Source organism: Pleurodeles waltl, chromosome 6 (genome assembly GCF_031143425.1).
Source record: "Pleurodeles waltl isolate 20211129_DDA chromosome 6, aPleWal1.hap1.20221129, whole genome shotgun sequence".
NCBI lineage: Eukaryota > Metazoa > Chordata > Amphibia > Caudata > Salamandridae > Pleurodeles > Pleurodeles waltl.
This window is the reverse complement of record NC_090445.1, coordinates 634,565,888-635,559,250: the sequence shown is the minus strand read 5'-3', so window position 1 is coordinate 635,559,250 and position 993,363 is coordinate 634,565,888. Positions and strand designations below refer to the sequence as shown.

At 47.4% G+C, this 993,363-nt stretch overlaps 1 protein-coding gene across 1 annotated transcript; it reads left to right on the top strand.

Annotated features, from left to right (window-relative positions):
• The first annotated feature begins 21,130 nt into the window (after nucleotides 1-21,130).
• On the top strand, nucleotides 21,131-750,081 carry LOC138301648 (SRSF protein kinase 2-like). The gene is made up of 8 exons (XM_069242163.1): nucleotides 21,131-21,224; nucleotides 21,657-21,765; nucleotides 281,954-282,041; nucleotides 282,147-282,234; nucleotides 432,540-432,646; nucleotides 594,064-594,229; nucleotides 636,877-636,950; nucleotides 749,950-750,081. Exons 1-8 carry the CDS (start codon nucleotides 21,131-21,133, stop codon nucleotides 750,079-750,081), a joined length of 858 nt encoding a protein of 285 aa, XP_069098264.1.
• The last annotated feature ends 243,282 nt before the right edge of the window (nucleotides 750,082-993,363 follow it).

Below are 993,363 nucleotides of genomic sequence, written 5' to 3'. Positions count from 1 at the left end.
GTTCTCAAAAGCAGTGGAAAGATTGGCGTCCATTCTTGGATCTCAGGGATCACAATACTTACCTCAAGAAGTAGTCATTCCGTATGATTACTTTAAGCGATATTCTTTCCCTTCTCAATCCGGGAGATTATGGTGGTCATTACAACCCTGGCGGTCTGTGGTAAAGCGGCGATAAGACCGCAAACAGGCCACCGCTTCACCATTCCGACCGCCATGGCGGTGCAGACCGCTGGGCTGGAGATTGCGGTCTCCAGCCCGGCGGTCATCACTAGACCGCCAACGGTATCAGGACCCTGCATACCGCCATGGATCTTGGGTGTTTGGGAACCGCCATGAGATCCATGGCGGTAGGCACTATCAGTGCCAGGGAATTCCTTCCCTGGCACTGATAGGGTTCTCCCCCACCCCCCGCTACGCCCCACAAATCCTCCATCCACCCCACCACCCCCCTGCCATCCCCCAAAGGTGGCACAACCCCCTCCTCACCCCGACCCCGAACATGCACATATACACACCCCTACATGCACACACCCCCAACATGCACATATACACACCCCTACACGCACACATACACCCCGACAACACATACCCGCACACATACAAACAGACATGCACACCGTTCGACCCGCACACATTTCCCATACACACAGCACCCCCCGCACGCATACACTCACTCACTCACCCCCTCTACACTCACACGCACCCCCCATGCACGCACACAACACCCCCCGCCCCCTTCCCTAACGGACGATCAACTTACCTTGTCCGTTGATCCTCCGGGAGAGGACGGGATCCATGGGGGCAGCTCCGCCACCAGAACACCGTCACCAGAACACCGCCACACCGAATCATGGGGCGTGATTCAGTGGGCGGTCTTCTGTTGACGTGGCGGTGGAGGTTGAGTAACCTCCACTTTCCCGCCGTCCGCCAGTATGGCTGCTGGCGGCTTTCCATGCGAAAAAGGACGGCGGCCTGCCAGCGCTCATAATACACGGCGCGGAAGACCGCCACCACTGGCGGTCTTCAGCACTGCGGTACCTCAGCGGTCTTGCGAAAAGACCGCCGAGGTCGTAATGACACCCTATATGTCCACCCTCGATCTACAGGACACATACTTCCATATCCCTATACACCCATCCCACAGGAAATATCTCAGATTTACTGTAGCCAGAGAGCATTTCCAATTCAAAGTTCTTCCTTTTCGGCCTGAAATCGGCCCCAAGAATTTTTACCAAATGCCAAGCTCCAGTCGCAGCCCTCCTCAGAAGACACAAACATCAAGGCCCTGATTACAGCCCTGGCGGTTGGTGTTAAAGTGGTGGTAATACCAACAACAGGCCGTCGGTAATTACCACCTAATTATGACCATGCCGGAAAGATCTCCGATAGACAGCCCATGTACCACCCCGACTGCCATGGTGGAAACAACCCACGCCCACCGCATTAAGACCCAGGAAACCGACACCTTCTCTGGGCCGGTACCAACGACATCAATCCGACACCTTCTCTGGGCCGGTACCAACGACATCAATAGCCTGGCAGAAACAGACCTCAGAAGGGAAAGGACTCACCATTGAAGAAACAGGGAACAACCACACCGCCCGAGCTGCACGTCTTCCCCATGATCTTCTACGTGCTGCTCCACCACGAACATCAACGCTGGCGAAGTCGACGACGATGAGTACAGCTGCCTAGCACACAAGGGAGGGAGGGAGGAAAAAGAGAGTAACCCCCCACACCCCCCACCCCTTCCTCCAACACCATACACACAATTAGCAGCATCACAAAAAAAATTCTACCCCGTAACTCGGATGAATACTGCAAGGAAAAATCGATTTTGAAAAAGGGAATGTAATGAAAACAACACATCAAGATAAATAACTTATGCAAGATAATAGATATATACATATGACACAGCCCAGTCCACAATGTTCGTAGGCCACATGGCCACAGGCCAAAATCCAAGGCCACACATGTCACCTGCATCAACACGGAGAGAATACTGCAGGGGCATCAGTTGGTAAATAGGCAGGCACCTCAGGGGAACGGGCACGGGGGGCACCTCAGCCGGAAGATGGAACAACACCACTGGTTCTGTGGGGGGCAACATGCCCTGTGCTTGGTCTTGGAGAGTGCAAGGCCACAGTCTCTCGAGTGGGTGAATACCCCACGAGTTCTGGAGGGGGCAACATGCCCTGTGCTTGATCCTGGGGAGTGCAAGGCCATAGTCTCTCAGGTGGGTGACTTGCTCACTGGTTCTGGAGGGGGAAACATGCCGGGAGATGGAACAACACCACTGGTTCTGGAAGGGGCAACATGCCCTGTGCTTGGTCCTGGGGAGTGCCAGGCCACAGTCTCTCGAGTGGGTGAATACCCCACGGGTTCTGGAGGGGGCAACATGCCCTGTGCTTGGTCCTGGGGAGTGCAAGGCCATAGTCTCTCAGGTGGGTGACTTGCCCACTGGTTCTGGAGGGGGCAACATGCCCATTACTCTGTCCTTGGGAGTGATAGGCCACCGTCTCTCAGGTGGGTGGCTTGCCCACTTGTTCTGGAGGGGGCAACATGCCCATTACTCTGTCCTGGGGAGTGATAGGCCACAGGCTTTCAGGTGGGTGATTTGACCACAGGTTCTGGAGGGGTCCTTGTGTCCTGTGTTCTTGATCCTGGGTAGTCTTGGTGATGTGGGCGTCATACCCTTTGGTTCTGGAGGGGGCCTTGTGCCCTGTGTTTTTGATCCTGGGTAGTCTTGGCGATGTGGGTGTCATATCCACTGGTTCTGAAGGGGGCCTCGTACCCTGTGCTCTTGATCGTGGGTAGTCTTTGCGATGTCGGTGTCATACCCACTGGTTCTGGAGGGGGCCTCGTGCCCTGTGCTCTTGAACCTGGTGAGTGCAAGGTCACAGTCTCTCAGGTGGGTGTAATACCCACTGGATTTGCAGGGACAGGCCTGACAGCAGGCACTGGAGGCAGGACTACTTCCTGTCCGACAGTGGTGACGGCTGAGAAAGAATGGGAGTGGAGGAAGAGGGAGTGGTGGAAGAGGGAGTGGTTGTTGGAGATGTCTGCTGATTTTGGGTGCAGGTTCGTGGGCTGGATGCTGTTGGGTGTCTGAGTGCTTGCGTTTGTGTACCTTAGGATGGGGGTACAGACACAGTGAGAGAGGACACAGAGGACGTGTGCATGGCTGTTGTGGAGGTGTCTGCCAGTGAGGTGTGTGTTCTGCTTGGTGTGGTGATGATGCTGGTAATGGATGATGATGTAGTGCATGCTGGTATGAGTGTAGACAGACTTGGAAGGGAGGTGGAGGAGGAGGCGGAGGGGGAGATAGTGGATGTTGGTGTGTCTGCATCTGGATGGTGTTTGTGTGAGTGCCTGTGGGATGAAGCGTGGTGCTTGTGTTTGCCCAATCCACTCTTGTGTGTTGTCTTGTGCGCATGCTCATCTGGCTGCGTGCTTGGGAAGGGTTGGGGTTGAGGAGAATGGGACTGGGAAGAGGAAGTTGGAGGGGGGAGGGTAGAAACAGGGATAATGGCTGCTATCACAGAGGAGGCCAGAGCCTGGATCGATCTCTGTTGGCCCGCCAGGAATGCATCGGGCTGCCAACCCATGGATGGCATTCACAGTAGTTGACTACTACAGAGATGGATCTCAGGAGGTCAATAGCCTCCTCACTCATGGCAGCAGGGCTCACTGGGGCGAAGGAGGTGCCTACCCTCAGGGTGAACGGGCACGGGCAACTCGATGAGGGGCTGCTAGGAGGGTGGTGCTGGTACGGGGGTGGTGGCTGTACCTGTAGCGGGGGGGTTACAGAGGTGTCCGCCACCACCAGAGAGCTTCCATCCGAGGAGGTATCTGTGTCTGAACTGTCCCCTCCAGTCTCCGCCATGGTGCTCCCCTCGCCCTCCGTCCCACTGGTGCCCTCAGGGTTGGTAGACTCTGCCTCCTGGGTCCTGTGGGATGCAGCTCCCTCCGTCGACGGTGCCTCTGCTCCTCCGCCAGATGATGCTAATGCACTTAAGGACAGGATGACAAAACAAGAAAGGGAGGGAAAAGACAAAGAATACACTGGGTCAATGGCTGCACCAACACCACTGTTGGCGTACACAGCACCCTCACACACAGGGAACAGCCCTACGCAATATGCCATAGCACTACCAGAGCAATAGTTAGCAGCCATGCCATGGGGAGGGGCACACACCGCCAAATGCAGCACACCTGCAACCCACCCAGCCTTGACCAGTTGTGGATGCCTACGAGCTAGGTAGCAAGATTCTCCCTTCTGAACCCTAGCCACCAGGGGACCTATGCTGCAGTGTCAGGCCTGGCCTAGGGGCACCCACTGACACACATTCCCCACCCGGATACCACCCTACCATGCTTAAGTTGTAATGATGAGCACTGTACTCACCCCCAGGTGGCTGCTGTGATGCCCTCAAGTGCCCATCCAGCTCAGGATAGGCCACCACCAGTATGCGAGCCATCAGGGGGGGTCAGGGTTCGACAGGCACCCCTTCCTGGTTGGGAGGCCATCCCCAACTGGGCCTGCGCCCTCTTCCGTGCCCAGCGTCTCAGGTCCTCCTACTGTTTCTGACAGTGGGTTCTCCACCTGCCGTAGACTTTCAGGGTCTGCACCTCCTTGGCGATGGCATGCCACATACCCTTCTTTTGATGGGCGCTGACCTGCAGAGGTAATTCACACAGGAAAATGTAATTAGTCAAACAGTCCTGCATGTTACACTTATGACCCACCATACCCCTTCACATCACCATTTTCACACACATGGCCCAGCACACAACCAATACGCCGTCCAGAGGACATCCACCTACCCCCTTACACTGGGCCTTCACACACACCACTCCATGCATTCATGCCACATGCATTGTGCCCACAGTGTACTCACCTGTTGGTCTGGAGGCCCATACAGCAGTCAGTACTAGGGTAGGACCCCATCCACCAGTCTCTCCAACTCCGCAGAAGTGAAGGCTGGGGCCCTTTCCCCAGTCACACGAGCCATGGTAGGTTCCAGACACAGGTCACAGCAGCACTTTCAGTGTAGGTCCTCTCCTGTTGAAGATCAGGTAGCAAGTGAGGGATGAGATAGAAAATGGCAGTCACGTCAGCGGCAGTGCACACCATCACCGCCGGCGTAGATAACCATTGGCCACTGTACCCCATAGAGCCCAATGTTAACCAATGAGGAGTTGCACTGCGGTTTCCGACTGCCTCCTGCAACGGTGCACAACGTCAGCGGAATTCCGTCATTTTCACCTGTCCCTCCACACAGTACAGGCGGATGCCATTTAAGGGGGGGGGAGGGGGCAGACCCTGGATAATTTGCTGCGTCACTGGTGAAATTAGGACATACTGTACAAATCACACTGACCCATTACAAGTTAACCGCATGCAAAGATCTGTTGTAGCCCCATTGTTCAGTTTTTGACTGGCTCCTAACTCTTTTACCCTATAGATTAATACCACTGCGGATGAATAGGAGATGGAGACATACCCCCGTGTACAGACCACTGGTGGGCTTGGCAACAATGGAGGAGAGGCACATTATCGTCACCTATAGACTGGACAGGGCCACAGTCACAGAGCTGTGTTCCCAATTGGAGCCTGGCCTGATATCTGCTGTCCGTCACCCCACTGGGATCCCCCCTCTTGTGCAAGTGCTATTAGTACTCCATTTCGTGGAAACTGGTTCTTTCCAAGTGACAGTGGGCTTGGCAGCAGGAATTTCACAGCCAATGTTCTCAATAGTGCTAACAAGAGTGTTGCCTGCCCTGATTAAACACATGTGCAGCTACATTGTATTTCCCCAGGTTGAAGATCTGGCCACAGTGAAGGCTTAGTTTTATGCAATGGACATATCCCCAACATAATTGGGGGGATTGATGGAACACATATTACATTTGAACCCCCACCGCCAGAATGAACAGGTGTTCAGAAATCAGAAGAGTTTCCACTCTATGAATGTACAGATGGTGTGCTTGGTGGACCAGTACATCTCCCACGTAATTGCTAAGTATCCAGGGTCGGTGCATAATGCCGTTGTCTTGGGGAATGGTTCCCTCAAAATTTGTAGGTGACTCTGGTTACCCCAACCTATCATGGCTGCTGACCCCTGTGAGGAATGCCAGGACAAGGTTAGAAGAACGTTATAATGAGGCCCGTGGGCGAACCAGAAGGATAATTGAAAGAATCTTTGGCCTCCTGAAGACCAGGTTCAGATGCCTGCATCTGACAGGTGGATCCCAGTGCTAATCACCCAAGATGGTCTGCCAGATAGTAGTGGCATGCTGCATGTTGCACAACTTTGCCCTGAGACGCCATGTGCCTTTTCTGCAGGAGGAGGAGGCTGAAGATGGCCATGTGGCAGCAGTGGACCCTGTGGACAGTGAGGATGAGGAGGCTGAGGATGAGGACAACAGAACATCAGTGATCAGACAATACTTCCAATGACACACAGGTAATACAGTGTTACTTCACTTTTCTATGACATTTGTTTGAATATCTGTGGCACTGTCATGCTGTTTTTTCACACTTCTATGCCCACTTACTGTACCCTTTGGCAATTAATTTTGTAGATGTTGGTGACCTCACATGCTCCTGGTGTGATCACTGCAGCCACCTACAGGTCATTAATCTAAGCTAATTTTCTGTACAGTTGAATTGCAATGTTTGTACATGTTTTTATGAATACATACTTGAAACATTTGACATACTCCATACTTTTTTTTCCAGGGGTGTTCATTGAAGCGCTAAAATATTGAGGGGCAAGTGCAGTGGGATGGGGTGATGATGGAGGAAAGTCCAGGGTTTTGTTCCATTCTGTTTGTAGCACAGGTGCATTGTCCAAGGGGACATGGAAAAGGGAGCAATCGCAGTTCAAGGTGGACACGGTGAGAGAGTGGGACACAAGAGTGAAAATCTGGAGAGTCTCATTTCCTGGCGGGGGGTCTTGGCAAGTGTCTCTGGCTTCTGTCTGGATCGCAGGGAACGTTTGTGGGGTGGTTCACCTTCTGCAGGGGGATGGGTGCTGGTGGCCTGTGAGTCCTGTGGCGGGGCCTCCTGGCCTCTAGCGGCAGCGGAGGTGGAAGGCTGTTCAGATGTCTGGCTAGTGGCAGGAGCCCGTTGTTGTGTGACTGCCTCCCTCATAATATTGGCCATGTCTACCAGCACCCCTGCTATGGAGATCAGGGAGTTGTTGATTGCCTGCAAGTCCTCCCTGATCCCCTGGTACTGCCCCTCCTGCAGCCGCCTGTTCTCCTGCACATTATCCAGGATCTGGCCCATCGTGTCCTGGGAATGTTGATATGCTCTCTGTAAGTGCCTCCTGGAGAGTCAGTTCCCTGGGCCTGTCCTCCCCCTGGCGCACAGCAGTCCTCCCAGTTTCCTTGTTGGCCTGTGCCTCTGTCCCCCTAACCGTGTGCCCACTGCCACTGACCCCAGGTCCCTGATTGTCTTAGGTATGAGGTGTGGCCTGGCGTCCCTGTAGAGGTGGACACACTGCTGATTGACGTGTCCTGGGGACAGAGGTGTGGGTACGCTGGGTCGGTGCTGTGGTGGTGTTTCCTGGTGGGGAAGGCCCTGTGGTGGTATGTGACTGGGCCTGGGTAACCAGCTGTCCAGAGGTCCCTGATGGGCCATGTTGGTCATCTAGATCCTGAAGACCAGAGTTGCTGTCATCACTGTGGGCGTCTTCAGTTGGGGGACTGGATATTGCTGGCACCTCTTCACCGCTGACATTGGCTGGAATGCCTGTGGGGATGTAAATGATGTGTTATGGTTTCTGTGTCTGACATATTGTGCATGCGTGGCTTTCTCACTTTGGTTGGATTTGCCCTGGTATCTTTCACTTGTGTACATTGGTGTATGGTGGGATGATTAGATCTCTATAGTGTGCATGCTTTAGTGCTGAGTGTCAATGTAGGGCTGTGAGTGGTGTCCATGCATTGGTAGAGCATGCAGGGCTTGGTATTAAGATAAATGAGATGTGATGGTGGGGTGCGTGGGAAATAGTGGAGTGATGGGAGTGAGGGTGAGGGTGGGTTTCTGCGATGGCATGCAGGTACGGTGGGTGATACTAGTGGATAGTTCACTTACCAGAGTCCAGTCCTCCTCCTATTCCACCCTGGCCCTCAGGATGCAGGATTGCCAAGACTTGCTCCTCCAATGCTTATAGTTGTGGGGGAGGCGGTGGGGGTCCACCGCCAGTCCTCTGTACAGTGAGCTGGTGTCTTTCTACAATGGAACGTACCTTCCCTTGTAGGTCGTTCCACCTCTTCCTGATGTCATCCCTAGTTCTTGGGTGCTGTCCCACGGCATTTACCCTGCCCACGATTCTCCGCCATAGCTCCATCTTCCTAGCTATTGATATCAGCTGCACCTGTGCTCCAAATAGCTGTGTCTCTACCATGATGATTTCCTCCACCATGACCCTTAGCTCCTCCTCTGTGAAGCGGGGGTGTCTTTGTGGTGCCATGGGTGTTGGTGATGTGTATATGTCCAACACCAATATCGGCTCCGGCAGACAAGGAAGGGAGAAGACTGGATAACATAGGAAAACACTTCTCCTTGATATCTTCTCTTATGATAAGGGCCTATAATTCTTTGGCTATAATAGGCAGGTATAACAGACAGTTATGGGAAGACATTGCTCCCTACTTAAATCATCTCCCAGAGGAATCAAAAAAGGAAGCAAGTAAAATCTTGCAAGAAGGAGAAATGTCTTCCACCGTGGTTATAGACTAGGCGATGGATATCGCTACCACTGCGTTTCGACAGCTGGCAGGTGCAGCTGTTTTAAGGAGGCAAGGTTGGTCCCGTGCAACTTCTTTTAGACCGGAAGTACAAAACAAGATGCTAGACTTGCCTTTTGACGGAGAAGCCCTCTTCAGAAAGCATGTTGATGATGCCCTATATGCTATAAAGAACGATACGGAAGAGCAGTAAGGCAAGCAAAGGACACAGGACTCAGGCAATGACTTCCTAATGACACCGGCTACGTACATTTCCTCGTATACAAAAATAGGAGGAAGGATTTCCCACCATTTCCAGAATTGGCAAAAAATTACATTAGACCAATGGGTCTTAAACCTGGTCCAATTGGATGTCCACGTATATTAAAACACCTAAATCAGCTCATACAAGAAGTTGAGTCAATGCTCCTCAAAGGAGCTATAGAGAGAGTTCCAAATCAGGACAAAGGGAAGGGGTTTTATTCACGGTTCTCAAAAGCAGTGGAAAGATTGGCGTCCATTCTTGGATCTCAGGGATCACAATACTTACCTCAAGAAGTAGTCATTCCGTATGATTACTTTAAGCGATATTCTTTCCCTTCTCAATCCGGGAGATTATGGTGGTCATTACAACCCTGGCGGTCTGTGGTAAAGCGGCGATAAGACCGCAAACAGGCCACCGCTTCACCATTCCGACCGCCATGGCGGTGCAGACCGCTGGGCTGGAGATTGCGGTCTCCAGCCCGGCGGTCATCACTAGACCGCCAACGGTATCAGGACCCTGCATACCGCCATGGATCTTGGGTGTTTGGGAACCGCCATGAGATCCATGGCGGTAGGCACTATCAGTGCCAGGGAATTCCTTCCCTGGCACTGATAGGGTTCTCCCCCACCCCCCGCTACGCCCCACAAATCCTCCATCCACCCCACCACCCCCCTGCCATCCCCCAAAGGTGGCACAACCCCCTCCTCACCCCGACCCCGAACATGCACATATACACACCCCTACATGCACACACCCCCAACATGCACATATACACACCCCTACACGCACACATACACCCCGACAACACATACCCGCACACATACAAACAGACATGCACACCGTTCGACCCGCACACATTTCCCATACACACAGCACCCCCCGCACGCATACACTCACTCACTCACCCCCTCTACACTCACACGCACCCCCCATGCACGCACACAACACCCCCCGCCCCCTTCCCTAACGGACGATCAACTTACCTTGTCCGTTGATCCTCCGGGAGAGGACGGGATCCATGGGGGCAGCTCCGCCACCAGAACACCGTCACCAGAACACCGCCACACCGAATCATGGGGCGTGATTCAGTGGGCGGTCTTCTGTTGACGTGGCGGTGGAGGTTGAGTAACCTCCACTTTCCCGCCGTCCGCCAGTATGGCTGCTGGCGGCTTTCCATGCGAAAAAGGACGGCGGCCTGCCAGCGCTCATAATACACGGCGCGGAAGACCGCCACCACTGGCGGTCTTCAGCACTGCGGTACCTCAGCGGTCTTGCGAAAAGACCGCCGAGGTCGTAATGACACCCTATATGTCCACCCTCGATCTACAGGACACATACTTCCATATCCCTATACACCCATCCCACAGGAAATATCTCAGATTTACTGTAGCCAGAGAGCATTTCCAATTCAAAGTTCTTCCTTTTCGGCCTGAAATCGGCCCCAAGAATTTTTACCAAATGCCAAGCTCCAGTCGCAGCCCTCCTCAGAAGACACAAACATCAAGGCCCTGATTACAGCCCTGGCGGTTGGTGTTAAAGTGGTGGTAATACCAACAACAGGCCGTCGGTAATTACCACCTAATTATGACCATGCCGGAAAGATCTCCGATAGACAGCCCATGTACCACCCCGACTGCCATGGTGGAAACAACCCACGCCCACCGCATTAAGACCCAGGAAACCGACACCTTCTCTGGGCCGGTACCAACGACATCAATAGCCTGGCAGAAACAGACCTCAGAAGGGAAAGGACTCACCATTGAAGAAACAGGGAACAACCACACCGCCCGAGCTGCACGTCTTCCCCATGATCTTCTACGTGCTGCTCCACCACGAACATCAACGCTGGCGAAGTCGACGACGATGAGTACAGCTGCCTAGCACACAAGGGAGGGAGGGAGGAAAAAGAGAGTAACCCCCCACACCCCCCACCCCTTCCTCCAACACCATACACACAATTAGCAGCATCACAAAAAAAATTCTACCCCGTAACTCGGATGAATACTGCAAGGAAAAATCGATTTTGAAAAAGGGAATGTAATGAAAACAACACATCAAGATAAATAACTTATGCAAGATAATAGATATATACATATGACACAGCCCAGTCCACAATGTTCGTAGGCCACATGGCCACAGGCCAAAATCCAAGGCCACACATGTCACCTGCATCAACACGGAGAGAATACTGCAGGGGCATCAGTTGGTAAATAGGCAGGCACCTCAGGGGAACGGGCACGGGGGGCACCTCAGCCGGAAGATGGAACAACACCACTGGTTCTGTGGGGGGCAACATGCCCTGTGCTTGGTCTTGGAGAGTGCAAGGCCACAGTCTCTCGAGTGGGTGAATACCCCACGAGTTCTGGAGGGGGCAACATGCCCTGTGCTTGATCCTGGGGAGTGCAAGGCCATAGTCTCTCAGGTGGGTGACTTGCTCACTGGTTCTGGAGGGGGAAACATGCCGGGAGATGGAACAACACCACTGGTTCTGGAAGGGGCAACATGCCCTGTGCTTGGTCCTGGGGAGTGCCAGGCCACAGTCTCTCGAGTGGGTGAATACCCCACGGGTTCTGGAGGGGGCAACATGCCCTGTGCTTGGTCCTGGGGAGTGCAAGGCCATAGTCTCTCAGGTGGGTGACTTGCCCACTGGTTCTGGAGGGGGCAACATGCCCATTACTCTGTCCTTGGGAGTGATAGGCCACCGTCTCTCAGGTGGGTGGCTTGCCCACTTGTTCTGGAGGGGGCAACATGCCCATTACTCTGTCCTGGGGAGTGATAGGCCACAGGCTTTCAGGTGGGTGATTTGACCACAGGTTCTGGAGGGGTCCTTGTGTCCTGTGTTCTTGATCCTGGGTAGTCTTGGTGATGTGGGCGTCATACCCTTTGGTTCTGGAGGGGGCCTTGTGCCCTGTGTTTTTGATCCTGGGTAGTCTTGGCGATGTGGGTGTCATATCCACTGGTTCTGAAGGGGGCCTCGTACCCTGTGCTCTTGATCGTGGGTAGTCTTTGCGATGTCGGTGTCATACCCACTGGTTCTGGAGGGGGCCTCGTGCCCTGTGCTCTTGAACCTGGTGAGTGCAAGGTCACAGTCTCTCAGGTGGGTGTAATACCCACTGGATTTGCAGGGACAGGCCTGACAGCAGGCACTGGAGGCAGGACTACTTCCTGTCCGACAGTGGTGACGGCTGAGAAAGAATGGGAGTGGAGGAAGAGGGAGTGGTGGAAGAGGGAGTGGTTGTTGGAGATGTCTGCTGATTTTGGGTGCAGGTTCGTGGGCTGGATGCTGTTGGGTGTCTGAGTGCTTGCGTTTGTGTACCTTAGGATGGGGGTACAGACACAGTGAGAGAGGACACAGAGGACGTGTGCATGGCTGTTGTGGAGGTGTCTGCCAGTGAGGTGTGTGTTCTGCTTGGTGTGGTGATGATGCTGGTAATGGATGATGATGTAGTGCATGCTGGTATGAGTGTAGACAGACTTGGAAGGGAGGTGGAGGAGGAGGCGGAGGGGGAGATAGTGGATGTTGGTGTGTCTGCATCTGGATGGTGTTTGTGTGAGTGCCTGTGGGATGAAGCGTGGTGCTTGTGTTTGCCCAATCCACTCTTGTGTGTTGTCTTGTGCGCATGCTCATCTGGCTGCGTGCTTGGGAAGGGTTGGGGTTGAGGAGAATGGGACTGGGAAGAGGAAGTTGGAGGGGGGAGGGTAGAAACAGGGATAATGGCTGCTATCACAGAGGAGGCCAGAGCCTGGATCGATCTCTGTTGGCCCGCCAGGAATGCATCGGGCTGCCAACCCATGGATGGCATTCACAGTAGTTGACTACTACAGAGATGGATCTCAGGAGGTCAATAGCCTCCTCACTCATGGCAGCAGGGCTCACTGGGGCGAAGGAGGTGCCTACCCTCAGGGTGAACGGGCACGGGCAACTCGATGAGGGGCTGCTAGGAGGGTGGTGCTGGTACGGGGGTGGTGGCTGTACCTGTAGCGGGGGGGTTACAGAGGTGTCCGCCACCACCAGAGAGCTTCCATCCGAGGAGGTATCTGTGTCTGAACTGTCCCCTCCAGTCTCCGCCATGGTGCTCCCCTCGCCCTCCGTCCCACTGGTGCCCTCAGGGTTGGTAGACTCTGCCTCCTGGGTCCTGTGGGATGCAGCTCCCTCCGTCGACGGTGCCTCTGCTCCTCCGCCAGATGATGCTAATGCACTTAAGGACAGGATGACAAAACAAGAAAGGGAGGGAAAAGACAAAGAATACACTGGGTCAATGGCTGCACCAACACCACTGTTGGCGTACACAGCACCCTCACACACAGGGAACAGCCCTACGCAATATGCCATAGCACTACCAGAGCAATAGTTAGCAGCCATGCCATGGGGAGGGGCACACACCGCCAAATGCAGCACACCTGCAACCCACCCAGCCTTGACCAGTTGTGGATGCCTACGAGCTAGGTAGCAAGATTCTCCCTTCTGAACCCTAGCCACCAGGGGACCTATGCTGCAGTGTCAGGCCTGGCCTAGGGGCACCCACTGACACACATTCCCCACCCGGATACCACCCTACCATGCTTAAGTTGTAATGATGAGCACTGTACTCACCCCCAGGTGGCTGCTGTGATGCCCTCAAGTGCCCATCCAGCTCAGGATAGGCCACCACCAGTATGCGAGCCATCAGGGGGGGTCAGGGTTCGACAGGCACCCCTTCCTGGTTGGGAGGCCATCCCCAACTGGGCCTGCGCCCTCTTCCGTGCCCAGCGTCTCAGGTCCTCCTACTGTTTCTGACAGTGGGTTCTCCACCTGCCGTAGACTTTCAGGGTCTGCACCTCCTTGGCGATGGCATGCCACATACCCTTCTTTTGATGGGCGCTGACCTGCAGAGGTAATTCACACAGGAAAATGTAATTAGTCAAACAGTCCTGCATGTTACACTTATGACCCACCATACCCCTTCACATCACCATTTTCACACACATGGCCCAGCACACAACCAATACGCCGTCCAGAGGACATCCACCTACCCCCTTACACTGGGCCTTCACACACACCACTCCATGCATTCATGCCACATGCATTGTGCCCACAGTGTACTCACCTGTTGGTCTGGAGGCCCATACAGCAGTCAGTACTAGGGTAGGACCCCATCCACCAGTCTCTCCAACTCCGCAGAAGTGAAGGCTGGGGCCCTTTCCCCAGTCACACGAGCCATGGTAGGTTCCAGACACAGGTCACAGCAGCACTTTCAGTGTAGGTCCTCTCCTGTTGAAGATCAGGTAGCAAGTGAGGGATGAGATAGAAAATGGCAGTCACGTCAGCGGCAGTGCACACCATCACCGCCGGCGTAGATAACCATTGGCCACTGTACCCCATAGAGCCCAATGTTAACCAATGAGGAGTTGCACTGCGGTTTCCGACTGCCTCCTGCAACGGTGCACAACGTCAGCGGAATTCCGTCATTTTCACCTGTCCCTCCACACAGTACAGGCGGATGCCATTTAAGGGGGGGGAGGGGGCAGACCCTGGATAATTTGCTGCGTCACTGGTGAAATTAGGACATACTGTACAAATCACACTGACCCATTACAAGTTAACCGCATGCAAAGATCTGTTGTAGCCCCATTGTTCAGTTTTTGACTGGCTCCTAACTCTTTTACCCTATAGATTAATACCACTGCGGATGAATAGGAGATGGAGACATACCCCCGTGTACAGACCACTGGTGGGCTTGGCAACAATGGAGGAGAGGCACATTATCGTCACCTATAGACTGGACAGGGCCACAGTCACAGAGCTGTGTTCCCAATTGGAGCCTGGCCTGATATCTGCTGTCCGTCACCCCACTGGGATCCCCCCTCTTGTGCAAGTGCTATTAGTACTCCATTTCGTGGAAACTGGTTCTTTCCAAGTGACAGTGGGCTTGGCAGCAGGAATTTCACAGCCAATGTTCTCAATAGTGCTAACAAGAGTGTTGCCTGCCCTGATTAAACACATGTGCAGCTACATTGTATTTCCCCAGGTTGAAGATCTGGCCACAGTGAAGGCTTAGTTTTATGCAATGGACATATCCCCAACATAATTGGGGGGATTGATGGAACACATATTACATTTGAACCCCCACCGCCAGAATGAACAGGTGTTCAGAAATCAGAAGAGTTTCCACTCTATGAATGTACAGATGGTGTGCTTGGTGGACCAGTACATCTCCCACGTAATTGCTAAGTATCCAGGGTCGGTGCATAATGCCGTTGTCTTGGGGAATGGTTCCCTCAAAATTTGTAGGTGACTCTGGTTACCCCAACCTATCATGGCTGCTGACCCCTGTGAGGAATGCCAGGACAAGGTTAGAAGAACGTTATAATGAGGCCCGTGGGCGAACCAGAAGGATAATTGAAAGAATCTTTGGCCTCCTGAAGACCAGGTTCAGATGCCTGCATCTGACAGGTGGATCCCAGTGCTAATCACCCAAGATGGTCTGCCAGATAGTAGTGGCATGCTGCATGTTGCACAACTTTGCCCTGAGACGCCATGTGCCTTTTCTGCAGGAGGAGGAGGCTGAAGATGGCCATGTGGCAGCAGTGGACCCTGTGGACAGTGAGGATGAGGAGGCTGAGGATGAGGACAACAGAACATCAGTGATCAGACAATACTTCCAATGACACACAGGTAATACAGTGTTACTTCACTTTTCTATGACATTTGTTTGAATATCTGTGGCACTGTCATGCTGTTTTTTCACACTTCTATGCCCACTTACTGTACCCTTTGGCAATTAATTTTGTAGATGTTGGTGACCTCACATGCTCCTGGTGTGATCACTGCAGCCACCTACAGGTCATTAATCTAAGCTAATTTTCTGTACAGTTGAATTGCAATGTTTGTACATGTTTTTATGAATACATACTTGAAACATTTGACATACTCCATACTTTTTTTTCCAGGGGTGTTCATTGAAGCGCTAAAATATTGAGGGACAAGTGCAGTGGGATGGGGTGATGATGGAGGAAAGTCCAGGGTTTTGTTCCATTCTGTTTGTAGCACAGGTGCATTGTCCAAGGGGACATGGAAAAGGGAGCAATCGCAGTTCAAGGTGGACACGGTGAGAGAGTGGGACACAAGAGTGAAAATCTGGAGAGTCTCATTTCCTGGCGGGGGGTCTTGGCAAGTGTCTCTGGCTTCTGTCTGGATCGCAGGGAACGTTTGTGGGGTGGTTCACCTTCTGCAGGGGGATGGGTGCTGGTGGCCTGTGAGTCCTGTGGCGGGGCCTCCTGGCCTCTAGCGGCAGCGGAGGTGGAAGGCTGTTCAGATGTCTGGCTAGTGGCAGGAGCCCGTTGTTGTGTGACTGCCTCCCTCATAATATTGGCCATGTCTACCAGCACCCCTGCTATGGAGATCAGGGAGTTGTTGATTGCCTGCAAGTCCTCCCTGATCCCCTGGTACTGCCCCTCCTGCAGCCGCCTGTTCTCCTGCACATTATCCAGGATCTGGCCCATCGTGTCCTGGGAATGTTGATATGCTCTCTGTAAGTGCCTCCTGGAGAGTCAGTTCCCTGGGCCTGTCCTCCCCCTGGCGCACAGCAGTCCTCCCAGTTTCCTTGTTGGCCTGTGCCTCTGTCCCCCTAACCGTGTGCCCACTGCCACTGACCCCAGGTCCCTGATTGTCTTAGGTATGAGGTGTGGCCTGGCGTCCCTGTAGAGGTGGACACACTGCTGATTGACGTGTCCTGGGGACAGAGGTGTGGGTACGCTGGGTCGGTGCTGTGGTGGTGTTTCCTGGTGGGGAAGGCCCTGTGGTGGTATGTGACTGGGCCTGGGTAACCAGCTGTCCAGAGGTCCCTGATGGGCCATGTTGGTCATCTAGATCCTGAAGACCAGAGTTGCTGTCATCACTGTGGGCGTCTTCAGTTGGGGGACTGGATATTGCTGGCACCTCTTCACCGCTGACATTGGCTGGAATGCCTGTGGGGATGTAAATGATGTGTTATGGTTTCTGTGTCTGACATATTGTGCATGCGTGGCTTTCTCACTTTGGTTGGATTTGCCCTGGTATCTTTCACTTGTGTACATTGGTGTATGGTGGGATGATTAGATCTCTATAGTGTGCATGCTTTAGTGCTGAGTGTCAATGTAGGGCTGTGAGTGGTGTCCATGCATTGGTAGAGCATGCAGGGCTTGGTATTAAGATAAATGAGATGTGATGGTGGGGTGCGTGGGAAATAGTGGAGTGATGGGAGTGAGGGTGAGGGTGGGTTTCTGCGATGGCATGCAGGTACGGTGGGTGATACTAGTGGATAGTTCACTTACCAGAGTCCAGTCCTCCTCCTATTCCACCCTGGCCCTCAGGATGCAGGATTGCCAAGACTTGCTCCTCCAATGCTTATAGTTGTGGGGGAGGAGGTGGGGGTCCACCGCCAGTCCTCTGTACAGTGAGCTGGTGTCTTTCTACAATGGAACGTACCTTCCCTTGTAGGTCGTTCCACCTCTTCCTGATGTCATCCCTAGTTCTTGGGTGCTGTCCCACGGCATTTACCCTGCCCACGATTCTCCGCCATAGCTCCATCTTCCTAGCTATTGATATCAGCTGCACCTGTGCTCCAAATAGCTGTGTCTCTACCATGATGATTTCCTCCACCATGACCCTTAGCTCCTCCTCTGTGAAGCGGGGGTGTCTTTGTGGTGCCATGGGTGTTGGTGATGTGTATAGGTGAGGGTGTGTTGGGTGAAGTGTTGAGGTGTGTGATGTGGAGTGCATGAGTAGTGTATAGGTGTGAGTAGTGTGTGGCTCTGGTGGTGTCAGTGGTCTTGCTGTCTCTCTGGTGGCAATTGTTTGTAATGGTAAAGGGTTGTGGGTAATGTGGTTGTGTGTTTTATAGTGGTGTGGATGTGTGGGTGTGGTGTGTGTATCAGTGTCAGGTGTGTGTTGTTTGAATTTTCCAGTGTGATGTTGTTTTGTATGTACGTGTCGATTTTGAGCACGGCGGTATGTACCGCCAATGGTTCACCGCTGTTGAATGTCCAACGTGGTGATTCGTTGGTCATAATGTGGTGGTCGTTTTTCTGTTGGCATAACGGTGTGGGTTTTTATACTGCCAGTTTATCACTGACTTTTGGTGTGGCGCATTTGTGTCTGTGGCCGAATAGTGACTGATTGGTGTGTGTGTGTGTGTATCATAATATGGTGAATGGATATCTGCCGTGGCCGCAGTAAGTTGGCGGCAGTCAGCGTGGCGGTAAGTGAGATTTACTGCTAATTTCATAATGAGGTCCCAAGTGTTTCCGTATTTAGACGACTGGCTGATCAAAGCCAAGTCCAGGTCTCAGGCACAGCGGTTGACATGTGCCTTCGTGGAGGTACTTGCAAATCTGGGCCTAACTATCAACCCTGACAAATCAGCTTTCCAACCCTTGAAAAGAAGAACATTTCTGAGGGCATTTTTGGACACATCCTGCAACAAGGCAACTCCTACAGGAGAAAGGCTAAAAAGGCTCATATTCCTGGCTAGGCTAGTGCAAAAAAGAAAGTCTGTTTCAGTTCCCCTCTTCACATCCTTTTTGGGACTGATGTCCTCTTGTATTTCACTAGTGCCATTCTGTCGGCTCAGAATGTGACCCCTCCAAGAACAGCTGGACCTTAAGTGGACACAGTCCAAGGGGTCTTTTGACTATATAATCAGAATAACGAAACCCATGATAACATCTCTGTCTTGGTGGACTCAAGAATCTCAATTGTCAGTGGGATTATCTTTTCTCCTCCAACCTGCTCCGTGGGTGATCACTACAGATGCATCTCTCGAAGGTTGGGTAGCCTTCCTTCAGAACTTACAAGTCAGGGACAGATGGAAGCCGCATCAGAGGTCTCTCCATATCAATTATCTCAAATTGAAAGCAGTTCGCCTAGTGCTTTGCGCTTTCCTTCCAAAGATAAGGGGCTCATCAGTGCTTAATCATACAGACAACACTACAACTATGTATTATGTCAACAAGTAGGGATGAACAAGACCTCTCCTCTTATCGCGAGAATCTCAGCAAATTTGGAACTGGTCCATCATTCACAGAGTGAGTCTTCAAGAAGAACATGTTCCGGGCATTCAGAACGCCATGGCGGGCTCTCTAAGCATGTCGACGTCATCCAACCATGAATGGGAACTGGATCAGAGGGTGTTCAATCAAGTTTTCTCCCTGTAGGGCAAACCAAACCTGGATCTTTTTGCCACCCCAAAGAATGCAAAATGCCAATTCTTTGCAAGTTGGGATCCCCATCGGGGCTCTTGGGGGAATGCATTTTTGATGGCATGGTCAGGAATTTATGCTTATGCTTTTCCTCCCATTCCCCTCATACCGAGAGTTCTGGTGAAGATCAAGAACAAACGCTGCAGACTTCTCCTGATCTCCCCAGCATGGCCTCGGCAGCATTGGTATACAGAGCTGCTTCTCCTCTCAGAGAGCCACAGCATCCCTCTACTAGTAACACCATCAGTCCTAACAATGAGCAAGGGTCACTTCACTTGACAGCCTGGCTCCTGAACACCATGAATTTGCACACCTAAATATTCCTTCAGACTGAAGAGTCACCCTCGCCAGAGCTGCAGCTGACAGTACCAGCAAATGTTATTGCCTGAAATGGAGAAGATTTTGCATATGGTGCAAACAGGCTCAGGTACATCCTTTCTCCTCATCGCCAGTGCTGATACTACCTTATCTTATCCATCTAGCGAGATCAGGTTTGGCAAACACTTCGATTAGAATCCGCTTGGCAGCAATTTCCCGGTATATGCGGAAGGACAACACACCTCCTCTGTGGTCCACAAGGGTCATAAAACTATTTCTTAAAGGACTTTTTCAATCTTTCCCACTAGTCAGACCACCGCCACTAGCTTAACCTGTTTTTTCCCCAATTAATGAAACCTCAGTTCGAACTGATTCACAAACCAGACTTAAAATTTTTATCTTGGAAAGTCGCTCTCCTTCTTGCCCTAACCTCAGCCAGAATAGTAAGCGAGATCCAAGAATTCACTATCCAGGACCCTTTCTTACAGTTCAAGGGAGAAAGGGTAGTCTTACGAACAAACGCAAAGTTTATACCCAAAGTTACTTCGGATTTCCACATTAATCAACCTGTATTGCTAAAGTGTACTTCCCAAATCCTTCAACACTGTCGGACCAGGCTCTTCATTCCTTGGACGTTAAAAGGTGTCTCAAATTTTATCTGGACAGAACTAGATACTTTAGAAATTCAAATCAACTTCTCGTGACATTCAGTGTTCCTAGAAAAGGCCAGTTGCTATCCAAGCAAGGGATTGCAAGATGGATATCCTCTGCTATCGATTATTGACATAAAGTGTCAGGAAAGCCTCTGTGCAGACCAACTCATGCACATTCAACAAGGGTGGTTACCGCATCCACGGCGCTCTTCGCAGGCGTGCCCATCCAAGACATTTGCAGGGCGGCCACCTGGAAATCCATGCATACATTTGCAAGGCATTATTGTTTAGAAGAAACTCCGGAGGGTGATATAGCAGTAGGACAAGCGGTAATGCAGCATTTGTTCCAGTAAAGGTGAGCTGTTATTTTTTTCCCACCAACCTACTATACTTTGTGCACATTGTATAAGATTGTATTCTTCCCTTGACAATGCACTATTTATCATTTATCACAGTACAGTGATCTTTTCTTTGCATAATAGTTGACTATTTAATGTTTTCTCTTCTCTCATTCATAATATTTCTTATTTCAGTAATTGTGGTAATATTTATCATACAATGTGCTTCATCACTGCTTGCTATTCTGATTCAAGCATGTGAATCTATGAAAGTTCCAATACTGGAGTAAGAAAATTAGTTACTTACCTGTAACTGTAGTTCTCCAGTATTGGAATATTTCATAGATTCACATGTGACCCTCCCTTCTCCCCTGGGAAGCTCACCGTTCTATGTTCTCTCCTTCAGATACTTTGGCACTCGTGCTTTAGAAAATCTGAGGGACTGGAGCTTCTCACAGGAGGGTTCTAGAGGGAAGGGAAGCCTGATTAGCTGAAACCTGAGATTGGTCTTTTTTCTCAAATAGACAAGGATAGGCTACTAAGCTGGGAGGCCATTAGGCCTTTTTTCCCACTATAGTTACTACTACATTGCTATAATGTACCGGGGGCTCCCATCTCGACGATGGGGAATGATTCAAGCATGTGAATCTATGAAAGATTCCAATACTGGAGAACTACAGTTACAGGTAAGTAACTTATTTTCCTGCACTGCACGTCTACCCCACTGCTGTTTGACCCCAAGAAATGTGATTCCCGAAGAATCTGACAGGAACGGGCTTTTTAAGCAAGCATTAATTCCTCAATGAACAAACAAGGCAAATGCAAGCAAGGCAAGAAAATATCAGATCACAGTGTGGAAAGACCACAATTTCTAAACCACAATGTTTGCCTGAGGAATTGAGCTAATACCCAGGCAATTAAAAAGTGGAAAAGAAATGGGATGTTTTCGAGGAGGCTCTGTAGTTTGGAATAAATTCATATTGGGGTGTTCACGGCATTGGTGATGGTGGGTGAAGATTCTGTGGATGCAAGTTTCGTTAATGCACTTGTGAAAAAGTATTCTAGTAGCACACTATTTTGGAAATACCATTTTCGAGACAACCCCTTCATTTTCTTTTCCAGGTGGATACCATGTTGTAAAATTAGGTGACCTGTTGAATGAGCGATACCATGTCATCCGGAAGGTTGGGTGGGGCGAATATTCAACAGTATGGCTGTGCTGGGATTTCAAGTGAGTATTTATGGGATTTCAAGTAATGCATTTTGCAAGTAGTCAAGATTGAAATGGTGTTCAAAGCCATTGTTTAACATGCATGTAAGTTTGGCCCTATCTGACCCTCTCACCAAAACATAGGCATTAGCAAAGACTTATCCACTCTTCTTTTGGGAAATAATGTTCGCTAAACATGTACATTAGCATACATATGTTCACTTTAAACCCTCCCCCACTCACGTCTTCCAAAATATGGCTTTTCCTCTCAGATGAAGTCGAAGGAAGGAAGAGCTAGTACATATATAACATGTTCTCATGGCTCAAGATAAAATGAGTAGTACTGTTTCCAGACAGTAATGTGTCAGTGCCGCTGATAGATATACGCATCAATGGGCCTGTTAATCATAAAATGCACCAGTGGTCCGTGGTCTTTGTCAGTATGTGCATCATTTACCTCTAGTATGTGTCAGAGGACCCCAGCATGATACGCATCAGTGGCCCCAGGCAGGAAACGTGCTTCATTAGTCCTCCGTAACTAGCATTTTCCTGGATACCTTTGCCTGTAGATTTCTCACCTCCAGACTTGTTCCAGCAAAATTTGAATTTGCTTTACCCCACCAAACGTTGGCTCCACTTCTCGACTCACTGAACTTTACATGGTGCTGCATGGTGTTCTGAGATCAGTTAATTTTTGCCCTCCCAATTTGATGCAGACCTTTTGTTTGCTCTCCATTTGAATTTTTCTACAAGAACCTACTCCTATGAGTGCTGTCGGACCCATGTCACCTCCAAGAGGATCCGGTTTTAGAATATGCCATTCTGGTCATAAGCAGATGCCTAACTCAGACCTCTACAAAATCGGACTTGCTTGACAGGTTCCTAAGTTCGACTCCAAGTCCTGTGGTAAATGTAGTCTCTTGCACATCACAATTGTCAAGGAAGAAGAAGCAGAGCTCCTTATAGCTTAAGCCTGTGATGAATGCAGCAGTGATCACCACTCTAGGTCCTATTTGAGATCCTAGTCCACTTTCCTCCCAGAAGGTGAATCTTTGTAGCAGGGTCCATCAGAGGAGAAGACCACCTGCAAGAAAAACAAAAAAAAAGTTTAAAAAAAATATGTTATTGTTCGTTCTGGTTCGTAGTTGGCAGGATGCAGGATATTGCCAAGCTATTTCTCTGCTCTGACCTGGATGCTGTGGATTAGGTGACCAGGTGTATATGCTTCTCGGTGGGTATACACCAACATGAACATTTCTGGGGATGTCCAGACTAATTTAGTGTGTATGGCCTTTAATAGTTATCTCCTGTTTGGAGAGAAGACTGACTTGGCTCTGAATGGAGCCAAGCAGGGCCATGCCACAACTTCCTGTTGTGTCTTCTCCAGCACGCTAAATCCAAAAGCAATAAAGAAAATTCATATGTTCCCATTTGGCCCAGGAGGTAGGAGACTGGATGTTTTATTCGATCTGCAGGAGTTTTCATGCACTGGTCTGGAATCACCAACACAGTGTGATTTTTAGAGAGATCCACTCACTGCCGGTTTGCTGTTCTTGCCATTTGGCCTTATGGAGGTGCCTTGTGTCTTCAAGAAGGTCCGGTCAGTGATTTTGGTGCTTTTTTGTAGGTCAAGGATACATGTATTCCTAAACCTCTGTGACTGTCTATTAAGGGCTAGTTTGCATCAACTGTTGTTGGACCATCTTCAGAGCATCATCAGAAGTCTCACCTGCAGCCCACGCAAAGCATCTTCTTCATCAGGGCTGAGCTGGATGCAGTCACTCTTAAAGCCTTTACTCGTCCTCATAGAGACCCTGACAATCAAAGTATAATTCTTATGTTTCAGCAGGAAAGTCATCACTTTTGGGGCTCGTTACCCCTTGTATTCTGCTTATCTCAAATGCTCTATGGCACATTCAAACTCTTCAGGGGTGCCACCGTCTTTAGTGGGCTGAAGGCCATTCAAATCTCCCCAGAGGCAGCTCGGGGTCTCTGATGGTGGCTGATGCTGGAGCATCTTACTTGTACCTTTTGCCCACTGCTGTCCACAGTGTTGCCCTATTCCTTCTCCCTTGATTTGGGCTGCCCCCATGACGCCAATGAGATCAGCGGCTTGGGCCCATTGTGGAGCAGAAAGTTAACATAAACCAACTTGAGCCTTGAGCAATATGACTTCCCCTCAAGACATTCTTGACCTCAGTTCACAGTAAATCACTTAAAGTCCTTATAGACAAGGCATCCGCAACACGGTACACCAGCAGTAAGGGTGGCATGACCTAATGTACTCTAGGCTTCGGGTATTGCAACTACAGCATTCACCACTGGCTCATAATGTTTGGCTGGCTGTCGGGCTCTCTGAATGGGCGGGAATTGGCATTAACTTCCTGACCACAGTTAGCATCTTTACCCAGAGGTTGGTCCATTCTTCACCTTTTGGGGCACCCTTCTTGTCAACCTCTTCTCCACTCATGAAATTGCTCATTGGCCAACTGTTCTGCATACTCATGTTTCTGCAGTAAAAGGTTCTGTGAGGTTCCTTTTATCTTGAGGTTGGACTTCTAGTTTCAGTATGGTTTCTACACATTACTCTGAATCCTTTTGATCTGAAGAAACTGACTCAGGACCATGTGTAGATGATCTTGATGGTGTTTGACAGGCTGAGGTGTGTGTGCTATTCAAACCTGCTATGCTTTTTTCTATGTACCCCCATTCTGCTTCCTCTTAGGGGATATTTTTCTCTCATTTGGAGATGCTTCATCTGAACCTCCGGAGCTTCCGCCTTCTTAACTGAAGTGGGTGGATGTCATCTTGGCAGTGCACCATCCATCTACAAAATCTCTGTATTCTGGTGGGTGGTTATGTTTTTATCCTTAAAGCCCTGAGGACGGGGTTGACCTTTTTAATGTGTTTTAATGTGTGTTTGTAAGTTATGTTGTTCTTTGCCCTTTCTTTAGCCCTGCAAGGCTTGCTTAGAGTACCATTAAAGGTTCTTTGTCAACAATGTCAGTTTTTCCTTGTTTGCTGGAACAGCCGTCCTTGTTCAAGTCACCTATTGTGATATGTTTCTTAAAGAAGCTGTCTTACATGTTTCTTCCTTTGGCTTTTGTTAGGCCTTAAATGTTCTTAAAGTCTCCCTCTTTTTATGATTGCCATCATATCTGTTTGCTGTGTCAGAGAGCTGCAGACTGTCTCTGAGCCCAGCTTTCATGTTTTCTTTCATGACAAGTTAATACTTAGAATGAGACCTTCCTACTGAAGGGAGTTTCTTCATTCTACATTGGCCAATCTGTTACCTTGCCATTGGCTAACCTTCTTTGTATCCTGCCACGGAGAAACAGAGACTGTGTCACTGGATCTTTGCAGGGCTTTCAATTTCTACATCGACAGGACTTGGGAACATTGCTTCTGTAATAAGCTTTTCCTTGGTTATGCTGGTTCCAAGAAAGATATGGCGGTTCTGAACCAGACAGTTTCCTGCTGTATCATCCTATGTATCACACCCTTACCAAGAAGAAGTGGCCACGGGGTGTCAGAACCCCTTCGAACATAGTGAAGATCACTTATTGTGTGTTATTAGGAATGTTTCTGCCCTGACTATCTATGGAACTGCAACTTTACCAGGTATTTCAGTCTTGATTCTGAAGCACACAGGGATATCCATTTTGCTAGTTCTGTATTGCAAGACTTCTTGGTTCAGATCAACGCCTTAGACATACCTCCTATGGAGTACGGCATGATTCAAGAGATGAAGAATTTACAAGTAGAAGTATCTATCAGATGAACAATTTGTGGTAACTGTCTTTCTGGTGGATACTCTACATACTGGCAGATTCCTCACCTACCCAGCTGGTCTTGCAGATGTTGTAATATGGTTCCAAATTAATTTCCTTCACTGCATTCCTATTGATCTTGTACGTCTACTCTCCCCTGTAAGGTTTTGGAAAAATGAAGAGATCTGATGTCAGAGCAACGTGAGGCTTCATGTAAGGCTCCCTGATGTCATATTCATGGAGGTACTGGAATCGAACTAGAGATGTTGTTTAAGTGCAACGGGTTGTATCATAGTACAAGGAATCATATGCATAGACTTTCATTTACAATTATTTTCATAAGGCATGGTATTTACCTAGACTTACATTTGCATCACTTTTTTTTTTTACAATCCATTGTAAATCGGTTTCTGTGTAGTTGTTTGCTTTCTTCATTATTTATTCAGGTTCGAAAAAGTAAATGCAGCAAAGGCTGGTAAATAACTTATTTTGGAAAAAATATTTTAAAAAGATGTTCTTAGATCTTTATTCAAATTACAATTCATTTAAGAATAGGTTTTTAAAGTGATTTACGAAACAGGTAATTCAGGTAATTAAATTCTTATTTGTTTGAATTTCAGTCACTTGAAGAATGGATAGGTAAATTGTTATCTGCAAAGTCTGGTAGTAATTTAATTAGAAGACATTAAATACAATAAAATGCCTCTAACTTTAACATTTAATGCACATTAATTTGACAATTGTTAAATTTTAAGAAAATACATTCTGTTTTTGAACGGGTTGATTAAGTGATATAAGGTGCAAAGGGTGGGTAGTAATTTAAATGGAACACATTAATTATATTGTATTTTATCAATAGAATTTATTTGAACTGCTCAGACTAATTTAAATATTGTTAATTAGAATTTTTAATAGTGCTGGTGATAGTCATATAAGGGCAAAGGAGGGGAGTAAAATAATTTGTAATACAATAATTACATTTAAGTTATAAAAACACATTTATAATACAATTATTGTTAAAAAGAATAATGTTCAATTTAAGATCGGGATACAAAATATATACAATTCCATAAAAAATGAATTAAAGTTTAACATTGTATTTGCAGTAAAAACACAGTTGATGGCAGTGTAGCTTCTTCAAAATGCCTGTGAAATACACTGCCACATCAAAAGTGATGTAAATGTTGGCACTCTAAATGTAATTTCCATAGAGGTACATTACAATGCCATATACATCTTATTGTTGTAATTGATGCATTGTATTGTACACCTGTATGCATATATTGAAACAACACTACATAGTAACCAGGAATAATGGCCTTAAAATAAATATCTTCATTAGCATTTCGAATGTGCAGTTAGTACAACGCAAAGAACTTCCCGAGTTGACACGCGTAATCATAACATATAAACATTCAAACAGTTAACACACTAGCAGCTAAATAGTCCCTGTCCCTCAGGGGTTTTCAATACGAGTAATTTACTCCTGCCTGGGATTGGCTGGTACGGGTAGGGATTGGGATTTGGGAAGGGTAACATGCACGTCTGTGCACATACTAACTAGAAAGCTACTAATCAGTAGTCAGCTGGGGATATGAGGTGGGAGGAGAATAGCAGCATAGCATTATTCATCAGTCACACTTCTCATACACACCCTATATCGACCCCACTGCAGAGCCCATCTGACCTCCCCTGGGGGTGTGAGGAGCCGGTTATAAGACACTAACAGAGGATAATGATCTGAATGTGTTTTAGCGAGATATTCAGCTTGTGTGATCCTTGTATGCATTGGGCTATTGCACAGGAACTAATTCAATCTGGCATACAAATCATGCATCTTAGAATAATAGGAATACTTCCTGCAGCCTAGATTCTGCGCTTTGCAGGAGCCAACATCCACTTCCCCCGACACAATCCAGTTCAGAAAACCCTTGGCTGTCATGTGGATGGTGAATGAGTGCAGTGCACTGGTGCGATATATCCATAATAATAGCTATACAATTGAATTCTACCCTTACAATAAATGGGTAATGCAGTATGGTTGTATGTGACACTGACCCAGCATACGTCAATAACATCCAATATTACATACTTTTAACACCTCTGCTTATCTGAACTTCTGCTTTCACAAATCGCACGCATAAGGAAAACCAGATCCAGCGGGCGCACCTTCTCCTACGTTGCTCCTAAAGCATGGAACGAGCTGCTGCTACAAGTAAGAGCCTGCTCCTCATTTCCTCAAGAAGCTGAAGACCTGGCTTTTTTAGAAGTCCCACTGGGCCCTAGGTGTGCGTAGAGGCACACCTGCTCAGTGTCTGGATACTCTCCCTGGTGATAGCGCGCTGCACAAAGCTGTATGACAAAACATATGCAGGGCCATGATATCAGGGGAAACAAGTTGATCTATGTTTAGGCTATATTCTTCCTGTCCAGCCTGCCTACTCACTATTATGTATCTTCCTGTAGCGATTTCTATCTGGGGCTGGAAGGGTGTACCTGGGTGGTTCTTGGTAACACTTGGGAGACAAATGCTGAATATGTTGTGGTAGTACAGCAGCCCCGCCTTCTTCTCTGCAGAGCTTGGCCTGGAATCTTGGTGAGGGGCGATTCTTGGTGTCATGTGATCTGGGCCAGTCCCCCTTCACTACTGGCCTGTATGTTATACCTTATGCTTTGGAAATTGAGACCTTCCATTGCATTTAAGCATTATGATATGGCTACATCTGTCATTTATTTCTAAATCCGAATACTTCAATTTGCTTCTCCCTTCCCATCACCCACCGACCCATATACTAGTGTGTGTCACCATCACTCCATTGAGTAACAACTGTGCAGAGCATGAGCTTACCACCCACAGGGCAGTGAGGCAGTAATGCCCTGTCCGTACTATTTGTAGAAAAGAAATGACATTGGAGCACTTTTAGCATGAGCCCAAGCTAAAACGACAAAAGAGAGCCACAACAGTCAGTGCTATGAGAGAGAGAACTCCACAAGGAAAGAAAAAACAAAACAGAAAAAAGAAGAGAATGACAGGGATACAAACGGTCATCCAGTCAGCAACCCGCCAGGTCAGCTGTCATTGCTATGGATTCTAATATGGCTAGGAAGGAGAAACTCCCCAATTGCACTCATTTGCAGTGGTCTAACTAATTAAGAAATTGTGTTCTAATAATTTTGCCTGCTGTCACAGGGTTATATGTGGAGGGCAACACTGCCTTCAGAGCCCTTGGCACTACCCTCCCTTGCAGCAGTCCAGAACCGTGCTGCCCACCTGCATCATATTGCACCATACATTCCAGTGCCTCAAAGGCATTAGCTAAGTAGTGAGATCTTTTGTCCATTTTTACTCGCACTTTAGCTTGGTAGTTTAAGGCATATTAAAGCCACACACCCTTCCTTTTACATCTGTGAATGACGTCCTCTGCCTTTGTACCTGTGCTGTAAAATATGGTAATGGGGCACATTCATATTTTTAACACCAAAGGGCCCTTTTGTGAATGCCTGTTGAAGGATGAAGTTGTTGCCCTTGTTATGCAGTAATCTTGCTACCACAGGCACCAGGGCTCTCTCGATCTGAAGGGGGCAGGGCCCTAACGGAACTCTGTGCACCGCTTCAAGTGCACAGCAGTTGGCTATGTGCCCAGCACCATCACCTTCTGTTTTCAGTCTTCCAAAAGTGAAATCATGGAGGTGCCTTCAGTATTCTCAGGGAGGTCAACCATCCGGCATGTTGTTCCTTCCAGCACACCCCTGCTGATTCTCTTCTCTGCCCTTCAACACTTGTATCTGCTCAGCAATAAAAAATAAAATGGGCCTGAAAACAGGTACAAGATCTGACACGGATGTGTCTACCTTGTGTATCCTCTCTGACATTTTTGTGTGGCCATCGTAAAGCAACCCCTAATCCACTGCAGGGAGTATTTTGTTTTCCAGTATGTCCCTAGTGGCTCATATGGCTGTCAGGATAGCACCTAGCTTGTTCCCTGCAGCAGGTGCTTCTGCCAAACCTGCCATCCCAACGTCACAAGGAGTCTTTCCTGTTGTAGCTGCGGCCTCTCCCACAGTCTCATCCGTGTGCCTTTGACTCCTGCTCATGTCTGCCAGCACTGAAATTTGGCAATCCAGTTTACCATATCCAGGGCTCTTTTGGGTCAGTAATATAGACCTCACACAATCCCCAGCCAACAGCACGACACAATAGGCAGTCCATGGTTTACACATTCGGTCTGCTGCGGACTGTGCCTATTTATTATATATTCACCAACAGTTAAGATCCCCCACGTTGTAGCCTGCACCTCGTTCGAACTCTGAACTCTACAATACTCTCTTCTAGCCTCAGAGTGCCTGCTGATGCTCAGCCTGTATATGACATTAATGTTCATTACAGGGGCAATGACAAGGGCCAGTTCCGTAGCAACTCTTTTCCCAACTGCTCCCCGCATTCAATACTAAGGAACAATCACCCATTCTGAACACAGCAGCAATGGGGAAGTCAGTCAGAAGTTTATGTCACTATTGTGGCTCTACAAGTGTGCATCACTGATCTGGAGGATATAGCAAATAACTCCTGTGCCGTGTAGCACATCCTGCTATTTACCCAGATCAGGAATTTGTATAGGCAGTGTGCCAAAGTCTTTAATGTCTGCCCTTGCCCATTGTCTCACTGACCACCTTGATGTGGTGCATTCATCTGCTGCCAGCTCCCCTGCACTAAGGCTAGCATCTTGTGATAGTTACCACTTATGCAGGGAGCTCGTCTTGCTCCAGTAACCCACTGCGGCCCAGTCGGGGACAGTCACTGACCTTAGCATGGCCATGGACCCGGGCTCTCTGCCCCCACCACAGCACCTCCTTCTGTCTGTTTTCGGGAACCAATGACAGGTCATGGCTGACTTCAACCTTGTTACAGCAGTGGATCCCAAGCAGTTGATTCATGGGTCAGCCCGTTGGCACCTGCAGAGCTTCTTGCTTTGTTGCAGTTCCCCTGTTCTTGTACTCCCCCCTTAACGCCTGAGACTCTACTCTGGCCTGCACCTCTACTCCTCCACTGCCTGGCACTCCCGCTCTCTGCCACACACATAATCCCCAGATGAAGGTCATACTAAGCCAAAGTGACTCGAACATCTTAAGAAACTGTGGGCCTGTTTTCCATGTTGGCGGAAAGGATACTTTATCGCTATGGCGACGGAGTATTCATACCTCCAACATAATGATCCGCCCACCCAGTTTAAATGTAGGTGGCCGATAGGTTTGTCTACGCTTTGACCTCTCCATCACCGCCATAGCCAAACCTCTCTGATGGCCCAGTGGAGTAAGGGCCTTCAGAGACATGGCTAAATGTATACCCACCCAATCAGGATGGGCAGATATATAGCCATTATTTTACTGATCATCAACATCAGGCAATCTCTGGCGGTGAGGGACAGTAAAATGCTAATATTGCTCCTTTTGCATTGAGATGACTCCCACAGTGCAGGGGGCATTACATTTTTTTCTTTTCAAGAAGTAATTCATATTTCTGAATTTTAAAAAAAACTGTACAGGGCTGACGCAGCCCTGCACCGAACAGCAAAATGCATTGGCAGGAACCGCCGTTATGGCGATCCCTGCCAATCAATGCCTTATAAATGACTGCCTCCTTGGGCTATTTTGTTAGGATAGTGCATAAAATTGAATCCTTTCAAGCAGTCTACTGTAACCATTTTCCCTGTTCAGCCCTCATTTTAGTCCGCAGTGTGGAATTCTTCATGGCCTTTATTTATAAATTTGGCAAGCGGTCCCTCCACCATAGGGATGGTGTAATTTATACTTCGTTCCCCTGGCAGAACGATGGGCCATTCTCCAAATAATAAATAGAAATGGAGACTCGCTCATCTCCTTGCAACAAAATGAATCTTTCAGACACTACTGTAGACCCACACTATACACATGGAGCTCAAGTTCAGCCTTCAAAATATTGGAAGTGGAAAGAGCAATATTATCACACAAAAAAACAACCACGGCACCGGGCCCAGACAGTGTACCCCGAAATCTTTTTCACTCTGATCCATTAATTTGGGCTCTGTTGAAACTGGCTTTTTGACAGGGTCATCCCCAACCTTTTTGCCTCCTTCCTCCTATTTTATCTGACCTGTTGTTGTTGGCTTTTGAACTCTGGGCACTTTACCTCTGCTAACCAGTGCTAGAGTGCATATGCTCTCTGTGTAAATTGTACTGTTGATTGGTTTATCCATGATTGGCTATTTGATTTACTTGTAAGACCTTAGTAGAATGCACTATGTGTGCCTAGGGCCTGTAGATTAAATGCTACTAGTGGGCCTGCAGCACTGGTTGTGCCACCCACTTCAGTAGCCCCTTAACCTTGTCTCAGGCCTGCCATTGCAAGGCCTGTGTGTGCAGTTTCACTGCCACTTCGACTTGGCATTTAAAAGTACTTGCCAAGCCTATAACTCCTTTTTTCTACATATGTCACCCCTAATAAGTGCCCTAGGTAACCCCTAGAGCAAGGTGCTGTGTGGGTAAAAGGCAGGACATGTACCTGTGTAGTTTATATGTCCTGGTAGTGTAAAACTCCTAAATTCGTTTTTACACTACGGTGAGGCCTGCTCCCTTCATAGGCTAACATTGGGGCTGCCCTCATACATTGTTGAAGTGGTAGCTGCTGATCTGAAAGGAGCAGGAAGTTCATATTTAGTATGGCCAGAATGGTAATACAAAATCCTGCTGACTGGTGAAGTCAGATTTAATATTACTATTCTAGAAATACCACTTTTAGAAAGTGAGCATTTATTTGCACTTAAATCTTTCTGTGCCTTACAATCCACGTCTGGCTAGGTTTAGTTGACAGCACCTTGTGCATTCACTCAGAAACACCCCAAACAAAGGGTACTCAGCCTCACTTGCATACATCTGCATTTTGAATGGGTCTTCCTGGGCTGGGAGGGTGAAGGGCCTGCCCTCACATAAAGGACTGCCACACCCCTTACTGGGACCCTGGCAGACAGGATTGAACTGAAAGGGGACCTGGTGCATTTCTTAGCCACTCTTTGAAGTCACCCCCACTTCAAAGGCACAATTTAGTATAAAACAGGGCCTCTGCCCTACTTCATCAGACACTTGCTGGAGAAGAAACCTGAACCAGTACCTGCATCCTGCCAAGAAGAACCGCCTGGCTGCCTAAAGGACTCACCTGACTGCTTTCTACAAAGGACTGCTGCCTTGCTGTTACCCTGCTTCCTTGCTGAACTCTTGTCTGGCTATAAAAGTGCTCTCCAAGGGCTTGGATAGAGCTTGCCTCCTGTTCCCTGAAGTCTCAGGACCATAAAGACTTCTCTTTTTCATTTGGACTCTTCGTGCGCCGAAAATTTTGACGCACAGCTTGCTCCGCGGCGAGAAAATCGCCGCACACCAACGCTGATCGACGCGACACCTTCGGGGCGACCGGAACTTCGACGCACGGCCTCGCAAGGACAACGCGGCCTGACTTCCAGAGGGGAAATCGACGCGACGCCTGCTGTGAGACAGAGAATTCCACGCACAGCCTCCTGGAACGACGCGTAGCCGGAAAACAAGCCGAAGAATCCACACACAGACCCCGGGACATCTGGTAATCCCGCGACCCACAGAAAGAGACTGTCCGCGCGCCGGAAAACGACGCACGACTTCCCCGCGTGAAAAATAACGACGCAAGTCCGTGTGTGCTGGGGAGAAATCGACGCACACACCATTTTTCCACGTATCTCTTCTTCTGCTGCCCTTTGCGGAGATATTCCACTCCAAACCAAGTACTTTGTGCTTGAAAGAGACTTTGTTTACTTTTTAAAGACTTAAGACACTTCATATCACTTTTCTAGTGATAACTTTACAAATTCATATTGCATCTTTGATCGTTTTGACCTGCAAATACCCAGATAAATATTATATATTTTTCTAAACACTGTGTGGTGTATTTTTGTGATGCTATATTATGTTATTGTATGATTTATTGCACAAATGCTTTACACATTGCCTTCTAAGTTAAGCCTGACTGCTCGTGCCAAGCTACCAGAGGGTGGGCACAGGATAATTTTGGATTGTGTGTGACTTACCCTGACTAGAGTGAGGGTTCTTGCTTGGCAGAGGGTAACCTGACTGCCAACCAAAAACCCCATTTCTAACAGGCTCCAGTTCTAATCAAGGTTTTCAGTGAAATCTTACTTTTGAGGAGGACGCCCAGTGCTTAATTTTTGCTTGTTGTTTCCTTATTTTTGAAGGGCCGGCGCTTAGTCTTCTGCTTCAAGCATTTGCTGCGAGCAAAAAACACATATGGGAAAGACGGAGGAAGCGAAAAACGAAAAAGCATCACAAAAGTAGAAAGCTGCTAGAATGAGCTGATGGGACAGGGAGTGTCTGTAAATGGATCGAAGAGGCCCGAGATGGCTTCATGATTACGCTGTTTCAGTATTCCGTGGCCGCACATTTAAATTCAGCAGCCGCGTGTTTAAGAGGAGGGCTGTGGGCACCGACACGTTTTTATTTACAGATTAAGCATTGAGGACGCCTAGTTCCTGAAGCAATGTTCCTGTTGTCTCTCTGTATTAATATTTATTGACCTGAAATTCACCTTTGACTTGAAAAACCATAGCCAACGTTGGTCTGCTTTACAATCGGAAGGCCTTGACACCGATCGCAAGGCATGAATTCGGTATGGCTAGTTCGAAACTACACAGATGCTTTGACCACTTTAGCTTGTTGCTGAACGATGTTGGCAGCTACCTTTAGTCTCGGGCGATGCTACAGTGTGGAATAAGATGATTACACTTTTATTGTAGGTAGACTGTTATTTTGACACCCACAGAGAATGCTGTGCTTCTATTGATTGACAGTTCCACAAACTACTGCAAGAAAAACATTTAGTATTATTGTCTCTGTTTTAATCTTGAAAATAACTCTTTAAGATCCTTACTTGAATTAGTCGAGACACCCGACTGACCCCACTTCCGATGGAGTTTGACGTAAATTCGATCTGGGATTACATTGCATTTTGACCAGTATTATATTAGTTAGGACTAATACAAAATAACTATGCCGAGGCCTATAGAAAGATTATGGCAGATGAGATGTCCTTTCTATGGACTGCTATTTGCCTTGGTTTCAGCATGTTAAAATCTGTTTTAAGGAGATGTGTATGAGGAACTTTGGATGTATCCCACACCAGCATATCTGTAATCCGCGGATACAATATAAAAACCGCACTGGACCATAAAATATAGGCACATTTTAGCACCCATCAACCAAAGCACTTGACATGAAACTAAATCGAGCATAAAATCCATTCAGGAAGCAAACTTTATTTGGATAATATTCAGCCATAAATCAGACCTATTATCTATCTAATATTTCGCCTCAGCGCCTAACCCACATGAGAAGATGTGTGTAAATGTTAGCAATCTTAATACCTGCGTGGGCTTTGCAATTGTGGCACAGGTAGTAAAAATACTATAGTGCATTTTATGATTTTCTGCAGCAGATCCTTGCTCCTTTGCAAAAATATGGGTGCTGCCGCTTTTCAATTGTCCTATACGAATTGGCTTTAGCTCTGTGTTATAGAAGAGATCGCACGATTTATCGTGCATCTGGTGTCTCTGGAGTTTAGAAATTAATAGTCCTGAGGCCATAATACACAGTGTTAGCATTGTATTTGGCTTTATCTGTATCAGATGGGCTTCGAACCTGTTTTCTATGGTTTTACCGTTTACTAATGGTTTTGGCTTTGATTTTCAACATTAGGCCTTTGGAGTTTTTAATGCGTTTTTATAGTATTTATTAGGTTTTTAATTTTTTTTAGGTAAGCTTCAAATAGTAAAGACTCTCGCTTGAGTGATCTGATTGCATATGCATACTCTCTAAGGAATAAGTATTTCTTCCAAGTAATCTGATTAGCACTGCTGTAATATCGAATTTATTGATCGAAACATTTGTTCACTCTTTCAGTCTGTCCAATATTGTGGGTGATCCGCAGAGGGCAAGGGTTGATGGATTCCCTGTGAGGAAGATAGGACTTTCCCGAAAAATGACATAGGGAATGTCTATTCGAAATGCATTTGTAAGGTAATACATGCAGATAAAGGATGACAGTGATAAGTCGTGCCATGGTAGTAGCTGTAGAAAGACATAAAAGGCATAAAGTGAGCCATCTTTAAGAAAGTGTCCTCAGTCACGTAAGACAGTAGACTCTAGAAGGCAGTAAACCCACAAGCTGTTGAAATAATGTGCTAAAAATAAGAGGCTGTGTTAGGGGCTTCAGATACCCAAATGTTTTTTTTGTGTTGCCCTTCCTCAGGCCTAAAATGGGCAAGCATGTACATAGATTTCTGATTATATGACGGAACACCGAATTAAAAACAACTACTAACCTTAACAACGAGGTCGGAACACCGACCTCGTCCTTACTACTAATGATTTTACCACGAATGCCTTAACAACGATATTTCGTTGTAAAGGCATTCCTGATAAAATCATTAGCAATAGGCACCATTCACCCTACATCCCTCTCCCCACCCCCCCAACCCCACCCCAAAACCTAAAACCCCCTGACCCCCCACCCACTCCCCAAAACCAAAAACGCCCCACCCCCCCAACCCCACCCCAAAACCTAAAACCCCCCACCCCCCCAACCCCACCCCAAAACCTAAAACCCCCTGACCCCCCACCCACTCCCCAAAACCAAAAACGCCCCACCCCCCAACCCCACCCTAAAACCTAAAACACCCTGACCCCCACCCACTCCCCGAAACCAAAAACGCCCCACCCCCCCAACCCCACCCCAAAACCTAAAACCCCCTAACCCCCCACCCACTCCCCAAAACCAAAAACGCCCCCAACCCCCAACCCCACCCCAAAACCTAAAACCCCCTAACCCCCCACCCCCTCCCCAAAACCAAAAACGCCCCACCCCACCCCAAAACCTAAAACCCCCTAACCCCCCACCCCCTCCCCAAAACCAAACACACCCCACCCCCCAAACCCCACCCCAAAACCTAAAACCCCCTGACCCCCCACCCCCCCAAAACCAAAAACGCCCCACCCCCCCCAACCCCACCCCAAAACCTAAACCCACCACTTACCTTCGCCAACTCCCTTCTTTGTACCTTAACCACGCATGTTCGTTGTTCAGAACATACGTAGTTAAGGCACAAAAATACGAAGTCGTGGTTAAAAAAAGCGTTGTTACGCTTTCGTTAACCACGACTTTCGTAATAAAAAAGTCGTAAAAAAGGATGTTTACCTAGATTTCTACATCCCGGTGCATGGAAGGCCACCAAAAACAACAGAAAAATAGAAACACATGTTTGATATATTTCTTGATGTCCTCAGATGGCAGTATCTTGATGACATATTTGAGAATGTGTTCTTGTAATGCCTTTGTGGAGATAAGCAATGCTTGCTGTTGGAAGTAGATATTATGTTAGCATTATAGCAGTATCATACACTGAAAATCTTTTACTATACCCTTATCCACTTGAGCAGCCATGTTAGAGATTTTGTGTAGCAAAGACTGTACAACTCCAGTTATCAGGATGGAAAGAAGATAGGTTAGTTCACCTTGTCCTTGTTAATTTGTCAGTTGGTGTGACAAGACAGCTGTTATATTCTGGGAATTGGAAATGTAAGTGATGTAGAATTCATATTTATTGTGAAAAGTTATGTCTGGTGGGCTTCGCAGCTGTTCTGAATTCCATTACTTGCAGGAACTACATTGTTCTATGATTTGTTCTTATCTCAAAGGTTTGCATGCTCCCATCAACTTTTGTTTCCATTTGATAGCAACGCGTTTCATACCGAGAAGTTCTCTTTTACAAAGGTGGGGTGGATAGAACAGGAAGTGGTCATGACCATCATCTGTTCTATTTGCAGCAACACAGCTTCAGTGGCTTTTTCAGTAGCATCTTTTCCACATAGAAACTGCTTTGCTGGATTACGGTGTCAGAGAGGGCTTGAGTGAAGGCACTTTAGTGACATTGGAAGACTGATGCAGATTCTGCTCTCTCATTCCAATGAAAGTCTCCTTTAATGGTTCAGATATGTAGCACATTTTGTGACCAAACCGCTCAACGTACAGATTGCAAATTGACCATAAATTTAGCCAAGGCCAGAGAACTTTCTGTTTTACAGACTTAAGAGAGGACCATTCTGCACTGGCAGATATTTGATGAGGGTCCATTATTAGATCCCTGGCAGGTAAACAAAAAACAAGGTGTTCATTGTCATCTTTGTCAAATTAGCATTTCTCAGCTAAACACAACAGTTAATGTTGTCTTAGTTGTGAAATATCAGTAGATACAAATCTCCCTCTAATAAATCAAAATAGTAGCAAGGTGGACTACAATGTACTAGTTTAGGATATCAGAGAATACATAGTTGAGGAATCTCTGAAATACTGCAGGGAAATTATGTTGCCTGAAGGTTATAACTCTGTATTCAAAGTGACCAAATGGACTGCTGAAAACTGATTTCCACTGATAACCCTCCTTAACACAATGGGTTATGAATGTAGGTCTAGTTTTGTGAAACTGATATCCCAATGTACTCACAACTCTAGGATGTTTTTGATAAGGCAGAGATTGTAACGATCAATGATAGTCACTCTTTAAAAAATATTTGTAGTTGATGCAGGTCCTCAAGTCATGAGATTGCCTTGGACCAAAATACAAACAAACCTCTGTAGGAGAAGTGCAACTCACATTTGCAGGATGTTCTTCAGATACTGCTTCAGCACCTCTTTTGCATGTTCTGAGAGGTATTGGATCAGCCATATACTGTATGTGTGAGTGATACACACAAGTATTCACTCAGTTAGTTAAAGAGGAAGCTAGGGAAAGAAGATATTTTAACCAATGGTTACTGTTGTTCAATTGCTGCAGGTAACATAGTAGTAGACAATGTCATAGACAATGGAAGAGAATCTGGAAGATTCTATGAACCAGAAGTTAGAATTATTGCAGTGAGATCGAAGCAGATCAAGAGTCAGTCATTTATGGAAAATATAGAGAAATGGCTACAGCGCTGCGACCCATAATGATAAGACAGTGATCATCAGAGCATGCATAATGACTGACCTTAGAATTAGCTGGAAGAAAGACAATAAGGCGAATAACAAAGTGAGTGTTGTATTGATCGGGGCCTTCACTAACCCAAAAGTCACACTTAAAAGAAGAAGGGGTATAAGGCCCCAGTTTCTGAAAGGAAAAGTTCAAAAGAAGTAACTAAGACGTAAGTGGGCTATATGTATCATAAGTGATTGATTATTGCTGTTTGTAATTAGACATATTTTCTCTTGAACCGAGCAAGACTGATTTAAATGGGCATATCTGTCCTCATACTTGTCGATCTATTACTTTTTTGTGTCCAACATGTAGAGCACCATTTTGTTTTGCATCAGTCACAATTTGTCATCTTCATTGTTATTTTTGTTTTGGTATATGAATTTATGCTTGCCAGTACTGTCTATATTATTATTTGGAGCAGCTTTGCTCTTAATGTAAGAATCACAACTTCTGGTTCCTGGCATCTTCCATTTTCCACTTCATTAAATATATAGGATTACTAGGTTACAGGTGTAAATACAACTACTGGAACCATTGTTTTAATGTATTAGGTACTGAGCAAATGGCACAATTAAATTCCCAGATGGGTAGATCGAGAAAACCCTTGGAGTCTAGAATACATCTGCATAATAGTGACAGAGGCAGTGCTATTCAAAACGGAGGGTAGAGTAGGCACACATCTGGTTTTAATGTACTCTGGTCGTCGTCAGTACCCAACAATGGAATAATAAGTTGTACTGACAAAACTGAGAGCACAATGATATAGTACATGTTGCCCAATTTACATAGTGTTTAAGCCATGCTTTGATAATTTAACTGTATAGTTTACGTAATCAGGTTGAATGAGATGGCATCCTTGTAGGAACCCAAGGATACTCCAGAGAAATAAATATTTCTTTGAGAGGACTAGAGGATATTGATGACCATACAACAATTTGAACTTGTGCAGGTACAATCTAAGCCATAATCGAGATCTTATGATTGTGTGCCAAATTTCATCAATGTATATTGCTGATCCTCTACAATCCAATAAGACGGATCATTGACATAGTATTGTGGTAAGCAATATCGTTCACAAAAAATATTGTGTCAAAAAAACTGTTTGCTCAGTATCTTGATACTATACTTATAATGCTAAGTGCAAACATATTGGGAAAAATAATGTTGCCACTAATATTGTCCAAAAAATTAAATATATATGGTAGTGGCTCCTAGTTATACAATTAATAGACTTCACTTTACAACTGAGGAAAGGACGCTCACTCAGGATAAAACCATTAAAAATGTAAACAATTCAATAACACGAAAAATAATAATGTAGGAAATAAATAAAATATTACAAATTTAAAACCTCATAAACATATTTACTAAACATACTGTGAACATTACAATAAATTTAAAAACAAAAACATACAGTATAAAATATAAAAAAGCAAACAATTAATGCTATCAAATCCATTTAACTAATATTATGACAACTATTGGAGTTTAAGAATATTAAATATACTCTTCCTACTCTAGTTAGGCAATATTAGGGAATGTGTTGCAATTCGCTGAGTTGAGTTTTACCATTCCTTCTCCAGTCACTGCAATAGTTGGGAAAGTGTTGGACTTCGGAGGGGTTAGATTTACTATTCCTACTCCGGTCAGTGCAACAGTGGGAAAGTATTGGACTCTGGAAGAGTTAAATTTACTATTCTCACTCCAAACAAGACAACAGTAGGAAAAGCGTTGGATTTTGGAGCCAACTCAAAACAATGCAAGAACAGGACAAGCTTTGTATTTTGGAGGGGTAAAATGTACTATATACTCTATTCTAGACAACAGTAGGGAAAGCATTGTACTTCAGCTGGGTTACATTTATTATTCCAATTCCAAACAGTGCAACAGTAGGAAAAGTGTTGGGCTTCAGAAGGGTAACATTTACTATTCCCACTCCAATCTGTGCAACAGGAGGGAAAGTGTTGAACTTTGAGGATGGGGGGGGGGAATACATTTACTATTCCCACTCCAAGCAACAGAACAGTAGGAAAAGTGTTGAACTCTGAAGAGGTTAATTTTACTATTCCTGCTGCAGTCTGAACAAGAGTAGGAAAATTACTTCAGACACAATACATACATAGGTAACACCATTAAAAAAAAAATTAAACTCAATATAACATTTCTTATTTAACATTACAGGGAGTGCAGAATTATTAGGCAAATGAGTATTTTGACCACATCATCCTCTTTATGCATGTTGTCTTACTCCAAGCTGTATAGGCTCGAAAGCCTACTACCAATTAAGCATATTAGGTGATGTGCATCTCTGTAATGAGAAGGGGTGTGGTCTAATGACATCAACACCCTATATTAGGTGTGCATAATTATTAGGCAACTTAACAAAAAACAAATATATACCCATTTCAATTATTTATTATTACCAGTGAAACCAATATAACATCTCAACATTCACAAATATACATTTCTGACATTCAAAAACAAAACAAAAACAAATCAGTGACCAATATAGCCACCTTTCTTTGCAAGGACACTCAAAAGCCTGCCATCCATGGATTCTGTCAGTGTTTTGATCTGTTCACCATCAACATTGTGTGCAGCAGCAACCACAGCCTCCCAGACACTGTTCAGAGAGGTGTACTGTTTTCCCTCCTTGTAAATCTCACATTTGATGATGGACCACAGGTTCTCAATGGGGTTCAGATCAGGTGAACAAGGAGGCCATGTCATTAGATTTCCTTCTTTTATACCCTTTCTTGCCAGCCACGCTGTGGAGTACTTGGACGCGTGTGATGGAGCATTGTCCTGCATGAAAATCATGTTTTTCTTGAAGGATGCAGACTTCTTCCTGTACCACTGCTTGAAGAAGGTGTCTTCCAGGAACTGGCAGTAGGACTGGGAGTTGAGCTTGACTCCATCCTCAACCCGAAAAGGCCCCACAAGCTCATCTTTGATGATACCAGCCCAAACCAGTACTCCACCTCCACCTTGCTGGCGTCTGAGTCGGACTGGAGCTCTCTGCCCTTTACCAATCCAGCCACGGGCCCATCCATCTGGCCCATCAAGACTCACTCTCATTTCATCAGTCCATAAAACCTTAGAAAAATCAGTCTTGAGATATTTCTTGGCCCAGTCTTGACGTTTCAGCTTGTGTGTCTTGTTCAGTGGTGGTCGTCTTTCAGCCTTTCTTACCTTGGCCATGTCTCTGAGTATTGCACACCTTGTGCTTTTGGGCACTCCAGTGATGTTGCAGCTCTGAAATATGGCCAAACTGGTGGCAAGTGGCATCGTGGCAGCTGCACGCTTGACTTTTCTCAGTTCATGGGCAGTTATTTTGCGCCTTGGTTTTTCCACACGCTTCTTGCGACCCTGTTGACTATTTTGAATGAAACGCTTGATTGTTCGATGATCACGCTTCAGAAGCTTTGCAATTTTAAGAGTGCTGCATCCCTCTGCAAGATATCTCACTATTTTTGACTTTTCTGAGCCTGTCAAGTCCTTCTTTTGACCCATTTTGCCAAAGGAAAGGAAGTTGCCTAATAATTATGCACACCTGATATAGGGTGTTGATGTCATTAGACCACACCCCTTCTCATTACAGAGATGCACATCACCTAATATGCTTAATTGGTAGTAGGCTTTCGAGCCTATACAGCTTGGAGTAAGACAACATGCATAAAGAGGATGATGTGGTCAAAATACTCATTTGCCTAATAATTCTGCACTCCCTGTATATATATATTTCTCTTACAGGGGATCCTCATCAATAGTCATAGACACTGAATATTCCCTCCCACGTGTGGGGACACCGGAGCATATACAAACACACATACATATGTATGAAAATATATGAAAAAATAATACTTTAGTAGAGAATTTTAATCCCAATATAATAGAAACATAGGTAAACAGAAATACAGTCTATGTTGAGAAAAACAGGCTAAAAAATGCTTTATTATTGGAATTTCTTTTTTTTTTTTAACATAACTTAAAACCTTCAATTAAAGGTACAAAACTTTCTGTAGTTCAAGTAGAAGGCATAGAAAGAATAAGTAATCCATAATAAAAGAGAAAAAAAATAAAAACTACATTGAAAATAAAGGACCATTATTAGCCAACAGGCTGCATGCAGGTTAATACAGCAGAACCAAAAAACTGGCACCGTGCATTTAAGACCCTGAGCACCTCCAGTATCCCACCATGCCTCAGGTTTGAGAGTGAGGTGACAGTTGGTTCACAGTTAGGTCAGTTATTTTTTCCAGCTCCTTCTGTGACGATCCTGGAGCTTTGAGCTCTCATTTTTCTGGTTATTTGGCCAGAAAAATAGTCTAAAAACATTTTTTCTCTGCTTTACTCGACGGCTTCCCTGATTGCCTTAGTAAAGTTACAAATATTTTCTCCAAAAATGACTTCTCTTTTTGTGAAATGTCCCTCTTGTGGGAAGAAGAAGGCCCAATCAGATCCACACTGCCCTGACACCTGCAAGCATTGTAAGAATCTGTCCAAAAGAACTCTAGAGGACAGAGAAAAGATTTGTTTGCATGGACTACATGAAAGAGAGAAGACATCATCCTCCTCTCTTACTAAGAAGATTTCTAGAGACTCTTCTGAAAAACGACGAGCCAGATCGACGTAAGCCGGTAGGAAAATTTCTGTCTGTTCACCTTCGACGTCATCCCTTCCGTCGTCGCATCACCAGATGTCAGTCGATGTCGAAAGACATGACGTCGAGGACCCAACTCCCTCATTGGGATAGATCTCCATCGACGGTCACACACCGATCGACGTTGAGTAGGCACAGGAGTGCCCATACGCAATCGAAGACGAGTCACCATCCTCCGATGTCAAGACATCCGACGTCGATATCTCCATCGACGACGGTGCATCGTTGATCGACGTCGAGACAACAATCAACAGTGACACCCGCATCACAAAGGGCGACGACTGCTGAGACTGCTCTACCTCATCAAGGTCTGGTGGTCACTATACAGAGTGGGTCATCTGGGGCATCGAGAGCATCATCTCAAGGACACCTTTCGCCTATAAACCTGTCTCCGAAATGGTTGGAAAGCCTTAACAAAACACAGACTTCTCCAGATACATAATATTCGCGACTATATTCGCCATCGGTGTCGTTGCCACAAACACCATCGCCAACGACGCTGCTGAACGGCCAACATCGGATCAGCCCAGTCCTAGACACCGACGCAGCCCATCAAGATCACTCACTAGGAGTAGGTTGCAATCCAGACGATGATCTAGATCTAGATCCTCTAGATCCCATCAACAGCAAGGCAGGACTCCTTCGTGGTCGACAGCATCAGAGTCTTCAATTAGAGACTATTCACCAACACTGACTAATACTCCTACGGCAAGAGTGTCGCCGGTGGACGATATAATAACCTTCAACGAAGTGTTGGTTAGAGGTGCCCAGAAGCTTAATATAGACATTCCAGAGCCAACAACTTCATCGTCAGTAATGTTTGTGACCCTACATCATCGTACATCTTCTAGGCAGTTGATACCACTGGTGCCTGGTCTTCTATAACCGGCTATGGACACGTTTTTGACTCCTGCAAGCGTGCGTTCAGCTTCGGCAAGGATCCTAAAGAAATATAAGGCCCCAGACCAGGACCCTTTATTTCTCATGGTTGATCCACCACCAGACTCTGTTATTTTAGCTGCTGCCCGTAATACCCAACGGTCCTTCCAGATAAGGAGAGCAAACGTCTGGATTTGTTGGGCATAAAAATGTGTGGCACCTCAGCAGCTTTCATGAAGGTCTCTAGTGCCTCTGCATTATTGGGGAGATATGACCGTTCTTTATGGGACTCTCCAAACAGGTTCATAGAGAAATTGCCTTGGGAAGATAGGCAAGATTTCCAATAGATCCTTCAGGAAGGGAGTTTGGTGTACAACCAGGTTATCAGTGCTGCTGCAGATGGCTCGGACCTGGCGGCTCATGGCTACGCACATGGCATTTATGCAAGGAGGTACTCTTGGCTATGCCTTACAGGGTTGATACAGGAAGCCCAACACCGCATTCTGAACCTGCCAAATTTTTGGGAACTCCTTATTTGGGTTGTATACTTATGATAAAATGGATAAGATGAAATCAGAAGTTGACACGATGAAAGCAGTGGGACTAGATAGGCGTAAAGACTATAGACGAAGGTACAGACCATATGATAGATGCCCTTATCAATAGAGGGTTCAAACCCCTCATTTGTCCCAAAGACCCCAGCAGAGGCAAGGGTGACCGTTTTTTCAGTCCAGCAAGATGACACGAGAACGTGGAACAAGCAGGCCACATCAGTCTACCCCCAAAACATCGGGCAAACAATGAGTATTCGCTTCCCCTAATCCTGTCCACCACTCCAGTGGTGGGGGGGGGGGAGTATTGCAAATTACGTACATGAGTGGCACGCCATAACAAATGACAAATGGGTGCTGAATATTGTCGAGAATGGATATTAGTTACAAGTCTCCTTCCCCTCCGGTGCTCCCAACTCGAGCAAAGTGTACTCACCAGTCTTTTCTACGAAAGGAGGTTCTCATCCTGTTGCAAAAAGGAGCGATAGAAAGGGTTCCGTCTTCTCAAAGAGGAAAAGGAGTGTACTCCCGATATTTCCTACTGAAAAAGAAAGGCCAAGAAGGGGTTTTCAGACCCATTTTAGATCTGAGACATCTGAACAAATACATTCGAAAAGAAAAGTTCAGAATGCTGGCCCTTCATCAGATTTTTCTTCAGCTTCATCAAGGGGACTGGATGTGCTCCATAGATCTGCAGGATACGTACTTTCACATCCCGGTGACAGCAAAACACTGAAAATTTCTTCGCTTTGTAGTGGCATTTCAACACTACCAAATCAAGGTGCTGCTCTTCAGGCAAAAATCAGAACCTCAAACATTCTCCACATGTGTAGAGTCAATAGCGGCGCACTTGAGGAAAAAGAATATCTTCATTTATCCATACGTAGATGATTGGTTGCTAAAAGCCATCACTGCAGAGCAAACCTTGAATCATCTCAACATAGTTCTGAACACCTTCAGTTCTCTGGGTCTGCAGGTCAGTTTTCAAAAGTCCAACTTTGCTCCAACTCAGGCACTCCATTACCTATGGGCAATGCTAGAAACCAATGTAGAAAGAGTGTATCCTTCGGAGGACAGACTATCATCCATAGCACACTTCTTCACAGTCTGAGGCCTACGGTCAGACAAATAGCATCACTACTGGGCTCCATGGCCTCCTGCATTTTCATTGTTCCGAACACCAGATTGCACATGAGACCTCTTCGAGAGAATCTGGAAGATCAGTGGAGTCAACTCGCAGCCAAATGGGAAGACAGAATAACCCTTTCAACTGCGGCAAAGACATCATTACAGTGGTGGACTTGCCATCAACATCTGTTGGTTGGGGTTCCTTTTCACCAGAGCAGACCTTCTGAGACCCTTGTAACAGATGCATCACTACAAGGTTGGGGAGCTCACATGGGGCCTCTCCAAGCACAGGGCCTCTGGTTGAAAAAGGAACAGAGTTACCACATCAATCTGCTGGAACTGAGAGCGATCCATCTGGCTCTCAAGTCTTTTTCTCCATCCCTCAAGGGAAAGTCCATTTTAGTCCAAACAAACAACATGACCTCGATGTATTATCTGAATAGACGGGGGGACAAGATCGATGGTTGATAGTGAGGAGAAGGTCAGTAACAGGGGTCCACCTTGCGGGGAAACAAAACTCAAAAGCGGATTTCCTAAGTCGAAGTCTATCAGACTCCCACGACTGGGTGCTTCACGACGACGTCGTAGCAGACATTTTCCATCGGTGGGGTCATCCTCAATTAGACCTGTTTGCAGACAACATCAACAAAAAATGCCCAGACTTCGCATCCAGGTTCTACCGACCAGGGACAAAGGGGAATGCCCGGTTTATAGACTGGTCAGGGACGTTTCTCCACGCTTTTCCATTGATTCCCTTGATACCTGTGGTGATCAACAAGTTTTACAGTTCCAAAATCAGGATGATACTCATAGCCCCGGAACGGCCTTGGCAATACTGGTACACAGATCTCCTCCAGTTGTCAGAACAACCTCACAAGAGGCTGCCGTGCAGACCGGATCTTCTCCACAGAATAGGGGGAAGATACTGCATCCCAACCGTCCCTTGCCGAGCTTGACAGCATGGCTCCTGAATTCCTGCAGTACGGATATCTAGGACTCTCGCTGGAATGCATGAATATTTTAAAGGAGTCCAAAAGACCATCGACGCAACGCTCTTATGCGTTCAAGTGGAAGAGGGTTTACATCTGGTGCAGGCTGCACGATTTCAATCCTATTCTGGCGCAGGAGGAGATTATCTTACCTTACCTCCTACATCTCGCGAAGTCAGGGTTGCAGTTTTCATTCGTTAAGGTACATTTATCTGCCATTACAGCTTATCGTAAGTCGCCCTCGCAAAAGTCATTCTTTACTATGCCAGTGGTTATGGATTCTTTAGAGGGCTTGAAAAAAGTTTTTCCACCAATACATACACCTTCACTTCCATGGGAATTGAATGTGGTCTTGTCTAGACTTATGGCTGCTCCTTTTGAGCCCATCCACAAAGCTTCTTTGCAACACCTTACGTGGAAGAAGGCTTTTCTGGTAGCCATTACTTCAGCTGGATAGTGGCAACTACAGCCCTTCTTAAGAATGTGCCCATCTACGAAATTTGCAAAGCTGCCACATGGAGATCCGTACATACTTTTACCAGGCATTACTGTCTAGATTCAGATGCCAAAACAGATACTCAAGTGGTTCAGGCTTCTTTAGGAAATTTATTTACATAAGACAAATTATTTTCCTGCCCTTCTATCACTATGTCCACAGGGGTATAGGATGGTGTTTATGACTATTGATGAGGATCCCCTGGAAGAGAAGGATAAGTTACTTACCTGTAAATCTTAGTTCTCTTCCAGAGGTATCATCATCAAAGTCATAAACAACCCACCTTCCTCCCCGGACGTGAGTTTTAGAAGTGCAGCACGACTCATTTGTCTCTCCTATGTCTCCTTGCCACCGGAAAAAAGTATTGACCTAACTGTGAACCAACTGTCACCTCACTCTCACCCCTTATGCATGGTGGGATACTGGAGGTGCTCAGGGTCTTAAAGGCACGGTGCCAGTTTTTTGGTTCTGCTGTGTTAACCTGCATGCAGCCTATTGGCTAATAATGCTCCTTTATTTTTAATGTAGTTTTTATTTTTTCTCTTTTATTATGGATTACTTATACTTTCTATGCCTTCTACTTGAACTACAGAACGTTTTGTACCTTTAATTGAATGTTTTAAATTATGTTTAAAAAAAACTCCAAAAATAAAGCATTGTTAGCCTGTTTTTCTTAACCTAGACTGCATTTCTGTTTACCCATGTGTATATTTTATTGGATTAAAATTCTCCACTAAAGTATTATTTTTTCATATATTTTCATATATATGCATGTGTGTTTGTATATGCTCCGGGGTCCCTGCACGTGGGCGAGAGTATTCAGTGTTTAACGCTTTGATGAGGATACCCCTGGAAGAGAACTTGGATTTACAGGTAAGTAACTTATTTATATATATATATATATATACATATATATATATATATATATAGACACACACACACCTACATACACACATGTATATTAAAAAACTAAAAACACATAATCAAGGTATATAATTTCGATTCACTAAAATTATCAATTGATAATAAATAATTGTTATTCAATAATTAATTAGCTTTCCACCCTGTACCCTACGAACCTAGCAGCCTGCACCTACAACCTACTAAGAATAAGGTGTAATTCATTGTTAATTAAGTATTACTTACGTCACTTCCCAACCTATATCCCTACAAATCTAGTAGTCCACAATTAAAATGTAATTAAAATAAATAAGAATTCCATCATTTACATATTTAAAATCCAATTAAATAATTAATTTACAAATAATAATACGTAAAAAATTATTGCTTAATTAACTTCCCACCATATACCTCTACAAACCTAGTGTCCTGCAAATAAAATATAAGTGAAATAAATCGGTATTTCAATTAGCATTCAATTAGGTAAGCAACAATAATAAATTGTTAATGATTACTTAATTAATCTCCCACCTGAGACTTCTGACAGCCAGCAAATAACATAACACAAATCAGTATTACCTAAAAAATACTAACCATAATTAAATAACATTTATTAAATGAATCATAATTAATTTACCTAAATAGCTTCCACCCAATCCTCCTACAAACACATCAACCCATTAAGACATTATAACTTACTATTAAAAGTAAAATCAAAAAATAAAAATCACTTAAAATTGCAAGCTATATTTTAGCAAAATGAATAACAATTATACAACCAAAAGTAACACAAAACATTAATATATCAACTAAAATGAACTGAAATAATTGAAAAATGATATTTCTAACCACTATATTATTGAAAACAATATTAGAAGCACAAATATTATTTGAAAGAATATCACTTAACTCAGAAAACGATATTCTTGTTAACAATATTTGTGCATCACAATATTTGTGTGTTATATTATTAAATTTCCATTGTTTCTGTCTCCCGATATGGTTTTTAATGAACATTTATTGAACATTTTCAATAAGAAAACAGCACATCAAACAAGAGAAGAAAGTAACACATGGTGATTCAGCATGTTACAAGTGAAGCCATAGAACTATTATTGATCTGTTACTTAAAATTAGATGCTCCGGACTCTTCCAATACTTCTGGGAAAGCTATCTGCCCTCTTCCACTTCAGCTTTTGGGGCATCATCCTCTGGTGGTGGTGTTTTGCTTTAGGAAGTCCAAGTTGGCAAAACCAAATACTATAATTTATTCTCTAAGGGAAAATCAGGTGTGTGTCCTGGAGTATGTATAGCCAGCTAACCTCCAGGAGTCATCTAAAACTATCTCATTTTTAAGTCCTGATTCATCACAAACACTTCTGGCAGGCTCTCAGGCTACAAGCTCCCAGGTTTCAGCATCTCTCGACATCGAGGGTGAAAAGCAGCGGGTGCATCCACAAGTTTCTCTTATAGGATAGTTACTATGCAAATGGATATCAAAATTATGTTAAACATGATACTAGATGAGATCAGAGAACTTAAGGCTTTGCAGGCAATCGAAGTAGCAGCTATGCATACTAGGCTCGCAAAAATCAAAGACACAATGGCCAAGTTGCCAGAAAGACTCAAGGAAGCGGAGGCCATAATATCACAATTGGAAGATCAAGTCTCATTGATTCAAAAGCAAGTCACCCAGTTTAAGAAACACAATTCGTCTCTTGAGGCCTAATTGGAGGAGCTTAAAAACCACTCCAGTTGTTCCAATCTTCACATAGTGGGGGTCCTGGAAGGCTGTGAAGGCCAGCACGTACTTCAATGGGTTGACTCTTTTATTAGATATCATGTTTTCCCAGAATTTCCATGAGACTTGTCAATTGCAAGGGCTCATTGTGTTACGCCAGAATGTCCTTTCAAATCAGTGGTTGAAACTGCCATACTACGAATCATGCTGGTGTATGGAGCAAATACTACTGCGGTCCCGCCTACATCACCAGGCAGCATGGACTGCCATGGTCACGAAGCAGCACAAACCGGCCAGTAGAGACAGTGTTTCTGCTGGACACATTACGAGGGTGCACACCGCCAATATGACCGGGGAGGTCCAACCACCACATCTCAGAAGATGGAAACGGACATTATAAAGGGAGACACTCACCTGCAGGCAGCCTCACACGTCCGGAGCTGGCATGGAACCTATCACACATGTCCTGCTGCTGTTGTTGATCTTCGATGGAGCACAAAATCAACGCCACCGGGGACTCCACCGACTGCAAGTACACAACCTACCTGAGTCATTACACTCAACAATAGATTGTTGCGCTGTAGTCCACATCACATGAGGGTCATGTTACGGGCTCCAAGTTCACGTCTCATTGTGTCCCACGTCAGAATCAGAAACTAAGAAGGACACATTCACAGTCGCAATACGCCCCATTTGGGCAGCTCACTCTCACTGCACAAAAACACACTTCCACACATCTCAGGCACAGGGACAATGAAGGCTACACAATATTCTCTCACACATCACCAAACATCACATATACACAAATACAACTCACACATGCATATTCCACACAGGCCAGGGACTGTTGCCACATACAACACACATATGTATTGATGTGGCATGGGACACAAACCTCACTACTAGGAAACAGCCCTGCAGTGGACACACAGATCGCCCACATCACAGCACAATGGAAGGACAATGGCAAGCACAATAGACAGGGAGACAAATAGACAATGACACTATGCAAACAATACCTTCACAGTTGGGATGGAGGCATCAGGAACACCCAGGGACGGAGGCCTCACTGGTACACATCGCATGTCCGTCAAACAACATGCGTACAGGTAATGGTCCTAGGTGTGTCTCAGGGACCAACAGTACTAGACCCAAATGTCATGCCCTTTTGCAGAGTGTGGAAGTGAAAGGCAACAAAGCACATACAACTGCAACTGCATGGGAGCGTCCTCTCAAGAAACTAGCTGCAAGGGGCACACAGGTACATTTGGGACACACAGATAAATTGACACATGCACAGTCAAATGCAAACAAAGCTAGCACAACTGAACACACCCCATGTCTGTTCTAACAAAACTCAAGCTGAATGAATACATAAGCCATATCAGGGGGACAAGTCTAACACCTTACATGCGCGCAGTGGATAACACAAGATGAAATACTCACGATAACAAACACCACACAGTGTCAAGACACCACAATTGCATTTACACCCACATATCCCTACACTCAACATACAGCTTTTTCTTAGGGGATACCAGCACTGCCCACAAAGTCAGATACTGCAAATGGAGCAGTAAGCAGGCTGAAACACACAGAACTGTAGCCACACAAAACAAGTTAATCAGGAACAACATTGGGGTAGAAAAGGAATTGCAGGACAAATGTATACCCAAAAACAACTATTTGGGATTTATTAATGATAAAAAATATTCAAGTCCAAAGGCCATTGGCCAGTCCATATATTTGGTCCCAAAGTAGCAGTGTTGTGCCTAAACTTGATTCCCAGCTGCCATGGAACCTCCACAGGAGGGGATATCAAGGGGACAGGCAGGCACTTCAGGGATTATCGTAGCCGGGGGTGGTTGGATTTGAGAGGGGGTTAGGGCTTGGGAGGGGTTGTCTTGTTCTTGGGGGTGAGAGGTATGGGTACTTGCAGGGGAGGCCTGGGAGGTGGAAGGGAGGGTCTAGGAGCTGGGTGGTGGCCTCTTGGGTATGGGACAGGATAGAGGGAACAGGGGTAAGGTCCAGGTTAAACAAAAAAAGTTTCTTGGGCCCACAGGGATGGTCATCAGAAGGAGGTTGGGGTTTGGAGGTCGAGGGAGTGGTTGTATGCTGTGTAGATGTGGATGTTGTGGGTGCATGCTTATGGGAGGGATGCTTTTGTGTGGTGGGTGTCTGTTGGATGGGTAAGTGTTGACATTTGTGTGTCTTGGCAGTAGGGGATGCAGTGGTGGGTGTGTGTGTGTGTTACTTTTGGGGTGGTGACTGTCTGTTTAGTGTTTGTGGTGTATGTCAGTGTTTGAAGTTGTGGTTTCAGCGGGTGTAGTTCTTGTGGTGGATATCTGGGGGTCTGCTGGGGTGGTGTCTGCTGGTATGATGGGTGTGCCACTTACTGTTGGTGTGGTGCCTGTGGGTATGCTGGATGTTGTGTGTGTGATGCTGGAAGTGGCGGGGGTGTCCAAGGAAATTGTGACTAATGCTGTGTCTGTGGGTGGATGTTGTTTGTGTGTGTGCTGATGTGTTTTGAGGTGCATGTGTTTGTGTGCATTCCTCTTGGGTGTTGAGGTGGATGTGTGTGGATCGGTCTGTGTGCTTTGGATAGGTAGTGGAAGGGGCGATTTGGAGTGGGAAAAGGGATTTGGAATGGGAACGGAAGATGGGAGGATAGCCATTGCACCATGAATACCTTCCAGGAATGTGTTGGTTTGCTGGAATTGGGTCGCCAGACCCTGTATGGCATTCACAATGGCTGACTGACCCTTAGAGATCGTTCTCAGGAGGTCAGTAGCCTCCTCACTGAGGGCAGCAGTGGTAACGGGCTGAGGCAGAGGTGCCTGTGGCGAAGGAGATACTCACCGTTTTGGGTGAGTGGGCACAACCAACTGGGTGGGAGGAACAGGAAGAGCGATGATAGAATAGGGGGTGGTGGACAAAGATGGTACTGGGGGATTCCCTGATGGGTCCGCCCCCACTAGGGAGTGTCCACTGGAAGAGGAATCTGATGATGATGATTAGGAGGAGGATGTTCCAGTCTCCCCTGTGGCACTCCCCTTGCCCTCTGTGCCATTGGGTCCCTCTGTGTCAGTTGTGTCTTGACCCGAGGTCCCGTGTTCAGATGTTTTCCCGCTTTACCATGTACTGTCTCCTTCGCTTGTCGGTGCAGTTGCTGCAAAGACAAAGAGGAATAGGGTCATCACATGACACAGGCCGCTGATGGCAACAAAGTTAGCCTATTGCTGTGTCCGCCGAGGTTGCAACCGCCTACCCCCATGACGACTTCCGTCGGCAGTCGCGGGGAGTTCCTGATGTCCAGTGGAGTAGGTCAGAATTCTACCATTTTAGAGGCCTGAAATGCAGTATTGGGCTTCGGAAACTGTGTCACACCTCTGAAAAGGTTGTTTTGAGCACACAACCATGCTTTTTCTGTCTTGTCATGTAGGTCATACAACTCAAACACTACTGTAGTATGTTGCAGGGCACAGATTGCAATTTATAGTGGGGCACAGTCCACCCCCGTCGCAGGTCATTTTTGCTGTCGGACATCCTGTCACATTCCAAGGGGCATTTGTGATTCACATTTTTGTTTTAGGTCCAGATACATGATGTCTATGCATGTGTGGCAAACCAAGGGGGTCACATGTGGCCCTTGTGTCATTAGCAGCTGTGCTATGTACTGTTTGGCATGTTCATCCCTTCCTAATTGTCTGGCCACATGTTGTCATTGACATGCATCATGTTTGTAGCTGGGGACACAATGACTAATGTCAGAACTCAATTTTTGTCATATATAGGTTACCAGGTAGAGGGAGCATGCGACAGCCACCTGTCTGCCGTCCACTGCCAGACCTTCAGACCTGGAGGAACACCACATCATTTTGCTGTACCATCTGAATAGGCAAACAATAGCAGACTTATGTTGTCAGTTGGAGCCAGATTTGATGCCAGTTATAAGTAATCTAACCAACATACCACCCATTGTACAAGTCATGTCAGTGTTGCCCTTCCTAGCTAGAGGTCCTTCCAACATACAGTGACCCAAGCTGCTGGTATGTCTCAACCATTGTTCAGTCAGGTGTTGAAGGATGTCCTCTCAGCAATGTCGAAATACATTGACAGCAGTAGCAGATTTCCGTGACGTGAGGATTTGGCCCATGTGAAGGCTGACTTTTATGGCTTTGGACACATTCCACATGTGGTGGGGGCCATTGATGGCACACATGTTGGCTTGGTGCCACTGCATGCCAGTGAATAAAGATACTGCAACAAGAAGAACTTCCATTCCGTCAATGTCCAAGTTGTATGTTTGGCGGGTGTCTACATTTCACATGTCTGTGCCCGTTATCCGGCTTTAGCCCATTATTCCTTCATAATGCAGAACAGCACCAACCCCCAGCTGATGTCACAACTGTACTTTGAGAAGTCCTGGCTGGTTGGTAAGTCACATCTGTCCTGTTTGTGTGTGCACAATGTCTAGTGACAATTCCGATGAGAGGGACTCATTGGTGCACATATGTCCTTAACTGGAAACTCTTCATATCCAAACCGTCCTTGGTTGCTGCTGCCACTAAGGAATCCAACTATGTCAGGGGAAGTCTGCTTCAATGAGGCCCATATAAGAACAAGGCTGGTAGTGGAGCAGGCTTTTGGGCTCCTGAAGGCCAGATTTAGGTGCCTGGATCGCACTTGTGGAGCCGTCCTCTGCTCACCCGGAAAAGTGTGTCAGATCACTGTGGCATGCCGCATGCTACACAGAATTTCCTGTAGAGGAATATCCCATATATCCTAGAGGTGGGGAGCCTGCAGTGCCACCGGATGAGCCTCCTGAAATGCCAAGTGAGGATGTAAGTGGTGAAGAAGATGGATCTGACTTGTGAGAAGATCTAATCAATAGTCACTTTTCTTGAGTGTAAGATTGTGCGTTCTCCTATCCTTGTCGATGCTGAGAGACAACGTTCAGTAGTTTGACGACGCGGTTTCGGGTTCCGGAGCAGCAGCGGTAGCGGCAGTGGCAGCGGCAACAGCAGCCCCGCCGCAACTCACCGCTGTCCGCTCACCGCCAACACTAGCATCAATACCGCAGTCAATACCGCGGTCACCTGCCTGCCACTCGTGACCAGGCGGGACCTGCCCAGAAATTCGGGCGGCAGGTTTACAGGTTTTGCAGATTTTTTGCACGCAGTAGCCCGGCGTGCACGCAATAACCGCGCCCCCACCACCCCTCTGGGGACCCCTGCTGAAGCGGCCCGATCGCGGGTGTGGCTTGCGGGGGGCATTGGGGTATTAGGGGCTTTGGGGCAATTTTTGGTGGCACAAATCACGGAGGCGAGGAGGCAGAGGAAAGGAAGGAGAAACACTCCTCAGGGACGTCAGGTCTGGCCTTAGAGCATCACCTATCGGCCTTCTAGGTGGCCGTGAAGAAAGCACCAGCAAGCAGCACCAGTACCAGCACCAGTACCAGCACCAGCAAGTGAGCAGGTGAGCAAGTGAGCGGCAGAGGACTAAGGGCAAGGAGCCAAATGGGGGCAGGAAGGGCAGCAAGGGAAGGGAAGGGAGGAAGTCTAGTTCTCTTCCAGGGGATCCTCATCAATAGTCATAAACATTGAATATTCCCGCCCTTGTGCGGGGACCCCGGAGCATATATAAAATATATACACATTATACATGTGTAACAAACAGTCATGCAGGCTATCATGTTAAAAACAGGCTAAAATGCTTTATTTCTATGAAGTTTTTTTTTTTTTTTTTTTTTTTTTAAATACTACAATAGAGCATAAATAAGTACCCAAGCTCCTAAAACTAGGCTTGGGGAAGTAAGCAGTAGCAAACTCTAGTGAAAAAATAGAGAAAACTGCATTGAAAAACAATGAAGCATTCTTAGCCAATAGGCTGCATGTAGGTTAACACAGGAGAACCATAAAAACTTTGGCACTGTGCCTTTAAGACCCTGAGCACCTCCAGTATCCCACCATGCCTCAGGGGTGAAGGAAAGGTGACAGTTGGTTCACAGTTAGGTCAGTTCTTTTTTCCGGCTCCTTCTGAGAGGATCCTGGAGCATTGAGCTCTCAGTTTTTCTGAGTTTTCCTCAGAAAAATTCTTTAAAAAAGCGTTTTTTCACTTTTCACTCGACAAATAACATCTTTGTCTGAGCTGGGAAGGTTTTTTCTGACAGAAAAATGCCTTCTCTTTTTGTCAAATGCCCTGCTTGTGGGAAGAAGAAGGCCCAGTCAGATCCCCACTCTCTGTGCATAGTGTGCCTGCCTCAGAGTCACTGCCCTGACACTTGTCAGTACTGTAAGAACATGTCTAGGAGGACTCTGAAAGACAGAGAGAAGATCCGACTTCATGGGCTTCAGGAGAGGAAAAGAACATCGTCCTCCTCGCTCCCCAGGCATCCAGAAGGCCATTCTCAGGAGAGAATGGCCCGGTCGACGTCGACAGGTAGGAAAATACCTGTTTGTTCACCGTCGACGTCGTCGCTACCACCGTCCCACCGGCATAGATCGCCGTCGACGGCGACGCACCCGACGTCGAAGGGAACGGCGTCGAGGGAACATCAGAGCAGGGGCAGGTCTCCGTCGACGGCAGCCCGCCGATCGACGTCGAGCCACCGCCGGCATGCCCGGTCGCCGCCAAAGGCTGTGCGCCCCCCGACGTCAGGACACACGACGTCGAGATCTCCACGACGGCACGGCAAACATCCGCCGTCAACCTCCCATCGCTCCACGTCGAGGCACACGACGGCGAGCAGGTCGAGGTCCAAGGAACGCCGTTCGACGTCAAGGCACTCAACGTCGAGGCAATCAACGTCGAGGCAGGACCAACCGACTGGGCGTCCTTCGACGTCGAAACAGCCATCGACGTCGAAGCAGGTCTTACCTGTCCAACAGGGAGCAGAACATCGCCCCTCGCCAGACAAGGCTCAGTCTCCAGTGGTCTCCATACCGAGCGACTCTTCTCGGTCAAGAGCATCTCCTGGGCATGTCTCGCCCATCAACCTATCTCCGAGATGGCTGGAGAGCCTCAACAGACCAGCGGCCTCCCCAGATTCGCAATATTCGCGAATGTATTCACCCACTGCCTCCCCGCCAAGAACGCCATCGCCGACAGCGGGGGCAGAACGGGCTCGTTCAGCTCCTCGACAGCCGACCGCGAGGACTAGGCGCTCGGCTACAGCGTCCCGCAGCAGATCTCGCTCTCAACGGAGATCCAGGTCGCGCTCAAGAAGATCACCCTCTTGGTCTTCATCAGGTTCTTCTGTCAGGCGTTACTCACCTACTCTTACAGATTCACCACCTGCTAGAGTCTCACCAGTGGATGACATAACCACTTTCAACGAGGTGTTACTAAGAGGAGCACAGAAACTCAATATAGAGGTTCCAGAACCATCTACCTCCTCTTCAATCATATTTGAGACACTACAACAGAGATCAGCGTCGAAAAAGTTGCTGCCTCTAGTGCCTGGTTTGTTGCAGCCGACCATGGACACTTTTCTGGCCCCAGCCTCGCTTAAGTCTGCCCCGGCTCGGATTCTTAAAAAGTACAAGGCTCCAGAGCAAGACCCTTTATTCCTTAGGAAGGATCCGCCACCAGACTCAGTGATCATAGCTGCCGCCCGAAAGACCCACTCGGTGGCATCTTCATCCACAGTACCCCCGGATAAAGAGAGCAGGCATTTAGACTCTCTGGGAAGAAAGATGTGCGGGACAGCGGCTTCAGCAATGAAGGTCTCTAGTGCGTCTGCGCTCCTGGGCAGGTACGATCGTTCTCTGTGGGATTCCCTCAGTAGATTTACGGAAAAACTGCCCAGAGAAGACAGGCAAGATTTCCAAGAGATTCTACAGGAAGGATGCCTGGTATCTAACCAAGTTATCAGCGCGGCAGCGGATGGGGCGGATTTGGCGGCTCATGGGTACGCACATGGTATCTGTGCGAGGAGATCTTCCTGGCTGAGGCTCACTGGCTTGAAACAGGAGGCACAACAACGTATCCTGAATCTCCCATTTGCCGGGAATTCTCTATTCGGTGCCCATGCAGACGAAGAGATGGCCCGCATGAAGACCGAGGTGGATACCATGAAGGCGGTAGGCCTCGAAAGAAGGAAAGATTTCAGGCGGAGGTACAGACCGTATGATAGACGCCCTTTCCAACAGAGGGTTCAAACCCCTCATTGGTCGCAAAGGTCTCAGCAACGACAGGGACGCCCTCTGTTTCAGCGAAGAAACACAAGGGAGCGAGGGTCAAGTAGACCTCAACAGTCCACTCCAAAAGCACCCACTAAGCAATGAAGTCTCGCTTCCCTCGACACTGTACACCACTCCGGTGGGGGGAAGTATTATTGCTCATCTTCACGAGTGGCACTCTATCACAAGAGACAAATGGGTGCTCAATATTGTCGAACATGGCTATTCTCTCCTTTTCAAGCAGCCTCCACCACACTTGCCACCAACCAAACACAATCCGGCTCATCTCACCTTGCTACGCAAGGAGGCTCTCGCCCTCCTAAGAAAGAATGCCATAGAAAGGGTTCCACCTGCCCACAGAGGAAAGGGGGTCTACTCCCGTTACTTTCTAGTAGCAAAGAAGGGTCAAGAGGGCGTTTTCAGGCCAATCCTGGATCTAAGACTGCTGAACAAATACATAAGAAAGCAGAAGTTCAGAATGCTAGCGCTTCACCAAATTTTCCCTCAACTGCATCAGGGAGACTGGATGTGCTCCATCGACCTGCAGGATGCATATTTCCACATCCCAATAGCTCCAAAGCATCGAAAATTCCTGCGCTTTCGAGTAGCGTTACAGCATTACCAGTTCAGGGTTCTACCCTTTGGCCTGAAATCTGCTCCAAGAGTTTTCTCGAAATGTATGGCAGTGGTGGCGGCGCATCTACGAAGACAAAGGATATACATATATCCATACCTAGACGACTGGCTACTAAAGGCTTCTTCTCCGGAGCAGGCGAGAAGCCATCGGGACATTGTACTAGGAGTTTGCGAAGCTCTAGGTCTTCAGGTCAATTACCAGAAGTCAACCTTGACTCCAACGCAGAGTCTTCACTACCTAGGAGCTATCATAAACACAGAACTACAAAAAGTGTATCCTTCGGAGGAACGACTGTCCTCAATAAACATGAAGTGCCAGGACCTGTTGAGAGCCAGCGCACCTACGGCACGTCAGGTGACATCACTACTGGGCTCCATGGCATCGTGCATCTTTATTGTCCCAAATGCCAGACTCCACATGAGACCCCTCCAAGAGGCATTGGAGGCCAATTGGAGCCAAAGAACAGGTCGCTGGGAAGACACAATGCGGCTACCGGAGGTAGCGCTGCAGTCATTGAGATGGTGGATGCACAGACCTCACCTGTCAGTGGGCGCTCCGTTTCACCAGGTACTTCCATCCGACACTCTGGTAACGGATGCGTCTCTTCAGGGATGGGGGGCTCATCTGGGTCCTTTTCAAGCGCAGGGTCTGTGGTCAGACAAGGAGAAGCAGTACCACATCAATCTGCTAGAACTCAGAGCGGTCCATCTGGCTCTCAAGTCTTTCACACCGCTAATTCAGGGGAAAACTCTATTGATACAGACGGACAATACAACCACGATGTATTACTTGAACAAACAAGGGGGAACGAGATCCCTACCCCTTTCACGAGAGTCCCAAGCGATATGGCATTGGCTCCTGGCCAGAGGAATGTCAATCACAGCAGTTCACCTGCCAGGTCAGCAGAACGTAGAAGCAGACTTTCTAAGCAGACACCTGGAGGACGTTCACGATTGGGTCCTGCACGACGAAGTCGCAGAATACATCTTCGCGCAATGGGGTCGGCCTCAACTGGACCTCTTCGCAGACGATGTAAACAGGAAATGCCCAGACTTCGCATCCAGGTTCTACCGTCCAGGATCTCGAGGGAATGCCCTGTTGATCGACTGGTCAGGGACATTTCTTTACGCTTTTCCTCCGATTCCCCTCATTCCGGCAGTGATCAGCAAACTTTACGGATCCAGGACCAGAATGATTCTTATAGCGCCACAATGGCCTCGACAATTCTGGTACACGGATCTCCTCAACCTGTCGGAAAAACCTCACAGGAGGCTGCCGTGCAGACCGGATCTTCTGAGCAGAATGGAGGGCAGGATTCTGCATCCCAACCTACCCTCTCTGAGCTTAACAGCATGGCTCCTGAATTCCTGCAGTATGGGCACCTAGGACTCTCGCAGGAGTGCATGAACATCTTGAAAGAGTCCAAACGGCCTTCCACGCGGCGTTCCTACGCTTTTAAGTGGAAGAGATTCTACATATGGTGCTGTCAGCAAGGCCATAATCCCATACGGGCGCAGGAGGACGTCATACTGTCCTATTTGCTTCACCTAGCGAAATCCGGTCTGCAGGTATCATCTATTAAGGTACATTTGTCTGCTATTACTGCCTATCGCAAGTCACCTTCTCAGGAATCCTTCTTTACGAAACCTGTAGTCAAGGATTTCTTAGAAGGTTTGAAGAAAGTTTTTCCGCCAATTCGGAGGCCTTCTCTTCCGTGGGAACTGAACATAGTCCTAGCAAAACTTATGGGCCCTCCTTTCGAGCCTATCCATAAGGCTTCCTTACAACACCTTACGTGGAAAACGGCTTTTCTGGTGGCCATTACTTCAGCGAGGAGGGTCAGTGAGATCCAGGCCTTGTCTGCAAAAGAACCGTACACGTTTTTTCATGACAATAGAGTAGTTCTGCGAACTCACCCATCTTTCCTTCCGAAGGTGGTGTCAGAATTCCATATTAATCAGACCATAACTTTACCGACGTTCTTTCCCAATCCGGAAACTCCGGCTGAGAAAGCATTGCACTCATTAGACTTGAAAAGAGTGCTGAAATTTTATCTGGACAAGACAAAATCGATTAGAAACTCTAACCGCTTGTTTGTGAAGTATGGTCATTTAAGGACAGGAGAAGCAGCATCTAAGCGAACAATATCAAGATGGATAGTCTCTTGTATTGTTAATACTTACCAGCTAGCTAATAGACAATTGCTAGCGCGGCCTAGAGCGCATTCCACAAGGGGAAAAGCGGCTACAGCTGCTCTCCTTAACAATGTTCCTATATCTGAGATTTGTAAGGCTGCTACATGGAAGTCTGTACATACTTTTACAAGACATTATGGTTTAGACTCAGATGCAAGAGCGGATGCCCAAGTGGGGCAGGCCTCTCTAAGGAATTTATTTGCGTAAGACATGTCTATTCCTGCACTTCTATCGGACAGTCCGCTGGGTTTAGGGATGGGCTTGCTAATCTATTCAATGTTTATGACTATTGATGAGGATCCCCTGGAAGAGAAGGATAAGTTACTTACCTGTAAATCCTAGTTCTCTTCCAGGGGTATCCTCATCAAAGTCATAAACAACCCACCCTCCTCCCCGGACACACGTCTACTGGAAGTGCAGGACAGACAGTATTTTGATTCAATTATACAAATTGTCACCGTAAAAAGAACTGACCTAACTGTGAACCAACTGTCACCTTTCCTTCACCCCTGAGGCATGGTGGGATACTGGAGGTGCTCAGGGTCTTAAAGGCACAGTGCCAAAGTTTTTATGGTTCTCCTGTGTTAACCTACATGCAGCCTATTGGCTAAGAATGCTTCATTGTTTTTCAATGCAGTTTTCTCTATTTTTTCACTAGAGTTTGCTACTGCTTACTTCCCCAAGCCTAGTTTTAGGAGCTTGGGTACTTATTTATGCTCTATTGTAGTATTTAAAAAAAAAAAAAAAAAAAAAAAAACTTCATAGAAATAAAGCATTTTAGCCTGTTTTTAACATGATAGCCTGCATGACTGTTTGTTACACATGTATAATGTGTATATATTTTATATATGCTCCGGGGTCCCCGCACAAGGGCGGGAATATTCAATGTTTATGACTTTGATGAGGATACCCCTGGAAGAGAACTAGGATTTACAGGTAAGTAACTTATCCGTCCTGGTGCTGCCCGGTCCCGCTGCCAGCCTGTGGAGCACCCCCCTCCCCCACCCCTGCTCCACCTTTCGCCCTTGCATCCTGCCCAGGGCTTCCACAGGCAGGAGCAGGAAAGGACCAACAAGGACTGGTAATTCTGGGCTCTACGCAGGCCCTCAAAAGCTCCAAGTTCCCCAGGGGTACTTCCACTGCACCCTAAGACGTTAATGTTTCTTCTTGGAAAAATAAAAACAGTAAAAGGCACAAAAAGGCACAATAAGGCCTATCTCCCCGGCTTCGACAGCCCGCCCAAATCACCCCGCTCTAAGGCAGCAAAAATCCACCGACCATGAGATCAGGCAAAAAACGAGGCAGTACTATGAACCGTCCTGCAAAACAAGGAAAAAGAAAAAGGAAAGGAGACCTGACTCTGGACGAAGCAACCCCAAAAAGGAGAACAAGCAGCGGACAGGATCTCCCCCTCCCACGCAGGAGGCATAATCTAACAATTGGCACATGCAGGGTAGGCGACCATAACGCCAGTATGGAAGAAATGATCTGGGAAGAGCCGGCTTTTGGAAATCAGTGACCCTGTCGGAGGAGGCTCCAGAGCCCACAGTCTCCCCCAAGCATCGCAAGATAACCGATTACTTCACTACAGCTGGAGCCTACGCCGCCAGAAACTCAAACCCAAACAAGTTTTGGGGAAATAACCTCATCCAGCCAAGACCAGCAACAGCAAGGAAGCAATGAAAAGAAACTCAGAATGAAGTCCCCTCCCCCCCTCCCCCTATCGCCAACAGTAGTGATTAGAGAAAATCACCCCATGAAAATAGCCGCATCAAGTACTGACCAGAAAGACCCGATACCACCCACTCCTACACCAGGACCCCACTACAATCTTAGGCAAAAATCAATCATATGCAATAAATCACTAGATGCCTCTAAGTACCAATGGACTTCTAGTCCAGCCAAGCTACCCACCCTGGACTCAGAACTGGTAGCAATCGCAGAACATTTAGAACAAGAATCTCAGGAAGGTGACCCATTCTGCGAAAGCCCGAAACTCCACTCATTTCCAACGTATGAAGGTGAAAAAGAAGAACAGGATCTCTGGGATAAGGAACAGGTCCTCACAAGCAGATCAGCAAAGGCAGAAACAGGGACAGCCGTACAGAAAGTCCCACACAAAATAACAACAAATAAAGTATTATTAAGTGGTAACCAAGAGCCCGACTTAAAGACACCAGCCCAAGTGGCAGTCCGGTCAGAAGAAATGTGGGCCGCAATCCTAAATTCAATGCAAGCAACGGTCTTGGCGCTTCAATTTCACTCAAATAAAATGGACATTCAAGTCGACTTGCTAAATACCCTGGCAGTATTTGTCTCTGGGATTGACAATAAATTAAATGCACTTATAACAATGGCGCAAGTCAATCACTCTAATGATTTTACAATTTGCTCCTGTAAGGAAGTAGTAGAAAAGATATCCCAACTACCGCAAATCCTAGAGGGAATACTCCAAGAAATCTGCTCCACCCGGAAGGTTGAAGATACTTGCACTAAATCACTTGCCACCAAGCTAAAATCGACTCCAAGGGAGCTGAAACAAGAGGAGCAGCAGCCTGATTCCTCTCTAGCACCTGTTTCATCAACCACAAGCAAGGAGAGAAAATCGGCTGACAGTCGCCAACTAGCAAGTGCTAGCATGGAACCCAGGGAGAATCATCCTCCGCTACAGTCCATCAATAAGACCGGGAACCCTGAGCCTCCCACAACCCGGATCCTTTCAAAAGAGAACGAAAGCGGACAAGGAAGGGAAGGAAGTCCGCACAATTACATCATCCAGTTGCCATAAAAAGCACTGATACCAGCCTAAAGGAATCACCTAAGGACCATGCAACGTCAATTGGAGGGTATAATAAAGACATTACTGCCCACATAAGTACAAGTTCCAATAAAATAGTAGATGTGATAACAATCCCCGGCTCAGCAGACAACACCCAGTCAACAATGTCAACCCAGAGGTCACCGGCAGCAATTGGCTCAACAATGAACTTAAGACCAGGCCCCACAAGGAGCCACCAGAGTATAAAACCAAAAGCCATCACACCTGCACTGCACCCCCAACTAACATGGGCCACTGTGGGCAGCAAGGGACACAAGCCTGTTACTGGTCAGTGGGAAGACGGTTATAGGGAACAAAAACAGCATATAGAGCAACGCCAGCCACTTATATCAGACATGAATGCCCAGGAGTTCACTCACCAGTTATTGTGGATTCCAGAATACACTTCCAGGTCCCCCACAGACATTTTCAATCGCTCTTCTATTCTAAGAATCATAAAAGCCCTACCGGATCTTCAGTCTGTAGCCTCAGAGGATCTTGCAGCAATAAAATTCATCCAAGCAAGAGGCAACCAACACACGGACCCAACACTCACCATCTTCTCTTCACCAGATATCCCAAAGCGGATCATGAAAAGAAAGGACCTTTTGAAAGCCTGGGGCATTGAGGTGACCATCTACAAAGAAGAGCGCTATCCAACTCCGCTGCTAGCCTCACAATCCCTGGGAAATCCCAAAGGTACATGGTCAGTTTTGAAAGGAGTACATCAAGCCAGCAGGCCATTGAAGAAAAGTCCAGTGAGAAATGCCCACCTAAGCACCCATTGACAGTCCAAATATGGAGAGAAGAAGGGAGGGAAAGAGTGGTTTTGGGTCAACAAATGTATGCGGAAAGGGAATGGGCAGCGACGAACTTACCACCAAAGACTGATGGGCAAAAATTGAATAGGTAAGGATCAACCCGCACACAGCATATTATCCATTTGCTCTTGGAACGTCGGTGACCTACGCGCAAAACTGGAGGATCCTGCAGTAATCAATTTTTTCAGTACCTTCGACATTTTACTCCTACAGGAATCCTGGGCAATGGAATCAATACCGATAATCGGATTCTTGGAATATCTTAGCCCAGCAACAAAAACCAATAGGCCCGGAAGGCCGAAGGGAGGCCTAGCCACCTACATTAGCATGAGCCTTTTGGTAAAAATCTCTGAGCATAAGGAGGAAGACCAACCCTTTCAATTAGTCCGGCTGGAAAATTGGGGGAAAACTACACAGGAACCATTGAATCTGGTTAACATATACATCAATCCAAAAAATAAAAAAATTGAAGCAAACAAATTGCTAACACAACTGTTAAGGATAAAAAGCACAGTAAAATCGGCATTCTGGGTAATATCGGGCGACTTCAATCTTGGCTTATTCCACAACCCCAGTGAGGACCACATTCAAACAGTGGCAAGAATGCCCAGCCAAACCTTCCCAAACAAATGCAGGAAAGAAAATAGGGGAGAGTTTTATACGCACCTGTGAATCAGTAGGCCTCTTCGTGCTATACGGACGGAAGTGCCCCGATATTTCACCAGCATGGACAAGATCCTCCGGGAAATCGGTCTCCTATCTAGATTACACCCTGGTGTCCCCTGCTCTATATAAGTTAGTAAACACCTTTACCATCATGGACCACACGGAAAGTGATCATAAGCCACAGGTATTCGGGATCTGTGCATCATCCACAAAATCCGGAGAAAGCGGTAGTCCTAACCGGGGCATTGGGCACCGAAAATCTAAAGCGACTTAAATGGTCCTCTGACACCATTGAAAGCCAGGCAGATGAGGCCCTACAAAAACTACAGTCAATGGCCACAAGTGGGGCAAAGCTGACAACAGTTTGGGAGTCTTTTGCCACCGACCTCGTAAAAAAAGATTCCTTAAAAAACACGAGAAAGGGAGCACCAATGAAACACTTCTAAAGTTCACTCTTACTGCTGTCAGTGTGCAAAAGGAAAGCAGCGGTAGGTAAACTGTTAAGGTCACTGCGTAAAAGCCCAGATAATGGATCAATATTGACTGTGTTGAGACAGTAAAGGAAATGGTACAAAAGGGATCTATGGACCTTTAAAAAAGGCATACAGGAGGTCCTGTGGGCCAAACTACATTTCGCGATCAAAACATCTGACTCCAAAAGATTTTGGAAGATCATCAACACAATAGACAATGGCGCAAAAGCAGGAAATGATGCAAATATAGCAGAGGAAGTATGGGTATCCCATTTAAAGTCCCATCTAAAAGAACTGCCCATCGAAGAAGGCCCTCAAATTCAGGGGCATAAGATTGGCTGGGAATCCAACATCCCTGATCCTTTTAAATTTACGGCACCAGAACTGATAAAAATCATTGGAAAGTCACGAACGAACTGCGCCCCCGGCCCCAATGGCTTACCCCAAGCATTATTCAAACAAGAAACTGAAAGGTGGGCCAATTTCCTGGCTGCAATGTTTAACGATGTGCTCACAACAGGCAACGTCCCGGCATCTTGGAAAGGCTCAATAATCCACCCCAAGTAACTACAGACTAATCAGCCTTTTAGACGTTGACCTCAAGTACTTTTCCTGCTGTGTGCTAACTCACCTAGAAGCCTGGATCGCAGATAACGACATTTTACCCCTTAACCAAACTGGCTTCACTAAGCACCAAGGAACATTAACAAACCTTATGGGGCTAGGTCCGATCATAAATAGAGCAAAAGCAAAAGGGACTCCAACCTATTTATGTTTTGTGGACTTTAAAGCTGCTTTTGACTCTGTCTCCCGTGGCAAATTGTGGGCTAAATTACTACTGTGGGGGCTGCCACATTCTATTTTAAACGCCATCAAAATTATATACTCTGATACTTGGGTGAAGGTGAAATTGGGGGAAGGCTCTCACCTATCCAGTGCAGTCAAAACAACAGTGGGTGTGAAGCAAGGCTGTGTATTGGCCCCAACACTGTTCAACCTGTACATAGCCGATCTCCCCACTAAGTTAAATGGTCATTCCTCCCACTCTCCCTCACTGGGCGGTCAACAAATATCCAATCTCCTATATGCAGACGACCTACTACTAATCAGCAATTCCAGAATAGGCATGCAGAAATTGTTAAAGGCATTAGAAGAATACTCAGGATCTAATGATTTAGAAATCAATCATAAAAAGTCTAAAATGATTATCTTAAACCGCAGGACAACCAGCCGAGGTAAATGGCATATGAATGGGAAAACCCTAGAGGAAGTAACATCATATAGATACTGTTAGAAATGGGGTCTTTGGTTGACAGTCAGGTTACCCCCTGTTCAAGCAAGGACCCTCACTCGAGTCAGGGTAAAAGAGAATCACCCTCAGCTAACCCCTGCTTACCCCCTTGGTAGCTTGGAAGAGCAGTAGGCTTAACTTCAGAGTGCTAGGTGTAAAGTATTTGTACCAACACACACAGTAACTTAATGAAAACACTACAAAATGACACTACACCAGTTTAGAAAAATAGGAAATATTTATCTAAACAAAACAAGACCAAAACGACATACACAAGTCAAGTTATGAATTTTTAAAGATTAAACTAAAAAATAGCACTTAGAAACAAAAATGCCTCGATGAGGTGTTACCACGGCGTCGTGACGGAGTCCTTCCCAACAAGCCGGCACCAGCGGCGCCGGACACGGAGTCGCGTAGACCCCCAAGTACAGTACCTTGGGTGAAGAGTGAAAACAAGCGATGCGCGATGTCGGGGATCGCGTCGTCTGTGCGAAACGTTGAATCCGCGTACTTCGAGCGGCATAGGTGACGATGTGGTGCAGTGACTTCCACGGAGTCGCGGACTTCAGCGGGGCTGCAGCGGCGTCGGGCCTGCGAAGAGCGTCGCGTTTCAGCGAACGTCACGGCGTCGGGTGCAGGCGGCGTCACCGGATTCAGCAGCGCCGTCGGTCCGAAGTCAATTTCCTTGGATTTCCACCAGCTTTCTTTTCAAGGCCCCAGGGACTGGATAGGGCACCACTTGTCAGAGCAGGAGTCTCTCCAGAGACTCCAGGTGCTGGCAGAGAGAAGTCTTTGCTGTCCCGGAGACTTCAAACAACAGGAGGCAAGTTCTACATCAAGCCCTTGGAGATTTCTTCACAAGATGGAAGGCACACAAAGTCCAGTCTTTGCCCTCTTACTCTGGCAGAAGCAGAACTGCAGGAAAGCTCCACAAAGCACAGTCACAGGCAGGGCAGCACTTCTTCCTCAGCTATTCACCTCTTCTCCAGGCAGAGGTTCCTCTTGGTTTCAGAAGTGTTTCTAAAGTCTGTGGTTTTGGGTGCCCTTCTTATACCCAGTTTCTCCTTTGAAGTAGGCCTACTTCAAAGTAAAGTCTCTTTGGAATGTGAACTCCTGTCTTGCCCAGGCCAGGCCCCAGACATTCACTAGGGGGTTGGAGACTGCATTGTGTGAGGGCAGGCACAGCCCTTTCAGGTGCGAGTGACCACTCCTCCCCTCCCTTCTAGCACAGATGGCTCATCAGGATATGCGGGCTACTCCCCAGCTCCCTTTGTGTCACTGTCTAGTGTGAGGTGCAACCAGCCCAACTGTCATACTGACCCAGACAGGGAATCCACAAACAGGCAGAGTCACAGAAATGGTATAAGCAAGAAAATGCTCACTTTCTAAAAGTGGCATTTTCAAACGCACAATCTTAAAATCAACTTTACTATAAGATGTATTTTTCAATTGTGAGCTCAGAGACCCCAAACTCCACATGTCCATCCGCTCCCAAAGGGAATCTACACTTTAATCAGATTTAAAGGTAGCACCCATGTTAACCTATGAGAGGGACAGGCCTTGCAACAGTGAAAAACGAATTTAGCAATATTTCACTGTCAGGACATATAAAACACATTACTATGGGGGTGATTCTGACCCCGGCGGTACAAGACCGCCGGGGCCAGGGTCGGCGGGAGCACCGCCGACAGGCCGGCGGTGCCCCGCAGGGCATTCTGACCGCAGCGGTTCAGCCGCGGCCAGAAAGGGTAAACCGGCGGTCTCCCGCCGGTTTACCGCTGCCCTTAGAATCCCGATTCTGACACCCCCTACCGCCATCCTGTTCCTGGCGGTTCGCCCGCCAGGAACAGGATGGCGGTAGGGGGTGCCGCGGGGCCCCTGCCGTGCCCATGCCAATGGCATGGGCACGGCAGGGGCCCCCATAAGAGGGCCCCACAAAGTATTTCAGTGTCTGCCTAGCAGACACTAAAATACGCGACGGGTGCAACTGCACCCGTCGCACCTTCCCACTCCGCCGGCTCAATTCTGAGCCGGCATCCTAGTGGGAAGGTTGATTTGCCCTGGGCTGGCGGGCGGCCTTTTGGCGGCCGCCCGCCAGCCCAGGGCAAATGTCAGAATCACCGCAGCGGTCTTTCGACCGCGGTGCGGTGTTCTGACGGCGGTACCTTGGCGGACGGCCTCCGCCGTCCGCCAAGGTTAGAATTAGGGCCTATATGTCCTACCTTACCCATACACTGCACCCTGCCATTGGGGCTACCTAGGGCCTACCTTAGGGGTGTCTGACATGTAAGAGAAGAGAAGGTTAAGCCTGGCAAGTGGGTACACTTGCCAAGTCGAATTTACAGGTAAAACTGCACACACAGACACTGCAATGGCAGGTCTGAGTCATGATTACAGAGCTACTTATGTGGGTGGCACAACCAGTGCTGCAGGCCCACTAGTAGCATTTGATTTACAGGCCCTGGCACCTCTAGTGCACTTTACTAGGGACTTACTAGTAAATCAAATATGCCAATCATGGATGAACCAATCACATACACATTTTGTAAAGGAGCACTTGCACTTTAGCACTGGTTAGCAGTGGCAAAGTGCCCAGAGTAAAACAAATAGCAAAATCAGAGTCCAGCACACATCAACAACCTGAGGAACAGAGGCAAAAAGTTAAGGGAGACCACGCCAAGGATGAAAAGTCTAACACATGTCCCCCCAGCTGAAAGTGGGGAGCAACTACCCAACCTCATGGGAGTTCTCATCACTAAGGCGGAAGAACCTGGACAGACCATCAGCATTGGCGTGTTCTGTAACAGGGCGGTGTTCCACCGTAAAGTCCATCCCCTGTAGGGAAATGGACCACCTTAACAGTTTTGGATTCTCACCCCTCATCTGCATTAACCATCTGAGGGGCCTGTGGTCGGTCTGAACTCGGAAGTGAGTCCCAAACAAGTAGGGTCTTAGCTTCTTCAGTGCCCAGACCACAGCAAACGCTTCACGTTCTATGGCACTCCACCTACGTTCCCTGGGTAGTAACCTCCTGCTAATGAAGGCTACGGATTGATCTAGGCCCTCTTCATTAAGCTGTGAGAGTACTGCTCCAATACCATGCCCTGAGGCAAGTTGAAAGAACCACGGCACATCCAAGCATTCCAAATGTAAGTCCTTTATTCTTCTTGGGTATTCAATGAAAACAGCAAACGTTGTACCAATCCATGAATATACAGCCAACACCTGTTTCGTCGTGAAAACGACTTTTTCAAGGCTGTGAAACAGTATCCAAAACATATCATGGTCAGCCAATAGTTCCAATGTCTAGTGTACGATCTTTGCCATCACCCAAAAAAATTTGTACCCCTCCTTTTGTGTTAGGTGGGTTAGCAAATAACCGATTGGTGCTCGCCTAGATTGCTAGAGAAAGGAATAATAGGCATGCTGAATGGATATAGCCCATAGATAAGAATTTTATGAAGTGAATCGTTGTATCACCCAGTGTTCAAGATTACAAAAATGCATATCAGTGACCCTAGTGGCGAGCAAACGAGAGGAAGAGAGAAAATATCTATATAGAAGCAATAAAAGAACCACCAAGGATTATACTAAAGAATCATTCCTCATTAAAGACTGTAAGTTATTTGATCTGTGTCACAATATGGTTGTCTTGTAATATTCGGTGTAGAAGTTGCTTATCACATGTGTGGATATATCAATATATATTTGACGGTACACCTTGGTAATGAATCAAGGTTTGTACCAGGACCATGATAAGTCCAACTGAGAAAAGAAAATAATCAAAAGAAAAGCTCAGTGCCATATACTAGTAAGATGAGTAATGAAAATAGTGACATCATATACAGTAACGATCTAGAGGTGAGTGATATGTCCTTCTATATCTAGAGAAAAGGTATGTGTGTTCATACTACAAAAACATCCATCTCTTGATATGGTGGTAAGAATAAAGTAGACAATTTGCACTATTAGCAATCGATCTTTAAATATAGCATAGCATATTGGTCCTATCTCCCAACTAGGGAATATTTAAAACAGATTGCCAAAGTGGAGAAAATAAATATATAGAGCTTGAAATTAAATCACCCACACATGGAGTGTCCATTATGTTGTTGCCACACAACTCTGACTAACAACGGTAAAGCCTTTAGAAAAACATGTACACCGCATATTTATAAATGCGGTAAAATATGGAGGCATTGAGCTTAATGTGTATCCTCTTATTTTGTCTTGCTGTCTGCAATACAGTCAAATCGTAAAGATTCAAGGAGTTTGTGACTTCCCATATTCGAAGAAAGAAACGGTAATGTTATTCACGAGTCATATCTAGTTAGAGAAATGCCAAGAACGTGTGTTGAAAACGTGGAGAGAGAAAAAAAGAGAAAATCGAGCACAATACTGTGAGCATTCTTTTCCGTATTGTATTTAAGCAACTAGCACATCTTAAAGTCAAATATATTGGCCAGGGCGGCAGAGAAATAACAGTTGGTTTATCAAGACACGTAATGTCTAGCGTTAGTTAAACAATAGAGAATATTGTTAGAGATTTAGGTAAAGCGGACATGGATTCCTACCAGAAGTGTGTTCGAGCCTGTTTCTTGTTTGTAGTGGTCAGAAACGCTCGTGCTGGTTTGAACCAGTTTTATAGTTTCACGAGTGATGGAAATGGAAAAGGGACAAATAAATTACCAATCTTGGTGGCGGCCATCTTAGAATGGACATAAAACACCATAGATAAATGGAAATCAATGGTAGTAAGTATCTCAATATAACAACTTACTAAAAGATGTGGAGTATAAATTGTGTAAAAAACGAACAGTGAGAGCGTGAAAAAGTAGAAATGAAAAGAGATACTGAATTGTGACCCACATGCTTATGTGTTGGGGAATATAAATCCTAGTCTGAGGGTAATTGTTGATGGCCAGAACGTAAACTTGGACATTGTTACAATGTTATCCACATACAACATACTGTGTTACGCAATACTATGTACATATATTTATTAGCAATACATAATGTTGCAAATCATTATGAAGCATCCTCTTTGAAAATATCATATCTTAACTCTGCATATTTACTAACATAGTATTGCATATGTTGTTATTATGAAAACTATCAAGTAACAATTACAAAAAAACATGTAAATCTTTTTCCTTGTTTAGTCCCTCCTCCACTGCCCGCAGCTTAATTATCCATTTACTTTCCAGTTGTCTAAGTAATAGTGTTTTGTTGCCACCCCTTGCACAGCCACCTAGCGTGGCAATACCATGTGTTTTAATGTGATGTAAGTCCCGCTGTGTGTGTACAGAATTGAAATGTAGAGCAAACGGATAGTCTTTGTTGTTGTTTTTGATTGCTCGAAAGTGTTCCTGTAGCCTTTCCTTGTAGGGTCTGATGGTGCTCCCTACATATATATGATTCTCTTCCAGGGGATCCTCATCAATAGTCATAAACATTGGAATATTCCCGCCCTTGTGCGGGGACCCCGGAGCATATATATATAAAATACATACATATTATCATGTGTAAAACAGCAATGCAGGCTATAATCATAAATAGGCTAAAATGCTTTATTTCTATGCAAGTTTTTTTTTTTTTTTTTTTTTATATTATAAAATCACAATAGATCATAAATATCTACCTAGGCCCCCAAAAACTGGACTTAGGGAAGTAAACAGCAGTAAATAGCAGAGAAAAATAGAAAAAACTACATTGAAAAACAATGAAGCATTCTTAGCCAATAGGCTGCATGCAGGTTAACACAGGAGAACCATAAAAACTTTGGCACCGTGCCTTTAAGACCCTGAGCACCTCCAGTATCCCACCATGCCTCAGGGGTGAAGGCAAGGTGACAGTTGGTTCACAGTTAGGTCAGTTCTTTTTTCCGGCTTCTTCTGAGAGGATCCTGGAGCATTGAGCTCTCAGTTTTTCTGAGTTTTTCTTCAGAAAAATCCTTAAAAAATAGTGTTTTTCCTGTTTACTCGACAGATAACATCTTTTGTCTGAGTTGGGAAGTTTTTTTGACAGAAAATGCCATCTCTTTTTGTAAAATGTCCTTCTTGTGGGAAGAAGAAAGCCCAGTCAGACCCACACTCTCTGTGTATTGTCTGCCTGCCACAGAGTCACTGTCCTGACACCTGCAAGTATTGTAAGAACATGTCAAGGAGGACTCTCAAAGACAGAGAGAAGATCAGGCTACATGGGCTTCAGGAGAGGAAAAAGTCAACATCCTCTTCACTTCCCAGACCTACAACAGAAGGAATGGCCCGATCGACGTCGACAGGTAGGATTGTGCCTGTTTGTTCTCCATCGACGTCATCGGCACCACCGTCTCACCGGCATAGATCGCCGTCGACGGTGACCAGACCGACGTCGAAGGACAAAGCGTCGAAGCATGGACACAGGGGTACATCTCCGTCGACGGCAGGCCGCCGTTCGGCGTCGAGCCATCTCCGGCGCTCCCGTTCGCCGTCGAGAACGTCTCACCCCTTGGCGTCGAAGGACACGACACCAAAACCACCACGACGGCATGAACATCCGCCGTCGACCACTCGCCACTCAACGTCGAGACACACGACGGCGAGTAGGTCCAGGTCCCGCGATCGGCGTCAAGACATTCAACGTCAAGGCCTTCGACGTCAAGACCTTCGACGTTGAGAACAGACCAGCCATCGCAACCTTCGACGTCGAGGATACAATCGACGTCGACACAACCTTCAGCTGTGTCACAGGCAGTAGAGCCAGCGGACAAAGCTCCCTCACCGGTGGTCTCTATAAGGAGTGCATCATCCCATTCCAGAGCGGTCTCATCGGGGCATGTTTCTCCCATCACTCTATCACCCAGATGGTTAGAGAGCCTGAATAGACCGGCAGCATCCCCGGATTCCCAATACTCTAGGATGTATTCTCCTACTGCCTCATTACCGAGAACGCCATCGCCTACAGCTAGAGCAGGACGGGCTCGTTCTGCTTCTCGTCAGCCGACCACAAGACCTGCACACTCTGCTACAGCCTCTCAGAGCAGGTCCCGTTCCCGAAGGAGAACCAGGTCGCGAACACCACGCAGAAGATCACCTTCTTGGTCTTCTTCAGGATCGTCTGTTGGGCGCTACTCCCCCACACTCACAGATTCTCCACCTGCTAGGATTTCCCCGGTGGATGATATCACCACTTTTAATGAGGTTCTTCTAAGGGGAGCGCAGAAGCTAAATATTGAGGTACCGGAACCGGCCACCTCATCCTCAGTTATCTTTGAGACCCTACAACACAGATCAGTCTCGAGAAAACTGCTGCCACTAGTACCGGGTTTGCTGCAACCTACTATGGACACTTTTCTGTCTCCAGCCACTCTCAAGTCTGCCCCGGCTAGGATTCAAAAGAAATACAAAGCTCCGGAGCAAGATCCTTTATTCCTGCGGAAGGATCCGCCACCGGACTCTGTGATCTTAGCCGCAGCCAGAAAAACACACTCTGTGGCATCATCTTCCACAGTCCCCCCGGATAAGGAGAGCAGACACCTAGACTCCCTGGGGAGAAAGATGTGCGGTACGGCGGCATCTGCTATGAAGGTCTCCAGCGCCTCAGCACTTCTGGGCAGATATGACCGCTCTCTGTGGGACTCACTCCACAGATTTACAGAAAAGTTGCCCAGGGAAGATAGACAGGTCTTCCAGGAAATCTTGCAGGAAGGGGGCCTAGTATCTAACCAGGTCATCAGCGCGGCGGCGGACGGGGCGGATTTGGCTGCGCATGGGTATGCGCACGGAATCTGCGCTAGGAGGTCTTCCTGGCTACTGCTCACGGGTCTGAAGCAGGAAGCACAGCAACGCATTTTAAACCTCCCATTCAGCGGCAATTCGTTGTTCGGTACCCACGCGGATGAAGAGATGGCCCGAATGAAAACGGAAGTGGACACGATGAGGGCAGTGGGCCTGGAACGTAAGAAAGACTTCAGGCGGAGGTACAGGCCGTACGACAGACGACCATTCCAGCAGAGAGTTCAAACCCCTCACTGGTCTCAGAGGCCACAACAACGACAGGGACGTCCCCTGTTTCAGGCACGTAGACCCACAAGAGACCGAGGGTCAAGTAGACCTCAACAGTCTACAGCAAAGACACCAACAAAGCAATGAGGCATTGCTTCCCTCAGCACTGTGCACCACTCCGGTGGGGGGAAGTGTTACGCATCATCTTCACGAGTGGCACTCCATCACAAAAGACAAGTGGGTGCTCAATATTGTCGAACATGGCTATTCTCTCCTTTTCAAAAAACCTCCTCCACACTTGCCGCCAGCAAGAGGTTTTCCTTCTCATCTCAGCCTGCTACGCAAGGAAGTTCTCGCACTCCTACAAAAGAAAGCTGTAGAAAAGGTTCCTCCGGCACAAAAAGGAAAAGGGGTGTACTCCTGTTACTTTCTGGTGGCGAAAAAAGGTCAACAGGGCCTCTTCAGGCCAATTCTGGACTTACGGCTCCTGAACAAGTACATAAGAAAACAGAAGTTCAGGATGCTAGCCCTTCACCAGATTGTCCCGCAACTGCATCAGGGAGACTGGATGTGCTCCATCGACCTACAGGATGCATATTTTCACATCCCAATAGCATCCAAACATCGGAAATTTTTACGTTTCCAGATAGCGTCACAGCACTACCAATTCAGAGTCCTTCCATTCGGCCTGAAGTCTGCACCCCGAGTCTTTTCAAAATGTGTAGCAGTGGTAGCGGCACATCTTCGAAGACAAAAAATATTCGTCTACCCCTACCTGGACGACTGGCTAGTGAAGGCCTCCTCTCCGGATCAGGCGAGAGAACATCGAGACATCGTACTAAGAACTTTCGAGTCTCTAGGTCTTCAAATCAACCACAACAAGTCAACCCTGATTCCAACACAAAACCTCCACTACCTGGGAGCGATACTAAACACAGAGCTCCAAAGAGTGTATCCTTCGGAGGAACGACTTTTATCAATCCACAGGAAGTGTCAACAACAATTAACAGCCGATGCACCTACTGCTCGTCAGGTGACATCGCTTCTGGGCTCCATGGCTTCATGCATCTTCATTGTCCCGAATGCCAGGCTACGCATGAGGCCCCTTCAGGAGGCATTAGAGAACAATTGGAGCCAAAAGACGGGTCACTGGGAGGACAGAGTTCGACTACCAGCAGTGGCTTTTCAATCACTACAATGGTGGATGCACAGACCTCACCTGTCGATAGGTTCTCCGTTTCACCAGACAATTCCAGCCGACATTCTGGTAACGGATGCGTCTCTTCAGCGTTGGGGTGCTCATCTGGGTTCCTTCCAAGCTCAGGGTCTGTGGTCCGACAAGGAAAAGAACTATCACATAAATCTACTGGAGCTCAGAGCAGTCCATCTGGCTCTCAAATCTTTCTCTCCATTGGTTCAGGGGAAATCTCTCCTAATTCAGACAGACAATACAACCACAATGTATTACCTGAACAAACAGGGAGGAACAAGATCACTACCTCTGTCTCGAGAATCCCAAACGATATGGCATTGGCTCCTGGCCAGGGGAATGTCTATCACAGCGGTACACCTGCCAGGTCAGCAAAACGTAGAGGCAGATTTCCTGAGCAGACATCTAGAAGACGCGCACGACTGGGTCCTACACGACGAAGTTGTCAAGGACATCTTCGGTCAATGGGGTCGACCCCAGTTGGATCTCTTTGCAGACGAAACAAACAAAAAATGCCCAGACTTCGCATCCAGGTTCTGCCGTCCGGGATCTCAAGGGAATGCCCTGTTGATCAACTGGTCAGGGACATTTCTCTACGCCTTTCCACCGATTCCCCTCATACCGGCAGTAATCAACAAATTTTACAACTCCAGAACCAGAATGATTCTGATAGCGCCACAATGGCCCGCCAATTCTGGTACACGGACCTACTCAACTTATCGGAAAAACCTCACAGGAGGTTGCCGTGCAGACCGGATCTCCTGAGCAGAATGGAAGGCAGAATCCTACATCCCAACCTTCCCTCTCTGAGCTTGACAGCATGGCTCCTGAATTCCTACAGTATGGGCACCTAGGGCTCTCGCAGGAGTGCATGAACATCTTGAAAGAGTCAAAACGACCTTCCACGCGGCGTTCTTACGCTTTTAAGTGGAAGAGATTTTACATCTGGTGCTCTCAACAAGGTATAAATCCCATACGAGCTCAGGAGGACGTCATACTGTCCTATTTGCTTCATCTGGCGAAGTCTGGTCTGCAGGTATCTTCTATTAAGGTTCATTTGTCTGCAATTACAGCGTATCGTAAGTCGCCTTCTCAGGAATCCTTCTTTACGATACCTGTAGTCAAGGATTTTTTAGAAGGCTTGAAAAAGGTTTTTCCTCCCATTCGGAGACCTTCTCCTCCATGGGAACTGAATGTAGTCCTGTCAAAGCTTATGGGCCCTCCCTTTGAACCTATCCACAAGGCCTCTTTACAGCACCTTACGTGGAAGACGGCTTTTTTGGTGGCCATTACTTCAGCGAGGAGGGTCAGCGAAATTCAGGCTCTGTCTTGCAGAGAACCGTACACGTTTTTTCACGATAATAGAGTGGTTCTGCGAACTCACCCATCTTTCCTTCCGAAGGTGGTGTCAGAATTCCATATCAATCAGACTATATCTTTACCGACTTTCTTTCCCAATCCGGAGACTCCGGCTGAGAAAGCATTGCATTCTTTAGACTTGAAAAGAGTGCTGAAATTCTATTTGGACAAAACAAAACCGATTAGACATTCTAACCATTTGTTTCTAAATTATGGTCATTTAAGAACAGGAGAGGCAGCGTCTAAACGAACGATATCAAGATGGATTGTGTCTTGTATTGTTAACTCTTACCAACTGGCTAATAAGCGATTACTGGCTAGGCCAAAAGCGCATTCCACAAGGGGAAAAGCGGCTACTGCTGCCCTCCTTAACAATGTACCAATTTCCGAGATTTGTAAGGCTGCTACATGGAAGTCTGTGCATACCTTTACTAAGCATTACTGTTTAGACTCGGATGCAAGAGCGGATGCCCAGGTGGGGCAGGCCTCTCTTAGAAATCTATTTGCATGAATATATATTCTTTCCTGCACTTCTTTCAGACAGTCCGCAGAGTTTAGGGATGGGCTTGCTAATCTATTCAATGTTTATGACTATTGATGAGGATCCCCTGGAAGAGAAGGATAAGTTACTTACCTGTAAATCCTAGTTCTCTTCCAGGGGTATCCTCATCAAAGTCATAAACAACCCACCCTCCTCCCCGGACTCAAGTCTCCTAGAAGTGCAGGACAGATTATTTTTCTAATCAGTTACACAGATTGTCACCGTAAAAAAGTACTGACCTAACTGTGAACCAACTGTCACCTTCCCTTCAACCCTGAGGCATGGTGGGATACTGGAGGTGCTCAGGGTCTTAAAGGCACGGTGCCAACGTTTTTATGGTTCTCCTGTGTTAACCTGCATGCAGCCTATTGGCTAAGAATGCTTCATTGTTTTTCAATGTAGTTTTTTCTATTTTTCTCTGCTATTTACTGCTGTTTACTTCCCTAAGCCCAGTTTTTGGGGGCTTAGGTAGATATTTATGATCTATTGTGATTTTATAATATAAAAAAAAAAAAAAAAAAACTTGCATAGAAATAAAGCATTTTAGCCTATTTATGATTATAGCCTGCATTGCTGTTTTACACATGATAATATGTATGTATTTTATATATATATGCTCCGGGGTCCCCGCACAAGGGCGGGAATATTCCAATGTTTATGACTTTGATGAGGATACCCCTGGAAGAGAACTAGGATTTACAGGTAAGTAACTTATCCTTACAAACTCATATCAGACAATACACCACATATTTGGTGTTGCAGTTTATGAAATGTTTCATGTGATGCGTAACACCCGTATTGTAACAAAATGTTTTAATTTTGTCAATAGTGTATTGACAAATGATACATTGGCCACATTTGTAGAAACCAAGAGGTGGTTTAGGAATCCAGTCATTGTTAGTGCGACCAGGTAAGAAGCTATGACACAACTGATCTCTTAGTGTGTGTCCCCGACTGTATATGACATTGGGTCTATCACTGAGACCACTTTTCAAGATGTTGTCAGCCAATAATAGTGGCCAGTTCCTTTTTAGAATTTTGAACACGTCTGAACTGATAGTGCTGTAGGGGGTAATTAAACTCAGTGCCTTATTCTCTTTAGTTAGTTTCTTAGGTCTCATATTAGTTAAGAGTGTAGTTCTATCTATAGTGCGAATTCTTCTATCTGTTTTGTCCCATAGCTTTTCCGAATAGCCCCTGTTTAGAAATCGCTGTTTTAGTAAGTCAAGTTGGTTGGTAAATTCATGTTCATCATAGCAATTGCGTCTTATCCTTATTGCTTCTCCAAAGGGGATGGCTCTTATTTGGGAAGACGGATGGGCACTAGAGGCATGTAGAATGGAATTGGTCGCTGTGGGTTTTCTAAACAGTTTACTGCAAAGGATGTCATTCTGTACATAGATAGTAAGATCTAGAAAGTCTATACTGACTGGGCTGTATTGACTGGTGAATTGTATATTGAAATCGTTAGCGTTGCGATGACTAATGAACTGATCCAATGTTGCATGATCTCCGGACCAGAACAGTAAGACGTCATCTATGTATCGTCCCAGTAGATTATGTGTTGTGTGAATTCCGGTGCGAAATTGCGCCAAATGTGTTGTTGCTCATAGTATCCCATGTAAAGGTTGGCAAATGAGGGCGAAAATTTAGCCCCCATTGCCACTCCTTGTGTCTGTTGATACCATGCACCTTCATGTAGGAACACGTTGTTATTCATGACTAGACGTATAAGAGCAAGTAACATATCTGAGTGTCGCAGATACGTGGCCTCCCTTTTGTCCAAAAAATGTCTTATGGCCATTATGCCAGATTTTTTGGGTATGCATGTGTATAGAGATGTCACATCCAGGGTGACTAAAAGATGTCCCTCTGTCCATTGGTAATCAGAAATCAAAGAGAGTAGATGTTTGGTATCTCTAATGTATGAAGGGAGGTTTTGAACAATCGGTTGTAGGAATAAATCTATATATTCCGAAAGTCTCTCAGTCGGAGAGTTGATCCCTGAAATGATCGGTCTCCCAGGGGGGAAGTCAGCTGTTTTGTGAATCTTAGGTAGTATATAGATACAAGGGTAACTCGGGGTTGGATTAAATAAGTATTTGTACTCCAGATCCGTTAGCAGGCCCATATCCCTCCATGTAGACAGTTTGATTTCTATATCCCTAACAATCCTTGGTATGGGATTGTTGGTTAGTCTACAATATGCTTCCTTGTTTTGTAGTTGCCTGTCGATCTCCGATACATAGTCTACCCGGTTCATGATAACAATATTACCTCCCTTGTCTGCTTCTTTTATTATGATGTCCTTGTCTCGGACCAGATCATTAAGTGCCATACGCTCCCTAGTGGTGATGTTTTGCAGAATAGTTCTAAACTTATTCATATGTCGTGATTCTAGTTGATGTAAATCCTTGGTTACCGGATTATAAAAGAGATCGATGGTACTATCTGTTGGTAATATCGGAACAAAGCGTGAAGTAGGTTTGAGTCCACTCAGACAAGTGTCTGCATTCTCCCACCCTAGATCTGTTAAAATCTCATCATGAGTTGGTGCATCATTGGTATCGTCTAAGGATAGTAATGTGTGTATATCCTTGATGTCTTTAATATGTAGTGGGCAAGGTATTGTGTCACTGCCAGTATCGCTGATCTTTTTTTGTTTGTCACTAAAGTGTTTGAAAAGTTTGCACTTGCGCACAAACTTAAAGAGATTGATGTATACCTCTTTGTAGTCCGGTGCTGATGTGGGTACAAACCCTAGTCCTTTATTCGAAATGCTTAGTTGATGTATATCTAAGGCTTTGTCTGATAAGTTTATCACACATAGGTCATTAGAGTGAGAGGTGATCTCCTGTCCGTTGTGATCTAGTCCTTGGTGTTGCGTGTGGTCGATCTTGTGGATACTCCTGCTTTCGATGTGTTTGCTTCCCTTGTTTTGTCTTTTACCTCTCCTAGTTCTTTTTGGTAGGTACCTGCTCCTGTTCTGGTGGCTTTCTGTCCTTTGCGGAACCTCTCTAATTCTAATAAAAAAGGTGACTTTGTGTAACCCGTATCTGTGTTGCTACGTATAGAGCTGCTGGAGTCCTCACTGTTGAGACTGGAACAGCTGGACATGTCTGTGTTGCTAGTTCTAACGCTCGAGACTACAGGGGACTGTGTCCTACTATTCATGTTGCCAAGCCTTTCTAAGTTGGTGTTATCAAATTTATGTGAATAGGTAAAGACTCTCCCTGTTGCATAATCAATTGCATCCCTCTTCAATTTGCGCATCTTCTTCTCTCTCACATACTCCTGGTGTCCCTGAAGGACTTCTCTTAAGATACCATAGTTTTTGTTAATAGATTCAGACAGGTTGGTGTCCTGAATCTCTTTTTCTAATTCACTGATTTCTAAAAGTAGTTTCTCCCTTTTCTCATCTGCATCTCTAATGAGAATGTCCATAATACCATAGGAGTATGTAATCAATATTTGTTCCCACTCCTGTAAAAGTGTTGGGTTTAGATCACCAAAAGATGGGAAGAGCACTACCCTTAAACCTCTCGGTATTTGTTTATTCTGTAAATATTTTTGTAGAATGGTAGAGTCCCACCATCTAGATAATTCTTGCTTTTTTAATCTTTCTAATCTAATACATTTGGTCCTCAACCCCTCATTTTTGGTGTTTGTATAGGGGGTTGGAGACTGCATTGTGTGAGGGCAGGCACAGCCCTTTCAGGTGCGAGTGACCACTCCTCCCCTCCCTTCTAGCACAGATGGCTCATCAGGATATGCGGGCTGCACCCCAGCTCCCTTTGTGTCACTGTCTAGTGTGAAGTGCAACCAGCCCAACTGTCAAACTGACCCAGACAGGAAATCCACAAACAGGCAGAGTCACAGAAATGGTATAAGCAAGAAAATGCTCACTTTCTAAAAGTGGCATTTTCAAACGCACAATCTTAAAATCAACTTTACTAAAAGATGTATTTTTAAATTGTGAGCTCAGAGACCCAAAACTCCACATGTCCATCCGCTCCCAAAGGGAATCTACACTTTAATCAGATTTAAAGGTAGCCCCCATGTTAACCTATGAGAGGGACAGGCCTTGCAACGGTGAAAAAAAGAAATTTAGCAATATTTCACTGTCAGGACATATAAAACACATTACTATATGTCCTACCTTAACCATACACTGCACCCTGCCCTTGGGGCTACCTAGGGCCTATCTTAGGGGTGTCTGACATGTAAGAGTAGGGAAGTTTTAGGCCTGGCAAGTGGGTACACTTGCCAAGTCGAATTTACAGGTAAAACTGCACACACAGACACTGCAATGGCAGGTCTGAGTCATGATTACAGAGCTACTTATGTGGGTGGCACAACCAGTGCTGCAGGCCCACTAGTAGCATTTGATTTACAGGCCCTGGCACCTCTAGTGCACTTTACTAGGGACTTACTAGTAAATCAAATATGCCAATCATGGATGAACCAATCACATACACATTTTGTAAAGGAGCACTTGCACTTTAGCACTGGTTAGCAGTGGCAAAGTGCCCAGAGTAAAACAAATAGCAAAATCAGAGGCCAGCACACATCAACAACCTGAGGAACAGAGGCAAAAAGTTAAGGGAGACCACGCAAAGTATGAAAAGTATAACAGATACCTAGGATTTGTGGTGGACGCCAGAGGTAATGCGCGCCACAAAAAGAAACAATAAAAAATAAGACGCAGGCCCTCACTTACACCTTTTGTAAACTAGCAAATTCAACCTGCGGTCAGGCTCTGAACACATTAACAGCTGTAATGAGAGCGAAACTACTTCCGACTATCACCTATGGGACCGAAATAATGAGGGAGATGGAAGTAGGGCTGCTGGATAAGCTTCTGACAAAAGCATATAAGCGCGTTTTTCGGCTCCCTGGGCGGGCCTCAGCAGCCCAGGTCAGACTGGAATTCATGCTGGTCAAACAGTCTTTAGCCCGGCCCGCGGCATACATTAAATGCTGCTACAAACTGAGCCGTGCATTAAAATGGTCCTTAGCCTATTTAGGGCCTGATTAAAACTTTGGAGGACGGTGTTAAACCGTCCCAAAAGTGACGGATATACCACCTACCGTATTACGAGTTCCATAGGATATAATGGACTCGTAATACGGTAGGTGGTATATCCGCCACTTTTGGGACGGTTTAACACCGTCCTCCAAAGTTGTAATCAGGCCCTTAGTCTGGCAGGAAATTATCCTAGAAAGAGGGAGCTGCAAATACATAAGGCATCTAGAAAAAAGTAAGAGTCTTTTGAACTTAGATGAGGTATGGGATCGGTCTTTACCCATCCCCACTTTCAATAAAGCAGTGAATAAAGCAAGCAAACTACAGAGCTGGCTAGAAGATAGGGACTTGCTGACCAAAAGGGAGCATAGTTGGTTGATCCTTAACTCCTACAAAACGTTTAAATAATCACTACTTATGGCTGGCTCCTACTCACGGAAAATAAAGCATTCCTTTCTCAGGCTTAGGCTGGGTGAAGTCCCAACGTTGGACCTCTTGCCAAAATGGAAAAAGGAGCGGCAAGTAGGTCCCTAGGAGTGCCGTCTCTGTCATCTAGCAGAAGAAAACTTGGTGCATGTGGTCTGCATTTGTCCAGCGTTGGCGGTTGAAAGGAGACTCTTGTTGAAAAAAGAACTAAACAGTTTAAGATCCTGCAGACAAGCACTAATTGCAGCTTTTAACCCTCGAAACACAATATTGAACATTATTAGGCTGGTTAAATTTTTGGAAATGTTCTCTCTCAAAATCACAGCCTCTCGAAATAACCAAGCCATAGGGAGGGTAGAAACGATAGCAAAATCCCTATAGCCCACTCGGAATATATAAAAGAAGGGAAGGCTTTGGGGTGGTTGATTCGGGTTGCTGAGCAGGTTGGTGATAAAGTCTGGTACTAACAATTAGACTTAAGAAGGGGCAAACATAATCAACAGAAGTTCTCTCCCCAATTTGTCCAATTTTTAAAAAATGTCTCATTGGTCTATTTCTATTCTCTTCTACATTTCAATGTGGAAGAACATTTTCATATATAATTTCATTTAAACACAGGACCTTTTAAGCTATATTTGCCTTATCTATACTAAGTTTGTTTTGTTGCCCTATCAAAGTTAATGTCATATCGCTTTAGTAAGTTCTTTTAAATAAATAAAAAAAAATAAAAAACTAATTTTACGTTGAATGAAATTTTATATATTTTTTCATTAAGATCTGTAATTGACCTATTGCACTAATATTGCTCTGTTAAACTTTTATGTGGAAGGAAAAGTTTTATGGTTTTAATTAACTAATAAACGTGTGTGTTATTCAATTCAATTCAATTCAGAGTGTAAGTTTGTCATGTGATGTAATGCCTGTGACCGTACAAAGTACTGTAGTTGTCAGAATGTGTGGAGTAGTGTTTTTACAAAATACTGGTGAGATCATGCTCTGCAATATTCAGCCAAAGTGTGCTTGAAGAGTTGATGTTAGACATATCCCCAGCCTTGATGTAGCAACTTTGTTTGTGTCAGTCTCATTGCAATTTAATTTCCTTTCCAGATGCTTGCTATGTGACTTGTGTAATAGGTATATTTTCAAGCCTAGACTCCTTGTTTTGTCTTAGTCCAGGTACCTTCACCATGACATCCTCACGTGGGCATTTTAGAGTTGTGACACTGGCAGGTATCTGATGCTGTTCCGACATATGAAGTGGACATGGATTGTTTGAGTTGGGGTGTGTTGGAAAATGGGTTATTGGTAGGGCAGGTAGGTACCTACACCTAGCAACAAGCCACTAACCTCCACATAGGTACAGTTAGGTCTCAGTAAATTAATCCCAGCTCAACCCTTGGTAGCTTGGCAACGAGCGTCAAGGCTTAACTTAGGAGACAAAGTGTAAAGCATTCACATATCACAAAACAGTAATTAAATAAAACACAGGAAACAGTTTAAAAATCCAAAACCAATTTATAAAAATAGTTTATATTTTTATCTTTAAAATGACACAAAAACGATTAAAATCGGTTCAGTGGAACCGGAGATATGAATTTTTAAAGAATTATTACTTTTCTAGCGCTTAGAAACAAAAAGCGCCAATCGGGTCATCTGGTTGCACCTCGACCGGGGCAAAGTCAAACTTTCAGGCCGACCGTGATGGAGCCCTGCTCGGCTACAGGTCGCAGGAGGCCTCGGTTAAAAAGTTACCTTCTGACTTAGTCTTTATTTTGAAGTTTTTCTTCACCGGGACGAACCTGCCAGTTGAATCCGACCTCCTGGAGCCCTTGTCTGGATACGCGATGTGGATTTCCTCGGTGGAGACTTTTACCTTCGGACTTAGTCGTTTTTTCGAGATGAAAATCCTTCGACCGGGGTAAACCTGGATCTTGATCCGACGTCCATGGAGCCCTTCTCGGATACGATGGCTGGGAGGTCCCGGTCAACTTTTTACGTTCGGACTTAGTCTCTTTTTTGGATGTTTTTCTTTACCGGGACGAACCACGAAGTCAGGCCGGGTCGCGGTTGAGGCAAGCCGGCTAGAATTTCCGCGGCGGGTCGGTCCCTCTCTGGAGCTTTTTTCCAAAAATTCTCAAATCTTTTCCAAACTTCTGGGGCTTCACCCAGATGTTCTTTTAAGGTTCTTTTGGGGTCCACAGCTCACCCCAAGGGTCCAGAAGTTCTGTTATGGTCCTTGGGGGGTGCGGACTTCAACTCCCAGAATGCACCTGGCGCAAACTCCTTTTTGGCCACTGGACAGTGGTCAGCTGGTCGCTTTCTTCAGGAGTTGGTGCAGGGGACTCTGGTTAGCAATTTTTCACCTGTAGCAAACAGGGCGTCCCTCCTTGAACCAGTTGAAGCCAGGCAAAGTCCTTCTTGTGGTGAAGCCCAAGTGTGCAGCTGGTGCAGTCCTTCTGAGTGCAGGTTCCAGGTGCAGGCCAGGGGTCCAGCAGGGCAGTCCTTCTTCTTCTTTAGTTCCTTTCTTGTTGAATTCTGGAGGGGATCTGAGGTGTGGGTGCAGGTCTGCCAGTTTTATCCTTGCTCCTGGGTGAAAAGCAGGGGGGCCCTGGTTCTCCAATCAGGGACAGGGTCGTCCCCCTGTGATGACCACTTCCTGGGAAGTGTGGCAAAAACCCATCCCAGAAGGCAACAGTCTCTAAAAATCCAACATGGATGAATCTGATTTTTGGAGGTTACATCTGGCTGAGCCCACCCACTGGTGTGGCTAAAAATCATAAACACACCCCTCTCCTGCCCTCTCCTAATCTAATCAAGGGGGCACCTAATTGTCTGGGGTTGCAGGATGTGGGGGTGTTGCTGGGGGCTGCAAATGTCCTTCTCTGCCTTTGAAGACCAGTTTGGCAGCCCTCCCCCTTCCTGCCTCACCATCTGCTGAGGGGAGATTCTCTCCCCCAAGCACATTTCTTTGTGTGAAGCCTGGCCACTTCACACCTCATCAAGGCAGCCTGGCAGAAGCTGCTGCAGGCTTGACAATCAGAGCACAGCAGCAAAAACAATGCAGAGCTGAAATTGGCAACTTTTTAGGTAAAGTCTAAACTTTTTACCTGAACTAGTTATATTAAATCCAACAACTGGAAGTTGTAGGATTTATTACAACAATTAATTTGATACCAAATTCTTGGTATGCAACATTTAAGGAGACTTTAAAATTTAAAATAAAGTCTGCCCATTCTAGCCTATGAAGGCCATTTACTTCAATGAGGGAAAAACAAATTTGGCTGTTTTTACCTCACCAGGGCTTATAAATCTATTTTTATAAAGTCCCTGCTTATAGTTACATGGCACCCAGCCCTAGGGGCACATAGGGCACACCTTAGGGGTGACTTGTATGTAAAAATAAGGTAGTTTAGAAAGGAGGCGTGGCTTCGGGCGTCAAGATGGCGGTCGCACTCTGAGAGTGCTCTGGACCCCTCCGTCATCCGCCCTCAGAAGCCGCCATCGAGAGGTCTACCATGCTGCCCTGGCCGCCCCTGTGAGCTCCTGGACCTCGGGGAGGCCTCCGGCGCTAGCGCTGGCTCAGTCCGAGCCGTGAGAGCTGTGAAGGCTGGATGCGACCGGGTCGGTGGGTCTCCTAAGATGGCGGCCGGGCTGACGGCGCCGGGATGCGCCTCGGCGTTGGAGCCCGCCCGCTGACGGGGCCTCCTCCGGGGCCGGTGCCGTGTGCGGGGCTGGAGTGCCTGGGGCGAGCTGAAACCTGGTGCCCCCGGGGGACGGGAGAGCGACGAAGCCGGCGTTCTCCGTTGGTCCTCGGAGGGCCGGACTATGAGGTGCTGGACCCGTGGGCCCGGCGAGAGGCCCGGAGGGAGTGAGCCCCGGGAGAGGGGCTCCCCTGCCTGACTCGAGTGGACGTGGTCGGGCCCCTGGACAGGGGCTTGCCCGCTAAGAAGACCGCGCGGAGTGTCCTACGGAGGGCGTCTGGACCGGATTCTGCAGTCCGGAGCCCACGGGCCGGCTTGTGATACCCTGCCTATGCGAGGGGAGAGTAGCGAGGACGACGTGGAGGAGGTGAGCTGTGCGGCTACGGGGACGTGACTGTGCGGCACGGCCGCTGATCCTGGGCGACCGGGGTGAAGTGGACGCCCGCGGCCCCCCCTGGTCCGCCCGCGCAGGAGCGCAGTTGCCCCTCACGCCAGAGAGGAGAGGAGGAGGGGAGAAGAGAGATCGGGCCCCCCTCCCCATAAGTAAGCAGCGTAATGGGAACTCAGTTGGGCGCAGCGGCCCTGAACATTAAGGCTGTGCCCTGCGATTCACAATCCCTAATTTTAAAGAGACTCCCCAAAGGCTTGCCCCTATTCCACAGCCGCAATTTTGATAAAGCACGCCAATAACCTCGGAGATGGGAATTTAATTGCGACGCGCTGGGGCTCGCGGATAGTCATCGAGCCCCACGACTTCCCGTCTTTCCAAAACTGTCTGATAGGAGAAGAAACCGGCCACGGGGTAATCCAGCTACACATGACTGAGTGGAAGCCAACAAATTCAAAGGTCCTTGACATATTTCGCTGGCACACCCTGTTGGGGCCCGACCGCTGTGTCTTCCCTGTAGATGCGCTTAGGGTGCTGAATTTGGACGGAAGAGCTGCATAATTCGATCTGGGTTCTCCATCCCCTCCCTCCGAGATAACATGGGGAAAGACAGAGCAAGTAAACACCCTCCACCCTCCCAACCAAAGATTGATCAATTTGCAACGCCAACAGGTCCGAGAGGGGGCGGAGAGACAGCCGCGGGGGACCCAACACCAGACGGAGTGAATGCCATCCTCCTGGCAATCCAGTCTTCGCAATCAGCTGTAGAGACTAAAATCGGAGAGGTGCGTGAGGAGATGGGCCTTATCAGGCAGGACCTCAGAAATGCGGCAAATCGGATCACTAACGTGGAGGGCAGAGTCTCTTGCAACGAAGACGAACTAGCTGACCTTAGAACCAAGGTGGCCCAGTTACAAACTCGAACAGCAGAATTACATAGCCGGGCAGAAGATGCGGAAAATCGATCGAGACGAAACAACCTACGTTTTGTAGGATTCCCGGAAGGCGCGGAAGAGGATAAAGCCACAGAATTTGTAGAGCAATGGATCAAAAGCTGGATGCCAGACCAATCTCTTTCACCTTGGTTTGCAGTGGAACGTGCACACAGGGCCCTTGGTCCTCGCCCCCCTCCGGGCGGTCCAAAACGGCCGATGATTGCCCGAATCCTCAACTTTAGAGATCGTGACAATATCCTCAAAGAGGCGAGGCGCTCTGAAAATCTTCAGTGGGACAACTACAAAATCTTAGTATTTCCAGACTATACCCGGGAGGTCCAGGTCCGCCGCCGCTCATATGAGCAAGTGAAACAAAAACTTAGGGCGATGCAGCTTTCGTACATGCTCCTTTTTCCTGCGAGACTCAAAGTTATTATGGCAGACAAGGCGTACTTCTTCGATTCCCCGGAAGAGGCATGGGACTGGCTGACTGAGGAGGGCGTCGGGGCTCGGAGGGGCCCGGCGGCGCGAAGAGGGGAGCCCTTCCGGGGGGATCCCCCCCCCCGCTGGTGGGCCCTGGCGGGGTCGTAAACGTACTAGGTCTCGAAGAGGAAGACGAGGACACTTCTGTGAACGGAGAGGCGGTGGGAGAGGCTGGCCCACAAATGGGAGGGTTGCCCGTTGAGTCTCCGACGGGACAGATTCAGGCGCAGGCCGAGGAGGAGGGCCGTCTGAGTCAATCCCCAGCGCTTGGCTGACGTGTTCCATGGAGCCCCGAATGGAGCGCATGGGGAAGTTTGGAGAGTCTGGTCCACCTTGAAGAAACCCGTGATGGGCTACAGCGGGGATACAGGCTCCCCTCAAGTACTGTAAAATATGTCTTGACTTCTAGTGAATAATTGTAAATGATCCTTCTTAATGGAGGGGTCCATCACTCCACTCCTATGGCAGTCCTTATGGCTGTCTTGTTTTGGTTGACGGTTAGGGCGACAGATGCTTCCTGGGTGGGAGTATGGGGTGGGGGGTGGTTTTGGGGGAGGAAGGTTAAGTTAGGGTTAGATAGATGTATTTTGAGTATTGCGTTATTAAGTTTTAATTGGTCATTCCTTAGCCCACTGACTGGCATCCAAAGCTGTAAGACTCCTACGCAACCCACGTCTGGTCCACATTGACACAAATCATTTCTTGGAATGTGAACGGGCTGCTAGATAAGATCAAGAGATCTGCAGTAATTCACACTCTCCGTAGATATTCCCCATTGGTAGCCCTATTGCAGGAAACACACCTCATGGGAACTAAATGCCCTATGTTGGCCCGAGGGGGATTTGATAGGGTCTATCACGCAGGCTTCTCTAGGGGATCGAGAGGGGTAGGTATCCTGCTTCATCGCTCACTGCCCATGGTGGTAACATCTACGAGATCCGATCCACAAGGCAGATTCATAGTAATCTCAGGACTACTTCGTGGCGTGACATTGAATCTTGTATGCGTATATGCCCCCCCAGCGGGATTTGACACCTTCTTATGTTCACTTCGACATGTGGTGGCGGGACTCCCCCCAAGGAATCACAATAGTAGGAGGAGACTTTAATGCGGTTCTAGACCCTAGATTAGATGTGTCAGGAGATGTCACAGCGGGCAGGTCGGCCCGAGCCACAGGCCTTAAGAGTTGGGCAGACAGCCTAGGCCTATGTGAAGTGTGGAGAACTTGGCACCCTATGGAGCGCCAATATACGCACACGTCTGCTGCCCATCAGACACACTCTAGAATTGATCTAATATTTATGCATGCCATGGACTTCTCCGGTGTCACGGGAGCAGAGATACTGTCCCGTGGGGTGTCGGATCATGCACCGGTGCGAGTCCGACTGGGCGGAGTAGACCTCACCAGGCGCCCGGTATGGCGCCTAAATGCTTGGCTCTTGCAAGATGAAGATTGTGTCCTCGAGATTAGAGATCGTCTCACGCAGTACTTTGAACTGAATGTGGGAACAGTCCAGTCGTCAGGCACGCTATGGGCTGCCTACAAGGCTACCTTGAGAGGGCAGGCTAAGTGCCTCTTGCGAGCACGTGAGCGCATTCGTGAGTCACGTGTGTCCGAGTTAGAAGCGGTAGCCTTAAAACTGGAACGCCAGCAAGCAGTCTTATCCGAAATCCCCACATTGAGGCAGCTCACCAGGGTCCGAGAGGAAATTAAACACCTAACACTTGAGTCAGCGAAGCATATGTGGAGGGCATCGTCCGCCCGAATTTATGGCTGGGGGGACAAAAATGGGAAGCTCTTACACTGGTTGGCCACTCGACCCTTAGCTAACAGAATCATTCCCGAAATTAGAGATAACACAGGTACCCTTCACAAGACACCCATCGAGATTGCACAGAGTTTTGCTTCCTATTATGCATGCCTATACGCAGAACACCCCCGGCCTACGGTTGAAAAAGCTTCCCCCCTCCTGAACGACATAACACTCGCCAGAGTGTCTCAGGCGACTAGGGACAGGCTGGACGAAGCACTTGACCTAGCGGAAGTAACGAGTGCGATTGCCAGTCTGGCTTCAAGCAAGACACCAGGTCCGGATGGGTTTCCTGCGGAACTGTACAAGAAATGTAGTGACATTCTGGCCCCACACTTACTTGAGATGTATAGAGAAGCCGAGCAGAAAGGTCACTTCCCCTCAGGGATTGACCTTGCTACAATAGTAGTAATCCCGAAGACCCAGCCCCCATCGCCAAATTGCTCGGCTTATCGGCCTATCTCCCTCCTCAACACTGAGATCAAGGTGCTAGCCTTGATCCTTGCCATAGATTAAAAGAGGCAATGCCCGTCTTGGTGCACCCTGACCAATGCGGCTTCATGCCTACGCGGAGCACCAGGCACTGTATTAGGCGTCTACATTTAGCCTTAGCACACCGTAAAATCCTGTCACACACCCCTCTAGCGCTGCTCCTACTTGATTTCGAGAAGGCCTTTGATACAGTGGATTGGTCCTATCTTGAACAAGTACTTATTAAAAACGGCCTTGGACCCAAGTTCCGAGGTCTTGTGGGACTGCTCTACTCTAATCCGACGGCTCAGGTCCAAGTAAGCGGAGTGGTCTCAGGGGTGTTCCCGATCGGGCGTGGTACCAGACAAGGATGTCCACTATCCCCCTTACTCTTTGCATTAATAATAGAACCCCTGGCGAAGTTATTTCGAGAGGATCCTCTGATGGAAGGCTGGTCTTGGCCAGTGTGTCCAGAAGACCGTGTGGCACTTTATGCGGACGATGTCCTATTATACATAGCCAATCCGGCCAGGAGCGGTCCCCGTATCATGCAAATTCTGGATGTCTTCTCGGAGGCATCGGGTCTCGCCCTAAACCCCCAAAAATCCCTGTTGGTTCCGCTCCATCAATCTAGAGATTGTATGGACTGGCAACAAAGTATTCCAGTGCGAAGAAATAGCTTCAAATACCTGGGGGTGCATGTCGCAATGCTCCCTGAATTAGCATGGGAGCTCAATGTCACACCTTTAACCAGAAGAATCAAAGACTATCTTCAACGTTGGAAGGACCTTCCTCTTAATTTGCTGGGAAGAATCGCACTCTATAAGATGATGGCCCTTCCCAGACTTCTCTACCTCCTTCAAAACTATCCTAACCCTATCCCCATGAAATGGTTTAGAGACATGGACTCGCTAGCACGCCAATTTCTATGGAGTGGTACCCGTCCCCGGCTAGCGCTTAAAACCTGTCAGAGAGATGTTAATGAAGGGGGCTTGGGAATGTCTAATGTCCATTACTACCACCTGGCGACGCAACTACTAGTGATCAACGACTGGTTGGGGGGGGGGTTGGACAGATCCGGCGTACCGTCTGGAACTCCAGACATTGACCTACCCCAAGATCTTTGACGCCCTATATGGTGGTAAGATCACTCGTGAGACCCCTGGGGTGACAGGGGTGGTGCTGCAGGGATGGCGGACGGCTCAAAAGATCTCGGGATGGTGGGGACGCCTTACTCCGCAGACCCCACTGTGGCAGGGGACCTGCTTGGGCGAAGTTGTGGGTCTTGAGGGATTCCAGAAATGGGATATTATAGGCATCTCTACTCTGGGTGATGTATGGGAGGGCACGAGCATGCGTTCCTTTGAGGATCTCCAAGAAATCTTTGCACTAAATAAGACACAGTTCCACAAGTACCTCCAAGTACGACATGCCCTTCTGACGCAGGTCCAGCCAGGGAATAGCATACCCGTAAGCAGTCCTATGGAGAGGAGGGCTCTGATGGGGAATCTGGGCAGGGGAGGTGTCTCCCAGGTGTATCGCACATTAATCTCTACTACGGCCTGCTCCCTGGAGGAACTTTGTCAGAAATTGGAGGGATGGGTGGGCCCTCTTGAAGAGGAGGACTGGACTGAAGCTTTGGCAGCTCCCCACTCCCTGACTATGACGACACGTCTCCGACTAGTACAGACATATTATCTTCATACTGCTTACCTTGCACCCTCCAGATTGCACAGAGCAGGACTCCGGCCTACGGCTGATTGTCCCCGCTGTATGAGCCCTAAAGCTGATTTTTTCCATATGGTGTGGTCATGCTCGGTTATCAGTACATATTGGAAGATGATCTCGCGTGAGGTCTCGTTGATTCTGCAAGTTGACGTGGCGCTGACACCATTGACATCCCTATTAGGGGTTATGGGAGAATCGGGACTACGTAGAGCAGAACGTACCTGGCTGGGGGTGGCATGCCTAGTGGCCAAAAGAGACATCGTGGCGGACTGGAAAGCCACTATGGCTCCGGCCCTGACCAAATGGAGGAGGGGAATGGACTGGTGTGCCCAATGTGAAAAGCTCGTATATGAGGTTAGAGGGTGTCCGAGTAAGTATAACAAGATCTGGGGGAAGTGGGACGGAATGAGATTTTAACCCCCTGGGATGCGGACCGACACAGTGGAAAGAAGAACCCTTACACACTCCACCAACTCCTTTGGAGGGAAATGAGACACATACGTGGCACGTTGGTATTGACATGTACCGTCTATCTACTCAAGGTGCTGTCTGGGGCTTTGGAGCTGACCACTGTTTGGTGCCCATTGGCGCCTTGTTACTTTATTTTTAGTATATAATTGTATTGTTTGTTTTGTATTACTTTATTTTATTGCAAAATCAATAAAAATTCGTTATAAAAAAAAAAAAAATAAGGTAGTTTAAGACTTTGGAAGTACTTTTAATTCCAAAGTCGAATTTGCATATAACTTTAATTTAAAAGCAGCCAGCAAGGCAGGCCTGCCTTTAAAATGACACTGGGCACCTCAGCAGTGCACCTAGGTGTGCACCACCTATGCTGTGGTCCCTAAACCTACATGCCCTACCATATACTAGGGACTTATAGGTAGGTTAACTTAGCCAATTATAATTAGCCTAATTTGCATATCCATTTTACACAGAGCACAGGCCCTGGGACTGGTTAGCAGTACCCAGGGCACCATCAAAGTCAGGAAAACACCAGCAAAAAGAGGAAAATGGGGGCAAAAAGTTATGGGGCCTCTGCAATCAGCCCTGTTTTCTCACACAACCCCCCCCCACCCCACACGCCCAGGAGACTCAGCCCAACCCTGGGAGAGTCTTCCTGGCTTGTTAGGCGAGGAAGACAGTGAAGAAAACTGGCTGTCCCTTTGCAGGGCCTACTCTGCCTTATATCCTCCTGTCAGGGTCACTCCCTATGGGTAGTGAAGCCATCCCAACAGTAAGAGGACCCAACTCAAACTGAAATTTTCCTCTAGGGGGGTCTTCCTCCTTTCTCTCTGCCAACTTGGGTAGTGAGGTGCCCACCTCCCCTACTCCAAACTTTGCTAGGGCAACACCTAGCTTACCCAAAGAGGTCACCCAACACTTGAGCAACCCCACCATGACCAATAGGGTCAGGGGGCCTACTTTGCTATTGGCCCTGGGGTCTGCCTCCCAGGCCAAGTACATTGCTGCCAGGAAGGCTAGCACCCAGCAGAGGCTACTGACAGCTGTCAGTACCCAGAACCACACCCTAAGCTCTCCACTGACAGGTGGCTGAGCTGCTTTAGGGGCAACTTTGGGGTCCTGGCGCCCCTCTTGCTGTCTAGAGTGGGGGCTACCACCTCCTGTGGCAGACACCCTCCTTCCACTCTCCCTTCTGTCAGTGCAGGGGCAACACCTTGCATCTGGACAGCTGCCTGACTACTCAGGACTTCCTTGGGGTCAGGTGAGGCCTCACCAGTGCCAACTCTGGGCTCCCCCCTTACTGGGGCAGAAGGCCCTTGGCTCCCTGGAACTCTCTTTAAGAGTGGCCTACCCTTCCTTTTCTTCTTTCCTTTTCTTGGGGACCCCTGTCTCCTAACTGTAGGGACTGACTCCCCAGGACTTTGGGTTGGGGGGGCGCCCTTGGCGACCACCCCATCTGTGACCAGACTCACCTCTGGGAGGTCATTGCCCAGGATACAATCTAGGGGAAGGTCAGCACTGACTACCACCCTAATCCAGTCAAGGATACCCTCCCTCTCTAGGGGCACTATGGCTACAGGTTTGGAGGTGACCTCCCCTGTGGCTATCCTGACTTTCTTTGTCTTTCCTGGGACATACATGTCTGGGGTCACTAACCGGTCATTCACTATAGTGTGACTGGCACAGGTGTCTCTCAGGCCAGTGGTAGGGATCCCATTCACCTGAATGGGGTGGAAGTGCCTACTTCCACCCTCAGGGATCACCAGCTTACCATCTGGTCCTGTCTCCCAGCTCAATGCTAGGAGGACTTCATCATCTGAGGAATCCTCCTCTATGGCTACACTGGACAGCCCAGTGCTAACCACCTTCTTTGGACAGGCTGCATCTCCTCTGAAGTGACCTGTCTGCTGACAGTCAAAGCAAGCCCTACTGTCCAAGAGCTTTTTTAACCCTGGGTCTCCCTGTCTCTGTTTGTCAGAGTGGGAGTGGGATTTACTCTCCTCCTTCTTAGGGTTCTGGGGTACAGAGGGAGTCTCTGTGGTGGGCTTACCACCTCCCTCCTTAGGTTTTTGGGGACCTGTCCCCCCCTTCTTGGAGTCTCCCCCCTGGGACTTGACAACCACCCTGGTTCTCAACCACTCATCAGCTGCCTCCCCTAGCTCTCTAGGGTTGGTCTGCTTAGAGTCCACTAGATGCTGGCGTAACCTTTCTTGGGTACAATTGGTCAAGATGTGCTCTCTCATGATCAGATTGTATAACCCCTCATAAGTATCTACTTTGTTACCAATAATCCAGCCCTCTAGTGCCTTTAGTGAAATGTCCACAAAGTCAACCCAAGACTGGGTACTGACCTTCTGGGTGTCCCTGAACTTCATTCTATATTGCTCTGGGGTCAGACCAAACTTCTTGGCTAAGCACCTCTTCATACTAGGGTATGAATCTGCCTCCTCCCCCCTTAAGGTCAGAAGCCTATCCCTCCCTGAGTTGGGGACCAACTCCCACAAAAGGGAACCCCAGTATTGAGGCCTAACCCTTCTCATTTGGAGTGCCCTCTCAAAGGCCCCCAGCCACTTATCTATGTCATCCCCCTCTACATAAGCAGGAACTACCCCCTTGGGTAATCTGGGGCAAACTCCCCCACCCATGGACACCTCAGCTTCTTTATCGCTGCTTCCATCTCTTTTCTCTTTGTATGCCCACTTTTTCTTTTCTAGGGCCAGCTTCTCTGCTTCCAAAGCTATGTATGCTAGCTGGGCCTCCAGCTCTCTTTCTCTGATGGATGGGTTCTCTCCTCCTGAAAGGACCCCCTTCCTACCACTAGCTTTGGGTCTGCCCCTAGTGACTGTATCTACTGAGGACCGTTCTTCCTCATCCTCACTTAGGCTCAGATGCCTTCCCTCCCCTGAGTGGTTAGAGCTAGCATCCTCCCTTCTTTCTCCCTCCTCTGGAGCTTCTTCTGACTCTACCTCTTGGGCCTCAGCCCATGCTGTCAGGGATGTGATCAGGATTTGCTTCCTGAGATCAGTGGTTGCAGGCAACCCTCTTTCAATACACAACCCCCTAAGCTGGACTACTGTCAGTGTGGGTAGGCTAGCCAGATCAAGCTCCATGGTTCCCTAGTTTTGTGTCAACAAAAACTTTTTGCAAAAATTGGAAACAAGAATTTAGAAAAATTACAAAAATTCAATAATTGAAATTAATCCAAATTAAAAATTAAAAACAATTTTTGCACTAGGACAATTTAAAGGATTTTTAATTTGTTTTACCTAAAACTGTAACGTGATATTGAACACAAGTACAGGATCCCGTCGCTGCTTCCAATTATGTTGGAAAATGGGTTATTGGTAGGGCAGGTAGGTACCTACACCTAGCAACAAGCCACTAACCTCCACATAGGTACAGTTAGGTCTCCGTAAATTAATCCCAGCTCAACCCTTGGTAGCTTGGCAACGAGCGTCAAGGCTTAACTTAGGAGACAAAGTGTAAAGCATTCAAATATCACAAAACAGTAATTAAATAAAACACAGGAAACAGTTTAAAAATCCAAAACCAATTTATAAAAATAGTTTATATTTTTATCTTTAAAATGACACAAAAACGATAAAAATCGGTTCAGTGGAACCGGAGATATGAATTTTTAAAGAATTATTACTTTTCTAGCGCTTAGAAACAAAAAGCGCCAATCGGGTCATCTGGTTGCACCTCGACCGGGGCAAAGTCAAACTTTCAGGCCGACCGCGATGGAGCCCTGCTCGGCTACAGGTCGCGGGAGGCCTCGGTTAAAAAGTTACCTTCTGACTTAGTCTTTATTTTGAAGTTTTTCTTCACCGGGACGAACCTGCCAGTTGAATCCGACCTCCTGGAGCCCTTGTCCGGATACGCGATGTGGGTTTCCTCGGTGGAGACTTTTACCTTCGGACTTAGTCGTTTTTTCGAGATGAAAATCCTTCGACCGGGGTAAACCTGGATCTTGATCCGACGTCCATGGAGCCCTTCTCGGATACGATGGCTGGGAGGTCCCGGTCAACTTTTTACGTTCGGACTTAGTCTCTTTTTTGGATGTTTTTCTTTACCGGGACGAACCACGAAGTCAGGCCGGGTCGCGGTTGAGGCAAGCCGGCTAGAATTTCCGCGGCGGGTCGGTCCCTCTCTGGAGCTTTTTTCCAAAAATTCTCAAATCTTTTCCAAACTTCTGGGGCTTCACCCAGATGTTCTTTTAAGGTTCTTTTGGGGTCCACAGCTCACCCCAAGGGTCCAGAAGTTCTGTGATGGTCCTTGGGGGTGCGGACTTCAACTCCCAGAATGCACCTGGCGCAAACTCCTTTTTGGCCACTGGACAGTGGTCAGCTGGTCGCTTTCTTCAGGAGTTGGTGCAGGGGACTCTGGTTAGCAATTTTTCACCTGTAGCAAACAGGGAGTCCCTCCTTGAACCAGTTGAAGCCAGGCAAAGTCCTTCTTGTGGTGAAGCCCAAGTGTGCAGCTGGTGCAGTCCTTCTGAGTGCAGGTTCCAGGTGCAGGCCAGGGGTCCAGCAGGGCAGTCCTTCTTCTTCTTTAGTTCCTTTCTTGTTGAATTCTGGAGGGGATCTGAGGTGTGGGTGCAGGTCTGCCAGTTTTATCCTTGCTCCTGGGTGAAAAGCAGGGGGGCCCTGGTTCTCCAATCAGGGACAGGGTTGTCCCCCTGTGATGACCACTTCCTGGGAAGTGTGGCAAAAACCCATCCCAGAAGGCAACAGTCTCTAAAAATCCAACATGGATGAATCTGATTTTTGGAGGTTACATCTGGCTGAGCCCACCCACTGGTGTGGCTAAAAATCATAAACACACCCCTCTCCTGCCCTCTCCTAATCTAATCAAGGGGGCACCTAATTGTCTGGGGTTGCAGGATGTGGGGGTGTTGCTGGGTGCTGCAAATGTCCTTCTCTGCCTTTGAAGACCAGTTTGGCAGCCCTCCCCCTTCCTGCCTCACCATCTGCTGAGGGGAGATTCTCTCAACCAAGCACATTCCTTTGTGTGAAGCCTGGCCACTTCACACCTCATCAAGGCAGCCTGGCAGAAGCTGTTGCAGGCTGGCCAATCAGAGCACAGCAGCAAAAACAATGCAGAGCTGAAATTGGCAACTTTTTAGGTAAAGTCTAAACTTTTTACCTGAACTAGTTATATTAAATCCAACAACTGGAAGTTGTAGGATTTATTACAACAATTAATTTGATACCAAATTCTTGGTATGCAACATTTAAGGAGACTTTAAAATTTAAAATAAAGTCTGCCCATTCTAGCCTATGAAGGCCATTTACTTCAATGAGGGAAAAATGAATTTGGCTGTTTTTACCTCACCAGGGCTTATAAATCTATTTTTATAAAGTCCCTGCTTATAGTTGCATGGCACCCAGCCCTAGGGGCACATAGGGCACACCTTAGGGGTGACTTATATGTAAAAATAAGGTAGTTTAAGACTTTGGAAGTACTTTTAATTCCAAAGTCGAATTTGCATATAACTTTAATTTAAAAGCAGCCAGCAAGGCAGGCCTGCCTTTAAAATGACACTGGGCACCTCAGCAGTGCACCTAGGTGTGCACCACCTATGCTGTGGTCCCTAAACCTACATGCCCTACCATATACTAGGGACTTATAGGTAGGTTAACTTAGCCAATTATAATTAGCCTAATTTGCATGTCCATTTTACACAGAGCACAGGCCCTGGGACTGGTTAGCAGTACCCAGGGCACCATCAAAGTCAGGAAAACACCAGCAAAAAGAGGAAAATGGGGGTAAAAAGTTATGAGGCCTCTGCAATCAGCCCTGTTTTCTCACAGGGTGTATGAAGACTGTGCCAAGGCAGCTTGAGCAGTGTTTGGGTGAAAGGTCTGAAGTGCTCATTATACTGGTTTATTATGTTGTGTTATATTGCATCATGTGTGTGATTATGTGGGCATGAAATATGTAGTAATCGTTAACAAGCAAGTCATTCACCCTTCTCATTGGCTAAACACTGTTCTTGTATGACCCGTATGTAGCTGTAGATGTGTTTCATCATTGCAGGCCACAGTGGCTGTGCCACAACACTGACATATGTTTGTGTCACACCACTAGAGGCATGGTCATTGGATTATGATGGGCCTGTGATCAGGGAATGTTATTCTGCCCTCTGTCTGTATCTTGGACTATGTGATGTTGGATTTCTTTGGTTTGGTATGTTAGAAGGCTCAAGCTGGTGACACCATCCACGTTTCTGTTTGCCTATTCTATAGGACATTGTCTGACAAGGCTCTTCTTCCTATGGTCTGGGGGTATGTACCTTGGGATATCTACGTTGACACAATATGAGTCAGCCATTCTTGGCTTAGACAGTCAAGACATATGGACAGCCTATGTGCTGTACAGTGCAATGTAATGTGTGATGTGACAAGACACTTGTAGCAATATGTTGTGTGTGTAGTTATTGATACTTAACAGGACACTGTACCTGTTACACATCCCTCCTTGCATTATTATCTTGTGTCTTCCTAGTTTCCTTCACATGGTCTTACATCTCTGCGTTGCAAAAGGTGGAACAAAAGCAGGCAGACAATGACTTTGTGATATGTGCATTTATTGTAAAATTGTGCTATGCAAGTGATTTAGTGCATGTTTGGAAAAAACAGTGAAGGGTTCAGTCATAGTGAATGAAGTTAGTGGAGTGTATGCCACACAATTGTCAGTCAGAAATCCAGTGCACTCCTCCCATAGGAAATGGGAGGTGGTTGAAGAACAGTCAACACAGTGAATACGTGGTACAAAAAGGAGTCCATTTAGGAAGAGGTCACTTGTTGGCAGTGGTGGGTGTCTTGCCATATGCACTTCCTGCATTCTTGCGTGGGAGGTGATTTGCTGCTACAGCGGCAGGGTTGTCTTTTGCAGCTTCTTCCCCTGACAGGGCCTCCCTTCCAGTGGCTGGCACCGATGAAGGGCCTGGTGTTGCTATGCCGTAGCAAGGGGTAGACTGTAGTTGATGATCCCTGATCAGGGTACTGTTAATATCCCTCAACACCCCTGTTAGGCAGGCCAGGTTGGTATTGGTGGTCTCCCACTTTTGAAGCGTATTCCTATGGATGTCCCTCTACAGCTGCTTGATCTTCTGGAGTTCTGCAAGTACCTGGCCCATCATGCCTTGTGATTCCTGACAGACCCACAAGACATGGCTGATGGTGTTTTGGCCAGGAGCATCCCCAGTGGCCTCACCTCGCTGGCCACAGCATCCCTCCCACACACCCTACCCCCATGGGCCTGTGCCCTTCCTACAGGATATCCCATACTACTGGTTCCAGGACCATCATTGTCTGAATTGTTGTGCTGCCACTCAGGATCCTGGACTGGCGGGCACAAGATGGTTGTCACTGTTCTAGGGACACAGGTTGGTGGGTGGGCGAATGGCTGCCTATGATGTTGAATCAACTGGGCTGGGAGGTGTCGATTTGGCATACAGTGAGACTCGCTGTTGGGGTCTGACCAGGTTGCCCAGATGGCCAGAACCGTCCTCCACGTCCAGCTGTCCAGGAGTGTCTTCTTCACTGAGGGCTTTAGCCATCAGGGCAGTGGTGGTATCGTCTGTGGCCTCTGTGTGCCCAGTGGCAGTTCAACCTGTTGATGTAAAAGATACAGTGTTACAGGTTGTATTGTGACATCTACCACCAAAAGTTTACAGTGACATTTTGCAAAGCTCTTGTACATAGTTTATTTGCAGGTTAACCTATTGTGACAGGTACCCATGCCATTGGTTGTGTTGATCTGACATTTGTGAAGCATGCCAACTACATGTAAGGCACGCAGCTGCTGAATTTAGCAGGTCATTAGCTTTTGGGAAGATGGCCTGAGAATGACATCTTCCCACCAGTGCAGGCAAACCAGTGGCTTGGCCATTTTAAGGCCAAGTTGATTGGTATGTAGGCAGATACAGGTGTTTGTTGTATATTTGATTGGAGTCATCATGTGGCCATTGTAGGTATGTAGGTAGATTTAGGCGTTTTTTGTATATTTGATTGGAGTCATCATGTGGCCATTCGATCACTCCCGTTAGTTGCCAAAACTTAATAAATGTTATCCTTGCGGTTGAGCAGACTTCGATTGAGAGTTCATAAATAGATATCTTTGGGGAATTGAACATTGTTTTTGTGGTTGGAGTGAGTGACACTGGACCTATTGTGCTTTGCATTTAGGTGACTCCCTCTGCTTCCCAACACTAGACAAATGTTATCCTCCGAGGTAAGGACACTCGGTTTGATAGTTTACTAACATATGCATTGGGGCAAGTGCATACTGGGCTGGTGATTGGAGTCACAGAGACCAGCTCTCCTGGCTGTTGGAGTCATGTTACTCCCGGTACTACACACAGCATAGAAAAGTAATCCTCCCAGGTGAGTACACTACCATTGCAAGTGTATTTGGACAAGAGAACACTTAGCTTGTGTTGGGAGGTGGTGAGACTGAGCCTTCTGGCCTTGGCAATCATACCCCCCCTCTACTCAGCCCACCCCCAGATGAGTAAATTTAATTTGTGATTTCCCAAACATAAGACTTTGGAAAAGAAGACATCTGACTAGTGGTTGGAGTGACAGCGACAGTGCCTCCTGTGAGTTACATTCATATAACTCCCTGTACTACATACACCATACAAATGGTTTCCTCCCAGGTGAGTACACTTTAACAGAGAGTTCAGACACAGGGTTCTTTGGAGGAGAGAACACTGTGCTGCTGTTTGGAGTTACAGATACAGGGCTTGCTGTAAGTTGCGGTCCTGTCACTCACACTACTCCCCAATACTTGACCAATGGTATCCCCCCAGGTGTGTAAACTTCATTTGGTATATGACAACCAGTGGTCTTTGGAGAAGAGTACACTGGTCTGGTGTTTGGAGTTACAGAATCAGGGCCTGCTGGTAGTAGCAGGTAGGTCCCTCACTCTGTTACACACACACTTGACCAGTGTTCTCCCCCTGGTAAGTACACTTCAATCGAGAGTTCACTGACAGATGTATTTGAACAAGTGAACACTGTGCTGGTGGTTGGAATTAGAGAACAGGGCCTGCTAGGAGTTGCAGTCATGTCACTTTCACTACTCCCCAATACTTGACAAATAGTATCCCCCCAGGTGAGTAAACTTAATTTGTGAGTTGACAAACATGGGTATTTGGAGAAGGAACCACTCTGCTGGTGTTCGTAGTTACAGAAACTGGGCCTGCTGGGAGTTACAGTCACGTCACTCACTCTGGTAGACACACTATACAAATGTTATCCTCCCTGGTGGGTATACTACAATTGGGAGTTGACAAACAAGGGTATTAGGAGAAAAGGACAGTAGGATGGCTGAGTGGAGTAGCAGTGCCTCTTGGCCTTGGCAGTCATGTCAGCCCCTGAACTACACACACTTGACTAATGTTATCCTCCCAGGTGAGTACACTACAATTTGGAGTTGACATACATGGGTATTTGAACAAGTGACCAGTGGTCTGGTGTTTGGAGTTACAGATACAGTGCCTGCTACTCTCTCTAGTACACACACTATACAAATGGTTTCCTCCCAGGTGAGTACATTTCAATTGAGAGTTCTGCAGCAGGGTCTTTGGAGGAGAGTAAACTTTGCTGCTGTTTGGAGTTAGATGGACAGTGCCTCCTGTGTGTTGCAGTCATCTCACTCTCATTACTCTGCAATACTTGACCAACGGTGTCCTGCCAGGTGAGTAAACTTCATTTGGGAGTTGACAAACAGTGGTCTTTGGTTGAGAGAACACTGTCCTCCTTTGTACGCAGGGTGTTGCATACAGCATTCACTGTGTCAACGAAACTGTCCTACATTCCCATTTTCCTACTGAAAGGAGTGTGCTGGACTTGTGATCCAAACAATTGTGGCTCTACTCTGTTTTCATCTACCATAACTCACCGCATCCTCTGAAAAATGTGGATTTTTTTTTAACGTGACATGGTGAGTAAAACAACAAAAAATTACTGACTTACTGAGAGGGGATGTGAAAAAGGGAAAAGCTTGTGCTGTCTGTGAATAGAGGTGACAAGGAAAATGTGGTGCCTAGTATAGGTGCTGTATGGCGAATAAGCTCTGGCTTCAGTGTTTGGCATGGAAAATGCAAAGGATTGTGGTGTGTGCAGGAATGTGTTTTATAGTGTCCTTTGCAGGTGTATCCAGCGTGGCACTGTGTGTCAGTTGCATTGTTTTCAAATCTATCCAATGTGCATTTGTGTATTACTTTGACTGCGCACCGCTGTGGTTAAGACCACGATTGGCTGACCGCCATGGGTGTCCGCCACTGAGACTTTGGGCTTGTATTACAAGTCAGTGGTTGGTTGCTGTACTGTCGGTGTAGGAGTTTGGACCGCTTATTTCTGGCCCTCTGCGCCGATGCCAGTCCGCCTTTTTTGGTTGGCAGTCCTCCCTGTATAACTCTTAATAGGGCAGTCCTGCTTCAGCAGGGCTTGCTGTTGAGGGGGTGGGGGGTGGCAATTTTGCTAGGTAGAAGGCTCGACTAGCAGGTCAGTGAAGTGATCTGTGACCCACAGGGCATATGGTTATGGTTGAAGACTGTAGTTAACGGTGTCCCACTAAACTTGGTTAATTACTATGGGCCAGTGTTGCCCCAGTCTATGATGAGTTAAACTCATTGATACAGATTTATGAGAAGGCTGTGGGTGTTCTCGGGCCTTTGATTTTATGTGGCGATTTTAACTTCATTCAGGATCTAGTTCTAGGCACTTCTAATAAATTGAAAAAACAATTAAAACCCAATACTAACAGGTTTAGATACAATTAGGCATGATTTTGCTTTAGTGGCTCCTTGGAGGCATGATCATCCTGGCATCTTTCAATACACCTGTTTTTCACAACAATATCATACCGCTTCCCAAATAGATTTCTTTTTGGTCTCTCATAGTCTAAAGAGACTTGATTCTGATATCTGGGCTAACTCTTTCTCTGACCTTTTGGTGGTCTCTATCGCGATTGAATTGGAGACATTAAAGAGCGAGACGCTTAGGTGGCAGTTGGGCCTGTCCCTTTCAGCTGATCAGGCATAGCTCTCTGACATGAGCCGATTCATTAGGTATTATTTGTTGATAAATAGGGGCAGAGCTTTGATTATTCCTCTTTGGGAGGCTTTTAAAGCAGCAGCAAGGGGCCACATAATCACCCACCCGACCTAAAAACCGTAAACGCAAATTACCCTGCTTTAATCAGCTGTAGATCTAGCCTCGCAGACCAAAAATGTTGGCTTACAGTAATTATTGCCCCGTTCCACAGAACAGAATCTTGAAAAAGCTAGGGAAAAGCTGAAGGACTTTTTCATACTGGAGGAAATTGAGAGCTCAAGGGCATACCATCAGAGATTGCATGAGGAGAGTCAGCACATTGGTAAATTTCTGGCATGGTCCTCTTAGGTCAGACAGGAAGCATCAATTATCAGGCAACTAATAAGTCCAGTAACAGGTAAAATAGTTGCCGATAAGGTTAGGGTCTCTGAATTGTTTCTGCAGCACTATAAGACTTTCTATGAGACTACTTATCAGATCATCAAGTCACTTTTACTGGACTATTTTCAATCAGTTTGCCTCCTGTGATCATCAAAATTCTGAGGCTGAAAAGGTTGTTTCTTCAATCCCCATTAAGGAGGTGCAGAGAGCCCTCGCTAGTATTCCAAATGGAAAGATGGTTGGCACCTATGGCTTTCCAGTTAAATTTGATAACACTTTTGCTAGGGATCTTGTACCTTTTTTAACAGATTTGGTCAACTTGGTTAAAGACGGGGGCAAGTAAGTCAGTTCATTTAAAGCATCAAACATAGTTAAAAAAATAAATAAATACAAGAACCCCAGGGATGTAAACTCATATCACCCCATTAGTTTACTCGATGTTAACTATAAGCTTTTAATGAAGATTTGGGCTGTACGTATAACTCCACTGGCTCAAGTTCAGATCCATAAGTACCAAAAAAGTTTTGTGGCTGATGGCAGCAAACACAGACTTTGTAGTACAAGCATTGCATTATTTTTCAGCTACTCACACCAGAGCAGTAGTCATTATGGTGGATGCTAAGAAGGCTTTTGATCTGGTTAACTTGCATGTGCTTTTTTCTCTCTCTGGAAATTTAGTTTTCCATTCATCCGGATTGCTTGCAAATATATATTGAGGAGCCCAAGCCAAGGTATTTGTTAATTCCCAGCTTGAACCTCTGACAATCAGGTTCAGGGCTAAGGAGGCTAATGAGGCCGCGATTTCTGGGATGGCAAAACTGAAAATGTTTGCAGATTATGTCATACTATATTTAAAGCCTGATATGATGAATGTTCAGAGAGCTTTGAACGAGTTTGAGCAGTTTTAAAATATAAGGGGTTACAACATAGATCAAAAGAAAACAGAGTTGCTTCTTTTTAGCACTGTTTGAAGCAGAGGTCCAGCAAACCTCCATAGCCAGGAAAATTGAGTTGTGGCAGAGATTTATCAACAGGGTCAACTAAGAGGGAAACCATCCACGCACAAGGGAGGACATCAGGAAGAGGTGCAACAGCCTACGAGGGAAGGTCTGTTCCATGGCAACCAGATACCAAATTGCCATAGTGAACCCTGGCGTTGGGCCCTCACCTCCTCCCCTAGAGTTTGCAATGTGGAAGGAGAAGGTCATGGACATCCTCCACCCTGAGGGCCTGACTGGCATACCTGGAGGACTGGACTCTAGTAAGTAACTATCACTCCCCTGGCACTGAGTACTTCTGTCCAGCATGCTTCCCCACCACCCTATAACTTCCCAAGTCACCCTATCCCACTCCACCTCCCACCCAATCATCTAATGCCGCTCTCCTGTATGCCATACCACCACCCAGCCCAGTGCCCACACAGTCCCTGCCAAGTACATGGATAGCACTTCCAATAACAATCACTACAGCTTCCACAATGCACCAGCCCATCTACATCAAAACCTGCTATGTCCACTTCACAGTGGAACTCCTGCATGTATAACTTTTTCACCTGCTACACCAACTGGATGCTTCGACTGACGACCACAACATGCCAATGACAGCAATGTAATCCTCATTCCTCAGCCGTCAATGGAACATGGTACCAATGTCACAATCCACTACCCACAATGTCAGAAGTGCTGCATCTGTCTTTCCCATAACTAGGCATCAAGTCAAGCCACTGTATGCATCAGACAAAGAGACAACCAATCACACCTCCACCACGTAACCCTCTTCTACTCCATCCACATGTACCCCTGCCACTGTCACGATGGAGAGGATACCAGGAACGGACAGCCCTCCCCTGGGTGAAAGCCCCAGTAAAGACAACGCCTCTGGATGACTAGACATTGACGACTTCCCTAGCACATCGGGGACACCTGGTCAGTCTACCACTCCCAGCCTCACCCTGCCCACATCCAACCCCCCCAACCTTGTGGCATCAACAACACAGCCAACCCCTCGTCCCCAAACCTGTGTCCCAAGGTATGTACAATCTATAGTCTACCCCACAGTACAGGGATCAGAGTCAACCCCTCACACCCAAGACAATGAAGGTCCTGGTGATACTGGGAGTGGGCACACCATGCCAGGAGCACCGGCACTCGGGGCAGGGGGGCGTGGGAGGGCATCTGTGGGCCAGAGGACGGTACAGCCAAGGGAGTCAACTGACCAGGAGGCCATCTCCCAAGTCCTGGGAGCATACCAGTAATCCCAGGACAAGATGGGCCAAATTCTCACCATCTTGGGAGAAAACTAAAGACTGCTGAGGGAGTACCACCAGGAGGCTATGCAGCAGTTTCAGGCTCACAGTGCCACCATTGCCTTCATTGCAGGGGTGCTCAGGGACCTCAACACCATCCTGTGTGCTTCCTCCACCCACCAGCAAGCCCCTTCCACTAGCCACATACCAACTGAGCCATCCATATCTGTGACAGCCAGTGGAATGGAGGCTCTGCCAGGGGAACCACAGGCCACTGCCACCCCTCTCTATGTAGCTGTCACGGTTTCGGGCGGGGCTGATCAGGACTTTGGTTGGGACACCCCTTGAGGTCACCGAATATCCTAAAGAGGTAGTACACTGGGGCAGAGGAGCAGCTAAAGGCATACACGGAAAGGACAGCTATGGATAGGCACAGGAAACAGGAAAGTAAAAGCAGAGCAACCCTTGTGCGAACAAACAGGAAACAGATTACCAGTGGACAAACACGCTGGGGTTGTACACAGAGTAAGGCGCAGAACCTCCCACAGTGACAGGGAATCTCAATGCCTCTGTGCAGTTTGCTCTTACAGATAGTCACCCTGCCAGCCCCATAGAAAGGAGGCGGCAGAAGTGATTCTGTCTCTGGACCCTAGAGCACAAACAAGGATAGTACTTACATACACAGGACACGCTCTTGTGGGTCCAGCTGGAAACACAGTGGCGATTCCTGAGAAAACAGCAATAGCACACTGTCACTGTTAGGCACGATATACAACGTATAACACTGGACAAGGATGGGGGCTGGAATTGCCTCCTGGAAACCAGGAGCCAACCCCAGTACACAGGAGGACACGTATACACTGGTGAAGACTGATAGAACACTTACCAGACACAAAGAACCAAGAAGAAACAGAAACAGAAGGGAACAAACAAAGAGGCAGAGGCAAGAACTAGGAACAGGCTCAGGCTGAAGCAAAGGCGGGACTAGGACTTGAAAACAGGGCGCAAACTTCTGTCTGGGACAGACAGAGACAGGACTGGGAAACTGAGAACAGGCTCTGGCTGGAACAGGCAAGGACAGGACTGGAATACAGGGAGTAGGAAATGAGCAGTAAACAGGACTGGGAAACAGAGAGAAGGTTCAGGCTGAAACAAGGCAGGAGCAGGGCAGAGAAACAGGGAGCAGGCTTTGGAAGAAACAAACAGGTACAAGGCTAAGAAATAGGGAGCAGACTCTGGCTGGAAAAATCAGGAGCAGGGCAGAGAAACAGGAAAAAGGATCAGGCTGGAACAGAACAGGAACAAAACTGGAACACCATCCGACAAGGGGTCTGTAACACAAAGGAATTGAAGTCCGATGCACGACGGGGAGCTTGAGGAAATGGCTGCTTATAAGCAGTTCCAAGCTGGGCTGCACAGGAGAGGTTTCAGGTGTGTGTGGTTTCGGACACTTGCAAGTCCTGGAGGAGAGGATCCAGTGAAAAGGAGCAACTGGATTTCTCCCATTGAAAACAATGGGAAACAGAATCCGGGTTTTCCTGACTACCAAGCAGTGCATTATGGGATTTGCAGTCCCAAGAAGCAAATGTAGTCCTACACAAGTGTACCATGGAAAAAAGAGAAACAAACAGGAGTCAGCAAGGGACTCTAGATAGGTGTTCAAGGTGATTCCCAGGCTTCTGACAGTCCCCTTACAGCGCCCCGTGGAAATGGGACGACCGAGTCGTAACAGTATACCCCCTCCCACCAGTCTGCTCAAGAAGAGAAGGCGATCCTTTGGCTGAAAAAAGTTGAAGAGGAAAAGCCAAAGCAAGAAAATCCAACACCAACCTTGGTTGATAAGTTTACAGTCCTGCCACAGATGAATCATCCAATGAGCAAAGCATGTATTAATACCCATATGGGCTCTGATGTCTTTCCTCTCTATTGTTCGATTTATATGGGAGGAGTGCATGGAGTTGGTTTCTGGTGAAGTAGATTCAGGAGCAAGGAGATCTGGAATGGCATTACGGGCGGTATTTTTTATGACATTAGTTTCCTGTTCAATACTTTCCTCTTTGGAGGAGCTGATTGGTGTATTAGTAACTGTAAGGTCTGTAACATCTTCTGACAAGCAGGATTTGTCTGTTTCTGCAGCAGTATTTACATGGATTGTGGTCTGAGGCTTGCAAAGCATAGAGACTTGGGAAACATGGGTAACTGGTGTTCTCAAAGTAAACATGAAAAAGTCAGAATTTTCTTTCGTCTTGGATGACTTCGAAGTATCAAATTCAGGAGCAACAGGAGTTTTCATGTCTTTAGAAACTGGATTAACATCTGAAAATGTAGAAGTTCCATAAGCTAATTCTTTAGGGTGATCTTCAGACAAGACTGGGATTTCTTCATTGCAAGTGCTCTGTGGTGTGTTCGTGGTATCAGAAATGGTTTCTTTGCAAGGTGTTTCTACTACAGGTAGTTGATCTTCAACTCTGTTAACATTGAAAGGTTGTTCTTTGGAAAGAAATAGAACTGGAGTCTCTTCAGAAATCACCTTTACACTGTTACCTAAATTTTCAGCTCTAGCCTTTGAATTGATGATGGTTTCTTGCAATAAAACACTAAGAACAGTACTTATCATCAGATCTTCGAATACAAGATTCAAATTCAAGTCTTTAGTTTTAGTGGGACATATTATATCTTTCAGTACTTGAGCTTCGGTTTCAGATTGCTGGTTTTCAGGAGTCTTTAATTTCAGAGACACAGCAGGTGGCATTGGTGTGGCTGATTTTACATCAAAATCAGATACCGGTAGATCAGAGATCTGTTCTTCACTAACCGTTGAACTGGAAACAGGAAACGCAGTGGCAGGGAACAGCAACTCAGAATCAGTGGTTGAGGCTGCAACTGTGTCCTGGTCTAGGAGAAGGCTCTCATTTCTTATGGCAGGCTGTTTAGTTTCAGATTGCTGGCTTTCTTCCTTTTCTGAAATCTCCACGGTTTGCTTTGACACAGAAGAGATTTTTAAACTTTCTGACAAGTCCATTACATTCTTAGTAACTGCGGGTATTTCTTCACGGTCAGAAAAATCCATTAGTTCACTTGAAACAGGAACTGTCTCTTCATTATCTGAAAATTCTATGATATTGTTTGAAAGGGTAGGAGTATCCCCACAATCTGAAAATTCTGATGTGTGCGCCATTTGAACACCACTATCTGCAGGTTTGTTCATGGCAAGGCAGGAACCACTGTCATCACTAGATTCAGATTCTTCAACACTGTTGCACAACTTGCCATTAATCTCCAGAAAAGTCATATCTTGGTTTCTTAAGGTGCAGCTATTGGAGTCTGCATCAGAACTCTCTTCTTCCTTTGGCTTTATTTGTTCTGATAGAGGGGCTGAGACACTTCCTTCTGAAGACTCTGATCTATCCTTTGAATCAAGAGGTGTCAAATCTCTCAGAGATTCAGTCAACTGCACAGGGATATTCTCTGGAGAACTACAGGCTGAGAGAGAGTCTGAGGAAGAGGCTGATATATTTATAACTGGAGCAGTCTCTTGACATTCATTCATAGCAGGGAAAATCTACTCTATAGAAGTCTTTGGAGAGGCGCACAAAGTAGCATACTGTTCATTAAGCCAAAGCTGGTGATCATTTTCTTTTTTCAGGTTTTCAAATTGCCTTGCAGTAGTTTCCATCAGCTGCTCTGTTACTTCTTCTACCTTACAGATAAACAGAATGTCTGGTTCTGGCAACAGTGAAATATACATTGATGAAAAGAGCCCACGGGCAAGATTTCTAGTGTATGTTATAACATATTCATCATAGAAGTCCAATATCTGCCTTTTAATCTGCCAAAACTGCTCTTTTAGTGTGTGTATGTCCATATTGTTATCAAACCCACTCAGAATAGAAAAGGGTTTAGCAGAGCTTTTAGGGATTGAGACTGGTGTATTATCATCTAGTTTGGGAAGAGCACAAGCCTTATGAGTGGAACTAAGGAATCCCACAGTCTTTACTGATCCATTTGATACAGGGTCTAGCCTGCTGACTTGAAAGCTCTGAGGGACTGAAAGGTCTTTATAAGAGTCAGCACTGCACTTTGAATTCTGAGAAACTGGCCTAGATGGGCTGAAGCACTCAACAGAAAACAAGGGAATCCCTAGTGTGGCTTCTTGAACAGTGTCAGGGTTCTTTGTTTTGGCAGAGTGCTGGAAGTGAATTTGGGATGCGCTAGCATGAGGCAAGGAATTAACCAGTTTTTCTTGAGTGTGAGTGTCTTGTGCAGAGGTAGCAAAAGCACTTCCACGGTTACGAACATTCTTACTGGCTTCAGCTAATAGATATTGCAAAAACTCATTACGTCCTTGTAATTCTTCTACAGACAGGGACTGGGGGTCATAGCCACAAATAACATAATAGTCTATCATTGAAAGATTAGCAAGCCACTCAGTATAGTACTGAACTCGCAAGTTATGGTTTTCTTTAACAAGTCTATCCTTTAAACTAAGGTCTTTTTTAGAGGATTTCAGAGAATGTTTAGGCTTAGAAAGGGGTGTCTTAACATGATAGGAAAGCCCTTTAGGTTTGTGTGTGCCTTTACTGCCAGGGGAGCTTGAAATGTTTGGTTCGTGCATTCTGTCACGGTTTCGGGCGGGGCTGATCAGGACTTTGGTTGGGACACCCCTTGAGGTCACCGAATATCCTAAAGAGGTAGTACACTGGGGCAGAGGAGCAGCTAAAGGCATACACGGAAAGGACAGCTATGGATAGGCACAGGAAACAGGAAAGTAAAAGCAGAGCAACCCTTGTGCGAACAAACAGGAAACAGATTACCAGTGGACAAACACGCTGGGGTTGTACACAGAGTAAGGCGCAGAACCTCCCACAGTGACAGGGAATCTCAATGCCTCTGTGCAGTTTGCTCTTACAGATAGTCACCCTGCCAGCCCCATAGAAAGGAGGCGGCAGAAGTGATTCTGTCTCTGGACCCTAGAGCACAAACAAGGATAGTACTTACATACACAGGACACGCTCTTGTGGGTCCAGCTGGAAACACAGTGGCGACTCCTGAGAAAACAGCAATAGCACACTGTCACTGTTAGGCACGATATACAACGTATAACACTGGACAAGGATGGGGGCTGGAATTGCCTCCTGGAAACCAGGAGCCAACCCCAGTACACAGGAGGACACGTATACACTGGTGAAGACTGATAGAACACTTACCAGACACAAAGAACCAAGAAGAAACAGAAACAGAAGGGAACAAACAAAGAGGCAGAGGCAAGAACTAGGAACAGGCTCAGGCTGAAGCAAAGGCGGGACTAGGACTTGAAAACAGGGCGCAAACTTCTGTCTGGGACAGACAGAGACAGGACTGGGAAACTGAGAACAGGCTCTGGCTGGAACAGGCAAGGACAGGACTGGAATACAGGGAGTAGGAAATGAGCAGTAAACAGGACTGGGAAACAGAGAGAAGGTTCAGGCTGAAACAAGGCAGGAGCAGGGCAGAGAAACAGGGAGCAGGCTTTGGAAGAAACAAACAGGTACAAGGCTAAGAAATAGGGAGCAGACTCTGGCTGGAAAAATCAGGAGCAGGGCAGAGAAACAGGAAAAAGGATCAGGCTGGAACAGAACAGGAACAAAACTGGAACACCATCCGACAAGGGGTCTGTAACACAAAGGAATTGAATTCCGATGCACGACGGGGAGCTTGAGGAAATGGCTGCTTATAAGCAGTTCCAAGCTGGGCTGCACAGGAGAGGTTTCAGGTGTGTGTGGTTTCGGACACTTGCAAGTCCTGGAGGAGAGGATCCAGTGAAAAGGAGCAACTGGATTTCTCCCATTGAAAACAATGGGAAACAGAATCCGGGTTTTCCTGACTACCAAGCAGTGCATTATGGGATTTGCAGTCCCAAGAAGCAAATGTAGTCCTACACAAGTGTACCATGGAAAAAAGAGAAACAAACAGGAGTCAGCAAGGGACTCTAGATAGGTGTTCAAGGTGATTCCCAGGCTTCTGACAGTCCCCTTACAGCGCCCCGTGGAAATGGGACGACCGAGTCGTAACAGTAGCTGAGGAACCCACCGCAAATGTGGTTGTGCATCCAGACATCTGGCTGGAGCAGATGCTGAGACAAAACTCACTGCCAGGAAGTGACCCTGTCCTGAACATTCTCCCTTGTGTGCCACGGACACACCCTGTAGACTATTCAATGTAATGTCTCCACATTGCCATGACCCTTGGACACTGGAGGACCTGTACTACCTACAGCTAGGCCATCTACTCTGATGATTTCATCTACCATGACCCAACTCATCAACTGTTGGACAATATATGCACAATAAATACTATAGATTACAGCAACTGCATTCATGCCTTTATTTTTAGATGTACAAATGTGTGGTCAGTAAAATGTTGTGTGTGAATATTCCCCTTAACCATCAGCCAGTGAAGTGGACAGTAGAGGGATCCATCCTCCTCAGGGGACACAGTACATCAGACATGCCCCAAAATTCACTTGTAAGGGAGTCACTAGTCCAGCCACATACCAGAGTAGATCGACAAATCCAACCTGCAAAAAGACCAAGACAGGGACACACATCAGGATGTTAGGCATGGTGACACTCAAAGCACATATACAGTTCATGTTTGATGTGCCAGTGTGTATTGGCAAGGAAACAGGGCACAACAGATGACACTTCTACATCAGCAATCTCAGGAAATAAATGACTAATATGCAGTAGCTGACAGCTGTACTGGGCTAAACACTACACTTTCAACTGTTAGCAAAGGCTAATGTACATGAATGGCTCAAGCAACAGGTAGGAGAGGGAGAAATGTACAGTACACAGTTAATTGCTTGAATTACATCTGAACAGGAGATTGTAGGACACATAGCGCACTACAGGCCTAAACATAGGAGATGGTAACCTAGCAACCTGCACTGAGAACACGTCAGAGTTGAGAACAGTAACAAAGCTCCTAACATTCAACCTGTCTCCTACCACAACCCACATATAGGGATAGTTACACTGAACATCTCTACTGGTGTACCTGGCGAGGAGTAGCATTGTCTTCAATCAAAGTGGAAACATAACACCTGCTACTACACACACAACATACCTGTATGTCACTGGAAGTACTGATTGATCAGCTCAGTCCTAGAGTCAGCTGCACCATCCTTATCTGCCTCCTTATCACTTTGCATGTCACCATTACCAGCCACTGGTCCAGCTGCCTCCTCCGCATCACCCAGTAATGAGATCTGATGTCTCAGGGCTAGATTGTGGAGCATGCAGCAGGCAACTATGATCTTGCATACCTTCTGTGGAGTGTAGAGGAGGGCACCTCCAGAGATGTGCAGACACCTGAATCTTGCCTTCAGTAGATCAAATGTCCTTTCTATTACACGCCTCGTCCTGCTGTGGACCTCATTGAAATGGTATTCCCCATCCAAGGTTGCACCTATTACAATGGAGGTACATCCACAGGGAAGACTGTGATGACAAGTGCCACAATAGAGACACACATCCAAATGCATACGTACCAGTGAGCCAAGCCCTCTCTCTCTGTAGTTGTGCCATCATGTGTGGGACATTGCTGTTCCTCAGAATGTAGGAGTCATTGACAGATCCGGTAAACTTGGCTGTCACTTGGGAAGTGTACTGGACTGCCAAACACACCACTTGAACATTTATGGAGTGATAGTTTTTCCAGTTCCTAGACACTTGTTCATATGCACTGGGAGGGACCAAAGCAATATGGGTGCCATCAATGGCCCCTAGCACATGAGGGATGTGTCCAATATCATAGAAGTCTGCCTTCACAGTGGGCAGATCTGCATATTGGGGGAACCTGATGTAGCTTTCCAGGTGTTTCAGAAAAGCACACAGTACATCCTTCAACACAAGACTGAACATGGGTTGGGTTGTGACATCCCTGCTGCCAAGCCCATTCTAACCTGAAAGGACCCTGTGGCAAGAAAGGGTAACACTGACAGGACTTGTACTATTGGAGGGATGGCATAAGGATTACATATGGCAGGCAGTAGATCTGGCACCAACTGGGTACATAGATCCATGATGGTCAGATGATTAAGACAGTAGGTCTGAATGATGTGCCTCTCTTCCAGGGTAGCAAGGTCGACTAGCGGACGGTACACTGGTGCATTTCTCAATCTCCCCATGACAGAGTATCTAGGATAGAGAGGAGAGAATGTACAATGTGAAATGCACTCCACACATTATTAGAACAATTTCTTATGGCACACACCTAACACTGTAGACCTGCCTGAACAGTTGACACATACTATATTGGGCATGCAGAAGCACCATTTGAACCATCCATGCGTCCTATTGATGGCCCTGTACAATATTTATTAGCACACAATACATGTATAATATTCCATGTTGTGTGCACAGATGGGGCCAGCATCAGATCAAAGTCAGCAGTTCAGATTGAGCAGTTCAGGGATTGTCTGTGTTATCATTTAAGATGCTTTTCTTTTTTTATATAAATGATACACTTTGGTCAGTTTTTTTAAAGCCATTTCAGGGTGCTGCCTTCTTCCTCATGTACGCTTGCTGTATAGATAAAATTCATTCTTTGTACAGGAGTTTAATTAATGTTTTCACATGTATGTTGTGTGCACAGATGGGGCCGGTACGTACCATGTATGTATCACTGCCAGTGACCTATATGGTTAAACTGCCTATGAGGCACAGAGTAGCTGGAGTAGCAGTTCATTTGACATCCGTCCATATACCAGCACTGTGCCATGAATGTCACATGTCTGAGCCTAACCGTGAAGGCAGAACATAGGCCTGCTCAGCATTCTGGACATATAACCACCATGACGCACTTATTTTTCTGCAACAATCCATTAACTGTTCATAAAATGGCAGCCGCCTGTCCTGCTTGCTCTGGGCAGATGGAAGTGACCTAACTCTGCCAGCGTATGTCGTCATAGCGGTAGGCGGTCCTAACTGCCGTGCAGCTTCTCATTGGATAACATTACTACCTAAGGGGAACTGGGGCCAATGATGATCATCGCCGGCAGTGACGGTTATGTACACGGCGGCCATTGCTGCCGTTTTCTGCCACGTAACTCACTTGACTCCTGAAACTTCTGCAAGCAAGACCCCTACGACGTCAGCTGCTGTGTACTGTCTCTGTGAGCCATCATACCACGTCCTGCAGGTGATAGGGCCCCAGCCTTCACCCAAGAAGAGTTTGAAAAGCTGGTGGAAAGGGTCCTACACCTGTATGGACAGCTGTTTGGAGCACCAGAGGAGCAGGTGAGCCCAATGCCATTGTCCTGTGCGATAGGGATATGTGTCAGGGTGAATGGCGTATGCATACGGGCCAGGGAGTACATGCATGCAGGGGGCATGGAGTTAAGGTGTGTGAACCGTTACGATGGATATGTGTGGACAGTTGGTGTGTCTGATGTGTGTAGTCTACTGCTGTTGATGTGGTGCCAGTCTTCATTACTTTCTCCTTCTGTCTGTGTCACCCATCCAGGTCAGCGCCCATCAGGACAAAAGGATTTGGCGTACCATCGCCAAGCAAGTGCAGACCCTCAGGATCCATAGCCAGCGGTGTACCCGTTACAGAAAGCGGTGGAAAGACATGAGACGCTGGGCCCAGAAAACTGCGGCGGCCTAGCTGGGGATGTCCCCCCTAATGGCCCGCATTGTGGCGGTGGTCTACCCTGAGATGGATGGGTGTTTGAGGGCAGCACAGCAGCCACAAGGGGGTGAGTACCGACAGTGTCCTCTGACTTGACAGGTCTTAAATGGGACTGGGTGGCTCATTGATGGGAAAATGTCATTGTGGTCAATGCTACATGTACATCGACAATGGGAAATGGGTATCAGTCACCCTGGCAGAGTATTTTTTGTAGATGTGTGACCATACTATGCTGTCAGTGGATGTACATTTCCCATTTCCATTCCTCTCCATGTCACTAATGTATAGATGCACCAATGACATGGGCACATCGGTGACTCCATCCTGGCCATGCAAGTGTTTGGATCACCCTAAGCAGTATGACCAGCTCCATCCAGCTGCATTAGTGTATCTGAGGTGTAAATCCAATCCCATCTGTGTAGCTATCCTGTATGTGCTACTATGTTACTCTCCCATAATTATTGATACAATATACATCTTGTGTAGTAACTGGCATAGACTGATTGTGGGGCTGGCATTACAGTTTCACCACATGAAGGACCTCAGTGGGACAGGAGTATTGCCCTGATAGCTGACTATGCATATATAGGTTATCTACAGAGTGTAGGGTATATGTAGGGAAACAACCATGGGATACCGATTCTATGAGGGCAGATAGCACAGAAAATGCAGTCCTTGGAGCTATTACTGTAGGGATTTGACTTTTCAACGATGGGATGGTACTTGATGTGGTAAGTGCCTTGGGGGGTCCCTGATTTTTCACTATTGTGTGTTCATGTCATGTATGACAAAGCCCTATCAATTTCTATGCTGCAATGCAGAGTAAATGCCTTCATCCTGTCAATATTTGTACATGTGTGCCACATAAAAGCATATTATTCCCCTCTAAGATGTTTGTTGTCTGGGCTCAGTGTCAGGGTTTGCCGTTTGTCGAATGGTGTTTGTGTATGGCTGTAGTTGTCATGGTGCGTAGTCCAGCTACTGTTCTTGCATGTATAATGGCATTGGAATTGGTCCATGATGTGGTATGGGTGTCCAAGGGGTACACATGTTGTCACACTCCACTCAGTGGATGTGTGATATGTGGTAAATGGCCCATGGTTGATGCAGTGAGCAGTATGCTTACTAGTGATGTATGTTTGGGGGTCAGCTGTTCTAACTATGTCATAGGGTCTGACTCGTCATATAGGTATGCCACAGATTCAAATGGTACACCTGAGATGTGAACTGCTGGGATGTGTGACTTGTATTGGCAGGATACTAGAACTGTACTGTGTGGGCAGGCAGGTAATATGACAGCTAGATGTTGTGTGGTCCGTGCGTGGAGTATTCTGCAGTGTAAATGACATGTTACAGTGTACATGGAGTAATCAGTTGTTGTAACTGTAGAGGCCTGAAGTGTTGTGTTCTGTCAGCTGTCTGTCCAGTGGGTGAAAGGAGAATGGAGAGGTTAATGAGATACAGCATCCAGGGCTAAAATGCCTTTGGTTGGCATCATGGGGATGACTCTAGTCGTGTGAGTGTTGTGTGAGTGTGAGTGTTAGCACACAGATGTGGGTAGTAGTGACATGTAATCGCATGTTGTTGGTTATTTGTATTGCCATATGCAATTGCCTAGCCATGATACGTAATGTAAGAGATGCAAATGATCACATGTGTCTATGGGAGGTATGTTTTGCCCCCTTTCCACCCTTTCTTTTTCTCTCTCCCTCCTTCTCTTTCTTTGTGTGCATCAGCATCATCAGGCGAATGAGAAAGGGCACAGACGAGTGGGGAAGCAGCAGCCCACGGGTACCAGCAAGGTCGAGGGACCCAGTGAAACGGAGGGCGAGGGGAGTGCCCCGGGGGAGACCAGATCTACCAGCTCATCTTGAGAATCCTTCTCGGGTGAACAACACACTCTGCCGGAGGAGGACTCATCTGTGGGCACCCCAGCACCATCATTGTCCGCCACCCCCCTTGTAAGCACCTCTGCCCCTGCCCCAGTCAGCCCTGCAGCCCTCAGTGAGGAGGCTGTTGACCTCCTGAGGTCCATCTCTATGGGTCAGTCCACCATCATGAATGCGATCCAGGGACTGGCAGCTCAAGTCCCACAGAGCAATGCATTCCTGGAAGGCATTCACAGTGCCCTGGCAGGCCTCCAGAGATCCTTTCAGGCTCTGGCCTCTTCGCTGACGGCAGCCAGTGTCCCTTTGTCTACGGTCCCCCCTCCACCTACCACTTCCCAATCACAAACCCCTCTCCCCACACCCATCCAGAGCACACTTTCACACAGGCATGCATCCACCTCAAAAGACACGGTTGGCATTGACAAACACAAGCACCACAAGACCCACCACTGGCATGTACACAGACAACACCCACCTGCAGACACAACAACATCCACAACAACATCCACTCCCTGCACAAACTCGCCCACCAGCCCCTCCTTCACAGACACTACACCTGACACTCCTGCAGCCAGCGCATCATCATTTGCAGAGCCAGCCACCATCCCCATCTTACCCACAGTCACCACAATATCAGACCCTCAGACATCCACCCCAGTCACCACATCCGCACCCCCACATGCAGCACATGTACCATACCTGCAGACACCACCCCAACAGACAGTCACACATCCAGCATGGCATCTCCCAACTCCTCCTCCCCCTCCTCCCAAGACACCTAAATGCCCGCACTCACCCACTCAACAGACACCCAGCACACACAAGAATTTCACGCATGCACCTGCACCCAAGACACCCACAAAGCCACATCTTACCACCACTGTCAAACCCTTTTCCCATGCCCCCGTGTGCCAAATAAACATTTCCTTTATGAGTTTTCCCTGTTCCCTACCTCTCTCCCACCCTGTGAGACCCAGGTGCTCTCTGTGCCCCTCCCCTATTCCAGCCTTTCCACCTCCAAGTCCTCCGGTGCCACCCATGGTAGTGCCCATGCCTCTCCCCTTACCAAAACATTGACCCCCCAATGCCAAGGACCCCCCTCCCAAACACAACAACCCCCCTCCTAAGCTGAACCCAAACTCAAGGACCCCCCTCCCAAGCCCAAATCCACCCTTCCAACCCTCCCCACCCCCTCGCCACGGAGGTGCCTGCCTGCCCCCTTGATGCTCCTACCCTGTGGAGGTCATTTTGTAGCCAGGAGTCAGGTTGGGGCACAGTGAGGTGCTAATGTGTCTTTGGCACCTCTGACATTGGACTGGCCTATGGTCTTTCATTCTAAATAGTTATGATTTATTGATTTATTTTCACAATTTAATACATCTGGGCCAACAAGATGTTGGCATTCATCGAACACTACTTGTCCTACCTTTCTTTCTCCATGTCGGATTTATGTTTGTGGTCCTTAGTTTTTGACGTGTGTGTGTGTTGGTTGTGCGTGCTGTTGTGCATGGCCTGCATGTGTGTGCGAGACCCTGCCACCATCTCCGCTTTGATGGGTGTGTATTGTGTGTGGGATATGATTGTATAGTTACATACATATGTGTTGCTATATTGTGTATTGTTTGTGGTGCGATGTGTCTGTGTGTGTGGGGTGATGGCTGTGTTATATGCGTTGTGTGTTGTGTGGGCGTGTTTTGACATTTGGTACATTGTATGGGTGTGTGATGTTGTTGATTGGGTGTGAGTTGTCATTCTGTGTTGTTGTCATGTGTAGGTGTGCAGTGCAATGGCTTGCCAACGAGTTTGTGTAGTTGCATTTGTGATATTGTTGTGTGACTCGTGGTGTTGTGTTTGTGTGTGTTAACCAGTGGCCGTGATGTGTGTGTGCAGGGTGGGGTGTGGTTGGCACGTGTGTGTTGGCCATGGTGTGTGTATTTTTGGTGTGCGTGTGTGCATTTGTGTATATAGCTCTGTGTGTATGTTGGTATGGTTGTGTGGTTGTGTGTGTAGCCCTCGCTGGCCATCACGGCTGTGTGTATTGTGTGTGCATGTGTTCTAAAGGTTTTCCCTCCAGTGTGTGCTAGGTGGATGTACTTACGGTTGTTGTCTTCGTCATCACCATCACTGGTTCCAGAATCGTAGTGCGAGCAGGAGCAGTGAGAGGACTTCAACGTCTGGTTCCATGGCAGCTCTGAGCGTGTGTTCATGAAGGTCAGTGTCTTCTTTTATTGAGTTAGTTTCTGCTAGGGTTTTGGTGGCGGTGTGAGTGCAGCAGAAACCTTGGCCTTGTAATTTGTCTGGCAGAAATATGGTCCCGCCAGTCTGAAGGTGCCTACCGCCGTCTGCGGCAGCTTGACTGCACTTGCAGTAGTTTGGCTGTGTTCTGTTGTGAACACCGCCATGGTCATAATTTGGCGGTCTTTACCTCCAATCAATCAATCAATCAGGGATTTGTAAAGCGCACTACTCACCCGGTGGGTCTCAAGGCGCCGGGGGGGGGGGGGGGGGAGTTACTGGTCGAAAAACCAAGTTTTTAGGTGTTTCCTGAAAGAGGGAAGGTCATTGGTCAGGCAGAGGTGGAGTGGTAGGGAGTTCCAGGTCTTTGCGGCAAGGTGGGAGAATGATCTTTCTCCAGCGGTCGTGCGGCGGATGCGAGGAACGTAGGCGAGGGCGTGGTTGGCGGAGCGAAGGTTGCGGGTGGGGGTGGGAAAGGTGAGTCTGTCGTTGAGGTATGTGGGACCTGTGTTGTGGAGGGCCTTGTGTGCGTGGATGAGGATTTTGAAGGTGATCCTCTTTGATACTGGTAGCCTGGCCATCGGTGGTGCCAAACCTGTAATGACCACCTTGGTGTTATTTAGTTCATGTGTACTTCACATTTTGCACTTCAGCACAGGTGCACTTTTAGCACTTGTCTGCTTTATTGCGCTCTTGTCGCTCTTTAAATGCTTTATATTACAAAATTGATGGGAGGCCTATTATTTCTGTGAGGTAATCTAAGGGTGTATCTGCTGCTTCATATCACTAGGAGATCATTTTTTTCTTTTTAAGATACAGGACGTTCACGGAATGTTTCTGACTTATTTACAGGTGTGCTTAGCATGTCTACACTTTACATCTTTCACTTTAGCATATTGTTACTTTTTTGCACATATGCACTTTAGCACAGGCGCACTTTATTGGACCTCTGTGTTTTTTTTTTTTTTGATATTGTACATTATGAAACTGATATGAGGCATCTATTTTGTTGATGTTGATTGTACACCTTGTTCCAGCATTGGGCAGAGTTTACTAATCTTAATTTAAGAGTTTATCTGAGGTCCAGAAACATTTGTGTGATAGCCAGTACTTACATTGTAAAATGTTGGGCGAGATTTTGGAGGTTAGTTGCATACTTCCAGATGACGGCCCAACTTTTCTTATATGGGTGGCTCTATCCTTCTTTGAGGCAAGATGCAGACCATTTGCTCTGAGGTTTTTCAGTAGTATTGGGAATGTATTTCTGAAGAAATATATATAGTTTTGAGGCTTGATGGCCCTGAGATGCAACTAAGGTTAGCGTTCCTAGAATGCTTGGGATTTGAGGGTTCCAGAAAACTTGTTTTAGATTTATAGCTACTTTGAGTTTGAAGAAGTTGTAAGAATCTTTGTCAGGAGTGTTGAAGCTCATTTGTACGTATGTGAATGAGATTGGGTTGGCCCTGTTAACAACATCCTTAATAAAAAAAAATGTTAAGCGATGTCCAGGTAAGTCACTGGAGAATTTTCCCTCAATTTTAACTAGTGGGTTGAGCTAAAAAGAGGCGTAGGAGGAGTGTAGGAAGCTGGGTTTGTATATACTATGTCAAAGTGAGATATACTGTGCACAGCACCCAGGGGTTCCCCAGAGGCTTAACAGAGACTAAAGTAGATAATACTAATGCTCTCTTATGTGGTAGTGTGATCAAGCAGTTAGGCTTATCAGAGGGTAGTGGAAAGCATTTGTTGTACACACAGAAAATAGAAGAAGCACACACTCAATGAATTAACTCCAGACAAATGTTTTTTATATACCAAAAATATATTTTCTTAATTTATTTTTAGAACCACAAGATTGAAGTTGCAGGTAAGTACCTTAAAAGTTTTGTATTTCACACAGATATCAACAGTACTTTGTTTGAAATAGTTTTTGAATTATTGGCAATAATCTGTTTTAAAAATGGACACGGTACATTAGGAAATAGTTCCTAGGGGAAGAAATGTTAGGTTGTTTTACAGTTAAGTACAACACTTACAGTTTCAATTTCTGGGTTTTAGGCAGTCCACCGGTTGGGGTTCAAGTTAACCCCAAACACCCACCACTAGCAATACTAGGGTGGTTGGGTGCAGAGGTCAAAGTTGAACAAATTTAACATGGGGTCCTATGGAGACGGGGTACTCGGAATCAGGCCTGCCTTCAGGTAAGTTCCCGAGGCTCGGAGGGTAGACTGGGGGGATTAGAAGAGCAGTGAAGGGGCCACAAGTAGGCACCAAACACAGTGGCACAGGGGCGGCCGGGTTCAGTGTGCAAACAGGATGTTGAGTTTTCAATGCTGCTCTATGAGGAGACCCTGGGGGTCACTCAGACGCTGCAGACGAGATCCAGGGAGGTGTCTCGAGCACACTACTGGTCGGTCAGAGAAGAGGACCGCCTGCTTGAATGTAAAGGCACCGGGGTCAGGTTCTCCAAGACCTGGGGGCTGCGGGTGCAGTGTACCTTTAGGTTTCGGATATCTTCGTCTGGAGCTTCGCGGTGAGGTGGGTTCTTGGGATTCCCTCTGCAGGCGTCATCGTGGAGTGGTCAACCCAGGGTGGGCACTTGCTCACAGTCACCTGGGGACCCTCTCTTGCTGGGTGGACTACCTGGACACAGGCCGTGGGCGTTGGGTACAGAGGGGTCAAGACTCACGCATCCGGAGTGAGGTGGGAGTCCTTGGATGTAGGTTTTCTTGGACAGAGCCGCTGTCCTCTGGAGTTCTTTGTCCTTTTGGGTGCAGGGCAGACCTCTGGAGTTGGGCAGAGGTTGCTGGTCCCACTGGACACGTCGCTGGTCTTTTGCAGGTTCTTTGAACCAGGAGACAGGCCGGTAGGGCTGGGGCCAAAGCAGTTGTTGTCTTCCTTCTTCTCTGCTGGGGGTTACAGCTTAGCAGTCCTTCTTCTTCTTGTTAGGGCTCTAGGAATCGGGTGAGCTGAGTTCATGGAGGCCGTTAAATCCTAGATTTAGGGGCGTTTTAGGCATCAGAGGACAGTAACCATTGGCTACTCTCCCTGAGGGTCGCTACACCCTCCCTTTGGGGAGGGGGGGCACATGCCTATCCTTATTTGTCCCTGTCCTCCAAACCAAGATGGAGGATTCTGCAGCGAGGGTGTCACCTCAACTCTAGACATCTTATAGGTGGTCCTGTCTGGGGTGGTCACTCCTCCATGTTTTCCGTAATTTTCCAGCTGGACTTGGTGCTAAAAGTGGAGCTTTGTCCGGGGGGTGGGCATCTCCACTAGCTGTAGTGCCCTGTGGCACCGTAATCCGAGGCTTGAGCTCTTGAAGCTCACTGTCAGGTGTTACAGTTCCTGTAGGGGGGCAGTGAAGCACCTCCACCCAGAACAGGCTTTGTTTCTGGCCACAGAGTACACAAAGGCCTCTCACCCCATGTGGTCAGAAACTTGTCTGAAAGTGGCAGGCTGGCATAGACCGGTCATCAGTGTGGGTTTATGGTGCTGAGACGTTGGACACCAAACTTCTCAGTATTCAGTGAAGCCATTGTGGAGCTGTGGAGTTCGTAATGACAAACTCCCAGACCATATACTCAATATGGCTACACTGCACTTACAATGTCTAAGAATGGACTTAGACACGGTAGGGGCATATAGCTCATGCAGCCATGCCCTCACCTGCGGTGTGCTGCACCCTGCCTTATGCTGTAAGACCTGTAGCGAGGTGACTTACCTTTGCCACAGGCAGTGGTTTGTGGAAAAGGCACCCTGAGAGTGGTGTTATGTCGACTTTGTATTTTTCTCACCACCAGCCCACGCAAGCTGCAAGGCAGTGTCCACCTGCTGAGTGAGGGGTCCCCTAGGGTGGCATAATACATGCTGCATTCCTTAGACACGTTCCCTGACTACAGGGCCCTTGGTACCATGGGTACGTTTTACAAGGGACTTAACTGTGTGCCATGGCTGTGCCAATTGTGGAGACAAAGGTACAGTTTTAGGGAAAGAACACTGGTGTGGGTCCTGGTAAGCAGGGTCCCAGCACACTTTCAATTACAGTTGGCATCAACACTAGGGAAAAAGTGGATTGGGGGGGTAACCATTCCAGCAGTAGCACTTTCCTACAAGGAGTGCTTAATTTTGACTACACATTTGTTTGTCTAAGTATTTAACTGCCAATACTGTGTCTCTAATTAGGTTTGAGGAGTGTAGGTGTTTGAAGTGTTTCATGGAGATAGCAGCTATTGGGGGAAAGGGGAAGCAGAATACTTTTATAATATTGGTCCAGACTGGAGGGGGGTGGTCTTTGGGTTCGGTTGAAACCAGTGGGTAGATTGGTTAAGTAAAAATATCATTTGGAGTTTGCTGAAGTTGGGAAGTCTTTCTCTACCTTTCTCTTTTTCCAGTGTGAGAACCTTGGTGGGGATTCTGTTTTTTTTACTGTGCCAAATAAATTGTGTAACAGTCTTGTTGAGCATTTGAAAACAGAGGTGGAGAAGTGCTGTGAAAACATATTAATGATGAATTTAACTTGGGGCGCTATCAACCTTTTGGAGCATTCCAATCTGCTCCACCAAGTGATATGTTTAGACGATCATGTCTCAGTAAGGTCTTGTATCTTTTTAAGGAGAGAGTTTTTAAAATAGATGCAGGAGTCAAACAGGTCTTCGGAATTCTAGGCCTAGGTATTTGAGGTGATGATTTTGCCACTGAAGGCTCCTGTTATTGAGAATTTCTGGTGTGCAGAGTGGGCTTAGAGAGAAGACCTCTGTTTATCTTTATTCAGGGTGTATCCCGAAGCTTTGCAATTTCATTGATCAGATTCAAGATTTCCAGTATGGCTGTATCTGCATCTTCAGAGAAGATGATAACTTCATTGGCATATGTAGCTACCTTGTGGGACTTTGAGTCAAACGCCATTCCTTTTATCATAATATTATGACGTATTTCAGTTAGGAGGGGCTTTATAGCAAGGATAAAAAGTAGTGGGGACAAGGGCAGCCTTGCTTGGTGCCTTGAGAATTTTTTAATTTGTCTAAGAGGAAGCCATTTACTCTCACTCTGGCTGACATATTGTCTTAAAGTACAAATACCACATGTTCAAAGGCAGATCCTTGGATGTATTTTCTGGTAACAGATCTGAGAAAGACCCATGACACTTTGTCAAAGGGGTCTAAAGCCATAGCCATCACTGGGGATTGTAGTAAAGGGCTCGGCTGCCATATAGGGAAACCTACCAAACCCAGACATTTCTGGAAACTAGACACCTGGGGGAGTCCACGGAGTTGTGGCTTGTTTGGATTCCCCAAAGTTTTCTTACCCAGAATACCCTGGAAAGGTGAAATGTTGAATGCAAACTCTTTTTTTTCTTGCATTTCTGTAACACAAACTACAGGAATATGGTGGGATCCACAAATTTCCTACCACTCAGTCTTTCCCCACCTGTCCTGATAAACACTCTACCCCGTTTGAGTGCCTGTACCTAGTGCCTGCTTCAGGAATGTATCACCCCAGGGTCAACAGTTGCCCTCATGTAAGGACTAACATTGACGGTTGTGTGATCCATTCCTGACACGGGCACTAGGCCTACCCACACAAGTGAGGTACCATTGGAGACTTGGGGGAATGCTGGATGGAAAAAAGTTTGTCATACCCCTCAGATTTCAGAACTATCCATCGCTGAAATGTGCAGTAAATGGGTTTTTTAGCCAAGTTTTGAGGTTTACAAAGGATTCTGAGTAACAGAACCTGGTGAGAACTCCACAAGTAACCCCATTTTGGAGTCCCCTATGTGTCTATGTTCCATAAATGTATAGGTTTTGTAGGTTTCCCTAGGTACCGGCTGAACTAGAGACCAAAATCCACAGCTAGGCACTTTGCAAAAAACAACTCAGTTTCCATTAGAAAAATGTGATGGGTCTGCGTTGTGTTTTGGGGCATTTCCTGTTGTGGGTACTAGGCCTACCCACTTAAGTGAGGTACCATTTTTATCGGGTGACTTAGGGAGGAATGCTGGGTGGACGGACGTTTGTGGCTTCCCTCAGATTCCAGAACTTTGTAGCACCTAAATGTGAGGAAAGAGTGTTTTTTTAGCCCAGTTTTGAGGTGTGCAAAGAATTCTGGATGACAGAACCCAGTAAGATCCCCTCAAGTCCTGGATTCCCCTAGGTGTCTACTTTCCATAAATGTATAGGTTTGGTAGGTTTCCTTATGCGCCGGCTGAGCTACTGCCCAAAATCTACAGATAGGTACTGTGCAAAAAAACACATCATTTTTCAATGGAAAAATGTGATGTGTCCATGTTGCGTTTTGGGGCATTTCCTGTCACGGGCACTAGGCCTATCCACACAAGTGAGGTACCATTTTTATCGGGAGACTTTAGGGAACACCGAATAGAAGTACAAGTGTTATTGCAATGGTTTTTCTCTACATTTTTCCCTTCCAAATGTAAGGCAGTGTGTAAGAAAGAAGTCATTTTGAGAAATGCCCTATTACTCTCATGCTCGTATTGGGACCTCCAAATTAAGAGATGTGCAAATAACCACTGTTTCTAATCTCCTTATCTTGTGCCCATTTTGGAAATACACAGGTGTCCTTGATACTTATTTATCACTCTTTATGTTTTACCAAATTGATTATTGTATACCCGGATACAACGAAAACCCATTGCAAGGTGCAGCTAATTTATTGGCTCTGGGTACCTCGGGTTCTAGATAAACCTGCAAGCCCTATATATACCCGAAACCAGAAGAGTCCAGCAGATGTAATGGTATATTGCTTTCAAAAATCTGCCATAGCTGGAAAAAGTTACAGAAGAAAACATGGATAGAAATGGCTGTTTTCTTCTACTCATTGTCAATATTTTGTATTTCAGCTGTTATTTTCTGTAGGGAAACCTTGAAGGATCTACACAAATTACCCCTTGCTGAATTTAGAATTTGGTCTACTTTTCAGAAATGTTTAGCTGTCCAGCATCCAGCATTGGTTTCATACCCATCTCTGTCACTAACTGGAAGGAGGCTGAACGCATATATAATAGTAAAAATGAGGCATGTCCCAGAAAAATGCAAAAACTGTGCTGAAAAATTTAGTTTTCTAATTCAAGTCTGCCTGTTCCTGAAAGGCCTTTCCTCTCCTTTCATGTCTCTCTCAGCAGAATTGCCCTAGACACCCGGGGAAATTGTTTGCTTTGTGTTTATTGTCATGAGGGGAGCGACCCCTTTGGCAGCGGTCACTCCCTAGGGGGCCAAATTAATTTAAGGCTATTTCTGCCCTCCCGGGGGCAGATTGGTCTATTATAATTAGTCCAATCTGCCCCCAGGGCCATCAGGGATATATATATATTTTTGTTTACTTTATTTTTTTATATGTGGAGAGCGACCCCTTAGGCAAGGGTCACTCCCCTGGGGAGCAAATTGTCTTTAGGCTATTTCTGCCCCTCTTCGGCCTATTTTTATTAGGCAAATCTACCCCGGGGCGGGGGGCAGAAACCACAATACACCAGGGATATATTTTTTTTATGTCACTTTCAAGTGAGGGGAGCGACCCCTTAGGCAAGGGTCGCTTCCCGGGGATGGGGGGGCAAATTGTCTTTAGGTCATTTCTGCCCCTCTTTGGGGCAGCTTGGACTATTTTTATTAGGCCGATCTGCCCCCAAGGGGGGCAGAAACCACTAGTCACCAGGGATTTTTTTTTTGTTCGCTCCAATTTCACGCAAGGGGAGTGACCCCTTAGGCAAGGGTCACTCCCCTGGGGGGTCAATTTATTTTAGGCCATTTCTCCTCCCCTTGGGGGCAGATCGGCCTATTTCTATTAGGCCGATATGTCCCTGGGGGGCAGAAAGCACTTACGCACCAGGGATTGATGTGTGTGTTTTGTTTTGGGGGGGGGAGCCCCTTGGGCAAGGTTCGCTCCCCATGGGGACACATTACTGTTGGCCATATCTGCCCCCTTGGGGGCAGATTGGCCTATTGTTGGAAGGCCCACCTGCCCCCGAGGGGGGCAGAAAGCCCACCAGAGACCAGGGAAGATTTTCTTTTCAAAATAAGAGGGTGGGGGTATGGCCATACCCCCACCCCAAATAAATGGGGCCAAAGTTGTTCTGTCCACCTGTGGGCAGAAGGGGCAATTTCCCCTGATCAACACCCTGGTGGGGGGGGGAGTCTAGTAGAGGCCAGGGAATAAAAAAGAAATGTGTGGTGGTGGCTACCAAACAGTATGGACCTGGTTATGCCCCCACCCCTACTGAAGGGGTAACAGTTTTTCAGCTCTCCCCCCACACACTAAAACATCTTATCCCACGGCAAACAAGAGGACATTTGATTATTTTGGGTTTTGGTTTTACATTTGAGCCATGAGAACTTTGCTAACTCTCAAAATCGTCCCACTTGGAATGGTGAGGGCTGCACTTTTTGCACTTTGGGATGCTGCCATGTAGAAAAATTTATAAGACCTAGACACATCTGAAAACTAAACATCCGGGTAAGTTCAGGGTGGTGTACTTCACATGCACCCCATACCATTTTCTTACCCACAATGCCCTGCAAACCTCAAACTTTGCTGGAAATCACACATTCTTCCCACATTTGTGTGATGAAACCTTCCGCAATCCACAAAATTCCTACCACCCAGCATTGTTGCATCTATACCGATAAAAACTGTGCCCCACTTGTCAGCCTAAAAATGTTTTTTTTTTAAACTGCCCTTTTGGACCCGCTTTGGTTTCCCCTCAATTTCGAGATGTTTTTGGCTCTTCCCTGTCACAAGCACTTGGCCCACCTACAAAAGTGAGGTTTCATTTTTACCGGGAGACTGAGGGGAACATTGGGTGGGAGGAAATTTTGTCACAGTGCGGTGATCCCACACAAAAATGTGGGAATTTTTTTTTTTTTTAGCTAAATTTGAGGTTTGCTGAGGATTCTGGGTAAGAAAACACTGTGGGATCCACACAAGTCACACCTCCCTGGATTCCCTCTGGTGTCTAGTTTCAGAAATGTTTGGTTTTGGTAGGTTTCCCTAATGGCTGCTGAGCCCAGGACCAAAAACGCAGGTCCCCCTCCCCCGCAATAACAGGTAGTTTAGTATTTGATCATTTTGATGTGTCCACATAGTGTTTTGGGGCAATTCTTTTTGTGGGCACTAGGCTTACCCACACAAGTGGGGTACTGTTTTTATTTGGAGTCTTGGGGGAACGCTGGGTGGAAGGAAATTTGTGGCTCCTCTCAGATCCCAGAACTTTCTGTCACCGAAATGTAAGGAAAAAGTGTTTTTTGGCCAGATTTTGAGGTTTGCAAAGGATTCTGAATAATAGAACTTGGTGAGAGGCCCACAAGTCACCCCATCCTGGATTCCCCTAGGTGCCTAGTTTAAAAAAATGCACAGATTTGGTAGGTTTCCCTAGGTGCCGCCTGAGCTAGAGGCCAAAATCCACAGCTTGACACCTTGCGAAAAACAGCTCTGTTTTCTTTGGGAATATGTGATGTGTTCATGTTGTGTTTTGGTGCATTTCCTGTTGCAAGCATTAGGCCTACCCACATACGTTATGTACCATTTTTATCGGCAGGCATGGGGGAACACTGGGTGGAAGGAAATTTGTGGCTTCTCTCGGGTTCTAGAACTTTCTGTCACTGAATTGTGGGGAAAAAGTGGTTTTGGGGCCAAATCTTGAGGTTTGCAAAGGATTCAGTGTAACAGAACCTGGTGAGAGCCCCACCAGTCACCCCATCCTGGATTCCCCCATGTGTCTAGTTTTAAAAAATGCAAAGGTTTGGTAGGTTTTCTTAGGTGCCGGCTGAGCTGGAGATCAAATTCCACAGCTAGGCACTTTCGAAAAAACACTTCAGTTTTCAATGTAAAAATGTGATGTGTCCATGTTGCGTTTCCTGTCGTGGGCGTTAGGCCTATCCACGCAAGTGAGGTACCATTTTATTCAGGAGACTTTGGGGAACACAGAATAGCAGAACAAGTGTTATTGCCCCTAGTCTTTCTCTACATTTTTTCCTTCCAAATGTAGGACAGTGTGTAAAATGACATCTATTTCAGAAATGCTCTGTAATTCACATTCTAGTATGGGGACCCCAGCATTCAGAGATTTACAAATAACCACTGCTACTCAACACCTTATCTTGTGCACATTTTGGAAATACAAAGGTTGTTTTGATACCTATTTTTCACTCTTTATATTTCAGCAAATGAATTGCTGTATTCCCGGGATAGAATGAAAATCCATTGTAAGGTGCAGCTCATTTATTGGCTCTGGGTACCTAGGATTCTTGATGAACCTACAAGCCCTATTTATCCCCACAACCAGAAGAGTCCAGCAGACGTAACCGCATATTGCTTTCAAAAATCTGACATCACAGAAAAAAGTTAGAGTAAAACGTGAAGAAAAATTGCTGTTTTTTTCAACTCCATTTCAATTTTCTTTTATTTCAGCTGTTATTTTCTGTAGGAAAACTGTGTAGGATCTACACAAATGACCCCTTGCTGAATTCAAAATTTGATCTACTTCTCAGAAATGTTTAGCTTCCCGGGATCCAGCATTGGTTTCACACCCATTTCTGTCACTAACTGGAAGGAGGCTAAAAGGACAAAAAATAGTAAAAATGGGGTGTGTCCCAGTAAAATGCCAAAATTGTGTTGAAAAATGTGGTTTTCTGATTCAAGTCTTCCTGTTCCTGAAAGATGGGATGCTGATGATTTTAGCACTGAAAACCCTTTGTTGATGCCATTTTCAGGGGAAAAAACACAAGTCTTTTCTGAAGCCCTTTTTTTCCCATTTATAAAAAAAAAAAGGAAATTTGGCTATATTATTTCGAATTTCTTGGTCTCCTTCTGGAGAACCCAGAAACTCTGGGTACCTCTGGAATCCCTAAGATGTTGGAAAAAAAGGATGCAAATTTGGCGTGGGTAGCTTACGTGGACAAAAAGTTTTGAGGGCCTAAGCAAGAACCGCCCCAAATAGCCGAAAAAGGGCTGAGGAGGAAAAGGCCTGGCAGCGAAGGGGTTAAGGAGAGAACCTTAAGGGTGTTATTAGGCATTATAGGGCTTGTATAGATATTGGTGACACATATTACAACAAGAGAGGATGAGGGGTTTTGATTGTGCGACTGGAATACTTCCTGAAGGGGAGGGTGGGCTAGGAGGGTAAGTAAGCGAAAAGACTAAGAGCAGGAAAGCAAGGAGGGAAGCATTTACGAAGACATCCCAATTTCCCATCCCCGAATGGAAAGTAGGGCAGTGGAAGCCACAGGTCCACCCCCAAGGAGCTCAAGGAATGGGGTGGTACGGCAGCAGGGGTACGGGTTGGTTGATAGGTGAATGGTATGAAGGGAGCATGAGAGCTCATGAGCCAGAACTTAATCATAGTGTAAATCATTATAGGGGGCAGCGTAAAGGTGACCTTCTTAAGGTTCGTTCAGTAGCATGTCGCATAATTTGGTGAACATCCTTTGCGTTCGAACAAAAATTGTTTAAAAAAAGTGGATGATGTAACTTTAGATCGGTTAGTTTTGTGCAGATGTAATAACCAAACAATTATCATATATCATTTGTGAGAGAGTAGAACATGCAAACAATAACAACATATTCCAATATCATAGTTCATGGCAGGTTGGTGACTTTTAAACAACTGTTAGGTGTATAGTAGAAAAACACATGCACCTATTGAGTAACATCTTTGCGAGAGTGGCATTTACACGTAACTTACAGCAAGAAACAAATAACCCAAGTTCATGATAAACATATTGGATCGTATTTAGAGACTTTTCTTGTCGGACACTAATTAGTGAATTTAAAAGACAGCGAGGAGTGAGTCGATCTGGAATCATAGGGAGATATCTGTCTGAATCTGTGAGAGTCTGATGTGAAATGAATCATGTGCTGATAGCGATAATTGGGACATTGGGTGATGGTGATCCCTTGGGGGAGACGGCTTGATAACTTGCATGTAGCTGTAAGTTTTAGGGGAATTCGAGTAAAAGTAGTTGAAGTATAGCTTAAATGTTAGTGGATTGAGTGAATCCAGTTTGAGTGAGGTTGGAGTAAGATGAGATATATGGGAATGGATCGTTTCCTACTGAAGGAGGAGAATTCGGGCAGAGTTGTTAGTGAGAACCAGAGGTCTATGGCGTAAGAATTATTAGATAGTTAAGATGGTCAATGTTCTGGTTTCTGGCCCGTGTATGAAGTTTGTTTCCTCTGCTGGAACGTTAGAGTCAGTAGATTGTGAGTGCGCAAGATTTGACTCAGCATATAGGTACAAATATCGGCAGGTGTGTGAGTCGTGTGCATGAGTTAACGAAATAATGCAGGAATGCACGAAGATGTCAGTACTTGAGTGCATGAGTATACAGGTGTCTTGTTCAAGGGAGTTGGAACATATCAGAAATCATAATAAGGCATGTTAAGACATTTTTATATAGTTTTGGATTCATATCTGTTGGGAAGCAGAATACATTGATGCCCAATGGAGCGGTGTAGGTGCTCGAATCAAGTTATTATTTCCTGTTGTTGATTGTCAATTTTAGCTTGGAGGTCAGCGCGATCTTAAAAAACTAGTATTTACTCCAGGTAGTGTTGTATTTTTCTGATTTGCCCCTGCACTAATATTCGCTATTCACAGATTCACATTGTTGCTTCCTCCTTTTGTTGCGTATGTTTTGCCGCACATTTAGGAGAGTTGGTTTATATGGTGATGTAGCGCTGCTGGGAGGTGAAGAGGCTTGTCAACGGGGTGAAAGGCCCGCTGGAGAGATGCAGTCCAAGTCAACGCTTGACTCAAATGCTCTCCATGGTTGGGGAGACCATTGGGTATTTGCAAGATGCCTGTGAGGCAGAGTCGGCACTCAAGCCGTTCATTGTGATGTCACACTGTGTCCCATTGCGCTGACAGTCCGGCGAAATGAGGCCTCAGGGACTGGTGGTTGCAGTTAGGCAGAGCCTATGTTCCGCCAGCTCAGCTCGCTAGGTGCGAGTGTCGCTTGCTTGCCATCCAAGTTGTTGGGCATTGGATAATGTTTGTCGCACTGCACTGACAGTATCGGGGAGGATGAGGATGTGAAGGCCTGAGGAGTAGCAGTTAGGAGTGTGGACCATGAGGAGCCCCAGACCCTGAAGAGCTGTATATGGCTCTAGGGGACTCCTCTCTCTCATGGTCCGGAGGAAACCCTCCAGCCCCAATTAAATCAATCACCCTGTACTTAGCACTGATTGGAAGCAAACATAAGCATTTTTACTGAAATACAGTATGATTTTTTAAAACATATTCTGTCCTGTTTGTAGTCTCCAATCCCTCTACTCACAAGTGTGTCTACAAAACTAAAATTTGGTTTCATAAAGAATGTTTGCAGGCGCGAATTTCTTTAGCCATGACTATAAAACTGAAGGATCAGACTACTATTTCCCTCCTAAGAAGGGAGCACACTAAGGCTTGGGTAAAAGCAAAAAGGGAATGGAATAATCGGAGGTGGCCAGAGGTAAATGAGGCTTGTTCTGTGAAGGACTCCACTAATTTTTGTGTTCTTGGGGGGGAATGGAACTGCTGATCCACCCACAAACCACATATCCTCAACAAATTGGGCTGAGTATTTTACAAAATTGTATTCTGAGGGTACATCATCTCCATCTGAGGGGTAGTCATTTGAAATCTAATCTCTGGGGCCCAAGACTCTTATCTTGGATTCAGGTGATATTACTATCTGCCTGGATGCTTTTATCACTGACAGAGCTGCAGGACCAGATGGCATCCCAGCAGATGTATTTAATCATGATAGAGGTAACTGCACTAAGTCTATAGGTTCTTTGGCTAATTCCATCGTGACAGGTGCTCTGATTTCAGACACATGGAAAGGGGCAGAAGTCATACCCATTTTTTAAAAAGGTGGTAGCGATGGACCAGCCAATTAGTTTGATTGATTATGTTAAAAAATATTTAGCTGCCTTTTGTTGAACAAAATTCATGATTGGATCACCGATAATAACACATTATCACCCTTCCAAGCTGATTTTCGTAAGGAAACCAGCACGACTGACCAGGTCTTCAGATTTTTCCTCACATATTGGAAGACCATAGTTATGTAGTTATCGCAGGGGCAGCTTGTATGTTGCATTTGTCAATCACAGATTGGCATTTGATCTTATCCTTTGAAGCAAGCTTTGGCAGGTCCTTTGTGACATGGGTATGCCTTCTGAAATTCTCACTCCAGTTGTTTGTTTGCATGAGGGCAATTATAAAAGAATTTGATGGGGTAGACAGGGCCCGCTCACGGATAGAATCCCTATCAATAAAGGGGTCCCCAGGGTTGCATCCTGGCTCCAGCATTGTTTTCATTATGATATTGTCATCACTGTTTCCCAATACTCTACTGATGTGCCCACATTGGTTGCTACAAAACCCTATACTGCTCTTTGCCGACAACACCATATTAATTTCTTAGACCCTTAGTGGGCCTCAACATTGCTGCTCCGCTTTGAGAAGTTTTGTTCATCCTGCGGGTTAGAAAATAATGGGGAAAGACCAAGTTCATGTCGTTCAATCAGCACAAATCTTTAAAGGGCAGTAGTTTTAGGTGACATAATATAAGAGAGGGTGGATTCTTTCAAATATCTAGGCATTAATTTATCTGCAATCAGGTGGAAAAATCATGTAGACCAAATGCTTTTAAAATATAGGCAGATCACTAGCGTAATTTGCAAAGAGCACTATGCATCTCTTAATAAACCAATTGCCCCAGCTCTTAAGAGTTACGAGTTTAAAGCCATAGGAGCTGCCCTCTCTTGCTCCGAACTTTGGTGGTTTACTCACCTTTCTTGCTTAACAATTTCAGAGAACAAGATTTTATAAGGAACTTGGCCCATCTTCCCCCTCGTACCACATTATATCCACCTCTGCTTGATATGGGTAGGAGGGAAATAGCTAATAAGGCAAGGTTGCACCCCCTATTATTCTGGAGGAGCATATCGTCCACTCCGGGAAGTAGTTATTATACCAATGTCCTGCAGAAAGTCATGCAGGTAGATAGATTTAATAAAATACGTTGGTTATCATACATTAGGAAGCTGTTGTTCTTGCAGGGTTTAAGGGAACTTTAGGAGTCTCTGTCTAGTCACATCATGCCTCCAAAAGAGCAGCTGAAAAATAATTATTGGGCTTGGACATTACAGACCAATGCCCATACAGCTTGGAGATCTTCATTGTCAAGGGAGATCCTTGACTTTAAATGCATTAGCGTCTGTGAACCCTATTGTGACATTATACCCGCAGGATGGACTGGAAGTTTATGGTTGGCACTCTCCGTTTGAGATCTTTACTTGTAAATGGACACTTAATAATTCTACTTGGTGCCCAGTTTGTAATAACCCTGATGAAACTTCTGCACATGTTCTTTTTGGTTGCCCGTTATATGCTGGACCCCAACAGACATGGGTTAAGCCACAGTGCAAACAATTAGGCATACGTAATTATCACATCACTCTCAGATTTTCAAAATCTGATACCATTCCATTAAATGCATGTTCTGTAATTAAATTTAAGGAGTTACTGTTTTTGGGGACAATGATGATTGTATGGTATTTGAGACAAATTAATAATGAGCTTTTTATACTGTCTTCCTTATATCATGATGATGGTCATGAATTAGACCACAGTTTAATATTGTAATGACTTAGGGCCTGATTATGATCTTGGTTGACAGAGTTACTCCATGACAAACGTGACGAATATCCCGTCCGCCATATTATGATTCCATTATATCCAATGTAAATTGTAATATTCAAAAAAAATGTTAGTCACGTTTGTGGCAGACTATTCCATCAGCCAGGATCATAATCAGGCCCCTAATGATTTTAAGGTTTTTGACAATTTTTATTGCATTATTTTAAAGTATAAACTTTTGCATATTATTGTATATTTTTATGGCACTATTGCCAAAATAAAGTTATTACAAACAAATCTAATGCTAGAATCAAATTGCACCATTGACAGTCTCTGACGTGTTGGGAGGTGCTATGGATTTTCAAAATTATTCTGCTGGCGCCATGTTGTGTTGATTATCAGGGGGGTTGCGCAACATCAAAACCGGAAGATAAAGCGCAGGGAGAGAGAACTCACCTCCTGTTTGGGTGCTAAGAATGAGCGATCTATCTTTTGTAGGTTTTCCTTCGATAATCTGGAGCGCTGTGAGGAGCAGGTGCACAGGTTAGTGGCTCGTCATGTCCGTCATATTACCATTCTGTCATGTGCGCTGCAGGAAATCTAAGGAGAGGCAGGTTCCACTCTGGGGAAAGGTTGCAAGTATTTAGGGGCAGCTCCTGAGGTTGTTTGAAGTGTCCAGTGCTCCCTTCTGCAGTGTTCGATCTGAAATCAGGAGAATTAGTGGAGAAATGTAGATGTAGTATCCCCAGGTGCCAGGGCTCACAATTCAGGTGGCCATTTTCCCCGGGCTAAAAACCATGCCCCATCTCCTGATAATTTTAACTCAATGTTTTGTCCAAACACCCAATAAGACAGAAACAGAAAGAATTGATTCATTTGCATAGCAAAACTGGACATGTGCTCAAGATAATCTGCGATAAGAACTATCAAAGGCATTTAGAAAATTAATTTCAGGAGATCCATAAAAACGTGCCGTTACCGTACTTACAGTGGACAGTTTTTGGTGTTTCCTTCAGCCTGTGTTTATCTCACTGGGCATTCTTGGACGAGATATCCTAGTTCGGCACAGTGTAAGCGTAGCTCGACTTTCCATCTACATTCCTTTTCTACTTTGTGTAATGGTCCCCCTGCAGTAGCAAATTGTATAGGCTCATTAAGGAGGATGAGATGGTATCCATAGAAAGTATGTTATTTCTCTTAGGAAGAGACAGTATTCTTCTGTGGTCTGTTTTCCTAATAGGAACATGTCCTCATGTCTAAAGTCTTCCAGTTCTCTTTCCCTTTAGACAATATTCAGTTAGAGGCATGATTTGTTCGTCTGAGCTTGTCCTTTATTTCATCCTTAAACCCTCTACGAAATAGTGGTTACTCTGTCAAGTGGTCGAAAATAGGTGATATGTGTGAGGCTATTCATGTTTTCCTGTTGAATATAACTCAGCGCTTCCTCTGCAAAAACATCCTTATGAGTGCTCGCAAACATTCTGTTGATGCGTGTCAAAAAGGTGAAGAATTGATTAAACTAAAATTGTCAGTTGACACCAGTGGTCTGGCCCATGTTTGCATCTAAAGGAATTTGAATAAACTACTTTAATCTGGTAATATCATCAGAAAAAGGGGTTGTTCTGGGCTAACCACCGCAGGGGTCATTAGCTTAGTTGTTAGGGTTTGTCTTAAGGCTCCGTTTTGAGACCCCAGCCGTGTAAGCTTGTCGTTTTTTGCTGCAATGTAGCGGTCAAGTCCACTTTGAGGTTCATGGAAAGGCTGGATCATTGAAGAAACTGGTGTAACAACGTGTTAATCATTTTATGCAGTGTCTCTTGTGGTTGCAATATAGTATATCCAAGCAAAGGAAGATGACTTTCAGTAGCTGCTATGCCTGTTAACAAACAAGTAAATGATGCAGGTGTCGCCAGAGAAGTGCTGGTAGACCTGAAGAAAAAAGCTAGATGGCACAAAAACGTCAGTACAGGGACCGAAATATTCCAAGAGGATGATGAAACTAGCTCAGAGAATTCAACTCATGCACAGACCTAAACCAATCAAATTGTACTGAACCACTGTTACTAAATCAATACAAAGGTGTGCTCTCATTGAGGTCCTGGAAGGGAATCATTGTTGGGAGCACTGTGCTGGCCCCAAGAGTGATAATGGAGTTGACTGCAGTTGCAGACTAATAGCATTTTGTACATTTTGAGATAATGTATACATTTTGTGGTGATTTGTTAAGGGGGCAGGTAGATCAAAGGGGGTCCCAAAATGTGTTTTTCTACCAATTTATTTTCCATTTACTATTTATTTGACGTAGCTCTAAAACGGATGAATTGATTTACAGGAGTTTTGGCAGGATTATACATTATGGTGCAGAGATTATGCTTTTTTGGGTACTGCAGTTATGTAGTTAAGTATTTTTGAAGTAATATGGCATTTAAACCTAGTGACATCGATTAACTCTATACTTTCACCAAATGTTGTGAAACTACCAGAGTACGTGGCCATAAACTTAATAAAACATATGTTTAAAAAATAAATACATTTCCTTACCTACTACCACTTTAAAAAAAAGTGGTAATAGGTAGGGACATACTACTTAATTATATCTAAGGCCCTAACACTGCCAAACATGACCAAAGTGTAGTAAAAACAATGTGGCTGCCTTCTCATTCTCTAAAAACAGCGAATACCCAATTATATACTGGCTTGTCATCACCGTGTACCGTGTACCAAGTTATGTAGAATTATTAGGGTATTGCATGGCCGAAACTATAACTAAGGCCTAGCTGTATTATTGTATTGCAGTACCCTTGTGTCACTCATGGTGTCACATGGGTATTGCAATATTGAAGTCAGAATTACAAAGGAATGCAGGGCCACCATGCGTGGCCCTACGTTGATTGGTAAATCTAGTGAATCGCAAGGCAGCACAATTTGCTGTTTTCCGTTACTCTGCACACCATAATTTACATTGATGCTACATTACACATACATCCAGTTGCCATGCCACTGTAGTAACTTCACTATACTCTATTCCACTCTATGCCACTCCGCTCTTCTCCACTGTATGAGACTCCACTCTATGCCATGCTATTACACTGTACACAACTCCACTCTACGTCTCTTCGGAGTACGCCACTTCACTGTATGCCATTCCACTGTATGATTCTCCAGTATTTGCTATGCCACTCAACATTATTCCACTGTTTGGCACTGTAGTCTATGCTATTCCACTGTAAGCTATCCTACTCTACTCCACTCAAGTATATGGCACTCCATTCTACCCCATTCCATTCTACCTCACTCCATTATAGGCAATTCCATTGAGCGCTATTCCACTGTTCTCCACTCCACTGTATGCTGTTATATTCCAGTGTACACCACTCCAGTTTACACCACTTCACTGTATGCCACTGCTCTGTGCACTAATCCACTATATGCTATTCCAGTCTGTGCCACTCTACTGAACACCACTCCACTCTACGCTATTCCAGTGTATGCCACTCAGCTATACACTACTTCACTCTATGCGACTCCAGTGAACACCATTACTCTCTACGCCACTCCATTCTACTCTAGTCCATTGGATGGCACACCTTGTCATTATATGCTATTTCACTATATCCCACTCTGCTGTGCACTACTCCAGTCTACATCACTCCACTGTACGCCGCTCCACTCTATTCCACTCTACGCTGTTCTGATCTATGCTACTCCACTGTATTCCTTTCTACCCCACTCCAGTGTATGCTATTACACTCTACTTCACCCCATAGTACACCACTTTAGTCTAAACCACTTCAATGTATGCCACTCCAATGCTACGCTACTAAAGTGTATGTTATTACTCTCTACGCCACTCCACTGTACACTACTACAGTATATGCTGTTATACTCTATGCTACCTCACTGTACACCACTCCAGTCTATGCCTCTTCACTCTGTGCTATTCCACTTTATGCCACTCCACTGTACGTTATTCCACTGTACGCGACTCCAGTGTACTCTCCTCAACTCTATATAACTCCACTCTGCAAAAATCTACTACACTCTGTGTCACTCTACCAGACTGTACTCCACTGTATCTCCATACAATCCACTGTCCAAATTTGCACTCAGCTCTATGGCTTTGCACTCTATTGTACAGCACTCTACTACACTCTGACAGTTTTGAAATACAATACGACTCGGCACTCTACTGTATGAGACTAACAGTTTCCACCACTTTCGCTATGCCACTTAAATATGTGCCACCCCACTCCACGCTAATCCACACTACCCTACTTCACTCCGTGCCACTCCACTCTATGCTATTCCAGTCTATGCCACTCCACTCTTCTACAGTCCACTGTACAGTATTCTGCTGTACGCTATTCCACTGTATGCTACTTCACTTTATGGTAATCCACTCTACCCCACCAGTGTACGCCACTCCAATCTATGCCGCTCCATTGTATGGCATTCTCCTCCACGCTATCTAACTAGATTGTATAAAAGTCTACTACACTTCATGGCACTCTTTGACATTCTACTCCACTCTATCCCCATGCACTGCACTGTCCAACTCTATGCAGGTACACTTCAATGTACAACACTCTATTCCACTATACAACACCTTTCTATTCAACACAGCACCCCACTCTACTGTACAAGATCCCACTCCAATTTATAACAGTTTACTACCTACACTACGTTAATACACTCCACGCCACTCTGACACACCAACACACTCTATTGTACCTTACTACACACTGTTACACCACTCCACTCTACTCCACTGTATGAGACTTTACCTCACTCTGCGGTACTATACAGCAATCCACTCTACTCAGCTCTGCTGTTTCACACACTACTGAACTTTATGCAACTCCACTGTACAACACTCTGCTACACTGTATGCCTCTCTCCGACACTTTACTTCTGTCAATTCCCCACTTCACTGTACAGCACTGTATTGTATGCCACTGTACAACACTCTAATCCACACTTCTCTGTGATATTCTAGTCCATTATACAACACTGTGCACAACTCTTTTTATGCCACTGCACACCGCTTTACTCCACTCTAGTCTGACACAGTACTCCACTCCACTCCTTTACTTCACTGTACACCACTCATATGCATCGTATTGTTATAGTTAGTGCTGTCTGATTTACAAGCTGAAAAGAGTGTATAACGAGATCCGCTACTTACAATAATTTGAGGATGGTGGAAAAATTGTAAATGAGTTAAAACTATAACTTTAGAATTCTTACATTTTGTGTCGTTTAAGTGTAGTTTGTGTATAGGAAATACATTTTCCTAACTATAACTAAGGTTTAACCTTTGTTTCTGTATATATATATATATATATATATATATATATATATATATAGGTAAGGGTGTTTTAAGGGTTTAGGGGTGGGCAGGCAAGTAGGGAGTAAAGGGTATTTTTAGGAATTAGGGGTAGGTAGGAGTATATGGTGATAAGGTATTTTTGTGTTTAGAGGTTGGTAGGGTTATAGGGTGGTAAGTGTATTTTTTAGGGTTTAGGGACGGTGAGGGCTATACCGTGGTAAGGATATTTTGTTAGGGTTTATGGGTGGATAGTGCATTGGTTGGTGAGGGTGTGTATAGGGCTTAGAGGTGGGTAGGGTTTAGTGGTGGGTAGGAGTATAGGGTTTTAAGGGTGCTTTAGGGTTTGGGGAGGGTAGGGTTATATAGGGTGGTAGGAGTATTGTTTAAGGGGATTAGGGTGGTAAGGGTATTTTTAGGGATTAGGGGTTGGTAGAGGTATAGGGTTGTAAGGGATCTTTAGGGTCTGGAGGTGGGTAGAGGTATAGGCTGGTAAGGGTGTTTTCAGGGTTTAGGGATGGGTAGGGATATAGGGTGGCAAGTGTATTTTTTAGGGTTTGGGGTAGGTAGAGGTATATAGTTGGGACTTTTAGGGTTTAGTTGTGCGTATATAAAGAAATAAAGAAAACATATAAATGTAAAATAAGTTAAGAAAGAGGAGCTTACAATTTCTAACACATTTATTTTATATACATACATATATATATATATATATATATATATATATATATATATATTCACTTAAACAACTAAAGGTTAGAGAATCTTTATAGTTAGGCTCACATTTTAAATATACAAAACCTTAGAAATTCACCAGTTATAGTTACAGTTACCTCAGGTAACTATAACTTGTGCCCTAAGGTAACTGTAACTCTTGTCCTTGCCACACACAGTTTTTCCATCAAAAATATTACTGCAATTATACTGATATTATCAATGATGTAATTAAAGATGTCATGAGTGGCGTAATTTGTGAGGTCATTAGCAGTGAACAGCGAGGGCGAGAGTTATATTTACCTTTGCACTAATACTAATGAAGCCCTGGGAAGGTGGTGGTCCCTAGGGCTGAGGAGGGCCCCCACTCCCCCCCTATTTATTTTGTATACCCCAGGGAGGTGGTGACCCCCGGGGCAGGCGCTTCTTAACTAATTGAAGCCCAGGGGAGTCCGGCTGGCCTCCTGCACGCCAATAAGTAATTTCACCCTTGGAAGGTGGTGATCGCCGAAGCGCGGGGGGGACGTGCAACCACTCCCCCCACCTTGGTCATAATTCCATTTCGCCCCAGGGTGGTGGTGGTCCCCCGGGCCCCTGGGACTCGGCCCACGGAACATGAAGTGCAGGAGCCCACGCTTGAGATTTTTAAACAATTTCATTGGATCCCCATATCCGCCTCTTACCCAGATGAACATTTAAAAAAAAAAAAAGCTTTTAGTTCTGGGGGGTCCCTCTGGACCTGTACCCTGGCCCCTTTTCTTTTTTTATATATTCTTTTCTGGGACTCGGCTACCAAGTCCCAAGATGGCTGCCAACACTTCCTGGTTGAAATGTTGACAGCTGATCAGATCTCTCCATGAAATCGGGAGGGGTCACGAATCCTTCGCATCCCTATATATACAAATGTACTTTCCCCTTAATTTCTCCAAAAATTACTGAATGTCAAAACTAAAAAGGTTGTTTATGGACCAGGACCAACCTTTCTGCCAAATTTGGTGTACTTCCGTGTAGTAGTTTCTGCACTAAGGGCCAGATGTACGAAAGGATTTTACCCATTCTATGTCTATGGGAAAAAGCTTTTGTACATATGGCCCTAAAGCTGTTCAAAATCCATATGGAAAAATTAATGGAGAAAACGTGTTTTGGGACCCCCCCTTTTTCTCAGCCCCCCGGGACTGATCACCCGGAAACTTTCTAAACAGCAGCTGACGTGACTGGCAAATTGTTTTGGAACGTTTTGTGAAGATTCATTAAGTGCAGCTAAACATATAGGCAAGTAAAAAAATGCTTTTTATATAGAAACTAGGCCCTACCTATAACTACCTACTGATGACTGCCACTAGGTTATATATATATATATATATATATATATATATATCAGGTTTATTTTCCTTACTAAATACCTACCTTGTGTTGTAAAGGCGTTCATGATAAAGGTATATGCGTGGTAAAGGTAAATGCGTGGTAAAGGCATTGCATGGTAGGCATGCTTTGTTCCTTTGTACATCCTGTGGAGCCAAATGTACAAGCCGAAAGTTACTACTGGTAACTTTGAATACATAGTTGAAAGTCTTTGACTCGGGGACAGAGGTCTCATAGTAAAGTGTAAAGAAAAGTGAAAACATTTATTAAATGTTAACTATAGTAAAAAATATTTGAATGTGAATTGTTGATGTGAAACAATGTAAAAAGAAATTGTATACATATTTAAACCAAAAAAATAAAAGTAGCAGCAATACTATGGTAACTGTGTATTACTTCATTTAAATATTTAAATGTTTCAAATATCATAAAGATAATGTTTAAATATATATCTTTTGTAACATCAAATTAAATATATTTTTTTAGAATCAAATAATTTAATTTATTAACCCTTATTTCCAATGGGTTTCTAATTTAGGTTTCTACCTCTATTATTTTCAGCGGAAGTGTTGCAATTCCTGTGGTGCTAGACTTACTCCAGATCGGAGCTGGAGTACATTTATGACTGTTTTGGGGGCCTTTTAGGCTGTAGTAACTATTAAAGAGCAGTTTGTGAATAGCAATGGGCAAATTATTTTGTTGGTGAGAGTTTGTCCCTCCCTGAACCCCTCTTTAACCCCATTTTACCCTTTCACTTAACCCCTTCATTTTGTAGGAGGTATTCCTCATTTTCCAGCCAGTGTCCATCCCTCTCACATGTACTACACAAATGTAGGGGTCCATGTGTGGAAATCTTTGCAATCAGAGCAAAGATCTCCTCATAGGAATAAGAGAGGCAGTGGGCTCTGCATGTAGGTTTGTGAATAGCATTTTTTATTATCTGAGTAGTTCCATTGCAGCAGAACTAGACCTACTACAAAGTGCACTTTATGTATAGGTCTAACAGTCTTAATTTAGATTACTTCTAGTCCCATATCTAAACACTAGGGAGCTTGGTGATAATATCTTGGCAATGCATTCAATGGTGTAGGGTGTATAAATATACTGTTTTTGTAAATGTCCCCCAATTTGAAAGCAAATTCAGGGATTTCATTGTACACTTTAAGTCAGGAGTGATAGACCGCTCTGAAGGTTCTGAGTAGCTTCAACCCTACCTGTGATAAGCTTTTCCATAATTTTAGAAGTTGCAGGGATATTTGAGAGTCAGCTCATTATGAAGTAAAATACTAAGCAATCCATCTTGTGCTTTGTATTCTGGTGCATGCAGTTTTTTTTCTTTCCGAGTTGGACAGGTTCCCAAGTTAAAAATCTGCCCAGACCACATTTAACTCGGGCTCAGTTCAGTCGCCAGCCACTTTCTCAGCCCAAAAACAGAGTGAGTTTCCGTCCTCCGAACCTACTGAGCAACGGGTTTGTCTTCTTAGCAGTGAATTCCTCCTCTAAAGGCTTAGAGATCTCTCTTCTCACTCTAGGAGCTGATAGACCCTCTTCCCAATTGAGTGGGTTGCCTAAGTTTCTTACTCGACTCACCCCACTCTGCCTTTTAGCCTCAGAACATAAAACTAAAATGTCATTATTCATCATAAACAGCCATGGAAGAGCGACAGAAAAAGGCATTTAAAATGGAGTTATTTAAATCACAGAGAAAAAATATTTTAAATTGGTAGTTATTTCTTGAAGAAAAGATGCATATATTTTCTTTTCCAAGAAGACATGCATACAGAGGTTAAAAAAAAAACAGACAGAAAAAAAGTATTAAGGAAAAATAGAAACAGGCTACTGACAGGTGAAAAATAAATGGGGCTTGGCCAAGCTGGCATACAGATAGACATGCAGCTCTGTTCAGCTCTGTTTTCTCACAGCGCTTCCCTCCAACCTTCTCTCGTGCTCATCTAGACTGAAATTAATTACCTTCTAATGACTCGTATCATTTCATTTGGTGTCATTTCTAAAGCAATGTCCTTCCAATTTTGTGTCACATTACCACTGAATGTGTCACATTATATAGTGTGTCACTGCACTGTGGGGCTTTAGCCTTGAGTTGCAGTGAACTTGGTCTCCCAAGCAAGTCAATACGTTTTGAACCAGCGGTCGAAGTGCATTAGAAAAAAAAAGTGTGAGGACTGTGATGCTAAGTGAAGGGGTGCGCTCTTGGAGCGTGGGGCCAAAATATCCTCTATTTATTTAGTCTTTTACCTTAAGGTAACCACGCATAAAATACAGTACACCATAAATGAAAAATAAATGCGAGTTAAGCTAATCAGTGTGAGTGCACTATTACACACAGAATAAGATGGGCTACCACAAAGTGCATACAAAGATTTAGGTTTAGAATGAAAAAAGTGCTTCCAAAATAGACATTTTAGGGAAACGCAGTCTGTTCCCGGTAGGCATGGTAACTGACTCATGCACTCCACAGCCAATTTGGTGGAACTCATACAATACGGCAAAAAAAATCCTTGTCATTATGAAAGCACAAGTGACTCCATCCTCTACTGACATTCAAGCAACCTTTACACTTGCAGATTAACCAGTTGCACACACTCACCTTTCCTTCAGACAGCAGGCACTCTGGCAAGATGGCCTGCTTCTTGTTTATCTGTGTGTCCCTCCCTCGGTTTCACAGCACAGGGGACTCGCTCCCTCTTCAGCTGAGGCATCCCAGCTGTCAGAATTAACCACCTGGGGAGGGTTCTCTTTAACAAAAAGTTGGGCAACTGATTTTTTTTTTCTTAAATTGAAAAAGTGAGTGTTGTATACCCCATTGATCCTTCCCACTTCGACCTCTGGTTTGAAAACTTTCACTCAGAGTGATGGAATAAAATTCTCTGTTGCCCTTACAGAGTAACCGTACTCTGGATGTAGAGATGTCTGCCATCACATCAGGCATTTCTTGTATTGGCAGGAGCTGCCCTCATGGCAGTTCCCGAGGGCAGCTCCTGCCAATGTTTCAAAATTGTACTGGATGGCACATTTTCAATATTTTTTTCTTTTAAAAGAAAACATCAAAGCAGGATTTTCTATTTGAAAATGAAAAAGTAATGACCTTGTCATCCTGGGAGCTGGGAGTTTTTTTCCTTGGCACGGGGATCATTAAAATGTTTTAATTTATCTTAGCGCCAGGTTTTGGAGGGCAATATTTGAAAATAAATACTGGCCATTTGGCTGACCACTCTAAATAGGGCAAGCAGACAAATGGCCAAACCACTGATGGCCCTTGCTCCATTGGGGTGTCGGAGAAGTATGTCAGTGGAAGGGACAGAGTACTTTCCATCGCTTGCATACTTAAGTTCTGCCCAACTCTATACAAGGCGGGCGGAACTTCAGTTTGGAAGAGCGTGTACTCTGTTGCCATTGCTTTGGAGTTCACTCTCCACCAAACACTAAATCAGGCCCTTGGCTGCCATGGGGCTGCAGGAGGATGTTGGCTTGACTCCAAATGGGATGGATAGCAGCACAGCTCCTCTCTGCCTCCGGGGTTTTTTATTATGAAGCATCGAGAAACCAGAGGGGAGTTGTTAGAAATGGGGTCTTTGGTTGGCAGTCAGGTTACCCCCTGTCCAAGCAAGGACCGACATTCTAGTCGAGGTAAGTCACACACAATCCAAATTATCCTGTGCCCACCCTCTGGTAGCTTGGCACTGAGCAGTCAGGCTTAACTTAGAAGGCAATGTGTAAAGTATTTGTGCAATAAATCATACAATAACCCAATATAGCACCACAAAAATACACCACACAGTGTTTAGAAAAATATATAACATTTATCTGAATAAATGCCGGTCAAAACAATTAAAGTTGAAATAAGCACATGTAGGGATATTACTGAAAGTGATATCAAGTGTCTTTAGAGTTCAAAGATTACTGTAAAAGCAATAAAAAGTGTCTTAAGTTCTCCTAGAAACAACAAGTGTCTCTTGCAAGGCAAAGTACCTGGTTTGCGTTGAAAAATCCTTGCAAGGGACCGCAGAGGAGGAGATGCGTGGAAAACGGTGAGTGTGCATCGGTTTCGCACACAGACTTGCGTCGTTATTTTCCACGCTGGGGAAGATGTTGCGTCGATTTCCGGTGCGTGGACTTGGATCCTCTCCGGGTTGCGGGGTTCTCAGACACCCCGGGGACGATGCGTGGAATCCTGGGCTTGTGGAGCGAAGTCACAGCAGCTGCGTCTATTCCAGTAGGTGATGCGTGGAATTTTCTTCCGCACGGAAGGCGCTGCGTTGATTCCGTCGGGCGTCATCGTTCTGAGTCGGCTTGCATCGATCGAGTAGGGCTGTGCGTTGAAGTGCCGGTCGCGTCGCTGGCGCTGCATCGATCTTCTGTTGCGAAGTCGGGCTGCGTCGTCCCGGACTCTGTGTGCGGTGAAATTTTCAACACGAGCAGGCTGTGCGTCGTTCTTGGCAGGCGGTGCGTCACATTTTCGCAACATGGGGATCTCAGCTGCACGAGAGAAGTCTTTTTGGTCCTGAGACTTCAGGGAACAGGAGGCAAGCTCTATCCAAGCCCTTGGAGAGCACTTCTGCAGCAAAGCAAGAGCACAGCAAGACAGCAGGGCAACAGCAAGGTAGCAGTCCTCTTCAGAAAGCAGTCAGGTGAGTCCTTTAGGCAGCCAGGCAGTTCTTCTTGTCAGGGTGCAGGTTCTGGTTCAGGTTTCTTCTCCAGGAAGTGTCTGAGGTGGTAGGGCAGAGGCCCTGATTTTATACCCAAATGTGCCTTTGAAGTGGGGTTCAATCCTGTCTGCCAGGGTCCCAGTAGAGGGTGTGGCAGTCCTTTTTGTGAGAGCAGGCCCTCCACCCTCCCAGCCCAGGAAGACCCATTCAAAATGCAGATGTATGCAAGTGAGGCTGAGTGTCCTGTGTTTGGGGTGTGTCTGAGTGAATGCCCAAGGAGCTGTCAACTAAATCCAGCCAGACGTGGATTGTAAGGCACAGAAAGATTTAAGTGCAGAGAAATGCTCACTTTCTAAAAGTGGGATTTCTCAAATAGTAATATTAAATCCAACTTCACCAGTCAGCAGGATTTTATATTACCATTCTGGCCATACTAAATATGACCTTCCTACTCCTTTCAGATCAGCAACTACCACTCAAAACAATGTATGAAGGCAGCCCCAGTGTTAGCCTATGAAGTGAGCAGGCCTCACAGTAGTGTAAAAACGAATTTAGGAGTTTTACACTACCAGGACATGTAAACTACACAGGTACATGTCCTGCCTTTTACCCACACAGCACCCTGCCCTAGGGGTTTCCTTTGGCACACCTTAGGGGTGACTTATATGTAGAAAAAGGGGAGTTTTAGGCTTGGCAAGTACTTTTAAATGCCAAGTCGAATTGGCAGTGAAGCTGCATACACAGGCCTTGCAATGGCAGGCCTGGAACAAGGTTAAGGGGCCACTTAAGTGGGTGGCACAACCAGTGCTGTAGGCCCACTAGTAGCATTTAATTTACAGGCCCTGGGCACATACAGTGCACACTACTAGGGACTTATAAGTAAATTAAATAGTCCAATTGGGTATGATCCAATGCTACCATGTTTAAAGGGAGAGAGCATATGCACTTTAGCACTGGTTAGCAGTGGTAAAGTGCGCAGAGTCTAAAAACCAGCATAAACAGTGTCCAAATAGTGGGGGGAGGCAGGCAAAAAGTTAGGGGTGACCACCCTAAGGTTGTCAGGTCTAACAGGAGTGTTTTAAAAAGCCATATTTTCAACTGGCTGCCAAGATGTACAAGCCTTGCAAGAGCCAATACAAAGCTTGAGCAGAGACCACCAAGTTTCTGCAGAAGAAATACAAACACAATAAATACTGCTGCCTACTTTTTTTTTGGATGAATCGATCTGTGAGTGGTATGACTTAAGGAAAAACAATTATTTTAAGAGTTAATTTGATACAATCCTTATATTTACCATGGCCGTAATTCGTTGTCCAAAGATACCACAAAAACGTAATTTGTGTATTTGTTTCCCTTGCTTATGATGCCAGAGTCACTCATAAATCCACACAGCCAGAAGGTATGGCAAGGCTGACCCTTGAGAGAGGTCTTTTAGCAGGGATTGGATTATGCTTGTAGGCAGGGATGACCAGGTTTTCTGACAATATGTGCCAAATCAACTGCAGTTCCTAAGTGGCTATGAAGCCCTGATGACTTGTTAGAAACTGAAGAGTTCACAGAGAGTGGACTTTGCAGGGAACATGATATCTGTGAGACACTACCCTGTCACGTACTGGGCCGTAGCACTGCAGTTCCCATTCCTTTGGCCCGGCTGTGGTCTCGCACTCTGGGGAGTTTCTTAGACTGCCATGCAGTCTGGTGTAATTGTGGCCTCCTTGTGCCCTCCACCTGACGGTCTCTGCATTAGGATATCTATGAGTGTGACCATGCCTTGCGTATTTCAGGAAGTGGGAGGTCTCCTAGACAAGACGTCACTTCTTCTTGGGGAGATTTGGGGGGTACTGGAGAGAGACACATAGGTCACTGTGCAACATGTTTATTGGGCAGAACATACATGGGAGTTACCACTTCCCCTTCCCCTTTCCCTATCCAAGATGGTGCCTTCTGTCTTGCATCACAGGGTACTTTCCAAATCTAAAATGACATATATTTCTTCTAAGTTGAATCTTTCTACTTCCAGTCTTTTTTGGCAACCTCTGTCTTTTTCACATTATGTATTCCCTTTTAATTTTTGCTCCTTTTTTGCCCCTCTTTTGGGTTTCTGAGTCTGTATTCTTGACCCATTCTTTATTTAGTCCTCCCTGCAGCAATTGATGAGTTCCTGATGTATAGTCTAACTGCAGATTCCTCACCTGTAAAATATCCTGAGGAGTCAGCTGGATCTGGAAAACTTTCCACCTTAGACCTTCACGCCGGTAAGTGGTATTGTCCGGCTCCATACTGACCCAGCTTCACCCTCTAAGGAATGATTGAACATACATAGAAGCGCCACACAAGCATACTGATGTAATTCCTTTTCTTTCTGTGGTTCCGGAGCTAGATCCTGCTGACTGATTAGGAAAAGTGCTCGGAAGTAACATGGTGCTCTGACGCCATGTATGGAAAGATCCAAAGGGTTTTCAGGTATCATCCCCCAGCTGTTCATGGATATGCCTTTTGATGGGTCTCACATTTTTGTAGAGAAAGCCAACTCCGCCCACGAGTGCTTCAAAGAAAGTAGAGCCACTGTGTGCTCCCTTGGTCTCCACTTACCCACAAGATAGTAACCTCAAAGAGTTTGCCCTTTCCAAGCTCTTGCTTGGGATTTCACCTACAAGCAATGTCAAGGCCCAACTTCCCCATCCCAACAGCAGGCACCCCAGTTCCACTCCTTTTGGATTGGGGTAGAGGGTCCAGTAGACAATGTTCGGGCCGGCAGGGACAGTGAAGCTACTCCAGCAGCAGACCATGAGGCAGAATCAGTTATTTTCGCCACTATGGCAGGCCATAATAAATAACAGGTCAGTTGTGCATATAGTCCAACAGGACTATGACCTGCCTTTCCTTTCAGTCCCACCGCCTTAGCTGTCTAGATCATAGTGGAGAGTCATTTGTTCATTCTGCTGCATGAAGTCCAGGCTCTTTTGCAGAAAAGAACCATAGAGAGATTCCAGACCTTGGAGAAAAGAAGCGCCTGTTAGTTTTCTTATTTCCTGTTGCTGAAAATGGACAATATCTTCATCCTTTTCTAGATCTCTGACCCTTCAGCTTCCTCCTGCAGGACATCTTTAGGACGTTCATGCTTGCCCAAATTCTATCTTCCCTTATTCCAGTAGTCTGGATGGTAGCATTGGACCTGGAGGATGCTTATGTTTGTGCTCCAGTCCTGTAGGCCCACAAGCCCTAAGTGGAGTTCAAGGTAGACCACGAGCATTTTTAGTTTGCCCTGCTCCCTTTTGGCCTCCTCAGTGACTCTCAGGTGTTCAGAAAGGTAGTGGCAGTGGTCCTAGCATACCTCTAGAGGTTGGCAGTACCATTCTTGCCCAACCTTGACCATTGGCCGTTAAAGGTGGGCTTGCCACAGTCTAGCGTGGACCATTTCCAGATGATAATGAACCTCCTTACATTTCTGGGGTTCACGATCATCGTGCCAAAGTCACAACTGACTCCTTAACGAAAGTTCCCTTTTATCGGAGCCATCCTAAGTATGGTGCATTTCCGGCCTTTCCCTCCAGATCAACAAGTCCAAGGCATTCAGCCTGTGACCTTTATGTTTCAGCCTCGGTCCTGAGTCTTAGTAATGGTGGCTTTGAGGATTCTTGGCTTGCTTCCCGCTCGTCGTCCATGCAAGATTGCATATACAGGTTCTGCAGTGGTATCTGAAGTCTTAGTGGGCCCAGCACCAAGGGATCCTGTTAGATTCAATTCAGATTTCAGAGAAAACCACAAAAGATCTGCAGTGGTGGCTGCTTGACCAGAATTTAACCAGCAACAGATCCCAATTCCTGCTCCATTCAGAGTGGACGGTGGTGACAGAGACATTACTGCTTGGTGACAGATACATTACTGCTGGGTTGGGGAGCTCATCTGCAAGAGATGGACTCTGTTCTTTGGCAGAAACTTATCTCTACATCTCTACATCGACTTGTTGGAGTTGTGGACCATTTGCTTGGCATTGGAAGCCTTCCTGCTGCCCATCAAAGGAAGGTTGGTTTAAATTTTCTTGGACAATGTGACTGCCGTTTGGTATAGTAACAATCAATATGGACTGGGGTCCTGACCCTGTGCCAGGAGGCCTTGGGCCTTTGAAACTGGCTGAATCGCCAGGCATTTCCCTGAATGTGCACTACCTGGTAGGATCTTTAAACACCAAGTGGATAAACTCAGATAATGATGCTTAGCAGATCACAAATGGCAGTTACACCCAGAGGTGGTATAGTGCTTCATTCCAGCAATGGCTCCATCTCTTCGCCTCCTCTGAGAATGCGCAATGTCAGCACTTTAGCATACTGGAATTCCCTAGAAGGCTGTCTTTAGGAGATGCATAAAATTTAGCATGGAACACTGCATTTCTCTATTCCTTCTCGCCACTGCCGCTCCTGCTCGTAGTTCTGAAGATCAGCAACAACCTGACCCATGTCTGCCTAATGGCTCTGGTTTTGCCCGAAACAGTGAGGTACCTGGAACTTATGGGCATGAGCATCTGTTTTGTGATCAAGCTACCACTTCTAGAGGATATTCTGTCGCAGCAGCAGGGCAGGGTTTTGTACCCAGGTGTAGCCGGTTGTCTTCCAACGCGGCTCTGGAAGCCTCCGATTGGCGCTGTTCGCGTGCTAACGAGGACAGTGTTCCCCGTTGCCCTGGCGACCAGGAGGCCGGTGCCTGCCCCATGACCCCGGATTTCCGGGTTCCGGGGAAATCAAATACGGAGGACGGACTAGAGCCCGGGGCCGAGGAGCAAGACGCAGAGGAACCGGCAGAGACGGAGAGTGGCGAACTGAAGGACAACAACAGAAGATCTGGGGATCCCGGCGTTCCCAGAGAAGCAGCAGACCCTGAGGAGCATGAAAGGAGTGAGGACACACTCAGAGGACGCCACGTCCCAGGAGGGGCGTGGCTGACCAAGGTACGGTCCTGGAGAGGGGAGCAGCTGGGAAGGGGCAGGGAGGTGACGGGAGAAGGAAAGAACAGGACATTAGAACCAATTTTAATATTGGTTGTAGATTTACCCTAAAGAGACCTTAAAAGTTTAAAGTCATTCTACACGGCAAGACACAGAGGGGTGACTGTATTCACAATATATCATTCCTGCCTTATCACACACTCACCCGGGCTCTCTCTCTCTCTCTCTCCCTTCTTGTCTAACACTTGTTACGGTCTGTGTAAATACATACCCTGACTTACCTTCCCTTTTGTTCCTTTTCCGGTGCGTCTGGGAGTCTGACAGAGGATCGTCGCCAGTCAAGAGGGGAGCTGGGAAGAAAAGACAGGAGAGAGACATTACGGGACAAAGGACACACCAACGCACACTGTTGATAATATCAGAATATATAAATAAATCCACCCTTTCACCCACCTGAGCCTCAGAGTCCTTCTTATCACCTACCCCACTGTAACACCAGGCCTGTGCAGTCTTCGGGCCATATGTACTAAAGCTTTTTCCCATAGACACAGAACGGGTAAAATCCTTTGATACACCTGGCCCTTCATCTCAATGTGTGGAGATTAAGTGGTGGCAGTTGACTACCTTTGAGCTCCCTTCTCAAGTAGTAAATCTAATTCTTGCATCAAGATGTCCTTCTAGTCAAGTTTGCGGTCTGGTGTAGCACCCGCAATACGGACCCATTGCAGGCCAAACTTTGGACATTGTTTGTTTTGTCTCCGGCCCATCAAGGACTTGCAGGACCTCCGGTGTGCACAGTTAAAGGTTATCTTTGTGCCATTTCAGCTTTTTTGCAATTATTGGACTGACAGTCTGTTAGAAATGGGGTCTTTGGTTGACAGTCAGGTTACCCCCTGTTCAAGCAAGGACCCTCACTCTAGTCAGGGTAAAAGAGAATCACCCTCAGCTAACCACTGCTTACCCCCTTGGTAGCTTGGCAGAGCAGTAGGCTTAACTTCAGAGTGCTAGTTGTAAAGTATTTGTACCAACACACACACAGTAACTTAATGAAAACACTACCAAATGACACAACACAGGTTTAGAAAAATAGGAAATTTTTATCTAAACAAAAAAAAGACCAAAAACAAAAAAAATCCACCATACACCAGTCAAGTTATCAATAAAAATGCAAAAAGAGTGAAATTGTACCTGGTGCGCGTCAAAAATAACCCAGCACGGGCGGGTGTGCGTCAAAAATAACCCAGCACGGGCGGGTGTGAGTCGGAAATCCAGCCGCACGATGGTCCGAACCGCAGCGCAGGTTGTGATCTCCCAGCCTCCGTTAGCAATGCTGCACGTTGTTTCTCCTGCCCCGTGCGTCGATTCTTCGGTCGCGTTTCCTGCGAGCGTAGTTTCTCAGCTGCAGAGCCGGCGGCGCGTCGTTTTTTTAGCCGCAGATCGGAGTCACGTCAATCTTTTCCCCGCACGGCTCTCTGTTCGTGGATTTCCTTGTCTTTAGGTTGCCAGCTTCTCCTTTCAGGGTCCCAAAAACTGGAGGGGCACCACAGGGCAGAGTAGGAGTCTCTCCAGAGACTCCACATGCTGGCAGAGAGACGTCTTTGCTGTCCCTGAGACTTCAAACAACCCGAGGCAAGCTCTAGATCAAGCCCTTGGAGATTTCTTCTCAAGATGGAAGGCAAACAAAGTCCAGTCGTTGCCCTCTTACTCTGGCAGAAGCAACAACTGGAGGATAGCTCCACAAAGCACAGTCACAGGCAGGGCAGCTCTTCTTCCTTAGCTATTCAGCTCTTCTCCAGGCAGAGGTTCCTCCTTGGTTCCAGAAGTGTTTCTCAAGTGTGTGGTTTTGGGTGCCCTTTGTAGGCCTACTTCAAAGTAAAGTCTCCTTTGAATGTGAAATCCTGCCTTGCCCAGGCCAGGCCCCAGACACTCACCAGGGGGTTGGAGACTGCATTGTGTGAGGGCAGGCACAGCCCTTTCAGTTGTGAGTGACCACTCCTCCCCTCCCTCCTAGCACAGATGGCTCATCAGGATATTCAGGCTACATCCCAGCTCCCTTTCTGTCGCTGTCTAGTGTGAGGTGCAACCAGCCCAACTGTCAAACTGACCCAGACAGGGAATTCACAAACAGGCAGAGTCACAGAAATGGTATAGGCAAGAAAATGTCCACTTTCTAAAAGTGACATTTTCAAACACACAATCTTAAAATCACTTTACTAAAAGATGTATTTTTAAATTGTGAGCTCAGAGACCCCAAACTCCACATGTCCATCCGCTCCCAAAGGGAATCTACACTTTAATCAGATTTAAAGGTAGCCCCCATGTTAACCTATGAGTGGGACAGGCCTTGCAACAGTGAAAAACAAATTTAACAATATTTCACTGTCAGGACATATAAACTACATTACTATATGTCCTACCTTTACCATACACTGTACCCTATCCCTTGGGGCTACCTAGGGCCTACCGTAGGGGTGTCTGACATGTAAGAAAAGGGATGGGTTAGGCCTGGCAAGTGGGTACACTTGCCAAGTCGAATTTACAGTTAAAACTGCACACACAGACACTGCAGTGGCAGGTCTGAGACATGATTACAGAGCTACTTATGTGGGTGGCACAACCGGTGCTGCAGGCCCACTAGTAGCATTTGATTTACAGGCCCTGGGCACCTCTAGTGCACTGTACTAGGGACTTACTAATAAATCAAATATGCCAATCATGGATAAGCGAAATACATACACATTTTGTAAAAGAGCACTTGCACTTTAGCACTGGGTAGCAGTGGTAAAGTGCCCAGAGTAACAAAAACAGTAAAATCAGAGTCCAGCACACATCAACAACCTGGGGAACAGAGGCAAAAGGTTAAGGGAGACCACGCCAAGGATGAAAAGTCTAACACGTGTGCCCCCCAGCTGAAAGTGGGGAGCAACTACCCAAGCTCATGGGAGTTCTCCTCCCTAAGGCGGAAGAACCTGGACAGACCATCAGCATTGGTGTGCTCTGAATCAGGACAGGGTTCCACCGTAAACTCCATCCCCTGTAGCGAAATGGACCACCTCAACAGTTTTGGATTCTCACCCCTCATCTGCATTAACTATCTGAGGGGCCTGTGGTCGGTCTGAACTCTGAAGTGAGTCCCAAACAAGTAGGGTCTTTGCTTCTTCACTGCCCAAACCACAGCAAACGCTTCACGTTCTATGGCACTCCACCTACGTTCCCTCGGTAGTAACCTCCTGCTAATGAAGGCTATGGGTTGATCTAGGCCCTCTTCATTGAGCTGTGAGAGTACTGCTCCAATACCATGCTCTGAGGCGTCTGTTTGCACAACAAACTCCTTGGGCAAGTCAGGTGCCTTCAGCACAGGTGCTGTGCACATGGCAGCCTTCAGGGCATCAAAAGCGTTCTGGCAAGCCTCTGTCCAGATCACTTTCCTGGGCTGCTTCTTAGAAGTCAACTCAATTAAGTGGGTAACAATGGTACCATATCCCTTGACAAACCTCCTGTAGTATCCTGTGAGACCCAAAAAGGCTCTCACTTCAGTCTGGGTCTTGGGAGGCTCCCAAGCCAGAATTGTCAATCTTAGGCTGTAGGGGTGCCACCTGGCCACTCCCCACCTGGTGTCCTAAGTACACCACAGAACCCTGCCCTGTTTGGCACTTGCTCACCTTAATAGTGAGGCCAGCCTTCTGCAGGGCCTCTAACACTCTCCAAAGGTGTTGCAGGTGTTCCTCCCATGTGGAACTAAACACAGCAGTGTCATCCAGGTAGGCGGCGCTGAACTCATCCAGCCCAGCCAACACCTGGTTGACCAACCTCTGAAAGGTGGCAGGGTCATTCTTCATCCCAAAGGGCATCACTTTAAATTGAAAGTGGCCATCTGGTGTTGAGAATGCTGACCTCTCCTTGGCCCCCTCAGTTAGAGCAATCTGCCAGTACCCAGATGTCAAATCAAACGTACTGAGGTACTTGGCAGCTCCCAACCGGTCAATGAGCTCATCAGCTCAGGGGGTGGGGTGTGCGTCAGTCTTGCTGACCGCATTGAGTCCCCGGTAGTCCACACAGAACCTGAGTTCTGGAGTGGCACCAGGGGCAGCAGCCTTTGGGGCCAATACCACTGGGCTGGCCCAAGGACTGCTGGAGTGCTCAATAACCCCTAGGGTAAGCATTTTGGATACCTCATCCTTAATGCATGCCCTGACCCTGTCAGTCACCCTGTAAACCTTCTGTTTAATGGGTGTACTGTCTCCAGTGTCCACATCATGTGTGCACAAGTGTGTGACTCCTGCGACCAGGGAAAACAGTGAGGAAAACTGTCCCAACACGTGGCGACAGTCACCTTGCTGCTCCTCAGTCAGGGAGGGGGAGAGGATCACTCCCTCCACTGACCCATCTTTTTCTCCTGCAGACAGGAGGTCAGGAAGAGGCTCACTCTCCTCTTCTACCCCATCATCTGTCGAAAGGAGCATGGACAATTCAGTCCGCTCAAAGTGAGGATTGAGGCGGTTGACATGCAGGACACTTAAAGGGTTCCTTGGAAACCGCAAGTCCACCAGGTAGGTGACTTCGCTCTTGCGCTCCACCATCTCAAATGGCCCAGTCCACTTATCCTGGAGCGCCCTAGGCTCCACTGGCGCCATCACCCACACTTTCTGACCAGGTTGAAACTCGACCAGAGTGGCATTCTGGTCATACCACCGTTTCATATCCTCCTGGCTTGCTTCCAGGTTCTCCTGAGCGAGACTTCTGAAGCTGGCAGTCTGGTTTCTCAAAGCCAGCATGTGGGGATTGTACCCAGCCCCTTCCTCAGATTCAAAGGGTATCCTAAGGGCTTTACCAAGCCCCTTCCTGACTTCAGAAGATGTCTTTCCTTTTACTAGGAAATGCAGCTCATACCTGGGCCTGCCTGCCCTTTGTTTCACTAGTCAGGCTGGAGCCAGACCCAGACGAAAGGGAAGAACTGACCAGGGCCAGTTCAGATTAGACAAAGGGGTGTCCCTCACCCACAGGCTAGCACCAGGCATAGACACTTCTGGACCTGTAGAGACTCAGAAGTAGGATTTCCCTACTGTCTGAAACAAGAAGGAACACTGTACCTGTTTGCCTTGAGCCCAGAACCCCACAAGTGACTCCAAGGGTCAGTTGCCTGAGCTCCTGTTTGAGCTATAGGGACGCAGCAAGCTTTCAAAAGCCTTTCCCTTCAATTACCCAGCTGTCCATTACCAACTGAACCTGTCTGGCCTCCGCTGCTGGCCTCTGCTGGAGTGACTCCTAAACCTCAAGTGGAGTCTCACAGTCCTGGGACCCTTGGCTGATGTCAGAGTGTATTCTTCAAACCTTAAAACTGCAAGAACCAGACTCCAGGTGAAAAACCAGAGGCTCCAACCTCTTTGCGCTGAAAAGACCTGTCCCCAGTCTCCTCGCAAACAGATTTCATCAAGGCCAACATGGAAACTGCATCTGAGTGCCAACTAGGCCTGCCCAGATACAGATCCCAGACTTAGCCTTTTGAAGCTCTTGGAGTCCATAACAACATTGCAGAGTTTCTGGCTAATGTGAATTTCCAATCATAGAACAGCTCTCCGCGCTGACAGCACCCGCCTGCGGTACCCTGCCAACACAATGTTTCGACCAAGGACTAGGACTTCAGCACTCACCGTTGACGAGCTCTTCTCCAGATCCAGCCTTCAGCCCAACCACTGACGACCTCGTTGAGATCTTTTTCTGTGAAACAGGGTTAATTTAAAAGATAAACTTTCCACCGGGACCAACCTGGTCCCTGTATCCCACCCAGGCTCCATCACAATTGGACTTAACTTTTGACTTTGACACAGTCCAGCGTAACCAGATTACCACACTTGCAGTTGTGTGCTTTTTGGTGCTATTTCTATTGAAACCTTTAAAAATGTATATCTCCAGTTCTACTTATTGGATTTTGGGGTTTTTTGTGTCATTTTATTTATTATATTTTTCCTTCATTTCTAAATGATTTCAAATAAACCAATAGACATAATTTATGTAAGATCATTTTTGCTGTACCGGCATCTCTGGAATCACCTACCAAATAATAACATTTTCTGTGTTCATAGGGGACTTACCCACATATGGAAAACCTCAGAACACAGCTTTTTTGAGTAGAGCCTTGTCCAAGAGGAGTAGGCTTCCAAGGGTTAACTATACTCCCGGAAAAACATGCTGGATGTGGGGCTTTTCTCTGGGTCCTCCCCACAAAAGCTCTTTGTATCGGAACCTAAACACCCTCTCACAGCTTGCAGGCATCAACAGTACCAACCTTCAGTGTTTTGCCTCATACCTGAACCACCAATCTCAACTAATCAAACTAAACAAATACACTTCACCAGCAATATCAGTCCCACAAGGAGTTCCCCAAGGATCAATCCTATCCCCTGCCTTCTTCAACCTTTACATGGAACCACTCGCAGTCATCCTGAAACAAGCCAGAACTGCCTACCATGTATATGCAGATGACACTTAACTTTACATGAAAATCTCATCACCCAAAGACATCCAGCACCTAAACAACACTCTCCCCATGGTACAATCCTGGCTGACCAACAACCACCTAATGCTCAACCCCAACAAAACTGAGCTCCTCCTCATCCAACCAAAAGGAAAGTCCTATCTTATACACAACTGGCTTGACAACCTAACTACACTAAACCGTAAATGATATCTCTCCAACTCTGTGAAATTACTAGGAAGTACACTTGATCAAAACCTGAGCATGGAAAACCACATTGATACCTCAGAAACAAGTGCTTTCTGGAGGCTGAAACACAAAAAAAAATCAAACCCATCATCCCCCTCGAGTAGTACAATCCCTAGTCCTCTGTAAGTTGGACTACGGTAATGCATCAATCACTGTTATCCATATAAACACCTTATTGTAATGAAATCACACTTTACCCAGCGGCCAGACTTATTTCTGGAAAGAGCCACTATCATATCACTCCCACTCTTAAGAAACTCAAGTGGCTACCAATCAAAGTGAAACGTATATTTAAAACAGCTTGCTTAACCCACAAATCTCTCTACATGAAAAAACCAACCTACCTCGCAAACAAACTATCAAAAGTTGGACAAAAAGGTCCCTGCGAACCTCAAACATTTTACTTCTGATTCCTCCCAAATTTAAGAATGAAAAATCACTCACCTGTGCCTTTTCCAGGAATACTCATAGAATATGGAATGTCATGCCACGGGATCCACATGACAATCAGTCATTCCCACACTTAAAAAAAAAACCTCAAATTACTTCTTCTCTCTAAACACCCAAACGCAACCACCTAAAATAACGAATTACCTGATACACTTCTCCCGTCAACCTCAATGAGCCTGACCAATTCCACCCCTGAAAATAACTATGCACTACTCTTACTTAAAAAAAAAAACTACCATCGCTACCTCCAACTATATATCAACCATCTGTTCCACCATCGTTTATATATTCGTTTATATATTATTACCATGTAATAAAATATTACTTTTATTATTTGTCTTGTGTATTCTTTGTAATGTTGCTATGCATACTCTGTAAAGCGCTCTGATAACCTTGGTTCAAGTTTGTGCGATATAAAACTCGATAAATAAAATAAAATAAGCCTGATCTGTGGGGTCTCCCAAGGATCCTCCCTCAGCCCCACCCTTTTCAATGTCTACATGGCTTCTCTCGCCAACATCATACGCCCCCACGACCTCAACATCATTTCTTACGCTGACGACACCCAGCTCATCATCTCCCTCACGAGGAACCCAGCTACCGCCAAGAATAACCTACACGCTGGACTCGTCGCTATCGCTAACTGGATGACAGCAAGCCACCTCAAATTGAACTCAGAAAAAACTGAGATCATCATCTTCGGTCCCAACAAGACAGCATGAAACGACTCTTGGTGGCCCACCACCCTTGGACCACCCCCAACACTCACTCACACAAAATTGGCATCATACTGGGCTCATCCCTCTCCATGACTCAGCAAATCAACGCCATATCATCCTCCTGCTTCAACACCCTTTGCATGCTACGCAAGACTTTCAAATGGATTCCTGTAGAACCAAGAACAGTCACCCATGCCCTCATAAGCAGCAGACTGGACTACGGCAATGCCCTCTACGCAGGGACCACAGCCAAGCTTCAGAGAAAACTCCAACGAATCCAGAACGCAGCTGCACGCCTCACCTTCAACCTCCCTCGCCACAAACACATCTCCTCCCACCTCAGATCCCTACACTGGCTGCCCATCAACAAAATGATCATTTTCAAAATCCTTGTCCACGCTCACAAAGCCCTCCATGACACCGGACCGGCCTACCTCAATGAATGAATCAACTTCCACAAACCAACTCAACAGCTCCGCTCCGCCGACCTCGCCCTCACTACAGTCCCCAGCATCCAATGCACCACCCCGTCAGCAGATCATTCTCCCACCTCGCCGCCAAAACCTGGAACTCCCTCCCCACCAACCTACACAAGACTCAGGACCTCCTAACCTTCAGAAAACACCTCAAAACATGGCTTTTCGAGCAGTATCCCCCTCCCACACTCCACCCCCCCAGCGCCTTGAGACCCTACTGGGTGAGTAGTGCGCTTAAGAAATTTGTTTGATTGAATGTTACAAGGTCTTACTGAGTGCAGCACCCTCCTCAGACTCTGATGGGAAGTTCCTGTCATGATTCCCTTCATATACCATAACGTATTTCCCAATAGTAGATCAAACTTGGGGCAGCAGGTTTGCCATGACCATCTGGTTCATTTGCCTCCAAGTAGAAGGGTGATGATCAAGAAACCTTTGACTTTTAAGGCAGTCCTCTTGCAAGCGATTGAAATCTTCTTGGTGACCAACTGGCTCCCTCTTCCTTTTAACTTTGGAATGTTCAGGTGGATTCCTGTTGTCCCTGGGATCTAAAAGCATAATCACCGAACAGTTCTTCCATCTAGGGAATGGGTTCCGGTGGGTATGCACCTGGCATTAGAACGGCAATGCAGATTGCATATCTTGGTTGCCTTTGGAGAGTAACTTAAGTAACTGGAGGATGATTGGGTGTTAGTGGATATTGATCTTGTTTGTAAAGGAGCTATATTGAAGAATAAATGAATGAGTGAATTTGTAAAAGATACTTTCATGATGTTGTTTATTGAAAAATTACCAGATAAGATAACGTTGACTCAAGAGGAGAGGCAAAAGCTATGTGAATACTTACCTGTGTGGGAATAGCTGTCGATTTTGGAGGGCATTGTTTGGCGGTGTGATAGATGGGTGGCACCACTTTCTTTGCGCCATAGGCTAGTTGGTCTATTGCATAAAGGACATGGAGGAATTTCTGCAATGAAAATGAAAGATCCGAATGATTTTTGATGGCCAGGAATGAATAGGCAAATTCGACAGCATGTCTGGAATTGCGAGACATGTATGCAGTGACAAAACACATAAGGTATCAGAAACGCCCTTGCACCTGTTAAGTTCCTAAAAGTAGCATGGGAAAGGGTGGTAATCGATATTTGTGGACCTTTTGATTGTTTGGGTTATGACAATAGATTTGCCATAGTGTTAATCGATAATTACTCATAGTATTACTATTCCTAATTTTAGCTACAAAATACATATTAGGGCACTTTACATTGAATAGAAAATAGAGGGCTCCTGCAAGTATTGCATTCCTAAAGTCCAGTCTGGGTATGACTAGCGATTGTACTAATATTCTGAAATAATTAGGTGTGATGAGATGGCAAGCTTTCGTCAAGGCATAAACATGTTTTTGCCACCTTATTAATATATGAGGTAAGTGCGGGTAACAAATCTAGAGTAACTTTAAAGTAAAGCCTAGGGATTTAGAAGAAAAGGAAGCTGATGGAGAAATATCTTCCAAATCCAGTAGAATGGTCAGGTTTTCCAGTAAATGAAGTAGATAAGCGGAACAGTTCAGTTTCCTGCAGGTCATTGAGGAGAAGTTCTTCAATATTTCTTGCTTATATTTGGTTGAGGGAGTTTCTTGGGATGTCAGCAATATTGTTGAGATGAGATCTTCTGGTGCAGTTGTGTATGCCGTCTGCTTATTGGTGCATGATGATACATGTGTTTTGCATATTCAGCCATATGGGTTCTTGTAGAGTTTGAAAAACATAAGGATGGAGACCCAAAGGTACTTGGAAAAAACAGTTTCTCTGATGCCGAGAAATGGTCATCATCTTTCAATACCAGCTTTTATCATTTGGGAGAGAACATTCTGAGCAACTAATACACAATTGACATTCCAGCATGATTAGACCAGCATCACCTTTGCCCAGGATATGTTGCACATCATTTAGTGCTATCATTATTTTAGTTTCTGTGCTGAAACCTATTCTGAAGAAGGATTGTTAGTGAACAGACCTTACTTGGCGATCATGGTATTGAGTTGGTTCAAAACCATTTCTTTTATGGCTTTTCTAAACATATGGAGGTTTGAAGCTGGTCTAGATCATTTATTAGATCATTACAGGTTAGTTTTACTGATTTTCAGAGAGCCTGGGAGTATTGCTTTGTTCAAGGTAGTCATTATTCAAGTTGTACCAGGTTTCTTGGAGGATTGAGAAGTCTGTGAATAATTTGACTGGAATTAGGTCAAGAGGTAGTTGGTGGATTTGAGATGTTTTATGGTTTTTGCTTTGGGGCAAGGGTGACGAGACAAGAGTTTAGCCAAGTTAATGAGAAGACATTGCCTATGCACTACTGTTCAGTGTGATGTGCAGTACTGCCCCTGGTTGAAAGCAGGAATTTCTAATGGTCAGATTCGCTCCAGTGCCTCAGCAACAGAATACCATACAGATGGTAGTTGTCCAGAATACAGAGAATAGAATACTGAATGGGCACAATCTTGTGGATCAAGAATCTAAGTACCTATAGGTAAATACGGATTTACTATTCTTAACTCCACATCTACATACCCAGAAGATATGTATCTTTATATTGTCAAGTTACATTTATGTGGTGTTTGGTATAGAAAATGTATACACCTTTGTCTGTCAGTACTTTGGTTCTCAATATTACTAACTTATACTGGTGCTTGGGTTACTGCACTTTGAATTTTTCCTTCCCTTCCCCCTTCCTACTAGGTCTCCCTCTTATATCTCTAGTCAGGTCACCTGTTAGCGCAGAAAGTCACTGTGTGAATTAAGTCCAATTCTGGCTTTGGACTACCTTGTTTGATCTTAGGCAAGTTTATGCATTACTTTTCTTCATTGCTGCATTTGAGAGCACATTTAAATATATGCATTCAGGATGTGCACTGTATAAAAAAAACTCTGTTTGATTTAATAGACTATAACATTGCTCCAGCCATCTCAATAGTTTAGATGACATATAGGGTACAAATGACTACTGACGTGTTTCTTAGTTCAGTAATGTTATTGTTGTCATGGCTCGGGGGTATTAATGTTTCTACATTCACACTTGCAATCTGTCACTTTTAACAAATGCCTCTCAATGCAGTGATATGATCCAATATACTGAGGCAAAGCCATTTCACATGTCAAAGTAATTCAGATTTTTAAATTTTGAAGAGATATGTTTACATGAAATCAGTTAACTTTGCATGCAAAATATTTTCAAGGCTTGGCTTGTGCACAGGCTCCTAGAGCCATGCCAGACAGCGGTCTCAGCTCTCCCTGTAAATTAATTGGTTCTAGCTAAAAATCCCATCTCTCCCACACAGAGCTGACCTTTACAGTGTGGTGTTCCACACAACCTGCATTAAGGCCCTCCCGGTCCCTCAGAGGTTTGCAGATATTTGGGAGATGATTCCAATGTTTCTGACTCAGGTTTGGACCCCGGTCCTGAAGGCCCTAAATCTGCTTGCCTTAAGACCTTGTGCTTCTTGCTGGTGCCACACACCTGATGGCAGTTGAGGGCCTTCATTGGTGCCTGAGAAGGCAGTGGTGTTGAGGCTTATGCTCAGATAGTTTTTAGGATGTCAGGGCCATTTAATCTTCCTTCCCCTGTGGGTCCTCGCCCCTACTGAAGTTATCTCAAGGCTTGTGAAGAGGACCCAAGTGTAAGAGGAAAAGAAGGCGAAGAAGGGTGAAAGAAGGTTGGTTTGTGAAAACCATGGGGTTGGAAGGTTGCTACACATCATCTTTGGCAAATACTCAAGGAACTGAAAACTCAACCTTGGGAGAGACAGCACAATCATTAACATTGTACAACACACATATATTTTCACAGGACTGAGATAATGACTTACTCAATGCTGAGTGCAGACAGACTTGAACTAGCCCAAAGGCATATTTGGATCCCCTCATAAGAGCTGGAAGGAGAGTGCATTAAACTGCACCACCACTTAAGGGGAAGCATGAGAGCAGGCAGACAAATCTGACAAACGACAAGATCAAACACAGTACCAGGAGGTTTAAGGATTGGAGAACAGTGGGAAAAGTGAAGGGGAAAACAATGAATGTATTGGGATGTGTAGGCTGAGTACAAACTGAAGTGTAAGCAAAGTAGCTGTAAGAACTCTCGCTCCCAGACAGATTGCCTATGCACCAGGTAGATATTTATTCTACTCTGTCTCTACTGACCCGGAAGTGCTACTTCTATTGGCGGGTCTGTTGTGGCTTTTTCAGTGAGACTGATCTGTCTTGAAAGTATTTCACCTTTGTATGTGTGCCGGTTATCTACCTTCTCAAAATCTGACATCTTTGAGACGCTTTCTGGGCTACCACATGTAGTGACCTTACGGTTAACTTAAACATCAGTGGTTCTTGTGGTCAGTGAATGGTGGATGAACACCTCTGACTCTTGATGGGTCACACATTCATGCCCCCCACAAACTCGGGGTACCGTGGTGACAAAGAGCCTCATTGCTGTGGTGCTCATCTTAGTGACATGTCAACACAGGGCCTTTGGTCCGCATTGGAATTTCGCCTACACGTTAACATGCATGGGATCCATGTGGTCCGTCTTGCAGTGAAGGCCTTTCTCCCTTCTATCTCAGGAAACAACATTCAGATAGTGTCGGACAACAACACTGCCACCCTCTATATCAACGAACAGGTTTGTGTGCGGTCTTGACCTTATATTAGAAGACTATACTTCTCTGAAAGTTGACACAGCTACAGGTAATATATGTACTTCTGAATGACTCCCTTGAGGAAGCTTCAACTTCACCCAGTTTAAGAGATGCTGTTCCGATCATCCATCTGCACAGAAAGTGACATCATTTGGTTTTCTGTCATAACTATGTTTAAAAGAAGAAGCCATGCAAGAACGCTTCATTTGCCCATGATTCATCCTCACAGGAAATTACATCACTTATATCCATCTTCCCAGGACGTGACATCACTCGTTTCCCACCAAAATCATCTTCAAAGGAAGAAGGTAAGTAAAGTACTTATTTTACCATCATCCATATGCAACGTAGGTGACATCAGTAATTTTCCCATCATCCAGGTTCACAGCAAGTGACATCATTTTTGTGCCTTCTCTCTTCTTCAGTCAACTCTCCAGGTCATGCCATAACACAGACATCTCTAAAAAAGTGCAGACACAGAGTAGGGCATCACCTGTTTGGTCATGTTTAGAGTGGATACAGTCAAGAGAATCACTTGTTTGGGACTGTTAGGGCCAGAACCTCTGTTCCGCTGAAACTCACTAGGTAAGAAAAATCATGTGCTTCAGCCAGCACCGCATATTGCCAGTCCTCACAATCACACACAGAGCTAGATGGCCCAGGCACTCACATAGCAGATGGCCGAGGCACCCACATAGCATTCACACTATGTATAGACCTACCCATGTAGACATCACATTAACTTCCACACACCCTGAAACTGCAGAACTCACGTTCCAAATCATGCTCATTAACTCTCTGCAACACTCCATGCACCAGACATTGCAGACCTCATCACCTGTTGCAAGTTTGATTACCTCTTGATTGCAGAAACATGTTTCACCACTACATCCTTGCATATTTTATATGTCCTTCGAACAGGGTACATCATCCATCAAGGTGTTCCCGTGCATAGGAAGAGACAAAGCCTCACTGCCATCCAAAAGTCCTTGTGGTCCTATTCCTGCAACTGCACTCAAATCCATAGAGCTGCTGACATGACATTTTCCACTCTATGCAACTCAGACCTCCACCTTCCATCTCACCTAGAAGCTTCTCATGCAGTACAACAACTTAATTGATGAATTCTCTGGCTTCCTCACCTCATCTATCCAACCTGCCCATAACCTTCTCTTGGGTGACTTCAACCTCAGATAATACAAACTCAAAATAAACTAGAGACACCCTTTTTAATATCATTCACACACTCAGCATGGTACAGGATGTCACACAGCCAACACACTCTAAAGGCCACATCCTCCAGCTTGTTCTGTGCTCCCCAGGCAGCTGGAGTCAGGCTAGTTTGGCTGATGAGGGGTGATACCCTAACTGGTCCAAGGATGTGTTTCCAGTCCAGGGAGGACCTGGCCTGGCAGTTCGAAGTGGACTGCTCCCATGGGGAGCAGGTCAAGACTGACTTGCATATGGCTGGGACCAACATGAAATGGCATGGGTAGCAAAAAAAACTATGGATTTAGGCCCAGACCTCTGTACTGGGGGTGAATGTTTGACATTGTTTAGCATTCTGTCCATTATTTGTTGTTTTTGCACATATAACAGCATTAAGGTTCACCAATATGCTGCTGAAACACAATTCTGTTTGGAAGTCTGATGCTTTAGTCATCTAACACCTCAAACGCTGCCTGCACATCATTCAGACCTGGGAGACGCTCAACCCAACCAAGAGAGAATTCTTGTTGTTTGGCAAAATCAACTATCAAGAAACAGTGCAAATGTGCCTCAATGACAAAAACCTTGATGGCTTCCAATCTCACCTTTCAACGAATGCCAAATTACTTTGATTCAGCTAGCACACATTGCCAAAAAACAAAGGCTGCCTGGTACCAGCTTTCTTCAAAATAAAGTGATGCCAAAACTTCTGTTCAAGCTCCTGTACTTTTGCATCTATATGACGGTAACACCATGCTCCATGGCTTCCGAGACTCTCAACTGGCAGCCCTTAAGGGCATCCTACCAGCCGTAGCATGTTCATCCTGTGCCTGAAGTAATATGATTACCTCATCCCCATGCTAATGGGACCTCCATTCTCTCCACTTGCCGTCCCACACCTTCTTCAAAGCCAGCTGCATCTTTCACAAAGACATCATAACCATTAGCCCTGCTTACCTTACTTTGTGATTATCAGAGCATCCATAGCGAGAACTTTAGACTGCTGACTCCGGAGTATAAAAAAGAAAAAAAACAAGGCAGCAGGCCTTTTTCATCTATGCACCCAGGAACTGGAACAACATCCTAGTATCAGTCAGGACCTCCCCAGCCCTGCTAAAATTTAGGAAAGGGTTGATAACTCCACTCTTTAAAAATCACTACATCATGAGGCATTAATTGTTCACAACCCAGCTACATCGACTATCACTCACTGGTTTATTCAACGAGTATATGATTTATGCTTGTTGAATTGGTGGAAACACAAGTCAGGGCCTTCTGTTTGTGCTTTTCCACCAATTCTGCTTCTTTTGAACATTCTTCGGAAAGTGCTCCGGTGATCAGCATTCTGCTGCCTCTTTCCCACCAGAGCTGGATGGATCTCCTCCTACAGCAGAATGATCAGGCGCTGAATCCAATCGACAAATGCAGTGGCTGGATGATTGGCGAATGAGTGGTACCAGTAGATTTCATTGCCTGTCTGATGAGTTTGCAGTCCTCATCTTGATGGCCAAGGAAGCCCGCTGCAAAATCTATCTACGGGGATCACTGGAACAAGTTTGTCCAAGATGCGACTCAGGAGGCATTAAGACACTTTACATCTTGCATGTCCGATGTCTTGTAATTTATGTTGCACTTTGCACAGCAGCGTCTAGGAATGGCTACACTTAAGAGCTGCCTGGCAGCACTGTCTGCCTTCAAGTGGCTTCTATATGAACCTTCCTTGTTTTGTTTAGATGACCTCTAATGGTCCATGTTTTCTATTGTCTGCTTTACCCATTTTCTCACACTTATCGGTCATCATTGGGATTCAAATTGTTTATTGATTTTCTAGATGACACCACCCATTCCATTGGATACTCAGGTTTCTGGCTTGATACTTTATGTCAGGAGGTCAGAGAATTTAAGGTCTTCAGTGTGCTCAGCTATCATAGTTTTATCTGTGGAAAAGTTTTTCCACCTGTCCATCCTTCTTTCCCAAGGTGTTATTGACATTACATCTGAGCAGGTCTGTTATCCTTCTGTTGTTCTTCCCTTCCCCACATCCGAAGAAGGAAGAACAGCAGCTGTATAAACTGAATTTCAGACGTGGTGTAATATTGCACATATCAGGACAGAGTAGATGACCACCAATTTTGGACGTCAACAGAGCTAGGAAAGGCAGGGATGTGACCAAATGCACCATTTCGCATCAGGTCATTTTCTGTATCAAACCATGCTGTGCCCTGACCAAGAAAGGTCCATCTGAGAAAATTCATGCCTATATCTTCATGTATTTGTTGTCAGTTTTGATATAGTGTCCATCAACAATTACATAAAAAACAGACATAAAAAGTCAATAAAAATGCATATAGCAAGCAAAGCCAATAATAAAATTCATTTAAAAAGTTAATTGGAGGTGTCTCCTATTGTGAAGGAAAAAGGCCGCTTGAGTGAGAGCTCCATCTCCGAGGCTCCTCGATTTCTATCCAACTCCGAGCCAAATGGAAAAATATCGGCTCTTATCACGGGGAATCACCCGGAGCAGCTGGGGGAAGCCCAGGAGACATTTTTAGCCTCACCTCTTCTGAGGACGAGCTCGCAAATGTGCTGCTGACAAAGCCCACTTTCCACCCTCACTCCACGCCCTACCATGCAACCAGGCAGTGAGTAACTATCCAAAAGAACCACAAAGAGTGCTCAATATAATCCCTAATGCAGTGCTGATGATCTCTCTACCTCCCACATTCCTGCAGCATATAAAACACCTAAAATACCTGATGGAGGCTTAATTTATGACCCCATTCAGCCTCAACATTTTATAAATAGGCCTGTGTAGGCTCATGATACAGGGCTCTTTTTTCATGACCTACTTACATTAATATTTATTCAGCCCAGCCAGCCTCCCCGCAACATTAGGCTGAAGAAGTGACTCTTTTTCTCTACTTTCCCAATCCCCCTCCATATTCTCAGAAATGTGAGCAGGTGATTGAAGGATGATTATCATCACGTTACTTGATCCCTAAACATTGCATGCACAGTTTTCTGGTTTGGTACTTCTTGTCAGGAAGTCAGAGAATGTAAGGCATTCATAGCTTTATATGTGGAAAAGCTTTTTCACCTGTCTGCCCTTCTTTCCCCAGGTGGTATTGACATTACATTTGAGCAGGTCTGTTACCCTTCTATTGTTCTTCCCTCCCCCACATCCGAAGAAGGAGGAAAAGCAGGCTTGCTTAAAGGATGATTGTCATAACGCTTCTTGATCCCTAAAAGGTGTGGAAGGTGGGGTGTTAACTGCAGTACTCCATGACTGGCTATCTGCCTGCCTCTTTACTTCAGGGAGTTATAGCCTTTTGTCTGCTTAAGTGATTTGGGGTTCAATACCACCATCCATAAATTGCCTGAAATTTGGATTATTGACAATTCTGTGTTTCTTTACAATATCTACATGATCTTTGCGACTGCTGCAATACTTAACATTTGGGTTTCTCAGACACCTCCATGGTGCTCTTCTAACACCTGACAGCTCCTGGTTGCTGACATGAAACATCCTTGAACTTCTTAAGTTGCTGCTACCCTACCTGTTCACATCTGAGCCCCCATTGTGTCGACAAAGTGGAATCCTCCTTAATTTGTGGCTCTCCGTCTCATGCTAGTAGTCCTTCCTCCTTGCCCATAGTCCATATCTTGGCCTGTGGGGCTGGTGAACAATGACATGGTGGAAAAGGATTCTAAATCAGGCATGAAATGAACAATACCAAAGTCTCCACTTCCAGAATTCCCCAATAAAGGCAAAATTAAACAGAAAGAAACAATAGATACCAATCTCAAAAAACTGCCTTACAGCTGGCTCAGATGACGAAAATCGGCGTGGGTATCATGCAACAGGATGTCTCTGGAATGAGATCAGACATTAAACAAATCACTGACAACCTCTCAGCTGCAGAACAGTGCATCAGAGACCTCGAAGTTAAATCCCTATCCACAAAGAAAGGCCTCAGTTTGATGCCCAAATTATCCACATCTAAAACATTGCTGAACTTGAAGAAAGGAACAGGAGAGGTAACATCTGATTTTTCAGTTTCTCTGAAGGCATCAACAGGAAGCACAGCTTGTGCACTACCTTTCTGGAAGATTGGCTACCTAATCACACTTATATCTCCTTTGATAAACGCTTTGAACTTGAAAGAGCTCATTGAATCCCCTCATGTCAAAATGACCTTGATCTCACCGCTGGCCCACCCAGACAGATCACTTGCGAGCCCCTACCCTAACAACAGGTTGAAATATTTCTAGACTTCATCCACAAGCATAAATTCATTGCATGGGAAGGCCACCAAATAACCATCTTGGAGGATTACTCCACAAATATTGTTTAGGTACAGAGGAGTTTCCTGTCCCTCAGATCCATACTTCAAAACATGAACATATCCCCTTTTTCTTTGCAGGTCCTGCTAGATTTAGCATCGCATAAAAAGGTTCTACACACCTCTTCCATATTGTGGCCTGTCATCCTTTCTGGACAATGTCCAGGAAGCTGAGATGGACACCTACCTTTTCCTCCAATGCAGGAGTGTACCATCAGAAATCTTTTTCCCTCACCTACCAACATTGCCATGCTTTCAAAGCTATAGGACACATATAGTTGCTCTATCATTATCTGTGATCTACCCTATACATTCTCTCTTCTACTACCGCTGACACTCTGGGGCATGATAATCTTGCCCTGAGAGTCGCTCTTTAATGGTGTTTGATTCCTTATGATTGAATTGGCTCCAAGCTTAGACTAACTTCAATTTCGTTCGACTTTCCCATGTGTACACTTGTGCTACTAATAGGGCTACAGTGCTAGTTTGTTGAAATTTCTCCCAAAGATCACTGTTTTTGTATCCACTACCCAATTTATCCTGATGAGCTACATATCATTGTGTCCTGTCCTTTGGTTGTACGTTCTAACTGCTTAGTCAGATGACTCATTGTTGTTGCCTGCTACCTATATATATCATGTATTAGATACTTACACACATTCCTATGTATGCTTGTATACCATAACCTTCCAGTACAAGTTGCCTTGCCTTTCTCCTGTGTTTCTGTATTGAGGCGGAGGGATACGACCTCCATACTATGATCCCTCACACCTTCATGTATAACGAATGTTGAATTTGTTTGTTTATTCACTCTTGTTGCTTCAAATGAGCTGCACAGTTATGCAAATTTTTGCATTCCAAATCCCATCTAGGCTACTGTTCTTTATTGTACCCGGGTGGCGTGTAGCTCTTTCCTTTGGACTCCATGTTGCACCACTTTAAGGTTGGGAGAGGAGGGTGGGTACTGGAGAGGTGGGGTTGGAGTTGGTGGGCTCCGTTTTATGATACTCCCCTTTTCCCTTCTCCCTTTCTTCTAGTTGCCCCTTTTTTTTCGATGACACCATGGTCATGTTTTGTAATAGCAGTTCCCATTACATGCTCGAACTTCTCTCTTTGCCACGATAGGCATTCCACCTATGTGTTCTTCACATTCCATCTCAATAGGGGCTTGACTAACCCTAATACATCCTGCCTTCTGTTGTTATTACGGGGATGATGACAGACACTAAGGATCTGAATTATCCGCTTAAAAGGCAGAACATTCTGGATTACTGTTTCAAATTCAAATATGATATGCTTTGTTCTAAAATAATCCAAATTAGATGGCAAAGACATTTCCTCTTGTAAGGAATACCTGGATCTCAGAAGTTTTCGGCTCACCCATATAAAATTAAAAAAATGGGATGATTACGTTTGTTACTAAAGAGTCAAAGATTACGGTCCTGTACACCAGTGAGGGAGGTGGTTACTCACTAAATTATTTAAAGCAGGCAAAGATTTTTACGTACTAAACATCTATGCTCTTAATATAAATGATATGGAGTTTTGGAAGTGCATCGATGAGCTGATTTCTGGGTTCCCTAACAACAATCAAGTTTTAATAGGGGGTGATTTAAATCTTCCACTCAAACCCACAATAGTCTGTGGCTCGAACTCTAGGTTCAGACCCTCTACCTCACGCAAACTGCTTCACCAGATATGTACAAACTATTCTCTCTGACTCCTGAGGGAAACAGCCTTTACAACGCGGCTGTTCCCACGCACATAGCCTTAAACCATGCATTTTTTTTTACAACGCTTAGGCCTTTACCACGCATGCCTTTACAATAAATTAAGTTGTAAAGGTATGCATGGTAAGGGCATATGCGTGGCAGTGATAGTTAGGGCATATGTGTGATAAAGGAGTGGAAAAGGCTATTGTTAGACTTTTCATCCTTGGCGTGGTCTCCCTTAACTTTTTGCCTCTGTTCCTCAGGTTGTTGATGTGTGCTGGACTCTGATTTTGCTATTTGTTTTACTTTTTGCACTTTACCACTGCTAACCAGAGCTAAAGTGCAAGCGCTCCTTTACAAAATGTGTATGTGTTTGGTTTATCCATGATTGGTATATTTGATTTATTAGTAAGTCCCTAGTACAGTGCACTAAAGGTGCCCAGGGCCTGTAAATCAAATGCTACTAGTGGGCCTGCAGCACTGGTTGTGCCACCCACATAAGTAGCTCTGTAATCATGCCTCAGACCTGCCACTGCAGTGTCTGTGTGTGCAGTTTTATCTGTAAATTCGACTTGGCAAGTGTACCCACTTGCCAGGCCTAAACCTTCCCTTTTCTTACATGTCAGTCACCCCTAAGGTAGGCCCTAGGTAGCCTCAAGGGCAGGGTGCAGTGTATGGTTAAGGTAGGGCATATAGGGGGTCATTCCAACCCTGGCGGTCGGTGTTAAAGCGGCGGTCAAACCGCCAACAGGCTGGCGTTAAAAAAAATGCAATTCCGACCCTGGCGGAAACCGCCAACAGAGACCGCCACTTTAACACACCGCCCGCCACGGCGGGACAAACAAACAGCGCGGCGGTCACCGCCAACAGACAGGCGGGAGACAATGTACCGCCCACCCTATCACAACCCACCAATCCGCCACCTTTGCCGATAAAAACACGGCGGAAACAGACATTTCAAACGGAAAACGCTCACCTCCATACACCCCACGAGGAATCTGGACAGCATGGAACCCAAACTACACATCCTACCAGCCATTGTCTTCCTGCTCCTCTACCAGGAGCACGAACGCCGGCGCAGAAGACAACGGTGAGTACTGCACCTACGACACGGGAGGGGGAGGCAAAAAATTACGGGGACACACATATGCGACACACCCACCCTCACCCTCAACCACTACAACACACACATCAATGCATAGCAACACATCACAGTTACACCCCCAAACCCCCCGGAAGAATGCAAATGCAAAAGGAAATGATTATAAATATAGAATTATATTGTAAGACTGAGTATAAAATATATCACACATCTATAACTTTATATACATAAATAGTCCAGTCCGATATGTCCATCAGCCATTGTTCGTGGGCCACTGGGCCAAAACACATGGGCAAAGCCCACACAGGATACCTGCCTCCAACGGAGAGAACACTGCAGGGGCATCAGATAGGAAAACTACAGGCACCTCAGGGGGAAGGGAAGGGGGGGCACCTCAGCCAGATGAGTCCACGACGCCAGATCCACGAGGGGCCTCCATGGCCACTGTGCCATCCTGGGGAGTGCAAAGCCACAGTCTCACAAGTCTCTACAGTGGGTGGCTTGCCCACTGTGCCATCCTGGGAGTGCAAAGCCACAGTCTCACAAGTCTCTACAGTGGGTGGCTTGCCCACTGTGCCATCCTGGGAAGTGCAAAGCCACAGTCTCACAAGTCTCTACAGTGGGTGGGTTGCCCACTGTGCCATCCTGGGGAGTGCAAAGCCACAGTCTCACAAGTCTCTACAGTGGGTGGGTTGCCCACTGTGCCATCCAGGGGAGTGCAAAGCCACAGTCTCTCAAGTCTCTACAGTGGGGGGCTTGCCCACTGCCATATCCTGGGGAGTGCAAAGCCACAGTCTCTCAAGTGGATAACAGTCTCCACTGGTACTGGAGGGGGACTAGTGCCCAGAGTGCTTCGTGCAGCCCTGCCCGACACAGATGCGGGCCTGCCCCTTCCGCCAATGGGCCAGCGGTGCTTGAGATGAAGGGCCCAGTTCAGCGGTGCTTGAGATGAAGGGCCCAGTGCAGCAGTTCTTGAGACGGCGGTGCCCAGCGGAGCGGTGCTTGAGATGAAGGGCCCAGTGCAGCAGTGCTTGAGATGAAGGGCCCAGTTCAGCGGTGCTTGAGACGGCGGTGCCCAGCGGAGCGGTGCTTGTGATGAAGGGCCCAGTGCAGCGGTGCTTGAGATGAAGGGCCCAGTTCAGCGGTGCTTGAGATGAAGGGTCCAGTTCAGCGGTGCTTGAGACGGCGGTGCCCAGCGGAGCGGTGCTTGAGATGAAGGGCCCAGTGCAGCGGTGCTTGAGATGAACGGCCCAGTGCGGCGGTGCTTGAGATGAAGGGCCCAGTGCAGCGGTTTTTGAGACGGCGGTGCCCGGCGGTGCCCAGCGGAGCGGTGCTTGAGATGAAGGGCCCAGTGCAGCGGTGCTTGAGATGAAGGGCCCAGTTCAGCGGTGCTTGAGACGGCGGTGCCCAGCGGAGCGGTGCTTGAGATGAAGGGCCCAGTGCAGCGGTGCTTGAGACGGCGGTGCCCAGCGGAGCGGTGCCTGAGATGAAGGGCCCAGTGCAGCGGTGCTTGAGATGAAGGGCCCAGTGCAGCGGTGCTTGAGATGAAGGGCCCAGTGCAGCGGTGCTTGAGATGAAGGGCCCAGTTCAGAGGTGCTTGAGACGGCGGTGCCCAGCGGGGAGCGGTGCTTGTGATGAAGGGCCCAGTGCAGCGGTGCTTGAGATGAAGGGCCCAGTTCAGCGGTGCTTGAGATGAAGGGCCCAGTTCAGCGGGGCTTGAGACAGCGGTGCCCAGCGGAGCGGTGCTTGAGATGAAGGGCCCAGTGCAGCGGTGCTTGAGATGGCGGTGCCCAGCGGAGCGGTGCTTGAGATGAAGGGCCCAGTGCAGCGGTGCTTGAGATGAAGGGCCCAGTGCGGCGGTGCTTGAGACGGCGGTGCCCAGCGGAGCGGTGCTTGAGATGAAGGGCCCAGTGCAGCGGTGCTTGAGATGAAGGGCCCAGTTCAGCGGTGCTTGAGACGGCGGTGCCCAGCGGAGCGGTGCTTGTGATGAAGGGCCCAGAGCAGCAGTGCTTGAGATGAAGGGCCCAGTTCAGCGGTGCTTGAGACGGCGGTGCCCAGCAGAGCGGTGCTTGAGATGAAGGGCCCAGTGCAGCGGTGCTTGAGATGAAGGGCCCAGTTCAGCGGTGCTTGAGACGGCGGTGCCCAGCGGAGCGGTGCTTGTGATGAAGGGCCCAGTGCAGCGGTGCTTGAGATGAAGGGCCCAGTGACGCGGTGCTTGAGATGAAGGGCCCAGTCCAGCGGTTCTTGAGACGGCGGTGCCCAGCGGAGCGGTGCTTGAGATGAAGGGCCCAGTACAGCGGTTCTTGAGACGGCGGTGCCCAGCGGAGCGGTGCTTGTGATGAAGGGCCCAGTGCAGCGGTGCTTGAGATGAAGGGCCCAGTGCAGCGCTGCTTGAGATGAAGGGCCCAGTTCAGCGGTGCCTGAGACGGCGGTGCCCAGCGGAGCGGTGCTTGAGATGAAGGGCCCAGTGCAGCGGTTCTTGAGACGGCAGTGCCCAGCAGAGCGGTGCTTGAGATGAAGGGCCCAGTGCAGCGGTGCTTGCCTTGGCGGTCCTTGCCCTGTTCAGCGGTGCTTGCCTTGGCGGTGCTTGCCCTGTTCAGCGGTGCTTGCCCAGTTCAGCGGTGCTTGCCTTGGTGGTCCTTGCCCTGTTCAGCGGTGCTTGCCCTGTTCAGCGGTGCTTGCCCTGTTCAGCGATGCTTGCCTTGGCGGTCCTTACCATGTTCAGCGGTGCTTGCCCTGTTCAGCGGTGCTTGCCCTGTTCAGCGGTGCTTGCCTTGGCAGTCCTTGCCATGTTCAGCGGTGCTTGGGTTGGCGGTCCGTCATTGCCCAGCTGGGCTGTGGCTGGCGGTCCTTCATTGCCCAGCTGGGCTGTGGCTTGCGGGGCCCTCCTGGGCAGCTGGGCTGTGGCTGGCGGGGCCCTCCTGGGCAGCTGGGCTGTGGCTGGCGGGGCCCTCCTGGGCAGCTGGGCTGTGGCTGGCGGGGCCCTCCTGGGCAGCTGGGCTGTGGCTGGCGGGGCCCTCCTGCACACCTGGGATGGGGCTGGTGGGGCCCTCCTGGCCAGCTGGCCTGCTGCCGGACTTGTCGGGCGTGCTGCCCTTCCCACCCTTCCCTGCACGCTTGTGGCCCTTTCCCACCTTTGGCGGTGTGGCAGGTGGGACCTCACTTCCTGACGGAGCCAATGTAGGGATTTTGGTCCCTGGGGTCTTTGGTCGCTCGCGCCGGGCACTGGCAACCTTAGGATGCTTTTCCGGTGGTGGGCTGGCCGTGCCTTGGCTCCTAGCTGAACTGGATGCCCTTGAGGGTGGGGGACTCCACAGTCCATGGACAACAGTCTTCACTGGTCCCGGTTTTGTGGTGGCTGAGGTGCTGATTGGAGTCTTATGAGATGGACGGGGTGGGGGAGTTGTAGGAAAGAGGTCAAGTTTGGAAAGGAAAAGCAATTTGGAAAGAGAGGGAAGGGTAGTTGTAGTGGGTATGGGAGTGGAGGAAGAGGTTGTGGTTGTAGGAGTGTGAAGTCTGGTGTCTTTGGGTGCAGGTGCTGGGGCTGGAGGCTGTCGTGAGGTGGATGGCTGTTGGGTGGGTGGCTGCCTGCGTTTTTGTAGTTTGGAGGAGGGGGTGACAGACACACTTGGAGAGGACACAGGGGACGTGTAAATGGTAGTGGGGGTGGTGACTGAACGTGTGAGGAGTGTTCTGGTGGGTGTGCTGGTGATGGACGTAGTGCCAGAAGATGTTGTGCATGCAATTGTGAGTGGAGATGTCACAGGGAGGGAGGAGGGAGACGAGGAGGAGGGGGACACAGTGGAGGCAGTGGCTGTTGGTATGTCTGCATGTGGATGTTGCTTGTGTGAATGCTTGTGTGATGTGTGGTGCTTATGTCTGGATGAGCTTCCCTTGGGTGTTGAGGTGTGTGCAGGCTGGTCTGTAGGTGTGTCTGGGATAGGCAGAGGTACAGGGGATTGGGTCTGGGTGGAGGAAGTTGGAGGGGGGAGGCTAGAGACAGGGACAATTGCTGCTGTCAGTGCTGAGGCCAGAGCATTGAACCATCGCTGATGGGCAGCCTGACCCGAATGAATGCCCTCCAAGTATGCATTACTCTGGTGCACCTCTTTTTGTACACCCTGGATGGCATTCAAAAGGGTAGACTGCCCAACAATGATGGTCCTTAGGAGGTCAATGACCTCCTCACTGAGGGCAGGAGGGGTGACAGGGGCAGGGCCTGAGGTGCCTGGGGCGAAGGAGATGCCCACCTTCTTGGGTGAGCGGGCACGGGGCAAACGCTAATGGGCTGCTGGGAGGGCAGTGCTGGTGCGCTGGGTGGCGGCTGTACCTGTTGTTGCGGGGGGCACGGATGTTGCCGCCACCACAAGGGAGCTCCTTTCAGAGGACGAGTCGCTGTCACTGACATCAGCACGAGTCCCCGCTGTGGAGCTCCCCTCGCCCTCCGTCTCACTGGTGAAATCCGAGTCAGTTGCATGGCCCGCCATGGCCATGTGAGATGCAGCTCCCTCGTGCTCCGATGCCACTTCTCCTCCGCCTGATGATTCTAATGCACACATGAACAGGAAGACCACAAAAAAGGGGGGGAGGAGAAATAAAGACATGTTGAGTTAATGGATTACCGCTACCGTTGGCGGACAAGACTGTCACAGAAGCCCACTGCACTACACCGCGCACTTGGGGTCCACTACGCAATCCGTGGGACATGGCCTACAAGCCTATGGACGACAACTGCACACATAGATGACACAGGGCCATGGATACCTGTACTTGGCACCCTACAGAGGTGGGGGGCGGGGGCACAGGGCCATGCCTTACGGAGGGGCCTAGTCTACAGAAATCACCCTGGCCTAGGGATACCCACAGCCCTCCTCCCCCACCCAGACACCTCCACTGCGCGCAAAGTCAGCAGAATGTATTTGTACTCACCCCCTTGTCTGCTGTGATGTCCTCACGAGCCCATCCAAAACGGGGTAGGCCACCGCCAGGATCCGGGACATCAGGGGGGTCAATTGACGACTGGCACCCCTCCTACGTTGGGAGCCATCCCCAGCAGAGCCTCCGCCGTCTTCCTGCTCCCGCATCGGATGTCCTCCCACCTGTTCCGGCAGTGGGTGCCCCGTCTGTTGTGGACCCCCAGGGTCCGGACGTCCTTGGCGATGGCACGCCAAATGGCGACTTTCTGGTGGGCGCTGACCTATGTAACATGTACAGGGAGAGAAAAATTGTCATCACCTTCTGCATGCTCGATGTGAGTGGCCCCCATCCCCACCCTTGCCATGTGGCACATGCTCTCATCTGTCGTTTGATGCATGCCTCAATCGCTCCCCTCCCCACCATCTTTCATCCACCCCACTCAACCCAGGCATTGCCCACTAAGCATGGTCCCAGTGTACTTACCTGTTTTTCTGGAGGACCGTAGAGTAGCGCATACTGGGGGAGGACCCCATCCACAAGTTTCTTCAACTCCTCCGCAGTGAAGGCAGGGGCCCTTTCCCCAGTCGCATGAGCCATTGTCTCTTCCAGACCGAGGTCACAGCAGCACTTGCAGTGTAGGTCCTCTCCTGTCGAAGATCAGGTATCGAGTGATTAAGCAGATAGAAAATGGCGGTCACGCCCGCGGCGGTGCGTACTGCGACCGCCGACGCACATCGTCATTGGCTTCTGAAACCCATAGGGTTCAATGTTAACCAATGCGGCTTAGCGCCGCGGTCTTCGACCGCCGCGGTGTGCCACGCCAGCGCATTGACCTCACATCCCACTGTCGCACTTCACAGGTCAGGCAGCCGCCATTTCAAGGGCCCACATGGCCTAATTACCAACTGCGTCACACATACCTAGACCATGCATCAACACTCATACAAGCCATTCAATGCATTGGGAATCGTGCTATGTGCAAGCTGTGGTTACGTACCTGTGGGTTGCTTGACTCTGTGCTCGTTGTTGTCCTTCATAGGCACCGTCCGCTGGGACATGCGAGGAGATGGAGGAATCTTCCCGTGTACAGACCGCTGGTGGACCTGTCGACAATGGAGGAACGACATGTCATACTGACATACAGGCTTGACCGAGCCACTATACAGGAACTGTGTGCCCAGCTGGAGCCAGACCTGATGTCACCCATCCGCCAACCCACAGGGATCCCCCCTCTAGTGCAGGTGCTGTCAGTACTCCATTTCTTAGCAAGTGGGTCATTTCAAACAACAGTGGCCATATCATCAGGGATGTCCCAGCCTATGTTTTCCAAGGTGTTGTCCAGAGTGTTGTCTGCCCTGCTGAAACACATGCAGAGCTACATCGTTTTCCCTGAGGTGGGGGATTTGCCTACAGTGAAGGGTGATTTCTATGCCCTTGGACATATCCCCAACATCATAGGTGCCATTGATGGGACACATGTTGCTTTGGTCCCCCCCAGCAGGAGTGAACAAGTGTACAGGAACCAGAAGAGTTATCATTCCATGAATGTACAGATGGTGTGTTTGGCTGACCAGTACATCTCCCATGTTAATGCCAAGTTCCCTTGGTCAGTGCATGACGCCTACATCCTGCGGAATAGCAGCATCCCGTATGTGATGGGTCAACTCCAGAGGCACCGGGTGTGGCTATTAGGGGACTCTGGTTACCCCAACCTGTCCTGGCTACTGACCCCAGTGAGGAATCCCAGGACAAGGGCAGAGGAACGGTACAATGAGGCCCATGGGCGGACTAGGAGGGTGATAGAGCGAACCTTTGGCCTCCTGAAGGCCAGGTTCAGGTGCCTCCATATGACAGGTGGATCCCTAATGTACTCACCAAAGAAGGTGTGCCAGATCATCGTGGCCTGCTGTATGCTTCACAACCTGGCTTTGCGCCGCCAGGTGCCTTTTCTGCAGGAGGATGGTCCAGATGGTGGTGTTGTAGCAGCTGTGGAGCCTGTGGAGAGTGAAGAGGAGGAAGCCGAAGAGGACGACATAGAGAACAGGAACACAGTAATACAGCAGTATTTTCAGTGACACACAGGTAAGAGTAGACACCGGCATATTACATTTACTTAATGACTCCTACCTCTCTACTGTCTGACTTTTTCCCCCAGTGTATGGTAACTGTGTTGTGACTTTCCCTTCCGTTTTCAGAGCTGTGGGCCCCACTGCGTGACATCTGCTTTGTTTCCCCATGGACTACAGCTGTGTGACAGCGGTTTGTTACCATCACAATGTGAATGAACATTTTGGCACGGTCATGTCTAATACATTAGTTCTAAATCACAGCCAGACTCCAGATTGTTTTGTGCAATAAGTGTTTTTATTCAAGTGCTCTAAATTGGATGGGTGGTTGCAAATCGGTGAGGGGTGATGGTGGAGGATTGTCCATGGCAGAGTCCAGACTATCAGTTTCACAGGTGCATTGTCCAAATGCCTGTGGGAAGTGGAGCAGGGGCAGTTTAAGGTTGGACAGGGTGACAATGTGGGACTGTGGGTTGACAATCAGGGCGGTATCCTTTGCTGGCAGGGGTCTTGACATCTTACTCTGTCTTCTTCCTGGATCTCAGGCCCCGCTTGCGGGGTGGTTCTCCTTCTGCAGGGGGTGGGGTTCTGGTGGCCTGTTGGTCTTGTGTCGGGGCCTCCTGTCCACTAGCGCCGGCGGAGGTGGTAGGCAGTTCTTGGTGCATGCTAGTGTCAGGGGCCCTTTGAGGTGCCACAGTGTTCCGCAATGTCGTGACTACCTCATTCAGGGCCACTACGATGGTACCCATGGCGGAACTGATGTTTCTTAGTTCCTCCCTGAACCCCATATACTGTTGCTCCTGCAGAAGCTGGATCTCCTGAAACCTAGCCAGGACCGTCGCCATCGTCTCCTGGGAGCGGTGGTATGCTCCCATGATGGTGGAGAGGGCCTCGTGGAGAGTGGGTTCCCTGGGCTTGTCCCCCCCCTGTCGCACAGCAGCCCTCCCAGTTCCCCTGTTTCCCTGGGCCTCTGTCCCCTGGACCGTGTGCCCACTACCACTGCCCCCAGGTCCCTGTTGTTGTTGGGGTGGTGGGTTAGCCTGGGTTCCCTGTAGTGGTGGACACACTGCTGATTGACGTGTCCTGGGGACAGAGGTATGGGCCCGCTGGGTGGGTGCTGTGCTGGTGTTCCCAGAGGGGGGAAGGTCTACTGTGGCCGTGTGAGGGGAACCGACTGTCCCGAGGTCCCCGATGGACCGGGCTGGTCATCTAGATCCAGGGAGACAGAGCTGCTGTCCTCACTGTGGGCCTCTTCTGGGGGTGGAGGGGACATTTGTGGACCCTCCTGCGCGGTGACGTGGCGTTCGGGTCCTGCAGGGGTATAAAAGCATGGTTATTGCTTCTGTGTGTCTCGTAGTGTGCAATGGGTGGGTGCCCGTGTACCCCAGTGCTGGCATTCCTTTGTGGGGGCTGTTGTGACAGTGGTTGGGGGGTGGGGGGGTTTGTATGTGTATGTGCAGTGGGCATGCTTAGGTGATGGGTGTCCATGCTTTGTGGACGCATGCAGGGCTAGGTGTTGGGATGGGTGGGTTGTGATGGTGAGACAGTTGCAAGGAGTAGGATGTGATGACGGTGAGGGTGGGGGTATGAGTTGGCATGCAGGTGGGGTGGGGGGGAGAAGTAGTTAAGATTCGCCTTACCAGAGTCCATTCCTCTGCCTACTCCTGCGAGGCCCTCAGGATGCAGGATGTTCAAGACTTGCTCCTCCCATGTTGTAAATTCTGGGGGAGGAGGTGGGGGTCCGCCGCCAGTCTTCTGCACCGCGATGTTGTGCCTGGATACCATGGAACGCACCTTCCCCCGTAGGTCGTTCCACCTCTTCCTGATGTCGTCCCTATTTCTTGGGTGCTGTCCCACAGCGTTGACCCTGTCCACTATTCTTTGCCATAGCTCCATCTTCCTGGCAATGGTGGTGTGCTGCACCTGTGCCCCGAACAGCTGTGGCTCTACTCGTACAATTTCCTTCACCATGACCCTGAGTTCATCATCAGAGAACCTGGGGTGTCTTTGCGGTGCCATGGGGTGGTGTGGGTGATGTGTGGGGTGGAATGTGTGGTGCTAAGTGTGGTGATGTGTATTGTTGTGTTGTGTGAAGTGCGTGCAAATATTGCTGGGTGACAGTGAATTGGGCGTCTGGGTGCTCGGATGTCTTTTCTCGGTGCGTGTTCACGAATCTCTAGGAGTGGAGGTTTGTGGGTGATGTGGGTGTGTGTTTTATATTGTGTTGGGTGTGTGGGAGTGGTGTGTGTATTTGTCTCAGGTGTGTGTATTTGGAATTGTCCAATGTGGTTGTGTTTTGTAAGTGTGTGTGTATTTTGAGCGCGGCAGTGTGTACCGTCAATGGAATACCGCGGTTGAAAGACCGCCGCATGGATTCGTGTGTCGTGATAGTGTGGGCGGATTTCTGTTGGCGTGACGGTGGAGGTTTGGTCATCGCCAGTTTCCCGCTGCCCTTTGGTGTGGCGGACTTTTGTGGATGTCTGTATTTTGGCGGTTTGCCTGTTGTGGGTCAGAATGACCGTGGCGGTTTACCGCGGCCACGGCGGTGTTATGGCGGTCTTCTGAATGGCGGTAAGCGCCTTTTACCGCCGAGGTTGGAATGACCACCATAGTAATGTGTTTTATATGTCCTGACAGTGAAATATTGCTAAATTTGATTTTTCACTGTTGCAAGGCCTGTCCCTCTCATAGGTTAACATGGGGGCTACCTTTAAATCTGATTAAAGTGTAGATTCCCCTTGGGAGCGGATGGACATGTGGTGTTGTAGTTTAGCAGCGATTAGATTAAGCATTAGCAGAAGACATCTTGTATTTAGCAACTATTGTGAACATTTCACTGAATCCATTTTGTATTCATGGCAGCCATTTTCTCTGCCACATGCTGCCATGTGCACCAAATGTGCTCTGTCCTACCTTTCTGTTAACTACTCTTGAAAATCTGTCTAGTGACAAGTTATATTTAGCATCTCCCACTTTCGCACATGCCCAGTAAGATCTGCAGCTGTTAGTAATCAGTAACAGACAGAAATGTGTCAACTAGTCCTTGAAACTGTTAGCCCCTCCTACCTGTCGACTGTGCATTTCCATATGACCTTACATGTATGTAAGTCTTGCTTCTATAATTGTACAATCTCCTTTTAGCCCCTGCGTGGGTATAAAAGGACCATGCTCTCTCAGTTCAGTGTGCTACTTCAAACATTACTGAAGGGTGCTGTTTGAACTATAGTACCACCTCATGAGGTTTAATAAACTTTGGGGCGCCGCCCGCCAAGCGGGAACCGCCAATTGGCCGCTCCGCGGTCAAAAGACCGCGGGGGCCATTCTGACTTACCCGCTGGGCCGGCGGGCACCCGCCAAGGGAGCGCCCGCCGGCCCAGCGGGAAAGGGCCTGCAACACAGAAGCCGGCTCCGAATGGAGCCGGCGGTGTTGCAGGTGTGCGACGGGTGCAGTTGCACCCGTCGCGCTTTTCACTGTCTGCTAAGCAGACAGTGAAAAGCATACTGGGGCCCTGTTAGGGGGCCCCTGCACTGCCCATGCCAGTGGCATGGGCAGTGCAGGGGCCCCCAGGGGCCCCAGGACACCCGTTCCCGCCATCCTGTTTCTGGCGGTGAAAACCGCCAGAAACAGGCTGGCGGGAAGGGGGTCGGAATCCCAGCAGCGCCGCCATGGAGGATTAGCCCAGCCGGGGCATTTTTGTTTCTAAGCGCTATTTTTTAGTTTAATCTTTAAAAATTCATAACTTGACTTGTGTATGTTTGTCGTTTTGGTCTTGTTTTGTTTAGATAAATATTTCCTATTTTTCTAAACTGGTGTTGTGTCATTTTGTAGTGTTTTCATTAAGTTACTGTGTGTGTTGGTACAAATACTTTACACCTAGCACTCTGAAGTTAAGCCTACTGCTCTGCCAAGCTACCAAAGGGGTAAGCAGGGGTTAGCTGAGGGTGATTCTCTTTTACCCTGACTAGAGTGAGGGTCCTTGCTTGAACGGGGGTAACCTGACTGTCAACCAAAGACCCCATTTCTAACAGCTATCAACGTCGTCAGAGGAAACAGAGAGACCCTTCCATGTCCTCTTTATGACCTGCCCTCCTGGAGAGCTGCCTGCCTGTCCGGAGAGCTGCCTCATGTGGAGAGTGAGGGAAGGGGAGGGTGGCGGTTTTAGGGCTCTGGGGGGGAGGGTTAGGCTTTAGGGCTTGAGGCAGGGTGTGGTTTTAGGGCTCGGGTAGGTGTTATACTTGGGTCCTGTTTTAGGCCTTTGGGCCAGGTGGGGTAGCTTTATGATTTTGAGCCAAGGGTGGTCTTAGGGCTCAGGATGGGTATTTTTTCAAAACAGTTGGGGGTCGGGGAGAGGATCCTGTTTTAGGGCTTTGAGCTGGGAGTATAGCTTTTGGGGTTGGGTTGGGGGGGTGTTAGGGTTCAGGGTGGGGTTGGGTATTTTTAAAAAGGTTTGGGGGTCAGGGAGGGGGTCACGCTGGTGTCCGGTTTTAGGGCTCAAGGCAGAGGGAGTTCAGCTTTAGGACTGGGGGGCAGTTTTAGGGTTCAGGGTAGAAGATGGTATTTTTTTTAAAGGGCTGCGGATGGGGGGGTGCAGAGGTCTGGTGTTAGGGTTAGGGGCAGGGGTTAGGGAAAACCTTAACCACATATATGCATTTAACATTCATGCTTTTACCATAAAATGCTACGTAAAAGCATGTGATATAAAGTCATATTTGTTGTTAGAAATATGTGGTTAAGGTTATGCTTGGTTAAGTCATTAGCATTGTAACATGTGTGTGGTAAAGGCATGCTTTGCAACGAAGCCTCCAACACCCTGAGGTCAGAGATTATACCTTTTACTCCTCCACCACCAATCATTCTGCAGGATTGATTACATCTTAGTATTCAATAATCTAGCAAGGATGATTACTGACGCTAGCATTGCACATAGGCCTATTTAAGACCACCCGGCTATCTCAGTTACGTTGGACTGGGCTGCCTCTAGCCCTTCTGAGAAATCCTGGAGACTAAACTTGGAAATACTACAAAACCCTGCACACTCTGCAACAGTTCAGTCAGCCATTGTTAACTTCTTTGAAGACCGCAGACTGAAAGAATATTCCCCCCAAGTGCATTGGGATGCCTTCAAGCCCACTATTAGAGTGATAATAGGAATTAGTGCCCATATCAATAAATCTGACAACTCTCGGATGAAGGCCCTAGAATCCATAATTAAGCAATTGGAAATTAGACACCACTCAGAGAATGGTACCCTCCTTTTAGACACCCTAAATTGTACAAAGTACAAATATAACAAAGTATTAAGTACCAAGGTCAGTGGGTAACCAAATTATAAGAATGGTCACTTACAGTTAGATCCTCAGGAGATATATCATATCTTTCTAGATTTCTACAACAACTTCTAAAATGAAAATAAGAATGTAAATGGCACTTGTAGCCTGGAGTATTTAGGTGAACTTAATCTTCCCAAACTTGGTGCTCAATGCCAGCTCTTGCTGAACCAGGATATCACTGATGCTGAACTGCAAACTTCCATTAAATCCCTCAAACTGGGGAAAGCTCCTGGTTCAGTCAGACTCATTGCTCGTTTTTATAAACAGTTCACAGAAGAGCTATGCTCCTCTCTTCCAGATCTCTTTCATAGCTACCCCGAGTCTGTATCAATCCAGGGTACCACAGTGAAAGAAATGATTGCACCCATCCCCAAAGAAGGAAAAGACCATAACTACCCTAAAAACTATAGGCCGATACCACTCATTGATTTGGACTGCAAATTATATGCCAACATTCTAGCCAGAAGAATTGAAGCAATATTACCTTCCCTACTGACACCTATCAGTACGGCTTTCTCGGGGGTAGACTCTCCACTGACAACATTAGAATATGGGCCATACCTTACATCTAACCAATATCAAATCCTCCCCAGTTGCAGCAGTAGCTCTCAATGCTGATTTATTAAACTGACATGGCCATTTCTAAGGGGTGTCATGTGGAGCTTCATCTTAGGTGACTCTTTTATAAAGATGATGATGGCCTTTTATTCAAACCCCTATACCAAAATAGGAACCAACGGTATCCTATCTGACTCATATCCACTTAATCAAAGAACCAAATTGGTGCCCCTTGTCCCTGCCTTATTCCTTCTAGCTATCGGACCTCTCTTACTATTTCTCAACGAGCGACCCAATCTGATAGGACTAAAACTGGGGGATAGCTATTTCAAAACAGCTGCCTACGCTGGTGATGTATTGATCGTGACAGACCATGCTGATATAGACAACCCTGAAATTATGTCTAAAATTGATGACTACACCTTAGTATTGGATTACACTCTCAATAAGGACAAATTGGAGATCTGACCGCTCAACATGTTCTGTACCAAGGAAACCCTGGGTGCCACGGGGTTGGCATGGCATCCTAATTTTCTCAAATACCTTTGTCTCAAGTTTATTATTAATGATCTGATTGAATCAGTAAGTCATAATGAGTCATTGGTTACACGAGACGTCAAACAATTCCTGGATGGTTGGTCACAGAAATTCCTCATGTGGTAGGTTAAACTAGTACAGATCAAAATGGTCATCCCGATCGCTAATTATCTTCTAAATATGGTCCGTATCTTTTGCTCAGATTAGTTTTTTGCTAACATAGAGCATTTACTTAATACATTTCTTTGCAACTCTAAAATTCCCGTATTTCCTTGAAAAAAACGCGGCTGCCCAAGAATCAACGGGGTGCCAACCTAGCTAACTTTAAGAAATTCCAAATTGTATTTCTAGCAGCTCAAGGTTTAAAATAGCCAGATGATACTCTGGGCTTTTTGCTCTATGGCTAACCCTTGAGAGGCTGCGTGTCGAATCTCTCCCTCACATCTCTTCTAACAATTCCAAAAACTCACCCCATTCTTACGAAACCCATCTTGAATCATACTAGACATGTTCTTACACCTAGACTCCCGCTTCTCTGAGGTAAAATTACGTCATTCCCTTGGGGCTTCAGTATGGCACAACAATGAAATTAGACTAGACCCTAATCTCTCCATAGGAGATCCATGGCAGGCAATGGGCATTTCTTTCATTGGTGACCTTAGTTCCAAATAACACTCCCTCTTCTTCTCCAATTTACAAAACAAAAATATGACATTTCCCACAGATTTTTATGATTTCCTTAAATTGAAAGCAGCCATTGCCAAGCACACAGCTTTCTTTTTTGAAGATGCCTACTTGCTTAAGGTTTTTGCAGTAATCAGAAAAGGTGGTCATGTTGCTTTCAAAATATACTCCACGCTAAAAGATCCTTCCATCTCATGTGTAATCCAATACAGCAGAAATAGATGGCAGAATGGCCCCATGACGGGTATACCAACCTGCTGTCTATTGATTGGGAGAGGCTGCGGGCATCCCCATTTCAAAAGAAAATCACATCCAACTTAGACCAAACCAAATTACACATTTTGCACATGATGTTTTGGAGCCACACCGATTGGCTTCCTTAGGTTTATTAGACAATAGTAACTGTTGGAGTTGCAAAACTGAGAAGGCTGACTTAAAACACGATATACAAATGCCCTTCACTCTCCACTTTCTGGAAAAACATTCACAACATTATCAATGACATCTTCCACATCAAACTCCTCAGGAATTTTTCATTTTCCTTTTGTGATCTTTTCAGCCCCCCACTTACTCCAACATTAAGGTCTACAAAGGAAACTTAAAGACTATTCTGTCCTGTAAATATCTAGGAAATGCTTTGAGTTATGCCTGGTGGTAATGGCTTTGTTACATCAGGGGAGCACAGTCAATTTTGTCTATCCAGTATCGTTGGATCTTTGTCAACAAGTCTTGGAACAACCTAGACTGCTATCAAGCCCCCAGAGATACTTCCCACCACTAACATGTAACTTCGATAATATGAAATATTACTAAATTGTATGGTGAATTCTAGGATGACGCTTAATGATTGACTGTCTACCCGATCATGTTTATTCTAACTTAATGTCATGGCTTGTATATACTTTGGTCGTATCACTATAGCACCTTCTCTCTCCCTTCTTTCCTTTCTCCCTCTCTGTTTTAGTTCCCACATTAGCGGTAAGGTAACCAGTGTAATTCATGTCTTGTTGTGTACTTCACTATTTTTTTTTATTGTGTAACAGTGCCTATTTGCTGATTTGAAAATATCATTGGCTACATTTTTACATCCTGTTATTGTGCTAACCGCTTTTCTGTGTAGGAAACCTAATAAAAATGTTGAAACCGAAGAACTAAGAAAAGTTAATTAAATATAATGAATCATTATTTCAGTCCAATCCGTCTTTCTTATCCAAGCACCAGCAAAACTTATCCTCATACACAGTTTCAGTAGAATTGAATGAGTAAAGTACCTGCTTCCCCATCATCAATAAAGTGCTGTCGTGCAAAGTACAATGGTCTATATACAACTAATAAGAAGATAGGTATCTAAGGACCACTTTCAAATCCTTACTTAGACCGATCCAAGCAGAATATCAAATTTGGCTACTATAAAAAACAACTGTAGGGTTTGTATCGGTATTCTTAGCGCAGCAAGGTACTGTCTTATGCTGTATAGTTTACCAAGTGGCACTACCCATTTAGATCTTGCTCTACTTTATGTTTTGCAAAAAAATTAAAATTCCACCCTCTGTTTCATCCTGGGGCTTAGAAAGATGGGCAAATACTAGTAGTCTCGTCGTCTGGTTGCCAGTTGCTTCAAAAAGAGGCTGTCTGAAAAATTCCCAGCCTAAATTTAATGTAAAGGGCTGCGGCCCACCTCGGTTCAATGTGGTCTAAGAAACCCACAAATTTGAAAACTCATTTGATTGAAAGAAAGTCACTGGTGAGCTGACCCAAAGAAGATGGGGAGTACAGTTTTTCATAGATCCAATGCCGAACTCTATCCTTTACAACACATTTAACATTGGCAGTGAGAGAACCGGTGCATGACCAAAAGGCTTCAAGCCCAAACTCAGTTAGAGACTTACTTACGTAACCTAACCACGTTATGTTTGGTACACTCAAGTTCTCCGAACTACCTAGTAAACTCTTTCTATAAGGTAAGAGATTTTCAAAAGTATATACTCAAACCCAATACAGAATTGGTTTCAATTTCACATAATCTACTGTAGATTTCGCGGCCAAGTCTAATGGCATAGGTAACATATCAGTGATCTGTGGGAATCTCTGAAGAGGTCAGAAAACTATTCTCCACTTTTTCAAGCTTGTGGGAGTCACAGTGACCACACATCTCAATGCCATACATAGCTGCGCTCACCCCTTGGTCTATATATACCTCTTAGGCTGGTGAGACATGGTGGTTTTAGCAAAGGTAATTATAATAAACTTCCTGTGGTTAAGTAGAGCAGTACTTTTTCCAATTTGTGTCAACCAGGAGCTAGAGTCAGAGATCCGGATTTCAAGGTAATTGAGATCCCTAACTCTTTCCCAGGGACTACTGCCTAAGACAATTTTTGAACAAAACTTCATTTATGAAGAAAAAAAAACATTAGTTTTGTGTGTATTTATCATCAGTCCATTAAAAGAAAAAAACAACATTAATCTGTTTAGTATAATTTTTAGGCCTTTTTCAGTTTTAGACAACAACAAAATGTCATCAGTAAAAAAAGGAGGGCAGGCACTGAACTCCCCACCAGGATAGGGGAATCATTGGAATAATTTAATAAGAAAGATCAATTGATAAAGAGTAGGAACAAAGTAGGGGCCAAAGGACACCCCTGTCAAACTCCTTTGTTTACTGCAGTTCTGAGGGTGAGTTCGCCATTGGGTCCTCACCTGACTTGGGCATAGGTCTCAGAATGTAGTTTCTTAAGTAAATCTGAAAGGTGCGTACGGATGTCTAGGTCTTGCAGAGCATTCCACAACATACTCCTTGGATTTAGATTAAATGCTGCATGGAGGTTCACAGTCTTCCATTTTATCAAGAGAAAATAAAAGACTTGGTCGACTGTGCTTATATCTTCTCCAAAATCAGCTTGATATTGGCTAACAATATTTTTTTCCAGCAGCTAAGTTGGTATTTATCAAACACTTGGCTGCAAAAATTATTTTGGAGTCCGTCACTTATGTTGATGAGATAATAATTACTCGGGTAAAACTAAACTTCGCACTACTCACCCGTTAGGGTCTCAAGGCGCTCTGCGCATACCACTGTGGAACCCCTCTTGGCTTTACCCTGTGAGGCACCCACTCCTGGACAGCCCCAGGGTGAAGCCAGGCATCCAAGTGCTGTGAGGGCCATTGTGGAGATTAAGCAAGCTATTGCCCAGAGTTAGACCCATTAATTAGATTAGGCACAGAGGCAAGAATTATATGGTCCAAGGGATTTGAGCCCAAGACCCACTGAGGTGGGAATCGAACCCTGGTCCTGGGCCAGATTGCTGTATCAGGGTCTGCTACTGTAACCATTGTGCCACACTTCTCAATATGGGATCCCTACTTGTAAATTGGAACAATCACTGCTCCTGTTCAAGTGTCTGAAATGGAGGCACCTGTGGCTATGGCATTTGATACAGCAGTAATGTAAGGACTCCATACTTCAGGTTCATATTCAAAATGGTCCCAGTCGTGGGCCTGAACTTGAATTTCCTGCAGATTTCTCTCTGAGTGCTGTTAACATTCCTCAAAAAGTTTAAAGTAACATATTCGGTGGAGGGTGGGGAACTTCTGTTATGCATATTGAGTAGGAGAATAGTTAACTTGCCCTTTGGTCAAACTCTTAGGGCAAGTATATCACGAGACCCAGTAGCAATTTGTTTTAGAGTGCAAGCCAAGGACATCTTAATCCATGTACCTGATGACCGCAGTGGATTTGTTTTCTAAGGCTTCATAATTTCTATAGCCTAGTTGGGGTATCTAATTAGTGGCCCATGTCTCTTGAAACATACACACATCAAAAGAGTTTATCAAAGTCCTGCAATCCTTGTCGCACAGCTTTGCCTTTATAGTTGCAATGTTCCAATTGAGCTGGGTTGCAGATCTTTTGCAATGGGTAGTAGGGGCTGAGAGATGGCACCCGTCAGCCAAGGGGTGCTGGGGAAGTACATTTGGTAAAACGCAATTTGTGGCAGAGACAATCCCTTTAGAATTCGGGTTAGTTGAAAGGTTAGACCCAGTGCCCACTAGACATTGTGTTTCCGTAAGCTCATCTAATATTTTAGGGCCAATGACAAAATCTTGCTTAAGAAAAATGGGCCAGAACAAATAGAACATGACCGGACAGATGTTCAGTTGACTGCACCCAGGGTTTGAGATTAGTTTTGAGTGATGTTATGAAGGAGAAAGACACAACATTACTGTGTGGTTGACGACCCTCCTAATTGAGGCACTCCGGTCCTCTTGGTATACTGCCTTAGGAATAATGTGGGCCAAACAGGAGAATGAGGGGGTGTCCCTTAAGTACCTGGAAACAGATCCTACCTCCATTGAACAGCCTTTTTTAACTGGATTCTCGAGCCCCGAGGGAGGTCGGCCTTAAGGGTGGGAGTTGGTAAACATTCTACCTGCCTGGCATCTTTTAGATTGATTTTAATTAAGTCCAACTGACTGAAGGGACTGAAGGGTCTGGATATCGTTCCACGTTAACCAAATCTTCATGGATAATTGAATAGCACTGCTGCACTTGTCTGATCCAGTGGCCCAAAGTTGTAGATTTCTTGTGTGTTCCAGAGCGTAGTTTTGGAATATTAACCATAAAAATGTCACTCACTGTCAAGAGGCTCTCTTAACCTGAGTCTTACTGCAGATGATGGTATGTTAAATGCTAATCTCCCAGCACCCGAGTTTACGACACCCTCAACAGGAACAGCGGCTCCCCAGTGACAAAATGACCTCACTTGTGAGTAGAAAAAAAATATTCTTCCCCTCCCTTCTCTTGCTGGCATATCACTACCACCTTGGGTAGAGGTAAATATACTGGATGACCTTTGAATGTGAACTTGGTATGGCATAGCAGCACAATTTTGAACAATGGGATTACCAGATTTTAACTTATTATTGTGATACCAATTCTTGTTGGCTTTCCTGTTATCTGTAGTATTTGTACCATGTGAGCCAGATGTTACAAGCCTGGTGCCTGGATGAGATGCAAAATCTTGGCAATAAGCAATGTCTGGGTCATACGTAGAACGTAGACCAGTTAAATTTGCTACTTTGTGTTTCAATGACTCAACCTTTTTTCAGTGATGCAATCAAACTAACGATTTCATTAGAATTTAACTTTGAGCAATCCTGGTTCGTGAACATAGTTTTAGTCTCCACACAGCGCTTTAGCGTAGAAGAACGCTGTGATAGCTCCCTATTGTAGCAAGTGTCCTCCTGCAGCAGTGGAGTAAATCTATTCATGAACACAACGTTAACATCCTGAAAAAGATTTTCACTTGGAGAAGGGAAGTCAGGAGCAATGTTGGGACTTTGCGGAGGTACTTGAGGCGTGCTAGACTCTTTATGAAATACTTTGGCCTTTTCTCCCATTAAATTTAACTAGTTATGTTTGTTTCATGTGTTGGGCCGGAGGTCTCCCACTAGTGAACAGCGTAGTCTCCACTTCTTTGATTATATTATCAGCTTCATCAACCACACAGTAGCAGCATGTTTAACTAGTTAATTCTTGTTTTGCTTGGCTCTGGGTTAGTGACAGCTTTCCTTTTCCCTATGCTCAACTCTTATCATATAGAAAAGAAACTGCCAAGAAATCAAAGCAAACCTCCAATAGCTGCCAAATAAATTTATATCATGTCAATGGGCTATTGGCCAAGCACAACAAGAAACTTAGGGCCTCATTATGAGTGTATTGGTCCAAGGACTCAATGCCGCCTGGCTGATTAGAACTCCCCTTAACGCCAGCCTTTCCATGGTGGTTTGACAGGCATGGAAAGGCTGGCGGTCAGGGTGTGCTGGGGGCCACAGGGGCGGGACTGCAGAGCCTATGCCTATGGCATGGGCAGTGCAGCACCCCCCCCCCCAGCACCATCGGAATGCGCACTGTCTGCTTTGCATCTGCTGGTTTTCTGTGTGGAGAGCTCCACCTTCGTGGGAGGAGATCTCTGTCCATATAAGTATATGTTTTAGTAGGTAATGTGGGAGGACAGATGGGTTTGGCTGGAAAACGGGGACTACTTTCTCACAAATTACAAGGGTTTCGAGAGAAATAGGCAGAGTTTAGAGATGGGTAAACACCCACCCACAAGAGAATAAGGAGAATAAGCCCATTGCTATTCACAATCTATGCTTCTAAAGTTACTACACACCCAGAGGTCCCTAAACAGTGGTACAACACCAGCTTAGTGTTGGAGTAAGTCCAGCTTCACACATAGCCACTCAAAGGTACTACAACACACTAGTGTAGATAATAATAGTGAAAAGGACTTATGATAATGGTAATTAATAAGATTATTTGAGCATATAAAATATTTATACATATTTTGTTTAATGTAACAAAATTATATATGATTAATAAATAATCATTATAATATTTTAAAATTGTGTTTTTCAACTGGCAAATTACACTTTTAAACATTTAAAAAAAAAGAAAGAAAATATTTTAAATTATGTCCATAACCTTAAGTTTAGTAGATATGAAATAAGAATACAGTTTTTACTCTGAGAGTAATGTTTTATACTTATTTTTATAAAAAAATATATAAATTAAGTAAATTTAGTTAAAAACATTAATGATTTAATAAACATGTGGTAATGTGTTTTAACATGTTATTTTATTTGTTACAGGATGTAAATACATCATGTAAACTATTTTACATTAATATTTTACACTAAAATTTTAATATTTTTTTTTACGTTTAAAAACATTATTATTATTCCCTATAATTCACCATAGTGAGATCTCCGTTCCGGAGGTGGATATCACCACCTAGGTGTGATTTCAAGTTACAGTGGTGGAGACATGTAAGCCTACACTTTGGAGGAAGTTTACAATTGGAAAAAGTGAAAAGCAAAAACTTTAGTCACTTAAAAGTTCAGTAGGAAATTCAGTAGCAGATTTACCTAGGAACAAATATACATGTGTAAATATACCTTTTGTACATAAAACCCCTTGGTCTGCTCTATTTGTTACTGTTGCTCTCTTGGTTCCTATCAACATGCCTCGATTGTGTGTAGAAGAGGCTTCTTGTGTACTTCTGTGTCAACAATGCGGAATTGTAGCTGAGCCCCATGCTGCCAGCTGCTGGCACTGGAGAGTTATTGTTGAGTAAGGGCTTTCCTAGACCAGTCTAAAGCCTAGAAGCAGATTTCGTAAGGTAGGGAATCTGCAGGAAGATTATGTTTCTACAAAAAATATTGCTATCATATGTAAGTAACTTCTTCTTTGTCCAGTTTGCTGCTGCGGAATGTGAGGGGAAGTTGTCTCCTAGCATGGTGAACGTTGTATGCTCCCCCGTGCTGTGGAATGTGTAGAGAAGGGAATATGTTGTGTGGCATAGTGAGCATTGCATGCTCCCCCGTGTCTTGGCTAAGGGCTGGGCCGGAGCTAGGGAATGGGAGCAATGCATCCCTTTCTCAAAGTGATTTTATCTGACGAAATTTCTAGCTGGTTAATTTGGGTTCTGTGTTCCCTCACTTGTAAAATCCATGTGCTGGAACACCTACCAAGATATATAAATTCCATGAGTCCTGCTCGACACTACTGACAATCTGTCCTAAGTGTGTAGCAAATATTTTCTGACCTTTTGTCCATCCGTTTCTACCCCCTCCATATTCTCTGCTCAGATATTCTCGTCTCCTCCCCACCCCTGATGCTTCTTCGTAATCCACTCTCCATTCAACATTTGGCCTATACTGTAACACCAAATGGGGTACTGACATATTTTCTATGAAATGCTTATTTCCTGGGTCTGGTGGTGTAGCGATCTCTATTTGACTGCATGATCCCAGGATCAAACCCTGGCAGGTCAGGCCAGTCTGTTATCTCGCAGAAGTTGATAAAATTAGTAACATCCCTCATTTGTGAGTGAATGCATTCATCAACAATGACTGTTGCATTATTACTGATCTTCTCCCAGGTTTCAGTTACTTATTGCCTATATTGTAAAAAGAGCTTCATTGATGTGCTTGTTTACTGTTAGGGGCAGAACACCTGTATCATGGCTCAGGAGTGGCACCATACAAAAATATACACTTTATAAGGAAAACCTCCACATTAGGATTCATGTTGTGTGCAGTACACTGTTGACCCTGCTCCGTTGACTGAAGCTGTTTCTTCCTGAGCATGACTTCCAAGCATCTGTTAGTATGATTTCAAATCCACACTCTGCTGGCCCGAGTGAGACTCATCTGATAGCCTACAAATGTTACCCATTCAGATGCCCAACTCATCAAAATGTATCTGTGTGAGATTTCCACTAACATTTTCTGCCATGGCATCACTTTAAAACCTGTTGCATCATCTATAAAGCAGTTAGTAAATAACCCCTGGTAACAAAGGCCAAGACAAATTCATGGAATATCAAGACACGGAGCATCAGCATTGCCAGGCTAGAACCCAGAAAGAGCGGTAATCAAATGCACAGGGGCTTTGCCTTCTTCCGCTATGTTTCAAATGTATGGAAAACTCCACCCTAGTCTGAATTTGTTTTAGTCCATCCACTGCTCCAGAAGAGAGTTCCAGTACTTTCAAATCGTAAAGCACCAAACAGCATAAAACATCTCACCGCAGTGCAACCCAGGTCAACTGCTGCTTCTGAAGAATGCTTCTTGCCCCCCCGCCCCCCCATTTTCCTTCTATCCCCATCATCTTGTTAGCTCGGTTTCCTCTTCTTTCGTCTACTGTTACTTGGATCCCAAGTATTTATTTGCTTTTTACCCAGGTTTGCACAATATAAATTCAGACACATACAGGTAAGTAATGTTTTTTTTCCATCACTGCATCCTTTATATATGCACATGGTAGAATTATTCCTCATCGTCAAGGTGGCTGTTTCTCAAGAGCTCTAAAATAGTAGTTTAGAACTGTTAGACCTGACATCCTTGGTGTGGTTGCCCCTGTCTTTTTGCCTCTGCTTCCTTTTTTTTTTTTGATTGTGTGCTGGACTTCGTTTTTTCTGGTTTTTGGTACTCTGGGCACTTTACCACTGCTGTCCAGTGCTAAAGTGCAATTGCTGCTGTATAAACTGTGATTATGATTTGTTATCCCTGATTGGCATATTTGGTTTACTAGTAAGTCCCTAGTAAAGCCCAGGGCCTGTAAATCAAATGCAAATGGTTAACATGGGGATTGCCTTAAAATATCTTTTAAGTGCAGTTTCCCATTGGGAGCGACTAGAGATATGGAATTTGGGGGCTCTGAACTCACAACTCACAATTTAAAACTACATCTTTTGGTAGAGTTGGATTTTAGATTGTCTGTATTAAAATGGCACTTTTAGAAAGTGGGCATTTTCTTGCTTAACCCTTTTGTGCCTCTGTCTGCCTGTGGAATCCACGCCTGGGTCAGACTGACAGTTGTGCTGTTTGTGAATTTCCTCTAGACAGTGGCACAAAAGGGAGCTGAGGTGTGTCCTGCATATCCTGATGGGTCTTCCTGAGCTAGAGGGGGAGGGGGTAGCTGACACCTGCACCCGAAAAGGATGTGCCTGTCCTCACACAAAGCAGTCTCCAACCCCCTGGACTATGTCTGGGGCCAGGCCTGTTCAAGGCAGGATCTTGTGTACAACAGAGACTTTCCTTTGAAGTTCCTTTGAGGTTTGCATACTTCAAAGGCAGAAATGAGTACAAGTAGTGGACCCAAAACCCATATTTTTAGAACACTTCTGGATCAAGAGGAACCTCTGCCAAGGAGAAGAACTGAAGAGCTGGAGGAGTACTGCACCTTTGCTGTGTGTGCTATGCTAGGTTGGCCTGCATTTGCTGCTTCTGCCTTAAAGAGGACAAAGACTGGACTTTGCTGTGTATCCTGCTTGTGAAAATTCACCAAGGGCTTGGACTGAGCTTGCCTCCTGTTAGGAAGTCTCAGGGACATCAAAGACTTCATCTGCCAGCACCTGGGGTCTCTTGCTGAGGCCCCCTGAAGGGCCAAGTGGTGCCACTTCCAGTCCCTGGGCCCCTGGAAGGAGAAGCTGGCAGAACCAGAGTGTTACGACTCTGTCGTCCCAAGTCTGGGGGGTGCTGTAAGTGGATTGTCGAAAGCCTGGGAATCACCTTAAACACTTATCTAGAGTCCCTTGCTGACTCCTGTTTGTTTCTCTTTTCACCATGGTACACTTGTGTAGTACTACATTTGCTTCTTGGGATTGCAAATCCCATAATGCATAGCCTGGTAGTCAGGAAAGCCTTTCCCATTGTTTTCTATGGGAGAAGTCCAGTTGCTCCTTTTCACCGGATCCTCTCCTCCAGGACTTGCAAGTGTCTGAAATTACACACACCTGAGACCTCTCCTGTGCAGCCCAGCTTGGAACTGCTCATAAGCAGCCATTTCCTCAAGATCCCCGTTGTGCATTGGAGTTCGATTCTTTTGTGTTACAGACCCCTTATCGGATGGTATTCCAGTTTTGTTCCTGTTCTGTTCCAGCTTGATCCTGTTTCCTGTTTCTCTGCCCTGCTCCTGATTGTTCCAGCCAGAGTCTGCTCCCTATCTCTTAGCCTTGCACCTGTCTGTTTCTTCCAGAGCCTGCTCCGTGTTTCTCTGTCCTGCTCCTACCTTGTTTCAGCCTGAACCTGCTCTCTCAGTTTCCCAGTCCTGTCTCTGTTTGTCCCAGCCAGAAGTTTGCGCCCTGTTTACCAGTCCTAGTCCTGCCTTTGCTTCAGTCTGGGCCGGTTCCCAGTTCTGGCCTCTGCCTCTTAGTTTGTTCCCTTCTGTTTCCGTTTCATCTTGGTTATTCATGTCTGGTAAGTGTTCTATCGGTCTTCACCAGTGTATAATTGTCCTCCTTTGTACTGGGGTTGGCTACTGGTTCCCAGGAGGCAATTCCAGCCCTCATCCTTGTCTAGTGTTATACGTTGTCTTTCGTGCATAACAGTGACAGTGTGCTTCTGCTGTTGTCCCAGGAATCGCATGTTATGTGTATGTAAGTACTATCCTTGTTTGTGCTGTAGGGTCCAAAGACACAATCACTTCTGCTGCCTCCTTTCTATGGGGCTGGCAGGGTGACTATCTGTAAGAGCAAACTGCACAGAGGCATTGACGTTCCCGGTCACTGTGAGACATTCTGCGTCCTAATCTGTGCACAACCCCAGCGTGTTTGTCCATTAGTAATCCGTTTCCTGTTTGTTCACACAAGGGTTGCTCTGCATTTACTTTCCTGTTTCCTGTGCCTGTCCATAGCTGTCCTTTTCGTGTATGCCTTTAGCTGCTTTTCTGCCCCAGTACTCTACCTCTTTAGGATATTCGGTGACCTCAAGGGGTGTCCCAACCAAAGTCCTGATCAGACCCTCCTGAAACAGTGACACAGAGAGAAAATCCACTTATCGGAGCCGAGCGGCAGAAAAATCAACACAGTGACTGCACTGCAGCTGAAAACTTGACGCTTCACCAGCTCAGCATGGATTAATTGCTGCTGTGCATCCGGATTTTCCACACATCTTCCCTGGGGGTCAAAATCTTCAACATCACCACATGGACCAGAGGCTGGTGGTCCGGAAACCGATGCATTGCTCACCAGGTGGAAAAAGTATAGACACACGGCCTCACTTGCGAGTAAGGAATCAACACACCGCTTGCTTTTCCGATGCCCGCTCGCCAGCAAAGCTTTATTTTTCATGCATACCAGGTTCTTTGTGCTATACAAAACACATCCATTGATTTCTATGGATTAAGGCTCTTTTAACTTTAAAAATTCATATCTCTGCTTGTTGATTTTTTGTCATTTTGGTCTTATTTGATTTAGATAAATATGACTATTTTTCTAAACTGGTGTGGAGTCCTTTTGTGGTGTTTTTACTGTGTTACTGTGCTTGTTGATGCAAATACTTTTCACATTGCCTCTGAGATAAGCCTTAGTGCTTGGGCCAAGCTTCCAAGGGGGTGAGCAAGGGTTATCTGAGCTGTGTATCTCCCTTATCCTGACTAGAGTGAGGGCCCCTACTTGGACAGGTTGTAAACTGACTTCCAACTGGAGAACCCTTTTCTAAAGGTAACTTTAACATTCCTGTAAGCCTCTAGACAGTGTTATCCCATTGTTTGAAAATACACAAATAAAAACCCTTGAGGTGTGATTGACCTCAAATCTGCTCTCCTCAGAAACCACCATACCTCAAGTCTGTGCAGCATGACGTACTGGGAATGGTTTTCCAGATGGATCCTAAGTATGTTTTACTGGGTAGTCACACAGATGTGGCTGTACCACTTGCAAAGCTCCTCTTCTGTAATCTGGGACTAATGGTAGCAAAAAGACTCAGAGCCAAAAACTGGGGGGGGGGGGCTGAGATCCCATCCCTCCCAGAATGGAAGGCTGGAATGAATCTGTACATGAAGGCTGAGAAGGCTACATATAAAGCCAGAAGGTGCCTTAGGAAATTCTATAAAATGTGGGGTTCCTGGATAAAGTATTTTGATTTGGACCTAATAGTGGATGGGGAGGAGTCCCCTGCCACTCAGACTCTCTCTCACAATTCCTCCCCCCCTCCACTGGTCCCTGCCTAATGAGAGCTAAATATCATGTTATATTGGTATACCTATCTGTATATTTGAAAACTGTGTTAATCTGCGTACTTTTCCTCTGCTGTTCTGTAATTCATTTTGGAAATAAGCTTACACTGTTTGTTATGTAGCTCTTAAAATAAAACAAAGATTTATTTTATAAAAGTATGTGCTGCATGCTGTGCATGATGTGAGTCCTTGTGAACTCTGCGCATTAAAGGTAAGTTAATTTTGAGTATGTTAGTATGTTTGTAGCATGTGCTTCTGTAAGTACACCTGCTCTGCAATCTTCTGCCATCTAGTGTTGGCTGCAGTTGCTTTTCTTCAACAAAGGCTTCAGTCTCAAGATATCTTAGGACTCCTATACTACCCACAATGCACCAGGGCAAAGACTCCAGCTCAGATTGCTTTTTCTGTTATTGGGTTTTAACTTTTTAGTTTGACCTCTGGGACCGTTGATGATTTTTTCATTCCTTTTGGCCCCAGTCATGAAGGATCCTCATCCATCGGCAGAAGAATCATCTAATGTAGCATCAGTAAACAAGTCTCTTTGGTTCCAAATGGCACTGGAGTGGTTCTTTGCAGCGCTCATCATTAGACACAGTATCAGACCCCACTTGCATACCAACCTCCTTTGACATTGATGGAGCCTGCCAGGGAGGAGATGGTACATTGAGCATTCCACCAACCTAATAGGTACAGAGCCTTGGAGCTTCGACATCGGATCACTCCAATGACGAGTAAGAGACCTCACCTAGAATCCTTTTCCTCTGCCCATTTCCGAGGATAGATTGTTCAGGGATTGACCTTGAAAGGCATCTGAGGCAGAGCACTGGCCCCATTGGAGTTGGGTATCAAGCCCCAAGACTGTCCACAACAGGCACTTGACCTGCGGGTCTGGCCTCTAGCTTCAAACCTGCTTGGTCTCCAAAGCAGCAGTGAGGCAGGACTGCCAAGCCTTGACTCGAGCCCATGCTGATTCAATCTTGAGGAATAGAGTAGCTACTATTTGAGCCGAAATTCACCCAAAAGCCATTTCGAAGCCAGCATCCCCACCAAAACTGAAAGTCTAATAGAATGAGGCATCTACAGTCATTGAGCTACCTGAAATACATGACGTTAGGCAGTGCAAAATCTAAATCCTTGCACACCCACTACCTGCAGAAGAAGCAGACACACCACAGCCATTTGTAAGCGGGAAAGTAAGGTTAGCCTTTGGAGAGGGAATAGCTGAGGAGCTACGTAGCTTTCTTATTCCTAAAAAAAGCAGGGAACTTCCCACTGCCCCAGAACCACAACTCTCTCTACCTGCTCCCCTGCCGCGACCACATAGACACAATACATTGTCACTGTCACCACACAGACTATTCCCTACCTCAAGAGACGGTTCACTCTTTCCACTCAGACTAAGACAATGATAGTAAGTCAGACTTTCAGGACCCCTACTTTGAGTCTATATTATCTGGGGATCGGGATCACTACCACATCAACCAACAGGAAAGCATTAACCTAGAGACATAGGCCCTCATTACAACCCTGGCGGTCGGTGATAAAGTGGCGGTAATACCGCCAAAAGGCTGGCGGTAAATACCACCAAATATGACCATGGCGGAAAGAGCTCAGACAGACAGCCACTTTAACACACCGACCGCCAGGGCGGAATCAACAGGCACCACGGTGGTAGCTGCCTACAGCCAGGCGGAAGTCAATCTTCCGCCCACCGTATTAAGACAGCCCAATCCGCCACCTTTTCCGGGGCGGTACCAACAACATCAAAAGCCTGGCAGAAACACTGCACAGAAGGGAAACAACTCACCTTTGGAGACTCAGGGAAGAACCACGCCGCCATGGAGCCTGAACGGCATATATTCCCAATCCTGTTCTACGTCCTGCTCCACAACGAACACCAATAATGGCGAAGACGACCATGGTGAGTACATACGCCTAGCACACAGGGAAGGGGGGGAGGAAAAAGAGAGTGACAAACACACGCAACACCCCCACCCCCAACACCATACACACAAGCAGATGCAGTAACATAACATATACACCCGTACCCCTTTGGAAAAATTCATGGACAACACGAATAGATAAAAATGAGTGTAATAAGATAAAGAAAGTAGTAATACGTGCATCCAATCTAAAAGTATATACATATTTACAAATCAAGGGACACTGCCCAGTCCTCAATGTTCGTGGGCCACAGGTCCACATCACAAAGTCCAAGGCCCCTCTTGTCTCCTGCACCAACACAGAAAGAACACTGCAGGGGCATCAGTTGTAAAATAGGCAGGCACCTCAGAGGGATGGGGAGCAGGGGGGGCACCACAGTCGGCAGATGGAACACCACCACTGGTCCTGGAGGGGGCAACATGCCCTGTGCGCTGTCCTGGGGACTGCAAAGCCACAGTCTCTCAAGTGGGTGATTTGCCCACTGGATCTGGAGGGGGCAACATGCCCTGTGCGCTGTCCTGGGGAGTGCAAGCCCACAGTCTTTCAAGTGGGTGACTTGCCCACATGCTCTGGAGGGTCCAACATGCCCTGTGCGCTGTCCTGGGGAGGCTGGGATAGGTGGGTGTCTTACCCACTGGTTCTGGAGAGGGCATTGTGCCCTGTGCTTCTGATCGTGGGAAAGATGGGGGTGAGTGGATGGCTTCTTGGGGAGTGCAAGGTCACAGTCTCTCAGGTGGGTGTCAATCCCACAGGATGTGCAGGAGCAGCCCGCACAACAGCCCATGGACGCAGGACTACGCACTTTCTGCCGGCGGTGACGGCTGCTCAGTGGTGGTGATGGTGATGTTGCCGCTGGTTGTAGGGGGAAGCTCCTGCCCATCCCCTGCAGCCTCGGACGGCTGCCCACTGCTGGTGGTGGCGGTGCTGCTGCTGCTGATGGTGGTGGGGGGAGACACCAGCCAATCCCTGCAGCCTCGGACAGCTGCCCACTGATGGTGGTGGTGGTTGTGGGGGGAAGCTCCTGCCCATCCCCTGCAGCCTCGGACGGCTGCCCACTGGTGGTGGTGGTGCTGGTGCTAATGCTGCTGGTGGTGGTTGTGGTGGGAAGCTCCTGCCCATGCCCTGCAGCCTTGGACGGCTGCACCACAATGGTTGGTGGTGGGGTGTCCAACCAGGGCGGGCTTTAGGACTGGTGGCGCCCTGTGCGACAGTTTATTGTGGCACCCCCCATAACCTCCTCCTCGGTTTTACTCACTACCACCCAGCAAATGTGCCCCTCATCTCTCCATTGTTCCCCTACATTCACATACATTCATGTGTTTTAAAGCACTTGTAAAGGCTGGATATACTAATCCAGTCAGCTAGCCACATTAAATATAGGGGCATATTCAAGAGCCCCTAGCGCCATTCTATTGCCACATTAGTGTCATTTTTTTACTCTAATGTGCCGTTAGAAGGCCAAAAACGCCGTGCCATATTTACAAAGTGGTGCAATGCATGCATTGTGCCACTTTCTATCCCTTTGCACTACATTATTTCTGCGCCAGGCATAATGTATGCAAAGGTGGCATTCCCCCGTTACGGAGGGCCAAAAAAATGGTACAAAGAAATCTGACAGATTTCTTTGCATCATTGTTTTCTGGAACTTTTAACGCCTGCTCAGAGCAGGCATTAAAAGCAGGCGTCTGTTGGTTACTATGGGCCTCTTGGTGCTTTGCAGGATTAGCATTAAAAATTTTTAGGCTAATCCTGCAAAGCGCCAGACTAGGATAAAAAATTCTGACACTAGTCCCCTAACTACTGCCATGTTGCGCCGTATTTTAAATACAGAGCACACATGGTGGTGTTAGGGGACCGCTGAGGGGCACAAGAAAAGTGGTGCAGCACTCTGTGCAGCTCCTCCTTTTTCAAATATGCCCCATAGAGCATATTTAAGAGCCCCTAGTGCCATTCTAACGCCACATTAGTGTACTTTTTAAAGCTATTGTGGCGTTAGAAGGCCAAAAATGCTGTGCCATATTTACTAAGTGGCGCAATGCAGGCATTGCGTCACTTTTTAACCCTTTCCGCTACATTATGCCTGCGCCAGGGATAATGTATGCAAAGGGGGCACCCTCTCACTAGGGGGGCCAAATAAATTGGTGCAAAGAAATCTGGCAGATTTCCTTGCGTCATTTTTTTCCAGCACTTTTAATGCCTGCTCAGAGCAGGCATTAAATGGGGGCTTCCATTGGTTACAGTGGGCCTCTGGGTGTTTAGCAGGATTAGCGTCAACATTTTTTATGCTAAGCCTGCAAAGCGCCGGATTAGCGTAAAAAATTCTGACACTAGTCCCCTAACTACAGCCATGGTGCACTGTATTTTAAATATGACGCACACATGGTGGCGTTAGGTGGGGTGCTAAAGGGCGCAAGAAAAGTGGCGCAGCACTGTGTGCTGTGGCACTTTATTCAAATATGTCCCATAGGGCAGTGCTTAATTTGTAAATAAAAAGGTGCCTGTGCCCAAAGCCCTCCTCTTAAACACAAGGCTGCCGCAATTAAATGTATGAACACGGAATACAGAGGCAGCGTAATCCTGAAGCCATCTCGGACCTCTTCAATCCATTTACAGGCACTCCCTGCCCCTTCAGCTCACTCTTGTGGATTTCTGCTTTTTCCCATTGTGACGCTTTATTGTTTTTCTCTTTGTCCGTCTTTTCCATATGTGTCTTTTTCTCTCAGTAAATGATTGAGGCAGAAAAATAAGTGCCGGCCCTCAAAAATAAGTGCTGGTGCTGCACACCGGAAACAAGCACAAATTAAGCACTGCCATAGAGGCATATTTAAGAGCACCTAGTGCCATTCTAATGCCACATTAGTGTCATTTTTTTGCACTAATGTGGCATTGGGAGGCCAAAAAAGTGGCGCCATTTGTAACCCTTTGTGCTACATTATGTCTGCATCCCCCCGCTGGGGGGACAAAAAAATGACGCAAAGAAATTTGTTAGATTTCTTTGCATCATTTTTTACCGGCACTTTTAACACCTGCTCAGAGCAGGCATTAAAAGGAGGCTTCCATTGGTTACAATGGGCCTCTGGTTGCTTTGCAAGATTAGGGTCAAAATTTGTGGCGCTAATCCTGCAAAGCGCCAGACTAGTGTAAAAGCTTCTGATGCTTGTCCCCTAACTACTGCCATGGCGCACCGTATTTTAAATATGACGCACACATGGTAGCGTTAGGGGTGCGCAAGGGGTGCAAGAAAAGTGTCTCTGCCCTGTGTGCAGCACCACTTTTCTTAAATATGCCCCATAGCTCTGTTTTTTGCAGCAGGCATATTAACCCTCTGTGCTACTTTATGTTGAGTCAAAGCTGCCACTGGGAAAAACTCCCATCTCTCTCCATAACAGGAACATTAATCACTAGCGGTATTGTGACATTTTAACTGTTTCTTGAAGGCTAAACGTGCAAAGAACTTTTCAGCAGGTGTTTTTCAATCACAAGTTTCGTAAGTCAATACTAAACACAGCACCCCCCTAAGGTCAGCGCCCAGTGCGGTTGCACTTCCCAAAAGCCGGCCCTGGCTCCAACTGAGTCACAGCACCAGGCCCCTTGTCCTTTCTGCCTGCGGGTGCAGGCCCCTTGCCCTTCCTGGCAGCAGCTGGGGATGGCTCCTTGTTCCTCTTGGCAGCAGCTGAGGATGGCTCCTTCATCCTCTTGGCAGCAGCTGGGGATGGCTCCTTGCTCCTCTTGGCAGCAGCTGGGGTGGCACCTTTACCTTCACGGTAGCAGCTGGGGATGGGGTAGTGGATGAGGATGTAGTGCATGCAGGTGTGAGTGTAGACGAAACTGGGAGGTAGATGGAGGAGGAAAAGAAGGAGGAGGAGGAGGGGGACACAGTGGAGTCAGTGGATGTTGGTAGTCTGCATCTGGACAGTGTTTGTGTGAGTGCCTGTGGGATGAAGTGAGATGCTTGTGCCACTCTTGTGTGTTGTCTTGTGTGCACGCTCGTCTGCCTGTGTCCTTGAGATAGGTTAGGGTTGAGGGAAATGGGATTGGGTAGAGGAAGTTGGAGGGGGAGGGTGGAAACAGGGACAATGGCTGCCATCAGAGAGGAGGCCAGAGCCTGGAGTGATCTCTGTTGGGCCATCAAGCCAATGTGAATGCCCTCCAGAAATGCATTGGACTGTTGCATTTGGGCTGCTGGCCCCTGGATGGCACTCACAATGGTTGCTGCCCAACAGAGATGAATTGCAGGAGGTCAATAGTCTCCTCACTCAGGGCAGCAGGGCTTACTGGGGCAGGGCCTGAGGTGCCTGGGGTGAAGGAGATGCCCACCCTCCTGGGTGAGCGGGCAGGGGCTACTTGCTGAGGGGCTGCTGGGAGGGCAGTGCTGGTACGGGGTGGCGGCTGTACCTGAGGACGGGGTGGGCACAGAGGTGTCCGCCACCACCAGGGAGCTTCCATCGGAGGAGGTATCCATGTCCGAACTGTCCTCTCCAGTCTCCGCCGTGGTGCTCCCCTCGCCCTCCGTCCCACTGATGCCCTCAGCGTCGGTGGACTCTGCCTCCTGGGTCCTGTGGGATGCAGCTCCCTCCGTCGGCTCTGCTCCTGCTCCAGATGATGCTAATGCACATAAGGACAGGACGACAAAACAAAAAAGAGGGGGGGAGAGACAAAGGATACACTTGGTCAATAGCTGCACCAACACTACCGTTGATGTACACAGCACCCTCACACACAGGAACAGCACTATGCACTATGTATGGCACTACCTGTAACAATGCTAGTCACGAGGGCATGGGGAGGGACATATACCGCCCAGTGCAGCATACCTGGGACCCACACACCCCTGCCCAGTAGTGGATGCCTACTAACTAGGTTGGAGGAATATCACATCAGAACCCTGCCCAACATGGGACCTACACTGTAATGTCAGCCCTGGCCTAGGGGCACACACAAGCCCACATCCCCCACCCGGATACCACCCCACAAGACATAAGTCGTAATGATGGGCACTGTACTCACCCCTTGTGGCTGCTGTGATGCCCCCAAGCGCCCATCCACCTCCAGATAGGCCACCGCCAGTATGCAAGCCTTCACGGGGGTCTGGGTTTGATGGGCACCCCTTCCTCCTTGGGAGGCCATCCCGAGCTGGGCCTCTGCTGTCTTCCATGCCCAGCGTCTCAGATCCTTCCACCGTTTCGGACAGTGGGTGCTCCGCCTGCCGTAGACCCGCAGGGCCCGCACGTCCTTGGCGATGGCACCTCATGTACCCTTCTTTTGATGGGCGCTGACCTACAAAGGAAATATACACAGGGAAAGGTATTAGTTAGACCGTCCTGCCTGTTACACTCATGGCCCACGATAGCCCTCCCATCACCTTACGCACAGACATGGTCCAACATACATGCAGCACGCTGCCCAGGGCCCATCCACCAACCCCCCTACACGAGGCCTTCACACACACCACTCCATGCATTCATGCCCCATGCATCGTTCTCACAGTGTACTCACCTGTTGGTCTTGAGGCCCATACAGCAGTACGTACTGGGATAGGACCCCATCCGCTAGTCGCTCCAACTCCGCTGAAGTGAAGGCAGGGGCCCTTTCCCCAGTCACACGGGCCATGGTAGGTTCCAGACACAGGTCACAGCAGCACTTGCAATGTAGGTCCTTTCCTGTTGAAGGTCAGGTAGCAAGTGAGCAAACAGATAGAAAATGGCGGTCACGTCCACGGCGGTGCATATCGTCACCGCCAGTGCATACCGTCACCGCCGGTGTACATCACCATTGGCCACTGTAACCCGTAGGGCCCAATTATAACCAATTAGGAGTTGCACAGCAGTTTGCAACCGCCTTCTTCAACTGCGCACAATGTCAGCAGAATTACCTCACTTCCTTCTGTCCCTCCATACAGGACAGGTGGACGCCATTTCAAGGGGGGGGGATAGACCATGGATCCTAACTGCGTCACTGATCAAAATTGTACATTCAAGACATATGCCACTAATACATTAATAAATCACACCATGCATTGAACTGTAGTGGCTACAATGTACAGATTATTACTGGCTCCTCACTCTTTTTTCCCCATAGATTGCAACCGCTGTGGATCAATATGAGATGGAGACATCCCCCGTGTACAGACCCCTGGTGGACTTGGCAACAATGGAGGACAGGTACATTATCCTCACCTATCGACTTGACAGGGCCACAGTCATGGAGCTGTGTGCCCAATTGGAGCCTGACCTGATATCTGCTATCCGTCACCCCACTGGGATCTCCCCTCTTGTGTAAGTGCTGTCAGTGCTCCATTTCTTGGCAACTGCTTCTTTCCAAGTGGCAGTGGGCGTGACAGCAGGAATGTCACAACCAATGTTCTCAATAGTGCTGACCAGAGTGTTGTCTGCCCTGATTAAACACATGTGCAGCTACATTGTTTTCCCCCTAGTGGAGGATTTGGCCACAGTGAAGGCTGACTTGTGTGCAATGGGACAGATCCCCAACATCATTGGGGCGATTGATGGAACACATATTGCATTTGTTCACCCCCCCTGGCAGAATGAACAGGTCTTAAGAAATCCTAAAAGTTTTCACTCGATGAATGTGCAGATGTTGTGTTTGGCGGACCAGTACATTTCCCATGTCAATGCTAAGTATCCAGGCTGGGTGCATGATGCTTTTATCCTGAGGAATAGCAGCATCCCAAATGTGATGGCCCAACTCCAGAGGCACAGGGTGTGGCTAATAGGTGGTCCCTGGTTCCCTCCCAGTGGCTGTTGGTGTATGGTGTGGGCCATAGGCATAGTGTGTGACTAACATTTGGCCCTCTGAGGGCTGTTCAGATGTTTGGCGAGTGGCAGGGGCCCGCTGGTGTGACACTGCCTTCCTCATAATGTTGGCCGTGTCTTCCAGCACCCCTACAATGGAGACCTGGGTGGTGTTAATGGTCTTTAAGTCCTCCCTGATCCCCTGGTACTGTCCCTCCTGCAGCCGCATGTTCTCCTGCAACTTTTCCATGATCTGGCCCAGCGTATCCTGAGAATGTTGGTATGCTCCTAAGATCACGGTGAGTGCCTCCTGGGGAGTTGGTTCCCTGGCCCTGTCCTTCCCCTGGCGCACAGCAGTCCTCCCAGCTTCCCTGTTGTCCTGTGCCTCTGTCCCCTGAACCGTGTTCCCACTGACCCCAGGTCCCTGATTGTCTTGGGTTTGTGGTGTGCCCTGGGGACCCTGTTTTGGTGGACACACTGCTGATTAACGTGTCCTGGGGACAGAGGTATGGGCACGATGGGTGGGTGCTGTGGTGATGTTTCCTGAGGGGGCAGGCTCTGTGGTGGTGTGTGACTGTGCCAGGGTAACCGACTGTCCGGAGGTCCCTGATGGGAAAGGTTGGTCATCCAGGCGAGCAGAGTTACTGTCATCACTGTGGGCCTCTTCTCTGGGGGACTGGATGTTGCTGGCACTTCTTCTCCTGTGACAATGGCTGGGATACCTGTGGGGGTGTATATGCAGTGTTATTATTTCTGTGTGTGACATATTGTGCATGGGTGGGTTGCCCTCTACGGTTGTTATGGCCCTGGCAGCTTTTCCTTGTGTGAGTTATGTGGTGAGCTAGGTGATTCTCCAGTGTGCATGCTTTAGTGATTGGTGTCCATGAAGGGCTGTGAGTGGTGTCCATGCATTGGTGGTGCATGCTGGACCTGGCATTGGGATGAGTGGGTTGTGATGGTGGGGTGTGTGAGAGGTGGTGAAGTGATGGGCGTGAGGGTGGGATGAAGGTATGTGATGGCATGCAGGTTGGGGGGTGATAGAAATAGAGAGTTGCCTTACCAGAGTCCAGTCCTCCTGCTACTCCTGCCAGGCTTTCAGGATGCATGATTGCCAAGATTTTCTCCTCCCCTGCTGTTAGTTGTGTGGGAGGAGGTGGGGGTCAACTGCCAGTCCTCTGTACTGCGAGCTGGTGTCTTGCAGCAATGGAACGTACCTTCCCCCGTAGGTCGTCCCACCTCTTCCTGATGTCATCCCTGGTTCTTGGGTACTGTCCCATGGCGTTGACTCTGTCCACGATCCTCCGCCATAGCTCCATCTTCCTAGCATTGGATATCTGCTGCACCTGTGCTCCAAATAGCTGTGGCTCTACCCGGATGATTTCCTCCACCATGGCCCTTAGCTCCTCCTCAGAGAATCTGGGGTGTCGTTGTGGTGCCATGGGTGTAGTGTGAGTGGTGTGGGTAAGGGTGTGTAGGGTGATGTGTTGGGGTGTGTGTTGTGAGGGGTGTGGGTGGTGTATAGGTGATGGTGGTATATGGCTCAGGTTGTGTGAGTGGTCTTGTTGTCTCTCTCTGGTGCCAATGGTTTGTAGTCGTAAAGGGTTGTGTGTAATGTGGGTGGGTGTTTTATAGTGGTGTAGGTGTGGTGTGTGTATGGGTGTCAGGTGTGTGTAGTTTGAATTGTCCAATGTAGTGTTGTTCTGTTTGAATGTGTGTATTTTGAGCGCGGGGGTTTGTACCGCCAATGGTTTACCACGGTTGAATGTACGCCGTGGTGATTTGTGGGTCATAATGTGATGGGTGTAGTTCTGTTGGCTGGGAGCCTGTGTCTGCACCGAGACTGAGGAGTGGAGCGGTGCGTCGAGGAGTGAGGTAAGTATTTTTTAAAAATATTTTTTATAATGTAATGTGTCCGTCCCCCAGCGTGCCGCTTCCCCCCTTCTGTGAGCTACGACTGCTTACAGCATGTGAAGGAGGCAGTCAGAGAACAAAAACAACTTGATGGCAAAGGTTGAGTATATAGAAGAATTGCTATAACTGAGAGTGTAGTTATAAATAGGAGTCACAAATCTACTCTAAAACGCTCCTTAATGAGTAGTGGCAATAAATATTGAGCAAAACTAAGAGTACCAGTGGATGCAAAAGCAAACAACCCATGGGTAAACAAACAAAACATAAATATATATAGAGATGCAGCAATATAAAAGTACAGCTCGCCACCAGAGGAGCATGTACCCCGGGTGGCGCAGCCAAGCTGCTATCTAGAAGTCATACCGTCCACTAGGATTCCCTGGAGTCCAAAATAGACACCATTGCAGTGGATGTGAACTTGCTGAGAGAAAATCATAAGAAAATGGCTACCTGGGTAACCAAAACTGAGATTAATTTGCCATTCTGCTACCAATCAGACTTTTACCAGGCGTGAGGATGCAGGTGACCAAGCTGACCCAGAGAGTACGACATCAGGAGTGCAGAGCTGAAGATTCCTATAATAATATAAGAATTGTTGGTTTGCCAGAGAAAATGGAGAGCAAATGTATGATCACGTTCCTAGAAACATGACTTAAGCAAACAATAACACCTGAGGGACTGTCGTCCTTCTTTGAATTAGAAAGGGCCCACAGAGTACCTGCACGACCACCGGTGCCCCATTCCCCTCCAAGACCAATGATCACAAATCTGCTTCACTTCCAGGACAGGAAATATGTTCTGCTAAAGGTGAGATAGCAGGAACAACTTGTGGGTAAGAACAGTAAGGTCATGATTTTCCCTGACTTTGTGGCTGCCATCCAACAACGAGCCATGTTAATGGGGGAAAAGCAGAGACTGAGAGAAATAGAGATTAAGGGGGTTATTCTAACTTTGGAAGAGGTGTTAATCCGTCCCAAAAGTGACGGAAAAGTGACGGATTTACCACCAGCCGTATTATGAGTCCATTATATCCTATGGAACTCGTAATACGGCTGGTGGTATATCCGTCACTTTACCGTCACTTTTGGGACAGATTAACACTCCTCCAAAGTTAGAATAACCCCCTAAATATGTTTAGCTGTTTGCAGCCAAACTGAAATTAATGGCAGCGTGACCCTGTTTATTTCACATCCACTTGATGTTTAAAACTGTATCAAACAGCAGGCTGAACAGGGCAACAAAAAATGGGGAATCCCAGGCTCCCTAAAGCAAACCTAAAAGAGATGGCGAGACAGAATACCATGATCAAGGAGATCATCAATCATGCTGTTAGAGCGAGAAAGAGATCAAGCATTTCTTACCGCTGCAACACTACTGAGCGAATCACAGACGATCATGACACTCAAGACATCAAGGGAAAGATGGGCATCAGGCTGTGGTATTGAACTCTTACAGAATCCAGAAAAGGATACCATTATACCTGTAGGAACGTTGGTACTGTTGATGATATATTGTAATTCAAGATCTCAATGCAATGTTTCTGAACATAAATTAAAGATCTCTGTATAATGTTTCTGAATATACAACAAGGCTGGGAGGACCCGGATCGCAAACAAGAAACAGGCGACATATAGGTGTGGGGGATCTAGTATAGGGATACCAGGAGACCTGATGGGGACTGCTGCAACACAACACCTCAAATGTACCCCTGAGGTTGCCCAATAACCTGTAATAAAGGAAGCAGGGTTTGAATAGCTCACCACATTTAGACATGGGTCCGTTGCTCAACAGTGCAGGGAAGAGTACATTGGGAAAATGTGCATGGTATTTGGTTGACTAAGTTTTCAGGGAGAATTCAACACTATGCATAATAAGTGGTTGGTGTGGGAGGGGCCAGTGGTAGGCCAGGAGGGAGTGATGGCAAATCTGGAGAGAATAAGGCTAAGAGCTGCCAGGTCCTGGGTCAGACCACCCAAATAAGTGGATAGTATGGCGACACTGAATGTGATAACATGAAATGTTAGGTGGCTTAACAGCATGAAGAAAATATATTGTGTTCAATAATACCGTAAGTAGAGCAGAGGAGCCCAAATAATAATGATTCAAGAGACACACCTGAGAAAAACAGGTGCTCTGGAGATGAAGATGACAAGTATATTATATGCAGTATCCTGCCTATACAGGAGGTATGCTTACCTGGGTCCACCCAGGAGTTCCCATCCAGTTGACCAGGGTTCTGACAGACCCAGAGGGGTGTACTTGATACTATGCGGCAGACATGAAGGCAAGATATCACATTAATGAATGTACATGCCCCAAGCAGATGCCAACCCACGTGTTTAGAAGGACTTTTTAAACATATTACAAATGTAACTCATTACCCACAAGTTGGCAAGTGTAATTGTATTACAGATATTCAGTTTGGTGGATCACACCCGAGTGTACACACCACTTTAATGCACACTGAATATCTGCCCAGGGCCTAGTCGGACCATAATCATTTAATTATGTCATTACAGTGGAGGAGAGAGAGGGCTCAGGTTCCAATTTGGAGATTTAGATTAGAAATCCTGAAACACCAAGGCTTCAAAGTCATTATCTGACAAAACATCCAAAATTATTTCAAGGAGAACCAGGGATCATCATCATCATCTAGAATAATAGAATGCAAAGCTTTTAAGGCAGTGATTTGGGCAGATGCGTTAGCACCTCAGTGGGAGTGAGGTCTACTCAGCTTAGGAAAATTGAGAAGCAGGAATAGATTATTAGGGGCCTGGACACTATTTCCATTGCTGATATTTGTAAAGCTGCTACATGGCCAGCATCACACATGCTCACCAAGCATTCCATCCTACCTTCCTGCTGAAGTGTTGCTTTACTGGCAGTTGGTATGCTGCTGTCTGACACCACAGGGCTGGCTGGCACCACAGGTTTCTTGTTGAATACAGTATCTTGCTTCCCATTTCAGCCGTTGTCCTGGTTATGACTGCAATATTTTGGCCATGACTGGAGACCAACATTTCTGCTGGACAGGACTTTGATGGTGTGTATCAAGAACAGATAGTGACAGTGGTGCCCTCCTTCTCCTTTTAAAAGAAATTCTTGAACTGTTCTCAGACGCAGCAAGGACATTCACATCTTTTACCCATGGTGTATGTAAAGTTTTTTTTTGTTCTGTACTTTGAGGGTGCTGCCTCTTATTTGTTTCTTTTTTGCACCCTGATGGGAGATTGCGCTAGCTCAAGTGCACACTATAGACCTGTGGTCACGCAGCTCTTCAAAGACTTGCGCATCCAGTACGTGGCTCACCTCACCATGTATAATACTATGCACAGTACAATTGCACAAGGTTCCGAGCACGCAGAGCGCTGCTTGCGCTTTTAGATTGATTACACAAAAGCTACTTCAGTGCTACTAGTGATCATGTGACTGCCAACATCTGAGTGGCTAACTTTAACACCTATATTACGTGACATTGTTTAAACTACCCCTATTGGTCAGACTTCCCTTTGCTGGTTCAAGTGTCCTTTAACTGTCAGAGATCTTTTCCATTCAGCTCTTGTACGGCACTGTCATCTGCTGCAGCATGTGTGTTATGGCAGCCAGGAATATTGCATATTCACCTCCTCTGTGGCTTACATTTAGGCTGTATTTTACTGCTCATGGATAAACCAGCAGCTCACCAACACTCAATTCAGCCCCTTGTGTGTGAGAAATGAATTGACATTTTTGAGAATTACTAAGAGGGATAGTCTCATCTATTCATCAAGCCATAAAAAGGGTATAACTCTTGGTGAATAAGTTAAAGAAGACCAACATGTCTACAGATATTTATCTGTGCTGTTGGATGTTCAGGATGTGGCCGCTCAAAATATCTAAAAAGAGGCAAAGATGCAGTTAGGAGCCAGATTTGCCAAATCTTTGGCACCATGATGAGGCCATTGATGAGTTTGTGGCAAGGTTCCCACAACTTTGCTACAAACTCATCAATTGCCTCATCATGTTGCCAAAGTAACTGGATGCAACAGTTGATGATTTTGTGACTAGGTTGTGGCCACTCGCGATAAAATGTCCGTTGGTCCAGATGCCTTACAGCTTGGCTCTTTGTTCTAAGTGCTAGTAATAAGCTGCAAAAGTGACTCTAGGGGAGCCACCAAATTGAGGGGTCTGAAACATACATGAGGGAAGTGGCTTCCACTGAGGATGGACAAAGTGATGTAACTGTGGTGGGAAGAAGGACTTCCCACACAACAATAGCAGCTATGCTCAGAGTAAAGGGAGGAAGGCACAGAACAATGCAGTTCCTAAAGCAACATAGGCAAATTGTGAAAGATGTGACATTTTTCATCATTGATCCAAGTCGAGGAACTGCTTTATAACTAGCAAGGAGCGTAGAAGTTAAGGAAGGATTTAATACTTTTCTTATGTGTGTGTGTGTGTGTGTCAGGATTAAAGGAGCAGCACTGTGGTAATTAAAGTAAAAGGTGATGGGCTCTGACAGAAAGGTATAAGGGTAGACATCCCTGAGGAAGCCAAAGTAAGACTGTGTAGTCCAAAGGCCATGCTTGTTGTCAGAGGGTGTGATGAACCTCTCATGGTAGACTCAGGGGCATTATACACTATTATCCCTAAGGATGTGTACGATGTTAATTGATCTGAGGTGCTTTTATACCCCAAAAAAAGAAATCCTTAATATTGATGTAATTGGATACATGTGGACTGAAATCAGATTTTAAGAAAGAGTGAAGGTCTGTGTGGCAAAGTGAGGTCACCTTTCCTAGGCTGGATGCAGCAATCAGACATACTTCTTATCATTGATTTGACGTCTCCTGATCAAGTAATATTAGTCTGTTATACCAGTGTTAATGACATTTAGACCACCGTTGAGGAGACAGTCCAGAGTAAACTGCGTATGGTCAATAGGTGAATGCACAAAATTGTGATGAGGTGGTGGGGTAATCCTGGTGCAACACAAGGCAAGAAGGATATTGCTACTAATTTTGCAGGTCAAATGCGTGTTAAAACTTGCATTAAATGTGGCCATCAAACCCACAGAGAGCCTCAGAGTGGCTCCCTCCTGTCATGATCACCCAAAAAAACCTGATAAAGTTTGTAATTCTGTGTGTTATTACTGTGCTTCAACTAGAATATTGTCATGTATAGTTCTCAAGATGGTGTTGTTGTTGAAAAATGCTAAGTACTTCTCAAAATTAGATTTGATGAGTGATTCCCATCAGGCTTAGCAGCACCCTAATTTAAAGGCACTTACAGCATTTATTACCTCCAAAGGGGTGTTCCACTTTACCTGCCTTCTTCAGTGTTGAATTTTTCATAAATACACATGCTTGAATTTTCCCCGTCGTTGAGTTAGGAGTCCCACAATAATTATAAAAAGTAGTGGAGTACTATGGGCCATAGGATATAATGAAAATTGTAATATGGCTGGCGGGATATCTGTCATGTTTGTGACAGAGTAATCTCCTCTGCCAAGGTCGTAATCAGGCCCTTTGTCCTTTGTGGTGTTTTGCGGTCCCAGCAACCTATATTCCCAGGGTAACCCATTAGTTTATTAATTCCTGTATCCTTTGTTTTCTGCTTGAAATCTCTCTCCCTTGGTATGTCTTGCTTGTCCTTTCCGTAATACCTTGTGTTAATTCATTCAACAGTGTGTTATTATCTTTTTTCCCTGATGTTCCTTTTTGCCATTCCTTAATTCCATAAGGAAAGGTGGTATGTTCAAGCTTTTCATTTGAGAATATAGAAATCAGTAGTACTGGTTTGTTACAACAATATAACCACTATGTACTATTTGAACAGCAGGTAGGAATGAAATCACAACTGCTATGTATGGAAGCACAAAAGATCTGTTAAAGGCTTTTACAAAACCAAATTACTTTGAAGAAGGAGCATGTTCCAGGTGTCTATAATCAGCGGGCAGACGCTATCAGCAGAACATTAGGAGAGTGCCACGAGAAGGAACTGAACAACTGCTGCAGATTTTTCAGAGTTGGTGAAACCCAAATCTGGACTTATTTGCAATAGCTCTCAACCAAAAATGTTGTTTTTACACCAGCAGCTATCCCCGGATGGGATCGTGGCAGAAAGCCTTCTAGATAGCATGGATAGGCCTCGTTACAAATTCCGTCCCCTGCCACTGATAACCAGGATGCTTAACAAAATGACGAGGAAACCGTGTTGAATTACTCTGGTGACTCCAGCATAGTAGAGGCAGTTCTAGTACACAGAGCTACTTCTCCTATCGTAACAATATCATGTCCCACTCAAACCAGTGTCAAGAAGCTGACAATAAACAGGGATCAAGTAGTTAATCTATCGGTTTATCTTCCTGGCTCCTGATAACAATGAATTCCATCTCTTAAGTATTTCCCAAAACTGTAAAGAAATGTTGCTAAGGCCAGAGCCGAATTAACTAATAAGACTTACAAGACAAAATGGTCTTGGTTTATCATTCATTCATTTACTTTATTTCGGTAGATAAAACATACCATAAAAGTACAATACACAACAGATTGTAAAAAAAACACTAAGAATAAAAGCGCAATGAAATAGTTAAGAAAATTGGAAAAAGATTAAAATCATGGCAAGATAAACATGAATATATTTCTCCAATAATAAAAAGTTCCACTCAACAGGAGACCAATTCCCAAAATCCATTGATAATCAATAATGTGGAGAGACAATACCTAAATTTCCACAAATTATCAGCTAATATCATGCATCAAAATTCAGTAAATATGCATAAATAAATCAAAAAATCATCAACCCAATCTTGTTCTTTAAAATTGCTAATCTAAGGCGCCAGATTGATTCAAGGAATTTTGCCACTGGATAGACTATAAAAACAGATGAATCAGATTTTAAAACTCTCTCGGCATGTAGACAGGTCTTGACACCTAATCGTTTACATAGGGGGATGATCCAAAGAGCTAAAACAGACTCTTCATTTTTACAACCCATCGGGCAGAGCTTAGATCGGTTAGTGGAATTGGACCATTTCTAAGTTAAAAAACACAAAAGTCCCTATTCTAAATCTGATAAAAAGGGCACGTGTGAATGGAGAGAGTGCTACGTCCATGAAGGGCTCAAATTCGTAGTGACATTTGACAGACAAATAGCTATCAGACATGGACATGGAAAGCATCCTTCAACAACTGCACAGCGTTTTTGGGGATGGAGGGATGATCCTGCCAATAGGACCCTAAACCAAGGTGAGTTAAGGACCGTTCGACGTAAGCGCTCCATTTGGTTTTAGTAATGGAGTTGCGGCCCACCTGTTTAAGAAGCCCGCATCTAAATGGAATAAGGGCGTCTGATGACCATAGCCGAATTCAGAACAAGAGAGGCCTTAAGGCGGCAATCTGTGAGATTGAAAAGAGATTTAAGTCCATTCGGATGGGCAGGGATGGAGTGCTGGAAGGAACTTTTAGCAGCATCTTCAAAAACTGATTTTCCACCCTTGCCAGATTCACCAAGTTGCAGTGGCACCAAAGCTCTGCACCATACAGAGCCCCCCCCTGGCTTGAGCTTTGTATATTTCGAGGGCAGGAGTCATTGCAAAATTGGGTGATCTAGTAGCATATCTCACAATGCCGCCCGCCCTTTGCTTCAAACACAGTAGTGATTTCTGGCGGTGGGCATGCCAGAGATGTGAGTCTTTTAATTTTATGCTTAGGTAGTCGAAAGTGCCCACTCTTTCCAGGGAAACGCCTTCTAAATAAACAGGCCTCTTCATTTTCTGCCAGTTGTCCCCAAAGACCATGTATTTTGTTTTTGCTGAATTAATTTCCAAACCAGGATCCTTGCAGAACTCCGTAAACTTAGATAGCAGACTAGAAAGACCCATAGCTGTTCGATAGAGTAGCAAGGTATTGTCCGCAAACAAAAGACATGGGAGCTTCTGCCCACCCATGCTAGGGGCATCGCCAGGACAATCTAGAAGGTATGGGATACATGCATTGGTAAACAGGAGAAACAGGGTAGGCGCAAGAACGCCTCACACCACGGGCTGTTGGAAATGCTGGAGTCAAATCACCAGCAGGTCCCCAGCGAACTCTGGCACAGTTGTCGGAGTAAAGATCTTTAATAATATTGATCATGGAACCCGGGACTCCAGTGTTGCTCAAAACCTCCCACAACTTGGTATGCGGGACAAGGTCAAATGCAGATTTCAGATCAACAAAGGCCACGAATAAGTGGCCTTTATCTGCATCTACGATCTTCCACTTGATGGTAGTAAAGCGGAAGACCTGGTCGATGGTGCTGACCTTGTACCTGAATCCAGCCTGAAGATGGTTTAAAACCTGATTTTTCGCTATCCAATGTTTCAGTCTGGATAGCAACTGAAAGCAGAATATTTTTTTCAAGTTATCTAATAAACTGATGATCTATAATTTCCTGGAGAGCTCTTTTCTCCTTTTTTATGAATGGGGACAATAATAGCCACCTTCCAGGAATCCGGGTAAGATCGGGTTGTCAAAGCAATGTTCGATATCCTGTTGATATACCGGGTCCATGTGGACAAATCTGATTTGTACAGATCCGAGGGGATACCGTCTGGTCCAGGAGCCTTCCCTGATCTTTGGACACAAATTGCCAGCTCTGTTTCTTTTAGAGTAAAGGGAGGCGCAGCGGTGTAGCACGATGGAGAGTCTGCAAGGTTGTTGTCAGCAGATTCCGACCAAGAGCTGTACAGTTCCCCAAAGTGGGAGAGCCAAGTTCTAGCATTAATGTGGCATTCTGGAGTGAATGAAAGGTCTGGGTCTCTACGTGAAACCAAAAGCCAAAAGAGTTTGGCATCACAAGCCCTGGCCGCCTCTGCCAGATTCCCCCATAGACTTTCCTCATACTTGAGTTTGGATGACTTACAGGTGGGAACATAGGTTCTTCTTGCGTATATGATGGCTTCCTGAATCTTTGACTTTAGTGCTTTGGACAGGAGGCTCTTGGCCTCCCGGCACCCCTTGTCAAACCATTTACAGGTAGGTAAGGTGGTGGAATTCCTTTGGGTCATAGCAGGTTTAATAAAAAGCTCCTTAAGATCTGAAAAAAAAGCCACATGAGAAGACATAACTTCCAAAGGAGATAATACAATAGAGTCATCAAAAAGCTGGTGACTGGAAACTAAGGCGCGGAGTTTATCATTTAGCAAATTGGACTTCTGAAACGAAGGCCATCTCACAGCACGCCTATTGCTGGACAATTCCAGCAGATCGTGAGCATTAGAAGCATAAAGCGGCGAAGGCCCTGCAAAAAGAGTTGCGTTGAATGCAATTTGTAGGGGGGCCTGGTCGCTAGTAAACCGTGGAACCACCTCTACATTAGTTATAGAATGCCAAACCCGTAGGTCAAACATGACATAATCCAAAATGCTGCTATATGGGCCCCTAAAGAAAGTAGGTCTAGCAGGGTTATCAGTTGGATATTGCCCGTTTCCAATTCGAAGGCCATAAGTTACTGCAAGATCTATTATCTGCATCGCCCTGCAGGAAGGAATAGAGGACACTGGTTGAGTAGAAGAAGGGGGGACGTTCCACACTTCATCTTCAACCTGGGTAGACTCGGCAAAAGCTGAGTCAAGTTCAATTTGAACATTTAGATCACCTGCAATGATAATGCGATATTTGGAGTGAAAATCAAATAAGAGATTATGCAGAAGATAAATGGTGGCAGACTGGTAATTGGAGGGGCCTGGTCTGTTATAGATATTAATGCATAGCACGGGAGTACCTAGATTTGGCCGTATTACTATTGCTAGAATGTCACAAGAGTCAACAGCAATTTCCTTTACCCTACCCACCTCAGTCAACTTAACCCAGGTGCATAACCCCCCCATTGCCCTGCCCCTAGGAGACTGGATCGCTTTTTTAGTGAAGGAGCAGTAACCTTGCCTGTACACGCAATCCGTGGCCCAAGTTTCCTGGAACATACAAATGCAGAAGGATTCAACATAAGCCCCCCACTCAGGATCAGATAATTTACTCTTATTGCCTGCCACATTCCAAGACAGAAATTTTTCTGAGGCATGCAAGGTACTGCGAGTAGTTGTACAAAAGTCAGCATCCAGTACTGGGTTAGAGGTCGCAGTGACAATGCAGGATGGGGCCCATAGAGTGTTGGCACCCAGGCTTGGTGAGGATCTTTGGAGTAACAAGGCCTGGGGATCATGTAGAGCACTAAATTTGCAAGGGTTGGGGAAGCGTAGTCAGTCCACATCAGATGTATCCCCTGGAGGCACAGAGTCGCAGATGTTAACACATTTAGAATTAAGGGCCGTATCGAACCCAGCAACAGGGAAAGATGACAAACCGGGAGGGGCAACAGGAACAGGTGCATTAGGTGGAGTCAACTTGACCTTGATTGGACAGGAGAGCAAGTTCTTGTTTCCCAAAACGGGCACACTCTCTCTGAAGAATATGTCAGAATCCAATCTTGACAAATTACGAGCTTCCATCTGCAGGAGCCCTGTAACTAAAGAGGGGCTAGCAAGATTGAGTTTAATCATATCCCGCCCACCAGGGCAACCACGCACATGTGAGGCAAAAACAATATCAGCGTGGATGATAGAACCACAGCCCCTAACATGGCGGATCCAATGCGTCACCTTATTAGTTAGAGAAGATATTTCTTCCCTCATATAGGATGTAAGAGGGGGGACATTGCACATTTAGATGCAGTTTTGATTAGACATATGGGTAAGATGGGCCACAGTCTGGTCGGGGGTGGAAGAAGAAGATATAGAGTTCGCTAAAAATGGAGCCGAAGAATTACCATAATATGGCCTGTGACTGGGGCCCTTGTTGGCCTCCAGAGGCAATGGGAAAGCTGCTGGCAATGCAACAGAGACCGTAGAAAGAGAACATTGCACTGGCATTGGGATCGGCGCACACTGAGGGATTGAATCAGATTTTTTAAGGAGCTTAAGAACCTCAAACAGTAGACACTTCAGCTCCCCTACTTCACGTTTTAGACTAGAAACCAGTGCTGAGACATCTTCTCTAGGGGGATCACAGTTGGAATTAGAGGGCACAGGAGACAAAGGCTGTTTGGCACCGGGCAGATCTAAATGATCCAGAACGGAAAACCGATTTGCGCAGGGGATCCCATTAAGGATAGAGTCAGAGGCAATGGCATCCAAGTTGGAAACAGGATCAAGCAAAGGCGGAAAATTGGTCATACAGGGCAAGCTAGGAGAGATAGGAGCTTGAACTGAAATTTTCAGGTGCTGAGCATCGGCAGAGGAGTTGGTTCCCGTTGTTAAAAACGGCAACAAAGCTCCGGGTTTCAGCCTCTTTCGAGCATTGCCCTCTTTTTCCTTTAGGATAGACTCCACTTCCTCAATTAAATTGTAAATTTCTCTGGAGACACAGTTAGAGTGGGTTTGCGTTATTCTGCTGGGTTTGGAAATTTTGGTTTTAGCTGGACCTAGGTCTGGGCTGGAACGCCCCTTGCGCTTTCCCATTCTAAATAGTAAGAGGCTCGCTCAGCACCACTGTGGGACGCAGAAAGGAATGTAAATTTAAGAGATGTGGCCCAGCCCAGCCTCTTCCGGGCGCTGACGGGCGAAGGACGGGCCCCCCCTTGGCCCGGGCTTTGCCCAGGCGCGTCCCGCGGAGCGGGCGCCGTGCGAATTTGAAGAGGGGCTTGGTCCCGCCCCCTGAGTCAGCTGGAGCCTTGTTCGCGCGTCCCACGAAGCGGGCGCGCCGTGCGGATTTGAAGAGGGGCTTGGTCCCGCCCCCTAAGTCAGCTGGAGCCTTGTTCGCGCATCCCGCGAAGCAGGCGCGCCGTGCGGATTTGAAGAGGGGCTTGGTCCCGCCCCCCTGAGTCAGCTGGAGCCTTGTTCGCGCATCCCACGAAGCAGGCGCGCCGTGCGGATTTGAAGAGGGGCTTGGTCCCGCCCCTGAGTCAGCTGGAGCCTTGTTCGCACGTTTGGTTTACATATGGTGCTCTTATGACACCATTCATTCCTCCTTATCTTCTCCTGAGCAGATGCTACTATCCCTTCTTCATCTGGCATGATCAAGTCTTCCTCATAGGTCAGTTAAGGTCCACCTAGCAGCAATTTCACAACTTCAAAGATCATTAAACCAAAGGTCCTTTTGGTCAAATAGATCCAGTAGGATCAGTAAAATTCTGGAATTATATATTGAAGTGCTAAAATATGGAGGGGCAAGTGCAATGGGATGGGGTGATGATGGAGGAAAGTCCAGGGTATAGTTCACGTATATTTGTAACACAGGTGCATTGTCCAAGGGGACATAGGATGGGGAGCAATGGCAGTTCAAGGTGGACAGTGTGACCGAGTAGGACACAAGGGTGACAATCAGGAGAGTCTAATTTCCTGCCGGGGGTCTTGGCCAGTGTCTCTGGCTTCTGTCTGGATTGCAGGGAACGTTTTCGGGGTGGTTCACCTTATACATGGGGAGGCGTGCTCGTGGCCTGTTGGTCCGATGGTGGGGCCTCCTGGCTACTAGCGGCAGCAGAGGTGGAAGGCTGTTCAGATATCTGGCGAGTGGCAGGGGCCGGTTGGTATGACACTGCCTCCCTCATAATGTTGGCCATGTCTGCCAGCACCCCTGCTATGGAGATCAGGGTGTTGTTAATGGCCTGCAAGTCCTCCCTGATCCCCTGGTACTGACCCTCCTGCAGCCCCCTATTCTCCTTCACATTGTCCAGGATCTGGCCCATCGTGTCCTGGGAATGTTGATATGCTCCCAGGATCTCTGCAGGTGCCTCCTGGTGAGTCTGTTACCTGGGCCTGTCCTCCCCCTGGCGCACAGCACTCCTCCCAGTTTCCCTGTTGGGCTGTGCCTCTGTCCCCTGAACCGTGTGCCCACTGCCACTGACCCCAGGTCCCTGATTGTCTTGGGTATGAGGTGTGGCCTGAAGCCTGGGGCCTGGGGTCCCTGTAGCGGTCCCAGGATGATTGTTTCTGGTCTAGGGAGGACCTGGTCTGGCAGTTCGGGCTGGACTGTTCCCATGGGGAACAGGGTCAAGACTGATTTGCATATGACTGGGTCCAAACTGGAATGGCATGGTGAGCAAAAAAACTGATGGATTAAACCCAGATCTGTGACTGGGGTGAATGTTTGATTTGTTCTACATTCCGTCCATCAACTGTTCTTTTTGCGATTGCCGCCCCAAGTGGGAAGGGTATGCCCAGACGTGGGTCCTGTGCTCACTATGCCACCAGATCCAAGCTAGCCTGGCTGAAGAGGGGTGATACCCCGAAACTGGTCCCAGGATGCTTGTTACTGGTCCAGGGAGGACCTGGTCTGGCAGTTCGGGCTGGACTGTTCCCATGGGGAACAGGGTCAAGACTGATTTGCATATGACTGGGTCCAAATTGGAATGGCATGGTGAGCAAAAAAACTGATGGATTAAACCCAGATCTGTGACTGGGGGTGAATGTTTGATTTGTTCTACATTCCGTCCATCAACTGTTCTTTTTGCGTCCCTGTAGCGGTGAACACAGTGCTGATTGACGTGTCCTGGGGACAGAGATGAGGGTACGCTTGGTGGGTGCTGTGGTGGTGTTTCCTGATGGGAGAGGCTCTGTGGTGATGTGTGACTGGGCCTGAGTAACCGGCTGTCCAGAGGTCCCTGACGGGCCAGTTTGGTCATCCAGATCCTGAAGACCAGAGTTGCTGTCATCACTGTGGGCCTCTTCTGTTGGGGGACTGGATATTGCTGGCACCTCCTCTCCACTGACATTGGCTGGGGTACCTGTGGGGATGTAAATGCTGTGTTTTTGTCTCTGTGTCTGACATGTTGTGCATCCGTGGCTTGCCCTCTTTGGTTGTATTTGCCCTGGCAGCTTTCACTTGTGTAAGTTGGTATATGGTGGGTTAGCTGATTCTCTCTAGTGTGCATGCTTTAGTGATAGGTGTCCATGCAGGTCTGTGAGTGGTGTCAATGTATTGATATGGGATGCAGGACTTGGCACTGGGATAAGTGAGATGTGATGGTGGGGTGTGTGGGAAGTGGTGGGGTGGTGGGAGTGAGGGTGAGGGTATGTGATGGCATGCAGGTAGGGGGGGTAGTAGTAGTATGTAGTTGACTTACCAGAGTTCAGTCCTCCTCCTACTCCGGCAAGGCCCTCAGGATGCAGTATTGCCAAGATTTGCTCCTCCCATGCTGTGAGTTGTGGGGGAGGAGGTAGGGGTCGACCACCAGTCCTCTGTACAGCGAGTTGGTGTCTTGCTGCAGTGGAACGTACCTGCCCCTGTAGGTCGTTCCACCTCTTCCTGATGTCATCCCTAGTTCTTGGGTGCTGTCCCACAGCGTTGACCCTGTCCACGATTCTCCGCCATAGTTCCATCTTCCTAGCTATCGACATCTGCTGCACCTGTGCTCCAAATAGCTGTGGCTCTACCCTGATGATTTCCTACACCACGACCCTTAGCTCCTCCTCTGTGAATCGGGGGTGTCTTTGTGGTGCAATGGGTGTTGTGTCAGGTGTGTAGGGGAGGGTGTGTAGGTTGATGTGTTGGGGTGTGTGATGTGGGGTGCGTGAGTGGTGTATAGGCGTAAGTAGTGTGTGGCTCTGGTTTTGTCTGTGGTCTTGGTGTCTGTCTCGTGCCAATGGTTTGTAGTCATAAAGGGTTGTGGGTAATGTAGGTGTGTGTTTTATAGCGGTGTGGGTGTGTGAGTGTGGTGTGTGTATGGGTATCAGGTGTGCGTTTTTAGTATTGGCCAATGTGGTGTTCTTTTGTATGTGTGTGTGTGTGTGTATTTTGAGCGCGGCAGTATGTACTGCCAATGGTTTATCGCCATTGAATGTCCTCTGTGGTGATTTGTGGGTCATAATCTGGTGGGCGTAGATCTGTTGGCGCAACGATGTGGGTTTTGATACCGCCAGTTTATCACTGACCTTTGGTGTGGCGGATTTGTGTCTGTGGCTGAATAGTGATGGACTGGTGTATGTGTGTCATAATATGGTGAACCGATATCCTCCGCGGCGGCGGTAAGTTGACGGTAGTCAGCGTGGCAGTAAGTGGAATTTACTGCCAATGTCATAATGAGGGCCCATATTTTAAAGTTTTGAATGAGCTTCCTGTTTGTACGTCCTTAGGGTGTAATGAATAAACTTCATACTTTGTCACATCTGGGTCGAATGAAGGACAATGAAAGTGCTCAGTTTACCCATCACGAGGCCCTTCATGCTTGCGAAAATCCAGCAGGAGAAATCCACAACTCACGTCTTCAAAAAAATGACGTGTAAGCAGCTCAGCGGTCTCATGCATTAATTTTATTTTAGATTTGTGTGCAGAGCTTGAAAGTGCGGTAAGTGACAGACAATGGCCCACGTGTGTTAAGCTTTCAGTAGTTATGCCTGTTTCGCTACAAACATGTTGAATTTTGGGATATAGGGCCAGATGTAGGTAAGTCCGAGATTGCGACTTGCAAATTGCGAGTCTGAGTGACTCGCAATTTGCAATTCGCAAACCCAGATGTAGGATGGACCCTGACACCATCTGCGAATCGCAAGGGGGTCGGAAAGACACACCTCATTAATATTAATGAGGTGGGTCGCAATTTGAGACCCCCTTGCGATTCACAGCACTCACAGGGAAGGTGGCCTGCTGGAGACAGCAGACCACCATGTCTGTGACTGCTTTTTAATAAAGCAGTTTTTTTTTTTGTGTTGCAGCCCGTTTTCCTTAAAGGAAAACGAGTTGCAATACACACGAAAAATGAAACGTTTTTGTTTCGTGTTTTGAGAGCCATTCACAAAGGGAAGGTGTCCCTTAGGGACCCCTTCCCTTTTGCGAATGGGTTAGCACCCATTTGAAATGGGTGCTAACTGCAAATTGCTTTGCGACTGCGTTCGCGGTCACAAAGCAATTCTATATCGCGATGCGAATCGCAAATAGGAAGGGGAGCACCCCTTCCTATTTGCGAGTCGCATTCCCATTTTGCGAGTCGGTAACCAGGTTACTGACTCGCAAAATGGGAATGAGCATTGCGATGTGCATTTTGCATGGCGCAAACAGCCAAATTTGCTGTTCGCACCATGCAAAATGCTTGCTACACCTGGCCCTTAGTTACGCCCTTTCTTGCTAAGCATAGGTTCAATAAGGAAAGCACGCAAGGCACTGTTGCCTAAAGTGCCAGGTATATTGGAATCATCTCAAATGAGAAAGCCACGTGGCATTTGTGGTTGATATCAGGGTAGCATCAGTCATCTTTTCTCGTTTCTTAAGTTGCTAAAAGGTGTTGGTGATTCGAGAAAAACGTTGTTTCACCTTTTGTGGAGGATGGACAAAGGTAAACGGAACCAAACTCACATTGGCCCATTAAATATTATTTCAAATAGCTCAAAATTCAGCTACAGGTCTGGGCTAAAAAATACATGTGTCATTTATTTGTTAATGCGATTTTACAAACGACAGACATTACCCAGTAGCATTAGAGTGATTTACATAGAAAACAGAACAGTATATAAGAATCATGTTACACCTTATCACACATACAGAGTAAAAAAGTTGTAAACAGGTAAAATATTGAAGAAAGTAACAGGCAATACTGGGGTTGAGGGGTAGGACACAGTGCAAGGTTCAGTGCAAAATCTAAATCTGAGGAGGGTTGTGAGGAAGAGAGATATCAAATAAAGTGTCTTTCAAATGGATAGGTTCTCAGTTCGGACTTGAAGGTCGCCAATGAGGTTGGGGTGCAGAATCCCAGGGGTAAAGAGTTCCAACTTGGTTTGTTCTGTGGTGTGACCGAGGGCCGTACTAATTGAGGTGGAAAGGGTGTCACAATGTGAAATCTGGGATCAATCTCGGCTCCCCGCTTGACCAAATTGTGTGATCCTAGGCAATTGTTTTATTTCACTTTTTCTCATTATTACATAGAAGAGGACCTTGAAATATACAACTTCAGGATTTGAACTATACAAAACAGTTTCCTGTGTTTTATTTAGTAAACTATAATGCTGTTCATGTGTTATAACAACCCCGGCCACCCAAAAAGTGAGCATATTAACTGACTTGCCTCTTACTTCACTATTGACATCGTTGCTAGGGTGGGGGAAGCATGAATGTTTTTCTAAGTTCATATTTGATAACTATAACTTTTAAATATATTATTCTTAATGCACTGACATAATCTGACGTCCTAACGTGCACAAGTTCTGCATGTTAATGAAATATACTTTTTGAATTATGAAGGGATTTTATCACATTTTTACACTTTTGCTACAAGATGTCTCTAAAAATGAAGTTGTTCCAAAATTTAAGGGTTGCAGGACATCATAGTTACTTTTTTTCTTTAACACCAATTACCCTTTAAATAAATGCTTGGCTGTTTATTTAGCACCTTATTGAAGTTCATGCTGAATCGAGTAAACAGCCCAGTGCCGCTGCTGAGCATGGGGCGCATGTAACTGTCCAGAGGGCTGCATGCAGCCCCCGGGCGGTACTTTGAGTATCACCGGTCTAGTCCTACTAGATTTCTTTACCTTGGAATGCAGGTAGCATAGGGTGGAGATGTGAAAGGCCTTGTAAATGATGCAAGCAGTTTTGTAGTTAGTTCTGTCTTCAATGGGAAGCCAGCGAATCATTAACAGAATTTGAGAAATATAGTCATTCCTTTCGGCCCTACAGGGAGTGCAGAATTATTAGGCAAGTTGTATTTTTGAGGATTAATTTTATTATTGAACAACAACCATGCTCTCAATGAACCCAAAAAACTCATTAATATCAAAGCTGAATATTTTTGGAAGTAGTTTTTAGTTTGTTTTTAGTTTTAGCTATGTTAGGGGGATATCTGTGTGTGCAGGTGACTATTACTGTGCATAATTATTAGGCAACTTAACAAAAAACAAATATATACCAATTTCAATTATTTATTATTACCAGTGAAACCAATATAACATCTCAACATTCACAAATATACATTTCTGACATTCAAAAACAAAACAAAAACAAATCAGTGACCAATATAGCCACCTTTCTTTGCAAGGACACTCAAAAGCCTGCCATCCATGGATTCTGTCAGTGTTTTGATCTGTTCACCATCAACATTGCGTGCAGCAGCAACCACAGCCTCCCAGACACTGTTCAGAGAGGTGTACTGTTTTCCCTCCTTGTAAATCTCACATTTGATGATGGACCACAGGTTCTCAATGGGGTTCAGATCAGGTGAACAAGTAGGCCATGTCATTAGATTTCCTTCTTTTATACCCTTTCTTGCCAGCCACGCTGTGGAGTACTTGGACGCGTGTGATGGAGCATTGCCCTGCATGAAAATCATGTTTTTCTTGAAGGATGCAGACTTCTTCCTGTACCACTGCTTGAAGAAGGTGTCTTCCAGGAACTGGCAGTAGGACTGGGAGTTGAGCTTGACTCCATCCTCAACCCGAAAAGGCCCCACAAGCTCATCTTTGATGATACCAGCCCAAACCAGTACTCCACCTCCACCTTGCTGGCGTCTGAGTCAGACTGGAGCTCTCTGCCCTTTACCAATCCAGCCACGGGCCCTTCCATCTGGCCCATCAAGACTCACTCTCATTTCATCAGTCCATAAAACCTTAGAAAAATCAGTCTTGAGATATTTCTTGGCCCAGTCTTGACGTTTCAGCTTGTGTGTCTTGTTCAGTGGTGGTCGTCTTTCAGCCTTTCTTACCTTGGCCATGTCTCTGAGTATTGCACACCTTGTGCTTTTGGGCACTCCAGTGATGTTGCAGCTCTGAAATATGGCCAAACTGGTGGCAAGTGGCATCGTGGCAGCTGCACGCTTGACTTTTCTCAGTTCATGGGCAGTTATTTTGCGCCTTGGTTTTTCCACACGCTTCTTGCGACCCTGTTGACTATTTTGAATGAAACGCTTGATTGTTCGATGATCACACTTCAGAAGCTTTGCAATTTTAAGAGTGCTGCATCCCTCTGCAAGATATCTCACTATTTTTGACTTTTCTGAGCCTGTCAAGTCCTTCTTTTGACCCATTTTGCCAAAGGAAAGGAAGTTGCCTAATAATTATGCACACCTGATATAGGGTGTTGATGTCATTAGACCACACCCCTTCTCATTACAGAGATGCACATCACCTAATATGCTTAATTGGTAGTAGGCTTTCGAGCCTATACAGCTTGGAGTAAGACAACATGCATAAAGAGGATGATGTGGTCAAAATACTCATTTGCCTAATAATTCTGCACTCCCTGTAGAAATGAAATGTGCTGCCTCAAGTAGAACTGTTTTGGTGGAGCGAAATACATTTTCGGGAAACCGGTCAGGAAAAAACTTACATTTTTGTTTCTTGATAGCACCAGTGACTGAACCAGAGTTTTTCAATCTTGATCTTGAATGAAGTGAAAATTGCTGACCACTATGTGCACTTGTGATTGTAGATTGAGGGTCTGGTTTGGATTTTGGCTGACAGGGTTGCTCTGTCGCTGCAGTGGGGGGTGTCCCATCAGTTAATCTATAGATTCCATTATTTCCTATGGGATTTGTATTTCAGCAGACGGGGTGTCCCTTGCCGTTGTGGCGGAGTGGCCCACCCCCGCAGTGTAGATCAGGCTCTGAGTCTTTTGTCAGCAATGATTCCTTGGGGTTTTGCTCTGTTGACAATGATAAATTTCGAGTGGAAGATGTTGGGTAAAACTATCCGAGACTGAACAGGCAGCAGTGAATGGAATGAGGATATAAGTGGAAATTGTGTTTTAGATGGGCAACACACCTGATTTATTTTGGCACACATGTTACTTCATCACCAACACAACAGATATCACTTCTTACTATGTGCGCTATGGCATATATTGCACTTTACAGAGGTGTATGGTACATCTGTAACATGTGACAGAGTCTGCCAAACTCGAAATCATGCCCTAAGTTTTAAAAGGAGGTGGACATTCAATCTTCAATAGTGTTTAGAGTTTTGACTAGGTGTGAAATGTCCTTTGTACTGGAGATCTTTAAATATGGTTGGATATCTCTGATGATAGAGGATACCTGAGTTCTGTAGTAGGTCCCCAAGGTGTTCAATGTATAGGATAACCCTCAAGGACCCCTTGTTTTAAGGTAACTGGTATTGCGAAGATGAAGTCACTTTTAATTGTCTGAAAGCTGACCGTTAGGTATGATATAAGCAATTTAAGGACCTGTGAACATGTTTGAGGTGATAACGTTGGTCTGGTGCAGTCTACTTAGTTCTCAACTGTCAGAGGTAAGGCCAGCCCCTTCTAGTACTCACTATGGTACAGGAGGTGCCTCCAAGAATCAGCCTCAGTGGCGAAAATGCCAGCAGGCAACAACCTCAGAAGGAGTGGCAAGGAGTGAAGTGGCTTTTATACCCCAAAAAAAGAAATCCTTAATATTGATGTAATTGGATAGATGCAGACTGAAATCAGATTTTAAGAAAGAGTGAAGGTCTATGTGGCAGAGTAAGGTCACCTTTCCTAGGCTGAATTTAGCAATCAGACTTACTTCTTATCATTGATTTGACGTCTCCGGATCAAGTTATATTAGTCTGTAATAACAGTGTTAATGACATTTAGACCACTGTTGAGGAGATAGTCCAGAATAAACTGCGTATGGTCAATAGGTGAATGCACAAAATTGTGATGAGGAGGCGGGGTAATCCTGGTGCAACACAAGGCAAGAAGGATATTACTTCCAATTTTGCAGGTCAAATGTGTGCTAAAACTTGCATTAAATGTGGACATCAAACCCAGAGAGAGCCTCAGACTATCTCCCTCCTGTCATGATCACGTAAAAAAGTTTATAAAGTTTGTAATTCTGTGTGTTATTACTGTGCCTCAACTAGAATATCGTCATGTATAGTATTCAAGATGGTGTTGTTGTTGAAGAATGCTAAGTACTTCTCAAAATTAGATGTGATGAGTGCTTACCATCAGACTTAGCTACACCCTAATTTAAAGGCACTTACAGTATTTATTACCTCCAAAGTGGGTTCCACTTTACCCGCCTTCTTCAGTGTTGACTTTTTCATAAATACACATGCTTGAATCTTCTCCGTGGTTGAGTTAGGAGTCCCACAATAGTTATAACAAGTAGTGGAGTACTATGGGCCATAGGATATAATGGAACTTGTAATACGGCTGGCGGGATATCTGTGACGTTTTTGACAGAGTAATCTCCTCAGCCAAGGTCGTAATAAGGCCCTTTGTCCTTTGTGGTGTTTTGCGGCCCCAGCAACCTATATTCCCAGGTTACTCCATTAGTTTATTAATTCCTGTATCCTTTGTTTTCTGCTTGAAATCTCTCTCCCTTGGTATGCCTTGCTTGTCCTTCCCGTAATGCCTTGTGTTAATCTATTCAATAGTGTGTTATTATGTTATTATCTTTTTTTTCCTGATGTTTCTTTTTGCCATTCCTTAATTCCATAAGGAAAGGTGATATGTTCAAGCTTTTCTTTCGAGAATATAGAAATCAGTAGCACTGGTTTGTTACTACAAAACAACCACTATGTACTATATGAACAGCAGGTAGGAATGAAATCACAACTGCTATGTATGGAAGCACAAAAGATCTGTTAAAGGCTTTTACAAAACCAAATTACTTTGAAGAAGGAGCATGTTCCAGGTGTCGATAATCAGCGGGCAGACGCTATCTGTAGAACATTAGGAGAGTGCCACGAGGAGGAACTGAACAACTGCTGCAGATTTTTCAGAGATGGTGAAACCCAAATCTGGTCTTATTTGCAATAGCGCTCAGCCACAAATGTTGTTTTTACACCAGCAGCTATCCCCAGATGGGATTATGGCAGAAAGCCTTCTAGATAGAGCCTGGATAGGCATCGTTACAAATTCTGTCCCCTGCCACTGATAACCAGGATGCTAAACAGAATGACGAGGAAACCGTGTTGAAATACTCTGGTGACTCCAGCATAGCAGAGGCAGTTCTAGTACATAGAGCTACTTCTACTATCGTAACTATATCATGTCCCACACAAACCAGTGTCAAGAAGCTGACAATAAACAGGGATCAAGTAGCTCATCCATCGGTTTATCTTCCTGGCTCCTGATAACAATGAATTCCATCTCTCTGTAAAGAAATTTTGCTAAGGCCAGAGCCGAATTAACTAATAAGACTTACAAGACAAAATGGTCTTGGTTTACATATGGTGCTCTTATGACACCATTCATTCCTTCTTATCTTCTCCTGAGCAGATGCTACTATTCCTTCTTTATCTGGCATGATCAAGTCTTCCTCATAGCTCAGTTAAGGTCCACCTAGCAGCAATTTCACAACTTCAGAGATCATTAAACCAAAGGTCCTTTTGGTCAAATAGATTGATCAAGGAATTTTTAAGAGGGCTTGTTGGAGTTTTACATCTGATTAACAAAAACCCTTTATCATTTGTCAGTTGAATACGGTCTTATCTCACCTACTGAGAAGTCCTTTTGAATCCATTCATAAGGCCGATCCAAAGCATCTTTTTTGGAAAATAGCTTAATTAGCCATCACTTCTGCCAGTAGGATCAGTGAAATTCAGGCTTTTACTATTAAACAACTGTGCATGCAAATGTAAAGATGACAGAGTCATTTTGAGGACAAATCCTCATTTTATCCATAAGTCCCATCTGACTTTCATCTCAATGAGCAAATTATTGTGAAGACTTGCTTCAGGGTTCTGACCAATGCGGCAGGAAGAGTTCTTCATACCCTAGATATCAAAAGATGCTTATAATTCTCCTTAGAGAGAACTAAACCACTTTGAAAATCTGGCCAACTCCTTATAGCATTTGTTTCTCCAAGGAAAGGACAGGCTCTATCAAGAAATAATATTGCCTGTTGTTTTTCAGTGGCTATAGCTTTTCTACATGAAAAAGCTGGAAAACCAGTGAGTGCATTCATAGTGTAGCAACTTTTTCTAGCCTCTTTGCAGGAAAATCCCTACCTGCACTACCGGGCTACTACATGGAAGAACAGGCATGTTTTCACTAGGCCCTACCGATAATCAATTAGTTCTTTGCCATCTGTTCCAATGAGGTGAGCTATCTGTTATAGAAAGTTTCTTTGACATATGTTGTATGCTTCCCACCTCTGCATCATACCATATTCTATCAAGTTTGTGCTTGCTATTCAGATTCAAGCATGTGAATCAATGAAAGATTTGATACTGAAGAAAAAAAAACTTACCTGTACACTGTGGTTCTCCAGTATTGATATCTTTCATAGAGTCACATGGACTCTCTCTCCTCTCCATTAAAGGAGCTCACCGCATGAGATACCCCATTTATATTACCTTTTAATTTGTGATGACAAATCTGAGCTAGGGTGGCCCTTCAGGGGAACAGTGAGTCAGAAGCTGCTTCCTGATTGACTGGATTTTGGTTCTTATAAAAGCTATGTGAATTGGTTGTCAATGTCACTTGTTTAAGCGTTGTTGTTCATTGCTCTGTTTTATACTTCTACTATAATTACTGTAGTCAGGAAGATACAAGCATGTGAATCTATGAAAGATTTCAACACTGGAGAACCACAGTGTGAAGGTAAGTAATTTGTGTTTTTCCCTTTGTCTTAGCGTTCACTGCAAGTGTCTTTCACCAGATTATAAGGAAGGTGCTGAAGGACTTGAAAGATTTTGAATTCTTCCAAGGCAATCTTTTGGTGTTTGAAAGGACCATCATTGAGTATGATGTGGCTGTGAAAGAGGTCTTGGAAGGGTTGCCAGAGTGGGAAAGCAAAGTATAAAATCCTTCAGGAGGATGTAGAGTATTTGTGGTATTTATCCTCAGCGGCAGAGGTCAGGCTGAAAACTGATTTGGTCTGTGCCATTGCTAAAGCAGCTGCCCTTCTGGCAAAGATTAGCTCAAGTCATTCATGGGCCTATTTGAATACTATGCTAAGAAGTGTAGGAGGTTTTGCAGAGAAGACTTGTGGCTCTAATTGATGAAACAGGATGTCTTCTTTTGGGAAGATGCTCAGCATAAAGCCTTTGATGCCATCAAGTGGGTTATTGCTGAGGTGGATATTTTATCCCCTTTTGATGTCAACAAGAGCATGGTCATTGCCACTGATGCCCATGTGTTTACAGTCAGAGCAGTGCCTTCTCAGTTGCATGGCAGCAAATAAAGGACTGTTGCCTTTTGCTCTCTAAAGACGACGTAGCGGATCTATTCCTTTATCAAGAGAGAGAGAGAGAGAGAGAGAGAGATCATTGGGGAAAGCGTAGTTTAAAAAAAAAATATTTCTTGGGTAGTAGCCAAGTCAAAAAAACATAAAAACCGCAAACAAGATGGGCGCATGCTCATATAGTAACATCAGTAGTAGGGTTATACATACATTGTCATCGTACGTGGGCTGTGGATCCTCATCCAGTGACCTTCAACCAGGGAACATATGCCATCAATGTAATCAAACTGTCCAAAAGTACACATATGGGCACACATGTCAGCGAACACGGGGTGACAGCCATGGTGGGGGATGATAGTCATAATCATCGTGGGGGGTGGCTTTTATGCAGTGTGCCATAGTTATAACTGGTAATCACTCACTGCCAGGGTGGTCTCTCATCACTCTTGACCTCCAAAAGGGCGATATTTGTGACCCAACACATGGCAGTTGGACCCTCAAAGCCCCTCCCCCCGACCCTCCCGCTCCTGCTGAAGAAGCGGCCTTAGCAATGGTTTCCATTTCCGCCTTAGCACATTTCAGTAGTTCCCACACCCTGTGTTTTGTGTTGTGGACTGTCCTGGCTTTCCAGCACATCATGTTCTGCCTTCTGAATAGGACCAATAGGCATGTGGATAAACCTACAAGTATATTTGCCCCCCTACGACAACAGGCCTCAGCCCCAGGAGGCAGTAGGCAGGGTGAGTGGTATTGTGCTGTTGACTAAATCAAATAAAATTCCCACTGCTTACTTCCATGTGTGCTGCAGTACCCCGCAGTCCCACACTATGTAAAAGAAACCAGCATTATGATGTTGACATCTGGGACATTCCGATGAGATCCCCGAGAACATGCAGTGAATACGTTGAGGTGTCAGTTAAGTTTGGTGTAAAAAATTAAATTGTGCATATCTGAACCGTGGGATCCTTCAGAGCTCCTTTACCTGTGATTTGGCTCTGGTCCATTTTTGATCAGTCAGCACAGTACCGAGGTCAAGTGACCACTTGACACTGACTGGAAAGTCTGTTGTATAATGTGTGTGCTGGGCATTATATAGTACAGTTGTTGCTTTCCCTACATCACCATGCCTCAGTGTAATCTGCAAGGGCGGTAATATCGGTGGCTCCATCCATTGCCACCCCAAGTGGGTGATGACGGCATGTTGTATTGTTTTGTACTCCAGGAACTGACCCACTGGTATCCCATTTGTATCCCTTAGGTCTTAAAAGGTCTAATTCTGCCTCATCATAGAAATTCCCAGTGCTTTCCTCCAAGGACGTGTATTGCTGCGCCCTATCCTGTCCCTGATTTTCGGCAAGGCTCAAATTGGTAATTGAAGGGTGTAAGGTGGACTACCCTCCATGCCTCATACATATTTATGGCAGCAACTGTGTTCTACTGCCACTTGCCTGGTGCTGGAAGAAGGAGAAAGTTTGGGAGTGGAGGAAGAGGGAGTGGTTGTTGGAGGTGTCTGCTGATTTTGGGTGCAGGTGCATGGGCTGGATGCTGTTGTGAGGTGGATGGCTGTTGGGTGTCTGAGTGCTTGCATTTGTGTACCTTAGGAGGAGGGTGGGGGCAGACACAGTGGGAGAGGACACAGGTGACGCGTGCATGGCTGTTGTGGAGGTGTCTGCCAGTGAGGTGTGTGTTCTGCTTGGTGTGGTGGTGATGCTGGTAGTGGATGATGGTGTAGTGCATGCAGGTGTGAGTGTGGACGGAACTGGTAGGGAGGTGGAGGGGGAGACAGTGGAAATAGTGGATGTTGGTATGTCTGCATCTGGATGGTGTTTGTGTGAGTGCCTGTGGGATGAAGTGTGGTGCTTGTGTTTCCCTGTACCACTCTTGTGTGTTGTCTTGTGTGCATGCTCGTCTGCCTTTGTGGTTGGGATGGGTTGGGGTTGAGGAGAATGGGACTGGGAAGTGGATGTTAGAAGGGGGAGGGTAGAAACAGGGACAATGGCTGCCATCAGAGAGGAGGCCAGAGCCTGGATCCACCAATCCAGTGGGAATGCCCTCCAGGAATGCATTAGTCTGTTGCATCTGGGCAGCCAGCCCCTGGATGGCATTTATTGACTGATAAATGTTGCCAGAAAAGGGTGTCTTCATAAGGGAGAAATGGCGCACCAAGTACTTTAAATTAAATTGGTTAAACACCTAAATCCACAACGGTGCACTATAGTGGGGAGTACACCCTCAAAACCCCTGCATTGATTGGACTAATCAATCAATTAAACCTACGACAATACTGAGGCACTCGTTGATCTAATATCAGTTATCAACAATACTTTCAACAGTTTCTTCAATATCACATTCTGTACAATAATTCATTGTTAGTAAAACCAAAGAAAGGCGTTGACAATGATATTTCTAACTTCGAAATCCTAACATAAAATCTTATTTCTATCTTAATTCTTTATTACGTACTACCCTCACAACAAAATATTTGGAAACTAAATCAAATGCATTAGTTCAGAATTTTTATTACAACTAAATCATATCATATCTCCTCTTGTGAGTTCCGTGTCTTTCCACACTTCCCAGCAATCAAATTGTAAGTCCATTTCTTTTATATAATAAACCGGAGAATAGTTCCGTATTGGCTTCCTAGTCTGTTGTTATTGATCATTAATTAATCGTCCATCATTTTCAAAATGACCTCACAGCCAACACGTGTTTTGTCACATGACTTCTTCAGGCCTGAGATTTAGTCGCTTCGTAATATATAAGCCTCCTAAATATCAAAGCCACAAAAATAACGATAATCAACATGAGCCAATAGATAATATTAGAGTCCATTATATCTGAAAAAGGAAAACAGAAAGAAAAGACCCTACTTCATTAACCGATACCCAATGACTGTCCACTACTATCAGTAATAAACTGTTAGTGTTAAGATGCACCCATTGTGAGCTATTACAGACATATTCATGTGCCACCAATAATACAAGAGGCATATTGACCACTATAAAGATAGCATACCCAACCATACATTTGTTAGTGTGTGAAAAAGACGACCAGTTTACTGCCACACTACGTATAAAAACCTTTGAGACAGCCTGCCACCATAAATCCAAGTGATAGTTACCTAAGATACAAATATATCATACACCAGTAGTTTCTTCGTCTATTGAAAAGACCACCAGCTAATCAATGCCAGAAAATTACCCCAGGGAAATCGCTTCAATCGTTGTTGTCCACTAAAAGTTAGATCATAAACAGTACAATCAATTTTAAACATATTCAATATCATCAAGACGGAGTCAACCATATGCTATAAATAGGTCTACAGACTCCGTTATGCGGGCTCAATAGCAGTTCAAAGATTTTAAGTAATTACCTCCTTCGAATCATATCCCGGCTCCACAGAGACGCCAACATTTAAGTTTCCGATCTCCCACTACTAAACCGGATGCGAGTACGCTATCAGCGCCGCACCCGTGCATTTAAACCATTAAAGCAAAGCAATAGAAAGAGGACTCCTCGGGCTCGTCCTCAATAAAAATAGAAAAAGGACGTAATAAGTCAATCGGGAATACCCGTGCCAACTACATTCTCCCCTACGTAAATACGGACCATTAAATCTACTGCATATTTAATTGCTCTTGAAATTGCTACCCACTGTGAGAGCCACTTAAAATTTAAGTGTGTCAGTAAAAGTATCGTTCATGAATGACATTAGACATCACCATGTCGACCCAAGATGAACACATGCAGATCCAAGTGAGAGGGAAGACCGGAAAATACCCAAAGGTGTCCAAATTTGATAGTCAAAAAAGCCAACATACATAGACAATGTATAATATAAATAAAGAACACCACACTTGCATATTCAATCTTAAACAGCCTTTGTCTTTGTCTGCCTGCCAATCCCACTGATCGAAGATGCCCAATTTAGGATTATTACAATCTTATTATCACAGATTTCGTAAAAGATACTGTTACCTTCAATTTATATTTCGTACATATTTTACATATAATAACACCTGACCATCCTTATGTTACACCTAAAGCACAATAGTGAGAACTTTTAAAATACATGCGTACAACAGTAAATTCAAGAATAATTGACATTTTGAGTTGACCAACATTCAAATGGCTATATATATTCCAAAAAGATTCCTTCAGAAAGTGAAATTCGTGTTTCTAATAGTATTGACTCATACTTGACTTCTGGAGCCAATGGTTGACTGCCCTTCAGAGATGGATCTCAGGAGGTCAGTAGCCTCCTCATTCAGGGCAGCAGGGCTCACTGGGGCAGGGCCTGAGGTGCCTGGGGCGAAGGAGATGCCCACCCTCCTGGGTGAGCGGGCACGGGCAACTGGATGAGGGGCTGCTGGGAGGGCAGTGCTGGTACTGGGGTGGCGGCTGTACCTGTAGCTGGGGTGGTCAAAGAGGTGTCCGCCACCACCAGGAAGCTTCCATCAGAGGAGGTATCTGTGTCTGAACTGTCCCCTCCAGTATCCGCCGTGGTGCTCCCCTCGCCCTACGTCCCACTGGTGACATCAGCGTTAGTGGACTCTGCCTCCTAGGTCCTGTAGGATGCAGCTCCCTCAGTAGCCGGTGCCTCTGCTCCTCCACCAGATTATGCTGATGCACATAAGGACAGGATGACAAAACAATAAGGGGGGGTAGAGATAAAGGATACACTTGGCCAATTGCTGTACCAACACCCCTGTTGGCGTACACAGCACCCTCACACACAGGGAACAGGCCTACGCAATGTGCCATAGCACTACCAGAGAAAAAGTTTGCATCCAAGGCATGGGGAGGGGCACACACCCCCAAATGCAGCAAACCTGGGACCCACACAGCCCTGACCAGTAGTGGATGCTTACAAGCTAGGTAGCAGAATTATCCCCTCAGAACCCTAGCCACCAGGGGACCTATGCTGCAATGTCAGACCTGGCCTAGGGGCATCCACTGACACACATCCCCCTCCTGAATACCTCCCTACCATGCGTAAGTTGTAATGATGGGCACTGCACTGACCCCCTTGTGGCTGCTGTGATGCCCTCAAGCGCCCAGCCAGCTCAGGATAGGCCACCGCCAGTATGCGGGCCATCGGGGGGGGTCAGAGCTCGACAGGCACCCCTTCCTCGTTGTGAAGCCATCCCCAGCTGGGCCTCCGCAGTCTTCTGTGCCCAGCGTCTCAGGTCATCCCACCGTTTACGACAGTGGATGCTCCGCCTGCCATAGACCCCCAGGGTTTGCACGTCCTTGGCAATGGCACACCATATACCCTTCTTCTGATGGGCGCTAATCTGCAGAGGAAATACACACAGGAAAATAATATTAGTCAAACAGTCCTGCCTGTTACACTTATGGCCCACCATACCCCTTCACATAACCATTTACACAGACATGGCTCAGTACACAACCAATACGCCGCCCATGTGATGGCCCAGCTACAAAGGCACAGGGTGTGGCTAATAGGTGAGCCCTGGTCCCCACCCATATACCTGTTGGTGTATGGGTGTGGTGTGGGCCATATAGGATAGTGTGTGGCTAAATGTTGTCCCTCAATATTGCAGGTGACTCTGATTACCCAAACCTCTCATGGCTGCTGACCCCTGTGAGGAATGCCAACACAAGGGCAGAAGAACGTTATAATGAGGCACATGGGGAAACCAGAAGGATAATAGATAGGACCTTTGGCCTCCTGAAGGGCAGGTTCAGGTGCCTCCATCTAACAGGTGGATCCCTGTGCTATTCAGCCAAGAAGGTCTGCCAGATAATAGTGGCATGCTGTTTGTTGCACAACCTTGCCCTGAGACGCCATGTGCCTTTTCTGCAGGAGGATGAGGCTGGAGATGCCCATGTGGCAGCAGTGGTTCCTGTGGACAGTGAGGGTGAGGAGGCAGAGGATGAGGACAACAGAACATCAGTCATCAGACAGTACTTCCAATGACACACAGATAAGACAGTGTTACTTCACATTTCAATAAAATATTTTAGAATTTCTGTAGCACTGGCATGCTGTTATTTCCCACTTCTATGCCCACTTACTGTACCCTTTGGCAATTCATTTTACAGATGTTGGTTACCTCACATACGCTCCTGGTGTGATCACTGCAGCCAGCTACAGGTCATACACCTATGCTCATTGTCTGTACAGTTGAATTGCAATGTCTGTACCTGTTGAAATGAATACATACTTTAAAAAGTTGACATACTCCAAAATTCTTTTTTTTTCCAAGGGTGTTTATTGAAGTGCTAAAATATGGAGGGGCAAGTTCATTGGAATGGGGTGATGATGGAGGAAAGCCCAGGGTGTAGTTCCAGTCTATTGATAGCACAGGTGCATTGTCCAAAGGGACATAGGAAGGGGAGCAATAGCAGTTCAAGGTGAACAGGGTGGCAGAGTGGGACAGAAGGGTGACAATCAGGAGAGTCTTATTTCCTGGCGGGGGTCTTGGCAAGTGTCTCTGGCTTCTGTCTGGATTGCAGGGAATGTTTGCGGGGTGGTTCACCTTCTGCAGGGGGAGGAGTGCTGGTGGCCTGTTGATCCTGTGGCATGGCCTCCTTGCCACTAGCAGCAGCAGAGGTGGAAGGCTGTTCAGATATCTGGCGACTGGCAGGGGCCTGCTGGTGTGACACTGCCTCCCCAATAATGTTGGCCATGTCTGCCAGCACCCCTGCTATGGAGATCAGGGTGTTGTTAATGGCCTGCAAGTCCTTCCTGATCCCCTGGTACTGTCCCTCCTGCAGCCGCCTGTTCTCCTGCACATTGTCCAGGATCTGGCCCATAGTGTCCTGGGAATGTTGATATGCTCCCAGGATCTCTGCAAGTGCCTCCTGGAGGGTCTGTTCCCTGGGCCTGTCCTCTCCCTGGCGCACAGCACTCCTCCCAGTTTCCCTGTTGGCCTGTGCCTCTGTCCCCTGAACCGTGTGCCCACTGCCACTGAACCCAGGTCCCTGATTGTCTTGGGTATGAGGTGGTGCCTGGGGTCCCTGTAGCAGTGGACACAGTGCTAATTGACGTGTTCTGGGCACAGAGGTGTGGGTACGCTCGGTGGGTGCTGTGGTGGTGTTTCCTGATGGGAGCAGCTCTGTGGTGGTGTGTGACTGGGCCTGGGTAACCGGCTGTCCAGAGTTCCCTGATGGGCCAGGTTGGTCATCCAGATCCTGAAGACCAGAATTACTGTCATCACTGTGGGCCCCTTCTGTTGGGGGACTGGATATTGCTGGCACCTCCTCTCCACTGACATTGGCTGGGGTACCTGTGGGGATATAAATGCTGTGTTATTGTTTCTGTGTCTGACATATTATGCATCCGTGGCTTGCCCTCTTTGGTTGTATTTGCCCTGGCAGCTTTCACTTGTGTAAGTTGGTATATGGTGGGTTAGCTGATTCTCTCTACTGTGCATGCTTTAGTGATAGGTGTCCATGCAGGTCTGTGAGTGGTGTCCATGCATTGGTATGGCATGCAGGGCTTGGCATTGGGATAAGTGAGGTGTGATGGTGGGGTGTGTGGGAAGTGGTGGAGTGATGGGAGTGAGGGTGGGGGTATGTGATGGCATGGAGGTAGGGGGGGTAGTAGTAGTATGGAGTTGACTTACCAGAGTTCAGTCCTCCTCCTACTCCGGCCAGGCCCTCAGGATGCAGTATTGCCAAGATTTGCTCCTCCCATGCTGTGAGTTGTGGGGGAGGAGGTAGGGGTCCACCACCAGTCCTCTGTACAGCGAGTTGGTGTCCTGCTGCAGTGGAACGTACCTTTCCCTGTAGGCCGTTCCACCTCTTCCTGATGTCATCCCTAGTTCTTGGGTGCTGTCCCACGGCGTTGACCCTGTCCACGATTCTCCGCCATAGCTCCATCTTCCTAGCTATCGACATCTGCTGCACCTGTACTCCAAATAGCTGTGGCTCTACCCTGATGATTTCCTCCACCATGACCCTTAGCTCCTCCTCTGTGAATCGGGGGTGTCTTTGTGGTGCAATGGGTGTTGTGTGAGTTGTGTAGGAGAGGGTGTGTAGGTTGATGTGTTGGGGTGTGTGATGTGGGGTGCGTGAGTGGTGTATAGGCGTAAGTAGTGTGTGGCTCTGGTTTTGTCTGTGGTCTTGGTGTCTGTCTCATGCCAATGGTTTGTAGTCATAAAGGGTTGTGGGTAATGTAGGTGTGTGTTTTATAGCGGTGTGGGTGTGTGAGCGTGGTGTGTGTATGGGTATCAGGTGTGCGTTTTTAGTATTGGCCAATGTGGTGTTCTTTTGTATGTGTGTGTGTGTGTATTTTGAGCGCGGCGGAATGTACCGCCAATGGTTTACCGCCATTGACTGTCCTCTGTGGGGATTCGTGGGTCATAATCTGATGGGCGTAGTTCTGTTGGCGTAACGATGTGGGTTTTGATACCGCCAGTTTATCACTGACCTTTGGTGTGGCGGATTTGTGTCTGTGGCTGAATAGTGATGGACTGGTGTATGTGTGTCATATTATGGTGAACGGATATCCGCCGCCGCCGCGGTAAGTTGATGGCAGTCAGCGTGGCGGTAAGTGGAAATTACTGGCAATGTCATAATGAGGGCCCATATTTTAAAGTTTTGAATGAGCTTCCTGTTTGTACGTTCTTAGGGTGTAATGAATAAACTTCACACTTTGTCACATCTGGGTCGAATGAAGGACCATGAAAGTGCTTAGATTACCCATTTTCATTTCATGAGAAACCCGACACCCCTCACGGTTGTGTGTATAACTGGTATTTTTGCTCTCAAAACACATTTTAGCAATTTTTAAATTATAATCCAGAGACCCTTCATGCTTGCAAAAATTCAGCAGAAGAAATCCACAGCTCACGTGTTCAAAAGAATGACGTGCAAGCAGCTCAGCGGTCTCATGCATTAATTTTATTTTAGATATGTGTGCAAGCTTGAAAGTGGGGTAAGTGACAGACATAGGCCCACGCGTGTTAAGCTTTCAGTAGTCATGCCTGTTTCGCTACGGACATGTTGAATTTTGGACTTAGTTACGCCCTTTCTTGCTAAGCATAGGTTCAATAAGGAAAGCACGCAAGGCACTGTTGCCTCAAGTGCCAGGTATATTGAAATCATCTCAAATGAGAAAGCCACGTGGCATTTGTGGTTGACATCAGGGTAGCATCAGTCATCTTTTCTAGTTTCTTAAGTTGATAAAATGTGTTGGTGGATGGAGCAAAACTTTGTTTCACCTTCTGTGGAGGATGGACAAAGGTTAATGAAACCAAACTCACATTGGCCCATTAAATATTATTTCAAATAGCTCAAAATTCAGCTATAGGTCTGGGCTAAAAAAAACATGGGGCATTTATTTGTTAATGCGATTTTACAAACGGCAGATATTACCCAATAGCATTAGAGTGATTTACATAGAAAAGAATCATGTTACACCTTATCACACATACAGAGTAACAAGTTGTAAACAGGTAAAATATTGAAGAAAGTAACAGGCAATACTGGGGTTGAGGGGTAGGACACAGTGCAAGGTTCAGTGCAAAATCTAAATTTGAGGAGGGTTGTGAGGAAGAGAGATATCAAATAAAGTGTCTTTCAAATGGACAGGTTCTCAGTTCGGATTTGAAGGTCGCCAGTGAGGTTGGGGTGCAGAATCCCGAGGGTAAAGAGTTCCAACTTCGTTTGTTTTGTGGTGCGACCGAGGGCCGTACTAATTGCGGTGGAAAGGATGGCAGAGGGTATGTGTGTTGGGGGAAGAGAAGCATGTACACCCTAGTGGCGGCATTGCACAATGTGAAATCTGGGATCAATCTCGGCTCCCCCGCTTGACCAAATTGTGTGATACTAGGCAATTGTTTTATTTCAATTTCTCTCATTATTACATAAAAGAGGACCTCGAAATACACAACTTCAGGATTTGCACTATACAAAACATTTTCCTGTGTTTTATTTAGTAAACTATAATGCTGTTCATGTGTAATACCAACCCCTGCAACCCCGGCCACCCAAAAAGTTAGCATAATAACTGACTTGCCTCTTAGTTCACTATTGACATTCTTGCTAGGGTGGGGGAAGCATGAATGTTTTTCTAAGTTCATATTTAATAAGTATAACTTTTAAAAATATAATTCTTAATGCACTGACACTCTGACGTACTAACGTGAACAAGTTCTGCATGTTAATGAAATATACTTTTTGAATTATGAAGGGACTTTATCACATTTTTACACTTTTGCTGCAAGATGTCTCCAAAAATGAAGTTGTTCCAAAAGCTTAGGGTTGTAGGACATCCTAGTTACTTCTTTTCTTTAACACCAATTAACCTTTAAATAAATGTTTGGCTGTTAATTTAGCACCTTATTGAAGTTCATGCTGAATCAAGTAAACAGCCCAGTGTTGCTGCTGACCTTGGGCCGCATGTAACTGTCAAGAGGGCTGCATGTAGCCCCCGGGCGGTACTTTAAGTATCACTGGTCTAGTACTACTAGATTTGTTTACCTTGGAATGCAGGTAGCATAGAGTGGAGATGTGAAAGGCCTTGTAAATGATGCAAGCAGTTTTGTACTTAGATCTGTCTTCAATGGGAAGCCAGCGAATCATTAACAGAATTTGAGAAATATAGTCATTCCTTTCAGCCCTAGAAATTAAAATGTGCTGACTCACGTAGAACTGCTTTTGATGGAGCGATATGCATTTACGGGAAACCGGTGACGAAAAACCTTCAATGTTGTTTCTTGATAGCACCAATGACTGTACCAGAGTTTTTCAATCTTGATCTTGAATGAAGTGAAAATTGCTGACCACTGTGCACTTGTGATTGTAGATTGAGGGCCTGGTTTGGATTTTGTCCGATGGGTTGCTCTGTCGCTGCGGTGACGGGTGTCCCATCAGTTAATATATAGATTCCATTATTTCCTATGGCATTTGTATTTCGGCAGACGGGATGTCCGTTGCCGTTGTGGCGGAGTGGCCCATCCCCCGCAGTGTAGATCAGGCTCTGAGTCTTTTGTCAGCAATGATTCCATGGGGTTTTGCTCTGTTGACAATAGTAGATTTCGAGTGGAAGATGTTGGGTAAACTATCCAGGACTGATCAGGCAGCAGTGAATGGAATGAGGTAATAAGGGGAGATTTGTTTTAGATGGGCAACGCACCTGATTTATTTTGGCAAACATGTTACTTCATCACCAACACAACAGATATCACTTCCTATTTACTATGTGTGCTGTGGCATATATGGCACTTTACCGAGGTGTATGGTACATCTGTAGCATATTTGACAGAATCTGCTAAACTCGAAATCATGCCTTAAGTTTTAAAAAGGAGGTGGACATCCAATCTTCAATAGAGTTTAGGGTTTTGACTAGGTGTGAAATGTCCTTTGTAATGGCGACCTTTAAATATGGTTGGATATCACTGATGATAGAGGATACTCGAGTTCTGTAGTAGGTCTCCAAGGTGTTCAATGTATAGGATAACCCTCAAGGACCCCTTGTTTTAAGGTAACTGGTATTGCGAAGTTGAAGTCACTTTTAATTGCCTGAAATCTGACCGTTAGGTATGATATAAGCAATTTAAGGACCTGTGAACATGTTTGAGGTGATAACGTTGCTCTGGTACGGTCTACTTAGTTCTCAACTGTCAGAGGTAAGGCCAGCCCCTTCTAATACTCACTATGGTACAGTAGGTGCCTCCAAGAATCAGCATCAGTGGTGAAAACGCCAGCAGGCAACAACCTCAAAGGAATGGCCAGGAGTGAAGTGGCTAAAGTTGGTAGGCAGCAGAGGCTTTTCTTGCTGGGAAGATAGGGATTCCAAATATTCTGGAAAAAATAACCAGGAAGTGACGAATGTGATAAATAATTACATTCCAATACTGTTGCTATGAAGGAAAGTGCTGAGAAACTCCTCTTTGTACAGTGGGTGTGTAGGAATCTATTCCACAATCCTTCAACCTCCATCGTGGTTTGGGAAAAAGGAAATAGGAGATCATTAAACCCATCTGCCATCCTAGATTGGGAATTGTCATTCCTACTCCCAAAGCCTTCTGGGAGGAACAGCCCCATATGACATGGACATCCTGCAGGATCATGTCATCTACAGACAGAAAAGCATCTGAAGCAAACACCACATTAGAGATATGACCGCCTCCTGGTAAGTGAGCTCCTGCTTGTTCCACAACACCATCATGCCCTGCCATGATCTGGCCTACTCCGGACTGTGCAGAAGATATTGCCACGATGTGGGAAAGGCATCTGGCCAGGGCAAAGTGGATGCAGTGGCACAGCAAGACCACTCCATTAATGTCCATCTAATTCGGGAGATTTTCAAGAAATATACAGTGATTTACTGTATTGAAAGCTTCCCATAGGTTTAGAAGTATTAGGAGGCAGCAGTTGCTTGAATCCAAGATATGGAATGCATCGTCAACAACCTGGAGCAGTGCAAGGTCTTTTGCAACATTTTCAGCTGCTGGGTCCACAGAATGATTAGAGTCTGGTCTTTATGACAATCGTCTCCGATTTTGATAACTATTGAAAAGAAAAGAGATGGAGCTATTCGGTATCTCTTTGCATTGAATGAATTTCCTTTAAATAATTGCAAGACCTACCCCCATCATCACTTTGTGATAGCATCAGGTGATGGAGCAAGTCGCAGGGAGCAGAAGGTCCATGACCGTGTGGGAAGTCTCAGTGAATCAAGTCTCCATAAGAACTAGGATATATAGGGGGTCATTCTGACCTCGGCGGTAAAAGCCGCTTACCGCCGGTCAGAAGGCCGCCACAATACCGCCGCGGCCGCGGTCAGCCGCCACGGACATTCTGACCCACAACTGCAAAACCTCCGAAAATCCGCCCTCCACTGCAGTCCGCCACATCAGCGGCCAGCGGTAAACTGGAGAAGACCAAACCTCCACCGCCACAGCAACAGAAATACGCCCATCCCATTATGACCCGCAAATCGATGCGGCGGTCATTCAACCGCGGTATTCCATTGGCGGTACACACCGCCGCGGTCAAAATACACACACCTTTACAAACCCCTACCACATTGGACAATTTGAAAGGCACACACCTGAAACACATACACACACCACTCCCACACATCCAATACCATATAAAACACACACCCACATCACCCACAAACCCCTACCAACAAAAACCAGAGACGAAGGAGAGAGAGAGACACATCAGAGAATAGAGAGCCAGACACACAGAGGCACACCGCAACATCACACACACCACATAGAAGCACAAAGCACCACACACCAACACACACATCATCACATACACCACCCCACACCTCATACACACCACCCCATGGCACCACAAAGGCACCCACGCTTTTCGGACCAAGAACTCCGGGTCATGGTGGAGGAGATCATAAGAGTGGAACCCCAGCTCTTCGGCTCACAGGTCCAGCACACCACCATAGCAAGGAAGGCGGAGCTCTGGCAGCGGATCGTGGACAGGGTCAACGCGGTGGGACAGCATCCCAGAAATCGAGAGGACATCCGCAAACGATGGAACGACCTACGGGGGAAGGTGCGCTCGATGGTCTCGCGACACAACATCGCAGTGCAGAAGACTGGCGGGGGACCCCCACCCACTCCACCCGAATTCACAACATGGGAGCAAGAGGTACTCAACATCCTGCATCCCGATGGCCTCGCTGGAGTACACAGAGGAATGGACTCTGGTAAGTACAAGGCCAACCACTTCACCCCCCCCCCCCAGCATGCTTACCCCCACCCTCACCCCCAACCCCCCAGCACACATCCTCCCTGAGAATGTCTCCCCAGCACAACCCACCTAACACCAACCCCTGCATGCCACCCCCAAACTATGGACACCCATCACCTAAGCATGACCACTGCACATACCCATCACCCCTCCCCCCCACAAAACACCCTCACAACACCTCCCCCAAGGGAATGCCAGCACTGGGGGACAAGGGCACCCATAAAACGCAAGCTAATGAACACACAGAAACAATAACCATACCCTCTTACCCCATGCAGGACCCGAACGACAACACACCGGTCAGGAGGGACCAGAAATGTCCATCCCACCCCCGGAACAGGCCCCTAGTGATGACAGCAGCTCTGTCGACCTGGAACCTGACGACCAGCCCGGACCATCGGGGACCTCTGGGCAGTCGGTTCCCCTCACCCAGACACAGGCCCCTGCAGACCCAACCCCCTCTGGGAACAACAGCACAGCTCCCACCCAGCGGGCCCATGCCTCTGTCTCTAGGACAGGTCAAGCAGCGGTGTGTCTACCACTACAGGGCCCCCAGGGTAACCCACCAACCCAACAACAACAGGGACCTGGGGGCAGTGGGAGTGGGCACACCGTCCAGGGGACAGAGGCCCAGGGAAACAGGGCAACTCGGAGGGCTGCTGTGCGACAGGGGGGGGAGGAGAGGCCCAGGGAACCCACTCTCCAAGAGGCCCTCACCACCATCATGGCAGCCTACCACCACTCACAAGAGACGATGGCGACGGTACTGGCCAGGTTCCAGGAGATCCAGGCACAGCAGGAGCAACGCTACATGGGGTTCAGCGACCAACTCAGCAACATCTCAACCGCTATGGGGAGCATAGTCCAGGCCCTGAACCGTATAGAGGACATGTTTCGGGACCAAGTGGCATCACACAGGGCCCCTGTCACTAGCCACGAACAGGAACAGCCTACCACCTCCGCCGGCGCTAGTGGACAGGAGGCCCCACCACAACGACAGCCCACCAGAACCCCACCTCCTGCTGAACAACAACCGCCCCGCAAAAGGAGCCTGAGATCAAAAAAACCGACAGAGTAGGATGTCAAGTCCCCCGCCAGCATCACATACCCCCTGAAGTCCTCCCACTGTTCCACATTGCCACCCTGTCCAACCTTGAACTGCCCCTGCTCCATCCTGCCACAGGCATATGGACAATGCACCTGTGAGACTGAGAACTGGACTCCGCCATGGACATTACTCCACCCCCACCCATCACTGTTTCACTATCATGTACCAATATCTATGCACTAATAATAAATCACACATTGCACTGAAATCAATCAGGACTCAGCCTGTCTTATTTACAAATGTATGACACATTACATATCAAGTACGTATTATTAACATTGTGAATTACACATACCGAGGTAACTTAGCATTAGTCCATGGGCCAACCAAGCCGAGGTCACGCAGTGGCTCATACAGCACAGAAAAGGGAAGGGAAAATCAAACATCATGTTTATAGGTCTGGGGGGAAATCGACAAAGTTGAGATGCAGGAGGCTTTCAGGAAATGTAAAATGGCATGGGTGATTATTACCTGTGTGCTACTGGAAATACTGTTCTATTACTCTGTCCCTGTTGTCTGTGTCGTCCTCTGAGTCTTCCTCCTCTTCACTCTCTGCAGGCTCCACAGCTGCTTCAACACCACCATCTGCACCATCCTCCTGCAGGAAAGGAACCTGACGTCGCAATGCCAGATTGTGAAGCATACAGCAGGCCACGATGATGTGGCACACCTTCTTTGGTGAGTACATCAGGGATCCCCCAGTCATATGCAGGCACCTAAACCTGGCCTTCAGGAGGCCAAAGGTCCTTTCGATGATCCTCCTAGTTCGCCCATGGGCCTCATTGTACCGTTCCTCTGCCCTGGTCCGGGGATTCCTTACTGGGGTCAGTAGCCAAGGCAGGTTGGGGTAACCAGAGTCACCTATTAGCCACACACGTTGTCTCTGTAGCTGCTCCATCACATAGGGGATGCTGCTATTTCGCATCACATACGCGTCATGCACTGACCCTGGGAACTTGGCATTTACATGGGAGATGTACTGGTCAGCCAAACAGACCACCTGGACATTCATCGAATGATAACTCTTTCTGTTTCTGTACACCTGCTCATCGTCTTTTGGGGGTACCAAAGCCACATGGGTCCCATCAATGGCACCAATGATGTTGGGGATATGTCCAAGGGCATAGAAATCACCCTTCACTGTAGGCAAGTCACCCTCCTCTGGGAAAATAATGTAGCTCCGCATGAGTTTCATCAGGGCAGACAACACTCTGCTCAAAATCTTTGAAAACATAGGCTGAGACATTCCAGATGACATGGCCACTGTGGTCTGGAATGACCCAGTTGCCAAAAAATGGAGGACTGACAAAACCTGCACCAGAGGGGGAATCCCTGTGGGTTGGCGGATGGGGGACATCAGGGCTGGCTCCAGCTGGGCACACAGTTCATGGATAGTGGCACGGTCAAGTCTGTATCGAAGTATTATATGGCGTTCTTCCATTGTCGACAGGTCCACCAGCGGTCGGTACACGCGAGGATTCCTCCTTCTCATCGCAAGTCCCAGCGGACGGTGCCTAGGAAGGACAACATGGAGCACAGAGTCAGGCAAACCACAGGTACGTACAGACAGCTTGCACAGTTAAAGAATGGCAATGGGTTGAAAGGCGTGTATGTGTGGCAATGCAAGGCCTAGGCCTGTGTGTCGCAGTCAAAATTAAGCCATGTAGGCCCTTGAAATGGCGGCTGCCTGACCTGTGAAGTGGGACAATGGGATGTGAGGTCAATGCGCTGGCGGGGCACACCGTGGCGGTAGGCGGTCGAAGACCGCGGCGCAAAGCCGCATTGGTTAACATTGAAGCCTATGGGTTTCAGGAGCCAATGACGATGTGCGCTGGCGGTCGCGGTACGCACCGCCGCGGGCGTGACCGCCATTTTCTATCTGATTAATCACTCGAGACCTGATCATCCACAGGAGAGGACCTATACTGCAAGTGCTGCTGTGACCTCGGTCTGGAAGATACAATGGCTGCTGCGACTGGGGAAAGGGCCCCTGCCTTCACGTCTGAAGAGTTGGAGAAGCTCGTGGATGGGGTCCTCCCCCAGTATGCGCTACTCTACGGTCCTCCAGACCAACAAGTGAGTACACCGGGTGCACATGGAATGGGCTATGCCTGTGTGGATTGGGTTGGATGTAAGTTGGTGGGGTGGGGGGCGAATGAGGAGTGCAACGCCCGACAGATGAGAGCATGTGCCATATGGCAAAGTTGGTGGGGGGGGCAATCACATCTAACATGCAGGTCATTGATGATTTCCTCCTTTCCACCCTGTACATGTCAAATAGGTCAGCGCCCATCAGAAGATCGAGATTTGGCGTGCCATCGCCAAGGAAGTCCGGAACTTGGGGGTCCACAACAGACGGGGCACCCACTGCCGCAAGAGGTGGGAGGACATCCGCCGCGGAACAAGGAAGACCGCAGAAACACTGCTGGGGATGGCCTCCCAACCTAGGAGGGGTGCCAGTCTCACCATGACGCCCCTGATGTCCCGGATCCTGGCGGTGGCCTACCCTGAATTGGATGGGCGCTTTAAGACATCACAGCAGACACAAGGGGGTGAGTATCAGCCCATTCTCCTATCTTTCTGCGCAGTGGAGGCGTCTGGGTGGGGGAGGAGGGCTGTGGGTGACATTAGGCCAGGGCGCTTTCTGTAGTGTAGTCCTCTCCCTTAGGCATGGCCCTGTGCCCCCGGCCCCCACCTCTGTAGGGTGACAAGTACAGCCATTGAAGGTCCAGCATCTCCCATGTGCGCGTTTGACGTCTCTTGGCCTGTTGTCCTAGTCAGTAGTACTGAGTAGTGTACCCCGAATGCGCGGCTTAGTGCATTAGGCTCCTGTGTCTGTCCTCTCCGCCAACGGTGTTGACATTGCATGCACTCAACCTGGTCTTCTTTTTTCTCCCCCCACCCTTTCTCTTCATCTTCTTGTGCATGTGTGCATTAGCATCATCAGGCGGAGGAGATTTGGCATCGGAGCACGAGGGAGCTGCAGGACACAAGGCCCCGGTGGGCCCAGGAACAGACACCGAGGGCACCAGTGATCCGGAGGGCGAGGGGAGCACCACGACGGGGACCGCTGGTGAGAGCAGCGACAGCAACACGTCCTCGAATGGGAGCTCCCTAGCGGTGGCGGCAACATCCGTGCCCCCCACCTCTACAGGTACAGCCGCCACCCAGCGCACCAGCCCCGCCCTCCCAGCAGCCCCTCAGTCTTCGCTCCGTGCCCGTTCGCCCAGGAAGGCGCGCGTCTCCTTCGCCCCAGGCACCTCAGCCCCTGCCCCTGTTGCCCCTGCTGCCCTCAGTGCGGAGCTCATTGACCTGGTAAGGACGCTCATTGTTGGGCAGACGACCCTTTTGAATGCCATCCAGGGTGTGCAAAGGGAGGTGCAACAGAGCAATGCGTACCTGGAGGGCATTCATTCGGGTCAGGCTGCCCATCAACGAGCGTTCACTGCTCTGGCCTCAGCACTGACGGTAGCCATTGTCCCTGTTTCCAGCCTCCCTCTTCTTACTGCCTCCAGCCTTTCTCTGTCTCGTGTTCCTCAGCCTATCCCATCCACACCATCAGACCAGCCTGCACACACCTCAACACCCAAGAGCAGCTCATCCAGACACAAGCACCACAGATCCCACAAACACTCACCCAAGCAACACACAGATGCAGACATGCCAACAGCCACTGCCACCCCTGTGTCCCCCTCCTCCTCGTCTCCCTCCTCCCTCCCTGTGACGTCTACACTCACACCTGCATGCACCCCAACATCAGCCAGTGCTTCCATCACCACCTCACCCTCCAGTACAGTCCACACTCGTGCAGTCACCACCCCCACTGCCATTTACACGTCCCCTGTGTCCTCTCCCACTGTGTCTGTCACCCCCTCTTCCAAGACACACAAACGCAGGCAGCCACCCACCCAACAGCCATCCACCTCACGACAGCCTACAGCACCAGCACCTTCACCCAATGACAACACACCTGACTCTCCTACAACCACCTCCTCTTCCTCCACTTCCATCTCCACTTCTCCTACCCTTTACCTTGGCCCTAAAAAACTTTTCCTGGCTAACCTTGACCTCTTTCCCTCCGATGAGCTCCCCCTCCATCTTCAAAGAGTCCCAAGAGCACCGCAGCCACCACCAGCCCAGCTTCGGGTGGCACTGTTGTGCATGGGTTCTGGAGCCCACCCTTTGCCAGCAGTGACACATCGATCAGCAGCAAGGGCACGTCCAGCCCCCCCCCCCCCGGCAAGAGGACCCGCAAAAACAAGGGCCGCCGTGCGAGGACCGACAGGGCTGCCCCCAAGGAGCAATGTGCGGCCACTTCACCACCCACACCATCTAGGGGAGGCAAGGGCCCGAGAGCCCCATCAAAGGAGCGGAAGGGCAGCAGGAGCGCGGAGAAGGTGGACCCCACATGTCACATCCCAGCTGGGAAGGAGGACACTAAGGAGGCCAGGAGTCCGTCCCCGAAGGGTCCAGAAACGTCACGGTCCGAGGGCGACTGAGCAGGGAGTCCAGGCCAGGTCTGGCTCCCTTGACCTGCTGGATGAGCACCGCTGAACAGGGCCCGCGGGGCAGAAGAGCACCGCTGAACAGGGCCCGCCGTGGAGAAGAGCACCGCTGAACAGGGCCCGCCGTGGAGAAGAGCACCGCTGAACAGGGCCCGCCGTGGAGAAGAGCACCGCTGAACAGGGCCCGCCGTGGAGAAGAGCACCGCTGAACAGGGCCCGCCGTGGAGAAGAGCACCGCTGAACAGGGCCCCGCCGTGGAGAAGAGCACCGCTGAACAGGGCCCGCCGTGGAGAAGAGCACCGCTGAACAGGGCCCCGCCGTGGAGAAGAGCACCGCTGAACAGGGCCCGCCGTGGAGAAGAGCACCGCTGAACAGGGCCCGCCGTGGAGAAGTGCACCGCTGAACAGGGCCCCGCCGTGGAGAAGAGCACCGCTGAACAGGGCCCGCCGTGGAGAAGAGCACTGCTGAACAGGGCCCGCCGTGGAGAAGAGCACCGCTGAACAGGGCCCGCCGTGGAGAAGTGCACCGCTGAACAGGGCCCCGCCGTGAAGATAGGCACCGCTGAAGAGGGCCCCGCCGTCTCAAGCACCGCTCCGCTGGGCCCTTCTTCTCAAGCACCGCTCCGCTGGGCCCTTCTTCTCAAGCACCGCTCCGCTGGGCCCTTCTTCTCAAGCACCGCTCCGCTGGGCCCTTCTTCTCAAGCACCGCTCCGCTGGGCCCCGCCGTCTCAAGCACCGCTCTGCTGGGCCCCGCTGTCTCAAGCACCGCTCCGCTGGGCCCCCCGTCTCAAGCACCGCTCCGCTGGGCCCCGCCGTATCAAGCACCGCTCCGCTGGGCCCTTCTTCTCAAGCACCGCTCCGCTGGGCCCCGCCGTCTCAAGCACCGCTCTGCTGGGCCCCGCCGTCTCAAGCACCGCTCCGCTGGGCCCTTCTTCTCAAGCACCGCTCCGCTGGGCCCTTCTTCTCAAGCACCGCTCCGCTGGGCCCCGCCGTCTCAAGCACCGCTCCGCTGGGCCCCGCCGTCTCAAGCACCGCTCCGCTGGGCCCCGCCGTCTCAAGCACCGCTCCGCTGGGCCCTTCTTCTCAAGCACCGCTCCGCTGGGCCCTTCTTCTCAAGCACCGCTCCGCTGGGCCCTTCTTCTCAAGCACCGCTCCGCTGGGCCCCGCCGTCTCAAGCACCGCTCCGCTGGGCCCTTCATCTCAAGCACCGCTCCGCTGGGCCCCGCCGTCTCAAGCACCGCTCCGCTGGGCCCTTCTTCTCAAGCACTGCTCCGCTGGGCACCGCCGTCTCAATCACTGTTTATGGTTCACTGTGCCCACCATGCCTCCTCCTTGACCAGTGGAGACTGTCATCCACCTGATGGACTGTGGCTTTGCACTCCCCAGGATGGTACAGTGGGCAGCCCACCCACTGTAGAGACATTGAGAGACTGTGGCTTTGCACTCCCCAGGATGGTACAGTGGGCAGCCCACCCACTGTAGAGACATTGAGAGACTGTGGCTTTGCACTCCCCAGGATGGTACAGTGGGCATGGTGGCTCCTCGTGGATCTGGCGTCGTGGACTCATGTGGCTGTGGTGCCCCCCCCTTCCCTTCCCCCTGAGGTGCCTGTAGTTTTTACATCTGATGCCCCTGCAGTGTTCTCTCCAAAGGACTCAGGTCTCCTGTGTGGGCTTTGCCCTTGTTTCTCAAAACTTTGACCCACGGACATGATGAATTCGTAGGATGTGCAGGACTTGTTACTTCAGTTATACACTGATGTGTATGTCATTTGTTTTCTTGTGAATATCTTTCATGGTTGTACGATATTTTTCAGGAGCTTTTTGGTACATAAATATTTATTCCAAATTTGATTATGTCCTAGCATTTTTCAGGGGTGTTTGGGGGGTGTCACTGTGACTTGTTGCTCTGCATTGGTGTGTACATAGTTGGGGGGGGGGGGGGGGAGGTCGCATATGTGTGTGCCCGTAACCTTTCGTCCTCCCCCGTCCCGTGTGTCGTAGGTGCAGTACTCACCGTTGTCGTCTGCGCCGGACTTCGTACTCGTGGTAGATGAGAAGGTAGACGAGAGCAGGTAGGATGTTTAATTCGGGTTCCATGCTGTCCTCCTTCCTCCTGGAGTGCGTAGTGGTGAGCGTTTTCCCGTTCGTAGTCTGTTTCCGCCGTGTTTTTATCGGCGGTGCTCCCGCCCCGGAAAAGGTGGCGGATTGGTGAGTTGTGATAGGGTGGGCGGTACATTGTCTGCCGCCTGGCTGTTGGCGGTGACCGCCGCGCTGTTTGTTTGTACCGCCGTGGCGGGCGGAGTGTTAAAGTGGCTGTCTGTGTTGGCGGTTCCCGCCAGGGTCAGAATTCCATATTTTTTACCGCCAGCCTGTTGGCGGGTTGGCCGCCGCTTTAACACCGACCGCCAGGGTTAGAATCACCCCCATAGATTCTAATGGCTGATCTTGTCAGCTTGTTCCAGCTTTTCTATCGTATCACTGATGATCTACAGTTATATACAGGGCCACTGGAATTATGCAGCAGGGGAGCCCCAAATTATGCAACAGGGTTGACTAAATTATGTGTCAAGAAAAGCCAAATTATGGGGCATAATGTAGCACATTTTTATGGTATTTGTTATAATATTCATTATTTTGCAATTTGTACACATAATATTGATGTCTGAACAAAGATTTCAACAGTTTAACAACCAAATACATGAGCATCTGAAAGATGACCAGTTAACCTTTGCAAAGAGTCTTCCAATGCACAAAAACACATGTTGCCATGTTTTTAATAACTTTTGATCTTTATATGATGAGATCATTGGTGTTGTGGTCTGAGAAAAGTTAACCATGGAGGGTAGGTCGGAGGCTGATGTGGTGAAGTCAAGGGCTGAGGGCTAGCAGATTTCAAATGCCTTCCTGTGAGAGATAAGGACACAGCTTATCTAGATGAGAAGAATGGTATGTTAATTCATCAGGGGAAGGGGGCAGATATTTTAAGAGTAGTAAACATAGAGCTTAATTGTGACAATAAATAGTCTAGGAGGTCTAACTTAATAACAGAGTTAAGTAGGACAATCTCTAATTCGAGCGGATTCGGATTGGAAGAGTTGGACCAATGCTGATATCCATTATGCACCTTCATCAGTGAGTCTGGGTCAGAGTTGTCATTGAGAAGAGTCATGTTTTGAGGACCATGAAAGGCTGTGTTGATATTAACACTTTTGAGGCAAATGTTTTAGGCCCTGGTTTGGAGTTTGGCGGGTGGGGTTGCTCAGTCACAGGCGTGGCGGATGTCCCGTCCGATGTATAACGATCTTGTTATAGCCTATGGGAATCGTGATTTCACGGATGGTGTGTCTGTCGTGTTTGTGATGAAGTGGCCCCTCCGCCGAACTCTAAATCAGGCCCTTAGTCTTCAATTTTGATTTGATTTCCTGGATTTGGATAGAGTGGTAGATGAACCAGGCACAGCATTAGAGTGAAAATTTGAGTGGAATGGAGGTGGATCTGGAAATGAGAGTTGTGTCACTGGGGTGAGGAGCTGAGATAGGATGAGTCTAATCAGGGTGAGGTACTAAGAAGTGAGGGAATTACTGTGTGGATACGTGAATTTATTTGTTGTATATTGAATTGCTTATTGCATTTATTGAAATGGTAATTGATTGATTAAAACTCAAAGAGGAGGGATTTTAAGTTTGCAGCCATGTGAGATATTTGAGGAGCAGGTGATGCTGAGTTCTTTTAGGAAGATTGCATGCCACAATGAGGTGTTGTTGGCAAAGAAGAAAAGGTTTGTTTTGAGCATCCCGCATTGACCACTGTGGTATTGATCAGTGATGAGTGTGTTGGGGAATTCCTCCAGGGTTCTGTTTTTGAAAGTTCTTTGCAGATTCTTTGGAAAGAACTTGGGGTAGAGTATTTTCAATAAATCAACACCATCTTAAGCTTGTTCAACATGGCTAATAAATGTGCAAAAGTTGTGAGGGTTTTAGGGGAGGGTCAGGGTATGTCAGTGGGGATCTGGAGTGTGAGGCAATTGAGGAAAGCAGTTGAGAGATCAGTCCCTAGCCAAAGTTAATAGAAAGTGGGTGGTGATCAAATAAACAGTACCTTTTAAGGACAGTGGGTTGGGCATCAGATTCCAGACAAGGTAATGGAAAGGTCCATCACTGGATTTGAGCTGCTGATCTCCCATGCGCGAGTTGGAATTACAGTGAAGGGAGTTCTAGCTACAGGTATAAATCAGTATTAATTTCAACATTGTGAGAAAGTAGCCTCTTTCTAGCATGGTTACCCCCACTTTTGGCCTGTTTGTGAGTGTGTGTCAGTGTGTTTATATTGTCTCACTGGGATCCTGCTAGCCAGGACCCCAGTGCTCATAGTTAAAACCCTATTTGTCAGTGTGGTTTGCCTGTCTCACTGGGGTCCTGCTAGGCAGGACCCCAGTGCTCATAGTTTGTGGCCTAATGTGTGTGTTGCTAGTAGTGCTTAACTGTGTCACTGAAGTTCTGCTATCCATAACTTCAGTGCTTATGCTCTCTCTGCTTCCAAACTAGACTTCATTTACCAATTCCAATTGGCACACTGGACCTCCCTTGTAAGTCCCTAATATATCGTACCTAGGTACCCAGGGCATTGGGGTTCCAGGAGATTCTTATGGGCTGCAGCATTTCTTTTGCCACCCATAAAGAGCTCAGACAAACCCTTTCACAGGACTGCCACTGCAGACTGCGTGAAATAGTGCACACACAATTTCACAGCCATTTTCACTGCACTTAAGTAACTTAAAAGTCACCTATATGTCTAACCTTCATTTACTGAAGGCTAGGTGCAAAGTTACTAAGTGTGAGGGCACACTTGCATTAGCAAAGGTGCCCCCGCGGTGTCCAAGGCCAATTCCCAGGACTTCATGAGTGCGGGGATACCATTACATGCGTGCATTATATATAGGTCAATACCTATGTGTAGCTTCACAACAGTAACTCTGAAATCGGCCATGTAAGGTGTCTAAGATCATGGAATTGTCCCCCCATTCCAAATCTGGTACTAGGGGGGCAATCCCATGCATCCTAGGGGCTCCACCATGGATCCCCAGTACTGCCAAACCAGCTCTCGGAGGCTTGCACTGCAGCTACAGCTGCTGCCACCTCACAGACAGGGTTCTGCCCTCCTGGGGTCTGAGCAGATCAGTCCCAGGAAGGCAGAACAAAGCATTTCCTTTGGGAGGAGGGTGTTACACCCTCTCTCTTTGGAAATAGATGTTGCAGGCTTGGGAGGGGTAGCCTCCCAGAGCCTCTGGACATGCTTTGAAAGGCACAGATGGTGCCCTCCTTGCATAAGCCAGTCTACACCGGTTCAGGGATCCCCAGTCCCTGCTGTGGCGTGAAACTGGACAAAGGAAATGGGAGTGACCACTCCCCTGTCCACCACCACCTTCAGTGTGTCCCTTGCGTTAGCCATCTTGTTTTCCAAGGTGTGGGGACACTCTGGAGATCTCTGAGTGGCCAGTGCCAGCAGGTGACATCAGAGACCCCTCCTGATAGGTGCATACCTGGTTAGGTAGCCAATCCCCCTATCAGGGCTATTTAGGGTCTCTCCTGTGGGTTCCTCTTCAGATTCAGCTTGCAAGTTTCCACCAGGAATCCTCTGCAACTCCTGCTTCTTCCTCTGACCATCGGATCAACCGCAGACTGCTCCAGGAACCGCTGTAACTGCAACAAAGTATCCAAGAAGGCTACTGTGACTCTGCAACTTCAGCTCCCACCAGCAACTGCAACAGTTTCCAAGGTGTGCACGCTATGAGGGCTCCCTGTCTTCACCCTGCACCAGAAGGACCGAAGAAATCTCCTGTGGAGTGACAGAGTCACGTCCCTGCTCCAGCGGGCACCTTCTAAAATGACAACCGGTTCTCTGGGACTCCTCTCCTGATGACCAGCATGCTCCCTGGAACACAGGTGGTGGACCCCTTCGACCCAGACTGTTCTATGGTCCAGCTGTCCACTTCTGATGGATACAACTACCTGTGGATTCCTCACCTAATGAATACTCCCATTGCGCCAGCATTCGACGGAAATCTTCTTCCTAGCTTCTGCACGTTGACGAGGACGCCACATTTGCCCACGCGACGCCGTCTGACGTCATACAGGCAATAAGAGGTCCTCGCCGACGTGCCGACGTCAATTCCCTTTTTTCCGTGCCATTTGAAACGGTTATCTTCGAGGGAGCTACTGTTGCTGTTCGGCAGTTACAGTGTGTTTTTTGGCTGTGTTTTTTTCTCTGAGGTTACTATGTCTCAGAGGAAGTCAGGTTTTAAGCCCTGTTGTGAGTGTGGGGGCAAAATGTCGGTAACTGACCCACATTCTGACTGTTTGTGGTGTTTAAGTTCCGATCATGATGTGGCCTGGTGTGATTCATGTCAGCACATGAATCCGAAAGCCCTGAAGGAGCGTGAGGCCAAACTTTTTATGGCGAAGTCGAAGAAAAAGGAGAAGAGGCACCATCGAAAATCCTCCTCACCAAAGTCTCATCGGCGTCATCGAGACTCCCGGCGCCGTCGAGAATCACGGCGCCGGTCGAGTAAAGGGAGGTCTCGGTCGAGGTCGCCGTCATCTCGGCGTCGGAAGACTTGGGAGGTCAGTCCCACAGTCACTCCCCATCCGTGGACGCCGTTGCCTTCTCCAGCCTCGCCGACTTCGCCCGGATCTTCGGGCCAACCGCCTTCAGTATTTGAGGTTCCACAGCCTCAAATGTTCTCTCCGACGCTGCAGACGTCGAGGCCGGCGTCGGTGTCGCCTTCGATCCAGGCACCCCAGTATCCGGCTTTTCCGGCCCCTGGAGCCGATAATACCGCATTTTTAAATGCGATGTTTTCCATCTTTCAGCAGATGGCTCTAGGTGGTGCCCCGGCTGGGCCTTCGGGTCCTTTGGCGTTTAACTTGGATGCTCCGGCTCCGCTGCGACCAGCACCCTTCATGCCCTTTCTCCCCCTGGGGAACGTGGGCTCGGCGCCGGTGTCGGCTCCGGTGGCTCCAGAGACTTCAGCTCCGGGAGTTTCGACTCCAGTGGCTTCGGTGTTTCGGCCAGTGACGCCGTCTAGGGCTTCTGCGACTCCGAAGCAGTCTTCCCTCCATCCGACTCCTGGTTCGGCGCCGAAGCTACCTGTGGCGCCTGTTGACCCGGCGCGGACGGATCCGGTGATCGGCGTCGTTCTTCGACATCTGCTGACGCCATGTCGACGCCGAGGATTGAGGAGAGGCTGCACTCGAGGAGACGTGCTCTCCGTCTCCTGGAAGAACAAGAGTATCAGCAGAACCTGGAGGAAGGAGAAATTGAAGACTCTGGTGAGGGTCTTCATGGGCTGGACACCGCTAGTGGCCTTGATACTTCCCCTGAGTGGGACTTGTCATCTCCGGTGGAGAATACGGAAGAGGCGGCCACGTTTCATGCGGTTATAAAGAAGGCAGCTAACTTTCTGGAACTGCCTTTGCCGGTGACTGAGGCGAAGCAGAATCTGCTGACAGGTGTTGCATCCGGCCTCCACGTCAGCAGAACCTCTTTTGCCGTTCAACGAGGCGCTGTTAGAACCTGTGTTGGAAGTCTGGAAGAAGCCGGTGTCTTCTTCGGCCGTCAATAGATCTGTGACCAGGAGGTATCGGGCTGCACCGGCTGACCCTGGCTTTCTTACAAGACACCCAACGCCTGAAAGCTTGGTGGTCCAGGCTTCCTGCTCGGCAAGGTCTTCGCCTGGGTCTTCTCCATCAGTGCCATCGGACAGAGACTCCAAGAAGATGGACATGCAATCCAAAAAGGTGTTTTCGTCATGTAGCATGGCATTAAAGTCCACCAATGCTACGTGTATTTTAGGGAGGTACATTTATGCTCTGATGGACGAAATAACATCTACGCATACAGAGGTTCCTCAAGGGCTGCTAAATCTCGTGTCGGACGCTCAAGCTGCTGCAACCCAGGTTATCCAATCTGGGTTGGATACAACTGACTCTGTGGCTAGGGCGATGGGCACGGCTGTAGTTACGAGAAGACAGGCTTGGCTTCGTAACTCAGTGTTTTCATCAGATGTGCAGTCGACCCTGCTGGACCTCCCTTTTGATGGAGACAAGCTCTTTGGTGCCAAGGCAGATTCGGCCTTGGAGAGGTTTAAGGAGAGCAGGGCCACGGCCAAGTCGTTAGGATTACAAGCCACTTATTCTGCCTCCTCCAGATTTTTTAGGAGGTTTCGAGGATTTGGTCGTGGCTCATCCTCCTCTTCCTTTCGGGGGAAATTCCAGCAGCCTACCTCTTCTCTCACCTATAGATCTTTTAGAGGGAGGGGTAGAGTCCATACCAGGGGAGCCTCTCAACAGCACTCTGCCTCTTCCTCTTCCTCTGGAGGGGTGCAGCAGGGGAAGCAGCCTTAGGCTTCCACCAATTCCCACTCACTCCTCTCCTGTAGGGGGAAGGTTACTGTATTTTCTTCACAAGTGGGAGGTCATCACATCAGACGCCTGGGTTACCAGCATTGTGAGAAAAGGCTACACCCTTCCCTTTCGGGAGTTTCCGTCCCCCTTCCCGCCCCGCCCATCTTATTGTTCAGAAGAACATCTCCTGTTGTTAGAACAGGAGGTTCAAGTCCTCCTTTTAAAGGGCGCGGTGGAGTTGGTTCCAGAGCAGGAAAAGGGTCAAGGTTGTTATTCAAGGTACTTCCTGATTCCCAAGAAGGATGGTCGGTTGAGACCAATCCTGGACCTGAGGATTTTGAATTGGTTCCTCAAACAGGAAAAGTTCAAGATGCTGACCCTAGCTCAGGTGCTTTTGGCGTTGAACAAGGGAGATTGGATGGTGTCTGTCGACTTGCAGGATGCTTATTTTCATATCCCGATACTCAAGTCGCACAGGAAGTATCTCCGGTTTGTGGTAGGGTCGCAGCACTATCAGTTTGCAGTCCTCCCGTTTGGTCTTACTTCAGCACCTCGAGTCTTCATGAAGGTGATGTCGGTGGTTGCGGCAGAGCTCAGAAGGAAGGGGATAGCAGTATTCCCTTACCTGGACGACTGGTTGATCAAAGCCAAGTCCCCGGAGCTTGTGTTGCATCATCTGCAGTCGACAACCCAGTTGTTGTTCGACATGGGCTTTTCGGTGAACGTGCCCAAATCTCACCTAGAGCCCTCTCAGCGCCTCCTGTTCATAGGGGCAGTACTGGATACAACATTGAATCGAGCCTTTCCTCCGCCTCAGCGGATGCAAGACATTCAGGCGTTGGTTCCAATGTTTCAAAGTGGAGCGGTCATTCCAGTCCTCAAGGTCCTACGTCTGCTCGGTCTGTTTGCCTCCTGCATACTGTTGGTCACGCATGCTCGCTGGCACATGAGGGCTCTTCAGTGGTGCCTCCGAAGGCAGTGGTCTCAACACAAAGGGGATCTCGAAGGTTCTGTCAAGGTCTCCAGAGATGCTGCCACGGATTTGAAGTGGTGGATTGCGGACGACAATCTTTCCCAGGGAAGGCCGTTCACGCAGCCTCCACCAGTGACCATGGTCATAACGGATGCTTCCACTCTAGGGTGGGGAGCTCATCTGGGGGACCTGGAGATCAAAGGGCTTTGGTCTCCAGAGGAACAGATGTTTCATATCAATCTGTTAGAGTTCCGGGCTGTACGTCTGGCTCTCAAGGCCTTCCTCCCATCCCTTTGCGGTCAGTCGGTTCAGGTCCTGACGGACAACACTACCGCGATGTGGTATATAAACAAACAGGGAGGAGTGGGGTCGTACCTTCTCTGCAGAGAAGCTCTTCGACTATGGTCCTGGGCAAAGGACCATCAGATTTGCTTGGTAGCAAATCATCTGGCCGGAGTCTTGAATGTACGTGCGGACAATCTCAGTCGCCATTTCTCCGCCGACCACGAGTGGCGTCTCCATCCAGATCAAGTCCGGTTAATCTTCCAGATGTGGGGGTTTCCTCGGATAGATCTGTTGCCACCCGGGAGAACTCGCACTGCCCGTTATTCTGCAGCCTCCAGTATCCGGTGCAAGGAGCGTTGGGGGACGCGTTTCAGAGGAGCTGGTGCGACCAGTTGCTTTACGCGTTTCTCCCCATACCTTTGATTCCTCGAGTATTGAGGAAAATACGCCAAGACCGGGCCCAAGTAATCTTGATTGCTCCGGATTGGCCAAGGAGGGTGTGGTATTCCGACCTTCTCCAACTCTCACTGTGCCCTCCGCTCCGTCTCCCTCTCAGGGCAGACCTCCTCTCGCAGTCGCAGGGGCAGGGGCAGGTTTTACACCCCAACCTCCAGAGTCTGCACCTTCATGCCTGGAGATTGAACAGGGCAACCTGAGTTCCTTTTCTCTCCCGCCTGAGCTAATGGATGTTATCTTAGTGGCCAGGCGACACTCCACTAAATCTATCTACGCTAATAGGTGGTCTAAATTTGTGGTATGGTGTGGAGAGAGACAGATTGATCCCTTACGTGCTCATTTGTCAGACATTTTATCTTTTGCTTTGTCTTTAGCACAGAAGGGTTGTGCAGTGGCTACTGTTAAGGGTTACATGTCTGCTTTGTCAGCCTTCATTTGTCTTCCAGACCAGCCTTCGTTATTTAAATCTCCTATAGTACTTAGATTCTTGAAGGGCCTTATGAATAAATTCCCTCCAACTCCTTTCGTTATGCCTCAATGGGACTTGTCCTTGGTGCTAACTTTCCTTATGGGGTCCCCTTTTGAGCCTACGCATTCTTGCCCCTTAAGATTGTTAGTTCTTAAAACAGTTTTCCTGGTTGCTATAACTTCTGCAAGGAGAGTGAGTGAGTTGCAGGCTTTATCGGTAAAACCCCCTTATACAACTTTTTACGGGGACAACGTGGTGTTGAGGACCAAGGCTGCTTTCCTTCCGAAGGTTGTTTCACCCTTTCATTTGGCCCAGACAATTACTCTGTCCACGTTCTATCCTCCGCCTCATCCTTCAAAGGAAGAAGAGAGACTACACCGTTTGGACCCAAAGAGGGCGCTAAGCTTTTACATAGACAGAACAAAGGATTTCAGGCTGGAGGATCAGCTTTTCATCGGATACGTGGGAAAGAGGAGAGGAAAGGCAGTCCACAAGAGAACACTCTCCAGGTGGGTTGTTCTTTGCATTAAAATGTGTTATTCTTTGGCAAAGAAGGATCCTCCTGATGGTATTAGAACTCATTCCACCAGAGCTAAGTCGGCCACTTCGGCCTTGGCCAGAGGTGTTCCTGTGGTCGACATCTGCAAGGCCGCAACTTGGTCGTCCCTTCATACTTTTGCGAAACATTACTGTTTGGACTCTGAGGTCAGAAGGGACGGCCATTTTGCACGGTCAGTGCTGCAGGATTTCTTGGTTTGACCATTCAGGCACCCACCACCGAGCGCGGTACTGCTTTGGGACTCTATACATTAGGTGAAGAATCCACAGGTAGTTGTATCCATCAGAAGAACGAGTTACTTACCTTCGGTAACGACTTTTCTGGTCGATACATTAACTACCTGTGGATTCCTCACGGTCCCACCCGCCTCCCCGTTGCCTGTCTGGTCTAACCAAGTAATTCTTGATTGTGCTCCTCTTGGTTTTGAGGACTTGTATATATTCTGTATATATGTTCATATGTATATATATTGCTCATATATTTATTTATTTGTTTAAAAAAAAAAAAAAAAAAAAAAGAAGAATTACGTTTTTAGAATGATGTATTTATTTGGAATATCATTAAATATTGCTATTTGTTCTTTTATCTCAATGGCCTATTATTCTCAGGCACGTAAAAAATGTTGGTACTGACGTCGGCACGTCGGCGAGGACCACTTATTGCCTGTATGACGTCAGACGGCGTTGCGTGGGCAAATGTGACATCCTCGTCGACGTGCAGAAGCTAGGAAGAAGATTTCCGTCGAATGCTGGCCCAATGGGAGTATTCATTAGGTGAGGAATCCACAGGTAGCTAATGTATCCACCAGAAAAGTCGTTATCGAAGGTAAGTAACTCGTTCATTTGGCAGAGGTAAGAGCTTGCCTTCCTGGTTTGCGACAATACCCCTGTTCACCGCATCATTTCTAGGTCCTGAGGCCTCTGTGCACTATTTGCAAGAATCCTTTGTGCACAGCCTGGCCCAGGTCCCCAGCACTCTATCCTGCAACGCTCAACTCGCTGAGTTGTTCTCCGGCGTCATGGGACCTTCTTTTTTTTAGTGCTGCAGCAACCGCAATTTGCACCTTCTTTGTCCCCATGTGCTAGGACTCCTGTGTGTGCTGCATGGTCATCTGTGGGTTCCCTCCTGTGTGGGGAGCCCCCTCTGCCTCCTCAGTCCAAGTAGAGGCCCCCAGGTCCCTCCTGAGTCCAGGCAGCGCCATTTTGACGCAAACCATGCCACTGCTTGAATCAAGGCTTGTTGGACAAATCCAGCTCTGCAACTCGCCTGCATACAACATCTCAACGTGGGACATCCTTTGCAACATGCAGGAACCCACATCCGTCTTGTGTGGTGCTTTTCTGCAGACTTCTTCCAACCGGAGAATCCTCGTTTGTGCCATCTTCTAGGTTGGCATGGGCTCCTGGCCTTCCTGAAATCTTCTGCGACTTCTGGACTTGGTCTCCTCTGTTCACAGGTCTTTAGGCCCAGGAATCCACCATTTGTTGCTTGCAGTCTTGCTTGGTTCTTTCAGTAACTCTTATGAAGACTTGTAGTGTGTCCGGAGGAAACTTGCAGTGCTTTACTCCTACGTTCCTGGGCTCTGGGGTGGGTTATTTTACTCACCTTTGTGGTTCTCTTACACTCCCAGCGCCCCTCTACACACTTCACTTGCCTAGGGGGGAATTTGTGACTCGCATTCCTCTTTCTCAGTATATGGTTTGTGTTGCCCCTAGGCCTATTTCTTCCTAATGCAGTACATGGTATTTTCTACTCTTTGCACTGTTCTGTGACTATTTACTTACCTGATTTTGGTCTCTAGTGTATATATTGTGCATAATACTTACCTCGAGAAGGAGTATTGCGTCTAAGATATTTTTGGCCTTTATTTTTGGTGGGCACCGCCGTCTCAATCACTGTTTATGGTTCACTGTGCCCACCATGCCTCCTCCTTGACTAGTGGAGACTGTCATCCACCTGATGGACTGTGGCTTTTCACAGGATGGTACAGTGGGCAGCCCACCCACTGTAGAGACATTGAGAGACTGTGGCTTTGCACTCCCCAGGATGGTACAGTGGGCAGCCCACCCACTGTAGAGACATTGAGAGACTGTGGCTTTGCACTCCCCAGGATGGTACAGTGGGCATGGTGGCTCCTCGTGGATCTGGCGTCGTGGACTCATGTGGCTGTGGTGCCCCCCCCTTCCCTTCCCCCTGAGGTGCCTGTAGTTTTTACATCTGATGCCCCTTTAGTGTTCTCTCCAAAGGACTCAGGTCTCCTGTGTGGGCTTTGCCCTTGTTTCTCAAAACTTTGGCCCACGGACATGATGAATTCGTAGGATGTGCAGGACTTGTTACTTCAGTTATACACTGATGTGTATGTCATTTGTTTTCTTGTGAATATCTTTTATGGTTGTACGATATTTTTCAGGAGCTTTTTGGTACATAAATATTTATTCCAAATTTGAATATGTCCTAGCATTTTTCAGGGGTGTTTGGGTGGTGTCACTGTGACTTGTTGCTCTGCATTGGTGTGTACATAGTTGGGGGGGGGGTGGGGTCGCATATGTGTGTGCCCGTAACCTTTCGTCCTCCCCCGTCCCGTATGTCGTAGGTGCAGTACTCACCGTTGTCGTCTGCGCCGGACTTCGTACTCATGGTAGATGAGAAGGTAGACGAGAGCAGGTAGGATGTTTAATTCGGGTTCCATGCTGTCCTCCTTCCTCCTGGAGTGCGTAGTGGTGAGCGTTTTCCCGTTCGTAGTCTGTTTCCGCCGTGTTTTTATCGGCGTGCTCCCGCCCCGGAAAAGGTGGCGGATTGGTGAGTTGTGATAGGGTGGGCGGTACATTGTCTGCCGCCTGGCTGTTGGCGGTGACCGCCGCGCTGTTTGTTTGTACCGCCGTGGCGGGCGGAGTGTTAAAGTGGCTGTCTGTGTTGGCGGTTCCCGCCAGGGTCAGAATTCCATATTTTTTACCGCCAGCCTGTTGGCGGGTTGGCCGCCGCTTTAACACCGACCGCCAGGGTTAGAATCACCCCCATAGATTCTAATGGCTGATCTTGTCAGCTTGTTCCAGCTTTTCTATCGTATCACTGATGATCTACAGTTATATACAGGGCCACTGGAATTATGCAGCAGGGGAGCCCCAAATTATGCAACAGGGTTGACTAAATTATGTGTCAAGAAAAGCCAAATTATGGGGCATAATGTAGCACATTTTTATGGTATTCGTTATAATATTCATTATTTTGCAATTTGTACACATAATATTGATGTCTGAACAAAGATTTCAACAGTTTAACAACCAAATACATGAGCATCTGAAAGATGACCAATTAACCTTTGCAAAGAGTCTTCCAATGCACAAAAACACATGTTGCCATGTTTTTAATAACTTTTGATCTTTATATGATGAGATCATTGGTGTTGTGGTCTGAGAAAAGTTAACCATGGAGGGTAGGTCGGAGGCTGATGTGGTGAAGTCAAGGGCTGAGGGCTAGCAGATTTCAAATGCCTTCCTGTGAGAGATAAGGACACAGCTTATCTAGATGAGAAGAATGGTATGTTAATTCATCAGGGGAAGGGGGCAGATATTTTAAGAGTAGTAAACATAGAGCTTAATTGTGACAATAAATAGTCTAGGAGGTCTAACTTAATAACAGAGTTAAGTAGGACAATCTCTAATTCGAGCGGATTCGGATTGGAAGAGTTGGACCAATGCTGATATCCATTATGCACCTTCATCAGTGAGTCTGGGTCAGAGTTGTCATTGAGAAGAGTCATGTTTTGAGGACCATGAAAGGCTGTGTTGATATTAACACTTTTGAGGCAAATGTTTTAGGCCCTGGTTTGGAGTTTGGCGGGTGGGGTTGCTCAGTCACAGGCGTGGCGGATGTCCCGTCCGATGTATAACGATCTTGTTATAGCCTATGGGAATCGTGATTTCACGGATGGTGTGTCTGTCGTGTTTGTGATGAAGTGGCCCCTCCGCCGAACTCTAAATCAGGCCCTTAGTCTTCAATTTTGATTTGATTTCCTGGATTTGGATAGAGTTGTAGATGAACCAGGCACAGCATTAGAGTGAAAATTTGAGTGGAATGGAGGTGGATCTGGAAATGAGAGTTGTGTCACTGGGGTGAGGAGCTGAGATAGGATGAGTCTAATCAGGGTGAGGTACTAAGAAGTGAGGGAATTACTGTGTGGATACGTGAATTTATTTGTTGTATATTGAATTGCTTATTGCATTTATTGAAATGGTAATTGATTGATTAAAACTCACAGAGGAGGGATTTTAAGTTTGCAGCCATGTGAGATATTTGAGGAGCAGGTGACGCTGAGTTCTTTTAGGAAGATTGCATGCCACAATGAGGTGTTGTTGGCAAAGAAGAAAAGGTTTGTTTTGAGCATCCCGCATTGACCACTGTGGTATTGATCAGTGATGAGCGTGTTGGGGAATTCCTCCAGGGTTCTGTTTTTGAAAGTTCTTTGCAGATTCTTTGGAAAGAACTTGGGGTAGAGTATTTTCAATAAATCAACACCATCTTAAGCTTGTTCAACATGGCTAATAAATGGGCAAAAGTTGTGAGGGTTTTAGGGGAGGGTCAGGGTATGTCAGTGGGGATCTGGAGTGTGAGGCAATTGAGGAAAGCAGTTGAGAGATCAGTCCCTAGCCAAAGTTAATAGAAAGTGGGTGGTGATCAAATAAACAGTACCTTTTAAGGACAGTGGGTTGGGCATCAGATTCCAGACAAGGTAATGGAAAGGTCCATCACTGGATTTGAGCTGCTGATCTCCCATGCGCGAGTTGGCATTACAGTGAAGGGAGTTCTAGCTACAGGTATAAATCAGTATTTATTTCAACATTGTGAGAAAGTAGCCTCTTTCTAGCATGGTTACCCCCACTTTTGGCCTGTTTGTGAGTGTGTGTCAGTGTGTTTTTATTGTCTCACTGGGATCCTGCTAGCCAGGACCCCAGTGCTCATAGTTAAAACCCTATTTGTCAGTGTGGTTTGCCTGTCTCACTGGGGTCCTGCTAGGCAGGACCCCAGTGCTCATAGTTTGTGGCCTAATGTGTGTGTTGCTAGTAGTGCTTAACTGTGTCACTGAAGTTCTGCTATCCATAACTTCAGTGCTTATGCTCTCTCTGCTTCCAAACTAGACTTCATTTACCAATTCCAATTGGCACACTGGACCTCCCTTGTAAGTCCCTAATATATCGTACCTAGGTACCCAGGGCATTGGGGTTCCAGGAGATTCTTATGGGCTGCAGCATTTCTTTTGCCACCCATAAAGAGCTCAGACAAACCCTTTCACAGGACTGCCACTGCAGACTGCGTGAAATAGTGCACACACAATTTCACAGCCATTTTCACTGCACTTAAGTAACTTAAAAGTCACCTATATGTCTAACCTTCATTTACTGAAGGCTAGGTGCAAAGTTACTAAGTGTGAGGGCACACTTGCATTAGCAAAGGTGCCCCCGCGGTGTCCAAGGCCAATTCCCAGGACTTCATGAGTGCGGGGATACCATTACATGCGTGCATTATATATAGGTCAATACCTATGTGTAGCTTCACAACAGTAACTCTGAAATCGGCCATGTAAGGTGTCTAAGATCATGGAATTGTCCCCCCATTCCAAATCTGGTACTAGGGGGGCAATCCCATGCATCCTAGGGGCTCCACCATGGATCCCCAGTACTGCCAAACCAGCTCTCGGAGGCTTGCACTGCAGCTACAGCTGCTGCCACCTCACAGACAGGGTTCTGCCCTCCTGGGGTCTGAGCAGATCTGTCCCAGGAAGGCAGAACAAAGCATTTCCTTTGGGAGGAGGGTGTTACACCCTCTCTCTTTGGAAATAGATGTTGCAGGCTTGGGAGGGGTAGCCTCCCAGAGCCTCTGGACATGCTTTGAAAGGCACAGATGGTGCCCTCCTTGCATAAGCCAGTCTACACCGGTTCAGGGATCCCAGTCCCTGCTGTGGCGTGAAACTGGACAAAGGAAATGGGAGTGACCACTCCCCTGTCCACCACCACCTTCAGTGTGTCCCTTGCGTTAGCCATCTTGTTTTCCAAGGTGTGGGGACACTCTGGAGATCTCTGAGTGGCCAGTGCCAGCAGGTGACATCAGAGACCCCTCCTGATAGGTGCATACCTGGTTAGGTAGCCAATCCCCCTATCAGGGCTATTTAGGGTCTCTCCTGTGGGTTCCTCTTCAGATTCAGCTTGCAAGTTTCCACCAGGAATCCTCTGCAACTCCTGCTTCTTCCTCTGACCATCGGATCAACCGCAGACTGCTCCAGGAACCGCTGTAACTGCAACAAAGTATCCAAGAAGGCTACTGTGACTCTGCAACTTCAGCTCCCACCAGCAACTGCAACAGTTTCCAAGGTGTGCACGCTCTGAGGACTCCCTGTCTTCACCCTGCACCAGAAGGACCGAAGAAATCTCCTGTGGAGTGACAGAGTCACGTCCCTGCTCCAGCAGGCACCTTCTAAAATGACAACCGGTTCTCTGGGACTCCTCTCCTGATGACCAGCATGCTCCCTGGAACACAGGTGGTGGACCCCTTCGACCCAGACTGTTCTATGGTCCAGCTGTCCACTTCTGATGGATACAACTACCTGTGGATTCCTCACCTAATGAATACTCCCATTGCGCCAGCATTCGACGGAAATCTTCTTCCTAGCTTCTGCACGTCGACGAGGACGCCACATTTGCCCACGCGACGCCGTCTGACGTCATACAGGCAATAAGAGGTCCTCGCCGACGTGCCGACGTCAATTCCCTTTTTTCCGTGCCATTTGAAACGGTTATCTTCGAGGGAGCTACTGTTGCTGTTCGGCAGTTACAGTGTGTTTTTTGGCTGTGTTTTTTTCTCTGAGGTTACTATGTCTCAGAGGAAGTCAGGTTTTAAGCCCTGTTGTGAGTGTGGGGGCAAAATGTCAGTAACTGACCCACATTCTGACTGTTTGTGGTGTTTAAGTTCCGATCATGATGTGGCCTGGTGTGATTCATGTCAGCACATGAATCCGAAAGCCCTGAAGGAGCGTGAGGCCAAACTTTTTATGGCGAAGTCGAAGAAAAAGGAGAAGAGGCACCATCGAAAATCCTCCTCACCAAAGTCTCATCGGCGTCATCGAGACTCCCGGCGCCGTCGAGAATCACGGCGCCGGTCGAGTAAAGGGAGGTCTCGGTCGAGGTCGCCGTCATCTCGGCGTCGGAAGACTTGGGAGGTCAGTCCCACAGTCACTCCCCATCCGTGGACGCCGTTGCCTTCTCCAGCCTCGCCGACTTCGCCCGGATCTTCGGGCCAACCGCCTTCAGTATTTGAGGTTCCACAGCCTCAAATGTTCTCTCCGACGCTGCAGACGTCGAGGCCGGCGTCTGTGTCGCCTTCGATCCAGGCACCCCAGTATCCGGCTTTTCCGGCCCCTGGAGCCGATAATACCGCATTTTTAAATGCGATGTTTTCCATCTTTCAGCAGATGGCTCTAGGTGGTGCCCCGGCTGGGCCTTCGGGTCCTTTGGCGTTTAACTTGGGTGCTCCGGCTCCGCTGCGACCAGCACCCTTCATGCCCTTTCTCCCCCTGGGGAACGTGGGCTCGGCGCCGGTGTCGGCTCCGGTGGCTCCAGAGACTTCAGCTCCGGGAGTTTCGACTCCAGTGGCTTCGGTGTTTCGGCCAGTGACGCCGTCTAGGGCTTCTGCGACTCCGAAGCAGTCTTCCCTCCATCCGACTCCTGGTTCGGCGCCGAAGCTACCTGTGGCGCCTGTTGACCCGGCACGGACGGATCCGGTGATCGGCGTCGTTCTTCGACATCTGCTGACGCCATGTCGACGCCGAGGATTGAGGAGAGGCTGCACTCGAGGAGACGTGCTCTCCGTCTCCTGGAAGAACAAGAGTATCAGCAGAACCTGGAGGAAGGAGAAATTGAAGACTCTGGTGAGGGTCTTCATGGGCTGGACACCGCTAGTGGCCTTGATACTTCCCCTGAGTGGGACTTGTCATCTCCGGGGGAGTATACGGAAGAGGCGGCCACGTTTCATGCGGTTATAAAGAAAGCAGCTAACTTTCTGGAACTGCCTTTGCCGGTGACTGAGGCGAAGCAGAATCTGCTGACAGGTGTTGCATCCGGCCTCCACGTCAGCAGAACCTCTTTTGCCGTTCAACGAGGCGCTGTTAGAACCTGTGTTGGAAGTCTGGAAGAAGCCGGTGTCTTCTTCGGCCGTCAATAGATCTGTGACCAGGAGGTATCGGGCTGCACCGGCTGACCCTGGCTTTCTTACAAGACACCCAACGCCTGAAAGCTTGGTGGTCCAGGCTTCCTGCTCGGCAAGGTCTTCGCCTGGGTCTTCTCCATCAGTGCCATCGGACAGAGACTCCAAGAAGATGAACATGCAATCCAAAAAGGTGTTTTCGTCATGTAGCATGGCATTAAAGTCCACCAATGCTACGTGTATTTTAGGGAGGTACATTTATGCTCTGATGGACGAAATAACATCTACGCATACAGAGGTTCCTCAAGGGCTGCTGAATCTCGTGTCGGACGCTCAAGCTGCTGCAACCCAGGTTATCCAATCTGGGTTGGATACAACTGACTCTGTGGCTAGGGCGATGGGCACGGCTGTAGTTACGAGAAGACAGGCTTGGCTTCGTAACTCAGTGTTTTCATCAGATGTGCAGTCGACCCTGCTGGACCTCCCTTTTGATGGAGACAAGCTCTTTGGTGCCAAGGCAGATTCGGCCTTGGAGAGGTTTAAGGAGAGCAGGGCCACGGCCAAGTCGTTAGGATTACAAGCCACTTATTCTGCCTCCTCCAGATTTTTTAGGAGGTTTCGAGGATTTGGTTGTGGCTCATCCTCCTCTTCCTTTCGGGGGAAATTCCAGCAGCCTACCTCTTCTCTCACCTATAGATCTTTTAGAGGGAGGGGTAGAGTCCATACCAGGGGAGCCTCTCAACAGCACTCTGCCTCTTCCTCTTCCTCTGGAGGGGTGCAGCAGGGGAAGCAGCCTTAGGCTTTCACCAATTCCCACTCACTCCTCTCCTGTAGGGGGAAGGTTACTGTATTTTCTTCACAAGTGGGAGGTCATCACATCAGACGCCTGGGTTACCAGCATTGTGAGAAAAGGCTACACCCTTCCCTTTCGGGAGTTTCTGTCCCCCTTCCCGCCCCGCCCATCTTATTGTTCAGAAGAACATCTCCTGTTGTTAGAACAGGAGGTTCAAGTCCTCCTTTTAAAGGGCGCGGTGGAGTTGGTTCCAGAGCAGGAAAAGGGTCAAGGTTGTTATTCAAGGTACTTCCTGATTCCCAAGAAGGATGGTCGGTTGAGACCAATCCTGGACCTGAGGATTTTGAATTGGTTCCTCAAACAGGAAAAGTTCAAGATGCTGACCCTAGCTCAGGTGCTTTTGGCGTTGAACAAGGGAGATTGGATGGTGTCTGTCGACTTGCAGGATGCTTATTTTCATATCCCGATACTCAAGTCGCACAGGAAGTATCTCCGGTTTGTGGTAGGGTCGCAGCACTATCAGTTTGCAGTCCTCCCGTTTGGTCTTACTTCAGCACCTCGAGTCTTCATGAAGGTGATGTCGGTGGTTGCGGCAGAGCTCAGAAGGAAGGGGATAGCAGTATTCCCTTACCTGGACGACTGGTTGATCAAAGCCAAGTCCCCGGAGCTTGTGTTGCATCATCTGCAGTCGACAACCCAGTTGTTGTTCGACATGGGCTTTTCGGTGAACATGCCCAAATCTCACCTAGAGCCCTCTCAGTGCCTCCTGTTCATAGGGGCAGTACTGGATACAACATTGAATCGAGCCTTTCCTCCGCCTCAGCGGATGCAAGACATTCAGGCGTTGGTTCCAATGTTTCAAAGTGGAGCGGTCATTCCAGTCCTCAAGGTCCTACGTCTGCTCGGTCTGTTTGCCTCCTGCATACTGTTGGTCACGCATGCTCGCTGGCACATGAGGGCTCTTCAGTGGTGCCTCCGAAGGCAGTGGTCTCAACACAAAGGGGATCTCGAAGGTTCTGTCAAGGTCTCCAGAGATGCTGCCACGGATTTGAAGTGGTGGATTGCGGACGACAATCTTTTCCAGGGAAGGCCGTTCACGCAGCCTCCACTAGTGACCATGGTCATAACGGATGCTTCCACTCTAGGGTGGGGAGCTCATCTGGGGGACCTGGAGATCAAAGGGCTTTGGTCTCCAGAGGAACAGATGTTTCATATCAATCTGTTAGAGTTACGGGCTGTACGTCTGGCTCTCAAGGCCTTCCTCCCATCCCTTTGCGGTCAGTCGGTTCAGGTCCTGACGGACAACACTACCGCGATGTGGTATATAAACAAACAGGGAGGAGTGGGGTCGTACCTTCTCTGCAGAGAAGCTCTTCGACTATGGTCCTGGGCAAAGGACCATCAGATTTGCTTGGTAGCAAATCATCTGGCCGGAGTCTTGAATGTACGTGCGGACAATCTCAGTCGCCATTTCTCCGCCGACCACGAGTGGCGTCTCCATCCAGATCAAGTCCGGTTAATCTTCCAGATGTGGGGGTTTCCTCGGATAGATCTGTTTGCCACCCGGGAGAACTCGCACTGCCCGTTATTCTGCAGCCTCCAGTATCCGGTGCAAGGAGCGTTGGGGGACGCGTTTCAGAGGAACTGGTGCGACCAGTTGCTTTACGCGTTTCTCCCCATACCTTTGATTCCTCGAGTATTGAGGAAAATACGCCAAGACCGGGCCCAAGTAATCTTGATTGCTCCGGATTGGCCAAGGAGGGTTTGGTATTCCGACCTTCTCCAACTCTCACTGTGCCCTCCGCTCCGTCTCCCTCTCAGGGCAGACCTCCTCTCGCAGTCGCAGGGGCAGGTTTTACACCCCAACCTCCAGAGTCTGCACCTTCATGCCTGGAGATTGAACAGGGCAACCTGAGTTCCTTTTCTCTCCCGCCTGAGGTAATGGATGTTATCTTAGCGGCCAGGCGACACTCCACTAAATCTATCTACGCTAATAGGTGGTCTAAATTTGTGGTATGGTGTGGAGAGAGACAGATTGATCCCTTACGTGCTCATTTGTCAGACATTTTATCTTTTGCTTTGTCTTTAGCACAGAAGGGTTGTGCAGTGGCTACTGTTAAGGGTTACTTGTCTGCTTTGTCAGCCTTCATTTGTCTTCCAGACCAGCCTTCGTTATTTAAATCTCCTATAGTACTTAGATTCTTGAAGGGCCTTATGAATAAATTCCCTCCAACTCCTTTCGTTATGCCTCAATGGGACTTGTCCTTGGTGCTAACTTTCCTTATGGGGTCCCCTTTTGAGCCTACGCATTCTTGCCCCTTAAGATTGTTAGTTCTTAAAACAGTTTTCCTGGTTGCTATAACTTCTGCAAGGAGAGTGAGTGAGTTGCAGGCTTTATCGGTAAAACCCCCTTATACAACTTTTTACGGGGACAACGTGGTGTTGAGGACCAAGGCTGCTTTCCTTCCGAAGGTTGTTTCACCCTTTCATTTGGCCCAGACAATTACTCTGTCCACGTTCTATCCTCCGCCTCATCCTTCAAAGGAAGAAGAGAGACTACACCGTTTGGACCCAAAGAGGGCGCTAAGCTTTTACATAGACAGAACAAAGGATTTCAGGCTGGAGGATCAGCTTTTCATCGGATACGTGGGAAAGAGGAGAGGAAAGGCAGTCCACAAGAGAACACTCTCCAGGTGGGTTGTTCTTTGCATTAAAATGTGTTATTCTTTGGCAAAGAAGGATCCTCCTGATGGTATTAGAACTCATTCCACCAGAGCTAAGTCGGCCACTTCGGCCTTGGCCAGAGGTGTTCCTGTGGTCGACATCTGCAAGGCCGCAACTTGGTCGTCCCTTCATACTTTTGCGAAACATTACTGTTTGGACTCTGAGGTCAGAAGGGACGGCCATTTTGCACGGTCAGTGCTGCAGGATTTCTTGGTTTGACCATTCAGGCACCCACCACCGAGCGCGGTACTGCTTTGGGACTCTATTCATTAGGTGAGGAATCCACAGGTAGTTGTATCCATCAGAAGAACGAGTTACTTACCTTCGGTAGCGACTTTTCTGGTCGATACATTAACTACCTGTGGATTCCTCACGGTCCCACCCGCCTCCCCGTTGCCTGTCTGGTCTAACCAAGTAATTCTTGATTGTGCTCCTCTTGGTTTTGAGGACTTGTATATATTCTGTATATATGTTCATATGTATATATATTGCTCATATATTTATTTATTTGTTTAAAAAAAAAAAAAAAAAAAAAAGAAGAATTACGTTTTTAGAATGATGTATTTATTTGGAATATCATTAAATATTGCTATTTGTTCTTTTATCTCAATGGCCTATTATTCTCAGGCACGTAAAAAATGTTGGTACTGACGTCGGCACGTCGGCGAGGACCACTTATTGCCTGTATGACGTCAGACGGCGTTGCGTGGGCAAATGTGACATCCTCGTCGACGTGCAGAAGCTAGGAAGAAGATTTCCGTCGAATGCTGGCCCAATGGGAGTATTCATTAGGTGAGGAATCCACAGGTAGCTAATGTATCCACCAGAAAAGTCGTTATCGAAGGTAAGTAACTCGTTCATTTGGCAGAGGTAAGAGCTTGCCTTCCTGGTTTGCGACAATACCCCTGTTCACCGCATCATTTCTAGGTCCTGAGGCCTCTGTGCACTATTTGCAAGAATCCTTTGTGCACAGCCTGGCCCAGGTCCCCAGCACTCTATCCTGCAACGCTCAACTCGCTGAGTTGTTCTCCGGCGTCATGGGACCTTCTTTTTTTTAGTGCTGCAGCAACCGCAATTTGCACCTTCTTTGTCCCCATGTGCTAGGACTCCTGTGTGTGCTGCATGGTCATCTGTGGGTTCCCTCCTGTGTGGGGAGCCCCCTCTGCCTCCTCAGTCCAAGTAGAGGCCCCCAGGTCCCTCCTGAGTCCAGGCAGCGCCATTTTGACGCAAACCATGCCACTGCTTGAATCAAGGCTTGTTGGTCAAATCCAGCTCTGCAACTCGCCTGCATACAACATCTCAACGTGGGACATCCTTTGCAACATGCAGGAACCCACATCCGTCTTGTGTGGTGCTTTTCTGCAGACTTCTTCCAACCGGAGAATCCTCGTTTGTGCCATCTTCTAGGTTGGCATGGGCTCCTGGCCTTCCTGAAATCTTCTGCGACTTCTGGACTTGGTCTCCTCTGTTCACAGGTCTTTAGGCCCAGGAATCCACCATTTGTTGCTTGCAGTCTTGCTTGGTTCTTTCAGTAACTCTTATGAAGACTTGTAGTGTGTCCGGAGGAAACTTGCAGTGCTTTACTCCTACGTTCCTGGGCTCTGGGGTGGGTTATTTTACTCACCTTTGTGGTTCTCTTACACTCCCAGCGCCCCTCTACACACTTCACTTGCCTAGGGGGGAATTTGTGACTCGCATTCCTCTTTCTCAGTATATGGTTTGTGTTGCCCCTAGGCCTATTTCTTCCTAATGCAGTACATGGTATTTTCTACTCTTTGCACTGTTCTGTGACTATTTACTTACCTGATTTTGGTCTCTAGTGTATATATTGTGCATAATACTTACCTCGAGAAGGAGTATTGCGTCTAAGATATTTTTGGCCTTTATTTTTGGTAACACTGAGTATTGTCTTTTATTGTGTATAAGTAGTGTAACTATAGTGGTATTGCAGGAGCTTTACATATCTCCTAGTTCAGCCTAAGCTGCTCTGCTACAGGTTCCTCTAACAGCCTAAGCTGCTAGAACATTGACTACATTTCTCTAATGAGGGATAACTGCACCTGGTATAAGGTGTAAGTACCTACCATGCCAGCCTCCTACAAACATCTGCTGTGTAACCTGGTCTCATTCACAGTCCTCCTCCTCCACAGCTGAATAGAACTGCCAATCAAGGCTTCTTGGAAAGACATCTGGAATAGCGCCACCCTGACTGATGGATTTATCAACATATTCCTTGCTAAATAAACTAGTTTCCCTCATCTATCCCTCCTTTGACTCATTCCAAACTTAATTTTACTGATATGAGCTCCTTATTTCCTTTCTACAGACTCTTCCTTCCTCCATCTTTCCTTTTACTCATCCCAAATCAAATCTCATTTTACTACTATGATCTTCCAATTACCACTTTCTGTATTCTTCTCTCCCGTATCCCTCCATTATTCTATTCAGTGCAACTAACAGACTTATATGTCCTCCACTCAAATGAATTCATACCTCCCTATACTAATACTATACTCATATTTCCCCATACTAACCCACCACTAATACTTTTGAGTTCCAGAGTAGTGTGCTACTCGCTGAAAAGCACTTTGACACTTTGTCAGGTGAGGTAAGTGCTAAATAAATACAATTACAATTACATGAGGGCCATTTGGATCAAACCATGAACAAGTAATTGCTCAAGGAGAAGTTTTCATGGCCAAGGTTTGACAGAATATTAGCATCATGCTGCAGTTATGGTGGATGTTCATTCAGTGGTGCAGGTGGTTCTTCATCCTTTGTGTCAGTAAGGTGCTTTTCTCCGTACTGCACCCCTTTCTTCCTTCTGTGTCACGTATTTATTGTACTTCTTGGTACTCTGAGTATGTGAATCTGTGAAAGAGCCTATAAAGGAGAAGGAGCAGATTATCAACCTTTACCTATACTTTTTCTGCATTGGTATGTTTCATGGTTTTGCATGCGGGCCTTCTTCCTCACTGTTCAGAGGCTGACTATTCATTCGTTAAGTTTCAAACTTGTTCTCGAAAACAACGTTGTGGTAACCTTAAATGGAAGTGAAGTTCTGAGCACTGTCACCTGATTGGTTGACGCTATACAGATGCCAGTGCTCTAGAACTGTAAATTGGCAAATAACTTGTTTCTTCAAGTAAATGGGCTGTCGCTGATTAGGAGAATATAGTACCTAAAAATAACACAAATTGAATCAACATCAAATTATTTTTGACTACTACAAATGAAAAATAGTTTTACAAGTATGAGGAAGTGAAGGAATGCTTACAGTCGGTACTAGTGTAAGCAACAGTGGGCACTCATTTGCTTGAAATTGTAGTTCTTGGTGTGTCATTAATCATTGATATTTCTATCTGGTCTCAGGTGTGATCGATTTGTGGCAATAAAAGTGGTTAAGAGTGGATTCTCTTTCACAAGTGCAGCCAAGGATGAAATAAAAATGTTGAAAAATGTGAGTATCCAGACGTATTGCATATTTAAACATTCAGTTGCTTTTGAGATGAAGCCTGATCGTGGTGAAAGTGCTAATCTTTTAATTTTCCCGTTTTTACTTCAGATGGATGAGACAGTTTCCAAAAACCCGTACAGAGATAAGGTGGTTAAGCTCATAGAAGACTTCGAGATATCAGGCGAATATGGCACACGTATCTTTTAGAGTTTTCATGGTGAATCTGTGCATCGCATTTACAGCGGGGTAGATTTTTTAAACTTGTGACTGTATTATTTGTTTGAGAAGTGTGCTTGAAGTTGATTTCGATTATTCTTATTAGTAGTAAGTAATTTAGTGAGTGCAGAATTTGTCCATTATTGGGTCGCTTCCCACTACAGAATATCAGCCAACAATCTACCTGATGGCTAATAAAGGGGAACCTCCGGCAGAACATACAATTAGCAACTCAAGTGCTCAAATAACTGAAATTTCTGAGAGCCTTCATCTTTCCAGATCCCAAAGGAGATATAATTCCGCCGGTCACATGTTTATTTCGGAATAAATACATCCCTAATACATCATACAGGATAAAACACACGAAGTACAATGCCTTAAAACGAACAGGGTCATAAAATCATTTCAGTCAAAACATCCTAACATAAGTAGATGTACAATACACTAGAACAGGTAAGATCATTAACGTAAAACACAGACCATTTCTAACAGCAGTTACACTCTTCCAGATGGCCATGAGTGGGAGCATTGCATTGAAAGAAAGAGTAGGTCATCGAAAATGGTTAGAGCTCCCCACACATAGATCAAATAAGGGACAACCTATGAACCTCGGTCTAGGGCCGTCACAGACAGTAATAAGACACTGCAATAAGATCAGAGCCACACGGCTTAAGGTGCGTCGTAGAAAGTGGCACATGCAAGTGGTGCATGGTCATTCTTTGAAATAGAGCCTCGGTTATTATTAGCATTCTCTCCAGCAACTTGTGTGGTCAGTCTTTAGCACCAGAATGTGCATAAATAGTAGCTACATCACATCTTTGCATGTTTTTTGTGTAGCAACTAAACACAGTATCAACCCTACGGTAGTACTAGAGGGAGTGAGTATTTCTGAACAAATATGTGGCTAGCAGACACCAAAATACAAAGCATCTAAACACCTGCTATCGCTTTACGTCTAATTAGTCACATTCGGCCCACGGCTCACGCAAATAGACGTCTAGGATCAGATTGTAAAATCCTCATGGCCGTTAGACAATTTTTTGTGCTTAAAGTTTGACAGACCGACTTGACCCAGCACCTTCTTGGGTGAGAGTAGGTCTTGCAAATGAACAGAACATGGGCTATACTTTCTTTATCCCTTTTACAGTTTAGGCAAATCAATGAGGACTCAGCTTGCATTGACCATTTTGCAGTAAATGTCTTGAGGGGCAAAGAGCCTAGCCTAAACTGAACATATCATTTCCTATCTCAAGGGGATGGTGATACAATCCAGATATTCTTGGTACAGAGTATTTGACTTGAACTGCACAAAATTAATCTTAAGAGGTCCTCTGGGGATGGCATCATACTCTTTTTGTGCCACCGGTTGCTAATAAAGTGTTTTTTAGGTTTTTTTTTTGGACAGCCATTGTTCCAAGTAGCTCAACAGGCCTAAGGAAGAAAGCACCCTTCTAATATTTTTGCACCACTCAATCTTGTGGAATTAAACATTTCCTAGCTGACATAACAGAAAGTTTCAATTCTGTTAAGGACATAGAGGTGAGGATTATGCTCTTCTCTCTTCGCTTTATTCAACAGCAGCCAAGCAGAGATATGCAAACTACATTTCCAATAGGCTCTTGGGAAAACAGAAACTAAAATTCAGGTAAGGTCATGAACCAATGAACAATGTCTTTATAGCTCTTCTTTGCCGTTGTCGCCTCCTCTTTCTTCCTGTGACCGAGATCAGCTAAGTTCGTCTTCAATCTTGCTTCGACCCTTCAGATCCTGTAACAAACAGACAACACAACCCATGACTCTGTAAACCACGGCTCACAAAACTGGGCAGAAAAACTATAACAGTCAAGCGCACCGTGCAACAAACGCAGTCTCAATCAACAATATTTGCGATCATAATTGGAAAAAAGAAATGCTCACCTTTACGATGAATGAACTGAAGGAGGGTAAATGGGCGTGTCATTACTGGGTGGGTTAATCCTTTTCTCTGTGTCCTTAGTAGAATTTAAACTTTCTGTTATGATAGGTAGGACATTTTTCATTGTGTCAGGTCCGAAGGCTAGGATTATGCTAGTTTAAAGCTTCCCCACCACCAGCGATGCCATATGGGTAATTAGTTTGAAATAAAACCTCTTGAATGTAGAATCAGAGGAACAATCTGCTGTATTAAGAATGTCCTCCAGGTGGGCCCCAAGGGAAAATGCCTTGGAGGCCATAGCCCCTCCTATCAAATGGGTCCCAAAAATCTTGGTGTCGATGCCTGCTTTCTGCATCGCCGATCGCACCCATCCTGCCATGATTGGGGAGGACACCACCCGGAAGGGCTTAATATGGGGGATCAACAATTGACTCTCCCCATGGGGCCGAATAGTGCTGAGAGACTTGTTATCATAGCGATTGGGGGAAAGACATAGCCCTGCTCCTGTCGCCAGTCATGTAGAAATGTGTTTGTGGTGCCACCCCTGGGTCTGATCTCCAGCTGAAGTACCTGGGAATATGGTGGTCGAGCGGTGAGGTCCACCGAGAATGGACCCCAAATGTCCTGAAGACTGCTGAAAGGGCAAAGATGGATTTGCCACAGACTGGCATCCTTGAGATGCCTGCAGTCCCAGTCGGCTACCTGATTTGATTGCTCCAGAAGGTGCTCCACCGTTACTCAGTTCTGGTTTGCTAGACAATATTCCCAGAATGACCTGGACAGGTCTGACAGGGCTTTGGAACAGGTGCCTCCCAAGTGGTTTATGTAACGCGCAGCCGCAACATTGTTCATCTTCAGGAGGAGCCAACACCTCGCCCGATATTTGGTCTAACATCTGACCGCGAACTAATCCACTATTAGCTTGAGGCAGTTGATGTGCATTCACTTTTCCTGAGATGACCACTGTCCTCCCGTGCAAAAGGGTCAACAAGTGGCCCCCCAACCTGAGCCGAGCCATTCGATTCTATAACCAGGTCGGGGGTGGAGCCGAATCTCACCAGTCCTTCCAAGCCTTCATGAGGGCAAGCCACTATTGTATCTCTTCTTGTGCTTCTGCCAACAGAGGGACCACTTGCGAGTATGTGATTTCCTTTCAAAGGTGACTCGCTTTGAGACACTGCAGGGCCCAATAGTGGAGGTGGTCTGGGAATATGACCTGAATGGACGAAGACAGCAGGCCTACCAGCGTGCCGACCTGGGAGAGGGAGGTGGAAGGCTTGGCTGCCATCCTGCTCAGTTCGTGCGTGATCCTGTTGACCTTCCGAGAAGGCAGACTGAGAGTGGCCCGAACAGAGTCCATTACAAAGCCGAGGAACACCAGGGATCCGGTAGCAGCGAGGTGGATTTCGGGCCATTGATGATGAAGCCCAGCCACTCCAAGACAGAGACAGCCATCCAAAGGGAAAAGAGCAAGAGTCGGGGGCACTGAGCCATGAGGAGGAGATCGTCCAACCAGACGATGAGGCGCACACCATGAGCCTGGAGAAACTACCATGGGGTGCTTCATCTTAGTGAAGCACCAGGGTGCGGATGAGAGGCCAAACGGGAGGGTTGTAAACTCCAACTTCTGCTCCTTCCACTAGAATTGGAGGAAGCGGCGATAGGGGCAAAGACTGGGATGGTTACATAAGCACACCCTGCCTTGGCCAGCCCCTACGAAAACCTGGGGTTCGAAGATCCACTTCACTGAAGTCTGGTCCTTGTCCAAAGTTGGAAATGTCTGCACAGACTTGCCCATTTCGCATACAAAGGGATCGCCAAGTAAGCCCCCGTGGGCGAGGGAGCCAGCTTCAGAGATGTGAGGTCCCCCAGTATGGAGTCAATCTTTATGAGGAGCAAACAACGCCTCTCTGTGGAGATAGCGCAGTTTGCATTCCACAGGGAGGTAAGCGCCCTTTGGGCCCAACCTGATAAGACTTCTGGGGATATTAGGGTGCTGGAGACCTTGGCATCTTCGGCCATGCCGGGTACATCCAAGAATTTGTCCTGGCCCTCCCTTCCTGTCCTGACATTCAATCTGTCTAAATGAATTATACCCTGGAATGCCTCTCCGTAGTTGGTGAGTCCAGGAGTAGTTCTTACCCTCCACCAGAACAAAATTGGCTTGAGGTTGGTTTTTATCAGCTATACGTTTCCTGCCCATGTCCAAGTCAAGCAGGTAGGAAGGAGTGTGTTTGGGGGAGGGGGATTGGACAATAGGGTTCTGATTAATTTGTGCTCAGATTTAATCATACCCATCAAGTTGAAAAACCCCCATAGTCTTGCACCATGCAACTTTAGAGTTGCAAATCCTGCAGGAAGCTTGTGGTAAAGAGTTTAGCAATAAGAAAAAAGGAACCGGAACTTACAATTACCTTGCGGGAACGCTGTCGGGAGTGTAGGTGCAATGCCCTACGGACCGTCGATACTAATTGTAAGTTCCGGTTCCTGACATTTGATTCCCAGGGGCTCTATCCACAGACCGGGGATGGGCGAACTTGATTGACATATAGAACAACTTCAAAGTAAGTTACTGTGTTTCCTTTATTTTCACTCCTATTGGGATTTTTTTGAATTTTTGGAGAAGATTTTTCACTTTGGTCCTGATGAAGCGTCGAGGGATCCGGATGGACCATTAGACGCGAAACATGTAGACCCCTATTCTAGAGGAGCCACTTTTGGGTTTACCCTCTTATACATATTGTTTGTGCGAGTAGACGAGCATTATCACTCAATTTTTACTCCCATTTTGCTTTTAACTTTGGTCTCCATCACATTATTACTGATTAAAATCATGATTATTGATTGTTGATGGATAACCAATTTTATTTTTGCTATGTTTTCTCTCCTATATTGCTCGGGCATCTTGTAACCAGATACCCCATCAGATTGATTATTTATCTCTAACTATCAGTAGAGCAAATACGGTTAAGAGCCCCCTCAGTGGAGCCCGTTAGGCATTGCAGCACCGGCCTAATGAGGAGCTTTCCCAATGATGAAATCAGACATCCAATGTGATGCTTGAGGGTTCTCGCTCCTGTAGAAACTAATCCCAGTGATTTAGCGTTTGGAACAGTGTACCCTTTTTTCTTATTACTGTATACGGGAGACTGTACACTGGACCATTAACCTCCCAGGTCCCTCCTCTTTGTTTTCAGTAAAGAGTTTAGCTCCTTGAAAATTGCTTCCAGAAACCTCAAAGCTAATGAAATAAAGAATTAGAGAAGACGGGGCAGGGCTATCATCTTCAACAGAGCTTCCCTCCCCGCCACCAAACAGAGAAGCAACTTCCAAAAATCCATGCTACCGCAGATGCCCCGTATGGCCCTTTTCACATTAGCCTCCACTATATCCGTTGGAGTACGTGTGGGAAGAACCATCTTTGAAAGCTGTGAAGTTGAGTGGGTGACCTGGCAGGGCTCCCGCCCTTGGTGCTGTGTAGAGCAGCTGTGTCCATATTACCAAGGTCACCAGGGATTTGGCAAGCACACAAGGTAGGGAATAGGCAGGATTTTTGCCAAGTCACACAAAGCCCAGAAAGGGAACCAAAGCGCTCTAATAGGGTTCACACCCCCCTCAGGGCTTAAGCACCATTTTTAAGGAATATCAGGAGATCACCCATTGTATAATGCAATGTATTGCTGCTGTGCACAAGCGCAGAGTCCCTCAAAGGCCTCTCCTCTGTGAGCATAGCGGACCAACGGGTCTATGGCGAGAGCAAAAAGGAGGGGCAACAGCAAACAGCCATGCTGGGTCCCCCACTCAGCTATGCAGCTCTCAGAGATGGTTCTTCGCGTAAGTACTCCCGCCCTTGGTGCTGTGTAGAGCAACTGTGTCCAAGTTATAAAGCCCTCACCCAACCCAAGTGTATGTAGTACTTCATATAGGTAGGGCAATTCCAGGCTATCAAAGGCTTTTTCTATGTCTACAGCATGAAGAGCCGCTTGGCCTTTATCATACGTGGTGGCCTCTAAAATCAAGAGTAATCTTCTAATATTTCGAGCTGCATTTCGGCTGGGTATAAACCCTGCCTGATCACGATGGACAAGGGCAGGCATGTGTTGGAGAAGGCAGATAGCTAGAATTTTGTAATCCATATTCAACATGGACATGGGGCGATATGTTGTAATATCTGTGGGTGGTTTCCCAGGCTTTAGTAGGAGAAGAATGAGTGTTTCTTGGGTGGACTGTGCCAAGGACCCCCTATCTTTGGACACATTATAGAGGGTTGGCAATCTGGGGGCTAAGACTTTGATAAATGTTGAGTAAACCTCAACAGGGAGGCCATCTATACCTACTGTTTTATTCTGGGCCATATTCTTTATAGCTGCCCTGAACTCTGGAAGTGTAATATCGTGACCTAGGTCTTCGGCATCCAGAGGGGGGAGAGTTGGCAGCCCCACCCCAACAGGAACTCATGTACTTCTAGGACCATATCCGTGGTGGAGGTATGATATTAGTAGAGTAGTAGAAAAATTCATCTTGCCTCTACACTGTGCAATTGTGAGCGGCGTTAAGCTCCACTATAACTGATCCCTGGTTGGCCGGATTTGCTAGCCACACCAGTAGAGACCCGGTGTGATCTCCCTCTGCGTATGCTCTGATCATGTAATTTGTGTAGTCATAGCAATGTAATCTTTCTTCCCTCACCGCCACGTTGTCTTTGGCCTCCAGGAGATCAGGCTGAAGATCTGGATTACCATGTCTTCTTTAATCCAGTGCCCTTAGATTCCCCTCTGTCATCTCAACGTCCTGCAACAAGGTGTGGCGTACTCCAGCAATTGCCGATATGCAGTAGCCTCCGACCACCACTTTAAATGTCTACAACTCTGTTACTGTGGACAAGGTAGACCTTGTGTTAGTCTCACAATAAGTGGTTATGGCATTGCCGATAGTGTCCCAGAACACTTGGGGGGTCATTCCTACCCTGGCGGTCCGAGACCGCCAGGGTAGGGGACCGCGGATGCACCGCCAACAGGCTGGCGGTGCATCCAGGCCCATTCTGACCGCGGCGGTAAAGCCGCAGTCAGAAAAGGGAAACCGGCGGTTTCCCGCCGGTTTTCCCCTGGGCTGCAGAATCCTCCATGGCGGCGCTGCAGGCAGCGCCGCCATGGGGATTCTGACCCCCTTCCCGCCAGCCTGGTTCTGGCGGTTTTGACCGCCAGAACCAGGCTGGCAGGAACGGGTGTCGTGGGGCCCCTGGGGGCCCCTGCAGTGGCCATGCCAATGGCATGGGCACTGCAGGGGCCCCCATAAGAGGGCCCCACTTAGAATTTCAGTGTCTGCTTAGCAGACACTGAAATTCGCGACGGGTGCTACTGCACCCGTCGCACCCCTTCCACTCCGCCGGCTCCATTCGGAGCCGGCTTCCTCGTGGAAGGGTGTTTCCCGCTGGGCTGGCGGGCGGCCTTTTGGCGGTCGCCCGCCAGCCCAGTGGGAAACCCAGAATGACCGCTGCGGTCTTTTGACCGCGGTACGGTCTTCTGGCGGTTCCGGAATCACCCCCTTGGTCTTTTAATGATTCTGGTTTAAGATTTCATGTGGGGACGGGTGCTCGGGGTCGACCCCAGTGTAGGGTTAATAGTAGGGGGTTGTGGTCCAAGATTGTTCTAGTTAAGTATTCAGTGCTGGTTACCATTGCATGGATATCTGGTGAACACAAAAAGGTGTGTAAGCGGACATGAAGCTCTTGTAAGGGTGAAAAGAACAAATAGTCGCAATTGCTGGGATGATGAGTTCTCCACAAGTCAATTAAACCCCATTCCAACCGCCATGCGGTAAAGGCTTTGGCACTGTGGTATACGGTGAATCGCTAAGGGGAGGATGTGATGTACCATAAGAGGGGTCCGCATTAAGATTGCCCAGTATAATCGGCCCATTAAATAGGGGGTCAGGTGGTTGGATAGGGTGGCCAAGAATGCCATTTAGTCAATATTTGGGACATAGATATTGCCCACTGTGACCTCCCGACCATCAAGTTCCCCGCCACCAGCACATAGTGCCCCATTGGGTCTATTAGGGATTGAGTGTGTTGGAATGGGATCCGGGGCTTTATCCAAATAAGGACCCCCACCCCCAGTTTATGCAGAATATGTGGTGCAGTAAACTAGGCCTCTCCATCTGCATTGCAGTCTCTGACCTTCCTTAGCGTCTAGGTGGGTCTCCTAAAGGAGTGCTATTTGAACCTCTCGCCTCACCAGGTGGAAAAAAAAGTTATGCCGCTTGGTCATTGAGTTCAGCCCCTTGACATTCCATGTAATTAATTTATAATTCAGGAACAAGTTTAAATTGGACCCCTAAATCCCATGTTAGGGCGGACCATCATACAAACAGGTACCCCTCTCCCTCAAAGGACATAAGTGGCATGATAATGCTTTGTGTGGATTGTGTCCCTCTGTAACTTGAATAAAAACATTAACTTCCCAACTCCCACTCCTCAGAACAGGCAGCACAAGCAGCAAAGACCCACTCATCCAAACATTCAACAAACTATTGAACAATTGCAGTTGCAGTGGTGCCCCCATCCATTTGAACATTGTCTGGGGGCAGAGGGTGGGTAGTGACTGGTGCCCAACACCGCTGTTGAGGTTCCCCCATCTGGCCAACATTCGATTAATTGTAATAACAGTAATGGGACCTTAAGGTATTTAGTGCATTAAACATGACTACATCTGACCACCTCGCCCAGTGTGGGGTTATTGGGACTCTATTGCATAGAAGATATGTGCCTTTGTGGCAATCAAATAAGGTTGTTGGCTGATCTTGGGGTTAATGCAGGATGCAGGTTACCGGAGATCTCTGAACCAGAATCCAATGTAACAGCTGAGTCCTCTGCAGTTCCTGAATCTAGAGAGGGTGCCAGGCTACCATCCCCTCCATGCATCACTGCGGCCGCCGCAAGCGCCCACCTCTGCTCTCTGCGTACTTACTCAACAGAAGGAACCTGTGTTTAGGGTGCTCTGCAGAGAGGTTGTTGTTTATGGCGTTCAATCAGTTTTTGTAAAGCGCAGCTACTCACCCGTGAGGGTCTCTAGGCGCTTGGTGGGGTATGGGGAGAGTGGCCTCATTCACAGAACCACGTCTTGAGGTTCTTCCTGAAGGTGGTGAGAAATGTGCTTTGTCTGAGGTGCAGGGGGAAGGCACTTGTTTATGTTGGTGGCTGCTCGGTCTGACTTGGGGATGGGTCTCTAGCCAGTCCCATACTTTTTGAGGGGATTGGAACAATTGTACTCCCTCGGGTGAACATGGGCAGCCAGGCTGGAAATAACATTGCATACTGAAGACCACAGGCTCTGAGTCGCCTCTTAGCCTCCTAAAAGGATGAGCACTGTTTCTGTACTTCTTCTGTAAAGTCAGGAAGATCATTATTCCACTGTTGCCTATTTTGAGGTCCTTTCTTAGTCTGGCTTGTGCAAGAATGTGGTCTCTAACCCTACAGTACAAGAGCCTAGCAACCACTGGACGAGGGGGGACACCAGGCGGCAGCCGGGAGGGCACTCGATAAGCGCGCTGAAGGGCATAGAAGTATCAGAAGCACTCTGGAGCTACCTCATTCCGTAGCCAGTTCTCAATGAAGTACACCATACTTGTACCTTTGACTCATTCTGGAAGTCCAATAACATGTATATTATTTCTGCGCGACCTATTTCTACTATCCTCTGCTCTTGCTTCGAGGGTCCATAGTTTAGCTTCCGTGGTGGTGAGGTGTTTCTGCATCCTGGTTAGGTCCGGAGGAATGTCAGCAACTCGTACGCTCTTTTGCCATGACCTCCTCTGCCAGTCTTTGATCATCTTTCAAGAGCCCTAAGTGGTCACCCAGAGCATCTATCTTGGTTTCAGGGACTTCTCGAGAAGCTGTCATGTCCTGTAGAATGTCCTGCAATGTGGGGTCTGTCATCACCTGACTCAATGAGGTTCCTCGGGTCGCCAGCCCATTCACAATCTTGGATTCGGTGTGTGGGTCCTTTTTTTTTAACGTCTTCCCCATCGCTGCTACGTCGAGTCACTGCTCCAGACACTTAGACTTGGTGGTGCATTGCAGGACGTCTGGTCAATGGCTCTGCTATTAAAGAGCCCCTATCCTGTGGTGCTAATTTGACATATGATGCCTCTAAATGGGGTGGCCAAGCACTTGCGTCATGGGGTCACAGCCAGAAACATCATCTGCGACAGGGAAGGGCCCCCCTGGAGGCAGAGGTGTGTGCATACTCTCCGTTCATTGCACCACAGTTCAGCAGGAATTGTGTGCCCCTTCCACTCAGTGGCCGAGTGTCTGGCCTGGGGGGCCGATCAGATAGAAGAAGCTTCCCTTCTCCCTTCTAGTCCACCCGGGAGGGCAGTTTCCAGAGTAGGATAATCTTGAGGAAGTTGGCATGGTACCTGCAACCCGAGGTAGAATCTATGGGGTGTTTCTCTCCTCCCCTGCGTTGCCACAAGTTGGGGACAGCTAGAGTCTGTGGTTCCCTTTCGATGCGCGGGTCACCCTTAGCACTGGCCCACAGCACTTTGGGCCCATCTATAATCTGTGTGGCAGCCATCCCCTACCTTGGATCTCCACTCTAAAATAGGTAGGGCTACCCGCTGCCTCCAAGGGTCCACTCCGCCCTCCAGCGCCTCAGGCACTGTTGTAGGTAGCTGTGCAGTGGTTGCAGGCCGGGCATCTATAACCTGAGAGCCTGAAAGTCCAGCTCTCCCCGAGGGTATGCTGAGGCCGCCAGGAAATGGCGCCACATTGCCCCCGCACTGTCTGCAGCAGCTGTCCAACCCTCAGCGCTCAGTGCTGTGCAGCAAGGACCTCTGACTGTGCTGTAGACGCAGGCTACCTTGGATCACAGCTCTCGCAGAGGTAGGGGCTTCCAAAGCTTTATTCAGCCTTCCAGCATACTGATCTTTTTTGCAGGCAGTTGTTTAAGGGTACTGGCCAGAGTGTGTTTAATCCGGGAGGCTGACCTCCCTCTAGCTTGCGCTGGGGACTCTGGAAATTGGACCCCACGTGGCCCTCCGTGCTCTCAGCTGCAGCCTTCAAGCTTGTAGGGTGCTCATCGGCCACAGATCAATAATTATGCTGCTTTATTAATTGTTAATAGAAATAAAGGTGCGTTCTGTGACAGATTTAATACAGAAAGAAAGAAATGTGCACACCCTTTTTCGTCATATGAATTAGACCTAGGACCATGTTGCTTTTTATGGTGCTAGACGTGCAGAACAGGAGTACAGCTTTTAGACATGCTGTTTGAATAATGAAATGCCTGCACATTGGCCGCCTCTGTGTGGCTTTGATGACTGCTGGTAATGCATAGCACAGGGACTCGGAAACCAACTGTGTGCATCCTCTCCACCTTTGATGAGATATGGTAGTCAAAGCGACACCTTCCTGCACAAAAACAACCTTGAGAGGATTTTTCCTCTTTCTATGTGTGCTGCATAATGCATAAAGAGGAAAAAACGGGCGAAATGAAGATATTTCTCCCCATTGCATCACTCTTACGCCACCCCGGGTCCACCTTGTAAATCGGTGAATGCACCAGAGTCCATGGATGTTTGGTGTGAACATCCCCGCAACACTCATGGTAATGCCTCCCTTACGCTAAGTAAGGCAATGCAGCGACTTGCACTGCGTTGCCTTACTCCAAATTTGTAAACCTGGGAATGCGTCAAAAGCCTATGCCAGCCCGGGGTTGCATGAGAGTGAGGCAACGTGGAGAAATATCTTTATTTCTCCCCGATTTGTCCTCTTTATGTGTGGCATATTCTGTAGCACATATAGAAAGAGGAAAATGCCTCTAAGGATTGTTTTTGTGCTGGAAGGTCTCCCTTTCTGCACAAAAACAATAATCCCCACAACACCTTGCACCATTGTGCAGTGGTACCTGCTTTGGGGAATGGCAGAAATTTGTGCACCAGTGCAGGGGGAGAGGACAGAAATGTGCTGTATCTTGTAATTACGCCGCATTTATGCCCTTTTTGGGTGGTGCAGGCCCGTCCAGACAGGCACTTGCTGGACCTCCCTGAGCCACGGGCCTTGTAAATATGGCCTTGTGTTTTGTCATGTTTTTCTGATAGTTTGAGCAATCTCAATGTGACAATGCATAAAAATATGAAGTGTAACTCCACTTTAGCTGTGATTTTGTTCTGCACCACTATTATGCTCTCTCTCGGAACTCCGCACAGAATCAAGGGGGGATTTTCAGTAACTGCGGAATTCCGCAGCATGAAACTTTGTGAACTGCTCCCAGGTTTACTCAACATCATCTTACCATTTCATGTTCCTTGCCACCCAGATACAGTTTCCCTCTATATGATTTGTGCTGGTTTATTTACATACGTTTTGTCTTTGCTGCATTATCCTCCAGGCATCTAAGCAAACAAAACTACTCAAAGCATGTCAGCAAGGTTTGCAGCCTTTTGGGTGTTTGGGATTCAAGTAAGGTGTCACCAGCAAACAATGTAGATATCTTCACATTTGTCAGGGATGGTGTATACTCTGGTACAGCTACAAGGACTTGAACTACTTCGTTCAAGTATACTGAGCACTAGGTGGGTGCAAATACACAGCTCTGCCGGTTGCCCATTCTAATAGGAATTTGCTTCATAAGCAGTCCTGTTCGCCCCCCAGCGAACACTGGTGTGGTTATCCTTGTGGAGCTGAACGATGAATGATAGTAGATTAGGGGGCATTCCCACCTGTCCTAATACTTGCCACAGCTTTTGCTGAGGGACCAAATGAAATGCAGGCTTCAGGTTAACGAAGTTCACATGGAAGTGGCCTTTGCCAATTAACATTGTTTTGTTGCACAGTGAGAAAAAAGCGGAATACTTGGCCCAAGGTTCTAGCAGAGATAGAATTCTTAAGTTCAGCCCCTTCACTCTTAAATGACTATCGTTCTGTTGCTAGGTCGGACCACAGACAGTTTTAGCTGTTGTGCAGATTATTTATTAATAACTCTTAAAAATATACTAACAGGATTTTCTCATCCCACAGGCATATTATCCTTCCACCTTATGCTATTGGCTGTTTGATGTGTTATCCCACCCCTCTGGAGTTCAGTCATTGTAATGCTTATTATGTAAAATGGGCACTCAGTCATCAGATTAAAAATTATATATACATGCAGTTTGTTTTACTACTGCATTCATTTAACATATTATTCATGAATTAAGTGTGAGCCTTACCTTAATATGGCTACCTAATTGCATTCTTATGTTGTGTTTGTGGATGCTTGCTGGATTGACCCACAAATTCTTGTGACATGCACAACTTTGGGCATCCATTTTGGGGTCAGGAGTCCAGAATTCAAATAGGTCTTTCTTCACTTCTTTGCTTCCTGTCTTTTCTCCTCTCGCCATTGTAGGAGGATGGCTCAGTTTATGGTGTACACCTCTGCTGTGGCTCCCTATACTGAGTCCAGGCAATCCTTAGTGATAGTGAATAGGTTTCCAGATATCAAAAGCTCTCTAGGAGTAGCTGAGGCAAGCAGCTAAAGATTATTCAGGAGGAATGTAAAGCATTTGCAATACCACAGTAGTCAGACAGTAACTCACTCAGAAGAAAAAGCCACACAAGTGTAAAAATAAAGCGTACTTTATTAACAGCACTACTACTAGACTATCAATGGTATATCTCTCTTTGGAGATATCTACACACAATAGATACAGAAAATACCCATCAGAAATGGCATAAACATACATAGGGCCCTATGGGAGGGCCAAACCATATACTAAAAAATTGGAATGTGAAATAGTGACCCGAAAAAAAGGTATGTGTGGTAGTTAGCTAGGGGCTGGGGGCAGATAGAAACATCAGAGGTAAGTACAGTAAGTATCCCCTGCAGCCAGGTGCAAGGCAGTTACCTACCCAGTTGTCCCATAGGCTAACGCAGAAAGTAGTGGTTGAAGTTCATGGAATTCAGGACCCTTTCCAGTGGACCCTGAGGAAACCAGGAGACAAAAGGAAGGATGGAAAGTGTCCCTGTCCCAGGTTACCCAGAAGACAGGACTACCTACAGCAGGGACCCAGATGCAGAGGGGAGAAGGGACTCTCTCTGAAGTCAGTGGAAGCCTCAGATTGTCCGTTTGCTGTCAGAACCCATGGATCAGGCTGGTGGAACCCTGGGGCTGATTCTTGAAGTGGAGGATCTGCAAAGGAAGGGGACAGTTTCCAGCACCCTTGGTGATGCCCAGGTGGTGCAGGTGGAAATACCCACCCTCCTGAAGATAAAGTTTCCTGCAAATGGGTGGAAGAAGAAGTTCAGCTGAGGGGCCCAGGCCCTGCAGGAGATCCCAAGAGTCGCCTACGAGCTCTCCTTCACCGGTCGCCGGATTGTAAACACTATCAAATGTAAGCAGTAGCTGAAGAAGTATTTGCAAAGTTTTGGGGACCAGCAAGGTCCAGGAGACTCTACCCAGGAGTCAGTGTCATGGCTGGCCCTCAGCATGCAGAAAGGCCAGCAGAAGTCGGTGGAGCCCCCATGAGTGACTCACAGGTGATGGGCACAGGGAGTCACAATGAGGCCTTAGCAGCACAACAAAAAAGAAGTCCCACGTCTCAGGAGATGCAAGTTAGGGGCTGATCTTCGAGTTGCAGAGTGCTGGATGGCGGAGCTTCTTGGTGCCTGAAGATCTATCAGAGGAAGGGTCAACAAGCCTTGACACTTGCAACAGTCGTGGTGCACAGGGGTTCCAGTCCAGTGGCAGAAGCTTGGGCCCACAGTCTCCCAAGTTGGTTAGAAGTCAAGCAGGACCCAGAGGAGGCCACAGATTCACCACCTGTGTAGCAGAGTTGTTGAATATCTGTGGGGCAGTAGTCCCCACCAACCAGTCTATGTTGCCTTGAGGTGCCTGCAGATGCAGGGAACTGACCCTTTCACTCCAAGGGTGATTCCTTTGTGCTTTCAGGTGTAAACAGAGTCCTTGTGACCCTGGAGGATGCACAGCATTGAATGTTGCAGAATTCTTGCAGAATCCAGAAAAACAATGTTGCACAAGTTCCCTTCCCAAGCCTAAACCATTCTGGAAATTAGCCAATATTCTGGTTTTCTCTAAAAGGTTAGGAATTTGTAGCATCTTTTCTCTTTCCAGTAATTTACCAGATTAGGGAATCAAGGATATAGGTCTAAAAACTGGCTAGTTTCTTAGACTCCTCTAGGGCTTCTTGAACTAGTTTTGTATTGGAGCAACTTTGAATTTATCAGGAACTAACCTTATTCTCAAAGAAGACTGAACAATTTCTAGCTTAGTGGATCTCCATTGATATTCATAAGCACTGAGTGGTCCAGCCCCTGCGCAGGGATCCCAGAGCACTTTTTCATTGTATATCATCTTAAATGTGCATGTTTGCTTTTCTTCGGGAAGGCCTTCAGAATCACTTAAGATAAAGCACATTATGCAGCCTATAGGAGGAGGCTACAATGGCCCAGTGCTTCATATTGTACTTAAAAAGGGCCATATCAGTCATAGTTCAAAGGTATTGTTTGGGAAAATCAGCTTAAATATCTTTCACAAGCCGTTTTTGTAAGGTAAAAGGATGAAGGATAGCAGGACAGTGTAGCCTCATAAGCTGTCATTATGTGAGTTTAAAGGAGAGTCTGTACCTTTAAGCTACTCAGCAGGTGGCAGTTGCTTCAGTTCTTTTTTCTTGCTCCTGCTGACAGGATCCTGTAGCATTGAACTTGGCCTTTTAGTCTTTTTCTCTTCAAAAGTTTCCAGTAAAATTTGGTGACACCTCTTTCACTCTGACTCTTGTCATCACTGCAGGAACTTTTCATGACATACTGTGACAAGCACAGGCTGAAGATGGGACCTCAGAGTAAGGGAAAGGTCAGTCTTCCACCAGGGTCCCTCCATCTACCTCAGAAGGATATGGATTCCAGCCCAAAAAAGCATCAATCTCGGTCGACGTTGAGAAGGTCGACATCTTGGCAAAGTACGACTCTCACCTTTTTGCCACCGAGGGCTAGATCGATGTTGAGGAAGAGATGTCAGTCGTCGTCAAAACAACACCAGTCGACGTTGAAAGCCAATACTCTGCTGAAACACAGACCATGAACAAAGTCAAGGAGTGTGTCGATGTCAGGAAGGAGTGGATCGACATTTAGGCACCAAAGGAGGTCGACGTCCAGGGGACAGAGAAGAAGAGGAGACACATTTGCTCATCCCCAGATTCTCAATATTCGAGAATATACTCTCTTTCTCCCATTGTACTGCCATCTTTATCTCCATCTCCTCCACCGACGTCACCTCCTCCTCCACCACCTCCATCATCTCCTCCACCACCTCCTCCACCACTGCCAGCACCCCTTATACTGGTGCCAATTCCACCATCTGTGAAGGCTCCTTTACCACAACATGGATTGCGCTCCTGAACGTGACATTGCTCTCACTGTCATAGTTTCAGGCGCTAATCACCATCTTCGCAACATTCTCATCAGCGACATTGTTTACACCGCTCAAGGTCAAGATCTAGATCATACACAAGATCCTGTTGTCTATCTAGAGATACTGCCTCCACCTCTCAGAGAGGATACTCACTGACATTGTCTGACTCTCCACTGCCTCATAACTCTCCGGGGGACGACATTAATACATTTGAGGAGGTACGTGGAGCTACCAAACTCAACATACTAATGTTGGTTTCTACACCTTCCACATCTGTAATATTTGAGACACTACACCAACGTCCAGCATCAAGACCACTACTGCTATTGGTCCCTGGCCTTCTAGAGCCACCCATGGAACTGTGTTTGACCCCGGCCAAAGTAAAGGCTGCACTGTCGAGGCTATAAAGAAATATCAACCTCCAGAACCAAACCCTCTTTTCCTCCGTTCAGATCCTTCTCCAGTCACAATGGTTATCATAGTGGCCAAAAAGCATCACACCACTACATCTTCGCCATCAATTCCTCCTGATAAGGAGAGTAAAAAAACTGGACTCTGCAGACCACAAAGTTTGCAACACCGTTGCAACAACAATGAAAGCAGCCAGTGCAACTACTCTCCTTAGCAGATATGCCATAGCTATGTGGACTCTATCCAGCATTTCGTAGAGCATTTTTCCAGGGACAAACGGTAGGAGTTAATGCGGACTCAGTGGTGTCCAATCAGATTATCAGTGCTGCAGCAGATTCTTCCCTTTTAGCAGCACCTGAATACTGCCATGGAGTAGCTTTCAGGAGACATGCTGGGCTCCATTTAACATCGCTCAACCTGGAGTCTCAGCAAAGAATACAAAACCTACCATTCTCAAGCTCCCCTCTTTTTGAATGTCACACTGAGGACGAGATGGCACATGTGAAACTGAGACGGAAACCCTTAAAGTGGGGGGTCTAGAGAGGCAAAAAGGAAAAATAAAATCCTTCTGACCCTACCAGTGCCGATTTTACCCTCGGAGGGTTCAAATCCCTAAGTGGTAGCAAGGCTGACAACAGCAACACACCAAAGAACTTAGCAACAACAGGAAAGAAGATGAGAGGAAGATATCAACAAGAGCCTTCTCAACGGGGTATACAGGCAACAGCATCCAAATTATGAGTCCTTTCTTACCTTTCTTATGTTACCCACTCCGGTAGGGGGAAGTGTCTCTCATTTTCTGGCAGAATGGCAAAAAATAACACAAGACACCTGGGTTCTGAATATTGTGCAAAATGGGTATTGTATCGGATTTACCAGTCCCCCACTGTCCACACCTCCAAAACTGTTCATTTACCATTTGACATTGCTGAGGTGGGAAGCCAACATCATCCTACAAAAACAGGCGGTGGAAACCGTTTCTCACAAACAATGTGGAACAGGTATTTATTGCAGATATTTTCTGGTAGAAAAGAAAGGCAAGAATGAGTTCAGACACATTCTCAACCTAAAAGTAGCTAACAAATGGATTTGGCGAGAAAAGTTCTGGATGTTGGTTTGCATCGGATCTATCCCCAGTTACAACAGGGGGACTGGCTCTGCTCCATAGAAACCTTGCACATTCTTGAGGCTCGAGCAGGATAACAGTCAGTACAAAATAATTCTATTTGGCCTCAAGTTAGCACCCTGAACATTCTTGAAGTGCCTGGCAAAAATAGCTGCCCACCTAAGAAAGCATTGAATCTTCGCCTTCTCATACCTAGATGATTGGTTCATCAAATCTTCCACTTCTCAAGACGTCCAGCTGCATTAAAACTGGACCTGCAGTCTCCTTCAACGGTTGGGGCTTCATGTCAACCACAGCAAGTCAACATCTATCCCTGTTCAGACTTTGCATTATTTGGGGGCCTCGATCAACACCATTCAGGCAAGAGTGTGTCCTGCTGAGGTCCTTCAGAGGTCGTTTGGAGAAGAGACGGTTATCGATCCATTGGAAGTGTCACTCTCTCATAAAAGTCTCTCATCCCACGGTGAGGGCAGTTTCATCCCTCCTCTGCTCGATGGCCTCCTGTATATTCCTGATGCCCATCTCCACATGCATCCTTTCCAGGACTGTCTTGAGGGCCAGTGGAACCAGATGACGGGCAACTGGGTGGACAAAATCAATCTTTCCTGTCATGCAAAGCAGTCCCTGAAATAGCGGTGCCAACGAACGTTCTGCAAGAAATACCATTTCATCAACAGGTTCCTGATCAGACTAGAGTGATGGATGCATCACTACTAGGGTGGGCAACCCACATGTATCGCCTCCAAATTCAGGGCACATGGTCCCTGAGAGAGATGACCCATCACATCGGTTTCCTGGAGCTCTGGGACGTTTTCATGGTATTGAAAGCTTTTCAGCCATCCTTCAAGACTCAATCCCTACTTGTTCAGACGTACATTACAACCACCATGTACTACTTCAAAAAGAAGGGGGAAATGAGATACAGACCCTTATCACACAATGCCCAAGCAATCTGGAACTGGCTTATAGTCAGGAACCTGAGAATAATACCAACTCACCTTCCAGGTGTACAAAATGCTCAAGCAGATGCACTCAGCAGATTGCTACAAGAAAACCACTTATGGGTCTTGCATGACAACGTCGTACAACACATCTTTAAACTGTGGGTGTTTCCAGACATTGACTTGTTCACCACTGCGGAAAACAAAAAATGCTGAAGCTTCTCCTCAGGATATTTCCAACAAGGGACACTGAGGAAAGCCATATGGATTGAATGGCCCAGCAAATTCTTCCACACTTTTCTGCTGATTCCCCTGATTCCGTCAGTCCTCATCAAACTGTCTCACTTGAGAGCCAGGATGATTTTAGTTGCTCAGGAATGGCCACGTCAGTGGTGCTTCACGGACCTGTTTCACCAGTCAGAGCATTCACATCTCAGGCTGCCATACAGACTGGACCTGCTAACTAAATTTGGAGGCCAGATAGTTCACCCCAATGTCTCCTCCTTGAATTTGGCTGCCTGGCTGAGCTACTGCATTTGGACACTTGAACCTGCCACATGACTGCATAGACGTCCTCAAGGACACCAAGCAGCCTTCAACCCGTTCTACATGTGTCTTCACATGGAATAGATTTTGCATTTGGCGTTCTTCCAAAAACATAGACCCTACAACATGCCAGGAAGATGGTATTCTTCTATACTTGTTACATTATGAAAAATCTGGCTTGCGATTCTCTTCAATTAAAGTTCATTTGGCAACCCTTACTGCCTACAGAAAATGTCCTTCACAATCTTCTGTTTTCAAAATCCCCGTGATAGAGCATTTCCTAGAAGGGTTGAAAAAGTTTTTCCCTCCCAATAGGCATGCTTCACCTGCCTGGGAGCTCAATATTGTCCTTTCACGGCTTTTGCAGCACCCGTTCGAGCCCAATCACAGGGCACCCCTACAACATCTTTCATGGAAAACCACTTTCCTTGTTTTGATCAAATCAGCGCGCAGGGTTAGCGAAATCCAAGCATTGTGCTCTCCGGAACCATTTCAGTCTTCCACTCTAATAAATTTGTCATGAGGACTCACCTGAAATTTCTCCCTAAGGTTATTTCAGATTTCCACGTCAATCAGACAGTCTCATTATCAACATTTTTCCAGCATCCTTCAACCCCAGATGAAAGAACTCTTCACTCACTAGATGTGAGGATGGTCTTGAAGTTTTATCTAGATAAAACACGGCACATTGAGAGATAGGACCAGTTGTTTATCAACTGTGGCCCAGTCCGTTCAGGTTTAGCCACCTCCCAACAATCCATCTCCCAATGGATAGTGTCTTGCATCCTGTTATGCTATCAAAAAGTCAACAAGACCTTACCAGGTGGATCAAAGGCGCATCCTACTAGGGGCAAAGCGGCTACTGCCGCCTTAATGTGAAATGCAATATAGTTGAAATTTGCACGGTAGCTACATGAAGATCTGTTCACATGCTCACCAAGCACTATTCCTTTAACTCAGATGCCAGAACAGATGGGACAGGCTTCCCTTAGAAACCTATTTGCTTAAATGGCTACATTACTCATTCTTCTCTCTTTTACACCACACTTGGTGGGGATGGACTTCCAACTCTATTCAGTGCTTATCAACAGGCATCCCATAAGAGAGAAGGAATGGTTTCTTACCTGTAATCCCAGTTCTCTCTTAAGAAAATCTCAATTGACCTCATGAGCAACCCTCTCGCCTCCCTGGTGCAGAAGGCAGAGACAATTATGGTACAGACCTATCACTCACACCTCCCGTCAAAAAGAACTGAAGCAACTGCTGTTTACTGAGCATGATGGGATACTGGTGGTCCCTGGGCTCATAAAGGCGCAGACTCTCTCTTAAGACAACATAATAACAGCCTGTGAGTCTACACTGTCCTGCTATCCTTTTACCTTACAAAAAAGAATTTGTGAAAGATATTTAAGCTGTTTTTCAAGTACAGCATGAAGCACTGGGCCATCATGGCCTCTTCCCATAGGCTGCATAATGCTCTTTACCCTAAGTGACTCTGCAGGCCTTCCTGAAGAGAGGTAGACATCTACACTTAAGATGCTATACTATGAAAAAGTGCTCTGGGATCCCCATACGTGGGAGGGACTATTCAGTGCTTATGACTTCAATGGAGATTCCCCTAAGAGAGAACTGAAATTACAGGTGAGAAACCATTCCTTCCTACTTATCAAGAACAAAAATGTCGACTTAACTAAGGATATAGAGGCAAGTATTTTCTTTTGACTGACAGCAGAAGCCAAGAAAAACAACACTGTAGCAAAGTATCAGTGTTAAAAAGGTCTCTGATGGCTGTCCCTATCCTCTTTTCATTATGCAAGAGACCATATGAAATCCACATTCTCAAGAACCTCACTAGTTCTGTTTTTCTTCTGTAAGTATCACAGATCACTAAATTCCTTAAACTAGTTTGAGATAATTCTTACTCTGTGTTCTAAACAGAATCTAAACTTTCTTTCATCATAAATAGTAAATTGTGTAGTTTGGTGGATTCTTCTACCAGAGTATTCCTCCCCTTTAGAATATTCATAAGACACCAGACTGTATCTGGATATTTTTCATAGCAGCTGCTGGGTGGCGCCGTGTGACTGCACGTTGGCCTTGTTCGGGCCTGGAAGTAACTGAGGGAAGCCTCATATAAGTGCTACGCCTGCACATCAACGTCAGTTCCTTTATTTCCATGCATTTGAATGCAAATCTGGAGCTCCCCTTCCTCTTTTCTATGTATTTGATGATTTTTAAATCAAGATCCAGTGTGAAAGAGGACGATGCTACTGCCTAAACCTAGAGGGTTCAATCCATGCCATTCCTGCAAAATAAAGACATCTCTAACAGACCCACGCAAAAGTTGCTTTTAGTAGCCTGACTACCAGATTATGCAGTGAGTGTACCCTCAATCACCGGGATGCGATCTGGGGTCATGCAGTGAACCTGCACGACGGCGAGCAAAGGAAAAAGTCACAGACCTTGCTTTATTTTTGCTCCCTCTCAAATTTGAGGGTGTGGAACTGCTTTTGCTGTTGAGGTCATTCCTGTGAGAGATCTTCTTCACGGTCAAGGTCATCCAGTAAGTTGAAGTCCTAATCAAAAGGAAACATAAGAAGGCAAAGCAGGACTCCACCCCATCAACCACTTTATCTAAAGAGAAGTTGCAAGGGTGTCAAGGTGCTAGTTATTTTCACTCATAGCACCTGAATAAAGAGCTGATTCTGCAATTAACGCTAATGTGCCCAAGTGTCCTGGGCTATTGGGGCAACACAACAATTTAAGGCCTTTAACAAAGCCATGCTGCATATTTTTGCCACTATCCCAACTCTCTCTGGCATGCCTTCGAGCCATAAAGATCTGCAGGGGCCTCCAGTCTGCTTACCACCAGCAGATCCATCTTCTGAAATGTCTGAGCCATTAGAACCAGCATCACTGACTCTGGTGCCAACCTTCCTTCCATCTCCAAGACCTTCACAGGTCTGTTTTTCATTGATGCAGATCCTTCTGTTGCCAGTACCAGAGAAGGATCTGATGCCAGCATTAATGAACGTCCCCGAGCTGAATACGTCTTACTTCAACCAAGGTCAGACTCCTACTCCACTCCAGCATACCCTGTTCAGACAATATTTTTCTACTGCCACAAAGCCATCCTCAGATGCTCAATTATCTTGCTGCTTTACATTCTGTCAAGAGTTTACTACCACCTGGAGAGTACATTTGTAATGATGGATGATGATGACAGTTTATGCATGGATTTACAGGAAGCCAGTGGGTTTGATACTTCTGCTGATACAGGGACTATAAAAAATTGTAAACTTAATATTAGCTTGTAGTTTGTGAATAGCAAAAAAAAGTAATTTTACACAACAGCTTGTTTACCTTTGTGAATCAGGCCCCGAATTTGTATTGAACTGGACTGTAAACATCTTACCATTATTCCACACACCTCATGTGGTTCGCTGTCATTCAGGTCACACCAGGTGCGGACCCCATGTCTCCTTTTTTCAAAATCCTCTATATTCCTTGCTCCACAATGGTGGCTACTACGTGTTTCAGCCACCCTTGTAGTCTTTGTTAGAAATGGGGTCTCTAGTTGGCAGTCAGTTTACATCCTGTCCAGGTCTGGACCCTCACTCTAGTCAGGGTAAGGGAGATACACAGCTCAGATAGTCCCTGTTCACAGCTCAGATAGTCCCTGTTCACCTGCTTGGTAGCTTGGCACGAGCAGTCAGGCTTATCTCAGAGGCAATGTGTAAAGTATTTTCACAAACACATACAGTAACACTGTGAAAAATACCACAACATGACTCCACACCCGTTTAGAAAAATAGCCAACATTTATCTATCAGTAACCCAATGAAGACACCACAAAATGACTTCACACCTGTTTAGAAAAATAGCCAGTATTTATCTAAATCAAACAACAACAATCCAACATACACAAGCTAAGACATGAATTTTTAAAGTAAAAAGAGTCTTAATCTAAAGAAATCAATGGATGCATTGTTTAGCACAAAGTACCTGATATGCGTAAAAAGATCAAGCCACACGGGTAAACTTCAAAGGAAAGTCTTTGTAGTGCACAATACCCAGACATGGATTCAGCAGCCAAGCAGAGGCACAGAATGGTTAAGCAAGAAAATGCCCACTTTCTTAAAGTGGCACTGTCAAACAGACAATCTAAAAACCAACTTTACCAAAATATGTATTTTTAAATTGTGAGTTCAGAGACCCCAACTCCATATCTCTATCTGCTCTAAATGATAAACTACACTTAAAAGATATTGTGAGGCAATCCCCATGTTAACCTATTGGAGAGAGAGGCCTTGCAATAGTGAAACCCTAATTTGGCAGTATTTCACTACCAGGACATGTAAAACACACCAGTACACGTCCTACCTTTTAACTACACTCTACCCTGCCCATGGGGCTGCCTTGGGCCTACCTTAGGGGTGACTTATATGTAGTAAAAGGGAAGGTTTAGGCCTGGCAAGTGGGTACATTGGCCAGGTCGAACTGACTGCAAGACTGCACACATAGACACTACAGTGGCAGGTATGAGGCATGTTTACAGGGCTACTCATGTGGGTGGCACAATCAGTGCTGCAGGCCCACTAGTACCATTTGATTTACAGGCCCTGGGCCTATGCCAATCATGGCTAAACCAATCATCAATACAATTTAGACAAAGAGCATGAGCATATGAAAGTTTGGGGATGACCCTACAAAAAAGGCCAGGTCTAACAGTCTTGCTCACACACATACATATATATATATATATAGCTATAGATATTGAAAAAGCAGGCTGGATAGTAAAACCTGTTATTTCCCTTGAGGTAGTCTGGGCATAGCACTGTGAGCAAGGCAAAAGTCCTTAAACCATGTAAAGATTTGAATTCAGTAGAGAAGGCAGTATATGATGCCGGTACAGGATGTTTCTGTAGGCCTAGATGTAGCCAAAGGTTGCACTACCATTTAACGGCTAGAAATAGGAAGCCAGGTAAAAACCTTACACAGGACTCTGGTTTTAGCAAAGGAGATAGCAGTGACCTGGTTTACTCGTTTGGACATAGAGGGGTTATTTCCAAAAGAACTCCAAGATGTCTCACTGAGTTGGAGGCTGTGGGAGCACCACCTAGTTCATAAAGCTACCATCTAGGAGTCCAGGTATGTGGTAAGTTTTCCAAACCTGGGCACCTTGGTGTTGTCACCATTGTTGTGCAGTTCCTATTCTGGTAATAAGACTGCATGTTGCAGGGTGGCAGCACCACCGAGTGTGGGTGACTAAATCAGTCCCACACCACCTTGGAAGCTATTAGTTTAACTACTGGCTAGCTTGTAGTGCCTCGCCTAACCATAGAAAGGAAAGTTGTATGTGGCAACCTAAACTTGACACTCTGACTCTTCAGGAATATCGTGGTGAACAGATCATACCCCTTTTGCTTAGTTATTTAGAGACTCACACATGCCAATGTGGAATAATTGATGCAAAATGCATTGCAATGTAGTTATTAAAGCAATTGCATCCTATTATAAAAAGCATGGTCTGCCATAGTTAGGCAGGTGAAACATAATACAGTGATCATCTTTACAATCAGTGTGAAGAAGAGAAACAACCCCACCTTTTTATATGATCCTAAATACCTAAAGATTCCTACCTACACTCTGGGGGTCATACAACATTGGCGGTAAAAGCCGCTTACCACCGTGCAGAAGACCGCCAACACACCGCCGCGGCGGCGGAATTCCGCCACAGCTATTATGACACACATCTCGGAATCCGCCAAAACTCAGACACCCACACAAGTCCGCCACACCAAAGGTCAGTGTAAAACTGGCGAAAACAAATCCTCCACCGTCACGCCAACAGAAACACGCCCATGCTATCACGACCCATGAATCCACGCGGCGGTCTTTCAAACGCGGTATTCCATTGGCGTTACACACCGCCGCGCTCAAAGTACACACACATCTCCAAAACACCGCCACATTGGACAATTCCAAATACACACACCTGATACACACACCACTCCCACACACCCTTACCATATAAAACACACGCCCACATCACCCATAAAGCCCTATGACCACAAGTCACGACCGAAGGCCAGAGAGACAGAGAACACAGCAACTGAGAACCCCACCACACAGAGGCACACAACACCATCACCCATACAACATTACACGCACAATACACCACACACCACTACACATTACCACACACATCAACACTGACACCACCCCACACATCACCCAAACCACCCCATGTCACACCAAAGACACCCCTGGTTTTCCGAGGAGGAGCTCCGGGTCATGGTGGAGGAAATCCTACGGGTAGGGCCACAGCTATTTGGCTCACAGGTGCAGCACACATCCATGGCCAGGAAGATGGAGCTATGGCGCAGAATAGTCGACAGGGTCAACGCAGTGGGACAGCATCCAAGAAATCGGGAGGACATCAGGAAGAGGTGGAACGACCTACGGGGGAAGGTGCGTTCAGTGGTCTCCAGGCACAACATTGCGGTTCAGCGGACTGGTGGCGGACCCCCACCTCCCCACAACTAACAACATGGGAGGAGCAAGTCTTGACCATCATGCATCCAGAGGGCCTCGGTGGAGGAATTGACACTGGTAAGTCAAATCGTAACTATCATATCCCCCACCCTACCTGCATGCTATCACACACCCCCACCCTCACCCCCTCCCCTATCACTCCAACTCCTCACATATGTACTAATAACACAAACCACACATCCCAGCACCAAGCCCTGCATGACACAACTAAGCATGGTAACCCCTCACCAAAGCATGCTCACTGCACATACCCATAACAACCCCTAACCATCATCACACAAACCCACACACAGGAATGATTGCACTGGGGTGCACAAACACCCACCCATTGCACACCATTACACACACAGATTCAATAATCATGCTCTTATATCCCTGCAGGACCACTAAGGAACGTCACCACACAGGAGGGTCCAGACATCTCCACTCCACCCACAGAAGAGGCCCACAGTGACGACAGCAGCTCTGCCCTACTGGATCCAGATGACCAGCCCGGACCATTGTGGGCCTCGGGACAGTCGGTTCCCCTTGCACAGGCACAGCCCAACACTGACCTTCCACCCACTGGTAACACCAGCACAGCACCCACTCAGCGGGCCCATACCTCCGTACCCAGGACACGTCAATCAGCGGTGTGTCCACCACTACAGGGAACCCAGGAGAACCCACCACCCCAACAACAACAGGGACCTGGGGGCAGTGGTAGTGGGCACACGGTCCAGGGGACGGAGGCGCAGGAACACAGGGGAACTGGGAGGGCTGCTGTGCGACAGGGGGGCGGACAGGCCAAGGGAACCCACTCTCCACAAGGCCCTCTCCTCCATCATGGGAGCATACCACTACTCCCAGGAGACGATGGCAACGGTCCTGGCCAAGTTTCAGGAGACCCAGCACCTGCAGGAGGAGCAGTATTTGGGGTTCAGGGAAGAGCTCAGGACCATCAGCTCCGCCCTGGGCACCATCGTAGGGGTGCTGAAGGACATACAGCAGACCATGAGGGACACCGTGGCACTCCAAGGGGCCCCTGACACTAGCCTGGACGATGAACTGCCCACCACTAGTGCTAGTGGACAGGACACCCCGCCTCAGGACCACCACACCAGCACCCCACCCCCTGCAGACGGACAACCACCATGCAAGCGGTCCCTGAGATCCAGGAACAGGACAGAGCAAGATGGCAAGACCCCCACCAGGAAATGAGACCACCCTGATTGTCCTCCCACTGTCCCACTTTGTTACCCTGTCCATACTTAAACTGCCCCAGCTCCACTTCCCATGCCTATATGTGCAGTGCACCTGTGTGACCAATAGACTGGACTCTGCCATGGAGATTCCTCCACCGTCCCCCATCACCATTTTCCAACCCCCCTCCATTTTTGAGCACTTCAATAAACACCCTTGAACCACAAAACAATCTGGAGTCAGTCTGTGATTTGTTAAATTTGTATTATCAATGACAGTGTCAAAATGCCTTCTCAATTGTAAAGCCAACATACCTATGTCACACATCACAAGTCCTTGAAGGATGCAAGCAGATGACACACGTTGGTAACCACACCTGTGAAACCGTAATGGGAAGGTACAACTTAGTCACCAAATACTGCTATTAAATAACAGACAGGATAGAGGTAGAAGTGTGAAAGTGAATGTAATGCTAAAAAAAAATTGTTCTCACCTTTGTGTCACTGGAAATATTGCTGTATGACTGACTCCATGTTGTCTATGTCTTCTTCCTCAGCTTCCTCCTCATCACTGTCCACAGGCTCCACAGGCTCCACAGCTGCCACAACACCGCCATCTGGACCATCCTCCTGCAGAAAAGGCACCTGGCATCGCAAAGCAAGATTGTGAAGTATCGAGCAGGCGATGATAATCTGGCCCACCTTCTTCGGTGAGTAGAATAGGGATCCACCTGTCACATGGAGGCACCTGAACCTGGCCTTCAGGATCCCGAAGGTGCGTTCGATCACCCTCCTAGTCTGCCCATGGGCCTCATTGTAGTGTTCCTCTGCCCTGCTCCTGGGATTCCTCACTGGGGTCAACAGCCACGACAGGTTAGGGTAACCAGAGTCCCCTAATAGCCACACACGTTGCCTCTGGAGTTGACCCATCGTATAAGAGATGCTGCTATTCTGCAGGATATAGGCGTCATGCACTGAGCCAGGGAACATAGCATTTACCTGGGAGATGTACTGGTCTGGCAAACATACCATCTGTACATTCATCGAATGATAACTCTTCCGGTTCCTGTACACCTTTTCACTCCTGTGGGGGGGGACCAGAGCTACATGGGTCCCATCAATAGCACCTAGGATGTTGGGGATATGTCCAAGGGCATAGAAGTCACATTTCACTGTGGGCAAATTCTCCACCTCAGGGAAAACAATGTATCTCCTTACATGTTTCAGCAGGACAGCCAACACTCTGGACAACACGTTGGAAAACATAGGCTGGGACATCCCTGATGCCATGGTCACTGTTGTCTGAAAAGACCCACTTGCAAGGAAATGGAGCACTGACAGCACCTGCACGTCAGGGGGGATTCCAGTGGGAAGGCGGATTGGTGACATCAGGTCTGGCTCCAACTGGGTACATAGTTCCTGGATAGTGGCACGGTCAAACCTGTAGGTGATGATTAAATGTCACTCCTCCATTGTCAACAGGTCCACCAGCGGTCGGTACACCGGAGGATTCCGCCATCTTCTCAAATGTCCCAGCTGACGGTGTCTAGGAAGGACAACAGAGACCACAGAGTCAACAGATTCCCAGGTATGTACCCACAGATAAACAGAACACGACACCAAACACAAAACTCTTCCTGCATGTGTGTTGAGTGTAGGCCTAGCTATGTGTGATGCAGTAGTAAATTAAGCCATGTGGGCCCCTGAAATGGCGGCTGCCTGACCTCTAAACTGGGACAATGGGAATGTGAGGTATCTGCGCTGGCGTTCTACACCGTCACAGTAGGTGGTCGTAGACCGTGGCGCAATGCTACATTGGTTAACATTGGACCCTATGGGTCCCAGGAGCCAATGACGAAGTGCACCGGCGGTGATGAGACACACCGCCGCGGACATCACAGCCGCGGACGTGACCGCCATTTTTTATCTGTTCAATCACTCGATACCTGATCTTCGACAGGAGAGGACCTACACTGCAAGTGCTGCTGTGACCTCGGTCTGGAAGAGACAATGGCTGCTGCGTCTGGGGAAAGGGCCCCTGCCTTCACTGCTCAGGAGTTGGAGAAGCTAGTAGAAGGGGTCCTCCCCTAGTACACGCTACTCTACGTTCCTCCAGACCAACAGGTGAGTACACAGGGAGCACGTTGTATGGGCTATGCCTGGGTGGAGAGGGCTGGTTGTAAGAGGGAAGGGGGCAGAGTTCAGGGAACATGAAGGAGTGTGAATGCATGTGCCACATGGCAAGGGTAGGGATGGGGGCCACTCACATCGACGGTGCAGTTGGTAATGACTTCTCTTCTTCCCCTGTGCATGTCATGTAGGCCAGCGCCCACCAGAAGAAGGACATTTAGCGTGCCATCGCCAAGGACGTCCGGACCCTGGGGGTCCACCAGAGACGGGGCACCCACTGCCGGAAAAGATGGGAGGACATCCGCCGCTGGAGCAAGAAGACGGCGGAGGCTCAGCTGGGGATGGCTTCCCAATGTGGGAGGGGTGCCCGTCGCACCATGACCCCCCTGATGTTCCGGATCCTGGCGGTGGCCTACCCGGAGTTGGATGGGTGCTTGAGGGCATCACAGCAGACACAAGGGGGTGAGTACACTCTCATTCTGAGGACTTGGCGCGTAGTTGAGGGGTCTGGGTGGGGGAGGAGGGCTGTGGGTGTACCTAGGCCAAGCAGAAATACATAGGCTAGGCCCCTCTGTAATGCAGGGCATGTGGCACTCCACCCCACCTCAGTAGTGGGCCAAGTACAGGTGTAGATGACCCTGTGGCATCCATGTGTGCAGACGTCCACCATAGCCATGTAGGCCATATCCCAGGAATTGCATCTGTAGAGGCCAAGAGCACGGCGTAGTGCAGGGGGCTGCTGTGTCTGTATTGTCCGCCAACGGTAAGCCATGCACTCAATCTGTCTTTCTTCTGTCGTCCCCTCCCCCTTTTTCTGCTCTCCCTGTTCTTGTGTGCATCAGCATCATCAGGCGGAGGTACAGTGGCACCGGGGTACGAGGGAGCTGCATCCCACATGGCCATGGAGGGCCACACCACGGACTCAGAATGCACCAGTGGGACGGAGGGCGAGGGGAGCTACAGGTTGGTCACCGGATCACCAACCAGCGACACGGACTCGTCCGCCGATGGGAGCTCCCTTGTCGTGGCGGCACCATCTGTGCCCCCCACTTCTACAGGTACAGCCGCCACCTCCCCTACCAGCACCGCCCTCCCAGCAGCCCCTCAGCGTTCGCCCCGTGCCCGCTCATCCAGGAGGGTGGGCATCACCTTTGCCCCAGGCACCTCAGGCCCTGCCCCAGTCACCCCTGCTGCCCTCAGTGAGGAGGCCATTGACCTCCTCGGGTCACTCACTGTTGGGCAGTCTACCATTGTGAATGGGCATCCAGGGTGTAGAAAGGGAGTTGCAACACACTAATGCATTCCTGGAGGGCATTCATTCTGGTCAGGCTGTCCCATCATCGAACCCTGCAATCTCTGGCCTCAGCACTGATGGCAGCCATTGTCCCTGTGTCTAGCCTCCCCCTTCCAACTTCCTCCACCCAGACCCAATCCCCTGTACCCGAGCCTGTCCCAAGCACACCATCAGACAAGCATGCATACATCTCAACACCCAAAAGTAGCTCAGGCAAACATAGGCACCACACAATCCACAGGCACTCACACAAGCATCAAACAAATGCAGACACAGCAACATCCAGTGCCTCCACCGTGTCCCCCTCCTCGTCGTCTCCCTCCTTCCTCCCAGTCTCGTCTACACTCTCACCTGCATGCACTACATCTACAGGCACTAGGACTCGCATCAGAACACCCAGCACCACACCTCGCTCACCTGCACTCACCACCCCCACTCCCATTTACATGTCCCCTGTGTCCTCTCCCAGTGTGTCTGTGACGCCCCCTCCCAAAGTACACAAACGCGGCCACCACACACCCAACATCCATCCACCTCACGACAGCCTCCAGTACCTGCACCTGCACCCTAAACACCTAAAGTGACACCTCCTACAACCACCTCCTCTTCCTCCACTCCCAGACCCCCTCCAGCTACCCATCCTAGTGTTCGTCAGAAACTGTCCCTCTGCAACGTTGACCTCTTTGCCCCCACCCCTCCAATTCATCAGTCCCGTAGTAGCGCCTCAGCCAAAAAGACTCCAGTACTAGTGGTGCGTGTTACAAGTGTGTGGAGTGCACCAGCCACCAGGGCAGGCAGTGTGACACGGAGCCAAGGCACTGCCATTCCACCCCCTGTAAAGCATCTAAAGTTGGAAAGTGGCCGACGGGACCGGGTGAAGACTCCTGGAGGCAAAATAACTCACAAGGGTCCCAGGGGGATTGCAGAGTCAGCTGTGACTCCTCCAAAGGTGGTGAAGGGCCAGCAGAAGTCTGCACAGCCTGGTGTGAGCAGCACGGCGGAGAAGGGTGCCATCCTCGCTGGAGTCAGTGCCCAGGAGGGCAGAAGTATCATCACTGGTCAGGAGACCACCGCCGGAGTCAGTGCCCGGGAGGGCAGAAGTATTGTCACTGGTCAGGAGACCACCGCCGGAGTCAGTGCCCAGGAGGGCACAAGTATCGTCACTGGTCAGGAGACCACCGCCGGAGTCAGTGCCCAGGAGGGCAGAAGTATCGTCACTGGTCAGGAGACCACTGCCGGGGGCAGAAGTATCGTCACTGGTCAGGAGACCACCGCCGGAGTCAGTGCCCAGGAGGGCCCCGGCTGCCACAGCCCCGCTGGGCAATGAGGGACCGTCATGCCACACACCAATGCACAGGTCAGAGATCGCCGTGGCAAGCACCACTGAACAGGGCAAGCACTGCTGAACAGGCCTGAAACCGCCATGGCAAAGCACCGCTGAACAGGGCAAGCACCACTGAACAGGCCTGATACCGCCATGGCAAAGCACCGCTGAACAGGGCAAGCACCGCTGAACAGGTCTGAGACCGCCATGGCAAAGCACCGCTGAACAGGGCAAGCACCGCTGAACAGGCCTGAGACCGCCATGGCAAAGCACCGCTGAACATGGCAGAGCACCGCTGCAGAAGGAAAACACCGCCACATCAAGCATCGTTATCCCATGTACAGCTGGGACAGTGACGGGACAGGAACTGTCACGGGGAGCCTAATCCAGTGTAGGCACCATTCCCCCTCCAGAACCAGTGGAGAGATCCATCCACTCCGTCTGTCCTTAACAGGATGAAGCACTCTGGGCACCAGTCCCCCTCCAGAACCAGTGGAGACTGTTATCCACTTGAGAGACTGTGGCTTTGCACTCCCCAGGATATGGCAGTGGGAAACCCACCCACTGTAGAGACTTGAGAGACTGTGGCTTTGCACTCCCCAGGATATGTCAGTGGGCAACCCACCCACTGGAGAGACTTGAGAGACTGTGGCTTTGCACTCCCCAGGATATGGCAGTGGGCAACCCACCCACTGTAGAGACTTGAGAGACTGTGGCTTTGTACTCCCCAGGATATGGCAGTGGGCTACCCACCCACTGTAGAGACTTGAGAGACTGTGGCTTTGCACTCCCCAGGATATGCCAGTGGGCATGGAGCCCCGTCGTGGATGTGGCGTGGTGCTGTAATCTGGCTGAGGTGCCCCCCCTTCCCTTCCCCTTGAGGTGCCTGTTGTATTTCTCTCTGATGCCCCTGCAGTGTTCTCTCCATTTGTGGACAGGTATCTTGTGTGGGCCTCGCCCATGCATTTTTGGCTCAGTGGTGCGTGGACATTGATATGTGCATATCTGCACTACTTCTCGTAATGTATATACTTTTGAATGTGTTTATATATAACTGTATATATTTGATACATGTATTTGAATACATTACAATGTTTGAACTGATTTCGTTTTGTCTTTGCATTCTTCCGGGGGGGGTTGTGGGTTGCTACTGTGATGTTTGGAAATGCATTGGTGTGTTTGTTGTAATGTGCGAGGGTGGGGGTGTTGCGTATGTGTCCCCCTGACTTTTGCCTCCCCCTCCCCTATGTTGGAGGTGCAGTACTCACCGTTGTCTTTGCTGCCGCAGGCGCTGGTGTTCGTAGATGAGTAGGAAGACAAGGGCAGGGAGGATTTGTAATTCCGGCTCCATGGTGGCCTCCTTCCTCATGGGATGTGTTTAGGTGAGCGTTTTCCCATTGCAAAAGCTGTTTCCGCTGTGTTTTTATCCACAGTGAAGCTGCCCCGGAAAAGGTGGCGGATTGGCAGGTTGTGATACTGTGGGCAGTACATTGTCTTCCGCCTCTCTGTTGGCGGTGACCGCCACGCTGCTTGTCTCTACCGCCGTGGCGGTCGGAGTGTTATAGTGGCTGTCTTTGTTGGCAGTTTCCGCCACGGTCATAATTCCCTTTTTTTGTCCGCCTGCCTGTTTGCGGTATTACCGCACCTTTAACACCATCCGCCAGGGTTGTAATGACCACCTCTGTGTCTAAAATCTAAGAGCATAGTGGTGGTAACCCTCCCTGCCTGTCCTGATCTAAGGGAGGGTCCCCAACCCCATACCTGCAGGGTTTGGCAAGCATGTGCCTGTTGTCTCGATAGTAATCCTTTTGGGTAGCTGAAGAGTCTGCCCCAGGATCTGTGAAGCTGTCCGTGGAATGATGTGTGCACCAGGACGGCCATGACTCGAATGCCCTCTGCCCGGTTTAGGCCTATGTGGTGTTTCTATAATAAATTGTGCAGTGTTTTAGGAATAGCCCTTCTGTACTTATGTGTCTAGGAATTGGGGACTGACTCCTGAGCTCTTGGAGTGGCAATACATGTATGAATATTATGTACCGAACATTACAGCCTTGAACAGGGCATATAATGAAATTTTTACAAAATGCTGATAGAATGTTCAGCGCAAACAACTATGTATTTTCAGAAGAAAGCAGCTGAATAAAATATAAAAAGAACAAACTAAGGGCTGGCTATGTTAAAAATATGAAATGAATAAAAATGTGTCTACATATAAAATACATAGGCTGTAGCCTGATTCTAAAATCAGGGTGTCCAACTCAGTAAGGAAAACCCACAACACCCTCCCTTTGCCGGTACAGGAGCTTCGGGTCCAGGACCTAAATTATTAAAAATATAAAACAACTAACTTAAAAGCAAGCATAATATAAAATGTATACATTAAAGAGATAAAATATCCATGTTGACAAGCAGACCAGCCAAAGGATAAAGCCAAATTAACACAAGTCAATTTGTGAAAATGGTGCCAATTTAGAACCATCAGAATCCCACATGAAGTAATCAAAGACATCACTGGTGATGGAATCCAGGATAGATCCCACTTTGACAGATGATAAACCCACCAAAGCCTTGTTCAAAAGGTGAAAGGTGCACATGTGATCTGTTCCCGCAACCAAAGTCAAGCCCAAAGGGGCAGCCTTCCTTGCTGCGCAGATGTTGGGGGGTGAGCCACTAGATTCACAAGGGGCGTGTCACATAGCAACCCCAATCTCATGTGACAACTCCGGCAATTAACCCTCATCAAGAATGTCATCAAATAAATATCCACAGAAAGTACATGTTGCAAAGCAAGACACACTTTCAGTGCGTGTTCGAAAGGGCACCATAAGCAACCGAAGACAGGCTGCACACAGCAGAAACCGGTTTAAGTGACAATGATCAGTTCTTGTCAAGTTCCTCCAACAGTGCTGTTCCAAAGTACTGCATCATGTGTTCCCTACACAGTTGGGCTGGTGGGACTCTGTCATTCCTCTTAGTTGGGATAGGGCAGCCATTGCAAATTAAAAATAGCAACAGAAAGATACAGTCAATTATTGCCAAAACAACTGGGAAATCTCCATAAACACTTGAAAAAAGTGAGTGAATGGCTGAAGGAATACCTCCAATCACAGCATGGAAGGTGCTAACAAATTCAGATCCTACTGCCTTAAAGAGTGGATATCTGTGTAGTTTTAGATACATTAAACATACGACTCACCAATTCACCAAAGTGTTTTCGAAAGTTTATATTTAAAAGGGACTTTATATCAGCAGAAGAACTTACCACTTGCAGGTCATATGTTTCAGGGACAGATGTGAGCACCATGTGCTTTTGAATCAAAAGTGCTTTTAGTCTTCTCAGTTTATCGCAGTTTACATTATAAGCAGCAATGTGAAGCCACAAATCTTCTACTTTATTGCATGTGTGGGAGGGACAAGCACAATTCCATAACAGGTCACTATTTGAGAAACAAAAGTTACATATACAACAGTTGCTTTCATCACACAATAGCCTTGATCAGTCAACATCAAGTAACTCTCATTCAAAAGTAACTGAAACACTAGGCAAATCAAAGGAACTGGGACAACCTTCAAGTAGCAAGCTAAGTTTGCTACCAAAGCATTGCATGCGCTGTGCAGTGCCATCTGTTTGCGAAACATACAATCACGTACAGAAGTTTTGCATTCCCTTCCACTGATTAAAACCACCTTGTCGCTGTTCAAGCATTTGAAATCAAAGGGCAACTCCCAACCTCATAAATATAGCTATCTCCTAACTGCTCAAATCTGCCAACAGGAAAGTGTTTTAAACACAAAGTCAATTGAAATGTTGATATTGGCAGGGAGATCACTCCATGCATTACCCACACTGATGATGGTGTTTTGGCTACAGTAAGAGGCAACTTATTCTAATTGCTCAATATTAAGCATGATGTAACTTGCTTCCTTCTTAGCCATTATCTGTTTTTTACGTGTAAGGTTAAATTCAGCAAATAACTCCTTAGATTTAACATGCTTCCAGGGCAAGCAGCCAGATTTCAAAAGTTGCAAAGTTCGCCTCAACTGCAGAACGGACCAAAGCTGGCTTTGTCCATGGTGTGAAAATGGCATGTCATTTTGAATAATGTCAATAGCAGTGGTCACAATGTTCCTTAGCGTGTATGTATTAGTGGACAGAGTGTTCATACCATTGTTGACAACGGCTGAAGGTTTCTCTGAATTTTCCTTATCTATTTGCCTTAAACGTGCAGCAGCTTCAATTTGTGAAAGCTTCCAAATGTCATTATATATTCATATATTAAGAATCTTCTAGAGCATGGGTACTCACAAACTTTTTCTCGGGGGCCAAAATTGCAGTATGGTTTGCGGCCGAGGGCCGCACTGAAGTGACAGCAGGGGGCGGGGCTTAGAGGGGGTGGGGCTTAGAGGGGGAACAACCACCCCACCCCCTTTTTCAAAACAATGCTAAACAATGCTGTATTTTGAATCCAGGTATAACTACAAATCTACAAAGGGGACATTTTGAAAAACATTTTTATTATCAGACAATAGTAATCTTAAGAGGCATGGCATGGTAATTCTTGTGAACAGGATATTCAGCACAGGCCCAATGCAGCACAGTTTTCTCTGAGTCTGGAAAATAGGTATGTCAAAGGAAGACATACTACGAACTTATTTTGCACTTCATGTCTCTTATTAGTGTTCTGTAATCTGGTATTATGTCTGAAACGGCAAGCCTTAAGAGCTGATCCAGATGTAAGTCTGTTAGCTTATTTCTGAATTTACTCTTCAAAAGTCCCATTGTGGAAAACGAACTTTCGCAAACATATGTTGACCCGAACATACAAATTATTTTCTGGGCCACTGTAAAAAGAACAGGAAATTTGTCAGAAGGCACAGTGTTCCAGAATTCTTCTGGTGCCTGCCCCAAAAAAGATGCTTCAAGAGCTGAGTTATGCTGCATGCCTATCAGCTCCATTTGTGCTTGCGGTCTTTTCACGCCAATAAGTTCAACAGCATCAAGATTTCGTGCACTCACCATCCAGGGGTTTTCAACCAGCCTGAATAGGGGGGTGAGGGTTCTGAATTGAGAAAATCGCCTTTTGATCTCCCCAGAAATTTCCTCAAGACATGCACCAAGATTTAGCGTTGGCAGCATTTCTTGTGCATTTGGAAACCTCTGAGTCACAGCCAACAGTTTTGGAAAGTGGGTGAAGTCAGCAACATCCAGTTGTTCTTTGAATAGCACAAGCTTACTTTCAAATGAGTAAATACCATTCATCATGGACCACACAAGCTGTTGTTTGCCTTGCAGCATCAAATTAAGAGCATTGAAATGTGCAAATAGATCTGAAAGAAAATGGAGCATTAAAAGCCATTTCACATCCTTTAGTTCTGGGAATGTTTGACCTCTGCTGTTTGTAAAGTGTTCAATTTCAGGAAGCAAAGCAATGAACCGCTCCACAACTTTCCCTTTGCTTAGCCATCGCACTTCAGTGTGCATCAAGAGGTCTGTATATTCAGCTTCAGAATCCTGCAGCATAGCCTTAAAAAGTCTATGGTTAAGGGCTTTGGCACAAATAAAATTAACAATTTTCACTGCAAGTTTTAGGACGTTATTCAGTTCTCCATGCTTTAATTTTGCACACGGAACTTCCTGATGAATAATGCAGTGGTAGTCTATTACAGGCTGTCCAGTGAGCTTCTTTTTAAGCAAAGATACAAAGCCTCTGTCATGACCTACCATAGCAGGCGCGCCATCTGTTGTAATGCTAACAAGACTGTTCAATGGTATGTGATGTGTTTCGAAGTAGTTGCAGATACTGTCCAGAATATCTTCTCCTCTTGTGTGCCCGTGCAGTGGTAGAAGGCACAGGAGCTCTTCTTTGGGATGAAGTGATTGGTCCAAATACCTCACCCAAACTAATAACTGGGCCACATCGCCTATATCTGTGGACTCATCCATGGCAATGCTGAAGAACGGTGACTCTCTGACAGCTTTGATCACCTGCTCCTGGATATTTTCACCCATTGCCTCTATTCTGCGTGCACAAGTGGAATCCGATAGCTGTAAGGCACCAATTTCTTTTAAAATGCTGGATTTGTTGCTATAGTTCTCAAACAAAATTTCAGCTGCTGAAAGGAAACATTTCTTCACCAGCTCTGCCTCCGTGAATGGCTTCTTATGTTTGGAAAGCAGGTAGCATATTTTGAATGATGCTTCTGTAACAGCCTCAGATTCCTTCATTTGGCAAAGGAAGAGCTTCTGTTGGGAAAGAAGTGTTTGCTTTAACGATGCCACTTTTGCTGAACGCAGTTGTGAGTGCAATGGGAAGTTCTCACTATAACTTGCGTGTCGAGTTTTGTAGTGCCGTTCCAGGTTATATCTCTTAAGAACATTTACTTTCTCTTTGCAAAGCAAACAGGTAGCTTTCTCCTTTGGCCATTCAACAAACAAGTACTCTTCTTCCCATGCTGCCTGGAATGATCTGTGTTCACTCTGTATGGATCTGGGTAGTTTGCAAGGCTTGGTAACTGGACTGTAGGCCATTGGTCTCAGCAAGTTTGTGCAATGATTTTCAAGGGTCAGGAATCAGATTTTCCCCTCACAGCCAAAGGACCGACACCTCTTCACGACCGACAACACTTCACGAGCGACCGATGGACCGACACCGCCTCACGACCAATGGACCAACACTGCGTCTCGCTACAGACCTCTGTGCACAACAGCAAAGTAATATAAAGTGATGTGTAAAAGGAAACAAAGCATACCGTGATCTAACAATTGGCAACACACATGCTGGCCTTTGCCGATTCCCAGAGGACCATGTTATAAAAAGTATTTTTTGCAATTATGCTTGCAACCTGCTAGGAATACTAGAGTGATAATGAGGCCAATGAATGGTATACGGGCCTCTTTTTAGAAACTGTTTTTTTTCAGCATGCTGGGTCACACAGCAATTGAAATCAACTGTGTGCGAAATGCCAGGGGCCAGATAAAAAAAAGTGTATTATTGTAAGACATTTTCAACAGCCCTGGCTCTAGTAGTATATTCCTACACTAATCACAAGAGCCAAATGGGAATGTTCCAGAGTATATCCCTATCCTAATCACAAGAGACATTTAATTAGATGCAGCAGCCATTTATCATCCGCACCCCTGGGAGGAGAAGTAAGCTGAAGGTGTTTGCCCATCACACAAAGTGTACCCCACTGGACACTTCACAAATGGTTTGATTTATATTGGGATTGTCATCTGATTTTTGGTAGTTTTCATGGGTGGGTGGTTTCTCTCTGGCTGTACTGGGTTGGTGGGTATGGGTTATAAAAGTAAGCATTATTGTTTAGAGGTTGCACAAACAAAGGTCTAACTTGGTGCCTAAGCATTACAAGACAAAGATACAGCAGCACAGTTCTTACCCTTGCAGGGTCCGGTCTATCACACACAGCGCCATCTGCTCTCACCCCTATCGCCATCTGCACACAGCGCCATCTGCTCTCACCCCTACCCCAGTAACACACACTTCGCCATCTGCACACAGCGCCATCTGCTCCCACCCCTACCCCAGTAACACACACAGCGCCATCTGCACACAGCGCCATCTGCTCTCACCCCTACCCCAGTAACACACACAGCGCCATCTGCTCTCACCCCTACCCCAGTAACACACACAGCGCCATCTGCTCTCACCCCTACCCCAGTAACACACACAGCGCCATCTGCTCTCACCCCTACCCCAGTAACACACACAGCGCCATCTGCACACAGCGCCATCTGCTCTCACCCCTACCCCAGTAACACACACAGCGCCATCTGCACACAGCGCCATCTGCTCCCACCCCTACCCCAGTAACACACACAGCGCCATCTGCATACAGCGCCATCTGCTCCCACCCCTACCCCAGTAACACACACAGCGCCATCTGCTCTCACCCCTACCCCAGTAACACACACTGCGCCATCTGCACACAGCGCCATCTGCTCTCACCCCTACCCCAGTAACACACACTGCGCCATCTGCACACAGCGCCATCTGCTCCCACCCCTACCCCAGTAACACACACAGCGCCATCTGCATACAGCGCCATCTGCTCCCACCCCTACCCCAGTAACACACACAGCGCCATCTGCTCTCACCCCTACCCCAGTAACACACACAGCGCCATCTGCACACAGCGCCATCTGCTCTCACCCCTACCCCAGTAACACACACAGCGCCATTTGCTCTCACCCCTACCCCAGTAACACACACAGCACGCACACATACAGCGTCATCTGCTCTCACCCCTACCCCAGTAACACACACAGCGCGCACACACACAGCGCCATCTGCTCTCACCCCTACCCCAGTAACACACACAGCGCCATCTGCTCCCACCCCTACCCCAGTAACACACACAGCGCCATCTGCTCTCACCCCTACCCCAGTAACACACACAGCGCCATCTGCTCCCACCCCTACCCCAGTAACACACACAGCGCCATCTGCTCTCACCCCTACCCCAGTAACACACACTGCGCCATCTGCACACAGCGCCATCTGCTCTCACCCCACCCCAGTAACACACACACACAGCGCCATCTGCTCTCACCCCTACCCCAGTACCACACACAGCGCGCACACATACAGCGCCATCTGCTCTCACCCCTACCCCAGTAACACACACAGCGCGCACACACACAGCGCAATCTGCTCTCACGCCTACCCCAGTAACACACACTACATTAAAAACAAATAAATAAATAACCAAATAGCCTTACCTGACTCAAAGCACTGTAAAGATGCCACAAATCTGGAACAGCAGGCAGGCAGGCGGGCAGCAGACGTGGAGCCGGTGACAGCAAGCAGACGACCAAAGCCCCGTAAAAGTTAGCTGCAAGCGCGGACTTTTATGGGGCTTTGGCTTCCAGGATCGTCAGGGCAACGCAATAAACAATGGCCGCCGTATGTAAACATAGAGGAGGGCCGCGGGAGCATGCTCCCGCGGCCCTCTTCTATGTTTACATATGGCTGCCATTATGATATGGCGTTTGGTGTGCGTCTCGCGGGCCGCCAAGCTAGGTCCGTGGGGCCGCTGGCGTCCCGCGGGCCGTACTTTGAGTACCGTTGTTCTAGAGCATGGTTTACTGGGACCTAACATGAAATCTTGCAGATCAGTGTCTTCAGAAAGGATGGAAATGTGTGTTTTTTACAGATATTAATGTGGAGGATTGCAGCCATTGTTGATATAATATACCTATATGCTGTATGTGGTGATGATACCTGAGTGCTAACAAGGGTCCGGTCTGCTCGCTCTAAAACCCAGTGTAGAGTTGATAGTGCATGCATTACAACTATTTCTGTACACTGGCCACAATAACCACCCATTGGGCCCTGCAAGTGATAAATTAAATGTACCGTTCTGAACCCAACCTTTGAGCTTTTCTTCTGTAACGTCAGAATATTTTGCCAATTTTCAAATTTAGAATTGATGGAATACTGGTAACATTCCTTTCTTTGACTTTTGCTAATCTACGGCAAGTTGTTTGCTGGGCAGTGTAATTTAGAAAAATAATTTGCAACGGAATTAAACATGCTCTAAATAAAGCCTCCGTGCCTCGTATCTGCCAGCCTTTTGACTCCCAAACACTTTATAAGTCAATCGACTTTTTCCAATATTTAAAGTTTTTTATGGTCAACTGAGAGACAAAGGAATCTGAATAGATTAATTTAGTGTTGATTGGCAGTACTTTCCATGCTTTCAAATTTTGTACTTTAAAATAATATGAATCAGCATTTTTAGCACAATGGCAGTAAAAATAAGTGAATTTCTCAACATATGTTTTGGAATTCCCCATTGGTGGAGTTAGAAATTTTGTCCATTGTGTAATTAAAAACTACTCTTGAAGTACTAGCTCAATGTAAATAATAGTGTCCGTAATAATAGTAACAGAGCATTTCCTCATAATTTGCGGTATTTTTATATACATCTTCACTTTCAAACACAGTATAATATTCAAGTTTAGAAAGCATACAATCAGCTGTTTTTACATCCAAGTCATCAGAAACAACCCCAGGTGTAGTAATGTCATTCATAGAAACTTTGAAGACATATGGAATTTGAATCATTTCAGTTGGACCAAAAAATAGTACGTTATCCCAAAGAATCCCATCAGGAACTGGAAGAGCAGAAATGTTCACAAGGGACAAGCCTCTTGGCACTTTGGGTGAGGACAAGTAAGGCTTTAACACCTCTTCCACCAGTTCAGCAGCAAAATGTTTAGGAAGATAGTGACCATGTATCAACAAAAAGAAGACAATAACAAACTCAAGCAATAGAAGAAAGGCAAGCAGTGTCAATATGATCCACAGAGACTACAATGGGCGAATCAAATAATTTGGTTTAAGCCAGTTAAAAAGCATAAGTATTCCAGATGCTGGTACAGTGGCTAAGGCTGACGAATTTGAAGAGCAGACATCAATGTCAGCAAAGTAACCAGAAGCAGCCTGTGTAAAAACTGGAGCCTTTGCTGGTGGAAGAGAACTGGTAGATGTAAGGTGGTTCATCATAAACAGTTCCATGAGTTGCATTGAAAAATTGTAGATTTTGGATAATTCTTGCCGATGGAGCAGTGACCGAAATCAACAAAAGTTCATTCTCCGTCCTCCCTATCGTCGGGGAAACAATTTCAGTGTTGTTTAATGCTTGAAGAGGTATATCCTGTATGGTAGTGAGAGCGGCAAAGAAGCTACCCAGGAATTATTGTGGTCTACTGTGTTGGATCGGCCACATGATGTCACTTGACGTGGTCAATGGAGATAAAACGGTTGTCTTCGGAACCAGGCAGTGGTGGTAGGATGACAGTTCTGGTACCATGCATTTCAAGAAATGGCACTGGTCCCCGGTAGGATGGGCCAAACTCCATCATCACAGGTATCTTTTCTCAAACTAGATGCCAACTTTTGGAATCCAGCCTGTAGATGTTGTTAAAACCCTCATTCCCAAAGTGGTGGCATGTGCTGATGAATGCTCATTACGGAACTGCTGTAATTCCCGCAAGACAGTGACATATTCATTTATGTCAAAAGATGTTTCTGCTGCCACCATGCTAGGACCATCAAGATCTGAGGCCTACATAGGGATGCTAAACAGGGCAATATAGGTTGTACAACCTCCCAAAGACCTTAAAGGCAGATTATTTAATGCTCTCTGGACTCCATAAAAGTGATGGATCCATCTACAACCTGATTCTAGATCCCTAGCTGTAAAGGATTGCTTTTAAATCCCGGTTTTTCCTTACCACTACTAAATTTCTCCCTGGGTCATAGGGTAAAGGGAAATGCGCTGCAACACCCATTTTTCCCATGACATACCGGTATGCCCTGGAGCTAAAGCAGGGCCCTGTCAAAGTGGAATGCTGCGACTTTATATATCCCAATGAAGACTTGCAAAGCTTTAATAACAGTTCGAGCTTCAGCTGATCATTGTGGCCACACCCATAGGAATCTGGAGCAAGAATGTACAGCAAGTAGAATGTATTTGTACTTACCATCAGTATTTAAGTGACCGCATTGGTCCAGGTACACTCTGCATGGGTTTGTTTGCTATTAAGAGGGGTGTCTACGGTGAGCATTTGATGGTGGAACCTTTAATTTGCTGGTAAATGTCAAATCTAAGAATATAATGCTCGGTCTGTTTGCTTAGCCTAGGCCACCAATAGCATTTGTGCAGTAGAGAGATGGGAGCTCCCACACCAACATGGGCAGAAGCAACACCTTCATGTGCTGCTTTAATCAGATCTAGACTACGATCTTGGTTAGGTATCACACAATCACCCACCCCTGGTATTTTAACAAAAGGGCTTTTTTGGGCAATTAAGTGGTAGGAATATTTGGTAGGGTATGCTTTTGGTAAAGACTTACCATCTGCCAAAGCATTCTTAGCAGCTAAAATGGCATCATTCACTCATTGTATTAGAGCAAGTTATTGGAGCTACAGATGCCGCAGCAACAGCAGATTGGGCAGGTTCATGTGCCAATGAATTTCTTACAACATGTATTCCAACACGTTGTTGGCCCAATGCGTGTATTACATGAGCCCATCGCCGTTTGTCTTTGAGACCTGCCACCTGCCCCCACAAACATTTGTGTATCTAATAGAGCCATCTAGCCACAGATTTCTTACTTTACAATCTCCCCCAGGTGCGAGCCTGGATCTGAAACTTTTTTCCCATAGTGCATCTTCGCATCAGAAGAGGGTGTTGCGTGACTCCATATCGACATCGTCCACCAGATGTGACATCAGCAGAGTCCATATAATCCAGTCGCCAAGGTTAGTTCCTTCTTTTGCGCGCTTGCAATGCAGATTCGTTAACAGTTAGTCAGACCGTTTGCGGCCTACTTCGACGTTTTCATTGTCTAGAATAGTGTGCTTTTATCATGTCTTCCAGGTTCAAATCCTGTGGGTCCTGTGGATGACAAATGTTGACTACGAACCCCCACTTGGTATGTATGTGGTGCCTGGGTGAGCACTATGATGCCGAAGAGTGTGACTCCTGTCGCCAACTTCGGCAGAAGGTTCTGCATGAGTGTCGTATGGAGCTTCTGGGGGCACTGTGTCGGAGCTGTCGCAGTCTTCCCATTGACCAAGGTTTCCTTCTCGAACTGACGTCCGTTCACAGCCCCATTCAAGGAGTCGGTCTCGTGGACACCATTCTCCATCGATGTCAAGAGGTAAGTCTTGATGCAAGCGGTCAAAGTCACAAAAGTTGCTGACTTTACCGTATACGACCTCCGACGATTCCTCGGTTGAGGAAACAAGTTCGAAGTCTACCTCTCATCTCCCTCCCTTTCCAGGGTACGAGGTGGCTCCTGACCAGATGCGTGAAAATTACACTTCCCTTTACGCTGTTGTTGGTGAATACCCTTCCTGTGAAACGCCTGTGGGACACAAGGAGGTGCAAAGTGCCTTGCCTGTGTCCACGCTGGTAGATTTGCCCTCGACTTCAGTTAGTCCTTCAGCATCAGTTAACAAAGCCATTACGGCATCTGTGCACAGCCCCTCAGGGTTTCCACCTTCAAAGCTGGTATCTGAACAGGCTACTGCTGTGACTCAACTGGTGGCACTGATCAAAGTCGAATCCCTGTCTCCATCTGATATCAAAATTGACATTAAGGAATTGCCTTCTCGACGACGGTCCACATTGGCAACAGCTTCAGGCCTACTCCCCCCACTGGACTTGCTATGGAGGTGATCTCCTCTTTTGCAGACTTGCTGAAAAGGGTTGCACTAGTGTTGGATCTGACTCTTCCTTCAGTGGAATTAGATTCAGATCCCCTGATTGATGTCCTCCATCAAAGCCAAAGGGGGGGGCGTTGAACCAGTGCTTCCTTACAGCGGAGCCTTACATGATGTTTTGTTAGGGGCTTGGGCTAAGCCTGGTATAGGGCCTTGTTGACCGGGCTATATCCGACAGGCATCGGCCTGCCCCTAGTTATCTGGCATGTTTAATAAGACATCCTACTCATCAAAGTTTGATGGCACAGGCCGCTTTGGCCTCCCATGATATTGAGTCTCTCCCACATGTCCTATTTGATAGAGAGTCCAGGAGTCTAGACTGTGGCAAGCATATTTTTTCCTCCAGAAGTTCTGCTTTATACTCTTTGAATACAACTTGTGTTTTTGAACGTTCCTCTCATTCTTTATGCGGCTCTTGAGCAAACATCTTGCATATGCTTCCGGAAGAAATCAGGAGCGCTCTTACTCCTATGATTCAAGATGGCCAGAAAGCAGCTAAAATAATCAATTACTGTGGTATGGATACCACTGACTGTTGGTCGAACTATGGCTTCCTCACTTGCGCTGTGCTGCCGTGCCTGGTTACATACCTCAGGGTTTTTAGAGCCAGTCCAAGCCACGTTGAGTGACATGCCGTTTGATGGTGACCATTTATTTGGTGCACAGGCAGATTCAGCTTTAAGGGGTTTTCGTGACAGTAAGGGTGGAGCAGCAAATTAGCTTGGTTCCTGTCTATCTTTTGGCCTAGCTCATAACTGCTGTATTGACTAGTAAGGTGTTACCTGTTCTTACTTATTGCACAGAAGACCTATCCTTCGACAGGGCTGTGAGGCTTTTTCAGTTATATATCAGTTACAACCTAATTGTGGCCCCCAGCGGGTGTTCCTGCTTTTGGCAGGTGCTATTTTTCCTTAAATTGTTATTGGTATATATAGAGCCCTGGAACCCTATGGGGCTTTTCATGCCTGACGTTCAAGGCTACTTTTATTATTCTCATTACTTGGTGTAATGTGATGGCTTTGAACTTCAAGTATTTCAATTACAGCCTATTAGGGGGTTATCACTTTTTAATACACCTGATATGATATGGTAGTATCAGTTTTTCGTCTTTTGGTAGATTGGATACTTTAGATGCCAGAAAGTATCTTCTTGGGATCTTTAAGACTTTTATTGTTTTGGTCTTAAAGGTTTTATATGAGATAGCCATCACAGTTTGACAGATTTACCACACTTTAGCATAGGCAGTTGTATCCTCTCGACATGTACTTTGAACATTATGCTTTTCTTTTCCTGACTTTTGTCAGTTTATCATGGTTCTTCATTGAGCCATATCTCCCTGTAGATTCTATTCGGTCTATTGTATAGAATAAGTACTATTGTTGACTCTTGTCAGTAGCGTACATATGTTGAGGATATCTTGAAGATGTTTTTGTCATCTCTAGCTACTTTTCCAAAAGTATATTTATATGCCAAATGGTTGCTATTGTTGCCTTCAACTTATTTTTTAAAGAGGGCAATTGTATGTTTTCTCTGCAAGAGCTAAATATTCTGTGTGTGTCTTATAGTGTAGGTCTGGTTAGGATATACCCTTACATGCAGGAGGTATTGCTCAATGACATAATATGCTGCTCTTTGTTCCAACAGGGTTGAGCATGCAGTTTCGGTCTATATATAGGAACAGATGAATTTATCTTCACAAGCTCATTTGGCAATACTATCCTACGGTCATGAGTAGTGTTTTTTACCCATGTTCTAATTGTCTTTATGACTTTCATTGCTGTGGTCCTTTCCACATTACTGTTTGGGTGCTCATGCATGGGTTAGAATCCCATTAAGGGAGAAAGTAGCTTAATATTAATTTTGTTAGCTGCCTCTAACACTGATTGGTCATATGAACATGGATTCTTTTTATTCCATCTTTTTGAATGTTTATGACTCCTTATCAGTGGATCCTCCCACAGGTTTTATGTTGTGCAGTATGTTAGGGCTTACCTAAATTCTTATGAATGCCCACTCTTTTTTAATTATTTTAGACCGGTTTTGTTCTAAGCACACAATTTTAATAGTATTGATCATGGATGATGCAATCTCCATGCTATTAATGTTTTCATGACTTTGTATCTCTGTGGTCCTTTGCACATTTCTTTTACTAAGAAAATGTGTTTCTTCATAAGTATTCTTATGAACGCAAGGTCTTCTGGTTAGACACTTTCAATGTTGGATTGCTTCTGACACACATTTGACACACTAACATGGATGAGCTTATTCCCATGTTTCTCATGCCTTATGTTTTTTTTTTTTACCTATGGTTCTTTCTGCAGGTTTTGATGTTGTAGAGTATATTATCACTCAGCTTAATTATTATGATTGTCCAGTCTTTTTCTCTTGTTCTATACTGGTTTTATTATACTTACAGACTTTTTTGATAGGTCTCAGTTCGCATTTCCTCCTCTGGTTTACTATGACTTTGGTATCTCATTCTAATGTAGGGAATCTGCGGCTAGAAGTCTCCATCAGATGAACAAGTTACTTACCTTTTGTTACGCATTATGTGGTATAAACAGGATCTAGCCACAGAGTCCTTAACAACCCTCCCATCCTCCCCAGTCTGAACTGAGTCCTTTTTGGTCTCAGAAGATTTTGTTGTGGAAATCAACACCTTGAAGTAAGAATTTAGTGATTATTTGAAAGAGGTGTGTCTTTTGTGGTAGCACACTGTTTCAATAGGCAGTTTTAATATGTTGGCACATTGGACTCCACTGACGTCCCATCTGATGGACGACGTTGATAGGGAGTCGTGCAACACCCTCTTCGGACGCACAGATGTGTTTCCGAATCCAGATTCGCACCTGGGGAAGATTCTAAAGTAAGGAATCTGCGTCTAGATCCCGTCTCTACCAGATAATGTGTTGCAAAAGGTAAGTAGCTTGTTCTTTATGGTGTTGTTTCCTTTTGAATCTCTGAACCCAACAAGGCACTAGTAGTGTAACTTTCTGTTAAAGGACTGGACACAATAATATGAATCACACACAATAAGTGTAGGAAGTCCAGGATCCATATGTTCCTGTTCCAAATCAAAGTTTTACGATCTGCAAGTTGTGCTGTGCAGTCCTCTAGGAACTGCGTGTAGGTCTGTTAAGGGTGGAAATTTCCATCCCTCATAACTCCACAGACAGCTGCACAAGCCGCGGAGTATTGGTGTTTTGTACCAATGGCTGGTTGGGCTAAACAGTGTAAATGATGACTCAGCTTTGTTAACAGCCTGAAGTTCATACTGGAGAAATTCTTGGGTTTGTAGTTTTGGATCAAAAACATAATCAACATCAGTGGCAGTCAAGGAGGTATCCTACTGTATCCAACATGGATGTAATGCTTTTGCGTTTGGAACACTAAGGGGGTCTTTACAACCCTGGAGGACGGTGTTAAAGCGGCGGTAATACCGCAAACAGGCCGGCGGAACAAAAAAGGGAATTATGACCATGGCGGAAACCGCCAACATAGACAGCCACTTTAACACTCCGACCGCCACGGCGGTACAGACAAGCAGCGCGGCGGTCACCGCCAACAGACATGCGGAAGACAAAGTACCGCCCACAGTATTACAACAGGCCAATCCGCCACCTTTTCCGGGGCGGATTCACCGTGGATAAAAACACGGCGGAAAGAGCTTTTGCAATGGGAAAACACTCACCTTAACACACTCCACGAGGAAGGAGGGCACCATGGAGCCAGAACTCCAAATACTCCCTGCGATTGTCTTCCTGCTCCTCTACGAACATCAGCAATGGCGGCGCCGAAGACAACGGTGAGTACTGCACCTACGACATAGGGGAGGGGGGAGGCAAAAGTTAGGGACACACACACGCAACATCCCCACCCCCACCCCTACCCTCGCACACTACAACACACACAACAATGCATTTCCAAACATCACAGTAACAACCCACAACCCCCCCGGAAAAACGCAAAGACAAAAAGGAATTCAGTACAACCATTGTAATGTATCAAAATACAGTAAGCTCATACATACATAAATATATACACATTTCAAATATATACATCACGATTAGTAGTGCAGGTATGCACAATTCAGTGTCCGTGGACCACTGGGCCCAATATGCATGGGCGAGGCCCACACACGATACCTGTCCAGAAACGGAGAGAACACTGCAGGGGTATCAGATAGAAATACAACAGGCACCTCAGGGGGAAGGGAAGGGGGGGCACCTCAGCCAGATTACAGCACCACGCCAGATCCACGACGGGGCTCCATGCCCATTGATGTATCCTGGGGAGTGCAAAGCCACAGTCTCACAAGTCTTTGCAGTGGGTGGTTTGCCCACTGTACCATCCTGGGGAGTGCAAAGCCACAGTCTCACAAGTCTTTGCAGTGGGTGGGTTGCCCACTGCACCATCCTGAGGAGTGCAAAGCCACAGTCTCACAAGTCTTTGCAGTGGGTGGTTTCCCCACTGTACCATCCTGGGGAGTGCAAAGCCACCGACTCTCAAGTGGATAACAGTCTCCACTGGTTCTGGAGGGGGACTGGTGCCCAGAGTGCTTCATCCTGTTAAGGACTCAGGTAGTGGATGCTGTTCTCCACTGGTTCTGGAGGGGGCCTGGTGCCCAGAGTGCTTCATCCTGTTAAGGACTCAGGTAGTGGATGCTGTTCTCCACTGGTTCTGGAGGGGGACTGGTGCCCAGAGTGCATCACGCTCCCCGTGACGGTCCCAGTTCCGTCACTGCCCCAGCCACACATGGGCTAACGATGCTTGAGTTTGCGGTGCTTGCCATGGCGGTCTTTGCCCTTTTCAGTGGTGCTTGCCCTGTTCAGCGGTGCTTGCCATGGTGGTCTTTGCCCTGTTCAGCGGTGCTTGCCCTGTTCAGCGGTGCTTGACTTTGCAGTTTCTGACCTGTTCAACGGTGCTTGCCCTGTTCAGCGGTGCTTGCCATGGCGGTCTTTGCCCTGTTCAGCGGTGCTTGCCCTGTTCAGCAGGGCTTGCCATGGCGGTCTTTGCCTTGTTCAGCGGTGCTTGCCCTGTTCAGCGGTGCTTGACTTTGCAGTTTCTGACCTGTTCAGCGGTGCTTGCCCTGTTCAGCGGTGCTTGCCATGGCGGTCTTTGCCCTGTTCAGCAGTGCTTGCCATGGTGGTCTTTGCCCTGTTCAGCGGTGCTTGCCCTGTTCAGCGGGGCTTGACTTTGCTGTCTCTGACCTGTGCAGCGGTGTGTGCCATGGCGGTCCCTCATTGCCCAGCGGGGCTGTGGCTACTGGGGCCCTCCTGGGCACTGACTCTGGCGGTGGTCTCCAGACCAGTGACGATTGTGCTGCCCTCCTGGGCACTGACTCTGGCGGTGGTCTCCGGACCAGTGACGATTGTGCTGCCCTCCTGGGCACTGACTCTGGCGGTGGTCTCCGGACCAGTGATGATGGGGCTGGCGGTGGCGTCCTGGCCAGCGGGGAGGATGGCGGCCTTCTCCGCCGTGCTGCTCTTCCCAGACTTTGGCGACTAATTCTGCCCCTTCCCCACCTTGGGAGGAGTCACAGCTGACTCGACACTCCCCCCGGGACCCTTGTGAGCGGCTTTGCCGGCAGGAGTCTTCACCCTCTCCCGTCGGGCACTGTCCAACTTCTGGTGCTTCACAGGGGGTGGACTGGCAGTGCTTTGGCTCCGTGTCACACTGGCTGCCCTGGTGCCCGGTGCATTCCACATACCTCTAACAGGCACCACTGGTACCGGACTTTTTTTGGCTGAGGTGCTAGTACGGGACCTATGAATTGGAGGGGGGGGTGGTGGGACAGAGGTCAAGGTTGCTCAGGAAAAGTTTCTGACGAACACTGGGACGGGTAGCTGGAGGGGGTCTGGGAGTGGAGGAAGAGGAGGTGGTTGTAGGTGGTGTAACTTTAGATGATTTGGGTGCAGGTGCATGTTCTGGAGGCTGTCGTGAGGTGGATGGATATTGGGTGAGTGTGTGCCCGTGTTTGTGTATTGTGGGAGGGGGCGTCACAGACACACTGGGAGAGGACACAGGGACGTGTAAATGGTAGTGGGGGTGGTGAGTGCAGGTGAGCGGGGTGTGGTGCTGAGTGTTCTGGTGCAAGTCCTAGTGGCTGTAGTGGTAGTGCATGCAGGTGAGAGTGTAGACGACACTAGGAGGGAGGAGGGAGACGACGAGGAGGGGGACACAGTGGAGGCAGTGGATGTTGCTGTGTCTGTATGTGGGTGATGCTTTTGTGAGTGCCTGTGGGATGTGTGGTGCCTATGTTTGCCTGAGCTGCCCTTGTGTGTTGACGTGTGTACAGGATGGTCTGATGGTGTGCTTGGGATAGGCTGGGGTACAGGGGATTGGGTCTGGGTGGAGGAAGTTGGAGGGGGGAGGCTAGACACAGGGACGATGGCTGCCATCAGTGCTGAGGCCAGAGATTGCAGGGTTCGATGATGGGCAGCCTAACCAGAATGAATGCCCTCCAGGAATGCATTAGTGTGTTGCAACTCCCTTTCTACACCCTGGATGGCATTCACAATGATAGACTGCCCAACAGTGAGTGACCTGAGGAGGTCAATGGCCTCCTCACTGAGGGCAGCAGGGGTGGCAGGGGCTGAGGTGCCTGGGGCGAAGGTGATGCCCACCCTCCTGGATTAGCGCGCACGGAGCGAAGGCTGAGGGGCTGCTGGGAGGGCGGTGCTGGTAGGGGGGGTGGCGGCTGTACCTGTAGAAGTGGGGGGCACAGATGGTGCCGCCACCACAAGGGAGCTCCCATCGGAGGCGAGTCCGTGTCGCTGGTTGCTGATCCGGTGACCGCCGTGAAGCTCCCCTCGCCCTCCGTCCCACTGGTGTATTCTGAGTCCGTGGTGTGGCCCTCCATGGCCATGTGGAATGCAGCCCCCTCGTACTCCGGTGCCCCTGTACCTCTGCCTGATGATGCTGATGCACAAAAGAACAGGGAGAGCACAAAAAGGGGTGGGGAAACAGAAGAAAGACAGGTTGAGTGCATTGCTTACCGCTGCTGTTGGCGGACAATACAGACACAGCAGACCCCTGCACGATGCCCTGCTCTTGGCCTCTACAGATGCAGTTTCTGGCATATGGCCTACATGGCTATGAGTGTCATCTGCCCACATAGATGACATAGGGACATGTATACCTGTACTTGGCACTCTACAGAGGTGGGGTGGAGTGGCACATGGCCTGCATTACGGAGGGGCCTAGCCTACGGAACTCGCCCTGGCCTAGGGAAACCCACAGCCCTCCTCCCCCACCCAGACCCCTCCACTGCGTGCAAAGTCATGAGAATGTGAGTGTACTCACCCCCTTGTGTCTGATGTGATGCCCTCAGGCGCCCAGCCAACTCAGGGTAGGCCACCCCCACTGGGACATCAGGGGGGTCATGGTGCGACGGGCACCCCTCCCACGTTGGGAGGCCATCCCCAGCTGAGCCTCCGCCGTCTTCTTGCTCCAGCGGCGAATGTCCTCCCATCTTTTACGGCAGTGGGTGCTCCGTCTCTGGTGGACCCCCAGGGTCCGGACGTCCTTGGCGATGGCACGCCAAATATCCTTCTTCTGGTGGGCGCTGACCTACATGACATGTACAGGGGAAAAAGAGAAGTCATTACCAACTGCACCGTCGAAGTGAGTGGCCCACATCCCTGCCCTTGCCATGTAGCACATGCAATCACACTCCTTCATGCTAGCAGAACTCTGCCCCCTTCCTACTTACATCCAGCCCTCTCCACCCAGGCATAGCCCATACAACTTGCACCCTATGTACTCACCTGTTGGTCTGGAGGACTGTAGAGTATCGTGTACATGGGGAGGACCCCGTCCACAAGCTTCTCCAACTCCTGTGCAGTGAAGGCAGGAGCCCTTTCCCCAGACACACGTGCCATTGTCTCTTCCAGACCGAGGTCACAGCAGCACTTGCAGTGTAGGTCCTCTCCTGTCGAAGATCAGGTATCGAGTGATTGAACAGATAGAAAATGGCGGTCACGTCCGCGGCAGTGACGTCCGCGGCGGTGCGTATCATCACCGCCGGCGCACTTCGTCATTGGCTCCTGGGACCCATAGGGTCCAATGTTAACCAATGCAGCATTGCGCCGCAGTCTACGACCGCCTACCGCAATGGTGTACAACGCCAGCGCAGTTACCTCACATCCCATTGTCCCACTTTAGAGGTCAGGCATCCGCCATTTCAGGGGCCCACATGGCTTCATTTACAACTGCGTCACACATACCTAGGCCTGGACTCAACACACATACAGGAAGATTTTTGTATTTTGTGTCGTGTTCTGTGTAGCTGTGGGTACATACCTCAGAATTGGTTGACTCTGTGGTCGCTGTTGTCCTTCCTAGGCACCGTCAGCTGGGACATGTGCGGAGATGGCGGAACCCTCTGGTGTACCGACAGCTGGTGGACCTGTTGACAATGGAGGAGCGACATTTAATCATCACCTACAGGTTTGACCGTGCCACAATCCAGGAACTGTGTACCCAGTTGGAGCCAGACCTTATGTCACCAATCCGCCATCCCTCAAGTGCAGGTGCTATCAGTGCTCCATTTCCTAGCAAGTGGGTCATTTCAAACAACAGTGGCCATGGCATCAGGGATGTCCCAGCCAATGTTTTTCAACGTGTTGTCCAGAGTGTTGTCTGCCCTGCTGAAACACATGAGGAGCTACATCGTTTTCCCCCAGGTGGAGGATTTGGCTACAGTTAAAGGTGACTTCTATGCCCTGGGACATATCCCTAACATCATAGGTGCCATTGATGGGACCCATGTAGCTCTGGTCCCCCCCACAGGAGTGAACAGGTGTACAGGAACCGGAAGAGTTATCATTCGATGAATGTACAGATGGTATGTTTGGCAGACCAGTACATCTCGCAGGTAAATGCTATGTTCCCTGACTCAGTGCATGACGCCTACATCCTGCGGAATAGCAGCATTCCTTATGTGATGGGTCAACTCCAGAAGCACCGGGTGTGGCTATTAGGGGACTCTGGTTACCCCAACCTGTCATGGCTACTGATCCCAGTGAGGAATCCCAGGACCAGAGCAGAGGAACGCTACAATGAGGCCCATGGGCGGACTAGGAGGGTGATCGACCGCACCTTCGGCCTCCTGAAGGCCAGGTTCAGGTGCCTGCATATGACAGGTGGTTCCCTATTCTACTCACCAAGGAAGGTGTGCCAGATCATTATCGCCTGCTCTATGCTTCACAATCTTGCTTTGCGACGCCAGGTGCCTTTTCTGCAGGAGGATGGTTCAGGTGACGGTGTTGTGGCAGCTGTGGAGCCTGTGGACAGTGATGAGGAGGACATTTACTTTCACACTTCTACCTCTATCCTGTCTGTCAATTTGAAGCAGTATTTAGTAACTGAGTTGTACATTTCCATTACGGTTTCACAGGTGTGGTTACCAACGTGTGTCATCTGCTTGCATCCTTCATGGACTTGTGATGTGTGACATAGGTATGTTGACATTACATTTTCGAAAGGATTTTGTCATTGTCATAGAGACATTTTCAAAATCACAGACTGACTCCAGATTGTTTTGTGGTTCAAGGGTGTTTATTGAAGTGCTAATTATTGGAGGGGGAGGCAAAATGGTGATGGGTGATGGTGGAGGAATGTCCATGGCAGAGTCCAGTCTATTAGTCTCACATGTGCACTGCCCATATGGGCATAGGAAGTGGAGCTGGGGAAGTTCCAATATGGACAGGGTAACAAAGTGGGACAGTGGGATGACAATCAGGGTGGTCTCATTTCCTGGCGGGGGTCTTGCCATCTTGCTCTGTCCTGTTCCTGGATCTCAGGGACCGCTTGCGGGGTGGTTCTCCATCTGTAGGGGGTGGGGTGCTGGTGTGGTAGTCCTGTGGCGGGCGTCCTGTCCACTAGCGCCGGCGGAGGTGGTGGGCAGTTCATCGTCCAGGCTAGTGTCAGGGGCCCCTTGGAGTGCCACAGTGTCCCTATTGGTCTTCCGTATGTCCTTCAGCACCCCTACGATGGTGCCCAGGGCGGAGCTGATGGTTCTGAGTTCCTCCATGAACCCCAAATACTGCTCCTCCTGCAGGTGCTGGGTCTCCTGAAACTTGTCCAGGACCGTAGCCATCGTCTCCTGGGAGTGGTGGTATGCTCCCATGATGGAGGAGAGGGCCTCGTGGAGAGTGGGTTCCCTTGGCCTGTCCGCCCCCTGTCGCACAGCAGCCCTCCCAGTTCCCCTGTGTTCCTGTGCCTCCGTCCCCTGGACCGTGTGCCCACTACCACTGCCCCCAGGTCCCTGTTGTTGTTGGGGTGGTGGGTTATCCTGGGTTCCCTGTAGTGGTGGACACACAGCTGATTGACGTGTCCTGGGTACGGAGGTATGGGCCCGCTGGGTGGGTGCTGTGCTGGTGTTACCAGAGGGTGGAAGGTCAGTGTTGGGCTGTGCCTGTGCGAGGGGAACCAACTGTCCCGAGGCCCACGATGATCTGGGTGGTCATCTGGATCCAGTTGGCCAGAGCTGCTGTCATCACTGTGGGCCTCTTCTGTGGGTGGGGTAGAGATGTCTGGACCCTCCTGTGTGGTGACGTTACGTAGTGGTCCTGCAGGGGTATAAAAGCATGATTATTGCATCTGTGTGTGTCATGGTGTGCAATGGGTGGGTGAGCGTGTACCCCAGTGCTAGCATTCCTGTGTGGCTTGTGTGATGATGGTTAGGGGGTGTTATGGGTATGTGCAGTGGGCATGCTTTAGTGATGGGTGTCCATGTTTGTTGTGTCATGCAGGGCTTGGTGTTGGGATGGGTGGTTTGTGTTATTAGTACATTAGTGAAGAGTTGGAGTGATAGGGGAGGGGGTGAGGGTGGGGGTGTGTGATAGCATGCAGGTAGGGTGGGGGATATGATAGTTAAGATTTGACTTACCAGTGTCCATTCCTCCACCGACTCCTCCGAGGCCCTCTGGATTCATAATGGTCAAGACCTGCTCCTCCCATGTTGTTAGTTGTGGGGGAGGAGGTGGGGGTCCGCCGCCAGTCCGCTGAATCGCTATGTTGTGCCTGGAGACCACGGAATGCACCTTCCCCCGTAGGTAGTTCCACCTCTTCCTGATGTCCTCCCGATTTCTTGGGTGCTGTCCCACTGCATTGACCCTGTCCACGATTCTTCGCCATAGCTCCATCTTCCTAGCTATAGAGGTGTGCTGCACCTGTGATCCAAATAGCTGTGGCTCTACCCGTTCGATTTCCTCCACCATAACCCTGAGCTCCTCCTCCGAAAACCTGGGGTGTCTTTGGCGTGCCATGGGGTGGTGTAGGTGATGTGTGGGGTGGTGTATGTGGTGATGAGTGTGGTGATGTGTAGTGGTGTGGGGTGTTTTGTGCGTAGATGTTGTGTGGGTGATGGTGTTGTGTGCCTCTGTGTGGTGGGGTTGTCTATTGCTGTGCTCTCTCTCTGTCGTCTTCGTCTCTAATTTTTGGTCGTAAGGGTTTGTGGGTGATGTGGGTGTGCGTTTTATATTGTGTTGGGTGTGTGGGAGTGGTGTTTGTATGTGTATCAGGTGTGTGTATTTTGAATTGTCCAATGTGGCAGTGTTTTGGAGATGTGTGTGTATTTTGAGCGCGGCGGTGTATACCGCCAATGGAATACCACTGTTGAAAGACCGCCGCGTGGATTCGTGGGTCGTAATAGCATGGGCGTATTTCTGTTGGCGTGACGGTGGAGGATTTGTTTTCGCCAGTTTATCACTGACCTTTGGTGTGGTGGACTTGTGTGGGTGTTTGAATTTTGGCGGATTGCGAGATGTGGGTCATAATAGCTGTGGTGGAATTCCGCTGGGGTGTATTGGCGGTCTTCTGCACGGCGGTAAGCGGCTTTTACCGCCAATGTTGTAATGACCCCCTAAGTTTGGTAACAGCCTCAAGGGCTGGTACTAGGGTGACAAGAATAATGTGTTTTCCTGAGCTAGTCATCTCTCCTTGAAGGCTGCCATCTGAACTGCAGTCAGTATTTTTTCTGTTGACACAAAACGTATTTTTGCATATGAGTATAGGTGTGATTTGTAAACTATTAGAACTGTTTCTCCTTCATTGAATGTGAGCTATATATATATATAAATCACCCGGAATTACTCAGATTATCAAGTTTGTTTTGTTTACATGTGTGTCTAGATGTTTTGCTTCAAGCATGTCAACCTGTAATGACTTAAGTATTTGTGTAGGTTGTGGTGTGCAATGTCTACTTGAGAAATCAGGACGTATTAATTCATAAAGTGGTTTGATGCATTGTGCATAGTCTGGAATGTAAGTTCTGCCAAAATTAAAGAAACCTAGCAAACATTGCAGTTTCTTGATGTTTGGTGGTTGTAGTTGAGCACCCTTCTCTAGGAACTGTGCAGTCTGATGGTTTCCCTTATTTGATGCTCGTATCCCAGGAACAGGACACTAAGAAAGGCAATTTTATCTTTCCTAAAATTAAATTTATTGCCATGTTCGGCAAATCTCAAAAGAATGCGACCACCCTGGCTAAGTGCGTGTTGAGGTCACCATCGTTAGATAGATTAACGTCATCTACATAGGCGAACGCCTCAGGATCATTATTATGCAATATTGATGTCACACAGGCTGAGAATAGTCCTGGACTGTTCTTATACCCCTTGGGCAGTCAGCAAAAATGGGAATGAGGGCCTAACATGTAGAATGCACTTAAATCCCGGCTTTCTGGTGCTAGAATTTGGGTGAAATGTGCATGTGTGATTGATTAAGTGTCTGAAATTTAAAACTGTCAATCAATAAAACATTTATAGAGCGCAGCAAATCACTCTGGAGCTGTATGCTGCTTCCTGGATTAATGATCATTTGAACATCCAGGTTTTTAGTTCTCTTCTGAATCGCTGGAGTGGTGGTGCAGTCAAAGGCTTGGCTGGCAGGTTCAAGAAGGCGCATCCTCCACTGTTGGCTCGATGTATCCATGGGGTGTCCGCGAGAGAGAGGAAAGCTGAACAGAAGTGTCTGGTCGGTTGGTGGCAGGTCTGCCATTTGTTGATGTATGCTGGTCTTTCGTTGTGAGGAGCCTGGTAACTGTGAGTCAGCATTTTGAAATATCATCTCTTCTGAACTGGGAGCTAGAGATGGGATGTAATGTGGGTCCTTCTGGGGAAGTCGAGTACGAGTCTTGCCGCTGAGTTCTGTATTGTCTGGAGCCTCTTCAGGAGGCGTGCTGTGATTCCTAAGTAGAGCGTGTTTCCGTAGTCCAGTCTGCTGGTGATGAAGGCCTGCTTGACGGTCCTTATGGTGTCTTCTGGGAGCCACCTGAAGATCCTGTGGAGCATTCGAAGGGTGGGGAAGCAGACGGATGAGAATGCGTCCACTTGTATCTTCATGGATAGCTTGCTATCCAAGATGATGCTGAGGTTGCGGGCATAGTCTGATGGGGTGCGAAGTGTGCTGAGCTCTGCGGGCCACCATGTGTCAGTCCATGGTGAGGTGTTGTTCCCAAAAATGAGGAGTTTCTTTTTTTCGGTGTTGAGGTTGTGACAGTTGTCCTTCATCCAGTTTGCTATGTTCATTATGCATCTGTGGAAGTTAGCTTTTGTGGTGGAGAGATCCTCAGACAGTGAGAGGATGAGCTGCGTGTTCTTGTCAAAGGAGATGATGTTGAGTCCATAGGATTTGAGGGTGACGGAAAGGGGTATCATGTAGGTTTTGAAGATTGTCAGGCTGAGGGATGAGATCTCTGGGGGGCCTCTGAAGTGAACGGTCGGGAGAATAATCTTTTGGGTTTTGCCAGTGAGGTACGAGGTGATCCATTTGAGGACTTTTCCTTAAATCCCAATGTGGTGGAGTTGTTGCTCAGGATGTGGTGGGAGACAGTGTCAAACATGGTGCATTGATCCAGGAGGATGAGAGTTGCTGTTTCCCCACGGTCTAAGAGGACTCTTGTCATTTGTGTAGGAGGCTGGCCTGGTTTGTTGTGGGTACCTAAGGTACTTACACCTTATACCAGCTCCAGTTATCCCTTATTAGTGAAATGTAGACAGTGTCTAGAAGCCAGGCTCTCTAGGGGTAGTGTGGATGAGCAGCCAAGGCCTAACTAGTAGGTATGCAAAGCTCATGCAATACCACTGTAGTCACATAGCACTCACACACATGAAAGAAAATACTCAGTGTTACAAAACTAGAGGTACTTTATTTTAGTGACACACATGCCAAAAATACCATAGAGACTATACTCCCTTAGGAGGTAAGGTATACACAAATTATATACACTAGTATGCAGAAATTGCTGTAAAAACTGTTAGAAAACAGTGCAAATAGTGAAAATCACAATAGTTAGAAATGGTCCTGGGGAACACAAACCATATACTAAAAAAGTGGAATGCAAAAGTCGAATTCCCACCTAGGCAAGTGTAGTGTGTAGAGGGGCGCTGAGAGTATTAGAATAAACCAAAGGTAAGTAATAGAACCCACCCCAGAGCCCAGGAAAGCAGGAGTAAATTACAGTAACTTTCCTAGAACACAAAAGAACACAAGAAAGAAGATTATGCAAGAACCAGAAGAGACTGCAAGACACCAACGATGGATTCCTGAAGACCTGTGGAAGAAGGGGACAAACTCCAAGAACCACTGAAGAGTCCAGGGAGAACAGAAGCCCCTGCTAACCCGGATGAAGGTGCAAAAGAAAAATCACCAGTGAAGAACAACAGTCAGTACGGCACCCAAGAAGACTGATGCGGGTTCCTGGTTGGTGCAGATGGTAACTCACGCCAGATGGATGATTGCAGTCTGGTTTGTGTCGCTGGATTCCCCCAACAAGCCTTGGCACACGCAAAGCTCTTGGTTAGCAGAATATGGTGCTGCCCGGGAACAGGAGGGACCTCGTGGACTCTACCCAGGAGGGTGAGCCAGAGGGGGAACTCAGAGAGCCCACAGAAGACCAGGCAGAGCGCACAGGAGTCCCACAGCTTGTGGATAAAAAAGGTGCAAAAGGAGGCCCATGCAGCACTACACAAAGGGATCCCACAACGCCGGAGAACCACTCAGGAGGCTGTGCGTCGCGCAAAGGAGTACTAGGGCCTGGAGCTGCACGGTGCACGAACAACTTCGTGGAAGGATGCCAACTAGCCTTGGCAACTGCAAACCACGTGGTGCACGGGGGTACTGTCTTGCTTGGGGAGGCAAGCTCTTACCTCCACCAAAGTTGGACAGTTGGACATCAGGACCGTCGGGACCACTTCAGTCCACCATTTGTGTTGCTGGATCCATGCACTTCGTCAGGAGAAGGGACCCACGCCACCGATTGTCACTGCTGAGGGGTGCCTGCTGAAGCAGGGGAGTGACTCCTTCCCTCCAAGGAAGATTCCTTCATTCTTTTGGTGCAGGCTGAAGACAGGCAGTCCTCAGAGGATGCACAACCTGGAAATAGTTGCTGTTGCTGGCGAGAGCGAAAGACACAATGTTACAGAAGTCGTCTTTGCTTCTTTGCTGTAGTTTATAGAGTTCCTGGAGGGTCCAGATGCAGTTTCTTCAGTAATAAGGTGAAGTAAAGGTTGCAGAGGATTCTTACTGGCGTCTTGCAATCCGAATCTGAAGAACCACTCAAGAGAGACCTTAAATAGCCCTGAAAGGGGGATTGGCCAGCTAAACAGGTAAGCACCTATCAGGGGAGGGCTCTGACGTCACCTGCTGGCACTGGCTACTCAGATGCTCCCAGAGTGCCCTGCCAACTTGGAACCCAAGACGGCAAAACCCAGGGACCCTCTGGAGGAGCTCTGAGCACCTAGGGTGGTGATAGACAGGGGAGTACTCACTCCCCTTTCCTTTGCCAGTTTCACACCAGAGCAGGGACTGGTGGTCCCTGAACCGGTGAACACTGGATTATGCAAGGAGGGCACCATCTGGGCACTTCAAAGGATTTCCAGAGGCCTGGGGAGGCTAGCCCTCCCAAGCCTGTAACACCGATTTCCAAAAGGAGAGGGTGTAACACCCATCTCCCAAAGGAAAAGCTTTGTTCTGCCTTCCTGGGCTTGAGCTGCTCAAGCAACAGGAGGGCAGCAGGTGGGGCTATTTGGAAAACCTTAGAAGGCTGTAATGGCAATACTGGGGGTCCTCACAGGAGCCCACAGAGTGCATGGAATCATACAACCAATGCTTGCAAAAGAATTGGGGTATGATTCCAACATGTTTGATGCCAAACATGCCTATGTTCTGAGTTACCATTAAGTAGCTGGACATTGGTATTGACTTCTGTCCAGTACATGTGTAAAATGGCTCCCGCACTCACGAAGTCAGGGAAAATGGTCCTGGAGGTCATGGGAGCCCCTATGCTAATGCAGGGGTGCCCTCACACACAGGTACTTGCACCATACCCTCAGAGCTGAAGGGCCTGCTATAGGGGTGACTTATAAGTGGCCTTGTGCAATGTAAATGGCAGTGAAAGAGTGCATGAACCTTTTCACGCAGGCTGCTATGGCAGTCCTGCAGAAGCCTTTCCATGGGCACCCTATGGGTGGCAAAAGAAATGCTGCAGCCAATAGGGATCCCCTGGAAACCCAATGCCCTGGGTACCTAGCTACCATATACTAGGGACTTATAAGGGGGTACCAGTATGCCAATTTTGGATGAAATACTGGGTTACCAGTATTCAGTGACAAAATGTAGAGGCGAGAGAGCATAATCACGGGGTCCTGGTTAGCAGGATCCCAGTGAACACAGTCAAACACACTGACATCAGGCAGAAAATGGGGGTAAGAATGCCAAAAAGAGGGCACTTTCCTACAATCTGTGGCTGCAATCAGGGCTGTCTAGGTGCATGCGTAGCTCGAAATCCAGAATGGGAGGGGTCCAGGAGGTTGTAGTCTTCTAGGTGTTGGATGCAACTATTCTATATGAATGGTCCGGCTTAGCAATGGGAAACAAAGGGTTATTCATTGGTGATACACAGGATTTATTTACTCCCTGGTACTCAAGCTGTGAGGGAATTTCCCTCACTTGGGCTTTGGCCTCATGTTTTATTGAATATTGATACTGTATTTGTGGATTGAACCATTTTGGTATGATGTGATTGGGAGAGTCCATATCCCAGCCTATGTGGTTGGGATATAGCCCTGGAGCTCGCACCAGAGCCCAATCTGCGGCATAGGCATCTTTTACTGGATCAGGAACAAGGACTGAGAAAGAAGGCAAAATGATATCTTCCCCTTGTGGGAGCATCTGCACAAACCCTGGCTGTCAGTCTTTTCCTACCAGTAGAATGTAATAGCTTAGCGTTATTCTTTCCCAGAAGATTGTTTTAATTGTGCACTTGATGTCCCCCTCAATTTGGATTTTTAATTTGTATACCTTGTTAGATGGGATGACGAGATTATCTGGGCTTTCAACTTCTGGGTAGTCGTTAGTTGCTGTCACCTCAAGAAGATCTTGAAGATTCTGACGATCTATTGTGACCTCAGTCCCACTGTCAAGCAAAGTCAATGCCCACGTCCTGTCCTTAACTAATGTTGTCAACATGTGTGGCACACTAAGCCGAAAATGCCGCAACCTTCTTCTTTTTGAATTGAGGTTTTTTGTGAACGTTTTTCTTCCTTTTTTATCTTGACATCTGAGGAGCGCTTTGAGTGCTTTTTTGTTTCACATACTTGTTTTGGTGCTCTAACCGCCCACTTCTCTCTGTCAGTTTGTCGGATGAGTCCTGAAAGGTACAAGAAGGGTGTGTATCAGTATACTGGTATCTGTCAGGAGGTTTCAAATTGTCACAATTTTTAAGATTATATAATTTCTCTGAGGTCTCCGAATGCGGCGGTTCTCCTCTTTTTTCTATTTTATCTTATTTTTTTGTTTATTCTAGCATTTTTAGAACCCTCCTGCACTTGCTTGATATTATCCTTACTGAAATTACCTTGGAGCTGTGGCTTACTTGGTCTGGTCCCCAAACTATACCGACCAGTTCTAGTATAAGTTTCGCAATAATCTTTGTCTTGCGTTTCTGATCTTGTTGAGGAACGTCTTGTAGCTGATGGCGTACTGCCAATTCTGCTGCTTCCCCTTTGATATTACTTAGTATGACTGAGGAGAGTGTGGCAAAGTTGTCCAGTAATTTCACCCCCAAATCCAGGGCAGCAGCTGCCCCTTCTTAAATTTGTATCTGTTTTAACACTTCTGAACGATTCGCAATTGTTGGTGTATCATACGTGGTGCTATAAATTGCAGCAAATACTGTACCCCAAGTGGCACAGTCAACTATCGAGGGAACCATTCCAAATGTCAAGCACATTGTGAGAATTCTTTGTTTATCGTATGGCGAAACACTCCTTCCAGCTGATTTGTTTTTGTGATGTCCAGGACAGAATTTCATCGCGTTTGATGGGAACCCTTACCCATTATGTAATGAACAGTTGCTGGGTTTACCCAGGGAGTAGCCAGTTGTGGAGCAGCTGGAGCAGCCCTTGCTGGGGCGGTACTTAGAGTCCGCATCATGAATTGTATTAAGCATCTCTATATCCTAACTAAAATATTATATAGTGGACACATGTCTGCTGCCTGTAATTTTGTATATTGGGAAATGGTATATATGTAGACAATTCTGGCCATTTAGTCCATCATTACTTGGCGGAAATAGGCTAACATTATCATTAATGTGTTGAAGGGTGCCTTGAAACCATTTATGGTGTTCTTGACATGTAAGTGGTATGTCTAAATATGCCTTAGCTGTGTATTGTGCAGGTAGGTTTGCTCCTGTATATGTATGAAAAGTATTTGAATTTGCATCTGCTACAGGAAAGCTAACCCATGAATAGAACATGTTTGTTCTGTATGCATCACATGCCTCTACCTTGAATGTAGCATCTCTACCCCTGTTAGCAAGTAAATGTTATGTGAGAGGTCATCTCATATTTACTGGTATTACCACGGTTGTGGTTGTGCCATATTTAAAATAGTAAATTCAGAGATAGAAACACCAAATGGGTTATCTTTTTAAGGTTAAAGCTTGAACAACCGCCAAGCTAAGGGGCCTTATTTAGATCTTGATGATCTTACCTCCAACCTGACGCCGCCGCCGTGGTCCAAAGTACTCCTTCAAGGTGACGGCATTCTGCCCGCCCTATTTAGACCTGTGGCGGGTCAGCTGTCGCCCAGGTTGACGGAGTGTACTCCGTCACACCATCTGTGTCGTGCAGCCGATGCAGGGGACTCCAATGCTGTCCATTAGCACTCTGTTGCAGTCTTGACAGCGGGATCTCACAGAGCTTATTTGGATAACACAGTCATTGCTACCCCCATTTTCTGGCCTGTTTAGCAGTGTGTTTGACTGTGTCTACTGGGATCCTGCTAACCAAGACCCCAGTAGTTATGCTCTCTCCCTTTACATTTGGTAGTTGGATACTGTTAACACAGTATTCCACTCATAATTGGCATTATGGTACCCCTTTATAAGTCCCTAGTATATGGTACCTAGGTACCCAGGCCATTGGGGTTCCACGGGATCCCTACGGGCTGCAGCATTTCTTTTGCCACCCACAGGGAGCCCATGCAAAGGCTTCTAGAGGACTGCCATTGCAGCCTGTGTGAAATGGTGCATGCACCCTTCCACTGCCATTTATACTGCACCAGGTCACTTATAAGTCACCTATATGTCAGGCCTTCCAACCCTGAAGGCTGGGTGCAGAGTACCTGTGTGTGAGGGCAACCCTGCACTAGCAGTGGTGCCCTCATGTCATCCAGGACCATTTTCCCAGACTTCGTGAGTGCAGGGACTCCATTTTACGCGTGCACTATACATAGGTCGCTAGCTATGTACAGCTTTGCAATGGTAATTCCGAATATGGCCATGTTTGGTATAAAATATTTTCTAATCATACCCCAAGACTTTTGCAAGCATTGTATGATTCCATGTAGTCTGGGGGTTCCTTAGAGGACCCCCAGTACTGCCATTACAGCCTTCTGAGGTTTTCCAGGTAGCTCCAGCTGCTGCCACCTCAGAGACAGGTTTCTGCCCTCCTGTTGCTTGAGCAGCTCAAGCCCAGGAAGGCACAACATAAGGATTCCCTTTAGGAGAGGGATGTTACACACTCTCCCTTTGTAAATAGGTGTTACAGGCATAGGAGGGGTAGCCTCCCAGAGCCTCTGAAAATGCTTTGAAGGGCACAGATGGTGCCCTCCTTGCAAAATCTATTCTACACCAGTTCAGGAACCCCCAGTCCCTGCTCTGGCGCAAACCTGGACAAAGAAAAGGGGAGTGACCACTCCAGGAGCGGTGCTCAGAGCTCCTCCAGAGTGTCCCTGGGTTTTGCAATCTTGGATTCCAAGTTGGCAGGGCACTCTGAGAGCATCTGAGTAGCCAGTGCCTGCAGGTGACATCAGAGCCCTCCCCTGTTAGGTGTTTACCTGTGTAGCTGACCAATCCCCCTTTCAGGGCTATTTAGGGTCTATCCTCTGGAAGTTTCCTCAGATTCAGATTGCAAAACTCCAGCAGGAATCCTCTGCATCCTTTACTCCATCTTCTTACAGAAGAAACTGCATCTGGACCCCTCAGGAGCTCTACAAACTGCAACAAAGAAGCAAAGACGACTTCTGCAACATTGTGTCTTCCGCTCCTGCCAGCAACTGCAACTGCTTCCAGGTCGTGCATCCTTCGAGGACTGTCTGTCTTCAGCCTGCACCAGAAGAATGAAGGAATCTGCCTTGGAGTGAAGGAGTCACTCCCCTGCTTCAGCAGGCACCATTTCTGCAGCGGCAATCGGTGGCGTGGGTCCCTCTCCTGACGAAGTGCACAGGCCCAGCAACACGGGTGGTGGACTGAAGTGGTCCTGACAGTCCTGATGTCCAACTGTCCAACTTTGGTGGAGGTAAGAGCTTGCCTCCCCACGCAAGACAGTACCCCGTGCACCATGTGTTTTGCAGTTGCCAAGGCTTGTTGGCATCCTTCCACGAAGTTCTTCGTGCACCGTGCAGCTCCAGGCCCTGGCACTCCTTTCTGCGACGCACAGCCTCCTCAGTGGTTCTTTGGCGGCGTGGGATCCCTTTGTGTAGTGCTACGTTGCCCTCCATTTGCACCTTCTTTGTCCCCGTGCTGTGGAACTCCTGTGCGCGCTGCCTGGTCTTCTGAGGGTTCTCTGAATTGCTGGGTGCCCCCTCTGTCTCCCCCTTCTGGGTAGAGGGTACCAGGTCCCTCCTGGTCCCGGGCAGTGACCCTAACCGTGAGCTTTGCGTGTGCGAAGGCTTGTTGGCGGAATCCAGCGACGCAAACCAGACTTCAGTCATCCATCTCGCATGGGGAATAATCTGCACCAACCAGGAACCGTTGGTTCTTCTTTTGCACCTTCATCCGGGTTAGCAGGGGCTCCTGTGCTCCCTGGACTCTTCAGTGCTTCTTAAACTTGGTCACTTTCTTCCACAGGTCTTCAGGTCCAGGAATCCATCATTGGTGTCTTGCAGTCTCTTTCGGTTCTTGCAAAATCTTCTACCACGTGTTCTTGTGTGTTCTAGGAAACTCCTGCTTTCCTGGGCTCTGGGGTCGGTTCTATTACTTACCTTTGGTTTATTATAATACTCACAGTGCCCCTCTACACACTACACTTGCCTAGGTGGGAATTCGATTTTCGCATTCCGCTTTTTTAGTACATGGTTTGTGTTCCCCAGGACCATTTCTAACTATTGTGATTTTCACTATTTGCACTGTTTTCTAACTGTTTTTACAGCTATTTCTGCATACTAGCGTATATAATGTGTGTATTACTTACCTCGTAAGGGAGTATAGTTTCTAAGGTATTGTTGGCATTTGTGTTACCCAAATAAAATACCTTTATTTTTGTAACACTGAGTATTTTCTTTCATGTGTGTGAGTACTGTGTGACTACAATAGTACTGCATGAGCTTTGCATGTCTCCTAGTTAGGCCTTGGCTGCTCATCTACACTACCCAGAGCCTGGCTTCTAGACACTGTCTACATTTCACTAATAAGGGATAACTGGACCTGGTATGAGGTGTAAGTACCTTAGGTACCCACTACAAACCAGGCCGGCCTCTTACACGTGTGCATTTGACAGTTACCATGTCAAGCTATGAATGAAAATATCAGTTGTGTTCATCAAGCATGTTGAAATCTTCTTGCTGCATTGAATTGATGTAATTGCTCATATAATTCATAGTTTGTTGAATCCCAAATTTCCTTCGATGTTATGAGGCATATTGGATAGCATTAGTAGTATCCACACACAATTTACTTTGTACTGTCCATATGGTGACCAATGCCAGATGTTCGAGTAAGTGGAACTACAGTTTGTCTAATGTTCTTTAGCCTGCCAGGCCTTGGAATGGACTAGTACTCTAATCTACTCACTACTGTGTTGGGGTGAATGTCTGGTACATGCTATGTGCACTTCAGAAATAACATTTTGCATTTCAGGACATCTCTACAAGATCATCACTGGAGTTTGAATCTGTGTAAATCAACCTGCATGTGTAAAACAATGAAGATCACACAATGGCCTAATCTTTCTATCAGTCTGATTTTACTTTTTTAGGTTACCCCATTTGTAGCTAAAGACACATTTGAAGTACATATCCAATTTTAATTACATATTGTCTGCATTTTGAGGTCCAACGTCCAGGGCCAGTGGACTACCGTCAGCTACTCAACAAACCTCCACTCCAGACCAGGATCAAGCCTTCAGTGAAGACTCTACTCTTGCAAATCCAGATGATGGGGAGCAGGCTGGTCTATCTGGTCTTTCTGGGCAGACAGCTCCAGTGAGTTGCACTCGGCTCACACCTACACCTCCCACTTAAGTCACATCTCAGTTTATGGTTACCCTTACTTCCTGTGTACACAGGGACTTCACACCAATCTTGTGCCCTCTGTCCTGGCTGCTGTTGAGACAACACCAACATTGCCTCTAGCTGTGCCTATACCCAGTCGGATGGGGCAAACTGCCTTCAGCGCACAGGTTAGTGGGGCAGGGGTCATGGGAAGGACTCTGTGGGCCAGCAAAGTGGGGCCACTGGCGTCATTATCAGCCAGACCACCATTGACCGAGTCTTGGGAGCAGTACAAGAGTCCCAAGACGTGATAGGCGAGGTCGTAAGTGAGCTCCAGGTAGGTGCTACCACAAGGAGAGGATGGGAAGACCTCCACCACCACCTTCAAGAGACACAGATACTAATTTCCTCCAGTGCGTGTCTAGCATTCACTCTGTGGACCATTTCAGGGACACATTTACATTTACTCAAAGACATTTATTGTGGCCTTTCATTTTTCATGTCTGTCTTCCACCATCATTTTGTGAAATCTTTTGAACAATTAGTTTCAAAGGAACATTAGATATGACATAGAGGTAATGTGTTACCCAGTTCATTCAAGCAAAACAAATCAAAATCTGAATGTATTTGTGTTATCCATTTGTAGGTAACAACTCCTTGACGAAATCAGAGCTGAGTTTCACAAACCATGCATAACCCCAATAGTGTTTGCCATTAAGAGGTTGACACTCCACAACCTTGACACCTTGGACGATAGGAAATATTACATTTCAAATCAAATAGGCAAACTATTATGGATGCATGACCTCAGCTGGTCTCAGGCATCCTGCCCTCACAATAGGAATCCATCATCAAAAACACCAATAGTCTACATTATGGCAGTAACACAATTTGAGGCCACATGACCATTACATGACACTGTGGCAGTGTCTGATGCAATGTCGCGACCACGATTCAGTGGTGTGCTTAAAACAAAGTCCTATCAACTATGAGGAGACACATCAACAGCTTCCAACAAGGAACACAAATTGAGGATTTAGCCATGAAGGAAGACCAGTATGCTATGGCCTGATATACACGTGGTTAGAGCAAGTTAAGGAGCACATATTGCCATGATGACAACCCGTATAGTTTTGAAAACGAGACCCACAGGGAAATCTATGATGGGGTGACTTGTTTGGCTCTCACCAGGTTCTGTTATCCAGAATCCCGTCAAACTTCAAAATTTGTCTAAAAAATACATTTGCCTGAAATTTCTGTAGTGGAAAGTTCTGGACCTTGAGGGGAGCCACATATTTCCTACCACCCAGTGTTCCCCCAGGTCTTCTGATAAAAATGCTACCTCACTTGTGTAGGTGGGCCAAGTGCCTGTGATAGGGAAAGGCCAAAAGCATATTGTGACACATCAAGTTCATCTATCACAAAACAACCTATTTTTGCAAGAGGGCGCCTGCGTTTTTGTTCCCCGGCTTGGCGGCCATCTAGGTAAAACTACCAAACCCAGATATTTTGAAAACTACACACCCGGGGGAGACCATAGAGGTGGGACTTGCATGTATCCCCTATCATTTTCTTACGAAGAATTTTCTGCAATCCTCACATTTAGCTACAAAAATCAAATTTTCCTCACATCATGTGTGGGATCACTTCGCCCACTCAAATTTACTGCTACCTAGTGTTCTCCTCGGTCCCCCCATAAAAATGATACTTCACTTGTGCAGGTGGCCAAGTCCCTGTGGCAGGGAAGGGCCAAAAATGTGTATAAATTGAGGGGGAACCAAAGCAGGTCTAAAAGTGATTTTTTTCATAGGTTTTAAGGCTTACTCTGCTTTAAGCACCCACACAAGTGGGGCACAGATTTTATCAGTATAGAGGGGCAATGCTGGGTGGTAGGAATTTTGTGGATTCCTGCAGATTCTGGAAGTTTCTATCACAGAAATGTAGGGAAAATGCCTGATTTACGGCAAAGTTGGAGGTTTGCATGGCATTGTGGGTAAGAAAATGGTGTCGGGTGCATGTGAAGTACACCACCCTGGACTCCCCCGGGGTATTTAGTTTTCATAAGTGTATGGGTCTAGTAGATTTTTCCAGGTGGCAGCGTACCTAAGTCCAAAAAGTGCAGCCACACACCATTGCAAGTGGGACGATATTGTGAGTTAGCCATGCTCTCTTGGCCCATATGTAAAATCAAAACCTATATGAGTCAAATGTCTTCTTGGTTCTCATTGGTATGAGATGCATGAGTTCACAGGGAGCCAGAAAGACTGATGCCCCCTTCAGTCGGGGTAGGGGGCATAACTATGCCCATGGTGGTTTGCAGCCCCCACCCTCTATTCTGCTTGGGGCAGATCTTGGTAACAATCCCCATCTGCCCTTAGGGGGCAGAAAGACTGTGCCCACTTATTTTGAGGGGCATTGCCATACCCATTCTAGGCAGCCGACCCCTACACTACCAAAATAAATCCCTGGTGCCTAGTGGGGCAGAAAGACTGTGCTGACTTTTGGTGTGGAGGGACATTGCAATGCCCATTCTGGGCAGCCCCCACCCCTAGATAAAAAAAAAAACCATCCCTAGTTCCCTCAGGGGTGCTGACTGGGGACTATTGCCCCATTTTCCCCATGGGAGGGCAGAAAGACGGTGCTCATCTTTTTGGGGGAAGGGTGGGGGCAATGCAAGGCCCATTCTGGGCAGCCTCCATGACTGAATAACAAAAAAAAACCAAAAAATCCCTGGTGCCTAGTGGACTTTCTGCTCAACAGGGGGAGCAGAAAGACTATGCTTAGACTGTGTTGGAGGGGTGGGGGCATTACATTGTCCATTCAGGGCAACTCCCACTCCTAGAAATATATTAAAAATGAATCCCTGGTTCCTAGTTGGCTTTTTGTCCCGGGGGCAGATCAGGGGCTACTGCCATCATCTGCCCCCCGGGGGGCAGTATGAGTGACTATGACGAAAATATAAGGGGGAGCAAAAACCTGTGTCCAAGGGGCAGCTCCCCCCTCCCTAGTGTCTAGTGGGCGGATCCCTGCTTGCGTAATGTCCTCCTGCGGTGATTCCAAAGCAGGGATCCACTAGGGAGGGGTACCATTGGAAAGGAGGAATTCTTTGCTTTCCAATGATACCCCTACCATCTGCCTTAGTGCTCGGGGCACTCACAATCTAACAACTATCATCAATAATTATAAGGTACACTGTTCCAAAAAAGGACTATCATCCTAGGGGACCGACAGTCTCAGGAGCAAGATCCCTCAAGCATCGCAATGGATGACTAGCATCATCATCGGGAAATGCTCCTCACCAGGCCGGCACTGCAATGCCTGGCGGGCACCCCAGGAGGGGCGCTCTAAACCGTACTACTCTTATCGTGACTGATAAGATCAACTATGCAGTCAAAGATGCTTACATTCAGGCACCAGTACACAAGGGAGAGGTAAAAAAATAGTTAAAATTGGTTATTCATCTCACAATCTACTTCATAATTTAATCAGTATAATAAGGATGAAGACCAAGATTAAAACCAAAAATTGAAAGTCACAAGTAAAGTATAATGCTCAAAATACTTTCAAATCAATTATATCTCAGAGGACTCCAGGTATTAAAGACCTCTAAGTGCAGGTCGACATGTTTCGCGTCTAGCGGTCCAGCCGTATCCATTGACGCTTCATCAGGACCAAAATATAATTAAATCACCTCTTCATAAGAAAAAAGAAAGAAACAACCTCAAATTAGGGTAGAAAAACCGGTCACTTACATTTAAGTAAACTGGCTAAATCAAGTCACCCATCCCCAAATCGAGAACAGGTACCTTGGGAAGCACGTTCCAAGGACTCAGGTAGACAAATTGTGTCGCTGGTCCACTACTATGGACCTACCCTCTGCAACGGCGTCCTGTGCGACTCATTCACCAACACTTCTACCTTTGCTGTGATAGTGAAGCTACAAATTGAGTTTGCACACTTGCAAACAAGTAGAAATGTTGGTGAATATGTCATACAGGGCATTTGTTTGACTTATTACACTTACTCTGGTTCTCGTTGGCAATCAGGTTGGTCCTTGTGTAGCATACATAAGTTCCCTAACAAGCACTTCAAAATTCAGTCACGCCTTTTGCCAGAGAAGGTAATTCGTGACAACGTGGCATAAGTTCTGTCCACTAGTATGTGCAGTGTAGGGACTATAATGCACATGAATCATCGAACAGAACACCTACCATGTTCTGACGGTGAATAAAGGTGTCAAGCAGGCCATAAGGAAGTCCATGATTTACTGATGTAGATGGACTAAAATTATGCGTCTGCTTGCCTAATGAAGTAGGGACCCATGGATGTTAAGTTTCCATGCACAGCCATTGAAAAGTTTACCCAACAGCCGGTCCACCTCACTCAATTTCCCAGAAGTTTGCTTTAGTGTGATACAACATAAAGCAAGTAGGAGACAAAGGGATGGCTGAGATGAGCACTGGGGACAGTAACCACAACCCTCCTGCCTCTTTCCCTGCTTCGAGCACACTTTACATCAACAACATGGTCGATCCCTTTTTAGGTGTTTTAGGAATGCAATCAGCAAAGTGTCGCTCCTGCAGCCTGCCACATCCTCCAGAGAATATGAAGTGGAGGCTGCTGTGTCTGTAGCAGCAGTTATGCTTTCAGTCATAGACAACTGAAAGTCAAGGAAAGACATGAGTCTTCCTGTGGTTGTCTGAAGATAAACAACATACGCATTGTGGGTTGCCATCTCAATCAGGTGGGTAAACATTTTCTGTACCAAGTGTGAGTTTTACGACTCGCATTGTATGGTTGAAGAGCCTGGTCGTTCTTGCCCACTCCACCAATGTACTTATTGTAATCAAGGGTACAGGTGGGCTTGTGGACTTCGGCAACCTAACCCCAAATGGTAATGGGGGAAATGTACACATCAATGATGGTCCCAGGTGAATGCAGCAGAATTGTCATTGAAATGGAGCATGTACTACAATAGCCAAACAGAATCTATGTCCATATATGTTGCAAAGACGGGGTTACCCAAACCGTGCAAGTCGTCCAAAAGGACTTCATGGTGGGTTTCTGCACTAACCCCATTTTGACCTTAAGGCCCAAAAATATCTTCAACTCTGCCAGCGAAGTGGGAGTCATCTGGAATGCCCTAGAACGGGGCCCTAGAGGGCCTCCATGCTCCCTCAGAAATTGTTTGGAACACAAATTTGTTTTCTGCACAGTTTGCTGAAGGAATTCAACATCCAAAAAGAGATGGACGTTGTTAGGTGGCAAAAAGTTGGTGGTATCGACTTTACATCTAGCCTCACCAGTAAAAGGTGGAATTAGGGGCTGAACTAAATTGGGGGGCTGCCAAGAGAGCACTCTGTCTGTGCTTGTCGACACACACCTGCTCTCTGGGTTTAGCTATCCTGCTGTTGTCCCGCTGCAAAGACTGTGCTTGCAAAGGGACAGCACAACTGTCCTGATCGTCTCCCTCAGAATCACTGGAAGAAGAGTCGTTGGATGGAACTCCGCCAACTGAAAAATCACTCCCAGATTCTGCTCCATTGTCCTCTCCCTCAGATGCTGGCTCAGTATCTGCTGTCTCAGTCTCTGATCCTGTCCTCCATAACCTGACTTAGGGCTTGAGCAGCAGTCATCCAACGAGACGCCATATCTGCTACTGGCTAAACTGTCCCCTAAGGCACTAGCCTACGTAAAAGGCAGATATGGTCACCAAATTGCTGGTGAGTGTGTGATGTGTGCAACAGTAAATGTCAGTCACCTTACCTGCGCTTCTTCCCTCAATCAGCAGATTCTCTGAAGACACTGAAAAAAAAAAAACAAAGGCACACTATTATTTCACCTTGCCACATACCCATCATCACAACCTTTAGCGCTAGTGCCACCCTGTGCAACAATCTTTTTTTGATGCTCCCCTCCCGTGACCTACTCCTCGGATTCCCTCGCTATCACCCAGCAAAAGTGCCATTCACCTCTCCTTAGTTCCCCTTGCACATATATTTAATTTGTTTTAAATCATAGGTTGGCTTTACTAATCTATTCAGCTATTCACATAAAATACAGATCTGTTCTTTGCAGGAGGCATATAAACCTTCTGTGCTCCTTTACGCCACTAGCAAAAGTCCGATCTCTTCTTGTAGCAGGAACATAATAACGAGTTACCTTGACATTTGTATTGCTGCTGCTGCTCCCTAAAAGATATCTATCTATCTATCTATCTATCTATCTATCTATCTATCTATCTATCTATCTATCTATCTATCTATCTATCTATAAATATATATATATATATATATATACATATATATATATACATATATTTATATATATACACATATATACATACACACACAAATATATAGATTCTCTCTTTATATATACATATAAATATAGGGAGAGAGTGTCTCTCTCTCTCTCTCTCTCCATATGTATAAGTAAAGAGATCACTTTTATATGTGTGTGGGTTCCCTTGGGGCCGATCGCAGCCCCCAAGGAAATCACACATGCATTGACAAAAGTGATCTCTGTGTGTATATGTGTATATATATATATTTATGGTTCTCTCCCAGGAAGCCTGCCCCAATCTGCACACTGTTCTTCGGGCAATTCTGAGAGATGGCACAAATCCAGTTTGATTGGCTGCATTTCAAAAGGGATTTATTGTTTCATTCAATAAAGTGCAAAGCGTGATGTGCCACAAAGAAAACCTGTCCTACACGTTTTGGCAAAATACCTTCGACTAGGCCATATATATAATACACCTACCTACCTACCTATATATATATATATATATATATGTGTGTGAGAGAGATTGCTCTCCCCCTATAGAGTCTGTCTCTCTCTCTCTCTCTCTCTCTCTCTCTCTATATATATATATATATATATATATATATTTTTTTTTTATAGCTGTGTGGTTTCCCTGGGGAGCGATTGTGGGCCCCAGGGAAGCCACACATCTATTGAAAAGAATTGCCCTGCTCACGGGTGACCCTTGACAATTTTTTAAAATATTTATTATTATTTTTAACCACTGGGGGTCGGGCCGGGGGGCGATCGCGGGTAAACAGACTTTTTTTTTTTATTACCCCCCTTTGGGGGGGGGGCGGTTCATTGCTACAAGGGCCAACCCCCCAGAGTAAATCCCTGGTGTCTAGTGGTGTTTCCTAGCCGTGTATTCCCTTTCAAACGAGGCCTCCCTGAAAGCTGGGGAGGCTCTTTTGGGCCCTTTTTCCCCACTGGAGTAGAAAGCAGCCTTACCTGCTGCTTCCTGCACTGATGGGGAAAACAAGTGTCACATAAGTGCACCTCGCAGCTTGCTGACATCACAGATGGGCAGGTGGGGGAGGACTGAAGTAGTCACAGAAGCTCTTCCGTGTCACCCCAGGGAGATTTTTGAAGTAAAAATAAAATCCTTCCTGTTGTTGGCCTCGTGGTCGTGGCCCTCACCAGGGAGGGTGTGTGCGTGTCAGCCATTGACCGACACACGGATTGGGTTAATTATTAGTAGTAGTTTAGTTTATTGTTATTTTTTTTCCAAAATTGTAATAATTTATATAATGTTGATTTTTTACATTCAATGTAAAATATAGATTTTTCATTTTTCATGTCTGTGAGTTATAGTTTACTGTTCTGTTAAGTATTACATTTTTTAAGTTAAAAAAGTTTTAAAGTTAATTTATTGTATAATATTAAAATTTTTATATACTTACCTTTTGTGACAATATTTTGGTCGTCTGCATTTTGATTGTCAATATTTTGTCTGTTAAATGGAAAGTTGATTGTTTTTGACCTCAGTGGTCTTTTGGCCATGTTTTTGCATTTCAATATTTTAAGATTTCAGTGGATTTTCAAGTTCCCCTTGTAGATTTGTCTTCTGATCGATTTAGGTAATTCAGAGCAAGCAGTTGGGCATTTTCAAAGATAGCTGAGCCACAGCTTGATGCCTGTGGTTATTGATCACGGCCAGATAACTCCATCTGCAGCGTGGGAAGTTTAGAGGCTTTTCCAGAGGTATAGCTTACTGTCAGTGTCATCAACCTTCACGTTTGGTGCAACAGTAAACTCAGGGCCTGTTTTAGAGTTTGGTGGACAGGTCACTCCATCAAAAATGTAAAGGCTATCCCGTTAACCTTGTTATAAGTGCATTATATCTAATGACACAGAATACTGTGTCTGCCAAACTCTACATCAGGCCCTTAGCCTTGTCAGGGCAGAAGATGTGGTGGTGAAGGTCATTCACTATAGTAGGAACATCAACCTTTCAGTTCTATCCCCTGAAGTAGCAGTTCTCAAGCAACTTTGATTTGCCCTCAGGCCCAAGATCAGCTTGTGGGAAACAGAATACATTATCTCTTCCCCAGCCCAAAATCCATCATGTAAGGCCAGTGGGTTGTATAAAGTGTTCAGAGGGTCTATGCCGTGCCTTCATCGTATTCCCACTTCTTATTTCTTCCACACCAGGGCGATTTTAGGTGGACACATCATTTATCTTCCTTCCAGAAGTCCATTTCCTACTGGCCAGAGGCACCATCGAGCAGTTGCCAGACTTGAGAAGGATAAAGGTTTCTATAAACTCATGCCAAAGAAAGACAGAGGCCGCAAATGTAAACTTGACCTCCGGAAAATGATACCTTGAAGGACACATTCAAACTGTTCACTCTGCCTCGGATCCTCTGTACTGTGGATTCAAGGGACTGGATGGAAGCCCTAGACTTGCAGGACATATTTCCATACATGCAGTTCCACAGATTTGCAGTACTGCCCTTCAGCTTTACATTAACTCCTTTGGTGTTCATGAAGGAGATTGTGTGGTTGCAGCTCGTCTTCTGAGGTTGGGTATACATGTATTCCTATACCTCGCCGACTAGCTGCTCAAGGTGGTCTTGCTGCAGTCAGTCAGAGGCAACAGTTAAGCTCTTGATCTCTGTCATATTGTTATTCATTTTAAGGTATTTTTGTTACATTCCAATATGTTACCTCCTTATGTATTGTTGGTATGCTCTTTATGGAATGTTGGGAATGTTATGGCCTGAAGGGTGACAGTTGCTAGGAGATCAGCAGAGACAAAGCTGGTGTGGATGGAGTTTCTCCTTCTTAAAAAAAAAAAAGAACTTGTTGAACCACCATTTTCTCCTGAATGTTATTGCTGGCCACCTCTACTTTTACAATCTCCTAGACGTTTTTTCATCAACAAGCCGAAGTCTCACCTGAGCCCTATACATAAGATTTCCTTAGTAGAGGATATCCTGGTTACAGTAGTGTGCAAGGCCTTTCCACAGCTGCAGTAAGTCCGGTTCGTTCAGGACATGTTCTTGACATATCAGGTTTAGTCCTGAGTCTCGGTGGTGACGGTTCTGAGGCTTCTTTGGGTTCCTGGTCTCATGTGTCGTTCTTTTCCCATACGCCAAACGGCACATGCACCCCCTTGCCCAGATCTCACAAGAGATGGCTCAGGACCTTGTGTGGTTGCAGAAGAGCACCAAACTGACACTTGTCACGATAATCGTCTTTCCTCCCTCAGATGCTACAGTTGTTACTGTGTTTTGGACACAATTGGGGTAGGTTGGTGGGGTGATCAGTGGTCTCCAGTGGAGATTCAGCTCTAAAACAAGGTTTTGAAGCTTTGGCAGTTTGCCAGGCACTGACCATCAAAATAAACCTGGTAAAAATCCTAACATACAAAAACAACTGCCATATGGAACTGCAACAAGCAGGGCGAGGTGAGTTCCTGAATCCTGTGGCAGGAGACGTCAAGTTTCTAGAGGTGGTGGGATCAGCAGAAGATCATTTTGATTAACCAACCGCCTAGCAAGGTCCCTGAATTCAAGAGGAGATGAGCCAGGGCAGACTTTGGCAGGCGGACCATGAGTGTCGTCTCCATCCTGAGGTGGTACAAGTCATCTTCAGGCATTGGGGCTTGCCTTAATTAGATCTGTTAACCACTGTTGAGAATGCGCGCTGTTAAAGCTTCAGTGAATGGTCATTTGGAGATGCATTCTGTCTGTGATGGAACATGAGTCTGGTGTCTGCAGGATAGAGACGGGTCAAAACGTCGGCGTATATATTTCAGTCGGGATTGGTTTCTGCATAGGATATCAAAGAAGGAGATTCATATTCCTTGATGATTTGAAATTGATTCAATGCAGTAAAAGGATAACCAACCGACGGCTCTTATTTTTATACAGTTTTTGGATGATTAGGATATTGATTATTATTTCTTTTGTTACTGTCTATCACAAGCACTTTTTCCTCACATTTGGTTTGCCCTTCTGGTTTTTTGATCATGAGATGGGTTGTTTCTATGGAATAGAGATAGAGATGTGTTTTTAACGTAAATGAATAAATAGATTTTTGTATGTTCACCTATGTTGTTTTTATGTTATATGTGAATAATCTTCGTTTTCCTATAAGGGCATTGTAGTCTTTGACATTTGATTTTCACTCAGCCCTTTTGGCTTTATGGGTTACCCTCTGTGGTTTATGAGTGTGTTTTTACTGTCTCACTGGGATCCTGCTAGCCAGGACCTCAGTGCTCATAGTTTGTGGCCTACTGTGTGTGTTGTCAGTAGTGCTTAATTGTGTCACTAAAGTTCTCCTAACCAGAACTTCAGTGCTTATGCTCTTTCTGCTTCCAAATTAGTCACTATAGTTTAGTGACTTCATACGCCAATTCCAATTGGCACACTGGACCCCACCTTATAAGTCCCTATTATATGGTACCTAGGTACCCAGGAGTGACAGAGTCACTTCCCTGCATTGGGGTTCCAGGAGATCCTTATGGGCAGCAGCATTTATTTTGCCACCCATAAGGAGCTCAGACAAACCATTTCACAGGACTGCTACTGCAGCCTGAGTAAAATAGTGCACACACTATTTCACAGCCATTTTCACTGCACTTAAGTAACTTATCAGTCACCTATATGTCTAACCTTCATTTACTGAAGGCTAGGTGCAAAGTTACTAAGTGTGAGGGCACCCTTTCACTAGGAAAGGTGCCCCCACGCAGTCCAGGGCCAAATCCCCAGACTTTGTGAGTGCGGGCCACCATTACACACGTGCACTGCATATAGGTCAATACCTATATGTAGCTTCACAATGGTAACTCCGAATATGGCCATGTAAGGTGTCTAGGATCATGGAATTGTCCCCCGTTTCCAAATCTGGTATTGGGGGCTCAATCCCATGCATGCTGTGGGCACCACCATGGACCCCCAGTACAGCCAAACCAGCTCTTTGAGGCTTACACTGCAGCTACACCTGCTGCCACCTCACAGACAGGGTTCCGCCCTCCTTGGGTCTGAGAAGCCCAGTCCCGGGAAGCCAGAACAGAGCATTTGCTTTGGGAGGAGGGTGTTACGCCCTCTTCCTTTGGAAATAGGTGTTATAGGATTTGGAGGGGTAGCCTTCCAGAGCCTCTGGAAATGCTTTACAGGGCACAGATGGTGCCCTCCTTGCATATGCCAGTCTACACCAGTTCAGGGACCCCCTGTCCCTGCTTTGGTGGGAAACTGGACAATGGGAAGGGGAGTGACACTCCCCTGTCAATCACCACTCCAGGGGTGGTGCCCAGAGCTCCTGCATTGCGTCCCTTGCGTTAACCATCTTGTTTTCCAAGGTGTGGGGACACTATGGAGATCTCTGAGTGGCCAGTGCCAACAGGTGACGTCAGAGACCCCTCCTGATAGGTGCATACCTGGGTAGGTAGCCAATCTCCCTCTCAGGGCTACTTAGGGTCTCTCCTCTAGGTTCCTCTTCAGATGTGACTTGCAAGTTTCCACCAGGAATCCTCTGCAACTACTGCTTCATCCTCTGACCTCGGATCAAGCACAGACCGCTCCAGGAACCGCTGTAACTGCAACAAAGTATCCAGAAAGGCTACTGCGAATCTACAACTTCAGCTGCAGCCAGCAACTGCAACAGTTTCCATGGTGTGCACACTCTGGGGACTCCCTGTCTTCACCCTGCACCAGAAGGACTGAAGAAATCTCCCGTGGAGTGACAGAGTCACTTCCCTGCTCCAGCAGGCACCTTCTAAGAGGGGCTTCTACAGGTTCTCTGGGACTCCTCTCCCGATGACGAGCGTGCTCCTTGGAACACAGGTGGTGGACCCCTTCGACACAGACTGTCCTAAGGTCCAGCTGTCCAAATTTGGAGGAGGTAAGAGCTTGCCTTCGCCGTTTGCGACAGTACCCTTGTGCACCACGTCATCTTCACCTCCTGAGGTCTCTGTGCACTGTTTGCAAGAATCCTTCATGCACAGCCTGGCCCAGGTCCCCAGCACTCTATGCTGTGACGCTCAACTCGCTGAGTTGTTCTCCGGTGGCGTGGGACCTTCGTTTGTTGTGCTGCAGCAACCGGAATTTGCACCTTCTTTGTCCCCGTGTCCTGGGACCTCTGTGGGTGCTGCCTAGTCATCTGTGGGTTCCCTCCAGTGTTGGGAGCCCCCTCTGCCTCCCCAGTCTGAGTTGAGGCCCCCAGGTCCCTCCTGGGTCCAGGCAGTGGCATTTTGACACCATCCGCGACATTGCTTGAACCAAGGCTTGTTGGATTAATCCAGCGCTACAACTCGCCTGCATCCAACATCTCCACATGGGACATCCTTTGAATCATGCAGGAACCCACTGCCATCTTATTTGGTGCTCTTCTGCAAACTTCTGCCAACGGAGAATACTCTTTTGCACCATCTTCTAGGTTGGCAGGGGCTCCTGTCCTTCCTGGAATCTTCTGCGACTTCTGGACTTGGTCTCCTCTCTTTACAGGTCTTCAGGTCCAGGAATCCACCATTTGTTGCTTGCAGTCTTGCATGGTTCTTGCAATAACTATTCATGACTTTTAGTGTGTCCTAAAGAAACTTGCAGTACTTTACTCCTACTTTCCTGGGCTCTGGGGTGGGGTATTTTACCAACCTTTGTGGTTTTCTTACACTCCCAGTGCCCCTCTACAAACTACACTTGCCTAGGGGGGAATTTGTGATTCGCATTCCACTTTCTTAGTATATGGTTTGTGTTGCCCCAAAGCCTATTTCTTCCTATTGCATTCTATGGTATTTTCTATTGTTTGCACTATCCTATGACTATTTACTTACCTGATTTTGGTGTCTAGTGTATATATTGTGTATAATACTTACCTCAGGAAGGAGTCTTGCCTCTAAGATAATTTTGGTCTTGTGTCACTAAAATAAAGTACCTTTATTTTTGGTAACACTGAGTATTGTCTTTTATTGTGTATAAGTACTGTGTAACTATAAGTGGTATTGCAGGAGCTTTGCATGTCTCCTAGTTCAGCTTAAGCTGCTCTGCTACAGCTACCTCTATCAGCCTAAGCTGCTAGAACACTACTACATTTCACTAATAAGGGATAACTGGACCTGGTATAATGTGTAAGTACCTAAGGTACCCGCTACAAGCCAGGCCAGCCTCCTACAACAGCTCACAACCCACAGCCCCACACACCTCAGTCACCATGCCCCCAGACACCACCACAACACCCACAGACACATCCACCACATTTGCTGTTGTTTTTTAATATCTGACTTTGTGGGAAGTGTTGGTCACCCAAGACAAGGGTAGATGTTCAGTGTATGGATATGTGGGTGTTGATCCAATTGGGGTGTCATTGCTTTGTGTTATGTTTGCTAGGGTAAGTATTTCATCTTGTGTTGGCCAATGTCAGCATGTATGGTGTAGAGTTGTCCCCTGATATAGATTGTACTTTCGTCTCATGTGTGGGAGCTAGAGTTTGTTTGTCCACACATGGAGGGTGTTAAATTGTGGTAGCTTCCTTTGGATTTGACTGACCATGTGTCCACTTTTATGTGTGTACCTTACAGCTACATCATCTACATGTCTGGACCATGCTGTTGCCGTTTTATGTGCTTTCTTGACTTGCACTTACACATTTGGCAGCTAGGCATATCACTTGGCTCAAATATTGTTTGTTCCTGAGATACATGAAGGGTCAGTTCCTATGCAAATGCTGTTTTAGGGGTATGTGCAAAGCGAAATGTGTCCATGTATGCTCCCGATGTCACCATCACTATTTTGCAGGTATTGATTGCATTGTAAGCTTTGGATATTCGTTTCACAACCTATTTTGCATCCCTTTGACCTTCCATTGTGTTGCAATGTGGGTGCTGTGTGGGTCCATCGATGAGCAGCACCTGCGGCAGGACGTGTGTGTGATGGTCTCCATGGCGGCACAGGTCATGTAACACTGCCTGCAGGTGAGTTGCTTCCTTTATGCTTTCCGTTTCCACCTGCTGGGATGTTGTGGTTGGACTGCCACGGTCACGCTGGTAGTAGGCAACATCATAATGTTTCCATCCGAAACACTGGCTCCGTCTGCTTTTTTGGCCTGCCTTGCCACCGCGGTGGTCTTCGCTGCCTGGTGGTGCTGGCGGGACTGCTGCAGTCTTTCCCTATGGGACTGCCAGCATCGTAATACTGCAGTCTGACTGCCAAGCAGATGGTGGTCACTCCGCCGCCATGGTGGTGCACAAACAGCCAAACTCGTAATGCGAACCGTTGAGAATATGTAACATTAATTTCAATATGTAATATTCATTTTAAAGCAAATCCACATAAGTTCAGAGCAAGCCATATTCATTTAAACTGCAGTCATATTCATTTAAACACGGCTTGTGTTAATTTCAATATTTGCCTAATTCATTTCAAAGCATGTTACATTCATCTCACAGTTTCATTTTAATTTAAAAAAGTGTGATATTCGTGTTACAGAATGTCATATAACTTTTGATTTGGGCCATATTAATTTCATCAGGTGTCATATTAATTTCAAAGTGGCTCATATTCAACTTAACATGTGTCATACTCGTTTCTGTGAATGTCATTCATTTCAATAGATGTCATATCCACCTTAACACCTGTCATAATAATTTTAGCACAGGTCATATCCATTTCAACATAGGTCATATTAATTTAAATATATGCAGTATTTACTTTGCTGTGTACCATATCAATTTCGAAGCACAACATATTAATTTTGACAAGTTTCATTTTAATTTCAGCATTGGTCATATTCAGTTCAAGAAATGTTGAATTCTTTTCGGTGGAGCTCATATTTGTTTCAATGCATGTCATATTCATCTTAGCATGTGTCATATTTCTTTCAATGGATGCTTCAGTCATATTAACACATCTTAATTTTAACATGAATCATATCCATTGCAACATATATCGTAATCATGTCAATGTATATCATATCACTTTCCATCGAAGCCATATTCATTGTGATAAATGTCATGATCATTTTAACGTTACTTGTATTCATTTTAAAACATGTCAAATTCATTTAAATGAAGGTCATACTCATTTCAATGTAGGTCATATTCATTTTAACATGTTATATTCTTTTCAATCAATGTTAGGTTTATTTTAATGGATGTCATATTCATATTAACACTTGTCATATTAATTTTAAGATGCAACTTATCAATTTTAACATATATCATATTAATTTAAATATGTATCATAATAGTCTGAATATATGTCATATTAATTTCAACGCGTGCCATATTCATTTTAACAAATCTCATGTGAATTTCAGCTGTGGTCATACTCATTTGAAGACATGTCAACTTCAATTCGATGGGGGTGCATTCATTTCAACACAAGCTATATTCATGTTTATTCATCTCCTATTCATTTCTGTGTGTCTCATATTCATTGCCATCTCAGTAATATTCAGTTCAGCACAATTCAAATTCATTGCAACATGTCTAATGTTCCTTTCAATGTACATTGTATTAGTTTCAATGTGCATTGTTTTCTTTTCAGAATATAATATATTCATTTCAATACTTTATATTATTTTCAATCTGCCATATTAATTTCAATGTATGTCATATTTCTCTTGGCATAAGTCAATCATTTCAAGAAATGTCCCATTCTTTTTGGTGAATATTGTATTCGTTTCAGTGATTGCTTTATTGTTTACAGTGAGGGCCATATTAATTTCAGTATGATTTATATATATTTCAGTATATTTCGTATTCAATTTGGTGTGTGTGTTATTCATATTAATCACTAAGTAGCATATTCATTCTGCCAGGTTTCGTATTTGTTTTGGGTCAATTCATATTCACTCTGCCAGGTATCATAATTATTTTGACACGTACATTCATTCTGGTGTGTGTCATATTCAAGTTGCAGCACGCTATGCATTTCAGGAGATGTCCAATATGGGGAGCTATAATTTCTACATTAACGACTTCCCATAATCATGTGTTTTCAGCACTGGAAATCTTTCATCCCACACACCCATCCCCTGTAAGGGCATTTAGGGGGTCATTACAACCCTGGCGGACGGTGTTAAAGCGGCGGTAAGACCGCCAACAGGCTGGCGGTCTTATTTTTGGAATTATGACCATGGCGGTTACCGACATGGTCATCCGCTGCTTCTCCGTTCCGCCCGCCAGGGCGGAGACGACTGCTGGGCTGGAGACCTGGGTCTCCAGGCAGGCGGCCGTGACAATACCGCCGCCGGTATTTTGACCCGGCTTACCGCCGTGGATTTCCAGCGGTAGGAACCGCCATGAAATCCATGGCGGTAAGCACTATCAGTGCCAGGGAACTCCTTCCCTGGCACTGATAGTGGTCTCCCCCACCCGACTCCCTCCCCTACACCCCCCACCACCCCTGCCACCCCCCAAAGGTGGCAGGACCACCCTCTCCACCCTGACCCCCGACATTACTTTACACACACACCTGACACGCACGCAGGCACAACCAACACACATACATGCACACACCGACACACATGCCAACATCCACACACACAGTCAGACACGTGCATCCACATTCAAACATACACGCAAAATCCATACAGACATACCTACAGACATACACGCACTCATTCCCAAAACACGCACCACCCCCGCAAGCATACACGCACTCACACACCCCCTCTACATACACCCATGCACACCCCCATGCACCCACACAACACACAAAACCCCCCACCACTCTCCCCTGAAGGACGATCGACTTACCTGTTCCGTCGATCCTCCGGGAGGGGACGGGAGCCATGGGGGCAGCTCCGCTGACACCACACCGCCAACAGAACACCGCCGCGCAGAATCACAGGACGTGATTCGCTGGCCGGTGTTCTGTTGGCATGGCGGTGGAGGTGGAGCAACCTCCACTTCCCCGCCGCCTGTGACTATGGCTATTGGCGGCTCTCCGTCGGAAAAACGACATAGAGCTCCCAACAGTCATAATACGCAGAGCGGAAAACCGCCACCACTGGCGGTCTTCAGCACGGCGGTCCCTCGGCGGTCTTGTGAAAAGACCACCGAGATTGTAATGACCCCCTTAGAGTTTCAGTAACAGGCATCTTTCAATCCATACACTCATCCCGTGAAAGGAAATCTTGTATTTTAGCCATGGGAATCTTTCACCCCACATATCCATTCCCTGTAAGTGTAAGTGTTTTAGCAATAGGTATCTTTCAACCCACACAATTATTCCACTTAAAGGCATCTAGGGGGTTATTCTAACTTTGGAGGAGGTGTTAATCCGTCCCAAAAGTGACGGAAAAGTGACGGATTTACCACCAGCCGTATTACGAGTCCATTATATCCTATGGAACTCGTAATACGGCTGGTGGTATATCCGTCACTTTACCGTCACTTTTGGGACGGATTAACACTCCTCCAAAGTTAGAATAACCCCCCAAGTGTTTTCATTACAGGTATCTTTCATCCCATGCCCTCATCCTACATCTGGACATCTAGGGCCTGATTACAACTTTGGAGGAGGTGTTAATCCGTCCCAAAAGTGACGGTAAAGTGACGGATATACCACCAGCCATTTTACAAGTTCATTAAATCCTATGGACCTCGTAATACGGCTGGTGGTATATCCGTCACATTTGGGATGGATTAACACCTCCTCCAAATCAGGCCCCTAGTGTTTTCGCAATAAGTATCCTCGCTCCACACACATATCCCCAGTAAGGGCCTCAAAAAGGGCAGCTTTTGTTTTATTAATCGGGTTCCCTACCCCTGAGAGAAACTCACATGGATCATTTTCAGCACCTTGCAAGCACTGCAGAAGAATCTCGCAAAACATGTTTCAAAACAACCCTAGCTAACAGCTACACATCAACAGCACTGAGAACAAATAACAAATACGGCAAGCCACAACATTCCAATAGAATGGGGTACTATCCAATGTGAAACAGGAAGGAGACGCCCAGTAAAATGTGGATGCAAGTTGAGGGAAACACAGATGCCTTATGCACCCTCCCACAGTGCAATGAAAATATTAATCAGTTCACCCCAGAAATTCTACACCAACTGCACTGTGGAACAGTAAGGAACCACATACATAATGAGATACAGTAATAAGTAAACTGTATAGCAAATCTTAAAGTATGTGATGGAATTTTTATTTTTTCGTACACTTGAGAACTGCAAAAATGTATATGGTGGTAACACGGGTTAAAAAAAAAAAAAACACCATAACATTGAATTGCAGTCATACAGAAATACATGCCTTTAGATTGTTAAAACAATTACATGACAAATAACATCATAAAGTATTGTCTTGAGACATGTATAGGACTGACAAGATAACATGTTGAACCTTTTTTAGAAAGGCTCAGCAAACTTCAGCACATGGAAATGCCACTTGTAATAATGAAAATAAATACCAACTTTAATGAACTCAGGATAGTTTATACATACTTGCATTAGGTGCAGCTAAGTAGATAATCAAGTAGAGAGCAGAGCTATGACCCATAGCTTAGAGAGTATAAAGTTTTCTACCATTCGCGTCAAGAATTTTCCATTTTTTTAACGACGCGGACAAGGTTTACGCTTCTATTTCCTTTACTGCACAAACACAGGAGCCAATAACATTAGTAAAAACAAACACTACATTTCCCATAATTCCAGTACATCCTCTCTTTGACCCTCCAATCAGGTCCCATCCACCTGTATACAGACCACCTAAAGCAAAGTCCTTCCTCTTTCTTTGCGAAAGTCAGACATCAATCAGATAAAAAGTGAAAACCAAATGAACCAATTATGTCTGCGTCAACTTTCAACTGCAACTCCGGACGATCCTGCTTTGCCTCACGTCCATGAAAAGTGTGTGACTGGCACACTGAGATCGACTTCTGGTTCAAACGTTGTTCTGCTTCCTCAAGGATTTCCACTGAAGGATCTCCAACAACTAGGAAGGTTTTGATTCTGAAAAAGAAAGAATTGTTGTAAGATCCCAGTCCTTTTGACTGCCACTTAAGAGCATAATGGGTTGGAAACAAAATAGTGACATACAATAAATAAACAAGTATATATTCCTACATACCAATTGATAATTCTTGACACGAATGCTGGAAAATGTTATATTCTATGTCAGGAATGGGGGGTTTGGATTATGCTTGTTTAAAGCTGTGCAACACTTCAGATGCCACATCAACAATGGGTTTATGATCGATCAACTTGAACGTAGAGTCTGATGACCAGTCAGCTGCTGACATGATGCCTTCCAATCTGGAGCCTGAAGAAAAAAGCTTTAGAAGCCATTGCTCCCCTAACTGAATGAGCACCAAAGCTAGAAACATCAATCCCAACCTCTCCTAGAAGCCATTTAACCTAGTGCACTGAGATCGCTGAAGTCACTGGGCTAAACGGCTTCTGGAGAGACACTAATAATTTGTCCGCCTGTTCGCTACACAATGCATGTTTAATTTCCTCATACACTTTAATACATCTGACAACACACAATTTTGGATTGCTAGGAAAACTCTGCTAACTTACGCATTTTGAATTAGCCTTAGTACCTTTGCAAATACCGGAAGTGACTCCTGTGGGAGTAAATACTCTACCCGTTATATCAAGTGCCTTGATGTCTGATACTCTCTAGCAAGAAACTAAACAAAGTAAGAGTGTCAACTTGGCAGATCATTGCTTTCTGGAGAGATCTTTAAAGCAGGCCAGGCTTGTCAATTTCTTTTAAGACCACATCAACATCCAAAACAACTGAGTATTTGGGACTTGGGGGCGAACCATGCAAACACCAAGTAATAATTTACAAATCATGGGATGTTCACCTTCCGGTTTACCCTCTATCTGAGGATGAGTCTCAGAAATGGGTGATCTAAAAGTATTGACTTTTCTGTAAGCCAAACCTTGGGCAGCTAGGTGGGACAGAAACTTTGCAATCATTTGCACAGTGGTCCCCAAGTGATCCACACTCTGTTGATGGCACCAACCAACCCATCTTTTCCAGGCAGATGCATATCCTTTATCCGTACTATGGGCCCAAGATTGGGATAGGAAAAACTTAGTTTGGTCTGAAATGCCTGGGAAATCCAGAAGAAGCTCCAGGAAGGACCAAATCTGAATCGGAGGGGAACAGCACAGGGCCAACGCCACTGGAAACCAGAATATAGCTTTCCAGTACGGGGTCCCTAGTATCAATTCTGCAAACTGTTGTCAGACCTGTGAGAGGACTCTGTGAATCATGGCAAAAGGGACAAAGGCATACATCAGACCCCCCTTCCAAGACTGTAGAAAGGCATCTAAACTCACTGCTAGAGGATTTGGTTTTCAGCTGTAAAACTGGGGCAGATGAGAGTTCAGTCATGTAGCAAATAGATCGAATTGGCATGGATCCCATATTTTTTTCAGAAACTGAAAAACTTGAGGATGAAGTCTCAAGTGTCTGGAATCTCAAAGGGATTGAGAGTTCCAAAACGCTATCACGTTCTCTCTGTGCTGTCACCGAAATCTGATGACTCAGTAATGCCAGAAATCCTTGGTTATGTCCACTAGAAGCTGCAGCTGGGGTCCCCACAATTTGTTGACATACCTCAACGCTGAAATATTGTCAAAACAAAGAAGGATGCAACTTTCCGTCTTGATAGGGAAAAGGGTTTTGCTCGAAAAGGAGCCCAACAAGAAGCTCTAGGCAGTAGATAAGGTATTTGAGTTCCTTCCCTGACCATCTGCCTCCTGTTAGAAATGGGGTCTTTGGTTGACAGTCAGGTTACCCCCTGTTCAAGCAAGGACCCTCACTCTAGTAGGGTAAAAGAGAATCACCCTCAGCTAACCCTGCTTACCCCCTTGGTAGCTTGGCAGAGCAATGGGCTTAACTTCAGAGTGCTAGGTGTAAAGTATTTGTACCAACACACACAGTAACTTAATGAAATCACTACAAAATGACACAACACCAGTTTAGAAAAATAGGAAATATTTATCTAAACAAGACAAAACCAAAACAACAAAAATCCAACATACACAAGTCAAGTTATGAATTTTTAAAGATTCAACTAAAAAATAGCGCTTAGAAACACAAAATGGTTCGATGAGGTGTTAACACGGCGTCGTGACGGAGTCGTTCCCAACAAGCCGACACCAGCGGCGCCGGACACGGAGTCGCGTAGACCCCCAAGTACAGTATCTTTGGTGAAGAGTGAAAACAAGTCGATGCGCGAAGTCAGAGATCGTGGCGTCTGTGCGAAACGTTGAATCCGTGCACTTTGAGCGGCGTCGGTCACGACGTGGTGCGGCGACTTCCACGGAGTCGCGGACTTCAGCGGGGCTGCAGTGGCGTCGGGCCTGCGAAGGTCGTCGCGTTCCAGTGAAGCTCACGGAGTCAGTCACAGGCGGCGTCACCAGATTCAGCAGCGGCGTCGGTCCGAAGACGTCTGAAGTCGATTTCCTTGGATTTCCACCAGCTTTCCTTTCAAGGGCCAAGAGACTGGATAGGGCACCACTTGTCAGAGCAGGAGTCTCTCCAGAAACTCCAGGTGCTGGCAGAGAGAAGTCTTTGCTGTCCCTGAGACTTCAAACAACAGGAGGCAAGCTCTAAATCAAGCCCTTGGAGATTTCTTCACAAGATGGAAGGCACACAAAGTCCAGTCTTTGCCCTCTTACTCTGGCAGAAGCAGCAACTGCAGGATAGCTCCACAAAGCACAGACACAGGCAGGGCAGCTCTTCGTCCTCAGCTCTTCTCCAGGCAGAGGTTCCTCTTGTTTACAGAAGTGTTCTAAAGTCTGTGGTTTTGGGTGCCCTTCTTATACCCAATTTCTCCTTTGAAGCAGGCCTACTTCAAATTAAATTCTCTTTTGAATGTGAAATCCTGCCTTACCCAGGCCAGTCCCCAGAAACTCACCAGGGGGTCGGAGACTGCATTGTGTGAGGACAGGCACAGCCCTTTCAGGTGTAAGTGACCACTCCTCCCCTCCCTCCTAGCACAGATGGCTCATCAGGCAATGTAGACTACACCCCAGCTCCTTTTGTGTCACTGTCTAGTGGGAGGTGCAACCAGTCCAACTGTCAAACTGACCCAGACAAGGAATCCACAAGCAGGCAGAGTCACAGAAATGGCATAAGCAAGAAAATGCTCACTTTCTGAAAGTGGCATTTTCAAACACACAATCTTAAAATCAACTTTACTAAAAGATGTATTTTTAAATTGTGAGCTCAGAGACCCCAAACTCCACATGTCCAGCCGCTCTCAAAGGGAATCTACACTTTAATCAGATTTAAAGGTAGCCCCCATCTTAACCTATGAGAGGGACAGGCCTTGCAACAGTGAAAAACGAATTTAGCAATATTTCACTGTCAGGACATATAAAACACATTACTATATGTCCTGCCTTAACCATACACTGCACCCTGCCCTTGGGGATACCTAGGGCCTACCTTATGGGTGCCTTACATTTAAGTAAAGGGAAGTTTTAGGGAAGTGGGTACACTTGCCAAGTTGAATTTACAGTTAAAACCACAAACACAGACACTGCAGTGGCAGGTCTGAGACATGATTACAGAGCTACTTCTGTGGGTGGCACAACCAGTGCTGCAGGCCCACTAGTAAGATTTGATTTAGAGGCCCTGGCACCTCTAGTGCACCTTACTAGGGACTTATTAGTAAATCAAATATGCAATCATGAATAAACCAATCAACATTACAATTTACACAGAGAGCATATGCCCTTTAACATTGGTTAGCAGTGGTAAAGTGCTCAGAGTTCAAAAGCCAACAGCAACAGGTCAGAATAAATAAGAGGAAGAAGGCAAAAAGATTGGGGATGACCCTGCATAAGCAAAAAAGTCCAACACCTCCCATCTCCAATGTTCCACATCTTGCACCCCAGCCCCATATGCTGGCATCTGACTCCATAGTCTCTCCTGGAAGTGCAGCAAAAATTGCATTTCCGTTCCAAGCGTCCATGTGAGTCAACCACCAAGAGACTTCGGTCCTGGCCTCTTGAGACAAAGGTATCTATTCTGCATAGGAGAAACCCTTGTGAAAATGAATCTTTAGATGCTAAAGGGCACGATAATGGAGCAGGCCGGGAAGGATTGCTTGAATAGATGAAGCTAGGAGGTCTACCATTCGGGAAAGAACCCTCAAAGAAATCGAAGGAGGAGTCAATCTCTTTCTTGATGGGTAATCTCTTTGTAAAGGAAGCTTGAGCTGAGCTGACACCGACTCTGTTTGAAAACCCAAGAAATCCATGTTTTGGGTTGGAATTAGATGGGACTTCTAGTTGTTTATGACAAAAGCCAAATCCTGAAGGAGTTGGACTGTCCAAGAGAGATGTTTAACTGCAGAAGAACTGTTTAACTTTGTTGGGCCATGATAAGAATGTTGTCTACCTGGATGATCAGACAAAATCCTTTCCCACTGAGTTATTGCACTACTGGTCGCATTACTTTGTTAAAACACCAACGGACAGAGGAAAGACTGAAAGGCACAGTCGAAAATTCGTAACCCTGGTCACCCCAGAAAAACTGAAGGAATCTCTGATGAGGAGCAAAACTTGGGATTGTCAAATATGCGTCCTTCATGTCTAGATGCACCATCCTAGCACCTGTATTATAGGAGGTGAATTCCCTCCATCTTGAAGTGTCTGTAAACAATCCAAGAATGTAATTGGTGGAGATTGAGAACGAGGCGAGGCGAGAGCCCCCACCTTTTTTCTGAATTAGAAAAATCCTGCATATGAATCCTCTGGGATGAGGGGAGGTTTGAACCATTGCGTTCTTTAGGAGAAGGGACACCATCTCTTGATCTATGAAGACTCTCTCAATGGGAAAAATGGAGCGGAGGAGAGTCTTGAAAGGGGGTTGAATAAAACTGTAGATACCCTAACACTGTTTCCAGGATCCAAGCATCCTCTGTAAGCTGAAGCCAGTTGTGTAGAAACAAACCCACTCTGCCCCCTAGAGTAATCCCTTCTGAAGGGATGACAGCTACCTGCATATGAGCTGTCCTGGCTGGAGTATCCTCCACGAATGTAGCCCAAGCTGAAGTGGCCTCTCCCTTCTCTGCTGAATGAGGGATAGAAAGTAGTAGATCCAGAGACTCTGGAATTTTCTCTACCTCTGCCTGCATAGTAGGACCTAGCAGAGGTCTGGAAGGAGCCACGGACTGAAGCATGACCTCTATAGTGTCCAGCCCTGGCAAAAAGGCCACTGTTAAAGACTTTCTTGATTAAGGTTTGGGCTGCATCTAAAGCACAGAAAGTGACCACATATTTGGCTATATCCTTGACAAACTTGTCTCCGAACAGGAGCTTGTTAGCTAATTGACCTACTTCAGATGGGGCTAGCTCTGCCAGTTTAGGGTCTATGCGAATGAGCAGGGATTTGCGTCTTTCTATGGAATTCATGCATTTAGCATGTCACAGGGACATTTTGCAGAACTGTACATTGGAACAACAGAACTATGCCATGAAACAACAGAACGTGAGAATGCAGGGGCTGCGCCACTTCAGCCAAATCAGTACATACCAAAATACCTCACTAGCTCACAGTGGTTACTTGTCCTCCTAACCTTACAGAGTGACAAGTAATTGTGGCAACCCAAAAGGCACAACACCCTAGGCCCCTTTCTCAGGACACAGTGGAAAACAGGTCAGTCCTTTTCATACATTATTTCAGTCAAACATATCCATGGCAACAGTAAAAAGACACAATGAAAGTACACAGTATATTTATTGCAACAAACATAGGCCCTCATTATGACATTGATGGTAAATCCCAATTACTGCCACGCTGACGGCCGCCAACTTACCACGGTGGCGGCGGATATCCGTTCACCATATTATGACACACACACGCACACACCAATCCGCCAGAATTCAGCCACACACACAAATCCGCCAGACCAAAGGTCAGTGATAAACTGGCAGTATCAAAACGCACACCGTTATGCCAACAGAACTATGCCCACCACATTTTGAACCACAAATCACCACGGCGGACATTCAACGGCGGTAAACCATTGGCGGTATATACTGCTGCGCTCAGAATGGACACCCATATACAAAACAACACCACATTGGACAATTCAAACAACACACACCTGACACCCATACACACAACACACCCACACCACTATAAAACACACACCCACACTACCCACAATTCTTTACGACCACTCAGCATTGCCCACAAAGAGACACCAAGACCACTGACACAACTGGAGCCACACACTACTCACACCTATACACCACTCACACACTCTACATCACACACCCCAACACATTACCCAACACACCCTCACCACCACACCTCACATAACACCCATGGCACCACAAAGACACCCCAGTTTCACAGAGGATGAGCTAAGGGTCATGGTGGATTAAATTGTCAGGGTAGAGCCACAGCTATTTGGAGTACAGGTGCAACAGATATCTATATCTACGAAGATGGAGCTATGGTGGAGAATCATGGACAGGGTCAATGCCGTGGGACAGCACCTGAGAACTAGGGATGACATCAGGAAGAGGTGGCATGACCTACTGGGGAAGGTACATTCCATTGCAGCAAGACACCAGCTCGCTATCCAGAGGACTGCCGGTGGACCCCCACCTTTTCCCCCACAACTCACAGCATGGGAGGAGCAAGTCTTGGCAATACTTCATCCTGAGGGCCTGGCCGGAGCCGGAGGAGGAATGGACTCTGGTAAATCAACTTTCAACAATTATCACCCGCCTACCTGCAGGCCATCACATACCCTCACCCACACTCCATCACTCCACTCCATCCTACACACCCCACCATCACATCTCACTCATCCCAATGCCAAGCCCTGCATGCTGTACCAATGCATGGATACCCTTCACAGCCCTGCATGGACACTCATCACTAAAGCATGCACAGCATAAAGAACTAACAATCCCACCATACAAAACTCAAAGCTGGCAGGGCAAATCCAACCATAGAGCGGAAGCCATGGATGTACAATATGTCAGATACATTAACCACAACACATTATTTAGATTCCCCCAGGTACCCCAGCCAATGTCAGCGGAGAACAGGTGCCAGCACTATCCAGTCCCCCAACTGAAGAGGCCCACAGTGATAACAGCAACTCTGCTCTTCAGGATCTTGATGATCTACCTGGCCCATCAGGGACCACTGGACAGCCGCTCACCCAGGCCCAGTCACAAACCACCACCGAGCCTCCTCCATCTGGAAACACAACCACAGCACTCACCCAGCGTACCCACACCTCTGTTCCCAGGACACGTCAATCAGCAGTATGTCCACCTCTACAGGGATCCAAGGCCACATCTCGCACACAAGACAATCGGGGACCTGGGGTCAGTGGCAGTGGGCACACAGTTCAGGGGACAGAAGCACAGGCCAACAGGGAAACTTGGAGGACTGCTGTGTGCCAGGGGAAGTTCAGGCCCAGGGAACTGACTCTCCAGGAGGCACCATCCAAGATCTTGAGAGCCTACCAACATTCCCAGGACACCATGGGCCAGATCCTGGACAATGTTCAGGAGAACAGGCGGCTGCAGGAGGCACAGTACCAGGGGATCAGGAAGGACTTGCAGGCCATCAACAACACCCTGATCTCCATAGCAGGGGTGCTGGCAGATATGGCCAACATTGAGGGAGGCAGTCTTACACCAATGGGCCCCTGCCACTAGCCAGACATGTGAACAGTCTTCCACTTCCGCTGCCGCTAGTGGCCAGGAGACCCTGCCACAGGTCGCACAGGCCACCAGCACCCCTCCCCCTGCAGAAGGTGAACCACCCCGCAAAGCCAGAGACACTAGCCAATACTCCTGCCAGGAAATGAAACTCTCCTGATTGTAACCCTTGTGTCCCACTCTGTCACCCTGTCCACCTTGAACTGACATTGCTCCCCTTCCTATGTCCCATTGGACACTGCGCCTGTGTTACAAAACAGACTGGAACAATACCCTGGACTTTCTTCTATCATCACTCCATCACATTGCACTTTGCCCCTATATGTTACCACTTCAATAAACACCCTTTGAAAAAAATCCATTTGGAGTATGTCATGGATATCAACTATGTATTATTTGACACAGGTACAAATATTGAAAGTGAACTGTACATAGAATGAGCATAGAGTTATGACCTGTGGCTGGCTGTAGTGATCACAACAGGAGTATATGTCAAGTCACCAACATCTGCAAAATGAATTGCCAGAGGGAACAGCAAGTGGGCATAAAAGTGGGAAATAGCATGCCATTGTCACACAGATTACAACCAAAGTCATTGAAATGTAAAGTTACACTGTCCTACCTGTGTGTCATTGGAAGTATTGTTGAATAACTGATGTTCCATTGTCCTCATCCTCTGCCTCCTCATCCTTATTGTCCACAGGGTCTACTGCTGCCACACAGGCATCTCCAGTCTCCTCCTCCTGCAGAAAAGGCACATGGAGTCTGAGGGCCAGGTTGTTCAACATGCAGCATGCCACTACTATCTGGCAGACCTTCTTGGGTGAGTAGCACAGGGATCCACCTGTTAAATGGAGGCACCGGAACCTGGCCTTCTGGAGGCCAAAGGTCCTTTCAATTATCCTTCTTGTTCGTCCAAGTGCCTCATTATAACGTTCTTCTGCCCTTTTCCTGGCATTCCTCACAGGGGTCAGCAGCCATGATAGGTTTGGGTAACCAGAGTCACCTGCAAATATTTAGGGACAACATTTAGTCACACACTATCCTATATGGCCAACCCCATACCCATACACCACATCTAATGGGGAACCAGGGCTCACCTATTAGCCACACCCTGTGCCTCTGTAGTTGGGACATCACATTTGGGATGCTGCTATTCCTCAGTACAAAGGCATCATGCACCTACCTGGATACTTAGCATTGGGAGATGTACTCCTCCGCCAAGCACATTATTTGAACATTCATGGAGTGAAAACTCTTACGATTCCTGAACACCTGTTCATTTTGCCAGGGGAGGGGACAAATGCAATATGTGTTCCATCAATCACACCAATTATGTTGGGGATATGTCCCATTGCATGAAACTCGGCCTTCACTGTGGCCAAATCCTCAACCTGGGGGAAAACAATGTAGCTGCACATGTGTTTTATCAGGGTAGACAGGACTCTTGTCAGCACTACTGAGAACATTGGCTGTGACATTCCTGCTGCCAAGCCCACTGTCACCAGGAAGGAACCATTTGCCAGGAAATGGAGTACTGACAGTACTTGCACAAGAGGAGGGATCCCAGTGGGGTGACGGATATCAGATATCAGGTGAGGTTCCAGTTGGGTACACAGCTCTGTGATTGTGTCCCTGTCCAGTCTATAGGTGAGGATAATGTGCCTGTCCGCCAGTGTTGCCAAGTCCACCGGGGTCTGTACACAGGGGTATGTCTCCATCTCCTATTCAGCCACATCGGTAGGTATCTAAGGGACACAAGAGTGAGGAGGCTGTCACAAACTGAACATTGGAGCCACAACGGGAATTTGCAATCTGTAAACTTGTAATGAGTCAGTGTGATTTGTCCAGAATGTGCCTATTTCTCCTGTGACGCAGCAAGAATCCATAGGGCTGTGTCTCTCTCCCCCCCCCAAAATGGAATCCACGTGTCCTGTGTGGAGGGACAGGTGGAAGTGAGGTAATTCCGCTGATGTTGTGCACTGTGGCGGGAGGTGGGAGGGAATCGCTGTGCAACACCTCATTGGTTAATATTGGCCCCTATGGGGTACAGTGGCCAATGGTGATCTACGCCGGCGGTGACGGTGTGCACCGCCGCGGACGTGAGTGCCATTTTCTATCATATTCCTCCATTTGCTACCTGACCTTCCACAGGAGAGGACCTACACTGCATGTGCTGCTGTGACCTATGTCTGGAACCTACCATGGCCCGTGTGACTGGGGAAAGTACGGACTGCTGTATGGGCCTTCAGACCAACAGGTGAGTACACTATGGGCACGATGCATGTGGCCTGGATGCATGGTGTGGTGTGTGTGAAGGCCTCGTGTAAGGGGGGTGGGTGAATGTCCTCTTTGCTGTGTACAGCTTGTGTGCAGGGCTATTTGTGTGCCAGTGGTGTTGGGAACAGGTATGGTGGGCCATATGTGTAACAGGCTGGACTGTTTGTCTAATGGTATTTTCCTGTCTGTATTGCCTCTGCAGGTCAGCTCTGCAGGTCAGAGCCCATCAAAAGAAGGATATAAGGCGTGCCATCGCCAAGAAGGTGCGGACCCTGGGGGTCTATGGCAGGCAGAGCACCCACTGTCGCAAATGGTGGGAGGACCTGAGATGCTGGGCACGGAAGACGGCTGAGGCCCAGCTGGGAATAGCCTCCCAAAGAGGAAGGGGTGCCCATCGAACCCTGACCCCCCTGATGGCCAGCATACTGGCGGTGGCCTATCCAGAGCTGGATGGGCACTTGAGGGCATCACAGCTGCCACAAGAGGGTGAGTACAGTGCCCATCATTACAACGTACTCCTGGTGGAGTGGTATCCGTGTGGTGGATGTTTGTCAGTGGAGGCCTGACATAGCAGCGTAGGTCCTCTGGTGGCTACGGTTCTGAAGGGAAAATCCTGCCTACCTAGCTTGAAAGCATCTACTGCTGTTCAGGGCTGCGTGGGTCCCAGGTGTGCTGCAGTTGGGGTGTGCACCTCCTCATGCCTTGGTGGCTAGAAATATCAGTGGTGCTGCAATGCATAGTGGGTAGGCCTTTTCCCTGTGTGTGAGGGTGCTGTGTACACCAACTGTGGTGTTAGTGCAGCCATTGACCCAGTGTATCCTTTGTCTCGCACCCCTCCTTTTTTGTTTTTTCTCCCTGTCCCTATGTGCATTAACATCATCTGGCGGTGGAGCAGAGGCACCGGCGATGGAATGAGCTGCATCCCACAGGACCCAGGAGGCAGAGTCCACCGATGCTGAGGGCACCAGTGGGACAGATGGCAAGGGGAGCACTACGGCAGAGACCGGAGGGGACCCTTCAGACACAGAAACCTCCTCCAATGGAAGCTCCCTGGTGGTGTCGGATACTTCTGTGACCACCCCAGCTACATGTACAGCTGCCACCCCCGTACCAGCACTGCCCTCCCAGCAGCCCCTCATCGAGTTGCCTGTGCCCACTCACCCAGGAGGGTGGGCATCTCCTTCTCCCCAGGCACCTCAGGCCCTGCCCAGTTAGCCCTGCTTCCCTGAGTGAGGAGTCTATTGACCTCCTGAGAACCATCCCTGTAGGGCAGTCAACCATGGTGAATGCCATCCTGGGGCTGGCAGCCCAGATGCAACAATCTAATGCATTCCTGGAGGGCATTTACACTGGATTGGAGGCCCAACAGAGATAGATCCAGGCTCTGGCCTCCTCTCTGATGGCAGCCATTGTCCCTGTTTCTGCCATCCCCCCTCCAACTTCCACCTCCCAGTCCCATTCTCCTCAACCCCAACCTATCCCAGGCACACATACAGATGAGCATGGACACAAGACAACACCCAAGAGTGTCATAGGCAAACACAACCACTACACTTCATCCCACAGGCACTCGCACAAACACCATTGATTTGCAGACAGTAAAACATCCACTATTTCCACTGTCTCCCCCTCCTCCCCCGCCACCACCTCTCTCCCACCCACATCCACACACACACCTGCATGCACGACATCATCATCCACTACCAGCATCATCACCACACCCAGCAGAGCACACACCTCACTGGCAGACACCTCCACAACATCCATGCACACGTCTCCTGTGTCCTCTCCCACTGTGCCTGTCCCCCCTCCTAAAGTAAACAAATGCAAGCACTCAGACACCCAACAGCCATCCACCTCACAACAACATATAGCCCATGCACCTGCACCCAAATCCAGCAGACAAACACCACCAGCTACCACTCCCTCATACTCCACTCCCATTCCTTCTCCCATTTCCTGCCCCAGTATCCCTAACAAACTTTTCCTATCCGCCATTTACATCTTCCCTAATCCTCCACCCCCGTCCTGCACGTATGGCCAGGGTAGGAAGAACCCAGCCAAGCACCTCAGCCACTCAGTCCACGGGCCCAGTTCCATCCGCACCTACTCGTGGTGGAAAGGAATCCAGGCCACATTTACTGATGGGGAAGGAGCCTGCACCAGCCAGCCTAAAGGGGTAGGAGCCTGCACCGGCAGGCAAGAAAGGCAAGAGGCCTGCACCTGCCACCCGAAAGGGCAAGGAGCCTTTCCCAGCAGGCAAGAAGGGCAAGGAGCCTTTCCCAGCAGGCAAGAAGGTCAAGGAGCCTGCACTTGCCACCCAAAAGGGCAAGAAGCCTGCACCAGCAGGCAAGAAGTGCCAGGAGCCTGCACCAGCAGCTGTCACGGAGCCCCCACCACCAACCATGGTTGTGCATTCATCCGAGGGTGCAGGGGATGTGCAGGAGCCTCCCACCACCACTAGCACCACCACAGTGCATCCGTTTGAGGGTGCAGGGATGTGCAGGAGCCTCCAACCACCACCAGCACCACCACAGTGCATCCATCCGAGGGTGAAGGGGGTGTGCAGGAGCCTCCCACCACCACCAGCACCACCACAGTGCATCTGTCCCACGGTGCAGGGGAAGTGCAGGAGCCTCTCACCAGCACCACCACAGTGCATCCGTCCGAAGGTGCAGGGGATATGCAAGAGTCTCCCACCAGCACCACCACAGTGTATCCATCCGAGCGTGCAAGGGATGTGCAGAAGCCTCCCACCAACACCAGCACCACCACAATGCATCCATCTGAGGGTACAGGGGATGTGCAGGAGCCTCCCACCAGCACCACAACAGTGCATCCATTCGAGGGTGCAGGGGATGTGCAGGAGCCTTCCACCACCACCAGCACCAAAACAGTGCATCCTTCACCGCCGGCAGGCACAATGTAGTTGCGCCTCCATGGACTACTGTGCGGCCTGTCCACTCCAGAACCAGTGGGCAAGTCACCCACTTGAGAGACTGTGGTCTATCACTACCCCTGAACAAACACAGGGCATGTTGCTCCCTCCAGAACCAGTGGGCAAGTCACCCACTAGAGAGACTGTGGTCTATCACTCCCCAGGACCAAGCACAGGGCATGTTGCCCCCTCCAGAACCAGTGGGCAAGTCACTCACTCGAGAGACTGTGGCCTTGCACTCCCCAGGACCAAGCTCAGGGCATGTTACCCCCTCCAGAACAAGTGGTCTTGTTTCCGCTCACGGCTGAGGTGCCCCCTCCCCCCTGAGGTGACTGGCTATTTGCCAACTGATGCCCCTGCTGTGTTCTCTCCGTGTTGATGCAGGTGACAAGTGGGGCTTTGGACTTTGGCCTTTGGCCTGTGGCCATGTGGCCCACGCGTACTGAGAACTGGGCAGTGTCCCTTGTTCTATACATTTGTAAATATCTGTTACATTGGATAACTTATTATTTTTTATTGTGTTGATATTATTACACTCACTTTGGTAAATTTGTGTTGTCCTTGCATTATTCAGCTGATTTAGGGGGATTAACTTGCTTTCTTGTGCATCTGGTTGTGTGTATGGTGTGTGTGTGGGGGAGTGGTGGGTGTGTGTATGTCACTCTCGTTTTCCTCCCCCCGCCTTGTGTGCTAGGCTGTTGTACTCACCGTCTTCGTCTTAGCTGGCGTTGGTGTTCGTGGTGGAGCAGAACATAGAATATCATCGGAAATACATGCAGTTCGGGTTCCATGGCAGCGTGGCTCTTCCCTGTGTCTCTGTGTCCCTGTGGTGAGTCCTTTCCCTTCTGAGCTCAGTTTCCACCAGGCTTTTGATGTCGTTGGTACTGCCCCGGAAAAGGTGGCGGATTGTGTTGTTGTAATATGGTGGGCGGTACTTAGACTTCCGCCTGGCTGTAGGCGGCTACCGCCCTGGTGGCAGTTGTTTCCACCCTGGTGGTCGGTGTGGTACATTGGCTGTCTTTCGGAGATCTCAAAAGGGTCTCTATTAGACAGGCCGGGCTCTGCTAGGTTAGCCTCTACACAGGGGACTTGAACGTGGGTGGGTGGAGGTGTTTCCCATAGCCTGTGCCAAAAGTGCTTCTGCCAGAATTGCACATAGGTTGAGCAAATGAGCGAAAGGCTCTGACCAGAGCTTTAGTAATAGACTCTTGAACATGGAAGTCTAAGGCTTCCACCAGACGCTCTTCCATATGTTGGTCGTAAGGACCCACTGCATACTCCCCATATTGGTCCTCGTCAGGATATTGTTGGGTCATTAAAATAAGGCAATTGTCTCCAGAGGAGATAGACTTGTAGAGGTATTTTAAAGGTAGTTTTTAAGGTTCTAAGGAGGGGAGGGCCTGAGTTTCAAATGAACATAAATGCTCTAGCCAGCAAAATATTTAATTAGAGGGAGGCAACTTCACCCCTAGAGCAAAGCTCTACTTGTATCGTACAGCCCTGTTGGGCATGGGGTGAACCGTACAATCAATTAACCAGTCCTTGTGCTCAAGAAGGGTGAATAAAGGCACCCAGTAGCAGCTTGGATCAAACAATCGGGTTGCTCACGCGCATGTGCGAGCATGGTAGAAGAAAGACGCCTGCTCCCAACGTCGCGCTGCCGCCTAAATCCCCGCTCCCACTCTAAGCTAGCTTGATGAACACATTATTGTGGTCCTGATAAAGTCGAGTTAGAAACTCATGCAAGAATAATACTGAAGGAGGCCTGAGATCACAAAGCTGTGTGGCGCCGAGCAATCGCTAAATATGACAGCAATTAGGTATAGCGGCGCCCCCGAACAAGTCCAGAGTGGCTCCACGCTACTCAGAAATTACGAGAACCCACAATATTAATCTTATTACAAAACCCTAAATTAACCATAATTATCAATATATTAACAATAATTGAACAAAAATACCAATTATAAACGGTAATGTCACTTATCTATGGCTGTGTCAGTAGCAAAAAAAGAGGAAGGACTTTAGTTTCTGTGAATTTTTATTCAGGGGGATGGGATCTGATTGGACGGTCATAGAGAAGATGGACTGGATTCATTGGAAATGTAGTGTTTGTTTTTACTAATGTTATTGGTAGGGGTGAGCAAAGAATGCTGCTCTGTTGGCAGAGTTCGTGGAGTTTTTCCCACTCTGCGCAGGGCACTGAGTTGTGAAAAACTCTGCAAAGCAATGCGTAGCTGAGTTTTTTCTCTCTGGCCGCTCACCAACATTAAGTTGGCAAGCTCAAGCGAGAGAAATTGCTAAGTGAGCGAGCGCAAGCAAGATTTATGCACCTGGGCAGCCATGGTAGGTCACTACCCCTCATATTGAGAAAGCTGACACTTGCATTGAGGAAGCTGCTGCTCGAGTAGAAAATCTGCTTGAGCAGCAGAAAGAAGTTAGCGCCCTCTGGCGCTCTACCATTCATGCTGATGTTACAGCATGGGAGAAACTCCTGGTGCTTGAAAACAGTGTGAACAGTCTGACGAACTCAAACTCCGCTGCTTGCAAAAATCCGCTTAGCGAGGCAGAGTATTTTCAGCAGCTATGCCGAACTCCGCACAGACCTAGTTATTGGCTCCTGTCTTTGTGCAGTAAAGGAAAGAGAAGCATACTCTGAGGTACCCGTTCCTGACCTAGAATTCCAGTTGAATGCAAAGAGGCTATGCATCTGCCCACGAGTCTGGTAACATAAATTCTAGGTAGATGCACCACCACAGAGTGTCTGATAGCAGGACAGCTGGCTAACTGCAGACACATGAGATAAACATTCTGAATGTGAATTGCACATGCTGCTGTCATTCCCAGTTTGCTAGGCTTTTGCTTGTCTCACATCTAATTTAACAAAGCAGTAGTTCAACTGCCAAGCTGCGGGACTTCAAAATAACGAGCAAAAGAAAACCAAGCATTTCTAATTCAATGGGTATCGCATATTTAGAACAAGTTAATTGTCATCTTTTGACAACAGCGCCCACAAACAAAAAAAAACTTGCATGGAAACTGACAAAAGACGACTTGGCAAAATAAAAAAGTTAGCTTTAAAAAATAAAACTTTGCAGTTTTGTTTGTCCCTCTGGGCAAGTTTTTGCCAGTCACAAGCCTTCTGTTTGCAGGGCACTAGAAGTTAAAAAGAACAAATAGTACCTCAATCATGTCGGGAGCAGTGGACGGGCGCTAATTAAGTTGAACAAATTAGTACTTGATCCCTGCTCCACACAGAGAAACAGAAATGATGCCAGGTGTGTCTTGACAAATTACGAGGCTGTAAAGAAGAGTGCCACAATAAATGGTCAGCGACAGCTGGCTCCAACCCCTTTAATGAACACAACACTCTCTCACAAGCATGACTATGCACTAGCGCAAGCACTCACAGGCTCAACCCAAAAACACCAACTATTGTAAATAAATTCAAAATAAATTGACTGAAAACTGACCCTGTAGGTGGCGGTATCACCTAGGTGTTCTGTGGCAATTTAGTAACCAACAAGAGTTCTATATTTAAAATCCCCTCATAGAAACGCCACACAGTTGCATATCCATTCCTCTGCCTCTTGACACTCAGCCTTTAATGTAACGTTTTTCCTGGGCAGACATTCATCTGAAGAGACTGCCAATGTTAGTTGCTTTCATGGTTGATTGCTTTGACAAATTATTATTTACATTCCAGGCACAAAAGTCTATTAAGGTTTTTAGCAAACTCGGACAATAGAGAGTGAATCTGCAACAAGATTCATTAGATACGCTTGTGCACTTGGGCACACTAGGCTTTATCAGTAACTGCTGGATTACGCCATCGCCAGCTTGACAATTTGGTAGTCACAAAGCCTCCAGGATATTGAGGAAATAGCCCATGGTGCCAGGTGCAGCTTTGAACCATGGCTTCTTATTTAACCACTGTTACTCTTTCCATCCTTGGCGTGGTCTCCCTTAACTTTTTGCCTCTGTTCCCCAGGTTATTGATGTGTGCTGGACTCTGATTTTGCTGTTTTTATTACTCTGGGCACTTTACCACTGCTAACCAGTGCTAAAGAGCAAGTGCTCCTGTTTAAAATATGTATGTAATTGGATCTCCATGATTGGCATATTTGTTTTACTGTTAAGTCCCTAGTAAAGTGCACTAGAGGTGCCCAGGGCCTGTAAATCAAATGTTACTAGAGGGCCTGCAGCAGTGTGCCACCCACACAAGTAACCCTGTAATCATGTCTCAGACCTGCCACTGCAGTGTATGTGTGGGTAAATGTGCACTGTAAATTCGACTTGGCAAGTGTACCCACTTGCCAGGCCTAAACCTTCCCTTTTCTTACATGTAAGGCACCCCAAAGGTAGGCCCTAGGTAGCCCCAAGGGCAGGGTGCAGTGTATGGTTAAGGTAGGACATATAGTAATGTGTTTTATATGTCCTGACAGTGAAATATTGCTAAATTCGTTTTTCACTGTTGCAAGGCCTGTCCCTCTCATAGGTTAACATGGGGGCTACCTTTAAATCTGATTAAAGTGTAGATTCCCTTTGGGAGCGGATGGACATGTGGAGTTTGGGGTCTCTGAGCTCACAATTTAAAAATACATCTTTTAGTAAAGTTGATCTTAAAATTGTGCGTTTGAAAATGCCACTTTTAGAAAGTGAGTATTTTCTTGCTTATACCATTTCTGTGACTCTGCCTGTTTGTGGATTCCCTGTCTGGGTCAGTTTGACAGTTGGACTGGTTGCACCTCACACTAGACAGTGACACAAAGGGGTGTAGCCCGCATATCCTGATGAGCCATCTGTGCTAGGAGGGAGGGGAGGAGTGGTCACTCGCACCTGAAAGGGCTGTGCATGTCCTCACACAATGCAGTCTCCAACCCCCTGGTGAGTGTCTGGGGCCTGGCCTGGGCAAGGCAGGATTTCACATTCAAAAGAGACTTTACTTTGAAGTAGGCCTACTTCAAAGGAGAAATTGGGTATAAGAAGGGCACCCAAAACCACAGACTTTAGAAACACTTCTGGAACCAAGAGGAACCTCTGCCTGGAGAAGAGCTGAATAGCTGAGGAAGAAGTGCTGCCCTTCCTGTGAATGTGCTTTGTGGAGCTTTCCTGCAGTGCTGCTTCTGCCAGAGTAAGAGGGCAAAGACTGGACTTTGTGTGCCTTCCATCTTGTGAAGAAATCTCCAAGGGCTTGATTTAGAGCTTGCCTCCTGTTGTTTGAAGTCCCAGGGACAGCAAAGACTTCTCTCTGCCAGCACCTGGAGTCTCTGGAGAGACTCCTGCTCTGACAAGTGGTGCCCTATCCAGTCCCTGGGCCCTTGAAAGGAAAGCTGGTGGAAATCCAAGGAAATCGACTTCGGACGACTCCGGACTGACACCACTGCTGAATCCGGGGACGCCACCTGCATCCAACGCCGTGACCTTCGCTGGAACGCGACGCCATTCGCAGGCCCGACGCCGCTGCAGCCCCGCTGAAGTCCGCGACTCTGTGGAAGTCGCCGCACCACGTCGTGACCGACGCCGCTCGAAGTGCGCAGATTCAACGTCTCGCACAGACGCCGCGATCCCCGACTTCGCGCATCTGCTTGTTTTCACTCTTCACCAAAGGTACTGTACTTGGGGGTCTAAGCGACTCCACGTCCGGCGCCGCTGGTGTCGGCTTGTTGGGAACGACTCCGTCATGACGCCGTGTTAACACCTCATCTAAGCATTTTTGTTTCTAAGCGCTATTTTTGAGTTTAATCTTTAAAAATTCATAACTTGACTTGTGTATGTTGGATTTTTGTCGTTTTGGTCTTGTTGTTTAGATAAATATTTCCTATTTTTCTAAACTGGTGTTGTGTCATTTTGTAGTGTTTTCCTTAAGTTACTGTGTGTGTGTGTTGGTACAAATACTTTACACCAAGCACTCTGAAGTTAAGCCTACTGCTCTGCCAAGCTACCAAGGGGGTAAGCAGGGGTTACCTGAGGGTGATTCTCTTTTACCCTGACTAGAGTGAGGGTCCTTGCTTGAACAGGGGGTAACCTGACTGTCAACCAAAGACCCCATTTCTAACATTGGTGATCAGCGGTTGGGATTTGGACTTGTATTTGTACTTGACATACAGTGTACACTATTATTTTGAGTGCAGACCACTACGTGACCACATACTGCTTGTCTTGAGATTTTAGCTTTTTCTCTTTTTGTGGATTTTTCCCTACGTCCACTTTGTTTTTCTTCACTGATCTTTGATTGACTTTGAACTTCATTTGGGGACTTGTTTCTGCATTTGGAATTTTGCACTCTTTTAACCTTTCATCATGTCTCAACTTGGAGATGCATCAGTTGAAGCTGTTTTTGACCTGAAGCAATTGGATAGTTATAACAAGGCTCAGCTAAAGCAGTTTTGTAAAACTTTTGGTTGTCCCATTAAGAGCTCTTCCAAGAAGGATGCGCTGAAAAAGGCGCTGAGGGCCTGGGTGACAACCAGAAGCACTGGAGGGCACACTGAGGATGAGGAGGAGGATGAGGAGGGAGGGCAATCAGTACATAATGGTATGGTGGGGGGACCTGTTATTCCCAGGGAAAGAGTCTCTAGGGCAGGTAGCAGTGTATCCTCCAAAGGTCTGACGCCTGAAGAATTGCAGGACAGACAGGCAGAGAGGGCATACCAATTGGAGCTGCAGAAGCTCAATCTGGAGAAAGAAAGAGATGAGAGAAGAGCAGTCCTTGAGGAAAGGAAGATGCAGCTGGCTCATGAGCTTAACTTAAAGGAGTTAGATCAGAGGAGCCAGTCCAGTAGGGATGGTGGCAGCAATCCTACAGTGCAGCCTGAGAGAAGGGTACACATCCCAAAAGACCTTGTGAGGGATTATAAGAGGGAGGATGATATCTACTTTTGGTTCAAGGGTTATGAGTCAGCTCTCCACATGAACCAGGTCCCTGAAGCTCATTGGGGGGGCAGCCCTGTGGAAGCATTTTGAGGCAGAGGGGAGGGACATACTGACAGCCTTAGGGGATGCTCAGAGTCTCACCGACCCTGTCATGAAGGAGGCCTTTCTCACCAGGTATGGTCTCACCCCTGAGCAGTACAAGGAGAAATTTAGATCCTACAAGAGAAAGGATCCCAAACATGGTTGGAATGTGTTGATTCTTTTTGCAGGTCACTGGATGGTTGGGTGAAGGGCAGTAAGGTAAACACATATGAGGGGCTTTACAATTTAATTGCTTGGGAGCACTTGTACAGTTTATGTTTTCCAGAGCTGCGCCAGCACCTCATTGACGGCAAGCTGACTGACCCCAGGAAGCTTGCACAGGAAGCGGACTGCTGGGAGAGCACCAGGGTCCAAAAGAGGTACGGGGAGACCACGCCAAGGGTGGGCAAGGTCCCTCTCAGAAGAAAGGGGGGCTAAGGGTAAACAGGGGGACTTCTCTAAAGGGCCCCAAACTGATCCCCAGGGAAAGGATTCCCAACCTCCCAGTGAAAAGAAGCTGTGGTTCTCCAAAGGGAAGGTAGGTGGTCCCCCACGTAAGTGCTATTCATGTGACCAGATTGGTCATGTGAGGGGGGACCCCAAATGCCCCATATATACACCGGCACCCACTGGTGCGCAATCCCAGGGTTTGGCCAGTGTAGCGCTTGGGGAGGAGTTGGTTCCAGGTGGGTGGGAGCCAGCAGAAATGACCCTTGTCTCACTAGGGGACAGTGAGATGGTCCAGAGAAACCTGGTGCCTGATAACACTAAGAAGTACAGGCAATGGGTGATCATCAATGGACAGAGGGTGGAGGCTCTGAGAGACACAGGAGCCAGTGTGACTACAGTGAGGAGTCACCTGGTGTCTGAAGAGCAGATTGATCCCCGGGCACTTCACCAAGTAGTTGCAGTAGACAACTCTGAGCGCCTCTGCAGAGTGGCGCAGGTTCCCTTTGAATGGGGGGGGGGGGGTCTCAGGTTCCTGGAAAGTAGCTGTGAGTCCAACCATGCCTGTTGATTGTTTGCTAGGCAACGACCTGGAGGATTCCCCTTGGAAGGAGGTGGAACACAGGTCTCACTTGGAGATGTTGGGTCTGCCTGGGTGGGTATGCGTATCCACCCGGTCTATGGTAGCCAATCAGGGTAGTCAAGAGCCCCTGGAGCCTGAAACAGTGGCCCAGGAGACCACCAAGAAGAGGAAGGGCAGGGGGTGCGGGAAACCGGCCCCAAAGGTTCCCACGGTCTGGGACGAGGCGGAGCCTGAGGGTGACGCCCCAGAACCTACAGGGGAGCAGGTGGCTGAACTGGGGAAGGTCCCTGAGCTGTCACAGTGGCAGCAGGAAGAGGGACCCACCAGGGAAGCATTCTGCACAGCACAGCAGGAGTGCCCTACTCTTGAGGGGCTGCGGCAGCAGGCTGCAGCCCAGGCAGCTGGCAAGGCGCCAGGTACTCACCTGATATATTGGGAGGATGGCCTCCTGTATAGTGAGCCTAAGGTTCCTGAGCCTGGGTCAGCTTGTATGCTGCTGGTACCCCAGTGCTTCAGGGCCTTCCTACTGGGTTTGGCTCATGATGTGCCTTTGGCAGGACATCTAGGGCAGGACAAGACCTATAAGAGGCTTGTCTCCCACTTTTACTGGCCCTTGATGCACAAGCAATCAGCTGCTTATTGTAGGTCTTGTCAGACTTGTCAGGCAAGTGGCAAGAGTGAGGGGAAATACAAAGCTCCCCTCCAACCTTTACCTATAGTCAGTACCCCCTTTGAACGGGTAGGAATTGACATTGTGGGGCCTCTGGACCCCAAGACAGCCATGGGCAACAGGTTCATCCTGGTCTTGGTGGACCATGCCACACGGTACCCAGAAGCCATTCCTCTAAGGATGGTCACTGCCCCTGTGGTGGGACGTGCCTTAATGGGAGTTTTTACCCGCATGGGGTTCCCCAAGGAAGTGGTATCTGATAGAGGTACAAACTTCATATCCACTTATATGAAGTCTCTGTGGAAGGTATGTGGGGTAACCTACAAGTTCACCACACCTTACCACCCCCAAAGTAATGGCCTGGTTGAGAGATTCAACTGCACCTTGAAAGGCATGATTCAGGGCCTGTCAGAGCCCTTGAGGCGTAAGTGGGACGTCCTCTTGCCATGCCTTCTGTTCGCTTACAGGGAGGTGCCTCAAAAGGGACTTGGCTTTAGCCCATTTGAGCTCATCTATGGCCACCCTGTGAGGGGACCGCTCAGTCTGGTGAAGGAGGCTTTGGAGAAAGCTCCTAGTAAACCACCCAGGATGTATTTAGCTACATGCTGGCACTAAGAAACCAGACTGCCTGCTTCAGGAGTCTCGCTCAGGAGAACCTGGAAGCAAGCCAGGGGGATATGAAACGGTGGTACGACCAGCATGCCACCCTGGTTGAGTTTCAGCCTGGACAAAAAGTGTGGGTCATGGCACCAGTGGAGCCTAGGGCTCTCCAAGATAAGTGGACTGGGCCTTTTGAGGTGGTGGAAAGAAAGAGCGAGGTCACCTATCTGGTAGACTTGCAATCCCCCAGGAACCCTTTGAGGGTCCTACATGTCAACCGCCTCAAACCACAGTTTGAGCGAACTGAGCTATCCATGCTCTTAGCAAAAGATGATGGGGTGGAGGAAGAGAGTGAGCCTCTTCCTGACCTCCTGTCTTCAGGAGAGAAAGATGGGTCTGTGGAGGGAGTGATCCTCTCCCCCTCCCTGACTGAGGAACAGCAGAGGGACTGTCGCCACGTGTTGGGACAGTTCGCCTCGCTGTTTTCCCTGATCCCAGGAGTCACACACCTGTGCATACATGATGTGGACACTGGGGACAGTACACCTGTTAAACATAAGGTTTACAGGGTGACTGACAGGGTCAGGTCTTGCATTAAGGAGGAAGTCTCCAAAATGTTAACCCTAGGGGTTATTGAGCACTCCAGCAGTCCTTGGGCCAGCCCAGTGGTATTGGTCCCAAAGGCTGCTGCTCCTGGTGCCACTCCAGAACTTAGGTTCTGTGTGGACTACCGGGGTCTCAATGCAGTCAGCAAGACTGACGCACACCCCATCCCCCGAGCTGATGAGCTCATTGATCGGTTTGGGATGAAGAATGCCCCTGCCACCTTTCAGAGGTTGGTCAACCAGGTGTTGGCAGGACTGGATGAGTTCAGTGCCACCTACCTGGATGACATCGCAGTGTTTAGTTCCACATGGGAGGAACACTTGCAGAAGGCAGGCCTCACTATTAAGGCGAGCAAGTGCCAAATAGGGCAGGGTTCTGTGGTGTACTTAGGACACCAGGTGGGGAGTGGCCAGGTGGCACCCCTACAGCCTAAGATTGACACGATTCTGGCTTGGGAGCCTTCCAAGACCCAGACTGAAGTGAGAGCCTTTTTAGGTCTCACAGGATATTACAGGAGGTTTGTTAAGGGATATGGTACCATTGTTACCCCCTTAACTGAGTTGACTTCTAAGAAGCAACACAAGAAAGTGATCTGGACAGAGGCTTGCCAGAACGCTTTTGATGCCCTGAAGGCTGCCATGTGCACATCACCTGTGCTGAAGGCACCTGACTACTCCAAGGAGTTTGTTGTGCAAACAGACGCCTCAGAGCATGGTTTTGGAGCAGTACTCTCACAGCTTAATGAAGAGGGCCTAGATCAACCCGTAGCCTTCATTAGAAGGAGGTTACTACCCAGGGAACGTAGGTGGAGTGCCATAGAACGTGAAGCGTTTGGTGTGGTCTGGGCATTGAAGAAGCTAAGACCCTACTTGTTTGGGACTCACTTCCGAGTTCAAACCGACCACAGGCCCCTCAGATGGTTAATGCAGATGAGGGGTGAGAATCCAAAACTGTTGAGGTGGTCCATTTCCCTACAGGGGATGGACTTTACGGCGGAACATCATCCTGGTACAGAACACGCCAATGCTGATGGTCTGTCCAGATTCTTCCGCCTTAGTGATGAGAACTCCCATGAGGTCAGGTAGTTGCTCCCCTCTTTTAGCTGGGAGGGACACGTATTAGACTTTGCATCCTTGGCGTGGGCTTCCTTAACTTTTTGCCTCTGTTCCCCACGTTATTGATGTGTGCTGGACTCTGATTTTGCTGTTTTTATTACTCTGGGCACTTTACCACTGCTAACCAGTGCTAAAGTGCAAGTGCTCCTGTTTAAAATGTGTATGTAATTGGTTCTCCATGATTAAGTCGCCGCACCACGTCGTGACCGCCGCCGCTCGAAGTGCACGAATTCAACGTTTCGCACAGACGCTGCGATCCCCGACTTCGCGCATCTGCTTGTTTTCTCTCTTCACCAAAGGTACTGTACTTGGGGGTCTACGTAACTCCGTGTCTGGCGCCGCTGGGGTCGGCTTGTTGGGAACGACTCCGTCACTACGCCGTATTAACACCTCATCGAAGCTTTTTTGTTTCTAAGTGCTATTTTTGAGTTTAATCTTTAAAAATTCATAACTTGACTTGTGTATGTTGGATGTTTGTCGTTTTGGTCTTGTTTTGTTTAGATAAATATTTCCTATTTTTCTAAACTGGTGTTGTGTCATTTTGTAGTGTTTTCCTTAAGTTACTGTTTGTGTTTGTACAAATACTTTACACCTAGCACTCTGAAGTTAAGCCTACTGCTCTGCCAAACTACCAAGGGTGTAAGCAGGGGTTAGCTGAGGGTGATTCTCTTTTACCCTCACTAGAGTGAGGGTCCTTGCTTGAGCAGGGGGTTACCTGACTGTCAACCAAAGACCCCATTTCTAACAACCACCTTTTATAAATATGGCAGTTTGCTTTTTACCTGCCATTTGAAATGGCACTGGTGAGGTCGAAAGGACATACAAAAGCAGCACTTCTCTTAAAGGTGGGAAGAAATTGGATATGTACTCTTACCAGCAAAATCCAGGTAGAACAGTTCTATTTTACACTGCTAAGTCTTTTGAAGCTCGTCACCGTTTTTTTGATGCAGGTAGGCATGTAGAAATGCACAGGCAACACCAGTTGATTAGGAGAGGGTTTGTTTGTTGCGAGTTTTATTGATACATTTATAACTCCACCAGGAGCGGGTGTAGTAAGATGCTCAGTCCTGGTCTTAACCCGCCTCCATGAAACCTTCACAACCCTGAAATTCCATGACATCACTGGGTAATCTGACAAGCAGGATACTATACAGAGGAGGTGCTCTGGTATATATTGTTAGGGCGATGAACATGCTGTCAGTATTATCCATCTGAAGAACAAGTTACATACTTTCAGTAACTCTTTCTGATTGCTTCTCTACTCTAACCAAAAATCCCTCTCTGTTCTCCTACGTCCCTGTTCAATGGAGTGGTCTTTGCAATCTGTGGATTCTGAAACCAATGAGTCTTGGGTTGAGTCTATTTGTACGTCACATGGTGGTTTAAAGGAAAGAAACTGTCCTGCGGAACAACAATCTACAAACATCAAGGAACCACAGACATAATAAAATACAATAATATGTAGACTGCATAGCAAATGGAAGTGCATGTGACTTTATAATGCAACCAAAAATGTTTTCTTAAATGAAAACTGCAAAAAACATATATGAAAGTTATTAGACCTGACAGCCTTAGGGTGGTCACCCCCAACTTTTTGTCTGCCTCCCTCAACTTTTCTGACACTGTTTTTGCTTGTTCTAGGACTCTGCACACTTTACCACTGCTAACCAGTGCTAAAGTGCATATGCTCTCACCCTTAAACATGGTAACATTGGTTCATCCCAAATTGGCATATTTGATTTACTTATAAGTCCCTGGTGAAGTGCACTACATGTTCCCAGGGCCTATAAATTAAATGCTACTAGTGGGCCTGCAGCACTGTTTGTGCCACCCACATAAGTAGCCCCTTAACCATGTCTCAGGACTGCCATTGCAAGGCCTGTGTGCACAGTTTCACTGCCACTTCGACGGGCATCTAAAAGTACTTGCCAAGCCTTAAACTTCCCTTTTTCTACATATGTCACCTCTAAGGTAGGTCCTAGGTAACCCACAGGGCAGGGTGCTATGTAGGTAAAAGGCAGGACAAGGGAATATGTGTTTTATATGTCCTCATAGTGGACAACTCCTAAATTTGTTTTCCACTACTGTGAGGCCAGCTTCTTACATAGACTAGCATTAGGACTGCCCTCATATACTTTTTGATTAGTAGATTCTGATCTGAAAGGGGTAACCAGGTCATAGTTAGTATGGCCAGAATGTTTATAGAGGGCATTTACACTGGATTGGACTGCTTATTGGTGAGGTTGGATTTAATATTGCTATTTTAGAAATGCCACTTTTAAAAAGCATTTCCCTGCACTTAAAACCATCTGTGCCTTACAGCCTGTCTTCAATCAACGTCTGGTCTGTGCTGGTTGACTGCTCCCTTGAGCATTTCACCCAGATAACTGCAAATACAGGACACTCCGTCACATCTGCATTCATCTGCATACTGAATGGGTGTTCCTGGGCTGGAAAGGTTGAGGGCCTGACACTTACATTTCAAAGGCCAGTGGCCTGCCTGCACATGATGGACTAATAACCCCCCCTCTGGGGCCCTGGCAGACAGGGCTGGGCTCAAAGGGGAACTTGTGCACTTCAAAACCACTCTTTGAAGTCTCCCCACTTCAAATACATTTTTGCGTATCTAAACTGGGTCTCTGACCCCACTAACTCAGACTCTTCTGAACCTACACCTGCACCTTGTCAGAGGAGCTGCCTGGCTACCCAAAGTACTCATCTGGACTGCTTTGCTGGAAAGGACTGCTGCCCTGCTGGCCTTTGACTTTGCTGGAATGACACTTCGTTCCCCAAAAGTGCTTTCCAAGGGCTTGGATTGAGCTTGCCTTCTGTTTCTCAAGTCTCAGGGCCAACAAAGACTTCACCCCTTCAAGAAATTCCTTGTACGTTGAAAATCAACACAAAGCCTTTAGATTGTCAAAACAATTACATGACAGATAACCTCAAGATACTGTTTTAAACCATGTATAGGGCTGACAGATAACATACTGAGCCTCTACAGAAACCCTCAGAAAAAATCAGAACATGGAAATGCCATTTGTAATATAAAAAATAAATAACATGCTTTAATTCACTCTGTAAAGTTTGTAAATGCTTGGATGAAGTGCAGCTCGCTAGATAATCAAGGAGAGGACAAAGCTATGACTCACAACTATAGAAAGTTCCATTTGAGTACAATGATCCCCAATATATGCCACAAAACACTCCTAAACCTCAGTCACCCACTCACGATCCTCAATATCCTAAGTTGTTAACCACAAATTATAATATGCCCTACAATTTGTCCCAATGTTAGCAGTAGAGGATTTTAATTTCGATCCAGATAAAATGTTAACTAAGGGACGATGATCCGTTTTTAACACAAACGGTCTCCTTAGGTAGAGTTTAACATTTTCTACACTCCTAACACAGATTTTTGTTTTTTGTGTCGTAAAGTTCTAGACGCAAAACCAACCGTACTCTTGCACCTACCATCCAACTGAGGTAAAACTGCCCCAAGACCATACTCACATGCATCCACTTTTACAATCGATCTTTTCCCTCCAACAAATGGTTGTAAAGCAAGTGCCTTCACAATTTGTTCTTTAATCTTTGAAATATTGCATCGCACTCCTTGAACCACACAAACACAGCATCTTTCTTTAACAGTGGCCTGAAGTATTCTGTCAGATTTGCAAAGTTTTTCATTAATCTTAAGTAAAACTCACAAAGACCTAAGAAAGATTAACATTGCTTTTTGTTTTTAGGAGCTGGAACTTTAATTATACTTTTAGCCAAACCACTGCCTTGACAGTGTATTTTAGCTGCAGGGCAATTTTGGCTACTCAGTCCTGCAAGATTTCCTAAGGCAGTCCCTTTTGTTTTGTAAAGATGATGACGCTGATGACGCTGCCATTAGAAGTATACATTAGAAGAACAAATTCTGTCTCAGGGGATCTCCATTCATAGTCATAAACTTTGAATAATCCTGCCGACGTGCGGAGACCCTGGAGCACTTCTTATAATATATCTTCTTAAGTGTAGATGTTCGCTTTTCTTCAGGAAAGCCTGGCAAGACACTTAAGACATGGATATTGTGCAGCCTACAAGAAGGGCTACAATGGCCAATTTCTTCAGATTGTTTTTGAAAGGGGGTAATTAATGTATATGTATATATGAATTTAAGCCAAATTAGTTGGAAAAAGGTTATTTGACTACTTAAATCTCTTTCACAAACTCTTTTAAAAAAAAGAAAAATGAAAGAAGAGAGAACAGTGTAGTCCTACAGGCTGCCATCATGTAAATGTAAAAACAGTGTCTGTGCTTTTAAGTGCCCAGAGACCACCAGTATCAACAAACTTTATTGCGTGATTACTTGAAATCTTTGCAAAGCAAACACATACTGTATCAAGTTACAAACATCAGCTAAAAATACAAATAGTGCGCCATTGTTAAGACAATATTTATGCTTCTTAGTTTGTGAAGTCGTTAAAATTAAGGCCTAATAAAGTTAAAAGAAAATAGGAGGTGCAGAAGTAGGTGTCAGGGCTTGGTATAGTCCTTGCATCATACTTTAAAAAAAAATATTAGTTTATATCAGTTAAAGAGTTTAAAATTAAATCAGTTTGACGTGCTGTTTCTATTTAATTTTGCTTGCAGTTGTGAAATATATTTCCCAAATTTGGCCAGCTCTACTGGTTCTTTTAGGGTGAATACCAAAGTATCATGCCCAACAGTTGGCAGTTGTTTCAGGTTTTTTTTTCCAGCTCCTGGTGACAGGATCTTGGAGCACTGAGTTTGGCCTCTTGGATTTTTTCCTCAAAAATCTCGCTTTGAAATGTTTTTCCATTACTCAAATAAAATGCCATCTTTATTTGACAACTGTCCTGCCTGCGGGAGAAAGAAGAGTAAGTCTGTCTCTCATGATATCTGCATCAGTTGTCTTCCAGTAAGCTGTGTTCCTGACAGGTATCCATACTGCACAAAGTGTTTCAGGTGCACCGTGAGGAAACGGGAGAGGTTTGCCTCTGTGGTACAGTGGAGCGACAGAGGCAACAGGCGCAATCAGAAGGAGGGACATCCAGGGAACGAGGCAAGTCCTCTACCAGTACTCTGCCTCCTTTTCAGGACTCCAGGTGTGGGAAACCCAAAAAGAGAAGCCCACGTCAAAAAACAACCTTGTTCCAGGTTGACATCAAGGGCATCAAAATCAAGGCAAGGTATAGTTCCTATGTGTTTGCGGTCAAGGGTTGGGTCGACGTCAAGAAGGAGATGACGTTGAGACATTGGAGGTCGATGTCTAAGGATGCCATGATGTTGAGGCGCAGAAGAAGTTTAACATCAAGAAGTCTGTCGACATCGAGACATGGAAGAAAATCAATGTTGAGAAGTCTGTCGATGTTGAGACCTGTAAAAAAAAAAGTCTGAAAAGCAAGACCTAGATGTTTACCATCCACCTCTGACTCTGAATACTCCAGGGCATATTCTCCGTCAACCCTTACCTGCTGCCAAACTCTCCTCCATCTCTGACTCTGCTTCCTCCACCTGCGCCAGCACCTCTTTCACAAGCACCACTTCACCACAGCAACCTGTGGAAGTCTCTCCATCGAGGCCTCTACCTTCTCCTTGATGATCACATTCCAGGTCGCATCATCACTCAAGATATTTCAGGCATAACCATAGGTCTTGGCATTCCTCATCATGACCATCTCCTCCATGCATATATCACCATCATGCTTCAGGTCCAGGTCTTGAACACAGCCCAGATGTCGTTTGACCTATTATTCTTCATCTTCCTCCTCCAACACTGGGAGATACTCACCAATACTGTCTAATTCTTCCCAACCAAGGGTCTCTCCAGTGGATGACATAAATAGTTTTCTGGAGGTACTGGTGTGAGGCGCATAAAAATTGAACATTTCTATGCCTGCCTCTACTCTGTCTACATCGGCTATCTTCAAGATGCCTCACCTCCATACAGTGTCCAGACCACTCCTACCACTGGTTCCGGGTCTATTGAAACTGGACATAGAGCTGTTCCTTACACCGGCTTCAGTTAAATCAGCTTCATTTAGGCTACAAAAGATGTATAGACCTCCAGAACAGGACTCACTGATTTCCCACTCAGACCCTCCTCTTGATTCAGTGGTTATTCTTGTGGCATAGAAACTGCACTCTACTACTCATTCGTCTACGGTGCCACCAGACCAAAACAGTAAGAAGTTAGATACAGTGGGGCACAAGGTTTGTGGTACAGCTGCCACCACCATGAAAGCAGCAAGTGTCGGCCCTGCTGGGCAGATATGTTAGACTCTTTACTAAACTTTGCAGAATACCTCCCCAGAGATCGAGAGGATTTCCTTAAGGTGGTAAATGAGAGAATGATGGTCTCCAACCAAATGATCTTGGCTGCTTCTGACTTACCATTGCTAGCAGCCCATGAGTACTGTCATTGTTTGGCCTTCAGAATGCTCTCTTGGCTTCACATTACAGCCCTTAACCAGGAAGCTCAACAATGTATTCTTAATCTTCCAATCTCTGGATCTATCTTATTTGGCAGTCATATAGGCGATGAGATGCCTTGGATGAAATCTGAGATTGAGACCCTGAAGGTGGTAGGTCTGAAGAAACAAAAAAAACAATAAAAGCATATCTATATGCCTTATCAACTATGTTTTCACCCGCAGCAGGTTCAGACCCCTCAATGGTACCAAGGTCACCGACAGCAGCAACAATGACCTTATCAACAACAGCAATGTTGTCAACCCAGAGGAAGAGCTAGCCACCAGCCCTTAATGGGGGAAAACCTCCAAACAACAAATCTCTACATCCCTTTCTTTCGTTACCCACACTGGTAGGGGAAAGTATCTCTCATTTCTTGACAGTGTGACAATCCATCACGAAAGACATTTGGGTTTTAAATATTGTACAGAATGGGTATTGTCTCAGAATTACCAGTCCTCCGCCAAATATCCAATCAACATCTGCAGATGCTGCACTTGGAAGTGAACATCCTTCGCCAGAAGCAAGCGTCGAGATTAGTCCTCCCAAACTTAGAGGCATGGGGATTTACTCCTGTTATTTTTTGAAGAAAAACAAAAGCCCCAAAAACTGTTCTGAAACGAGCCAACACATGGATTCTGAGAGAGACGCTCTGAATGCTTGCACTGCATCAGATCTATCCCCAAATACCTCAAAGGGACTGGCTTTGTTCAATGGACCTACACGATGCATACTTTTATGTTCAAATATCCAGAAAATACCACAAATGTTTGAGGTTTGTAGTAGGTCAGGATCATTGCCAATACAAAGTGCTTCCTTTCAGCCTTAAATAAGCCCCCAGAACTATCTTGAAGTGCAGGGCAGTGGTCGCTGCACATCTCAGAAGACTCCAGACATTGGTCTATCTATATCTAGACAATTGGCTGATCAAAGCATTGACAACACAAAAAACCCTACTTCATTATCAGTTGACAAGCAATCTTCTCCACTGATTAGGACTTTATGTCAATCACAACTTCTATTCCAGTCTAGCATTAAATAGGTGTCACCACCTTTGGAGGGGAGACTGTTAGCAGTCCGCCTGAAGAGTCACTCTCTCGTGAAAGTCTCTTGCCACTGTGAGATCAGTGTTGTCTCTCCTTGGGTCATTGACTTTGTGCGTTTTTCTGACTCCCAATGTCCATCTCCACATTAGGCCACTTCAAGAGTTTCTGGAGGATCAGTGGGATCAATATTGAAGCAATTGAGAGGACAAGCTCACTCTATTTCCCACAGTAAAATATTCCCTGGTGCTGGTGTTCTCCGTCAAACCTACTTCAAGGGATGCTAATTCATCAAGATGTTCCCTTTCAGACAGTAGTCACAGATGGCTCTCTGTTGGTTGGGCAGTGCATATGGATCACCTACCAATCCAGGGAATATGGTCTTTGAGGGAGATGACTTATCACATCAATCTCCAACGAGCAGTTGACCTAGCGTTGAAGGCTTTTCTCCCGTCCTTCACAATGCATGTTCAGACAGACAACACAACAACCATGTACAATCTCAACAAGCGAGGGGAACAAGGTCCAGACCATTGCTTCAAGAAGCCCAGACAATTTGGAATTGGCTGATAGCAAGAGACCTGCGGATCACTGCAACCCATCTCCCAGGTGTTCAAAATGTTAAATCAGGCTCCCTGACTGAGTCCTTCAGGAAAACCTCAAATGGGGCGCTTCCCACATATATCCACCACAGCAGAAAACAAAAAATGCTCAGGCTTTACCTTGAGGTTCTTCCAGCCAGGGACACTGGGGAATGCCCTATGGATTGATGGTCCGGCAAATTTCTCTGCAACTTTACTTTGATCCCCCTGATTCCATCAGTTCTATTGAAACTATCAGAATAATCTTGGTTGCTCAGGAGTGGCCCGAGAATGGTGGTTCACAAACCTCCACCTCATGTTGCTGTGTCCTTAAGTGGAGCTGCCTTGGAGACAGGATCTTCTCGCTAATTTCGGAGGCCGGATCGTTCATCCCAACCTCTCTCTTTTTGTTTGCTAGCATGGCTGCTGACCTAGGAAAATATGGGCATTTGAATCTGCCACAAGAGTGCATGAACATTCTCAAAGAGGCAAAACAACCATCAACACACTCTGCTTATTCATTTCAATGAGAGAGATTCTGTATCTTATGTTGTGACAATAAATTTGATCCAACCAAGTAACAATAAGAAGCAATTCCTCCCTACTTGCTTTACATGGCCAAATCATGCTAACAGTTCACAAACCTCTTTTTTTCAAAATTCCTGTTATCAAGGATTTCTTAGAAGGTTTAAAAAAGGTTTTCCCTCCCATACGGCATCCATTCCCTCCCTGGGAGTTGAATATAGTACTTTCATGCCTCATGCTTGCCCCATTTTAGCCTATTCATAAATCCATGTTGCAACATCTCCCCTGGAATGCTGTATGTTCTCACTAACCATAAATGTTTTTTCATTCTGGTAAGGTGGTCAGGAGGACTCATCCAAAATTCCTACAGAAAGTTATTTTGAATTTTCATGTTAATCAGACCTTTTTTTACCTACCTTCTTTCAGCATCCTTCAACACCAGCTGAAAGGTCTCTCTGTTTTCTAAATATCAGGAGAGTCCTAAAGATTTAATTGGACAAAACAAAAGATATTCACCAGACGGACCAATTTTACAAACACTATTGTTTAGATTCAGATGCTAGAACAGATGCTAAGTAGGACAGGCCTTCCTGAGACATTGACTTGCTTTATTTGGTAGTGTTCTCTGTTTTTGTCCTCTTCTAGGATGAGATGGCATGGTTGCTGAAGTAGCCTTCGGTCTGGGTAGACTGCAGCATGATAGACGAGTCAGAGCTGCAGCCGTGAGCCCTTCAGTGAATGTAGGTAGTGGAAGTCAGTGAAGGCTCATGGCGGGCATCAGACCTGCCTCTGGGTCACTGGACAGCAGATGAGCCACCACTTACACAGATGTCACAACAGCATGCTAGCAGCCACAAGATGCACTTTGTAAATAATGCATTGGTGACCATCATGTTCACCATGGACATTGTTTTTTACTTCTGTGGTGATGTCAGCCACAGGAACAGCTCTGGGTTTCGGTGACTACATTCACCATGGGCACTGCTCTTGATTTAAGCAGCAAGGTCAACTTTGATTGTTCCTATTGCAAGGTCGGCTGCCTGCCCGTGATTTGCTTGTGGAACCGCACTTCTAGAGAGATTGCACCTACCCTCTCCGGACTTGATTGCTTGCTGCAGTCTTCTTTCACCTGGTAGACCTTCCTCACTAGAGTCTTGCAGTTTCTGGCACTACCTGGACAGTCACACCTCCTGTGACTTGACAGGCTATTTCACTCTCTCAGCAGGCAGGCTAGCCTCCAGGCACTTCAGGTCAGGGGTACAGCTCTTCCAGCAAGTAAATACTCCAGTTGATGTAACCTCTCCTCTGGGAAGCTGGCTGTCAAACAGACACCAGTTCCGGTCATTGTACAGCACTCCTCAAAGTATGCTGCGGAATACTTCCTTCTCCAGTATTGGATCTTTCATAGATTCACATGCTTAAGTATTCCCCGTCATCGAAGTGGGAGTCATATGGTAACCTTATAAAGCAATACAAGTTAGTTTTCATAGGCTATAATGGCAATGTACATTCTGTTTAATACCCTATCTACTTCCTTTTTTAAAAAAAAGAACTAAACTTGGCCTATGACCAATCAGACGCCAGCACCCTCTAGAACACTCCCAACAGAGGCTGTTTCCCTCAGATTTTCCACTGCACGTCATGTGAAGGGAGTCTTCTTGAGCTCTGCTCAACTACCTGTTTTTTCCTCACAAAATTATAAGAAGAACTTCTTCCTTTTGCAATTGTTTACTATAACTAGTCTGGATATGTCCCATATTTCGAAGAGAAGCCTTTTCAGGCCTTGTGACACATGTGGGAAGAAAAGACTTCACTCAGAGGATCCACACAAGCAATGTATTTATTGTTTATATCCGGATCATAAGATAAAAGACTGTAAAATCTGCCGGTCTTTCTCTCAAAAAACTTTAAAGGTCAGAGAAGGTAGACTTTTATTGTGGCTTCAGAAACTTAAGACCGGAGAATATCCTTTATCTGAGGAGGACAGTTATAATTCCTCACAGGCCACAACTTCAAGTAAGAGGCAGAGAATTGAAGAAAAAACATTCTTCAGAGCCAAGACAAAAGTCAGTAATAAAAATCCAAACATACTGACAGTGGCCAGAAGAGGAGGTACAGAGATCAGCCTTCAACCTCCAAACAACTCTTCCCTAAGTCTCTGCCCACTACTCCTTCACTGAAGGAAACTGTCCTTAAAGATCCCTGTTCTGTTGCCATTGAGAGGAAAAAAATCAGATTCAGCTTTGACCAAAACGGCGTTGATGGCATCGTCGATGGTAACAACAACTGCGGTAATGCCTACCTTTACTTTGCCAAGTTCCCCGATGATTTTTACATTGTCTCCGCTATCCTCAACAACGATCACAACAGTGAAGGCTATCAAATGCCGTTCATCGCATGTCCCGTCGACAACAACCTGCCTCAGTTCCTCGTCGGCACACACGTCGACGGCACAACAACAATATACTTTGACCTTGTCAACAGCATCATCGATGAAGAACTGGTCGACGAGGGCAATGTCGACATAGAAGACCTAGTCATCTAAGCTTCCGTTGATGGCTCTGTTGATGACCACACTGTCGACAGTGGCTCTCTCATCGACGACGACTCTGTCAATGGGCCCGTCCACGACCATTCCAGATCCAGGAATAATGACAACAGCATCATCGGCAATATCTTTACCTTCAGTGGAAGAGCACTCGCCAACGAAGTCGTCGCTGACACTGCATCATTCTACCATTTCACAATATGAGAGATAATTTCCACAGCTCTCCCTCATACCATTAAAAGGCAAATCATCAGATCCTGTAATTCTGGCAATCCATACGTCGCCAAGTAAAGTCCTGCCTTACCCGACTATTCACCTCCTCGATGATGATGGCAACTCTGATAAGGACGGACCTGGTGTAGCAGCTAGTAGGCCATCGCAACTAAGAGTGAAATTCCAGGACTTTGATGACGATGACACTGAACAGTACCATGAGTATTACGGTTCAGCGGACCAATCACAACAGATGCAACGGAGCGTACAGAATCTCTTCAGGGACAATCTCTTCCGTTGCCAGCATCTCTGTTAACAAATCTTCAGCGTATGCTTCAAGACTGTTACCGTAGGATTCTGTCTTCACTTCCTGCAACATCTATCACGCAAGTTCTACCGCTGGCGCAACTTTTTCAGACACCTGTCTGCTGCCAGGGTCCATTCCTTTTTTTCCACACCGATTACCTTGGCGCACGACATTGCTTCTAATTTGACGCAGCCCATAGTTGAAGATGTGCCCTCGTCAGATGATGACAGGGAAGATGTCGAAATCAGAGAAAAAATATCTGATCAAGACAAGTCAGATGGCTACCTTGTTCCCACTCCCTCTCCACCACTGGCAGCACCAGTGGATTCTCTACCCGGAGAGATTGGGGGCTTCCACAATTTAATGGACCGTGCAGATAAAAGATTTGAACTGCCATTGTTGACTAAAGAAACAGATTGTTTTCTTTATGACTTTAAAGAACAGGCAAGAAAATCTGTAAGGGCCATACCTATAGTTGGCTTTATCTGGCAGGAGGATCTAAAAGCCATGAAGAACCTAGCCACTGCGTCTCCGCTCATTCCACCCCTAGAGAAAAGATATAAGGCCCCAGACAACTCCCCATCTTGCCTCATGGGTCAGCCAAAACCAGATTCAGGAGTATCGCAAGCTGCACAGTGACGCTCAAAAGACCCTTCAGTGCCGATTTAATCTCCTCCAGACAAAGATTGCCATAGATTGGATAGTATCGGAAAGATTTTTTTCGCATTGGTAGCCACTACAGTTAAGGCAGCAAATTCACTGGCTATTCTAGCCCGCTATGACCGCCAAATGTGGTCAGATATAGCATAGTACATCAACTTACTGCCTGAAGATGCTAAGGCCGAAGCACTTAAGATCTTACAGGAGGGTGAGCAAGTTCAGCCGAGATGTTCGACTGCACCATTGACATCTTCACTACAGGTTTCAGACAATTAGCAGAATTTGCAGTGTTGCATAGGCAGGGATGGTTAAAATCCACATCCTTCTACCTGGAGGTCCAGACAAGAATCCTGGATATGCCCTTTGATGGAGAGTCATTGCTTGGCAAACATAGATGACGCCCTACAATCAATAAAAGCAGACACTGACACGGCCAGATCCTTAAGCAGCCTTCAGTTCTGTAAGCAGCCCTTTCGAGGAGCTAGAGGAAGGGGAAATTACTCATTTTGAGCAGGCTACCAACAATACAGGCAGTTCCAGTCTCTGCAGTACCATCAACAATACGGACAACAGCAGCAGTATAGACAACCTCCAGCTGCGGCGTATAAGCAGCCTCTCAGAGGAAAGTTGCTTGCAAGGGGCAGAGACAGTAGAAAATTATGACCTCCAATGTATGCCAACCACCTCCTCACAATTCCGAATCGGAGGACGCATAGTACATTATTTCCGACAATGTACCAGTATAACTACCGACAAGAGGGTGCTGGATGTCATTTTGAGAGGACACTCACTAGAATTTCTCCAGAAACCTCCAGGCACACCACCTTCAGGTCCACTGCCGCTTCAATTGAAGCAACTTTTTAAAAAACTGTCCAGCATGATAAAGAAAGAAGAGATAGAGACCGTTCCAAAACATCAGAGAGGAATAGGATTCTACTCGCGCTTCTTTCTTGTCAGGAAGCCCTTGGGAGAATGGTATCCAATACTCGGCCTTCGGACGTTAAACAGTTTTCTAAAGAAGCAAACGTTTTGTATGGTTACGCTTCAGGACATATTACAACTCCTTAACCACAAAGATTACATGGCATCATTAGATCTTTAGGACACGTATTTCCATGTACCAATACACCTGGCTCATCGCAGATTCCTATGTTTCCAGATAGCAGGAATACACTTTCAGCTCAGAGTGTTACCATTCGAGCTTACATCTGCCTCCAGAATTTTCACAAAGATGTTGGCCCCTGTGGCTGCTCATCTCAGGCAACAGGGACTCAAGTATTCCTGTACTTGGACGATTGGCTGATAAAAGCCTCTACTTCAAAACAAACAGCAGATGCAACAGCCACCTGCCTTTCATTATTCGGCAGACTAAGCCTCACAAACAATTATCAAAAGTCACAGCTAAAACCAACAACAAGGTTGACTTTCTTGGGAGCCATTCTGGACACAGTGTAGAACAAGACCTTTCCCTCTGAGAACATACAGGCAACAATTCACCAACTTGCAATCAGACTTTTCAAAAGAAAGTCAGTTTCTGTCTAGATTTACAAGTCGTTCATTGGAATGATTTCCTCATGCATTCCCTTAGTCCCAAACTATTGCTTACACATGAGGCCCCTTCAGCAACAACTCGTCGAGCAGTGGTATCCAGACACAGGGCTCATTCTACGATCTTATTCACATTACCTCAACAATGAAATCGAAGAGATTGTGGTGGGCACAACCCATCAACCTAATGATGGGGCTCTAATACTTACAAACGCTACCAGATTTCGTAATAACAACAGATGCATCGCTAGAGGTTTTGGGAGCACACCTTTAGGACTTGAGGATAAGTGGAAAATGGTCCGCAGAGGAGAGAAAACTCTGTATCAACCAGCTGGAACTCAGGGCTATTGCCTTAGCATTGAAAGCCTTTCTTCCCAACATAACTGGCTTTTCAGTCATCATTCGTACAAACAATACACCCAGTATGTTCTATCTGAACAAACAAGGAAGAACACATTCTCAGACGCTCTCTGCTCAAGCGCAGGACATCTGGAACTGAGCGCTTCAACATCACATATTCATAAAAGCGGAACATGAACTAGGAGTACACAAGCTCCTTGCCAATTCATTAAGCAGGACCACCATTCCATACCACGAATGGGAAGTAAATAAGCACAGGATAAAAGAGCTGTTCCTGCGCTGGGGAAGGCTGAAGCTCGGCCTGCTTGCAACGAGAGAGAACAGGAAATGCCTGTACTTTGCAAGCTGGCATCCCCAAGAGGGATCATGGGGGAATGCATTTTCAATGCAGTGGTCAGGAGTATATGCCTACGCCTTTCCACCGATTCCATTGATCAAAAGGATAATAAACAAAATGAAGAGAGAACTTTGCAGACTCCTTCTGATAGCCCCCAGGTGGCCCGGGCAGTGCTGGTTCACCGAACTCCTTCTCTTCTCAGAGCAGCCTCACTGGCTACTCAGGTTAACAGCAGATCTGTTGACAATTAACAAGGGCCAGATACTGGATCCGGACCCGGCATCACTACACATATCAGCCTGGATCCTGACTACAATGAGTTTGCATCTCTAGTCATTCCAGCAGACTGCGGAGAAACACTGGCAAAGGCAAGAGCTGAGGCAACAAAAAATACCCTATAAGCTCAAGCGCTCCAGTTTTTGGTGCAAGTCCTCGAACGTCCACCCACTCAAAGCACCGCCAGAACAGATTCTTCCATACGTACTCCACCTAGCAAAATCTAAACTATCTTATTCTTTGATAAAAGTACAACTGTCTGCAAGTGTGCGCTTTAGGCGTACCAATAATGTGCTATCTTTGAGCTCTTCTCGAATAATTAAACAATTCATCAAGGGACTCTTCAGGGTCTTTCCACCAGTTAGGAAACCCCCGCCAGTGTGGTATCTGAACACAGTTCTAGGGCAGCTAATAAAGCCACCATCGGGACTGATCCACAGATCTGAACTAAAGTATCTTACCTGGAAAACTGCAATACTTTTGGCTCTTACTTCTGCGAAGAGGGGGAGCAATATACAGGCTTTCACCATCAAGCAGTCTTTCCGGCAGCTTACGGCAGAAAGTGTTGTCCTCAGACAAACCCTAAGTTCATTCTGAAAGTTCCATTGGATTTCCACTTAATTGAACCAGTTGTTCTCAGAACGTTTTTCCCAAATCGACAGACACCACAGACACCAGCAGAAAAGTCCCTCCACTCACTAGATGTCAAAAGATGTCTCAAATTCTATTTACACAGGACTCATCTCATAGGGAAATCAAACCAGTTGTTCCTAGCAGACGGAGGTATCAGGAAAGGTCTCTCAGTAACAAAGCAAACTATTGTAAGATGGATAGCTGCCACTGTTCAGTATTGTCATGCACAGGCTGGTAAAAAGTTACAAGGCAGAGGAACAGCCCATTCTACGAGAGCCATGGCCATGTCTACGGCCCTCTTTGCAGGAGTCGGTCCAGCAGGTACACATTTACAAGACATTATTGCCTGGACGAGAGCCATAAGGCGGATACGGCTGTGGGACAGGCAGTGCTACGACATCTCTTTCATTAAGGTGAGCCTCTTTCTTCTTCTCCCACCATCCGCTAATTCTGTTTGTATATTTAATTTTACTGTATTCTTGCTATTCTGATTCAAGCTTGTGAATCTATGAAAGATCCAATACTGGAGAAGAGAAATAGTTACTTACCTGTAACTGTAGCTCTCCAGTATTAGTATCTTTCATAGATACACATGCGACCCACCCTCCTCCCCTTAGAGACTCCACTCACTCGTGCTACAGGTTAAGTGGACACTAGTGCTCAAAAATCTGAGGGAAACAGCCTCTGTTGGGAGTGTTCTAGAGGGTGCTGACATCTGATTGGTCATAGGTCAAGTTCAGTCCTTTTAAAAAAAAAGAAAGTAGATTGGCTATTAAACAGAATGTACATTGCCATTATAGCCTATGATAGTAACAGGTTACTGTGGGACTCCCACTTGGACGACGGGGAATATTCAAGCATGTGAATCTATGAAAGATACCAAGACTGGAGAACTACAGTTACAGGTAAGTAACTAATTTTTTTCCTTAATAAAAGGACTTGGAACTGGACCAACAAAGATGTAGGTAGCTCTCACTTTTATGCAGTCAAAGCAGATTAGGAATGTGGGTTCTCTGTCTAGAGTCCCAAAAGAGGTTTGTGGTGGTTCTTCTGTCAGGTGTCCTCTCTAGGCTATTCTCCATGCAGATGCTTTGTGTAGAGTTATGCTCTTCACAGGAGGGTAGTCTCGAACCTGGAGTACTCACAGTAGAGGCCCAAACAGGCCTGAAGTTTCTGCAACTGGCTTTTCACCTGCCAAACTAAACAGTGATCAGGATGAAGACAAAAGGCTGGCTTTGTGTAATAGACGTCTCTCACCCTGAATAACAAAGATGAGAGTCCCACCCGAACACCTACCAAATGATACTACCACAGGAAAATGAATCCACAGCTCCATTCAGCAGGAGCTGCATTCGTGAATTTTAAAGGACCCTTATCGCCTCCCTCCATTTTTAGGAATAACAGCAATACTCTCTGAAAACCATCTCACCTCCATTTTGTGCACAGGAGCGTCCAAAATGGAACCTGCAGACCTCCATTACTCCAGCGCAGTCATGCACGTACTATGGCCCTCAATATGACATTGGCGGTAAGTGCAGCTTACCGCCATGCTAACTGCCGCCAACATACCGTGACCGCGGCGGTATACTGCTACAGGTATTATGACCCACACATGGAAATCTGCCACTATACAGACACCCACACAAGTCCGCCAGCCCAAAGGTCAGTGATAAAATGGCAGTACCAAAACCCACACCATTACGCCAACAGAAGTACGCCCACAGCATCATGACCCACGAATCACAGCGGCGGTCATTCAACCGCGGTAGACCATTGGCGGTACATACCGCTGCGCTCAAAATACACACACACTAACAAAACTACACCACATTGGACAATTCAACATACACACACCTGACATACACACACCACACCCACACCACTATAAAACACACACACACACACTACCGACAACCGTTTACGACCCAAAGATTTTGGCAAGTGAGAGAGAGACAAGCCAGGAGCACCCACTTAACATGAGCCACAAAACACCATCACCCATGCACCATCCAAGCACCTCACAGCACATCACCCCACACCCCCTCACACACACCACTCACACTAAACCCATCGCACCACAAAGGCACCAAAGGTTCTCTGAGGAGAAGCTAAGGGTCATGGTGGAGGAAATCATCCAGGTAGAGCCACAGCTATTCGGATCACAGGTGCAGCAGACGTCCATTGCAAGGAAGATAGAGCTATGGCGGAGAGTTGTGGACAGGGTCAACGCTGTGGGACAGCACCCCAGAACAAGGGATGACATCAGGAAGAGGTGGAACGACCTGCGGGGGAAGGTGAGTTCAGTGGTTGCAAGACACCAGATAGCTGTACAGAGGACTGGCAGTGGACCCCCGCCTCCTCCCCCACAACTAACAACATGGGAGGAGCAAGTCTTGGCGATCATGAATCCTGAGGGCCTGGCAGGAGTAGCAGGAGGACTGGACTCTGGTAAGTCAAATCTTTACTACTTTATCCCCCACCCTACCTGCATGCCATCACAAACACCTACCCCTACCCTCACCACCATCACCCCACCACCTCACTTATACCCCACCATTACAACCCACCCATCCCAATACCAACCCTGCATGCAACACCAATGCATGGACCCCCATTACAGACCTGCATGGACACCCATCACCACAGCATGCACACTAGTGACAATCACTTAGCCAACCGAATCACAACTCACACAAGCCAAAGCTGCCTTGGTAATAACAACGATAGAGGGAAACATACCCATGTACAAGATGGCACCAGCAGAAAAATAACACTGCATTTACATCCCCACTGTGCCCCTACTCAACATCACCGGAGAGGAGGTGCCAGCCACATCCAGTCTCCCCCTCCCCCACCAGAAGAGGCCCACAGTGATGACAGCAGCTCTGCACGCCTGGATCAGGATGGCCAACCTGGCCTATCAGGGACCTCTGGACAGTCGGTTACCCAGGCACATTCCCAACCCACCACAGAGCCTCCACCTTCAGGAAACACCACCACAGCACCCACCCAGTGGGCCCATACCTCTGTCCCCAGGACACGTCAATCAGCAGTGTGTCCACCACTACAGGGACCCCAGGCAACTCCACAAACACAGGACGATCAGGGACCTGGGGACAGTGGCAGTGGGTACACAGTCCAGGGGAAAGAGGCACAGGACAACAGGGAAGCTGGAATGACTGCTGTGTGACAGGGGTAGGACAGGCCCAGGGAACCGACTCTCCATGAGGCACTCACCAACATCCTGGGAGCATACCACCATTCCCAGGAGACCATGGGCCAGATACTGGCCAAGTTGCAGGAGACCCAGCAGCTGCAGGAGGGACAATACCTGGGAATCAGGGAGGATTTGAGGGGCATCCACACCACCCTGGTCACCATTGCAGGGGTGCTGGCAGACATGGCTAACACCATGAGGGAGGCAGTGGCACACCAACACTAGCCACACCGAAGAACAGCCCTCCACCTCCACTGACGCTAGTGGACAGGAAGCCCCGCCACAGGAACAACAGGCCACCAGCACCCCTCCTCCCTGCAGATGGAGAACCACCCCGCAAACGGTCCCTGCGATCCAGGCAGAAGCCAGAGAACATTGCCAAGACCCCCACCAGGAAATGAGACTCTCCTGATTGTCACCCTTGTGTCCCACTCTGTCACCCTGTCCACCTTGAACTGCCATTGCTCCACTTCCTATGACCCTTGGACAATGCACCTGCGACACCAATAGACTGAACTCTACCCTGGACTTTCCTCCATCATCAACCCAGCACATTGCACATCCCCATTTACTTTTCAGCACTGAAATAAACACCCTTGGAACTATTAAGTATGGAGTCTTTCAATTATTTGAAATATGTATGATTTCAACAAACTGTAAACAGTGCATTTCAAATGTACCATAATATTTACGTACGTATGACCTGTAGTGGGCATCAGTAAACACACCAGGAGCCAGAGTGGGGCACAGAGATCTGAAAATAGAGATGCCAAAGGGTACAGTAAGTGGCCATAGAAATAGGAAAATCAGGCTGTCATATTCAATGTCCAGCACAAAACTGCAATGGAAGGTGAAGTAACAGTGTCTTACCTGTGTGTCACTGGAAGTGCTGTTGAATTAGTATAGTTCTGTTGTCCACATCCTCTTCCTCTGCCTCCTGTTCGTCACTGTCCACAGGCTCCACCGCTGCCACACAACCATCCCCAGGCTCATCCTCCTGCAGAAAAGGCACCTGGCGTCTCAAGGCCAGGTTGTGCAACATGCAACATGCAACGATGATCTGGCACACCTTCTTGGGTGAGTTGTACAGGGATCCCCCTGTCAGATGGAGGCACCGGAATCTGGCCTTCAGGAGGAGGCAAAAGGTTCACTCAATGACCCCCCTTGTTCGCCCATGTGCCTTATTCTACCGTTCCTCTGCTCTTGTCCTGGCATTCCTCACTGAGGTTAGTAGCCATGAGAGGTTGGGGTAACCAGAGTCACCTGCAAATATCGAGGGATACCTGTCACCCTTAGGGCCAACCCCACACCCATATACCAACATACACTGGGTGGGGACCATGGGCTCATCTATTAGCCACACCCTGTGCCTCAGGAGTTGAGCCGTCACATATGGGATGCTGCTATTCCTCAGGCTATAGGCATCATGCACAGACCCAGGATACTTAGCATTGACATGGGAGATGTGCTGGTCTGCCAAACACACCATCTGCACATTCAGAGAGTGAAAGCTTTTTCTATTTCTGAACACCTGTTCATTACTCGGGGGGGACACAAATACAAATACAATATGTGTACCATCAATGGCACCAATGATGTTGGGGATATGCCTTCACTGTGGCCAAATCCTCAACCTGGGGGAAAATGATGTAGCTGTGCATGTGTTTCATCAGGGCAGACAACACTCTGGTCAGCACGTTTGAGAACATAGGCTGTGACATCCCTGATGCCATGGCCACTGTCACTTGGAAGGAACCACTTGCCAGGATATGGAGCACTGACACTAGAGGGGGAATACCTGTGGGATGGCGGATAGCTGAAATGAGGTCCGGCTCCAATTGGTACACAGTTCTTGGATTGTGGCCCTATCAAGTCTGTAGGTTAGGATAATGTACCTGTCCTGCATTGTCGCCAGGTCCACCAGGGGATCTGTACACAGAGGAATGTCTCCATCTCCTATTCATCCTCAGTGGTTTAACTCTAGGGTGAAAAAACGGTGAGCAGAAGGTCATATTCAAACATTTTCTCAGATTAATTAGCAATTTTTGCTTTACAGAAACAGTATGTGAACTCGTAAGTCAGTTGATGTGCCAATGTCTGCTGTGATGCAGTTACGTGCCATGGACTGTGCCTCCCTGAAATGGCGGCTGCCTGACCTTTGAGGAGGGACAAGTGGAAATGAAGTAATTCTGCTGGCATTGTGCGCCGTTGCGGTAGGTGCTTGATGACCGCCATGCAACACCACATTGGTTATCATTGGGGCCTATGGTTCCCAGGGCCAATGGCGATGTACACCGGCGGTGACGGTACGCACCGCCGCGGACGTGACCGCCATTTTCTATCTGTCCACTCACTTGCTACCTGACCTTCAGCAGGAGAGGACCTACACTGTAAGTGCTGCTGTGACCTGTGTCTGGAAGCAACAATGGCTCAAGTGTCTGGGGAAAGGGCCCCTGCCTTCACTTCGGAGGAGTTGGAGAGACTGGTAGATGGGGTCCTACCCCAGTACCCTTTACTCTATGGTCCTCCAGACAAACAGGTGAGTACACTGTGAGCATGATGCGTGGGCCATGAATATATGGAGTGCTGTGTGTGAAAGCATCGTGTAGGTGGGGGGGTCTGAGGCGTCCTGTGCAGAGTGCTGCATGTATGGTGGTCAATGCATGTGCTTAAGAGGATTGGGGGATATGGTGGGCCATGAGTATAACACTCAGGACGGTATGACTAATACCTTTTCTGCTGTATTTTTTCTGCAGGTCAGCGCCCATCAGAAAAAGTGTATTTGTCGTGCCATTGCCAAGGAGGTGCGGACCCTGGGGGTCTTTGACAGGTGGAGCACCCACTGCCGCAAACGGTGGGAGGACCTGTTCCGCTGGGCAAGGAAGACGGGGAGGCCCAGCTGGGGCTGGCATCCCAACGAGGAAGGGGTGCCTGTCGTACCCTGACCCCCCTGATGTTCTGCATCCTGGTGGTGTCCTATCCGGAGTTGAATGGGTGCTTGAAGGCATCACAGCAGCCAAAGGGGGGTGAGTACAGATTCAGAATCATGACTTTGCGCGCGTTAAGGTGTTCCCTGGGTGGGGGATGTGGGCTGTGGGTGCACCTAGGCCAGGGCGAACATGGTAGGGTATGTTCAATGATGGGCAAGCTCAGATGCCCTCCAACCCCAATAATGTTAGTGGGCATCTACTACTGGGCAGGGTCCTGTGGGTTTCAGGTGTGTAGCTAATGGCGTTAGGCATTGTACCCCATAGCCTGGTGACTAGCATTGTAACTGGTGCCTAGTCCCTGTGAGTTGTGTACACCAACTGTAGTGTTGTTGCTGGCATTGACCAAGTGTATCCTCTGTCTCCCCCTCCCTTTTTGTTTTGTCACCCTGTCCTTGTGTGCATTAGCATCATCTGGCGGAGGAGCAGAGGCACCGGCGACGGAGGGAGCTGCATCCCACATGGGCCTGGAGGCCGAATCCACCGACGGTGAGGGCACCAGTGGGACGGAGGGCGAGGGGAGCACCACGACGGAGACAGGAGGAGACAGTACCAACAGTGACACCTCCTCCGATGGAAGCTCCCTGGTGGTGGCGGACACCTCTGTGCCCACCCCAACTACAGGTACAGCTGCCACCCCCGTACCAGCACTGCCCTCCCAGCAGCCCTTCAGCGTGTTTCCCGTGCCCACTCACCCAGGAGGGTGGGCATCTCCTTCACCCCAGGCACCTCCGGCCCTGCCCCAGCCAGCCCTGCTGCCCTCAGTGTGGAGGCACTTGACCTCCTGAGATCTCTCTCTGTTGGGCAGTCAACTATACTAAATGCCATCCAGGGTGTAGCAGGGCATTTGCAACAAACAAATTAATACCTGGAGGGCATTCACTCTGGCGTGGTGGCCCAACAGAGAGCATTCCAGGCTCTGGCCAACTCTCTGATGGCAGCCATTGTCCCTGTCTCCAGCCTCCCCCTCCAACTCCCTCTACCCAGTCCCAATCCCCTCAACCCCAGCCTATCCCAAGCACACCTTCAGACCAGCAATCACCCAAATCAACACACAGAAGTGGCTCAGGCAAACACAAGCACCACACTTCATCTCACAAGCACTCACACAAGCACCATCCACATGCAGACACACCAACATCCACTGCCTCCACTGTGTCCCCCGCCTCCTCGTCATCCACCTCACTCCCAGTAGCGCCTCCACTCACACCTGCATGCACTGCGCACTTGGGGTACACTACTCATTCACTGGGACATGCCCTACAAGCCTATGGGCGACAACTGTCCACACAGAATACACAGGTCCATGAATAGCGTTACTAGGCACCCTACAGAGGTGGGGGGCGGGGCACAGGACCATACCTCACGGAGGGGCCTAGCCTACAGAAATCGCCCTGGCCTAGGGATACCCACAGCCCTCCTCCCCCACCCAGGCACCTCCACTGCGCGCAAATATAGCTGAATGTGCTGGTACTCACCCCCTTGTGTCTGCTGTGATGTCCTCAAGCGCCCATCTAAATCGGGGTAGGCCACCGCCAGGATCCGGGACATCAGGGAGGTCAAGGTTCGACTGGCACCCCTCCTAGGTTGGGAGGCCATCCCCAGCAGAGCCTCGGCGGTCTTCCTGCTACTGCGGCGGATGTCCTCCCACCTCTTGCGGCAGTGGGTGCCCCGGCTGTTGTGGACCCCCAGGGCCCGGACGTCCTTGGCGATGGCACGCCAAATATCGATCTTCTGATGGGCGCTGACCTATGTGACATGTACAGGGGGGGAAAAGAAACATCATCACTTTTCTGCATGCTCGATGTGAGTGGCCCCCCCTCCCCAAACTTGCCATGTGGCACATGCTCTCATCGGTCGTGCCATGCATTCGTAATTCGCTCCCCTCCCCTCCATCGTACATCCACCCCACTCATCACAGGCATTGCCCACTATGCATTGGCCCCCGTGTACTCACCTGTTGGTCTGGAGGACCGTAGAGTAGCGCATACTGGGGGAGGACCCCATCCACGAGCTTCTCCAACTCTTCGGAACTGAAGGCGGGGGCCCTTTCCCCAGTCGCAGCAGCCATTGTCACTTCCAGACCGAGGTCACAGCAGCACTTGCAGTATAGGTCCTCTCCTGTGGATGCTCAGGTCTCGTGTGATTAAGCAGAGAGAAAATGGCGGTCACGCCCGCGGGGGTGCGTACCGCGACCGCCGGCGCACATCGTCATTGGCTCCTGAAACCCATAGGGTATAATGTTAACCAATGCTGCTTTGCGCCGCGGTCTCCGACCGCCTACCGCCACGGCGTGCCACGCCAGCGCAATGACCTCACTTCACATTGTCACACTTCACAGGTCAGGCAGCCGCCATTTCAAGGGCCCACATGGCTTAATTCCTACTGCGTCACACATGGCTAGGCCTTGCATCGACACTCATACAAGCCATTCAATTCAGAGAGATTTGTGTACTGTGCAGGCTGTGGGAACTTATCTGTGGGTTGCTTGACTCTGTGCTCCATGTTGTCCTTCCTAGGCACCGTCCGCTGGGACTTGCGAGGAGATGTTCCCGTGTACAGACCGCTGGTGGACCTGTCGACAATGGAAGAACGACATGTCATACTCACCTACAGTCTCAACAGTGCCACTATACAGGAACTGTGTGCCCAGCTGGAGCCAGACCTGATGTCACCCATCTGCCAACCCACAGGGATTCCACCTCTAGTGCAGGTGCTGTCAGTACTCCATTTTTTGGCTAGTGAATCATTTCAAACTACAGTGGCCATTTCATCTGGGATGTCTCAGCCTATGTTTTCAAGGGTATTGTCCAGAGTGTTGTCTGCCCTGATGAAATACATGCGGAGCTACATCATTTTCCCTGAGGTGGGTGACTTGCCTACAGTGAAGGGTGATTTCTATGCCCTTGGACACATTCCCAATATCATTGGTGCCATTGATGGTACCCATGTGGCTTTGGTCCCCCCAAAAGACAATGAGCAGGTGTACAGGAACCGAAAAAGTTATCATTCGATGAATGTCCAGGTGGTCTGTTTGGCTGACCAGTACATCTCCCATTTAAATGCCAAGTTCCCAGGGTCAGTGCATGACGCGTACGTCATGCGAAATAGCAGCATCCCGTATGTGATGGAACAGCTACAGAGACAGCGTGTGTGGCTAATTGGTGACTCAGGTTACCCCAACCTGCCTTGGCTATTGACCCCAGTGAGGAATCCCAGGACAAGGGCAGAGGAACGGTACAATGAGGCCCATGGGCGTACTAGGAGGGTGATCGAGCGGACCTTCGGCCTCCTGAAGGCCAGGTTTAGGTGCCTGCATATGACAGGTGGATCCCTAATGTACTCACCAAAAAAGGTGTGTCATATCATCGTGGCCTGCTGCATGCTTCACAACCTGGCTTTACGACGCCAGGTGCCTTTCCTGCAGGAGGATGGTCCAGATGGTGGTGTTGTGGCCGCTGTGGAGCCTGCGGAGAGTGAAGAGGAGGAAGACGAAGAGGACGACACAGACAACAGGGACAGAATGATACTGCAGTATTTCCAGTAACACACAGGTAAGAATCTACTCCTGCATTTTATTATATCTGTAACTGTACTGGCTCTCTACTGTCTGACCTTTCACCCCAATGTATGGTAACTTAGTTGTGAATTTGCCTTCCTATTTCAGTGATCTGGTCCCCACGGAGTGCCCTCTGGTTTATTTCCCCATGGACTACCGCTGTGTGACACTGGTATGTTGTCATCACAATGTAATTGGACATTTTTGGTTGGGTATATCGAATACATTTGGTTTAAAAAATAAATAGCAGACTCCAGATGGTTTTTGTGCAATAATTGTATTTATTGAAGTGCAAAAATTGGTGTATAGTTCAAAAAGGGTGATGGGTGATGGTGGAGGCATGTCCATGGCAGAGTCCAGACTCTCGTTCGCACAGGTGCATTGTCCATATGCCTGTGGAAGGTGGAGCAGGGGCAGTTCAAGGTTGGACAGGGTGAACAAGTGGGACAGTGAGATGACATCCGGGGGGATCCGTGCATGGCGGGGGTCTTGACATCCTACTCTGTCTTCTTCCTAGATCTCAGGCCTTTCTTGCGGGTGGTTCTTGTTCTGCAGGGGGTGGGGTCCGGGTGGCCCGTTGCTGTTGTGTCGGGGCCTCCTGACCACTAGCGCCGGCGGAGGTGGTGGGCTGTTCTTCCTCCATGCTAGTGGCAGGGGCCCTTTGGGGGGCCACATGGTCCCGCAATGTGGTGACAATCTGGTTGAGTGCCACCACGATTGTACCCATTGCGGAACTGATGCTGCGCAGTTCTTCCCGGAACCCCATGTACTGGCCCTCCTGCATGGCCTGGATCTCCTGGAACCTGGCCAGGACCGTCGCCATCGTCTCTTGGGAGTGGTGGTACGCTCCCATGATGGTGGTGAGGGCCTCTTGGACAGTGGGTTCCCTAGGCCTGTCCTCCCTCTGTCGCACAGCAGCCCTCCCAGTTCCCCTTTGTTCCTGGGCCTCTGTCCCCTGGACGGTGTGCCCACTACCACTGCCCCCAGGTCCCTGTTGTTGTTGGGGTGGTGGGTTGCCCTGGGTGCCCTGTAGTGGTAGACACACCGCTGCTTGACCTGTCTTGGAGACAGAGGCATGGGCCCGCTGGGTGGGTGCTGTGCTGGGGTTTCCAGAGGGGGGTAGGTCTGCTGTGGCCTGTGGCTGCCTGAGGGGAACCGACTGTCTAGAGGTCCCCGATGGTCCGGGCTGGTCATCAGGTTCTAGGTCGACAGAGCTGCTGTCATCACTGGGGGCCTGTTCTGGTGGTGGGATGGACATTTCTGGACCCTCCGGGCCGGTGTGTTGGCGTTCGGGCCCTGCAGGGGTAAAAGAGTATGGTTATTGCTTCTGTGTGTGTGCCATGGCGTGCGATTTGTGGGTGCCCTTGTCCCCCAGTGCTGGCATTCCCTTGTGGGAGGAGTTGTGAGGGTGGTTTGGGGGGGGGGGATGGGTATGTGCAGTGGTCATGCTTAGGTGATGGGTGTCCATGGTTTGTGTTGGCATTCAGGGGTTGGTGTTGGTTTGGGTGGGTTGTGCTGGTGAGACATTAGCTGGGAGGATATGTGCTGGGGGGTTGGGGGTGAGGGTGGGGGTGTGGGTTGGCATGCTGGTGGTTGGGGGGGGGTGAAGTAGTTGAGATTAGACTTACCAGAGTCCATTCCTCCGCCTACTCCAGCGAGGCCCTCAGGATGCAGGATGTTCAAGACCTCTTGCTCCCATGCTGTGAATTTGGGTGGAGTGGGTGGGGGTCCGCCGCCAGTCTTCTGCACAGCGATGTTGTGTCTTGACACCATCGTCCGCACCTTCCCCCGTAGGTCGTTCCAGCGCTTTCGGATATCTTCCCGATTTCTGGGATGCTGTCCCACAGCGTTGACCCTGTCGACGATCCTTTGCCATAGCTCCGCCTTCCTGGCTATTGTGGTGTGCTGCACCTGTGTGCCGAAGAGCTGGGGCTCTACCCTAATTATTTCCTCCACCATGACCCTGAGTTCTTGGTCCGAGAACCTGGGGTGTCTTTGGGGTGCCATGGGGTGGTGTGGATGAGGTGTGGGGTGGTGTTTGTGGTGATGAGTGTAATGGTGTGTGGTGTTTTGTGCGTAGATGTAGTGTGGGGGATGATGTTGGGTTCCTGTGTGTGTTGTGGTTTGCGTTCCCTGTGCTCTCTCTCTGTGTATTGCGCCTTGTCTCTGAATTTCGATTTGTGGGGGTTTGTGGGTGATGTGGGTGTGTGTTTTATATCGTATTGATTGTGTGGGAGTGGTGTTTGTATGTGTATCAGGTGTGTGTATTTGTAATTGTCCAATGTGGCAGTGTTTTGTATATGTGTGTGTATTTTGACCGCAGCGGTGTGTACCGCCAATGGGATACCGCGGTTGAAAGACCGCCGCGTGGATTCGTGGGTCGTAATGGCATGGGCGTATTTCTGTTGGCGTGACGGTGGAGGTTTGGTCATCTCCAGTTTATCGCTGACCGCTGATGTGGCAGCCTTTAGTGGAGGTCGGGTTTTTGGTGGTTTGGCAGTTGTGGGTCAGAATGACCCTGGCGGGTTACCGCGGCCGCGGCGGTGTTATGGCGGTCTTCTGACTTTTACCGCCAGGGTCAGAATGACCCCCATAATTCATACTATTGTCCTTAATCCCTGTAAAGGATAACTCACCAGCAGAGAGAATCCTTCCAGCTCACACTTCACTGAGTAAGATTTTGCCCTTCCCACCGACAAATATCTTAGACGATCATGACTCGGTAGAGGAATGCCTCTTTGGAGTGGCTCATAGTCCAGCCAACCTTCATGTGATGTGCCATGAGGACGATGAGGAGCATTATTATGAGGAACGCATCTATACTGCTGGGGAACAGTCTGAACAATACCAGGAAGAATACTCCAGCCCACAGGAGCAGCAAGAACCCTCAATGCAAATGCCAGTGTCTCTAGTGAACAATTTACAAAACATGCTCTAAGACTATTATTGCAGGTTCCCGGACCCGGCGGCCATGGCTCCTCTACCACATCCACCAAAACTAATATCATAGCCTCAAGCCCCACACCGATTTTACATTCATTGTAACTTTTTAGCGCACATACAACTCCACTACCAACACAGGTTGCTACATTAGCTGATCCTCCAGTTGACAACACACTTTCCAGAGATGAAGACAGGGAGGAAGGGGAAATTAGAGACTATGGGCCAGATGTATGAAACTTTTTAGCACTCGCAAATGGTGCGAATCACAAAATTCGGCCATTTGCGAGTGCAAAAAAGTGGTCTGCGATGCATGAATGGCATTCGCAGACCAAAAATAAAAAATCACAAAAATTGCCATTTTTGGCGTTGCGACCCGGTTTTGCGAGTTGCAATTTGTGATTCGGTATTTCCAGTAGGAAATTGCGAGGCGCAAATTGCGACTCGCAAAATCCAAGTCGCAAAGAGATGCATCAAAAAATCACAAATTGCGATTTTTCGCAGAATGGCATTTTGCACATGCAAAATACCATGAACTGAAACCATGTGGTAACCAGGTGCAACCTATATAAAGAGGTCCAGAATGCCTCAGACTCTTTTAAAAAATGACTGCACTCTACGTCATGGTGAGGAGGATGAGAATCTTAGCAGGTTTGAGGAGAGGGAGGAGGAGACAGGAGCGCATTTTCAGAGTGCGCATGACACTTTTTAACCTGACAGAGGAGGAAATATATGAGAGGTAAAGGTTGAACTCAGCCATGATACTTGATCTGATAGCTGAGCTACAATCCATACTGCAGCGCAGAACACTAAGGACTCACAGCATACCCACCCATGTGCAGGTATTATGCTCCTTCCACCTACTTGCCTCAGGGAGCTATCAAGGGGTCATAGCAGCAGCTGGAGGGGTCTCACAGAGTACCCTCTCCAGATTTTTCAATGCATTTATCAACGCCATGCTGAGCAAACTACAACAGTACATCAGATTCCCCCACACCCCACAGGTATTACAGAAGACAAAAATTAATTGTTATCAGATAGCACAGTTCCCCCATGTCCTAGGTGCCATAGATGGGACACATGTGGCAATCTGTCTACCATCAGCCACAGAGTATGTGTACCGAAACAGGAAATACCAACATTCAATGAATATACAGGTGATATGCAATGCCTCCTACATCATTACTGATCTCGTGGCCAGGTACCCAGGGAGCACACATGATTCGTACATCTTTCGCCACAGCGGGATTCACACACATCTGCTAGCTGGGGAGTTTGGTGAAGGACATCTACTAGGTATTGTCCCTCTGTACACTGGCGCATTGATGGCGTGCCGATGTCAGATGGCTCAGTTACTCATCATACCATCTGTCCCTTCCAGGAGACAGTGCTTACGCAGTGCGCACCTACATGATGACCCCCTACCTCAATCCTGCAACACCAGCTGAACGGAGATACAATGCAGCACACAGGGCAACCCGCAATGTGGTGGAGCGCACATTTGGACTGCTGAAGAATCGCTTTCGGTGCCTCCACAAAAGTGGAGGGGCACTACAATACAGCCCAGAGATGACATGTAGAATAGTGGCTACTTGTGCAATCTTGCACAATATAGCTACCACCAGGGGCATACCTGTAGAAATATGTGATACTGAATCTGATGAGGATGATGATCCCATACCCCCCCCTACATCCAGCAGACAGGACCAGTGCAGCAGAGGGAAGGCAAAGGCGTGCCGACATAAAACACAACCATTTCAGATGCGAGTATAAATGACACAAATCCTCTGACAACTATACCTGTAGTGAAATAAATGTATTACCTTAAGTCAGGTAATGTTCGTGTGAGTAATAACAAAAAAAGGTTATGTGAGAAACTCAAAACAATGAAGGACCAGAGTAATGCACTATTACTTCATAGTGTAAACAGAAGTCCACTGGCAGCTAGAGTCATTTTTTGCACCCAAGCACACCACTCAGGTGCCCAGTTACATCACTGGCACCTCTATTGTCACCCTCAGTGGCAGTGCTGTGCCTGGCACTGCGCCGTCTGGTGTCCGATGCTGGTACAGCAACACTGCTGAGGCTGGAACTGTCTTCAGTGTCCCCCAGTGCAAGCTCACTCGGAGTGGCTGACCTTGGTCCCATAATGTGTTTGATCATATTGGTGATCTGCACAAGTCCATTCACAACGTCCTTGCTGCTGTGTACTGCCTCCACTTGCGCAGCCACTGCACGACTGGCAATCAGTGCTGTTGAATTTGCCACCGTGTTAGACGAACAACAGAAGCTGCCAAACATGTTCCGAAATCTGCGCTCCTGTCTGCGCTGGCTCACCCTCTCATGGCGCAGCTCCTGGCAGAGGTCACGGACAGCACTTGTGAAGTCCCTGGTGTCCTGTGATGCCTGCACTTGTCCCTCACGCAGCTGTACAATGTTGTTATTGAGGGAGTCAAGTTGGCGATGCAGGTCCACCATGTTGCGGTTATGTTTGCGCAAGTTCTTTTCTAATCCTCTTCTTTTGTAGGCGCTGCTGCTGCAACATAGCAGCTTCCAGCCCACCAAAGAAGGAGGGACCCTCACCTGCCTCATGCTGCTGTGCCCCGGAATCTGTCGCCATCCTGCCTGGTGCTGTGGTCTGATGACACCTGACCTCCTGCATCTGGCTGCGCCTGCCTGTTGCTGATGGGGTAATTGGCCCTTCCTGCTGCTCATCTGAGTCGTTGCTGAGCTCTGGCAGTGCCCCGGGCCTGGGTCGGACAGTCGCAATGTTGAGGGACCCACTTGTGTTTGAATCGGAGGCCAGATGGGTGTCTGTCTCGCCTACCCGTGCTGATGCTGTGGCTGCTGGGCCTGGCCCACCTGCAACAACAATATGCAGCATGTCAGTTATGTATGTTACATTTACGGTCAGACAATGGTAATAAAGGTACCGGTACTTCTCTACACTGTGTTGTGTTCCTCTGGGTGTCACTCTACTTAAATACATTGTATGTGCTACTTTCAGTTCTGGGTTGTGGACTGCCACTCCCATAATACATTGTTGTGCTGCTTCTAAGATGTGGACTGGACTACTTCTCACACTGTAACATTACTTGCTAATTCCAAAGGGGCTTTTGTGCATACACATATGGAGTTACAAATCAATATTGCACTTACCTTGGCTGGTACTTGGTGTGCCGGAGGTGTCGATCTCTGTGACCCCAGTCACAGCTTCAGGGAGGAGTGTGGACTTGACTAGGTCCTCCAATGGTGTGGATGGTGCTTCTGTGGGTGGACCGCCTCCTGTGCCCCTGGCCTCCGCAAGACTTCATGCCACCCTTTCCTTCGCACGGGACCGCAGGTCATACCACCTCTTCTTGATCTCTTCAATGGAGTGCTGTGCCACTCCAATTGCACAGATTTTTGACTGTATGTCCGCCCATAGTCTCCTCTTCTCACTCTCAGGCACCTGGAGTGAGCTTTTTACAAAAAGGCGGTCTTGGCTCCTGACCACCTCCTCAGTCAGCCCCTCAAGCTCCTGCTCGCTGAATTTTAGCTTGCGCTTTCTTTCTCCTTTCTCCTGTGCTTGGCCTGGGGTGTCCATCCTTGCTCAGGTGTGCTGGCTCCTTCTGAATGCTGCTCTGTGTGGCTGGGCTGCTCTCTCTCAGGATGCTGGTTTGGGTGTGACACCTGAAACTGCCTCATTTTCTGCTGGTGATGTCATCAGGCTCCTCCAGGTGTGCTTTCTCGCAATTTACGATTTTTACTGAATCGCAAAAAAAACGCAATTTGGGAAAATGCAAATTGCGATTCGGTAAATGGGCCTCGCAAATCACAAATAGCGATTTTTAAGAAATCACTATTTCCGAATCGTAATATTGTTACATGGCCAATTGCGACTCGGAAATAGCGATTTCTTAAAAATCGCTATTTGCGATTCGCAAGCCACTGTTTTCATACATATTGCTCATTGCCTTAGCTCCTAAAGAATGGGATGACTACCTCACCCAAACACCATCCCCTCCAGCTCCACCATCAGTGGATTCCCCACCGGAAGACATTGATGGCTTCCATACTCCTATGGAAAGGGCAGCCAAAAGATTTGAACTTCTGATACTTACCAAACAATCAGAATGTTTCTTTTATCATTTGAAAGACCCTAAGAAGAGATCTATTCGGGCTATCCGAGTTGTGGATTTTATTTGGGAGGGCGGTCTCAAGATCATGAAAAATCCAGCAACAGTTTCAACAGTCCTCCATAGGCTGGACAACAAATATAAAGTGCCTGACGATTCTCTGACATGTTTGATTGGACAACCTAAACCAGATTCAGTTATATCATAAGCAGCTCTCTGAAGATCTGTCTGCTCCATTTCCACTGCATCGGAAAGTGATGGTGGTTGACTGGCCAATATAGGGAAGTGGTTCTCTTCCATTGCAGCCACGACTGTGAGAGCACCAAACTCCCTGGGAAATCTAGGCCATTACGACCAGTAAATTTGGTCAGATATCACCACATATACTGATCTTTTGCCAGAGGAAACAAAACTTGAAGCACAAAAAATTCTTCAAGAAGAGGAAAGGATATGAGCAGAAATGATAAATTACGCCATTGATGAATCTTCAATGGGATTCAGACAACTGGTAGGTGCAGCTGCCCTCAGAAGACAGAGGTGGCTGAAAGCCATGTTTTTCCATCCAGAAATTCAAACCACGATGGCGAATCACTGTTTGGAAAACATTTGGATGATGCGCTTCAGTCCATCAAGACTGACACCGATACAGTCAAGTCCCTGGGACCCCTACAATTCAGGAATCAACCATTTCGGGGAGGCAGGGGCAGAGGTTCCTTCTTCCTTAAAGGAGAATACCAATCCTGCAGGCAGCAGTACCAGCCTTTTCAGAGTTAGTATTGTTCATAGTACTCCCAACAACAACAATACAGGCAGCTGCCTTCAGCAGCGTACAAACATACAACCAGGGGAAATCTATCTTCCCGAAGCAGAGACACTGCCAGACAGCAGTGACCTCTACATGGTGCCAGCTGCCCCCGCAAATCGGCAACTCAAATAGGGTTTTTTATTTCAAATTAGCTCCAAATGGTCCTCTGTAAAGTCCTACAAATGGGTGCTCAATGTCATTGCTACGGGGCACACCCTAAAGCTTATCAAAACTCTATCAAATGTTCCACCAAAAGGAGTGCCATCTCACAACGTGAAACAACGTCTGATGCAAATATCAGACATGCTAAAGAAAGGCGCAATAGAAGTGAGTCCAAAAACTCCGAAGGGAATCGGTTTCTACTCTTGCTTTTTCCTTATCCAGAAAAGGTCAGGAGATGGGTGCCCCATTTTAAATTTTCGGAAACTCAACTAATTCTTAAAGAAACACTCCTTTTGCATGGTTACTCCTCGGGATTTACTGCTCCTTCTCAACCAAGGGGTTCATATGACGGCCTTGGATCTCCGGGATGCATACTTCCATGTCTAATCCACTTCCATGTCTAATCCACCCAAAGCACTGCAAATTTTTATGATTCAAGAAAACTGGCACCCACTACCAGCTCAGGGTGCAACCATTCGAACTGAGATCAGCACCCACACATTTTTACCAAGAAGTTAGCTCCAGTGGCAACCTATCTAGAAGGGGAGGAGTGCAGATATTTCCTTATGTGTTAAACTGGTTGATAAAGGCATGCATGTATCAACAAGCACCGAAGGACACAACAGTTTGTCTACCATTAATCAACAGACTAGATCTCATGGTCAACAACCGAAAATCGCATCTAACCCCCACAACAACTTTAACCTGAGCGTTTCTGGATACAGTTCAAAACAACACTTTCTCCTCACAAGACAGGCAAACAATATTTCAACAGCTTGCTCCGAAAAAAGCACAAAAAGGTCACTTTCTGTCCAAATCACTCCTCAGAATGCTTTCCTCTTGCATCCCCCTCATTCCAAATTGTTACCTGCACATGTGACCGCTACAAGAGAAGGTAGAGAAACAATGGTTTCAAACACACGGGCTGTTTGACGTCATTCTAATTACTCCAGCCATGATCTATGCCAAGTTTTGGTGGGAGAGGAAATCAAACCTATCTAAAGGCCTATCACTTCTTTGTTCAAATTCCCTTGGAGGGATGATGCACATAAACTTGCTGGAAATTAAAGCCATTGGCTTGGCGCTAAACTCTTTCCTCCCCAAGATAGCATGGTCATCTGTGCTGATTCTCACAGACAATACCACCAGCATTCATTATATAAACAAGCAGGGAGGCACACACTCACCACAGCTATCTCAACAAGTGCAGTAAATCTGGAACTAGGCTCTCAAAACACCAAAGAACGCTCAGAGCAGAACATGTGCCAGGAATATTTATTGTCCATGTGGACTCATTAAGCAGGACCAATGCCACCTGCCATGAATGGGAGCTCATCCAAAAAACTCTAGACAACCTCTTCCTTCATTGGGGCAAGTCAAACTTAGACCTGTTTGCGACAAGAGAGTACTGAAAATGCAATTTCTTTGCAAGTTGGCACCCACAGGAGGGATCGAGGGGCAATGTGTTTTTGATGAGATGGTGAGGGATGTATGAGTATGCTTTTCCCCTGATCCCATTGATTCCAAAGTTCCTTAGGAAACTGAAGAGAGAACCTTGCTGAGTTCCCCTTATTGGTCCCAGGTGCACCAGACAATGCAGGTTTGTAGAACTTCTATTCATTTCAGAGAAACCCCACATTCAGCTGAAACCAATACCAATGTTGCTGACGGTGAACAAAGGCCAGATCCATCATCCCAATCGGACATCACTACACTTGTTGGCCTGGCTCCTGAGTTCAATGAGTTTGCCATGCTAGATAATTCTTCAGACTGTAGGGAAATACTAGCAAAGGCCGGGGCAGAGACCACTAACAAAACATACAAACTTAAATGGAAAAGCTTCTGTCTCTGGTGTTTTGAATCCAGAGTTCATCTGGCAGCAATTTTCAGATTCGGACAATCAAATAACACACCTTGATTATGGTCTAGTAGAGTCATAAAGCAATTCCTCAAAGGCCTTCAGGATGTTTCCACTAGTGAATATACCCCCTCCTTCGTGGCACCTTAATGTTGTGCTTGCGCAGCTCATGAAAGCCATGTTTGAGCCCATTCACAATTGAGATATCTCACTTGGAAAACAGCATCTTTCATAGCTCTCACGTTGGTTAAGAGAGTCCGTGACATTCAAGTATTCACGATAGAAGAACCGTTCCTCAAGTTGAAGTCAGACAGTGTACTAATTAGGAATAATCCAAAATGTATACCCAGAGTCTCTCTGGATTTCCATCTGAATGAACCTATAGAAATAAACACATTCTTTCCAAATCCTCTAACAGCGGCAGATAAGTCTTTACATACTTTAGACGTCAAAAGATGTCTCAAATTCTACTTGCACAGGACTTATCAAATCTTAAAAGTGGATTGGTTATTTGTGGCCTATGGAGATCTAAGGGAGGGGTTTCCATTTTGTGAGCAGAGCCTAGCCAGATGGATTACATTCCCTATCCAATTTTGTCACAGGCAAGCAGGAAATCCATTGACCAACAATGTCAGGGCAGAGTCCACCAGAGCTCTCTCCACCTCCAAAGCTCTTTTTGCTGGTTTGCCCATTCAACACATTTTTCGAGCAGTAACATGGTCCAACAGGCACACCTTCATGCTGCATTATTGCCTAAATGCCTATGACAAAACTGGTGCGGCTATGGAATAACAGGTGTTACAACATCTGAGTCAATAAGTTGAGCCTTTTGTAATTATCTTTCCCACCATCCGCTATGTTATCATACTATTGTTGCTGACTACTTTTTACTGAAGATGAATTACTTACCTCTAACTGCAGTTCTTCCTGTACCTGCAGTTCTCCAGTATTGATGTCTTTCATAGATTCACATGCGACCCACCCTCTTCCCAATAGAATCTCCTCTTCTATTGAGTATACCTTTCACTTGTGCTGGAAAATCTGAGAGATTGGAGCCTGTGTGGTGGGTGGGGGGTCTGTACGGTGCTGTCGCCTGACTGGCTGGACTTTGGGTCTTTTTAAATGATATTAATAAGCTATTAAAGTGAATGTCTTGTAGCATTAACGTCTATATACATTTTTGACTACTGCTTTCTATGGTACCGTGGGACTCCCACTTTGAAGATGTAGACTGATTCATGGATGTGAATCTATGAATGATACCAATACTGGAAAACTGCAGTTCGAGGTAAGTAGCTCACTTTCATATGCAGTAAATTGATCAAACATTGCCCATCAACAATATGGCCTCAGCAGGTAGGCTGGCTACCACCAACTGAGCCTATGTGAGGAATCTAGGGATAAATACGGACTCCAGTCTGTCACTCATAATAAGATTGTGTTTGTCTAATATGTTCAAAGTGCAGTTTTGCACTCACACTGTCTTTCAAGATATCTATGCCTACAGTGCTTGAAATTCTTGTCCCACCCCACTGACTGAAGAAATAGCATTCCCCCCACACACACAGATCAGCTGTCTAATTGTGCCGCTGATGAGGTCCAATGGATCTCCTAAGAGGTGTGTGGGGAGGAGGAAGAGTGTCAAACACTCCCATTGTGTTCCCAGCATTTTTCTCAATTGCTAACACTCTTAGGGAATGCAAGATTAAGTAAACTGTGGAATATAACCAGGAACTAAATTGCTGACAAGGATTATGCTAATGTTTTTTAATTCATTGTTTAGCACTCTGTCAGTGTATTTACCAATACAGTTAAGGACATGAACATAGGGACCTATAATAGGAACCGATTTCAATATCCGTCTTTAATAACTACCGGATCTGACACCCGAAGGGATCCGGCCCACTTATAGCCCTGCATGCATGTCCACTTTGCTTTCGCTATACTATTTCATTCCTTACAGTTTTCACGCTGCAGTCTTTCCTTTAATAATTAACTAGAGTCGGGCTGGGTTTCAATTTACCACTTGGCATATGCTTCCTGACATAGATGAGATTATAATCTTGCTAGCGAATGCAGGTACGATACATGTCTATTTCACACTATCTCCAGGTCCTTTTACCCGGCTTTAAGTTTATCTTCTATGCGTATGTGTCCTGCAGTCTTCTGGCATTGGATTTTTTGGGCTTTCCAAAACGTAATTGTTTTGCGGAAAATGTGAAAATATTATAATTTACACGCATGTATTTAGGAATATGCCTTTGACATAATGAGACAACGTGGCTCATTCCAAATACAGTGCAAATTTGGGAGCATATTTATACTCCGTTTGCGCCGAATTTGCGTCGTTTTTTTCGACGCAAATTCGACGCAAAACTAACTCCATATTTATACTTTGGCGCTAGACGCGTCTAGCGCCAAAGTTCATGGAGTTAGCGTCATTTTTTTGCGTGAACACCTTCCTTGCGTTAATGATATGCAAGGTAGGCGTTCCCGTCTTAAAAAATGACTCCGATGCATATGCGTCGTATTTATACTCCCGGGCAAAAATGACGCCCGAGAGTGGGCGGGTCTTAAAAACCCGCATTAGCGCCGGATTTTAGCGCCTGGGTCAGGGCAGGCGTTAAGGGACCTGTGGGGTCAGAATGAGCCCAGAGGTGCCCTCCCTTGCCCCCAGGGACACCCCCTGCCACCCTTGCCCACCCCAGGAGGACACCCAAGGATGGAGGGACCCACCCCAGGGACATTAAGGTAAGTCCAGGTAAGTATTTAAAAAAAAAAAAAAATTGTGGCATTGGGGGGGCCTGATTAGTGCCCCCCTACATGCCACTATGCCCAATGACCATGCCCAGGGGACAGAAGTCCCCTGGGCATGGCCATTGGGCAAGGGGGCATGACTCCTGTCTTTGCTAAGACAGGAGTCATTTCAATGGGGGATGGGCGTCGTAAAAAAATGGCGCAAATCGGGTTGTGGCGATTTTTTTGCCTCAGCCTGACTTGCACCATTTGTGGACGCCCATACGCCATTTTCCCCCTACGCCGGCGCTGCCTGGTGTACGTCGTTTTTTTTAACGCACACCAGACAGCGCCGGCGGCTAACGCCGGCTAACGTCATTGAATAAATACGGCGCCCGCATGGCGCTTCAGAATGGCGTTAGCCGGCGCTAATTTTTTTGTCGCAAAACTGCGTTAGCGCAGTTTTGCGTCAAAATGTATAAATATGGCCCTTGATATGCTATCCCACGCTCTAAATTTGTCTTTTTGCATGATGTGATATTCAGCCCTGTCCACGTCATTGCACCATTCGAAGTGCCGGGCCTCGGAGTGGGTAACACGTAAATTACTCGTTTTCTAAGCTCCAAAGTGTGAAAATTCTAATAGTATGTTCCTTGTATGCACTTGTTCTAATATTTATCTGGGGAAGCTTGAGTCAGCAACTTCTTGTGAGGTGCTTAATTTGCATACCATTTTTAATATCGATTTTGGCAGTAAAGTGGAGTTTGCCTCCAAACCTAATTTGCACCCGACAGGGATTTGCACACAAGTTGAAAAAAGGGTCTGTTTGTTTTGTTTACCAAGAAAGCTGAAGGCAAACAACGACACAGGTGTAGTATTCCTTTGCTTGATACATACATTAGCATTTTGGAACAAGGCATTTAAGCCAATACGTCTGTGACCGAATTCGCACCTTTATAAAACATGCATTTACGGTGTAGTTTGCCAAAGACTTTATAGACCGCCTCCTCCCATTAATGTGTTATCAGAAAGGGTCAATTAGACAAAACCACATTCACTAAAGTATGTGCCCAGATGGCACAGATAAGTGACGGTAGAAAAAATATATGTTTTTTGAAAATGCAGCATATTTTCAGTTTAGCAGAGTAGAAAGAATTCCCACGAGCATTAAGTTAACAGAGAAAAGAACGGTTTTGTACATTATCTTTTGACAATCGAGACAGTAGTTATGATTTCGCCACAGCACACGCTTAGCTATCAATCTTAGTAGATTCTACCTGTACACATTACAGTGCAATGAAATGTGAATCACCTTTGTGTCACATTAGATGAATAAAACGACATGGAACCAGATAATTCATGGACACAAAAGCAACAAGTAGCCACTCTGCTCCTTTAGTACTATGCCTCACACAGTCTTCCACTGTTGGTCATGTTTGCCTTTAACCTGTTTCAGATATCTGCATGGTGTTTGATTTCCAAGGGTCCCATCTTCTCAAGTGGATTGTTAAATCGAACCACAATGGTTTGCCAGTACCTTGTGTTAAGACCATTATTAAACAGGTACAGTGAGTTTGTAAGCGATTCAAAGTGATCTTTTATAATTCTGCACTCTGCAAAGTGAAGTATTTCTTGTCGCTGTGAGGTTCAACAGAATGTTGTATTTCTTATCTAATTTACTGGCCGCTTTGGTCTCAGAGGGTGACGCAGCCTTAATTACATGATCTGAAACACTTAGGGGCACATTTACAAGCCCCTAGCGTCACCTTGTGGCGCCATAGTGTCATTTTTTTACCCTTAGGCAGCGCTATGATGGTTTTACTTCTGCTTCGTAATTACAAAGTGACACAATGTTTGCATTGCGCCACTTTGCAACCCCTTGCACAACATTATGCTTGGCAAGGGGGTTGTTCTGACGTTGGAAGGCTCGAAAAATGAAACATTGAACTTAAAAACATTTCACTGCACCATTTTTTTCGTCATTTTTAATGCCTGCTTAGAGCAGGTGTTAAAATTATGCACCCGTTTTAATCAATGGGCAACCCTGTGTTTTTTTGCACTAGCCTCAGAATTTTTGACATAAGTGCAGCAAAGTCCCACAATAGTTAGTGTCTAAATTGTTGACACTATTTTTCCAACGACCACTATGGTGCGCCATATAATAATACAGCACAACCATGGTGTCATTAGGTGGGGGCAGGGTCGACACAAGAAAAGTAGCGCATCGGGACCCATGCGCCACTTTCTTGTAAATATGCCCCTTAGTGTTGTCTGTTGTGTATTTTTATGTTAGCACATACAGTACACATGTCCATGTGCCGTTTTCACTGTTTCTTACTGGACTTCAACAATATGTCAGTGGAGATTTTGACAGGAAATGCTTGGTTTCTTCTTTTCGCCTACTTTTTTGGGGGGAATATGGTGGGTGAATACTTACCATACCTTAACAATGTTTTGTTAACACCTTGTCTCTTTGATAGGTTCTTCATTAATAGCCATAAGAATTATAATTACCTGCTGCATGCAGGCCCCAGGAAACATGTTATTCAATCTATATGCAGCATAGGTGGTCAGTAGTTTGCTATGTCCTCATCCTTAAAAAGCCGAGCAAGGCACCATTTTCCAAATTTTAGAATGCTTAACAAAAAAACAGTTTCCCAGAAGTGCATTGCAGCACCTATAGCCAACTTGCTACCTAAGATGTCTAACTAGTAAGGGGACGAGCAGACTTGCAAGCTCACATTATAAGAGTTTAAAAAGTACCCTGCTCCTTTGAGGGTCCAGAGACTTCCAATTACCATTACGTGTTATTTGTTTTAAGTTACCTCGCAGAGTTAGATCTACTTTTTTGGCTTGTGTGAGTGGGACCCTGCAATACTTGTGGTGTTACTTCAACTGTCTACTGGAAATTCTTCTCTCGGATTTCATTCTTTTTTATTTCACTTGACGCTTTTAATTCCTTAGGAGTCGTCTGAGGTACTTTTTTGGGCTTTTACAAGGATTTTCCTGTCCTGATGCCTCTACTGTTTGTGAAGTGCCCATCATGTGGTTGGACATGAAAGCATTCTGACTAGTACCAAGTGTGTTGTTTACTATCATCTCGCTACACCAAGAATAGCAAGTTTTGTATTCAAATATCCAAAAAGGACTTAAGACAGGAAATGCTTCTGAATTCACAGGAAGGTGGAAGAACTGAAGGCAAAAGAGAAGCAGAAGACCGAGAAGGCTTGTAAGGATGTAAGATGATAGCTTGGTTTGTAGTGGGTACCTATGGTACTTACACCTTATACCAAGTCCAGTTATCCCTTATTAGTGAAATGTAGGCAGTGTCTAGAAGCCAGGTGCTCTTGAGGTATCTGTAGCTGAGCAGCCAAGGCTTATCTAGGAGACATGCAAAGCTCATGCAATACCACTGTAGCCACACAGTACTCACAACCATGAAAGATACTCCGTGTTACAAAAATAAAGGTACTTTATTTTGGTGACACAAATGCTAAAAATACCACAGAGACTATACTCTCTTAGGAGGTAAGTAATACACAAATCATCTACACTAGTATGCAGAAATAGGCATAAAACAGTTAGAAATCAGTGCAATTATTGAAAAGTACACTAGTTAGAAATGGGCATAGGGGAACACAAACCATATACTAAGAAAGTGGAATGCAAATGTTGGTTTCCCACCTAGGCAAGTGTAGTGTGTAGCGGGGCACTGGGAGTACTAGAAAACATCAAAGGTAAGTACTAGAACCCACCCCAGTGTCCAGGAAAGCAGGAGTAAAACACAGTAACTTTCCCAGAACATAATGAAACATGAGAAAGAAGATTATGGAAGAACCAGAAGAGACTGCAAGACACCAACAGTGGATTCCTGTACCTGAAGACCTGTGAAAGAGGGGGACCAAGTCCAAGAAGCAACAATGAGTCCAGGGAGAACAGGAGCCCCTGCTACCCAGATGAAGATGCAAAAGAAGAACCTCTGGTGAAGAAGACCAGTCAGTACGGCACCCAAAAAGACAGATTCGGGTTCCTGGTTGGTGCACATAATGTCCCACACTGGATGGAAGATTGCAGTCTGGTTTGCATTGCTGGAGTCTGCCATTAAGCCCTGGCACATGCAAAGCTCACGGTTAGCAGAAAATGGTGCTGCCAGGGTCCAGGGCTGCCTGGTGGATTCTACCCAGAAGGGGCTCTCAGCAACTTCGAGAGCCCACAGAAGACCAGGCAGTGTGCACAGGAGTCCCACAGCACAGGAACATAGAAGGTGCAAAAGGAGGCCCACGCAGCACTACGACAAAGGCTCCCATGCCTCCGGAGAACCACTAAGGAAGATGTGCATCGCAGGATAGAGTGCTGGGGGCCGGAGCTGCATGGTGTATGAAGAACTTTGCGGAAGGATGCCAACAGGCCTTGGCAATTGCAAAACATGTGGTGCATGGGGGTACTGTTTTACCTCCACCAAAGTTGGACAGTGGGACGTCAAGCCCATCGGGACCACTTCAGTCTACCACCTGTGATGCAGGATCCACGCAGCTCATGAGGAGAGGGGATCAATGCAGCCGGTCATCTATGCAGTGAGGTGCCTGCTGAAGCAGGGGAGTGACTCCTTCACTCCAGGGGAGATTCCTTCGCTCTTCTGGTGCAGGCTGAATACAGGCTGTCCTCTGAGGATGCACAACCAGGAAACAGTTGCAGTTGCTGGCAGGAGCCGAAGATACAATATTGCAGAAGTCGTCTTTTCTTCTTCGTTACAGTTTGTAGAGTTCAAGGAGGGTCCAGATGCAGTTTCTTCGGTGAGAAAGTGAAGTAGAGGATGCAGAGGATTCCTGCTGGAGTCTTGCAATCCGAATCTGAAGAACCACCCAGAGGAGAGACCCTAAATAGCCCTGAAAGGGGGATTGGTCAGCTAAACAGGTAAGCACCTATCAGGGGAGCGCTTTGACGTCAGCTGCTGGCAGTGGCCACTCAGATGCTCCCAGAGTTCCCTGCCAACTTGGAATCCAAGATGGCAAAACCCAGGGACCCTCTGGAGGAGCTCTGAGCATCACCCATGGGGTGGTGATGGATAGGGGAGTAGTCACTCCCCTTTCCTTTGTCCAGTTTCGCGCCAGAGCAGGGGCTGGGTGTCCCTGAACCAGTATAGACTGGATTATGCAAAGAGGGCACCAAATGTGCCCTTAAAGCATTTCCAGTGTCTTGGGGAGGCTACCCTTCCCAAGCCTGTAACACCTATTTCCAAAGGGAGAGGATTTAACACCCCTCTTCCAAAGGAAAGCCTTTGTTCTGCCTTCCAGGGCTTGAGCTGCTCAAGCAACAGAAGGGCAGAAACCTGTCTGAGAGGCAGCAGTTGGGGCTGTCTGGAAAACCTCAGAAGGCTGTAATGGCAATACTGGGGGTCCCCTAAGAAGACCCCAGAGTGCTTGGAATCATACAACCAATGCTTGCAAAAGCCTTTGGGTATGATTCCAGCACGTTTGATACCAAACATGCCTACGTTCGGAGTTACCATTATGTAGCTGGACATAGGTAGGGACCTATGTCCAGTACATGTGTAAAATGGCGTCCCCGCAATCATGAAGTCCAGGAAAATGGTCCTGGAGGTTGTGGGGGCACCTCTGCTAGTGCAGGAGTGCCCTTACACACAGGTACTCTTCACCCTGCCCTTAAGGCTGGAGGGCCTGCTATAGGGGTGACTTATAAGTGACCTGGTGCAGTGTAAATGGCAGAGAAAGGGTGCATGCAACTTTTCATGCAGGCTGCAATGACAGTCCTGCAGAAGCCTTTGCATGGGCTCCCTATGGGTGGCAAAAGATATGCTGCAGCCCACAGGGATCCCCCGGAACCTCAATTCCCTGGGTACCTAGGTACCATATACTAGGGACTTATAAGGGGCACCAGTATGCCAATTGTGGGTGAAATACTGGGTTACCAGTATACAACAACAACATTTAGACGAGAGAGAGCATAATCACTGGTGTCTTGGTTAGCAGGATCCCAGAAAACACAGTCAAGCATACTGACATCAGGCAGACAAATGGGGGTAACCATGGCAAAAAGAAGGTACTTTCCCACAAGGGAACATTCCGGTTGCACTAGGAAGTTCCTGCAGCCGCTAAGAACTCACACAGAGGGAGATATATCAAGGAGAGATGACAATCTAAAACATTGTCATCAACTTTCCCATCAATGTTGTTCTAGCTCTCCGTTGAACATTTTGATGGTAGAGACGGCATCGCCCTAACTTTGTTTGCCGTTGAGAACATGCCTGCTGTCAACGTCAAACCCTCACTGTAGAAGCTAGTCTTATAAGGCCTTCATGTGAAAACACTCCCATCTACAGGTGACTTCACATTCAATTTTGATTCGTTGACCGGCTTCATTATTGACATCTTGACATCGTTCAGTATCTCACAGATTGATATAAAGGACCTCATTACAACCCTGCGGGTCGGTGTTAAAGCGGCGATAATACCGCCAACAGGCCGCCGTAAAAAAAAATGGAATCACGACCATGGTAGAAACCGCCAACATAGACAGTCACTTTAACACTCCGACTGCCACGGCGGTAGAAACAAACACTGCGGCGGTAACTGCCAACAGACAGGCAGAACACAATGTACCACCCACAGTATTACAAGGCACCAATCCACCAGCTTTTCCGGGGCGGTACCAACGCCATCAAAAGTACGGCGGAAACAGTCTGTGGAACGGAAACCACTCACCTCTCAACACCCAACGAGGAACCAGGACACCATGGAGCCCGAGTTACAGGTCCTGCCCATGTTGGTTTACCTCCTCTTCTATCAAGAGCAGCAAGGACGCCGGCGACGACCATGGTGAGTACTGCACCTAGCACACAGGGGAGGGGAGGAGGGAAAAGAGAGTGACACAGACGCAACACCCCCACCCTCACCACCATACACACAAATACATCATCAACATTACATTTACACCCCGTCACCCCCTGGAATAACGCAAGGACCAAATGAAATGATTGTAACGAGTGTAATCATCGAAAAATCAGATAGGCCAAAATTAAAGTCATCAGTATATACAAATATGTACACAAACTACACAAGTCCGGATAGTAATTAAATCATTGTCCGTGGACCAGTGGTCTCAAAATGCACGGGCAAAGCACACACATGATAGCTGACTCGAAACGGAGAGAACACTGCTGGAGCATCAGATTGAAAATAAACAGGCACCTCAGGGGGAGGAGGGGCACCTCAGCCGGATGAACGGATGACGCCACTGCTCCACGAGGGGGCTCGATGCCCACAGTTTGGTCCTGGGGAGTGCAAAGCCACAGTCTCTCCAGTGGGTGGTTTGCCCACTGCCTTATCCTGGGGAGTGCAAAGCCACAGTCTCTCAAGTGGATGCTGTTCTCCACTGGTTTATAGGGGGCATTGTGCCCAGAGTGCTTCATCCTGCAAGGATAGAGGGAGTGGATGCTTTTCTCCACTGGTTCTGGAGGGGGCATTGTGCCCAGAGTGCTTCATCCTGCCAAGGACTGGGGGAGTGGATGCTTTTCTCCACTGGTTCTGGACGGGAATTGTGCCAAGAGTGCTTCATCCTGCCAAGGACTGGGGGAGTGGATGCTTTCCTCCACTGGTTCTGGAGGGGGGCATTGTGCCCAGAGTGCTTCATCCTGCCAAGGACTGGGGGAGTGGATGCTTTTCTCCACTGGTTCTGGAGGGGGAATTGTGCCAAGAGTGCTTCATCCTGCCAAGGACTGGGGGAGTGGATGCTTTCCTCCACTGGTTCTGGAGGGGGGCATTGTGCCCAGAGTGCTTCATCCTGCCAAGGACTGGGGGAGTGGATGCTTTTCTCCACTGGTTCTGTCCCATTCCTTCACCTGGGTGTGTGTGCCACGAGATTGCCTGGGAACAGGTAGCATGATACTCCATGGAGGCAGAGACACACTTCACCCTGCTGCGACTTCGCCTGCCATCTGCAGGTATAAACAGTGCTGGGTGTCGTGCCTCATGTATGCTGTGCAGGGTCCAGGATGTCTCCTGCAGCCTTGGACGGCTAGCCACTGGGGATGATAGCCATGTCAGCTGTGGTGGCACTGTCTGAGCATGTCACAGGGCTGGTGGCGGTGGTTGCGCCGGTGTCTGTGGCAGAGATGCTGGTGGTGGTGAATGTGTCAGCACCTGTGGAGGGACACAGCAGGACGTCTCCTGCAGCCTCAGACGGCTGCCCACTGGGGATGATCCTGGGGACTGTTGCTGAGGCAGCAGACATGCAGGTGGCCGTGCAGGTGGCGGTGTCCACCGCCGTACAGGTTGCTGTTCTGGTTGCCAGAAGGGGTGACTCTGGTCCCTCAGCCGGAGGCTCTGTGCCCTGTCTTGACTTGCCCTTCGCCTTGTGTCCCTTCCCCACCTTTGATGTCACTGCTGGTCCCTTGGCACTGTCCCCTTTTGGCTTGGAGGAGCCCTTGCTGGGTGGGTGGTGCGGCTTCTCCCTACGGCATGTGGGCACCTTCTTCACCTTGGCAGGTGGCAGAATGGGCTGATCCTTGGCCTCGCTAGGTGGCACACTGGCAGCCCTGATGGGTGCTGCCTGCAATGTGACAGGACTTGCTGAGACCACAGTGCTGGAGGATTTGGTGGCTGAGGTGCTGGGCTGGGACCTGGACATCCTGGCCCTAGGGGAAGGACGGGGGGGTGTAGGGAAGAGGTCAATGTTAGCCAGGAAGAGTTTCTTAGACACACTGGGACAGGAAGATGGAGGGGGTTTGGGAGTGGAGGAAGAGGTAGTGGTTGTAGGAGGTGTACGTTTGCTGAATTTGGGTGAAGGTGCATGGGTTGGAGGCTGTTGTGGGGTGGATGGCTGTTGGGTGGGTGTGTGCCTGTGTTTGTGTACTTTGAGAGGAGGGCTCACAGACACACTGGGAGAGGACACTGGGGATGTGTGAATGGTAGCGGGGGTGGTGATTGCACATGAACAGTGTGTGGTGATTGGCGTGCTGGTGATGGAGGTAGTGGATGAAGATGCAGTGCATGCAGGTGTGAGTGGAGACGAGACAGGGAGGGAGGAGAAGGACGTGGAGGAGGGGGACACAGTGGAGGCAGTGGATGTTGGTGTGTCTGCATGGGGATGGTGCTTGTGTGAGTGCCTGTGGGATGTGTGGTGCTTATGTTTGCCTTGTCCACTCTTGTGTGTTGATGAGTGTGCATGCTGGTCTGATGGTGTGCTTGGGATAGGCTGAGGTACAGGGGATTGGGTCTGGGTAGAGGAAGTTGGTGGGGGGAGGCTGGACACAGGGGCAATGGCTGCCATCAGTGCTGAGGCCAGGACCTGAAATGCTCTCTGTTGGGCTGCCTGGCCAGAATGAATGCCCTCCAGATATGCATTTGTTTGCTGCAAATGCCTCTCAACACCCTGGATGGCATTCAAAATGGTTGATTGCCCAACAGTGAGGGATCTCAGGAGGTCAATAGCCTCCTCACTGAGGGCAGCAGGGCTGACAGGGGCAGGGCATGAGGTGCCTGGGGCGAAGGAGATGCCCACCCTCCTGGGTGAGCGGGCACGGGAAACTCGATGAGGGGCTGCTGGGAGGGCGGTGATGGAAGGGGGGGTGGCAGCTGTACCTGTTGTTGCGGTGGGCACAGAGGTGCCCGCCACCGAAAGGGAGCTCCCATCAGAGGAGAAGTCGCTGTCGCTGGTGTCTGCTCCTGTCCCGGTTGTGGAGCTCCCCTCGCCCTCCGTCCCACTGGTGCCTCAGACGCCGTAAATTCACCCTCCAGGGCCATGTGGGTTGCAGCTCCCTCCTGCTTTGGGGCCAATGCTCCTCCTCCAGATGATGATAATGCACACAAGGACAGGGTGACAAAACAAAAAGGGGGGAAAGACAGAGGAGACACATGGTCAATACCTGCAACACCACTACCGTTGGCGGACACAACACAGGGAGCAGCCCTATGCACTAAGCCATGCACTAACAGTGCAGGGGAAAAGCACATGCCCATGGGGGACTCTGTCTAGACCCATTTCATGCACAGCTGGAACCCACAGGAGCCTGACTAGGTGTAGAGGGCAAATACCACCTTTGGGGTTGGAATGGAACAGAGCCTGCAAATCAATGGATCTACCTTTGCACGTCTGCCCTGGCCTAGGGGAACCAACAGTCCACCTCCCCCACCCAGACACCTCATCAAGCGCGCAGAGTCAGCTGAATGAGAGTGTACTCACCCCCTTGTGGCTGCTGTGATGCCCTCAAGTGCCCATCCACCTCAGGATATGCCACCGCCAGGATCCGGTGCATCAGGGGGGTCATGGTGCGACGGGCACCCCTTCCACGTTGGGAGGCCATCCCCAGCTGGGCCTCCGCCGTCTTCTTGCTCCAGTGGCGCAGGTCCTCCCATCTTTTCCAGCAGTGGATGCTCCATCTATGGTAGACCCCCAGGGTCCGCACTCCCTTGGCGATGGCACGCCAAATACCCTTCTTCTGGTGGGTGCTGACGTAGAGGAATAGTAAAGTAAAAAAAGGATGTTACTCCTCCGTACAGTTCTTCTCACACATTGGCCACAAACCTCCCAGCCTGTCCCAGAGAAACATACTCTCTGCATCCTCACATGCTGGCCTGTCCCCCGTCTCTTCCATCCACGACACTCCATACAATCATGTCCCATCTACCATGCACACAGTTCACTCACCTGTTTGTCTGGAGGACCGTAGAGTAGCGTGTACTGGGGGAGGACCCCATCCACCACATTCTCCAACTCCTCCGCAGTGACGGCAGGGGCCCTTTCCCCAGACACTGTAGCCATTGTCACTTCCAGACACAGGTCACAGCAGCACTTGCAGTGTAGGTCCTCTCCTGTTGAAGGTCAGGTATCAAGTGAGGGAACAGATAGAAAATGGCGGTCACGTCCGCAGCGGTGCGTACTGTCACCGCCGGCGTACATCGTCATTGGGTCCTGGAACCCATAGTCCCCAATGATAACCAACCTACCGCGACGCTGCACAACGCCAGCGCAGTTACCTAATTTCCTCTTGTCCCTCCTTACAGGTCAGGCAGCCGCCATTTCAGGGGGCCACATGGCAGGCCAACTAACTGTGTCACAGCAATTTTGGCTAGGAATACGGACAGACAAAGGCACACAGAGATAATTTCACGATTGTGCTAAACATTCTTGTGAAACCTATGTGGTGTATGACCCTCTGCTCACCCTTCTCCCCCATAGGGCATGTCCGTTGGGGCAGGTGATGAGATGGCGGCACCCTCCGGTGTACAGACCCCTGGTGGACCTGTCGACAATGGAAGACTGGCACATCATTTTCACTTACAGACTCGATCGTGTCACAATCCAAGAACTGTGTGCCCAGTTGGAGCCAGACCTGATGTCAGCCATCCCACAGGAATCCCCCGTCTAGTGCAGGTCCTGTCAGTGCTCCATTTCCTGGCAAATGGGTTCTGTCAAACAACAGTGGCCATGGCATCAGGGATGTCACAGCCAATGTTCTCTAAAGTGTTGTCCAGAGTGTTATCTGCCCTGCTGAAACGCATGCGCAGCTACATCGTTTTCCCTCAAGTGGAGGATCTGGCCACAGTGAAAGGCGACTTTTATGCCCTGGGACATATCCCCAACATTATTGGTGCCATTGATGGTACACATGTGGCATTTGTCCCCCCTCCCCCGCAGGAATGAACAGGTGAACAGAGACCGCAAAAGCCACCATTCTATGAATGTGCAGATGGTGTGTTTGGCAGACCAGTACATCTCCCATGTGAATGCCAAGTATCCTGGCTCACTGCATGACGCTTACATTTTGAGGAATAGCAGCATCCCTTATTTGATGGGGCAACTCCAGAGGCACTGTGTGTGGCTAATAGGTGAGCCCAAGGTCCCCACACAGTTTAAATAGGTATCTGGGTATGGGAGATTCCATACTGTTTGGAGGATGTCTAACAGTTGTCCCTCGATATTTGCAGGTGACTCTGGTTACCCCAACCTGTCATGGCTACTGACCCCAGTGAGGAATCCCAGGACAATGGCAGAGGAACGCTACAATGAGGCACATGGGCAAACTAGGAGGATAATAGAACGCACCTTCAGCCTCCTGAAGGCCAGATTCCACTGCCTACATCTGACAGGTGGCTCCCTATACTACTCACCGAAGAAGGTGTGCCAGATAATCGTGGCATGCTGTATGTTGCACAACCTGGCTTTGCGACACCAGGTGTCTTTTCTGCAGGAAGATGGGCCTGATGCTGGTCTTGTGGCAGGTGTGGAGCCTGTGGACAGTGAAGAAGAGGAGGCAGAAGAAGAAGATATAGACAACCGAAACAACATCATCATGCAATACTTCCAGTGAGACACAGGTAAGGGGATGGCACTGCTTCACACATCTCATACTACTGTAGGACATAGCTTAAATCTGCCTTTTTACCTCTGTGTATGGACCCTGACATGTCACTTTGCCTTTCCATTTCACAGATCTGGTTCCAACTTTGTGCCCTCTGCTAAGTTTACTGCTGCACAGCAACTGTGTAACATTGGTATGTGAACATGAACATTGACATTGCTATATTTCAGAGAGGTTGCAATTACACATTTGTGAAAGTACAGACTGACTCCAGATTGATTTGTGATTCAAGGGTGTTTATTTCTGTGCTAATAAGTGGAGGGATGTGTGCAATGGGCTGGGGTGATGGTGGAGGAATGTCCATGGTAGAGTTCAGTTTCTTGGTCTCACAGGTGCATTGTCCATGGGGGCATAGGAAGTGGAGCAATGGCAGTTTAAGGTGGACAGGGTGACAAAATGGGACAGAAGGGTGACAATCAGGAGACTGTTGTTTCCTGGCGGGGGTCTTGGCAATGTTCTCTGTCTTGTTCCTGGATCTCAGGGACCGTTTGCGGGGTGGTTATCCTTCTGCAGGGGGTGGGGTGCTGGTGGCCTGTTGTTCCTGTGGCGGGGCCTCCTCTCCACTAGCGCTGGCGGAGGTTGAGGGCTGTTCATAGTCCAGGCTAGTGTTAGGGCCCTGTTTGTGTCCCACTGTGTCCCTCATGGTGTTGACCAGGTCTGCAAGCACCCCGGCAATGGTGTCCAGGGTGGTGTTAATGGACTTCAAGTCCTCCCTGATCCCCAGGTAGTGTTCCTCATGCAGCCGCTTGGTCTCCTGAAACTTGGCCAGTACCGTGCCCATGGTCCCCTGGGAATGGTGGTATGCTCCCATGATGTTGGAGAGTGCCTCGTGGAGAGTGGGTTCCCTGGGCCTGTCCTCCCCAGTCGCACAGCAGTCCTCCCAGCTTCCCTGTTGTCCTGTGCCTCTGTCCCCTGAATCGCGTGCCCACTGCCACTGACCCCAGGTCCCTGATTGTCTTGGGTTGGTGGGTTTGCCTGTGGTCCCTGTAGTGGTGGACACACTGCTGATTGACGTGTCCTGGGGACAGTGGCATGGGCCCGCTGGGTGGGTGCTCTGGTGGTGTTTCCTGAGGGGGGAGGGTCTGTGGTGGCTTGTGACTGTGGCAGGGGAACAGACTGTCCAGAGTTCCCTGATGGGCCAGGCTGGTCATCTTGATCCAGGCGTGCAGAGCTGCTGTCATCACTGTGGGCCTCTCCTGTGGGGAGACTGGATATGTCTGGCACCTCCTGTCCAGTGACGTTGGGTATGGGTCCTGTTGGGGTGTAAATGCAGAGTTTTAGTATCTGTGTGTGCCATCTTGTGCATTGAGTGAGTTACCCTCTACTCCTGTGCTTGCATGATTGGGTTTGCCCTTGTGTGATTAGTGTTTTGGGGTCTGTGTGGGTATCTGTACTGGAAATGCTTTGCCAATGGTTGTCCATGCTTTGGTGTTGCATGCAGGGTTTGGTATTGGGATGTGTGGGTTGTGATAGTGGGGCATATGTGATGTGTTGGAGTGCTGGGGGTGAGGGGGTGGGTGGGGCTATGTGATGGCATGCAGGTAGGGTGTGGGGGATATAGTAGTAAAGATTTGACTTACCAGAGTCCAGTCATCCTCCTTCTTCTGCGAGGCCCTCAGGATGCAGTATTGCCAAGACTTGCTCCTCCCATGTTGTTAGTTGTGGGGGAGGAGGTAGGGGTCCACCGCCAGTCCTTTGTACAGCAATCTGGTGTCTGGATACCACTGAACGCACCTTCCCCTGTAGGTCGTTCCACCTCTTCCTGATGTCATCCCGTGTTCTTGGATGCTGTCCTACTGCGTTGACCCTGTTGACGATTCTCCGCCATAGTTCCATCTTCCTAGCAATGGAGGTGTGCTGCACCTGTGATCCGAATAGCTGTGGCTCTACCCGGATGATTTCCTCCACCTTGACCCTGAGCCCCTCCTCAGAAAACCTGTGGTGTCTTTGAGGTGCCATAGTGTGGTGTGGGTGATGTGTGAGGTGATGTTTGTTGTGCTGTGTGATGTGTTGTGTTGGAGTGGTTGTTTGAGGTGCGTGGATGTTGTAAGAGTTATGTTGTGGTGTGCCTGTGGATGCTGCTGTTGTGTTTGCTATTCTCTCGCTCTCTGCTTTTTCAAAAAAATGTTGTTGTAAGTGTTTGTAGGTAATGTGGGTGTGTGTTTTATAGTGGTGTGAGTGTGGTGTGTATCAGGTGTGTGTATTTCAAATTGTCCAATGTAGATGTGTTTTGTAGGTGTGTGTGTATTTTCAGCGGTGTGTACTGCCAAGGGATTACCGCAGTTGAAAGACCGCCGCGTTGATTCTTGGGTTGTGATAGTGTGGGTGTATTCTTGTTGGCGTGACGGTGTAGGTTTTGCTATCTCCAGTTTATCTCTTACCTTTGGTGTGGCGGACTTGTGTGGGTGTCTGTATTGTGGTGGATTCTGAGATGCGGGTCGTAATATCTGTAGCGGATGTCCGCCACCGCCACGGTATGTTGGCGGCCTTCAGCACGGCGGTATGCGGGATTTACCACCAGGGTTGTAATGAGGGCCAAAGTCTCTTGAAGTCGAGGCTCCCTCCTAAATTAACAGACCAGTCTCTGCCATCACTAGGTACTTCTCTATTTCTCATCCATCGTAGGATAAATTACAAATACTGCAACAACTTCTAAATCTGCCACCACCTCCCAAGATTGTTTCTAGGCAGGCCTTTATGCGGCCCATAAGTCAGAGGCCTTCAGCACCTTGAAAATCTCCTGTTTCCAGTGTACCTTCTCAACCACCTCCTTTTACATTGAGGAATTAAAATCCACCACACAAGAAGAAAACTTAGACAAATCAGACCTTCCTTATGTTCTGCAGCATCTTCTTTTTTAAATGATGGGCAACTTGGTGTCTTCTTACAGACTGACTTTATTAATGAGCTCTCCCTCAGGAGTTTCCCTACTAAGCAATATTAACCCCGTTCCATGTTGTATTAGCATCGATTGGTGTGAAAGTAAACATTCTTATAGAAACATCAGTGTCAGGGATCATAGAGACTCTGGGACCCAGAGCCTCTCAGTAACCTCTATCTGATAGAGATTTCTAGCTACAGATACCTTACCTTTGAATATTTTCCAAGCATTAGACTTTGCCCAACAAGTCTTCGGATGAGTCACAGGACATTGGCACTTGAGGCCTAGCTCTGTGATGGAGCCTGTGCCTGGGCTGACTCCATTCCTCCATGAGTTTCTGGGAGCCAGATCGATCCCACCCAACTGAAAGAAGTTTATGAGGCCTTGCACCTATCTTTGGGTAGCCCAGCCCCTCTGGAGAGCCCTTGGGCCCCACAGGTCAGGGAGAAGCCCCTACTGGTTCCATCGGCGGGCTTACACTCTGTGCCAATCAGGCCCTAAGTATCCAGTGACGAGATCTGGAGTGGCACAGGCGAGGGATCTCAACTTTCCCCAGCGCCGGCTTCAGTGCCAGAGCCCATGATACCTAACTTGGTGCCAGTGGAATGGACACCTCCCAGACACTGGCCTGGCCCCCCCACTGTCGTTCAGAGGAGATTGCCTCATTTACAATGGTGGTAATGAGGGCGGCGGAGGTCCTGGACCTTATGCTACCCTCAGTGGTAGTCAAGACAAACATCTTTACGGAGATGCTTCAGCCTGCAGTTGACCCCCCAAACTATTACTCCCAATTTAGATTTCATGAAGCTCTTTCTGATGGCCTTGTCCAAGCCCTGAACACGGGCTTCTGTGCATAGGACCATTGCCCACCACTGTTGCTCCTCTCCAGTGGACCACATTTACTTCACACAGCATCCCACCATGGAGAGCATGGTGGTCCAGGCCTCCACCTCCAAAATCAATTCCAGTGCATTCCCTACCACCTCACCGGATAGGGAATACAAAAGGCTGGATAACTTCGGGAAGAAGATGTTTTCTTTGTCAGCTTGGCACTGTTGTTGGTGAACACCGCATACCTCTTGGGCAGATACTCACATACTATCTGGGACTCAGTTGCACAAGTGCTGACCACGGTCTCGGATTAGGCCCAAGCCGTACTCTCTCAAGCAACTGCTAATAGGAAGGATGCAGTGAAGTTCATCATAAGATGTGGGCTGGGCAGGAAAGATTTGCTGGGCAGAGTGATTTCATCATCGGTGGCCCTTTAGGCACCACACCTGGTTGAGAACCACTCACTTGTTGGGGGAGAATCAGGCCTCGCACATGGACATGCTCTTTGATTGCTTCCATCTGTTTGAAGTGAAGGTGGACTCAGTGCTGGACCACTTTAAGGGCTGCAGAGCTATGGTGAGGTCCTTGGGCCTTTCTATGCCCCCTTGCCAACCCCAGCCTGCCTTCCACCACGGAGCCAACCCACCCAGCCACCACAGTCAGCAAGTCTCCCAATGGTTTTGTGGCCAAGGATGCAGTACCCCCAGACCACGTTGGGACAGGTAGTCAGAAGTCTTGCAAGTCCACCACCACCCCGGCAGGTACAGCCTCCAAACCCCTTTAGTTTTCCCTCTGCTCATCATGGGCATCCAGTGGGGGCAAGATACGCCATCACCTTCACCACTGGAGGTAAGTAACATCCCACCATTAAGTATTGTAGCTCTTCCAAAGGTAGTACGCCCTCCCCTTTGTGACCACCCCACCACCCCTGCCGTCCACTTACGACAGGCTGACGGAGGAACATCTCTCTGTGCTCTGTCAGGAGGTGCTGTCTTGGCCAAGAGAGCCATAGAGAGGGTGCCAGCATCAGAAGTAGGTCATGGTTGCTATACCTGCTACTTCTGGTGCTCAGGAAGGATCAAGGCCTTTGCAACCTAGACTTGAGCCTTTGCAACCTCTTTTTGAAAAAGGAGAAATTCAAAATGCTCATGCAAGTCTTGTCTGTTCTGGACCCAGAGGCTGGATGGAATCGTTGGACTTGTAAGGCGCATATTTCCATATCCCGTCTTGCCTACAGACAGATTCTACCTGCTGTTTAAGGTGGACCAAGAGCACTTTCAGTTTGCTGTGCTCCCCTTCTGCATTCCCAGCACCCCTTTTGTGTGCACGAAAGTGATGGCGGTGATCGCAGCTGATCTGCAGAGGTTTGGGTCCCAGACCTCCCCAACCTTGACAATTGGCTGTTGAAGGCAGGCTTGCCCCTGGCATTCATGTCCAACCTCTAGACTACGACAAACGTTCTGCTTTCACTGGGGTTTACTATCAACATGCCGAAGTCACACCTGACTCTTTTTCAGACACTTCTCATCTGAGCCATTCTGCACGCAGTGCAGTTTCATACCTACCTTCTTGAGCAGCGAGTCCAGGATAGTCAGGCTATGATACCCATGTTTCAGTTTCTATCCGGGAGACTGACTTTGAGGCTGGTGTGCTTCATGGCCTCTTGAATTCTGCCTGTGGCAAATGATCATTGGCATATGCAGGCTCTGCAGTGGGACCTGAAGTTCCACTGGGCACAGCATTAGGGGAATCTCTCTGACATGGTCCAGATCTAGGAGGGAACTCCAGAAGACCTACACTTGGGTCAGGGGCAGATCCCTACCCCTTCCCCAACCAGAGCTGACTGTAGTGACAGATGTGTCACTTCTGGGCTGGAGTGACCATCTAGAAGAGGTGATGATCAGAGGAGTTTGGTCTCTGGTGGAATTCTGGCTCCACATCAACTTGTTGGAGGGCCAAGTAATCTAATTGGCATTGAAAGCCTTTCTTCCTTCATTCCGTGGAAGGCTGGTATAGGTGTTTACAGACAACATCACTGCCATATGGTATGTCAATAAACAAGACAGGACGGAGTTGTGGACTCTTTGTCAAGAGGCTTTGCGCCTCTGGAAATGGCTGGAAAACCAGGGTATATACCTAGTGGTTCAACACTCGAAGGGCTCTCCGAACGCCAGAGTGGACAAACTCAGCCATCGATGCCTAGCAGATCACAAATGACATCTCCATCCGGAGGTGATGCAAGGTCTCTTTCGAAGTGGGAAGAACCTTGGTTATATCTGTGTGCCTCTGCCAAGAACATGCAATGTCTGCAGTTTTGCTTGCTGAAGTATCCAAGGCAGCTCTCGCTCGGAGATGCCTTTCGTCTTTAGTGGAGTTCTGGCCTCCTGTATTCCTTTCTGCCAATACCGTTCCTGCCCAGAGCTCTCAAGAAGTTGAGGAGCAGCCATGCCTAAGTCATTCTTGTGGCTCCGGGATAGGCGCAGAGTCTGGTACTCAGATCTGTTGAGCATCAGCATCGGTCCTCCTGTCAGGTTGCCGCTTGGGAGCATATTTGGTCTTAGCAACAGAGCAGAGTTCTGCACCAGAACCTGAAAAACGATTCACCTGCATGCAGGACATTGCGCGGTGAGAGTTGACATGTTTTATTGCTTATGTGCTGCAATGTTGAAATGTTTTCTTGGCAGCCAGGCGTCTCTCCGCACACAAAGTTGTAGCAGGTTTATTGGGTGGTGTACAGGCTCACATGTTGACACTCTGCACTTCTTTAGCAAGTTCTCCTGTTTATTCTTTCCTTGGCCCAGCAGGGCTCTACTCTGGGCATGTTGAAATGTTATCTTTTTGACATCTCTGGATTTTTTTGGTTCCCAGTTTAACCATTCCTCTTTAAATCCTCTATGGGACATATGTTCTTGAATGGTCTCCAACATATGTTTCACCAGTGCCTTTTATTAACATTTAGTTATGTTCATGATGTGCACCCCTTTCTAACCTCTTCACATCTGTCCACTCAGACGTCTACCCTTAATGATGGCCTTTCTAGTTGTGATACCACCTGCTCATAGGGTTAGTGAGTTACAGGCACTATCTGCACATTCTCCATACCTTACCATACCAAAGGATTCCGGGTGGGCAATCAACTCTTCGTTGGGTACGTCAGAGCCAAGAAAGGTAAGGCGGTGCAGAAATGGACCATATCATGATAGATAGTGCTCTACATCAAAATCCACTACCCATTAACCAAAAAGCAACCTCCTGAGGGCTTGCAAACTCACTTTCCTAGGGCCAAGGCTGTGATCATTGTGTTATCTGGGAGAGTTCCTGTCTTGGATATCTGTCAGGCAGCAACGTGGGGTTCCATGTATGCATTTACAAAGCACTACTGCCTGGACAGTCAGGTCCATCTTGACGATTACTTTGCCCATTTGGTCCTACAGACTTTTTAGTAGAATCCGTATCACAGTCCCACCTATGGGGAGGTATTGCTTGGGTATCCATTCTAAGAAAAGGAATTTGAGGTAAAAAACCTTTATCAGATGAAAAAGTTACTTAACTTTGGTACAGCCTTATCTGGTAGAGACTCTACATAGCTGCAGATTCTTTACAATCCTCCACCCTCTGCAAACGGATTTTAGTGTAAAGGGTTCACTCCTAAGGACCTTAGTTTGGCACACCAGTGGTCAGTGTTCCTTGTGGCTCCGTGTTTCTGGTGTGGAAAATCACGAACAGAAACTGATGTTAGCGCGCCGGGGTGACGTACATCACTTCCTGCATGGACGCGGACAACGACACCAAGCAGAGTTCAACACGGGTCCGCAGGCATACTGCTTATCAAACGTTTCCTGATCCATTCTGATGCCTGCAGAATATTCGAACTTGTTCTTTACCACAAATATCTGGCTAAATGGAGTTGGTGGAAGAAAATAAATATACAAAAAAACTCTGTATGTTAAAGAAGTATGAACTACCACAAGAGAATCCTGATTTTTATAAGGTAGACATGAAGCTAGTGTCTTGTGTCATTTGTACACCTGTGCATCATTTTTTAGAGCCCAGTGGCCTTTTAGGTTTATACATTTTTGCTTATTTTTCTACTAAACAAGTATTGTAAATTAGAATGTGCTTTATAATCATGCGTTTTGATAGTGCGCTTTTAGTTCACATTTTCCTATACTCTTTTTTGAGTAGTGTTTTATATCATGTTTTATATTGAGAAACCATATGTAGAATGGGAAATAATTCTCAAGGATTTTCTTTTTACATTGCATTGTGAGTGAGGATCACCCTTTTTTCACAATGTTTGGGGAGTGTTCTCAATCCTTCAGGGGAGAAAGGAAAATTTTGCCTCCAAGGAAAATTGTCTTTCTGTCAAGACAGCAGTTTTAAAAAACGCTGGATTCTCAGAAACATAAACTGCCGATACAGACAGCCCAGCGCTGCCTACCCTCATCATGCATGTACACGCGTAATCCTGTGAAGTGGTAATTATTATTAGCCAAGGTTTACTAAAAAGGAAATTTGGTTCTGTATTACATATTGTCAGTGTTCATGTTTACTTTCTGCTCGTTCACGATAGCTTCAATTATTTGAATATCTGCTACTATAATTTTACTTGTGATATGTGTCAGGCTGGCCTCAAAGTAAAGATTTATAAAATAATACTTCATGTTTATTATGTGTGATATTTTGGTGAACGTAATAACGGAACGCACATAAAACCCTTTCTCTTTGAAAGGTTCTATTGTGTTTCTGTTATGTTCCAACAGACTCTCACTGGGTAAATTCAACAGAAATGAATGATACACCATTTAGATGTTTTCCCCACTCTAGACAGTAAGTTGGTACACCTGTGCTTGCCAGAGGAAATCTATTTGGTGTGGCAAGTATTGATACCAAGCCATAATGAACTGAGTTCCTTACAACACACACAGCGGTAAGTACCAGTACGGAGAGGTTCATTTAACACCGTCCCAAATTCCTGCTCTAGTTCAATAGGAGTCCCTTGGTTTGTGGGAGTCTTTCCTAGCTGCTGGTACCCAATAAGTGTTGGTTCCCACCCCAAACCAAGTGTACCTGTTTGAAATATTTTACTTATGGGTAGAATTTACATCCATAATTGAAACGGACACTGCACTTTGACAAATGTGCAATATCTAGAAATCCTGCTAGACATGCACTAAATGAAAGCCTCGAAATACTTATTAGTTACATAAACATATTTATTGGTTTTGTGGGAAATAATCGTATATAGTGAAATTCATTAGTCTGAGACCATGTCCTCTTCCAGCACCTAGATGACTGGTGCTATGGCTACTTTAAGTTTTGTGAGGACGCGCTCACGTCTGCGTGTTTACCCTGCTCGGAGTTGCGCTATTTTAATATCCTAAACGTGAGTGGAAGAGGATGGTGGGGTGCACAACGTATATACATTGTCTGGACTGAGGTCTCGCATTTCAAATGGAAGTGCTATGCTAAACACCTGAGTGAAGGCAAGAAGGACTACATGTCCCATGGAGCTACTGGACTCTCATAAGACTTGTAAATGTTGGTGGCCATCTTTTAAGATTGGAGTATGTGTTTCATGGTCCATAGTGTCCTTGATATACAAATGTGCTACTTTGTTGCTTCAGCAGGAGCTTGCTGTTTAGAAGTGCGGAATCCTTATAACCTTATGTTCTTGGAAGTCAATGCATTTGAATATTACTCACACTTTCTTCTTTATAAATTGGAACACATGGATACCCGCACTGCATTTCTGGGGGACTCTGTGTCCAAAAAATCTCATCGGAGGTAGGGTGCAAAGCCAGGCGCCATGGGCGCTACAAAGTGCAAAAGGATTCCCTGCAACGCAGGATGCGCGCTGCATTTCTGGGGGACTCTGTGTCCCAGAAAGCTCACCGGAGGAAGTGGGTGGAGCCAGGTACCACGAGCGTTACAAAGCGCAAAAGGATTCCCCGCAACGCCGGGCACATGCGGGCTGCGCCCTGGTGAAGCCCGGGCCAAGGGCAGACCCGTCCTTTGCCCGTCAGTGACCGAAAGAGGCCGGACTGGGCCACTCCTCTGAGAACTTGCACAGTAGGGTGAGTGACAAACTTTATTGACCCTTATATAATTTCCATGTAATTCCCACTTCAACGGTAAAGAGGGGTTTTCTCCCTTCTATAAGAAATAATTAAACAGCGGCCGAAGTTCATCGGAGGTACACTTGAAAGGTTCCTTTGGCAAATTGATAGGATGGGCAGGAGAAGGGTCTTGCAAAATGGGGACCAGTGTGGAGGAGGGAAGGGGAAAACAAACTTAATGCCAGACCCTTTTCTTGCATGAGCAGTTGGGGTAGTTACAAAGGAGTTTGATTAGGCAGAGAGGAGACTCCCACTGGAGATGAGCGGTTGGCAGCAAGCTCCAATAGAAGATGAGGCCCTGGAGTCTTCTGAAAATGGGGATTGGCTTCCACGGATAGGGCTGGGGGATCTGCCCAAAACCCTACTGCCAGTAGAAATAGGGGCAAAGGGTTTGGATGGTACAACAACAAAGAGCAAGAGGCTCCTGATGTCTTCCCCTCCTGGTCTCAATAGCCCTCCTTGTAAAAAGAAGAAGTCTCTGAAGAAATCTGTGAAAAATCAAAACTGCCTTTGCCTGTAAATTTGAGCCCCTTGGATACTCCGGATGGCACTAACTTTAGTCAGTGCCCAGAAATTGGTGTAGAGAATCTATTGATGAAGTTCAAGGAAATGATTGAGGCAAGCCTGGCCCGGTCATGGAAAAAATGCAGGTGCTGGAAGGTGCAGTCTCCCTGTTGAGTGGAAAGGGGAGGTCCAGTACAGTTCCAGTAAATGGTGGTTCTTTGGATTCTGGGCATCAATGTCAATCGCTTGAGGGGGTGTATCCACAGGAGGGAAACACTAGAGTCCAGGAAAGAGATATGCGGCAATCCTCATGCTTTATTAATTTAGGGGTTTCTGGAAATTGTGTAGAGGCTGCTTCTGTTGATTCTTTTGCAGGTGCAAGGGACAATTGTAGGTTGGGAGATGGAAAGTCAATTGGAAGCAGGCACATGGAGAACGTGGCGATGTATCAACAACGGAGTAAGGACCAAAATTTGCATTTGGAGAAAGGCTCTCCACTCGTCTGTTTAGAGCCCCCTCCTGACTGCGCCCCTTATGTGGTAGTGCTAATAGATGTTCCTTCTTTAGCGCTGGGAACAAGCAAATCTACGGATCAATTAAAAAATAAGACTTGTCACTGGTTGAGTAAAAACTGTGATTTTGTGTGTGAGGATTTTAGGGATTTTATTTTGTCAGAAGGATTGACTGGGTCAGGCCTCGGCTTAAGAAAGGAAACGGGGATTGTATTATTGTAAACTGTAGATACACAGGTCTGGCCCAACGGCTCCTCTCGACACAACAATTGGTATTCCAGATGAAGGGAAAGATTAGTATGGTCCCTTTGGGTTTCTTTTATAATCATACTCAGCCGATGGATGGTTTCCCAACTAAGAATCTTGGTAAAGTGCAGGGTGATTTACAGCCAACTAGTTTGGGAAATAGACTTACTACATATCCAGAGTGGGAGGAGGTCGATTGACGCTATGTACGGAGACCCCTAGTGGGAATGGTAGAACCCCCAAATGTTACTATGGGCTTGGAAGGTCAGGGTGGGAAGACTTCAAAGTGTTGTCTTATTTCATGGAATGTGGCAGGGTATGATTCCAAGCTATTAGATTGTAAATGGATAAAGTATATGGTATATTTTGATTTGATTTTACTTCAGGAAACCTGGTCGGATGGGCTTTCAGTATGGGATGGTTACCAAAGGTTTGCAGTATCAGCTGAGCGGACTCAAGGAGGGCCTCCCAAAGGAGGTTTAGTTACCTTGATTTGGTCTTCTAAAATAGCGAGAGCATATCAAACTACCTGTAATCATCAGGGTTTCCTAATTATTTAGGTAGTGTTTCCAAATACATTCAGTGTCTTGCTGGTAAACTTTTAGAATGCTGTATGGGACTCTGGATGTCAAATTGGGGGTCCTCTTTTCAGTCTTGCAGATACTGAAGTGTAGATTGGAGGGGTTTGGCTTGGAGTTTTGTGCTGTTGTGTCAGGGGACTGTAATGCAAAAATAGGGTGGCAAAGTACTGTGGTGAACCCCTTTGAGCAGGATCATAGGATTCATACAGCTGAGGGATTACAGGATTCGAGAGGTAGGTCCCTGGTCAAGGGTCTGCGGAGTTTGGGACTTCTGAATATATGTGATTTGGAAGTGGTAGGTGAACATCAGGTCCCAACATTTGTAGTTAGAGGGGCTGGAACGACAATTGATTACATCTTTGTGTCCCCATCTCTGAAAAACCTGGTCTTGTATGGTGAGGTGGTACAGCAGCATTTCAGTGATCATAATCCCCTCACGATTTTCTTCAACTTCCCTGTGATTTTACGCAAACCAGTGTTGGGAGGGCCAGTCTCAGTAAGAATAAAAGATCAGGGAAGGAGACTTGGATGGAGACAGGTAAATATCCAGCAAGTAGTAGAGAGGGTGGTGGGTCAAAATTTAAATTTGATAGTAGGGACTCTCTTGGCTGAATCCCCTAGACCAGGGGAAGTTATGGATGCCATGCTCAGAGTAAATGAAGCTATTAAAGAATGTACGATTACAGCTGTTGAGCCCTTTTTTAAGTACCAGGGAGGGTGGTTCAGCAAGCCTTGTTATGAGGCAAAGAAATCTCTGAAGAAGGCACTTAAGGGACAGCCAAGAGATAAGGCCCATGTAAGAGATGCGAGGGCTCACTACAAAACCGTTTTGAGGGCTAGGAAGCAGCAGCTCAAGGAGCAGGCCTGGGAGGACTTGGAACGTGCATCATGCAACAAGAACCCAGGCCTGTTCTGGAAGGTTGTAAATAGGGGTTCCTTCGAGACAGAAACATCAAAGGGTTCGGGCTGTAATATTGCCCTCAAGGCTTGGGTTAGCCATTTTTGCAGGATCTTTTTGGGTGGCCCTCAAGGGGAGGAAATGGGCAAACAGTATGGCCATCCCCCAAATTTAGCTATTAGGTTTACACTCGAAGAGGTGAGGGAGGCTCTGCAGGGCAATGCTAGCCATAAAGCCCTTGGCCCTGATACCATCCCAATGGATCGATATAAATAATGTCCTCAGTTGTGGGCACCTATTCTGCTCAATGTTCTCAATGCAGCAGTTAGTGCAGAAATTCCCACTATCTGGAAGTCGGCATGCATTGTACCCGTCTATAAAAAGGGCAATCGAAATGATCCAAAGTCTTACCGCCCAATCTCACTCCCCGATTCCTCAGCAACATTTTTGGGACAAATTGTTTTAAGGAGTTTTGAGGATTGGATTTCTGAAAATGAGAGCCTGAGCAGGGTGCAATATGGTTTTAGGAAAGGGCTTGGTACCGAAGACCAATGCTTAAATCTGCTCATGCTGATTGGCAAATACACGCAAACAAAGAGTGGTATACTGTATCTTGCTTTTATGGATCTTAGCTGTGCCTTTGATAAGGTAAATCAAAGCAAGTTATAGGAAAGGTTAACCCAGTTGGGTATGGACCCCAAATTGTGGAGCTGCTTCGTTATCTCCATCTAGGAACAAATGCAACTGTGAGGTGTGGGTCGAATGGGGAATGCACTGACTCATTTGGGCTTAATAGGGGTGTACGACAGGGCTGTGTTTTGGCTCCTACCCTTTTTCTTCTATATGCAAATGGGTTGTATGATTTTTTAGTAGAAAGATGTAAGGATGTTCATAAAATCAACGGTAATAGTGTCCCGGCTAATAATCAACAGATGTACTAACGTTTTCAAAGAAGAGGAGGGAAGGAATGGAAAGGCTTTCCTCAGCAGATGCATCGTAGTAAAGCAAGTACCACAGGTGGATGTGACATGATCTTTCATAGAGGTTGATCCAGTTTAATCCCAAGATTCTTTACTGTTGTCCTGGGAAGAAGAGTGTGGCCCAGCTCAGAGGGCCACCACTCAGGAGACCATAGCTGTTGGGCTTTACCAAACAGCATAATCTCCGTTTTATCACCTTTTAACTGCAAAAGTTCTCAGTCATCCAGGCAGCAATTTCTCTTGTACACGTGGAGAAGCAAGGTTTCACTACATCAAGATCATTTCTGAATGAGATGACAAGCTGGGTGTCGTCAGCATTTCATAATAGCTCAAGTCCATATGCTTTTACAATCTCAGAAGGAGGGGCCACATAAATGTTAAGTTATGTAGGGCTTAAGGAAGAGCCCCGGGGACCCCCATGTTTATCAGCATTGTGCGTGACTTGAAAGAACCAAGTGAAATTGTCTGTGTTTAGTTTTCAAAGAAAGTCTATGAACCATTCAAGAGCTTTCCCAAAGATGCCTATAGCATGCAGCCTGTGAATCAACAAAGCACGGGAGTCTGTGTCACAAACTGCTGACAGGTCAAGCAGCACCTTCATGGATGTAATACCTGCATCCAATGAAAGTCTTATAGAGTCTGTGACCACCACCACTGCAATCTCTGTGCAGTGGAATCCGGATTGTGAAGGATGTAGGATCTTATACTTCTCTAGATAAGCTAAGAGTTTTTTTTTTATAAACCACTTTTTATTGAATTTTGAAAACGAACCAAAACGATGAAATAATGAGATAACCACAGTGACATAAGGTGTACATGGCTACAGATTCCTTGCAAGGCACAGGTGGTCATTATGACCATGGCTGTCCTGCAAAGCCTGCAGTTGCAGTCAGACCGCTGACAGCGTTGTAGTGCAGGACCGCCAAATTATGACATCGCAAGTGGACTGGCTGCATCCCAGCCAGTTCACCACCTGTACTGCCAGGGGTGTGGGACCGCCTGGCCAAAGGTTGACCACCTTTGACCCAGCAGTCCACCTAACACCCTGTGATATTTTGAGTATCCTTACTGCCTGGGATTCCGTGGTGGCAGCCCTGCCACGAAATCCCTGGTGGTAAGGATACTGGCAACAGGAATACTAATTCCTGTCACCACAACAGGACTCCACAACCCCTCTACCTCCATGTAGGATCCCCCCACCCGTCGACCCCAACAGAATCCCACCAACCCCCCAAGCAGCAACCTCCCCCGGTCCCCATTCTGAATCCCCGCCACCCAATCACCATTCTGAAACCCACTCCCCAGTACCCGTTCTGAACCCCCTAATCCACGCACACACCACACTTGCATACATACATGCACACATCCATGCTCACTCATTCACACACACATGCACACACAGCCACGACACCCCCACACCTCCCCCCACACTCACACATACTCCCCCCACATACACACACACACACACACATACTCCCCCCACCCATGCATACACGCATTCACACAAGCATACAGACACTTGCACACACATGCACACAAACACACAAACACACACACACACACCCCCATTCACACACACAAAACTCAACACCCCTCCCTCCCCTGTCGGTCGATCACTGTACCAGGTGGTCGTCTGGCAGGGAACAGGGTCCATGGTGCTTGCTCCACCGCCAGCGACCCTCCAACACAACACTGCCTCACTGTTTACAATGTTGTAATACAGCGGGCGGTGTTGTGGGGACATGGTGGTAGTGGCAGAGCAAGCTCCACCACATCGCCGACCGCCAATATGGCTACTGGTGACTTCCCTGCCAAATAATGGCAGAGAGCAGCCAGCAACCACAGTATGACGGTCTGAAGACCACCAATACTAGCAGTCATGTGGTGGGCATGACTTCGGCAGTCAAAATGAGGGCCATAGTCTGGTGGATATCTACCTCATCCCAATTGACCTAACCATTTCCCCCACACCCTACTATGTGTGTTTAGGACAGCCCCGGGCCTCACATACCGTTTCTTTTGTTGGGCACACAAGTCGACTTCCCTCAGCCAATGCCACTGGGTCAGAGGTTTCGGGACGTTCCATTTGGTGGCAGTATCGTGCTTGGCCACTAAAAGCACCACCTCCATGAAGGACCTGTCTGCCCTTGAGTCACCAGCGCCCTCCATCACCCCCAACAAGATCAGTAAGGGTGAGAGTTCTGCTGCCATCTCAGAACATCAATCAGTTCCGACAGTACGGCTGTCCAGTAGGTTTGAATTTGGAGGCAGTGCCACACCATGTGAAAAAAGTCTGCTGCCTCTTGCCCACAAGGCATGCATGCAGATGAATGTAGAATTCCTGCATTAAATTGGTGGGCTGTGGCCAGGTATGCACAGTGGAGATAGTATGTCTGTATCAAATGCAGCCTAGAAGAGATTGCAAGAATCCGAGGGGCCATCAATGCATCCCCCCAGTTTGCGTCATTGAGGGGACCCAACCATCCCTACCGGTGAGCCCGGAGGTGGTCAAGAGACCCCGTGGAGTTAGCCACTAGATCACTGTAGATTTGGGATACTCCCCCTTTGCCCAACATGACCATTAGTAGCTTGGCCTCTAACGGGTTGAATTCAGGGAGTAGGTCTTTGAGGGTTATGTGTATCTGGAAAGCTCGGCACAGTTGCAGATATCTGTAAAATTGTGTATTTGTGAGTGTAAATATTCCAGAGATCTTGAAAATATTGCTTGTGAGGGCCAAGGGCACATATACGAGTAGGGTAATGGCAATTAAATACCAACCCTTAAAACCTTTCAGTGCCGCCACCTTACCAAGCCAATTTCCGTGCCACAGAGGGGTGTGTTGAATGAGGAATCTACCCCACCAAGTGTGTCTCAGAGATGCCTGCCACAACAGGAAAATCTCCCTGGTCACCACCGGAACCGCGGCTGGGATCGAGGAACATTAAGGCCAAGATCTGGGGGAACCCCATCACTTGCACCTCCAGACAGTAGGCCAGGTAAGTCGATTCCCTGTGAGCCATCATTGATCACTGGGAGCTGGGAGGCAAGATAATATAGTTTCAGGCCGATCATGCCCAGGCCACCATCAAACTGGGTTAGTTGGCATTCGGCCAGTGCCAGGCAGGACTGAGATCCACACCATAGGAAGGAGGTAGCTGTTTTGTTTAGACTCCAGAACCAGGCTCTTGGGATGAGGATGGGGAAGTTCTGGAATACGTAAAGGAATCTCGGCAACATCATCATCTTGTATAAGGCAATTCTTCCCATTACATTTAGCGGTAGGGTTTGCCATTTGGTGAGGTCTTCTTTTGCCTTCTTGGTTAGTTGTTCTATGTTAAGGGTCCAGGTGAGCTCCCGGTGAAATGCCATCCAGATGCCCAGGTAGCGGAAACTAAGACGTCGCATGGGGATGGTTTCCTGCCAGTCAAAGCATTCTCTCGTCTGGCCCAGTGGAACCAACACTGAATTGGCTGGGTTAACCCGGAGGCCAGAGATGTTTCCAAAGTGGTGGAGTATATGCAGACAGCGGGGCTGCTAATGGCAGGGTCCGACATATACAGGAGAACATCATTTGTGTGCAGCGCAACACGGTCCTTGTGACCGTCATTCCACCTCCAGCCGCTCATCTGGTTGTTGCACCGGAGGAGACATGCCAGGGTCTCAGTGGCCAGTGCAAAGAGGAGAGGGGGCAGCCCTGTCCTGTCCCTCTCCCAATGGGAAAGGATGCAGATAGTACCCCATTCATTTGGACCCTTGCAGTGGAATTGGTATTTAGGATCTGTACTAACCTTCTAAAGCGGGGTCTGGGTACGGCGTGTTTTAGCACATGGCTCAAGTACACCCAATCCACCGAATCAAAGGCTTTTCCAAAATCAGTGAAAAGCAGAGCCAGTCATGGCAGAAGGTGATGGCGATGCGCAAGAGCCACATGAAGGCGGCGGACGCAGTAGTATGTACTGTGGGTCAGCATAAAGCCACACTGGTCCGGATGGATGATTGTGCTTAGGACCGTTTTAAGTTGAGTGGCCAGTAAGGTGGCAAATATTATGACCTCCCCATTAATTAAGGAGATAGGGCGGTAGTCTGTACAAGAGGTGGAGGGTGGTTGATGCTTTGGGATGACCACTATGGTGGCTGTGTCGAGATCAGGGGGAAAGGCACAAGTGCATTCTGCCTCTTCATAAAGGGTGAGAAGTTGAGGTGTAAATTTTTCCTCAAACTTTACATAATGGACAGCGCAGATGCCATCTGGACCTGGAGTTTTCTCAGAGGCTACTGCCGATATAGCACCTCTTACTTCTTCATCCGTCAAAGGCACGTCAGGAATTTGGGCCTCTGCCTAGGGCAACTTTGGGAGAGGCATGTCAGTGAGGAATTAACGGGTTACATTATGGTCCGTGTGTAAAGGCTGTGGTAGTAGCTCACAAAAGCGTTAGTGATGTCTGGAAGAGAGTGGTGGGTGATTCCAGACTTGTCTACAATTTTAGGGCTAATCCTGTTCTCCAACGGGCGGGAGACGAACTAGTATAGGAGCTTTCCATTTTTATTGCCCCAACCATAGACTCTGGGTGTCGAAGCTCGCCAGAGGTGTTCGGTGGCCTCAAATGATTAGAATAGGATCTCCTCCCTGAGGAGGTCTAGCCTTTGGGGAACCTCTCCCAGGAGATAGGTAGGAAGTTCACTCTCTAAGGGAAGGGCACGTGCCTCTAGTTGCTTAATATGGAGGAGACGGGCATACTGCGACTGGACCCTTCAGGAACCGACAATCTGTCTCCACCAAGAATACTTTTCTTGCAACATTGTTTCTACAACTCCTTCCAGTTTCTGCAACTTTTCCCCAGCTACGCATCCTCTGAAGGTATCAAGTGTTCAGCCTGCATGAGAAGGAAGAAGGAATCTCCCTTGTAGTGAAGGAGTCAATCCCCCTTCCAAGGCAATTTAAGGTCTCCCTCTTGGGTGGGTCCTCAGATTCAGCAGTCAAAACCCCAGCAGAACCCCTCTGCACTGTTTACTTCGACTTCTGGCCACTGGAACCGCAACAGGACTCCACAGGAACCTACAATCTGCAGCAGCACGACTTCACCCTACAACATTGTTTCTCCAGCTCCTTCCAGCAACTTCAACATTTCCCTGGCTGTGCATCTTCTGGGGTGGCAAGTCTTCAGTCTGCACAAGAAGCAAGAAGGAATCTGCCTTGGAGTGAAGGAATCACTTCCCTGCATCTGCAGGCACCAACTACAACAATGACCAGCTGCGTGGATCTCCTTTCATCCTGAGCTCCATGGATCCTGCATCACAGGTGATGGTCTGGAGTGGTCTCTTTGGTCCTCTCTGCCAGCTGTCCAACTTTGGTGAAGGTAAGCCCTTGCCTTCCCATGCAGGACAGTAACCCCCAATGTCCTGAGTTTGGGGTTTGCTTGTGATTTCACCCTGGCAGGAATTGTGGTTGCTGCTTGAGTAGGGGTTTGCTCCCCTCAACCAGTAACCCAATTCCCTGCTTTGGTGTTCAATGGTGAGAATTGGAACTTATGTTTGTGCAGTACCATTCAGTGGTCTTGTGTATTACTAATATCCCAGATAAATAATTTGATACAATTTCAAACTTTTTAAAATTTACCACAGTGACCCAAGCAGCTGCCAAGAAGGGGAAGGGCAGGGGCATGGGAAACCAGCCCCCAAAATGTTCACAGTCCAGGTTTATGGGGCAACTGAAGTGCTAAGGAGGTCCCGTGGAGCTTACTGGGGAAGACATTTCTGCATTGGGAGGCCTGTCTGAGCGTGCTGGGTGGCATGTTGAAGGTGGGCCCACCAGGGAGAAGTTCTCTAGGGTGCAGGAAGGGTGCCCAACGCTAGAGGGCATGAGGCAGGAAGCTAAGACCCAGACAGCTGGTGATACCACCAAAATCACCTTGCTATATAGCAACCTAAGTTCCTGGACCTGGGGCAGCCCTTGCGCTGGTAGTCACCCAGTGTTACAGGGATTTCCCACTGGTGTGACTAATGATATGTGCCTGGCAGGACAACTAGGGAAGGGCAAGACCTTTGCCAGGCTTGTCCCACACTTCTATTAGTCCCGGATGATGATTGCCTCAGATATGTTCTTAGGTCTTGTCCCACCTGCCAGGCCAGCAAGAAAGCGGAGAAAAAGCTGAAAGCTCCCTATATCCCTTGCCTGTCATTGTCACTCCGATGGAAAGGGTGAACATTTAGATTGTTGGTCCCCTGTACTCCATGATAGCCTTAGGCAACAGGTTAATCTTGGTGGACCACACCACATGGTACTCAGAGGTCATCCCACTGATGTCAGAGACTGCCCCTACGGTGGCTAGGGCTCTTCCCGAAGGAAGTTATGTGTGACAGAGGCCTTAACGCGATGTCAGCATACACGAAGCCCACGTAGAATGAGTGTGGGGTAACCTACATGAAATGGGCTTGTTGAGAGATTCAACAAAACCCTCAAAGGCATGATTATGGCCTGCCTGAGTCCATGAGGCAGAAGTGGGATGTTGTCTTATCATGCCAACTATGTGCTTGCTGGGAAATACATTAGGAGGGATTTGAGTTTAGCCCATTTAAACACCAATTTAAACACCAATATGGTCACCCTATTACGGGTCCTCTCAGCCTGGTCAGAGAGGGGTGGGAACAATCTCCCAGGCAGCCCCCTCAGGATGTAGTCATATACATTCTGGCTTTCTGCAACCTAATGCAGCACTTCTGAAAGAAGGCTGTTGAGAATCTTGAGGGCAGTCAAGATGTGATGGAATTCTGGTACGATCAGAAGGCCACTCTGGTGGAGTTTCAGCCTGGCCTGAAGGTGTGGGCTGTGGAACTTCTGGAACCCAGAGCTCTCCAAGAGTGTTAAACAGACCCAAATGAGGTGAAGGAGTGGAAGGGGGTCACCACCTACCTGGTCAGTCTCAAGACCCCTAGAAGCCCCTTAAGGGTGTTTCACATAAACCTGCCTCAAACCTCACTCTGAGAGGTCTGAGGTCACTGTGCTGTTGATGACAAATGATAGGGTGGAAGAGGAGAGTGAACCTCTTTCCGACCTCCTATCTTACAAGGAGCACAACAGGTCTTTAGACAGAGCATCGTTGACCCCAGAGTGCCATTTCCAGTGTCAGGGAATGTCCTTTGTTTTAATGAATGCCCCTGACACCTTCCGTACATTGGTGAACAGGTTTCTGGCTGGGAAAGAGGCATTCTGTGCTGCCTACCTAGATGACATAGCTGTCCTGTTTTCCTGCTGGGAGGATCACCTGTACTAGCTCTTGGAGGTGCTTCAGGCCCTGCAAGAGGTGGGCCTGACTAGTAAGACCAGTAAGTGTCAGCTAGGTTAGGATAAAATACCATGGTATAGTTAGGCCACATGGTGGGTGGGGGCAAGGTGCAGCTCCTAGAGACCAAGATTCAGACTATGGCCCTCATTACAACCCTCGCAGTTGGTGATAAAGAGGCAGTAATACCGCCAAGAGCCCAGAGGTAACAAAAATGGAATTATGACCACAGCGGAAACCGCCCACACAGACAGCCACTTTAACACACCAGCCGCCATGGCAGTAGTGACAAGCATCGCAGCGGTAACCGCCAACAGCCAGGCGGAAGACAATGTACCGCCCACAGTATTACAACAGGCCTATCCGCCATCTTTTCTGGGTCGGTACCAATGACATAAAAAGCATGGCGGAAACAGTACACAGAAGGTAAAGGACTCACCTCTGGAGACTCAAGGAATAATCATGACGCCATGGAGCTCGAGTTGCACATCTTCCCCATCCTGCTATACCTCTTCATGCATTACGAACAGCAATGCCAGCGAAGACGACCACGGTGAGAACTGCCGCCTAGGACACAAGGGAGAGTGGAGGAAAAAGAGAGTGACACACACATGCAACACCCCCACCTCCAACACCATACACACAAACAGATGCAGTAACATTACATATTCACCCCATACCCCTCAGGAATAATGCAAGGACAAAAAGAATTGATTAAAGTGAGTGTAATAAGATCAAATAGTAGAAATTTGTGCTTCAAAATCAAAACAGTATATACATATATACAAATGGATGGACACTGCCCAGTCCTCAATGTCCATGGGCCACAGGGCAACATCACATAGGCCAAGGCCCCACTTGACTCCTGCAACAACACAGAGAGAACACTGCAGTGGCATCAGGTCGAAAATACACAGGCACCTTGGGGCAGGGAACTGGGGGCACACCTCAGTCGGAAGATGGTATAACACCACTGGTCCTGGAGGGGGCAACATGCCGATCACTCTGTCCGGGGGAGTGCAAAGCCACAGTCTCTCTAGTAAGTGGTTTGCCCATTGCATGGTCCTGGGGAGTGCAAAGCCACAGTCTCTCAAGTGGGTGGTTTGCCCACTGCTTGGTCCTGGGGAGTGCAAGGCCACAGTCTCTGAAGTGGGTGGTTTGCCCACTGCTTGGTCCTGGGGGAGTGCAAGGCAACAGTCTCTCTAGTGGGTGGTTTGCCCACTGCTTGGTCCTGGTTAGTGCAAAGCCACAGTCTCTCTAGTGGGTGGTTTGCCGACTGCTTGGTCCTGGGGAGTGCAAAGCCACAGTCTCTCAAGTGGGTCTCCACTTGTTCTGGAGGGGGCCTTATGCCCAGTGTGCTTAATCCTGGCAACGATGGGGCGAGTGGATTGCTTCTTCCACTGGTTCTGGAAGGGGCCTTGTGCCCATTGTGCTTCATCCTGGCAAGGATGGAGTGAGTGGACAGCTTTTTCCACTGGTTCTGGAGGGGGCCTTGTGCTCAGTGTGCTTCATCCTGGCAAGGAGGGGTGAGTGGATGGCTTCTTCCACTGGTTCTGGAGGGGGCCTTGTGCCCTGTGATGCAGCACTTGGTGTGCTCAAGGTCACAGTCTCTCACCTGGGTGTCACACCTACAAGATTTGCAGGGTCCAGGACGCACTACAGCCCATGGAGGCAGGACTACATACTGCCCTCCGGCAGTGACGGCTGCTCAGGGGTGGCAGTGGCGGGGCTGGTTTCGGGGATGCCAGTGGTGGGTGAAGGCTCCAGCCCTTCCCCTGCAGCCTCGGACGGCTGCCCATTGGGGCTGCTGCTGCTGTTGGTGGTGCTGGTTTCGGGGATGCCAGTGGTGGCGGGAGGCTCCAGCCCTTCCCCTGCAGCCTCGGACGGCTGCCCACTGGGGCTGCTGCTGGCGCTGCTGGTGGTGGTGCTGGTTTCGGGGATGCCAGTGTTGGGGGGAGGCTCCAGCCCTTTCCCTGCAGCCTCGGACGGCTGCCCATTGGGACTGCTGGTGGCGGTGCTGGTGTCGGGGATTCAGTGGTGGGGGGAGACTCCAGCCCTTCCCCTGCAGCATTGGATGGCTGAACCGCCATGGTTGGTGGTGGGGCTCAGAATCAGTCCCAGCACCACGCCTCCTGTCCTTCCTGCCTGCAGGTGAAGGCCCCTACCCTTCCCTTTCGCAGCTGGTGGTGCCTCCTTGCCCTTCTCCTTTGCAGCTGGTGGTGCCTCCTTGCCCTTCCCCTTGGCAGCTGTTGGTGTCTCCTTGCCCTTCCCCTTGGCAGCTGGTGGTGCATCCTTGCCCTTCCCCTTGGCAGCTGGTGGTGCCTCCGTGCCCTTTAGTTTGGCAGCTGGTGCAGGCACACTATCAGTGCTGATGGCTTGTTCCCTGGAGCCTCTCCCACATGCAGTAGCTGCCGACACTACTGTGGCCGTGGACTGGGTGGCTGAGGTGCTCACCTGGGTTCTGACCACCCTGGCCTGACGTGAAGGACGGGGGGGAGGGGTAGGGAAGAGGTCAATGGCAGAGAGGAAAAGCTTCTTAGGGACACTGGGGTGGGAAGAGGGTGAAGGTGTGGGAGTGTAGGAAGAGAGAGTGGTTGTAGGAGGTGTCTGTCTACTGTGTTTGGGTGCTGGTGCATGGGCTGGATGGCTGTTGGGTGTCTGAGTGCATGCGTTTGTGTACTTTGGGAGGAGGGGCACACACACAGTGGGAGAGGATACAGGGGACGTGTGCATGGATATTTGGGTGGTGACTGCCAGTGAGGGCTGTGCAGTGATAGGTGTGATGGTGACGCAGGTGTGAGTGGAGACTCTACTGGGAGGGTGGTGGACGACGACGAGGGGGACACAGTGGAGTCAGTGGATGTTGGTATGTCTGCATCTGGATGGTGTTTGTGTGAGTGCCTGTGGGATGATGTGTGGTGCTTGTGTTTGCCTGAGCCACTCCTATGTGTTGTCTTGGGTGAATGCTGGTCTGAATGTGTGCTTGGGATAGGTTGGGTTGAGGGGAACAGAACTGGTTATAGGAAGTTGGAGGGGGGAGGCTAGCGACAGGGACAATGGCTGCCATCAGGAAGGAGGCCAGAGCCTGGATTGATCTCTGTTGGGCTGCCATGCCAGAGTGAATGCCCTCCAGGAATACATTTGTTTGTTGCAAATGGCCTGCCAGCCCCTGGATGGCATTCATTATGGTGGACTGCCCAATGGAGATGGATCGCAGGAGGTCAATATCCTCCTCACTCAGTGCAGCAGAGCTAACTGGGACAGGGCCTGAGGTGCCTGGGACGAAGGAGATGCCCACCCTCCTGGGGGAGCAGGCACGGGAAACACGCTGAGGTGCTGCTGCAAGGGCGGTGCTGGTACGGGGGTGGCGGCTGTACCTGTAGATAGGGTGGGCACAGAGGTGTCTGCCACCAACAGGGATCTTCTATCGGAGGAGGTATCACTGTCAGAACTGTCCCCTCCTGTTTCCGCCGTGGTGCTCCCCTCGCCCTCTGTCCCACTGGTGTCCTCACCGTTGGTGGATTCAGCCTCCCGGGCCCTGTCGGAGACAGCTCCCCCCATCGCCAGTGCCTCTGCTCCTCCGCCAGATGATGCTAATGCACATAAGGACAGGGTGACAAAATAAAAGGGGGGGGGAGAGACAAAGGATACACCTCGTCAGTGGCAGCAACACCACCACCGTTGGCGTACAAGATACACACACACACACACGGAACAGCCCTACACACTAGGCAAAGCACTACCAGTCACAATGCTAGTCACCAGGCCATATACAGGAATAACTAACGCCAATAGCAGCATACCTGACACCCACAGACTCCTGCCCAGTAGTGGATGCCTACTAGCTTGGTAGGAGGTGGTGTTCATCAGCCCCTGCCCAACATGGGACCTACCCTGCATTGTCCGGCCTGGCCTAGGGGCACCCTGAGGCCCACATCCCCCACCTGGAAACCACCCCACCCTGTGCAAGTAGTATATTGGGAAGCTGTACTCACCCCCTTGTGGCTGGTGTGATGCCCTGAAGGTCCCATCTAGCTCTGGATAGGCCACCGCCAGTATGCTGGCCATCAGGGGGGTCAGGGTTTGACAGGCACCCCTTCCTCGTTGGGAGGCCATCCCCAGCTGGGCCTCTGCCGTCTTCTTTGCCCAGCGTCTCAGGTCCTCCCACCGTTTGCGACAGTAGCTGCTCCGCCTGCCTAGACCCCCAGGGTCCGCACATCCTTGGCGATGGCACGCCATATACCCTTTTTCTGATGGGAGCTGGCCTGCAGAACTATAAACATAGAAAAAGGTATCAGTCATACTGTCTGGTCTGTTACACACATGGCCCACCATTGCCCTCCCATCCACTTACGCACAGACATTGCCCACCATACATGCAGCACGCTGCCCAGAACCCTTCCACCAACAACCACCCTACACGAGGCCCTCACACACAGCAGTCCATGCATCCATGCCCCTTGCATCGTGCTCACAGTGTACTCACCAGTTGGTTTGGAGGCCCATAGAGCATTCAGTAATGGGGTAGGACCCCATCCACCAGTCTCTCCAACTCCGCAGCGGTGAAGGCAGGGGCCCTTTCCCCAGTTACACAAGCCACGGTAGGTTCCAGACACAGGTCACAGCAGCACTTGCAGTGTAGGTCCTCTCCTGTTGAAGGTCAGGTAGCAAGTGAGTGAACAGATAGAAAATGCCGGTTACGTCCGTGGCAGTGCGTACCGTCACCGCCGGAGTATATTATCATTGGCCACTGTAACCCATAGGGCCCAATGACAACCAATTAGGAGTTGCACGGCTTACTCGACCGCCTCCCGCAATGGCGCACGTCAGAGACATTACCTCATTTCCACATGTCCATTCACACAGGACAGACAAACGCCATTTCAGGGGGGGCAGGCCATGGCACCTAACTGCGTCACAGTAGACATAAGCACCATTTGGGCCTATCCAACAACATACTGTTACAGTCATAACATGCAGTACAGTGTAGTGTTTGGAAATGTGGAATACTGACCAGCTGCTCCCTGTTTTGCCCTGTAGATTACAACCGCTGCGGATGAATAGGGATGGAGACATCTCCCTGTGTACAGACCCCTGGTGGACTTGGCAACAATAGAGGACAGGCACATTATCCTCACCTATAGACTGGACAGGGCCACAGTCACAGAGCTGTGTGCCCAATTGAATCCAGACCTGATATCTGCTATCCGTCAGCCCACTGGGATCCCCCCTCTTGTGCATGTCCTATCTGTGCTCCATTTCTTGGCAACTGGCTCCTTCCAAGTGACAGTGGACTTGGCAGCAGGAATGTCTCAGCCAATGTTCTCAATAGTGCTGATCAGAGTGTAGGCTGCCCTGATTAAACACATGTGCAGCTACATTGTTTTCCCCCAGGTGGAGGATTTGGCCACAATGAAAGCTGATTTCTATGCAATGGGACATATCCTCAACATTATTGGGGCTATTGGTGGTACACATATTGCTTTTGTCCCGTTTCCTCCCACCCCCCCTGGAGAAATTAACAGGTCTTAAGAAATCGAAAGAGCTTTCACTCGATGAATGTGCAGATAGTGTGCCTGGCGGACCAGTACATCTCCCATGTCAATGCAAAGTATCCTGGGTCTGTGCATGATGCCTATATCCTGGGGAATAGCAGCATCCCATATGTGATAGCTCAACTCCAGAGGCACTGGGTGTGGCTAATAGGTGAGCCCATGATTCCCACCCAGTATATGTTGGTGTATGGGTATGGTGTTGGCCATAAGGGTTATTGTTTGGCTAACAGGTATCCCTCGATATTTGCAGTTGACTCTGGTTACCCCAACCTCTCATGGTTGCTGACCCCTGTGAGGAATCCCAGGAAAAGGGCAGAGGAACGTTACAATGAGACACATGGGCGAACAAAAAGAATAATAGAGAGGACATTCGGCCTCCTGAAGGCCAGGTTTCGTTGCCTCCATCTAACAGGTGTATCCCTGTGTTACTCACCCAAGAAGGTGTTCCAGATCATCGTGGCATGCTGCATGTTGCATAACCTTGACTTGAGACGCCATGTGCAATGGGCTGGGGTGATGGTCGAGGAAAGTCCAAGATAGAGTCCAATCTCTTTGTATCACAGGTGCATTATCCAAGGGGGGATAGGAAGTTGAGCAATGGCAGTTCAAGGTGGACAGGGTGACATAGTGGGACAGAAGGGTAACAATCAGGAGGGTCTTATTTCCTGGCAGGGGTCTTGGCAATAGTTTCTGGCTTCTGTCTGGATCGTAGGGACCGTTTGCTTGGTGGTTCTCCTTCTGCAGGGGGAGGGGTGCTGGTGGCCTGTTGTTCCTGTGGCGGGGCCTCCTGTCCAGTAGCGGCAGCGGAGGTGGAGGGTTGTTCATCGATGTGGCTACTGTCAGGGGCCCGATGGTGTGCCACTGCCTCCCTCATGGTGTTGGCCATGTCTGCCAGCACCCCTGCAATAGTGACCAGGGTGGTGTGGATGTCCTTCAGGTTCTCCCTGATCCGCAGGTACTGTCCCTCCTGCAGCCGCTGGTTCTCCAGCATCTTGTCCAGTATCTGGCCCATCGTCTCCTGGGAATGGTGGTATGCTCCCAGGATCTTGGTGAGTGCCTCCTGGAGAGTCTGTTCCCTGGGCCTGTCCTCCCCCTGTCGCACAGCAGTCCTCCCAGCTTCCCTGTTGTCCTGTGCCTCTGTCCCCTGAGCCGTGTGCCCACTGCCACTGACCCCAGGTCCCTGATCATCCTGTGTTTGTGGCGTTGCCTGGGGTCCCTGTAGTGGTGGACACACTGCTGATTAACATGTCCTGGGGACAGAGGTATGGGCCCGCTGGGTGGGTGCTGTGCTGGTGTTTCCTGAAGTGGGAGGCTCTGTGGTGGTATGGGACTGTGCCTGGGTAACCGACTGTCTGGTGATCCCTGATGGGCCAGGTTGGTCATCCAGATCCAGGTGTCCAGAGCTGCTGTCATCACTGTGGGCCTCTTCTGTGGGGGGACTGGATGTTGCTGGCACCTCCTCTCTGGTGGCGTTGTGTGGGAGACCTGTGGGGATGTAAATGCAGTGTTATTGTTTCTGCGTGTGACATCTTGTGCATGGGTATGTTGCCCTGTATGGTTGTGATTGCCCTGTCACTTTTGCCTTGTGTGAGTAGTGATTTTGTGGGCTAGGTGATTCTCTCTAATGTGCATGTTTTAGTGATGGGTGTCCATGCAGGGCTGTGAGTGATGTCCATGCATCGGTGGTACATGCGGGGCTTGATAATGGGATGGGTGGGGTGTGATGGTGGGGTGTATGTGAGGTGGTGGGGTGGGGTGATGGGGATGAGGGTAGGGGTCAGGGTATGTGATGGCATACAGGTAGAGGGAGATAGTAATAGAGTCTTGACTTACCAGAGACCAGTCCTCCTGCTACTCCTGCCAGGCCCTTAGGATGCAGTATTGCCAAGACTTGCTCCTTCCATGTTGTTAGTTGTGGGGGAGGAGGGCGGGGGTCCACCGCCAGTCCTCTTTACAGCTATCTGGTGTCTTGCAACCAGGGAACGTACCTTCCCCCGTAGGTCGTTCCACCTCTTCCTGATGTCATCCCTTGTTCTGGGGTGGTGCCCCACGACGTTGACCCTGTCCACGATTCTCCGCCATAGCTCCATCTTCCTTGCAATGAATGTCTGCTGCACCTGTGATCCGAATAGTTGTGGCTCTACCCGGATGATTTCCTCCACCATGACCCTTAGCTCCTCCTCTGAGAACCTGGGGTGTCTTTATGGTGCCATGGGCGTTGTGTGTGTGAAGGTGTGTGGGGTGATGAGTTGGGGTGTGTGCTGTAAGGTGGGTGGATGGTGTATGGGTGATGGTGTTATGTGGCTCTGGTTCTGTGAGTGCTCTTGGTGTCTTTCTCTCTCTGTTGTCAATTTATTTGAGTCGTAAAGGGTTGTGGGTAGTGTCTGTGTGTTTTATAGTGGTGTGGGTGTGGTGTGTGTATGGGTGTCAGGTGTGTGTAGTTTGAATTGTCCAATGTAGTGTTGTTTTGTATGTGTGTGTGTATTTTGAGCGCGGCGGTATATACTGCCAATGGTTTACAGCAGTTGAATGTTCGCTGCGGTGATTTGTGGGTCAAAATGCTGTGGGGGTAGTTCTGTTGGTCTAACGGTGTTGGGTTTTGCTACCGCCAGTTTATCACTGACCTTTGGGCTGGCGGACTTGTTTGTGTGGCTGTATAGTAACGGATTGCTATGTGTGGGTAATAATATGGATATTGGTAAACCGCCGCGGTGGCGGTACGGTGCCAGCAGTTGGCATGGAAGTAAGCGGGACTTACCGCCAATTTCATAATGAGGGCTTATATGTGCCTGGCAACCCCCAAAAACTCAGACAATAGAGGTGAGGGCCTTCCCGGGCCCAACTGGATATCACTGGAAGTTTATAAAGGGCTTTGGCACCATTGCTGCCCCTTAACTGAGCTGACTTCCAAGCCAGCTCAAAAAGATGGTTTGGATTGAGGCCTGTCAGAAAGCCTTTGACACCCTCAAAGAAGCCTTGTGTACAGCAACTGTACTCAAGTCTTCTGACCTCTCCAAGGAATTTATTGTGCAGCTGGCTCTTCAGAGCAAGACATAGAGGCTGTCTTAGCACAGTTAAATGAGGAGGGCATAGACCAGCCGGTAGCGTTCATTAGCAGGAGATTAGTACCCCAGGAACAGAGGTGGAGTGCTATTGAGTGGAAGGACTTTGCTGTGGTCTGGGAACTGAAGAAGTTTGGACCATACCTGTTTGGGACTCACTTCTGGGTTGAGACAGACCACAGGCCCCTTTGATGGCTCATACAAATGAGGGGTGAAAATACCAAACTGTTGAGGTAGTCAATCTCCCTACTGGGAATGGAACACCACGCTGGGTCAGCCCACACCAATGCTGATGGTTCCTCTTTAGTGAGGAGGACTCCCACGAGTTTGGGTAGTTCTTCTCACTTTCAGCTAGAGGCAAGAGGGACATGTGTTAGGCCTGTCAGCATTAGGGTGTCTTCCCCCTCCTTTTATGCTCATCTTGTTTTTGTTGGCCTTAGGACTCTGTGTACTTTACTTCTACTTACCAGTGCTAACTTGCATGTATTCACTCCCTAAAACATGGTACCATTGGCTGACACCCAGTTGGCACATTTAATTTACTTGTAAGTCCTTAGTAAAGTTGTACTACCTGTACCCCGAGTGTGTGAATTAAATGCTACTAGTGGGCCTGCAACACTTATTTTGCCACCTACCTAAGTAGCCTTTCAAATATGTTTCAGGACTGCTATTGCAGCCTGTGTGTTCATTTTAAATTGCCATTTCGACTGGGCAAAATAAACCTTCCTTTTTAGTACATATGTCACCACTAGGGTAGGCCATGAACAGCCGATAGGGAAGGGTGCAATGTTATTAAAAAGTTGGTTATTTACTTTTAAGATTTACATGTCCTGGTAGTGAAAAACTATTACATTTGTTTTCACTACTATAAGGCCTTCCTCTTCCATGGGATAACACTGAGTTACCTTATTACATTTAATAAGTGATAACCTTCAGTTGGCAATAGTTAAGAATATTGAGTTTGGTGTCTAAAGAATTGTAACTTTTAAAACACTCTTCAATGGTAAAGTCAGGTTTTAAGTCACATTTCTGAAAATGCCACTTTTAGAAAGTTGGAATTTTTTGTCCCAACCATTTGTTGCCTGTATCCTGGGTCACATGACTATGGGGGTCATGTTTGAGTCTAGCAATGTGTCAGTCACACAGCCAGGACCTTGTAGTCAACAGGGCAGACAGGCACACTTTTAGTAATGCCAAAACTGACTCGAAGGTAGAAACAATCTTACAAGCTGTATAACAAAGCCTGCAGTTGATAGTGAAAGCAAAATGAAGTATTTGAATCATTGTGTGGACAATATGGCAGCCAAACAGGATAAGCACTCAAGTAGACTTGTTGCAGATGAATAACGCATTTCAGAAATAGAGGACTGGCTAAAACAAAAAACAGAGATGCCTCAGTGCGACTCCTATACCTGCTGCCTGTGAGTTGCCTGTGGGGGCTGCAGCCACTATGTCGTGCTCTCCTGACTGCTGGGGGACACCTGGGACTCCCCTTCTTCATGTGAGTCCCCTTAGACCTTCCTGGTCCCCAGCAGCTCCGCAACTTCTCTTCTGTGACTCTTGCCTTTGCCAAAGCTTGTTGGTGTTTTTTCCACACCACTGACAGATTGTAACTCTTCTTCCGACATGGGACATCGACTGTATCACTTCTGGAACTCCTCCTCTGCTCCTGTGCTGCATAGCCGACTCCCGGTCTTCACCGTCGACCTGGTTCTGCATCTCCAGAAGGGTGGGTAGTGGATCCTGCCCCAACTGGATACTCCAACTGGAACTGGTCTTGGTCCCCTTCATTTGCAAGTCCTCTTCTGTCTCGATTCATCTTCTGTTTCTTGCAGTCTTGCTTGGGTCTTGCACAGTCCTTTCACAAAGTTTCTCTGTGGTCTTGGGAAAAACCAGGCACTTACCTCTCCTCTCCTGGTCGTTGGAGGGCACTGCAATACTTACCTTTTGGGGTTCCTAGTACCTCCAGCCCGCCTCTACAGATTCCACTTACCTGGGTGGGGGTCCATCATTCGCATTCCATTTTTTTTTGTATGCGGTTTGAGCTCCCCCTGAGGTCACTGTTGTCTATTGTTATTGCACTGTTTTCTATTACTTTCTATGCACATTCCTGGCAACTAAGATGTATATAACAGTGTCTTTACTCACCTGCTATTAGAGTATTGCCTATATAGGTGGTCATTATGACAATGGCGGTGAATGTTGAAGTGGCGGTAACACCGCCAACAGGCTGCTGGTGATTACCGCCAAATTATGACCATGGCGGTGTTAACTCCCATAGACAGCCAATGTACCACACCAACCTCCAGGGTGTAAACACCACTGACCACAGCAGCAGCCATCAACAGCCAGGCAGAAGATAAGGTACCACCCACCATATTATGACATAGCAAACTGCCACAATTTCGAGGGCGGTACCAACGCCATCAAAAGCCTGGCGGAAACAGAACACAGAAGATGAAAGACTCACCATCAGAGACACAGAGAAGATAAACGCCGCCATGGAACCGGAACTTCAAGTCTTCCCAATGCTCATCTACGCCATGCTCCACCTGGAATACCAACGCTGCCGAAGACGACAACAGTGAGTACAGCTGCGTAGCACACATGGGAGGGAGGGAGGAAAAGGAGAGGGTGTGGCTAATTGGTGAGCCTGACTCCCCACCCAATGTATGTCAGTGTCTGCTCTCTGGTGTTAACCCCGTACCATTGCGTAAGGCTAATGTTTGTCCCTCAACACTTGCAGGTGACTCTGTCTACCCAAACCTATTGTGGCTCCTGACCCCTGTGAGGAATGCAGGACAGGGGCTGAGAATCGTTATAATAATGCACATGGGCAAACCAGGAGAATTATTGAAAGGATCTTCGGCCTCCTGAAGGGCAGGTTCAGATGCCTCCATGTAACAGGTGGATCCTGGTGCTACTCACCGAGAAGGTTTGCCAGATAGTAGTGGCGTGTTGCACAACCTGGCCCTCAGACGACATGCGCCTTATCTGCAGGAGGAGGAGACTGGAAATGCCCCTTTAGCAGCAGTGGACCCTGACGACAGTGAGGATGAGGAGGCAGACGGTGAGGATGTGGCCAACAGAACTTCAGTTATATGTCAATACTTCCAATGACACACAGGTGAGACAGTGGAAATGACCATTCCTCTGATTATTGATGTTTTCTGCGTGGCTGTAGCAGTATGGCATTCACTTCCTTTGCATCTCTACTTAATGCCACCTACGGCTTCTCATTTTGCAGATGTTGGTGATATAACAACTGTGTACTGATGTGATGACTACAGACAGCTACAGGTCATTAATTGTGTGCTATCACAATGTTCAGATCATTTGCAGATGATGTGACTGTTTCCAGAAATGCACATGTTCATCACATAAAACACTATCACTCAAGTTGTGTTCAAGGGTGTTTGTTGTAGTGCAAATAATTGATGGAAAAGTGCAGTGAAATGGGGTAAGGGTTGAGGAAAGTCCAGGGTATTGTAGCACAGGTCCAGTGTCCAAGGAGCCATAGGAAGGGGAGCAAAGGCAGTTCAAAGTGGACAAGCTGACAGCGTGGAACACAAGGGGGACATTCCTGAGGGTCTCATTTTCTGGCGGTGGTCTTGGTCTTGGCAAGTGTCTCTGGCTTCTGTCTGGGTCGCAGGGAACGTTTGCGGGGTGGTTCATCTTCTGCAGGGGGAGGGGTGCTGGTGGCCTGTGGGTCCTGTGACAGGGCCTCCTGCCCACTAGCTGTAGCAGAAGTGGTGGGCTGGTCAGTAGACTGGCTAGTGGTAGGGTCCCCCTGGTGTGCTGTCCATTCCCTCATGATGTTGGCCATATCTGCCTGCACCCCTGCTATGGAGACCATGGTGGTGTTGAGGGCCTGCAAACCCTCCCTGATCTCCTGATGGTGTTGCTCCTGCAGTCGCTTGTTCTCCTGCATGTTGGTAAGGATCTGGCACATCTTGTCCTGGGATTGTTGGTAAGCCCCCAGGACATTAGTGAGTGCCTCCTGGGCACAGCGGACCTCCCATTGTCCCTGTTCCCCTGTGCCTCTGTCCCCTGAATGGTGTGCCCACTGCCACTGACCACGGGTCTTTGATTGTCTTGGGGGTAAGGTGTCGACTGGGGTCCCTGTACAGGTGGGCACACTGCTGATTGACATGTCCAGGGACAGAGGTGTTGGGACTTTGGGTGGGTGCTGTGGTGTTGGATACTGATGGGGGAGGCTCTCTGGTGGACTGTGAGTGGGCTGGCCGACTGACCAGTGGTCTCTGATGGGCCAGGTAGTTCATCTAGATCCTGAAGTCCAGAGTTACTGTCCTCACTGGGGGCATCTTCTGTTGGGGGGCTCGATTGTCGTGGCACCTCCTTGCCGCTGATATTGGCTGAAGTGATGTATTATGCTTCATGTCTGTGACATATTGTACATCCCTAGCTTACCCTCTATTGTTGCTGTTGCCCTGCCACCTTTGTTTGTGTATGGTGATGTATTATGGTATTATGGTATGCTGTGCTTGCCTTGGTGATGAGTGTATATGCAAAGCTGGGAGGGCTGTCCATACATTGGTATAGCATGCAGGGCTTGGCATGGGGTTAGTCAAATGTGTAGGTGCAGTGAGTGGGATGGAGTGGAGTGATGAGAGTGAGGGTGAGGGGTGTAATGGCATGCAATGGGGGGTGATGAGTAGTAAATATTGACTTACCAGTGTCCAGTCCTCCGGCTACTCCAGTGAGTCCCTCAAGATGCAGGATTGCCAAGACTTGCTCCTCACATGCTGTGAGCTGTGAGGGAGAAAGTGGGGGTCCATCGCCAGTCCTCTGGTGCTTTGCTGCAATGGAATGTACCTTCCCCCATAGGTCGTTCCACCTCTTCCTGATGGCATCCCTTGTTCTTGGATGCTGTCCGACGGCGTACACCCTGTCCACAATTCTCCGCCATAGCTCCATCTTCCTGGCAGTAGATATCTGCTGTACCTGTGCTCCTAACAGCTGTGGCTCTACCCTGTCTATTTGCTCCACCATGACCCGCAACTCCTCATCAGTGAAACGGGGGTGCCTTAGTGGGGACATGGGTGTTGTGTGGTGTATGTTGTGCAGAGGGTGTGGAGTGATGTTTTGGCATGTGGGATGTGTGGTACGTGATGGATGGATGGGTGTTTGTGGTGTGTGTGTGTAGTTGTCTCAGTGGTCTTCGTGTTAGTCTTGTGGCGATTATTGGTATTCGTAAAGGGTTGTGTGTAATGTGGGTGTGTGTTTGATAGTGCAATGGGTGGGTGGGTGTGGTGTGTGTATCGGTGTCAGGTGTGTGATTTTCGTTTAGGCCAATTTTATGTTGTTTTGTATTGGGGTGGCCATTCTGAGCGCGCTGGTGTGTACCGGTAATGGTTTACCACCATTGAATGTCTGCTGTGGTGATTCGTGGGTCATAATGTGTTGGGGGTTGTTTTGTTGGTGGAACTGTATGGGTGTTCGTACCAACACTTTACCACTGACCTTTGGGCTGGCGGATTTGTGTTTGTGGCAGTATTCTGTCAGTTTTGTGTGTGTGTGTGTGTGTCATAATATGGCGAACAGATATTTGCCACCGTGGCAGTATGTTGACGGCCTTCACCGCGGTGATAAGCGGCATTTACCTCCAATGTCATAATGAGGGCCATAGTATTTTAGTATTTGTGACACTAAAATAAAGTACCTTTATTTTTGCAACACTGTGTGGTTCTTTCAGGTGTATAAGTGCTGTGTGACTATAAGTGGTATTGCATGGGCTTTGCACGACTCCTATATAAGCCTTGGCTGCTAATCCACAGCTACCTCTAGAGGACCTGGCTTCATAGACACTGACTAGGCTTCACTAATTGGGATGCCTGGACCTGGTATAGGGTGGTAACACCATAGGTGCTCACCAGGCCAGCTTCCTACAGTGAGATCCACAACAACCTACGTATTGTTGGGATTCCTGAATCTGCAGATACAGACAAAACTAAACACTTTGCTGGAAACATACTGATGACTGTTTTTGGAGCTGAGTGAGAATCTATCTCATTTCTATAGTGTCCTGCTGGACACATTCTAGTGTTTGCACCAGCCACTCTGGTGAGGGCTGGTGGAAACACTTCCACACTAACCCGACACCCATCCATCACAGGCGTCACCAGTCAGGTGACCCTGCTAATAAAAGGGGATGGGCCAGATCCAGTAGCCCTATCACTGTGTCTGCGTCCATTATTTATACAGTATGGGGGCCTAGGGCCCACAACATAAGATTGGTGAGAATGCGCTCTGTCCCCACGTCGTGCCACCCAAAAGGTCAGCCCCGTGATTGAGGAGGAGAACGGGGTCTGTATTGCTGCTGCAGCCTGCCTGTGTGGCAGGGGAAGGTCACATCAAAAAGAGGATGACCCTTGGCCTGGCAGAGGAAGAGGAGAGAATGGAGTCTACTCATCTCCTATGCCCAGCTGCTACCACAGCTGTACGCTTGCGGCAAGTGACTGGGCGAGCAGTGCGAAGAAGCACATGTAACGCCATTGGCAGGATGCAAACATCGGATGCACTCAGCACCTTGATGTGAGGCAAAGTCCAGAAATGAGCCAACACAAAGTGACTGCCACCCGCCGAGCTGACACGCCCAGTGGTGTGCCCCTATAAATACCGCATGGGTGAAGAGATTACGCCTGTAGTGAAGCTGGCTGAAGGGTCAGCAAGAATGCCCCCCTGCCGTGTCCTTGAGTGCATGCCACCGCCACACAGCGACACAAGACTAAGCCCTGCATCTGTAGCTGCAGCGCTCGTGGAAGAGAAGTGACCCGCTGCGATAGAAGAGGTTGATGTGGTGAGGAAAGTAATCATGTTTTCCCTGAATCACCATCCCCAGTTCACACTTCAAATCCCCGCGCAGTATGCAGCATGCACCTCCATCTCCAGGCCCACAAATGACAACTGACTGAGGCCCACAGGTCTGGGAAAGGGAGAGCACCCAGGGAAATATTGCCCTTAATCCTTAAGGCTCCCTGGACAGAAGGTGACACTATGGTGGTCATTCCAACCTCGGCAGTAAAAGGCGCTTACCGCCGTTCAGAAGACCGCCATAACACCGCCGCGGCCACGGTAAACCGCCACGGTCATTCTGACCCACAACAGGCAAACCGCCAAAATACAGACATCCACAAAAGTCCGCCACACCAAAGGGCAGCGAGAAACTGGCGATGACCAAACCTCCACCGTCACGCCAACAGAAATACGCCCACACTATCACGACACACGAATCCACGCGGCGGTCTTTCAACCGCGGTATTCCATTGGCGGTACACACCGCCGCGGTCCAAATACACACACACTTACAAAATACAACCACATTGGACAATTCAAAATACACACACCTGAGAAACATACACACACCACTCCCACACACCCAATTAAATATAAAATACACACCCACATCACCCACAAACCTCCACTCCTAGAGATTCGTGAACACGCACCGAGAAAAGACATCCGAGCACCCAGACGCCCAATTCACTGTCACCCAGCAATATTTACATGCACTTCACACAACACAACAATACACATCACCACACTTAGCACCACACAATCCACCCTACACATCACCCACACCACCCCATGGCACCGCAAACACAGCCCAGGTTCTCTGATGATGAACTCAGGGTCATGGTGGAGGAAATTGTACGAGTAGAGCCACAGCTGTTCGGGGCACAGGTGCAGCACACCACCATTGCCAGGAAGATGGAGCTATGGAGCAGAATAGTGGACAGGGTCAACGCTGTGGGACAGCACCCAAGAAATCGGGACGACATCAGGAAGAGGTGGAACGACCTACGGGGGAAGGTGCGTTCCATGGTATCCAGGCACAACATCGCGGTGCAGAAGACTGGTGGCGGACCCCCACCTCCTCCCCCAGAATTTACAACATGGGAGGAGCAAGTCTTGAACATCCTGCATCCTGAGGGCCTCGCAGGAGTAGGCGGAGGAATGGACTCTGGTAAGGCAAATCTTAACTACTTCTTCCCCCCACCGCACCTGCATGCCAACTTATACCCCCACCCTCACCCCCATCACATCCTACTCCTTGCAACTGTCTCACCATCACAACCCACCCATCCCAACACCTAGCCCTGCATGTGTCCACAAAGCATGGACACCCATCACATAAGCATGCCCACTGCACATACACATACAACCCCCCCCAACCACCGTCCCAACAGCCCCCACAAAGGAATGCCAGAAGTGGGGTACACGGGCACCCACCCATTGCACGCTATGACACACACAGAAGCAATAACCATACTTTTATACCCCTGCAGGACCCGAACGCCACGTCACCGCGCAGGAGGGTCCACAAATGTCCACTCCACCCCCAGAAGAGGCACACAGTGAGGACAGCAGCTCTGTCTCCCTGGCTCTAGATGACCAGCCCGGTCCATCGGGGACCTCGGGACAGTCGGTTCCCCTCACACAGCCACAGGCCACAGTAGACCTTCCCCCCTCTGGGAACACCAGCACAGCACCCACCCAGCGGGCCCATACCTCTGTCCCCAGGACACGCCAATCAGCGGTGTGTCCACCACTACAGGGAACCCAGGCTAACCCACCACCCCAACAACAACAGGGACCTGGGGGCAGTGGTAGTGGGCACACGGTCCAGGGGACAGAGGCCCAGGGAAACAGGGGAACTGGGAGGGCTGCTGTGCGACAGGGGGGGGACAGGCCCAGGGAACAAACTCTCCACGAGGCCCTCTCCTCCGTCATGGGAGCATACCACCGCTCCCAGGAGACGATGGCGACGGTCCTGGCCAGGTTTCAGGAGATCCAGCTTCTGCAGGAGCAACAGTATATGGGGTTCAGGGAGGAACTAAGAAACATCAGTTCCGCCATGGGTACCATTGTAGTGGCCCTGAATGAGGTAGTCACAACATTGCGGGACACTGGCACCTCAAAGGGCCCCTGACACTAGCATGCACCAAGAACTGACTACCACCTCCGCCGGCGCTAGTGGACAGGAGGCCCCGACACAAGACCAACAGGCCACCAGAACCCCACCCCCTGCAGAAGGAAAACCACCCCGCAAGCGGGCCCTGAGATCCAGGAAGAAGACAGAGTAAGATCTCAAGACCCCCGCCAGCAAAGGATACCGCCCTGATTGTCATCCCACTGTCCCACATTGTCACCCTGTCCAACCTTAAACTGCCCCTGCTCCACTTTCCACAGGCATAGTCTGGACTCTGCCATGGACAATCCTCCACCATCACCCCTCACCGATTTGCAACCACCCATCCAATTTAGAGCACTTGAATAAAAACACTTATTGCACAAAACAATCTGGAGTCTGGCTGTGATTTAGAACAAATGTATTAGACATGACCGTGCCAAAATGTTCATTCACATTGTGATGCTAACAAACCGCTGTCACACAGCTGTAGTCCATGGGGAAACAAAGCAGATGTCACGCAGTGGGGCCCACATCTCTGAAAACGGAAGGGAAAGTCACAACACAGTTACCATACACTGGGGGAAAAAGTCAGACAGTAGAGAGGTAGGAGTCATTAGGTAAATGTAATATGCCGGTGTCTACTCTTACCTGTGTGTCACTGAAAATACTGCTGTATTACTGTGTTCCTGTTCTCTATGTCGTCCTCTTCGGCTTCCTCCTCTTCACTCTCCACAGGCTCCACAGCTGCTACAACACCACCATCTGGACCATCCTCCTGCAGAAAAGGCACATGGCGGCGCAAAGCCAGGTTGTGAAGCATACAGCAGGCCACGATGATCTGGCACACCTTCTTTGGTGAGTACATTAGGGATCCACCTGTCATATGGAGGCACCTGAACCTGGCCTACAGGAGGCCAAAGGTTCGCTCGATCACCCTCCTAGTCCACCCATGGGCCTCATTGTACCGTTCCTCTGCCATTGTCCTGGGATTCCTCACTGGGGTCAGTAGCCAGGACAGGTTGGGGTAACCAGAGTCCCCTAATAGCCACACCCGGTGCCTCTGGAGTTGACCCATCACATACGGGATGCTGCTATTCTGCAGGATGTAGACGTCATGCACTGACCCAGGGAACTTGGCATTAACATGGGAGATGTACTGGTTAGCCAAACACACCATCTGTACATTCATGGAATGATAACTCTTCCGGTTCCTGTACACCTGTTCACTCCTGCTGGGGGGGACCAAAGCAACATGTGTCCCATCAATGGCACCTATGATGTTGGGGATATGTCCAAGGGCATAGAAATCACCCTTCACTGTAGGCAAATCCCCCACCTCAGGGAAAACGATGTAGCTCCGCATGTGTTTCAGCAGGGCAGACAACACTCTGGACAACACCTTGGAAAGCATAGGCTGGGACATCCCTGATGATATGGCCACTGTTCTTTGAAATGACCCACTTGCTTAGAAATGGAGTACTGACAGCACCTGCACTAGAGGGGGGATCCCTGTGGGTTGGCGGATGGGTGACATCAGGTCTGGCTCCAGCTGGGCACACAGTTCCTGTATAGTGGCTCGGTCAAGCCTGTATGTCAGTATGACATGTCGTTCCTCTATTGTCGACAGGTCCACCAGCGGTCTGTACACGGGAAGATTCCTCCATCTCCTCGCATGTCCCAGCGGACGGTGCCTATGAAGGACAACAACGAGCACAGAGTCAAGCAACCCACAGGTACGTAACCACAGCTTGCACATAACATGATTCCCAATGCATTGAATGGCTTGTATGAGTGTTGGTGCATGGCCTAGGTATGTGTGACGCAGTTGGTAATTAGGCCATGTGGGCCCTTGAAATGGCGGCTGCCTGACCTGTGAAGTGACCTGTGAAGTGCGACAGTGGGATGTGAGGTCAATGCGCTGGCGTGGCACTCCGCGGCGGTAGGCGATCGAAGACCGCGGCGCTAAGCCGCATTGGTTAACATTGAACCCTATGGGTTTCAGGAGCCAATGACGATGTGCGCCGGCGGTCGCGGTACGCACCGCCGCGGTACGCACCGCCGCGGGCGTGACCGCCATTTTCTATCTGCTTAATCACTCGATACCTGATCTTTGACAGGATAGGACCTACACTGCAAGTGCTGCTGTGACCTCGGTCTGGAAGAGACAATGGCTCATGCGACTGGGGAAAGGGCCCCTGCCTTCACTGCGGAGGAGTTGGAGAAACTTGTGGATGGGGTCCTCCCCCAGTATGCGCTACTCTACGGTCCTCCAGACCAACAGGTAAGTACACTGGGACCATGCTTAGTGGGCAATGCCTGGGTTGAGTGGGGTGGATGAAAGATGGTGGGGAGGGGAGCGATTGAGGCATGCATCAAACCACAGATGAGAGCATGTGCCACATGGCAAGGGTGGGGATGGGGGGCCACTCACATCGAGCATGCAGAAGGTGATGACAAATTTTCTCTCCCTGTACATGTCACATAGGTCAGCGCCCACCAGAAAGTCGCGATTTGGCGTGCCATCGCCAAGGACGTCTGGACCCTGGGGGTCCACAACAGACGGGGCACCCACTGCCGGAAGAGGTGGGAGGACATCCGACGCTGGAGCAGGAAGACGGCCGAGGCTCAGCTGGGGATGGCCTCCCAACGTAGGAGGGGTGCCAGTCGTCATTTGACCCCCCTGATGTCCCGGATCCTGGCGGTGGCCTACCCCGATTTGGATGGGCGCGTGAGGACATCACAGCAGACACAAGTGGGTGAGTACAAATACATTCTGCTGACTTTGCGCGCAGTGGAGGTGTCTGGGTGGGGGAGGAGGGCTGTGGGTATCCCTAGGCCAGGGCGATATCTGTAGGCTAGGCCCCTCCGAAAGGCATGGCCCTGTGCCCCCGCCCCCCTCCTCTGTAGGGTGCCAAGTACAGGTATCCATGGCCCTGTGTCATCTATGTGTGCAGTTGTCGTCCACAGGCTTGTAGGCCATGTCCCACGGACTGCGTAGTGGACCCCAAGTGCGCGGCGTAGTGCAGGGGGCTTCTGTGTCTGTCTTGTCCGCCAATGGTAGCGGTAATCCATGCACTCAACATGTCTTTATTTCTCCTCCCCCCCTTTTTTGTGGTCTTCCTGTTCATGTGTGCATTAGCATCATCAGGCGGAGGAGAAGTGGCATCGGAGCACGAGGGAACTGCATCTCACATGGCCATGGCGGGCCATGCAACTGACTCGGATTTCACCAGTGAGACGGAGGGCGAGGGGATCTCCACAGCGAGCATTGTGCCCCCGCAACAACAGGTACAGCCGCCACCCAGCGCACCAGCACCGCCCTCCCAGCAGCCCCTCAGCGTTTGCCCCGTGCCCGCTCACCCAGGAAGGTGGGCATCTCCTTCGCCCCAGGCACCTCAGGCCCTGCCCCTGTCGCACCTGCTGCCCTCAGTGAGGAGGTCATTGACCTCCTGAGGACCATCATTGTTGGGCAGTCTACCCTTTTGAATGCCATCCAGGGTGTACAAAGGGAGGTGCACCAGAGTAATGCATACCTGGAGGGCATTCATTCGGGTCAGGCTGCCCATCAGCGATCGTTCAACGCTCTGGCCTCAGCACTGACGGCAGCAATTGTCCCTGTCTCTAGCCTCCCCCCTCCAACTCCCTCCACCCAGACCCAATCCCCTGTACCTCTGCCTATCCCAGACACACCATCAGACCAGCCTGCACACACCTCAACACCCAGGGGAAGCTCACCCAGACATAAGCACCACACATCACACAAGCATTCACACAAGCAACATCCACATGCAGACATACCAACAGCCACTGCCTCCACTGTGTCCCCCTCCTCCTCGTCTCCCTCCTCCCTCCCTGTCACGTCTCCACTCACACTTGCATGCACAACATCTTCAGCCACTACGTCCATCACCAGCACACCCACCAGAACACTCCGCACACGTGCAGTCACCACCCCCACTACCATTTACACGTCCCCTGTGTCCTCTCCCAGTGTGTCTGTCACCCCCTCTTCCAAACTACACAAACGCAGGCAGCCAGCCACCCAACAGCCATCCACCTCACGACAGCCTCCAGCCCAAGCACCTGCACCCAAAGACACCAGACTTCACACTCCTACAACCACATCCTCTTCCTCCACTCCCATACCCACTACACCTACCCGTCCCTCTCTTTCCAAATTGCTTTTCCTTGCCAACCTTAACCTCTTTCCAACAACTCCCCCACCCCGTCCATCTCATAAGACTCCAATCAGCACCTCAGCCACCAAAAAACCGGGACCTGTGAAGACTGTTGTCCATGGTCTGTGGAGTGCCCCACCATCAAGGGCATCCAGTTCAGCTAGGAGCCAAGGCACGGCCAGCCCACCACCGGAAAAGCATCCTAAGATTGCCAGTGCCTGGCGCGAGCGACCAAAGACCCCAGGGACAAAAATCCCTACATTGGTTCCGGCAGGAAGTCGGGTGCCACCTGGCACACCGCCAAAGGTGGGAAAGGGCCACAAGCGTGCAGGGAAGGGTGGGAAGGGCAGCACGCCCGACAAGTCCGGCAGCAGGCCAGCTGGCCAGGAGGGCCCCACCAGCCCCATCCCAGGTGTGCAGGAGGACACACACAGGCCCGGTACTGCAGCCCAGGAGGGCCCCGCAAGCCACGTCCCAGGTGGGCAGGAGGACACCCACAGGCCGAGAACTGCAGCCCAGGAGGGCCCCGCAAGCCACCAGACAGATGGGCAGGAAGGCCCCGCCAGCCACATGTCAGGTGGCGAGTGACATCCATGCCTGGGCCGGATCCGCTGACCAGGACACTCATCTCAAGCACCGCTCCGCTGGGCACCGCCGTCTCAAGCACCGCTAAACAGGGCCCTTCATCTCAAGCACCGCTGAATTGGGCCCTTCATCTCAAGCACCGCTGAACAGGGCACCGCCGTCTCAGGAACCGCTGAACTGGGCCCTTCATCTCAAGCACCGCTGAACAGGGCACCGCCGTCTCAAGCACCGCTGAACTGGGCCCTTCATCTCAAGCACCGCTGAACAGGGCACCGCCGTCTCAAGCACCACTGAACAGGGCACCGTCGTCTCAAGCACCGCTGAACAGGGCACCGCCGTCTCAGGAACCGCTGAACTGGGCCCTTCATCTCAAGCACCGCTGAACAGGGCACCGCCGTCTCAAGCGCCGCTGAACAGGGCCCTTCATCTCAAGCACCGCTGAACAGGGCACCGCCGTCTCAAGCACCGCTGAACTGGGCCCTTCATCTCAAGCACCGCTGAACAGGGCACCGCCGTCTCAATCACCGCTGAACTGGGCCCTTCATCTCAAGCACCGCTGAACAGGGCACCGCCGTCTCAAGCACCGCTGAACAGGGCCCTTCATCTCAAGCACCGCTCCGCTGGGCCCTTCATCTCAAGCACCGCTCCGCTGGGCACCGCCGTCTCAGGAACCGCTGAACTGGGCCCTTCATCTCAAGCACCGCTGAACTGGGCACCGCCGTCTGAAGTACCGCTGAACAGGGAACCGCCGTCTCAAGCACCGCTGAACAGGGCTCTTCATCTCAAGCACCGCTCCGTTGGGCCCTTCATCTCAAGCACTGCTCCACTGGGCACCGCCGTCTCAAGCACCGCTGAACTGGGCCCTTCATCTCAAGCACCACTGAACTGGGCCCTTCATCTCAAGCACCGCTGGCCCATTGGCGGAAGGGGCAGGCCCGCATCTGTGTCGGGCAGGGCTGCACGAAGCACTCTGGGCACTAGTCCCCCTCCAGTACCAGTGGAGACTGTTATCCACTTGAGAGACTGTGGCTTTGCACTCCCCAGGATGGCACAGTGGGAAACCCACCCACTGTAGAGACTTGAGAGACTGTGGCTTTGCACACCCCAGGATATGGCAGTGGGCAAGCCACCCACTGTGGAGACTTGAGAGACTGTGGATTTGCACTCCCCAGGATGGCACAGTGGGCACCCCACCCACTGTAGAGACTTGAGAGACTATGGCTTTGCACTCCCCAGGATGGCACAGTGGGCACCCCACCCACTGTAGAGGCTTGTGAGACTGTGGCTTTGCACTCCCCAGGATGGCACAGTGGGCACCCCACCCACTGTAGAGACTTGAGAGACTGTGGCTTTGCACTCCCCAGGATGGCACAGTGGGCAACCCACCCACTGTAGAGACTTGTGAGACTGTGGCTTTGCACTCCCCAGGATGGCACAGTGGCCATGGAGGCCCCTCGTGGATCTGGTGTCGTGGACTCATCTGGCTGAGGTGCCCCCCATTCCCTTCCCCCTGAGGTGCCTGTAGTTTTCCTATCTGATGCCCCTGCAGTGTTCTCTCCGTTGGAGGCAGGTATCCTGTGTGGGCTTTGACCATGTGTTTTGGCCCAGTGGCCCACGAACAATGGCTGATAGACATATCGGACTGGACAATTTATGTATATAACGTTATAGATGTGTGATATATTTTATACTCAGTCTTACAATATAATTCTATATTTATAATCATTTCCTTTTGCCTTTGCATTCTTCCGGGGGGTTTGGGGGTGTAACTGTGATGTGTTGCTATGCATTGATGTGTGTGTTGTAGTGGTTGAGGGTGAGGGTGGGTTTGTCGCATATGTGTGTCCCCGTAATTTTTTGCCTCCCCTCCCCTGTGTCGTAGGTGCAGTACTCACCGTTGTCTTCTGCGCCGGCGTTCGTGCTCCTGGTAGAGGAGCAGGAAGACAATGGCTGGTAGGATGTGTAGTTCGGGTTCCATGCTGTCCAGATTCCTCGTGGGGTGTATGGAGGTGAGCATTTTCCGTTTGAAATGGCTGTTTCCGCCGTGTTTTTATCGGCGAGGCTACGGCCCCGGAAAAGGTGGCGGATTGGTGGGTTGTGATAGGGTGGGCGGTACATTGTCTCTGGCTGTCTGTTGGCGGTGACCGCCGCGCTGTTTGTTTGTCCCGCCATGGCGGGCGGTGTGTTAAAGTGGCGGTCTCTGTTGCCGGTTTCCGCCAGGGTCGGAATTGCATTTTTTTTACCGCCAGCCTGTTGGCGGTTTGACTGCCGCTTTAACACCGACCGCCAGGGTTGGAATGACCCCCTATGTGTATAGAGGGAGGAGAGGCAACATACCTGTTCACATTACACACCCCACTTAGGAGCTGATTGGAGACTACCTACAGGACGCTACTCTAGCCTGGCTTAACAAAACACAACAGGATTATCTAAGCCAGCCATTTTCTTTAAAAAAAATAATTGCTGTGATTAAGCACCTTCCAATAGCCAAAGCTCCAGGCACTGATGAGCTGCCAGCAGAATTCTTTAAATAATACCGTAAGATTCTGGCACCCCACCTGCTAATAGTGTTTGAGAGCGTTGACAATATGAACACACTCCTTCCATCTGTATGTGAGGCTCTGCTAATCATCTGTTAAACATTGCTGGTAATACCTGTGGCCTATAAACATTATTAAAATGTAGCAGTAAGAACCTTGTGTTACTCGATATTTCCTTTATTAATGCTAACACACTCTTCCAATGACTATCTCTAAATATCAATGTTAGAAATTGGGTTTCTGGTTGGCAGAGGTATGCTCCCTGTCAAAGCAGGAACCACAATCCTAGTCAGGGCACGTCACAAACACACCCTAGGTTAACCTGTGCTCACCCTCTGGAAGCTTGGCACAGGGCAGTCAGGCTTAATTTAAGAGGCAATGTGTAAAGTATTTGTGCAACATTTTAAGCAATAATACATTGACAACACCACAAAAAAGACTTTGTCAGGGTAGAAAAATAGAGCTTAATTTTGTTAATGAAACAAGACCAAAATGACAAAAATCCAATAAGTAGAAACTGAAATAAGAATTCTTAAATAATAAATGTAAAATAGTGCTTAGAAGTAATAAACGCTAAAATGGGAGATCTAGTCATGATGGGCCATGGCAAAGTCCAAAGTTTATGATGACCACAATGAAGCTCGGGCCTTATACAAGGTCCCTCTTGGGCCTGCTGAACCAAAGTACCTAGATCTAGGAAGTGTTGTTGATGAAGAAGTGAGGAGCAGCTGAAGCGATGCATCAGGGTCAAGCCACGAGGTGGACAAGATGCGTAGATTTTCCCAACATAATTGCAACTATGGGTTGGTTCCAAGTGCGGCATGCTGGTTCTGAATGAGGTGCAATGCTGCTGTTGTCATAGTAGGCAATGTGATGCACTGCCTCCGAAGGCGATGCAGCGGGTCTGCTCCATTGAACATCAAGGATGCGCTGGTTCTGGCTTATGCATAGGCGAAGATGTGACAGTCCCAATAAGGATGCATGGGTTCTGGTTGGAGTAACACTTTATACCCACTTCCAAGGGCACAGAACTAGGTTTGCACCACTTGGCAGGGCATGATTTACAATAAGCAAAGTCCAGGTGCTGTAGCAGGGTGGATTGAAGTCTTTTGTGTACCTGAGACTTCAGAAAACAGGAGACCAGTCAGCTGGCCTTTGGAGTCATCCCGGGTCTTGGTTTGTAGATGTACAGGTCCAGTCCTTCTCACTACCAGGCAAGAGGGCAGCAGGCAGCAAGTCAGCACCTCAAAGGAGGCATCCAGCAGAGTAGCAGCTCAGCAGACTTGCATTCGTAGCAGCACAGCAGTCCTTTTTTCTGGTGATATAGTAAATTACTCCGTCCCCATGGTTGAGAGACAGCCCACCTTATTTATTTATATATAAATGACAGTCAATCAGTTAGTCTTAAGGAACCTCCGTCACAGCGATTCCTGTCAATACATTTCGCAGTTTGCTGCAGGGCCGCTTCGGAAGAAAGCAGCCCTGCAGCAAACAGTATTCTTAAAAAAAAAAAAAAATCCTAATATTGGATTTTCTTCTTGAAAAGAAAAATAGTAATGCTCCCCTCGCAACGGGAAACTTCTACTATGGCGAAAGCAGAATTAGAATGGCTTCACCAAGACCTCTCCCAGCAGCTAGTAAGTGCCATACAATCCATTTAAGCTACACCATGCTGCCATGCCCGTTGAGGATTTCTGATGCCATTATAAGCCCAAAGGTAAAACTTCCAACAGGGTCACGCTTGGTGTCTATATCCGAACCGCACTCCATCGCAATTGGCCTTCACTTGTGCATAGGAATCGGTCAAGCGCAACCAGAAGACCGCAGTTGGAGCTTTGCACTTTTGTTTTCAATTTTTATATTTAAACTTTAAAAATTCAAAAGTTGAGTTTCCCTTATCAGATGTTTTGTCTTTTTGGTGTCATATTATTCAGTAAAATGTACTGAGTTGGGGGGTATCAGAGGTCCAGTACCTACACCCAGTTGTGTCTTTGAAATGGGGGTGATTTCAAAGAAAGGTCTTTGATGTGCACAGAGGTCCTCCCTTCCTGCCCTGGCTCCAGACTCACTACAGGGAGGGTTATGCAGCCATTTGTGTAGGGACAGGACACTGCATATTCAGGTGTGTCAGCCCCTCCCTTCTATCCTGCCCAGGATGGCCCATGAGGCTGAGGATGGCCCATCAGTTGCACCTAAGCACCCTTCGATTGTGTCTGTCTCGAGCGAAAGCACAAGCCCAGCTGTCACCCAACCCTAGACTTATATTAGAGACAGGCAGCAGGCACCAAATGGCTAAAGTAAGAAAATGCCAAATTTCTAAAAGTGGCATTTTGAGAACTGCAATTTGAAATCTGACTTCACCATAAATTGTGATTTCAAATAATGAGTACAGAGACACCAAACTTAACAAATGTAGCTCCTACAGATTATGAATTACACTTATGAAATGTATTAAAGTAATCTCAATGTTATCCTATGGAAGAGATAGGCCTTCCTGTAGTGGAAAAACAACTTTGGGAGTTTTTCACTACCAGGACAGGTAAAACTTAAAACTACATTTCCTGTCTTTTAAATACATTCCATCCTGCCCTCTGAGATGTCCAGGGCCTATTTTAGGGGTGACTTGTATATATAAAAAGGGAAGGTTTGGGCCTGGCAAAAGGGTTATGTTGCCAGGTCGACATGGCAGTGCAAAACAGCCCCCACAGGCTCTGCAATGGCAGGCCTGAGACATGGTTAGAGGGCTACCTAAGTGGGTGGCACAATCCGTAGCATTTAATTCACAGGCCCTGGGCACATGTAGTGCACTTTACTAGGGACTTATAAGTGAATTAAATATGCAAATTCGGGTTAAGCCAATAGTACCGCAAATTAGGGGAGAGCACACTAGAACTTTAGCACTAGTTAGCAATGGTGAAGTGCACAGTCGTAAAGCCAGCAAAAACAAGATCATAAAAATGGAGGAGATAGGCAAAATGTTAGGGGGAAGACCACCTTTAGGCCCTCAGGTATACCAACCATGAGTACCCCCAGCAGTAAGTGGGAAGAGCTACCCAACTCCTTGGGAGTCCTCGTCACGAAGGCAGAAAAAAATGGCAAGACCATCAGCATTGGCAGTGTCGGACCCCAGACCGTGTTCCATTTGTAAAGTCCATTCCCTGTAGGGAGATGGCCACCTCAACAGTTTGGGATTTTCATCGCTCATCTACATGAGCCATCTGAGGGGCCTGTGGTCTGTTTGAACCAGAAAGTGAGTCCCAAACACGTAAACTCTGAACAACTTCAGCGCCCAGACCACAGCAAAAGCTTCTCTTTCAATGGAACACCACCTCTGTTCCTGTGGAAGTAACATCTTACTACTGAAGGCTAGGGGTTGGTCTAGGCCCTCATCATTTAGCTGTGCAAAGGCTGCCCCTATGCCATGCTCTGAAGCATCCGTTTGCAAGATAAATTGCTTGGAGAAGTCATGTGCCTTGAGTACAGGTGCAGTGCACACAGCTTCTTTGATGGAATCACTGACTTTCTGACAAGTCTCTGACCAGCTCACCAAACTGGGCTGCTTCTTCGAAGTCAGCTCAGTTAAGGGGGCAACAATGGTGCCAAAACCCTTAACAAATCTTCTGTAGTAGCCTGAGAGGCATAGGAAGGCTCTCACTTCTGTTTGGGTTTTAGGTAGTTGCCAGGCGATGATAGTCCCAATCTTGACCTAGAGTGGCTGAACCTTGCCCCTACCTACCCGGGGTCCCAAATACACTACAGAACTCTGCCCAGTCTGACACTTACTGGCCTTGATGGTCAGGCCTGCCTTTTGCAGAGCCTGAAGCAACTTGTGGAGGTGGTGCAGGTGTTCCTCCCAGCTGAAACTATAGACATCAATGTCACCTAGGTAGGTGTCACAAAAGGCCTCCTTACTGCCCAGGACCCTGTTAACCAACCTTTGGAAGATAACAGGTGCATTTGTCTATCCAAAGGGCATCACTTGAAACTGGGAGTGACTCATCAGTTCAAGGGATGGGGTGCGAATCAGTCTTGGTGACTGAGTTAAGTCCTCTGTAGTCCACGCAGAAGCGAAGTTCTGGTGTGGACCCTGGTGTGGCAGCCTTTGGTACCACCACACCAGTGCTGGACCAGAGACTATTAGAGGGCTCAATCAGCCCTAATGCCAACATCTTGGAGACTTACTCCTTGATGCTGACTCTCACCCTTTCTGACAACCTGTAAATGTTGTTCTTTACAGGGGGACTGTCTCCTGTATCAATATCATGGACACACAAAGGTGTCAGTTAGGGGTGAGTGAGAACAGTAAGGCACAGTGTCCCAGCAACTGTTAACAGTCACCCTGCTGTTCTGGCCATAGGATGGTAGAGAGGTTAACACCCTCTCCTAACCCATTGTGTTCCTTAACAGAGAGGAGGGCACAGAGAGGTTCATTCTCCTCTTCCACTCCCTCATGTGTCATAAGGGGCATGCTTATTTCAAGTCTGTTTACATGGAGCACCCTTAGGGGGATTCTAGGGGCCTGGAAATCTACCATGCAGGTGCCTTCCAACTAGTGCTCCTTGATTTTGTATGGGTCAGTCCAGCGTTCCCGGGGAGCTCTTGGCTCTACTGACTACATGACTCACACTTTCTGGCCAGGCTGAAACTTTACCAGACTTTCATCACCTCTTGGCTGGCCTCAAAGTTGCTTTTAACATTCTCCCAGGAGCGGTGCATCTGGTTGCAGATGGCCAGCATGTAGCTGACGACATCCTGGGGTGGTTTCTTGGCAGCTTTCTCCCCTCGCTCCTTGACAAGGCTTAGAGGTCCCCTAACAGGATGGCCATAGAGGAGTTCTAAGGGACTGAACCCTATTCCTTTCTGTGGCACCTCCCTGTAGGCAAATAGTAGGCATGGCAAGAGGACGTCCCGCTTATGCCTCATGGGTTCAAGTTGACCCTTAATCATGCCTTTTTCAGGTGTTGTTGAATATCTCCGCAAAAACATTGGTTTGAGGGTGATAGGGTATCCTGAACTTGTAAGGTACACCACTCTCATCCCACATGGACTTCATGTACGCAGACATGGCGTTAGTGCCTCTGTCAGACACTACCTCCTTGGGGATCCCCACATAGGTAAAGATCTCCATCAGAGTTCTAGCCATCACAGGTGCAATCACTCACCTCAAAGGGATTACCTCAGGGTAGTGGGTGGCATGCGCCACCAAGACCAGGTCAAACTGTTGCCTAAGGCTGTCTTTGAGTGCAATGGTCCAATGACATCTATGCCCACTATTTCAAAGGGGGTGCCAAAAACGAGCAGGGGGACCAGTGGAGATTTTTGCTTTTCTCTGATATTCCACCGGCCTGGCAGGTAGGACAGGACCAGCAAAATGCACTTGAGGCTGTCTTCATTCTGGGCCAATAAAAGTGGGAGACACGCCTGGCAAAGGTCTTGTCTTGCCACAAATGACCTGCCAGGGGTCTGTTGTGAGCCAAACACAGTAGGGATATTGTGAGCCAACTCCAGTATGAAGGCCCTGTAACACTGTGGGTCCACCAGCACGTGGGCTGCCCGAGTACCAGAAGCCTTACGCATGCTATAGAGGAGACCATTCTCCCAGTACATTAGGTGATCCCTAGAGGCTTCATCTGCTGCATGGGCTGAGGCCTGTTGCCTGAAGCCCTCAAGAGTGGGGCATTGTTCTGTACTTGGCAGAATTCCTCTCTGGTGGGCCCATCCTAAATTTGCCAGCTTGACCAGTAAGGTCACATAGGATATCAATGTCCTCCCCAGTTGGCTCAGGTCCTCCTCCTCGGGGACCCCATCACCTTCAACTGTGGGAATTTCAGGGGCTGCTTTGCACGGCCCCAATCCCCCTCCTTGGCAGCTGCCTGGGCCATTGTTCCAGGCTCTAGACACCCTTGACTCCCGCCCTGGGCAGCCATGGACCGTGTGATCATACAGACCCACTTCGGCAGTCCCATCATCTTCAAGTGGGAACTAAGCTTTACCTCCCTCCAGGTAGTGTGTTCTACATCATCACTTAACAAACAATCAACAAGCATGGTAGGGCTCGCAGCAACTTTCAGAAAGTTTCCTGGGGTCAGTCGGCTTATTCAATTAGATGCTGGCGCAACTAAGGAAAACAAATGCTGAGCAAGTGCTCTCTCACCCCATTAAAATCACTAACCTTGTTGCCCCTCACCCAGCCATTCAGTTCCTTACTGGAGTAATCAACAAAATCTATACAGGTTAGCTGGGAAGTTTCTGGCTGCCCCTGAAACTTTAGTAATACCTTACGGGAGCCAGCCCAAATTTGGCAATTTAAATGGCCTTCATAGGGATATACTTGGATTGGTCCCTAACCTCTAGCGTGAGAATTGTGTTCCTCCTAAGTGTTGGTATTTGTTTCCACAGACCAACCCCCTACCCAGTGATCATCAGGAACCCTGTGAACCTTCATTCCAGCTCTAATCTTATCTCCCACCACATAACTGGGCACCAGATCCTTGTGTTTGCGAACCCTTCTGTCTCCCTCAGGTACTGCATGTATGCTACAACCATTACTGCTGGAATCTGCCTCCCTGGCCTGATATCCAGCTCTTTCAGACTCATTTCATGAACCAGTAGAAGTATCCTGTTTGCTAAGGCTCTTTCAGACTTTGTCTCCTCAGCCTCAGTTTTTAATGTGGACATCTGCAGCTTCAATTCTCTGTCCTCCCTCCTCTCCCTCAGCAACTCTGCGTCAGGTATTTCTCCCTCACTCACTGTAAGCGGTTCATCAGAAGAGCCATTCTCAGGTTCCCCCAATCCATCATGCTCCTTGGAGTGGGCTTCTGCCCAGGCCCTCTGTCACTTTTGGAATTCCACCTTCTTGGTGGCACTCCTGGCAGGAACCCCCATCTCCTTGCAGATGTCTCTAACCTGAGCCACTGTGTAGGTATCCACTTGGCCAGCTCAAATTCCATGAAAGGTTATGGCCCAGAAGATCGTACTTAGGAACCTGCAAGTCACGTACACATCCCTCACCGTTTGCAAATTTTTCATTGCCGTTGTCCTGATAAGCCCAAAAAAGTGTGTGGTCCTTGGGAAGGGTGTACTGTCCAGCTCATTGCATGAGCAGCGCTCCGGCAACTCAGACCCTTTAAGGGGCTTGAGCATGTAGCCCTTTAAGCAGGGCTCGAAAAATCTACTCAGCCACTGGCTATGGCGACTCATATTAAATTAGGTTGTGCTATTTTGAGAACTCACTCACCCTTTCTGGAGAGTTGACAAGGAACAGGTGTTCTGTTCAGACAGAAACTGAATTGGCAATTAAGGTGCCCTTAAATCATATTCTTGCAACATTTGCTCTGTGTTCAGCGACAGAGGTCAAAAGTTAATTTGTCTTCTTGCAATTACTTTTCCTTGTGACTGCAGAGTCCAGGATTTTCTAAGGGGAATTGTCTGACCTGTGTGAAATTAAAGGCTGTGGGTATCAAGTTTTCCTAACACACAACATCTAAATAACTAAGTGAAGCAAAGCGGTCAGGGCAGCGTTGGTTTCAAGACAGATTTATTCAGAAAAATAAAGAAAGCATAAAACGAGCGTGTGTCCAAGAAAAGGGGCACAGAGCTCTCTAGCCCCCAACTGTCACAATAGAACATGGAACATCACAACATCATAGTAATGATGTCAAGATGTTCCATGCTTACACAGATACAGGTTACCACATTATTTCCCCTCTTTTTTTTTTTTGAAGACTGAAATAATGAAGACTGAAATAAAACAACATTATAACCAAAACAAAAACGTACTACCACATTACCGTAACTTGCTGTAGTCCACATAAATTGACAGATACAAAATATGCAAATAAATTTCATATTTATATCGCTAATATACAACAAAATCTTGAAGTTTCTTAGGTTTGTGACAAATTCTGGTACTTATTCTATTTTTAGGACAAATTCTGGTACTTATTCTATTTTTATAGCAACCACTACCTGGACTACTTTTTTTTCTGAGATGACTATTCTCAAGCTGTTTTGTATTCTCAATCTGTTTCCGAGCAGCCGGATCCAATGCAATACATGACGTACTCCACCAACTCCCATCAGATAACCTTCCTGCATTCTTACGTATTTCACAAATTTGTTGTGAGTCTTTAAATTTGGATAAGCCCTTTTTAACTAATACAGGATTCTTTACTCTTACCCAATCACCCACTTGCAATTCCTTAATCTTGAATCTGTTATTCTCATTTAACCTCTGTAGGCTGCTCAAATTGGCATTGTGTTCTGCAGATTCCCAGGCCTCTTTCAGATCACTTCCTTCATGGAACAGCTTTATCATCCAAAAAGGACATATTTCTGTAGAGGCTAATCTCCCTCTCATCAGTTCAAAAGGAGTTCTCCCTGTGGCAACATGAGGAGTAGTACCATAAGACCATACTAGCTCCTTTATGGCCTGATCAACTGATGAATGATTCCTGTAAGAAGCTTGAATACAGTCTACTAAGACGCAATTAAATCACTCTACCAAGCTATTACTTTGTGGATGATAAAGTGGCGTTCTTATGTGCTTGATACCACATCTACTCACGAACTGGAGCATCTCTGATGATACAAATTGAACCCCATTGTCAGTTAAAATTTGCTCTGGGAAACCTTCACGACTAAAGATTTTCTAAAGACAGTTAATCACAACTTGAGTAGTGGGAAACCTTACCGGTTCAACTTCTACCCATCTGGATACATGGTCTAAAATGACCACAAAATATCTCCTATCAGGAGGCAAAATGTGATAAGGACCAAGACAATCTAGTCCAAGCTTTTGCCAAGCTCTCGCAGGAGATGGAACAAATGCACTAGTCACACCCTCAGTAGTTAACACCTTGTCACTGGTGTAACATCTCGTACAGTTTCTCACAAAATCATCAATTTCTCTGTCCATCCCTGGCCACCAAAATCCAACCTTAACCTTCTTTTAGTAATCGTGGCCCCCAGATGACCAGCATGTGATGCGGTAATCAAATTCCCCCTCAAACATAAAGGTGGAACGAGTTTCTTACCTCTAACTAATTTGGCACCTTCAATGGACAATTCGTCAGAGATCTTCCAAAATGGTTGTAGCTCTGAAGGTAAACACTTTTCCTTAGGCCACCCTATTCTAACCATGAGCATTACCTCACACAAAATTTTGTCATTCAACACCGCTTTTGTCCATTCCTTTTCATCTAAAGTCATGTCACTTTCAGTTACACAAACAACAAAACATTCCTCTATTTCTGTTTCCCATTCCTGTTCCTCACTGTCCTCTACAGGTAATCTAGACAAACAGTCTGCTCTCCTATATAAGTCCCTTATTATATGGTACCTAGGTACCCAGGGCATTGGGGTACCAGGGGAGCCCTATGGGCTGCAGCATATCTTTTGCCACCCATAGAGAGCCCATGCAAAGGCTTCTGCAGGACTGCCAGTGCAGCCTGCGTGAAAAAGTGCATGCACCCTTTCACTACCATTTACACTGCACCAGGGGCCAGATGTAGCAAACGTTTTGCGACTCGCAAACGGCAAAATTTGCCGTTTGCGAGTCGCAAAACGCGTATCCCAATGCAGAAATGCATTTTGCGAGTCGTTACCGACTCGCAAAATGCATTTCAGACTCGCAAATAGGAAGGGGTGTTCCCTTCCTATTTGCGAGTCGCATTGGGATGCAATACCATTTGCGACCGCATATGCGGTCGCAAATGGCATCCCAGTTACCATCCACTTCAAGTGGATGGTAACCCAATCGCAAATTGGAAGGGGTCCCCATGGGACCCCTTCCAGTTTGTGACTGGAGCCCAAAATATTTTTTCAGGGCAGGGAGTGGTCCAAGGGACCACTCCCTGCCCTGAAAAAAACCCGAAACTAAAGGTTTTTTTTTTTTTTGAAGTGCAGCTCGTTTTCCCTTAGGGAAAACGGGCTACACTTCAAAAAAAAAAAACTGCTTTATTTAAAAGCAGGTCGCTAAGATGGAGGTCTGCTGACGTCAGCAGGCCTCCATGTTAGCGAGTGCCTATACTCGCAATGGGGCCGCAATTTGCGACCCACCTCATGAATATTCATGAGGTGGGTCATTGCGACCCCATTGCGAGTTGCAGTCGGTGTCTGAGACACCGTACTGCATAGCAATTTGCGACTTGCAAATTGCGAGTCGCAGGGACTCGCAATTTGCAAGTCGCAAATTGCTTTTTTCCTACATCTGGCCCCAGGTCACTTATAGGTCACCCCTATAGCAGGCCCTCCAGCCCTGAGGGCAGGGAACAGAGTACCTGTGTGTGAGGGCACCACTGCACTAGCAGAGGTGCCCCCACAACCTCCAGGACCGTTTTCCCAGACTTTGTGAGTGCGGGGATGCCATTTTACCCATGTACTAGACATAGGTCACTACCTATGTCCAGCTACATAATGGTAACTCCAAACATAGACATGTTTGGTATAAATCATGTTAGAAACATACCCCAAGGCTTATGCAAGCATTGGTTGTATGATTCCATGCAGTCTGGGGGCTCCTTAGAGGACCCCAGTATAGCCTTTCCAGCCTTTTGAGGTTTTCCAGGCACCCCCAGCTGCTGCCACCTCTCATACAGGTTTCTGCTGTTCTGTTGCTTGAAAGGTTCGAGCCCAGGAATGCAGTAAAAATTATTTCCTTTGGGAGAGGGGTGTTACATCCTCTCCCTTTAGAAATAGGTGTTTCAGGCTTGGGAGGGGTAGCCTCCCCAAGCCACTGAAAATGCTTTGAAGGGCACATTTGGTGCCCTCCTTGCATTATCCAGTCTACACCGGTTCAGGGATCCTCAGTCCTTTGCTCTTGCGCGATTCTGGATAAAGGAAAGGGGAGTGACCACTCCCCTTTCCATCAACACCCCAGGGGTGGTACTCAGAGCTCCTCCAGAGGGTCCCTGTGTTTTGCCATCTTGAATTCCAACTCTGAGAGCATCTGAGTGGCCACTGCCAGCAGGTGACGTCGGAGCCCTCCCCTGATAGGTGCTTAACTGTTTAGCTGATCAATCCCCCTTTCAGGGCTATTTAGGGTCTCTCCTTTGGGTGGTTCTTCAGATTTGGATTGCAAGATTCCAGCAGAAATGCTCTGCATCCTCCACTTCAACTTCTTCCTGAAGAAACTGCATCTGGACCCTCCAGGAACTCTACAAACTGCAATAAAGAAGCATAGGTGAATTCTGCAATATTGTATCTTCAGCTCCTGCCAGCAACTGCAATTGTTTCCCGGTCATTCATCCTCAGAGGACAGCCTGTTTTCAGCCTGCACCAGAGGAGCAAAGGAATCTCCCTTGGGGTGAAAGAGTCACTCCCCTGCTTCAGCAGGCTCCTACTGCAATGACGACTGGCTTGTGTGGATCCCCTCTCCTGCTGAGCTTCGTGGATTCTGCATCACAGGTGGTCGACTGAAGTGGTCCCAATGGTCCTCACTGTCCAACTTTGATGGAATTAACAGCTTGCCTCCCCAAGCAAGACAGTACCCAGTGCATTGTGTGTTTTGCAGTTGCCAAGGCTTGTCGGCATCTTTCCACAAAGTTCTTTGTGGACCGTGCAGCTCCGGCCCCCAGCACTCTATGTTTCGACACACATCTTCCTGAGTGGTTCTCCAGCAGTGTGCTGCATAGGTCTCCTTTTGCACCTCCTTTGCCCCGTGCTGTGGGACTCCTCTGCATGCTGCCTGGTCGTCTGTGGGCTCTATGAGTTGCTGAGAGCCCCTTCTGATTCCCCCTCCTGGGTAGAGTCCTCCTGGTTCTTCCTGGTCCTGGGCAGCGCCAGTTTCCACTAACCGCGAGCTTTGTGTGTGCCAAGGCTTGTTAGCAGACTTCATCAACGCAAACCAGACTGCAATCCTCCATCTGGCGTTGGACATCACTTGCACCAACCAGGAACCCAAATCCATTTTCTTGGGTTCAATACTGACTGTTCTTCTTCACCGGTGGTTCTTCTTTTGCACCTTCATCCGGGTTAGCAGGGGTTCCTGTTCTCCCTGGACTCATCGTTGCTTCTTGGACTTGGTCCCCTTCTTCCACAGGTCATCAGGTCCAGGGATCCACTGTTGGTGTTATACAGTCTCTTCTGGTTCTTGCATAATCCTCTTTCTCGTGTTTCATTTGTTCTGGGAAAGTTACTATGTTTTATCCCTGCTTTCCTGGGCACTGGGGTAGGTTCTAGTACTTACCTTTTGTGTTTTCTAGTACTCCCAGTGCCCCTCTACACACTACACTTGCCTAGGTGGGAAACTGACAGTTGCATTCCATTTTCTTAGCATATGGTTTGTTTTCCCACATGCCCATTTTTAATTATCGTGATTTTCACTAATTGCACTGTTTTCTAACTGTTTTTACACCTGTTTTTGCATACTAGTGTATATAATTTGTGTATTACTTACCTTCTAAGGGAGTATAGTCTCTATGGTATTTTTGGCATTTGTGTCACTAAAATAAAGTACCTTTGTTTTTGTAACACTGAGTATTTTCTTTCATGTGTGTGAGTAGTGTGTGTCAACATCAGGGCAGTGCGCGCTACGGGCGACTGGAATGCAAAGTACTTCTGAGATAATGTAATTCATGCATTATTATGATGTGCTGTTGTTTAACCTTCTGCATTGCAGAGTTTAATCCTGAAGACTTATATTCAAGGTGCTTATAAATACTGTTAATTTGTAATGTATTGCTGCAGGCTTTCACAGTATGTCAGGGTGTGGTCCCTTTACAGGGCTTTCTAGAAGCTTTCTCTGCAGCATGACTGGGTGTGGTTTGTGGGCTGGGCCAGACTCTATAAAAGGGAGCCAGCCCAGCTCCACGTGCTCACTATTCAGAGGTCCCGGTGCAGAGCAGCAGCAACTTCCTGAGCTCCTGTTCTGGAAGCCTACATTGGTGTTCCAGGCCTATGCCCTTCATTACATTGGTGATCTTTGATCAGGGTGGTAAGGCGGAGGTCGGGCTGGCCCCCGATCCCGTTTTCAAAGGCATCCGAGTTCTTGGGCCTAATTTTCATGTTGAGAGATCTTGCCTTATACGTGTGAATGTGCTCTTGGTTTTTTGTGGCATTTACATGTTGATATTCGAATCGGCAAGACGCGCGATTCATTCCTTGTGCTTCACTCATGATATTCATTGTGCGCTACCATTTCATGGCATTTACATGGTGGCATTCGAATTGGCAAGACGCGCGGTTCATTTCTGGTGCTTAACTCATGATATTCATTGTGCGCTACCATTTCATGACACTTACATAGTGGCATTCGAATCGGCAAGACGCGCAATTCATTCCTTGTGTTTAACCTGTGATATTCATTGTGCGCAACCATTTCTTGACATTTACATGGTGGCATTCGAATCGGCAAGATGCGTGATTCATTCCTTGTGTTTAACCTGTGATATTCATTATGCGCAACCATTTCTTGGCAGTTACTTGGTGGCGTTCGAATCGGCAAGACGCGTGATTCATGTTCCTTGCATTTAACTTTTGATACGCATTGTGCGCAACCATTTCTTGGCATTTTCATGGTGACATTTGAATCAGCAAGACGATCGATTAATTCCTGCAATTAAAACTTAATGTTTCAGATCGCTTGTAGGGTGCGTGATCATTTAATTGGCATTTGCATATTCTTGTGGGCGATTCATGGTTCTGCATTGAAAACTAAGCGTTAAAATTCTAGATGTTACATTGATATGTTCATAATAAGTCCCTTAATACAACTCCTATGGTTTTCCAGGAAAAAACGTTCAGATTATTTTCTTGTCCTCATGCAAAAAAAACATGTTTGATTTGAAAACATCATTCTAGAAGGGTTCTGATATTTCTAGTCAATGTGTAACATTTCAATAATATGTTCATTGAGAAGTTGTACTAATCATTCATGATTCCTTCCCAGGTATCCAGACGTCTTGAGGCCTAGTTATTTAGTCCATGCTTAAGTTATCCATGGTTACATTATGACAATGCTTAGAATCATAGTCTAGTAAAGATTAATATGACATAATCCTGATATTGTGTGTTTTAACCTTTTGCTTCCTTACAGGTCTCCTTCCCAGCTGTTCCCTTCCTAATCCCCTTTTCCCCACTTAGACTTTCTTAGACTCTGTGGCATTTTGGTCAGAGTATTGAATTTGTCTTGTGGTGGACATGTTGGGAACGTGCGCAGACCCTGAGGATCTGGTGACTCTGGCAGTGTGTGACTACAGTGGTATTGCTTGAGCTTTGCATGTCTCCTAGATATGCCTTGGCTGCTCAGCTACAGCTACCTCTAGAGAGCCTGCCTTCTATACAATGCCTTCATTTCACTAATAAGGGATAACTGGACCTGGTATAAGGTGTACGTACCATAGGTACCCACTACAAACCAGACCAGCCTCCTACATTGGTGATGCAGCGGTGGGATATGTACTTACAATTGCCTTATCACTCTGTCACCTGGTACTTTGCACAGGAAAGACAACTCTATACCTAGAGCAATACAAATACACCTAGTACAGGGTTCTAGTCTCTTACTTTCCTTTCCAAGAGACTAGAGGTTAGGTAGGTTAGGTAAACCCTGCACCACCCTAACACACACATCATGTCTACTGCTGGGCCTAGCTCTGAGGTCATGGCTACTTCCTATGAGGACATGACCTTCAGGGAATTGAAGGGGCTTTGTTCAGACAGGAATTTACATGTGGGGAAGAATCCAAACAAGAATTTCCTTTTGAGCCTCCTTCTTCAGGATGACCAGGAGCAAGCTGGTAGCCAGGAGGAGGAAGAGAAGGTGGAAGATTCTGCACCCATTGGATCAGATAACAATCTTCCAGGTTAAGGGGATGGTTCTTCTGAGTATCTGGTACCTAGCAGACCCACTAGTGTAGCTGGTAGTGGGAGGGGTAGTCACTCAGGTAGCGTTTCCTTTACACCCAGAGGGCAAGTAGCTAGGGTCACAAAAGCTAGGGAAAGATCCACCTCTGCCCATTCCCATACCACCTCAGTTTCTGAGGGATTACACAGCACAACTCCAGGAGATGAATCCATAGATAGGGAGCTAGGAAACTGAGGCTGGAGGAGGCCAGACTGAGGCTGCAGCAGCAACAGCTAGCCCTAGATAGGGAGGCCTTGACAGTAAAAAGGAAAAGGCAGGGATTAGGGGTTAGTACCCCATGGTGGCAGCGGCAGCAGTTTCTGGGATTATAGAGTCAGGGAGGACTCCATTGATTCCAGAAACTTGCACAAAAGTGTCCTCTCATAGAAGGTTGGGGATGATATCTACAAATAGTTTGCTCTACCTGTGAGGGCCTAGAATGTTCAGACGGTAAGTCAAAGGCAGTGGGCTGCTATTCTTTGGTCATCCTTCTCTGACAAGGAGAGGGATAGACTTCTCTCTGTCAGAGAAGAGGATGCAGACAACTACAGCATTTAATAAACAGCTCTTTTAGAAGGTTTTGGTATTACCACTGAGCAATAAAGAATTAAGTTCAGGGAGACCACAAAAGAGGCCTCACAGGACTTGGTTGACTTTGTGGACTGTTCTGTTAAAGCTTTAGAAGGCTGGATACACAGCAGCAAAGTGTCAGACTATGAGGGCTTGTATAATCTGTTGTTGAAAGAGCATATTTTAAATAACTGTGTGTCTGACTTGCACCAGTACTTGGTAGACTCAGATCTGACCTCTGCCCAAGAATTGGGAAAGAAGGCAGACAAATGGGTCAGAACAAAGGTGAGCAGAAAAGCTCATAGAGGGGGTGACAAGGACAAACAGAAGGATGGTAAGTCTCATGACAAGGGTGGGCACAAAGATAAAAACAAAGATTCTTCATCAGGCCCGCAAAACTCTTCTGGGGGTGGGTCTAAATCCTCTTCTCACAACTATCAGTATAAAAAGCCTTATTTTATATCTGTAATAGTAAAGGCCACATGGCAGGAGATCTTGCCCTATGAAAAGCACCAAGGCTCCCACCACCACAACCCCCACTACTTCAACTAGTACCCCTAACAATAGCAGTGGTGCTGGGAAAAATAATACTACAAATAGTCAATCCAAGGGTGTAGGAGAGCTCATACTGGGAAGTGTAGTGGGGTTTTGTTTAGTTAGGGAAACTCTGATGGTGGCATTGACCGCCACCCTTGTTGCTTCTCCCCTTAATATGAAGTGCAAGCAACTTCCCCTAATAAATGGTGTTCAGGTTGAGGCCTACAGGGACACAGGTGCCAGTGTCACAATGGTGACTGACAAACTGGTGGCCCCTGAGCAACACCTACTTGGTCATCAGTACCAAGTGACCGACGCCCATAACAACACTGTAAGCCATCCCATGGCTGTTGTTGATCTCAAGTGGGGGGGAGGGTTACTGGTCCTCAAAAAGTTGTGGTATCCACAGACCTACTTGTATATTGTCTACTAGGGAATGACTTGGAGGCTTCAGCTTGGCTGAAGTGGAGTTGGAGGCCCATGCAGCCATGCTGGGCATATCTTTGCTTTGACAAGAAGCAAAGAGGACAGGGAAACTTGGATCCTGAAACTCCAAGAGCTTCCCAAAAGCAGGGGTAGAAACGGTAAAAAAGTTATCCACTATCCCTCTCACCACTGATGGTTCCCCCTTTGAGGAGATGGAGTCAACTCCCTGGACAGAACCTACACCTAAAGAACTTCAGGCTGATACAGCTGAACTCAGGGGGGCCTGCCAGGAAGGCGTAGTGTGGCACAGCAAACCTGCCCCACACTTGAGGGTTTGAGACAGTAAGCTGTCAAAGAAGAGGCAGGGGATATCAGTGGCACCCATAAGGTGTATTGGGAGAACAATCACTTGTATTCTGAGGAAAGAGACCCACAAACTGGTGCTACCAGGAGACTGGTCATCCCCGTGCAATACAGAGACTTTTTGTTAACCTTGTCACATGATATCTCCCTTGCTGGAAATCTGGGGCAAAGTAAGACCTGGGACAGACTGGTCCCTCACTTTCACTGAAGTCACATGTCTGAAGATAGCAAGGAGTTTTGTCGCCCCTGTGTCAAACCAGGGGCAAGGCAGGTGGCACTCCAAAGGCCCCCTTAATCCCACTGCCAGTGGTTGAGGTAACTTTTGAAAGGGTAGGGTTTGACATTGTTGGCCCCCTTGACCCTCCCGCAGCTTCTGGAAACAGATTCATTCAGGTGGTGGTGCACCATGCCACCAGGTAGCCGAAAGCTATACCTCTTAGAGCCACTATAGCACCTGTAGTGGGCAAAGCCCTTCTGGGAGTCTTTTCCAGGGTGGGTTTCCCAAAAGTGGTGGTGTCAGACAGAGGTAGCAACTTCATGTCTGCATACCTAAAAGCAATGTGGAAAGAGTGTGGTGTAACTTATGAATTCACCACACCTTACCATCCCCAGACAAATGGGTTGGTTGAGCGTTTTAACAAAACACTCAAAGGCATGGTTATGGGACTCTATGAAAAACTCAGGAGGAGATGGAATGTCCTATTACCATGCCTCCTTTTGCATACAGGGAGGTACCCCAAAAAGGAGTAGGCTACAGCCCCTTTGAACTCCTCTTTGATCACCCTGTTAGGGGTTGATTAGCTCTTGTAAAAGAGGGTTGGGAGCAACCCTTGAAGCCCCATAAACAAGATATAGTGGATTATGTGCTTGGCCCAAGATCTAGAATGGCTGAGTACATGAAGAAGGCCACTAAGAACCTTCATGCAAGCCAGGAATTGCAGAAGCAATGGCATGACCAGATGGTTGTCCTGACAGTGTACCAACCAGGGCAGAAAGTGTGGGTCCTGGAGCCTGTGGCACCAAGGGCACTCCAGGACAAGTGGAGTGGACCACACACCATAGTGGAGAAGAAGGGTGAGGTCACTTATTTAGGTGACCTTGACACTCCTAGAAGTACTCTTAGAGTACTTCATGTAAACCACTTAAAGCCCTACTATGACAGAGCTGATTTAACCCTGCTCATGGCCACTGATGAGGGGCAGGAGGAAGAGAGTGACCCTCTCCCTGATCTCTTCTCCAATACTGCAGCTAATGGCTCAGTAGATGGAGTTGTCCTAGCAGACTGCCGTACGGAGTCTCAGAAGGAGGACTGCAGGAACATCCTAGGACAGGTCTCTGAACTGCTTTCTCTAACTCCTGGTCAGACTACATGCTGTGAACACACACTTGACACAGGAGATAGTTTGCCTGTTAAAAGTAAGATTTATAGGCAACCTGATCATGTTAGAGATTGCATCAAGGCGGAAGGCCAGAAGATGCTTGACCTAGGAGTGATTGAGCACTCTGGCAGCCCATGGGCTAGCCCAGTGGTCCTAGAACCAAAACCTTACTCCCAAAATGGGAAAAGAGTGTTGAGGTTCTGTGTAGATTATAGAAGGCTCAACGCAATCACCAAGACTGATGCTTACCCTATACCCACGGCAGATGAGGTAATAGATACACTGGCATCTGCCAAGTATCTTAGCACTTTTGATTTTACTGCAGGGTATTGGCAGATCAAATTATCAGAAGATGCTAAACCTAAAACTGCTTTCTCAATCATTGGAGGGCATTATCAGTTTACAGTTATACTTTTTTGGTTGAAGAATGCACCTGCCACTTTTCAGAGGTTGGTGAACACAGTCCTCCAAAGTCTGGAAGCCTTTAATGCAGCATATCTAGATGATATTGCTGTCTTTAGCTCCAAATGGGATGATTACCTGGTCCACCCCTGGAAAGTTTTAGAGGCTCTGCAAACGGCAGACCTTACTATCAAGGCTTTAAAATGCCAGATAGGGCAGGGGAAGGTGGTTTAACTGGGACACCTGGTAGGTTGAGAACAGATTCAGCCACTGCATGGGACGATCCAGACTATTTTGGACTGGACTCCCCCCTACAACACAGACCCAGGTCAGAGCCTTTCTATGTCTCACTGGGTATTAACGGAGGTTCATTAAGAACTATTGCTCCATTTTATTGCCCCTCTTAATTACCTCACCTCAAAGAAAATGCCCAAAAATGTATTATGGACAACCAGCTGTCAAAAAGCTTTTGAGGGGCTAAAGCAGGCCATGTGCTCTGCACCAGTCTTAAAAATCCCAAACTATTCCAAGAAGTTCATTGTTCAGACTGATGCTTCAGAGGTAGGGGTTGGGGCAGTGCTTTCACAACTCAATGGACCAACCAGTTGCTTTTATCAGCAGAAGATTGTCCCCCCAGAGAAAAGCGTTGGTGAGCCGTAGAGAGGGAGGCCTTTGCTGTGGTCTGGGCCTTGAAGAAGTTGAGACCATACCTCTTTGGTATTCACTTCATTGTTGAGACAGACCACAAACTTCTCTTATGGCTGAAGCAAACAAAAGGAGAAAACCCAAAATTGTTGAGGTGATCCATTTCCCTACAGAGTATTTACAGTGGAACATAGACCTGGGAGTAACCACTTCAATGCAGATGGACTCTCCAGATATTTCCACTTAGACAACGGAGACTTATCTGGGGAAGGTTACCCTTATTGTCCCTTGTTTGGGGGGGGGGCTGTGTAGGAAAGTACCCTCATTTGCCATGGTTACCCCCATTTTCTGCCTGATGTCAGTGTGCTTGACTGTGTTCACTGGGATCCTGCTAACCAGGACCCCAGTGATTATGCCCTCTCTCTTCTAAGTTTTGTGTTTGCATAGTGGTAACCCAGTATTTCACCCACAATTGGCATATTGGTGTCCACTTATAAGTCCATAGTATATGGTACTTAGGTACCCAGGGCATTGGGGTTCCAGGGGATCCCTGTGGGCTGCAGTATATCGTTTGCCACCAATAGCGAGCCCATTCAAATGCTTCTGTAGGACTGCCATTGCAGCCTGCATGAAAATGTACATATACCCTTTCATTGCCATTTACACTGCACCAGGTCACTTATAGGTCACCCCTATAACAGGCCCGCCAGCCCTGAGGGCAGCGAGCAGAGTACCTGTGTGTGAGAGCACAGAACCGAAGTTCTGGTGTGGATCCCGGTGTGGCAGCCTTTGGTACCATTGACCACTAAAGGTTAGATGAGGTTGAGGGTGGAATTAGACCAGTGTTCCCTCAATTACCAGTACCAGTTGGGTAGGGGTTTGTGATGAAAAGAGAGAGATGTGTGAAGAGTGTCTCTAGAACGGGTGGCTGTGTTAAATAAGGGGGGGAGTTCCTTTACGGACTAGGTGGTCTCACACACATAAAAGTGTCTTGCTTCATCATTTGACCACCTAACCCCACCCAAGTAAGATGATACTACTTGGGCGGACTCAACCTCTTTGTTAAAAGAACAAGAGGGAGTGCTGAAATTAATCTTACTGGATAAATATCAGGGATCCAGATAGGGTGAGAATAAAAATACCATACATGTCACCTATTTCAATTAATTAAACTTTAATGGAGGTGCATGTTGGTAAGGGTAAAAACGGGGGAGAAAAAGGCTCACTAGAGATTAATGTCTCTTAGAGTCTAAAAAAACATATATATGTATGACCAACATGTTTCTGCCCTCTCAATGTGCTGGAAGGTCAGGGGCATTCGTCAGGGTCTAGGATCCCAAAGCACTACTGCCAAGGGGTGTGCTCTTTAAGTGAAGTCTAAAGGCCTACCTGAACAGGTGGTTCACAATAAGGTAGGTCTGTAAGGTATAATAAATAAGCTGCAGGTTAGGATAGGGTGAGAAAAGGGTGGCACACCACTGTACACAACACAGCAACGTAAGGTGGTAACACACACACGTAAGGTGGTAACACACACTGTAAAAGTGGGTAAAAACACTCAAACACACATGCAGTGATGACTTACCCCGGAAATAGGGGCGAATGGCCTCTGGTCTGGGTAATGCCGGGGTGGGGTTTTCCCTTGTAGTCACACTCTTGAGGGGAGAAAAGAGAGGGAACGAAAAAGGGGGGGGAGAGAGGGCGGAAGAGGGAGAGACGGCAGGGATAATCAGGTCAAAGTAGGAGAGGTAAGGGAAGGAAAAGGAAGAGGAAAAAAGAAGAAAACAGAAAGAAGAAAAAAGAAAGACAGAGAAAGAAGAGCCCAGCAGAATAATAAAATTAATATAAATAATGCTGAAGCTCGGTGGGGTTACCACAGGACCGGGGTGAGAGAGAAATCCAAAGGGCAGGAATAGCCTGAATAAAAACTTTTTAACTTACCACTCCAAAGGGAATACCCGGTGGGAGTACCTACATGCCGGTGCCAGACCGCTCTGATGTCGAGTAAGGAGTGGGCCCGGTATTTAAGGTAGCTATGGTAGTGGAAAAAACCAATGCATGCTGGGCCGGCAATTACCGGCGTATATCAAACGTATTATGGCGATCCCGGAAGTCCGAGTATGTCAGAGAGAGCCATTCAGGAGACGAGCTGTAATTAAAGAGCGCGTCTGAAAAGCCGGAGTGATCCGGGTGTGGTCGCTCCCACCGCATCCAAGGTCTGGGGCGCGGCGGGGCGCATAGGTGAGAAGCGCTGCGGGGTGCGCAGCGCACGTCACAGGTTCTACGGGACTCTGGGAAACCGAGTCCCGTGGTGCGCATCAGCCACGTCCTGAGGCTAGGACGTGGTGATGCGCTAACGAGGCGAAGCGCCGCGTATCACGCAGCGCACTAAGGCTCCCTGGGAAATGAAGTCCCGAGGGAGCCAGGACATTGTGGTGCGCCGCTGGAGAGGGGTGCTTCGGAAAAAAGGGGGGGCAAAGAGAAAAAAGGAAAAAAGAAGAAAAAAGAAAAAGACGAAAGAAAGAAAAAAGGGGCCTTGGAGGAGGAGAGGGACAAGAAAGGAGGGGAGGGAAACATAGGGGATCATAAGATAGAGGGAGGTAAATCCAAAGGGGAGGAGGGGAGAAGAAAAAAGTGGGGTTATAATGGGGGGGAAGAAAGGGAAAAAATAGGGGGGAGGGGGAAAAGGGAGGAGTGAGTGAAAAGGAAGAGACAAGCAAGGGAATAGAAGGAAGGTTGACAATAGAAAGATGTCTCAAAAAAGGTTTCTAAAAAATGGGGACAACCAGAGGTTTGTCTGCTCATCAAAAGGAATTACACAAGGGGGACTCAGTAGTTGAAGCGATGGTGATCATACTGAGAAATGGTAGAATATATTTATAGTGTGTATATATATTTTGATAGAAATTGGAAAAAAGGGGCATGATATGTCCATTAGCCTAAGGCGGACCACTGGATATTATCATTCAGTCCAAATGTGTTGGTATGCAGTCTCCATACCCATCTTTGTTCGTACAACAATAACTTTTGTTTTAAGTTATTTACTGTAGGTTTAAGTTGATCTAGTACCACCCATTTCATATGGTCGGGGTGGTGGTTGTTAGTGACAAAGTGCTCCGTCAGTCTCGTGGCATCTCTTTTGCAGTGAATGGTGCTTCTGTGTTCGCAGATGCGTGTGCCTACTCTTCTTGTTGTCATACCGATGTATTTCAAACCACAGGGGCAAGTTATCATATAGATGACATTTTTGCTGTTGCAGTTGGTCATCTGTCTTAGTTCCCATGGTGTCTGTAGACCCAGATCTACTGTGAGGGTTTTCTTGGTGAATGCACACACACTACAGTTGCCACATGGGAAGTGTCCTTTTGGTGGTGGTAGGTCCCACAATGTTCCTTGTCTGTTTCTAACGGGACTATCCCGTGTGCGGGTGTGGACGATCATATCTCGGATGCTCTTGGCCTTTCTGTAGGCATTCGTGGGTAACTGAAAAGGAAGCCCACCAGAAATAAGAATTTTCCAATCATCATTTATTATCTTTTTGATAATATTAGATGCTGGATTGAAAGTGGTCACACAAATTTGTGTGTCTTCCTTGCTGGTTCTGGTGGTAGGTTGTAGTAATGTTTCTCTGGGGCTGACGCGAGCACGTTTATAGGCTCTCCTCAAGAGGTAATCCGGGTATCCTCTTGCTCGGAGTTTGTTAGTAAGCTGATGAGCATGTCTCTTATAGTCTGTGAGTTCTGTACAGTTCCGCCGAAGGCGGAGAAACTGTCCCACTGGTAGGTTCTCTCTAAGGGAACGTGGGTGGAAACTTTGAAATTGCAGGAGGTTATTTCTATCAGTTGGTTTGTAATATACCTCCGTTATGAGGGAGCCATTCTTTTCAGTTATTAGAAGGTCAAGAAAAGAAATGGCCGGGTCCCCCAAGGTAGCTGTGAATCTTAGAAAGGGATTCAAGGCATTTAACCATATGGCAAAGGTGGTAGCTTCCTCCTTCGTGCCTTTCCAGATAAGGAAGATGTCCTCGATATATCTTTTCCATATTTTGATGTTGTTGAAGTAGGGATTGTCTTCTGTAAGCACCATTTCTTTTTCGAAATGGTCCACATATAAGCAAGCCAAACTCGGTGCGGACCGTACTCCCCATTGAGGTACCCTGAATCTGTAAAAATAAATTTTATCAAATTTAAAAAAAAATCTGGTCAGGGCCAAATGGGCTAGATCTAAAACGAATTCTGGTGGAGTAATGAAATTCCAGTCGCTATTATTCAGTAAATCGCTGATCACTTCTAGAGTTGCCTCCTGTGGGACCTTAGTATACAGTGACTCCACATCCAGAGTCATCAGTTGTTCTTTGTCCTTGTCGAACTCGAGATTGCTTAGTAGTGAAAGGACATCTTTAGTGTCTTTTAGATAGGTAGGAATCCGTTTCACAAATGGTTGGAGGAACCAGTCGCAGAATTGAGACAGTGGTTCCAATATGGAGCACAGAACCGAAGTTCTGGTGTGGATCCCGGTGTGGCAGCCTTTGGTACCAACACACCAGCGCTGGACCAGGGAATTTTAGAGGGCTCAATCAGCCCTAATGCCAACATCTTGGAGACTTCCTTCTTAATGCTGTCTCTTACCCTTCCTGACAACCTGTAAATTTTGTATTTTATATGGGGACTGTCTCTTGTGTTAATATCATGGACACACAGAGGTGTGAGTTCAGGGGTGAGTGGGAACAGTAAGGCACACTGTCCCAGCAACTGATAACAGTCACCCTGCTGTTCTGGTCATAGGATGTTAGAGAGGTAACACCCTCCACTGACCCATCGTGTTCCTGTACAGAGAGGAGGCCACAGAGAGGTTCATTCTTTTCCACTCCCTCGTGTGTCAGAAGGGACATGCTCACTTCGGACCTCTTGAAGTGAGGCTTAAGTCTGTTTACATGGAGCACCCTGAGGGGGATTCTTGGGGCCTGGAAGTCCACCATGTAGGTGCCCTCCCCCTAGTGCTCCTTGATTTCGTATGGGACAACCCAGTGTTCCTGGGGAGCTCTTGGCTCTACTGACTACATGATTCACACTCTCTAGCCAGGCTGAAACTTCACCAGACTGGCCTTCTGGTCATACCAGACTTTCATCCCCTCTTGACTGGCCTCAAAGTTGCCTTTAACCTTCTCCCATAAACGGTGCATCTGGTTGCGGAGGGCCAGCATGTAGCTGACGACATCCTGGGGTGGTTTCTTGGCAGCTTTCTCCCATTGCTTATTGACAAGGCTCAGAGGTCCCCTAACAGGATGGCCATAGAGGAGTTCTAAAGGACTGAGCCCTACTCCTTTCTGTGGCACCTCTCTGTAGTCAGATAGAAAGCATGGCAAGAGGCCGTCCCACTTATGCCTAATGGGTTCAAGTAGACCCTTAATAATGCCTTTTTTCAGGTGTTGTTGAGGGTCATAGGGTGTCCTGAACTTGCAAGTTACACCACTCTCATCCCACATGGACTTCATGTACGCAGACATGACGTTAGTGACTCTGTCAGACTCTACCTCCTTGAGGAACCCAACATAGGTAAAGATCTCCATCAGAGCTCTAGCCATCACAGGTCCAGTCACTCAGCTCAAAGGGATTACCTCAGTGTAGCGGGTGGCATGGGCCACCAAGACCAGGATAAACTGTTGCCTAAGGCTGTCTTTGAGTGCAATGGTCCAATTACATCAATGCCCACTCTTTCAAAGGGGGTGCCAAAACGAGCAGTACGACCAAGTGAGCTTTTTGCTTTTACCTGATGTTCCACCGGCCTGGCAGGTAGGACAGGACCTGCAAAATGCACTTGAGGCTGTCTTCATTCTGGGCCAATAAATGTGGGAGACAAGCCTGGTGAAGGTCTTGTCTTGCCACAAATGACCTTCCAGGGGTATGTTGTGAGCCAAACACAGTAAGTTTATTATCAGCCAAACCCAATAGGAAGGCTCTGTAACACTATTGGTCTACCAGCACATGGTCTACCATTACTTGGGCTGCCCCAGTACCAGAAGCCTTAGGCTTGCTATAGAGAAGAGCATTCTCCCAGTAAATTAGGTGATCCCCAGAGGCTTTACCTGCTACATGGGCTGAGGCCTGTTGCCTGAAGCCCTCAAGAGTGGGCATTGTACTGCACTTTGCAGAATTCCTCCCTGGTGGGCCCACCCTAAATATGCCAGCTAGCAAGCTCAGTTAGGTCACGTAGGATATCAATGTCCTCCGCGGTTGGCTCAGTGGCCTCCACCTCAGGGACCCCATCAGCCTCAACTGTGGGAATTTCAGGGGGTACTTCGCACGCCCCCTGTCCCCACCCCCCTGCAGCTGTCTGGGCCATTGTTCCAGGCTCCAGACACCCTTGACTCCCTCCCTGGGCAAGCCATGTACCGTGTGGTAATATAGACCTACTCAGGGAGTCCCATCATCTTCAAGTGAGAATTGAGCTCTACCTCCCTCCAGGTAGTGTGTTCTACATCATTACTTAACAAACAGTCAACAGGCATGGTAGGGCTCTCAGCAACTTTCAGAGGATCCATCTCCTCAGCAAGTTTCCTGGGGTCAGTCAGCTTAGTCAATTAGATGTTGGCGCAACTCTGGAAAACAAATGCTGAGCAAGTGCTCACTCTCACTCCTTTAAAATCACTAACCTTGCTGCCCCTCATCCAGCCATTCCGTTCCTTACTGGAGTAAACAACAAAATCTATTCAGATTGATTGGGAAGTTGCTGGCTGCCCCTGAAACTTTAGTAACACCTTCCGGGAGTCAGCCCAAATTTGGCAATTTAAATGGCCTTCATAGGGGTATACTTGGATTGGTCCCCAACCTCTAGTGTGAGAATTGTTCCTCCTAAGTGTTGGCATGTGTTTCCACAGACCAACCCTCTACCCAGTGATCATTAGGAACCATGTGAACCTTCAGTACAGCATCAATGTCATCTCCCACCACATAACTGGGCACCAGCTCCTTGGGTTTGCAAACCCTTCGGTCTCCCTCGGGTACTGCCTCTATGCTGCAACCATTTCTGCTGCTGGAATCTGCCTACCTAGCCTGATATCCAGCTCTTTCAGACTCATTTCATGAACCAGTAGAAGTATCTTGTTTGTTAATGCGCTTTCAAACTTTTTCTCCTCAGCCTCAATTTTTAATGTGGTCATCTGCAGCTTCAATTCTCTGTCCTCCCTCCTCTCCCTCTGAGTCAGGTATTTCACCCTCAGCCACTGTAACTGGTTAATCAGAAGAGCCATTCTCAGGCTCCCCCAATCCATCATGCTCCTTGGAGTGGGCTTTTGCCCAGGCCCTCCGTGACTTTTGGAATTCCACCTTCTTGGTGGCACTCCTGGCAGGAACCCCATTTCCTTGCAAATGTCTCTAGGCTGAGCCACTGTGAAGGTCTCCAAGTTGGCCAGCTCACATTCCATGAAAGGTTATGGCCCAGAAGACCGTACTTGGGAACCTGCAAGTCATGTACACATCCCTCGCCTTTTGCACATTTTTCATTGCCCTTATCGTGATAAGCCCAAACAAGTGGGTGGACCTTGGGAAGGGTGTACTGTCCGGCTCGTTGCATGAGCAGTACTCTGGCAGCCAAGTCCCTTTAGGGGGCTAGAGTGCATTGCCCTTTAAGCAGGGCTCGAAAAATGTACTCGACCACTGGCTATGGCGACTCATATTAAATCAGGTTGAGCTTTGAGAACTCACTCGCCCCTTCTGGAGAGTTGACAAGAAACAGGTGTTCTGTTCGTTCAGAAACTGAACTGGCAATTAAGATGCCTTTAAATCGTATTATTGCCACATCTGCTCTGTGTTCAGCGACAGGGGTCAAAAGTTAGTTTGTCTTCTTGCAATTACGTTTCCTTGTGACTGCAGAGTTCCAGGATTCTTTTAAGGGAAACTGTCTGACCTGTGTGAAATTAAAGGCTATGGGTATCAGGTTTTTCCTAACACACAACATTAATATAAGTAAGTCAACTTTACAAACATTTTAAAATATATTTCAGTAGCTCTGAAAGACCATTTTGTGCACTAATGTGTGCTAAAAAATATTTTATTAGGATGGAAAAAATCAGGACACTTTACTTGGTAATGCGCAAATGATAAATATGTTTTCTGAAACCCAATTTTCACAGATTATTTTTAATCCACTATATAGTTTTCTCAGTGAAGCTGCAAGTTGGTGGGAAGGTTTTTGGACATTTCTTGGAAATGTACTGTCTGTAAATGACAGTGTGCTACCACATTATGCTTTAGTAAAATACTTATTAAAAGTTTGTTTCTCAACATGAACTGAGAAACACTCCTGGCAAAGCTATTAGTAAACTATGAGGCAAGTCATGGATCATGCGTGCCCTATATGTGTGCTAGATGTATTATACGAGGAGCAAACAATCATGGGCATATTTACAAGGAAGTGGAGCATCGGCTCCGATGCACCAGTTTCCTTTCGTCACCCTGCGATTCCCATAATGACACCATGGTACCTCTGTATTTACAATACAACACACCATGGTGCTCGTTAGCACAGAACCGTCAACGTTTTTGCTGTAACTGTGGTGCTCTTCTGGAGTAACACCAAAAATGTTGAGGTTAGTCCAGTAAAGCTCTGTGAGGTACATAGGAAATAGCCTAGCATCACTTTAACGCATGCCCTGAGCAGGCGTTAAAAAATGACACCAGAATGGCGTTGTGAAATCTTGCAAATTTCACTGCACCATTTCTTTTTTTGGGGGCCTTCCTGCGGGAGAATGCCTTCCTTGCATACATTATACCTGGCACAGGTATAATGTGGCACCAGGGTTCACAAAGTGGCACAATGTTACTATTGCGCCACTTTGTAAATAAGGCGCAGAATGGGGGACTGGTTAGCACCGCTGTAGCGTAAAAAAAAGTGTTGCTATGGCAACGCAAGGGGCTTGTAAATATGCCCCTGAATGAATTTAATGAAACAAGAGGTTTTTTTTCACACCAGAAATGCTGAACTCACATATTTTAAGGTGCACTCATGTGAGAATGAAACAAAAGGCGACTCTGGAAAATACAATATTTGCCTAGGATCACACAACTTGAGACCTGTTTCCAGGTCAAGGACATTATGGTTAGGTCAAGTAGATTATTCAAACTACTTGACCTGCAGGTCCAGTAACATTTTAATGAGTTTTCGGGCCTCTTTTAGGCTCCGCGCTGCACCCTGAATAACTGCTCGTCATTCAGGAATTCCTGCTCACTTCAGCTTGTCTGAGTCCTTAGCGTACAACGTCCTCTGTTCTCTGCAGTGCCAAAAGCTCTCTCTCGTTGGTTCCCACCTGCTCCACTCTTTGTCCTCATTCCTGAACTGCTCTGCCCTAGTGGGCTTCTCATCGGGTGGTGGGTCTGCTGCCTCTTTGTTCACGGTCGTCATGTCCTGCAAAAGAAGACAAACAAACATTGGAAAAGCTGTCACTTCAAGGCAGTAACACCCTGAACGCACTAGTATAATTATTGTTGATACTTATCTGCTGTGCCTCTGTCAAAATATTCCCTAGCTCCTGGACCTACCTAGAAGCAAAAGAGAGACTTGTTTAGTAGTCATAAAAAAGACAAAATAATGGCTGAGCGTAAATAGGACTTACTTCATTTCCTTAACAAACATGGCTCTTAGCCCTTTCGGTGCTTCAAACGGCCTGGAGCCATCCGACGCAACAGTACACATGTGCGTCGAATAGCTCCCGGCTATCCGTACACATGGCACTTGAAATCCCTCTGGTGCGGGCTGAGCTAGGTAAGAAAAATCTAGAGCTACCCACACTGGAAAAAAAGGGTCAATTTTCAGTGGAAAATTGTGCTGCATACATGTTGCATTTTGGGGCGTTTCCTATCGTGGGCTCTAGAACTACCCACATAAGTGAGCTACATTTTAATCGGGAGACTTGGGAAATTGCTGAGTGGAAGGATGTTTGTGACTCCCCTCAGATTCCAGAACTTTGCATCACTGAAATCTGAGGTAAATGTGTTTTTTTACAGATGAAAACAGATAGAAATGGATATTTTTTTCAACTCAATTTAAAAAAAAATTCATTTCAACTGTTACATTCGGAAGGAAAACCTCGAAGGATCTACACAAATTACCCCTTTCTGAATTTTCTCTACTTTTCAGAAATGTATAGCTTTCCGGGATCCACCATTGATTTCAAACCCATTTCAGTCACTAACTGGAAGGAGGTTTAAAGCACAAAAAATAGGAAAATGGGGAATGCCAAAACTGTGTTGAAAAATGTGTTTTTTGATTCTAGTCTGCCTGTTCCTGAAAGCTGGGAAGATGGGGATGTGAGCACTGCAAACTCTTTTTTGATGCTATTTGCAGGGTAAAAAAGAGATGCTTTCTTCTGCAACACTTTTTTCCCATAAAAATGCAAAATTTAGCTGTATTTTAGCTACTCTTTTGGTCCCCTCTAAGGGAATCCACAAACCCTGGGTACCTTTAGAATTCCTAGGATGTTGTAAAAAAGGGTGCAAATTTGGCATGCATAGCTTATGTGGACAAAAAGTTATGGGAGCCTAAGCGCGTACTACCCCAAATAGCCAAAAAAGGCCTAGCACAGTGGGGGGAAAAGGCTTAGAAGCGAAAGGGTTAAGGTTCCCTTTATTAATGTTTTGATCTTGCTTGAGCGTTGAACAAGATGTAATGTTATGTTCCCTGGAAGCAGTGTTTCTCTCCATTAGCAACATTGTATTTGGGGTAGGTTTCTAGGGTAGACCTATATTTACCTGTATGCATATTCAGACATGTTGTTTGAGGAATACATTGAAGCTCTTGTATTTGTAGATGCAGTCATCTAACAGAAGGGAGGCGACATTAGGTAAATACACAAAGACATTGCATATCAATAGTTGCTCACATAATAGTTTATTAGGCACTAAGGGCCTTATTACGACCTTGACGGAGGGGTTTCCTCCATCTCAAATGTAGCGGATATCCCGTCCGCTGTATTATGATCCCATTATATTCAGTGGAGTTCGTAAGACGGCAGACAGGATATTGGTCACATTTGTGATGGATAATACTCCTCTGTCAAGGTCAAGGTCGTAATAAGGCCCTAAATCTTGTTGCTTACCTTATAGAACCTCATAGAAGACGAGGAAGCTCATAAGTCCTCCAGTGGCAGTCTGATGTCCATCACCTCATCCCTTTGTCTCGATAGGTCAGGTCAGATCACATTTACCTGATCTGCTTGTCCTGCAGGGACGTTGGGAACTTTCTATGTGCCCATTTCACTCCTGCAAAAGGTAGGATCCCGACAGTTCCTTTCTCCCAAGAGACGATTTACTCTATTCCAACATCTCTCTTGCATTCTGTCCCAACTTCAAGTTTCTGCCTGTCTCTGGCTGCAGTCAGTGGGAGAGGCCTTCAATCTGTAAATTCTTCCTTGGGCCTATCTCCATTTTTATTCCCTCATACATCATCTTCTTCAACACTGGCATCCGGTTTCTCAGGAGTACGACTCTCTCATTCCTGTTACCCCAGAGATTCAGGAGTCTCTTCAGTGGTGGTTGTTGTGGGAGGAGGCCTCTTTTTGTATGGTTAGCACCCACTTTTTGCCTGATGTTGGTGTATCCTAGAAGTTGTAATGCTCAGGGCCCATGCTAACCAGGTTCCCTGGGCCAGAGCTCTTTCCCTAAATCTGTTGTGATGCTTGGCACAATTGGATACACTTGTACATATCACTGTAAGACTGTAGTAAATACGTACCCCAGTACCCAGGGCATGGGATAGTATGAGTAGGCCCCTGAGGGCAGCAGCACTGATTGTGCCACCCTCTAGGACCCTGCACCGAGATGCACGCAGCACTGCCAGTGCAGGCTGAGTGTACTGGGGCAAACCTAAAAAGACAAACTCAACATGGTACACTCCCTGTGTGCCCTGCCCACCCTACACTGCACACAATATGGGTAAGTCACCCCTCTGGTAGGCCTTACAGCCCTAAGGCAGGGTGCACCATACTATATGTGAGCAATATGCCCCCACTGTGTCCTTGCCAAACCTGAGACATAGTGAGTGAATAAAGCAGCCATTTCAAGTACATGTACTGGACACTGGTCAAACACTAGTTCCCCAACTACATGATGGCCATTCTGCTCCCTGGGTTGTTTGGTATCAAACTACCCAGAATGTTAAATCCAAACTGGTTTCTGTATTGAATTTAACCCTAAATGTACTCAGGGGTGACCTTAGAGGTGCCCCCTGCAAAAGCTATCCTAACTGGCATAGTTGCTGACTAGTTCCATCCAGCATGCTACTTCTAGACAGCCAATATACATACCCAGGGGATAGCTCTAAAACAATGGCCTTCCTGGGTGGTGGAGCTAACTTCCCCTCGCTCAGGTATGTGCAACACCCTGGCGGTGAGCTTCAAAGGGCTACTGCTCTGAAACTCCAGCCTTCAGGCCTGCTGTTAGCAACAGATGGCTTACCACTTTGCAATCCCCAACTTTTGGTGGGAGCAAAGGCGGGAAACCAGACACAGGGTAGGAGGAGTGGCCTCACTGAGCATGCACCACCCCTAGGGGCTTGCTAGCGAAGAGGACCCTCCATTTCATTTTCCTTCATGTTGGACAGCTGGAAAATATCCAATGAGGTTTAGGGAAGTAACCCTTCCCACAGGAAGTGGTCACCATGTTGAGTATAACCACAGAAGGGTAAGTGTCCCATTGGACACTACCAGGTTCCCCCTAAAACTCCCGCTAAATTCAGTATTTAGTGGGCTCCCCTAGACCATGCAATTAGATTCATCTGGAAGACACAAAGTCACGCACCAAAGAACGCAACAGGACAAGAACAGAGGACCTGCTGCACCAGAAGAGGCTCCAAGACCACTGCTTGCTGCGCCAGAGTCCCGACAATTGACGCTGCAGAGAAGCTGACCACTGGACTGATCTCAAATTACCTCGAGGACCTCCTGTACGAAAGTAACCTCTTTTTGCCACGGTTACCCCCATTTTCTAACTGATGTCAGTGTGCTTGACTGCGTTCACTGGGATCCTGCCAACCAGGAACCCAGTGATTATGCTCTCTCTCCTCTAAAGTTTGTTTTTTCATACTGGTAACCCAGTATTTCACCCACAACTGGCATACTGGTGCCCCCCTTATAAGTCCCTAGTATATGGTGCTTAGATACCCAGGGCATTGGGGTTCCAGGAGATCCCTATGGGATGCAGTATATCTTTTGCCACCCATTATGCAGGACTGCTATTGCAGCCTGCATGAAAAGGTACATGCACCCTTTCACTGCCATTTACACTGCACCAGGTCACATATAAGTCAACCCCATAGCAGGCCCTCCAGCCTTGAGGGCAGCAAGCGGAGTACCTGTGTGTGAAGGCACCCCTGCACTAGAAGAGGTTCCCCCAGGACCTCCAGGACAGTTTTCCTGGACTTCGTGAGTGTGCGGACTCCATTTTACATTTGTACTAGACATAGGTCACTACCTATGTCCAGCTACATAATGGTAACTCCGAACATAGGCATGTTTGGTATAAAACATGTTGGAATCATACCCCAAGGCTTTTGCAAGCATTGTTGTGTGATTCCATGCAGTCCGGGGGCTCCTTAGAGGACCCCCAGTATTGCTATTCCGGCCTTCTGAGGTTTTACAGGCAGCCCCACCTTCTGCCACCTCTCAGACAGGTTTCTGCCCTCCTGTTGCTTGAAAAGCTCGAGCCCATGAATGCAGAACAAAGGATTTCCTTTTGGGAGAGGGGTGTTACATCCTCTCCCTTTAGAAATAGGTGTTTCAGGCTTGGGAGGGATAGCCTCCCCATGCCACGGGAAATGCTGTGAAGGGCACATTTGGTGCCTTCCTTGCATTATCCAGTCTACACCAAATCAGGGATCCCCAGTCCCTGCTCGGGCGTGAAACTAGACAAAGGAAAGGGGAGTGACCACTCCCCTGTCCATCACCACCCCAGGAGTGGTGCTCAGAGCTCCTCCAGAGAGTCCCTGGGTTTTGCCATCTTGGATTCCAAGTTGGCAGGGAACTCTGGGAGCATGTGAGTGGCCGGTGCCAGCAGGAGATGTCAGGGCCCTCCCCTGATAGGTGCCTGCCTGTTTAGCTGACCAATCCCCCTTTCAGGGCTATTTAGGGTCTCTCCTTTGGGTGGTTCTTTAGATTTCGATTGCAAGACTCCTGCAGGAATCTTCTGCATCCTCCATTTCATCTTCTCACCGAGAAAAACTGCATCTGGACCCTCCAGGAACTCTACAAACTGCAACAAAGAGGCAAAGATGACTTCTGAACATTGTATCTTCAGCTGCTGCCAGCAACTGCAACTGTTTTCCGGTTGTGCATCCTCAGAGGACAGCCTGACTTCAGGCTGCACCAGAAAGCGAAGCAATCTCCTTTGGGGTGAAGTAGTCACTTACCTGTTTCAGCAGGCACCTACTGCAGTGACGACCGTATGCGTGGATACTCTCTCCTGCTTAGCTGCGTGAATCCTGCATCACGGATGGTTGACTGAAGTGGTCCTGACGTCCTACTTTCCAACTTTGGTGGAGATAAGAGCTTGACTTCCCACTCAAGACAGTACCCCAGTGCACCGCATGTTTTGCAGTTGCCAAGGCTTGTTGGAATCCTTGCACCAAGTTCTTCATGCACCGTGGAGCTCTGGCCCCCAGCACTCTATCCTGCGACGCACATCTTCCTGAGTGGTTCTCCGGTGGCGTGGGAGACTTTGTCGTAGTCCTGCATGGGCCTCCTTTTCCACCTCCTTTGTCCCTGTGCTATGGGACAACTGTGCATGCTGCCTGGTCTTCTGTGGGCTCTATGGGTTGCTGGGAGCCCCCTCTGGCTCACCCTCCTGGGTAGAGTCCACCTGGTTCTTCCTGGTGCCGGACAGTGCCATTTTCTGCCAACTGCAAGCTTTGCGTGTGCCAAGGCTTGTTAGCGGACTACAGCGACACAAACCAGACTGCAATCCTCCATCCGGCGTGGGACATCACTTGCACCAACCAGGAACCCAAATCCATCTTCTTGGGTGCAATACTGACAGTTCTTCTTTCCTGGTGGCTTTTGTTTTGCACCTTCATCCAGGTTAGCAAGGGCTTCTGTTCTCACTGGACTCATTGTTGTTTTTTGGACTTGGTCCTCTTGTTCCACAGGTCTTCAGGTCCAGGAATCCACTGGTGTCTTGCAGTTTCTTCTGGTTCTTGCATAATCTTCTTTCTCGTGTTTCATTGTGTTCTGGGAAAGATATTGTGTTTTACTCCTGCTTTCCTGGGCACTGGGGTGGGTTCTAGTACTTATCTTTGGTGTTTTCTAGTACTCCCAGCGCCCTGCCACACACTACACTTGACTAGGTGGGAAACCGACATTCGCATTCCACTTTCTTAGTGTATATTTTGTGTTCCCCTAGGCAATTTCTAACTATTGTGATTTTCAATAATTGCACTGTTTTCTAACAGTTTTACACCTATTTTTGTACTAGTGTATATAATGTATGTATTACTTACCTCCTAAGGGAATATAGGCTGTCATTTTGAGAATGGCAGTAAAAACCACCTACCGCCGCGGCAACGGCCGCCAAAAGACCACGCCACGGCTACCATCCGTCCACCTTATTATGACCACAGCCGGATTTCCGCCACAAAAAGGGCAGAAATCCGGCTATGGCCATATTGGCGGATGGCGTTAAGGTGGGGCTGCTACCACCAGCAGCGCCAGGCCAGTAGACCGCTGCCAGCCATATTATGACAAATAATACGGCCTGGCAGTGTTCTGCTGGCGTTAGCAGCGGCCCGTCCCCTGCCGGAAGAATCCCTGTAATCAGGTAAGTCGGGTTTCCGACAGGGGAGGGAGGCAGGGGGGTGTTGTGTGTGTGTGTGTGGGTGTGTGTGCATGTATGTGTGAGTGTGTGCATGAATGCAAGTGTGTATGTAGTGTTGATTGCATGCTTGTATGAATGTGTGTGAGTGCGTGTATGAATGTGCGTGAATGAATGGTAATGTGTATGCGAGTCAGCGTGTATGTTATGATGTGTGTGCGGATGTTTGCGTGAATGTATGTATGCATGCGTGTATGTATGTGTGGATGAGTGTGTGTCTGCGTGCATGTGTGTGTGTTTTGGGGGATGTGAATGTGGGGGGGGTCTGGGGAGGTTTGGGGCGAGGGGGCCTCCTATCAGTGACAAGGAAGGAATTCCCTGTCACTGATAGGATCTAAGGCCATGGTTTTGGTGGCGTTATATACGCCACGAAACCATGGCGGTAGGCAGGGACATGGGGCCAGATGTAGGAAAATGTGATCGTACATATGGCCCATAATACCGCTGGCGGCACAATGGCAGCCGCCAGCCTGGAGATTCTTATCTCCTGCCTGGCGGCTGCTACCACCATGAAGGTCGGAGTGGTACATTGGCAGGTTGGCTTCAGCCAACCCGCCAATGTCATAATGTGGTGGTAAGTACCACCAGCCAGTTGGCGGTACAACCGCCATATTATCTCCGACCGCCGGGGTCATAATGACCCCCATTGCCTCTATGGTATGTTGGGGATTTGTGTCACTAAAATAAAGTACCTTTATTTCTGTAACACTGAGTATTTTCTTTCATGTATGTGAGGAGTTTTTCATGCGTCCTAGATAAGCCTTGGCTCCTTAGCTACAGCTACCTCTAGAGAGCCTGGCTTCTAGACACTGCCTACATTTCACTACTAAGGGATAACTGGACCTGGTATAAGGTGCAAATACCCTAGGTACCCACCACAAACCAGACCAGCCTCCTACACCTCCAGGCTTTGCAAATAGCCTGACATGTCCCTCCTGATTGGAGGCACCACTCAAGAAACTAAAGAAACCTACAAGGAACCAGCAAACCGGTGAGAGTCACTTCACCAACCAAACGATATCTCTGCAACCGGAGGTCACAGCCAGACCTGACGACATACCAGCATCAGCCCTAAAAAGATCTGCAAGTGTGCCAACTTTGGTGGCACAACGCCCTCCCATGGTCGAGTTGTGCCAATACCCCAGGTACTCATCAGTGGACGTTGGACAACCCCAAAAACAGATCACCCAGAGCTGCAACTGGACCAGGAGGAAGCCCTAGTTGAGGGACTTCAGTGACACCCTGGACCTCCCGCCAGAGCACCCGCGACATCTTGCAAGACACACAGAAAAAGGCTTACCTCCAGCTCCAAAGGGTCCCTTTGCGTACAGCATCCAAGACCTCCAAATCGCCCTGCACCTGACTGCCCTGAGCCTTGCATCGTGGGAATTGCTGTGTGCCCCGGGTCCCCAACACTTTGTGACCTCAACAGCCCAAGGGGACCCCCAGGCACCAACTGTAAATCTGCAAACCAGCTCCTTTTCCAAGTGGCCCCTCCAGGTGGCCCTGTGCCAAGAGGTTTTCCAACTCTGCTCCCGCCGAAACCGGGAGCCGCCTGAGGCCCTCCAGCTGGCACATGGTGCCCATCGACTGCCTCAACCACCATGCAAAAGAAGAAACTGGAAACTCAGCTGTACGATTTCTAATGCATTTTTTTGAGTGACTGCCTATTGATTCCTATGGTGCCTAATTATGCACAGAAAGACTAACTTTATTATAACTTTGAAAAGTCATATCTCAAAAAGTACTTAACATATCTTAAAGATCTTGGTCTTACAATTTATATAAAAGTCTGAAGTATTTTATAAAGTCTGGTCTCGAGTTATTTATTGAGTTATTCATTGAGTGTGTGTGGTGCATGATTGGAGTTGTGAGTACAGCAAATACTTCTGGATTAGCCTAACTGCTCAACCAGCTACCATAAAAATTGGAGCATTAGATGGTCTAATGTTTATCTCTGGAAACCAATGTGTGGTTGCCTGGACCCCCTGCATAGTGTGCCTGGTTTTGCACACTACATAGAGGGCCAGCCTCCTACATTTGGTGTATCAGCTGTGCGATAAAGCATTTACATTTGCTGATACCACTTTTTCAATTATGTAAACATATGAATAACTCTCTAAATTGTCTTTAGATAACTGTTTTTGATCTTTAATTGACTACCAATTGTTAAAAATTTCTAAAAGTATTAGGGCCCTGGTTAGGTCCCTACAACGTTAGAAAAAGTTTTAAAGTCTTTACTTTAGTTGGTTATCTAAAAAGGGGAATTTTAAATTCTAAAAATGTTCCAACTTTAGTAAGGTAAAAATGTCTGACACAGAGGCCAGAACCCAGGAGCTCACCCTTATGAGGCATTTACCTATGAATCTTGTATAGTCTGCAGAGTCCCCTTACTTGCTCAAACTGGAAAAAGCCCCAAAACAGAGAAACAGGTTTCTGGTGGCCCAGTAGGAAAAAGATCACCCTCCAGCTGATAATGATGATGCATCTGAGGAGGATGGAGATCCTGTGGAGATAGGGGATGAGGGTAGCTCGTCTTCCCACACAGCTCTAAAGCACCCACAGACACAGGCCTGGAACTTGCCAGACTGACCAAAAAACTGGCTTTAGAAAGTCAGCTTTTGGGGATATAAAAACAAAGAAAAGAGTTGGGCTTGGCACCCATCTCTGGTGGCTGCATACAAGTGTTGAAAGAAAAAGCTTTCAACATCAAACTCCCAAAATAGGTTTTCCCTCCCTTCACTGAAGGGGATGATACAGAGAAATAGTTTTCTGCCTTTGAAAGAGCCTGTATTGGGTGGGAAACTGAAAAGAAACACTGGAGAAAACATTGCCCATGTCAACAGAAGGGATCCCAGGGAGCAAGGGGAATTCATGCACTATGGTTCTGTATGACTGTCTCCTACCCAGAAAGCTCTTATTGGGGACAATCTAGAGGAATCTCAAACAAATAGTTCTGATAAGATCATTATCAATGAGACAAACAAAAAGGATCCTTCTCACACAACCTATGGTATTGAAACTGACACTATTGGCTTATCCATAATGACCTGGAATTTAGCTGGCCTTGCGAGGAAACTGGACGATACAGACTAGGTCACTTATATAAAGTCCCAAGATGTGTGTCTCTTCCAAGAAACCTGGGTCGAGGGTCAAACCAGCATAGATGGGTTCATTTCCTTCAATATCCCTGCGCAGCCATCAGAGAAAGTATCAGGTCGAGCTAAAGGGGGACTTTTAATTCTTTTGAACACAAAACTTCAATGTGATTATAAGGTTTTAAAATTTGATTGTCCTGATCTGATGGGTTTACAAATTTCCTTCCAACAGAATTTTAATGTAATTCTTATTAATGTATACGCCCGATCTGTTTCACGTGGATCAGAATCACGCATTTTAACTTTACTTTCTGACTTTTTAGATACCATACAAACTAATTCTTACTTAATTATTGCTGGGGATGTAAATTGCACCTTCGAACCCACTGTGCTTTTTAGCGATCTAACTGCGGAGGAGGATGAACTATGGGGGATTGCACAATTGAATGGTGACATCTCCTGCCCACGTTCTCGAGTTGCAGTCCAGCTAGCCTCACTATGTTTAAAGTTTGGCCTCAGGGCTTGTAATGGTCGTACTCCCTCTGATCTAAACCTTGCACCTACATTCCAACGAGGCTCTCAGACTAGTGTTATTGATTACTTCCTAGTAGATGTGCGACTTTGGCCATTATTGAGAGATATGAGGGTAGACTCCAGGGGTGAGAGCGACCACTATCCCCTGTTACTCACCCTCTTTGGGAATATCTTTGGTAGAAACCTGAATACGCAATTTACAATGGTCCCTCCCCCTATTTTAAATAATGCCTACACGAAGATAGGGTGGCCAAAAAGTGTTGTCGAATCCCTACTTGTTACGCGAGATTTACCAAATGTTTTCTGATAATTTGTCAGCCTATGAAGATCTTGATCCTAAGGCTATTCCACTTCTTGGTATTCATGAAAACTTGATTGTCAAACTCCAAAGTAATTTTTACAAAAAGGTTATGGCAAGCCCGCGATACTGGGTCTCGACTAACAGTAGATGGTTCAACGATTCATGTATGAGAGCCAAGTCTGGCCTAAAAAAGGCTATTAAGGGTGGGACCCCGGGGGCAATTCAACAAGCTAGATGCGTGTATAAGAAGACTATTTCACAATCAAAGAAATCCTGGGAAGAATCTATTTGGCAGGAATTGTTGGATGCCTCAAAAACAAATAATAACACGCTCTTCTGGGAATTGTTGACCAAACGCGAGAGAGGGGTGTAGGTCAAATCTTAGCAACCACATTCAACCCGAAAGTTGGGTGGAGCACTTTTCTCTTCTTTATGAGGAAATTACCATTTTTGGGGCTCCTGATAATGACAATGTGGGGTTAGATCCCCCCACTTCGCTAAATGCTAACCTTGATATTTCTCCCCTTGACAGGAGCCTATACGATCGAGAGGGTCATATTTGTTTTTCTTTGGAAGAAACCGCCGATGCTATCATCTCCATGAAATCTGGTAAAGCCCCAGGACCAGATAAAATTCCAGCCGATCTTTATAGATCCGAGCCATCCATATGGACCTGGTATATCAATTTGTTGTCGAATAAAATCGCGGAAGGAGGACAAATTCCCGGGACATGGAAGGGTGCCGAAATTATCCCCATCTATAAAAAGGGTAACGCAAATCTCCCAACCAACTATAGACCGATTAGCCTAATCGATAACCTGCAAAAAATCTTCGCCAAACAGCTTTTAGGTAGATTATCGAGTTGGGTTATGGAACAGCAGATTCTTTCTCCGCTACAGGCGGGGTTCCGGCCAAGGATAAGTACGGTAGACCAGGCCTTTAGGCTGACAGTGTTACATTGGAAATACGTAGTCCTGGCAAAGCAAACCTTATATGTAGCATTTGTTGATTTGCGTTCTGCCTTTGATTTGGTCCCAAGAGAACAAATTGTGGGAAGTGCTATGCAAAATAGGGATACCAGCTAATATAATCCACCTACTGAAACGCATGCATGAAGACACATATGCGCAAGTGAGGTGGGGCAATCAAGGCGAGTTGACTAATGAATTCCCCATTAAAAGGGGTGTCCGACAGGGTTGTGTCCTAGCACCACTCCTGTTCACCCTATTTATTAATGAGGTGGTGCAAGAACTAAGGGCATGTCAGAATGATGCACCCACTTTAGTCGACCAGAAAATCCCAATTCTTCTCTTTGCAGATGACTCCCTACTCATCTCAAAAACTCCTATGGGCTTACAAATCCTTGTGGACAAATTTAATCTCTTTTGTCGGAATTCTGGTCTACAGTTGAACCTGAAGAAAACCAAATTGATGGTGCTTCGCTCTGGCCCACGAAAGAAATGCACTACAAGGCTAGATGGCGTTATTTTGGATCAGGTTAGATCCATTGATTACTTGGGTGTGAGGCTTACTCATTCACTCCAATGGGAGGAACAGGTCAGCAAGAGTGCAGGGCTTTTGCAACATCGGTCAGCATCCATACTGCGCCTTTATAGGAGCACGATGGCCAAAGCTGTATCCCCAGCAATAAAGATCTATGTGGCCAAGGCGCAAGGTGCTGCTGCCTACGGTGCAGAGATTTGGGGCTTCTCCGATAGTAGTAGAATAACTAAACTCGAGAATAGTTTCGCACGGGCCCTATGTGCATGCCCCATTAGCACCCCATTAACCCCCTTGTTTCTAGACTTGGGGTTTAAACGAATGGTCGACCTAATCATTTTACGACCTTTGCTGTACTGGGTGAGGCTATGGATAGTCCCAGAATTGGTCGTATATAAGTCCTCACTTCTAGAATTGTTAAAATGTTCTAATTCTACCTCCATCCCATGGATCAAACACGTATCTAGCTGGTTTTGCACATTAGGATTGAGAGACTTAGGGGAAAACCCCCACCAACTTGAGAAGTCCCACGTAAAAGCATTGAAGCGCGCTTACTGGTCCCATATACGGAACAACTATATTTCTCATAAACTTAATGGTCGTCTAACTAATCTCTTTATTGATTTTAAATGGTACCCAGAGTTTGAACTATACCTAGATTTAATTCCTGACCTACTAGGCAAAGGACTGTATGCCAGATTCCGTTTTGGAACATTACCATTGATGACCCTGACGAGCAGATGGGGATCCAATACCACTTCTGACATTTGCCCTGTGTGTGGTAATTCCCCTGAAACAATAGAACATTTTATGTTTTTCTGCCCTGCTTACTTAGTCCCAAGGTCCAAATGGATCCGTAAAATCTGTCGGGAACTGAAGATAAGAAAATGTGACCTAGCCCTGGGGATATTAAAAAGTCACAACTCCAATGTGTCAATATACGCAGTAAGCAAGTTTTTTTAGCAGCGGCTTGGCGTATACGCAACATTCACACAAATAATGATCTTAATTGATTTTTAAGTTGGACAATCAGGGATTCTATTTTATTTTATTCTATTTTAAATTTGGTTGATGGTAGTTTTGTACTGTTTTATTTATGATGATTGCTTATTTTTGTATTGTATTGCTTTGATGGTCTGCTGGCCGAATAAAGCTTATTGTGAAACTGGGGAAAACTTATGTAGGAGTTATTCTCAGGAAAGTTCAGGGATAGGCTCCTGATACTGAATGAGGCTGTTTCTAAACCTTATGACCTCATGAAGGGTACCCTGATTGAGAGCTATGGATTTACAACTTTAGAGTACACAGTAAAGTTCAGGGAGGCTTGAAAATCCCAGAGCCAGACCTGGGTTGACTTTGTGGACTATTCAGTAAAAATGATGGGTGGTTTGCTAGCTGGGAACAAGGCACAAGATTATGAAGGGCTATATAATTTATTTATGAAAGAGCATCTGTTGAGTAATTGTTTCAGTGACAGAATAGAATACTTCAACATCTAGTAGATGTGTCCACTTTCCCCAAGAGTTGTGGGGGGGAGGCAGACCTTTGTGTAGAAGCAAGGGTGATCAAAACTACCACTGGTGGGGGAGACCAAAAGAAAGATGCCAAAAGGGCCCCCCAATGGAAAGATGGGACCCAGTGTAAAAACAACAAAGAGTCTTCTCAAGGCCCCAAAGAATCTGCACAGAAGGGTGGGCCTAGAGACTACTCGCAGTTCAGGGGAGGGTACAAAGGGAAACACTCTGACCCCAACAAGGCCTGGTACCAAGACTGAAAAACCAAAGGACACCAAACTGGAGACTCTGGCTGTAAAAACAAAAAGAATGCCTCTAGTCAACCTGCAGTAAATGCAGTTGCCAATATCCAGATGGGGTCAGAAATGTGGCCTGACCATGGCAGTGGCCCCACAGAGGAAACATTAGTCACTGAGGGTAGGGTAGATTTATCCTGTGCTGCCTGGCCAAGTAACATGGACAAATACAGGCAGCACCCTGTGATTATTGGGGAAAAACAGAAGCTTTGAGGGATACAGGGGCTAGTATCACCATGGTATCTCATCACCTGGTCCCTTCAACTCAGTTCCTAGTAGGGAGTCTTATCCTGTCACCAATGCTGACAACGAGACCAATTTTCACCCCATGACTATGGTAAACTTTGAATGGGGAGGAGTAGCAGGGCAAAAAGAAGTGGTTGTGTTCTCATCCATCCCTGTAGACTGCCTACTTGGTAATCTCCTGGAGCATTCCCCTGGGCTGAGGTAGAGCTAAAAACCCATGCAGCAATGCTTGGGATTCCTGAGTGGGCTTGTATCAAGACTAGGGCACATAGCAAATTTCAGAGAGAAAAAGGAGAGCTGGATCCTGAAATAGTGGACCAGCCTCCCAAGAGAAAAGGCAAGAAGACTGGGGGATTAGCTTCAAAACAGATCCCAAGACAGGACCCCTTTTCTCAGGAGGACGAGCCATCCACCTTAGAGGGAACTGAGCCTTAAGAGCTTGGGCCTTACCACCTAGAGCTCTTGGGCCCAGGGGGGCCCTTTAGGGAAGATCTGTGCCAGGGACAAAGGGAGTGTCCCACTCTTGAAGGCCTGAGACAGCAAGCTGCTCTGGAGGAGCTAGGAAAGGTCAGTGGTACCCATGGGGTTTACTGGGAGGAGGGGCTCTTGTTCACTGAGGCGAGAGACCTCAAGCCTGGTGTAACCAGGAGGGTGGTAGATCCACAGAAGTTCAGGGACTTCCTTCTCACTTTAGCCCATGACATCCTCCTAGCAGGGCATCTGGGCCAGAACAAGAGATGGAGTAGGTTGGTTAACCACTTCTACTGGCCAGGTATATCACAAAAAGTGAAGGACTTTTGTCAGTCCTGTCCCTCTTTCCAAGCCAGTGGCAAGGTAGGTGGGCTCTTAAAGGTTCCCTCAATTCCACTATCTGTAGTAAGGGTTCCTTTTGAAACGGGAGGGGTTGACATTGTTGCCACCTTGACCCTACAAAATCATCAGGACATAGATAAATCTTAGTGGTAGTGGATCATGCCACTAGGTATCCTAAGGCCATTCTCTTTAGGACAATCACTGCACCTGCAGTTGCAAAGGCCCTCCTGGGTATCTTTATCAGGTTTGAGTTCCCTAAGGAGAGAGTATCAGACAGAGGGCCAAGCTTTATGTCTGCACACTTAAAACATGTGGCAGGAATGTGGGGGGACATACAAATTCACTACCCCATACCCTCCACAAAACAATGGGCTGGTAGAAAGATTCAACCAGACCCTAAAAGGCATAATTATAGGGCTCCCTTAAAAACTCAGAAGGAGATGTGATGTCCTACTTCCTTGCCTGCTGTTTGCCTACAGGGCAGTGCCACAATAGGGAGTAGGTTTATCTCCTTTTGAACTTTTGTTTGGGCACCCTGTTAGGGGACCACAAAGTCTTGAAAGGGAAGGCTGAAAGAGACATCTCAAAGAGACCAAATAGGATATTGTGGACTATGTGCGTGGCCTGCATTCTAGAATGGCTGAGTACATGGAGAAAGCCAGCAAAACTCTTCAGGCCAGCCAAGAGCTTCAAAAGCTTTGGTATGCCCACAATGCTGCAATGGTGGAGTTCCAACCAGGGCAGAAAGTTTGGGTGTTGGAGCCTGTTGCTCCAAAGGCCATCCAGGACAAATGGTCTGGGCCCTATCCCATTCTTGAAAGAATAGGGGAGGTCACTTGTCTAGTTGACCTTGGCAGTCGCAAAAACCCCAAAAGAATCATACATGTCAACCACCTATAACCCTCTTATGACAGAGCTGATGTGACCATGCTCATGGTTATAGATGAGGGACAGGAAGATGAGAGTGAACCTCTCCCTGATCTCCTCTCCAGCAACCCCCAAGATGGTTCTGTGGATGGAGTGGTATTGTCAGACACCCTCTCAGGACAACAGCAGACTGATTGCAGGGAAATCCTCAACCAGTATGCTGGGCTATTTTCTCTGACCCCTGGGAAGACAAACTGGTGTACCCATGATGTGGACTGTGGTGACAGCCTGCCTGTCAAAAACAACATTTATAGACAGTCTGACAATGTCAGAGAGAGAATAGAAGCTGAAGTCAAGAAATTGTTGGATTTGGGTGTCATTGAACCCTCCCCTGGGATAGCCCAGTAGTGTTAGTCCCCAAACCTCCCTCCATTGGTGACAAGAAAGAGATGAGGTTTTGTGCGGACTACACAGGCCTCAACTCAGTGACCAAAACAGATGCACACCCAATCCCAAGACCTGATGAGCTCACTGAAAGACTAGGGGCAGCCAAGCATCTGAATACTTTGGATTTAACATCAGGGTACTGGCCTGACACCAGGAGCAAAAGAGATGTCAGCATTTTCTACTCCTAGTGGGCATTATCAGTTAACTGTTGTGCCCTCTGGACTCAAAAATGCACCTGCCACCTTCCAAAGGTAGGTTAACCAAGTCCTTGCTGGACTGGAAACTTTTAGTGCAGCTTACTTTGATGACATAGCTGTCTGTAGTTCCACCTGGCAGGATGACCTGATCCACCTTGGCAAGGTCCTTGAGGCTCTCCAGAAGGCAGGCCTCACTATCAAGGCCAGTAAGTGCCAGGTAGGGCAGGGAAAAGTGTTTTACTTGGGCCACCTAGTTGGTGGAGGCGAAGTACAACCTCTATAACCTAAGATTTAGACTATTCTGGTTTGGGTAGCTCCCACAACCCAGACACAAGTCAGAGCATTCCTTGGCTTAACTGGATATTACAGGAGGTTTGTGAAGGATTATGGGACAATAGTTTCCCCCCTTACAAAACTCACCTCCAAAAAGATGCCCAGAAAGATCATCTTGACAATGAGTTGTCAAGAGGCCTTTGACACTCTGAAGAAAGCTATGCCCTCTGCTCCAGTCTTACAAGCACCAGACTACTTTAGGGAATTCATAGTCCAGATAGATGCTTCAGGGATGGGGATAGGAGCAGTCCTCTCCCAAAGGAATGATGATGGACATGACCAGCCAGTTGCTTTTATTAGCAAAAAGCTACTCCCTAGGGAACAAAAATGAAGTGCCTTTGCTGTGGATTGGGCTCTGAAAAAGTTAAGGCAATACTTGTTTGGCTCTCACTTCACTGTTCAGACTGACCACATGCCTCTCAGATGGTTACAACAAATGAAAGGTGAGAACCCCAAACAGCTTAGGTGGTCCATTTCCTTGCAGGGTATGGACTGTAAAGTGGAACACAGACCTGGGACTGCCCATGCCAATGCAGATGGCCTCTCTAGGTTCTTCCACTTAGAAGATGAAGACTCACTAAGGAAAGGGTAGTCTCATCCTATTTCGTTTGGGGGGAGGGGTGTAGTGTGAGAGCAGGCCTCTTTTTGCATGGTAAGCCCACACTTTTTGCCTGATGTTGATGTGTCCTAGAAGTTGTAGTGCACAGGGCCCCTGCTGACCAGGTTCCCTGGGCCAGAGCTCTTTCCCTAAATCTGTTGTGATGCTTTGCACAATTGGATACACTCTTACATATCACTGTAAGACCCTAGTAAATTGGTACCCCAGTACCCAGGGCATGGGATAGTAAGAGTAGGCCCCTGAGGGCAGCAGCACTGATTGTGCCACTCTCTAGGGCCCTGCACCCAGATGCACCGAGCACTGCCAGTGCAGACTAAGGGGGTCATTCTGACCCCGGCGGTCTTAGACCGCCGGGGCCAGGGTCGGCGGGAGCACCGCCGACAGGCCAGCGGTGCCCCGCAGGGCATTCTGACCGCGGCGGTAAAGCCGCGGTCAGACCGGCAACACTGGCGGTCTCCCGCCAGTGTCCCGCCGCCCTATTGAATCCTCCAAGGCGGCGCAGCTAGCTGCGCCGCCGAGGGGATTCCGACCCCCCCTACCGCCATCCAGTTCCCGGCGGTCCGCCTGCTGGGAACCGGATGGCGGTAGGGGGGGTCGCGGGGCCCCCGTAAGAGGGCCCCTACAAGTATTTCACTGTCTGCTTGGCAGACAGTGAAATACGCGACGGGTGCAACAGCACCCGTCGCACCTTCCCACTCCGCCAGCTCGATTACGAGCCGGCATCCTCGTGGGAAGGGAGTTTTTCCCTGGGCTGGCGGGCGGTCTTTTGGCGACCGCCCGCCAGCCCAGGGAAAAACTTAGAATACCCTCCGCGGTCTTTCGACCGCGGAGCGGTATTTCGGAGGGGGAAGTCTGGCGGGCGGCCTCCGCCGCCCGCCAGACTTAGAATGACCCCCTATGTGTACTGGGCAAAACCTAAAAAGGCAAACTCCACATGGCACACTCCCTGTGTGCCTGTCCGCCCTACACTGCATATGATATGGGTATGTCACCCCTTAGGTAGGCCTTACAGCCTGAGGCAGGGTGCACTACACTATATGTGAGGGCATAGTTGTAGGAGCAATATCCCCCCGTGTCCTTGCCAAATCTTGGACATAGTGAGTGAGCAGCCATTTTTATGTACATGTACTGGACACTTGTCAAACACGAGTTCTCCAGCTACATGATGGCCACTCTGTACCCTGAGTTGTTTGGCATCAAGCAACTCGGAATATTAAATCCAAACTGGTGTCAACTATTGGGTTTAACCCTAAATGTACTCAGGGGTCACCTTAGAGGTGCCCTCTGCAAAAGCTAACCTAACTTGCATAGTCGCTGACTTGTTCCATCCAGCATGCCACTTCCAGACAGCCAATATACAAACCTAGGGGAGAGCCCTGGCTTTGTGGTTTGTAAAACAATGCCCTTCCTGGGTGGAGGAGCTAACACCCCCTCCCTCAGGAATGTGCAACACCCTGGCAGTGAGCTTCAAAGTTCTACTGCCCCTGAAACTCGAGCCCCCAGGCCTGTTGCTCACAGCAGATGGCTTCCCCCTTTGCAAACCCCCACTTTTGGCAGGAGCAAAGGCAGGAAACCAGACAAAGGGAAGGAGGAGTGGCCTCACTGAGCATGCACCACCCCTGGGGCATGCAAGTGAAGTGGACCATCCATTTCATTTTCCTCCATGTTGGATGGCAGGAAAATAACCAATGAGGTTTAGGGAAGTGACACTTCCCACAGGAAGTGGTCACTGTAGTGGGTGTAGCCACCCAAGGGTAAGTGTCCCATTGGACTCTACCAGGTTCACCCTAAAACGCCCACTAAATTCAGTATGTAGTGGGCTCCCCTAGACCGAGAAATTAGATACATCTGGAAGAAAATAAGACAGCACCAAAGAACCTGACAGGACGAGGACAGAGGACCTGCTGCACCAGAAGAGGCTCCAAGACTCCTGCTTGCTGCACCAGAGTCCCGACCATCGCAGCTGTGGAGGAGCTTACCACTGGACTGACCTCAAAAGACCCCAAGGACCTCCAGGCTTCGCAAATAGCCCGCGATCTCCCTCATGAGTGGAGGCACCACTCAAGAAACCTACAAGGAACCAGCGAACCGGTGAGGGTCACTTCACCGACTGGACGATATCTCCACAACCGAAATTGCAGCTGGACCCAAAGGCAACCCGGACGAGACCTGCAAGTGTGCCAACTTTGGTGGCACTGCACCCTCCCGTGGTCGAGTTGTGCCAATACTCCAGGTACTGGTCAGTGCATGTCAGACAACCCCTAAAAAAGCTCACTTAGAGCTAGAACTGGACCAGGAGAAAGACCCAGTTGAGGGACTTCAGTGACACCCCAGACCCCCCGCCAGAGCACCTGAAACGTCCTGCAAGACCAACAGAAGAAGGCTTACCTCCAGCTCCAAAAGGTCCATTTGCGCACAGCATCCTAGACCTCCAAATCGCCCTGCACCTGGCCGCCCTGAGCCTTTTATCGTGGGATTCGCTGTGTGCCCCGTGTCCCCAACCCCTTGCGACCTCAACAGCCCAAGGAGACCCCAAGGCACCAACTTTAAATCTGCAAACCAGCTCCTTTTCCAAGTGGCCCCTCCAGGTGGCCCGGTGCCTGTGCCAAAAGGTTTTTCAACACTGCTCCTGCCAGAACCAGGAGCCGCCCCAGGTTCTTCAGCTGGCAGAAGGTGCCCACAAACTACCTCGACCAACCTGCAAACAAAGAGACTGGTAACTCAACTGTACGATTTTTAATGCATTTTTTAAAGTGACTGCCTATTGATTCCTATGGGGTGTAATTATGCACAGAAAGGCCAACTTTATTAAAGCTTTGAAAAGTCATATCTCAAAAAGTACTTAACGTATCTTAAAGATCTTGGTCTTAAAATTGATATAAGTCTGAAGTATTTTTATAAATTCTGGCCTCGAGTTATTCATTGAGTGTGTGTGGTGCATGATTGGATTTGTGAGTACAGCAAATACTTAGAACATCTCCGGGATTAGCCTAACTCCTCGACCAGCTACATAAAAATTGGAGCATTAGGTGGTCTAATTTTTACCTCTGGAAACCAACGTGTGGTTGCCTGGACCCCCTGCCTAACGTACCTGGTTTTGCACACTACATAGTGGGCCAGCCTCCTACAGTTGTCGCCTCACCATCTCTCCAGGGGTTTTAATCTCAGTTCTCTTCCCTCATTGGTCTGACGACCGATGTGAACACTAGAAGGTGGAGGGCGGTCCTGAGGGATTCCAAGGTGCAGGGCAGATGGTCCTGCTTCAAGGCTCTTCAGTCCTCGAACTTAAGGGAATTGAAGGCAGTTTGGCAGGCACTTCTTTGGTTTGCTCCTCTCCTATGGAACCAGGCAGTCTGTATCCAGACAAACAACTAGGTTGTGTGTGGCTGTATCAACTGGTAGGAGGTATGCAGAGAGCCCCGTTTATCCTCTCCTAGCAGATTGGCCTGTGGCTGAGAGAAATCTCCTTTCTCTCTCAGCAGTCTAACTTCCATAGAAGGAGGATGTGCCTGTGAACCCCCTGAGCAGGGTATTCCCTCATCTGTGACCATGTGTCTGTCACTCCTTCTTCTTCAGCAGTTTCTCTCCAGATTCAGCCTATCTGTCCTCCCTCAGTGATGCAGGTTGGTCCCTGACAGGACAGCCTGGGTGATAGACGCTTTCTCCATTCCATGGTCCCTGGGTCACCTGTTTCCCCCATTTCTCTTGATTCCTATGGTTCTCAAGAAAAGTTGGATGGATCAGGTGAAGCTTCTTCCAGTCAACCCCAAATAATCCAGGAAGCATTTGGTTTCCTCTTCCTCAAGGTTTGGCAGTGAGCCCACATTAGAGATTTCCCATTAACTCGTCTCCATCAGGGTGCCTCTTCTGAGTGTGTCCTCTCTCTTGCATCTCATGCTGGGGGTCTGGCCCTTGAGAGGTTGACTTTGTTGGCACAGGAATGTTTGCTTCAGATGGCTCAGAGCAGTCAGTTGTCTTGTAGGCCCTCCACCCTTAAATCTTGCAGTCGTCATTGGAAGAACTTTGACTCCTGGAGCAAGGAGAAGAGGGTGTCTCCCGATTCATGTGATCCTGTCAGGGCCTTTAGATTTTCTAAGGGATGGTTTTCTGTTGGGCCTGGTGGTCTCTACCCTATGTTCCCAGTGGGCCGCCATTCTTGCCTTTGGAGGTTTAGATATGTCCTTTGTTTCTCCCTTGGTAAGACAACTCTTGAGGAGTTTTCTGCTTCAGAGGCCTGTCTCCCACTCTCCAGTCCCCCTCGCTGGGATCTTCCCTTGGTGCTTCAGCCACTGACAGGTCCTCCGTTTGAACCTCTTACTTCAGTTGGCCTTCAATTTCTTCAAGCTGATGTTTTGTTTTTGGTGGAGGTTTCTTCTGGTCACAGGGTTGTGAAATTGGGGCTTCACTGGCGTATCCCTTTCTTGACGTTTCTCCAGACTAAGGGGGTTATTACAACTTTGGAGGAGGTGTTAATCCGTCCCAAATGTGACGGATATACCACCAGCCGTATTACGAGTTCCATAGGATATAATGGACTCGTAATACGGCTGATGGTAAATCTGTCACTTTACCGTCACTTTTGGGACAGATTAACACCTCCTCCAAAGTTGTAATAACCCCCAAAGTGATCTTGCGTTCTAGTCACTTTTTTCTGTCCTAAATCTTGTCAGACTGTCACTGTCAGGGGGACATTATTCTTCCGTTTTTTCGTCCAAATCCTTCTTTACCAGAGGAGAAAAAACTACATTCCATGGTTCTTCTGAGAGCCCTTCGCATCTACCTGGTCTGTTTTAAGGCAGGTGGATTTCTGATTTGTCACCTATAGTCTCTCGGGGAAGGGTCTCAAGCTTTCCTTATGAACTTCACTCGGTGGGTGAAGTGTACTATTTTGTCATACGAGGGTGCTCACCATTATCTTTTATCTTCAGTCCAGGGGCGGTCAAAAAGGAGTGTTTCCTCGTCCTGTGCAATGTTTAAGGCGCCTTCCCTGCATGACATTTGTAGTGCGTTAACTTTGGCTTCTCCCAATAGCTTTGTTTCACATTACTGGCTTCAGTTGGGGATGACTGCATCATCAGACTCTGGGGGTTATTCTAACTTTGGAGGAGGTGTTAATCCGTCCCAAAAGTGACGGAAAAGTGACGGATTTACCACCAGCCGTATTACGAGTCCATTATATCCTATGGAACTCGTAATACGGCTGGTGGTATATCCGTCACTTTACCGTCACTTTTGGGACGGATTAACACTCCTCCAAAGTTAGAATAACCCCCTTTGTTGCTTGTCGTTTATCAGCTGTATATAATCTGCGATTTATGCTGTTTTTGTTTTTTTGCATTAAACATGTCACGTGTGTTGCATCATCCTTGGTTTCTGTGTAAATCAATCACCAAGCGGTTAGGTAAGGGCTCACGTATAAGGAATGGGACAGGAAGACGGACGCAGAGGTAAAGCCGTTACTTACAAGTAATCTTTATTACTCCGAGTCAGGTCTTCTCGTTTCATTCCTGAATCTCCCGCACAGGATTTTTTTGGTGATTGTTTTTTTTCTTATGAGTTTCTGTGGTATTCTCAGGCTGCCTTTGTGACGTACTTCTCCTTTATGCATGCTGGGTAGTCAGAGCCGTATTGGGGTAAGTGTTTTGACCTCAGTTAGGTGATAGGGCCTGTGCAGCAGAACTGTTCAACTGTAAGGAAGGTTTAGGATTAGATATGAGACTAACCATGTCCACTTTCCCAGTTGCCCTAGTACGGCAGGCACATGAAGGAAAAATACAAAATTGACATCCAGCCCTTTATCCACGTGGCACCTCTGATCCTACATAACCCTGTACTCATTCTTCTAACTCTTCTGAACCAGTGTCATGGGCCACATAAAGAGCAGCTATCTGCCCGTGGGAAACCGTCAAGGCTGCTGGGATGCAGATGCGAAATTGCGTCATGGGCAAAGCAGATGGGAAATGTTCCCTGCGCACAAGATGCGGGGACATTTTCAAGTGTGGCAAAGTATACCAAATGTGCTCTGCCTGTCAGTCTGCCAGTGCGGGCCAGATGACCATTATAGCCCCTGTTTGGAGCTAAAGTCGCTGCCCAGTGGGTTCTGTATGCAGATATAACAATAACATGCCATGCTTAAGCCATGCACAGCTACAGACCAGTTGTTAACATATGCATACAATGTAGGGTAAATATTTTCTCAAATAGCTTAAATAAAGTTATTGAGACACCTCTAACAAATGGGGTTTATTAGAACTGGATATGTTTGTAGTAATACAATATGCTACTTTAATTAGAACTTTTCTGCCTATCTGAAGACGCTATGTAGGGGCTAAACATGTCACATCTGGCAAGTGGTGGGTCACATAATCATAGTATTCTATTCTATATGGTCCCTCATAATTTGTAACTTTGAAAAAGAGAACTCCTCTAAATGTAAAATTTCCTAGCTATCATTAGGAAAAGGTTCAGTTTTATTAGGGACACAGAGACGAGGATTATGCATTTCTCCTCCCACTTAATTGCCCAGCAGCCCAACATAGTATATATCTCAAAGACAAAAAGACTGGTGGTCATTACAACTGCCAGCAGGCCGGCTGTAAAAATTTTGCAATTACGACCGGGGCGGAAACCGCCAACAAAGACAGCCACTTTAACACTCCGACCGCTACGGCGGTACAAACAAACAGTGCGGCGGTCACTGCCAACAGACAGGCAGAGGACAAAGTACCGCCCACAGTATCACAACCTACAAATCCGCCACCTTTTCCGGGGCGGATTCACCGCAGATAAAAACACGGCGGAAACAGGATTCCGAAGGGAAAACGCTCACCTCTACACACCCCACGAGGAACTAGGACACCATGTATCCGGAACTCCAAATTCTCCCTGCGATAGTCTTCCTGCTCCTCTACCAGCAGCATGAACGCCGGCGGCGAAGACCACGGTGAGTACTGCACCTACGTCACAGGGGAGGGGGGAGGGAAAAAACAGGGACACACACACGTAACATGCAACACCCCCACCCCCACCCTCACCCACAACAACACACACACTAATCCATATTAATACATCACAGTTACACCCCCCAAACCCCCTGGAAGAATGCAAAGACAAAAGAAAATGAGTGTAACCATTGTAATATATTAAAATCAAGTAGGCAAAAATATATATATATATACACAATTAACAAAATATACACCAAGCATAGTAGTCCAGGTAGTGCTCCAATTAAGTCCGTGGAACACTGGGCCCACACGGTATGGGCGAGGCCCACACAAGATCCCCAATCATGACGGAAGAACACTGCAGGGGCATCAGAGAGCAACAAAACAGGCACCTCAGTGGGAGGGAAAGGGTGGGCACCTCAGCCGGTTGAGTGCACGGCGCCAAATCCACGATAGGGCCACATGCCCACTGTTCAGTCCTGGGGAGTGCAAAGCCACAGCCTCTCAAGTCTCTACAGTGGGTGGGTTGCCCACTGTTCCATCCTGGGGAGTGCAAAGCCACAGTCTCTCAAGTCTCTACAGTGGGTGGGTTGCCCACTGTTCCATCTTGGGGAGTGCAAAGCCACAGTCTCTCAAGTCTCTACAGTGGGTGGATTGCCCACTGTTCCATCCTGGGGATTGCAAAGCCACAGTCTCTCAAGTCTCTACAGTGGATGGTTGCCCACTGTTCCATCTTGGGGAGTGCAAAGCCACAGTCTCTCAAGTGGATAACAGTCTCCACTGGTTCTGGAGGGGGCATTGTGCGCTGAGTGCTTCATCCTGCTAAGGACAGAGGTAGTGGAAGGATCTCTCCACTGGTTCTAAAGGGGGCATGGTGCCCAGAGTGCTTCATCCTGCTACGGACAGAGGTAGTGGATGGATCTCTCCACTGGTTCTGGAGGGGGCATGGTGCCCAGAGTGCTTCACCCTGCTAAGGACAGAGGTAGTGGATGGATCTCTCCACTGGTTCTTGAGGGGGCATGGTGCCCAGAGTGCTTCATTCTGCCCGTGACGGACTCAGTAGCGTCAGTGCCCTTGGCGCTCATGGGCCAGCGTTGCTTGAGACGGCGGTGCCCTGTTCAGCGGTGCTTGAGACGGCGGTGCCCTGTTCAGCGATGCTTGGAGCGGCGGGCTCCTATGCAGTGACTCAGCTGCTGGCGGTCCTTCATGGTCCAGCTGGGCTTGTGCTGGCGGTCCTCTCTAGCCCAGCCAGGCTTGTGCTGGCGGTCCTCTCTAGCCCAGCGGGGCTTGTGCTGGCAGTCCTCTCTGTCCCAGTGGGGCTTGTGCTGGCGGTCCTTCATGGCCCAGCGGGGCTTGTGCTGGCGGTCCTCTCTGTCCCAGCGGGGATGACGGCTGTGGCCTCCTGGGCAGCGGGGATGACGGCGGTCGCCTCCTGGGCAGCTGGGCTGGTGCTGGCAGTGGCCTCCTGGGCAGCAGGGCTGGTGGCGGTGGCCTCCTGGGCAGCAGGGCTGGTGTTGGCGGTGGCCTCCTGGGCAGCTGGGCTGGTGCTGGCGGTGGCCTCCTGGGCAGCTGGGCTGGTGCTGGCGGTGGCCTCCTGGGCAGCAGGGCTGTGGCGGTGGCCTCCTGGGCAGCTGGGCTGGTGCTGGCCTCCTGGGCAGCGGGGATGATGGCGGTCTTCTCCGCCGTGCTGCTCTTTCCAGACTTGCTGAGTTTCTTGTATCCCTTCCCCACCTTGGATGGTGTCGCAGCTGACTCTACACTCTCACCTGTACCCCTGGGAGCGGCTTTGGTGGCTGGAGTCTTCCCCCTCTCCCGCCGGGCACTGGCTAACTTCTGATGCTTGACAGGTGGGGGACTGTCTGTGCTGTGGCTCCGTGCCACACTGGCTGCCCTGTTGGCCAGTGCACTCCAGATTCCAGTGACTACAGGCACCACTGGTCCCGGAGATGTTGTGGCTGAGGTGCTAGTTCGGGACCTAGGAGACGGACGGGGCGGGGGAGGTGTGGGAAAGAGGTCAAGGTTGGACAGGAAAACTTTTTGGGAGACACTGGGACGGGTAGCTGGAGGGGGTTTGGGAGTGGAGGAAGAGGTTGTGGTTGTAGGAGGTGTTCATTTGCTGACTTTGGGTGAAGGTGCATGCGCTGGAGGCTGTCGTGAGGTGGATGGCTGTTGGGTGGGTGTGTGCCTGCGTTTGTGTATCTTGGGAGGGGGCGTCACAGACACACTGGGAGAGGACACAGGGGACGTGTGAATGGTAGTGGGGGTGGTGATTGCACGTGAGCGGGGTGTGGTGGTGGGTGTGCTGGTGATGGTGATGGTAGTAGTGGCTGTAGAAGTAGTGCATGCAGGTGTGAGTGTAGACGAGACTGGGAGGGAGACGAGGAGGAGGGGGACACAGTTGAGGCAGTGGATGTTGGTGTGTCTGCATGTGTGTGATGCTTGCGTGAGTGCCTGTGGGATGTGTGGTGCTCATGTTTGCCTGAGCTTCCCTTGTGTGTTGACGGGTTTGCATGCTGGTCTAGAGGTGTGCTTGGGATAGGCTGGGGTACAGGGGATTGTGTCTGGGTGGAGGAAGTTGGAGGGGGGAGGCTAGAGACAGTGACAATGGCTGCCATCAGTGCTGATACCAGAGTCTGAAAAGCTCGCTGAAGGGCCGCCTGACCAGAATGAATGCCCTCCAGAAATGCATTTGTTTGTTGCAACTGTCTTTCTACACCCTGGATGGCATTCAAAATGGTAGACTGCCCAGCAGTGAGGGACCTGAGGAGGTCAACGGCCTCCTCACTGAGGGCAGCAGGGGTGACTGGGGCAGGGCCTGAGGTGCCTGGGGTGAAGGTGAAGATGATGCCCACCCTCCTGGGTGAGCGGGCACGGGGCAAAGGCTGAGCGGCTGCTGGGAGGGCGGTGCTGGAAGGGGGGATGGCGGCTGTACCTGTAGATGGGGGGGCACAGATGTTGCCGCCACCACAAGGGAGCTCCTATCAGAGGACGAGTCCGTGTCACTGGTCTCAGCTCCTGTCCCAGCCGTGGAGCTCCCTCGCCCTCCGTCCCACTGGTGAAGTCCGATTCCGTAGTGTGGCCCTCCATGGCCATGTGGGATGCAGCCCCCTTGTGCTCCGGTGCCACTGCTCCTCCGCCTGGTGATGCTAATGCACACAAGAACAGGGAGACCACAAAAAGGGGGGGACGACAGAAGAAAGACATGTTGAGTGCATGCATTACCGCTACCGTTGGCGGACATGACAGACACAGAAGCCCCCTGCACTACGCCACGCTCTTGGGCTCCACTGTTCAATTCCTGGGAAATGGCCTACTAGACTATGGACGACATCTGCACACATGGATGACACAGGGGCATGACTAGGTGTGGTTGACACTCTACAGAGGTGCAGTGGGGTGCCACATGGCCTGTCTTACGGAGGGACCTTGCCTACGGAACTCGCCCTGGCCTAGGGAAACCCACAGCCCTCCTCCCCCACCCAGACCCCTCCACTGCGCCAAAATCAGCAGAATGAGAGTGTACTCACCCCCTTGTGGCTGCTGTGATGCCCTCAAGCACCCATCCAACTCCGGGTACGCCACCGCCAGGATTCTGAGCATCAGGGGGGTCATGGTGCGACGGGCACCCCTCCCACATTGGGAGGCCATCCCCAGCTGAGCCTCCGCCGCCTTCTTGCTCCAGCAGCGAATGTCCTCCCATCTTTTCCGGCAGTGGGTGCTCCATCTGTGGTAGACCCCCAGGGTCCGGATGTCCTTGGCGATGGCACGGCAAATATATTTTTTCTGGTGGGCGCTGACCTACATGATTTGTACAGGGGGAAGAGAAACTTATTACCAACTGCACCGTCACAGTCATTGGCCCCCATCCCTACCCTTGCCATGTGGCACATGCACTCACCGTCGTTTCATGCACGCCGCACTCTCCCCCTTTCCTTCTTACATCCACAACTCTCCACACAGGCATAGCCCATACAGCATGCTCCCAGTGTACTTACCTGTTTGTCTGGAGGACCGTAGAGTAGCGTGTACTGGGGGAGGACCCCATCCACGAGTTTCTCCAACTCCTCCGATGTGAAGGCAGGGGCCCTTTCCCCAGACACTCGAGCCATTGTCTCTTCCAGACCGAGGTCACAGCAGCACTTGCAGTGTAGGTCATCTCCTGTCGAAGATCAGGTATCGAGTGATTGAAGTGATAGAAAATGGCGGCCACGTCCGCAGCGGTGCGTACCGTCACCGCCGGCGTACATCGTCATTGGCTCCTGGGACCCATAGGGTCCAATGTTAACCAATGCAGCATTGCGCCGCGGTCTTCGACTGCCTAAGGCGACGGTGTACAACGCCAGCGCAGTTACCTCACATCCCATTGTCCCACTTTATAGGTCAGGCAGCCGCCATTTCAGGGGCCCACATGGCTTCATTTTCCACTCGTTAACACATACCTAGCCCTAGACTCAACACACATGCAGGCCACGTTTTAGATTATGGGGGTCATTCCGACTCCCGCCGGCGGCGGTAACCGCCCGCCCGGCGGGAGCCGCCAAATGACTGCACTGCGGTCAAATGACCGCGGCGGCCATTCTGGCTTTCCCGCTGGGCTGGCGGGCGACCGCCAGAAGGCCACCCGCCAGCCCAGCGGGAAAGCGCCTTCAACGAGGAAGCCGGCTCCGAATGGAGCCGGCGGAGTTGAAGGCGTGCGACGGGTGCAGTGGCACCCGTCGCGATTTTCAGTGTCTGCTTGGCAGACACTGAAAATCAATGTGGGGCCCTGTTAGGGGGCCCCTGCAGTGCCCATGCCATTGGCATGGGCACTGCAGGGGCCCCCAGGGGCCCCATGACACCCGTTACCGCCTCACCGCCAGGAACAGGATGGCGGTAAGGGGGTCGGAATCCCCATGGCGGCGCTGCAAGCAGCGCCGCCGTGGAGGATTCCCTGGGGCAGCGGGAAACCGGCGGGACACCGCCGGTTTCCCGTTTCTGACCGCGGCTGTACCGCCGCGGTCAGAATGCCCATGGAAGCACCGCCAGCCTGATGGCGGTGCTTCCGCGGACCCCAGCCCTGGCGGTCATGGACCGCCAGGGTCGGAATGACCCCCTATGATTGGTGTTCTGTGTAAGCTGTGGGTACGTACCTCTGAGTTGTTTGACTCTGTGCTCGCTGTTGTCCTTCATAGGCACCGTCAGCTGGGACATGTGAGGAGATGGCGGCATCCTCCGGTGTACCGACCGTTGGTGGACCTGTCGACAATGGAGGAAAGACATGTGATCATCACATACAGTCTTGACCGTGCCACAATCCAGGAACTGTGTACCCAGTTGGAGCCAGACCTGATGTCAGCTATCCGCCATCCCACAGGAATCCCCCCTCAAGTGCAGGTGCTGTCAGTGCTCCATTTCCTTGCAAGTGGGTCATTTCAAACAACAGTGGCCATAGCATCAGGGATGTCCCAGCCTATGTTTTCAAACGTGTTGTCCAGAGTGTTGTCTGCCCTGCTGAAACACATGCAGAGCTACATCGTTTTCCCTCAGGTGGAGGATTTGCCTACAGTGAAAGGTGATTTCTATGCCCTGGGACATATCCCCAACATCATAGGTGCCATTGATGGGACACATGTGGCTTTGGTACCCCCCCACAGGAGTAAACAGGTGTACAGAAACCGGAAGAGTTATCATTTGATGAATGTACAGATGGTATGTTTGGCAGACCAGTACATCTCCCATGTGAATGCCAAGTTCCCTGGCTCAGTGCATGACACCTACATCCTGCGGAATAGCAGCATCCCTTATGTGATGGGTCAACTCCAGAGGCACAGTGTGTGGCTATTAGGTGAGCACCTGGAAGCTAGTGAGTGTGAATGGTTGTCTGGGTCTGGGGATATCCCTCCAGGTTAGTGTGTGTCTAACAGTTGTCCCTCACCATTTGCAGGTGATTCTGGTTTCCCCAACCTGTCATGGATACTGACCCCAGTGAGGAATCCCAGGACAAGGGCAGAGGAACGCTCAATGAGGCCCATAGGTGAACTAGGAGGGTGATCGAGCGGACCTTCGCCCTCCTGAAGGCTAGGTTCAGGTGCCTCCATATGACAGGTGGATCCCTATTCTACTCACCAAAGAAGGTGTGCCAGATCATCGTGGCCTGCTGTATGCTTCACAACTTGGCTTTGCGACAACAGGTGCCTTTTCTGCAGGAGGATGGTCCAGATGGCAGTGTTATTGCAGCTGTGGAGCCTGTGGACAGTGAAGACGAGGAAGCAGAAGAAGAAGACATGGACAACAGGGACTCAGTGATCCAGCAATATTTCCAGTGAAACACAGGTAAGAATACAAACCTGCCTACTACATGTACTTAAACACTACTACCTCTCTACTGTCTGTCGTTTTCCCCCAGTGTATGGTCACTGAGTTGTCACTTTCCCTTACGATTTCACAGATGTGGGTCCCACAGTGTGACATCTGCTTTGATTCCTCATGGACTAGAGCTGTGTGACATAGGTATGTTGACATTACAAATGAAAGAGCTTTTTGCCACAGTAATTGCTAATACAGTATTCCTAAATCACAGACTGACTCCAGATTGTTTTGTGCTTTAAGGGTGTTTATTTTAGTGCTCAAAATTGGAGGGGGTAGCAAAATGGTGAGGGGTGATGGCGGAGGAATGTCCATGGCAGAGTCCAGTCTATTAGTCTCACAGGTGCATTGCCCAAATGGGCAGAGGAAGTGGAGCTGGGGCAGTTTAAGGATGGACAGGGTGACAAAGTGGGACAGAAGGATGACATTCAGGGGGGTCTCATTTCCTGGCAGGGGTCTTGGCATTGTTCTCTGTCTTGTTCCTGATCTCAGGGACCGTTTGCGGGGTGGTTCTCCATCGGCAGGGGGTGGGCTGCTGGTGTCGTGGTCCTGTGGCGGTGCCTCCTGTCCACTAGCGCCGGCAGAGGTGGTGGGCTGTTCATCATCCACGCTAGTGGCAGGGGCCCATAGTTGTGCCACAGTGTCCATCTGGGGGTTGACAAGGTCCTACAGCACCCCTACAATGGTGACCAGGGTGGTGTTGATGGACTTGAGTTCCTCCCTGATACCCAAATACTGTTCCTCCTACAGCCGCTGGGTCTCCTGAAACTTGGCCGGTACCGTTGCCATCGTCTCCTGGGAATTATGGTATGCTCCCATGATGTTGGAGAGGGCCTTGTGGAGAGTGGGTTCCCTGGGCCTGCCCTCCCCCTGTCACACAGCAGTCCTCCCAGTTCCTCTATTTTCTTTTACCTCTGTCCCCTGAACCGTTTGCCCACTGCCCCCAGGTCCCTGATTTTCTTGGGGTGGTGGGTTTGCCTGGGTTCCCTGTAGTGGTGGACACACTGCTGCTTGACGTGTTCTGGGGACAGAGGGATGGGCCCGCTGGGTGGGTGCTGTGCTGGTGTTTCCTGAGGGGGGAGGCTCTGTGGTGGCATGTGCCAGTGTCAGGGGAACTGACTGTCCCGAGGTCCCAGATGGGCCGGGCTGGTCATCTTGATCCAGTTGGACAGAGCTGCTGTCATCACTGTGGGCCTCTTCTGTGGGGGGAGTGGACATGTCTGGAACCTCCTGTCCGGTGACATTGGGTAGGGGTCCTACAGGGGTGTAAAGGCATGATTACTGCATCTGTGTGTGCCATTGTGTGCAATGGGTGGGTGACCCTGTACCCCAGTGCTTGCATTCTTGTCTAGGGCCTTGTGTGATAATTGGTTTGGGGTCTGTGTGAGTATCTGTAGTGGACATGCTTTGGTGATGGGTGTCCATGATTTGGTGTTGCATGCAGGGCTTGGTGTTGGGATGGGTGAGTTGTGATAGTGGGACGTTTGTGAGGTGTTGGAGTGATGGGGGTGAGGATGGGGTATGTGATAGCATGCAGGTAGGGTGGGGGATGTAATAGTTAAGATTTGACTTACCAGAGTCCATTCCTCCTGCTACTCCTGCAAGGCCCTCAGGATGCAGTATAGCCAAGACTTGCTCCTCCCATGTTGTTAGTTGTGGGGGAGGAGATGGGGGTCCGCTGCCAGTCCTCTGCACAGCAATCTGGTGTCTTGAGACTATGGAACGCACCTTCCCCCGTAGGTTGTTCCACCTCTTCCTGATGTCATCCCTAGTTCTTGGATGCTGTCCCACTGCGTTGACCCTGTCTACGATTCTGCGCCTTAGCTCCATCTTCCTAGCAATGGAGGTGTGCTGCACCTGTGATCCGAATAGCTGTGGCTCTACCCGGACGATTTCCTCCACCATGACCCTGAGCTCCTCCTCAGAGAACCTGGAGTGTCGTTGAGGTGCCATGATGTGGTGTGGGTGATGTGTGAGGTGGTGTCGGTTGTGATGTGTGAGGGGATGTGTTTGTGTGTGTTGTCTGAGGTGCGTGGATGTTGTGTGAGTGATGGTGTTGTGTGCCTGTGGATGCTAGTGTTGTTTCTGGTGGTGTCTGTCTCTGGGCTTCTTTCTCAATTTTGGTCGTAAGGGTTTGTGGGTGATGTGGGTGTGTGTTTTATATTGGATTGGGTGTGTGGGAGTGGTGTGTGTATGTGTATCAGGTGTGTGTGTATTTGGAATTGTCCAATGTGGTTGTGTTTTGTAAATGCGAGTGTATTTTGAGCGCCGTGGTGTGTACCGCCAATAGAATGGCGCATTTGAAAGACCGCCGCGAGGATTCGTGGGTCGTGATAGTGTGGGCGTATTCCTGTTGGCGTGACGGTGTCGGTTTTGTTATCGCCAGTTTATCACTGACCTTTGTTGTGGCGGACTTGTGTGGGATTCTGGATTTTGGCGGATTCCGGGCTGTGGGTCGTAATAGCTGTAGCGGAATTCCGCCGCCGCAGCGGTGTGTTGGCGGTCTTCTGCACGGCAGTAAGCGGGATTTACCGCCAATGTTGTAATGAGGGCCTCTGAGACACATCACCACACACAACTTTAGGTGCTGAAGAAAAAGATACCCCTTTCTGGAGTAAATATCCTCACAGAGATATCCAATTTTCTCAAATCCAATATTCTTTTACAAGAGAGAAGACAAAGCAAAATCTCCAACTTACATTGCTTCCTAGATAGAAATTGATTATCCTGCCCAGACTCCAGTAGTCTAGGTGCAACATTTACAACCCACAATTGTGAATATATGGACCCCAGCAGTCTTGACAGTCATACCTCTCTAAATAGTCTGCAAACTAGTGGATGCTCCCCAGTTGGAATCTCATTGAAAAGGGCATGGCTCTGCGAAATTGCTGATGTGCAGGTGTTGATCTACGATATAAAAAGCCAACCTCAGCCAGCTCAGACAAGAATTTCCTTGAGAAGGCCCCAGTTAGGTGGAAATCTCCACAGACAGAAAAACCTTGCAAGGCTGGTGTTCTTCATAGGAGAGTAAGAGTTTCATTGAATTTAAACTGAAATACATCTGACCCCACAGAATCAAAACCTCTTCCTAAACACCAGTTTGACCACCTATGCCATCCTGAGCTGAAACACTTGACGGTAGACTCTGTCCATGCCCCCTGATGAGAATAGAACATTGTTGAGATAAGCCTGGGACTTCCCAGCGTCCCTTGTAATCCTCCATGCTATCAGGGTTCCCTTACTAAACCAGCTGATTCAGGTTGCTGTGAACATCCTTCAGCAGGTTCTGAGTCTGGCGAAGTGGGTTTGGAGATTCAATAGAAAGTTCCAGAAAAACTGGAAACCAAGCTTGCCAGCTCTGAAGTGCTATAACCAACACTACCTCTGTCTTCTGACCTGAGCTGACAGACAGATTATCATTGAAAATGGGTAGAAGACATACCCAAGACCTCAACTCCAGTCCTGCAGGAAAGCATCTCTTGCTTCCACCAGCAGATCTGGGCACCAAGTATAGCAGCTGGGGATCCAGATGTGAAGCGAAGAGGTCTCTTTGGCCTGGACCCAACTTGTTCATTAACCTCAGAATCAAGATTACATCCACCTTTCATGCACTGGAATCTCACAGGTACCTAGAATTCCAATCTGCTATCAAATTTAGTGTTCCCGGAAGATATTCTGCTGTTACCGAATCTTGTTCTGTAGATAGTGAAACCAACTCCTTGGCCAATTATGCTAGTGCTTTGGACCTTCTCTCTTAGCCGCTTTACGTACTTTGTGGCCAATACAATGTCTGCCATCTTCAGATGTATCAAGCAGGGCACTTTGTGCAGCGCCAGACTGTTCACTCAAATGAGCCTGCCAGGAGCTCCAGACAGTTTATATGCCAAGTCTCTTCTTGTTATGACCAAGGTCCTCCTGTGGTAGTGTCCTCGCAAGGAGCACCCCAGCCTAAACAGCTTCCATCTGATACTATCATTATATCACCACCTCCACATGTGGCAGCCCCCTGTGAATATGCATCACCTTGAGTCTCTTCAATACCCTGTTATGAAGGGGCCTTCTTTTATGGAGTCCCACTATCCTGACTAACTGCCTGAGTGAAAATCTCTCCTTTAAGAGAGTTCTTTTCAGTTTTCTTCTTATTAGAGCCATCTTCATTTGAGGAAACTTTGGCTTTTTTTTATTGAATCTATTACAAACCCCAAGAAAGCCATCCACTGGGAAGTTTAAATCCTGATTTCTGTATTACAAACTCTAGTCCCCGGAGAAGTAACAACGCCAACCAAAGTTGGTCCCTCTGTCGCAATGCGTCAGTAGGAGGTTGTCTAGGTATACGATTAACCTGACCCTTCCGGCTCCTGACTATTTTGTCTCTGGTCTCAGCATCTCAGTGAAACACCAAGGTGCAGAAGAAACACCGACTGGTAGGCAAACAGGCTCGTAGATCTGTTGTCCTCACCTGATTTGGAAGAACTTTCTGTGTGGTGGGAAAATTAGGATGCTGAGATGTGCATCCTTCAGGTCCATTCCCACCAACCAGTAGTTTGTTAAAAGAGCATCCCTGAGGAGATGCATGCCCTAAATTTTGAAATGGCAATATATTAGCCATATGTTGAAACATCTCAAATTTATTACAGGCCTTTTTCTCTATGAGGAAAATGTTGCTTAGTAACCCTTAAGGGTGGAGAGATGTAGATGTTGTTGCATGTTTTGTCAGAAGAGCATGTATTCATTAGACAGCTATTGCCATATTTGTTTGTGAGAAGAAGAGGGGAAGGAGTGGGGGGGGGGGGTCGAGTCTGTTCAAAGAACCTTCACCTGGATTGTTGCACCTTATCTCAGGAGGAGAATATTATAAAAAATGTACTCAACTCTTTGATGAAAGGGTCCCTGAAGAGACCTCCTACTGCTACTGCCCTGGCTTCAGTGGTGACTAGCTTCCTTAGCCTGGCAAAATAAATGTACACTGTAACAATAAATGCTACACCTAGGTCAGGAGTCAAAAAATGGAATACAATTAACTGTATTTAGTCTGATTTATTTTACTATTAAGCAAAATTCATTAGATTACTGCCACAGTACACCCACACCCAACATGTTTCAAAGCTATTCTACTTGCCACTTCTTATAGCTTGTAAGTAAATCAAATAACAGAAATATATTCATCCTATATCAGCAAAATCACTCATGCCAGACCTTTCGCATTGGTGTGCATTCAAGGGACATTGAATCCACAAATGATGGCTGATGAATCCCTGTAGTAAAACAGTAGGTCCTCATTATGACATTGGTGAGTGATAAAGTGGTGGAAATACCGCCAACAGGCCGGCGGTAATTACTGCCAAATTATGACCATGGCAGTGAGAACTCCCATAGACAGCCAATGTACCACACCATCTGCCTGGGCGTTAACACCACTGACCACGGTAGTAGCCATTAACAGCCAGGTGGAAGAAAAAGTACCGCCCACCATATTATGACACAGCACACCGCCACGATTCCCGGGGTGGTGCCAATGCCATCAAAAGCCTGGCAGAAACCGAATACAGAAAACAAAAGACTCACCAACAAGTACACAGAGGACTCCGCCGCCACCATGGAACCGGAACTGCAAGTCTTCCCGATGCTCTTCTACGCCATGCTCCACCTGGAACACCAACGCCGACGAAGACGACGTTGGTGAGTACAGCCACCTAGCACACAAGGGAGGGAGGGAGGAAAACAGTGGTGACACACATACGCATAACACACACCAGACACACACACCATACACACAGCCAGCTGCAGACTTAAACCAATCGCACACGGCACACGCCACAATAAACATGGACCAGATTCGGTAGTACTGAAAATATACTAGCAAGGGAAAAGTCACCACATGAACATGATATGTACAATTGTCCACAAAGGGCCAATGCCAAGTCCAAAGTACAAAGGGGCACACATAGCCACAGGGCACAGTCCAAGGCCCAACTTGTCTCCTGACATCAACTACACAGAACTCTGCAGGGGCATCATGCTGTAAGTGGGCAGGCACCTCAGGGGGAAAGGGGGTGGGGGGCACCTCAGCTGAATTGGGGCACTTGACCACTTGTTCTGGAGGGGGCTCCGTGCCCATTCCTCTGTGCTGGGGAGTGGAAGGCCACAGTCTCCGGAGTGGGTGACTTTCCCACTGGTTCTGGAGGGGGCTCCATGTCCATTTCACTGTGCTGGGGAGTGCAAGGGCACAGTCTCTCAGGTGGGTGACTTGCCCACTGGTTCTGGAGGGGGCTCCATGCCAGTATCTCTGTGCTGGGGAGTGAAAGGCCATAGTCGCTGGAGTTGGGTGACTTTTCCAATGATTCTGGCGGGAGCTCGTTGTGCAGCAGTCACAGGAGGGTAGCCTACATGACCTCTGCTGGAGGTGAGGGCTGCACTGTCTCATCTGGAGGTGAGGGCTGCACTGTGGCAGCAGGTGAAGGTGCCTCCTTGGCAGCCTCTGCTGGAGGTGACAGCTGCACTGTCTCAGCGGGTGGAGGTGCAGCCTCTGCAGGAGGAGTGGGCTGCAGTGCCACAGCTGGAGGTGAGGTCTACGTGACCACTGGTGGTGATGTCATCCTGGCAGCCTCTGCTGGAGGTGAGGGCTGCACTGCCTCAGTTGGAGGTGAGAGCTCCGTGACCACTGGAGGTTGTGTCATCCTGCCAGCCTCTGCTGGAGTTGAGGGCTTCTTCCCCTTCATGGCAGACGTTGAGGGCTTCTTCACCTTCATGGCAGGAGGTGCGGGCTCCTTGCCCTTCATGGCAGGAGATGAGGGCTTCTTCCCCTTCATGGCAGGTGTCGAGGGCTTCTTCCCCTTCATAGAAGGAGGTGCGGCCTCCTTCCCCTTCATGGCAGGAGGTGCAGCCTGCTTCCCCTTCATGGCAGGAGTCAATGGCTTTTTCCCCTTCATGGCAGTGGCTGTGGGATCCCTACCCTTCCTGGTTGGTGGAGTGGAAAGCATCACTGTCTTGCCTTCACGACTAGGAGGTACCTCCACTGTCCACACGCATGGACTGTTTGGCTGAGGTGCTGGGCTGGTTTGTTGGGACCCTGCTCCTACGGGCAGGACGAGGGGAGGGAAGAGGTCAAGTTTAGCAAGGAAAAGCTTTTTAGGGATGGTGGGGCGGGAAGAGGGAGGAGGGATGGGAGTGGAGGTTGAGGGAGTGGTTGTTGGAGGAGTACGTCTGCTGGATTTGGGGAGTGTGCTTATGTGAGGTGGATGGCTGTTGGGTGTCTGAGCGCTTGCGTTTGGTGCGTTAGGAGGGGGGACAGACAGGGTTGGAGAGGACACAGAGGACGCGTGCATGGATGTTGTGGAGGTGTCTGCTAGTGAGGTATGTGTGCTGCCTGGTGTGGTGATGCTGGTGGTGGTTGTTAAAGCAGTGCATGCAGGTGTGAGTGTGGACATGACTGTGAAGGAGGTGGAGGAGAAGGAGGGGGGAACAGTGGAGGCCGTGGATGTGGTTGTGTCTGCAAATGTCTGGTGTTTGTGTGAGTGCTTGTGTGTTGAAGTGTGGTGCCTGTGTTTGACTGTGCTACTCTTGTGTGTTGTCTTGTGTGTATGCTCGTCTGTATGTGTGCATGGGATGGGTTGGGGTTGAGGAGACTGGGAAGTGGTAGTTGGAAGGGGGATGATAGGGACAGGGACAATGGCTGCCTTTGGAGAGGAGGCCAGAGCCTGAATCGATCTCTGTTGGGCTGCCAATCCACCATGGATGCCCTCCAGGAATGCATTGCATTGCTGCATCTGGGTTGCCAGCCCCTGGATGTCATTCACAATGGTTGACTGCCCTACAGAGATGGATTTCAGGAGGTCAATAGCCTCCTCACTCAGGGCAGCAGGGCTCAATGGGGCAGGGCCTGAGGTGCCTGGAGCGAAGGAGATGCCCTGCTGGGTGAGCGGGCACGGGCAACTCGCTGCAGGGCTACTGGGAGTGTGGTTCTGGTATGGGGGTGGCAGCTGTACCTGCAACTGCGGTGGTCAAAGAGGTGTCCACCATCACCGGGGAGCTTCCATCGGAGGAGGTATCTGAGTCTGTGTTGTCACCTTCTGTCTCCGCCGTGGTGCTGCCCTCGCCATCCGTCCAACCGGTTCCCTCGGCGTCAGTGGACTCTGCCTCCTGGGTCCTGTGGGATGCAGCTCCCTCTGTCGCTGGTGCCCCTGCTCCTCCGCCAGATGATGCTAATGCACACATGGACAGGATGACAGAAGATAAAGGTGGAGAGGGAGAAAGAGAACACAGGGTCAATTACTGCACCAACACCACTGTTGGCATACACAGCACCGTCGCACACAGGGATCAGGATTGAGCACTATGCATTGCACTGCCATTGCTTTGGCTAGATGCCACAGCAAGATGAGGGCCAAACACTGCCAACTGCACGCCTCCTGGGACCCACTAAGCCCTGTCTGACATGGAATGCAACCTAGCTAGGTTAACTTCTTTTCCCTTTTAACCATTACCCTTGAGCTGGATCATGTTGTAATGTATGGTCTGGCATTAAGGGGCACCCACTAACTGACACCCACCACCCGGATCCAATGCCACCTACCAAATATTGTAGTAATGCCCACTGTACTCACCCCTTTGTGGCTGCTGTGATGCCCTCAAGCGCCCATCCAGCTCTGGGTAGGCCACCGCCAGTATGTGGGCCATCAGGGGTGTCAGGTTCAGACTGGCATCCCTTCCTCGTTGGGAGGCCATGCCCAGCTGGCCTCCGTGGTCTTCCATGCCCAGCGTTTCAGGTCCTCCCACCGTTTCTGACAGTGGTTGCTCTGCCTGCCGTAGACCCCCATGGTCCGCACGTCCTTGGCGATGGCACACCATAATCCCTTCTTTTGGTGGGCGCTGACCTGCAAAGGGGATACAGATGGGAGGACACCATTACACAAACAATCCAGCCTGTCACACATATGGGCCACCAATCCCATTTCCGTTACCATTGGCACACACATCGGCGGACGCACACCATGTACAACACCACATTACATCCCCCCATAACACGATGCTTGCACACACATCTCCATGCATCCTTCCCACATGCATCGTGCCCAAGGTGTACTCACCAGTTGATCTAGAGGCCCATACAGCAGTCCGTACTGGGGTAGGACCCCATCCACCAATCGATCCAACTCCTCCGCAGTGAAGGGAGGGGCCCTTTGCCCAGTCACCATGGTAGGTTCCAGACACAGGACAGAGCAGCACATGTAGTGGAGGTGTTCTCCTGTTGAAGGTCAGGAAACAAGTGAGGAATCAGATAGAAAATGGCAGTCACGTCCGCGGCGGTGTACACCGTCACCGCTGGCGCTGATTCACATTGGCCACTGTACTCCATAGAGCCCTATATTATCCAATGAGGAATTGCACGGTGGTGCAAGAGCCCCTTCCGCCACGACGCCCAACGTTGGCAGAAATTACCTCAGTTCCACCAGTCACTACTTACAGGACAGGCGGTCGCCATGTCATGGAGATGGACAACCATCAGATTAACCTTTACTGCGTCACTGCCTAGATTTGCACATACCTGTCATTACTACTGTCCCATCACATAAATGCAACATCTTTACTGAGGTTGTGGTTCCATTGTTCAGATTGTGACAGCCTACTCATTCTTGTGACCCTTAGATAGCTACCGCTGCGGATGAATAGGAGGAGAAGATGAACCCCTGTGTACACACCCCTTGTGGACTTTGCTACACTGGAGGACAGGCACATTATCCTCACCTGTAGACTGGACAGGGCCACAATCACAGAGCTGTGTGCCCAATTGGAGCCTGACCTGATGTCAGCCATCCATCATCCCACTGGGATCCCCCTTCTTGTGCAAGTGCTATCAGTGCTCCATTTCCTGGCAACTGGTTCTTTCCAAGTGACAGTGGGCTTGGCAGCTGGAATTTCACAGCCAATTTTTCTGTTGTGCTGGCAAGGGTCTTGTCTGCCCTGGTGAAACACATGTGCAGCTACATTGCTTTCCCCCAGGTGGAACATTTGGCCACAGTAAAGGCAGGATTCTATGGAATGGGCAATATCCCCAATATAATTGGTGCAATTGACGGTACACACATTGCGTTAGCCCCCACCCCGCCAGAATGAACAGGTGTTCAGGAATCAGAAGAGTTTCCACTCACTGAATATGCAAATGGTTTGCCTGGCGGACCAGTACATCTCCCACATCACTGCCACGTATCCTGGGTCGGTGCACAACACCTTCGTTCTGAGGAATAGCAGCATCCCAAATGTGATGGCCCAACTACAGAGGCACAGGGTGTGGCTAATGGGTGAGGCAGATCCCCACCCACTGTATGTCAGTGTTCTCCCCATAGGATTGTGTAAGGCTAAATGTTGTCCCTCAATACTTGCAGGTGACTCTGCTACCCAAACATTTTGTGGCTGCTGACCCCTGTGAGGAATGCCAGGACAGTGGCTGAGGAACGTTAGAAAGAGGCACATGAGCAAACCAGAAGAATAATCGAGCGGACCTTTGGCCTCCTGAAGGCCAGGTTCAGGTGCCACCATCTGACAGGTGGATCCTTGTGCTACTCACCTCGAATGGTCTGCCAGATAGTAGTGGCATGCTTCACGTTGCACAACCTAGCCCTCAGACAACATGTGCCTTTTCTGCAGGAGGAGAGGAGTGGAGATGACCCTGTGGCAGCAGTGGACCCTGAGGACAGTGAGGATGAGGAGGCAGAAGATGAGGATGAGGACAATAGAACATCAGTTATACGACAATACTTCCAATGACAAACAGGTGAGACAGTAGAACTGGCCATTACTCTGATTATTGATTTATCTGTCTGCCTGTGGCATGATGGTATTCACTTCCTTTGCATCTCAACTTACTGTTACCTATGGCTTCTCATTTTCCAGATGTTGGTGATATGACAACATTGTCCTGATGTGATCACTATAGACTGTTCCAGGTCATTATTTGTTAGCTGTTAGAAATGGGGTCTTTGGTTGGCAGTCAGGTTACCCTCTGTCCAAGCAAGGACCCTCACTCTAGTCAGGGTAAGTCACACACAATCCAAATTATCCTGTGCCCACCCTTTGGTAGCTTGGCACTGAGCAGTCAGGCTTAACTTAGAAGGCAATGTGTAAAGTATTTGTGCAGTAAATCATACAATACCACAATATAGCACCACAGAAATACACCACACAGTATTTAGAAAAATATATAATATTTATCTGGATAAATGCAGGTCAAAACGATTAAAGTACAATAAGTATATGTTGAGATATCACTGAAAAGTGATTTAAAGTGCCTTAAGTCTTTTTAAAGGAAACAAAGTCTCCTTCAAGCACAAAGTACCTGGTTCGGGTGAAAAATCTCAGCAAAGGACCACAAAGGAGGAGATGTGCGGAAACCAAGGGGCGTGCGTCGATTTCTCGGGCCGCACACGGCGATGCGTCGTTTAGTTTTCACGCAGGGGCGGCTGTGTGTCGATTTCCAGTGCTCGGTCGTGGATCCTCTTCGGGTTGCAGGGTTTTCAGACGCCCCGGGGACGATGCATGGATTTTCGGCGCTGCAAGGACAAAGTCACAGGAACTGCGTCTATCCGGTAGGCGTTGCGTCGAATTTTCTACCACACTGCAGGCGTGTCGATTCCTCTCTGGAAGTCGGGCTGCATCGTTCCGGCTCGGCTGTGCGTCGGTGAGGCTGTGCGCTGAATTTCCAGTCGCTACGCTGGCGCTGCATCGATCTTCTCGTTGCGAAGTCAGGCTGCGCCGTTCTGGTTCGGCGTTTGGTGAGATTTCCACAGTGGTGCAGGCTGTGCGTCGTTTCTGGCAGGCTGTGTGTTGAATTTCACCGCACAAGGAGTCCTTCTTGTAGAGATGAAGTCTTTTTGGTCCTGACACTTCAGTGAACAGGAGGCACGCTCTATCCAAGCCCTTGGAGAGCACTTCTTCACTACAGTCAGAGAGCAGTAAGGCAGCAGTCCTTCGCAGAAAGCAGACAGGTGAGTCCTTTGAGCAGCCAGGCAGGTCTTCTTGGCAGGATGCAGGGTCTGGTTAAGGTTCTCCCAGAGGTAGAGGTAGAGTGTCTACCCCAAGAAGTGTCTGAGTTGGTAGGGGTAAAGGCCCTGTTTATATCCCCAAATGTGCCTTTGAAGTGGGGGAGACTTCAAAGAGTCGCTTAGAAGTGCACCAGGTCCCCTTTCAGTTCCATCCTGTCTACCAGGGTCCCAGTAGGGGGTGTGGCAGTCCTTTGTGTGAGCGCAGGCCCCTGTCCTTTGACATGAAAGTGTCAAGCCCTCCACCCTCCCAGCCCAGGAAGACTCATTCAAAATGCAGATTTATGCAAGTGAGGCTGAGTATCCTGTGTTTGGGGTGTGTCTGAGTGAATGCACAAGGGAGCTGTCAACTAAACCTAGCCAGACGTGGATTGGAAGGCACAGAAGGATTTAAGTGTAGAGAAATGCTCACTTTCTAAAAATAGCATTTCTAACATAGTAATATAAAATCCAACTTCACCAGTCAGTAGGATTTTGTATCACTATTCTGGCCATACTAAATATGACCTTCCTACTCCTTTCAGATCAGCAGCCACCACTCAAGCAATGTATGAGAGCAGCCCCAATGTTAGCCTATGAAGGGAGCAGGCCTCACAGCAGTGTAAAAACGGATTTAGGAGTTTTACACTACTAGAACATGTAAACTACACAGGTACATGTCCTGCCTTTTGCCTGCACAGTTCCCTACCCTAGGGGTTACCCAGGGCACACCTTAGGGGTGACTTATATGTAGGAAAAAGGGTAGTTTTAGGCTTGGCAAGTACTTTTAAATGCCAAGTCGAAATGGCAGTGAAACTGCACACACAGGCACTGCAGAGGCAGGCCTGAGACATAGTTAAGAGGCTACTGATGTGGGTGGCACAATCAGTGCTGCAGGTCCACTAGTAGCATTTAATCTGCAGGCCCTGGGAACATATAATGCACTCTACTTGGGACTTATAAGTAATTAAGTAGGCCAAATAGGTATGAGCCAATGTCACCATGTTTTAAGGAGAGACCTTATGCACTTTAGCACTGATTAGCAGTGGGACAATGCGCAGAGTCCTAAAGTCAGCAAAAATGAGGTCAGAAAAAGAGAAGGAGGAAGGCAAAATGTCTGGGGATGACCCTGCAGAAAGGCCATTTCCAACGTTAGCTATCACTGTGTTCGGATCATTTGCACTTGATGTGTCTGTTCCCACAAATGCATATTAAAGATACATAAAACAGTGTTACTCAAATTGTGTTCAATTATGTTTATTGTAGTGCTATATAATTGAGAGTAAAGTGCAAAGGAATTGGGTGATGGTGGAGGAAAGTCCAGGGTATTGTTTCAGTCAGTTTGTAGCACAGGTCCAGTGTCCAAGGGGCCATGGGAAGGGGAGCAATGTGAGTTCAAAGTAGACAAGGTGACAGTGTGGGATACAAGGGGGACAATCAGGAGAGTCATTTACTGGCGGTGGTCTTGGCAGGTGTCTCTGGCTTCTGTCTGGCTCGCAGTGAACGTTGAAGGGTGGTTCACCTTCTGCTGGGGGAGCGTCGCTGGTGCCTCTAGGTCCGGTGGCAGGGCCTCCTGTCCATTAGCAGCAACGGAAGTGGAGGGCTGGTCAATGGACTGGGTAGTAGTAGGGGCCCGCTGGTTGCTGTCCATTCCCTCATGATGTTGGCCATGTCTGCCAGCACCCCTGCTATACAAATCATGGTGGTGCTGAGTGCCTGCAAGTCCTCCCTGATCTCCTGATAGTGTTCCTCCTGCAGCCACTTGTTCTCCTGGATTTTGTTCAGGATCTGGCCCATTGTGTCCTGAGATTGTTGGTAGGCACCCAGGACATTGGTGAGTGCCTCATGGAGAGTCGGTTCTCTGGGCCTGTCCTCCCTCTGGCGCACGGCGGTCCTCCCAGTGTCCCTGTTGCCCTGTGCCCCTGTCCCCTGATCGGTGTGCCCACAGCCACTGTCCCTAGGTTCCTGATTGTCTTGGGTATGAGGTGTGGACTGGGGTTTCTGTACAGGTGGGCACACTGCTGATTGACGTGTCCTGGGAACAGAGGTGTGGGTACAGTGGGTGAGTGCTGTGGTGTTGGTAACTAATGGGGGAGGCTCTGTGGTGGACTGTGAGTGGGCTATGGTGACCGACTGTCCAGTGGTCCCTGATGGGCCAGGTTGTTGATCCAGAACCTGTTCAGAGTTACTGTCATTACTGGGGGCATCTTCTGTTGGGGGACTGGATAGTTGTGGCACCTCCTCTCCACTGAGATTTGCTGGGGCACCTGTGGGTATGTAAGACATGTATTATGCTTCATTCCTGTGACATATTGTACATCCCTATCTTCCCCTCTATAGTTGCTTTTGCCCTGCCACCTTTGATTGTGTATGGTGATGCATTGTGGGATTGTTAGTTCCCCTATGTTGTGCATGGTTTGGTGATGGGTTTCCATGCAGGGCTGGTAGAGCTGTCCCTGAATTGGTATGGCATGCAGGGCTTGCCATTGGGGTTAGTCATCTGCTTTGGTGCAGTGTGTGGGATGGAGTGGAGTAATAGGAGTGAGGGTGACGGTGTGAATTGGCATGCAGGTATGTGGGGGATAAGTGGTAAATGTTGACTTACTAGTGTCCAGTCCTCCGGCTATTCCTGTGAGTCCCTCAGGATGCAGTAATGCCAACATTTGATCCTCCCATGCTGTGAGCTGTGGGGGAGGAGGTGGGGGTCCACTGCAGTCCTCTGTATGGCGAGCTGGTGCCTTGCTGCCACGGAACTTACCTTCCCCCGTAGGTCGTTCCACCTCTTCCTGATGTCATCACTTGTTCTTGGATGCTGTCACACGGCATTCACCCTGTCCACTATTCTCCGCCATTACTCCATCTTCCTTGCAATGGATATCTGCTGGACCTATACTCCAAACAGCTGTGGCTCTACTCTGACAATTTCCTCCACCATGACCCTCAACTCCTCATCTGTGAAAGGGGGATGCCTTTGTGGGGACATGGGTGTTGTGTGATGTGCGTGTGGGTGTTGTGATTGGGTGTGAGTAGTGGAGTGTGTGAGGGATGTATGGGTGTTTGTGTATTTGTCGCAGTGGTCTTGATGTCTGTCTGGTGGCAAGGATTTGTATTCCTAAAGGGTTGTGGGTAATGTGGGTGGGTGTTTTATAGTGGTGTGAGTAAGTGGGTGGTGTGTGTGTATGGGTGTCAGGTGTGTGTTGTTTGAATTGGCCAATGTTGTGTAGTTTAGTTTTTGGGTGTCCATTCTGAGCGTGGCGGTGTGTAGCGCCAATGGTTTACTGCCGTTGGATGTCCGCCATGGTGATTCGTGGGTCATGATGTGTGGGCGTTGTTCTGTTGGCGTAACGGTATGGGTGTTGGGACTGCCACTTTAGCACTGGCCTTTGGGCTGGCGGATTTGTGTATGTGGCTGTATTCTGTTGGTTTGGTGTGTGTGTGACGTAATATGCAGAACAGTTATCCGCCACTGCAGTGGTATGTTGGCGGCCGTCAGTGTGGCGGTAAGCGGGATTTACCGCCAATGTCATGATGAGGGCCTATGTTTCAAAACAGTATGTATCAAGAAGACATCATAATCTCCATTTGCCAGAGCTTATATTTCTCATTTATTAGTTGAAAGTATGATATATAGGACTTCAAGATGTCTACTGTACTCTGATGTTTTATATCATTTAAAACATATACATAATCTCCAACCAAGTGTTTGATTCCTATACTAAAAATGATTGACACCAGTCAATATACTTACTATTTTTATCCCCTTTTGTGTTCTCTAAACAGATAATGATTTTAAAGCAAGGTTGCCTGCTTACCCCCAGTGAGCAACATGTCCTACACTGATATTCACTTTTCTCCAAAGTTATCGGAAACCAGGACACTTTCTTGTAGTTGTCTCTGCTGTCATCTTCCCAATACTTTAAGCAATTAACTGTGTAATTACCAAACAACATAAAACACAAATAAACAAAGAAGCAATGAAAAAAGAGATAGGACTTATTAGAAAATTCCTATAATTTGAATATTGAACTCTTCCTTACAAAATGTTAACATCAAAAAGACACTCGCCATTACTTCACTGGACTGTGATGCAACATTAACTTCTCCTACAAATAGATGATACTCCTATTACATTAATCAGAGGCTTTTCCAGAAAGTGATACAGATTGTGCTGTCCATAATTCTGAAAATGTACAACACCTAAAATAAATGATCATTTGAATTTTAAGTTCACTTTTATTTTCTCTTTTATAGAAAATATATGTAAAATTTGTGCTCCGCAACTTGTCACAGTTCCTTGAGACCATTTTTTTATTTATCAATATCAATATTGTTCCAATTACTCAAGGGTTCACGAGTCAAATATGACATTACCCAATTCAAAGTAATATTACCATGTTGAATGTCCCTATCTAAATACCAAATCACATTCCACATTCTCTATATCACTGTAATTAACGTACTCCAAACTTAAGTAACTATAAATGCAATCCAAATGTGTACAATCTGCACCAAAACAACTGTGTTACGTTCACATTCTAAAAAATAACAACCTCTTTCTTCAGGAGTTTTCCATTTCCTGCTTAGTCTTCCAGTTTCTCAATACACATGTATCACCAGCATGTTGCCAAGTTTCCTGTTTAAATACCCCCACCTAATAAGTCCCAAATCAAAGAACCATATAATCTAGTGGTCTGTCGCCACAAAATGATAATGATTGATAAAACAAAATACAAATCATTGTCCATGTTCACAGCTATTTCAAATGACCAGTTCCCTAAAGATTATACTATGTCACATAATCTAAATGCAGCAACCAGATGAAAGCAAAATATTTGCAAGTAGGTGATTAAAATCAACATCTAAATATTGCTTTGTATACCAGGAACTCTCTACTCCTGGTGCATATAGAGTGACTACTCTAACCAATCCTCTACTCTCAAGTTGTAGCACTTTGTACAATCTCATACCAAATTGGTCTAATGATACCAGTAAACGCAGATGATTATAAACAATACTTGGTATTCTGAAATCAATTACTACTACAAGTTGATGCGTAAATCACCAATATACAACTAGATCAAAAGTTCTATGTCAGTAAGATCTTTTGCAATTAAAAAGTATCAACCAACTAATACATCCTTAGCCTTTCTAATTGAGAACAGTGCAATCAAACTCACTATCAAAAAACACTCTGACCACTTCCCTACTTTCAAGTCCTTGCAATCCAAATCAATTGATACCAATAGATGTGAGAATTTTTTTTTTTAATAGTACATACTTGAACCACGTGGGACAGAGCTCGCTACTTCTGATGCTCATACAGTGACCACTCTAACCACTCTTTCACTGATAATTCTTGGCACTTCATACCAAACTAATGTCACATCGGACTTTGTTATAAAAGTCTAATATTGCCAAACAACTTAAATGCAGATAAATCTAGCCGTTGATTGGTATTCCGAAATCAGTTCCCACTTCAAGTTAATGTAGTGTTATCCAATATGCGTCTAGATCAAATTATCCATGTCAGAAAGTTTCTTATTTAATTGAAAGGATTTGAACCAACAGTATTGTTGTGAGGATCCTTAGGACTCAAGTTAGTTCCCTTATTAGTAGCTTATTTTCATCTTTTACAATTTATGTGTTTGAGCTGCATTGCTTTTAGCATTGTCATTTTACATGATTTCTCTGCATGATATTCTTCTAGGAATATGCTGCACAACATGCTTGTTAAGTTAGCCTTTTCTCGACATGTAGTTAGAACATGTTGTCCAGGCAAAGAACAGTGTGCATCATATCCTTGTTCTTGTGTTGCCTCCTCTTCAGGAGACAGCTTCTAACATCCAGACATAGCATTTCATTAGAACTCTACTTATAGCATAGTGTGGGTTTATCATATAAGTGAAGCACTGAACCAGAAGGGGCAGCTGGGCATTCCGGCTGTGATCCTCTTGGAACGAATGCTGTATCTGACATGCAGCTTTGCTGGTTCTAATCTTCCAGCTTTCTGAGCGTATTGTCAACCACACTGCAGGCTGACTCCTGACACTATGCCCAGGTATGGTGCTAAGGCTAATCCCTAACATCAGGCCAGGGGGAAGGAAACACCCGTTATGCTTTCAGTATAGTGTTAGGTTTGGGTAGGAAGCTCTAGAACTCATTTACCATTGTTGGGTTATTCATTGTCTTTGCTCACAATGTTGGATATTTTGCTTTATTCCATCTACCTAATTATCGCAGCCCATTCTCTTTATGCAAGATAACGATTGTTTCAATAAATGTTTTGGAACCTTATCTCATATATCTCTTGTGTGTTTGCCTGGGCATGCATGAGTAATCTGACGAAAGGGTGACAGCTGTTTCCACAGCTTTCCTGGAGAGTCAGAGTGTCATGTTCAGGTTGCTGTGATCACCGTCCACCCGGGTAGGTTCAGGGAGACAGTAAGTCACTGTGAAATAGCCAGGAGTTAAGTTGACAGTTTCTGATGATATGGACAGACTCAGGGGGTCATTCTGACTCCCGCCGGGCGCTGTCACCGCGCGCCCGGCGGGAGCCGCCAAAATACCGTACCGCGGTCGGAAGACCGCAGTGGGTATTTTGAGGTTTCCCCTGGGCTGGCGGGCGGCCTCCAAAAGGCCGCCCGCCAGCCCAGGGGAAACCGTCCTTCCCACGATGAAGCCGGCTCGTAATCGAGCCGGCGGAGTAGGAAGGTGCGACGGGTGCTACTGCACCCGTCGCATATTTCACTGTCTGCTAAGCAGACAGTGAAATACAAGCGGGCCCTCTTACAGGGGCCCCTGCAGTGCCCATGCCATTGGCATGGGCACTGCAGGGGCCCCCAGGGGCCCCGCGACACCCCCTACCGCCATCCTGTTCCTGGCGGGCGAACCACCAGGAACAGGATGGCGGTAGGGGGTGTCAGAATCCCCTCGGCGGGGCAGCAAGCTGCGCCGCCTTGGAGGATTCCAACGGGCAGTGGTAAACCGGCGGGAGACCGCCGGTTTACCCTTTCTGACCGCGGCTGAACCGCCGCGGTCAGAATGCCCTCGGGAGCACCGCCAGCCTGTTGGCGGTGCTCCCGTGGTCGGTGGCCCTGGCGGCCACCGACCGCCAGGGTCAGAATGACCCCCTCAGTCTCCCACATTCTGGAGTTCTATTGTCCTAATATGCAGTCCTGTTATCTTAGTAGGAACTGTATAACAATACAACCTTAACCTTAAAATTGGAAACAGGATGCTCAAACTCCCTAACAAATGACCTCTCAAACAACCATCTTACTTTCAAGGTAATTGGTTTTATTACCAATACATATAAAAAAGGGAAATGTTAATAATTACCCCAAGAACCATAGGCGATAGAACTCCCCACTCCTGGTGGTCATAGAATGATGACTGTATACACTCTGCTGCTCTTAAATCATGGCAGTTTGTACCAATTGATACCATATTGATCTACTTCTCAATTGTCCTTTGTCTTCATCAGGAATCTTTGCACTCAGGACACCAAATACATTTTATCCAAATAGTTCTCAAAATGTCCTTAGCATTATATCCATTGAGAAGAAATACGTAGCCAAATTCTACTTATTGCTAAACTTCATTACACATCTTAACACTCATGACTATAAACGGTGCCAGAGTCCATTTTCTACATTAAGACCACATTCAATAGCACCCAATTTCTCTATCCACTAGACCTCACATATACATAAACATTTCAATTTGTCTTCTTCTCTTCTGTTGTCCTTTCAGTGCCCCAAAAACTAATATCCTTATGATATGCCTATCATGTGCTGAATTGAAATGTTTGCAGTTGATAATTTATTATCTTTTTTAATCTATCTAACACATTTTCCTATCTGATTTCTAACACTGGTATAATGGAGCCTATATAAAACTTTTAAGAGATACACTGAAACCAGTAGACACAATCCTTAGTTTTGCAATTCAGAAAGGATTCTATACTATACTCCTAAGACGAGTGGAACACATTAAAATGTTGCATTCCATTCAGAACATATTTACAAAAAATACAACCTGACAACTCTAGCAACCTTTTGGCTCTGTTTTTAACCGTCTAACTATCTATCATCTTGCTGTATTTTATTGTGATCAAAGGATGCTCACCTATACAGCGTACAATGTTCTGATCACTTAGTAGAATATTCCAATGCCGTTCAAGAACTTTCACTAACTCATAATGTTCCTTTGTATATGTAGTGATGAATCTAATTTTGTCAGTACTGTGTCTGACCTTACTTCTGGGTTTTGCTTCCAACAGTGTCTCTCTTTTCACATTCTCAACTTTCTGACAAGCCTTAGTTAGTGTCTTCATAGGATACCCTCGCTGAAGAAATCAATAAATGGCTAGATCTTCATTCTCATAAATGTCTAGATCAGTGGTTCCCAACCTGTGGGCCGGGGACCCCTGGGGGTCCGCGAAGCCTCCTCAGGGGGTCCGCGGCTGCTTAAAACATTTAATAATATTAGGTCCCAGCTATCAGTAATGACTCCTCGGGGGTCCCCGTGTTCCAATAATGATTCAGTGGGGGTCCCCGGGCTCCAGTATTGATAAAATGGGGGTCCACAGAAGTCAAAAGGTTGGGAACCACTGGTCTAGATCACTAGTATTTCTTCCGAATCTCAAATGGTCTCCATATGGAATATACTTTTTTTGACTATATGGTTGACATGAATTGTAGTGAAGGATATATTATAAGAGGTAGGTTTCCTATATAGTGTACACAATATTTTGTTGCAGTGAATACATATCTCCAAATCTAAAATATAAAAACAGGTATTACTGTATTTATTTACATTTAGAACATGTACATAGTCCATCAGTCATTCTACTCTCCTTTGCCAAATAACAAAAATATAATGAATGTATGTTATAATAAAGTTTGGCATAAGAGGGAGCAAACCTAGAACCTTTTGCTGTACCACTTATCTGTTGATATAAATCTTATTGGTAGTAAAAAAAAAATATTCAAGATAAATTCAGTCAATTCAGTAATCATACTGACCTGCTGTAGATAGTTACTTGATTTCCCAGAAGAAAACAAAGATTCCTCTTCTGTGATCAATAATTTTGAAGAGACATTTAACATCTGAAGCCACTAAAAGAAAATCCTTTTCACACATAGCATTATAAAGTCTCCCAAGGACATCTTTAGTGTCCTTTTTATAAGAAGGTAAGTCCCCCACAGTTGGTGCCAAATAGATATCAATGTACTCAGACACTTTTTCTGTTCAAGGGCCAATCCCAGAAATTATGGGCCCACAGGGACAAAATTGTCATCCTTTGCACATCTTCAGAAGAACATGCATTACAGGAATTCTTTTTTTTTTTTAAATCCAGATACCTGTATTCATCAATGTCTAACACATTTTTGTTAAATCACTTTGTTAGCAATATTTAAAGATCTACAGGTGCCTTTTCTGTGCTCCATATATCTATCCAACATTAATCAAACTTTGTATTCAATTGTCTCAAAGCTTCACCATTGTAGTACAAAAAACCCATCACCACCACTTTACCACCTTTGTCAGCTTTCCTTAAAATAATGAAAAAACTGTTTTGTACAGCTTTCAATCCCATTTTTTCTTTATTTGTTAGATCATCATTGTGTCTATTCCACATCATTCTACTTAAATCTTGTAGCACTAGCTTATGAAAGACATCAATAATATTATCATCAGACTGTTCTGGTACAACGGTTGACTTTTCTTTTAAATGACTTTCTGCTATTTTAACTTTTCCACATTCATTCAGCGAGGAAGCTAGGCAGTGCAAGTCTGGAGTGTCACCTTTTTCCAAACTAGAAAGCAATTGTATAGCCTTCAAATCACCTTATGGAAATGTAAGACAAATAGCAAACAGACCCATATTTAGCAGAAATATTTTCAAAAAACATTTTTAGTTTGGTTTTCTGAACAAAGTTAAACACATCCACCTTGACATCCAAAAGCTCCATATCTTTGTTAGGTGCAAAAGATAACTCTTTATTTAAAAGCCTTAGGCACTCATTATGTCTTTGGCGGTAAAATCCGCCTACCGCCCCGGCAACGGCCACCAAAAGACCGTTGCCACGGCTACCATCTGTTCGCCAAATTATGACCACAGCCGGATTTCTGCCACAAGAAGGGCGGAAATCCAGCTGTGGCCATATTGGCGGATGGTGGTAAGGTGGCGCTGCTACCACCAGCAGCGCCACGCCAGTAGACCGCCACCAGCAGTATTATGACAAATAATATGGCCTGGCGGTGTTCTGCTGGTGGGCGCTGCTGGCGGTAGCAGCGCCCCATCCCGTTCCCTGCCAGAAGACCCCCTGGATGCAGGTAAGTTGGGCTTCCGACAGGGGAGCCGGGTGTTTGTGTGTGCATGTATATGTGTGTGCATGAATGCGAGTGTGTGTGTAGTGTTGTTTGCGTGCATGTATGCATGTGTGTGAGTGTGTGTATGAATGGAAATGTGAATGCGTGTCAGTGTGAATGTGTGTACGGATGTGTGCGTGAATGAATGGATGCATGTGTGTATGTATGGGTGTATTTCTGTGAATGAGTGTGTCTGCGTGTGTGTGTGTACGGGGGAGGTTGGAAGGGAGGGGGAGCGTGGATGAAGGTGGGATGGGGGGCGTCTAAGAAGTGTTGGGGGAGATGGGGCCTCTTATCAGTGACAGAGAAGGAATTCCCTGTCACTGACAGGGCCTACCGCCATGGTTTTCATGGCATTATGAATGCCAGGGAAACTATGGCGGTAGGCAGGGTCATGATACGGCCAGCAGTACAATAGCGGCTGCCGGGCTGGAGATTCTTATCTCCAGGCCTGTGCCTGCTAGCGCCGTGGTGGTCGGAGTGGTGAAGCCAACCCGCCAATGTTATAATGTGGCGGTAAGTACAGCCAGCCTGTTGGGGGTACTACCGCTACATTATCTCCGACCACCGGGGTCATAATGACCCCCTTATTTCTGAGTTGTCCACTCTTTTTGACAAGATGACGACAAGACTTTCATTTATTTCTGCAAATGCCTTTTTGGGCTCTTGTTTGTACCCCACCTTCTAGCTCTTCCCCTTCTTCCTCTACTCTAACCCTCCTCCCCCTCCCCACTCTTACTTGCTCTTTGTCCTGTATTCCCTCTTGTCTTGCATTCAACCTTATCTAGAAAGTTTATTTTCTACTACAAGACACATCTTTTTCAAATCCTATAAAAAAGTGGAGCTTGTTGAGGTCTCTGTATTGTCATCCAGGCTATTTGCTCCATTTGAAATACTCTCTAACCCGCTTGATTCCACTCTGCTTGCACTGGATAATTCTAACAATTCACCTTAATCAGTCCTTTCTGTCTGATAGAGACTTTTAGCTGCAGATTACTTACCTTTGAATTCCCTGGCGTCAGCTTCGAATCCGGAATCTTTTGCTGAGCAATACCCTGTGTGCGCTGTCGGGTGGCTTCGTTCGGATCCGAGTGCGTTGTCCGGCTCTGCATGGCTTAGTCAGTGTTGTTGGAGCCTTCTGTGACATCACGGTCTCCTATAAAGACACCACCCCGGCGTACGTAGGTCAGTTCTTTTCCTTCTGCGCGGGCTAAGCACAGGTCCGGGATCGAGCTACCCTTTGCCTTTTTTGGCAAGCCTTTTTTGACAGATTTGTCGATGATATTTTTCGTGTCTGTGTGAGGATTTAATCTAGGAAGATGGGGTTTAAGCCGTGCAGCGCCTGTCACCGTGCCATGTCGGTGACAGACTCCCACCAGGTATATCTCTGGTGCCTCATCAGAACCCATTACGCGAAGTCGTGCGCCGACTGCCCCAAAGGCTTTGAGAGAGCGGTCTCTAAAGGTCATGGCGGCCCGGCAGTCGACTTTGGTTGGTGCGACTCGAGAAGGAGGTCGAGGGACCGCTCCAGGAGCCCAAGTCCTCTTCTTCACACTCAAGATCCTTGGGGCTTTCGGGGAAGAGGCACAAGGAGAAGAAGAAGTCCAAGCAGACTTTGACTTCACCAGACCTGTCGCCCAACGAGGCGTCACGGCAACATCGATGTTCAGAGCATGGCTCCGTGGAGCTGATGTCCGGGCCGACTTTGCATCTCTCCCTTATCTGAGAGCCAGAGTGACCCCCACTCAAATTAAATACTTCTACGGAGCCATGCGCCTCGTTTTTGAGCGGGCTGCCCCTGCGGGTGTGTCTTCGGACCCAGTGGGGACAGCTGGGACCCCATCAGGTTTGACACCTATGGCTTCGGCCTCGGCGCTTTGGGGAACCTGGGATCAGGACCGGCACGGTTCCACAAAGTAGGCCTCTTCCGGCGCCGGGTCTGACGTGGACACCTCCCCACTGCTGGCGCCCACCGATTGTGGGAGCCCCATCCTCATTCCAGATGATCCAGAGCCAGAACGACGTCATACAATGCCAATTCCGACTTCGACAGTGCTGACACAGCCTAGATCAGTGTCTGAGGCTTGTTTTGATCATACAGGCACAGGTGAAGAATGGGAGCCTTTAGAGTGCGGATTAGTGGAGCAGGACTGGTACGAGGATCTAGGGGAAGCCAGCAGACTAGGTACTTCTCCAAATGCTGGTATGCTCTCACCTCCTTCTGTGGCTACGGAGGAAGGAGCATCATATGCCATGGTGGTGCGTAGGGCAGCTGAGGTCTTGCACCTGGACTTGCCTACGGTGCCGGTCAGGACTAACTTCCTGACAGAAGTGCTTCAGCCGGGGGTTGCTACATTGGAGCCGATATTACCCTTTAATGAGGCCCTTACTGATGTCCTGCTGGGGACCTGGTCCAAACTAGCACAAGGGCTCCTGTAAATAGGACGATTGGCCGCCACCATCAACCAGTTCCAACCGACCCTGGTTTCCTGACCCAAAACACCACCCTGGAGAGCTTGGTGGTCCAAGCCTCCACATCCCCTTAGTGCCTTCCCTTCTGCTACCCTGGATAGGGAATCCAAGAGGCTGGACCAACTTGGGAAGAAGATGTTTTCTTCCTCGAGACTGGCATTGAGGTCTGTAAACACCTTATGCCTACTGGGCTGTTTTTCCTATACTTTATGGGATACAGTGGCACAGGGGCTGCCCCAGGTTCCGGAGGGCGTACAGGACACTCTCACTGAGGCTGTTAAGGATGGGAGAGATGCAGCCAAGTTTACAATTCAGTCTAGTTTGGACAGTGGCCTTTTGTCACCATGCCTGGCTTCATACCACTGGCTTTTCAGGGGACGTCCAGGCAAATCTGATGGGCATGCCCTTCGATAGTTCATGCCTTTTTGGAGAGAAGGCAGACTCTGCGCTTGAGCGGTTCAAGGATTCTCGAGCTACGGCCAGATCCTTATGCCTCTCTGCACCCGCTCGCCAGCAGTCTGCCTTTTGCCCCTTTTGAGGCTTCAGGAGAGGCAGGGTACCACGCTACCCACAGGTCAGCCACCGTCCTCTAGCTTCACAGCATCCAGTGCGAGGACAAGGTTATGGTACCTTCAGACCCAGAGGGTCTAGCCAGAGGTCGGCCACCATCCAGCCCCCATCTTCCACAACGCCCTAGCCCTCCTAGTATGGTTCTGCAAGACCATGCTCGTCCATTTGGAGGGAGGATTCGATTTCATCTCTCACTGGCGGTTCATAACATTGGACAAATGGGTCTTGCAGATCATACAGAAGGGCTATTCCCTCCCCTTCCAGGCTTTCCCTCTGTCTATCCTTCCATTGAAAGAACGGCTGATGGAGGATCATTTAATCTTGCTCCACAAGGAAGTTACGGCTCTCTTGGCCAAAGGAGCCATAGAAAGGGTCCCGATGTCAGATTTAGGGAGTGGTTGTTATTCCCGCTACTTTCTGATTCCAAAAAAGAACAAGGGTCTTCACCCTATCTTGGATTAAATGGACATCTATCTCTTCCTCAAAAAGGGGAAATTAAAGATGCTCACTCTTGCTCAGGTCTTGTCTGCCCTAGACCAATGAGACTGGATGGTAGCGTTGGACTAGCAGGATGCGTATTTTCACATCCCTATCCTGCCCACCCACAGGCATTACTTGCTGTTCAAGGTGTGCCACGAGCACTTTCAGGTTACCGTGCTCCCCTTCGGTCACACCAGTGCCCCTTGGGTGTTCACCAAGGTGATGGTGGTGGTGGCAGCTCATCTGCCCAGTTTAGGGATTTCAGTCTTCCCCTACCTCGACGACTGGCTGTTCAAGGTCCCTACGCTCTAGGCTCACGTCACCCACCTTCAGACTACAGCAGGCCTGCATTCGCTGGGGTTCACTAGAAATATGCTGAAGTCACACCTGACTACCTCTCAAAAGCTCTCTTTCATCAAGCTGTTCTAGACACAGTTCACTTGTTGGTTTAACCATCCGAGCATGGAGCCCAGGATATTCAGGTTATGATACTGATGTTTTCGGCCCCTATCCTGGATTTCGGTGAGACAGACTCTGAGGCTGTTGGGACTCATGGCTTCCTGTATCCTGTTATGACATGGTTCAGATCTCGGAAGGAACTGCAAAAGACCTGCAGTGGTGGTTAGTGAACTGCGATTGGGTCAGAGGCAGACTCCACTCCCTTCCCCAGTCAGATCTCACAGTAGTGACAGATGTGTCACTTCTGGGATGGGGCAGCCATCTGGGAGAGGCTGAGATCAGAGGCCTCTGGTCTCTGGCAGAATCCAGACTCAACATCAACTTGCTGGAGCTCCGGGCGAACTGACTGGCATTGAAAGCATTTCTTCCTGTTGTGAAAGGGAAGATAGTGCAGGTGTTCACGAACAACACCATCTCAATGTGGTACTGCAACAAGCAGGGTGGTGTGAAGTCGTGTACCCCTTGTCAAGAGGCTCTGCGTCTCTGGACATGGCGGGAACAACAGGGCATAACCCTGGTGGTTCAACACCTGGCAGGTTCTCTGAATGCCAGGGTGGACAAACTCAGCTGCCGATGCCTAGCGCATCACAAATGGTATCTCCACCTGGAGGTGGCGCAAGGACTCTTTCAGCAGTGGGGAGAGCCTTGGTTAGATCTGTTGGCATCAACACTAGACAAAAAGTGGGGGGGTAACCATGCCAACAGTAGCACTTTCCTACACACACACAAATGTAAGAGGACGAGACTAACCTTTCCCAAGAGAGTCTTCATTGTCTAAGTGGAAGAACCTGCAAAGTCCATCTGCATTGGCATGGGCAATCGCAGGTCAGTGTTCCACTGAAAAGTCACCTTTCATTTGCATGAGCCATCTGAGAGGTCTGTGGTCAGTTTGAACAACAAAGTGAGTGCCAAACAAGTATGGCCTCAGCTTTTTCAGGGACTAAACCACAGCAAAGGCCTCCCTCTCAATGGCACTTCAACGAGGCTCCCTGGGGGTAACCGCCTGCTAATGAAAGCAACAGGGTAGTCAAGGCCATCATCATTGGTTTGGGACAGGACTATTCCTGTCCCATGTTCAGAGGCACCTGTTGTACAATGAACTGCCTAGAATAATCTGGAGCTTTAAGAACTGGTGCTGAACACATTGCTTCTTTCAGGGTGTCAAAGGCCTTTTCACAGTCAACAGTCCAGTTTACCTTCTTTGACATCCTTCTTTGTCTTCTTGGAGGTCAGTTCAGTGAGGGGAGTCATAATGGACATATATCCCTTCACAAACCTCCTGTAGTACCCAGTCAAGCCAAGGAATACCCTGACTTGAGTCTGGGTTTTTGGAGCTTCCCAGTCCAGAATTGTTTGGATCTTGGGTTGTAAAGGTTGCACTTGGCCTCCACCTACAGGGTGGCCCAAGTATACAAATGTGCCCTGCACTATCTGGCACTCAGATGCTTTGATAGAGAGGCCTTCTGTTTGCAAGGCCTGCACAACATTCCCCAGGTGGACCAGGTGATCAGGACAGCTGGAGCTAAAGACAGCAATATCATCTAGATATGCTGTACTAAAGGACTCCAAACCAGCAAGGACTTGATTCACCAACCTGTGAAGGGTGGCAGGGGCGTTCTTTAAGCCAAAGGGCATAACAGTGAACTGATAATGCCCATGAGGCATAGAAAATGCTGTCTTTTCCTTGCCTCCAGGTGCCATCCTAATTTGCCAGTGCATTGCAGTTAAGTCAAAGGTACTTAGAAATCAGGCTGCACCTAACTTATCAATCAATTACTTTCCTCTGGGTATGGAGTGTGCATCTGTCTTAGGGACAGAACTGTGGCCTCTGTAGTCCACACAGAATCTAATTTCTCTCTTTGGTATGAGGTTTGGGGACCAAGATCAATGGGCTTGCCCAGGGACCGTCAGAGTGCTCCATTACCCCTAACTTCAGCATCTTGTGGACTTCCACTTTGATGCTCTCCTTGACTTGGTCAGACTGTCTATAGATTTTGTTTTTGACAGGTAAACTGTCCCCTGTGTCCACATCATGGGTACACAGGTGTGTCTGACCAGGGATCAAAGAGAAGAGCTCAGCATACTGCTGTAGGATTTGCTGCAGTCAGCTTGCTGTTGGGCAGAGAGGGTGTCTGAATAGGCAACTCCATTTATTGATCCATCCTTAGGGTCAATTGAGAGGAAGTCAGGGAGAGGTTCACTTTCTGCTTCCTGGTCCTCATCAGTAACCATCAGCATGGTTATGTCTGCCCTATCATTGTAGAGTTTCAGGGGGTTAAAATGGATCACCCTCTTGGGTGTCCTGCTATTGCCCAGGTCCGCTAAGTAAGTAACCTGACTCTTTTTCTCAAGAACTGGGTCAGGGCCAATCCATCTGTCCTGAAGTGCCCTGGGAGCCACAGGCTCCAGAACCCAGACTTCCTGCTCTGGCTGGAATTCAACCATTGCAGCCTTTTGGTCATACCATGATTTCTGGAGTTGTTGGCTGGCCTCAAGACCTTTGGATGCCTTTTCAATGTACTCAGCCATCCTGGAGCAGAGGCCAAGCACATAGTCCACGACATCTTGTTTAGGATCATGGAGAGGTCTCTCCCAGCCTTCTCTAATAAGTGCCAGTTGTCCCCTTGCAGGGTGGCCAAACAAAAGTTCAAAGGGGGAAAAACCCTATTCCCCTCTGAGGCACCTCTCTGTAGGCAAAAACCAAGCATGGCAGGAGGACATCCAAATTTCTTTTGAGTTTTTCAGGTAGCCTCACGATCATGCCCTTCAGTGTCTTGTTGAATCTCTCAACAAGTCCATTGGTTTGTGGATGGTATGGTGTGGTGAATTTATAAGACACCCCACAATCATTACACAGGTATTTGAGGTAAGCTGACATGAAGTTTGTACATCTGTCAGAAACCACCTCCTTAGGGAAACCTACTCTGGTAAAAATACCAATTAGGACTTTGGCTACTGCAGGGGCAGTAGATGACCTAAGGGGCATTGCTTCAGGGTATCTGGTAGCATGATCCACTACTACCAGTATGTATTGATTCCCTGGAGTGTTGGTGGTTCAAGTGGACCCACAATGTCCACACCGACCCTCCAAAAGGGTACCCCCACCACGGGAAGTGGAATGAGGGGGGCCTGTAGATGGCCACCTGTCTTCCCACTGGTTTGACAGGTGGCACAGGAGCTGCAAAACTCCCTAACTTTTTGGGACATGTTGGGCCAATAAAAATGGTTCATAAGTCTGATCCATGTTTTGGTTTGTCCCAAATGCCCAGCTAGAGGGATGTCATGGGTCAAAGTGAGGATAAACTCTCTAAACTCCTGAGGCACTACCACTCTCCTAGTGGCACCAGGTTTGGGATCTCTGGCCTCAAAGTAAAGGAGTCCATTCTCCCAATAGACCCTGTGGGAGCCACTGACATCTCCCTTCTCCTGTTCAGCAGCTTGCTGTCTCAGACCTTCAAGAATGGGACACGTCTTTTGTCCCTGGCACAGCAGTTCCCTTGTGGGTCTCCCTGGGCCCAAGAGCTCTACCCAATAAGGTTACAGCTCCATGGACTCAGTTCTCTCAGGGGATAAGACATCTTCCTGAGAAGAGAGATCTTTCTTCTTTTGCTGTTCAGAGGCTGGACCCCCAGTCCTCTTACCTTTTCTCTTGGAAGGTTGGGCCATTATTCCAGGCTCCAACACTTCTTATTCACCCTCTGCACTGCTCTATGCTCTGGGTTTTACACACACCAGTTCAGGGATACCCAGCATGGCTGCATGTGTTTTGAGTTCTACCTCAGACCATGCTGAGGACTCCAAATCATTCCCTAGGAAGCATTCCACTGGGATTACAGAAGAGACCACTACCTGTTTCAGGCCAGTAACCCCTCCGCATTCTGAAGTCACCATAGCCAAGGGTTGAACTTTAGTCACATTGCAAGCATTGGTAACTGGATATGTTTGTCCAGCTAAATACTGTCCTGGGAAAACCAGTTTCTCTGTCACCATGGTGACACTGGCACCTGTATCCCTCAGGGCTTCTACTTTTGTCCCATTGATTAAGAGCTGCTGCCTGTATTTTTGCATGTTAGGCAGCCAGGCAGCTAGTGTGGCTATATCTACCCAACCCTCAGAGACTAAAGTAGCTTCAGTGTGAACCCTGATTTGCTCTGGGCACACTGTTGATCCCACCTGGTGGCTGGCTATTACAGTACTAACTGGGTTAGTGCTAGCAAGATATTTCTTCGGACAGGCCATGTCTCCAGTTTGGTGTCCATGCTGCCTACAGTTGTGACACCAGGCCTTCTTGGGATCAACGTTTTTACCCTTGTACCCATTTGTGGACTATGAAGAGGCTCGGGCCCACCCTCCTGAACAGGTTTTTGGGGCCCTCGAGAAGACTCTTTGTTTTTTACCTTAGGTGTCTCACTACCCTTTCCCTGGGGAGACTTTGTGAAACATTTTTCTTTGGTCACCCCCTGTGGAAGTCTTGGTCATCCTAATCTTGACCCAATGGTCTGCCTTCTTACCCAATTCTTGGGGAGAAATTAGACCTAAGTCTACCAGATGCATTGAAGCAGTTACTTAACAGGTGTTCCTTCATAAACAAATTATAAAGCCCATCATTGTCATGCATTCCACTGCCAGTTATCCAACCATCCAGTGATTTTACTGAGTAGTCAACAAAATCAACCCAGGTCTGGCTCTAGGTTTTGTGACCCCCCCCTGAACCCAATTCTTTACTCCTAAGTGGAGAATCTAAAGCCCTCAATCAGGGTAGACTTTGTGTGGTCATAGGATTCTGCATCTTTACCAGAGAGTGTGAGGAGTCTATCCCTACACTTACAAGTGAACAGTTCCCAAAGGAGAGCTCCCCAGTGAGATCTGTATAACTTTCTGGTTGCACAAGCCCTCTCAAAAACTGTGAACCACTTGGTGATGTCATCACCTTCTTCATATTTTGAGACAGTCCCTTTGGGGATTTTTAGGATATCAGTATTCTCTTTGACACTATTTATATAGCTGCCACCATTAATGGGTGCTAAGACCATTTCTGTTCTCTCCCTTTCTATAGCTAGGAGTTGTTGTTCCAAAGCTAACCATTTGGCCATCCTTGCTAAAAGGATGTCTTCTTCATTGAGGCTGCCCTCAATGTTCCCAGAGAAGCTGAACTCCCCTGTGGAAGATCCAGATCCAGTGAGTTCTATCCTTGGAGACAAGAGTCTGGGGACCCTGTTTTCCCTAGTTAGATGAGGAGAGGGGAGATCACCTAACTCATCTCTAACATCTTCCCTGTCTGAGTGGCGTTCTTCCTTCTCAGCAGAGCTGCTCCTGGTGCATTCTGCGAAGAGCTCCCAGAGGTTGACCTTGGTAGGGTTGGAACCATTTCTAATCTTTTTCGGCTTACAGAGGGACCTTAACTCTGCCATCCCTAGATGGAGGTAAGGGGTGAGGGTGAGTTCTACCACCATGTCCTTTGAGCTGCTCATGTTACTAAAAGTTGGGATTACTTTTTAGAAACTAAAAACTACTTCTAGTAACTAAATCCTAACTTAAAAATAATGTTTACATTTAAAAGGAGATGCTAAGGGGACTTAACCAAGACCCTTGCAGGACTTTTAAAAATTTAGAAAAAATAGTCAAATTCAAAAATCAGTTTTCTAAAGGCAATTTTAGAATTTAGTGGTGTGAAGGTATTGGCTGAGTAGTCCAACAAATGCTAAGTCATAGACCCCACCGCTGATCCACCAATGTAGGGAGCTGGCTCTGTATATACTATATCAAAATGAGATATAGGCACTCATTACCACCCTGGTGGTCGGTGATAAGGCGGCGCTAATACGCCAGCAGGCCGGCGGTAAATTTTTTTTTAATTAGGACCACGGCAGAAACCACCAACACAGACAGCCACTTTAACACACCAACCACCACGTCAGTAGCAACAATCACCGCAGCGGTAACCGCCAACAGCCAGGCGGAAGACAAGGTTCCGCCCACTGTATTATAAGACACCAATCTGCCACCTTTTCCGGGACGGTACCAACGCCATCAAAAGCACAGCGGAAACAGTACACAGAAGGCAAAGGACTCACCTCTGGAGACTCAAGGACAAACCACAACGCCATGGAGCCAGAACTGCAGGTGTTCCCCATGCTGGTCTACCTCCTCCTACACCAGGAATACCAACGCTGGCGACGACGACCACGTGAGTACTGCCGCCTAGCACAGGGGAAGGGGAAGGAAAAAGAGAGTTACACACACGCACGCAACACGCAACACCCCCACCCCCAACAACATACACACAACCAGATGCAACAACATTACATATTCATCCCCCACCCCTCAGGAATAATGCAAGGACAAAATGATTTTCAGAAAGTGAGTGTAATAATATAAAATAGTAGAAATACTTCCTCAAACAACAAAACAATATTTACAGATATACAAACGAAGGGACAATGCCCAGTCCATAATGTCCGTGGGCCACAGGGCCATATCACATAGGCCAAGGCCCCACTTGACTCCTGCCTCAATACTGAGAGTACACTGCTAGGGCATCAGGTCAAAAATAGACAGGCACCTCAGGGGGAAGGGTAAGGCGGGGCACCTCAGCCGGAAGATGGTACAACATCACTGCTCCTGGAGGGGGCTACAAGCCCTCTGCGATTGCCTGGGGAGTGCAAGGCCACAGTCTCTCAAGTGGGTGATTTGCCCACTGCTTGGTCCTGGGGAGTGCAAGGCCACAGTCTCTCAAGTGGGTGGTTTGCCCACTACTTGGTCCTGGGGAGTGCAAGGCCACAGTCTCTCAAGTGGGTGGTTTGCCCACTGCTTGGTCCTGGGGAGTGCAAGGCCACAGTCTCTCAAGTGGGCGGTTTGCCCACTGCTTGGTCCTGGGGAGTGCAAAGCCACAGTCTCTCAAGTGGGTGGTGTGCCCACTGCTCGGTCCTGGGGAGTGCAAAGCCACAGTCTTTCAAGTGGGTGGTTTGCCCACTTCTTGGTCCTGGGGAGTGCAGGGCCACAGTTTCTCTAGTGGGTGGCTTCTTCCACTGGTTCTAGAGGGGGCTTTGTGCCCAGTGTGCTTCATTCTGGCAAGGAGGGGGTGAGTGAATGCCTTCTTCTACTGGTTCTGGAGGGGGTTTTGTGCCCCGTGTGCTTCATCCAGGCAAGAAGGGAGATGAGTGGATGCCTTCTTCCACTGGTTCTGGAGGGGTCTTTGTGCTCAGTGTGCTTCATCCTGGCAAGGAGGGGGTGAGTGGATGCCTTCTTCCACTGGTTCTGGAGGGGGGCCTTGTGCTCAGTGTGCTTCATCCTGGCAAGAAGGGGGTGAGTGGATGCCTTCTTCCACTGGTTCTGGAGGGGGCTTTGTGCCCTGTGATGCAGCACATAGGGAGTTTAAGGCCACAGTGTCTCACCTGGGTGTCAGATCCACGAGATTTGCTGTGGGCAGGATACATGACACTCCATGGAGGCAGGACTACAGTCCTCCTGCCGGCGGCCACGGCTGTACAGTGGTGGCAGTGCTGGTGTCGGTGCTGCCAGTGGTGGGGGAGGCTCCAACCCTTCCCCTGCAGCATCGGACGGCTGCCCACTGTGCTGCTGCTGGTGGCGGCGCCGGTGGCGGTGCTGCTGGCGCTGCTGCTGGCGGTGCTGGTGTCTGTGCTACCAGTGGTCAGGGGAGGCTCCAGCCCTTCCCCTGCAGCCTTGGACGGCTGCCCACTCGGGATGCTGCTGCTGCCAGTGGTGCTGGTGGCAGTGGCGGTGGCGGTGCTGCTGGCTGTGCTGCTGGCAGTGCTGCCAGTGGTGGGGGGAGGCTCCAGCCCTTCCCCTGCAGCCTTGAACGGCTGCCCACTGGGGCTGCTGCTGCTGCCATTGGTGCTGGTGGCGGTGCCAGTGGTGGTGCTGCTGGCGGTGCTGGTGGCGGTGCTGCCAGTGGTGGGGGGAGGCTCCAGCCCCTCCCCTGCAGCCTTGGACGGCTGCCCACTGGGGCTGCTGCTGCTGCCAGTGGTGCCGGTGACGGTGCTGCTGGCGGTGGTGCCAGCGATGGGGGGAGACTCCAGCCCTTCCCCTGCAGCCCCAGATGGCTGAAGCGGCATGGTTGGTGGTGGGGGCTCAGATCCTGTCACTGCACCAGGCCTCCTCTCCCTCCTGCCTGCAGAGGCACGCCCTTTCCCCTTGCCCTTGGCAGCTGGTGGTGCCTTCTTGCCCTTGGCAGCTGGTGGTGCATCCTTGGTCTTGGCAGCTGGTGGTGCATCCTTGGCCTTGGCAGTTGGTGGTGCCCTCTTGCCCATGGCAGCTGGTGGTGTATCCTTGGCAGCTGGTGGTGCATCCTTGGTGTTGGCAGCTGGTGGTGCCTCCTTTGTCTTGGCAGTTGATGGTCCCTTCCTGCCCTTGGCAGCTGGGGATTGTTCCTTGGCCTTGCCCTTGGCAGCTGGTGCAGGCACACTGCTAGTGCTGATGGGTGTCTCCTTGGAGCCGCTCACACCTGCAGTAGCTGCTGAAACTACAGTGGCCGTGGACTGGATGGCTGAGGTGCTGGCCTGGGGTCTGCCCACCCTGGCCCGAAGTGAAGGACGGGAGGGAGGGGCAGGGAAGAGGTCAAGGGTGGAGAGGAAAAGCTTTTTAGGGACACTGGGGTGGGAAGAGGGTGAAGGTTTGGGAGTGGAGGAAGAGCGAGTGGTGGTTGGAGGTTTCTGTCTGCTGTGTTTGGGTGCAGGTGCATGGGATGGATGCTGTTGTTAGGTGGATGGCTGTTGGGTGTCTGAGTGCTTGCGTTTGTGTACCTTGGGAGGAGGGGGCACAGACACAGTGGGAGAGGACACGGGGGACGTGTGCATGGATGTGGGGGTGGTGACTGCCAGTGAGGGGTGTGTAGTGATAGGCATGCTGGTGATGGAGGTAGTGGATGAGGATGTAGTGCATGCAGGTGTGAGTGTAGACGCAACTGGGAGGGAGGTGGACGACGAGGAGGAGGGGGACACAGTGGAGGGAGTGGATGTTGGCATGTCTGATTCTGGATGGTGTTTATGTGAGTGCCTGTGTGATGATGTGTGGTACTTGTGTTTGCCTGAGCCACTCCTGTGTGTTGTTGTGGGTGCATGCTGGTCTGATGGTGCGCTTGGGATAGGCTGGGGTTGAGGGGAATGGGACTGGGTAGAGGAAGTTGGAGGGGGAGGCTAGAGACGGGGACAATGGCTGCCATCAGGGAGGAGGCCAGAGCCTGGAATGATCTCTGTTGAGCCGCCACGCCAGAGTGAATGCCCTCCAGGAATGCATTTGCTTGCTGCAAATGCCCTGCCAGCCCCTGGATGGCATTCACTATGGTTGACTGCCCAACAGAGATGGATCGCAGGAGGTCAATAGACTCCTCACTCACGGCAGAAGGGCTGACTGGGGCAGGGCCTGAGGTGCCTGAGGTGAAGGAGATGCCCACCCTCACGGGTGAGCGGGCACGGGAAACACGCTGAGGGGCTGCTGGGAGGGCGGTGCTGGTACGGGGGTGGCGGCTGTACCTGTAGTTGGGGTGGGCACATAGGGGTCTGCCACCAGCAGGGAGCTTCCATCGGAGGAGGTATCACTGTCAGAACTGTCCCTCCAGACTCCGCCGTGGTGCTCCCCTCGCCCTGCGTCCCATTGGTGCCCTCACCGTCGGTGGATTCGGCCTCATGGGCCCTGTGGGATGCAGCCATGGAGAATAATGCCTAACGCCAATAGCAGCATACCTGAGACCCACAGAACCCTGCCCAGTAGTAGATGCCCACTATCATGTTTGGGGGTGGAGTGCAACAGACCCTGCCCAACAAGGAACCTACCCTGCAATGTTCGACTTGGCATAGGGACACCCACAGACCCACATCCCCCACCCAGATAACACCCCACCACGCGCAATTTGCAGATTTGGAAACTGTACTCACCCCCTTGTGGCTGCTGTGATGCCCTCAAGCGCCCATCCAACTCCGGATAGGCCACCGCCAGTATGCAGAACATAAGTGGGGTCAGTGTTCGATGGGCACCCCTTCCTCGTTGGGAGGCCATCCCCAGCTGGGCCTCCGCCGTCTTCCTTGCCCAGCGTCTCAGGTCCTCCCACCCTTACACAAGGCCTTCACACTCAGCACTCCATGCATTCATGCACCATGCAACGTGCACACAGTGTACTCACCTGTTGGTCTGGAGGTCCATAAAGCAATCGGTACTGGGGTAGGACCCCATCCACCAGTCTCTCCAACTCCTCCAAAGTGAAGGCTGGGGCCCTTTCCCCAGAGACTCGAGCCATGGTCGCTTCCAGATACAGGTCATAGCAGCACTTTCAGTGTAGGTTCTCTCTTGTTGAACGTCAGGTAGCATGTGAGTGAACAGATAGAAAATGGCGGTCACATCCGCGCCGGTGCGTACCGTCACCGCCGGCGTACATCACCATTGGCTACTATATCCCGTAAGGCCCAATGATAACCAATGAGGAGTTGCACGGCGGTTCTCGACCGCCTCCCGCAGCGGCGCACAACGCCAGCGGAATTACCTCATTTCCACCTATCCCTCCACACAGGACAGGCGTCCGTCATTTCAGGGGGAGGCAGGCCATGGCACATAGATGTGTCACAGCAGACATAAGCACATTTAGGGACTACACGTAAACATACAGTTTCTGTCACAACATGCACTGCATTTTACTCTGAGGATATGTTTGAAAATGACCAGCTGCTCACCATTTTGCCCTCCAGAATACAACCGCTGAGGATAATTAGGAGATGGGAACATCCCCCCGTGTACAGGCCCCTGGTGGATCTGGCAACAATGGAGGACAGGCACATTATCCTCACCTACAGACTTGATAGGGCCACAATCCAAGAGCTGTGTGCCCAATTGGAGCCAGACCTGATCTCACCTATCCGTCAGCCCACTGGGATACCCTCTCTTGTGCAAGTCCTATCAGTGCTACATTTCTTGGCAAGTGGCTCCTTCCAAGTTACAGTGGCCATGGCAGCAGGGATGTCACAGCCAATGTTCTCAATAGTGCTGACCAGAGTGTTGTCTGCCCTGATGAAACACATGTGCAGCTACATTGTTTTTCCACAGGTGGAGGATTTGGCCACAGTGAAGGCTGACTTCTATGCAATGCGACATATCCCAACATAATTGGAGCAATTAATGGTACACATATTGCCTTTGTCCCCCTGCCCCCAGGAGAAATGAGCAGGTGTTCAGAAATCGAAAGAGCTTTCACTCCATGAATGTGCAGATAGTGTGCCTTGCGGACCAGTACATCTCCCATGTGGATGCAAAGTATCCTGGGTCTGTACATGATGCCTTTATCCTGAGGAATAGCAACATCCCATATGTGATGACTCAACTCCAGAGGCACAGGGTGTGACTAATAGGTGAGCCCTGGTCCCCACCTAGTAGATGTTGGTATATGGGTGTGGGGTTGGCCCTAAGGGTGAGTTTGTGGCTAACAGGTATCCCTCGATATTTGCTGGTGACTCTGGTTACTGCAACCTCTCATGGTTACTGACCCCAGTGAGGAATGCTAGGACAAGGGCAGAGGAACGTTACAGTGACGCACATGGGCATACAAGAAGAATTATTGAGCGCACCTTTGGCCTCCTGAAGGCCAGGTTCAGGTGCCTCCATCTGACAGGTGGATCCCTGTGCTACTCACCAAAGAAGGTGTGCCAGATCATCATGGCATGTTGCACAACCTTGCCTTGAGACGCCAGGTGCCTTTTCTGCAGGAGGATGGGGCTGGAGATGGGCGTGTGGCAGCTGTGGAGCCTGTGGACAGTGATGAAGAGGAGACAGAGGATGAGGATATGGACAACAAAATAACTATCATACAACAGTGACACACAGGTAAGACACTGTAACTTCACCTTCCATTGCAGTTTTGTGTAGTGATTTTTCTCTGGCAGGCTGCTATTCCCACTACTATGGCCACTTACTGTACCCTTCGACATGTGTATTCACAGATCTTTTTGCCCTTCTCTGGCTCCTGGCGTATTGTCTGCAGCACATTACAGGTCATGCCTATGTATACATAACTGTACAGTCTAATTGCAATGTCTACAGTTTGTTAAACAAATACATCCTTAAATCATTTGACAAACTCCATACTTGTATTTTTTTAAGAGGGTGTTTATTTCAGTGCTGAGAAGTAAATGGGGATGTGCAATGGGCTGGGGTGATGATGGAGGAAAGACCAGGATAGAGTTCAGTCTATTTGTATCACAGGTGTATTGTCCAATGGGGCATGGGAAGGGGAGAGCAATGGCAGTTCAAGGGGGACACGGTAACAGAGTGGGACACAAGGTTGACAATCAGGAGAGTCTTATTTCCTGGCAGGGGTCTTGGCAAAGTTCTCTGGCTTCTGCCTGGATCCCAGGGACTGTTTGCAGGGTGGTTCTCCTCCTTCAGGGGATGGGGTGCTCGTGGCCTGTTGTTCCTGTGGCAGGGCCTCCTGTCCACTAGCATTGGCGGAGGTGGAGGGCTGTTCATCGGTGTGGTTAGTGTCAGGGACCCGTTGGTGTGCCACTGCCTCCCTCATAGTGTTGGCCATGTCTGCCAGCACCCCTACAATGGTGATCAGGGTGGTGTGGATGTCCCTCAGGTCCTCCCTGATCCCCAGGTATTTTCCCTCCTGCAGCCGCTGGGTCTCCTGCAACTTGGCCAGTATCTGGCCCATGGCCTTCTGGGAAGGGTCTTATCCTCCCAGGATGTTGGTGAGTGCCTTCTGGAGAGTCGGTTCCCTAGGCCTGTCCTCCCCCAGTCGCACAGCAATCCTCCCAGCTTCTCTGTTGTCCCCTGCCTCTGCCCCCTGAACCGTGTGCCCACCGCCACTGACCCCAGGTCCCTGATCGTCCTGTGTTTGTGGGGTGTCCTGGGGTCCCTGTAATGGTGGACACATTGTTGATTGACTTGTCCTGGGGACAGAGGTATGGGCCCGCTGAGTGGGTGCTGTGCTGGTGTTTCCTGAGGGGGGAGACTCTGTGGTGGTATGGAACTGTGGCTGGGTAACTGACTGTCTGGAGGTCCCTGATGGGCCAGGTTGGTCATCCTGATCCTGGCGTGCAGAGCTGCTGTCATCACTGTGGGCCTCTTCTGTCAGGGGACTGGATGTTGCTGGCACCTCCTCTCCGGTGACATTGTGTGGGGGACCTGTGATGATGTAAATGCAGTGTTATAGTTTCTGCGTGTGTCATCTTGTGCCTGGGTATGTTGCCCTCTGTGGTTATTATTGCCATGGCAGATTGGCCTTAGTGAGAGTTCTTATTTGGTGGGATAGGTGATTGTCTCTAGTGTCCATGCAGTGGTGTTGGTTGTCCATGCAGGTCTGTGATGGGTGTCCATGCGTTGGTGGGGCATGCAGGGCTTGGCATTGGGATGAGTGGGTTGTGATGGTGGCGTGTATGTGAGGTGGTGGAGTTATGGTTGTGAGGGTAGGGGTGGGGGCTTGCGATTTCATGCAGGTGGGGGGTGAAAGTAGTAAAGAATTGACGTACCAGAGTCCAGTCATCCTGCTACTCCTGCCAGGCCCTTAGGATGCAGTATTGTCAAGACTTGCTCCTCCCATGTTGTTAGTTGTGGGGGAGGAGATGGGGGGTCCACCGCCAGTCCTCTGTACAGCTATCTAGTGTCTTGCAACCACTTAACGCACCTTCCCCTGTAGGTCGTTCCACCTCTTCCTGATGTCATCCCTTGTTCTTGGGTGCTGTCCCACGGCGTTGTCCCTGTCCACGATTCTCTGCCATAGCTCCATCTTCCTAGCAATGGATGTCTGCTGCACCTGTGATCCGAATAGCTGTGGCTCTACCCGGATGATTTCCTCCACCATGACCCTTAGCTCCTCCTCAGAGAACCTGGGGTGTCGTTGTGGTGCCATGGGTGTACTGTGAGTGGTGTGTGTTTGGGTGTGTGGGGTGATGTTTTGGGGTGTGTGCTGTGAGGTGCGTCGATGGTGTATGGGCGATGGTGTTCTGTGGCTCTGGTTCTGTGGGTGCTCTTGGTATCTCTCTCTCTCAGTTGTAAAAATGTTTGTAGTCGTAAAGGGTTGTGGGTAATGTGTGTGTGTGTTTTATATTGGTATGGGTGTGTGGTGTGTGTATGGGTGCCATGTGTGTGTAGTTTGAATTGTCCAATGTGGTTTTGTTTTGTATGTGTGTGTGTATTTTGAGCCCGGTGGTATGTACCACCAATGGTTTACTGCTATTGAATGTCCGCCGCTGTGATTCGTGGGTCATAATGCTGTGGGCGTAGTTCTGTTGCCGTAATGGTGTGGGTTTTGCTACCGCCATTTTATTCCTGACCTTTGGGCTGGAGGACTTGTGTGTGTGTCTGTATAGTGGAGGATTTCTATGTGTGGGTCATAATATGGGTAGCGGTATACTGCCGCGGTCGCAGTATGTTGGCGGCAGTCGGCATGGCGGTAAGCGGGAATGTCATAATGAGGCCCATAGTGTGCACAGAGTCCTGGGGTTCCCCAGAGGCGTAACAGAGGCTAAAGTAGATAATACTAATGCTTTTTTTGTGCTAGTGTGGTGGAGCAGTTAGGCTTATCAGAGGGTAGTGCAAAGCATTTGGTGTACATGCACAGAAAATAGAAGAAGCACACACTCAATGACTTAACTCCGAACCAATGTTTTTTACATTGCAAAAATATATTTTCTTAGTTTATTTTTAGAACCACAAGATTCAAGTTGCAGGTACGTACCTTAAAAGTTTCGTTTTTCACACAGGTATCAACAGTACTTTGTTTGAAATAGGTAAGTAATACAGTTTTGGAATTATTGGCAAAAAGCTATTTTAAAAATGGACACTGCAATTTTCAAACAGTTCCTTGGGGGAAGAAATTTTAGGTCAGTTTACAGGTAAGCACAAAACTTACAGTTTCAGTCTCCGGGTTTTAAGAAGTCCACCGGTTGGGGTTCAAGTTGACCCCAAACACCCACTACCAGCAACACAGGGCCGGCCAGGTGCAGAGGTCAAAGTTAAGCAAAGTTAACGTGGGCTCCTATGGAGACAGGGGGTACTTGAATTTGGTCAGCCAGCAGGTAAGTACCCGCCACTCGGAGGGTAGACCATGGGGGATTAGAAGGGCACTGGAGGGGCCATAAGTGGGCACCAAACACACACCCTCAGTGGTACAGGGGCGGCCGGGTGCAGGGTGCAAATAGGACATCGGGTTTCCAATGCTGGTCTATGAGGAGACCCCTGGGAGTCACTCAGAGGCTGCAGGTGAAGTCCAGGGGGGTGTCTCGGGCACACCACCAGTCGGACAGGGAGAAGGGCCACCTGGTGAACGATGAGGCACCGGGGTCGGTTTCTCCAAGGCCTGGGGGCTGCGGGTGCAGTGTGTTCTTAGTTGTTGGATATCTTCGTCCAGAGCTTCACTGTTAGGGGGGTCCTCAGAATTCCCTCTGCAGGTGTCGTGGTGGAGGGGTGGAGAGGACAACCCAGGGTGGGCACTTGCTCATAATTGCCTGGGGACCCTTTCTTGCTGCGTGGACCACCTGGACAGGGGCAGTTGGCATCGGGTGCACAGGGGTCAAGACTCACCCGTCTGAAGTGAGGTGGGAGTCCTTAGTTGTAGGTTTCTTCAGACAGAGCCTCTGTCTTCTGGAGTTCTTGGTCCTTTTGGGTGCAGGGCACTACTCTGGAGTTGGCAGAGATCGCTAGACCCACTGGACGTGTCGCTGGTTCTTTTTGCAGGTTCTTTGAAGCAGGAGACAGGCCGGTAGGGCTGGGGCCAGAGCAGTTGTCGTCTTCCTTCTTCTCTGCTGGGGGTATCAACTTAGCAGTCCTTCTTTTTCTTGTATGTCACCAGGATTCTGGTGAACTGGGTTCAGGGAGGCCCTTAAATACTAGATTTAGGGGCATGTTAGGTGTCAGAGGGCAGTAACCAATGGCTACTCTCCCTGAGGGTGGCTACACCCTCCTTGTGCCCACTCCCTTCGGGGAGTGGGGCACATTCCTATCCCTATTGATCCCTGCCCTCCAAACCAAGATGGAGGATTCTGCAGGGAGGGGGTCACCTCAGCTTTGGACACCTTAGGGGTGGTCCTGGCTGGGGTGGTCACGCCTCCCTGTTTTCCCTAGTTTTCCCACCGGACTTGCTGCCAAAAGTGTCAACTTTGTCTTTTTCTCCTCACCAGCACACACAAGCTGCAAGGCAGTGTGCATGTGCTGAGTGAGGGGTCCCCCAGGGTGGCATAATACATGCTGCAGCCTTTAGGGACCTTCCCTGGCCACAGGACTCCTTTTACCATGGATACCCTTTACAAGGGACTTAACTGTGTGTCAGGGCTATGCTAATTGTGGTAACAAAGGTACAGTTTTAGGGAAAGAGCACTGGTGCTGGGACCTGGTTAGCAGGATCCCAGCACACTTTCAAAGTTGTCATCAACACTAGGCAAAAGGTGTGGGGGTACCCATGCCAACAGCGGCACTTTCCTACACCATCTCTCAGGGGTCCACGCCACCTTTACTGCTAAGTATGGTCTTGGCCATTCAGCCTTCAGACTTCGTCAGAACTCTTTATCCATTGGTTTACTATTGCAATTACCACATAGTAGGCTAAATTTTGCTTCTGGGACTCAACTGTGAAGCACACTAGCATTCCCAGAGGCTCTATGGCCCCAAGCAGGGTGTCATTAATCACCTTTTCACCCTCCAACAGCCATGGCATGCTGGCACCTGATTTATTGCCACATTACTCATTGTGGTTGTTGGATTCTTCCCTGGCATCTGGATCATCCCCTTGTGGGGAATAAATCGTATCTTCGGGCAGTATCTGTAGGATGGTGGTCATCCATGGAATTTTCCAGGGCATCTAAGCACCTTTTCAGGAAGGCTTGTTGAAGGCTCTCAGGTGGGAGAGTCGATACAAGTGCTTGTGGTCACCGTTAGTGTTCTTGGGCCGATACGGCCTACACTCTTCCCCGGCGGGACAGTGGAATGCTGTGTTTTGCAGCCAACATGACACTGACTATTTGGGCTCTAAGGCAGACAGCTTTACCCTCGGGGAAGATGCATTAATAGCATTCATCAGACCCACTTGCTGCTCCTCCAATACCTCCACCATCATCCCACTGTGGACTCCTGCTATGGAAGTTCAGATGGCAAAGAAGTATTTACATTTGCCAAAATAGTAGGTGTTAGGTGCTTAAGGTCTCCACCTGCAGTAGGGTCAGGGCGCAGTAGTAGTTACCAAGGCTTGTTTGGCAGTGGTATAGGTGCTGCAGGTAATAACAGAAAAAAAACCACCTCCTAGATCGGTTTAAAAAAACCTCAAATGCTAATTTATGGTATGCTCAAAGTTGCTTTATTTTTTTCCAGGTTTTTTTAAACCGATCTAGGAGGTGGGTTTTTTCTATTATTGCTTAATTTGTCCCTGTCCCGCTCCTTATTTTTTGTCCAGGGTACCCTTATTGTAGGTGCTACAGGTGTCAGTGGTTTTATCGCTTCATGCCCATCGTATTCTGTGGGCAAGGCAATTAAAAAACGGAAGCTCCACTGTCCCTAAGCCGCTGTCTCCGGAAATAAGCTGAATTGAACAATCCGATGAGAAATATAGCACTTTGCACATCTGAACTCGATGCGTTTCCCTTCTTTCTGAAAGTGGAGACCAGTTAGGTGCATCCCTGATGTGAAAAGTAGTGTAGAGCCCCCTAGGGCCACTGAGCCTTCACCGTGCTCTGCGGGCTACTGCATCTGTCAGTTGCCGTGCAGATGTGCTTTCCTGCTAGCGGGCGAAGACAGCTGAGCATGGTGCGTGGTTGCTGCGCCCGGGGAAGAGCTGATTACCAACGCTGCACATATGAAACCAGTGAGCTTGAGTACGAGGAGTCAAGAACGCTCTTGATGCCCCAGGGAGACCACAGCCAGCACAAGCTAATCCACCTACCAGAGGGCAAAATAATATATAGAGAAAGTACCAAAACCCATATTAGCTATACTAATTAGTAGCAGTGACAACAATCAACAGAGGAAAAGCTCTTATCTGGTTGCTGAGCAATGAAGAAAGAAAAAGTGCTTTTCCTTGGTGGAAATTTTTATGAGCCAGGTGCAACGTAATTGCTGTTGATTGGTTTAAAGTTTGAAGACTCGTGAGACATGTAGTCTTTTTGTCTTTAAGTTATATCTGCGATGTTGGGCTGCTGAGCAACAAAGTTAAGGAGAAGTGCATAATTTGAGCCTCTGGTTCTGACCTACAATCTGGGTTTAGTGCTGGATACCAAAGAACCCTTCGCTGTTGTATCAGAATCAAAGTCTAGTAGGTGTATCTTGAACAGAAGTGGTAACTAAAGGAGAGTCCCATTGATATTGCTGTATGAGTCACATGCGATCTTCCCACTCAACGTGAAGTTTATGCTTGGGCGTGTGAAAACCATTCAGTAACAAGTTGGTCTAGTGGTGAGAGTTGAACTGTGCACTTATTATCCCACCTTACTACCCACCTTTAGTTCATGCACAGTCCATTTTGGGGACCTGAGAGATGTCCGCTGCCAATATTGGTTCTTTTCTACTGCAGCTGGAAAATAACTTTACTAAACAGAACCTTTTTGTTAAAGATAGATATGGTATGGAAGTGGTAGTATTTAACCCACCATTCAAATGCACACTCAAATGCACTCAGATGGTGACACACACGTTCCCGACCAACACCTGCACTACCAACGCTGAAAGTTATTATGCAATAATTTCTGCTCACAACCCAAAACTCCCATGTGAGGATAGAAACTAACAATTTTGAATTAACAAAACAATATATTTACCCCACAGCTCACTGGTTTGTTCTTCCTTTGTGGTATATTCAGTACTTACACACCCAGCAGAGGCCGGTTGGAAGGGTGGCTAAGTATTAACCAATACGCTAGTCCAGTGTAAACCTTGGGGCAGTGCTTAACTGGTGCTTGTTATTTCTGGTGCGGGCACTGGCACTCATTTTTGAGGGCCGGCACTTATTTTTCTGCCTTAAGTGAAAGACACATATGGGAAAGACAGGGGAAAGAAAAACGAAACAGCGTCACAAAGGGAGAAAGCACAAAGCTGCAAGAATGAGCTGAAGGGGCAGGGAGTGGCTTTAAATGGATTAAAGAGGCCCGAGATGGCTTCAGGATTACGTTACTTCAGCATTCTGTGCTCGCACCCTTAATTGCAGCAGCCACGTGGTTCAGAGGAGAGTTTTGGGTACCGGCACCTTTTTATTTACAAATTAAGCACTGCCTTGGGGTAATAGATTGTGATAGATTAAAAAATGGTCCATCATTCATCGTACATATGTTGATCCTTTACGTCTGATTATGATTGCCTTGCTAAGGTGTTTTATGATTTTTTTACACTGACTTTCATTATTTGAAGATTTATTTGGTAGAATGTGGTTGCTTCATGTTGTACATTGAGATGTCCATCCCTTCCCCATTATTCCTGCATAGCAGATTTCTAATTAGATGATTTATCAAGTAACAATAGACAACAATTTTCCTTTCTGTTTTTAGGTACTGCAGGCTCTCACTTTCCTACATACAGAGTGTGGAATTATACACACAGACATAAAACCTGAGAATATTCTACTGTGTGTAGATAATGAATATTGTTGGAGGCTGACCGCACAAGCTATTAAGTGGCAGGAAACTGAAGACGCCTCCCCACCACAATCTGCAGGTACATGTCTTTTATTGCCATACATTTTGGTGCATTCTTTTATATAGTTCCAATTGAACAAGTAGCCGGAACATACCACCTTCATAAAACATTGCTTAGATATGCCCTGTGATCAACTTTTATCTGGCATATAACCGCAGTAACAATAGGCACTGCATAAAACAAAATATATTTGGCAAGACATATTACACACATCCAACAATACTCAGTCAGGCCATGTAATTGGCTGTCACATGCCCCCCAGCAACACTATTCAGCAGGCTGCACCAGACAGAAATTCCCAGCAGAACAAATTAACCACCAGCCATCAGGTTTGTTAAGAGCTTAAGGATAGAAACAAGCATTGACAAAGCTAACAGGCCCGGAATATACACTGTCACTCATTTTTCCACTCAAGTATCTATTCAGCCACCCATTGACTCATTTTCTACTCACCTATACACTATACAGCAATCACTAATCAATGAAGAGACAAATATCAGCCAGACGTATTTACTTTAGAGCAAGGTTGTGGGATTGCTTTCAGCAACGTATGATTGCTAGTCTATAAGGGGTTTGAGAGTGCCGTTGGTAGTGGGAGATGCTAGTTTGTGAAGGATGAGACTGCTAGCCTTCGAGGCATGTGAAAGTGCTGCTGGTTATCTGATACTGCTAGTCTGTGAATGGGGTCAGTCAGGCTGTTGTCAGTGTGAGTCTACTTGTGTGTGAGGGGTGTGAGAACACATTCATTAGAGTCAGACAGCCCTTGTCTGAGTAGTGTGAGTCCTGTTGATAGTGCATGGCTGCTAGGCTGTGACAGATGTCAGAGTGCTTCTGGTAGCGTGTGAGCACTAGTCTATGAGAAGTATATTGATGCTGTTGATATTTACGATGTTTTGCTTTTTCAACCATAAGGACTTTAACAATTCCCACTTTTGTTTTCATTGCGGCCAAGGCTGCAGTCACACTATTCTTATTTAATGATGTACTGGACTTGAAAAAATGCTTCAACAGTCAATCCTCATGGAAGCCCTCTTTCTCCGCTTGTGAGCTTTGATGACCTGCTTTCCCTAATGAGGATGCCCAAGATTTGGAGATTTAGGGTTTAATGAATGATCCAAGTTGTCTGTTTATTCATTTTGAGAATCCTTGCCCGCTGAACGCAAGGGGTCCTCCCCAGCCCCCTAAACACCTGCACACATCATTTATCATCCAGATTATGTACACAATCCGTTGTGTTTATTGGCTTCCCTGAGCACCAATTATATCAGTGCTCTCATCCCTCGATGCCTTATTGCTTCCAGATGCTCACCCTCCGGTCTCACCTGGACAGCTCTACAGCAGTATTTAACAGCTGCTCTCCCTGGCTGATGCCAGTTATAGTGTACTTGACTTGTGAGTTACAGGGCGCACAGGCGGTATATCTGATCCAGCCAGATTTATCAGACTCACTATACTGCACTCTACTATACTATACTCTGCACGCGAAGGACACTTTGCCAAAGAACATGTTGTCATGTATGCATGAAGGAGTGCAGTGCTCCCACACCAGATAAATCAGCATAGTGCAGCATATGCTGTATACACTGTGTCATCTCCTAAATTTGTGAGGGGTGGCAGCTCTTCGACTAGGCCAACAACGGCAAAAACAATACATATCACGGTCACCTCTGGAGAAGCAGGGAAAACACCACAGTGCTCAGTCGTTTCTCTGTCTATTGTAACCCACTACTATTACCGGAACACCCCATAATCTGTTGTCACATCATTTTGTTTGATAAATTGCGCATCTAAGTACTAGGGAATCTGCAGTGCATCATGACACATAGAAACGACCCCGCTGCTGCAGGCATACTCAACATGATGTGCTGCTGCTGCTGTTTCTTTCACTGGTGACTGACAATGCAGCGATTGAAGCTTGCTGTCAGGTGGTTCTGGAAGAGAGGAACAATAGCAGGGCAGGCTTTCTCTCCCACAATTGCCACTAACATTGCAATTCCGTTGCAGGTCTAATGGGAATTGGTGCAGGGGAGCGAACCCAGGGCAGTCGGGGTTCACGGGGCTACAGTTTTGCCAATTGGAGTTTTATACATCTGATGTCTGGGCGAACCTTATTATTGACCCAAACTGAGCACTAAGTACTAATTTTTAGCATTGACCCTCCTGGTAGCAAGGTTAAACAGTTCGAGGCTTACCCAATGAGGTGGGTGCACTCGCCGGACTATCGGATATTTAGTCCCTGCTGAAAGATGCTCTTTACCTCATTCGTTATCCCTAACCACCTTCCTAAACGTGCCTTGGGCGCCTGACTGATATGCAATCTGCATTTACTGCAGGGCAAAAAGCTAACTATGCCTTAATGGAGAAAACACCCAGAACAAATAACGGTTGTCTTCCTGCGCAGTATATTCATACAGCCAATGAGCAGCCCTTTGTAAATATGTTATTGCGCGCTAACCCCGCGTCATTTGTCTTGGGGTTTGCAGCTCACTGCAGGCAGGAGCATTAGCCAGAGAGGACCGAGGAACTTCCTTAGTATGTGGTTCAGCTGCATGTGTCTGCGGCGAGCAGATGCCCACTGTGTGGGTGCAGGCACGCTGGTTCCACTGCAGAGGAGCCCCCCTGCGGTGCTCCATTTACAGGGCCACTGTTGCCACAGCAACGATGTACTGTGTGAGAGGTGGCCCACAATGAGTGGTTAGATGGACGAAGGGTTGGAACTTTGAGTTATGATCCATTCCAGGATGTTGACTCACCAAAATGTCAGGAGCAGTAGAAGTGACATCGTGCATTTTTTCACTCCTGATGGCATCGCAGGTTTGAACTATTGTCCAATCCTGTACCCTGTCACAGTCTGTTATTTGCTGCAGATTGGCTGTTAGATCTCTGTTTACTTTTTGCCCCTGCTGCTACCTTCATGACCAGGGCCAGACTGACCGTAGTGGGCATCGGGCATTTCCTCAGGAGGCTGGAGGGATGGGGACGGTTTTACAATGGTGGGTGCTGGATTTGTTAGTGGGGGCTTGTTTTGCAGCTGTGCTGCACTATCGCCCCGAGTAACAAAAACAGCAGTGATTCGCACTTGCACCCCCCACAAGACCTCCTGTTCCGGGGGCTGGTCTGGCAAAAGTGCCAAAGCTGCTTTGGGTTCCCAGTCTGGCCCTGTTCATGACACCTCAGATCAGAAGCTGAAAGGGCAGTGTCAATGATGCCAAAAGATAAACCTGAAGTAGGAGTTGTAACGCCTGAATACATCTATTATGCACGAGTCCACTTCATAATTAACAAGAAATTCTGGATAAAACTGCTTAATATGTAGGCAACTGCCTGCAAAGCTGCTTAGGTTGGGATAGGGTAGAGATGCCCTTGATATTGACACTACAGATGTTAAATACAACCCAATATGATATTTGTGCAACATTGCAGCCAGCGAAGCATACTATGTGACCACAAGAAAAAGAGCAAGTCATGGATGACAGAGCAAAACTTCACAGTAAAAGAGGTCCGCTATTGCAGGTATTTGATAAACCCATTTGCACAAGTCCATCCCAAGCTACATATTTGCAGACTCAGAGGCACAAGACCATAGCGTATATATCATAGACAATATGGCTTGGGCCAAACAACCCGCCCCCTTCTGGCAGGCCACAATATTTCAATTTCTCTGATCTTCAGTTAATATTCATTGCAACCAGCTATGTTAAACCACTTTATTTAGTTGTTGCAAACCCAAGAAACAATGCCCAGAATACAGCTCATTCTCTCATCAAGGCCTCACAGCTTTAAAAAGGGCACTTGTCGACAAAAAAACAAGGTGGCTGTCCTAGCAGTGCTCAATTTGCCCCAATATTTGCTGGTGCTTGGCACCAACGCTTATTATTCAATAGTGGCACTTACGAGAGTACATAACAGAGTGGTGAATGCTGGCTATTTTTGAGCAATGTGTGTCAGATTGTTTAACAATTCAATATATTGAAAGACATCTACAGAGCTAGCACTTTCAAGTGCCCACCCAGCCTAACGCTGTGAGTGACCAGGAACTGTCTAAATTTCACACTTATGTGTGATGAGTCATAATTGATGTCGGCAGTAGCATTTAGCAGCTCTGTCTGAAACTGTGGGTAGTACCAGTTGCAGTGGAAGACTTACGGCCATGTCACTTATATTTTAATAAATTAAACACTGCATCCTAGGCATAATGGAAATTCATTCTACGCACAATGGAGGTTCAAAAGAAGTACCTAATCCTATGTTCACAAAGTACTAACTACAATTACAATTTGGAAGAAGTACCACAAGCCAGCACACAGAAGTAATGTTCATCTTGGGTGTTTTCTGCAGTCACCTTGTGTACATTTGTGGGCATATTTACTTACATTTTGTGCAACGCAGAGCAGTAAGCAAAGATGCTGCGCTTCCTTGTGTGAAAGTAGAAAAGCGCCATCTCTACTGAGATATGACACATTTCTACTGTCTTCCTGAGCTGGTGCACTGTGTGAAGCCTAGCACCAACCCAGGCAGCCTTGCACCATGGTGCAAGTGTGACAGTGTTGCAAGCAGAATTGTTTTAGTGCAGGAAGGAATACTTTCTGATGGATACAACTACCTGTGGATTCCTCACCTCATGAATACTCCCATGGCGCCAGCATTTGACGGAAATCTTCTTACTAGTCTCTGCACGTCGACGAGGACGTCACTCTAGCCCACGCGACGCCGTCTGACGTCATACAGGCAATAAGAAGTCCTCGCCGACGTGCCGATGACAGTTCCCTTTTTTCCGTGCATTCGAAACGGTTATCTTCGAGGGAGTTACTGTTACCTTCGTGGTTACAGTGTATTGTCTGCTGCGTAGTCTTCTCTGCGGTAACAATGTCTCAGAGGAAGTCGGGTTTCAAGCCCTGTCGAGAGTGTGGGGGCAAGATGTCAGTTACAGATCCTCACTCCGACTGTCTATGGTGTTTGAGCTCCGACCACGACGTCTCGACTTGCGATTCATGTCAACACATGAATCCGAAGGCCCTCAAAGAGCGCGAGGCCAAGTTATTCATGGCAAAGTCAAAGAAGAAGGAGAAACATCATAAGAAGTCTTCTTCGCCAAGGTCTCACCGGCGTCATCGAGACTCCCGGCGCCGTAGAGACTCACGACGTCACTCCAGCAAGGAGTCTCATTCGAGGTCACCTTCGGCTCGGCGTCGGAGGACTTGGGAGGTCAGCCCCACGGTCACGCCGCATCCATCGACGCCGTTGCCCTCTCCGGCGTCACCGACTTCACCTGGTCAGGCGTCAGTGATTGAGGTGGTGCAGCCTCTTGTGTTTTCTCCGGCGTCGCAGACGTCGAGGCCGGCGTCGGGGTCGCCTTCGATCCAGGCACCCCAGTATCCGGCTTTTCCCACTCCTGGAGCCGATAGTACCGCGTTTCTTAATGCGATGTATACCATCTTTCAGCAGATGGCTCCAGGAGCTGCTCCGGCTGGTCCTTCGGGGCCCTTGGCCTTTTCGTTGGGTGATCCTGCGCCTCTTCGGCCGGCACCCTTTATGCCCTTTCTCCCTTTTGGGAATGTGGGCTCGGCGCCGGTGCCGGCGTCGGTGGCCGCTCCGGTGGCTTCGGATGTTTCGGCCCCGGAGGTTGCCCCTCCGTCGAAGTCAGGATTTTGCCCTGTGACTCCGGTTGGTCCATCGGCTCCAAGACCTCGTCCTCCGGCTCCTGCCTCGGCGCCGAAGCTGCCTGTGGCGCCGGACGCGGCGTCAGATGCTTCTGGAGATCGGCGCCGTTCTTCGACGTCGGCGGAGGCCATGTCGACTCCGCGTATCGAGGAGAGACTTCATTCGAGGAGGCGTGCTCTCCGTCTTTTAGAAGAGCAAGAGTACCAGCGAGTCCTAGAGGAGGGAGAGATTGAGGACTCTGGAGACGGACTGCATGGTCTGGATACAGCCAGTGGGCTGGACACTTCCCCTGAGTGGGACCTTTCATCTCCAGGGGAATATACGGAGGAGGCTGCTTCCTTTCATGCTGTGGTGAGGAAGGCAGCGAGCTTTTTGGACCTGCCTTTGCCGGTGGCAGAGGCAAAGCAGAATTTGCTGACAGAGGTATTGCATCCGGCCTCTGCTGCAGCTGAGCCTCTCTTGCCATTTAATGAGGCTTTGCTGGATCCGGTGTTGGAGGTGTGGAAGAAGCCGGTGTCTTCCTCGGCCGTTCATAGGGCTGTGGCCAGGAGGTATCGAGCTGCACCATCTGACCCTGGCTTTCTCTCTAGACACCCTACGCCGGAGAGCTTGGTGGTGCAAGCCTCCTGTTCCTCAAAGTCAGCGCCTGGTTCCTTCCCGACGGTGCCTGGAGACAGAGACTCCAAGAAACTGGATGCGCAGTCCAACAGACTGTTTGGAGCCAAGGCAGATTCGGCCTTGGAACGATTTAAGGAGAGCAGAGCCACAGCCAAATCGTTAGGACTGCAAGCTCCTTCTTCCTCTGCCTCTTCTAGAATTTTCAGGAGGTTTCGGGGATTTGGGCGTGGCTCTTATTCCTCTTCCTTTCGGGGGAGGTTCCAGCAACCCGCCTCTTCCCTCCCCTATAGGTCATTTAGAGGGAGGGGGAGGGGTGGGGTCCGTACCAGAGGAGCCTCTCAACAGCACTCTGCCTCTTCCTCGTCCTCTGGAGGGGTGCAGCAGGGGAAGCAGCCTTAGGCTTCCACCGTTTCCCACTCACTCCTCTCCTGTATGGGGAAGATTACAGCGTTTTCTCCACAAGTGGAGGTCTATCACAACGGACACTTGGGTTCTCGGCATTGTGGGAAAAGGCTACGCCCTTCCCTTTCGGGAGTTCCCGCCCCTCATCCCGCCCCGCCCATCTTATTGTTCAGAAGAACACCTCCTGTTGCTAGAACAGGAGGTTCAAGTCCTCCTTTCAAAGGGCGCGGTAGAGTTGGTCCCAGAGCAGGAAAAGGGTCGAGGTTGTTACTCAAGATACTTCCTGATTCCCAAAAAGGATGGTCAGTTGAGACCAATCCTGGATCTGAGGATCTTGAATTGGTTCCTCAAACAGGAAAAGTTCAAGATGCTGACCCTAGCACAGGTGCTTTTGGCGTTGAACAAGGAAGATTGGATGGTGTCTGTCGACTTGCAGGATGCTTACTTTCATATCCCGATACTCAAGTCGCACAGGAAGTATCTCCGGTTTGTGGTAGGGTCGCAGCACTATCAGTTTGCGGTCCTCCCGTTTGGTCTTACTTCAGCACCTCGAGTCTTCACAAAGGTGATGTCAGTGGTTGCGGCGGAGCTCAGAAGGAAGGGGATAGCAGTATTCCCTTACTTGGACGACTGGTTGATCAAAGCCAAGTCCCCGGAGCTTGTGTCGCATCATCTGCAGTCAACAACCCAGTTGTTGTTCGACCTGGGCTTTTCGGTGAACGTGCCCAAATCTCACCTGGAGCCCTCTCAGCGCCTCCTGTTCATAGGGGCAGTACTGGATACAACATTGAGTCGAGCCTTTCCTCCGCCTCAGCGGATTCAAGATATTCAGGAATTGGTTCCAATGTTTCGAAATGGAGCGGTAGTTCCAGTCCTCAAGGTCCTTCGTCTGCTCGGTTTGTTCGCCTCCTGCATTCTGTTGGTCACGCATGCTCGCTGGCACATGAGGGCTCTTCAGTGGTGCCTCCGAAGGCAGTGGTCTCAACACAAGGGAGATTTAGAAGGTACTGTCAAGATCTCCAGAGATGCTGCTGTGGAATTGAAGTGGTGGATTGCGGGCAACAATCTTTCACAGGGGAAGCCGTTCGCGCAGTCGCCACCAGTGGCCACGGTAATAACGGATGCCTCCACCCTAGGATGGGGAGCTCATCTGGGGGATCTGGAGATCAAAGGGCTTTGGTCTCCAGAGGAACAGGTGTTTCATATCAATCTGTTGGAGTTACGGGCTGTACGTTTGGCTCTCAAGGCCTTCCTCCCATCCCTTCGTGGTCAGTCGGTACAGGTCCTGACGGACAATACTACCACGATGTGGTACATAAACAAACAGGGAGGAGTAGGGTCGTACCTTCTCTGCAGAGAAGCTCTTCGGCTATGGTCCTGGGCAAAGGACCATCAGATTTGCTTGGTGGCAAATCATCTGGCCGGGGTCTTGAATGTACGTGCGGACAGTCTCAGTCGCCAATTCTCGGCAGACCACGAGTGGCGTCTCCATCCAGATCAAGTCTGTTTAATCTTCCAGATGTGGGGGTTTCCTCGGATAGATCTGTTTGCCACTCGGGAGAACGCGCATTGCCCGTTATTCTGCAGCCTCCAGTATCCGATGCAGGGAGCGTTGGGGGACGCGTTTCAGATAACCTGGTGCGACCAGTTGCTTTACGCGTTTCCCCCCATACCCTTGATTCCTCGAGTGTTGAGGAAAATTCGCCAAGACCGGGCCCAAGTCATCTTAATAGCTCCGGATTGGCCAAGGAGGGTATGGTACTCCGACCTTCTCCAACTCTCACTGTGCCCTCCGCTCCGTCTCCCTCTCAGGGCAGACCTCCTCTCGCAGTCGCAGGGGCAGGTTTTACACCCCAACCTCCAGAGTCTGCACCTACATGCTTGGAGATTGAACGGGGCAACCTGAGTTCCTTCTCTCTCCCGCCTGATGTAGTGGATGTTATCTTAGCGGCCAGGCGACACTCCACTAAATCTATCTACGCTAATAGGTGGTCTAAATTTGTTATGTGGTGTGGAGAGAGACAGATTGATCCCTTACATGCTCGTCTGTCACATGTTTTGTCTTTTGCACTGTCTCTAGCGCAGAAAGGTTGTGCAGTAGCTACCATTAAGGGTTATTTGTCGGCCTTGTCAGCCTTCATTTGTCTTCCAGACCAACCATCGTTATTTAAATCCCCTATTGTTCTCAGATTCTTGAAAGGTCTTCTGAATCAATATCCTCCAAAACCATTCGTTATGCCTCAATGGGATTTGTCCTTGGTCCTGACTTTCCTTATGGGGTCCCCTTTTGAGCCTATGCATTCTTGCCCCTTAAGGTATTTGGTTATTAAAACAGTATTCCTGGTAGCTATAACATCTGCAAGGAGAGTGAGTGAGTTGCAGGCCTTATCGGTTAAACCCCCTTATATAACGTTTTATGGGGATAAGGTGGTGTTGAGGACCAAGGCTGCTTTCCTTCCGAAGGTTGTTTCACCCTTCCATTTGGCTCAGACAATCACTTTGTCCACGTTTTATCCTCCGCCTCATCCTTCAAAGGAGGAAGAAAGACTACATCGCCTGGACCCAAAAAGGGCGTTGAGCTTCTATATCGACAGAATGAAGGATATCAGGCTGGAGGATCAGCTGTTTGTCGGATACGTGGGCAAGAGGAGAGGAAAGGCAGTCCACAAGAGAACACTCTCCAGGTGGGTTGTTCTTTGCATTAAAATCTGTTACTCTTTGGCAAAGAAGGATCCGCCTGAGGGCATTAGAGCTCACTCCACCAGAGCTAAGTCGGCCTCTTCGGCCTTGGCCAGGGGTGTTCCTGTGGTTGACATCTGCAAGGCCGCAACTTGGTCGTCCCTTCACACTTTTGTGAAACATTACTGTTTGGACTCTGAGGTCAGAAGGGACGGTCATTTTGCACGGTCAGTGCTGCAGGATTTCTTGGTTTGACCATTTAGGCACCCACCGCCGGGCGTGGTACTGCTTTGGGACTCTATTCATGAGGTGAGGAATCCACAGGTAGTTGTATCCATCAGAAGAACGAGTTACTTACCTTCGGTAACGACTTTTCTGGTGGATACATTAGCTACCTGTGGATTCCTCACGGTCCCACCCGCCTCCCCGTTGCCTTTTTGGTCTCTCCAAGCAATCCTTGAGGGTGCTCCTTTTGGTCTTCAAAGTTGCAATACATTTTGCATGTATGATATTTGTATATATGTGTATATGTATATATAAATCTATATATATATTGGGTATATACATGATTCGTATGTATAAATATATTTATTTGTTTAAAAAAAAAAAAAAAAAAAAAAAAAAAGGTTATATTAAATCTACAGCTATTTTATTGCAATGTTGTGTGATTTACAATATTAAGAGATGTTGCTTTGCTCTTTCATTGCATTGGGTTATTATTATTATTCTCATGCACGTAAAAAATGTTGGTACTGTCATCGGCACGTCGGCGAGGACTTCTTATTGCCTGTATGACGTCAGACGGCGTCGCGTGGGCTAGAGTGACGTCCTCGTCGACGTGCAGAGACTAGTAAGAAGATTTCCGTCAAATGCTGGCGCCATGGGAGTATTCATGAGGTGAGGAATCCACAGGTAGCTAATGTATCCACCAGAAAAGTCGTTACCGAAGGTAAGTAACTCGTTCTTCCTGCACAAAAACAATCCTTAAAGTCAGTTCCTCTTTTTATGCATGCTGCAGAATGCAGGACACACAGAATGAGGAAGCAACAAGGAGAAATATTTCTCTTCCATACACCTGCTTCAAGGAGGCATAGATTTCTGGTGCATTCCCAGGTTTACAGCTGTTGTAAATCTGGGACTTTGCTGAAATCCATAGGTAAATGCAAAGGAATGCCCATGCTCCAGCCATGAAATGCCCCCCTAACATAAAGTAACACACGTTTACTTTACCTTTTTTTGCAAAAGTCCCACAAAAAGACACGCAAATCTAATCTGCACGGCTTTATAAATGACAAATAATATTTTGCGTTCTGGCCGCGCACAACAAAAAATGTTAGTAAATCTGCCCCACAGAGTTCCACTTAGGTCTGGTGTAGCCATTTGATGCCTACCTTTACAAACTTTTTCACATCTGATGGATCTCGAAGGTTTGCAAGCTAGTGCTACAGGGCCATTGCGGTAGCAGAGAGTGTGCTATTTATATGCTTCTAAAATAGCAATAGACAATATCACGGCAGTTAACACTAAAACTCAGAGTATAACTGTTTGCATCAGTAACAGTAGAACATCTACAGCAATCAGCTACATGGTCATGACATTTGAGTAAGTGACCCGCAACATCAGGATAAAGCCTGATAGTATCCCCACATGTAGTTGACATCAGCGGCACCGCAAATGTAATTTTTTTAGGTGCGCAGGATTTTTAAGTTTGCACGCTGTTTGGCCTTTTCATCAGAATGAGTGGTGAAAAAAAACGATCTCTATGTTACAATCCAATTTAATCGAGTCTGATGTTTCTCCAGGACTGACAGAATGCCCAACGGCACAATATTGCTCTCTCACTGGTACTGTGATGGATTATAATGTCAGACAAAATAATCAATGCCCTGAGCACAGCCATCGAACATCGATGAAGCATTGCATCACAACAGCCAGGCCTAGTGTGGAGCGCCGGGTTCACAGATCATTGAGATGACACGCTGCAGAGTTGGTGAGCCAAGTCGATGGGGTAACAGAATTTGTTGTAAGAAAACAAACTCCGGCAATAGTTTCGACTCACAGTGCTAGACACCAAATCAATCGTATTCACTGTACCCAGTGCTTTAAATGGAAATATAGAAGTAGACGTACTCAATGTTTACAGTAGCTTCTTGCTCCTGAAAAGTGATGGTACTCGCCTAATAAATGTATGAGAATAGTAGTGAGAAGTGCAGGCCCTCTTCCTTTCAAATGAAAGAAGTGCAGGTACTCCGACCTGCCTATTTAAAGCATTGATGGTACTATTCATGGAAGGAGGCAAAAATAAGCCTACCCGGTGCTCTATTCAATGAAGCACTTGCGTTTGTCAGCGCCTCCTGAAAGTACTGGTATTTCCAAATTTCTCCAGAAAATCAGAGCAGAGGCATAAAATGACGCCCAAATATTTGAGTACAGGGTCATTTAATATTCTAACCTTGTAGCAGTAAGGGCAAGCAATACCTTCATGTCAGTGCGCATGAGTGAAATGCATCAGAACTGCAGGCAGCATAAGGACATAAACTGACAGCTCGCGTCAAGACAGACCACACTGGAGATCGAACTTGTGAGCTCCAGACCACACATAAAAACATGGCGGTAGGCACTACACCCACTGACCTATCTCATCAGCTCTATATAACAAAAAATGACAACAAATACATTATTTCATCCAGAAATTTCATTTGTTTGCGTCGCCCATCCCACGTGTTTTCTGTATGATGTACACAATCGTTAATTAAAATACGCATCTCGAGGTACCATCCCCTACCTAACTGAGAAGCATGCAAGTATTGTTTTTTGACATGCAGAATTGTTTTGCATTTCAGTTCACATAGTGTGGTTGCATGTGCCTGTGCAGCACTTAGTAAAACATGTCTGTGAAAGAAAAATACAATTGAATTATCTTTTTATAGTTCCACACACGTCTTTCCCGAAGCCGCTGGCTCAAGGGCGCTGTCATCTCTCATTTAAGTCAAACAACCTCCCCACCTGAGGATGCTCTCCTAGAAAATCCCTCACTATGCTGAACAGGAGATACGTAGTACAGTAGGGTTGCAGAACAATCCGCAAATCCGCGCTTATAAAACGCCAAGAGAAACATCCACTTTTCAAGACACAACAGGCTTTTGCTGAATAATGGACTTTCCTCTGTGATGCACAGACTGAAAATGCGTTCCTGTGCCTGCGGCTTTTTTTAAACTAATTTCACAGCACAGCTTCACACTTAACTAGCACAGGAAGACCAAATCAAAGGGAACCGCAAACATGGCTTTCAAACAACAAGAACACTATCAACTCAGTTCTTTTTATTCAGTGTGTTGTCTATGTCGAGTACGGTGTGGTATCAGGTTGCGGGCATGTCAGCACAGCAAACCAGTTTGGGGCCCATGACACATGCCTCCCGCAGGCGTGACCAGTTGGAGCCCCTGAAATTGGAGAGTACTGATTGGTGGGGGAACTTTGAAGGTGCCAATCAGTTAGGGGGCCAACGGAACCCGCAGAGTGTTAAATGGGGATTACGGAACCACACCCATGTCACGTCAGTTTCTTTTATTGGTTCGTGAGCTTGCCTATTAAAATTTGCTCGCTTTCATTAGTGAAAGGCATGCATGAGTCATGCCTTTTCCGGTGTTTAGCCCTCCTCCAGCGCATCAACCAAGTACTCAAAATATACGAGCCTCCATGTTTTCCGTCCGGTTTCTGGACTACTTTTTCTCTTTTTTTGCAGCGCGATCTCGTTGGGCAGAAGTTGAGCGCTTTGCATGACATCGACCCTGTTTCATAGTTAATTGCACTTTTGCCGGTTACGAAGATAATTGCACTTCTGCCGGTTACATTGATAATTGCACTTTTGCCGATAGGTTTCACTACAAGTGAACTTTTATTTCCCTTTGTGTGTCTGCTTTGCACCGATGGTGGCTGTCAGCTCGCTTATGTGAAACTTTTGCTTTTTAGTTTATATGGCAAGAAAAGTCCAGTTAGTTATGTAAAACTGTTTTATTTTCATTTGAATTTATGTAGCAAGAAAAGTCCGGTTAGGAGTTTACAGTGCTAATTGTTCTAGCTCAGGCAAACGCGAGACCAGTTGCATTTGCAAATGCTTGTTTAGTATATGGTTTGTGTTGCCACCAGACCTATTTTCTCCCATTGCATTCTATAGGATTTCCTACTGTTTGCACTGTTCTATGACTATTTACTTGTCTAATTTTGGTGTCTAGTGTATATATTGTGTATAATACTTACCTCCAGAAGGAGTATTGTCGCTAAGATATTTTTGGTACTGTGTCACCCAAATAAATACCTTTATTTTTGGTAACACTGAGTATTGTCTTTACTTGTGTATAAGTACTGTGTAACTGTAAGTGGTATTGCATGAGCTTTGCAGGTCTCCTAGTTCAGTCTAAGCTGCTCTGCTATAGCTACCATTATCAGCCTAAGCTGCTAGAACACTACTACATTCACTAAGAAGGGATAACTGGACCTGGTGTAAGGTGTAAATACCCAAGGTACCCACTACAGACCAGGCCAGCCTCCTACACTGACACCCAAAAATTAAATATTTTTTACAAAACATTAGTGCATGTAACATACAGATTTGTTTCATACTAAATCATGATTGAATAGCCATTTGTGAGGCATAAGTGCATTCAGAACCTGTACATCATATTCAGTTTAACACATCCATTGCAATTCCCAGCTCTCTCTTCTAAAGAAAGACATGCCGTTTCTTCCAGAGACTTCGGAACTGCTGTTCAAGCCCTTGTATCTGGATGGTGTTAATGCCCTATCCATGGCCTCCAGATCCCACTTGCACCCCCTATCGGGGCATCCTACATGCCTCAGCGCATCTCATCCAGGGCCTGACGAAATATGATCACATCACTACCATTCTGAAAGAACTTCATTGTCTCCCTTTTCCAGCCAACACCATCATAAAAGCCAGCTGCATCATTTTCAAAGTATCAAGACGTGCACCCCACTTACCTTTCAGTCAAGCTTGACACCTCTGGCAGATCTCAGCACCTGCATTCAAAACACCATCACTTTGTGTTGCAAAAGTGGTTCCGCCCATTTCATACCTCAGATTTCTTTTTGGATCACCCAGTTTTGGACTTTTTACTGTGGGTGAGTTTCACTAGATGTGTCTCACCCATGTTAATCACATGGCAAAAGGACTGCGCATGTTTACCATCTAATGTCTACCTTTTACGATAAGACCGCTGCAATGTACCTAGAGTAAGGGGGATTTGTCTGGTTACACATGAACATATGCACACAACGTATTCTCACACGTTCAGCCTAGTAACTGCACAGGTAGCCTTTCTCAAATGGGACTCTGAAGGGTTAGATATTGACCTGAGATAGACCTTATAATATTAGCGGGCACTTATAGGTAAAGTCAGTCTGACTTACTGTTTTGTCTGCAGTGACATTTTATTATCTGCCTTACAGTGCATTTTCACTTCCCTTTGGCCTACAAGGTCTCGTAAGGTATGAAACTGGGGTGGACAAGATGTGCCAAGTTCATATTCACAGGCCCCAAGACCATTCATGCACGTTTAATGGGTCATCCAGAATGGTCATATTTCTGTCGCTCAGCTCAGGATCAGAAACCAGGCCTTTTCTCGCCCTTCTGGGCCAAATTAATTACATTTCCCCCCAGAAGAGGGAACAAAGGCTTCCCCACACAAAGGAGAAACTAGCAGTGCTTTCCTCAGCTCCTGAGGAGAATGGAAATCTGCATCTGTTAAATATGTTTAACACTGTACCAGGGCTGGCAGCAGCCCAGGCCCACTGAACAAAGGAGCCAACAAAGGAAGGGGATCCTTTTTGAAGTTTTGGTGGTAAAGGCCCTGGCAGGATGTCTGCAAGGTACAGAGTTGTGGCCTGTAACTCCTGGATGATGCCATCTTGAAATTACCACTCTAATATGGCCTGGATGCTGAAGCGAAGTGCCAGGTAAAATGTGAGGGAAGACACCGGAGATCCCACCATCCCCACCCCGGAGGCCTCAGTCAACCAATCATATGGGAGACATGGGCAACTCAACGACGACCCAGAGCACGCTCTTGGATACCTCCAGCAGAACACTGAAGAAAAAATATACTTTCAGTTTGGGTGTGCCATATAATGTGGCAAGTCCCGCAAATTTAGTCTATTTCACTCCCACGTTTGATTGTCCTGCAGGTCCAGCGAGCTCTTAAAAGTCTCAAGAGGACTGCCTGCACCAGAGAGGACTAAGATCTCCCATGGACAGCGGCCCTGTCCAGAAAGAAACCCCAGCAAAGGACTCCAGAACCGCCCCAGATCCGCAAGTCGTGCCCACTCTGCATCCGATGCCCACGGCCCGTGTCCAGATGGTCCAACAAACGTGAGCTGCTCCCCAGGTGAATCTGACCTATTGTCCATCCTAGGTTGACCCCTTCTGTCCACCATGACGATGCCTGCAGTCTAAATCCAGAGGACCCCCCTGACCGCAAGAGAACCGGACAAAGATTCCCTACTCCTAAAGGAACCCCTGCACCAGCAATTCCCTGGCCTTGGGGAATCAGACCACTGGTCCAACAACATTCAGCAGATGGCCCCCCCTCCTTGACCAGCCTGTAGTTTTCCAGAACTGACCCCCTGGACCTAGCCTGCAGCATCTTTGTGACTCCCGGGGTCCCCCTATTAAAAAGCATTGGGAGCCCAATGCTAAGTTTGCACCCTGCACCTGTCCGCTCCTGTGCCACTGAGGGTGTGTGGTTGGTGCTGACCTGTGCCCTCCCGGTGCTCTACTAAACCCCGCAGGTCTGCCTTCCAAAGACGTAGGTACTTACGTGCTAGCAGATCTGATTCAGAGTGGGCCCAATCTCCATAGGATACCATTTTAAATCCAACAGCAACTTTGACCTCTGCACCTGGCCTCCCCGTGTTGCTGGTTGTGGGTATTTAGGTATTTAACTTGAACCCTGACCTGTGGGCATCCTAACCCTCAGAGGCTGAAACTGTAAGTCTGGTACTTACCTCAAAAACTGTACTAACTTTTCTTCCCCCAGAACTGTCTTTGAAAATTGCACTGTCGACTTTTAAAACAGATATTTTCAATTTTCCTTAAAACTGTTTAACTTGCCAAATTGAAAACCGTTTAACTTGCCAAATTGGTGTTCATACCTATGTTTGATACTTACATACATATGAACTTACCTGCAAACTGAATCTTGTGGTTCTAGAAATAAAGTAACAAAATATATTTTTGCTATATAAAACAATTGGTCTGGAGCTAGTCATTGAATATGTGCTTGATTTATTGCCTGTGTGTGTACAACAAATGCTTTGCACTACCCTCTGATAAGCCTAACTGCTCAACCACACTACCACAAAAGAGAGCATTAGTATTATTTATTTTAGCCTCTGTTAATCCTCTGGGGAACACCTGGACTCTGTGCACAATGTATCTCATTTGGAGAGCCAGCTTCCCACAAAAGACATAGAAACAGCGCAAAATAGCCAACCTTAGTAAAGAGGTGGAACACATCCAGACCTCGATCCCCGACTCACGGAGGTAAAGACTACCTATGCAACGCTCATAGAAGACCAACACTTCAAGGCCTATGCCTCTAGAGTACACAGGGAGGGTGACAAAACTGGCAGACTCATAGCTTGGCTAGCTTAGCAGGAATCTGCAGTGCCCCGATCACTGAGATAGGGAACCCCAGTGGTGTTATAATACACACTCAAACAGACATCCTGCAGGCTTTTGTGGACTATTACTCTGCCCTATATAAACCACCTACCACCCCCAGCCATACTACCAGAGGCCTTTCTCACACACGTCTGCCTCCAGACTATTCAGGTCCCTACCAGACTCACCCTCGACGAGGCCATTACAGCAACGGATGTCATGCTGGCGATTCAGGACCTTGCCTGGAACAAGACAATGGGTCTAGACGGCATACCAATAGAATACTACAGCTCCTGCTCGTCTTTACTTGTGCCTCGCCTTGTGAAGTTATACGAGGAGGCACAGCATACCGGGGAGCTCCCCCACACACTAGAATCCCTGATGGTTTCCATCCCAGAACCAAATAGACACCCCACCAATTTGGCCTCGTAAAGGCCTATAGCTGTCCTAGATTTTGAATATAAAATTCTTGACAAAAGCCTAGCAGACAGGTACTCCCAAATCCCCCCCCGGGTCCAATCAGACGAGAATGGATTTGTACCTGGGCGTAATACCTCCCACAACATTTGCCGCCTATTCCATATACAGGACCAAGTCCGGGACAGCTTCCCTCATTCTGCCTGCTTTATCCTAGATCTGGAAAAGGCCTTCAGCATCCTGACCTGGCCATATCTATTCGAGGTTCTGCACCGCGTAGGAGTCGGACCCAAGCTTTTGACATACATCGAACTCCTATATACAAACCCAACTGCCCATGTTCGCATGGGCTGCCTTATCTTAGCACTAGTTCCTATTGGCCAGGGCACAAAGCAGGGATGCTCACTTCGCCCCTGTTATTTGCGCTCGCTGTGGAGCCCTTGGCTCTACAACTAGGTGCAAGTGGGGACGACTGGGGCATACCACTGGCAGTTGGTTTCCACGTGGTGACCCTCTAAGCAAACAATTTACTTTTATATATCTGAGACATCACAATGGACCTCATCCCAATCCGACGTATCCTGGAGTACTTTGCCTCCACCGCCGGGCTTCGAGTCAACTGTGCGGTCTGCCCACTATGCTCAGGGTAATCGCCAGGCAGGTTGGCCTTGGTGATGCCCACCTTCACTGTTGTCCACAGGCAGTCCAAAACCTTGGGGTCCATCTGTATCATTATCCTACTGACCTCTTTGACGGCAACTACTGCCGAGTTCTAAGCGGGATCCGACCCCAGTTTCACTTCTTGTAAACAAAATGTACATCACATAAGTATTTATTTGACCATAATAAAACGAAATACCAAAAATCTTTTCAAGATAATTAATCAATAGTTCAAATTATTCATTCCGACTAATATTCTAATACACTAATCATTAGAATTATAGTTTAAATGTCCATCCAACAGTATACTCTCAAAAAGGAAAGAAACTATTATGAAATGTATAATCGTTTTCAATCCCAAATTTGTATGATTTGATATTGTGACATCAGTCTTCCGCCCGTATTGGTAAAATGTTGGGATTTTCAATCCAAAATTTAGGAAAAGCTGTCCAAACGTTTAGAAAAAATAGCCAACACGTGTTTCGTCCTACCATAGAACTTCTTCAGGGCTGATAACAAATAATACTGATAATTTAATGAAGGTCAATTTTGATACCCACATTTTCAAAAAGTGAAAACTTATACCAGATAGTATATGATTAATATATGCATAGAGCATGCACGTGAATTAGTATTTAATATTGTGTTAATCCATATGTGTGAATCACAAACATTATGTTAATAGCCATTAAGTAGACAAGTATGAGATATAATTTAATTATTTAATCTCTACATTAATTATCTTATGTGCAAGCCCTCCCAATTTAATCAAATTATCAAAAAGTATGAACATGAAATATAGGAGCAGCCAAAAAGTAGGATTCGACATCACCCTCTCCCATAATCTATTTGTTGCAAAATACAAGAACCGTCACCACAAGCAATCCATATTGTTAGCTTAAGTTAACCATATCAAAATCTTCAATGTAAATCAAAGAGCACAGCCACTGAGGAAGAACAAACATATTTATCATATACATGTTAAAACGCTAAAAATCTGTATAGTACTATAGACAACACAGTCTTTATCTAATTCTGTATATTTCTAATATCAGCCTCTCATATCATGTGCACTCAGTAGTAGAATAAGCACTGCATAAGTATGTGTGTCCTAACAAATCGCGAACCACACAATACTCAATTTGATAGGTATTATTTAACATAACCATTTAAAACCACACTTTTTATGACATGACGGTTTACTACTAAACAGTATTTCAGTGTGCCATACTGAGCAGCGGTATCACACGCTACATGCTAACATGAACTCCTTACCTGTATACAATAACAGAGAGTACACTTTCTGCCGGGAAACAGTTCCTAGCAACAGCGTTGTTGCGAGTATAGAGCAAAGAAATTTGTTTAACCCGCTCCGTGAACTTTAAATCCTTATCTGTCCAATCCGCATGTATCCTTAATTACTTGACGTCGTTGTATACGTATATACTTGTTTCGTCAATATTAGCGCTGAGGTGTGTTTGTTAACAAATTGCCATAAAGGCAAAAATTGTTATAAGGACAAAGTAGGCATAATATATTGGTAATATGAGCATAGAAAAACATCTATAGTTACGTTATTCCAATATGCTATTCCCTCTCATTACTCATAGTTAGTATGGGATGAGGATATCGTCAGTGCAAATACTTTCATGTTCACCATCTTGTAACATATCAAACTAGCCATATATATATTTCAAACCAATACCATAGGTGTTCACTAAATATATGGTATACTGGGATAACCCTATTTTATCATTATCATATCATCAAAGTTATATGAAAAAAGTGAACGATTACCTTATACAAAACACTCATAAATATGACCAGATTATAAAGTACAGATGTTCTGTATGCCGACATGTCTATAGGTAATGAATGTACACTAGTCAGAACACAGTATGTGTTGTCATTAGTGAAGTGTGAATTATTAGTATGTTAAAATCCAATAATTTGAATGGTTAATTGTTTGTGTAACCACATGCACCCAGTAGTATGTGTGTTCTCATTATATCAAATATGTCACCACAGTATGTAATTAATAGTCAAAGAAAAAGGCCATAATAACCATATATAACACAAGTATATTAAGCACCAAATCTTTAATCAAATTCTATATACATTGTAGCATGAAATATTAGTTTCATTGAGCATATGTCTCTGCTCACAGTAACAGATCTTTTAGTAAGGTATGACTTATTGTAAGATACATTGACCTCCATACATATTTTATATAAAAAAAAACTGTTTTACAAAAAGCGATACAGTTCATTATCCATGTTCATACCTAGTTCAACTGCTTTCAATCTAATCATCAATTTGGCAACATCTTTTCTTAATTCTAGTGTCCGATTCCCACCTCTGGGATTGCTATTTGTTCGTGCTATGCCCATAAATTTGATTTATAGAATCTCTGCCTTACTGTGGTTTTCACTAACATGAGGTACTACAGGAGATAATGGATCATTATTCCTGAGTGATCGCATGTGTTCCTGTAGTCTCTCTTTAAGAGGACGTATTGTACTGCCAACATATATTTCACCACATTCCCATAACAAAATATATGTCACGTATTTTGTATTACAATTAATAAAAGTATGAATCTTGTAGGTATTGCTATCTTTGAAGCTGAAGCTAAGTGTCTTATGTAATGCTACATTGCACATATTACAACAACCACATTTGTAGAAACCACTAGGTTTCGTAGATAGCCATGTTGATATGTTGTCCCTGACCACAGGTAAGTAACTACTACAAACAATATTTCTTATTGTGTTACCCCTTCTATGTATAATTTTTGGTCTATGGGCGATGATACGCGAGAGAGTCTTATCTGTACATAGAACATTCCAGTGTTTACATATTATTTTGTAAATACAGCTGCTGTTTTGACTAAAAGGTGCACAAAAGTAAACAGAATTAAATAATGTTTGACCTCTTTGATCACTTGATTTACGTAAAAGTGTATCTCTTGATACGTTATTAATTCTCTGCCTGACCACTGACATTTTCTTATTATAGCCCCTTTGTAAAAATCTATGTTCTAATTTATTTAATTCCATTTCGCAAACATCTGTTTCACTGCAATTTCTTTTTATTCTAGTCATTTCCTCAAATAGTATCTGTGACCTAGGATGAAAGCTATCTGCATGTAATAATGCAATACATGCTGTTGGTTTGTGATGATTTCTTATTTGGATTATGTTATCCTTAGCTATCAGCTGTATATCCAAAAAACAAATTGAATTTTTACTCGATTAACATGTCAGTTGTATGTTAAAGTCATTAATATTAAGATAAGTATGGAACTCTTCTAACAGGAGTGCAGATCCTGTCCATATTAGTAAGATATCATCGATGTATCTCCCCCCCAAAAAGATATGTTCCGTTAAATGTGGGGGACCTTTATTCCAACTATAAAGTTGTTCAAAGTAACACATATATAGTTTTGCATATGATGGTGAAAAACGGGATCCCATGGCTACTCACTGAGCCTGACGATACCAAGTATCCTCATGTAAAAACACATTATTATCCAAAATGAACTCGATCATTTGAATCAGCATCTCCGTATGTTCCAAATGAGATGCTGATCGATTAGAGAGGAAATGGCGGACTGCTTCCAACTCTTTGTTTTGGGGTAAACACGTAAAGAGTGAACAAATATCAAGTGTTACCCATGTCATCTCCGGTGTCCATACTATATCTTCAATCTTAGTAAGGACATCTCTAGTGTCTTATAAAAACGATGGAAGATTTTTTACAAGTGGTTGTAGATAACTAACTATATATTCCGAAAGTTTCTCAGTTGGAGAGCCAATCCCTGAAATGATTGGTCTTCCAGGCGGCGAAGTACAATTTTTATTAATTTTCGGTAATATATAAATACACAGAGCTACAGGATACATATTTAATATATATCTGTATTCAAGATCAGAGATAAGGCACTGGTCCACCCACATTTTTAATAATGTGTTCAATTTATGTACAATTAGACTCATTGGATTCTCATATAATTTGGTATAAGAAATTCGATCTGTCAACTGTCTTCTAATTTCCTCATTATAATCAGATCTATTCAAAATGACAATGTTTCCCCCCTTATCAGCCTCTTTAATAACTAACCCTTTGTTTTCTCTTAAATCTTTAAGAGCTAACTTCTCCTTTTTCCTAATATTATGTTTCTTATATACTTTACCCTCTCTGATTTTCTTTTCCAGTTTGTATAAGTCATTTTTTGACCAATCTACCAAAAGTATCAATGACATTGTCCGCAAGTAAGGTAGGCATGAAAATGGACCTAGGTTTTAATCCGCTATCCAGTGAAAGATCTTGTCTAATTCTTAAGTCCTCTAATATAGTCTGTGTGTCAATGTTATTACCATCCGCATTTTCCAAGGAAAGTAAAATTTGGATATCCTCAATGTCCTTAATCGTAAATTCACTCAGTGAATACTTTATTACTTTACTAACCTCCCAAACTTACCCCCTGCACTTTTTTGCGGAGCTCAATACTTTCCTCAGCTCACTAATCTATGGCTGTCCTGCTACACACCAATATACACCCTGTTGTTCCCCCTTGTCAGATTGCCTCACCAACATGGATACTATGCTGCTGGGGAGCTGGGAACATGGTCAGACAATTCGATCCACACTGTAGGCGATCTCTTCCAAGAAGGCCATCTCCTCCTCTTTGCACAGTTGGCGGAGGAAAGTGGCCTTCCAGTTGGGCAATTCGTTCTCCATACTTGACTGGTCCACACTTGTCAATCACACGGGCACATAACAGAACCGCCCACACACCCAGTGCTGCACTCAATCTTGTTAATGTGGACCGTCCGTCACCTACTCACGTGGTTATATAGAGCGACACCAAAGCTATGAACGCCCCATTAACTGTACTTCGTCAGCAATAGAAGGATGATTACAGAAGAGCACTTCAGGACAAAGAATGTGACACATCGCTGCGGTCCCCCAAGGCTGTATCGCACAACTCACAGTTCAGTAATATACAGCTGTTTATCCTGCATAAGGCATATCTCACCCCAGCGCACAATCACCGTCTTTTTCCTAATGCATCACCGAGCTGCCCCCATTGCCCGGCTCAAGGGACAGATTTAATCAACTTGTTCTGATCCTGTCCATTCTTCAGCAGCTCCTGGCATTCAGTTCATTCCATACTACGATCAGTCACAGAGCTTACAAACCTCAACACAGGGGAGGCAAGCTCCCCAGGCATATTCAGGCACACTAAACAGTAGCAAGTGCGGACCCGTTGTGCATCATTAGTACTCCACGTTGACAATGCACTGGCACTCCCCATACGGCTCCCCAATGTCCTCTTGGCTCTGCGCTGTATTCAAAGGAAGATACCCTTTGGTATGAGGAGATACGCCACCTTTGCAAACCCCCGTTCTTCACCGATTGGGCCACACTAATTGCGTACTTCCATCAGGTGACAACACATGCTGCCTCTCCTGCTCACCCTCACCCTCAGGAATAACTTCGCGACCCAGTCTGCCGGCTCACAGCACTGCTAAGACACTTGCCCTGCAACTCTTCACCGCAAGCCTATGCAACTCCCACACTCATTGTTCACCCAACAAGCTGCATTTCCCCACTGTTCCACTGTACGTGGCTGCTCCCCTAACACTTAACTATTCCAAGTTTAACCTCACCTCCCCCTACTTTGTTTGTTGATTTCCCTGAGGAACACAATATTACTTTCAAATTTCAGAAACTACAAGGACCTTGTGCAACAATCTCATGAACTGCTGTACTTCCTACTTGACGTACTCAGGACTTGTCTTGGAACCCATCTGGGTCCTCGAGCTATGTTAATCGCTATTTTTGTGTCCTCATTCTGTTTGTTTGTAATTGTGAATTGAAATTTAATAAAAAATAATAAAAAAATAAAAAAAGAAAGGGTCACGGCCACTGAGTAAACACTTGCTGATCTGCACTGAAAGATGGATTCCCACTCTGGACTCATGCATGATATCAGGGATAGACTAAATTGCATGGAAAATAAATTAGAAGATTTGTAGTGCTGCAATAATATTCAAATATTGGGCTTTCCTGAGGCCACAGACGGTTCAGATCTGACTCTTTATATTGAACAATGACTGAAAACAGTCATGACGCCTGCCGTGTTCCCTCCTCACTTTGTGGTGGAGAGAGCACACTGGCTGCAAGCAAGACACTCCCCTCGTGGATCGCCTCTCAGATCCATAGTAGCAAAGATCGTGGATTATCGCGACTCAGACCCCATTCTGATGGTGACTATTAGACCTGACAGCCTTAGGGTGGTCAATGCCCAACTTTGTTGTCTACCTCCCTCCATTTTTCTGACCCTGTTTTTGTTGGTTTTAGTACTCTTTGCACTTTACCACTGATGACAAGTGCTAAAGTACATATGCTCTCTCCCCTTAACATAGTATCATTGTTCCTACTCAATTGGCATATTTAATTTACCTGTAAGTCCATAGTAAAGTGCACTACATGTGCCCAAGGCCTGTAAATTAAATTCTACTAGTGGGCCTCCAGCACTGATTACACCACCCACATAAGTAGCGCCTTAACCATGTCTCAGGCCTGCCAATGCAAGGCCTGTGTGTGCGGTTTCACTGCCACTTCGACTTTGCATTTAAAACTACTTGCCAAGCCTTAAACTTCCCATTTCCCCCTTTTTAAGTCACCCTTAAATTAGGCCCTAGATAACCCATATGGCAGGGTGCTATGTAAGTAAAAGGCAGGACAAGTACTTATGTGTTTTACATGTCCTGATAGTGAAAAACTCACCAATTTGTTTTCCACTTCTGTGAGGCCCACTCCTATCATAGACTAGCATTAGAACTGCCCTCATATACTTTTAAGTGGTAGATTCTGATCTGGAAGGAGTGGCCCTGTCATATTTAGTATGGCCAGAATGATAATTGAAAATCCTGCTTACTGGTGAAGTTGGATTTAATATTGCTATTTTAAAAATGCCACTTTTAAAAAGTTGGCATTTGTCTGCACTTACTGCCATCTGTGCCTTACAGCCTCTCTCCAATCCATGTGTGATCTTGTTGACAGATCCCCTTGTGCATTCCACCCAGACAGCCATAAATACAGGGCACTCAGTCACATCTGCATTCATCTGCATACTGAATGGGTCTCCCTAGGCAGGAAGGGTGGAGGGGCTCTCTCTTACATTTCAAAGGCCAGTGGCCTGCCCTCACACGAAGGACGGATAACCCCTCACAGGGATCCTGTCAGACAGAACTGGGCTGAAAGGGGAACTTGTGCACTTCAAAACCACTCTTTGAAGTTTTCCCGACTTCAAAACCATTTTTGGGTATTTCAATTTAGTCTCTGACCCCACCAAATCAGGCACTTCTGGACCTACACTTGGACTCTGTCAGAGGGACTGCCTGGCTGCCAAAGGACTCATCTGGACTGCTTTGCTGAAGGACTGTTTTCCTGCTTGTTGCCCTTATGTCTGGTAGTCCTGACTCTGCTGGTTGGACTGTGCCTTCTTCTTAAAGTGCTCTCCAAGGGCTTGGATTGAGCCTGCCTCATGTTTCTGAAGTCTTAGGGCCAATAAAGACTTCACCCCTTCAGAAAATCTTCAAGCATCATAAAATCGATGCAACGCTTGCGGAAATCTATGCAGCACCTGCATCATAGCTGGAAAATCGCTGACCCACCAACCGGAGCGACGCAGTGCTGGACTCGCAGCCGGGAATCAACACAGCGCCTGCTTCGCAGCTGAAAATTCACTGCATCACCTATCGAATTGACGCAGCACCTGCTCCTTCCTGCCAGCGTGCAGAGGATTTTCAGCGCATTGTCCCTGGGCGTCAAAATATCCCCACATTGCAGTGAGAAACCATGGCTGCGCTCCTGAAAATCGAAGCCTCACCTTGCAGCGTGGAAAGAAATGAGGCATCTTCTGTGCCGCTCCGGAAAATCCGATGCAGCACCTTATTTTTCAACACATCTCCTCCTATGCTGTCCACGTGTGTTGTATTTTTGACACATCCCAGGTGCTATGTGTTACAAGGATACACCCACTATTTCTTAAGAACTGAGAATCTTTAAAAATTTATATTTCAAATTGTGCTTATTGGATCTTTGTTCTTTGTATCTTATTTTATTCAGATAAATAATATCTAGTTTTCTAAACCTGTGTGGTGCATTTTTGTGGTGTTTTCAGGGTGTTACCATATGTTATTGCACAAAGCCTTTAAACAATGACTTCTAAGTAAGTCTGCCTGCTCTGTGCCATGGGGTGAGCACAGGATAATTTGGATTGTGTTGTGACTTACCCTCACTGGGATTGTGGTCCCTACTTGGACAAGGGTACATACCTCTGCCAACTAGAGACCCCATTTTTTACACTGGTGATCAGCAGTGAGGACAGGTCTTGTGTTTGTGCAGTGCCAGGCAATACCTACGTGTACACTACCCACCTACAGTCAAAGGTCTATTTGATTTGTTTTATTTTTCTGCAATTTTCCCTGCTTTGCATCTTTTAAATCTTATACATCATGTCTCTGTCTGCGTCCACAAGTGGAGCTGGGGAGTTTGACCTGGCTAAGCTGGAGGAGTACACAGTTACCTAGCTGAAGGGCTTTTGCAAGGGGATTGAGTACCTACCGTGGAGCCTCCAAGAAGGAGTACCAAAAGGCGCTGAGGGCCTGGGCAGAAGCTTGCTTCCAAGAGAATGATGAGTTGGGGGTGCAAGAGAATGGCTCTCTGGAGGAGCTGCCAACAGCGGTGGGGGATGAGGTCCCTGGATTTATGCACCCTGCGAGACAAGGGAGCAGTGTCTCAAGTCACAGCCTGACCCCAGAGTGAAGGAGAGAGGAGAGAGAATTCTGGCTGCAGTTGGCAAAATTAAAAATGGAGGCAGTGGTGGGGGGGGGGGGACTGAGAGAGCCCTGGCAGAAAATAAATTACTTCTGGCTCATGAACTGAGTCTAAAGGAACTGGACCTCAACGCTAGGCAGTGTGAGTCCAGCAGTGATGGTGGCACCATACGTACAGTACCTGATGGAGACAAGAAGGTTTGTATGCCCAAGGATATGGTGCCCAGTTACGTGGTGAGAGATGACATTGACAAGTGGTTTTCTGGTTATGAAGTTACACTGGGGGCACATGGGGTTCCTGAAGAGCACTGGGGAGCAGGTCTGTAGAAACACATGATACACTTGGGAGGGACACACTTCTGACACTTGAGGTTGGGGATCAAACTAAGTACACTCCAATGAAAGCCATTTTATTTGACAAACTTGGACTGACTCCAGAGACATATCGCCAAAGATTCAGGGACAGTAAAAAGCTCCCCAACCAATCCTGGGTAGACTTAATTGATTACTCCAGTAAGGCACTGAATGGCTGGATGCGGGTAGCAAACTCAGTGATTATGTTGGGTTGTGCAATTTAATCCTGAGAGAGCACATGCTCAGTATTTGTGTTGTAGAGTTGCGCCAGCACCTAGTGGACAGTAAGCTGACTGATCCCAGGAAGCTTGCTGAGGCGGTAGACCCATGAGCTAGCACCATAGTGTCCAAAATGGTGTCTGGGGGACACCCACAAAGGTGGTCAGGGTTCTCAACAGAAGAAAGAAGGGGGAGAAAAACGTAAAACTAATGAGTTCTCTAAAGGTCAGTCCCAGTCTGATCCTAAGAAGAAAGTTTTTTGATAACAAGACAGGGAAATGGGTTCCCCAATGTGCAGAGTGCACCAAGTATGGTCACTCTAAGGGCGACTCCAAGTGTCCAAAGAGGGCACAGCCCCCTACTGGTGGACAGCCACCTGGGTTGGCTAGTGTAGTGCTCCGGGAGGAGGTAGTCCTTGATAGCTTTTGGGGAACAGACAGAGGTAACCCTAGCATGCCTGAGGGATGCAGATATGGTGCCAAAAGCCCATACGCCTGCCAATACTTCAAAGTATAGTCAGTGGTTCACCATTAATGGGCAACGGGTGGAGGCTCTGAGTGACACAGGAGCCAGCATGCCTACTGTCAAGGGTCAGCTGGTGTCAGCAGAGCAGGTCCTACTGAGCACATTTCACCAATTCATAGTCGCTGACGATCGCGAGAGCCATCTACCGGTGGCTCTGGTTCCCTTTGAGTGGGGGGGTCTCTAGTACTCTGAAAGTAGCTGTGAGTCCTGCCATGCCTGTAGACTGTCTGTTAGAAAATGACCTAGAGCACACTACCTGGAGGGAGGTAGAGCTCAGTTCTCACTTGGAGCTGATGGGATTGCCTGAGTGGGTCTGCATGACCAAATGGTCCATGACTGCCCGGGAGGGGAATCAAGGGAATCTGGAGCCTGGAACAATGGCCCATACAGCTGCCAAGGAGAGGGGCCAGGGGTGTGGGAAACCATCCTCCGAATTTCCCACAGCAGAGTTTGACGGGTCCCTTAGGAGGAGGCCCCTGAGCCAACCGGGGAGGACATTGCCACTCTAGGTGACCTACATGAGCTTGCTGGCTGGCAATTGGAGGGTGGGCCCACGAGCTGTGGAGTACCCCAAGGATCCTTGTTGAGCTCCACGCTGTTCAACATCTACATGACCCCGATCGCCCCAGTCATCAGGAACTACGGTATGAACATTGTCTCCTACGCTGAGGACACCCAGCTGATCATCTCCCTGACCGAAAACCCCTGAACAGCCAAGAAGAATTTCAATCACGGGATGGAAGCTGTTGCCACCTGGATGAAGGAGAGCTGCCTAAAGCTGAACTCAGACAAGACTGAGATTCTCAACCTGGGACCTTCCTCCTCAGCCTGGGATGACTCCTGGTGGCCTACAATACTGGGCAGCCCAGCCACTCCCACAGACCATGCACGAAACCTCAATGTTGTCCTTGACTCGGCGCTCAGCTCACCATAACCAGACAGGTCAACTCCGTCACATCCACCTGCTTCTACACTCTTCGACTCATACAGAAGCTGTTTAGATGGATACCAACCGACTGCCGGAGAAGTGTGACACACACCCTGATCACGAGCAGAGTTGACTACAGCAACGCCCTTTATGCCGGAACCTCCAAGAAGAACCTGAGAAAACTGCAACAAATCCAGAACGCTGCTGCCAGACTCGTCCTGAACATTCCCTGCCAAGAACACATCACAAGACACATGAGAGACGTCCACTGGCTCACTGTCGAGAAGAGGATCAACTTCAACATCCTCGTACACTCCTACTGGGCCCTCCACAACATTGGACACAACTACCTCAACCACCATCTCACCTGCTACTCCCCTCACCTCACCTCAGACAGTCGCCATAGCTACCTCAATTCAGGAAGGACCTGAAGACCCACCGTGCCTTGAGGCCCTATGGGAGTAACGCAGTCTAAAAATAATTGATTGATTGATTGACCAATGGAGGAATTCTGCAAAGCGCAGAAAGGGTGTCCCACTCTTGAGGGCTTGAGGCGACAGGCCTCAGCTCATGCAGCAGGTGAAGCCTCTGGGGATCACCTCATTTACTCTCCTATGTAGTGAGCCTAAGGCTCTGGGTACTGGGCAGCACGTATGCTGGTGGTCCCCCAGTGTTAACGGGCCTTCCTACTGGGTTTAGCTCATGACATACCCCGTACAGCACATTTAGGACAGGACAAGACCTTTGTCAGGCTTGTCACACACTTCTATTGGCCCGAACGAAGACAGCCTCAGTTACATTCTGTAGGTCCTGCCCCACCTGCCAGACTAGTGGGAAATCAAGGAATAAGCTGAATGCTGCCCTAATCCCACTTCCTGTCATTGGCACCCCCTTTGAAAGTATGGACATGTACGTTATTGGTCCATTGGACCCCAAGACATCCCTAGGAAACAGGTTCATCCTGATCTTAGTGGACCATTCCACACGGTAACCAGCGGGGATTCCCTCTCAGGACAGTGACTGTACCTGTGGTGACCAGAACTTTGATGGAGATTTTTACCTGTGTAGGGTTCCCCAAAGAGATAGTGTCTGACAGAGGCACTAACTTCATGTCTGCGTACACGAAGTCCATATGGGATGCGTGTGGTGTAAATTACAAGTTCACCACACCCCATCACCTTCAATCCAGTGGTCTAATTGAGAGATTCAACAAGACATTGAAGGGCATGATTGCAGGCCTACCTGGGGCCTTGAGGCGAAAGTGGGACGTTCTCTTGCCATGCCTTCTCTTTGCTTACAGAGAGGTGCCCCAGAAAGGGGTAGAGTTTACCCTCTTCAAGCTTCTCTATGGTTATCCTGTAAGGGGGCATTTAAGCATTGTCAGGGAGGGGTGGAGGAAAACTCCCAGGAAACCCCTCCAGGATGTGGCCCTCCGTAACCAGATGCACCGGTTCTGGAGAAAGGCCAAAAGCAACATTGAGGCCAGTCAAGAGGTAATGAAATGCTGGTATGACAATAAGGCCACTCTGATGGACTTTCAACCTGGCGATAAAGTATGGGTCAGGAAACCACTAGAGCCCAGAGGTCTCCTGGACAGTTGGTTTGACCCATACAAAGTAAAGGAGTGCAAGGGGGAGGCCACTTATTTAGTGGACCTCCAGACCCCTAGGAGCACCCTTTCTCAAGCCTCACTTTAAGAGGTCTGAATTGAGCAGACTCCTTGTGACAGATGAGGGTGTGGAGGAGGAGAGTGAACCTCCCCCTGACCTCCTCTCTGCACAGGAAAGTGATGGGTCAGTGGAGGGTGACAACCTCTCTGACTCCCTGACCCTAGACCAGCGAGGTGATTGTTACCAGTTACTGGGACAGTTTTGTTCCCTGTTTCTCCCTCACCCCGGACTCACACATTTGTGTGTCCATGACATTGACACGGGAGACAGTCCCCCTGTAAAGAACAAAATGTACAGGTTGTCAGACAGGGTGCAGGCCAGCATCAAGGAGGAATTTGCCAAGATGCTAGCTTTTGGGGTAATTGAAGCCTATAACAGTCCCTGGGCCAGCCCAGTGGTATTGTTAACCAAAAGCTTCCCCACCGGGGATCAAACCAGAACTTCATGTCTGTGTGGACTACTGAGGTCTCAATTCCATCACAAAGACTGATGCCACCCCATCCCCAGAGCTGATGAGCTCATTGACAGGCTAGGCTCTTCCAAATTCCACAGTATCTTTGATTTGACATCAGGGTACTAGCAGATCTCCTTAACTGAGGTGGGAAAAGAGAGATCAGCATTCTCAACCCCTGAGGGACATTACCAATTCTGGGTGATGCCCTTTGGCTTGAATAATACCCCTGCTACCTTCCAACTGTTGGTCAACAGGGTCCTAGCTGGTAAGGAGGTGTTTTATGCTGCCCACTTATACGACATTGCCGTCTACAGTGCCAGCTGGGAGGAACACCTGCTTCACCCCTAAGAGGTGCTCCAGGCTTTACAACAGGCAGGGCTGATAATCATGGCTAGTAAGTGCCAGATTGGGCAGGGTTCCATGGTGTATTTGGGACACCTGGTAGGTGGTGGCAAGGTGCAGCCCCTCCAGGCCAAGATTGAAACAATCATGGCTTCCTTGGCAACCACCTAAAACCCAAACCGAAGTTAGAGCCCTCCTAGGCCCCACTGGTTACTGCCAAAGATTTGTTAAGGGATATGGCACCATTGTTGTCCCCTTAACTGAGCTGACGTCTAAGAAGCAGCCCAGGTTGGTGATCTGGACAGAGGCTTGTCAGAAAGCCTTTGATTCCCTCAAAGAAGCCATGTGCACAGCACCTGAGCTCAGGGCCTCTATTTACTCCAAGGATTTCATAGTGCATACGGACACTTCAGAGCATGGCATGGGACAGTCTTAGCACAGCTGGATGAGGAGGGCTTAGAACAACATTAGCAGGAGGTTACTCCCACTGGAACAGAAGTGGAGTGCCATTGAAAAAGAAGCATTTTCTGTGGTCTGGCCACTGAAAAAGCTGAGAACATAACTGATTGGGACTCACTTCCGGATTCAGACAGACCGCAGACCCATCAGATGGCTCATGCAGATGAGGGATGAAAATCCTAAACTCTTGAGGTGGTCCATCTCCCTCCAGGGTATGGACTTTACGGTGGAACATCGCCCGGGGACTGACCATGCCAATGCTGATGCTCTCTCCAGATTCTTCTGCCTTAGTGATGAGAGCTCCCAAGGGGTTGGGTAGCTCTCCCACCTTTCAGATGGGGGGGGGCACATGTTAGACCTGACAGCCTTTAGTTGGTCATCACCCAACCTTTTTTCTTGCCTCCCCCCATTTTTATGACCCTGTTTTTGCTGGTTTTGAGACTCTGCACACCTTACCACTGCTGCACAGTGCCTAATTGCATATGCTCTCTCCTCCAAGCATGCTAACATTGGTTCCTACCAAATTGGCATACTAAATTTACATGTAAGTCCATAGTAAAGTGCACTACATGTGCCCAAGACCTGTAAATAAAATGGTACTAGTGGGCCTGCAGCACTGATTGTGCCACCCACATAAGTAGCCCCTTAACCATGTCTCAGCCCTGCCACTGCAGGGAATATGTGTGCAGTTTCACTGCCACCTTGACTTGGCATTTAAAGCTACATGCCAAGCCTTAAACCTCCCTTTTACCACATATGTCACCCCTAAAGTAGGCCCTAGGTAACCCAAAGGGCAGGGGACTATAGAGGTAAAAGGCAGGACATGTAGTTATGTGTTTTACATGTCCTGAAAGTGAAAAACTCACCAATTCATTTTTCACTACTGTGAGGCTTGCTCCTCTCATGGACTAGCATTAGAACTGCCCTCATATACTTTTGAGTGGTAGATTCTGATCTGGAAGGCGTGGCTCTGTCATGTTTAGTATGACTAGAATGGTAATAGAAATTCCTGTTTACTGGTGGAGTAGGGTTTAATATTACTATTTTAGAAATGCCACTTTTAGAAAGTGGGCATTTGTCTGCACTTACTGCCATCTGTCCTTACTGCCTGTCTCGGATCCATGTCTGATCTGTACTGGTTGACAGCTCCCCTTGTGCATTCCACTCAGACAGCCATAAACACAGGACACTCTGTCACCTCTGCATTCTTCTGCCAACTAAATGGATCTCCCTGGGCAGGAAGGGCAAAGGGGCTCTCTCTTACATTTCAAAGGCCAGTGGTCTGCCCTCACACAAAGGACTGATAACCCCCCACAGGGATCCTGGCATACAGGACTGGGCTGAAAGGGGAACTTGTGCACCTCAAAACCACTTTTTGAAGTTTCACCCACTTCAAAGTCATTTTTGGGTATATAAACTATCTTAGACCTGGCATCTTTTGGCGTTTTGCTCCTGTCTTTTTGCCTTCTGACCGCGTGTTTTTATGGTATGCAGGACTCTGGTTTTGCTGGTTTATTGTCTTTGTGCACTTTACCACTGCTGACTATTGCTGAAGTAAGAGTGCTTCCTGTGTAAATTGTATTGGTGATTGTTTTTCCTTGATTGGCATATTTGATTTACTAGTAAGTCCATAGTAAAATGCACTATGCATGCCCAGGGCCTATAAATCAAATGCTACTAGTGGGCCTGCCGTACTGATTGTGCCACCCACATGAGTAGCCCTGTAAACATGTCTCAGACCTGCCGCTGCAGTGTCTGAGTGTGCAATCAGGCACTGCTAATTCGACCTTGCAAGTGTACACTCTTAACAGGCCCAAACCTTCCCTTTAACTACATGTAAGGCACCCCTAAGGTGGGCCCTAGGTAGCCCCACGTATTTGAAGGGTGGCACATAAATTGGTGTGTTTTACATGCCCTGATAGTGAAATACAGCTGAATTATTTTTTCACTATTATAAGGCCTATCTCTCCGTAGGTTAACATGGTAAATGCCTTTAAATATCTTTTAAGTGCAGTTTCCCATTGGGAGCAGATAGAGATCCGGACTTTGGGGTCTCTAAACTCACAATTTAATAATGCATCTGTTAGTAGAGTTGTTTTTTAGATTGTCGTTTGAAAATGCCACTTTTAGAAAGTGGGCATTTACTTGCTTAACCATTCTGTGTCTCTGCCTGCCTATGGAATTCACATCTGGGTCAGACTGACTATGGGCCGTTTGGGATTTCTCTCTAGACAGTGACACAAAGGAAGCTGGGTATAGCCTGCATATCCTGCTAAGTCTCCTGGGCTCGAGAGGGGAGGAAGGAGATGACATCTCCATCAGAAGGGTTGTGCTGTCCTCAGAAAGTGCAGTCTCTGGCCCCCTGGAGTGTGCCTGGAGCCAGGCCTGGCAAGGCAGGATCTTGTGAACAAGAGACTTTCTTTTGAAGTTTGCCTACTTCAAAGGCCAGGATTTGTGTAAGTAGTGGACCCAAAACCCTATACTTTTATAAGACGTCTGGATTAAGAGGAACCTATCAATCAATCAATCAATCACTGCATTTGTAAAGCGCGCTACATACCCGCGAGGGTCTCAAGGCGCTGGGGAGGGGGGGTGCTACTGGTCGAAGAGCCAGGTCTTGAGGAGTCTTCTGAAGGCCAGCAGGTCCTGGGTCTGTCGTAGGATGGTGGGGAGAGTGTTCCAGGTCTTGGCGGCGAGGTAGGAGAAGGATCTGCCGCCGCCGGTGGTTTTTCGGATGCAGGGGACTGTGGCGAGGGCGAGGTTGGCTGAGCGGAAGCTTCGGGTGGGGGTGTGGAAGCTGAGTCGGTTGTTGAGGTAGGTGGGTCTGGTGTTGTGCAGTGCTTTGTGTGCGTGGATCAGGAGCTTGAAGGTGATCCTTTTGTTGACAGGGAGCCAGTGCAGGCCTCTCAGGTGGAGTGTGATGTGGCTGCGGCGGGGGACATCGAGGATGAGTCGGGCCGAGGCGTTCTGGATGCGTTGGAGTCGTCTCAGGAGCTTGTTTGTAATTCCTGAGTAGAGGGCGTTCCCGTAGTCGAGTCTGTTGGTGATGAGGGCCTGGGTAACGTTTTTTCTCATGTCGAGGGGGATCCATTTGAAGATCCTGCGGAGCATGCGGAGGGTGTTGAAGCAGGACACGGAGACGGCGTTGACTTGCCTGGTCATGGAGAGAGTGGAGTCGAGGATGACCCCCAGGTTGCGTGCGTGGTCCGTGGGTTCCGGGGCTGTGCCTAGTGACGTGGGCCACCAAGAGTCGTCCCAGGCTGATGGGGTGGGTCCGAGAATGAGGACCTCCGTCTTGTCTGAGTTCAGCTTCAGTCTGCTGTCCTTCATCCAGTCGGCTACGGCCTTCATTCCACGGTGGAGGTTAGCTTTGGCGGTGTGGGGATCTTCGGTGAGGGATATGATCAGCTGGGTGTCGTCGGCGTAGGAGATGATGTTGAGGTTGTGTTGTCGTGCGACATGGGCGAGGGGGGCCATGTAGATATTGAACAGTGTCGGGCTGAGGGAGGATCCCTGTGGGACGCCGCAGATGATCTCGGTGGTTTTGGAGCGGAAGGGTGGGAGGCGGACGCTCTGTGTTCTGCCGGAGAGGAAGGATGTGGTCCAGGCCAGGGCCTTCTCTTGGATACCGGCGTGATGGAGGCGTGCTGATAGGGTGCGGTGGCAGACCGTGTCAAAGGCTGCTGATAGGTCCAGGAGGATGAGGGCGGCTGTTTCTCCTTTGTCCATCAGGGTCCGGATGTCGTCAGTGGCAGCGATGAGGGCGGTCTCGGTGCTGTGGTTATTGCGAAAACCAGATTGGGACGGGTCCAGGATGTTGTTGACTTCGAGGTAGCGGGTCAGCTGTTTGTTGACAATCTTCTCGGTCACTTTTGCCGGGAAAGGGAGCAGGGAGATGGGCCGGAAGTTCTTGAGGTCCTTGGGGTCCGCCTTGGGCTTCTTCAGAAGGGCGTTGATCTCGGCGTGCTTCTAGCTTTCTGAGAAGGTTGCTGTCTCGAAGGAACAGTTGATTGTTTTCCGGAGGTGGGGCGCGATGGCTGCGCTGGCTTTGTTGAAGACGTGGTGAGGGCAGGGGTCCGATGGGGATCCGGAGTGGATGGAGTTCATGGTTTTGATGGTGTCTTCGTCGCTGACGCTGGACCAGACGGTCAGGCGACTAGTGCGAGTGGTAGTCGCAGGGGTGGTGGACTCGGTGGTGGGTGCGGGGGGGTCGGGGTTGAAGCTGTCGTGGATGTCGGTGATCCTGTGGTGGAAGAAGGTGGCCACGGAGTCGCACAGGTCTTGAGATGGCGGGATGTCGTTGGTGATGGAGCTGGGGTTGGAGAGTTCTTTCACGATGCTGAAGAGCTCTTTGGTGTTGTGTGCGTTGTTGTTTAGGCGGTCCTTGAAGGCGGTCTTCTTGGCGGTCCTGATGAGTTGGTGATGTCTGCGGGTGGCGCTCTTGAGGGCTGTGTGGTTGTCTGGTGTTCGGTCGTGGAGCCATTTCTTCTCCAGCTTCTGACAGGTGTGCTTGGAGATCCGGAGGTCCTCGGTGAACCAGGCGGCTTTCTTGTTGGTGTGGTTGGTTGTAAAGGTCTTGAGAGGGGCGAGGGTGTTGGCTCAGTCGTTGATCCACTGTGTGAGGTAGGTCGCGGCGGTGTCTGGGTCGGTGGGGTCGGTGGGTGATCTCACGGCGAGGGCGGTAGTCAGTTGGTCCTCGGTGACCTTGCCCCAGCAGCGGCGTGGTAGCTGCTGGGTGCGGTGGGTTTTCTGAAGGTGAAGTGGACGCATCTGTGGTCAGTCCAGTGTGGTACGGTGGTGTGGTTGAAGGAGACATGGGGGCTTGCGGAGAAGATGGGGTCGAGCGTGTGTCCAGCGGCGTGAGTGGGTGTCGTTACGAGCTGTTTGAGTCCGAGGTTGGCGAGGTTGTCAATCAGGGCGGTGGAGTTGGCGTTGTTGTTGTTCTCGAGGTGGAAGTTCAGGTCCCCGAGGAGGATGTAGTCCGTGGAAGCGAGGGCGTGGGTGCTGATGAGGTCGCGATGGTGTCACTGAACTGTGGGCGGGGTCCGGGAGGTCTGTAGATGAGAGTTCCTCTGAGGGTGGTGTTTGGGTCGGTGTGGATCTGGAAGTGCATGTGCTCGGCGGTGGTGAGGGTGTCATCGGTGTTCGTTGAGATTTTGATGGAGTCTTTGTGGATGATGGCGATTCCTCCTCCCACTCCGTTGGTGCGGTCTCTGTGGGAGATCTTGTAGCCCTGTGGGATGGCTGTGGCGATGTCTGGTGCTGAGGTGGCGTTCAGCCAGGTCTCAGTCAGGAAGGCAACGTCGGGGCGGTGGAGTCTAGGAGGTCCCAAAGTTCGATGGCGTGCTTGCGAGCGGAGCGGGTGTTGAGGAGGATGCAGCGGAGGTGGTTGGTTCTCTGGCTGGTGGTGTAGAGGGTTGGATGCTGGTGAATCTGCAGTTCCGGCAGGTGAAAGGCCCCTGGGTGCGTTTCGGTGTGGCCCGGTAGCAGGGGTGGTCTCGTCTGGTGTTGAGTGCGTGGAGGGTGCTTGCATCGTAGTGCAGTCTGGCGGTGCGGGTTCCAGGGGTTCTGGTGCTGGGTGCGGTCCAGGCGCGGACGGGCGCAGACGGGCTTGCCTTAGGCGCGCCCGCTTCGCGGCCTCCATATGAGGGCAGAGGGAGGGAGGAGCAGCTGGGAGGTGGGAGCGGGGCGGCCAATGGGAGTGAAGGGGGCGGGGCAGCAGGGGCTCAGCAGCAAGGCCAATGAGAAGAGTTGAAGAGCTGGAGGAGGAGTACTGCCCCTTTGCTGTGTGCACTTTGCTGGGTTGGCCTGCAGTTGCTGCTTCTGCCTTAAAGTGGGAGGGCAAAGACTGGACTTTGCTGTGGTTCCTGCTTGTGAAGTTTTTCCAAGGGCTTGCAATAGAGCTTGCCTCCTGTTGGAAGTCTCAGAGACATCACAGACTTCAGCTTCATCTACCTACAGCACTGGGAACTGTGTGTTTTGTGCTGCAACAGAAGAAAAACCACTGTGACACTGTTAACAACACCGCTGCCTGTACCATGACCTGACGATGCCACATGGAGCTGTGCCCCACGTCGCACCGCAATCCTGGTCTCACCGACGTTGCCACATGATGCGTCACCCAGCTGCTGCTTACACCGTGACCTGCAGGCCCCACACTCCGCATTGCCTTGCTCACACTGCAGCCTTGGTATCCCTGATGACTCTGCCCCACACTGACGCCACTGCCTGCACCGTGGCCTGCGGACACTGCTTGTGAGGTACACAATGCACCGTCCTGCCCTGCACCGCAGCTCCGGTTTTACTGACATCAGCATCATCAACTCCAGCATCGTCAACTGACACCCCTGTCTGCACTGCGACCAATGGGCACCGCACAGAGCTTGCTGACGATAGCGATTCAGCAACGACTATGCCGCTGCCTGCACCATGACCTGGTGGCACCACATGAGGCACCACATGTCGCACCGCTCCGCTTCACACCGCAGCCCTAATCTCACTGATGCCACAGGATGCCGTCACCGAGTTTCTGCCTGCACTGTGACCTGTCGGCACCGCACATCACATCGTCCTGCTTTGCACCGCAGCCCCAACACCATCAACGCCAGCGCTCCTGACTTCATGATCAGCCCGGAGTTTGATCTGCAACACATGTGACTTCAAGAGCCTGACGACCTCTGTAGGACCTCCAGAACCGACACCCACTATGCCGGCGATGCCGCACTCTGGATCTCATTGCAAGGATCACAATGCCCTACATTTCCAAGGTACTGTTTGCGGGTCTTCCCGACACCATAGCTGGCTCGAGATGCCACAGCTGGCCTGAACTGTAGATTTGTTGTTCATGATGTGGTGATAGCCCAGACAGAACTATTGACCTCAAGGAACTTTATTTTTAAGTTAATTCTTGCAAAATTCTTATATTTATTACTGTATGTTGGATTCTTCTAGTTTTGGTCTTGTTTTAAACAGATAAATATTGGTTATTTTTCTAAAATGAGTGTGTTGTCCTTTTGTAGTGTTTTCACTGTATTACTGTGTGTTATGTGCAACTGCTTTACACATTTCTTCTGAGATAAGCCTGACTGCTCGTGCCAAGCTACCAAAGGGGTGATCAGGGGTTATATGAGCTGGGTATCTCCCTTATCCTGACTAGAGTGAAGGTCCCTACTTGGACAGGGTGCAAACCGACCAAATCAGACACTTCTAAACCTACACCTGGACTCTGTCAGAGAGGCTGACTGGCTGCCCAAAGGACTCATCTGGGCTACTTTGATGAAGGACTGCTTTCCTGCTTGTTGCACTGCTGCCTGGTACTCCTGACTCTGCTGGAAGGGCTCTGCCTTCCTCCTGAAGTACTCTTCAAGGGCTTGTATTGAGCTTGTCTCCTGTTCCTGAAGTCTCAGGGCCAACAAAGACTTCACCCTTTTAAAAAATTCTTGTGCTTTGGAAAATCGTCGCACAGCCAACAGGAACAACGTAGCACCGGACTTGTAACTGGGATTTGATGCAGCACCTGCTTTGCGGCCTAAAATGTAACTGCATCACCTACCGAATTGAAGCAGCACCTGCGCCTTTCTACCAACGTGCCCAGGGTTTTCAATGCATAGTCCCTGGGCATCGAAATATCCCCGCATCACAGTGAGGAACCAATGCTGTGCTCCTGAAAGTCGATGCATCACATTGCAACATGGAAAGAAATTACGCATTGTCCGTGCCGCACCTGAAAATTCGACACAGTACCTTACTTTTCAACGCATCTCCTCCTCTGCGGTTCTCGTGCTTTGTATGTTCGCTGCATCCCCGGTACTGTGTGTTACAAGAATACAGCCAATGTTTCTTAACAACTGAGACTCTTTGGAACCTTTAAAAATTGATATTTCAACTTGTGTTCATGGGATTTTTGTTGTTTTGGTCTTTTTTTTATTCAGATAAATAATATCTATTTTTCTAAACCTGTGTGGTGTATTTGTGGTGTTTTCACTGTGATTACAAATTCCTGGCAAAGGCCTTGTGTTAGACCTGACAGTCTTAGGGTAGTCTTCCCCCAAACCTTTTGCCTGCTTGCCTTACATTTTTGCTGATTTTTTTGTTGGCCTTAGGACTCTGAACACTTTACCCATGCTGAACAGTGCTAAAGTGCATGTGCTCTCTTCCTAAGACATGGGCTGATTGGTATATACCTAACTGCCATATTTAATTTACCTTAGTAAAGGTACTTACCCCATATACCAGGTCCGAGCAGCCATGGCTTATCTAGGAGACATGCAAAGCTCATGCAATACCACTGTAGTCACACAGTACTTGCACACGTGAAAGAAAATACTCAGGGGCATATTTATACTCTGTTTGCGCAGAATGTGCATCAAAAAGTTTGACACACATTCGGCGCAAACCGTGCTCCATATTTAAACTTTGACGCCCGCGGACGTCAAAATTCCTCTGTGTGAGTTTTTTTTGTATGCGGGAAACTGCCTTGTGTTAATGACATGCAAGGTAGGCATTCCCGCCCAAAAAATGACTTTAAGGCCTGTGCGCCTTATTTATACTCCTGGGTCAGTTTAACGCCTGTTTCAGGGCAGGCGTTAAGGGACCTGTGGGCTCACTTCCATGGTCTCAGACCATGGAAGGAGTCCAGAGGTGCCCTTCGCTGCCCCCAGGGACACCCCCTGCCACCCTCGCCCACCCCTGGAGGACACCCATGGTTGGGGGGACCCATCCCAGGTAAGTACAGGTAAGTTGAGGTAAGTATTTTCTCTTTTTTTTAAAGTGGCATGGGGGGGCCTAATTTGCCCCCCCTACATGCCACTGTGCCCAACGACCATGCCCATAGGACAGAAGTCCCTTGGGCATGGCCATTGGGCAAGGGGGCTTGATTTCAATGGGGATTGTGCGTCAAAAAATGGTGCAAGTCCAGTTTGAGGCATGATTTTTGCCTCAAACCTGACTTACACCATTTTTTGATGCACAAACCCCATTCTCCCCTACGCCGGGGCTTCCTGGTTTGAGTCATTTTTTTTTACTCTGACCAGTCCGCAGCGCCAGCTAACGTCAATCGTTAAATAAGGCGGCCGTAGGAATGGCGTTAGCCGGAGGTAAAAAAAATTATGAAACCAGCGCCGGTGCTGTTTTGCGTCAAAAAGTATAAATATGTAAAAACAGTAACAAAACAGTGCAAATAGTGAAAATCGCAATAGATAGCAATGGGCCTAAGGGGAACACAAACCATGTACTAAAATAGTGGAATGCAAAAGTCGGTCTCTCACCTAGGCAAGTGTAGTGTGTAGAGGGGTGCTGGGAGTGTAAGAAAACACCAAAGGTAAGTAATAGAACTGTCAGACATGGCATCCTTGGCGTGGTCTCCCCTAACTTTTTGCCTCTGTTTCTCAAGTTGTTGATGTCTGCTGGACTCTGTTCTTGCTGTTTCTGTTACTCTGGGCACTTTACCACTGCTATCCAGTGCTGAAGTGCAAGTGCTCCTGTGTAAAATGTGTATGTAATTGGATTTCCATGATTGGCATATGTGATGTACTGGTAAGTCTCTAGTACAGTGCACTAGAAATGCCCAGGGCCTGTAAATCAAATGCTAGTGGTCCTGCAGCACTGGCTGTGCCATGCACATTAGTAGCCCTGTAAACATGGCTCAGACCTGCCACTGCAGTGTCTGTGTGTGCAGATTTTAACTGCCAATTCGACTTGCCAAGTGTACCCACTTGCCAGGCCTAAACCTTCCCTTTTCTTACATGTAAGACACCACCTAAAGAAAGCCCTAGGTAGCCTCAGGTTGCAGTGTATGGTTAAGGCAGGACATATAGTAATGTGTTGTATATGTCCAGACAGTGAAATACTGCCAAATTCGGTTTTTACTGTTGCAAGGCCTGTCCCTCTCATAGGTTAACATGGGGGCTACCTTTAAATATGATTAAAGTGTAAATTCCATTTGGGAGCGGATGGGCATGTGGAGTTTGGGGTCTCTGAGCTCACAATTAAAAAATGCATCTTTTAGTAAAGTTGATTTTAAGATTGTGTGTTTGAAAATGCCACTTTTAGAAAGTGAGCATTTTCTTGCTTATACCATTTCTGTGACTCTGCCTGTTTGTGGATTCCCTGTCTGGGTCAGTTTGACAGTTGAGCTGGTTGCACCTCACACTAGACAGTAGCACAAAGGGAGCGGGGGTGTAGTCTGCATTTCCTGACGAGCCATCTGTGCTAGGATCGCGGCTGGAAGATCGGCGCACACAGCTGGAGAAACAACACGCAACACCTGCTGATGGAGGCTGATAACATCGCAGCCCACATTGAGCGGTTTTGCTGATATCGTGTGGCAGGATTTTCAATGCAAGCCTTGCTGGGCACGGAAAAACAATGCAACACCTGCCTGGACCCGAGTGCTTGCCCAGATCGACGCATTGCTCTCCTGCGGAGAGGAAAAACAACACACGCTGACCCGACCGGAGAAGGAGAAACGACACGCAGTCTCGCTTACGGGTGAGAAATCAACACATCGCTAACCTTTTTCGATGCACACTCGCCCGTGCATGTAATTGTGACGCTACCCAGGTACTTTTCAATGCTAACAGTGTTTTTACTGTGTTATGAACGATTTAAGACTCTTTGTCCAAGGCCGATGATTGTTTTATTACAGAGCATGTATGGGTGACTCATTTTAGGAAAGTATTTTGCCCAGGAAATGATGACAATGATATCCTGCATGAAGATAATCTTACTGCACATTCCATTTTAGACTCTCATACTAAGGCCCTGGACATTACCTATGATCTCTATGAGGTCTTAAGCGCCATTAATCGGCTAAGGCAGGTAAAGGCTCCTGGCCCTGACGGGGTCCCTGCTGACCTTTTTAAATCTGAAATTGACCTCTGGTGGCCTTTAGTCACAAATGTGTTGAATAGCGCGGTAAATAGTAATATACCCATTTCATGGAAATCGGCTATCATTGTTCTCATATTCAAAAAAGGAAACAGATTCGATCCCTCCTGTTATAAACCAATCTCCCTTATTGATTCATCTGCAAAGATTTTAGGAAATGTGATTTTATACCGACTAGAAGATTGGTTGACTGAGGCCCAGATCTTATCCCCAATTCAATTCGGTTTCAGACCTGGCGTAGGCACAACTGAGCAAGTTTTAAATCTGCATCTGATACTTAGTAAATACGTGACAGCCAAAAAAGAGTATATTCATATGGCATTCATTGATCTTACTAGTGCTTTCAATATGGTTAATAGGTCAAAGTTATGGCAAATTTTGGGAGCTTTAGGTTGCGATACATCCCTTTTGGAGCTTATTAAACACCTACATTCAGATTTAATGATTTCAGTTCAGACTGGCTCATATGGTCAGAGAACTCCTTCTATTCCATCAACAAGGGGCGTAAGACAGGGATGTATCCGAGCGCCATTCTTTTTTTGATATACATCAATGAGCTTTATGATTCGCTGGTAAAACATGGAAAGGATGTACCTAAGATGGGCCAGAAACCGATTCCAGTTTTGTTATATGCTGATGATGCAGTGTTATTCGCCCGTACTGCAAATGGCTTACAGGGACTTTTGGACCTATTTTATAATTTCATGTTGAACCTTGATCTGAAAGTAAACTACCCTAAGACTTTCGTTATGACATGTGGCCCACGTAATGCAAAGTCCAAACAATTAATTATGGGAGGACATACTTTAAATAAGGTAAAAGATTTCTGTTATCTAGGTATGTATATGAGTTCCTCTTTGTCCTGGAAGACACACATTAATTTTAAGTTTCAACAGTTGACAAGGAACAACGAAGCAATTTTTTGCTTTACCAGTAAATTAGGTCACAGACCCCTTGCACAGATGAAAACACTCTATAATTCCAAGTGTGCTGCAGCAGTCTTATACGGGGCAGGAGTTTGGGGCTACAATAAAATACCCTCTCTCCAAAGGGTCAAAAATAAATTCCTGCGTAAACTACTGACGGTTCCAAAGTGTATAGCAAACATTATCAGCCATGAGGAAACTGGTCAACGCTTTTTGGAGGATAGGGTCTCTATTGCTCCTCTACTGCTATGGATTAGATGCTGGCTGAATCCTGCGGCGAAACTTGTCCAAGACTGTATCTCTGATTGTTTACATTTGGATAATTCAAATAGGATCCCCTGGCTTGCGTTTTTGCGAAACTCTTTTGAGAAGCTAGGGCTTAGGTATATGTTCGACGAACCTCATCTGTTAACCACAAACTCTAGGTCTGTCCTGAAGTCAATTTATGGCGAACATACATCAGAGCTGAGATTTTATAGCTCCCTGAATTTGAAAACTTTTGACTCATATTCCCGGATTATAACAGTTTCAAGTCTTGAACCTTATTTGATCTGGTTCTCTAGTACAAAAAAATCCTCTCTCTTAACTCTTTTTAGATTCAACTTGATTCATTTTAAGGTAGCCTTTCCCGAACCATGTATCTGGAAAAAGGACCTACCACCCTGTCCCTGTGATTCCAAGTCAAAGCAGAGCACTTTAATTTTTTTTCTCTTTTGCTCTTTATATGCTGCTCCTAGAAATATTTTTATTTTACCCATTTTATGTCATCCTAGACCTATCCACTATAAGGAAGCTTTATTATATTTTCAGAGACTGTCAGACATTCAAACCTGTCACCTTGTATTACATTTTGTTACAGTTTCTTTAAGCATTAGAAATAGGTCTATTTTATTTTAATCTTTATATGTTTGTGAGAGATTTCTATTTTGAGACAATATCTGTAAACCTGTGCTTTGTGATTTTTAATTATGTTATAGTATATTTATTTGTTACATGCCAAGGGGATTTAGCCCGGATGTTTACACGGTGCTTTTAGATTTTGTCTTATTGCTTTTATGGTGTTTTATATTATTTATTGATTCATAATATGTGTTTTTGCATGCACTTTTATGGCATTTGCCGAATAAAGTTGTTTGACTGACTGACTGACTGACTCTTTTGCTTTTTAAAATTAATAACTTGAAATTAATAACTTGACTTGTGTATGTTGGAGTTTTGTCATTTTGGTCTTGTTTTGTTTAGATATGTATGTCCTATTTTTCTAAACCTCTGTAGTGTGATTTTGTAGTGTTTCAATGAGTTACTGTGTGTGTTGGTACAAATACTTTACACCTAGACTCTGAAGTTAAGCCTGCCTGCTTGTGCCAAGCTACCATGGGGGTGAGCTGGGATTAACTGGGGATGATTCTCCTTTACCCTGACTAGAGTGAGGATCCTTGCTTGGACAGGGGGTAACCTGACTGCCAACCAAAGATCCAATTTCTAACATTGGTGATCAGTGGTTGGGATTGGACTTGTATTTGTACTTGACATACAGTGATTAAGTGTACACTACTTTTTATAGAAAGTGAGCATTTTCTTGCTTATACCCTTTTTGTGACTCTTCCTGTTCGTGGATTCCCTGTCTGGGTCAGTTTGACAGTTGAGCTGGTTGCACTTCACACTAGACAGTGACACACAGGGAGCTGGGGTGTAGTCTGCATTTCCTGACGAGCCATCTGTGCTAGGATCGCGGCTGGAAGATCAACGCACGCAGCTTAAGAAACAACACTCAACACCCGCTGATGGAGGCTGATAACATCGCAGCCCACATTGCGCGGTTTTGCTGATACCGTGTGGCAGGATTTTCGATGCAAGCCTTGCTGGGCACAGAAAAATGACGCAACACCTTCCGGACCCGAGTGCTTGCCTGGATCGACACATTGCTGTAGGAGGCTGGCTTGGCTTATAGTGGGTACCTTGTTGTACTTACACCTTGTGCCAGGTCCAGTTATCCCTTATTGGTAGATTAGAGGTGTTCTAGCAGCTTAGGCTGATAGATGTAGCTATAGCAGAGCAGCTTAGGGTGAACTAGGAGACATTCAAAGCTCCTACTGTACCACTTATATCACTTAGCACTATATCATAAGAAACACAATACTCAGAGTTACTAAAAATAACTTTATTTTAGTGACGATATGCCAAAAGTATCTCAGAGGATATAATCCCTTAGGAGGTAAGCAATATACACAAAATATATACACACAAACCAAAATCAGGTAAGAAACAGTTAGAAAAGTAGTGCAGACAATGTAGAATCACAATAGAATGCAATAGGGAGAAATAGGACTAGGGGCAGCACAAACCATATACTCCAAAAGTGGAATGCGAACCACGAATGGACCCCAGGCCTAGTGTAGTGTGTAGAGGGTCGCTGGGAGTGTAAGAAAACACTAATGGTGTCCAAGCTTCCCCACCCCAAGACCCTGAAAAGTAGGAGTAAAGTTACCCTACTACCCCAGAAAGACAGTAAAGTTGAGATAGGGGATTCTGCAAGGACAACAACTGACTGCAAAACACTGAACACGGATTCCTGGACCTGAGGACCTGTAAAGGAAGGGGACCAAGTCCAAGAGTCACGCAAGTGTCCAGGGGGGGCAGGAGCCCACTAAACCCTGGATGAAGGTGCAAAAGGGCTGCCTCCGGGTGGAAGAAGCCAAAGATTCTGCAACAACGGAAGGTTCCAGGAACTTCTCCTTTGGTCAGAAGATGTCTCATGGCTGCTGGAGGATGCAGAGTTGTTTCCACGCAGAAAGACCGCAAACAAGCCTTGCTAGCTGCAAGAGTCGCGGTTGTGGATTTTGGGTGCTGCTAGGGACCAGGAAGGACCAGGAGGTCACCCCTTGGAGGAGGAGACAGAGGGGGTGCTCCGCAACACAGAGAGCCCATGCAGAAGCAGGCAGCACCTGCAGAAGCACATGAACAGGCACTTAGAAGATCTGAGGATGATGGTCGACTCAGAGCAACAAAAGAGGGTCCCAAGACGTCGGAGTCCAACTCAGCAAGTTAGGTAATGCAGGACGGAGTGCTGGGGACCTGGGCTAGGCTGTGCACAAAGGAAGTCTTGCAAAAGTGCACAGAAGCCCGAGCAGCTGCAGTTCACGCAGTATACAGGATTACTGTCTGGCGTGGGGAGGAAAGGACTTACCTCCACCAAATTTGGACAGAAGGGCCACTGGACTGTGGAAGACACTTGGACCCAGCTCCTGTGTTCCAGGGACCACGCTCGTCAGGATGAGAGGGGACCCAAAGGACCAGTGATGCAGAAGTTTGGTGCCTGCATTAGCAGGGGGAAGATTCCGTCGACCCACTGGAGATTTCTTCTTGGCTTCCAGTGCAGGGTGAAGGCAGACCTGCTCTCAGAGCATGCACCATCAGGAAACAGTTGAGAAAGCCGGCAAGATGAGGCGCTGCAATGTTGCTGGTAGTCTTGTTGCTACTTTGTTGCGGTTATGCAGGCGTCCTGGAGCAGTCAGCGGTCGATCCTTGGCAGAAGTCAAAGACGGACGTGTAGAGGAACTCTGGTGAGCTCTTGCATTCGTTATCTGGTGAGATACCCACAGGAGAGACCCTGAATAGCCCACAGAGGAGGATTGGCTACAGAGAAAGGTAAGCACCTATCATGAGGGGTCTCTGACATCACCTGCTGGCACTGGCCACTCAGAGCTGTCCATTGTGCCCTCACACCTCTGCATCCAAGATGGCAGAGGTCTAGAACACAGTGGAGGAGCTCTGGGCACCTCCCCTGGGAGGTTCTGGTCAGGGGAGTGGTCCCTCACACCTCTGCATCCAAGATGGCAGAGGTCTAGAACACAGTGGAGGAGCTCTGGGCACCTCCCCTGGGAGGTTCTGGTCAGGGGAGTGGTCACTCCCCTTTCCTTTGTCCAGTTTTGCGCCAGAGCAGGGCTGGGGGGATCCCTGAACCGGTGTAGACTGGCGTATGCAAGGAGGGCACTATCTGTGCCCTTCAAAGCATTTCCAGAGGCCAGGAGAGGCTACTCCTCCCAGGCCCTTCACACCTATTTCCAAAGGGAGAGGGTGTAACACCCTCTCTCAGAGGAAATCCTTTGTTCTGCCTTCCTGTGACCAGGCTGCCCAGGCCCCAGGGGGGCAGAAACCTGTCTGAGGGGTTGGCAGCAGCAGTAGCTGCAGAGGAGACCCCGGAAAGATAGTTTGGCAGTACCCGGGCTCTATGCTGGAGACACAGGGATGCATGGAATTGTCACCCCAATACCAGAATGGTATTGGGGTGACAATTCCATGATCCTAGACATGTTACATGGCCATGTTCGGAGTTACCATTGTGACGCTACATATAGGTATTGACCTATATGTAGTGCAGACTTGTAATGGTGTCCTCGCACTCACAAAGTCTGGGGAATTTGCCCTGAACAATGTGGGGGCACCTTGGCTAGTGCCAGGGTGCCCACACACTAAGTAACTTTGCACCTAACCTTCACTAAGTGAGGGTTAGACATATAGGTGACTTATAAGTTACTTAAGTGCAGTGAAAAATGGCTGTGAAATATTGTGGATGTTATTTCACTCAGGCTGCAGTGGCAGTCCTGTGTAAGAATTGTCAGAACTCCCTATGGGTGGCAAAAGAAATGCTGCAGCCCATAGGGATCTCCTGGAACCCCAATACCCTGGATACCTAGGTACCATATACAAGGGAATTATAAGGGTGTTCCAGTGTGCCAATCAGAATTGGTGAAATTAGTCACTAGCCTGCAGTGACAAATTTAAAAAGCAGAGAGAGCATAAACACTGAGGTTCTGGTTAGCAGAGCCTCAGTGATACAGTTAGGCACCACACAGGGAACACATACAGGGCATATTTTATGAGCACTGGGGTCCTGGCTAGCAGGATCCCAGTGACACAATCAAAAACAAACATACATTCAGTAAAAATGGGGGTAACATGCCAGGCAAGATGGTACTTTCGTACAAACCCCCCCCCCCCCCAAACGAGGAACAATAAGGCTAACCTTGCCCAGATGAGTCTTCATTGTCTAAGTGGAAATATCTGGAGAGTCCATCTTCATTGGAGTAGGTACTCCCAGGTCTATGTTCCACTGTATAGTCCATTCCCTGTAGAGATATGGACCACCTATGGACCAACAAGAGTTTTCACCTTTCATTTGTTTAGCCAAAGTAGAGGTTTGTAGTCTGTCTGAACAATAAAGTGAGTACCAAACAGGTATGGTCTCAACTTTTTCAGTGCCCAGACCACAGCAAAGGCCTCCCTCTCGATGGCAGACCAACGATTTTCTCTAGGGGTCAACCCCCTGATGATAAAAGCAACAGGTTGATCCTGGCCCTCAGTATTAAGCTGTGATAGCACTGCCCTAACCCCCAATTCAGAAGCATCAGTCTGGACTATGAACTTTTTGGAGTAGCAAGGGCTTTTTAGGACAGGTGCAGAGCACATGGCCTGTTTGAGCTCATCAAAAGCTTTTTGACAGCTAGCTGTCCACAATACCTTTTTAGGCATCTTCTTACTAGTGAGGTCACTAAGAGGAGCAGCAATGGAGCCATAATTCTTAATAAACCTCCTGTAGTACCCTGTGAGGCCTAAAAAGGCTCTCGCCTGGGTTTGAGTTGTAGGGGGAGCCCATTCCATAATGGTATGGATCTTCCCCTGCAGTGGTGCAATCTGTTCTCCACCTACCAGGTGGCCCAGGTAAGCCACTTTCCCCTGCCCTATCTGGCACTTTGAGGCCTTGATAGTGAGGCCTGCCTTTTGCAGGGCCTCCAAAACTTTCCACAGGTGGACCAGGTGATCATCCCAGGTAGAGCTAAAGACAGCTCTATCATCTAGATATGCTGCACTAAAAGCTACCAACCCTTGCAGGACTGTGTTCACCAACCTTTGAAAAGTGGCAGGTGCATTTTTCAGACCAAAGGGCATTACAGTAAATTGATAGTGTCCTCCAATGTTTTGAAATGCAGTCTTTGGTTTTGCATCTTCTGATAACCTAATCTGCCAATACCCTGCAGTTAGATCAAAAGTGCTTGGATACTTGGCAGAAGCCAGGGTATCTATGAGCTCATCTGCCCTGGGTATAGGGTGAGCATCTGTCTTGGTTACTTGGTTGAGCCCTCTATAGTCAACACAAAACCTCATCTCTCTTTTTCCATCTTTAGTGTGAGGTTTTGGGACAAGCACAACTGGGCTAGCCCAGGGGCTTTCTGAAGGCTCAATTACTCCTAAGTCTAACATTTTCTGAACCTCTTGTTTAATGCAGTCTCTGACATGGTCAGGCTGCCTATAAATCTTACTTTTGACAGGTAAACTGTCTCCAGTATCAATTGTATGCTCGCACCAAGTAGTGGTACCTGGTATCAGTGAGAAGAGTTCAGAAAACTGACTTAAAAGATTTATACAGTTATCTTTCTGCTCAGCAGTAAGACAATCTGCAAGTACTACTCCCTCCACTAAGCCATCAGCTTCAGTGGTGGAGAAGAGATCAGGGAGAGGGTCACTCTCTTCTTCCTGTCCCTCATCAGTTGCCATGAGCAGGGTGAGATCAGCTCTGTCGTAGTAGGGTTTTAGGCAGTTGACATGGAGCACCCTAAGGGGACTCCTGGCAGTGCCCAGGTCTGCCAAATAGGTGACCTCACCCTTTTTCTCAACAATGAGATGGGGTCCCCTCCATTTGTCCTGGAGTGCTGTTGGGGCCACAGGCTCCAATTCGCACACCTTTTGTCCTGGGTGGTACTGAGTCAGGACAGCCTTCTGGTCATGTCATTGCTTTTGCAGCTCCTGGCTGGCCTGAAGGTTTTTACTGGCCTTTTTCATGTACTCAGCCATTCGTGATCTTAGGCCAAGTACATGGTCCACAACGTCCTGTTTAGGAGCTTTTAAAGATGTGTTCCCAACCCTCCTTAACAAGAGCAAGGGGACCTCTCACAGGGTGTTCAAAGAGAAGTTCAAAGGGGCTAAAGCCCACTCCTTTTTGGGGTGCCTCCCTGTAAGTAAAAAGGAGGCAAGGTAATAGGACATCCCATCTCCTTCTGAGTTTTTCAGGGAGTCCCATTATCATACCTTTGAGAGTTTTATTAAACCTCTCAACCAGACCATTTGTTTGTGGATGATAAGGAGTAGTAAACTTGTAAGTTACACTACACTCCTTCCACATTGCCTTGAGGTATGCAGACATGAAGTTACAACCTCTGTCTGACACCACTTCCTTAGGGAAACCCACTCTGGAAAAGATTCCCAGGAGGGTCTTTGCCACTGCAGGAGCTGTAGTGGTCCTTAAGGGGATGGCTTCAGGGTACCTAGTGGCATGGTCCACTACCACCAGGATCAACCTATTGCCATAAGCTGTTGGAGGGTCAAGGGGGCCAACTATGTCAACCCCTACCCTTTCAAAGGGCACCCCAACCAATGGAAGTGGAATTAAGAGAGCCTTTGGAGTGCCACCAGTGTTGCCACTGGCTTGGCAGGTCACACAAGAGCGACAAAACTCTTTAGTGTCCTCTGACATATGAGGCCAGTGAAACAGGGGAACAAGTCTGTCCCAAGTTTTACTTTGGCCCAAATGCCCAGCCAAAGGAATGTCATGTGCCAAGGTAAAAAGAAACTCTCTGTATTGCAAGGGAATGACCAATCTCCTGGCAGCTCCAGGTTTAGGGTCCCTTGACTCAGTATACAAGAGGTTGTCTTCCCAAAACACCTTATGGCTATCGCTGACATCCCCATTCTGCTGCTTGACAGCTTGCTGTCCTAAACCCTGTAGTGTGGGACAGGTCTGCTGTGCCACACTCAGCTCTTCCCTAGCAGGCCCCCCTGCACCCAAAAGCTCAGCAGTGTCTGCTGCCAGCTTATCTGGTGTAGGTTCTTCACAGAGAGAGGATTCCTCTTCCTCAAAAGGGAAATCGTCTGGAGAGGGAGGGATAGAGGGCAGGGATTTACCCTTTCCACCCCTAGCTTTTGGGAGCACTTGGTCCATTGTTCCAGGATCCAAGTTTCCCTGTCCTTTTTACTTTTTGGCCTGAGCCCTTGTCAAAGCAAAGATATGCCCAGGAATGCGCAGCATTGCTGCATGAGCCTCCAACTCCACTTCAGCCCAAGCTGATGTCTCCAAATCATTGCCTAGTAAGCAATCTACAGGTAATTCAGTGGCTACCGCAACTTTCTTTGGACCAGTAACCCCCCCCCAGTTGAGATACACAACAGCCATGGGGTGGCTAAGTGTGTTATTGTGAGCATCAGTCACTTGTTACTGCTGACCAAGTAGGTGTTGATCAGGGTGAACCAGTTTCTCTATCACCATAGGTACACTGGCTCCTATGTCCCTGTAGGCCTCAAACTCAACACCGTTGATTAGGGGTAGTTGCTTGTACTTACCCATATTAAGGGGACAAGCAACCAAGGTGGCAAAGTCAATGTCACCATCAGAGACTAAAACAGCCTCTGTGGTCTCCCTAACAAGACCAACCCCAACTACACTACCAATAGTGAGCCCAGCTACACCCTTTGATTGGCTATTTGTAGTAGACGTCCCACCACCACTGCTATTACTAGGGGCACTAGAGGTTGCAGTTGTGGTTGTGGTGGTGGGAGGTTTGGTGTTTTTCTTTGGACAAGTGGAATCACTTGCCCAATGGCCTTTTACTTTACATAAATAACACCAAGGCTTTTTCTGATTGTTAGAAGAGGATGTGGACCCACCCCCCCCAGAGGAGTTTTGTGGGCCTGATGAAGACTCAGAATGTTTTTTATCTTTGTCCCCACCCTTGTCAGAAGACTTACCATCCTTCTTCTTGCCATCCGTGTCACTCCCTGTATGAACTTTTCTGTTCACTCTTGTTCTGACCCATTTGTCTGCCTTCTTTCCCAATTCTTGGGTAAAGGTCAGATCTGAGTCTACCAAGTACTGGTGCAACAAATCAGACACACAATTGTTAAGAATATGCTCTCTCAGGATCAAATTATACAGGCTTTCATATTCAGTCACCTTACTGCCATGCAACCAACCCTCCAAGGCCTTCACTGAACAGTCTACAAAGTCTGTCCAGTCTTGAGAGGATTCTTTTCTGGTGTCTCTGAACTTAGTCCTGTATTGTTCAGTGGTTTAGCCAAATCCATCCAAGAGTGCATCTTTCAAAACTTTGTAGTTGTTAGCATCACTTTCTCTGACAGTAAGGAGCCTATCCCTACCCTTACCAGTAAAAGATAGCCACAAGAAAGCAGCCCACTGCCTTTGAGGGACCAACTGTACCATACAGGCCCTCTCAAGTGCAGAAAACCACTTGTTAATGTCACCCCCCTCCTTGTAAGGGGGGACTATCTTCTGCAGGTTTCTGGAATCTTGCTCTCTAACAGGATTGCTATCAAAAACACTGCTGCTGCCACCATGGGGAACTAACCCCTATCTCTGCCTCTCCCTCTCTACATCCAGGGATTCCCTGTCTAAGGCCAGCTGCTGCTGTTTAAGCTTCAGCCTGGCTTCTTCCAACCTCAGCTTTCTGAGTTCCCTTTCCATTAAGTTATCCTCAGGGTGGGAGGCTTGGGAATGGTGAGATACAGAGGAAATATGGGAATTGGCAGAGAGAGACCTGTCCCTAACTGGCTGGACCCTAGTAACCTGGCCTTTAGGAGTGAAAGGTGCCCTTCTAATGTGTGACCCCCTCCCACTACCAGTGTCACTAGGTGGCCTGCTAGGTGGCAGGTCTTTGGAAGAACCCTCCCCAGTCTCTTCAGGGGACTCCTCTCAGTCTGACTGGGCAGCCTCCCCTCCTACCTCCTGTTCCTGGGATGGGCCAGACTGGTTCTGGTCACTTTCTAGAAGAAGGTTAAAGAGAAAGTCTTTGGTAGGATTCTTGCCAATGCTTAAACCTCTTTCTATGCAGAGACCCCTCAAACTTTTAAAGTTTAAACTCTCATAGTTTGCCTGAACAATTTTGAGAGTGAGCTCTACTGCAGACATGATAGAAAAGGTTTAGGACAGAGAGAGAAAAGGTTTTCGAACTTTTGAAAGCACAGAGAAAAAAACCTTTTTCAAACGTTTTGAAAACTTTTAAAAGTTTTCAGAACTTTTCAGAAACTTTGTAGAAAGTTTAAGAGAAGAACAATTAAACTGTTTGGTTCAATGTGTATATATTGAAATATTTGGTATATGTTTTTCTCATGAAAAGCACCAATGACAAAGTGGTAAAGCAGTTACAAATACTTATCCCACCGCTGCACCACCAATGTAGGAGGCTGGCCTGGCTTATAGTGGGTACCTTTTGGTACTTACACCTTGTGTCAGGTCCAGTTATCCCTTATTAGTAGATTAGAGGTGTTCTAGCAGCTTAGGCTGATAGAGGTAGCTATAGCAGAGCAGCTTAGGCTGAATTAGGAGAGATGCAAAGCTCCTCCTATACCACTTATACCACTTAGCACTATATCATAAGAAACACAATACTCAGAGTTACTAAAAATAAAGGTACTTTATTTTAGTGACAATATGCCAAAATTATCTCAGAGGATATACTCCCTTAGGAGGTAAGTAATATACACAAAATATATACACACAAACCAAAATCAGGTAAGTAACAGTTAGAAAAGTAGTGCAAACAATGTGGAATCACAATAGAATGCAATGGGGAGAAATAGGCCTAGGGGCAACACAAACCATATACTCCAAAAGTGGAATGCAAACCACAAATGGACCCCAGGCCTAGTGTAGTGTGTAGAGGTCGCTGGGAGTGTAAGAAAACACTAAGGGTGTACAAGATAACCCACCCCAAGACCCTGAAAAGTAGGAGTAAAGTTACCCTACTACCCCAGAAAGACAGTAAAGTCGAGATAGGGGATTCTGCAAGGACAACGACTGACTGCAAAACACTGAAGATGGATTCCTAGACCTGAGGACCTGTAAAGGAAGGGGACCAAGTCCAAGAGTCACACAAGTGTCCAGGGGGGGCAGGAGCCCACTAAACCCCGGATGAAGGTGCAAAAGGGCTGCCTCTGGGTGGAAGAAGCCAAAGATTCTGCAACAACGGAAGGTGCCAGGAACTTCTCCTTTGGTCAGAAGATGTCTTGCGGCGTGCTGGAGGATGCAGAGTTGTTTCCACGCAGAAAGACCGCAAACAAGCCTTGCTAGCTGCAAGAGTTGCGGTTGAGGCTTTTGGGTGCTGCTAGGGCCCAGGAAGGACCAGGAGGTCACCCCTTGGAGGAGGAGACAGAAGGGGCGCTCAGCAACACAGAGAGCCAATGCAGAAGCAGGCAGCACCTGCAGAAGCACCTGAACAGGCACTTAGAATATCTGAGAACAACGGTCGACTCAGAGCAACAAAAGAGGGTCCTACGACGTCGGAGTCCAACTCAGCGAGTTGGGCAATGCAGGACGGAGTGCTGGGGACCTGAGCTAGGCTGTGCAAAAAGGAAGTCTTGCAAAAGTGCACAGAACCCCGAGCAGCTGCAGTTCACGCAGTACACAGGATCACTGTCTGGCGTGGGGAGGCAAGGACTTACCTCCACCAAATTTGAACAGAAGGGCCACTGGACTGTCGAACATACTTGGACCCATCTCCTGTGTTCCAGGGGCCACGCTTGTCAGGTTGAGAAGGGACCCAAAGGACCAGTGATGCAGAAGTTTGGTGCCTGCGTTAGCAGGGGGAAGATTCCGTCGACCCACAGGAGATTTCTTCTTGGCTTCCAGTGCAGGGTGAAGGCAGACAGCCCTCAGATCATGCACCACCAGGAAACAGTCGAGAAAGCCGGCAGGATGAGGCGCTACAATGTTGCTGGTAGTCTTCTTGCTACTTTGTTGCAGTTATGCAGGCATCCTGGAGCAGTCAGCGGTCGATCATTGGCAGAAGTCGAAGAGGGAAGTGCAGAGGAACTCTGCACTGAGCTCTTGTATTCGTTATCTTGTGAGATACCCACAGGAGAAACCCTAAATAGCCCACAGAGGAGGATTGGCTACAGAGAAAGGTAAGCACCTATCAGGAGGGCACTGGCCACTCAGAGCTGTCCATTGTGCCCTCACACCTCTGCATCCAAGATGGCAGAGGTCTGGGACACACTGGAGGAGCTCTGGGCACCTCCCCTGGGAGGTGCTGGTCAGGGGAGTGGTCACTCCCCTTTCCTTTGACCAGTTTCACACCAGAGCAGGGCTGGGGGGATCCCTGCATGGTGTAGACTGGCTTATGCAAGAAGGGCACCATCTGTGCCCTTCAAAGCATTTCCAGAGGCCAGGGGAGGCTACTCCTCCCAGGCCCTTCACACCTATTTCCAAAGGGAGAGGGTGTAAAACCCTCTCTCAGAGGAATTCCTTTGTTCTGGCTTCCTGTGACCAGGCTGCCCAGGCCCCAGGGGGGGCAGAAACCTGTCTGAGGGGTTGGCAGCAGCAGTAGCTGCAGAGGAGACCCCGGAAAGTTATTTTGTCAGTACCCGGGCTCTATGCTGGAGACCTGGGGATGCATGGAATTGTCACCCCAATACCAGAATTGTATTGGGGTGACAATTCCATGATCCTAGAAATGTTACATGGCCATGTTCGGAGTTACCATTGTGAGGTATTGACCTATATGTAGTGCAGACTTGTAATGGTGTCCTCGCACTCACAAAGTCTGGGGAATTTGCCCTGAACAATGTGGGGACACCTTGGCTAGTGCCAGGGTGCCCACACACTAAGGGCCTGATGTAGCAAAGTAAAATTTAGCGAGTTGCAAATTGCGAGTCATACCGACTCGCAATTTGCAACTCGTAAAATTTTATGCAGAAAGGTGTCTCAGACACCTTCTGCGACTCGCTATGAGGTCGCAAAGACACACCTCATGAATATTAATGAGGTGGGTCGCATTTGGCGACCCCATAGCGAGTCCATGCACTCACAGGGATGGTGGCCTGCTGGAGACAGCAGACCTCCATGTCTGTGACTGCTTTTTTAATAATGCAGTTTTTTTTTTCTTTTTGCAGCCCGTTTTCCTTAAAGGAAAACGAGTTGCAAAAAGTAAAACTTCCGAAACCATTTGGTTTCGGTTTTTTCAGAGTAGGCAGTGGTCCATGGACCACTGCCTGCTCTGAAATTATTATTTTTTCGGCATTCACAAAGGGGAAGGGGTCCCATGGGGACCCCTTCCCTTTTGCGAATGAATTACCACCCACTTCAAGAGGGTGGTAACTGCGAGTTGGTTTGCGACCGCATTCGCGGTCACAAAGCAACTCAGCATGGCGATGCGGTCGCAAATAGGAACACCCCTTCCTATTTGCGAGTCGCATCCCCAAATTGCGAGTTGGTACCGACTCGCAATTTGGGGATGTGCATCGCGTTAGGCTGTTTGCATGGCGCAAACTGCGTTTTTCCCAGTTTGCGACATGCAAACAGCTACCTACATCTGGCCCTAAGTAACTTTGCACCTAACCTTCACTAAGTGAGGGTTAGACATATAGGTGACTTATAAGTTACTTAAGTGCAGTGAAAAATGGCTGTGAAATAACATGGACGTTATTTCACTCAGGCTGCAGTAGCAGTCCTATGTAAGAATTGTCTGAGCTCCCTATGGGTGGCAAAAGAAATGCTGCAGCCCATAGGGATCTCCTGGAACCCCAATACCCTGGGTAAATAGGTACCAAATACAAGGGAATTATAACGGTGTTCCAGTGTGCCAATCAGAATTGGTGAAATTAGTCACTAGCCTGCAGTGACAAATTTAAAAAGCAGAGAGAGCATAAACACTGAGGTTCTGGTTAGCAGAGCCTCAGTGATACAGGTAGGCACCACACAGGGAACACATACAGGGCATACTTTGTGAGCAATGGGGTCCTGGCTAGCAGGATCCCAGTGACACAGGCAAAAACAAACATACATTCAGTTAAAATAGGGCTAACATGCCAGGCAAGATGGTACTTTCCTACAATTGCTCTCCTGCGGAGAGGAAAAACAACACATGCTGGCCCGACCGGAGAAGGAGAAACGATACGCAGTCTCGCGGGTGAGAAATCAACACATCGCTAACCTTTTTCGACGCACACTCGCCCATGCATGTAATTTTGACGCTACCCAGGTACTTTTCAACGCTAACAGTGTTTTTACTGTGTACTGAACGATTTAATTTTTTTTTGCTTTTTAAAATTAATACCTTGACTTGTGTATGTTGGATTGTTGTCATTTAGGTCTTGTTTTGTTTAGATAAGTATGTCCTATTTTTCTAAACCTCTGTTGTGTGATTTTGGAGTGTTTCAATGAATTACTGTGTGTGTTGGTACAAATACGTTACACCTAGACCCTGAAGTTAAGCCTGCCTGCTTGTGCCAAGCTACCAAGGGGCTGAGCTGGGGTTAACCTAGGATGATTCTCCTTTACCCTGACTAGAATGAGGATCTTTGCTTGGACGGGGGTGACCTGACTGCCAACAAAAGATCCCATTTCTAACATTGGTGATCAGCGGTTGGGATAGGACTTGTATTTGTGCTTGACATACAGTGATTAAGAGTACACTACTTTTTTCAGTACAGACCACTACGTGATCACATACTACTTGTCTTGTGATTTTGCTTTTTCTCTTTTTTGGATTTTTCCCTACTTCCATTTTGTGGTAATCCTTGATTGACTTTTGAACTTCATTGGGAACTTGTTTTCTGCCTTTGGAACCTTTCACTTTTGTTGACTTGTTCACCATGTCTCAGTCTGGAGATGCATCAGCTGGAGCTGCTTTTTATTTAGGGAAACTGGAGAGTTACAGAGTGGCCCAATTTAAACAGTTCTGTAAGTATCTTGCCTGCCCCATTAAGAGCTCCACCAGGAAGGAGGAGCTGCAAAAGGCACTGAGGGCCTGGGTGGCAGCCAAGGAGGTTGAGGGGCACACAGAAGATGAGGATCAAGAGGAGGAGGTGCAAAGTATTCACAGTGGTATTGTGCATGGGCCTGTTCTGTTTGGGGGGAGGATCTCCAGGGCAGGTTGCAGTGTCTCATCTAAGGCTCTGACTCCTGAAGAGTTGCAGGACAGACAAGCAGAGAGGGCTCTCCAGTTGGAGTTGGAGAAAATGAGGATGGCCATAGAGGAGAAAACGTTATTGTTGGCTCATGAGCTCAGTTTGAGGGAGCTGGATCAGAGGAGCCACTCTAGTAGGGATGTTGGCAGCAACATCACAGTGCAGCATGTGAGGAGGGTGCACATTCCTAAGGACCTTGTGAAGAATTACAAAAGGGAAGATGACATATTGCTGTGGTTTAAGGGGTATAAGTTTGCCCTCCACATGAATCTCGTCTCTGAAGCTCATTGGGGGGCGGGTCTGTGGCAGAACTTTGAGGTAGAGGGAAGAGATACTCTGACATCCTTAGGGGAATCCCCAGAGGCTCACTTACCCTATCATGAAGGACGCTGTGATCACTAGCTATGGCCTCACCCCTGATCAGTATAAGGACAAGTATAGGTCCTAAAAGAGGAAGGAATCCCAAACATGGTTGGAATGTGTTGATTCATTCTGCAGGTCACTGGATGGTTGGTTGAAGGGCAGTAAGGTGACAACGTATGAGGGGCTTTACAATCTGATTGCTTGGGAGCACATGTACAGTTTATGTTTTCCAGAGCTGTGCCAGAACCTGATTGAAAGCAAGCTGACTGACCCCAGGAAGCTTGCGCAGGAAGCGGACCGCTGGGAGAGCACCAGAGTTCAAAAGAGGTATGGGGGAGACCAGCGCCAAGGGTGGGCAGGGTCTCTCCCAGAAGAAAGGGGGGGGTTAAGGGTAAACAGGGGGAGTTCTCTCAAGGGCCCCAATCTGATTCCCAGGGTAAGGATTCCCAGCCACCCAGTGAGAAGAAGCCATGGTTCTCCAAAGGGGAACCTGTGGTAGGGGTCCCCCACGTAAGTGCTATGCATGTGACCAAGTGGTTCATGTGAGGGGGGACCCCAAATGCCCCAAGAGTACACCGGCACCCACTGGTGCGCAGTCCAAGGGTTTGGCTAGTGTAGCGCTTTGGAGGAGATGGTTCCAGGTGGATGGGAGCCAGTTGAGATGACCCTTGTCTCACTAGGGGACAGTGGGATGGTCCAGAGAAACCGAGTGCCTGAGAACACTAAGAACTACAGGCAGTGGGTGACCATCAATGGACAGAGGGTGGAGGCTCTGAGAGACACAGGAGCCAGTGTGACTATAGTGAGCAGATAGATCCCCGGGTACTTCACCAAGTAGTTGCGGTAGACAACTCAAAACGCCTGTGCAGAGTGGCGCAGGTTCCCTTTGAATCGGGGGGGTCTCAGGTTCCTTGAAGGTAGCTGTGAGTCCAACCATGCCTATAGATTGTTTGCTTGGCAGTGACCTGGAGGATTCCCCTTGGCAGGAGGTGGAACACAGGGCACACTTGGAGATGTTGGGTCTGCCTGGGTGGATATTCATAGCCGCCAGCTCTGTGGCAGTCCGTAAGGGTGATAAGTAGACCCTGGAGCCTGAAAGAGTGGCCCAGGTGTCTGCCAGAAGGAGGAAAGGGCAAGGGGTGCGGTAAAACAGCCCCAGAAGTTCCCACGGTCCAGGAGGAGGCTGAACCAGAGGGGGAGGCCCTGGAGCCTACAGGGGAACAGGTAGCTGAACTGGGTGAGGTCCCTGAGTTGTCAAAGTGGGAGCAGGAAGGGGGCCCACCAGGGAAGCATTCTGTGAGGCACAAAAGTCACACCCTACTCTGGAAGTTTTGCTGCAGCAGGCTGCAGACCAGCATCTGGCAAGGAGCCTGGATAACACTTGATTTACTGGGAGGATGGCCTCATATACAGCAAGCCTAAGGTTCCAGGGCCTGGGTCAGCCCGTGTGCTGGTGGTACTCCAGTGCTTCAAAGCCTTCCTACTGGGCCTGGCTCATGATGTGCCTTTAGCTGGTCATTTGGGGCAGGACAAGACCTTTGAGCGGCTTGTCACCCACTTCTATTGGCACAAATGCGCAGGCACTCCGATGCTCATTGTAGATCTTGCCCAACTTGTCAGGCAAGTGGCAAGAGTGGGGGAAAATGTAAAGCTCCCCTCTAACCTTTTCCTGTTGTTAGTTCCCCCTTTGAAAGGGTTGGTATTGACATTCTGGATCCCAAGACAGCCATGGGCAACAGGTTTATCCTGGTCTTGGTGGACCATGCCACCCGGTACCCAGAAGCCATTCCTTTAAGATCAATCACTGCCCCTGTGGGGGCTGTGCCTTGATGGGTGTTTTTACCCGCATGGAGTTCCCAAGGAATTGGTGTCTGATACGGGTACCAACTTCATATCAAAATATATGAAGTCTCTGTGGAAGGTGTGTGGGGTAACCTACAAGTTCATCACACCTTACCACCCCCAAAATAATGGTCTGGTTGAGAGATTAAACTGCACCCTGAAAGACATGATCATGGGCCTGTCAGAGCTCTTGGGGCAGAATTGGGACGTCCTCTTGCCATGCCTTCTGTTTGCTTACAGGGAAGTGCCTCAAAGGGGACTTGGCTTTATTCCCTTTGAGCTGATCTATGGCCACCCTGTGAGGGGACTGTTAAGTCTGATGAAGGAGGCTTTGGAAAAAGCTCCTAGTAAACCCCCCCAGGACGTATTCAGTTACATGCTGGCTCTTAGAAACCAGACTGCCCGCTTCAGGAGTCTCGCGCAGGAGAACCTAGAAGCGAGCCAGGAGGATATGAAACGCTGGTATGACCAGAATGCCACTCTGGTCGAGTTTCAACCTGGTCAGAAAGTGTGAGTAATGGCACCAGTGGAGCCTAGGGCTCTCCAGGACAAGTGGACTGGGCCATTTGAGGTGGTGGAGCGCAAGAGTGAAGTCACCTACCTGGTGGACTTGCAGTCTCCCAGGAACCCTTTAAGGGTCCTGCATGTTAACCTGCTCAAGCCACACTTTGAGCGGACAGAGTTGTCCATGCTCCTAGCAACAGATGACGGGGTAGAGGAGGAGAGTGAGCCTCTTCCTGACTTCCTGTCTGCAGGAAAGAAAGATGGATCTGTGGAGGGAGTGAACCTCTTCCCCTTCCTGACTGCAGAGCAGCAGAGGGACTGTCACCAGGTGTTGGTCCAGTTCACCTCCCTGTTCTCCTTGATCCCAGGGGTCACACACTTGTGCACACATGATGTGGACACTGGGGACAGTAAACCCATTAAACAAAACAAAAGGTTTACAGGGTGACTGACAAGGTCAGGGCTAGCATCAAGGATGAGGTATCCAAGATGTTAACCCTAGGGGTTATAGAGCATTCCAGCAGTCCTTGGGCCAGTCCTGTGGTTTTAGTCCCAAAAGCTGCTGCTCCTGGTGCCATCCCAGAACTCCGGTTTTGCGTGGACTACCGGGGTCTCAATGTGGTCACTAAAACTGACGTGCACCCCATCCCACGAGCTGATGAGCTCATAGATCAGTTGGGAGCTGCCAAATACTTTAGTACGTTTGATTTAAGATCTGGGTATTGGCAGATTGCCTTGACTGCGGCGGCCAAGGAGAGGTCTGCATTTTCTACCCCAGATGGGCACTTTCAGTTTAAGGTGATGCCATTTGGGATGCAAAATGCCCCTGCCACCTTTCAGAGGTTGGTCAACCAACCAGGTGTTGGCTGGGCTGGATGAGTTCTGTGCTGCCTACCTGGATGACATTGCTGTCTTCAGTTCCACATGGGAGGAACACTTGCAACACCTCTGCAAAGTGTTGGAGGCCCTGCAAAAGGCAGGCCTCACTATTAAGGCAAGCAAGTGCCAAATAGGGCAGGGTTCTGTGGTGTACCTGGGACACCAGGTGGGGAGTGGCCAGGTGGCACTCTTACAGCAAAAGATTGATACCATTCTGGCTTGGGAGCCTCCCAAAACCCAGACTGAGGTGAAAGCCTTTTTAGGTCTCACAGGATACTATAGGATGTTTGTCAAGGTGTACGGCACCATTTTTGCTCCCTTGCCTGAGTTGACCTCCAAAAAACAGCCCAGAAAGGTGATCTGGACTGAGTCTTGACAGACGGCTTTTGGTGGCCCTGAAGGCTGCCATGTGCACAGCACCTGTCCTGAAGGCAGCTGACTATTCCAAGGAGTTTGGTGTCCAAACAGATGCCTCAGAGCATGGTATTGGAGCAGTACTCTCACAGCCTAATGAAGAGAGCCTAGATCAACCTGTGGTCTTCATTAGTAGGAGGTTACTTCCCAGGGAACGTAGGTGGAGTGCCATAGAGCATAAAACTTTTGCTGTGGCCTGGGCACTGAAGAAGCTAAGACCCTACTTGTTTGAGACTCACTTCCAGGTTCAGACCAACCACAGGCCCCTCAGATGGTTAATGCAGATGAGGGGTGAGAATCCAAAACTGTTGAGGTGGTCCATTTCCCTACAGGGGATGGACTTTACCGTGGAACACCGCCCTGGCACATAACACGTCAATGCTGATGGTCTGTCCAGATTCTTCCCCCTTAGTGATGAGAACTCCCATGAGGTTGGGTAGTTGATCCCCACTTTCAGCAGTGACACGTGTTAGACTTGGCATCCTTGGCGTGGTCTCCCCCACCTTTTTGCCTCTGTTTCCCAGGTTGTTGATGTGTGCTGGACTCTGTTTTTGCTGTTTTTGTTCCTCTGGGCACTTTACCACTGCTATCCAGTGCTAAAGTGCAAGTGCTCCTGTGTAAAATGTGTATGTAATTGGATTTCCATGATTGGCATATTTGATTTACTGGTAAGTCCCTAGTACAGTGCACTAGAGGTGCCCAGGGCCTGTAAATCAAATGCTACTAGGGGGCCTGCAGCACTGGTTGTGCCACCCACATTAGTAGCCCTGTATACATAGCTCAGACCTGCCACTGCAGTGTCTGTGTATGCAGTTTTTAACTGCCAATTCGACTTGCCAAGTGTACCAACTTGCCAGGCCTAAACCTTCCCTTTTCTTACATGTAAGGCACCCCTAAGGTAGGCCCTAGGTAGCTGCATGGTAGGGTGCAGTGTAAGGTTAAGGTAGGGCATATACTAATGTGTTTTATATGTCCTGACAGTGAAATACTGCCAAATTCGGTTTTCCTGTTGCAAGGCCTATCTCTCGCATAGGTTAACATGGGGGCTACCTTTAAATATGATTAAAGCGTAGATTCCCTTTGGGAGCAGATAGACATGTGGAGTTTGGGGTCTCTGAGCTCACAATTTTAAAATACATCTTTTAGTAAAGTTGGTTTTGAGATTGTGTATTTGAAAATGCCACTTTTAGAAAGTGGGCATTTTCTTGCTTAAACCATTCTGTGACTCTGCCTGTTTGTGGATTCCCTGTCTGGGTCAGTTTGACAGTTGGGCTATTTGCACCTCTCTCTAGACAGTGACAAAGGCCTGCATAGCCTGATGAGCCATCTGTGCTAGGAGGGAGGGGAGGAGTAGTCACTTACACCTGAAAGGGCTGTGCCTACCCTCACACAGTGCAGTCTCAAACCCCCTGGTGTATGTCTGGGGCCTGGGCAAGGCAGGATTTCACAAACAGGAGAGACTTTCCTTTGAAGTAAGCCTACTTCAAAGGCCAAAATGGGTATAAGAAGGGCACCCAAAACAACAGACTTTAGATCACTTCTGGACATCAAGAGGAACCTCTGCCTGGAAAAGAGCTGAAGAGCTGAGGAGAAGTGCTGCCCTACCTGTGACTGTGCTTTGTGGAGCTATCCTGCAGTTGCTGCTTCAGTCTTTGCAAGGGGACAAAGAGTGGACTTTGTTGTGCATTCCTGCTTGTGAAGAAATCTCCAAGGGCTTGTCCTGAGCTTGCCTCGTGTTGTTGAAGTCTCAGGGCCATCAAAGACTTCTCCTGCCAGCAACTGGACTCTCTGCTGAGACTCCTGCCCTGCTAAGTGGTGCCCTCTCCAGTTCCTGGGGCCTTGGAAGGTGAAGCTGGCAAATCAAGACTGAAAATCCACACACAGACCGCCATGCAGGGAAAATATCGACACATCTGAGACGCGGCTAAAAATTGCATGCCGTCGGCTTCGCAGCAGAAATCGATGCTCCACCGGCATTGTGGCTGGAAGATCAACGCACGCAGCTGGAGAATCGACGCACAACACCCTCTGATGGAGGCTGATAACATCGTAACCCACATTGTGCAGTTTTGCTGATACCGTGCGGCAGGATTTTCGACGCAAACCTTGCTGGGCACAGAAAAATGACACAACGCCTGCCCGGCCTTCAGTGCTTGCCCGGATCGACGCATCGCTCTCTTGCGTAGAGGAAAAACTACACACACCGACCCGACTGGAGAAGGAGAAATGACGCACGTCTCGCTTGCAGGTGAGAAATCGACGCATCGCAAACATTTTACGCCACACACTCGCCTGTGCGTGTCATTTTGACGCCACCCAGGTACTTTTCAATGCTAACAGTGTCTTTCCTGTTTACTGAAGGATTTAAGACTCTTTTGCTTTTTAAAATTAATTACTTGACTCTTGTATGTTGGATTTTGGTTTTGGTCTTGTTTTATTTAGTTAAGTAATTCCTATTTTTCGAAACCTGTGTTGTATCATTTTGTAGTGTTTTCACTGAGTTACAGTGTGTGTTGGTACAAATACTTTACACCTAGACTCTGAAGTTCAGCCTCCCTGCTTGTGCCAAGCTACCAAGGAGGTGAGTGAGGGCTAACTGAAGGTTATTCCCCTTTACCCTGACTAGAGTGAGGGTCCTTTTTTGGACAGGGGGTAACCTGACTGTCAACCAAAGACCCCATTTCTAACAAGAACCCACCCCAGAGCCCAGGAAAGCAGGAGTAAATTGCATTGTTTCCTAGAACACACAAGAACACGTGATAGATTATGCAAGAACCAGAAGAGACTGCAAGACACCAATGATGGATTCCTGGACCTGAAGACCTGTGGAAGAAGGGGACCAAGTCTAAGAAGCACTGAAGATTCCAGGGAGAACAGGAGCCCTTGCTAACCCGGAAGAAGGTGCAAAAGAAGAACCACCAGTGAAGAAGAACTGTTAGTCCTGCACCCAAGAAGACGGATGCGGGTTCCTGGTTGGTGCAGATGAAGTCCCACGCCGGATGGAAGATTGCAGTCTGGTTTGCATCGCTGGATTCTGCCAACAAGCCTTGGCACACGCAAAGCTCATGGTTAGCGGAAAATGGCGCTGCCCGGGACCAGGAGGGACCTGGTGGCCTCTACCCATGAGGGGAATACAGAGGGGGCTCTCAGCAACTGCAAATGGAGGCCAACGCAGCACAACACAAAGGGATCCCATGCCATAGGAGAACAACTCAGGAAGCTGTGCCTCACAGGAAGGAGTGCTGGGGGCCCGGAGCTGTGCTGTGCACGAAGAACTGCATTGAAGGTCGCACACAAGCCTTGGCAACTGCAAATCACGCGGTGCACGAGGATACTATCTTGTGTGGGGAGGCAAGCTCTTACCTCTACCAAAGTTGGACAGCTGGACCTTAGTACCATCGGGACAACTTCCGTCCACCACCTGTGTTGCTGGATCCACGCACTTCGTCAGTAGATGGGACCCACACTACCAGTCGTTGCTGCAGAGGGGTGCCTGCTGAAGCAGGGAAGTGACTCCTTCACTTCAAGGGAGATTCCTTTGTCCTTGGAGGATGCATAACCTAGAAACAGTTGCAGTTGCTGGCAGGAGCTGAAGATACAATGTTGCAGAAGTCGTCTTTGCTTCTTTGTTGCAGTTTGTAGAGTTCCTGGAGGGTTCAGATGCAGTTTCGTCTGTAGAAAGTGAAGTAAAGGATGCAGAGGATTCCTGCTGGAGTCTTGCAATCTGAATATAAAGAACCACCCAAGAGAGAGACCCGTAAGTAGCCCTGAAGGGGCGAATGGTCACCTAAACAGATAAGCACCTATCGGGGGAGGGCTCTGACATCACCTGCTGGCACTGGCCACTCAGATGCCCCACCAACTTGGAATCCAAGATAGCAAAACCCAGGGACACTCTGGAGGAGCTCTGGGTGCCATCCCTGGGGTGATGATGGTCAGGGGAGTGGTCATCCCCATTTCCTTTGTCCAGTTTCGCACCAGAGCAGGGACTGGGGTTCCCTAAACTGGTGTAGACTGTATTATGGAAGGAGGGCACCATCTGTGCCCTTCAAAGCATTTCCAGAGGCTTTGGGAGCCTACCCCTCCCAGGCCTTTAACACCTATTTCCAAAGGGAGAGGGTTTCACACCGCTCTCCCAAAGGAAATGCTTTGTTCTGCCTTCCCGGGCCCGAGCTGCTTGAGCAACTAGAGGGCAGAAACCTGTCTGTGAGGTGGCAGCAGCTGGGGCTGCCTGGAAAACCTCAGAAGGCTGGTATGGCAGTACCACTATGGAGCCCCCAGAGTGCATGGGATTGTGCAACCCATACTAGAATCAGTATTGGGGTACAATTCTCAGATGTTAAACACCTTACATGGCTATATTCGGAATTACCACTGTGCATCTGGACATAGGTATGGACCTACGTCTAGTGCACGCGTAAAATGGCGTCCCCGCACTCACAAAGTCCTGGAAAATGGTCCTGGGTGACGTGGGGGCACCTCTGCTAGTGCAGGGGTGCCCTTACACACAGGTAATTTGCACCCAGCCTTCAGGGTTGGAAGGCCTGGCATATAGGTGACTTATAAGTGACCTGGTGTACTGTAAATGGGAGTGAAAGGGCGCATCCACCATTTCACACAAACTGCAATGGCAGTCCTGCAGAAGCCTTTTCATGGGCTCCATATAGGTGGCAAAAGTAATGCTTCAGCCCATAGTGATCACCTGGAACACCAATGCCCTGGGTACCTAAGTATCATATGCTATGGACTTATAGGGAGTGACCAGTATGCCAATTTAGTATGTGATACTGGGTTACCAGTATGCAGAGCCAAAACTGAGAGGAGAGAGAGCATAAGCACTGGGGTCCTGGTTAGTAGGGACAGTCAAACACACTGACATCAGGCAGAAATTGGGGGTAACATGCCAAAAAGAGGGTACTTTCCTACACAGCCCCCCCCCCCAAACGAGGGAAAATAATGCTAACCTTGTCCAGATGAGTCTTCATTGGCTAAGTGGAAATATCTGGAGAGTCAATCTGCATTGGAGTGGTTACTCCCAGGTCTATGTTCCACCTTGAAGTCCATCCCCTGTAAATGGACCTCCTCAACAATTTTGGGTTTTCACCTTTCATTTGTTTTAACCATAAGAGAGGTCTGTGGTCTGGCTGGACTATGAAGTGAGCATCAAAGAGGTATGGTCTCAATCTCTTCATGGCCCAGACCACAGCAAAGGCCTCCCTCTCTATGGTTGACAAACACTTTTCTCTAGGGGTCAATCTTCTACTAATTATAGCAACAGGTTGATCCTGGCCCTCTGAATTGAGTTGTGATAGCACTGCCCCAACCCCTACCTCTGAAGCATCTGTCTGGACAATAGACTTCTTTGAATAGTTTTTAGGACAGGTGCAGTACACATAGCCTGCTTAGGCTCCTCAAAAGGTTTCTGACAGTTAGCTGTCCTCAATACCTTCTTATGCATCCTTTTAGAAGTGAGGTCATTAAGAGGGGCAACAATGGTGCCATGATTCTTAATAAACCTCCTGTAGTACCCAGTGAGACCAAGAAAGGCTCTGACCTGGGTCTGTGTAATAGGGGGAGACAAGTCTATCTAAAACAATCTGAATCTTCTCCTGTAGTGGTTCAATCTGTCCCAGATTAACCACCTTTCCCTGCCCTATCTGGCACTTGGAAGCCTTGATAGTGAGGCCTACCTTTTGGAGGGCCTCCAAAACTTTCCATAGATGGACTAAGTGGTCATCCCAGGTAGAGCTGAATACAGCAATATCATCTAGATATGCTGCAGTGAAAGTTTCCAGACCTTGGAGGACTGTGTTCACCAGCCTCTGGAACGTGGCAGGTGCATTCTTCAAACCAAAGGGCATTGCTGTAAAATGATAATGCCCTTCAATGGTAGAGAAAACAGTTTTTGGTTTAGCATCTTCTGATAGCTTGATCTGCCAATACCCTGCAGTAAAGTCAAAAGTGCTGAGATACTTGGCAGATGCCAGTGTATCTATAAGTTCATCTGCTCTGGGTATAGGGTGAGCATCAGTCTTTGTGGCTGTATTGAGCCCTCTATAATCAACACAAAACCTCATCTCTTTTTTCCCATTCTGAGAATGAGGCTTGGGTACTAGCAACAATGGGCTGGCCCAGGGGCTATCTGAGTGCTCAATAACTCTTAAGTCCAACATTTTCTGAACATTAGACTTAATGCAGTTGCTGACATGGTCAGGCTGTCTATAAATCTTACTTTTGACAGGTAAACTGTCTCCAGTATCTTTTGTATGTTCACACCAAGTGGTCTGACCAGGTGTCAGAGAGAAAAGCTCAGAATACTGGCCTAGGAGGTTTCTGCAATCCAGTCCTCCTTTTGGTGGTGGGACCTTTGGTGTTTGTCTTGGGACAAGTGGGATCACTTGCCCAGTGGCCTTTGTTTTCACACATGTAACACCAAGTCTTCTTATTCTGCTGGTTGGAAGAGGATTTAGGCCCATCCCCAGAGGATTTTTCGGGCCTGATGAGGACTCTTGCTTTTTATCTTTGTCCCCACCTTTGTCATGTGACTTTCCATCCTTATTCTTGTGCTTGACACCCCCTGTATGAGCTTTTCTGCTCACCCTTGTCCTGACCCATTTGTCTGCCTTCTTTTCCAATTCTTGGGGAGAGGTCAGATCTGAGTCTACCAAGTACTGGTGCAACAAATCAGACACACAATTATTTAGAATATATTTTCTCAGAATCATATTATAAAGATCCTCATAGTCAGACACTTTGCTGCCATGTAACCAACCTTCCAAAGCCTTCACAGAACAGTCCACAAAGTCTATCCAATCTTGTGAAGACTCTTTTTGGTCTCTCTGAACTTTATTCTGTATTGTTCAGTGGTTAAGCCAAATCCATCCAAGAGTGCAGTTTTAAGAATACCATAATTGTCTGAGTCTTTCTCCCTGACCGTGAGAAGTCTATCCCTCCCCTTGCCAGAAAAGGACAACCACAGAATAGCAGCCCACTGCATCTGAGGGATCCTCTGAACTTTACAGGCCCTTTCAAGTGCAGCAAACCACTTGTAGATGTCATCACCCTCCTTGTAAGGGGGAACAATTTTGTGCAAGTTTCTGGAATCAAAAGTATTCTCCCTAACACCATTCTTCCTGAGACTGCTACTGCTGCCACATTGGTGAACTAACCCCAACCCCTGCCTCTTGCTCTCCACAGCTAAGGCCTCCCTATCTAGGGCTAGCTGTTGCTGCTGCAGCCTCAGCCTGGCCTCCTACAGCCTCAGTTTTCTGAGCTCCCTATCTATGGAGTCATCACCTGGAGTGTGGGACTCCTCAGAAACTGAGGTGAGATGAGAGTGGGCAGAGGTAGATCTTCCCCTCTAGTAGCCCTAGTAACATGACCTCTAGGTTTTGAAGGGAGCACTTCCACAGTCACTACCCCTCCCACTGCCAGGTACACTATATTATTTGCTAGGGGGAAGATATTTTAAAGAGCCCTCCCCTGAATCTTCAGGCTGATCCCCTGATTCTGAAGGGTTGGAATCTCCCTCCTCCTCCTGGTTACCAGACTGCTCGTGGTCATCCTGAAGAAGGAGACTTAAAAGTCAATTCTTCTTAGGGTTCTTGCCTACATCTAGGCTCCTCTATGAGCAAAGCCCCTTGAGTTCTTTGAAGGTCATGCCCTCATAGGGAGTACCCATGACCTCAGAGCTAGGCCCAGCAGTAGACATAGGGGGTGATTCTAACCTTGGCGGACGGCGGAGGCCGTCCGCCAAGGTACCGCCGTGAAATGACCGCACCGCGGTCAAAAGACCGCGGCGGCCATTTAAACATTTCCTCTGGGCCGGCGGGCGCTCTCCGAAAGAGCGCCCGCCGGCCCAGAGGAAATACCCCTGCAACGAGGACGCCGGCTCAGAATTGAGCCGGCGTAGTTGCAGGGGTGCGACGGGTGCAGTTGCACCCGTCGCGTATTTCAGTGTCTGCAAGGCAGACACTGAAATACTTTGCGGGGCCCTCTTACGGGGGCCCCTGCCGTGCCCATGCCATTGGCATGGGCACGGCAGGGGCCCCCAGGGGCCCCGCGGCACCCCCTACCGCCATCCTGTTCATGGCGGGTTTCCCGCCATGAACAGGATGGCGGTAGGGGCTGTCAGAATCCTCATGGCGGCGGAGCGCGCTCCGCCGCCATGAAGGATTCCCCCGAGCAGCGGTAAGTCGGCGGGAGCCCGCCGACTTGCCGCTTCTGACCGCGGCTGGACCGCCGCGGTCAGAATGCTCGTGGGAGCACCGCCAGCCTGTTGGCGGTGCTCCCGTGGTCGGTGGCCCTGGCGGCCACCGGCCGCCAGGGTCAGAATGACCCCCATAGTGTGGTGAGCATTAGTGTAGAGTGAAAAAGAAAAACCTACTCTACCTAACCCCTACTCTCCTAAAAAAGGAAAATTCGAGACCAGGGGCCACATGTACGTACGTTTGGTTTTGCGACCCGCAAATTGCGAGTCAGAGAGACTTGCAATTTGTGAGTCGCAAAACCTTATGCACAACAGTGTCCATGACACTGTTAGCGATTCGCAAGGGGGTCGCAAATGCCCACCTCATGAATATTCATGAGGTGGGTTGCAATTTGCGACCCCCTTGAGAATGGTGGCCCTCACAGGGATGGTGGCCTGCTGCGGACAGCAGACTACCATGTCTGTGACTGCTTTTCAATAAAGCATTTTTTTTTTCTCGTAATGCAGCCTGTTTTCCTTAAAGGAAAACGAGATGCATTACAAAAACAAAAAATGAAACGTTTTCGTTTCATTTTTTCAGAGCAGGCAATGGTCCGTAGGACCACTACCTGCCCTGAAAAAATGTTTTCAGTGACATTCACAACGGAGAATTTTGCGAATGGATTAGCACCCATTTGAAATGGGTGCTAACTGCGATTGTTTTGCGACTGCGTTCGCAGTCACAAAACAATCCTACATTGCACTGCGAGTCGCAATTAGGAAGGGAACACCCCTTCCTAATTGCGAGTTGCACACCCGTTTTTGATTCGGTAACCAGGTTACCGAATGGCAAAACTGGGTTTTGTGCATTGCGATGTGCTTTTTGCACGTCGTAAACAGCGAAATTCGCTGTTTGCGACGTGCAAAAAGCTACCTACATGTGGCCCCAAATCCTGTACTAGGTATAAGTATGTCTAGCTCTAGGTATAGAGTACACTTTCCTGTGGAAAGCCCTGGTGACAGAGTGATAAGGCAATTGCAAGTACTTATCCCACCGCTGCACCACCAATGTAGGAGACTGGCCTGGTTTGTAGTGGGTACCAAAGGTACTTACACCTCATACCAAGTCCAGTTATCCCTTATTAGTGAAATGTAGGCAGTGTCTATAAGTAAGGCTGTCTAGGGGTAGCTGTAGCTGAGCAACCAAGGCTTATCTAGGAGACATGCAAAGCTCATGCAATACCACTGTAGTCACACAGTACTTACACACATGAAAGAAAATACTCAGTGTTACAAAAATATAGGTACTTTATTTTGGTGACACAAATAAGCAAGTAAAATAAACAGTATATGCACACTAGAATGCACTAGTAGCTGTAAAAACAGTAAGAAAACAGTGCAAATAGTTTAAATCACAGTAGATAGCAATGGGCCTAGGGGGGAACACAAACCATATACTAAAATAGTGGAATGCGAAAGTCGGTTTCCTTCCTAGGCAAGTGTAGTGTGTAGAGGGGCGGTGGGAGTGCAAGAAAACTCCAAAGGTAAGTAATAGAACCCACCCCAGAGCCCAGGAAAGCAGGAGTAAATCACAGTAAGTTTCCTAGTACACACAAGAACACGTGATAGAAGATTATGCAAGAACCAGAAGAGAATGCAAGACACAAACAATTTATCCCTGGACCTGGATACCTGTGGAAGAAGGGGACCAAGTCCAAGAAGCACTGATGAGTCCAGGGAGAACAGGAACCCCTGCTAACCTGGATGAAGGTGCAGAAGAAGAACCACTGGTGAAGAAGAACAGCCAGTACAGACCAAGAGGTGTGCACCGGAGTCCCACAGCACGGAGACAAAGAAGGTGCAAATAGAGGCCTAGGCAGCATGACACACAGGGATCCCACGCCCCCAGAGAACCACTCAGAAAGCTGTGCGTCGCAGGAAGGAGTTCTGGGGGCCGGTGCTGTACTGTGCACAAAGAACTTTGTGGAAGGTCGCAACTGAAAGCCTTGGTAACTGCAAAACACATGGTGCACGAGGGTACTGTCTTGCGTGGGGAAGGAAGCTCTTACGTCCACCAAAGTTGACCAGCTGGACCTTAGAGCCGGCAGGACAACTTCAGTCTATCACCTGTGTTGCTGGATCCACGCACTTCATCAGGAGAGGGGACCCACGCCACCGGTCGTCACTGCAGAAGGGTGCCTGCTGAAGCAGGGAAGTGACTCCTTCACTTCAAGGGAGGTTCCTTCGTTCTTCTGGTGCAGGCTGAAGACAGGCAGTTCTCGGAGGATGCACAACCTGGAAACAGTTGCAGTTGCTGGCAGGTGCTGAAGGTACAATGCTGCAGAAGTCGTCTTTGCTTCTTTGTTGCAGTTTGTAGAGTTCCTGGAGGGCCCAGATGCAGTTTCATTGATAGAAGATTAAGTAAAGGATGCAGAAGATTCCTGCTGGAGTCTTGCAATCCAAAACTGAAGAACCACTCCAGAGAGAGACCCTAAATAGCCCTGAAAGGGGGATTGGTCAGCTAAACAGGAAAGCACCTATCAGGGGAGTGCTCTGACATCACCTGCTGGTACTGGCCACTCAGATGCTCCCAGAGTTCCCTCCCACCTTGGAATCCAAGATGGCAAAACCCAGGGACACTCTGGAGGAGCTCTGGACACCACCCCTGAGGTGGTGATGGACAGGGGAGTGGTCACTCTCCTTTCCTTTGTCCAGTTTCATGCCAGAGCAGAGACTGGGGTTCCCTGAACCGGTGTAGACAGGATTATGCAAGGAGGGCACCATCTGTGCCCTTCAAAGCATTTCCAGAGGCTCTGGGAGGCTACCCCTCCCAAGTCTGTAACACCTATTTCCAAAGGGAGAGGGTGTAACACCGCTCTCCCAAAGGAAATGCTTTGTTCTGCCTTCCTGGGCTCGAGCTGCATGAGTAACAGGAGGGCAGAAACCGGTCTGTGAGGTGACAGCAGCTGGGGCTGCCTGGAAAACCTCAGAAGGCTGGTGTGGCAGTACTGGGGGTCCACCGTGGAGCCCTTAGAGTACATGGGATTGTGCAACCAATACTAGAATCAGTATTGGGGTACAATTCCCAGATGTTAGACACCTTACATGGCCATATACAGAGTTACCATTGTGCAGCTGGACATAGGAATAGACCTATGTCCAATGCACGCATAAAATGGCGTCCCCGCACTCATGAAGTCCGGGAAAATGGTCCTGGGTGACATTGGGGCACCTCTGCTAGTGCAGGGGTGCCCTCACACACATATACTTTGCATCCAACCTTTAGGTCAGGCCATCCAACCCTAAAGGTTGGATGGCCTGACATATAGATGACTTATGAATGACCTGGTGAGCGTGTAAATAGCAGTGAAAGGTTGCAAGCACCATTTCACACAGGCTGCAATGGCAGTCCTGCAGAAGCCTTTGCATGGGCTCCGCATGGGTGGCAAATGTAATGCTGCAACCCATAGGGATCCCCTGGAACCCCAATGCCCTGGGTACCTAAGTACCATATACTAGGGACTTATAAGGGGTGACCAGGATGCCAATTTGGGATGTTATACTGGGTTACCAGTATGCAGTGACAAAATTGAGAGGAGAGAGAGCATAAACACTGGGGTCCTGGTTAGCAGGATCCCAGTGACACAGTCAAACACACTGACATCAGGCAGAAATTGGGGGTAACATGGGTAACATGCCCAAAAGAGGGTACTTTCCTACACCGGGCCTGCCAATGCAGCCAGAATGCATTGTTACACTGCTATGTCCGTTTGGTATTTAAAACTCACTGCCAAGCCTTAAACTCTCCTTTTAATACATATAGGCCACTCCTTAGGTAGGACCTTGGCAGCCCATAGGTGAAGCTGCTATGTAATTAAAAGGCAGGACATATACCTTTAAGTTTTACATGTCCTGGTAGTGAAAAACGTTTGCATTTGTTTTTCACTACTGTGAGGCCTACCCCTCCCATAGGATAACATTTGGGGTTCCTTATTACATCTAGTAACCTATAATTCCTGATTGGGAAGGGGTAGACCAATCCTGTTTAGTGCCTATTGAATTGTAATGATAAATCCTCTTTAATGGTAAAGTCGGATTTATTTTTACACTTTTAGAAAGTTTGCATTCTCCTACTCTTAGCCGTGTGTGCCTGTAGCCTGTCTCCAATACACATCTGGGGTGGGTGACAGTAGGGCTTGTACATTCCCTCTTGACAGCCACACACAAATGGAGCTTAGGTGTGACTGGTGGGCTATCAACATCCTGATGGGCCATCCTGGACAGGATGTGAGGGAGGAGCTGGCCAGTCTCACACTTAAACCTAAATAGGCTGTGCCCTGTCTCTACACAAAGGATTGCTTTACCCCTTCGCTGCCAGTCCTTTTCCCTCTCAGGTGCCAGGCCTTTTTTTGGCTACTTAGGGGAGTTCGCGCTTAGGCCCTCATAACTTTTTGTCCACATAAGCTACCCACGCCAAATTTGCGTCCTTTATTCCAACATCCTAGGGAGTCCAGAGGTACCCAGAGTTTGTGGGTTCCCCTGAAGGAGACCAAGAAATTAGCCAAAATACAGCCAACATTTTTTGTTTTGTTTTTTTTTAATGGGAAAAAAGGGCTGCAGAAGAAGGCGTTTGTTTTTTCCCCTGAAAATGGCATCAACAAAGGGTTTGCAGTGCTGAAATCACCATCTTCCCAGCTTTCAGGAACAGGCAGACCTGAATCAGAAAACCACATTTTTCAACACAATGGTGGCATTTTACTGGGACATACCCCATTTTTACTATTTTTTGTGCTTTTAGCCTCCTTCCAGTTAGTGACAGAAATGGGTGTAAAACCAATGCTGGATCCTGGAAAGCTAAACATTTCTGAAACGCAGACAAAATTCTTAATTTTAGCAAGGGGTCATTTGTGTAGATCCTACAAGATTTTCCTACAGAAAATAACAGCTGAAATAAAACAATATTGAAATTGAGGTAAAAAAAAAACAATTTCTCTCCACCTTTTACTCTGTAACTTTTTCCTGCATTGTCAGATTTTGGAAAGCAATATACCGTTATGTCTGCTGGACTCTTCTGGTTGGGGGATATATAGGGCTTGTAGGTTCATCAAGAAACATAGGTACCCAGAGCCAATAAATGAGCTGCACCTTGCAATGGGTTTTCATTGTATACTGGGTATACAGCAATTCATTTGCTGAAATAGAAAGAGTGAAACATAGGTATCAAGGAAACTTCTGTATTTCCAAAATGGGCACAAGATAAGGTGTTGAGAAGCAGTGGTTATTTGCACATCTCTGAATTCCGGTGGTGCCCATATTAGCATGTGAATTACATGCATTTCTCAAATAGACGTCTTTTTTACACAGTGTCTTACATTTGGAAGGAAAAAAGCTAGAGAAAGACAAGGAGCAATAACACTTGTTCTTCTATTCTGTGTTACCTCAAGTCTCCTGATAAAAATGGTACCTCACTTGTGTGGGTAGGCCTAGTGCCCGCGACAGGAAACGCAATATGGACACATCACATTTTTACACTGAAATCTGAGGTGTTTTTTGCAAAGGGCCTAGCTGTGGATTTCGGACTCTAGCTCAGCTAGCACCTAGGGAAACCTACCAAACCTGTGCGTTTCTGAAAACTAGACACCTAGGGGAATCCCGGATGGGGTGACTTGTGGAGCTCTCACCAGTGTCACATAGGCTCTCATTATTCTAATGAGACTACTGGATTTTGAGCAGCAAGATTGTCCACGGTGTGGGAGACTGAGTCTGACCCACCTGTTGCTCTAAATCCGGGTTTTACTCCAGCTAACTAGCAGTGCCTCATCTCTACAAGGGGATAGATATGATTGGGCAGCTGAGCGCATGACATATTAGGCTTCTCAGGGAAGTCGTGGTCACTCAAGTTGCATCCAGTTCTCTCATTTACAATTCAGTCTCATATATAAATGACAAACAGCAGCAGTATATGTTTTAATGATTGATTTAATAAAACAACTGCATCTTAGATAGCAAAGCGCGAGCTGCAATAACCAGGACATCACAACATGACAGTATTAAAATGGTGACGAGAAGAGTCAAGCATAAGAATAACGCTATCATATTGTCACTAAAATCAATGGATTATTTCCTATCTAAATCATAATCTGAGCACAGCATGTTAAGCTCTAATTCTGCCTTTCAGGTTCCCCCGGGGAGACATCAACCCTCATACCTGAGCAAAGGCCTGTAATCTGCATTAGCATCAGTAGTGAAGCATTCAGCAATCAGCATACAGACGGGGTTCCCTGGCTGGAATCTCCCTCTTAACGTATAATGGGACTATGAAGTGTTTTTTTTATAATAACGCAGCTGATGTTCTAAGAAAATGTCCCTACGTAAGGATGAGTATTTTCTACGAATGTTGGAGACTAAACTTCTACCACGTTCACCGGCAATGTGCCAAACTGTAGTCTTGAATGAAGCACAGGGTGATCAAGAATGTCTTGTTTGAGAACACAGTGCTGCGCTAAGCAAAACAGTTTGATAGATGAAAAATAAAACAGGACCGTAAAATGGTTGTTGTAAAATTAACACTGTGAAGCCGAATAAAATATATCTAGGTTAAAGTGCACAGCGGCCTAGTGTGTTAAAATAACATGCATGGAGCTCTAATTAAAATAGCTACACAAGACCCTCCCCTTGCCGGTTGAAAGTGGTTCAAAGCCAAAACTAAAATCTTATTGCTAAAAGCTCAACCTAAGATATATATAAAAACCCCGTCAATTTGGACAAGTCAAAAAGGACACACAAGCATACTACGTGGCAATTTAAAACATGAGCATGTGCCAAAGGATATGTCAATTTAGAAAAGTTCCAAACTAGGTATGAGTCATGGAGAACAGGAGATCTTCCACTTCAGCAGATGTCAAAGCCAGAAAGTCTTCACCAAAAAGAATTAAGGAGCAGGGGTGTTCCATAGCCCCAGTGTCAACCAAGGCGGCATCCCGTGGAGTGCCCATTGATGAGTTGTTGACAACTTCCTCCAGGAAGGGTAACTCATAAATAGCTTCACGCAGCAAACGCAACCTCAATGCGCATGTCTGGTAATGAAGCCTCAGCAAGAACATCAACAGATAAGCGTCTACTGTAGGCAAGCACTGCGGTGAAAGACAGACTTCCAGTGCATGTTCAAAAGAGCACCAGAGGCACCGAAACACGGGCTGCACACAATGCAAAACTGGTCTGAATGACAAAGACCAGTCACACTCCAATTGCTCCCGGAGTGTTGCACCAAAATACTGCATCGTACACTCACGACACAGCTGCGCTGATGGGAGCGCCGTCATTTCTCCTCGTTGCGGCTGGATAGCCATTGCGCATAAACAACAGCAACAGCAGGATGCCAGCTAATAAAGCCAAAGTTATCGGAAATCACCCAAAATACTTCTGAAAATTGAGTGGATACCTGAAGGTATCAAACCGAATATGGAGGAGAAGGTGTGAACAAAACCAGAACCAACAGCTTTGAAAAAATGTGCGTTTCCAGTTGTACTGGACGCATTAAATATTTGTCCCACAAGTTCACCAAAGTGACTCGGAAAGTTCATATTTAACAGGGACTGTATTTCTGCTGATGACCTTGCCACTTGAAGTGCGTAGGTCTTGCGTGCAGGTGTAAGAGCCACATGCTTTTGAAACAATAAAGCCTTGAGTCTACTTAACTTGTCGAAATTCACATTTGAAGTAGCAATGTGAGGCCAACTATCAGCTACCGCCTTAAATTTAGTGGGGGGAAACAGTACGTTCCCGCAGCATGTAATGACCTTAAAGACCGAAACAACGTAAACTATACTGGCCCGCATGCCACAACAGCCTTCACTAATGAGGAGGACGTAGCTGCCGTTTGAAAGCACCTGGAACATAGGTCTAATCAAGGGGACTGGGACTCCCTTCAGATAACAAGCCAAGTTTGTAGCTGAGGCGTTACACGCCCCATGCAAGGACAGCTGTTTACAAACCATCGAATGGCTGACTGAAGTCTCGCATTCACTACCACTAAGAATGACCTCTTTCATGGCACTGAAGCATTTGTACGAGAAGGGAAGCTCTCACACCTCATGAATGTAACTATCTCCCAGTTTTTCATATCTGCCTACTGGAATGTGTTTTAAACAGAAGGTGAGTTGTAGTGTAGAAATAGGCAGATTAATGACCCCATGTATTAACCACTCAGCAGATGGTATTTCGTCCGCAGTAAAAGGCAACTTTTATAATTTCTCGATGTTAAGCATGACATAAGCCGCTTCCTTCTTAGCCATTAGTAGTTGTTGTTGTGTTAAATTAAAAGAAGAAAATATCTCCCTTGCACTGACGTGCTGCCATGGGACACGACCCGCCTTCAATGTCTGAAGTGTCCAACCCAACTTCATAATGGACCTGATCTGACTTTGTCCATGGTGTAAAGAAGACATATTTAATTGTATAATGTCTATAGCAGAAGAGACAATATTATTTATGGTATATATCCGTTGCGGCTGGATAGCCATTGCGCATAAACAACAGCAACAGCAGGATGCCAGCTAATAAAGCCAAAGTTATCGGAAATCACCCAAAATACTTCTGAAAATTGAGTGGATACCTGAAGGTATCAAACCGAATATGGAGGAGAAGGTGTGAACAAAACCAGAACCAACAGCTTTGAAAAAATGTGCGATTCCAGTTGTACTGGACGCATTAAATATTTGTCCCACAAGTTCACCAAAGTGACTCGGAAAGTTCATATTTAACAGGGACTGTATTTCTGCTGATGACCTTGCCACTTGAAGTGCGTAGGTCTTGCGTGCAGATGTAAGAGCCACATGCTTTTGAAACAATAAAGCCTTGAGTCTACTTAACTTGTCGAAATTCACATTTGAAGTAGCAATGTGAGGCCAACTATCAGCTACCTCCTTAAATTTAGTGGGGGGAAACAGTACGTTCCCGCAGCATGTAATGACCTTAAAGACCGAAACAACGTAAACTATACTGGCCCGCATGCCACAACAGCCTTCACTATTGAGGAGGACGTAGCTGCCGTTTGAAAGCACCTGGAACGTAGGTCTAATCAAGGGGACTGGGACTCCCTTCGGATAACAAGCCAAGTTTGTAGCTGAGGCGTTACACGCCCCATGCAAGGACAGCTGTTTACAAACCATCAAATGGCTGACTGAAGTCTCGCATTCACTACCACTAAGAATGACCTCTTTCATGCCACTGAAGCATTTGTACGAGAAGGGAAGCTCTCACACCTCATGAATGTAACTATCTCCCAGTTTTTCATATCTGCCTACCGGAATGTGTTTTAAACAGGAGGTGAGTTGTAGTGTAGAAATAGGCAGATTAATGACCCCATGTATTAACCACTCAGCAGATGGTATTTCGTCCGCAGTAAAAGGCAACTTTTATAATTTCTCGATGTTAAGCATGACATAAGCCGCTTCCTTCTTAGCCATTAGTAGTTGTTGTTGTGTTAAATTAAAAGAAGAAAATATCTCCCTTGCACTGACGTGCTGCCATGGGACACGACCCGCCTTCAATGTCTGAAGTGTCCAACCCAACTTCATAATGGACCTGATCTGACTTTGTCCATGGTGTAAAGAAAACATATTTAATTGTATAATGTCTATAGCAGAAGAGACAATATTATTTATGGTATATATCCGGTCGGACAAAGTGTTAATCCCATTATCCACAACAGCTAATGCCTTTTTCAGATTCTCCTGATCTATTTGCCTTAACAGGGCAGCAGCATCTTGTTGGGAAAGTTTCCAAATCTCATTATATACTGCTGATAAGAAACGCTTCCTACGTGGTGTTCTGGGGCCTGACAAGAAGTCTTGTAAGTCAGTGGAGTTAGAGAGGAGACTGAGGTGTTCTCTAACCACGTCTAGTGAGGATGATTTTAGCAACTGCTGGAATAATTTCCCCACACTATGGGGGTCATTCTGACCCCGGCGGTCAGAGACCGCCGGGGCCAGGGTCGGCGGGAGCACCGCCGACAGACCGGCGGTGCCCCGCAGGGCATTCTGACCGCGGCGGTTCGGCCGCGGTCAGATGCGGGAAACCGGCGGTCTCCCGCCGGTTTCCCGCTGCCCTGCAGAATCCTCCATGGCGGCGGAGCGTGCTCCGCCGCCATGGGGATTCTGACACCCCCTACCGCCATCCTGGTAGGGGGTGCCGCCTACCATCATTTTGGTGGGGGAAGTCTGGCGGGCGGCCTCCGCCGCCCGCCGGACTTAGAATCACCCCCTATATGTTGTAATTATACCCGCATGCTCTGATGATATATAGCGAGGGTCTGGCCTACTCGTCCTAAACCAGCGAGGAGGTAATAAAATGTTGATGACACCCTTTGGTATCTATTGGCCACAATAACCACCCGCCAGGCCTTGTCAGTGAAGCATTAAATGTACCATTCTGGACCCACTTATCGAGCTCATTTACAGTTGCATTTGTATATTTTTGCCATTTATAAAACTTTGCGGGGGCAGGTATACTGGGCTTGTTTAATTCCCTAATTTTAGCTAAGCCTAAACAACTTGTCTGTTGTACCGTTTCATTTAAAAAGATCATTTGTACAGGTATAAGGCATGCTCTTAACCATGGGTACTCGCAAACATTTTCCCAGGGGCCAAAAAGTTTGGTCTGTGACGTACCTGGGGGCCGCACTGATGCCAGGGCAGTGGCGGTCGGGTGGGGTGACTAGGGGGATTGGTGGCAAGGTAGGTGTAGGGGAAACAAAGGATATACATCTAGTGGCTGAAATAAACAATGGGAAACCAGAAAACCTGGAATTAATCCCAGCTTACCGACTTTTCCAAATTGTGTGATCTTAGGCAATTGTTTAGTCTCACTTCACTCCTTTTTCTGCATTATCACATTTAAGATGGCCTCGAAATACATGATTCATGGTGTGCGCTGCACATAACCTGCTTCTATGTTTGATTTAATAAACTATAATGTTGTTTATGTATGATAGGAACCCAGGCCACCCATAAAGTGCACATACCAAGTGACTTGCCTCTTTAATTTACTATTGGTGGCGTTCTCAGGGTAAGGGAAATAAATAATGTTTCCAAATTTATGTTTGAAAACTATCACTTTAAAATAAATACATCTCAATGCACTGATAAAATAAATTGTACTAAGGCAAAAAGGTTCTGCATGTTAACTAAAGACACAATTCTTTTTGAAGAGACTGTCTTAGTTTTACACTTATGCTGCAAGATGTCTTAAAAAATGAAGGCGCTTCCAAAGTTAAGTGCAGGAGTTCCTTCCTTTCTTTAACACCAATTAAGTTTGAAATAAAAGATTGTGTGTGTATTTAATATTTTTGTCAGTGCGGAGTCGAGCAAACAGCTGCCCAGTGCTCCTGTTGCCTCAGGGGCCGCATGTAAAGGTCAGAGGGGCCGCATGAGGCCCGCGGGCCGTACTTTGAGTATCCCTACTCTAAACAATGTTTCCTTTCCCTTAATTTGCCAATTTTTAGTTCCCCACACACTTTTCAGATCAATTGATTTAAACCAATATTAATAGCCTTCTATTGTTAACCGAGAAACAAAGGAATCCGAATATATAAATTTCGTATTGGTCATTAACAAATATATATCCTTAGTAGGAGGTACTTTAAAATAATATGACTCAGCATTCTTTTGATTGTGCCCAGAAAAATATGCAGACTTTTCAGAATATGTTTTAGAACTCCCTTGTGGCGGAGTCGGGCAATGTTCCCATTAGGTGTAATTAAAAATAGTTTTGGGACTGCTCGCTCTATGTATGAAATGGTGCCCATAATAATTATAGCAAATCATATCACCATAATTTTCTTTACATTGGTAAACATCTTCGTTTTCAAAGACAGTATAATGCAATTCAGTCATCATAGAATCAACTGTTTTCACATCCCAATCATCAGAAACAATGCCTGGTATCACTATATCATTCATTGATAAGTTGAACACAAACGGTATTTGAATAACTTCCGTGGGACCATATATATCAAACATTACTTTGTTCCAAACAATCCCATAAGGAATTGGCACTGCAGAAATGTTCACAAAGGATAAGTCTCTTCGGACTTAATGTGATGAAAAATGTGGTTTCAAAACCTCCTCTACCAGTTCAACTGTTGATCTTTCAGGAAGATAATGACCATGTATTAATAAGAAAAAAGTAACGACAAAACCAATCCAAAGTAGAAAGGCGAGGACAGTCAAAGAAAGTCATAGATAGTTCCATGGAAGAATAAAATACGTTTCTTTAAGCCGGTTTATTAGCTTACGTAAACTTGACAAATCAGCTGTCGAAGAGGCGAATGAGTCCGAGAAATCATCATTGAAGTCGGCAAAATAACCAGAGGCAGTTTGTGCAAATGGCGGAACCGTTGTCAATGGTGGAGTTGGTGTTTCCTGCGGTGGCACACTATAGATAGCACCATCCGTTTGTGTTGGAGTCGAGTTGACTTGGTCAAATGTTTTTAAATTAGTTGACGTTAGTGGAACTAATGCAAGATCATCTTCCACCCTCCCCAAGCTCGGAGAGGTGTCGGTGTTGGTGTAAACAACTTATAGAGGAACTTCTTCGCCAGTAGTGAGAGGGATTCGGGAACTACTGGATGTTCCTCTTGGTCGGCTGTGCAGGACTAGCCACATGGTGTAGTTTGACATTATCAATGGAAACAAAACGATTTTCTTTGGCACCCGCCAACAGTTCTGGTACTGTGTATCCCTAGTACAGGGACTGGTGCTCGATAAGAAGGGCCAAATTCCTTTTTCACAGCGACTTTCTCACGTACAAGATCCCCAACTCTGGGAATCCAGCCGGTAGATGTTACAGGCACATCCTTAATTCCTGTGGAGGTGGCACTGTTGGAAGAATTATCATCACAGAACTGTTGCAATTCCTGTAAGACAGTGACACGTTCATTTATATCAAAAGGTGTTTCTGCTGCCTCCACACCAGGATCATCAAGATCCGGAACATACATTTGAGTTCCGAACAGGCACTCATATCAAGTACAACCCCCCCAGTGACCTTCTAGGCAGATTAGTGCTCTCTGGACTCCATACAGGTGGTTAAGCCAACTACGACCCATACCTAAGACTCTGGCTGTTAGGGATTGCTTTAAATCACGGTTTAATCGCTCCACGACACTATTTCCCTCAGGATGAAATGGAGACGAGTACTGGAGTTGGACCCCCAACGAAGCCATGGTGTCCCTGAATGCCTTTGAGGTGAAAGCAGGGTCCTGGTCCGAATGGAAAGCCGCAACTGCATAAGTACCGATAAAGACTCGCAAATCTTTAATAACAGTCTGAGCCTCAGCAGAGCATTGTGGCCACACCCAGAAAAATCTGGAGCATGAGTCAACAGCAACTAAAATATATTTGTATGCACTATCAGGTGCTAGGAAACCACAGTGGCCCAAGTACACACATTGTAACGGTTTGTTTTAAATTAAGAGGGGTGTCTGCGGCAGGCGCCTGGCAGTGGAGACTTTGATTTGTTGAAAGATGTCACAACAAAGGACATACTGCTTAGTCTCTTTGTAGAGACCTGGCCACCAATAACGGGCCTGCAAGATCGAAATTGTAGCCGCCACACCAGCATTGGCAGATGCCACCTCTTCATGAGCTGCTTTAATCAATTGTGATCTTATGTCTTTGTTGGGGATGTCTCGTACACCAACACCCGGTATCTTAACCTCATCATTCAGCATACCTCCCATTCGATAGTGATACTTGTTAGGAAATCCTTTAGGATAGGGCGTACCACCAGCCGTAGCTGTCACGGCAGCCCAAATGTCTGCGTCCGGTTCTGAACTCAAACGAGTCACTGTAGCTACAGCGGCCACAGCCACTGCTGACCTTGCGGCTTCATCAGCCAGTGTATTTCCAGCAACATGTATTCCAACGCGCTGGTGTCCAAGTGTATGTACAACATAGACATTCGGTAGCGTCTCTTTCAGGTCAGCTACTTTCCCCCACAGTAGTCTGTGTTTAATGGTGTTGCTTTTGGAATCTCTGAACCCATTCTGGCGCCAATAATGCAGGTATCATTAAAGGACTGGACACAATAATATGAATCACAAACAATCAGCGTAGGCTGTGCAGGATCTGTGTGTTCCAGTGCCATCAGCAGAGCTTTTAGCTCTGCCAATTGTGCAATCTCCTAGGGTTTGTGTAAAGGTATGTAGAGGACAAAATGTATTCCCCTCCATGTAGCCACTTACGACTGCGGAAGCAGCAGAATATTGATGTTTAGTTCCAATTGCAGGTAGTGCTGAGCCATCGGTGTACACAACTCTGCGATATTCTTCAATACGCAATGTTTTTGCAGGAACTGGGTATTCTATTTCATATTGTAAGAATTCCTGAGTTTGTAGCTTTGGGTCAAAAATGTAGTCTACATCAGTGGCTGTCAGAGACGTAGCCCATTGTATCCAACGTGGATGTCATACTTTTGCGTTTGGAACGCTAGCTTTTGTAACAGCCTCTAGGGCTGGGATTGGAGAAATTACAATAATGTGTTTTGCTTGGGCAAGAGGTCTTTCTTTAATGACAGCCATCTGTACAGCAGTGAGAATTTTATCAGGGGGAGCAAAGCGTTGTTCTGCCGCCGAGTACAAGTGCGATTTGTATGCAATCGGGACTGTCTCACCTTCATTAAATGTCACATAGGTGAAACCGATGGCCCCAGCTATTACTCTGATGACCAAATATGTTTTGTTGTCCCTCGTACGTAAGTGTTGTGCTGCAAGCATATTTGTCTGCAACTCTCGAAGAATACGTGTATGTTCAATTATCCAGAATTTACTTGAAAAATTGGTACGTATTAAGCCATATAAAGGTTTTATGCGTGTAGCATAATCTGGAATGTAAGTTCTGCCTAAATTTAGGAAACCCAATAGTGATTGGAGTTTTTTAATCGTATTTGGAGGTTGTAACTGTGCGCATTTTTCTAAAAATTGTGGCGCTAGGCTCTTCCCTTCACTTGACAGCTCATCTCCTAAGAACAGGATGCTGAGGAAGGCTATTTTTGTTTTTTTTAAGTTGAATTTGTAGCCAAATTCAGCAAATCCTACAACAATGCGGGCTACCCGTCTTAAATGTTGTAGCAATTCATCATCTGTGAGATAAATATCATCTACATTGTACAATGCGTCAGGATCAATCTCCTGCAAAATTACAGTGACACGTAATGCGAACAGTCCTGGGCTGTTCTTATACCCCTGAGGTAAACAACTGAATTTTTTTCTGGGAGCCTAGTGCACTGAAACTTGTTAAGTCTCTACTCTCAGGCGCTATATTCTGGCAGAAAACCCCATTGGAAATATCCAGTGTTGTTTTGTATTTTTTACGCACTATGTTGCTCATTAGTGCTGTGCTATGCGAGTTTTGGATAGCATAGATACGTGTATGACTGTTTAAATGTCTGTAGTCTAAGACTATTCGATATGAATCGTCTGGTTTAGCTATGGGGAAAAATGGGTTATTGGTACTCTATTTTTCGTGAGTATTTCTCTCACTGGTGCTTTTACTTCATGTTTTATCGGAAACTGTGGTTGTGGCTCAGGTTCACTTTTAATTGGAATTACATGGTAGGGGCATTCTTTGTCCCATCCTATGTGAGTTCTGTATAATGCAGGTGCTTGTGCTAAAGACAATTCAATGGAATAGGATTCAGTGAGTTCCTCTGGAACAAGAGGCGAGAAGGAAGGCTTAATGACTTCTTCTCCATATGAGCAAGTACGGACAAAGTCAGGTGGCCAATCTTATTCGGCCAACAAGACATCATATACTTTTACTACGTCCCAAAAGATTGCGTCTATTGTGCGTTCAATGTCTCCTTCTAACTGTAACGTTACTTTGTACACCCTATCAGGCGTGGAGACACACATGTCCGCAGTCTCTACTTGCATAAAGCCATCAGTTGCTTTCACCTCCAGATGCTCTAGAAGATTTCGGTAAACTATTGTGACCTCTGCCGTGCTGTTTAGCAATGCTAGAGCCCAATTCTTGTTCTTCAAGAGGAGCCTCTTCCTGAGTGGAATGTCAGACTGCGACTGCTGCCATTTTTTTCTTTTTAAATTGTGGTTTTTGTTGGGCGGGTTTTTCTTCCTTTTTAAAAGAAACCTCAGAAGATTGTGATTCCTGTCTCGGGTTCATGCACTCTGTTCTTCACTCTGATCGCCCACCTCTCTCATTTCTTTTTCCCTATGAGTCCTGAAAGGAACGAGATTGGCGTGTATCAGTATATTGATATCTATCAGGCGTTTTTATATTATCTCTGTTTCTGAGATTATACCTATTCTAAGGGGTCTCCATGCCCAGAGATTCTCCCCTCTCTTTCTTAGGAATTTATTTCTTTTTATCCCAGCGTTTCTTATTACCCTCAGGTGCTTGCTTGGGGGTATCTTTGTTCGATTTACCCTAAAATTGTGGTTTTTGTGGTCTGGCCCCTAAGCTCTCTCGACCAATGCTTGAATAGGTATCTGCTATTATTTTAGGCAGCTTTCGTTCCTGATCCTGTCGTGGAACGTCACGAAGCCACATGCTTCCCCTTTAAGGTTACTTAAAATGATTCAAGATACTGTGGCAAACTTACCCATCACTTGCATCCCCAAATCTAGGGTCGGGGTAGCCCCGTATTCATCTTGAATTTGTTTCAACACCTCCAGTAAATTGGCAAGTGTCGGCGTACCGTGTGTGGTTGTATAGAGCGCGGCAAATACCGTGCCCCATGTATTACAGTTTTCTACTGTAGGGACCATCTCAAAAGTAAAGCACATTGTTAATATTCTATGTTTATCCTGAGGTCCCGTATGGGGAAATACTTCTTCCAGCGTACTAATTTTCTGTGCTAGTCAAAACTCAGTTTCCTCTCGTTTGGCTGTTACTTTACCCATAATGGAATGTACAGTCGCAGGATTTGTACCTTGCCTTGCTGCTTGTGGGTGTGCTGGAGCAGCACATGCTGGGTTTGTATTTAGTGTTTGCATCACAAATTGTACTAATCGTCTATATATCGCTATTAATCCAATATATAAACAAAGAACCTCAGCTACCGCTAAATATACAACCGCAGGATGTGGTGTATAGGTGGCCAATAAAGGCCAGGTAGGACCGTCATTACTTAGTGGACCTAACCTTACTGGTAATATTGTGTGGGGTAGGGTGCCATCAAGCCAATTATTATGTTCTTGATAAGATAGAGGTATCTCTAAATGTGCGTATGCTCTGTATTGTCCAGGCGCATTTGTAGGTGTATATTGGTGAAATGTATTCGTGTTCCCATCAACTGCTGGAAATGTGACCCAAGAGTAAAAAAGTTCTGTTCTATAAGCTCCCTGGGCATCCACCACAAACATGACTCGACCCCCCTGGGCCGTTAGGCCATTCGGTAATAAATGTGCAGTTAGAGGTTGTCTCATGTTAACCGCTATTTGTACCTGTTGTGGATTCGCCATGATAGTAACACTATGAGTTCAGAGAAGGCACACCAAATAGGGTTTTCCTTTTAAAGTTCACGCTTGAACAACCTCCAGCTGTAGGAGGATCACCTAAAAAGCTGTGGTGGAAATCCTCAGCACCACCGACGTCTCTGCATATGTATTGAGGTGACATGATATATAATGAGACAGAGATACTCCGGAGGGCCCGAAAATTAGAGCCTGACCAAACGTTGGCAGCACCATGTCACGTAGGCTCTCATTATTCTAATGAGACTACTGGATTTTGAGCAGCAAGATCGTCCACGGTGTGGGAGACTGAGTCTGAACCACTGTGGGTGACACCTGTCTCTCTAAATCCCGGTTTTACTCCGGCTAATTAGCAGTGCCTCATTTCTACCAGGGGATAGGGAGGATTGGGCAGCCGAGCGCATGACATATTAGGCTTCTCAGGGAAGTCGTGGTCACTTAGGTTGCATCCGGTTCTCTCATTTACAATTCAGTCTCATATATAAATGACAAACAGAAGCAGTATATATTTTAATGATTGATATAATAAAACAACTGCATCTTAGATAGGAAAGCGTGAGCTGCAATAACCAGGACGCCACGATATGGCAGTATTAAAATGGTGACGAAAAGAGTGAAGCATAAGAATAACGCTATCATATTGTCACTAAGATTGATGGGTTATTTCCTATCTAAGTCATGATCTGAGCACAGCATGTTAAGCTCTAATTCTGCCTTTCAGGTTCCCCCGGGGAGACATCAACCCTCATACCTGAGCAAAGGCCTGTAATCTGCATTAGCATCAGTAGTGAAGCATTCAGCAATCAGCATACAGACGGGGTTCCCTGGCTGGAATCTCCCTCTTAACGTATAATGGGACTATGAAGTGTTTTTTTTATAATAACACAGCTGATGTTCTAAGAAAATGTCCCTACGTAAGGATGAGTATTTTCTACGAATGTTGGAGACTAAACTTCTACCACGTTCACCGGCAATGTACCAAACTGTAGCCTTGAATGAAGCACAGGGTGATCAAGAATGTCTTGTTTGAGAACACAGTGCTGCAATAAGCAAAACAGTTTGATAGATGAAAAATAAAACAATACCGCAAAATGGTTATTGTGAAAATAACAATATGAAGCCGAATAAAATATATCTAGGTTAAAGTGCACAGCGGCCTAGTGTGTTAAAATAATGTGCATGGAGCTATAATTAAAATGGCTACACAACACCAGGTTCTGCTACCCAGAATCCTTTGCAAACCTCAAAATTTAGCTAAAAAACACTTTTTCCTCATATTTCGGTGACAGAAAGTTCTGGAATCTGAGAGGAGCCACAAATTTCCTTCCACATAGCGTTTCCCCAAGTCTCCCGATAAAAATGGTACCTCACTTGTGTGGGTAGGCCTAGTGCCCTTGACAGGAAATGCCCCAAAACACAACGTGGACACATCACATTTTCCCAAAGAAAACTGAGCTGTTTTTTGCAAAGTGTCTAGCTGTGGATTTTGGCCTCTAGCTCAGCCGGCACCTAGGGAAACCTACCAAACCTGTGCATTTTTTAAAACTAGACACCTAGGGGAATCCAGGATGGGGTGACTTGTGGGGCTCTCACCAGGTTTTGTTATCCAGAATCCTTTGCAAACTTCAACATTTGGCCAAAAAAACACTTTTTCGTCACATTTCGGTGCCAGAAAGTTCGGGAATCTGAGAGGAGCCACAAATTGCCTTTCACCCAGCATTCCCCCAAGTCTCCCGATAAAAATGGTACCTCACTTGTGTGGGTAGGCCTAGCCTGCGAAAGGAAATGCCCCAAAACACTATGTGGAGACATCAAAATTATCAAATACAAAACTACCTGTTTTTGTGGGGGCACATCTGCGTTTTTGGACATGGGCTCAGGAGCCTTATAGGGAAACCTACCAAACCTAAACATTTCTGAAAACTAGACAACCGAGGGAGTCCAGGGAGGTGTGACTTGCGTGGATCCCCCATTGTTTTCTTACCCTGAATCTTCCGCAAACTTCAAATATTGCTAAAAAATCACATTTTTCTCACATTTCTGTGTGGAATCACCGCACTGGGACAAATTTCCTACCACCCCACATTTCCTTCAGTCTCCTGGCTAAAATGATACCTCACTTGTAGGTGGACCAAGTGCCTGTGACAGGGAAGAGCCAAAAACATGTTGAAATTGAGGGGGAACCAAAGCGGGTCTAAAAGGGCAGTTTGAAAAAAGTCATTTTTAGGCTGACAAGTGGGGCAGAATTTTTATCGGTATGGATTCGACAAAGCTGGGAGGTAAGAATTTTGTGGATTTCGGCAGATTCCGTAAGGTTCCATCACAAAAATGTGGGGAGGAAAATGTGTGATTTCTAGCAAAGTTGAAGGTTTTAGGGCATTGTGGGTAAGAAAATGGAGCGGGGTGCATGTGAAGCATACCACCATGGACTCACTCAGATGTTTCATTTTCAGATGTGTCTAGATCTTGTGGATTTTTCTACATGGCAGCGTCCCAAAGTCCAAAAAGTGCAGCCCTCACCATTCCAAGTGGGATGATTTTGAGAGTTAGCCAAGCTCTCATGGCCCAAATGTAAAACCATAACCCAAAATAATCAAATGTCCTCTTGCTTGCCATTGGATAAGATGTTTTAGTGTGCAGGGGAGAGCTGAAAGTCTGTTACCCCTACAGTTGCGGTGATGGCGTAACCATGCCCGTACTGGTTGGTAGCCACCACCCCACTATTTTTTTTTTTAATTCCCTGGCATCTAGTAGGCTTTCTGTCTCCCCCTCCCCCTGGGGAGTGGATATGGGGTAATTGCCCCATCTGCCCACCGGTGGGCAGAACAACTTTGGCCCCATTTATTTGGGGTGGGGGTATTGCCAAACCCCCACCCTCTTTTAAAAAAAAAATCTTCCCTGTTCTCTGGTGGGCTTTCTGCCCCTGTTGGGGGTAGATGGGCCTTCCAAAAATAGGCTGATATGGCCAACAGTAATGTGCCCCCATGTGTGACGACCCTTGTCCAAAGGGCTGCCCCGCCCCCAAATAAAACACACACATACACACACAGCAATCTCTGGTGCCTAAGTGGTTTCTGCCCCCAAAGGGGGCAAAAAAGGCCTAAAATAAATGTGCCCCCGCAGGGGAGCGACCCTTGCCTAAGTGGTCACTCCCATTGTGTGAAATTGGCGCAAAAACAAATCCTTGATGCCTAGTGGTTCGGCCTAATACAAATAGGCTAATATGCCCCCAAGGGGACAGAATTGGCCTAAAATAAATTTGCCCACCAGGGGAATTACCCTTCCCTTGCATAAAATTGATGCAAAAAAAAAAAATCCCTGGTGTTTAGTGGTTTCCACCCCCCTTGGGGGCAGATTGGACTAATAAAAATAGGCCAATCTGCCCCCAAGGAGGGTAGAAATATCCTTAAATAAAATTGTCCACCAGGGGAGCGACCCTTGCCTAAGGGGTCGCTCCTCATGTCTAAAATATACAAATAAATGATCCCTGGTGCCTAGAGGTTTCTTCCCCCATGGGGGCCAGATCGCCCTAATTACAATAGGCCGATCTGCCCCAAGGAGGGCAGAAATGGCCTAAAACAAATTTGCCCCCCAGGGGAGTGACCCTTGCCTAAGAGGTCGCTCCGCCCTTTTGTGAAACTGACCTAAAATAAAAAATACCTGCTGTTGAGTGGTTTCTACCCCGTGGGGGCAGATTGGCGTAATATAAAGAGGCCGATCTGCCCCCAAGGGGTGCAGAAATGGCCTAAGGTTAATTTTGCCCCCAAGGGAGCGAATCTTGCCTAAGGGGTCGCTCCCCACATATAAAAAACATAAAAGAAAAAAAATAATAATCCCTGGTGTCTAGTGGTTTCTGCTCCCTGGGGGGCAGTTCGGCCTAATTAGAAAAAGCCAATCTGCCCGAAATGGCCATAAAATAATCCCCCCCCCCTGGGGAGCGGCCCTTGGCCAAGGGGCCGCTCCCCTTATGCATATAATAAATAAAATGCAGAGAGAGCATTTCTCCTCCGATCCGAGGGGGCAGCCTCTGATGAGATTGCATGTGCTGACATCATCAGACACCACAGGGGGTCAGGACAGGGGTGGGGGTGGAAGGGGAAGTGATTCCCCTTCCATCCCTGCCCAGGGAAGGAGGGTGCCAGGCCCTCGGGGAGGGCTACCGCTCCCCTGAGGACCCATAGCAGGACGAGCTGGTCTCGTCCTCGGCACACAGTGACCGTGGCCGAGGGCGAGACCAGTTCATCCAACGCACCCGAGGGGTTAATCCCCTGTAGTGAGTCTGGAGCCAGGGCACAAAGGGAGGACTTCTGACCCTACTAACTCAGTACATTTATGGACCTATGGATACTCTGCTAGGAAGAAGGACTGCTGTGCTGCTACAAGGAACCCTACTGTGCTTGGCTGGTGCTCTAGAAGAACTGCATTCTTGCTGTGCTGACCTGCTTCCCTCCTTGTCTGGGTGAGAAGGACTCGATCCACAACTCTTGAACCCAGCACCAATGTGACTCCAAGAGTTTCCTATCAAGCCTCCTGTTCTTCTGAATTCTCAGGGACACAAAATTCTTCCAACTCATCACCTACAGTACCTGGACTATGCCATCTGTGAGTCTTGCCCTGCAAAGTGGTACAAATCAAGTCCTGGCCCCTTGGAAGTGGGTAGAAAATGCTCCTCCAGTCCAAAATCCACTGTACACCGTTGCGCCGCTTGGAACTGGGTCATCTTCATCAATGCAGACGCATTGCTGCTGCTGTGAGCATCGAGGACACCACATCGCCGTAGACGCTGGTGCGTCACTACTGCTGTGAGGATCAAGATTGCAGTGTTCGGAGTCCTTGCTGACTGCGTGATGCATCGCCTCCATTCCCAACACATCTTTGACTTTGCACAGCTGAGAGCCGATGCATCGCCTACATCTTCGGGATCAACGCCAATGCATTTCCTCCTTTGCTCCTCACATCTTGATCTCGACACCCATGCAAACGTGAACCATTGAACTGTTTCAACATGCCAAGGCTGGTCCTTGGATCCGAACTGTGCTCCATTGTGGTCAGCCTGACTTTTCAGTTTTGACCTAGTCCAGTGCAACCAGATGGCCCCGGTTGGCGCCTTGTGCCTCTAAGCACTACAATTACGTTTATTCTTGAAAAAAACATATCTCGACTTCTTTTTATTTCATTTTTGACTTTTTGGTCTTGTTTTGTTCATTAAATTAAGATCAATTTTTTACAACAGGTGTGGTATCTTTTGGTGTGGTGTTTTCACTGTTTTACTGTTTGAAGTGTTGCTCAAGTATGTAACACCTTGCCTCTTGAGTTAAGCCTGAGTGCTCAGTACCCAGCTTACCAGGAGTGAGCGCAGATTAATTTAGGTTGTGTGGCTACTGTGCCTAGGATTGTGGTACCTGCATGGGCAGGGTGCATACCTCTGCCAACCAGAAGCCCAATTTCCAACACCTTTTCACCATACCTACCTAATGTGATTCACATGGATCAAACAGTATTTATCCCGGGCCACAATATTTTGCTCAATTTGCACCAGAGTTGGGACACAATCTCCTCTACTACTGGCCCTTGTTCTCAGCCAGAGTGTATCGCCGTTGACCTTGAAAAGGACTTTGACTCTCTAAACTGGGAATACATGTACCAATCCTGAAACTGTTTGGGATAAGCACCTACATGCGTAGATGGATCGAATGCTGATCCTACTGCTAAATTTAAGACAGGCGGCTGTATCATCGACCTGTGCTTTATTTGCAGGTGCGCACAACAAGGGTGACCACTGTTGCCTTCGCTCTTCGCCATGGTGATGGAACCGTTAGCTGCCAGCTTATATTAACAGGGAGTTACTTGGGGAATTCCATGGTATGGGTAGTTACGTGCAGTCCCCCTATTTGCTGATAATATTTTGCTTTACATTAAAGATACAATGATGTAACTCTACGACATTACTCAGACGCTTATAGACCTATTCTAGAATGTGACAACCTTCCAATACCTTGGCATTAATGTATTTATATTTTTCATACACGTGATTGCGAGAGACCATTCTTGGAAGAGCGCTACGAAGCCTGAAGACACAGGCAACATTTTGAAGTGCTCTCCAGCTTTCTGTGATGGGCCAAATTACACTAATCAAAATGGTTATGTTTCAGCTGCTCTTTTTTTATGAATCTCCATCTATCCCTATCCCACCCATTTTCCTGAGATCTAGGCCAACTGAGGACAGACTTGGGGGCCAGAGAGTGGCCCTGTCTACATTACAGCTACTGATGGAGTCCGGTGGCTTGGGCCTCCCGCATTTTGAGAAATATTACCTAGCCACCAATCTACAATGGTTTAGCAGAGGTGCAGGAAACAGGGTTACAAGTGGGAAACTCTTCTGAGGGTACATTACTATCGCTAGTGCACACTGCTTCGCACCCTCCCCGTGACACATGGACCCTCCTGTTCATAACCCTAAAATGATTGAAGCAAGCCCTGACACCCACGAAATCCTCCCCCCCCCCCTAAATTCCCCAGCCATATTCGGGTCTCTTATTTGCTAAGACTTAGCTAACTCATACGAAATTTCACTCCTCGATTAACAAGATCATAGACACATTGGAGGTGCTTTTTGCAGAGGGTCTTCCACCAGGTCATGTCCATAGCTACCAGCGAATTAAGCTATCTCTTAAAAAAACCTGGTGGATTCAAAACCCAGAACCAGCAACACACGCATTTCTTCATGTAGTACACTTAGGGCCAGATGTATCAAAGGGTTTTTCCCATTCTGTGTCAATGGGAAAATGTGATCGTACATATGGCCCTTAGTACACACTGGGAGAGCGACTTGCCTAGGCCCCTGCACTACTCTGCAAGTGTAAGAATACTAGTTCACCCACACAAGATCTCCCGCAATGCATGCTTCAAGTTAATTCAATGTAATATACTCAACAGAGCTTATCTCACCCTGATTAAGCTCCATAGGATTTACCCCTCCGCTTCCCCTGCTCGTCGTCGGTGTAAGGCTTGAAGCAGACTTCACCCACCAGGTGTGTTCTTGTCAGTCCCTCCTAGCGTACTGGACAAAGATGTTTGCTATTCTTCCTGAGACCGCAGGTCACGATTTACGATACACATTTGAGACACATATACTTGGCCTCTTTTCGTTTCCAGGTCAGGATAAGGCAGCCGACAAATATGTCAGCTTAGCGCTACTACTGGCCTGTCGCAACATGAACTGGAAGAGCACTGCTCCGATGTCGGTCAATAGAAGGCAGACGACGGCAAAACTATCGCTCGAAGTCGAGAGTCTTCATTTACAGAGAAGAAAGGGCTGGAGGATGTGATGGTGCAGGCCCTCAAAACATACGATAAAGACGATGAATGCCCCCAAGCCACCACGAATCTCCTATCTTTGTAATTTCTCACCACAGTTACCTTTAGTGCAAAGGAAGGGGAGAGGAGGGAGGTTTTTTACAACTTAGGCCCATATTTATACTTTTTGACGCAAAACTGCGCTAACGCCATTCTGAAGCGCCATGCGGGCGCCGTATTTATTGAATGGCGTTAGCCGGCGTTAGCCAACCGGCGCTGCCTGGTGTGCGTGAAAAAAAAACACGTACACCAGGCAGCGCCGGCGTAGGGAAAAATGGCGTTTGGGCGTCCACAAATGGGGCAAGTCAGGCTGAGGCAAAAAAAACGTCTTAACCCGATTTGCGCCATTTTTTTTTGGCACCCAGACGCCATTAACATGACTCCTGTCTTAGCAAAGACAGGAGTCATGCCCCCTTGCCCAATGGCCATGCCCAGGGGACTTCTGTTCCCTGGGCATGGTCATTGGGCATAGTGGCATGTAGGGGGGCACAAATCAGGCCCCCCTATGCCAAAAAAAAAATTAAAAAAAATGCTTACCACAACTTACCTTCTCTCCCCTGGGGTGGGTCCCTCCATCCTTGGGTGTCCTCCTGGGGTGGGCAAGGGTGGCAGGGGGTGTCCCTGGGGGCTTGGGAGGGCACCTCTGGGCTCATTCTGAGCCCACAGGTCCCTTAACGCCTGCCCTGACCCAGGTGCAAAAATCTGGCGCAAATGCGGGTTTTTAAGTCCCGCCCACTCCCGGGCGTCATTTTTGCCCGGGAGTATAAATCCGACGCAATAGCATCGCAGTCATTTTTTTAGACGGGAACGCCTACCTTGCATATCATTAACGCAAGGAAGGTGTTCACGCAAAAAAATGACGCTAACTCCATGGACTTTGGCGCTAGACGCGTCTAACGCCAAAGTATAAATATGGAGTTAGTTTAGCGTCGAATTTGCGTCGAAAAAAACGACGCAAATTCGGCGCAAATGGAGTATAAATATGCCCCTTAGTGTTGGGGATTAGCAGGTGGGCTTGCCTCTTGATTGTCTCCCAAATTGTTCCATTGCCACATATAAGTGAATCTAGTTTGTTAGGTGTCGGCGATGATCCTCAGTCATCTTTGAGTGTAGAGTTTCTCTGTAGATAGGTGCAGGAGATGGACATTGGGTATGGTAGGAGGGAAAGAGACTAGCTGAGATTTCAAACACCTTACGAGTTTAGCAGCCCTCGAAAAAGGAGCAGTAAAATAATAGTCTCCTTCAGTCGGCGTAGCCACTCATTTAATTTCGTTTCACTTTATTCGATTTAGCACAGTAAATCATAAAAGTACATAAATATCCGTTTTTTTAAAGTAAAATGTTATAAAAACAATGCATATAAAAACGATACATATCATATCATTAAATGATTAAAAACTCCTTGCTAAACCACAAGTTAAAATACATTATAACACGGTAAGAATTTGGTTTCATTAGAACAAAGACTTTACGTGAGTTCAATTCGTTCGTCTACAAAAGCAGGCAACGTATAGTCTTATAATGTGACTCGTGCATTTGAAAACTTGCGAATAAAGGAGTAAATAAAGTGACCTTTGCAAAATCCTTAGGGTTGTGCATACAGTCGACTCCGAGAGTATGTGCCTGCCAAATCTAAGCTAAAAAAAGGTACGGTGTAGGTAGCTCTATTGCATGCGCTAAATCCACCGGGACATGGTGAACATAAAAGACTTTCGATCTGTATACTTCAGCCTTTTTTCCTTATGGGTACGCACAAAAGACTGCCTTGACCAACCTATAAGTCATCTTTAGTTCATTTTAAATACATTTCATTAAGGGAGCAATCATATAGAAACATGTAGGGTAAAGTTACTTCAAAAATGTGTATAGCAAATTCAAACGGTGCAATGAACATAAACGTTTTTCAGTGAGTAAGTATTCGTCAGGTTAGAGAGTCATTATTTAACTGGCATCTTTTGCGTGGCCTTTTTTGCATTAAGTCATACTCTTTCTAGCATTGAGTACAGAACATAGATAATTTGCGAGGCCAAAGCATACTTCAATAGTGGGGAGCGTTTGGAGATATAAGTACACAGGGCGGCATTGACGAATGTGAAAGAATCTAAATAATGGCCTTATATGTTGCCTTCTTAGTCTAACATAGAACTTGCAAAATAAGACAACATGAATCGTGGTTTGTGATGAGACAGAGTCGCAAGGACAGTTCCTTAATATCGCGCTCCAGTCATTCATGATGGGAAAGGTGACCAGGCGATGGAACATATCTAATCTTAGACGAGTGAGGACGAAACGGTGCCTTGCTTTTGTTACAGACATTAAATACGGTTGCATACCATCCTCAGTCAAAATGAACTGTTTTTTTCAGGACAGTATAGTTTTGGACTTCCACTGACCACCTTAAGTCCATTAAGAGCTTTAAGCACATAGATTTCAAATCTTTTCTGTTTAGGGTGGCCAGTAATTCTGACTTCTTATAATAATCCAAGTGTCCTAGGTCATTTAAATAATTCTTGATGTATTTCAGCCAGGTAATTCTCAAAGACATTCTGGGGGTCAGGCAGTCCCTTAAGATAGCACAATTCAAACCTGCATGTTCTGATGTCCGAACTTTCTGCCATAGAAGAATTGGCTGTACCATTATCAAGTTTGCTATGTAGGTGACCCCCAGTTCTGTATGGCATACATATGACAAAGTGCCTCTTGGGACAGATAGCAGAAATTTCAAAAAGTCATTCTCTGCTGTTTTTAGCATGTTACAGTTGGTATATCACCAGACACCCACCCCGTATGTGACCGTGGGAACACATTTTAACCTATAAAGTTTTAGCATGTCCCTAGGGGAGATAGTCTGTAGTTGTTTTGTGTAGTTCTTCAGGGCCTTATTAGTCATTATAAACTGCAATTTTCTAGCATTTACACACCATGACTAGGAGCCTTCTTTATTGAACAGAATTCCCAGATATGAGAAAGACACTGTGTTATCTACTTTACCACCATCCACTGTAATATCATGGGAGCTGGCTATCTTATTGCCACATTTCATAACGTAGGCTTTTGAGCGATTGACTCTAAGACCCAGACTTCACATGTAACTGACGAAAGCTGTTCGAAGTCTCTCAAGGGCTAGTGGGGTCCGTGCCATAAGAAAGGCATCATCTGCATATAGGAGGGCCGGAATCGCCCGATGGCTGATTTGGGGGAGGTCTTTGCATTTACTTACTAATTCCGCCTCTACCCTGTTTATGTATAAAGAAAATAGAAAAGGTGCTAATACGCAACCTTGACGGACCCCTCTCTGGGTGCTAAAAGATCTAGTGCATTCCCCATTTACCCCATACCTCACCTTCGCTTTGCATCGTGAGTACATCTCCCTTATAAAGTGGATTATTGTCTGATCTACCCTCAGGTCTTCCAAAATAAACCATAGTGTGTTGTGAACTACACAATCGAAGACTGAGGACAGGTCTACAAAAGTCAGGTACAAATTGCCTTCCTTGATCTTAGTATATTTGCCAGTTATATTACTCAAGTTCAGTCCCTGTTCCACTGTTCCAATCCCTGGGCGGAAGCCGTATTGTAATTCTGACAGGATAGTATTTGTTTCCGCCCAGTCTTGTACCCTATTCAAAATGATCAGTCCAGCTATTTTAGCCAGTGAGTCAAGAAGTGAGATGGGTCTGTAACACGCTGGATTAAGCCGATCGCCCTTTTTAAATTGGGAACAATAATGGACTCTGTCCAGTTTGGGACAAACCCTGAGGTACAACAAGCCCTCAAGACTTGAGTCAGCATGGGGGCCCATAGTGAAATGTTAGCCTTGTACAGGTCTGCCGGGACGCCATTGGGGCCTGGGGCTTTCCCGTCTTTACTTGCCTTAATGGCCCCTACGGCTTCCTCTAAGCTCAACGGTGGTGTAATGCTAGGATGATTGTCTATATGGGTAATTACGTCAGTTACAGGCTCCTGCAAATCCAATACCAGTTTAAGGCTATATATGTCAGAAAAATAGTCAGTACATTCTCCCTCTGTTATTGCAATCTCCAATCCGGGAGCTTCCCTTGCCTCTAACAGTGGGGAGTTAATCCCCTTCCAGAATGCGATGTTATTGTTTTTAAGGCTAGCTTCCTGAATAATTCCCAGGACTCTTCTTTCAGGCTGTCTTTCCTATATTTGACTGCAATCTTGTATTCTTGCCTAAGTGTACGGACCTCCTTCTTACAACTGAGTGGTTTACTTAGGGCCTTTTTTAACCTTTTGTGTGCCTTTGTACATGCTGAGTCGAATAAACCATTACTTTTGGGCTTCCCCTGGGTCACCCCGGTGTTAGTGAGGTTCCTTTTCGTACCTTGTGCAATTGAAATATAGGCGCTAGTACATTTCAGTGGGTCTAGGTCATCTTCATGGCATACCCCAAAGTCATTGCTATGCTCACTGATTAGCTGTTCCAGAAGGCCTTGTGGTTCTATATGAGCCCATCTTAAAGTGTACCCGTTGCATGAGGCTAGTGTTGTTAACCAGTTCCGGAGTTTCATTTTGACTTTGTTTACCTATTGGGAGTGAAAGTTGTATACTCGGGGGGGGGGTAATGATCACTGATTGCTATATCATGTGTTTGATGACTGCGTAGGCTAATGGCGAAGTTGTTGGAGATTAGTATAAAGTCTATCACAGTGCCAGCACCTCTACCGTTAAAAGTAGGTTGAAATTGCAAGTTATTGGTGCTTATCTCATTTGTAAAGGACAAATCGAGTCTATATATTAATTAATTCATGGCAGTACTGTGACTATTATGTTGAAAATGGGCTCGGGTCCCAATACCTTCTTCATTTAGGCCGCAAACCTTTTCTGAGGGTTTCTTACACAAGTAAGTGTTAAAGTTTAGTATGAGCCTCTCTGTCCTGGTGTTTGGACAGGCTTTCTCTAAATCATCTTCCAGCCGGGGTAAAATACTGGCAGAGTCAAGCAAGGAGACATTATTATAAAAATGTGTAATCAGTAACTGGACTGACCTTCCTATATTGCAGGCAATCATTTGATAGCAGGGGTTGCAAGCTATCATATTTAGCTTAGACAGTGGGAACTTGTTTGAGATGTATATACACAGGCCCCCCTTTGGCCTCCCATATCTTGAGGGAATGGCTGTTGTGTGGTTTGTTCCATATTTATTGATATGGATAGGTTCCAGAAGCCAAGTCTCCTGGAAACACAAAAAGGAGAAGTCTCTTAGAAAGTCCGTCCACTCTATATTAATGATCTTACTGCATAATCCTACCACATTCCAAAATAATAATTCTAAGTCTGTTTTAGCTACGTTCAGTTCCTGTGGGTTCCCTGATGCACCCCTTGCACGTTTGTCTTGGGTACCACATTTGTAACACATTTCTGCACATCCCTAAGTTAAGGATACTCAGTCAGTCCAGATCTTCTAGGATTGATAGAACTTGAAATCTATTATGGGTAGGTATATTGTTGCTGATCTTGGCTGTTTCCCCTGTATGATGTATCCAGGATCTGGGTGGAATTCGCCCTTCGTTTATGTGGTAGAAATATCCTAAGGGGAGTAATGAAATTTCGTGTGGGGATACAAACCCTGAGCCAACCTTACAGATGATTCTTTCTACTAGGCCTGGGGATTTAAAAGAAAGAACCACACAATCACCTACAAGTGTTTTTCCGGCTACTGCCTATCCATTTAAACCTCCTCACCATTTTTATATCTTCAAAAAGGGGCCCAACCATGCCAGGTTCCATTCTAGATCCAATCCAGTTCAGTGACTTATTCCTCAGGGCAGTCCATGATTCCTGTTTCTAATTGGCCAGGACAGGAACATTAGCCAAGATTACTACATAGGGTGTCGCAGCAGGGGGGAGTTGTAAAAAGTCACTTGGGTGAATAGATATATCCGATGCTGGTTGCAGAGTAATCTTCCTCCCAGGATTGCTCAAACTCATGTTTTTAGAGGTAGACTGTTGTGGGGCCAGATATTAATTGGAGTTGTGTATCACCTATATTAGATGACTTTGTCTGGAGTGTGCAATTACTTTGTGCAACTCTGCTGACTCCCCCTGCCATCAGAGTTTTTAAAAGGTCTGAGCCAGAGGCAACGCTGTTCTCGACCTGACTTAGGCGCAGTGATAAGGATTCCAGTGACGTCTTAACCGTGATATCCAGGGCTTTAATCATTTCATGAATATTTGTTAGTTGTTTTAGGGTACTTTCCACTGGTTTATTTAAAGTCCTATTTGGGCTTTTTTTATTTGTGGGCCATTTGGCTGGTGGTTTATCCAGTTTCTCCTCTGTTTCTAGCTGGGCTGTCCCCTTGCTTGGATCGATGCCCTTCCAGTATATCCAGGGCTTCCTTATACGCTTTGGTGGGGGGGATGAGTTGTCTGGGGCTGTAATTGCGTCTGCAATGAATTGAATGCATCCATTGTCATTATAATTACTCAGTCTCTCAGGTTCCACCTCCACTGGGTCTGGGTCAAGATTAATGTGACCGTTCTGCATTAAGGGGGCCGGTGGGGAAACCCCACGTAACAACAACCTTTTCCCACAAATGAAATTTGTTTATCTAAAGCCCCCATGGCACCTGAGATATATTGTGATATAGATGTTTGACCTTGGTGGGGGGGATTTTGAAATTGAATGTTTTCTCTTGCCCATCCTTCAGTAGCACTTTGGATGTGAGAGGGGGTGTAGAGGGTCCACTGGCACTCAAGGGTCTTCGTATCACGTTCTTGTTAACTTGTCAAGAGGTGTACATAAGTTGTACCCTCAGTATGCACTTATGTCGTATATCTGCAATGTCTATGTCGGAGCTATCAGGTTACCAAAGAATGTTTGTACAAATATTTGATGCTAAGAATTGAGCCAGCCCTATGTTAAAATAAGCTCATAGGCTCGCCTTTACTTTTTCTTTTATTTGCCAATTGTTAGGGGGGTGGCCCTGCCCAGCCTCTTCCGGTCGCGGACGAGCGCAGACAGGCCCGCTTGTGGCCTGGTCTTGGCCCGGGTTCGTGCCCGAGCACGTCCCACGGAGCGGGAATGGACTGACATTTTAACCGCGCCTCCAGGCGCAAAGATGGCAACCAGCGGCTTCCGAGCCGCAAACGAGTCTGGGGCTTGAGGTGCGGGCCCCCCAAGCAAACTGTCAGTTCGTCCCGCGGAGCGGGAGTGGAGTGACCTTTTAATTGCACCTCTGGGTGCAAAGATGGCAGCCAGCAGCTTCCGAGCCGCAAAGGAGTCTGGGGTTTGTGGTGCGGGGCCCCCAAGCAAGCCATGGGTTCGAATCAGAAACCAGTGTGAGTGCCACTGCTGTCTTTCTTTCTCACAAGTAGTATTGGTTCCTCACTCAGTCCTCTTTCTTTCTAGCCACTCATACAGTATCTCCCAGGACAGAAAGTGAGTGCTAACAGTGGTGAGGCCTAGGCCTGTGGCGTCCCTTGTGGACAATTCGGGGAGCCATGAGAGTTTTATCTCTTATGGATGGAGATAACTTCTGGTTTTTGAGGTCGGTTTGTCGGTATTAGAATTGTTTAAATGGCAGACTCTGACAAACTCTCTCAAACATCTCATTTTTATTATTCACTTTGTAGATGGTCTGCTCATAAAGTGCCTCTCTGTGGAGATCAATGAGCCGTTCATTGTGTGTTGGGCTCCTAGGTTGCCGCCAGTGGCGTAGAATGCGTACTTTAGCCACCTTCAGGGATGTGCCTAACCAGCGATGTGTATTGGCATTGGTTCAGGAATATTGAACGTGTCATGACGAACTGATAGATAGGCGGATATGAGGATGAAGGAGGTATTATGGGGGTCATTCCAACCCTGGCGGTCTTTTACCGCCAGGGCTGTTTTGACGGAAGCACCACCAACAGGCTGGCGGTGCTTCCTTGGGAATTACGGTCACACCGCCGGTTTCCCGCCACTTTAGTCCCGGCGGTTTCAATCCCCCAGGGCAGCGCTGCAGGGGATTACGAGTCCCCCTCCCGCCAGCCTTTTCATGGTGGTTTGAACCGCCGTGAAAAGTCTGGCGGAAAGGGGAGTCACGGGGCCCCTGGGGGCCCCCTGCAGCTTTTCACTGTCTGCAGAGCAGACAGTGAATAGCACGACGGGTGCAACTGCACCCGTCGCACAGCCGCAACACCGCCGGCTCCATTTGGAGCCGCCTCCCGTGTTGCAGCCGAGATCCCCGCTAGGCCGGCGGGTGGAAACCAGGTTTCCGCCCGCCGGCCCAGCGGGGATCTCCAAATAGGCCCCGCAGGAGTGCGGCTGCATTGGCGGCCGCCCGCAGTTCCGCCCGCCAAGGTTGAAATGAGGGCCTATATCTTTCTAGATAGGACCACACTGATGTCCAATATAATTGTAAGGCCGGACACGACAAGAGGATAGGGTAATAGCTTGCAGGTATCTACAGCGCATTTTCAGCAACAATTATGGGTCTGAAATTGTGAACAATTCAGTTTCTGTGGAGTACAGTAAAAATCCTGAAGGATCTTAAAGTACAGGAATTTCAGCCGGGATTCTTGAAGGACTTTGGGCTTGATTTGGACTTTGGCGGTCCGATCGCCGGACCGCAGGTACAGAGGTGGGGAGGACGCTGCTAAGCCAGCGGCCTCCCCACTGCCATATTAGGACATTCCCACCGGGCAGGACGGCGGAGACAGTGTGATGGCATTGGCTTCAGCTCTAAGGGAGATTGCAGACAGTGCGCATTCCGACTGTGCTGATAGTGAGGCCTCTGCACTGCCCATGATGTGCTTGAGTGGTGAAAGAGCCCCCCCTGTCACCCCATCACTGCCTTTCCACATGGACATTGGCAGAAACTCGTGATGAGCACAGTAGTGCCAACATCGGCACCACAGTGCTGGACCACGGCTTTCCCTACCGCCAACACGTCAGGATCCAAGATCCTGGTGGTGGCAGCGGTCTTGTGGCGGTCCAACCGCCAGAAAATAAATCTGGTGGTTGGACTGCTATGGATGCAGCAGTCAGACCACCACCACAGGTTCTGCGGTCTTAGGACTGCCGTATTTGTAATCAGGCCCTTTGACATGATCAAGAAGTAGCACTGCCCAGTCATCTGGAAAGTATTTTCTTCCTAGGGTTATCTGCCATGCGAGTCTGATTAGGTGCAGAGAGGGCCCAGAGAATATGGTTGTTATGAGAACTCAGTAGAGGCTTGAGACCTCGTCCTTGAATTGGCTCTGTAGCTACTGCAAAGGGAGGGCACTGGTAACTCCACTGTCAGTAGGGAGAAGGCCAAATTCTTCTCTAAGCACTAGAAACCTTTTGAGGATGACCCATCATATTTTTATTCTACACATTTCATTCCCTTTACATTCATAGAGTCCCAGTAAAAAGGTTTGTTGGCTATTTACAGTGCTGGATTGTACCATTGTCCATTGTATTGGACCTCCTATAGAGAAATGGTCTAGTGCTGAGTAGTTAAGGATCGGGTTCCCAGCTAAAATCCAGCGCATGGTTGGAAGATAGATCAGTAGGAGCAGATTTAAACCTCCAAGGAGATGTCTTTCTATTTGGACCCACTTTGTGTTATCTTTCAAATCACCAAAGCAGGACAACAGCTGTGATAGATGGAAAGACCAAAACCAACTATAGGAAGTTATGTGCGGTAGACGAATGCACATGGTTGTGGTATTTGCCCACAATCTAGAAGCTCGCAGACTGAGTTTATAGGTGCTCCAGATGTAGAATCTAGTGTGTGCCTCTATCCCTTGAAGAAGCGTGCAGATGATTTGTAATAACAACTTTCCACTTATGTAGTTATAACTGGGTGCGACAATTGTTGTAACCGTCTGTACTTTACTCCCAGAGCTATAAGTTCAGGTGTTGCCATTTGAGGAATTCTTGCTTCGCTTGCTGTATGACAGGAACAATGTTATCTTCCACTGTACACACCAATCCTCTTAAAAATACAGATACCAAGTTATCAAAGCCCTTTGGGTACCCATTTCATATCATAATTCTGTATACAAGAGTTAGTTTGTACTCTGGACAGTGAAAGCACTTCACAATTGCCCCAGTTAATCTTGTAGCCAAAGACAAGAGAAATTATCGATGATAGACATCACTTTCTCGATCAAGGAGTCAGGATGGAATAAGAGAAGCAGCATGTCATCCATATGTAGTAGTGATTTTATCTCCTAAATACCTATATGAATGTTGTGGGTCTCTGACAAGAGACAGATTGCAGTGCATAAAAGCTCTAGGCCAGGTGGAAGAGGAGCGGGGAAAGGAAACAGCCCTGCTTTATGCCTTGCTGTAGCTGGAACATGTCAAATAAAAAGCTTCTGCAGTTGACATCTGCCATGGGAGCGTCATATAGAAGGTGGACTTTGCTTCTGAATTTGTCCCACAAGCCTATTTTGGATATTACCTGAAAAAGCTCCAACCACTCAACTTGTTCAAATACCTTCTCAGCAGCCAAGGAGAGCCAGTTTTTCCCCGTGTCATCATATACCTTTCAGAGAATATGGGCCAAAATCCGAAGATGGTAATGGGAACAGCCGCCCACCACAACCCTAACTGCAATTTAGGAATTAATTGGGGAATGACCTTATCCAGCTGGGTCACCAGGATTTTTGCAATGATTCAGCGGTATTAGATATTGGTCACAGGGATCCCATCAATGCTGCTTCTTGATATGCCTGCGCTAATATAGGGATCAGGAGCGGCTTGCATGCTTTGTAGAATTCACCAGGGTAGCCATCATCCCCAGTCAATGTTCATGTGGGTAAAGTCGATATGGTCTCTGCTAATTTCTTCTCAGTAATTGCCCTGGCCAGGAAAGTTCAACCCTTCTCTGTGTTGGAGGAGAGACATGACAGATCCAAAAAGGTATCAACTTGGTCTGGCGTAGCCAAAGACCTCTCTGTGTAGCACAAGGAGAAGTATGAGGTGAAGCCATCCTTGATATGGTGGGGGTGTATTAGCAAGTTGCTGTGTGCATCATGGATAGACGGGATGGCTAGTTGTGATTCCTGCTGGCATAACTGTGCAGCTAGGAGTTGGCCAACCTCCTACCCATGGTTGTATGTGTGAGATTGTAGTTACACTAGGGTCTTTTCAGGCACCTCTGGGAACAATGTGTTGAGGTGTATTTTTGTTAATTCTATTTCTTTCTGGAGGGTGGTAGTGGAGTAGATGGCATACCTGCCTTGCAGTTCGTTGGCCTTCTCCTCTATCCGTTGTAAATCAGCGCGGGCCAACAGCATCTGATAGGAGCCCACAAACCCTCAAACTCTATCAGATATGAGCCCATGTGATGTTGGAGTTTTTCTTTTTGCTCGGGCTGCTTAGTTGCAAAAGCTTTCATGCACCACCTATCGGCGTGTTACTAACAGTCCCAAGTCTTGGAGTAGTTAATCGAGCTTTAGTCAGGGAGACCAGCTGTAGGAAAGTACCCTCTTTCTGGCATGGTTACCCCCACTTTTTGCCGGTTGTCATTATGTTTTGACTGTGTTCACTGGGATCCTGCTAACCAGGACCCCAGTGAATGTGCTCTCTCTCTTTAAAACCTGGTAGCTTGGACCACAAACACCCCACATTTGGCATACTGGTGCCCCCTTACACATCCCTAGCATATGGTACCCAGGTAACCATGGCATTGGGTTACTAGTTGTCCCCCATGGGCTGCAGCATGGAATAAGCCACCCATGGGGAGGCCATGCTAAATGTATCTGCAGACCTGCCATTGCAGCCTGTGTGAAAAGGTGCATGCACCCTTTTCACCACAGGTCACTACACCAGCTCACTGTAAGTCACCCCTATGGTAGAGGGCAGGGTGGAGGTACCTGTGTGTGAGGGCACCCCTGCCTGAGCAGATGTGCCCCCACAAACTCAGCCCCATTTTTATGGACTTTGTGAGTGTGGGGAAGCCATTTTACGCATGTACTGGGCATTGGTCACTACCTATGTCGAGCTACATAATGGTTACTCCAAAACTTGGCATGTTTGGTATCAAGCATTTGGGAATCATACGCCAGTACTGCTGCCAGTATTGGAAGTATGATTCCATGCAATCTGGGGGCTCCTTAGAGGACTCCCAGCATTGCTCCTAGCAGCTTTCTGGGGTTTTCCAGGCAGCTCACGCTGCTGCCACCCCTCAGATGGGTTTCTGCCCTCCTGTTACTTAAACAGCTCCAGCCCAGGAAGGCAGAACAAAGGATTTACTTTGGAAGAGGGAGGCAAAACCCTCTCCCTTTGGAAATAGGTGTTACATGGCTTGGGAGGGGTAGCCTCCCCAAGTCACTGGTATGCTTTGAAGGGCACATTTGGTGCCCTCCTTGCATAAACCAGTCTGCTCCGGTTCAGTGACCACCAGTCCTTGCTCTGGCGCGAAACTGAACAATGGAAAGGGGAGTGACCACTCCACTGTCCATCACCACCCCAGGGGTGGTGCCCAGAGCTCCTCCAGAGGGCTCCTTGATTCTGCCATCTTGATTCCAAAGTTGGCAGAGGCCTCTGGGAGCATCTGAGTGGCCAGGTCAGGCAGGTGACGTCAGAGCCCCCTTCTGATAGGTGGTCACCTGGCTAGGTGATCAGTCCCTCTTCCAGAGCTATGTTGAGTCTCCCTCTTGTGTGGGTCCTCAGGTTCGACAGGCAAGACTCCAGCAGGACTCCTCTGCACCATTTACTTCGACTTCTGGCCACTGGAACCACAACTGAACTCCACTGGAACCTACAATCTGCAGCAACAGTGACGAATCTGCTCCTCAGCATTGTTTCTCCGGCTCCTTCCAGCAACTGCAACATTTCCTCAGCTGTGAATCTTTTGAGGGCGGCAAGTCCTCAGTCTGCACAAGAAGCAAGAAGGAATCTCCCTTGGAGTGAAGGAGTTATTGCCCTGCATCCACAGACACCAACTGCAATGACAACCGGCTGCGTGGATCTCCTGTCATCCTGAGCTGCTTGGATCCTGCATCACGGGTGTTGTTTTGGAGTGGTCACGTTGGTCCTCCCTGTCAGCTGTCCAACTTTGGTGAAGATAAGCCCTTGCCTTCCCACGCAGAACAGTACCCCCGTGCACTGCATCTCTTGCAGCTACCAAGGCTTGTTGGCATCTCCTCCAAGGGATCTTCACGCTCCGACTTGCCCCAGCACTCTTATCTGCAATGCACAGCCCTCTGTGTCCTTCTCCTGCGACATGGGACATCTTATCCTGCGACTCCTGGGCTCCTTGTCTGTGAGTCTTCTGTGGGGGCTGCCTCCTCTTCTTTGGACTCTGCACTGTTGAGAGTCGCCTGGGTCTCCCCCCTTCGGTTGAGACCCTCTTGGACCATTCTGGTCTCCAGCAACTCCACTTCTCTTCCAAATGTGCCATTTGCCTTTGCCAAATGGCGCAAGGCTTGTTGGTGGTTTTTCCACATCACAGACTGACGGCAATCGTTCATCCAGCATGGGATGTTTACTGCATCACCCAGGAACTCTTCATCTGCTCCAGTGCTGCACTGCTGACTGTCTTCGTCTCACAGTCGACAACTCCTGCACCCACAGATGGGTGGGTAGTGACTACTGCCACCAGGGGACACTCAAACTGAAACTGGACTTGGTCCCCTTCTTTTCCAGGTCTTCCTCTTTCAGGATCCGCCTTTTGTTGCTTGCAGTCTTGTCTGGGTCTTGCAATATCCTCCTCTGAAGTCCTGTAGGTTGGTTTGGGTAGAACCAGTAACTTACCTCTTTCCTCCTGGTCGCTGGGGGGTACTCCAGTACTTACCTTTGGGGTTCTCTTGTACCTCCAACTCCCTGTAGGAGGCTGGCCTGGCTTATAGTGGGTACCTTGTTGTACTTACACCTTGTGCCAGGTCCAGTTATCCCTTATTAGTAGATTAGTAGTGTTCTAGCAGATTAGGCTGATAGAGGTAGCTATAGCAGAGCGGCTTAGGCTGAACTAGGAGACATGCAAAGCTCCTACTATACCACTTATATCATATAGCACTATATCATAAGAAACACAATACTCAGAGTTACTAAAAATGAAGGTACTTTATTTTAGTGACAATATGCCAAAAGTATCTCAGAGGATATACTCCCTCAGGAGGTAAGTAAAATACACAAAATATGCACACAAACCAAAATCAGGTAAGTAAAACACTTAGAAAAGTAGTGCAAATACTGTAGAACACAATAGAATGCAACAGGAGACAATAGGCCTAGGGGCAACACAAACCATATACTCCAAAAGTGGAATGAGAACCACGAATGGACCCCAGGCCTAGTGTAGTGTGTAGAGGGTCGCGGGCATGTAAGAAAATACTAAGGGTGTCCAAGATACCCCACCCCAAGACCCTGAAAAGTAGGAGTAAAGTGACCCTACTAACCCAGAAAGACTGTAAAGTCGAGATAGGGGATTCTGCAAAGACAACAGCTGACTGCAAAGCACTGAAGGCTGATTCCTGGACCTGAGGACCTGCAAAGGAAGGGGACCAAGTCCAAGAGTCACGCAAGTATCCAGGGGGTCCAGAGCCCACTAAACCCCAGATGAAGGTGCAAAAGGGCTGCCTCTGGGTGGAAGAAGCTGAAGGTTCTGCAACAACAGAAGGTGCCAGGAACTTCTCCTCTGGTCAGAAGATGTCTCACGGCTTGCTGGAGGATGCAGAGTTGTTTCCACGCAGAAAGACCGCAAACATGCCTTGCTAGTTGCAAGAGTCACGGTTGAAGATAATGGGTGCTGCCAGGGCCCAGGAAGGACTAGGAGGTCGCCCCTTGGAGGAGGAGACAGAGGGGGCGCTTAGCAACAGGGAGAGCCCACGCAGAAGCAGGCAGCACCCACAGAAGCACTTGAACAGGCGTTCAAGAAATCCGAGCACAGCAGTCGTCTCAACACAACAAAAGAGGGTCCTACGAAGCCGGAGATCAACTCAGCGAGTTGAGCAATGCAGGATGGAGTGCTAGAGACCTGGGCTGTGTTGTGCACGAAGGAAGTCTTGCAAAAGTGCACAGAAGCCCTAGCAGCTGCAGATCACGCAGTACACAGGATTACTGTCTGGCATGGGGAGGCACGGCTTACCTCCACCAAATTTGGACAGAAGGACCACTGGACTGTCGGGGTCACTTGGATCCAGCTCCTGTGTTCCAGGGACCACGCTTGTCAAGATGAGAGGGGACCCAGAGGACCGGTGATGTTTGGTGCCTCCGGTAGCAGGGGGAAGATTCCGTCGACCCACGGGAGATTTCTTCTTGGCTTCCAGTGCAGGGTGAAGGCAGACACCCCTCAGAGCATGCACCACCAGGAAACAGTCGAGAAAGCCTGCAGGATTAGCTGTTACAATGTTGCTGGTAGTCTTCTTGCTACTTTGTTGCGGTTTTGCAGGCATCCTGGAGCAGTCAGCGGTCGATCCTTGGCAGAAGTCAAAGAGGGAGATGCAGAGGAACTCTGGTGAGCTCTTGCATTCGTTATCTGAAGAGAAACCCACAGGAGAGACCCTAAATAGCCCTCAGAGGAGGATTGGCTACCTAACCAGGTAAGAGCCTATCAGGAGGGGTCTCTGACGTCACCTGCTGGCACTGGCCACTCAGAGGTCCCCATTCTGCCCTCACACCTCTGCATTCAAGGTGGCAGAGGTCTGGGACACACTGGAGGAGCTCTGGGCACCACCCCTGGGGTGGTGATGGACAGTGGAGTGGTCACTCCCCTTTCCTTTGTCCAGGTTCCCGCCAGAGCGGGGGCTGGGGGCTCCCTGAACCAGTGTAGACTGGCTTATGCAAGGAGGGCACCATCTGTGCCCTTCAAAGCATTTCCGGAGGCTGGGGGAGGCTACTCCTCCCCAGCCCTTAACACCTATTTCCAAAGGGAGAGGGTGTAACACCCTCTCTCAGAGGAAATCCTTTGTTCTGCCTTCCTGGGACTGGGCTGCCCAGACCCCAGGAGGGCAGAAACCTGTCTGAGGGTTGGCAGCAGCAGTAGCTGCAGAGAAAACCCCAGAGAGCTAGTTTGGCAGTACCCGGGGTCCATGCTGGAGCCCGGGGATGCATGGGATTGGCACCCCAATACCAGATTTGGGTTGGAGTGACAATTCCATGATCTTAGACATGTTACATGGCCATGTTCGGAGTTACCATTGTGAAGCTACACATAGGTATTGACCTATATGTAGTTCACGTGTGTAATGATGTCCCCACACTCACACAGTTTCGGGAAATTGCCCTGAACAATGTGGGGGCACCTTGGCTATTTCCAGGGTGCCCTCACACTTAGTAACTTTGCACCTAACCTTCACTAAGTGAGGGTTAGACATATAGGTGACTTATAAGTTACTGAAGTGCAGTGTAAAATGGCTGTGAAATAATGTGGATGTTATTTCACTCAGGCTGCAGTGGCAGTCCTGTGTAAGAATTGTCTGAGCTCCCTATGAGTGGCAAAAGAAATTCTGCAGCCCATATGGATCTCCTGGAACCCCAATACCCTGGGTACCTAGGTACCATATGCTAGGGAATGATAAGGGTGTTCCAATGTGCCAATCAGAATTGGTAAAATTAGTCACTAGCCTGCAGTGACAATTTTTAAAGCAGAGAGAGCATATACACTGAGGATCTAGTTAGCAGAGCCTCAGTGATACAGTTAGGCACCACACAGGGAACACATATAGGCCACAAACTATGAGCACTGGGGTCCTGGCTAGCAGGATCCCAGTGACACATATCAAATGCACTGACAAAATAGGGTTTCCACTATGAGCACTGGGGCCCTGGCTAGCAGGATCCCAGTGAGACAGTAAAAACACCCTGACGTATACTCACAAACAGGCCAAAAGTGGGGGTAACAAGGCTAGAAAGAGGCTATCTTCCTACACTCCCCTCTACCAATTCCACTTCCTTGGGTGGGGACCCACCCTTCGCATTTCACTTTCTTAGTTTACGGTTTGGTCTCCCCCTAGGTCTTTAGTTTTGCCTATTGCTTTTCACTGTTTTCTATTGCTTTTTTTTTTATAAACCATTTTTATTAGTTTTATATAGCAACTTAAAACCCAACGGGTCACGATACACTTTGCGGACCGATACTGCACAGGTCCAAAGCATATAACGCAGGTATACATTCAATAACCATTATGGTAGTCAAAGACAAGGTGCACAACATTCCTGCAATGAAGCAATGCCTGCTGCACAATCTGCCCAGATCCCCATCCACCTCCCCTACACTTTTCCATGCTTGGCTGGACAGCCTCTCACTTCATAGACCACTTTCTCTTGCTGGGCACACCAGTACACCCCCCAGCGCCACTTCGCAAGTGCGGGGGCAGTTTCCGCTTTCCAACTCGTTGCAATGTCTCTCTTGGCCACCAAGCAGGCCATCCCCACAAATGACCGGTCTGCTCTGCTGGAACCCACCACTTCAAGAACCCCCAATAAAATAGGTAACGGGGCGACCTCGACCTCCACCTGTAAGACTCTGGAGATCTCCTTAACCACCGCCAGCCAGTAGGTGGCTATGTGGGGGCAGGTCCACACCATATGGAAAAAGTCCACACTGGGGCTTGCACAATGAGGACAGTTAGCCTGGGGCCGGAGACCCGCTCTCTGCAACCTGTCGGGAGTGAGAAATGCCATGTGGTGAAAGTAGGTCTGCACCACCCGGAGACAGGAGGTCATGGTCAATGTCCACGGGGCCATCAAAGCGTCCCTCCCATCTTCATCCTCTATTGGACCCACCCACCGTTCCCACCACTCTCGGAGCATATGAAGCTTCTGCGCTGTGTTAATGACTAAGGTGCGATAAATACGCGACTCCCCCCCTCTACCCAGGGCTCCCATCAGTGTCTTGGCTTCAACCAGGCTAAACTCAGGTAGAACCGTCCCTGCCTGAATGTGCTACTGCAATGCTTGTCTGAGTTGCAGGCATTTATGAAACTGGGACAGGGCGAGCGAGAACTGCTGCTGAAGCTCTCGAAAGGACCGCATGTGTGAACCCACCCAGACATTGCCCAGTAGCGAAATACCTATGAGGTGCCATTTGTGGAACCCCTAAAGCGCCGAGACCTCTTCCAGCTACACTCCCTGCCAAAGTGGAGTCTGTTGAGTGAGGTGGTGCCACCACCCCGTCACCTGCAGCCCGGCCCCCCACCCCGTCAGCACCACCCTTGTCACCTCCGGGATTGTACGTGGCAGGGGGGCACCGTACAGCATCCCAAACAGACTGGGAAAGCCCATGGTCAAGAGTTTCAACTGATACGCGGCGTCCGACCAACCACCCCCAACCATTCATTAACAACCAGCAGATGCATTGCGAGGTGGTACAGATTTATATTGCTTTTTATGCCTATTCCTGATTGTTACTGTACATATAGTGTGCGTTATTGGAGTAGTGCCTATCTAGAATTTTAGTACTTGTGTCACTAAAATAGAGTACCTTTCTTTTTGTAACACTGTGCGGTGCTTTCATGTGTCTAAGTGCTGTGTGACTACAGTAGTACTGCATGAGCATTGCATGCCTCCTAGATAAGCCTTGCTGCTCATCCACAGCTACCTCTAGAGAGCCTGGCTTCTAGTCACTGCCTACACTTCCCTAATAAGGGGATACCTGGACCTGGTATAAGGTGATAATTCCATAGATACTCACCACACACCAGGCCAGCTTCCTTCGCCAGCCTCCAAGGTATCACAGTGGGTTATGTTGGGGAGTAATCGCCCGTGGAGGAGAAAGTAGTTGATGCAATACTGACTACCATAGGGGCATGAAAGGAAAGTGTAGTCTTTGTCCCTGGGATGTAGTACCCACCACACATCTAGTAATGCATGATCTGCCAGTTGGACCCTGTCTGAGCGATTGTAGGGTTCAGGTCATCGTGTCCTATGTAAGGCTGTGTCCAGTGTCAGGTTCCATTGCCCACCCATAAGGAGGGGGGTGAGCCAAAATGGGATTATGTGTCTGAAAAGGCTGACCAGAAATTGGGTCTTATCCCCATTTGGTGCATAAATCAAACCTACCATAATTGTGTTGTTTAATATGATTATTTAGGCAAACACCCAATGACTCTCTTCATCAATCCAGATCATAAGGACCTTACAAGGGAGTCTGTATGTAATAAGGATGTCAATCTGCATTTTGTAGAGGAGCCACAGGAGTAGGATGATGTACCATTATCCCCACTAACCTAGTTTCAGGGTCAATGTCTAGGTTAATGTCAAGCGTTTTAACATCGCACAGCTGTAGTGATTGAAGTGCCCCAATGATCAATATTAACCTCCAAGAGGTTGTGAATGTTTTGAAAACCAGGGAGTCAGCAGTCCTGTCCTTAGTGACAGGACTTTGGTGATTCCATGGGAGTGAGGATGAGGGAGAGAAAACAAGTCTTACTAGGGTGCAGAGAGAGTCAACACTTTGTGGGGGTAAGGAAAACCTTTGAGTCTCAAGCTAATTCCTGTGTAAGTCAGTACTGATTATCATCACATGCCCAAGATGGGAAAGGTAAATGCCTGCATACATGGGGTTGAGTCCGCTTCTGAAGTCAGTGCCCCTGGAAGATAGTGACAAAGTATAGGAGAGTGCCATCTTTCTGGCATAGTTACCCCCACATTTTGCATGACGGCAGTGTGTTTGGACTGTAGTTCACTGGGATCCTGCTAACCATGAACCCAGTGACAGTGCTCTCTCTCCCCTAAATTTAGTTGTTGGTTACCTTTCACACCCTCAATTGGCAAACTGGTGCATCCATATAAGTCTGTAGTATATGGTACCTACGTACCCAGGGCATTAGTACACCAGGGGTTCCCTATGGGCTGCAGCATGTATTATGCCCCATGACGGAGCCCATGCAAACTATGACTGCAGGCCTGCCATTGGAGTCTGCATGAAAGGGTGCATACACCATTCACTGCCAAACCTAACCAATGCAATTAAATCCTATAAATCACCCCTCTGGTAGGCCCTTCAGCCCAAGGGCAGGGTGCAAGTCCCTAAGTCTGAGGGTACCCCTGCATGAGCAGGGTACCCCTACAGACCCCATGCCAATTCCTGGACTCTGTAAGTGCGGGGAAGCCATCTTAAGGTATGTAGAGGGCACTGGTCAATACGAGTGGTCCAACTACATAATGGCTACTCCGAACCTAGGCATGTTTGGTATCAGACAGGTTGGAATCTTTGACTACACCAATTCCAGTGTTAGTTGCATGATACCATGTATTCTGGGGATTCCCTATGGGATCTCCCAGTTCTGACTGTACAGCCTTCCAGGTCCAGTTGCCAGCCCGTGTTGCTGCTGATGCCAGACACTGTTCTGCCCTCCTGCTGATAAGAGAGGCTCTGGCTGGGGGAGCAGAACAAAAGATATCCTGCAGGGGAGAGTTGTGACCACCTCTCCCTGTGTATTAGGTATTTCAGGGGTGGGGTGGGGTTGCCCTCTGATCGCCATCAGCCCACTTTGAAGGGCACATGTGGTGGCCTCCTTGCATAATCCAGTTTTGTAGGAAGCTGGCCTGGTGTGTGGTGGGTACCTGAGGTAATTAGACCTCATACCAAGTTCAGGTATCCCCTACTAGTGTAGTTTAGGCATGGTCTAGAAGTCAGGCTCTCTAGAGGTAGCTGTGGATGAGCAGCCGAGGCTCCAGTCAGACTGCCTCTTCGGGAGGATCTTCTGTCGCAGCAGCAGGGGACGGTTCTCCACCCAAACCTGTCCAATCTTCAACTTCATGCATGGAGATTGAGCGGCGGTGGTTGACAGCTTTTGACCTTCCACCCAAAGTCTGTGATGTTATTTTGACCGCATGGCTACCCTCTACCAAAACGGTACATGCCTGTCATTGGCATAAATTTGTCGCATGTTGTACCAACAAGTCTGTTGATCCCCTCTCTGCTCCTCCCTCTGAGGTTCTTTCATTCTTTCTTTAGCCCAGCAGGGCTCTGCTTTGGGAACCGTTGAAGGTTACTTATCCGCTATCTCAGCCTTTCTTAGATCGCATGCTCAACCTTCCCTTTCTAAGTCTCCTATTGTTGGTAGATTCCTTAAGGGAATCACCCATTTGTTTCCTCCCACTCCGCTTATCATGCCTGAGTAGTACCTCAAGCTTGTCCTTACTTACTTGATGTGTGCTCCTTTTGAGTCGTTACACAATTGTCCCTTATGGCTCCTTACTTGCAAAACTGTTTTTCTTGTTGCCATAACCTCTGCTCACAGAGTGAGTGAGCTTCAGACTCTTTCTTCAAAGCCCCCATTTTTGTCTGTGCACCCTGACAAAGTGGTGTTACGCACTAGGGCATCATTCCTTCCCAGAGTAGTTACGCCTTTTCATGTAGGCCAGTCCATCACTTTGCCTACTTTTTACGCACCTCCACATCCTTCTCATGAAGAGGGGAGACTCCACTGCCTGAATCCAAAAAGAGCATTGGCGTTCTACCCCAATCTTACTAAAGATTTCTGGGTTGATGTTCACCTCTGTTGGACATGTGGGTGCGAATAAAGAGAAGGTGGTGCAAAAGCGTACCATCTCACGATGGGTACTACTTTGCATTAAAATGTGCTACACTTTGGCAAAGAAGCAACCCCCTGCCTGCTCGCTCATTCCACCAGAACAACTGCTGCTACCACAGCTTTAGCATGTGGAGTTCCTGTCCTCGATGTCTGCCAGGCAGCAACGCGGGCATCCCTGCACACGTTTACAAAGAATTACTGCCTGGACAGTCAGGTCCACAAAGAGAGCTACTTTGGTCATTCGATCCTACATGACTTTCTAGTATGATCTTGGTTCGCAGCCCACCACAGAAGATGGCATTGCTTTGGTATATATTGTAAGGTAAGGCATCTGCTACTAGAAGTCTCTATCAGATGAATAAGTTACTTACCTTCGGTAACAGTTTATCTGGTAGAGACATATTCCAGTTGCATATTCCTTACTGACCCACCCATCCTTCCTGCTTGCAAACTGATTTCTAGTGACAGGGATTCCCATTCAGGGCCTTACTTTAGCGCACCATTTTCAGTGTTCTTCATGGCTCGGTGCTATGACATGGAAAGTCGTGAAAAGAAACTGACATCATCGCACAGAGGCATCATCCAGGCAACCACGTTGCCAACGATGCCCATGACGCCTGTGGAGTCGACCGACACCACCTGATGACGCGCAAGGGTACTGCTTGAAGAAAAATCTCTGGATCCAGTCTGAAGCCTGGGGGGAATTCTAAGGTAAAGAATCTGCAAGTAGAAGATGTCTCCACCAGATAAATCATTACCAAAGGCAAGTAACTTGTTTGTCTGTGTTGGTAATTTGGTAAGTGTGTCAAAGTAGGATTTGCTCAGGTGACACCAGTTTTTCAGTCACCATGGTGACACTTGTACCTGTGTCCCTGTATGCTTCTGCCTCAGTGCCATTAATGAGGGGATGTTGCCTGTATTTCCTCAAATTATGAGGCCAGGCAGCCAAAGTGGCAAGGTCAGTGCCACCCTCCGATATCAGGACAGCCTCAGTCATTTCTCTCTGACTAGGCCAGAGTCTACTGCAGTACCCTAGGTGAACCCCGCTACATCCTTGGATGTGGTACTACTACCAGTGCTGCTGCTAGGGGCACTAGGGGGAGTAGTAGTAGTAGTACTGGTGCTTTTCATAGGACAACTAGGATCAGATGTCCTATGGCATATTGTTTTACAAAGAAAGCACCATGGTTTCTTGTTAGAAGAAGAGGAGCATTTGGATCCACCCGCAGAAGAAATTTGTGGACCTGATGAAGACTCTTATTTTGTTTTTGGATTTCTCCCCATCCTTCACTGAGGATTTAGAAGTATTACCCTTCTTTATGTCATCCTCACTGTGAGTTTTCTTACCCACCTTTGTGCAAACCCATTTAGCTGCTGCCTTTCCCAATTCTTGGGGAGAGGTCAGCTCAGAGTCCACCAGGTATTGGTGCAGTTTTTAAGATTAACAGTTATTAAGGATGTGCTCTCTCATGATCAAAGTGTACAACCCTTTATAGTCAAGTACATTACTACCATGTAGCTAGCCTTCCAGAGCCTTAACTGCACTGTCTACAAAATCAACCCAGTCTTGAGATTACTCCTTCTGAGTTTCTCTGAAGTTAATTCTGTATTCCTCAGTAGTAAGCCAAAACCCATCAATCAGTGCCTCTTCCAAAACCTGATAGTTGTCTGCATCCTCTTCTCTGACTGCCATAAATGTTTGTCTCTACTTTTGTCTGCAAAAGAGAGCCACAGAATAGCTGTCCACTGCTTCTAGGGGACCTTTTGGACTTTGCAGGACCTCTCCAGAGCAGTTACCCATTTCTGGATGTCATCCCAAGATTTGTAAGGGGCAACTATCCTGATGAGATTCCTAGAGTCAAAGTGTTCCTCTCTGACCCTGGAGTCTCTAGTGCTACCACCATGGGGTTTTAACCCCAAACTCTTCCACTCCCTCTCCGCTTGCAGGCTTCCCTTTCAAGGGCCAGCTCCTCCCTTTTCAGCCTGAGCTTAGCCTTCTCAAGCTTGAGCAGGTTGTAACCACTATCTAATGCTAACTCCTCTGAGTACCTAGAATTGGTGGACTTAGCACAGAATGCTGAGGAGAGAAGGATGAAGTTGAGGAGGATCTATTCCTCCTGGTAACCCTTCGGACCCTCCCAGGGGGATTAAAAGTGAACCTACCTAGGCCCCCCCTTCTGTACTATTAGTACCTCCCTCTACAGGCCCCAGCTTATCCCTAAGGACTTCCTCTGAGTCTCCTAGCCTAACTCTGAGGAGTCACCTCTCCCACATTGCACTCCTTCCTCTACCTTCCCTTCAGGATGCTGGAGGTCATACTGCATGAGCATTTCTAGGAGCTGAGATTTAGTAGGGTGACTAGCTGTCTTTACTTTTCTAGACCTACATGGAGTCCTAAGTTCCTGGAACTTAAGGATGCTGTGTCCAGACTACTGAATCCATCTACATTCCTCAACTGAAGACATGGTGCTATTGTAGTGTATGTGTATCTACAACAGCCCTAGTGTTCTAAACTTTTTCCCAAAGATTGGGGAAGGGCAATGCCAGACCCTTAACAATCCAGTCTATGAAAACAAAATAGAAAGAAAATACCAATTTGCAAAAAGTACAGTATATACCTAAGTCAGTAGGGGTTTCCTGTGGAAGCTCACCTTTGACCAAGTAATAAAGCAATGCAAGTCTTAATCCCAACCGCTGCACCACCAATGTAGGAGGCTAGCTCAGTATGTGTTGTACACCTATAGGTGAGGCACCCTGTGCTGAGTCCAGGCAACCCTTAGTGATAGTGTAGGTGGTTCTGGATAACCAGAGCTCTCAGAGTGATAGCTTTGGAGAGCAGCTAAAGCTTATCCAGGTGGGTGTAAAGCAGTTGCAAATACCATACAGGCCAGTCAGTGATGTACACACAGGAAAGAACCCCTCAAGTGTTAGAAAAAGATGCTACATTTATTGTAACACACACACTAGAACTAACTTTGGTATATATCCTAACCGGAGATATGGTCATACGAAAATATACTTAGAAAAATGTATGTACAGGTATATAATAACATGTGTTCCTAATGGGGGGCACAAACCATATATTAAGAAAACGGAATGTGAGAATCACTCCCAACCGAAATTAACACCCAAAGACCCTTAGGACTGGGGAAGTATAGGAACACCCAAGGTAAGTAGATAGGATTCCCCAGGCAGCCATGTGCAGAGTTGTAACCCTGGATCAGTGTCCATATGATAACATGGGGAAGTCGCAGTTGGAGTTTTCGAGTTCTAGGACCCCTCCCAGAGGACCCCGAGGAAACCCGTTGGGAACAAGGGAGGTTGGATAATGTCCTCACCTGTGGATACCCAGAACAGTGGAGTACCAACACCAGGGAGCCCAGGTGCATAAGGGTGAATTTGTGTCGGAACCTCCCGTTGAAGTCAGTGGGGACCTCGGTTGTCCAGCTGCTGTTGTGACCCATGGACCAGATCGGTGGAGCACAGGCATGAATTCCTCAAGAAGCGGACCTAAGAAAAGGGGAGATAGAGTCCCAACCACCCAGAGTTGCCCAGGTTGTGCAGGAGGGCAATGCCCACCCTTCTCGGAGATGCTTCCTGCGGGACAGTGGTCGAAGAAGTGCAGCTGTGGAATCCAGGCGATTGAGGAAGACCCCTGGAGTCATCTACAAGCTGTCCCATGCTGGTCCTCGAATTGCAGGGAGGTCAGTGGTCAGCGGGACCACCAACAAGTCTTGGCAGATGCAGGGAAGTGTTGCATGAAGATTGCAGGATTTGTGGGGACTTACAAGGTCCAGGTGACCCAACCTTTGCAGGTAGGTCAGGGCCACCCCTCAGCAAGTAAGAGAGCCACGAGGAATCTATAGAGCCCTCAGCTGGGCCCTCTGGCAGCAGGCTCAGGGAATCGCAGGGAGGCATCAGCTGTATTGCAAAGAGGGATGCCCACATTGCAGGAGTTGCATAAGGGACATTGTTCTTGCAGCTGGAGAGTGTTGGAGGCTGGGGCTTCTTGGACCTAGGAGGTCTTTGGACTGAAGAGCCAACAAGTCTTGGCAACAACAAGCAGACGTGGTGGACAGGGGTTCCAGCCAAGCAGCTCCAGCGAGGGACCGAAGACTTCTTGGTTGCAAAGAAGACAGGTCAGACATCTGGAGAGCTGGACCACCACCGCCTGTGTTGTGGAGCCTGGAAGAGTCTGTGGGACAGCAGGATCCACAAACCAGTTGACGTCATTGAGGTGCCTGCGGGTGCAGGGGAGTGACTCCTTCACTCCAAGAGGGATACCTTCTTCCTTTCCTAAGTGCAGGCAGAGTCCCTATGACTCTGGAGATGGCATGGCCAGGGGGTTTGAACAAGTCTTGGAGAACTTGGAAACAAAGTTGAAGTAGGAGCCCCTCTAATGGTTACAGTCTTGCTCTTAGTTCCAGCGAAGAATAGCAGTGGTTCTGGTGTCCAGGTTACAGAAGTGTCTTGCAGAGGAAACTTGCAGATAGTTCCTGAGGTCTTGCTGATAAATCTAGGGTCCTACCCTCAGGGGAGCCCTTAAGTAACCCAGGAAGGGAGTTGGATACTAACTGCGGTAACCCACCCATCGCGGGTCAGGGACGTCACCCAGCTGGACTAATCAGTCAGATGCTCTCAGGCGCCTCTGCTCATCTTATTTCCAAGATGGCAGCATCAAGTGACCACCAGGTAGAACTCTGTGTGCTTGCTAGGGGATGACCTGGACTGAGGGGTAGTCACTCCTCTGCCCTCTGTGGGGTTTTGTGCCAGGGCGGGGCCAGGGGGATTCTACACTGGAGTAAACCAGTTTATGCAAGGAGGGCACCAAATGTGCCCTTCGAAGCAGTCTGGTAGCGCTCAGAGGCACCCCCACCCCAGCCCAGTGACACCTATTTTTAAGGGAGAGGTGGTCACACCCTGCCTCTACAGGAAATCCTTTGTTCTGCCTTACCCTGTCTGAGTCAAACTCAGCAAGAGGAGGGCAGAACAGTGCAGCAGCATGGGCTGGCATGCAGATCCTGCAAGACTGTAGAGTCTGCAAGACTGTAAAGTTGGACATGGGGGATACCCTAGGGAACCCCCTGGGTACACTGTATTTTGCAACTAGCACTGGAATCAGTGTAGTTGCATGACTCCAACATGTTTGATACCAAACATGCCTAGGTTTGACGAAGCCATTATGTAGTTGGACATATCGGGGGTCATTCCGACCCCGGCGGGCGGCGGGCACCGCCCGCCGGGCGGAAACCGCCCAAACACCGCCCCGCGGTCAAATGACCGCGGGGAGCATTCCAACTTTCCCGCTGGGCCGGCGGGCGATCTTCAAAAGATCGCCCGCTGGCCCAGCGGGAAAGCCCCAGCAAAGATGAAGCCGGCTCCGAATGGAGCCGGCGGATTTGCTGGGGTGCGACGGGTGCAGTTGCACCCGTCGCGATTTTCAGTGTCTGCCAAGCAGACACTGAAAATCAGAATGGGGTCCTGTTAGGGGGCCCCTGCAGTGCCCATGCCAGTGGCATGGGCACTGCAGGGGCCCCCAGGGGCCCCACGACGCCCGTTCCCGCCAGCCTCTTCCTGGCGGTGTAAACCGCCAGGAACAGGCTGGCGGGAAGGGGGTCGGAAACCCCATGGCGGCGCTGCTTGCAGCGCCGCCGTGGAGGATTCCCTGGGGCAGGGGAAAACCGGCGGGAAACCGCTGGTTCCCCTTTTCTGACCGCGGCTTTACCGCCGCGGTCAGAATTGCCCCAGAAGCACCGCCAGCCTGTTGGCGGTGCTTCCTCCGTCCACTATGTACCTCAAGATGGCTTCTCTGCACTTACAAAGCCCAGAAAATGGAGTCTGGGGTTTGCAGGGGCAGCTCAGCTAATGCAGGGATGCCCTCATACTGAGAACCAAGCACCCTGCCCTTGGGCTGAAGGGCCTACCTTAGGGGTGACTTATAGTGTCAGAGTGTAGTAACCATGATATAAGGCAAACCTTATAACTGGGGTAAAAGGTGCAGGTGCCATTTTCACACAGGCTGCTATGGCAGGCCTGTAATCACAATCTGCGTGGGCCCCCACAGGTGGCACAATTCATACTGCAGCCAATGGGGGACACTTTGTGTACCAATACCCTGGGTACCTAAGTACCATAAATGAGGGACTTACATGGATATACCAGTATGCAAATTGTGGGGTGTAAAACTTATTCACCAACTAAATTTAAGGGAGAAAGTACCAACACTTGGGTCCTGGTTAGCAGGATCCCAGTTTACTGCAGTCTAAACTCACTGACACCAGGCAAAAGTGGGGGTAACTATGTCAGAGAGGTGCTACTTTCCTACAGCTAACATCTAACTACACTTCCCTTCTAGCCCTTCTAATCTAATTAAGGGATTTCCCATCTGGCTGAGGATCAAGGATCTTGGGAATGGCCTGGGTCCTGTGACATCTACTTTCTTGCCTTTGAAGTACAGCTTATTTCCCTAGTCCCTTTCCTCTCCCTTGCTTCTCCAGGAAGCAAATCTCTGCCCACCAAAATTGCTCTATTGTTTCAGCAGAAGGCCTCTTCACACCTATTGAGTTAGCAGTTTGACTCAGACTGCTAAAAAGGCTGGCCAATCAGAAGAGGGCTCTACAGGGCTACTTTAGGTAACTTCAGGATAGCAAGTTCTAAAACTACTTTCCCTTAATAGTTATTTTAAATGCAGGTTTTTTTATGTATTTTGTTTGGGAATTTCTTTATTGACATTTTAAGTAAACAAAACAATGGACATTGCATAGCATTGCTGTTTTGCAGTACAGTAGCTCTGGATCTGTACACATGCTGTTCCATCATGCATTACAAGTGTCATGACAATACACCCCCCTCGCATTACATGATCTCGCAACGTTAGGCGGGTCTGCCCACACTACAGGAGCATGTAGCCGTGCTTTAGTCCATCACTGAAAGTATTGAAGGGGAAAAGGAGCAACACACAAAAGCACCACAGTTAGCAACAACAAGAATAACAGGTGCAACCAATTACATACCCATTATACTCCCCCCTCCGGCTCCCACCCTCCTAGCTTCCAATCATCCAGTGGGTCACAGATAGACGAATATTGCTAGTCTCCATCTCAGGTCTTTTCCTGTTCTATTCTTTGTAGATAGCCCTTGGGTGCCATCAACCACCCCCCACCCCCTCCCCATTCAAATATTCCGCCGTGCTGTGCAATTATTCAGCCATCTCAGACTGTTGCCCTCGGGAGTCTCCAGCAGCGTCTACGGCATAGCGCTCCAGGAGAGTACGTCGTCAGCCACCATCACGTCCCTGCGGGTTCTCCGCATATGCGCCTCCTCTGTACAGTGTAGCATTCAGCCAGGCAACCGCTATCCGTTGTTTAGCTACTGTGAGCCACAGCACCGCAAAGCGCCTACTCAGTTTTTTATTCGGGTTATCAGGGAGCAGGTCCAGCATGCACAGTTTAATCTTGTGTGACACTTCACAGCCTTTCAAGTGTTTGGCGTGGTGTAACATTGCCGTCCAATAGAACACGATAACTGGGTGGTGCCACATTACATGTAGGAAATCTGTCACAGGTGCACTGCACCTGGCACAACTCTGGGACCTACTGGGGTATATAATGTGCAGCCCGTTAGGAGAGAGATACGTCATGTGCACCACGTTATAATGGGTCAACTTGAACCAAGAACTAATCAACACCTTGCGCACTCCTGCATGGATTTTAATCCAATCTTTGAGCATGAGAGGCTCGCTGCATATACGGTGTCAAATGTCCTCTATTTGTAGCGGCACTAATTGTCTGTGCGCAATGCGTAATATATGTGTGCTATGAACCTGCCATGGAACGTGTGGTCACGAAGTTCTGCGTTGACTGAGGGGCCTTTGTAAATGAGGGCCATAGCTGGCATGCCGCGGCTGCGATTTTAGCGTCCTGGAGAAACTGTCTCCTTCCCAAGTCAAATGTATCAATCGCAACCTGCAGTGTGATGAAGCAGCCCACTGTGTACAGATCCAGCAGCATTATACAGCCGCCTGCTTGTCGCCTGTCAACTGTCATTGTCTGAGCTAGTTTTTTCAAAGGGGCGCTCTATCAATAAGTCCAGGTCCTGGGCATATGGAGCACGCCCCAGCACTTTCCGTACCGCTCTCCCAGAGACAACACAGAAGGCTGGTCAGTTGTGGTAAGGTAGTAGGTATGTCTTCTCTCGCAGTTGCAGGATAGAGTTGGTGGCCTTCATGCGTGCCCCAAGAGCTCTCTCTCCCAGTTAGCCTCCCCTTCTAACCAGTGTATTGCATGTTAAAGGTGCGTGGCTAGATAATAGAGTTCCAAATCCGGACCTCCCTCCTACCCCATCCCATTCTCTCTTAATGGGATTAATACATATTCTGCATTGCTTGCCAGCCCGTAGAAGTTCTATCAGCCAGCAGTCTAGGTCACTGAACACCCCCCGTGGGATCTCATGCCTGGCTCCCTGTAGGACCATACAAACATCTAGACCAAATCACCAGTGCTATTTTCCTCATCGGAGACAATTGAAACATGTTTCAGAATGCAACTGAGGGGTGTGGATTGCAAATCACGCGTCCCATGTCCAGCTTGTATATTTCCCGAGGTATTTTACACTCTCTGTCTTCCGCGGCAGTCCCGATTCAGGCAGTTGGTCTATTGGTAGTCCTTTTAACTGTCCTAGTGGGAAGAGGGCTGACTTATTGCAGTTGACTCGAAGTCCCGAGTATTCCCTGAACTCGTGCAGGACATTAAGCAAGATTGGACCTGATATGTCAGATTGGTGTAAGTAGATCACGGCATCATTCGCATATAGTGATACTGTATGCACTGTGAGGCCATCCTGCATGCCCAAGCTATGCTATGTCTGCCGAAGACCACAAGCCAGAGGCTCCATTGCAAGACCACCAGTGTCCAGTAATGCAAGGGGCCACCATAATGATCCCTGCCATCGTGGGTGCTCGCCGTACTACGGTGGTCACCAACAGAGGGTCCCCTTCAGCCCAGCGGGTCCCGAGCCAGTCGTCAGGGGTGGTGGCAGATTGCCCAGTGTAGGTCTCTGCCGAGGAACAGTTCACTCGGCTCCCGGGTCACACCGTCCCCCGGGAACACCACGTTGCCTAAGGCCACGGTCTTGGCCAGTCTGTTTCAGGAGCCTTTCCCGGCCTCACACCGCAGACAGAGGTCTGTATTCAGTCACGGTGACGGCATTAGGATTTGTGGGTATTCTGCTGTCCTCCGTGGGGTCATAACATTCAAAGTGCATCAAGATGCATTAGGGGAATGCCCTCCTTGTTGGGAGCTATGGCGGGGCATGTCTAATCAGCCATCTTATTTAGCCTTGCTCCTTAGCTGTTGGATGTATTGTAACTGTTATTTTGATACTTTGAATGAAATTGCTAGCTAGCTCCAAGCAAAAGTCAGACTTAAAGTATTAAGTTTAATAAAGCCTTTCCATGTAAGCCTATAGTAGCAGTACAATAGGGAAAAAGGCCTTTGGCCTTACCAGGGCATCTAAGACATGTTTTATATTGTCCCTGCGTTTTATAACAATGCACCTTACCTTTGAGGCACCTAGGAAAGACCTTAGGGGTGACTTATAAGTTATAAAAAGATAATTTTGGGCTTGGGAAGTACTTTTAATTCCAAAGTTGAATTTGGACACAGTTTTATTTTAAAACCAGCCTGTAGGAAAGGCCTAGCTTTAATATGACACCAGACACCACAACAGTGCACACTTAAGTGCATTAAGGTCACTAGAGTCCTTTAACCTACATGCTCTACCGTATACCAGAGACCTATAGGTAGGTTGTTTTTGTCAAGCAGAATTATACAAATTTACCAATTACTGTGTACCTTTAGAGGCAGAGCACCTGCCCTGTGCCTGATTAGCATAGCGCCGGGCACTTTGGGAGTTAGTAACCATCAGCACAGACAAAAAATAGGGTAGATCAAGGGCAAAAAGAATGACTTTCCTACACCCTCCCAGAGACAAAAGGCGATGGGTAACTAACCTACACACTCGTGGTCTTCATCATTTAAGTAAAAAAACCTGGGAAGTCCATTTCCATTGGCATGGGCAGTCCCAGGTCTGTGTTCCACTGTAAGGTCCATCCCCTATAGGGAAATGGACCACCTTGTTGGGGACTGGCCCGCCATCTAGTGTGTAGAGTTAGGCACACTCTGCAGGGGGTCCAGGCAACCACACGTAGGTTTACAGGGGTAAAAACTAGACCACCTAATGCTCTAAATTTTATGGTAGCTTGGTTGAGCAGTTAGGCCAATCTTGGAGAAGTGCAAAGCGTTTGTTGCACACACAGCTTCAAACTTGCAACTCACACAGTCAAAGGAATAACTCGAGACCAATATATAAAAATACTTCGGATTTTTATTGAATTTTTACAAAATCAAGATCATCAAAATTGGTCAAGTACTTTTCCAGATATGAATTTTTGAAGTTTAATAAAAATAGTATTTTTGTGCGTAATGATGCAGCATAGGAATCAATTGAGAATAACCTTTTAAAAAACATATAAAATCGTACAGTAGGTTTACCCAGTTCTTCTTTTGCAGGTTGGTCAAGGCCATCGGTGGGCACACTGTGCCAGCTGGAGAAATTTGGGCTGCTCCCAGTTCCGGTGGGAGCAGCTGGAAAATTGCTCTGAAGCTGGTGCAGGGCCATTGTGGGGAACCACTTGGAAAAGCACTGCCCAAGTAATTTTAAAGGTGGATCCTGGGGGTCCCCTTGGAGTGTTGAGGTCGCAAGGGGTGGGGAACCCTTAGAGCTCAACTGGTTCTGTGGTGCAGGGCACAGGGTGGCTGGGTGCAGAGCGAATTGGTGAGCCAGGAGCTGCATGCAAGGATGCGCTCAGAAGGAGGAGGTAGGTTGGTTCAGGGGTCAATCGGAGGACAACGGGGTTACTCTGGTTGGAGGTCCAGATTGTTTCTGAAGTCTCTCGATTGGGGCTTCCTCCTGGTCCTTTTACAGTCCCGGGTGGGCTTTCTTTCTTGGAGTCTGAAGTCAGGTTAGCAATACCAAAGGTATTAATATGATTTAGCCACTAAAGGGCACAGTGCCACCAAACCTGGCACACTGGCAGGGTTTATTCTTGCGGTCATCAGTGTAGCTGCGGCATCCTGTTCTGGAGTTAGTATTGGTCAATGAAGTGGACCTCACTCGCTTGTTGGTTCCTTGTGGATTTAGAGTGGGACCTCCACTCTGAAGGGAGTTCTCTGGTGATTTGTGAAGTCAGGCGGTCCTCTGGGCTTCTTCTAGATTTTTTCCAGTTGTCCAGCAGCTTCTCAGCAGCGATTGTCGGTTCCTGGGTACAGCAGGTAGGGTTTGGCGCCTTTTCTTGGTGCAGCAGGTCCACAGTTCTTGTGCCTTTGGATCTTCTTGTTGCTGGTCTTCTTCTGTCCGTAGAATCTGATTTCTTGGTTTACGGATGCCCACTAAATACTGTACTTAGTAGGGATTTGAAAGGGGACCTGGTAGTGACCAATGGGTCATCTACCTTATGGTGGCTACACCCACTAAGTGACTACTTCCTTTGGGCAGAGGTTACTTCCCGACACCTGATTGGCTTTTTTCCTTCCATCCAAGATGGAGGATATTGAAATGAAGAGTCCACCTCACATGCATCACCTGAGTGGTGGTGCATGCCAGGTAGGGCCACTCCGCCTGTCCTTTTTTTGAGTTTCCCGTTGTTGCTCCTACCAAACGTGGGAATTTGTAATGGGGATGGCCAACGGCTACTAGCAGCAGGCCTGAAGGTCGAGTTTCAAAGGTGGTGAGCCCTCTGAAGCTCGCCAACATGGCAGTGCACATTCCTGAGGGAGGGGGTGTTAGCACCTCCTCCCAGGAAGGGCTTCGATCTACATCTCTCACCCTGCAGATGTGTGTCTGGAGGTGGCAGGCTGGATGTGACCAGCCAGCAACCATGCCAGGGTAGTTAGCGTTTGCAGGGGGCACCTCTAAGTGGACCCCTTAGTACAGTTGGTAATAAACACAATACTGGTACGAGTTTGGATTTAAGATTCTGAGTTGTTTGATAGCAAACAACCCAGGGTTCGGAGTGGCCGTCATGTAGCTGTGAAACTCATATTCACCAGTGTCCAGCACATGTATTAAAATGGCTGCTCTTTTCACTCACTTTGGCCCTCATTACAACATTGGCGGTAAATCACGCTTACCGCCGTGCAGAAGACCGCCAACACACCACCGCGGCAGCGGAATTCCACCACGGTCATAATGACCCACAGCTCGGAATCCGCCAAAACTTAGACACCCACACAAGTCCGCCACACCAAAGGTCAGTGATAAACTGGCGATAACAAAACCTCCACCGTCACGCCAACAGTAATACGCCCACACTGTCACGACCCACGAATCGACGCGGCAGTCTTTCAACCGTCGTTTTCCATTGGCAGTATACTCCGCCGCGCTCAAAATACACACACTCTTACAAAACACAGCCACATTGGACAAATCGAAATACACACACCTGATACACATACACACACCAGTCCCACACACTCAATACAATATAAAACACCCACCCACATAACCCACAAACCCCTACGACCAAAATACCGAAAGAAGTCCAGAGAGAGACACTACAAACTACTACCAAGCATCCACAGGCACACAATACCATCACCCACATAACTTCCACGCACCTCACACAACACACCACTAAATCTCACCCCACTTATCACAACACACACCACCCCACACATCACCCACACCACCCCATGGCACGGCAAAGACACCCCAGGTTCTCTGAGGTGGAGCTCAGGGTCATGGTGGAGGAAATCGTCCGGATAGAGCCACAGCTATTCGGATCACAGGTGCAGCACACCTCCATAGCTAGGAAGATGGAGCTATGGCGAAGAATAGTGGACAGGGTCAACACAGTGGGACAGCACCCAAGAAATAGGGATTTCGTCAGGAAGAGGTGGAACGACCTATGGGGGAAGGTGCGTTCCGTGGTATCAAGACACCACCTTGCGGTTCAGCGGACTGGCGGCGGACCCCCACCTCCTCCCCCACAACTAACAACATGGGAGGAACAAGTCTTGGCGATTCTGCACCCTGAGGGCCTCTCAGGAGTAGATGGAGGAATGGACTCTGCTAAGGCAATGCTTTACTACTATAACCCCCACCCTACCTGCATGCCATCACATACCCCCACCCTCACCCTCACCCCCATCACTCCAACTCCTCACAAATGTCCCATTATCACAAACCACACATCCCAACACCAAGCCCTGCATGCAACAACAAAGCATGACACCCATCACCAAAGCATGGCCACTGCACATACCCATACACCCCCCTAAACCACCATCACACAAGGTCCCACACAGGAATGCAAGCACTGGGGTACACGGTCACCCACCCATTGCACACCATGGCACATACAGATGCAATAAACATCCTTTTATACCCCTGCAGGACCCCTACCCAACGTCACCGGACAGGAGGGTCCACACATGTCCACACCACCAACAGAAGAGGCCCACAGTGATGACAGCAGCCCTGTCCAACTGGATCTAGATGACCAGCCCGGCCCATCTGGGACCTCAGGACAGTCGGTTCCCCTCACACTGGCACAGGCCACCACAGAGCTTCCCCCCTCTGGAAACACCAGCACAGCACCCACCCAGAGGGCCCATACCTCTGTCCCCATGACACATCAAGCAGCAGTGTGTCCACCACTACAGGGAACCCAGGCTAACCCACCACCCCAACAACAGGGACCTGGGGCCAGTGGCAGTGGGCTCACGGTCCAGGGGACAGAGGCCCAGGAACACAGGGGAACTGGGAGGGCTGCTGTGCGACAGGGGGAGGACAGGCCCAGGGAACCCACTCTCCATGAGGCCCTCTCCAACATCATGGGAGCATACCATCATTCCCAGGAGACAACGGTACTGGCCAAGTTTCAGGAGACCCAACGGCTGCAGGAGGAACAGTATTTGGGCTTCAGGGAGGAACTCAGATCCATCAATTCCACCCTGGGCACCATCGTTAGGGGTGCTGAAGGAAGTCCTCAACACCAGGAGGGACACTGTGGCACAACAAGGGGCCCCTGACACTAGCCTGGATGATGAACTGCCCACCACCTCCGCCGGCGCTAGTGGACAGGAGGCACCGCCACAGGACCACCACACCAGCACCCAACCCCCTGCAGAGGGAGAACCACCCCGCAAACGGTCCCTGAGATCCAGGACAAAGACAGAGAACGATGCCAAGACCCCCGCCAAGAAATGAGACCGCCCTGAATGTCATCCTTTTGTCCCACCTTGCCACCCTGTCCATCCTCAAACTGCCACAGCTCCACTTCCTATGCCCCTTTGGGCAATGCACCTGTGAGACGAATAGACTGGACCCTGCCATGGACATTCCTCCACCATCACCCCTCACCATTTTACATCACCCTCCAATATTGAGCACTTAAATAAACACCCTTAAAGCACAAAACAATCTGGAGTCTGTCTGTGATTTCGAAATAGTGTATTAGCAATTACAGTGCCAAAATGCTCTTTCAATTGTAATGTAAACATACCTATGTCACACAGCTCTAGTCCATGAGGAAACAAAGCAGATGTCACACAGTAGGACCCACATCTGTGAAATCGTAAGGGAAAGTGACAACTCAGTGACCATACACTGGGTGAAAACGACAGATAGTAGAGAGGTAGTAGTGTTAAAGTACATTTAGTAGGCAGGTTTGTATTCTTACCTGTGTCTCACTGGAAGTATTGCAGGATAACCGAGTTCCTGTTGTCGATGTCCTCTTCTTCTGCTTCCTTGTCTTCACTGTCCACAGGCTCCACAGCTGCCACAACACCTCCATCTGGACCATCCTCCTGCAGAACAGGCACCTGTCGTCGCAAAGCTAAGTTGTGAAGCATACAGCAGGCCACGATGATCTGGCACACCTTCTTTGGTGAGTAGAATAGGGAACCACCTGTCATATGGAGGCACCAGAACCTGGCCTTCAGGAGGCCGAAGGTCCGCTCTATAATCCTCCTAGTTTGCCCATGGGCCTCATTGTAACGTTCCTCTGCCCTTGTCCTGGGATTCCTCACTGGGGTCAGTAGCTATGACAGGTTGGGGTAATCAGAGTCACCTGCAAATGGCCAGGGACAACTATTAGACACACACTAACCTGTAGGGATATCCCCAGACAACCATTCCCACTGACTTGCTTCCAGGTGCTCACCTAATAGCCACACACGGTACCTCTGGAGTTGACCCATCACATAAGAGATGCTGCTATTCCGCAGGATGTAAGCGTCATGCACTGAGCCAGGGAATTTGGCATTCACATGGGAGATGTACTGGTCTGCCAAACACACATCTGCACATTCATTGAATGGTAACTCTTCCGGTTTCTGTACACCTGTTCACTTCTGTAGGGGGGTACAAAAGCCACATGTGTCCCATCAATGGCACCTATGATGTTGGGGATATGTCCCAGGGCATAGAAGTCACCTTTCACTGTAGGCAAATCCTCCACCTGAGGGAAAACGATGTAGCTCCGCATGTGTTTCAGCAGGGCAGACAACACTCTGGACAACACGTTGGAAAACATAGGCTGGGATATCCCTGATGCTATGGCCACTGTTGTTTGAAATGACCCACTTGCAAGGAAATGGAGTACTGACAGCACCTGCACTTGAAGGGGGATTCCTGTGGGATGGCGGATAGCTGACAGCAGGTCTGGCTCCAACTGGGCACACAGTTCCAGGATTGTGGCACGATCAAGCCTGTAGGTGATGATCACATGTCTTTCCTCCATTGTCGATAGGTCCACCAGCAGTCTGCACACCGGAGGATGCCGCCATCTCCTCACATGTCCCAGCGGACGGTGCCTATGAAGGACAACAGCGAGCACAGAGTCAACCAACTCAGAGATACTTACGCACAGCTTACACAGAACACGATTCATAATCCGAAAATTGCATGTATGAGTGTTTAGGCAATGCCTAGGTATGTGTGACGCAGTTAAAAATTAAGCCATGTGGGCCTCTGAAATGGCGGCTGCCTGACCTGTAAAGTGGGACAATGGGATGTGAGGTAACTGCGTTGGCGTTGTACACCGTCTCGGTAGGCGGTCGAAGACCGCAGCGCAATTCTGCATTGGTTAACATTGGACCCTATGGGTTCCAGGAGCCAATGACGATGTACGCCGGCGGTGACGGTACGCACCGCCGCGGACGTGATCGCAATTTTCTATCTGTTCAATCACTCGATACCTGATCTTCGACAGGAGAGGACCTACACTGCAAGTGCTGCTGTGACCTCAGTCTGGAAGAGACAATGGCTTGTGCGTCTGGGGAAAGGGCCCCTTCCTTCACCACGGAGGAGTTGGAGAAACTCATGGATTGGGTCCTCCCCCAGTATACGCTACTCTACGGTCCTCCAGACAAACAGGTAAGTACACTGGGAGCATGCTGTATGGGCCATGCCTGTGTGGAGTGGGGTGGATGAAGGATGGTGGGGGAGAATGAGGCGTGCATGAAACGACGGTGAGTGCATGTGCCACATGGCAAGGGTAGGGATGGGTGCCAATTACTGTGACGGTGCAGTTGGTAATAATTTTTCTTTTTCCCCTGTACAATTCATGTAGGTCAGCGCCCACCAGAAGAAGGACATCTGGCGTGCCATCGCCGAGGACGTCCGGACCCTGGGGGTCTATCACAGATGGAGCACCCACTGCTGTAAGAGATGGGAGGACATTCGCCGCTGGAGCAAGAAGACGGCGGAGGCCCAGCTGGGGATGGCCTCCCAACGTGGGAGGGGTGCCCGTCACACCATGACCCCCCTGATGTTCAGGTTCCTGGCGGTGGCGTACCCGGAGTTGGATGGGCGCTTGAGGGCATCACAGCAGCCACAAGGGGGTGAGTACACTCTCATTCAGCTGATTCAGCGCGCAGTGGAGGTGTCTGGGTTGGGGAGGTGGGCTGTGGGTTTCCCTAGGGAAGGGCGAGTGTGCTAGTTAGGTCCCCTTCTTCTGGCAGACCCTGTGGCACCCCACCCCACCTGTGTACAGTGCCAACTACACCTAGTCAGGCTCCTGTGACATCCATGTGTGCAGATGTCAGCCATAGCCTTGTAGGCCATGTCCCAGGGATTGAAGAGTGGACCCCAAGTGTGCGGCGTAGTGCAGGGGGCTTCTGTGTCTGTCGTGTCCGCCAACGGTAGCGGTAATGCATGCACTCAACATGTCTTTCTTCTGTCGTCTCCCCCTTTTTGTGGTCTCCCTGTTCTTGTCTGCAATAGCATCATCAAGCGGAGGAGCAGTGGCACCGGAGCAGGAGGGAGCTGCATCCCACATGGCCCTGGAGGGTGACACTACAGAGTCTGAATTCACCAGTGGGAAGGAGGGCAAGGGGAGCTCCACGAAAGGGACAGGAGCTGACACCAGTGATATGGACTCGTCCTCTGATGGGAGCTCCATTGTTCTACCAGCACCACTCTCCCAGCAGCCCCTCAGCCTTTGCCCGCTCACCCAGGAGGGTGGGCATCACCTTCGCCCCAGGCACCTCAGGCCCTACCCCAGTCACCCCTGCTGCCCTCAGTGAGGAGGCCATTGACCTCCTCAGGTCCCTCACTGTTGGGCAGTCTACCATTTTGAATGCCATCCTGGGTTTAGAGAGGCAGTTGCAACAAACTAATGCATTCCTGGAGGGCATTCATTCTGGTCAGGCAGCATTTCAGACTCTGGCCTCAGCACTGATGGCAGCCATTGTCCCTGTCTCTAGCCTCCCCCGCCAACTTCCTCCACCCAGACACAATCCCCTGTACCTCAGCCTACCGCAAGCACACCATCAGACCAGCATGCAAGCACCTCAACACACAAAGGAAGCTCAAGCAAACATAAGCACCACACATCCCACAGGCACTCACGCAAGCATCACACACATACAGACACACCAGCATCCACTGCCTCCACTGTGTCCCCCTCCTCGTCTCCCTCCTCCCTCCCAGTCTCGTCTCCACTCACACCTGCATGCACTACATCTACAGCCACTACTTCCATCACCAGCACACACACCACCACACCCCGCTCACGTGCAGTCACCACCCCCACTACCATTCACACGTCCCCTGTGTCCTCTCCCAATGTGTCTGTGACGCCACCTCCCAAGGTACACAAACGCAGGCACACACCCACCCAACCGCCATCCACCTCACGACAGCCTCCAGCGCATGCACCTTCACCCAAAGTCACCAAACGCACACCTCCTACAACCACAACCTCTTCCTCCACTCCCAAACCCCTTCCAGCTACCCGTCCCAGTGTTCCTAAGAAACGTTTCCTGTCCACCCTTAACCTCTTTCCCTCACCTCCTCTACCCCGTCAGTCTCCTAGGGCCTGACTCTCCAGGTCCCAACCTAGCACCTCAGCCACAACATCTCCGGGACCAGTGGTGCCAGTAGTCACCGGATTCTAGAGTGCACCAGGCAGCAGGGCAGCCATTGTGGCAAGGAGCCACAGCACGGACAGTCCCCCACCTGTCAAGCATCAAAAGTTGGCCAGTGACCGGCAGGAGAGGGGGAAGACTCCAGCCACCACAGCCGCTCCCAGGGGTACAGGTGGGAGTGTGGAGTCAGCTGCGACACCTTCCAAGGTAGGGAAGGGACACAAGAAACCCAGCAAGTCTAGGAAGAGCAGCACGGTGGAGAAGACCGTCATCAGCCCCGCTGCCCAGGAGGCCACCGCCATCAGCCCCGCTGCCCAGGAGGCCACCGCCATCAGCCCCGCTGGGCCAGACAGGACTGCCAGCTCCAGCCCCGCTGGGCCAGACAGGACCGCCAGCAGCTGAGTCGCTGCCAAGGACCCCGCTGCAACAAGCACCGCTGAACAGGACACCGCCGCCACAAGCACCGCTGAACAGGACACCTCCGACACAGGCACCGCTGCCAAGGACACCGCCGCCACAAGCACCGCTGAACAGGACACCTCCGCCTCAAGCACCGCTGAACAGGACACCACCGCCACAAGCACCGCTGAACAGGGCACCTCCGCCACAAGCACCGCTGAACAGGACACCGCCGCCACAAGCAACGCTGAACAGGACACCGCCGCCACAAGCACCGAAGGCCCATGAGCGCCAACCGCACTGACGCTACTGAGTCCGCCACAAGCAGGATGAAGCACTCTGGGCACAAAGCCCCCTCCAGAACCAGTGGAGAGATGCATCCACTACCTCTGTCCTTGGCAGGATGAAGCACTCTGGGCACAAAGCCCCCTCCAGAACCAGTGGAGACTGTTATCCACTTGAGAGACTGTGGCTTTGCACTCCCCAGGATTGAACAGTGGGCAACCCACCCACTGTAGAGACTTGAGAGACTGTGGGTTTGCACTCCCCAGGATTGAACAGTGGGCAAACCACCCACTGTAGAGACTTGAGAGACTGTGGCTTTGTACTCCCCAGGATTGAACAGTGGTCAACCCACCCACTGTAGAGACTGTGGTTTGCACTCCCCAGGATTGAACAGTGGGCATGGGGCCCCCTCGTGGATTTGACGTCGTGCACTCAACCGGCTGAGGTGCCCCCCTTTCCCATTCCCCTGAGGTGCCTGTTTTATTGCTATCTGATGCCCCTGCAGTGTTCTCCCCGTCATGTTCGGGTATTGAATGTGGGCCTCACCCATGCAGTGTGGGCCTAGTGTTCCACGGACTTCAATGGAGCAATACCTGGACTACTATTCTTGGTGTATATATTTGTTTATAGTGTATATATATTTTTGCATACTGGATTTTAATAGATTACAATGGTTACACTCATTTCCTTTTGTCTTTGCATTCTTCTGGGGGGTTAGGGGGTGTAACTGTAATGTATCATGCTGTATTAGTGTGTGTGTTGTCGTGGGTGATGGTGGGGATGGGGGTGTTGCGTGTGTATTTCCCTGTTTTTTCCCTCCCCCCTCCCCTGTGTCGTAGGTGCAGTACTCACTGTGGTGTTCGCCGCCGGCGTTCGTGCTCCTGGTAGAGGAGCAAGAAGAAAAGGGCAGGGAAAATGTGAAGCTCTGGTTCCATGGCGTCCTGGTTCCTCGTGGGGTGTGTAGAGGTGAGCGTTTTCCCTTCGAAGTCCTGTTTCCGCCATGTTTTTGTTTGCGGTGAATCCGCCCCGGAAAAGGTGCCGGATTGGTAGGTTGTGATACTGTGGGCGGTACATTGTCTCCCGCGTGTCTGTTGGCAGTGACCGCTGCGCTGTTTGTTTGTACCGCCGTGGCGGTCGGAGTGTTAAAGTGGCTGTCTTTGTTGGTGGTTTACGCCACGGTAGTGATTCCATTTTTTTTTCCGCCGGCCTGTTGGCGGTCTTACCACCGCTTTAACACCGACCGCCAGGGTTGTAATGACCACCTATGTCCTAGACTTGGCAAGGACACAGTAGGGGCATATTGCTCATGCAGCTATGCCCTCAATGTAGTATAATGAATCCTGCCTTAGGGCTGGAAGGCCTGCCAGAGGGGTATCATACCCATAGTGCATGCAGTGTTTAGTGGACAGGGCACACGGGCAGTGTGCCATGTCGAGTTTGCATTTCATCTACACCCCTCTGGGAAGAACAAGAACTTCATTGGTGAATTTTCAGAACTACTCTGTACCTCATCCAGGCATCACACCCACATCACCTTTTTGGGTTACTTTCACCTCCCAGACAACACAACTCCACGTCACACCCTACTAAACTACTTCAAAACCTTTTTGGAAAACTAGGTAAAACATCATGCTCCAAATAAAATACGCATGTAAAAGCGAAAACCTTCAGTACCCTGACACTTGTTAATAACAAACAGTCAAAGCAAAGAACTGTACCAGCTCCATCAGTGAAGCCATCAACAGAAGCAGAACATTCTTCAAGAGACCTCTCCTTCTTGGCCCTTCTTTCGCACACCCAACAGAGAAGTACAGTGCCTTTATGATTAGTTCAGTGAAAAAATGCATATGATCGAGCAGCTGGACAACCTCCTTACCAGAGGACTTCTGTCTTTTGATATTGCTGGATCCTTTAGCTATCTTTGACACTGTTGACCATCACACTCTTATTCACACCCTGCAGTATTGAATGGGATTCATTGGTAATTTCCTTTACTTGTTCTCCTCCCTTTCTTACTACACCAGTTCATTTACTTGAGCACTTCCAGGTCCCAAAGATCCCTCTATGGACTCCTCCAGGGATCCATAGTTTCCTCAGTCATCTTCAACCTCCACATGGTGCCCCTTGGGGCACTTTGCACAGATAACATCAAAACTTGCCAATATGCCCATGATACAGAGCCCTAATTGAAAGTCTGCTGTCCGTCAGACACACCATGCCTCAACCACTGCCTGCACCTCATCCTGTCCTGGATGTCCAGCACCAACCTGAAGTTCAGTCCCACTAGGACAGAATTCTGGTTATTTGCCAAGAACTAGCAAAACATACTGCAAACCTGGCTCAATGACATGAATGTTGATGGCTTCAAACCCCAACTTTCACCGAATGCCAAGTCACTTGGATTCACTGTGGGCACCAACCCCCACTCAGGGAACATGTTGCAGAAAAAACAAAGATTACCTTTTTTTAAGAAAAAAAAGCAAAACGGTTTGTTCCAGAAAATAATCTTATAACTGCTGTTCAAGCCATTTTATTCTTGAATCTGCATGATGGAAATACCCTACTTCATGGCCTCTAAGACTTGTTATTGGCCCCAGTAAGGGCATCTGGATAAGACTGAAGGTCTTATCCAGAGCTTGAAGAAATATGATCACATCTCCTGCATCATGATGGAACTTCATTATTTCCCTTTGCTGGCCTGCACCGTTGTCAAAACCAACTGCATCATTTACAAAGCCATCACGACCAGCACCCCATTTAAATTGCGGATATGTCTACCATCTCTAGTGACTGTTGACACACCTGCAGCCAGGGCATCATCAGACTGGAGACATAAAGCCTGAATAAGATCTTGGCAGTCGCACCGCAAAGCCTCGTCGACGGTGGAACTGACAAGGCTTTCAAGCCAACTGTGTACCTCCCGCTTTATTTAGATGTTACAGTTTTGCAAGTAGATTGAATAGCAATGGATTGCTGATGGAGGAAGGTGGTGCTGGAACCCAATAGACTTCGTACAATGGCAGGGGCTATGTGAGGGAGATAAGTGACACACACACTGTCCCTTATCCATATGTGTACTCCTACACTACACAAGACACCACATATACACAATAATCCATTGCCATTCCAACACAACACAACCCGTATATGCCGAAAATACACATTGACCTACATCCATGCACAACATACACACACCATTGACAGTGCACTCACATGACACAACCATGACAACCAACTACACACTCATCTACACAAACACACTCACACACACAAACAACTACACACATCACGACAACGTCCGCTGCACAAAAGCCACACACCCTGAATGTGTCACACAGCAACACAACAACATCAGTATCGCATGCAAGTGACACAAAAAAAAACAGGACCACATCACCCACTCTCTCCACCTCAACCAGCGAATTGCATTACACACACACATACACGTTCTGACTCACACACGCACCTTGCAGCAAAACATGACAGATACAGAAACCCAGGACAATGTATACACCTGGACACAGTTGACAGGTGTGAATGTACGTTATTGTGGTGCCAGCATTTATTTGCCAATGAAAACTGGCACCATAATGACAGTTGTGAATGTGTGCGATGTGTTGTGTACCATTGTGTCCCCATCCATGTCTGACCCACTCTTGTCCCCAACATATGCATGTCACAGTGTTTAAAAAAAGTTACTGTGACATGAATATGCCTGCAGTGACACCAACCTCCCTGTCAGTGCCCACCCAACGTACCCTGATCAAGAACAATTTGCGTATGGCTGGGTTCAAACTGGAATGGCATGGCGAGCAAAAAAAAACTGATGGATAAAACCCAGACCTGTGCCTGGAGTGAATGTTTGATTTGTTCTTCATTCCGTCCATCTTCTGTTGTTCTTTCATTTGTTGCCCTAAGTGGTAAGAGTATGCCCAGATGTGGTTCCCGTGCTTGATATACCACCAGATTCAAGCTAGCCTGGCCGATGAGGGGTGATACCCTGAATACTTGTTTCTTGTCCAGGGAGGACCTGGCATGAGAGTGCAGGCTGGACTATTCCTGTAGGGAGCAGGGTCAAGATTGATTTGCATATGGCTGTGTTCAAACTGGAATTGCATGGCAAGCAAAAAACTGATGGATTAAAAACCGATCTGTGACTAGGGATGAATGTTTGATTTGTTCCACATTCTGTCCATCTTCTGCTGTTTTTGCATCCAACATACATTGGCAAAAGCAGCGCCCCTAAATCCCGGTACGGCGTCATGGGGGGTCGTGTTTTCTCTAGGGGTTAGTTGCAGTAGCGATGGCAGGTGTTGTCCAGTCGTGTCCAATCGAAGATGGGGGGTGGAATGTGGAAAAAAAGTGATTTTCATCCCTTCCCCCCAATCCGCCAACTCAAACATGGAGGACTGACTGTCACTTTTTTCTTGATGGTAAGGGAAATCCAAATTTGCAGAGCGGGAAGGATGTCTGGGGTTCTGCGCTCAGCCACTTTTCCCTATTGATCCACAGACACAGGCGATGTTTCTTGGCAGAGAAGGCAGTTCAAATGGGGGCTGTTGTCTACAGGACCACCAACATCTAAATAAGGCTGGCAGAACTTTGCAGTAGCAGATGCGTTTTCAGTTGAAAAGTTGATAGCAGGGCTGTTACCGCGAAGTTCTAAATCAGGTCCTAAGTAATGTAAAGAAGAAAAAATAAGACAGCAATCCTTTCCCATCTATGCACGCACAATCTGCAGCAACATCCCCATAGTCATCAGAACTGCCTCAACGCACCTTTTTAAAGAACACTATATAACAGTGCAGTAACCATATAATTCTACTCCCAGAATCCCGCTAACTCTTCTATTACCTTTGAAAGTATGTTTAACTTTGACCCAGTACCACACTCCACTGCCTTTTGGCTAGGTCTGTGCTATTCAAATACCACATACATACACACAAATATACATGTATATTTATAGATACACATACTGGCAGAGCAAAAATATTTTTAGAAATATTTTATTGTTTTTTTTGTCAAGTTTAACATGGCTCTCAACTGCGCCTCAACAACAACAATTACATTTGAGTGGAGTTGTCTTTGTTCAATTGTAACAATAATGTAGCATTGTTTAGTTACATCTAGGCTTTCAAACAGGTATCAGGCCTTACACACACTGTATTAGACAATCTTATACATTATCATGATGTGACACTATCATGAGTATCTTCTTCTACAGTTTTTCCCATGGCCATATCATAGTATTTCATCCATGGTCCCCATATCTTATGAAACTTCTTTAGGCAACCTCTGGCCTTTTTTATGACCTTTTCGGCCATCATGTACAGATCCATTCCTCTTTCCTATTCCCCAATTGTGGGAGGCTCAGGTGCTCCCCAGTACTTAACCACATCCCTTTTAGCCACCATTAGGCCAAGGTCACAAAAGAGGAGTTTGGGGTGTAGTATGTCCAGGTTAGTTGGTTTTCCTGGAATCACAGATTTGGTCTCTGTTGGGATGTCTACCCCCCAACGCTGCCTCCATCACACCTATAATTCTAGCCCAGTATGATTGAATGACTAAACATTCCCTGAATGTGTGGATGAAAGATCCCTCCTCCGCTCCACATCGCAGGCAGTTGGGAGATGCTGTTCTCCCAAATGTATGTAGGCAAACCCTGTCATAATACACTCTGGTGGTCATTCCAACCCTGGCGGTCCATGACCGCCGGGTTGGAGGACCGCGGGAGCACCGCCGACAGGCCGGCGGTGCTCCAATGGGCATTCCGACCGCGGCGGTAAAGCCGCGGTCGGACCGGCAACACTGGCGGTCACCCGCCAGTGTACCGCCGCCCATTGGAATCCTCCAAGGTGGCGCAGCTAGCTGCGCCGCCGAGGGGATTCCGACCCCCCCTACCGCCATCTAGTTCCCGGCGGTCCGCCCGCCGGGAACCGGATGGCCGTAGGGGGGGTCGCGGGGCCCCTGGGGGCCCCTGCAGTGCCCATGCCACTGGCATGGGCACTGCAGGGGCCCCCGTAAGAGGGCCCCTAAATGTATTTCACTGTCTGCTGCGCAGACAGTGAAATACGCGACGGGTGCAACTGCACCTGTCGCACAGCTTTCACTCCGCCGGCTCGATTCCGAGCCGGCTTCATCGTGGAAGCCTCTTTCCCGCTGGGCTGGCGGGCGGCCTGAAGGCGGCCGCCCGCCAGCCCAGCGGGAATGTCAGAATTACCGCCGCGGTCTTTCGACCGCGGAACGGTAACCTGACGGCGGGACTTTGGCGGGCGGCCTCCGCCGCCCGCCAAGGTCAGAATGAGGGCCTCTGTGTAGAATCTTGAATTGCATCAATTTCCCCTTCCCTCGGTTGCATTAAAGCTGGAGCCCAGTCTGTGTCATTGAGTTCTCCGACCTAACATTCCCATTTTATTTTCTGTTTCTTTTGGGAATCAGGCCTATTATTGTTGATCATTTTGTACATCCATTCTATTTCCCCTGGAGTAATCTTCCCTCTAGCCGTGCATAGTTCATGATTTCTGTAGTTGTAAAGTCTCTCTGCCTTCCGAGCATGCTGTAATTGTACATACTTTTAGTGCTGGTGTTTGTTTAGCTGGTATTCCCTCTGTAGTGAACTGGATGGCATGAGATTTCCCTCCGCCAACAGATCTCCTAATTTGGAGATGCCGATCACATCCCATGGCCCAAATTATCAGCTCAAAAGTAATAAGGGGACCAAGCTGTGTTTGAGAGAAGTGCTGAGCAAGTCTCTGAAGTATGGACCAAGATGCAGTTAATGGATGTACTGGGACGCAAGGGATTTGTAGGAGGCTAGCTCTCTATATAGTGTACGAAAATGATGTGCACTGTGCAGAGAGTCCATGCAACCCCACTTTGGTATCCAAATGTAAAAAGCGGACCACCTAATGCTCTGTTTTTGTGGTAGAGTGGCAAGCAGCTATGCTTATCTTGAAGATTTGCTAAGCATTTGTTGTACTCAGAGAACCAATAAATGTGGGCATACAGTCAGAAGAATAACTTGAGACCAATTTACAAAAATACTTCAGATTTTTGTAAAATTCTTAAGGCCAAGATCATCAATATACATTAAGTACTTTTTTAATAATGATTTTTCAAGGTTTAGAAAATGTTCTGTTTTTGTGCGTAATTACGCACCATAGGAATCAATGGGAAAAATCTTTAAAATTGCATATAAAATCAAGCAATGCTCTCACAAGTATCACCTTCTTTTTTAGGGTGAGATCCTCGAAATGTCCTGTGTGCCAGCCGGAGAAGTTTGGGTGGTTCCTGGTTCAAGCGGGACACACTGCACGGGTGGACTTAAAGGTAATCCTGGTGAGTCCCCTTGGAGGGTATAGGTCGCAAGGGGTTAGGGACCCCTAAGGCACAGCTGGCTTGTCGATGCAGGAGCCAGGGAGACTGGGTGTAGCGCAGATCGGTTAGCCAGGAGTTGTGCATCTTGGAGTCCTTGGAGGCAGGAGCAGGTCACTTGGAGGGAAGATTTCAGGTCCGCAAGGCCACTCTGAGAGGGCTGGTTCTTGGGTGTCCTGAAGTCCCTTGACTGGTGCTTGCTTCTGGGCTTTTGAGAGTCTGGAGTGGACTTTGCTCCTGGGTGTCTGATGCTGGGGGTCCAATACCCAAGAAAATAGTACATCTCAGGCTCCAAAAGTCCTAGTGCCACCAAACCTAGCACACTTGTAAGTTTTGTCCTTTGGTTCTGTCATGTGGCTTTTGGTCAGCTGCTGGGTTTGGTTCGTTGGTCAGCGGACAGTCAATGAACTGGACCTTACTGGTTTCTTACCTGCAGGGTGCAGGAGAGTCATACCTTCACTCTGAGGGAGGTTCCTATTGATTTTCAGAAGGTTGGAGGTGTTCTGAGGTTTTGTAGAGTCCTTTAGCTTTCCAGGAAAAACCTCAGCTACGGTTGTCGAGTCCTTGGAGCAACAAGCAGGGTTTGGCGCCTTTGTCTTTGTGCAGCAGGACTTCTGTTCTCGTGCCTCTGGTCTTCTTTGTTTCTGGTCTTCTTGTGTCCCTCAAATTTGATCTGTTGGCCTAGGGATGCCCACTAAATACTACATTTAGGGAGTGTTAGCGGGAGTACCTGGTGGTAGCCAGTGGCCCACCTTACTTGGTGTGGGTACACCCACTAAGTGACCACTTCCTGATTGGCTATTTTCCTGCCATCCAAGATGGAGGAAAATGGAATGGAGTGGTCACCTTGCCTGCCATACCTGAGGCATGGTGCAGGGTGGGGATGGCCACTCCTCCTATCCGCGCTAGTTTTCCTGCCGGGTTTCCCACCTAAATTGATAGCACAACCATTGGGCTGCCATGTGTTGCTAGCAGCAGAGGCTGAGGTCAGATTTCATAGGCGGTAAAGCCTTTGAAGCTGTCCGCTGGTGCAGGGTGTAACACCTCCACCCAGGGAACGGGATGTGTTCTGTTTCCTGAGAGCAAAAGGCCCAGGAGTCCAGAACCGTGTCTGGTGATTTTGGTGGGGGCATCTCTTAAGGTGCCCTCTGGGTACATTGTATAATAAATCCAACACTAGCATCAGTGATGGTTTATATTATTATTCTGAGTTGTTGGATACCAAACAACCCAGTGTTCACAAAGGCCATCATGTAGCTGGGGAACTCCTTATGACCAGTGAGCATCACATGCAATTGTTATGGCTTCCCTGTACACTTACTATGTCTAATAACGTATCAAAAACACATTAGAGGCATATTTTCTCATGCACACATATGCATTCACATGCATTATAGTGCACACTGCCTTAGAGCTGTAAAGCATGCCAGAGGGGTGACTTACCTATATTGCATGCAGCGTTAGTAGACATGGCACTCTAGGTGAGTGTGATGTCGAGTTTGCAACTTTGGTTCTCTCGTAGGGGATTTCCATGTATAGTCATAACCGCAGAATAGTCCCGCCCACGTGCAGGGGCCCCGGGCAGTTCTTTGGTATATTTTCTTAAGTGGAAATGTTCACCTTTCTTCAGGAACACCTGTAAAGACACTTAAGAAAGGGAGAGATAATGCAGCCTATATATCTAGGCTACACTAGCCCAATTCTTCCTCATGAAGTCCAAAAATGGCCAATTCATTAAAAATGTATAAATTTAAGATGTTTTGAAAACTGTATAAATCTCCTTCACAAACCCTTTTGAATTATAGATATGTGGGAGAGCAGCGCAGAATAGCCTCATAGGTTGCCATTATGTAAAATAAAAGCTGTGCCTTTCAGAACCCAGAGACCACCAGAATTCCATCATGCTCAGCTTGTGGCAGTTGCTTCAGTTCTTTTTTCCGGCCCTTGCTAACAGGACCCTGAAGCATGGAGCTCCACCTTTTACAGGTTTTTTCAAACATTCCTGGGCAGAAATTATTGACAACGCCTTGATTTGGAGTCTACAAGCTGTTTAAGCTTATTCTTGTCATTTTCTGACAGAAAAAACTGTGGTATTTTGTCTAATTAAATGCCTTCTCTTTTTGATAAGTGTCCTCACAGTAGCAGAAAAAAAGCCACAACATACCCCAATGAAGTCTGTATTATCTGCCTCCCTTCTTCTCATCTTCCTGATGCCTGTGACATCTGCAAAACAAATTCCAGGCACACACTGTGTGGCAGAGCGAAGATTTGTCTCTAAGCAAGAGAAGAGAGGAAAAAACATGATAACCAGCCGCCAGTGGGATCTCAGAGCGAAAGGAAGGTCAGTATTTCTCCAGGGCTCTTCCTTCATCTTCCAGTGGACGTAAAGGAACAGAGAATTGTGTGTCTGGCCAGAATCAACGTAGGTCCTGGTCGACTTCGAGGACATCAATGTTCAAGGCAAGTAACCGCACTGACCTGTTCACCGTCAAGGCTGGGTCGATGTCAGAAAGCCTTGCGATGTTCGCCATTGACATCAATCGAAGTCAAGGTATTTCACATTGTCGTCAGTGCATAACGTCGAGGAGCGCCTCGTCGTCAAGATGTGCTAGCCTGCCATCGACACAGCATGGACGATCGACATCGAGAGCCAAACGTCGGTGTGAGAGGTTGGCATCAAGGAGTTTATCGATGTTGGGGAGGGATAAAAGAAAGGGGAGAAGATTTTAATCATCAACTGAGTCTTCCGCTTATCTTCTGCTGTTACCATCTCCATTACCACCATCTTCACCTCCTCCAGAGCCTGCAAACCTTCCCCTGCCTCCACCTGTGCATCCTTCTCCAATGGTGCCTCGTCCTCTACCACCTTCTTGAGCTTCTACGAGAACGCCAACACCTACTATGCCAACACATTCCTAATCAAGCCATCATTCTTGTCCTTATACATCAAGGTGTTCCTCTACTACGTCACATCACCACTGTCATGGATCTCACCATAGATCAAGGTCACATTCCCATAGACGGTATTCTGATTATTGAGCATCTTCCATCAGAGTCTATTTGGCAACCTTGTCAGACTCACCACCACCTCAGGTCTCTCTGATTGATGACATTAATACCTTTCAAGAGGTACTAGTCCGTGGGGTTGCAAAACTCAATATACTGATGTTGGTACCCACACAATCCACATTGGTGATATTTGAGATGCTACATCAGCATACTGCAATAGGATCATTACTCCCACTAGCACCAGGTCTCCTCGACTCAGCTGTGGATTTGTTCCTCTCTACAGCCATGGTCAAGCCTGCTCCATCAAGGCTTCAAAAGAAGTATGAGCCACTGGAACAGGATCCTTTATTCCTTTGTTCAGATCCACCACCTGATTTGGTTGTTATTTCGACTGCTAAAAAAGTCCACTCCACCTCTCCATCATCATCTTCTCCCCCAGATAAGGAAAGTAAAAAAATGGATTCTGCAGACCCCAAGGTGTGCAGTACAGTGGCCAAGCCCATGAAGGCAGCAAGTGCTACAGCCCTCTTGGGAAGACATGACCGAGCACTTTGGGATTCAATCCACCAATTTTCTGAACACTTACCAAAGGACAGAAGAGAAGATTTTCTGTCAATAATAAATGAGGGGGTAATGATTTCGAACCAGACTTTAAGTGCAACTGCAGATTCCTCCATCCTTGCCGCACATAGCTATTGTCACAGAGTCACCTTGTGAAAACATTCTTGGCTCTGTCTAACATCTTTAAAGCCAGAAGCACAGTACCCATTCTAAACTTGCCATTCTCAGGTTCCACTCTATTTGGCAGCCGTACTGACAATGAGATGGCAAGACTGAAGACTGAATTGGACACATTAAAGGCTGTGGGTCTAGAGAAACCTAAAGAGCAATGAAAATCTTTCGTACCCTACCGGCAGAGATTTTATTCTCAGAGGGTCCAATCCTCTCATTGAATGCCGCCCAGATCTCAACAACAGAAACATCAGAGATCTTACCAACAGTGCAAGCAGACTAGAGGATGTTCTGCTCAACAGACGACCCAAGGTGAAAAACAAACCTCAGCATCAAAACCTTGAGTCCTCCCTTCCCACTCTTCCGTTATCCACTCTAGTGGGGGAAGCATAACACATTTCCTGTAAGAATAGCAGAAAATAACAATAGATGCCTGGGTATTGAACATTAGGCAGAATTGATATTGTCTCAGGTTTACCACCCCACCACTGTTTATTCCACCAACTAAATCCTCTTCTCATCTTGGCGAAATCAGGACAGAAGTCAACATCTGATTACAAAGGAAGGCAGTAGAGCCTGTTCCCAACAGTCAATGCGGGAAGGGCATTTACTCCAGGTATTTCCGTGTACCAAAGAAGGACAAGTATGAGTTCAGACCCATCCTCGATCTGAGAGTCACCAACAAGTGTGTGTGAAAGGAGAAGTTCAGGATGTTGGCTTTAGATCAGATATATCCCCAACTTCATCAGGGAGATTGGCTTTGTTTCATCAACCTTCATGATGCATACTTCCACATTCCCATCACCAGGAAACATCAGAAGTTTTTCAGATTTCTTGTGGGACACGGCCATCATCAGTACTCAGAACTACCATTTTGCCTCAAGTCAGCACCCAGAACTTTCTCCAAGTGCATTGCTGTGGTGGCAGCCCCTCTAAGGAAACACCAAGTCTACGTCTACCCCTACCTATATGACTGGCTCATAAAGGCATCCATTTCTCACGAAGCCCAACTGCATTTCATTTGGACATGCCCGCTCCTTCGTTGGTTGGGGCTTCACACCAACTTCAACAAGTCCACATCAACACCAGTCCAGACATTACATTACTTAGGGGCCTCCATCAACACCATTCAAGCTAAGGTGTGTCCTTGAGAGGAGCAACTCTTATTGATCTTCAGAAATGTCAGACTCTCAGGAAGGTAGCTCATCCAACAGCAAGAACAGTCTCATCCCTTCTTGGCTCAATGGCCTCCTGCATATTTCTCACTTCCAATGTTCACCTCTACTTGTGGCCTCTACAGGAGTGTCTAGAGGACCAGTGGGACAAACTGACGGGCAACTGGTAAGACAAGATCACTCTGTCCCAACACAATAGAATCCCTCAAGTGGTGGTGTTCTCAAACCAATCCCCTCCAAGGGATGCCATTTCACCAACAGGTCCCTTCTTACACCTTTGTGATGAATGTATAATTGCTCAGAGTGGGAGCCCACATGGATCACCTCCAGATTCAGGGCTCATGGTCTCAGAAAGAGAGGAATTATCATACCAATATCCTCGAGCTCCAGGCAGTTCATCTGGAGCTCAAGGCATTTTACCCATCATTCACCACTGACAACCTGCTTGTTCAGACGGACAATGCAACCACTATTTACTACCTGAGCAAGCAAGGGGGCACCAGGTCCGGAGAGTTGTAATTAGAGGCCCAGACAATTTGGAAATGGCTTCTGGCCAGGAAACTCAGAATAACGACAACTCACCTCCCAGATGTCCAGAATGTCCAAGCAAATGCTCTCAGCAGAGCTCTTGATGAAAATAACGTGAGCATTGAAGGAAGAAGTCGTTCAAGGTATCTTTCGCTTGTGGGGCACACCTTCTATCGACCTCTTCGCCAATATCTACATCTTAAGATGCTATGCAGGCCAGACCTACTAACGAAATTCGGAGGGGAGATGGTACACCACAATCTCTCCTCCTTGAATTTGGCAGCTTGGCTCCTTAACTAGTGCAGTATGGACACTTGAACTTGCCACAAGACTGCATGGAGATCCTCAAGGAGGCTAAGCTGCCTTCCACCCGCTCAGCTTACGCCTGCAAATGGAAGAGATTTGGTATCTGGTATTACTCTAAGAACATAGACCCAAGTGCTCACCAAGAAGATGTGATTCTACCATACCTTCTACACTTGGCTAAATCTGGCTTGCAATTGTGTTAGAAACGGGTCCTGTAGTTAGCAGTCAGTTTACACCCTGTCCAAGTAGGGACCCTCATTCTAGTCAGGGTGAGGGAGTCACACACCTAAGATAACCCCTGCACACCCCTTTGGTAGCTTGGCACAAGCAGTCAGGCTTATCCCTGGGGCAAAGTATTTGTACAAACACGTATAGTAACACAGTGAAAACACCACAAAAGAACTCCAACCTAGTTTAGAAAAATAGCCAATATTTATCTAAATCAAACAAGACCAAAGCAACAAAAATCCAACATACATAAGAAAATATTTTACTTTTTAAAGTTAAAAGAGTCTTAATCCATAAAAGTCAATGGTTGCGTTGTTTCAGCACAAAGTACTTGGTGGGCATCAAAAATAAAGCTGCAGGGGTGAGCATGCATTGGATAAGCAAGCGATGCATCAATTCCTTACTCTTAAGTGAGGCTGTGCGTGGATTCTTTCTCTGCCGGGTAAGCAATTGGTGGATTCATTCCTCGCAGAGAAGGAATTCATCGATTTCAGGACAAGCAGCCTAGGGTCATTGAGGTGATGTTGAAGAGTTTGATGCCCAGGAATGATGCATGGAAAATCCGGACGCACAGCAGCGATTAATCTTGCTGAGCTTGCGATGCGTTGATTTAGCTGGCGCCACATCAATTTTTTAGCTGCAGTGCAGGCGCTCCATTGATTTTTCTGTCGCTCGGCTCCGGTGCAAGGATTTTCACCTTGGGTTCACCAGCTTCGCCTTTAAAGGGCCCAGGGACTGGATGTGGCACCACTTGGCAGGGTAGAGGTGTCAGCAAGAGAGCCCCGGTGCTGGCAGATGAAGTCTTTGATGGCCCAGAGACTTCAGAACAGGGGGCAAGCTCAGTCCAAGCGCTTGGAGAAACTTCACAAGCAGGATTTCAGAAAGCAAAGTCCAGTCCTTTCCCTCATTAGGCAGAAGCAGCAGCAACAGCAGGCCAGCACAGCAAAGCAACAGGCAGAGTGGCAGGTCGTCCGCAAGCATCAAGCTCTCCTCCTTGGCAGGGTTTTGGGTCCACTACTTATGCTCATATATGCCTTTGAATTAGGCAGACGTCAAAGCAAAGTCTTTATAGGGCACAAGACCCTGCCTCTTCCTTGCCCTGCCCCAGCCACATTCTAGGGGTTGGATACTGTATCGTGAGGGGACAGACGCAGCCCATTCAAGTGCATGTGAAAGCTCCTCCCTCCCATCCTAGCCCAGAAAGACTCATCAGGATATGTAGGACACACCCTTTGTATCACTGTCTAGAGTAAATTCACCAACAGCCCAACTGTCATTCTGACCCAGATGTTGATTCAGCAGCCAAGCAGAGGAATAGAATGGTCAAGCAAGAAAATGCCCACCTTCTAAAAGTGGCATCTTCAAACAGACAATCTAAAAAACAACTTTAGCAAAATATGTATTTTTAAGTTGTAAGTTCAGAAACCCCAAAATCTAGATCTCTAGCTGCTCCCAATGGGAAACTGTACTTAAAAGATATTAAATGCAATCCCCATGTTAACCTAATGACAAACTTCTAGACCATGTATTCAATATGGCTACACTGCACTTACAATGACTAGGAATGGACTTAGACATAGTAGGGGCATATTGCCCTCACCTATGGTATAGTGCACCCTCCATTATGGCTGTAAGGCCTACCAAAGGGGTGACTTACCTATGCCACAGGCAGTGGTTTGTGGGCATGGCACCTTGAGAGGGGTGCCATGTCGACTTTGCCTTTTTCTCCCCACCAGCACACACATGCTGCAAAAGCAGTGTGCATGTGCTTGGTGAGGAGTCTCCCAGGGTAGCATAATACATGCTGTAGTCCTTGGGAACCTTCCCTGGCCACAGGGCCCTTGGTACAATGGGTACCTTTGACAAGGGACTTAATTGTGTGCCATGGGTGTGCCAATTGTGGAAACAAAGGTACAGATTGTGGGAAAGAACACTGGTGTTGGGGCCTGGTTAGCACGACCCCAGCACACTTTCTATCAAAGATGGCATCAACATCAGGAAAAATGTGGGGGGTTAACCATGCCAACAGTGGCACTTTCCTACACCCCCCCAAATGAAAGAGGAGGAGACTAAACTTTCCCAAAAGAGTCTTCATTATCTACGTGGAAGAACCTGCAAAGTCCATCTGCATTGGCATGGGCAATCCCAGGTCAGTGTTCCACTGAAAAGTCTATTCCATGTAGGGATATGGACCACCTCAAAAGTTTAGAGTTCTCACCTTTCATTTGCGTTAGCCATCTGAGAGGTCTGTGGTCAGTTTGAACAGTAAAGTGAGTACCAAAGAGGTATGGTCTCATCTTGTTCAGGGATCAAACCACAGCAAAGGCCTCCCTCTCAATGATACTCTAACGCTGCTCCCTGGGGATTAATCTTCTGCCATCATCATCGGTTTGCGACAAGTCTGCTCCCATCTCATGTTCAGAGGCATCTGTCTGCCCAATAAACTGCCTAGAAGAATCTGGAGCTTTGAGTACTGGTGCTGAGCACATTGAGTCCTTTAGGGTGCCAAAAGGCCTTTTGACAGTCGAGTTCAGTTCACATTTTTGGGCATCTTCTTGGAGGTCAGTTTTGTGAGGGGAGTCACAATGGATCCATACCACTTGTAGGAACCTGGCCTGGTGTGTGCTGGGACCCTAAGGTACTTCTACCTTATACCATGTCCAGGTATCCCCTATTAGTGAAGTGTAGGCAGTGGCTAGAAACCAGGCTCTCTAGAGGTACTGTGGATGAGCAGCAAAGGTGTATCTAGGAGACATGCAAAGCTCATGCAATACCACTGTAGTCACACAGCACTTACACACATGAAAGAAAACCTTCTGCTGTACAAAAATAATTTTTGGGGGAATACAATACCACAAAATACTAGAAGGTCAACTCTCCAATAGGAGGTAAGTAATACACTAATTATATACAGTAGTAATCCAAAATAGGCATAGAAGAGGTTAGAAAACAGTGCAAATAGCAATAACCAATAGTGACCCTAGGGGGAGCACAAACCATAAACAAAAAAATGGAATGTGAACACAGGACCCCCACCTAGGTATGTGGGATGTGTAGAGGGGAGTACTAGAAAACCACAGAGGTAAGTAACACAGTACCCCCTAGTGACCAGGAAAGCAGGAGTAAATCACTGGAATTTTCCCCAAACCACCCAAAAGGAGGAAAAGAAAAAAGAAGAAACCCAGATAAGACTGCAAGAAAACCAGCAGTGGATTCCTGACGGAAGAAGACCTGTGGAGAGAAGGGATCAAGTCCAAAAGTCACAGTGAAGTCCAGCAGGAGTAGGAGCTACTACCCACCAGCTGTACTTGCAGGAGTTTGTCGACAGTGATGAAGAACAGGTCAGAACTGAGCCGGAGAAGAGTTCCTGATGGATGCAGAAGATGTCCCACACTGGAGTGAAGATTGCAGATGGGTGTTGGTGCAGGGATTCCACTAACAAGCTATGGCAGATGCAAACTCATGGTTAGTGGAAAAGTGGTGCTGCTGGGGACCAGCAAGGCCCGGGAGGACTCAACCCAGGAGGGGGAGTCACAGGGGACCCTCAGCGTCACAGAGAGTCCACAGGAGCAGAGGCAGCACCCGCAGGAGTCCCACAGGACGGGGACACAGGAGTCAGAAGGAGCCCACGCAGCACTACAAAAGAGGATCCCACGCTGCCGGAGAACCACGCAGAAGGCTGTGCTTTGCAGAAAGGAGTGCTGGGGGCTGGATCTGCATGTAGCCTGAAGATCCCTTAGAGGAGATGCCAACAAGCCTTGGCAGCTGAAAAAGACACAGGGCATGAGGGTGCTGTCCTGCGTGGGAAGGCAAAGGATTACCTCCACCAAAGTTGGACAGCTGGCAGACAGGACCAAGGGGACTACACCGGACCACCACCCATGATGCAATATCCACGCAACTCAAGATGAGTGGGTATCCACGCACCCGGTCGTCATTCGCTGTAGGTGCCTGCTTTTGCAGGGAAGGGACTCTTTCACTCCAAAGCAGAGTCCTTCTTCTTCTTCTTGTGCAGGCTGAAGAGTTGCTGTCTTCTGAGGATGCACTGCTGAAGAAATGTTGCAAAGCTGGCAGGAGTCGTGGAAACAAAGTTGCAGAAGAGTCTTCTTTGTTGATTTCAGCGTTGTCCATTCCTGGAGGGTTCAGTCGCAGTTCCAATGGCCATAAGTCAAAGTGGAGGCTGCAGAGGAATCCAACTGGAGTCTTGCAAGCCGAATCTGAGGACCCACCCAAGAGAGAGACCCTAAATAGCCCTGAAAGGGGGATTGGTCACCTAACCAGGTAAGCACCTATTAGGAGTTGGCTCAAACGTCACCTACCTGGACTTGCCACTTAGATGCCCCCAGAGTTCTCTGCCAACCTTGGAAACATGATGGCAGAAACCAGGGACCTTCTGGAGGAGCTCCGAGCACCTCCCCTGGGGTGGTGATGGACAGAGGAGTAGGTTCTCCCCTTTCCATTGTCCAGTTTCGCACAAGAGCAGGGACTGGTGTTCCTGAACCGGTGTGGACTGGTTTATGCACCAAGGGCACCAAATGTCCCCTCCCAAGCCAGTCACACCTATTTCTAAAGGTAGAGGGTGTTACCTCCCTCTCCCAAAGGAAATCCTTTGTTCTGCCTTCCTGGGCTTGATCAGATCAAGCAGCAGGAGGGCAGAAACCTATTGGAGGGGTGGCAGATGCTTGGGCTGACTAGAAAACCCTGTAAGACTGGTGGTACCAATGCTGGGGGTCCTCTAAGGAGCCCCAAGTGTGCCTGGAATCATACTTACAATACTTGCAACAGTATTGGGGTATGATTCCGAATTTTTTTATACCAAACATGCCCAGGTTTGGAGTTACCTTTATGTAGCTGGACATAGGTAGTGATCTATGTCCTGTACACACATAAAAATGGCGTCCCTGCACTCACAGTGTCCAGGAAAATGAGCCTGGAGTTTGTGGGGGTACCCTCACACTCAGGTACCTGCACCCTGCCCTCTGGGCTGAGAAGGCCTGCCTTAGGGGTGACTTACAGTGACTTGCAGTGAAAACGGGTGCATGCACCTGTTTCACGCGGACTGCAATGGCAGACCTGCAGAACCTTTTGCATGGGCTCCGTATGGTTGGCAGAATACCTGCTGGAGCCCATAGGGATCCCCCTGGTACCCCAATGCCCTGGGTACCTAGGTACCATATACTAGGGACTTGCATGGGGGGACCAGTATGTTAATTGTGGGGAGAACAAGGTACAGCTACTAATTTAGAAGGGAGGAGCATAGTCACTGGGGCCCTGGTTAGCAGGATCCCAGTGAACACAGTCAAACACACTGACAACAGGCAGAAAATGGGGGTAACCATGCCAAGAAAGAGGGCAATTTCCTACACCCCTTCACAAACCTCCTGAAATAACCAGTCAAGCTAAGGAATGCCCTGACCTGAGTTTGGGGTTTTGGAGCTTCCCAGGCCAGAATTGTCTGGATCTTGTGCTGTAAGGGTTGCACTTGGTCTCCACCTACAAGGTTGCCCAAGTATACAACTGTGAGCTGCCCTATTTGGCACTTTGATGCTTTATTAGTGAGGCCTGCTTTTTGTGATGCCTGCAAAACCTTCCCCAGGTGGATCAGTTGATCCTGCCAAGGGGAGCTAAAGACAACAATATCATCTAGATATGCTGCACTAAAGGACTCCAATTCAGCAACCTTTGGAAGGTGGCAGGGGCATTCCTTAAGCCAAAGGGCATAACAGTGAACTGATAATGCCCATCAGGTGTAGAGAATGCTGTCTTTTCTTTTGCTCCAGGTACCATCCTAATTTGCCAGTACCCTGCAGTTAAGTCAAAGGTACTTAAGAATTTGGCTGCATCTAATTTGTCAATTAATTTGTCTGCTCTTGGTATAGGATGTGCATCTGTCTTGGTGACAGAGTTGAGACCTCAATAGTCCACACAGAACCTCATTTCTCTCTTGCCATCTTTGGTATGCGGTTTGGGGACTAAGACCACTGGAAAAGCCCAGGGACTGTCAGAGTGCTCAATTACCCATAACTCCAGCATCTTGTGGACTTCCACTTTGATGCTTTACTTGACTTGGTCAGACTGTCTGTATATTTTTGTTTTGACAGGTAAACTGTCTCCTGCATCCACATCATGGCTACACAGATGAGTCTCTCCAGGGGTCAAGGAGAAGAGCTCAGTATACTGCTGTAGGACTTGTCTGCAGTCAGCTTGCTGTTGGGGAGAGGGTGTCTGAATAGACAACTCCTTCTACTGACCCATCCTTAGGGTCAGTTGAGAGGAGGTCAGGGATAGGTTCACTCTCTGATTCCTGATCCTCATCAGTAACCATCAACATGGTTATATCTGCCCTGTCATTATTAGAGTTCCAGGCGGTTAACATGGATCACTCTCTTGGGTGTCCTGCTGGTGCCCAGGTCCACCAAGTAGGTGACCTCACTCCTTTTCTCCAGGATTGGGTGAGGTCCACTCCATTTGTCCTGAACTACCCTGGGGTCCACAGGCTCCAGAACCCATACTTCCTGCCTTGGTTGGAATTCTACCAGTGCAGCCTTTTGGTCATACCACAGCTTCTTGAGTTGTTGGCTGGCATTGAGGTTTTTGGATGCCTTTTCCATGTACTCAGCCATCCTAGAGCAGAGGCCAAGCACACAGTCCGCCACATTTTGTTTAGGCTCATGGACAGATCTCTCCCAGACTTCTTTAACAAGTGCAAGTGGTCCCCTTACAGGGTGGCCAAACAGAAGTTCAAAGGGGGAGAACCCTACTCCCTTCTGAGGCACCTCTCTGTAAGCGAAAAGCAGGCACGGCAGAAGGACATCCCATCTCGTTTTGAGTTTTTCAGGAAACCCCATGATCATGCCCTTCAATGCCTTGTTGAACCTCTCAACAAGTCCATTGGTTTGTGGATGTTATGGTGTGGTGAATTTATAACTCACCCCACACTCATTCCACATGTGTTTCAGATAAGCTGACATGACATTTGTACCTCTGTCAGAAACCACCTCCTTAGGAAAACCCACTTTGGTAAAAAATACCAATCAGGGCCTTGGCTACTGCAGGAGCTGCAGTAGACCTAAGGGGGATTGCTTCAGGGTATCTGGTAGCATGATCCACTACTACCAGTATGTACTGATTCCCTGAGGCTGTGGGTGGCTCAAGTGGACCCACAATGTCCACACCAACCCTTTCAAAGGGAACCCTTACCACAGGAAGTGGAATGAGAGGGGACTTTGCATGACCACCTGTCTTGCTACTGGCTTGACAGGTGACAGAGGAGTTACAAAACTTTTTCACCTACTGGGACATATTGGACCAATAAAAGTGGTTGACAAGCCTACTCCATGTTTTTGTTTGTCCCAAATGTCCAGCTAGAGGGATGTCATGGGCCAAAGTTAGGATAAACTCCCTAAACTGCTGAGGCACTACCACTCTCTTGGTTGCACCAGGTTTGGGGTCTCTGGCCTCAGTGTAAAGGAGCCCATCTTCCCAGTAGACCCTGTGGGAGCCACTGACATCTCCCTTCTCCTGTGCAGCAGCTTGCTGCCTCAGGCCTTCAAGAGTTAAACAAATCTTTTGTCCCTGGCACAGCTGTTCCCTTCAGGGTCCCCCTGGGCCCAAGAGCTCTACCTGGTAAGGCTCCAGCTCAATGGACTCAGTGGGTAAGACATCTTCCTGAGAGGAGAGGTCTTGTTTCGTTTGCTGTTCAGAGGCTGGTTCCCCAGTCCTCTTACCTTTTCTCTTGGAAGGTTGGATCATTATTCCAGGCCCCAACACTTATTTTTCACCCTGTGTTCTGCTTTGTGCTCTAGTACAGGAATTCCCAGCATGGCTGCATGGTTTTGAGCTCTACCTCAGCTCAAGCTGAGGACTCTAGATCATTCCCATCAAGCATTCCACTGGAACTGCAGAAGAGACCACTACCTCTTTCAGGCCAGTAACCCATCCCCATTCTAAAGTCACCATAGCCATGAGATGGACTTTAGTCATTTTGTCAGCATTGGTAACTGGATATGTTTGTCAAGCTAAATACTGTCCTCAGGAAACCAGTTTCTCTGTCACGATGGTGACACTGGCACCTGTATCCCTCAGGGTTTCTACTTTTGTCCCATTGATTAAGACCTGCTGCCTGTATTTTTGCATGTTGGACAGCAAGTGTGGCTATATCCGCCCCACCCTTAGAGACTAGAGACAGTATGGACCCTGATTTTCTCTGGGCACACCGTTGATCCCACCTGGAGACTAGCTATACCAGTACTAACTGGAGCAGTGCTAAGTGGATTCTTTTTGGGACAGGCCATGTCTCCATTTTGGTGTCCATGCTGTTTACAGGTATGACACCAGGCCTTTTTAGGATCAATGTTTTTACCCTTATACCCACTTATAGACTGTGAAGAGGCTGGGGGCCCAACCTCCTGTGCAGGTTTTTGGGGCACTTGTGGAGATTCTTTGTTTTTGTCCTTGGGTGTCTCACAACCCTTCCCCTGGGGGGGCTTGTGACCCCTTTCTTTTGCTCACCCTCTGTGGAAGTCTTGGTCACCCTAGTCTTGACCCAGTGGTCTGCTTCTTTCCCAATTTTTGGGGAGAAATTGGACCTAGCCCTACCAAATATTGATGCAACTTGTCATTGAAGCAGTTACTTAAAAGATGTTCTTTCATAAACAACTTATAAAGCCCATCATAGTCATGCACTCCACTGCCAGTTATCCAACCATCTAGTGTTTTCGCTGAGAAGTCTACAAAATCAACCCAGGACTGACTTGAGGTTTTGTGAGCCCCCCCTCCACTCCCAAACCTAATTCTATACTCCTCAGTAGTGAATCCAAAGCCCCCAATCAGAATAGCCTTCATGTGGTTATAGGATTCAGCATCTGCACCAGTGAGCGTAAGTAGTCTATCCCTACACTTTCCAGTAAACAGTTCCCAAAAGAGAGCTTCCCAATGAGATCTGTTTAACTTTCTGGTTGCACAAGCTCTCTCAAAAGCTGTGAACCATTTGGTGATATCATCACCTTCTTCATATTTTGAGGCAATTCCTTTGGGGATTTTTAGGACATCAGTATTCTCTCTGATCCTATTTATGTTGCTGCCGCCATTAATGGGTGCTAAGTCCATTTCTGCTCCCCCCCCTTTCTATAGCTAGGAGTTGTTGCTCCAAAGCTAACCTTTTGGCAGTCCTTGAGAAAAAGAGGTCTTCTTCATTGAGGCTGCCCTCAGTGTTCCCAGAGGAGCTGGACTCCCCTGTGGAAGATCCAGATCCTGTGGGTCCTATCTTTGGAGACAGGGACCTTGGAACCCTGATCCCTCTAGTTAGGTCAGGAAGGGGAGTTCATCCTCCTCATCTCTAACATCTTCCTTGCCTGAAGGGTGGTCTTCCTCCTCAGCCGGTTGATCCCTTGCATACTCTGCCAAGAGCTCCCGGAGCTTGACCTTGGTAGGGTTGGAACCTATTCTAATCTTTTTCAGCTTACAGAGGGACCTTAACTCTGCCATCCCTAGATGGAGGTAAGGGGGGAGGTTGAGTTCCACAACCATTTCCTCTGAGGTGCTCATTTTGCTACTAAAGTTGGGATTATTTTTAAGGAATAAAAACTACTTCTACTTACTAACCCCTAACTTACAATACCTTTCAAATCTAAAAAGAAATGCTGAAGGGACTTAACCAAGGCCCTAGCAGGACTTTTTAAAAATGTAGAAAAAATTGCCAAATTCAAAATTCAGTTTCTAAGGACAGTTTTCAAATTTAGCTGTGTGATTAGGTATTGGCTGAGTAGTCTAGTAAATGCAAAGTTGTAGACCCCACCGCCGATCCACCAATGTAGGAAGCTGGCTCTGTACATACTATCTCAAAATGAGATATAGGCACTCATTATGACATTGGCGGCAAGTGGCACCTACCGCCACGGCGACGACAGCCAACATACCGTCGCCGTGGCACCCAACCGTCCATGGCATTATGACCGTAGCCAGAATTGCGCCAGAAGGCTGGTGGAATTCCGGCGACAGTCATGGCGGCGGGCGGCTGTAAGGTGGCGCTGCTGCCAGCAGCAGCGCCATGCCAGGAAAACACCGCCTACCATATCATGTTTCATGATACGGCCTGGCGGTGTTTTGCTGGCGGAAGCTGCTGCTGGCAACAGCGCCGCGTCCCGTCTCCTGTTGGAGCACCCCCTGCAAGGGGGGCGGGGTGTTGTGTGCATGTGTAGGGGCGTGTGTGACTGTGTTTAAATGCGTGTAGAATGCGTGTGTGCATGAGAGGGTGTGTGTGCAAGTTGTGCTGTGTGATTGCGTGTGTGCCTGGATGTATGTTTGTGAGTGTTGCTGTGAGTGTGAATGAATGTATGCATGCGTGGCTGAATGTGTGTATGCGTGTGTGTATGGGTGTGAATGTATGTGCGTGTGTGTGTGTATATGTGGGGGGGTGGAGGACTCTGGGGAGGGGTTTGGGGGAGCCCCCTATCAGCGCCAGGGAAGGAATTCCCTGGCACTGATAGTGCCTACCGCCATGGTTTTCGTGGCAGTACCGAAACCATGGAAAACCATGGCAGTGGGCGGGGCCATAATGCCATGGGTGGCCTAGTGAAGGCCGCCGGGCTGGAGACTGTAGTCGGCAGCCGGGCGGTCATTACTGCCGTGGCAGTCGGTGTGCAAACTTGGAGGTTTGGCTTTGGCCAAACCACCAATGTCATAATAGTAGAGGTATTACCTTCACTATTGCACCGACCGCTAGGGTCGTAATGACCCCCCATAGTGTGCACAGAATCCAGGGGTTCCCCAGAGGCTTAACAGAGGCTAAAGTAGATAATACTAATGCTCTCTTTTGTGGTAGTGTTGTCGAGCAGTTAGGCTTATCAGAGGGTAGTACAAAGGATTTGTTGTACACACACAGACAATAGAAGAAACTCACACTCAATGACTTAACTCCAGACCAATGTTTTTTAAATAGCAAAAACATATTTTCCTAATTTATTTCTGGAACCACAAGATTCAAGTTGCAGGTAAGTACTTCAATACATTTGTATTTCACACATATATCAATAGTGCTTTGTTTGAAATCAATAAGTTATAAATTTTTTGATATATTGGCAATTATCTGTATTAAAATTTGACTGCAATTTTCAGAAACAGTTCCAGGGGGAAAAAAAGTTAGTATAATTTACAAGTAAGTACTTGACTTACAGTTTCAGTCCCAGGGGGTTAGGAAGTCCAAAGTTTGGGGTTGAAGTTAACCCCAAACACCCACCACCAGCAACACGAGGCCGGCCGTGTGCAGAGGTCAAAGTTGAGGCAAATGTACCCTGGGCTCCTATGGAGACTGGGGGCACTCAATTTCAGATCTGCTGGCAGGTAAGTACCTGTGTCTTTGAGGGGCAGACCTGGAGGGTTTGGAGGAGCACTGGCGGGCCACAAGTAGGCATCAAACACACACCCTCATCGGCACAGGAACGGCCGGGTGCAGGACGCAAACAGGGTGTCTGGCTCCCAATGCTTTTCTATGATGGGACCCTGGGGGTCACTTAGATACTGCAGGCTGGGTCTAGGGGGTTGGTTTGGAAAAACCACAGGCTGGACAGGTAGGAGGGCCTCCTACTGAACGTTGCTGAACTGGTGGTCGGGTTCTCCAAGGCCTGGGGGCTGCTGTTGCAGTGTACCTTTAGGCATTGGATGTCTTTGTACTGAGCTTTCGCAGTCAGGGTGGTCCTCTGGATTCACACTGCAGGTGTCGTGAGGGACAGGGGAGGTCAACCTAGGGTGAGCACTTGCTCTGAATAGCCTGGGGATCCTCTCTAGCCGGTTGGGCCACCTGGACATAGGCCGTGGGCATCGGGTGCAGAGTTGTCAGGACTTCCTGATCCGGAGAGGCTCTGGAGTCCTTTGGTGTAGGTTCTTTTTGGACACGGCCGCTGTCCTCAGGAGTTCTTGGTCCTTTGGGGTGCAGGGCAGCCCTCTGGAGCTTGGCAGAGGTCACTAGCACTGCAGGATGCGGTGCTATTCTTGTGCAGGTTCTTTGAAGCAGGACAAAGGCCAGTAGGGCTGGGGCCAAGTCAGTTTTTGTCTTCCTTCTTCTCTATTGGGGTTTCAGTTTAGCAGTCCTTCTTCTTTCTTGTCAGGTCTCCAGGAATCTGGTGAGCTGGGTTCAGCGAGGTCCTTAAATCCTGGATTTAGGAGCATTACAGGGGTCAGAGGGCAGTAGCCAATAGTTACTGCCCCTGAGGGTGGCCACACCCTTCTTGTGTCCATTCCCTTTGGATAGGGGAACACAATCCCAACCCTATTGGTCCCTGTCCTCCAAACCAAGATTGTGGATTCTGCAGGGGGGGGGGGTCACCTCAGCTCTGGACACCTTAGGTGTGGTCCTAGCTGGAGTCGTCACTGCTACCAGTTTTCCCTAATTTTCCTGCTGGACTTGCCACCAAAAGTGAGGCTTTGTCCGGTGGGCGGGCATCTCCACTAGCTGGAGTTCTCTGGGGCACTGTAACCCGAGGCTTGAGCCTTTGAGGCTCACCGCCAGGTGTTACAGTTCCTGCATGGGGGAGGTGTAAAGCACCTCTACCCAGGACAGGTTTTGTTTCTGGCCACAGAGAGAAGAAAGGCTCTCACTCCATGTGGTCAGAAAGTTGTCTGAAAGTGGCAGGCTGGCACGGACTGGTCAGTCCTGCACTAGCAGTTTGGCTAACATACCTGGAGCATCTCTAAGATGCCCTCTGGGTGAATTTTTCAATAAATCCCACACTGGTAAGGGTGTGAATTTAGTGTGCTGAGAAGTTTGATACCAAACCTCCCAGTATTCAGTGAAGCCATTATGGAGTTGTGGAGTTTGCAATGACAAACTCGTAGACCATATACTCAATATGGCTACACTGCACTTACAATATCTAAGAATGGACTTAGACACTGTAGGGGCATACAGGGAGTGCAGAATTATTAGGCAAGTTGTATTTTTGAGGATTAATTTTATTATTGAACAACAACCATGTTCTCAATGAACCCAAAAAACTCATTAATATCAAAGCTGAATATTTTTGGAAGTAGTTTTCAGTTTGTTTTTAGTTTTAGCTATGTTAGGGGGATATCTGTGTGTGCAGGTGACTATTACTGTGCATAATTATTAGGCAACTTAACAAAAAAAAAAATATACCCATTTCAATTATTTATTATTACCAGTGAAACCAATATAACATCTCAACATTCACAAATATACATTTCTGACATTCAAAAACAAAACAAAAACAAATCAGTGACCAATATAGCCACCTTTCTTTGCAAGGACACTCAAAAGCCTGCCATCCATGGATTCTGTCAGTGTTTTGATCTGTTCACCATCAACATTGCGTGCAGCAGCAACCACAGCCTCCCAGACACTGTTCAGAGAGGTGTACTGTTTTCCCTCCTTGTAAATCTCACATTTGATGATGGACCACAGGTTCTCAATGGGGTTCAGATCAGGTGAACAAGGAGGCCATGTCATTAGATTTCCTTCTTTTATACCCTTTCTTGCCAGCCACGCTGTGGAGTACTTGGACGCGTGTGATGGAGCATTGTCCTGCATGAAAATCATGTTTTTCTTGAAGGATGCAGACTTCTTCCTGTACCACTGCTTGAAGAAGGTGTCTTCCAGGAACTGGCAGTAGGACTGGGAGTTGAGCTTGACTCCATCCTCAACCCGAAAAGGCCCCACAAGCTCATCTTTGATGATACCAGCCCAAACCAGTACTCCACCTCCACCTTGCTGGCGTCTGAGTCGGACTGGAGCTCTCTGCCCTTTACCAATCCAGCCACGGGCCCATCCATCTGGCCCATCAAGACTCACTCTCATTTCATTAGTCCATAAAACCTTAGAAAAATCAGTCTTGAGATATTTCTTGGCCCAGTCTTTACGTTTCAGCTTGTGTGTCTTGTTCAGTGGTGGTCGTCTTTCAGCCTTTCTTACCTTGGCCATGTCTCTGAGTATTGCACACCTTGTGCTTTTGGGCACTCCAGTGATGTTGCAGCTCTGAAATATGGCCAAACTGGTGGCAAGTGGCATCGTGGCAGCTGCACGCTTGACTTTTCTCAGTTCATGGGCAGTTATTTTGCGCCTTGGTTTTTCCACACGCTTCTTGCGACCCTGTTGACTATTTTGAATGAAACGCTTGATTGTTCGATGATCACGCTTCAGAAGCTTTGCAATTTTAAGAGTGCTGCATCCCTCTGCAAGAATTCTCACTATTTTTGACTTTTCTGAGCCTGTCAAGTCCTTCTTTTGACCCATTTTGCCAAAGGAAAGGAAGTTGCCTAATAATTATGCACACCTGATATAGGGTGTTGATGTCATTAGACCACACCCCTTCTCATTACAGAGATGCACATCACCTAATATGCTTAATTTGTAGTAGGCTTTCGAGCCTATACAGCTTGGAGTAAGACAACATGCATAAAGAGGATGATGTGGTCAAAATACTCATTTGCCTAATAATTCTGCACTCCCTGTATTGCTCATGCAGCTATGCCCTCACCTGCGAGATAGTGCACCCTGACTTAGGGCTGTAAGGCCTGCTAGAGGGTGACTTACCTATGCCACAGGCAGTGGTTTGTGGGGTTGGCATCCTGAGAGGGGTGCCATGACAAGTTTGCTTTTTTGCAAAGGCAGCATGCATGTGCTTGGTGAGGGGTCGCCCAGGGTGGCATACTACATGCTGTAGCTCCTGCGGACTTTCCTTGGCCACAGGGCCCTTTGTACCATGGGTATCTTTTACAAGGGACATAACTGTGTGCCATGGGTGTGCTAATTGTGGAAACAAAGGTACAGATTTTGGGAAAAAACACTGGTGCTGGGGCCTGGTTAGCAGGATCCTACACACAAAGTTGTCATCAATATCAGCCATAAAGTGTGGGGGGGTAACCATGCCAACAGTGGCACTTTCTTACACCATATACTAAAAAAAATGGAATGCAAAAGCCACCCCCAACTCACACTACCACCCAAGGACCCTTAGAACTGAGGAAGTACTAGAACTCCAAAAGTAAGTAGGTAGGATTGCCCAGGCTCCTGTGTGCAGTGTAGAAATCTTGGGTCAGTGTCTGTAGGCTAACATGGGGAAGTGGCAGTTGAGTTTACATGTTTTATGACCTCTCCCAGAGGACCTTGAGGAAACCTGTTGGGATAAGGGAGTTTGAATAGTATCCCAACCTGTGGATACCTAAAACAGTGGAGTACCTACACCAGGGAGCCCAGGTGCATAGGGGTGAAGTTGTATCAGAACCTCCAGCTGAAGACAATGGGGACCTCAGTTGTCCAGCTGCTGTCATGACCCGTGGACTAGGCAGGGATTCTAGAGGCAGAGGACCAAAAGAGAGAGGGGACAGAGTCCAGACCACCCAGAGGTGCCCAGGCAGTGCAGGAGGGCAATGCCCACCCTTCTTGAAGATGCTGCCTGCTGGACGGTGGTCGAAGAAGTGCAGTTGTGGAATCCAGGCATTGCAGAAAGATCCCTGGAGTCATCTACCAGTTGTTTCTCGCCGGTCATTGGATTGGAGAGGGGTCAGTGGTTAGCGGGACCACTAACAAGCCTTGGAAAATGCAGGGAAGCGTTGCATGAAGATTGCAGGATTTATGGGGACCAGCAAGGTCCAGGTGACCCAACCTTTGCAGGTCAGGGTCAAGGTCACTGAGGCAGATCTGGGTCAGCCCTCAGCAAGCAGGAGAGCCAGTAGGAATTGTTGGAGCCCCCCCCCCCCCACCCCCCCAGCAGGACCCTTTGGCAGCAGACACAGGGAGTCACAGGGAGGTCTCAGCAGCACAGCAAAGAGTGATGCCCATGTCGCAACAGTTGCAGTTAGGGCATCATTCCTGGAGCTGGAAAGCGCTGGAGGCTGGGGCTTCTTTGAGCTAGGAGGTCTTTGGACTGAAGAGCCAACGAGCCTTGGCAAAGACAAGCAGACGTGGTTCACAGGGGTTCCAGCGAAGCAGCTCCAGCGAGGGACGATACACTTCTCAATTGCAAGGAAGATAGTTCAGACCTCTGGACAGCCACTGAACCACCACCTGTTTCAGAGCCTTGGAGAGTCCGTGAGGCAGCAGGATCCACAGGTCGTCGTCCATGAGGTGCCTGCGGATGCAGAGGAGTGACCCCTTCACTCCAAGGTAGATTCATTCTTGCTTTCCTAAGAGCAAACAGAGTCTATATGGCTCTGGAGGATGCACGACTGTGGGGTTGCAGAAGTCTTTGCAGAACTTGGAAACAAAGTTGCAGCAGGAGCCCTCCTACTGGTTACAGTCTTGCTTCTGGTTTCAACGAATAACAGCGGTAGTTCCAGTGTCCAGGTTGCAGAAGAGTCTTGCAGAGGAGACTTGCAGATGGTTCCTGAAGTCTTGCATGCGAATATGGGGTCCCACTCTTGGGGGAACCCTTAAGTAACCCAGATAAGGGGCTGGACAATAACTACAATGACCCACCTATCAGAGGGGGTCATGGACGTCACCAAGCTAGACTAACCAGTCAGATGCTCCCAAGGGGCCTCTGCACATCTTATTTCCAAGATGGCAGAATCAAGTGTCCACCTGGCAGAGCTCTGTGCACCTCCCTAGGGATGCTGGATCACTCCCCTCTCCTTTGTGTGGTTTCGTGCCATTGTGGCAACTTGTGGTTCTTGCACTAGTGCAAAATGATTTCTGCAAGGAGGGCATCAAATGTGCCCTTCAAAGCAGTCTGGTGGCGCTCAGAGGCACCCCCACCCCAGCCCAGAGACACCCATTTGTAAAGAAGAGATGGTCACACCTCTATCTTACAGGAAATCCTTTTTTTCTGCCTTCCCCTGCACGGGTTAGGCTCAGCAGCAAGAGGGAAGAACAGTGTCTGGGGTCAGCAGCAGCACAGGCTAGCAAACAGACCCTGCAAGGCTGTACAGGCAGGCATTGGGGGATCTCCTAGGGAACCCCCAGTATACATGGTATCATGCAACTAACACTTGAATTGGTGTTGTTGCAGGATTCCAGCATGTTTGATGCCAAACATGCTTAGGTTTGGTGAAACAATTATGTAGTTGGACAACTTGTGTTGACCAGTTCCCACTACATACCTTAAGATGGCTTCCCTGCACTTACAACTTCTAGGGAATGGAGTCTAGGGTTTGTAGGGGACCTCTGCTCATGCAGGGGTATCCTCACAATGCACCCTGACCTTTGGCTAAAGGATCTACCTTAGGGGTGACTTACAGTGTCAGAGTGCAGTGACCATGATATAAGGCAAACCTTATATCTGGAGAGAAAGGTGCATGCTCCATTTCACACAGGCTGCAATGGCATTCCTGTAAGCACAATTTGCATCCGCCCCCATGGATGGAACAATACATGCTGCAGCCCATGGGGTACCCCTGGTGTACCAATGCCCTGGGTAGCTATGTACCATATATTAGAGTCTTACATTGGTGCACCAGTATGCCAATTGTGGGGTGTAAAAGTTACCTTACATCTAAATTTAGGGGATAAAGCACTGACACTGGGGTCCTGGATAGCAGGATCCCAGTGTACTACAGTCTAAACACACTGACACCAGTCAACTACTATACCCTAACAGTCACCACACCTATAATGCATGTATCACCCCATCCCTCTCATTACCACCATGCCCCCATAACCTACCCAGCCCACAACACCCAGAAACTCCTATCCATGTTTCCTGGATGCCCACAACCCCCCATACAAATCACTATCCAGCCCCCTGTGCACAGTCACCAACCCATGCATGTAATGTCAGGAGCACTACAACACCCAGAATGCACACCCTCACTAAATGCTTCAAAAAGAACACAAAGGGACATGCTTTTACATGGGAATGCAACCACCAATTACTGGTGAGCAGTGCTGCAAGAGACAAAGTGCAGGACACCCACACCTCTATTCTCTCCCACACAGGCACCACCACCCATGCCACCCAGACAGAGACGTCAAGGAGTGCCAGTCCTCTACCTGAAGACAAAGGCCCCACACAGGAGAGTGCAGAGGGATGTCTGGACACAGAGGAAATCCCTGGGCCATCCCACAGTCCTGGACAGTCACCCTCCAGAAGCCCTACCCAGGACACCACTGACACCCCTACCACTCAGCCACCACCATCAGCTGTGGCCCAACACCCCCACACCAGTGTCTCCAGGCCACGGACTAGCTGCCCACATGTACAGAGGCCCGAATCTCCACCCACCACCAGGCAGGATGATGAAGGGCCCAGTGAAAGTGGGACTTCCAGACCTGTGCAGGGCTAGGCTAGGTCTAGTGGGAGGGTATCAGTGGCCCAGTGAGGTGGCCTGAGGAGGGATGCTGCTGCCCAGGAGGTCATTGCTAACATTCTGGGAGCATACCACCATTCCCAGGTCAGGATGGGCCAGATCCTGGCCACGTTGGAGGAGAATTAGAGGCTGCAGGTAGCACACCACCAGGAGGCCATGGAGCAATGGAAACAGCTCAATGCTACCATGTCCTCCATATCAGGGGTGATGCAGTGCCAGACCAACATCCAGCCTGAGTTCTCCACCCACCTGCAGGCCCCTTCCACTAGCCAGGAAACTGCCCTGCCATCTACATCTGCAGCAGCTAGTGGACTGGTGGCACTGCCAGAGGACTCACAGGACACCAGCACACCTTCCCCTGCAGCCCAGATTCCCCCTCGCAAACGTGGCCTCAGACCCAGACATCCCAGTGAAACACCAGCCAAAACCAAGCCCACCGCCAGGAAATGACTCTGCCCTGAACTGTCTCTCTTGTGTGCCACTGAGCTACCTTGTTGACATGCCACTGCCATTTCACCATCTTCCAATGGCACCATGGACTATGCCCCTGTTCTTCCAACAGCTGTGGAAATCTACCTGAGTATATTGTTCAGCATTTGCCCACTCCCTTCCACTGCCCCATCACTCATGTATGTTTTAATTTCAAATAAATACACTTGTACACACAAAATATCTGTCCTTATTTAATATAAGCAAGGTTAATGTGTATGTATTAGCTAGTTTCCATCATAATGCCGTTTTTATTGCAGGAGGGGGTCTAACAGACTGTAGTGTTTAAAGTATATCACACTGTACATTCCATTACTGTAACACACATCTGTTTCTTCATTCATAAAGTTGCCACATCACTGGTAAGGGACACCACAGCACTTAGTATATAAGTCACCCTGAAACAATGCAGTAAACCCATTTGCATAATATAAAATGTACCTGAGAGTCACCGGAAGTATAGCCAGATTAGCTGGGTTCTAGAGTTGATGACTTCCCCCTCTTCTTCTCTATCACTCCCATCCATCCTGAGATGGCAGGGGTGGTTGGACAGCATCCTCCTCTTCCAGAAGTAGGATAGCATTCCTCACAGCCAAGTTGTGCAGCATGCAGCAGGCCACCACTATCTGACACACCTTGTCAGGGACATAGCACAGGGATCCTCCAGAGAGATGCAGGTAACAAAATCTTGCCTTCAGGAGTCCTGTGGTCCGCTCAATCACCCTCCTAGTGCGACCATGTGCCTCATTATAATGGATTTCTGCATCTGTCCTGGGATTTCTCACAGGTTCACAGGTGTCAGAGCCATTGCATGTTTGGGTAGCCAGAATCCCCTGGAAAAGTGGGTGAAAGAGGGTTAAACACACACTTCCTACTTGCATACAGCCTGCCTGTCAGGTATGTTACTAATACAGTGTCATACACACCCACCTATGAGCCAAGCTCTGACCCCCTGTGGTTGTCCCATCATGTGTGGCACACTGCTGTTTCTCAGGACAAAGGAATCATGGACTGATCCTTGGAACCTTGCATTGACATGAGAAATGGACTGATCAGCAGAACACACCAATTGGACATTCATGAAGTGATTTCTGAACACCTGTTTATTTGCTCTCGGGGGTATGTGGGTACCATCAATGGCACCTATCACATGGGGGATATTTGCAAAAGCATAGAATGCTGATTTGATGGTGGTGAGATCAGCCCTTTGGGGAAACTAGACATAACATTGCAGGTGTTGCACAAATGAATTCAAAAAATTAGAGAGGATGTGGCTGAACATTGGGACACAACGGCTGCTATGCCCACTGTCACTTGGAATGAGCCTGTGGGCAAAAAATGTAGCACAGATAGTACCTGCACAGGTATAGGCATGAGGTGAGGATACCTATTAGCTGGCATCAGAACAGGCTCCATTTGTGCACAGAGTTCCATGATTGTGGCTCGATTCAGGCAGTAATTAATAATGATGTGACGTTTCTCCGTGGTGGCCAGATCTACCAGGGGTCTATAAACAGATGGGGCCTCCCTCGCCACATGGGTATGTACCTATGGTGGAGGAAGAGAGGCACATTGAGTTGGGACATACACTTCCATAACAAGTTCATAATAATGTTCATGTTGTACATGCAACAAAATTATCCCTCACACAGACACAGGGTAACGTGTGGTGAGGTGTGTATGTTTTACTGCATCACAGTGTAGGCACACTTCCCACCCTGATTCTATGAGGAGGACTAGTAATCATCACAGTACCTGACGAAGGAGAGAGGGAATGGAGCCATGGACTAGGACCCCGGCCAGACTATGAAGGCGTGGTGGATGCAAAATCGCACCCCCTGCCCCACAGGTAGTGTAGTGTAGGAAGTGACCTCATTCTGCTGGCGTTTACTGCTGTACACCTGATCATCGGATAACATTGTTGTCAATGGGGAAGCAGGACCAATCATGATCACTGCCAGCAGTGACGGTGCATACTGCTGCTGTATATACCGCCATTTTGCCATGCCCTTGCCACTGGACTCCTACACCTCGAGTAGGGAAGAACTCTACTGCGTGTGTTGCGGTGCCCTGACTCTGGTCCTTGAGATGGTACGTGCTATAGGGGAATGGCCCCCACCTTCATCACGGAGGAGCTGGAGAAGCTAGTGGACGGGGTCCTGCCCCTGTTTGCAAAGCTGTATGGGCGACCAGAGGCTCAGGTGAGTTGCTATTTGTCATCCTTGAATGTGTGTGATTGTGGCGGATGCTTGTAGGTGGTTTTGTTGGCTGTGTGAATTCCTACCTGTAGTGTGTCTGGCAGTTTTTGGCTTGGGTATTGTCTATATGTATGTCTCCATGGGCTATGTCAGGTTGAACTGGCATGGCATTTGTGTATGGGCTCCCACACTGACATCTGTTTCTTTTCTTGTGTGTCCCATGCAGGTCAGCGGCCATCAGAAGAAAGGATTGTGGCAAGCCATTGCCAAGGAAGTGCAGACCCTGGGGGTCTACAACTGGCGCAGCACCCACTGCAGGAAGCAGTGGGAGGACCTGCGGTGCTGGGCCTGGAAGACTGGGAGAGGCCCAGCTGGGGACAGCCTCCCAATGAGGGAGGGATGCCCGTCGGACCCTGACCCCCCTAATGGCCTGCATTCTGGTGGTGGCCTATCCAGATTTGAATTGGCGCTTGAAGGCAGCACAGCAGCCACAAGGGGGTGAGTACCAACACTGTTGTAATGCTACTATGATGAGTGTAGTTAGGTGCTATAGGGTGCATGCATTGTAGTGCCAGGCCCATAGAAAGGTGTGTCCCTCCAGTCCTGCCCCCCTCTACATCCGTGAGATAGTGTCTTTAGGTAGATATGGCTGGCAATGTAGGCCAGTGAGGGGTCCCCTGTTTGGGCTATTGGTTTTAATGTAGCCTCGTAGATTTGCAGATTTGTTGTCTTGGCATCGTCTCGCATTGTTTCCCATTGCACAGTGTAGCAGAGTAGAGGAACAGCATGGTAATGTAGTGTATTGTGGGATCGTGCCTACCAGTCAGGGACACATTTATATCATATATTGTGTCTGCTGAGGGTTAGTGCCTGAGATGGATGGGAGTGTATGTGTCCCAACATGTATATTTTTCCTTGAATTTACATACTTCTATTTCATTAATGACCGAGCTGACAAAACTTCTCTGGAATGCACTTCTTAGTTTAAAGAAGACATCTATTATTATTACTTCACCACGAGGTTCCTGAGAGAGGAGGTTAGTAGGTTGGAAGCACACGTTTAAAAGTAGTCACAGCAATGAAAGGAAAATATATCAAAGTACTTCTCAATTGCACTGTACACAGCAAATATGTGATTATATTATGGCATAACTTCAAAGCAAAGATTATATTATAGCATAACTTCAAAGCAAAGACTAAAAGTCAAAATTCATCACCGTAGGGCCTATCACTGCTCGTCATCTGTCTCATGCATGCAAATTGATGACTCCTGTTCAACTGCGAGAAAGAGATTTTCCACCCAAACGGGAGGTCAGGCAGCTGACATCCGCTCCTGACTGAAGTCTTGGAAAATTCCCCCTCGCTGCTGCCCAGGGACACCCCTTATAATGAAAAAGCCTGCTAACAGGCCCTTTCCTCTAATAGTCAAAACATGCTGGCTACTGTATCATAGTGGGAAAAAAACAAGCGATGGAAAGTGGCCAAGTCTCCAAGCTCACTCCTTCCCAAGGCTGGGTAGAGAGGAAAACACAAAATATACGCTCTCTTATCACGTTAGGGTTCGGTGTGAACAAAATTTGAAAAACACAGCTTGGTCTACCATGTGGAAAAACACATCTCATCTGCAATGTCTCAACTGCAATGTCGAACTCCACGATAAAGCCAATAGACAGCTAAACTGAATACAAAATGTAATGTCTAATGCCACGTTAAAGCCAATAGGCAGCTAAACTGAATACAAAATGTAATGTCTAATGCCACGTTAAAGCCAATAGGCAGCTAACCTGAATACAACATGTAATGTGCTACTGGTGAACATTTAACAACTAATATGCGCAGTGGTGAAACACAAAGTCAGTGGTCAAACACAATTAATGGCATAACAAATTCTTTCTTCTTTTGTCCCCCCAGTGCTCTTGTGTCCTGGTGTGCTTTAGCATCATCTGGTGAGGGAGCTGAGGAACCGGCGAGTGGGGATGCTGCAGCCCAGGGGACCGAGGAGGTAGAGTCCACTGACGCCAAGGGGACCAGTGGGTTGGAGGGCGAGGGGAGTACCACGGGGAGGCAACTACCACTGGAGCTAGTGACTCCGACACCTCCTCCGATGGCAGCTCCCTGGCGGTGGCGGAACCCTACTGGGCCCACCCATTCTTTGCCATCTTCCGCCACCCCCACACCATCACTACCCTCCCAGTAGCTCCCCATCGAGTTGCCGGTGCCCGCTCACTCAGGAGGGTGGGTGTCTCCTTCGCCCCAGGCACCTCTTCTGCCCCAGCCAGCCCTGCTGCCCTCACTGAGGAGGCTATTGACCTCCTGAGAAACATCTCTGTATGTCTGACAACCATTGTGAATGCCATCCAGGGGCTGGTATCTGAGATGCAGCAATGCAATGCATTCCTGGAAGGCATTCAGTGTGCCAATGCCTGCCTACAGAGATCTTTTCAGGTTATGGCCTCCTCTTTGACTGCAGCCAGTGTACCTGGTCTTTCCGTCCCACCTTCCACTACCTCTACCCCTTCCAGCACCCCACTCCCTTCACCCATCCCATGCACACATACAGACAGACATGCAACCAAATCAACAAACAAGAAGCACACAGAGATACACAAGCACCACACGTCCCACCACATGCAGGCACACACCCAACATTCCAAAGCAGACACACCAACATTCACCTTTCCCACTGTGTCCACCCCCCTCCTCCCAAAACCCAGAAATGCTCACACTCATCCACTCCACACACATCCACAAAACATGTGCATATAAACAGGCACCTGCATTAAAGTCCAGCACACCTACACCTCGTACCACCACTCCCTCAACCTCCACTCCCAAACCTGTCCCAAACCCCCTCCAGCTGCACCTAGAAAGCTTTTCCTCTCCTGTGTTAACCTGTTGGAACATACTGGCCCACACTGTCTTGTCCCTAAACGTTCCCTTGGCCTCCATAAGCCCACTCCTTCCTCTTCAAAGTCCTCCCCAGTCAGCCATACCCATTCCTGTGCCTCTTTCCCAGGGAGGAAGAAGGCCCTTATTGCCCCTGGTCCCTCTGCCACCCCCCGGTCCAGGCACTCCTCCACCTTCCAAGGGTAAGCCCAAACCCTCTCCACCTCCAGAACCTACGACCAAGACCCCCCCTTCCAAACCTGTTTCCCCACCCCCGCCACCCCCGGTTCCTGATCCCTGAGGTGCCTGGCTGCCCCATTGATGCCCCTTCTCAGTGGAGGATTTTTTTCTTCGAGGGAGTCAAGTGTGGGCTATATATGCCCTTCTGGGACTTAAAAAGGGACTGGCAGATGGTCTTGTTTGGACATTTATTATTATTTCGTAGAATTAAATTTTAGCTCCCAGCAGACCTGTTGGTGCTGTTTTGACCAGTTGTGCATTGTGGGGGTGTGGTGTGCACAGGTGTGTGCATTGGTGCAGGTATTTCCAGGCCCATGCCTGGTAAGTACATTTTGTTGGGTATGTATGGCTTGGGGTGGTGGGAGGGGTTGGGTGTGCTTTGCAGTGTGGGTGGGGTGGGTAGGTGTGTAATTGTGCCTTTTCCTCCCATGAGTGCTAGGCTGCGGTACTTACCATCGTCGTCTGGAGAAATATGGCAAGGAAAAGCACTGGCATTATTTTCAACTCTCGCTCCATGTCGGCGTGTTCCGTGTGCCTCCGGTGAGTGTTTTCCTTTATATGGGTTATTTCCGCCAAGCTTTGCGTGGTGGTGGTTAACGCCCCGGAACTGATGACGGTGTGGTGTTTCATTATATGGTGGGCGGGAAGGCCCTTTCCGCCGGGCTGAAGATGGCGTCCGCCCCCGTCGTCGGCGCTACCAGGATGGTAGTGAGTGGATGGGCTGTTGGCTGTTTCTCATGTGCTTCATTATATGGTGGCCTGGACTGCCAGCCTGTTGGCAGTAGTTACTGTGATCGCCGGCAGGGCGGCCTTTCCCGCGAGATTCATAATAAACACCTCAGTCTAGCTCCATGAGGAAGTTACAGCTCTCTTGGGCAAGGGAGCCATAGAAATGGTCCCGATGTCAGAAGTAGTCAGTGGTTGTTATTTCACTGCTTTCTGATTCTCAAAAAGAACAATGGTCTTCGCCCTATTTTAGATTTGCAGGACATCAGTCTCTTCCTCAAAAAGGAGAAATCCAAGATGATCACTCTGGCTTAGGTCTTGTCTGCTCTAGACCAAGGAGACTGGATGGTAGCGTTGGACTTACAGGAGACGTATTTTCACAACCCCATCCTGCCTGCCCACAGGCGCTAGTTGCAGTTCAAGGTAGGCCACGAGCACTTTCAGTTTATTGTGCTACCCTTCGGCCTTACGAGGCACCTACGGTGTTCACCAAGATGATCGCGGTGGTCGCAGCTCATCTGCACAGGTTGGGAGTTTCAGTCTTCCCCTACCTCGACGCCTGAATGTTGAAATCTCTTTTGCCCCAGGCTGTCGTCACCCACCTTCAGACTACAGCGTACCTCCTGCATTTGCTGAGGTTCACTATAAACGTGCCAAAGTCACTCCTGGCTCCCTCTCAGAAGCTCTCTTTCATCTGAGCTGTTCTGGACACAGTTTTGTTGCGGGCTTATCCTTCCAAGCAGCTAGTCCAGGATATTCAGGTTATGATACCGATGTTTCGGCCTGTATCCTGGAATTAGGTGAGACAGACTCTGAGTCTATTGGGTTTCATGACCTCCTGCATTCTGTTGTCAAGTATGCCAGATAGCATATGAGGACTCTGCAGTGGGACCTGAAGTTCCAATGGGCACAGCATCAGGGATATCTCACCGACACGGTTCAGATCTCAGAGGGAACTGCAAAAGATCTGCAGTGGTGGTTAGTGAACTGTGATTGGGTCAGAGGCAGACTCTTCTTCCTTCCTCAACCAGATCTCAACATTAGTGACAGCTGTGTCACTTCTGGAATGTGGCAGCCATCTGGGAGAGGTGGAGATCAGAGGCCTCTGGTCTCTGGCGGAATCCAGACTCCAAATCAACTTACTGGTGCTCGGACTACCTGATTGACATTGAAAGGATTTCTTCCTATTGTAAAAGGGAAGATGGTAAAGTTGTTCGCGGACAACACCACTGCAATGTGGTACTACAGTACGCAGGGCGGTATGGGGTTGTGGACCCTTTATCAAGATGCCCTGCATCTCTGTACATGGCTGACACAGCAGGGCATAACCCTGGTGGTTCAACACCTGGCAGGTTCTCTGACTACCAGGGCAGAAGAACTCAACAATAGATGCCTATCGGATCATGTGTGGTGTCTCCATCTAGAGGAGGCACAAGGACCCTTTCTGAAGTGGGGAGAGTCTTGGTTAGATCTGTTTGCCTCCACAGGAACATGCAATGTCAGCAGTATTGCACGTTGGAGTTTCCAAGGCGCCACTCGCTCAGCTACGCTTTTAGCCACAAGTGGAGTTCAGGCTTCCTATACACCTTTCCACCCATACCACTTCTGCCCAGAGTTCTCAAGAAGATCAAGAAAGACCGGGCCCAAGTAATCCTGGTGGCTCCGGACTGGACATAGAGAGTCTGGTATCATGAGCTTCCGAAAATGAACATCGATCCTTCGATCAGGCTGCTGCTTCGCGAAGAACTTCTGTTGCAGCAACAGGGGAAGGTTCTCCATCCGAACCTGTCAACTCTGCACTTCCATGTGTGGAGATTGAGCGCCGACAGTTGACAGCCTTCGACCTTTGCCCCGAAGTCTGTAAAGTTATTCAGCCATCCATCCCTCCACTAAGATGGTATACGCCTGCCACTGGAAGAACTTTGTTAATTATTGTACAGAAAGATCTATTGATCCTCTTTCTGCTTCTCTCTCTGACATCCTTCTCTTTATCTTATCCCTTGCCCAACAATGTTCTGCCTTGGGCACTCTCAAAGGCTATCTTTCTACCCTATCAGCTTTCCATCGGCTGCCCGATCAGACTTCCTTATTCAAATCGCCAATTGTAAATGGATTTCTTAAAAGGCTTGTACATATGTACCCTCCTATGTCCTTTGTCATGCCTCAGTGGGACTTAAATCTGGTCCTCACTTTTCTCATGTGTGCTCCCTTTGAGCCACTGCGCAACTGTCCCCTCCAGCTGCTCACTATCAAGACAGCCTTTTTAGTGGCAATAACATCTGCCAGGAGGGTGAGTGAAATGCATACTCTCTCATCCAAGCCACCGTATCTCACCATGTTCCCAGAGAAGGTGATATTCAGAACGTGTGCCTCTTTCCTCCCCAAGGTGGTGACCCCATTTCACCTGGGTCAAAACATCACCCTGCCCACCTTCTTTTCTCTACCGCATCCCTCTAAGGAAGAGGAGCGACTCCACCAACTAGACCCAAAAAGAGCATTGTCATTCTACCTTGACCACACAAAGAGTTCCTGGTGGATGACCATCTCTTTGTGGGGTATGTGGGAGCAAAGAAGGGTCAGGTAGTGCAAAAACAATTTCCCATTTCGCGCTGGGTTGTTCTCAGCATTACGATCTGCTATGCACTGGCCAAGAAACAACCTCCTGAGGGCTCATTCCACCAGGGGCAAGGCTGTTACCACTGCACTAGCACAAGGTGTTCAAGTCCTGGATATCTGTCAGGCAGCAATGTGGGCATCATTGTACTCGTTTGCAAGACATTACTGTCTGGACAATCAGGTCCGTAGAGATGGACACTTTGCCCGTTCGGTTCTGCAAGACTTTTTAGTTTGAAGGAGATCTGTCTGCAGCCCACCGCCTTGTTATGGCTTGTTTATCTATTCTAAGGTGAGGAATCTGCAGCTAGAAGGCTCTATCAGATGAACAAATTACCTTTGGCAATGCATTATCTGGTAGAGACTCTATCTAGCTGCAGATTCCTTACACCCACCCATGCCTCCCCGCTCTGCGGACATGTCTAATAGGGTCAGGGTTTGTCCCTTTCTGGGCCCTAGTTATTGCACAGACAAACTGTTGGTTCTTTCTATGGCTCTGCGTTTCTGGCGTGGAAGTTAGTGGAAAAGGAACTGATGTGCGTTGGCCTGGGTGGTGCCTTTTGTAGGTGACTGTGACATCACAAATGGCTCTAATGATGCCAATGATGCCATGCGGATCCGAACAACAGCACCTGACTGCGCGCATAAGGGTTTTGCTCTGCAAAAGTTCTGGATTCCAAGCTGACTCCAGGAAATTCTAAGATAAGGAATCTGCAGCTACATCAAGTCTTTTCCAGATAATGTTACCAAAGGTTAGTAACTTGTTCTTTAGTTCTAAAATTCATAAATCCCAACTGTTATGAAGTTGGAAGGATGGATGTGGGCTAAGTTTATATTGCCTAATTAGATGTCCAAAATGTGACCATATAATATCTATGACCTCATTTCATGCAATGCCATCTTCACACATGGTGCACGCAGTCTATTTCAGTTATGTAGAAATAATTTATCTTCAGTATGTCTCCCCCGTTCGAAGACTGTAGCATTTTCTATAATCGTTAATGATGATATGGTGCGAGGGTCTATTAAGGGACCTGTATGAGAAGAAAATTAAGTGATGGGTCCCAAAGTGAATTCAATCCACATCTATTAGACCTACAGCTATGAAGGGAGTGAATGCATTGCTGCTGACATTCTAATAGTGGGTTGTGTGTCTGACACATACCTTATTACTTGCATAAAAATTATGTATGTTCACATTGGTGAATATAAGTCCACACACCATGGGGCACAGCTTTATGGGACCTTTTACATACCAGTGACAATATGGATTGAGTTATGGTACAATTACTAAATAGGTATGACTTTTCATATAAAAACGAAATTTGTTTCTGGCCACTGAAATGTGAGTCCCCATCCATATTATTGAACAATTGTGATTGTGACTTACATACTCTGTTTTAGTGACAATATGCAAAGAAGGTGCCTGGGTATAGTGCTTGCTAACCTCTTTTATATGTCTCTTTTATTTTCAGTGTGTTCAATCTTGTACTACAAAAAGGTAAGTGTGCAGCATTTGACAAATGGTGATAATGGGTCCACAACTTATTTGTATTACATTTGTTTACAAAAGTATTGGCCCAGTCCAGAATTGAGGGCTCAAATATTTAGATCTGTAAAAACATTTACTTTTGGCTCTGGGTGTCAAAATACTCTGTGATGGACAACTATTGTGGGATACATGGCATGGACTGCACCTCTTGTCAAATCTATAGCCAGTTAAATGTTGCTATTGGTGTAGGAAAGTACCCTCTTTTTGGCATGGTTACCCACACGTTTTCCATCTGTCAGCGTGTTTTGACTGAGTTCACTGGGATCCTGCTAACCAGGACCCCAGTGACTGTGCTCCCTCCCTCTAAATGTGGTTGTTCCTGACTTAGTACACCCTTCGGTTGGTATACTGGTGCCCCCATGTAAGTCCCTAGTTAATGGTACCTAGCTACCCAGGGCATTTGGGCACCAGGGACTCTCCATGGGCTGCAGCATGTATCATGCCACCAATGGGAGCCCATGCAAAATGTGTCTGCAGGCCTGCCATTGCAGCCTGTGTGAAAAGGTGCATGCACTCGTTCACTACAGGTAATTGCACCAGGTCACTGTAAGTCACCCCTATGGCAGGCCCTCCTAGCCCAGAGGGCAGGATGCAAGTACCTGTGTGTGAGGGCACCCCTGCATGAGCAGAGGTGCCCCTACGAACTCCAGCTCAATTTTCCTGGACTTAGTAAGTGCGGGGAAGCCATTTTACCCATGTACTGGACACAGATCTGGACTGTGTCCAGCTACCTAATGGTAACTCCGAACCTGGGCATGTTTGGTATCAAACATGTAGGAATCATATCCCAGTACTGTTGCCAGTATTTGTTGTATGATTCTATGCACTCTGGGGGTTCCTCTGGGGGTTCCTTAGAGAATCCCCAGCATTGCTCCTACCAGACTTCTGGGGTTTTCCGGGCAGCCTGCACTGCTGCCACCCCTCCAACAGGTTTCTGCCCTCCTGCTGCTTAGCCTGCTCAAGCAGAGGAAGGCAGAACAAAGAATTTCCTTTGGGAGAGGGAGGCAACTTTGCTCTGCAACATTGTTCCCCCTGCTTCTTGCTGCATCTGCACCATTTTCCCGGCTGTGCATCCTCTGAGGGTGGTGAGTCTTCAGTCTGCATAAGAAGCAAGAAGGAATCTCTCTTGGAGTGAAGGAGTCACTACCCTGCATCCACAGGCACCTACTGCAACAACATCTGGCTGTGTGGATCCTCTCTCCTGCCAAACTGCGTGGACCCTGCAATACAGGTGGTAGTCTGGTGTGGTCCTCTTGGTTCTCTCTACCAGCTTTCCAACTTGGGAGATGGCGAGCCCTTGCTTCTCCTTGCACCGCAACCAAGGGATCTTCAGGCTCCATGTAGTCCGGGCCGCCAGCACTCTCCCCTGCAAACCACAGTCTCCAGCGATGTGGGACACCTCTTCAGGTGTGCTGAGTGGGCCTTACTGCAACTCCTGTGCTTGCTGCCTTTGAGTTGCCTGTGGGGGATGTCTCCTCGTCTTCTGACTCTCCTCACTGCTGACGTTCACCTAGGACTTCCCTCATTGGGTTGAGTCCTCCTGGACTTTCCTGGTCCCCAGCAGCTCTGCAACTCATCATCTGCGACTCTTGCCTTTCCCAAGGCTTGTTGGTGGTTTTTTTACACCACTGACCGACTGCAACTCTTCTTCCATCGCAGGAAATTGGCTGCATCACTTCTGGGACCCCTCTCCTGCTCCAGTGCTGCACAGCTGACTCTTTGTCGTCACCGTCGACCTTGACCTGCAACTCCAGAAAGGTGATAGTGGCTCCTGCCCCAACCGGACACTCACCAACTCGAACTGACTTGGTCCTCTTCATTTACAGGTCCTTTTCTGTCAGGATCCGCCTTTGGTTTCTTCTAGTCTTGTTTGGGACTTGCACAGTCCTCTTCCAAATCTTACCTGTGGGTTTGGGGAAAAAACAGGTACTTACCATTTCTCTCCTGTTTGCTGGGGGGCACCCAGGTACTTACCTTTTGGAGTTCCTAGTTCCTCCAGCTCCCCTCTACAGATTCCACTTCCTTGGGTGAGGGACTGGCTTTCACATTCCACCTACTTATTATATGGTTTGGTTTCCCCCAGGATCTCTATTATTTTCTGTTACTTTACTGTTTTCTATTGTCTTCTATGCCAATCCCTGACTTCTGATGTGTATATACTAGTGTGTTTACTCACCTTCTAGTGAAGTATTGCCTATACAGTATTTTAGTATTCATTTTACCATAATAAAGTACCTTTATTTTTGTAACACTGTGTGCTTCTTTCATGTGTGTATGTGCTTTGTGACTATAGTGGTATTTCGCAAGCTTTGCATGTCTCCTAGATAAGTCTTGGCTTCTCATACACAGCTACCTCTAGATAGCCCTGGCTTCCTAGACGCTGACTATACTTCACTAATAGGGGATACCTGGACCTGGTATAAGGTGATAGCACCCTAGGTGCTTACCACACAGCAGGCCCGCTTCCTACAATTGGTATTTGTTTGCTTTTTTTTTCAGCTGCTGTATTGCAGGGCTTACTTTGATGGAGTTGGTGTCCTACTATCCTTTCTTTGATTTTTTTCCCCTGTAGCACACAGGCTGCAGCTCCATTTCTTTGAGACCTGCCTGAGTCCTCCTTGATCTGAAATGATGATGGATGTGGCTGCTGCTGACCTTACCAAAAACCGAGGACTCTAGCATGAGGGAGAAGTGGCACAGTGTTGGTTTCATCTATAGGTGGACAGATCATCCTCTGGAGGTCCTTTTCCTCGCTGATTGGTGTGACTTGGAATACAACATTTCCTAGCTATTGTAACAGAAAGTTTCAATTCTACTAGGATTATGCCTAACTTTCTTTGTTTATTTTAACAGCAGCCACATCATCATGTTATCAAAAAACTTAATTTCCCATAACCACAGAGAAATATAAAGCCACAGTAAACAAGTCAATAACCAATCAGGCTTCTTGAGGTATCCAAAGGGTGTTGTCCTTCTTCCATTGCCCTCATTGTTCCTGCAACAAATCCGACCTTGGAAGATGTCATTCCTGCTTAGAAGAGTCTGTTCCTAGAAATTGGAGAGTATATGTTAACTGTCTGATACCTCCAAGATGAAGTAACAACCGCATAACTCATAACAAGTAGACGTCGATTTGTATAATATAACCAAAGGTCCATCACATTTACTGCTCATTGACTGAAAACATGCATTGCTTACATCCATAATCTCAGCCCATATCCCGGGTGGGTCGTGATTTATCAGAGGGTGGGCTTATCCTCACCTCTTAGTCCTTAATGTTATTGAAACTTTCTGTTGCGATAGCTATGGAGGAAATCAGTTTAGAATAGAACCTCTTTAAGGTTGAATCCGAGGACCAGGTTGCTGCGTTTACACTATCCTTCAAGCCAGCTCCCAAAGCAAAGGCTTTAGAGTCTATCGTTACTCGGGGAGAATGTGCTCCAAATTGTTGGGTATTAATACCTGCTTCCTGCATTATTTATCACACTCATTTAATGATGGTCAGTGAAGAAATTGCTTGAAAAGTTTTCCTAAGGGCGATCTGCAACTGCCCCTCTCCATGTGGACGGAGATCCTCAGGCACGGCCTTGTAAGGCTTAATACACTGTACCACGCACTTTGTTCGCCAGGCCACATGAAATGTGACCCCATCAGGTGTAAGCATTGGTCCTGTGATGTCTAAGGCTCTGACTTCTGATACTCATCTATAAGAGATCAAACACAATAGTATGACCAGCTTTGCTGACAACTGCTTACAGGCAAGATATCAGTTACTTGGCCATGAGGAAAGAAGGTGGAGGGCCATATTTACATCCCAGAGTGTGAAATACCTCGGTTCTGGTGGAAGAGACAGTCTAATGCTGTAAAGCATTTTTTAATCAGGGATGTTCCCCCACCGGCAGGCCGCAATCATTGGCAGGCGCCAGTATGGACAATCAAAACATCCTAAGCCTCTGATGCCAAGGAGGCAATGAAATTCAGGATGTGAACAATGTCTGCCTCCAAGGGAACCAGACTCTACTGCAGGCACCAACCCATCCAACAGACCCAGTCCGATCTTTACCTCTTGACCGTACTGTTGGCCCATGCTTGTGAGAAGAGGTCCGCAGAATCTCCCGAAAGGCCAGGGACTTGCCATCAAGACCTATACTCCTCCACGCCATCAGTTGGAGGTTGCCACTCATGACCAGGTGATGGGGAGTCCCGGAGGGATTGGTCAGGAGATGAGTGCTGTGGTGGAGACAGGTTTGAGAAGCCCAACAAAGTTCCATCAGAAATGGAAACTAAATTTGCGACTTCTGAACTGGAGTGATCACTACCAGGTCTACCACTATTCTGCACACCTGCGCTGTCAGCCTCATGATCATCAAGAAGGGGGGAAAGGCATAGGTGTGCTCCGTTGACAAATTCTGAAGGAAAGCATTGGTCGCTACTGCTCTCGAATCTGGCCTCCAGCTGCAATACTGGGGATGTTGGTGGTTGAGCCTGGATGCAAACAAATCGAGAAACGACCTCAAAGAGTGGACAAGATCTGAAACATCTCTGGGAGGAGCTGTCACTTGCTCGAGTCTTGACAATGTTGAGACTGCCAGTCTGCCACTTGGTTGGTGGACCCCGGAAGGTGCTCTGCTGAAACCGAATTGTGGTGTTCCAGGCAATACTCCCAAAAGGACTTGGCTAGATCCGAGAGGGCCCTGGCCCATGTGCCCCCCAGGTGATTCATATATCGGACAGCTGTCATGTTGTCCATCTTCAAGAGGACCCAAGATTGCAGTCTATCTTTAGTCCATCATTTTACTGCGAAGGAACCCGCCTTCAATTCCAAGCAGTTGATGTGGAATGACCGTTCCATGGTGGACCATCCTTAGCCGGTGGTGAATTCCCCCCAGCGTGCTCCCGACCCGGAGCTGCTGGCATCCGAATCGATCACCACCTCCAGTTGCAAGCCGAATAAGGCACGGCCATTCCATGCTTCCATGTGGGTGAGCCACCATTCGAGTTCCCCTCTGGCTTCCTCTGAAAGAGGCATGTACTGGGAGTATGTGAAACCATGTCAGAGGTTGGACTCTTTCAGTCATTGGAGGGCCTGAAAGTGCAGGGGGCCCGGAAAGATGGCCTGGATAGAGGAGGATAGTAGGCCTTCTACTCTGGGGATTAGGTGTAAGGAGATTTGTGGTTTTGCTAATGTTCTCATTGCACCTCATGATGTATTTTGGCCATCTTCCGTGGAGGAAGGCTCAGCGTGGAGTTCACTGAGACGATTACAAACCTGAGGAATGTGACGGAAGGGGAGAAGCTTGATTTCTCCTGATTGTTTACAAATCCTCGAGACTGAAGCAATTTTAATGCTCTCAAAAGATACCTTGAGAGGGCATTGATCCAAAAACAGTATATTGTCGAGGTACATGATCATGCGGCCCCTGGACGCCCTCAGCAGTTCTGTCTCTGGCTTTAACAACTTGGTGAAACACCAAAGCGCTGATATCTGTTTCAAGTTGCTTTTTGAGACTAACTCTTACCCGTAATCGCAGGAGACTTCAACAATTTGCTGCATCCAGTGAAAAGCAGCGATTTATTGTTTAAAAAAAAAAATCATATTTCCAGAACCCTTCAGTTGATTTTTGTTCTTAAGGCGTATAGGGAGCTGGGGTCTGATTGCAGTACCCCCACTATGTTTTGCCTGGTTTTTAGATACAAATTCGACCGAAGTGCAGTGGGCTCCTGCTAACCAGATCCCCAGTTTCAGTGTTCCTACCCTAAAACAAGACACCTGGTCACTTGATCCCCAAGTGGCCAGGTCCCTCAGCCCCATATAAGCCCCTAGTAAATAGCACCCAGGTACTTAGGCTGTGGGTACTGAAGAGAGACCCTCAGAGCTGCAGCACAACTTGTGCCACTTTGAGAGACCCAGCAACAACATTATGCAGACTACCATTGCAGGCTGTGTGACAAGGTGCTTCCAAAATTGAAAACACAACATGGCACACTGCCTGTATGCCATGTTCGGTAAACACTGCATGCAGTATATATAGGTCACCCCTCTAGCAGGCCTGACAGCCCTAAGGCAGGGTGCATTATATTACATGTGAGGACCTATCTGCATGAGCAGATGTGCCCCTGCTATGTCTTTGTCGATTGTCAGACACAGTAAGTGTACAGGGAAGCCGTTTTAAATGATTTTGCTGGACACTGGCCACTAAGAGCTCCTCAGCTACATGATGGCTTTTCTGAATCCTGCCATGTTTGCTATCAAACATCTAAAAATAATAAACCCTCACTGACCCCAGTGATGGATTTATTAAAAAATGCACACGGGGGGACCTTAGAGGTGACCCCTGAACACCTACCAACTACTAGTGTGCTGACTGACTAGTCCTGACCAGTTCAGCCAACTCAGACAGGTTTCTGGCCCCCCACGGTGAGAGCCAGCACTCTTGAGGGCCTGAGACGAAAAGCCTGCACTCGGCAGAGGGGTTACCTCTTCTCCCAGACAGGATGGATATTCCAGGGCGAGGAGCTTCAAAGGCCTTCCCGCATTTGTAATGCGACCCAGGTCTCTCCATATGGTGGAGATGACCAACCCTCCTGTCCTGACCCCATTTTTGGCAGCGCCACAGGCGGTAACATTAGGTAAATTAAGAGGAGTGCCCACTTCATGCCAACCAAACCCCTGAGGTGGACAAGGTGAAATGGACACTACGGTTTAAATTCCTCCATCTTGTTTGGAAGGAATTAGTCCACTAGAGTTAGGATTAGGATTATGCCCACTTGCCAGCAGAAGTGGTCATAAAAAGGGTGTAGTCACCCTAAAGGTGAATTGCCCATTGGCTACCACCCGGTACTCTCTGTAACACCCCTAAATTCAGTATGTAGGTGGCACCACTGAGCCCAAGAACTTAGATTCCTGACAACCGAAGAAGAGCCTGACACCACCGAGTCACACCAGCAAAGAAGACTGCAGACACCAACTGACTTGGCCTTAGCCCTACCGGCCTGTCTGCAGCCCTCAAAAATCCAGCGCCAAAAGATGACATGTCCTGCAGCCCAGCGACCTCCAAAGCCTTGAGAAGTCTGCCTGCCTTCGAAAAGGACCAAGATCTCACATGGACAGCAGACCTGTCCAAAATAAACCAACTTTAAAGAAAACTAACTCTACCAGGGTAACTGGGGAACCGTCTCTGGGCCCACCTCTGCACCTGACGCCCACAGCCTGAGTCCAAGTGGCCCAACAGTCCTGTGAAGGTTCCCCAGTGCTTCTGAGCAAGAGTCCACCATGGGCTGACCCCTGCCGGACCCCACAACGACATCTGCAGCCTTAACGTGAAGACTCTCCCCGACTGTGACCTGCCCGGCAAGACTTTCCAATGACTAAGGACACCTGGACTCACAGGCCGTGGGGAGCATGACCAATGGTGCCCCTGCGTCCCCCAGCATCTCTGCTTACCTGGGTAGCTGTGGGTTGTCTTTGCCCGGCCTCCTGGCCAGAGCCTGCATCCTGTTTCTGAAACCGATATCCTCCATTGGATAACATTGTGCGCCCAATGCTGTGTTGGCATTCTGTAACCGACTGCCCCTGCGCCACTGAGGGTGTACATTTGGTGCTGACTTGTGGCCCCCCTTGTACTTACCTCATCTCCAAGTGATCGACCTCTGACCCCACTTTACTAACCTGGGAGCAGCGCATCTTTGGTTACCCGCGTCTCCGTTGCTTAACATTGGGCACCTGATGCTGTGCTAGCACTCTGCACCCGACCGCCCCTGTGCCGCTCAGGGTGTACGTTTGGTGCTGCCTTGTAGCCCCAATGCTTGCTTCAACCCCAAGAGACCAACCTCTAACACTGCTTTTACTCACATGTGAGCAGCGCATCTTCGTTCACCCCCACTCTCCATTGGTTAACATTGGGCACCTGACTCCAAATTTAACCTCTGCACCCGGCCACCCCTTTACCGCTGTGGGTGTACTCTTGGTACTGATTTGAACCTTGCCTGGTGTTGACCTAAAACCATGAAGACTGGATTTGTAAGTCAAGTACTAACTGGCAAAACTGCATTCTTGTTTTCCTCCCATAGGTTAACATTGAAGACTCTGAAAAATGCACTGTGTCAATTTTTTAAGCTGAAAAGTATATGTAATTAAAAACTGCTTACCTTATAACAACGTTCTTTGGTTCAAAGCATATATAAAATCAAATGTTTTTTTTCTAGTTTGGTCTCGGATTTATTCTTTGAGTGTGTGTCTCATTTATTGCCTCTGTGAGTACAACAAATGCTTAACACTACTCCTTGATAAGTCTAACTGCTCACCCACACTACCACAAATAGAGCTTTAGACCTATTTTGTTCTGCCTCAGCAAGCCTTTGGGGATACACTGGACTCTTTGCATGGTGTACTTCATTTTAGTGCACCATATAGAGAGCCAGCTTTCTACAAGGGGTCTTTAAAGATATAAATACATCCTATTGTTATAAATTGGTGTTGATTTTTTCTTGTCATGTTTTCTTCTTATTGACAGTTTCTGATACTACTTAATGCTTCACACTTTTGAAAAATCCTAACTGCTCTGAACCACAGCAGCCCAGAACTTAGCTACAAGGTAAAAAGACTGGACCAGGTACAGGTTAGTGTCATTTTACACAGTGAGGTTGCACAACTCAGAAGTCCCTAGCAAAACGGGAACACAGACAAGGTTATCACCTTTTGAGGCATGTTAAAGAGTATACACAGACAACAATATCACCTGTTTGGGCATGTTAGGGCTGGGAAGGACCTTAGTCCAGAACCCCTTTTCCACTGAAATTTACCAGGTGAGTTAAAATCATGTGTCTCACCCGTACTGTCAGGCCCCCTCAGTCACACCCAGATCTAGACAACTCACAAACTCACATAGCATTTGTACAAGAATATCACACACATCCCACTAACTACCACACACCTTGAAACTCATCCTCATTACTGCTCACTCGGCTGTCCTTCATGCACCAGACCTGGCAGACTTCATCATCTATCACAAGATTGATGTACTTTCCATTGCAGAAGCCTTGTTTTGCCATATATTTTCACACACCCTTGATGTCCTCCTTCGACCAGCTACAGAATCGATCATGTACACTTCTCACATAGAGGGAAGGGGGCCTCGCTGCCATGCAGGTGCCCTCCTGCTCCTGCACCCTATACAAGCAAGTAACAACACCATGGAAGTGCTCACATGTCATTACCCACTCTTTGCAACTCAGACGTCTGTGTCATCTACAGGTCGTCTGGGCCTAACATGCATCATCTCATTTTTTAAAAGATGTTTTTGCTTGTGTCTCCAAGTACGCCACTATTTGCCAACATTTAATAATATTTCAGAAAAAAACAATATAACAAGGATCACTGAGAGTAATGTAAAGTAGTCATGCTTACCTTTTTAAAGCAACATCAAGAAAAGGTAAACAGAATTACAGTTACTCTTCTCACACAACACAAAATGTAGTTTAACCTTCTTTGAACTAGGCTGTCTTCACAAACTATACATATCACCTAATACAAATTGTTCTTCATGCTTTCTCCACTGAATTCCAGCAAAGCACACATATAATGAGACATTTCTCAGTTAATGGAAATCCAACTGAAATTACAAACATCCTGCATCCAATCAAGACATATGTTGACTATGAAAAAATGAAATTGAGAGTAGCAAACTCCTACTAAACTGGTAGAATGCATTGAGAGCAAGCGGCCAAGTCAAACCCTCGAAATGTAGTTTGATCATTTATATGCACAGCATGCGACTGTAATTTCTGTGCTGAACAACCCCGTTGAGACAAAAGAAAATAAATACTTTACTTTTAGAACGATTCTAAACAGATTAAAAGTCAAACTGAAAAGTAAGTGTTAAGAATATTGTCATTTTAAAATAGTTCTCAAAATTTGTCCGCCAAGACACTGTAAGAAAGTTCAGACTTTGCATATCTTAATAACTGCACAGGCTGCATACCACATGTCAAGCAGAATGCATTATTCAAAATATAATGCACTACACTAGATTAAGGAACATCTTATTTTTGCTTCACACATAGTGAAGCAACTGCAATTTTAATAAAAAAAGCAAATCTCCTTCGTAAAGTGCTTAGAACACAAACCTCCATTGCTACACATAACATATCATGTCGTTGGAAAAGCCTCCATTATGAAATTTGCACCCTGACAGTAACACACATTCGCCAAACACTCAACCAAAACCACGTGGTACAGTAGGAGATACAATTCAGCATAAATTGTACAGCTACTCTATAAAACACAATACAGTGTAAAGCATCATAATCAACAATTGACTAATTAAAGAACCATATATGTGCAATATGTGGTCGTATCTACAGCCACATATGTATTGACATACATGTATTGGACATTTAGACTCCTGTCTTAGCTGGACAGTCGCCATACCCAAATTAGGACAGATAGACTAAACTACATGACGTGCTAACCTCAAGTAATAGTAGTAGGGTAAAAGCCCACTCTGTAAACAATACTCCTCTTCCACTGTATCACAAAGTTCTACACCCCATCACAATGAATGGAAAAAATAAAGGCCTGTGAAAAAAGCAGTACTTTGCACTTATTACTAAACCCACACCAATCCCTGTTCACCACGTATCGCTAACAAAATACTACAGAATGCATTCAAATACTCTATTCAGCAGTATAAGCATTTTAATGCACACTACCTTGTACACCATCGTAGGAAAACCACAATAGTCATGCCCTTAATACATAATTTCCATCTTTGCTCCAAATATACGCCACCTATGCAGACAAGACCGACACTAACAATAAAGTATATCTTGGCACACTCTCACAAATAAGTTATATGCTATATTAACAATACGTCAGACCTGGAATAATTTTTCGGATAGGATATAGATGCGCTCAAATTGTATTTTATGTGCATATATAAAGATGCTTCGGAGGTTCATAATCTCCTATGTCGTTATTATGAAGAGTCTAGGATTTGCTTAGACCTTTATAGTCACAATCCTTCCGACCTTCATTCTGTTCTCAGCGGCTGTCAAGCAGGTGCGCTTGAGTTGCCTTTACCATCTGCAGAAATTCGTAGTGCATATTATATCTCCTAACAAAGCTTTTCTGAAACTGACGCTGGCTACCGAGAAAAAAAACGAGGGTGGGACAGCTCAGAGACAGAGCAATCTGCCATTGGCTTATCCTTCTGATTAAACATCTGTATCAATTCATCCTTCTCTAGCGCCTTAATAGTTCAAACATCTTCACTAACAGTGATAGCGCGTCCAGTCCTTATAAATTACTTATGCTTGGACACGCCGGAGGTCGGTGAACCTTTTGACCAGGTTGAGTTCTCCTCATCCAAAGAATTGTCGGATCCCTCAAATCGATAATCAATAATCATTTATAATCAATAACCAATACTCGATTAGTAATCAATCAACAAATTAGTTAAACAGAATATCAGTAATTAGACACGCCATGACCTTCAAGTCATGAATAACCACACCTGTTTATTAAAAGTTAATGAGTTTATTTCCCTATATTAACAAAACTAACACAATATAAGTAAGTCTCAAAATCAAATGATATACGTATATGAACATTACTGGCTGTCCATAACGACGGAAGAAGCGCAATCTACACAAAACTTGGATTATAATGCACTCGGCTATAGCAATACAAATCACTAATAAAATTAACTGAATTTGACTAATTGCATACATTGGTCAGCATAACAAGATTTCAATTCAGCATGGTGCATTAAATGGATACCTCAACTAACCTCTGATTAGCATTGGCATGTGGGGCTTCATGCAAAAATGAATTTAATCAACATAAATTTAGAAAACTTCTAGCTTGGGCTCTGTCAAAATAAGCAGTTGGTATCTAAGAAGGAAAATACAATGAATAATACATTTATCCTTTCATAATTACCAAATACAATCAGCATTCAAGATAAGTCTTTGTCCTTCAGGTACCAGTTCGATCAGCATGGGGCTTCTCCAAAGGAGGGCAAAGTTAAAGGCAAGTTTTCCTTGCAGCAGCAAGGAAAAGGGGGCAAAAGTTATCGTATGGGCAAAACGGGATAAAGTTAAAGTCTCTAGGGTGAGAATTCTTTAAAGTCTCTCTCTCTGGGATATAGAAAAAAGGCATCAAAGTGTCATTAAGGTAAAAGTGGCAAATGGCATCAAAATGGCGTCTCAAAAGGTGGCATGAATAAAATGGCGTGTCCTCTCTTTGTCCAGTGGGTTTAAGTAAGAAAAGTTCCAAATTCTTCAGGTTCTTCCACTGGAGTGTCCATGGGGTGATTTTCTTTGACCAATGAATAGTGTCTTTTCTCTTAATACTCATCTACTTGTAAGGTGTCCTTGGAGTTTTGGAACACAATTAGCAACAAAGTTGCCAATTAATTCTGCATCAGTGTCTTTATTGTCTGCACCTGCAGAAACTGACCTTGCTTCAAAGGGGATGAAAGTTGCCTAGCACGCAACTTTGAGATAAGGGTACTAGTCATTCTACTGGAAAAATACAGCTTTTAAAGGTTTAAAACACGTCTTTGTTAATACAAGTGAAAACTACGCAGTTAAAATTGAGACCAGGCAACTAGGCCAAAGCCTCTGCTAAATTTAAGCTAAGCATACAACAGTTTAACAAGAAAATCATAAAATATAGCTGCAATTATGACATATTCATGCATTTGTCGATTTTCATGATTAATTAAGCTTGTTTATACTAAATGGCGACCTACTTCTTGGGCACATTTTCTACATACACTATTTTTCTTTGCTAAAACACACTTTGCATATACAATTTTGTTACATGATATATAAATGTTTGTTAGTCTTTCTTTTTCTGCTTCATCAATCCCTCCTCTGATGACTAATTATGTCATCACATTAAATCTTCCATCACAAATTTTATTTCATTAAAATTCTGTTTCAATAATTTTGCATTTCAATCATTTCCCTTTTCCTTTTTACTCCCTTTGATTTTTCCCTGTATAATTTTACCATTTCCTTTTGTTCTTTCTTTTCAATTCTTCTCTTGTTTCTTGATTTCAATATTTTAATAGCTTTCCATATTCCCCAAATACCTATTAAGCAAATTAGTATTATTAATATTCCTTTTACTATTTTCAGTAATATTCCGTTCCAAATGTTGCAGAGCCAATTTCCCACGGAAGCAAATCCTTTTCAAACTTTTTCCCATACTCCTGGTTCTTTCAATTCTTTCAAATCTGTACTATTGTTAGTTAAATTTGTAAGCATATTTCTAATTTGTTTACTGTTGTCAGGAACATATGAGCAACAGTGACGTGCACTAAGCATTTTGCAAACGCCGCCATTCTTTGCTAAAAGAATGTCTAAAGCAAGCCGGTTTTGAAGAGGCATAGCTCTTTCTGCAGCAAGTTCAGTATCCATCAGGATCATTGCTCCTGAGAAATTTGTCAGCATGTTATCCACAATAGTAGACAACTTTCGTATTTTAATCGAGTTCAATATAACTCCTACTGAAGGAATTATTGCTCCAAATATGTCTCATACCACACCAGAAGCTGTCTTCCTTTTCTGAATACGATGTAATTCAGACAGCTTTGGAAATTTCTTTAAGTTTTCTAGTTGATATATCCTTGGAAATACTATTCCCAAATAACATCTCCCATACCATCCCTTTAGAAGACGAAAATAGGCATTAAGTCCACAAATACAGTATACTCCTGGAATAGCTGGATCTACGCCATTTAACATGAATGTCCATTTACTCTGGAATAAAAACACGTGTTTACATTCACTCGTTCCCACAAAGATTGTGTCATAGTATGATTTAGGTCTATATATACAAAGTTTCCTTATGTGTAATGCATCTAATGCTAGTTTCCCTTGTGTCTTTATTGCGGCAAAAGCATAGTTATCTACAGATGTCCTTTTATGTAATTCCTTTTCTAATTTCTCCTTTACCATTTTCCTTCTATCTTCAGTGTGATCTAAAAAGCTTTTCTCTACGGGTGAAAGTGAGCATGTAAGGTTTTCTTTATGAGCGTGAACTGTGGAAAAAGGTAATAATGGTTCAAAGAAACCCCTAACTAATTTTATATAATAATCTCTTGCTACTTTAATTAAGTACTCAATTATGGGGACATATGAAAACACAACATCATGATTGGAATGGAAGTATTGAATATACTCCTGGCCATAAAATCTGGTTAATAACAAACTACATGTTATTCCATACGTAAGGGGCATGCTATGATATGTCACCCCTTCTATTACTGGGGTAGGAATTTGTGTACATATATAACAATCTTTCGCGTCCATTGTCTCAACATACTCATTCAGCAAGCGATAGAAAACATTAGACGAATGTTCCTTCTTCATGTTAGTATTGTCATGTAAATATTTTTTGTCTTGTTCGAGTTTATCCAAAGGAGTTAATTCAGTAGTGCTTTTAAAAGTAGAAGCATCAATCGCGTCTCTTTCATTCCCTCCATGCATTCCAAGAATCATTGCCATAATTATTAGTACACATGCAATTGTTAGACCTATACACATATATTTACAATATTTCATTTTATGTCCTTGTGTAGTATTGTCTGTCATGATCTATAGAGAATCAGAAAGTTGAAGATAGTTTGTCAAATAAAAATTTTGCAGAGATATATAAAGGACCAACGAGGTCAAAGTTCACACGGTTTTCTTAGCAGCTTAGTCTCTTTTCGGTTTAGCAGCTTTGTTTCAAAATCGGTTTCAAAAGTCAATCAGCTTATCCATGTCTTATTCGGTAATGTTCATGAAAATTTACTTTTCAAGTACCAAGGTGTCGTTCTGCTTCTTCATTTTCAAGACTAAGAGATAGACATTCGTCTGACCAATCATTAGTGGCTGTGTATGCCCATTCTGGACCAGAATATCTTCTTCTCGCTATTCTTTTCCTTTTCAATTTTGCATCACCTTTCGATTCCCTTTCGCTTTTGTCTTGTTCTTTGGCTGTGTCTTTTTCTTCATTCGATGTGGTTATGATAGACACTTCCTTTCTTTTCTCCTTCATTTTTGGCCATTTGTTTTCGTTTAATGTTTCTTTACTCTTTGATTTCACTGGTGATATGCTTTGTCTCCATTTCGCGTTGTTTTCCCCTGATTGACCTGCAACCGGTTCTGGAAGAATTGGAACAATTTGACTTTGCTCTGTCTTGTCTCTTTCACCTGGGAGGTCAGTCAGGTTTTCTCCTTCTTTTCCTGTATTGTCTGCTTCTGGGAAAGCCCTCCTCTTATTAGGCTCTCCTGCTTCTTCACCTGAGATAGGATCTTTGTCACCTCCTGAGGCTTCTTCTCTGTTGTCCTCAAAAGGATTGACTGTGTCTCCCTCGGAGAATATTTCTTCTGTCTTAATTTCTTCTTGTCTGCTTTCAGGCTCTCTTCGTTCTGTCTCAGTGCCTGGTACTTTTCTGTTAGCTGTTGGTAATTTCAGTGCTTCAATTTCTTCTTCTGTGGGACACGTCACCCTTTTCGTGTGACTGTCGTGAATCCAATTGGGAACTCCCGCACACTTCACAGCGGTGGTAGTTGTCAGAATCACTTGAAAAGGTCCTTTCCAACGGGGTTCCAAACACGACTTTCTCACATGCTTCTTTACCACAACCCAGTCACCTGCTTTCAGGGCGTGTCCTGGACCTTGGATCTGTGGCAAGGTGGTTGCCTCTACCTGGTGAGAAAAAGAGCGAACCACATCAGCCAGACCTTTGCAGTAGTCCAATACCATATCATCTGTAATATTTACAAGGGCATTCACAGGAACTGCTGGAAGTCTCATGGCTCTGCCCATGAGAATTTCATGTGGTGATAGTCCAGTTTTTCTATCAGGTGTGTTTCTTATTGACATTAACACCAAAGGCAACGCGTCAGGCCATTTCAAGGTTGTGGATGCGCATATTTTTGCCATTCTTGATTTCAGCGTGCCATTCATTTGCTCCACTAGTCCTGATGCTTCAGGGCGGTAGCTACAATGCAATTTTTGTTCAATGTTCAATGCTGCACATAGTAATTTGATTACTTCGTTATTGAAGTGACTTCCCTTATCTGATTCTAAAGAGATCGGAAATTCGAAACGTGGTATTAGTTCTCTTAAGAGTAGTTTTGCAACTGTGAGACTGTAATTTCTGCATGTAGGGTATGCTTCAATCCAGTGACTAAAAATACACACAATCACCAACACATATTTCAAGCCTGCATGCATAGGCATCTCAATGAAATCCATTTGCATCCTGCTGAACGGCCCACCTGCTCTTCCATTGTGGCTCAAATTTACTACGGTTCCCTTCCCTTCGTTCATTTGTTGGCAAATGACGCAACGATGGCAAACTGCTTCAGCAACTTGGCAAAATTTGAGATTAAACCGTTCAATTTTGAATAATCTAATCATGGCATCTCTTCCAATGTGTGCTTGTCCATGATATAGCCTAGCTATTTGTGTCAGAAGACTGTCTGGCAAAACCAATCTCCCTTCACTTGAAACCCATAAATCAACTGTTTTTTTTACGCATTGTAATTTACTCCATGAGAGTTTTTCATCCTTACTAACATTATTTTGTAGAAATTTCAATTCTTCTATTGTGTCTACAACTTTTAGAACAAAGGCTTCATTTGGTTCAAGTTCTGGCTCACTTATCAAATTCCATTCGTCTCTGAGCAATATACAGTTCAATGCGCAAAACCTTGTGATTTGATCTGCATATCCATTTCCCAAAGAAACAAAGTCTTGTGATTTCTAATGTGCACTGCATTTTGACACTCTTACTTCTCCTGGTAACTGGATAGCATGTAACAATTCTCTTATTCTTTCACCATTTTTCACTGGTGATCCTGAAGAGGTCATAAAGCCTCTTTGTGACCACAATTGTCCAAAATCATGCACTATTCCAAATCCGTACTGACTGTCATTGAAAATGGTGACTTTCATTAATGCGGAAAGTTTGCAAGCTCTAGTAAGGGCTACTAGTTCTGCTACTTGTGCTGAGTAAATTCCTTGAAGCCAAGATGCTTCTAGGACACCAGTTATTGTACATACAGCATATCCTGCTTTCAATATTCCTAGTGCATCTCTCAAACATGAACCATCAACAAAAATAATCTGATAATTTTCTTCCAATCGAGTATCTTTGATATCAGGTCTTGGTTTAGTACAAAATTCAGTCACTTGAAGACAGTCGTGCTCGATGTCTTCTGCATTTTCAATTTCAACATTTTCACTGGGAAACAAAGTTGCCGGATTTAATGTGCATCTTTTTAATTGCACATTAGGCGATCCCAAAATTATTGTCTCGTACCTTGTAAGCCTAGCACCAGTCATGTGCTGTGTTTGGGAACATGTCAAAAGTATTTCGACTGAGTGAGGGACCATGACTGTTAAAGGATGTCCCATCACTATTCCTTCACTCTGATTCAGACTCATACCAACTGCTGCTACAGCACGCAAGCATCCTGGTAAGGCTGCTGTGACTTGATCCAAGGTAGCTGAAAAATATGCTACTGGTCTGTTTACGCCACCATGGGCTTGAGTCAAGACAGACAAGGAACATGCATCACGTTCATGACAAAACAATGTGAAAGGCTTTGTGTAATCAGGCATACCTAAAGCTGGAGCTCTGCACATGCATTCCTTTAATTCAATAAAGGCATCCATTTCATCTCTTTTCAACATTATTTCATCCTGCGCATCTTTCTGGGTCAGTTTCAGTCAAGGTTTGGCTAGAGTTGAGAAATTAGGAATCCATTGGCGACAGTAGCCTACCATTCCCAAAAACTTTCTCACCTCTTTTCTTGTTTTGGGTGGACTCATTTGAAGTACACTCGTTATTCTTTCTTTCCTGATTTTTCTCGACCCTTTTTCTATTTGGTGACCCAAATATTTCACTTTCTTTTGGCAGTATTGCAATTTTGAAGGAGACACTTTGTGTCCATTCCTTCCCAAATGGTTCAGTAAGGCAATAGTGTCAACTGTACAGTCATTTTCTGTTTTGGATGCAATCAGTAAATCGTCAATATACTACACTAAGGTTGATTCAAAAGGTAATTCCAATGATTCCAGATTTTTCTTTAGAATCTGATTGAAAACTGATGGTGACTCCGAAAACCCTTGAGGAATTCGACACCAACTGTAGACTCTGTCCAGGAATTTGAAACAAAAGAGAAATTGGCTGTCCTCATGAAGAGGCACAGAAAAGAATGCCTGTGACAAATCGATGACTGTGACCACTCTGCATCACAGGGAATTTGAAACATTATTACAGCTGGATTTGGTACTACTGGACAACATTTGACTATTATGTCATTTATTTTTCTCAAATCTTGAACAATTCTGACCTTTCCACTTGGCTTTATTAGTCCCATGATTGGTGAATTACATGGACTACTTAGTACATCTTTCAGTACTCCCTGTTTCACAAATTCGTCAATGAGTTGGGCGGCTTTCATTAGAGTATCTTGTGGCATATGGTATTGTGGAGTCTGAGGAAAATTTACGTTAGGTTTTACATTCACTGTCACTGGTTCTGCTCCTTTGATCAATCCTACTTCTTTCCCTGTCATATCCCACACTTCCTTTCCAACAGTTTCTTGTAAATCAGCTGGAATATCTGCTTCAGTGAGCATAGGATAAAGAGTAATCAGGGGATACTCTTCATCAACAGTTTCCATTTCTTCTTCTAAACTGTCCTCATCACTGTTTGTCTGAATTTTAATTCCATTATGTGAGCACATAATCGAGCATCCTAGTTTGCATAATAAATCTCTTCCTAATAGGGATATTGGACTTGAGTCACACACCACAAATTTATGTAACTCTTGAAAGTTACCAATTTTGACTTGCACTGGATCTGAATTGGGTTTGTCAGATACTGATTTGCTACTCCCACTACTTGAACTGTTCTCCCTGAAAGTGGCAAATTTGGTATTTCGATACTTCTAACTGTAGAGCGTGTAGCTCCTGTGTCAACCAAAAATGAAACGCTGTGACTGATAACTCTTCCTTCCACATATGGTCCCTTTTGATCAACTTACAAAGATGCTGCAAGCATACAATTTGCCTCCTCATCTGAACTTTCACTCTCCCATTCATTGTTTATTCCATTCTCACTGTGTAACAGGAATTGGTGTACTGTGTTACTTTGATTCACTCCTTGACCTGTTACCTGTTGAGGAAGCATTACTTTTTGCTGATTCATTGGTGCTAAGGGTACTTGCATTTGCTGATTAGGTACCATAGGAAACTGCTGTTGCATTGGCTGTGATTGTACCATTTGTACACGGGGGATTTGCACCTGCTGTTGTTGCATGGGTTGTAGACCCTGCATCTGATTTACATTATTTTGGAAATTTGGGTTTGGACCTCTCAATTTTGGTCCTCTCACATTCTGAAATGTATTGACATCATTGTTTTGCTGACCTACACCTTCCTGCACCAACATTGGGCACTCCCATTTCCAATGTCCGACGATTCCACACATGTGACATGGCATCACTTTCTTCATTGCCTGTATACCATTTGGAATCATGACAGTATTTAAATCAGGACCATTATTCACAAAACCTCCTCGGCTTCTGCCTCTCATCTGTGGCTGAAACATAGCATTTCCCTGGTGTTGCTGCTGTGGCAACTGTTGTTGGAAACCTTGCAAACCTGCCTGAGCTGCTCTAATCTGCATCACCATCACTTTTTCTTTCAACCTTTTCTGCTTTGTCTCAATCTCATCACTGCAGTATTTTGCATAGTTCAACACTTCATCGATCGATTTTGACTGGCAACAAATCAAATGCATTTTAATTATCTGGCTAATTTCTGGTCTCAATCCTTCCACAAATCTGAATACAAAATGGAGCATGTCCTTTGCCTCAATCGTTTCCGTGCCACTATAATTTTTAAATGCTTTCAACAACCTCTCATAGTATGCATGTATCGACTCTTTAACTTCCTGTGCTGTTCTGTCAATTTTCTGCCTATCTAAATTTTTCGACGCAACTTTTGTTTTCAAATACTCAATCTCTTTATGGTATATGCTCATTACCCTAGGCAATGGTGCACCTGTGTCCTTATCTCTTTCAGGTTCACTTGTTGGCCAATCTACAGCCCTTTTACAATCTTCCCACAAATCTGCTGGAACTACAATTTCGAACAAAGGATTCAGGTCTTCCCAAAAACACTTTGCGAGTTTCACGAATCTATCTGTTTGTTGATACCATTCAATTGGTTTCTCTCTTAATTTAGGGTAATCATCCGTAAAAGATTGAATGTCACACCTGTGCCATGGTACATGAATAAGTTTTCCTCCTGCTGTTTCTCTCATTGGTAACATGGTTATAAGATCATCATTCTGTCGTGTTTTAACATTTTGATCTGGGGTACTTTCTTTCTTCTTATCCTTTTTCTTAACCCACCTACTCTCCCACTTGTCTAAACATCTCCAAACCTGCGCGTTTTGCAATATTTCTTTAAGGTGTGTTTTCATTCCTGCAGACCTCATGTGTTCAAAATCTTTTGCCTCAAAGTCTAACCTGTAACTTCTACTCAAGTACTTGGTTTTATTTATATCTATTTTGTGTCTTTCTGCAATTTCTTGTAACCTCTTATGTATGCTGCTTACTTCTCTTGTAACTCTAGGGCAAATGTATCTCAGCTCTTCTTCTGTGTATGATTCTAACCTGTTCAGACCCATCGTTCCATCTACGAGTTCACCTGCTTCCTACCCAAATCTTATTTGATTCAAATATTCTTCTCCTTTCCCCTTGGGTGTACTCTGTGGGGTATTCAGACTGTTCAACTATTGTGTTAACTGTTGTGCGTTTAGTCCCATTAATGTAGCATCTACGTCTACTGCTACTGATGGTTTCTGTAATGTTTCTGTTTTAGAGGTTTGCGGTATTATTAGTGGTGGATTTGACCTTACCACTGTTGCCGGAACACAAATTGGAATCGGGCTAAATTCCAACAAAGACCCAGATCTATTTGACAGTGTTCCTACGGGAGTCATTTCTTGAGTATTTTCTATGTATCTCCTTCCTGTCTCATTCTGTGTCATTACCCCTTGATCGCATACACTTGGCTTTGCTTGTATATATAATGGTACTGGTGGACCTACAGTGATAGGCAAAGATATTGCGTCCGGATTATGTCTGTTACCCAAATTCTGTGGCATGTTAATTCCCACATTATGGTTCATCATTGCTGACATGTCTAACTGCGTTTCTTCTGTTTGAATGTACTTTGGCATTTCTTGTGTCTGCCTTTGAGGCATCACTAAATTAGAAATTATTTCCAAACTATGCTCATCATAATAGCGTCTTTTGACCGGTGGCTGATAATTATTAACAGGTTCCAGTTTAGTCATGTCAGGATATATTCTCTGAACTTGTGGTATTTCTTGTGTAAAAGGCATATCAGGACTACTCTGCCTCTGAAATTTTCTCAAATTCGGTGTTACAGTACCCTGTATCGGTTCTGGAGGGGCAGTACTAGTGCTTGGGCCATTTTAGTTTTCCACATATGGTGGTGGACGTTCATTTAACAATTGCAGAATGAACTCCTCATCATCTGATTCGTCTGACCTTTTCGAGGTTCTCTTGTCTTCTCTATCTTTGAACTGACCCCTATTTGTTTTATGGGGTAGCTTTTTTTCCTTCTGTTTCTACTTTGTCAGTAATTGCTGGAAACAGTTTGACTCTCTGCAATATATCTGATCTCCAAACCTTTTGAGCACTATCCCATCTAGCATCCCCTATTGTCTTTTCTACTTTTCTCACTCATGTCTCAAATTTCTTTTGTAGTTGCCTTCTAGTCATTTGTTCCCAAATTGCTAATGTTTCAAACTGTGCTGGTCTTGGAGGTATTTTCATGTCATATAGCGCAAATCTTAAATTCTCCAAAACTCTCAGATTAAACGTCCCATGGATAGGAAACGCTACACTACCATGCTTTTCTGTTAATTTACACCATTGCTTTAACCAAAGACATGGTGCAACACCCTTTTCTTCAATTACGATGTAAGCTGGTGTACCCTCAGGCGGTGTTTCTTCTCCTACATTTGCTTTAATATATACATCTCCTCTCAAGGCACTCTTAAATGCTTTGAAAAATTTCATCTTTCCGTCCTTTATTTTCTCAAAATGTAATCAATAAGTAACTTCAATTCCCAGAATACTCTTTGCTTACCTTTCCCCACCAATTGCGCTTCACAGACTGCGTTCAATCCGTGTGCGACCCTTCTCACTAACCAACCTATCCCAGGCGTCACACTCACACACTGTGGCTGACAAAGTCATGCGGCTTGTCCTCCTTCATTCAGCGTCACTCAAAACTAATTTCTGCAATATATCGTAGCACTAATCAAAAAAGAAAACAAATATGTCGGTTTACTACAGGAAAAGGTAATACAATCGCTTCAGAAACCTTAGGGATTTTTCACTAGCCTCGGCAGTTATTCCATCTTTCTCGGTTTCCCACTTTCGCAAGCAAAATTTGACCTGCAAACTTTACTCTCAACTGACCAATGAACTATTCTAGTGCACCTTAGAATTCGTCAAATCTCAAAGTCGAAAATTTTCTTTTGTTCCTGGATAAAGTTAAAGGTAAAGTCTCTAGGGTGAGAATTCTTTAAAATCTCTCTTTCTTGGATATAGAAAAAAGGCATCAAAGTGTCATTAAGGTAAAAGTGGCAAATGGCATCAAAATGGCATCTCAAAAGGTGGCGGGAATAAAATGGTGTGTCTTCTCTTTGACCGGTGGGTTTAAGTAAGAAACGTTCCAAATTCTTCAGGTTCTTCCATTGGAGTGTCCATGGGGTGATTTCTCTTTGACCAATGAATAGTGTCTTTTCTCTTAATACTCATCTACGTGTAAGGTGTCCTTGGAGTTTTGGAACACAAGTAGCAACAAAGTTGCCAATTAATTCTGCATCAGTGTCTTTATTGTCTGCACCTGCAGAAACTGACCTTGCTTCAAAGGGGATGAAAGTTGCCTAGCACGCAACTTTGAGATAAGGGTATTAGTCATTCTACTGGAAAAATACAGCTTTTAAAGGTTTAAAACACGTCTTTGTTAATACAAGTGAAAACTACGCAGTTAAAATTGAGACCAGGCAACTAGGCCAAAGCCTCTGCTAAATTTAAGCTAAGCATACAACAGTTTAACAAGAAAATCATAAAATATAGCTGCAATTATGACAAATTCATGCATTTGTCGATTTTCATGATTAATTAAGCATGTTTATACTAAATGGCGACCTACTTCGTGGGCACATTTTCTACATACATTATTTTTCTTTGCTAAAACACACATTGCATATAGGATTTTGTTACATAATATATAAATGTTTGTTAGTCTTTCTTTTTCTGCCTCATCAACAGTGCACTCACGACACCTTTCTTCGAGCATCAGTGTTCCCACAGTCCAAATAACTTTACTCTGTGAGGTGCAATGTTTTCGCTTCAGGCAGTCTGACTCTACGCACCACATGCCCCCTCCGGCGGTATTTTCACACCCTCTGAGAATTAGTATTGTTAGCTATAATTAGCCTAAATAAATACATGAAAGGTTCATTTTCAGAGTTGGGATAAGATGTGCTTGGTCTCTCAAAGCAAAGTGTGGACTAGTCTCGTCGGACACCATGGTTCATTCTGTGATTACAGCTTTTACCATTGTTGGAGTGTGTCTTTTAAAAATAATATTAACATGAAAAGCTTGCAATATATTGTGTAATGAAGCTGCATAGAGAATGTGTTAACGTAGAAAAATAATGTACGCTGTACGCGTTTGAAAGGTGCCCACGGGGAGTGGCCACCAATGTATACGAAGACTAATGATATTAAAGATGGATTAATTATGTACTAATGTTATGAATTTGTACCAGCATATTATAATTAGAGTCATATATTAGGGGTTTGTGAACTAAATTACTAGGCCTTAGTTAGCGAGGGTCTGGGCCTAGCTGCCTGGTCTCATATTAAACTGTGTTTTTCCTAACATGCAATATGCTGTCTTCCTGAAGGACACGAAGCTGTACTTTTCCAGAAGCTAGAGATGTGTGTGTAGCCATAGTAAATTCTTTCTCATGGGACCCGACTTGCTCAAGGAGACATTCTTGCTGAATGCAACAGTGTAATTCGTAACAGGTGCAAGGCTGCCTGGAGTAGGAGAAAACAATGGGACTACTGACTGGAGTGTAAAGTGTAACTTTTCTTACCTGACATTCCACCCGATGAAGACGTCAATAACATGGGCCAATCAACGGCATGAGAACTGTGTTCTGTGCAAAATTCTAGTGAGGTGTGTGGAGAATTATTGGATAGAGATAATGATGCACCAAATATTATCCAATGGGGAATTAAGGGCTAGTTCGACAGTTTTGATATAACCGCATAACCCGAGGAGAAATCAGCCATTACTGGACATTTCACTTGAAGCTATACCTTGCCATTGCTCTTTTGAGCCTTTGCTGTTTATTCTTCCTGATACTTTAAACCATCCTCTATCTAAGTCCTTACTGATGCTTGCTTCTCCTCCACGTGAGGGAAGAGTCTTATTCTTTAGCTCTGTCATACTGAGACTTTGCCCTGTTCTACCTTTGCTGATGGTGAATCAACTGATGTCCTGAGAACGAAGACTGACGCTGTTTGCTGATCCATTTGGAGGGGTAACTATCCGATGAAAATTGTAATTGTCTGTTTGCCTTTTCTTTCTAGGTACCAACTGCTCTTTTGACAGAGGCCATAGTTAGATGTTTCCAAATTTGTGTTTTCTAAATTGTTTTGCATGAAGTTCAACATGCTGATGCTAATTTGAGGTTAGTCAATGTGTTCATAAATACCTGATGCAAATAGACAAATGACTGAGTTCTTTCTTTGTTGCATCTTGCACTACTGAGACTTTGCTAAGCTGTTCTTATTACTGATGTGTTAATGCTTAATGAATATTCTCTATGCGTTGATTAACTGTGTTACTAATGAGACTGATTGCTAATGAGATTAACGGAGATGATTATTGGATTGTAACTAATAAGGAATAAATATCCTAACACTTAACTAAATTGGTGTGTTTATTCAGGACTGAAAGGTCATGGTGTGTTCACTTTATTGATTCCTATTAAATGTTATTGATTAACTTGTTGATTAGTTACTGCGAATATTGATTGGGTTATCGATTTATTGATTTTGTGATGCCAGAAAGATACCTCGTACTGGGAAGTCTCCGAAAGTGGTCAAAAGGTTCATCGGCCTAAGCGTGTCTCCTTGTAAGTTTACTTATCAAGGTTCTGACACGCTATCAGTTTTTGGTAGCAGAGGTAATGGTTTGGCCCTTTGGGGCCCCAGGACGAAGGACCTACTGTTTGATAAGATTGTTGACTCAAAAGGTCTGAAGGACTGGTAGAAATTGATGAGCGAAGTTTGGAAGTAAGCAAGGTGTTCTTTTTCAATGATGCTAATTGGAGAAATGATGTGCTCCTAAGTCCCAAATGACTTTCCCGGAATCTCGGAGCTTGCTGAAGGGAGTTTGAGTATGTTCCCGGCGTTCTAGTGATAGTGTGAATGAAGTAGGGTTTGTGCTTGCACAGCTTATGCATACCGCAGGTGAAGTGTGAAGTTTGTGAGGATTCTAGGCCAAATGATGATGTTTTAGTAGGAGTGTACGTACTCCGCAGTATGAGAGTAGGGAAGTCGGCGAACTTCATGTGAGTGTGGCGCTTTGTGTTAAAGAATTGCCCACATGGTTGTTGGTGATGTACAGACCCTGCGTGGTCTAAGACTCCGGAGTATATTGATAAGTGTATGAGACACTTGGTTTATGTTGTAATTTGCGTGGTTTAGTAGGTCAATCGGGCGTGGTTGATGAGTCGAGTATGAGTCAAGGTGAGTGAATGAAAACTTCAATGGAGATTTGGTGAGTTCTAAAGTGCACTAGAACAACCCATTGACAAGTCAAGAGTAAAATTTGCGGGTCAAATTTTGCTTGCGAGTGCGGGATCTGAGAAGGAGAGAGTAGCGGCTGAGGCTAAGCAAAATCTCTGTAAAGTTCTGAAGCGATTGTGTTACCCTTTCCTGTAGTAAACCGGCAAATTTGTGTTTTTGTTGGTGCTCGCAATATATTGCATTAGTTTTTTGAAAGTGAGGAAGACAAGCCGCAAGACTTTATCAGCCCAAGTGTGTGTGAGTGTGATGTCATTGGAGCCGCGCTGGGATAGGTGGGTTAGTGAGAAGAGTTGCGCACAGATTGGCATCCATCCGTGAGAGGCAATTGGTTGAGAAGGTAAGTGAAGAGAGTTCAGGGAATTAAAGTCACTTCCTGATTCCATTGTAAACAAAATAAAAGACGCAAAAATGAAAATTTTCAAGGCTTTAAAGAGCGCCTTGAGGGGAGATGCATATATTATCGCGAGTGCAGGGGAGGTTACACTGCCAGAAGATACACCAGCTGATGCTGTAATGGAGGAAAGGGGTGTCGCACCATGTCTTTGGCTAAAACAGTGGTGCAAAGCGACAGAGAAAGAAGGGTGTTTTGCGTTTCCGGAACACGGAACGTTCAACATAAGGGTTTTGGAAAATTTGCGGCGGGTGCTAAATGAGCTAAAACCACCCCGAGGCCAGCACAGTTTGAGGCGTTAGCAATTTGGGAACTGATGGCAATATGACAACAGCAACAGGAATTTGAGAGGAGGATGAGAAAAGCAGAAAAGACACTAGCGGAGGCTAGCTGGGATAGTGCACAGAGAGTTTGGAGGAGAGAGACAATAGATGGAATTAGGATGTTTCCAGCAATAGCTCAAGAAGGTGAGGACAAAGAAGGAAAGCCGCTTGTAAGACCGACAAAAGTCCTTCTAAAGACAAAGAGGCTAAGAAGCCCTGGTCAGAGATGGATGACTCAGACGATGATGAGTTCCTTAATCAGTTACTGAATGACCAACCACCCCCATATGCGATAGATGACAATAGATCGAGTACTAGTACATGTCCTGTAAGTTTGACTCAAAATAAGGGGACAATGAATACGGTACAGGTTAGTCCTGTCTCCACACCAGTTCCGGTGTAGAGTAGTATTAGTGTGTTCACCGCTCCAGAGATGCAACCTCAGTTGCAGCCACCGCAGGTTCAGAGACTTTACCCTGATGTCCCAATATTAGAGACTACAACGAATTTGATGGTGCCGTCAGAGCCGGCATATACGAGACCAAAACTGATTCAGACTGATTCAACTCCACCTTTACTGCCCCAGGTGCAGCAGCAGATGATTCAGAATTTCACTTCGGTCACAGGACTGCAGTCAGCCATGGCACCAGTACTAAACCAGAATATGGGAGTTAATGCTCCACAGGCTTTGGGAAGCAGGCAGCCGCCATATCCTTGCCCATTACAGTCGGTCCTCCAGTACCATTTTATGCGTAGGCGAAACCTAGTGCATGCGATCAGGGGATAATGACTCAAGAAATGACAAGAGGAGGGTTCGTAGGGAGCTATCAAGAGATGCCTTCGTTGGAACAGGCATTCGAGAGATCTAGGTCCCAGTTAGACTTTAGCCCAATTGGGGCTCCCCCGGATGCTATGAGACAATCAGGTTTGGGATTGCTGACACCGCAGATCTCAAGTGCGAATATGCCTCAGACACCCATAGCTCATGCTGGGAATATCTCATTACAAGGTTTGACAGCCCAGCAGCTGAATGACTGATTAGATAAGTTGAATTCACCACAGTCTACTCCTGCAGCAGCAGGGAGGTCGGGAGGAGAAGAGTACCTGAATTTCGTGAGGTTGGGAATGGAGGTGAATGAGCTTGTTGAAGGGAGCATGGGAGGGAACAGGTTAGAGTCATACACGGAAGCGGAATTGAGTTACTTGTGTCAAAGATAACTAAAGAAGTGAGAGGTTGTCAAATTTGGCAGATAAATATGGAATAGACTTAGAGAATACCAAGCATTTGAAGAGGAATTACAGGTTAGACTTTGAGCCTAAGGGTTTTGAGCACATGAGGTCTACTGGGATGAAGGCACACCTTAAAGAGATACTGCAGAGTGCACAAGTTTGGGGAGCCTTAGAGAAGTGGGAAGGCAGATGGGCGAAGAAGAGAGCTAAGAGAAAGAGCGACTGCATAGAGCCGCCAGCTAAAACCTCACAGGATGCTGGTGCGGTAAAGATGTTACCCATGAGAGACAGCAGGAGGGGCTCTTGTCCATGTGCTGTGGACTAAAGGTGATATTCTGTCATTCATGAATGACTTTCCCAGGCTGAGGGAGAAGCCAATAGAGTGGTATCAGCAGACGGACCGGTTTGTGAAGCTTGCGAAATGTCTCTGGGAAGACCTGAATACTCTCTTTGAGATCATAGTTCCGGCTGATTTATGGCTTGAATGCAAGAGAAGTGTGGATTGGCCAGCCGCGTAACCGGCAAGGGATAGAGTCACAGGAGCATCGTCTCCTGAGCTTGATGAAGTACTACTATGAGGTAATTGAGTTCTTGAAGCAGATGGTTTCGCTGAAGAATATTGATTGGCAAAAGATTGATCGGACAGCACCGGAAGCCAAGTAGTTGGAGAGGAACATGACGGTCAGCTAACGAGCTGCCGTGAACTCCCGTCGGACGGATGTGACGCCGAAATCGCGCGATTTGATTGTGAGCAGACCGCCCCTCGGTCTCTGCTCGGGAAGCGGCAGAAGTTTTTCCCTGTCGGACTCACGTTTGTTTGTCCCCCCGGCCCCCCTGGGCGACAGCTTGAAGGATAGGGAGGCGAGGGTGAGGATTTCCTCATCTCGCCTTCGCGCATCGGATTGGGAGTCTGGGCGCTTGAGACTCGGGAAAGCTGCGGTAGCTTTTCCCCGTCGGATCCGCGTGTGTTTGTGCCCCCAGCCCCCCCGGGCGTCGGCTTGAATGATAGGGAGGTGAGGGTGAGGGTTCTCCCCTTGCGCCTTCGCGCACTGGATTGGGGAACCTGGGAGCTCGAGCCTCGGACCTCCCGTTTCAGCGTTTCTTGGGGGTAGCCCCTGGAGCTGTGCCAGCGGAGCAAGGAGCAGCAAAAGACGGTGACAGTGTATTTTTGGCAGCTTGGGGGGGGGAGCCTGGGCGATTTAGTCCTTTGATTATAACTTGATTATAGCCTGTCTTTAGCAGGCAGAGACTGTTAACAATATCGATGCCGCCTTCCCAGGAGTATTGGGGGGCTTAAAGAAAACGCATATACATGTGAAAGAGTTGCAAAAATAAGCAGTTGCATGAGTTTTCTACTAGAAGTTTGTACTAGAGGATCTTCGTGCCTAAATATCGCGTTTTTCAGCTGCATATTCGCCAGGGATTGTTACGTTTCAGCGCTTGTTATTTTATAATCACAAAACCTGTGCAAAATTGGCTGCTTTATACAGAAGGGTGGTGAGACACAGATGGACACCAAAATTCAACGCTCTTGTATTCATGGTGCTTCGCTGTTTCTTGGAAGGGCTGAGAGTGTAAATTGTTGTTTCAATAGAGAGTTCCTCAGGTTTAGTGGGTCTTGAGAAAAGAGGTGGGACATCGCTTAGATAGGTTCCCCGTCGGGTGGGGGTACTTGGTCCCTCACATCTTGTGCTGTGTTTCCCTGGATTTCTAGGCGTTAGAAAGAGAAAGAGAGGGGGCAAGAAAGATACTTCTGTTATTGCGCTCTGTTAATTTAATTCTTCCTCACTACAGTGTTTTCCTTTTTCCGACTTTTGTCGGGAAAACTAGGGAGGAAAAACGGCGAACAAGAAGGGGGGGTCATTAACTACGGGGAGGGGTGGCGGGGTGTCTTGGAAACAGGCTCTAAACTCCAGTATTTGGACAGAAGCGGCAAAGGGTGTACGACGTGGGAGATCTTATACCTCCCGCTGCTCTCTCCGTGGGAGCCTCCCGGAGACCCCGGGGTTCCACACCAGAACCAACTTAAGTGGGAAGGGGGTAAGAAAGGAGTGCAAGGGTGTTGGATCCCCGCAGTGCATGTCATTAATCAAGCGTCGCCCCAGGGGTGCCCGGGCAGAAGTCAACGATGTGACTGTGGCCCGGAAAAGTAAGCCTGGTACCGGTGGTGCAAGTGCTAATTTTCTGACTCATGTGTCTAGAACTACAATAACAGGCATAGCGGACCTAGATCCTAAAATCTATGGTGAAGGGCCATCCCACACAACACTACTAGTGGATCATCCCTTACCCCACCAGGAGGAGAGTCAAATTGAGATCCAGGGGAGGAGTGATTCATTGATCACAAGGTACTTTCAGACCACAACTCCTCCACCACAGGATATGGCAAACGTTAAACCGGCTTTAGGCAAGTTAGGGGTTTCTAAGCTAGTTGAAGGCGGTTCAGCTGTCGGCCCAGCACAAGAACTGTTAGATATGGAACCAGCTATACTGAGAGAGGGCCCTTTTAAGACACTACCCTTGCCGGAAGTTGATGGTAATTTCTCCAGTGGATCAATACCACATGACTTGGATGTACAGGCTCTGTTAATTTCTCTTACTAAAGAAATTAGAGGGAAATTCAAAATTTCAGAAACTAATCAAACTAGGATTCGGGAAGCCTGTGAGGTTTTGGAAAGTAAAATCAACCTGTTATCAGACCGGCTGGGGAAACTAGAGGCTGTGGTGGAGGCCCACGAGGAACGAGTATTAGCTCAATCTAAGGACATTTCACAATTGAAACGGGGAGAAAAGATGTTGCAAGATAGACTGGAAATGTTGGAAAATAACATGAGGAGAAACAATATAAGGCTCTTGGGAGTTCCAGAGGGCTTGGAAGGGGAAAATATTAAGAACTATGTGATCTCCCTGATTAGGGAGGTCCTCCCCAGTATGGTAGGGATCAATCTGGAGGATGACATTCAGAGAGTCCACCGTGATCCTTTCAAGAAAAATCCAGGAAGGAAAAACCCCAGGAGGATTTTGATAAATTTCAACACATACTCTATTAAGGAAAGAATCTTGTCCGAAGCCCTCAAGGTTGGGGCTTTTCCTAAGGGGGAATGGTCTCTTAGGATAAGATCTGATGTGTCTAAGGCAACGTTAGATAGGCAGTGGGAGCTGGGAAATTTTATGCGGGAGCTCCGTGAACTAGGGGCGACAGTCCAACTAAGGTTCCCGGCAGCTCTCTGTATAATGTGGAAGAATAAAATGTACAATATGAGAGACCCTGGGGAGGTCAGTATATTTATAGATCAGATTAAGGCGTCTCAATAAGACCTAGTGGAAAGCCCCCGTCCGGCATGGGGTTTGAAGATGGGATAACAGGATGGTTATCCCAGTAGAAACAGGGAGGGTTCCTCTGGGGGGGGAATGGGGTTTTGGGGGCATGTTGGTGGTGGGTGTAGAGGTGGGTGGCACGGGGAGTCGGGGTTTGTTCTGGGTTTGGTGGGTTGAAAGGGATAAAATAAGAAAGTCCTCATATGTTGCTAATATAGGTCGGGGGTTGGTGTTCTTCCTTTTTTTTTTTTTCTTCTCGTTATGAACGATCATGCAGGGTATTGAAAAGTTGAGATTTCTCTCATGGAACGTGAATGGGTTAAGGGTGTCTGGTAGGAGGAGGAAGATCTCTGATTATTCGCGTTTGGTTGAGGAGGAGATTATTATATTGCAGGAAACCCATCTTCACCAAACTGAATGGGAGACCTGGCTTAAACAGCTGAATTGGGTTGCGTTTAGCGTATGCTCTTCTCAAACTAGTACAATAAAAGGTGTGGCAGTTTTGATTAAGAAATCCATGAGGTTCAGGGTAGGAATAGTACATGCTGACCCTAGAGGGAGGTGGGTAGTGGTAGAGCTGTGTGTAGGCGGTCACTGGATTACAGTGTCGGGTTACTACGGGCCGAATATTGACGACCCATCGCCATTTCAAGACTTATTTAATATTTTACTCTCAGCTAGGTATCCAGTGGTGTTGGGTGGGGATTTTAATATATTGCTAGACCCTGCACAGGACAAGTCAACCCCCCGGGGTACGGTTAATTCACCTAAAACAAGGGCATTGGTGAAGCAAGCGATGCAGGATTTAGGCTTGGTAGATGACTGGCACTGGAGAAGGGGAGAAGGAGATAGATATACATTTCACAATAAAAAATATGGGCATAGATCTAGAATAGATTTTTTTTTAATTCATAAAAGTTTATGCCCGGAGGTAAGAAGGGTAGCCCACAATACAGCACACATGTCAGACCATTCTGCAGTAATACTACATTTAGATATTAGGGTTAGTAACAGGACAATTAGGAGCACAATCAATCGTGCTCTATTTTTAGATGACGCATCAGTAGAAGTGTTAAAAAAAGATACTAGAGAATTCTTTCAGGTGAATCAAGGAACAGCAAGTTTGTGGTGTGTTTGGGATGCGTTTAAGGCTTTTATAAGAGGGAGGCTAGTTAACCTTGCGGCTTATAAGCACTGTGAAGAGAGGGAAAAGTTGGGAAACATGGAGTCGTCATTGAAAACCTTTCAGGTTGCAAGGTATAATGCGCAGTTAGAAGGGAAAACGGACTTAGTAATGGAGCTGTCTTGTCAAGAGGAAAAGGTCCGGTCCAGTCTAGACGCTTTTTTGGAAAACCGCTGTAGGTTAAAATGGGAAAGTAGTCAGTATGCTCATTTTGATTATGGAGAAGATTGCAGTAAACTGTTAGCATGGAAGGTTAAGTCGGACCTTTCCAAAAGGCACATTTTATCAGTCAAATCAGAGCCTACGAATCAGGTCTGTACGGAGCAAGAGGAGATTGAGGGGGCATTCGTATCTTTCTTTCAGGAGATATATTCAGAAAGTTCGGTTAACTTGGAAGAGCCAGTAAGAGAATTTTTAGATAATGTAGTTCTCCCAGTTTTAGAGGAGTCGAAGATGCTCCTATTGAATGATAAGCTAAATGAGGCTGAGTTGGCGGAAGGTTTAAAGGCACTAAAAAAGGGTAAGGCAGCGGGGCCAGATAGTCTCCCTAATGAATTATATAGGGCTTTGGGGGAGGAAGTTACCCCATTTTTATTAGAGCTATTCAACTCTATGTTGATAGAAGGGGGCCAAATTCCCAATTCCTGGAGAGAGGCGACAATTTGCTTATTGTTAAAGCCGGGTAAGGATTCCACGTCTTGATCTTCCTATAGGCCCATCTCTTTGCTGAACGCAGACTATAAACTTTATTCAGGACTTTTAGCCAAGAGGTTGGGGAGAGTCGTTGGCAATCTAATCCATCCGGACCAAAAGGGTTTCATGAAGGGGAGGCAGCTTCACGAGATAACTCACGAGTTATTTGCTCAGTTGATTTGGCGGCCCACGAGAAGGTGCCACTGGCGATCTTGTCTTTTGATGCGGCCAAGGCCTTTGACCGTGTTAATTGGTTGTTTCTAAAGGCAGTTCTGGAAAAAGCGGGCTTGGGAATCCCTTTTATTAGGGCGATAGGGGAACTGTATAGATGTCCCCTAGCGAGAATTTTGGTCAATGGCCATTTAACACAAGAATTTAGGATCAGGCGAGGTACGAGACAGGGATGCCCCCTATCTCCTTTGCTTTTTAATTTATACATTGAACCCTTGGCAACTCTACTTCGGTCTTCTAAAGAGATTACCCCATTTCGAACTGGGGGATGGGAAAAAAAACTAGCCTTATATGCAGATGATTTGATGATATATACGAGTGATGTTAGCTCTACTCTACCTAGGGTCATTGCTTTGATGGAACAATTCGGTAGACTTTCTGGGTACAGCATAAACGCAGAAAAGACAGAAATAATGTGTTGGAATTTGTTGTATGCTTCCCCTTTAGTTAAACAAGAGATTAGATATTTGGGTATTCGATTAACAGCTGATCTTAACGAGGTAGCTAAATTGAACTTTGATATAGTATATAGGGAAACCAAAAATTTTTTAAAAGCGTGGGCTGCTCTTCCTCTTACGATAATTGGGAGATCTAATATCTTGAAGATGTGTATCCTTCCAAAATTTACTTTTTTGTTTAACACTATCCCATTAGAGTTTGAGAAGAGCTGGTTTAAAAAACTACAAGGGGAGTTATCTTCATTTGTATGGGCTTCCAAGGGAGTTAGGATTTCTTGGAAGAAGTTGAGTAGAAAAAGGGAATGGGGAGGTATTGCGTCTCCAGACCTTTTTAAGTACTATTTGGCTTTTCACTTAAAAAATATTCGAGTTTTATTGAATAAAAAGTCTGAGCACGATTCAGTCTGGGGAGCATTAACGGCTCACCTTGAAGAAGGAGCAGATCATTTTTTATATAAATTTGGACACCCCAGTTACTTCAAGAAGGTTCGCTTGAAACTCCCCAGACATGCATGTAACGTTTGGATGCATTTTCGGAGGGCGTTAGAGATCCCTTATTTTTGTAGTTCAGCTCCCATTTGGGATTCGCCTGGCACTCCGGAATGCCTGATAGACAAACTATCAACTCCTTTGAGAACAAGTGGGGTGGAAAGATGGGGCCAGTTGATGGAAGGAGATGAAGTGTTAAGGTGGGGCGCATTCCAGGAAGGTGCTGGTGGGACAGTTTCTAGATTTAAGTATCTTCAAATATCTAGTTGGGTAAAGTCCCGTCGAATTGGAGAAATAGGGAGGAGTATATGGGAAGGGAAGCTAAATCAGAGAACCATCAACAAAGAGGTTGCATTGTGGTACCACGCTTTGTTAGAAACATCAGATGATAGTGCTTCCCTCCCCTTGTCGAAGTGGGGAGCGACTTTTCCAACTTTAGATGTTATAACACTGTGGCAAAAGTCTTGTTCAATATTGTGGCTTACTACCAGTCCTGCGGGGCTGAAGAAAAATCATTTGTTCACACTCCATAGGGTTTATTGGACTCCGGCCAAATTAACAGCTATTGGGAAAACTCAGAAAAATTGTCCAAGGTGCGGGGATGATAAGGCGGATGATATCCATATGTTTTGGCACTGCGCAAAGTTGTTGGATTATTGGGGGGACATAGAGAGTATTTTTAAAGTAATCTTTAATGTAAACTTAGTTGTAAATTCAGCATTAGTGGTGTTTGGGGTGTGGGAACAAGATACAAACTATCAGAAATTGTCAGTTCAGCAGGAGCATTTGCTGTTCATATTAATTCTTCTAGCTAGGCGAGAAATTTGTCGTAAATGGATTGATCCTCTTCCTCCTCGTGTGTTGGATTGGCAGATAGCTGTAAATCGAATCTGTACACTGGAACAACGGGGCCCCCTGTCTAGAAAAGATAATTTTTGGTTATATTGGGAAAATGTGTATCAATAACATATTATTTCTTTGTCATATAAGCTCCTTATACTTTTGAATTTTTAAAGTCCAATGATTAAGATCTCCCCCTCGCTCTCTGGAGGTGCTGCTTTGGCTATGATTGAAAGTGATAACTTTTGATCAATGACACCCGTACGAGAAAGTATAATCAGTAGATTAGAGGGGATGATCTACTGAGGTTTGGACTATGTACTTGGTGGCATGTTGTCGTTTGTCGTGCCAATGCCTTTCCTACTTAACCAAAGCAGGGGTGATGAATATGAGGAAAAAAAAAAAAGGAAGCCAAGGAGTCGATACATGCCTATTATGAAAGGTTGTTGAAGGCTTTCAAGCACTACAGTGATACAGAGGTTGTTGAAGCGAAGGACATGAATCACTTTGTGTTTAGGTTTGTTGAAGGGTTGAGACCTGAGATTAGTCATGATTAAGAACCACTTGATTTGTTGGCAAGCAAAGCCGATTGATGAGGTGTTGCAGTATGCGAAGTACTGTAGTGACAAAATTGAGTTGAAGCAGAGAAAGTTGAAGGAGAAAGCGATGGTGATGCAAATTAAGGCAGCACAATCAGGGATGCAGGGAGGTTGTTTACAACAGATGGTGCAACAACCGCAAGGAAACGGGATGTTTCAGGCGCAAGTGAGAGGCAGAGGTCGAGGAGGTTTTGTGAACAGAAGCACAGACTTGAGTACTTTAGTAGTTCAAAATGATGTGCAGGGGATGAAGAAGATGTTACCTTGTCATGCTTGCGGGGGCGTTGGACATAGGAAGCGGGAGTGCCCAATGATGGTGCAGGAGGGTGTTGTTCAACAAAGCAATGATGTCAGTGCCTTTCAAAATGTGAAAGGACCGAGGCTGAGAGGTCCTAATCCGAACTTCCAAAATAATATGAATCAGATGCAGGATTTTTCAACCAGACAGCAGGTGCAGATGTCACGTATACAACCGATGCAGATGCATCAAATGCAACAACAGGTTCCTATGGTACCTAGACAGCAAATGCAAGTGCCCTTAGCGCCGATGGAACAGCAACAGGTGAAGCTTCCTCAACAGGTCACAGGTCAAAGGATGAGTCAAAATAACACAGTACAACAGTTCCCATTGCGTGGTGAGAATGGAATAAACAATGAATGGTGGAACGAGAGTTCAGATAGTGAGGAGTGTAGGCTTGCAGCGTCCTTAGAGGTAGATCAGAAAGGGCCCTATGTTCAGGGGAAGGTAAGGGGTCACAAGGTTTCATTCTTAGTTGACACAGGAGCTACACACTCTACCGTCAGAAGTGCAGAGGTTCCGAAACTGCCCCTTTCGGGATGTACAGTTAAGGTAGTGGCAAACCAACTCCTGACTAACCCGATAACAGATCCGGTTCAGGTTGAGCTTGGCACTTTTCAGGGATTGCATAGGTTTGTGGTCTGCGATTCAAGTCCCGTGTCCCTACTGGGAAGAGACTTACTGTGCAAGACAAGGTGTTCTATCACCTGTTCAAATGAGGGACTTGAGGTTCAGACAAACAGTGATGATGAGGGAGAAGAGGAGCAGATTTCAGAGCCTGAAACGGAGACCACAGACGAGGAGTATCCTCTGATTAACTTCTTCCCAATGTTCACAGTGGCTGATCTTCCGGCAGACTTGCAGGGAACAGTCCAAGAGAAGGTGTGGGATATGACAGGGAAAGAAATAGGACTGATAAAAGGAGTAGAACCACTTAAAATCAGTGTGAAGCCAAATGCTGTGTTCCCCCAGGTACCGCAGTACCATATGACGCAAGATGTCCTTATAAAGGTTGCACAATTAATTGCAGACTTTGTGAAACAGAGAGTCTTGAAGGAAGTGATGAGCAGTCCATGTAATTCACCAATAATGGGACTGAGAAAGCCTTGTGGGAAAGTTCAAATTGTCCAAGACTTGAGAAAGATCAATGACATAGTGGTAAAATGCTGCCCAGTGGTGCCAAATCCATCTGTGATTAAGTTCCAGGTTCCATGTGATGCAGAGCGGTTCACAGTAATTGATTTGTCCCAAGCGTTCTTTTTTGTGCCTCTTCATGAGGAAAGCCAATTTCTCTTCAGTTTCAAATTCCTGGAAAAGGTTTACAGTTGGTGTCGAATTCCTCAAGGGTTTTCGGAATCACCGTCCATATTCAATCAAATACTGAAGAAGGATTTGGAGTCATTGGAATTGCCTTTTCAATCGACTCTAGTGCAGTACATTGATGATCTGTTGATTGCATCCAAAACGAGGGATGAGTGCAAGCATGATTCGATTGCCTTCCTGAACCACTTGGGAAAGAACAGACACAAGGTGTCCCCAAAGAAGCAACAATACTGCCAGAAAGAGGTGAAGTATTTGGGTCATCAGATTGAGAAAGGGTCAGGGAAGTTGTCCAGGGAAAGAGTGACTGCATTGTTGCAGATGAATCCCCCAACGACAAGGAGAGATGTTAGGATGTTCCTGGAAATGGTGGGCTACTGTCGTCAGTGGATCCCAAATTTTTCAGTTATCTCCAAGCCATTGGTGAGACTGATGGTCAAGGAAGGGCCAGATGTCATAGTACTGTCAGAGAAAGAAATGAAGGTGTTTACTGAGCTAAGGGAGAGCATGTGCAGGGCTCCAGCTTTAGGTATGCCTGATTACACATAGCCTTTTGTTCTGTTTTGTCACGAACGTGATGCATGTTTTTTGTCTGTCCTGACACAGGTCCATGGAGGTGTAAACCGACCAGTAGCATATTTTTCTGCTACTTTGGACCCAGTTGCAGCAGCCCTACCAGGTTGTCTGCGTGCAGTAGCAGCAGTTGGTCAAAGCCTCACACAGTGTCAAGGCATAGTGATGGGACAGCCTTTAACAGTCATGGTCCCTCACTCAGTTGAGATCCTGTTGACCCGTACCAAAATGCAACACATGACAAATGCAAGACTGACAAAATATGAAACGATTATATTGGGGTCACCAAATGTAACATTGAAAAGATGCACAGTGTTGAACCCGGCAACGTTGCTTCCAAATGAAAATACAGAAGTCGAAGATGTTGAAGATGTAGAACATGATTGTCTTGAGGTAACAGAAATGTGCACCAAACCGAGGCCTGCTATTAAAGATACCCAATTGGAAGAAAATGATCAAATTATCTTTGTAGATGGCTTATGTTGAAGAGACTCAGTAGGAGTGTTGAGAGCCGGATACGCTGTATGTACAATCTCTGGTATCCTGGAAGCATCTTGGTTTGAAAGAGTATATTCTGCTCCGGTGGCTGAATTGGTTGCTCTTACTAGAGCTTGCCAAGCCGCTGCCCAGCCGAGAGTGACTATCTATACTGATAGAAGATACAGATTTGGAATTGTCCATGATTTTGGCCAACTATGGTCACAGAGGGGTTTCCTGACCTCTTCTGGTTCTCCAGTGAAAAATAGTGAAAGAATTAAGGAGTTGTTGCACGCGATTCAGTTACCTCATGAAATTGCCGTGGTGAAATGCAGTGCTCATTTGAAGTCACAAGACTTTGTTTCAATGGGAAATGGACATGCGGATCAAGTCGCAAGGTTTTGCGCATTGAACTGTATATCTTTTAAGGATCAGTGGGAATTGTTACCTGAAACAGAAAATGAGACATGCACAGGTTACGCATTAAGGGTGATTGACACGTTAGAAGAGTTGAGATTGTTGCAGGGACGTGCCAGCAAAGATGAGAAGCGTTCTTGGGTTAAGATGCAATGTGTACAAAGACCAGATGACTTGTGGGTCTCAGATGAAGGGAAAATGGTTTTGCCGAACAGTCTTTTGTCACAATTTGGGAGGTTTTACCATGGGCAAGCACATATTGGGAGGGATGTCATGATCAGGTTGTTCAAAATCGACTGGTTTAATCCGAAATTCAGACAAGCTGCAGAAGTGATCTGTCATAGGTGTATCATCTGTCAGCAGATGGATGCGGGGAAAGGAACAGTGGTGAATGGGAGCCACATTGGGAGAGCAGGAGGTCCATTTAGCAGGATGCAATTGGATTTTATTGAGATGCCCGTGTGTGGAGGATTGAGATATGTGTTGGTGATTGTGTGTATCTTTAGTCACTGGATTGAAGCATACCCTACATGTAGGAATGACAGTCTTACAATAGCGAAGCTGCTGCTTAGGGAATTGATACCACGTTTCGGGTTTCCGATCTCTTTAGAATCAGATAGGGGAAGTCACTACAACAAAGAGGTGGTTAAGCTATTGTGTGCAGCATTGGACATTGAACACAAGTTGCATTGTAGTTACCGCCTTAAGCATCAGGACTAGTGGAACAGATGAATGGTACCCTGAAGTCAAGAATGGCAAAAATGTGTGCAGCCACGAATCTGAAATGGCCGGATGCATTACCATTGGTGTTAATGTCAATGAGAAATACACCTAACAAGAAGACAGGACTGTCTCCTCATGAGATTCTCATGGGCCGAGCTATGAGACTGCCCGCAGTGCCTGCGAATGCTCTTGTGAATATCATGGATGATATGGTGTTGGACTACTGCAAGGGTCTGGCTGACATGGTCTGCTCTTTTTCTCACCAGGTGGAAGCCACCACGCTGTCACCGATAAATGATCCAGGACATAATCTGAAAGCTGGTGTCTGGGTTGTCATCAAGAAACATGTAAGGAAGTCGTGTTTGGAGCCACATTGGAAGGGGCCATATCAAGTAATACTAACGACCACTACTGCTATGAAGTTTGCGGGAATTCCGAATTGGATCCATGCCGGTCACACGAGAAAGGTGACGTGTCCAATTGATGAGGAAGTTGAGTTGTTGAAAGTACCAACAACAGAGAAGGAAGTTTCAGAGCCGGAGAGTGATTGAATGGGAACTGAGACAGAAGGAGAGCCCGTTGAGGATGGCTTGGTCCCTCCAGTAAGAGACAAAGGAGAAGAGACCCAGAGGGGTGACGGTGAGCCTGTCTCAACTGAGGCACCAGGAGAGCCAAATTGGAGGGAGGTTCTCCCAGAAGCAGACGAATATGGAAATGAGCTAGAGCCCCTGACAGACCCAGAAGGCGAAGGAGTTGAGGCGGAAGGAAGTCAGAGTGTCCAAACTCCTCCTGAGCAAATTGCATGTCCATCAAGAAAAAACACCATAGAGTCAGAGGAGGGCAAAGGATTTCCACAGGGGAGATCAAGGTCCAAAGAGACACTGAAAGGAGATAAGTGGTCAGAGTTGCAAGTGAAAAAGGGAAAGGTGGTTGTCGAAGATGCAATAGAAGAAGAGGTTGATACAACAAGGAGAGAAGATCTAAGTGAAGGAGAGTTGCAAGGTGATCGCAAGTTGAAAAGAAAGAGAGTAGCGAACAGAAGGTACGCGGGTCCTGAATGGGCGTATGCAACGTCAGCTGAATGGCAACAAGAGTTCTTGGCATTTTGCTTTGAGACCCCAGGTCAGTACTTTGGCACCTGAGTCTGGCCGAAGAGACTGAGTTGGCATAAGAACTGAATTTAAGAAACTTTTTGAGATAGAGAGACTGATAACTTACCTTATGAGACACTGATAACCTGAATTGACCTTTGAAACCCGATTTTGACAAGCTGCTAACCTGAATTGACAAGAGTCCTGGGAGTGAAACTGAGAACTGTAAATACTTGCTTGTTTTGACATTGCTGTGGAAAAAAAGAAAAGAAGAAAAAAAAAGAGGGAAGAAAAAATAAAGTTTTCTAACTGTCCTCTGTTGTTGCTTGAATTAACCTTCCTTCACTTTCTGATTCTTTACAGATCATGGCTAACGCTAGAGAGGATAATAGAGGAAGTAGGCGTTGTATATATTTGGGTGTTGGTTTGGGTGTCGTGTGTGTGATATTCATCATAGTTGTGATTGTGGGCATGCCACTAATGGATAAGAGTGGGACTAACAATGCTAGAGTTTCTGAGCCTACCACTGCACTAACAGCTTGGGAGAGGTTTGAGCAGGATCCAAAATATTTGCATGAGGGAACTAACGCAAAAGGGGAACTATCCACTAATGTCTTATATTGCTTGCTGAGTGAGTATGTTGACACAGTGGATGCAAAAGATTGTTATGTGTGCACACAGATTCCTGTTTCGGTGCAAGAGAGGGTTACCTATCATAGTCTACCTTTAACATATGGGATAAGCTGTAGTCTGTTATTAACAAGATTCTATAACCAAGAAGAGATCCAGTATTTTTATTCAAACCATGACCTTGTGTTTTCTTATGTGCCTATCATAGAAGATTTGAGTAGTGTAGCTAAGTACTATAGTATAAAATTAGTAAAGGGGTTCTTTGAGGCGACATTAACAATTAGTACATCTTATGCACATCGCAATAATTTGACATGTTTGCTTACACCTGTAGAGAAAAGCTTTTTAGATCACACAGAAGATAGAAGAAGGGCATTGAAGGGTAAATTAGAGAAAGGATTGCAGCAGTAAGCTTTTGCTAGTAGTGAGGGTTTCAGTGCAATTAGGGAACAGGGGAAGCTAGCTTTAGATGCACTACACGTAGGTAAGCTTTACATATCTAGGCCAAAATCATATTATGACAATATGTTTGTGGGAACGAGTGAATGTGAGCATGTGTTTTTGTTTCAGAGTAAGTGGACGTTCATGTTAAATGGACAGGATCCAGCGATCCCTGGGATCTATTATATATGTGGACTTAATGCTTATTACATTCTTCCAAAGGGATGGTATCGGACATGTTATTTGGGGATAGTTTTCCCAAAGATATATCAACTTGACGATTTGCAAAAGTTTACGATATTGTCTGAATTACATCGTACTAGACAAAAGAGAGAGACTGCTGCTGGTGCAGTAGGAGACATATTTGGGGTCCTTCAGTGGGAGTTATCTTAAACTCCACAAAGATTCGAAAGTTGTCTACTGTTGTGGATAACATGCTGACAAATTTTACCTGGGCTATACTCCTGATGGATACTGAGCTTGCTGCGGAGAGGGCTATGAGTCTTTAAAACAGGCTTGCTTTAGACATTCTTTTAGCGAAAAATGGCAGTCTGTAAGATGCTTAATGAGCGTCACTGCTGTGCTTACATACCAGACAATGAGGTACTGGGTTTTTCAGAACCGGTACTGATCCGGTAACCCAGCGGTGCCAGGGTACACCACAGAAACTCAGAGTCTTCTAGGTGAAGTCAAAGATCGAATTTATTGGCTGCAGCCAAGTAACAAGCGTCCTAGAAGTACAACAGCACAGTTTGTATGTTCTCAGGAGACTGTGTTTCAATGCAAAGTCAGGTTTCCTTATATACAGTTTTTTAAGCTGCAAGCAAACATTCTTGACATTTTGGTTGGTCATTCACATGTTTTCACTACAAAGGAAAAAACAGTGTCATGATGAAACCTCATATTTCATGTCATCCAACCCATAATAAATTACCTGGCAAGGCCTAGTATTTTACATCAGATAAGTGTGGACCCCCAATAAAAACGGGCACCTCCCCCTCGTAAAGTAAGAAGAAGAAAAGAGCAGGTGCAGGTGTGAGCAAGATTAGGCAGGGTGTGTGAGCGATAATAAGGGTTTTATGGCATGGTGTGCCTTGATGCTATCTGATTCGGCCACTGGGAGAGGGACTGACCAAACAGGTTTGGCCTGAGGCAATGGTTCCAGCTTGCCCAGGTCAGAGAAAAGTCAATCAAGGTGTACGTGTCCTTGGAATCAAATCTGACTGTATTATAAGCCTATGTGAGGGCAACTTTTAAAAATGTCTGCCGTGTATAAAATGGGAGCCACGAGTGCAGGACGAAAATGGTGATTTCGAGGTGAAAACGCTGCTGGAATTGAGCGAAAATGCTCATGCTTAGTGTAATAGTCATTTTCGGTCTTTTGATACTAAAATCGTACTGCTGTGGCAAAGTAAATTACATGGGTCCAGAATTTTTAGAACCACAACAATAGTAATGAGATTAGAAGTATGCTTACTGGCTTAACTAGGGATAGTACAGATTTGAAGGAACTGAAAGAACCAGGTGTTTGGGAAAAGGTTGGGAAAGGATTTGCTTCAGTGGGAAATTGATTTAGTAATATTTGGCATGGGATATTGGCGAAAATAATACAGGGGATATTGATTCTTATAGCTTGCTTATTTGGATTATGGGTGGCATGTAGAGTAAGTAAAATAATAAAATTGAAGATGCCGAAAAATAATAAGAGGAGGGAAGAAAAACAAAGGGAAAAATTATTCATGGCAAAATCACAGGGGGAAAGCTTAAGAGAAGAGATTGAAATGAAGGAATTTTAGAATGTAAAATCTGAGGGGAAAGGTTTTGTGTGATGACAAGAGTCATCAGAGGAGGGATTGTTGGAGTGTGTCTTTTAAAATTAATATTAACATGAAAAGCTTGCAATATATTGTGTAATTAAACTGCATAGAGAATGTATTAACGTAGAAAAATAATGTACGCATTTGAAACGTGCCCACGGGGAGTGGCCACCAATGTATACAAAGACTAATGAAATGTATTAATTATGGATTAATTATGTACTAATGTTATGAATTTGTATCAGCATGCTATAATTAGAGTCACATATTAGGGGTTTGTTAACCAAATTACTATGACTTAGTTAGCGAGGGGCTGGGCCTAGCTGCCTGGTCTCATATTAAACTGTGTTTTTCATAACGTGAAATGTGCTGTCTTCCTGAAGGACATGAAGCTGTACTTTTCCTGAAGCTAGAGATGTGTATGTGTAGCCGTAGTAAATTCTTTCTCATGGGACCTGACTTGCTCAAGGAGACAATCTTGCTGAATGCAACAGTGTAATTTGTAACAGGTGCAAGGCTGCCTGGAGTAGGAGAAAACAATGGGACTACTGACTGGAGCGTAAAGTGTAACTTTTCTCACCTGACATTCCCCCTGATGAAGACGTCAATAACATGAGCCAATCAACGGCATGAGAACTGTGTTCTGTGGAAAATTCTAATGAGGTGTGTGGAGAATTATTGGACAGAGATAATGATGCACCAAATATTATCCAATGGGGAATTAAGGGCTAGTTCGATAGTTTTGATATAACCGCATAACCCGAGGAGAAATCAGCCATTACTGGACATTCCACTTGAAGCTATACCTTGCCATTGCTCTTTTGAGCCTTCGCTGTTTATTCTTCCTGATACTTTAAACCATCCTCTATCTAAGTCCTTACTAATGCTTGCTTCTCCTCCATATGAGGGAAGAGTCTTATTCTTTAGCTCTGTCATACTGAGACTTTGCCCTGTTCTACCTTTGCTGATGGTGAATCGACTGATGTCCTGAGGATGAAGACTGACGCTGTTTGCTGATCCATTTGGAGGGGTAACCATCTGATGAAAATTGTAATTGTCTGTTTGCCATTTCTTTCTAGGTACCAACTGCTCTTTTGACAGAGGCCATAGTTAGATGTTTCCAAATTTGTGTTTGCTAAATTGTTTTGCATGAAGTCCAACATGCTGATGCTAATTCGGGGTTAGTTAAGGTGTTCATAAATACCTGACGCAAATAGACAAATGACTGAGTTCTTGCTTTGTTGAATCTTGCACTACTGAGACTTTGCTTAGCTGTTCTTATTACTGACGTGTTAATGCTTAATGAATATTCTCTATGCGTTGATTAACTGTGTTACTAATGAGATTGATTGCTAATGAGATTAACGGAGATGATTATTAGATTGTAACTAATAGGGAATAAATATCCTAACACTTAACTAAGTTGGTGTGGTTATTCGGGACTGAAAGGTGTGTTCACTTTATTGATTCCTATTAAATGTTATTGATTAACTTGTTTATTAGTTACTGTGAATATTGATTGGGTTATCGATTTATTGATTTTGTGATGCCAGAAAGATACCTTGTACTGGGAAGTCTCCGAACGTGGTCAGAAGGTTCATCGGCCTAAGCGTGTCTCCTTGTAAGTTTACTTATCAAGGTTCTGACGTGCTATCACCCTGAACAGGCATGCTTGGATAGTCTCCTCTGGGTTTTCTGGGGGCGGTCACGCTGCCCCAATGGACTTGCCATTTGATGATTAGAGGGTCATTGGTGAAAAAGAAGGCTCCTCTTTGGAACTGTGAAGGCATCTAGCCCATTGTTTTTTTCTAATTCCAATGAATCTTTTTAGGAGTTCCAGTTGTAAGAAGAAGCACAACAGTCCTTCCGATCAAGTTTTATTACAAATTCAAAGCCAGACTTATCTAAATGAGTTTTAGAAACATACTGTATAAGTACGGAATCACCAAAGGTGAATTAAAGCGTCTAATCAGATTAAATCGTACAAGCATAAGGCATACCAATATTTCATTTGCAGTAATACAAAAAAATAAAAGTACTTGATCATCAGAGTCCAGATTGTGATCCTCCTGTCTAATCATTTGAAACTAATTAAATCTAACTATGCTGATTAAGCTAAAGGAAAACCTAAATATTTCTCTGAAAAGTAAGGAAAAGGGTCTTAATCAAAAGTGTCAGCATAACAGAAACCTCAGTAGAAGCTCTGCAAGAGAGAGAGATGCGCTTAGCATACAGCCACTTCAGTTAAATTAAAATAGAGAGATCTATACCTCTCCAAGGGTCTGCTCAAGTCAATGGGGAGAGGGAATCTGCCTAACCTAAACAACTAAACACCACTTTAGACCTTGCAGAATATTTGAGAGTTTCATTAACTGTAGACTCGTGGAGACACACCTGCATAGCATAAAGCCACTTCAGTCAAGAGATCTGTACCTCTCTAAGGGTCCGCTCTAGTCAAAGGGTAAAGGGAATCTGCCTCACCTAACAAAGTAAACACCACTTTTAACCTTGCAGAATATTCAAGAGTTGATGTCATTATGGCCTGTAACTTTACACCTTCCGCACACTTCTCATGAACCAAAAATCAGGACAACCTTGGACATGTCCTGTATCCGGGAGCTTGAAGGGGAGTTCATCTTCATATCCTCTAGTTAGCGCTTCTCATCTTTGCCAACATAGCCTCAAATACCCCTTCATCTTAAACCAACAACAGACCTTTCATTTGCTATAGACTTGTGCAGACGCATCTGCAAATAAACCAATGCATTGCAAGCAAAACTCCACGTTGAAGGTTAAACATGGAAAAACATTTCAGCCCTTCTTAATTCAATTTAACATATATTTCAATGCACATTCAAATACATAGCAATTCTCTTCATAAGTACAATAAGTGATGAATAACAGCAATGGTATAATATTTAACTACGAATCCATTATCCAAATACATGGTATAGTAATGCATACATGAGTTATTTTACAGTTGATAAATGTCATTAGAAAAGATACAAATAACTCTTACATATTTCTACTTATAAGTGCACTTAAATAATATGATTTTCGATGCACCCTGCTAACATGAATACTTTTGAACACACATTTTATATATCATTGACTACGTTTCCATGTCACTTCTGAAACGCCTAATGACACAGCCAGGTTATGCTCTCAGGATCTCCGGGTACAAACAATGCTATCAGCAGTACCGTCACTTTATTTGTTTTTTCATGGGCCAGTCTTTCTACCAGCATCAACCCTCCCAACTGCTTCAGACCCTACAGATATTCCTCCCCCTTTTCGAGGGAGGAGTTGACCTAAAGGGCATCAACCAAAGAAGCATTTCCAGTCCTTCCTTCTTCCACTGTTTTTTCTGCTTCAAAGCTTTTTTGATTTGCCCACCCTTCACCATATTTTCCAGTCAGTGGACGATACCCTATTTTCTGATGGATACAACTACCTGTGGATTCTTCACCTAATGAATACTCCCATTGCACCAGCACTCGACGGAAATCTTCTTCCTAGCTTCTGCACGTCGACGAGGACGTCACAGTTGCCCACGCGACACCGTCTGACGTCATACAGGCAATAAGAGGTCCTCGTCGACGTGGCGACGTCAGTTCCCTTTTTTCCATGCCATTCGAAACGGTTATCTTCGAGGGAGCTACTGTTGCTGTTCGACAGTTACAGTGTGTTTTTTGGATCTATTTTTTCTCTGAGATTACAATGTTGCAGAGAAAGTCAGGATTCAAGCCCTGTCGTGAGTGTGGGGGCAAAATGTCAGTAACGGACCCACATTCTGACTGTTTGTGGTGTCTTAGTTCCGATCATGATGTTGGCAAGTGTGATTCTTGTCAGCATATGAATCCTAAGGCCCTGAAAGAGCGCGAGGCCAAGCTTTTTCTGGCAAAGTCGAAAAAGAAGGAAAAGAGACACCATCGAAAATCCTCGTCACCGAAGTCTCATCGGCGTCATCGGGACTCCCGGCGCCATCGAGAATCACGGCGCCCGTCGAGTAAAGAGAGGTCTCGGTTGAGGTCACCATTGACTCGGCGTCGGAAGACTTGGGAGGTCAGTCCCACTGTCACTCCCCATCCGTCGATGCCGTTGCCTTCTCCAGCCTCACCGACTTCGCCCGGGTCATCGGGCCAACCACCTTCAGTGTTTGAGGTTCCGCAGCCTCTAATGTTTTCTCCGACGTTGCAGACGTCGAGGCCGGCGTCGGTGTCGCCTTCGATCCAGGCACCCCAGTACCCGGCTTTCCCGGCCCCTGGAGCTGATAATACCGCATTTTTAAATGCGATGTTCTCCATCTTCCAGCAGATGGCTCCAGGTGGTGGACCGGCTGGGCCTTCGGGCCCTTTGGCTTTCAACATGGGTGCTCCGGCTCCCCATCGACTGGCACCCATTATGCCCTTTCTCCCCCTGGGGAACGTGTGCTCGGCGTCGGAATCGGCTCCGGTGGCTCCTGAGACTTCGACTCCGACAACTTCGGCTCCGGCGGCTTCGATGTTTCAACCAGTGGCGCCGTCTAGACCTCCTACGACTCCGAAGCAGTCTTCTCTCCATCCGACTCCTTGTTCGGCGCCGAAGGTACCTGTGGCGCCTGTAGACCCGGCGTCGGACGGATCCGGAGATCGGCGTCGTTCTTCGACATCTGCTGACGCCATGTCGACGCCGAGGATTGAGGAGAGGCTGCACTCAAGGAGGCTTGCTCTCTGCCTCCTTGAAGAACAGGAGTATCAGAGACAGAACCTGGAGGAAGGTGAGATTGAGGACTCTCATGAGGGTCTCCATGGGCTGGACACTGCCAGTGGCCTAGATACTTCCCGCAAGTGGGACTTGTCATCTCCTGGGGAGTTTACAGAAGAGGCGGCCACTTTTCATGCTGTTATTAGGAAGGCAGCTAACTTCTTGGATCTTCCTTTGCCGGTGACTGAAGCCAAGCAGAATTTGTTGACAGAGGTGTTGCACCTGGGCTCTACATCGGCAGAACCACTTTTGCCGTTCAATGAGGCGCTGCTGGAACCTGTTTTGGAAGTCTGGAAGAAGCCGGTGTCTTCTTCAGCTGTCAACAGATATGTGGCTAGGAGGTATCGGGCTGCACCGGCTGACCCTGGGTTTCTTACCAGACGTCCAACACCTGAAAGCTTGGTGGTCCAGGCTTCCTGCTCAGCAAGGTCTGCTCCTGGCTCTTTTCCAACTGTGCCCTCGGATAGAGACTCCAAGAAGATGGACATGGCATCCAAAAAGGTGTTCTCGTCATGTAGCATGGCATTAAAGTCCACCAATGCTACATGTATTTTAGGAAGGTACATTTATGCTCTGATGGACGAAATTACATCTACGCATACGGAGGTCCCTCAGGGGCTATTGAATCTGGTATCGGATGCTCAGGCAGCTGCAACTCAGGTTATCCAATCTGGGTTGGATACAACTGACTCTGTGGCTAGAGCAATGGGCACTGCGGTAGTTACGAGGAGGCAGGCTTGGCTTCGTAACTCAGGATTTTCCTCGGATTACAGTCGACCCTACTGGACCTTCCTTTTGATGGGGACCAGCTCTTTGGTGCCAAGGCGGATTCGGCCTTAGGGAGGTTCAAGGAGAGCAGGGCCACGGCCAAGTCGCTGGGCTTGCAAGCCACTTCTTCTGCCTCCTCCAGATTTTTTAGGAGGTTTCGAGGATTTGGTTGTGGCTCCTCCTCCTCCTCCTTTCGAGGGAAATTCCAGCAACCTACCTCTGCTCTCTCCTATAGATCTTTTAGAGGGAGGGACAGGGTCCGTACCAGGGGAGCAACTCAGCAGCACTCTGCCTCTTCCTCTTCCTCTGGAGGGGTGCAGCAGGGGAAGCAGCGTTAGGCTTCCACCAATTCCCACTCACTCCTCTCCTGTAGGGGGGAGGTTACTGAATTTTCTCCACAAGTGGGAGGTCATCACATCAGACTCCTGGATTACCAGCATTGTGAGAAAAGGCTACACCCTTCCCTTTCGGGAGTTTCCGCCCCCCATCCCGCCCCGCCCATCTTATTGTTCAGAAGAACACCTCCTGTTGTTAGAACAGGAGGTTCAAGTCCTCCTTTCAAAGGGCGCGGTGGAGATGGTTCCAGAGCAGGAAAGGGGTCAAGGTTGTTACTCGAGGTACTTTCTGATTCCCAAGAAGGCTGGTCGGTTGAGACCAATCCTGGACCGGAGGATCCTGAATTGGTTCCTCAAACAGGAAAAGTTCAAGATGCTGACCCTAGCTCAGGTGCTTTTGGCGTTGAACAATGGAGATTGGATGGTGTCTGTCGACTTGCAGGATGCTTACTTTCATATCCCTATACTCAAGTCGCACAGGAAGTATCTCTGGTTTGTGGTAGTGTCGCAGCACTATCAGTTTGCGGTCCTCCCGTTTGGTCTTACTTCAGCACCTCGAGCCTTCACGAAGGTGATGTCGGTGGTTGCGGCAGAGCTCAGAAGAAAGGGGATAGCAGTATTCCCTTACCTGGACGACTGGTTGATCAAAGCCAAGTCCCCGGAGCTTGTGTTGCATCATCTGCAGTCGACAACCCAGTTGTTGTTCGATCTGGGCTTTTCGGTGAACGTGCCCAAATCTCACCTAGAGCCCTCTCAGCGCCTCCTGTTCATAGGGGCAGTACTGGATACAACATTGAATCGAGCCTTTCCTCCGCCTCAGCGGATTCAAGACATTCAGGTGTTGGTTCCAATGTTTCAAAGTGGAGCGATCATTCCAGTCCTCAAGGTCCTACGTCTGCTCGGTCTGTTTGCCTCCTGCATACTGTTGGTCACGCATGCTCGCTGGCACATGAGGGCTCTTCAGTGGTGCCTCCGGAGGCAGTGGTCTCAACACAAAGGGGATCTTGAAGGTTCGGTAAAGATCTCCAGAGATGCTGCCACGGATTTGAAGTGGTGGATTGCAGGCGACAATCTTTCCCGATGAAGGCCGTTCAGCAACCTCCACCAGTGACCACGGTAATAACGGATGCTTCCACTCTAGGGTGGGGAGCTCATCTGGGGGACCTGGAGATCAAAGGGCTTTGGTCTCCAGTGGAACAGATGTTTCATATCAATCTGTTGGAGTTACGGGCTGTACGTCTGGCTCTCAAGGCCTTCCTCCCATCCCTTCGCTGGCAGTCGGTTCAGGTCCTGACGGACAATACTACCGCGATGTGGTATATAAACAAACAGGGAGGGGTAGCGTCGTACCTTCTCTGCAGGGAAGCTCTTCGGCTATGGTCCTGGACAAAGGACCATCAGATTTGCTTGGTAGCAAATCATCTGGCCGGAGTCTTGAACTTACGTGCGGACAGTCTCAGTCGCCGTTTCTCGGCCGACCACGAGTGGCGTTTCCATCCAGATCAAGTCCTTCTAATCTTCCAGATGTGGGGGTTTCCTTGGATAGATCTGTTTGCCACCCGGGAGAACTCGCACTGCCTGTTATTCTGCAGCCTCCAGTATCCGGTACAAGGGGCGTTGGGGGACGCGTTTCAGATGACCTGGTGCGACCAGTTGCTTTACGCGTTTCCCCCCATACCCTTGATTCCTCGAGTATTGAGGAAAACACGCCAAGACCGGGCCCAAGTCATCTTAATTGCTCCGGATTGGCCAAGGAGGGTGTGGTATTCCAACCTTCTCCAACTCTCACTGTGCCCTCCGCTCCGTCTCCCTCTCAGGGCAGACCTCCTCTCGCAGGGGCAGGTTTTACACCCCAACCTCCAGAGCCTGCACCTTCATGCCTGAAGATTGAACGGGGCAACTTGAGTTCCTTTTCTCTCCCGCCTGAGGTAGTGGATGTTATCTTATCGGCCAGGCGACACTCCACTAAATCTATCTACGCTAATAGGTGGTCTAAATTTGTGGTATGGTGTGGAGAGAGGCAGATTGATCCCTTACGTGCTCATTTGTCGGATGTTTTATCTTTTGCTTTGTCTTTAGCACAGAGGGGTTGTGCAGTGGCTACTGTTAAGGGTTACTTGTCTGCCTTGTCAGCCTTTATTTGTCTTCCAGACCAGCCTTCTTTATTTAAATCTCCAATAGTACTTAGATTCTTGAAGGGCCTTATGAATACATTTCCTCCAAATCCTTTCGTTATGCCTCAATGGGATTTGTCCTTGGTTCTAACTTTCCTTATGGGGTCCCCTTTTGAGCCTATGCATTCTTGCCCCATAAGATTGTTAGTTCTTAAAACAGTTTTCCTGGTTGCTATTACATCTGCAAGGAGAGTGAGTGAGTTGCAGGCTCTATTGGTAAAACCCCCTTATACATCTTTTTATGGGGATAAGGTGGTGTTGAGGACCAAGGCTGCTTTCCTTCCGATGGTTGTTTCACCCTTTCATTTGGCCCAGACAATTACTCTATCTACGTTTTTTCCTCCGCCTCATCCGTCAAAGGAAGAAGAGAGACTACATCGCTTGGACCCAAAGAGGGCGTTAAGCTTTTATATAGACAGGACACAGGATTTCAGGCTGGAGGATCAGCTTTTCATCGGATACGTGGGAAAGAGGAGAGGAAAGGCAGTCCACAAGAGAACACTATCCAGGTGGGTTGTTCTTTGCATTAAAATGTGTTACTCTTTAGCAAAGAAGGATCCCCCTGATGGTATAAGAGCTCATTTCACCAGAGCTAAGTCGGCCTCCTCGGCCTTGGCTAGGGGTGTTCCTGTGGTCGACATCTGCAAGGCCGCAACTTGGTCGTCCCTTCACACTTTTGCGAAGCATTACTGCTTGGACTCTGAGGTCAGAAGGGACGGCCATTTTGCACGGTCAGTGCTGCAGGATTTCTTGGTTTGACCATTCAGGCACCCACCACCGAGTGCGGTACTGCTTTGGGACTCTATTCATTAGGTGAGGAATCCACAGGTAGTTGTATCCATCAGAAGAACTAGTTACTTACCTTCGGTAACGACTTTTCTGGTAGATACATTAGCTACCTGTGGATTCCTCATGGTCCCACCCGCCTCCCCGTTGCCTGTTTGGTCTAACCAAGTAATTCTTGAGTGTGCTCCTTTTGGTTTTGAGGATTGGTATATATTATGTATATATGTTTATATGTATATATATAGTTCATATATTTATTTACTTGTTTAAAAAAAAAAAAAATGGTAGGTTGAATTCTCAGAATGATGTGTTTGTTTGGAATATCATTAAACATTACTATTGTTCTTTCATCTCAATGGCCTATTATTCTCAGGCACGTAAAAAATGTTGGTACTGACGTCGGCACGTCGGCGAGGACCTCTTATTGCCTGTATGACGTCAGATGGCGTCACGTGGGCAACTGTGACGCCCTCGTCGACGTGCAGAAGCTAGGAAGAAGATTTCCGTCGAGTGCTGGCGCAATGGGAGTATTCATTAGGTGAGGAATCCACAGGTAGCTAATGTATCCACCAGAAAAGTCATTACCGAAGGTAAGTAACTCGTTCTTTTGGCGCAATGGGAGTTCATCACTATGGATTGCTGGGTGTTCATCCTAGTTGGCATGGTTTATTCCCCTCACCTTTTGCCTTCACTCCTCCTGATTGCCCTTCATCCACCAGAAAGAGCACACCAAACTGTGCCTTAATCTTGGAGGTGAAAATGCTGGTCTTGCTGCAAAAAGGAACCATGGACTTTGTGCTCCTGGAGGGAAGAAGCAGGTAATTCTCTTCCAGAGGATCCTCATTCCTCATCAATAGTCATAAGCACTGAACATTCCCACCTACCTGCAGGGACCCTGGAGCACATATTAAATATTATATATATATATATATATATATATATATATATATATATATATATATATATATATGTATATAGAGAGAGAGAGCGAGAGAAAGAGAGAGAAAATTATCCTTATGTTCAAGGAAAGCTCAGGTACCTCCAAATGTGCTGTCAATTCATGTGATTTATTGGAAAATTAGATCTCCCCTGTGGCGGCGCGTTTCGTCCATAGCCTTGCTCACGGATGGAGTGGGTTGGAAATAGACATCTTTAAATAACAACAAACACAAATAATGGACAAAGATACATAATTCAAAACTATAGCCTCGACGATGGCAGCCATCTTTAAATGCAGTTATCTTTGATATGCTTCAATAATCTATCATACGCCTGTGACTGTAACATGCGATATACATATTTCAATTGCTTTGTATTCATACAACATTCATTATGTTAGAAATCTAAAGGGCCCATGTTTCATCCACCTGCAAACATTCCCTGTTTATCTAATCCCTTAAGTAACACAATCACAATCAAGCCCCAGTGGGCTAAACCTTACTCCCAAGTGTATATAGCATAATTTCATTATAAGGGAACATCCATAATAAATACATATTCAAATAGTAAACAGATCATGTTTCAATTATTGTATTATGTACAGCCATTGTGGGCCTACTGTAGATTTCAAGTACACTGCGTTATTAAACAACATGTCACAGCAACCCAGACTGTCCTTCAGCCATATAGCCACATATTCAAATGTAAATAAATTTGGTATTAACTTCATATATTATCGTCGACAGTGAAAATAAAACAAACAAAGTGAAATCACCCCCACAAATAATTAAGATATAAAATCATAATCATCCTAATGAGGCTCCATACATTTTGCAATGTTCTTTTCTCTATCTAATCCAAATGAACACACATTTCTTCATTCAAATTCAGCCCAAAAGTGTATAAAATTCTATTATGTATTTGGATTCTAGTACTCTCAGTTCCTGTTTCTTATTTCCTCCTCAACTGTTTACCTTGATCTAATCAATCACTGCAAATCGGAGTAGATTCTTATTCCTGAAATGATTATCTTGCAAATGCCTTGCTACTGGGTAACTTTGATCATGATGTTTGATAGCTCTACTGTTGTCCAACACTCTTTTGTTAGCACAAGAATTCGTGCTGCCCACATAGATCTTCTCACTTCTCACTAGGGCAAAACAGGCAGTACACACAAAAATCAGTATTGCAATTGTAATGACCCTTAATATTATGTTCTTTTCTATTGCCCTTCAATTTTATTTTCTTACAGTTCTAGCTATTACTGCACATTTTACATTGCATGCAAACATAGAACCCAGATGGTGCCACATTTATTGACATCTTTTCCTTCACATGTGTCACAGAACTGTGATAGAGATCATCTCTAAGTGATTTACTCTTTTGAATGTGATCTGTGGTCCATCATGTATATCCTTACATATCACCAGGTCATTTTGTAAAATATGTCAACTCCTATGCAAAAAACTTCTTACATTATATGATTGATTACAGTATGTTGTAATGAATCTGATTGTCTTCATTTCTTCACTATTGGGGCAGATCCTGTACAGTAGGTTTTCCCTGGAGATGTCTTTTGTTTAGCTTGTTTAATGACGTTAGTGCCATATCCTCCTTTCTTAAATCTTTCACACATAATTTTACTTTCATGTTGGTAATCTAACATGTTACTACAAATCTGTCTAGCTCGTAGTAATTCCCCCATAGGGGATGCTCTGGATTAGGCTAGAGAGATGTGAACTACGGGCATAAAGTAAACTGTTCCCAGGCGTTTGTTTTCTGTGTAGTCTAGTGGTTAGAGCCTTATTTGTTACCACAACTTCAACATCCAAAAATTCAATATGTGCTGTACTGTGATATTCTACAAACTCAAGATTATACTCATTCTGATTCAGTCTAGACACAAATCGTATGGCTAATATCTCATCCCTCTCCAAATCACAAAGATGTTGTGGATATATCAACACCAAAGAATCACCCTCTCATCAAAAGCCATAATCTCAACAGACACCTGCTCCTCCCACGAGCCAATGAACAAGTTAGCATAGCTGGGGATGATGCAGGTGCCCATTGCAGTTCCTTGTAGTTGTCTATATATCCGATTTTCAAAAATGAAGAAATTGTTCCTTGACAGTCGCTGATCATATCACCTAACATTTCAGTGTGGAACAGTATTGAGATGGATCATGCACTGTATAATGCCTGATTGCTTTTAAGCCTAACTGGTGAATACAAGTATAGAGGCTAGCAACAGCCAATGTCAATAACAGATAGTCATCTTCCCATTGTATACCCTCAACAATCTTTAGAAAATGTGTAGTGTCTTTCACATATGATGGTAACGTTTCTACATAAGACTGGAAGTAATAATCAATGTATTTTTAGGTATTTTCTGAAAGGGAGCCTATTGGCGAGACAGTCAGTCTCCCTGATGGCTTTGATTTATTCTTGTGCGATTTAGGTAGAAGATAAAATATGGGGATTTTAGGGTGATCACACTTCAAAAATAGATATTCTTCCCACTCTATCAGACCTCTCTCTCTCTCCAATCTACCAGCATCTCAAAATAGTTTTCATTTGCTCTATTACATCCTCCCTACTGGACTTCATATAGCAAGTTATATTATTCAACTGCCTTTCTCCTTTTGCCAAATACTGTTGAACATCAAGGATAACTACATTGCCACCTTTGTCAGATTGTCTTATAACAATGCTAGTGTCCTTTTTCAAACTCAAAAAAGCATTCAATTGTATTTCTGATAGATTGTTCTTCCTCACATTACTGGGATTGTATTTAATTATTTTCAGCTGTTTGACCACATTCCGTTCAAGTAATGATTTCACCTTACAATGTACTGATGGTAAAAAAGTAGACTTAGGTTTAAAAGGGATGGGACATGATTTGTCAACTTCCATACCCAATACCTCCAAATTCATGATAGGATTTTCATGTGCTACAGGACCATTGTACAAATTTGTCAATGTGTGTAGAATTTCTATATCTGAGATACACAGGTTGCTTAACTCAGAGCTTCTAACAGGCTGTTGATAACCATTAACCTTATTATGGTACCATTTTTTTAGTTTCAACTTTCTTATAAACTTGAATACATCAATTCCTGTCTAAGTATATTCAAACCTGCTGGTGGGACAAAATGAAAGGCCTAAGGATAGGAGTCCCTGTTTCTCCACAGACATTACTCTACTGGCGAGATAAACCATATTCATTGGATTGGTTTCCGGGCCCTTGTTGCCATTCCCACGGGCCTTAGATCTTCTCCTACATCTTCTCTTTTTTGCTTGCCAATTCCTCTTCCTCTTGTTCCTCTCCCTCTACCTGTCTGAAAATACAAATCTTTGTGTTGTTCTGTCCTTCCCTGGTCTAAAAGTTGGTACTGTTTTAAAAAATTAGCCCTGTGTGTAGCTTTCTCTGGTACCAGGCCTTTTGCTAATATTGAATCGGATACACCAAAGAGGTTACTGTCAGAAACATCAGTCTCTTCTTGTTCCCTGGAAGAAGAATCCTTATCCTGAACATCTTTGGAGGATTGTCCTGTCCGGTCCTCAGTGTACATATAATCATATTTACGATGGAAGGTTAAAATTCTGCCAGCTTGATAATCCTTAACCCCTTAGTTGCTGGGCCTTTCCCCCCCACCCAGTGCTGAGCCCTTTTTTGGCTATTTGGGGTAGTTCGCGCTTAGGCCTTCATAAGTTTTTGTCCACATAAGCTAACCATGCCAAATTTGCGTCCTTTTTTTCCAACATCCTAGGGATTCCAATGGTACCCAGAGTTTGTGGTTTCCCCTGGAGGAGACCAAGAAAATAGCCAAAATACAGTGAAAATTTCATTTTTTTAAAAAAAAATTGGAAAAAAGGGCTGCCGAAGAAGGCTTGTGGTTTTGTCCCTGAAAATGCCATCAACAAAGGGTTTCTGGTGCTGAAATCACTATCTTCCCACCTTTCAGGAACGGTCAGACTTGAATCAGAAAAACACATTTTTCAACACAAATTTGGCATTTTACTGGGACATACCCCATTTTTACTATTTTTGGTGCTTTCAGCCTCCTTCCAGTTAGTGACAGGAATGGGTGTGAAACCAATGCTGGATCCCGGAATGCTAAACATTTCTGAAAACTAGACAAAGTTCGGAATTCAGCAAGGGGTCATTTGTGTAGATCCTACAAGGTTTTCCTATAGAAAATAATAGCTGAAATAAAAAAATATTGAAATTGAGCTGAAAACAACAGCCATTTTTCTTTATGTTTTACTCTGTAACTTTTTCCTGCGATGTCAGATTTCCAAAAGCAATATACCGTTTTGTCTGCTGGACTCTTCTGGTTGCGGGGATATAAAGGGCTTGTAGGTTCATCAAGAACCGTAGGTACCCAGAGCCAATAAATGAGCTGCACCCTGCAGTTGGTTTTCATTCTATACTGGGTATACAGCAATTCATTTGCTGAAATATGAAGAGTGAAAAATAGGTATCAAGAAAACCTTTGCATTTCCAAAATTGACTCAAGATAAGGTTTTGAGGAGCAGTGGTTATTTGCACATCTCTGAATTCCGGGGTGCCCATACTAGCATGTGAATTGCAGGGCATTTCTGAAATAGACGTCTTTTTTACATACTCTCTTATATTTGGAAGGAAAAAATGTAGAGAAAGATAAGGGGCAATAACACTTGTTTTGCTATTCTATGTTCCCCCAAGTCTCCCGATAAAAATGATACCTCACTTGTGTGGGTAGGCCTAGCGCCCGCAACAGGAAATGCCCCAAAACACAACGTGGACACATCACATTTTTTTGACAGAAAACAGAGCTGTTTTTTGCAAAGTGCCTAGCTGTGGATTTTGGCCTCTAGCTCAGCCGGCACCTAGGGAAACCTACCAACCCTATGCATTTTTGAAAACTAGAGACCTAGGGGAATCCAAGATGGGGTGACTTGTGGGGCTCTGACCAGGTTCTGTTACCCAGAATCCTTTGCAAACCTCAAAACGTGGATAAAAAAACACATTTTCCTCTCATTTCGGTGACAGAAAGTTCTGGAATCTGAGAGGAGCCACAAATTTCCTTCCACCCTGCGTTCCCCCAAGTCTCCCGATAAAAATGATACCTCACTTGTGTGGGTATGCCTAGCGCCCGCGACAGGAAATGCCCCAAAACACAACGTGGACACATCACATTTTTTGACAGAATACAGAGCTGTTTTTTCCAAAGTGCCTACCTGTAGATTGTGGCCTCTAGCTCAGCCGGCACATAGGGAAACCTACCAAACCTGTGCATTTTTTTAAACTAGAGACCTAGGGGAATCCAAGATGGGGTGACTTGTGGGGCTCTGACCAGGTTCTGTTACCCAGAATCCTTTGCAAACCTCAAAAAGTGGCTAAAAAAACAAGTTTTCCTCACATTTCGGTGACAGAAAGTTCTGGAATCTGAGAGGAGCCACAAATTTCCTTCCACCCAGCGTTCCCCCAAGTCTCCTGATAAAAATGATACCTCACTTGTGTGGGTAGGCCTAGCGCCCGCGACAGGAAATGCCCCACAGCACAACGTGGACACATCACATTTGTTGCCAGAATACAGAGCTGTTTTTTGCAAAGTGCCTACCTGTAGATTTTGGCCTCTAGCTCAGCCGGCACATAGGGAAACCTACCAAACCTGTGCATTTTTTTAAACTAGAGACCTAGGGGAATCCAAGATGGGGTGACTTGTGGGGCTCTGACCAGGTTCTGTTACCCAGAATCCTTTGCAAACCTCAAAAAGTGGCAAAAAAAACAAGTTTTCCTCACATTTCGGTGACAGAAAGTTCTGGAATCTGAGAGGAGCCTCAAATATCCTTCCACCCATCTTTCCCCCAAGTCTCCCGATAAAAATGATACCTCACTTGTGAGGGTAGGCCAAGTGCCCGCGACAGGAAATGTCCCAAAACACAACGTGGACACATCACATTTTTTGACAGAATAAATCAAATCAAATCAAATCATTAACATTTATAAAGCGCGCTACTCACCCGTGCGGGTCTCAAGGCGCTAGGGGGGAAAGGGGGGGTTATCGCTGCTCGAACAGCCAAGTCTTTAGGAGTCTCCGGAAAGCGGAGTGGTCCTGGGTGGTCCTGAGGCTGGTGGGGAGGGAGTTCCAGGTCTTGGCCGCCAGGAAGGAGAAAGATCTCCCACCCGCCGTGGAGCGGCGGGTGCGAGGGACGGCAGCAAGTGCGAGGCCAGCGGAGCGGAGGGGGCGGGTGGGGACGTAGAAGCTGAGGCGTCTGTTGAGGTATTCCGGTCCCTTGTTGTGGAGGGCTTTGTGTGCGTGGGTGAGAAGACGGAAGGTGATCCTTTTGCTGACTGGGAGCCAATGCAGGTGTCTCAGGTGTGCGGAGATGTGGCTGTTGCGGGGTACGTCGAGGATGAGGCGGGCCGAGGCGTTTTGGATGCGTTGCAGGCGGTTCTGGAGTTTGGCTGTGGTCCCGGCGTAGAGGGTGTTGCCGTAGTCCAGGCGGCTCGTGACGAGGGCGTGGGTCACGGTTTTTCTGGTGTCGGCGGGGATCCAGCGGAAGATCTTACGGAGCATGCGGAGAGTGAGGAAGCAGGCGGAGGACACGGCGTTGACTTGCTTGGTCATGGTGAGAAGAGGGTCCAAGATGAAGCAGAGGTTGCGGGCGTGGTCTGCGGGGGTCGGTGCGGTGCCGAGGGCCGTGGGCCACCAGGAGTCGTCCCAGGCGGACGGGGTGTTGCCGAGGATGAGGACTTCCGTTTTTTCAGAGTTCAGCTTTAGGCGGCTGAGCCTCATCCAATCTGCGACGTCCTTCATACCCTCTTGTAGGTTGGTCTTGGCGCTGGCGGGGTCCTTGGTGAGGGAGAGTACAAGTTGGGTGTCGTCGGCGTAGGAGGTGATGATGATGTCGTGCTTGCGTACGATGTCGGCGAGGGGGCTCATGTAGACATTGAAGAGTGTCGGGCTGAGCGATGAGCCTTGAGGTACGCCGCAGATGATCTTGGTGGGTTCTGAGCGAAACGGAGGGAGGTAAACTCTTTGGGAGCGGTTAGCGAGGAAGGAGGCGATCCAGTCCAGGGCCTGGCCTTGGATCCCGGTGGAGCGTAGGCGGGTGATTAGGGTGCGGTGACAGACGGTGTCAAAGGCAGCCGAGAGGTCGAGGAGAATGAGGGCGACTGTTTCACCGTTGTCCATCAGGGTTCTGATGTCGTCTGTGACTGAGATGAGGGCGGTTTCCGTGCTGTGGTTGGTTCGGAATCCGGTTTGTGAAGGGTCGAGCAGGTTGTTGTCTTCCAGGAAGGTGGTCAGCTGTTTGTTGACGGTCTTTTCTATTACCTTGGCTGGGAAAGGTAGAAGAGAGATGGGGCGGAAGTTTTTCAGGTCGCTTGGGTCAGCCGTAGGTTTCTTTAGTAGGGCGTTGACTTCAGCGTGCTTCCAGCATTCGGGGAAGGTAGCAGAAGAAAAAGAAGAGTTGATGACGGTCTGGAGGTGCGGGGCGATGATGTCGTCGGCTTTGTTAAAGATGAAGTGCGGGCAGGGGTCCGAAGGGGCGCCGGAGTGGATAGAGTTCATGATGGATTTGGTTTCTTCCGTGTTGATGTGGGTCCAGTTGTTGAGGGTGATGTCCGGGGAAGCGGGTTCAGTGGTGTATGGTTGGGTCTGGTGTCCGAAGCTGTCGTGGAGGTCGCTGATCTTGCGATGGAAGAAAGTGGCGAGGGATTCGCACAAATCCTGTGAGGGCGTGACGGCGTTGGCGCTGGCGCTGGGGTTGGAGAACTCTTTGACGATGCTGAAGAGTTCTCTGCTGTTGTGGCTGTTTTTGTCTAGTCTGTCGGTGAAAAAGTTCCTTTTGGCAGTGCGGATCAGGTGGTGGTGTTCGCGTGTAGCGTTCTTGAGGGCGGTCATGTTGTCAGCGGTGTGGTCCTTGCGCCAGGCCTTCTCAAGGGCACGACAAGTTTTCTTTGATTCTTTGAGGGTGTCAGAGAACCAGAGAGGTTTTTTGGTGTTGGTCTGTCGATGCGTGCGTTTGAGGGGAGCAAGGTTGTCAGCGCAGTTGGAGATCCAGTTTGTGAGGTTGAGAGCTGCGTCGTTGGGGTCGGTGGTGAGGGTGGGTTGGTTGGCGGCGAGAGCGGAGAAGAGTTGCTCTTCAGGGATCTTGTTCCACTGTCGATGAGGGATGGGTTGAGTGCGGAGGTGGGAGGTCTCGCGTCGGAATGTGAAGTGGACGCAGCTGTGGTCGGTCCAGTGTAGGGCAGAGGTGTGGCTGAAGAAGACGTGTTTGCTGGCGGAGAAGATAGGGTCGAGCGTGTGTCCGGCGATGTGGGTGGCGGTGTTCACCAGTTGTTTGAGGCCGAGGTTGGCGAGGTTGTCGAGCAGGGTGGTGGTGTTGGGGTCGTTGTTTTGTTCCAGATGGAAGTTGAGGTCGCCTAGGAGGATGTAGTCCGGTGAGGCGAGAGCGTGCGGGGAGATGAAGTCGGCGATGGCGTCGCTGAAAGAGGCGCGAGGTCCGGGAGGACGGTAGACGAGGGTTCCTCTGAGGGTGGTCCTTGGGTCGGTGCGAATCTGAAAATGCAGGTGTTCAGCGGCGAGGGGGGGGTCTTCGGTGGAGGTGGTGACGCTGATGGAGTCTTTGAAGATGATGGCGACACCTCCTCCTACTTGGTTGGTGCGGTCTTTTCTGGAGATCTTGTAGCCTTCGGGGATGGCGGTAGCGATGTCTGGAGCAGAGGAGGCGTTCATCCATGTCTCCGTGATGAAGGCGACGTCCGGGGCTGTGGAGTCCAGGAGGTCCCAAAGTTCAACGGCGTGCTTGTGGACGGAACGAGCGTTGATCAGGATGCACTTGAGGTGGTTGATGGCGCGTTGATGGCGCGTGACCTGTTTTTTGCAAAGTGCCTACCTGTAGATTTTGGCCTCTAGCTCAGCCGGCACATAGGAAAACCTACCAAACCTGTGCATTTTTGAAAACTAGAGACTTAGGGGAATCCAAGATGGTGTGACTTGTGGGGCTCTGACCAGGTTCTGTTACCCAGAATCCTTTGCAAACCTCAAAATTTGGCTAAAGAAACACGTTTTCCTCACATTATGGTGACAGAAAATTCTGGAATCTGAGAGGAGCCACAAATTTCCTTCCACCCAGCGTTCCCCAAGTCTCCCGATAAATATGATACCTCACTTGTGTGGGTAGGCCTGGTGCCTGCGACAGGAATAGATCACACAACGGTCAATGTTGGTCCTTACGTGAGGCAGCTGTTGACCCTGGGGTGATCCATTGCTGACGCAGGCACTAGGTGTAGGCACTCAAGTGGGGTAATGTTTTTATCAGGACAGGTGAGGAGTCACTGGGTGGTAGGAATTTTGTGGATCCCAGCATATTCCTGTAGTTTGTGTGACAGAAATGCGAGAAAAATAGAGTTTTTATTCAACATTTCAGCTTTGCAGGGTATTCTGGGTAAGAAAACTTTGGGGCATCCACACAAGTCACACCTCTGTGGACTCCCCCGAATGTCTATTTCCAGAAATGTTTGGGTTTAGTGTGTTTCTCTATATGGCCGCCGAATCCAGGACCAAAAACACAGGTGCCTGCCTTACAAAACCAGTTTGTTTTGCCATAGATAATTTTGATGTCTCCACAATACGATTTGGGTGGTGGAATTTGGGGCTGAACTAAATTGGGGAGCTCCCAAGAGAGCACTCTCTCTCTCTCTGCTTGCCGCCGCATTCACCTGCTCTCTGGGTTGGGCTAACCCACTATTACCCAGTTGCACAAACAGCTTGCGAAGGGACAGCAGGACTGTCCTCATCACCTCCCTCATAATGTACTGGAAGAGGAGTTATCGAATGGGACTCCTCCGACTGAAAAATCACTCCCAGAGTCTGCGCCATTGTCCTATCCCTCAGATACTGTCTCGGTATCTGATGTCTCAGTCTCTGATCCTATGTCAGAGCGGTCTTCTATAACCCGAGTGCAGGCAGCAGTCATCCATCAAGATGCCATCTCTGCCATTGGCTAAACTGTTGCTCTAAAACACTAGCCTACGTAGACAGTCACAAAATCGATGGTGTGTGTGAGATACGTGCAACAGTAGAGGCCACCTTACCTGCGCTTCTTCCCTCAATCAGCACGTTCTTTCAAGACACTCAAAAAACACCTTGTCACATACCATTTGTCGCAGTCTTTAGCACCTCCTGCGCCCAGTCCAACAATCATTATTGATGCTCCCACTCCCTCCTCCTAGGATTCCCTCATTACCACCCAGCAAAAGTGCCCTTCATCTCTCCATAGCCGCCCTCCACCCCGCACATACATTTCATTGGTATTATAGCGCAGGTAATGGCTGACTTTACTAATGTACTCAGCTATTTACATAAAATACAGATTTGCTCTTTGCAGTAGACATATACACCTTCTGCGCTTCTTTATGGCACTAAAACTGCCACTAGACAAGTCTGACCCTTTTCCCCCCAGGGAAACAACACACATATTGACAAAAGTGATATATATATATGACAGCCAACCACCTGAAACTCAACTCAAGCAAAACCAAAATAATCCTCTTTGGCCCACACAAAAACACCTGGGACCCCTCATGGTGGCCCACCACGCTAGGCCTCACACCCACCCCCGCCAACCACGCACGCAACCTCAGCATCATCCTAGACTCCTCCCTCTCGATGACCCAACAAATCAACGCTCTCACCTCCTCATGCTTCAACACACTCCATATACTGAGAAAAACATTCAAACGGATCCCCACAGAGACCAGAAAAACTGTCACTCACGCACTCATCAGCAGCAGACTTGATTACGGAAACGCCCTCTATGCCGGCACCACTCTAAAACTCAAGCGCAAACTACACGCATCCAGAAGTCAGCAGCACGACTCATCCTCGACCTCCTCGGACACGAACACATCTCTCCACACCTCAAATCCCTCCACTGGCTCCCCATTCACAAAAGGATCACCTTCAAGATCCTCATCCTCGCACACAAATCACTCCACAACACAGGCCCTGCCTACCTCAACAAGAGTCACCTTCCACACCCCCACACGAAACCTCCGCTCAGCTGACCTCTCTCTCGCCTCTGTCCCCCGCATCAAACACACCACCACCGGGGGCAGATCCTTCTCCTACCTTGCACCCAAAACATGGAACGTCCTCCCAACCCACCTTCGCAAGACCCAAAACCTACTTCTTTTCAGGAAGGGCCTCAAAACCTGGCTTTTCGAACAATGAACCTCCCAGCCCCTTTCCCTCCCCCCGTCCCCCCCAGCGCCTTCAGACCCTCACGGGTGAGTAGCGCGCTTTATAAATCTCTTTGATTGATTGATATATATAGATCTATCTATATATGTATATATATATATCTACATAGATATATCTATAGATATATCCATGTACATAGATATATCTACATAGATATATCTATATATATAGATCTATATATAGATCTATTTTTGTTGTTGTTGTTGTATGGTTTCCTTGGGGGCCAAAATGGGGCGGGTGACACGGAAGCTTCCGGGTCTCCCGGGGAAAGGAAAAAAAAATAAAAAATCCTCGGCGGCGACGCACCTGAGGATTTATTAATACCCTCCCTGGTGTCGGCCACTGGTCGTGACCCGCACCAGGGAGAGAGTGTGCCGACGCCCACAGTGAAAAGGTTAAAATCCTATATAAATTTCCTTTGTTTTTTCTTCCAGAATTTTAGCTTTGTCCTTCATTGCGTATTTTGTCAAAATTCTAATCATGTTTAGGGAACTCTGTTTAGAATTTTCCACGCATTAGTCCTACATCTCTGGATCGGGGTGCTCATATGTTGGTATTGTATATATTCTTAGACCCCTGGGTACTCTCTCAACCTCAGTATATCTCTGTAAGGATTCAATTTCCCACCACTTTGAAAACTGCTTCATATGCAGTTTTTTCATACATAATTTGTGTCCTCACTCCAGCCCTTATATTACTGGGGCCTGGCTGGTCAGGCTGAATATCATCTATTTGGGAAAAATAATTTATTCGATTTCTCTTTACATCGAACCTCTAAAGAGGAAGACATAATTCTCCAAAATATATATACATACAGTTTTAAATGTTCAGCACCTTAAATGGATGTGGATACGAAGGCTAGTACGTCTTCTATACAATCCACCCTGCTACTGCACGTTCTCTTCAAGAACACCAATATGATGTCTCAAAGCACCCCAAGTAATGATATAAATAAACTCCTCATCCTAGGAGCGGTTTTATATTTGCTGCAGCTCACTCCAATTCATGCTCAGTCATTTTGTAATATTGTGTAGGTTGTTGTTGTCCACGTCTCACCCTCAGCAATGCAGATCAATAACTATACACCAGTCTATGCACGGGCTCCTGCGTGCACTCACCACATTCCTTGTTCTTATTACACTCTGTCAGTGAACATCCGGACTCATAAAGTTATATGTGCACTCACCCTGAGTCTCACAGCAATCCTCATTCCAGCCAAGTAATCATATCTTCTTCATCGCGGTATACCGAAGTTCCTGTGTTACCTCAAGTTGTGCTCCGGAACTTGGAGACACCTCTGTGCACTCCGCCTCGAACTCAGAACACTCCTCGTTCTGACCAAATACTCACAGTACCATTGTCTCATTGTTGCACTGAAACATGGGCCCTTTAGATTTCTAACATGATGAATGTTGTATGATTTCAAAGCGATTGAAATATGTATATCGGATGTTACAGTCACAGGCGCATGATAGATTATTGAAGCATATAAAAAATAACTATGTTTAAAGATGGTCGCCATCATCGAGGCTATAATGTTGATATATGCATCTTTGGCCGTTATTTGTGTTTGTTGTTATTTAAAGGTGTCTATTTCAAACCCACTCCATCCGTAAGCACGGCTACGGCTGAAACACATCGGAGGGGAGACCTCATTTTCCAATTTATCATATGAACTTACAGCACATTTGGAGGTGTCCAGGCTTTCCTTGAACAAAAGGATAATTGTCTGCATATTGTGGGGTTTCCGGAACCTGGCTGAGACCGCTGTGTGACAGCTTCCTCATTTCGGATAACGTTTGGTGAATATCTATCTATCTATCTATCTATCTATCTATCTATCTATCTATCTATCTATCTATCTATCTATCTATGTATACACACACACACACACACACATATATACATACTATATATATAGATATTTACATATTTTTTTCTTCAATAAACCTCTCAAGCATTTCTGTAAATCAGAAAGAGAGAGCATAAGTTGTAAAACACAGCCTTTATTAAAGAGAAAACTGCAAAGGAATACAAAGGCATTGTTAGCCAATAGGCTGCATTCAAAGCATAACAAGTGAAAACTAGCAACGTGCCTTTAAGGCCTCCAGGACCTCCTGTATTCCATCATGTCCTAAAGGTGAAAGTTAGGCCAGTTCTTTTTTCTGGCTCTTTCAGCGAGGATCCTGGAGCCCTGAGATCTCTCAGTTTCTGACTTTTTGTCAGAAAAGACTTTATAAAAATCATTTTTCTCTACTTCACTCGACTTCTTTTTCCATCCAGAGTGAGGAAGAATTCTTTTCAAACAGGAATTTATATTTTTTCCTGTCAAAAATGCCATCTCTAGTCATCAAATGCCCTGCCTGTGGCAAAAAGAAGGCACCGACTGATCCCCAATCAGTTTGCATCTTATGTCTACCTGATACTCATCTACCTGAGTCTTGCCACCATTGCCAGAAACTCCCTAAAAGAACTTTAAAAGATAGAGATAAAATACATCTCCATGGCCTTCAAGAGAGAGAAAAAACTGGAACAATAGGAGGACCTCTTCCATATTCCTCCAAGAAAGCTACCTCTCTTCTCAAGGCTTCCTCCAGGGGCAGATCTCCTGACAGGCAAGAAAAAAGGAGAACAAGATCAGCCTCCAGAGGTAGAAAAATACCTATTTGCTCTCAGTCGGCATCAGGATTGACATCAAAAGTGCCCTCACCACCGCTGACGAACGAAGATGACCAGCGTTGAGAAACTCTACAGATTGGTCTCCGTTGATGCCAAAGCACAAAAACGCGCTGTCAAAGCACACGTTGTTGAGGAAATTCACATCATCGTCCCACCATCGCTCGATGTCACTTCAGAAGAAGTTTCCGTCAATGGCAGATCTCCAATGTTGGATGTCAAGGCAGGTACACTCTCCATAGACGGTTGATCATCGCCAGTCGATTTTGAGGCATACCACAGAAAAACTCCATCGATGGTGTCCCATCACCACTTGACGTCAAGACACTTCACCAAAACAGTCTCTGCTGATGACAACCAGGAGCTGTTCGACGTCGAGGCATAGGTCTCTGTTGACAGCAACCAAGAGCCATTTGATGCCGAGGCATGGGACTCCATTGACAGCAACCAGGCGCGACTAAACGTCGAGGTGGACTTCTCCACTGGCTGCAACTAGGTGCCAATTAACTTCGAGACAGACACCTCCCATGTAGTCTTAGTTGATGGCAGCAAGACGTCTTTTGACGACGAGGCCTTATTCACCACCTAAACATTATGACCGGTCCACAAAACCACTACCAACGACAGCATGTCACTCGACGTTGAGGCAGGCTTCGCCCTCTGACAGGCCTTCATTGAGTTATTTACCTACTAGCCAAATATCACTGGGAAGAGCTTCAGCTGCCTCTTCAGGAGCTTCCTCCCACTCCTCTGCACGGGGGACAGAGACAACCAGAGCCTCCTCAGACCCCTACTAGCCTCTCTCCACAACAGTGGAAAGTGACTGCAGCTTGTCTAATCCACAGAGCACAGATTCTTAATACTCACAAGCATATTCATGTTCACGGTCTCCTCCAAGGACACCTTCCCCAAAATAATAGCTTGGCAAAAATGATCTTTCCTAATGTAGGTGGCTGGCCTAGTGTGCGGTGAGCACCTATGGTGTTATCACCTTATACCAGATCCAGGTATCCCCAATTAGTGACGTGTAGGCAGTGTCTAGGAAGCCAGGGCTCTCTAGAGGTAGCTGTGAATGAGCAGCCAAGATTTATCTAGGAGACATGCAAAGCTTATGCAATACCACTATAGTCATACACCACTTACACACATGAAGAACCACTCAGTGTCACAAAAATAAAGGTACTTTATAGTAACACAAATACTAAAATACTGTATAGGCAATATCCCAACTGGAGGTAAGTAAACACATTATTATGTACACATTAGGAATCGGGAAATAGTATAGAAAGCAATAGACATTGGCAAAAGCAATAGCAAATAGTGAGGGTCCGGGGGGTGGGCAAACCATGTACTAAAACAGTGGAATGTGAAAGGCAGTCCCCCACCCAAGGAAGTGGAATCAGTGGAAGGGAGCTGGAGAAGCTAGGAACCCAAAGAGGTGAGTATCATGGTGACCCCCCAGCGACCAGGAGAGCAGAGGTAAGTACCTGGTTTTCCCCAAAACCAACAGGAGGACTTTGGAAACGGATTGTGCAAGACCCAGACAAGACTGGAAGAACCCAAAGGTGGATCCTGACAGAAGAGGACCTGCAAAGGAAGGGGACCAAAACTAGTTAAAGTTGGAGTGTCCAGTTGTGGCTGGAGTAACTACCCACCCTTCTCTGGAGGCAGGACCAGGTAGCCAGTGGACGAAGAAGGTCAGAAGTGCAGCACAGGAGCAGAAGAGGAGTTCCAGAAGTGATGCAAGTGATGTCCCACATCCGCGGTCGTGTTCCAGTCGGTCAGTGGTGCTGGAGAACCACCAACAAGCCTTGGCAAATGCAAGAGTCGGAGAAGGCTTTGCAAGGCCAGAGAGAAGAGTCTGGGGTGACCCACAGCAGCTGGGGAAGTCACAAGAAGAGGAGGCAGCTCCCACAGGCAACCCAGTGCCAGCAGGCACAGCAGTCGCAGTGAGGCCCACTCAGCACACCTGGAGGAGTGTCGCTTCAGCAGCAGGCAGGAGACTGTGTGTTGCAGGAAGAACTACTGGAGAACGGAGCTACAGGGAGTCTGGAGATCCCTTGGAGGAGGAACAAACAAGCCTTGGTAGCTGCAAGAGTCACGGTGCACAGGGGTACTGTCCTGCAAGGAAAGGTAAGGGCTCACTGGCTCCCAAGTTTCACAGTTGGTAAGGGGGACCAAGGGGACCACTCCAGACCACCACCTGTCATGCAGGATACATGCAGCTCTGGAGGAGAGAAGATACACGCAGCCGGTCGTTGTTGCAGTTGGTGCCTGCGGATGCAGGGAGGTGACTCCTTCACTCCACGGGAGATTCCTTCTTATTTCTTGTGCAGGCTGAAGACTTGTCGCCCTCAGAGGATGCACAGCCAGGGAAATGTTTCAGATGCTATAGAAACAATGTGGCAGAGCGGAATAGTCCCTAAAGTTGCAGATTGTCAGTTCATGGATGGTCCATTTGCAGTCCCAGTGGCCAGAAGATGAAGTAAACAATGCAGAGGAGTCCTGCTGGAATCTTGCACGTCAAATCTGAGGATCCACCCAAGAGGGAGACCCTAAATAGCCCTGGAAGGGAGATTAGTCACCTAACAGGGTGATCACCAGTTAGGAGGGGAATGTGATGTCACCTACCTCACCTGGCCACTCAGATGCTTCCAGGGGCCTCTGCCCATCTTGGATGCAAGATGACAGAATCAAGTGCCTACCTGGAGGAGCTCTGGGCGTGACACCTTAGGTGGTGATGGACAGGGGAGTGGTCACTGGCCTTTCCATTGTCCAGTTTTGTGCCAGAGCAGGGACCAGGGGTCCCTGAACTGGTGCAAATCAGTTTATATAAGGAGGGCACCAAATGTGCTCTTCAAAGCATACCAGTGACTTGGGGAAGCTACCCCTCCCAAGCCATGTAACACCTATTTCCAAAGGAGAGGGTGTTACCTCCCTCTCCTACAGGAAATCCTTTGTTCCCCCTTCCTCTGTTTGAGCTGTTCAAGCAGCAGGAGGACAGAAACCTGTCTGAGGGATGGCAGCAGCGCAGGCTGTCCAGAAAACCCCAGAAGACTAGTAGGAGAAATGCTGGGGGTCCTCTAAGGAGCCCCCATAGTGAATGGAATCATACAACCAATACTGGCAACAATACTGGGGTATGATTCCAAACATGCCCAGGTTCAGAGTTACCATTATGTAGCTAAACACAGCCTGTGTCCAGTACACAGGTAAAATGGCTTCCCTGCACTTATGAAGTCCAGTGTAATGGAGCTGAGTTCGTAGGGGCACCTCTGCTCATGTAGAGGTGCCCTCACACACAGGTACCTGCACCCTGCCCTCAGGTCTTGGAGGGCCTACCATAGGGTTGGCTTACAGTGACCTGGTACAGTGACCTGTAATGAAAGGGTGCATGCACCTTTTCACGCAGGCTGAAATGGCAGACCTGCAGACGCATTTTGCCTGGGCTCCCATGGGTGCACAATATATGCTGCAGCCCGTGGGGAACCCCTGGTGCCCCAATGTCCTGGGTACCTAAGTACCATATACTAGGGACCCATATGGGGGCACCAGTATGCCAATTGTGGGGTGTGCAATGTCCTGGACAACAGAATTTAGAGATCACAGACTGGGGTCCTGGTCAGCAGAATCCCAGTGAACACAGTCAAAACACACTGAAAGCAGGCAAAGAGTGGGGGTAACCATGCCAAAAAGAGGATACTTTCCTACATAACCCCACCACCCCCAAACGAAGGGCAATAAGATTAACCTTTCCAAATTGACTCTTCATTGTCTAAGTAGAAATATCTGGAGAGTCCATCTGCATTGGAGTGGTTACACCCAGGTCTATGTTCCACTGCATAGTCCATTCCCTGTAGGGATATGGACCACCTCAAAAGTTTGGGATTTTCACCCTTCATCTGTTCTAACCCCAGGAGGGGCATGTGGTCTGTTCGACAAAGAAGTGAGAGCCAAACAAGTATGGCCTCAGCTTCTTCAAAGGCCAGACCACAGCAAAGGCCTCCCTCTCTATGGCTGACCAACACTTTTCCCTTGGGGTCAACCTTCTGCCAATGAAAGCTACAGGTTGATCCTGGCCCTCTTCATTAAGTTGACACAGTACTGCCCCTATCCCTACCTTATAAGCATCTGTATGCTCAATAAATTGCTTGGAGTAGTCAGGGCTTCTTAGTATAGGAGCAGAGCACATAGCCTGTTTAAGGTCGTCACAAGCTTTTTGGCAGCTACATGTCCATAAAACTTTCTTAGGCATCCTTTTGGATGTGAAATCATTTAAGAGGGCTACAATAGAGCCATAGTTTTTAACAAACCTCCTCTAGCACTCTGTCAGGCCTAGGAAGGCTCTGACCTGGGCTTATGTGGTAGGGGCAGTCCAATTCAGCATGGTCTGGTTAAATCTGGCCTCCACCTACCGGGTGGCCCAGGTAAACCACTTTTCCCTGCCCTATCTGGCACTTTGAGACCTTGATAGTGAGGCCTGCTCTCTGCAGAGCCTCCAGTACATTCCCAAGGTGGACCAGGTGATCCTCTCAGGTATAGCTAAAGACAGCTATATCGTCTAGATAAGCTGCACTGAAGCTTTCCAGGAGTTGGAGAACTTTGTTCACCAACCTCTGGGATGTGCCAGGTGCATTCTTTAGTCTAAAGGGCATCACTGTGAAGTGATAGTGACCATTAGGAGTGGAGAACGCAGTTTTTGGTTTGGCATCCTCTGACAACTTGATCTGCCAGTAGCCAGCAGTCAGGTCAAAAGGTGCTTAGATACTTGGCAGAAACCAGTGTATCTATTAGCTCATCTGCCCTAGAGATAGAATGAGCATCTGTTTTGGTTACTGTATTGAGACCTCTAAAGTCCACATAAAACCTCATCTCTCTTTTACCATTTTGGGAGTGTGGTTTTGGGACAAGGACTACAGGACTAGCCCAGGGGCTGTCAGAGAGCTCAGTGACACCCGGGTCTAGCATCATTTGCACCTCAGCTTTGATGCAGTCCGTTACATGATCAGGCTGCCTGTAACTTTTACTTTTGACAGGCAGACTGTCACCAATGTTAATGGTGTGTTCACACTAGGTTGTTTGACCAGAGGTCAGAGACAACAGTTCAGAGAACTGCCCTAGGAGGGTTTTACAGTCATCTTTCTGTTGCTCAAAGAGGCAGTCTGCAAGCAAAATGCCATCTACTGAGCCATCTACTATATTGTGGGAGAAGAGGTCAAGGAGAGGATCACTCTCTCCTTCCTGTCCCTCATCAGTTGTCATGAGCAAGGGCATGTCAGACCTGTCATAGTAGGGTTTTGGGTAGTTCACATGAAGCACCCTGTGGCGGGATTCTAGGAGTGCCTAGGTCAACCAGATATGCAACCTCACCCTTTCTCTCCACAATAGTGTGTGGTCAATTCCATTTGTCTTGGATTGCCCTGGGAACCACAGGCTCCAGGACCCACACCTTCTTTCCTCGCTGGTAAACAGTCAGCACAGCCTTCTGGTCATGCCATTGTTTTTGCAACTCTTGGTTGACCTGAAAATGTTTGTAAGCCCTCTCCATGTATTCGGCCATCCTATATCCGAGGCCTGGTACATAGTCCATAATGTCCTGTTTTGGGGGCTTGAGAGGTTGCTTCAAGCCTTCTTTCACTAGAAGAAGAGGACCCCTAACAGTGTGCCCAAACATAAGTTTGAAGGGGCTGTAGCCCACTCTCTTCTGAGGAACCTCCCTATAAGCAAAGAGGAGGCAAGGTAACAGGACATCCCACATCCTTCTGAGTTTCTGTGAGTGTCCCATTATCATGCCTATGGGAGTTTTATTAAACCTTTCAACTAATCCTTTTGTTTGTGGATCATAAGGGGTGGTGAATTTATAAGTGACACCAACCTCCTTCCACATGACTTTAAGGGAAGCAGAAATAAAGTTTGCATCTCTGTCTGATACCACCTCTTTAGGAAAACCCACCCTTGAGAAAATTCCCAGAAGGGCTTTGGGCACTGCATGAGCTGTAGTGGTCCTAAGAGAAATTGCCTGTGGATACCTGGGGGCATGGTCCACCACCACCACCAGTATAAACCTATTGCCAGAGGCTGTTGGAGTGTCCAGTTGGCCAACAATATCCACTCCAACCCTTTCAAAGGGCACCCTAACCACTGGTAGTGGAATTAAAGGGGGCTTTGGTGTGTCACCTGTCTTGCTTGTGGCTTGGCAAGTGATACAGGAGCGGAAAAAACCCTTGATGTCTTCAGACATGTGGGGCCACAGAAAGTGAGAGACAAGCCTATCCCAAGCCCTGCTTTGCCCTAAGTGGCCTGCAAGGGGAATGTCATGTGCAAAGAGTTAACAGAAACTCCCTAAACTTCAAAGGGATAACCAGTCTCCTAGTGGCACCAGGTTTAGGGTCCCTTGCTTCTGAGTAATGGGTTTTTGGTTGACAGTCAGGTTACCCACTCTTCAAGCAAGGACCCTCACTCTAGTCAGGGTAAAAGAGAATCACCCTCAGCTAACCCCTGCTTACCCCCTTGGTAGCTTAGCAGAAGAGTAGGCTTAACTTTAGAGTGCTAGGTGTAAAGTATTTGTACCAACACACACAGTAACTTACTGAAAACACTACAAAATGACACAACAACAGTTTAGAACAATAGGAAATATTTATCTAAACAAAACAAGACCAAAACGACAAACATCCGACATACACAAGTCAAGTTATGAATTTTTAAAGATTAAACTCAAAAATAGCGCTTAGAAACACAAAATGCTTCGATGAGGTGTTAACACGGCGTCGTGGCGGAGTCGTTCCCAACAAGCCGACACCAGCGGCATCGGACACAAAGTCGCGTAGACTCCCAAGTACAGTACCTTTGTTGAAGAATGAAAACAAGTCAATGCGCGAAGTCGGGGATCGCGGCGTCTGTGCGAAACTTTGAATCCGCGCACTTTGAGCGGCGTCGGTCACGACGTGGTGCGGCGACTTCCAAGGAGTCGCGGACTTCAGCGGGGCTGCAGTGGCGCCAGGCCTGCGAAGGTCGTCGCCTTCCAGCAAAGATCAAGGAGTCGGTTGCAGGCGGCGTCACCGGATTCAGCAGCGGCGTCGGTCCGAAGTCGTCCGAAAGTCGATTTCCTTTTATTTCCACCAGCTTTCCTTTCAAGGGCCCAGGGAATGGATAGGGCACCACCTGTCAGAGCAGGAGTCTCTCCAGAGACTTCAGGTGCTGGGAGAGAGAAGTCTTTGCTGTCCCTGAGACTTCAAACAACAGGAGGCAAGCTCTAAATCAAGCCCTTGGAGATTTTTTCACAAGATGGAAGGCACACAAAGTCCAGTCTTTGCCCTCTTACTCTGGCAGAAGCAGCAACTGCAGGATAGCTCCACAAAGCACAGTCATAGGCAGGGCAGCACTTCTCCTCAGCTCTTCAACTCTTCTCCAGACAGAGGTTCCTCTTGATGTCCAGAAGTGATGTAAAGTCTGTGGTTTTGGGTGCCCTTCTTATACCCAATTTCTTCTTTGAAGTAGGCCTACTTCAAAGTAAAGTCTCTTTTGAATGTGAAATCCTGCCTTGCCCAGGCCAGGCCCCAGACACTCTTCAGGGGGTCGGAGACTGCATTGTGTGAGGGCAGGCACAACCCTTTCAGGTGTAAGTGACCACTCCTCCCCTCCCTCCTAGCACAGATGGCTTATCAGGAAATGCAGACTACAACCCAGCTCCTTTTGTTTCACTGTCTAGTGTGAGGTGCAACCAGCCCAACTGTCAAACTGACCCAGACAGGGAATCCACAAACAGGCAGAGTCACAGAAATGGTATAAGCAAGAAAATGCTCACTTTCTAAAAGTGGCATTTTCAAACACACAATCTTAAAATCAACTTTACTAAAAGATGGATTTTTAAATTGTGAGCCCAGAGACCCCAAATTCCACATGTCCATCCGCTCCCAAAGGGAATCTACACTTTAACCAGATTTAAAGGTAGCCCCCATGTTAACCTATGAGAGGGACAGGCCTTGCAACAGTGAAAAACAAATTTAGCAATATTTCACTGTCAGGACACATAAAACACATTACTATATGTCCTACCTTGACCATACACTGCACCCTGCCCCTGGGGCTACCTAGGGCCTACCTTAGGGGTGTCTGACATGTAAGAAAAGGGATGGTTTAGGCCTGGCAAGTGGGTACACTTGCCAAGTCGAATTTACAGTTACAACTGCACACACAGACACTGTAGTGGCAGGTCTGAGACATGATTACAGAGCTACTTATGTGGGTGGCCCAACCAGTGCTGCAGGACCACTAGTAGCATTTCATTTACAGGCCCTGGGCACCTCTAGTGCACTGTACTATTGACTTACTAATAAATCAAATATGCCAATCATGGATACACCAATTACAATACAATTTACACAGAGAGCATATACACTTTAGTACTGGTTAGCAGTGGTAAAGTGCTCAGAGTTCAAAAACCAACAGCAACAGGTCAGAAAAAAATAGGAGGCAGGAGGGAAAAAGATTGGGGATGACCCTGCATAAGCAAAAAAGTCCAACAGGTGCCACTGACATCCCCTGCCTCTTGTGCTGCAGCTGGCTGCCATAAGCTCTCCAGTGTGGGACAGGTCTTCTGTTCCATACTGAGTTCCTCCCTGGTGGGCCCCCCTGTACCCAAGAGTTCAGCTGTGTCAGCTTTGAGCTCCTCTGGTGTAGGTTCCGCCCAAGGAGTAGATTCTTCTCCCTCAGGAGTTGAATCCTCACAGGAGGCTGGAACAGGGAGGATCTTTTTACCCTTTCTGCTCTTCGGTTTAGGAGCCTCCTGGCCCATAGTCCATGACCAGGGCTTCCTGTTCCCTTTGTTCCTTGACCTGTGCTCTGGTAAGGGCAAAAATATGCTCAGGGATGCCCAGCATTGCTACATGGGCCTCTAATTCCCACTTCAGCCGATGCTGAAGTTGCCAAGTCATTATCTAGCAGACATTCTACAGGTATATCAGAGGACACTGCAACCTTTTTAGGGCCAGTAACCCGACCCCCCAGCTAAATAACTGCCATGGGGTGGCACAAAGTGTTATTGGGAGCATCAGTCATTTGGTGCATGTGACCAAGTAGGTGTTGCTCAGGAGACACCAGTTTTTCAGTCAACATAGTGACACTGGCACCTGTGTCTCTGTAGGCCTCAGCCTCAACACCACTGATTAAGGGATGCTGCCTATACTTACCGATGTTAAGAGCACAGGCAGCTAGGGTGGCAAAGTCAATGCCCCCATTAGAGACCAGCACAGCTTCAGTGGTCTCCCTGACTACCCCAGTTCCCACTACAGTCCCAAGGCAAGCCCAGCTACACTTTTGGACCGACAACTGTTATTAGTCAGTCCAAAAGTGTACTGTTACCACTACTAATGCTATTGTTAGGGACACTGGGAGTAGAGGTGGTATTAGTAATGGTGGGAGCTTGGTGCTTTTCTTAGGACAGGGGCTGTCCCCTGCCCTATGGCCTTTATTCTTACAGAAATTGGACCAAGGTTTCTTATAGTTTGAGGAAGAGGATTTATTCCCAACCCCAGAGGAGTTTTGTGGGCCTGATGAAGACTCTTTGGTTTTATCTTTGACCTCACCCTTATCCTGATGCTTAGCTGCTTCCTTCTTTTCGTGGTCACCCCTGGGGCGAGTTTTTCTACTCACCCTGGTGCGGACCAACTTGACTGCCTTCTTTCCCAATTCTTGGGTAGAGTCAGATCAGAATCCACCAGGTATTGATGCAGCTGAACAGATATACAGTTATTCAAAATGTTCTCTCTTGGAATCAAATTGTATAGGCACTGGCAGTCACTCATTTTGCTCCCATGCAACTAGCCATCCAGAGCTATAAATGAGCAGTCCACAAACTTTAATCACTCTTGAGAGGACTCCTTTTTGGTTTCCCTTAACATAATCCTGTATTGTTCAGTGGTCAAACCAAAACCATCAAAGAGTGCATTTTCGAGTGCTTTATAATTGTCTGCATCTTTCTTTCTGACAGTGAGGAGTTAGTCTCTGCATTTGTCAGAGAAGGAGAGCCACAAGATTTCTGGTCACAGCTTTTGGGGGACCTTCTGTACTTTACAGGCCCTCTCCAAAGCAGTGAACCATTTGAAAATAGCATCTACTACCTTGTAAGGTGGAACTATCATGCTCATGTGCCTAGAATCATGAGTCCTCCCTGATTCTGGTGTCCCTAAAGCTAAGATTACTCCGACCATGGGGTGCTAACCCCAAACCCTGTCCCTCCCTTTCCACTGCCAGGGCCTCCCTATCTAGGGCTAGCTGTTGCAGCGTCGGCTTGACCTCCTCCAATCTTAGGCCCTCATTCTAACCCCGGCGGTCTCAGACCGCCGGGGCCAGGGTCGGCGGGAGCACCGCCGACAGACCGGCGGTGCCCCGCAGGGCATTCTGACCGCAGCGCTTTAGCCGCGGTCAGAAAGGGTAAACCGGCGGTCTCCCGCCGGTTTACCGCTGCCCTTAGAATCCCCCATGGCGGCGCAGCTTGCTGCGCCGCCATGGGGGATTCTGACACCCCCTAGGATGGCGGTAGGGGGTGCCGCGGGGCCCCTGGGGGCCCCTGCCGTGCCCATGCCAATGGCATGGGCACGGCAGGGGCCCCCGTAAGAGGGCCCGCTTGTATTTCACTGTCTGCATAGCAGACAGTGAAATACGCGACGTGTGCAGTAGCACCCGTCGCACCTTCCCACTCCGCCGGCTCGATTACGAGCCGGCTTCATGGTGGGAAGGTCGTTTTCCCCTGGGCTGGCGGGCGGCCTTTTGGAGGCCGCCCGCCAGCCCAGGGGAAAACTCAAAATACCCGCCGCGGTCTTCCGACCGCGGTACGGTATTTTGGCGGCTCCCGCCGGGCGCGCGGTGACCGCGCCCGGCGGGAGTCAGAATGACCCCCTTAGTTTCCTAAGCTCCTTATCTAAGGAATCTTCCCCTGAGGTGGAGCAGTGGGTCTCCGCAGATGCGGAGGAGACATAGGTATTGACAGAGGAGGTTCTATCCCTCCTGCTGGGGACTCTCTGGCTCAACCCTCTAGGAGTAAAGGGGGGCCTACTGACATGACCCCCGCTTTCACTACCTGCAGTACTCCTAACAGGGCTGTGGTGTTCCCCAGGTTCTTCCTGACCCTCGCCAATGTAACTTAAATCTACCCTGTCTAGGACTGGAGGGTCAGTTTCTACTTCTGTCTCCTCCTGGCTGCCTGCCTTGTCCTGGTCAGCCTGGAGGAGTAACCCTAGAAGAAGACTCTTATATGGATTTCTCCCTGTCTTCAGTTTTCTGGAGGCACACATCTCCCTCTGCTCTTGGAAAGTAAGACCCTCATAGTGAGTGTCTGGGGCCTGAGAGTTGTGCTCTACTGAAGACATTCTTGCTAGAGTGGTGTAGGTGTACCTAGCTACTGTAACAACTAGGCTCCATAGGAAAGTTTAGAACAAGGGCTATGCTAGACCCCTAGCTTACCCAAAGTCAGGAGACTCGAAATCCTGACAACTAAGTGTAGTGTGTACCTAACAGCTAGTTCTAGTCTTTCCTGTGGAAAGTGACTAGTGACAGAGTAGTAAGGCAGTTGCAAGTGTCTTATCCCACCGCTGCACCACCAATGCAGGGAGCTGGCCTGGGGTATGTTGAGCACCTATGGTATTATCACTTTATACCAGGTCCAGATATCCCCTATTACTGAAGTGTAGGCAGTGTATAGGAAGCCAGGGCTCTCTAGAGGTAGCTGAGGATGACCAGCCAAGACTTATTTAGGAGACATGCAAAGCTTATGCAGTACCACAATGGTCACGCATCACTTACACACATGAAAGACGCACACAGTGTTACAAAAATAAAGGTACTTTATTATAGTAACACTAATAGTAAAATACTGTATAGGTAATACCCCAACTGGAGGTATGTAAACACATTATTATATACACATTAGGAATCAGGAAACAGCATAGAAAGCAATAGGCATTGGCAAAAGCAATATCAAATAGTGAGGACTCTAGGGGATAGCCAAACCATATACTAAAAAAGTGGAATGTGAAAGGCAGCCCCCCACCCAAAGAAGTGGAATCAGTAGAGGGGAGCTGGAGGAACTAGAAACTCCAATTGGTGAGTACCAGAGCGACCAGGCGAGCAGAGGTAAGTACCAGGTCTTCCCCAAAACCAACAGGAGGAATTTGGAAACAGATCGTGGAAGACCCAGACAAGACTGGAAGGACCCAAAGGTGGATACTGACAGAAGAGGACCCGCAAAAGAAGGGGACCAAGCCCAGTTCGATTTGGAGTGTCCAGTTGTGGCAGGAGCCACTACCCATCCTTCTCTGGAGGCAGGACCAGGTTGACGGTGGATGAAGCATACCTGTAGCTTGGGGAGGCTACTCCTCCCAAGCCATGTAACACCCATTTCCAAGGGAGAGGGTGTTATCTCCCTCTCCCACAGGAAAGCCTTTGTTCTGCCTTCCTCTGGCAGAGCTGGTCAAGCAGCAAGAGGGCGGACACCTGTCTGAGGGGTGGCAGCAGCGCAGGCTGCCTGGAAAACCCAGAAGACTGGTATGAGCAATGTTGTGGGTCCTCTAAGGAGCCCCCAGAATGCATAGAATCATGCAACCAATACTGGCAACAGCATTGGGGTATGATTTCGACATGTGTGATACCAAACATGCCCAGGTTCGGAGTTAACATTATGTAGTTGGACACAGCCTGTGTCCAGTACACAGGTAAAATGGCTTCCCCGCACTTATGAGGCCCAGTGTAATGGAGCTGGAGTTCATAGGGGCACCTCTGCTCGTGCCCTCACACACAGGTTCCTGCACCCTGCCCTCTGGGCTAGAGGGGCCTATCAAAGGGGTGACTTACAGTGACCTGCTGCAGTGACCTGTAGTGAAAGAGTGCATGTGCCTTTTCATGCAGGCCGCAATGGCAGGTCTACAAACACATTTTGCATGGGCTCACATCGATGGCACAAAACATGCTGCAGTCCATGGGGATCCTTGGTGCCCCAATTCCCTGGGTACCTAAGTATGATAAACTAGGGACTTATATGAGGACACCAGTATGCCAATTGTGGGGTGTGCAGTGTCCTAGACAACCAGATTTAGAGGGAGAGAGCACAGTCACTGAGGTCCTGGTTGACAGGATCCCAGTGAACACAGTCAAAACACACTGACTTGTCTTTGTCTGTCGAATCTGAGTTCTGGGGTGCCACCTAAATACTCAATCTAGGGGTGTTACAGGGAGTGTCAGGCAACAGCCAATGGTTTGCTTACCTGTGGGGTGAATACACCTTCTATATGACAACTTCCACTGGGAAGTGGTCATAACCCTGACCCTAGAATACTAATTCCGTCCAAAAAAAGATGGAGGAATTTGAAAAGTGGTTTCCACTTCAGCTGGTCTACCTTAGGGGTTGGAATGGCATGAAGTGGGCACACCTCCTAATCTTACTTATTTTCTCGCCTGTCTTGCAGCCAAGAAGTTGAGTCAGGACAGGGTCGTAGCCTTCTACACCATCTGGAGAGACCTGGGTCGCATAACAAAGGCAGATGGTCCTTTGAAGCTTCCCACCCTGGAATGTCCATCATGTCTGGAAGAGGTGATAACACCACTGCCCAGAATAGACTTTTGTTACTGTCCTCCGAAAACACTGGCTTTCACCTCAGGAGGTCAGAAATCTGTCTAGAGTGGCTGTGCTGGTTTACACCGGTCAGTCAACACACTAGCAGTCGGGTAGGTTTTCAGGGGACACCTCTAAGGTGCCCTCTGGGTTCATGTATTAATAAATCCATCACTGTATTCACTAAGGTTTATTAATATGAGATGTTTGATACCAAACATCCCTATGTTCAGAGAAGCCATCATGTAGCTGGGAAACCCATTTTGACCAGTGTCCAGCACATGTACTCAAAATGGCTTCCCTGTCCACTTACTATGTATAAGAATCGACAGACATAGTAGGGACATGTCTGCTCATGCATATATGTCCTTACCTGTGCTATAATGCACCGTGCTTTAGGGCTGTAGGCCTGATGTAGGGGTGACTTACAAATATCACATGAAGTGGTAGAGGACCTGACACACAGGGATGTGTGACAGGTCATGTTTTCACTTTTGTCTGCACCAAGACACGCAGCCTGCGATGACAGCACTGTGTGCATTTGGTGAAAGCACCTTGAGGGTAGCACAATTCATGCTGCATCCCTTAGGAACCTTCTTTAGTTCCCCAGGCCCCAGGTGCCAGGGATACCATTTATTAGGGACTTACAGAGAGTGCTAAAGGTTGTTCAATTGGGATAAACTACTGTACAATTTACGGAAAGAGATCTTGTACTGGGGACTTGGTTAGCAGGAACCCAGTGCACTTTCAGATGGAATCACTTCAGATACCAGGCAAAAAGTGGGGGCTAACCTTGCAAAAAAAGGGTGCATTCCTTCAACCCTCCACCAGATTCAGTAATTATATCCACCACCAAGAAGAGCGCACTTCATTGCAGCTTCATGATCTGTTGTTCCGTACAAGGAGAGTAAACAAATAGATTCCTTGGGCAGAAAAATGTGCGGCACATAGGATCACACTTTACTGAGCGATACAATAAGTCTCTCTGGGACTCTAAGGCCAGATTTACAGAAAAGCGTCCAAGGGAAGACAGACAGGACTTCGAGGAGCTCCTGCAAGAAGGAGGTTTGGTCACTAACCAAATAATTGGCGCAGCAAAGATGGCTCTAACCTGGCGGCGCACCAATACTCACACTGTACAGGTGCCAGATGTCCATTGTGGCTTTGTCTTACAGTTTTAACGCCAGAGGCACAACAGTGCATCCTGAACCTTCCTTTCACTGGTGCTCAATGTTTGGGTCACACACGAATGACGAGATGGCAAAGATGAAAACCGAGTTAGACACACTCAAGGCTGTGGGCCTAGAGAAGTGGAAAGACTTTGGTCGAAGGTACAGGCCTTACAGCAGGTGCCTCTACCATCAGAAGCTTCAAAACCCTCACTTGGTGTCCCGTCACTAACAACATACACAAGCCAGATCTCAGTATCAGCCCCACAATCAGCGCGTGAACAAGGAGCTAATCTACAAACACCAACTTCCTTCAAGACACTAAGCAAATAATGAATTTTCACTTCCTCTTTGCCATTACCCTCTTCAGTGGGAGGAAGTATCACCAACCATCTGAACTAGTGGCGAATCATCACCAGTGATAACTGGATCTTAAACATTGTAGAGAATATGTACTCACTTTTCTTCAAGTCCCCTGCTCTGACTGTTCCACCTTGTGTTAAAGCCTCTTGCTACCAACAGAAGCTGCTGCAGCACAAAGTATCCACTTTATTTCACAAGGAGGCAATGGAGGGGGTTCCATTCTCTCAAAGTGGAGTAGGAGTATACTCACTGTATTTCCTCGTAAAGAAAAAAGTCCCAAAGGTAGAATTAAGGCCCATTCTGGACTTACGTCTGCTAAAGTCATACATACGCCAGGAAAAGTTCAGAATGTTTGCGCTCCACCAGATATACCCCCAGCTCCATCAGGGGGATTGGGGGTGTTCCCTTGATCTCTAGGATGCCTACCTCCACATCCCAACCGCAAAGAAGCTACAGTTCAAAGTGACATCCAAACATTACCAGTACAAGGTGCTACCTTTCGGCCTGAAAGCAGTACCCCACACATTCTCAAAGTGCATGGCCGTTGTAGCAGCAGCCTTACGAAGGAAAGGAATATTTATCTATCCATACTTAGATGACTGACTGGTAAAATGCTCCTCTCCAGATCAAAAAACACTGCCAAATCTGTGTCAACATTCTTTAATCTTTGGGTCTGCAGATCAACATCGAAAAATTCATTCAGATTCCAACTCAAATACTTCACTAGCTAGGGGTGACTCTTTACACAAAAGTCGCAAAAATGTTTCCTTCGGAGGAGAGAGTATCCTCAATTGCTCAGATGTGTGCCAATCCCCTTCACAGTCTACACCCATCAGCCAGACAGATGGTGTCACTTCTGGTATCAATGGCTTGTTCCCAATGCTAAACTGCACATGAGACCGTTGCAGCAGAATCTGGATGATCAGTGGAATCAATACATAGACCATTGGTACAACAAGTTAACCCTGTCTCAGGCTGCATATACATCACTACTGCTGGTCGGTGCCCCCTTTCACCAGGACACTCCTATGCAAACACTCATAACAGATGTGTCTCTCCAGGGCTGAGGTGCTCACATGGGTTCCCTACAGATGCAAGGCCTGTGTTTGGCCAAGGTGCAACAGTACGATAATAGCACACTGGAGCTGCAGACGGTGCATCTAGACCTCAAGTCCCTTTATCCATCCACTCAAGTCAGCTCTCTCCTGAGCCAAATGAACAACATGACCACAATGCATTATCTAAACAAACAAGGGGGCACGCACTTCTGCCTCTATCCCTGGAAGCACAGGCTATCTGGAACTGGCTTATAGCGAGAAACTTGACAATCTCAGTGATTAACCTACTAGGCGTCCAGAACACACAGGTAGACTCTCTAAGCCGACACTTCGCATTATCGCACTACTGGAGTGTGCATTACTGTGTCGTACAAGACTTTTTCAGAGAATGAGGGATCCTCAAATAGATCTGCTTGCAGACGAAAGCAACAAATAATGCCCAGACTTTACATCCAGGTTCTACTGAACCCTTTTGATAGTCTGGTCCGGGACATTTCTCTACATGCTTCGTCTCATTCTGTTGATCCTAACAGTCATCAACAAACTGTACCGAGCCAGGACCAGGATGATCCTGATAACCCCAGAATGGCCCCACCAGTGGTGGTACCCAGATCTCCTCCAGCAATGGGAAAGACCACACAGGAGGCTGCCATGCTGAACCAGATCTCCTCTACAAGTCCGGAGAGAAGATTTACCACCCCAACCTTCCCTTTCTAAGATTGACAACATGGCTCCTGAATTCCTCCAGTATGGACATTTAAGTCTCTCGCAGAAGGGCATGAATATTCTTAGAGAGTCCAGATGACCATCAACCAGGTGTTCTTACGCTTTTAGTTCGATTTATTTTTTACATGTGGTATTTATAGAATGACTTCCCTTCAATCCTGGGTGAGGAGGAGCTGATATTACCTTACCTCCTCAATTTAACAAAATCTGGTCTTCAATTCACCTCTATTAGGGTACACCTTGCAGCGATTACTCTGTACAGAAATACCCCAACACAGAGGTCATTCTGTCAAATACCTGTAGTAAAGGATTTTTTAGAGGAGGAGCTGATATTACCTTACCTCCTCAATTTAGCAAAATCTGGTCTTCAATTCACCTCTATTAGGGTACACCTTGCAGCAATTACTCTGTACAGAAACACCCCAACACAGAGGTCATTCTTTCAAATACCTGTAGTAAAGGATTTTTTAGAGGAACTGAAGAAGGTGTGCCCACCTGTCCACAACCCCTCCCCTCCTTGGGAATCTAATGTGATGCTTTCAAAACTCATGGGTCCCCCTTTCGAACCTCTACATAAAACATCCTTGAAATACCTTACCTGGAAAACTGCTTTTCTGGTAACTATTACTTCGGCAAGCAGAGTCGGCAAGACTAAATCTCTCTGTGCCAAAGAGCCTTACATGGTGTTCCATGCCAAAAGGGTGGTGCTGAGAACTCTTCCGAGTTTGTCTTCCCAAGGTAGTGTCTGATTTTGCACATCAACCAGTCGATTTCACTCCCTACGTTCTTTCCCATTCTTTCCACTTCGGCGGAAAGAGTGTACACTCTTTAGATCTTAAGAGAGTGCTGAGATTCTATTTGGACTAGAACAAAGCTATCAGCCAATCTGACTATCTGTTTGTTAATTATGGCCCTATGAGGACAGGCATTGCTTTCTCGAAGCAGACCATTTCCAGGTGGATAGTTACTTGTAATCTATTCAAGTACCAGTTAGCCAATAAACAGTAATCGGCCAGACCCAAAGCCCACTCTTCCAGGGGAAGGCAGCAACAGCAGCCCTATTAAAAAATGTTCTCATCTCCATAATCTACGAAGTTGCTACTTAGGGATTGGTGCATACTTTCACAATGCATTACTGTCCAGATTCAGACACAAAGAAATTCATCTACAGGTGTGTGGGATGGCATTGCTACTCTATTCAGTGCTTATGATCATTGATGAGGATCCCCTGGAAGAGAAGGATAAGTTGTTCTCTTCCAAGGGATTAGTCATCAAAGACATAAGCAACCCGCCCACCTTTCTGGACAAATCTTGCATGCAGCAGTCCATACATGTCTATGTTTTGTTCTTCATGTCACCGTAAAAAAGTACTGACTGCATTGTCACCTTTAGGGCATGATGGGATATAGGACATCCTGGAGACCTTAAAGGCATGTGCCAGTTTTCACTTGTTATGCTTTTGAAGCAGTCTATTGGCTAACAATGCCTTTGTATTCCCTTGCAGTTTTCTCTTCAATAAAGACTGTGTTTTACAATTTATGCTTTTTCTTTCTGATTTATAGAAATGGTTGAGTCTGGTAAGAGATTTATTAAAGGAAAACTCACATAAATTGGCCATTTTAGCATTTTAGCCCTTAATATAGGCTGTATATATCTATATCTATATCTATATATATATATATATATATATATATATCTATATGTATATATGTATATTTCACACCACAAATCTTCTCCTTCGAAAGAAGTCTCAGACACTCGTAGATGCATTCGCCAAATGCAGGTTTAATATTGCCGATGTTTTACACCCAACGCATTTTGGCTGTGGCCTTGATCACAGTAGGAGCACCAAACTTTTACTTCCTTTTAACTTCACCGCACAGTTGAAAATCAAAAAAGTGAAACAGAAAACGGACACAGCAATTCACAGCCTCTTACACTGATCTCAAAACGGTTGCCATCTTGAAATGTTGTACAAACACTTATAAAATGCATTGCAATCATATACCATCTGATTTAAATACTGTTGCAACAGCTGTTACATCAAATAATTTCATCATTGTACAGTTTCCTATTTATAATTATATTCTTTACTAGCCACTATTATGTATAATAATTAACAGATTTCATCATCTTATTCAACTGTCAATATTCCTATCACAACTGCATATTTCCCAGAGGTCCATACGATGTATGACAGCGCCATGTATATACATTCCAATATTAGAGGTCCATTAATTTAAATAAATACAAAACCCAATATACAAATTATTTTAGTCTAGGATGCATGATCACAACTTCATATTATCATAACACAAAATTACAATTGTACCTCAAAATACTTTCACAGAGAATATTGATAATAATCCGTCAAGCCCAAGTGGGCATAATTCAAATGGTTTTGAAATGTCTATTTTAACTTCCCAGTACTCCACGTAATCCATGTGCTAATACTGCATTGAAGTGATAGTGTATAGTCTGATGCAGTTACACCATAGAGTGTTGTAAGTAGATAATGTTATATAGTCTCATGCAATCACATCAAGTCTGCAGTGCTCATTTATGTATCAAGTGCCAATCACCAAGTGACAACCTAAAAAATAAAATAAACATATAAAAAACATGAATATCTGATAGAGACTTCTAGCTGCAGATTCTTTACCTTTGAATTCCCTGGTGTCAGCTTCGAATCCAGAATTTTTTGCTGAGCGATACCCTGCGCGTGCTGTCAGTGGTGTTGTTCGAATGTGCATGCGTTGTTCGGCTCCGCGTGGTGGCGTCGTTGGGGTCATCTGTGAAATCACGGTTGCCTATAAAGGCACCACCCCTGTGAGCGTACATCAGTTCTTTTCCTTCCGTGCCAGTTAAGCACAGGTCTGGGATCGAGCAACCCTCTGCCTTTTTTGGCATGTTATTTTCAACCCTTTTGTTGAAGAAATTTTTTGTCTGTGCGAGATGTCCTCGATGACGACGGTGTTCAAGCTATGTGGCACCTGTCATCATGCAATGTCGGTGACAGACCCCCACCAGGTATGTCTCTGGTGCCTTTAAAGAGACCACAACTCAAAGTCGTGCTCTGAATTCTGGGCAATGGTCCCAAAAGTTCTGAGAGGGCAGTCTCTGAAGCTCATGGCATCCCGGCAGTTGACATCTGTAAGCTCGACTCCTAGGAGGTCCCGGTCCCATTCGAGGAGTAGTTTGCAGGACTGTTCCAGGAGCTCTAAGTCAAGGTCCTCCAGGCACTCGGGGAAGAGGCAGAAAAAGAATAAGAAATCCACACCTGTAGACCAAAGAGGCATCACAGCAACTTCGACGTTCCGAGCATGGTTCCACGGAGCAGATGCCAGGGCCGACTTTGCGTCTCCCTTCCTATCCGGGAGCTGGAGCCCCCTGCTCAATTTAAAGAATTTTATGAAGCCATGCGCCTCGTATTTGTGCGGGCTGCCCCCGCAGGTTGGTCTTCAGCCTCAGCTGGGTCAGCCGGACCCCATCGGGTTCAACGCCGGCAGCTGTGGCCTCGCGCCTTTAGGGACCCCGGGATCTGATATCGGATCCAGACCAACGCCGGTTCCACACAGTCAGCCTCCTCTGGCGTCGGTCTCCACAGGTGGTGCGAGCCCCATCCTCATTACAGATGATCCGGAGCCAGAACAACGTCGTATGATGCCGATTCTGACTTCTACGGCGCCGACATGGCCCAGGTCAGTGCCTGAGGCTTATTTCGAACAACCAGGCCCAGGTGAGAAATGGCACGGGTCTGAGGACCCTTTAGAGTATGGTTTGGAGCAGGACTGGTATGAGGATCTAGAGGAAGCCAGTGGACTGGATACTTCTCCAGATACTGGCATGCTCTCACCTGCTTATGTGGCTAAGGAGAAGGGAGCATCATATGCCATGGTGAGGCGTAGAGCAGCTGAGATCTTGGACCTAGAGTTGCCTACGGTGCCATTCAGGGCTAACATCCTGACAGAGGTGCTACAGCCGGGTGTTGCTACATAGGAGCCAAAGTTGCCCTTCAACAAAGTCCTTACTGAGGGCCTGCTGGGGACGTGGTCCAAACCCAGCACAGGGGCTCCTGTAAATAGGACAATCGGCCACCACCATCGACCAGGTACTACTGACCCTAGTTTCCTCACCCAACACCCCACTCCAGAAAGCTTGGTGGTCCAAGCCTCCACTTCCCATGGTGCCTTCCCTTCCGCTCCCCTAGATAGAAAATCCAAGAGGCTGGACCAACTTGGGAAGAATATGTTTTCTTCCTCCAGCCTGGCATTGAGGTCTGTACACATCTCATGCCTATTGGGCCATTTTTCCCATACTTTATGGGATACGGTGGCACAGGTGCTGCCACAGGTCTCGGAGGGCGTATGGGACACTCTCACTCAAGCTGTCAAAGATGGGAGAGATGCAGCCAAATTTAAGATTCGGTGTGGTTTGGACACAACCAACTCACTGTGCAGGGCGATTTCATCGACAGTGGCCCTTCCTTGCCATGCCTGGTTTCGTACGACTGGCATTTTGGGGGATGTCTAGGCAAACCTGATGGACATGCCCTTCGATGGCTCACACCTTTTTGGAGAAAAGGCAGACTCAGCGCTTGAGCAGTTCAAGGACTCTCAAGCTACAGCCAGAACCTTGAGCCTCTTGGCGCCTTCTCGCGAGCAGTCTGCCTTTTGCCTCTTTTGAGGCCTCAGCAAGGGGCGTGGTACCATGCCACCCTTGTCCTCCATCATCACAGCATTGAGTGCGAGAATGAGGTCGTGGTACCTTCAGACCCAGAGGGTCTAGCCAGATGTCGGCCACCACCCAGCCCCCCTCTTCCACAGCACCCAAGCCGTCCTAGTATGATTCTGCAAGACCATGTTTGTCCAGTTGGAGGGAGGATTAAATTTCATCTCCCTCACTCGCGATCCATGACATCAGACAAATGGGTCTTGCAGATCATACAAAAGGGCTATTCCCTCCCCTTCCAGTCTTTCCCTCCCTCTATTCCTCCATTGAAAGGACGGCTGATGGAGGATCATTTAATTTTGCTCCGCGGGGAAGTTACAGCTCTCTTGGCCAAGGGAGCCATAGAAAGGGTCCCAATGTCAGAAGACAGCAGTGGTTGTCATTCCCGCTTCTTTCTGATTCCCCCCAAAAAAACAAGGGTCTTCGCCCTATTTTGGATTTAAGGGACGTCAATCTCTTCCTCAAAAAGGAAAAATTCCAGATGCTCACTCTTGCTCAGGTCTTGTCTGCTGTGGACCAAGGAGACTGAATGGTAGAGTTGGACTTGCAGGCGTTACTTGCGGTTCAAGGCGGGCCACGAGCACTTTCAGTTTACCGTGCCCCCCTTCGCTCTCACCAGTGCCCCTTGGGTGTTCACCAAGGTGATGGCGGTGGTAGCAGCTCATCTGCGCAGGTTAGGGATTTCAGTCTTCCCCTACCTCGATGACTGGCTGTTGAAGGCTCCTACACCTCAGGCTCTCGTCAGCCACCTTCAGACAACGACGAACCTCTTGCCTTCTGTGGGGTTCACTATAAACATGCCAAAGAAACACCTGACTCCCTCTGAAATACACCCTTTCATCTGAGCCGTTCCGGACACAGTGCAGTTTCGGGTTTATCCTCCCGAGCTGCAAGTGGAGAATATTCAGGTTAAGATACCAATGTTTCAGCCTCTATCCTGAATTTCAGTGAGACAGACTCTGAGGCTCTTGAGACTCATGGCCTCCTGCATCCTGTTAGTCAAACATGCGAGGTGGCATATGAGGGCTCAGCAGTGGGACCTGAAGATCCAGTGGGCGCAGCATGAGGGAAATCTTCCTGATACGGTTTAGATCTCGGAGGGAACTGCAAAAGACCTGCAGTGGTAGTTAGTGAACTGCGTTAGGGTCAGAGGCAGAATCCTCTGCCTTCCTCAACCAGATCTCACAGTAGTGACAGATGCATCACTTCTGGGATGGGGCAGCCATCTGGGAGAGGTGGATATCAGAGGTCTATGGTCTCCGTCACAATTGGGACTCCATATCAACATACTGGAGCTCCTGTCGATTCCACTAGCATTGAAAGCATTTCTTCCTCTTGTAAAAGGGAAGGTAGTGCAGGTGTTCACGGACAACACTACCGCAATGTGGTACTGCAACAAGCAGGGTGGTGTGAGGTTGTGGACCCTTTGTCATGAGGCTCTGCGTCTTTGGACATGTCCGGAAGAGCAGGGCTTTGCCCTGGTGGTTCAACACCTGGGAGGTTCTCAGAACACCAGGGCGGACAAACTCAGCCGTTGATGCCTAGCGGATAACGAATGGTATCTCCATCCAGAGATGGCGCAAGAACTCTTTCAGTAGTGGGGAGAGCCTAGGTTAGATCTGTTCGCCTCCGCAGAGACCGCGCAATGTCAGCAGCATTGCGCATTGTAGTTTCCAAGGCGACAATCGCTCGGCGACGCTTTTCGGCGCGAGTGGAGTTCAGGCCTCCTGTACGCTTTTCTGCCCATACCACTTCTGCCCAAAGTTCTAAAGAAGATCAAGAATGACCGGGCCCAAGTCATCCTAGTGTCTCCGGATTGGGCACGGAGTTTGTAGTTCCTGAGTAGAGGGCGTTCCCGTAGTCGAGTCTGTTGGTGATGAGGGCCTGGGTAACGGTTTTTCTCGTGTCGAGGGGGATCCATTTGAAGATCCTGCGGAGCATACGGAGGGTGTTGAAGCAGGACGCGGAGATGGCGTTGACTTGCCTGGTCATGGAGAGAGTGGAGTCGAGGATGACCCCCAGGTTGCGTGCGTGGTCTGTGGGTTCCGGGGCTGTGCCTAGTGACGTGGGCCACCAAGAGTCATCCCAGGCTGATGGGGTGGGTCCGAGAATGAGGACCTCCGTCTTGTCTGAGTTCAGCTTCAGTCTGCTGTCCTTCATCCAGTCGGCTACGGCCTTCATTCCTCGGTGGAGGTTAGCTTTGGCGGTGTGGGGATCTTCGGTGAGGGATATGATCAGCTGGGTGTCGTCGGCGTAGGAGATGATGTTGAGGTTGTGTTGTCGTGCTACGTGGGCGAGGGGGGCCATGTAGATATTGAACAGTGTCGGGCTGAGGGAGGATCCCTGTGGGACGCCGCAGATGATCTCAGTGGTTTTGGAGCGGAAGGGTGGGAGGCGGACGCTCTGGGTTCTGCCGGAGAGGAAGGATGTGGTACCGGCGTCATGGAGGCGTGCTGATAGGGTGCAGTGGCAGACTGTGTCAAAGGCTGCTGATAGGTCCAGGAGGATGAGGGCGGCTGTTTCTCCTTTGTCCATCAGGGTCCGGATGTCGTCAGTGGCGGCGATGAGGGCGGTCTCGGTGCTGTGGTTATTGCGAAAACCAGATTGGGACGGGTCCAGGATGTTGTTGACTTCGAGGTAGCGGGTCAGCTGTTTGTTGACAATCTTCTCAGTCACTTTTGCCGGGAAAGGGCGCAGGGAGATGGGACGGAAGTTCTTGAGGTCCTTGGGGTCCGCCTTGTGCTTATTCAGAAGAGCGTTGATCTCGGCGTGCTTCCAGCTTTCTGGGAAGGTTGCAGTCTCGAAGGAACAGTTGATTGTTTTCCGGAGGTGGGGCGCGATGGCTGCGCTGGCTTTGTTGAAGACGTGGTGAGGGCAGAGGTCCGATGGGGATCCGGAGTGGATGGAGTTAATGGTTTTGATGGTGTCTTCATCGCTGACACTGGACCAGATGGACAGGCGACTGGTGTGAGTGGTAGTCGCAGGGGTGGTGGACTCAGTGGTGGGTGCGGGGGGGTCGGGGTTGAAGCTGTCGTGGATGTCGGTGATCTTGCCGTGGAAGAAGGTGGCCAGGGAGGCACACAGGTCTTGAGATGGCGGGGTGTCGTTGGTGATGGAGCTGGGGTTGGAGAGTTCTTTCACGATGCTGAAGAGCTCTTTGGTGTTGTGTGCATTGTTGTCTAGGCGGTCCTTGAAGGCGGTCTTCTTGGCGGTCCTGATGAGTTGGTGATGTCTGCGGGTGGCGCTCTTGAGGGCTGTGTGGTTGTCTGGTGTTCGGTCGTGGAGCCATTTCTTCTCCAGCTTCCGACAGGTGTGCTTGGAGATCCGGAGGTCCTTGGTGAACCAGGCGGCTTTCTTGTTGGTGAGGTTGGTTGTAAAGGTCTTGAGAGGGGCGAGGGTGTTGGCGCAGTCGTTGATCCACTGTGTGAGGTTGGTCGCGGCAGTGTCTGGGTCGGTGGGGTCGGTGGGTGGTCTCAGGGCGAGGGCGGTAGTCAGTTGGTCCTCGGTGACCTTGCCCCAGCAGCGGCGTGGTAGCTGTTGGGTGTGGTGGTGTGTGGTGGGTTTTCTGAAGGTGAAGTGGACTCTTCTGTGGTCGGTCCAGTGTGGTTCGGTGGTGTGGTTGAAGGAGACGTGGGGGCTTGCGGAGAAGATGGGGTCGAGCGTGTGTCCAGCGGCGTGAGTGGGTGTCGTTACGAGCTGTTTGAGTCCGAGGTTGGCGAGGTTGTCGATCAGGGCGGTGGAGTTGGCGTCGTTGTTGTTCTCGAGGTGGAAGTTCAGGTCCCCGAGGAGGATGTAGTCCGTGGAAGCGAGGGCGTGGGTGCTGATGAGGTCGGCGATGGTGTCACTGAACTGTGGGCGGGGTCCGGGAGGTCTGTAGATGAGAGTTCCTCTGAGGGTGGTGTTGGGGTTGGTGTGGATCTGGAAGTGCATGTGCTCGGCGGTGGTGAGGGTGTCATCGGTGTTCGTTGAGATTTTGATGGAGTTTTTGTGGATGATGGCGATTCCTCCTCCCACTCCGTTGGTGCGGTCTCTGCGGGAGATCTTGTAGCCCTGTGGGATGGCTATGGCGATGTCTGGTGCTGAGGTGGCGTTCAGCTAGGTCTCCGTCAGGAAGGCGACGTCGGGGGCAGTGGAGTCTTGGAGGTCCCAAAGTTCGATGGCGTGCTTGCGAGCGGAGCGGGTGTTGAGGAGGATGCAGCGGAGGTGGTTGGGTTCTCTGGCTGGTGGTGTGGAGGGTTGGATGCTGGTGAATCTGCAGTTCCGGCAGGTGAAAGGCCCCTGGGTGCGTTTCGGGGTGGCCCGGTAGCAGGGGTGGTCTCGTCTGGTGTTGAGTGCGTGGAGGGTGCTTGCGTCGTAGTGCAGTCTGGCATTGCGGGGGGTGCGGGTTCCAGGGGTTCTGGTGCTGGGTGCGGTCCAGGCGCGGACGGGCGCAGACGGGCTTGCGTTAGGCGCGCCCGCTTCGCGGCCTCCATATGAGGGCAGAGGGAGGGAGGAGCAGCTGGGAGGTGGGAGTGGGGCGGCCAATGGGAGTGAAGGGGCGGGGCAGCAGGGGCTCAGAAGCAAGGGAAAAACCCGGGAAAAAACCCAGGGGAAAACCCGGGGAAAAAACGGCGGGAAAAGACGGCGGGAGAGGGACAACAGAGCACAGGTGTACAGAAAGCAAAACACAGGGGCACAGAATGAAAAAAACGAAGTGGCACAGAAGCCAAGCGCAGGGGTACAGAAAAAAGGGAGCGAGTAGTCAGACGGCAAAAGCGGCAACGGAGGTTCAACCCACAGGGGGCTGCGTGGCAGATGGGGGGAGCGACCTGCCTGGTGACAGGGTCAAAGGTCGCTCTCTACCACCACTTCGCAGCCTCCATATGAGGGCAGAGGGAGGGAGGAGCAGCTGGGAGGTGGGAGCGGGGCAGCCAATGGGAGTGAAGGGGGCGGGGCAGCAGGGGCTCAGCAGCAAGGGAAAAACCTGGGGAAAAACCCAGGGGAAAACCCGGGGAAAAAACGGCAGGAAAAGACGGCAGGAGAGGGACAACAGAGCACAGGGGTACAGAAAGCAAAACACAGGGGCACAGAATGAAAAAAATGAAGTGGCACAGAAGCAAAGCGCAGGGGTACAGAAAAAAGGGAGTGAGTAGTCAGGCGGCAAAAGCGGCAACGGAGGTTCAACCCACAGGGGGCTGCGTGGCAGATGGGGGGAGCGACCTGCCTGGTGACAGGGTCAAAGGTCGCTCAAAGGTAAGGAATACCTAGATAGAGCTAGATAGTGCTAGATAGAGTTTCAACCAGATAATGCATTACCAAAGGTAAGTAATTTGTTCATTATATTCCCCATAAAGAAAACTACAGACAATTACCTATTGTACTCTTTATACAATATGAACACTTAGGCCCTCATTACGAGTTTGCTGGGAGGCTGGGGCCGCCTGCCAGATTCAGACCACTACCTGACCACCAGTGCGGCCAGAACACCACCGGCCCTATTACGAGTTCACTGCAGGGCCTTAACATTGACTTAACATGCGAATCTGTTATGGGCTGGTGGGAGGAGCAGGTATTCACGCAGTCTCCTGCATTCGAAGATCATTTCATAATGTGGCTGCATTTTATTGATGATATATTTGTGATTTGGAAGGGCCGTCAAACATTGGCTAAGAATTTTGTGGCAGAACTCAACAGGAATCCCAACAATATCCAACTGACAGAACAAATCAGTGGGACTAGTATAGTGTTCTTGGATGTAAAAGGGGAAGTAGACAAGGATACAGTGAAGACTAAGCTCTATAGAAAACCAACTGCGGGTAATAGTATAATAAGTGTCTCCAGCTCACAGCCATCCAGACTAATATGCAGCATCCCTTAAGGTGAACTGTTGCGAGCAAGACACACCTGTAACACGGAAGGGGCATTTCAGGATGAAATCAAAATAATGACTAAGAGATTCAGGGAAAGAGGTAATGGACAAAAGGTAATTGACTAGACCATTAGGAAAGTGGAGATGTGTGACAGAACTAACCTGCTTTATGCAGGACAGAAGAAGACTGACCATGAGAAAGATTGTGTTAGAATTGTTACTACATTCTCCAGATGTAAGAATAATCCTGTGTACTAATTGGCCAATTTTGAAAACAGATAACATCTTAGAGAAATATACTGTATTTCTGAAATCGCACAGGTTACTTTTCAAAGGAGCAGGTCACTGAAGGATAATCTATGTTGTTGTAACCGGGTTAAGTCGGAAGCCACAAAAGGGAGGCCGACAATAGAGTGCCCCGGGGGCTCTTTCCAACATGAACAGCCGGAAAAAGTGTGCGCGAACCCATATATAGATGGTTCGAACGACGCGCGCGCAAAGGGAAGGTGTGGCAAAGATGGAGAAGACGCAGAGGAGAGGGAATCCGGAGAAGGAGGCGCCGACAAGGGGAAAACGAGAAGAGTAACAACAGAGGAAGACGCGACGAAGGACGAACCTTGGCAGAGAGAGGTCAACCGTGCAGCAGACGTGGACGAAAAGGAGCGACCAACTACAAAAAAAATGGGAGAGCCTGCCACGTTTAAGGAGGGACGTGGATTATGCAGGTACGTGCCTGCATTCGGGATCCTACCCATTATTTGTTGAGGTGGGGAGACAGAAAGAAGGAGGGAGTAGGAAGAGACAGAGAGAATGGGGGAGAGCAGGAGATTTGATTTTTGTGCAAACAGGGAAAACGGTCCTAAAAACTATTTGGGAGGTTTGCTCACTGAGCGGCAAGCACTAATTTATGGCCCGCTACGGAAAGACACTTAAGCACTATCCCTCACAACCCTAAGAGGTGGCGTTTCTTTCTTTCTGTTTATTTTCTCTTTTCTTTCTTTTTTTTCCCTTTATATAAAGAAAAACACAACCCAGAAAAACAAAAATTACTTACCACTTGTCCATCTGTTCCTTGTTTTCTTTGGGCACATCCTACGGTGGAAACCACTGTCAACAAGACCGGGAAGAGAACCTAAAAACCACAAAAAGAAAGGATAAATGAAAGTAAAATTACAGAAGCAAACCACTAGAACAGAAGAAACGGAAAGAGACTGAGAGACTTAAAAGAAGACATACAGGAATTACGAACTATATAGAGAAATACATAAAAACAATAAAGTCAATTTCAATACTCTCTATCTTAAACAGTTGTCAGAAACATTTCTTTTCCTAGACCAATCTTTGACAGGGGTACTTACTAACCAGCCAACAGCAGTCGTAGTATGGTAACAAATGAAGTAGAGAGGAGAGATTAATGTGTTGGTTTTAACTGCTGGATGCATTGTAAGTAAGGCTCCCTGTTTTCCGTTTTTATTGTTTTTAAAGATAAATACAGACACAATCCGTTTCTTGTTTGTATTTATTTTTAAAAGTGGAAAAATACCGACAATTGTTCTTCTTATGAGTGACTCCCCACACTGTATTTCACAAATTTCAGACTAGCTGCTAAGCAGATAGACTCCATGGGATGTTTGACACAGGATGAGATTCACAAAATACAGTCATATGTTAACATACATTTGTGTATAATGCTAATATTTTACCCGTGGATGTAGTGTTTTGCTTAATTTGCTAAAGCATACCAGGCATATCAATGTATGAGTACGTTTATCAGTTACATAAATATGGAAATATACCATTTTGCTACTCCATTTAGTCTCAAACCACAAAATAAATGGGATTTATAAATAAATGGGATGTTTGACACAGGATGAGATTCCCAAAATACTGTCATATGTTAACATACATTTGTGTATAATGCTAATATTTTACCCGTTGATGTAGTGTTTTGCTTAATTTGCTAAAGCATACCAGGCATATCAATGTATGAGTACGTTTATCAGTTACATAAATATGGAAATATACCATTTTGCTACTCCATTTAGTCTCAAACCACAAAATAAATCTGGATAAATATCAATAAAATGGGCAAAAAATAAATGTGGATAAATACAGACGGAAATGTTAAAAAAATAAATACCATAAAATCGGGAGCCCTAATTGTAAGGCCTGTACGGATAGTCAAAATTGGACGGAATTCAGAATTCAAGGCAGTAAGAGTACCTTTAGGATCAACGTGTTATACAATTGTAACACTACTTAATGTGTATACGCTTTGATCTGCCCGTGTGAGAAGATGTATATAGGTAGTGCAATCCATAAAGCTAAGAAATGGATTTTGGAACATAAGAGAGCTATACGTAATGATAATTCACAATATCCTGTAGCAAGGCACTTTTCGGAAATTCATTTTCAGAATTATAGATTCCTACATTTCCTGGTTCTTGATTCAATTGCTCCAGATATTCAGGGAGTAAATAGAGAACAGAGACCGAGAATCCTAGAATCCCGGTATATTTTGGACTTTAGTACTTGTACCGGAGGGTCTGAACTTGAGTGAAGAACTGAGGGGGTCATTACAAGCTTGGCACTCCCGCGGTCCCCATTACAACATCCCTGCTGGCCCGCAACATAGGAGTCGGCTCCTAATGGTGCCGGCGGTGTTGCGGCCGTGCGACGGGTGCAGTAGCACCCGTCGCGCTTTTCACTGTCTGCTATGCAGACAGTGAAAAGCTGCACGGGGCCCTGTTAGGGGGCCCCTGCACTGCCCATGCCAGTGGCATGGGCAGTGCAGGGGCCCCCAGGGGCCCCAGGACTCCCCTTACCGCCAGCCTCTTCCTGGCGGTGCAAACCGCCAGAAACAAGCTGGCGGTAGGGGAGTCATAATCCCCAGGGCAGCGCTGCCCTGGCGGATTATAACCGCCGGGGTTAAAACGGCGGGAAACCGCCGGCCCCGGCGGTGCGACAGCGGCGCTACCGCCGCGGTCAAAATATGGGTCTCTGTACCGCCAGCCTGTTGGCGGTACGGACGCCACTTTAGCCCTGACGGTCTCCGACCGCCAGGGTTGAAATGACCCCCTAAGTGTTCATATTGTATAAAGAGTACAATAGGTAATTGTCTATAGTTTTCTGTATGGGGAATATAATATTCATGTTCTTAATATGTTTTTTTTTTTTTAGGTTGTCACTTGGTGTTTGGCACTTGATTCATAAATGGGCACTGCAGACTTGATGTGATTGCATGAGACTATACACTACCATCTACTTACAGCACCCTATGGTTTAACTTAGAGGTTTCCAGCCTTTTGACTTCTGTGGACCCCCACTTTATCATTACTGGAACCCGGGTACCCCCAATGAATCATTATTGGAATCTGGGGACCCCCACCGAGTCATTACTGAAAGCTGGGGACCTAATCTGTTAATATATTTATTAATAGTATTTAATTTTCTGTGCAGTCGTGGACCCCCTGAGGAGGCTTTGCGGACCCGCAGGGGTCCCCGGACCACATTTTGGGAACCACTGGTGTAACTGCATAAGACTATACACTATCACTTCAATGCAGTATTAACGCATGGATTATGTGGAGTATTGAGAAGTTAAAATATACATTTTCAAACCCACTTGGGCTTCATTGAATATTATCAATACTCTCTGTGAAAGTATTTTGTGGTAAAGTTGTAATGTTGTGTTATGATAATGGGGAGTTGTGATCATGCATCCTAGACTAAAATAATTTGTATATTGGGTTTTGTATTTATTTAAATTAATGAACCTCTAATGTTGGAATGTATATACATGGCAAAGTCATATAACGTATAGAACTCTTGGAAATATACCGTTGTTATAGGAATATTGACAGTTGAATAAGATTATGCAATTTGGTAATTGTACCTAATAATGACTTGTAAGGAATATAGGCCCTCATTACAACCCTGGTGGTTGGTGCAAAAGTGGCGGTAATACCGCCAACAGGCTGACAATAATTACCGCCATATTATGACCATGGCGTAAAGATCTCAGATAAACAGCCACTTTACCACACCGACCGCCAGGGTGGAACCAACAGGCACCACAGTGGTAGCCGCCTACAGTCAGGCAGAAGTCAATGTTCCACCCACCGTATTAAGACATGCCAATCCGCCACCTTTACTGGGGCGGTACCAATGACATCAAAAGCCTGGCGGAAACAGACCTCAGAAGTGAAAGGACTCACCACTGGAGATACAGGGAACAACCACGCCGCCATAGAGCTCGAGCTGCATGTCTTCCCCATGCTCTTCTATGTGCTGCTCCACCACGAACACCAACAACGGTGAAGACGACGAAGGTGAGTACAGCTGTCTAGCACACATGGGAGGGGGGGAGGAAAAAGAGATTGACACACACACACACACACAACACACACACACCCAACACCATACACACAACCAGATGCACAAGAAAACAAGTTATTGCCCCTAAATCTGCTGAATAATGCAAGGACAAAATGAATATACTAAAGTGAGTGTAATAAGAGCAACCCACTATAAAAATATCTTAGCCAATGTTACAGATATTTACAATTGTACAGTTAAAGGGACACTGCCCAGTCCTCATTTTGCGTGGCCCACATGGCCACAGGCCAAATTCCCACCACAAGTGGGTGTGGTGACTGCTGGGCCCATGAACTGGGTGGCTGAGGTGCTTGGCTGGGTTTTTGTCACCCTGGCCAGACATGCAGGACCGGGGGGGAGTGGTTGGGAAGTGGCCAATGGCGGAAAGGAAGTGCTTTTTAGGGACATTGAACTGGGAAGAGGGAGAAGGTTTAGGAGAGGAGGAAGAGGGATTGGTTGTAGGAGGTTTTTGTCTGCTGATTTTGGGTGCAGGTGCATGGGCTGGATGCTGTTGTGAGGTGGATGGCTGTTGGGTGTCTGAGTGCTTGCATTTGTGTACTTTAGGAGGGGGACAGACACAGTGGGAGAGGACACAGAGGACTTGTGCATGGCTGTTGTGGAGGTGTCTGCCAGTGAGGTGTGTGTTCTGCTAGGTGTGGTGGTGATGCTGGTAGTGGATGAGGCTGTAATGCATGCTGGTGTGAGTGTAGACGGAACTGGGAGAGAGGTGGAGGAGGAGGAGGAGGGGGAGACATTGGAAATAGTGGATGTTGGTATGTCTGCATCTGGATGGTGTTTGTGTGAGTGCCTTTGGGATGATGTGTGGTGCTTGTGCTAGCCTGTGCCACTCTTGTGTGTTGTCTTGTGTCCATGCTCGTCTGCCTATGTGCTTGGGATAGGTTGGGGTTGAGGGGAATGGGATTGGGAAGAGGAAGTTGGAAGGGGGAGGGTGGAAAAAGGGACAATGGCTGCCATCAGAGAGGAGGCCAGAGCCTGGATTGATCTCTGTTGGGCAACCAAGCCAGTGTGAATGCCCTCCAGAAATGGATTAGTCTGTTGCATCTGGGCTGCCAGCCCCTGCATGGCATTCGCAATGGTTGACTGCCCTACAGAGATGGATCTCAGGAGGTCAATAGCCTCCTCACTCAGGGCAGCAGGACTAACTGGGGCAGTGCCTGAGGTGCCTGGGGTGAAGGAGATGCCCACCTTCCTGGGTGAGCGGGCATGGGCAACTCGATGAGGGGCTTCTGAGAGGGTGGTGCTGGTACGAGGGGGTGGCGGCTGTACCTGTAGCTGGGGTGGTCACAGAGGTGTCTGCCACCACCAGGGAGCTTCCATCAGAGGAGGTATCTGTGTCAGAACTGGCCCCTCCAGCCTCTGCCGTGGTGCTCCCATCGCCTTCGGTCCCACTGGTGCTCTCACCTTCGGTGGACTCCGCCTCCTGGGTCCTGTGGGATGCAGCTCCCTCCGTAGCCAGTGCCTCTCCTCCTCCACCAGATGATGCTAATGCACATAAGGACAGGGTGACAAAACAAAAAGGGGGGGAAGAGACAAAGGATACACTGGGGCAATAGCTGCATCAACACGACCGTTGGCGTGCACCACATACTCACACACAGGGTACAGGCCTATGCACTATGCATTGCACTACCAGTGATATTGATAGCCAACAAGGCATGGTGAGGGGCACACACCGCCAAATCTAGCAAACTTGGGACCCACGCAGCCTTGACCAGTAGTGGATGCTTACAACCTAGGTAGCAGGATTATCCCTTCCGGACCCTAGCCACCAGGGGACCTTTGCTGCAATGTCAGGCCTGGCCTAGGGGCGCCCACTGATGCACATCCCCCACCCGGATACCACCCTACGATGCGTAAGTCATAATGATGGGTACTCTACTCACCCCTTTGTGGCTGCTGTGATGCCCTCAAGCGCCCGTCCAGCACTGGATAGGCCACTGCCAATATGCGGGCCATCATGGGGGTCTGGGTTCGAGGGGCACCCTTTCCAGCACTGGATAGGCCACCGCCAGTATGCGGGCCATCATGGGGGTCTGGGTTCGAGGGGGACCCCTTCCTCATTGGGAGGCCATCCGCTGCTGGTCCTCTGCCATCTTCCGTGCCCAGTATCTCAGGTCCTCCCACCGTTTCTGACAGTGGCTACTCCGCCTGCCATAGACCCCCATGGCCCGCGCTTCCTTGGCGATGGCACGCCATATACACCCTTCTTTTGATGGGCACTGACCTGCAGAGGGAATACACACAGGAAAATAGTGCCTGTTACACTTATGGCCCACTATACCCCTTCACATCACCATTTACACACACACACATCGCCCAGCACACAACCTGTACGCTGCCCAGAGGATATCCACCCACCCCCCTTAAACGATGCCTTCACACCCCACTCCGTGCATTCATGCCACATGCATTGTGCCCACAGTGTACTCACCTGTTGGTCTGGAGGCCCATAGAGCAGTCCGGACTTGGGTAGGACCCCATCCACCAGTCTCTCCAACTCTGCCGAAGTGAAGACAGGGGCCCTTTCCCCAGTCACACGGGCCATGGTAGGTTCCAGACACAGTTCACAGCAGCACATGTAGTGTAGGTCCTCTCCTGTTGAAGGTTAGGTAGCAAGTGAGGAATCAGATAGAAAATGGCGGTCACGTCCGCCGTGGTGCATACCATCACCACCGGCGTACATCACCATTGGCCACTGTACCCCATAGGGCTCAATGATAACCAATGAGGAGTTGCACGGCAGTTCCCGACCGCCTCCCGCAACGGCGCACAACGTCAGCGGAATTACCTCACTTCCACCTGTCCCTCCACACAGGACAGGCGGATGCCATTCCAGGGGGGCGGGGGGTAGGACCTGGATAATTACTGCATCACTGTTTAATTTTGCCTCTCACTGACCCATTACAACTTGACAGCATGCAGTGTATTGTTGTAGCCCCATTGTTCAGTTTATGACCGGCTCCTCACTCTTTTGTCCCTTAGATTGCTACCGCTGTGGATGAATAGGAGATGGAGACATAACCCTGTCTACAGACTCCTGGAGGACAGGCACAGCACCCTCACCTATAGACTTGACAGGGCCACAATCACAGAGCTGTGTGCCTAATTGGAGCCTGACCTGATATCTGCTATCCATCACCCCACTGGGATCCCTCCTCTTGTGCAAGTTCTATCAGTTCTCTATTTCTTGACAACTGATTCTTTCCAAGTGACAGTGGGATTGGCGGCAAGAATGTCACAGTTAATGTTCTCAATTGTGCTGACCCGAGTGTTGTCTGCCCTGATTAAACACATGCGCAGCTACACTGTATTTCCCCAGGTGGAAGATTTGGCCACAGTGAATGCTGACTTCTATGCAATGGGACATATCCTAAACATAATTGGTGCGAATGATGAAACACATATTGCATTTGCCCCCGTCAAAATGAACAGGTGTACAAGAATTGTAAGAGTTTCCACTCAATGAATGTACAGATAGTGTGCTTGGCGGACCAGTACATCTCCCATGTCAATGCTAAGTATCCTGGGTCGGTGCATGATGCCTTTGTCCTGAGGAATAGCAGCATCCCAAATGTGATGGGCCAACTGCAGAGGCACAGGGTGTGGCTAATAGGTGAGCCCTGGTTCTCACCCAGTAGATGTTGGGGGATGGGTATGGTGTAGGCTATATGGGATAGTGTGTGGCTAAATGTTGTCCCTCAATATTTGCAGGTGACTGGTTACCCCAACCTATCATCGCTACTGACCCCTGTGAGGAATGCCAGGACAAGGGCAGAAGAACGTTATAATGAGGCACATGGGCGAACCAGAAGGATCATAGAAAGACCTTTTGGCCTCCTGAAGGCCAGGTTTCGGTGCCTCCATCTGACAGGTGGATCCCTGTGCTACTCACCCAAGAAGGTCTGCCAGATAATAGTGGCATGCTGCGTGTTGCACAACCTTGTCTTGAGATGCCATGTACCTTTTCTGCAGGAGGAGGAGGCTGGAGATGCCCGTGTGGCAGCAGTGGACCCTGTGGACAGTGAGGATGAGGAGGAAGAGGATGAGGACAACAGGACAGCAGTGATCGGACAGTACTTCCAATGACACACAGGTAAGACAGTGTTAATTCACATTTCATTGTCATTATTTTGAAATTGTTTGGCACTGGCATGCTGTTATTTCCCACTTCTATGCCCACTTACTGTGCCCTTTGGCAATTCATTTTACAGATGTTGGTGCCTCACAGTAGCTCCTGGTGTGATCACTGCAGCCAACTACAGATCTTTCATATGTGCTCATTTACTGTACATTTGATTTGCAATGTTTGTACATGGTTAAACATATACATACTTAAATAATGTGACATACTACATAATTCTATTTGGTTCTAGGGTGTTTATTTAAGTGCTAAGATATTGAGGGGCAAGTGCAACTGGATGGGGTGATGATGGAGGAAATTCCAGGGTAGAGTTCCAGTCTGTAGCACAGGTGCATTGTCCATGGGGAAATAGGAAGGGGAGCAATGGCAGTTCAAGGTGGACAGGGTGACAGAGTGGGACACAAGATTGACAATCAGGAGAGTCTCATTTCCTGGCGGGAGTCTTGGCAATATCAATCAATCAATCAAAAACATTTGTAGAGCGCGCTACTCACCCGTAAGGGTCTCAAGGCGCTGGGGGAGGGGAAACCGGGGGGGGGGGGCAGGGAGGGTCACTGATCGAACAACCATGTATTGAGGTTCTTTTTGAAGACCAGTAGGTCTTTGGTTTTGCGAAGGTCGGTGGGGAGGGTGTTCCAGGTTTTGGGGGCAAGGTAAGAGAAAGACCTGCCTCCTGTGGTGGTGCGTTGGATGCGGGGGACTGTGGCTAGGGCGGGGTCGGCTGATCGGAGGTTCCGTGTGGGAGTGTGGAAGTTAACTCTTTCATTGAGGTAGGGTGAGCCGGTGTTGTGGAGGGATTTGTGTGCGTGGATGAGGATCTTGAATGTGATTCTCTTGTCTATGGGGAGCCAGTGAAGGGATTTGAGGTGTGGTGAGATTCGTTCGTGGCGGGGGAGGCCAAGGACGAGGCGTGCGGCTGTGTTCTGGATTCTCTGGAGTTTGCGTTTGAGTTTGAGTGTGGTGCCGACGTAGAGGGCGTTACCTTAGTCCAGTCTGCTGCTGATGAGTGTTTGGGTGACTGTCTTTCTGGTTTCTGGGGGAATCCATTTGAAGGATTTTTTTTAGAGTGCGGAGTGTGTGGAAGCAGGAGGAGGTTAGAGCGTTGTTTTGCTGTGTCATAGAGAGGGAGGGGTCGAGAATGATGCCGAGGTTGCGTGCGTGGGTTGCAGGGGTGGGTGCGGGGCCTAGGGCGGCGGGCCACCAGGAGTCGTTCCATGTGGTTTTGTTAGGGCCGAAGATGATGATCTCGGTTTTGTTTGAGTTGAGCTTGAGGTCGTTAGTGGTCATCCAGTTGACGGTGTCGAGGAGAGCGGCGTGTAGGTTGGTTTTGGCGGTGGTGGGGTTGCGGGTGAGGGAGAGGATGAGTTGGGTGTCATCTGCATAGGAGAGGATAGTGACTCTGTGTGCTCGGAGGATGTTGGCTAGGGTGATCATGTAGATGTTGAAGAGTGTGGGGCGAGGGAGGACCCTTGGGGGACTCCACAGGTGATCTTGGAAGTGTTGGAGTGGAAGGGCGGAAGGCGGACTCTCTGGGTCCGGTTGGTGAGGAAGGAGGGGAGCCAGTCTAAGGCTTTGTGGTGAATACCTATGTTGTGGAGGCGTGTGCAGAGTGTGTGGTGGCAGACGGTGTCAAAGGCTGCGGAGAGGTCTAGGAGGATGAGTGGGACGGTTTCGCCTTTGTCAACTTTGGTCCTGATATCGTCATTGCATGCGATGAGGGTGGTTTCTGTGCTGTGGTTCTTGCGGAACCCAGATTGTGAGGGGTCAAGAGTGTTGTTTGCTTCAAGGAAGTGGGATAGGCGGGTGTTGACTAATTTCTCTGTAACCTTGGCGGGGAAAGGGAGGAGGGAGATGGGGCGGTAGTTGGAGAGGGTCTCTGGGTCGGCTTGTTTTTCTTTTTAGGAGAGCGGTAATTTCCGCGTGCTTCCAGGGATCTGGGTAGGTGGCGGAGTCGACAGAGGAGTTGATTATGTTGTAGAGTAGGGGGGCGATGGTAGGGCTAGCTTTGTTGTAGATGCAATGTGGACAGGGGTCGGAGGGGGAGCCGGAGTGGATGGAGTTCATGTTTTTTTCAGTTTCTTCGTGTGTGGTGGGGGTCCATGTGGAGAGTGTGGTGGGGGGGTCCTGAGTGTGGGTTGGGTTGGGTGAGTGAGGGGTATGTGTGGTGGGTGTGTGTGGAATGAAGCTGTTGTGGATGTCCAGGATTTTGTGGAGGAAGTGGTTGGAAAGGGCGTCACTTAGGGGCTGTGAGTGTGTGGGAACTATGTTGCTGGCTTTGGGTTTGGCAAGTTCATTGATGATGGTGAAGAGTTCTTTGCTGTTTTGAGAGTTGTTGTCAAGGCTTGTCTTGTAGTGATCTCTTTTGGCGGTGCGTATGAGTTGGTGATGAGTGTGAATGGTGGTTTTGAGGGTGGAGAAGTTGGTTGAGGAAGGTTCTAGTCTCTATATTTTCTCAGCTTGGCGGCATTTGTGCTTGGAGTCTTGGAGTTCAGGGGTGAACCATGGGGCGTTCTTGATGCTGCGGGTGGCGATGTGTTTTCTGAGGGGGGCTAGTGTGTCTGCGCAGGTAGTGATCCATTTGGAGAGATTGTGTGCTCCTGTGTTGGGGTCGTTGGTGTGGGGGGGGTTATGGGCCAGTTGGGAGTTCAGTCGTTCTGTGGGGATCTTGTCCCACATTCGGTAGGGTGTGGTGTGTTGATGGTAGTGTGTGGGGGGGCTGGTGAAGGAGAAGTGGACGCAGCGGTGGTCAGTCCAGAGGAGTTCGGTGGTGTGGGTGTAGGCTATGTGTTGGCTTGAGGTGAAAATTGCATCTAGCGTGTGTCCTGCTGAGTGGGTGGGTGCGGTGACCAGTTGTTTGAGTCCGAGGTTGGTGAGGTTGTCTATGAGGGAGGTAGTGTTGTGGTCTTGTGGGTTTTCTAAGTGAAAGTTGAAATCACCGAGGATGATGTAGTCTGTGGAGGTGAGGGCGTGCGAGCTGATGCTGTCGGCGATGGTGTCGCAGAAGGTGGGGCGTGGTCCGGGTGGTCTGTAGATTAGTGTACCTCTGAGGATGGAGTTGTTATTGTGGATGAGGAAGTGCATGTGTTCAGTGTTGTCGATAGTGTCTTGGGAGCTGCTGGTGACTTTGATGGTGTCTCTGTGTAGGATGGCGTTGCCACCGCCTGGCCTGTTGAGGCGGTCTTTGTGTTGGAGTTTGTATCCCTTGGGGGTGGCTATGGCTATGTCGGGTTCTGAGGAGGGGTTGGTCCAGGTTTCCGTGAGGAAGGTGATGTCAGGTGAGTGTGATGTGATGAGGTCCCAGAGCTCTATGGTATCATTGTGAAGGGAGCGGATGTTGAGGAGCAGGCAGTTAAGGTGGTTGTGGTGGGTGGCGTTGGTGTGGTGCGTGAGGGTGTTGTTGCAGGGTGTGTTCTGGTTGTGGGCTGGTGTGCTGCGGGGTTGGTTGGTGGGGGCAGGGTGGTTGAGTCTTGTGTTGGGGGTGTTGTGTTTGTTGAAGGTGGGGTCACTATGGTTGGTGTGTGGTGTGAGGGATGACGAGGAGGAGAAGTAGCAGGTGTGGCAGGTAAAGGGGCCATTAGTGTGTGTGGGGCTAGATGTGGGGCGGGGGCCTGGGTTGAGAGAGTGGAGGGTGAGGGGGGAGTAGGTTTGTCTGAGTGGGCCAGGGGTTCTGGCGCTGGGTGTGGACCAGGAGCGGACATCCGCGGACGGGCGCAGACAGGTGCAGACGGGTGCAGACGGGCGCAGACGGGCACAGACGGGCTTGCCTTTGGCGCACCAGCGGCGCACCCGCTGCGCAGCCTCGCCGCGGCTGCCATAAGAGGAGGGGAGGGTAGAAGTGGCAGCTGGGAGGCGGGAGGGCCTGTCCAATGAGAGGGCTGGGGGTGGAGCCGCAGGGGACGCAGTGGCGGGGAAATAGACTGAAGAAGAGGTGAGAAGGTGGGGGGAGGCGGGAGGGGCCGCAGGGGGCGCAGCGGCGGGTTAACTGACAAAGGAAACGGAGAGAAGGAGGGGGAGGCGGGAGGGGCCGCAGGGGACGCAACGGCGGGGAAATAGACTGAAGAAGAGGTGAGAAGGAGGGGGGAGGCGGGAGGGGCCACAGGGGACGCAGCGGCGGGGTAACTGACAAAGGAAACAGAGAGAAGGAAGGGGGAGGCGGGAGGGGACGCAGGGGACGCAGCGGCGGGGAAATAGACTGAAGAAGAGGTGAGAAGGAGGGGGGAGGCGGGAGGGGCCGCAGGGGACGCATCGGTGGGGTAACTGACATAGGAAACGGAGAGAAGGAGGGGGAGGCGGGAGGGGCCGCAGGGGATGCAGCGGTGGGGTAACTGACAAAGGAAACAGAGAGAAGGAGGGGGGAGGCGGGAGGGGCCGCAGGGGACGCAGCGGTGGGGTAACTGACAAAGGAAATGGAGAGAAGGAGGGGGGAGGCGGGAGGGGCCGCAGGGGACGCAGCGGCGGGGTAACTGACAAAGGAAACGGAGAGAAGGAGGGGAGGCGGGAGGGGCTGCAAGGGACGCAGCGGCAGGGTAACTGACAAAGGAAATGGAGAGAAGGAGGGGGGAGGCGGGAGGGGCCGCAGGGGACGCAGCGGCGGGGGAAAAGCGGCAAAAAGGAAACGGAGGTGGCGCGGAAGGTGGAGCGGAGAGCGACCTGCCTGCAGAAGCAGAGTTAAAGGTTGCTCCCTGCTAGCGCGCCGCGGCTGCCATAAGAGGAGGGGAGGGTGGAAGTGGCAGCAGGGAGGCGGGAGGGCCTGTCCAATGAGAGCGCTGGGGGTGGGGCTGCAGGGGACGCAGCGGCGGGGAAATAGAGTGAAGAAGAGGTGAGAAGGAGGGGCCGCAGGGGACGCAGCAGCGGGGTAACTGACAAAGGAAACGGAGAGAAGGAGGGGAGGGGGAGTGGCCGCAGGGGATGCATCGGTGGGGAAATATACTGAAGAATAGGTGAGAAGGAGGAGGGAGGCGGGAGGGGCCGCAGCAGCGGGGTAACTGACAAAGGAAACGGAGAGAAGGAGGGGGGAGGCGGGAGGGGCCACAGGGGACGCAGCGGCGGGGTAACTGACAAAGGAAACGGAGAGAAGGAGGGGGAAGGGGAGAGGGGCCGCATGGGACGCAACGGCGGGGTAACTGACAAAGGAAATGGAGAGAAGGAGGGGGGAGGTTGGAGGGGCTGCAGGGGATGCAGCGGCGGGGTAACTGACCAAGGAAACGGAGAGAAGGAGGGGGGAGGGGCCGCAGGAGATGCAGCGGCGGGGTAACTGACAAAGGAAACGGAGAGAAGGGGGGAGGCGGGAGGGGCCGCAGGGGACGCAGCGGCGGAGTAACTGACAAAGGAAACGGAGAGAAGGAGGGGGGAGGCGGGAGGGGCCGCAGGGGACGCAGTGGCGGGTTAACTGATAAAGGAAACGGAGAGAAAGAGGGGAGGCGGGAGGGGCTGCAAGGGACGCAGCGGCAGGGTAACTGACAAAGGAAATGGAGAGAAGGAGGGGGGAGGCGGGAGGGGCCGCAGGGGATGCAGCGGCGGGGGAAAAGCGGCAAAAAGGAAACGGAGGTGGCGCGGAAGGCGGAGCGGAGAGCGACCTGCCTGCAGAAGCAGGGTCAAAGGTTGCTCCCTGCTAGCGCGCAGCGGCTGCCATAAGAGGAGGGGAGGGTGGGAGTGGCAGCTAGGAGGCGGGAGGGCCTGTCCAATGAGAGGGCTGGATGGTGGGGCCGCAGGGGACGCAGCGGCAGGGACATAGACTGAAGAAGAGGTGAGACGGAGGGGGGAGGTGGGAGGGGCCGCAGGGGACGCAGCGGCGGGGAAATAGACTGAAGAAGAGGTGAGAAGGAGGGGGGAGGTGGGAGGGGCCGCAGGGACGCAGTGGCGGGGTAACTGACAAAGGAAACGGAGAGAAGGAGGGGGGAGGCGGGAGGGGCCGCAGGGGACGCAGCGAAGGGGGAAAAGCGGCAAAAAGGAAATGGGGAAGGAGGTGGCACAGAAGGCGGAGCGGAGAGCGACCTGCCTGCAGAAGCAGGGTCAAAGGTTGCTCAGTTTGGCAATAGTCTCTGGCTTCTGCCTGGATCGCAGGGAATGTTTGCGGGTTGGTTCTCCTTCTGCAGGGGGAGGGGTGCTGGTGGCCTGTTGGTCCTGTGGCGGGGCCTCCTGTCCGCTAGCGGCAGAGGAGGTGGAAGGCAGTTCAGATGTCTGGCTAGTGGCAGGGGTCCGCTGTTGTGAGACTGCCTCCCTCATAATATTGGCCATGTCTGCCAGCACCCTTGCTATGGAGACCAGGGTGGTCTCACAAATAGGAGGTGTGAAGGCAAAAAGTTGGGTGGTGACCCTGCAAAGAAGGCAGTCCCACTGCAACAGTGAGCTACTAATGTTACGAGAGGTTTAATGGTGACCATTTCAGACAAGATTGAATTAATGGTAACCACATGCAAGATTACCATCATTGATCACCGCAGTGCACCAGTCATGGTAGACAGCAGTAAAGTAGAAAATGTTTGGTCAGTGTGGATTGCCTCTACGTGGGTAATTTCAATTTTAGTATAGACATTTTGAAACAACCAAGCAAAACCTTCTAATTTAGTAGGCTGGGCTGCACACATAAAAGGTACTTACAGGTAGCAGGAGAGCTATCACTAGTTCATGGGCTACTCATTGAAGACACATCATTCACTAGCATTCTGTATAAATGTTTGCTTCCCTAGGCCAATAGCCAAATGAGGCTTTCTGTGCCGCGTTGCTAGTGAGTAAGAAGTGGAGGAGAACATGTATATCTTTAGATCTAGTAGTGTGAGGCAGTAGGAGTAGGTCCCTAAATCCTTGTTACAAAACTGGTAAACCAAGTTTTAACAGTAGAGGAGTGTGTAGTGTCGCTGGCCAATGATGTAATTGACCAGTCGACACTGTGTAAGGGAAGGGGGTGTTTATTATTATGTGATCAGCGTGGGTGCAATCCCCGGATGTTCCCGAGGGGTTTCACCTCTAGTTTATTGAGCGTATGGTTTGCTCTGTGGCCTCGGCCAGGAGCTATATAATAAAGAGAGGCGTGGTCTGAGTAGGGAAACCTCGCCTGAGCCAGTCGGAGACCCGTGCTGCCGGGCGCTCTTGACTCCAAGGCCCTACTCGACCACGCCGACATCCACACAACAAATACGGTGTCGCGTGTGTTGATTGCATCGTGCGTCGGAGGCAGCGGCGATTGTTGTAGCCCTTATCAGGGCAACAACATTACAAACTGGCGACGAGGGTGAGCGAGTTCACGCTCCCGGGCTCGGGCCCCGCCGCGGCCGAGTGTGCAACGCAGTGCTCGTGCGGGGGCGTGCAGCCCAAACGAAAAAAAAAAAAACAACAATGCAACGAAGAACAGCTGACAGAGTGGCAGCCGTGAAGAACACGGTGTTTGAGCCCATTCTGTAGTTTTTCGTCTGATAAAAAAAAAAGAAATAGAAGAGGCTGGAAGTGCCAAACACTGGAGGACTGGTATACTCTATAGTCTTTATTCTCAAGACGAAACTGGAACTGGCAAACAGAGGAGTACTGTGTTGATTTAAGAAAGAGAGGACATACAGAAGCTGCCAACGAGACCCAAGAAAAAAGGGAGCACATCAGGACACCGTGAGTACAAGTGTTCTTCCCTCCCTATAACCTGTAACTACGACGGTAGGACCAATTGGTGACACAGGACAAAAATAGTCTTTGTCTAGCATATGAACAATTGCAAGAGGCCTGCCTAGCTACACCCCAGCCAAAATTTCGGCAATACCTCCAGTAGAACCATTTGTGGTAGAAGGTGCTCCCTCTGCACAAGCGCCAAAGTGGAAAGAGTGGGTAGAAAGAGTGTTACTATTCTTTGAGGCCACTAAGGTAGCAAATGACCAGAAACGTGCTATGCTCATTCACATAGGAGGGAAGGACATATATAAGATATCAAAGAACCTAGTGGAAGATGCGCCAAAGACACATGCAACACTAATAGTGGCACTCAGCCGTCACTTCAAACCCATGGTCAATACTGATTATGAGAGGTTTATATTCAGACAAGCGAGGCAACAGGTGGAGGAGTCCCTAGATGCTTTTCACCTAAGGCTAAGAGAACTGGCGAGTACGTGCAGATTCAATGATGAGACCGAAGAAGTCAGAGGACAACTAATACAAGGGTGTGCGTCCCTCAAACTCAGGGAACGCATCCTAGAGGAATCCAGAAAATCGCTACCGGACATTCTACAATTGGGCCGCACAAAGGAGCTGTCGAGAGCCAGGGCTTCGCATATGGAGGCAGCCCTACAGCGTCCTATAAAGGAAGAGGTAGCCAATGTAGTAATGGCACCCATGAATAGACCAAAACAAAAGGTAAACAAGGCACGCACCAGACAGTGTGGATATTGTGGTGGAGTACCACATAGAGCATCTGAGTGTCCGGCAAGAGGAAAAGTATGCTCGGGTTGCAGAAAGATTAATCATTTCGCAAAGGTTTGCAGGTCCAAGAACACTCGAGGTGCGTCTGTCAACGTTGCACTCGAAGAGGCCCCTCCAGACAAATCTGAGCGGGGGAGTGATATGGATGATGATGAATCGGTTATCCATGTCGTCCACTCTTTGTTTGCTGTCAAACCTACCAGCCATCGTCCAGCACAACTTCCAAAATGCCAGATCCTGTTGGGCCAGCATGAAATGGTCGCAGTAGTGGACACGGGAGCATCCATAAATTTACTGGCAGCAGAAGAATACTCCAGAATGTTGCCGACTCCAGCACTGACTAAGGCAAATGTCAAAGTGTATGCATATGGGCAAAGCACCCCTTTGGCTTTGAGAGGCATGTTCCAGACCATCATCACCCATGGATCGCAATCCACATCCGCAAAGGTCTATGTGACAGAGGGAGGAACTGGTATGCTGTTAGGCTGTAAGGCTGCAGAGGAGTTAGAAATTGTGACATTCGTGCTCAGCATTCACCAAGAATCCGTGACTGAACTAGTATCCCGATATGAAGGAGTGTTCAATGGCATTGGATGTCTCAGAGGCCGAGAGATCAAGCTCCACATTGATCACACAGTGCAACCGGTAGCCCTCCGCCATCGGCGGGTGGGATTCCACCTTCGACTCCAAGTGGAGAAAGAGCTGGATAACTTGGAGAAAGCAGGAATCATTGAGAAGGTCTCTGGACCCACCCCATGGGTCTCTCCCATTGTGGTGGCTAGAAAACCCAAGCAGCCCGGTGAGGTGCGAATATGTGTGGACATGCGTCTCCCCAATGCTGCCATCAAGAGAGAAAGACACCTGACCCCTACGATCGATGATATATTGGGAGAGCTCAGTGACTCTAGGTGGTTTTCAAAACTGGATCTCCGATCTGGATACCACCAGCTGGTGCTAGCCAAGGAATCCCGATATATCATGACCTTCTCTACGCATGTGGGGCTCAGGAGATATAAACGTTTGAGCTTTGGGGTGTCCAGCGCTGCGGAAGTGTTCCAAAATGTCATCCAGGAGTTGCTGGTGGGATTACCTGGAACCATCAATGTCAGTGGCGCCATTCTTGTCCATGCGCCCACTGTTGCGGAACACCACTCCCGGCTACAGAGGGTCTTACAACACATTCAGGATTCTGGACTCACTCTGCACCGCCAAAAGTGTGAGTTTCTCAAAGATAAAATAAAATATTTCGGCTACACGTTTTCGGTGGGTGGGGTAGCCCCTGATCCTGCGAAGGTCAATGACATTAAGAAGGCACCCCCTCCTACCACCATCACCGAGGTTCGCAGTTTTTTTGGGATGGCAAATTACTGTGGCCGATTTATTAGGGATTTGTCTAACCTGACACAGCCTCTACGAAATCTCACAAAAACATCTGAGCCGTGGAGGTGGGGATCCCCTGAGCAAACGGCTTTTGACAATATCAAAGACGGATTGTCCAGCGAAACCGTGTTGAGGTATTTCGATCCAAGAAGAAGTACCAAGATTGCTGTTGACGCTGGGCCGAAAGGTTTGGGTGCAGTCTTGTTGCAAGAATAAGGAGAAGGAATGTGGTCTCCTGTTGCTTATGTCAGCCGGTCACTTACTGAAACGGAACAACGTTATTCGCAGATAGAAAAAGAAGCGATCGATGTACACTGGGGCTGTAAGCATTTTCATATATATGTATATGGCCGTCTGTTTATCGTGACCACCGACCATAAGCCATTTCTTCCTCTGTTCAATGGAACTGCTTCCAAGCCGCCGCCGAGAATTGAGAAGTGGATGCTACAACTGCAGGACTATCGGTGCCAGTTAGAATATCGCCCAGGGTCTGAAAATCCTGCTGACTATTTGTCGAGACATCCCAGAGCTGCTTCCGCTGTCGAGGTTGAAGAAGCGCAGGAAACTGAGGAGTATGTCAGATATGTCACAGATCGCTCCCGGCCTATGCCTATGACTATGGACGAAATTGTGCAAGAGACAAAGACGGATGAGTGTTTGCAGAAAGTTCTGGTGGCAGTGCAGAATAATCAGTGGCACAGTATCAAGGGACAGTTGCCTTTGCTGAACACGGAATCTCAACGCATCATCAGGAGTCTGTATAATGTCAAGGATGAACTCACCTCTGACTCTCAAGGGTGCCTGTTGAGGGGAAGTCGCTTGGTTATTCCCTCCTCCCTCACCAACAAGGCTGTTGATCTGGCCCACAATGGCCACCAAGGGATGGTTAAGAAAAAAAGCTGCCTCCAGTCAAAAGTGTGGTTTCCCCTTATGGACGAAAAAGTAGAGAGCCTAGTAAGGTCTTGCCGTTGGTGTCAGGGTACTGGTGAATCGAATAGGCCTGTTCCCATTGAAACTGAACCTTCCCCAACAGGTCCCTGGGTATCCGCTAGTTTTGATTTTGGCAGTTTGCCCGATGGACGCCACACTATGGTCCTCATTGATGATTTCTCGAAATATCCCGAAGTAGAAATTATTCCTGCCCTCACGGCTGACGTGGTTATTTCGAGGCTCGAAAAAGCTATGGCCACTCATGGTCTCATAACTGAAATAAAGACAGACAATAGGCCACCTTTCCAAAGCAAAGAACTGGCTGAATATCTGAAAGTTACAGGCACCCGTCATCGCTGGATTACCCCGCGTTGGCCTCAAGCTAACGGTGAGGTAAAGCGGTTCATGCGGACTTTGAATAAGGTGATCAGAATTGCGGTAGCACGGGGTCAAGCAGTTGAATATGCCATATTCTAATTTCTGCGGAATTATAGACAAACGCCCCATTCCACCACGAGCCGAGCGCCAAGTCATGTAGCATTTGGGAGGGCGGCAGTTGATGCTATTCCTCATCATTCTTCCTGGATCCCTCCTGCTATGGCCCTCGACTTTGTTCAGGAGAAAAGACGGGTGTCGAATCAACGGGCCAGCCGTGCTCGACGGGCGACTGTGTCTGATCTCCAAGTGGGCAATCAAGTACTGCTTAAACAGACCCTGCCTGGTAGCAAATTTTGTACGCCTTTCAGTTCGGTCCCGTGGCAGTTGTTCAAAGGAACGGCTCCGCTGTTGTTGCCCAGCGTGGTAGTGACACGGTTACCCGCAACGTGTTGTTGTTTAAGAAGTTCCACCTTTCTGGAGATCGTCGAGATGAAAGATCTTGTGACACTGTTGATGGTGGTCCTGTGTCTTTGGGGACTGAAGTGGAAAGTTCGACGGATGATTCCGAGGTTCGGGATGTTGGTATTCCTGTTTCTGTCCCGATGGATCAAGTGACTAGTGGACCGGCCCCCGAGGTGGTGTCCCAGCGTTCCGGATCTGCTAGATATGGTTTGCGGAGTAATCCCTGTCCCTCAGTCCGCCTACATGATCATTTGTGCGACTGATGGTCAAGTGTATTGTGTGATGTTTTAGGTTTTTGTATTTTTTGGAGGAATGTAGTGTCGCTGGCCAATGATGTAATTGACCAATCGACACTGTGTAAGGGAAGGGGGTGTTTATTATTATGTGATCAGCGTGGGTGCAATCCCCGGATGTTCCCGAGGGGTTTCACCTCTAGTTTATTGAGCGTATGGTTTGCTCCGTGGCCTCGGCCCGGAGCTATATAATAAAGAGAGGCGTGGTCTGAGTAGGGAAACCTCGCCTGAGCCATTCGGAGACCCGTGCTGCCGGGCGCTCTTGACTCCAAGGCCCTACTCGACCACGCCGACATCCACACAACAAATACGGTGTTGCGTGTGTTGATTGCATCGCGCGTCGGAGGCAGCGGCGATTGTTGTAGCCCTTATCAGGGCAACAACATTACAAACTGGCGACGAGGGTGAGCGAGTTCACGCTCCCGGGCTCGGGCCCCGCCGCGGCCGAGTGTGCAACGCAGTGCTCGTGCGGGGGCGTGCAGCCCAAACGAAAAAAAAAACAACAACAATGCAACGAAGAACAGCTGACAGAGTGGCAGCCGTGAAGAACACGGTGTTTGAGCCCATTCTGTAGTTTTTCGTCTCATAAAAAAAAAAAGAAATAGAAGAGGCTGGAAGTGACAAACACTGGAGGACTGGTATACTCTATAGTCTTTATTCTCAAAACGAAACTGGAACTGGCAAACAGAGGAGTACTGTGTTGATTCAAGAAAGAGAGGACATCCACACAACAAATACGGTGTCGCGTGTGTTGATTGCATCCTGCGTCGGAGGCAGCGGCGATTGTTGTAGCCCTTATCAGGGCAACAACATTACAGAGTGATCATGGCCTCAAACATAAGTCACATGACGCTTGGCCAGCAGAAGGAATATTGCAGTGAGCTGCCGTAATATTTTGAGGAAGTGTTTTGCGTACGCCTAGAGAACTGTTGAAATATAAGCAAAAATGTCAAGCCAGTATTTATTAACTTGAGAGCATACCCAGGCTAGGTGACGGAAGTCCCCTACAGAACCGTGGCTTCTCACACATCAAGTTAATTTGGCTAGACCACAGCTCAATCGTGTAGAACCTTCAGCAAGATCGCCATTCCACCAGGCCAGATGGGCGCTGTATGCGCAATTTATGAATCTAAAATAGATTAGTCACAGTCTGCTGGTAGGAGCTATAGCCCTTTTCTTCCTCTGTGATGCAGTGCTGGAGGTCACCAGACCATTTATCCCTGGCAGAGGGAACATTGATAGAGGCCTTGGTTTGGACTGAGCTATACGATATGTTGAGGATATGTTTATTAGTGATAAGGGTGTGTGGCAAAGATAGTTTTCTGCTGTGGAGAGGCTCCTTTAGAAAAGAAGAGTAGGTCTCTGTGCAAGACGCTTGGATTCTGTAGAAGAGGAGACACCAAGTGGAGTATGATCTGTTCTGTCAGGTATGGCAGAGAGCTCCAGGAATCTATCATCTGTAAAAGGTTACTGATCTTGTCTAGCTCTTGGTACTTAAGCCTTGTACTAATTGTCTGCTTATCCATGCGGGGTAAAAGTGGGTTATTAATAAGCGTTGTTATGGAGCTAAGTGATTAGGGTTCAGTATCCTCTTGCAGAGTTTTACCTAGGCCAACTGAGTGTATACTGCCGAATCAAGGGCCAAATGTATCAAGAGTTTTTGCATTCGCAAACGGTGCGAATGGCCATTTGCAAATGCAAAAATGCCTTTCATTATGTATGAAAGGCATTCGTTATGCAATTATAAAGAATCGCTTAAATAGCGATTCCTTAAAACTGCGAGCCCATTTAGAGAATCACAAATTGCGATTCTCTAAATGAGAAATCGCAAATAAGGAATCCTTATTTGCGATTTCTTAAGCACATGTATCAAGCTTTTCCTTAATGCGAATTGGGCATTAAGGAATCGCAATTACCACCAAGTAAAACTTGGTGGTAACCATGTGCAAATTTTAAAAATGCATTTTTAAAATTGACATGTAACGGACACATGCCCTTTGGCATGTGTGCGCCTTACATGTCCTGAAATATGTTTTGGGGTGCAGCAGAGGGGGCCTTATCCCCCAGCACCCTGGGGTTTTGCATTTCCTAAATTACGAATTCCAGTTAGGAATTCGCAATTTGGGAAATGCAAAAAAATCGCAAATATGGGCCTACAGACCCATAGGTGCGAATGGGCTCAGAATCGCTATTTGCGATTCGGTAATAGCATTTGCGATTTTTAAGATATTGCTATTACCGAATCGCAAATATGATACATACCATTTTGCAAATCAGAAATAGCGATTTCTTAAAAATCACTATTAGAGAATCGCAAAGTGGATTCTTCATACATCTGGCCCCAATTGAGATGATATTGTGAGATACGTCAACCCACCAAAGAAGTACGAGGAAAGGGGCATGCAGTGTCTTCTGCTTCAATGGATACATGGCGCATTAAACCAATAATAAGCAAATTGTGCATGTACTCAGCTATGACAAAGTTCAGTGTTTTGCACGACAAACCTGCCTTGATCAAACGACAAGTTAAGCGTCCCTTATCTGACCTGGGTCGGCCACCAACCTATGCTAGTGTCACCATGCATGAGCGTAAGTGCCCGAAGAACCACTGATTTAGAGTAATCGGTGTGTCGACAAATAAGTACAGCAATGTGGGAAGGATAACCATTTTCATCAGCGTTATTCTACCGACCATGGACAGTGGAATGAAGACACAGCATTTAACTTCCTTTTCCATTTTACACAACATTATGTGATAATTTTCAAGTATGGTTGTGTCTGTGTCACGACTCCAACAAATAGCAAAATGCAATAAATTATGGAGCCTGAGTGCGTGACTAAGTCTTTGAGGAATAGTAGATGCCATTGGTGTATAATGATATAAACAAATTGCGGGAGGTGAAGCTTAGGCCCCACTTGGCAAGGGGCTATGTAATTGTTCTTGCAAAGCTTCAGGCTCAATGAAAATAAAACTGGTGAGAGAGAGCAGCCCTGTATGGTTCATCTGGTAAGGGGAATCGGGGAGCATAGGAGTCCAAAAGGTCTAATTCTCATAGATAGATGATTATGCTGAAGTAAAATCCAAATTAGGAAGCTCACCAGGATCCTTACTGTGGCCAGTGTATGAAAAAGTAAGCCCCACTCCAGCAATCGGAATGCATTAGTGGCATCTAGGAAGACTGCCACAGCATCCTGGTGAGGATCAAGCAGGTGTACTGTGAATAAATTGTGATTTTTCCCGTAGAGCAGTGTCAGTGAGTAGTTTTAGCAGTCGATTAGCAAGTACCTTTGCAAGGATTTTATTGTTGATGTTTATGATCAAAATAGATTGGTATGAGTCACAGTGTTCCTGTGACTTCCGAGCTATCAAAAGAGTAATCTGTAGGGCCTCCCAAATCGAATGGAGGCAGGACGCCAGTGGCTAGTTCTTCCTCATACATTGCGAATAGTCTAGGAACAAGGAGGTGGGAGTATTCTTTATAGAACTCTTACGGAGATCATCATTTCTAGGGACTTGCTACTCGGTATACTAAATATCACTGCTTCCCAAAGGGTTATGGGCTGATCTAAGAATTGTCAGCTCAGGTTATCTTTCGAGGCCCATGCTATACGTTCAAAGTAGTATACGAATTTGGTGTCCTTTGAGAAGGTTTAAAGAGTAAAGCTTAGTGTAGTACATAGTAACTTCTGCATTGCCTTATAAATGTATCAGAATGATGCATATAAGTTGCCTCAAGTGAGTGGATTTCGCTCTCCAGTTTTTTCAATTGATCACTAAGGGTCTTTTTGACTTGACATTGTGCTGTTTTTCTGCGCAGGTTCCACATATGCAGGTTTGAAGGCTTCCCAGAGGGAGCCTCCACTATTCATCGAGTTCTAGTTGCACATAGATGACTGGCTTCTGAAGGTTAGTGCTCCAAAAATGGTTGACAGCACCCTTGATGCACGACATGGGTATTTCTATCAATGTGCTTAAATCCTACCTGGAGCCCTCTCAGTGGTTCCTGTTCATAGGGGCAGTACTGGACTCCACTTTGGGACAAGCTTTTCCACCGGAGCAGAGGCTGCAAGACATGCATGTGTTGCATCCACAATTCCGGGAATAGGATTAAATTCCAGTCCTGTGTAGTTTTTTTCACCTGCTTGTGTTCTTACGGTCACTTATATTCGCTGGCACATGAGGCTTCTCCATTGGTGCCTTTGCAGCAGTGGTTTCAACATGGGGGTTATCTCATGGACGCCATTGTGTTTTCCTGGATACTGCGGCAGAGCTTACTTGGTAGACTTTGGATGAGCACCTTTCTCAAGTGATTTCATTTCAACCACCTCTGCCTATGACCACAGTTGCGACTGTGGCCTCCACCGTGGGGGGATGTTTATTTAGACAAACTGGAGATAACAATCCTTTGGTCTCCATAGGTGCAGTCTTCACATGAATCTGTTTGAACAAAGGGTGGTTTACCTGGCATAGCGTTTCTCCCTTCCTTCACAATCAATCAGTCCAAATCTTGACAGATTGGCTGCAATATAGTATATCAACAAGCACGAAGGAGCATGGTCCCAGGTTCTCTGCCGAGAAAATCCTGAGAATCTACTTGTGATCACAGAGCCACAGAATGTGGCTGGTTGTGAATTACTCAACACAAGAGCAGACAGCCTGAATTGGCATCATATTGCAGACCACGAGTGGTGCTTCTATCTGAGGTTGTGAAGAATATCTTCAACCTAAGGGACGTGCCTCACATTAACCTCTTTGCCACTTGTTCCAGCGCACATTGTTCAAAGTTCTGTACCCTCCAATATCTGATGCAAGGAGTTGGGAAGTTGATCTTTACTTTTCTCTATGTGTTTCTGTAGGAAAGTGCCCTCTTTCATGGCACGGTTACCCCCATTTTCTGCCTGTTGTCTGTGTGTTTGACTGTGTTCACTGGGATCCTGCTAACCAGGACCTCAGTGATTATGCTCTCTCCTCTAAATTTGGTTGCTACTAACCATTTCTCCCCACAATTGGCATATTGGTGGCCCCATGTAAGTCCCTAGTATATGGTACCTAGGTACCCAGGGCATTGGAGTCTCAGGGGATCCCTATGGGTTGCAGCAGTTATTCTGCCACCCATAGGGAGCCAATGGAAAGGGTTCTGCAGGCCTGCCATTGCAGCGTGCGTGAACCGCGTGCACGCACCCAGTTTCACTACAGGTCACTGCACCAGGTCACTGCACCAGGTCACTGTAAGTCACCCCAGTGGTAGGCCCTCTCAGCCCAGAGGGCGCGGTGGAGGTTCCTGTGTGTGAGGGGTGCCCCCACGAACTCCAGCTCCATTTTACTGGACTTTGTGAATGTGGAGATGCCATTTTACGTGTTTATTGGACATAGGTCACTACCTATGTCCAGCTACATAATGGTAACTCCGACCCTGTGCATGTATGGTATCAAACATGTCGGAATCATACCCCAATACTGTTGCAAATATTGGAAGTGTGATCCAATGCACTCTGGGGGCTCCTTAGAGGACCCCCAGCATTGCTACCACAAGTCTTACAGGGTTTTCACGGGCAGCCAATCTGTTGCCAACCCTCAGATGGGTTTCTGCCCTCCTGCTGCTTGATCTGATCAAGCCCAGGAAGGCAGAACAAAGGATTTCCTTTGGGAGAGGAGGTAACACTCTATCCCTTTGGAAATAGGTGTGACTGGCTTGGGAGGGGTAGCCTCCCCAAGCCACTGGTTTTGCTATGAAGGGCACATTTGGTGCCCTCTGTGCATAAACCAGTCCATACCGGTTCAGGGACCCCCAGTCCCTGCTCCGGCGTGAAACTGGACAATGTCCATCACCACCCCAGGGGTGGTGCCCAGAGCTCCTATAGAGGGTCCCTGGGTTCTGCCATCTTGATTCCAAGGTTGGCAGGGAACTCTGGGAGCATCTGAGTGGCCAGGCCATGCAGGTTACGTCAGAGGCACACTCTGATAAGTAGTTACCTCTTTAGGTGACCAAGCCCCATCTTTGGGCTATAGAGGGTCTTCCTCTGGGGAGGGTCCTCAAATTCGGGTTGCAAGACTCCAGCAGGAATCCTCTGCAACTTCCACTTTGACTTCTGGCCTCGGGAACTGCAATTGGACTCTCCAGGAACCTACAAGCTGCAGATCCACGAGGAAGACTCTCTGCAACATTGTATTCAGAACTCCTGCCAGCTTTGCAACATTTCCCCGGCTGTGCATCCCAAGAAGACTGCAAATCTTCAGCCGGCACAAGAAGAAGGAATCTCTCTAGGGGTGACGGCATCACTCCCCTGTAACTATAGGTACCTGGCTGCATCGACGACCGGCTATGTGGATCTCCCCTCATCCTGCATGGCGTGGGTCCTGCATCATGGGTGGTGGTCTGGAGAGTCACCCTTGGTCCTCTCTACCAACTGCCACACTTTGGTGGTGGTAAGTCCTTTCCACTCCACACAAGACAGAGCCCCCTTGCGCCGTGTCCTGTGCAGCTACCAAGGCTTGTTGCTTCACCTCCAAGGGGAACTTCAGACGACATGTTGCTCCAGCCCCCAGCACTCCCTCCTGCAACTTCTGGACCTCTGCGTGGTCCTCCGGCAAAGTGGGAGCAACCTCTGTGGTACTGCGTGGGCTGCTTCAGCAACTTCTGTGTACCTTTCCTGTGGGTCACCTGTGGCCGCTGCCTCTGCTCCTGTGGGCCTTCTGCAAAGCTGAGGGTCCCCTGTGACTCCCCCTCCCGGGTAGAGTCCTCCTGGACCTTGCTGGTCCCCGGCAGCACCCCTTTTCCTCCAACCACGAGACTGCCTTTGCCAGTGCTTGTTGGTGGAAATCCTTCACTGACACCCATCTGCAATCCAGTTTCTACCGTGGGACACCTTTTGCACGCATCAGGAACTCGTCTCCAGCTTCTCTACTGCAGTGCTGACCTGTCTTCCTTCTGTGTCGACCAACTCCAAAAGGTACCTCTGGGTGGGTAGTATCTCGTACTCCCCCATGGACTCCACACACACTTCTGGACTTGCTCCCCTCTCTCCACAGGTCTCCATCTTCGGTTTTCCACTGCTGGTCCCTTGCAGGCTGCTCTGGGTGTCTTCATTTTCTTCTTTTCATCCTTTGCATTGGTTTTGGGGAAATCCAGTGTTTTACTCCTGCAATCCTGGTCGCTGGGGTGTACTCTATTACTTAACTGTGTGGTTTTCCTAGTACCCCCAGCTCCTCTCTAAACAATTCACTTACCTAGATGGGAGCCCTGTGTTCGCATTCCATTTTCTTAGTATACGGTTTGGGCTTCCCCTAGGGCTACTATTGCATATTGCTATTTTACACTGTTTTCTAACCTTTTTATGCCTCTTACTGTTTATTAGTGTATGTATATATATATATATATATATATATATAGTGTATTTACTTACCTCCTATTGGAGGGTTACCGTTCTAGTATTTTCTTATACTGTGTTCCAAAAATAAAGTACCTTTATTTTTGTACAACCAAGTGTTTTCTTTCTTGTATGTCAGTACTGTGAGACTGTAGTGGTATTGCATGAGCTTTGCATGTCTCCTAGATAAGACTTGGCTGCTCATCCACAGCTACCTCTAGAGAGCCTGGCTTCTAGACACTGCCTACACTTCACTGAGAGGGGATACCTGGACCTGGAATAAGGTGCAAGTACCATAGGTACCCACCACACACCAGGCCAGCTTCTTACAGTTTTGTCCCATATGCTCGATTCCTTGGGTCCCCGGGAAGATATGCCAGGACAGACACAAATCATCCCATGTCCCCAAATTGGCTGAGTAGGGTGTGTTATGCAAACCATCTGATAGAAACTTCTAGCTGCAGATTACTTACCTTTAAATTTCCCAAGGTGTGAGACTGGATCTGGAAACTCTCGTGTGATCAGTACCCTTGCACACTGTCAGGTGGCTTTGTTTGGTTCAGTGCGTCGTCGTTGGCATCTTTGACGCCAGAAGTGATGTTGCAGTCACCTCTCTAGGTGCCACTCAGGCGCGCGGACCTCATTTCTTTTCTTTCTGCTCCAGATAGCGCTGATCTGGAGAAGAGCTACTCCTCAGACTCTTTTTGACAGTTGTTTTTGTCAACCATTTATGGAGTGCGTCAAGGATGTCTTCCAGGAAGACAGGTTTTAAGCCCTTTGGTGCATGTTAATGCGCCATGTTGGTTACGGACCACTGTCTTGTCGGTTTATGGTGTCTCGAGTGCGACCATGACTCAAAGTTGTGCTCGAACTGCCGGACCATGGCGCCAAAAGCTTTGAGGGAGCGGTTTCTAAAGCTGCTTGAGGCTGGTTGGTCGGCGTCAGCAAGAGCAACTTCTAGGAGGTCTTGGTCCTGATCAAGGAGAAGGTTGTGGGACCGCTCCAGGAGTCCTTTTTGTCCCACTCGAGGTCCTCAGGACACTCGGGGAAAAGGTACAAGAAGAAGAAGTCCAAACGAACTTCCACTTCACCTCGTCCAATGGCTGATGCGATGAGTGAGGAACATTAATGTTCCCGGCACTGTTTTGTGGAGCCTTTGCCAAGTCTGACTCCTCACCTCCCTCTGTATCTGGGAGCCAGAGTGACCCCCCAACACTTCTGGAGCGTCTTCGGGCCCATGGGGTCAGAGGAGGCCCCATCAGGTTCCGCGCCAATAGCTCTGGCCTTGGCTACAATGAGGTCTCACAGATCCGATCTCGGATCCGGGTCTGCGACGATCATGCTAACCTGACCTTCTCCGATGCCGATGCGGCAGGCACTGCCAGCGTTCACCAGTGGCGCCAGCCCCATTCCGGCTACGGTGCCTGCAGGACCCATTGGTCTTAAGTTGTTGCCTGAGCATTTTGGGGGGCAGCCAGGTATGGGGGAAGAGTGGAAGGGGTCACTGGACCGTTTAGAATACCAGATAGAGACCTTAGCATCATTGGACTGCTATGAGGAGCTAGGAGATGCCAGTGGACTAGACACCTCTCCAGATACTGGCTTGCTCTCTCTACCCACAGTGGCTACTGAGGAGGAAGCACCTTACGCAGCAGTGGTGAAGAGGGCAGCGGAGGTCCTTGACCTTGAAATTCCCTCAGTGGGAGTCAAGACTAACCTCTTGACTAAAGTGCTTCAGCCTGCGGCTTCCTTTTCGAACCCCTGTTGCTCTTTAATGAAGCACTGACCAATGTCCCTCTGGTAACTTGATCTAAGCCCAGCACAGGGGCTCCTATGAACAGGACAATTAATTGCCCGCCTCCATCACCCTGCCCCAGGTGATTCTAGTTTCCTCACCCAACACCCTACCCCTTAAAGCTTGGTAGTTCAAGCCTCAACTTCCCATGGCATGTCCTCTGCCGCTCCCCTGGCCTGGGAATCCAAGAGGCTGGATAGCTTAGGCAAAAAAATGTTTTCTTCACCAGCCTAGCATTGCAGTCAGTGAACACCACATGTCTGTTGGGCAGTTATTCCCATACCTTGTGGAATCGGTTGCATAAGTCATGCCACGGGTCCCGGAGGAGGCCCGGGCCATCCTCCCAAGCAGTGAAGGATGGAAGAGATGTAACAAAGTTTACTGTTAGGTATGATTTGGACACGACTGACTCACTGGACTGAGCGGTTTTATCGACGGTGGTCTTACAGTGCCACGCCTGACTGAGAACATCTGGCTTTTTGGGGGAAATCCCGGCCAACCTCATTGACTGCTCTTCGACGAGGCTCCTCTCTTCAGAGAAAAGGCAGATTTGATGCTGAAGCGCTTTGAGGACTCGTGGGCTAAGGCCAAGTCCTTGGACTTTCAGTGACACCTCATCCCCCAGTCTGCCTTTTGCCTCTATTGTGGCCACGGAAGGGGTGCGCCACCACACCAGCACAATGCAAGCCACCGTCCTGTGCAGGCTCCTCAAGCTGTTCAAGGACATGGATGCAGTGCATTAAATCATCCTCCACTAACCCCCCGGCAGCTGCAGCATCTAAGCCCTCCTAGCCTGATTCTGAAAGACATGGGTGCCCCATTGGAGGGAAAATCCCACATCCTATCCTCCAGTGGCAGTCTAGAACATTGGCAAAGTGGGTCTTGCAGATCTTTTGGAGGGGCTACCCCCTCCCTTTCCATTGTTTCCCTCCCCTTATACCGTTATCTCAAGAACGACTGGAGGATCATCTGACCTTACTCCGACAGGAAGTTGCAACTGTCCTGTCCATGGGCCTGTAGAAACGGTAACGATATCAGAAGCAGGCAGTAGTTGTTATTCCAGCTACTTTCTGATGCCCAAAAAGAGGAATAGTCCTCTCCCTATTCTAGATGTGCAAACCGTAAATCTCTTCTTCAAAAAGGAGAAATTCAAGATGCTCACTTTGGCCTATGTTTTGTCTGCCCTAGACCAAGGAGACTGGCTGGTAGCATTGGACTTACAGGATGTGTATTTTCAAATCCCCATCATGCCAGCCTGTAGGAAAGCACTCTTTTTGGTGGGTTTAGTCCCCACTTTTTGCCTGGTTTCTGATGTGATATTGACTGAAAGTGCACTGGGTCCCTGCTAACCAGGCCTCCAGTGCCAGAGCTCTTTCCCAAAACTGCACAGTTGCTCTCCACAAATGGCACACTCTTTAGCACCCTCTGTAAGTCCTTAGTAAATGGAACCCCTGGTACCTAGGGCCTGGGGTACTAAGGAAGGTCCCCGAGAGCTGCAGCACCTGTTCTGCTGCCCCAAAGGTCCCCTCACCAAACCCACCCAGTGCTGCCATTACAGACTGCGAGGTTGGTGCAGGTAAAATTGAAAACATGAATTGTCACACATCCATGTCTGCCAGGTCCCCACCACTGCATGTGCCAGGTATAAGTCACCCATAAGGCAGGGTGCATCAGGACACATGTGAAGGCTTTTATACATGAGCAGATTTGCCCCTGCTATGTCTCAGTCGATTTTTAGACATAGTAAGTGAACAGGGAAGCCATTTTAAACACACGTGCGGGACACAGGTCACTACAAGATTCTCAGTTACATGATGGCTTCTCTGAAACCAGGGATGTTTGGCATCCAGTGAGGGATTTATAAATAAATGCACCCAGAGGGAAACTTAGAGGTGTTCCCTGGAAGCCTACCAGTGTGTTAACTGACTGGTCCTGACCAGTTCAGCCACCTTTGCCATGTTTCTGACCACCTAAGGTGAGAACCAGCGCTCTTGAGGGCCAGAGACAAAAGCCTGCACTGGGCAGCGAAGTTAGCACCTCACCCAGGCAGGATGGACATTCCTGGGTGGGAAGCTACAAAGGCCTACCCACCTTTAAAATGCACACAGGTCTCTTCAGATGGTGGAGATGACCAACCTTCCTGTCCTGACCCCACTTTTGGTGGCAGAACAGGTGGGAAAGTTAGGCAGAATAGGCGGTCTGCCCACTTCATGTCAGTCCCAACCCTATGGTGGATGAGCTGAAGTGGACACCACTTTTTGAATTCCTCCATCTTTGTTTGGAATGAATTAGGCCACTAGGGTTAGAGTTATGCCCATTTCCCAGCGGAAGTGGTCATAGAAAGGGTGTAGTCACCCTAAAGGTGGTCAGCCTATTGGCTACCACCTGGCACTCCCTGTAATGCCCCTAAATTGAGTATTAGGTGGCACCCCTGAACAGTAGAACTCAGATCCTGACGACCTAAGAAGAAAAGGACAAAGACACACCAGCAGAAGAGGAGAAGAAGGAGCAGCTGACCTGGTACCAACCCTGCTGGCCTGTCTGCACCCCTTGAGGGACTTTGCACCAAAAAACTCCTCATTCTGCAGCTGAACCTCCAGAAACCTGGGAGGACAGCCTGCCTTTGAAAAAGACTAAAATCTCCTGTGAGACAGCAAGTATGTATGCTTGAAAACGTACTTACCTTATAACGAAGTTCTTGGGTTTAAAGTATATATAAAAAGAAGTGTTATTTTTCTGTGTTCTCAAATTTATTCTTTGAGTATGAGTCTCACTTATTGCCTCTAGGAGTACAACAAATGCTTAGCACTACCTCTTGATACGCCTAACTGCTTACCCACGCTGCTACAAAATTAAGCATTAGTCCCATCTACGTTTGCCTCTGCAAGCCAATTGGGGATCCACTGGACTCTCTGAACGGGGTATTTCTTTTTAGTGCACCATATAGAGACCCCGCTTCCTACATTGGTGTCAGCGGTGGGATATGCAACTTTGCACTTGCTGATACCGCTTTGTCAAAAAGTGACTACACAAGTAAATCCACAATGTCCCTTTAGTTAAATTGCATTTTTGAATTGGGTATTTTTTCCAAATACTTAAGAGCAACTGTTAGGGCCCTGGCTAGGTCCTTGTAGCTTAACTGTTTAAAAATCTTAAAAACTTACTTTAGCTAGGATTGTAAAATCTTTTAGGAATTTTTTACAGGGTATGGATAAAGAACTCAACCTTACCCCTTACCTCAAGCTTTCTCACAAGCAGTTAAGGGCCCTCTGTAAAGGGTACAAAATAAAAACAGACTCAAACCGTACATCTGTGAAGCTCCAGGAGCTGTTGGCACAGTATGAGCAGGCCCATCCTACTGATGGAATCACTGACCCTGCAGAGCAGGGCAGCTCAAGTGAAGAGGAGGATCTAGACCCTCTACCACTTGAAAGAGTGGAACCTGCACCCCACAAGCAACCCAAGGTGCTTAGACCACCCCCTCTAGGGAGGATGCATCTGGTTCCTCAAGGTCCAGAGAAGAATCCTCTGAAGAGGAAATTCTCTTAGAGAGACTAGCTTGAAGAATTGCCCGGGAGGACAGGATACTGGCCATAGAAAGGGTAAGAGCAGAGATAGGTTTAGCACCCATGAATGGTGGCAGCAACTTTATCAGGACACCCTGATTGAGGGCTTTAGGCTTACTCCTGAAGAGTACAGAATCAAGTTCAGGGAGACTCAAAAAACCCAGAGTCAGTCCTGCGTAGATTTTGTGGACTTTTCAGTAAAGACACCAGGTGGCTGGTTAAAAGGTACCAATGTGCATGATTATGAGGGGCTTTACAATTTATTGATTAAAGAGAATCTGTCGAGTAATTGTGTGCAGGAGAAGTTACATCAGTATCTGGTAGACCTATGTCCACTTTCACCACAAGAGTTGGGGAAGAAGGCAGACCACTGGGTCAAGACATAGGTGACCAAAACCTCCACTGGTGGAGGAGACCACAAAAAGCCCCCACAAGAGTAAGAGGGTAACCAGAACAAAGATAATAGTGAAGAGTCTTCAAAAGGGTCCCAAAAAGCTTCACAGGAGGGTGGAACCCGAGACTCCTCACAATCCATGGGTGGGTCCAAAGGGAAAAACTGGGATTCCAAAAAGGCTTGGTGTCATGATTGCAAGGCTCTGGGACACCTAGCTGGAGACCAGAACTGTTCCCACAAAACAATGCCTCTACTGCACCTACAGTAATTGCAGAGCGACCTCTGGCCCTGCTTCTAGCAGGTAGGTTGCTTCCTCCTCACCTCTGCTACTGCCAGCTGCCTTCCTCTTCATTTGTAATCCTATTTTCTTTCCCCGTGCATTTTTGATCTTCGTAGCGCTGCGTCCCCGCTGCCCAGCCCCCCTCCCTCCTCCTCGAGCCTCCTTCCGTTTTCTTGCTTCCCCCGTGGTTTCCCACCTCAGGGCTCGGCTGCCCAGCCCCCCCTGCCCTTCCATTGGTCAAGCCACCCCCTCCTCCCAGCTGCCACTCCCTCCCACCTCCCCTCTTTTGCCGGCCGCAGCGCTGTGAAGGCAGCAACCTCTGACCCTGCTTCTAGCAGGTAGGTCGCTTCCTCCTCACCTCCGCTACTGACAGCTGCCTTCCTCTTGATTTGGAATCCTATTTTCTTTCCCCGTGCATGTTTGATATTCATTGCCGCTGTGTCCCCATGGCCCCGCCCCCTCCCTCCTCCTCGAATCTCCTTCCGTTTTCTTGCTTCCCCCGTGGTTTCCCGCCTCAGAGCCTGGCTGCCCCACCCCCCTGCCCTTCCATTGGTCAAGCCACCCCCTCCTCCCAGCTGCCACTCCCTCCCACCTCCCTTCTTATGCCGGCTGCAGCGCGGTGAAGGCAGCGACCTCTGACCCTGCTTCTAGCAGGTAGGTCGCTTCCTCCTCACCTCCGCTACTGCCAGCAGCCTTCCTCTAGATTTGGAATCCTATTTTCTTTCCCCGTGCATTTTTGATCGTCATAGCCGCTGCGTCCCCGCGGCCCTGTCCCCCTCCCTCCTCCTCGAGTCCCCTTCGGTTTTGTTGCTTCTCCTGTGGTTTCCCGCCTTGGAGCTCGGCTGCCCTGCCCCCCCTGCCCTTCCATTGGTCAAGCCACCCCTAAGGCAAGCCTGTCTGTGCCCGTCCACTCCAAGACCGCGCCCAGCGCCAGACCCCCTGGCCAACACGCCCTGCGCCACCAATCACCACTACACTGCCGACGAACTCCACACCCTCAATCCAGGACGCTCCTCTATCTGCTTCCAGTCCACACCGACGCGCACCAAAGGACCCTTCTCCTGCAAAGCCTGGAACTTCACCTGCAATCTAACCTCCAAACTCCATATCAAAACAACAGACAGCCACCTAAGATGCATCCTGCCTAACACCCGCTCCGTCCACAAACATGCAATTGAACTCTGGGACCTACTGACCACATACTCGCCCGACATTGCATTCCTCACCGAAGCCTGGATGAATTCGGCCTCGGAACTAGACATAGCCATAGCCATACCAGAAAACTACAAGATCACCAGAAGAGCCCGCAGCAACAAACCAGGAGGAGGAATCGCCATAGTCCACAAAAACAGCATAAGAGTCTCCACCAACTCTGACGACACCATCAAATCCGCCGAGCACCTCCACTTCAAAATCCACATCAACGCCAACAACACACTCAGAGGAACACTGGTCTACAGACCCCCTGGCCCTAGACCGCAGTTCTGCGATGACATCGCAGACACCATCAGCTCCAAGGGCCCTCGCTTCAACGGACTACATCCTCTTCGGCGACCTGAACTTCCACCTAGAAAATAACAACAATATCAAAACCACCAACCTCGGCCTCAAGCAACTCATCACTTCACCCACCCACTCCGCAGGCCACACACACGATCCCATCTTCTCAGCCAGCAACCACATCTCCTTCAGCCACACCACCGAACTCAGCTGGACAGACCACCAATGCATCCACTTCTCCTACCAGAAACCAGTCACTCACCACCATCGCACACAACCCCCCTGACACGACTGGAGCAAAATATCAATGGATCACCTGATCTCCACCCTCGCCCGGGCCCTAACCATTGGGACTCCGGACCCCAACACAGCCGCCACCAACCTGCATCGCTGGATAGAAGACTGCGGCAACACCCTTGCACCGCTCAAAAAAGCCCCAAATACCCCCCACAGAGTCAAGGCAAGCTGGTTCACCCCAGACCTACAGGAATCCAAACAGCTATGTCGCAGAATGGAAAAAACCTGGCACCTTGACCATACCAACTCCAACCACATCGCCTTCAAGGATGCCCTACGCAAACATCACTAACTGATCCGCAACACCAAAGGGACCCACTTCAAAAAACGCATTGACACCAACGCTCACAACAGCAAAGAGCAAGGTACTCAACACCTCCCAATCCAGATTCTGCAAAAACCACAGCACCGAGACCGCACTCATTGCTGCCACAGACTACATCAGGACCGTGCTCGACGAAGGAGAAACAGCAGCACTCATCCTCCTGGACCTCTCCACAGCTTTCGACACGGTATGTCATCACACTCTCCGCACACGCCTCCACAACGCTGGAATCGGCAACAAGGCACTAGATTGGATCTCGTCATTTCTCACTGGCAGAACCCAGAGAGTCTGCCTCCCACCGTTCCTGTCAGAAACCTCCAGAATCATCTGTGGCGTCCCCCAAGGATCTTCGCTCAGCCCCACACTCTTCAATGTTTACATGCCCCCCCACCAACATCACACGAACCCACCACATCAACATAGTCTCCTACGCAGACGACACTCAGCTCATCCTCTCCCTCACGAAAGACCCTGCAATTGTAAAGAACAACCTCCACAACGGACTTCACGCCATCGCCAGCTGGATGGAATCTAGCCACCTCAAGTTAATCACAGACAAGACAGAAATACTCATCTTTGGCACCAACCTCTCAGCTTGGAACGACTCCTGGTGGCACACCTCCCTAGGATCCGCACTCTCACCCACCACCCACGCAAGCAACCTGGGCTTCATCTTGGATTCCACACTCAGCATGACTCAGTAGGTCAATGCCATCTCCTCTTCCTGCTACAACACTCTCCGCTTGCTCTGCAAAATCTTCAAGTGGATTCCCGTCGAAACCAGGAAAACTGTCACCCACGCCCTGGTCAGCAGCCGATTGTACTACAGAAATGCCCTATATGCAGGAATAACAAACAAACTCCAAACAAAGCTGCAAATAATCCAGAACGCATCCGCCCGCCTCATTCTAGACGTCCCACGCCGCAACCACATCTCACCCCACCTCAGAGACCTACACTGGCTACCAGTATCAAAGAGGATCACCTTCAAAGTCCTCATCCACGCACAAAAAGCCCTCCACAACACAGGTCCAGCCTACCTCAACGACAGACTCACCTTCCCCACCCCCACCCACAACCTTCGCTCCGCCAGCCTCGCCATCGCCTATGTCCCCCACATCCGTCGCACCACTGCCAGAGGAAAATCCTTCTCTCACCTAGCCGCCAAGACCTGGAACTCCCTACCGCTCCACCTTCGCCAGACCCAAGACCTCCTGTCATTCAGGAAACGCCTCAAGACATGGCTCTTCGACCAATAGCACAGCGCCTTGAAACCCTAATGGGTGAGTAGTGCGCTCTATAAATCCTCTGATTGATTGATTGATTAATTGGTAAGTCTCCGGGTGGGATTCCAGGAAGGCACTGACCATGTCAGTGAGCCTACTGAACCAACTTTAATCTCAGAGGGTAGGATACATGTTGCTGCCCTAGCTGTCTGACCCAGTAATCTGGAGGGATACAGAAAACAGGCTCATCTTGATGGGATTAAGGTTGAAGCACCGAGAGACACTGATGCCAGTGTCACCATGGTGACTGCGCAGCTGGTGTCCTCAGATCATTATTTGACTGGCGCGACATATACAGTCCTCAATGTTGATAATCAGGCTAAGGTACATCCCATGGCAATGGTATCCATAGAATGGGGAGGGGTTACTTATCAGAAGAAGGTGGTGGTATAGCCTGCAATACATGTACAGTGTCTGATAGGCAAAGATCTGGAATCCTCAGCATGGGCTGAGGTCGAAAGGAAGACCCATGTTGCTATGCAGGGTATACCTGAATGGGTGTATATCAAAACCAGAGCACACAGCAAAGCCAAGGGTGAAAGAGTAGAGTTGGAGTCTAGAATAATGGTCCAACCTTCCAAGAGAAAGGACAAGAAGACTGGAAGACCAGGTTCAAAACAGATACCAGAGCAGGTTCCCTCTCCTCAGGGAAGAAACCTGTCAGCTCCATAGGGAACTGACCCCAGGAGCTTGGGCCTTATACAACAGAGCTCTTGGGCCCAGGGGGGACCCTCTATGGAGGATCTGTGCCAGGGACAAAGGACCTGTCCCACTCTTGAAGGCCTGAGACAGCAAGCTGCTGATCAGGAAAAGGGAGATATCAGTGTCTCCCACAGGACCTATTGGGACGAGGGACTCCTAGTCGCTGAGGCCAGAGACCCCAAACCTGGTACCACTAGGAGAGTTGTAGTGCCTCAGCATTTTAGAGAGTTGCTCCTCCCTTTGGTTTATAGTATCCCCCTAGCTGGGCATCTTGACAAAGCTAAAACATGGAATAGGTTTGTGAACCACTTCTACTGCCCAGGTATGTTCTGGAAGGTGAAGGAATTTTGTAACTCCTGTGGCACCTGTAAAGCCAGTAGCACGAAGATGGCAACCCAAGCCCCCCTTAATTCCACAGTAGTTGGGGTTCCATTTGAAAGGGTAGTGATTGACATTGTCGGTCTTCTTGACCCTCAAACTGTATCAGGAAACAGATTCATACTGGTTGTAGTGGATCATGCAACCAGGTATCCTGGAGCAGTTCCACTGAGGACTAGTACTGGCCCTGCAGTAGCTAGGGCCCTCAATGGTATCTTTACCAGAGTGGGCTTTCCTAAGGAGGTGGTGTCAGACAGAGGTTCAAACTTCATATCTGGTTACCTGAAACACATGTTGGCTTAATGTGATTCTGACCTATAAGTTCACTACCTCATATCACCCACAAACCAACAGCTTTGTTGAGAGACTCAACAAGACATTGAAAGGTATGATTGGTAGACTCCCTGAAAAACTTAGAAGGAGATGGGATGTCTTACTTCCATGACTGCTTTTCGCTTACAGGGAAAAGCCACAGAAGGGAGTAGGTTTTTCCCCCTTTGAACTCCTTATTGTGCATCCTGTAAGGGGACCACTTTGTCTTGTGAAGGAGAGATAGGAGAGACCACTCAGAGAACCCAAACAGGATATCGTGGACTATGTGCTTGGCCTGGATGGCTGAATATACAGAAACAACTTCCAAAACCCTTGAGGTCAACCAAGAGCTCCAGAAGCTCTGGTGTGGCCAAAAGCCTGCACTGGTGGAGTTCCAACCAGGGCAGAAGGTAAATGTTTTTGAGCCTGTGGTTCAGAGGACCTCCAAGACAAGTGGAAGGAACCCTACCCTATCCTAAGGAGAAAAGGGGGAAGTACCCTACATGGTCGACCCCTAAAAGGGTTATCCATGTCTGTCGCCTTAAACCCTGTCACGACACAGCTGAGATGACTATGCTCATGGTCACTGATGAGGGAAGGAAGCTGAGAGTGAACCTCTCTCTGATCTCCTCTTCAGCAACCCAAAAGATGGCTCAGTTGAAGGAGTGGTCTTTTCAGACACCCTCACTGACCAACAGCTGACTGACTGTAAGCAAGTCTTGCAGCAGTATGCTGACCTCTTCTTCTTGATCCCTGGTCAGAAACTACCTGGTGCACACATGATGTGGACACTGGGGACAGCTTACCTGCCAAAAATAAAATATACAGCCATACTGACCAGTCTGATCATGCCAAAGAGAGCACCAAAACTGAACTGAGCAGGATGCAGGAATTGGAAGTCATTGAGCACTCTGAGAGCCCCTGGGCCAGCCCAGTTGTTTTAGTGGAAAGAAAGAAATTAGGTTTTGTGTGGACTATGGGGATCTCAAATCTGTGACCAAAAACAGATGCTCAGCCAATTCCTAGGACTGATGAACTAATTGACAGGTTAGGGGCAGTCGAATATCTCAGTACTTTGGATCTCACATCAGGATACTGGCCGAAGCATTCTCCACTCCTGATGGACTTTATCAGTTTGATGTTATGCCCTTTGGGTTGAAGAATGCCCCTGACACCTTCCAAACTTTGATGAACAAAGTCCTTGCTGTGTTAGAAGATTTTAGTGCAGCATATCTTGATGATATTGCTGACTTTAGCAGTACCTGGCAGGATCACCGGATCCACCGTTGGAAATGTCCTAGAGGCTCTGAAAAGTGCAGACCTCACTATCAAGGCATGCAAGTGCCAGATAGGGCAGGGCCAGGCTGTATACTTGGGTCACCTTGTAGGTGGAGTTCAAGTTCAACCCCTAAAACCGAAAATCCAGACAATACTGGACTGGGTAGCTCCAGCAACCCAGATGCAAGTCAGGGCATTCCTTGGCTTGACTGGGTACTACAGGAGGTTAGTGAAAGAATATGGCACCTCTCCCAGAACTGACCTCCAAAAAGATGTCCAAAAAGGTAAACTGGACAGTGAGCTGTCACAAAGGCCTTTGACATCCTAAAAGAAGCAATGTGCTCAGCACCTGGTCTAAAAGCTCCAGATTTCACCAAGCAGTTCATAGTGCAGACAGATGCCTCTGATCTTGGGATAGGAGTCCCAAAACAATGATAGTGGCCATGACCAACCTGTTGCTTTCATTAGCAGAAGGTTACTGACCAGAGAGCAGTGTTGGAGTGCCATTGAGAGGGATGCCTTTGGTGTGGGTTGGTCCCTCGAAGAAGTTGAGCCCATACTTGTTTGGCTCTCACTTCCTTGTTCAAACGTTCAAACTGACCACAGGCCAGTCAGATGGCTTAAGCAGATGAAAGGTGTAAACCTCAAACTGTTAAGGTGGTCCATCGCCCTATAGGGAACTGACTTTACAGTGGAACATAGACTTGGGACTGACCGTGCCAATGCAGATTGCCTTTCCAGGTTCTTCCACTTGGGAAAGGTTTGTTTCATCCTCTTTCGTTTGTGGTGGTGCGGGGGTCATGTAGGAAAGCACCCTTTTTGGCATGGTTAGCCCCCTCTTTTTGTCTGGTATCTGTTGTGATTTTGACTGAAAGTGCCATGGGTCCCTGCTAACCTGGTCCCCAGGGCCTGAGCTCTTTCCCAAAACTGCACAGTTCTTCTCCACCATTGGCACACTCTTTAGCACCCTCTGTAAGTCCCTGGTAAATGGTACCTGTAGGAGGCTGGACTGGCTTGTAGTGAGTACCTAGGGGTACTTGCACCTTGCACCAGGCCCAGTTATCCCTTATTAGTGTATAGGGTGTCTAGCAGCATAGGCTGATAGATAATGGTAGCTTAGCACAGCAGCTTAGGCTGAACTAGGAGACGAGTGAAGCTCCTACAGTACCGCTAGTGTCATATGCACAATATCATAAGAAAACACAATACACAGATATACTAAAAATAAAGGTACTTTATTTTTATGACAATATGCCAAAAGTATCTCAGTGAGTACCCTCAGTATGAGGATAGCAAATATACACAAGATATATGTACACAATACCAAAATATGCAGTAATAGTATTAGAAAACAGTGCAAACAATGTATAGTTACAATAGGATGCAATGGGGACACATAGGGATGGGGCAACACAAACCATATACTCCAAAAGTGGAATGCGAACCACGAATGGACCCTAAACCTATGTGACCTTGTAGAGGGTCGCTGGGACTATTAGAAAATAGTAAGGGTTAGAAAAATAGCCCACCCCAAGACCCTGAAAAGTGAGTGCAAAGTGCACTAAAGTTCCCCAAAGGACATAGAAGTCGTGATAGGGGAATTCTGCAGGAAAGACACAAACCAACAATGCAACAATTATGGATTTCCAGTCGAGGGTACCTGTGGAACAAGGGGACCAAGTCCAAAAGTCACCAGCAAGTCGGAGATGGGCAGATGCCCAGGAAATGCCAGCTGTGGGTGCAAAGAAGCTGCTACTGGACAGTAGAAGCTTAGGTTTCTGCAGGAACGACGAGGGTTAGAGACTTCCCCTTTGGAGGACGGATCCCTCACGCCGTGGAGAGTCGTGCGGAAGTGTTTTCCCGCCGAAAGACTGCTAACAAGCCTTGCTAGCTGCAAATCGTGCGGTTAGAGTTTTTGGATGCTGCTGTGGCCCAGGAGGGACCAGGATGTTGCCAATTGTGTCAGGGGACAGAGGGGACGTTGAGGAAGACAAGGAGCCCTCTCAGCAGCAGGCAGCACCCGCAGAAGTGCCAGAAACAGGCACTACGAGGATGCGTGAAACGGTGCTCACCCGAAGTCGCACAAAGGAGTCCCACGTCGCCAGAGAACAACTTAGGAGGTCGTGCAATGCAGGTTAGAGTGCCGTGGACCCAGGCTGGACTGTGCACAAAGGATTTCCGCCGGAAGTGCACGGAGGCCGGAGTAGCTGCAAAAGTCGCGGTTCCCAGCAATGCAGTCTGGCGTGGGGAGGCAAGGACTTACCTCCACCAAACTTGGACTGAAGAGTCACTGGACTGTGGGAGTCACTTGGACAGAGTTGCTGGATTCAAGGGACCTCGCTCGTTGTGCTGAGAGGAGACCCAAGGTACCGGTGATGCAGTTCTTTGGTGCCTGTGGTTGCAGGGGGACGATTCCGTCGACCCACGGGAGATTTCTTCGGAGCTTCTAGTGCAGAGAGGAGGCAGACTACCCCCACAGCATGCACCACCAGGAAAACAGTCGAGAAGGCGGCAGGATCAGCGTTACAGAGTTGCAGTAGTCGTCTTCGCTACTATGTTGCAGTTTTGCAGGCTTCCAGCGCGGTCAGCAGTCGATTCCTTGGCAGAAGGTGAAGAGAGAGATGCAGAGGAACTCGGATGAGCTCTTGCATTCGTTATCTAAGGAATCCCAAGAGACAGAGACCCTAAATAGCCAGAAAAGAGGGTTTGGCTACCTAGGAGAGAGGATAGGCTAGCAACACCTGAAGGAGCCTATCAGAAGAAGTCTCTGACGTCACCTGATGACACTGGCCACTCAGAGCAGTCCAGTGTGCCAGCAGCACCTCTGTTTCCAAGATGGCAGAGGTCTGGAGCACACTGGAGGAGCTCTGGGCACCTCCCAGGGGAGGTACAGGTCAGGGGAGTGGTCACTCCCCTTTCCTTTGTCCAGTTTCGCGCCAGAGCAGGGCTAAGGGGTCCCTGAACCGGTGTAGACTGGCTTATGCAGAAATGGGCACCATGTGTGCCCATGAAAGCATTTCCAGAGGCTGGGGGAGGCTACTCCTCCAATGCCTTCACACCATTTTCCAAAGGGAGAGGGTGTAACACCCTCTCTCAGAGGAAGTCCTTTGTTCTGCCATCCTGGGCCAGGCCTGGCTGGACCCCAGGAGGGCAGAAGCCTGTCTGAGGGGTTGGCAGCAGCAGCAGCTGCAGTGAAACCCCGGGAAAGGCAGTTTGGCAGTACCAGGGTCTGTGCTACAGACCACTGGGATCATGGGATTGTGCCAACTATGCCAGGATGGCATAGAGGGGGCAATTCCATGATCATAGACATATTACATGGCCATATTCGGAGTTACCATTGTGAAGCTACATATAGGTAGTGACCTATATGTAGTGCACACGTGTAATGGTGTCCCCGCACTCACAAAGTCCGGGGAATTGGCCCTGAACAATGTGGGGGCACCTTGGCTAGTGCCAGGGTGCCCTCACACTAAGTAACTTAGCACCCAACCTTTACCAGGTAAAGGTTAGACATATAGGTGACTTATAAGTTACTTAAGTGCAGTGTAAAATGGCTGTGAAATAACGTGGACGTTATTTCACTCAGGCTGCAGTGGCAGGCCTGTGTAAGAATTGTCAGAGCTCCCTATGGGTGGCAAAAGAAATGCTGCAGCCCATAGGGATCTCCTGGAACCCCAATACCCTGGGTACCTCAGTACCATATACTAGGGAATTATAAGGGTGTTCCAGTAAGCCAATGTAAATTGGTAAAATTGGTCACTAGCCTGTTAGTGACAATTTGAAAGAAATGAGAGAGCATAACCACTGAGGTTCTGATTAGCAGAGCCTCAGTGAGACAGTTAGTCATAACACAGGTAACACATTCAGGCACACTTATGAGCACTGGGGCCCTGACTAGCAGGGTCCCAGTGACACATACAACTAAAACAACATATATACAGTGAAAAATGGGGGTAACATGCCAGGCAAGATGGTACTTTCCTACAGTACCCCTGGTACTAAGGAAGGTCACTGAGAGCTGCAGCATCAGTTGTGCTACACACAAGGACCCCTCACCAAATCCACACAGTGCTGCCATTCAAACCTGCGTGTGTTGGTGCAGATAAAATTGAAAACACATGTCACATACCTCTGTGTGCCAGGTCCCCTACCATTGCATGTGCCAGGTGCAAGTCACCCACAAGGCAGGGTTCATCATCACACATGTGAGGGTATATATGAATGAGCAGATATGCCCCTGCTATGTCTCTGTCGATTCTTAGACATAGTAAGTGAACAGGGAAGCCATTTTAGATACATGTGCTGGACACTGGTCCCTATGGGTTTCCCATCTACATGATGGCTTCTCTAAACTCAGGGATTTTTAGTATCAAACATCTCAAAATAATAAACCCTTACTGATTCCACTGAGGTATTTATGAATTAATGTACCCAGAGGGCACCTTAGAGGTCCCCCCTGAAAACCTACCATCTACTAGTGTGTTAATTGACTGGTCGTGACCAGTTCAGCCACCTTAGCCACGTGTCGGACCCCCCCAAGGTGAGAACCAGTGCTCTCGAAGGCCAGAGACAAAAGCCTGCACTGGGTGGGGGTGTTAGCACCTTCACCAGGCAGGAAGGACATTCTAGGGCAGGAAGCTTCGAAGGCCTTGCTGCCTTTGTAATGTGACCCAGATGGTGGACATTACCAACATCCACCCCCCTTTCCTGATTCAACTTTTGGCGAAAGAACAGGCGGGAAAATTAGGCAGGGTGCCCACTTTGTGCTAGTCCCACCCCTAAGGTGGACGAGCTGAAATGGACACCACTTTTTAAATTCCTCCATCTTTGTTTGGAAAGAATTAGGCTACTATGGTTGGGGTTATGCCTACTTCCCAGCGGTAGTGGTCATAGAAAGGGTGCAGTCACCCTAAAGTTGGTCCGCCCATTGGCTACCACCTGGCACTCCCTGTAATGCCTCTAAGTAGAGTATTTGGTGGCAGCCCTGAACTCTAGAACTTAGATCCTGATGGCCTAAGAAGAAAAGGAGAAAGAAGAGAAGCACCAGCAGAAGAGGAGAAGAAGGAGCAGCTGAACTGGTACGAACCCCGCTGGCCTGTCTGCACTACTTGACAGACTCTGCACCAGAAGATGCCTCGTCTTGCAGCTGAACCTTCAGAAACCTGAGAGGACTGCCTGCCTTTGAAAAAGTCTCAAGTCTCCGTGAGCAGCGGACCTGCTCTCCAACCAACTCTAAAGAAAAGACTCTAAAGTCTCCAGAACCGCAAAGACCTGACTCCTGAAGTCACCACTACACCCGCCGACCCAAGTGGGAGTGAACCTCTGGTGCCAGCAAGGCCCTCAAGCTGTTCAGAGTCCCAGTCCATCGTGGTTTCATCCCTCCTGGACTCCATAAAGTCACCTGCAGCCTCTGCATGCAGGCCCCTCTCTCCTGCAGCTACTACAGTGAGAGAACCTGACACCTAAAGTAACCCCTGCACCCTTCACTGCCAGCCCGATTTGAAGTGGATCCCTGGTGTCAACGACGTTCCCAGGCTCCCTTGTGCTCTAGTCTACTGTGTTTTCACCACTCCTGGACTCCACAACAATACCTGCAGCCTCAGAGCATAGTACCTCTCTACCGCAATTGCTCCAGGGTAAGGAAGCCCGACGTCAAAGGATACACCTGCATCTGTCATCCCTGGTTCTTGGAGAAGAGGACCAAAGGAGCATCTACTTCCCCGAGTACCCCATGTTCACAACTTACCTGTTGGTTGTCCCCAACTGCCCTTTCAGCCGGACCCTTAAATCTAAGTCCACGGAGACCAATCCCCTTTGACATACATTGGGCACCCGAAGCGTACTGCACCTCTGCACCCAGCCACCCTAGTGCTGCCCAGAGAGACCCGTTGGTGTGGTCCTGACCCCAGCCGAGTACTTACCTTAAGTCTACCAGATTGGTCCATGAGTCATCAAAAAGTACTTTTTTGCTGACGATTTTTCCTTTAATAGGTCAACATTGAAGAACTCCGAAATTGGACAGTGACCATTTTTTAAACTAAAAAGTATTTGCGCTTGAAAACTTACTTACCCTATAACGTAATTATTGGGTTCAAAGTATATATAAAAAGAAGTGTTATTTTTCTAAATTGGTCTTGTATTTATCCTTTTAGTGTGTGTCATTATTTTGTCTGTGAGTACAACAGATGCTTAGCATTGGACTCTGCACTGGTCATTTTAGTGTACCATATAGAGAGCTAGCTTCCTACACTGCCCTCAGGCGTTACCTGCAGTTAAAGGTAGGCCACAAGCATTTTCAATTCACATTGCTTCCTTTTGGCCTTACGAACACCTTACCAACACCTCTGTGGAGTTCACTATGGTGATGGTGGTGGTACCAGCTCATCTGCACAGGTTAAGGGTTTCAGTCTTCCCCTAACTCGATGACTGGCTGTTGAAGGCGGCCTCGCCCCACACTGTCGTCTCTCACCTTCAGACTATGGCAGACTCCTGTATTTGTTGAGGTTCACTAGAAATGTGCCAAAGTCATACCTGACTCCTTCACAGATGCTCCCTTTCATTGAAGCTGTTCTCAACACAGTACAGTTTTGGGCTACTCCTATCAAGCAGCGAGTCTAGAATAGTTAGGTTATGATACTGATGTTTCAATCTCTGTCTTGGTTTCAATGTGAATGTTTCTCAGGCTGTTGGGCCTCCTGGCCTCCTGCATCCTGCTGGCGAATCATGCCAGATGGCATATGCAGCCTCTGCAGTGGGACCTATCTCTCTCACATGGCTCAGATCTCCAAAGCAACTGCAAAGGACCTGCAGTGGTGGCTTACGAAATGTGATCGGGTCAAAGGCAGACTTCTCTCCTGTTCCCAACCAGATTTGACAGTAGTGACAGATGCATCCGTCCTGGGATGGGGTACCCATCTAGGGGAGGTGGAAAGCAGAGGACTCTCGTCTCCAGCAGAATCCGGTCTCCACATAAACTTACTGGAGCTCTGTGCTATCCAGCTACCATTGAAAGCATTTTTTTCCTCTGTCAAGGAGAAGTTAGTGCAGGTGTTCACAGATACACCACTGCCATGTGGTACTGCAACAAGCAGGTAAAAATGGGGTCCTGGACCGTTTGTCAAGAGGCCCTGCGTCTCTGGACTTGGCTGGAACAACAAGGCATAACACTGGTGGTTCAACACCTGGCAGGTTCTCTGAACGCCAGGGCGGACAAACTCAGCTCAACCGTCAATAGCTAGCGGATCATGAACGGTGTCTCCATCTGGAGGTGGCACAAGGACTTTATCAGCAGTGGGAAGAGCCTTGGTTAGATCTATTCACCTCCAACGGGAACGCTCAATGTCAGCAGTTTTGCGCTTTGGAGTTTCCAAGGCGGCTGTCGTTCGGAGACACTTTTCTTTTCGTGTGGAGTTAAGGACTCCTATATGCCCTTCTGCCCATACCACTTTTGCCCAGAGTCCAAGTTATCCTTGTGGCTCCAGACTGGTCCAGTATCCTGAGCTTCTGAAAATGAGCGTCGATCATCTAATCAGGCTGCTCCTTTGGGAGGATCTTCTGTTTCAGCAGAAGGGGAGGGTCCTCTGCCCGAACCTGTCAACTATCTGGCTCCCTGTGTGGAGATTGAGCGGCGACAGTGGATAGCTTTTGACCTTCCTCCCGAAGTATGTAAGGTTATCTTGACAGATAGGTGGCCCTCCAATAAAACAGTATATGCCTGCCGTTGGCAAAAATATCTGTACAGAAAAGTCGATTGACACTCTTTCTGTCTCTCTTTCTGATATACTTCTCTTCATTCTTACTCTTGCCAAACAGGGCCCTTGCTCTGGGTACTATTAAGGGTTATCTCTCTGCTCTGCCCGCCTTCCTGCGGCTGCCTGACCAACCCTCTTTATTGAAGTCATCTACTGTAAATAGTTTTCTGAAAGGGCTTGTACATAGGTTTCCTTCTTTGCCCTTCATCATTCCCTATTGGCACCTAGATTTCACATATCTCATGTGTTCTCCTTTTGAGCCACTACACAATTGTCCCCTCTGGCTGCTCACCATCAAAGTGGCCTTCTTAGTGGTGATAACATCTACCCGGGGAGTGAATGAGCTGCATGCTTTTTCACCCAAGCCTCCCTATCTCACCATGTTCCCTGACAAAGTGGTGCTTTGTATCCGGGCCTCTTTCCTTCCAAAAGCGGTGACCCCAATCCATATTGGCAGTCTGTCACCCTGCCCATCATTTATGCCCCTCCATAACCCTCTAAAGAAGAGGAGCGACTCTATTGTCTGGACCCAAAAAGAGTGTTGTCGTTCTATCTTGACCACACAAAATAATTCCGGGTGGATGACCATTTACTTTATGGGGTATATTAGAGCAGAAAAAGGTTGGGCAGTACAGAAATGAACCATTTCACGCTGGGTTCGTTTCTCAAAATCTGTTACGCCCTGGCTAAAAAGCAGTCTCCTGAGGGCTTAAGGGCCTATTCCACTAGAAGAAAAGCTGTGACCACGGCGTTAGCTTGTGGCGACTCAGTCCTGGATATCTGCCAGGCAGCAACATGGGCGTCCCTGCACACGTTTGCCAAACACTACTGCCTGGGCAGTCAGGTCTGCAGAAATGGGCATTTCACCCATCGGTCCAGCAGGACATTTTAGTCTACATAAATTTGTCTGTAGCCCACTGGCAGGATGGTATGGCTTGGTTGTCTATTCAAAGGTAAGAAATCTGCTGCTAGAAGTCTCCATCAGAGGACCAAGTTACTTATCTTCAATAACACATTATCTGGTAGAGACAATATCTAGCTCCAGATTCCTTACAACCACTGTCACTCCCCACTCCACTGACAGATTTCTAGGGCTTGGGTGGTTCCCTTTTCAGGGTCCTAGTTAGTACACACACTTGTCAGTTCACTTTATGGCTCTGCGCTACTGGTTTAAAAAGTCATGAAAATGAACTGATGCCCGTGCACCTGGGTGATGCCTACGTTGGTGATCGCGGTGTCACTTCTGGCACCAACAACGCTGCTGCCACGTGGAACCAAACAAAGCTGCCCAATGGAGCGCAGGTGTACTGTACTACTCACAAAAAAGTTTTCGGATCCAGCTTGACGCCTGGGGATATTCAAAAGTAAGAAATATGCAGCTAGATATTGCCTCTAACAGATAATTCTGTTCTTCTACACCTCTCCCTTTGTCCACCACTTCATCTTCCGCTCAGTATGGACCTCCTTTCCCACTCAAACGGGCAAGTTCTCCACCCATTCTTCATAGCCTACACGTTCATGCATGGAGATTGAGCGGGGACACGACTGCATTCTAGCTGCCTGATGACCTGGAGGAAGTGATCTTATCTGCACATTGCCCCACAACCAAATCAGTGTACTCTTGTAGATGACACAATTTGTATACTGGTGAATAGACCACCAGATTGAACCCTTGAAAGCATGGCTATCTGATATCCTCAGATCTGTGGTTTCTGTAGCACAGGGAGGCTGTGCTCCAGGTACAGTGAAAGGATTTCTGGTGGGTTTGTTGACTTTCCTCTGTCTTGACCTTGAAAGGTTTGTCCACTTTGTTCCCTCCTACTCACTTTGTTACTTCCAGTAGGATTTAAATCTGGTTCTAACATTTTTGGGGGGTCTGTTTTAGCCTCTTTCCAGGTGTTAATTACATAGTTTAAAGATTAATGGTTTTTCTTGTTGCATTCACTTCTGATAGCTATGTCAGTGAGTTGGAAACATTGCCTGTCTAGATCCCACTCACCACCTTCTGTCTTGTTAGTGCTCAGAACGAGGGTTGACTTCCTCACGAAAGTGATGACAAGCTTTAGCTATGTCATTTAATTACACCGCCATACTTGTACCTCTCGCTTCACCCTACCAAGGAGGAGGAGAGGTTACACAGGGTGAACTGCAGTGAGTTGTTACATTAACTTCAAAAAGGATGTCCACAAGGATGATCAGCTTTTATTAGGGTATGTATGCAACAGCAAGGTGAAAGCAGTGCAGAATTAGATGTTGACCAGATGGATAATTTTAAGCATCTTAGCCTGCTGTACCATTACCCATTAAGAGTCATCATAGGACATTAAGGCTCATTCTACAAGAGCCAAATCCTACACATTGTAGCGGACATCTCCTGTAATACCCCAAATTTCACCATCCTTGGTGATTTCAATATCCATGTAGTGGATGAACAATGCTTCTCTATCAAATCTTTACTTTCTAATCTAGCTGCATTAGATCTGGTTCAGGTCATCCAAGGACCGACTCACATTAAACGGCACACTACTGACTTAGTTTGTAGTAACCTTTCGAATCTATGCCCTGACACTCCCCGTCCACTGATTTGGACGGATCATTATTTACTATCACTTACTTTATCTTGGGCCCCATCTCCTTCTCATCATCATCTGATAAAATCAGTCTCTCGCCAATGGTCAAAATTAGACCCCATAGATTAGCAGAATATTCTCCATGCTTCATTATCTAGCCAGGATGAGTCCAATACAGGTCTTATAGAAAATTTGAATAACTGGATCTCTACCTCTTTGGATACTCACCTCCCTACTAGGTTGATGGTCAGAAGGACAGGCCACAAAATCAATCCCTGGTTTACCATCGAACTGCTAGAGCAGAAAAAGAAATGTAAACAACTAGAAAGAAGGTGGAGGAAAGATTATAGCATTTCCCTCAAGACACAATACAGGGAAGCAATCAGAGCCTTTCATGCTTCGATCAAATCAGCTCAAGCTGCATTTTACAGTCGTAGAATAGAACAGTCCGCTAACTCTCACAAGGAAATTGTTATGATCTTTAAAGAACTTACCTCTACCCACTTGCTTGACTGCCCGATAGAGGCTTCCTTGGATCAAAGCAACAGTTTAGCATATTTTTTCTAGAGAAAGATTGTTGATATATATGCCTCCTTTTCTTCTACACCAGATCACATAATAGACAGAAACCCTCACGAGGATCTCCAGAGTTCGGGGGCCTCTTTTTCGTCTTTTCAGCCATTGACCAATGCTCTTGTCACCAAGTACCTTCATACGATAAAATCAGGTTCACCTTTAGATCCTGCTCCACCCCATATACTTGCTCTAGCTTCTAATATAATCTGCCCTGTATTGAATAATATTTTAAACCATTCCTTACACTCGGGCATGATACCGCAATCTCTTAAGCATGCTGTCATCAAACCCCTACTGAAAAAAACCAATATTAACCCCTTGGAACTGAAGAACTATAGACCCATTGATCTTCTTCCTATTCTGACTAAGATCATGCATGGAGAAGCATATCAACAAGCAGTTAATAAGTCTTCTTGAGGAACATGAACTTCTAGATCCACCTCAGATGGGGTTTAGGCCACAACATAGTACCAAATCAGTTTTGTTGGCAGTCATGGATAACGCACACCAAATATTAGATCGTGGCGGTCGGGCAGCTATCATTCTATTAGATCTTAGCGCTGCTTTTGATACCGTGGACCATAACATCCTCCTCCAAAGACTCTCTGACATAGGAATCTAAGGTAATGCTTTGTGTTGGTTCTCTTCATTTCTAAAGGACAGAACCTTTCAGGTTTTGGATCGTGCCTTTTACTCCCACACCTTCTCCCTTGCCTGTGGAGTTCCACAGGGCTCGTCAGTCAGTCTCACTCTTTTTAATATCTATCTCTTTCCTTTGGCCAAAATCATGGAACCTCATGGCCTCTCTTTGATTTCATACGCGGACGACACCCAATTAGTAGTGTCCCTCTCAAATCCTCAATCCTCAATCCAACCTTTCAGCCTGCCTGGAGGAGGTAGCCAAATGGATGACGGAGTCCAAACTTAAGCTCAACGATGACAAGCCAGAGGTAATGATCATTGGTAACCACACCCTCTCCAATTCCTTGACAAGCTTTTCTGATGGGTTTGGAAATCTCCCAATGCCCAAGGACAATATAAAGAGCCTGGGTTTTCGGCTAGATCCTTGCCTCACCATGGATTACTAATCCAAAAGGCTTGCTGCATCTTGTTTTGGCCTAGTAGGAGCTCTAAGGAAAATTATTAAGCTTTTACCATTGTTGGCCAGAAGACTCCTCATTCAAGCATTAATATTGTCCCTTTTAGATTATGGCAACTCTCTTTTTCTTAGATCTCCTAAATATGTAATCAGGAGGTTACAGATTGTGCAGAATTCTGCTGCACGACTGCTTAAAAATATTCCCAGACACATTTCTGATAGATCTGCCTTGGTCTCTCTCCATTGTCTCCCTATAGAGCAAAGAATCAATTGTCAGGCTATGTGTTTGACTCATAAAGCCTTGCATGACAGGGGGCCCAGATTTCTTACACAAAATGTCTTTTTACGTCTCAACCAGGCCCTCAGGTCCTCTGCTGCTCTACGAGCTCACACGCCTCGTTTTGAAGACTAGATGGGGAGGTAACTCCTTTTCAGTAAAAGCTGCATATCTTTGAAATACTCTGCTTTTGGGACTTCGCCAAGATCACATTGAACTATCTTTTCGCAAGAAATGGAAGACCTTCTTATTCTCCTCTTAGGTAATTCCATGGCTCTGTTAAGATATAGACCTCTCCTTCAGCGCTGGGAAGCCCCCGGGTATCAATGGTCTCTACAAATCATTAACATAACATAGCATAACTTCTGGGCTAGGGGGGTTCTTGTGGGTGACAACTGCACAGTGGCCTCTTGGTTATCCTTTCAGTTCTTTACTAATCCTTAGTTCCTCGATTCAGAGATGAGGAGGTATGGGCATTTCACCTGATCTGTGCTAGAGAACCTCTTGGTATAACCATCCAGCGAGCTGCTTGGAAATCAATTCAGGAGGTGAGAAATTGGAAGGTAGAAGTATCTATCGCAAGAAAAGGCTATTCATCTGCAGGTATATTGAGCATCCACCAGAAAAACTGTTAACCCAGGTAAGTAACTTTTTCTCCATTGACAGTTTATACCCAGTGCATATTTGGTGCACATCACAATAAAACTAGAAAATTAATATTGACTCAGCAGGAAGACCACTATTATACCTCTGCCTCAAGAGATTAAGAACTGCATTAATCATTGAGTCTGAAAATGAAGCAAGGAAATACCAAATCAAATTGTAAGACTGCAGGGCTGCACAATAAATCAGCATCTACAAATGAGCACCATTCAACCAAATTATCAAAAAATATAAATCGAACCAATGAAAAAGAAGGTAATGAATATTTACTAACATCATCAAATTTCCTCAAGCTATTTGAATATCTTTTTGAAGAACGTTCCTCACAGGAATGAAAGATACCCCTATCGAAATAAGAAAATTATGGCTGTTGCTATTCATATTGTAGCTAAAGAAAAATATAATTTTGTTCACGAAGAGACTACTTGCGTGTGTTTTACCCAGAATTTAAGGAAAACGAAAGGTACTTTGTATTTTGCCAGAACCACTTCAAACTAAAAAGTATATTGAGCTAATACTATAATGCCCATTTCAAATAATTATTTACGTACAAACTGAAAAAAAACATTTATTATTGTCTAAATAAATAGTTCAAATATTACCTGAAAAACTGTATGCCCCTTTAAGTATTATAAAAAAAACACCAAAACATTGGGAATAAAAAGTGTGAAGACAAACTGTTATTACTAATCCCTGGGGTTTCATCTATGGACAACATGTTTGGCGACAACTAGTCAATACATCATCCAAGTAGCATTAGAATGTGTATTAGTGGATACTCCCTTCTGGCAAGATGAGACTAGAAACATAATATTTAACTCCTTAACTTCTAAGTTTTTTTTCGTCCCTGTGCTGAGACATTTTTTGGCTATCTGGAGTAGTTTACACTTAGGCCTCCATAACTTGTTTTCCACATAACTTGTTATCCATGCCAAGTTTGCACCCTTTTGTGTCAACATCATGGAGATTCCAAAGGTACCCAGCGTTTGTGGATTACCATGGAAACCAAGAAAATAAGCAAATAATAACTAAATGTTGGGGTATTTGGGGAAAATGGGGAAAAATGTTCTCCGCAAAAAAGGGCCTAGTTTTTGTTCCTAAAAATCACAATGTAAGGTTTACTGTGCTAAAACCAACATTTTCTTAGCTTTCAAGAACATGCAGAGTTGCATGGAAAAACAATTTTTACAGGACTTTTGACAAGAGGTACCTAATTTTTCAGAATTTTTGTACTTTCCACCAACTTCCAGTTTGTGGTATAAACAGGTGTGACACCCATGGGTGGTGCAGGAAAGCTATACATTTCTGGAAACAAGACAACACCTTGAATTCAGCAAAGGATGATTTGTGTAGATCCCTCAAGGTTTTTCTTGAAAGTAAGTTTTGAAATAATAACAAATATGAAAAATGGGTAAGAAAAACAACCATTTGTGATGACTTTTAACCTGGAACTTCTTGTCATGTTAGTTGATTTACAAAATCAGTTCACTGGTATGTCTGCTAGACTCTTCTGGTAGGAGGGATATAAAAAGTTTGTTTTTCAAAGAACCCGAAGTAGCAGGAGAAAGCAACTGAGCTGCACCTTACAATAGTTTTTTATATTGTGTTGGGTATAGAGCAATTCACATGGCAAAATATAAAAAGTGAAAAATGGGTACAAAGCAAACATATGTATTTCTGAAATGTACACCAGATGCTTAGTTGAGGAGCAGTGGCTATTTGTACATCTCTGAATTTATGGATACTCATACTGTTGTGTAGGTCCTCATTATGGTAATGAGGCCATGGATTGTGGGTACTAAGTGTGTTTCCACACCACATGACGTCTGTCGGCCTAATCTGGGTTCTACGGCTAACTAGCAGCGCCTTATCTCTGGCCGAGCTGATTGTGGCAACTGGGCACATGACAAGAAAGACTCCTCAGGGGAATCGTGGTCGGTCAGATCCCTTCCCTTCCTCTCTGTTACCAAAGGGTCTCATACAGGGAAAGACAACAGAGGCAGAATATAGTTTAATAAGGATTTATTGAAATAACTGCATCTTAGTTAAAAAGGCATGTATTGCAATAACTAGGATGATAAAACACAATAAAAACAAGCAGGTGACTAACAGAGTAACACACAAGAACAGTCCTACCATACTGTCACTAGGAGTGATATATGTATTTCTCCTACCTATACTATGTTTACTGTTTGAGCACAATGTAATAAGCCTAATCTACCCTTTGGGTTTCCCCCCTGGAGGTACATCATCCCTCATACCTGGAGGAAGAAGCCTGTAGTCTAGAGGGACACCGTCCCCATGTGGATCAGGGGTCTGGCCGTCTTAGCAAGTAGCTGTAGCAAAGCAATCAACGATTGGCATACAGTCATGGTCATCTGGCTGGAATCTCCCTCTAACGTGTCTGGGACAAAAGGGTGTTTTTACAATAAAACAGCCGACATTCTAAGAAATGGTCCCCACGTATGATTGTATGTGTTTCTGTGAATGTTGGAGACACACCATATCACGTTTGTCGGCAACCCTATCTGACTGTAGCCTTGGAGAAAGCACAAAGTGAAATAAATGTCCTGCTAAGAACGTGATGCTTTCCTAGGCAAAAGTACAATAAGATAAAGAAAATAAAACAGCACCACAAATGTAGCTATGGCTAGAAAAATAAAGCAATGCTGAATAAAATGTAACAGGGTTAAAGTGCACAGTGGCAGGCCTAGTTAACTTAAAACAGCGTGTCTAAAACATTGCTAAAATAGCCAGAGAACAACCTCCCCTTTCCAGTCAAAGGTAGTTTAAAGGCTCAAGTTAAAAGAAATCTAATAAACTCTTACGCTAAATAAACCTAAATATGTTAATAGTGACAAGTTAAGAGGCACAGGAGCAGAAAAGGACAATTTGAACAAGTAATGAAAAACCCAAATTCAATAGTCAGTGTCACTTTGGAAATCGCCAATTACATCCGGGACAATTGAGGCCAGGAGACGTTCTACTTTGGCAGGTGGTAAACTATCCAGATCATATCCAAGGAAAGCCACAGAGCACTCGTGTTCCAAAGCCCGAGTTCCAGCTGAGGCAGCAGCAGCATTCCATGTCAGGCCCTCTATAGAGTTGAGAGTCTCAGAATCCACAAAAGGCAACTCATAAACGGCTTCCCGTAGCATAAACACCCTCAATGCACATGTTTGATAATGAGCCCTCATTGAGAACATCAGCAGATCAGCGTCCAATGAAAGTGAGCGCTGCGTAGAGCGACAGACTTTCAATGTGCATTCAGATAGGCACCAGAGGCATCGAAACACGGGCTGCACACAATCCAAAACCAGTCGGAATGACAAAGACCAGTCACACTCCAGTTATTCCAGGAGTGGTGCTCCGAAATACTGCATCATGCGTTCACGACACAGCTGTGCTGGCGGTAGCGCTTTCAGTACTCCTTGCTATAACAGGACAGCCTTTGCACAGAAAAAGGTACAGCAGCAAAATGCCACCGATTATAGCCAAATAATTGGAAATCCCCTGAAAACACTCAAAAATATTGAATGTATGGCTGATGGTATTAAACTGAATATAGAGGAGAAGGTGTAAACAAAACCAGAACCAACAGCCTTAAAAAGTGGGCGATTCCAGTAGTAATGTACGCATTAAATATTTGTCCCACAAGTTCACCAAAGTGTCTCGGAAAGTTTGTAGTTAGAAGGGACTGAATCTCTGCCTATGACCTCGCAACCTCAAGCGCCAAAGTCTTGCGTGCAGATGTAAGCGCCACATGTTTTTGAAACAATAAAGCCTTTAGTCTGCTCAACTTGTAAAAATTCACATCAGAAGTAGCAATATGAGGCCAAACGTCTGCTACTCTTTGAAACCGCATAGGGGAAAAAGGACATTACCGCAACATGTAACAATTTGGGACACCAAAATGACATAAACTATTCCAGCTCGCATTCCACAACAGCTTTACTGTTAAGGAGCACATAGCTGCCATTTGAGAGCACCTGGGACGCAGCTCTAATCAAGGGGACTGGGACTCCCTTCAGATAACAAGCCGAATTTGCCAGGGAGGCATTACTTGCCCCATACAAGAACAGCTGTTTACAAACCATCAAATGGCTCACAAAGTCTCACATTCACGACTGGCCTCTTTCATGCCATTGAAACATTTGTACGAGAAAGATAGCTCCCATACCTCATGTATGTAACTATCTCCCAGCCCTTCATATCTACCCACTGTAATGTGTTTTAAGCAGGATGTAAATTGAAGTGTTGAAATGGGCAGATTTATAACACTGTGTATTAGCCATTCAGCAGATGGTATTTCAGCCACAGTAAAATGCAACTTTTCCAACTTTTCAATATTCAACATGACATGTTGCTTCTTTCTTAGCCATTATTTGTTGTTGTCGCATTAAATTAAATGTGGAAAGAATCTCCCTTGCGCTCATGTGTTGCCAGGGAACGCAACCTGCTTTCAGTGTCTGTAGTGTCCAACCTAGCTGCATAATGGTCCTTAGCTGACTTTGTCCATGTTGGAAAAATGATACATCAGTCTGTACTACATCTACTACAGAGGATACTATGTCATTAAAAGTGTATATTCGGTCAGAAACAGAGTTAATTCCATTGTTTACAATAGCTAATGCTTTCTGTAAGTTTTCCTGATCTATTTGCCTTAACTGGGCAGCTGCTTCTTGGTGGGAAAGCTTCCATATTTCATTATATGCAGCCTATAAGAAGCGTTTTCTGCATTGTCTTCTGGGGCCTAGCAGGAAATCCTGTAAATCTGTGTTTTTGGACAGGCGAGTAAGATGTTCTTTAACAGCATCTAGTGAGGAGACCTTCATCCACTGCTGGCATAGTTTCCCTACACTATATGTTGTCACAATCCCCAAGTGTTCTGAGGACACATAGTGAGAGTCCAGCCTATTCATTCTAAAACCCCCAGAGGAGTTAACAAAATGCATATGGCAGTTATTGGTGTCTATAGGCCACAATAACCATCCACCAGGAGGCGAAAATGATGTGTGAAATGTACCACTGTGGACCAAATAATTGAGCTGATCTTCAGATGCATTTGTATACTTTTGCCATTTGTAAAATTTTGCAGGAGAAGGAATTCCGGGCGCATTCAATTCCTTAATGTTCGCTAAGCCTAAACAGCTTGTTTGTTGTACTGTTTCATTTAAAAAAAAATTTTTTAACTGGAATCATACATGCTCTAAATAAAGCTTCTCTTCCTCTTATTTGCCATTTTTTTGTTCTCCACACACTTTTTAAGTCAATTGACTTCAACCAGTACTCATAGCCTTTTATAGCCAATCGCAAATCAAAGGAATCAGAGTAAATCAATTTTGTATCTGTCAATCAAACACGTTGACTTTCCTTTTCTTTCAGTTTAAAATAATATGACTCAGCATTCTTAACAGTGTTCCCAGAAAAATATGCACATTTTTCAATATACATTTTAGAACTGCCCACTGGTGATCACATCTGTCATAGAAAGTTTAAATACATATGGTATTTGAATGACCTCAGTAGGCCCATATATATTGAATAATACTTTGTCCCAAACAATCCCATCAGGAATTGGTATGGCTGTAATGTTCACCAGAGACAACTCTCTGCAAATTTTGTGCAATGAAAAATGTGGTTTTAGGACCTCATCCACCATTTCTACTGTAGAGCATTCAGGAAGAAAATTACTATGCAAAAGGAGAAAGAAGACAATGACAAACCCAATCCAAAGGAGAAAGGCAAGTACAGTGAATAAGAGCCATAGATAAATCCATGGATGAATGAAATAGTAATTTTAAGCCAATGTATCAGCTTACATGCTCTTGACAGTTCTGTTACAGGAGAGGTAGATGAGTCACTGAAAGTGTTGTTAACGTCGACAAAATAACCAGAATCTGTTTGTGCAAAAACTGGGGCTGTGTTTTCAAGAGAAGAACTTGCTGAAGACTCCCTTGGTGGTTCATAATAAACTATGATATCTGTTTGTGTAGAATATATAAGAAATTGCTCATTATTTTCATTACTGATTGTAGAAGTAATTGTAAGTGGAAATAATAAAAGCTCATTTTCCACTAAGCTCGGAGAGGTATCAATGTTGCTGTTGAAGACTTGGAGGGGAAAATCCTGGTCTGTAGCGGGAGGGATTTGGGCACTACTCAGAAGTCCTATAGGTCTGCTCTGCAGGATCGGCCACATGGTGTAGCTTGACATTGTCGACGGAGACAAAGCGATTTTGTTTAGAGCCAGGCAGCAGTGGTAGAATCACACTTCTAGTACTGTGTATTCCCAGGTCTGGAACCGGTGCACGATAAGAAGGACCAAATTCCTTTTTCACAGCAATCTTTTAATGCACTAGGGGCCACATGTATCAAAAGTTTTTGCATTCGCAAACGGTGCGAATCGCAAAAATCGTCCGTTTGCGAGTGCAAAAACGTGGTCTGCGATGCATGAAAGGCATTCGCAGACCAAAAATAAGAAATTGCAAAAATTTCAATTTTTTGCATTACGACCTGGTTTTGCGAGTCGGATTTTGCGATTCGGTATTTCCAGTAGGAAATTGCGAGGCGCAAAATGCGATTCGCAAAATCCAAGTCGCAAATAGATGCATCAAAAACTCACAAATTGCGATTTTTCGCAGAATGGCATTTTGCACATGCAAAATACCACTAAGTGAAACCAGGTGCAACCTATATAAAGAGGCCCAGAATGCCTCAGACTCTTTTCCACAATGGCTGCACTCTACGTCATGGCGAGGAGGATGAGGATCTTGGCAGGTTTGAGGAGAGGGAGGAGGAGACAGGAGCGCATTTTCAGAGTGCGCATTACACTTTTTGACCTGACAGAGGAGGAAGTATATGAGAGGTATAGGTTGAACTCAGCCATGATACTTGATCTGATAGCTGAGCTACAACCCATACTGCAGCGCAGAACACTAAGGACTCACAGCATACCCACCCATGTGCAGGTATTATGCTCCCTACACCTACTTGCCTCAGGGAGCTATCAAGGGGTCATAGTAGCAGCTGGAGGGGTTTCACAGAGTACCCTCTCCAGATTTTTCAATGCATTTATCAACGCCATGCTAAGCAAACTCCAACAGTACATCAGATTCCCCCACACCCCACAGGAAATACAGCAGCCAAAAATAGAGTTTTACCAGATAGCACAGTTCCCCCACGTCCTAGGTGCCATAGATGGCACACCCATGTGGCAATCTGTCCACCATCAGCCACAGAGTATGTTTAACGAAACCGTAAATACCAACATTCCGTGAATATTCAGGTGATATGCAATGCCTCCTACATCATAACTAATCTTGTGGCCAGGTACCCAGGGAGCACACCTGATTCTTACATCTTTCGCCACAGCGGGATTCACACAAGACTGCTAGCTGGGGAGTTTGGTGAAGGATATCTACTAGGTAATGTCACTCTGTACACTGGTGCATAGATGGTGAACCCATGTCAGATGGCTCAGTTACTCATCACGCCCTCTGTCCCTTCCAGGAGACAGTGCCTACACAGTGCGCCCCTACATGATGACGCCCTACCTCAATCCCACAACACCAGCAGAACGGAGATACAATGCAGCACACAGGGCAACCCGCAATGTGGTGGAGTGCACATTTGGACTGCTGAAGAGTCGCTTCCGTTGCCTCCTCAAAAGTGGAGGGGCACTACAGTACAGTCCAGAGACCACATGTAGAATAGTGGCTACTTGTGCAATCTTGCACAATATAGCTACAACCAGGGGCATACCTATAGAAATCAGTGACACTGAATCAGATGAGGATGACGATCCCATACCACCTCTACAGCCAGCAGACAGGACCAGTGCAGCAGAGGGAAGGCAAAGGCGTGCTGACATCACACACAACCATTTCAGACGTGAGTATGAATGACACAAATCCACTGACAACTGTACCTGTAGTGATATAAATGTATTACCTTACGTCAGGTAATGTATGATTGAGAAATAAATGAAACAGGTGATGTCACAAACGCAAATAAACTAATGAACAGAGTCATGCACTATTCCCTCATAGTGGCAACAACAGTGTAATGGTGGCAAGAGTCACTTTTTTCTCCCACGCACACCACTCGGGTGCCCAGTTAAGTCACTGGCATCTCGATTGTCACCTTCAGTGGCAGTGCTGTGCCTGGCACTGCTCCGTCTGGTGTCTGCTGCTGGTACAGCAACACTACTGAGGCTTGAACTGTCCTCAGTGTCCCCCAAGGCTACCTCACTGGGAGTGGCAGATCTTTGTCCCATTATGTGTTCAATCACATTTGTAATTTGAACTAGTCCCTGGACAACGTCCCTGCTGCTATGTGCAGCCTCCACTTGTGCCGCCCTGTGCGACGGGCGATTAATGCAGTGGAATTAGCCATCCTGTTGGAGGACCTGCAGTAGCTGCCAAACATTGTCCGGAATCTGTGCTCCTGTCTGCGCCGGCTAACCCTCTCATGGCGCAGCTCCTGGCAGAGGTCACGGACAGCACTTGTTAGGTCCCTGGTGTCCTCTGAAGCCTGCACCAGTCCCTCACGCAGCTGTAAAATATTGACATTTAGTGCGTCCAGTTGGCGATGCCCTGGCATTGGCAGTGCCCTGTGCCTGCGGCGGACAGTGGACATGTGGAGGGACCCACTGGTGTTTGTGTCCGAGGGCTGATGGGTGTCCGTCTTCCCTACACATGGAGATGGTGTGGCTGCTGGGCCTGGCCCACCTGCAACAACAATATGCAGCATGTCAGTTCTGTATGTTACATTATCTGTCAAAACATGGCAATAAAGGCACAGGTACTGCTCTACACGGTGTTGTGTGTGTTGTGTTACCTTGGGTGTCACTATACTTCATTACATTGTTGTGCAACTGTCTATACTAGTTTGTGGACTGCCACTCCCATAATGCATTGTTGTGCTGCTTCTAAGATGTGGACTGGACTGCTTCACACACTGCTTCACATTACATGCTAATTCCTAAGGGGCTTTTGTGCATACACATAGAGGGTTCCTAAACATCATTGCACTTACCTTGGCTGGTACTCGGTGTGCCGGAGGTGTCGATGTCTGTGACCCCAGTCACAGCTTCAGGGAGGAGTGTGGATTCCACCAGGTCCTCCAATGGTGTGGGTGGTGCTTCTGTTGGTGGTCCACCACCTATACCCCTGGCCTCCGCAAGTCTCCTTTCCACCCTCTCCTTTGCACGGGAGCGCAGGTCGTACCACCTTTTTTTAAATTTCCTTGATGGAGCGCTGTGCCACTCCAATGGCGCAGATTTTGGATTGGATGTCCAGCCATAATCTTCTCTTTTCATTCTCAGGAACCTGGAGTGAGCTTTTTCCGAACAGGTGGTCATGGCTCCTCACCACCTCCTCAGTCAGGACCTCAAGATCCTATTCACTGAATTTAAGCTTGCGCTTTCTTTCAGCCTTCTCCTGTGCTGGGCCTGGGGTCTCCATCCTGGCTCAGGTGTTTCTGCTCCTGCTGAGTGCTGCTCTGTGTGGCTGGGCTGCTCTCTCTCAGGATGCTGGTTTGGGTGTGGCATCTGAAACTGCCTGGGATGACTCATTTCCTGCTGATGATGTCATCAGGTTCCTCCAGGTGTGCATTCTCGAACTTTCTCGCAATTTGCGATTTTTTTACCGAATCGCAAAAAAATCGCAATTTGCAAGAATGCAAATTGCGATTCGGTAAATGGGCCTCGCAAACCACAAATAGCGATTTTTAAGGAATCGCTAATTCTGAATCGCAATTTTGTTACAAGGCCAATTGCGACTCGGAAATAGCGATTTCTTAAAAATCGCTATTTGCGATTCGCAAGCTCATGTTTTCATACATATGGCCCTGGATCCCCAAGTTTAGGAATCTAGCCAGTAGAAGTTACTGGTACATCCCTGATTTCAAAGGAGGCAGCATTAGCAAATATGTTGTCATCACAGAACTGTTATAAGTCCTGCAAGACAGTGACACGTTTGTTTTTGTCAAAGGGTATATCCGCCGCCTCCACACCAGGACCATCAAGATCTGGAACATGCATTTGAGTTCCAAAAGGCATTTGCATGATGTATGCCCCCCCGGGACCTTCTAGGCAGATTGTTAAGTGCTCTCTGGACTCCATATAGGTTTGTAAGCCAACTACGACCCATGCTTAATACTCTAGCTGTTAAGAATCTAGCTGCTTTAAATCTCGGTTTCGTCGCTCCACGACACTATTTCCCTCAGGATTAAATGGAGACGAGTAATGCAGACCCCTAACGAAGCCATGGCATCCCTGTGAGCTATTGAGGCAAAAGCAGAGCCGTGGTCCGAGTGGAAAGCCACAACAAAATATGTGCCGATAAAGGCTTGCAAATCTTTAATAACAGTTCAATCATCAGCCGAGCATTGTGGCCAAACCCATAGAAATCTGGAGCTTGAGTCAGCAGCGACTAGGATGTGTTTGTATGTGTTATCTGGTGTCAAGGGACCACAGTGGTGCAGGTACACACATTGTAATGTTTTTTTGGAAAGCAGGAGGGCTGTCCGCGGTGGGCTTTTCACGTGGACCCTTTTATTTCCTCGCAAAGGACATACTGCTTGGTTTGTTTATAGAGACCTGGCCACCAATATTGTGATTGTATTATCAAAATTGTAGCTGCCACGCCAGCATGGGCAGAGGCAACTCCCTCATGCGCTCTTTTATTAGTTCAGGACTTTGGTCTTTGTTGGGAATTACTCAAACTCCCACACCTGGTATTGTTCCTTGTGCATCAAACAAGCCTGCCATCCGGTAGGAATATTTAGCGGATATGCTTTAGGAAAAGGCATGTCGCCAGCTGAAGCTTTCACGGCTGCTAGTGTTTCATCATCCACTTTTAGTTTAGAATGAGTAACTGCAGCAACAGAAGCCAGGGCTACTGTTGATTTGGCTGCTTCATCTGCGAGAGTATTGTCTTTTAACGTGTATTCCAACACGCTGATGTCCTAGTGTATGCACAACATGGAATTTAGGTAGCGTTTCTTTCAGCTCTGCTACGTTTCCCCACAGAAGTCTGTGTTTAACGGTGTTGCCTTTTGAATCTCTGAACCCGTTTTATTGCCAGTAATGCAGATATTCATTGAAGGACTGGACACAATAGTATGAGTCACAGGCAATCAGCGTCATCTGCTCACAATCCGTATGTTCCAGTGCCATCATCAGAGCCTTGAGCTCTGCAAGTTGTACAGTGCAATCTCCTAGAGTCTGCATGAGTCTGTGTGTGAGTATTTTGTGGATGGAACTTGCCATCCTTCATGTAACCCCTCACAACTGCGCACGTTTTGTTCCTATTGCTGGTTGGGCTGAACCATCAGTGTACAAAGTTTTATGATATTGTTCGATAGGCAATGTATTTGCTGGAACTGGGTATTCAAGTTCGTATTGTGAGAATTCTTGGGTCTGTAATTTGGAGTCAAAGACATAATCAACATCAGTGGCTGTCAGAGATGTCGCCCATTGAATGTAGTGCTGTATCCTTGCTTTGGTAACCGCATTAATGGCTGGAATTGGGGATACGACAATTATGTTCTTCCCCTGGGCAAGAGTTCTCTCTTTAAGGACCACCATCTAGACATCGGTTAGGATTTTCTGAGTGGGAGCAAAGTGTTGTTCAGCTGTTGAGTATAAGTGTGATTTGTATGCAATTTGGATGGTCTCACCCTCATTGAATGTCACATAGGTAAACCTAACGGCACCAGCAATTACTCTGGTGACCAAATGTTTTTTATTGTTTCTTGTGTGCAAGTGTTTTGCTTCAAGCATGTTTATTGCAGAGCTTTTAGAATGCTTGTGTGCTAGACTGTCCACACTTTACTAGTAAAATCAGGACGTATTAAGTCATACAATGGTTTGTTGCATTGTGCATAATCTATAATATATGTACTGCCAAAATTTAAAAAGCCCAATACTGACTGAAGCTTTTTTATTGTGTTTGGAGGTTGTAGCTGCGTGCACTTTTAAAAAAATTGGGGCGCCAGGCACCTGCCTTCATCCAACAGTTCATATCCCAAAAACAGGACACTAAGGAATGCTATTTTTGTTTTTTTAAATTAAATTTGGTAGCCGATTTCGGCAAATCCTACAACAATGTGGGCTACCCGTCTTACATGTTGCACAGGGTCGTCGTCTGTGAGATAAATGTCATCCACTTATGACAAGGCCTCAGGGTCTATGTCATGTAATAAACATGTTACACAAGTTGAGAACAGTCCTGGGCTGTTCTTGTACCCCTGTGGGAGTCTGCAGAATTTTTTCTGAGAGTCAAGTTATATATAGATTTCTCCTACCTATACTATGTTTGAGCACAGCGTAATAGGCCTAATCTACCCTTCGGGTTTCCACCCCTGGGGGTACATCATCACTCATACCGGTAGTCTAGAGAGACATCGTCCCCATGTGGATCAGAGGTCCGGCCATTTAAGCAAGTAGCTGTTGTGAAGCAATCAGCGATCAGCATACAGTCGTGGTCATCTGGCTAGAATCTCCCTCTAACGTGTCTGGGACAAAGGGGTGTTTTTATAATAAAACAGCCAACATTCTAAGAAATGGTCCCCATGTATGAGTGTATGTGTTTCTGTGAATGTTGGAGACACAGTATACCACATTTGTCGGCAACCTTATCTGACTGTAGCATTGGAGAAAGCACAAAGTGAAATAAATGTCCTACTAAAAACGTGATGCCTTCTTAGGCGAAAGTACAATGAGATAAAGACAATAAAACAGCACCGCAAATGTAGCTATTTCTAGAGAAATAAAGCAATGCTGAATAAAATGTAACAGAATTAAAGTGCACAGCGGCAGGCCTAGTTAACTTAAAACAATGTGTCTAAAACATGGTTAAAATAGCTATACAATACTAGCATGTGCTCCTGGGTAAGAAAACCTTGTGGGCTGTTAGTTTTCAGGGATGTGCGAGTTTGGTAGGTTTCCCTGGGAACCTATTTGTTATGCAGAATTCCATTTGCGCTTTGCCAACGCTATTGTTCGGCAACTCGATTAATTATTGTTGTCATTTATCTGGGCTGATAAATGCAACAGGGTTATTCTAGAGACCCGGAAATATGCAGCCTTGTTGTGCCAAGAGGGACCCAAGTGAGAGAAGAAGTTATTGGCAGGATTGGTGCCTCCCACCGAGGTCCCCAAATTACTGGGGAGAGAGCGTACACCAGGACAGGCACGACATTCATAGCATCATAGGTAGCACAGGTCTGGTAGTTGTTGGTGACAAAAGTCAAAGGATGGGCACCATACTCAAAAATGCTCCCGCTCTGGTGGCTCACTCTGTTTTTGAGGCTGAGGGACTCAATGGATGTAATGCCTTGGATCAAAGGCAACTGTCAAAACGCTGTGACCTGAACCTGAAAACACATTCTTAACATTAGCTGAAGCAGATCAACTGTATGGTGCGGGCCTGGGACAATTTTTACAGCACGCTGGCATATCGAGTACTGCCCGGGAAATATGGATCAGCTACCCCTATAAGTCAGAAGAATCCCAGCTGTTGAGAACCATACTTGACCGGGGATCACACAAGGACCTACTCTCCCAACTTTATGTGGCCTTAAAGGAAGATAGTCAGATAGATATAACCAGGTCTCACCTTCTGTGGGACGAGGATCTAGATTCCCCATCAACAGATAGTGAGTGGTGGGGAGCTAGGGCACAGGTGCACGAGACCTTGAGCAATGTCAGGTTCAAATTAATGCAATTCTATTATCTACATTGGGCTTATGTGACCCACATTGACTTAGCACAATATACCCTATGCGCACTGCCTAGTGTCCACAATGTTGTATGTCCCCTGCTGGATTTGTCCACATTACATTGAGTTGCAGAATACTGCACATATACTGGACGAAAGTTACGGAATCTGTGACCTGAATAACGAGGGTCGGTATGACCCAGTCAATTCAGCATTGCCTTCTGGGCCTTCTGCCACTTCCTTGGGAAGGCCTCAAACTGAATTACAGATTTGCGCTCCTAATCCTGGTACTGGCTAGACTCTGCATAGCCATTAATTGGTGAAGGGCAATACTAGAATGGGTGATCGCAGAAAGGATTTGTTTCCGAAATGTCCATACAGACAAACATGGGGAGACAGATCTTGCGCAGTGAGATGAGATTGTGGGTTGCATAGGGGTGACCGGGAGCTTGAAGCAGAAAACCCACTAGGGGGTTCCCCTGAGCAGGCGTAACCTCTCTCACCACACACATGACAGGCCCACAGGCTACCAACTGCAGTCAGCAAGAGACTTCCCTCGGAGCATTATGGAATAGTAGCAGTGGTGTGTATACCTGTATAACAAGCATGTGGATGAGTGATGTGATTAAACTCATGACGTTGGACCCCCCTTACTCATGGTTACATATTGTACTCCTGACGTAAAGTCTATGCAGGGTTGCTCTCCCTGCCCCCCGATACTATCCCTATATAGCTACTGTTTTGTAGCTACATATTTTAATAATCTGATGTATTGTACATTTCATGGTATGCAGAATATAAGAGCAATTGTATGGCACTGCTATTTGTTGACTTGTGTTATTGATTAGAACTGCTAATAAAGCTAATTTAAAAAAAGAAATGCAACATACATTGCAATAGCAAAAAACGATCTCTGCTTATGACCAGTGAGAAACTGGGTGTTAGCCAAACCATGCGAGTAGACAAGTAGGACTGTATGCTAGGTTTGTGCACCATCTGTATTTTCTGTGTGGGCCAAAAACTTCTTCATCGCATCAGTGAAGTGAGATTCCACAGGTGTGCCCTAGAATGAGGCTTAAGAGTACCTCCATACTCCCTCCGATGCTGTTTGGCATGCAGGTTTCTTTGGTGCGCAATTTCCTCAAGGAAGTCAACATCCAAAAAGAGATGGTTCAATCAATAGGCAAAAAATTTACTGAGTGAACTATATACATAGCAGTGAGCGGGGGAATTTATGGCTGCGCTAAATTTTGGTGGTTGCCAAATGAGCACTCGGTCTCTCAGCTACACAGATTGTGCTTGAAAAGGGACAGCATGACTTTCGTGCCTTTGTTCCTTAGATTCACTGGAAGATGAGTCATTGGATGGAACTCCACTGACTGAAAATCCCTTCCAGATTCTGCTCCATTTTCTTCTCCCTCAAATGCTGTCTCAGTATCCGATTCTGCCTCAGAGCTTTCCTCTATAATGGGATTTAGGACCTGGACAGCAGTCATTCACTGAGACACTATCTCTATTAATTGTTTAATATCTGTCTAAAACCTTCCTTCTAAAACACTGTCCTGTGTAGACGGCACAAGTATGGTTCTATATCATTTGGTGGGTGTGTGCAATGGTGAGCTGTATATGACAGAGTGTAAAAGTTCTTAGTTTATCAATGGGTAAGCGTGTGCGTCTGTGACATGTGTGACAGTATAAAAGCAAGAAAGCAAAACACGTAAAAAAAGACAAAAAAAGTATTACTTCACCTTGCCACATACCAAATACAACAGCATACTTCAAAGTACAGGAGGTGTGCCTACTCCATCCACTGTTCATTTATTAATGCAGGAATGGCAATTTTAGGTGGGAGATGGCTAAAAAAACAACTATCTGAGTCAGAAAGGCGCAAAACCTAGGCTCAAGCACTGTACAAGCATAACCCATTCTCAAATTAGATAGCTAAACAAGCATTTGTAAAGCCAGTAGGTCAGGTGATCGCTGCCAGTCTTTTGGCTTTGTCAATGCTTGTTTAGTCATGGCTTATGCAAACTTTATTGTTAGGGGAACTGCTGGATCATTGTCAGTATAAAATATTTTACTGAAGGCAAACATCTAGCTTGGTTTCAAGAAACACACCTTCACATAGTAGCCCCTGCAACAGAAGACTCCTTTGTGTGTGGGTGTGCTCCTTTTTAACATTTACAAAGCTATCACTCACAGTGAAATTACCAAATGGCAGAAGTAGCCAGGCCCATTGCCTCCTGCTGTAGTGGGTGGAAGAATAATGTGAATGACAAATCAGACCAAAGGATGAAGAAGGCTGTCTACAAAGCCCAATGACACAACAGACCAAAGGATGAAGAGGGTTGTCTACAAACCCCCTAATATTTTTTTTAATGTATGTTTTCCCCTTAGGGAGCATCATTGCCCCTGTCCACTCCCCCATTGGAAAATGCACATTTCAAAACAAAAATATATGGCCCGCGGTGGGCTGACTTGTATGTCATGAGGGGCGACCCCAACATAATTTTTTTTTAAATGTGTCTCATCCCCTTGGGGGTGCTATTCCACCCTCCCACCCCCAAGGAAAACACACATTTAAAACAAATATATTAGGCCCAAATGAAGTGGACTTATATGTTATGTTTTCTATATTTTTATTTGTTGTATTATTTATTTCCCCTGGGAGCATAGAGAGATTAGCCAACAAAATATTAGTTTAATAGAGCATTTCCATCCAATAACACTTCTTGTATGAAATTCTCAATCAGTACTCTGAATAAATATTATCATCAAAATGTGTCTTTGACAATACTCTCAAAGAATATTCTTATCAAGCAATTCCATTTATTAAAGATTTCCAAAGAAAAGATTTATGTTGAAAAAAGAAACTATGTAAATAACAATATTAATTGCATGTAAATTTTAAACCAAAATGTTAGTCCCAGAGTTATTAGATCTCAAAACAAATTACTCTTTGGTTATATTAAGATTGTAATTCATAGTACTTTGCTGCAATCCATCTCTTGATATAAATAATTGTAGTTCTTCATACAACAGTGTTTGGAGTTTACAACCAACACGAGTTTCGAGGAATTAATTACTTCTTCAGGGCTGTAATAGATGACATAAAACAAACCTCAAATTACTCCCATCCATTGGCAGACATTAGTGAGTACATTCACAGTGAGTAGCAAGCTCTTTTGAGCTACAAAAAGTGTGTTAATAGTGATTATCATTTATTGGCAAACATATATTTTAGTATTCTTCATCCTTAGTTTTCTTGAAGTCATCTGTTTATAATCCTATCCATAGCTTATTAAATTTTTTGTTATATTTTGTTGCTCCAATCTGAAATCAGAGCATTGAAATTGAAAGGGTTACATGTGTCGTACCATGGAATAACTCCTTATTATGTAGAATGTTCAGCTTCTCCTCTTGACTGTCATCCAGCAAATCATGTATTATCACTCTATTCTAAATAACTGTATCATGCATAACATAGAGCCTAAATTAACAGAAAGTCATTCTCAATAGTATATTTTGTTTTAGGATCAATTTTATCATTTTCCAAATTCAACGTACAGTTTAAGTGTACCCAAGATGGAGTGCTACCTTTTAAAAACTTCCAACGTTTTTAACTTCAATTCTAAATTAAAAACATATATATCGTACTCCGGAATTCTGTATTATCATTTTTATTGTTAAAGTTCATAGGGACAGTGTATTAATTAGTTTAAATGCATTCATTCAGTATTTACTCACTTACAGTGTGCAGCAGCATTAATACCTTGCTTCCAAGTTTGAGACCACTTTTTTGTAAGTGAGTTAAGATTCTTGGTTTCCGGACATAATAGCCCGCCAATGGCTGCATAGTGAATTCATTTTAAAATCTTCCTTACCATAAAATAATGCCCCTGTCGCGCCGCGCGGCGCGAGCCGAGTGTTCGGCACAAGCCGGACGTTCGGCTCGAGCTGCGCATAGCGTTTCTAAGACGCGGCGCGCCCCGAGCCTTTCCTGTTCTTTACGAGGCCCCAGACCTTACATGGGGCCTCGCACTGTTCTCTCTCTCTGCATTTTTGGGGTCTCCTGACCCCTCTTACCTCGTTACTACGGGCCTTTCCGTATTCTTCAGTTGATTAATCCTGTCACTGTCCGTCTTCACTTGCCTCGTACGTGGAAGATTCATCCAGTCTTTCATGTCTCCCAGCTTAAACCTTATGTGCCTGACCCTTACTCTCGTCAGTTTCCTTGTCCTCCTCCTGTCTTAGTGGATGATGTTCCTGAATATGAGGTTCAGGACATTTGTGACTCTCCTCTTTCTCACAAACGTCTGCAGTATCTGATTCATTGGAAGGGTTATCCTCTCAGTGAATGTTCTTGGGAAGACGCATCTTCTGTTCATGCGCCTCTTCTGATTCAGCGCTTTCACAGTTTATTTCCTCTCAAACCTGGGCCTTCGGGAGGGGGACCTACTGTCGCGCCGCACCGCGCGGCGCGAGCCGAGTGTTCGGCACAAGCCGGACGTTCGGCTCGGGCCGCGCATCGCGTTTCTAAGACGCGGCGCGCCCCGAGCCTTTCCTGTTCTTTACGAGGCCCCAGACCTTACATGGGGCCTCGCACTGTTCTCTCCCTCCGCATTTTTGGGGTCTCCTGACCCCTCTTACCTGTTCTTGTTTCTTCTTTTTCTTCTTTCTTCTTTCTTGGGTTTTTGCTGCACTTTCCTTTATGTCTTTTCCCCCTTCCCAGGTTACCTTTTTCTTCCCAGCATTCCTCATTCCCTAGTCTCCATGATTTCTACTCTATTCTGTTCTATCTACTTTTCCCTATCTAAAATGGTGTCCTTTTTCTTCCTGTGGGTCACTTCCTGTTTTTTGGTATTTAAGGGCGGTGTTTTCTTCTCTTCTTTGCGCTGCAACACTTTCTGTTCAGATAGTGTCTTCGCTCCTGATTTCCTTGCCTTTTGGTTCTGGAATTCGCTAATTCTGTGCTATTTGAATTCAGTTCTTTTTGATTCCTGTTCTTTTGTTCTTATTTTCAGGAGTCATTCTGTTGGAGGTTTTTTCCCCTTTTTTGGAAGGGTTTTTTTCCCTCTGGCGCTATTTTCTGAAGGTCACGGTCTGTTCTTGGCGTTTCCATTGCCTACAGCACCGTGGCTACCAGAAAGAGTCGCCCCTTTTTGGGCCAAAGCCGAACACTCAAGATCCACGCCACGAGATCTGCAGATCCCAGGCGCAAGCAGCACGTGAGTCGTGACAGATTGCAGCGCCAAACCATTCCGACGTCTTCAAACACCATGGATGACACAGTGGTGGCTGCTGCAGATCCGGATCAATCTCTCCTGATGACGATTCAGCAACAAGCTCAAGAATTACAACAACTACGCAATGAGAATGCTGCGTTACGACAGGCTTTGGCTTTCCGCAGTGGTGATGTTCCAACGCTTTCAGCTTCTACCCATCGTTTTTCCGGTGAATCAACCAAACTGCGTGAATTCCTTGATTCATTAACAGTGTACTTCGCCTTCCGACCCACCCAATTCTCCCATGACAGAACAAAGGTGGGTTATCTAATCAGTGCCTTATCCGGTCCTGCCTTGCCTGGGCAACCCCGATGGTATCGTCCAACGATCCGGTATTGTCGGACTATTCCGCCTTCGTGAATCGCTTCAAACAAATGTTTAGTCGTCCTGGATTGGAGGCTTCAGCGGAAGAAGCCTTATGCGACATTCAACAAGGTTCACAAGATGTCCTACAATACATAACACGTTTTCGTCAGTTAGCGGCAGAGACCACCTGGGTGGAACGTACGCTGGTGACTTTGTTTCGTAGAGGACTCAAAGAAGAAATAAAGGATGAATTAGTACATTCCACCAGAGTGGAAGATCTTCGTGGCCTGATGGATCAAGCCCTTTCCATTGAATACCGCCTTCAGGAACGGAGATCGGAGAAGAGAAGGAGTAGAGGGTCTGTCCAACCAAGCACTTCACGAGTTTATCCGCATCGTTCTGAGGAACCTCGCCCTCCTGCTAGAGACATCGAAGGAGAACCCATGCAGGTGGATACTACTCGAGGCCCTCTCTCCGCTAGCGAGCGGGAAGACAGGCGAAAGAGAGGGTTGTGCCTGTACTGTGGTGCTGCTGGCCATATGCTTCGTACCTGTCCTGTACGTCCGTCAAGGCCATCGGGAAACGCCACTTCCTGTCCTCTGTAAGAAGGGAGGGGACGGGATTATCAGCTATACCTTCCATCAGTTCCTTTAATGACAATACAACATCCTTGTTCATAGTGCCAGTCCTGTTACAATTTCCTGACGGCCGTCAAGAAAAGACTATGGCTTTACTAGACTGTGGTGCTAGTGGTATTTACATGGATAAGACGTGGGCCACTACTCAACAAGTTCCTACACAACCCAAGGAAATTCCCGAACAAGTGGACACAGTGGACGGATCCTTGATATCCTCTGGTCCAGTTGATACAACTACTCTGCTGCTGAATTTACAGATCAGTAACCATCAAGAACACGTTGCCTTTGATCTCATAACATCCCCCAACCATGCCATCATTTTTGGAATTCCATGGTTCATTAGACATAATCCGTATGTGAATTGGGCAACCCGGACAGTTTCCTTGTCTTCACAATTTTGTTACGAGCACTGTTTTTCTTCTGACAAGTATTGGTCACCTAAAAGATCAATAATTACAGAAGGTACCACCGGTTTTTCCATTAATACAGTCCAAGGAGTCCCTGAACATTGTTTGGAGTTTCAAGATGTGTTCCAAAAACCATCCAGACCTGTGTTACCTCCACATCGAGACTATGATTGTGCTATTCCCTTGGAACCTGGCACTATCGTTCCTTTTGGAAGGATGTATTCCCTCACGGAACCCGGACGTTCGGCTCGGGCCGCGCATCGCGTTTCTAAGACGCGGCGCGCCCCGAGCCTTTCCTGTTCTTTACGAGGCCCCAGACCTTACATGGGGCCTCGCACTGTTCTCTCCCTCCGCATTTTTGGGGTCTCCTGACCCCTCTTACCTGTTCTTGTTTCTTCTTTTTCTTCTTTCTTCTTTCTTGGGTTTTTGCTGCACTTTTCCCTCTGGCGCTATTTTCTGAAGGTCACGGTCTGTTCTTGGCGTTTCCATTGCCTACAGCACCGTGGCTACCAGAAAGAGTCGCCCCTTTTTGGGCCAAAGCCGAACACTCAAGATCCACGCCACGAGATCTGCAGATCCCAGGCGCAAGCAGCACGTGAGTCGTGACAGCCCCAGGCATCAGACTGGATCGGGAAAGTTTTGAGCAGTACCCCTTCACTCCGCTAAATGGTGTTGAATTTGCTCCATGTTGTAGATGGCACCCGTGCCTGATGTGGTGTGTGTGGTGCCTACATAGGCAGGCACCACCCTAGTTAACTTACATCAATTATTTTCTATCTGTGTGAACTGCTCAGATTAAGGAGAGCTACCCTGTCACTTTTTGACTGCTTTTTCAATAATTGTGTCAACATTTTTTTGCATTCTGCTTACAATGTTCTAGGAATGTCCCCTAAGAAGACCCACATCTGGTTTTGCTTTGGTGCTTGGAATCAGACCACACAGTCAGGAACTGTCCCAACTGCTGCACCTTGAATCCAAACGCAAATTGGGAGCAGGAGAAGAAGCTCCTGGTGGCCCGACATTGGAAGACTCTGCCCTGCTCAAGGACCAGTTTGCATGGAAAGTGCTGGGTCAACGTTAGGAATCATTCCTGTTGGTCATCGTCACGGTCAAAGTCATTGTTGGAAATTTCCTGCAAGCACAAAAGAATCTAAGAAGACAAAGTGCTCTTTGACCTCATTGGTTCAAGTCATCGGACAAGGCACAGGAATGACTCCACAAGTTGTGGTCCTGCTCCCACACTACACCTGCAGACCTGAGCTTGGGTCCGTTCTGAGCCTCCCTGAGTTTCCTGGTGCGAGAGCAAACCCGATTCAACTCAGGGAGTTTTATGAGGCTGTGCACCTCATATTTGGGCGTGCAGACACCTATGGAACACCTTCAGGCCCCACAGGTCTAGGAGGTGCACCAACTGGACTTCCACCGGCGGGTTCACACTCTGCTCCAGTCAGGCCCTTTGGATCCTTTCCCTGATCCGTACCAATTCATGTTGCAAACCAATGACCGTTTCCAGGATTTGGTCCAGTGGTCCAGTTCCAAGTGCCTTCTATGCCTCCCAGCAGTGCCGAACCATTTGTCATTCCTGACTCTGACACAGAACCAGACCAGCGTTGTTCGATGTTGACACCAGCGCCGCTAGGATCATTGCGAATGCCTGGGTTTCAGACAGTGCCTGTTTTCTTTGTCAGTTGTCAGGCCACGGGACACTGGCCTGTTCTCTTCTTCTAGTGTGACTGAAGAGCAAGGGACTGGCTTTCTTATGGTGGGAGGGCGGCTGACGTTCTGGACCTCCAGCTACCTTCCATCCCACACAGAACCTGTATGGTCCATCAGTGAAACCCTCTCTGATGTCCTGTTCAGGGGCTGGGCCAAGCAGTCGCATGGGCATTCCTATACACAGGACATTTGCACGTTGCCACAGACCTGTTCCTGGAGGAACATCTTTCCTCACCCAAAGCCCCTCCCTTGCGGGCCTGGTGGTTCAGGCCCCAATATTCAGAGTGAATCCCGGAGCTTTCTCTACTACTTCACTGGTTAGAGAACCCAAGAGCCCGGATGCCTTTGGGGAAGAGGATTTTCACTTTGGCCAGCCTTTCACTCCAGTCACAGCCCCCTGCATGTTGCAATAAATAATGAATTAAATATATATTGATGGCATTGCTCCAAATGCAGTAAAATACGAAAATACTAAAGTCCTTTCTCACTTATGACTATTTCATTAACAAGGATAAATATTTAAAGATGTATTTGTGAGTGCATATGAGGCCAGCATTTGAAAAAGTAATTGGAGCCGAAACGCATCATGCTGGAAAACCTAATAAAATTTAATACTAACCCGTAGAGTGCTCCTGTGGAGAGCCCATGGTGATGTATACAAATATATATACATATATATATATATATATATATATATATATATATATATATATATATATATTTATATATATATATATATGTATATATATATATATGCTTAACATGTTCATAGGTCATTGCATAGTTTCTATATACACTGTTTGATGACATGCTTTCGAGTCTGTCTGTTTTATCTATCACAATAGGTGAATATGATCTTAACTATACGATCTACTAGCATTTCACTATTGAAATATTGGGAAAAAGATAAAAAAATAATGTTAGAAAAAGTACATAAATAAATTACCTTTAAATACTGCAACACTTGAAACTCTGTTTATACAATACATCTTTAAGTCTCAACATATTATCTTTCGCATACATATATTCACTTTCTATGCAATCATGTATCTATATATTTATTACTGTAGCCCTTCTGTACAAGAGAAAGAAAACAAAATACTCTCTCCAGTGCACTACTCTGTCTCACCCTGAACGTCTCTTAATCTATTCTTTATCTCCACTCTCTGACACCTCCAAACCCTCATTCTACTACTATGATCTTCAAAATAACCCTTCCCTCCTCTTTCCCCCCTGGCTCAACCCAAACCTCAGTTTACTACTATGATCCCCCAAACAATTCTACTAAATTTCCCTTGTGTAGCTCTCCTTTGACTCATCCGAAGCCTCATTTTACTACTATGATCTCTCAGATCTCTTTCTACAGACTTTTCCCTCCTCCATCTCTCCTTTATACATCCCAAACCTCACACCACTACTCTGATTTCCCAATTACCACTTTCTCTCACATGTCAACCGCTCAAATTAACTCAGATTTCCCTGTACTAAAGCCAATACTATACTTATATTTCCCTGTACTAATCCACCACTAATCCTTTTGGGTTCCGGAGTAGCATGCTACTCGAAGAAAAGCAATTCAGCACATTGTTAGGGTAGTAGGTGCTATATATACACAATTACAATACAATATCCAGCCTCTGCAGTAGGATCTGAAGTCCCAGTGGGCACAACATGAGGAGAATCTCCCCGACCTGGTACAGATTTTGAAGGAGACTGTGAGCCGTGGCTAATGGAGCACAATTGGGTCAGCAGCAGATCCCTCTTCTTTTCTCACTGAGAGCTAACAGTGGTGACTGATGCATCGCTTGTGGGAAATGGGTACCATCTGGCAGTGGTGACGATCAAAGGACTCCGGGGTCAGATGTAGCAAAGGTTTTTTCCCATTCTGTGTCTATGGGAAAAAGTGTTCGTACATATGGCCCCTGGTCTGAGGCGGAGACTCTGCTCCATATCAGTCTTCTAGAGCTGAGGACAATTCACTCGGCATTTAAAGCTTTTCTGCCTTTTATCAAAGGGAAGCTGGTCCAGGTGTTTACAGACAACAGCATGTCCATGTGGTACTTCAAAAAGCAGGGCGGTGTGGGACTGTAGACCCTGTGCCAGGAAGCTCTGCACCTCTGGACATGGCTGGAAAGTCAGGACATTTTCCTAGTTGTGCAGCACCAGGTGGGATTTCTAAATGCCAGAGCAGATGAACTCAGCCGTTAGTGTCTCGCAGGTTTCTTTCAGGACTGGGGCGTACCTTGGTTAGATCTAGTCACCGCCACAAGAACGCCCAATATCAACACTTCCGTGTGCTAGATTTTCCAAAGTGGCTCTCTCTCCGAGACACAGTCCGACTAGACTGGAATATTGGACTCCTATACACCTTTCTGCCAATATCTTTTCTCCTGTGAGTTCTGAAAAAGATAAGAACCAACCGGGCACAAGTCATCCTGGTGGCTCTGAATTAGGTGAAGAGAGTATAGTATCCAGAACTCCTGAGCATGTGCATCTGTCCTCCGGTTAGGCTGCCCCTTTGGGAGGATCACCCTTCGCAACAACAGGGGAGGGTTCTACACCCAAACCTGCAACTCTCCACCTTCATGTTTGGAAATTGAGTGACAACGGTTGAGGGTTTTCAGTCTCCCTCCCAAAGTCAATGAGGTTATCTTAGCCGCCAGTCATCCTTCAACAAAAACTGTATATGCCTCCTGTTGGGACAAGTTTGTAGGTTGGGGCCCAGAGAAAAACATTGACCATCATTCTGCACTCTTGTCTGAAGTAATGTTGTGTCCCACAAGGCCTTGCTCTGGGCACAGTTAAGTAGTATTGTTCAGCCATTTCAGCTTTTTTGCTGTTGCCGTACCAACCCTTCTCATTTAAGGCACCTGTTGTGACTTGTTTTCTGAAAGTTCTTCAGCACATTTCCTCCCAGAACCTTTGTTATGCTCCAAAGGGATCTTCTGTTGACAATCAAGACAGTCTTCTTGGTGGTCATCACATCAGCCAGGAGGATCAGTGAGCTACTGGATTTTTCTGTTAACCCTCCATACACCAGCTTCTTCCTGGACAAGTTGGTCTATCGAACCCGTGCTCATTTCTGCAGGACGTGGTGATACTGCTCCACATCAGCCAAAACATCACACTGATGGCTTCCTTTGCTCTGCCTTACCCTTTCAAAGAGGAAGGGAGACTCCAATGTCTTGACCCTAAAGGGGAAATGTCGTTCTACATTGATCGCCCCCAAAAAACACCAGGTGGACGATCATCTCTTTGTAGGGATCACTAGAACAAAGAAGGGAAAGCAGTGCAAAACAAACTCTCTGTGAATGGATTGTACTCAGCAACAAAATCTGCTGTGTATTAGCCAAGAAGCAACCCCCTGAATGCTTGTGGGCTCATTCCTCCAGACCCAAAGCTGAATCTACATTGGCTCATAGAGCAGGAAGTCTTCATCAGATAAACACATTACTTACCTTCAGTAACACCTTATCTTTTATAAACTTTCTCTAGCCGCAGATTCCTTACTAACCCTCCCATTCTCTCTATTCTGCAAACTGGACTTTTCCACCTATAAAGGTCCTTGTAGACCATTAAACTCTATACACTGCTCCTTCAGCTGATGTAGCTCTGCTTCTGGTGCTGAAATGGTCACAAAAAGAAACTGATGTCAGTATGCTGGGATTGTGCCCATATAGGCACTGCACATGTCACATCCAGCGTGGACGAAGAGTGTGACACCAGCACAGGGTTACTGTTCAAGATTTTCCTGGTCTAGTGTGACGCCTGGACGCCTGGACGCCTGGAGAATATTCTAAGATAAGCAATCTGTGGCTGGATAGAGTCTCTACCAGATCAGCTGTTACCGAAGGTAGGTAACTTGTTCATCAAGAACATAAATGTTGAAGTCAGACTTTTACAAAAAACAACAAGTACAAATGAATGAGAGGGTACAGCTTCCCAAGACCAGGATGAGAAAGAAGACAAATAAAAGGTCTCTTGTCAGCAGTTCCAATGGCAATGACTGAAACATCACTTAAAAAGTTTACAATTTCCAATGTAGAACTGTTGGTTAAATTCATCAGTATTATCATAGTATTTCATAAAAAGTAGCATTAAAAAATGAAATTTCCTAAAAAAAGTAAAGTTGAAATGGAGTTCAGGTTTTCTAATATATTTACATTTGTTTTGTCATAAAAAATCTAAAGTTAGAATAGTATGTATAGTGGCACCCTCACCTACCGCCTCAAAACCCGACATACCGAGTCATCCTTAATTGCCACCCCTACCAGTCGTATTCTGCAGCGTCTCATTTTGTTTTCAAAATACATTTAACACAATATGAAACATTAACTGCTTCATACAGGAACACACCCACCATCATGCATCAGGATACCCACTATGATATGTAAAAAAAGAAAAAAACAAATGACATGTTACCATGAGTACCATGAGCAACATCATGAGTGCACACACGAACCCAGTACATCAGCATAGCCAGCATCTTCTGACACCGCACCAGTTATACACCTATCATCACCTGCATGTCTACATACAAAACAAAATGAGACTGCAGCTCACCCAAACTATAATACATTGACAAAACTTAAGTGAGAGGGGTGGGTGGGCTCTCTAGACGATGCAGACGGGAAAGATGCCCGAATGGTCCCCCGCACCCTAGCCTTTTCATCACGGCTTCACGTTATATAACTGAACTACCTCCATACAACATATTACACTCCCTGCAGTTTCTGGCATGTGGGCAATCTTCCATCTGCCAGTTGTCACTGATGTGTATCCACAGAGGCTGACTTGTTTAGCTAGTGAGACTACTCGGGGTTCACAGGAGAGAGTGGGAACTCATGAAGGATTTGTTCTTTCCTTTATTCCATGGTATAGTACGCTCTTCCATGGTGGACTGTGTTGGGCAACGTTCTTTGATGGGTTGGTGTGGGTCCTTTACCATGCCATTTAATTCAGTAAGAATGTGTTATGATATATACATATATATGCACACACACATTGTCATTCCACTATCATGTAATGTAATAAAAAAGGATTTGCTGATTCCTGATGCACGAGTGTGACTCATTTAGTTGACTATGGCAACAAGGTTCGAAGGATTTTAGCAGTGTGGTCCTGTCGCACCACCAAAGAAAGTGTACCGAGAAGTCTGACACAGGACCGACTTGAATTAAAATCATACTCATAAGTAGCAAGCATATGCCAACACACTTGGAATGCATCCACAGAACCACCTTTGAAAAACAAACATCCAATCATAGGGCAATGCAATTAAAATCATATATTGATACACCCATTATCATAATGCAACAAACATTCATATGCCATCATACATACACCCGCTTACATACGTCTGTGAGTGATTCATTATATAGCTCACTCAGTCAGCATCATATGCCAACATAGCACTTCTATTGTCCTAAATCCTGAAGCACACCATAATGCACAAACAGAACCAACATTAAACAGTGACCCACCACACACACACCAACATATACATGCAAACACTATTGTGCACACACACCCACCATTTACCAGTGCTCTGCTCTTTCAATCCAAGAATTTAGTGACATCATCATAAAACCTATTACACAATAACAGTTAGTACAACAGTTAAAAACATCCAAGTTTAAGGGCCTCATTACGAGTTTGGCGGAGGGGATTACTCCATCACAAACGTTAGGGATATCCCTTCCGACGTATTACAAATTCCATTATATTCTATGAAACTTGCAATACGGCGGACAGGATATACATCAATCCCCTCCACCAAACTTGTAATGAGGCCCAAAGTCCTTTCAACTCATGTTTTCATGGTGAACCCACTTCTAACATGTTAGTCATACATGACTCACTTTAAACTTAAGTTACTGTTATAATGTGTATATGTATTAGACAGTGCCAGTCACCACTGTATAGTTATAGTTAGGACCTAGTTACCATAGGAAATTGTTTTTTTGGTTTGCTAATACCTTTGGCACCATTTGTGATGGATCAAGTGGGGACCAAGAAAAAATGGGGGGGGGTTAAAATGCAGTTCTCCCTTTGTGCCTTCCCCTGCAGCTCCCAAGAAAAACAATGCTGTGGGTGTCGTGAGAGGGACACCCAAAAATAAATAAATAAAAAAAAGGGTGCAAAGATGAAAAAATGAAGACTAAGGGCCAGATGTAGCAAGCAGTTTTGCCCATTCTGTGTCTATGGGAAAATGTGTTCGTACATATGGCCCTAAATGAACAACCAGAGTTGATCATTTAATATTCACTGCTCAGGAAGACTGCAAAAATGTGTCATATCTCTGCAAATATGGTGCATTTCTGCTCCCACCCTCTTATGCAATACAGCAAGTTCCCTTGCTGCGTTGTGTGACTTTTTAGTAAAGCTAGACCGTAATATTTTCCTTTCTTAAGAACTGGAATTTTCCAGTCTAATACCTAAATTATTCCTACTCTTTTTTTCATTCTGAAGTTATCAATAACTGTTAGAAGCTGAAGACTTTTTCTGTGGGCAAGGAAGAGCTCTTCTGCCCGGTATAGAAGACCAGCCCTTGATAGAATATGTAAGGTCAAACCCCTAGCGCAAGAAACTAGACCGACTCATTCTGTGTTTATTTTATTTAGAAAATCATTAAAAGAGTAATTAAATGATGAAACTGTGATGAGCAACCAGATTGCTTCCTTTCAGCTGTTCAACGCCATCTACCAGTGCACAGGGTTACTGCTCAAGATTTTCTGTGTCTAGTCTAACGCCTGGAGAATATTCAAAGATAAGCAAACTTGTTCAAGTCACCCTGCACATCTGTGTAGAAAGCTGGGAAATGACAACAGTTGTCATTAGTAGAGGGGATAAAGATGAGTAATCAGAAAGAACCCATGTCATTGAGTTCTCATAAATTTCCTTCAGGCTTTCTTATTCTTCATGGTCCACTTCCCCTCTATAACAAGAATTATGAGCCTATAATATTTGTAGACTGTAGAGCTTCCACTACACGTACGGGCACAATATCATGCCATACCTCTTGTATAAAAAGATGCTGCTGCCTTGCTTACGAAGAGGTTGTTAGGGTTGTCATTTCACCATGAGAAGTTACAGAACAAACAGTACCTTTGCACTTAATCATTGATGAACATCGTGAAACCTTAGTTTTTGATCTAATTACTACTACATTTTAGCCAATTGTTCTTGGAATATTCTGGATTTCTTTACTCGTGTTACTTATACCTGCTAATTGATGGTTCAGCATTATTCCTCGGTTCCAAGTTTTGTACGAGCTACTATACTGAAAACAGCAAATAATATTGTGACTACTAAACTAATTGTGGGTGGAACTCACAGTTTCACTCTGTTGAATTCCACTGAGTTACCTAAAAACAGCTAGATTCTGCAGAGTTCTGTGAGCAGCAGAATTCCAGTATGTTGCACTGCTCGCGCAGATTAATAGATCCAAGAGCTTGTCCCATGCTATAGAATCAGCACCATGCAGCATGTCAAAGAGCGCTACTTCTCTCTGCCTCTCAAGTAGATCAAAATGCGTCTAGTGTCAAAATATTGGAGTTAAAGTAATTTTTTGCCTGCAGAAAACTACCTTGCGTCAATGAGATGCAAGGTAGGCGTTCCTGGACAAAATATGACTCTAAGGCCCAGGCGCCTTATTTATCCTCCCGTGCAAAAATGGTGCACAGGAGGGAGGCAAGCCTAAATAGTGCCATTATTTAATGCCTGGGTCAGGGCAGGCGTTAGGGGACCTGTGGGCCTTTTTCCCTGTCAGAGAACATGGAAAGAGCCCACAGGTGCCCTTCCCTAGCCCCAGGGACACCCCACCCACACCTGAGGGGCAGCAGAGGGTGGGGGACCCCATCCCAGGTAAGTAGATGTAAGTAAAAAACATTTTTTTTCTGTAGTGCCATGGGGGGCCTAACTTGGGCCTCCCTACATGTCCCCTGGGCATGGCCATTGGGGTGGTGGGCATGACTCCTGTCTTAACTTAGACAGGAGTCATGTCCATTGGGTTTTAATGTCAGAAAATGACGCTAGTCTGGTTAGAGGCATTATTTATGCCTCTGCCCATACTTGCGTCATCTTTGAGGCTAAACTCCCTTTCTCCCTACGCTTCCCCCAGCCGGCTAGCGTCCTTTTTTATGACGCCAGGCGGGCCTTACTGCCTGCTACCGATATCCCATACATATGTCTCCCGGCTGGTGTCTTGAGATGCGCTAGCTGGCGGAATACTTTTTGACGCTTAACTGCGATAGCGCAGTTTAGTGTCAAAACATATAAATCAGGGCCTAAGTAAGAGAAAACTCATTTATTTTGTGTGATAGCCAACATTTTTAAGTTTTTCCAAACACAGAGAGGGAGAGCATGTGTGTGAGAGCTATCTGTGTGTAAAAATTCCTGGTGAAATCCGACAGACACCTCACCATACCTAACTGAAAACACCTGTACCCAGCTAGTTATCAAAAATACATTTATTAGGGGAGTGTAACACCCCAAGCACTGCTCCTGAAGCTACGCCCCTGCGCCCACCCTTATAGTGAACAAGAGTTAAGTCTGTAACTTAACACATGCAAATGTTCCTCAATTGTCCTCTGTTCCATAAGTTCACATGAAATCGTTGGATTTTTTCCCTGAGCCTAAGTAAAGAAACTAACTTCCCATGGTCGCTACGCTTCTGCCACTGAAATAAAACCTAATGTGATGGTACCCTTCAGAATGACTTTTATTTTATCTCCACCAAAAATGGAGCCAGTCTCAGTCCAAAGTCGTTCAGTCTGCAATAGTAATAGAAAAGATTTGCTCAAACGTGCTGTCCCAAAAAGGCTAATCTCTTCCGTTTCCCATAGGCAGGCGTTCAGGACAATCATGGATGAAATGTGTGTACCTCCCGGAGTAGAGACATAAAGACCCCTTCACACTACTATTGTGAAAAAAACGACTTTTTCGGCTGCACCATTATGCAATGACTGTGATAAATTATTCCCTTGTTCTTATGACTTCTCATGCCATTGAATACTTCTAGACATGACATAGGGTTAATAATATTGTTATACTCTTTTTTAGTCTCTTCCTTCTAGACGTCTCAGTTCATTCTGTAACACCAAATCTATTAGCTCGGTAAACATGCAGGGTATGGTCGCTCGAATTAATTCGCCCTTAATATTCTTTCTGAGTTTATGCATGAAGTGAGCAGCAAAAGCATGGCTATTATAGGTGGAATACTTGCAAAATGTTTGAAACGAGCAAGCCAACCAAGTATGTCTTGTCTAACTTGCCTTAATTCAAGGAGCTCATTTTCACTGGAGTTTTTAATTTGAGCCCTTGAACGGTTATCCTAAATTATTTTTCAAAAGCCGCACATTAACCAAAGAGGGAGTGCTATTAATCAGTGATGAATAGGGTTGACTATAGTGCAGCATGCCCACTTAAGGTGCTCAAAATCTTAACAGCCTTAGATAGAGCATTTGAAAGTGCATCTGCTTTTTCAACACCTTTATTTATACATTTTGCAATGTTACAAAAAAGAGAGAAAAAATAATGTGAAATAAAACCAAATCCAACAAGCCTTTGGTAATACATGTCCCTATCACCACCTACTGCAAGGAATGCGGTCAGCACATACACAGAAATTACAGTAGCATGGACCAGGCCAGATGTCCCATAGTTTCCGAATTTAGTCAGTTTGATATGTTGTTCTTTAGCCACCGACTACTCCAGAACATCTCTGACCCACATGTCTACTTGAGTTGTCCGTGTTCCCATCCAACAAATGGCCACTTTTCTTTTTGCCAAGAGGAGAGCAAGTTGCATGAACTTATGTGACATTTTTCTGCCCTCGGGTTTTGTCACCATTTCCAGCAAAAATGCTTTAGGTGTGACCGGGATCCCGAGCCCTGTAGCTGTCTTGATCTGTGGCACTATCTCACCCCAGTATGCCATAATCTCTCTGCTTGGCCATGCCAAATGTAAAAATGTGACCCCATCCTCCCCACACCTGGGACACTTTGCCACCTTGGTTGGGTAGATTTGGCTAAAGGCATAAGGAGTAATACACGTCCGATGAAAGCAGTTAAAACGTATAAGCTTGAACCAACTGTTGCACAAAACCTTACAGACCATCTCACAGGTCTGATTCCAATTCACATCAGAGAACTGTTAGCTACCTCCCATGTCCACTGAGCTCTTAGCTATGGCTTAGATAGGTCTTCTTGATGGCCTTATACAGGAGTGTTATCAAGTACTGTCCTCGCCCCCCAATCAAAGAAGTCCACCTAGCACCTCCACTTAAGTAGTGCTACACATCTGGTAGGGCCAGCCCCTCATCCTCCATGTCTCTCTTTAACACCGATAAAGTTACTCTGCTGCTGTGGTCTGTCTACACTAAGGAGATCAGTAGGCTGTCCAGTTTTCTGAAGACCCCCTGATATATGGGACACAAAGATTCTGCAAAGCACATAGGCGCCTGGATGGAAGAACATCTTCGCCATTGCCATCCCAACCATAACAGAGAGGGGAAATGTGTTCCAGAACTGGACTGACCCACAGAGGCCCCCAGTACCTGTTGTATGTTACAGTGATTTTGTTGTGCCCCCGTATGGACCACCATTACTCCCAGGTACCTAAAGCTTTCAATCAATCATTGTTTGTAAAGCACAGCTACTCACCTGTTAGGGTCTCAAGGCGCTGGAGGGGGGGAGTATAGTGTGTACCGGTGAGGTTGATTAATAAAGCCATGTCTTCAGTTCCTTTGTGAAACTGGGGAAGGAGGTGGTTTGTCTGTTGTGGATGGGTAGGTCATTCCAGGTGGTGGCTGCGCTGTAGGAGAAGGAGCGTCCTACTGTTCTGGTTTTTCTGATGCAGAGTACTTCTGCGAGAGAGAGCTGGGCTGAGCGTAGGGCCCTGTGGGGTACGTGGAAGTTGAGTTGCTGGTTAAGGTAGGCTGGTCCGGTGTTGTGGAGGGCTTTGTGTGTGTGGGTGAGGATCTTGAAAGTGATTCTTTTCTCCACCGGGAGCCAGTGCATTGTACGTAGGTGTTGCAATATGTGGCAGTGTTGGGGTAGGTCAAGGATCAGTCTGGCAGCGGCGTTCTGTATGTTTTGTAATTTGTGGGTGAGTTTTTGGTTGATTCAGGCGTAGAGTGCATTGCCGTAGTCCAGTCTGCTGGTGATGAGTGCGTGTGTGACGGTCTTTCTATGTTTGAGGGGGATCCATTTGAAGGGCTTGCGTAGGAGGCAGAGGGTGCAGAAGTTGGTGGAGGTCGCTGAGTTGATTTGATTGTTCATGCTGAGGTCGGCGTCCAGGATGATTCTGAGGTTGCGGGCTTGGCTGGCGGGAATGGGTGGGTTTCCGAGGGGGGGTGGCCACAAGGAGTCGCTCCATGCATTGGGTTGAGGGCCCATGATGAGTACTTCTGTCTTGTTTGTGTTAAGTTGATGGCAGCTGTCTCTCATCCAGTTGGCGACTGCTTTCATGCCTTCGTGGAAGTTGTGTCTGGCCTTGTCGGGTTCATTGGAGAGGGAGAGGATGAGTTGGGAGTTGTTGGCGTAGGAGATGATGTTTATTCCATAGCTTCTGATGAGGGTTTCTAGTGGGGCCAGGTAGACGTTGAACAGCATGGGGCTGAGGGAGGATCCCTGGGGCACTCCGCAGGTGGTGTGTGTGGGATCTGCGAGGAAGGGGGCGAGTCTCACTCGTTGCGTTCTGCTGGAGAGGAAGGATTGGATCCAGTCGAGGGCCTTTCCTCAGATGCCGGCTTTGTGGAGTCTTCTTATCAGGGTGTGATGGGAGACTGTGTCGAAAGCTGCTGAGAGGTCAAGTAGTATGAGTGCCGCCACGTCTCCCTTTTCCAGTAGGGAGCGGATGTCGTCTATTGCAGCCAGGAGGGATGTTTCGGTGCTATAGTTTGACCTGAATCCGGATTGGGAGATGTCAAGGATGTTGTGGTCTTCTAAAAACGTGGTGAATTGGCTGTTGACTGATTTTTCAATTACTTTTGCAGTAAATGGAAGTAGGGAGATGGGCCTGAAGTTTTTGAGGCTGATGGGGTATGCCGAGGGTTTCTTGAGGAGGGGGTTGATCTCTGTGTTTTTCCAGTCGTCGGAGAAGGTGGCGGCAGCTAGTGAGCAGTTGATGGTGAGGCGGAGCTTGGGGGCGATGGTGTCTGCAGCTCTGTTGAAGATGTGGTGGGGGCATGTGTCCGTGGGGGCCCCGGAGTATATGGACTTCATTGTTTTCAGCGTATCTTCGGTGGAGAGGGGTGTCCAGGGGGAGATTTTAGGTTTGTTGGTGTTGGGGTTTGGAAGGAGGGGTTCTGCGCGTGGGTTGTCCTTGTTGAAACTGTTGTTTATGGTCTCGATTTTGTGGTGAAAGTAGGTGTTGAGTCTTTCACATAGGTACTGTGAGGGTGGGATGTCCATTGTTTCACTGTTGGATTGGGCGAACTCCTTGATGATGCTGAAGAGTTCCTTGCTGTTGTGTGCTTGTGAGGAGATCCTGTCTTGGATAGCCTTTTTTCTGGTGTTTCTGATGAGTTGGTGGTGTGCAGGGGTGGTGGCACTGAAGTTGCTGTGGGCTTCTGGGGATTTGGTGTTTCTCCAGATTTTCTCGAGGCGGCGACAAGTGCGTCTTGATTCCCAGAATTCGGGGATGAACCAGCTGGCTCTCTCTGCGTGGGTGTTTGGGTCGTCGTTGCGTGCGATGGTGGGGGAGGCGATGGTGAGGGTGGCGGTGACCTGATCATCGATTATTCTTGCCCAGTTTCTATGCGATGGTTGGAGTTGGGGTCTGGTGATGGTGGGTGTGTTGAAGGTGAAGTGGATGTATCGGTGATCTGTCCATGAGAGTTCCATGGTGCGGCAGAAGGTGGCAGAGGTTCCTGTAGTGAAGAAAGGATCGAGGGTGTGTCCTGCTGCATGTGTTGGCTCTGTCACAATCTGTCGCAGCAGTGGCGGGGGAGTGAAAGTTGGGGGAGAGCGAGAGTGAAGAGAGAGAGAGAGCGGAGTGAAGGGAGAAAAACACGGAAGAGAGAATTAACGCAGAAAGCGAAAGACACAAAAGCAACAGCACACAAAGAGGAAAAAGAAGCAAAAGAGGAAAAAAGAGAAAAGAGGCAGAACTCTCCCACTAGACACCAGACACGAGGCGCAGGCAGAAGCCTGCATGCAGAGGAGGGCCTCAAACTCCTGACACAAGTGGAGCTACGAGGTGGCAGAGCAGTTCACTGACTAGGTCGGTGAGGTTGCTTTTTATCTCCTACCAGAAACCAAGCTCTGGGAGGCGTTCTTGTGGGACATCTATCAACCCACTGAGGTGAAACAGGACTTTTCTACCGTTATTAACCTGGAAACCGGAGACCTTTCCGAAGGCAGCTATATATCGCATCAGACATGGTACTGCATCTCTAGGGCGGTGGATATGTATAATTGCATCATTCGCATGTAGCAAGATAATGTGCCTAGGGTCTCCCACCTTAATCCACCAGTCCCTCATCTGCTAGCTCAATAATACGGCTAAGAGCTCCAGTACCAAAGCAAAAAGCAACGGCGAGGGGGGGGCAGCCCTGATGTGTGCCCCTCCCGACCGTCCAAACATCCATCCTTCCCCCCACTCAATCCAGAAAGGAATTTCCAAAACCCAGTACTTTCAACATCACCATCAAGTAGAACCAATCCATGGTATCTAAGGCTTTTTCTAAGTTCATAGCCACCGGTGTCATTTCTTGCTCCTCATCAACAACATGTAGTACATGTGTCAGTCTATGTAGATCAAGAGTTGAACAAAGACCCAGGGTAAATCTGCATTGGTCATTATGCACTAGCTCCTGTACCATGCCCGAGAGTCTTGTAGCTAAAAGCTTGCAAAGCAACTTTATGTCAGAATCTATCATAGTGAGGGGTCGGTACAAAGTAGGGTCTGCTGTTTCCCCCCAGGCTTGTGCATTAGGCTGATGACACCCTCACCTATAGTGACGGGAAGAATCGCCTTTATCTGTGCCTCCTGAAACACCTCCAATACCCACACTGATGGACATGTGGAGTAGGAACTCTACCGGGAAGCCATCACAGATGGGCGACATGGACATATGGAGGTCCTGCAGCTCCACTAGCAATAGGTCTACATCTAGATCTTACACTCTCCCTATAGTGAGACTGGGAGGTGTCATTCTCCTGAGGAAACACTCCCACCGCACCCTCACCGTCCATCTCCCTAGTCATGTAAACAACCCCAAGATGAGTCTGAAAGGTCATTAATATGTATTGTCGTCCGGTGGCAATCCATCCCTCAAGGGTTGGAAGGTGCAATATGGGCAGCACCTCCTGCTCACCTCTCAAAATCCATGCCAAGAGTTTCCCTGATTTGTCATCCTCCCTATGCAGGCGTTGTCAGAGCTGTGTAAGTGTGTACTTATCTAATGTACTCCACAGCTCGTGCAATTTCCATTACGTCTCTACTATCCTCCATCTGGCCTCTATCAACTCTGCTTCTCCTCTCAGGTGTTCTGCTAGCGGTTTCTCTCACTCTGCCACTTTGGCTTTTAGTTTCCTTGGTATCCCATAGCTGGTCCATATTCATACATCCACATGACTTCTTTCATGGCCACCCATTCATTGGTCCTGCTAGATGTTGTACACCAATTGTGTGCCATGTAGTCCACCAGGACATCTGCCAATGATGCCCTACACGTGGCATCCATCACGGCATCTAGGAGTAGACTCCAATTTCGTCTACTGCACATCTTCTCCCGGCACTGAAAGCGAAGCAGTACTGGAGCATGATCAGAAAGAAGCTTCCCTAGATGCAAAGTGTTGTGTGGGAACCCGGTCACCAATATGTGATCCAAGCGGCTTTATGTATTGTGTGTTAAGGAATAGCAAGCGTATTCTTGTTTCTGTGGGTGAAGTACCCTCCAGCTGTCCAAAAAGCCCAAATTGTGCATGACATCTAAGAGTGACCTAGTCACCAACGACTGTTTCTGCAAGAGGTGGATGCCTATCTCTATCACCATCTGCAACACAATTAAAATCTCCCTTCCAGAGGATAGGGGAGCAAATGCTACCCTGGATCATATCTCACATCTTTACAAAGAAATGTCTGTCATCAGTATAAGGTGCATGGGTATTTAAAATAGTGACAGCCTTCCCAGCTAATGTGCCTTGAACATGTATATATCTTTCCTCCACATCCGATTCAATGTACGTGTTGATGAAAAGGTACCTCTGGAGCTATCGTATTGTCACCCCTCCCGCCAATGTAGGAAGAGCATCTGGTGGAATAGATCTGCCCCCTCCATTTTTTCGCCAATTTCTGTAGTTCGCTGGCCATTAGGTGTGTTTATTGTAAACATGCTATGTCGACCTTAGTGTACTTCAGGAATGAGTGGACCTGATACCCCTTGGTATAGCCCCCAAAACCCTTGGACATTACAGGAGATTATATTACTGGTTTCAGCCATGAGTATTTGTGTTAGTATTTGTGCAGCACAATCCGGCCGTGGCATTGAAGCACTAAGCAGTAAGAAGTGAGAGTGAAAGAGGCATGAAATGGGGAAGCAGCCAACTTCCTAGAAAGATAGATAGTTAATTAGGAAAGAGACAAGTCTTTAACTGCTTCCTGAAAGACATAAAGGTGCCGTCCTTCCTAATAGAAAGCGGGAGAGTATTCAGCATTTGGCAACTGCCGCTGTAAAAGCTTTGTCACCCCACTTTGCCTTGTGGCTGCGGGGACAGAAATCAGATGGAGACCAGATGATCTGATCTGTCGACCTGGCACTTGCCATTGTATAGAGGAACAGAGGTAATCAGAACCTTCGGAGTGAACTGCCTTGTGAGCAAGACAGAGGGCCTTGAACGTGATGCGCTTCTCAACAGGTAACCAGGGCAACTGCCTCAAGCTGTCGCTGGCCGAAGCCGAGCGTGGGAGTTTCAGTACCAAGCGGACAGCGGTGTTCTGAATCAATTGCAATATATAAGGAGAACTGATATAATCAGTCAGAGTCTGAAGGAATTGTAGAGTCAGACTTTATTCCATCTCCAATTCTCCAATCGTCCCTTCACTTCACAAGCTTCCCTTCTGCTTCTCCTGTCACCTCCAGCATTCTAATCCACCCTCCTCTCTCAACATTCCGATTGTCCCATTATTGAAGGTGGGGGGAAAAGGGTACAACCATTCCTAATTAATTGTATGCTCTAACACCCAATTTATTCTACTATGTACTTTTCTATAGCTTAACCTATATGTGCTAACATGTGATATATAAACTATATTACAACACCTATATTACAACACATCTTTCCCCCTTAAAAACTAAACAAAAGATTATTTTCCACCTATGATTACCAATATTCCTTGTTCATACATAACAACTATGTTTCCAAAAACTTTACAGTATGCAAATTTGCACTTCTGGTAAGTAGACTGATCTTCAAGTGGTTATATCATAGTCCTTGTGCCATGTTGGAGGGTTGACCCGACGACAACTCATTCTCCTTTGGAACTTGCTTGATGATGAGTCCTTCTTCAACTCTTCAGGTATAGATTCTTCCGCGATGTTCTCTTTTTTTTCTCCACTGAATACCGGATGCTTGACTAGTCTGTCCATGCTCCAACATTGACCGTTTTCTAATATCACTACATTACTCTTTACTTTGTTAATGCGGAAAGGACCCATGAATTTTGTGTCTCTCATGCCTGCTCGCATAACACCCACAGGTTTCTTTACATATACTTGATCATTGGGTTTCCGTTGTTGTTTTCCCACGCCCTGTGTGTTATCATATCTGTTTTTATACTTCTCTTGGTGCCTAGAGATCCTGATTTTACTAAGATGAGTGGAAACCTCAGTTTTTTCCCCACCCCCTAACCAGACAGGAAAACATTTTGTACACGGTTTCCTGCCCTTCAATGCTGTAAAAGGGGACACCTTAGTGATCGAATTGGGGGTGGTGTGGTACGCCCATAACATATCTCTGATCGCATTTTCAACATTTAATTTATTAATGCTAGCTAGTTGAATACACTCTTTAATCATACGATTTGTCCTTTCTGCTAAACCATTAGCTCTAGGGCAATAAAGAGCGGTGGTAAGATGTTTCACACCCATAGAATCGAGGAAATTCTTCATCACTGAGGAGGTTAATTGAACTCCATTATCAGTGATAAGAGTTTCTGGAATACCCTCCGTGGCAAAAGTATCCTTGAGAAAATTAACAACAGCATCAGTAGTTATTATATTAACTAACTTCGTAACAATCCAATGTGATTGATAATCAACAAGGACTAAACCAAATTTTTTAGTTACTCCAGAAAAATTGATAGGGCCAATAATATCAAACGCTACTTTTACCCAAGGTTTATCTGGTACTTCTACAGGAGATATAGGGGCTTTGTGAACAATCTTACTTTTGTCACTGAGAGCACAAATGGAACAAGTTTTAATTTCCTGCTCAACCATAGCATCCATATTCGGAAACCAAAATCTTTCTCTCAATCTAGATTTGGTGTGACTTCTGCCTAAATGCCCCTCGTGGGCCAATGCAATGATCTTGTGTTTCAGACTTTGTGGCGGTATGATCTTATCATTTCTGAACACAAGATTATTATTTTCATTGATTTCATATCTAACTTCCCAAGAATTGCTAATTATCTCTTCTACATCTTTCCTCAATGATGGCCACCCTTCTTTCGCTTTAGTCCTGAGTAACAATAAGGTTTCATCTAGTTGGGAAGCAGAAACCCATTCCTGCTTACTGACCGAAGGAATGTTGATCATCAATATGGGGTGTTCCTCAATTACAAAGTCCTCATTAATGTTTAATGGAATTCTAGATAAAAAATCAGCAGCTTTATTCTTGTTGCCAGGCTGATATTCAATTTTGAAACAAAAGTTTTCCAAACCTAAAATCCATCTAGCGATTCTAGGTGTGCTGTTGGAAAATCCTTTAGTAGAGAAAACAAAAACCAAGGGTTTATGATCGGTTCTTAGATCAAACTGAATGCCCCACAGGAAAAATTTAAAATGTTTAATGGCCCAGTAACACGCTAAAGCCTCCCTCTCAATGACTAAATAGTTGGCTTCTGCTTTAGTTAAAGATCTAGATGCAAATGCTACAATTCTCTCATCTCCTTCCACTATTTGAGATAAAGTCGCACCTAAACCTAAATTACTAGCGTCTGTGGTAAGGATCGTCTTTCTTTTATGATCGAAACTACACAGACACAGTGCATTAATTATAGCTATTTTAATTTTTTTGAATGCATCATTATGGTGCTCTGACCAATTGTATGGTACATGACTTTTAAGTAACTCTCTGAGGCTAAACGAGATCGATGAAAAATTTCTGACATACTTCGCCATGAACTCTGCAAGACCAAGGAAAGATCTTAATTCATCTTTATTCTTTGGAGCCTCAGTTTTTTTTTCTGCATCCACTAGTGATGTTTTGGGTTTGAACCCATCTTTAGAAATGACATGCCCTAAGTACTCTACTGAATTTACTCCAATGCGACACTTGTCTTTCTTTAAGGTAAGTCCCGCAGTTTTCAGTTTGTTCAATACATTCCTTAGATTTATATTATGCTCTTCCTCAGTGGCTCCATAAATTAAGATGTCATCCTGAAAACAGAGGGTATTCTTTGCATCACCCAAGATAAGCTGCATGATCTTCTGGAATACAGCAGCTGCTGATGCAAGTCCAAAGGGCATCCTGTTAAACATAAATGACCCCAAAGGTGTGGTAAAAGCAGTAAGAAATTTTGATTCAGGATGCAATTACGCACCAACTCGTCGCCAGTGATATAATCAGTCAGAGTCTGAAGGAATTGTAGAGTCAGACTTTATTCCATCTCCAATTCTCCAATCGTCCCTTCACTTCACAAGCTTCCCTTCTGCTTCTCCTGTCACCTCCAGCATTCTAATCCACCCTCCTCTCTCAACATTCCGATTGTCCCATTATTGAAGGTGGGGGGAAAAGGGTACAACCATTCATAATTAATTGTATGCTCTAACACCCAATTTATTCTACTATGTACTTTTCTATAGCTTAACCTATATGTGCTAACATGTGATATATAAACTATATTACAACACCTATATTACAACAAGAACCTTTGTTGATGTTCAGCATCAGAGCATTACAGTAGTCTAGTTTGGAAATCACTAGAGCCAGGGTCACCGAAATTCTAAGTTCCTTCTAAGGATAAGGGAAAGTTTTCTAAAGGGTTTTTCAAATCGAATAAGAAGTATAAGTGGTCATACTTACCTGCTCAAACGATAAGGCATTGTTGAACATGATCCCTAGGTTTCTTGTCAATATTATAGGGACTGGTAGGTCTCCGCATGATTGCGGCCAACAGTGGGAGCTCCATAGATCACTGTTGGAACCTAAGAATAAGATTTCTGTTTTATTTCCATTCATTCTGAGCCAATTACGGCCCAACCATTTGTTAATCTTGCTCATACAGTGATGAAATCTATTGCCTACCCCCTGCCAGTTCTTACTGATGGGAATAATGAGCTGAGTGTCATCAGCATAGGAGGCAGCCAGAAAGCCAAAGGAGCAGATAAGTCTGGCCAGCGGGGCTACATAAAGGTTAAACAGAGTGGGGCTAAGGGAGGAGCCCTGGGGAACTCCACAAGGAGGTTGGAACGGGGCAGCTCTAAAGTCTCCACAGCTCACTATGGTGGATCTCTAACATATAAATGACTTCAGGATATCCAAGGCTTTCTCTCTGACTCCTGCTTGGTAAAGGCGCTCTACCATCAATTGCGGCAAAATGGTATTGAACGCAGCAGACGGATCTAATAGCACTAAAATAGATCCATCACCTCTATCAACCAGTCTGTGGATAGAGATGGTGATAAGGGTGGATTCCGTGTTATGCGCTTTCCTGAAACTGTGCCGTGAGGGATCTAAGCGTCCTGTATCCTGTAAAAATATGGCTAATTCCTTATTGAGGTGCTTATCAAGAATGTTTGCTTGGGTAGGCAGCAAGGCTTTAGGGCTAAGATTCTTGAGATCAATTGGGGCACCTCCTGGTTTCTTTTTCAGTGGAATAACAATTTCTTTCTTCCAGGAGGGAGGAAGCACACCAGTATTCAATATCTCCTGATAGACTGGTACAAGTGCAGCGGACACCAAATCAGGAGCAAGCTTTAGTATGTTGTGAGGGCAAGGATCACTGGGGGATCCGGACTTAACTCTCACTAACAATTCTTTAATCTTCTCCCTCTGTAAAGGCTGGAAATTGGTGAGAGTAGGAGCCTTATAACTTTCCAAATCATTTCTCTGCTCGTAAAGATCCAGATCCCCAGGATGCTGAACACAGTTAGCATGGATTTGGATGAATTTGTTTTTAAAAAAATCAGAGACCTTGTTAAAGAAAGTTTGAGAGTTTTCCAATCTCGCGGGGACAGTTGGAGCAGTGAGAGAGCAGACCACTCTACAGAATTCTCTGGGGGCATTTTCACCTTCCTTAATTTTATGCATTTAAAAGTTTGTTTTGGCTCTATTGATTTCCAATTTGTAATCTCTAAGCACAGACTTAAGCTTCTCTTTTTCCACGGAATTATGACTTAGTTTCCATCTCCGTTCCTGGGGTCGATATATTCTTTGTAGGTCATTAAGTTCCTTGGTATACCAAGGAGAGGATACTTTCTTCCAGGCCATAGGTCTAGATTTTCTCAAAGGGGCGAGAAGATCAATAGCGGCCTTTACCCCTTAATCATATCTATCAGCGGCCGAGCTGAACCATTCCATGCCCTGCTCCTAGTCTGACTTCAGGGCCGGGATAAGATTCTGCTCCTCTATTATGCCCCATTGTCTAGTTAACTTGGGGGCAATGACAGAGTGGGCAGGAGTCTTGATGCCTGTCACCATAAAAGTAAGAAGATGATTATCCGTCCACTCTGACGCCACGTTCTCGAGAAAAGAGCAACTATGGAGGCAAACAAATATACCGTCCAGTAAGTGTCCGGCATTGTGGGTGGCTGACGAGACCTTAAGGTGCCAATCGAGATTTGTCATGAAATCCAGGAACTTGCGAGTCATGGAGTCCTGAATATCCTCAAGATGAATGTTAAAGTCCCCCAATACTATGCACTTAGAAACCGCTACAATAGGCTCAATGATGGCCGGCCAGTGTTGGAGAAAGGGAATTTTTGGGACTGGAGGGCGATAAATCAAAAGGCCTCGAAAAACACCAAATTTTTCAGGCGAACCTTGACGAAGGTGTGTGTCTCTATATTATAAAGTGTAACAGAAGGTGGATGAGAGATCTGTCACTTGTTCATGCATCAAGGCAACTGGTAGTCCCTGATGCAGCAGACGATGATAAGTCTAGAACCGAGGTGAAATATAGAGACACACGCTATGTTGGGTGTGATTGTGTAACAATACTCATGTTGCTACATTGATGTCCATATCTACAAATAAATGGAACCTACTACAACCAAACTCATCTGGGTGACTTGTTGATTTTGAACTATTTTGGAGTGTTGCAGTATCTTAAAAATTATATGCATGGTGTTTTGTGGGAACACTATATCATGCTTTTGGGTAGTGAAGCATACTCCACCGCTAAGCACCGTGATCTACCCTACTTTGGACTACCTTCAACCTTAACTATCATTGTATGTACTTCCATAACGCATAGGAAGTGCACCCATTTTACCACCACTACCCATATTCTTCTCTGTATATGTTCCAGTTTGCACCCAACGTGATATATTGCTTTTACTGCAGGGTGGATCACTTTAATGATGATATTGTATAGATGGGACCTCGGACAATGTGCTTGTATGCTTGTTAAAATTCAATAAAATATGTTTAAAAAAAATAAAAACTGGACAAAAGGTCAGATTGTTAAGGCAGTGGGAGAAACCAACGCTGCAGTTAATCTATGAACCTTATTTAGTTTACGGTTCAGAACTTTCCTGACTAATTCCAGGCCCTAGGCCTTTCCCTGCAAACTGCATAGTTTGTTGTTGCTGAGGGAAGGGACCCATGCTTCCTAAGTCATACTTGCCCTGCCCACCTCTTGTTGGTTGCCATAATAGAGCTGGCATTTCCAGCATCCTCCTGTCATTTCCAAGCACTTTCAAAGGTCTAGGAGTGAAGGATGGCAGGTAGGCCATAATGACTGGGATGAGGACGAGTAGGGCTAAATTAAATGATTACCAGTAAGTAATCGGGTCATTACCACTACATAACCCTTTCTTGACAAGGTCATTACTTGCAAGGTCTACAGTATCACAAGGTTGATTCTGAGTTGCGCAGCAGGCCTTGCGATGTCCTCAGCGACAGCAGAAATGCATTGGGGAGAGATGCCCAGGTTCCAATCACAGCAGTGATGCCGATGCATTGATTTTTGTGGAAATAGCTAATATACGACCTTCAAAAGGCCCAGGACTGGATTTTTAACCTCTTGGAAGGGCAGGGCCCACAGTTGGCAGAGTCCAGTAGCATTAGCAGGGTTGAGTGAAGTCATTGATGCCCCTGAGACTTCAGAACAGGAGGCAAGCCAGCAGGCCCTTGGAGTCACTTTGGTTCTGGGGATGTAGAGATGTAGGTCCAGGCCATCTCAGTCTCAGGCAAGTAGGACAGCAAGCAGCAGGGCAGGCACAGCAAAGAAGAAGTCCAGCAACATCCAGCAGAGTGACAGTCCCTTCAGCAGGACAGCAATCCTTCTTCTTGGCAGAATGTCCTCATGTCCAGAAGTGTACTGATTTGGTATGGTTAGAGGTCAAGTTCTTAAACCCAGTGGTGCCTTTGAAGTGGGGGAGACTTCAAAGAGATATCTTTGAAGTGCACAAAGTCCCTGACTTTCCTGCCCTGGCTCCAGGCACACTACAAGGGATTATGCAGCCCTTTATGTTCATAAGTTAGGTCTATATTTGACCCACTGGGAATCACAAAATGTGTCAAAGACACATTTTTACATTTGTGTTTGTGATTACCAAATATTGAATCTCAAAAATTTGCTATTTGGTAATCGCAAACTATTACCTTTGTACATGTGGCCCTAGATGATTTAAAGTAAGAAAATACCAACTTTCTAAAAGTGGCATTTGCGGAATTACAACTTAAAATCCGATGTCATCATACGTTGTGATTTTAAATTGTGATTGTGATCCAGAGAAACCAAACTCAGGAGTCCGGCATCTTCCCAATTGGAAATTACTCTTATAAAATGTATTAAGGTAATTCCAGTGTTGAACTATGGGACATAGACCTTGCAGTAGTGAAAAGGAATTTTAAGAATGTTTCACTACCTTTACTTGAAAAGCTTAAAAGTACATGCCCAGCGTTTTAAATACAGTGAACCCTCCCCTTGGGACTGTCTAGGGCCTACCTTAGTGAGTGACATATATATTCAAATGGAACATTTGAGCCTGGCAAGAAAGTCAACTTGCCAGGTTGACATGACAGTTTAAAACTGCACACACAGGCTCTGCAGTGGCAGTCCTGAATCATGTTTAAAGGGCTACTGAAGTGGGTGCCACAATCAGTGCTGCAGGCCCACCATTAGCTTTTAACTTACAGGTCATGGGCACAAGTAGTGCACTTTACTAGGGACTTATAAGTAAATTGAACATGCAAGTCATGGCTAAGCCAATGGTATCATGTTTTAGGGAAAGATCACATGCATTTTAGCACTGTTTAGAAGTGGTAGAGTACCCAGAGTCCTAATGCCAGCAAAACCTAAGTCAGCAAACAGGAGGTCAGAAGTCAAAAAAGGACCAGGTTAGCATCTGGAAAACTCTATGTTATGTCCCTGATGTGGGGCATTGAGCTTCAGAGTGACAGTTCCAAGGTGTGAAGCAAGGTCCTGCGTAGGGTTGTGTTGCACTGCATTGTTTCTGATGAGGAGCTGCAAGGTGAGGTTCACTTCAGGTTGCGTCATGCTGCAATGGTTCCAATGAGGAGCTGCGAGGGCTTGATGTGAGGTCCAGCATCAGGCTGTGTCACAATGCTTCAATACTGTTGGGGTTCACAGCTGGACTGGCAGAGCACCTTTAGCCCCACTTCCAAGGGTCCAGGACTGACGAGGCACCACTTTTGGGGTGGGGGAGTCCAGGAGCAGGGTTTAAGATAGTTGGATCCTTTTCTGTCCCTGAGGTTCTGATCAGAAGGCCAGCCAACTTGCCCTGGAAGTCACTCTCATGGTCCTGGTTTCAAGTTGCAAGTCTGGTCCTTTGAACTCAGGCAACAGAGCAGTTCTTCTTCTAAGTCTTCTACTGGTCCAGACGCGATCTCAAGAGAAGGTCTAAGGGTCCAATTTTTAAACCTGGTGCCTCCTTGAAAGTAGGAGAAGAATCAAGAGGTTCCCCTTCCCAAAATGCTAGGGATTTCCTGCCTCCCTGCCCTCGTCCCAGTCTGTCTGTAGGCATAAAAAAACTAATGTGAAGTTCTTTGTTGGGAGGCAGGGCACACCCTATTGATTTGAAGGATGGGCAGTGCTAAGCTCCTCCCCCATCCTGCTTGAGAGGGCCTATCCAAGCACACCTAATCTCTATATTGTGTAGCGTGTGAGAGGAATATACAAATGCTAACTGCCAAATCCACCATCATATGGCCCAAGAACAGGCTGCAGGCACCAAATAGGACAGGAAAATGCCAACTTTCTAAGAGTAGCAATTTCAAAATTGTAATTTAAATTCCATCTTTACTGTTGGACTTTTTGCCTTACGCAGGGTCATCCCCGGTCTTTTGCCTCCTTCCTCCTGGTTTTTCTGACCTCTCGCTGTTGGCTCTAGGACTCTGAGCACTTTATCACTGCTGACCAGTGCTAAAGTGCAGGTGCTCTCCCATCTAAAGTTGGTATGATTGGCTTATACCTAATTGGCATATTTAATTTACCTATAAGTCCCTTGTCCAGTGGTATCTCTATACCCAGGGCCTGTAAATTAAATACTACTAGTGGGCCTGCAGCGCTGCTTGCGCCACCCACTGAAGTAGACTTTCAAAACCTGTCTCAGGCCTGCTAGCGCAGGGCCTGTGTGCGCAGTTTTCTGCCACAGGGACCTGGCATCTAAACTTACTTGCCAGGCCCAGAACTCCCCTTTTACTACATGTAAGTCACCCCTAAGGTACGCCCTAGCTAGCCATATGGGCAGGGTGCCATGTATGTAGAAAGGCAGGACATGTGCCATATTGCATGGCCTGTCCTAGTAGTGACAAACAGCCTAACTTGGTGTCTCACTGCTGTGAGTGCTGCCTTCTCATAGGATTGCATTAGAAATGCCCTGCCTTATGTGTAAGGGGTATTGTCTGATTTATGAGGGGTAGCGTAGGCATGTTTGGTATGGTTGTGATGGTGATGATAAATGCTGCTTACTGGTGTGGGTGTATTTTTTATAACTATCACAGAAATGCCACTTCTAGAAAGTGCGCATTTATCTGTGCTTATGACTCTTGTGTTTTGCAGCTTGACTCCAATCCACATCTGGGCAGAGTGACAGTTGGGGCTTTGTGCATACCTTTCAGACAGCCTGTACACAGGGAGGGTGGAGGTGTCACAGAGGTGCATCTGCATACTGAATAGTCTTCCTGGGCTGAGAGAAGGGAAAGGCGGGGCACACCTACATTTGTAAAGGCTGTGCCCTGGCCTCACACAATAGGGTCGTTAACCACCCACTGATGTTTGGAGCCTGTGCTGAAAGGAGAGAGGGGGCACTCTCAGAACCAATTGTAACTGGCTGGAGCCTCCTCTCCCTACCATTGTAAAACACTGTAAGAACTGACTATAAGTACAGGGGAATTTTCCCCACAATTTGGAGACTCTTGGAATCATCTTGGAACTGGACACCAAAGGCTGAAAGGACTCACCAGGAACCGCCATGGACTGCTGCTGCTGTGCTGACCTGTGACCTGCCTGGTCACTGTGAAGGACTTGCCACTTACTGCCTTTACCTTGTGCTGGCCTGTAGCTGGGCCCTCCACCTGAGGACCTTGTCTTAAGATTCTGCTCCCCAGGGGCAGGGTGCTGTGGCCCCTGACCCCTGCATCCATTTCTTCACGAGGGGTGCTTCTCCGTGGTTGCGGCTGCCATAGCGCTGATTGCAGCGCGCGTATGGAGCCTTGGGAGCTCGTAGGCTCCTTGCAGCATTGTGCCCCTTTAAAAAAGATCACCGTAGCGGCCCGGGAAGCTGGAAGAACACTTGCGCACCGCATCGGGTGCAGGCGAGTGTCTGCTCGGGCCCCAGGAGGGGTCTGATCTTCTTGTGGCTTCACGGCAGGACCAGGGGATGGCGTGGGGAGTGCCCCCTGGCCTCTGCTTTAGAAGCAGGACGCCCCTTTTCTGCTGTTAGGTAAAACGGGCATTATTGTGGGCCCCCCTTGGTGGAAGGGCCAGTGGAGGCCCGGGGGGGCCCCCAGAGATCGTGCGTCCCGGGAGGGGCCTGCCATTTAACCGGAGGGGGTGCGTGGTGCCCCCCTCCTGCCCTAGTTGTTTTTGCTGGCCTTGGCCCCCCTCGTGAGGGCCGGTTGAGGCCCTGGAGGGCCCCCAGTAATCACGGTCCCCGGAGGGGTCTGTCTATAAAAGAGAGGAGGTACATATCGCCCTTCTCTGACCCCAGAGTTTAAGGGAGGCCCCTGTTTTGCGCATAGGAGCTCTGGGGGCCCCATTGTTCGTTCTAGGCACTGGAAGTGCCTCTTCATCTCTCAAAGGTATTCCTTAAAGGACCAGTATATAGAACCTAAGTTCTTACTATAGACTTTGCACATTTATATATTGCCTACCTGTTTTTTTTTTTTATGGTGTCTTTTATACATATGTATGCAAATGTTCCTTTTATGGGCATGACTTGCTAATATGTTTCCCTAACTTGCCATATGTTTTCTAATGTTCCTACTATGGGCGTTTTATGATATTCTTATGACAAGTGTTCTAATGTGATAACGTGTTTCCTGACTACTGCTTATGTTGCAGAATACTGAGTAACCTGTGTGTTATGTGTGACTACTGCTAATTTGCAGAGTAACTAATGTGTAACGTTCTGACAACTGCTAAGGTAGCAGGATAGTACTGATATGTGATGTTTGGTCTGATAATTGCGTTGTGTACAATACAGTATATTTTCATATAATCTGGTGTTGTGTTTCCTTTGTGGTGGGGATATTGCGTCACATGTGTTGTGTGTGTTGTGCAGACGCTTTACACATTGCCTCCAGGTTAAGCCTGACTGCTCGTGCCAAGCTACCAAGGGGGTGAGCAGGGGTTATCTTGGACGTGTAACTCCCTTGCCCTGACTAGAGTGGGTAAGCTCTGCCTGGCTGAGGTGCATACCCTAGCCAACCAGAAACCCCATTTCTAACATTTACTATTGAATGAGGTTTTAAATTACAATTTGTCAGACCCAAACATGACATTCCAACCTGCTCCCAATCAAACTTTAGCACTTATTAAATGTAATAAGGTAATCCAAAGTTATCATATGGGAGAGTAGGCCTTACAGTAGTCAAAAATGAATATGTGAGTTTTTTTACTACCAGGACATGTGAACCTTAAAAGTACACATCCAGCCTATAAATTACAATGCACCTTGGGTGATTTATGTGTAATCAAAAAGAAGTTTAAGCCTTGGCTTGGGGGTTATTTTGCAAAGTCCAATTGGCAGTTCAAAAGTGTTAACAGGTAGGCCTGAGCAGAACTCACTAAGTATCCTAATAACACCGCAAGATTCCGTGGAGTTCCGCAAGCAGATTTGAATTTGGACACGTTGTGCTGCTGACACTGATTTTTAGTGCTGGGAGCTTGTTCTGTGCTGTAAAATCAGCACAAACTGCACCACAGGCACACCAGAGGGTGCTGCTTCTTTATGTTGTTGAAGTAAATTTGTACTCAAGTGGCAGCTTTCTCAATGCGAAGAGTCACTACCTGCTGTGACGGCCAGCTTTCAAAAATCCCACCTGGGGTCATTCTAGTGCCTCAAAATCACGCTTAGGAATTCAATTCTCGCTCGCCAACTTAACGTTGGTGAGCCACACATGAGTGAAAACTCTGCCACGCAGCGGTTGGTGGAGTTTTGCCGGACCTCTGCACTCCGAGCAGAGTGAATTTTTCACCCACACCTACTAACACCCTGCAATGGAATGCATGAGGCATTTTTTAAGGGGATACTTATGAAGTGACAAAATGAGTGTGGCAGGTCCACTAGTAGCATTTAATTTATCAGCCCTGGGTATATAGTATACCACTTTACTAGGGACTAATAAGTAAAAAATGGCAGTCATGACAAGCCAATTTCACCACATTTTAGGGACAAGCACTTTAGCACTGGTTAGCAGTGGTAAAGTGCACAGAGTTCTAAGGCAAATAAAACAAATTTAGCAAAAACAGGAGGGGTGTGCAAAATACCGATAGACTGGGATGCGGCCAGCGTATTTACCAGTGTCTGAGATTAATTCAAGCATTTCATCCATCACTTTTATGTATACTTCATTGCAACGCTCTGAGTGGGACGAGTGTACAGAGGGTCCTTGCATACAGTGCCCCTAGAACCAAGCTATACCCGGCTGATGAGCCCTGATGGGGTAAAACCGGTTTTGGGTTGTTTGTGTTCCAGTTCAGGAAGACCTGGCCTGGCAGATTAGGCTGGCCTATTCCTGCTAGAACAGGGTTAAGGCTGTTTTCCAAATAGCCAGGTCCAAACTGAGGTGGCATGATGTGTAAAAAAATGATTGACTGGGATGGGGCCCAAGTGATTACCAGTGGATGTAATTAATTCAAGTATTCCTACATCACTTTTTCAGTGCACATAGAGAGGGCAGACGGAGATCTCCGCCCACATTTTAGTCAACTGCATTTGTGAGTATGTGAGTGATACTACGAAAATTCTACTTAGGTGAATAGATCCCAAAATGTTGATTTCTGCGATACAAGAAGGACCTGAAGCAGTTGTTATACGAGTTTGCTGTAGTCCATAACATCTCATGTGGCACTGTCAAATACACTTGTTTTCAAGTAAAACAAAATGTCATTCGTCCTTTGTCTATACTTGTTATCTCATGGCCCCTACCTGTTTGTTGAAGAGATTATATTGTCCAATTAATAATCCAGTTGTACATTTGTTAAATTTCAATAAATGGGCTTCATTTTTAAACTGGGTATTCACATTTCTACATAATGAGTAAAGGAGGGGAGTAGTATTTTCGTTTGTGTGATGGATGCATAAATGAAAGCATGATATAGAGCTGTGTCAAGGTGGACGGATCCAGACTATAGGTGAACTCTTAGTGTGTTAGGATGGTTAAAAGGAAAGTGTTAGATTGCAGGATTTCACACCCCTTCTGATTTTTATGTTTTTGTTGTTTAAAGTGTGGGGTTCAGGACATGAGGTTACAGGTGGCAGCAAAGTTCTGGGTTGCATCTTACATCTTATCTAGATTTTTCTGTTTTCGAATTTTCAGCTCGACCTTTGTATAATTATTTTGGTGTATTGTTGAAGCTGATTAAGGTTTCCAACACTGTTTAACTCCCCCAAAAATATTACTAGTGCGATTTTTTTCATATACCTGATAGAAAAATGGTTCTCTCCATTGGTAAAGATCAGAGCAATTTATATAGCCTGGTGAGGGAACATTTCTGTATGAGAGTTCACTCCTTCCATAATCCATTATAATAATTTAAACCATTAGTAACATTATAGCCTGCCTACTGATTCTTAGAGACTACTGGAATGCTCTTCTGTGGGATCTGCAGTTCTCACCCTTAGGAGTCTCATTCTGTTTACTCAGAAAGTCCAGAACGGTGCCTTCAATCATACATGCTGCTTTGCTTAAACATGAGCTTGTTTGAAGAGCTATTTTCTCGCTGCTTGGATTAACTCTGTCATGATTTAGCGTCAGCCGCTAAAACGTTCTGAGAAGAAATCAATGTACTGTGATCCTCTGTTGTTGAGGTGTTCTTTACTGGATTTGTAGCCAGGTCGTTTCTACAGTTAGGCATCAAAACACGAATATTTAGGCATGATTGTGAGGCACAGCAGCTGGATTGGTGACTTTTTCTTCATTTTGTAATTCATATTCAAACACAAAAAGTAATTTTGAGTGACTCACGGCGTGTAGCCACCTATAAAGAGGCTGAATGGTATTGTACCTATACTTTTGAGACTGCAATAGCACTAAAGGCCTTCATTTACTTGATGTTCTTGTCTGAGAAGACTGCCTTTCTGTTAGCCATCTTTTATGATGGCAGATTTTTAACTCAAGACATGATAATCTTACAATGTTTGCTTATGTTTTGACAAACTCCTTTGTCCTAGTACCCCTTGACATGACTTTGGAGACAGATAGTTTAGGAGAGGTCCTACTCTTGATAGCGCGCCAGAGCCTTGATAAGTAAACTTACAAGGAGACACGCCTAGGTCAATGTACCTTTGGACCACGTTCAGGGACTTCCCAGTACGAGGTGTCTTTTTGGCATCACAAAATCAATAGATGAATAACCCAATCAATATTCACAGTAACTAATCAACAAGCTAATCAATAACATTTAATAAGACTCAATAGTTGAACACACCATGACCTTTCAGTCATGAATAACCACAACAAACTAGTTAAGTGTTAGGATATTTATTTCCCTATTGGTCACAATCTAATATCGTCTCTGTTAATCTCATTAGCTATCAATCTCATTAGTAATTCTTCAGATTCTCAATTACATTGTAATTAAACAATGCATAGAGAACATTATTCAGCATTCAGACTTATTAATACGAAGCAACTTAGCAAAATCCCATTAATACATGATTCAACAAAGCAAGAACTCAGTAATTTGTCTATTTGCACCGGATAATTGTGAACGCCTTAACTAACTTCAAATTAGTACTAGCATGCTGGGCTTCATGCAAAACATTTTAGTAAACACAAATTTGGAAAACATCTAACTATGGCCTCTGTCAAAATAGCAGTTGGTACCTAGAAAGGAAAGGCAAACAGACAATTACAATTTTGCATCAGATAGTTACCAATGCAACAGATCAGCAAACAGCTTCACTCTTCGTCCTCAGGACATCAGTCGATTCACCATCAGCAGAGATAGAATGGGGCAAAGTCTCAATATAGCATAGTTCAGGAATAGGACTCTTCCCTCATATGGAGGAGAAGTAAGTATAAGGTAAGTAGAGGATGGTTCAAAGGGTAAAGGACAAGCAAAAGAAGTGAAAAGTCTTTGTCTCTCCGCGTCTCTGCTCTCCTCTAAAAGGGTTACTCTCTCCTTGGGTCACTCCGTTAAATCAAATCTACCTAATTAGCTCATAATTCCTCATTGGATAATAATTCGTGCATCTTTATCTCTGTCCAATAATCCTCCACGCACCCATGTTATTGACGTCTTCATTGGGTGGAATGTCAGGTAAGAAAAGTTACACTTTGCGCTCCAGTCAGTGTCCCCATTGTTTTCTCGTACTCCAGGAAGCCTTGCACCTGTTACAAATTACACTGTTGCATTCAGCAAGAATGTCTCCTTGAGTAAGTCAGTTCTTATGAGAAAGAATTAACTACGGCTACACACATCTAACTTCTGGAAAAGTACAGCTTTGTATCCTTCAGGAAAACAGCACATTACACGTTTAGAAAAATACAGTTTGATATGAGACCAGGCAGCTAGGCCCAGACCCTCGCTAAGCTAAGGCCTTAAAATATAATAAGCAACTTCTAATACATAACTCTAGTTATGATATGCTAATACAAATTCAATACATTAGTACATAATTAATTCAGAATGAACAAGCTTTCATTATTCTTCGTATACATTGGTAGCCATTCCCCGTGGGCACATTTCAAACGTGTGCATTATTTCTATGTTAACACATTTTCTATGCAACTTCACTATACAATATATTGCAAGCTTTTCATGTTAATATTGCTTTCGAAAAACACACTCCAACACTCTTTAGATTGATCATACAACAGAGCTAAATGAAGATCACATTAGGATTATGTTGATTTGCTATTTTCTCAGAGTGCAATGCAAAATGCTTCATAACTGAACTCTGTCACTAGTAAAATGCACCCACATTCCTCCTTTCCATAGAAATGTAGAGTTGTTCCAGCCACGGGTTTTGTGTGTGTGTGAGAGAAAGAGAGAGACAGAGAGAGAGAGAGAGAGAGCACGAGAGAGAGAAAGAGAGAGAGAGAGAGAGAGATGATTTGTGCCTGTCACTGAGCTCCTTTTCACAGGCATCATGTGCCACCTGTCCCTGATTCCTGTCCTGGCACCTGTTAAGTGGTAAAACTATAAGGTTACATTTATGGAGCTGGTGAAAATAGCTTAAGTGGTTGAACTAGGGCAACAGCCGATCAACTGAGAAGAGCCTAGCGTCCTTGGTGCTATAGACTTCCATACCTGAGACATGCACCATTTTTGCTCAAATATATTCAAAAGTTGTTAAGGCAGATCTGATGGACTGAGAATATTAAGGTATATGATCATTTTTATGTCGAGCCTAAGCATACGACCTCTTGTATACTTTTAAGTTTACTTCGTCTGTGGGCATCCAGCTATTTCATTTGTTAGTTTCAGTGTCATATAAAAATCCTTGCTTGCTAGTGGTCAGTCACGCCTCTTTGTCCCTCCTTCTTCTGTGTGGGAGCAGGGACCAACTACTGTAAAATTACGCTTTGTCCTGTTTATCTGGTCTGCAGAGGACCTTTTTTTACTTTGTTTCCTGCTCCTGTCCAGGGAAGCTTCCCTTTTCATTTGCTGATCACTCTTGCTCTGAGCTTAGCTGTAAACAAGGCTATGAACAAGGCTGTTATCTTGGTCACATTTGGTCTATGTGGGCTCTCTGCACCCTCTCTCAGCTGCCTGGCTCACACCCTTCTTTGGCCTGGATTTTCTTTACCAAGTGAGCCTGCCTGTTGCTTATAGCCTAGGCACCCAGCTCTACCAGGGCTCCAAATCCTTAGAGTCAGTGCCCACTTCTGCTCCATACTGGGATGCCACTCGCAGCTCCATCAGTGCACCTCAGTTCACACACTCCGAGCCAGTGCCAGGAACCCCACACGAGCTGTCTGCCAGAGCACCTCAGTTCTTCCAGTCAATACACTCTGCTGCTCCAGTACTGGGACCTCGGTGGTAGCTTCCTCACTGCACCTCAGTTCACACACACTGTGCTATTAGCCATGCTAGTGCCAGGAACCCCACACACGCTGTCTGCCAGAGCACCCCATCTCTTTCTTCCTTTTGCCTGTTGTATTCCTTTTGCTTCTCTTTTTCTGCCCTTTCCGCTTTCTCTCCTGAGACCTAGTTATCAATGGAGCAACAGGTGCAGTGGCGCGGGGCCCAGAGACCTGCGGACCTCACTCAACTCCAATTACTGCTGTATTTTCCTACCGAAATTACAGTCAACCATTTTCCTTTCTTACTCCTGGGTCCATGACACCGTTACTATGCAACATGTCCTCTCCATCTTTACTCCCTTTTCCCTCTTTCCTCTCACCCTCCAATCCATCTCAAATTATATTTTTGTTAAGGTGTTTTGACCATTACACTCTAATGCCAAAATTGTTTTTCTGATAAAGGTTTATGTGATAATTGTATATGTTTTAAGATAGAGGAAGAATGTAAATTGAGGCAGGGTTGACCAGTTTATGTGGCACGAAAAATTCAGTTATGAATTTACAATGGCAATAGCTCTAACTCAAGAAAATGCAAGACCTATTGCTTTACTTTGCCAACGCACATCATTTAATTGAAAGAACATGCAACCCAATATAAAAAAAAGTGGAAACCTGTCCTCGCATAAGATGGAGGTAAGTAAATAAGATGTCTTTATAGGTTCACCTTTGATGGTCTGTACGGGTTACGGGAAGAGGGTAGCAAACGAAATGTTAGCCTCGTCTAAGAATTACTAAATTAATTTTGAAGTGCATCTGCCATTCACTTACAGGGAGTTAAAAGGACCAGGAACATGAGTAAATTAATGACGACAGAAGATCAGAAAAAGATTGAACGCATTCAGGCTTTGAAGGAGATGCTCAAATTGCGAAATGAAGAGGAACGAGCAACCTCTTCATTCTTAGCCACATCACTTCTATTTCAAACTAGGAACAAGCGGGGAGAAGAAGGTATGGATTTGGGGAGGATTTTCTTTCTTGTTTGAAAAAGCTTGATCTATTACAATGAAGGGAAAAATCTCTGTTTCCTGAAGCAGGACTACCAACAATAGGTATCGGTGGATGTTGTAATAGCCAAAGATCTGAAGTTACTGGTGTAACCACGCCATGATTGGACTCCATTAAGTGCCATACAAGATCTCCCTTAATTTTATATTTATTGGCATTGGTGTGTTATTCCCGACTTCGGTCAACAGGGATGTTCTGTTTATTGTATAGCATGAAAGAAACTGCCTTGAACACTGAACGCTGTACATAGAGAGATGCATGGAAAATGGTCTTTAAATAAATCTGCTTACCCAACTTATAAACAAAAGAGGGGCATACTCACTCACCACAGATTGTTTCTCATTTCATGTATTATGACCACATGTGGACTTCATTCACCATGCTGCAAACAATTTTTTATGCAGTAACATTTCATTTTAGTTAGACAAGCCAGGTTATTTAGTTCCACAGAATTATTTTTTTTAAACATTACAATATTGATATATTTACAAAGGACATATATGCATATGAACACTTAACACGGATAATTTAATCCACATTAAGGGAACATTTAAATATTATCCTCCACGGTTATTTAACATATAGGCAAAGTTTGACCTGTCTCTGACATATATTTCAAAAGATAATAAGCCTTTGAATGATGTAATTTGCAAGGGAGCTTTCTAGTGTCTATAGATCAAATTCGTAATTTTAGTCAATTTATATTAAGCAAGGTACTAAAGCACTCCACTCCAATGGCAACGTTTTTGATCTAAAAATTGAGGACCAAAAGCTCACCGGGATCTTCTTCGGCATTCATTTACCATTAAAAAAGCTGGGTATGTCTGGAAGGAATCAAAACATAATACATTTTCGACACCTTTTTTTCTTTGTGTGCCTTATATGTTCACCCGGGTCCACATATCACTGGATTCCTTGATAGGGAATGTTCCTAAAAAACAAGAGAAATAGAATGTGGTTTGTGCCAGTTTCTAAATTAAAATTGCCTCTCACCTATCACCCTTTGTACACCGCACACGTAGTCTGCCCTGCTTCTTTCTAAATCTTTCCACTATGCAGGTGAAGACCAATTTGTTGACAGAGGAGCTCAAGCCTGGTCAAGCGCCCACAGAACCTCTATTGCTGTTTATTGAAGCCTTTATGGCCACTCTCTTGGGCAAAACCATGTTCAGGTCCACCTATTAATAGGCTGGACACTCTATCGCCCTGCATCAGGTGACCTAGATTTTCTTTCTTTCATAATATCCCAAGCTAGAAACTTTGATGTTGCAGACGTCTACCAGTAAGGTAAATCCCAACACTTTCTCTCGACCCCACCTAACTGCGAGTCTAAAAGAACAGAAACTGTTAGCAAACATATCTTTCTTCCACACTCCTTGCACTGCTTTTGATGAACACCAGATGCTTTCTAGGCTGTACTCCCATGCTTCATGGGACACAGCAACTCAGCTAGTCAGGAGGACTATGGCGGATTCAAGTTTGGAATGTGGTCCTGTTTGGACACAGCCGACTTCTTAGGTCAGGTGAATGTGGCACTACAGTGTTATGCTTGGATGACACCTCTGAGCTTCTCTGGTGGTGTCCACTCATCTTTAATGGACTTGACTTTCAAAGGCCGTCATCTTGTGGCAACAAGGTAGAATCTGGTCCTTGAAATGTTTAAAGAAACCAGGGCCACAGTGTGTTCCCTGGTTGTTTCTGCCCCACTAGACATTTCCAACAATTTCACCCCCTTCCTCGCAACGGCTGGGGCTTTCAGTTTCATATCATCTAGCCCCTCCACCACTGACACTGTGGTATCTATTCACAAGATGAGTAATCCACAGCTAGAAGCATTTATCAGAAGAATAAATCTCTTGCCTTTTGTAACTATCTTTCTGGTGGATACTCTATTGAACTGCAGATTCCTCACTGACGATCCTGCCTCCCATTATGCGAACGGGGCTATATTTTCTATCTAAAAAGGTCCTAATCGAGATATAAGCACATTTGGTCATGCCAATCTGCTTATAGGCTCTGTGTCTGAGGGTGCAGACAGCCTCAGAAAGCAACTGACATCGGAGTGCATGGGCGATGCTTATATGAGGCTCCGCTCATAACTTCCGGAGCTGAAGGGGTAGGCATTAAAGTTTCCGAATCCAGTCTAACACCTGGGGAATATTTACAAGGTGAGGAATCTGAAGTTAGATGGAGTGTTTACTAGAACGATCATTATCAAACATAGGAAATTGCTGTTCAAGACCTTATGAATGGGAACACAAGCAACTGCAAACCCAGACCAGGTTTGTAAGCCGCACCATTAGGGTGCAGCTTTAGTCCTATGGCACATTGAGAGCAGGATCTATGTCTGCGCATACCCAATGCACTTAGGGCATGACGCTGAATGAAGGTGCAATTTCCTGGATGTTTTACAAGAAAGTTTGTTACTATCTAACCAGGTTCCTAGTGCCTTATTTGATAAGGCAGAATTGTCAATCTCTGAGGTCTGTGACAGCATTTCCTTAGGAAGGTCTTTTATGGTGGAATGAGCTCACTTAACATCTCTCAAACCTTATGCCCTGTTAAAGATAGGGAACCTGCCTTACAAAGTTTCAAACTTCTTTCATCCCAAACATAAAATTTAAATTGGTGCCTGAAAAATTAAGCTTAAATGTTAAAATCTGTGAATCTCGATGATAAAAATAATTTTTTCAATAATTCAAAATTGACATAGTGACAACAATTACTATTTGAGGTAGAGGACTCAGTCCTCAAATTTCCCCTGTTAGCCCCAACAGCAGTATCAACAACAGGCAGCTTTCCAAAGGTGATCTTCCATAGGCAGAGGACAACAGCAACAACATTCTTACTAATCTGGGAAGACATCAGCCTACTTTAGACAGTGACTGCTCTCTTCCTATCCTCTGTGGTCCCACTTAGGTGGAAGGGAGTGTCTCAGAATTAGCAAAAAAATGGTAAGCAATTACCAGTGAGCACTGGACAGAAATCAAAGCGAGATAATGCTTTCAAGACTTCTCCACTGTTAATTCCTCCTACACCTGTACCAAAATATCTACTGAAATTGTTGCACCAAGATGCAAAACTTACAGAAGTGTGCAATGAGCCTGTCCCACCCTCTCAAACAGAAAAAGGCACCAATTGAGGATAATTTATTTTGTTTACAAAAAAAGTTCTAAACAAGACTTTAGATTCAAACGTGCCAAAGCAATTTATCAAGAAAGAAAGAATTCATATGAGTCTCCATCAAATCTTTCCTCAGCTCAGAAAGGGCTACTAGATTTGTGCAGTGGACTTGCAGTATGCATAATTCCACACTTCAGAAGTGAGGAAACACATAAGATTCTTAACATAGGCAACTCTCAGTAACAGCATACTGTTTTTTAGGGTCGAGCCTGCGTAGCATGCACTTGTACATGCGTGTCGCTTGTGAGACGCTGTATTAGTTAGAAAAGGGCACGGAGCCCCGCCCATGTCACATCAGTGTCTTTTACTGGTTCGTGGGCTTGCTTTCATTAGTGGAAGGCATGCATACGTCATGCCTTTTCCGGTGGTTAGCCCTCCTCGAGCGCAGCGACCAAGTACTGAAAACATATGAGGCTTGCTGTTTTCCGTCCGGTTTGTGGACAACTTTTTCTCTTTTTTTCGAAGCGGAATCTCGCTTCTTTAGCAGTGCCATCTCGCTCTTTTTTTTCCATTTATTGAGGCAAGAAAAGTCCGGTTCGGAGTTTACAACTGCTAATGGCTCTAACTCGGAGAAATGCGACACCCGTTGCATTGCAAATGCTTGTTTCCTTTGGTATTAACTCAGCATCAGGGACAGAGCAGCAGTGGCAGCTTTTCTTTTCAGACAGAAATTTTTTGTTTACCCATATCTCAATAATTGCCTAGTAAAGGCTCACACTGCAGAGAAAATACTACAAGGCTCAATAAAACGATTACTGTTCTTCAAACCCTGATACTTCAGATAAATGTCCAGAAGTCCCTAAAAACGCCTGTTCATATTCTAATTCTTGTATGAACCACCTTGAACATATTAGAGGGAGAATTGTTTATTTTTCAGAAATGTTTTCATATTTTGACTACTCCTGCTCCAACCGCTCATCAAATGTCTTCCCTTCCATGGCTGATGGCTTCCTTAATTTTCATTGTCGCAAAAGCAAGGCTTCAGATTAGGCCTCTGCAGCCATTTTAGGAAGATCAGTGGTCTCGGTGGCTAGATAACTGGGAAGGCAACTACTCCTATCTTCATATCCGAAGTGGTCTCTAGCTTGTTGGCGAAAAAGGGTTAGTCTTCTAAAAGGAGTCCCCTTTCTTCAGAAGCTTCCTTTACAAACTATTGTGACAGATGCTGCTGCAGAACTTCTCATTACAACCCCTGCAGTCAGACAGGAAATGCCCCTATCACACCAGTATCTGGGAGCTGAGAATAGTTCATGTTGCACTCAATGCTTCTATCCCATCTCTGACAATGACTAGAAGCCTCACATAGACAGAAAGTACGATCAAAATGCACTATCTAGGCAAGATAGCACCTGACCTAGAAACAGCTCTTGGTGAGTAAACTATTCCTAAAATATTTTATCTTTTGGGCTTTCAGAAGTCAGACAGATATTCTCCGCAATTCTTTTCTAGAGAACATAAGTGTGCTCCCGACAAATACATGCCAAAAGTCATTTTACAAGATCGGGGTTTTCTTCAAGTAGGCCAATTTGCAATATCTCAAAAGGCAAAATGGCCAAACTTCGCCTCCAGAGTGTGGAAACTGAAATCACTAGACAATGCCTTTTTTGATAGACTGACTGGAGAAATCTTTGTTCCCTTTTCCAAAAATCCTGATAATTCCAGCAATTCTAGTAAAGCTGATATTCTCAAACACCAAGATGGTTCTAACTGGGTGTCCAGGATGGTTGTAGTTTGTAGATCTTTGTAAGAAATTGGATTATTATTAAGGATAGGTGACTATCCACCTCAAAGAATAATCACAACCCTGGTCAAGGTGAGCCTTTAAAATCACTGAATTAACAAAGCTCCACTCTCTTTTAGCTATGGCACTGGCTTAACTTTGAGGCAATATGTAAAGTATGTATGCTGTACCAAAACAGTAAATGCAAAACAATAAAAATCCCAACATAAATTAGAAAAATAGAGTAAACTTTAATAAGCAAAATGATAAAAATCCAATAGGGAAACAGGAGATATTAATTTTTAAAGTTTCAAGTAGTGTTACATGTGAAACCTCAGCAGGCCTGCCAATCAGGTTTTGACACTCTAACAGGACCTGACACTATACTGTCAACAAGAGAGCCACTGTGTTTGTAGTCTGCCTGGCTGGGATGGACTAAGCAAGGGCCCTGCCCAGGTGTCAGCTAACATTTACATGTGATGGGTGAGGCTTTTTTTAAGTTAATCTAGTTAATGGGCCGAACCCCACTTGTTATCCTGTCATGGGAACACAACTTCCCTATACCCAAGTCTTTGTTCTCTGCTCTGGGAGCAGTTTGCATAACTCATCCAGGTGGCTTTAAGTTTATGGGTGACAGTTGGAGCTTATGAAAGTTGGCCTCAAACGGCTTTATGCAGGCAAAGGTAATTTTAAAAAGTACCTTTTCCGTAATAATTATTAAAAATCCAAGTTCATCATTTACATTGGATTTTTATTAACTACCAAAAGTAGTTGCTTAACTATCTAGCTTGTCCCATTCCTGAGCTAAAGTATTAGTATTTACTGTTGTATATCACTGTTTTCCCATAGAACAGCTAGCCTTGCAACATGGAATATAGTTTTGAGAACATGTAAGGACATGTTTAACATTATCTTCCTACATGTTCTACTTTTAAATACATTGCACCCTGCTTTGAGGGCAATAAGGCTTGATTAGGCGACTTATAAATATTAAAAAGGAGGATTTGACCCATCAAAGGGGGTTACTCTGACAAGTCAAATTGCAGCTTTTAAACCGTCACGGCCAGGCTACAATGGTAGGCCTGCAGTCATGTTTGCACTGTCACCGTAGTGGGTGGAACAATAAGTGCTGCAGTCCCCTAGTGACATTTAACTTACAGGCCATGGATGCATTTTGTACCATATAATAGGCACATATAAGTAAGGTGAATATGCCAGTCAGGGGTATACCAATTTCAACTGTTGAAAGGAGGAGCACAAGCATTTACCATTGGTTAGCATGGTCTACAGCCAGCAAAAACAGTTAAGGCAAAAAATGTGGGGGTACACCACGCAAAAGATGGTAATTTTTTACATTCAACCTCCATCGCTAAAGACACACAAGGAACTTTCATGCAAACAAAATGTCTTTTCCAGCATGCAAGGCTATCTGTAAGATTCCAGTGTGACATCCTTCAATTTGATTGCTTTTGCTCCTAAGATAAAAATATACAGATTGCTACATCAATAGCAAGCTTATATGGACATCTTGGTGGATTTTAAAAGATCCTCTATCAGAGTATCTTACACTTGCAAGTAGAATGGTTCTATATATGATATTTATGGTATCAGTGCTGTATTCCGAATTCAGTCTCCTTCAAGACGATGTGATCATTCGATATTTTCTCCAAATTGCTGACTCATATCTTGAATTCTCTCTTGTCTGATATCTGATATCTGATAGAGACTTCTAGCTGCAGATTTCTTACCTTTGGATTCCGAAGATTTTTCATGAGCAGTACCCCTGCGTGCCGATAGGTGGCACTGATCAGCTCCAACGGTGTTGTCGGCATCGTTCTCGCCAGAAGTGACATCATGTTCACTTATAAAGGCACCACCTCTGTGCATTGACATCAGTTCTTTTCTTCCCGTGCCAGTTAGCACTGATCGGAAGAAGAATTACCCCTCTGTTGTTTTTTGACAGGATTTTTCCCACATTTTGTCAGCATTATTTTTGAGGAAATTGTCCTCCTAATGTGTTGGTGATGTTTTAGAGGAAGACAAGGTTTAAACCTTGTGATGCCAGTCATCGTGCTATGTTGGTTACAAATCCACACCTCGTGTGTCTGTGGTGTCTCAAACAAGACCACAACTCCTAAGCGATCTCAGTCCTAATCAAGGGGAAGGTTGTGGGACTGCTCGTGAGGCTCCAAGTCCTCTTCTTCCCACTCCAAGTCATGGGGTCATTCAGGAAAGAGGCATACAAAGCACAAGAAGTCGAAGTGTGTTTCGACTTCTCCTTGTCTGTTGGCCGACGTGACGCCAGAAAATCAGTGATTGAGGGACAGTTCTGCGGAGCCATCGCCAGGTTTGACTATGCCCCTCTCTGCTTTTCCGAGAGCAGAAGTGATCCCCACTCAGATATAAGTATTTTTTGAGGCCATGCACTGTGTATTTGAGCAGGCCGATCCTTTCAGTGCGCCTTCAGGCCCCTTCAGGTTCTGCACCAGCTCCAGACAGGTGCCGGTTGTGCCATGGCGACCCTCCCCAATGCAGGACCCAACGGCAATGCTCCTGGTGCCGCCGGCACCCACTGGAAGCCCCAGCCCCATTTAGATCCCTGAATCTGGCACAGAGCCTGAACGGAGTCGACTGACGCCGATCCTGGTGCCAACAGAACCCATGTGTTCTAGGTCAGTGCCTAAGCCCTATTTTGAAGGGTTAGGCCTTGGGGAAGAATAGGAGGGGTCACTGGACCCTTTAGAATTCCAGTTGGAAGGCCAAAGCATGGACTGCTGTGACCCCAGCTGATTGGATATGTCTCCAAATGCTAGTATGCTTTCTCTGTGGCTGCGGAGGAGCGAGCAACATATGCTAGGATGGTGAAGGGGACGACTGAGGTCCTAGACCTTGAGTTCTTTTCAATGGCAGTCAAGATGAACATCTTGATGAAAGTGCTACAGCAGGGAGCTTTGGCTTCCTAACCCTTGCTCCCTATCAGTGAAGCACTGATAAATGTCCTACTGGTAACCAAGTCCAAGCCCTGCACAGGGGCTCCTGTGAATAAGACAATCACCGGCTACCAAACACCCCAACCCTGGCAGCTTGGTAATTCAAGCCTCTACCTCCCATGGACCATCCCCTTCTGCATCCCTGGACAAAGATTCCAAGAGGCTGGACAGCTTGGGAAAGAAGATGTTGTCTTCCACCAGTCTTGCGGTCGGTGAACACTGCATGCGTATTGTGCCACTATTCCCGCACTTTGTAGGACACGGTTGTGCAAGCGCTGCCACAGATCCTGGAGGAGGCCCAAGCCATTCTCTCTCAACCAGTTAAGGATGGGAAAGGTGCAGCGAAGTTCACCATCAGATGTAATTTAGACATGACCAACTGACTAGGCAGAGTGGTTTCCTCAATGGTGGCACTTCCACGCCTGGCTGAGAACATCTGTCTTTTCTGGGGATGTCTGGCCTACCCTCATAGGCATGCCCTTTGATGGCAACCTTCTCTTTGGAGAGAAGGCAGACTTGGCGCTGGATGGCTTTAAGGACTCGTGGGCTACACCCAAGTCCATGGGCCTCTCGGCTGCCCCATGTCACCCCCAGTCTGCCTTTTGCCCCTTTCATAGATACAGAAGGTGCATGCAACCGCACCAACCCTATTCCAGCCACAGTCAACACAAACTTCCCAGGCTATGTGCAGGCAAGGGCACGGTTCATACTGACTCTGTGGTTTAGGTGGCCAGAGGTCTGCTACAACCACAACCATCCCTGCAGCCGCAACCCCTAAGCCCTTCTAATCTTGTCCTACAAGCCCAGTTGGTGGTAGAACCAGCCATCATCTCCACCACTGACAGTCCATAACATTGGACAAGTGGGTCTCACAGATCAGTCGGAGGAGCTACTCTCTCCCCTTCAATTCCTCCCGCTCCCCCTCATACGATCAGCTGATAAAGGATCATTTGTCCTTGCTCCGCAAGGGAGTCACAGCACTCTTGGCCAAGGGAGCCACAGAGAGGGTTTGAATGTCAGAGGTAGGCAGTGGTTGCTCTTACCCCTACTTTCTGATACCAAAAAAGAACAAAGGTCTTCCGCCTATCTTAGATATACGAATCCTCAATCTTCTCCTCAAGAAGGAGAAATTCAAGATGCTCACATTGGCTCAGGTCTTGTCTGCCCTAGACCAAGGAGACTGGATGAAAGCACTGGACTTGCAGGATGCGTATTTCCATATTCCTATACTGCCTGCCTACAGACATTACCTGTGGTTTATGGTAGGTCACTAGCACTTTAAAATTACCATGCTCCCTTTTGGCCTTACCAGTGCTCCTCGGGTGTTCACCAAGGTGACGGCAGTGGTCGTGGTTCATTTGCGGAGATGAGAGGTGTCAGTCTTCCCCTACCTCAACAACTGGCTGTTAAAAGGCAGACTCACCACAGGCTGTTGCCTCCCACCTCCAGACTATGGCAGACCTCCTGTATTTGCTAAGGTTCACTATAAACCTGCTGAAGTGACACCTGACTCCCTCTCAGGCGCTCCCTTTCATCGGAGCTGTTCTGGACACAGTGCAGTTTGGGGCTTATCCTCCTGTGCAGCGAGTCCAGAATATTCAGGCTATGATACTAATGTTTCAGCCTCTATTCTGGATTTCAGTGAGAATGACTCTGAGGCTGCTGGGTCTCATGGACTCTGGCATCCTGCTGGTGACACATGTCAGATGGCATTTGCATGCTTTGCAGTGGGACTTGAAGTTCCAGAGGATGCAGCATCAGGGGAATCTCTCCGACATGTCTCAGGTCTCTGAGAGAAATGCACAAGACCAGAAGCGGTGGCTCACACACCATGATTGGGTCAGAGGCAGACCGTTTTCCCTTCCCCAACCAGATCTCTCAGTAGTGACAGATGCATCACTCCTGGGATGGGTCAGCCATCTGAGAGAGGTGGAGACAGAGGACTTTGCTCTCTGGCAGAATCGGGACTCCACATACCCTTGCTGGAGCTCCGAGGGATATGACTGGCATTGAAAACCTTTCTACCCTCCATCAAGCGAAGGCTAGTAAGGGGTTCACGAACAACACCACTGCCACGTGGTACTGCAACAAACAGGTCGGTGTGGGGTCCTGGACTCTTTGTCGGGAGACCCAGCATGTTTGGACATGGCTGGAACACCAGGCAGGTTCTCTGAACGCCAGACTGGACAAACTCAGCCGCCGATGCTTAGTGGCTTCTCCATCCGTAGTTGGCATTGGATTTTTGAGCAACTTTTGGAAAATATAGGTCGTCTGTGATTGTAAAAAGCCCATTCAAGTTGGAACTATCTCATTGGAGATTAACAAGTACAGGTTGGTTGGACTCTTGGATTGACTGTCATGTATAAATTTGGTCTGTTCATTGGATATGGGATACTTATAGTATCATTTTACAGATTTGTCGTGGTCTCGCAAAAAATTGGAAAACTATAGCCCGAATAGTACACAACAAACACAAAAAGAGAAGGTACATAATTTAACATTTTCGGCTGTTAAGGTGTTAACTAGGATTTCTAACTACACATGGAAATTACTGATCATCTCTGATGTCGGGACTTTTGTGGCATTACTTAAATTTTTTCATCCTTTTGAAACGATCACTACTAATTTGCATGTAAATATGATGTTTATTGTTTCTCTCTTTGGCCACTTTGATCTCTTTACTCGTTTCACAATATTACTAATACTGATCGGGGACATTCAGTAGTATGGTTTCTGCTTGCTTCTAACCTATATAGACTTTGTGTGGTGATTGTGGTATCATGGTGTATTTGTTTATTATTCACATACTTTTTAATCTTTGAAATGACACTTATGTTGTCACTTTTGTGCCGATATATTGTGTGATTTTTTTAATGTTGCGGTTGGTACTATGTTGGACATCGATGGGAAAACAAGTTGTAATAAGTGATTGTATTATGTGTCTTGTCAGCCTTGATAAAGTCCTCTGTAGGACGAAACACGTGTCGGCTGAATCTGGTTTGGATTTTACAATCAATTCTCTCATTGGATGACAAGAAATTTCTTTGCCCTAAGTCAACAGATTGGATACTTTCTACTTACTCTATTGATTAATTGGATTAATGTTCATTGACTCTGAGTGCTTTAGAGATGAATTGTTTTGTTTGTCATTTAATCATATAATTTGTGTAAAAATACTGTCAATTGTTTATGGAAAATTGATTTTGCTTTGGACCAATTTCTGTATATATATTTTTTACGAATTTATGGTACATTTGTATTATGTATATTAAATTTGTTAATTGAACAATATAGTTTTGGAATTATCACACATTATTGATATAACATCTAATATAATTGAAGGATCCATGAACACAACTAATAATATAAGAAAAAATTTCACGTGTGCTCCATTCTCATTTTTTAGATATAAACGTAGTTGGCACAAGGTCACCCTCAGCAGTGGGGAGAGCCTTTGTTAGATCTGTTTGCCCCTGAAGAGAATGTGCACTGTCAGCAGTTTTGCACGCTGGAGTTTCCAAGGTACCTATTGCTTGAAGATGCTTTTCATCTCAAGAGGTGCTCAGGCCTCCTGTACGCCTTTATGTCCATACCACTTCTGCCTATAGTTCTCAAGAACATCAGTAATGGCCGGGCTCAAGCCATCCTTGTGGCTCCAAACTGGGCATGAAGAGTCTGTTATCCTGAGCTTCTGCAATTGAGCCCTTTCGGGAGGATCTTCTGTCGCAACAGTAGGTTAGGGTCCTCTATTCAAACCTATCAACTCTCCACCTTCTTACGTAGAGATTGAGCAGCAACAGCTGACAACTTTCAACTTTCATCTAGATATATGCCTGCAGCTGGACGAAATTTTTAATATTTTGTACAGAGAAATCTATAGACCAGCTTTCTGTATCTCTATCAGATGTCCTTCTTTTTATTCTTACCCTTGGCCAGTAGGGTACTGCTTTGGGTACTCTGAAGGGTTGCCTTTCTGCTCTATCTGCCTTCTTGCGTGGCTGACCAACCCTCCTCTTTTAAGTCTCCTATTGTAATTAGATTCCTTACAGGTCTTGAACATATGTTCCCACTTCGTCTTTCGTTAAGCCTCAGTGGGATCTTAGGCCCTCATTACAACATTGGCGGTAGCTACCGCCTACTGCCATGGCAACGGCTGCCAACACACTGCTGCCGTGGCTACCAGCTGTCTAAGCGTATCATGACTGCCGATGGCATACCGCCAGAATGCTGGCGGTAAGGCAGCGCTGCTGACAGCAACACCGCCACGCCAGCAAGACACCGCCGACCGTATCATGACCAATGATACGGCCTGGCGGTGTTTTGCTGGCGGATGCTGCTGCTGGCAGCAGCGCCGCAGACCGTCTCCAGCCGGAGGACCCCCTGCAAGCAGGTAAGTCGGATTCTCCGACCGGAGAGGGAGGTGGAGGGTGCTGTGTGTATGTGGGGGGGAGGTGTGTATGTTTTGGTATGCGGGTGTGAGTCCTGTTGGATGCATGCGTGAATGAGTGGTCGTGAGTGTTGTGTGTTGTGAATGCATGTGTGTAACAAGGTATGTTGGTGTGTGTTGCAGTGTGTGGGTATGTATGTGTGCATGCCTGGGTGGTGGTGGGTATGCGTGTATGCATGTGTGTAAATGGGTGTGCGTGTGGCTGTGTATATGTGTGGGGGCAGGAGAGGGAGGGCGATTGGGGAGGACTTTGGGGAGGGGTAGGAGGGCGGGCGAGACCCCTATTAGTGCCAGGGAAAGGGATTCCTTGGCACTTATAGTGCCTACCGCCATGGTTTACGTGGCACTAAGTTTGGCACAAAAACCATGGCGGTAGGCCGGGTCGTAATCCAGAGGGTGGGATTGTGGCGGCCGCCGGGCTGGAGACCAAAGTCTCCAGCCCAGCAGCCGTTACCACCCTGGCGGTCGGTGTGTTAAAGTGGTGCCAGTGTTGTAATGAGGGCCTTAATTTGGTTCCTTCTTTTTTTATGTGTGCTCCTTTTGAGCCTCTACACAATTGTCACTTCCGACTGCTCACACTCACAACAGCATTACATGTGGCAATAGCACCTGCCCGGTGGGTCAGTGAGTTGCAGGCCTTGTCACCCAAGCCTCTCTACTTGACTGTTTTTTCAGACAAACTGGTGCTTCACACTAGGGCTTCTTTCCTCCCGAAAGTGGTGACACCATTTCATGTGGGCCAATTCTTCACTGTGCCCACTTTCTGCACTCCTCCACATCCCTCCAAGGAAGAAGAGCGACTTCACCATCTGGACCCAATAAGAGCATTGTCATTCTACCTTGACCAGACAAAAGAGTTCCAGGTGGATGACTAACTCTTTGTGGGGTATGTTAGTGCGAAGAAAGGTTGGGCGATGCAGAAATGAACTATCTCCTCATGGATCATTCTCTGCATCACATTCCGCTACACATTGGCCAAGAAACAACCCACTGAGGGCTTGCAGGTTCATCTGAGCTGAGACAACTGCTTTGACATGTGAAGTCCCAGTCCTAGACATCTGCTGGGTAGCAACATGGGCATTAATGCACACCTTCACCTAACATTACTGCTTGGACAGTCAGGTCTGCAGGGATGGCCATTTCACCTGTTCGATCCTGCAGAACTTCCTACTTTAGCTAACTGGTACACAACTCACCACCGGGGATGGTATTGCTTGGGTATCTATTCAAAAGTAAGGAATCTGTGGCTAGAAGTCTCCATCACATGAACAAGTTATTACCTTCAGTAAGGCCTTATCTGGTAGAAGCAATATCTAGCTGCAGATTCCTTACCAGCCCACCCATCCTCCTCGCTCTGTGGACAGTTTTCTAGAGTTAAGGATACTCCCTTTCAGGATTGGCCACACCAATGTCAATGCACTTCATGGCTCTGTGCTCCTGGCATGGAAGGTCATGAAAAAGTAACTGATCCAGGTGGCTTCCCATGGTAAAAATATTTTAACAAAGGCACCTTTACAGAACTTCACCCTTGACCCTGGGGGTACCCAAAATCACTCTTCCCTTGATGCAATTGATTGACAATTGGAGGGTTTGGGGCTCCCAAATGATTGTTTACTGGAACTAGAGCTGATGGGAGTGCATATACTTTTGGAATCACCCATAGGTTCTGATGAGCTAGTTAGCTTTCCACATCTTATAACAGATACGGCCATAATTGAGGAGTCTGGGGAAACGCCCCAGCAAAGTAATGCATTGTTATCCTTAATTAGTTGGAATATTGCTGGGCTTCGTTCTAAAGCTGAAAATTTAGAATGGCTGGAATTTATATCCACATTTGATATAATTTGTTTTCAAGAAACTTGGCTTACGGCACCCTTCCATTTAGATGGTTACTACTCCGTGTCTCAGCCAGCTACTCCATCTAGAGCAGGCAGAGCAAGTAGTGGTCTTCTGGTACTTGTGTCATTACTACTCCCAAAAATTGAGGTTTCATTGATTTGGTCTTCTGCTTTTTTTTGGTAGTTTTATTATCAATATCTGGACGGAAAGACATTCTACTCTTAAATTTTTACAATAACATTCCAAGTGTTGCCCTGCCAGGAAGTCTCGAAGAGCTTACAGATCTGCTAGACTCTGTCGGGAAACTCCAGGACAGGGAATTTGATATGATCTGGGTTGGAGATTTTAATGTTCAGTTATGCAAGTATGAATTACCCCACTTATGTGGTGCTGCTACAGAAGGCAGAGAGTCACTCACTCATTTCATTCACTCTAATTTAGGAAATGCCTTGAATACCCTCATTTATACATTTAATCTTGCTTTTGCAAGGGATATGGCAAATAGTCGGATAAGAGAAATACCCACCTATACTGGGAGTACTAATGGTAGCATTATTGATTTTATTCTTATTAATTCCTCACTTTCACGTTCAATAGTGGATTTTAAAATTAATTCTCACTGTGCCAGTGACCACAACCCTTTGAGTATAAAAATATCCTTTAAAACTAGAGTAATCTTACCTTTGATTATACATAAAGGGAAAGAGGTGTTTAAAAGAAATTCTGGCCCTCGCATGAGGTGGGAGAAAGTAAACCCTAACACTTTTCACGCGAACCTTATAACTCAAAATAAGGCTGACATCAACACTTGCTTGTCCCTGCAATCCACTCCATTCCACCTTATAACTGCCTTTGAATCTTTAAGCTGTGCTATTTCTGAGGCACTGACGTGTGCCCAATATCTCAAAGGCGTAAAACCTCAACGGTGGTTCAATTCTGCCTGTACGGCTGCCCATAGAGATCTAAAGTCAGCGATCAAAACTATTCCATGTAATCGGGATTTAGTTAAACAGGCCAGGGGCCGATATAAATCAGTCCTCGAAGAAAGAAAGAATGAAATACGCACTAGCGCTTGGGAAGACCTTATGGCAGCGACAGAACTACGCGATCCCTCTCAATTTTGGAAGGTGGTTAATCACCCATATTTCTCAGGAAAGGAAAATAGGGACGACGACTGTCTGATACCAGAGGGGGTTTGGATAGACCATTTCTCATCTGTATTTCAATCTGCAAATAATCCTAATGATGGAGGGGAGGTACGTGGCCTCCCATGTTCGACTACTCTAATTCCATTTAAGAGCGGCATTTTACTTGAGGCACACGAGATCAGTGCAGCAATAACTAAAATGAAATTAAGGAAAGCCCCTGGCCCCAATGGGATACCGGTGGACCTATTTAAATCTCTACCTGATCTGTGGGTTCCATTAATCACAAATGTTCTGAACAGTGCTATTCAAAGTGCTATCCCCTCCTCATGGTTAATGGCAATAATTGTCCCAATCTTCAAAAAGGGTAATAGGCTTGACCCTCTCTGCTATAGACCTATCTCTTTAATAGACTCCACGGCAAAGATACTGGGGAGTGTCATTCTGACCCGGCTCGAGGTTTGGGTTGTAAGGACAAACATTTTATCACCAATTCAATATGGGTTTAGGCCTGGATTAGGCACAGTGGATCAGGCCCTAAATTTACATCTTATCCTCAGTAAGTATGTTATTGCCAAAAGGGAACCTATCCACTTAGCATTTATAGATCTGTCCAGTGCATTTGATATGGTGAATAGAGCAAAACTGTGGGACATAATGGCTACAATGGGGATTGAGCAAGATTTGCTGGATTTGATCAAACGCTTATACTCTGACCTCTCTATTTTAATTCAGTTTGGACAACATGGTGAAAGGTCTCATCCCCTTGCTTCCAATCGAGGTGTTAGACAGGGCTGCACACTGGCACCTTTTTTGTTTCTACTGTACATAAACGGTTTGTACAATTGTTTGGTCCAAAATGGTAAGGATTTCCCAAGGATGAGTTTTAGACAATTGCCAATTGTATTATATGCCGATGATGCTGTTTTAATTGCCTGCACGGCCAATGGTCTACAGACCCTCCTGGATCTTTTTTTGAACACATACACGAGAGCTTGATTTAAAAGACAATTTTAAAAAATCACACGTTATGACCTGCGGTCCTGAAAACACTCGCACAAAATGTTTTAGAATGGGGGGGAACACCTTGACAAAGGTAAAAGACTTCTGCTATCTAGGTCTGTATCTAAGTTCCACTCTGTCTTGGAAATTCCATTTGAATTTTAAGTTCCAACAACTGGCAAGAAATGTTGAGGCAATCTTTCGTTTTGCCCGCAGATTAGGGCATGGACCAGTCCACCAGATCATCACGCTTTACAACTCTAAATGTGTCTCGGCGGCGATTTATGGGGGTGGCCTCTGGGGATATACCAGTCCAAGTATTCTACAGCTTGCAGAGAATAAATTCCTTCATCGGTTACTCATGGTACCTAAGAACATAGCGAACATGCCACGAGGAACTGGGAATCCGCTACATTACAGATTTGATAGATATTGCCCCACTTTTGCTATGGATAAAAGTATGGTCAAACCCGGCGGCTACTTTAACACACGATTGCATAAAAGACTGTATTTCATTAACAAACTGTAACAAAATTCCA

Bases quoted from the DNA above. Each gene is read 5' to 3' on its own strand.
- LOC138301648 (XM_069242163.1), top strand. From the start codon at position 21,131: ATGTACCGGGGGCTCCCATCTCGACGATGGGGAATGATTCAAGCATGT. The intron at 21,766-281,953 runs GTGAGTATTTAT...ATCTGGTCTCAG, and splicing joins TGGCTGTGCTGGGATTTCAA to GTGTGATCGATTTGTGGCAA. The intron at 282,235-432,539 runs GTATCTTTTAGA...AACCTGTTTCAG, and splicing joins ATCAGGCGAATATGGCACAC to ATATCTGCATGGTGTTTGAT.